Here is a 1,153,433-nt window from a genome sequence, read left to right on the forward strand (position 1 = left end):
ACTCGGAGCCAGGACTTGATACTGGAAACGCAGAGACAGGACTTGATACTGGAAACTCAGAGCCAGGACATGATACAGGAAGCTCAGAGCCAGGACTTCATACTGGAAACTCGGAGCCCGGGCTTGATACTGGAAACTTGGAGCCAGGACTTGATACTGGAAACTGGGAGCCAGGACTTGATAGTGGAAACACAGAGCCAGGACTTGATACTGGAAACTCGGAGAAAGGACTTGATACTGGAAACTCTGGGCCAGGACTTGATACTGGAAACTCAGAGCCAGGACTTGATACTGTAAACTCGGAGCCAGGAGTTGATACTGGAAACGCAGAGACAGGACTTGATACTGGAAGCTGAGTGACAGGACTTGATAGTGGAAACTAGGAGCCAGGACTTCATACTGGAAACTAAGAGCCAGGATTTGATACTGGAAACTCAGAGCCAGGACTTGATACTGGAAACTCGGAGCCAGGACTTGATACAGGAAACTCAGATCCTGGACTTGAAAATGGAAACTCAGAGCCAGGACTTGATACTGGAAACTCAGAGCCAGGACTTGATACTGGAATCTCGGAGCCAGTAGTTGATACTGGAATCACAGAGCCAGGACTTGATGCTGGAAACTCAGAGCCAGGAATTGATACTGGAAACTCAGAGCCAGGAATTGATACTGGAAACTCAGAGCCAGGACTTGATACTGGAAACTAGAAGCCAGGAAGTGATTTTTTTAAACTGGGAGCCAGGACTTGATACTGGAAACTCAGAGCCAGGACATGATACTGGATACTCAGAGCCAGGACTTGATAGTGGAAACTCGGAGGCAGTAGTTGATACTGGAAACTAGGAGCCAGGACTTGATTTTTGGAAACTAGGAGCCAGGACATGATACTGGAAACTCAGAGCCAGGACTTGCTACTGGAAACTAGGAGCCAGGACTTGATACTGGAAACTCAGAGCCAGGACTTGACACTGGAAACTCGGAGCAAGGACTTGATACTGGAAACTCGGAGCCAGGACTGGATACTGGAAACTCGGAGCCAGGACTTGATACTGGAAACTCAGAGCCAGGACTTGATACTGGAAGCTCAGAGCCAGGATTTGATTCTGGAATCACTGAGCAAGTACTTCATACTGGAAACTCGGAGCCAGGACTTGATACTGGAAACGCAGAGCCAGGACTTGATACTGGAAACTCGGAGCCAGGATTTCATACTGGAATCACTGAGCAAGTACTTCATACTGGAAACTCGGAGCCAGGACTTGATACTGGAAACGCAGCGCCAGGAATTGATACTGGAAACTCGGAGCCAGGACTTGATACAGGAAACTCTGTTCCAGGACTTGATAGTGGAAACTCAGAGCCAGAACTTGATACTGGAAACTCAGAGCCAGGACTTGATACTGGAAACGCAGAGACAGGACTTGATAGTGGAAACTCGGAGCCAGGACTTGATAGTGGAAACTCAGAGCCAGGACTTGATACTGGAAACTCAGAGCCAGGACTTGATACTGGAAACTCGGAGCCAGGACGTGATACTGGAAACTCGGAGCCAGGACTTGATACTGGAAACGCAGAGACAGGACTTGATACTGGAAACTCAGAGCCAGGACATGATACAGGAAGCTCAGAGCCAGGACTTCATACTGGAAACTCGGAGCCCGGGCTTGATACTGGAAACTTGGAGCCAGGACTTGATACTGGAAACTGGGAGCCAGGACTTGATAGTGGAAACACAGAGCCAGGACTTGATACTGGAAACTCGGAGAAAGGACTTGATACTGGAAACTCTGGGCCAGGACTTGATACTGGAAACTCAGAGCCAGGACTTGATACTGTAAACTCGGAGCCAGGAGTTGATACTGGAAACGCAGAGACAGGACTTGATACTGGAAGCTGAGTGACAGGACTTGATAGTGGAAACTAGGAGCCAGGACTTCATACTGGAAACTAAGAGCCAGGATTTGATACTGGAATCTCGGAGCCAGGAGTTGATACTGGAATCTCGGAGCAAGGACTTGATACTGGAAACTCGGAGCCAGGACTTGATACTGGAAACTCGGAGCCAGGACTTGATACTGGAAACGCAGAGACAGGACTTGATACTGGAAACTCAGAGCCAGGACATGATACAGGAAGCTCAGAGCCAGGACTTCATACTGGAAACTCGGAGCCCGGGCTTGATACTGGAAACTTGGAGCCAGGACTTGATACTGGAAACTGGGAGCCAGGACTTGATAGTGGAAACACAGAGCCAGGACTTGATACTGGAAACTCGGAGAAAGGACTTGATACTGGAAACTCTGGGCCAGGACTTGATACTGGAAACTCAGAGCCAGGACTTGATACTGTAAACTCGGAGCCAGGAGTTGATACTGGAAACGCAGAGACAGGACTTGATACTGGAAGCTGAGTGACAGGACTTGATAGTGGAAACTAGGAGCCAGGACTTCATACTGGAAACTAAGAGCCAGGATTTGATACTGGAAACTCAGAGCCAGGACTTGATACTGGAAACTCGGAGCCAGGACTTGATACAGGAAACTCAGATCCTGGACTTGAAAATGGAAACTCAGAGCCAGGACTTGATACTGGAAACTCAGAGCCAGGACTTGATACTGGAATCTCGGAGCCAGTAGTTGATACTGGAATCACAGAGCCAGGACTTGATGCTGGAAACTCAGAGCCAGGAATTGATACTGGAAACTCAGAGCCAGGAATTGATACTGGAAACTCAGAGCCAGGACTTGATACTGGAAACTAGAAGCCAGGAAGTGATTTTTTTAAACTGGGAGCCAGGACTTGATACTGGAAACTCAGAGCCAGGACATGATACTGGATACTCAGAGCCAGGACTTGATAGTGGAAACTCGGAGGCAGTAGTTGATACTGGAAACTAGGAGCCAGGACTTGATTTTTGGAAACTAGGAGCCAGGACATGATACTGGAAACTCAGAGCCAGGACTTGCTACTGGAAACTAGGAGCCAGGACTTGATACTGGAAACTCAGAGCCAGGACTTGACACTGGAAACTCGGAGCAAGGACTTGATACTGGAAACTCGGAGCCAGGACTGGATACTGGAAACTCGGAGCCAGGACTTGATACTGGAAACTCAGAGCCAGGACTTGATACTGGAAGCTCAGAGCCAGGATTTGATTCTGGAATCACTGAGCAAGTACTTCATACTGGAAACTCGGAGCCAGGACTTGATACTGGAAACGCAGAGCCAGGACTTGATACTGGAAACTCGGAGCCAGGATTTCATACTGGAATCACTGAGCAAGTACTTCATACTGGAAACTCGGAGCCAGGACTTGATACTGGAAACGCAGCGCCAGGAATTGATACTGGAAACTCGGAGCCAGGACTTGATACAGGAAACTCTGTTCCAGGACTTGATAGTGGAAACTCAGAGCCAGAACTTGATACTGGAAACTCAGAGCCAGGACTTGATACTGGAAACGCAGAGACAGGACTTGATAGTGGAAACTCGGAGCCAGGACTTGATAGTGGAAACTCAGAGCCAGGACTTGATACTGGAAACTCAGAGCCAGGACTTGATACTGGAAACTCGGAGCCAGGACGTGATACTGGAAACTCGGAGCCAGGACTTGATACTGGAAACGCAGAGACAGGACTTGATACTGGAAACTCAGAGCCAGGACATGATACAGGAAGCTCAGAGCCAGGACTTCATACTGGAAACTCGGAGCCCGGGCTTGATACTGGAAACTTGGAGCCAGGACTTGATACTGGAAACTGGGAGCCAGGACTTGATAGTGGAAACACAGAGCCAGGACTTGATACTGGAAACTCGGAGAAAGGACTTGATACTGGAAACTCTGGGCCAGGACTTGATACTGGAAACTCAGAGCCAGGACTTGATACTGTAAACTCGGAGCCAGGAGTTGATACTGGAAACGCAGAGACAGGACTTGATACTGGAAGCTGAGTGACAGGACTTGATAGTGGAAACTAGGAGCCAGGACTTCATACTGGAAACTAAGAGCCAGGATTTGATACTGGAAACTCAGAGCCAGGACTTGATACTGGAAACTCGGAGCCAGGACTTGATACAGGAAACTCAGATCCTGGACTTGAAAATGGAAACTCAGAGCCAGGACTTGATACTGGAAACTCAGAGCCAGGACTTGATACTGGAATCTCGGAGCCAGTAGTTGATACTGGAATCACAGAGCCAGGACTTGATACTGGAAACTCAGAGCCAGGAATTGATACTGGAAACTCAGAGCCAGGACTTGATACTGGAAACTCAGAGCCTGGACTTGATACTGGAAAGTAGGAGCCAGGAAGTGATTTTTGGAAACTGGGAGCCAGGACTTGATACTGGAAACTCAGAGCCAGGAGATGATACTGGATACTCAGGGCCAGGACTTGATACTGGAAACTCGGAGGCAGGACTTGCTACTGGAAACTAGGAGCCAGGACTTGATTTTTGGAAACTTGGAGCCAGAACATGATACTGGAAACTCAGAGCCAGGACTTGATACTGGAAACTCGGAGACAGGACTTGATACTGGAAACTCAGGGCCAGGACTTGACACTGGAAACTCGGAGCAAGGACTTGATACTGGAAACTCGGAGCCAGGACTGGATACTGGAAACTCGGAGCCAGGACTTGATACTGGAAACTCAGAGCCAGGACTTGATACTGGAAGCTCAGAGCCAGGATTTGATTCTGGAATCACTGAGCAAGTACTTCATACTGGAAACTCGGAGCCAGGACTTGATACTGGAAACTCGGAGCCAGGATTTGATACTGGAATCACTGAGCAAGTACTTCATACTGGAAACTCGGAACCAGGACTTGATACTGGAAACGCAGCGCCAGGAATTGATACTGGAAACTCGGAGCCAGGACTTGATACAGGAAACTCTGTTCCAGGACTTGATAGTGGAAACTCAGAGCCAGAACTTGATACTGGAAACTCAGAGCCAGGACTTGATACTGGAAACGCAGAGACAGGACTTGATAGTGGAAACTCGGAGCCAGGACTTGATAGTGGAAACTCAGAGCCAGGACTTGATACTGGAAACTCAGAGCCAGGACTTGATACTGGAAACTCGGAGCCAGGACTTGATACTGGAAACTCGGAGCCAGGACTTGATACTGGAAACGCAGAGACAGGACTTGATACTGGAAACTCAGAGCCAGGACATGATACAGGAAGCTCAGAGCCAGGACTTCATACTGGAAACTCGGAGCCCGGGCTTGATACTGGAAACTTGGAGCCAGGACTTGATACTGGAAACTGGGAGCCAGGACTTGATAGTGGAAACACAGAGCCAGGACTTGATACTGGAAACTCGGAGAAAGGACTTGATACTGGAAACTCTGGGCCAGGACTTGATACTGGAAACTCAGAGCCAGGACTTGATACTGTAAACTCGGAGCCAGGAGTTGATACTGGAAACGCAGAGACAGGACTTGATACTGGAAGCTGAGTGACAGGACTTGATAGTGGAAACTAGGAGCCAGGACTTCATACTGGAAACTAAGAGCCAGGATTTGATACTGGAAACTCAGAGCCAGGACTTGATACTGGAAACTCGGAGCCAGGACTTGATACAGGAAACTCAGATCCTGGACTTGAAAATGGAAACTCAGAGCCAGGACTTGATACTGGAAACTCAGAGCCAGGACTTGATACTGGAATCTCGGAGCCAGTAGTTGATACTGGAATCACAGAGCCAGGACTTGATACTGGAACCTCAGAGCCAGGAATTGATACTGGAAACTCAGAGCCAGGACTTGATACTGGAAACTAGAAGCCAGGAAGTGATTTTTGGAAACTGGGAGCCAGGACTTGATACTGGAAACTCAGAGCCAGGACATGATACTGGATACTCAGAGCCAGGACTTGATAGTGGAAACTCGGAGGCAGTAGTTGATACTGGAAACTAGGAGCCAGGACTTGATACTGGAAACTCGGAGCCAGGACTTGATACTGGAAACTCAGAGCCAGGACTTGATACTGGAAGCTCAGAGCCAGGATTTGATTCTGGAATCACTGAGCAAGTACTTCATACTGGAAACTCGGAGCCAGGACTTGATACTGGAAACTCAGAGCCAGGACTTGATAGTGGAAACTCGGAGGCAGTAGTTGATACTGGAAACTAGGAGCCAGGACTTGATTTTTGGAAACTAGGAGCCAGGACATGATACTGGAAACTCAGAGCCAGGACTTGCTACTGGAAACTAGGAGCCAGGACTTGATACTGGAAACTCAGAGCCAGGACTTGACACTGGAAACTCGGAGCAAGGACTTGATACTGGAAACTCGGAGCCAGGACTGGATACTGGAAACTCGGAGCCAGGACTTGATACTGGAAACTCAGAGCCAGGACTTGATACTGGAAGCTCAGAGCCAGGATTTGATTCTGGAATCACTGAGCAAGTACTTCATACTGGAAACTCGGAGCCAGGACTTGATACTGGAAACGCAGAGCCAGGACTTGATACTGGAAACTCGGAGCCAGGATTTCATACTGGAATCACTGAGCAAGTACTTCATACTGGAAACTCGGAGCCAGGACTTGATACTGGAAACGCAGCGCCAGGAATTGATACTGGAAACTCGGAGCCAGGACTTGATACAGGAAACTCTGTTCCAGGACTTGATAGTGGAAACTCAGAGCCAGAACTTGATACTGGAAACTCAGAGCCAGGACTTGATACTGGAAACGCAGAGACAGGACTTGATAGTGGAAACTCGGAGCCAGGACTTGATAGTGGAAACTCAGAGCCAGGACTTGATACTGGAAACTCAGAGCCAGGACTTGATACTGGAAACTCGGAGCCAGGACGTGATACTGGAAACTCGGAGCCAGGACTTGATACTGGAAACGCAGAGACAGGACTTGATACTGGAAACTCAGAGCCAGGACATGATACAGGAAGCTCAGAGCCAGGACTTCATACTGGAAACTCGGAGCCCGGGCTTGATACTGGAAACTTGGAGCCAGGACTTGATACTGGAAACTGGGAGCCAGGACTTGATAGTGGAAACACAGAGCCAGGACTTGATACTGGAAACTCGGAGAAAGGACTTGATACTGGAAACTCTGGGCCAGGACTTGATACTGGAAACTCAGAGCCAGGACTTGATACTGTAAACTCGGAGCCAGGAGTTGATACTGGAAACGCAGAGACAGGACTTGATACTGGAAGCTGAGTGACAGGACTTGATAGTGGAAACTAGGAGCCAGGACTTCATACTGGAAACTAAGAGCCAGGATTTGATACTGGAAACTCAGAGCCAGGACTTGATACTGGAAACTCGGAGCCAGGACTTGATACAGGAAACTCAGATCCTGGACTTGAAAATGGAAACTCAGAGCCAGGACTTGATACTGGAAACTCAGAGCCAGGACTTGATACTGGAATCTCGGAGCCAGTAGTTGATACTGGAATCACAGAGCCAGGACTTGATACTGGAAACTCAGAGCCAGGAATTGATACTGGAAACTCAGAGCCAGGACTTGATACTGGAAACTCAGAGCCTGGACTTGATACTGGAAAGTAGGAGCCAGGAAGTGATTTTTGGAAACTGGGAGCCAGGACTTGATACTGGAAACTCAGAGCCAGGAGATGATACTGGATACTCAGGGCCAGGACTTGATACTGGAAACTCGGAGGCAGGACTTGCTACTGGAAACTAGGAGCCAGGACTTGATTTTTGGAAACTTGGAGCCAGAACATGATACTGGAAACTCAGAGCCAGGACTTGATACTGGAAACTCGGAGACAGGACTTGATACTGGAAACTCAGGGCCAGGACTTGACACTGGAAACTCGGAGCAAGGACTTGATACTGGAAACTCGGAGCCAGGACTGGATACTGGAAACTCGGAGCCAGGACTTGATACTGGAAACTCAGAGCCAGGACTTGATACTGGAAGCTCAGAGCCAGGATTTGATTCTGGAATCACTGAGCAAGTACTTCATACTGGAAACTCGGAGCCAGGACTTGATACTGGAAACTCGGAGCCAGGATTTGATACTGGAATCACTGAGCAAGTACTTCATACTGGAAACTCGGAACCAGGACTTGATACTGGAAACGCAGCGCCAGGAATTGATACTGGAAACTCGGAGCCAGGACTTGATACAGGAAACTCTGTTCCAGGACTTGATAGTGGAAACTCAGAGCCAGAACTTGATACTGGAAACTCAGAGCCAGGACTTGATACTGGAAACGCAGAGACAGGACTTGATAGTGGAAACTCGGAGCCAGGACTTGATAGTGGAAACTCAGAGCCAGGACTTGATACTGGAAACTCAGAGCCAGGACTTGATACTGGAAACTCGGAGCCAGGACTTGATACTGGAAACTCGGAGCCAGGACTTGATACTGGAAACGCAGAGACAGGACTTGATACTGGAAACTCAGAGCCAGGACATGATACAGGAAGCTCAGAGCCAGGACTTCATACTGGAAACTCGGAGCCCGGGCTTGATACTGGAAACTTGGAGCCAGGACTTGATACTGGAAACTGGGAGCCAGGACTTGATAGTGGAAACACAGAGCCAGGACTTGATACTGGAAACTCGGAGAAAGGACTTGATACTGGAAACTCTGGGCCAGGACTTGATACTGGAAACTCAGAGCCAGGACTTGATACTGTAAACTCGGAGCCAGGAGTTGATACTGGAAACGCAGAGACAGGACTTGATACTGGAAGCTGAGTGACAGGACTTGATAGTGGAAACTAGGAGCCAGGACTTCATACTGGAAACTAAGAGCCAGGATTTGATACTGGAAACTCAGAGCCAGGACTTGATACTGGAAACTCGGAGCCAGGACTTGATACAGGAAACTCAGATCCTGGACTTGAAAATGGAAACTCAGAGCCAGGACTTGATACTGGAAACTCAGAGCCAGGACTTGATACTGGAATCTCGGAGCCAGTAGTTGATACTGGAATCACAGAGCCAGGACTTGATACTGGAACCTCAGAGCCAGGAATTGATACTGGAAACTCAGAGCCAGGACTTGATACTGGAAACTAGAAGCCAGGAAGTGATTTTTGGAAACTGGGAGCCAGGACTTGATACTGGAAACTCAGAGCCAGGACATGATACTGGATACTCAGAGCCAGGACTTGATAGTGGAAACTCGGAGGCAGTAGTTGATACTGGAAACTAGGAGCCAGGACTTGATACTGGAAACTCGGAGCCAGGACTTGATACTGGAAACTCAGAGCCAGGACTTGATACTGGAAGCTCAGAGCCAGGATTTGATTCTGGAATCACTGAGCAAGTACTTCATACTGGAAACTCGGAGCCAGGACTTGATACTGGAAACTCAGAGCCAGGACTTGATAGTGGAAACTCGGAGGCAGTAGTTGATACTGGAAACTAGGAGCCAGGACTTGATTTTTGGAAACTAGGAGCCAGGACATGATACTGGAAACTCAGAGCCAGGACTTGCTACTGGAAACTAGGAGCCAGGACTTGATACTGGAAACTCAGAGCCAGGACTTGACACTGGAAACTCGGAGCAAGGACTTGATACTGGAAACTCGGAGCCAGGACTGGATACTGGAAACTCGGAGCCAGGACTTGATACTGGAAACTCAGAGCCAGGACTTGATACTGGAAGCTCAGAGCCAGGATTTGATTCTGGAATCACTGAGCAAGTACTTCATACTGGAAACTCGGAGCCAGGACTTGATACTGGAAACGCAGAGCCAGGACTTGATACTGGAAACTCGGAGCCAGGATTTCATACTGGAATCACTGAGCAAGTACTTCATACTGGAAACTCGGAGCCAGGACTTGATACTGGAAACGCAGCGCCAGGAATTGATACTGGAAACTCGGAGCCAGGACTTGATACAGGAAACTCTGTTCCAGGACTTGATAGTGGAAACTCAGAGCCAGAACTTGATACTGGAAACTCAGAGCCAGGACTTGATACTGGAAACGCAGAGACAGGACTTGATAGTGGAAACTCGGAGCCAGGACTTGATAGTGGAAACTCAGAGCCAGGACTTGATACTGGAAACTCAGAGCCAGGACTTGATACTGGAAACTCGGAGCCAGGACGTGATACTGGAAACTCGGAGCCAGGACTTGATACTGGAAACGCAGAGACAGGACTTGATACTGGAAACTCAGAGCCAGGACATGATACAGGAAGCTCAGAGCCAGGACTTCATACTGGAAACTCGGAGCCCGGGCTTGATACTGGAAACTTGGAGCCAGGACTTGATACTGGAAACTGGGAGCCAGGACTTGATAGTGGAAACACAGAGCCAGGACTTGATACTGGAAACTCGGAGAAAGGACTTGATACTGGAAACTCTGGGCCAGGACTTGATACTGGAAACTCAGAGCCAGGACTTGATACTGTAAACTCGGAGCCAGGAGTTGATACTGGAAACGCAGAGACAGGACTTGATACTGGAAGCTGAGTGACAGGACTTGATAGTGGAAACTAGGAGCCAGGACTTCATACTGGAAACTAAGAGCCAGGATTTGATACTGGAAACTCAGAGCCAGGACTTGATACTGGAAACTCGGAGCCAGGACTTGATACAGGAAACTCAGATCCTGGACTTGAAAATGGAAACTCAGAGCCAGGACTTGATACTGGAAACTCAGAGCCAGGACTTGATACTGGAATCTCGGAGCCAGTAGTTGATACTGGAATCACAGAGCCAGGACTTGATACTGGAAACTCAGAGCCAGGAATTGATACTGGAAACTCAGAGCCAGGACTTGATACTGGAAACTCAGAGCCTGGACTTGATACTGGAAAGTAGGAGCCAGGAAGTGATTTTTGGAAACTGGGAGCCAGGACTTGATACTGGAAACTCAGAGCCAGGAGATGATACTGGATACTCAGGGCCAGGACTTGATACTGGAAACTCGGAGGCAGGACTTGCTACTGGAAACTAGGAGCCAGGACTTGATTTTTGGAAACTTGGAGCCAGAACATGATACTGGAAACTCAGAGCCAGGACTTGATACTGGAAACTCGGAGCCAGGACTTGATACTGGAAACTCAGGGCCAGGACTTGACACTGGAAACTCGGAGCAAGGACTTGATACTGGAAACTCGGAGCCAGGACTGGATACTGGAAACTCGGAGCCAGGACTAGATACTGGAAACTCAGAGCCAGGACTTGATACTGGAAGCTCAGAGCCAGGATTTGATTCTGGAATCACTGAGCAAGTACTTCATACTGGAAACTCGGAGCCAGGACTTGATACTGGAAACTCGGAGCCAGGATTTGATACTGGAATCACTGAGCAAGTACTTCATACTGGAAACTCGGAGCCAGGACTTGATACTGGAAACGCAGCGCCAGGAATTGATACTGGAAACTCGGAGCCAGGACTTGATACAGGAAACTCTGTTCCAGGACTTGATAGTGGAAACTCAGAGCCAGAACTTGATACTGGAAACTCAGAGCCAGGACTTGATACTGGAAACGCAGAGACAGGACTTGATAGTGGAAACTCGGAGCCAGGACTTGATAGTGGAAACTCAGAGCCAGGACTTGATACTGGAAACTCAGAGCCAGGACTTGATACTGGAAACTCGGAGCCAGGACTTGATACTGGAAACTCGGAGCCAGGACTTGATACTGGAAACGCAGAGACAGGACTTGATACTGGAAACTCAGAGCCAGGACATGATACAGGAAGCTCAGAGCCAGGACTTCATACTGGAAACTCGGAGCCCGGGCTTGATACTGGAAACTTGGAGCCAGGACTTGATACTGGAAACTGGGAGCCAGGACTTGATAGTGGAAACACAGAGCCAGGACTTGATCCTGGAAACTCGGAGAAAGGACTTGATACTGGAAACTCTGGGCCAGGACTTGATACTGGAAACTCAGAGCCAGGACTTGATACTGTAAACTCGGAGCCAGGAGTTGATACTGGAAACGCAGAGACAGGACTTGATACTGGAAGCTGAGTGACAGGACTTGATAGTGGAAACTAGGAGCCAGGACTTCATACTGGAAACTAAGAGCCAGGATTTGATACTGGAAACTCAGAGCCAGGACTTGATACTGGAAACTCGGAGCCAGGACTTGATACAGGAAACTCAGATCCTGGACTTGAAAATGGAAACTCAGAGCCAGGACTTGATACTGGAAACTCAGAGCCAGGACTTGATACTGGAATCTCGGAGCCAGTAGTTGATACTGGAATCACAGAGCCAGGACTTGATACTGGAACCTCAGAGCCAGGAATTGATACTGGAAACTCAGAGCCAGGACTTGATACTGGAAACTAGAAGCCAGGAAGTGATTTTTGGAAACTGGGAGCCAGGACTTGATACTGGAAACTCAGAGCCAGGACATGATACTGGATACTCAGAGCCAGGACTTGATAGTGGAAACTCGGAGGCAGTAGTTGATACTGGAAACTAGGAGCCAGGACTTGATACTGGAAACTCGGAGCCAGGACTTGATACTGGAAACTCAGAGCCAGGACTTGATACTGGAAGCTCAGAGCCAGGATTTGATTCTGGAATCACTGAGCAAGTACTTCATACTGGAAACTCGGAGCCAGGACTTGATACTGGAAACTCAGAGCCAGGACTTGATACTGGAAACTCGGAGCCAGGATTTGATACTGGAATCACTGAGCAAGTACTTCATAATGGAAACTCGGAGCCAGGACTTGATACTGGAAACGCAGCGCCAGGAATTGATACTGGAAACTCGGAGCCAGGACTTGATACAGGAAACTCTGTTCCAGGACTTGATAGTGGAAACTCAGAGCCAGAACTTGATACTGGAAACTCAGAGCCAGGACTTGATACTGGAAACGCAGAGACAGGACTTGATAGTGGAAACTCGGAGCCAGGACTTGATAGTGGAAACTCAGAGCCAGGACTTGATACTGGAAACTCAGAGCCAGGACTTGATACTGGAAACTCGGAGCCAGGACTTGATACTGGAAACTCGGAGCCAGGACTTGATACTGGAAACGCAGAGACAGGACTTGATACTGGAAACTCAGAGCCAGGACATGATACAGGAAGCTCAGAGCCAGGACTTCATACTGGAAACTCTGAGCCCGGGCTTGATACTGGAAACTTGGAGCCAGGACTTGATACTGGAAACTGGGAGCCAGGACTTGATACTGGAATCACTGAGCAAGTACTTCATACTGGAAACTCGGAGCCAGGACTTGATACTGGAAACGCAGAGCCAGGACTTGATACTGGAAACTCGGAGCCAGGATTTGATACTGGAATCACTGAGCAAGTGCTTCATACTGGAAACTCGGAGCCAGGACTTGATACTGGAAACGCAGCGCCAGGAATTGATACTGGAAATTCGGAGCCAGGACTTGATACAGGAAACTCTGTTCCAGGACTTGATAGTGGAAACTCAGAGCCAGAACTTGATACTGGAAACTCAGAGCCAGGACTTGATACTGGAAACGCAGAGACAGGACTTGATAGTGGAAACTCGGAGCCAGGACTTGATAGTGGAAACTCAGAGCCAGGACTTGATACTGGAAACTCAGAGCCAGGACTTGATACTGGAAACTCGGAGCCAGGACTTGATACTGGAAACTCAGAGCCAGGACATGATACAGGAAGCTCAGAGCCAGGACTTCATACTGGAAACTCGGAGCCCGGGCTTGATACTGGAAACTTGGAGCCAGGACTTGATACTGGAAACTGGGAGCCAGGACTTGATAGTGGAAACACAGAGCCAGGACTTGATACTGGAAACTCGGAGAAAGGACTTGATACTGGAAACTCAGAGACAGGACTTGATAGTGGAAACTCGGAGCCAGGACTTGATAGTGGAAACTCAGAGCCAGGACTTGATACTGGAAACTCAGAGCCAGGACTTGATACTGGAAACTCGGAGCCAGGACTTGATACTGGAAACTCGGAGCCAGGACTTGATACTGGAAACGCAGAGACAGGACTTGATACTGGAAACTCAGAGCCAGGACATGATACAGGAAGCTCAGAGCCAGGACTTCATACTGGAAACTCGGAGCCCGGGCTTGATACTGGAAACTTGGAGCCAGGACTTGATACTGGAAACTGGGAGCCAGGACTTGATACTGGAATCACTGAGCAAGTACTTCATACTGGAAACTCGGAGCCAGGACTTGATACTGGAAACGCAGAGCCAGGACTTGATACTGGAAACTCGGAGCCAGGATTTGATACTGGAATCACTGAGCAAGTACTTCATACTGGAAACTCGGAGCCAGGACTTGATACTGGAAACGCAGCGCCAGGAATTGATACTGGAAACTCGGAGCCAGGACTTGATACAGGAAACTCTGTTCCAGGACTTGATAGTGGAAACTCAGAGCCAGAACTTGATACTGGAAACTCAGAGCCAGGACTTGATACTGGAAACGCAGAGACAGGACTTGATAGTGGAAACTCGGAGCCAGGACTTGATAGTGGAAACTCAGAGCCAGGACTTGATACTGGAAACTCAGAGCCAGGACTTGATACTGGAAACTCGGAGCCAGGACTTGATACTGGAAACTCGGAGCCAGGACTTGATACTGGAAACGCAGAGACAGGACTTGATACTGGAAACTCAGAGCCAGGACATGATACAGGAAGCTCAGAGCCAGGACTTCATACTGGAAACTCGGAGCCCGGGCTTGATACTGGAAACTTGGAGCCAGGACTTGATACTGGAAACTGGGAGCCAGGACTTGATAGTGGAAACACAGAGCCAGGACTTGATACTGGAAACTCGGAGAAAGGACTTGATACTGGAAACTCTGGGCCAGGACTTGATACTGGAAACTCAGAGCCAGGACTTGATACTGTAAACTCGGAGCCAGGAGTTGATACTGGAAACTCAGAGCCAGGACTTGATACTGGAAACTCGGAGCCAGGACTTGATACTGGAAACGCAGAGACAGGACTTGATACTGGAAACTCAGAGCCAGGACATGATACAGGAAGCTCAGAGCCAGGACTTCATACTGGAAACTCGGAGCCCGGGCTTGATACTGGAAACTTGGAGCCAGGACTTGATACTGGAAACTGGGAGCCAGGACTTGATACTGGAATCACTGAGCAAATACTTCATACTGGAAACTCGGAGCCAGGACTTGATACTGGAAACTCAGAGCCAGGACATGATACTGGATACTCAGAGCCAGGACTTGATACTGGAAACGCAGCGCCAGGAATTGATACTGGAAACTCGGAGCCAGGACTTGATACAGGAAACTCTGTTCCAGGACTTGATAGTGGAAACTCAGAGCCAGAACTTGATACTGGAAACTCAGAGCCAGGACTTGATACTGGAAACGCAGAGACAGGACTTGATAGTGGAAACTCGGAGCCAGGACTTGATAGTGGAAACTCAGAGCCAGGACTTGATACTGGAAACTCAGAGCCAGGACTTGATACTGGAAACTCGGAGCCAGGACTTGATACTGGAAACTCGGAGCCAGGACTTGATACTGGAAACGCAGAGACAGGACTTGATACTGGAAACTCAGAGCCAGGACATGATACAGGAAGCTCAGAGCCAGGACTTCATACTGGAAACTCGGAGCCCGGGCTTGATACTGGAAACTTGGAGCCAGTACTTGATACTGGAAACTGGGAGCCAGGACTTGATAGTGGAAACACAGAGCCAGGACTTGATACTGGAAACTCGGAGAAAGGACTTGATACTGGAAACTCTGGGCCAGGACTTGATACTGGAAACTCAGAGCCAGGACTTGATACTGTAAACTCGGAGCCAGGAGTTGATACTGGAAACGCAGAGACAGGACTTGATACTGGAAGCTGAGTGACAGGACTTGATAGTGGAAACTAGGAGCCAGGACTTCATACTGGAAACTAAGAGCCAGGATTTGATACTGGAAACTCAGAGCCAGGACTTGATACTGGAAACTCGGAGCCAGGACTTGATACAGGAAACTCAGATCCTGGACTTGAAAATGGAAACTCAGAGCCAGGACTTGATACTGGAAACTCAGAGCCAGGACTTGATACTGGAATCTCGGAGCCAGTAGTTGATACTGGAATCACAGAGCCAGGACTTGATACTGGAACCTCAGAGCCAGGAATTGATACTGGAAACTCAGAGCCAGGACTTGATACTGGAAACTAGAAGCCAGGAAGTGATTTTTGGAAACTGGGAGCCAGGACTTGATACTGGAAACTCAGAGCCAGGACATGATACTGGATACTCAGAGCCAGGACTTGATAGTGGAAACTCGGAGGCAGTAGTTGATACTGGAAACTAGGAGCCAGGACTTGATACTGGAAACTCGGAGCCAGGACTTGATACTGGAAACTCAGAGCCAGGACTTGATACTGGAAGCTCAGAGCCAGGATTTGATTCTGGAATCACTGAGCAAGTACTTCATACTGGAAACTCGGAGCCAGGACTTGATACTGGAAACTCAGAGCCAGGACTTGATACTGGAAACTCGGAGCCAGGATTTGATACTGGAATCACTGAGCAAGTACTTCATAATGGAAACTCGGAGCCAGGACTTGATACTGGAAACGCAGCGCCAGGAATTGATACTGGAAACTCGGAGCCAGGACTTGATACAGGAAACTCTGTTCCAGGACTTGATAGTGGAAACTCAGAGCCAGAACTTGATACTGGAAACTCAGAGCCAGGACTTGATACTGGAAACGCAGAGACAGGACTTGATAGTGGAAACTCGGAGCCAGGACTTGATAGTGGAAACTCAGAGCCAGGACTTGATACTGGAAACTCAGAGCCAGGACTTGATACTGGAAACTCGGAGCCAGGACTTGATACTGGAAACTCGGAGCCAGGACTTGATACTGGAAACGCAGAGACAGGACTTGATACTGGAAACTCAGAGCCAGGACATGATACAGGAAGCTCAGAGCCAGGACTTCATACTGGAAACTCGGAGCCCGGGCTTGATACTGGAAACTTGGAGCCAGGACTTGATACTGGAAACTGGGAGCCAGGACTTGATAGTGGAAACACAGAGCCAGGACTTGATACTGGAAACTCGGAGAAAGGACTTGATACTGGAAACTCTGGGCCAGGACTTGATACTGGAAACTCAGAGCCAGGACTTGATACTGGAAGCTGAGTGACAGGACTTGATAGTGGAAACTAGGAGCCAGGACTTCATACTGGAAACTAAGAGCCAGGATTTGATACTGGAAACTCAGAGCCAGGACTTGATACTGGAAACTCGGAGCCAGGACTTGATACAGGAAACTCAGATCCTGGACTTGAAAATAGAAACTCAGAGCCAGGACTTGATACTGGAAACTCAGAGCCAGGACTTGATACTGGAATCTCGGAGCCAGTAGTTGATACTGGAATCACAGAGCCAGGACTTGATACTGGAACCTCAGAGCCAGGAATTGATACTGGAAACTCAGAGCCAGGACTTGATACTGGAAACTAGAAGCCAGGAAGTGATTTTTGGAAACTGGGAGCCAGGACTTGATACTGGAAACTCAGAGCCAGGACATGATACTGGATACTCAGAGCCAGGACTTGATAGTGGAAACTCGGAGGCAGTAGTTGATACTGGAAACTAGGAGCCAGGACTTGATTTTTGGAAACTAGGAGCCAGGACATGATACTGGAAACTCAGAGCCAGGACTTGATACTGGAAACTCGGAGCCAGGACTTGATACTGGAAACTCGGAGCCAGGACTTGATACTGGAAACGCAGAGACAGGACTTGATACTGGAAACTCAGAGCCAGGACATGATACAGGAAGCTCAGAGCCAGGACTTCATACTGGAAACTCGGAGCCCGGGCTTGATACTGGAAACTTGGAGCCAGGACTTGATACTGGAAACTGGGAGCCAGGACTTGATAGTGGAAACACAGAGCCAGGACTTGATACTGGAAACTCGGAGAAAGGACTTGATACTGGAAACTCTGGGCCAGGACTTGATACTGGAAACTCAGAGCCAGGACTTGATACTGTAAACTCGGAGCCAGGAGTTGATACTGGAAACGCAGAGACAGGACTTGATACTGGAAGCTGAGTGACAGGACTTGATAGTGGAAACTAGGAGCCACGACTTCATACTGGAAACTAAGAGCCAGGATTTGATACTGGAAACTCAGAGCCAGGACATGATACTGGATACTCAGAGCCAGGACTTGATAGTGGAAACTCGGAGGCAGTAGTTGATACTGGAAACTAGGAGCCAGGACTTGATTTTTGGAAACTAGGAGCCAGGACATGATACTGGAAACTCAGAGCCAGGAAATGATACTGGAAACTCAGAGCCAGGACTTGCTACTGGAAACTAGGAGCCAGGACTTGATACTGGAAACTCAGAGCCAGGACTTGACACTGGAAACTCGGAGCAAGGACTTGATACTGGAAACTCGGAGCCAGGACTGGATACTGGAAACGCAGAGCCAGGACTTGATACTGGAAACTCGGAGCCAGGATTTGATACTGGAATCACTGAGCAAGTACTTCATACTGGAAACTCGGAGCCAGGACTTGATACTGGAAACGCAGCGCCAGGAATTGATACTGGAAACTCGGAGCCAGGACTTGATACAGGAAACTCAGAGCCAGGACTTGATACTGGAAGCTCAGAGCCAGGATTTGATTCTGGAATCACTGAGCAAGTACTTCATACTGGAAACTCGGAGCCAGGACTTGATACTGGAAACGCAGAGCCAGGACTTGATACTGGAAACTCGGAGCCAGGATTTGATACTGGAATCACTGAGCAAGTACTTCATACTGGAAACTCGGAGCCAGGACTTGATACTGGAAACGCAGCGCCAGGAATTGATACTGGAAACTCGGAGCCAGGACTTCATACAGGAAACTCTGTTCCAGGACTTGATAGTGGAAACTCAGAGCCAGAACTTGATACTGGAAACTCAGAGCCAGGACTTGATACTGGAAACGCAGAGACAGGACTTGATAGTGGAAACTCGGAGCCAGGACTTGATAGTGGAAACTCAGAGCCAGGACTTGATACTGGAAACTCAGAGCCAGGACTTGATACTGGAAACTCGGAGCCAGGACTTGATACTGGAAACTCGGAGCCAGGACTTGATACTGGAAACGCAGAGACAGGACTTGATACTGGAAACTCAGAGCCAGGACATGATACAGGAAGCTCAGAGCCAGGACTTCATACTGGAAACTCGGAGCCCGGGCTTGATACTGGAAACTTGGAGCCAGGACTTGATACTGGAAACTGGGAGCCAGGACTTGATAGTGGAAACACAGAGCCAGGACTTGATACTGGAAACTCGGAGAAAGGACTTGATACTGGAAACTCTGGGCCAGGACTTGATACTGGAAACTCAGAGCCAGGACTTGATACTGTAAACTCGGAGCCAGGAGTTGATACTGGAAACGCAGAGACAGGACTTGATACTGGAAGCTGAGTGACAGGACTTGATAGTGGAAACTAGGAGCCACGACTTCATACTGGAAACTAAGAGCCAGGATTTGATACTGGAAACTCAGAGCCAGGACTTGATACTGGAAACTCGGAGCCAGGACTTGATACAGGAAACTCAGATCCTGGACTTGAAAATGGAAACTCAGAGCCAGGACTTGATACTGGAAACTCAGAGCCAGGACTTGATACTGGAATCTCGGAGCCAGTAGTTGATACTGGAATCACAGAGCCAGGACTTGATACTGGAAACTCAGAGCCAGGAATTGATACTGGAAACTCAGAGCCAGGACATGATACTGGAAACTCAGAGCCAGGACATGATACAGGAAGCTCAGAGCCAGGACTTCATACTGGAAACTCGGAGCCCGGGCTTGATACTGGAAACTTGGAGTCAGGACTTGATACTGGAAACTGGGAGCCAGGACTTGATAGTGGAAACACAGAGCCAGGACTTGATACTGGAAACTCGGAGAAAGGACTTGATACTGGAAACTCTGGGCCAGGACTTGATACTGGAAACTCAGAGCCAGGACTTGATACTGGAAGCTGAGTGACAGGACTTGATAGTGGAAACTAGGAGCCAGGACTTCATACTGGAAACTAAGAGCCAGGATTTGATACTGGAAACTCAGAGCCAGGACTTGATACTGGAAACTCGGAGCCAGGACTTGATACAGGAAACTCAGATCCTGGAATTGAAAATGGAAGCTCAGAGCCAGGATTTGATTCTGGAATCACTGAGCAAGTACTTCATACTGGAAACTCGGAGCCAGGACTTGATACTGGAAACTCAGAGCCAGGACTTGATACTGGAAACTCGGAGCCAGGATTTGATACTGGAATCACTGAGCAAGTACTTCATAATGGAAACTCGGAGCCAGGACTTGATACTGGAAACGCAGCGCCAGGAATTGATACTGGAAACTCGGAGCCAGGACTTGATACAGGAAACTCTGTTCCAGGACTTGATAGTGGAAACTCAGAGCCAGAACTTGATACTGGAAACTCAGAGCCAGGACTTGATACTGGAAACGCAGAGACAGGACTTGATAGTGGAAACTCGGAGCCAGGACATGATACTGGAAACTCAGAGCCAGGACATGATACAGGAAGCTCAGAGCCAGGACTTCATACTGGAAACTCGGAGCCCGGGCTTGATACTGGAAACTTGGAGTCAGGACTTGATACTGGAAACTGGGAGCCAGGACTTGATAGTGGAAACACAGAGCCAGGACTTGATACTGGAAACTCGGAGAAAGGACTTGATACTGGAAACTCTGGGCCAGGACTTGATACTGGAAACTCAGAGCCAGGACTTGATACTGGAAGCTGAGTGACAGGACTTGATAGTGGAAACTAGGAGCCAGGACTTCATACTGGAAACTAAGAGCCAGGATTTGATACTGGAAACTCAGAGCCAGGACTTGATACTGGAAACTCGGAGCCAGGACTTGATACAGGAAACTCAGATCCTGGAATTGAAAATGGAAGCTCAGAGCCAGGATTTGATTCTGGAATCACTGAGCAAGTACTTCATACTGGAAACTCGGAGCCAGGACTTGATACTGGAAACTCAGAGCCAGGACTTGATACTGGAAACTCGGAGCCAGGATTTGATACTGGAATCACTGAGCAAGTACTTCATAATGGAAACTCGGAGCCAGGACTTGATACTGGAAACGCAGCGCCAGGAATTGATACTGGAAACTCGGAGCCAGGACTTGATACAGGAAACTCTGTTCCAGGACTTGATAGTGGAAACTCAGAGCCAGAACTTGATACTGGAAACTCAGAGCCAGGACTTGATACTGGAAACGCAGAGACAGGACTTGATAGTGGAAACTCGGAGCCAGGACTTGATAGTGGAAACTCAGAGCCAGGACTTGATACTGGAAACTCAGAGCCAGGACTTGATACTGGAAACTCGGAGCCAGGACTTGATACTGGAAACTCGGAGCCAGGACTTGATACTGGAAACGCAGAGACAGGACTTGATACTGGAAACTCAGAGCCAGGACATGATACAGGAAGCTCAGAGCCAGGACTTCATACTGGAAACTCGGAGCCCGGGCTTGATACTGGAAACTTGGAGCCAGGACTTGATACTGGAAACTGGGAGCCAGGACATGATAGTGGAAACACAGAGCCAGGACTTGATACTGGAAACTCGGAGAAAGGACTTGATACTGGAAACTCTGGGCCAGGACTTGATACTGGAAACTCAGAGCCAGGACTTGATACTGGAAGCTGAGTGACAGGACTTGATAGTGGAAACTAGGAGCCAGGACTTCATACTGGAAACTAAGAGCCAGGATTTGATACTGGAAACTCAGAGCCAGGACTTGATACTGGAAACTCGGAGCCAGGACTTGATACTGGAAACTCAGATCCTGGACTTGAAAATGGAAACTCAGAGCCAGGACTTGATACTGGAAACTCAGAGCCAGGACTTGATACTGGAATCTCGGAGCCAGTAGTTGATACTGGAATCACAGAGCCAGGAATTGATACTGGAACCTCAGAGCCAGGAATTGATACTGGAAACTCCGAGCCAGGACTTGATACTGGAAACTAGAAGCCAGGAAGTGATTTTTGGAAACTGGGAGCCAGGACTTGATACTGGAAACTCAGAGCCAGGACATGATACTGGATACTCAGAGCCAGGACTTGATAGTGGAAACTCGGAGACAGTAGTTGATACTGGAAACTAGGAGCCAGGACTTGATTTTTGGAAACTAGGAGCCAGGACATGATACTGGAAACTCAGAGCCAGGACATGATACTGGAAACTCAGAGCCAGGACTTGCTACTGGAAACTAGGAGCCAGGACTTGATACTGGAAACTCAGAGCCAGGACTTGACACTGGAAACTCGGAGCAAGGACTTGATACTGGAAACTCGGAGCCAGGACTGGATACTGGAAACGCAGAGCCAGGACTTGATACTGGAAACTCGGAGCCAGGATTTGATACTGGAATCACTGAGCAAGTACTTCATACTGGAAACTCGGAGCCAGGACTTGATACTGGAAACGCAGCGCCAGGAATTGATACTGGAAACTCGGAGCCAGGACTTGATGCAGGAAACTCAGAGCCAGGACTTGATACTGGAAGCTCAGAGCCAGGATTTGATTCTGGAATCACTGAGCAAGTACTTCATACTGGAAACTCGGAGCCAGGACTTGATACTGGAAACGCAGAGCCAGGACTTGATACTGGAAACTCGGAGCCAGGATTTGATACCGGAATCACTGAGCAAGTACTTCATACTGGAAACTCGGAGCCAGGACTTGATACTGGAAACGCAGCGCCAGGAATTGATACTGGAAACTCGGAGCCAGGACTTGATACAGGAAACTCTGTTCCAGGACTTGATAGTGGAAACTCAGAGCCAGAACTTGATACTGGAAACTCAGAGCCAGGACTTGATACTGGAAACGCAGAGACAGGACTTGATAGTGGAAACTCGGAGCCAGGACGTGATAGTGGAAACTCAGAGCCAGGACTTGATACTGGAAACTCAGAGCCAGGACTTGATACTGGAAACTCGGAGCCAGGACTTGATACTGGAAACTCGGAGCCAGGACTTGATACTGGAAACGCAGAGACAGGACTTGATACTGGAAACTCAGAGCCAGGACATGATACAGGAAGCTCAGAGCCAGGACTTCATACTGGAAACTCGGAGCCCGGGCTTGATACTGGAAACTTGGAGCCAGGACTTGATACTGGAAACTGGGAGCCAGGACTTGATAGTGGAAACACAGAGCCAGGACTTGATACTGGAAACTCGGAGAAAGGACTTGATACTGGAAACTCTGGGCCAGGACTTGATACTGGAAACTCAGAGCCAGGACTTGATACTGTAAACTCGGAGCCAGGAGTTGATACTGGAAACGCAGAGACAGGACTTGATACTGGAAGCTGAGTGACAGGACTTGATAGTGGAAACTAGGAGCCAGGACTTCATACTGGAAACTAAGAGCCAGGATTTGATACTGGAAACTCAGAGCCAGGACTTGATACTGGAAACTCGGAGCCAGGACTTGATACAGGAAACTCAGATCCTGGACTTGAAAATGGAAACTCAGAGCCAGGACTTGATACTGGAAACTCAGAGCCAGGACTTGATACTGGAATCTCGGAGCCAGTAGTTGATACTGGAATCACAGAGCCAGGACTTGATACTGGAAACTCAGAGCCAGGAATTGATACTGGAAACTCAGAGCCAGGACTTGATACTGGAAACTCAGAGCCTGGACTTGATACTGGAAAGTAGGAGCCACGAAGTGATTTTTGGAAACTGGGAGCCAGGACTTGATACTGGAAACTCAGAGCCAGGACATGATACTGGATACTCAGGGCCAGGACTTGATACTGGAAACTCGGAGGCAGGACTTGCTACTGGAAACTAGGAGCCAGGACTTGATTTTTGGAAACTGGGAGCCAGGACTTGATACTGGAAACTCAGAGCCAGGACATGATACTGGAAACTCAGAGCCACGACATGATACTGGAAACTCGGAGCCAGGACTTGATACTGGAAACTCAGAGCCAGGACTTGATAGCGGAAACTTGGAACCAGGACTTGATACTGGAAACTCGGTGCCAGGACTTGATACTGGAAACGCAGTGCCAGGACTTGATACTGGAAACTCAGAGCCAGGACTTCATACTGGAAACTCGGAGCCCGGGCTTGATACTGGAAACGCAGAGACAGGACTTGATACTGGAAACTCAGAGCCAGGACATGATACAGGAAGCTCAGAGCCAGGACTTCATACTGGAAACTCGGAGCCCGGGCTTGATACTGGAAACTTGGAGCCAGGACTTGATACTGGAAACTGGGAGCCAGGACTTGATAGTGGAAACACAGAGCCAGGACTTGATAGTGGAAACTCAGAGCCAGAACTTGATACTGGAAACTCAGAGCCAGGACTTGATACTGGAAACTCGGAGGCAGGACTTGCTACTGGAAACTAGGAGCCAGGACTTGATTTTTGGAAACTGGGAGCCAGGACTTGATACTGGAAACTCAGAGCCAGGACATGATACTGGAAACTCAGGGCCAGGACTTGACACTGGAAACTCGGAGCAAGGACTTGATACTGGAAACTCGGAGCCAGGACTGGATACTGGAAACTCGGAGCCAGGACTTGATACTGGAAACTCAGAGCCAGGAGTTGATCCTGGATACTCGGAGCCAGGACTTGATACTGGAAACTCAGGGCCAGGACTTGACACTGGAAACTCGGAGCAAGGACTTGATACTGGAAACTCGGAGCCAGGACTGGATACTGGAAACTCGGAGCCAGGACTTGATACTGGAAACTCAGAGCCAGGACTTGATACTGGAAGCTCAGAGCCAGGATTTGATTCTGGAATCACTGAGCAAGTACTTCATACTGGAAACTCGGAGCCAGGACTTGATACTGGAAACTCAGAGCCAGGACTTGATACTGGAAACTCGGAGCCAGGATTTGATACTGGAATCACTGAGCAAGTACTTCATACTGGAAACTCGGAGCCAGGACTTGATACTGGAAACGCAGCGCCAGGAATTGATACTGGAAACTCGGAGGCAGGACTTGATACAGGAAACTCTGTTCCAGGACTTGATAGTGGAAACTCAGAGCCAGAACTTGATACTGGAAACTCAGAGCCAGGACTTGATACTGGAAACGCAGAGACAGGACCTGATAGTGGAAACTCGGAGCCAGGACTTGATAGTGGAAACTCAGAGCCAGGACTTGATACTGGAAACTCAGAGCCAGGACTTGATACTGGAAACTCGGAGCCAGGACTTGATACTGGAAACTCGGAGCCAGGACTTGATGCTGGAAACGCAGAGACAGGACTTGATACTGGAAACTCAGAGCCAGGACATGATACAGGAAGCTCAGAGCCAGGACTTCATACTGGAAACTCGGAGCCCGGGCTTGATACTGGAAACTTGGAGCCAGGACTTGATACTGGAAACTGGGAGCCAGGACTTGATAGTGGAAACACAGAGCCAGGACTTGATACTGGAAACTCGGAGAAAGGACTTGATACTGGAAACTCTGGGCCAGGACTTGATACTGGAAACTCAGAGCCAGGACTTGATACTGTAAACTCGGAGCCAGGAGTTGATACTGGAAACGCAGAGACAGGATTTGATACTGGAAGCTGAGTGACAGGACTTGATAGTGGAAACTAGGAGCCAGGACTTCATACTGGAAACTAAGAGCCAGGATTTGATACTGGAAACTCAGAGCCAGGACTTGATACTGGAAACTCGGAGCCAGGACTTGATACAGGAAAGTCAGATCCTGGACTTGAAAATGGAAACTCAGAGCCAGGACTTGATACTGGAAACTCAGAGCCAGGACTTGATACTGGAATCTCGGAGCCAGTAGTTGATACTGGAATCACAGAGCCAGGACTTGGTACTGGAACCTCAGAGCCAGGAATTGATACTGGAAACTCAGAGCCAGGACTTGATACTGGAAACTAGAAGCCAGGAAGTGATTTTTGGAAACTGGGAGCCAGGACTTGATACTGGAAACTCAGAGCCAGGACATGATACTGGATACTCAGAGCCAGGACTTGATAGTGGAAACTCGGAGGCAGTAGTTGATACTGGAAACTAGGAGCCAGGACTTGATACTGGAAACTCGGAGCCAGGACTTGATACTGGAAACTCAGAGCCAGGACTTGATACTGGAAGCTCAGAGCCAGGATTTGATTCTGGAATCAGTCAGCAAGTACTTCATACTGGAAACTCGGAGCCAGGACTTGATACTGGAAACTCAGAGCCAGGACTTGATACTGGAAACTCGGAGCCAGGATTTGATACTGGAATCACTGAGCAAGTACTTCATAATGGAAACTCGGAGCCAGGACTTGATACTGGAAACGCAGCGCCAGGAATTGATACTGAAAACTCGGAGCCAGGACTTGATACAGGAAACTCTGTTCCAGGACTTGATAGTGGAAACTCAGAGCCAGAACTTGATACTGGAAACTCAGAGCCAGGACTTGATACTGGAAACGCAGAGACAGGACTTGATAGTGGAAACTCGGAGCCAGGACTTGATAGTGGAAACTCAGAGCCAGGACTTGATACTGGAAACTCAGAGCCAGGACTTGATACTGGAAACTCGGAGCCAGGACTTGATACTGGAAACTCGGAGCCAGGACTTGATACTGGAAACGCAGAGACAGGACTTGATACTGGAAACTCAGAGCCAGGACATGATACAGGAAGCTCAGAGCCAGGACTTCATACTGGAAACTCGGAGCCCGGGCTTGATACTGGAAACTTGGAGCCAGGACTTGATACTGGAAACTGGGAGCCAGGACTTGATAGTGGAAACACAGAGCCAGGACTTGATACTGGAAACTCGGAGAAAGGACTTGATACTGGAAACTCTGGGCCAGGACTTGATACTGGAAACTCAGAGCCAGGACTTGATACTGTAAACTCGGAGCCAGGAGTTGATACTGGAAAAGCAGAGACAGGACTTGATACTGGAAGCTGAGTGACAGGACTTGATAGTGGAAACTAGGAGCCAGGACTTCATACTGGAAACTAAGAGCCAGGATTTGATACTGGAAACTCAGAGCCAGGACTTGATACTGGAAACTCGGAGCCAGGACTTGATACAGGAAACTCAGATCCTGGACTTGAAAATGGAAACTCAGAGCCAGGACTTGATACTGGAAACTCAGAGCCAGGACTTGATACTGGAATCTCGGAGCCAGTAGTTGATACTGGAATCACAGAGCCAGGACTTGATACTGGAACCTCAGAGCCAGGAATTGATACTGGAAACTCAGAGCCAGGACTTGATACTGGAAACTAGAAGCCAGGAAGTGATTTTTGGAAACTGGGAGCCAGGACTTGATACTGGAAACTCAGAGCCAGGACATGATACTGGATACTCAGAGCCAGGACTTGATAGTGGAAACTCGGAGGCAGTAGTTGATACTGGAAACTAGGAGCCAGGACTTGATTTTTGGAAACTAGGAGCCAGGACATGATACTGGAAACTCAGAGCCAGGACATGATACTGGAAACTCAGAGCCAGGACTTGCTACTGGAAACTAGGAGCCAGGACTTGATACTGGAAACTCAGAGCCAGGACTTGACTCTGGAAACTCGGAGCAAGGACTTGATACTGGAAACTCGGAGCCAGGACTGGATACTGGAAACGCAGAGCCAGGACTTGATACTGGAAACTCGGAGCCAGGATTTGATACTGGAATCACTGAGCAAGTACTTCATACTGGAAACTCGGAGCCAGGACTTGATACTGGAAACGCAGCGCCAGGAATTGATACTGGAAACTCGGAGCCAGGACTTGATACAGGAAACTCAGAGCCAGGACTTGATACTGGAAGCTCAGAGCCAGGATTTGATTCTGGAATCACTGAGCAAGTACTTCATACTGGAAACTCGGAGCCAGGACTTGATACTGGAAACGCAGAGCCAGGACTTGATACTGGAAACTCGGAGCCAGGATTTGATACCGGAATCACTGAGCAAGTACTTCATACTGGAAACTCGGAGCCAGGACTTGATACTGGAAACGCAGCGCCAGGAATTGATACTGGAAACTCGGAGCCAGGACTTGATACAGGAAACTCTGTTCCAGGACTTGATAGTGGAAACTCAGAGCCAGAACTTGATACTGGAAACTCAGAGCCAGGACTTGATACTGGAAACGCAGAGACAGGACTTGATAGTGGAAACTCGGAGCCAGGACTTGATAGTGGAAACTCAGAGCCAGGACTTGATACTGGAAACTCAGAGCCAGGACTTGATACTGGAAACTCGGAGCCAGGACTTGATACTGGAAACTCGGAGCCAGGACTTGATACTGGAAACGCAGAGACAGGACTTGATACTGGAAACTCAGAGCCAGGACATGATACAGGAAGCTCAGAGCCAGGACTTCATACTGGAAACTCGGAGCCCGGGCTTAATACTGGAAACTTGGAGCCAGGACTTGATACTGGAAACTGGGAGCCAGGACTTGATAGTGGAAACACAGAGCCAGGACTTGATACTGGAAACTCGGAGAAAGGACTTGATACTGGAAACTCTGGGCCAGGACTTGATACTGGAAACTCAGAGCCAGGACTTGATACTGTAAACTCGGAGCCAGGAGTTGATACTGGAAACGCAGAGACAGGACTTGATACTAGAAGCTGAGTGACAGGACTTGATAGTGGAAACTAGGAGCCAGGACTTCATACTGGAAACTAAGAGCCAGGATTTGATACTGGAAACTCAGAGCCAGGACTTGTTACTGGAAACTCGGAGCCAGGACTTGATACAGGAAACTCAGATCCTGGACTTGAAAATGGAAACTCAGAGCCAGGACTTGATACTGGAAACTCAGAGCCAGGACTTGATACTGGAATCTCGGAGCCAGTAGTTGATACTGGAATCACAGAGCCAGGACTTGATACTGGAAACTCAGAGCCAGGAATTGATACTGGAAACTCAGAGCCAGGACTTGATACTGGAAACTCAGAGCCTGGACTTGATACTGGAAAGTAGGAGCCACGAAGTGATTTTTGGAAACTGGGAGCCAGGACTTGATACTGGAAACTCAGAGCCAGGACATGATACTGGATACTCAGGGCCAGGACTTGATACTGGAAACTCGGAGGCAGGACTTGCTACTGGAAACTAGGAGCCAGGACTTGATTTTTGGAAACTTGGAGCCAGAACATGATACTGGAAACTCAGAGCCAGGACTTGATACTGGAAACTCGGAGGCAGGACTTGCTACTGGAAACTAGGAGCCAGGACTTGATTTTTGGAAACTGGGAGCCAGGACTTGATACTGGAAACTCAGAGCCAGGACATGATACTGGAAACTCAGAGCCACGACATGATACTGGAAACTCGGAGCCAGGACTTGATACTGGAAACTCAGAGCCAGGACTTGATAGCGGAAACTTGGAACCAGGACTTGATACTGGAAACTCGGTGCCAGGACTTGATACTGGAAACGCAGTGCCAGGACTTGATACTGGAAACTCAGAGCCAGGACTTCATACTGGAAACTCGGAGCCCGGGCTTGATACTGGAAACGCAGAGACAGGACTTGATACTGGAAACTCAGAGCCAGGACATGATACAGGAAGCTCAGAGCCAGGACTTCATACTGGAAACTCGGAGCCCGGGCTTGATACTGGAAACTTGGAGCCAGGACTTGATACTGGAAACTGGGAGCCAGGACTTGATAGTGGAAACACAGAGCCAGGACTTGATAGTGGAAACTCAGAGCCAGAACTTGATACTGGAAACTCAGAGCCAGGACTTGATACTGGAAACTCGGAGGCAGGACTTGCTACTGGAAACTAGGAGCCAGGACTTGATTTTTGGAAACTGGGAGCCAGGACTTGATACTGGAAACTCAGAGCCAGGACATGATACTGGAAACTCAGGGCCAGGACTTGACACTGGAAACTCGGAGCAAGGACTTGATACTGGAAACTCGGAGCCAGGACTGGATACTGGAAACTCGGAGCCAGGACTTGATACTGGAAACTCAGAGCCAGGAGTTGATCCTGGATACTCGGAGCCAGGACTTGATACTGGAAACTCAGGGCCAGGACTTGACACTGGAAACTCGGAGCAAGGACTTGATACTGGAAACTCGGAGCCAGGACTGGATACTGGAAACTCGGAGCCAGGACTTGATACTGGAAACTCAGAGCCAGGACTTGATACTGGAAGCTCAGAGCCAGGATTTGATTCTGGAATCACTGAGCAAGTACTTCATACTGGAAACTCGGAGCCAGGACTTGATACTGGAAACTCAGAGCCAGGACTTGATACTGGAAACTCGGAGCCAGGATTTGATACTGGAATCACTGAGCAAGTACTTCATACTGGAAACTCGGAGCCAGGACTTGATACTGGAAACGCAGCGCCAGGAATTGATACTGGAAACTCGGAGGCAGGACTTGATACAGGAAACTCTGTTCCAGGACTTGATAGTGGAAACTCAGAGCCAGAACTTGATACTGGAAACTCAGAGCCAGGACTTGATACTGGAAACGCAGAGACAGGACCTGATAGTGGAAACTCGGAGCCAGGACTTGATAGTGGAAACTCAGAGCCAGGACTTGATACTGGAAACTCAGAGCCAGGACTTGATACTGGAAACTCGGAGCCAGGACTTGATACTGGAAACTCGGAGCCAGGACTTGATGCTGGAAACGCAGAGACAGGACTTGATACTGGAAACTCAGAGCCAGGACATGATACAGGAAGCTCAGAGCCAGGACTTCATACTGGAAACTCGGAGCCCGGGCTTGATACTGGAAACTTGGAGCCAGGACTTGATACTGGAAACTGGGAGCCAGGACTTGATAGTGGAAACACAGAGCCAGGACTTGATACTGGAAACTCGGAGAAAGGACTTGATACTGGAAACTCTGGGCCAGGACTTGATACTGGAAACTCAGAGCCAGGACTTGATACTGTAAACTCGGAGCCAGGAGTTGATACTGGAAACGCAGAGACAGGATTTGATACTGGAAGCTGAGTGACAGGACTTGATAGTGGAAACTAGGAGCCAGGACTTCATACTGGAAACTAAGAGCCAGGATTTGATACTGGAAACTCAGAGCCAGGACTTGATACTGGAAACTCGGAGCCAGGACTTGATACAGGAAAGTCAGATCCTGGACTTGAAAATGGAAACTCAGAGCCAGGACTTGATACTGGAAACTCAGAGCCAGGACTTGATACTGGAATCTCGGAGCCAGTAGTTGATACTGGAATCACAGAGCCAGGACTTGGTACTGGAACCTCAGAGCCAGGAATTGATACTGGAAACTCAGAGCCAGGACTTGATACTGGAAACTAGAAGCCAGGAAGTGATTTTTGGAAACTGGGAGCCAGGACTTGATACTGGAAACTCAGAGCCAGGACATGATACTGGATACTCAGAGCCAGGACTTGATAGTGGAAACTCGGAGGCAGTAGTTGATACTGGAAACTAGGAGCCAGGACTTGATACTGGAAACTCGGAGCCAGGACTTGATACTGGAAACTCAGAGCCAGGACTTGATACTGGAAGCTCAGAGCCAGGATTTGATTCTGGAATCAGTCAGCAAGTACTTCATACTGGAAACTCGGAGCCAGGACTTGATACTGGAAACTCAGAGCCAGGACTTGATACTGGACACTCGGAGCCAGGATTTGATACTGGAATCACTGAGCAAGTACTTCATAATGGAAACTCGGAGCCAGGACTTGATACTGGAAACGCAGCGCCAGGAATTGATACTGAAAACTCGGAGCCAGGACTTGATACAGGAAACTCTGTTCCAGGACTTGATAGTGGAAACTCAGAGCCAGAACTTGATACTGGAAACTCAGAGCCAGGACTTGATACTGGAAACGCAGAGACAGGACTTGATAGTGGAAACTCGGAGCCAGGACTTGATAGTGGAAACTCAGAGCCAGGACTTGATACTGGAAACTCAGAGCCAGGACTTGATACTGGAAACTCGGAGCCAGGACTTGATACTGGAAACTCGGAGCCAGGACTTGATACTGGAAACGCAGAGACAGGACTTGATACTGGAAACTCAGAGCCAGGACATGATACAGGAAGCTCAGAGCCAGGACTTCATACTGGAAACTCGGAGCCCGGGCTTGATACTGGAAACTTGGAGCCAGGACTTGATACTGGAAACTGGGAGCCAGGACTTGATAGTGGAAACACAGAGCCAGGACTTGATACTGGAAACTCGGAGAAAGGACTTGATACTGGAAACTCTGGGCCAGGACTTGATACTGGAAACTCAGAGCCAGGACTTGATACTGTAAACTCGGAGCCAGGAGTTGATACTGGAAAAGCAGAGACAGGACTTGATACTGGAAGCTGAGTGACAGGACTTGATAGTGGAAACTAGGAGCCAGGACTTCATACTGGAAACTAAGAGCCAGGATTTGATACTGGAAACTCAGAGCCAGGACTTGATACTGGAAACTCGGAGCCAGGACTTGATACAGGAAACTCAGATCCTGGACTTGAAAATGGAAACTCAGAGCCAGGACTTGATACTGGAAACTCAGAGCCAGGACTTGATACTGGAATCTCGGAGCCAGTAGTTGATACTGGAATCACAGAGCCAGGACTTGATACTGGAACCTCAGAGCCAGGAATTGATACTGGAAACTCAGAGCCAGGACTTGATACTGGAAACTAGAAGCCAGGAAGTGATTTTTGGAAACTGGGAGCCAGGACTTGATACTGGAAACTCAGAGCCAGGACATGATACTGGATACTCAGAGCCAGGACTTGATAGTGGAAACTCGGAGGCAGTAGTTGATACTGGAAACTAGGAGCCAGGACTTGATTTTTGGAAACTAGGAGCCAGGACATGATACTGGAAACTCAGAGCCAGGACATGATACTGGAAACTCAGAGCCAGGACTTGCTACTGGAAACTAGGAGCCAGGACTTGATACTGGAAACTCAGAGCCAGGACTTGACACTGGAAACTCGGAGCAAGGACTTGATACTGGAAACTCGGAGCCAGGACTGGATACTGGAAACGCAGAGCCAGGACTTGATACTGGAAACTCGGAGCCAGGATTTGATACTGGAATCACTGAGCAAGTACTTCATACTGGAAACTCGGAGCCAGGACTTGATACTGGAAACGCAGCGCCAGGAATTGATACTGGAAACTCGGAGCCAGGACTTGATACAGGAAACTCAGAGCCAGGACTTGATACTGGAAGCTCAGAGCCAGGATTTGATTCTGGAATCACTGAGCAAGTACTTCATACTGGAAACTCGGAGCCAGGACTTGATACTGGAAACGCAGAGCCAGGACTTGATACTGGAAACTCGGAGCCAGGATTTGATACCGGAATCACTGAGCAAGTACTTCATACTGGAAACTCGGAGCCAGGACTTGATACTGGAAACGCAGCGCCAGGAATTGATACTGGAAACTCGGAGCCAGGACTTGATACAGGAAACTCTGTTCCAGGACTTGATAGTGGAAACTCAGAGCCAGAACTTGATACTGGAAACTCAGAGCCAGGACTTGATACTGGAAACGCAGAGACAGGACTTGATAGTGGAAACTCGGAGCCAGGACTTGATAGTGGAAACTCAGAGCCAGGACTTGATACTGGAAACTCAGAGCCAGGACTTGATACTGGAAACTCGGAGCCAGGACTTGATACTGGAAACTCGGAGCCAGGACTTGATACTGGAAACGCAGAGACAGGACTTGATACTGGAAACTCAGAGCCAGGACATGATACAGGAAGCTCAGAGCCAGGACTTCATACTGGAAACTCGGAGCCCGGGCTTGATACTGGAAACTTGGAGCCAGGACTTGATACTGGAAACTGGGAGCCAGGACTTGATAGTGGAAACACAGAGCCAGGACTTGATACTGGAAACTCGGAGAAAGGACTTGATACTGGAAACTCTGGGCCAGGACTTGATACTGGAAACTCAGAGCCAGGACTTGATACTGTAAACTCGGAGCCAGGAGTTGATACTGGAAACGCAGAGACAGGACTTGATACTAGAAGCTGAGTGACAGGACTTGATAGTGGAAACTAGGAGCCAGGACTTCATACTGGAAACTAAGAGCCAGGATTTGATACTGGAAACTCAGAGCCAGGACTTGTTACTGGAAACTCGGAGCCAGGACTTGATACAGGAAACTCAGATCCTGGACTTGAAAATGGAAACTCAGAGCCAGGACTTGATACTGGAAACTCAGAGCCAGGACTTGATACTGGAATCTCGGAGCCAGTAGTTGATACTGGAATCACAGAGCCAGGACTTGATACTGGAAACTCAGAGCCAGGAATTGATACTGGAAACTCAGAGCCAGGACTTGATACTGGAAACTCAGAGCCTGGACTTGATACTGGAAAGTAGGAGCCAGGAAGTGATTTTTGGAAACTGGGAGCCAGGACTTGATACTGGAAACTCAGAGCCAGGACATGATACTGGATACTGAGGGCCAGGACTTGATACTGGAAACTCGGAGGCAGGACTTGCAACTGGAAACTAGGAGCCAGGACTTGATTTTTGGAAACTTGGAGCCAGAACATGATACTGGAAACTCAGAGCCAGGACTTGATACTGGAAACTCGGAGGCAGGACTTGCTACTGGAAACTAGGAGCCAGGACTTGATTTTTGGAAACTGGGATCCAGGACTTGATACTGGAAACTCAGAGCCAGGACATGATACTGGAAACTCAGAGCCACGACATGATACTGGAAACTCGGAGCCAGGACTTGATACTGGAAACTCAGAGCCAGGAATTGATAGCGGAAACTTGGAACCAGGACTTGATACTGGAAACTCGGTGCCAGGACTTGATACTGGAAACGCAGTGCCAGGACTTGATACTGGAAACTCAGAGCGAGGACTTGATACTGGAATCTCGGAGCCAGGAGTTGATACTGGAAACTCAGAGCCAGGACTTGATACAGGAAACTCTTTTCCAGGACTTGATAGTGGAAACTCAGAGCCAGAACTTGATACTGGAAACTCAGAGCCAGGACTTGATACTGGAAACGCAGAGACAGGACTTGATAGTGGAAACTCGGAGCCAGGACTTGATAGTGGAAACTCAGAGCCAGGACTTGATACTGGAAACTCAGAGCCAGGACTTGATACTGGAAACTCGGAGCCAGGACTTGATACTGGAAACTCGGAGCCAGGACTTGATACTGGAAACGCAGAGACAGGACTTGATACTGGAAACTCAGAGCCAGGACATGATACAGGAAGCTCAGAGCCAGGACTTCATACTGGAAACTCGGAGCCCGGGCTTGATACTGGAAACTTGGAGCCAGGACTTGATACTGGAAACTGGGAGCCAGGACTTGATAGTGGAAACACAGAGCCAGGACTTGATACTGGAAACTCGGAGAAAGGACTTGATACTGGAAACTCTGGGCCAGGACTTGATACTGGAAACTCAGAGCCAGGACTTGATACTGTAAACTCGGAGCCAGGAGTTGATACTGGAAACGCAGAGACAGGACTTGATACTGGAAGCTGAGTGACAGGACTTGATAGTGGAAACTAGGAGCCAGGACTTCATACTGGAAACTAAGAGCCAGGATTTGATACTGGAAACTCAGAGCCAGGACTTGATACTGGAAACTCGGAGCCAGGACTTGATACAGGAAACTCAGATCCTGGACTTGAAAATGGAAACTCAGAGCCAGGACTTGATACTGGAAACTCAGAGCCAGGACTTGATACTGGAATCTCGGAGCCAGTAGTTGATACTGGAATCACAGAGCCAGGACTTGATACTGGAACCTCAGAGCCAGGAATTGATACTGGAAACTCAGAGCCAGGACTTGCTACTGGAAACTAGGAGCCAGGACTTGATACTGGAAACTCAGAGCCAGGACTTGACACTGGAAACTCGGAGCAAGGACTTGATACTGGAAACTCGGAGCCAGGACTGGATACTGGAAACGCAGAGCCAGGACTTGATACTGGAAACTCGGAGCCAGGATTTGATACTGGAATCACTGAGCAAGTACTTCATACTGGAAACTCGGAGCCAGGACTTGATACTGGAAACGCAGCGCCAGGAATTGATACTGGAAACTCGGAGCCAGGACTTGATACAGGAAACTCAGAGCCAGGACTTGATACTGGAAGCTCAGAGCCAGGATTTGATTCTGGAATCACTGAGCAAGTACTTCATACTGGAAACTCGGAGCCAGGACTTGATACTGGAAACGCAGAGCCAGGACTTGATACTGGAAACTCGGAGCCAGGATTTGATAGTGGAATCACTGAGCAAGTACTTCATACTGGAAACTCGGAGCCAGGACTTGATACTGGAAACGCAGCGCCAGGAATTGATACTGGAAACTCGGAGCCAGGACTTGATACAGGAAACTCTGTTCCAGGACTTGATAGTGGAAACTCAGAGCCAGAACTTGATACTGGAAACTCAGAGCCAGGACTTGATAATGGAAACGCAGAGACAGGACTTGATAGTGGAAACTCGGAGCCAGGACTTGATAGTGGAAACTCAGAGCCAGGACTTGATACTGGAAACTCAGAGCCAGGACTTGATACTGGAAACTCGGAGCCAGGACTTGATACTGGAAACTCGGAGCCAGGACTTGATACTGGAAACGCAGAGACAGGACTTGATACTGGAAACTCAGAGCCAGGACATGATACAGGAAGCTCAGAGCCAGGACTTCATACTGGAAACTCGGAGCCCGGGCTTGATACTGGAAACTTGGAGCCAGGACTTGATACTGGAAACTGGGAGCCAGGACTTGATAGTGGAAACACAGAGCCAGGACTTGATACTGGAAACTCGGAGAAAGGACTTGATACTGGAAACTCTGGGCCAGGACTTGATACTGGAAACTCAGAGCCAGGACTTGATACTGTAAACTCGGAGCCAGGAGTTGATACTGGAAACGCAGAGACAGGACTTGATACTAGAAGCTGAGTGACAGGACTTGATAGTGGAAACTAGGAGCCAGGACTTCATACTGGAAACTAAGAGCCAGGATTTGATACTGGAAACTCAGAGCCAGGACTTGATACTGGAAACTCGGAGCCAGGACTTGATACAGGAAACTCAGATCCTGGACTTGAAAATGGAAACTCAGAGCCAGGACTTGATACTGGAAACTCAGAGCCAGGACTTGATACTGGAATCTCGGAGCCAGTAGTTGATACTGGAATCACAGAGCCAGGACTTGATACTGGAAACTCAGAGCCAGGAATTGATACTGGAAACTCAGAGCCAGGACTTGATACTGGAAACTCAGAGCCTGGACTTGATACTGGAAAGTAGGAGCCAGGAAGTGATTTTTGGAAACTGGGAGCCAGGACTTGATACTGGAAACTCAGAGCCAGGACATGATACTGGATACTCAGGGCCAGGACTTGATACTGGAAACTCGGAGGCAGGACTTGCAACTGGAAACTAGGAGCCAGGACTTGATTTTTGGAAACTTGGAGCCAGAACATGATAATGGAAACTCAGAGCCAGGACTTGATACTGGAAACTCGGAGGCAGGACTTGCTACTGGAAACTAGGAGCCAGGACTTGATTTTTGGAAACTGGGAGCCAGGACTTGATACTGGAAACTCAGAGCCAGGACATGATACTGGAAACTCAGAGCCACGACATGATACTGGAAACTCGGAGCCAGGACTTGATACTGGAAACTCAGAGCCAGGACTTGATAGCGGAAACTTGGAACCAGGACTTGATACTGGAAACTCGGTGCCAGGACTTGATACTGGAAACGCAGTGCCAGGACTTGATACTGGAAACTCAGAGCGAGGACTTGATACTGGAATCTCGGAGCCAGGAGTTGATACTGGAAACTCAGAGCCAGGACATGATACTGGAATCTCGGAGCCAGGAGTTGATACTGGAAACTCAGAGCCAGGACTTGATACTGTAATCTCGGAGCCAGGAGTTGATACTGGAAACTCAGAGCCAGGACTTGATACTGGAAACTCGGAGCCAGGACTTGATACTGGAATCTCGGAGCCAGTAGTTGATACTGGAATCACAGAGCCAGGACTTGATACTGGAAACTCAGAGCCAGGAATTGATACTGGAAACTCAGAGCCAGGACTTGATACTGGAAACTCAGAGCCTGGACTTGATACTGGAAAGTAGGAGCCAGGAAGTGATTTTTGGAAACTGGGAGCCAGGACTTGATACTGGAAACTCAGAGCCAGGACATGATACTGGATACTCAGGGCCAGGACTTGATACTGGAAACTCGGAGGCAGGACTTGCAACTGGAAACTAGGAGCCAGGACTTGATTTTTGGAAACTTGGAGCCAGAACATGATAATGGAAACTCAGAGCCAGGACTTGATACTGGAAACTCGGAGAAAGGACTTGATACTGGAAACTCTGGGCCAGGACTTGATACTGGAAACTCAGAGCCAGGACTTGATACTGTAAACTCGGAGCCAGGAGTTGATACTGGAAACGCAGAGACAGGACTTGATACTAGAAGCTGAGTGACAGGACTTGATAGTGGAAACTAGGAGCCAGGACTTCATACTGGAAACTAAGAGCCAGGATTTGATACTGGAAACTCAGAGCCAGGACTTGATACTGGAAACTCGGAGCCAGGACTTGATACAGGAAACTCAGATCCTGGACTTGAAAATGGAAACTCAGAGCCAGGACTTGATACTGGAAACTCAGAGCCAGGACTTGATACTGGAATCTCGGAGCCAGTAGTTGATACTGGAATCACAGAGCCAGGACTTGATACTGGAAACTCAGAGCCAGGAATTGATACTGGAAACTCAGAGCCAGGACTTGATACTGGAAACTCAGAGCCTGGACTTGATACTGGAAAGTAGGAGCCAGGAAGTGATTTTTGGAAACTGGGAGCCAGGACTTGATACTGGAAACTCAGAGCCAGGACATGATACTGGATACTCAGGGCCAGGACTTGATACTGGAAACTCGGAGGCAGGACTTGCAACTGGAAACTAGGAGCCAGGACTTGATTTTTGGAAACTTGGAGCCAGAACATGATAATGGAAACTCAGAGCCAGGACTTGATACTGGAAACTCGGAGGCAGGACTTGGCTACTGGAAACTAGGAGCCAGGACTTGATTTTTGGAAACTGGGAGCCAGGACTTGATACTGGAAACTCAGAGCCAGGACATGATACTGGAAACTCAGAGCCACGACATGATACTGGAAACTCGGAGCCAGGACTTGATACTGGAAACTCAGAGCCAGGACTTGATAGCGGAAACTTGGAACCAGGACTTGATACTGGAAACTCGGTGCCAGGACTTGATACTGGAAACGCAGTGCCAGGACTTGATACTGGAAACTCAGAGCGAGGACTTGATACTGGAATCTCGGAGCCAGGAGTTGATACTGAAACTCAGAGCCAGGACATGATACTGGAATCTCGGAGCCAGGAGTTGATACTGGAAACTCAGAGCCAGGACTTGATACTGTAATCTCGGAGCCAGGAGTTGATACTGGAAACTCAGAGCCAGGACTTGATACTGGAAACTCGGAGCCAGGACTTGATACTGGAATCTCGGAGCCAGTAGTTGGATACTGGAATCACAGAGCCAGGACTTGATACTGGAAACTCAGAGCCAGGAATTGATACTGGAAACTCAGAGCCAGGACTTGATACTGGAAACTCAGAGCCTGGACTTGATACTGGAAAGTAGGAGCCAGGAAGTGATTTTTGGAAACTGGGAGCCAGGACTTGATACTGGAAACTCAGAGCCAGGACATGATACTGGATACTCAGGGCCAGGACTTGATACTGGAAACTCGGAGGCAGGACTTGCAACTGGAAACTAGGAGCCAGGACTTGATTTTTGGAAACTTGGAGCCAGAACATGATAATGGAAACTCAGAGCCAGGACTTGATACTGGAAACTCGGAGGCAGGACTTGCTACTGGAAACTAGGAGCCAGGACTTGATTTTTGGAAACTGGGAGCCAGGACTTGATACTGGAAACTCAGAGCCAGGACATGATACTGGAAACTCAGAGCCACGACATGATACTGGAAACTCGGAGCCAGGACTTGATACTGGAAACTCAGAGCCAGGACTTGATAGCGGAAACTTGGAACCAGGACTTGATACTGGAAACTCGGTGCCAGGACTTGATACTGGAAACGCAGTGCCAGGACTTGATACTGGAAACTCAGAGCGAGGACTTGATACTGGAATCTCGGAGCCAGGAGTTGATACTGGAAACTCAGAGCCAGGACATGATACTGGAATCTCGGAGCCAGGAGTTGATACTGGAAACTCAGAGCCAGGACTTGATACTGTAATCTCGGAGCCAGGAGTTGATACTGGAAACTCAGAGCCAGGACTTGATACTGGAAACTCGGAGCCAGGACTTGATACTGGAATCTTGGAGCCAGGACTTGATAGTGGAAACACAGAGCCAGGACTTGATACTGGAAACTCGGAGAAATGACTTGATACTGGAAACTCTGAGCCAGGACTTGATACTGGAAACTCAGAGCCAGGAATTGATACTGGAAACTCGGAGCCAGGAGTTGATACTGGAAACGCAGAGACAGGACTTGATACTGGAAGCTGAGTGACAGGACTTGATAGTGGAATCTAGGAGCCAGGACTTCATACAGGAAACTCAGAGCCAGGACTTGATACTGGAAACTCAGAGCCAGGACTTGATACGGGAAACTCGGAGCCAGGACTTGATACAGGAAACTCAGATCCAGGACTTGAAAATGGAAACTCAGAGCCAGGACATGACACTGGAAACTCGGAGCAAGGACTTGATACTGGAAACTCGGAGCCAGGACTGGATACTGGAAACTCGGAGCCAGGACTTGATACTGGAAACTCAGAGCCAGGACTTGATACTGGAAGCTCAGAGCCAGGATTTGATTCTGGAATCACTGAGCAAGTACTTCATACTGGAAACTCGGAGCCAGGACATGATACTGGAAACGCAGAGCCAGGACTTGATACTGGAAACTCGGAGCCAGGATTTGATACTGGAATCACTGAGCAAGTACTTCATACTGGAATCTCGGAGCCAGGACTTGATACTGGAAACGCAGCGCCAGGAATTGATACTGGAAACTCGGAGCCAGGACTTGATACAGGAAACTCTGTTCCAGGACTTGATAGTGGAAACTCAGAGCCAGAACTTGATACTGGAAACTCAGAGCCAGGACTTGATACTGGAAACGCAGAGACAGGACTTGATAGTGGAAACTCGGAGCCAGGACTTGATAGTGGAAACTCAGAGCCAGGACTTGATACTGGAAACTCAGAGCCAGGACTTGATACTGGAAACTCGGAGCCAGGACTTGATACTGGAAACTCGGAGCCAGGACTTGATACTGGAAACGCAGAGACAGGACTTGATACTGGAAACTCAGAGCCAGGACATGATACAGGAAGCTCAGAGCCAGGACTTCATACTGGAAACTCGGAGCCAGGGCTTGATACTGGAAACTTGGAGCCAGGACTTGATACTGTAAACTGGGAGCCAGGACTAGATAGTGGAAACACAGAGCCAGGACTTGATACTGGAAACTCGGAGAAAGGACTTGATACTGGAAACTCTGGGCCAGGACTTGATACTGGAAACTCAGAGCCAGGACATGATACTGTAAACTCGGAGCCAGGAGTTGATTCTGGAAACGCAGAGACAGGACTTGATACTGGAAGCTGAGTGACAGGACTTGATAGTGGAAACTAGGAGCCAGGACTTCATACTGGAAACTAAGAGCCAGGATTTGATACTGGAAACTCAGAGCCAGGACTTGATACTGGAAACTCGGAGCCAGGACTTGATACAGGAAACTCAGATCCTGGACTTGAAAATGGAAACTCAGAGCCTGGACTTGATACTGGAAACTCAGAGCCAGGACTTGATACTGGAATCTCGGAGCCAGTAGTTGATACTGGAATCACAGAGCCAGGACTTGATACTGGAAACTCAGAGCCAGGAAATGATACTGGAAACTCAGAGCCAGGACTTGATACTGGAAACTCAGAGCCAGGAGTGGATACTGGAAACTAGGAGCAGGAAGTGATTTTTGGAAACTGGGAGCCAGGACTTGATACTGGAAACTCAGAGCCAGGACATGATACAGGAAGCTCAGAGCCAGGACTTCATACTGGAAACTCGGAGCCCGGGCTTGATACTGGAAACTTGGAGCCAGGACTTGATACTGGAAACTGGGAGCCAGGACTTGATAGTGGAAACACAGAGCCATGACTTGATACTGGAAACTCGGAGAAAGGACTTGATACTGGAAACTCTGGGCCAGGACTTTATACTGGAAACTCTGGGCCAGGAGTTGATACTGGAAACTCAGAGCCAGGACATGATACTGTAAACTCGGAGCCAGGAGTTGATACTGGAAACGCAGAGACAGGACTTGATACTGGAAGCTGAGTGACAGGACTTGATAGTGGAAACTAGGAGCCAGGACTTCATACTGGAAACTAAGAGCCAGGATTTGATACTGGAAACTCAGAGCCAGGACTTGATACTGGAAACTCGGAGCCAGGACTTGATACAGGAAACTCAGATCCTGGACTTGAAAATGGAAACTCAGAGCCAGGACTTGATACTGGAAACTCAGAGCCAGGACTTGATACTGGAATCTCGGAGCCAGTAGTTGATACTGGAATCACAGAGCCAGGACTTGATACTGGAAACTCAGAGCCAGGAATTGATACTGGAAGCTCAGAGCCAGGACATGATACTGTAAACTCAGAGCCAGGACTTGATACTGGAATCTCGGAGCCAGGAGTTGATACTGGAAACTCAGAGCCAGGACTTGATACTGGAATCTCGGAGCCAGGAGTTGATACTGGAAACTCAGAGCCAGGACTTGATACTGGAAACTCGGAGCCAGGACTTGATACTGGAAACTTGGAGCCAGGACTTGATAGTGGAAACACAGAGCCAGGACTTGATACTGGAAACTCGGAGAAAGGACTTGATACTGGAAACTCTGAGCCAGGACTTGATACTGGAAACTCAGAGCCAGGAATTGATACTGGAAACTCGGAGCCAGGAGTTGATACTGGAAACGCAGAGACAGGACTTGATACTGGAAGCTGAGTGACAGGACTTGATAGTGGAAACTAGGAGCCAGGACTTCATACAGGAAACTCAGAGCCAGGACTTGATACTGGAAACTCAGAGCCAGGACTTGATACGGGAAACTCGGAGCCAGGACTTGATACAGGAAACTCAGATCCAGGACTTGAACATGGAAACTCAGAGCCAGGACATGACACTGGAAACTCGGAGCAAGGACTTGATACTGGAAACTCGGAGCCAGGACTGGATACTGGAAACTCGGAGCCAGGACTTGATACTGGAAACTCAGAGCCAGGACTTGATACTGGAAACGCAGAGCCAGGACTTGATACTGGAAACTCGGAGCCAGGATTTGATACTGGAATCACTGAGCAAGTACTTCATACTGGAATCTCGGAGCCAGGACTTGATACTGGAAACGCAGCGCCAGGAATTGATACTGGAAACTCGGAGCCAGGACTTGATACAGGAAACTCTGTTCCAGGACTTGATAGTGGAAACTCAGAGCCAGAACTTGATACTGGAAACTCAGAGCCAGGACTTGATACTGGAAACGCAGAGACAGGACTTGATAGTGGAAACTCGGAGCCAGGACTTGATAGTGGAAACTCAGAGCCAGGACTTGATACTGGAAACTCAGAGCCAGGACTTGATACTGGAAACTCGGAGCCAGGACTTGATACTGGAAACTCGGAGCCAGGACTTGATACTGGAAACGCAGAGACAGGACTTGATACTGGAAACTCAGAGCCAGGACATGATACAGGAAGCTCAGAGCCAGGACTTCATACTGGAAACTCGGAGCCCGGGCTTGATACTGGAAACTTGGAGCCAGGACTTGATACTGGAAACTCGGAGAAAGGACTTGATACTGGAAACTCTGGGCCAGGACTTGATACTGGAAACTCAGAGCCAGGACATGATACTGTAAACTCGGAGCCAGGAGTTGATTCTGGAAACGCAGAGACAGGACTTGATACTGGAAGCTGAGTGACAGGACTTGATAGTGGAAACTAGGAGCCAGGACTTCATACTGGAAACTAAGAGCCAGGATTTGATACTGGAAACTCAGAGCCAGGACTTGATACTGGAAACTCGGAGCCAGGACTTGATACAGGAAACTCAGATCCTGGACTTGAAAATGGAAACTCAGAGCCTGGACTTGATACTGGAAACTCAGAGCCAGGACTTGATACTGGAATCTCGGAGCCAGTAGTTGATACTGGAATCACAGAGCCAGGACTTGATACTGGAAACTCAGAGCCAGGAATTGATACTGGAAACTCAGAGTCAGGACTTGATACTGGAAACTCAGAGCCAGGAGTTGATACTGGAAACTAGGAGCAGGAAGTGATTTTTGGAAACTGGGAGCCAGGACTTGATACTGGAAACTCAGATCCAGGACATGATACAGGAAGCTCAGAGCCAGGACTTCATACTGGAAACTCGGAGCCCGGGCTTGATACTGGAAACTTGGAGCCAGGACTTGATACTGGAAACTGGGAGCCAGGACTTGATAGTGGAAACACAGAGCCAGGACTTGATACTGGAAACTCGGAGAAAGGACTTGATACTGGAAACTCTGGGCCAGGACTTTATACAGGAAACTCTGGGCCAGGAGTTGATACTGGAAACTCAGAGCCAGGACATGATACTGTAAACTCGGAGCCAGGAGTTGATACTGGAAACGCAGAGACAGGACTTGATACTGGAAGCTGAGTGACAGGACTTGATAGTGGAAACTAGGAGCCAGGACTTCATACTGGAAACTAAGAGCCAGGATTTGATACTGGAAACTCAGAGCCAGGACTTGATACTGGAAACTCGGAGCCAGGACTTGATACAGGAAACTCAGATCCTGGACTTGAAAATGGAAACTCAGAGCCAGGACTTGATACTGGAAACTCAGAGCCAGGACTTGATACTGGAATCTCGGAGCCAGTAGTTGATACTGGAATCACAGAGCCAGGACTTGATACTGGAAACTCAGAGCCAGGAATTGATACTGGAAACTCAGAGCCAGGACTTGATACTGGAAACTAGGAGCAGGAAGTGATTTTTGGAAACTGGGAGCCAGGACTTGATACTGGAAACTCAGAGGCAGGACATGATACTGGATACTCAGGGCCAACACTTGATACTGGAAACTCGGAGGCAGGACTTGCTACTGGAAACTAGGAGCCAGGACTTGATTTTTGGAAACTCGGAGCCAGAACATGATACTGGAAACTCAGAGCCAGGACTTGATACTGGAAACTCGGAGGCAGGACTTGCTACTGGAAACTAGGAGCCAGGACTTGATTTTTGGAAACTGGGAGCCAGGACTTGATACTGGAAACTCAGAGCCAGGACATGATACTGGAAACTCAGAGCCACGACATGATACTGGAAACTCGGAGCCAGGACTTGATACTGGAAACGCAGTGCCAGGACTTGATACTGGAAACTCAGAGCGAGGACTTGATACTGGAATCTCGGAGCCAGGAGTTGATACTGGAAACTCAGAGCCAGGACTTGATACTGGAATCTCGGAGCCAGGAGTTGATACTGGAAACTCAGAGCCAGGACTTGATACTGGAATCTCGGAGCCAGGAGTTGATACTGGAAACTCAGAGCCAGGACTTGATACTGGAAACTCGGAGCCATGACTTGATACTGGAAACTTGGAGCCAGGACTTGATAGTGGAAACACAGAGCCAGGACTTGATACTGGAAACTCTGAGCCAGGACTTGATACTGGAAACTCAGAGCCAGTTATTGATACTGGAAACTCGGAGCCAGGAGTTGATACTGGAAACGCAGAGACAGGACTTGATACTGGAAGCTGAGTGACAGGACTTGATAGTGGAAAGTATGAGCCAGGACTTCATACTGGAAACTCAGAGCCAGGACTTGATACTGGAAACTCAGAGCCTGGACTTGATACGGGAAACTCGGAGCCAGAACTTGATACAGGAAACTCAGATCCAGGACTTGAAAATGGAAACTCAGAGCCAGGACTTGATACTGGAAACTCAGAGCCAGGACTTGATACTGGAATCTCGGAGCCAGTAGTTGATACTGGAAACTCAGAGCCAGGACATGATACTGGAATCTCGGAGCCAGGAGTTGATACTGGAAACTCAGAGCCAGGACTTGATACTGGAAACTAGGAGACAGGACGTGATTTTTGGAAACTGGGAGCCAGGACTTCATACTGGATACTCAGAGCCAGAACATGATACTGGATACTCAGAGCCAGGACTTGATACTGGAAACTCGGAGGCAGTACTTGCTACTGGAAAATAGGAGCCAGGACTAGATTTTTGGAAACTTGGAGCCAGGACATGATACTGGAAGCTCAGAGCCAGAACTTGATACTGGAAACTCAGAGCCAGGAGTTGATACTGGAAACTCGGAGCCAAGACTTGATACTGGAAACTCGGAGCCAGGACTTGATACTGGAAACTCAGAGCCAGGACATGATACTGGAAACTCAGAGCCAGGACTTGATCCTGGATACTCGGAGTCAGGACTTGATACTGGAAACTCAGAGCCAGGACTTGACACTGGAAACTCGGAGCAAGGACTTGATACTGGAAACTCGGAGCCAGGACTGGATACTGGAAACTCGGAGCCAGGACTTGATACTGGAAGCTCAGAGCCAGGACTTGATACTGGAAGCTCAGAGCCAGGATTTGATTCAGGAATCACTGAGCAAGTACTTCATACTGGAAACTCGGAGCCAGGACTTGATACTGGAAACGCAGAGCCAGGACTTGATACTGGAAACTCGGAGCCAGGATTTGATACTGGAATCACTGAGCAAGTACTTCATACTGGAAACTCGGAGCCAGGACTTGATACTGGAAACGCAGCGCCAGGAATTGACACTGGAAACTCGGAGCCAGGACTTGATACAGGAAACTCTGTTCCAGGACTTGATAGTGGAAACTCAGAGCCAGAACTTGATACTGGAAACTCGGAGCCAGTACTGGATACTGGAAACTGGGAGCCAGGACTTGATAGTGGAAACACAGAGCCAGGACTTGATACTGGAAACTCGGAGAAAGGACTTGATACTGGAAACTCAGGGCCAGGACTTGATACTGGAAACTCAGAGCCAGGAATTGATACTGTAAACTCGGAGCCAGGAGTTGATACTGGAAACGCAGAGACAGGACTTGATACTGGAAGCTGAGTGACAGGACTTGATAGTGGAAACTAGGAGCCAGGACTTCATACTGGAAACTAAGAGCCAGGATTTGATACTGGAAACTCAGAGCCAGGACTTGATGCTGGAAACTCGGAGCCAAGACTTGATACAGGAAACTCAGATCCTGGACTTGAAAATGGAAACTCAGTGCCAGGACTTGATACTGGAAACTCAGAGCCAGGACTTGATACTGGAATCTCGGAGCCAGTAGTTGATACTGGAATCACAGAGCCAGGACTTGATACTGGAAACTCAGAGCCAGGAATTGATACTGGAAACTCAGAGCCAGGAATTGATACTGGAAACTCAGAGCCAGGACTTGATACTGGAAACTAGGAGCATGAAGTGATTTTTGGAAACTGGGAGCCAGGACTTGATACTGGAAACTCAGAGCCAGGACATGATACTGGATACTCAGGGCCAGGACTTGATACTGGAAACTCGGAGGCAGGACTTGCTACTGGAAACTAGGAGCCAGGACTTGATTTTTGGAAACTTGGAGCCAGAACATGATACTGGAAACTCAGAGCCAGGACTTGATACTGGAAACTCGGAGGCCGGACATGCTACTGGAAACTAGGAGCCAGGACATGATACTGGAAACTCAGAGCCACGACATGATACTGGAAACTCGGAGCCAGGACTTGATACTGGAAACTCAGAGCCAGGACTTGATAGCGGAAACTTGGAACCAGGACTTGATACTGGAAACTCGGTGCCAGGACTTGATACTGGAAACGCAGTGCCAGGACTTGATACTGGAAACTCAGAGCGAGGACTTGATACTGGAATCTCGGAGCCAGGAGTTGATACTGGAAACTCAGAGCCAGGACTTGATACTGGAATCTCGGAGCCAGGAGTTGATGCTGGAAACTCAGAGCCAGGACTTGATACTGGAATCTCGGAGCCAGGAGTTGATACTGGAAACTCGGAGAAAGGACTTGATACTGGAAACTCTGGGCCAGGACTTGATACTGGAAACTCAGAGCCAGGACTTGATACTGTAAACTCGGAGCCAGGAGTTGATACTGGAAACGCAGAGACAGAACTTGATACTGGAAGCTGAGTGACAGGACTTGATAGAGGAAACTAGGAGCCAGGACTTCATACTGGAAAGTAAGAGCCAGGATTTGATACTGGAAACTCAGAGCCAGGACTTGATGCTGGAAACTCGGAGCCAAGACTTGATACAGGAAACTCAGATCCTGGACTTGAAAATGGAAACTCAGAGCCAGGACTTGATACTGGAAACTCAGAGCCAGGACTTGATACTGGAATCTCGGAGCCAGTAGTTGATACTGGAATCACAGAGCCAGGACTTGATACTGGAAACTCAGAGCCAGGAATTGATACTGGAAACTCAGAGCCAGGACTTGATACTGGAAACTCAGAGCCAGGACTTGATACTGGAAACTAGGAGCATGAAGTGATTTTTGGAAACTGGGAGCCAGGACTTGATACTGGAAACTCAGAGCCAGGACATGATACTGGATACTCAGGGCCAGGACTTGATACTGGAAACTCGGAGGCAGGACTTGCTACTGGAAACTAGGAGCCAGGACTTGATTTTTGGAAACTTGGAGCCAGAACATGATACTGGAAACTCAGAGCCAGGACTTGATACTGGAAACTCGGAGGCAGGACTTGCTACTGGAAACTAGGAGCCAGGACATGATACTGGAAACTCAGAGCCAGGACTTGATGCTGGAAACTCGGAGCCAAGACTTGATACAGGAAACTCAGATCCTGGACTTGAAAATGGAAACTCAGTGCCAGGACTTGATACTGGAAACTCAGAGCCAGGACTTGATACTGGAATCTCGGAGCCAGTAGTTGATACTGGAATCACAGAGCCAGGACTTGATACTGGAAACTCAGAGCCAGGAATTGATACTGGAAACTCAGAGCCAGGACTTGATACTGGAAACTCAGAGCCAGGACTTGATACTGGAAACTAGGAGCATGAAGTGATTTTTGGAAACTGGGAGCCAGGACTTGATACTGGAAACTCAGAGCCAGGACATGATACTGGATACTCAGGGCCAGGACTTGATACTGGAAACTCGGAGGCAGGACTTGCTACTGGAAACTAGGAGCCAGGACTTGATTTTTGGAAACTTGGAGCCAGAACATGATACTGGAAACTCAGAGCCAGGACTTGATACTGGAAACTCGGAGGCCGGACATGCTACTGGAAACTAGGAGCCAGGACATGATACTGGAAACTCAGAGCCACGATATGATACTGGAAACTCGGAGCCAGGACTTGATACTGGAAACTCAGAGCCAGGACTTGATAGCGGAAACTTGGAACCAGGACTTGATACTGGAAACTCGGTGCCAGGACTTGATACTGGAAACGCAGTGCCAGGACTTGATACTGGAAACTCAGAGCGAGGACTTGATACTGGAATCTCGGAGCCAGGAGTTGATACTGGAAACTCAGAGCCAGGACTTGATACTGGAATCTCGGAGCCAGGAGTTGATGCTGGAAACTCAGAGCCAGGACTTGATACTGGAATCTCGGAGCCAGGAGTTGATACTGGAAACTCGGAGAAAGGACTTGATACTGGAAACTCTGGGCCAGGACTTGATACTGGAAACTCAGAGCCAGGACTTGATACTGTAAACTCGGAGCCAGGAGTTGATACTGGAAACGCAGAGACAGGACTTGATACTGGAAGCTGAGTGACAGGACTTGATAGAGGAAACTAGGAGCCAGGACTTCATACTGGAAAGTAAGAGCCAGGATTTGATACTGGAAACTCAGAGCCAGGACTTGATGCTGGAAACTCGGAGCCAAGACTTGATACAGGAAACTCAGATCCTGGACTTGAAAATGGAAACTCAGAGCCAGGACTTGATACTGGAAACTCAGAGCCAGGACTTGATACTGGAATCTCGGAGCCAGTAGTTGATACTGGAATCACAGAGCCAGGACTTGATACTGGAAACTCAGAGCCAGGAATTGATACTGGAAACTCAGAGCCAGGACTTGATACTGGAAACTCAGAGCCAGGACTTGATACTGGAAACTAGGAGCATGAAGTGATTTTTGGAAACTGGGAGCCAGGACTTGATACTGGAAACTCAGAGCCAGGACATGATACTGGATACTCAGGGCCAGGACTTGATACTGGAAACTCGGAGGCAGGACTTGCTACTGGAAACTAGGAGCCAGGACTTGATTTTTGGAAACTTGGAGCCAGAACATGATACTGGAAACTCAGAGCCAGGACTTGATACTGGAAACTCGGAGGCAGGACTTGCTACTGGAAACTAGGAGCCAGGACATGATACTGGAAACTCAGAGCCACGACATGATACTGGAAACTCGGAGCCAGGACTTGATACTGGAAACTCAGAGCCAGGACTTGATAGCGGAAACTTGGAACCAGGACTTGATACTGGAAACTCGGTGCCAGGACTTGATACTGGAAACGCAGTGCCAGGACTTGATACTGGAAACTCAGAGCGAGGACTTGATACTGGAATCTCGGAGCCAGGAGTTGATACTGGAAACTCAGAGCCAGGACTTGATACTGGAATCTCGGAGCCAGGAGTTGATGCTGGAAACTCAGAGCCAGGACTTGATACTGGAATCTCGGAGCCAGGAGTTGATACTGGAAACTCAGAGCCAGGACTTGATACTGGAAACTCGGAGCCAGGACTTCATACTGGAAACTTGGCGCCAGGACTTGATAGTGGAAACACAGAGCCAGGACTTGATACTGGAAACTCGGAGAAAGGACTTGATACTGGAAACTCTGAGCCAGGACTTGATACTGGAAACTCAGAGCCAGGAATTGATACTGGAAACTCGGAGCCAGGAGTTGATACTGGAAACGCAGAGACAGGACTTGATACTTGAAGCTGTGTGACAGGACTTGATAGTGGAAACTAGGAGCCAGGACTTCATACTGGAAACTAAGAGCCAGGATTTGATACTGGAAACTCAGAGCCAGGACTTGATACTGGAAACTCAGAGCCAGGACTTGATACTGGAAACTCAGAGCCAGGACTTGATACTGGAAGCTCAGAGCCAGGATTTGATTCTGGAATCACTGAGCAAGTACTTCATACTGGAAACTCGGAGCCAGGACTTGATACTGGAAACGCAGAGCCAGGACTTGATACTGGAAACTCGGAGCCAGGATTTGATACTGGAATCACTGAGCAAGTACTTCATACTGGAAACTCGGAGCCAGGAATGATACTGGAAACTCAGAGCCAGGACTTCATACTGGAAACTCAGAGCCAGGACTTGATACGGGAAACTCGGAGCCAGGACTGGATACTGGAAACTCGGAGCCAGGACTTGATACAGGAAACTCAGATCCAGGACTTGATACTGGAAACTCAGAGCCAGGACTTGATACAGGAAACTCAGATCCAGGACTTGATACTGGAAACTCAGAGCCAGGACATGATACTGGAAACTCGGAGCCAGGACTTGATACTGGAAAATCGGAGCCAGGACTTGATACTGGAAACTCGGAGCCAGGATTTGATACAGGAAACTCAGAGCCAGGATTTGATACTGGAATCAATGAGCAAGTACTTCATACTGGAAACTCGGAGCCAGGACTTGATACTGGAAACGCAGCGCCAGGAATTGATACTGGAAACTCGGAGCCAGGACTTGATAGCGGAAACTTGGAACCAGGACTTGATACTGGAAACTCGGTGCCAGGACTTGATACTGGAAACGCAGTGCCAGGACTTGATACTGGAAACTCAGAGCGAGGACTTGATACTGGAATCTCGGAGCCAGGAGTTGATACTGGAAACTCAGAGCCAGGACTTGATACTGGAATCTCGGAGCCAGGAGTTGATACTGGAAACTCAGAGCCAGGACTTGATACGGGAAACTCGGAGCCAGGACTGGATACTGGAAACTCGGAGCCAGGACTTGATACAGGAAACTCAGATCCAGGACTTGATACTGGAAACTCAGAGCCAGGACTTGATACAGGAAACTCAGATCCAGGACTTGATACTGGAAACTCAGAGCCAGGACATGATACTGGAAACTCGGAGCCAGGAATTGATACTGGAAAATCGGAGCCAGGACTTGATACTGGAAACTCGGAGCCAGGATTTGATACAGGAAACTCAGAGCCAGGATTTGATACTGGAATCAATGAGCAAGTACTTCATACTGGAAACTCGGAGCCAGGACTTGATACTGGAAACGCAGCGCCACGACATGATACTGGAAACTCGGAGCCAGGACTTGATAGCGGAAACTTGGAACCAGGACTTGATACTGGAAACTCGGTGCCAGGACTTGATACTGGAAACGCAGTGCCAGGACTTGATACTGGAAACTCAGAGCGAGGACTTGATACTGGAATCTCGGAGCCAGGAGTTGATACTGGAAACTCAGAGCCAGGACTTGATACTGGAATCTCGGAGCCAGGAGTTGATACTGGAAACTCAGAGCCAGGACTTGATACTGGAATCTCGGAGCCAGGAGTTGATACTGGAAACTCAGAGCCAGGACTTGATACTGGAAACTCGGAGCCATGACTTGATACTGGAAACTTGGAGCCAGGACTTGATAGTGGAAACACAGAGCCAGGACTTGATACTGGAAACTCTGAGCCAGGACTTGATACTGGAAACTCAGAGCCAGTTATTGATACTGGAAACTCGGAGCCAGGAGTTGATACTGGAAACGCAGAGACAGGACTTGATACTGGAAGCTGAGTGACAGGACTTGATAGTGGAAAGTATGAGCCAGGACTTGATACTGGAAACTCAGAGCCAGGACTTGATACGGGAAACTCGGAGCCAGAACTTGATACAGGAAACTCAGATCCAGGACTTGAAAATGGAAACTCAGAGCCAGGACTTGATACTGGAAACTCAGAGCCAGGACTTGATACTGGAATCTCGGAGCCAGTAGTTGATACTGGAAACTCAGAGCCAGGACATGATACTGGAATCTCGGAGCCAGGAGTTGATACTGGAAACTCAGAGCCAGGACTTGATACTGAAAACTAGGAGACAGGACGTGACTTTTGGAAACTGGGAGCCAGGACTTCATACTGGATACTCAGAGCCAGAACATGATACTGGATACTCAGAGCCAGGACTTGATACTGGAAACTCGGAGGCAGTACTTGCTACTGGAAAATAGGAGCCAGGACTAGATTTTTGGAAACTTGGAGCCAGGACATGATACTGGAAGCTCAGAGCCAGAACTTGATACTGGAAACTCTGAGCCAGGAGTTGATACTGGAAACTCGGAGCCAAGACTTGATACTGGAAACTCGGAGCCAGGACTTGATACTGGAAACTCAGAGCCAGGACATGATACTGGAAACTCAGAGCCAGGACTTGATCCTGGATACTCGGAGTCAGGACTTGATACTGGAAACTCAGAGCCAGGACTTGACACTGGAAACTCGGAGCAAGGACTTGATACTGGAAACTCGGAGCAAGGACTGGATACTGGAAACTCGGAGCCAGGACTTGATACTGGAAACTCAGAGCCAGGACTTGATACTGGAAGCTCAGAGCCAGGATTTGATTCAGGAATCACTGAGCAAGTACTTCATACTGGAAACTCGGAGCCAGGACTTGATACTGGAAACGCAGAGCCAGGACTTGATACTGGAAACTCGGAGCCAGGATTTGATACTGGAATCAACTGAGCAAGTACTTCATACTGGAAACTCGGAGCCAGGACTTGATACTGGAAACGCAGCGCCAGGAATTGATACTGGAAACTCGGAGCCAGGACTTGATACAGGAAACTCTGTTCCAGGACTTGATAGTGGAAACTCAGAGCCAGAACTTGATACTGGAAACTCGGAGCCAGTACTGGATACTGGAAACTGGGAGCCAGGACTTGATAGTGGAAACACAGAGCCAGGACTTGATACTGGAAACTCGGAGAAAGGACTTGATACTGGAAACTCTGGGCCAGGACTTGATACTGGAAACTCAGAGCCAGGACTTGATACTGTAAACTCGGAGCCAGGAGTTGATACTGGAAACGCAGAGACAGGACTTGATACTGGAAGCTGAGTGACAGGACTTGATAGTGGAAACTAGGAGCCAGGACTTCATACTGGAAACTAAGAGCCAGGATTTGATACTGGAAACTCAGAGCCAGGACTTGATGCTGGAAACTCGGTGCCAAGACTTGATACAGGAAACTCAGATCCTGGACTTGAAAATGGAAACTCAGTGCCAGGACTTGATACTGGAAACTCAGAGCCAGGACTTGATACTGGAATCTCGGAGCCAGTAGTTGATACTGGAATCACAGAGCCAGGACTTGATACTGGAAACTCAGAGCCAGGAATTGATACTGGAAACTCAGAGCCAGGACTTGATACTGGAAACTCAGAGCCAGGACTTGATACTGGAAACTAGGAGCATGAAGTGATTTTTGGAAACTGGGAGCCAGGACTTGATACTGGAAACTCAGAGCCAGGACATGATACTGGATACTCAGGGCCAGGACTTGATACTGGAAACTCGGAGGCAGGACTTGCTACTGGAAACTAGGAGCCAGGACTTGATTTTTGGAAACTTGGAGCCAGAACATGATACTGGAAACTCAGAGCCAGGACTTGATACTGGAAACTCGGAGGCCGGACATGCTACTGGAAAGTAGGAGCCAGGACATGATACTGGAAACTCAGAGCCACGACATGATACTGGAAACTCGGAGCCAGGACTTGATACTGGAAACTCAGAGCCAGGACTTGATAGCGGAAACTTGGAACCAGGACTTGATACTGGAAACTCGGTGCCAGGACTTGATACTGGAAACGCAGTGCCAGGACTTGATACTGGAAACTCAGAGCGAGGACTTGATACTGGAATCTCGGAGCCAGGAGTTGATACTGGAAACTCAGAGCCAGGACTTGATACTGGAATCTCGGAGCCAGGAGTTGATGCTGGAAACTCAGAGCCAGGACTTGATACTGGAATCTCGGAGCCAGGAGTTGATACTGGAAACTCGGAGAAAGGACTTGATACTGGAAACTCTGGGCCAGGACTTGATACTGGAAACTCAGAGCCAGGACTTGATACTGTAAACTCGGAGCCAGGAGTTGATACTGGAAACGCAGAGACAGGACTTGATACTGGAAGCTGAGTGACAGGACTTGATAGAGGAAACTAGGAGCCAGGACTTCATACTGGAAAGTAAGAGCCAGGATTTGATACTGGAAACTCAGAGCCAGGACTTGATGCTGGAAACTCGGAGCCAAGACTTGATACAGGAAACTCAGATCCTGGACTTGAAAATGGAAACTCAGAGCCAGGACTTGATACTGGAAACTCAGAGCCAGGACTTGATACTGGAATCTCGGAGCCAGTAGTTGATACTGGAATCACAGAGCCAGGACTTGATACTGGAAACTCAGAGCCAGGAATTGATACTGGAAACTCAGAGCCAGGACTTGATACTGGAAACTCAGAGCCAGGACTTGATACTGGAAACTAGGAGCATGAAGTGATTTTTGGAAACTGGGAGCCAGGACTTGATACTGGAAACTCAGAGCCAGGACATGATACTGGATACTCAGGGCCAGGACTTGATACTGGAAACTCGGAGGCAGGACTTGCTACTGGAAACTAGGAGCCAGGACTTGATTTTTGGAAACTTGGAGCCAGAACATGATACTGGAAACTCAGAGCCAGGACTTGATACTGGAAACTCGGAGGCAGGACTTGCTACTGGAAACTAGGAGCCAGGACATGATACTGGAAACTCAGAGCCAGGACTTGATGCTGGAAACTCGGAGCCAAGACTTGATACAGGAAACTCAGATCCTGGACTTGAAAATGGAAACTCAGTGCCAGGACTTGATACTGGAAACTCAGAGCCAGGACTTGATACTGGAATCTCGGAGCCAGTAGTTGATACTGGAATCACAGAGCCAGGACTTGATACTGGAAACTCAGAGCCAGGAATTGATACTGGAAACTCAGAGCCAGGACTTGATACTGGAAACTCAGAGCCAGGACTTGATACTGGAAACTAGGAGCATGAAGTGATTTTTGGAAACTGGGAGCCAGGACTTGATACTGGAAACTCAGAGCCAGGACATGATACTGGATACTCAGGGCCAGGACTTGATACTGGAAACTCGGAGGCAGGACTTGCTACTGGAAACTAGGAGCCAGGACTTGATTTTTGGAAACTTGGAGCCAGAACATGATACTGGAAACTCAGAGCCAGGACTTGATACTGGAAACTCGGAGGCCGGACATGCTACTGGAAACTAGGAGCCAGGACATGATACTGGAAACTCAGAGCCACGACATGATACTGGAAACTCGGAGCCAGGACTTGATACTGGAAACTCAGAGCCAGGACTTGATAGCGGAAACTTGGAACCAGGACTTGATACTGGAAACTCGGTGCCAGGACTTGATACTGGAAACGCAGTGCCAGGACTTGATACTGGAAACTCAGAGCGAGGACTTGATACTGGAATCTCGGAGCCAGGAGTTGATACTGGAAACTCAGAGCCAGGACTTGATACTGGAATCTCGGAGCCAGGAGTTGATGCTGGAAACTCAGAGCCAGGACTTGATACTGGAATCTCGGAGCCAGGAGTTGATACTGGAAACTCGGAGAAAGGACTTGATACTGGAAACTCTGGGCCAGGACTTGATACTGGAAACTCAGAGCCAGGACTTGATACTGTAAACTCGGAGCCAGGAGTTGATACTGGAAACGCAGAGACAGGACTTGATACTGGAAGCTGAGTGACAGGACTTGATAGAGGAAACTAGGAGCCAGGACTTCATACTGGAAAGTAAGAGCCAGGAGTTGATACTGGAAACTCAGAGCCAGGACTTGATGCTGGAAACTCGGAGCCAAGACTTGATACAGGAAACTCAGATCCTGGACTTGAAAATGGAAACTCAGAGCCAGGACTTGATACTGGAAACTCAGAGCCACGACATGATACTGGAAACTCGGAGCCAGGACTTGATACTGGAAACTCAGAGCCAGGACTTGATAGCGGAAACTTGGAAACAGGACTTGATACTGGAAACTCAGAGCGAGGACTTGATACTGGAATCTCGGAGCCAGGAGTTGATACTGGAAACTCAGAGCCAGGACTTGATACTGGAATCTCGGAGCCAGGAGTTGATGCTGGAAACTCAGAGCCAGGACTTGATACTGGAATCTCGGAGCCAGGAGTTGATACTGGAAACTCAGAGCCAGGACTTGATACTGGAAACTCGGAGCCAGGACTTCATACTGGAAACTTGGCGCCAGGACTTGATAGTGGAAACACAGAGCCAGGACTTGATACTGGAAACTCGGAGAAAGGACTTGATACTGGAAACTCTGAGCCAGGACTTGATACTGGAAACTCAGAGCCAGGAATTGATACTGGAAACTCGGAGCCAGGAGTTGATACTGGAAACGCAGAGACAGGACTTGATACTTGAAGCTGTGTGACAGGACTTGATAGTGGAAACTAGGAGCCAGGACTTCATACTGGAAACTAAGAGCCAGGATTTGATACTGGAAACTCAGAGCCAGGACTTGATACTGGAAACTCAGAGCCAGGACTTGATACTGGAAACTCAGAGCCAGGACTTGATACTGGAAGCTCAGAGCCAGGATTTGATTCTGGAATCACAGAGCAAGTACTTCATACTGGAAACTCGGAGCCAGGACTTGATACTGGAAACGCAGAGCCAGGACTTGATACTGGAAACTCGGAGCCCGGATTTGATACTGGAATCACTGAGCAAGTACTTCATACTGGAAACTCGGAGCCAGGAATGATACTGGAAACTCAGAGCCAGGACTTCATACTGGAAACTCAGAGCCAGGACTTGATACGGGAAACTCGGAGCCAGGACTGGATACTGGAAACTCGGAGCCAGGACTTGATACAGGAAACTCAGATCCAGGACTTGATACTGGAAACTCAGAGCCAGGACTTGATACAGGAAACTCAGATCCAGGACTTGATACTGGAAACTCAGAGCCAGGACATGATACTGGAAACTCGGAGCCAGGACTTGATACTGGAAAATCGGAGCCAGGACTTGATACTGGAAACTCGGAGCCAGGATTTGATACAGGAAACTCAGAGCCAGGATTTGATACTGGAATCAATGAGCAAGTACTTCATACTGGAAACTCGGAGCCAGGACTTGATACTGGAAACGCAGCGCCAGGAATTGATACTGGAAACTCGGAGCCAGGATTTGATACTGGAATCAATGAGCAAGTACTTCATACTGGAAACGCAGCGCCAGGAATTGATACTGGAAACTCGGAGCCAGGACTTGATACAGGAAACTCTGTTCCAGGACTTGATAGTGGAAACTCAGAGCCAGAACTTGATACTGGAAACTCAGAGCCAGGACTTGATACTGAAAACGCAGAGACAGGACTTGATAGTGGAAACTCGGAGCCAGGACTTCATAGTGGAAACTCAGAGCCAGGACTTGATACTGGAAACTCAGAGCCAGGACCTGATACTGGAAACTCGGAGCCAGGACTTGATACTGGAAACTCGGAGCCAGGACTTGATACTGGAAACGCAGAGACAGGACTTGATACTGGAAACTCAGAGCCAGGACATGATACAGGAAGCTCAGAGCCAGGACTTCATACTGGAATCTCGGAGCCCGGGCTTGATACTGGAAACTTGGAGCCAGGACTTGATACTGGAAACTGGGAGCCAGGACTTGATAGTGGAAACGCAGAGCCAGGACTTGATACTGGAAACTCGGAGAAAGGACTTGATACTGGAAACTCTGGGCCAGGACTTGATACTGGAAACTCAGAGCCAGGACTTGATACTGTAAACTCGGAGCCAGGAGTTGATACTGGAAACGCAGAGACAGGACTTGATACTGGAAGCTGAGTGACAGGACTTGATAGTGGAAACTAGGAGCCAGGACTTCATACTGGAAACTAAGAGCCAGGATTTGATACTGGAAACTCAGAGCCAGGATTGATACTGGAAACTCGGAGCCAGGACTTGATACAGGAAACTCAGATCCTGGACTTGAAAATGGAAACTGAGAGCCAGGACTTGATACTGGAAACTCAGAGCCAGGACTTGATACTGGAATCTCGGAGCCAGTAGTTGATACTGGAATCACAGAGCCAGGACTTGATACTGGAAACTCAGAGCCAGGAATTGATACTGGAAACTCGGAGCCAGGACTGGATACTGGAAACTCGGAGCCAGGACTGGATACTGGAAACTCGGAGCCAGGACTTGATACTGGAAACTCAGAGCCAGGACTTGATACTGGAAGCTCAGAGCCAGGATTTGATTCTGGAATCACTGAGCAAGTACTTCATATTGGAAACTCGGAGCCAGGACTTGATACTGGAAACGCAGAGCCAGGACTTGATACTGGAAACTCGGAGCCAGGATTTGATACTGGAATCACTGAGCAAGTACTTCATACTGGAAACTCGGAGCCAGGAATGATACTGGAAACTCAGAGCCAGGACTTGATACTGGAATCACTGAGCAAGTACTTCATACTGGAAACTCGGAGCCAGGACTTGATAGTGGAAACTCAGAGCCAGGACATGATACAGGAAACTCATATCCAGGACTTGAAAATGGAATCTCAGAGCCAGGACTTGATACTGAAAATCGGAGCCAGGACTTGATACTGGAAACTCAGAGCCAGGACTTGATACTGGAAGCTCAGAGCCAGGATTTGATTCTGGAATCACTGAGCAAGTACTTCATACTGGAAAATCGGAGCCAGGACTTGATACCGGAAACGCAGAGGCAGGACTTGATACTGGAAACTCGGAGCCAGGATTTGATACTGGAATCAATGAGCAAGTACTTCATACTGGAAAATCGGAGCCAGGACTTGATACCGGAAACGCAGAGCCAGGACTTGATACTGGAAACTTGGAGCCAGGACTTGATACTGGAAACTGGGAGCCAGGACTTGATAGTGGAAACGCAGAGCCAGGACTTGATACTGGAAACTCGGAGAAAGGACTTGATACTGGAAACTCTGGGCCAGGACTTGATACTGGAAACTCAGAGCCAGGACTTGATACTGTAAACTCGGAGCCAGGAGTTGATACTGGAAACGCAGAGACAGGACTTGATACTGGAAGCTGAGTGACAGGACTTGATAGTGGAAACTAGGAGCCAGGACTTCATACTGGAAACTAAGAGCCAGGATTTGATACTGGAAACTCAGAGCCAGGACTTGATACTGGAAACTCGGAGCCAGGACTTGATACAGGAAACTCAGATCCTGGACTTGAAAATGGAAACTGAGAGCCAGGACTTGATGCTGGAAACTCAGAGCCAGGACTTGATACTGGAAACTCAGAGCCAGGAATTGATACTGGAAACTCGGAGCCAGGACTGGATACTGGAAACTCGGAGCCAGGACTGGATACTGGAAACTCGGAGCCAGGACTTGATACTGGAAACTCAGAGCCAGGACTTGATACTGGAAGCTCAGAGCCAGGATTTGATTCTGGAATCACTGAGCAAGTACTTCATATTGGAAACTCGGAGCCAGGACTTGATACTGGAAACGCAGAGCCAGGACTTGATACTGGAAACTCGGAGCCAGGATTTGATACTGGAATCACTGAGCAAGTACTTCATACTGGAAACTCGGAGCCAGGAATGATACTGGAAACTCAGAGCCAGGACTTGATACTGGAATCACTGAGCAAGTACTTCATACTGGAAACTCGGAGCCAGGACTTGATAGTGGAAACTCAGAGCCAGGACATGATACAGGAAACTCATATCCAGGACTTGAAAATGGAATCTCAGAGCCAGGACTTGATACTGAAAATCGGAGCCAGGACTTGATACTGGAAACTCAGAGCCAGGACTTGATACTGGAAGCTCAGAGCCAGGATTTGATTCTAGAATCACTGAGCAAGTACTTCATACTGGAAACTCGGAGCCAGGACTTGATACTGGAAACTCGGAGCCAGGACTGGATACTGGAAACTCGGAGCCAGGACTTGATACTGGAAACTCAGAGCCAGGACTTGATACTGGAAGCTCAGAGCCAGGATTTGATACTGGAAACTCGGAGCCAGGACTGGATACTGGAAACTCGGAGCCAGGACTTGATACTGGAAACTCAGAGCCAGGACTTGATACTGGAAGCTCAGAGCCAGGATTTGATACTGGAATCAATGAGCAAGTACTTCATACTGGAAACTCGGAGCCAGGACTTGATACTGGAAACGCAGCGCCAGGAATTGATACTGGAAACTCGGAGCCAGGACTTGATACTGGAAACGCAGCGCCAGAACTTGATACTGGAAACTCAGAGCGAGGACTTGATACTGGAAACTCAGAGCCAGGACCTGATACTGGAAACTCGGAGCCAGGACTTGATACTGGAAACTCGGAGCCAGGACTTGATACTGGAAACGCAGAGACAGGACTTGATACTGGAAACTCAGAGCCAGGACATGATACAGGAAGCTCAGAGCCAGGACTTCATACTGGAAACTCGGAGCCCGGGCTTGATACTGGAAACTTGGAGCCAGGACTTGATACTGGAAACTGGGAGCCAGGACTTGATAGTGGAAACGCAGAGCCAGGACTTGATACTGGAAACTCGGAGAAAGGACTTGATACTGGAAACTCTGGGCCAGGACTTGATACTGGAAACTCAGAGCCAGGACTTGATACTGTAAACTCGGAGCCAGGAGTTGATACTGGAAACGCAGAGACAGGACTTGATACTGGAAGCTTAGTGACAGGACTTGATAGTGGAAACTAGGAGCCAGGACTTCATACTGGAAACTAAGAGCCAGGATTTGATACTGGAAACTCAGAGCCAAGACTTGATACTGGAAACTCGGAGCCAGGACTTGATACAGGAAACTCAGATCCTGGACTTGAAAATGGAAACTCAGAGCCAGGACTTGATACTGGAAACTCAGAGCCAGGACTTAATACTGGAATCTCGGAGCCAGTAGTTGATACTGGAATCACAGAGCCAGGACTTGATACTGGAAACTCAGAGCCAGGAATTGATACTGGAAACTCAGAGCCAGGACTTGATACTGGAAACTCAGAGCCAGGACTTGATACTGGAAACTAGGAGCAGGAAGTGAGTTTTGGAAACTGGGAGCCAGGACTTGATACTGGAAACTCAGAGCCAGGACATGATACTGGATACTCAGGGCCAGGACTTGATACTGGAAACTCGGAGGCAGGACTTGCTACTGGAAACTAGGATCCAGGACTTGATTTTTGGAAACTTGGAGCCAGAACATGATACTGGAAACTCAGAGCCAGGACTTGATACTGGAAACTCGGAGGCAGGACTTGCTACTGGAAACTAGGAGCCAGGACTTGATTTTTGGAAACTGGGAGCCAGGACTTGATACTGGAAACTCAGAGCCAGGACATGATACTGGAAACTCAGAGCCACGACATGATACTGGAAACTCGGAGCCAGGACTTGATACTGGAAACTCAGAGCCAGGACTTGATAGCGGAAACTTGGAACCAGGACTTGATACTGGAAACTCGGTGCCAGGACTTGATACTGGAAACGCAGTGCCAGGACTTGATACTGGAAACTCAGAGCGAGGACTTGATACTGGAATCTCGGAGCCAGGAGTTGATACTGGAAACTCAGAGCCAGGACTTGATACTGGAATCTCGGAGCCAGGAGTTTATACTGGAAACTCAGAGCCAGGACTTGATACTGGAAACTCGGAGCCAGGACTTCATACTGGAAACTTGGAGCCAGGACTTGATAGTGGAAACACAGAGCCAGGACTTGATACTGGAAACTCGGAGAAAGGACTTGATACTGGAAACTCTGAGCCAGGACTTGATACTGGAAGCTGAGTGACAGGACATGATAGTGGAAACTAGGAGCCAGGACTTCATACTGGAAACTCAGAGCCAGGACTTGATACTGGAAACTCAGAGCCAGGACTTGATACGGGAAACTCGGAGCCAGGACTTGATACAGGAAACTCAGATCCAGGACTTGAAAATGGAAACTCAGAGCCAGGACTTCATACTGGAAACTCAGAGCCAGGACTTGATACTGGAATCTCTGAGCCAGTAGTTGATACTGGAAACTCAGAGCCAGGACATGATACTGGAATCTCGGAGCCAGGAGTTGATACTGGAAACTCAGAGCCAGGACTTGATACTGGAAACTAGGAGCCAGGACGTGATTTTTGGAAACTGGGAGCCAGGACATCATACTGGAAACTCAGAGCCAGAACATGATACTGGATACTCAGAGCCAGGACATGATACTAGAAACTCAGAGCCAGGACTTGATACTGGAAACTCGGAGGCAGGACTTGATACTGGAAACTCGGAGGCAGGACTTGCTACTGGAAACTAGGAGCCAGGACTTGGTTTTTGGAAACTGGGAGCCAGGATTTGATACTGGAAACTCGGAGCCAGGACTGGATACTGGAAACTCGGAGCCAGGACTTGATACTGGAAACTCAGAGCCAGGACTTGATACTGGAAGCTCAGAGCCAGGATTTGATTCTGGAATCACTGAGCAAGTACTTCATACTGGAAAATCGGAGCCAGGACTTGATACCGGAAACGCAGAGCCAGGACTTGATACTGGAAACTCGGAGCCAGGATTTGATACTGGAATCACTGAGCAAGTACTTCATACTGGAAACTCGGAGCCAGGAATGATACTGGAAACTCAGAGCCAGGACTTGATACTGGAAACTCAGAGCCAGGAATTGATACTGGAAACTCGGAGCCAGGACTTGATACTGGAAACTCGGAGCCAGGACTTGATACAGGAAACTCAGTTCCAGGACTTGATAGTGGAAACTCAGAGCCACGACTTGATACTGGAAACTCAGAGCCAGGACTTGATACTGGAAACGCAGAGACAGGACTTGATACTGGAAACGCAGAGACAGGACTTGATAGTGGAAACTCGGAGCCAGGACTGGATACTGGAAACTCAGAGCCAGGACTTGATACTGGAAGCTCAGAGCCAGAATTTGATTCTGGAATCACTGAGCAAGTACTTCATACTGGAAACTCGGAGCCAGGACTTGATACTGGAAACGCAGAGCCAGGACTTGATACTGGAAACTCGGAGCCAGGATTTGATACTGGAATCACTGAGCAAGTACTTCATACTGGAAACTCGGAGCCAGGAATGATACTGGAAACTCAGAGCCAGGACTTGATACTGGAAACTGAGAGCCAGGAATTGATACTGGAAACTCGGAGCCAGGACTTGATACTGGAAACTCGGAGCCAGGACTTGATACAGGAAACTCAGTTCCAGGACTTGATAGTGGAAACTCAGAGCCAGGACTTGATACTGGAAACTCAGAGCCAGGACTTGATACTGGAAACGCAGAGACAGGACTTGATACAGGAAACGCAGAGACAGGACTTGATAGTGGAAACTCGGAGCCAGGACTTGATAGTGGAAACTCAGAGCCAGGACTTGATACTGGAAACTCTGAGCCAGGACTTGATACTGGAAACTCGGAGCCAGGACATGATACTGGAAACTCAGAGCCAGGACATGATACTGGATACTCGGAGCCAGGACTTGATACTGGAAACTCGGAGGCAGGACTTGCTACTGGAAACTAGGAGCCAGGACTTGATACTGGAAACTCAGAGCCAGGACATGATAGAGGAAGCTCAGAGCCAGGACTTCATACTGGAACCTCGGAGCCAGGGCTTGATACTGGAAACGTGGAGCCAGGACTTGATAGTGGAAACACAGAGCCAGGACTTGATACTGGAAACTCGGTGAAAGGACTTGATACAGGAAACTATGAGCCAGGACTTGATACTGGAAACTCGGAGCCAGGTGTTGATACTGGAAACGCAGAGACAGGACTTGATACTGGAAGCTGAGTGACAGGACTTGATAGTGGAAACTAGGAGCCAGGACTTCATACTGGAAACTCAGAGCCAGGACTTGATACTGGAAACTCGGAGACAGGACTTGATACTGGAAACTCAGAGCCAGGATTTGATACTGGAAACTCAGAGCTAGGACTTGATACTGGAAACTAGGAGCCAGGAAGTGATTTTTGGAAACTGGGAGACAGGACTTGATATTGGAAACTCAGAGCCCGGTCATGATACTAGATACTCAGAGCCAGGACTTGATACTGGAAACTCGGAGGCAGGACTTGCTACTGGAAACTAGGAGCCAGGACTTGATTTTTGGAAACTGGGAGCCAGGACTTGATACTGGAAACTCAGAGCCAGGAGTTGTTACTGGAAAATCGAAGGTAGGACTTGCTACTGGAAACTAGGAGCCAGGACTTGATTTTTGGAAACTGGGAGCCAGGACTTGATACTGGAAACTCAGAGCCAGGACATGATACTGGAAACTCGGAGCCAGGACTTGATGCTGGAAACTCAGAGCCAGGACTTGATATTGGAAACTCGGAGCCAGGACTTGATACTGGAAGCTCAGAGCCAGGATTTGATACTGCAATCACTGAGCAAGTACTTCATACTGGAAACTCGGAGCCAGGATTTGATACTGGAATCACTGAGCAAGTACTTCATACTGGAAACTCGGAGCCAGGACTTGATACTGGAAACGCAGCGCCAGGAATTGATACTGGAAACTCGGAGCCAGGACTTGATACAGGAAACTCTGTTCCAGGACTTGATAGTGGAAACTCAGAGCCTGAACTTGATACTGGAAACTCAGAGCCAGGACTTGATACTGGAAACTCGGAGGCAGGTCTTGCTACTGGAAACTAGGAGCCAGGACTTGATGTTTGGAAACTGGGTGCTAGGACTTGATACTGGTAACTCAGAGCCAGGACATGATACTGGAAACTCGGAGCCAGGACTTGATAGAGGAAACTCAGAGACAGGACTTGATACTGGATACTCCAGCCAGGACTTGATACTGGAAACTCAGAGCCAGGACTTGATACTGGAAACTCGGAGCCAGGATTTGATGCTGGAAACTCGGAGCCAGGAATGATACTGGAAACTCAGAGCCAGGAGTTGATAGTGGAAACTCGGAGCCAGGACATCATACTGGAAACTCCTAGCCAGGACTTGATACTGGAAGCTCAGAGCCAGGATTTGATACTGGAATCACTGAGCAAGGACTTCATACTGGAAACTCGGAGCCAGGATTTGATACTCGAATCACTGAGCAAGTACTTCATACTGGAAACTCGGAGCCATGACTTGATACTGGAAACGCAGAGAAAGGACTTGATACTGGAAGCTGAGAGACAGGATTTGATAGCGGAAACTCGGAGCCAGGTCTTCATACTGGAAACTCAGAGCCAGGACTTGATACTGGAAACTCGGAGGCAGGTCTTGCTACTGGAAACTAGGAGCCAGGACTTGATGTTTGGAAACTGGGTGCTAGGACTTGTTACTGGAAACTCAGAGGCAGGACATGATACTGGAAACTCGGTGAAAGGACTTGATACTGGAAACTATGAGCCAGGACTTGATACTGGAAACACAGAGCCAGGACTTGATACTGGAAACTCGGAGCCAGGTGTTGATACTGGAAACGCAGAGACAGGACTTGATACTGGAAGCTGAGTGACAGGACTTGATAGTGGAAACTAGGAGCCAGGACTTCATACTGGAAACTCAGAGCCAGGACTTGATACTGGAAACTCGGAGACAGGACTTGATACTGGAAACTCAGAGCCAGGATTTGATACTGGAAACTCAGAGCCAGGACTTGATACTGGAAACTCGGAGCCAGGAAGTGATTTTTGGAAACTGGGAGACAGGACTTGATATTGGAAACTCAGAGCCCGGTCATGATACTAGATACTCAGAGCCAGGACTTGATACTGGAAACTCGGAGGCAGGACTTGCTACTGGAAACTAGGAGCCAGGACTTGATTTTTGGAAACTGGGAGAAACGACTTGATACTGGAAACTCAGAGCCAGGAGTTGTTACTGGAAAATCGAAGGCAGGACTTGCTACTGGAAACTAGGTGCCAGGACTTGATTTTTGGAAACTGGGAGCCAGGACTTGATACTGGAAACTCAGAGCCAGGACATGATACTGGAAACTCGGAGCCAGGACTTGATGCTGGAAACTCAGAGCCAGGACTTGATATTGGAAACTCGGAGCCAGGACTTGATACTGGAAGCTCAGAGCCAGGATTTGATACTGCAATCACTGAGCAAGTACTTCATACTGGAAACTCGGAGCCAGGATTTGATACTGGAATCACTGAGCAAGTACTTCATACTGGAAACTCGGAGCCAGGACTTGATACTGGAAACGCAGCGCCAGGAATTGATACTGGAAACTCGGAGCCAGGACTTGATACAGGAAACTCTGTTCCAGGACTTGATAGTGGAAACTCAGAGCCAGAACTTGATACTGGAAACTCAGAGCCAGGACTTGATACTGGAAACTCGGAGGCAGGTCTTGCTACTGGAAACTAGGAGCCAGGACTTGATGTTTGGAAACTGGGTGCTAGGACTTGATACTGGAAACTCAGAGCCAGGACATGATACTGGAAACTCGGAGCCAGGAATTGATAGAGGAAACTCAGAGACAGGACTTGATACTGGATACTCGAGCCAGGACTTGATACTGGAAACTCAGAGCCAGGACTTGATACTGGAAACTCGGAGCCAGGACTTGATACTGGAAACTCGGAGCCAGGAATGATACTGGAAACTCAGAGCCAGGACTTGATAGTGGAAACTCGGAGCCAGGACATCATACTGGAAACTCAGAGCCAGGACTTGATACTGGAAGCTCAGAGCCAGGATTTGATACTGGAATCACTGAGCAAGGACTTCATACTGGAAACTCGGAGCCAGGATTTGATACTCGAATCACTGAGCAAGTACTTCATACTGGAAACTCGGAGCCATGACTTGATACTGGAAACGCAGAGAAAGGACTTGATACTGGAAGCTGAGAGACAGGATTTGATAGCGGAAACTCGGAGCCAGGTCTTCATACTGGAAACTCAGAGCCAGGACTTGATACTGGAAACTCGGAGGCAGGTCTTGCTACTGGAAACTAGGAGCCAGGACTTGCTACTGGAAACTCAGAGCCAGGACATGATAGAGGAAGCTCAGAGCCAGGACTTCATACTGGAACCTCGGAGCCAGGGCTTGATACTGGAAACTCGGAGCCAGGACTTGATACTGGAAACGTGGAGCCAGGACTTGATAGTGGAAACACAGAGCCAGGACTTGATACTGGAAACTCGGTGAAAGGACTTGATACTGGAAACTATGAGCCAGGACTTGATACTGGAAACACAGAGCCAGGACTTGATACTGGAAACTCGGAGCCAGGTGTTGATACTGGAAACGCAGAGACAGGACTTGATACTGGAAGCTGAGTGACAGGACTTGATAGTGGAAACTAGGAGCCAGGACTTCATACTGGAAACTCAGAGCCAGGACTTGATACTGGAAACTCGGAGACAGGACTTGATACTGGAAACTCAGAGCCAGGATTTGATACTGGAAACTCAGAGCCAGGACTTGATACTGGAAACTCGGAGCCAGGAAGTGATTTTTGGAAACTGGGAGACAGGACTTGATATTGGAAACTCAGAGCCCGGTCATGATACTAGATACTCAGAGCCAGGACTTGATACTGGAAACTCGGAGGCAGGACTTGCTACTGGAAACTAGGAGCCAGGACTTGATTTTTGGAAACTGGGAGAAACGACTTGATACTGGAAACTCAGAGCCAGGAGTTGTTACTGGAAAATCGAAGGCAGGACTTGCTACTGGAAACTAGGTGCCAGGACTTGATTTTTGGAAACTGGGAGCCAGGACTTGATACTGGAAACTCAGAGCCAGGACTTGATACTGGAAACTCGGAGCCAGGACTTGATACTGGAAACTCGGAGCCAGGAATGATACTGGAAACTCAGAGCCAGGACTTGATAGTGGAAACTCGGAGCCAGGACATCATACTGGAAACTCAGAGCCAGGACTTGATACTGGAAGCTCAGAGCCAGGATTTGATACTGGATTCACTGAGCAAGGACTTCATACTGGAAACTCGGAGCCAGGATTTGATACTCGAATCACTGAGCAAGTACTTCATACTGGAAACTCGGAGGCAGGTCTTGCTACTGGAAGCTAGGAGCCAGGACTTGATGTTTGGAAACTGGGTGCTAGGACTTGATACTGGAAACTCAGAGCCAGGACATGATAATGGAAACTCAGAGCCAGGACATGATACTGGAAACTCGGAGCCAGGACTTGATAGAGGAAACTCAGAGCCAGGACTTGATACAGGATACTCTAGCCAGGACTTGATAATGGAAACTCAGAGCCAGGACTTGATACTGGAAACTCGGAGCCAGGACTTGATACTGGAAACTCGGAGGCAGGAATGATACTGGAAACTCAGAGCCAGGACTTGATACAGGAAACTCGGAGCCAGGACTTGATACAGGAAACTCGGAGCCAGGACTTGATGCAGGAAACTCCGTTCCAGGACTTGATACAGTAAACTCAGTTCCAGGACTTGATAGTGGAAACTCAGAGCCAGGACTTGATACTGGAAACTCGGAGCCAGGACTTGATACTGGAAACTCGGAGCCAGGACTTGATACTGGAAACTCGGAGCCAGGACTTGATACTGGAAACGCAGAGACAGGAATTGATACTGGAAACTCGGAGCCAGGACTTGATACAGGAAACTCAGTTCCAGGACTTGATAGTGGAAACTCAGAGCCAGGACTTGATACTGGAAACTCAGAGCCAGGACATGATACTGGATACTCAGCGCCAGGACTTGATACTGGAAACTCGGAGGCAGGACTTGCTACTGGAAACTAGGAGCCAGGACTTGATTTTTGGAAACTGGGAGCCAGGACTTGATACTGGAAACTCAGAGCCAGGACATGATACTGGAAACTCAGAGCCACGACATGGTACTGGAAACTCGGAGCCAGGACTTGATACTGGAAACTCAGAGCCAGGACTTGATAGCGGAAACTTGGAACCAGGACTTGATACTGGAAACTCGGTGCCAGGACTTGATACTGGAAACGCAGTGCCAGGACTTGATACTGGAAACTCAGAGCCAGGACTTGATACTGGAAACTCAGAGCCAGGACTTGATACGGGAAACTCGGAGCCAGGACTTGATACAGGAAACTCAGATCCAGGACTTGATACTGGAAACTCAGAGCCAGGACTTGATACTGGAAACTCAGAGCCAGGACTTGATCCTGGATACTCGGAGCCAGGACTTGATACTGGAAACTCAGAGCCAGGACTTGACACTGGAAACTCGGAGCAAGGACTTGATACTGGAAACTCGGAGCCAGGACTGGATACTGGAAACTCGGAGCCAGGAATTGATACTGGAAACTCAGAGCCAGGACTTGATACTGGAAGCTCAGAGCCAGGATTTGATTCTGGAATCACTGAGCAAGTACTTCATACTGGAAACTCGGAGCCAGGACTTGATACTGGAAACGCAGAGCCAGGACTTGATACTGGAAACTCGGAGCCAGGATTTGATACTGGAATCACTGAGCAAGTACTTCATACTGGAAACTCGGAGCCAGGACTTGATACGGGAAACGCAGCCCCAGGAATTGATACTGGAAACTCGGAGCCAGGACTTGATACAGGAAACTCTGTTCCAGGACTTGATAGTGGAAACTCAGAGCCAGAACTTGATACTGGAAACTCAGAGCCAGGACATGATACTGGAAACGCAGAGACAGGACTTGATAGTGGAAACTCGGAGCCAGGACTTGATAGTGGAAACTCAGAGCCAGGACTTGATACTGGAAACTCAGAGCCAGGACTTGATACTGGAAACTCGGAGCCAGGACTTGATACTGGAAACTCGGAGCCAGGACTTGATACTGGAAACGCAGAGACAGGACTTGATACTGGAAACTCAGAGCCAGGACATGATACAGGAAGCTCAGAGCCAGGACTTCATACTGGAAACTCGGAGCCCGGGCTTGATACTGGAAACGCAGAGCCAGGACTTGATACTGGAAACTCGGAGCCAGGATTTGATACTGGAATCACTGAGCAAGTACTTCATACTGGAAACTCGGAGCCAGGACTTGATACAGGAAACTCTGTTCCAGGACTTGATAGTGGAAACTCAGAGCCAGAACTTGATACTGGAAACTCAGAGCCAGGACTTGATACTGGAAACGCAGAGACAGGACTTGATAGTGGAAACTCGGAGCCAGGACTTGATAGTGGAAACTCAGAGCCAGGACTTGATACTGGAAACTCAGAGCCAGGACTTGATACTGGAAACTCGGAGCCAGGACTTGATACTGGAAACTCGGAGCCAGGACTTGATACTGGAAACGCAGAGACAGGACATGATACAGGAAGCTCAGAGCCAGGACTTCATACTGGAAACTCGGAGCCCGGGCTTGATACTGGAAACTCTGGGCCAGGACTTGATACTGGAAACTCAGAGCCAGGACTTGATACTGTAAACTCGGAGCCAGGAGTTGATACTGGAAACGCAGAGACAGGACTTGATACTGGAAGCTGAGTGACAGGACTTGATAGTGGAAACTAGGAGCCAGGACTTCATACTAGAAACTAAGAGCCAGGATTTGATACTGGAAACTCAGAGCCAGGACTTGATACTGGAAACTCGGAGCCAGGACTTGATACAGGAAACTCAGATCCTGGACTTGAAAATGGAAACTCAGAGCCAGGACTTGATACTGGAAACTCAGAGCCAGGACTTGATACTGGAATCTCGGAGCCAGTAGTTGATACTGAAATCACAGAGTCAGGACTTGATACTGGAAACTCAGAGCCAGGACTTGATACTGGAAACTCAGAGCCAGGACCTGATACTGGAAACTCAGAGCCAGGACTTGATACTGGAAACTAGGAGCAGGAAGTGATTTTTGGAAACTGGGAGCCAGACTTGATACTGGAAACTCAGAGCCAGGACATGATACTGGATACTCAGGGCCAGGACTTGATACTGGAAACTCGGAGGCAGGACTTGCTACTGGAAACTAGGAGCCAGGACTTGATACTGGAAACTCGGAGCCAGGACTTGACACTGGAAACTCGGAGCAAGGACTTGACACTGGAAACTCGGAGCAAGGACTTGATACTGGAAACTCGGAGCCAGGACTGGATACTGGAAACTCGGAGCCAGGACTTGATACTGGAAACTCAGAGCCAGGACTTGATACTGGAAGCTCAGAGCCAGGATTTGATTCTGGAATCACTGAGCAAGTACTTCATACTGGAAATTCGGAGCCAGGAATGATACTGGAAACTCAGAGCCAGGACTTGATACTGGAAACTCAGAGCCAGGAATTGATACTGGAAACTCGGAGCCAGGACTTGATACTGGAAACTCGGAGCCAGGACGTGATACAGGAAACTCAGTTCCAGGACTTGATAGTGGAAACTCAGAGCCAGGACTTGATACTGGAAACTCAGAGCCAGGACTTGATACTGGAAACGCAGAGACAGGACTTGATACTGGAAACGCAGAGACAGGACTTGATAGTGGAAACTCGGAGCCAGGACTGGATACTGGAAACTCGGAGCCAGGACTTGATACTGGAAACTCAGAGCCAGGACTTGATACTGGAAGCTCAGAGCCAGGATTTGATTCTGGAATCACTGAGCAAGTACTTCATACTGGAAAGTCGGAGCCAGGACTTGATACTGCAAACGCAGAGCCAGGACTTGATACTGGAAACTCGGAGCCAGGATTTGATACTGGAATCACTGAGGAAGTACTTCATACTGGAAACTCGGAGCCAGGAATGATACTGGAAACTCAGAGCCAGGACTTGATACTGGAAACTCAGAGCCAGGACTTGATACTGGAAACTCGGAGCCAGGACTTGATACTGGAAACTCGGAGCCAGGACTTGATACTGGAAACTCGGAGAAAGGACTTGATACTGGAAACTCAGAGCCAGGACTTGATAGCGGAAACTTGGAACCAGGACTTGATACTGGAAACTCGGTGCGAGGACTTGATACTGGAAACGCAGTGCCAGGACTTGATACTGGAAACTCAGAGCCAGGACTTGATAGTGGAAACTCAGAGCCAGGACTTGATACGGGAAACTCGGAGCCAGGACTTGATACAGGAAACTCAGATCCAGGACTTGAAAATGGAAACTCAGAGCCAGGACTTGATACTGGAAACGCAGAGACAGGACTTGATAGTGGAAACTCGGAGCCAGGACTGGATACTGGAAACTCGGAGCCAGGACTTGATACTGGAAACTCAGAGCCAGGACTTGATACTGGAAGCTCAGAGCCAGGATTTGATTCTGGAATCACTGAGCAAGTACTTCATACTGGAAACTCGGAGCCAGGACTTGATACTGCAAACGCAGAGCCAGGACTTGATACTGGAAACTCGGAGCCAGGATTTGATACTGGAATCACTGAGGAAGTACTTCATACTGGAAACTCGGAGCCAGGAATGATACTGGAAACTCAGAGCCAGGACTTGATACTGGAAACTCAGAGCCAGGACTTGATACGGGAAACTCGGAGCCAGGACTTGATAGTGGAAACTCAGAGCCAGGACTTGATACTGGAAACTCAGAGCCAGGACTTGATACTGGAAACTCGGAGCCAGGACTTGATACTGGAAACTCGGAGCCAGGACTTGATACTGGAAACTCGGAGAAAGGACTTGATACTGGAAACTCAGAGCCAGGACTTGATAGCGGAAACTTGGAACCAGGACTTGATACTGGAAACTCGGTGCGAGGACTTGATACTGGAAACGCAGTGCCAGGACTTGATACTGGAAACTCAGAGCCAGGACTTGATAGTGGAAACTCAGAGCCAGGACTTGATACCGGAAACTCGGAGCCAGGACTTGATACAGGAAACTCAGATCCAGGACTTGAAAATGGAAACTCAGAGCCAGGACTTGATACTGGAAACTCAGAGCCAGGACCTGATCCTGGATACTCGGAGCCAGGACTTGATACTGGAAACTCAGAGCCAGGACTTGACACTGGAAACTCGGAGCAAGGACTTGATACTGGAAACTCGGAGCCAGGACTGGATACTGGAAACTCGGAGCCAGGACTTGATACTGGAAACTCAGAGCCAGGACTTGATACTGGAAGCTCAGAGCCAGGATTTGATTCTGGAATCACTGAGCAAGTACTTCATACTGGAAACTCGGAGCCAGGACTTGATACTGGAAACGCAGAGCCAGGACTTGATACTGGAAACTCGGAGCCAGGATTTGATACTGGAATCACTGAGGAAGTACGTCATACTGGAAACTCGGAGCCAGGACTTGATACTGGAAACGCAGCGCCAGGAATTGATACTGGAAACTCAGAGACAGGACTTGATAGTGGAAACTCGGAGCCAGGACTTGATAGTGGAAACTCAGAGCCAGAACTTGATACTGGAAACTCAGAGCCAGGACTTGATACTGGAAACGCAGAGACAGGACTTGATAGTGGAAACTCGGAGCCAGGACTTGATAGTGGAAACTCAGAGCCAGGACTTGATACTGGAAACTCAGAGCCAGGACTTGATACTGGAAACTCGGAGCCAGGACTTGATACTGGAAACTCGGAGCCAGGACTTGATACTGGAAACGCAGAGACAGGACTTGATACTGGAAACTCAGAGCCAGGACTTGATACGGGAAACTCGGAGCCAGGACTTGATAGTGGAAACTCAGAGCCAGGACTTGATACTGGAAACTCAGAGCCAGGACTTGATACTGGAAACTCGGAGCCAGGACTTGATACTGGAAACTCGGAGCCAGGACTTGATACTGGAAACGCAGAGACAGGACTTGATACTGGAAACTCAGAGCCAGGACATGATACAGGAAGCTCAGAGCCAGGACTTCATACTGGAAACTCGGAGTCCGGGCTTGATACTGGAAACTTGGAGCCAGGACTTGATACTGGAAACTGGGAGCCAGGACTTGATAGTGGAAACACAGAGCCAGAACTTGATACTGGAAACTCGGAGAAAGGACTTGATACTGAAACTCTGGGCCAGGACTTGATACTGGAAACTCAGAGCCAGGACTTGATACTGGAATCTCGGAGCCAGGAGTTGATACTGGAAACGCAGAGACAGGACTTGATACTGGAAACGCAGAGACAGGACTTGATAGTGGAAACTCGGAGCCAGGACTGGATACTGGAAACTCGGAGCCAGGACTTGATACTGGAAACTCAGAGCCAGGACTTGATACTGGAAGCTCAGAGCCAGGATTTGATTCTGGAATCACTGAGCAAGTACTTCATACTGGAAAGTCGGAGCCAGGACTTGATACTGCAAACGCAGAGCCAGGACTTGATACTGGAAACTCGGAGCCAGGATTTGATACTGGAATCACTGAGGAAGTACTTCATACTGGAAACTCGGAGCCAGGAATGATACTGGAAACTCAGAGCCAGGACTTGATACTGGAAACTCAGAGCCAGGACTTGATACGGGAAACTCGGAGCCAGGACTTGATAGTAGAAACTCAGAGCCAGGACTTGATACTGGAAACTCAGAGCCAGGACTTGATACTGGAAACTCGGAGCCAGGACTTGATACTGGAAACTCGGAGCCAGGACTTGATACTGGAAACTCGGAGAAAGGACTTGATACTGGAAACTCAGAGCCAGGACTTGATAGCGGAAACTTGGAACCAGGACTTGATACTGGAAACTCGGTGCGAGGACTTGATACTGGAAACGCAGTGCCAGGACTTGATACTGGAAACTCAGAGCCAGGACTTGATAGTGGAAACTCAGAGCCAGGACTTGATACGGGAAACTCGGAGCCAGGACTTGATACAGGAAACTCAGATCCAGGACTTGAAAATGGAAACTCAGAGCCAGGACTTGATACTGGAAACGCAGAGACAGGACTTGATAGTGGAAACTCGGAGCCAGGACTGGATACTGGAAACTCGGAGCCAGGACTTGATACTGGAAACTCAGAGCCAGGACTTGATACTGGAAGCTCAGAGCCAGGATTTGATTCTGGAATCACTGAGCAAGTACTTCATACTGGAAACTCGGAGCCAGGACTTGATACTGCAAACGCAGAGCCAGGACTTGATACTGGAAACTCGGAGCCAGGATTTGATACTGGAATCACTGAGGAAGTACTTCATACTGGAAACTCGGAGCCAGGAATGATACTGGAAACTCAGAGCCAGGACTTGATACTGGAAACTCAGAGCCAGGACTTGATACGGGAAACTCGGAGCCAGGACTTGATAGTGGAAACTCAGAGCCAGGACTTGATACTGGAAACTCAGAGCCAGGACTTGATACTGGAAACTCGGAGCCAGGACTTGATACTGGAAACTCGGAGCCAGGACTTGATACTGGAAACTCGGAGAAAGGACTTGATACTGGAAACTCAGAGCCAGGACTTGATAGCGGAAACTTGGAACCAGGACTTGATACTGGAAACTCGGTGCGAGGACTTGATACTGGAAACGCAGTGCCAGGACTTGATACTGGAAACTCAGAGCCAGGACTTGATAGTGGAAACTCAGAGCCAGGACTTGATACCGGAAACTCGGAGCCAGGACTTGATACAGGAAACTCAGATCCAGGACTTGAAAATGGAAACTCAGAGCCAGGACTTGATACTGGAAACTCAGAGCCAGGACCTGATCCTGGATACTCGGAGCCAGGACTTGATACTGGAAACACAGAGCCAGGACTTGACACTGGAAACTCGGAGCAAGGACTTGATACTGGAAACTCGGAGCCAGGACTGGATACTGGAAACTCGGAGCCAGGACTTGATACTGGAAACTCAGAGCCAGGACTTGATACTGGAAGCTCAGAGCCAGGATTTGATTCTGGAATCACTGAGCAAGTACTTCATACTGGAAACTCGGAGCCAGGACTTGATACTGGAAACGCAGAGCCAGGACTTGATACTGGAAACTCGGAGCCAGGATTTGATACTGGAATCACTGAGGAAGTACGTCATACTGGAAACTCGGAGCCAGGACTTGATACTGGAAACGCAGCGCCAGGAATTGATACTGGAAACTCAGAGACAGGACTTGATAGTGGAAACTAGGAGCCAGGACTTGATAGTGGAAACTCAGAGCCAGAACTTGATACTGGAAACTCAGAGCCAGGACTTGATACTGGAAACGCAGAGACAGGACTTGATAGTGGAAACTCGGAGCCAGGACTTGATAGTGGAAACTCAGAGCCAGGACTTGATACTGGAAACTCAGAGCCAGGACTTGATACTGGAAACTCGGAGCCAGGACTTGATACTGGAAACTCGGAGCCAGGACTTGATACTGGAAACGCAGAGACAGGACTTGATACTGGAAACTCAGAGCCAGGACTTGATACGGGAAACTCGGAGCCAGGACTTGATAGTGGAAACTCAGAGCCAGGACTTGATACTGGAAACTCAGAGCCAGGACTTGATACTGGAAACTCGGAGCCAGGACTTGATACTGGAAACTCGGAGCCAGGACTTGATACTGGAAACGCAGAGACAGGACTTGATACTGGAAACTCAGAGCCAGGACATGATACAGGAAGCTCAGAGCCAGGACTTCATACTGGAAACTCGGAGCCCGGGCTTGATACTGGAAACTTGGAGCCAGGACTTGATACTGGAAACTGGGAGCCAGGACTTGATAGTGGAAACACAGAGCCAGAACTTGATACTGGAAACTCGGAGAAAGGACTTGATACTGAAACTCTGGGCCAGGACTTGATACTGGAAACTCAGAGCCAGGACTTGATACTGTAAACTCGGAGCCAGGACATGATACTGGAAACGCAGAGCCAGGACTTGATACTGGAAACTCAGAGCCAGGACTTGATACTGGAAGCTCAGAGCCAGGATTTGATTCTGGAATCACTGAGCAAGTACTTCATACTGGAAACTCGGAGCCAGGACTTGATACCGGAAACGCAGAGCCAGGACTTGATACTGGAAACTCGGAGCCAGGATTTGATACTGGAATCAATGAGCAAGTACTTCATACTGGAAACTCGGAGCCAGGAATGATACTGGAAACTCAGAGCCAGGACTTGATACTGGAAACTCAGAGCCAGGACTTGATACTGGAAACTCAGAGCCAGGAATTGATACTGGAAACTCGGAGCCAGGACTTGATACTGGAAACTCGGAGCCAGGACTTGATACAGGAAACTCAGTTCCAGGACTTGATAGTGGAAACTCAGAGCCAGGACTTGATACTGGAAACTCAGAGCCAGGACTTGATACTGGAAACGCAGAGACAGGACTTGATACTGGAAACGCAGAGACAGGACTTGATAGTGGAAACTCGGAGCCAGGACTGGATACTGGAAACTCGGAGCCAGGACTTGATACTGGAAACTCAGAGCCAGGACTTGATACTGGAAGCTCAGAGCCAGGATTTGATTCTGGAATCACTGAGCAAGTACTTCATACTGGAAACTCGGAGCCAGGACTTGATACTGGAAACGCAGAGCCAGGACTTGATACTGGAAACTCGGAGCCAGGATTTGACACTGGAATCACTGAGCAAGTACTTCATACTGGAAACTCGGAGCCAGGAATGATACTGGAAACTCAGAGCCAGGACTTGATACTGGAAACTCAGAGCCAGGACTTGATACGGGAAACTCGGAGCCAGGACTTGATAGTGGAAACTCAGAGCCAGGACTTGATACTGGAAACTCAGAGCCAGGACTTGATACTGGAAACTCGGAGCCAGGACTTGATACTGGAAACTCGGAGCCAGGACTTGATACTGGAAACGCAGAGACAGGACTTGATACTGGAAACTCAGAGCCAGGACATGATACAGGAAGCTCAGAGCCAGGACTTCATACTGGAAACTCGGAGCCCGGGCTTGATACTGGAAAGTTGGAGCCAGGACTTGATACTGGAAACTGGGAGCCAGGACTTGATAGTGGAAACACAGAGCCAGAACTTGATACTGGAAACTCGGAGAAAGGACTTGATACTGGAAACTCTGGGCCAGGACTTGATACTGGAAACTCAGAGCCAGGACTTGATACTGTAAACTCGGAGCCAGGAGTTGATACTGGAAACGCAGAGACAGGACTTGATACTGGAAGCTGAGTGACAGTACTTGATAGTGGAAACTAGGTGCCAGGACTTCATACTGGAAACTAAGAGCCAGGATTTGATACTGGAAACTCAGAGCCAGGACTTGATACTGGAAACTCGGAGCCAGGACTTGATACAGGAAACTCAGATCCTGGACTTGAAAATGGAAACTCAGAGCCAGGACTTGATACTGGAAACTCAGAGCCAGGACTTGATACTGGAATCTCGGAGCCAGTAGTTGATACTGGAATCACAGAGCCAGGACTTGATACTGGAAACTCAGAGCCAGGAATTGATACTGGAAACTCAGAGCCAGGACTTGATACTGGAAACTCGGAGGCAGGACTTGCTACTGGAAACTAGGAGCCAGGACTTGATTTTTGGAAACTGGGAGCCAGGACTTGATACTGGAAACTCAGAGCCAGGACATGATACTGGAAACTCAGAGCCACGACTTGATACTGGAAACTCGGAGCCAGGACTTGATACTGGAAACTCAGAGCCAGGACTTGATACTGGAAACGCAGTGCCAGGACTTGATAGTGGAAACTCAGAGCCAGGACTTGATCCTGGATACTCGGAGCCAGGACTTGATACTGGAAACTCAGAGCCAGGACTTGACACTGGAAACTCGGAGCAAGGACTTGATACTGGAAACTCGGAGCCAGGACTGGATACTAGAAACTCGGAGCCAGGACTTGATACTGGAATCTCGGAGCCAGTAGATGATACTGGAAACTCAGAGCCAGGACATGATACTGATATCTCGGAGCCAGGAGTTGATACTGGAAACTCAGAGCCAGGACTTGATACTGGAAACTAGGAGCCAGGACGTGATTTTTGGAAACTGGGAGCCAGGACTTCATACTGGAAACTCAGAGCCAGAACATGATACTGGATACTCAGAGCCAGGACTTGATACTGGAAACTCGGAGGCAGTACTTGCTACTGGAAAATAGGAGCCAGGACTTGATACTGGAAACTCGGAGGCATGACTTGCTACTGGAAACTAGGAGCCAGGACTTGATTTCTGGAAACTGGGAACTAGGACTTGATACTGGAAACTCAGAGCCAGGACATGATACTGGAAACTCAGAGCCAGGACTTGATACTGGAAGCTCAGAGCCAGGATTTGATTCTGGAATCACTGAGCAAGAACTTCATACGGGAAACTCGGAGCCAGGACTTGATACCGGAAACGCAGAGCCAGGACTTGATACTGGAAACTCGGAGCCAGGATTTGATACTGGAATCACTGAGCAAGTACTTCATACTGGAAACTCGGAGCCAGGAATGATACTGGAAACTCAGAGCCAGGACTTGATACTGGAAACTCAGAGCCAGGACTTGATACTGGAAACTCAGAGCCAGGAATTGATACTGGAAACTCGGAGCCACGACTTGATACTGGAAACTCGGAGCCAGGACTTGATACAGGAAACTCAGTTCCAGGACTTGATAGTGGAAACTCAGAGCCAGAACTTGATTCTGGAAACTCAGAGCCAGGACTTGATACTGGAAACGCAGAGACAGGACTTGATAGTGGAAACTCGGAGCCAGGACTTGATAGTGGAAACTCAGAGCCAGGACTTGATACTGGAAACTCAGAGCCAGGACTTGATAATGGAAACTCGGAGCCAGGACTTGATACTGGAAACTCGGAGCCAGGACTTGATACTGGAAACGCAGAGACAGGACTTGATACTGGAAACTCAGAGCCAGGACATGATACAGGAAGCTCAGAGCCAGGACTTCATACTGGAAACTCGGAGCCCGGGCTTGATACTGGAAACTTGGAGCCAGGACTTGATACTGGAAACTGGGAGCCAGGACTTGATAGTGGAAACACAGAGCCAGGACTTGATACTGGAAACTCAGAGCCAGGACTTGATACTGTAAACTCGGAGCCAGGAGTTGATACTGGAAACGCAGAGACAGGACTTGATACTTGAAGCTGAGTGACAGGACTTGATAGTGGAAACTAGGAGCCAGGACTTCATACTGGAAACTAAGAGCCAGGATTTGATACTGGAAACTCAGAGCCAGGACTTGATACTGGAAACTCGGAGCCAGGACTTGATACAGGAAACTCAGATCCTGGACTTGAAAATGGAAACTCAGAGCCAGGACTTGATACTGGAAACTCAGAGCCAGGACTTGATACTGGAATCTCGGAGCCAGTAGTTGATACTGGAATCACAGAGCCAGGACTTGATACTGGAAACTCAGAGCCAGGAATTGATACTGGAAACTCAGAGCCAGGACTTGATACTGGAAACTCAGAGCCAGGACTTGATACTGGAAACTAGGAGCAGGAAGTGAGTTTTGGAAACTGGGAGCCAGGACTTGATACTGGAAACTCAGAGCCAGGACATGATACTGGATACTCAGGGCCAGGACTTGATACGGGAAACTCGGAGGCAGGACTTGCTACTGGAAACTAGGAGCCAGGACTTGATTTTTGGAAACTTGGAGCCAGAACATGATACTGGAAACTCAGAGCCAGGACTTGATACTGGAAACTCGGAGGCAGGACTTGCTACTGGAAACTAGGAGCCAGGACTTGATTTTTGGAAACTGGGAGCCAGGACTTGATACTGGAAACTCAGAGCCAGGACATGATACTGGAAACTCAGAGCCACGACATGATACTGGAAACTCGGAGCCAGGACTTGATACTGGAAACTCAGAGCCAGTACTTGATAGCGGAAACTTGGAACCAGGACTTGATACTGGAAACTCGGTGCCAGGACTTGATACTGGAAAAGCAGTGCCAGGACTTGATACTGGAAACTCAGAGCGAGGACTTGATACTGGAATCTCGGAGCCAGGAGTTGATACTGGAAACTCAGAGCCAGGACTTGATACTGGAATCTCGGAGCCAGGAGCTGATGCTGGAAACTCAGAGCCAGGACTTGATACTGGAATCTCGGAGCCAGGAGTTGATACTGGAAACTCAGAGCCACGACTTGATACTGGAAACTCGGAGCCAGGACTTGATACTGGAAACTCAGAGCCAGGACTTGATACTGGAAACGCAGTGCCAGGACTTGATAGTGGAAACTCAGAGCCAGGACTTGATCCTGGATACTCGGAGCCAGGACTTGATACTGGAAACTCAGAGCCAGGACTTGACACTGGAAACTCGGAGCAAGGACTTGATACTGGAAACTCGGAGCCAGGACTGGATACTAGAAACTCGGAGCCAGGACTTGATACTGGAATCTCGGAGCCAGTAGATGATACTGGAAACTCAGAGCCAGGACATGATACTGATATCTCGGAGCCAGGAGTTGATACTGGAAACTCAGAGCCAGGACTTGATACTGGAAACTAGGAGCCAGGACGTGATTTTTGGAAACTGGGAGCCAGGACTTCATACTGGAAACTCAGAGCCAGAACATGATACTGGATACTCAGAGCCAGGACTTGATACTGGAAACTCGGAGGCAGTACTTGCTACTGGAAAATAGGAGCCAGGACTTGATACTGGAAACTCGGAGGCATGACTTGCTACTGGAAACTAGGAGCCAGGACTTGATTTCTGGAAACTGGGAACTAGGACTTGATACTGGAAACTCAGAGCCAGGACATGATACTGGAAACTCAGAGCCAGGACTTGATACTGGAAGCTCAGAGCCAGGATTTGATTCTGGAATCACTGAGCAAGAACTTCATACGGGAAACTCGGAGCCAGGACTTGATACCGGAAACGCAGAGCCAGGACTTGATACTGGAAACTCGGAGCCAGGATTTGATACTGGAATCACTGAGCAAGTACTTCATACTGGAAACTCGGAGCCAGGAATGATACTGGAAACTCAGAGCCAGGACTTGATACTGGAAACTCAGAGCCAGGACTTGATACTGGAAACTCAGAGCCAGGAATTGATACTGGAAACTCGGAGCCACGACTTGATACTGGAAACTCGGAGCCAGGACTTGATACAGGAAACTCAGTTCCAGGACTTGATAGTGGAAACTCAGAGCCAGGACTTGATACTGGAAACTCAGAGCCAGGACTTGATACTGGAAACGCAGAGACAGGACTTGATACTGGAAACGCAGAGACAGGACTTGATAGTGGAAACTCGGAGCCAGGACTGGATACTGGAAACTCGGAGCCAGGACTTGATACAGGAAACTCTGTTCCAGGACTTGATAGTGGAAACTCAGAGCCAGAACTTGATTCTGGAAACTCAGAGCCAGGACTTGATACTGGAAACGCAGAGACAGGACTTGATAGTGGAAACTCGGAGCCAGGACTTGATAGTGGAAACTCAGAGCCAGGACTTGATACTGGAAACTCAGAGCCAGGACTTGATAATGGAAACTCGGAGCCAGGACTTGATACTGGAAACTCGGAGCCAGGACTTGATACTGGAAACGCAGAGACAGGACTTGATACTGGAAACTCAGAGCCAGGACATGATACAGGAAGCTCAGAGCCAGGACTTCATACTGGAAACTCGGAGCCCGGGCTTGATACTGGAAACTTGGAGCCAGGACTTGATACTGGAAACTGGGAGCCAGGACTTGATAGTGGAAACACAGAGCCAGGACTTGATACTGGAAACTCAGAGCCAGGACTTGATACTGTAAACTCGGAGCCAGGAGTTGATACTGGAAACGCAGAGACAGGACTTGATACTTGAAGCTGAGTGACAGGACTTGATAGTGGAAACTAGGAGCCAGGACTTCATACTGGAAACTAAGAGCCAGGATTTGATACTGGAAACTCAGAGCCAGGACTTGATACTGGAAACTCGGAGCCAGGACTTGATACAGGAAACTCAGATCCTGGACTTGAAAATGGAAACTCAGAGCCAGGACTTGATACTGGAAACTCAGAGCCAGGACTTGATACTGGAATCTCGGAGCCAGTAGTTGATACTGGAATCACAGAGCCAGGACTTGATACTGGAAACTCAGAGCCAGGAATTGATACTGGAAACTCAGAGCCAGGACTTGATACTGGAAACTCAGAGCCAGGACTTGATACTGGAAACTAGGAGCAGGAAGTGAGTTTTGGAAACTGGGAGCCAGGACTTGATACTGGAAACTCAGAGCCAGGACATGATACTGGATACTCAGGGCCAGGACTTGATACGGGAAACTCGGAGGCAGGACTTGCTACTGGAAACTAGGAGCCAGGACTTGATTTTTGGAAACTTGGAGCCAGAACATGATACTGGAAACTCAGAGCCAGGACTTGATACTGGAAACTCGGAGGCAGGACTTGCTACTGGAAACTAGGAGCCAGGACTTGATTTTTGGAAACTGGGAGCCAGGACTTGATACTGGAAACTCAGAGCCAGGACATGATACTGGAAACTCAGAGCCACGACATGATACTGGAAACTCGGAGCCAGGACTTGATACTGGAAACTCAGAGCCAGGACTTGATAGCGGAAACTTGGAACCAGGACTTGATACTGGAAACTCGGTGCCAGGACTTGATACTGGAAAAGCAGTGCCAGGACTTGATACTGGAAACTCAGAGCGAGGACTTGATACTGGAATCTCGGAGCCAGGAGTTGATACTGGAAACTCAGAGCCAGGACTTGATACTGGAATCTCGGAGCCAGGAGCTGATGCTGGAAACTCAGAGCCAGGACTTGATACTGGAATCTCGGAGCCAGGAGTTGATACTGGAAACTCAGAGCCAGGACTTGATACTGGAAACTCGGAGCCAGGACATCATACTGGAAACTTGGAGCCAGGACTTGATAGTGGAAACACAGAGCCAGGACTTGATACTGGAAACTCGGAGAAAGGACTTGATACTGGAAACTCTGAGCCAGGACTTGATACTGGAAACTCAGAGCCAGGAATTGATACTGGAAACTCGGAGCCAGGAGTTGATACTGGAAACGCAGAGACAGGACTTGATACTGGAAGCTGAGTGACAGGACTTGATAGTGGAAACTAGGAGCCAGGACTTCATACTGGAAACTCAGAGCCAGGACTTGATACTGGAAACTCAGAGCCAGGACTTGATACGGGAAACTCGGAGCGAGGACTTGATACAGGAAACTCAGATCCAGGACTTGAAAATGGAAACTCAGAGCCAGGACTTGATACTGGAAACTCAGAGCCAGGACTTGATACTGGAATCTCGGAGCCAGTAGTTGATACTGGAAACTCAGAGCCAGGACATGATACTGGAATCTCGGAGCCAGGAGTTGATACTGGAAACTCAGAGCCAGGACTTGATACTGGAAACTAGGAGCCAGGACGTGATTTTTGGAAACTGGGAGCCAGGACTTCATACTGGAAACTCAGAGCCAGAACATGATACTGGATACTCAGAGCCAGGACTTGATACTGGAAACTCGGAGGCAGTACTTGCTACTGGAAAATAGGAGCCAGGACTTGATTTTTGGAAACTTGGAGCCAGGACATGATACTGGAAACTCAGAGCCAGGACTTGATACTGGAAACTCGGAGGCAGGACTTGCTACTGGAAACTAGGAGCCAGGACTTGATTTTTGGAAACTGGGAACTAGGACTTGATACTGGAAACTCAGAGCCAGGACATGATACTGGAAACTCAGAGCCAGGACTTGATACTGGAAACTCGGAGCCAGGACTTGACACTGGAATCTCGGAGCCAGGACTTGATACTGGAAACTCAGAGCCAGGACTTAATACTGGAAGTTCAGAGCCAGGATTTGATTCTGGAATCACTGAGCAAGTACTTCATACTGGAAAATCGGAGCCAGGACTTGATACCGGAAACGCAGAGCCAGGACTTGATACTGGAAACTCGGAGCCAGGATTTGATACTGGAATCACTGAGCAAGTACTTCAAACTGGAAACTCGGAGCCAGGAATGATACTGGAAACTCAGAGCCAGGACTTGATACTGGAAACTCAGAGCCAGGAATTGATACTTGGAACTCGGAGCCAGGACTTAATACTGGAAACTCAGTTCCAGGACTTGATAGTGGAAACTCAGAGCCAGGACTTGATACTGGAAACTCAGAGCCAGGACTTGATACTGGAAAAGCAGAGACAGGACTTGATACTGGAAACGCAGAGACAGGACTTGATAGTGGAAACTCGGAGCCAGGACTGGATACTGGAATCTCGGAGCCAGGAGTTGATACTGGAAACTCAGAGCCAGGACTTGATACTGGAATCTCGGAGCCAGGAGCTGATGCTGGAAACTGGGAGCCAGGACTTGATACTGGAAACTCAGAGCCAGGACATGATACTGGATACTCAGGGCCAGGACTTGATACGGGAAACTCGGAGGCAGGACTTGCTACTGGAAACTAGGAGCCAGGACTTGATTTTTGGAAACTTGGAGCCAGAACATGATACTGGAAACTCAGAGCCAGGACTTGATACTGGAAACTCGGAGGCAGGACTTGCTACTGGAAACTAGGAGCCAGGACTTGATTTTTGGAAACTGGGAGCCAGGACTTGATACTGGAAACTCAGAGCCAGGACATGATACTGGAAACTCAGAGCCACGACATGATACTGGAAACTCGGAGCCAGGACTTGATACTGGAAACTCAGAGCCAGTACTTGATAGCGGAAACTTGGAACCAGGACTTGATACTGGAAACTCGGTGCCAGGACTTGATACTGGAAAAGCAGTGCCAGGACTTGATACTGGAAACTCAGAGCGAGGACTTGATACTGGAATCTCGGAGCCAGGAGTTGATACTGGAAACTCAGAGCCAGGACTTGATACTGGAATCTCGGAGCCAGGAGCTGATGCTGGAAACTCAGAGCCAGGACTTGATACTGGAATCTCGGAGCCAGGAGTTGATACTGGAAACTCAGAGACACGACTTGATACTGGAAACTCGGAGCCAGGACTTGATACTGGAAACTCAGAGCCAGGACTTGATACTGGAAACGCAGTGCCAGGACTTGATAGTGGAAACTCAGAGCCAGGACTTGATCCTGGATACTCGGAGCCAGGACTTGATACTGGAAACTCAGAGCCAGGACTTGACACTGGAAACTCGGAGCAAGGACTTGATACTGGAAACTCGGAGCCAGGACTGGATACTAGAAACTCGGAGCCAGGACTTGATACTGGAATCTCGGAGCCAGTAGATGATACTGGAAACTCAGAGCCAGGACATGATACTGATATCTCGGAGCCAGGAGTTGATACTGGAAACTCAGAGCCAGGACTTGATACTGGAAACTAGGAGCCAGGACGTGATTTTTGGAAACTGGGAGCCAGGACTTCATACTGGAAACTCAGAGCCAGAACATGATACTGGATACTCAGAGCCAGGACTTGATACTGGAAACTCGGAGGCAGTACTTGCTACTGGAAAATAGGAGCCAGGACTTGATACTGGAAACTCGGAGGCATGACTTGCTACTGGAAACTAGGAGCCAGGACTTGATTTCTGGAAACTGGGAACTAGGACTTGATACTGGAAACTCAGAGCCAGGACATGATACTGGAAACTCAGAGCCAGGACTTGATACTGGAAGCTCAGAGCCAGGATTTGATTCTGGAATCACTGAGCAAGAACTTCATACGGGAAACTCGGAGCCAGGACTTGATACCGGAAACGCAGAGCCAGGACTTGATACTGGAAACTCGGAGCCAGGATTTGATACTGGAATCACTGAGCAAGTACTTCATACTGGAAACTCGGAGCCAGGAATGATACTGGAAACTCAGAGCCAGGACTTGATACTGGAAACTCAGAGCCAGGACTTGATACTGGAAACTCAGAGCCAGGAATTGATACTGGAAACTCGGAGCCACGACTTGATACTGGAAACTCGGAGCCAGGACTTGATACAGGAAACTCAGTTCCAGGACTTGATAGTGGAAACTCAGAGCCAGGACTTGATACTGGAAACTCAGAGCCAGGACTTGATACTGGAAACGCAGAGACAGGACTTGATACTGGAAACGCAGAGACAGGACTTGATAGTGGAAACTCGGAGCCAGGACTGGATACTGGAAACTCGGAGCCAGGACTTGATACAGGAAACTCTGTTCCAGGACTTGATAGTGGAAACTCAGAGCCAGAACTTGATTCTGGAAACTCAGAGCCAGGACTTGATACTGGAAACGCAGAGACAGGACTTGATAGTGGAAACTCGGAGCCAGGACTTGATAGTGGAAACTCAGAGCCAGGACTTGATACTGGAAACTCAGAGCCAGGACTTGATAATGGAAACTCGGAGCCAGGACTTGATACTGGAAACTCGGAGCCAGGACTTGATACTGGAAACGCAGAGACAGGACTTGATACTGGAAACTCAGAGCCAGGACATGATACAGGAAGCTCAGAGCCAGGACTTCATACTGGAAACTCGGAGCCCGGGCTTGATACTGGAAACTTGGAGCCAGGACTTGATACTGGAAACTGGGAGCCAGGACTTGATAGTGGAAACACAGAGCCAGGACTTGATACTGGAAACTCAGAGCCAGGACTTGATACTGTAAACTCGGAGCCAGGAGTTGATACTGGAAACGCAGAGACAGGACTTGATACTTGAAGCTGAGTGACAGGACTTGATAGTGGAAACTAGGAGCCAGGACTTCATACTGGAAACTAAGAGCCAGGATTTGATACTGGAAACTCAGAGCCAGGACTTGATACTGGAAACTCGGAGCCAGGACTTGATACAGGAAACTCAGATCCTGGACTTGAAAATGGAAACTCAGAGCCAGGACTTGATACTGGAAACTCAGAGCCAGGACTTGATACTGGAATCTCGGAGCCAGTAGTTGATACTGGAATCACAGAGCCAGGACTTGATACTGGAAACTCAGAGCCAGGAATTGATACTGGAAACTCAGAGCCAGGACTTGATACTGGAAACTCAGAGCCAGGACTTGATACTGGAAACTAGGAGCAGGAAGTGAGTTTTGGAAACTGGGAGCCAGGACTTGATACTGGAAACTCAGAGCCAGGACATGATACTGGATACTCAGGGCCAGGACTTGATACGGGAAACTCGGAGGCAGGACTTGCTACTGGAAACTAGGAGCCAGGACTTGATTTTTGGAAACTTGGAGCCAGAACATGATACTGGAAACTCAGAGCCAGGACTTGATACTGGAAACTCGGAGGCAGGACTTGCTACTGGAAACTAGGAGCCAGGACTTGATTTTTGGAAACTGGGAGCCAGGACTTGATACTGGAAACTCAGAGCCAGGACATGATACTGGAAACTCAGAGCCACGACATGATACTGGAAACTCGGAGCCAGGACTTGATACTGGAAACTCAGAGCCAGGACTTGATAGCGGAAACTTGGAACCAGGACTTGATACTGGAAACTCGGTGCCAGGACTTGATACTGGAAAAGCAGTGCCAGGACTTGATACTGGAAACTCAGAGCGAGGACTTGATACTGGAATCTCGGAGCCAGGAGTTGATACTGGAAACTCAGAGCCAGGACTTGATACTGGAATCTCGGAGCCAGGAGCTGATGCTGGAAACTCAGAGCCAGGACTTGATACTGGAATCTCGGAGCCAGGAGTTGATACTGGAAACTCAGAGCCAGGACTTGATACTGGAAACTCGGAGCCAGGACATCATACTGGAAACTTGGAGCCAGGACTTGATAGTGGAAACACAGAGCCAGGACTTGATACTGGAAACTCGGAGAAAGGACTTGATACTGGAAACTCTGAGCCAGGACTTGATACTGGAAACTCAGAGCCAGGAATTGATACTGGAAACTCGGAGCCAGGAGTTGATACTGGAAACGCAGAGACAGGACTTGATACTGGAAGCTGAGTGACAGGACTTGATAGTGGAAACTAGGAGCCAGGACTTCATACTGGAAACTCAGAGCCAGGACTTGATACTGGAAACTCAGAGCCAGGACTTGATACGGGAAACTCGGAGCGAGGACTTGATACAGGAAACTCAGATCCAGGACTTGAAAATGGAAACTCAGAGCCAGGACTTGATACTGGAAACTCAGAGCCAGGACTTGATACTGGAATCTCGGAGCCAGTAGTTGATACTGGAAACTCAGAGCCAGGACATGATACTGGAATCTCGGAGCCAGGAGTTGATACTGGAAACTCAGAGCCAGGACTTGATACTGGAAACTAGGAGCCAGGACGTGATTTTTGGAAACTGGGAGCCAGGACTTCATACTGGAAACTCAGAGCCAGAACATGATACTGGATACTCAGAGCCAGGACTTGATACTGGAAACTCGGAGGCAGTACTTGCTACTGGAAAATAGGAGCCAGGACTTGATTTTTGGAAACTTGGAGCCAGGACATGATACTGGAAACTCAGAGCCAGGACTTGATACTGGAAACTCGGAGGCAGGACTTGCTACTGGAAACTAGGAGCCAGGACTTGATTTTTGGAAACTGGGAACTAGGACTTGATACTGGAAACTCAGAGCCAGGACATGATACTGGAAACTCAGAGCCAGGACTTGATACTGGAAACTCGGAGCCAGGACTTGACACTGGAATCTCGGAGCCAGGACTTGATACTGGAAACTCAGAGCCAGGACTTAATACTGGAAGTTCAGAGCCAGGATTTGATTCTGGAATCACTGAGCAAGTACTTCATACTGGAAAATCGGAGCCAGGACTTGATACCGGAAACGCAGAGCCAGGACTTGATACTGGAAACTCGGAGCCAGGATTTGATACTGGAATCACTGAGCAAGTACTTCAAACTGGAAACTCGGAGCCAGGAATGATACTGGAAACTCAGAGCCAGGACTTGATACTGGAAACTCAGAGCCAGGAATTGATACTTGGAACTCGGAGCCAGGACTTAATACTGGAAACTCAGTTCCAGGACTTGATAGTGGAAACTCAGAGCCAGGACTTGATACTGGAAACTCAGAGCCAGGACTTGATACTGGAAAAGCAGAGACAGGACTTGATACTGGAAACGCAGAGACAGGACTTGATAGTGGAAACTCGGAGCCAGGACTGGATACTGGAATCTCGGAGCCAGGAGTTGATACTGGAAACTCAGAGCCAGGACTTGATACTGGAATCTCGGAGCCAGGAGCTGATGCTGGAAACTGGGAGCCAGGACTTGATACTGGAAACTCAGAGCCAGGACATGATACTGGATACTCAGGGCCAGGACTTGATACGGGAAACTCGGAGGCAGGACTTGCTACTGGAAACTAGGAGCCAGGACTTGATTTTTGGAAACTTGGAGCCAGAACATGATACTGGAAACTCAGAGCCAGGACTTGATACTGGAAACTCGGAGGCAGGACTTGCTACTGGAAACTAGGAGCCAGGACTTGATTTTTGGAAACTGGGAGCCAGGACTTGATACTGGAAACTCAGAGCCAGGACATGATACTGGAAACTCAGAGCCACGACATGATACTGGAAACTCGGAGCCAGGACTTGATACTGGAAACTCAGAGCCAGTACTTGATAGCGGAAACTTGGAACCAGGACTTGATACTGGAAACTCGGTGCCAGGACTTGATACTGGAAAAGCAGTGCCAGGACTTGATACTGGAAACTCAGAGCGAGGACTTGATACTGGAATCTCGGAGCCAGGAGTTGATACTGGAAACTCAGAGCCAGGACTTGATACTGGAATCTCGGAGCCAGGAGCTGATGCTGGAAACTCAGAGCCAGGACTTGATACTGGAATCTCGGAGCCAGGAGTTGATACTGGAAACTCAGAGACACGACTTGATACTGGAAACTCGGAGCCAGGACTTGATACTGGAAACTCAGAGCCAGGACTTGATACTGGAAACGCAGTGCCAGGACTTGATAGTGGAAACTCAGAGCCAGGACTTGATCCTGGATACTCGGAGCCAGGACTTGATACTGGAAACTCAGAGCCAGGACTTGACACTGGAAACTCGGAGCAAGGACTTGATACTGGAAACTCGGAGCCAGGACTGGATACTAGAAACTCGGAGCCAGGACTTGATACTGGAATCTCGGAGCCAGTAGATGATACTGGAAACTCAGAGCCAGGACATGATACTGATATCTCGGAGCCAGGAGTTGATACTGGAAACTCAGAGCCAGGACTTGATACTGGAAACTAGGAGCCAGGACGTGATTTTTGGAAACTGGGAGCCAGGACTTCATACTGGAAACTCAGAGCCAGAACATGATACTGGATACTCAGAGCCAGGACTTGATACTGGAAACTCGGAGGCAGTACTTGCTACTGGAAAATAGGAGCCAGGACTTGATACTGGAAACTCGGAGGCATGACTTGCTACTGGAAACTAGGAGCCAGGACTTGATTTCTGGAAACTGGGAACTAGGACTTGATACTGGAAACTCAGAGCCAGGACATGATACTGGAAACTCAGAGCCAGGACTTGATACTGGAAGCTCAGAGCCAGGATTTGATTCTGGAATCACTGAGCAAGAACTTCATACGGGAAACTCGGAGCCAGGACTTGATACCGGAAACGCAGAGCCAGGACTTGATACTGGAAACTCGGAGCCAGGATTTGATACTGGAATCACTGAGCAAGTACTTCATACTGGAAACTCGGAGCCAGGAATGATACTGGAAACTCAGAGCCAGGACTTGATACTGGAAACTCAGAGCCAGGACTTGATACTGGAAACTCAGAGCCAGGAATTGATACTGGAAACTCGGAGCCACGACTTGATACTGGAAACTCGGAGCCAGGACTTGATACAGGAAACTCAGTTCCAGGACTTGATAGTGGAAACTCAGAGCCAGGACTTGATACTGGAAACTCAGAGCCAGGACTTGATACTGGAAACGCAGAGACAGGACTTGATACTGGAAACGCAGAGACAGGACTTGATAGTGGAAACTCGGAGCCAGGACTGGATACTGGAAACTCGGAGCCAGGACTTGATACAGGAAACTCTGTTCCAGGACTTGATAGTGGAAACTCAGAGCCAGAACTTGATTCTGGAAACTCAGAGCCAGGACTTGATACTGGAAACGCAGAGACAGGACTTGATAGTGGAAACTCGGAGCCAGGACTTGATAGTGGAAACTCAGAGCCAGGACTTGATACTGGAAACTCAGAGCCAGGACTTGATAATGGAAACTCGGAGCCAGGACTTGATACTGGAAACTCGGAGCCAGGACTTGATACTGGAAACGCAGAGACAGGACTTGATACTGGAAACTCAGAGCCAGGACATGATACAGGAAGCTCAGAGCCAGGACTTCATACTGGAAACTCGGAGCCCGGGCTTGATACTGGAAACTTGGAGCCAGGACTTGATACTGGAAACTGGGAGCCAGGACTTGATAGTGGAAACACAGAGCCAGGACTTGATACTGGAAACTCAGAGCCAGGACTTGATACTGTAAACTCGGAGCCAGGAGTTGATACTGGAAACGCAGAGACAGGACTTGATACTTGAAGCTGAGTGACAGGACTTGATAGTGGAAACTAGGAGCCAGGACTTCATACTGGAAACTAAGAGCCAGGATTTGATACTGGAAACTCAGAGCCAGGACTTGATACTGGAAACTCGGAGCCAGGACTTGATACAGGAAACTCAGATCCTGGACTTGAAAATGGAAACTCAGAGCCAGGACTTGATACTGGAAACTCAGAGCCAGGACTTGATACTGGAATCTCGGAGCCAGTAGTTGATACTGGAATCACAGAGCCAGGACTTGATACTGGAAACTCAGAGCCAGGAATTGATACTGGAAACTCAGAGCCAGGACTTGATACTGGAAACTCAGAGCCAGGACTTGATACTGGAAACTAGGAGCAGGAAGTGAGTTTTGGAAACTGGGAGCCAGGACTTGATACTGGAAACTCAGAGCCAGGACATGATACTGGATACTCAGGGCCAGGACTTGATACGGGAAACTCGGAGGCAGGACTTGCTACTGGAAACTAGGAGCCAGGACTTGATTTTTGGAAACTTGGAGCCAGAACATGATACTGGAAACTCAGAGCCAGGACTTGATACTGGAAACTCGGAGGCAGGACTTGCTACTGGAAACTAGGAGCCAGGACTTGATTTTTGGAAACTGGGAGCCAGGACTTGATACTGGAAACTCAGAGCCAGGACATGATACTGGAAACTCAGAGCCACGACATGATACTGGAAACTCGGAGCCAGGACTTGATACTGGAAACTCAGAGCCAGGACTTGATAGCGGAAACTTGGAACCAGGACTTGATACTGGAAACTCGGTGCCAGGACTTGATACTGGAAAAGCAGTGCCAGGACTTGATACTGGAAACTCAGAGCGAGGACTTGATACTGGAATCTCGGAGCCAGGAGTTGATACTGGAAACTCAGAGCCAGGACTTGATACTGGAATCTCGGAGCCAGGAGCTGATGCTGGAAACTCAGAGCCAGGACTTGATACTGGAATCTCGGAGCCAGGAGTTGATACTGGAAACTCAGAGCCAGGACTTGATACTGGAAACTCTGAGCCAGGACATCATACTGGAAACTTGGAGCCAGGACTTGATAGTGGAAACACAGAGCCAGGACTTGATACTGGAAACTCGGAGAAAGGACTTGATACTGGAAACTCTGAGCCAGGACTTGATACTGGAAACTCAGAGCCAGGAATTGATACTGGAAACTCGGAGCCAGGAGTTGATACTGGAAACGCAGAGACAGGACTTGATACTGGAAGCTGAGTGACAGGACTTGATAGTGGAAACTAGGAGCCAGGACTTCATACTGGAAACTCAGAGCCAGGACTTGATACTGGAAACTCAGAGCCAGGACTTGATACGGGAAACTCGGAGCGAGGACTTGATACAGGAAACTCAGATCCAGGACTTGAAAATGGAAACTCAGAGCCAGGACTTGATACTGGAAACTCAGAGCCAGGACTTGATACTGGAATCTCGGAGCCAGTAGTTGATACTGGAAACTCAGAGCCAGGACATGATACTGGAATCTCGGAGCCAGGAGTTGATACTGGAAACTCAGAGCCAGGACTTGATACTGGAAACTAGGAGCCAGGACGTGATTTTTGGAAACTGGGAGCCAGGACTTCATACTGGAAACTCAGAGCCAGAACATGATACTGGATACTCAGAGCCAGGACTTGATACTGGAAACTCGGAGGCAGTACTTGCTACTGGAAAATAGGAGCCAGGACTTGATTTTTGGAAACTTGGAGCCAGGACATGATACTGGAAACTCAGAGCCAGGACTTGATACTGGAAACTCGGAGGCAGGACTTGCTACTGGAAACTAGGAGCCAGGACTTGATTTTTGGAAACTGGGAACTAGGACTTGATACTGGAAACTCAGAGCCAGGACATGATACTGGAAACTCAGAGCCAGGACTTGATACTGGAAACTCGGAGCCAGGACTTGACACTGGAATCTCGGAGCCAGGACTTGATACTGGAAACTCAGAGCCAGGACTTGATACTGGAAGTTCAGAGCCAGGATTTGATTCTGGAATCACTGAGCAAGTACTTCATACTGGAAAATCGGAGCCAGGACTTGATACCGGAAACGCAGAGCCAGGACTTGATACTGGAAACTCGGAGCCAGGATTTGATACTGGAATCACTGAGCAAGTACTTCAAACTGGAAACTCGGAGCCAGGAATGATACTGGAAACTCAGAGCCAGGACTTGATACTGGAAACTCAGAGCCAGGAATTGATACTTGGAACTCGGAGCCAGGACTTAATACTGGAAACTCAGTTCCAGGACTTGATAGTGGAAACTCAGAGCCAGGACTTGATACTGGAAACTCAGAGCCAGGACTTGATACTGGAAAAGCAGAGACAGGACTTGATACTGGAAACGCAGAGACAGGACTTGATAGTGGAAACTCGGAGCCAGGACTGGATACTGGAATCTCGGAGCCAGGAGTTGATACTGGAAACTCAGAGCCAGGACTTGATACTGGAATCTCGGAGCCAGGAGCTGATGCTGGAAACTCAGAGCCAGGACTTGATACTGGAATCTCGGAGCCAGGAGTTGATACTGGAAACTCAGAGCCAGGACTTGATACTGGAAACTCGGAGCCAGGACATCATACTGGAAACTTGGAGCCAGGACTTGATAGTGGAAACACAGAGCCAGGACTTGATACTGGAAACTCGGAGAAAGGACTTGATACTGGAAACTCTGAGCCAGGACTTGATACTGGAAACTCAGAGCCAGGAATTGATACTGGAAACTCGGAGCCAGGAGTTGATACTGGAAACGCAGAGACAGGACTTGATACTGGAAGCTGAGTGACAGGACTTGATAGTGGAAACTAGGAGCCAGGACTTCATACTGGAAACTCAGAGCCAGGACTTGATACTGGAAACTCAGAGCCAGGACTTGATACGGGAAACTCGGAGCGAGGACTTGATACAGGAAACTCAGATCCAGGACTTGAAAATGGAAACTCAGAGCCAGGACTTGATACTGGAAACTCAGAGCCAGGACTTGATACTGGAATCTCGGAGCCAGTAGTTGATACTGGAAACTCAGAGCCAGGACATGATACTGGAATCTCGGAGCCAGGAGTTGATACTGGAAACTCAGAGCCTGGACTTGATACTGGAAACTAGGAGCCAGGACGTGATTTTTGGAAACTGGGAGCCAGGACTTCATACTGGAAACTCAGAGCCAGAACATGATACTGGATACTCAGAGCCAGGACTTGATACTGGAAACTCGGAGGCAGTACTTGCTACTGGAAAATAGGAGCCAGGACTTGATTTTTGGAAACTTGGAGCCAGGACATGATACTGGAAACTCAGAGCCAGGACTTGATACTGGAAACTCGGAGGCAGGACTTGCTACTGGAAACTAGGAGCCAGGACTTGATTTTTGGAAACTGGGAACTAGGACTTGATACTGGAAACTCAGAGCCAGGACATGATACTGGAAACTCAGAGCCAGGACTTGATACTGGAAACTCGGAGCCAGGACTTGACACTGGAATCTCGGAGCCAGGACTTGATACTGGAAACTCAGAGCCAGGACTTGATACTGGAAGTTCAGAGCCAGGATTTGATTCTGGAATCACTGAGCAAGTACTTCATAGTGGAAAATCGGAGCCAGGACTTGATACCGGAAACGCAGAGCCAGGACTTGATACTGGAAACTCGGAGCCAGGATTTGATACTGGAATCACTGAGCAAGTACTTCAAACTGGAAACTCGGAGCCAGGAATGATACTGGAAACTCAGAGCCAGGACTTGATACTGGAAACTCAGAGCCAGGAATTGATACTGGAAACTCGGAGCCAGGACTTAATACTGGAAACTCAGTTCCAGGACTTGATAGTGGAAACTCAGAGCCAGGACTTGATACTGGAAACTCAGAGCCAGGACTTGATACTGGAAAAGCAGAGACAGGACTTGATACTGGAAACGCAGAGACAGGACTTGATAGTGGAAACTCGGAGCCAGGACTGGATACTGGAAACTCGGAGCCAGGACTTGATACTGGAAGCTCAGAGCCAGGATTTGATTCTGGAATCACTGAGCAAGTACTTCTTACTGGAAACTCGGAGCCAGGAATGATACTGGAAACTCAGATCCAGGACTTGATACTGGAAGCTCAGAGCCAGGAATTGATACTGGAAACTCGGAGCCAGGACTTGATACTGGAAACTCGGAGCCAGGACTTGATACTGGAAACTCAGAGCCAGGACTTGATACTGGAAGCTCAGAGCCAGGATTTGATTCTGGAATCACTGAGCAAGTACTTCTTACTGGAAACTCGGAGCCAGGACTTGATAGTGGAAACTCAGAGCCAGGACTTGATAGTGGATACACAGAGCCAGGACTTGATACTGGAAACTCGGAGGCAGAACTTGCTACTGGAAACTAGGAGCCAGGACTTGATACTGGAAACTCGGAGCCAGGACATGATAGAGGAAGCTCAGAGCCAGGACTTCATACCGGAACCTCAGAGCCAGGGCTTGATACTGGAAACTCGGAGCCAGGACTTGATACTGGAAACGTGGAGCCAGGACTTGATAGTGGAAACACAGAGCCAGGACTTGATACTGGAAACTCGGTGAAAGGACTTGATACTGGAAACTATGAGCCAGGACTTGATACTGGAAACACAGAGCCAGGACTTGATACTGGAAACTCGGAGCCAGGTGTTGATACTGGAAACGCAGAGACAGGACTTGATAGTGGAAACTAGGAGCCAGGACTTCATACTGGAAACTCAGAGCCAGGACTTGATACTGGAAACTCGGAGACAGGACTTGATACTGGAAACTCAGAGCCAGGAGTTGTTACTGGAAAATCGAAGGCAGGACTTGCTACTGGAAACTAGGAGCCAGGACTTGATACTGGAAACTCAGAGACAGGACATGATACTGGAAACTCGGAGCCAGGACTTGATACTGGAAGCTCAGAGCCAGGATTTGATACTGGAATCACTGAGCAAGTACTTCATACTGGAAACTCGGAGCCAGGATTTGATACTGGAATCACTGAGCAAGTACTTCATACTGGAAACTCGGAGCCAGGACTTGATACTGGAAACGCAGAGACAGGACTTGATACTGGAAGCTGAGAGACAGGATTTGATAGCCGAAACTCGGAGCCAGGACTTCATACTGGAAACTCAGAGCCAGGACTTGATACTGGAAACTCGGAGGCAGGTCTTGCTACTGGAAACTAGGAGCCAGGACTTGATGTTTGGAAACTGGGTGCTAGGACTTGATACTGGAAACTCAGAGCCAGGACATGATACTGGAAACTCGGAGCCAGGACTTGATAGAGGAAACTCAGAGACAGGACTTGATACTGGATACTCGAGCCAGGACTTGATACTGGAAACTCAGAGCCAGGACTTGATACTGGATACTCGGAGCCAGGACTTGATACTGGAAACTCGGAGCCAGGAATGATACTGGAAACTCAGAGCCAGGACTTGATAGTGGAAACTCGGAGCCAGGACATCATACTGGAAACTCAGAGCCAGGACTTGATACTGGAAGCTCAGAGCCAGGATTTGATACTGGAATCACTGAGCAAGGACTTCATACTGGAAACTCGGAGCCAGGATTTGATACTCGAATCACTGAGCAAGTACTTCATACTGGAAACTCGGAGCCATGACTTGATACTGGAAACGCATAGACAGGACTTGATACTGGAAGGTGAGAGACAGGATTTGATAGCGGAAACTCGGAGCCAGGACTTCATACTAGAAACTCAGAGCCAGGACTTGATACTGGAAACTCGGAGGCAGGTCTTGCTACTGGAAGCTAGGAGCCAGGACTTGATGTTTGGAAACTGGGTGCTAGGACTTGATACTGGAAACTCAGAGCCAGGACATGATAATGGTAACTCAGAGCCAGGACATGATACTGGAAACTCGGAGCCAGGACTTGATAGATGAAACTCAGAGCCAGGACTTGATACTGGAAACTCAGAGCCAGGACTTGATACTGGAAACTCGGAGGCAGGAATGATACTGGAAACTCAGAGCCAGGACTTGATACAGGAAAGTCGGAGCCAGGACTTGATACAGGAAACTCGGAGCCAGGACTTGATACAGGAAACTCAGTTCCAGGACTTGATACAGGAAACTCAGTTCAGGACTTGATAGTGGAAACTCAGAGCCAGGACTTGATACTGGAAACTCAGAGCCAGGACTTGATACTGGAAACGCAGAGACAGGACATGATACTGGAAATGCAGAGAAAGGACTTGATAGTGGAAACTCGGAGCCAGGACTTGATAGTGGAAACTCAGAGCCAGGACTTGATACTGGAAACTCAGAGCCAGGATTTGATACTGGAAACTCGGAGCCAGGACTTGATACTGGAAACTCGGAGCCAGGACTTGATACTGGGAACGCAGAGACAGGAATTGATACTGGAAACTCGGAGCCAGGACTTGATACAGGAAACTCTGTTCCAGGACTTGATAGTGGAAACTCAGAGCCAGAACTTGATACTGGAAACTCAGAGCCAGGACTTGATACTGGAAACGCAGAGACAGGACTTGATAGTGGAAACTCGGAGCCAGGACTTGATAGTGGAAACTCAGAGCCAGGACTTGATACTGGAAACGCAGAGACAGGACTTGATACTGGAAACTCAGAGCCAGGACATGATACAGGAAGGACAGAGCCAGGACTTCATACTGGAAACTCGGAGCCAGGATTTGATACTCGAATCACTGAGCAAGTACTTCATACTGGAAACTCGGAGCCATGACTTGATACTGGAAACGCATAGACAGGACTTGATACTGGAAACTCAGAGCCAGGACTTGATAGTGGAAACTCGGAGCCAGGACATCATACTGGAAACTCAGAGCCAGGACTTGATACTGGAAGCTCAGAGCCAGGATTTGATACTGGAATCACTGAGCAAGGACTTCATACTGGAAACTCGGAGCCAGGATTTGATACTCGAATCACTGAGCAAGTACTTCATACTGGAAACTCGGAGCCATGACTTGATACTGGAAACGCATAGACAGGACTTGATACTGGAAGCTGAGAGACAGGATTTGATAGCGGAAACTCGGAGCCAGGACTTCATACTAGAAACTCAGAGCCAGGACTTGATACTGGAAACTCGGAGGCAGGTCTTGCTACTGGAAGCTAGGAGCCAGGACTTGATAGATGAAACTCAGAGCCAGGACTTGATACTGGAAACACAGAGCCAGGACTTGATACTGGAAACTCGGAGGCAGGAATGATACTGGAAACTCAGAGCCAGGACTTGATACTGGAAACGCATAGACAGGACTTGATACTGGAAGGTGAGAGACAGGATTTGATAGCGGAAACTCGGAGCCAGGACTTCATACTAGAAACTCAGAGCCAGGACTTGATACTGGAAACTCGGAGGCAGGTCTTGCTACTGGAAGCTAGGAGCCAGGACTTGATGTTTGGAAACTGGGTGCTAGGACTTGATACTGGAAACTCAGAGCCAGGACATGATAATGGTAACTCAGAGCCAGGACATGATACTGGAAACTCGGAGCCAGGACTTGATAGATGAAACTCAGAGCCAGGACTTGATACTGGAAACTCAGAGCCAGGACTTGATACTGGAAACTCGGAGGCAGGAATGATACTGGAAACTCAGAGCCAGGACTTGATACAGGAAAGTCGGAGCCAGGACTTGATACAGGAAACTCGGAGCCAGGACTTGATACAGGAAACTCAGTTCCAGGACTTGATACAGGAAACTCAGTTCAGGACTTGATAGTGGAAACTCAGAGCCAGGACTTGATACTGGAAACTCAGAGCCAGGACTTGATACTGGAAACGCAGAGACAGGACATGATACTGGAAATGCAGAGAAAGGACTTGATAGTGGAAACTCGGAGCCAGGACTTGATAGTGGAAACTCAGAGCCAGGACTTGATACTGGAAACTCAGAGCCAGGATTTGATACTGGAAACTCGGAGCCAGGACTTGATACTGGAAACTCGGAGCCAGGACTTGATACTGGGAACGCAGAGACAGGAATTGATACTGGAAACTCGGAGCCAGGACTTGATACAGGAAACTCTGTTCCAGGACTTGATAGTGGAAACTCAGAGCCAGAACTTGATACTGGAAACTCAGAGCCAGGACTTGATACTGGAAACGCAGAGACAGGACTTGATAGTGGAAACTCGGAGCCAGGACTTGATAGTGGAAACTCAGAGCCAGGACTTGATACTGGAAACGCAGAGACAGGACTTGATACTGGAAACTCAGAGCCAGGACATGATACAGGAAGGACAGAGCCAGGACTTCATACTGGAAACTCGGAGCCAGGATTTGATACTCGAATCACTGAGCAAGTACTTCATACTGGAAACTCGGAGCCATGACTTGATACTGGAAACGCATAGACAGGACTTGATACTGGAAACTCAGAGCCAGGACTTGATAGTGGAAACTCGGAGCCAGGACATCATACTGGAAACTCAGAGCCAGGACTTGATACTGGAAGCTCAGAGCCAGGATTTGATACTGGAATCACTGAGCAAGGACTTCATACTGGAAACTCGGAGCCAGGATTTGATACTCGAATCACTGAGCAAGTACTTCATACTGGAAACTCGGAGCCATGACTTGATACTGGAAACGCATAGACAGGACTTGATACTGGAAGCTGAGAGACAGGATTTGATAGCGGAAACTCGGAGCCAGGACTTCATACTAGAAACTCAGAGCCAGGACTTGATACTGGAAACTCGGAGGCAGGTCTTGCTACTGGAAGCTAGGAGCCAGGACTTGATAGATGAAACTCAGAGCCAGGACTTGATACTGGAAACACAGAGCCAGGACTTGATACTGGAAACTCGGAGGCAGGAATGATACTGGAAACTCAGAGCCAGGACTTGATACAGGAAAGTCGGAGCCAGGACTTGATACAGGAAACTCGGAGCCAGGACTTGATACAGGAAACTCAGTTCCAGGACTTGATACAGGAAACTCAGTTCAGGACTTGATAGTGGAAACTCAGAGCCAGGACTTGATACTGGAAACTCAGAGCCAGGACTTGATACTGGAAACTCAGAGCCAGGACTTGATACTGGAAACTCGGAGCCAGGACTTGACACTGGAAACTCAGAGCCAGGACTTGATACTGGAAACTCAGAGCCAGGCCTTGATACTGGAAACTCAGAGCCAGGACTTGATACTGGAAACTCGGAGCCAGGATTTGATACTGGAAAATCGGAGCCAGGACTTGATACTGGAAACGCAGAGACAGGACTTGATACTGGAAACTCAGAGCCAGGACATGATACAGGAAGGACAGAGCCAGGACTTCATACTGGAAACTCGGAGCCAGGATTTGATACTCGAATCACTGAGCAAGTACTTCATACTGGAAACTCGGAGCCATGACTTGATACTGGAAACGCATAGACAGGACTTGATACTGGAAACTCAGAGCCAGGACTTGATAGTGGAAACTCGGAGCCAGGACATCATACTGGAAACTCAGAGCCAGGACTTGATACTGGAAGCTCAGAGCCAGGATTTGATACTGGAATCACTGAGCAAGGACTTCATACTGGAAACTCGGAGCCAGGATTTGATACTCGAATCACTGAGCAAGTACTTCATACTGGAAACTCGGAGCCATGACTTGATACTGGAAACGCATAGACAGGACTTGATACTGGAAGCTGAGAGACAGGATTTGATAGCGGAAACTCGGAGCCAGGACTTCATACTAGAAACTCAGAGCCAGGACTTGATACTGGAAACTCGGAGGCAGGTCTTGCTACTGGAAGCTAGGAGCCAGGACTTGATAGATGAAACTCAGAGCCAGGACTTGATACTGGAAACTCAGAGCCAGGACTTGATACTGGAAACTCGGAGGCAGGAATGATACTGGAAACTCAGAGCCAGGACTTGATACAGGAAAGTCGGAGCCAGGACTTGATACAGGAAACTCGGAGCCAGGACTTGATACAGGAAACTCAGTTCCAGGACTTGATACAGGAAACTCAGTTCAGGACTTGATAGTGGAAACTCAGAGCCAGGACTTGATACTGGAAACTCAGAGCCAGGACTTGATACTGGAAACGCAGAGACAGGACATGATACTGGAAATGCAGAGAAAGGACTTGATAGTGGAAACTCGGAGCCAGGACTTGATAGTGGAAACTCGGAGCCAGGACTTGATACTGGGAACGCAGAGACAGGAATTGATACTGGAAACTCGGAGCCAGGACTTGATACAGGAAACTCTGTTCCAGGACTTGATAGTGGAAACTCAGAGCCAGAACTTGATACTGGAAACTCAGAGCCAGGACTTGATACTGGAAACGCAGAGACAGGACTTGATAGTGGAAACTCGGAGCCAGGACTTGATAGTGGAAACTCAGAGCCAGGACTTGATACTGGAAACGCAGAGACAGGACTTGATACTGGAAACTCAGAGCCAGGAGTTCTTACTGGAAAATCGAAGGCAGGACTTGCTACTGGAAACTAGGAGCCAGGACTTGATTTTTGGAAACTGGGAGCCAGGACTTGATACTGGAAACTCAGAGACAGGACATGATACTGGAAACTCGGAGCCAGGACTTGATACTGGAAGCTCAGAGCCAGGATTTGATACTGGAATCACTGAGCAAGTACTTCATACTGGAAACTCGGAGCCAGGATTTGATACTGGAATCACTGAGCAAGTACTTCATACTGGAAACTCGGAGCCAGGACTTGATACTGGAAACGCAGAGACAGGACTTGATACTGGAAGCTGAGAGACAGGATTTGATAGCGGAAACTCGGAGCCAGGACTTCATACTGGAAACTCAGAGCCAGGACTTGATACTGGAAACTTGGAGCCAGGACTTGATACTGGAAACTGGGAGCCAGGACTTGATAGTGGAAACACAGAGCCAGGACTTGATACTGGAAGCTCAGAGCCAGGATTTGATACTGGAATCACTGAGCAAGGACTTCATACTGGAAACTCGGAGCCAGGATTTGATACTCGAATCACTGAGCAAGTACTTCATACTGGAAACTCGGAGCCAGGATTTGATACTGGAAACGCATAGACAGGACTTGATACTGGAAGCTGAGAGACAGGATTTGATAGCGGAAACTCGGAGCCAGGACTTCATACTGGAAACTCAGAGCCAGGACTTGATACTGGAAACTCGGAGGCAGGTCTTGCTACTGGAAACTAGGAGCCAGGACTTGATGTTTGGAAACTGGGTGCTAGGACTTGATACTGGAAACTCAGAGCCAGGACATGATACTGGAAACTCGGAGACAGGACTTGATACTGGATACTCGAGCCAGGACTTGATACTGGAAACTCAGAGCCAGGACTTGATACTGGATACTCGGAGCCAGGACTTGATACTGGAAACTCGGAGCCAGGAATGATACTGGAAACTCAGAGCCAGGACTTGATAGTGGAAACTCGGAGCCAGGACATCATACTGGAAACTCAGAGCCAGGACTTGATACTGGAAGCTCAGAGCCAGGATTTGATACTGGAATCACTGAGCAAGGACTTCATACTGGAAACTCGGAGACAGGATTTGATACTCGAATCACTGATCAAGTACTTCATACTGGAAACTCGGAGCCATGACTTGATACTGGAAACGCATAGACAGGACTTGATACTGGAAGCTGAGAGACAGGATTTGATAGCGGAAACTCGGAGCCAGGACTTCATACTAGAAACTCAGAGCCAGGACTTGATACTGGAAACTCGGAGGCAGGTCTTGCTACTGGAAGCTAGGAGCCAGGACTTGATGTTTGGAAACTGGGTGCTAGGACTTGATACTGGAAACTCAGAGCCAGGACATGATAATGGTAACTCAGAGCCAGGACATGATACTGGAAACTCGGAGCCAGGACTTGATAGATGAAACTCAGAGCCAGGACTTGATACTGGAAACTCAGAGCCAGGACTTGATACTGGAAACTCGGAGGCAGGAATGATACTGGAAACTCAGAGCCAGGACTTGATACAGGAAAGTCGGAGCCAGGACTTGATACAGGAAACTCGGAGCCAGGACTTGATACAGGAAACTCAGTTCCAGGACTTGATACAGGAAACTCAGTTCAGGACTTGATAGTGGAAACTCAGAGCCAGGACTTGATACTGGAAACTCAGAGCCAGGACTTGATACTGGAAACGCAGAGACAGGACATGATACTGGAAATGCAGAGAAAGGACTTGATAGTGGAAACTCGGAGCCAGGACTTGATAGTGGAAACTCAGAGCCAGGACTTGATACTGGAAACTCAGAGCCAGGATTTGATACTGGAAACTCGGAGCCAGGACTTGATACTGGAAACTCGGAGCCAGGACTTGATACTGGGAACGCAGAGACAGGAATTGATACTGGAAACTCGGAGCCAGGACTTGATACAGGAAACTCTGTTCCAGGACTTGATAGTGGAAACTCAGAGCCAGAACTTGATACTGGAAACTCAGAGCCAGGACTTGATACTGGAAACGCAGAGACAGGACTTGATAGTGGAAACTCGGAGCCAGGACTTGATAGTGGAAACTCAGAGCCAGGACTTGATACTGGAAACGCAGAGACAGGACTTGATACTGGAAACTCAGAGCCAGGAGTTCTTACTGGAAAATCGAAGGCAGGACTTGCTACTGGAAACTAGGAGCCAGGACTTGATTTTTGGAAACTGGGAGCCAGGACTTGATACTGGAAACTCAGAGACAGGACATGATACTGGAAACTCGGAGCCAGGACTTGATACTGGAAGCTCAGAGCCAGGATTTGATACTGGAATCACTGAGCAAGTACTTCATACTGGAAACTCGGAGCCAGGATTTGATACTGGAATCACTGAGCAAGTACTTCATACTGGAAACTCGGAGCCAGGACTTGATACTGGAAACGCAGAGACAGGACTTGATACTGGAAGCTGAGAGACAGGATTTGATAGCGGAAACTCGGAGCCAGGACTTCATACTGGAAACTCAGAGCCAGGACTTGATACTGGAAACTTGGAGCCAGGACTTGATACTGGAAACTGGGAGCCAGGACTTGATAGTGGAAACACAGAGCCAGGACTTGATACTGGAAGCTCAGAGCCAGGATTTGATACTGGAATCACTGAGCAAGGACTTCATACTGGAAACTCGGAGCCAGGATTTGATACTCGAATCACTGAGCAAGTACTTCATACTGGAAACTCGGAGCCAGGACTTGATACTGGAAACTCATAGACAGGACTTGATACTGGAAGCTGAGAGACAGGATTTGATAGCGGAAACTCGGAGCCAGGACTTCATACTGGAAACTCAGAGCCAGGACTTGATACTGGAAACTCGGAGGCAGGTCTTGCTACTGGAAGCTAGGAGCCAGGACTTGATGTTTGGAAACTGGGTGCTAGGACTTGATACTGGAAACTCAGAGCCAGGACATGATAATGGTAACTCAGAGCCAGGACATGATACTGGAAACTCGGAGCCAGGACTTGATAGATGAAACTCAGAGCCAGGACTTGATACTGGAAACTCAGAGCCAGGACTTGATACTGGAAACTCGGAGGCAGGAATGATACTGGAAACTCAGAGCCAGGACTTGATACAGGAAAGTCGGAGCCAGGACTTGATACAGGAAACTCGGAGCCAGGACTTGATACAGGAAACTCAGTTCCAGGACTTGATACAGGAAACTCAGTTCAGGACTTGATAGTGGAAACTCAGAGCCAGGACTTGATACTGGAAACTCAGAGCCAGGACTTGATACTGGAAACGCAGAGACAGGACATGATACTGGAAATGCAGAGAAAGGACTTGATAGTGGAAACTCGGAGCCAGGACTTGATAGTGGAAACTCAGAGCCAGGACTTGATACTGGAAACTCAGAGCCAGGATTTGATACTGGAAACTCGGAGCCAGGACTTGATACTGGAAACTCGGAGCCAGGACTTGATACTGGGAACGCAGAGACAGGAATTGATACTGGAAACTCGGAGCCAGGACTTGATACAGGAAACTCTGTTCCAGGACTTGATAGTGGAAACTCAGAGCCAGAACTTGATACTGGAAACTCAGAGCCAGGACTTGATACTGGAAACGCAGAGACAGGACTTGATAGTGGAAACTCGGAGCCAGGACTTGATAGTGGAAACTCAGAGCCAGGACTTGATACTGGAAACTCAGAGCCAGGACTTGATACTGGAAAGTCGGAGCCAGGATTTGATACTGGAAAATCGGAGCCAGGACTTGATACTGGAAACGCAGAGACAGGACTTGATACTGGAAACTCAGAGCCAGGACATGATACAGGAAGGACAGAGCCAGGACTTCATACTGGAAACTCGGAGCCCGGTCTTGATACTGGAAACTTGGAGCCAGGACTTGATACTGGAAACTGGGAGCCAGGACTTGATAGTGGAAACACAGAGCCAGGACTTGATACTGGAAACTCGGAGAAAGGACTTGATACAGGAAACTCTGGGCCAGGACTTGATACTGGAAACTCAGAGCCAGGAGTTGATACTGTAAACTCGGAGCCAGGAGTTGATACTGGAAACGCAGAGACAGGACTTGATACTTGAAGCTGTGTGACAGGACTTGATAGTGGAAACTAGGAGCCAGGACTTCATACTGGAAACTAAGAGCCAGGATTTGATACTGGAAACTCAGAGCCAGGACTTGATACTGGAAACTCGGAGCCAGGACTTGATACAGGAAACTCAGATCCTGGACTTGAAAATGGAAACTCAGAGACAGGACTTGATACTGGAAGCTGAGAGACAGGATTTGATAGCGGAAACTCGGAGCCAGGACTTCATACTGGAAACTCAGAGCCAGGACTTGATACTGGAAACTCGGAGGCAGGTCTTGCTACTGGAAGCTAGGAGCCAGGACTTGATGTTTGGAAACTGGGTGCTAGGACTTGATACTGGAAACTCAGAGCCAGGACATGATAATGGTAACTCAGAGCCAGGACATGATACTGGAAACTCGGAGCCAGGACTTGATAGATGAAACTCAGAGCCAGGACTTGATACTGGAAACTCAGAGCCAGGACTTGATACTGGAAACTCGGAGGCAGGAATGATACTGGAAACTCAGAGCCAGGACTTGATACTGGAAACTCAGAGCCAGGACTTGATACTGGAAACGCAGAGACAGGACTTGATAGTGGAAACTCGGAGCCAGGACTTGATAGTGGAAACTCAGAGCCAGGACTTGATACTGGAAACTCAGAGCCAGGACTTGATACTGGAAACTCGGAGCCAGGATTTGATACTGGAAAATCGGAGCCAGGACTTGATACTGGAAACGCAGAGAGAGGACTTGATACTGGAAACTCAGAGCCAGGAATTGATACTGGAAACTCAGAGCCAGGACTTGATACTGGAAACTCAGAGCCAGGACTTGATACTGGAAACTAGGAGCAGGAAGTGATTTTTGGAAACTGGGAGCCAGGACTTGATACTGGAAACTCAGAGCCAGGACATGATACTGGATTCTCAGGGCCAGGACTTGATACTGGAAACTCGGAGGCAGGACTTGCTACTGGAAACTAGGAGCCAGGACTTGATTTTCGGAAACTTGGAGCCAGAACATGATACTGGAATCTCAGAGCCAGGACTTGATACTGGAAACTCGGAGGCAGGACTTGCTACTGGAAACTAGGAGCCAGGACTTGATTTTTGGAAACTGGGAGCCAGGACTTGATACTGGAAACTCAGAGCCAGGACATGATACTGGAAACTCAGAGCCACGACATGATACTGGAAACTCGGAGCCAGGACTTGATACTGGAAACTCAGAGCCACGACTTGATAGCGGAAACTTGGAACCAGGACTTGATACTGGAAACTCGGTGCCAGGACTTGATACTGGAAAAGCAGTGCCAGGACTTGATACTGGAAACTCAGAGCGAGGACTTGATACTGGAATCTCGGAGCCAGGAGTTGATACTGGAAACTCAGAGCCAGGACTTGATACTGGAATCTCGGAGCCAGGAGTTGATACTGGAAACTCAGAGCCAGGACTTGATACTGGAATCTCGGAGCCAGGATTTGATACTGGAAACTCAGAGCCAGGACTTGATACTGGAAACTTGGAGCCAGGACTTGATAGTGGAAACACAGAGACAGGACTTGATACTTGAAGCTGTGTGACAGGACTTGATAGTGGAAACTAGGAGCCAGGACTTCATACTGGAAACTAAGAGCCAGGATTTGATACTGGAAACTCAGAGCCAGGACTTGATACTGGAAATTCGGAGCCAGGACTTGATACAGGAAACTCAGATCCTGGACTTGAAAATGGAAACTCAGAGACAGGACTTGATACTGGAAACTCAGAGCCAGGAATTGATACTGGAAACTCAGAGCCAGGACTTGATACTGGAAACTCAGAGCCAGGACTTGATACAGGAAACTAGGAGCAGGAAGTGATTTTTGGAAACTGGGAGCCAGGACTTGATACTGGAAACTCAGAGCCAGGACATGATACTGGATACTCAGGGCCAGGACTTGATACTGGAAACTCGGAGGCAGGACTTGCTACTGGAAACTAGGAGCCAGGACTTGATTTTCGGAAACTTGGAGCCAGAACATGATACGGGAAACTCAGAGCCAGGACTTGATACTGGAAACTCGGAGGCAGGACTTGCTACTGGAAACTAGGAGCCAGGACTTGATTTTTGGAAACTGGGAGCCAGGACTTGAAACTGGAAACTCAGAGCCAGGACATGATACTGGAAACTCAGAGCCACGACATGATACTGGAAACTCGGAGCCAGGACTTGATACTGGAAACTCAGAGCCACGACTTGATAGCGGAAACTTGGAACCAGGACTTGATACTGGAAACTCGGTGCCAGGACTTGATACTGGAAACTCAGAGCCAGGAATTGATACTGGAAACTCAGAGCCAGGACTTGATACTGGAAACTCAGAGCCAGGACTTGATACAGGAAACTAGGAGCAGGAAGTGATTTTTGGAAACTGGGAGCCAGGACTTGATACTGGATACTCAGGGCCAGGACTTGATACTGGAAACTCGGAGGCAGGACTTGCTACTGGAAACTAGGAGCCAGGACTTGATTTTCGGAAACTTGGAGCCAGAACATGATACGGGAAACTCAGAGCCAGGACTTGATACTGGAAACTCGGAGGCAGGACTTGCTACTGGAAACTAGGAGCCAGGACTTGATTTTTGGAAACTGGGAGCCAGGACTTGATACTGGAAACTCAGAGCCAGGACATGATACTGGAAACTCAGAGCCACGACATGATACTGGAAACTCGGAGCCAGGACTTGATACTGGAAACTCAGAGCCACGACTTGATAGCGGAAACTTGGAACCAGGACTTGATACTGGAAACTCGGTGCCAGGACTTGATACTGGAAAAGCAGTGCCAGGACTTGATACTGGAAACTCAGAGCGAGGACTTGATACTGGAATCTCGGAGCCAGGAGTTGATACTGGAAACTCAGAGCCAGGACTTGATACTGGAATCTCGGAGCCAGGAGTTGATACTGGAAACTCAGAGCCAGGACTTGATACTGGAATCTCGGAGCCAGGAGTTGATACTGGAAACTCAGAGCCAGGACTTGATACTGGAAACTTGGAGCCAGGACTTGATAGTGGAAACACAGAGCCAGGACTTGATAATGGAAACTCGGAGAAAGGACTTGATACTGGAAACTCTGAGCCAGGACTTGATACTGGAAACTCAGAGCCAGGAATTGATACTGGAAACTCGGAGCCAGGAGTTGATACTGGAAACGCAGAGACAGGACTTGATACTGGAAGCTGAGTGACAGGACTTGATACTGGAAACTCAGAGCCAGGACTTGATACGGGAAACTCGGAGCCAGGACTTGATACAGGAAACTCAGATCCAGGACTTGAAAATGGAAACTCAGAGCCAGGACTTGATACTGGAAACTCAGAGCCAGGACTTGATACTGGAATCTCGGAGCCAGTAGTTGATACTGGAAACTCAGAGCCAGGACATGATACTGGAATCTCGGAGCCAGGAGTTGATACTGGAAACTCAGAGCCAGGACTTGATACTGGAAACTTGGAGCCAGGACATGATACTGGAAACTCAGAGCCAGGACTTGATACTGGAAACTCGGAGGTAGGACTTGCTACTGGAAACTAGGAGCCAGGACTTGATTTTTGGAAACTGGGAACTAGGACTTGATACTGGAAACTCAGAGCCAGGACATGATACTGGAAACTCAGAGCCAGGACTTGATACTGGAAACTCAGAGCCAGGACTTGATACTGGAAACTCGGAGCCAGGACTTGACACTGGAAACTCAGAGCCAGGACTTGATACTGGAAACTCAGAGCCAGGCCTTGATACTGGAAACTCAGAGCCAGGACTTGATACTGGAAACTCGGAGCCAGGACTTGACACTGGAAACTCGGAGCCAGGACTTGATACTGGAAACTCAGAGCCAGGACTTGATACTGGAAACTCAGAGCCAGGCCTTGATACTGGAAACTCAGAGCCAGGACTTGATAGTGGAAACTCAGAGCCAGGCCTTGATACTGGAAACTCGGAGCCAGGACTTGACACTGGAAACTCGGAGCCAGGACTTGATACTGGAAACTCAGAGCCAGGACTTGATACTGGAAACTCAGAGCCAGGACTTGATACTGGAAACTCAGAGCCAGGCCTTGATACTGGAAACTCAGAGCCAGGACATGATACTGGAAACTCAGAGCCAGGACTTGATACTGGAAACTCGGAGCCAGGACTTGACACTGGAAACTCAGAGCCAGTACTTGATACTGGAAACTCAGAGCCAGGACTTGATACTGGAAGCTCAGAGCCAGGATTTGATTCTGGAATCACTGAGCAAGTACTTCATACTGGAAACTCAGAGCCAGGACTTGATACCGGAAACGCAGAGCCAGGACTTGATACTGAAAACTCGGAGCCAGGATTTGATACTGGAATCACTGAGCAAGTACTTGATACTGGAATCTCGGAGCCAGGACTTGATACTGGAAACTCAGAGCCAGGACTTGATACTGGAAACTCAGAGCCAGGACTTGATACTGGAATCTCGGAGCCAGTAGTTGATACTGCAATCACAGAGCCAGGACTTGATACTGGAAACTCAGAGCCAGGAATTGATACTGGAAACTCGGAGCCAGGACTTGATACTGGAAACTCGGAGCCAGGACTTGATACAGGAAACTCAGTTCCAGGACTTGATAGTGGAAACTCAGAGCCAGGACTTGATACTGGAAACTCAGAGCCAGGACTTGATACTGGAAACTCAGAGCCAGGACTTGATACTGGAATCTCGGAGCCAGTAGTTGATACTGGAAACTCAGAGCCAGGACATGATACTGGAATCTCGGAGCCAGGAGTTGATACTGGAAACTCAGAGCCAGGACTTGATACTGGAAACTTTGAGCCAGGACATGATACTGGAAACTCAGAGCCAGGACTTGATACTGGAAACTCGGAGGTAGGACTTGCTACTGGAAACTAGGAGCCAGGACTTGATTTTTGGAAACTGGGAACTAGGACTTGATACTGGAAACTCAGAGCCAGGACATGATACTGGAAACTCAGAGCCAGGCCTTGATACTGGAAACTCAGAGCCAGGACTTGATACTGGAAACTCGGAGCCAGGACTTGACACTGGAAACTCAGAGCCAGGACTTGATACTGGAAACTCAGAGCCAGGCCTTGATACTGGAAACTCAGAGCCAGGACTTGATACTGGAAACTCGGAGCCAGGACTTGACACTGGAAACTCGGAGCCAGGACTTGATACTGGAAACTCAGAGCCAGGACTTGATACTGGAAACTCAGAGCCAGGCCTTGATACTGGAAACTCAGAGCCAGGACTTGATAGTGGAAACTCAGAGCCAGGCCTTGATACTGGAAACTCGGAGCCAGGACTTGACACTGGAAACTCGGAGCCAGGACTTGATACTGGAAACTCAGAGCCAGGACTTGATACTGGAAACTCAGAGCCAGGACTTGATACTGGAAACTCAGAGCCAGGCCTTGATACTGGAAACTCAGAGCCAGGACATGATACTGGAAACTCAGAGCCAGGACTTGATACTGGAAACTCGGAGCCAGGACTTGACACTGGAAACTCAGAGCCAGGACTTGATACTGGAAACTCAGAGCCAGGACTTGATACTGGAAGCTCAGAGCCAGGATTTGATTCTGGAATCACTGAGCAAGTACTTCATACTGGAAACTCAGAGCCAGGACTTGATACCGGAAACGCAGAGCCAGGACTTGATACTGAAAACTCGGAGCCAGGATTTGATACTGGAATCACTGAGCAAGTACTTGATACTGGAATCTCGGAGCCAGGACTTGATACTGGAAACTCAGAGCCAGGACTTGATACTGGAAACTCAGAGCCAGGACTTGATACTGGAATCTCGGAGCCAGTAGTTGATACTGGAATCACAGAGCCAGGACTTGATACTGGAAACTCAGAGCCAGGAATTGATACTGGAAACTCGGAGCCAGGACTTGATACTGGAAACTCAGAGCCAGGACTTGATACCGGAAACGCAGAGCCAGGACTTGATACTGAAAACTGGGAGCCAGGATTTGATACTGGAATCACTGAGCAAGTACTTGATACTGGAATCTCGGAGCCAGGACTTGATACTGGAAACTCAGAGCCAGGACTTGATACTGGAAACTCAGAGCCAGGACTTGATACTGGAATCTCGGAGCCAGTAGTTGATACTGGAATCACAGAGCCAGGACTTGATACTGGAAACTCAGAGCCAGGAATTGATACTGGAAACTCGGAGCCAGGACTTGATACTGGAAACTCGGAGCCAGGACTTGATACAGGAAACTCAGTTCCAGGACTTGATAGTGGAAACTCAGAGCCAGGACTTGATACTGGAAACTCAGAGCCAGGACTTGATACTGGAAACTCAGAGCCAGGACTTGATACTGGAATCTCGGAGCCAGTAGTTGATACTGGAAACTCAGAGCCAGGACATGATACTGGAATCTCGGAGCCAGGAGTTGATACTGGAAACTCAGAGCCAGGACTTGATACTGGAAACTTGGAGCCAGGACATGATACTGGAAACTCAGAGCCAGGACTTGATACTGGAAACTCGGAGGTAGGACTTGCTACTGGAAACTAGGAGCCAGGACTTGATTTTTGGAAACTGGGAACTAGGACTTGATACTGGAAACTCAGAGCCAGGACATGATACTGGAAACTCAGAGCCAGGCCTTGATACTGGAAACTCAGAGCCAGGACTTGATACTGGAAACTCGGAGCCAGGACTTGACACTGGAAACTCAGAGCCAGGACTTGATACTGGAAACTCAGAGCCAGGCCTTGATACTGGAAACTCAGAGCCAGGACTTGATACTGGAAACTCGGAGCCAGGACTTGACACTGGAAACTCGGAGCCAGGACTTGATACTGGAAACTCAGAGCCAGGACTTGATACTGGAAACTCACAGCCAGGCCTTGATACTGGAAACTCAGAGCCAGGACTTGATAGTGGAAACTCAGAGCCAGGCCTTGATACTGGAAACTCGGAGCCAGGACTTGACACTGGAAACTCGGAGCCAGGACTTGATACTGGAAACTCAGAGCCAGGACTTGATACTGGAAACTCAGAGCCAGGACTTGATACTGGAAACTCAGAGCCAGGCCTTGATACTGGAAACTCAGAGCCAGGACATGATACTGGAAACTCAGAGCCAGGACTTGATACTGGAAACTCGGAGCCAGGACTTGACACTGGAAACTCAGAGCCAGGACTTGATACTGGAAACTCAGAGCCAGGACTTGATACTGGAAGCTCAGAGCCAGGATTTGATTCTGGAATCACTGAGCAAGTACTTCATACTGGAAACTCAGAGCCAGGACTTGATACCGGAAACGCAGAGCCAGGACTTGATACTGAAAACTCGGAGCCAGGATTTGATACTGGAATCACTGAGCAAGTACTTGATACTGGAATCTCGGAGCCAGTAGTTGATACTGGAAACTCAGAGCCAGGACATGATACTGGAATCTCGGAGCCAGGAGTTGATACTGGAAACTCAGAGCCAGGACTTGATACTGGAAACTTGGAGCCAGGACATGATACTGGAAACTCAGAGCCAGGACTTGATACTGGAAACTCGGAGGTAGGACTTGCTACTGGAAACTAGGAGCCAGGACTTGATTTTTGGAAACTGGGAACTAGGACTTGATACTGGAAACTCAGAGCCAGGACATGATACTGGAAACTCAGAGCCAGGCCTTGATACTGGAAACTCAGAGCCAGGACTTGATACTGGAAACTCGGAGCCAGGACTTGACACTGGAAACTCAGAGCCAGGACTTGATACTGGAAACTCAGAGCCAGGCCTTGATACTGGAAACTCAGAGCCAGGACTTGATACTGGAAACTCGGAGCCAGGACTTGACACTGGAAACTCGGAGCCAGGACTTGATACTGGAAACTCAGAGCCAGGACTTGATACTGGAAACTCAGAGCCAGGCCTTGATACTGGAAACTCAGAGCCAGGACTTGATAGTGGAAACTCAGAGCCAGGCCTTGATACTGGAAACTCGGAGCCAGGACTTGACACTGGAAACTCGGAGCCAGGACTTGATACTGGAAACTCAGAGCCAGGACTTGATACTGGAAACTCAGAGCCAGGACTTGATACTGGAAACTCAGAGCCAGGCCTTGATACTGGAAACTCAGAGCCAGGACATGATACTGGAAACTCAGAGCCAGGACTTGATACTGGAAACTCGGAGCCAGGACTTGACACTGGAAACTCAGAGCCAGGACTTGATACTGGAAACTCAGAGCCAGGACTTGATACTGGAAGCTCAGAGCCAGGATTTGATTCTGGAATCACTGAGCAAGTACTTCATACTGGAAACTCAGAGCCAGGACTTGATACCGGAAACGCAGAGCCAGGACTTGATACTGAAAACTCGGAGCCAGGATTTGATACTGGAATCACTGAGCAAGTACTTGATACTGGAATCTCGGAGCCAGGACTTGATACTGGAAACTCAGAGCCAGGACTTGATACTGGAAACTCAGAGCCAGGACTTGATACTGGAATCTCGGAGCCAGTAGTTGATACTGGAATCACAGAGCCAGGACTTGATACTGGAAACTCAGAGCCAGGAATTGATACTGGAAACTCGGAGCCAGGACTTGATACTGGAAACTCGGAGCCAGGACTTGATACAGGAAACTCAGTTCCAGGACTTGATAGTGGAAACTCAGAGCCAGGACTTGATACTGGAAACTCAGAGCCAGGACTTGATACTGGAAACTCAGAGCCAGGACTTGATACTGGAATCTCGGAGCCAGTAGTTGATACTGGAAACTCAGAGCCAGGACATGATACTGGAATCTCGGAGCCAGGAGTTGATACTGGAAACTCAGAGCCAGGACTTGATACTGGAAACTTGGAGCCAGGACATGATACTGGAAACTCAGAGCCAGGACTTGATACTGGAAACTCGGAGGTAGGACTTGCTACTGGAAACTAGGAGCCAGGACTTGATTTTTGGAAACTGGGAACTAGGACTTGATACTGGAAACTCAGAGCCAGGACATGATACTGGAAACTCAGAGCCAGGACTTGATACTGGAAACTCAGAGCCAGGACTTGATAGTGGAAACTCAGAGCCAGGCCTTGATACTGGAAACTCAGAGCCAGGACTTGATACTGGAAACTCAGAGCCAGGCCTTGATACTGGAAACTCGGAGCCAGGACTTGACACTGGAAACTCGGAGCCAGGACTTGATACTGGAAACTCAGAGCCAGGACTTGATACTGGAAGCTCAGAGCCAGGCCTTGATACTGGAAACTCAGAGCCAGGACTTGATAGTGGAAACTCAGAGCCAGGCCTTGATACTGGAAACTCGGAGCCAGGACTTGACACTGGAAACTCGGAGCCAGGACTTGATACTGGAAACTCAGAGCCAGGACTTGATACTGGAAACTCAGAGCCAGGACTTGATACTGGAAACTCAGAGCCAGGCCTTGATACTGGAAACTCAGAGCCAGGACATGATACTGGAAACTCAGAGCCAGGACTTGATACTGGAAACTCGGAGCCAGGACTTGACACTGGAAACTCGGAGCCAGGACTTGATACTGGAAACTCAGAGCCAGGACTTGATACTGGAAGCTCAGAGCCAGGATTTGATTCTGGAATCACTGAGCAAGTACTTCATACTGGAAACTCAGAGCCAGGACTTGATACCGGAAACGCAGAGCCAGGACTTGATACTGAAAACTCGGAGCCAGGATTTGATACTGGAATCACTGAGCAAGTACTTGATACTGGAATCTCGGAGCCAGGACTTGATACTGGAAACTCAGAGCCAGGACTTGATACTGGAAACTCAGAGCCAGGACTTGATACTGGAATCTCGGAGCCAGTAGTTGATACTGGAATCACAGAGCCAGGACTTGATACTGGAAACTCAGAGACAGGAATTGATACTGGAAACTCGGAGCCAGGACTTGATACTGGAAACTCGGAGCCAGGACTTGATACAGGAAACTCAGTTCCAGGACTTGATAGTGGAAACTCAGAGCCAGGACTTGATACTGGAAACTCAGAGCCAGGACTTGATACTGGAAACTCAGAGCCAGGACTTGATACTGGAATCTCGGAGCCAGTAGTTGATACTGGAAACTCAGAGCCAGGACATGATACTGGAATCTCGGAGCCAGGAGTTGATACTGGAAACTCAGAGCCAGGACTTGATACTGGAAACTTGGAGCCAGGACATGATACTGGAAACTCAGAGCCAGGACTTGATACTGGAAACTCGGAGGTAGGACTTGCTACTGGAAACTAGGAGCCAGGACTTGATTTTTGGAAACTGGGAACTAGGACTTGATACTGGAAACTCAGAGCCAGGACATGATACTGGAAACTCAGAGCCAGGCCTTGATACTGGAAACTCAGAGCCAGGACTTGATACTGGAAACTCGGAGCCAGGACTTGACACTGGAAACTCAGAGCCAGGACTTGATACTGGAAACTCAGAGCCAGGCCTTGATACTGGAAACTCAGAGCCAGGACTTGACACTGGAAACTCGGAGCCAGGACTTGATACTGGAAACTCAGAGCCAGGACTTGATACTGGAAACGCAGAGCCAGGCCTTGATACTGGAAACTCAGAGCCAGGACTTGATAGTGGAAACTCAGAGCCAGGCCTTGATACTGGAAACTCGGAGCCAGGACTTGACACTGGAAACTCGGAGCCAGGACTTGATACTGGAAACTCAGAGCCAGGACTTGATACTGGAAACTCAGAGCCAGTACTTGATACTGGAAACTCAGAGCCAGGCCTTGATACTGGAAACTCAGAGCCAGGACATGATACTGGAAACTCAGAGCCAGGACTTGATACTGGAAACTCAGAGCCAGGACTTGATACTGGAAACTCAGAGCCAGGACTTGATACTGGAAGCTCAGAGCCAGGATTTGATTCTGGAATCACTGAGCAAGTACTTCATACTGGAAACTCAGAGCCAGGACTTGATACCGGAAACGCAGAGCCAGGACTTGATACTGAAAACTCGGAGCCAGGATTTGATACTGGAATCACTGAGCAAGTACTTGATACTGGAAACTCAGAGCCAGGACTTGATACTGGAAACTCAGAGCCAGGACTTGATACTGGAATCTCGGAGCCAGTAGTTGATACTGGAATCACAGAGCCAGGACTTGATACTGGAAACTCAGAGCCAGGAATTGATACTGGAAACTCGGAGCCAGGACTTGATACTGGAAACTCGGAGCCAGGACTTGATACAGGAAACTCAGTTCCAGGACTTGATAGTGGAAACTCAGAGCCAGGACTTGATACTGGAAACTCAGAGCCAGGACTTGATACTGGAAACTCAGAGCCAGGACTTGATACTGGAATCTCGGAGCCAGTAGTTGATACTGGAAACTCAGAGCCAGGACATGATACTGGAATCTCGGAGCCAGGAGTTGATACTGGAAACTCAGAGCCAGGACTTGATACTGGAAACTTGGAGCCAGGACATGATACTGGAAACTCAGAGCCAGGACTTGATACTGGAAACTCGGAGGTAGGACTTGCTACTGGAAACTAGGAGCCAGGACTTGATTTTTGGAAACTGGGAACTAGGACTTGATACTGGAAACTCAGAGCCAGGACATGATACTGGAAACTCAGAGCCAGGACTTGATACTGTAAACTCAGAGCCAGGACTTGATATTGGAAACTCAGAGCCAGGCCTTGATACTGGAAACTCAGAGCCAGGACTTGATACTGGAAACTCAGAGCCAGGCCTTGATACTGGAAACTCGGAGCCAGGACTTGACACTGGAAACTCGGAGCCAGGACTTGATACTGGAAACTCAGAGCCAGGACTTGATACTGGAAACTCAGAGCCAGGACTTGATACTGGAAACTCAGAGCCAGGCCTTGATACTGGAAACTCAGAGCCAGGACATGATACTGGAAACTCGGAGCCAGGACTTGATACTGGAAAGTCGGAGCCAGGACTTGACACTGGAAACTCGGAGCCAGGACTTGATACTGGAAACCCAGAGACAGGACTTGATACTGGAAGCTCAGAGCCAGGATTTGATTCTGGAATCACTGAGCAAGTACTTCATACTGGAAACTCAGAGCCAGGACTGGATACCGGAAACGCAGAGCCAGGACTTGATACTGAAAACTCGGAGCCAGGATTTGATACTGGAATCACTGAGCAAGTACTTGATACTGGAATCTCGGAGCCAGGACTTGATACTGGAAACTCAGTTCCAGGACTTGATAGTGGAAACTCAGAGCCAGGACTTGATACTGGAAACTCAGAGCCAGGACTTGATACTGGAAACGCAGAGACAGGACTTGATACAGGAAACGCAGAGACAGGACTGGATAGTGGAAACTCGGAGCCAGGACTTGATAGTGGAAACTCAGAGCCAGGACTTGATACTGGAAACTCGGAGCCAGGACTTGATACTGGAAACTCGGAGCCAGGACATGATACTGGAAACTCAGAGCCAGGACATGATACTGGATACTCAGAGCCAGGACGTGATACTGGAAACTCGGAGGCAGGACTTGCTACTGGAAACTAGGAGCCAGGACTTGATACTGGAAACTCAGAGCCAGGACATGATAGAGGAAGCTCAGAGCCAGGACTTCATACTGGAACCTCGGAGCCAGGGCTTGATACTGGAATCTCGGAACCAGGACTTGATACTGGAAACGTGGAGCCAGGACTTGATAGTGGAAACACAGAGCCAGGACTTGATACTGGAAACTCGGTGAAAGGACTTGATACTGGAAACTCGGAGCCAGGTGTTGATACTGGAAACGCAGAGACAGGACTTGATACTGGACTCTGAGTGACAGGACTTGATAGTGGAAACTAGGAGCCAGGTCTTCATACTGGAAACTCAGAGCCCGGACTTGATACTGGAAACTCGGAGACAGGACTTGATACTGGAAACTCAGAGCCAGGATTTGATACTGGAAACTCAGAGCCAGGACTTGATACTGGAAACTAGGAGCCAGGAAGTGATTTTTGGAAACTGGGAGACAGGACTTGATATTGGAAACTCAGAGCCCGGTCATGATACTAGATACTCTGAGCCAGGACTTGATACTGAAACTCGGAGGCAGGACTTGCTACTGGAAACTAGGAGCCAGGACTTGATTTTTGGAAACTGGGAGCCAGGACTTGATACTGGAAACTCAGAGCCAGGACATGATACTGGAAACTCGGAGCCAGGACTTGATGCTGGAAACTCAGAGCCAGGACTTGATATTGGAAACTCGGAGCCAGGACTTGATACTGGAAGCTCAGAGCCAGGATTTGATACTGGAATCACTGAGCAAGTACTTCATACTGGAAACTCGGAGCCAGGATTTGATACTGGAATCACTGAGCAAGTACTTCATACTGGAAACTCGGAGCCAGGACTTGATACTGGAAACGCAGAGACAGGACTTGATACTGGAAGCTGAGTGACAGGATTTGATAGCGGAAACTCGGAGCCAGGACTTCATACTGGAAACTCAGAGCCAGGACTTGATACTGGAAACTCGGAGGCAGGTCTTGCTACTGGAAACTAGGAGCCAGGACTTGATGTTTGGAAACTGGGTGCTAGGACTTGATACTGGAAACTCAGAGCCAGGACATGATACTGGAAACTCGGAGCCAGGACTTGATAGAGGAAACTCAGAGACAGGACTTGATACTGGAAGCTGAGAGACAGGACTTGATACTGGAAACTCAGAGCCAGGGCTTCATACTGTCAACTCGGAGACAGGATTTGATACTGGAAACGCAGAGCCTGGTCTTGATACTTGAAGCTCAGAGCCAGGACATGATACTGGAAGCTCAGAGCCAGGACTTCATACTGGAAGCTCGGTGCCAGGACTTGATACTGGAAACTTGGAGCCAGGACTTGCTACTGGAAACTCGGAGCCAGGATTTGATACTGGAAACTCAGAGCCAGGTTTTGATACTGGAATCTCAGAGCCAGGACTTGATACTGGAAACTCGGAGCCAGGACTTGATAAAGGATACTCAGATCCAGGAATTGAAAATGGAAACTCGGAGCCAGGAGATGATACTGGAACCTCAGAGCCAGGACTTGATACTGGAATCTCAGAGCCAGGACTTGATACTGGAAACTCGGAGCCAGGTCTTAATACTAGAAACTCGGAGCCAGGACTTGATACTGGAAACTCTGAGCCAGGACTTGATTCTGGAAACTGGGAGACAGGACTTGATACTGGAAACTTGGAGCCAGGACTTGATACTGGAAACTTGGAGCCAGGACTTGATACTGGAAACTCGGAGCCAGGAGATGATACTGGAACCTCAGAGCCAGGACTTGATACTGGAATCTCAGAGCCAGGACTTGATACTGGAACCTTGGAGCCAGGACTTGATACTGGAAACTCGGATCCATTACTTGATACTGGAAACTCGGAGGCAGGACGTGATACTGGAAACTCGGAGCCAGGACATAATACTGGAAAGTTGGAGCCAGGAATTGATACTGGAAATTCGGAGCCAGGATTTGATACTGGAAACTCAGAGCCATGATTTGATACTGGAAGCTCAGAGCCAGGACTTGATACTGGAATCTCGGAGCCAGGAGTTGATACTGGAATCTCTGAGCAAGGACTTGATACTGGAAACTCAGAGCCATGACTTGATCCTGGAAACTCAGAGCCAGGACTTGATACTGGAAACTCAGAGCCAGGACTTGATAGTGGAAACTCAGAGCCAGGACTTGATCCTGGATACTCGGCGCCAGGACTTGATACTGGAAACTCGGAGCCAGGACTTGATACTGCAAACTCGGAGCCAGGACTTGACACTGGAAACTCGGAGCCAGGACTTCATACTGGAAACTCAGAGCCAGGACTTGATACTGGAAGCTCAGAGCCAGGATTTGATTCTGGAATCACTGAGCAAGTACTTCATACTGGAAACTCGGAGCCAGGACTTGATACCGGAAACGCAGAGCCAGGACTTGATACTGGAAACTCGGAGCCAGGATTTGATACTGGAATCACTGAGCAAGTACTTCATACTGGAAACTCGGAGCCAGGAATGATACTGGAAACTCAGAGCCAGGACTTGATACTGGAAACTCAGAGCCAGGAATTGATACTGGAAACTCGGAGCCAGGACTTGATACTGGAAACTCGGAGCCAGGACTTGATACAGGAAACTCAGTTCCAGGACCTGATAGTGGAAACTCAGAGCCAGGACTTGATACTGGAAACTCAGAGCCAGGACTTGATACTGGAAACGCAGAGACAGGACTTGATACAGGAAACGCAGAGACAGGACTTGATAGTGGAAACTCGGAGCCAGGACTTGATAGTGGAAACTCAGAGCCAGGACTTGAAAATGGAAACTCAGAGCCAGGACTTGATACTGGAAACTGAGAGCCAGGACTTGATACTGGAATCTCGGAGCCAGTAGTTGATACTGGAAACTCAGAGCCAGGACATGATACTGGAATCTCGGAGCCAGGAGTTGATACTGGAAACTCAGAGCCAGGACTTGATACTGGAAACTAGGAGCCAGGACGTGATTTTTGGAAACTGGGAGCCAGGACTTCATACTGGAAACTCAGAGCCAGAACATGATACTGGATACTCAGAGCCAGGACTTGATACTGGAAACTCGGAGGCAGTACTTGCTACTGGAAAATAGGAGTCAGGACTTGATTTTTGGAAACTTGGAGCCAGGACATGATACTGGAAACTCAGAGCCAGGACTTGATACTGGAAACTCGGAGGTAGGACTTGCTACTGGAAACTAGGAGCCAGGAATTGATTTTTGGAAACTGGGAACTAGGACTTGATACTGGAAACTCAGAGCCAGGACATGATACTGGAAACTCAGAGCCAGGACATGATACTGGAAACTTGGAGCCAGGACTTGATACTGGAAACTCAGAGCCAGGGCTTGATACTGGAAACTCGGAGCCAGGATTTGATAGTGGAATCACTCAGCAAAGACTTGATACTGGAAACTCGGAGCCAGGTCTTAATACTAGAAACTCGGAGCCAGGACTTGATACTGGAAACTCGGAGCCAGGACTTGATTCTGGAAACTTGGAGCCAGGACTTGATACTGGAAACGCAGAACCAGGACTTGATACTGGAAACTCGAAGCCAGGACTTGATACTGGAAACTCGGAGCCAGGACTTGATACTGGAAATGCAGAGACAGGACTTGATAGTGGAAACGCAGAGCCAGGACTTGATCCTGGAAACTCGTTGCCAGGACTCGATCCTGGATACACGGAGACGATACTGGAAGCTGAGAGACAGGACTTGATCGTGGAAACTCGGAGCCAGTACTTCATTCTGGAAACTCGGAGCCAGGACTTGATGCTGGAAACTCGGAGCCAGGATTTGATACTGGAAACTTAGATCCAGGACTGGATACTGGAAACTCGGAGCCAGGATTTGATACTGGAAACTTAGAGCCAGGACTGGATACTGGAAACTCGGAGCCAGGACTTGATACTGGAAACTCAGAGCCCGGACTTGATACTGGAAACACGGAGCCAGGATTTGATACTGGAAACTCAGAGCCAGGACATGATACTGGAAACGGAGCCAGGACTTGATACTGGAAATTCAGAGCCAGGACATGATACTGGAAGCTTGGAGCCAGGACTTGATACTGGAAAATCGTAGCCAGGACTTGATCCTGGAAACGCAGAGCCAGGTCTTGATACTTTCAGCTCAGCGCCAGGACATGATACAGGAAGCTCAGTGCCAGGACTTCCTACTGGAAACTCGGAGCCAGGGCTTGATACTGGAAACTCGGAGCCAGGACATGATACTGGAAATTTGGAGCCAGGACTTGATACTGGAAACTCAGAGCCAGGGCTTCATACTGTCAACTCGGAGACAGGATTTGATACTGGAAACGCAGAGCCAGGTCTTGATACTTGAAGCTCAGAGCCAGGACATGATACTGGAAGCTCAGAGCCAGGACTTCATACTGGAAGCTCGGTGCCAGGACTTGATACTGGAAACTTGGAGCCAGGACTTGCTACTGGAAACTCGGAGCCAGGATTTGATACTGGAAACTCAGAGCCAGGTTTTGATACTGGAATCTCAGAGCCAGGACCTGATACTGGAAACTCGGAGCCAGGACTTGATAAAGGATACTCAGATCCAGGAATTGAAAATGGAAACTCGGAGCCAGGAGATGATACTGGAACGTCAGAGCCAGGACTTGATACTGGAATCTCAGAGCCAGGACTTGATACTGGAAACTCGGAGCCAGGTCTTAATACTAGAAACTCGGAGCCAGGACTTGATACTGGAAACTCTGAGCCAGGACTTGATTCTGGAAACTGGGAGTCAGGACTTGATACTGGAAACTTGGAGCCAGGACTTGATACTGGAAACTTGGAGCCAGGACTTGATACTGGAAACTCGGAGCCAGGAGATGATACTGGAACCTCAGAGCCAGGACTTGATACTGGAATCTCAGAGCCAGGACTTGATACTGGAACCTTGGAGCCAGGACTTGATACTGGAAACTCGGATCCATTACTTGATACTGGAAACTCGGAGGCAGGACTTGATACTGGAAACTCGGAGCCAGGACATAATACTGGAAAGTTGGAGCCAGGAATTGATACTGGAAATTCGGAGCCAGGATTTGATACTGGAAACTCAGAGCCATGATTTGATACTGGAAGCTCAGAGCCAGGACTTGATACTGGAATCTCGGAACCAGGAGTTGATACTGGAATCTCTGAGCAAGGACTTGATACTGGAAACTCATAGCCATGACTTGATCCTGGAAACTCAGAGCCAGGACTTGATACTGGAAACTCAGAGCCAGGACTTGATAGTGGAAACTCAGAGCCAGGACTTGATCCTGGATACTCGGAGCCAGGACTTGATACTGGAAACTCAGAGCCAGGACATGATACTGGAAACTCGGAGCCAGGACTTGATACTGGAAACTCGGAGCCAGGACTTGACACTGGAAACTCGGAGCCAGGACTTCATACTGGAAACTCAGAGCCAGGACTTGATACTGGAAGCTCAGAGCCAGGATTTGATTCTGGAATCACTGAGCAAGTACTTCATACTGGAAACTCGGAGCCAGGACTTGATACCGGAAACGCAGAGCCAGGACTTGATACTGGAAACTCGGAGCCAGGATTTGATACTGGAATCACTGAGCAAGTACTTCATACTGGAAACTCGGAGCCAGGAATGATACTGGAAACTCAGAGCCAGGACTTGATACTGGAAACTCAGAGCCAGGAATTGATACTGGAAACTCGGAGCCAGGACTTGATACTGGAAACTCGGAGCCAGGACTTGATACAGGAAACTCAGTTCCAGGACCTGATAGTGGAAACTCAGAGCCAGGACTTGATACTGGAAACTCAGAGCCAGGACTTGATACTGGAAACGCAGAGACAGGACTTGATACTGGAAACGCAGAGACAGGACTTGATAGTGGAAACTCGGAGCCAGGACTGGATACTGGAAACTCGGAGCCAGGACTTGATACTGGAAACTCGGAGCCAGGACTTGATACAGGAAACTCAGTTCCAGGACCTGATAGTGGAAACTCAGAGCCAGGACTTGATACTGGAAACTCAGAGCCAGGACTTGATACTGGAAACGCAGAGACAGGACTTGATACTGGAAACGCAGAGACAGGACTTGATAGTGGAAACTCGGAGCCAGGACTGGATACTGGAAACTCGGAGCCAGGACTTGATACTGGAAACTCAGAGCCAGGACTTGATACTGGAAGCTCAGAGCCAGCATTTGATTCTGGAATCACTGAGCAAGTACTTCATACTGGAAACTCGGAGCCAGGACTTGATACTGGAAACGCAGAGCCAGGACTTGATACTGGAAACTTGGAGCCAGGATTTGATACTGGAATCACTGAGCAAGGACTTCATACTGGAAACTCGGAGCCAGGAATGATACTGGAAACTCAGAGCCAGGACTTGATACTGGAAACTCAGAGCCAGGAATTGATACTGGAAACTCGGAGCCAGGACTTGATACTGGAAACTCGGAGCCAGGACTTGATACAGGAAACTCAGTTCCAGGACTTGATAGTGGAAACTCAGAGCCAGGACTTGATACTGGAAACTCAGAGCCAGGACTTGATACTGGAAACGCAGAGACAGGACTTGATACAGGAAACGCAGAGACAGGACTTGATAGTGGAAACTCGGAGCCAGGACTTGATAGTGGAAACTCAGAGCCAGGACTTGATACTGGAAACTCGGAGCCAGGACTTGATACTGGAAACTCGGAGCCAGGACATGATACTGGAAACTCAGAGCCAGGTTTTGATACTGGAATCTCAGAGCCAGGACCTGATACTGGAAACTCGGAGCCAGGACTTGATAAAGGATACTCAGATCCAGGAATTGAAAATGGAAACTCGGAGCCAGGAGATGATACTGGAACGTCAGAGCCAGGACTTGATACTGGAATCTCAGAGCCAGGACTTGATACTGGAAACTCGGAGCCAGTTCTTAATACTAGAAACTCGGAGCCAGGACTTGATACTGGAAACTCTGAGCCAGGACTTGATTCTGGAAACTGGGAGTCAGGACTTGATACTGGAAACTTGGAGCCAGGACTTGATACTGGAAACTTGGAGCCAGGACTTGATACTGGAAACTCGGAGCCAGGAGATGATACTGGAACCTCAGAGCCAGGACTTGATACTGGAATCTCAGAGCCAGGACTTGATACTGGAAACTTGGAGCCAGGACTTGATACTGGAAACTCGGATCCATTACTTGATACTGGAAACTCGGAGGCAGGACTTGATACTGGAAACTCGGAGCCAGGACATAATACTGGAAAGTTGGAGCCAGGAATTGATACTGGAAATTCGGAGCCAGGATTTGATACTGGAAACTCAGAGCCATGATTTGATACTGGAAGCTCAGAGCCAGGACTTGATACTGGAATCTCGGAGCCAGGAGTTGATACTGGAATCTCTGAGCAAGGACTTGATACTGGAAACTCATAGCCATGACTTGATCCTGGAAACTCAGAGCCAGGACTTGATACTGGAAACTCAGAGCCAGGACTTGATAGTGGAAACTCAGAGCCAGGACTTGATCCTGGATACTCGGAGCCAGGACTTGATACTGGAAACTCAGAGCCAGGACATGATACTGGAAACTCGGAGCCAGGACTTGATACTGGAAACTCGGAGCCAGGACTTGACACTGGAAACTCGGAGCCAGGACTTCATACTGGAAACTCAGAGCCAGGACTTGATACTGGAAGCTCAGAGCCAGGATTTGAATCTGGAATCACTGAGCAAGTACTTCATACTGGAAACTCGGAGCCAGGACTTGATACCGGAAACGCAGAGCCAGGACTTGATACTGGAAACTCGGAGCCAGGATTTGATACTGGAATCACTGAGCAAGTACTTCATACTGGAAACTCGGAGCCAGGAATGATACTGGAAACTCAGAGCCAGGACTTGATACTGGAAACTCAGAGCCAGGAATTGATACTGGAAACTCGGAGCCAGGACTTGATACTGGAAACTCGGAGCCAGGACTTGATACAGGAAACTCAGTTCCAGGACCTGATAGTGGAAACTCAGAGCCAGGACTTGATACTGGAAACTCAGAGCCAGGACTTGATACTGGAAACGCAGAGACAGGACTTGATACTGGAAACGCAGAGACAGGACTTGATAGTGGAAACTCGGAGCCAGGACTGGATACTGGAAACTCGGAGCCAGGACTTGATACTGGAAACTCAGAGCCAGGACTTGATACTGGAAGCTCAGAGCCAGGATTTGATTCTGGAATCACTGAGCAAGTACTTCATACTGGAAACTCGGAGCCAGGACTTGATACTGGAAACGCAGAGCCAGGACTTGATACTGGAAACTTGGAGCCAGGATTTGATACTGGAATCACTGAGCAAGGACTTCATACTGGAAACTCGGAGCCAGGAATGATACTGGAAACTCAGAGCCAGGACTTGATACTGGAAACTCAGAGCCAGGAATTGATACTGGAAACTCGGAGCCAGGACTTGATACTGGAAACTCGGAGCCAGGACCTGATACAGGAAACTCAGTTCCAGGACTTGATAGTGGAAACTCAGAGCCAGGACTTGATACTGGAAACTCAGAGCCAGGACTTGATACTGGAAACGCAGAGACAGGACTTGATACAGGAAACGCAGAGACAGGACTTGATAGTGGAAACTCGGAGCCAGGACTTGATAGTGGAAACTCAGAGCCAGGACTTGATACTGGAAACTCGGAGCCAGGACTTGATACTGGAAACTCGGAGCCAGGACATGATACTGGAAACTCAGAGCCAGGACATGATACTGGATACTCAGAGCCAGGACTTGATACTGGAAACTCAGAGGCAGGACTTGCTACTGGAAACTAGGAGCCAGGACTTGATACTGGAAACTCAGAGCCAGGACATGATAGAGGAAGCTCAGAGCCAGTACTTCATACTGGAACCTCGGAGCCATGGCTTGATACTGGAAACTCGGAGCCAGGACTTGATACTGGAAACGTGGAGCCAGGACTTGATAGTGGAAACACAGAGCCAGGACTTGATACTGGAAACTCGGTGAAAGGACTTGATACTGGAAACTCGGAGCCAGGTGTTGATACTGGAAACGCAGAGACAGGACTTGATACTGGACTCTGAGTGACAGGACTTGATAGTGGAAACTAGGAGCCAGGACTTCATACTGGAAACTCAGAGCCAGGACTTGATACTGGAAACTCGGAGACAGGACTTGATACTGGAAACTCAGAGCCAGGATTTGATACTGGAAACTCAGAGCCAGGACTTGATACTGGAAACTAGGAGCCAGGAAGTGATTTTTGGAAACTGGGAGACAGGACTTGATATTGGAAACTCAGAGCCCGGTCATGATACTAGATACTCAGAGCCAGGACTTGATACTGGAAACTCGGAGGCAGGACTTGCTACTGGAAACTAGGAGCCAGGACTTGATTTTTGGAAACTGGGAGCCAGGACTTGATACTGGAAACTCAGAGCCAGGACTGATACTGGAAACTCGGAGCCAGGGCTTGATGCTGGAAACTCAGAGCCAGGACTTGATATTGGAAACTCGGAGCCAGGACTTGATACTGGAAGCTCAGAGCCAGGATTTGATACTGGAATCACTGAGCAAGTACTTCATACTGGAAACTCGGAGCCAGGATTTGATACTGGAATCACTGAGCAAGTACTTCATACTGGAAACTCGGAGCCAGGACTTGATACTGGAAACTCGGAGGCAGGTCTTGCTACTGGAAACTAGGAGCCAGGACTTGATGTTTGGAAACTGGGTGCTAGGACTTGATACTGGAAACTCAGAGCCAGGACTTCATACTGGAAGCTGAGTGACAGGACTTGATAGTGGAAACTCGGAGCCAGGACATCATACTGGAAACTCAGAGCCAGGACTTGATACTGGAAACTCGGAGCCAGGACTTGATACTGGAAACTCGGAGCCAGGAATGATACTGGAAACTCAGAGCCAGGACTTGATACAGGAAACTCGGAGCCAGGACTTGATACAGGAAACTCGGAGCCAGGACTTGATACAGGAAACTCAGTTCCAGGACTTGATACAGGAAACTCAGTTCCAGGACTTGATAGTGGAAACTCAGAGCCAGGACTTGATACTGGAAACTCAGAGCCAGGACTTGATACTGGAAACGCAGAGACAGGACATGATACTGGAAATGCAGAGAAAGGACTTGATAGTGGAAACTCGGAGCCAGGACTTGATAGTGGAAACTCAGAGCCAGGACTTGATACTGGAAACTCGGAGCCAGGACTTGATACTGGAAACTCGGAGCCAGGACTTGATACAGGAAACTCGGAGCCAGGACTTGATACTGGAAACGCAGAGACAGGAATTGATACTGGAAACTCGGAGCCAGGACTTGATACAGGAAACTCAGTTCCAGGACTTGAAAGTGGAGACTCAGAGCCAGGACTTGATACTGGAAGCTGAGTGACAGGACTTGATAGTGGAAACTCGGAGCCAGGACATCATACTGGAAACTCAGAGCCAGGACTTGATACTGGAAACTCGGAGCCAGGACTTGATACAGGAAACTCAGTTCCAGGACTTGATAGTGGAAACTCAGAGCCAGGACTTGATACTGGAAGCTGAGTGACAGGACTTGATAGTGGAAACTCGGAGTCAGGACATCATACTGAAAACTCAGAGCCAGGACTTGATAAAGGAAACTCAGAGCCAGGACTTGATTCTGGAAACTCGGAGCCAGGACTTGATACAGGAAACTCAGAGCCAGGACTTGATACTGGAAACTCGGAGCCAGGACTTGATAAAGGATACTCAGATCCAGGAATTGAAAATGGAAACTCTGAGCCAGGACTTGATACTGGAAACTCAGAGCCAGGACTTGACACTGGAATCTCGGAGCCAGGAGATGATACTGGAACCTCAGAGCCAGGACTTGATACTGGAATCTCAGAGCCAGGACTTGATACTGGAACCTTGGAGCCAGGACATAATACTGGAAAGTTGGAGCCAGGAATTGATACTGGAAACTCAGAGCCAGGACTTGATAGTGGAAACTCAGAGCCAGGACTTGATACTGGAAGCTGAGTGACAGGACTTGATAGTCGAAACTCGGAGTCAGGACATCATACTGGAAACTCAGAGCCAGGACTTGATAATGGAAACTCAGAGCCAGGACTTGATACTAGAAACTCGGAGCCAGGACTTGATACAGGAAACTCAGAGCCAGGACTTGATACTGGAAACTCGGAGCCAGGACTTGATAAAGGATACTCAGATCCAGGAATTGAAAATGGAAACTCTGAGCCAGGACTTGATACTGGAAACTCAGAGCCAGGACTTTGACACTGGAATCTCGGAGCCAGGAGATGATACTGGAACCTCAGAGCCAGGACTTGATACTGGAATCTCAGAGCCAGGACTTGATACTGGAACCTTGGAGCCAGGACTTGATACTGGAAACTCGGATCCATTACTTGATACTGGAAACTCGGAGGCAGGACTTGATACTGGAAACTCGGAGCCAGGACATAATACTGGAAAGTTGGAGCCAGGAATTGATACTGGAAATTCGGAGCCAGGATTTGATACTGGAATCTCTGAGCAAGGACTTGATACTGGAAACTCGGAGCCAGGACTTGATAAAGGATACTCAGATCCAGGAATTGAAAATGGAAACTCTGAGCCAGGACTTGATACTGGAAACTCAGAGCCAGGACTTGACACTGGAATCTCGGAGCCAGGAGATGATACTGGAACCTCAGAGCCAGGACTTGATACTGGAAACTCAGAGCCAGGACTTGATACTGGAAACTCAGAGCCAGGAATTGATACTGGAAACTCGGAGCCAGGACTTGATACTGGAAACTCGGAGCCAGGACTTGATACAGGAAACTCAGTTCCAGGACCTGATAGTGGAAACTCAGAGCCAGGACTTGATACTGGAAACTCAGAGCCAGGACTTGATACTGGAAACGCAGAGACAGGACTTGATACTGGAAACGCAGAGACAGGACTTGATAGTGGAAACTCGGAGCCAGGACTGGATACTGGAAACTCGGAGCCAGGACTTGATACTGGAAACTCAGAGCCAGGACTTGATACTGGAAGCTCAGAGCCAGGATTTGATTCTGGAATCACTGAGCAAGTACTTCATACTGGAAACTCGGAGCCAGGACTTGATACTGGAAACGCAGAGCCAGGACTTGATACTGGAAACTTGGAGCCAGGATTTGATACTGGAATCACTGAGCAAGGACTTCATACTGGAAACTCGGAGCCAGGAATGATACTGGAAACTCAGAGCCAGGACTTGATACTGGAAACTCAGAGCCAGGAATTGATACTGGAAACTCGGAGCCAGGACTTGATACTGGAAACTCGGAGCCAGGACCTGATACAGGAAACTCAGTTCCAGGACTTGATAGTGGAAACTCAGAGCCAGGACTTGATACTGGAAACTCAGAGCCAGGACTTGATACTGGAAACGCAGAGACAGGACTTGATACAGGAAACGCAGAGACAGGACTTGATAGTGGAAACTCGGAGCCAGGACTTGATAGTGGAAACTCAGAGCCAGGACTTGATACTGGAAACTCGGAGCCAGGACTTGATACTGGAAACTCGGAGCCAGGACATGATACTGGAAACTCAGAGCCAGGACATGATACTGGATACTCAGAGCCAGGACTTGATACTGGAAACTCAGAGGCAGGACTTGCTACTGGAAACTAGGAGCCAGGACTTGATACTGGAAACTCAGAGCCAGGACATGATAGAGGAAGCTCAGAGCCAGTACTTCATACTGGAACCTCGGAGCCATGGCTTGATACTGGAAACTCGGAGCCAGGACTTGATACTGGAAACGTGGAGCCAGGACTTGATAGTGGAAACACAGAGCCAGGACTTGATACTGGAAACTCGGTGAAAGGACTTGATACTGGAAACTCGGAGCCAGGTGTTGATACTGGAAACGCAGAGACAGGACTTGATACTGGACTCTGAGTGACAGGACTTGATAGTGGAAACTAGGAGCCAGGACTTCATACTGGAAACTCAGAGCCAGGACTTGATACTGGAAACTCGGAGACAGGACTTGATACTGGAAACTCAGAGCCAGGATTTGATACTGGAAACTCAGAGCCAGGACTTGATACTGGAAACTAGGAGCCAGGAAGTGATTTTTGGAAACTGGGAGACAGGACTTGATATTGGAAACTCAGAGCCCGGTCATGATACTAGATACTCAGAGCCAGGACTTGATACTGGAAACTCGGAGGCAGGACTTGCTACTGGAAACTAGGAGCCAGGACTTGATTTTTGGAAACTGGGAGCCAGGACTTGATACTGGAAACTCAGAGCCAGGACATGATACTGGAAACTCGGAGCCAGGGCTTGATGCTGGAAACTCAGAGCCAGGACTTGATATTGGAAACTCGGAGCCAGGACTTGATACTGGAAGCTCAGAGCCAGGATTTGATACTGGAATCACTGAGCAAGTACTTCATACTGGAAACTCGGAGCCAGGATTTGATACTGGAATCACTGAGCAAGTACTTCATACTGGAAACTCGGAGCCAGGACTTGATACTGGAAACTCGGAGGCAGGTCTTGCTACTGGAAACTAGGAGCCAGGACTTGATGTTTGGAAACTGGGTGCTAGGACTTGATACTGGAAACTCAGAGCCAGGACTTCATACTGGAAGCTGAGTGACAGGACTTGATAGTGGAAACTCGGAGCCAGGACATCATACTGGAAACTCAGAGCCAGGACTTGATACTGGAAACTCGGAGCCAGGACTTGATACTGGAAACTCGGAGCCAGGAATGATACTGGAAACTCAGAGCCAGGACTTGATACAGGAAACTCGGAGCCAGGACTTGATACAGGAAACTCGGAGCCAGGACTTGATACAGGAAACTCAGTTCCAGGACTTGATACAGGAAACTCAGTTCCAGGACTTGATAGTGGAAACTCAGAGCCAGGACTTGATACTGGAAACTCAGAGCCAGGACTTGATACTGGAAACGCAGAGACAGGACATGATACTGGAAATGCAGAGAAAGGACTTGATAGTGGAAACTCGGAGCCAGGACTTGATAGTGGAAACTCAGAGCCAGGACTTGATACTGGAAACTCGGAGCCAGGACTTGATACTGGAAACTCGGAGCCAGGACTTGATACAGGAAACTCGGAGCCAGGACTTGATACTGGAAACGCAGAGACAGGAATTGATACTGGAAACTCGGAGCCAGGACTTGATACAGGAAACTCAGTTCCAGGACTTGAAAGTGGAGACTCAGAGCCAGGACTTGATACTGGAAGCTGAGTGACAGGACTTGATAGTGGAAACTCGGAGCCAGGACATCATACTGGAAACTCAGAGCCAGGACTTGATACTGGAAACTCGGAGCCAGGACTTGATACAGGAAACTCAGTTCCAGGACTTGATAGTGGAAACTCAGAGCCAGGACTTGATACTGGAAGCTGAGTGACAGGACTTGATAGTGGAAACTCGGAGTCAGGACATCATACTGAAAACTCAGAGCCAGGACTTGATAAAGGAAACTCAGAGCCAGGACTTGATTCTGGAAACTCGGAGCCAGGACTTGATACAGGAAACTCAGAGCCAGGACTTGATACTGGAAACTCGGAGCCAGGACTTGATAAAGGATACTCAGATCCAGGAATTGAAAATGGAAACTCTGAGCCAGGACTTGATACTGGAAACTCAGAGCCAGGACTTGACACTGGAATCTCGGAGCCAGGAGATGATACTGGAACCTCAGAGCCAGGACTTGATACTGGAATCTCAGAGCCAGGACTTGATACTGGAACCTTGGAGCCAGGACATAATACTGGAAAGTTGGAGCCAGGAATTGATACTGGAAACTCAGAGCCAGGACTTGATAGTGGAAACTCAGAGCCAGGACTTGATACTGGAAGCTGAGTGACAGGACTTGATAGTCGAAACTCGGAGTCAGGACATCATACTGGAAACTCAGAGCCAGGACTTGATAATGGAAACTCAGAGCCAGGACTTGATACTAGAAACTCGGAGCCAGGACTTGATACAGGAAACTCAGAGCCAGGACTTGATACTGGAAACTCGGAGCCAGGACTTGATAAAGGATACTCAGATCCAGGAATTGAAAATGGAAACTCTGAGCCAGGACTTGATACTGGAAACTCAGAGCCAGGACTTTGACACTGGAATCTCGGAGCCAGGAGATGATACTGGAACCTCAGAGCCAGGACTTGATACTGGAATCTCAGAGCCAGGACTTGATACTGGAACCTTGGAGCCAGGACTTGATACTGGAAACTCGGATCCATTACTTGATACTGGAAACTCGGAGGCAGGACTTGATACTGGAAACTCGGAGCCAGGACATAATACTGGAAAGTTGGAGCCAGGAATTGATACTGGAAATTCGGAGCCAGGATTTGATACTGGAATCTCTGAGCAAGGACTTGATACTGGAAACTCGGAGCCAGGACTTGATAAAGGATACTCAGATCCAGGAATTGAAAATGGAAACTCTGAGCCAGGACTTGATACTGGAAACTCAGAGCCAGGACTTGACACTGGAATCTCGGAGCCAGGAGATGATACTGGAACCTCAGAGCCAGGACTTGATACTGGAATCTCAGAGCCAGGACTTGATACTGGAACCTTGGAGCCAGGACATAATACTGGAAAGTTGGAGCCAGGAATTGATACTGGAAACTCAGAGCCAGGACTTGATAGTGGAAACTCAGAGCCAGGACTTGATACTGGAAGCTGAGTGACAGGACTTGATAGTGGAAACTCGGAGTCAGGACATCATACTGGAAACTCAGAGCCAGGACTTGATAATGGAAACTCAGAGCCAGGACTTGATACTAGAAACTCGGAGCCAGGACTTGATACAGGAAACTCAGAGCCAGGACTTGATACTGGAAACTCGGAGCCAGGACTTGATAAAGGATACTCAGATCCAGGAATTGAAAATGGAAACTCTGAGCCAGGACTTGATACTGGAAACTCAGAGCCAGGACTTTGACACTGGAATCTCGGAGCCAGGAGATGATACTGGAACCTCAGAGCCAGGACTTGATACTGGAATCTCAGAGCCAGGACTTGATACTGGAACCTTGGAGCCAGGACTTGATACTGGAAACTCGGATCCATTACTTGATACTGGAAACTCGGAGGCAGGACTTGATACTGGAAACTCGGAGCCAGGACATAATACTGGAAAGTTGGAGCCAGGAATTGATACTGGAAATTCGGAGCCAGGATTTGATACTGGAATCTCTGAGCAAGGACTTGATACTGGAAACTCAGAGCCGGGAGTTGATACTGGAAACCTGGAGCCAGGATTTGATACTGGAAACTCTGAGCCAGGACTGGATAGTGGACACTCGGAGCCAGGATTTGATACTGGAAACTCAGAGCCAGGACCGGATACTGGAAACTCGGAGCCAGGAGTTGATACTGTAAACCTGGAGCCAGGATTTGATACTGGAAACTCGGAGCCAGGACAGGATACTGGAAACTCAGAGCCAGGACTTGATACTGGAAACGCAGAGACAGTACTTGATACTGGAAACTCGGAGCCAGGATTTCATACTGGATGCTCAGAGCCAGGACTTGATACTGGAAACTCGGATCCAGGACTTGACACTGGAAACTCAGAGCCAGGACTCGATACTGGAAACTCAGAGCCAGGACTTGATACTGGAAACTTGGAGCCAGGACTTGATACTGGTAACTCAGAGCCAGGACTTGATAGTGGAATCTCGGAGCCAGGAGTTGATACTGGAATCTCAGAGCCAGGACTTGATACTGGAATCTCGGAGCCAGGAGTTGATACTGGAATCTCGGAGCAAGGACTTGATACTGGAAACTCAGAGCCATGACTTGATACTGGAAACTCAGAGCCAGGACTTGATACTGGAAACTCGGAGCCAGGACTTGATACTGGAAACTCGGAGCCAGGATTTGATACTGGAATCACTCAGCAAAGTCTTGATACTGGAAACTCGGATCCAGGACTTGATTCTGGAAACTAGGAGCCAGGACTTGATACTGGAAACGCAGAGCCAGGACTTGATAGTGGAAACGCAGAGCAAGGACGTGATACAGTCACCTCAGAGCCACGACTTGATACTGGAAACTCAGAGCCGGGAGTTGATACTGGAAACCTGGAGCCAGGATTTGATATTGGAAACTCGAAGCCAGGACTGGATAGTGGACACTCGGAGCCAGGATTTGATACTGGAAACTCAGAGCCAGGACCGGATACTGGAAACTCGGAGCCAGGAGTTGATACTGTAAACCTGGAGCCAGGATTTGATACTGGAAACTCGGAGCCAGGATTTCATACTGGGTGCTCAGAGCCAGAACTTGATACTGGAAACTCGGATCCAGGACTTGACACTGGAAACTCAGAGCCAGGACTCGATACTGGAAACTCAGAGCCAGGATTTCATACTGGATGCTCAGAGCCAGGACTTGATACTGGTAACTCAGAGCCAGGACTTGATACTGGAATCTCAGAGCCAGGACTCGATACTGGAAACTCAGAGCCAGGATTTCATACTGGATGCTCAGAGCCAGGACTTGATACTGGTAACTCAGAGCCAGGACTTGATACTGGAATCTCAGAGCCAGGAGTTGATACTGGAATCTCAGAGCCAGGACTTGATACTGGAATCTCGGAGCCAGGAGTTGATACTGGAATCTCGGAGCAAGGACTTGATACTGGAAACTCAGAGCCATGACTTGATACTGGAAACTCAGAGCCAGGACTTGATACTGGAAACTCGGATCCAGGACTTGACACTGGAAACTCAGAGCCAGGACTCGATACTGGAAACTCAGAGCCAGGACTTGATACTGGAAACTTGGAGCCAGGACTTGATACAGGTAACTCAGAGCCAGGACTTGATACTGGAAACGCAGAGACAGGACTTGATACTGGAAACTCAGAGCCAGGACCGGATACTGGAAACTTGGAGCCAGGACTTGATACTGGTAACTCAGAGCCAGGACTTGATACTGGAAACGCAGAGACAGGACTTGATACTGGAAACTCAGAGCCAGGACCGGATACTGGAAACTCGGAGCCAGGAGTTGATGCTGTAAACCTGGAGCCAGGATTTGATACTGGAAACTCGGAGCCAGGATTTCATACTGGATGCTCAGAGCCAGGACTTGATACTGGAAACTCTGATCCAGGACTTGACACTGGAATCTCAGAGCCAGGACTCGATACTGGAAACTCAGAGCCAGGACTTGATACTGGAAACTTGGAGCCAGGACTTGATACTGGTAACTCAGAGCCAGGACTTGATACTGGAATCTCGGAGCCAGGAGTTGATACTGGAATCTCAGAGCCAGGACTTGATACTGGAATCTCGGAGCCAGGAGTTGATACTGGAATCTCGGAGCAAGGACTTGATACTGGAAACTCAGAGCCATGACTTGATACTGGAAACTCAGAGCCAGGACTTGATACTGGAAACTCGGATCCAGGACTTGACACTGGAAACTCAGAGCCAGGACTCGATACTGTAAACTCAGAGCCAGGACTTGATACTGGAAACTTGGAGCCAGGACTTGATACTGGTAACTCAGAGCCAGGACTTGATACTGGAAACGCAGAGACAGGACTTGATACTGGAAACGCAGAGCCAGGACCGGATACTGGAAACTTGGAGCCAGGACTTGATACTGGTAACTCGGAGCCAGGACTTGATACTGGAAACGCAGAGACAGGACTTGATACTGGAAACTCAGAGCCAGGACCGGATACTGGAAACTCGGAGCCAGGAGTTGATACTGTAAACCTGGAGCCAGGATTTGATACTGGAAACTCGGAGCCAGGATTTCATACTGGATGCTCAGAGCCAGGACTTGATACTGGAAACTCGGATCCAGGACTTGACACTGGAAACTCAGAGCCAGGACTCGATACTGGAAACTCAGAGCCAGGACTTGATACTGGAAACTTGGAGCCAGGACTTGATACTGGTAACTCAGAGCCAGGACTTGATACTGGAATCTCGGAGCCAGGAGTTGATACTGGAATCTCAGAGCCAGGACTTGATACTGGAATCTCGGAGCCAGGAGTTGATACTGGAATCTCGGAGCAAGGACTTGATACTGGTAACTCAGAGCCAGGACTTGATACTGGAATCTCGGAGCCAGGAGTTGATACTGGAATCTCAGACCCAGGACTTGATACTGGAATCTCGGAGCCAGGAGTTGATACTGGAATCTCGGAGCAAGGACTTGATACTGGAAACTCAGAGCCATGACTTGATACTGGAAACTCAGAGCCAGGACTTGATACTGGAAACTCGGATCCAGGACTTGACACTGGAAACTCAGAGCCAGGACTCGATACTGGAAACTCAGAGCCAGGACTTGATACTGGAAACTTGGAGCCAGGACTTGATACTGGTAACTCAGAGCCAGGACTTGATACTGGAAACGCAGAGACAGGACTTGATACTGGAAACTCAGAGCCAGGACCGGATACTGGAAACTTGGAGCCAGGACTTGATACTGGTAACTCAGAGCCAGGACTTGATACTGGAAACGCAGAGACAGGACTTGATACTGGAAACTCAGAGCCAGGACCGGATACTGGAAACTCGGAGCCAGGAGTTGATACTGTAAACCTGGAGCCAGGATTTGATACTGGAAACTCGGAGCCAGGATTTCATACTGGATGCTCAGAGCCAGGACTTGATACTGGAAACTCGGATCCAGGACTTGACACTGGAAACTCAGAGCCAGGACTCGATACTGGAAACTCAGAGCCAGGACTTGATACTGGAAACTCGGAGCCAGGACTTGATACTGGAAACTCGGAGCCAGGACTTGATACAGGAAACTCGGAGCCAGGACTTGATACTGGAAACGCAGAGACAGGAATTGATACTGGAAACTCGGAGCCAGGACTTGATACAGGAAACTCAGTTCCAGGACTTGAAAGTGGAGACTCAGAGCCAGGACTTGATACTGGAAGCTGAGTGACAGGACTTGATAGTGGAAACTCGGAGCCAGGACATCATACTGGAAACTCAGAGCCAGGACTTGATACTGGAAACTCGGAGCCAGGACTTGATACAGGAAACTCAGTTCCAGGACTTGATAGTGGAAACTCAGAGCCAGGACTTGATACTGGAAGCTGAGTGACAGGACTTGATAGTGGAAACTCGGAGTCAGGACATCATACTGGAAACTCAGAGCCAGGACTTGATAAAGGAAACTCAGAGCCAGGACTTGATTCTGGAAACTCGGAGCCAGGACTTGATACAGGAAACTCAGAGCCAGGACTTGATACTGGAAACTCGGAGCCAGGACTTGATAAAGGATACTCAGATCCAGGAATTGAAAATGGAAACTCTGAGCCAGGACTTGATACTGGAAACTCAGAGCCAGGACTTGACACTGGAATCTCGGAGCCAGGAGATGATACTGGAACCTCAGAGCCAGGACTTGATACTGGAATCTCAGAGCCAGGACTTTATACTGGAACCTTGGAGCCAGGACATAATACTGGAAAGTTGGAGCCAGGAATTGATACTGGAAACTCAGAGCCAGGACTTGATAGTGGAAACTCAGAGCCAGGACTTGATACTGGAAGCTGAGTGACAGGACTTGATAGTGGAAACTCGGAGTCAGGACATCATACTGGAAACTCAGAGCCAGGACTTGATAATGGAAACTCAGAGCCAGGACTTGATACTGGAAACTCGGAGCCAGGACTTGATACAGGAAACTCAGAGCCAGGACTTGATACTGGAAACTCGGAGCCAGGACTTGATAAAGGATACTCAGATCCAGGAATTGAAAATGGAAACTCTGAGCCAGGACTTGATACTGGAATCTCGGAGCCAGGAGTTGATACTGGAATCTCGGAGCAAGGACTTGATACTGGTAACTCAGAGCCAGGACTTGATACTGGAATCTCGGAGCCAGGAGTTGATACTGGAATCTCAGAGCCAGGACTTGATACTGGAATCTCGGAGCCAGGAGTTGATACTGGAATCTCGGAGCAAGGACTTGATACTGGAAACTCAGAGCCATGACTTGATACTGGAAACTCAGAGCCAGGACTTGATACTGGAAACTCGGATCCAGGACTTGACACTGGAAACTCAGAGCCAGGACTCGATACTGGAAACTCAGAGCCAGGACTTGATACTGGAAACTTGGAGCCAGGACTTGATACTGGTAACTCAGAGCCAGGACTTGATACTGGAAACGCAGAGACAGGACTTGATACTGGAAACTCAGAGCCAGGACCGGATACTGGAAACTTGGAGCCAGGACTTGATACTGGTAACTCAGAGCCAGGACTTGATACTGGAAACGCAGAGACAGGACTTGATACTGGAAACTCGGAGCCAGGATTTCATACTGGATGCTCAGAGCCAGGACTTGATACTGGAAACTCGGATCCAGGACTTGACACTGGAAACTCAGAGCCAGGACTCGATACTGGAAACTCAGAGCCAGGACTTGATACTGGAAACTTGGAGCCAGGACTTGATACTGGTAACTCAGAGCCAGGACTTGATACTGGAATCTCGGAGCCAGGAGTTGATACTGGAATCTCAGAGCCAGGACTTGAGACTGGAATCTCGGAGCCAGGAGTTGATACTGGAATCTCGGAGCAAGGACTTGATACTGGAAACTCAGAGCCATGACTTGATACTGGAAACTCAGAGCCAGGACTTGATACTGGAAACTCGGATCCAGGACTTGACACTGGAAACTCAGAGCCAGGACTCGATACTGGAAACTCAGAGCCAGGACTTGATACTGGAAACTTGGAGCCAGGACTTGATACTGGTAACTCAGTGCCAGGACTTGATACTGGAAACGCAGAGACAGGACTTGATACTGGAAACTCGGAGCCAGGATTTCATACTGGATGCTCAGAGCCAGGACTTGATACTGGAAACTCGGATCCAGGACTTGACACTGGAAACTCAGAGCCAGGACTCGATACTGGAAACTCAGAGCCAGGATTTCATACTGGATGCTCAGAGCCAGGACTTGATACTGGAAACTCAGAGCCAGGACCGGATACTGGAAACCTGGAGCCAGGATTTGATACTGGAAACTCGGAGCCAGGATTTCATACTGGATGCTCAGAGCCAGAACTTGATACTGGAAACTCGGATCCAGGACTTGACACTGGAAACTCAGAGCCAGGACTCGATACTGGAAACTCAGAGCCAGGACTTGATACTGGAAACTTGGAGCCAGGACTTGATACTGGTAACTCAGAGCCAGGACTTGATACTGGAAACGCAGAGACAGGACTTGATACTGGAAACTCGGAGCCAGGATTTCATACTGGATGCTCAGAGCCAGGACTTGATACTGGAAACTCGGATCCAGGACTTGACACTGGAAACTCAGAGCCAGGACTCGATACTGGAAACTCAGAGCCAGGATTTCATACTGGATGCTCAGAGCCAGGACATGATACTGGAAACTCGGATCCAGGACTTGACACTGGAAACTCAGAGCCAGGACTCGATACTGGAAACTCAGAGCCAGGACTTGATACTGGAAACTTGGAGCCAGGACTTGATACTGGTAACTCAGAGCCTGGACTTGATACTGGAATCTCGGAGCCAGGAGTTGATACTGGAATCTCAGAGCCAGGACTTGATACTGGAATCTCGGAGCAAGGACTTGATACTGGAAACTCAGAGCCATGACTTGATACTGGAAACTCAGAGCCAGGACTTGATATTGGAAACTCGGAGCCAGGACTTGATACTGGAAACTCAGAGCCATGACTTGATACTGGTAACTCAGAGCCAGGACTTGATACTGGAATCTCGGAGCCAGGAGTTGATACTGGAATCTCAGAGCCAGGACTTGATACTGGAATCTCGGAGCCAGGAGTTGATACTGGAATCTCGGAGCAAGGACTTGATACTGGAAACTCAGAGCCATGACTTGATACTGGAAACTCAGAGCCAGGACTTGATACTGGAAACTCGGATCCAGGACTTGACACTGGAAACTCAGAGCCAGGACTCGATACTGGAAACTCAGAGCCAGGACTTGATACTGGAAACTTGGAGCCAGGACTTGATACTGGTAACTCAGAGCCAGGACTTGATACTGGAAACGCAGAGACAGGACTTGATACTGGAAACTCGGAGCCAGGATTTCATACTGGATGCTCAGAGCCAGGACTTGATACTGGAAACTCGGATCCAGGACTTGACACTGGAAACTCAGAGCCAGGACTCGATACTGGAAACTCAGAGCCAGGATTTCATACTGGATGCTCAGAGCCAGGACTTGATACTGGAAACTCAGAGCCAGGACCGGATACTGGAAACCTGGAGCCAGGATTTGATACTGGAAACTCGGAGCCAGGATTTCATACTGGATGCTCAGAGCCAGAACTTGATACTGGAAACTCGGATCCAGGACTTGACACTGGAAACTCAGAGCCAGGACTCGATACTGGAAACTCAGAGCCAGGACTTGATACTGGAAACTTGGAGCCAGGACTTGATACTGGTAACTCAGAGCCAGGACTTGATACTGGAAACGCAGAGACAGGACTTGATACTGGAAACTCGGAGCCAGGATTTCATACTGGATGCTCAGACCCAGGACTTGATACTGGAAACTCGGATCCAGGACTTGACACTGGAAACTCAGAGCCAGGACTCGATACTGGAAACTCAGAGCCAGGATTTCATACTGGATGCTCAGAGCCAGGACTTGATACTGGAAACTCGGATCCAGGACTTGACACTGGAAACTCAGAGCCAGGACTCGATACTGGAAACTCAGAGCCAGGACTTGATACTGGAAACTTGGAGCCAGGACTTGATACTGGTAACTCAGAGCCTGGACTTGATACTGGAATCTCGGAGCCAGGAGTTGATACTGGAATCTCAGAGCCAGGACTTGATACTGGAATCTCGGAGCAAGGACTTGATACTGGAAACTCAGAGCCATGACTTGATACTGGAAACTCAGAGCCAGGACTTGATACTGGAAACTCGGAGCCAGGACTTGATACTGGAAACTCAGAGCCATGACTTGATACTGGAAACTCAGAGCCAGGACTTGATACTGGAATCTCGGAGCCAGGAGTTGATACTGGAATCTCAGAGCCAGGACTTGATACTGGAATCTCGGAGCCAGGAGTTGATACTGGATTCTAGGAGCAAGGACTTGATACTGGAAACTCAGAGCCATGACTTGATACTGGAAACTCAGAGCCAGGACTTGGTACTGGAAACTCGGAGCCAGGACTTGATACTGGAAACTCGGAGCCAGGATTTGATACTGGAATCACTCAGCAAAGACTTGATACTGGAAACTCGGAGCCAGGACTTGATACTGGAAACGCAGAGTCAGGTCTTGATACTTGAATCTCGGAGCCAGGAGTTGATACTGGAATCTCAGAGCCAGGACTTGATACTGGTATCTCGGAGCCAGGAGTTGATACTGGAATCTCGGAGCAAGGACTTGATACTGGAAACTCAGAGCCATGACTTGATACTGGAAACTCAGAGCCAGGACTTGATACTGGAAACTCGGAGCCAGGAATTGATACTGGAAACTCGGAGTCAGGATTTGATACTGGAATCACTCAGCAAAGTCTTGATACTGGAAACTCGGAGCCAGGACTTGATTCTGGAAACTAGGAGCCAGGACTTGATACTGGAAACTCAGAGCCGGGAGTTGATACTGGAAACCTGGAGCCAGGATTTGATACTGGAAACTCGAAGCCAGGACTGGATAGTGGACACTCGGAGCCAGGATTTGATACTGGAAACTCAGAGCCAGGACCGGATACTGGAAACTCGGAGCCAGGAGTTGATACTGTAATCCTGGAGCCAGGATTTGATACTGGAAACGCAGAGACAGGACTTGATACTGGAAACTCGGAGCCAGGATTTCATACTGGATGCTCAGAGCCAGGACTTGATACTGGAAACTCGGATCCAGAACTTGACACTGGAAACTCAGAGCCAGGACTCGATACTGGAAACTCAGAGCCAGGACTTGATACTGGAAACTTGGACCCAGGACTTGATACTGGTAACTCAGAGCCAGGACTTGATACTGGAATCTCGGAGCCAGGAGTTGATACTGGAAACTCAGAGCCAGGACTTGATACTGGAAACTTGGAGCCAGGACTTGATACTGGTAACTCAGAGCCAGGAATTGATACTGGAAACTCGGAGCCAGGAGTTGATACTGTAAACCTGGAGCCATGATTTGATACTGGAAACTCGGAGCCAGGACAGGATACTGGAAACGCACAGCCAGGACTTGATACTGGAAACGCACAGCCAGGACTTGATACTGGAAACTCGGAGCCAGGACTTGATACTGGAAACTCGGAGCCAGGACTTGATACTGGAAAATTGGAGCCAGGACTTGATACTGGAAACTCGGAGCCAGGACTTGATACTGGAAACTTGGAGCCAGGACTTGATACTGGTAACTCAGAGCCAGGACTTGATACTGGAAACGCAGAGACAGGACTTGATACTGGAAACTCAGAGCCAGGACCGGATACTGGAAACTTGGAGCCAGGACTTGATACTGGTAACTCAGAGCCAGGACTTGATACTGGAAACGCAGAGACAGGACTTGATACTGGAAACTCAGAGCCAGGACCGGATACTGGAAACTCGGAGCCAGGAGTTGATACTGTAAACCTGGAGCCAGGATTTGATACTGGAAACTCGGAGCCAGGATTTCATACTGGATGCTCAGAGCCAGGACTTGATACTGGAAACTCGGATCCAGGACTTGACACTGGAAACTCAGAGCCAGGACTCGATACTGGAAACTCAGAGCCAGGACTTGATACTGGAAACTTGGAGCCAGGACTTGATACTGGTAACTCAGAGCCAGGACTTGATACTGGAATCTCGGAGCCAGGAGTTGATACTGGAATCTCAGAGCCAGGACTTGATACTGGAATCTCGGAGCCAGGAGTTGATACTGGAATCTCGGAGCAAGGACTTGATACTGGAAACTCAGAGCCATGACTTGATACTGGAAACTCAGAGCCAGGACTTGATACTGGAAACTCGGATCCAGGACTTGACACTGGAAACTCAGAGCCAGCACTCGATACTGGAAACTCAGAGCCAGGACTTGATACTGGAAACTTGGAGCCAGGACTTGATACTGGTAACTCAGAGCCAGGACTTGATACTGGAAACGCAGAGACAGGACTTGATACTGGAAACTCGGAGCCAGGATTTCATACTGGATGCTCAGAGCCAGGACTTGATACTGGAAACTCGGATCCAGGACTTGACACTGGAAACTCAGAGCCAGGACTCGATACTGGAAACTCAGAGCCAGGATTTCATACTGGATGCTCAGAGCCAGGACTTGATACTGGAAACTCAGAGCCAGGACCGGATACTGGAAACCTGGAGCCAGGATTTGATACTGGAAACTCGGAGCCAGGATTTCATACTGGATGCTCAGAGCCAGAACTTGATACTGGAAATTCGGATCCAGGATTTGACACTGGAAACTCAGAGCCAGGACTCGATACTGGAAACTCAGAGCCAGGACTTGATACTGGAAACTTGGAGCCAGGACTTGATACTGGTAACTCAGAGCCAGGACTTGATACTGGAAACGCAGAGACAGGACTTGATACTGGAAACTCGGAGCCAGGATTTCATACTGGATGCTCAGAGCCAGGACTTGATACTGGAAACTCGGATCCAGGACTTGACACTGGAAACTCAGAGCCAGGACTCGATACTGGAAACTCAGAGCCAGGATTTCATACTGGATGCTCAGAGCCAGGACTTGATACTGGAAACTCGGATCCAGGACTTGACACTGGAAACTCAGAGCCAGGACTCGATACTGGAAACTCAGAGCCAGGACTTGATACTGGAAACTTGGAGCCAGGACTTGATACTGGTAACTCAGAGCCTGGACTTGATACTGGAATCTCGGAGCCAGGAGTTGATACTGGAATCTCAGAGCCAGGACTTGATACTGGAATCTCGGAGCAAGGACTTGATACTGGAAACTCAGAGCCATGACTTGATACTGGAAACTCAGAGCCAGGACTTGATACTGGAAACTCGGAGCCAGGACTTGATACTGGAAACTCAGAGCCATGACTTGATACTGGAAACTCAGAGCCAGGACTTGATACTGGAATCTCGGAGCCAGGAGTTGATACTGGAATCTCAGAGCCAGGACTTGATACTGGAATCTCGGAGCCAGGAGTTGATACTGGATTCTAGGAGCAAGGACTTGATACTGGAAACTCAGAGCCATGACTTGATACTGGAAACTCAGAGCCAGGACTTGGTACTGGAAACTCGGAGCCAGGACTTGATACTGGAAACTCGGAGCCAGGATTTGATACTGGAATCACTCAGCAAAGTCTTGATACTGGAAACTCGGAGCCAGGACTTGATACTGGAAACGCAGAGTCAGGTCTTGATACTTGAATCTCGGAGCCAGGAGTTGATACTGGAATCTCAGAGCCAGGACTTGATACTGGTATCTCGGAGCCAGGAGTTGATACTGGAATCTCGGAGCAAGGACTTGATACTGGAAACTCAGAGCCATGACTTGATACTGGAAACTCAGAGCCAGGACTTGATACTGGAAACTCGGAGCCAGGAATTGATACTGGAAACTCGGAGTCAGGATTTGATACTGGAATCACTCAGCAAAGTCTTGATACTGGAAACTCGGAGCCAGGACTTGATTCTGGAAACTAGGAGCCAGGACTTGATACTGGAAACTCAGAGCCGGGAGTTGATACTGGAAACCTGGAGCCAGGATTTGATACTGGAAACTCGAAGCCAGGACTGGATAGTGGACACTCGGAGCCAGGATTTGATACTGGAAACTCAGAGCCAGGACCGGATACTGGAAACTCGGAGCCAGGAGTTGATACTGTAAACCTGGAGCCAGGATTTGATACTGGAAACGCAGAGACAGGACTTGATACTGGAAACTCGGAGCCAGGATTTCATACTGGATGCTCAGAGCCAGGACTTGATACTGGAAACTCGGATCCAGGACTTGACACTGGAAACTCAGAGCCAGGACTCGATACTGGAAACTCAGAGCCAGGACTTGATACTGGAAACTTGGACCCAGGACTTGATACTGGTAACTCAGAGCCAGGACTTGATACTGGAATCTCGGAGCCAGGAGTTGATACTGGAAACTCAGAGCCAGGACTTGATACTGGAAACTTGGAGCCAGGACTTGATACTGGTAACTCAGAGCCAGGACTTGATACTGGAAACTCGGAGCCAGGAGTTGATACTGTAAACCTGGAGCCAGGATTTGATACTGGAAACTCGGAGCCAGGACAGGATACTGGAAACGCACAGCCAGGACTTGATACTGGAAACGCACAGCCAGGACTTGATACTGGAAACTCGGAGCCTGGACTTGATACTGGAAACTCGGAGCCAGGACTTGATACTGGAAAATTGGAGCCAGGACTTGATACTGGAAACTCGGAGCCAGGATTTGATACTGGAAACTTGGAGCCAGGACTTGATACTGGAAACGCAGAGTCAGGTCTTGATACTTGAAGTTCGGAGCCAGGGCTTGATACTGGAAACTCGGAGCCAGGACTTGATACTGGAAACTTGGAGCCAGGTCTTGATACTGGAAACGCAGAGCCAGGACTTGATAGTGGAAACGCAGAGCAAGGTCGTGATACAGTCACCTCAGAGCCACGACTTGATACTGGAAACTCAGAGCCGGGAGTTGATACTGGAAACCTGGAGCCAGGACTTGATACGGGAAACTCCGAGGCAGGACTTGATACTGGAAACTCAGAGCCAGGACTTGATACTGGAAACTCGGAGACAGGACTTGAAACTGGAAACTTGGAGCCAGGACTTGATTCTGGAAACTTGGAGCCAGGACTTGATACTGGAAACGCAGAGTCAGGTCTTGATACTTGAAGTTCGGAGCCAGGGCTTGATACTGGAAACTCGGAGCCAGGACTTGATACTGGAAACTCAGAGACAGGACATAATACTGGAAACTTGGAGCCAGGAATTGATACTGGAAATTCAGCGCCATGATTTGATACTGGAAGCTCAGAGCCAGGACGTGATACTGGAAAGTCAGAGCCACGACTTGATACTGGTAACTCAGAGACAGGAGTTGATACTGGAAACCTGGAGCCAGGATTTGATTCTGGAACCTCAGAGCCAGGATTTGATACTAGAATCACTGAGCAATACTTCATACTGGAAACTCGGAGACAGTACTTGATACTGGAAACTCGGAGCCAGGACTTGATACTGGAAACTCGGAGCCAGGACTTGATACTGGAAACTCGGAGCCAGGACTTGATACTAGAAATGCAGAGATAGGACTTGATAGTGGAAACGCAGAGCCAGGACTTGAAACTGGAAACCTGGAGTTAGTACTTGATCCTGGAAACTCGGAGCCAGGATTTGATACTGGAAACTCAGAGCCAGGACTTGATAGTGGAAACTCGGAGCCAGGATTTGATACTGGATACTCGGGGCAAGGACTTGATACTCCAATCTCGGAGCCAGGAGTTGATACTGGAAACTCAGAGCCAGGACTTGATACTGGAAACTCAGAGCCAGGACTTGATACTGGAAACTCAGAGCCAGGACTTGATACTGGAAACTCAGAGCCACGACTTGATACTGGAAACTCAGAGCCAGGCCTTGATACTGGAAACACAGAGCCAGGACTTGATACTGGAAACTTGGAGCCAGGAATTGAAACTCGAAACTTGGAGCCAGGAATTGATACTGGAAACTCGGAGCCAGGATTTGATACTGCAAACTCAGAGCCAGGACATGATACTGGAAACTCGGAACCAGGACTTGATACTGGAAACTCGGAGCCAGGACTTGATACTGGAAAATCGGAGCCAGGACTTAATACTGGTAAGTTGGAGCCAGGAATTGATACTGGAAATTCGGAGCCAGGATTTGATACTGGAAGCTCAGAGCCATGATTTGATACTAGAAGCTCAGAGCCAGGACGTGATACTGGAAACTCAGAGCCTCGACTTGATACTGGAAACTCAGAGACAGGACTTGATAATAGAAACTCAGAGCCAGGACTTGCTACTGGAAACTCGGAGTCAGGACTTGATACTGGATACTCGGAGCCAGGACTTGATACTGGATACTCGGAGCCAGGACTTGATACAGGAAACTCGGAGCCAGGACTTGATACTGGAAACGCACAGCCAGGACGTGATACTGGAAACTCGGAGCCAGGACTTGATACTGGAAACGCACAGCCAGGACTTGATACTGGAAACGCACAGCCAGGACTTGATACTGGAAACTCGGAGCCAGGACTTGATACTGGAAAATTGGAGCCAGGACTTGATACTGGAAACTCGGTGCCAGGACCCGATACTGGAAACTCGGAGCCAGGACTTGATACTGGAAACTCGGAGCCAGGATTTGATACTGGAATCACTCAGCAAAGACTTGATACTGGAAACTCGGAGCCAGGACTTGATTCTGGAAACTTGGAGCGAGGACTTGATACTGGAAACGCAGAGTCAGGTCTTGATACTTGAAGTTCGGAGCCAGGGCTTGATACTGGAAACTCGGAGCCAGGACTTGATACTGGAAACTTGGAGCCAGGTCTTGATACTGGAAACGCAGAGCCAGGACTTGATAGTGGAAACGCAGAGCAAGGTCGTGATACAGTCACCTCAGAGCCACGACTTGATACTGGAAACTCAGAGCCGGGAGTTGATACTGGAAACCTGGAACCAGGACTTGATACTGGAAACTCGGAGGCAGGACTTGATACTGGAAACTCAGAGCCAGGACGTGATACTGGAAACTCGGAGCCAGGACTTGAAACTGGAAACTTGGAGCCAGGACTTGATCCTGGAAACTCGGAGCCAGGATTTGATACTGGAAACTCAGAGACAGGACATGATACTGGAAACTCGGAGCCAGGACTTGATACTGGAAACTCAGAGACAGGACATAATACTGGAAACTTGGAGCCAGGAATTGATACTGGAAATTCAGCGCCATGATTTGCTACTGGAAGCTCAGAGCCAGGACGTGATACTGGAAAGTCAGAGCCACGACTTGATACTGGTAACTCAGAGACAGGAGTTGATACTGGAAACCTGGAGCCAGGATTTGATTCTGGAACCGCAGAGCCAGGATTTGATACTGGAATCACTGAGCAATACTTCATACTGGAAACTCGGAGACAGGACTTGATAGTGGAAACTCGGAGCCAGGACTTGATACTGGAAACTCGGAGCCAGGACTTGATACTGGAAACTCGGAGCCAGGACTTGATACTAGAAATGCAGAGATAGGACTTGATAGTGGAAACGCAGAGCCAGGACTTGAAACTGGAAACCTGGAGCCAGTACTTGATCCTGGAAACTCGGAGCCAGGATTTGATACTGGAAACTCAGAGCCAGGACTTGATAGTGGAAACTCGGAGCCAGGATTTGATACTGGATACTCGGGGCAAGGACTTGATACTCCAATCTCGGAGCCAGGAGTTCATACTGGAAACTCAGAGCCAGGACTTGATACTGGAAACTCAGAGCCACGACTTGATACTGGAAACTCGGAGCCAGTATTTGATACTGCAAACTCAGAGCCAGGACATGATACTGGAAACTCGGAACCAGGACTTGATACTGGAAACTCTGAGCCAGGACTTGATACTGGAAAATCGGAGCCAGGACTTAATACTGGTAAGTTGGAGCCAGGAATTGATACTGGAAATTCGGAGCCAGGATTTGATACTGGAAGCTCAGAGCCATGATTTGATACTAGAAGCTCAGAGCCAGGACGTGATACTGGAAACTCAGAGCCTCGACTTGATACTGGAAACTCAGAGACAGGACTTGATAATAGAAACTCAGAGCCAGGACTTGCTACTGGAAACTCGGAGGCAGGACTTGATACTGGATACTCGGAGCCAGGACTTGATACTGTATACTCGGAGCCAGGACTTGATACAGGAAACTCGGAGCCAGGACTTGATACTGGAAACGCACAGCCAGGACGTGATACTGGAAACTCGGAGCCAGGACTTGATACTGGAAACGCACAGCCAGGACTTGATACAGGAAACGCACAGCCAGGACTTGATACTGGAAACTCGGAGCCAGGACTTGATACTGGAAAATTGGAGCCAGGACTTGATACTGGAAACTCGGTGCCAGGACCCGATACTGGAAACTCGGAGCCAGGACTTGATACTGGAAACTTGAAGCCAGGACTTGATACTGGAAACTCGGAGCCAGGACTTGATTCTGGAAACTTGGAGCCAGGACTTGATCCTGGAAACTCGGAGCCAGGATTTGATACTGGAAACTCAGAGACAGGACATGATACTGGAAACTCGGAGCCAGGACTTGATACTGGAAACTCAGAGACAGGACATAATACTGGAAACTTGGAGCCAGGAATTGATACTGGAAATTCAGCGCCATGATTTGCTACTGGAAGCTCAGAGCCAGGACGTGATACTGGAAAGTCAGAGCCACGACTTGATACTGGTAACTCAGAGACAGGAGTTGATACTGGAAACCTGGAGCCAGGATTTGATTCTGGAACCGCAGAGCCAGGATTTGATACTGGAATCACTGAGCAATACTTCATACTGGAAACTCGGAGACAGGACTTGATAGTGGAAACTCGGAGCCAGGACTTGATACTGGAAACTCGGAGCCAGGACTTGATACTGGAAACTCGGAGCCAGGACTTGATACTAGAAATGCAGAGATAGGACTTGATAGTGGAAACGCAGAGCCAGGACTTGAAACTGGAAACCTGGAGCCAGTACTTGATCCTGGAAACTCGGAGCCAGGATTTGATACTGGAAACTCAGAGCCAGGACTTGATAGTGGAAACTCGGAGCCAGGATTTGATACTGGATACTCGGGGCAAGGACTTGATACTCCAATCTCGGAGCCAGGAGTTCATACTGGAAACTCAGAGCCAGGACTTGATACTGGAAACTCAGAGCCACGACTTGATACTGGAAACTCGGAGCCAGTATTTGATACTGCAAACTCAGAGCCAGGACATGATACTGGAAACTCGGAACCAGGACTTGATACTGGAAACTCTGAGCCAGGACTTGATACTGGAAAATCGGAGCCAGGACTTAATACTGGTAAGTTGGAGCCAGGAATTGATACTGGAAATTCGGAGCCAGGATTTGATACTGGAAGCTCAGAGCCATGATTTGATACTAGAAGCTCAGAGCCAGGACGTGATACTGGAAACTCAGAGCCTCGACTTGATACTGGAAACTCAGAGACAGGACTTGATAATAGAAACTCAGAGCCAGGACTTGCTACTGGAAACTCGGAGGCAGGACTTGATACTGGATACTCGGAGCCAGGACTTGATACTGTATACTCGGAGCCAGGACTTGATACAGGAAACTCGGAGCCAGGACTTGATACTGGAAACGCACAGCCAGGACGTGATACTGGAAACTCGGAGCCAGGACTTGATACTGGAAACGCACAGCCAGGACTTGATACAGGAAACGCACAGCCAGGACTTGATACTGGAAACTCGGAGCCAGGACTTGATACTGGAAAATTGGAGCCAGGACTTGATACTGGAAACTCGGTGCCAGGACCCGATACTGGAAACTCGGAGCCAGGACTTGATACTGGAAACTTGAAGCCAGGACTTGATACTGGAAACTCGGAGCCAGGACTTGATTCTGGAAACTTGGAGCCAGGACTTGATACTGGAAACGCAGAGTCAGGTCTTGATACTTGACGTTCGGAGCCAGGGCTTGATACCGGAAACTCGGAGCCAGTACTTGATACTGGAAACTTGGAGCCAGGTCTTGATACTGGAAACGCAGAGCCAGGACTTGATAGTGGAAACGCAGAGCAAGGTCGTGATACAGTCACCTCAGAGCCACGACTTGATACTGGAAACTCAGAGCCGGGAGTTGATACTGGAAACCTGGAGCCAGGACTTGATACTGGAAACTCCGAGGCAGGACTTGATACTGGAAACTCAGGGCCAGGACTTGATACTGGAAACTTGGAGCCAGGAATTGATACTGGAAATTCAGCGCCATGATTTGATACTGGAAGCTCAGAGCCAGGACGTGATACTGGAAAGTCAGAGCCACGACTTGATACTGGTAACTCAGAGACAGGAGTTGATACTGGAAACCTGGAGCCAGGATTTGATTCTGGAACCTCAGAGCCAGGATTTGATACTGGAATCACTGAGCAATACTTCATACTGGAAACTCGGAGACAGTACTTGATACTGGAAACTCGGAGCCAGGACTTGATACTGGAAACTCGGAGCCAGGACTTGATACTGGAAACTCGGAGCCAGGACTTGATACTAGAAATGCAGAGATAGGACTTGATAGTGGAAACGCAGAGCCAGGACTTGAAACTGGAAACCTGGAGTTAGTACTTGATCCTGGAAACTCGGAGCCAGGATTTGATACTGCAAAATCAGAGCCAGGACATGATACTGGAAACTCGGAACCAGGACTTGATACTGGAAACTCGGAGCCAGGACTTGATACTGGAAAATCGGAGCCAGGACTTAATACTGGTAAATTGGAGCCAGGAATTGATACTGGAAATTCGGAGCCAGGATTTGATACTGGAAGCTCAGAGCCATGATTTGATACTAGAAGCTCAGAGCCAGGACGTGATACTGGAAACTCAGAGCCTCGACTTGATACTGGAAACTCAGAGACAGGACTTGATAATAGAAACTCAGAGCCAGGACTTGCTACTGGAAACTCGGAGGCAGGACTTGATACTGGATACTCGGAGCCAGAACTTGATACTGGATACTCGGAGCCAGGACTTGATACAGGAAACTCGGAGCCAGGACTTGATACTGGAAACGCACAGCCAGGACGTGATACTGGAAACTCGGAGCCAGGACTTGCTACTGGAAACTCGGAGGCAGGACTTGATACTGGATACTCGGAGCCAGGACTTGATACTGTATACTCGGAGCCAGGACTTGATACAGGAAACTCGGAGCCAGGACTTGATACTGGAAACGCACAGCCAGGACGTGATACTGGAAACTCGGAGCCAGGACTTGATACTGGAAACGCACAGCCAGGACTTGATACAGGAAACGCACAGCCAGGACTTGATACTGGAAACTCGGAGCCTGGACTCGATACTGGAAACGCAGAGACAGGACATGATACTGGAAGCTGAGAGCCAGGACTCGATACTGGAAACGCAGAGACAGGACATGATACTGGAAGCTGTGAGCCAGGACTCGATACTGGAAACTCAGAGCCAGGACTTGATAATGGAAACTCAGAGCCAGGACTTGATACTGGAAACTCGGAGCCAGGACTCGATACTGGAAACTCAGAGCCAGGCCTTGATACTGGAAACTCAGAGCCAGGACTTGATACTGGTAACTCAGAGACAGGAGTTGATACTGGAAACCTGGAGCCAGGATTTGATTCTGGAAGCTCAGAGCCAGGACTTGATACTGGTATCTCGGAGCCAGTACTTCATACTGGAAACTCGGAGCCAGGACTTGATACTGGTAACTCAGAGACAGGAGTTGATACTGGAAACCTGGAGCCAGGATTTGATTCTGGAAGCTCAGAGCCAGGATTTGATACTGGAATCACTGAGCAAGTACTTCATACTGGAAACTCGGAGCCAGGACTTGATACTGGAAACTTGAAGCCAGGACTTGATACTGGAAACTCAGAGCCAGGACTTGATACTGGAAACTTGGAGCCAGGACTTGATAGTGGAAACTCGGAGCCAGGATTTGATACTGGAAACTCAGAGACAGGACATGATACTGGAAACTCGGAGCCAGGACTTGATACTGGAAACTCAGAGACAGGACATAATACTGGAAACTTTGAGCCAGGACTTGATACTGGAAATTCAGCGCCATGATTTGATACTGGAAGCTCAGAGCCAGGACGTGATACTGTTAACTCAGAGACAGGAGTTGATACTGGAAACCTGGAGCCAGCATTTGATTCTGGAAGCTCAGAGCCAGGATTTGATACTGGAATCACTGAGCAAGTACTTCATACTGGAAACTCGGAGCCAGGACTTGATACTGGAAACTTGAAGCCATGACTTGATACTGGAAACTCAGAGCCAGGACTTGATACTGGAATCTCGGAGCCAGGAGTTGATACTGGAATCTCGGAGCAAGGACTTGATACTGGAAACTCAGAGCCATGACTTGATACTGGAAACTCAGAGCCAGGACTTGATACTGGAAACTCGGAGCCAGGACTTGATCCTGGAAACTCGGAGCCAGGATTTGATACTGGAAACTCAGAGACAGGACATGATACTGGAAACTCGGAGCCAGGACTTGATACTGGAAACTCAGAGACAGGACATAATACTGGAAACTTGGAGCCAGGAATTGATACTGGAAATTCAGCGCCATGATTTGATACTGGAAGCTCAGAGCCAGGACGTGATACTGGAAAGTCAGAGCCACGACTTGATACTGGTAACTCAGAGACAGGAGTTGATACTGGAAACCTGGAGCCAGGATTTGATTCTGGAACCGCAGAGCCAGGATTTGATACTGGAATCACTGAGCAATACTTCATACTGGAAACTCGGAGACAGGACTTGATAGTGGAAACTCGGAGCCAGGACTTGATACTGGAAACTCGGAGCCAGGACTTGATACTGGAAACTCGGAGCCAGGACTTGATACTAGAAATGCAGAGATAGGACTTGATAGTGGAAACGCAGAGCCAGGACATGAAACTGGAAACCTGGAGCCAGTACTTGATCCTGGAAACTCGGAGCCAGGATTTGATACTGGAAACTCAGAGCCAGGACTTGATAGTGGAAACTCGGAGCCAGGATTTGATACTGGATACTCGGGGCAAGGACTTGATACTCCAATCTCGGAGCCAGGAGTTCATACTGGAAACTCAGAGCCAGGACTTGATACTGGAAACTCAGAGCCACGACTTGATACTGGAAACTCAGAGCCAGGCCTTGATACTGGAAACTCGGAGCCAGGATTTGATACTGGAAACTCGGAGCCAGTATTTGATACTGCAAACTCAGAGCCAGTACATGATACTGGAAACTCGGAACCAGGACTTGATACTGGAAACTCTGAGCCAGGACTTGATACTGGAAAATCGGAGCCAGGACTTAATACTGGTAAGTTGGAGCCAGGAATTGATACTGGAAATTCGGAGCCAGGATTTGATACTGGAAGCTCAGAGCCATGATTTGATACTAGAAGCTCAGAGCCAGGACGTGATACTGGAAACTCAGAGCCTCGACTTGATACTGGAAACTCAGAGACAGGACTTGATAATAGAAACTCAGAGCCAGGACTTGCTACTGGAAACTCGGAGGCAGGACTTGATACTGGATACTCGGAGCCAGGACTTGATACTGTATACTCGGAGCCAGGACTTGATACAGGAAACTCGGAGCCAGGACTTGATACTGGAAACGCACAGCCAGGACGTGATACTGGAAACTCGGAGCCAGGACTTGATACTGGAAACGCACAGCCAGGACTTGATACAGGAAACGCACAGCCAGGACTTGATACTGGAAACTCGGAGCCAGGACTTGATACTGGAAAATTGGAGCCAGGACTTGATACTGGAAACTCGGTGCCAGGACCCGATACTGGAAACTCGGAGCCAGGACTTGATACTGGAAACTTGAAGCCAGGACTTGATACTGGAAACTCGGAGCCAGGACTTGATACTGGAAAATTGGAGCCAGGAATTGATACTGGAAATTCGGAGCCAGGATTTGATACTGGAAGCTCAGAGCCATGATTTGATACTAGAAGCTCAGAGCCAGGACGTGATACTGGAAACTCAGAGCCTCGACTTGATACTGGAAACTCAGAGACAGGACTTGATAATAGAAACTCAGAGCCAGGACTTGCTACTGGAAACTCGGAGGCAGGACTTGATACTGGATACTCGGAGCCAGGACTTGATACTGTATACTCGGAGCCAGGACTTGATACAGGAAACTCGGAGCCAGGACTTGATACTGGAAACGCACAGCCAGGACGTGATACTGGAAACTCGGAGCCAGGACTTGATACTGGAAACGCACAGCCAGGACTTGATACAGGAAACGCACAGCCAGGACTTGATACTGGAAACTCGGAGCCAGGACTTGATACTGGAAAATTGGAGCCAGGACTTGATACTGGAAACTCGGTGCCAGGACCCGATACTGGAAACTCGGAGCCAGGACTTGATACTGGAAACTTGAAGCCAGGACTTGATACTGGAAACTCGGAGCCAGGACTTGATTCTGGAAACTTGGAGCCAGGACTTGATACTGGAAACGAAGAGTCAGGTCTTGATACTTGACGTTCGGAGCCAGGGCTTGATACCGGAAACTCGGAGCCAGTACTTGATACTGGAAACTTGGAGCCAGGTCTTGATACTGGAAACTCAGAGCCAGGACTTGATAGTGGAAACGCAGAGCAAGGTCGTGATACAGTCACCTCAGAGCCACGACTTGATACTGGAAACTCAGAGCCGGGAGTTGATACTGGAAACCTGGAGCCAGGACTTGATACTGGAAACTCCGAGGCAGGACTTGATACTGGAAACTCAGGGCCAGGACTTGATACTGGAAACTCGGAGCCAGGACTTGAAACTGGAAACTTGGAGCCAGGACTTGATTCTGGAAACTTGGAGCCAGGACTTGATACTGGAAACGCAGAGTCAGGTCTTGATACTTGAAGTTCGGAGCCAGGGCTTGATACTGGAAACTCGGAGCCAGGACTTGATACTGGAAACTCAGAGACAGGACATAATACTGGAAACTTGGAGCCAGGAATTGATACTGGAAATTCAGCGCCATGATTTGATACTGGAAGCTCAGAGCCAGGACGTGATACTGGAAAGTCAGAGCCACGACTTGATACTGGTAACTCAGAGACAGGAGTTGATACTGGAAACCTGGAGCCAGGATTTGATTCTGGAACCTCAGAGCCAGGATTTGATACTGGAATCACTGAGCAATACTTCATACTGGAAACTCGGAGACAGTACTTGATACTGGAAACTCGGAGCCAGGACTTGATACTGGAAACTCGGAGCCAGGACTTGATACTGGAAACTCGGAGCCAGGACTTGATACTAGAAATGCAGAGATAGGACTTGATAGTGGAAACGCAGAGCCAGGACTTGAAACTGGAAACCTGGAGTTAGTACTTGATCCTGGAAACTCGGAGCCAGGATTTGATACTGCAAAATCAGAGCCAGGACATGATACTGGAAACTCGGAACCAGGACTTGATACTGGAAACTCGGAGCCAGGACTTGATACTGGAAAATCGGAGCCAGGACTTAATACTGGTAAGTTGGAGCCAGGAATTGATACTGGAAATTCGGAGCCAGGATTTGATACTGGAAGCTCAGAGCCATGATTTGATACTAGAAGCTCAGAGCCAGGACGTGATACTGGAAACTCAGAGCCTCGACTTGATACTGGAAACTCAGAGACAGGACTTGATAATAGAAATTCAGAGCCAGGACTTGCTACTGGAAACTCGGAGGCAGGACTTGATACTGGATACTCGGAGCCAGGACTTGATACTGGATACTCGGAGCCAGGACTTGATACAGGAAACTCGGAGCCAGGACTTGATACTGGAAACGCACAGCCAGGACGTGATACTGGAAACTCGGAGCCAGGACTTGCTACTGGAAACTCGGAGGCAGGACTTGATACTGGATACTCGGAGCCAGGACTTGATACTGTATACTCGGAGCCAGGACATGATACAGGAAACTCGGAGCCAGGACTTGATACTGGAAACGCACAGCCAGGACGTGATACTGGAAACTCGGAGCCAGGACTTGATACTGGAAACGCACAGCCAGGACTTGATACAGGAAACGCACAGCCAAGACTTGATACTGGAAACTCGGAGCCTGGACTCGATACTGGAAACGCAGAGACAGGACATGATACTGGAAGCTGAGAGCCAGGACTCGATACTGGAAACGCAGAGACAGGACATGATACTGGAAGCTGTGAGCCAGGACTCGATACTGGAAACTCAGAGCCAGGACTTGATAATGGAAACTCAGAGCCAGGACTTGATACTGGAAACTCGGAGCCAGGACTCGATACTGGAAACTCAGAGCCAGGCCTTGATACTGGAAACTCAGAGCCAGGACTTGATACTGGAAACTCGGAGGCAGGACTTGATACTGGAAACTCGGAGCCAGGACTTGATAGTGGAAACTCAGAGCCAGGACATGATACTGGAAACTCAGAGCCAGTACTTGATACTGGAAACTCGGAGCCAGGACTTGAAACTGGAAACTTGGAGCCAGGACTTGATCCTGGAAACTCGGAGCCAGGATTTGATACTGGAAACTCAGAGCCAGGACTTGATAGTGGAAACTCGGAGCCAGGATTTGATACCGGAAACTCAGAGACAGGACATAATACTGGAAACTTGGAGCCAGGACCTGATACAGGAAATTGAGCGCCATGATTAGATACTGGAAGCTCAGAGCCAGGACGTGATACTGGAAAGTCAGAGCCACGACTTGATACTGGTAACTCAGAGACAGGAGTTGATACTGGAAACCTGGAGCCAGGATTTGATTCTGGAAGCTCAGAGCCAGGATTTGATACTGGAATCACTGAGCAAGTACTTCATACTGGAAACTCGGAGCCAGGACTTGATACTGGAAACTTGAAGCCAGGACTTGATACTGGAAACTCAGAGCCAGGACTTGATACTGGAAACTTGGAGCCAGGACTTGATAGTGGAAACTCGGAGCCAGGATTTGATACTGGAAACTCAGAGACAGGACATGATACTGGAAACTCGGAGCCAGGACTTGATACTGGAAACTCAGAGACAGGACATAATACTGGAAACTTTGAGCCAGGACTTGATACTGGAAATTCAGCGCCATGATTTGATACTGGAAGCTCAGAGCCAGGACGTGATACTGTTAACTCAGAGACAGGAGTTGATACTGGAAACCTGGAGCCAGGATTTGATTCTGGAAGCTCAGAGCCAGGATTTGATACTGGAATCACTGAGCAAGTACTTCATACTGGAAACTCGGAGCCAGGACTTGATACTGGAAACTCGGAGCCAGGACTTGATACTGGAAACTCGGAGCCAGGACTTGATACTGGAAACTTGGAGCCAGGACTTGATACTGGAAATGCAGAGACAGGACTTGATAATGGAAACGCAGAGCCAGGACATGATACTGGAAACTCGGAGCCAAGACATGATACTGGAAACTTGGAGCCAGCACTAGATAGTGGAAACTCAGAGCCAGGACTTGATACTGGATACTCGGGACAAGGACTTGATACTGCAATCTCGGAACCAGGAGTTGATACTGGAAACGCAGAGCCAGGACTTGATACTGGAAACTCGGAGGCAGGACTTGATACTGGAAACTCGGAGCCAGGACTTGATAGTGGAAACTCAGAGCCAGGACATGATACTGGAAACTCAGAGCCAGGACTTGATACTGGAAACTTGGAGCCAGGACTTGATACTGGAAACTCGGAGCCAGGACATGATACTGGAAATTCAGCGCCATGATTTGATACTGGAAGCTCAGAGCCAGGACGTGATACTGGAAAGTCAGAGCCACGACTTGATACTGGTAACTCAGAGACAGGAGTTGATACTGGAAACCTGGAGCCAGGATTTGATTCTGGAAGCTCAGAGCCAGGATTTGATACTGGAATCACTGAGCAAGTACTTCATACTGGAAACTCGGAGCCAGGACTTGATACTGGAAACTTGAAGCCAGGACTTGATACTGGAAACTCAGAGCCAGGACTTGATACTGAAATCTCGGAGCCAGGAGTTGATACTGGAATCTCAGAGCCAGGACTTGATACTGGAATCTCGGAGCCATGAGTTGATACTGGAATCTCGGAGCAAGGACTTGATACTGGAATCTCAGAGCCATGACTTGATACTGGAAACTCAGAGCCAGGACTTGATACTGGAAACTCGGAGCCAGGACTTGATACTGGAAACTCGGAGCCAGGACTTGATACTGGAAACTCGGAGCCAGGACTCGATAGTGGAAACGCAGAGCCAGGACATGATACTGGAAACTCGGAGCCAAGACTTGATACTAGAAACTCAGAGCCAGGACTTGATAGTGGAAACTCAGAGCCAGGACATGATACTGGAAACTTGGAGCCAGCACTAGATAGTGGAAACTCAGAGCCAGGACTTGATACTGGATACTCGGGGCAAGGACTTGATACTGCATCTCGGAGCCAGGATTTGATTCTGGAAGCTCAGAGCCAGGATTTGATACTGGAATCACTGAGCAAGTACTTCATACTGGAAACTCGGAGCCAGGATTTGATACTGGAAACTCAGAGCCAGGACTTGATAGTGGAAACTCGGAGCCAGGATTTGATACCGGAAACTCAGAGACAGGACATAATACTGGAAACTTGGAGCCAGGACCTGATACAGGAAATTGAGCGCCATGATTAGATACTGGAAGCTCAGAGCCAGGACGTGATACTGGAAAGTCAGAGCCACGACTTGATACTGGTAACTCAGAGACAGGAGTTGATACTGGAAACCTGGAGCCAGGATTTGATTCTGGAAGCTCAGAGCCAGGATTTGATACTGGAATCACTGAGCAAGTACTTCATACTGGAAACTCGGAGCCAGGACTTGATACTGGAAACTTGAAGCCAGGACTTGATACTGGAAACTCAGAGCCAGGACTTGATACTGGAAACTTGGAGCCAGGACTTGATAGTGGAAACTCGGAGCCAGGATTTGATACTGGAAACTCAGAGACAGGACATGATACTGGAAACTCGGAGCCAGGACTTGATACTGGAAACTCAGAGACAGGACATAATACTGGAAACTTTGAGCCAGGACTTGATACTGGAAATTCAGCGCCATGATTTGATACTGGAAGCTCAGAGCCAGGACGTGATACTGTTAACTCAGAGACAGGAGTTGATACTGGAAACCTGGAGCCAGGATTTGATTCTGGAAGCTCAGAGCCAGGATTTGATACTGGAATCACTGAGCAAGTACTTCATACTGGAAACTCGGAGCCAGGACTTGATACTGGAAACTCGGAGCCAGGACTTGATACTGGAAACTCGGAGCCAGGACTTGATACTGGAAACTTGGAGCCAGGACTTGATACTGGAAATGCAGAGACAGGACTTGATAATGGAAACGCAGAGCCAGGACATGATACTGGAAACTCGGAGCCAAGACATGATACTGGAAACTTGGAGCCAGCACTAGATAGTGGAAACTCAGAGCCAGGACTTGATACTGGAAATTCAGAGCCAGGACTTGATACTGGAAACTCGGAGCCAGGACTTGATAGTGGAAACTCAGAGCCAGGACATGATACTGGAAACTCAGAGCCAGGACTTGATACTGGAAACTTGGAGCCAGGACTTGATACTGGAAACTCGGAGCCAGGACATGATACTGGAAATTCAGCGCCATGATTTGATACTGGAAGCTCAGAGCCAGGACGTGATACTGGAAAGTCAGAGCCACGACTTGATACTGGTAACTCAGAGACAGGAGTTGATACTGGAAACCTGGAGCCAGGATTTGATTCTGGAAGCTCAGAGCCAGGATTTGATACTGGAATCACTGAGCAAGTACTTCATACTGGAAACTCGGAGCCAGGACTTGATACTGGAAACTTGAAGCCAGGACTTGATACTGGAAACTCAGAGCCAGGACTTGATACTGAAATCTCGGAGCCAGGAGTTGATACTGGAATCTCAGAGCCAGGACTTGATACTGGAATCTCGGAGCCATGAGTTGATACTGGAATCTCGGAGCAAGGACTTGATACTGGAATCTCAGAGCCATGACTTGATACTGGAAACTCAGAGCCAGGACTTGATACTGGAAACTCGGAGCCAGGACTTGATACTGGAAACTCGGAGCCAGGACTTGATACTGGAAACTCGGTGCCAGGACTCGATAGTGGAAACGCAGAGCCAGGACATGATACTGGAAACTCGGAGCCAAGACTTGATACTAGAAACTCAGAGCCAGGACTTGATAGTGGAAACTCAGAGCCAGGATATGATACTGGAAACTTGGAGCCAGCACTAGATAGTGGAAACTCAGAGCCAGGACTTGATACTGGAAACTCGGAGCCAGGACTTGATACTGGAAATTCAGCGCCATGATTAGATACTGGAAGCTCAGAGCCAGGACGTGATACTGGAAAGTCAGAGCCACGACTTGATACTGGTAACTCAGAGACAGGAGTTGATACTGGAAACCTGGAGCCAGGATTTGATTCTGGAAGCTCAGAGCCAGGATTTGATACTGGAATCACTGAGCAAGTACTTCATACTGGAAACTCGGAGCCAGGACTTGATACTGGAAACTTGAAGCCAGGACTTGATACTGGAAACTCAGAGCCAGGACTTGATACTGGAAACTTGGAGCCAGGACTTGATAGTGGAAACTCGGAGCCAGGATTTGATACTGGAAACTCAGAGACAGGACATGATACTGGAAACTCGGAGCCAGGACTTGATACTGGAAACTCAGAGACAGGACATAATACTGGAAACTTTGAGCCAGGACTTGATACTGGAAATTCAGCGCCATGATTTGATACTGGAAGCTCAGTGCCAGGACGTGATACTGTTAACTCAGAGACAGGAGTTGATACTGGAAACCTGGAGCCAGGATTTGATTCTGGAAGCTCAGAGCCAGGATTTGATACTGGAATCCCTGAGCAAGTTCTTCATACTGGAAACTCGGAGCCAGGACTTGATACTGGAAACTCGGAGCCAGGACTTGATACTGGATACTCGGGACAAGGACTTGATACTGCAATCTCGGAACCAGGAGTTGATACTGGAAACGCAGAGCCAGGACTTGATAGTGGAAACTCAGAGCCAGGACTTGATACTGGAAACTCAGAGCCAGGACTTGATAGTGGAAACTCAGAGCCAGGACTTGATACTGGAAACTCAGAGCCAGGACATGATACTGGAAACTCGGAGGCAGGACTTGATACTGGAAACTCGGAGCCAGGACTTGATAGTGGAAACTCAGAGAAAGGACATGATACTGGAAACTCAGAGCCAGGACTTGATACTGGAAACTTGGAGCCAGGACTTGATACTGGAAACTCGGAGCCAGGACTTGATACTGGAAATTCAGCGCCATGATTTGATACTGGAAGCTCAGAGCCAGGACGTGATACTGGAAAGTCAGAGCCACGACTTGATACTGGTAACTCAGAGACAGGAGTTGATACTGGAAACCTGGAGCCAGGATTTGATTCTGGAAGCTCAGAGCCAGGATTTGATACTGGAATCACTGAGCAAGTACTTCATACTGGAAACTCGGAGCCAGGACTTGATACTGGAAACTTGAAGCCAGGACTTGATACTGGAAACTCAGAGCCACGACTTGATACTGAAATCTCGGAGCCAGGAGTTGATACTGGAATCTCAGAGCCAGGACTTGATACTGGAATCTCGGAGCCATGAGTTGATACTGGAATCTCGGAGCAAGGACTTGATACTGGAATCTCAGAGCCATGACTTGATACTGGAAACTCAGAGCCAGGACTTGATACTGGAAACTCGGAGCCAGGACTTGATACTGGAAACTTGAAGCCAGGACTTGATACTGGAAACTCAGAGCCAGGACTTGATACTGAAATCTCGGAGCCAGGAGTTGATACTGGAATCTCAGAGCCAGGACTTGATACTGGAATCTCGGAGCCATGAGTTGATACTGGAATCTCGGAGCAAGGACTTGATACTGGAATCTCAGAGCCATGACTTGATACTGGAAACTCAGAGCCAGGACTTGATACTGGAAACTCGGAGCCAGGACTCGATACTGGAAACTCGGAGCCAGGACTTGATACTGGAAACTCGGAGCCAGGACTCGATAGTGGAAACGCAGAGCCAGGACATGATACTGCAAACTCGGAGCCAAGACTTGATACTAGAAACTCAGAGCCAGGACTTGATAGTGGAAACTCAGAGCCAGGACATGATACTTGAAACTTGGAGCCAGCACTAGATAGTGGAAACTCAGAGCCAGGACTTGATACTGGATACTCGGGGCAAGGACTTGATACTGCATCTCGGAGCCAGGATTTGATTCTGGAAGCTCAGAGCCAGGATTTGATACTGCAAACTCAGAGCCAGGACATGATACTGGAAACTCGGAACCAGGACTTGATACTGGAAACTCGGAGCCAGGACTTGATACTGGAAAATCGGAGCCAGGATTTGATACTGGAATCACTCAGCAAAGACTTGATACTGGAAACTCGGAGCCAGGACTTGATTCTGGAAACTTGGAGCCAGGACTTGATACTGGAAACGCAGAGTCAGGTCTTGATACTTGAAGTTCGGAGCCAGGGCTTGATACTGGAAACTCGGAGCCAGGACTTGATACTGGAAATTCAGCGCCATGATTTGATACTGGAAGCTCAGAGCCAGGACGTGATACTGGAAAGTCAGAGCCACGACTTGATACTGGTAACTCAGAGACAGGAGTTGATACTGGAAACCTGGAGCCAGGATTTGATTCTGGAAGCTCAGAGCCAGGATTTGATACTGGAATCACTGAGCAAGTACTTCATACTGGAAACTCGGAGCCAGGACTTGATACTGGAAACTTGAAGCCAGGACTTGATACTGAAACTCAGAGCCAGGACTTGATACTGAAATCTCGGAGCCAGGAGTTGATACTGGAATCTCAGAGCCAGGACTTGATACTGGAATCTCGGAGCCATGAGTTGATACTGGAATCTCGGAGCAAGGACTTGATACTGGAATCTCAGAGCCATGACTTGATACTGGAAACTCAGAGCCAGGACTTGATACTGGAAACTCGGAGCCAGGACTCGATACTGGAAACTCGGAGCCAGGACTTGATACTGGAAACTCGGAGCCAGGACTCGATAGTGGAAACGCAGAGCCAGGACATGATACTGGAAACTCGGAGCCAAGACTTGATACTAGAAACTCAGAGCCAGGACTTGATAGTGGAAACTCAGAGCCAGGACATGATACTTGAAACTTGGAGCCAGCACTAGATAGTGGAAACTCAGAGCCAGGACTTGATACTGGATACTCGGGGCAAGGACTTGATACTGCATCTCGGAGCCAGGATTTGATTCTGGAAGCTCAGAGCCAGGATTTGATACTGCAAACTCAGAGCCAGGACATGATACTGGAAACTCGGAACCAGGACTTGATACTGGAAACTCGGAGCCAGGACTTGATACTGGAAAATCGGAGCCTGGATTTGATACTGGAATCACTCAGCAAAGACTTGATACTGGAAACTCGGAGCCAGGACTTGATAATGGAAACTCAGAGCCAGGACTTGATACTGGAAACTCGGAGCCAGGACTCGATACTGGAAACTCAGAGCCAGGCCTTGATACTGGAAACTCAGAGCTAGGACTTGATACTGGAAACTCGGAGGCAGGACTTGATACTGGAAACTCGGAGCCAGGACTTGATAGTGGAAACTCAGAGCCAGGACATGATACTGGAAACTCAGAGCCAGTACTTGATACTGGAAACTCGGAGCCAGGACTTGAAACTGGAAACTTGGAGCCAGGACTTGATCCTGGAAACTCGGAGCCAGGATTTGATACTTGAAACTCAGAGCCAGGACTTGATAGTGGAAACTCGGAGCCAGGATTTGATACCGGAAACTCAGAGACAGGACATAATACTGGAAACTTGGAGCCAGGACCTGATACAGGAAATTGAGCGCCATGATTAGATACTGGAAGCTCAGAGCCAGGACGTGATACTGGAAAGTCAGAGCCACGACTTGATACTGGTAACTCAGAGACAGGAGTTGATACTGGAAACCTGGAGCCAGGATTTGATTCTGGAAGCTCAGAGCCAGGATTTGATACTGGAATCACAGAGCAAGTACTTCATACTGGAAACTCGGAGCCAGGACTTGATACTGCAAACTTGAAGCCAGGACTTGATACTGGAAACTCAGAGCCAGGACTTGATACTGGAAACTTGGAGCCAGGACTTGATAGTGGAAACTCGGAGCCAGGATTTGATACTGGAAACTCAGAGACAGGACATGATACTGGAAACTCGGAGCCAGGACTTGATACTGGAAACTCAGAGACAGGACATAATACTGGAAACTTTGAGCCAGGACTTGATACTGGAAATTCAGCGCCATGATTTGATACTGGAAGCTCAGAGCCAGGACGTGATACTGTTAACTCAGAGACAGGAGTTGATACTGGAAACCTGGAGCCAGGATTTGATTCTGGAAGCTCAGAGCCAGGATTTGATACTGGAATCACTGAGCAAGTACTTCATACTGGAAACTCGGAGCCAGGACTTGATACTGGAAACTCGGAGCCAGGACTTGATACTGGAAACTCGGAGCCAGGACTTGATACTGGAAACTTGGAGCCAGGACTTGATACTGGAAATGCAGAGACAGGACTTGATAATGGAAACGCAGAGCCAGGACATGATACTGGAAACTCGGAGCCAAGACATGATACTGGAAACTTGGAGCCAGCACTAGATAGTGGAAACTCAGAGCCAGGACTTGATACTGGATACTCGGGACAAGGACTTGATACTGCAATCTCGGAACCAGGAGTTGATACTGGAAACGCAGAGCCAGGACTTGATACTGGAATCTCAGAGCCATGACTTGATACTGGAAACTCAGAGCCAGGACTTGATACTGGAAACTCGGAGCCAGGACTCGATACTGGAAACTCGGAGCCAGGACTTGATACTGGAAACTCGGAGCCAGGACTCGATAGTGGAAACGCAGAGCCAGGACATGATACTGGAAACTCGGAGCCAAGACTTGATACTAGAAACTCAGAGCCAGGACTTGATAGTGGAAACTCAGAGCCAGGACATGATACTTGAAACTTGGAGCCAGCACTAGATAGTGGAAACTCAGAGCCAGGACTTGATACTGGATACTCGGGGCAAGGACTTGATACTGCATCTCGGAGCCAGGATTTGATTCTGGAAGCTCAGAGCCAGGATTTGATACTGCAAACTCAGAGCCAGGACATGATACTGGAAACTCGGAACCAGGACTTGATACTGGAAACTCGGAGCCAGGACTTGATACTGGAAAATCGGAGCCAGGATTTGATACTGGAATCACTCAGCAAAGACTTGATACTGGAAACTCGGAGCCAGGACTTGATTCTGGAAACTTGGAGCCAGGACTTGATACTGGAAACGCAGAGTCAGGTCTTGATACTTGAAGTTCGGAGCCAGGGCTTGATACTGGAAACTCGGAGCCAGGACTTGATACTGGAAATTCAGCGCCATGATTTGATACTGGAAGCTCAGAGCCAGGACGTGATACTGGAAAGTCAGAGCCACGACTTGATACTGGTAACTCAGAGACAGGAGTTGATACTGGAAACCTGGAGCCAGGATTTGATTCTGGAAGCTCAGAGCCAGGATTTGATACTGGAATCACTGAGCAAGTACTTCCTACTGGAAACTCGGAGCCAGGACTTGATACTGGAAACTTGAAGCCAGGACTTGATACTGGAAACTCAGATCCAGGACTTGATACTGAAATCTCGGAGCCAGGAGTTGATACTGGAATCTCAGAGCCAGGACTTGATACTGGAATCTCGGAGCCATGAGTTGATACTGGAATCTCGGAGCAAGGACTTGATACTGGAATCTCAGAGCCATGACTTGATACTGGAAACTCAGAGCCAGGACTTGATACTGGAAACTCGGAGCCAGGACTCGATACTGGAAACTCGGAGCCAGGACTTGATACTGGAAACTCGGAGCCAGGACTCGATAGTGGAAACGCAGAGCCAGGACATGATACTGGAAACTCGGAGCCAAGACTTGATACTAGAAACTCAGAGCCAGGACTTGATAGTGGAAACTCAGAGCCAGGACATGATACTTGAAACTTGGAGCCAGCACTAGATAGTGGAAACTCAGAGCCAGGACTTGATACTGGATACTCGGGGCAAGGACTTGATACTGCATCTCGGAGCCAGGATTTGATTCTGGAAGCTCAGAGCCAGGATTTGATACTGCAAACTCAGAGCCAGGACATGATTCTGGAAACTCGAACCAGGACTTGATACTGGAAACTCGGAGCCAGGACTTGATACTGGAAAATCGGAGCCAGGATTTGATACTGGAATCACTCAGCAAAGACTTGATACTGGAAACTCGGAGCCAGGACTTGATTCTGGAAACTTGGAGCCAGGACTTGATACTGGAAACGCAGAGTCAGGTCTTGATACTTGAAGTTCGGAGCCAGGGCTTGATACTGGAAACTCGGAGCCAGGACTTGATACTGGAAACTCGGAGCCAGGACTTGATACTGGAAACTCGGAGCCAGGACTTGATACTGGAAACTTGGAGCCAGGACTTGATACTGGAAATGCAGAGACAGGACTTGATAGTGGAAACGCAGAGCCAGGACATGATACTGGAAACTCGGAGCCAGGACTTGATACTGGAAACTTGGAGCCAGGAATTGAAACTCGAAACTTGGAGCCAGGAATTGACCCTGGAAACTCGGAGCCAGGATTTGATACTGGAAACTCGGAGCCAGGATTTGATACTGCAAACTCAGAGCCAGGACATGATACTGGAAACTCGGAACCAGGACTTGATACTGGAAACTCGGAGCCAGGACTTGATACTGGAAAATCGGAGCCAGGATTTGATACTGGAAGCTCAGAGCCATGATTTGATACTAGAAGCTCAGAGCCAGGACGTGATACTGGAAACTCAGAGCCTCGACTTGTTACTGGAAACTCAGAGACAGGACTTGATAATAGAAACTCAGAGCCAGGACTTGCTACTGGAAACTCGGAGGCAGGACTTGATACTGGATACTCGGTGCCAGGACTTGATACTGGATACTCGGAGCCAGGACTTGATACAGGAAACTCGGAGCCAGGACTTGATACTGGAAACGCACAGCCAGGACGTGATACTGGAAACTCAGAGCCAGGACTTGATAATGGAAACTCAGAGCCAGGACTTGATACTGGAAACTCGGAGCCAGGACTCGATACTGGAAACTCAGAGCCAGGCCTTGATACTGGAAACTCAGAGCTAGGACTTGATACTGGAAACTCGGAGGCAGGACTTGATACTGGAAACTCGGAGCCAGGACTTGATAGTGGAAACTCAGAGCCAGGACATGGTACTGGAAACTCAGAGCCAGTACTTGATACTGGAAACTCGGAGCCAGGACTTGAAACTGGAAACTTGGAGCCAGGACTTGATCCTGGAAACTCGGAGCCAGGATTTGATACTGGAAACTCAGAGCCAGGACTTGATAGTGGAAACTCGGAGCCAGGATTTGATACCGGAAACTCAGAGACAGGACATAATACTGGAAACTTGGAGCCAGGACCTGATACAGGAAATTGAGCGCCATGATTAGATACTGGAAGCTCAGAGCCAGGACGTGATACTGGAAAGTCAGAGCCACGACTTGATACTGGTAACTCAGAGACAGGAGTTGATACTGGAAACCTGGAGCCAGGATTTGATTCTGGAAGCTCAGAGCCAGGATTTGATACTGGAATCACTGAGCAAGTACTTCATACTGGAAACTCGGAGCCAGGACTTGATACTGGAAACTTGAAGCCAGGACTTGATACTGGAAACTCAGAGCCAGGACTTGATACTGGAAACTTGGAGCCAGGACTTGATAGTGGAAACTCGGAGCCAGGATTTGATACTGGAAACTCAGAGACAGGACATGATACTGGAAACTCGGAGCCAGGACTTGATACTGGAAACTCAGAGACAGGACATAATACTGGAAACTTTGAGCCAGGACTTGATACTGGAAATTCAGCGCCATGATTTGATACTGGAAGCTCAGAGCCAGGACGTGATACTGTTAACTCAGAGACAGGAGTTGATACTGGAAACCTGGAGCCAGGATTTGATTCTGGAAGCTCAGAGCCAGGATTTGATACTGGAATCACTGAGCAAGTACTTCATACTGGAAACTCGGAGCCAGGACTTGATACTGGAAACTCGGAGCCAGGACTTGATACTGGAAACTCGGAGCCAGGACTTGATACTGGAAACTCGGAGCCAGGACTTGATACTGGAAACTTGGAGCCAGGACTTGATACTGGAAATGCAGAGACAGGACTTGATAATGGAAACGCAGAGCCAGGACATGATACTGGAAACTCGGAGCCAAGACATGATACTGGAAACTTGGAGCCAGCACTAGATAGTGGAAACTCAGAGCCAGGACTTGATACTGGATACTCGGGACAAGGACTTGATACTGCAATCTCGGAACCAGGAGTTGATACTGGAAACGCAGAGCCAGGACTTGATAGTGGAAACTCAGAGCCAGGACTTGATACTGGAAATTCAGAGCCAGGACTTGATACTGGAAACTCAGAGCCACGACTTGATACTGGAAACTCAGAGCCAGGACTTGATACTGGAAACTCAGAGCCAGGACTTGATACTGGAAACTCGGAGGCAGGACTTGATACTGGAAACTCGGAGCCAGGACTTGATAGTGGAAACTCAGAGCCAGGACATGATACTGGAAACTCAGAGCCAGGACTTGATACTGGAAACTTGGAGCCAGGACTTGATACTGGAAACTCGGAGCCAGGACATGATACTGGAAATTCAGCGCCATGATTTGATACTGGAAGCTCAGAGCCAGGACGTGATACTGGAAAGTCAGAGCCACGACTTGATACTGGTAACTCAGAGACAGGAGTTGATACTGGAAACCTGGAGCCAGGATTTGATTCTGGAAGCTCAGAGCCAGGATTTGATACTGGAATCACTGAGCAAGTACTTCATACTGGAAACTCGGAGCCAGGACTTGATACTGGAAACTTGAAGCCAGGACTTGATACTGGAAACTCAGAGCCAGGACTTGATACTGAAATCTCGGAGCCAGGAGTTGATACTGGAATCTCAGAGCCAGGACTTGATACTGGAATCTCGGAGCCATGAGTTGATACTGGAATCTCGGAGCAAGGACTTGATACTGGAATCTCAGAGCCATGACTTGATACTGGAAACTCAGAGCCAGGACTTGATACTGGAAACTCGGAGCCAGGACTTGATACTGGAAACTCGGAGCCAGGACTTGATACTGGAAACTCGGAGCCAGGACTCGATAGTGGAAACGCAGAGCCAGGACATGATACTGGAAACTCGGAGCCAAGACTTGATACTAGAAACTCAGAGCCAGGACTTGATAGTGGAAACTCAGAGCCAGGACATGATACTGGAAACTTGGAGCCAGCACTAGATAGTGGAAACTCAGAGCCAGGACTTGATACTGGATACTCGGGGCAAGGACTTGATACTGCATCTCGGAGCCAGGATTTGATTCTGGAAGCTCAGAGCCAGGATTTGATACTGGAATCACTGAGCAAGTACTTCATACTGGAAACTCGGAGCCAGGACTTGATACTGGAAACTCGGAGCCAGGACTTGATACTGGAAATTCAGCGCCATGATTAGATACTGGAAGCTCAGAGCCAGGACGTGATACTGGAAAGTCAGAGCCACGACTTGATACTGGTAACTCAGAGACAGGAGTTGATACTGGAAACCTGGAGCCAGGATTTGATTCTGGAAGCTCAGAGCCAGGATTTGATACTGGAATCACTGAGCAAGTACTTCATACTGGAAACTCGGAGCCAGGACTTGATACTGGAAACTTGAAGCCAGGACTTGATACTGGAAACTCAGAGCCAGGACTTGATACTGGAAACTTGGAGCCAGGACTTGATAGTGGAAACTCGGAGCCAGGATTTGATACTGGAAACTCAGAGACAGGACATGATACTGGAAACTCGGAGCCAGGACTTGATACTGGAAACTCAGAGACAGGACATAATACTGGAAACTTTGAGCCAGGACTTGATACTGGAAATTCAGCGCCATGATTTGATACTGGAAGCTCAGTGCCAGGACGTGATACTGTTAACTCAGAGACAGGAGTTGATACTGGAAACCTGGAGCCAGGATTTGATTCTGGAAGCTCAGAGCCAGGATTTGATACTGGAATCCCTGAGCAAGTTCTTCATACTGGAAACTCGGAGCCAGGACTTGATACTGGAAACTCGGAGCCAGGACTTGATACTGGATACTCGGGACAAGGACTTGATACTGCAATCTCGGAACCAGGAGTTGATACTGGAAACGCAGAGCCAGGACTTGATAGTGGAAACTCAGAGCCAGGACTTGATACTGGAAACTCAGAGCCAGGACTTGATAGTGGAAACTCAGAGCCAGGACTTGATACTGGAAACTCAGAGCCAGGACTTGATACTGGAAACTCGGAGGCAGGACTTGATACTGGAAACTCGGAGCCAGGACTTGATAGTGGAAACTCAGAGCCAGGACATGATACTGGAAACTCAGAGCCAGGACTTGATACTGGAAACTTGGAGCCAGGACTTGATACTGGAAACTCGGAGCCAGGACTTGATACTGGAAATTCAGCGCCATGATTTGATACTGGAAGCTCAGAGCCAGGACGTGATACTGGAAAGTCAGAGCCACGACTTGATACTGGTAACTCAGAGACAGGAGTTGATACTGGAAACCTGGAGCCAGGATTTGATTCTGGAAGCTCAGAGCCAGGATTTGATACTGGAATCACTGAGCAAGTACTTCATACTGGAAACTCGGTGCCAGGACTTGATACTGGAAACTTGAAGCCAGGACTTGATACTGGAAACTCAGAGCCAGGACTTGATACTGAAATCTCGGAGCCAGGAGTTGATACTGGAATCTCAGAGCCAGGACTTGATACTGGAATCTCGGAGCCATGAGTTGATACTGGAATCTCGGAGCAAGGACTTGATACTGGAATCTCAGAGCCATGACTTGATACTGGAAACTCAGAGCCAGGACTTGATACTGGAAACTCGGAGCCAGGACTCGATACTGGAAACTCGGAGCCAGGACTTGATACTGGAAACTCGGAGCCAGGACTCGATAGTGGAAACGCAGAGCCAGGACATGATACTGGAAACTCGGAGCCAAGACTTGATACTAGAAACTCAGAGCCAGGACTTGATAGTGGATTCTCAGAGCCAGGACATGATACTTGAAACTTGGAGCCAGCACTAGATAGTGGAAACTCAGAGCCAGGACTTGATACTGGATACTCGGGGCAAGGACTTGATACTGCATCTCGGAGCCAGGATTTGATTCTGGAAGCTCAGAGCCAGGATTTGATACTGCAAACTCAGAGCCAGGACATGATACTGGAAACTCGGAACCAGGACTTGATACTGGAAACTCGGAGCCAGGACTTGATACTGGAAAATCGGAGCCAGGATTTGATACTGGAATCACTCAGCAAAGACTTGATACTGGAAACTCGGAGCCAGGACTTGATTCTGGAAACTTGGAGCCAGGACTTGATACTGGAAACGCAGAGTCAGGTCTTGATACTTGAAGTTCGGAGCCAGGGCTTGATACTGGAAACTCGGAGCCAGGACTTGATACTGGAAACTCGGAGCCAGGACTTGATACTGGAAACTCGGAGCCAGGACTTGATACTGGAAACTTGGAGCCAGGACTTGATACTGGAAATGCAGAGACAGGACTTGATAGTGGAAACGCAGAGCCAGGACATGATACTGGAAACTTGGAGCCAGGAATTGAAACTCGAAACTTGGAGCCAGGAATTGACCCTGGAAACTCGGAGCCAGGATTTGATACTGGAAACTCGGAGCCAGGATTTGATACTGCAAACTCAGAGCCAGGACATGATACTGGAAACTCGGAACCAGGACTTGATACTGGAAACTCGGAGCCAGGACTTGATACTGGAAAATCGGAGCCAGGATTTGATACTGGAAGCTCAGAGCCATGATTTGATACTAGAAGCTCAGAGCCAGGACGTGATACTGGAAACTCAGAGCCTCGACTTGTTACTGGAAACTCAGAGACAGGACTTGATAATAGAAACTCAGAGCCAGGACTTGCTACTGGAAACTCGGAGGCAGGACTTGATACTGGATACTCGGTGCCAGGACTTGATACTGGATACTCGGAGCCAGGACTTGATACAGGAAACTCGGAGCCAGGACTTGATACTGGAAACGCACAGCCAGGACGTGATACTGGAAACTCGGAGCCAGGACTTGATACTGGAAACGCACAGCCAGGACTTGATACTGGAAACGCACAGCCAGGACTTGATACTGGAAACTCGGAGCCAGGACTTGATACTGGAAAATTGGAGCCAGGACTTGATACTGGAAACTCGGTGCCAGGACCCGATACTGGAAACTCGGAGCCAGGACTTGATACTGGAAACTCGGAGCCAGGATTTGATACTGGAATCACTCAGCAAAGACTTGATACTGGAAACTCGGAGCCAGGACTTGATTCTGGAAACTTGGAGCCAGGACTTGATACTGGAAACGCAGAGTCAGGTCTTGATACTTGAAGTTCGGAGCCAGGGCTTGATACTGGAAACTCGGAGCCAGGACTTGATACTGGAAACTTGGAGACAGGTCTTGATACTGGAAACGCAGAGCCAGGACTTGATAGTGGAAACGCAGAGCAAGGTCGTGATACAGTCACCTCAGAGCCACGACTTGATACTGGAAACTCAGAGCCGGGAGTTGATACTGGAAACCTGGAGCCAGGATTTGATACTGGAACCTCGGAGCCAGGACTGGATAGTGGACACTCGGAGCCAGGATTTGATACTGGAAACTCAGAGCCAGGACCGGATACTGGAAACTCGGAGCCAGGAGTTGATACTGTAAACCTGGAGCCAGGATTTGATACTGGAAACTCGGAGCCAGGACAGGATACTGGAAACTCGGAGCCAGGATTTCATACTGGATGCTCAGAGCCAGGACTTGATACTGGAAACTCGGATCCTGGACTTGATACTGGAAACTCGGAGGCAGGACTTGATACTGGAAGCTCGGAGTCAGGACTTGATACTGGAAACTCGGATCCAGGACATGATACTGGAATCTCGGAGCCAGGAGTTGATACTGGAAATTCGGAGCCTGGACTTGATACAGGAATCTCGGAGCCAGGACTTGATACTGGATACTCGGAGCCAGGACTTGATACAGGAAACTCGGAGCCAGGACTTGATACTGGAAACGCACAGCCAGGACGTGATACTGGAAACTCGGAGCCAGGACTTGATACTGGAAACGCACAGCCAGGACTTGATACTGGAAACGCACAGCCAGGACTTGATACTGGAAACTCGGAGCCAGGACTTGATACTGGAAAATTGGAGCCAGGACTTGATACTGGAAACTCGGTGCCAGGACCCGATACTGGAAACTCGGAGCCAGGACTTGATACTGGAAACTCGGAGCCAGGATTTGATACTGGAATCACTCAGCAAAGACTTGATACTGGAAACTCGGAGCCAGGACTTGATTCTGGAAACTTGGAGCCAGGACTTGATACTGGAAACGCAGAGTCAGGTCTTGATACTTGAAGTTCGGAGCCAGGGCTTGATACTGGAAACTCGGAGCCAGGACTTGATACTGGAAACTTGGAGACAGGTCTTGATACTGGAAACGCAGAGCCAGGACTTGATAGTGGAAACGCAGAGCAAGGTCGTGATACAGTCACCTCAGAGCCACGACTTGATACTGGAAACTCGGAGCCAGGATTTGATACTGGAAACTCAGAGACAGGACATGATACTGGAAACTCGGAGCCAGGACTTGATACTGGAAACTCAGAGACAGGACATAATACTGGAAACTTTGAGCCAGGACTTGATACTGGAAATTCAGCGCCATGATTTGATACTGGAAGCTCAGTGCCAGGACGTGATACTGTTAACTCAGAGACAGGAGTTGATACTGGAAACCTGGAGCCAGGATTTGATTCTGGAAGCTCAGAGCCAGGATTTGATACTGGAATCCCTGAGCAAGTTCTTCATACTGGAAACTCGGAGCCAGGACTTGATACTGGAAACTCGGAGCCAGGACTTGATACTGGAAACTCGGAGCCAGGACTTGATACTGGATACTCGGGACAAGGACTTGATACTGCAATCTCGGAACCAGGAGTTGATACTGGAAACGCAGAGCCAGGACTTGATAGTGGAAACTCAGAGCCAGGACTTGATACTGGAAACTCAGAGCCAGGACTTGATAGTGGAAACTCAGAGCCAGGACTTGATACTGGAAACTCAGAGCCAGGACTTGATACTGGAAACTCGGAGGCAGGACTTGATACTGGAAACTCGGAGCCAGGACTTGATAGTGGAAACTCAGAGCCAGGACATGATACTGGAAACTCAGAGCCAGGACTTGATACTGGAAACTTGGAGCCAGGACTTGATACTGGAAACTCGGAGCCAGGACTTGATACTGGAAATTCAGCGCCATGATTTGATACTGGAAGCTCAGAGCCAGGACGTGATACTGGAAAGTCAGAGCCACGACTTGATACTGGTAACTCAGAGACAGGAGTTGATACTGGAAACCTGGAGCCAGGATTTGATTCTGGAAGCTCAGAGCCAGGATTTGATACTGGAATCACTGAGCAAGTACTTCATACTGGAATCTCGGAGCAAGGACTTGATACTGGAATCTCAGAGCCATGACTTGATACTGGAAACTCAGAGCCAGGACTTGATACTGGAAACTCGGAGCCAGGACTCGATACTGGAAACTCGGAGCCAGGACTTGATAATGGAAACTCGGAGCCAGGACTCGATAGTGGAAACGCAGAGCCAGGACATGATACTGGAAACTCGGAGCCAAGACTTGATACTAGAAACTCAGAGCCAGGACTTGATAGTGGAAACTCAGAGCCAGGACATGATACTTGAAACTTGGAGCCAGCACTAGATAGTGGAAACTCAGAGCCAGGACTTGATACTGGATACTCGGGGCAAGGACTTGATACTGCATCTCGGAGCCAGGATTTGATTCTGGAAGCTCAGAGCCAGGATTTGATACTGCAAACTCAGAGCCAGGACATGATACTGGAAACTCGGAACCAGGACTTGATACTGGAAACTCGGAGCCAGGACTTGATACTGGAAAATCGGAGCCAGGATTTGATACTGGAATCACTCAGCAAAGACTTGATACTGGAAACTCGGAGCCAGGACTTGATTCTGGAAACTTGGAGCCAGGACTTGATACTGGAAACGCAGAGTCAGGTCTTGATACTTGAAGTTCGGAGCCAGGGCTTGATACTGGAAACTCGGAGCCAGGACTTGATACTGGAAACTCGGAGCCAGGACTTGATACTGGAAACTCGGAGCCAGGACTTGATACTGGAAACTTGGAGCCAGGACTTGATACTGGAAATGCAGAGACAGGACTTGATAGTGGAAACGCAGAGCCAGGACATGATACTGGAAACTCGGAGCCAGGACTTGATACTGGAAACTTGGAGCCAGGAATTGAAACTCGAAACTTGGAGCCAGGAATTGACCCTGGAAACTCGGAGCCAGGATTTGATACTGGAAACTCGGAGCCAGGATTTGATACTGCAAACTCAGAGCCAGGACATGATAGTGGAAACTCGGAACCAGGACTTGATACTGGAAACTCGGAGCCAGGACTTGATACTGGAAAATCGGAGCCAGGATTTGATACTGGAAGCTCAGAGCCATGATTTGATACTAGAAGCTCAGAGCCAGGACGTGATACTGGAAACTCAGAGCCTCGACTTGTTACTGGAAACTCAGAGACAGGACTTGATAATAGAAACTCAGAGCCAGGACTTGCTACTGGAAACTCGGAGGCAGGACTTGATACTGGATACTCGGTGCCAGGACTTGATACTGGATACTCGGAGCCAGGACTTGATACAGGAAACTCGGAGCCAGGACTTGATACTGGAAACGCACAGCCAGGACGTGATACTGGAAACTCGGAGCCAGGACTTGATACTGGAAACGCACAGCCAGGACTTGATACTGGAAACGCACAGCCAGGACTTGATACTGGAAACTCGGAGCCAGGACTTGATACTGGAAACTCGGTGCCAGGACCCGATACTGGAAACTCGGAGCCAGGACTTGATACTGGAAACTCGGAGCCAGGATTTGATACTGGAATCACTCAGCAAAGACTTGATACTGGAAACTCGGAGCCAGGACTTGATTCTGGAAACTTGGAGCCAGGACTTGATACTGGAAACGCAGAGTCAGGTCTTGATACTTGAAGTTCGGAGCCAGGGCTTGATACTGGAAACACGGAGCCAGGACTTGATACTGGAAACTTGGAGACAGGTCTTGATACTGGAAACGCAGAGCCAGGACTTGATAGTGGAAACGCAGAGCAAGGTCGTGATACAGTCACCTCAGAGCCACGACTTGATACTGGAAACTCAGAGCCGGGAGTTGATACTGGAAACCTGGAGCCAGGATTTGATACTGGAACCTCGGAGCCAGGACTGGATAGTGGACACTCGGAGCCAGGATTTGATACTGGAAACTCAGAGCCAGGACCGGATACTGGAAACTCGGAGCCAGGAGTTGATACTGTAAACCTGGAGCCAGGATTTGATACTGGAAACTCGGAGCCAGGACAGGATACTGGAAACTCGGAGCCAGGATTTCATACTGGATGCTCAGAGCCAGGACTTGATACTGGAAACTCGGATCCTGGACTTGATACTCAAAACTCGGAGGCAGGACTTGATACTGGAAGCTCGGAGTCAGGACTTGATACTGGAAACTCGGATCCAGGACATGATACTGGAATCTCGGAGCCAGGAGTTGATACTGGAAATTCGGAGCCTGGACTTGATACAGGAATCTCGGAGCCAGGACTTGATACTGGATACTCGGAGCCAGGACTTGATACAGGAAACTCGGAGCCAGGACTTGATACTGGAAACGCACAGCCAGGACGTGATACTGGAAACTCGGAGCCAGGACTTGATACTGGAAACGCACAGCCAGGACTTGATACTGGAAACGCACAGCCAGGACTTGATACTGGAAACTCGGAGCCAGGACTTGATACTGGAAAATTGGAGCCAGGACTTGATACTGGAAACTCGGTGCCAGGACCCGATACTGGAAACTCGGAGCCAGGACTTGATACTGGAAACTCGGAGCCAGGATTTGATACTGGAATCACTCAGCAAAGACTTGATACTGGAAACTCGGAGCCAGGACTTGATTCTGGAAACTTGGAGCCAGGACTTGATACTGGAAACGCAGAGTCAGGTCTTGATACTTGAAGTTCGGAGCCAGGGCTTGATACTGGAAACTCGGAGCCAGGACTTGATACTGGAAACTTGGAGACAGGTCTTGATACTGGAAACGCAGAGCCAGGACTTGATAGTGGAAACGCAGAGCAAGGTCGTGATACAGTCACCTCAGAGCCACGACTTGATACTGGAAACTCAGAGCCGGGAGTTGATACTGGAAACCTGGAGCCAGGATTTGATACTGGAACCTCGGAGCCAGGACTGGATAGTGGACACTCGGAGCCAGGATTTGATACTGGAAACTCAGAGCCAGGACCGGATACTGGAAACTCGGAGCCAGGAGTTGATACTGTAAACCTGGAGCCAGGATTTGATACTGGAAACTCGGAGCCAGGACAGGATACTGGAAACTCGGAGCCAGGATTTCATACTGGATGCTCAGAGCCAGGACTTGATACTGGAAACTCGGATCCTGGACTTGATACTGGAAACTCGGAGGCAGGACTTGATACTGGAAGCTCGGAGTCAGGACTTGATACTGGAATCTCGGAGCGTGGACTTGATAAAGGAAACTCAGATCCAGGAATTGAAATTGGAAACTCAGAGCCTGGACATGATACTGGAATCTTGGAGCCAGGACTTGATACTGGAAACTCAGAGCCAGGATTTGATACTGGATACTCAGAGCCAGGACATGATACTGGAATCTTGGAGCCGGGACTTGATACTGGAAACTCGGAGGCACGACTTGATATTGGAAACTCGAAGCCAGGACTTGATACTGGATCTCGGAGCCAGGACTTGATACTGGAATCTCGGAGCCAGGACTTGATACTGGAAACTCGGAGCCAGGACTCGATACTGGAAACGCAGAGACAGGACATGATACTGGAAGCTGAGAGCCAGGACTCGATACTGGAAACGCAGAGACAGGACATGATACTGGAAGCTGTGAGCCAGGACTCGATACTGGAAACTCAGAGCCAGGACTTGATAATGGAAACTCAGAGCCAGGACTTGATACTGGAAACTCGGAGCCAGGACTCGATACTGGAAACTCAGAGCCAGGCCTTGATACTGGAAACTCAGAGCCAGGACTTGATACTGGAAACTCGGAGGCAGGACTTGATACTGGAAACCCGGAGCCAGGACTTGATAGTGGAAACTCAGAGCCAGGACATGATACTGGAAACTCAGAGCCAGTACTTGATACTGGAAACTCGGAGCCAGGACTTGAAATGGGAAACTTGGAGCCAGGACTTGATCCTGGAAACTCGGAGCCAGGATTTGATACTGGAAACTCAGAGCCAGGACTTGATAGTGGAAACTCGGAGCCAGGATTTGATACCGGAAACTCAGAGACAGGACATAATACTGGAAACTTGGAGCCAGGACCTGATACAGGAAATTCAGCGCCATGATTAGATACTGGAAGCTCAGAGCCAGGACGTGATACTGGAAAGTCAGAGCCACGACTTGATACTGGTAACTCAGAGACAGGAGTTGATACTGGAAACCTGGAGCCAGGATTTGATTCTGGAAGCTCAGAGCCAGGATTTGATACTGGAATCACTGAGCAAGTACTTCATACTGGAAACTCGGAGCCAGGACTTGATACTGGAAACTTGAAGCCAGGACTTGATACTGGAAACTCAGAGCCAGGACTTGATACTGGAAACTTGGAGCCAGGACTTGATAGTGGAAACTCGGAGCCAGGATTTGATACTGGAAACTCAGAGACAGGACATGATACTGGAAACTCGGAGCCAGGACTTGATACTGGAAACTCAGAGACAGGACATAATACTGGAAAGTTTGAGCCAGGACTTGATACTGGAAATTCAGCGCCATGATTTGATACTGGAAGCTCAGAGCCAGGACGTGATACTGTTAACTCAGAGACAGGAGTTGATACTGGAAACCTGGAGCCAGGATTTGATTCTGGAAGCTCAGAGCCAGGATTTGATACTGGAATCACTGAGCAAGTACTTCATACTGGAAACTCGGAGCCAGGACTTGATACTGGATACTCGGGACAAGGACTTGATACTGCAATCTCGGAACCAGCAGTTGATACTGGAAACGCAGAGCCAGGACTTGATAGTGGAAACTCAGAGCCAGGACTTGATACTGGAAACTCAGAGCCAGGACTTGATACTGGAAACTCAGAGCCACGACTTGATACTGGAAACTCAGAGCCAGGACTTGATACTGGAAACGCACAGCCAGGACTTGATACTGGAAACTCGGAGCCAGGACTTGATACTGGAAAATTGGAGCCAGGACTTGATACTGGAAACTCGGTGCCAGGACCCGATACTGGAAACTCGGAGCCAGGACTTGATACTGGAAACTCGGAGCCAGGATTTGATACTGGAATCACTCAGCAAAGACTTGATACTGGAAACTCGGAGCCAGGACTTGATTCTGGAAACTTGGAGCCAGGACTTGATACTGGAAACGCAGAGTCAGGTCTTGATACTTGAAGTTCGGAGCCAGGGCTTGATACTGGAAACTCGGAGCCAGGACTTGATACTGGAAACTTGGAGACAGGTCTTGATACTGGAAACGCAGAGCCAGGACTTGATAGTGGAAACGCAGAGCAAGGTCGTGATACAGTCACCTCAGAGCCACGACTTGATACTGGAAACTCAGAGCCGGGAGTTGATACTGGAAACCTGGAGCCAGGATTTGATACTGGAACCTCGGAGCCAGGACTGGATAGTGGACACTCGGAGCCAGGATTTGATACTGGAAACTCAGAGCCAGGACCGGATACTGGAAACTCGGAGCCAGGAGTTGATACTGTAAACCTGGAGCCAGGATTTGATACTGGAAACTCGGAGCCAGGACAGGATACTGGAAACTCGGAGCCAGGATTTCATACTGGATGCTCAGAGCCAGGACTTGATACTGGACACTCGGATCCTGGACTTGATACTGGAAACTCGGAGGCAGGACTTGATACTGGAAGCTCGGAGTCAGGACTTGATACTGGAAACTCGGATCCAGGACATGATACTGGAATCTCGGAGCCAGGAGTTGATACTGGAAATTCGGAGCCTGGACTTGATACAGGAATCTCGGAGCCAGGACTTGATACTGGAATCTCGGAGCGTGGACTTGATAAAGGAAACTCAGATCCAGGAATTGAAATTGGAAACTCAGAGCCTGGACATGATACTGGAATCTTGGAGCCAGGACTTGATACTGGAAACTCGGAGGCAGGACTTGATATTGGAAACTCGAAGCCAGGACTTGATACTGGAAACTCGGAGCCAGGACTTGATACTGGAAACTCGGAGCCTGGACTTGATAAAGGAAACTCAGATCCAGGAATTGAAAATGGAAACTCAGAGCCAGAACTTGATACTGGAAACTCAGAGCCAGGACTTGATACTGGAATCTCGGAGCCAGGACTTGATACTGGAAACTCGGAGGCAGGACTTGATATTGGAAACTCGGAGCCAGGACTTGATACTGGAAACTCGGAGCCAGGACTTGATACTGGAAATTCAGCGCCATGATTTGATACTGGAAGCTCAGAGCCAGGACGTGATACTGGTAACTCAGAGACAGGAGTTGATACTGGAAACCTGGAGCCAGGATTTGATTCTGGAAGCTCAGAGCCAGGATTTGATACTGGAATCACTGAGCAAGTACTTCATACTGGAAACTCGGAGCCAGGACTTGATACTGGAAACTCGGAGCCAGGACTTGATACTGGAAACTTGGAGCCAGGACTTGATACTGGAAATGCAGAGACAGGACTTGATAGTGGAAACGCAGAGCCAGGACATGATACTGGAAACTCGGAGCCAAGACTTGATACTGGAAACTTGGAGCCAGCACTAGATAGTGGAAACTCAGAGCCAGGACTTGATACTGGAAACTCGGAGCCAGGACTTGATACTGGAAACTCGGAGGCAGGACTTGATATTGGAAACTCGGAGCCAGGACTTGATACTGGAAACTCGGAGCCAGGACTTGATACTGGAAATTCAGCGCCATGATTTGATACTGGAAGCTCAGAGCCAGGACGTGATACTGGTAACTCAGAGACAGGAGTTGATACTGGAAACCTGGAGCCAGGATTTGATTCTGGAAGCTCAGAGCCAGGATTTGATACTGGAATCACTGAGCAAGTACTTCATACTGGAAACTCGGAGCCAGGACTTGATACTGGAAACTCGGAGCCAGGACTTGATACTGGAAACTTGGAGCCAGGACTTGATACTGGAAATGCAGAGACAGGACTTGATAGTGGAAACGCAGAGCCAGGACATGATACTGGAAACTCGGAGCCAAGACTTGATACTGGAAACTTGGAGCCAGCACTAGATAGTGGAAACTCAGAGCCAGGACTTGATACTGGATACTCGGGGCATTGACTTGATACTGCAATCTCGGAACCAGCAGTTGATACTGGAAACTCAGAGCCAGGACTTGATAGTGGAAACTCAGAGCCAGGACTTGATACTGGAAACTCAGAGCCAGGACTTGAAACTGGAAACTCAGAGCCACGACTTGATACTGGAAACTCAGAGCCAGGACTTGATACTGGAAACTCAGAGCCAGGACTTGATACTGGAAACTCGGAGGCAGGACTTGATACTGGAAACTCGGAGCCAGGACTTGATAGTGGAAACTCAAAGCCAGGACATGATACTGGAAACTCAGAGCCAGGACTTGATACTGGAAACTTGGAGCCAGGACTTGATACTGGAAACTCGGAGCCAGGACTTGATACTGGAAATTCAGCGCAATGATTTGAAACTGGAAGCTCAGAGCCAGGACGTGATACTGGAAAGTCAGAGCCACGACTTGATACTGGTAACTCAGAGACAGGAGTTGATACTGGAAACCTGGAGCCAGGATTTGATTCTGGAAACTCAGAGCCAGGACTTGATACTGGAATCTCGGAGCCAGGACTTGATACTGGAAACTCGGAGCCAGGACTCGATACTGGAAACGCAGAGACAGGACATGATACTGGAAGCTGAGAGCCAGGACTCGATACTGGAAACGCAGAGACAGGACATGATACTGGAAGCTGTGAGCCAGGACTCGATACTGGAAACTCAGAGCCAGGACTTGATAATGGAAACTCAGAGCCAGGACTTGATACTGGAAACTCGGAGCCAGGACTCGATACTGGAAACTCAGAGCCAGGCCTTGATACTGGAAACTCAGAGCCAGGACTTGATACTGGAAACTCGGAGGCAGGACTTGATACTGGAAACCCGGAGCCAGGACTTGTTAGTGGAAACTCAGAGCCAGGACATGATACTGGAAACTCAGAGCCAGTACTTGATACTGGAAACTCGGAGCCAGGACTTGAAACTGGAAACTTGGAGCCAGGACTTGATCCTGGAAACTCGGAGCCATGATTTGATACTGGAAACTCAGAGCCAGGACTTGATAGTGGAAACTCGGAGCCCGGATTTGATACCGGAAACTCAGAGACAGGACATAATACTGGAAACTTGGAGCCAGGACCTGATACAGGAAATTCAGCGCCATGATTAGATACTGGAAGCTCAGAGCCAGGACGTGATACTGGAAAGTCAGAGCCACGACTTGATACTGGTAACTCAGAGACAGGAGTTGATACTGGAAACTCGGAGCCAGGATTTGATTCTGGAAGCTCAGAGCCAGGATTTGATACTGGAATCACTGAGCAAGTACTTCATACTGGAAACTCGGAGCCAGGACTTGATACTGGAAACTTGAAGCCAGGACTTGATACTGGAAACTCAGAGCCAGGACTTGATACTGGAAACTTGGAGCCAGGACTTGATAGTGGAAACTCGGAGCCAGGATTTGATACTGGAAACTCAGAGACAGGACATGATACTGGAAACTCGGAGCCAGGACTTGATACTGGAAACTCAGAGACAGGACATAATACTGGAAAGTTTGAGCCAGGACTTGATACTGGAAATTCAGCGCCATGATTTGATACTGGAAGCTCAGAGCCAGGACGTGATACTGTTAACTCAGAGACAGGAGTTGATACTGGAAACCTGGAGCCAGGATTTGATTCTGGAAGCTCAGAGCCAGGATTTGATACTGGAATCACTGAGCAAGTACTTCATACTGGAAACTCGGAGCCAGGACTTGATACTGGAAACTCGGAGCCAGGACTTGATACTGGAAACTCGGAGCCAGGACTTGATACTGGAAACTTGGAGCCAGGACTTGATACTGGAAATGCAGAGACAGGACTTGATAGTGGAAACGCAGAGCCAGGACATGATACTGGAAACTCGGAGCCAAGACATGATACTGGAAACTTGGAGCCAGCACTAGATAGTGGAAACTCAGAGCCAGGACTTGATACTGGATACTCGGGACAAGGACTTGATACTGCAATCTCGGAACCAGCAGTTGATACTGGAAACGCAGAGCCAGGACTTGATAGTGGAAACTCAGAGCCAGGACTTGATACTGGAAACTCAGAGCCAGGACTTGATACTGGAAACTCAGAGCCACGACTTGATACTGGAAACTCAGAGCCAGGACTTGATCCTGGAAACGCACAGCCAGGACTTGATACTGGAAACTCGGAGCCAGGACTTGATACTGGAAAATTGGAGCCAGGACTTGATACTGGAAACTCGGTGCCAGGACCCGATACTGGAAACTCGGAGCCAGGACTTGATACTGGAAACTCGGAGCCAGGATTTGATACTGGAATCACTCAGCAAAGACTTGATACTGGAAACTCGGAGCCAGGACTTGATTCTGGAAACTTGGAGCCAGGACTTGATACTGGAAACGCAGAGTCAGGTCTTGATACTTGAAGTTCGGAGCCAGGGCTTGATACTGGAAACTCGGAGCCAGGACTTGATACTGGAAACTTGGAGACAGGTCTTGATACTGGAAACGCAGAGCCAGGACTTGATAGTGGAAACGCAGAGCAAGGTCGTGATACAGTCACCTCAGAGCCACGACTTGATACTGGAAACTCAGAGCCGGGAGTTGATACTGGAAACCTGGAGCCAGGATTTGATACTGGAACCTCGGAGCCAGGACTGGATAGTGGACACTCGGAGCCAGGATTTGATACTGGAAACTCAGAGCCAGGACCGGATACTGGAAACTCGGAGCCAGGAGTTGATACTGTAAACCTGGAGCCAGGATTTGATACTGGAAACTCGGAGCCAGGACAGGATACTGGAAACTCGGAGCCAGGATTTCATACTGGATGCTCAGAGCCAGGACTTGATACTGGAAACTAGGATCCTGGACTTGATACTGGAAACTCGGAGGCAGGACTTGATACTGGAAGCTCGGAGTCAGGACTTGATACTGGAAACTCGGATCCAGGACATGATACTGGAATCTCGGAGCGTGGGCTTGATAAAGGAAACTCAGATCCAGGAATTGAAATTGGAAACTCAGAGCCTGGACATGATACTGGAATCTTGGAGCCAGGACTTGATACTGGAAACTCAGAGCCAGGATTTGATACTGGATACTCAGAGCCAGGACATGATACTGGAATCTTGGAGCCAGGACTTGATACTGGAAACTCGGAGGCAGGACTTGATATTGGAAACTCGAAGCCAGGACTTGATACCGGAAACTCAGAGACAGGACATAATACTGGAAACTTGGAGCCAGGACCTGATACAGGAAATTCAGCGCCATGATTAGATACTGGAAGCTCAGAGCCAGGACGTGATACTGGAAAGTCAGAGCCACGACTTGATACTGGTAACTCAGAGACAGGAGTTGATACTGGAAACTCGGAGCCAGGATTTGATTCTGGAAGCTCAGAGCCAGGATTTGATACTGGAATCACTGAGCAAGTACTTCATACTGGAAACTCGGAGCCAGGACTTGATACTGGAAACTTGAAGCCAGGACTTGATACTGGAAACTCAGAGCCAGGACTTGATACTGGAAACTTGGAGCCAGGACTTGATAGTGGAAACTCGGAGCCAGGATTTGATACTGGAAACTCAGAGACAGGACATGATACTGGAAACTCGGAGCCAGGACTTGATACTGGAAACTCAGAGACAGGACATAATACTGGAAAGTTTGAGCCAGGACTTGATACTGGAAATTCAGCGCCATGATTTGATACTGGAAGCTCAGAGCCAGGACGTGATACTGTTAACTCAGAGACAGGAGTTGATACTGGAAACCTGGAGCCAGGATTTGATTCTGGAAGCTCAGAGCCAGGATTTGATACTGGAATCACTGAGCAAGTACTTCATACTGGAAACTCGGAGCCAGGACTTGATACTGGAAACTCGGAGCCAGGACTTGATACTGGAAACTCGGAGCCAGGACTTGATACTGGAAACTTGGAGCCAGGACTTGATACTGGAAATGCAGAGACAGGACTTGATAGTGGAAACGCAGAGCCAGGACATGATACTGGAAACTCGGAGCCAAGACATGATACTGGAAACTTGGAGCCAGCACTAGATAGTGGAAACTCAGAGCCAGGACTTGATACTGGATACTCGGGACAAGGACTTGATACTGCAATCTCGGAACCAGCAGTTGATACTGGAAACGCAGAGCCAGGACTTGATAGTGGAAACTCAGAGCCAGGACTTGATACTGGAAACTCAGAGCCAGGACTTGATACTGGAAACTCAGAGCCACGACTTGATACTGGAAACTCAGAGCCAGGACTTGATCCTGGAAACGCACAGCCAGGACTTGATACTGGAAACTCGGAGCCAGGACTTGATACTGGAAAATTGGAGCCAGGACTTGATACTGGAAACTCGGTGCCAGGACCCGATACTGGAAACTCGGAGCCAGGACTTGATACTGGAAACTCGGAGCCAGGATTTGATACTGGAATCACTCAGCAAAGACTTGATACTGGAAACTCGGAGCCAGGACTTGATTCTGGAAACTTGGAGCCAGGACTTGATACTGGAAACGCAGAGTCAGGTCTTGATACTTGAAGTTCGGAGCCAGGGCTTGATACTGGAAACTCGGAGCCAGGACTTGATACTGGAAACTTGGAGACAGGTCTTGATACTGGAAACGCAGAGCCAGGACTTGATAGTGGAAACGCAGAGCAAGGTCGTGATACAGTCACCTCAGAGCCACGACTTGATACTGGAAACTCAGAGCCGGGAGTTGATACTGGAAACCTGGAGCCAGGATTTGATACTGGAACCTCGGAGCCAGGACTGGATAGTGGACACTCGGAGCCAGGATTTGATACTGGAAACTCAGAGCCAGGACCGGATACTGGAAACTCGGAGCCAGGAGTTGATACTGTAAACCTGGAGCCAGGATTTGATACTGGAAACTCGGAGCCAGGACAGGATACTGGAAACTCGGAGCCAGGATTTCATACTGGATGCTCAGAGCCAGGACTTGATACTGGAAACTCGGATCCTGGACTTGATACTGGAAACTCGGAGGCAGGACTTGATACTGGAAGCTCGGAGTCAGGACTTGATACTGGAAACTCGGATCCAGGACATGATACTGGAATCTCGGAGCGTGGGCTTGATAAAGGAAACTCAGATCCAGGAATTGAAATTGGAAACTCAGAGCCTGGACATGATACTGGAATCTTGGAGCCAGGACTTGATACTGGAAACTCAGAGCCAGGATTTGATACTGGATACTCAGAGCCAGGACATGATACTGGAATCTTGGAGCCAGGACTTGATACTGGAAACTCGGAGGCAGGACTTGATATTGGAAACTCGAAGCCAGGACTTGATACTGGAAACTCGGAGCCAGGACTTGATACTGGAAACTCGGAGCCTGGACTTGATAAAGGAAACTCAGATCCAGGAATTGAAAATGGAAACTCAGAGCCAGAACTTGATACTGGAAACTCAGAGCCAGGACTTGATACTGGAATCTCGGAGCCAGGACTTGATACTGGAAACTCGGAGGCAGGACTTGATATTGGAAACTCGGAGCCAGGACTTGATACTGGAAACTCGGAGCCAGGACTTGATACTGGAAATTCAGCGCCATGATTTGATACTGGAAGCTCAGAGCCAGGACGTGATACTGGTAACTCAGAGACAGGAGTTGATACTGGAAACCTGGAGCCAGGACTTGATACTGGAAACTCGGAGCCAGGACTTGATACTGGAAACTTGGAGCCAGGACTTGATACTGGAAATGCAGAGACAGGACTTGATAGTGGAAACGCAGAGCCAGGACATGATACTGGAAACTCGGAGCCAAGACTTGATACTGGAAACTTGGAGCCAGCACTAGATAGTGGAAACTCAGAGCCAGGACTTGATACTGGAAACTCGGAGCCAGGACTTGATACTGGAAACTCGGAGGCAGGACTTGATATTGGAAACTCGGAGCCAGGACTTGATACTGGAAACTCGGAGCCAGGACTTGATACTGGAAATTCAGCGCCATGATTTGATACTGGAAGCTCAGAGCCAGGACGTGATACTGGTAACTCAGAGACAGGAGTTGATACTGGAAACCTGGAGCCAGGATTTGATTCTGGAAGCTCAGAGCCAGGATTTGATACTGGAATCACTGAGCAAGTACTTCATACTGGAAACTCGGAGCCAGGACTTGATACTGGAAACTCGGAGCCAGGACTTGATACTGGAAACTTGGAGCCAGGACTTGATACTGGAAATGCAGAGACAGGACTTGATAGTGGAAACGCAGAGCCAGGACATGATACTGGAAACTCGGAGCCAAGACTTGATACTGGAAACTTGGAGCCAGCACTAGATAGTGGAAACTCAGAGCCAGGACTTGATACTGGATACTCGGGGCATTGACTTGATACTGCAATCTCGGAACCAGCAGTTGATACTGGAAACTCAGAGCCAGGACTTGATAGTGGAAACTCAGAGCCAGGACTTGATACTGGAAACTCAGAGCCAGGACTTGAAACTGGAAACTCAGAGCCACGACTTGATACTGGAAACTCAGAGCCAGGACTTGATACTGGAAACTCAGAGCCAGGACTTGATACTGGAAACTCGGAGGCAGGACTTGATACTGGAAACTCGGAGCCAGGACTTGATAGTGGAAACTCAAAGCCAGGACATGATACTGGAAACTCAGAGCCAGGACTTGATACTGGAAACTTGGAGCCAGGACTTGATACTGGAAACTCGGAGCCAGGACTTGATACTGGAAATTCAGCGCAATGATTTGAAACTGGAAGCTCAGAGCCAGGACGTGATACTGGAAAGTCAGAGCCACGACTTGATACTGGTAACTCAGAGACAGGAGTTGATACTGGAAACCTGGAGCCAGGATTTGATTCTGGAAACTCAGAGCCAGGACTTGATACTGGAATCTCGGAGCCAGGACTTGATACTGGAAACTCGGAGCCAGGACTCGATACTGGAAACGCAGAGACAGGACATGATACTGGAAGCTGAGAGCCAGGACTCGATACTGGAAACGCAGAGACAGGACATGATACTGGAAGCTGTGAGCCAGGACTCGATACTGGAAACTCAGAGCCAGGACTTGATAATGGAAACTCAGAGCCAGGACTTGATACTGGAAACTCGGAGCCAGGACTCGATACTGGAAACTCAGAGCCAGGCCTTGATACTGGAAACTCAGAGCCAGGACTTGATACTGGAAACTCGGAGGCAGGACTTGATACTGGAAACCCGGAGCCAGGACTTGATAGTGGAAACTCAGAGCCAGGACATGATACTGGAAACTCAGAGCCAGTACTTGATACTGGAAACTCGGAGCCAGGACTTGAAACTGGAAACTTGGAGCCAGGACTTGATCCTGGAAACTCGGAGCCAGGATTTGATACTGGAAACTCAGAGCCAGGACTTGATAGTGGAAACTCGGAGCCAGGATTTGATACCGGAAACTCAGAGACAGGACATAATACTGGAAACTTGGAGCCAGGACCTGATACAGGAAATTCAGCGCCATGATTAGATACTGGAAGCTCAGAGCCAGGACGTGATACTGGAAAGTCAGAGCCACGACTTGATACTGGTAACTCAGAGACAGGAGTTGATACTGGAAACTCGGAGCCAGGATTTGATTCTGGAAGCTCAGAGCCAGGATTTGATACTGGAATCACTGAGCAAGTACTTCATACTGGAAACTCGGAGCCAGGACTTGATACTGGAAACTTGAAGCCAGGACTTGATACTGGAAACTCAGAGCCAGGACTTGATACTGGAAACTTGGAGCCAGGACTTGATAGTGGAAACTCGGAGCCAGGATTTGATACTGGAAACTCAGAGACAGGACATGATACTGGAAACTCGGAGCCAGGACTTGATACTGGAAACTCAGAGACAGGACATAATACTGGAAAGTTTGAGCCAGGACTTGATACTGGAAATTCAGCGCCATGATTTGATACTGGAATCTCAGAGCCAGGACGTGATACTGTTAACTCAGAGACAGGAGTTGATACTGGAAACCTGGAGCCAGGATTTGATTCTGGAAGCTCAGAGCCAGGATTTGATACTGGAATCACTGAGCAAGTACTTCATACTGGAAACTCGGAGCCAGGACTTGATACTGGAAACTCGGAGCCAGGACTTGATACTGGAAACTCGGAGCCAGGACTTGATACTGGAAACTTGGAGCCAGGACTTGATACTGGAAATGCAGAGACAGGACTTGATAGTGGAAACGCAGAGCCAGGACATGATACTGGAAACTCGGAGCCAAGACATGATACTGGAAACTTGGAGCCAGCACTAGATAGTGGAAACTCAGAGCCAGGACTTGATACTGGATACTCGGGACAAGGACTTGATACTGCAATCTCGGAACCAGCAGTTGATACTGGAAACGCAGAGCCAGGACTTGATAGTGGAAACTCAGAGCCAGGACTTGATACTGGAAACTCAGAGCCAGGACTTGATACTGGAAACTCAGAGCCACGACTTGATACTGGAAACTCAGAGCCAGGACTTGATACTGGAAACGCACAGCCAGGACTTGATACTGGAAACTCGGAGCCAGGACTTGATACTGGAAAATTGGAGCCAGGACTTGATACTGGAAACTCGGTGCCAGGACCCGATACTGGAAACTCGGAGCCAGGACTTGATACTGGAAACTCGGAGCCAGGATTTGATACTGGAATCACTCAGCAAAGACTTGATACTGGAAACTCGGAGCCAGGACTTGATTCTGGAAACTTGGAGCCAGGACTTGATACTGGAAACGCAGAGTCAGGTCTTGATACTTGAAGTTCGGAGCCAGGGCTTGATACTGGAAACTCGGAGCCAGGACTTGATACTGGAAACTTGGAGACAGGTCTTGATACTGGAAACGCAGAGCCAGGACTTGATAGTGGAAACGCAGAGCAAGGTCGTGATACAGTCACCTCAGAGCCACGACTTGATACTGGAAACTCAGAGCCGGGAGTTGATACTGGAAACCTGGAGCCAGGATTTGATACTGGAACCTCGGAGCCAGGACTGGATAGTGGACACTCGGAGCCAGGATTTGATACTGGAAACTCAGAGCCAGGACCGGATACTGGAAACTCGGAGCCAGGAGTTGATACTGTAAACCTGGAGCCAGGATTTGATACTGGAAACTCGGAGCCAGGACAGGATACTGGAAACTCGGAGCCAGGATTTCATACTGGATGCTCAGAGCCAGGACTTGATACTGGAAACTCGGATCCTGGACTTGATACTGGAAACTCGGAGGCAGGACTTGATACTGGAAGCTCGGAGTCAGGACTTGATACTGGAAACTCGGATCCAGGACATGATACTGGAATCTCGGAGCCAGGAGTTGATACTGGAAATTCGGAGCCTGGACTTGATACAGGAATCTCGGAGCCAGGACTTGATACTGGAATCTCGGAGCGTGGACTTGATAAAGGAAACTCAGATCCAGGAATTGAAATTGGAAACTCAGAGCCTGGACATGATACTGGAATCTTGGAGCCAGGACTTGATACTGGAAACTCAGAGCCAGGATTTGATACTGGATACTCAGAGCCAGGACATGATACTGGAATCTTGGAGCCAGGACTTGATACTGGAAACTCGGAGGCAGGACTTGATATTGGAAACTCGAAGCCAGGACTTGATACTGGAAATTCGGAGCCAGGACTTGATACTGGAAACTCGGAGCCTGGACTTGATAAAGGAAACTCAGATCCAGGAATTGAAAATGGAAACTCAGAGCCAGAACTTGATACTGGAAACTCAGAGCCAGGACTTGATACTGGAATCTCGGAGCCAGGACTTGATACTGGAAACTCGGAGGCAGGACTTGATATTGGAAACTCGGAGCCAGGACTTGATACTGGAAACTCGGAGCCAGGACTTGATACTGGAAATTCAGCGCCATGATTTGATACTGGAAGCTCAGAGCCAGGACGTGATACTGGTAACTCAGAGACAGGAGTTGATACTGGAAACCTGGAGCCAGGATTTGATTCTGGAAGCTCAGAGCCAGGATTTGATACTGGAATCACTGAGCAAGTACTTCATACTGGAAACTCGGAGCCAGGACTTGATACTGGAAACTCGGAGCCAGGACTTGATACTGCAAACTTGGAGCCAGGACTTGATACTGGAAATGCAGAGACAGGACTTGATAGTGGAAACGCAGAGCCAGGACATGATACTGGAAACTCAGAGCCAGGACTTGATACTGGAAACTCAGAGCCAGGACTTGATACTGGAAACTCGGAGGCAGGACTTGATACTGGAAACTCGGAGCCAGGACTTGATAGTGGAAACTCAAAGCCAGGACATGATACTGGAAACTCAGAGCCAGGACTTGATACTGGAAACTTGGAGCCAGGACTTGATACTGGAAACTCGGAGCCAGGACTTGATACTGGAAATTCAGCGCAATGATTTGATACTGGAAGCTCAGAGCCAGGACGTGATACTGGAAAGTCAGAGCCACGACTTGATACTGGTAACTCAGAGACAGGAGTTGATACTGGAAACCTGGAGCCAGGATTTGATTCTGGAAGCTCAGAGCCAGGATTTGATACTGGAATCACTGAGCAAGTACTTCATACTGGAAACTCGGAGCCAGGACTTGATACTGGAAACTTGAAGCCAGGACTTGATACTGGAAACTCAGAGCCAGGACTTGATACTGGAATCTCGGAGCCAGGAGTTGATACTGGAATCTCAGAGCCAGGACTTGATACTGGAATCTCGGAGCCAGGAGTTGATACTGGAATCTCGGAGCAAGGACTTGATACTGGAAACTCAGAGCCATGACTTGATACTGGAAACTCAGAGCCAGGACTTGATACTGGAAACTCAGAGCCAGGACTTGATACTGGAAACTCGGAGCCAGGACTTGATACTGGAAACTCGGAGCCAGGACTCGATACTGGAAACTCAGAGCCAGGCCTTGATACTGGAAACTCAGAGCCAGGACCTGATACTGGAAACTCGGAGGCAGGACTTGATACTGGAAACTCGGAGCCAGGACTTGATAGTGGAAACTCAGAGCCAGGACATGATACTGGAAACTCAGAGCCAGGACTTGAAACTGGAAACTCGGAGCCAGGACTTGATAGTGGAAACTCAGAGCCAGGACATGATACTGGAAACTCAGAGCCAGGACTTGATAGTGGAAACTCGGAGCCAGGATTTGATACTGGAAACTCAGAGACAGGACATGATACTGGAAACTCGGAGCCAGGACTTGATACTGGAAACTCAGAGACAGGACATAATACTGGAAACTTGGAGCCAGGACTTGATACTGGAAATTCAGCGCCATGATTTGATACTGGAAGCTCAGAGCCAGGACGTGATACTGGAAAGTCAGAGCCACGACTTGATACTGGTAACTCAGAGACAGGAGTTGATACTGGAAACCTGGAGCCAGGATTTGATTCTGGAAGCTCAGAGCCAGGATTTGATACTGGAATCACTGAGCAAGTACTTCAAACTGGAAACTCGGAGCCAGGACTTGATACTGGAAACTCGGAGCCAGGACTTGATACTGGAAACTCGGAGCCAGGACTTGATACTGGAAACTTGGAGCCAGGACTTGATACTGGAAATGCAGAGACAGGACTTGATAGTGGAAACGCAGAGCCAGGACATGATACTGGAAACTCGGAGCCAAGACTTGATACTGGAAACTCAGAGCCAGGACTTGATAGTGGAAACTCAGAGCCAGGACATGATACTGGAAACTTGGAGCCAGCACTAGATAGTGGAAACTCAGAGCCAGGACTTGATACTGGATACTCGGGGCAAGGACTTGATACTGCAATCTCGGAACCAGGAGTTGATACTGGAAACTCAGAGCCAGGACTTGATACTGGAAACTCAGAGCCAGGACTTGATACTGGAAACTCAGAGCCACGACTTGATACTGGAAACTCAGAGCCAGGACTTGATACTGGAAACTCAGAGCCAGGACTTGATACTGGAAACTCGGAGGCAGGACTTGATACTGGAAACTCGGAGCCAGGACTTGATAGTGGAAACTCAGAGCCAGGACATGATACTGGAAACTCAGAGCCAGGACTTGATACTGGAAACTCGGAGCCAGGACATGAAACTGGAAACTTGGAGCCAGGACTTGATACTGGAAACTCGGAGCCAGGACTTGATACTGGAAACTCGGAGCCAGGACTTGATACGGGAAACTTGAAGCCAGGACTTGATACTGGAAACTCAGAGCCAGGACTTGATACTGGAATCTCGGAGCCAGGAGTTGATACTGGAATCTCAGAGCCAGACTTGATACTGGAATCTCGGAGCCAGGAGTTGATACTGGAATCTCGGAGCAAGGACTTGATACTGGAAACTCAGAGCCATGACTTGATACTGGAAACTCAGAGCCAGGACTTGATACTGGAAACTCGGAGCCAGGACTTGATACTGGAAACTCGGAGCCAGGACATGATACTGGAAACTCGGAGCCAGGACTCGATACTGGAAACTCAGAGCCAGGCCTTGATACTGGAAACTCAGAGCCAGGACTTGATACTGGAAACTCGGAGGCAGGACTTGATACTGGAAACTCGGAGCCTGGACTTGATAGTGGAAACTCAGAGCCAGGACATGATACTGGAAACTTGGAGCCAGGACTTGATACTGGAAATTCAGCGCCATGATTTGATACTGGAAGCTCAGAGCCAGGACGTGATACTGGAAAGTCAGAGCCACGACTTGATACTGGTAACTCAGAGACAGGAGTTGATACTGGAAACCTGGAGCCAGGATTTGATTCTGGAAGCTCAGAGCCAGGATTTGATACTGGAATCACTGAGCAAGTACTTCATACTGGAAACTCGGAGCCAGGACTTGATACTGGAAACTCGGAGCCAGGACTTGATACTGGAAACTCGGAGCCAGGACTTGATACTGGATACTCGGGGCAAGGACTTGATACTGCAATCTCTGAACCAGGAGTTGTTACTGGAAACTCAGAGCCAGGACTTGATACTGGAAACTCAGAGCCAGGACTTGATACTGGAAACTCAGAGCCAGGACTTGATACTGGAAACTCAGAGCCACGACTTGATACTGGAAACTCAGAGCCAGGACTTGATACTGGAAACTCAGAGCCAGGACTTGATACTGGAAACTCGGAGCCAGGAATTGAAACTCGAAACTCGGAGCCAGGACTTGATACTGGAAACTTGGAGCCAGGTCTTGATACTGGAAACGCAGAGCCAGGACTTGATAGTGGAAACGCAGAGCAAGGTCGTGATACAGTCACCTCAGAGCCACGACTTGATACTGGAAACTCAGAGCCGGGAGTTGATACTGGAAACCTGGAGCCAGGATTTGATACTGGAACCTCGGAGCCAGGACTGGATAGTGGACACTCGGAGCCAGGATTTGATACTGGAAACTCAGAGCCAGGACCGGATACTGGAAACTCGGAGCTAGGAGTTGATACTGTAAACCTGGAGCCAGGATTTGATACTGGAAACTCGGAGCCAGGACAGGATACTGGAAACTCGGAGCCAGGATTTCATACTGGATGGTCAGAGCCAGGACTTGATACTGGAAACTCGGATCCAGGACTTGATACTGGAAACTCGGAGGCAGGACTTGATACTGGAAGCTCGGAGCCAGGACTTGATACTGGAAACTCGGATCCAGGACTTAATACTGGAATCTCGGAGCCAGGAGTTGATACTGGAAACTCGGAGCCTGGACTTGATATAGGAAACTCAGATCCAGGAATTGAAAATGGAAACTCAAAGCCAGGACTTGATACTGGTAGCTCAGAGGCAGGACTTGATTCTGGAATCTCGGAGCCAGGAGTTGATACTGGAAACTCAGAGCCAGGACTTGATACTAGAAACTCAGAGCCAGGATTTGATACTGGAAACTCAGAGCCAGGACTTGATACTGGAATCTCGGAGCCAGGACTTGATACTGGAATCTCGGAGCGTTGACTTGATAAAGGAAACTCAGATCCAGGAATTGAAATTGGAAACTCAGAGCCTGGGCTTGATACTGGAAACTCAGAGCCAGGACTTGATACTGGAATCTCGGAGCCAGGAGTTGATACAGGAAACTCAGAGCCAGGAATTGATACTAGACACTCAGAGCCAGGACATGATACTGGAATCTTGGAGCCAGGACTTGATACTGGAAACTCGGAGGCAGGACTTGATATTGGAAGCTCGAAGCCAGGACTTGATACTGGAAACTCGGAGCCAGGACTTGATACTGGAAACTCGGAGCCAGGACTTGAGAGTGGTAACTCAGAGCCAGCGCATGATACAGGAAACTTGGAGCCAGGACTTGATACTGGAAACTCAGAGCCAGGACTTGATAATGGAAACTCGGAGGCAGGACTTGATATTGGAAACTCGGAGCCAGGACTTGATATTGGAAACTGGGATCCAGGACTTGATACCGGAAACTCAGCGCCAGGACATGATACTGGAAACTCGGAGCCAGGACTTGATACTGGAAACTCAGAGCCAGCACTTGATACTGGAAACACGGAGCCAGGACTTGATACTGCAAACTCGGAGCCAGGACTCGATACTGGAAACTCGGAGCCAGGACTTGATACTGGAAACTCGGAGCCAGGACTCGATACTGGAAACGCAGAGACAGGACATGATACTGGAAGCTGAGAGCCAGGACTCGATACTGGAAACTCAGAGCCAGGACTTGATAATGGAAACTCAGAGCCAGGACTTGATACTGGAAACTCGGAGCCAGGACTCGATACTGGAAACTCAGAGCCAGGCCTTGATACTGGAAACTCAGAGCCAGGACTTGATACTGGAAACTCGGAGGCAGGACTTGATACTGGAAACTCGGAGCCAGGACTTGATACTGGAAACTCGGAGCCAGGACTTGAAACTGGAAACTTGGAGCCAGGACTTGATCCTGGAAACTCGGAGCCAGGATTTGATACTGGAAACTCAGAGCCAGGACTTGATAGTGGAAACTCGGAGCCAGGATTTGATAACGGAAACTCAGAGACAGGACATGATACTGGAAACTCGGAGCCAGGACTTGATACTGGAAACTCAGAGACAGGACATAATACTGGAAACTTGGAGCCAGGACTTGATACTGGAAATTCAGCGCCATGATTAGATACTGGAAGCTCAGAGCCAGGACGTGATACTGGAAAGTCAGAGCCACGACTTGATACTGGTAACTCAGAGACAGGAGTTGATACTGGAAACCTGGAGCCAGGATTTGATTCTGGAAGCTCAGAGCCAGGATTTGATACTGGAATCACTGAGCAAGTACTTCATACTGGAAACTCGGAGCCAGGACTTGATAATGGAAACTTGAAGCCAGGGCTTGATACTGGAAACTCAGAGCCAGGACTTGATACTGGAATCTCGGAGCCAGGAGTTGATACTGGAATCTCAGAGCCAGGACTTGATACTGGAATCTCGGAGCCAGGAGCTGATACTGGGATCTCGGAGCAAGGACTTGATACTGGAAACTCAGAGACATGACTTGATACTGGAAACTCAGAGCCAGGACTTGATACTGGAAACTCGGAGCCAGGACTTGATACTGGAAACTCGGAGCCAGCATTTGATACTGGAAACTTGGAGACAGGACTTGCTCCTGGAAACTCGGAGCCAGGATATGATACTGGAAACTCAGAGACGAGACATGATACTGGAAACTCGGAGCCTGGACTTGATACTGGAAACTCAGAGACAGGACATAATACTGGAAACTTGGAGCCAGGACTTGATACTGGAAATTCAGCGCCATGATTAGATACTGGAAGCTCAGAGCCAGGACGTGATACTGGAAAGTCAGAGCCACGACGTGATACTGGTAACTCAGAGACAGGAGTTGATACTGGAAACCTGGAGCCAGGATTTGATTCTGGAAGCTCAGAGCCAGGATTTGATACTGGAATCACTGAGCAAGTACTTCATACTGGAAACTCGGAGCCAGGACTTGATAATGGAAACTTGAAGCCAGGACTTGATACTGGAAACTCAGAGCCAGGACTTGATACTGGAATCTCGGAGCCAGGAGTTGATACCGGAATCTCAGAGCCAGGACTTGATACTGGAATCTCGGAGCCAGGAGTTGATACTGGAAACTCGGAGCCAGCATTTGATACTGCAATCACTCAGCAAGACTTGATACTGGAAACTCGGAGCCAGGACTTGATACTGGAAACTCGGAGCCAGGACTCGATACTGGAAACCCAGAGCCAGGCCTTGATACTGGAAACTCGGAGCCAGGACTTGATACTGGAAACTCGGAGGCAGTACCTGATACTGGAAACTCGGAGCCAGGACTTGATAGTGGAAACTCAGAGCCAGGACATGATACTAGAAACTCAGAGCCAGGATTTGATACTGGAAACTCAGAGCCAGGACTTGATACTGGAATCTCGGAGCCAGGACTTGATACTGGAATCTCGGAGCGTTGACTTGATAAAGGAAACTCAGATCCAGGAATTGAAATTGGAAACTCAGAGCCTGGGCTTGATACTGGAAACTCAGATCCAGGACTTGATACTGGAATCTCGGAGCCAGGAGTTGATACTGGAAACTCAGAGCCAGGAATTGATACTAGAAACTCAGAGCCAGGATTTGATACTGGAAACTCAGAGCCAGGACATGATACTGGAATCTTGGAGCCAGGACTTGATACTGGAAACTCGGAGGCAGGACTTGATATTGGAAGCTCGAAGCCAGGACTTGATACTGGAAACTCGGAGCCATGACTTGATACTGGAAACTCGGAGCCAGGACTTGAGAGTGGTAACTCAGAGCCAGCACATGATACTGGAAACTTGGAGCCAGGACATGATACTGGAAACTCAGAGCCAGGACTTGATAATGGAAACTCGGAGGCAGGACTTGATATTGGAAACTCGGAGCCAGGACTTGATATTGGAAACTGGGATCCAGGACTTGATACTGGAAACACGGAACCAGGACTTGATACTGCAAACTCGGAGCCAGGACTCGATGCTGGAAACTCGGAGCCAGGACTTGATACTGGAAACTCGGAGCCAGGACTCGATACTGGAAACTCGGAGCCAGAACTCGATACTGGAAACGCAGAGACAGGACATGATACTGGAAGCTGAGAGCCAGGACTCGATACTGGAAACGCAGAGACAGGACATGATACTGGAAGCTGAGAGCCAGGACTCGATACTGGAAACTCAGAGCCAGGACTTGATAATGGAAACTCAGAGCCAGGACTTGATACTGGAAACTCGGAGCCAGGACTCGATACTGGAAACTCAGAGCCAGGCCTTGATACTGGAAACTCAGAGCCAGGACTTGATACTGGAAACTCGGAGGCAGGACTTGATACTGGAAACTCGGAGCCAGGACTTGATACTGGAAACTCGGAGCCAGGACTTGAAACTGGAAACTTGGAGCCAGGACTTGATCCTGGAAACTCGGAGCCAGGATTTGATACTGGAAACTCAGAGCCAGGACTTGATAGTGGAAACTCGGAGCCAGGATTTGATAACGGAAACTCAGAGACAGGACATGATACTGGAAACTCGGAGCCAGGACATGATACTGGAAACTCAGAGACAGGACATAATACTGGAAACTTGGAGCCAGGACTTGATACTGGAAATTCAGCGCCATGATTAGATACTGGAAGGTCAGAGCCAGGACGTGATACTGGAAAGTCAGAGCCACGACTTGATACTGGTAACTCAGAGACAGGAGTTGATACTGGAAACCTGGAGCCAGGATTTGATTCTGGAAGCTCAGAGCCAGGATTTGATACTGGAATCACTGAGCAAGTACTTCATACTGGAAACTCTGAGCCAGGACATGATAATGGAAACTTGAAGCCAGGAGTTGATACTGGAATCTCAGAGCCAGGACTTGATACTGGAATCTCGGAGCCAGGAGTTGATACTGGAAACTCGGAGCCAGCATTTGATACTGGAATCACTCAGCAAGACTTGATACTGGAAACTCAGAGCCAGGCCTTGATACTGGAAACTCAGAGCCAGGACTTGATACTGGAAACTCGGAGGCAGTACTTGATACTGGAAACTCGGAGCCAGGACTTGATAGTGGAAACTCAGAGCCAGGACATGATACTGGAAACTCCGAGCCAGGACTTGAAACTGGAAACTTGGAGACAGGACTTGCTCCTGGAAACTCGGAGCCAGGATATGATACTGGAAACTCAGAGCCAGGACTTGATAGTGGAAACTCGGAGCCAGGATTTGATACTGGAAACTCAGAGACAGGACATGATACTGGAAACTCGGAGCCAGGACTTGATACTGGAAACTCAGAGACAGGACATAATACTGGAAACTTGGAGCCAGGACTTGATACTGGAAATTCAGCGCCATGATTAGATACTGGAAGCTCAGAGCCAGGACATGATCCTGGAAAGTCAGAGCCACGACTTGATACTGGTAACTCAGAGACTGGAGTTGATACTGGAAACCTGGAGCCAGGATTTGATTCTGGAAGCTCAGAGCCAGGATTTGATACTGGAATCACTGAGCAAGTACTTCATACTGGAAACTCGGAGCCAGGACTTGATAATGGAAACTTGAAGCCAGGAGTTGATACTGGAATCTCGGAGCCAGGAGTTGATACTGGAATCTCAGAGCCAGGACTTGATACTGGAATCTCGGAGCCAGGAGTTGATACTGGAATCTCGGAGCAAGGACTTGATACTGGAAACTCAGAGCCAGGACTTGATACTGGAAACTCGGAGCCAGGACTTGATACTGGAAACTCGCAGCCAGCATTTGATACTGCAATCACTCAGCAAGACTTGATACTGGAAACTCGGAGCCAGGACTTGATACTGGAAACTCGGAGCCAGGACTCGATACTGGAAACTCAGAGCCAGGCCTTGATACTGGAAACTCAGAGCCAGGACTTGATACTGGAAACTCGGAGGCAGTACTTGATACTGGAAACTCGGAGCCAGGACTTGATAGTGGAAACTCAGAGCCAGGACATGATACTGGAAACTCAGAGCCAGGACTTGATACTGGAAACTCGAAGCCAGGACTTGAAACTGGAAACTTGGAGACAGGACTTGCTCCTGGAAACTCGGAGCCAGGATATGATACTGGAAACTCAGAGACAGGACATGATACTGGAAACTCGGAGCCAGGACATGATACTGGAAACTCGGAGCCAGGACATGATACTGGAAACTCAGAGACAGGAGTTGATACTGGAAACCTGGAGCCAGGATTTGATTCTGGAAGCTCAGAGCCAGGATTTGATACTGGAATCACTGAGCAAGTACTTCATACTGGAAACTCGGAGCCAGGACTTGATAATGGAAACTTGAAGCCAGGACTTGATACTGGAAACTCATAGCCAGGACTTGATACTGGAATCTCGGAGCCAGGAGTTGATACTGGAAACTCGGAGCCAGCATTTGATACTGGAATCACTCAGCAAGACTTGATACTGGAAACTCAGAGCCAGGCCTTGATACTGGAAAAACAGAGCCAGGACTTGATACTGGAAACTCGGAGGCAGTACTTGATACTGGAAACTCGGAGCCAGGACTTGATAGTGGAAACTCAGAGCCAGGACTTGAAACTGGAAACTTGGAGACAGGACTTGCTCCTGGAAACTCGGAGCCAGGATATGATACTGGAAACTCAGAGCCAGGACTTGATAGTGGAAACTCGGAGCCAGGATTTGATACTGGAAACTCAGAGACAGGACATGATACTGGAAACTCGGAGCCAGGACTTGATACTGGAAACTCAGAGACAGGACATAATACTGGAAACTTGGAGCCAGGACTTGATACTGGAAATTCAGCGCCATGATTAGATACTGGAAGCTCAGAGCCAGGACGTGATACTGGAAAGTCAGAGCCACGACTTGATACTGGTAACTCAGAGACAGGAGTTGATACTGGAAACCTGGAGCCAGGATTTGATTCTGGAAGCTCAGAGCCAGGATTTGATACTGGAATTACTGAGCAAGTACTTCATACTGGAAACTCGGAGCCAGGACTTGATAATGGAAACTTGAAGCCAGGACTTGATACTGGAAACTCAGAGCCAGGACTTGATACTGGAATCTCGGAGCCAGGAGTTGATACTGGAATCTCAGAGCCAGGACTTGATACTGGAATCTCGGAGCCAGGAGTTGATACTGGAAACTCGGAGCCAGCATTTGATACTGGAATCACTCAGCAAGACTTGATACTGGAAACTCAGAGCCAGGCCTTGATACTGGAAACTCAGAGCCAGGACTTGATACTGGAAACTCGGAGGCAGTACTTGATACTGGAAACTCGGAGCCAGGACTTGATAGTGGAAACTCAGAGCCAGGACATGATACTGGAAACTCCGAGCCAGGACTTGAAACTGGAAACTTGGAGACAGGACTTGCTCCTGGAAACTCGGAGCCAGGATATGATACTGGAAACTCAGAGCCAGGACTTGATAGTGGAAACTCGGAGCCAGGATTTGATACTGGAAACTCAGAGACAGGACATGATACTGGAAACTCGGAGCCAGGACTTGATACTGGAAACTCAGAGACAGGACATAATACTGGAAACTTGGAGCCAGGACTTGATACTGGAAATTCAGCGCCATGATTAGATACTGGAAGCTCAGAGCCAGGACGTGATACTGGAAAGTCAGAGCCACGACTTGATACTGGTAACTCAGAGACAGGAGTTGATACTGGAAACCTGGAGCCAGGATTTGATTCTGGAAGCTCAGAGCCAGGATTTGATACTGGAATCACTGAGCAAGTACTTCATACTGGAAACTCGGAGCCAGGACTTGATAATGGAAACTTGAAGCCAGGACTTGATACTGGAAACTCAGAGCCAGGACTTGATACTGGAATCTCGGAGCCAGGAGTTGATACTGGAATCTCAGAGCCAGGACTTGATACTGGAATCTCGGAGCCAGGAGTTGATACTGGAATCTCGGAGCAAGGACTTGATACTGGAAACTCAGAGCCAGGACTTGATACTGGAAACTCGGAGCCAGGACTTGATACTGGAAACTCGCAGCCAGCATTTGATACTGCAATCACTCAGCAAGACTTGATACTGGAAACTCGGAGCCAGGACTTGATACTGGAAACTCGGAGCCAGGACTCGATACTGGAAACTCAGAGCCAGGCCTTGATACTGGAAACTCAGAGCCAGGACTTGATACTGGAAACTCGGAGGCAGTACTTGATACTGGAAACTCGGAGCCAGGACTTGATAGTGGAAACTCAGAGCCAGGACATGATACTGGAAACTCAGAGCCAGGACTTGATACTGGAAACTCGGAGCCAGGACTTGAAACTGGAAACTTGGAGACAGGACTTGCTCCTGGAAACTCGGAGCCAGGATATGATACTGGAAACTCAGAGCCAGGACTTGATAGTGGAAACTCGGAGCCAGGATTTGATACTGGAAACTCAGAGACAGGACATGATACTGGAAACTCGGAGCCAGGACATGATACTGGAAACTCAGAGACAGGAGTTGATACTGGAAACCTGGAGCCAGGATTTGATTCTGGAAGCTCAGAGCCAGGATTTGATACTGGAATCACTGAGCAAGTACTTCATACTGGAAACTCGGAGCCAGGACTTGATAATGGAAACTTGAAGCCAGGACTTGATACTGGAAACTCAGAGCCAGGACTTGATACTGGAATCTCGGAGCCAGGAGTTGATACTGGAATCTCAGAGCCAGGACTTGATACTGGAATCTCGGAGCCAGGAGTTGATACTGGAAACTCGGAGCCAGCATTTGATACTGGAATCACTCAGCAAGACTTGATACTGGAAACTCAGAGCCAGGCCTTGATACTGGAAACTCAGAGCCAGGACTTGATACTGGAAACTCGGAGGCAGTACTTGATACTGGAAACTCGGAGCCAGGACTTGATAGTGGAAACTCAGAGCCAGGACATGATACTGGAAACTCCGAGCCAGGACTTGAAACTGGAAACTTGGAGACAGGACTTGCTCCTGGAAACTCGGAGCCAGGATATGATACTGGAAACTCAGAGCCAGGACTTGATAGTGGAAACTCGGAGCCAGGATTTGATACTGGAAACTCAGAGACAGGACATGATACTGGAAACTCGGAGCCAGGACTTGATACTGGAAACTCAGAGACAGGACATAATACTGGAAACTTGGAGCCAGGACTTGATACTGGAAATTCAGCGCCATGATTAGATACTGGAAGCTCAGAGCCAGGACGTGATACTGGAAAGTCAAAGCCACGACTTGATACTAGTAACTCAGAGACAGGAGTTGATACTGGAAACCTGGAGCCAGGATTTGATTCTGGAAGCTCAGAGCCAGGATTGGATACTGGAATCACTGAGCAAGTACTTCATACTGGAAACTCGGAGCCAGGACTTGATAATGGAAACTTGAAGCCAGGACTTGATACTGGAAACTCAGAGCCAGGACTTGATACTGGAATCTCGGAGCCAGGAGTTGATACTGGAATCTCAGAGCCAGGACTTGATACTGGAATCTCGGAGCCAGGAGTTGATACTGGAATCTCGGAGCAAGGACTTGATACTGGAAACTCAGAGCCATGAGTTGATACTGGAAACTCGGAGCCAGGACTTGATACTGGAAACTCGCAGCCAGCATTTGATACTGCAATCACTCAGCAAGACTTGATACTGGAAACTCGGAGCCAGGACTTGATACTGGAAACTCGGAGCCAGGACTCGATACTGGAAACTCAGAGCCAGGCCTTGATACTGGAAACTCAGAGCCAGGACTTGATACTGAAACTCGGAGGCAGTACTTGATACTGGAAACTCGTAGCCAGGACTTGATAGTGGAAACTCAGAGCCAGGACATGATACTGGAAACTTGGAGACAGGACTTGATACTGGAAACCTGGAGCCAGGATTTGATTCTGGAAGCTCAGAGCCAGGATTTGATACTGGAATCATTGAGCAAGTACTTCATACTGGAAACTCGGAGCCAGGACTTGATACTGGAAACTCGGAGCCAGGACTTGATACTGGAAACTCGGAGCCAGGACTTGATACTGGAAACTCGGAGCCAGGACTTGATACTGGAAATGCAGAGACAGGACTTGATAGTGGAAATGCAGAGCCAGGACATGATACTGGAAACTCGGAGCCAAGACTTGATACTGGAAACTCAGAGCCAGGACTTGATAGTGGAAACTCAGAGCCAGGACATGATACTGGAAGCTTGGAGCCAGCACTAGATAGTGGAAACTCAGAGCCAGGACTTGATACTGGATACTCGGGGCAAGGACTTGATACTGCAATCTCGGAACCAGGAGTTGATACTGGAAACTCAGAGCCAGGACTTGATACTGGAAACTCAGAGCCACGACTTGATACTGGAAACTCAGAGCCAGGACTTGATACTGGAAACTCAGAGCCAGGACTTGATACTGGAAACTCGGAGGCAGGACTTGATACTGGAAACTCGGAGCCAGGACTTGATAGTGGAAACTCAGAGCCAGGACATGATACTGGAAACTCAGAGCCAGGACTTGATACTGGAAACTCGGAGCCAGGACTTGAAACTGGAAACTTGGAGCCAGGACTTGATCCCGGAAACTCGGAGCCAGGACTTGATACTGGAAATTAAGCGCCATGATTTGATACTGGAAGCTCAGAGCCAGGACGTGATACTGGAAAGTCAGAGCCACGACTTGATACTGGTAACTCAGAGACAGGAGTTGATACTGGAAACCTGGAGCCAGGATTTCATTCTGGAAGCTCAGAGCCAGGATTTGATACTGGAATCACTGAGCAAGTACTTCATACTGGAAACTCGGAGCCAGGACTTGAAACTGGAAACTTGGAGCCAGGACTTGATCCCGGAAACTCGGAGCCAGGACTTGATACTGGAAATTCAGCGCCATGATTTGATACTGGAAGCTCAGAGCCAGGACGTGATACTGGAAAGTCAGAGCCACGACTTGATACTGGTAACTCAGAGACAGGAGTTGATACTGGAAACCTGGAGCCAGGATTTCATTCTGGAAGCTCAGAGCCAGGATTTGATACTGGAATCACTGAGCAAGTACTTCATACTGGAAACTCGGAGCCAGGACTTGATACTGGAAACTTGAAGCCATGACTTGATACTGGAAACTCAGTGCCAGGACTTGATACTGGAATCTCGGAGCCAGGAGTTGATACTGGAATCTCGGAGCAAGGACTTGATACTGGAAACTCAGAGCCATGACTTGATACTGGAAACTCAGAGCCAGGACTTGATACTGGAAACTCGGAGCCAGGACTTGATACTGGAAACTCGCAGCCAGCATTTGATACTGCAATCACTCAGCAAGACTTGATACTGGAAACTCGGAGCCAGGACTTGATACTGGAAACTCGGAGCCAGGACTCGATAATGGAAACTCAGAGCCAGGCCTTGATACTGGAAACTCAGAGCCAGGACTTGATACTGAAACTCGGAGGCAGTACTTGATACTGGAAACTCGTAGCCAGGACTTGATAGTGGAAACTCAGAGCCAGGACATGATACTGGAAACTTGGAGACAGGACTTGATACTGGAAACCTGGAGCCAGGATTTGATTCTGGAAGCTCAGAGCCAGGATTTGATACTGGAATCATTGAGCAAGTACTTCATACTGGAAACTCGGAGCCAGGACTTGATACTGGAAACTCGGAGCCAGGACTTGATACTGGAAACTCGGAGCCAGGACTTGATACTGGAAACTCGGAGCCAGGACTTGATACTGGAAATGCAGAGACAGGACTTGATAGTGGAAATGCAGAGCCAGGACATGATACTGGAAACTCGGAGCCAGGAGTTGATACTGGAATCTCAGAGCCAGGACTTGATACTGGAATCTCGGAGCCAGGAGTTGATACTGGAATCTCGGAGCAAGGACTTGATACTGGAAACTCAGAGCCATGAGTTGATACTGGAAACTCGGAGCCAGGACTTGATACTGGAAATGCAGAGACAGGACTTGATAGTGGAAATGCAGAGCCAGGACATGATACTGGAAACTCGGAGCCAGGAGTTGATACTGGAATCTCAGAGCCAGGACTTGATACTGGAATCTCGGAGCCAGGAGTTGATACTGGAATCTCGGAGCAAGGACTTGATACTGGAAACTCAGAGCCATGAGTTGATACTGGAAACTCGGAGCCAGGACTTGATACTGGAAACTCGCAGCCAGCATTTGATACTGCAATCACTCAGCAAGACTTGATACTGGAAACTCGGAGCCAGGACTTGATACTGGAAACTCGGAGCCAGGACTCGATACTGGAAACTCAGAGCCAGGCCTTGATACTGGAAACTCAGAGCCAGGACTTGATACTGAAACTCGGAGGCAGTACTTGATACTGGAAACTCGTAGCCAGGACTTGATAGTGGAAACTCAGAGCCAGGACATGATACTGGAAACTTGGAGACAGGACTTGATACTGGAAACCTGGAGCCAGGATTTGATTCTGGAAGCTCAGAGCCAGGATTTGATACTGGAATCATTGAGCAAGTACTTCATACTGGAAACTCGGAGCCAGGACTTGATACTGGAAACTCGGAGCCAGGACTTGATACTGGAAACTCGGAGCCAGGACTTGATACTGGAAACTCGGAGCCAGGACTTGATACTGGAAATGCAGAGACAGGACTTGATAGTGGAAATGCAGAGCCAGGACATGATACTGGAAACTCGGAGCCAAGACTTGATACTGGAAACTCAGAGCCAGGACTTGATAGTGGAAACTCAGAGCCAGGACATGATACTGGAAGCTTGGAGCCAGCACTAGATAGTGGAAACTCAGAGCCAGGACTTGATACTGGATACTCGGGGCAAGGACTTGATACTGCAATCTCGGAACCAGGAGTTGATACTGGAAACTCAGAGCCAGGACTTGATACTGGAAACTCAGAGCCACGACTTGATACTGGAAACTCAGAGCCAGGACTTGATACTGGAAACTCAGAGCCAGGACTTGATACTGGAAACTCGGAGGCAGGACTTGATACTGGAAACTCGGAGCCAGGACTTGATAGTGGAAACTCAGAGCCAGGACATGATACTGGAAACTCAGAGCCAGGACTTGATACTGGAAACTCGGAGCCAGGACTTGAAACTGGAAACTTGGAGCCAGGACTTGATCCCGGAAACTCGGAGCCAGGACTTGATACTGGAAATTAAGCGCCATGATTTGATACTGGAAGCTCAGAGCCAGGACGTGATACTGGAAAGTCAGAGCCACGACTTGATACTGGTAACTCAGAGACAGGAGTTGATACTGGAAACCTGGAGCCAGGATTTCATTCTGGAAGCTCAGAGCCAGGATTTGATACTGGAATCACTGAGCAAGTACTTCATACTGGAAACTCGGAGCCAGGACTTGAAACTGGAAACTTGGAGCCAGGACTTGATCCCGGAAACTCGGAGCCAGGACTTGATACTGGAAATTCAGCGCCATGATTTGATACTGGAAGCTCAGAGCCAGGACGTGATACTGGAAAGTCAGAGCCACGACTTGATACTGGTAACTCAGAGACAGGAGTTGATACTGGAAACCTGGAGCCAGGATTTCATTCTGGAAGCTCAGAGCCAGGATTTGATACTGGAATCACTGAGCAAGTACTTCATACTGGAAACTCGGAGCCAGGACTTGATACTGGAAACTTGAAGCCATGACTTGATACTGGAAACTCAGTGCCAGGACTTGATACTGGAATCTCGGAGCCAGGAGTTGATACTGGAATCTCGGAGCAAGGACTTGATACTGGAAACTCAGAGCCATGACTTGATACTGGAAACTCAGAGCCAGGACTTGATACTGGAAACTCGGAGCCAGGACTTGATACTGGAAACTCGCAGCCAGCATTTGATACTGCAATCACTCAGCAAGACTTGATACTGGAAACTCGGAGCCAGGACTTGATACTGGAAACTCGGAGCCAGGACTCGATAATGGAAACTCAGAGCCAGGCCTTGATACTGGAAACTCAGAGCCAGGACTTGATACTGAAACTCGGAGGCAGTACTTGATACTGGAAACTCGTAGCCAGGACTTGATAGTGGAAACTCAGAGCCAGGACATGATACTGGAAACTTGGAGACAGGACTTGATACTGGAAACCTGGAGCCAGGATTTGATTCTGGAAGCTCAGAGCCAGGATTTGATACTGGAATCATTGAGCAAGTACTTCATACTGGAAACTCGGAGCCAGGACTTGATACTGGAAACTCGGAGCCAGGACTTGATACTGGAAACTCGGAGCCAGGACTTGATACTGGAAACTCGGAGCCAGGACTTGATACTGGAAATGCAGAGACAGGACTTGATAGTGGAAATGCAGAGCCAGGACATGATACTGGAAACTCGGAGCCAAGACTTGATACTGGAAACTCAGAGCCAGGACTTGATAGTGGAAACTCAGAGCCAGGACATGATACTGGAAGCTTGGAGCCAGCACTAGATAGTGGAAACTCAGAGCCAGGACTTGATACTGGATACTCGGGGCAAGGACTTGATACTGCAATCTCGGAACCAGGAGTTGATACTGGAAACTCAGAGCCAGGACTTGATACTGGAAACTCGGAGGCAGGACTTGATACTGGAAACTCGGAGCCAGGACTTGATAGTGGAAACTCAGAGCCAGGACATGATACTGGAAACTCAGAGCCAGGACTTGATACTGGAAACTCGGAGCCAGGACTTGAAACTGGAAACTTGGAGCCAGGACTTGATCCCGGAAACTCGGAGCCAGGACTTGATACTGGAAATTAAGCGCCATGATTTGATACTGGAAGCTCAGAGCCAGGACGTGATACTGGAAAGTCAGAGCCACGACTTGATACTGGTAACTCAGAGACAGGAGTTGATACTGGAAACCTGGAGCCAGGATTTCATTCTGGAAGCTCAGAGCCAGGATTTGATACTGGAATCACTGAGCAAGTACTTCATACTGGAAACTCGGAGCCAGGACTTGAAACTGGAAACTTGGAGCCAGGACTTGATCCCGGAAACTCGGAGCCAGGACTTGATACTGGAAATTCAGCGCCATGATTTGATACTGGAAGCTCAGAGCCAGGACGTGATACTGGAAAGTCAGAGCCACGACTTGATACTGGTAACTCAGAGACAGGAGTTGATACTGGAAACCTGGAGCCAGGATTTCATTCTGGAAGCTCAGAGCCAGGATTTGATACTGGAATCACTGAGCAAGTACTTCATACTGGAAACTCGGAGCCAGGACTTGATACTGGAAACTTGAAGCCATGACTTGATACTGGAAACTCAGTGCCAGGACTTGATACTGGAATCTCGGAGCCAGGAGTTGATACTGGAATCTCGGAGCAAGGACTTGATACTGGAAACTCAGAGCCATGACTTGATACTGGAAACTCAGAGCCAGGACTTGATACTGGAAACTCGGAGCCAGGACTTGATACTGGAAACTCGCAGCCAGCATTTGATACTGCAATCACTCAGCAAGACTTGATACTGGAAACTCGGAGCCAGGACTTGATACTGGAAACTCGGAGCCAGGACTCGATACTGGAAACTCAGAGCCAGGCCTTGATACTGGAAACTCAGAGCCAGGACTTGATACTGAAACTCGGAGGCAGTACTTGATACTGGAAACTCGTAGCCAGGACTTGATAGTGGAAACTCAGAGCCAGGACATGATACTGGAAACTTGGAGACAGGACTTGATACTGGAAACCTGGAGCCAGGATTTGATTCTGGAAGCTCAGAGCCAGGATTTGATACTGGAATCATTGAGCAAGTACTTCATACTGGAAACTCGGAGCCAGGACTTGATACTGGAAACTCGGAGCCAGGACTTGATACTGGAAACTCGGAGCCAGGACTTGATACTGGAAACTCGGAGCCAGGACTTGATACTGGAAATGCAGAGACAGGACTTGATAGTGGAAATGCAGAGCCAGGACATGATACTGGAAACTCGGAGCCAAGACTTGATACTGGAAACTCAGAGCCAGGACTTGATAGTGGAAACTCAGAGCCAGGACATGATACTGGAAGCTTGGAGCCAGCACTAGATAGTGGAAACTCAGAGCCAGGACTTGATACTGGATACTCGGGGCAAGGACTTGATACTGCAATCTCGGAACCAGGAGTTGATACTGGAAACTCAGAGCCAGGACTTGATACTGGAAACTCAGAGCCACGACTTGATACTGGAAACTCAGAGCCAGGACTTGATACTGGAAACTCAGAGCCAGGACTTGATACTGGAAACTCGGAGGCAGGACTTGATACTGGAAACTCGGAGCCAGGACTTGATAGTGGAAACTCAGAGCCAGGACATGATACTGGAAACTCAGAGCCAGGACTTGATACTGGAAACTCGGAGCCAGGACTTGAAACTGGAAACTTGGAGCCAGGACTTGATCCCGGAAACTCGGAGCCAGGACTTGATACTGGAAATTCAGCGCCATGATTTGATACTGGAAGCTCAGAGCCAGGACGTGATACTGGAAAGTCAGAGCCACGACTTGATACTGGTAACTCAGAGACAGGAGTTGATACTGGAAACCTGGAGCCAGGATTTCATTCTGGAAGCTCAGAGCCAGGACATGATACTGGAATCACTGAGCAAGTACTTCATACTGGAAACTCGGAGCCAGGACTTGATACTGGAAACTTGAAGCCATGACTTGATACTGGAAACTCAGAGCCAGGACTTGATACTGGAATCTCGGAGCCAGGAGTTGATAGTGGAATCTCAGAGCCAGGACTTGATACTGGAATCTCGGAGCCAGGAGTTGATACTGGAATCTCGGAGCAAGGACTTGATACTGGAAACTCAGAGCCAGGATATGATACTGGAAACTCAGAGCCAGGACTTGATAGTGGAAACTCAGAGCCAGGACTTGATACTGGAAACTCGGAGGCAGTACTTGATACTGGAAACTCGGAGCCAGGACTTGATAGTGGAAACTCAGAGCCAGGACATGATACTGGAAACTCCGAGCCAGGACTTGAAACTGGAAACTTGGAGACAGGACTTGCTCCTGGAAACTCGGAGCCAGGATATGATACTGGAAACTCAGAGCCAGGACTTGATAGTGGAAACTCGGAGCCAGGATTTGATACTGGAAACTCAGAGACAGGACATGATACTGGAAACTCGGAGCCAGGACTTGATACTGGAAACTCAGAGACAGGACATAATACTGGAAACTTGGAGCCAGGACTTGATACTGGAAATTCAGCGCCATGATTAGATACTGGAAGCTCAGAGCCAGGACGTGATACTGGAAAGTCAGAGCCACGACTTGATACTGGTAACTCAGAGACAGGAGTTGATACTGGAAACCTGGAGCCAGGATTTGATTCTGGAAGCTCAGAGCCAGGATTTGATACTGGAATCACTGAGCAAGTACTTCATACTGGAAACTCGGAGCCAGGACTTGATAATGGAAACTTGAAGCCAGGACTTGATACTGGAAACTCAGAGCCAGGATTTGATACTGGAATCTCGGAGCCAGGAGTTGATACTGGAATCTCAGAGCCAGGACTTGATACTGGAATCTCGGAGCCAGGACTCGATACTGGAATCTCGGAGCAAGGACTTGATACTGGAAACTCAGAGCCATGACTTGATACTGGAAACTCAGAGCCAGGACTTGATACTGGAAACTCGGAGCCAGGACTTGATACTGGAAACTCGCAGCCAGCATTTGATACTGCAATCACTCAGCAAGACTTGATACTGGAAACTCGGAGCCAGGACTTGATACTGGAAACTCGGAGCCAGGACTCGATACTGGAAACTCAGAGCCAGGCCTTGATACTGGAAACTCAGAGCCAGGACTTGATACTGAAACTCGGAGGCAGTACTTGATACTGGAAACACGTAGCCAGGACTTGATAGTGGAAACTCAGAGCCAGGACATGATACTGGAAACTTGGAGACAGGACTTGATACTGGAAACCTGGAGCCAGGATTTGATTCTGGAAGCTCAGAGCCAGGATTTGATACTGGAATCATTGAGCAAGTACTTCATACTGGAAACTCGGAGCCAGGACTTGATACTGGAAACTCGGAGCCAGGACTTGATACTGGAAACTCGGAGCCAGGACTTGATACTGGAAACTCGGAGCCAGGACTTGATACTGGAAATGCAGAGACAGGACTTGATAGTGGAAATGCAGAGCCAGGACATGATACTGGAAACTCGGAGCCAAGACTTGATACTGGAAACTCAGAGCCAGGACTTGATAGTGGAAACTCAGAGCCAGGACATGATACTGGAAGCTTGGAGCAAGCACTAGATAGTGGAAACTCAGAGCCAGGACTTGATACTGGATACCCGGGGCAAGGACTTGATACTGCAATCTCGGAACCAGGAGTTGATACTGGAAACTCAGAGCCAGGACTTGATACTGGAAACTCAGAGCCACGACTTGATACTGGAAACTCAGAGCCAGGACTTGATACTGGAAACTCAGAGCCAGGACTTGATACTGGAAACTCGGAGGCAGGACTTGATACTGGAAACTCGGAGCCAGGACTTGATAGTGGAAACTCAGAGCCAGGACATGATACTGGAAACTCAGAGCCAGGACTTGATACTGGAAACTCGGAGCCAGGACTTGAAACTGGAAACTTGGAGCCAGGACTTGATCCCGGAAACTCGGAGCCAGGACTTGATACTGGAAATTCAGCGCCATGATTTGATACTGGAAGCTCAGAGCCAGGACGTGATACTGGAAAGTCAGAGCCACGACTTGATACTGGTAACTCAGAGACAGGAGTTGATACTGGAAACCTGGAGCCAGGATTTCATTCTGGAAGCTCAGAGCCAGGATTTGATACTGGAATCACTGAGCAAGTACTTCATACTGGAAACTCGGAGCCAGGACTTGATACTGGAAACTTGAAGCCATGACTTGATACTGGAAACTCAGAGCCAGGACTTGATACTGGAATCTCGGAGCCAGGAGTTGATACTGGAATCTCGGAGCAAGGACTTGATACTGGAAACTCGGAGCCAGGACTTGATACTGGAAACTCGGAGCCAGGACTTGATACTGGAAATGCAGAGACAGGACTTGATAGTGGAAATGCAGAGCCAGGACATGATACTGGAAACTCGGAGCCATGACTTGATACTGGAAACTCAGAGCCAGGACTTGATACTGGAAACTCGGAGCCAGGACTTGATACTGGAAACTCGCAGCCAGCATTTGATACTGCAATCACTCAGCAAGACTTGATACTGGAAACTCGGAGCCAGGACTTGATACTGGAAACTCGGAGCCAGGACTCGATACTGGAAACTCAGAGCCAGGCCTTGATACTGGAAACTCAGAGCCAGGACTTGATACTGAAACTCGGAGGCAGTACTTGATACTGGAAACTCGTAGCCAGGACTTGATAGTGGAAACTCGGAGCAAGGACTTGATACTGGAAACTCAGAGCCATGACTTGATACTGGAAACTCAGAGCCAGGACTTGATACTGGAAACTCGGAGCCAGGACTTGATACTGGAAACTCGCAGCCAGCATTTGATACTGCAATCACTCAGCAAGACTTGATACTGGAAACTCGGAGCCAGGACTTGATACTGGAAACTCGGAGCCAGGACTCGATACTGGAAACTCAGAGCCAGGCCTTGATACTGGAAACTCAGAGCCAGGACTTGATACTGAAACTCGGAGGCAGTACTTGATACTGGAAATCCGTAGCCAGGACTTGATAGTGGAAACTCAGAGCCAGGACATGATACTGGAAACTTGGAGACAGGACTTGATACTGGAAACCTGGAGCCAGGATTTGATTCTGGAAGCTCAGAGCCAGGATTTGATACTGGAATCATTGAGCAAGTACTTCATACTGGAAACTCGGAGCCAGGACTTGATACTGGAAACTCGGAGCCAGGACTTGATACTGGAAACTCGGAGCCAGGACTTGATACTGGAAACTCGGAGCCAGGACTTGATACTGGAAATGCAGAGACAGGACTTGATAGTGGAAATGCAGAGCCAGGACATGATACTGGAAACTCGGAGCCAAGACTTGATACTGGAAACTCAGAGCCAGGACTTGATAGTGGAAACTCAGAGCCAGGACATGATACTGGAAGCTTGGAGCCAGCACTAGATAGTGGAAACTCAGAGCCAGGACTTGATACTGGATACTCGGGGCAAGGACTTGATACTGCAATCTCGGAACCAGGAGTTGATACTGGAAACTCAGAGCCAGGACTTGATACTGGAAACTCAGAGCCACGACTTGATACTGGAAACTCAGAGCCAGGACTTGATACTGGAAACTCAGAGCCAGGACTTGATACTGGAAACTCGGAGGCAGGACTTGATACTGGAAACTCGGAGCCAGGACTTGATAGTGGAAACTCAGAGCCAGGACATGATACTGGAAACTCAGAGCCAGGACTTGATACTGGAAACTCGGAGCCAGGACTTGAAACTGGAAACTTGGAGCCAGGACTTGATCCCGGAAACTCGGAGCCAGGACTTGATACTGGAAATTCAGCGCCATGATTTGATACTGGAAGTTCAGAGCCAGGACGTGATACTGGAAAGTCAGAGCCACGACTTGATACTGGTAACTCAGAGACAGGAGTTGATACTGGAAACCTGGAGCCAGGATTTCATTCTGGAAGCTCAGAGCCAGGATTTGATACTGGAATCACTGAGCAAGTACTTCATACTGGAAACTCGGAGCCAGGACTTGATACTGGAAACTTGAAGCCATGACTTGATACTGGAAACTCAGAGCCAGGACTTGATACTGGAATCTCGGAGCCAGGAGTTGATACTGGAATCTCGGAGCAAGGACTTGATACTGGAAACTCGGAGCCAGGACTTGATACTGGAAACTCGGAGCCAGGACTTGATACTGGAAATGCAGAGACAGGACTTGATAGTGGAAATGCAGAGCCAGGACATGATACTGGAAACTCGGAGCCATGACTTGATACTGGAAACTCAGAGCCAGGACTTGATACTGTAAACTCGGAGCCAGGACTTGATACTGGAAACTCGCAGCCAGCATTTGATACTGCAATCACTCAGCAAGACTTGATACTGGAAACTCGGAGCCAGGACTTGATACTGGAAACTCGGAGCCAGGACTCGATACTGGAAACTCAGAGCCAGGCCTTGATACTGGAAACTCAGAGCCAGGACTTGATACTGAAACTCGGAGGCAGTACTTGATACTGGAAACTCGTAGCCAGGACTTGATAGTGGAAACTCAGAGCCAGGACATGATACTGGAAACTTGGAGACAGGACTTGATACTGGAAACCTGGAGCCAGGATTTGATTCTGGAAGCTCAGAGCCAGGATTTGATACTGGAATCATTGAGCAAGTACTTCATTCTGGAAACTCGGAGCCAGGACTTGATACTGGAAACTCGGAGCCAGGACTTGATACTGGAAACTCGGAGCCAGGACTTGATACTGGAAACTCGGAGCCAGGACTTGATAGTGGAATCTCAGAGCCAGGACATGATACTGGAAGCTTGGAGCCAGCACTAGATAGTGGAAACTCAGAGCCAGGACTTGATACTGGATACTCGGGGCAAGGACTTGATACTGCAATCTCGGAACCAGGAGTTGATACTGGAAACTCAGAGCCAGGACTTGATACTGGAAACTCAGAGCCACGACTTGATACTGGAAACTCAGAGCCAGGACTTGATACTGGAAACTCAGAGCCAGGACTTGATACTGGAAACTCGGAGGCAGGACTTGATACTGGAAACTCGGAGCCAGGACTTGATAGTGGAAACTCAGAGCCAGGACATGATACTGGAAACTCAGAGCCAGGACTTGATACTGGAAACTCGGAGCCAGGACTTGAAACTGGAAACTTGGAGCCAGGACTTGATCCCGGAAACTCGGAGCCAGGACTTGATACTGGAAATTCAGCGCCATGATTTGATACTGGAAGCTCAGAGCCAGGACGTGATACTGGAAAGTCAGAGCCACGACTTGATACTGGTAACTCAGAGACAGGAGTTGATACTGGAAACCTGGAGCCAGGATTTCATTCTGGAAGCTCAGAGCCAGGATTTGATACTGGAATCACTGAGCAAGTACTTCATACTGGAAACTCGGAGCCAGGACTTGATACTGGAAACTTGAAGCCATGACTTGATACTGGAAACTCAGAGCCAGGACTTGATACTGGAATCTCGGAGCCAGGAGTTGATACTGGAATCTCGGAGCAAGGACTTGATACTGGAAACTCGGAGCCAGGACTTGATACTGGAAACTCGGAGCCAGGACTTGATACTGGAAATGCAGAGACAGGACTTGATAGTGGAAATGCAGAGCCAGGACATGATACTGGAAACTCGGAGCCATGACTTGATACTGGAAACTCAGAGCCAGGACTTGATACTGGAAACTCGGAGCCAGGACTTGATACTGGAAACTCGCAGCCAGCATTTGATACTGCAATCACTCAGCAAGACTTGATACTGGAAACTCGGAGCCAGGACTTGATACTGGAAACTCGGAGCCAGGACTCGATACTGGAAACTCAGAGCCAGGCCTTGATACTGGAAACTCAGAGCCAGGACTTGATACTGAAACTCGGAGGCAGTACTTGATACTTTAAACTCGTAGCCAGGACTTGATAGTGGAAACTCAGAGCCAGGACATGATACTGGAAACTTGGAGACAGGACTTGATACTGGAAACCTGGAGCCAGGATTTGATTCTGGAAGCTCAGAGCCAGGATTTGATACTGGAATCATTGAGCAAGTACTTCATACTGGAAACTCGGAGCCAGGACTTGATACTGGAAACTCGGAGCCAGGACTTGATACTGGAAACTCGGAGCCAGGACTTGATACTGGAAACTCGGAGCCAGGACTTGATACTGGAAATGCAGAGACAGGACTTGATTGTGGAAATGCAGAGCCAGGACATGACACTGGAAACTCGGAGCCAAGACTTGATACTGGAAACTCAGAGCCAGGACTTGATAGTGGAAACTCAGAGCCAGGACATGATACTGGAAGCTTGGAGCCAGCACTAGATAGTGGAAACTCAGAGCCAGGACTTGATACTGGATACTCGGGGCAAGGACTTGATACTGCAATCTCGGAACCAGGAGTTGATACTGGAAACTCAGAGCCAGGACTTGATACTGGAAACTCAGAGCCACGACTTGATACTGGAAACTCAGAGCCAGGACTTGATACTGGAAACTCAGAGCCAGGACTTGATACTGGAAACTCGGAGGCAGGACTTGATACTGGAAACTCGGAGCCAGGACTTGATAGTGTAAACTCAGAGCCAGGACATGATACTGGAAACTCAGAGCCAGGACTTGATACTGGAAACTCGGAGCCAGGACTTGAAACTGGAAACTTGGAGCCAGGACTTGATCCCGGAAACTCGGAGCCAGGACTTGATACTGGAAATTCAGCGCCATGATTTGATACTGGAAGCTCAGAGCCAGGACGTGATACTGGAAAGTCAGAGCCACGACTTGATACTGGTAACTCAGAGACAGGAGTTGATACTGGAAACCTGGAGCCTGGATTTCATTCTGGAAGCTCAGAGCCAGGATTTGATACTGGAATCACTGAGCAAGTACTTCATACTGGAAACTCGGAGCCAGGACTTGATACTGGAAACTTGAAGCCATGACTTGATACTGGAAACTCAGAGCCAGGACTTGATACTGGAATCTCGGAGCCAGGACTTGATACTGGAATCTCGGAGCCAGGAGTTGATACTGGAATCTCGGAGCAAGGACTTGATACTGGAAACTCAGAGCCATGACTTGATACTGGAAACTCAGAGCCAGGACTTGATACTGGAAACTCGGAGCCAGGACTCGATACTGGAAACTCGGAGCCAGGACTTGATACTGGAAACTCGGAGCCAGGACTCGATACTGGAAACTCAGAGCCAGGCCTTGATACTGGAAACTCAGAGCCAGGACTTGATACTGGAAACTCGGAGGCAGGACTTGATACTGGAAATTCGGAGCCAGGACTTGATAGTGGAAACTCAGAGCCAGGACATGATACTGGAAACTCAGAGCCAGGAATTGATACTGGAAACTCGGAGGCAGGACTTGATACTGGAAATTCGGAGCCAGGACTTGATCGTGGAAACTCAGAGCCAGGACATGATACTGGAAACTCAGAGCCAGGAATTGATACTGGAAACTCGGAGCCAGGACTTGAAACTGGAAACTTGGAGCCAGGACTTGATCCTGGAAACTCGGAGCCAGGATATGATACTGAAAACTCAGAGCCAGGACTTGATAGTGGAAACTCGGTGCCAGGATTTGATACTGGAAACTCAGAGACAGGACATGATACTGGAAACTCGGAGCCAGGACTTGATACTGGAAACTCAGAGACAGGACATAATACTGGAAACTTGGAGCCAGGACTTGATACTGGAAAGTCAGCGCCATGATTTGATACTGGAAGCTCAGAGCCAGGACGTGATACTGGAAAGTCAGAGCCAGGACTTGATACTGGCAACTCAGAGACAGGAGTTGATACCGGAAACCTGCAGCCAGGATTTGATTCTGGAAGCTCAGAGCCAGGATTTGATACTGGAATCACTGAGCAAGTACTTCATACTGGAAACTCGGAGCCAGGACTTGATACTGGAAACTTGGAGCCAGCACTAGATAATGGAAACTCAGAGCCAGGACTTGATACTGGATACTCGGGGCAAGGACTTGATACTGCAATCTCGGAACCAGGAGTTGATACTGGAAACTCAGAGCCAGGACTTGATACTGGAAACTCAGAGCCAGGACTTGATACTGGAAACTCAGAGCCAGGACTTGATACTGGAAACTCAGAGCCAGGACTCGATATTGGAAACTCAGAGCCAGGCCTTGATACTGGAAACTCAGAGCCAGGACTTGATACTGGAAACTCGGAGCCAGGACTTGAAACTGGAAACTTGGAGCCAGGACTTGATCCTGGAAACTCGGAGCCAGGATATGATACTGGAAACTCAGAGCCAGGACTTGATCGTGGAAACTCGGAGCCAGGATTTGATACTGGAAACTCAGAGACAGGACATGATACTGGAAACTCGGAGCCAGGACTTGATACTGGAAAGTCAGCGCCATGATTTGATACTGGAAGCTCAGAGCCAGGACGTGATACTGGAAAGTCAGAGCCACGACTTGATACTGGCAACTCAGAGACAGGAGTTGATACTGGAAACCTGCAGCCAGGATTTGATTCTGGAAGCTCAGAGCCAGGATTTGATACTGGAATCACTGAGCAAGTACTTCATACTGGAAACTCGGAGCCAGGACTTGATACTGGAAACTCGGAGCCAGGACTTGATACTGGAAACTCGGAGCCAGGACTTGAAACTGGAAACTTGGAGCCAGGACTTGATACTGGAAACTCAGAGCCAGGACTCGATATTGGAAACTCAGAGCCAGGCCTTGATACTGGAAACTCAGAGCCAGGACTTGATACTGGAAACTCGGAGCCAGGACTTGAAACTGGAAACTCGGAGCCAGGACTTGATACTGGAAACTCGGAGCCAGGACTTGATACTGGAAACTCGGAGCCAGGACTTGATACTGGAAATGCAGAGACAGGACTTGATAGTGGAAACGCAGAGCCAGGACATGATACTGTGAAATCGGAGCCAAGACTTGATACTGGAAACTCAGAGCCAGGACTTGATACTGGAAACTCAGAGCCAGGACTTGATACTGGATACTCGGGGCAAGGACTTGATACTGCAATCTCGGAACCAGGAGTTGATACTGGAAATTCAGAGCCAGGACTTGATACTGGAAACTCAGAGCCAGGACTTGATACTGGATACTCGGGGCAAGGACTTGATACTGCAATCTCGGAACCAGGAGTTGATACTGGAAACTCAGAGCCAGGACTTGATACTGGAAACTCAGAGCCAGGACTTGATACTGGAAACTCGGAGCCAGGATTTGATACTGGAAACTCAGAGCCAGGACATGATACTGGAAACTCGGAACCAGGACTTGATACTGGAAACTCGGAGCCAGGACTTGATACTGGGAAATCGGAGCCAGACTTAATACTGGTAAGTTGGAGCCAGGAATTGATACTGGACATTCGGAGCCAGGATTTGATACCGGAAGCTCAGAGCCATGATTTGATACTGGAAACTCGGAGCCAGGACGTGATACTGGAAACTCAGATCCACGACTTGATACTGGAAACTCAGAGACAGGACTTGATAATGGAAACTCAGAGCCAGGACTTGCTACTGGAAACTCGGAGCCAGGACTCGATACTGGAAACTCAGAGCCAAGACTTGATACTGGAAACTCAGAGCCAGGACTTGATACTGGAAACGCAGTCAGGTCTTGATACTTGAAGTTCGGAGCCAGGGCTTGATACTGGAAACTTGGAGCCAGGTCTTGATACTGGAAACGCAGAGCCAGGACTTGATAGTGGAAACGCAGAGCAAGGTCGTGATACAGTCACCGCAGAGCCACGACTTGATACTGGAAACTCAGAGCCGGGAGTTGATACTGGAAACCAGGAGACAGGATTTGATACTGGAAACGCAGTCAGGTCTTGATACTTGAAGTTCGGAGCCAGGGCTTGATACTGGAAACTTGGAGCCAGGTCTTGATACTGGAAACTCAGAGCCAGGACTTGATAGTGGAAACGCAGAGCAAGGTCGTGATACAGTCACCTCAGAGCCACGACTTGATACTGGAAACTCAGAGCCGGGAGTTGATACTGGAAACCAGGAGCCAGGATTTGATACTGGAAACTCGGAGCCAGGAGTTGATACTGTAAACCTGGAGCCAGGATTTGATACTGGAAACTCGGAGCCAGGACAGGATACTGGAAACTCGGAGCCAGGATTTCATACTGGATGCTCATGCCAGTACTTGATACTGGTAACTCAGAGCCAGGACTTGATACTGGAATCTCGGAGCCAGGACTTGATATAGGAAACTCAGATCCAGGAATTGAAAATGGAAACTCTGAGGCAGGACTTGATACTGGAATCTCGGAGCCAGGAATTGATACTGGAAACTCAGAGCCAGGACTTGATACTAGAACCTCAGAGCCAGGATTTGATACTGGTAACTCAGAGCCAGGACTTGATACTGGAATCTCGGAGCCAGGACTTGATACTGGAAACTCAGAGCCAGGACTTGATACTGGAAACTCGGAGCCAGGACTTGATACTGGAAACTCGGAGGCAGGACTTGATACTGGATACTCGGAGCCAGGACTTGATACTGGATACTCGGAGCCAGGACTTGATACAGGAAACTCGGAGCCAGGACTTGATACTGGAAACGCACAGCCAGGACTTGATACTGGAAACTCGTAGCCAGGACTTGATACTGGAAACTCGGAGCCAGGACTTGATACTGGAAAATTGGAGCCAGGACTTGATACTGGAAACTCGGTGCCAGGACTCGATACTGGAAACTCGGAGCCAGGACTTGATACTGGAAACTTGAAGCCAGGACTTGATACTGGAAACTCAGAGCCAGGACTTGATACTGGAATCTCGGAGCCAGGAGTTGATACTGGAATCTCAGAGCCAGGACTTGATACTGGAATCTCGGAGCCAGGAGTTGATACTGGAATCTCGGAGCAAGGACTTGATACTTGAAACTCAGAGCCATGACTTGATACTGGAAACTCAGAGCCAGGATTTGATACTGGAATCACTCAGCAAATACTTGATACTGGAAATTCGGAGCCAGGACTTGATTCTGGAAACTTGGAGCCAGGACTTGATACTGGAAACGCAGTCAGGTCTTGATACTTGAAGTTCGGAGCCAGGACTTGATACTGGAAACTTGGAGCCAGGTCTTGATACTGGAAACGCAGAGCCAGGACTTGATAGTGGAAACGCAGAGCAAGGTCGTGATACAGTCACGTCAGAGCCACGACTTGATACTGGAAACTCAGAGCCGGGAGTTGATACTGGAAACCTGGAGCCAGGATTTGATACTGGAAACTCGGAGCCAGGAGTTGATACTGTAAACCTGGAGCCAGGATTTGATACTGGAAACTCGGAGCCAGGACAGGATACTGGAAACTCGGAGCCAGGATTTCATACTGGATGCTCAGAGCCAGTACTTGATACTGGTAACTCAGAGCCAGGACTTGATACTGGAATCTCGGAGCCAGGACTTGATATAGGAAACTCAGATCCAGGAATTGAAAATGGAAACTCTGAGGCAGGACTTGATACTGGAATCTCGGAGCCAGGAATTGATACTGGAAACTCAGAGCCAGGAGTTGATACTGGAAACTCAGAGCCAGGACTTGATACTAGAAACTCAGAGCCAGGATTTGATACTGGAAACTCAGAGCCAGGACATGATACTGGAATCTTGGAGCCAGGACTTGATACTGGAAACTCGGAGGCAGGACTTGATATTGGAAACTCGAAGCCAGGACTTGATACTGGAAACTCGGAGCCAGGACTTGAGAGTGGTAACTCTGAGCCAGCACATGATACTGGAAACTTGGAGCCAGGACTTGATACTGGAAACTCAGAGCCAGGACTTGATACTGCAAACTCGGAGGCAGGTCTTGATATTGGAAACTCGGAGACAGGACTTGATATTGGAAACTGGGATCCAGGACTTGATACTGGAAACTCAGCGCCAGGACATGATACTGGAAATTCGGAGCCAGCACTTGATACTGGAAACGCAGAGACAGGACTTGATACTGGATACTCGGGGCAAGGACTTGATACTGCAATCTCGGAACCAGGAGTTGATACTGGAAACTCAGAGCCAGGACTTGATACTGGAAACTCAGAGCCAGGACTTGATACTGGAAACTCAGAGCCAGGACTTGATACTGGAAACTCAGAGCCAGGACTCGATATTGGAAACTCAGAGCCAGGCCTTGATACTGGAAACTCAGAGCCAGGACTTGATACTGGAAACTCGGAGCCAGGACTTGAAACTGGAAACTTGGAGCCAGGACTTGATCCTGGAAACTCGGAGCCAGGATATGATACTGGAAACTCAGAGCCAGGACTTGATCGTGGAAACTCGGAGCCAGGATTTGATACTGGAAACTCAGAGACAGGACATGATACTGGAAACTCGGAGCCAGGACTTGATACTGGAAAGTCAGCGCCATGATTTGATACTGGAAGCTCAGAGCCAGGACGTGATACTGGAAAGTCAGAGCCACGACTTGATACTGGCAACTCAGAGACAGGAGTTGATACTGGAAACCTGCAGCCAGGATTTGATTCTGGAAGCTCAGAGCCAGGATTTGATACTGGAATCACTGAGCAAGTACTTCATACTGGAAACTCGGAGCCAGGACTTGATACTGGAAACTCGGAGCCAGGACTTGATACTGGAAACTCGGAGCCAGGACTTGATACTGGAAACTCGGAGCCAGGACTTGATACTGGAAATGCAGAGACAGGACTTGATAGTGGAAACGCAGAGCCAGGACATGATACTGTGAAATCGGAGCCAAGACTTGATACTGGAAACTCAGAGCCAGGACTTGATACTGGAAACTCAGAGCCAGGACTTGATACTGGATACTCGGGGCAAGGACTTGATACTGCAATCTCGGAACCAGGAGTTGATACTGGAAATTCAGAGCCAGGACTTGATACTGGAAACTCAGAGCCAGGACTTGATACTGGATACTCGGGGCAAGGACTTGATACTGCAATCTCGGAACCAGGAGTTGATACTGGAAACTCAGAGCCAGGACTTGATACTGGAAACTCAGAGCCAGGACTTGATACTGGAAACTCGGTGCCAGGATTTGATACTGGAAACTCAGAGCCAGGACATGATACTGGAAACTCGGAACCAGGACTTGATACTGGAAACTCGGAGCCAGGACTTGATACTGGGAAATCGGAGCCAGACTTAATACTGGTAAGTTGGAGCCAGGAATTGATACTGGACATTCGGAGCCAGGATTTGATACCGGAAGCTCAGAGCCATGATTTGATACTGGAAACTCGGAGCCAGGACGTGATACTGGAAACTCAGATCCACGACTTGATACTGGAAACTCAGAGACAGGACTTGATAATGGAAACTCAGAGCCAGGACTTGCTACTGGAAACTCGGAGCCAGGACTCGATACTGGAAACTCAGAGCCAAGACTTGATACTGGAAACTCAGAGCCAGGACTTGATACTGGAAACGCAGTCAGGTCTTGATACTTGAAGTTCGGAGCCAGGGCTTGATACTGGAAACTTGGAGCCAGGTCTTGATACTGGAAACGCAGAGCCAGGACTTGATAGTGGAAACGCAGAGCAAGGTCGTGATACAGTCACCGCAGAGCCACGACTTGATACTGGAAACTCAGAGCCGGGAGTTGATACTGGAAACCAGGAGACAGGATTTGATACTGGAAACGCAGTCAGGTCTTGATACTTGAAGTTCGGAGCCAGGGCTTGATACTGGAAACTTGGAGCCAGGTCTTGATACTGGAAACTCAGAGCCAGGACTTGATAGTGGAAACGCAGAGCAAGGTCGTGATACAGTCACCTCAGAGCCACGACTTGATACTGGAAACTCAGAGCCGGGAGTTGATACTGGAAACCAGGAGCCAGGATTTGATACTGGAAACTCGGAGCCAGGAGTTGATACTGTAAACCTGGAGCCAGGATTTGATACTGGAAACTCGGAGCCAGGACAGGATACTGGAAACTCGGAGCCAGGATTTCATACTGGATGCTCATGCCAGTACTTGATACTGGTAACTCAGAGCCAGGACTTGATACTGGAATCTCGGAGCCAGGACTTGATATAGGAAACTCAGATCCAGGAATTGAAAATGGAAACTCTGAGGCAGGACTTGATACTGGAATCTCGGAGCCAGGAATTGATACTGGAAACTCAGAGCCAGGACTTGATACTAGAACCTCAGAGCCAGGATTTGATACTGGTAACTCAGAGCCAGGACTTGATACTGGAATCTCGGAGCCAGGACTTGATACTGGAAACTCAGAGCCAGGACTTGATACTGGAAACTCGGAGCCAGGACTTGATACTGGAAACTCGGAGGCAGGACTTGATACTGGATACTCGGAGCCAGGACTTGATACTGGATACTCGGAGCCAGGACTTGATACAGGAAACTCGGAGCCAGGACTTGATACTGGAAACGCACAGCCAGGACTTGATACTGGAAACTCGTAGCCAGGACTTGATACTGGAAACTCGGAGCCAGGACTTGATACTGGAAAATTGGAGCCAGGACTTGATACTGGAAACTCGGTGCCAGGACTTGATACTGGAAACTCAGAGCCAGGACTTGATACTGGAATCTCGGAGCCAGGAGTTGATACTGGAATCTCAGAGCCAGGACTTGATACTGGAATCTCGGAGCCAGGAGTTGATACTGGAATCTCGGAGCAAGGACTTGATACTTGAAACTCAGAGCCATGACTTGATACTGGAAACTCAGAGCCAGGATTTGATACTGGAATCACTCAGCAAATACTTGATACTGGAAATTCGGAGCCAGGACTTGATTCTGGAAACTTGGAGCCAGGACTTGATACTGGAAACGCAGTCAGGTCTTGATACTTGAAGTTCGGAGCCAGGACTTGATACTGGAAACTTGGAGCCAGGTCTTGATACTGGAAACGCAGAGCCAGGACTTGATAGTGGAAACGCAGAGCAAGGTCGTGATACAGTCACGTCAGAGCCACGACTTGATACTGGAAACTCAGAGCCGGGAGTTGATACTGGAAACCTGGAGCCAGGATTTGATACTGGAAACTCGGAGCCAGGAGTTGATACTGTAAACCTGGAGCCAGGATTTGATACTGGAAACTCGGAGCCAGGACAGGATACTGGAAACTCGGAGCCAGGATTTCATACTGGATGCTCAGAGCCAGTACTTGATACTGGTAACTCAGAGCCAGGACTTGATACTGGAATCTCGGAGCCAGGACTTGATATAGGAAACTCAGATCCAGGAATTGAAAATGGAAACTCTGAGGCAGGACTTGATACTGGAATCTCGGAGCCAGGAATTGATACTGGAAACTCAGAGCCAGGAGTTGATACTGGAAACTCAGAGCCAGGACTTGATACTAGAAACTCAGAGCCAGGATTTGATACTGGAAACTCAGAGCCAGGACATGATACTGGAATCTTGGAGCCAGGACTTGATACTGGAAACTCGGAGGCAGGACTTGATATTGGAAACTCGAAGCCAGGACTTGATACTGGAAACTCGGAGCCAGGACTTGAGAGTGGTAACTCTGAGCCAGCACATGATACTGGAAACTTGGAGCCAGGACTTGATACTGGAAACTCAGAGCCAGGACTTGATACTGCAAACTCGGAGGCAGGTCTTGATATTGGAAACTCGGAGACAGGACTTGATATTGGAAACTGGGATCCAGGACTTGATACTGGAAACTCAGCGCCAGGACATGATACTGGAAATTCGGAGCCAGCACTTGATACTGGAAACGCAGAGACAGGACTTGATACTGGAAGTTGAGAGACAGGACTTGATAGAGGAAACTCGGAGCAAGGACTTGATACTGGAATCTCGGAGCCAGGAGTTGATACTGGAAACTCAGACCCAGGATTTGATACTGGAAACTCAGAGCCAGGACTTGATACTGGAAACTCAGAGCCAGGACTTGACAATGGAAACTCGGAGCCAGGACTTGACAATGGAAACTCAGAGACAGGACATAATACTGGAAACTTGGAGCCAGGACTTGATACTGGAAATTCAGCGCCATGATTTGATACTGGAAGCTCAGAGCCAGGTCGTGATACTGGAAAGTCAGAGCCACGACTTGATACTGGTAACTCGGAGACAGGAGTTGATACTGGAAACCTGGAGCCAGGATTTGACTCTGGAAGCTCAGAGCTAGGATTTGATATTGGAATCTGAGCAAGTACTTCATACTGGAAACTCGGAGCCAGGACTTGATACTGGAAACTCGGAGCCAGGACTTGATAGTGGAAACGCAGAGCCAGGACATGATACCGGAAACTCGGAGCCAAGACTTGATACTGTAAACTCAGAGCCAGGACTTGATAGTGGAAACTCAGAGCCAGGACATGATACTGGAAACTTGGAGCCAGCACTAGATAGTGGAAACTCAGAGCCAGGACTTGATACTGGAATCTCAGAGCCAGGACTTGATACTGGAAACTCAGAGACAGGACTTGATACTGGAAACTCAGAGCCACGACTTGATACTGGAAACTCAGAGCCAGGACTTGATACTGGAAGCTCAGAGCCAGGACTTGATACTGGAAACTCGGAGCCAAGAATTGAAACTCGAAACTTGGAGCCTGGACTTGATCCTGGAAACTCGGAGCCAGGATTTGATACTGGAAACTCGGAGCCAGGATTTGATACTGGAAACTCAGAGCCAGGACATGATACTGGAAACTCGGAACCAGGACTTGATACTGGAAAATCGGAGCCAGGACTTAATTCTGGTAAGTTGGAGCCAGGAATTGATACTGGAAATTCGGAGCCAGGATTTGATACTGGAAGCTCAGAGCCATGATTTGATACTGGAAACTCGGAGCCAGGACTCGATACTGGAAACTCAGAGCCAGGTCTTGACACTGGAAACTCAGAGCCAGGACTTGATACTGGAAACTCGGAGGCAGGACTTGATACTGCAAGCTGAGAGCCAGGACTCGATACTGGAAACTCAGAGCCAGGACTTAATAATGGAAACTCAGAGCCAGGACTTGCTACTGGAAACTCGGAGCCAGGACTTGAGAGTGGTAACTCAGAGCCAGCACATGATACTGGAAACTCGGAGCCAGGACTCGATACTGGAAACTCAGAGCCAGGACTTGACACTGGAAACTCAGAGCCAAGACTTGATACTGGAAACTCTGAGGCAGACCTTGATACTGGATACTCGGAGCCAGGACTTGATACAGGAAACTCGGAGCCAGGACTTGATACTGGAAACGCACAGCCAGGACTTGATACTGGAAACTCGGAGAAAGGACTTGATACTGGAAACTCGGAGCCAGGACTTGATACTGGAAACTTGAAGCCAGGACTTGATACTGGAAACTCAGAGCCAGGACTTGATACTGGAATCTCGGAGCCAGGAGTTGATACTGGAAACTCAGAGCCAGGACTTGATACTGGAATCTCGGAGCCAGGACTTGATACTGGAAATTCAGCGCCATGATTTGATACTGGAAGCTCAGAGCCAGGACGTGATACTGGAAAGTCAGAGCCACGACTTGATACTGGTAACTCGGAGACAGGAGTTGATACTGGAAACCTGGAGCCAGGATTTGATTCTGGAAGCTCAGAGCTAGGATTTGATATTTGAATCACTGAGCAAGTACTTCATACTGGAAACTCGGAGCCAGGACTTGATACTGGAAACTCGGAGCCAGGACTTGATACTGGAAACTCGGACCCAGGACTTGATACTGGAAACTCGGAGCCAGGACTTGATAGTGGAAACGCAGAGCCAGGACATGATACCGGAAACTCGGAGCCAAGACTTGATACTGTAAACTCAGAGCCAGGACTTGATAGTGGAAACTCAGAGCCAGGACATGATACTGGAAACTTGGAGCCAGCACTAGATAGTGGAAACTCAGAGCCAGGACTTGATACGGGATACTCGGGGCAAGGACTTGATACTGCAATCTCGGAGCCAGGAGTTGATACTGGAAACTCAGAGCCAGGACTTGATACTGGAATTTCAGAGCCAGGACTTGATACTGGAAACTCAGAGACAGGACTTGATACTGGAAACTCAGAGCCACGACTTGATAATGGAAACTCAGAGCCAGGACTTGATACTGGAAGCTCAGAGCCAGGACTTGATACTGGAAACTCGGAGCCAGGAATTGAAACTCGAAACTTGGAGCCTGGACTTGATCCTGGAAACTCGGAGCCAGGATTTGATACTGGAAACTCGGAGCCAGGATTTGATACTGGAAACTCAGAGCCAGGACATGATACTGGAAACTCGGAACCAGGACTTGATACTGGAAAATCGGAGCCAGGACTTAATTCTGGTAAGTTGGAGCCAGGACTTGATACTGGAAACTCGGAGGCAGGACTTGATACTGGATACTCGGAGCCAGGACTTGATACTGGATACTCGGAGCCAGGACTTGATACAGGAAACTCGGAGCCAGGACTTGATACTGGAAACGCACAGCCAGGACTTGATACTGGAAACTCGGAGCCAGGACTTGATACTGGAAACTCGGAGCCAGGACTTGATACTGGAAAATTGGAGCCAGGACTTGATACTCGAAACTCGGTGCCAGGACTCGATACTGGAAACTCGGAGCCAGGACTTGATACTGGAAACTTGAAGCCAGGACTTGATACTGGAAACTCAGAGCCAGGACTTGATACTGGAATCTCGGAGCCAGGAGTTGATACTGGAATCTCAGAACCAGGACTTGATACTGGAATCTCGGAGCCAGGAGTTGATACTGGAATCTCGGAGCAAGGACTTGATACTGGAAACTCAGAGCCATGACTTGATACTGGAAACTCAGAGCCAGGACTTGATACTGGAAGCTCGGAGCCAGGATTTGATACTGGAATCACTCAGCAAATACTTGATACTGGAAATTCGGAGCCAGGACTTGATACTGGAATCTCGGAGCCAGGACTTGATACTGGAAACTCAGAGCCAGGACTTGATACTGGAAACTCGGAGCCAGGACTTGATACTGGAAACTCGGAGGCAGGACTTGATACTGGATACTCGGAGCCAGGACTTGATACTGGATACTCGGAGCCAGGACTTGATACAGGAAACTCGGAGCCAGGACTTGATACTGGAAACGCACAGCCAGTACTTGATACTGGAAACTCGGAGCCAGGACTTGATACTGGAAACTCGGAGCCAGGACTTGATACTGGAAAATTGGAGCCAGGACTTGATACTGGAAACTCGGTGCCAGGACTCGATACTGGAAACTTGGAGCCAGGACTTGATACTGGAAACTTGAAGCCAGGACTTGATACTGGAAACTCAGAGCCAGGACTTGATACTGGAATCTCGGAGCCAGGAGTTGATACTGGAATCTCAGAGCCAGGACTTGATACTGGAATCTCGGAGCCAGGAGTTGATACTGGAATCTCGGAGCAAGGACTTGATACTGGAAACTCAGAGCCATGACTTGATACTGGAAACTCAGAGCCAGGACTTGATACTGGAAGCTCGGAGCCAGGATTTGATACTGGAATCACTCAGCAAATACTTGATACTGGAAATTCGGAGCCAGGACTTGATTCTGGAAACTTGGAGCCAGGACTTGATACTGGAAACGCAGTCAGGTCTTGATACTTGAAGTTCGGAGCCAGGACTTGATACTGGAAACTTGGAGCCAGGTCTTGATACTGGAAACGCAGAGCCAGGACTTGATAGTGGAAACGCAGAGCAAGGTCGTGATACAGTCACCTCAGAGCCACGACTTGATACTGGAAACTCAGAGCCGGGAGTTGATACTGGAAACCTGGAGCCAGGATTTGATACTGGAAACTCGGAGCCAGGAGTTGATACTGTAAACCTGGAGCCAGGATTTGATACTGGAAACTCGGAGCCAGGACAGGATACTGGAAACTCGGAGCCAGGATTTCATACTGAATGCTCAGAGCCAGTACTTGATACTGGTAACTCAGAGCCAGGACTTGATACTGGAATCTCGGAGCCAGGACTTGATATAGGAAACTCAGATCCAGGAATTGAAAATGGAAACTCTGAGGCAGGACTTGATACTGGAATCTCGGAGCCAGGAATTGATACTGGAAACTCAGAGCCAGGACTTGATACTAGAACCTCAGAGCCAGGATTTGATACTGGTAACTCAGAGCCAGGACTTGATACTGGAATCTCGGAGCCAGGACTTGATACTGGAATCTCGGAGCGTGGACTTGATAAAGGAAACTCAGATCCAGGAACTGAAAATGGAAACTCAGAGCCTGCACTTGATACTGGAAACTCAGAGCCAGGACTTGATACTGGAATCTCGGAGCCAGGAGTTGATACTGGAAACTCAGAGCCAGGACTTGATACTAGAAACTCAGAGCCAGGATTTGATACTGGAAACTCAGAGCCAGGACATGATACTGGAATCTTGGAGCCAGGACTTGATACTGGAAACTCGGAGGCAGGACTTGATATTGGAAACTCGAAGCCAGGACTTGATACTGGAAACTCGGAGCCAGGACTTGAGAGTGGTAACTCTGAGCCAGCACATGATACTGGAAACTTGGAGCCAGGACTTGATACTGGAAACTCAGAGCCAGGACTTGATACTGCAAACTCGGAGGCAGGTCTTGATATTGGAAACTCGGAGACAGGACTTGATATTGGAAACTGGGATCCAGGACTTGATACTGGAAACTCAGCGCCAGGACATGATACTGGAAATTCGGAGCCAGCACTTGATACTGGAAACGCAGAGACAGGACTTGATACTGGAAGTTGAGAGACAGGACTTGATAGTGGAAACTCGGAGCAAGGACTTGATACTGGAATCTCGGAGCCAGGAGTTGATACTGGAAACTCAGACCCAGGATTTGATACTGGAAACTCAGAGCCAGGACTTGATACTGGAAACTCAGAGCCAGGACTTGACAATGGAAACTCGGAGCCAGGACTTGACAATGGAAACTCAGAGACAGGACATAATACTGGAAACTTGGAGCCAGGACTTGATACTGGAAATTCAGCGCCATGATTTGATACTGGAAGCTCAGAGCCAGGACGTGATACTGGAAAGTCAGAGCCACGACTTGATACTGGTAACTCGGAGACAGGAGTTGATACTGGAAACCTGGAGCCAGGATTTGATTCTGGAAGCTCAGAGCTAGGATTTGATATTGGAATCACTGAGCAAGTACTTCATACTGGAAACTCGGAGCCAGGACTTGATACTGGAAACTCGGAGCCAGGACTTGATAGTGGAAACGCAGAGCCAGGACATGATACCGGAAACTCGGAGCCAAGACTTGATACTGTAAACTCAGAGCCAGGACTTGATAGTGGAATCTCGGAGCCAGGAGTTGATACTGGAATCTCGGAGCAAGGACTTGATACTGGAAACTCAGAGCCATGACTTGATACTGGAAACTCAGAGCCAGGACTTGATACTGGAAGCTCGGAGCCAGGATTTGATACTGGAATCACTCAGCAAATACTTGATACTGGAAATTCGGAGCCAGGACTTGATACTGGAATCTCGGAGCCAGGACTTGATACTGGAAACTCAGAGCCAGGACTTGATACTGGAAACTCGGAGCCAGGACTTGATACTGGAAACTCGGAGGCAGGACTTGATACTGGATACTCGGAGCCAGGACTTGATACTGGATACTCGGAGCCAGGACTTGATACAGGAAACTCGGAGCCAGGACTTGATACTGGAAACGCACAGCCAGTACTTGATACTGGAAACTCGGAGCCAGGACTTGATACTGGAAACTCGGAGCCAGGACTTGATACTGGAATCTCGGAGCCAGGAGTTGATACTGGAATCTCAGAACCAGGACTTGATACTGGAATCTCGGAGCCAGGAGTTGATACTGGAATCTCGGAGCAAGGACTTGATACTGGAAACTCAGAGCCATGACTTGATACTGGAAACTCAGAGCCAGGACTTGATACTGGAAGCTCGGAGCCAGGATTTGATACTGGAATCACTCAGCAAATACTTGATACTGGAAATTCGGAGCCAGGACTTGATACTGGAATCTCGGAGCCAGGACTTGATACTGGAAACTCAGAGCCAGGACTTGATACTGGAAACTCGGAGCCAGGACTTGATACTGGAAACTCGGAGGCAGGACTTGATACTGGATACTCGGAGCCAGGACTTGATACTGGATACTCGGAGCCAGGACTTGATACAGGAAACTCGGAGCCAGGACTTGATACTGGAAACGCACAGCCAGTACTTGATACTGGAAACTCGGAGCCAGGACTTGATACTGGAAACTCGGAGCCAGGACTTGATACTGGAAAATTGGAGCCAGGACTTGATACTGGAAACTCGGTGCCAGGACTCGATACTGGAAACTTGGAGCCAGGACTTGATACTGGAAACTTGAAGCCAGGACTTGATACTGGAAACTCAGAGCCAGGACTTGATACTGGAATCTCGGAGCCAGGAGTTGATACTGGAATCTCAGAGCCAGGACTTGATACTGGAATCTCGGAGCCAGGAGTTGATACTGGAATCTCGGAGCAAGGACTTGATACTGGAAACTCAGAGCCATGACTTGATACTGGAAACTCAGAGCCAGGACTTGATACTGGAAGCTCGGAGCCAGGATTTGATACTGGAATCACTCAGCAAATACTTGATACTGGAAATTCGGAGCCAGGACTTGATTCTGGAAACTTGGAGCCAGGACTTGATACTGGAAACGCAGTCAGGTCTTGATACTTGAAGTTCGGAGCCAGGACTTGATACTGGAAACTTGGAGCCAGGTCTTGATACTGGAAACGCAGAGCCAGGACTTGATAGTGGAAACGCAGAGCAAGGTCGTGATACAGTCACCTCAGAGCCACGACTTGATACTGGAAACTCAGAGCCGGGAGTTGATACTGGAAACCTGGAGCCAGGATTTGATACTGGAAACTCGGAGCCAGGAGTTGATACTGTAAACCTGGAGCCAGGATTTGATACTGGAAACTCGGAGCCAGGACAGGATACTGGAAACTCGGAGCCAGGATTTCATACTGAATGCTCAGAGCCAGTACTTGATACTGGTAACTCAGAGCCAGGACTTGATACTGGAATCTCGGAGCCAGGACTTGATATAGGAAACTCAGATCCAGGAATTGAAAATGGAAACTCTGAGGCAGGACTTGATACTGGAATCTCGGAGCCAGGAATTGATACTGGAAACTCAGAGCCAGGACTTGATACTAGAACCTCAGAGCCAGGATTTGATACTGGTAACTCAGAGCCAGGACTTGATACTGGAATCTCGGAGCCAGGACTTGATACTGGAATCTCGGAGCGTGGACTTGATAAAGGAAACTCAGATCCAGGAACTGAAAATGGAAACTCAGAGCCTGCACTTGATACTGGAAACTCAGAGCCAGGACTTGATACTGGAATCTCGGAGCCAGGAGTTGATACTGGAAACTCAGAGCCAGGACTTGATACTAGAAACTCAGAGCCAGGATTTGATACTGGAAACTCAGAGCCAGGACATGATACTGGAATCTTGGAGCCAGGACTTGATACTGGAAACTCGGAGGCAGGACTTGATATTGGAAACTCGAAGCCAGGACTTGATACTGGAAACTCGGAGCCAGGACTTGAGAGTGGTAACTCTGAGCCAGCACATGATACTGGAAACTTGGAGCCAGGACTTGATACTGGAAACTCAGAGCCAGGACTTGATACTGCAAACTCGGAGGCAGGTCTTGATATTGGAAACTCGGAGACAGGACTTGATATTGGAAACTGGGATCCAGGACTTGATACTGGAAACTCAGCGCCAGGACATGATACTGGAAATTCGGAGCCAGCACTTGATACTGGAAACGCAGAGACAGGACTTGATACTGGAAGTTGAGAGACAGGAATTGATAGTGGAAACTCGGAGCAAGGACTTGATACTGGAATCTCGGAGCCAGGAGTTGATACTGGAAACTCAGACCCAGGATTTGATACTGGAAACTCAGAGCCAGGACTTGATACTGGAAACTCAGAGCCAGGACTTGACAATGGAAACTCGGAGCCAGGACTTGACAATGGAAACTCAGAGACAGGACATAATACTGGAAACTTGGAGCCAGGACTTGATACTGGAAATTCAGCGCCATGATTTGATACTGGAAGCTCAGAGCCAGGACGTGATACTGGAAAGTCAGAGCCACGACTTGATACTGGTAACTCGGAGACAGGAGTTGATACTGGAAACCTGGAGCCAGGATTTGATTCTGGAAGCTCAGAGCTAGGATTTGATATTGGAATCACTGAGCAAGTACTTCATACTGGAAACTCGGAGCCAGGACTTGATACTGGAAACTCGGAGCCAGGACTTGATAGTGGAAACGCAGAGCCAGGACATGATACCGGAAACTCGGAGCCAAGACTTGATACTGTAAACTCAGAGCCAGGACTTGATAGTGGAAACTCAGAGCCAGGACATGATACTGGAAACTTGGAGCCAGCACTAGATAGTGGAAACTCAGAGCCAGGACTTGATACGGGATACTCGGGGCAAGGACTTGATACTGCAATCTCGGAGCCAGGAGTTGATACTGGAAACTCAGAGCCAGGACTTGATACTGGAATCTCAGAGCCAGGACTTGATACTGGAAACTCAGAGACAGGACTTGATACTGGAAACTCAGAGCCACGACTTGATACTGGAAACTCAGAGCCAGGACTTGATACTGGAAGCTCAGAGCCAGGACTTGATACTGGAATCTCGGAGCCAGGAATTGATACTGGAATCTCAGAGCCAGGACTTGATACTGGAATCTCGGAGCCAGGACTTGATACTGGAAACTCGGAGGCAGGACTTGATATTGGAAACTCGAAGCCAGGACTCGATACTGGAAACTCGGAGCCAGGACTTGATACTGGAAACTTGAAGCCAGGACTTGATACTGGAAACTCAGAGCCAGGACTTGATACTGGAATCTCGGAGCCAGGAGTTGATACTGGAATCTCAGAGCCAGGACTTGATACTGGAATCTCGGAGCCAGGAGTTGATACTGGAAACTCAGAGCCAGGACTTGATACTGGAATCTCGGAGCAAGGACTTGATACTGGAAACTCAGAGCCATGACTTGATACTGGAAACTCAGAGCCAGGACTTGATACTGGAAGCTCGGAGCCAGGATTTGATACTGGAATCACTCAGCAAATACTTGATACTGGAAATTCGGAGCCAGGACTTGATTCTGGAAACTTGGAGCCAGGACTTGATACTGGAAACGCAGTCAGGTCTTGATACTTGAAGTTCGGAGCCAGGACTTGATACTGGAAACTTGGAGCCAGGTCTTGATACTGGAAACGCAGAGCCAGGACTTGATAGTGGAAACGCAGAGCAAGGTCGTGATACAGTCACCTCAGAGCCACGACTTGATACTGGAAACTCAGAGCCGGGAGTTGATACTGGAAACCTGGAGCCAGGATTTGATACTGGAAACTCGGAGCCAGGAGTTGATACTGTAAACCTGGAGCCAGGATTTGATACTGGAAACTCGGAGCCAGGACAGGATACTGGAAACTCGGAGCCAGGATTTCATACTGAATGCTCAGAGCCAGTACTTGATACTGGTAACTCAGAGCCAGGACTTGATACTGGAATCTCGGAGCCAGGACTTGATATAGGAAACTCAGATCCAGGAATTGAAAATGGAAACTCTGAGGCAGGACTTGATACTGGAATCTCGGAGCCAGGAATTGATACTGGAAACTCAGAGCCAGGACTTGATACTAGAACCTCAGAGCCAGGATTTGATACTGGTAACTCAGAGCCAGGACTTGATACTGGAATCTCGGAGCCAGGACTTGATAAAGGAAACTCAGATCCAGGAACTGAAAATGGAAACTCAGAGCCTGCACTTGATACTGGAAACTCAGAGCCAGGACTTGATACTGGAATCTCGGAGCCAGGAGTTGATACTGGAAACTCAGAGCCAGGACTTGATACTAGAAACTCAGAGCCAGGATTTGATACTGGAAACTCAGAGCCAGGACATGATACTGGAATCTTGGAGCCAGGACTTGATACTGGAAACTCGGAGGCAGGACTTGATATTGGAAACTCGAAGCCAGGACTTGATACTGGAAACTCGGAGCCAGGACTTGAGAGTGGTAACTCTGAGCCAGCACATGATACTGGAAACTTGGAGCCAGGACTTGATACTGGAAACTCAGAGCCAGGACTTGATACTGCAAACTCGGAGGCAGGTCTTGATATTGGAAACTCGGAGACAGGACTTGATATTGGAAACTGGGATCCAGGACTTGATACTGGAAACTCAGCGCCAGGACATGATACTGGAAATTCGGAGCCAGCACTTGATACTGGAAACGCAGAGACAGGACTTGATACTGGAAGTTGAGAGACAGGACTTGATAGTGGAAACTCGGAGCAAGGACTTGATACTGGAATCTCGGAGCCAGGAGTTGATACTGGAAACTCAGACCCAGGATTTGATACTGGAAACTCAGAGCCAGGACTTGATACTGGAAACTCAGAGCCAGGACTTGACAATGGAAACTCGGAGCCAGGACTTGACAATGGAAACTCAGAGACAGGACATAATACTGGAAACTTGGAGCCAGGACTTGATACTGGAAATTCAGCGCCATGATTTGATACTGGAAGCTCAGAGCCAGGACGTGATACTGGAAAGTCAGAGCCACGACTTGATACTGGTAACTCGGAGACAGGAGTTGATACTGGAAACCTGGAGCCAGGATTTGATTCTGGAAGCTCAGAGCTAGGATTTGATATTGGAATCACTGAGCAAGTACTTCATACTGGAAACTCGGAGCCAGGACTTGATACTGGAAACTCGGAGCCAGGACTTGATAGTGGAAACGCAGAGCCAGGACATGATACCGGAAACTCGGAGCCAAGACTTGATACTGTAAACTCAGAGCCAGGACTTGATAGTGGAAACTCAAAGCCAGGACATGATACTGGAAACTTGGAGCCAGCACTAGATAGTGGAAACTCAGAGCCAGGACTTGATACGGGATACTCGGGGCAAGGACTTGATACTGCAATCTCGGAGCCAGGAGTTGATACTGGAAACTCAGAGCCAGGACTTGATACTGGAATCTCAGAGCCAGGACTTGATACTGGAAACTCAGAGACAGGACTTGATACTGGAAACTCAGAGCCACGACTTGATACTGGAAACTCAGAGCCAGGACTTGATACTGGAAGCTCAGAGCCAGGACTTGATACTGGAATCTCGGAGCCAGGAATTGATACTGGAAACTCAGAGCCAGGACTTGATACTAGAACCTCAGAGCCAGGATTTGATACTGGTAACTCAGAGCCAGGACTTGATACTGGAATCTCCGAGCCAGGACTTGATACTGGAATCTCGGAGCGTGGACTTGATAAAGGAAACTCAGATCCAGGAACTGAAAATGGAAACTCAGAGCCTGCACTTGATACTGGAAACTCAGAGCCAGGACTTGATACTGGAATCTCGGAGCCAGGAGTTGATACTGGAAACTCAGAGCCAGGACTTGATACTAGAAACTCAGAGCCAGGATTTGATACTGGAAACTCAGAGCCAGGACATGATACTGGAATCTTGGAGCCAGGACTTGATACTGGAAACTCGGAGGCAGGACTTGATATTGGAAACTCGAAGCCAGGACTCGATACTGGAAACTCGGAGCCAGGACTTGATACTGGAAACTTGAAGCCAGGTCTTGATACTGGAAACTCAGAGCCAGGACTTGATACTGGAATCTCGGAGCCAGGAGTTGATACTGGAATCTCAGAGCCAGGACTTGATACTGGAATCTCGGAGCCAGGAGTTGATACTGGAATCTCGGAGCAAGGACTTGATACTGGAAACTCAGAGCCATGACTTGATACTGGAAACTCAGAGCCAGGACTTGATACTGGAAGCTCGGAGCCAGGATTTGATACTGGAATCACTCAGCAAATACTTGATACTGGAAATTCGGAGCCAGGACTTGATTCTGGAAACTTGGAGCCAGGACTTGATACTGGAAACGCAGTCAGGTCTTGATACTTGAAGTTCGGAGCCAGGACTTGATACTGGAAACTTGGAGCCAGGTCTTGATACTGGAAACGCAGAGCCAGGACTTGATAGTGGAAACGCAGAGCAAGGTCGTGATACAGTCACCTCAGAGCCACGACTTGATACTGGAAACTCAGAGCCGGGAGTTGATACTGGAAACCTGGAGCCAGGATTTGATACTGGAAACTCGGAGCCAGGAGTTGATACTGTAAACCTGGAGCCAGGATTTGATACTGGAAACTCGGAGCCAGGACAGGATACTGGAAACTCGGAGCCAGGATTTCATACTGAATGCTCAGAGCCAGTACTTGATACTGGTAACTCAGAGCCAGGACTTGATACTGGAATCTCGGAGCCAGGACTTGATATAGGAAACTCAGATCCAGGAATTGAAAATGGAAACTCTGAGGCAGGACTTGATACTGGAATCTCGGAGCCAGGAATTGATACTGGAAACTCAGAGCCAGGACTTGATACTAGAACCTCAGAGCCAGGATTTGATACTGGTAACTCAGAGCCAGGACTTGATACTGGAATCTCGGAGCCAGGACTTGATACTGGAATCTCGGAGCGTGGACTTGATAAAGGAAACTCAGATCCAGGAACTGAAAATGGAAACTCAGAGCCTGCACTTGATACTGGAAACTCAGAGCCAGGACTTGATACTGGAATCTCGGAGCCAGGAGTTGATACTGGAAACTCAGAGCCAGGACTTGATACTAGAAACTCAGAGCCAGGATTTGATACTGGAAACTCAGAGCCAGGACATGATACTGGAATCTTGGAGCCAGGACTTGATACTGGAAACTCGGAGGCAGGACTTGATATTGGAAACTCGAAGCCAGGACTTGATACTGGAAACTCGGAGCCAGGACTTGAGAGTGGTAACTCTGAGCCAGCACATGATACTGGAAACTTGGAGCCAGGACTTGATACTGGAAACTCAGAGCCAGGACTTGATACTGCAAACTCGGAGGCAGGTCTTGATATTGGAAACTCGGAGACAGGACTTGATATTGGAAACTGGGATCCAGGACTTGATACTGGAAACTCAGCGCCAGGACATGATACTGGAAATTCGGAGCCAGCACTTGATACTGGAAACGCAGAGACAGGACTTGATACTGGAAGTTGAGAGACAGGACTTGATAGTGGAAACTCGGAGCAAGGACTTGATACTGGAATCTCGGAGCCAGGAGTTGATACTGGAAACTCAGACCCAGGATTTGATACTGGAAACTCAGAGCCAGGACTTGATACTGGAAACTCAGAGCCAGGACTTGACAATGGAAACTCGGAGCCAGGACTTGACAATGGAAACTCAGAGACAGGACATAATACTGGAAACTTGGAGCCAGGACTTGATACTGGAAATTCAGCGCCATGATTTGATACTGGAAGCTCAGAGCCAGGACGTGATACTGGAAAGTCAGAGCCACGACTTGATACTGGTAACTCGGAGACAGGAGTTGATACTGGAAACCTGGAGCCAGGATTTGATTCTGGAAGCTCAGAGCTAGGATTTGATATTGGAATCACTGAGCAAGTACTTCATACTGGAAACTCGGAGCCAGGACTTGATACTGGAAACTCGGAGCCAGGACTTGATAGTGGAAACGCAGAGCCAGGACATGATACCGGAAACTCGGAGCCAAGACTTGATACTGTAAACTCAGAGCCAGGACTTGATAGTGGAAACTCGGGGCAAGGACTTGATACTGCAATCTCGGAGCCAGGAGTTGATACTGGAAACTCAGAGCCAGGACTTGATACTGGAATCTCAGAGCCAGGACTTGATACTGGAAACTCAGAGACAGGACTTGATACTGGAAACTCAGAGCCACGACTTGATACTGGAAACTCAGAGCCAGGACTTGATACTGGAAGCTCAGAGCCAGGACTTGATACTGGAAACTCGGAGCCAGGAATTGAAACTCGAAACTTGGAGCCTGGACTTGATCCTGGAAACTCGGAGCCAGGATTTGATACTGGAAACTCGGAGCCAGGATTTGATACCTGAACCTCAGAGCCAGGACATGATACTGGAAACTCGGAACCAGGACTTGATACTGGAAAATCGGAGCCAGGACTTAATTCTGGTAAGTTGGAGCCAGGAATTGATACTGGAAATTCGGAGCCAGGATTTGATACTGGAAGCTCAGAGCCATGATTTGATACTGGAAACTCGGAGCCAGGACTCGATACTGGAAACTCAGAGCCTTGTCTTGACACTGGAAACTCAGAGCCAGGACTTGATAATGTAAACTCAGAGCCAGGACTTGCTACTGGAAACTCGGAGCCAGGACTTGAGACTGGTAACTCAGAGCCAGCACATGATACTGGAAACTCGGAGTCAGGACTTGATACTGGAAACTCAGAGCCAGGACTTGACACTGGAAACTCAGAGCCAAGACTTGATACTGGAAACTCTGAGGCAGGACTTGATACTGGATACTCGGAGCCAGGACTTGATACAGGAAACTCGGAGCCAGGACTTGATACTGGAAACGCACAGCCAGGACTTGATACTGGAAACTCGGAGAAAGGACTTGATACTGGAAACTCGGAGCCAGGACTTGATACTGGAAACTTGAAGCCAGGACTTGATACTGGTAACTCAGAGCCAGGACTTGATACTGGAATCTCGGAGCCAGGAGTTGATACTGGAATCTCAGATCCAGGACTTGATACTGGAATCTCGGAGCCAGGAGTTGATACTGGAATCTCGGAGCAAGGACTTGATACTGGAAACTCAGAGCCATGACTTGATACTGGAAACTCAGAGCCAGGACTTGATACTGGAAACATCGGAGCCAGGACTTGATACTGGAAACTCGGAGCCAGGATTTGATACTGGAATCACTCAGCAAAGACTTGATACTGGAAACTCGGAGCCAGGACATGATTCTGGAAACTTGGAGCCAGGACTTGATACTGGAAACGCAGAGTCAGGTCTTGATACTTGAAGTTCGGAGCCAGGACTTGATACTGGAAACTTGGAGCCAGGTCCTGATACTGGAAACGCAGTGCCAGGACTTGATAGTGGAAACGCAGAGCAAGGTCGTGATACAGTCACCTCAGAGCCACGACTTGATACTGGAAACTCAGAGCCGGGAGTTGATACTGGAAACTCAGAGCCAGGACTTGATACTGGAAGTTGAGAGACAGGACTTGATAGTGGAAACTCGGAGCAAGGACTTGATACTGGAATCTCGGAGCCAGGAGTTGATACTGGAAACTCGACCCAGGATTTGATACTGGAAACTCAGAGCCAGGACTTGACAATGGAAACTCGGAGCCAGGACTTGACAATGGAAACTCGGAGCCAGGACTTGATACTGGAAACTTGGAGCCAGGACTTGATCCTGGAAACTCGGAGCCAGGATTTGATACTCGAAACTCAGAGCCAGGACATGATACTGGAAACTCGGAGCCAGGAGTTGATACTGGAAACCTGGAGCCAGGATTTGATACTGGAAACTCGGAGGCAGGACTTGATACTGGAAACTCAGAGCCAGGACATGATAATGGAAACTCGGAGCCAGGACTGAATACTGGACAGTCGGAGCCAGGACTTGATACTGGAATCTCGGAGCCAGGACTTGATACTGGAAACTCAGACCCAGGATTTGATACTGGAAACTCAGAGCCAGGACTTGACAATGGAAACCCGGAGCCAGGACTTGATACTGGAAACTTGGAGCCAGGACTTGATACTGGAAACGCAGAGCCAGGACTTGATAGTGGAAACTCAGAGCCAGGAGTTGATACTGGAAACTTGGAGCCAGGAGTTGATACTGGAAACGCAGAGCCAGGACTTGATAGTGGAAACTCAGAGCCAGGAGTTGATACTGGAAACTCGGAGCCAGTACTTGATACTGGAAACTTTTAGCCAGGACTTGATCCTGGAAACTCGGAGCCAGGACTTGATACTAGAATCTCGGAGCCAGGAGTTGATACTAGAAACTCAGAGCCAGGACCTGATACTGGAATCTCGGAGCCAGGAGTTGATACTGGAAACTCAGAGCCAGGACTTGATGCTGGAAACTCGGAGCCAGGATCTGATACTGGAAACTTAGAGCCAGGACTGGATTCTGGAAATTCAGAGCCAGTACATGATACTGGAAACTTGGAGCCAGGACTTGATACTGGAAACTCGGAGCCAGGACTTGATACTGGAAACTCAGAGCCAGGACTTGATACTGGAATTTCGGAGCCAGGACTTGATCCTGGAAACGCAGAGACAGGACTTGATACTGGAAGCTGAGAGACAGGACTTGATAGTGGAAACTCGGAGCAAGGACTTGATACTGGAATCTCGGAGCCAGGAGTTGATACTGGAAACTCAGACCCAGGATTTGATACTGGAAACTCAGAGCCAGGACTTGATACTGGAAACTCAGAGCCAGGACTTGACAATGGAAACTCGGAGCCAGGACTTGACAATGGAAACTCAGAGACAGGACATAATACTGGAAACTTGGAGCCAGGACTTGATACTGGAAATTCAGCGCCATGATTTGATACTGGAAGCTCAGAGCCAGGACGTGATACTGGAAAGTCAGAGCCACGACTTGATACTGGTAACTCGGAGACAGGAGTTGATACTGGAAACCTGGAGCCAGGACTTGATTCTGGAAGCTCAGTGCTAGGATTTGATATTGGAATCACTGAGCAAGTACTTCATACTGGAAACTCGGAGCCAGGACTTGATACTGGAAACTCGGAGCCAGGACTTGATACTGGAAACTTGGAGCCAGGACTTGATACTGGAAACTCGGAGCCTGGACTTGATAGTGGAAACGCAGAGCCAGGACATGATACCGGAAACTCGGAGCCAAGACTTGATACTGTAAACTCAGAGCCAGGACTTGATAGTGGAAACTCAGAGCCAGGACATGATACTGGAAACTTGGAGCCAGCACTAGATATTGGAAACTCAGAGCCAGGAATTGATACGGGATACTCGGGGCAAGGACTTGATACTGCAATCTCGGAGCCAGGAGTTGATACTGGAAACTCAGAGCCAGGACTTGATACTGGAATCTCAGAGCCAGGACTTGATACTGGAAACTCAGAGACAGTACTTGATACTGGAAACTCAGAGCCACGACTTGATACTGGAAACTCAGAGCCAGGACTTGATACTGGATGCTCAGAGCCAGGACTTGATACTGGAAACTCGGAGCCAGGAATTGAAACTCGAAACTTGGAGCCTGGACTTGATCCTGGAAACTCGGAGCCAGGATTTGATACTGGAAACTCGGAGCCAGGATTTGATACTGGAAACTCGGAGCCAGGACTTGACAATGGAAACTCGGAGCCAGGACTTGATACTGGAAACTTGGAGCCAGGACTTGATCCTGGAAACTCGGAGCCAGGATTTGATACTCGAAACTCAGAGCCAGGACATGATACTGGAAACTCAGAGCCAGGACTTGACAATGGAAACTCGGAGCCAGGACTTGATACTGGAAACTCGGAGCCTGGACTTGATAGTGGAAACGCAGAGCCAGGACATGATACCGGAAACTCGGAGCCAAGACTTGATACTGTAAACTCAGAGCCAGGACTTGATAGTGGAAACTCAGAGCCAGGACATGATACTGGAAACTTGGAGCCAGCACTAGATAGTGGAAACTCAGAGCCAGGACTTGATACGGGATACTCGGAGTCAGGACTTGATACTGGAAACTCGGTACCAGGACTTGATACTGGAAAATCGGAGCCAGGACTTAATTCTGGTAAGTTGGAGCCAGGAATTGATACTGGAAATTCGGAGCCAGGATTTGATACTGGAAGCTCAGAGCCATGATTTGATACTGGAAACTAGGAGCCAGGACTCGATACTGGAAACTCAGAGCCAGGTCTTGACACTGGAAACTCAGAGCCAGGACTTGATACTGGAAACTCGGAGGCAGGACTTGATACTGCAAGCTGAGAGCCAGGACTCGATACTGGAAACTCAGAGCCAGGACTTAATAATGTAAACTCAGAGCCAGGACTTGCTACTGGAAACTCGGAGCCAGGACTTGAGAGTGGTAACTCAGAGCCAGCACATGATACTGGAAACTCGGAGTCAGGACTTGATACTGGAAACTCAGAGCCAGGACTTGACACTGGAAACTCAGAGCCAAGACTTGATACTGGAAACTCTGAGGCAGGACTTGATACTGGATACTCGGAGCCAGGACTTGATACAGGAAACTCGGAGCCAGGACTTGATACTGGAAACGCACAGCCAGGACTTGATACTGGAAACTCGGAGAAAGGACTTGATACTGGAAACTCGGAGCCAGGACTTGATACTGGAAACTTGAAGCCAGGACTTGATACTGGAAACTCAGATCCAGGACTTGATACTGGAATCTCGGAGCCAGGAGTTGATACTGGAATCTCAGTGCCAGGACTTGATACTGGAATCTCGGAGCAAGGACTTGATACTGGAAACTCAGAGCCATGACTTGATACTGGAAACTCAGAGCCAGGACTTGATACTGGAAACATCGGAGCCAGGACTTGATACTGGAAACTCGGAGCCAGGATTTGATACTGGAATCACTCAGCAAAGACTTGATACTGGAAACTCGGAGCCAGGACATGATTCTGGAAACTTGGAGCCAGGACTTGATACTGGAATCGCAGAGTCAGGTCTTGATACTTGAAGTTCGGAGCCAGGACTTGATACTGGAAACTTGGAGCCAGGTCCTGATACTGGAAACGCAGTGCCAGGACTTGATAGTGGAAACGCAGAGCAAGGTCGTGATACAGTCACGTCAGAGCCACGACTTGATACTGGAAACTCAGAGCCGGGAGTTGATACTGGAAACTCAGAGCCAGGACTTGATACTGGAAGTTAAGAGACAGGACTTGATAGTGGAAACTCGGAGCAAGGACTTGATACTGGAATCTCGGAGCCAGGAGTTGATACTGGAAACTCGACCCAGGATTTGATACTGGAAACTCAGAGCCAGGACTTGACAATGGAAACTCGGAGCCAGGACTTGACAATGGAAACTCGGAGCCAGGACTTGATACTGGAAACTTGGAGCCAGGACTTGATCCTGGAAACTCGGAGCCAGGATTTGATACTCGAAACTCAGAGCCAGGACATGATACTGGAAACTCGGAGCCAGGAGTTGATACTGGAAACCTGGAGCCAGGATTTGATACTGGAAACTCGGAGGCAGGACTTGATACTGGAAACTCAGAGCCAGGACATGATACTGGAAACTCGGAGCCAGGACTGAATACTGGACAGTCGGAGCCAGGACTTGATACTGGAATCTCGGAGCCAGGACTTGATACTGGAAACTCAGACCCAGGATTTGATACTGGAAACTCAGAGCCAGGACTTGACAATGGAAACCCGGAGCCAGGACTTGATACTGGAAACTTGGAGCCAGGACTTGATACTGGAAACGCAGAGCCAGGACTTGATAGTGGAAACTCAGAGCCAGGAGTTGATACTGGAAACTTGGAGCCAGGACTTGATACTGGAAACGCAGAGCCAGGACTTGATAGTGGAAACTCAGAGCCAGGAGTTGATACTGGAAACTCGGAGCCAGTACTTGATACTGGAAACTTTTAGCCAGGACTTGATCCTGGAAACTCGGAGCCAGGACTTGATACTAGAATCTCGGAGCCAGGAGTTGATACTAGAAACTCAGAGCCAGGACCTGATACTGGAATGACGGAGCCAGGAGTTGATACTGGAAATTCAGAGCCAGGACTTGATACTGGAAACTCGGAGCCAGGATCTGATACTGGAAACTTAGAGCCAGGACTGGATTCTGGAAATTCAGAGCCAGTACATGATACTGGAAACTTGGAGCCAGGACTTGATACTGGAAACTCGGAGCCAGGACTTGATACTGGAAACTCAGAGCCAGGACTTGATACTGGAATTTCGGAGCCAGGACTTGATCCTGGAAACGCAGAGACAGGACTTGATACTGGAAGCTGAGAGACAGGACTTGATCGTGGAAACTCGGAGCCAGTACTTCATTCTGGAAACTCAGAGCCAGGACTTGATACTGGAAACTCAGAGCCAGGACTTGATACTGGAAACTCGGAGCCAGGTCTTAATACTAGAAACTCGGAGCCAGGACTTGATAGTGGAATCACTCAGCAAAGACTTGATACTGGAAACTCGGAGCCAGGGCTTGATACTGTCAACTCGGAGACAGGGCTTGATACTGTCAACTCGGAGACAGGATTTGATACTGGAAACGCAGAGCCAGGACGTGATACTGGAAAGTCAGAGCCACGACTTGATACTGGTAACTCGGAGACAGGAGTTGATACTGGAAACCTGGAGCCAGGATTTGAGTCTGGAAGCTCAGAGCTAGGATTTGATATTGGAAACACTGAGCAAGTACTTCATACTGGAAACTCGGAGCCAGGACTTGATACTGGAAACTCGGAGCCAGGACTTGATACTGGAAACTCGGAGCCAGGACTTGATACTGGAAACTCGGAGCCAGGACTTGATACTGGAAATGCAGAGACAGGACTTGATAGTGGAAACGCAGAGCCAGGACATGATACCGGAAACTCGGAGCCAAGACTTGATACTGGAAACTCAGAGCCAGGACATGATAGTGGAAACTCAGAGCCAGGACATGATACTGGAAACTTGGAGCCAGCACTAGATAGTGGAAACTTAGAGCCAGGACTTGATACGGGATACTCGGGGCAAGGACTTGATACAGCAATCTCGGAGCCAGGAGTTGATACTGGAAACTCAGAGCCAGGACTTGATAGTGGAAACTCACAGCCAGGACTTGCTACTGGAAACTCAGGGACAGGACTTGATACTGGAAACTCAGAGCCACGACTTGATACTGGAAACTCAGAGCCAGGACTTGATACTGGAAGCTCAGAGCCAGGACTTGATACTGGAAACTCGGAGCCAGGAATTGAAACTCGAAACTTGGAGCCTGGACTTGATCCTGGAAACTCGGAGCCAGGATTTGATACAGGAAACTCGGAACCAGGACTTGATACTGGAAAATCGGAGCCAGGACTTAATTCTGGTAAGTTGGAGCCAGGAATTGATACTGGAAATTCGGAGCCAGGATTTGATACTGGAAGCTCAGAGCCATGATTTGATACTGGAAACTCGGAGCCAGGACTCGATACTGGAAACTCAGAGCCAGGTCTTGACACTGGAAACTCAGAGCCAGGACTTGCTACTGGAAACTCGGAGCCAGGACTTGAGAGTGGTAACTCAGTGCCAGCACATGATACTGGAAACTCGGAGCCAGGACTCGATACTGGAAACTCAGAGCCAGGACTTGACACTGGAAACTCAGAGCCAGGACTTGATACTGGAAACTCGGAGGCAGGACTTGATACTGGATACTCGGAGCCAGGACTTGATACAGGAAACTCGGAGCCAGGACTTGATACTGGAAACGCACAGCCAGGACCTGATACTGGAAACTCGGAGAAAGGACTTGATACTGGAAACTCGGAGCCAGGACTTGATACTGGAAACTTGAAGCCAGGACTTGATACTGGAAACTCAGAGCCAGGACTTGATACTGGAATCTCGGAGCCAGGAGTTGATACTGGAATCTCAGAGCCAGGACTTGATACTGGAATCTCGGAGCCAGGAGTTGATACTGGAATCTCGGAGCAAGGACTTGATACTGGAAACTCAGAGCCATGACTTGATACTGGAAACTCAGAGCCAGGACTTGATACCGGAAACTCGGAGCCAGGACTTGATACTGGAACCGCGGAGCCAGGATCTGATAGTGGAATCACTCAGCAAAAACTTGATACTGGAAACTCGGAGCCAGGACATGATTCTGGAAACTTGGAGCCAGGACTTGATACTGGAAACGCAGAGTCAGGTCTTGATACTTGAAGTTCGGAGCCAGGACTTGATACTGGAAACTTGGAGCCAGGTCCTGATACTGGAAACGCAGTGCCAGGACTTGATATTGGAAACGCAGAGCAAGGTCGTGATACAGTCACCTCAGAGCCACGACTTGATACTGGAAACTCAGAGCCGGGAGTTGAAACTGGAAACTCAGAGCCAGGACTTGATACTGGAAGTTGAGAGACAGGACTTGATAGTGGAAACTCGGAGCAAGGACTTGATACTGGAATCTCGGAGCCAGGAGTTGATACTGGAAACTCAGAGGCAGGACTTGACAATGCAAACTCGGAGCCAGGACTTGACAATGGAAACTCGGAGCCAGGAGTTGATACTGGAAACTTGGAGCCAGGACTTGATCCTGGAAACTCGGAGCCAGGATTTGATACTCGAAACTCAGAGCCAGGACATGATACTGGAAACTCGGAGCCAGGAGTTGATACTGGAAACCTGGAGCCAGGATTTGATACTGGAAACTCGGAGGCAGGACTTGATACTGGAAACTCAGAGCCAGGACATGATACTGGAAACTCGGAGCCAGGACTGGATACTGGACAGTCGGAGCCAGGATTTGATACTGGAATCTCGGAGCCAGGACTTGATACTGGAAACTCAGACCCAGGATTTGATACTGGAAACTCAGAGCCAGGACTTAATACTGGAAACTCAGAGCCAGGACTTGACAATGGAAACTCGGAGCCAGGACTTGATACTGGAAACTTGGAGCCAGGACTTGATACTGGAAACGCAGAGCCAGGACTTGATAGTGGAAACTCAGAGCCAGGAGTTGATACTGGAAACTTGGAGCCAGGACTTGATACTGGAAACGCAGAGCCAGGACTTGATAGTGGAAACTCAGAGCCAGGAGTTGATACTGGAAACTCGGAGCCAGTACTTGATACTGGAAACTTTTAGCCAGGACTTGATCCTGGAAACTCGGAGCCAGGACTTGATACTAGAATCTCGGAGCCAGGAGTTGATACTAGAAACTCAGAGCCAGGACTTGATACTGGAAGCTCGGAGCCAGGAGTTGATACTGGAAACTCAGAGCCAGGACTTGATACTGGAAACTCTGAGCCAGGATCTGATACTGGAATCACTCAGCAAAGACTTGATACGGGAAACTCGGAGCCAGGACATGATTCTGGAAACTTGGAGCCAGGACTTGATACTGGAAACGCAGAGTCAGGTCTTGATACTTGAAGTTCGGAGCCAGGACTTGATACTGTAAACTTGGAGCCAGGTCCTGATACTGGAAACGCAGTGCCAGGACTTGATAGTGGAAACTTGGAGCCAGGACTTGATACTGGAAACTCGGAGCCAGGACTTGATACTGGAAACTCAGAGCCAGGACATGATACTGGAAACTCGGAGCCAGGTCTTAATACTAGAAACTCGGAGCCAGGACTTGATAGTGGAATCACTCAGCAAAGACTTGATACTGGAAACTCGGAGCCAGGGCTTGATACTGTCAACTCGGAGACAGGGCTTGATACTGTCAACTCGGAGACAGGATTTGATACTGGAAACGCAGAGCCAGGACGTGATACTGGAAAGTCAGAGCCACGACTTGATACTGGTAACTCGGAGACAGGAGTTGATACTGGAAACCTGGAGCCAGGATTTGATTCTGGAAGCTCAGAGCTAGGATTTGATATTGGAATCACTGAGCAAGTACTTCATACTGGAAACTCGGAGCCAGGACTTGATACTGGAAACGCAGAGCCAGGACTTGATAGTGGAAACTCAGAGCCAGGAGTTGATACTGGAAACTCGGAGCCAGTACTTGATACTGGAAACTTTTAGCCAGGACTTGATCCTGGAAACTCGGAGCCAGGACTTGATACTAGAATCTCGGAGCCAGGAGTTGATACTAGAAACTCAGAGCCAGGACTTGATACTGGAAACTCTGAGCCAGGATCTGATACTGGAATCACTCAGCAAAGACTTGATACGGGAAACTCGGAGCCAGGACATGATTCTGGAAACTTGGAGCCAGGACTTGATACTGGAAACGCAGAGTCAGGTCTTGATACTTGAAGTTCGGAGCCAGGACTTGATACTGTAAACTTGGAGCCAGGTCCTGATACTGGAAACGCAGTGCCAGGACTTGATAGTGGAAACTCAGAGCCAGGACATGATACTGGAATCTCGGAGCCAGGACTTGATACTGGAAACGCAGAGACAGGACTTGATACTGGAAGCTGAGAGACAGGAATTGATCGTGGAAACTCGGAGCCAGTACTTCATTCGGGAAACTCAGAGCCAGGACTTGATACTGGAAACTCAGAGCCAGGAATTGATACTGGAAACTCGGAGCCAGGACTTGATAAAGGATACTCAGATCCAGGAATTGAAAATGGAAACTCAGAGCCAGGACTTGATACTGGAAACTCGGAGCCAGGTCTTAATACTAGAAACTCGGAGCCAGGACTTGATACTGGAAACTCAGAGCCAGGATTTGATAGTGGAATCACTCAGCAAAGACTTGATACTGGAAACTCGGAGCCAGGGCTTGATACTGTCAACACGGAGCCAGGACTTCATACTGGAAACTCGGAGCCAGGACTTGATACTGGAAACTGGGAGCCAGGACTTGATACTGGAAATGCAGAGACAGGGCTTGATAGTGGAAACGCAGAGCCAGGACATGATACTGGAAACTCGGAGCCAAGACTTGATACTGGAAACTCAGTGCCAGGACTTGATAGTGGAAACTCAGAGCCAGGACATGATACTGGAAACTTGGAGCCAGCACTAGATAGTGGAAACTCAGAGCCAGGACTTGATACTGGATACTCGGGGCAAGGACTTGATACTGCAATCTCGGAGCCAGGAGTTGATACTGGAAACTCAGAGCCAGGACATGATACTGGAAACTCAGAGCCAGGACTTGATACTGGAAACTCAGAACCAGGACTTTATAGTGGAAACTCAGAGCCACGACTTGATACTGGAAACTCAGAGCCAGGACTTGATACTGGAAACTCAGAGCCAGGACTTGATACCGGAAACTCGGAGCCAGGAATTGAAACTCGAAACTTGGAGCCAGGACTTGATCCTGGAAACTCGGAGCCAGGATTTGATACTGGAAACTCGGAGCCAGGATTTGATACTGGAAACTCAGAGCCAGGACATGATACTGGAAACTCGGAACCAGGACTTGATACTGGAAAATCGGAGCCAGGACTTAATTCTGGTAAGTTGGAGACAGGAATTGATACTGGAAATTCGGAGCCAGGATTTGATACTGGAAGCTCAGAGCCATGATTTGATACTGGAAGCTCGGAGCCAGGACTCGATACTGGAAACTCAGAGCCAGGACTTGACACTGGAAACTCAGAGCCAGGACTTGATACTGGAAACTCGGAGGCAGGACTTGATACTGGAAGCTGAGACCCAGGACTCGATACTGGAAACTCAGAGCCAGGACTTGATAATGGAAACTCAGAGCCAGGATTTGCTACTGGAAACTCGGAGCCAGGACTTGACACTGGAAACTCAGAGCCAGGACTTGATACTGGAAACTCGGAGGCAGGACTTGATACTGGATACTCGGAGCCAGGACTTGATACTGGATACTCGGAGCCAGGACTTGATACAGGAAACTCGGAGCCAGGACTTGATACTGAAAACGCACAGCCAGGACTTGATACTGGAAACTCGGAGCCAGGGCTTGATACTGGAAACTCGGAGCCCGGACTTGATACAGGAAAATTGGAGCCAGGACTTGATACTGGAAACTCGGTGCAGGACTCGATACTGGAAACTCGGAGCCAGGACTTGATACTGGAAACTTGAAGCCAGGACTTGATACTGGAAACACAGAGCCAGGACTTGATACTGGAATCTCGGAGCCAGGAGTTGATACTGGAATCTCAGAGCCAGGACTTGATACTGGAATCTCGGAGCCAGGAGTTGATACTGGAATCTCGGAGCAAGGACTTGATACTGGAAACTTAGAGCCATGACTTGATACTGGAAACTCAGAGCCAGGACTTGATACTGGAAACTCGGAGCCAAGACTTGATACTGGAAACTCAGAGCCAGGACTTGATAGTGGAAACTCAGAGCCAGGACTTGATACTGGATACTCGGGGCAAGGACTTGATACTGCAATCTCGGAGCCAGGAGTTGATACTGGAAACTCAGAGCCAGGACTTGATACTGGAAACTCAGAGACAGGACTTGATACTGGAAACTCAGAGCCACGACTTGATACTGGAAACTCAGACCGATGACTTGATACTGGAAGCTCAGAGCCAGGACTTGATACTGGAAACTCGGAGCCAGGAATTGAAACTCGAAACTTGGAGCCAGCACTTGATCCTGGAAACTCGGAGCCAGGATTTGATACTGGAAACTCGGAGCCAGGATTTGATACTGGAAACTCATAGCCAGGACATGATACTGGAAACTCGGAACCAGGACTTGATACTGGAAAATCGGAGCCAGGACTTAATTCTGGTAAGTTGGAGCCAGGAATTGATACTGGAAATTCGGAGCCAGGATTTGATACTGGAAGCTCAGAGCCATGATTTGATACTGGAAACTCGGAGCCAGGACTCGATACTGGAAACTCAGAGCCAGGTCTTGACACTGGAAACTCAGAGCCAGGACTTGATAGTGGAAACTCGGAGGCAGGACTTGATACTGGATACTCGGAGCCAGGACTTGATACTGGATGTTGAGAGACAGGACTTGATAGTGGAAACTCGGAGCAAGGACATGATACTGGAATCTCGGAGCCAGGAGTTGATACTGGAAACTCAGACCCAGGATTTGATACTGGAAACTCAGAGCCAGGACTTGTCAATGGAAACTCAGAGCCAGGACTTGATACTGGAAACTCGGAGGCAGGACTTGATACTGGATACTCGGAGCCAGGACTTGATACTGGATACTCGGAGTCAGGACTTGAAACAGGAAACTCGGAGCCAGGACTTGATACTGGAAACGCACAGCCAGGACTTGATACTGGAAACTCGGAGCCAGGACTTGATACTGGAAACTCGGAGCCAGGACTTGATACTGGAAACTCGGAGCCAGGACTTGATACTGGATACTCTGAGCCAGGACTTGAAACAGGAAACTCGGAGCCAGGACTTGATACTGGAAACGCACAGCCCGGACTTGATACTGGAAACTCGGAGCCAGGACTTGATACTGGAAACTCGGAGCCAGGACTTGATACTGGAAACTCGGAGCCAGGACTTGATACTGGAAAATTGGAGCCAGGACTTGATGCTGGAAACTCGGTGCCAGGACTCGATACTGGAAACTCGGAGCCAAGACTTGATACTGGAAACTCAGAGCCAGGACTTGATAGTGGAAACTCAGAGCCAGGACTTGATACTGGATACTCGGGGCAAGGACTTGATACTGCAATCTCGGAGCCAGGAGTTGATACTGGAAACTCAGAGCCAGGACTTGATACTGGAAACTAAGAGACAGGACTTGATACTGGAAACTCAGAGCCACGACTTGATACTGGAAACTCAGACCGATGACTTGATACTGGAAGCTCAGAGCCAGGACTTGATACTGGAAACTCGGAGCCAGGAATTGAAACTCGAAACTTGGAGCCAGGACTTGATCCTGGAAACTCGGAGCCAGGATTTGATACTGGAAACTCGGAGCCAGGATTTGATACTGGAAACTCATAGCCAGGACATGATACTGGAAACTCGGAACCAGGACTTGATACTGGAAAATCGGAGCCAGGACTTAATTCTGGTAAGTTGGAGCCAGGAATTGATACTGGAAATTCGGAGCCAGGATTTGATACTGGAAGCTCAGAGCCATGATTTGATACTGGAAACTCGGAGCCAGGACTCGATACTGGAAACTCAGAGCCAGGTCTTGACACTGGAAACTCAGAGCCAGGACTTGATAGTGGAAACTCGGAGGCAGGACTTGATACTGGAAGCTGAGAGTCAGGACTCGATACTGGAAACTCAGAGCCAGGACTTGATAATGGAAACTCAGAGCCAGGACTTGATACTGGATACTCGGAGCCAGGACTTGATACTGGATGTTGAGAGACAGGACTTGATAGTGGAAACTCGGAGCAAGGACATGATACTGGAATCTCGGAGCCAGGAGTTGATACTGGATACTCGGAGCCAGGACTTGATACTGGATACTCGGAGTCAGGACTTGAAACAGGAAACTCGGAGCCAGGACTTGATACTGGAAACGCACAGCCAGGACTTGATACTGGAAACTCGGAGCCAGGACTTGATACTGGAAACTCGGAGCCAGGACTTGATACTGGAAACTCGGAGCCAGGACTTGATACTGGATACTCTGAGCCAGGACTTGAAACAGGAAACTCGGAGCCAGGACTTGATACTGGAAACGCACAGCCAGGACTTGATACTGGAAACTCGGAGCCAGGACTTGATACTGGAAACTCGGAGCCAGGACTTGATACTGGAAACTCGGAGCCAGGACTTGATACTGGAAAATTGGAGCCAGGACTTGATGCTGGAAACTCGGTGCCAGGACTCGATACTGGAAACTCGGAGCCAAGACTTGATACTGGAAACTCAGAGCCAGTACTTGATAGTGGAAACTCAGAGCCAGGACTTGATACTGGATACTCGGGGCAAGGACTTGATACTGCAATCTCGGAGCCAGGAGTTGATACTGGAAACTCAGAGCCAGGACTTGATACTGGAAACTAAGAGACAGGACTTGATACTGGAAACTCAGAGCCACGACTTGATACTGGAAACTCAGACCGATGACTTGATACTGGAAGCTCAGAGCCAGGACTTGATACTGGAAACTCGGAGCCAGGAATTGAAACTCGAAACTTGGAGCCAGGACTTGATCCTGGAAACTCGGAGCCAGGATTTGATACTGGAAACTCGGAGCCAGGATTTGATACTGGAAACTCATAGCCAGGACATGATACTGGAAACTCGGAACCAGGACTTGATACTGGAAAATCGGAGCCAGGACTTAATTCTGGTAAGTTGGAGCCAGGAATTGATACTGGAAATTCGGAGCCAGGATTTGATACTGGAAGCTCAGAGCCATGATTTGATACTGGAAACTCGGAGCCAGGACTCGATACTGGAAACTCAGAGCCAGGTCTTGACACTGGAAACTCAGAGCCAGGACTTGATAGTGGAAACTCGGAGGCAGGACTTGATACTGGAAGCTGAGAGCCAGGACTCGATACTGGAAACTCAGAGCCAGGACTTGATAATGGAAACTCAGAGCCAGGACTTGATACTGGATACTCGGAGCCAGGACTTGATACTGGATGTTGAGAGACAGGACTTGATAGTGGAAACTCGGAGCAAGGACATGATACTGGAATCTCGGAGCCAGGAGTTGATACTGGAAACTCAGACCCAGGATTTGATACTGGAAACTCAGAGCCAGGACTTGTCAATGGAAACTCAGAGCCAGGACTTGATACTGGAAACTCGGAGGCAGGACTTGATACTGGATACTCGGAGCCAGGACTTGATACTGGATACTCGGAGCCAGGACTTGAAACAGGAAACTCGGAGCCAGGACTTGATACTGGAAACTCGGAGCCAGGACTTGATACTGGAAACTCGGAGCCAGGACTTGATACTGGAAACTCGGAGCCTTTACTTGATACTGGAAAATTGGAGCCAGGACTTGATGCTGGAAACTCGGTGCCAGGACTCGATACTGGAAACTCGGAGCCAGGACTTGATACTGGAAAATTGAAGCCAGGACTTGATACTGGAAACTCAGAGCCATGACTTGATACTGGAATCTCGGAGCCAGGAGTTGATACTGGAATCTCAGAGCCAGGACTTGATACTGGAATCTCGGAGCCAGGAGTTGATACTGGAATCTCGGAGGCAGGACTTGATACTGGAATCTCGGAGCCAGGAGTTGATACTGGAATCTCAGAGCCAGGACTTGATACTGGAATCTCGGAGCCAGGAGTTGATACTGGAATCTCAGAGCCAGGACTTGATACTGGAAACTCAGAGCCAGGACTTTACAATGGAAACTCAGAGCCAGGACTTGATACTGGAAACTCGGAGGCAGGACTTGATGCTGGATACTCGGAGCCAGGACGTGATACTGGATACTCGGAGCCAGGACTTGAAACAGGAAACTCGGAGCCAGGACTTGATACTGGAAACGCACAGCCAGGACTTGATACTGAAAACTCGGAGCCAGGACTTGACACTGGAAACTCGGAGCCAGGACTTGATACTGGAAACTCGGAGCCAGGAATTGATACTGGAAAATTGGAGCCAGGACTTGATACTGGAAACTCGGTGCCAGGACTCGATACTGGAAACTCGGAGCCAGGACTTGGTACTGGAAACTTGAAGCCAGGACTTGATACTGGAAACTCAGAGCCAGGACTTGATACTGGAATCTCGGAGCCAGGAGTTGATACTGGAATCTCAGAGCCAGGACTTGATACTGGAATCTCGGAGCCAGGAGTTGATACTGGAATCTCGGAGCAAGGACTTGATACTGGAAACTCAGAGCCATGACTTGATACTGGAAACTCAGAGCCAGGACTTGATACTGGAAACTCGGAGCCAGGACTTGATACTGGAAACTCGGAGCCAGGATTTGATACTGGAATCACTCAGCAAAGACTTGATACTGGAAACTCGGAGCCAGGAGATGATTCTGGAAACTTGGAGCCAGGACTTGATACTGGAAACGCAGAGTCATGTCTTGATACTTGAAGTTCGGAGCCAGGACTTGATACTGGAAACTTGGAGCCAGGTCCTGATACTGGAAACGCAGTGCCAGGACTTGATAGTGGAAACGCAGAGCAAGGTCGTGATACAGTCACCTCAGAGCCACGACTTGATACTGGAAACGCAGAGACAGGACTTGATACTGGAAGTTGAGAGACAGGACTTGATAGTGGAAACTCGGAGCAAGGACTTGATACTGGAATCTCGGAGCCAGGAGTTGATACTGGAAACTCAGACCCAGGATTTGATACTGGAAACTCAGAGCCAGGACTTGACAATGGAAACTCGGAGCCAGGACTTGACAATGGAAACTCGGAGCCAGGACTTGATACTGGAAACTTGGAGCCAGGACTTGATCCTGGAAACTCGGAGCCAGGATTTGATACTGGAAACTCAGAGCCAGGACATGATACTGGAAACTCGGAGCCAGGAGTTGATACTGGAAACCTGGAGCCAGGATTTGATACTGGAAACTCGGAGGCAGGACTTGATACTGGAAACTCAGAGCCAGGACATGATACTGGAAACTCGGAGCCAGGACTGAATACTGGACAGTCGGAGCCAGGATTTGATACTGGAATCTCGGAGCCAGGACTTGATACTGGAAACTCTGACCCAGGATTTGATACTGGAAACTCAGAGCCAGGACTTAATACTGGAAAGTCAGAGCCAGGACTTGACAATGGAAACTCGGAGCCAGGACTTGATACTGGAAACTTGGAGCCAGGACTTGATACTGGAAACGCAGAGCCAGGACTTGATAGTGGAAACTCAGTGCCAGGAGTTGATACTGGAAACTCAGAGCCAGGACTTGACACTGGAAACTCAGAGCCAGGACTTGATACTGGAAACTCGGAGGCAGGACTTGATACTGGATACTCGGAGCCAGGACTTGATACTGGATGCTCGGAGCCAGGACTTGATACAGGAAACTCGGAGCCAGGACTTGATACTGGAAACGCACAGCCAGGACTTGATACTGGAAACTCGGAGCCAGGACTTGATACTGGAAACGCAGAGCCAGGACTTGATAGTGGAAACTCAGAGCCAGGTGTTGATACTGGAAACTTGGAGCCAGGACTTGATACTGGAAACGGAGAGCCAGGACTTGATAGTGGAAACACAGAGCCAGGAGTTGATACTGGAAACTCAGAGCCAGGAATTGATACTGGAAATTCGGAGCCAGGATTTGATACTGGAAGCTCAGAGCCATGATTTGATACTGGAAACTCGGAGCCAGGACTCGATACTGGAAACTCAGAGCCAGGTCTTGACACTGGAATCACTCAGCAAAGACTTGATACTGGAAACTCGGAGCCAGTACTTGATTCTGGAAACTTGGAGCCAGGACTTGATACTGGAAACGCAGAGTCAGGTCTTGATACTTGAAGTTCGGAGCCAGGACTTGATACTGGAAACGCACAGCCAGGACTTGATACTGGAAACTCGGAGCCAGGACTTGATACTGGAAACGCAGAGCCAGGACTTGATAGTGGAAACTCAGAGCCAGGTGTTGATACTGGAAACTTGGAGCCAGGACTTGATACTGGAAACGCAGAGCCAGGACTTGATAGTGGAAACTCGGAGCCAGGACTTGATACTAGAATCTCGGAGCCAGGAGTTGATACTGGAAACTCAGAGCCAGGAATTGATACTGGAAATTCGGAGCCAGGATTTGATACTGGAAGCTCAGAGCCATGATTTGATACTGGAAACTCGGAGCCAGGACTCGATACTGGAAACTCAGAGCCAGGTCTTGACACTGGAAACTCAGAGCCAGGACTTGATACTGGAAACTCGGAGGCAGGACTTGATACTGGAAGCTGAGAGCCAGGACTCGATACTGGAAACTCAGAGCCAGGACTTGATAATGTAAACTCAGAGCCAGGACTTGCTACTGGAAACTCGGAGCCAGGACTTGAGAGTGGTAACTCAGAGCCAGCACATGATACTGGAAACTCGGAGCCAGGACTCGATACTGGAAACTCAGAGCCAGGACTTGACACTGGAAACTCAGAGCCAGGACTTGATACTGGAAACTCGGAGGCAGGACTTGATACTGGATACTCGGAGCCAGGACTTGATACTGGATACTCGGAGCCAGGACTTGATACAGGAAACTCGGAGCCAGGACTTGATACTGGAAACTCGGAGCCAGGACTTGATACTGGAAAATTGGAGCCAGGACTTGATACTGGAAACTCGGTGCCAGGACTCGATACTGGAAACTCGGAGCCAGGACATGATACTGGAAACTCGGAGCCAGGACTTGATACTGGAATCTCGGAGCCAGGAGTTGATACTGGAATCTCAGAGCCATGACTTGAAACTGGAAACTCAGAGCCAGGACTTGATACTGGAAACTCGGAGCCAGTACTTGATACTGGAAACTCGGAGCCAGGATTTGATACTGGAATCACTCAGCAAAGACTTGATACTGGAAACTCGGAGCCAGGACTTGATTCTGGAAACTTGGAGCCAGGACTTGATACTGGAAACGCAGAGTCAGGTCTTGATACTTGAAGTTCGGAGCCAGGACTTGATACTGGAAACTTGGAGCCAGGTCCTGATACTGGAAACGCAGTGCCAGGACTTGATAGTGGAAACGCAGAGCAAGGTCGTGATACAGTCACCTCAGAGCCACGACTTGATACTGGAAACGCAGAGACAGGACTTGATACTGGAAATTGAGAGACAGGACTTGATAGTGGAAACTCGGAGCAAGGACTTGATACTGGAATCTCGGAGCCAGGAGTTGATACTGGAAACTCAGACCCAGGATTTGATACTGGAAACTCAGAGCCAGGACTTGACAATGGAAACTCGGAGCCAGGACTTGACAATGGAAACTCGGAGCCAGGACTTGATACTGGAAACTTGGAGCCAGGACTTGATCCTGGAAACTCGGAGCCAGGATTTGATACTGGAAACTCAGAGCCAGGACATGATACTGTAAACTCGGAGCCAGGAGTTGATACTGGAAACCTGGAGCCAGGACAGAATACTGGAAACTCGGAGCCAGGACTGAATACTGGACAGTCGGATCCAGGATTTGATACTGTAATCTCGGAGCCAGGACTTGATACTGGAAACTCAGAGCCAGGACTTGATAGTGGAAACTCAGAGCCAGGACATGATACTGGAAACTTGGAGCCAGCACTAGATAGTGGAAACTCAGAGCCAGGACTTTATACTGGAAACTCAGAGCCACGACTTGATACTGGAAACTCAGAGCCAGGACTTGATACTGGAAACTCAGAGCCAGGACTTGATACTGGAAACTCGGAGCCAGGAATTGAAACTCGAAACCTGGAGCCAGGACTTGATCCTGGAAACTCGGAGCCAGGATTTGATACTGGAAACTCGGAGCCCGGATTTGATACTGGAAACTCAGAGCCAGGACACGATACTGGAAACTCGGAACCAGGACTTGATACTGGAAAATCGGAGCCAGGACTTAATTCTGGTAAGTTGGAGCCAGGAATTGATACTGGAAGCTCGGAGCCAGGACTCGATGCTGGAAACTCGGAGCCAGGACTTGATACTGGAACCTTGAAGCCAGGACTTGATACTGGAAACTCAGAGCCAGGACTTGATACTGGAATCTCGGAGCCAGGATTTGATACTGGAAGCTCAGAGCCATGATTTGATACTGGAAGCTCAGAGCCAGGACTTGACACTGGAAAATCAGATCCAGGACTTGATACTGGAAACTCGGAGGCAGGACTTGATACTGGAAGCTGAGAGCCAGGACAAGATACTGGAAACTCAGAGCCAGGACTTGATAATGGAAACTCAGAGCCAGGACTTGCTACTGGAAACTCGGAGCCAGGACTTGAGAGTGGTAACTCAGAGCCAGCACATGATACTGGAAACTCGGAGCCAGGACTCGATACTGGAAACTCAGAGCCAGGACTTGACACTGGAAACTCAGAGCCAGGACTTGATACTGGAAACTCGGAGGCAGGACTTGATACTGGATACGGAGCCAGGACTTGATACTGGATATTCTGAGCCAGGACTTGATACAGGAAACTCGGAGCCAGGACTTGATACTGGAAACGCACAGCCAGGACTTGATACTGGAAACTCGGAGCCAGGGCTTGATACTGGAAACTCGGAGCCAGGACTTGATACTGGAAACGCACAGCCAGGACTTGATACTGGAAACTCGGTGCCAGGACTCGATACTGGAAACTCGGAGCCAGGACTTGATACTGGAAACTTGAAGCCAGGACTTGATACTGGAAACTCAGAGCCAGGACTTGATACTGGAATCTCGGAGCCAGGAGTTGATACTGGAATCTCAGAGCCAGGACTTGATACTGGAATCTCGGAGCCAGGAGTTGATACTGGAATCTCGGAGCAAGGACTTGATACTGGAAACTCAGAGCCATGACTTGATACTGGAAACTCGGAGCCAGGACTTGATACTGGAAACTCGGTGCCAGGACTCGATACTGGAAACTCGGAGCCAGGACATGATACTGGAAACTTGAAGCCAGGACTTGATACTGGAAACTCGGAGCCAGGACTTGATACTGGATATTCTGAGCCAGGACTTGATACAGGAAACTCGGAGCCAGGACTTGATACTGGAAACGCACAGCCAGGACTTGATACTGGAAACTCGGAGCCAGGGCTTGATACTGGAAACTCGGAGCCAGGACTTGATACTGGAAACGCACAGCCAGGACTTGATACTGGAAACTCGGTGCCAGGACTCGATACTGGAAACTCGGAGCCAGGACTTGATACTGGAAACTTGAAGCCAGGACTTGATACTGGAAACTCAGAGCCAGGACTTGATACTGGAATCTCGGAGCCAGGAGTTGATACTGGAATCTCAGAGCCAGGACTTGATACTGGAATCTCGGAGCCAGGAGTTGATACTGGAATCTCGGAGCAAGGACTTGATACTGGAAACTCAGAGCCATGACTTGATACTGGAAACTCAGAGCCAGGACTTGATACTGGAAACTCGGAGCCAGGACTTGATACTGGAAACTCGGAGCCAGGATTTGATACTGGAATCACTCAGCAAAGACTTGATACTGGAAACTCGGAGCCAGGACTTGATTCTGGAAACTTGGAGCCAGGACTTGATCCTGGAAACGCAGAGTCAGGTCTTGATACTTGAAGTTCGGAGCCAGGACTTGATAATGGAAACTCGGAGCCAAGACTTGATACTGGAAACTCAGAGCCAGGACAGAATACTGGAAACTCGGAGCCAGGACTGAATACTGGACAGTCGGAGCCAGGATTTGATACTGGAATCTCGGAGCCAGCACTTGATACTGGAAACTCAGACCCAGGATTTGATACTGGAAACTCAGAGCCAGGACTTAATACTGGAAACTCAGAGCCAGGACTTGACAATGGAAACTCGGAGCCAGGACTTGATACTGGAAACTTGGAGCCAGGACTTGATACTGGAAACGCAGAGCCAGGACTTGATAGTGGAAACTCAGAGCCAGGTGTTGATACTGGAAACTTGGAGCCAGGACTTGATACTGGAAACTCGGAGCCAGGACTTGATACTGGAAAATTGGAGCCAGGACTTGATACTGGAAACTCGGTGCCAGGACTCGATACTGGAAACTCGGAGCCAGGACATGATACTGGAAACTTGAAGCCAGGACTTGATACTGGAAACTCGGAGCCAGGACTTGATACTGGAATCTCGGAGCCAGGAGTTGATACTGGAATCTCAGAGCCATGACTTGAAACTGGAAACTCAGAGCCAGGACTTGATACTGGAAACTCGGAGCCAGTACTTGATACTGGAAACTCGGAGCCAGGATTTGATACTGGAATCACTCAGCAAAGACTTGATACTGGAAACTCGGAGCCAGGACTTGATTCTGGAAACTTGGAGCCAGGACTTGATACTGGAAACGCAGAGTCAGGTCTTGATACTTGAAGTTCGGAGCCAGGACTTGATACTGGAAACTTGGAGCCAGGTCCTGATACTGGAAACGCAGTGCCAGGACTTGATAGTGGAAACGCAGAGCAAGGTCGTGATACAGTCACCTCAGAGCCACGACTTGATACTGGAAACGCAGAGACAGGACTTGATACTGGAAATTGAGAGACAGGACTTGATAGTGGAAACTCGGAGCAAGGACTTGATACTGGAATCTCGGAGCCAGGAGTTGATACTGGAAACTCAGACCCAGGATTTGATACTGGAAACTCAGAGCCAGGACTTGACAATGGAAACTCGGAGCCAGGACTTGACAATGGAAACTCGGAGCCAGGACTTGATACTGGAAACTTGGAGCCAGGACTTGATCCTGGAAACTCGGAGCCAGGATTTGATACTGGAAACTCAGAGCCAGGACATGATACTGTAAACTCGGAGCCAGGAGTTGATACTGGAAACCTGGAGCCAGGACAGAATACTGGAAACTCGGAGCCAGGACTGAATACTGGACAGTCGGATCCAGGATTTGATACTGTAATCTCGGAGCCAGGACTTGATACTGGAAACTCAGAGCCAGGACTTGATAGTGGAAACTCAGAGCCAGGACATGATACTGGAAACTTGGAGCCAGCACTAGATAGTGGAAACTCAGAGCCAGGACTTTATACTGGAAACTCAGAGCCACGACTTGATACTGGAAACTCAGAGCCAGGACTTGATACTGGAAACTCAGAGCCAGGACTTGATACTGGAAACTCGGAGCCAGGAATTGAAACTCGAAACCTGGAGCCAGGACTTGATCCTGGAAACTCGGAGCCAGGATTTGATACTGGAAACTCGGAGCCCGGATTTGATACTGGAAACTCAGAGCCAGGACACGATACTGGAAACTCGGAACCAGGACTTGATACTGGAAAATCGGAGCCAGGACTTAATTCTGGTAAGTTGGAGCCAGGAATTGATACTGGAAGCTCGGAGCCAGGACTCGATGCTGGAAACTCGGAGCCAGGACTTGATACTGGAACCTTGAAGCCAGGACTTGATACTGGAAACTCAGAGCCAGGACTTGATACTGGAATCTCGGAGCCAGGATTTGATACTGGAAGCTCAGAGCCATGATTTGATACTGGAAGCTCAGAGCCAGGACTTGACACTGGAAAATCAGATCCAGGACTTGATACTGGAAACTCGGAGGCAGGACTTGATACTGGAAGCTGAGAGCCAGGACTCGATACTGGAAACTCAGAGCCAGGACTTGATAATGGAAACTCAGAGCCAGGACTTGCTACTGGAAACTCGGAGCCAGGACTTGAGAGTGGTAACTCAGAGCCAGCACATGATACTGGAAACTCGGAGCCAGGACTCGATACTGGAAACTCAGAGCCAGGACTTGACACTGGAAACTCAGAGCCAGGACTTGATACTGGAAACTCGGAGGCAGGACTTGATACTGGATACGGAGCCAGGACTTGATACTGGATATTCTGAGCCAGGACTTGATACAGGAAACTCGGAGCCAGGACTTGATACTGGAAACGCACAGCCAGGACTTGATACTGGAAACTCGGAGCCAGGGCTTGATACTGGAAACTCGGAGCCAGGACTTGATACTGGAAACTTGAAGCCAGGACTTGATACTGGAAACTTGAAGCCAGGACTTGATACTGGAAACTCAGAGCCAGGACTTGATACTGGAATCTCGGAGCCAGGACTTGATACTGGAAACTTGAAGCCAGGACTTGATACTGGAAACTCAGAGCCAGGACTTGATACTGGAATCTCGGAGCCAGGAGTTGATACTGGAATCTCAGAGCCAGGACTTGATACTGGAATCTCGGAGCCAGGAGTTGATACTGGAATCTCGGAGCAAGGACTTGATACTGGAAACTCAGAGCCATGACTTGATACTGGAAACTCAGAGCCAGGACTTGATACTGGAAACTCGGAGCCAGGACTTGATACTGGAAACTCGGAGCCAGGATTTGATACTGGAATCACTCAGCAAAGACTTGATACTGGAAACTCGGAGCCAGGACTTGATTCTGGAAACTTGGAGCCAGGACTTGATCCTGGAAACGCAGAGTCAGGTCTTGATACTTGAAGTTCGGAGCCAGGACTTGATAATGGAAACTCGGAGCCAAGACTTGATACTGGAAACTCAGAGCCAGGACAGAATACTGGAAACTCGGAGCCAGGACTGAATACTGGACAGTCGGAGCCAGGATTTGATACTGGAATCTCGGAGCCAGCACTTGATACTGGAAACTCAGACCCAGGATTTGATACTGGAAACTCAGAGCCAGGACTTAATACTGGAAACTCAGAGCCAGGACTTGACAATGGAAACTCGGAGCCAGGACTTGATACTGGAAACTTGGAGCCAGGACTTGATACTGGAAACGCAGAGCCAGGACTTGATAGTGGAAACTCAGAGCCAGGTGTTGATACTGGAAACTTGGAGCCAGGACTTGATACTGGAAACGCAGAGCCAGGACTTGATAGTGGAAACACAGAGCCAGGAGTTGATACTGGAAACTCGGAGCCAGTACTTGATACTGGAAACTTTTAGCCAGGACTTGATCCTGGAAACTCGGAGCCAGGACTTGATACAAGAATCTCGGAGCCAGGAGTTGATACTAGAAACTCAGAGCCAGGACTTGATACTGGAATCTCGGAGCCAGGAGTTGATACTGGAAACTCAGAACCAGGACTTGATACTGGAAACTCGGAGCCAGGATCTGATACTGGAAACTTAGAGCCAGGACTGGATTCTGGAAATTCCGAGCCAGGACATGATAAAGGATACTCAGATCCAGGAATTGAAAATGGAAACTCAGAGCCAGGACTTGATACTGGAAACTCGGAGCCAGGTCTTAATACTAGAAACTCGGAGCCAGGACTTGATACTGGAAACTCGGAGCCAGGATTTGATAGTGGAATCACTCAGCAAAGACTTGATACTGGAAATGCAGAGACAGGACTTGATAGTGGAAACGCAGAGCCAGGACATGATACTGGAAACTCGGAGCCAAGACTTGATACTGGAAACTCAGAGCCAGGACTTGATAGTGGAAACTCAGAGCCAGGACATGATACTGGAAACTTGGAGCCAGCACTAGATAGTGGAAACTCAGAGCCAGGACTTGATACTGGATACTCGGGGCAAGGACTTGATACTGCAATCTCGGAGCCAGGAGTTGATACTGGAAACTCAGAGCCAGGACATGATACTGGAAACTCAGAGCCAGGACTTGATACTGGAAACTCAGAGCCAGGACTTTATACTGGAAACTCAGAGCCACGACTTGATACTGGAAACTCAGAGCCAGGACATGATACTGGAAACTCAGAGCCAGGACCTGATACTGGAAACTCGGAGCCAGGAATTGAAACTCGAAACATGGAGCCAGGACTTGATCCTGGAAACTCGGAGCCAGGATTTGATACTGGAAACTCGGAGCCCGGATTTGATACTGGAAACTCAGAGCCAGGACATGATACTGGAAACTCGGAACCAGGACTTGATACTGGAAAATCGGAGCCAGGACTTAATTCTGGTAAGTTGGAGCCAGGAATTGATACTGGAAATTCGGAGCCAGGATTTGATACTGGAAGCTCAGAGCCATGATTTGATACTGGAAACTTGAAGCCAGGACTTGATACTGGAAACTCAGAGCCAGGACTTGATACTGGAATCTCGGAGCCAGGATTTGATACTGGAAGCTCAGAGCCATGATTTGATACTGGAAGCTCAGAGCCAGGACTTGACACTGGAAAATCAGATCCAGGACTTGATACTGGAAACTCGGAGGCAGGACTTGATACTGGAAGCTGAGAGCCAGGACTCGATACTGGAAACTCAGAGCCAGGACTTGATAATGGAAACTCAGAGCCAGGACTTGCTACTGGAAACTCGGAGCCAGGACTTGAGAGTGGTAAATCAGAGCCAGCACATGATACTGGAAACTCGGAGCCAGGACTCGATACTGGAAACTCAGAGCCAGGACTTGACACTGGAAACTCAAAGCCAGGACTTGATACTGGAAACTCGGAGCCAGGACTCGATTCTGGAAACTCAGAGCCAGGACTTGACACTGGAAACTCAGAGCCAGGACATGATACTGGATACTCGGAGCCAGGAGTTGATAATAGAAACTCAGAGCCAGGACTTGATACTGGAATCTCGGAGCCAGGAGTTGATACTGGAAACTCAGAGCCAGGACTTGATACTGGAAACTCGGAGGCAGGACTTGATACTGGAAGCTGAGAGCCAGGACTCGATACTGGAAACTCAGAGCCAGGACTTGATAATGTAAACTCAGAGCCAGGACTTGATACTGGAAACTCGGAGGCAGGACTTGATACTGGATACTCGGAGCCAGGACTTGATACTGGATACTCGGAGCCAGGACTTGATACAGGAAACTCGGAGCCAGGACTTGATACCGGAAACGCACAGCCAGGACTTGATACTGGAAAATTGGAGCCAGGACTTGATACTGGAAACTCGGTGCCAGGACTCGATACTGGAAACTCGGAGCCAGGACTTGATACTGGAAACTTGAAGCCAGGACTTGATACTGGAAACTCAGAGCCAGGACTTGATACTGGAATCTCGGAGCCAGGAGTTGATACTGGAATCTCAGAGCCATGACTTGATACTGGAAACTCAGAGCCAGGAGTTGATACTGGAATCTCAGAGCCATGACTTGATACTGGAAACTCAGAGCCAGGACTTGATACTGGAAACTCGGAGGCAGGACTTGATACTGGAAGCTGAGAGCCAGGACTCGATACTGGAAACTCAGAGCCAGGACTTGATAATGGAAACTCAGAGCCAGGACTTGCTACTGGAAACTCGGAGGCAGGACTTGATACTGGATACTCGGAGCCAGGACTTGATACTGGATACTCGGAGCCAGGACTTGATACAGGAAACTCGGAGCCAGGACTTGATACCGGAAACGCACAGCCAGGACTTGATACTGGAAAATTGGAGCCAGGACTTGATACTGGAAACTCGGTGCCAGGACTCGATACTGGAAACTCGGAGCCAGGACTTGATACTGGAAACTTGAAGCCAGGACTTGATACTGGAAACTCAGAGCCAGGACTTGATACTGGAATCTCGGAGCCAGGAGTTGATACTGGAATCTCAGAGCCATGACTTGATACTGGAAACTCAGAGCCAGGAGTTGATACTGGAATCTCAGAGCCATGACTTGATACTGGAAACTCAGAGCCAGGACTTGATACTGGAAACTCGGAGCCAGTACTTGATACTGGAAACTCGGAGCCAGGATTTGATACTGGAATCACTCAGCAAAGACTTGATACTGGAAACTCGGAGCCAGGACTTGATTCTGGAAACTTGGAGCCAGGACTTGATACTGGAAACGCAGAGTCAGGTCTTGATACTTGAAGTTCGGAGCCAGGACTTGATACTGGAAACTTGGAGCCAGGTCCTGATACTGGAAACGCAGTGCCAGGACTTGATAGTGGAAACGCAGAGCAAGGTCGTGATACAGTCAGCTCAGAGCCACGACTTGATACTGGAAACGCAGAGACAGGACTTGATACTGGAAGTTGAGAGACAGGACTTGATAGTGGAAACTCGGAGGCAGGACTTGATACTGGAATCTCGGAGCCAGGAGTTGATACTGGAAACTCAGACCCAGGATTTGATACTGGAAACTCAGAGCCAGGACTTGACAATGGAAACTCGGAGCCAGGACTTGACAATGGAAACTCGGAGCCAGGACTTGATACTGGAAACTTGGAGCCAGGACTTGATCCTGGAAACTCGGAGCCAGGATTTGATACTGGAAACTCAGAGCCAGGACATGATACTGTAAACTCGGAGCCAGGAGTTGATACTGGAAACCTGGAGCCAGGACAGAATACTGGAAACTCGGAGCCAGGACTGAATACTGGACAGTCGGAGCCAGGATTTGATACTGTAATCTCGGAGCCAGGACTTGATACTGGAAACTCAGAGCCAGGACATGATACTGGAAACTTGGAGCCAGCACTAGATAGTGGAAACTCAGAGCCAGGACTTGATACTGGATACTCGTGGCAAGGACTTGATACTGCAATCTCGGAGCCAGGAGTTGATACTGGAAACTCAGAGCCAGGACATGATACTGGAAACTCAGAGCCAGGACTTGATACTGGAAACTCAGAGCCAGGACTTTATACTGGAAACTCAGAGCCACGACTTGATACTGGAAACTCAGAGCCAGGACTTGATACTGGAAACTCAGAGCCAGGACTTGATACTGGAATCTCGGAGCCAAGAATTGAAACTCGAAACCTGGAGCCAGGACTTGATCCTGGAAACTCGGAGCCCGGATTTGATACTGGAAACTCAGAGCCAGGACACGATACTGGAAACTCGGAACCAGAACTTGATACTGCAAAATCGGAGCCAGGACTTAATTCTGGTAAGTTGGAGCCAGGAATTGATACTGGAAATTCGGAGCCAGGATTTGATACTGGAAGCTCAGAGCCATGATTTGATACTGGAAGCTCGGAGCCAGGACTCGATGCTGGAAACTCGGAGCCAGGACTTGATACTGGAAACTTGAAGCCAGGACTTGATACTGGAAACTCAGAGCCAGGACTTGATACTGGAATCTCGGAGCCAGGATTTGATACTGGAAGCTCAGAGCCATGATTTGATACTGGAAGCTCAGAGCCAGGACTTGACACTGGAAAATCAGATCCAGGACTTGATACTGGAAACTCGGAGGCAGGACTTGATACTGGAAACTGAGAGCCAGGACTCGATACTGGAAACTCAGAGCCAGGACTTGATAATGGAAACTCAGAGCCAGGACTTGCTACTGGAAACTCGGAGCCAGGACTTGAGAGTGGTAACTCAGAGCCAGCACATGATACTGGAAACTCGGAGCCAGGACTCGATACTGGAAACTCAGAGCCAGGACTTGACACTGGAAACACAGAGCCAGGACTTGATACTGGAAACTCGGAGGCAGGACTTGATACTGAATACGGAGCCAGGACTTGATACTGGATATTCGGAGCCAGGACTTGATACAGGAAACTCGGAGCCAGGACTTGATACTGGAAACGCACAGCCAGGACTTGATACTGGAAACTCGGAGCCAGGACTTGATACTGGAAACGCACAGCCAGGACTTGATACTGGAAACTCGGTGCCAGGACTCGATACTGGAAACTCGGAGCCAGGACTTGATACTGGAAACGCACAGCCAGGACTTGATACTGGAAACTCGGTGCCAGGACTCGATACTGGAAACTCGGAGCCAGGACTTGATACTGGAAACTTGAAGCCAGGACTTGATACTGGAAACTCGGAGCCAGGACTTGAGAGTGGTAACTCAGAGCCAGCACATGATACTGGAAACTCGGAGCCAGGACTCGATACTGGAAACTCAGAGCCAGGACTTGACACTGGAAACTCAGAGCCAGGACTTGATACTGGAAACTCGGAGCCAGGACTCGATACTGGAAACTCAGAGCCAGGACTTGACACTGGAAACTCAGAGCCAGGACATGATACTGGATACTCGGAGCCAGGAGTTGATACTAGAAACTCAGAGCCAGGACTTGATACTGGAATCTCGGAGCCAGGAGTTGATACTGGAAACTCAGAGCCAGGACTTGATACTGGAAACTCGGAGGCAGGACTTGATACTGGAAGCTGAGAGCCAGGACTCGATACTGGAAACTCAGAGCCAGGACTTGATAATGGAAACTCAGAGCCAGGACTTGCTACTGGAAACTCGGAGCCAGGACTCGATACTGGAAACTCAGAGCCAGGACTTGACACTGGAAACTCAGAGCCAGGACTTGATACTGGAAACTCGGAGGCAGGACTTGATACTGGATACTCGGAGCCAGGACTTGATACTGGATACTCGGAGCCAGGACTTGATACAGGAAACTCGGAGCCAGGACTTGATACCGGAAACGCACAGCCAGGACTTGATACTGGAAAATTGGAGCCAGGACTTGATACTGGAAACTCGGTGCCAGGACTCGATACTGGAAACTCGGAGCCAGGACTTGATACTGGAAACTTGAAGCCAGGACTTGATACTGGAAACTCAGAGCCAGGACTTGATACTGGAATCTCGGAGCCAGGAGTTGATACTGGAATCTCAGAGCCATGACTTGATACTGGAAACTCAGAGCCAGGAGTTGATACTGGAATCTCAGAGCCATGACTTGATACTGGAAACTCAGAGCCAGGACTTGATACTGGAAACTCGGAGCCAGTACTTGATACTGGAAACTCGGAGCCAGGATTTGATACTGGAATCACTCAGCAAAGACTTGATACTGGAAACTCGGAGCCAGGACTTGATTCTGGAAACTTGGAGCCAGGACTTGATACTGGAAACGCAGAGTCAGGTCTTGATACTTGAAGTTCGGAGCCAGGACTTGATACTGGAAACTTGGAGCCAGGTCCTGATACTGGAAACGCAGTGCCAGGACTTGATAGTGGAAACGCAGAGCAAGGTCGTGATACAGTCCCCTCAGAGCCACGACTTGATACTGGAAACGCAGAGACAGGACTTGATACTGGAAGTTGAGAGACAGGACTTGATAGTGGAAACTCGGAGCAAGGACTTGATACTGGAATCTCGGAGCCAGGAGTTGATACTGGAAACTCAGACCCAGGATTTGATACTGGAAACTCAGAGCCAGGACTTGACAAAGGAAACTCGGAGCCAGGACTTGACAATGGAAACTCGGAGCCAGGACTTGATACTGGAAACTTGGAGCCAGGACATGATACTGTAAACTCGGAGCCAGGAGTTGATACTGGAAACCTGGAGCCAGGACAGAATACTGGAAACTCGGAGCCAGGACTGAATACTGGACAGTCGGAGCCAGGATTTGATACTGTAATCTCGGAGCCAGGACTTGATACTGGAAACTCAGAGCCAGGACTTGATAGTGGAAACTCAGAGCCAGGACATGATACTGGAAACTTGGAGCCAGCACTAGATAGTGGAAACTCAGAGCCAGGACTTGATACTGGATACTCGTGGCAAGGACTTGATACTGCAATCTCGGAGCCAGGAGTTGATACTGGAAACTCAGAGCCAGGACATGATACTGGAAACTCAGAGCCAGGACTTGATACTGGAAACTCAGAGCCAGGACTTGATACTGGAATCTCGGAGCCAGGAATTGAAACTCGAAACCTGGAGCCAGGACTTGATCCTGGAAACTCGGAGCCAGGATTTGATACTGGAAACTCGGAGCCCGGATTTGATACTGGAAACTCAGAGCCAGGACACGATACTGGAAACTCGGAACCAGGACTTGATACTGGAAAATCGGAGCCAGGACTTAATTCTGGTAAGTTGGAGCCAGGAATTGATACTGGAAATTCGGAGCCAGGATTTGATACTGGAAGCTCAGAGCCATGATTTGATACTGGAAGCTCGGAGCCAGGACTCGATGCTGGAAACTCGGAGCCAGGACTTGATACTGGAAACTTGAAGCCAGGACTTGATACTGGAAACTCAGAGCCAGGACTTGATACTGGAATCTCGGAGCCAGGATTTGATACTGGAAGCTCAGAGCCATGATTTGATACTGGAAGCTCAGAGCCAGGACTTGACACTGGAAAATCAGATCCAGGACTTGATACTGGAAACTCGGAGGCAGGACTTGATACTGGAAGCTGAGAGCCAGGACTCGATACTGGAAACTCAGAGCCAGGACTTGATAATGGAAACTCAGAGCCAGGACTTGCTACTGGAAACTCGGAGCCAGGACTTGAGAGTGGTAACTCAGAGCCAGCACATGATACTGGAAACTCGGAGCCAGGACTCGATACTGGAAACTCAGAGCCAGGACTTGACACTGGAAACTCAGAGCCAGGACTTGATACTGGAAACTCGGAGGCAGGACTTGATACTGGATACGGAGCCAGGACTTGATACTGGATATTCGGAGCCAGGACTTGATACAGGAAACTCGGAGCCAGGACTTGATACTGGAAACGCACAGCCAGGACTTGATACTGGAAACTCGGAGCCAGGACTTGATACTGGAAACTCGGAGCCAGCACTAGATAGTGGAAACTCAGAGCCAGGACTTGATACTGGATGCTCGTGGCAAGGACTTGATACTGCAATCTCGGAGCCAGGAGTTGATACTGGAAACTCAGAGCCAGGACATGATACTGGAAACTCAGAGCCAGGACTTGATACTGGAAACTCAGAGCCAGGACTTGATACTGGAATCTCGGAGCCAGGAATTGAAACTCGAAACCTGGAGCCAGGACTTGATCCTGGAAACTCGGGGCCAGGATTTGATACTGGAAACTCGGAGCCCGGATTTGATACTGGAAACTCAGAGCCAGGACACGATACTGGAAACTCGGAACCAGGACTTGATACTGGAAAATCGGAGCCAGGACTTAATTCTGGTAAGTTGGAGCCAGGAATTGATACTGGAAATTCGGAGCCAGGAATTGATACTGGAAGCTCAGAGCCATGATTTGATACTGGAAGCTCGGAGCCAGGACTCGATGCTGGAAACTCGGAGCCAGGACTTGATACTGGAAACTTGAAGCCAGTACTTGATACTGGAAACTCAGAGCCAGGACTTGATACTGGAATCTCGGAGCCAGGATTTGATACTGGAAGCTCAGAGCCATGATTTGATACTGGAAGCTCAGAGCCAGGACTTGACACTGGAAAATCAGATCCAGGACTTGATACTGGAAACTCGGAGGCAGGACTTGATACTGGAAGCTGAGAGCCAGGACTCGATACTGGAAACTCAGAGCCAGGACTTGATAATGGAAACTCAGAGCCAGGACTTGCTACTGGAAACTCGGAGCCAGGACTTGAGAGTGGTAACTCAGAGCCAGGACTTGACACTGGAAACTCAGAGCCAGGACTCGATACTGGAAACTCAGAGCCAGGACTTGACACTGGAAACTCAGAGCCAGGACTTGATACTGGAAACTCGGAGGCAGGACTTGATACTGGATACGGAGCCAGGACTTGATACTGGATATTCGGAGCCAGGACTTGATACAGGAAACTCGGAGCCAGGACTTGATACTGGAAACGCACAGCCAGGACTTGATACTGGAAACTCGGAGCCAGGACTTGATACTGGAAACTCGGAGCCAGGACTTGATACTGGAAACGCACAGCCAGGACTTGATACTGGAAACTCGGTGCCAGGACTCGATACTGGAAACTCGGAGCCAGGACTTGATACTGGAAACTTGAAGCCAGGACTTGATACTGGAAACTCAGAGCCAGGACTTGATACTGGAATCTCGGAGCCAGGAGTTGATACTGGAATCTCAGAGCCAGGACTTGATACTGGAATCTCGGAGCCAGGAGTTGATACTGGAATCTCGGAGCAAGGACTTGATACTGGAAACTCAGAGCCATGACTTGATACTGGAAACTCAGAGCCAGGACTTGATACTGGAAACTCGGAGCCAGGACTTGATACTGGAAACTCGGAGCCAGGATTTGATACTGGTATCACTCAGCAAAGACTTGATACTGGAAACTCGGAGCCAGGACTTGATTCTGGAAACTTGGAGCCAGGACTTGATCCTGGAAACGCAGAGTCAGGTCTTGATACTTGAAGTTCGGAGCCAGGACTTGATACTGGAAACTCGGAGCCAAGACTTGATACTGGAAACTCAGAGCCAGGACAGAATACTGGAAACTCGGAGCCAGGACTGAATACTGGACAGTCGGAGCCAGGATTTGATACTGGAATCTCGGAGCCAGGACTTGATACTGGAAACTCAGACCCAGGATTTGATACTGGAAACTCAGAGCCAGGACTTAATACTGGAAACTCAGAGCCAGGACTTGACAATGGAAACTCGGAGCCAGGACTTGATACTGGAAACGCAGAGCCAGGACTTGATAGTGGAAACTCAGAGCCAGGTGTTGATACTGGAAACTTGGAGCCAGGACTTGATACTGGAAACGCAGAGCCAGGACTTGATAGTGGAAACACAGAGCCAGGAGTTGATACTGGAAACTCAGAGCCAGGACTTGATACTGGAAACTCGGAGGCAGGACTTGATACTGGAAGCTGAGAGCCAGGACTCGATACTGGAAACTCAGAGCCAGGACTTGATAATGGAAACTCAGAGCCAGGACTTGCTACTGGAAACTCGGAGCCAGGACTCGATACTGGAAACTCAGAGCCAGGACTTGACACTGGAAACTCAGAGCCAGGACTTGATACTGGAAACTCAGACCCACGATTTGATACTGGAAACTCAGAGCCAGGACTTGCTACTGGAAACTCGGAGCCAGGACTCGATACTGGAAACTCAGAGCCAGGACTTGACACTGGAAACTCAGAGCCAGGACTTGATACTGGAAACTCGGAGGCAGGACTTGATACTGGATACTCGGAGCCAGGACTTGATACTGGATACTCGGAGCCAGGACTTGATACAGGAAACTCGGAGCCAGGACTTGATACTGGAAACGCACAGCCAGGACTTGATACTGGAAACTCGGAGCCAGGACTTGATACTGGAAACTCGGAGCCAGGACTTGATACTGGAAACGCACAGCCAGGACTTGATACTGGAAACTCGGTGCCAGGACTCGATACTGGAAACTCGGAGCCAGGACTTGATACTGGAAACTTGAAGCCAGGACTTGATACTGGAAACTCAGAGCCAGGACTTCATACTGGAATCTCGGAGCCAGGAGTTGATACTGGAATCTCAGAGCCAGGACTTGATACTGGAATCTCGGAGCCAGGAGTTGATACTGGAATCTCGGAGCAAGGACTTGATACTGGAAACTCAGAGCCATGACTTGATACTGGAAACTCAGAGCCAGGACTTGATACTGGAAACTCAGAGCCAGGACTTGACAATGGAAACTCGGAGCCAGGACTTGATACTGGAAACTTGGAGCCAGGACTTGATACTGGAAACGCAGAGCCAGGACTTGATAGTGGAAACTCAGAGCCAGGTGTTGATACTGGAAACTTGGAGCCAGGACTTGATACTGGAAACGCAGAGCCAGGACTTGATAGTGGAAACACAGAGCCAGGAGTTGATACTGGAAACTCGGAGCCAGTAATTGATACTGGAAACTTTTAGCCAGTACTTGATCCTGGAAACTCGGAGCCAGGACTTGATACAAGAATCTCGGAGCCAGGAGTTGATACTAGAAACTCAGAGCCAGGACTTGATACTGGAATCTCGGAGCCAGGATTTGATACTGGAAACTCAGAACCAGGACTTGATACTGGAAACTCGGAGCCAGGATCTGATACTGGAAACTTAGAGCCAGGACTGGATTCTGGAAATTCCGAGCCAGGACATGATAAAGGATACTCAGATCCAGGAATTGAAAATGGAAACTCAGAGCCAGGACTTGATACTGGAAACTCGGAGCCAGGTCTTAATACTAGAAACTCGGAGCCAGGACTTGATACTGGAAACTCGGAGCCAGGATTTGATAGTGGAATCACTCAGCAAAGACTTGATACTGGAAATGCAGAGACAGGACTTGATAGTGGAAACGCAGAGCCAGGACATGATACTGGAAACTTGGAGCCAGCACTAGATAGTGGAAACTCAGAGCCAGGACTTGATACTGGATACTCGGGGCAAGGACTTGATACTGCAATCTCGGAGCCAGGAGTTGATACTGGAAACTCAGAGCCAGGACATGATACTGGAAACTCAGAGCCAGGACTTGATACTGGAAACTCAGAGCCAGGACTTTATACTGGAAACTCAGAGCCACGACTTGATACTGGAAACTCAGAGCCAGGAATTGATACTGGAAACTCAGAGCCAGGACTTGATACTGGAAACTCGGAGCCAGGAATTGAAACTCGAAACTTTGAGCCAGGACTTGATCCTGGAAACTCGGAGCCAGGATTTGATACTGGAAACTCGGAGCCCGGATTTGATACTGGAAACTCAGAGCCAGGACATGATACTGGAAACTCGGAACCAGGACTTGATACTGGAAAATCGGAGCCAGGACTTAATTCTGGTAAGTTGGAGCCAGGAATTGATACTGGAAATTCGGAGCCAGGATTTGATACTGGAAGCTCAGAGCCATGATTTGATGCTGGAAACTCGGAGCCAGGACTCGATGCTGGAAACTCGGAGCCAGGACTTGATACTGGAAACTCAGAGCCAGGACTTGATACTGGAATCTCGGAGCCAGGATTTGATACTGGAAGCTCAGAGCCATGATTTGATACTGGAAGCTCAGAGCCAGGACTTGATACTGGAAGCTGAGAGCCAGGAATCGATACTGGAAACTCAGAGCCAGGACTTGATAATGGAAACTCAGAGCCAGGACTTGCTACTGGAAACTCGGAGCCAGGACTTGAGAGTGGTAACTCAGAGCCAGCACATGATACTGGAAACTCGGAGCCAGGACTCGATACTGGAAACTCAGAGCCAGGACTTGACACTGGAAACTCAGAGCCAGGACTTGATACTGGAAACTCGGAGCCAGGACTCGATACTGGAAACTCAGAGCCAGGACTTGACACTGGAAACTCAGAGCCAGGACATGATACTGGATACTCGGAGCCAGGAGTTGATACTAGAAACTCAGAGCCAGGACTTGATACTGGATTCTCGGAGCCAGGAGTTGATACTGGAAACTCAGAGCCAGGACTTGATACTGGAAACTCGGAGGCAGGACTTGATACTGGAAGCTGTGAGCCAGGACTCGATACTGGAAACTCAGAGCCAGGACTTGATAATGGAAACTCAGAGCCAGGACTTGCTACTGGAAACTCGGAGCCAGGACTCGATACTGGAAACTCAGAGCCAGGACTTGACACTGGAAACTCAGAGCCAGGACATGATACTGGAAACTCGGAGGCAGGACTTGATACTGGATACTCGGAGCCAGGACTTGATACTGGATACTCGGAGCCAGGACTTGATACAGGAAACTCGGAGCCAGGACTTGATACTGGAAACGCACAGCCAGGACTTGATACTGGAAACTCGGAGCCAGGACTTGATACTGGAAACTCGGAGCCAGGACTTGATACTGGAAACTTGAAGCCAGGACTTGATACTGGAAACTCAGAGCCAGGACTTCATACTGGAATCTCGGAGCCAGGAGTTGATACTGGAATCTCAGAGCCAGGACTTGATACTGGAATCTCGGAGCCAGGAGTTGATACTGGAATCTCGGAGCAAGGACTTGATACTGGAAACTCAGAGCCATGACTTGATACTGGAAACTCAGAGCCAGGACTTGATACTGGAAACTCGGTGCCAGGACTTGATACTGGAAACTCGGAGCCAGGATTTGATACTGGAATCACTCAGCAAAGACTAGATACTGGAAACTCGGAGCCAGGACTTGATTCTGGAAACTTGGAGCCAGGACTTGATCCTGGAAACGCAGAGTCAGGTCTTGATACTTGAAGTTCGGAGCCAGGACTTGATACTGGAAACTTGGAGCCAGGTCTTGATACTGGAAACTCAGAGCCACGACTTGATACTGGAAACTCAGAGCCGGGAGTTGATAATGGAAACTCAGAGCCAGGACTTGCTACTGGAAACTCGGAGCCAGGACCTGAGAGTGGTAACTCAGAGCCAGCACATGATACTGGAAACTCGGAGCCAGAACTCGATACTGGAAACTCAGAGCCAGGACTTGACACTGGAAACTCAGAGCCAGGACTTGTCACTGGAAACTCAGAGCCAGGACTTGATACTGGAAACTCGGAGGCAGGACTTGATACTGGATACTCGGAGCCAGGACTTGATACTGGATACTAGGAGCCAGGACTTGATACAGGAAACTCACAGCCAGGACTTGATACTGGAAACTTGGAGCCAGGACTTGATACTGGAAACGCAGAGCCAGGACTTGATAGTGGAAACTCAGAGCCAGGTGTTGATACTGGAAACTTGGAGCCAGGACTTGATACTGGAAACGCAGAGCCAGGACTTGATAGTGGAAACACAGAGCCAGGAGTTGATACTGGAAACTCGGAGCCAGTAATTGATACTGGAAACTTTTAGCCAGGACTTGATCCTGGAAACTCGGAGCCAGGACTTGATACAAGAATCTCGGAGCCAGGAGTTGATACTAGAAACTCAGAGCCAGGACTTGATACTGGAATCTCGGAGCCAGGAGTTGATACTGGAAACTCAGAACCAGGACTTGATACTGGAAACTCGGAGCCAGGATCTGATACTGGAAACTTAGAGCCAGGACTGGATTCTGGAAATTCCGAGCCAGGACATGATAAAGGATACTCAGATCCAGGAATTGAAAATGGAAACTCAGAGCCAGGACTTGATACTGGAAACTCGGAGCCAGGTCTTAATACTAGAAACTCGGAGCCAGGACTTGATACTGGAAACTCGGAGCCAGGATTTGATAGTGGAATCACTCAGCAAAGACTTGATACTGGAAATGCAGATACAGGACTTGATAGTGGAAACGCAGAGCCAGGACATGATACTGGAAACTCGGAGCCAAGACTTGATACTGGAAACTCAGAGCCAGGACTTGATAGTGGAAACTCAGAGCCAGGACATGATACTGGAAACTTGGAGCCAGCACTAGATAGTGGAAACTCAGAGCCAGGACTTGATACTGGATACTCGGGGCAAGGACTTGATACTGCAATCTCGGAGCCAGGAGTTGATACTGGAAACTCAGAGCCAGGACATGATACTGGAAACTCAGAGCCAGGACTTGATACTGGAAACTCAGAGCCACGACTTTATACTGGAAACTCAGAGCCACGACTTGATACTGGAAACTCAGAGCCAGGAATTGTAACTGGAAACTCAGAGCCAGGACTTGATACTGGAAACTCGGAGCCAGGAATTGAAACTCGAAACTTGGAGCCAGGACTTGATCCTGGAAACTCGGAGCCAGGATTTGATACTGGAAACTCGGAGCCCGGATTTGATACTGGAAACTCAGAGCCAGGACATGATACTGGAAACTCGGAACCAGGACTTGATACTGGAAAATCGGAGCCAGGACTTAATTCTGGTAAGTTGGAGCCAGGAATTGATACTGGAAATTCGGAGCCAGGATTTGATACTGGAAGCTCAGAGCCATGATTTGATGCTGGAAACTCGGAGCCAGGACTCGATGCTGGAAACTCGGAGCCAGGACTTGATACTGGAAACTTGAAGCCAGGACTTGATACTGGAAACTCAGAGCCAGGACTTGATACTGGAATCTCGGAGCCAGGATTTGATACTGGAAGCTCAGAGCCATGATTTGATACTGGAAGCTCAGAGCCAGGACTTGACACTGGAAAATCAGATCCAGGACTTGATACTGGAAACTCGGAGGCAGGACTTGATACTGGAAGCTGAAAGCCAGGACTCGATACTGGAAACTCAGAGCCAGGACTTGATAATGGAAACTCAGAGCCAGGACTTGCTACTGGAAACTCGGAGCCAGGACTTGAGAGTGGTAACTCAGAGCCAGCACATGATACTGGAAACTCAGAGCCAGGACTTGACACTGGAAACTCAGAGCCAGGACTTGATACTGGAAACTCGGAGCCAGGACTCGATACTGGAAACTCAGAGCCAGGACTTGACACTGGAAACTCAGAGCCAGGACATGATACTGGATACTCGGAGCCAGGAGTTGATACGAGAAACTCAGAGCCAGGACTTGATACTGGAATCTCGGAGCCAGGAGTTGATACTGGAAACTCAGAGCCAGGACATGATACTGGAAACTCGGAGGCAGGACTTGATACTGGAAGCTGAGAGCCAGGACTCGATACTGGAAACTCAGAGCCAGGACTTGATAATGGAAACTCAGAGCCAGGACTTGCTACTGGAAACTCGGAGCCAGGACTCGATACTGGAAACTCAGAGCCAGGACTTGACACTGGAACAGAGCCAGGACTTGATACTGGAAACTCGGAGGCAGGACTTGATACTGGATACTCGGAGCCAGGACTTGATACTGGATACTCGGAGCCAGGACTTGATACAGGAAACTCGGAGCCAGGACTTGATACTGGAAACGCACAGCCAGGACTTGATACTGGAAACTCGGAGCCAGGACTTGATACTGGAAACTCGGAGCCAGGACTTGATACTGGAAACGCACAGCCAGGACTTGATACTGGAAACTCGGTGCCAGGACTCGATACTGGAAACTCGGAGCCAGGACTTGATACTGGAAACTTGAAGCCAGGACTTGATACTGGAAACTCAGAGCCAGGACTTCATACTGGAATCTCGGAGCCAGGAGTTGATACTGGAATCTCAGAGCCAGGACTTGATACTGGAATCTCGGAGCCAGGAGTTGATACTGGAATCTCGGAGCAAGGACTTGATACTGGAAACTCAGAGCCATGACTTGATACTGGAAACTCAGAGCCAGGACTTGATACTGGAAACTCGGTGCCAGGACTTGATACTGGAAACTCGGAGCCAGGATTTGATACTGGAATCACTCAGCAAAGACTAGATACTGGAAACTCGGAGCCAGGACTTGATTCTGGAAACTTGGAGCCAGGACTTGATCCTGGAAACGCAGAGTCAGGTCTTGATACTTGAAGTTCGGAGCCAGGACTTGATACTGGAAACTTGGAGCCAGGTCTTGATACTGGAAACTCAGAGCCACGACTTGATACTGGAAACTCAGAGCCGGGAGTTGATAATGGAAACTCAGAGCCAGGACTTGCTACTGGAAACTCGGAGCCAGGACCTGAGAGTGGTAACTCAGAGCCAGCACATGATACTGGAAACTCGGAGCCAGAACTCGATACTGGAAACTCAGAGCCAGGACTTGACACTGGAAACACAGAGCCAGGACTTGACACTGGAAACTCAGAGCCAGGACTTGATACTGGAAACTCGGAGGCAGGACTTGATACTGGATACTCGGAGCCAGGACTTGATACTGGATACTAGGAGCCAGGACTTGATACAGGAAACTCACAGCCAGGACTTGATACTGGAAACTTGGAGCCAGGACTTGATACCGGAAACTCGGTGCCAGGACTCGATACTGGAAACTCGGAGCCAGGACTTGATACTGGAAACTTGAAGCCAGGACTTGATACTGGAAACTCAGAGCCAGGACTTGATACTGGAATCTCGGAGCCAGGAGTTGATACTGGAATCTCAGAGCCAGGACTTGATACTGGAATCTCGGAGCCAGGAGTTGATACTGCAATCTCGGAGCAAGGACTTGATACTGGAAACTCAGAGCCATGACTTGATACTGGAAACTCAGAGCCAGGACTTGATACTGGAAACTCGGAGCCAGGACTTGATACTGGAAACTCGGAGCCAGGATTTGATACTGGAATCACTCAGCAAAGACTTGGTACTGGAAACTCGGAGCCAGGACTTGATACTGGAAACGCAGAGTCAGGTCTTGATACTTGAAGTTCGGAGCCAGGACTTGATACTGGAAACTTGGAGCCAGGTCCTGATACTGGAAACGCAGTGCCAGGACTTGATAGTGGAAACGCAGAGCAAGGTCGTGATACAGTCACCTCAGTGCCACGACTTGATACTGGAAACGCAGAGACAGGACTTGATACTGGAAGTTGAGAGACAGGACTTGATAGTGGAAACTCGGAGCCAGGACTTGAGAGTGGTAACTCAGAGCCAGGATTTGATACTGGAATCACTCAGCAAAGACTTGATACTGGAAACTCGGAGCCAGGACTTGATACTGGAAACGCAGAGTCAGGTCTTGATACTTGAAGTTCGGAGCCAGGACTTGATACTGGAAACTTGGAGCCAGGTCCTGATACTGGAAACGCAGTGCCAGGACTTGATACTGGAAACGCAGAGACAGGACTTGATACTGGAAGTTGAGAGACAGGACTTGATAGTGGAAACTCGGAGCCAGGACTTGAGAGTGGTAACTCAGAGCCAGCACATGATACTGGAAACTCGGAGCCAGGACTCGATACTGGAAACTCAGAGCCAGGCCTTGACACTGGAAACTCAGAGCCAGGACTTGATACTGGAATCTCGGAGCCAGGAGTTGATACTGGAATCTCGGAGCAAGGACTTGATACTGGAAACTCAGAGCCATGACTTGATACTGGAAACTCAGAGCCAGGACTTGATACTGGAAACTCGGAGCCAGGACTTGATACTGGAAACTCGGAGCCAGGATTTGATACTGGAATCACTCAGCAAAGACTTGATACTGGAAACTCGGAGCCAGGACTTGATTCTGGAAACTTGGAGCCAGGACTTGATCCTGGAAACGCAGAGTCAGGTCTTGATACTTGAAGTTCGGAGCCAGGACTTGATACTGGAAACTTGGAGCCAGGACTTGATACTGGAAACGCAGAGCCAGGACTTGATAGTGGAAACTCAGAGCCAGGTGTTGATACTGGAAACTTGGAGCCAGGACTTGATACTGGAAACGCAGAGCCAGGACTTGATAGTGGAAACACAGAGCCAGGAGTTGATACTGGAAACTCGGAGCCAGTAATTGATACTGGAAACTTTTAGCCAGGACTTGATCCTGGAAACTCGGAGCCAGGACTTGATACAAGAATCTCGGAGCCAGGAGTTGATACTAGAAACTCAGAGCCAGGACTTGATACTGGAATCTCGGAGCCAGGAGTTGATACTGGAAACTCAGAACCAGGACATGATACTGGAAACTCGGAGCCAGGATCTGATACTGGAAACTTAGAGCCAGGACTGGATTCTGGAAATTCCGAGCCAGGACATGATAAAGGATACTCAGATCCAGGAATTGAAAATGGAAACTCAGAGCCAGGACTTGATACTGGAAACTCGGAGCCAGGTCTTAATACTAGAAACTCGGAGCCAGGACTTGATACTGGAAACTCGGAGCCAGGATTTGATAGTGGAATCACTCAGCAAAGACTTGATACTGGAAATGCAGAGACAGGACTTGATAGTGGAAAAGCAGAGCCAGGACATGATACTGGAAACTCGGAGCCAAGACTTGATACTGGAAACTCAGAGCCAGGACTTGATAGTGGAAACTCATAGCCAGGATATGATACTGGAAACTTGGAGCCAGCACTAGATAGTGGAAACTCAGAGCCAGGACTTGATACTGGATACTCGGGGCAAGGACTTGATACTGCAATCTCGGAGCCAGGAGTTGATACTGGAAACTCAGAGCCAGGACATGATACTGGAAACTCAGAGCCAGGACTTGATACTGGAAACTCAGAGCCAGGACTTTATACTGGAAACTCAGAGCCACGACTTGATACTGGAAACTCAGAGCCAGGAATTGATACTGGAAACTCAGAGCCAGGACTTGATACTGGAAACTCGGAGCCAGGAATTGAAACTCGAAACTTGGAGCCAGGACTTGATCCTGGAAACTCGGAGCCAGGATTTGATACTGGAAACTCGGAGCCCGGATTTGATACTGGAAACTCAGAGCCAGGACATGATACTGGAAACTCGGAACCAGGACTTGATACTGGAAAATCGGAGCCAGGACTTAATTCTGGTAAGTTGGAGCCAGGAATTGATACTGGAAATTCGGAGCCAGGATTTGATACTGGAAGCTCAGAGCCATGATTTGATGCTGGAAACTCGGAGCCAGGACTCGATGCTGGAAACTCGGAGCCAGGACTTGATACTGGAAACTTGAAGCCAGGACTTGATACTGGAAACTCAGAGCCAGGACTTGATACTGGAATCTCGGAGCCAGGATTTGATACTGGAAGCTCAGAGCCATGATTTGATACTGGAAGCTCAGAGCCAGGACTTGACACTGGAAAATCAGATCCAGGACTTGATACTGGAAACTCGGAGGCAGGACTTGATACTGGAAACTCGGAGCCAGGACTTGAGAGTGGTAACTCAGAGCCAGCACATGATACTGGAAACTCGGAGCCAGGACTCGATACTGGAAACTCAGAGCCAGGACTTGACACTGGAAACTCAGAGCCAGGACTTGATACTGGAAACTCGGAGCCAGGACTCGATACTGGAATCACTCAGCAAAGACTTGATACTGGAAACTCGGAGCCAGGACTTGATTCTGGAAACTTGGAGCCAGGACTTGATCCTGGAAACGCAGAGTCAGGTCTTGATACTTGAAGTTCGGAGCCAGGACTTGATACTGGAAACTTGGAGCCAGGACTTGATACTGGAAACGCAGAGCCAGGACTTGATAGTGGAAACTCAGAGCCAGGTGTTGATACTGGAAACTTGGAGCCAGGACTTGATACTGGAAACGCAGAGCCAGGACTTGATAGTGGAAACACAGAGCCAGGAGTTGATACTGGAAACTCGGAGCCAGTAATTGATACTGGAAACTTTTAGCCAGGACTTGATCCTGGAAACTCGGAGCCAGGACTTGATACAAGAATCTCGGAGCCAGGAGTTGATACTAGAAACTCAGAGCCAGGACTTGATACTGGAATCTCGGAGCCAGGAGTTGATACTGGAAACTCAGAACCAGGACATGATACTGGAAACTCGGAGCCAGGATCTGATACTGGAAACTTAGAGCCAGGACTGGATTCTGGAAATTCCGAGCCAGGACATGATAAAGGATACTCAGATCCAGGAATTGAAAATGGAAACTCAGAGCCAGGACTTGATACTGGAAACTCGGAGCCAGGTCTTAATACTAGAAACTCGGAGCCAGGACTTGATACTGGAAACTCGGAGCCAGGATTTGATAGTGGAATCACTCAGCAAAGACTTGATACTGGAAATGCAGAGACAGGACTTGATAGTGGAAAAGCAGAGCCAGGACATGATACTGGAAACTCGGAGCCAAGACTTGATACTGGAAACTCAGAGCCAGGACTTGATAGTGGAAACTCATAGCCAGGATATGATACTGGAAACTTGGAGCCAGCACTAGATAGTGGAAACTCAGAGCCAGGACTTGATACTGGATACTCGGGGCAAGGACTTGATACTGCAATCTCGGAGCCAGGAGTTGATACTGGAAACTCAGAGCCAGGACATGATACTGGAAACTCAGAGCCAGGACTTGATACTGGAAACTCAGAGCCAGGACTTTATACTGGAAACTCAGAGCCACGACTTGATACTGGAAACTCAGAGCCAGGAATTGATACTGGAAACTCAGAGCCAGGACTTGATACTGGAAACTCGGAGCCAGGAATTGAAACTCGAAACTTGGAGCCAGGACTTGATCCTGGAAACTCGGAGCCAGGATTTGATACTGGAAACTCGGAGCCCGGATTTGATACTGGAAACTCAGAGCCAGGACATGATACTGGAAACTCGGAACCAGGACTTGATACTGGAAAATCGGAGCCAGGACTTAATTCTGGTAAGTTGGAGCCAGGAATTGATACTGGAAATTCGGAGCCAGGATTTGATACTGGAAGCTCAGAGCCATGATTTGATGCTGGAAACTCGGAGCCAGGACTCGATGCTGGAAACTCGGAGCCAGGACTTGATACTGGAAACTTGAAGCCAGGACTTGATACTGGAAACTCAGAGCCAGGACTTGATACTGGAATCTCGGAGCCAGGATTTGATACTGGAAGCTCAGAGCCATGATTTGATACTGGAAGCTCAGAGCCAGGACTTGACACTGGAAAATCAGATCCAGGACTTGATACTGGAAACTCGGAGGCAGGACTTGATACTGGAAGCTGAGAGCCAGGACTCGATACTGGAAACTCAGAGCCAGGACTTGATAATGGAAACTCAGAGCCAGGACTTGCTACTGGAAACTCGGAGCCAGGACTTGAGAGTGGTAACTCAGAGCCAGCACATGATACTGGAAACTCGGAGCCAGGACTCGATACTGGAAACTCAGAGCCAGGACTTGACACTGGAAACTCAGAGCCAGGACTTGATACTGGAAACTCGGAGCCAGGACTCGATACTGGAAACTCAGAGCCAGGACTTGACACTGGAAACTCAGAGCCAGGACATGATACTGGATACTCGGAGCCAGGAGTTGATACTAGAAACTCAGAGCCAGGACTTGATACTGGAATCTCGGAGCCAGGAGTTGATACTGGAAACTCAGAGCCAGGACTTGATACAGGAAACTCGGAGGCATGACTTGATACTGGAAGCTGAGAGCCAGGACTCGATATTGGAAACTCAGAGCCAGGACTTGATAATGGAAACTCAGAGCCAGGACTTGCTACTGGAAACTCGGAGCCAGGACTCGATACTGGAAACTCAGAGCCAGGACTTGACACTGGAACAGAGCCAGGACTTGATACTGGAAACTCGGAGGCAGGACTTGATACTGGATACTCGGAGCCAGGACTTGATACTGGATACTCGGAGCCAGGACTTGATACAGGAAACTCGGAGCCAGGACTTGATACTGGAAACGCACAGCCAGGACTTGATACTGGAAACTCGGAGCCAGGACTTGATACTGGAAACTCGGAGCCAGGACTTGATACTGGAAACGCACAGCCAGGACTTGATACTGGAAACTCGGTGCCAGGACTCGATACTGGAAACTCGGAGCCAGGACTTGATACTGGAAACTTGAAGCCAGGACTTGATACTGGAAACTCAGAGCCAGGACTTCATACTGGAATCTCGGAGCCAGGAGTTGATACTGGAATCTCAGAGCCAGGACTTGATACTGGAATCTCGGAGCCAGGAGTTGATACTGGAATCTCGGAGCAAGGACTTGATACTGGAAACTCAGAGCCATGACTTGATACTGGAAACTCAGAGCCAGGACTTGATACTGGAAACTCGGTGCCAGGACTTGATACTGGAAACTCGGAGCCAGGATTTGATACTGGAATCACTCAGCAAAGACTAGATACTGGAAACTCGGAGCCAGGACTTGATTCTGGAAACTTGGAGCCAGGGCTTGATCCTGGAAACGCAGAGTCAGGTCTTGATACTTGAAGTTCGGAGCCAGGACTTGATACTGGAAACTTGGAGCCAGGTCTTGATACTGGAAACTCAGAGCCACGACTTGATACTGGAAACTCAGAGCCGGGAGTTGATAATGGAAACTCAGAGCCAGGACTTGCTACTGGAAACTCGGAGCCAGGACCTGAGAGTGGTAACTCAGAGCCAGCACATGATACTGGAAACTCGGAGCCAGATCTCGATACTGGAAACTCAGAGCCAGGACTTGACACTGGAAACTCAGAGCCAGGACTTGACACTGGAAACTCAGAGCCAGGACTTGATACTGGAAACTCGGAGGCAGGACTTGATACTGGATACTCGGAGCCAGGACTTGATACTGGATACTAGGAGCCAGGACTTGATACAGGAAACTCACAGCCAGGACTTGATACTGGAAACTTGGAGCCAGGACTTGATACCGGAAACTCGGTGCCAGGACTCGATACAGGAAACTCGGAGCCAGGACTTGATACTGGAAACTTGAAGCCAGGACTTGATACTGGAAACTCGGAGCCAGGAGTTGATACTGGAATCTCAGAGCCAGGACTTGATACTGGAATCTCGGAGCCAGGAGTTGATACTGCAATCTCGGAGCAAGGACTTGATACTGGAAACTCAGAGCCATGACTTGATACTGGAAACTCAGAGCCAGGACTTGATACTGGAAACTCGGAGCCAGGACTTGATACTGGAAACTCGGAGCCAGGATTTGATACTGGAATCACTCAGCAAAGACTTGGTACTGGAAACTCGGAGCCAGGACTTGATACTGGAAACGCAGAGTCAGGTCTTGATACTTGAAGTTCGGAGCCAGGACTTGATACTGGAAACTTGGAGCCAGGTCCTGATACTGGAAACGCAGTGCCAGGACTTGATACTGGAAACTCGGAACCAGGACTTAATACTGGAAAATCGGAGCCAGGACTTAATTCTGGTAAGTTGGAGCCAGGAATTGATACTGGAAGCTCAGAGCCATGATTTGATACTGGAAGCTCAGAGCCAGGACTTGACACTGGAAAATCAGATCCAGGACTTGATACTGGAAACTCGGAGGCAGGACTTGATACTGGAAGCTGAGAGCCAGGACTCGATACTGGAAACTCAGAGCCAGGACTTGATAATGGAAACTCAGAGCCAGGACTTGCTACTGGAAACTCGGAGCCAGGACTTGAGAGTGGTAACTCAGAGCCAGCACATGATACTGGAAACTCGGAGCCAGGACTCGATACTGGAAACTCAGAGCCAGGACTTGACACTGGAAACTCAGAGCCAGGACTTGATACTGGAAACTCGGAGGCAGGACTTGATACTGGATACTCGGAGCCAGGACTTGATACTGGATACTCGGAGCCAGGACTTGATACAGGAAACTCGGAGCCAGGACTTGATACTGGAAACGCACAGCCAGGACTTAATACTGGAAACTCGGAGCCAGGACTTGATATTGGAAACTCGGAGCCAGGACTTGATACTGGAAACGCACAGCCAGGACTCGATACTGGAAACTCGGAGCCAGGACTTGATACTGGAAACTTGAAGCCAGGACTTGATACTGGAAACTCAGAGCCAGAACTTGATACTGGAATCTCAGAGCCAGGACTTGATACTGGAATCTCGGAGCCAGGAGTTGATACTGGAATCTCGGAGCAAGGACTTGATACTGGAAACTCAGAGCCATGACTTGTTACTGGAAACTCAGAGCCAGGACTTGATACTGGAAACTCGGAGCCAGGACTTGATACTGGAAACTCGGAGCCAGGATTTGATACTGGAATCACTCAGCAAAGATTTGATACTGGAAACTCGGAGCCAGGACTTGATTCTGGAAACTTGGAGCCAGGACTTGATCCTGGAAACGCAGAGTCAGGTCTTGATACTTGAAGTTCGGAGCCAGGACTTGATACTGGAAACTTGGAGCCAGGTCTTGATACTGGAAACTCAGAGCCACGACTTGATACTGGAAACTCAGAGCCGGGAGTTGATAATGGAAACTCAGAGCCAGGACTTGCTACTGGAAACTCGGAGCCAGGACTTGAGAGCGGTAACTCAGAGCCAGCACATGATACTGGAAACTCGGAGCCAGAACTCGATACTGGAAACTCAGAGCCAGGACTTGACACTGGAAACTCAGAGCCAGGACTTGATACTGGAAACTCGGAGGCAGGACTTGATACTGGATACTCGGAGCCAGGACTTGATACTGGATACTCGGAGCCAGGACTTGATACAGGAAACTCACAGCCAGGACTTGATACTGGAAACTTGGAGCAAGGACTTGATACCGGAAACTCGGTGCCAGGACTCGATACTGGAAACTAGGAGCCAGGACTTGATACTGGAAACTTGAAGCCAGGACTTGATACTGGAAACTCAGAGCCAGGGCTTGATAGTGGAATCTCGGAGCCAGGAGTTGATACTGGAATCTCAGAGCCAGGACTTGATACTGGAATCTCGGAGCCAGGACTTGATACTGGTATCTCGGAGCAAGGACTTGATACTGGAAACTCAGAGCCATGACTTGATACTGGAAACTCAGAGCCAGGACTTGATACTGGAAACTCGGAGCCAGGACTTGATACTGGAAACTCGGAGCCAGGATTTGATACTGGAATCACTCAGCAAAGACTTGGTACTGGAAACTCGGAGCCAGGACTTGATACTGGAAACGCAGAGTCAGGTCTTGATACTTGAAGTTCGGAGCCAGGACTTGATACTGGAAACTTGGAGCCAGGTCCTGATACTGGAAAAGCAGTGCCAGGACTTGATAGTGGAAACGCAGAGCAAGGTCGTGATACAGTCACCTCAGAGCCACGACTTGATACTGGAAACGCAGAGACAGGACTTGATACTGGAAGTTGAGAGACAGGACTTGATAGTGGAAACTCGGAGCCAGGACTTGAGAGTGGTAACTCAGAGCCAGGATTTGATACTGGAATCACTCAGCAAAGACTTGATACTGGAAACTCGGAGCCAGGACTTGATACTGGAAACGCAGAGTCAGGTCTTGATACTTGAAGTTCGGAGCCAGGACTTGATACTGGAAACTTGGAGCCTGGTCCTGATACTGAAAACGCAGTGCCAGGACTTGATACTGGAAACTCGGAGCCAGGACTTGATACTGGAAACGCACAGCCAGGACTTAATACTGGAAACTCGGAGCCAGGACTTGATACTGGAAACTCGGAGCCAGGACTTGATACTGGAAACGCACAGCCAGGACTTGATACAAGAATCTCGGAGCCAGGAGTTGATACTAGAAACTCAGAGCCAGGACTTGATACTGGAATCTCGGAGCCAGGAGTTGATACTGGAAACTCAGAGCCAGGACTTGATACTGGAAACTCGGAGCCAGGATCTGATACTGGAAACTTAGAGCCAGGACTGGATTCTGGAAATTCCGAGCCAGGACATGATAAAGGATACTCAGATCCAGGAATTGAAAATGGAAACTCAGAGCCAGGACTTGACAATGGAAACTCGGAGCCAGGACTTGATACTGGAAACTTGGAGCCAGGACTTGATACTGAAAACTCGGAGCCAGGTCTTAATACTAGAAACTCGGAGCCAGGACTTGATACTGGAAACTTGGAGCCAGGATTTGATAGTGGAATCACTCAGCAAAGACTTGATGCTGGAAATGCAGAGACAGGACTTGATAGTGGAAACGCAGAGCCAGGACATGATACTGGAAACTCGGAGCCAAGACTTGATACTGGAAACTCAGAGCCAGGACTTGATAGTGGAAACTCAGAGCCAGGACATGATACTGGAATCTTGGAGCCAGCACTAGATAGTGGAAACTCAGAGCCAGGACTTGATAATGGATACTCGGGGCAAGGACTTGATACTGCAATCTCGGAGCCAGGTGTTGATACTGGAAACTCAGAGCCAGGACATGATACTGGAAACTCAGAGCCAGGACTTGATACTGGAAACTCGGAGCCAGGAATTGAAACTCGAAACTTGGAGCCTGGACTTGATCCTGGAAACTCGGAGCCAGGATTTGATACTGGAAACTCGGAGCCCGGATTTGATACTGGAAACTCAGAGCCAGGACTTGATACTGGAATCTCGGAGCCAGGAGTTGATACTGGAAACTCAGAGCCAGGACTTGATACTGGAAACTCGGAGCCAGGATCTGATACTGGAAACTTAGAGCCAGGACTGGATTCTGGAAATTCCGAGCCAGGACATGATAAAGGATACTCAGATCCAGGAATTGAAAATGGAAACTCAGAGCCAGGACTTGACAATGGAAACTCGGAGCCAGGACTTGATACTGGAATCACTCAGCAAAGACTTGGTACTGGAAACTCGGAGCCAGGACTTGATACTGGAAACGCAGAGTCAGGTCTTGATACTTGAAGTTCGGAGCCAGGACTTGATACTGGAAACTTGGAGCCAGGTCCTGATACTGGAAACGCAGTGCCAGGACTTGATAGTGGAAACGCAGAGCAAGGTCGTGATACAGTCACCTCAGAGCCACGACTTGATACTGGAAACGCAGAGACAGGACTTGATACTGGAAGTTGAGAGACAGGACTTGCTAGTGGAAACTCGGAGCCAGGACTTGAGAGTGGTAACTCAGAGCCAGGATTTGATACTGGAATCACTCAGCAAAGACTTGATACTGGAAACTCGGAGCCAGGACTTGATACTGGAAACTTGGAGCCAGGTCCTGATACTGGAAACGCAGTGCCAGGACTTGATCCTGGAAGTTGAGTGACAGGACTTGATAGTGGAAACTCGGAGCCAGGACTTGAGAGTGGTAACTCAGAGCCAGCACATGATACTGGAAACTCGGAGCCAGGACTCGATACTGGAAACTCAGAGCCAGGACTTGACACTGGAAACTCAGAGCCAGGACTTGATACTGGAATCTCGGAGCCAGGATTTGATACTGGAATCTCGGAGCAAGGACTTGATACTGGAAACTCAGAGCCATGACTTGATACTGGAAACTCAGAGCCAGGACTTGATACTGGAAACTCGGAGCCAGGACTTGATACTGGAAACTCGGAGCCAGGATTTGATACTGGAATCACTCAGCAAAGACTTGATACTGGAAACTCGGAGCCAGGACTTGATTCTGGAAACTTGGAGCCAGGACTTGATCCTGGAAACGCAGAGTCAGGTCTTGATACTTGAAGTTCGGAGCCAGGACTTGATACTGGAAACTCGGAGCCAAGACTTGATACTGGAAACTCAGAGCCAGGACAGAATACTGGAAACTCGGAGCCAGGACTGAATACTGGACAGTCGGAGCCAGGATTTGATACTGGAATCTCGGAGCCAGGACTTGATACTGGAAACTCAGACCCAGGATTTGATACTGGAAACTCAGAGCCAGGACTTAATACTGGAAACTCAGAGCCAGGACTTGACAATGGAAACTCGGAGCCAGGACTTGATACTGGAAACTTGGAGCCAGGACTTGATACTGGAAACGCAGAGCCAGGACTTGATAGTGGAAACTCAGAGCCAGGTGTTGATACTGGAAACTTGGAGCCAGGACTTGATACTGGAAACGCAGAGCCAGGACTTGATAGTGGAAACACAGAGCCAGGAGTTGATACTGGAAACTCGGAGCCAGTACTTGATACTGGAAACTTTTAGCCAGGACTTGATCCTGGAAACTCGGAGCCAGGACTTGATACAAGAATCTCGGAGCCAGGAGTTGATACTAGAAACTCAGAGCCAGGACTTGATACTGGAATCTCGGAGCCAGGAGTTGATACTGGAAACTCAGAGCCAGGACTTGATACTGGAAACTCGGAGCCAGGATCTGATACTGGAAACTTAGAGCCAGGACTGGATTCTGGAAATTCCGAGCCAGGACATGATAAAGGATACTCAGATCCAGGAATTGAAAATGGAAACTCAGAGCCAGGACTTGACAATGGAAACTCGGAGCCAGGACTTGATACTGGAAACTTGGAGCCAGGACTTGATACTGGAAACTCGGAGCCAGGTCTTAATACTAGAAACTCGGAGCCAGGACTTGATACTGGAAACTCGGAGCCAGGATTTGATAGTGGAATCACTCAGCAAAGACTTGATGCTGGAAATGCAGAGACAGGACTTGATAGTGGAAACGCAGAGCCAGGACATGATACTGGAAACTCGGAGCCAAGACTTGATACTGGAAACTCAGAGCCAGGACTTGATAGTGGAAACTCAGAGCCAGGACATGATACTGGAAACTTGGAGCCAGCACTAGATAGTGGAAACTCAGAGCCAGGACTTGATAATGGATACTCGGGGCAAGGACTTGATACTGCAATCTCGGAGCCAGGAGTTGATACTGGAAACTCAGAGCCAGGACATGATACTGGAAACTCAGAGCCAGGACTTGATACTGGAAACTCAGAGCCAGGACTTTATACTGGAAACTCAGAGCCACGACTTGATACTGGAAACTCAGAGCCAGGACTTGATACTGGAAACTCAGAGCCAGGACTTGATACTGGAAACTCGGAGCCAGGAATTGAAACTCGAAACTTGGAGCCAGGACTTGATCCTGGAAACTCGGAGCCAGGATTTGATACTGGAAACTCGGAGCCCGGATTTGATACTGGAAACTCAGAGCCAGGACATTATACTGGAAACTCGGAACCAGGACTTGATACTGGAAAATCGGAGCCAGGACTTAATTCTGGTAAGTTGGAGCCAGGAATTGATACTGGAAATTCGGAGCCAGGATTTGATACTGGAAGCTCAGAGCCATGATTTGATACTGGAAGCTCGGAGCCAGGACTCGATGCTGGAAACTCGGAGCCAGGACTTGATACTGGAAACTTGAAGCCAGGACTTGATACTGGAAGCTGAGAGCCAGGACTCGATACTGGAAACTCAGAGCCAGGACTTGATAATGGAAACTCAGAGCCAGGACTTGCTACTGGAAACTCGGAGCCAGGACTTGAGAGTGGTAACTCAGAGCCAGCACATGATACTGGAAACTCGGAGCCAGGACTCGATACTGGAAACTCAGAGCCAGGACTTGATACTGGAAACTCAGAGCCAGGACTTGATACTGGAAACTCGGAGGCAGGACTTGATACTGGATACTCGGAGCCAGGACTTGACACTGGAAACTCAGAGCCAGGAATTGATACTGGAAACTCGGAGGCAGGACTTGATACTGGATACTCGGAGCCAGGACTTGATACTGGATACTCGGAGCCAGGACTTGATACAGGAAACTCGGAGCCAGGACTTGATACTGGAAACGCACAGCCAGGACTTGATACTGGAAACTCGGAGCCAGGACTTGATACTGGAAACTCGGAGCCAGGACTTGATACTGGAAACGCACAGCCAGGACTTGATACTGGAAACTCGGTGCCAGGACTCGATACTGGAAACTCGGAACCAGGACTTGATACTGGAAAATCGGAGCCAGGACTTAATTCTGGTAAGTTGGAGCCAGGAATTGATACTGGAAATTCGGAGCCAGGATTTGATACTGGAATCTCGGAGCCAGGACTTGATACTGGAAACTCAGACCCAGGATTTGATACTGGAAACTCAGAGCCAGGACTTAATACTGGAAACTCAGAGCCAGGACTTGACAATGGAAACTCGGAGCCAGGACTTGATACTGGAAACTTGGAGCCAGGACTTGATACTGGAAACGCAGAGCCAGGACTTGATAGTGGAAACTCAGAGCCAGGTGTTGATACTGGAAACTTGGAGCCAGGACTTGATACTGGAAACGCAGAGCCAGGACTTGATAGTGGAAACACAGAGCCAGGAGTTGATACTGGAAACTCGGAGCCAGTACTTGATACTGGAAACTTTTAGCCAGGACTTGATCCTGGAAACTCGGAGCCAGGACTTGATACAAGAATCTCGGAGCCAGGAGTTGATACTAGAAACTCAGAGCCAGGACTTGATACTGGAATCTCGGAGCCAGGAGTTGATACTGGAAACTCAGAGCCAGGACTTGATACTGGAAACTCGGAGCCAGGATCTGATACTGGAAACTTAGAGCCAGGACTGGATTCTGGAAATTCCGAGCCAGGACATGATAAAGGATACTCAGATCCAGGAATTGAAAATGGAAACTCAGAGCCAGGACTTGACAATGGAAACTCGGAGCCAGGACTTGATACTGGAAACCTGGAGCCAGGACTTGATACTGGAAACTCGGAGCCAGGTCTTAATACTAGAAACTCGGAGCCAGGACTTGATACTGGAAACTCGGAGCCAGGATTTGATAGTGGAATCACTCAGCAAAGACTTGATGCTGGAAATGCAGAGACAGGACTTGATAGTGGAAACGCAGAGCCAGGACATGATACTGGAAACTCGGAGCCAAGACTTGATACTGGAAACTCAGAGCCAGGACTTGATAGTGGAAACTCAGAGCCAGGACATGATACTGGAAACTTGGAGCCAGCACTAGATAGTGGAAACTCAGAGCCAGGACTTGATAATGGATACTCGGGGCAAGGACTTGATACTGCAGTCTCGGAGCCAGGAGTTGATACTGGAAACTCAGAGCCAGGACATGATACTGGAAACTCAGAGCCAGGACTTGATACTGGAAACTCAGAGCCAGGACTTTATACTGGAAACTCAGAGCCACGACTTGATACTGGAAACTCAGAGCCAGGACTTGATACTGGAAACTCAGAGCCAGGACTTGATACTGGAAACTCGGAGCCAGGAATTGAAACTCGAAACTTGGAGCCAGGACTTGATCCTGGAAACTCGGAGCCAGGATTTGATACTGGAAACTCGGAGCCCGGATTTGATACTGGAAACTCAGAGCCAGGACATTATACTGGAAACTCGGAACCAGGACTTGATACTGGAAAATCGGAGCCAGGACTTAATTCTGGTAAGTTGGAGCCAGGAATTGATACTGGAAATTCGGAGCCAGGATTTGATACTGGAAGCTCAGAGCCATGATTTGATACTGGAAGCTCGGAGCCAGGACTCGATGCTGGAAACTCGGAGCCAGGACTTGATACTGGAAACTTGAAGCCAGGACTTGATACTGGAAGCTGAGAGCCAGGACTCGATACTGGAAACTCAGAGCCAGGACTTGATAATGGAAACTCAGAGCCAGGACTTGCTACTGGAAACTCGGAGCCAGGACTTGAGAGTGGTAACTCAGAGCCAGCACATGATACTGGAAACTCGGAGCCAGGACTCGATACTGGAAACTCAGAGCCAGGACTTGATACTGGAAACTCAGAGCCAGGACTTGATACTGGAAACTCGGAGGCAGGACTTGATACTGGATACTCGGAGCCAGGACTTGACACTGGAAACTCAGAGCCAGGAATTGATACTGGAAACTCGGAGGCAGGACTTGATACTGGATACTCGGAGCCAGGACTTGATACTGGATACTCGGAGCCAGGACTTGATACAGGAAACTCGGAGCCAGGACTTGATACTGGAAACGCACAGCCAGGACTTGATACTGGAAACTCGGAGCCAGGACTTGATACTGGAAACTCGGAGCCAGGACTTGATACTGGAAACGCACAGCCAGGACTTGATACTGGAAACTCGGTGCCAGGACTCGATACTGGAAACTCGGAGCCAGGACTTGATACTGGAAACGCACAGCCAGGACTTGATACTGGAAACTCGGTGCCAGGACTCGATACTGGAAACTCGGAACCAGGACTTGATACTGGAAAATCGGAGCCAGGACTTAATTCTGGTAAGTTGGAGCCAGGAATTGATACTGGAAATTCGGAGCCAGGATTTGATACTGGAAGCTCAGAGCCATGATTTGATACTGGAAGCTCGGAGCCAGGACTCGATACTGGAAACTCAGAGCCAGTACTTGACACTGGAAACTCAGAGCCAGGACTTGATACTGGAAACTCGGAGGCAGGACTTGATACTGGAAGCTGAGACCCAGGACTCGATACTAGAAACTCAGAGCCAGGACTTGATAATGGAAACTCAGAGCCAGGACTTGCTACTGGAAACTCGGAGCCAGGACTTGACACTGGAAACTCAGAGCCAGGACTTGATACTGGAAACTCGGAGGCAGGACTTGACACTGGATACTCGGAGCCAGGACTTGATACTGGATACTCGGAGCCAGGACTTGATACAGGAAACTCGGAGCCAGGACTTGATACTGGAAACGCACAGCCAGGACTTGATACTGGAAACGCGGAGCCAGGGCTTGATACTGGAAACTCGGAGCCAGGACTTGAAACTCGAAACTTGGAGCCAGGACTTGATCCTGGAAACTCGGAGCCAGGATTTGATACTGGAAACTCGGAGCCCGGATTTGATACTGGAAACTCAGAGCCAGGACATTATACTGGAAACTCGGAACCAGGACTTGATACTGGAAAATCGGAGCCAGGACTTAATTCTGGTAAGTTGGAGCCAGGAATTGATACTGGAAATTCGGAGCCAGGATTTGATACTGGAAGCTCAGAGCCATGATTTGATACTGGAAGCTCGGAGCCAGGACTCGATGCTGGAAACTCGGAGCCAGGACTTGATACTGGAAACTTGAAGCCAGGACTTGATACTGGAAGCTGAGAGCCAGGACTCGATACTGGAAACTCAGAGCCAGGACTTGATAATGGAAACTCAGAGCCAGGACTTGCTACTGGAAACTCGGAGCCAGGACTTGAGAGTGGTAACTCAGAGCCAGCACATGATACTGGAAACTCGGAGCCAGGACTCGATACTGGAAACTCAGAGCCAGGACTTGATACTGGAAACTCAGAGCCAGGACTTGATACTGGAAACTCGGAGGCAGGACTTGATACTGGATACTCGGAGCCAGGACTTGACACTGGAAACTCAGAGCCAGGAATTGATACTGGAAACTCGGAGGCAGGACTTGATACTGGATACTCGGAGCCAGGACTTGATACTGGATACTCGGAGCCAGGACTTGATACAGGAAACTCGGAGCCAGGACTTGATACTGGAAACGCACAGCCAGGACTTGATACTGGAAACTCGGAGCCAGGACTTGATACTGGAAACTCGGAGCCAGGACTTGATACTGGAAACGCACAGCCAGGACTTGATACTGGAAACTCGGTGCCAGGACTCGATACTGGAAACTCGGAACCAGGACTTGATACTGGAAAATCGGAGCCAGGACTTAATTCTGGTAAGTTGGAGCCAGGAATTGATACTGGAAATTCGGAGCCTGGATTTGATACTGGAATCTCGGAGCCAGGACTTGATACTGGAAACTCAGACCCAGGATTTGATACTGGAAACTCAGAGCCAGGACTTAATACTGGAAACTCAGAGCCAGGACTTGACAATGGAAACTCGGAGCCAGGACTTGATACTGGAAACTTGGAGCCAGGACTTGATACTGGAAACGCAGAGCCAGGACTTGATAGTGGAAACTCAGAGCCAGGTGTTGATACTGGAAACTTGGAGCCAGGACTTGATACTGGAAACGCAGAGCCAGGACTTGATAGTGGAAACACAGAGCCAGGAGTTGATACTGGAAACTCGGAGCCAGTACTTGATACTGGAAACTTTTAGCCAGGACTTGATCCTGGAAACTCGGAGCCAGGACTTGATACAAGAATCTCGGAGCCAGGAGTTGATACTAGAAACTCAGAGCCAGGACTTGATACTGGAATCTCGGAGCCAGGAGTTGATACTGGAAACTCAGAGCCAGGACTTGATACTGGAAACTCGGAGCCAGGATCTGATACTGGAAACTTAGAGCCAGGACTGGATTCTGGAAATTCCGAGCCAGGACATGATAAAGGATACTCAGATCCAGGAATTGAAAATGGAAACTCAGAGCCAGGACTTGACAATGGAAACTCGGAGCCAGGACTTGATACTGGAAACCTGGAGCCAGGACTTGATACTGGAAACTCGGAGCCAGGTCTTAATACTAGAAACTCGGAGCCAGGACTTGATACTGGAAACTCGGAGCCAGGATTTGATAGTGGAATCACTCAGCAAAGACTTGATGCTGGAAATGCAGAGACAGGACTTGATAGTGGAAACGCAGAGCCAGGACATGATACTGGAAACTCGGAGCCAAGACTTGATACTGGAAACTCAGAGCCAGGACTTGATAGTGGAAACTCAGAGCCAGGACATGATACTGGAAACTTGGAGCCAGCACTAGATAGTGGAAACTCAGAGCCAGGACTTGATAATGGATACTCGGGGCAAGGACTTGATACTGCAGTCTCGGAGCCAGGAGTTGATACTGGAAACTCAGAGCCAGGACATGATACTGGAAACTCAGAGCCAGGACTTGATACTGGAAACTCAGAGCCAGGACTTTATACTGGAAACTCAGAGCCACGACTTGATACTGGAAACTCAGAGCCAGGACTTGATACTGGAAACTCAGAGCCAGGACTTGATACTGGAAACTCGGAGCCAGGAATTGAAACTCGAAACTTGGAGCCAGGACTTGATCCTGGAAACTCGGAGCCAGGATTTGATACTGGAAACTCGGAGCCCGGATTTGATACTGGAAACTCAGAGCCAGGACATTATACTGGAAACTCGGAACCAGGACTTGATACTGGAAAATCGGAGCCAGGACTTAATTCTGGTAAGTTGGAGCCAGGAATTGATACTGGAAATTCGGAGCCAGGATTTGATACTGGAAGCTCAGAGCCATGATTTGATACTGGAAGCTCGGAGCCAGGACTCGATGCTGGAAACTCGGAGCCAGGACTCGATACTGGAAACTCAGAGCCAGGACTTGATAATGGAAACTCAGAGCCAGGACTTGCTACTGGAAACTCGGAGCCAGGACTTGAGAGTGGTAACTCAGAGCCAGCACATGATACTGGAAACTCGGAGCCAGGACTCGATACTGGAAACTCAGAGCCAGGACTTGATACTGGAAACTCAGAGCCAGGACTTGATACTGGAAACTCGGAGGCAGGACTTGATACTGGATACTCGGAGCCAGGACTTGACACTGGAAACTCAGAGCCAGGAATTGATACTGGAAACTCGGAGGCAGGACTTGATACTGGATACTCGGAGCCAGGACTTGATACTGGATACTCGGAGCCAGGACTTGATACAGGAAACTCGGAGCCAGGACTTGATACTGGAAACGCACAGCCAGGACTTGATACTGGAAACTCGGAGCCAGGACTTGATACTGGAAACTCGGAGCCAGGACTTGATACTGGAAACGCACAGCCAGGACTTGATACTGGAAACTCGGTGCCAGGACTCGATACTGGAAACTCGGAGCCAGGACTTGATACTGGAAACGCACAGCCAGGACTTGATACTGGAAACTCGGTGCCAGGACTCGATACTGGAAACTCGGAACCAGGACTTGATACTGGAAAATCGGAGCCAGGACTTAATTCTGGTAAGTTGGAGCCAGGAATTGATACTGGAAATTCGGAGCCAGGATTTGATACTGGAAGCTCAGAGCCATGATTTGATACTGGAAGCTCGGAGCCAGGACTCGATACTGGAAACTCAGAGCCAGTACTTGACACTGGAAACTCAGAGCCAGGACTTGATACTGGAAACTCGGAGGCAGGACTTGATACTGGAAGCTGAGACCCAGGACTCGATACTAGAAACTCAGAGCCAGGACTTGATAATGGAAACTCAGAGCCAGGACTTGCTACTGGAAACTCGGAGCCAGGACTTGACACTGGAAACTCAGAGCCAGGACTTGATACTGGAAACTCGGAGGCAGGACTTGATACTGGATACTCGGAGCCAGGACTTGATACTGGATACTCGGAGCCAGGACTTGATACAGGAAACTCGGAGCCAGGACTTGATACTGGAAACGCACAGCCAGGACTTGATACTGGAAACGCGGAGCCAGGGCTTGATACTGGAAACTCGGAGCCAGGACTTGATACTGGAAAATTGGAGCCAGGACTTGATACTGGAAACTCGGTGCCAGGACTCGATACTGGAAACTCGGAGCCAGGACTTGATACTGGAAACTTGAAGCCAGGACTTGATACTGGAAACTCAGAGACAGGACTTGATACTGGAATCTCGGAGCCAGGAGTTGATACTGGAATCTCAGAGCCAGGACTTGATACTGGAATCTCGGAGCCAGGAGTTGATACTGGAATCTCGGAGCAAGGACTTGATACTGGAAACTTAGAGCCATGACTTGATACTGGAAACTCAGAGCCAGGACTTGATACTGGAAACTCGGAGCCAAGACTTGATACTGGAAACTCAGAGCCAGGACTTGATAGTGGAAACTCAGAGCCAGGACTTGATACTGGATACTCGGGGCAAGGACTTGATACTGCAATCTCGGAGCCAGGAGTTGATACTGGAAACTCAGAGCCAGGACTTGATACTGGAAACTCAGAGACAGGACTTGATACTGGAAACTCAGAGCCACGACTTGATACTGGAAACTCAGACCCATGACTTGATACTGGAAGCTCAGAGCCAGGACTTGATACTGGACACTCGGAGCCAGGAATTGAAACTCGAAACTTGGAGCCAGGACTTGATCCTGGAAACTCGGAGCCAGGATTTGATACTGGAAACTCGGAGCCATGATTTGATACTGGAAACTCATAGCCAGGACATGATACTGGAAACTCGGAACCAGGACTTGATACTGGAAAATCGGAGCCAGGACTTAATTCTGGTAAGTTGGAGCCAGGAATTGATGCTGGAAATTCGGAGCCAGGATTTGATACTGGAAGCTCAGAGCCATGATTTGATACTGGAAACTCGGAGCCAGGACTCGATACTGGAAACTCAGAGCCAGGTCTTGACACTGGAAACTCAGAGCCAGGACTTGATAGTGGAAACTCGGAGGCAGGACTTGATACTGGAAGCTGAGAGCCAGGACTCGATACTGGAAACTCAGAGTCAGGACTTGATAATGGAAACTCAGAGCCAGGACTTGATACCTGATACTCGGAGCCAGGACTTGATACTGGATGTTGAGAGACAGGACTTGATAGTGGAAACTCGGAGCAAGGACATGATACTGGAATCTCGGAGCCAGGAGTTGATACTGGAAACTCAGACCCAGGATTTGATACTGGAAACTCAGAGCCAGGACTTGACAATGGAAACTCAGAGCCAGGACTTGATACTGGAAACTCGGAGGCAGGACTTGATACTGGATACTCGGAGCCAGGACTTGATACTGGATACTCGGAGCCAGGACTTGAAACAGGAAACTCGGAGCCAGGACTTGATACTGGAAACGCACAGCCAGGACTTGATACTGGAAACTCGGAGCCAGGACTTGATACTGGAAACTCGGAGCCAGGACTTGATACTGGAAACTCGGAGCCAGGACTTGATACTGGAAGCTCAGAGCCATGATTTGATACTGGAAACTCGGAGCCAGGACTCGATACTGGAAACTCAGAGCCAGGTCTTGACACTGGAAACTCAGAGCCAGGACTTGATAGTGGAAACTCGGAGACAGGACTTGATACTGGATGTTGAGAGACAGGACTTGATAGTGGAAACTCGGAGCAAGGACATGATACTGGAATCTCGGAGCCAGGAGTTGATACTGGAAACTCAGACCCAGGATTTGATACTGGAAACTCAGAGCCAGGATTTGACAATGGAAACTCAGAGCCAGGACTTGATACTGGAAACTCGCAGGCAGGACTTGATACTGGATACTCGGAGCCAGGACCTGATACTGGATACTCGGAGCCAGGACTTGAAACAGGAAACTCGGAGCCAGGACTTGATACTGGAAACGCACAGCCAGGACTTGATACTGGAAACTCGAAGCCAGGAATTGATACTGGAAAATTGGAGCCAGGACTTGATACTGGAAACTCGGTGCCAGGACTCGATACTGGAAACTCGGAGCCAGGACTTGGTACTGGAAACTTGAAGCCAGGAGTTGATACTGGAAACTCAGAGCCAGGACTTTATACTGGAATCTCGGAGCCAGGAGTTGATACTGGAATCTCAGAGCCAGGACTTGATACTGGAATCTCGGAGCCAGGAGTTGATACTGGAATCTCGGAGCAAGGACTTGATACTGGAAACTCAGAGCCATGACTTGATACTGGAAACTCAGAGCCAGGACTTGATACTGGAAACTCGGAGCCAGGACTTGATACTGGAAACTCGGAGCCAGGATTTGATACTGGACTCACTCAGCAAAGACTTGATACTGGAAACTCGGAGCCAGGACTTGATTCTGGAAACTTGGAGCCAGGACTTGATACTGGAAACGCAGAGTCAGGTCTTGATACTTGAAGTTCGGAGCCAGGACTTGATACTGGAAACTTGGAGCCAGGTCCTGATACTGGAAACGCAGTGCCAGGACTTGATAGTGGAAACGCAGAGCAAGGTCGTGATACAGTCACCTCAGAGCCACGACTTGATACTGGAAACGCAGAGACAGGACTTGATACTGGAAGTTGCGAGACAGGACTTGATAGTGGAAACTCGGAGCAAGGACTTGATACTGGAATCTCGGAGCCAGGAGTTGATACTGGAAACTCAGACCCAGGATTTGATACTGGAAACTCAGAGCCAGGACTTGACAATGGAAACTCGGAGCCAGGACTTGACAATGGAAACTCGGAGCCAGGACTTGATACTGGAAACTTGGAGCCAGGACTTGATCCTGGAAACTCGGAGCCAGGATTTGATACTGGAAACTCAGAGCCAGGACATGATACTGGAAACTCGGAGCCAGGAGTTGATACTGGAAACCTGGAGCCAGGATTTGATACTGGAAACTCGGAGGCAGGACTTGATACTGGAAACTCAGAGCCAGGACATGATACTGGAAACTCGGAGCCAGGACTGAATACTGGACAGTCGGAGCCTGGATTTGATACTGGAATCTCGGAGCCAGGACTTGATACTGGAAAGTCAGACCCAGGATTTGATACTGGAATCTCAGAGCCAGGACTTAATACTGGAAACTCAGAGCCAGGACTTGACAATGGAAACTCGGAGCCAGGACTTGATACTGGAAACTTGGAGCCAGGACTTGATACTGGAAACGCAGAGCCAGGACTTGATAGTGGAAACTCAGAGCCAGGTGTTGATACTGGAAACTTGGAGCCAGGACTTGATACTGGAAACGCAGAGCCAGGACTTGATAGTGGAAACACAGAGCCAGGAGTTGATACTGGAAACTCGGAGCCAGTACTTGATACTGGAAACTTTTAGCCAGGAATTGATCCTGGAAACTCGGAGCCAGGACTTGATACTAGAATCTCGGAGCCAGGAGTTGATACTAGAAACTCAGAGCCAGGACTTGATACTGGAATCTCGGAGCCAGGAGTTGATACTGGAAACTCAGAGCCAGGAATTGATACTGGAAATTCGGAGCCAGGATTTGATACTGGAAGCTCAGAGCCATGATTGGATACTGGAAACTCGGAGCCAGGACTCGATACTGGAAACTCAGAGCCAGGTCTTGACACTGCAAACTCAGAGCCAGGACTTGATACTGGAAACTCGGAGGCAGGACTTGATACTGGAAGCTGAGAGCCAGGACTCGATACTGGAAACTCAGAGCCAGGACTTGATAATGTAAACTCAGAGCCAGGACTTGCTACTGGAAACTCGGAGCCAGGACTTGAGAGTGGTAACTCAGAGCCAGCACATGATACTGGAAACTCGGAGCCAGGACTCGATACTGGAAACTCAGAGCCAGGACTTGACACTGGAAACTCAGAGCCAGGACTTGATACTGGAAACTCGGAGGCAGGACTTGATACTGGATACTCGGAGCCAGGACTTGATACTGGATACTCGGAGCCAGGACTTGATACAGGAAACTCGGAGCCAGGACTTGATACTGGAAACGCACAGCCAGGACTTGATACTGGAAACTCGGAGCCAGGACTTGATACTGGAAAATTGGAGCCAGGACTTGATACTGGAAACTCGGTGCCAGGACTCGATACTGGAAACTCGGAGCCAGGACTTGATACTGGAAACTTGAAGCCAGGACTTGATACTGGAAACTCAGAGCCAGGACTTGATACTGGAATCTCGGAGCCAGGAGTTGATACTGGAATCTCAGAGCCATGACTTGATACTGGAAACTCAGAGCCAGGACTTGATACTGGAAACTCGGAGCCAGTACTTGATACTGGAAACTCGGAGCCAGGATTTGATACTGGAATCACTCAGCAAAGACTTGATACTGGAAACTCGGAGCCAGGACTTGATTCTGGAAACTTGGAGCCAGGACTTGATACTGGAAACGCAGAGTCAGGTCTTGATACTTGAAGTTCGGAGCCAGGACTTGATACTGGAAACTTGGAGCCAGGTCCTGATACTGGAAACGCAGTGCCAGGACTTGATAGTGGAAACGCAGAGCAAGGTCGTGATACAGTCACCTCAGAGCCACGACTTGATACTGGAAACGCAGAGACAGGACTTGATACTGGAAGTTGAGAGACAGGACTTGATAGTGGAAACTCGGAGCAAGGACTTGATACTGGAATCTCGGAGCCAGGAGTTGATACTGGAAACTCAGACCCAGGATTTGATACTGGAAACTCAGAGCCAGGACTTGACAATGGAAACTCGGAGCCAGGACTTGACAATGGAAACTCGGAGCCAGGACTTGATACTGGAAACTTGGAGCCAGGACTTGATCCTGGAAACTCGGAGCCAGGATTTGATACTGGAAACTCAGAGCCAGGACATGATACTGTAAACTCGGAGCCAGGAGTTGATACTGGAAACCTGCAGCCAGGACAGAATACTGGAAACTCGGAGCCAGGACTGAATACTGGACAGTCGGAGCCAGGATTTGATACTGGAATCTCGGAGCCAGGACTTGATACTGGAAACTCAGACCCAGGATTTGATACTGGAAACTCAGAGCCAGGACTTGACAATGGAAACTCGGAGCCAGGACTTGATACCGGAAACTTGGAGCCAGGACTTGATACTGGAAACGCAGAGCCAGGACTTGATAGTGGAAACTCAGAGCCAGGTGTTGATACTGGAAACTTGGAGCCAGGACTTGATACTGGAAACGCAGAGCCAGGACTTGATAGTGGAAACACAGAGCCAGGAGTTGATACTGGAAACTCGGAGCCAGTACTTGATACTGGAAACTTTTAGCCAGGACTTGATCCTGGAAACTCGGAGCCAGGACTTGATACAAGAATCTCGGAGCCAGGAGTTGATACTAGAAACTCAGAGCCAGGTCTTGATACTGGAAACTCGGAGCCAGGATTTGATAGTGGAATCACTCAGCAAAGACTTGATACTGGAAATGCAGACACAGGACTTGATAGTGGAAACGCAGAGCCAGGACATGATACTGGAAACTCGGAGCCAAGACTTGATACTGGAAACTCAGAGCCAGGACTTGATAGTGGAAACTCAGAGCCAGGACATGATACTGGAAACTTGGAGCCAGCACTAGATAGTGGAAACTCAGAGCCAGGACTTGATACCGGATACTCGGGGCAAGGACCTGATACTGCAATCTCGGAGCCAGGAGTTGATACTGGAAACTCAGAGCCAGGACATGATACTGGAAACTCAGAGCCAGGACTTGATACTGGAAACTCAGAGCCAGGACTTTATACTGGAAACTCAGAGCCACGACTTGATACTGGAAACTCAGAGCCAGGACTTGATACCGGAAACTCAGAGCCAGGACTTGATACTGGAAACTCGGAGCCAGGAATTGAAACTCGAAACTTGGAGCCAGGACTTGATCCTGGAAACTCGGAGCCAGGATTTGATATTGGAAACTCGGAGCCCGGATTTGATACTGGAAACTCAGAGCCAGGACATGATACTGGAAACTCGGAACCAGGACTTGATACTGGAAAATCGGAGCCAGGACTTAATTCTGGTAAGTTGGAGCCAGGAATTGATACTGGAAATTCGGAGCCAGGATTTGATACTGGAAGCTCAGAGCCATGATTTGATACTGGAAGCTCGGAGCCAGGACTCGATGCTGGAAACTCGGAGCCAGGACTTGATACTGGAAACTTGAAGCCAGGACTTGACACTGGAAACTCAGAGCCAGGACTTGATACTGGAATATCGGAGCCAGGATTTGATACTGGAAGCTCAGAGCCATGATTTGATACTGGAAGCTCAGAGCCACGACTTGACACTGGAAAATCAGATCCAGGACTTGATACTGGAAACTCGGAGGCAGGACTTGATACTGGAAGCTGAGAGCCAGGACTCGATACTGGAAACTCAGAGCCAGGACTTGATAATGGAAACTCAGAGCCAGGACTTGCTACTGGAAACTCGGAGCCAGGACTTGAGAGTGGTAACTCAGAGCCAGCACATGATACTGGAAACTCGGAGCCAGGACTCGATACTGGAAACTCAGAGCCAGGACTTGACACTGGAAACTCAGAGCCAGGACTTGATACTGGAAACTCGGAGGCAGGACTTGATACTGGATACTCGGAGCCAGGACTTGATACTGGATACTCGGAGCCAGGACTTGATACAGGAAACTCGGAGACAGGACTTGATACTGGAAACGCACAGCCAGGACTTGATACTGGAAACTCGGAGACAGGACTTGATACTGGAAACGCACAGCCAGGACTTGATACTGGAAACGCACAGCCAGGACTTGATACTGGAATCTCGGAGCCAGGACTTGATACTGGAAACTTGAAGCCAGGACTTGATACTCGAAACTCAGAGCCAGGACTTGATACTGGAATCTCGGAGCCAGGAGTTGATACTGGAATCTCAGAGCCAGGACTTGATACTGGAATCTCGGAGCCAGGAGTTGATACTGGAATCTCGGAGCAAGGACTTGATACTGGAAACTCAGAGCCATGACTTGATACTGGAAACTCAGAGCCAGGACTTGATACTGGAAACTCGGAGCCAGGACTTGATACTGGAAACTCGGAGCCAGGATTTGATACTGGAATCACTCAGCAAAGACTTGATACTGGAAACTCGGAGCCAGGACTTGATTCTGGAAACTTGGAGCCAGGACTTGATCCTGGAAACGCAGAGTCAGGTCTTGATACTTGAAGTTCGGAGCCAGGACTTGATACTGGAAACTCGGAGCCAGGACAGAATACTGGAAACTCGGAGCCAGGACTGAATACTGGACAGTCGGAGCCAGGATTTGATACTGGAATCTCGGAGCCAGGACTTGATACTGGAAACTCAGACCCAGGATTTGATACTGGAAACTCAGAGCCAGGACTTAATACTGGAAACTCAGAGCCAGGACTTGACAATGGAAACTCAGAGCCAGGACTTGACAATGGAAACTCGGAGCCAGGACTTGATACCGGAAACTTGGAGCCAGGACTTGATACTGGAAACGCAGAGCCAGGACTTGATAGTGGAAACTCAGAGCCAGGTGTTGATACTGGAAACTTGGAGCCAGGACTTGATACTGGAAACGCAGAGCCAGGACTTGATAGTGGAAACACAGAGCCAGGAGTTGATACTGGAAACTCGGAGCCAGTACTTGATACTGGAAACTTTTAGCCAGGACTTGATCCTGGAAACTCGGAGCCAGGACTTGATACAAGAATCTCGGAGCCAGGAGTTGATACTAGAAACTCAGAGCCAGGTCTTGATACTGGAAACTCGGAGCCAGGATTTGATAGTGGAATCACTCAGCAAAGACTTGATACTGGAAATGCAGAGACAGGACTTGATAGTGGAAACGCAGAGCCAGGACATGATACTGGAAACTCGGAGCCAAGACTTGATACTGGAAACTCAGAGCCAGGACTTGATAGTGGAAACTCAGAGCCAGGACATGATACTGGAAACTTGGAGCCAGCACTAGATAGTGGAAACTCAGAGCCAGGACTTGATACCGGATACTCGGGGCAAGGACCTGATACTGCAATCTCGGAGCCAGTAGTTGATACTGGAAACTCAGAGCCAGGACATGATACTGGAAACTCAGAGCCAGGACTTGATACTGGAAACTCAGAGCCAGGACTTTATACTGGAAACTCAGAGCCACGACTTGATACTGGAAACTCAGAGCCAGGACTTGATACCGGAAACTCAGAGCCAGGACTTGATACTGGAAACTCGGAGCCAGGAATTGAAACTCGAAACTTGGAGCCAGGACTTGATCCTGGAAACTCGGAGCCAGGATTTGATACTGGAAACTCGGAGCCCGGATTTGATACTGGAAACTCAGAGCCAGGACATGATACTGGAAACTCGGAACCAGGACTTGATACTGGAAAATCGGAGCCAGGACTTAATTCTGGTAAGTTGGAGCCAGGAATTGATACTGGAAATTCGGAGCCAGGATTTGATACTGGAAGCTCAGAGCCATGATTTGATACTGGAAGCTCGGAGCCAGGACTCGATGCTGGAAACTCGGAGCCAGGACTTGATACTGGAAACTTGAAGCCAGGACTTGACACTGGAAACTGAGAGCCAGGACTCGATACTGGAAACTCAGAGCCAGGACTTGATAATGGAAACTCAGAGCCAGGACTTGCTACTGGAAACTCGGAGCCAGGTCTTGAGAGTGGTAACTCAGAGCCAGCACATGATACTGGAAACTCGGAGCCAGGACTCGATACTGGAAACTCAGAGCCAGGACTTGACACTGGAAACTCAGAGCCAGGACTTGATACTGGAAACTCGGAGGCAGGACTTGATACTGGATACTCGGAGCCAGGACTTGATACTGGATACTCGGAGCCAGGACTTGATACAGGAAACTCGGAGACAGGACTTGATACTGGAAACGCACAGCCAGGACTTGATACTGGAAACTCGGAGACAGGACTTGATACTGGAAACGCACAGCCAGGACTTGATACTGGAAACGCACAGCCAGGACTTGATACTGGAATCTCGGAGCCAGGACTTGATACTGGAAACTTGAAGCCAGGACTTGATACTCGAAACTCAGAGCCAGGACTTGATACTGGAATCTCGGAGCCAGGAGTTGATACTGGAATCTCAGAGCCAGGACTTGATACTGGAATCTCGGAGCCAGGAGTTGATACTGGAATCTCGGAGCAAGGACTTGATACTGGAAACTCAGAGCCATGACTTGATACTGGAAACTCAGAGCCAGGACTTGATACTGGAAACTCGGAGCCAGGACTTGATACTGGAAACTCGGAGCCAGGATTTGATACTGGAATCACTCAGCAAAGACTTGATACTGGAAACTCGGAGCCAGGACTTGATTCTGGAAACTTGGAGCCAGGACTTGATCCTGGAAACGCAGAGTCAGGTCTTGATACTTGAAGTTCGGAGCCAGGACTTGATACTGGAAACTCGGAGCCAGGACAGAATACTGGAAACTCGGAGCCAGGACTGAATACTGGACAGTCGGAGCCAGGATTTGATACTGGAATCTCGGAGCCAGGACTTGATACTGGAAACTCAGACCCAGGATTTGATACTGGAAACTCAGAGCCAGGACTTAATACTGGAAACTCAGAGCCAGGACTTGACAATGGAAACTCGGAGCCAGGACTTGATACTGGAAACTTGGAGCCAGGACTTGATACTGGAAACGCAGAGCCAGGACTTGATAGTGGAAACTCAGAGCCAGGTGTTGATACTGGAAACTTGGAGCCAGGGCTTGATACTGGAAACGCAGAGCCAGGACTTGATAGTGGAAACACAGAGCCAGGAGTTGATACTGGAAACTCGGAGCCAGTGCTTGATACTGGAAACTTTTAGCCAGGACTTGATCCTGGAAACTCGGAGTCAGGACTTGATACAAGAATCTCGGAGCCAGGAGTTGATACTAGAAACTCAGAGCCAGGACTTGATACTGGAATCTCGGAGCCAGGAGTTGATACTGGAAACTCAGAGCCAGGACTTGATACTGGAAACTCGGAGCCAGGATCTGATACTGGAAACTTAGAGCCAGGACTGGATTCTGGAAATTCCGAGCCAGGACATGATAAAGGATACTCAGATCCAGGAATTGAAAACGGAAACTCAGAGCCAGGACTTGATACTGGAAACTCGGAGCCAGGTCTTAATACTAGAAACTCGGAGCCAGGACTTGATACTGGAAACTCGGAGCCAGGATTTGATAGTGGAATCACTCAGCAAAGACTTGATACTGGAAATGCAGAGACAGGACTTGATAGTGGAAACGCAGAGCCAGGACATGATACTGGGAACTCGGAGCCAAGACTTGATACTGGAAACTCAGAGCCAGGACTTGATAGTGGAAACTCAGAGCCAGGACATGATACTGGAAACTTGGAGCCAGCACTAGATAGTGGAAACTCAGAGCCAGGACTTGATACTGGATACTCGGGGCAAGGACTTGATACTGCAATCTCGGAGCCAGGAGTTGATACTGGAAACTCAGAGCCAGGACATGATACTGGAAACTCAGAGCCAGGACTTGATACTGGAAACTCAGAGCCAGGACTTTATACTGGATACTCGGAGCCAGGACTTGATACTGGATACTCGGAGCCAGGACTTGATACAGGAAACTCGGAGCCAGGACTTGATACTGGAAAAGCACAGCCAGGACTTGATACTGGAATCTCGGAGCCAGGACTTGATACTGGAAACTCGGAGCCAGGACTTGATACTGGAAACGCACAGCCAGGACTTGATACTGGAAACTCAGAGCCAGGACATGATACTGGAAACTCGGAACCAGGACTTGATACTGGAAAATCGGAGCCAGGACTTAATTCTGGTAAGTTGGAGCCAGGAATTGATACTGGAAATTCGGAGCCAGGATTTGATACTGGAAGCTCAGAGCCATGATTTGATACTGGAAGCTCGGAGCCAGGACTCGATGTTGGAAACTCGGAGCCAGGACTTGATACTGGAAACTTGAAGCCAGGACTTGATACTGGAAACTCAGAGCCAGGACTTGATACTGGAATCTCGGAGCCAGGATTTGATACTGGAAGCTCAGAGCCATGATTTGATACTGGAAGCTCAGAGCCAGGACTGACACTGGAAAATCAGATCCAGGACTTGATACTGGAAACTCGGAGGCAGGACTTGATACTGGAAGCTGAGAGCCAGGACTCGATACTGGAAACTCAGAGCCAGGACTTGATAATGGAAACTCAGAGCCAGGACTTGCTACTGGAAACTCGGAGCCAGGACTTGAGAGTGGTAACTCAGAGCCAGCACATGATACTGGAAACTCGGAGCCAGGACTCGATACTGGAAACTCAGAGCCAGGACTTGACACTGGAAACTCAGAGCCAGGACTTGATACTGGAAACTCGGAGGCAGGACTTGATACTGGATACTCGGAGCCAGGACTTGATACTGGATACTCGGAGCCAGGACTTGATACAGGAAACTCGGAGCCAGGACTTGATACTGGAAACGCACAGCCAGGACTTGATACTGGAAACTCGGAGACAGGACTTGATACTGGAAACTCGGAGCCAGGACTTGATACTGGAAACGCACAGCCAGGACTTGATACTGGAAACTCGGTGCCAGGACTCGATACTGGAAACTCGGAGCCAGGACTTGATACTGGAAACTTGAAGCCAGGACTTGATACTGGAAACTCAGAGCCAGGACTTGATACTGGAATCTCGGAGCCAGGAGTTGATACTGGAATCTCAGAGCCAGGACTTGATACTGGAATCTCGGAGCCAGGAGTTGATACTGGAATCTCGGAGCAAGGACTTGATACTGGAAACTCAGAGCCATGACTTTATACTGGAAACTCAGAGCCAGGACTTGATACTGAAAACTCGGAGCCAGGACTTGATACTGGAAACTCGGAGCCAGGATTTGATACTGGAATCACTCAGCAAAGACTTGATACTGGAAACTCGGAGCCAGGAATTGATTCTGGAAACTCGGAGCCAGGACTTGATTCTGGAAACTTGGAGCCAGGACTTGATCCTGGAAACGCAGAGTCAGGTCTTGATACTTGAAGTTCGGAGCCAGGACTTGATACTGGAAACTTGGAGCCAGGTCTTGATACTGGAAACTCAGAGCCACGACTTGATACTGGAAACTCAGAGCCGGGAGTTGATAATGGAAACTCAGAGCCAGGACTTGCTACTGGAAACTCGGAGCCAGGACTTGAGAGTGGTAACTCAGAGCCAGCACATGATACTGGAAACTCGGAGCCAGAACTCGATACTGGAAACTCAGAGCCAGGACTGGACACTGGAACCTCAGAGCCAGGACTTGATACTGGAAACTCGGAGGCAGGACTTGATACTGGATACTCGGAGCCAGGACTTGATACTGGATACTCGGAGCCAGGACTTGATACAGGAAACTCACAGCCAGGACTTGATACTGGAAACTTGGAGCCAGGACTTGATACCGGAAACTCGGTGCCAGGACTCGATACTGGAAACTCGGAGCCAGGACTTGATACTGGAAACTTGAAGCCAGGACTTGATACTGGAAACTCAGAGCCAGGACTTGATACTGGAATCTCGGAGCCAGGAGTTGATACTGGAATCTCAGAGCCAGGACTTGATACTGGAATCTCGGAGCCAGGAGTTGATACTGGAATCTCGGAGCAAGGACTTGATACTGGAAACTCAGAGCCATGACTTGATACTGGAAACTCAGAGCCAGGACTTGATACTGGAAACTCGGAGCCAGGACTTGATACTGGAAACTCGGAGCCAGGATTTGATACTGGAATCACTCAGCAAAGACTTGGTACTGGAAACTCGGAGCCAGGACTTGATACTGGAAACGCAGAGTCAGGTCTTGATACTTGAAGTTCGGAGCCAGGACTTGATACTGGAAACTTGGAGCCAGGTCCTGATACTGGAAACGCAGTGCCAGGACTTGATAGTGGAAACGCAGAGCAAGGTCGTGATACAGTCACCTCAGAGCCACGACTTGATACTGGAAACGCAGAGACAGGACTTGATACTGGAAGTTGAGAGACAGGACTTGATAGTGGAAACTCGGAGCCAGGACTTGAGAGTGGTAACTCAGAGCCAGGATTTGATACTGGAATCACTCAGCAAAGACTTGATACTGGAAACTCGGAGCCAGCACTTGATACTGGAAACGCAGAGTCAGGTCTTGATACTTGAAGTTCGGAGCCAGGACTTGATACTGGATACTCGGAGCCAGGACTTGATACAGGAAACTCACAGCCAGGACTTGATACTGGAAACTTGGAGCCAGGACTTGATACCGGAAACTCGGTGCCAGGACTCGATACTGGAAACTCGGAGCCAGGACTTGATACTGGAAACTTGAAGCCAGGACTTGATACTGGAAACTCAGAGCCAGGACTTGATACTGGAATCTCGGAGCCAGGAGTTGATACTGGAATCTCAGAGCCAGGACTTGATACTGGAATCTCGGAGCCAGGAGTTGATACTGGAATCTCGGAGCAAGGACTTGATACTGGAAACTCAGAGCCATGACTTGATACTGGAAACTCAGAGCCAGGACTTGATAATGGAAACTCGGAGCCAGGACTTGATACTGGAAACTCGGAGCCAGGATTTGATACTGGAATCACTCAGCAAAGACTTGGTACTGGAAACTCGGAGCCAGGACTTGATACTGGAAACGCAGAGTCAGGTCTTGATACTTGAAGTTCGGAGCCAGGACTTGATGCTGGAAACTTGGAGCCAGGTCCTGATACTGGAAACGCAGTGCCAGGACTTGATAGTGGAAACGCAGAGCAAGGTCGTGATACAGTCACCTCAGAGCCACGACTTGATACTGGAAACGCAGAGACAGGACTTGATACTGGAAGTTGAGAGACAGGACTTGATAGTGGAAACTCGGAGCCAGGACTTGAGAGTGGTAACTCAGAGCCAGGATTTGATACTGGAATCACTCAGCAAAGACTTGATACTGGAAACTCGGAGCCAGGACTTGATACTGGAAACGCAGAGTCAGGTCTTGATACTTGAAGTTCGGAGCCAGGACTTGATACTGGAAACTTGGAGCCAGGTCCTGATACTGGAAACGCAGTGCCAGGACTTGATACTGGAAACGCAGAGACAGGACTTGATACTGGAAGTTGAGAGACAGGACTTGATAGTGGAAACTCGGAGCCAGGACTTGAGAGTGGTAACTCAGAGCCAGCACATGATACTGGAAACTCGGAGACAGGACTCGATACTGGAAACTCAGAGCCAGGCCTTGACACTTGAAACTCAGAGCCAGGTCTTGATACTGGAATCTCGGAGCCAGGAGTTGATACTGGAATCTCGGAGCAAGGACTTGATACTGGAAACTCGGAGCCAGGACTTGATTCTGGAAACTTGGAGCCAGGACTTGATCCTGGAAACGCAGAGTCAGGTCTTGATACTTGAAGTTCGGACCCAGGACTTGATACTGGAAACTCGGAGCCAAGACTTGATACTGGAAACTCAGAGCCAGGACAGAATACTGGAAACTCGGAGCCAGGACTGAAAACTGGACAGTCGGAGCCAGGATTTGATACTGGAATCTCGGAGCCAGGACTTGATACTGGAAACTCAGACCCAGGATTTGATACTGGAAACTCAGAGCCAGGACTTAATTCTGGAAACTCAGAGCCAGGACTTGACAATGGAAACTCGGAGCCAGGACTTGATACTGGAAACTTGGAGCCAGGACTTGATACTGGAAACTTGGAGCCAGGACTTGATACTGGAAACGCAGAGCGAGGACTTGATAGTGGAAACTCAGAGCCAGGTGTTGATACTGGAAACTTGAAGCCAGGACTTGATACTGGAAACGCAGAGCCAGGACTTGATAGTGGAAACACAGAGCCAGGAGTTGATACTGGAAACTCGGAGCCAGTACTTGATACTGGAAACTTTTAGCCAGGATTTGATCCTGGAAACTCGGAGCCAGGACTTGATACTGGAAACTCGGAGCCAGGATTTGATACTGGAATCACTCAGCAAAGACATGATACTGGAAACTCGGAGCCAGGACTTGATTCTGGAAACTTGGAGCCAGGACTTGATCCTGGAAACGCAGAGTCAGGTCTTGATACTTGAAGTTCGGACCCAGGACTTGATACTGGAAACTCGGAGCCAAGACTTGATACTGGAAACTCAGAGCCAGGACAGAATACTGGAAACTCGGAGCCAGGACTGAAAACTGGACAGTCGGAGCCAGGATTTGATACTGGAATCTCGGAGCCAGGACTTGATACTGGAAACTCAGACCCAGGATTTGATACTGGAAACTCAGAGCCAGGACTTAATACTGGAAACTCAGAGCCAGGACTTGACAATGGAAACTCGGAGCCAGGACTTGATACTGGAAACTTGGAGCCAGGACTTGATACTGGAAACTTGGAGCCAGGACTTGATACTGGAAACGCAGAGCGAGGACTTGATAGTGGAAACTCAGAGCCAGGTGTTGATACTGGAAACTTGAAGCCAGGACTTGATACTGGAAACGCAGAGCCAGGACTTGATAGTGGAAACACAGAGCCAGGAGTTGATACTGGAAACTCGGAGCCAGTACTTGATACTGGAAACTTTTAGCCAGGATTTGATCCTGGAAACTCGGAGCCAGGACTTGATACAAGAATCTCGGAGCCAGGAGTTGATACTAGAAACTCAGAGCCAGGACTTGATACTGGAAGTTGAGTGACAGGACTTGATAGTGGAAACTCGGAGTCAGGACTTGAGAGTGGTAACTCAGAGCCAGCACATGATACTGGATACTCGGAGCCAGGACTTGATACAGGAAACTCGGAGCCAGGACTTGATACTGGAAACGCACAGCCAGGACTTGATACTGGAAACTCGGAACCAGGACTTGATACTGGAAAATCGGAGCCAGGACTTAATTCTGGTAAGTTGGAGCCAGGAATTGATACTGGAAATTCGGAGCCAGGATTTGATACAGGAAGCTCAGAGCCATGATTTGATACTGGAAGCTCGGAGCCAGGACTCGATGCTGGAAACTCGGAGCCAGGACTTGATACTGGAAACTTGAAGCCAGGACTTGATACTGGAAACTCAGAGCCAGGACTTGATACTGGAATCTCGGAGCCAGGATTTGATACTGGAAGCTCAGAGCCATGATTTGATACTGGAAGCTCAGAGCCAGGACTTGACACTGGAAAATCAGATCCAGGACTTGATACTGGAAACTCGGAGGCAGGACTTGATACTGGAAGCTGAGAGCCAGGACTCGATACTGGAAACTCAGAGCCAGGACTTGATAATGGAAACTCAGAGCCAGGACTTGCTACTGGAAACTCGGAGCCAGGACTTGAGAGTGGTAACTCAGAGCCAGCACATGATACTGGAAACTCGGAGCCAGGACTCGATACTGGAAACTCAGAGCCAGGACTTGACACTGGAAACTCAGAGCCAGGACTTGATACTGGAAACTCGGAGGCAGGACTTGATACTGGATACTCGGAGCCAGGACTTGATACTGGATACTCGGAGCCAGGACTTGATACAGGAAACTCGGAGCCAGGACTTGATAATGGAAACGCACAGCCAGGACTTGATACTGGAAACTCGGAGACAGGACTTGATACTGGAAACTCGGAGCAGGGACTTGATACTGGAAACGCACAGCCAGGACTTGATACTGGAAACTCGGTGCCAGGACTCGATACTGGAAACTCGGAGCCAGGACTTGATACTGGAAACTTGAAGCCAGGACTTGATACTGGAAACTCAGAGCCAGGACTTGATACTGGAATCTCGGAGCCAGGAGTTGATACTGGAATCTCAGAGCCAGGACTTGATACTGGAATCTCGGAGCCAGGAGTTGATACTGGAATCTCGGAGCAAGGACTTGGTACTGGAAACTCAGAGACATGACTTGATACTGGAAACTCAGAGCCAGGACTTGATACTGGAAACTCGGAGCCAGGACTTGATACTGGAAACTCGGAGCCAGGATTTGATACTGGAATCACTCAGCAAAGACTTGATATTGGAAACTCGGAGCCAGGAATTGATTCTGGAAACTCGGAGCCAGGACTTGATTCTGGAAACTTGGAGCCAGGACTTGATCCTGGAAACGCAGAGTCAGGTCTTGATACTTGAAGTTCGGAGCCAGGACTTGATACTGGAAACTTGGAGCCAGGTCTTGATACTGGAAACTCAGAGCCACGACTTGATACTGGAAACTCAGAGCCGGGAGTTGATAATGGAAACTCAGAGCCAGGACTTGCTACTGGAAACTCGGAGCCAGGACTTGAGAGTGGTAACTCAGAGCCAGCACATGATACTGGAAACTCGGAGCCAGAACTCGATACTGGAAACTCAGAGCCAGGACTGGACACTGGAACCTCAGAGCCAGGACTTGATACTGGAAACTCGGAGGCAGGACTTGATACTGGATAGTCGGAGCCAAGACTTGATACTGGATACTCGGAGCCAGGACTTGATACAGGAAACTCACAGCCAGGACTTGATACTGGAAACTTGGAGCCAGGACTTGATACCGGAAACTCGGTGCCAGGACTCGATACTGGAAACTCGGAGCCAGGACTTGATACTGGAAACTTGAAGCCAGGACTTGATACTGGAAACTCAGAGCCAGGACTTGATACTGGAATCTCGGAGCCAGGAGTTGATACTGGAATCTCAGAGCCAGGACTTGATACTGGAATCTCGGAGCCAGGAGTTGATACTGGAATCTCGGAGCAAGGACTTGATACTGGAAACTCAGAGCCATGACTTGATACTGGAAACTCAGAGCCAGGACTTGATACTGGAAACTCGGAGCCAGGACTTGATACTGGAAACTCGGAGCCAGGATTTGATACTGGAATCACTCAGCAAAGACTTGGTACTGGAAACTCGGAGCCAGGACTTGATACTGGAAACGCAGAGTCAGGTCTTGATACTTGAAGTTCGGAGCCAGGACTTGATACTGGAAACTTGGAGCCAGGTCCTGATACTGGAAACGCAGTGCCAGGACTTGATAGTGGAAACGCAGAGCAAGGTCGTGATACAGTCACCTCAGAGCCACGACTTGATACTGGAAACGCAGAGACAGGACTTGATACTGGAAGTTGAGAGACAGGACTTGATAGTGGAAACTCGGAGCCAGGACTTGAGAGTGGTAACTCAGAGCCAGGATTTGATACTGGAATCACTCAGCAAAGACTTGATACTGGAAACTCGGAGCCAGGACTTGATACTGGAAACGCAGAGTCAGGTCTTGATACTTGAAGTTCGGAGCCAAGACTTGATACTGGAAACTTGGAGCCAGGTCCTGATACTGGAAACGCAGTGCCAGGACTTGATACTGGAAACGCAGAGACAGGACTTGATACTGGAAGTTGAGAGACAGGACTTGATAGTGGAAACTCGGAGCCAGGACTTGAGAGTGGTAACTCAGAGCCAGCACATGATACTGGAAACTCGGAGACAGGACTCGATACTGGAAACTCAGAGCCAGGCCTTGACACTGGAAACTCAGAGCCAGGTCTTGATACTGGAATCTCGGAGCCAGGAGTTGATACTGGAATCTCGGAGCAAGGACTTGATACTGGAAACTCGGAGCCAGCACTTGATTCTGGAAACTTGGAGACAGGACTTGATCCTGGAAACGCAGAGTCAGGTCTTGATACTTGAAGTTCGGACCCAGGACTTGATACTGGAAACTCGGAGCCAAGACTTGATACTGGAAACTCAGAGCCAGGACAGAATACTGGAAACTCGGAGCCAGGACTGAATACTGGACAGTCGGAGCCAGGATTTGATACTGGAATCTCGGAGCCAGGACTTGATACTGGAAACTCAGACCCAGGATTTGATACTGGAAACTCAGAGCCAGGACTTAATACTGGAAACTCAGAGCCAGGACTTGACAATGGAAACTCGGAGCCAGGACTTGATACTGGAAACTTGGAGCCAGGACTTGATACTGGAAACTTGGAGCCAGGACTTGATACTGGAAACCCAGAGCGAGGACTTGATAGTGGAAACTCAGAGCCAGGTGTTGATACTGGAAACTTGAAGCCAGGACTTGATACTGGAAACGCAGAGCCAGGACTTGATAGTGGAAACACAGAGCCAGGAGTTGATACTGGAAACTCGGAGCCAGTACTTGATACTGGAAACTTTTAGCCAGGACTTGATCCTGGAAACTCGGAGCCAGGACTTGATACAAGAATCTCGGAGCCAGGAGTTGATACTAGAAACTCAGAGCCAGGACTTGATACTGGAAGTTGAGTGACAGGACTTGATAGTGGAAACTCGGAGCCAGGACTTGAGAGTGGTAACTCAGAGCCAGCACATGATACTGGAAACTCGGAGCCAGGACTCGATACTGGAAACTCAGAGCCAGGACTTGACACTGGAAACTCAGAGCCATGACGTGATACTGGAATCTCGGAGCCAGGAGTTGATACTGGAATCTCGGAGCAAGGACTTGATACTGGAAACTCAGAGCCATGACTTGATACTGGAAACTCGGAGCCAGGACTTGATACTGGAAACTCGGAGCCAGGATTTGATACTGGAATCACTCAGCAAAGACTTGATACTGGAAACTCGGAGCCAGGACTTGATTCTGGAAACTTGGAGCCAGGACTTGATCCTGGAAACGCAGAGTCAGGTCTTGATACTTGAAGTTCGGAGCCAGGACTTGATACTGGAAACTCAGAGCCAGGACAGAATACTGGAAACTCGGAGCCAGGACTGAATACTGGACAGTCGGAGCCAGGATTTGATACTGGAATCTCGGAGCCAGGACTTGATACTGGAAACTCAGACCCAGGATTTGATACTGGAAACTCAGAGCCAGGACTTAATACTGGAAACTCAGAGCCAGGACTTGACAATGGAAACTCGGAGCCAGGACTTGATACTGGAAACTTGGAGCCAGGACTTGATACTGGAAACGCAGAGCCAGGACTTGATAGTGGAAACTCAGAGCCAGGTGTTGATACTGGAAACTTGGAGCCAGGACTTGATACTGGAAACGCAGAGCCAGGACTTGATACTGGAAAATCGGAGCCAGGACTTAATTCTGGTAAGTTGGAGCCAGGAATTGATACTGGAAATTCGGAGCCAGGATTTGATACTGGAAGCTCAGAGCCATGATTTGATACTGGAAGCTCGGAGCCAGGACTCGATGCTGGAAACTCGGAGCCAGGACTTGATACTGGAAACTTGAAGCCAGGACTTGATACTGGAAACTCAGAGCCAGGACTTGATACTGGAATCTCGGAGCCAGGATTTGATACTGGAAGCTCAGAGCCATGATTTGATACTGGAAGCTCAGAGCCAGGACTTGACACTGGAAAATCAGATCCAGGACTTGATACTGGAAACTCGGAGGCAGGACTTGATACTGGAAGCTGAGAGCCAGGACTCGATACTGGAAACTCAGAGCCAGGACTTGATAATGGAAACTCAGAGCCAGGACTTGCTACTGGAAACTCGGAGCCAGGACTTGAGAGTGGTAACTCAGAGCCAGCACATGATACTGGAAACTCGGAGCCAGGACTCGATACTGGAAACTCAGAGCCAGGACTTGATACTGGAAACTCAGAGCCAGGACTTGATACTGGAAACTCGGAGCCAGGACTTGATACTGGAAACTCGGTGCCAGGACTCGATACTGGAAACTCGGAGCCAGGAATTGAAACTCGAAACTTGGAGCCAGGACTTGATCCTGGAAACTCGGAGCCAGGATTTGATACTGGAAACTCATAGCCAGGACATGATACTGGAAACTCGGAACCAGGACTTGATACTGGAAAATCGGAGCCAGGACTTAATTCTGGTAAGTTGGAGCCAGGAATTGATACTGGAAATTCGGAGCAAGGATTTGATACTGGAAGCTCAGAGCCATGATTTGATACTGGAAACTCGGAGCCAGGACTCGATACTGGAAACTCAGAGCCAGGTCTTGACACTGGAAACTCAGAGCCAGGACTTGATAGTGGAAACTCGGAGGCAGGACTTGATACTGGAAGCTGAGAGCCAGGACTCGATACTGGAAACTCAGAGCCAGGACTTGATAATGGAAACTCAGAGCCAGGACTTGATACTGGATACTCGGAGCCAGGACTTGATACTGGATGTTGAGAGACAGGACTTGATAGTGGAAACTCGGAGCAAGAACATGATACTGGAATCTCGGAGCCAGGAGTTGATACTGGAAACTCAGACCCAGGATTTGATACTGGAAACTCAGAGCCAGGACTTGACAATGGAAACTCAGAGCCAGGACTTGATACTGGAAACTCGGAGGCAGGACTTGATACTGGATACTCGGAGCCAGGACTTGATACTGGATACTCGGAGCCAGGACTTGAAACAGGAAACTCGGAGCCAGGACTTGATACTGGAAACGCACAGCCAGGACTTGATACTGGAAACTCGGAGCCAGGACTTGATACTGGAAACTCGGAGCCAGGACTTGATACTGGAAACTCGGAGCCAGGACTTGATACTGGAAAATTGGAGCCAGGACTTGATACTGGAAACTCGGTGCCAGGACTCGATACTGGAAACTCGGAGCCAGGACTTGATACTGGAAACTTGAAGCCAGGACTTGATACTGGAAACTCAGAGCCATGACTTGATACTGGAATCTCGGAGCCAGGAGTTGATACTGGAATCTCAGAGCCAGGACTTGATACTGGAATCTCGGAGCCAGGAGTTGATACTGGAATCTCGGAGCAAGGACTTGATACTGGAAACTCAGAGCCATGACTTGATACTGGAAACTCAGAGCCAGGACTTGATACTGGAAACTCAGAGCCAGGACTTTACTATGGAAACTCAGAGCCAGGACTTGATACTGGAAACTCGGAGGCAGGACTTGATACTGGATACACGGAGCCAGGACTTGATACTGGAAACGCACAGCCAGGACTTGATACTGGAAACTCGGAGCCAGGACTTGACACTGGAAACTCGGAGCCATGACTTGATACTGGAATCTCGGAGCCAGGAGTTGATACTGGAAACTCAGAGCCAGGACTTGATACTGGAATCTCGGAGCCAGGAGTTGATACTGGAATCTCAGAGCCAGGACTTGATACTGGAATCTCGGAGCCAGGAGTTGATACTGGAATCTCGGAGCAAGGACTTGATACTGGAAACTCAGAGCCATGACTTGATACTGGAAACTCAGAGCCAGGACTTGATACTGGAAACTCAGAGCCAGGACTTTACAATGGAAACTCAGAGCCAGGACTTGATACTGGAAACTCGGAGGCAGGACTTGATACTGGATACTCGGAGCCAGGACTTGATACTGGATACTCGGAGCCAGGACTTGAAACAGGAAACTCGGAGCCAGGACTTGATACTGGAAACGCACAGCCAGGACTTGATACTGGAAACTCGGAGCCAGGACTTGACACTGGAAACTCAGAGCCATGACTTGATACTGGAATCTCGGAGCCAGGAGTTGATACTGGAATCTCAGAGCCAGGACTTAATACTGGAATCTCGGAGCCAGGAGTTGATACTGGAATCTCGGAGCAAGGACTTGATACTGGAAACTCAGAGCCATGACTTGATACTGGAAACGCACAGCCAGGACTTGATACTGGAAACTCGGAGCCAGGACTTGACACTGGAAACTCGGAGCCATGACTTGATACTGGAATCTCGGAGCCAGGAGTTGATACTGGAATCTCAGAGCCAGGACTTGATACTGGAATCTCGGAGCCAGGAGTTGATACTGGAATCTCAGAGCCAGGACTTGATACTGGAATCTCGGAGCCAGGAGTTGATACTGGAATCTCGGAGCAAGGACTTGATACTGGAAACTCAGAGCCATGACTTGATACTGGAAACTCAGAGCCAGGACTTGATACTGGAAACTCAGAGCCAGGACTTTACAATGGAAACTCAGAGCCAGGACTTGATACTGGAAACTCGGAGGCAGGACTTGATACTGGATACTCGGAGCCAGGACTTGATACTGGATACTCGGAGCCAGGACTTGAAACAGGAAACTCGGAGCCAGGACTTGATACTGGAAACGCACAGCCAGGACTTGATACTGGAAACTCGGAGCCAGGACTTGACACTGGAAACTCAGAGCCATGACTTGATACTGGAATCTCGGAGCCAGGAGTTGATACTGGAATCTCAGAGCCAGGACTTGATACTGGAATCTCGGAGCCAGGAGTTGATACTGGAATCTCGGAGCAAGGACTTGATACTGGAAACTCAGAGCCATGACTTGATACTGGAAACTCAGAGCCAGGACTTGATACTGGAAACTCAGAGCCAGGACTTTACAATGGAAACTCGGAGCCAGGAATTGATACTGGATACTCGGAGCCAGGACTTGAAACAGGAAACTCGGAGCCAGGACTTGATACTGGAAACGCACAGCCAGGACTTGATACTGGAAACTCGGAGCCAGGACTTGACACTGGAAACTCGGAGCCAGGACTTGATACTGGAAACTCGGAGCCAGGAATTGATACTGGAAAATTGGAGCCAGGACTTGATACTGGAAACTCGGTGCCAGGACTCGATACTGGAAACTCGGAGCCAGGACTTGGTACTGGAAACTTGAAGCCAGGACTTGATACTGGAAACTCAGAGCCAGGACTTGATACTGGAATCTCGGAGCCAGGAGTTGATACTGGAATCTCAGAGCCAGGACTTGATACTGGAATCTCGGAGCCAGGAGTTGATACTGGAATCTCGGAGCAAGGACTTGATACTGGAAACTCAGAGCCATGACTTGAAACTGGAAACTCAGAGCCAGGACTTGATACTGGAAACTCGGAGCCAGGACTTGATACTGGAAACTTGGAGCCAGGATTTGATAGTGGAATCACTCAGCAAAGACTTGATACTGGAAACTCGGAGCCAGGACTTGATTCTGGAAACTTGGAGCCAGGACTTGATACTGGAAACGCAGAGTCAGGTCTTGATACTTGAAGTTCGGAGCCAGGACTTGATACTGGAAACTTGGAGCCAGGTCCTGATACTGGATACGCAGTGCCAGGACTTGATAGTGGAAACGCAGAGCAAGGTCGTGATACAGTCACCTCAGAGCCACGACTTGATACTGGAAACGCAGAGACAGGACTTGATACTGGAAGTTGCGAGACAGGACTTGATAGTGGAAACTCGGAGCCAGGACTTGATACTGGAAACGCACAGCCAGGACTTGATACTGGAAACTCGGAGCCAGGACTTGATACTGGAAACTCAGAGCCAGGACTTGATACTGGAATCTCGGAGCCAGGAGTTGATACTGGAATCTCAGAGCCAGGACTTGATACTGGAATCTCGGAGCCAGGAGTTGATACTGGAATCTCGGAGCAAGGACTTGATACTGGAAACTCAGAGCCATGACTTGATACTGGAAACTCAGAGCCAGGACTTGATACTGGAAACTCGGAGCCAGGACTTGATACTGGAAACTCGGAGCCAGGATTTGATACTGGAATCACTCAGCAAAGACTTGATACTGGAAACTCGGAGCCAGGACTTGATTCTGGAAACTTGGAGCCAGGACTTGATACTGGAAACGCAGAGTCAGGTCTTGATACTTGAAGTTCGGAGCCAGGACTTGATACTGGAAACTTGGAGCCAGGTCCTGATACTGGATACGCAGTGCCAGGACTTGATAGTGGAAACGCAGAGCAAGGTCGTGATACAGTCACCTCAGAGCCACGACTTGATACTGGAAACGCAGAGACAGGACTTGATACTGGAAGTTGCGAGACAGGACTTGATAGTGGAAACTCGGAGCAAGGACTTGATACTGGAATCTCGGAGCCAGGAGTTGATACTGGAAACTCAGACCCAGGATTTGATACTGGAAACTCAGAGCCAGGACTTGACAATGGAAACTCGGAGCCAGGACTTGACAATGGAAACTCGGAGCCAGGACTTGATACTGGAAACTTGGAGCCAGGACTTGATCCTGGAAACTCGGAGCCAGGATTTGATACTGGAAACTCAGAGCCAGGACATGATACTGGAAACTCGGAGCCAGGAGTTGATACTGGAAACCTGGAGCCAGGATTTGATACTGGAAACTCGGAGGCAGGACTTGATACTGGAAACTCAGAGCCAGGACTTGAACCAGGAAACTCGGAGCCAGGACTTGATACTGGAAACGCACAGCCAGGACTTGATACTGGAAACTCGGAGCCAGGACTTGACACTGGAAACTCGGAGCCAGGACTTGATACTGGAAACTCGGAGCCAGGAATTGATACTGGAAAATTGGAGCCAGGACTTGATACTGGAAACTCGGTGCCAGGACTCGATACTGGAAACTCGGAGCCAGGACTTGGTACTGGAAACTTGAAGCCAGGACTTGATACTGGAAACTCAGAGCCAGGACTTGATACTGGAATCTCGGAGCCAGGAGTTGATACTGGAATCTCAGAGCCAGGACTTGATACTGGAATCTCGGAGCCAGGAGTTGATACTGGAACCTCGGAGCAAGGACTTGATACTGGAAACTCAGAGCCATGACTTGATACTGGAAACTCAGAGCCAGGACTTGATGCTGGAAACTCGGAGCCAGGACTTGATACTGGAAACTCGGAGCCAGGATTTGATACTGGAATCACTCAGCAAAGACTTGATACTGGAAACTCGGAGCCAGGACTTGATTCTGGAAACTTGGAGCCAGGACTTGATACTGGAAACGCAGAGTCAGGTCTTGCTACTTGAAGTTCGGAGCCAGGACTTGATACTGGAAACTTGGAGCCAGGTCCTGATACTGGATACGCAGTGCCAGGACTTGATAGTGGAAACGCAGAGCAAGGTCGTGATACAGTCACCTCAGAGCCACGACTTGATACTGGAAACGCAGAGACAGGACTTGATACTGGAAGTTGCGAGACAGGACTTGATAGTGGAAACTCGGAGCAAGGACTTGATACTGGAATCTCGGAGCCAGGAGTTGATACTGGAAACTCAGACCCAGGATTTGATACTGGAAACTCAGAGCCAGGACTTGACAATGGAAACTCGGAGCCAGGACTTGACAATGGAAACTCGGAGCCAGGACTTGATACTGGAAACTTGGAGCCAGGACTTGATCCTGGAAACTCGGAGCCAGGATTTGATACTGGAAACTCAGAGCCAGGACATGATACTGGAAACTCGGAGCCAGGAGTTGATACTGGAAACCTGGAGCCAGGATTTGATACTGGAAACTCGGAGGCAGGACTTGATACTGGAAACTCAGAGCCAGGACATGATACTGGAAACTCGGAGCCAGGACTGAATACTGGACAGTCGGAGCCAGGATTTGATACTGGAATCTCGGAGCCAGGACTTGATACTGGAAACTCAGACCCAGGATTTGATACTGGAATCTCAGAGCCAGGACTTAATACTGGAAACTCAGAGCCAGGACTTGACAATGGAAACTCGGAGCCAGGACTTGATACTGGAAACTTGGAGCCAGGACTTGATACTGGAAACGCAGAGCCAGGACTTGATAGTGGAAACTCAGAGCCAGGTGTTGATACTGGAAACTTGGAGCCAGGACTTGATACTGGAAACGCAGACCCAGGACTTGATAGTGGAAACACAGAGCCAGGAGTTGATACTGGAAACTCGGAGCCAGTACTTGATACTGGAAACTTTTAGCCAGGAATTGATCCTGGAAACTCGGAGCCAGGACTTGATACTAGAATCTCGGAGCCAGGAGTTGATACTAGAAACTCAGAGCCAGGACTTGATACTGGAATCTCGGAGCCAGGAGTTGATACTGGAAACTCAGAGCCAGGAATTGATACCGGAAATTCGGAGCCAGGATTTGATACTGGAAGCTCAGAGCCATGATTTGATACTGGAAACTCGGAGCCAGGACTCGATACTGGAAACTCAGAGCCAGGTCTTGACACTGCAAACTCAGAGCCAGGACTTGATACTGGAAACTCGGAGGCAGGACTTGATACTGGAAGCTGAGAGCCAGGACTCGATACTGGAAACTCAGAGCCAGGACTTGATAATGTAAACTCAGAGCCAGGACTTGCTACTGGAAACTCGGAGCCAGGACTTGAGAGTGGTAACTCAGAGCCAGCACATGATACTGGAAACTCGGAGCCAGGACTCGATACTGGAAACTCAGAGCCAGGACTTGACACTGGAAACTCAGAGCCAGGACTTGATACTGGAAACTCGGAGGCAGGACTTGATACTGGATACTCGGAGCCAGGACTTGATACTAGAATCTCGGAGCCAGGAGTTGATACTAGAAACTCAGAGCCAGGACTTGATACTGGAATCTCGGAGCCAGGAGTTGATACTGGAAACTCAGAGCCAGGAATTGATACTGGAAATTCGGAGCCAGGATTTGATACTGGAAGCTCAGAGCCATGATTTGATACTGGAAACTCGGAGCCAGGACTCGATACTGGAATCTCAGAGCCAGGTCTTGACACTGCAAACTCAGAGACAGGACTTGATACTGGAAACTCGGAGGCAGGACTTGATACTGGAAGCTGAGAGCCAGGACTCGATACTGGAAACTCAGAGCCAGGACTTGATAATGTAAACTCAGAGCCAGGACTTGCTACTGGAAACTCAGAGCCAGGACTTGATACTGGAAACTCGGAGGCAGGACTTGATACTGGATACTCGGAGCCAGGACTTGATACTGGATACTCGGAGCGAGGACTTGATACAGGAAACTCGGAGCCAGGACTTGATACTGGAAACGCACAGCCAGGACTTGATACTGGAAACTCGGAGCCAGGACTTGATACTGGAAAATTGGAGCCAGGACTTGATACTGGAAACTCGGTGCCAGGACTCGATACTGGAAACTCGGAGCCAGGACTTGATACTGGAAACTTGAAGCCAGGACTTGATACTGGAAACTCAGAGCCAGGACTTGATACTGGAATCTCGGAGCCAGGAGTTGATACTGGAATCTCAGAGCCATGACTTGATACTGGAAACTCAGAGCCAGGACTTGATACTGGAAACTCGGAGCCAGTACTTGATACTGGAAACTCGGAGCCAGGATTTGATACTGGAATCACTCAGCAAAGACTTGATACTGGAAACTCGGAGCCAGGACTTGATTCTGGAAACTTGGAGCCAGGACTTGATACTGGAAACGCAGAGTCAGGTCTTGATACTTGAAGTTCGGAGCCAGGACTTGATACTGGAAACTTGGAGCCAGGTCCTGATACTGGAAACGCAGTGCCAGGACTTGATAGTGGAAACGCAGAGCAAGGTCGTGATACAGTCACCTCAGAGCCACGACTTGATACTGGAAACGCAGAGACAGGACTTGATACTGGAAGTTGAGAGACAGGACTTGATAGTGGAAACTCGGAGCAAGGACTTGATACTGGAATCTCGGAGCCAGGAGTTGATACTGGAAACTCAGACCCAGGATTTGATACTGGAAACTCAGAGCCAGGACTTGACAATGGAAACTCGGAGCCAGGACTTGACAATGGAAACTCGGAGCCAGGACTTGATACTGGAAACTTGGAGCCAGGACTTGATCCTGGAAACTCGGAGCCAGGATTCGATACTGGAAACTCAGAGCCAGGACATGATACTGTAAACTCGGAGCCAGGAGTTGATACTGGAAACCTGCAGCCAGGACAGAATACTGGAAACTCGGAGCCAGGACTGAATACTGGACAGTCGGAGCCAGGATTTGATACTGGAATCTCGGAGCCAGGACTTGATACTGGAAACTCAGACCCAGGATTTGATACTGGAAACTCAGAGCCAGGACTTAATACTGGAAACTCAGAGCCAGGACTTGACAATGGAAACTCGGAGCCAGGACTTGATACCGGAAACTTGGAGCCAGGACTTGATACTGGAAACGCAGAGCCAGGACTTGATAGTGGAAACTCAGAGCCAGGTGTTGATACTGGAAACTTGGAGCCAGGACTTGATACTGGAAACGCAGAGCCAGGTCTTGATAGTGGAAACACAGAGCCAGGAGTTGATACTGGAAACTCGGAGCCAGTACTTGATACTGGAAACTTTTAGCCAGTACTTGATCCTGGAAACTCGGAGCCAGGACTTGATACAAGAATCTCGGAGCCAGGAGTTGATACTAGAAACTCAGAGCCAGGTCTTGATACTGGAAACTCGGAGCCAGGATTTGATAGTGGAATCACTCAGCAAAGACTTGATACTGGAAATGCAGAGACAGGACTTGATAGTGGAAACGCAGAGCCAGGACATGATACTGGAAACTCGGAGCCAAGACTTGATACTGGAAACTCAGAGCCAGGACTTGATAGTGGAAACTCAGAGCCAGGACATGATACTGGAAACTTGGAGCCAGCACTAGATAGTGGAAACTCAGAGCCAGGACTTGATACCGGATACTCGGGGCAAGGACTTGATACTGCAATCTCGGAGCCAGGAGTTGATACTGGAAACTCAGAGCCAGGACATGATACTGGAAACTCAGAGCCAGGCCTTGATACTGGAAACTCAGAGCCAGGACTTTATACTGGAAACTCAGAGCCACGACTTGATACTGGAAACTCAGAGCCAGGACTTGATACTGGAAACTCAGAGCCAGGACTTGATACTGGAAACTCGGAGCCAGGAATTGAAACTCGAAACTTGGAGCCAGGACTTGATCCTGGAAACTCGGAGCCAGGATTTGATACTGGAAACTCGGAGCCCGGATTTGATACCGGAAACTCAGAGCCAGGACATGATACTGGAAACTCAGAGCCAGGACTTGATACTGGAAACTCGGAGCCAGTACTTGATACTGGAAACTCGGAGGCAGGACTTGATACTGGATACTCGGAGCCAGGACTTGATACTAGAATCTCGGAGCCAGGAGTTGATACTAGAAACTCAGAGCCAGGACTTGATACTGGAATCTCGGAGCCAGGAGTTGATACTGGAAACTCAGAGCCAGGAATTGATACTGGAAATTCGGAGCCAGGATTTGATACTGGAAGCTCAGAGCCATGATTTGATACTGGAAACTCGGAGCCAGGACTCGATACTGGAATCTCAGAGCCAGGTCTTGACACTGCAAACTCAGAGACAGGACTTGATACTGGAAACTCGGAGGCAGGACTTGATACTGGAAGCTGAGAGCCAGGACTCGATACTGGAAACTCAGAGCCAGGACTTGATAATGTAAACTCAGAGCCAGGACTTGCTACTGGAAACTCGGAGCCAGGACTTGAGAGTGGTAACTCAGAGCCAGCACATGATACTGGAAACTCGGAGCCAGGACTCGATACTGGAAACTCAGAGCCAGGACTTGACACTGGAAACTCAGAGCCAGGACTTGATACTGGAAACTCGGAGGCAGGACTTGATACTGGATACTCGGAGCCAGGACTTGATACTGGATACTCGGAGCGAGGACTTGATACAGGAAACTCGGAGCCAGGACTTGATACTGGAAACGCACAGCCAGGACTTGATACTGGAAACTCGGAGCCAGGACTTGATACTGGAAAATTGGAGCCAGGACTTGATCCTGGAAACTCGGTGCCAGGACTCGATACTGGAAACTCGGAGCCAGGACTTGATACTGGAAACTTGAAGCCAGGACTTGATACTGGAAACTCAGAGCCAGGACTTGATACTGGAATCTCGGAGCCAGGAGTTGATACTGGAATCTCAGAGCCATGACTTGATACTGGAAACTCAGAGCCAGGACTTGATACTGGAAACTCGGAGCCAGTACTTGATACTGGAAACTCGGAGCCAGGATTTGATACTGGAATCACTCAGCAAAGACTTGATACTGGAAACTCGGAGCCAGGACTTGATTCTGGAAACTTGGAGCCAGGACTTGATACTGGAAACGCAGAGTCAGGTCTTGATACTTGAAGTTCGGAGCCAGGACTTGATACTGGAAACTTGGAGCCAGGTCCTGATACTGGAAACGCAGTGCCAGGACTTGATAGTGGAAACGCAGAGCAAGGTCGTGATACAGTCACCTCAGAGCCACGACTTGATACTGGAAACGCAGAGACAGGACTTGATACTGGAAGTTGAGAGACAGGACTTGATAGTGGAAACTCGGAGCAAGGACTTGATACTGGAATCTCGGAGCCAGGAGTTGATACTGGAAACTCAGACCCAGGATTTGATACTGGAAACTCAGAGCCAGGACTTGACAATGGAAACTCGGAGCCAGGACTTGACAATGGAAACTCGGAGCCAGGACTTGATACTGGAAACTTGGAGCCAGGACTTGATCCTGGAAACTCGGAGCCAGGATTTGATACTGGAAACTCAGAGCCAGGACATGATACTGTAAACTCGGAGCCAGGAGTTGATACTGGAAACCTGCAGCCAGGACAGAATACTGGAAACTCGGAGCCAGGACTGAATACTGGACAGTCGGAGCCAGGATTTGATACTGGAATCTCGGAGCCAGGACTTGATACTGGAAACTCAGACCCAGGATTTGATACTGGAAACTCAGAGCCAGGACTTAATACTGGAAACTCAGAGCCAGGACTTGACAATGGAAACTCGGAGCCAGGACTTGATACCGGAAACTTGGAGCCAGGACTTGATACTGGAAACGCAGAGCCAGGACTTGATAGTGGAAACTCAGAGCCAGGTGTTGATACTGGAAACTTGGAGCCAGGACTTGATACTGGAAACTCGGAGCCAGTACTTGATACTGGAAACTCGGAGCCAGGATTTGATACTGGAATCACTCAGCAAAGACTTGATACTGGAAACTCGGAGCCAGGACTTGATTCTGGAAACTTGGAGCCAGGACTTGATACTGGAAACGCAGAGTCAGGTCTTGATACTTGAAGTTCGGAGCCAGGACTTGATACTGGAAACTTGGAGCCAGGTCCTGATACTGGAAACGCAGTGCCAGGACTTGATAGTGGAAACGCAGAGCAAGGTCGTGATACAGTCACCTCAGAGCCACGACTTGATACTGGAAACGCAGAGACAGGACTTGATACTGGAAGTTGAGAGACAGGACTTGATAGTGGAAACTCGGAGCAAGGACTTGATACTGGAATCTCGGAGCCAGGAGTTGATACTGGAAACTCAGACCCAGGATTTGATACTGGAAACTCAGAGCCAGGACTTGACAATGGAAACTCGGAGCCAGGACTTGACAATGGAAACTCGGAGCCAGGACTTGATACTGGAAACTTGGAGCCAGGACTTGATCCTGGAAACTCGGAGCCAGGATTTGATACTGGAAACTCAGAGCCAGGACATGATACTGTAAACTCGGAGCCAGGAGTTGATACTGGAAACTCAGAGCCAGGACTTGATACTGGAAACTCAGAGCCAGGACTTTACTATGGAAACTCAGAGCCAGGACTTGATACTGGAAACTCGGAGGCAGGACTTGATACTGGATACACGGAGCCAGGACTTGATACTGGAAACGCACAGCCAGGACTTGATACTGGAAACTCGGAGCCAGGACTTGACACTGGAAACTCGGAGCCATGACTTGATACTGGAATCTCGGAGCCAGGAGTTGATACTGGAAACTCAGAGCCAGGACTTGATACTGGAATCTCGGAGCCAGGAGTTGATACTGGAATCTCAGAGCCAGGACTTGATACTGGAATCTCGGAGCCAGGAGTTGATACTGGAATCTCGGAGCAAGGACTTGATACTGGAAACTCAGAGCCATGACTTGATACTGGAAACTCAGAGCCAGGACTTGATACTGGAAACTCAGAGCCAGGACTTTACAATGGAAACTCAGAGCCAGGACTTGATACTGGAAACTCGGAGGCAGGACTTGATACTGGATACTCGGAGCCAGGACTTGATACTGGATACTCGGAGCCAGGACTTGAAACAGGAAACTCGGAGCCAGGACTTGATACTGGAAACGCACAGCCAGGACTTGATACTGGAAACTCGGAGCCAGGACTTGACACTGGAAACTCAGAGCCATGACTTGATACTGGAATCTCGGAGCCAGGAGTTGATACTGGAATCTCAGAGCCAGGACTTAATACTGGAATCTCGGAGCCAGGAGTTGATACTGGAATCTCGGAGCAAGGACTTGATACTGGAAACTCAGAGCCATGACTTGATACTGGAAACGCACAGCCAGGACTTGATACTGGAAACTCGGAGCCAGGACTTGACACTGGAAACTCGGAGCCATGACTTGATACTGGAATCTCGGAGCCAGGAGTTGATACTGGAATCTCAGAGCCAGGACTTGATACTGGAATCTCGGAGCCAGGAGTTGATACTGGAATCTCAGAGCCAGGACTTGATACTGGAATCTCGGAGCCAGGAGTTGATACTGGAATCTCGGAGCAAGGACTTGATACTGGAAACTCAGAGCCATGACTTGATACTGGAAACTCAGAGCCAGGACTTGATACTGGAAACTCAGAGCCAGGACTTTACAATGGAAACTCAGAGCCAGGACTTGATACTGGAAACTCGGAGGCAGGACTTGATACTGGATACTCGGAGCCAGGACTTGATACTGGATACTCGGAGCCAGGACTTGAAACAGGAAACTCGGAGCCAGGACTTGATACTGGAAACGCACAGCCAGGACTTGATACTGGAAACTCGGAGCCAGGACTTGACACTGGAAACTCAGAGCCATGACTTGATACTGGAATCTCGGAGCCAGGAGTTGATACTGGAATCTCAGAGCCAGGACTTGATACTGGAATCTCGGAGCCAGGAGTTGATACTGGAATCTCGGAGCAAGGACTTGATACTGGAAACTCAGAGCCATGACTTGATACTGGAAACTCAGAGCCAGGACTTGATACTGGAAACTCAGAGCCAGGACTTTACAATGGAAACTCGGAGCCAGGAATTGATACTGGATACTCGGAGCCAGGACTTGAAACAGGAAACTCGGAGCCAGGACTTGATACTGGAAACGCACAGCCAGGACTTGATACTGGAAACTCGGAGCCAGGACTTGACACTGGAAACTCGGAGCCAGGACTTGATACTGGAAACTCGGAGCCAGGAATTGATACTGGAAAATTGGAGCCAGGACTTGATACTGGAAACTCGGTGCCAGGACTCGATACTGGAAACTCGGAGCCAGGACTTGGTACTGGAAACTTGAAGCCAGGACTTGATACTGGAAACTCAGAGCCAGGACTTGATACTGGAATCTCGGAGCCAGGAGTTGATACTGGAATCTCAGAGCCAGGACTTGATACTGGAATCTCGGAGCCAGGAGTTGATACTGGAATCTCGGAGCAAGGACTTGATACTGGAAACTCAGAGCCATGACTTGAAACTGGAAACTCAGAGCCAGGACTTGATACTGGAAACTCGGAGCCAGGACTTGATACTGGAAACTTGGAGCCAGGATTTGATAGTGGAATCACTCAGCAAAGACTTGATACTGGAAACTCGGAGCCAGGACTTGATTCTGGAAACTTGGAGCCAGGACTTGATACTGGAAACGCAGAGTCAGGTCTTGATACTTGAAGTTCGGAGCCAGGACTTGATACTGGAAACTTGGAGCCAGGTCCTGATACTGGATACGCAGTGCCAGGACTTGATAGTGGAAACGCAGAGCAAGGTCGTGATACAGTCACCTCAGAGCCACGACTTGATACTGGAAACGCAGAGACAGGACTTGATACTGGAAGTTGCGAGACAGGACTTGATAGTGGAAACTCGGAGCCAGGACTTGATACTGGAAACGCACAGCCAGGACTTGATACTGGAAACTCGGAGCCAGGACTTGATACTGGAAACTCAGAGCCAGGACTTGATACTGGAATCTCGGAGCCAGGAGTTGATACTGGAATCTCAGAGCCAGGACTTGATACTGGAATCTCGGAGCCAGGAGTTGATACTGGAATCTCGGAGCAAGGACTTGATACTGGAAACTCAGAGCCATGACTTGATACTGGAAACTCAGAGCCAGGACTTGATACTGGAAACTCGGAGCCAGGACTTGATACTGGAAACTCGGAGCCAGGATTTGATACTGGAATCACTCAGCAAAGACTTGATACTGGAAACTCGGAGCCAGGACTTGATTCTGGAAACTTGGAGCCAGGACTTGATACTGGAAACGCAGAGTCAGGTCTTGATACTTGAAGTTCGGAGCCAGGACTTGATACTGGAAACTTGGAGCCAGGTCCTGATACTGGATACGCAGTGCCAGGACTTGATAGTGGAAACGCAGAGCAAGGTCGTGATACAGTCACCTCAGAGCCACGACTTGATACTGGAAACGCAGAGACAGGACTTGATACTGGAAGTTGCGAGACAGGACTTGATAGTGGAAACTCGGAGCAAGGACTTGATACTGGAATCTCGGAGCCAGGAGTTGATACTGGAAACTCAGACCCAGGATTTGATACTGGAAACTCAGAGCCAGGACTTGACAATGGAAACTCGGAGCCAGGACTTGACAATGGAAACTCGGAGCCAGGACTTGATACTGGAAACTTGGAGCCAGGACTTGATCCTGGAAACTCGGAGCCAGGATTTGATACTGGAAACTCAGAGCCAGGACATGATACTGGAAACTCGGAGCCAGGAGTTGATACTGGAAACCTGGAGCCAGGATTTGATACTGGAAACTCGGAGGCAGGACTTGATACTGGAAACTCAGAGCCAGGACTTGAACCAGGAAACTCGGAGCCAGGACTTGATACTGGAAACGCACAGCCAGGACTTGATACTGGAAACTCGGAGCCAGGACTTGACACTGGAAACTCGGAGCCAGGACTTGATACTGGAAACTCGGAGCCAGGAATTGATACTGGAAAATTGGAGCCAGGACTTGATACTGGAAACTCGGTGCCAGGACTCGATACTGGAAACTCGGAGCCAGGACTTGGTACTGGAAACTTGAAGCCAGGACTTGATACTGGAAACTCAGAGCCAGGACTTGATACTGGAATCTCGGAGCCAGGAGTTGATACTGGAATCTCAGAGCCAGGACTTGATACTGGAATCTCGGAGCCAGGAGTTGATACTGGAACCTCGGAGCAAGGACTTGATACTGGAAACTCAGAGCCATGACTTGATACTGGAAACTCAGAGCCAGGACTTGATGCTGGAAACTCGGAGCCAGGACTTGATACTGGAAACTCGGAGCCAGGATTTGATACTGGAATCACTCAGCAAAGACTTGATACTGGAAACTCGGAGCCAGGACTTGATTCTGGAAACTTGGAGCCAGGACTTGATACTGGAAACGCAGAGTCAGGTCTTGCTACTTGAAGTTCGGAGCCAGGACTTGATACTGGAAACTTGGAGCCAGGTCCTGATACTGGATACGCAGTGCCAGGACTTGATAGTGGAAACGCAGAGCAAGGTCGTGATACAGTCACCTCAGAGCCACGACTTGATACTGGAAACGCAGAGACAGGACTTGATACTGGAAGTTGCGAGACAGGACTTGATAGTGGAAACTCGGAGCAAGGACTTGATACTGGAATCTCGGAGCCAGGAGTTGATACTGGAAACTCAGACCCAGGATTTGATACTGGAAACTCAGAGCCAGGACTTGACAATGGAAACTCGGAGCCAGGACTTGACAATGGAAACTCGGAGCCAGGACTTGATACTGGAAACTTGGAGCCAGGACTTGATCCTGGAAACTCGGAGCCAGGATTTGATACTGGAAACTCAGAGCCAGGACATGATACTGGAAACTCGGAGCCAGGAGTTGATACTGGAAACCTGGAGCCAGGATTTGATACTGGAAAAACGGAGGCAGGACTTGATACTGGAAACTCAGAGCCAGGACATGATACTGGAAACTCGGAGCCAGGACTGAATACTGGACAGTCGGAGCCAGGATTTGATACTGGAATCTCGGAGCCAGGACTTGATACTGGAAACTCAGACCCAGGATTTGATACTGGAATCTCAGAGCCAGGACTTAATACTGGAAACTCAGAGCCAGGACTTGACAATGGAAACTCGGAGCCAGGACTTGATACTGGAAACTTGGAGCCAGGACTTGATACTGGAAACGCAGAGCCAGGACTTGATAGTGGAAACTCAGAGCCAGGTGTTGATACTGGAAACTTGGAGCCAGGACTTGATACTGGAAACGCAGACCCAGGACTTGATAGTGGAAACACAGAGCCAGGAGTTGATACTGGAAACTCGGAGCCAGTACTTGATACTGGAAACTTTTAGCCAGGAATTGATCCTGGAAACTCGGAGCCAGGACTTGATACTAGAATCTCGGAGCCAGGAGTTGATACTAGAAACTCAGAGCCAGGACTTGATACTGGAATCTCGGAGCCAGGAGTTGATACTGGAAACTCAGAGCCAGGAATTGATACCGGAAATTCGGAGCCAGGATTTGATACTGGAAGCTCAGAGCCATGATTTGATACTGGAAACTCGGAGCCAGGACTCGATACTGGAAACTCAGAGCCAGGTCTTGACACTGCAAACTCAGAGCCAGGACTTGATACTGGAAACTCGGAGGCAGGACTTGATACTGGAAGCTGAGAGCCAGGACTCGATACTGGAAACTCAGAGCCAGGACTTGATAATGTAAACTCAGAGCCAGGACTTGCTACTGGAAACTCGGAGCCAGGACTTGAGAGTGGTAACTCAGAGCCAGCACATGATACTGGAAACTCGGAGCCAGGACTCGATACTGGAAACTCAGAGCCAGGACTTGACACTGGAAACTCAGAGCCAGGACTTGATACTGGAAACTCGGAGGCAGGACTTGATACTGGATACTCGGAGCCAGGACTTGATACTAGAATCTCGGAGCCAGGAGTTGATACTAGAAACTCAGAGCCAGGACTTGATACTGGAATCTCGGAGCCAGGAGTTGATACTGGAAACTCAGAGCCAGGAATTGATACTGGAAATTCGGAGCCAGGATTTGATACTGGAAGCTCAGAGCCATGATTTGATACTGGAAACTCGGAGCCAGGACTCGATACTGGAATCTCAGAGCCAGGTCTTGACACTGCAAACTCAGAGACAGGACTTGATACTGGAAACTCGGAGGCAGGACTTGATACTGGAAGCTGAGAGCCAGGACTCGATACTGGAAACTCAGAGCCAGGACTTGATAATGTAAACTCAGAGCCAGGACTTGCTACTGGAAACTCAGAGCCAGGACTTGATACTGGAAACTCGGAGGCAGGACTTGATACTGGATACTCGGAGCCAGGACTTGATACTGGATACTCGGAGCGAGGACTTGATACAGGAAACTCGGAGCCAGGACTTGATACTGGAAACGCACAGCCAGGACTTGATACTGGAAACTCGGAGCCAGGACTTGATACTGGAAAATTGGAGCCAGGACTTGATACTGGAAACTCGGTGCCAGGACTCGATACTGGAAACTCGGAGCCAGGACTTGATACTGGAAACTTGAAGCCAGGACTTGATACTGGAAACTCAGAGCCAGGACTTGATACTGGAATCTCGGAGCCAGGAGTTGATACTGGAATCTCAGAGCCATGACTTGATACTGGAAACTCAGAGCCAGGACTTGATACTGGAAACTCGGAGCCAGTACTTGATACTGGAAACTCGGAGCCAGGATTTGATACTGGAATCACTCAGCAAAGACTTGATACTGGAAACTCGGAGCCAGGACTTGATTCTGGAAACTTGGAGCCAGGACTTGATACTGGAAACGCAGAGTCAGGTCTTGATACTTGAAGTTCGGAGCCAGGACTTGATACTGGAAACTTGGAGCCAGGTCCTGATACTGGAAACGCAGTGCCAGGACTTGATAGTGGAAACGCAGAGCAAGGTCGTGATACAGTCACCTCAGAGCCACGACTTGATACTGGAAACGCAGAGACAGGACTTGATACTGGAAGTTGAGAGACAGGACTTGATAGTGGAAACTCGGAGCAAGGACTTGATACTGGAATCTCGGAGCCAGGAGTTGATACTGGAAACTCAGACCCAGGATTTGATACTGGAAACTCAGAGCCAGGACTTGACAATGGAAACTCGGAGCCAGGACTTGACAATGGAAACTCGGAGCCAGGACTTGATACTGGAAACTTGGAGCCAGGACTTGATCCTGGAAACTCGGAGCCAGGATTCGATACTGGAAACTCAGAGCCAGGACATGATACTGTAAACTCGGAGCCAGGAGTTGATACTGGAAACCTGCAGCCAGGACAGAATACTGGAAACTCGGAGCCAGGACTGAATACTGGACAGTCGGAGCCAGGATTTGATACTGGAATCTCGGAGCCAGGACTTGATACTGGAAACTCAGACCCAGGATTTGATACTGGAAACTCAGAGCCAGGACTTAATACTGGAAACTCAGAGCCAGGACTTGACAATGGAAACTCGGAGCCAGGACTTGATACCGGAAACTTGGAGCCAGGACTTGATACTGGAAACGCAGAGCCAGGACTTGATAGTGGAAACTCAGAGCCAGGTGTTGATACTGGAAACTTGGAGCCAGGACTTGATACTGGAAACGCAGAGCCAGGTCTTGATAGTGGAAACACAGAGCCAGGAGTTGATACTGGAAACTCGGAGCCAGTACTTGATACTGGAAACTTTTAGCCAGTACTTGATCCTGGAAACTCGGAGCCAGGACTTGATACAAGAATCTCGGAGCCAGGAGTTGATACTAGAAACTCAGAGCCAGGTCTTGATACTGGAAACTCGGAGCCAGGATTTGATAGTGGAATCACTCAGCAAAGACTTGATACTGGAAATGCAGAGACAGGACTTGATAGTGGAAACGCAGAGCCAGGACATGATACTGGAAACTCGGAGCCAAGACTTGATACTGGAAACTCAGAGCCAGGACTTGATAGTGGAAACTCAGAGCCAGGACATGATACTGGAAACTTGGAGCCAGCACTAGATAGTGGAAACTCAGAGCCAGGACTTGATACCGGATACTCGGGGCAAGGACTTGATACTGCAATCTCGGAGCCAGGAGTTGATACTGGAAACTCAGAGCCAGGACATGATACTGGAAACTCAGAGCCAGGCCTTGATACTGGAAACTCAGAGCCAGGACTTTATACTGGAAACTCAGAGCCACGACTTGATACTGGAAACTCAGAGCCAGGACTTGATACTGGAAACTCAGAGCCAGGACTTGATACTGGAAACTCGGAGCCAGGAATTGAAACTCGAAACTTGGAGCCAGGACTTGATCCTGGAAACTCGGAGCCAGGATTTGATACTGGAAACTCGGAGCCCGGATTTGATACCGGAAACTCAGAGCCAGGACATGATACTGGAAACTCAGAGCCAGGACTTGATACTGGAAACTCGGAGCCAGTACTTGATACTGGAAACTCGGAGGCAGGACTTGATACTGGATACTCGGAGCCAGGACTTGATACTAGAATCTCGGAGCCAGGAGTTGATACTAGAAACTCAGAGCCAGGACTTGATACTGGAATCTCGGAGCCAGGAGTTGATACTGGAAACTCAGAGCCAGGAATTGATACTGGAAATTCGGAGCCAGGATTTGATACTGGAAGCTCAGAGCCATGATTTGATACTGGAAACTCGGAGCCAGGACTCGATACTGGAATCTCAGAGCCAGGTCTTGACACTGCAAACTCAGAGACAGGACTTGATACTGGAAACTCGGAGGCAGGACTTGATACTGGAAGCTGAGAGCCAGGACTCGATACTGGAAACTCAGAGCCAGGACTTGATAATGTAAACTCAGAGCCAGGACTTGCTACTGGAAACTCGGAGCCAGGACTTGAGAGTGGTAACTCAGAGCCAGCACATGATACTGGAAACTCGGAGCCAGGACTCGATACTGGAAACTCAGAGCCAGGACTTGACACTGGAAACTCAGAGCCAGGACTTGATACTGGAAACTCGGAGGCAGGACTTGATACTGGATACTCGGAGCCAGGACTTGATACTGGATACTCGGAGCGAGGACTTGATACAGGAAACTCGGAGCCAGGACTTGATACTGGAAACGCACAGCCAGGACTTGATACTGGAAACTCGGAGCCAGGACTTGATACTGGAAAATTGGAGCCAGGACTTGATCCTGGAAACTCGGTGCCAGGACTCGATACTGGAAACTCGGAGCCAGGACTTGATACTGGAAACTTGAAGCCAGGACTTGATACTGGAAACTCAGAGCCAGGACTTGATACTGGAATCTCGGAGCCAGGAGTTGATACTGGAATCTCAGAGCCATGACTTGATACTGGAAACTCAGAGCCAGGACTTGATACTGGAAACTCGGAGCCAGTACTTGATACTGGAAACTCGGAGCCAGGATTTGATACTGGAATCACTCAGCAAAGACTTGATACTGGAAACTCGGAGCCAGGACTTGATTCTGGAAACTTGGAGCCAGGACTTGATACTGGAAACGCAGAGTCAGGTCTTGATACTTGAAGTTCGGAGCCAGGACTTGATACTGGAAACTTGGAGCCAGGTCCTGATACTGGAAACGCAGTGCCAGGACTTGATAGTGGAAACGCAGAGCAAGGTCGTGATACAGTCACCTCAGAGCCACGACTTGATACTGGAAACGCAGAGACAGGACTTGATACTGGAAGTTGAGAGACAGGACTTGATAGTGGAAACTCGGAGCAAGGACTTGATACTGGAATCTCGGAGCCAGGAGTTGATACTGGAAACTCAGACCCAGGATTTGATACTGGAAACTCAGAGCCAGGACTTGACAATGGAAACTCGGAGCCAGGACTTGACAATGGAAACTCGGAGCCAGGACTTGATACTGGAAACTTGGAGCCAGGACTTGATCCTGGAAACTCGGAGCCAGGATTTGATACTGGAAACTCAGAGCCAGGACATGATACTGTAAACTCGGAGCCAGGAGTTGATACTGGAAACCTGCAGCCAGGACAGAATACTGGAAACTCGGAGCCAGGACTGAATACTGGACAGTCGGAGCCAGGATTTGATACTGGAATCTCGGAGCCAGGACTTGATACTGGAAACTCAGACCCAGGATTTGATACTGGAAACTCAGAGCCAGGACTTAATACTGGAAACTCAGAGCCAGGACTTGACAATGGAAACTCGGAGCCAGGACTTGATACCGGAAACTTGGAGCCAGGACTTGATACTGGAAACGCAGAGCCAGGACTTGATAGTGGAAACTCAGAGCCAGGTGTTGATACTGGAAACTTGGAGCCAGGACTTGATACTGGAAACTCGGAGCCAGTACTTGATACTGGAAACTCGGAGCCAGGATTTGATACTGGAATCACTCAGCAAAGACTTGATACTGGAAACTCGGAGCCAGGACTTGATTCTGGAAACTTGGAGCCAGGACTTGATACTGGAAACGCAGAGTCAGGTCTTGATACTTGAAGTTCGGAGCCAGGACTTGATACTGGAAACTTGGAGCCAGGTCCTGATACTGGAAACGCAGTGCCAGGACTTGATAGTGGAAACGCAGAGCAAGGTCGTGATACAGTCACCTCAGAGCCACGACTTGATACTGGAAACGCAGAGACAGGACTTGATACTGGAAGTTGAGAGACAGGACTTGATAGTGGAAACTCGGAGCAAGGACTTGATACTGGAATCTCGGAGCCAGGAGTTGATACTGGAAACTCAGACCCAGGATTTGATACTGGAAACTCAGAGCCAGGACTTGACAATGGAAACTCGGAGCCAGGACTTGACAATGGAAACTCGGAGCCAGGACTTGATACTGGAAACTTGGAGCCAGGACTTGATCCTGGAAACTCGGAGCCAGGATTTGATACTGGAAACTCAGAGCCAGGACATGATACTGTAAACTCGGAGCCAGGAGTTGATACTGGAAACCTGCAGCCAGGACAGAATACTGGAAACTCGGAGCCAGGACTGAATACTTGACAGTCGGAGCCAGGATTTGATACTGGAATCTCGGAGCCAGGACTTGATACTGGAAACTCAGACCCAGGATTTGATACTGGAAACTCAGAGCCAGGACTTAATACTGGAAACTCAGAGCCAGGACTTGACAATGGAAACTCGGAGCCAGGACTTGATACCGGAAACTTGGAGCCAGGACTTGATACTGGAAACGCAGAGCCAGGACTTGATAGTGGAAACTCAGAGCCAGGTGTTGATACTGGAAACTTGGAGCCAGGACTTGATACTGGAAACGCAGAGCCAGGTCTTGATAGTGGAAACACAGAGCCAGGAGTTGATACTGGAAACTCGGAGCCAGTACTTGATACTGGAAACTTTTAGCCAGGACTTGATCCTGGAAACTCGGAGCCAGGACTTGATACAAGAATCTCGGAGCCAGGAGTTGATACTAGAAACTCAGAGCCAGGTCTTGATACTGGAAACTCGGAGCCAGGATTTGATAGTGGAATCACTCAGCAAAGACTTGATACTGGAAATGCAGAGACAGGACTTGATAGTGGAAACGCAGAGCCAGGACATGATACTGGAAACTCGGAGCCAAGACTTGATACTGGAAACTCAGAGCCAGGACTTGATAGTGGAAACTCAGAGCCAGGACATGATACTGGAAACTTGGAGCCAGCACTAGATAGTGGAAACTCAGAGCCAGGACTTGATACCGGATACTCGGGGCAAGGACTTGATACTGCAATCTCGGAGCCAGGAGTTGATACTGGAAACTCAGAGCCAGGACATGATACTGGAAACTCAGAGCCAGGACTTGATACTGGAAACTCAGAGCCAGGACTTTATACTGGAAACTCAGAGCCACGACTTGATACTGGAAACTCAGAGCCAGGACTTGATACTGGAAACTCAGAGCCAGGACTTGATACTGGAAACTCGGAGCCAGGAATTGAAACTCGAAACTTGGAGCCAGGACTTGATCCTGGAAACTCGGAGCCAGGATTTGATACTGGAAACTCGGAGCCCGGATTTGATACCGGAAACTCAGAGCCAGGACATGATACTGGAAACTCGGAACCAGGACTTGATACTGGAAAATCGGAGCCAGGACTTAATTCTGGTAAGTTGGAGCCAGGAATTGATACTGGAAATTCGGAGCCAGGATTTGATACTGGAAGCTCAGAGCCATGATTTGATACTGGAAGCTCGGAGCCAGGACTCGATGCTGGAAACTCGGAGCCAGGACTTGATACTGGAAACTTGAAGCCAGGACTTGACACTGGAAACTCAGAGCCAGGACTTGATACTGGAATCTCGGAGCCAGGATTTGATACTGGAAGCTCAGAGCCATGATTTGATACTGGAAGCTCAGAGACAGGACTTGACACTGGAAAATCAGATCCAGGACTTGATACTGGAAACTCGGAGGCAGGACTTGATACTGGAAGCTGAGAGCCAGGACTCGATACTGGAAACTCAGAGCCAGGACTTGATAACGGAAACTCAGAGCCAGGACTTGCTACTGGAAACTCGGAGCCAGGACTTGAGAGTGGTAACTCAGAGCCAGCACATGATACTGGAAACTCGGAGCCAGGACTCGATACTGGAAACTCAGAGCCAGGACTTGACACTGGAAACTCAGAGCCAGGACTTGATACTGGAAACTCGGAGGCAGGACTTGATACTGGATACTCGGAGCCATGACTTGATACTGGATACTCGGAGCCAGGACTTGATACAGGAAACTCGGAGCCAGGACTTGATACTGGAAACGCACAGCCAGGACTTGATACTGGAAACTCGGAGCCAGGACTTGATACTGGAAACTCGGAGCCAGGACTTGATACTGGAAACGCACAGCCAGGACTTGATACTGGAATCTCGGAGCCAGGACTTGATACTGGAAACTTGAAGCCAGGACTTGATACTGGAAACTCAGAGCCAGGACTTGATACTGGAATCTCGGAGCCAGGAGTTGATACTGGAATCTCAGAGCCAGGACTTGATACTGGAATCTCGGAGCCAGGAGTTGATACTGGAATCTCGGAGCAAGGACTTGATACTGGAAACTCAGAGCCATGACTTGATACTGGAAACTCAGAGCCAGGACTTGATACTGGAAACTCGGAGCCAGGACTTGATACTGGAAACTCGGAGCCAGGATTTGATACTGGAATCACTCAGCAAAGACTTGATACTGGAAACTCGGAGCCAGGACTTGATTCTGGAAACTTGGAGCCAGGACTTGATCCTGGAAACGCAGAGTCAGGTCTTGATACTTGAAGTTCGGAGCCAGGACTTGATACTGGAAACTCGGAGCCAAGACTTGATACTGGAAACTCAGAGCCAGGACAGAATACTGGAAACTCGGAGCCAGGACTGAATACTGGACAGTCGGAGCCAGGATTTGATACTGGAATCTCGGAGCCAGGACTTGATACTGGAAACTCAGACCCAGGATTTGATACTGGAAACTTGGAGCCAGGACTTGATACTGGAAACGCAGAGCCAGGACTTGATAGTGGAAACACAGAGCCAGGAGTTGATACTGGAAACTCGGAGCCAGTACTTGATACTGGAAACTTTTAGCCAGGACTTGATCCTGGAAACTCGGAGCCAGGACTTGATACAAGAATCTCGGAGCCAGGACTTGATACAAGAATCTCGGAGCCAGGAGTTGATACTAGAAACTCAGAGCCAGGACTTGATACTGGAATCTCGGAGCCAGGAGTTGATACTGGAAACTCAGACCCAGGACTTGATACTGGAAACTCGGAGCCAGGATCTGATACTGGAAACTTAGAGCCAGGACTGGATTCTGGAAATTCCGAGCCAGGACATGATAAAGGATACTCAGATCCAGGAATTGAAAATGGAAACTCAGAGCCAGGACTTGATACTGGAAACTCGGAGCCAGGTCTTAATACTAGAAACTCGGAGCCAGGACTTGATACTGGAAACTCGGAGCCAGGATTTGATAGTGGAATCACTCAGCAAAGACTTGATACTGGAAATGCAGAGACAGGACTTGATAGTGGAAACGCAGAGCCAGGACATGATACTGGAAACTCGGAGCCAAGACTTGATACTGGAAACTCAGAGCCAGGACTTGATAGTGGAAACTCAGAGCCAGGACATGATACTGGAAACTTGGAGCCAGCACTAGATAGTGGAAACTCAGAGCCAGGACTTGATACTGGATACTCGGGGCAAGGACTTGATACTGCAATCTCGGAGCCAGGAGTTGATACTGGAAACTCAGAGCCAGGACATGATACTGGAAACTCAGAGCCAGGACTTGATACTGGAAACTCAGAGCCAGGACTTTATACTGGAAACTCAGAGCCACGACTTGATACTGGAAACTCAGAGCCAGGACTTGATACTGGAAACTCAGAGCCAGGACTTGATACTGGAAACTCGGAGCCAGGAATTGAAACTCGAAACTTGGAGCCAGGACTTGATCCTGGAAACTCGGAGCCAGGATTTGATACTGGAAACTCGGAGCCCGGATTTGATACTGGAAACTCAGAGCCAGGACATGATACTGGAAACTCGGAACCAGGACTTGATACTGGAAAATCGGAGCCAGGACTTAATTCTGGTAAGTTGGAGCCAGGAATTGATACTGGAAATTCGGAGCCAGGATTTGATACTGGAAGCTCAGAGCCATGATTTGATACTGGAAGCTCGGAGCCAGGACTCGATGCTGGAAACTCGGAGCCAGGACTTGATACTGGAAACTTGAAGCCAGGACTTGATACTGGAAACTCAGAGCCAGGACTTGATACTGGAATCTCGGAGCCAGGATTTGATACTGGAAGCTCAGAGCCATGATTTGATACTGGAAGCTCAGAGCCAGGACTTGACACTGGAAAATCAGATCCAGGACTTGATACTGGAAACTCGGAGGCAGGACTTGATACTGGAAGCTGAGAGCCAGGAGTCGATACTGGAAACTCAGAGCCAGGACTTGATAATGGAAACTCAGAGCCAGGACTTGCTACTGGAAACTCGGAGCCAGGACTTGAGAGTGGTAACTCAGAGCCAGCACATGATACTGGAAACTCGGAGCCAGGACTCGATACTGGAAACTCAGAGCCAGGACTTGACACTGGAAACTCAGAGCCAGGACTTGATACTGGAAACTCGGAGGCAGGACTTGATACTGGATACTCGGAGCCAGGACTTGATACTGGATACTCGGAGCCAGGACTTGATACAGGAAACTCGGAGCCAGGACTTGATACTGGAAACGCACAGCCAGGACTTGATACTGGAAACTCGGAGCCAGGACTTGATACTGGAAACTCGGAGCCAGGACTTGATACTGGAAACTCAGAGCCAGGACTTGATACTGGAATCACTCAGCAAAGACTTGATACTGGAAATGCAGAGACAGGACTTGATAGTGGAAACGCAGAGCCAGGACATGATACTGGAAACTCGGAGCCAAGACTTGATACTGGAAACGCACAGCCAGGACTTGATACTGGAAACTCGGTGCCAGGACTCGATACTGGAAACTCGGAGCCAGGACTTGATACTGGAAACTTGAAGCCAGGACTTGATACTGGAAACTCAGAGCCAGGACTTGATACTGGAATCTCGGAGCCAGGAGTTGATACTGGAATCTCAGAGCCAGGACTTGATACTGGAATCTCGGAGCCAGGAGTTGATACTGGAATCTCGGAGCAAGGACTTGATACTGGAAACTCAGAGCCATGACTTGATACTGGAAACTCAGAGCCAGGACTTGATACTGGAAACTCGGAGCCAGGACTTGATACTGGAAACTCGGAGCCAGGATTTGATACTGGAATCACTCAGCAAAGACTTGATACTGGAAACTCGGAGCCAGGACTTGATTCTGGAAACTTGGAGCCAGGACTTGATCCTGGAAACGCAGAGTCAGGTCTTGATACTTGAAGTTCGGAGCCAGGAGTTGATACTGGAATCTCGGAGCAAGGACTTGATACTGGAAACTCAGAGCCATGACTTGATACTGGAAACTCAGAGCCAGGACTTGATACTGGAAACTCGGAGCCAGGACTTGATACTGGAAACTCGGAGCCAGGATTTGATACTGGAATCACTCAGCAAAGACTTGATACTGGAAACTCGGAGCCAGGACTTGATTCTGGAAACTTGGAGCCAGGACTTGATCCTGGAAACGCAGAGTCAGGTCTTGATACTTGAAGTTCGGAGCCAGGACTTGATACTGGAAACTCGGAGCCAAGACTTGATACTGGAAACTCAGAGCCAGGACAGAATACTGGAAACTCGGAGCCAGGACTGAATACTGGACAGTCGGAGCCAGGATTTGATACTGGAATCTCGGAGCCAGGACTTGATACTGGAAACTCAGACCCAGGATTTGATACTGGAAACTTGGAGCCAGGACTTGATACTGGAAACGCAGAGCCAGGACTTGATAGTGGAAACACAGTGCCAGGAGTTGATACTGGAAACTCGGAGCCAGTACTTGATACTGGAAACTTTTAGCCAGGACTTGATCCTGGAAACTCGGAGCCAGGACTTGATACAAGAATCTCGGAGCCAGGAGTTGATACTAGAAACTCAGAGCCAGGACTTGATACTGGAATCTCGGAGCCAGGAGTTGATACTGGAAACTCAGACCCAGGACTTGATACTGGAAACTCGGAGCCAGGATCTGATACTGGAAACTTAGAGCCAGGACTGGATTCTGGAAATTCCGAGCCAGGACATGATAAAGGATACTCAGATCCAGGAATTGAAAATGGAAACTCAGAGCCAGGACTTGATACTGGAAACTCGGAGCCAGGTCTTAATACTAGAAACTCGGAGCCAGGACTTGATACTGGAAACTCGGAGCCAGGATTTGATAGTGGAATCACTCAGCAAAGACTTGATACTGGAAATGCAGAGACAGGACTTGATAGTGGAAACGCAGAGCCAGGACATGATACTGGAAACTCGGAGCCAAGACTTGATACTGGAAACTCAGAGCCAGGACTTGATAGTGGAAACTCAGAGCCAGGACATGATACTGGAAACTTGGAGCCAGCACTAGATAGTGGAAACTCAGAGCCAGGACTTGATACTGGATACTCGGGGCAAGGACTTGATACTGCAATCTCGGAGCCAGGAGTTGATACTGGAAACTCAGAGCCAGGACATGATACTGGAAACTCAGAGCCAGGACTTGATACTGGAAACTCAGAGCCAGGACTTTATACTGGAAACTCAGAGCCACGACTTGATACTGGAAACTCAGAGCCAGGACTTGATACTGGAAACTCAGAGCCAGGACTTGATACTGGAAACTCGGAGCCAGGAATTGAAACTCGAAACTTGGAGCCAGGACTTGATCCTGGAAACTCGGAGCCAGGATTTGATACTGGAAACTCGGAGCCCGGATTTGATACTGGATACTCAGAGCCAGGACATGATACTGGAAACTCGGAACCAGGACTTGATACTGGAAAATCGGAGCCAGGACTTAATTCTGGTAAGTTGGAGCCAGGAATTGATACTGGAAATTCGGAGCCAGGATTTGATACTGGAAGCTCAGAGCCATGATTTGATACTGGAAGCTCGGAGCCAGGACTCGATGCGGGAAACTCGGAGCCAGGACTTGATACTGGAAACTTGAAGCCAGGACTTGATACTGGAAACTCAGAGCCAGGACTTGATACTGGAATCTCGGAGCCAGGATTTGATACTGGAAGCTCAGAGCCATGATTTGATACTGGAAGCTCAGAGCCACGACTTGACACTGGAAAATCAGATCCAGGACTTGATACTGGAAACTCGGAGGCAGGACTTGATACTGGAAGCTGAGAGCCAGGAGTCGATACTGGAAACTCCGAGCCAGGACTTGATAATGGAAACGCACAGCCAGGACTTGATACTGGAAACGCACAGCCAGGACTTGATACTGGAAACTCGGAGCCAGGACTTGATACTGGAAACTCGGAGCCAGGACTTGATACTGGAAAATTGGAGCCAGGACTTGATACTGGAAACTCGGAGCCAGGACTTGATACTGGAAACTTGGAGCCAGGACTTGATACTGGTAACTCAGAGCCAGGACTTGATACTGGAAACGCAGAGACAGGACTTGATACTGGAAACTCAGAGCCAGGACCGGATACTGGAAACTTGGAGCCAGGACTTGATACTGGTAACTCAGAGCCAGGACTTGATACTGGAAACGCAGAGACAGGACTTGATACTGGAAACTCAGAGCCAGGACCGGATACTGGAAACTCGGAGCCAGGAGTTGATACTGTAAACCTGGAGCCAGGATTTGATACTGGAAACTCGGAGCCAGGATTTCATACTGGATGCTCAGAGCCAGGACTTGATACTGGAAACTCGGATCCAGGACTTGACACTGGAAACTCAGAGCCAGGACTCGATACTGGAAACTCAGAGCCAGGACTTGATACTGGAAACTTGGAGCCAGGACTTGATACTGGTAACTCAGAGCCAGGACTTGATACTGGAATCTCGGAGCCAGGAGTTGATACTGGAATCTCAGAGCCAGGACTTGATACTGGAATCTCGGAGACAGGAGTTGATACTGGAATCTCGGAGCAAGGAATTGATACTGGAAACTCAGAGCCATGACTTGATACTGGAAACTCAGAGCCAGGACTTGATACTGGAAACTCGGATCAAGGACTTGACACTGGAAACTCAGAGCCAGGACTCGATACTGGAAACTCAGAGCCAGGACTTGATACTGGAAACTTGGAGCCAGGACTTGATACTGGTAACTCAGAGCCAGGACTTGATACTGGAAACGCAGAGACAGGACTTGATACTGGAAACTCGGAGCCAGGATTTCATACTGGATGCTCAGAGCCAGGACTTGATACTGGAAACTCGGATCCAGGACTTGACACTGGAAACTCAGAGCCAGGACTCGATACTGGAAACTCAGAGCCAGGATTTCATACTGGATGCTCAGAGCCAGGACTTGATACTGGAAACTCAGAGCCAGGACCGGATACTGGAAACCTGGAGCCAGGATTTGATACTGGAAACTCGGAGCCAGGATTTCATACTGGATGCTCAGAGCCAGAACTTGATACTGGAAATTCGGATCCAGGATTTGACACTGGAAACTCAGAGCCAGGACTCGATACTGGAAACTCAGAGCCAGGACTTGATACTGGAAACTTGGAGCCAGGACTTGATACTGGTAACTCAGAGCCAGGACTTGATACTGGAAACGCAGAGACAGGACTTGATACTGGAAACTCGGAGCCAGGATTTCATACTGGATGCTCAGAGCCAGGACTTGATACTGGAAACTCGGATCCAGGACTTGACACTGGAAACTCAGAGCCAGGACTCGATACTGGAAACTCAGAGCCAGGATTTCATACTGGATGCTCAGAGCCAGGACTTGATACTGGAAACTCGGATCCAGGACTTGACACTGGAAACTCAGAGCCAGGACTCGATACTGGAAACTCAGAGCCAGGACTTGATACTGGAAACTTGGAGCCAGGACTTGATACTGGTAACTCAGAGCCTGGACTTGATACTGGAATCTCGGAGCCAGGAGTTGATACTGGAATCTCAGAGCCAGGACTTGATACTGGAATCTCGGAGCAAGGACTTGATACTGGAAACTCAGAGCCATGACTTGATACTGGAAACTCAGAGCCAGGACTTGATACTGGAAACTCGGAGCCAGGACTTGATACTGGAAACTCAGAGCCATGACTTGATACTGGAAACTCAGAGCCAGGACTTGATACTGGAATCTCGGAGCCAGGACTTGATACTGGAATCTCGGAGCCAGGAGTTGATACTGGATTCTAGGAGCAAGGACTTGATACTGGAAACTCAGAGCCATGACTTGATACTGGAAACTCAGAGCCAGGACTTGGTACTGGAAACTCGGAGCCAGGACTTGATACTGGAAACTCGGAGCCAGGATTTGATACTGGAATCACTCAGCAAAGTCTTGATACTGGAAACTCGGAGCCAGGACTTGATACTGGAAACGCAGAGTCAGGTCTTGATACTTGAATCTCGGAGCCAGGAGTTGATACTGGAATCTCAGAGCCAGGACTTGATACTGGTATCTCGGAGCCAGGAGTTGATACTGGAATCTCGGAGCAAGGACTTGATACTGGAAACTCAGAGCCATGACTTGATACTGGAAACTCAGAGCCAGGACTTGATACTGGAAACTCGGAGCCAGGAATTGATACTGGAAACTCGGAGTCAGGATTTGATACTGGAATCACTCAGCAAAGTCTTGATACTGGAAACTCGGAGCCAGGACTTGATTCTGGAAACTAGGAGCCAGGACTTGATACTGGAAACTCAGAGCCGGGAGTTGATACTGGAAACCTGGAGCCAGGATTTGATACTGGAAACTCGAAGCCAGGACTGGATAGTGGACACTCGGAGCCAGGATTTGATACTGGAAACTCAGAGCCAGGACCGGATACTGGAAACTCGGAGCCAGGAGTTGATACTGTAAACCTGGAGCCAGGATTTGATACTGGAAACGCAGAGACAGGACTTGATACTGGAAACTCGGAGCCAGGATTTCATACTGGATGCTCAGAGCCAGGACTTGATACTGGAAACTCGGATCCAGGACTTGACACTGGAAACTCAGAGCCAGGACTCGATACTGGAAACTCAGAGCCAGGACTTGATACTGGAAACTTGGACCCAGGACTTGATACTGGTAACTCAGAGCCAGGACTTGATACTGGAATCTCGGAGCCAGGAGTTGATACTGGAAACTCAGAGCCAGGACTTGATACTGGAAACTTGGAGCCAGGACTTGATACTGGTAACTCAGAGCCAGGACTTGATACTGGAAACTCGGAGCCAGGAGTTGATACTGTAAACCTGGAGCCAGGATTTGATACTGGAAACTCGGAGCCAGGACAGGATACTGGAAACGCACAGCCAGGACTTGATACTGGAAACGCACAGCCAGGAATTGATACTGGAAACTCGGAGCCAGGACTTGATACTGGAAACTCGGAGCCAGGACTTGATACTGGAAAATTGGAGCCAGGACTTGATACTGGAAACTCGGAGCCAGGATTTGATACTGGAAACTTGGAGCCAGGACTTGATACTGGAAACGCAGAGTCAGGTCTTGATACTTGAAGTTCGGAGCCAGGGCTTGATACTGGAAACTCGGAGCCAGGACTTGATACTGGAAACTTGGAGCCAGGTCTTGATACTGGAAACGCAGAGCCAGGACTTGATAGTGGAAACGCAGAGCAAGGTCGTGATACAGTCACCTCAGAGCCACGACTTGATACTGGAAACTCAGAGCCGGGAGTTGATACTGGAAACCTGGAGCCAGGACTTGATACGGGAAACTCCGAGGCAGGACTTGATACTGGAAACTCAGAGCCAGGACTTGATACTGGAAACTCGGAGACAGGACTTGAAACTGGAAACTTGGAGCCAGGACTTGATTCTGGAAACTTGGAGCCATGACTTGATACTGGAAACGCAGAGTCAGGTCTTGATACTTGAAGTTCGGAGCCAGGGCTTGATACTGGAAACTCGGAGCCAGGACTTGATACTGGAAACTCAGAGACAGGACATAATACTGGAAACTTGGAGCCAGGAATTGATACTGGAAATTCAGCGCCATGATTTGATACTGGAAGCTCAGAGCGAGGACGTGATACTGGAAAGTCAGAGCCACGACTTGATACTGGTAACTCAGAGACAGGAGTTGATACTGGAAACCTGGAGCCAGGATTTGATTCTGGAACCTCAGAGCCAGGATTTGATACTAGAATCACTGAGCAATACTTCATACTGGAAACTCGGAGACAGTACTTGATACTGGAAACTCGGAGCCAGGACTTGATACTGGAAACTCGGAGCCAGGACTTGATACTGGAAACTCGGAGCCAGGACTTGATACTAGAAATGCAGAGATAGGACTTGATAGTGGAAACGCAGAGCCAGGACTTGAAACTGGAAACCTGGAGTTAGTACTTGATCCTGGAAACTCGGAGCCAGGATTTGATACTGGAAACTCAGAGCCAGGACTTGATAGTGGAAACTCGGAGCCAGGATTTGATACTGGATACTCGGGGCAAGGACTTGATACTCCAATCTCGGAGCCAGGAGTTGATACTGGAAACTCAGAGCCAGGACTTGATACTGGAAACTCAGAGCCAGGACTTGATACTGGAAACTCAGAGCCAGGACTTGATACTGGAAACTCAGAGCCACGACTTGATACTGGAAACTCAGAGCCAGGCCTTGATACTGGAAACACAGAGCCAGGACTTGATACTGGAAACTTGGAGCCAGGAATTGAAACTCGAAACTTGGAGCCAGGAATTGATACTGGAAACTCGGAGCCAGGATTTGATACTGCAAACTCAGAGCCAGGACATGATACTGGAAACTCGGAACCAGGACTTGATACTGGAAACTCGGAGCCAGGACTTGATACTGGAAAATCGGAGCCAGGACTTAATACTGGTAAGTTGGAGCCAGGAATTGATACTGGAAATTCGGAGCCAGGATTTGATACTGGAAGCTCAGAGCCATGATTTGATACTAGAAGCTCAGAGCCAGGACGTGATACTGGAAACTCAGAGCCTCGACTTGATACTGGAAACTCAGAGACAGGACTTGATAATAGAAACTCAGAGCCAGGACTTGCTACTGGAAACTCGGAGTCAGGACTTGATACTGGATACTCGGAGCCAGGACTTGATACTGGATACTCGGAGCCAGGACTTGATACAGGAAACTCGGAGCCAGGACTTGATACTGGAAACGCACAGCCAGGACGTGATACTGGAAACTCGGAGCCAGGACTTGATACTGGAAACGCACAGCCAGGACTTGATACTGGAAACGCACAGCCAGGACTTGATACTGGAAACTCGGAGCCAGGACTTGATACTGGAAAATTGGAGCCAGGACTTGATACTGGAAACTCGGTGCCAGGACCCGATACTGGAAACTCGGAGCCAGGACTTGATACTGGAAACTCGGAGCCAGGATTTGATACTGGAATCACTCAGCAAAGACTTGATACTGGAAACTCGGAGCCAGGACTTGATTCTGGAAACTTGGAGCCAGGACTTGATACTGGAAACGCAGAGTCAGGTCTTGATACTTGAAGTTCGGAGCCAGGGCTTGATACTGGAAACTCGGAGCCAGGACTTGATACTGGAAACTTGGAGCCAGGTCTTGATACTGGAAACGCAGAGCCAGGACTTGATAGTGGAAACGCAGAGCAAGGTCGTGATACAGTCACCTCAGAGCCACGACTTGATACTGGAAACTCAGAGCCGGGAGTTGATACTGGAAACCTGGAACCAGGACTTGATACTGGAAACTCGGAGGCAGGACTTGATACTGGAAACTCAGAGCCAGGACGTGATACTGGAAACTCGGAGCCAGGACTTGAAACTGGAAACTTGGAGCCAGGACTTGATCCTGGAAACTCGGAGCCAGGATTTGATACTGGAAACTCAGAGACAGGACATGATACTGGAAACTCGGAGCCAGGACTTGATACTGGAAACTCAGAGACAGGACATAATACTGGAAACTTGGAGCCAGGAATTGATACTGGAAATTCAGCGCCATGATTTGCTACTGGAAGCTCAGAGCCAGGACGTGATACTGGAAAGTCAGAGCCACGACTTGATACTGGTAACTCAGAGACAGGAGTTGATACTGGAAACCTGGAGCCAGGATTTGATTCTGGAACCGCAGAGCCAGGATTTGATACTGGAATCACTGAGCAATACTTCATACTGGAAACTCGGAGACAGGACTTGATAGTGGAAACTCGGAGCCAGGACTTGATACTGGAAACTCGGAGCCAGGACTTGATACTGGAAACTCGGAGCCAGGACTTGATACTAGAAATGCAGAGATAGGACTTGATAGTGGAAACGCAGAGCCAGGACTTGAAACTGGAAACCTGGAGCCAGTACTTGATCCTGGAAACTCGGAGCCAGGATTTGATACTGGAAACTCAGAGCCAGGACTTGATAGTGGAAACTCGGAGCCAGGATTTGATACTGGATACTCGGGGCAAGGACTTGATACTCCAATCTCGGAGCCAGGAGTTCATACTGGAAACTCAGAGCCAGGACTTGATACTGGAAACTCAGAGCCACGACTTGATACTGGAAACTCGGAGCCAGTATTTGATACTGCAAACTCAGAGCCAGGACATGATACTGGAAACTCGGAACCAGGACTTGATACTGGAAACTCTGAGCCAGGACTTGATACTGGAAAATCGGAGCCAGGACTTAATACTGGTAAGTTGGAGCCAGGAATTGATACTGGAAATTCGGAGCCAGGATTTGATACTGGAAGCTCAGAGCCAGGACGTGATACTGGAAACTCAGAGCCTCGACTTGATACTGGAAACTCAGAGACAGGACTTGATAATAGAAACTCAGAGCCAGGACTTGCTACTGGAAACTCGGAGGCAGGACTTGATACTGGATACTCGGAGCCAGGACTTGATACTGTATACTCGGAGCCAGGACTTGATACAGGAAACTCGGAGCCAGGACTTGATACTGGAAACGCACAGTCAGGACGTGATACTGGAAACTCGGAGCCAGGACTTGATACTGGAAACGCACAGCCAGGACTTGATACAGGAAACGCACAGCCAGGACTTGATACTGGAAACTCGGAGCCAGGACTTGATACTGGAAAATTGGAGCCAGGACTTGATACTGGAAACTCGGTGCCAGGACCCGATACTGGAAACTCGGAGCCAGGACTTGATACTGGAAACTTGAAGCCAGGACTTGATACTGGAAACTCGGAGCCAGGACTTGATTCTGGAAACTTGGAGCCAGGACTTGATACTGGAAACGCAGAGTCAGGTCTTGATACTTGACGTTCGGAGCCAGGGCTTGATACCGGAAACTCGGAGCCAGTACTTGATACTGGAAACTTGGAGCCAGGTCTTGATACTGGAAACGCAGAGCCAGGACTTGATAGTGGAAACGCAGAGCAAGGTCGTGATACAGTCACCTCAGAGCCACGACTTGATACTGGAAACTCAGAGCCGGGAGTTGATACTGGAAACCTGGAGCCAGGACTTGATACTGGAAACTCCGAGGCAGGACTTGATACTGGAAACTCAGGGCCAGGACTTGATACTGGAAACTCGGAGCCAGGACTTGAAACTGGAAACTTGGAGCCAGGACTTGATTCTGGAAACTTGGAGCCAGGACTTGATACTGGAAACGCAGAGTCAGGTCTTGATACTTGAAGTTCGGAGCCAGGGCTTGATACTGGAAACTTGGACCCAGGACTTGATACTGGTAACTCAGAGCCAGGACTTGATACTGGAATCTCGGAGCCAGGAGTTGATACTGGAAACTCAGAGCCAGGACTTGATACTGGAAACTTGGAGCCAGGACTTGATACTGGTAACTCAGAGCCAGGACTTGATACTGGAAACTCGGAGCCAGGAGTTGATACTGTAAACCTGGAGCCAGGATTTGATACTGGAAACTCGGAGCCAGGACAGGATACTGGAAACGCACAGCCAGGACTTGATACTGGAAACGCACAGCCAGGAATTGATACTGGAAACTCGGAGCCAGGACTTGATACTGGAAACTCGGAGCCAGGACTTGATACTGGAAAATTGGAGCCAGGACTTGATACTGGAAACTCGGAGCCAGGATTTGATACTGGAAACTTGGAGCCAGGACTTGATACTGGAAACGCAGAGTCAGGTCTTGATACTTGAAGTTCGGAGCCAGGGCTTGATACTGGAAACTCGGAGCCAGGACTTGATACTGGAAACTTGGAGCCAGGTCTTGATACTGGAAACGCAGAGCCAGGACTTGATAGTGGAAACGCAGAGCAAGGTCGTGATACAGTCACCTCAGAGCCACGACTTGATACTGGAAACTCAGAGCCGGGAGTTGATACTGGAAACCTGGAGCCAGGACTTGATACGGGAAACTCCGAGGCAGGACTTGATACTGGAAACTCAGAGCCAGGACTTGATACTGGAAACTCGGAGACAGGACTTGAAACTGGAAACTTGGAGCCAGGACTTGATTCTGGAAACTTGGAGCCATGACTTGATACTGGAAACGCAGAGTCAGGTCTTGATACTTGAAGTTCGGAGCCAGGGCTTGATACTGGAAACTCGGAGCCAGGACTTGATACTGGAAACTCAGAGACAGGACATAATACTGGAAACTTGGAGCCAGGAATTGATACTGGAAATTCAGCGCCATGATTTGATACTGGAAGCTCAGAGCGAGGACGTGATACTGGAAAGTCAGAGCCACGACTTGATACTGGTAACTCAGAGACAGGAGTTGATACTGGAAACCTGGAGCCAGGATTTGATTCTGGAACCTCAGAGCCAGGATTTGATACTAGAATCACTGAGCAATACTTCATACTGGAAACTCGGAGACAGTACTTGATACTGGAAACTCGGAGCCAGGACTTGATACTGGAAACTCGGAGCCAGGACTTGATACTGGAAACTCGGAGCCAGGACTTGATACTAGAAATGCAGAGATAGGACTTGATAGTGGAAACGCAGAGCCAGGACTTGAAACTGGAAACCTGGAGTTAGTACTTGATCCTGGAAACTCGGAGCCAGGATTTGATACTGGAAACTCAGAGCCAGGACTTGATAGTGGAAACTCGGAGCCAGGATTTGATACTGGATACTCGGGGCAAGGACTTGATACTCCAATCTCGGAGCCAGGAGTTGATACTGGAAACTCAGAGCCAGGACTTGATACTGGAAACTCAGAGCCAGGACTTGATACTGGAAACTCAGAGCCAGGACTTGATACTGGAAACTCAGAGCCACGACTTGATACTGGAAACTCAGAGCCAGGCCTTGATACTGGAAACACAGAGCCAGGACTTGATACTGGAAACTTGGAGCCAGGAATTGAAACTCGAAACTTGGAGCCAGGAATTGATACTGGAAACTCGGAGCCAGGATTTGATACTGCAAACTCAGAGCCAGGACATGATACTGGAAACTCGGAACCAGGACTTGATACTGGAAACTCGGAGCCAGGACTTGATACTGGAAAATCGGAGCCAGGACTTAATACTGGTAAGTTGGAGCCAGGAATTGATACTGGAAATTCGGAGCCAGGATTTGATACTGGAAGCTCAGAGCCATGATTTGATACTAGAAGCTCAGAGCCAGGACGTGATACTGGAAACTCAGAGCCTCGACTTGATACTGGAAACTCAGAGACAGGACTTGATAATAGAAACTCAGAGCCAGGACTTGCTACTGGAAACTCGGAGTCAGGACTTGATACTGGATACTCGGAGCCAGGACTTGATACTGGATACTCGGAGCCAGGACTTGATACAGGAAACTCGGAGCCAGGACTTGATACTGGAAACGCACAGCCAGGACGTGATACTGGAAACTCGGAGCCAGGACTTGATACTGGAAACGCACAGCCAGGACTTGATACTGGAAACGCACAGCCAGGACTTGATACTGGAAACTCGGAGCCAGGACTTGATACTGGAAAATTGGAGCCAGGACTTGATACTGGAAACTCGGTGCCAGGACCCGATACTGGAAACTCGGAGCCAGGACTTGATACTGGAAACTCGGAGCCAGGATTTGATACTGGAATCACTCAGCAAAGACTTGATACTGGAAACTCGGAGCCAGGACTTGATTCTGGAAACTTGGAGCCAGGACTTGATACTGGAAACGCAGAGTCAGGTCTTGATACTTGAAGTTCGGAGCCAGGGCTTGATACTGGAAACTCGGAGCCAGGACTTGATACTGGAAACTTGGAGCCAGGTCTTGATACTGGAAACGCAGAGCCAGGACTTGATAGTGGAAACGCAGAGCAAGGTCGTGATACAGTCACCTCAGAGCCACGACTTGATACTGGAAACTCAGAGCCGGGAGTTGATACTGGAAACCTGGAACCAGGACTTGATACTGGAAACTCGGAGGCAGGACTTGATACTGGAAACTCAGAGCCAGGACGTGATACTGGAAACTCGGAGCCAGGACTTGAAACTGGAAACTTGGAGCCAGGACTTGATCCTGGAAACTCGGAGCCAGGATTTGATACTGGAAACTCAGAGACAGGACATGATACTGGAAACTCGGAGCCAGGACTTGATACTGGAAACTCAGAGACAGGACATAATACTGGAAACTTGGAGCCAGGAATTGATACTGGAAATTCAGCGCCATGATTTGCTACTGGAAGCTCAGAGCCAGGACGTGATACTGGAAAGTCAGAGCCACGACTTGATACTGGTAACTCAGAGACAGGAGTTGATACTGGAAACCTGGAGCCAGGATTTGATTCTGGAACCGCAGAGCCAGGATTTGATACTGGAATCACTGAGCAATACTTCATACTGGAAACTCGGAGACAGGACTTGATAGTGGAAACTCGGAGCCAGGACTTGATACTGGAAACTCGGAGCCAGGACTTGATACTGGAAACTCGGAGCCAGGACTTGATACTAGAAATGCAGAGATAGGACTTGATAGTGGAAACGCAGAGCCAGGACTTGAAACTGGAAACCTGGAGCCAGTACTTGATCCTGGAAACTCGGAGCCAGGATTTGATACTGGAAACTCAGAGCCAGGACTTGATAGTGGAAACTCGGAGCCAGGATTTGATACTGGATACTCGGGGCAAGGACTTGATACTCCAATCTCGGAGCCAGGAGTTCATACTGGAAACTCAGAGCCAGGACTTGATACTGGAAACTCAGAGCCACGACTTGATACTGGAAACTCGGAGCCAGTATTTGATACTGCAAACTCAGAGCCAGGACATGATACTGGAAACTCGGAACCAGGACTTGATACTGGAAACTCTGAGCCAGGACTTGATACTGGAAAATCGGAGCCAGGACTTAATACTGGTAAGTTGGAGCCAGGAATTGATACTGGAAATTCGGAGCCAGGATTTGATACTGGAAGCTCAGAGCCAGGACGTGATACTGGAAACTCAGAGCCTCGACTTGATACTGGAAACTCAGAGACAGGACTTGATAATAGAAACTCAGAGCCAGGACTTGCTACTGGAAACTCGGAGGCAGGACTTGATACTGGATACTCGGAGCCAGGACTTGATACTGTATACTCGGAGCCAGGACTTGATACAGGAAACTCGGAGCCAGGACTTGATACTGGAAACGCACAGTCAGGACGTGATACTGGAAACTCGGAGCCAGGACTTGATACTGGAAACGCACAGCCAGGACTTGATACAGGAAACGCACAGCCAGGACTTGATACTGGAAACTCGGAGCCAGGACTTGATACTGGAAAATTGGAGCCAGGACTTGATACTGGAAACTCGGTGCCAGGACCCGATACTGGAAACTCGGAGCCAGGACTTGATACTGGAAACTTGAAGCCAGGACTTGATACTGGAAACTCGGAGCCAGGACTTGATTCTGGAAACTTGGAGCCAGGACTTGATACTGGAAACGCAGAGTCAGGTCTTGATACTTGACGTTCGGAGCCAGGGCTTGATACCGGAAACTCGGAGCCAGTACTTGATACTGGAAACTTGGAGCCAGGTCTTGATACTGGAAACGCAGAGCCAGGACTTGATAGTGGAAACGCAGAGCAAGGTCGTGATACAGTCACCTCAGAGCCACGACTTGATACTGGAAACTCAGAGCCGGGAGTTGATACTGGAAACCTGGAGCCAGGACTTGATACTGGAAACTCCGAGGCAGGACTTGATACTGGAAACTCAGGGCCAGGACTTGATACTGGAAACTCGGAGCCAGGACTTGAAACTGGAAACTTGGAGCCAGGACTTGATTCTGGAAACTTGGAGCCAGGACTTGATACTGGAAACGCAGAGTCAGGTCTTGATACTTGAAGTTCGGAGCCAGGGCTTGATACTGGAAACTCGGAGCCAGGACTTGATACTGGAAACTCAGAGACAGGACATAATACTGGAAACTTGGAGCCAGGAATTGATACTGGAAATTCAGCGCCATGATTTGATACTGGAAGCTCAGAGCCAGGACGTGATACTGGAAAGTCAGAGCCACGACTTGATACTGGTAACTCAGAGACAGGAGTTGATACTGGAAACCTGGAGCCAGGATTTGATTCTGGAACCTCAGAGCCAGGATTTGATACTGGAATCACTGAGCAATACTTCATACTGGAAACTCGGAGACAGTACTTGATACTGGAAACTCGGAGCCAGGACTTGATACTGGAAACTCGGAGCCAGGACTTGATACTGGAAACTCGGAGCCAGGACTTGATACTAGAAATGCAGAGATAGGACTTGATAGTGGAAACGCAGAGCCAGGACTTGAAACTGGAAACCTGGAGTTAGTACTTGATCCTGGAAACTCGGAGCCAGGATTTGATACTGCAAAATCAGAGCCAGGACATGATACTGGAAACTCGGAACCAGGACTTGATACTGGAAACTCGGAGCCAGGACTTGATACTGGAAAATCGGAGCCAGGACTTAATACTGGTAAATTGGAGCCAGGAATTGATACTGGAAATTCGGAGCCAGGATTTGATACTGGAAGCTCAGAGCCAGGACTTGATACTGGAAAATCGGAGCCAGGACTTAATACTGGTAAATTGGAGCCAGGAATTGATACTGGAAATTCGGAGCCAGGATTTGATACTGGAAGCTCAGAGCCATGATTTGATACTAGAAGCTCAGAGCCAGGACGTGATACTGGAAACTCAGAGCCTCGACTTGATACTGGAAACTCAGAGACAGGACTTGATAATAGAAACTCAGAGCCAGGACTTGCTACTGGAAACTCGGAGGCAGGACTTGATACTGGATACTCGGAGCCAGGACTTGATACTGGATACTCGGAGCCAGGACTTGATACAGGAAACTCGGAGCCAGGACTTGATACTGGAAACGCACAGCCAGGACGTGATACTGGAAACTCGGAGCCAGGACTTGCTACTGGAAACTCGGAGGCAGGACTTGATACTGGATACTCGGAGCCAGGACTTGATACTGTATACTCGGAGCCAGGACTTGATACAGGAAACTCGGAGCCAGGACTTGATACTGGAAACGCACAGCCAGGACGTGATACTGGAAACTCGGAGCCAGGACTTGATACTGGAAACGCACAGCCAGGACTTGATACAGGAAACGCACAGCCAGGACTTGATACTGGAAACTCGGAGCCTGGACTCGATACTGGAAACGCAGAGACAGGACATGATACTGGAAGCTGAGAGCCAGGACTCGATACTGGAAACGCAGAGACAGGACATGATACTGGAAGCTGTGAGCCAGGACTCGATACTGGAAACTCAGAGCCAGGACTTGATAATGGAAACTCAGAGCCAGGACTTGATACTGGAAACTCGGAGCCAGGACTCGATACTGGAAACTCAGAGCCAGGCCTTGATACTGGAAACTCAGAGCCAGGACTTGATACTGGAAACTCGGAGGCAGGACTTGATACTGGAAACTCGGAGCCAGGACTTGATAGTGGAAACTCAGAGCCAGGACATGATACTGGAAACTCAGAGCCAGTACTTGATACTGGAAACTCGGAGCCAGGACTTGAAACTGGAAACTTGGAGCCAGGACTTGATCCTGGAAACTCGGAGCCAGGATTTGATACTGGAAACTCAGAGCCAGGACTTGATAGTGGAAACTCGGAGCCAGGATTTGATACCGGAAACTCAGAGACAGGACATAATACTGGAAACTTGGAGCCAGGACCTGATACAGGAAATTGAGCGCCATGATTAGATACTGGAAGCTCAGAGCCAGGACGTGATACTGGAAAGTCAGAGCCACGACTTGATACTGGTAACTCAGAGACAGGAGTTGATACTGGAAACCTGGAGCCAGGATTTGATTCTGGAAGCTCAGAGCCAGGATTTGATACTGGAATCACTGAGCAAGTACTTCATACTGGAAACTCGGAGCCAGGACTTGATACTGGAAACTTGAAGCCAGGACTTGATACTGGAAACTCAGAGCCAGGACTTGATACTGGAAACTTGGAGCCAGGACTTGATAGTGGAAACTCGGAGCCAGGATTTGATACTGGAAACTCAGAGACAGGACATGATACTGGAAACTCGGAGCCAGGACTTGATACTGGAAACTCAGAGACAGGACATAATACTGGAAACTTTGAGCCAGGACTTGATACTGGAAATTCAGCGCCATGATTTGATACTGGAAGCTCAGAGCCAGGACGTGATACTGTTAACTCAGAGACAGGAGTTGATACTGGAAACCTGGAGCCAGGATTTGATTCTGGAAGCTCAGAGCCAGGATTTGATACTGGAATCACTGAGCAAGTACTTCATACTGGAAACTCGGAGCCAGGACTTGATACTGGAAACTTGAAGCCATGACTTGATACTGGAAACTCAGAGCCAGGACTTGATACTGGAATCTCGGAGCCAGGAGTTGATACTGGAATCTCGGAGCAAGGACTTGATACTGGAAACTCAGAGCCATGACTTGATACTGGAAACTCAGAGCCAGGACTTGATACTGGAAACTCGGAGCCAGGATTTGATACTGGAAACTCAGAGACAGGACATGATACTGGAAACTCGGAGCCAGGACTTGATACTGGAAACTCAGAGACAGGACATAATACTGGAAACTTTGAGCCAGGACTTGATACTGGAAATTCAGCGCCATGATTTGATACTGGAAGCTCAGAGCCAGGACGTGATACTGTTAACTCAGAGACAGGAGTTGATACTGGAAACCTGGAGCCAGGATTTGATTCTGGAAGCTCAGAGCCAGGATTTGATACTGGAATCACTGAGCAAGTACTTCATACTGGAAACTCGGAGCCAGGACTTGATACTGGAAACTTGAAGCCATGACTTGATACTGGAAACTCAGAGCCAGGACTTGATACTGGAATCTCGGAGCCAGGAGTTGATACTGGAATCTCGGAGCAAGGACTTGATACTGGAAACTCAGAGCCATGACTTGATACTGGAAACTCAGAGCCAGGACTTGATACTGGAAACTCGGAGCCAGGACTTGATCCTGGAAACTCGGAGCCAGGAGTTGATACTGGAATCTCGGAGCAAGGACTTGATACTGGAAACTCAGAGCCATGACTTGATACTGGAAACTCAGAGCCAGGACTTGATACTGGAAACTCGGAGCCAGGACTTGATCCTGGAAACTCGGAGCCAGGATTTGATACTGGAAACTCAGAGACAGGACATGATACTGGAAACTCGGAGCCAGGACTTGATACTGGAAACTCAGAGACAGGACATAATACTGGAAACTTGGAGCCAGGAATTGATACTGGAAATTCAGCGCCATGATTTGATACTGGAAGCTCAGAGCCAGGACGTGATACTGGAAAGTCAGAGCCACGACTTGATACTGGTAACTCAGAGACAGGAGTTGATACTGGAAACCTGGAGCCAGGATTTGATTCTGGAACCGCAGAGCCAGGATTTGATACTGGAATCACTGAGCAATACTTCATACTGGAAACTCGGAGACAGGACTTGATAGTGGAAACTCGGAGCCAGGACTTGATACTGGAAACTCGGAGCCAGGACTTGATACTGGAAACTCGGAGCCAGGACTTGATACTAGAAATGCAGAGATAGGACTTGATAGTGGAAACGCAGAGCCAGGACATGAAACTGGAAACCTGGAGCCAGTACTTGATCCTGGAAACTCGGAGCCAGGATTTGATACTGGAAACTCAGAGCCAGGACTTGATAGTGGAAACTCGGAGCCAGGATTTGATACTGGATACTCGGGGCAAGGACTTGATACTCCAATCTCGGAGCCAGGAGTTCATACTGGAAACTCAGAGCCAGGACTTGATACTGGAAACTCAGAGCCACGACTTGATACTGGAAACTCAGAGCCAGGCCTTGATACTGGAAACTCTGAGCCAGGATTTGATACTGGAAACTCGGAGCCAGTATTTGATACTGCAAACTCAGAGCCAGTACATGATACTGGAAACTCGGAACCAGGACTTGATACTGGAAACTCTGAGCCAGGACTTGATACTGGAAAATCGGAGCCAGGACTTAATACTGGTAAGTTGGAGCCAGGAATTGATACTGGAAATTCGGAGCCAGGATTTGATACTGGAAGCTCAGAGCCATGATTTGATACTAGAAGCTCAGAGCCAGGACGTGATACTGGAAACTCAGAGCCTCGACTTGATACTGGAAACTCAGAGACAGGACTTGATAATAGAAACTCAGAGCCAGGACTTGCTACTGGAAACTCGGAGGCAGGACTTGATACTGGATACTCGGAGCCAGGACTTGATACTGTATACTCGGAGCCAGGACTTGATACAGGAAACTCGGAGCCAGGACTTGATACTGGAAACGCACAGCCAGGACGTGATACTGGAAACTCGGAGCCAGGACTTGATACTGGAAACGCACAGCCAGGACTTGATACAGGAAACGCACAGCCAGGACTTGATACTGGAAACGCACAGCCAGGACTTGATACAGGAAACGCACAGCCAGGACTTGATACTGGAAACTTGGAGCCAGGACTTGATACTGGAAACGCAGAGCCAGGTCTTGATACTTGACGTTCGGAGCCAGGGCTTGATACCGGAAACTCGGATCCAGTACTTGATACTGGAAACTTGGAGCCAGGTCTTGATACTGGAAACGCAGAGCCAGGACTTGATAGTGGAAACGCAGAGCAAGGTCGTGATACAGTCACCTCAGAGCCACGACTTGATACTGGAAACTCAGAGCCGGGAGTTGATACTGGAAACCTGGAGCCAGGACTTGATACTGGAAACTCCGAGGCAGGACTTGATACTGGAAACTCAGGGCCAGGACTTGATACTGGAAACTCGGAGCCAGGACTTGAAACTGGAAACTTGGAGCCAGGACTTGATTCTGGAAACTTGGAGCCAGGACTTGATACTGGAAACGCAGAGTCAGGTCTTGATACTTGAAGTTCGGAGCCAGGGCTTGATACTGGAAACTCGGAGCCAGGACTTGATACTGGAAACTCAGAGACAGGACATAATACTGGAAACTTGGAGCCAGGAATTGATACTGGAAATTCAGCGCCATGATTTGATACTGGAAGCTCAGAGCCAGGACGTGATACTGGAAAGTCAGAGCCACGACTTGATACTGGTAACTCAGAGACAGGAGTTGATACTGGAAACCTGGAGCCAGGATTTGATTCTGGAACCTCAGAGCCAGGATTTGATACTGGAATCACTGAGCAATACTTGATACTGGAAACTCGGAGACAGTACTTGATACTGGAAACTCGGAGCCAGGACTTGATACTGGAAACTCGGAGCCAGGACTTGATACTGGAAACTCGGAGCCAGGACTTGATACTAGAAATGCAGAGATAGGACTTGATAGTGGAAACGCAGAGCCAGGACTTGAAACTGGAAACCTGGAGTTAGTACTTGATCCTGGAAACTCGGAGCCAGGATTTGATACTGCAAAATCAGAGCCAGGACATGATACTGGAAACTCGGAACCAGGACTTGATACTGGAAACTCGGAGCCAGGACTTGATACTGGAAAATCGGAGCCAGGACTTAATACTGGTAAGTTGGAGCCAGGAATTGATACTGGAAATTCGGAGCCAGGATTTGATACTGGAAGCTCAGAGCCATGATTTGATACTAGAAGCTCAGAGCCAGGACGTGATACTGGAAACTCAGAGCCTCGACTTGATACTGGAAACTCAGAGACAGGACTTGATAATAGAAACTCAGAGCCAGGACTTGCTACTGGAAACTCGGAGGCAGGACTTGATACTGGATACTCGGAGCCAGGACTTGATACTGGATACTCGGAGCCAGGACTTGATACAGGAAACTCGGAGCCAGGACTTGATACTGGAAACGCACAGCCAGGACGTGATACTGGAAACTCGGAGCCAGGACTTGCTACTGGAAACTCGGAGGCAGGACTTGATACTGGATACTCGGAGCCAGGACTTGATACTGTATACTCGGAGCCAGGACTTGATACAGGAAACTCGGAGCCAGGACTTGATACTGGAAACGCACAGCCAGGACGTGATACTGGAAACTCGGAGCCAGGACTTGATACTGGAAACGCACAGCCAGGACTTGATACAGGAAACGCACAGCCAAGACTTGATACTGGAAACTCGGAGCCTGGACTCGATACTGGAAACGCAGAGACAGGACATGATACTGGAAGCTGAGAGCCAGGACTCGATACTGGAAACGCAGAGACAGGACATGATACTGGAAGCTGTGAGCCAGGACTCGATACTGGAAACTCAGAGCCAGGACTTGATAATGGAAACTCAGAGCCAGGACTTGATACTGGAAACTCGGAGCCAGGACTCGATACTGGAAACTCAGAGCCAGGCCTTGATACTGGAAACTCAGAGCCAGGACTTGATACTGGAAACTCGGAGGCAGGACTTGATACTGGAAACTCGGAGCCAGGACTTGATAGTGGAAACTCAGAGCCAGGACATGATACTGGAAACTCAGAGCCAGTACTTGATACTGGAAACTCGGAGCCAGGACTTGAAACTGGAAACTTGGAGCCAGGACTTGATCCTGGAAAATCGGAGCCAGGATTTGATACTGGAAACTCAGAGCCAGGACTTGATAGTGGAAACTCGGAGCCAGGATTTGATACCGGAAACTCAGAGACAGGACATAATACTGGAAACTTGGAGCCAGGACCTGATACAGGAAATTGAGCGTCATGATTAGATACTGGAAGCTCAGAGCCAGGACGTGATACTGGAAAGTCAGAGCCACGACTTGATACTGGTAACTCAGAGACAGGAGTTGATACTGGAAACCTGGAGCCAGGATTTGATTCTGGAAGCTCAGAGCCAGGATTTGATACTGGAATCACTGAGCAAGTACTTCATACTGGAAACTCGGAGCCAGGACTTGATACTGGAAACTTGAAGCCAGGACTTGATACTGGAAACTCAGAGCCAGGACTTGATACTGGAAACTTGGAGCCAGGACTTGATAGTGGAAACTCGGAGCCAGGATTTGATACTGGAAACTCAGAGACAGGACATGATACTGGAAACTCGGAGCCAGGACTTGATACTGGAAACTCAGAGACAGGACATAATACTGGAAACTTTGAGCCAGGACTTGATACTGGAAATTCAGCGCCATGATTTGATACTGGAAGCTCAGAGCCAGGACGTGATACTGTTAACTCAGAGACAGGAGTTGATACTGGAAACCTGGAGCCAGGATTTGATTCTGGAAGCTCAGAGCCAGGATTTGATACTGGAATCACTGAGCAAGTACTTCATACTGGAAACTCGGAGCCAGGACTTGATACTGGAAACTCGGAGCCAGGACTTGATACTGGAAACTCGGAGCCAGGACTTGATACTGGAAACTTGGAGCCAGGACTTGATACTGGAAATGCAGAGACAGGACTTGATAATGGAAACGCAGAGCCAGGACATGATACTGGAAACTCGGAGCCAAGACATGATACTGGAAACTTGGAGCCAGCACTAGATAGTGGAAACTCAGAGCCAGGACTTGATACTGGATACTCGGGACAAGGACTTGATACTGCAATCTCGGAACCAGGAGTTGATACTGGAAACGCAGAGCCAGGACTTGATAGTGGAAACTCAGAGCCAGGACTTGATACTGGAAATTCAGAGCCAGGACTTGATACTGGAAACTCAGAGCCACGACTTGATACTGGAAACTCAGAGCCAGGACTTGATACTGGAAACTCAGAGCCAGGACTTGATACTGGAAACTCGGAGGCAGGACTTGATACTGGAAACTCGGAGCCAGGACTTGATAGTGGAAACTCAGAGCCAGGACATGATACTGGAAACTCAGAGCCAGGACTTGATACTGGAAACTTGGAGCCAGGACTTGATACTGGAAACTCGGAGCCAGGACATGATACTGGAAATTCAGCGCCATGATTTGATACTGGAAGCTCAGAGCCAGGACGTGATACTGGAAAGTCAGAGCCACGACTTGATACTGGTAACTCAGAGACAGGAGTTGATACTGGAAACCTGAAGCCAGGATTTGATTCTGGAAGCTCAGAGCCAGGATTTGATACTGGAATCACTGAGCAAGTACTTCATACTGGAAACTCGGAGCCAGGACTTGATACTGGAAACTTGAAGCCAGGACTTGATACTGGAAACTCAGAGCCAGGACTTGATACTGAAATCTCGGAGCCAGGAGTTGATACTGGAATCTCAGAGCCAGGACTTGATACTGGAATCTCGGAGCCATGAGTTGATACTGGAATCTCGGAGCAAGGACTTGATACTGGAATCTCAGAGCCATGACTTGATACTGGAAACTCAGAGCCAGGACTTGATACTGGAAACTCGGAGCCAGGACTTGATACTGGAAACTCGGAGCCAGGACTTGATACTGGAAACTCGGAGCCAGGACTCGATAGTGGAAACGCAGAGCCAGGACATGATACTGGAAACTCGGAGCCAAGACTTGATACTAGAAACTCAGAGCCAGGACTTGATAGTGGAAACTCAGAGCCAGGACATGATACTGGAAACTTGGAGCCAGCACTAGATAGTGGAAACTCAGAGCCAGGACTTGATACTGGATACTCGGGGCAAGGACTTGATACTGCATCTCGGAGCCAGGATTTGATTCTGGAAGCTCAGAGCCAGGATTTGATACTGGAATCACTGAGCAAGTACTTCATACTGGAAACTCGGAGCCAGGATTTGATACTGGAAACTCAGAGCCAGGACTTGATAGTGGAATCTCGGAGCCAGGATTTGATACCGGAAACTCAGAGACAGGACATAATACTGGAAACTTGGAGCCAGGACCTGATACAGGAAATTGAGCGCCATGATTAGATACTGGAAGCTCAGAGCCAGGACGTGATACTGGAAAGTCAGAGCCACGACTTGATACTGGTAACTCAGAGACAGGAGTTGATACTGGAAACCTGGAGCCAGGATTTGATTCTGGAAGCTCAGAGCCAGGATTTGATACTGGAATCACTGAGCAAGTACTTCATACTGGAAACTCGGAGCCAGGACTTGATACTGGAAACTTGAAGCCAGGACTTGATACTGGAAACTCAGAGCCAGGACTTGATACTGGAAACTTGGAGCCAGGACTTGATAGTGGAAACTCGGAGCCAGGATTTGATACTGGAAACTCAGAGACAGGACATGATACTGGAAACTCGGAGCCAGGACTTGATACTGGAAACTCAGAGACAGGACATAATACTGGAAACTTTGAGCCAGGACTTGATACTGGAAATTCAGCGCCATGATTTGATACTGGAAGCTCAGAGCCAGGACGTGATACTGTTAACTCAGAGACAGGAGTTGATACTGGAAACCTGGAGCCAGGATTTGATTCTGGAAGCTCAGAGCCAGGATTTGATACTGGAATCACTGAGCAAGTACTTCATACTGGAAACTCGGAGCCAGGACTTGATACTGGAAACTCGGAGCCAGGACTTGATACTGGAAACTCGGAGCCAGGACTTGATACTGGAAACTTGGAGCCAGGACTTGATACTGGAAATGCAGAGACAGGACTTGATAATGGAAACGCAGAGCCAGGACATGATACTGGAAACTCGGAGCCAAGACATGATACTGGAAACTTGGAGCCAGCACTAGATAGTGGAAACTCAGAGCCAGGACTTGATACTGGATACTCGGGACAAGGACTTGATACTGCAATCTCGGAACCAGGAGTTGATACTGGAAACGCAGAGCCAGGACTTGATAGTGGAAACTCAGAGCCAGGACTTGATACTGGAAATTCAGAGCCAGGACTTGATACTGGAAACTCAGAGCCACGACTTGATACTGGAAACTCAGAGCCAGGACTTGATACTGGAAACTCAGAGCCAGGACTTGATACTGGAAACTCGGAGGCAGGACTTGATACTGGAAACTCGGAGCCAGGACTTGATAGTGGAAACTCAGAGCCAGGACATGATACTGGAAACTCAGAGCCAGGACTTGATACTGGAAACTTGGAGCCAGGACTTGATACTGGAAACTCGGAGCCAGGACATGATACTGGAAATTCAGCGCCATGATTTGATACTGGAAGCTCAGAGCCAGGACGTGATACTGGAAAGTCAGAGCCACGACTTGATACTGGTAACTCAGAGACAGGAGTTGATACTGGAAACCTGGAGCCAGGATTTGATTCTGGAAGCTCAGAGCCAGGATTTGATACTGGAATCACTGAGCAAGTACTTCATACTGGAAACTCGGAGCCAGGACTTGATACTGGAAACTTGAAGCCAGGACTTGATACTGGAAACTCAGAGCCAGGACTTGATACTGAAATCTCGGAGCCAGGAGTTGATACTGGAATCTCAGAGCCAGGACTTGATACTGGAATCTCGGAGCCATGAGTTGATACTGGAATCTCGGAGCAAGGACTTGATACTGGAATCTCAGAGCCATGACTTGATACTGGAAACTCAGAGCCAGGACTTGATACTGGAAACTCGGAGCCAGGACTTGATACTGGAAACTCGGAGCCAGGACTTGATACTGGAAACTCGGAGCCAGGACTCGATAGTGGAAACGCAGAGCCAGGACATGATACTGGAAACTCGGAGCCAAGACTTGATACTAGAAACTCAGAGCCAGGACTTGATAGTGGAAACTCAGAGCCAGGATATGATACTGGAAACTTGGAGCCAGCACTAGATAGTGGAAACTCAGAGCCAGGACTTGATACTGGATACTCGGGGCAAGGACTTGATACTGCATCTCGGAGCCAGGATTTGATTCTGGAAGCTCAGAGCCAGGATTTGATACTGGAATCACTGAGCAAGTACTTCATACTGGAAACTCGGAGCCAGGACTTGATACTGGAAACTCGGAGCCAGGACTTGATACTTGAAATTCAGCGCCATGATTAGATACTGGAAGCTCAGAGCCAGGACGTGATACTGGAAAGTCAGAGCCACGACTTGATACTGGTAACTCAGAGACAGGAGTTGATACTGGAAACCTGGAGCCAGGATTTGATTCTGGAAGCTCAGAGCCAGGATTTGATACTGGAATCACTGAGCAAGTACTTCATACTGGAAACTCGGAGCCAGGACTTGATACTGGAAACTTGAAGCCAGGACTTGATACTGGAAACTCAGAGCCAGGACTTGATACTGGAAACTTGGAGCCAGGACTTGATAGTGGAAACTCGGAGCCAGGATTTGATACTGGAAACTCAGAGACAGGACATGATACTGGAAACTCGGAGCCAGGACTTGATACTGGAAACTCAGAGACAGGACATAATACTGGAAACTTTGAGCCAGGACTTGATACTGGAAATTCAGCGCCATGATTTGATACTGGAAGCTCAGTGCCAGGACGTGATACTGTTAACTCAGAGACAGGAGTTGATACTGGAAACCTGGAGCCAGGATTTGATTCTGGAAGCTCAGAGCCAGGATTTGATACTGGAATCCCTGAGCAAGTTCTTCATACTGGAAACTCGGAGCCAGGACTTGATACTGGAAACTCGGAGCCAGGACTTGATACTGGATACTCGGGACAAGGACTTGATACTGCAATCTCGGAACCAGGAGTTGATACTGGAAACGCAGAGCCAGGACTTGATAGTGGAAACTCAGAGCCAGGACTTGATACTGGAAACTCAGAGCCAGGACTTGATAGTGGAAACTCAGAGCCAGGACTTGATACTGGAAACTCAGAGCCAGGACTTGATACTGGAAACTCGGAGCCAGGACTTGATAGTGGAAACTCAGAGCCAGGACATGATACTGGAAACTCAGAGCCAGGACTTGATACTGGAAACTTGGAGCCAGGACTTGATACTGGAAACTCGGAGCCAGGACTTGATACTGGAAATTCAGCGCCATGATTTGATACTGGAAGCTCAGAGCCAGGACGTGATACTGGAAAGTCAGAGCCACGACTTGATACTGGTAACTCAGAGACAGGAGTTGATACTGGAAACCTGGAGCCAGGATTTGATTCTGGAAGCTCAGAGCCAGGATTTGATACTGGAATCACTGAGCAAGTACTTCATACTGGAAACTCGGAGCCAGGACTTGATACTGGAAACTTGAAGCCAGGACTTGATACTGGAAACTCAGAGCCAGGACTTGATACTGAAATCTCGGAGCCAGGAGTTGATACTGGAATCTCAGAGCCAGGACTTGATACTGGAATCTCCGAGCCATGAGTTGATACTGGAATCTCGGAGCAAGGACTTGATACTGGAATCTCAGAGCCATGGCTTGATACTGGAAACTCAGAGCCAGGACTTGATACTGGAAACTCGGAGCCAGGACTTGATACTGGAAACTTGAAGCCAGGACTTGATACTGGAAACTCAGAGCCAGGACTTGATACTGAAATCTCGGAGCCAGGAGTTGATACTGGAATCTCAGAGCCAGGACTTGATACTGGAATCTCGGAGCCATGAGTTGATACTGGAATCTCGGAGCAAGGACTTGATACTGGAATCTCAGAGCCATGACTTGATACTGGAAACTCAGAGCCAGGACTTGATACTGGAAACTCGGAGCCAGGACTCGATACTGGAAACTCGGAGCCAGGACTTGATACTGGAAACTCGGAGCCAGGACTCGATAGTGGAAACGCAGAGCCAGGACATGATACTGCAAACTCGGAGCCAAGACTTGATACTAGAAACTCAGAGCCAGGACTTGATAGTGGAAACTCAGAGCCAGGACATGATACTTGAAACTTGGAGCCAGCACTAGATAGTGGAAACTCAGAGCCAGGACTTGATACTGGATACTCGGGGCAAGGACTTGATACTGCATCTCGGAGCCAGGATTTGATTCTGGAAGCTCAGAGCCAGGATTTGATACTGCAAACTCAGAGCCAGGACATGATACTGGAAACTCGGAACCAGGACTTGATACTGGAAACTCGGAGCCAGGACTTGATACTGGAAAATCGGAGCCAGGATTTGATACTGGAATCACTCAGCAAAGACTTGATACTGGAAACTCGGAGCCAGGACTTGATTCTGGAAACTTGGAGCCAGGACTTGATACTGGAAACGCAGAGTCAGGTCTTGATACTTGAAGTTCGGAGCCAGGGCTTGATACTGGAAACTCGGAGCCAGGACTTGATACTGGAAATTCAGCGCCATGATTTGATACTGGAAGCTCAGAGCCAGGACGTGATACTGGAAAGTCAGAGCCACGACTTGATACTGGTAACTCAGAGACAGGAGTTGATACTGGAAACCTGGAGCCAGGATTTGATTCTGGAAGCTCAGAGCCAGGATTTGATACTGGAATCACTGAGCAAGTACTTCATACTGGAAACTCGGAGCCAGGACTTGATACTGGAAACTTGAAGCCAGGACTTGATACTGGAAACTCAGAGCCAGGACTTGATACTGAAATCTCGGAGCCAGGAGTTGATACTGGAATCTCAGAGCCAGGACTTGATACTGGAATCTCGGAGCCATGAGTTGATACTGGAATCTCGGAGCAAGGACTTGATACTGGAATCTCAGAGCCATGACTTGATACTGGAAACTCAGAGCCAGGACTTGATACTGGAAACTCGGAGCCAGGACTCGATACTGGAAACTCGGAGCCAGGACTTGATACTGGAAACTCGGAGCCAGGACTCGATAGTGGAAACGCAGAGCCAGGACATGATACTGGAAACTCGGAGCCAAGACTTGATACTAGAAACTCAGAGCCAGGACTTGATAGTGGAAACTCAGAGCCAGGACATGATACTTGAAACTTGGAGCCAGCACTAGATAGTGGAAACTCAGAGCCAGGACTTGATACTGGATACTCGGGGCAAGGACTTGATACTGCATCTCGGAGCCAGGATTTGATTCTGGAAGCTCAGAGCCAGGATTTGATACTGCAAACTCAGAGCCAGGACATGATACTGGAAACTCGGAACCAGGACTTGATACTGGAAACTCGGAGCCAGGACTTGATACTGGAAAATCGGAGCCAGGATTTGATACTGGAATCACTCAGCAAAGACTTGATACTGGAAACTCGGAGCCAGGACTTGATTCTGGAAACTTGGAGCCAGGACTTGATACTGGAAACGCAGAGTCAGGTCTTGATACTTGAAGTTCGGAGCCAGGGCTTGATACTGGAAACTCGGAGCCAGGACTTGATACTGGAAATTCAGCGCCATGATTTGATACTGGAAGCTCAGAGCCAGGACGTGATACTGGAAAGTCAGAGCCACGACTTGATACTGGTAACTCAGAGACAGGAGTTGATACTGGAAACCTGGAGCCAGGATTTGATTCTGGAAGCTCAGAGCCAGGATTTGATACTGGAATCACTGAGCAAGTACTTCATACTGGAAACTCGGAGCCAGGACTTGATACTGGAAACTTGAAGCCAGGACTTGATACTGGAAACTCAGAGCCAGGACTTGATACTGAAATCTCGGAGCCAGGAGTTGATACTGGAATCTCAGAGCCAGGACTTGATACTGGAATCTCGGAGCCATGAGTTGATACTGGAATCTCGGAGCAAGGACTTGATACTGGAATCTCAGAGCCATGACTTGATACTGGAAACTCAGAGCCAGGACTTGATACTGGAAACTCGGAGCCAGGACTCGATACTGGAAACTCGGAGCCAGGACTTGATACTGGAAACTCGGAGCCAGGACTCGATAGTGGAAACGCAGAGCCAGGACATGATACTGGAAACTCGGAGCCAAGACTTGATACTAGAAACTCAGAGCCAGGACTTGATAGTGGAAACTCAGAGCCAGGACATGATACTTGAAACTTGGAGCCAGCACTAGATAGTGGAAACTCAGAGCCAGGACTTGATACTGGATACTCGGGGCAAGGACTTGATACTGCATCTCGGAGCCAGGATTTGATTCTGGAAGCTCAGAGCCAGGATTTGATACTGCAAACTCAGAGCCAGGACATGATTCTGGAAACTCGGAACCAGGACTTGATACTGGAAACTCGGAGCCAGGACTTGATACTGGAAAATCGGAGCCAGGATTTGATACTGGAATCACTCAGCAAAGACTTGATACTGGAAACTCGGAGCCAGGACTTGATTCTGGAAACTTGGAGCCAGGACTTGATACTGGAAACGCAGAGTCAGGTCTTGATACTTGAAGTTCGGAGCCAGGGCTTGATACTGGAAACTCGGAGCCAGGACTTGATACTGGAAACTCGGAGCCAGGACTTGATACTGGAAACTCGGAGCCAGGACTTGATACTGGAAACTTGGAGCCAGGACTTGATACTGGAAATGCAGAGACAGGACTTGATAGTGGAAACGCAGAGCCAGGACATGATACTGGAAACTCGGAGCCAGGACTTGATACTGGAAACTTGGAGCCAGGAATTGAAACTCGAAACTTGGAGCCAGGAATTGACCCTGGAAACTCGGAGCCAGGATTTGATACTGGAAACTCGGAGCCAGGATTTGATACTGCAAACTCAGAGCCAGGACATGATACTGGAAACTCGGAACCAGGACTTGATACTGGAAACTCGGAGCCAGGACTTGATACTGGAAAATCGGAGCCAGGATTTGATACTGGAAGCTCAGAGCCATGATTTGATACTAGAAGCTCAGAGCCAGGACGTGATACTGGAAACTCAGAGCCTCGACTTGTTACTGGAAACTCAGAGACAGGACTTGATAATAGAAACTCAGAGCCAGGACTTGCTACTAGAAACTCGGAGGCAGGACTTGATACTGGATACTCGGTGCCAGGACTTGATACTGGATACTCGGAGCCAGGACTTGATACAGGAAACTCGGAGCCAGGACTTGATACTGGAAACGCACAGCCAGGACGTGATACTGGAAACTCAGAGCCAGGACTTGATAATGGAAACTCAGAGCCAGGACTTGATACTGGAAACTCGGAGCCAGGACTCGATACTGGAAACTCAGAGCCAGGCCTTGATACTGGAAACTCAGAGCTAGGACTTGATACTGGAAACTCGGAGGCAGGACTTGATACTGGAAACTCGGAGCCAGGACTTGATACTGGAAACTTGGAGCCAGGACTTGATACTGGAAACTCGGAGCCTGGACTTGATAGTGGAAACTCAGAGCCAGGACATGATACTGGAAACTCAGAGCCAGTACTTGATACTGGAAACTCGGAGCCAGGACTTGAAACTGGAAACTTGGAGCCAGGACTTGATCCTGGAAACTCGGAGCCAGGATTTGATACTGGAAACTCAGAGCCAGGACTTGATAGTGGAAACTCGGAGCCAGGATTTGATACCGGAAACTCAGAGACAGGACATAATACTGGAAACTTGGAGCCAGGACCTGATACAGGAAATTGAGCGCCATGATTAGATACTGGAAGCTCAGAGCCAGGACGTGATACTGGAAAGTCAGAGCCACGACTTGATACTGGTAACTCAGAGACAGGAGTTGATACTGGAAACCTGGAGCCAGGATTTGATTCTGGAAGCTCAGAGCCAGGATTTGATACTGGAATCACAGAGCAAGTACTTCATACTGGAAACTCGGAGCCAGGACTTGATACTGGAAACTTGAAGCCAGGACTTGATACTGGAAACTCAGAGCCAGGACTTGATACTGGAAACTTGGAGCCAGGACTTGATAGTGGAAACTCGGAGCCAGGATTTGATACTGGAAACTCAGAGACAGGACATGATACTGGAAACTCGGAGCCAGGACTTGATACTGGAAACTCAGAGACAGGACATAATACTGGAAACTTTGAGCCAGGACTTGATACTGGAAATTCAGCGCCATGATTTGATACTGGAAGCTCAGAGCCGGGACGTGATACTGTTAACTCAGAGACAGGAGTTGATACTGGAAACCTGGAGCCAGGATTTGATTCTGGAAGCTCAGAGCCAGGATTTGATACTGGAATCACTGAGCAAGTACTTCATACTGGAAACTCGGAGCCAGGACTTGATACTGGAAACTCGGAGCCAGGACTTGATACTGGAAACTTGGAGCCAGGACTTGATACTGGAAATGCAGAGACAGGACTTGATAATGGAAACGCAGAGCCAGGACATGATACTGGAAACTCGGAGCCAAGACATGATACTGGAAACTTGGAGCCAGCACTAGATAGTGGAAACTCAGAGCCAGGACTTGATACTGGATACTCGGGACAAGGACTTGATACTGCAATCTCGGAACCAGGAGTTGATACTGGAAACGCAGAGCCAGGACTTGATAGTGGAAACTCAGAGCCAGGACTTGATACTGGAAATTCAGAGCCAGGACTTGATACTGGAAACTCAGAGCCACGACTTGATACTGGAAACTCAGAGCCAGGACTTGATACTGGAAACTCAGAGCCAGGACTTGATACTGGAAACTCGGAGGCAGGACTTGATACTGGAAACTCGGAGCCAGGACTTGATAGTGGAAACTCAGAGCCAGGACATGATACTGGAAACTCAGAGCCAGGACTTGATACTGGAAACTTGGAGCCAGGACTTGATACTGGAAACTCGGAGCCAGGACATGATACTGGAAATTCAGCGCCATGATTTGATACTGGAAGCTCAGAGCCAGGACGTGATACTGGAAAGTCAGAGCCACGACTTGATACTGGTAACTCAGAGACAGGAGTTGATACTGGAAACCTGGAGCCAGGATTTGATTCTGGAAGCTCAGAGCCAGGATTTGATACTGGAATCACTGAGCAAGTACTTCATACTGGAAACTCGGAGCCAGGACTTGATACTGGAAACTTGAAGCCAGGACTTGATACTGGAAACTCAGAGCCAGGACTTGATACTGAAATCTCGGAGCCAGGAGTTGATACTGGAATCTCAGAGCCAGGACTTGATACTGGAATCTCGGAGCCATGAGTTGATACTGGAATCTCGGAGCAAGGACTTGATACTGGAATCTCAGAGCCATGACTTGATACTGGAAACTCAGAGCCAGGACTTGATACTGGAAACTCGGAGCCAGGACTTGATACTGGAAACTCGGAGCCAGGACTTGATACTGGAAACTCGGAGCCAGGACTCGATAGTGGAAACGCAGAGCCAGGACATGATACTGGAAACTCGGAGCCAAGACTTGATACTAGAAACTCAGAGCCAGGACTTGATAGTGGAAACTCAGAGCCAGGACATGATACTGGAAACTTGGAGCCAGCACTAGATAGTGGAAACTCAGAGCCAGGACTTGATACTGGATACTCGGGGCAAGGACTTGATACTGCATCTCGGAGCCAGGATTTGATTCTGGAAGCTCAGAGCCAGGATTTGATACTGGAATCACTGAGCAAGTACTTCATACTGGAAACTCGGAGCCAGGACTTGATACTGGAAACTCGGAGCCAGGACTTGATACTGGAAATTCAGCGCCATGATTAGATACTGGAAGCTCAGAGCCAGGACGTGATACTGGAAAGTCAGAGCCACGACTTGATACTGGTAACTCAGAGACAGGAGTTGATACTGGAAACCTGGAGCCAGGATTTGATTCTGGAAGCTCAGAGCCAGGATTTGATACTGGAATCACTGAGCAAGTACTTCATACTGGAAACTCGGAGCCAGGACTTGATACTGGAAACTTGAAGCCAGGACTTGATACTGGAAACTCAGAGCCAGGACTTGATACTGGAAACTTGGAGCCAGGACTTGATAGTGGAAACTCGGAGCCAGGATTTGATACTGGAAACTCAGAGACAGGACATGATACTGGAAACTCGGAGCCAGGACTTGATACTGGAAACTCAGAGACAGGACATAATACTGGAAACTTTGAGCCAGGACTTGATACTGGAAATTCAGCGCCATGATTTGATACTGGAAGCTCAGTGCCAGGACGTGATACTGTTAACTCAGAGACAGGAGTTGATACTGGAAACCTGGAGCCAGGATTTGATTCTGGAAGCTCAGAGCCAGGATTTGATACTGGAATCCCTGAGCAAGTTCTTCATACTGGAAACTCGGAGCCAGGACTTGATACTGGAAACTCGGAGCCAGGACTTGATACTGGATACTCGGGACAAGGACTTGATACTGCAATCTCGGAACCAGGAGTTGATACTGGAAACGCAGAGCCAGGACTTGATAGTGGAAACTCAGAGCCAGGACTTGATACTGGAAACTCAGAGCCAGGACTTGATAGTGGAAACTCAGAGCCAGGACTTGATACTGGAAACTCAGAGCCAGGACTTGATACTGGAAACTCGGAGGCAGGACTTGATACTGGAAACTCGGAGCCAGGACTTGATAGTGGAAACTCAGAGCCAGGACATGATACTGGAAACTCAGAGCCAGGACTTGATACTGGAAACTTGGAGCCAGGACTTGATACTGGAAACTCGGAGCCAGGACTTGATACTGGAAATTCAGCGCCATGATTTGATACTGGAAGCTCAGAGCCAGGACGTGATACTGGAAATTCAGAGCCACGACTTGATACTGGTAACTCAGAGACAGGAGTTGATACTGGAAACCTGGAGCCAGGATTTGATTCTGGAAGCTCAGAGCCAGGATTTGATACTGGAATCACTGAGCAAGTACTTCATACTGGAAACTCGGAGCCAGGACTTGATACTGGAAACTTGAAGCCAGGACTTGATACTGGAAACTCAGAGCCAGGACTTGATACTGAAATCTCGGAGCCAGGAGTTGATACTGGAATCTCAGAGCCAGGACTTGATACTGGAATCTCGGAGCCATGAGTTGATACTGGAATCTCGGAGCAAGGACTTGATACTGGAATCTCAGAGCCATGACTTGATACTGGAAACTCAGAGCCAGGACTTGATACTGGAAACTCGGAGCCAGGACTCGATACTGTAAACTCGGAGCCAGGACTTGATACTGGAAACTCGGAGCCAGGACTCGATAGTGGAAACGCAGAGCCAGGACATGATACTGGAAACTCGGAGCCAAGACTTGATACTAGAAACTCAGAGCCAGGACTTGATAGTGGAAACTCAGAGCCAGGACATGATACTTGAAACTTGGAGCCAGCACTAGATAGTGGAAACTCAGAGCCAGGACTTGATACTGGATACTCGGGGCAAGGACTTGATACTGCATCTCGGAGCCAGGATTTGATTCTGGAAGCTCAGAGCCAGGATTTGATACTGCAAACTCAGAGCCAGGACATGATACTGGAAACTCGGAACCAGGACTTGATACTGGAAACTCGGAGCCAGGACTTGATACTGGAAAATCGGAGCCAGGATTTGATACTGGAATCACTCAGCAAAGACTTGATACTGGAAACTCGGAGCCAGGACTTGATTCTGGAAACTTGGAGCCAGGACTTGATACTGGAAACGCAGAGTCAGGTCTTGATACTTGAAGTTCGGAGCCAGGGCTTGATACTGGAAACTCGGAGCCAGGACTTGATACTGGAAACTCGGAGCCAGGACTTGATACTGGAAACTCGGAGCCAGGACTTGATACTGGAAACTTGGAGCCAGGACTTGATACTGGAAATGCAGAGACAGGACTTGATAGTGGAAACGCAGAGCCAGGACATGATACTGGAAACTTGGAGCCAGGAATTGAAACTCGAAACTTGGAGCCAGGAATTGACCCTGGAAACTCGGAGCCAGGATTTGATACTGGAAACTCGGAGCCAGGATTTGATACTGCAAACTCAGAGCCAGGACATGATACTGGAAACTCGGACCCAGGACTTGATACTGGAAACTCGGAGCCAGGACTTGATACTGGAAAATCGGAGCCAGGATTTGATACTGGAAGCTCAGAGCCAGGACGTGATACTGGAAACTCAGAGCCTCGACTTGTTACTGGAAACTCAGAGACAGGACTTGATAATAGAAACTCAGAGCCAGGACTTGCTACTGGAAACTCGGAGGCAGGACTTGATACTGGATACTCGGTGCCAGGACTTGATACTGGATACTCGGAGCCAGGACTTGATACAGGAAACTCGGAGCCAGGACTTGATACTGGAAACGCACAGCCAGGACGTGATACTGGAAACTCGGAGCCAGGACTTGATACTGGAAACGCACAGCCAGGACTTGATACTGGAAACGCACAGCCAGGACTTGATACTGGAAACTCGGAGCCAGGACTTGATACTGGAAAATTGGAGCCAGGACTTGATACTGGAAACTCGGTGCCAGGACCCGATACTGGAAACTCGGAGCCAGGACTTGATACTGGAAACTCGGAGCCAGGATTTGATACTGGAATCACTCAGCAAAGACTTGATACTGGAAACTCGGAGCCAGGACTTGATTCTGGAAACTTGGAGCCAGGACTTGATACTGGAAACGCAGAGTCAGGTCTTGATACTTGAAGTTCGGAGCCAGGGCTTGATACTGGAAACTCGGAGCCAGGACTTGATACTGGAAACTTGGAGACAGGTCTTGATACTGGAAACGCAGAGCCAGGACTTGATAGTGGAAACGCAGAGCAAGGTCGTGATACAGTCACCTCAGAGCCACGACTTGATACTGGAAACTCAGAGCCGGGAGTTGATACTGGAAACCTGGAGCCTGGATTTGATACTGGAACCTCGGAGCCAGGACTGGATAGTGGACACTCGGAGCCAGGATTTGATACTGGAAACTCAGAGCCAGGACCGGATACTGGAAACTCGGAGCCAGGAGTTGATACTGTAAACCTGGAGCCAGGATTTGATACTGGAAACTCGGAGCCAGGACAGGATACTGGAAACTCGGAGCCAGGATTTCATACTGGATGCTCAGAGCCAGGACTTGATACTGGAAACTCGGATCCTGGACTTGATACTGGAAACTCGGAGGCAGGACTTGATACTGGAAGCTCGGAGTCAGGACTTGATACTGGAAACTCGGATCCAGGACATGATACTGGAATCTCGGAGCCAGGAGTTGATACTGGAAATTCGGAGCCTGGACTTGATACAGGAATCTCGGAGCCAGGACTTGATACTGGATACTCGGAGCCAGGACTTGATACAGGAAACTCGGAGCCAGGACTTGATACTGGAAACGCACAGCCAGGACGTGATACTGGAAACTCGGAGCCAGGACTTGATACTGGAAACGCACAGCCAGGACTTGATACTGGAAACGCACAGCCAGGACTTGATACTGGAAACTCGGAGCCAGGACTTGATACTGGAAAATTGGAGCCAGGACTTGATACTGGAAACTCGGTGCCAGGACCCGATACTGGAAACTCGGAGCCAGGACTTGATACTGGAAACTCGGAGCCAGGATTTGATACTGGAATCACTCAGCAAAGACTTGATACTGGAAACTCGGAGCCAGGACTTGATTCTGGAAACTTGGAGCCAGGACTTGATACTGGAAACGCAGAGTCAGGTCTTGATACTTGAAGTTCGGAGCCAGGGCTTGATACTGGAAACTCGGAGCCAGGACTTGATACTGGAAACTTGGAGACAGGTCTTGATACTGGAAACGCAGAGCCAGGACTTGATAGTGGAAACGCAGAGCAAGGTCGTGATACAGTCACCTCAGAGCCACGACTTGATACTGGAAACTCAGAGCCGGGAGTTGATACTGGAAACCTGGAGCCAGGATTTGATACTGGAACCTCGGAGCCAGGACTGGATAGTGGACACTCGGAGCCAGGATTTGATACTGGAAACTCAGAGCCAGGACCGGATACTGGAAACTCGGAGCCAGGAGTTGATACTGTAAACCTGGAGCCAGGATTTGATACTGGAAACTCGGAGCCAGGACAGGATACTGGAAACTCGGAGCCAGGATTTCATACTGGATGCTCAGAGCCAGGACTTGATACTGGAAACTCGGATCCTGGACTTGATACTGGAAACTCGGAGGCAGGACTTGATACTGGAAGCTCGGAGTCAGGACTTGATACTGGAATCTCGGAGCGTGGACTTGATAAAGGAAACTCAGATCCAGGAATTGAAATTGGAAACTCAGAGCCTGGACATGATACTGGAATCTTGGAGCCAGGACTTGATACTGGAAACTCAGAGCCAGGATTTGATACTGGATACTCAGAGCCAGGACATGATACTGGAATCTTGGAGCCGGGACTTGATACTGGAAACTCGGAGGCACGACTTGATATTGGAAACTCGAAGCCAGGACTTGATACTGGATCTCGGAGCCAGGACTTAATACTGGAATCTCGGAGCCAGGACTTGATACTGGAAACTCGGAGCCAGGACTCGATACTGGAAACGCAGAGACAGGACATGATACTGGAAGCTGAGAGCCAGGACTCGATACTGGAAACGCAGAGACAGGACATGATACTGGAAGCTGTGAGCCAGGACTCGATACTGGAAACTCAGAGCCAGGACTTGATAATGGAAACTCAGAGCCAGGACTTGATACTGGAAACTCGGAGCCAGGACTCGATACTGGAAACTCAGAGCCAGGCCTTGATACTGGAAACTCAGAGCCAGGACTTGATACTGGAAACTCGGAGGCAGGACTTGATACTGGAAACCCGGAGCCAGGACTTGATAGTGGAAACTCAGAGCCAGGACATGATACTGGAAACTCAGAGCCAGTACTTGATACTGGAAACTCGGAGCCAGGACTTGAAATGGGAAACTTGGAGCCAGGACTTGATCCTGGAAACTCGGAGCCAGGATTTGATACTGGAAACTCAGAGCCAGGACTTGATAGTGGAAACTCGGAGCCAGGATTTGATACCGGAAACTCAGAGACAGGACATAATACTGGAAACTTGGAGCCAGGACCTGATACAGGAAATTCAGCGCCATGATTAGATACTGGAAGCTCAGAGCCAGGACGTGATACTGGAAAGTCAGAGCCACGACTTGATACTGGTAACTCAGAGACAGGAGTTGATACTGGAAACCTGGAGCCAGGATTTGATTCTGGAAGCTCAGAGCCAGGATTTGATACTGGAATCACTGAGCAAGTACTTCATACTGGAAACTCGGAGCCAGGACTTGATACTGGAAACTTGAAGCCAGGACTTGATACTGGAAACTCAGAGCCAGGACTTGATACTGGAAACTTGGAGCCAGGACTTGATAGTGGAAACTCGGAGCCAGGATTTGATACTGGAAACTCAGAGACAGGACATGATACTGGAAACTCGGAGCCAGGACTTGATACTGGAAACTCAGAGACAGGACATAATACTGGAAAGTTTGAGCCAGGACTTGATACTGGAAATTGAGCGCCATGATTTGATACTGGAAGCTCAGAGCCAGGACGTGATACTGTTAACTCAGAGACAGGAGTTGATACTGGAAACCTGGAGCCAGGATTTGATTCTGGAAGCTCAGAGCCAGGATTTGATACTGGAATCACTGAGCAAGTACTTCATACTGGAAACTCGGAGCCAGGACTTGATACTGGAAACTCGGAGCCAGGACTTGATACTGGAAACTCGGAGCCAGGACTTGATACTGGAAACTTGGAGCCAGGACTTGATACTGGAAATGCAGAGACAGGACTTGATAGTGGAAACGCAGAGCCAGGACATGATACTGGAAAGTCGGAGCCAAGACATGATACTGGAAACTTGGAGCCAGCACTAGATAGTGGAAACTCAGAGCCAGGACTTGATACTGGATACTCGGGACAAGGACTTGATACTGCAATCTCGGAACCAGCAGTTGATACTGGAAACGCAGAGCCAGGACTTGATAGTGGAAACTCAGAGCCAGGACTTGATACTGGAAACTCAGAGCCAGGACTTGATACTGGAAACTCAGAGCCACGACTTGATACTGGAAACTCAGAGCCAGGACTTGATACTGGAAACGCACAGCCAGGACTTGATACTGGAAACTCGGAGCCAGGACTTGATACTGGAAAATTGGAGCCAGGACTTGATACTGGAAACTCGGTGCCAGGACCCGATACTGGAAACTCGGAGCCAGGACTTGATACTGGAAACTCGGAGCCAGGATTTGATACTGGAATCACTCAGCAAAGACTTGATACTGGAAACTCGGAGCCAGGACTTGATTCTGGAAACTTGGAGCCAGGACTTGATACTGGAAACGCAGAGTCAGGTCTTGATACTTGAAGTTCGGAGCCAGGGCTTGATACTGGAAACTCGGAGCCAGGACTTGATACTGGAAACTTGGAGACAGGTCTTGATACTGGAAACGCAGAGCCAGGACTTGATAGTGGAAACGCAGAGCAAGGTCGTGATACAGTCACCTCAGAGCCACGACTTGATACTGGAAACTCAGAGCCGGGAGTTGATACTGGAAACCTGGAGCCTGGATTTGATACTGGAACCTCGGAGCCAGGACTGGATAGTGGACACTCGGAGCCAGGATTTGATACTGGAAACTCAGAGCCAGGACCGGATACTGGAAACTCGGAGCCAGGAGTTGATACTGTAAACCTGGAGCCAGGATTTGATACTGGAAACTCGGAGCCAGGACAGGATACTGGAAACTCGGAGCCAGGATTTCATACTGGATGCTCAGAGCCAGGACTTGATACTGGACACTCGGATCCTGGACTTGATACTGGAAACTCGGAGGCAGGACTTGATACTGGAAGCTCGGAGTCAGGACTTGATACTGGAAACTCGGATCCAGGACTTGATACTGGAAACTTGAAGCCAGGACTTGATACTGGAAACTCAGAGCCAGGACTTGATACTGGAAACTTGGAGCCAGGACTTGATAGTGGAAACTCGGAGCCAGGATTTGATACTGGAAACTCAGAGACAGGACATGATACTGGAAACTCGGAGCCAGGACTTGATACTGGAAACTCAGAGACAGGACATAATACTGGAAAGTTTGAGCCAGGACTTGATACTGGAAATTGAGCGCCATGATTTGATACTGGAAGCTCAGAGCCAGGACGTGATACTGTTAACTCAGAGACAGGAGTTGATACTGGAAACCTGGAGCCAGGATTTGATTCTGGAAGCTCAGAGCCAGGATTTGATACTGGAATCACTGAGCAAGTACTTCATACTGGAAACTCGGAGCCAGGACTTGATACTGGAAACTCGGAGCCAGGACTTGATACTGGAAACTCGGAGCCAGGACTTGATACTGGAAACTTGGAGCCAGGACTTGATACTGGAAATGCAGAGACAGGACTTGATAGTGGAAACGCAGAGCCAGGACATGATACTGGAAACTCGGAGCCAAGACATGATACTGGAAACTTGGAGCCAGCACTAGATAGTGGAAACTCAGAGCCAGGACTTGATACTGGATACTCGGGACAAGGACTTGATACTGCAATCTCGGAACCAGCAGTTGATACTGGAAACGCAGAGCCAGGACTTGATAGTGGAAACTCAGAGCCAGGACTTGATACTGGAAACTCAGAGCCAGGACTTGATACTGGAAACTCAGAGCCACGACTTGATACTGGAAACTCAGAGCCAGGACTTGATACTGGAAACGCACAGCCAGGACTTGATACTGGAAACTCGGAGCCAGGACTTGATACTGGAAAATTGGAGCCAGGACTTGATACTGGAAACTCGGTGCCAGGACCCGATACTGGAAACTCGGAGCCAGGACTTGATACTGGAAACTCGGAGCCAGGATTTGATACTGGAATCACTCAGCAAAGACTTGATACTGGAAACTCGGAGCCAGGACTTGATTCTGGAAACTTGGAGCCAGGACTTGATACTGGAAACGCAGAGTCAGGTCTTGATACTTGAAGTTCGGAGCCAGGGCTTGATACTGGAAACTCGGAGCCAGGACTTGATACTGGAAACTTGGAGACAGGTCTTGATACTGGAAACGCAGAGCCAGGACTTGATAGTGGAAACGCAGAGCAAGGTCGTGATACAGTCACCTCAGAGCCACGACTTGATACTGGAAACTCAGAGCCGGGAGTTGATACTGGAAACCTGGAGCCTGGATTTGATACTGGAACCTCGGAGCCAGGACTGGATAGTGGACACTCGGAGCCAGGATTTGATACTGGAAACTCAGAGCCAGGACCGGATACTGGAAACTCGGAGCCAGGAGTTGATACTGTAAACCTGGAGCCAGGATTTGATACTGGAAACTCGGAGCCAGGACAGGATACTGGAAACTCGGAGCCAGGATTTCATACTGGATGCTCAGAGCCAGGACTTGATACTGGACACTCGGATCCTGGACTTGATACTGGAAACTCGGAGGCAGGACTTGATACTGGAAGCTCGGAGTCAGGACTTGATACTGGAAACTCGGATCCAGGACATGATACTGGAATCTCGGAGCCAGGAGTTGATACTGGAAATTCGGAGCCTGGACTTGATACAGGAATCTCGGAGCCAGGACTTGATACTGGAATCTCGGAGCGTGGACTTGATAAAGGAAACTCAGATCCAGGAATTGAAATTGGAAACTCAGAGCCTGGACATGATACTGGAATCTTGGAGCCAGGACTTGATACTGGAAACTCAGAGCGAGGATTTGATACTGGATACTCAGAGCCAGGACATGATACTGGAATCTTGGAGCCAGGACTTGATACTGGAAACTCGGAGGCAGGACTTGATATTGGAAACTCGAAGCCAGGACTTGATACTGGAAACTCGGAGCCAGGACTTGATACTGGAAACTCGGAGCCTGGACTTGATAAAGGAAACTCAGATCCAGGAATTGAAAATGGAAACTCAGAGCCAGAACTTGATACTGGAAACTCAGAGCCAGGACTTGATACTGGAATCTCGGAGCCAGGACTTGATACTGGAAACTCGGAGGCAGGACTTGATATTGGAAACTCGGAGCCAGGACTTGATACTGGAAACTCGGAGCCAGGACTTGATACTGGAAATTCAGCGCCATGATTTGATACTGGAAGCTCAGAGCCAGGACGTGATACTGGTAACTCAGAGACAGGAGTTGATACTGGAAACCTGGAGCCAGGATTTGATTCTGGAAGCTCAGAGCCAGGATTTGATACTGGAATCACTGAGCAAGTACTTCATACTGGAAACTCGGAGCCAGGACTTGATACTGGAAACTCGGAGCCAGGACTTGATACTGGAAACTTGGAGCCAGGACTTGATACTGGAAATGCAGAGACAGGACTTGATAGTGGAAACGCAGAGCCAGGACATGATACTGGAAACTCGGAGCCAAGACTTGATACTGGAAACTTGGAGCCAGCACTAGATAGTGGAAACTCAGAGCCAGGACTTGATACTGGAAACTCGGAGCCAGGACTTGATACTGGAAACTCGGAGGCAGAACTTGATATTGGAAACTCGGAGCCAGGACTTGATACTGGAAACTCGGAGCCAGGACTTGATACTGGAAATTCAGCGCCATGATTTGATACTGGAAGCTCAGAGCCAGGACGTGATACTGGTAACTCAGAGACAGGAGTTGATACTGGAAACCTGGAGCCAGGATTTGATTCTGGAAGCTCAGAGCCAGGATTTGATACTGGAATCACTGAGCAAGTACTTCATACTGGAAACTCGGAGCCAGGACTTGATACTGGAAACTCGGAGCCAGGACTTGATACTGGAAACTTGGAGCCAGGACTTGATACTGGATACTCGGGGCATTGACTTGATACTGCAATCTCGGAACCAGCAGTTGATACTGGAAACTCAGAGCCAGGACTTGATAGTGGAAACTCAGAGCCAGGACTTGATACTGGAAACTCAGAGCCAGGACTTGAAACTGGAAACTCAGAGCCACGACTTGATACTGGAAACTCAGAGCCAGGACTTGATAGTGGAAACTCAGAGCCAGGACTTGATACTGGAAACTCAGAGCCAGGACTTGAAACTGGAAACTCAGAGCCACGACTTGATACTGGAAACTCAGAGCCAGGACTTGATACTGGAAACTCAGAGCCAGGACTTGATACTGGAAACTCGGAGCCAGGACTTGATAGTGGAAACTCAAAGCCAGGACATGATACTGGAAACTCAGAGCCAGGACTTGATACTGGAAACTTGGAGCCAGGACTTGATACTGGAAACTCGGAGCCAGGAGTTGATACTGGAAATTCAGCGCAATGATTTGAAACTGGAAGCTCAGAGCCAGGACGTGATACTGGAAAGTCAGAGCCACGACTTGATACTGGTAACTCAGAGACAGGAGTTGATACTGGAAACCTGGAGCCAGGATTTGATTCTGGAAACTCAGAGCCAGGACTTGATACTGGAATCTCGGAGCCAGGACTTGATACTGGAAACTCGGAGCCAGGACTCGATACTGGAAACGCAGAGACAGGACATGATACTGGAAGCTGAGAGCCAGGACTCGATACTGGAAACGCAGAGACAGGACATGATACTGGAAGCTGTGAGCCAGGACTCGATACTGGAAACTCAGAGCCAGGACTTGATAATGGAAACTCAGAGCCAGGACTTGATACTGGAAACTCGGAGCCAGGACTCGATACTGGAAACTCAGAGCCAGGCCTTGATACTGGAAACTCAGAGCCAGGACTTGATACTGGAAACTCGGAGGCAGGACTTGATACTGGAAACCCGGAGCCAGGACTTGTTAGTGGAAACTCAGAGCCAGGACATGATACTGGAACTCAGAGCCAGAACTTGATACTGGAAACTCAGAGCCAGGACTTGATACTGGAATCTCGGAGCCAGGACTTGATACTGGAAACTCGGAGGCAGGACTTGATATTGGAAACTCGGAGCCAGGACTTGATACTGGAAACTCGGAGCCAGGACTTGATACTGGAAATTCAGCGCCATGATTTGATACTGGAAGCTCAGAGCCAGGACGTGATACTGGTAACTCAGAGACAGGAGTTGATACTGGAAACCTGGAGCCAGGACTTGATACTGGAAACTCGGAGCCAGGACTTGATACTGGAAACTTGGAGCCAGGACTTGATACTGGAAATGCAGAGACAGGACTTGATAGTGGAAACGCAGAGCCAGGACATGATACTGGAAACTCGGAGCCAAGACTTGATACTGGAAACTTGGAGCCAGCACTAGATAGTGGAAACTCAGAGCCAGGACTTGATACTGGAAACTCGGAGCCAGGACTTGATACTGGAAACTCGGAGGCAGGACTTGATATTGGAAACTCGGAGCCAGGACTTGATACTGGAAACTCGGAGCCAGGACTTGATACTGGAAATTCAGCGCCATGATTTGATACTGGAAGCTCAGAGCCAGGACGTGATACTGGTAACTCAGAGACAGGAGTTGATACTGGAAACCTGGAGCCAGGATTTGATTCTGGAAGCTCAGAGCCAGGATTTGATACTGGAATCACTGAGCAAGTACTTCATACTGGAAACTCGGAGCCAGGACTTGATACTGGAAACTCGGAGCCAGGACTTGATACTGGAAACTTGGAGCCAGGACTTGATACTGGAAATGCAGAGACAGGACTTGATAGTGGAAACGCAGAGCCAGGACATGATACTGGAAACTCGGAGCCAAGACTTGATACTGGAAACTTGGAGCCAGCACTAGATAGTGGAAACTCAGAGCCAGGACTTGATACTGGATACTCGGGGCATTGACTTGATACTGCAATCTCGGAACCAGCAGTTGATACTGGAAACTCAGAGCCAGGACTTGATAGTGGAAACTCAGAGCCAGGACTTGATACTGGAAACTCAGAGCCAGGACTTGAAACTGGAAACTCAGAGCCACGACTTGATACTGGAAACTCAGAGCCAGGACTTGATACTGGAAACTCAGAGCCAGGACTTGATACTGGAAACTCGGAGGCAGGACTTGATACTGGAAACTCGGAGCCAGGACTTGATAGTGGAAACTCAAAGCCAGGACATGATACTGGAAACTCAGAGCCAGGACTTGATACTGGAAACTTGGAGCCAGGACTTGATACTGGAAACTCGGAGCCAGGACTTGATACTGGAAATTCAGCGCAATGATTTGAAACTGGAAGCTCAGAGCCAGGACGTGATACTGGAAAGTCAGAGCCACGACTTGATACTGGTAACTCAGAGACAGGAGTTGATACTGGAAACCTGGAGCCAGGATTTGATTCTGGAAACTCAGAGCCAGGACTTGATACTGGAATCTCGGAGCCAGGACTTGATACTGGAAACTCGGAGCCAGGACTCGATACTGGAAACGCAGAGACAGGACATGATACTGGAAGCTGAGAGCCAGGACTCGATACTGGAAACGCAGAGACAGGACATGATACTGGAAGCTGTGAGCCAGGACTCGATACTGGAAACTCAGAGCCAGGACTTGATAATGGAAACTCAGAGCCAGGACTTGATACTGGAAACTCGGAGCCAGGACTCGATACTGGAAACTCAGAGCCAGGCCTTGATACTGGAAACTCAGAGCCAGGACTTGATACTGGAAACTCGGAGGCAGGACTTGATACTGGAAACCCGGAGCCAGGACTTGATAGTGGAAACTCAGAGCCAGGACATGATACTGGAAACTCAGAGCCAGTACTGGATACTGGAAACTCGGAGCCAGGACTTGAAACTGGAAACTTGGAGCCAGGACTTGATCCTGGAAACTCGGAGCCAGGATTTGATACTGGAAACTCAGAGCCAGGACTTGATAGTGGAAACTCGGAGCGAGGATTTGATACCGGAAACTCAGAGACAGGACATAATACTGGAAACTTGGAGCCAGGACCTGATACAGGAAATTCAGCGCCATGATTAGATACTGGAAGCTCAGAGCCAGGACGTGATACTGGAAAGTCAGAGCCACGACTTGATACTGGTAACTCAGAGACAGGAGTTGATACTGGAAACTCGGAGCCAGGATTTGATTCTGGAAGCTCAGAGCCAGGATTTGATACTGGAATCACTGAGCAAGTACTTCATACTGGAAACTCGGAGCCAGGACTTGATACTGGAAACTTGAAGCCAGGACTTGATACTGGAAACTCAGAGCCAGGACTTGATACTGGAAACTTGGAGCCAGGACTTGATAGTGGAAACTCGGAGCCAGGATTTGATACTGGAAACTCAGAGACAGGACATGATACTGGAAACTCGGAGCCAGGACTTGATACTGGAAACTCAGAGACAGGACATAATACTGGAAAGTTTGAGCCAGGACTTGATACTGGAAATTCAGCGCCATGATTTGATACTGGAATCTCAGAGCCAGGACGTGATACTGTTAACTCAGAGACAGGAGTTGATACTGGAAACCTGGAGCCAGGATTTGATTCTGGAAGCTCAGAGCCAGGATTTGATACTGGAATCACTGAGCAAGTACTTCATACTGGAAACTCGGAGCCAGGACTTGATACTGGAAACTCGGAGCCAGGACTTGATACTGGAAACTCGGAGCCAGGACTTGATACTGGAAACTTGGAGCCAGGACTTGATACTGGAAATGCAGAGACAGGACTTGATAGTGGAAACGCAGAGCCAGGACATGATACTGGAAACTCGGAGCCAAGACATGATACTGGAAACTTGGAGCCAGCACTAGATAGTGGAAACTCAGAGCCAGGACTTGATACTGGATACTCGGGACAAGGACTTGATACTGCAATCTCGGAACCAGCAGTTGATACTGGAAACGCAGAGCCAGGACTTGATAGTGGAAACTCAGAGCCAGGACTTGATACTGGAAACTCAGAGCCAGGACTAGATACTGGAAACTCAGAGCCACGACTTGATACTGGAAACTCAGAGCCAGGACTTGATACTGGAAACGCACAGCCAGGACTTGATACTGGAAACTCGGAGCCAGGACTTGATACTGGAAAATTGGAGCCAGGACTTGATACTGGAAACTCGGTGCCAGGACCCGATACTGGAAACTCGGAGCCAGGACTTGATACTGGAAACTCGGAGCCAGGATTTGATACTGGAATCACTCAGCAAAGACTTGATACTGGAAACTCGGAGCCAGGACTTGATTCTGGAAACTTGGAGCCAGGACTTGATACTGGAAACGCAGAGTCAGGTCTTGATACTTGAAGTTCGGAGCCAGGGCTTGATACTGGAAACTCGGAGCCAGGACTTGATACTGGAAACTTGGAGACAGGTCTTGATACTGGAAACGCAGAGCCAGGACTTGATAGTGGAAACGCAGAGCAAGGTCGTGATACAGTCACCTCAGAGCCACGACTTGATACTGGAAACTCAGAGCCGGGAGTTGATACTGGAAACCTGGAGCCAGGATTTGATACTGGAACCTCGGAGCCAGGACTGGATAGTGGACACTCGGAGCCAGGATTTGATACTGGAAACTCAGAGCCAGGACCGGATACTGGAAACTCGGAGCCAGGAGTTGATACTGTAAACCTGGAGCCAGGATTTGATACTGGAAACTCGGAGCCAGGACAGGATACTGGAAACTCGGAGCCAGGATTTCATACTGGATGCTCAGAGCCAGGACTTGATACTGGAAACTCGGATCCTGGACTTGATACTGGAAACTCGGAGGCAGGACTTGATACTGGAAGCTCGGAGTCAGGACTTGATACTGGAAACTCGGATCCAGGACATGATACTGGAATCTCGGAGCCAGGAGTTGATACTGGAAATTCGGAGCCTGGACTTGATACAGGAATCTCGGAGCCAGGACTTGATACTGGAATCTCGGAGCGTGGACTTGATAAAGGAAACTCAGATCCAGGAATTGAAATTGGAAACTCAGAGCCTGGACATGATACTGGAATCTTGGAGCCAGGACTTGATACTGGAAACTCGGAGGCAGGACTTGATATTGGAAACTCGAAGCCAGGACTTGATACTGGAAATTCGGAGCCAGGACTTGATACTGGAAACTCGGAGCCTGGACTTGATAAAGGAAACTCAGATCCAGGAATTGAAAATGGAAACTCAGAGCCAGAACTTGATACTGGAAACTCAGAGCCAGGACTTGATACTGGAATCTCGGAGCCAGGACTTGATACTGGAAACTCGGAGGCAGGACTTGATATTGGAAACTCGGAGCCAGGACTTGATACTGGAAACTCGGAGCCAGGACTTGATACTGGAAATTCAGCGCCATGATTTGATACTGGAAGCTCAGAGCCAGGATTTGATACTGGAATCACTGAGCAAGTACTTCATACTGGAAACTCGGAGCCAGGACTTGATACTGGAAACTCGGAGGCAGGACTTGATATTGGAAACTCGAAGCCAGGACTTGATACTGGAAATTCGGAGCCAGGACTTGATACTGGAAACTCGGAGCCTGGACTTGATAAAGGAAACTCAGATCCAGGAATTGAAAATGGAAACTCAGAGCCAGAACTTGATACTGGAAACTCAGAGCCAGGACTTGATACTGGAATCTCGGAGCCAGGACTTGATACTGGAAACTCGGAGGCAGGACTTGATATTGGAAACTCGGAGCCAGGACTTGATACTGGAAACTCGGAGCCAGGACTTGATACTGGAAATTCAGCGCCATGATTTGATACTGGAAGCTCAGAGCCAGGACGTGATACTGGTAACTCAGAGACAGGAGTTGATACTGGAAACCTGGAGCCAGGATTTGATTCTGGAAGCTCAGAGCCGGGATTTGATACTGGAATCACTGAGCAAGTACTTCATACTGGAAACTCGGAGCCAGGACTTGATACTGGAAACTCGGAGCCAGGACTTGATACTGGAAACTTGGAGCCAGGACTTGATACTGGAAATGCAGAGACAGGACTTGATAGTGGAAACGCAGAGCCAGGACATGATACTGGAAACTCAGAGCCAGGACTTGATACTGGAAACTCAGAGCCAGGACTTGATACTGGAAACTCGGAGGCAGGACTTGATACTGGAAACTCGGAGCCAGGACTTGATAGTGGAAACTCAAAGCCAGGACATGATACTGGAAACTCAGAGCCAGGACTTGATACTGGAAACTTGGAGCCAGGACTTGATACTGGAAACTCGGAGCCAGGACTTGATACTGGAAATTCAGCGCAATGATTTGATACTGGAAGCTCAGAGCCAGGACGTGATACTGGAAAGTCAGAGCCACGACTTGATACTGGTAACTCAGAGACAGGAGTTGATACTGGAAACCTGGAGCCAGGATTTGATTCTGGAAGCTCAGAGCCAGGATTTGATACTGGAATCACTGAGCAAGTACTTCATACTGGAAACTCGGAGCCAGGACTTGATACTGGAAACTTGAAGCCAGGACTTGATACTGGAAACTCAGAGCCAGGACTTGATACTGGAATCTCGGAGCCAGGAGTTGATACTGGAATCTCAGAGCCAGGACTTGATACTGGAATCTCGGAGCCAGGAGTTGATACTGGAATCTCGGAGCAAGGACTTGATACTGGAAACTCAGAGCCATGACTTGATACTGGAAACTCAGAGCCAGGACTTGATACTGGAAACTCAGAGCCAGGACTTGATACTGGAAACTCGGAGCCAGGACTTGATACTGGAAACTCGGAGCCAGGACTCGATACTGGAAACTCAGAGCCAGGCCTTGATACTGGAAACTCAGAGCCAGGACCTGATACTGGAAACTCGGAGGCAGGACTTGATACTGGAAACTCGGAGCCAGGACTTGATAGTGGAAACTCAGAGCCAGGACATGATACTGGAAACTCAGAGCCAGGACTTGAAACTGGAAACTCGGAGCCAGGACTTGATAGTGGAAACTCAGAGCCAGGACATGATACTGGAAACTCAGAGCCAGGACTTGATACTGGAAACTCGGAGCCAGGACTTGATACTGGAAACTCGGAGCCAGGACTTGATACTGGAAATTCAGCGCCATGATTTGATACTGGAAGCTCAGAGCCAGGACGTGATACTGGTAACTCAGAGACAGGAGTTGATACTGGAAACCTGGAGCCAGCACTAGATAGTGGAAACTCAGAGCCAGGACTTGATACTGGATACTCGGGGCAAGGACTTGATACTGCAATCTCGGAACCAGCAGTTGATACTGGAAACTCAGAGCCAGGACTTGATAGTGGAAACTCAGAGCCAGGACTTGATACTGGAAACTCAGAGCCAGGACTTGAAACTGGAAACTCAGAGCCACGACTTGATACTGGAAACTCAGAGCCAGGACTTGATACTGGAAACTCAGAGCCAGGACTTGATACTGGAAACTCGGAGGCAGGACTTGATACTGGAAACTCGGAGCCAGGACTTGATAGTGGAAACTCAAAGCCAGGACATGATACTGGAAACTCAGAGCCAGGACTTGATACTGGAAACTTGGAGCCAGGACTTGATACTGGAAACTCGGAGCCAGGACTTGATACTGGAAATTCAGCGCAATGATTTGATACTGGAAGCTCAGAGCCAGGACGTGATACTGGAAAGTCAGAGCCACGACTTGATACTGGTAACTCAGAGACAGGAGTTGATACTGGAAACCTGGAGCCAGGATTTGATTCTGGAAGCTCAGAGCCAGGATTTGATACTGGAATCACTGAGCAAGTACTTCATACTGGAAACTCGGAGCCAGGACTTGATACTGGAAACTTGAAGCCAGGACTTGATACTGGAAACTCAGAGCCAGGACTTGATACTGGAATCTCGGAGCCAGGAGTTGATACTGGAATCTCAGAGCCAGGACTTGATACTGGAATCTCGGAGCCAGGAGTTGATACTGGAATCTCGGAGCAAGGACTTGATACTGGAAACTCAGAGCCATGACTTGATACTGGAAACTCAGAGCCAGGACTTGATACTGGAAACTCAGAGCCAGGACTTGATACTGGAAACTCGGAGCCAGGACTTGATACTGGAAACTCGGAGCCAGGACTCGATACTGGAAACTCAGAGCCAGGCCTTGATACTGGAAACTCAGAGCCAGGACCTGATACTGGAAACTCGGAGGCAGGACTTGATACTGGAAACTCGGAGCCAGGACTTGATAGTGGAAACTCAGAGCCAGGACATGATACTGGAAACTCAGAGCCAGGACTTGAAACTGGAAACTCGGAGCCAGGACTTGATAGTGGAAACTCAGAGCCAGGACATGATACTGGAAACTCAGAGCCAGGACTTGATACTGGAAACTCGGAGCCAGGACTTGAAACTGGAAACTCAGAGCCAGGACTTGATAGTGGAAACTCGGAGCCAGGATTTGATACTGGAAACTCAGAGACAGGACATGATACTGGAAACTCGGAGCCAGGACTTGATACTGGAAACTCAGAGACAGGACATAATACTGGAAACTTGGAGCCAGGACTTGATACTGGAAATTCAGCGCCATGATTTGATACTGGAAGCTCAGAGCCAGGACGTGATACTGGAAAGTCAGAGCCACGACTTGATACTGGTAACTCAGAGACAGGAGTTGATACTGGAAACCTGGAGCCAGGAATTGATTCTGGAAGCTCAGAGCCAGGATGTGATACTGGAATCACTGAGCAAGTACTTCATACTAGAAACTCGGAGCCAGGACTTGATACTGGAAACTCGGAGCCAGGACTTGATACTGGAAACTCGGAGCCAGGACTTGATACTGGAAACTTGGAGCCAGGACTTGATACTGGAAATGCAGAGACAGGACTTGATAGTGGAAACGCAGAGCCAGGACATGATACTGGAAACTCGGAGCCAAGACTTGATACTGGAAACTCAGAGCCAGGACTTGATAGTGGAAACTCAGAGCCAGGACATGATACTGGAAACTTGGAGCCAGCACTAGATAGTGGAAACTCAGAGCCAGGACTTGATACTGGATACTCGGGGCAAGGACTTGATACTGCAATCTCGGAACCAGGAGTTGATACTGGAAACTCAGAGCCAGGACTTGATACTGGAAACTCAGAGCCAGGACTTGATACTGGAAACTCAGAGCCAGGACTTGATAGTGGAAACTCAGAGCCAGGACATGATACTGGAAACTCAGAGCCAGGACTTGATACTGGAAACTCGGAGCCAGGACATGAAACTGGAAACTTGGAGCCAGGACTTGATACTGGAAACTCGGAGCCAGGACTTGATACTGGAAACTCGGAGCCAGGACTTGATACGGGAAACTTGAAGCCAGGACTTGATACTGGAAACTCAGAGCCAGGACTTGATACTGGAATCTCGGAGCCAGGAGTTGATACTGGAATCTCAGAGCCAGACTTGATACTGGAATCTCGGAGCCAGGAGTTGATACTGGAATCTCGGAGCAAGGACTTGATACTGGAAACTCAGAGCCATGACTTGATACTGGAAACTCAGAGCCAGGACTTGATACTGGAAACTCGGAGCCAGGACTTGATACTGGAAACTCGGAGCCAGGACATGATACTGGAAACTCGGAGCCAGGACTCGATACTGGAAACTCAGAGCCAGGCCTTGATACTGGAAACTCAGAGCCAGGACTTGATACTGGAAACTCGGAGGCAGGACTTGATACTGGAAACTCGGAGCCAGGACTTGATAGTGGAAACTCAGAGCCAGGACATGATACTGGAAACTTGGAGCCAGGACTTGTTACTGGAAATTCAGCGCCATGATTTGATACTGGAAGCTCAGAGCCAGGACGTGATACTGGAAAGTCAGAGCCACGACTTGATACTGGTAACTCAGAGACAGGAGTTGATACTGGAAACCTGGAGCCAGGATTTGATTCTGGAAGCTCAGAGCCAGGATTTGATACTGGAATCACTGAGCAAGTACTTCATACTGGAAACTCGGAGCCAGGACTTGATACTGGAAACTCGGAGCCAGGACTTGATACTGGAAACTCGGAGCCAGGACTTGATACTGGATACTCGGGGCAAGGACTTGATACTGCAATCTCTGAACCAGGAGTTGTTACTGGAAACTCAGAGCCAGGACTTGATACTGGAAACTCAGAGCCAGGACTTGATACTGGAAACTCAGAGCCAGGACTTGATACTGGAAACTCAGAGCCACGACTTGATACTGGAAACTCAGAGCCAGGACTTGATACTGGAAACTCAGAGCCAGGACTTGATACTGGAAACTCGGAGCCAGGAATTGAAACTCGAAACTCGGAGCCAGGACTTGATACTGGAAACTTGGAGCCAGGTCTTGATACTGGAAACGCAGAGCCAGGACTTGATAGTGGAAACGCAGAGCAAGGTCGTGATACAGTCACCTCAGAGCCACGACTTGATACTGGAAACTCAGAGCCGGGAGTTGATACTGGAAACCTGGAGCCAGGATTTGATACTGGAACCTCGGAGCCAGGACTGGATAGTGGACACTCGGAGCCAGGATTTGATACTGGAAACTCAGAGCCAGGACCGGATACTGGAAACTCGGAGCTAGGAGTTGATACTGTAAACCTGGAGCCAGGATTTGATACTGGAAACTCGGAGCCAGGACAGGATACTGGAAACTCGGAGCCAGGATTTCATACTGGATGGTCAGAGCCAGGACTTGATACTGGAAACTCGGATCCAGGACTTGATACTGGAAACTCGGAGGCAGGACTTGATACTGGAAGCTCGGAGCCAGGACTTGATACTGGAAACTCGGATCCAGGACTTAATACTGGAATCTCGGAGCCAGGAGTTGATACTGGAAACTCGGAGCCTGGACTTGATATAGGAAACTCAGATCCAGGAATTGAAAATGGAAACTCAAAGCCAGGACTTGATACTGGTAGCTCAGAGGCAGGACTTGATTCTGGAATCTCGGAGCCAGGAGTTGATACTGGAAACTCAGAGCCAGGACTTGATACTAGAAACTCAGAGCCAGGATTTGATACTGGAAACTCAGAGCCAGGACTTGATACTGGAATCTCGGAGCCAGGACTTGATACTGGAATCTCGGAGCGTTGACTTGATAAAGGAAAATCAGATCCAGGAATTGAAATTGGAAACTCAGAGCCTGGGCTTGATACTGGAAACTCAGAGCCAGGACTTGATACTGGAATCTCGGAGCCAGGAGTTGATACAGGAAACTCAGAGCCAGGAATTGATACTAGACACTCAGAGCCAGGATTTGATACTGGAAACTCAGAGCCAGGACATGATACTGGAATCTTGGAGCCAGGACTTGATACTGGAAACTCGGAGGCAGGACTTGATATTGGAAGCTCGAAGCCAGGACTTGATACTGGAAACTCGGAGCCAGGACTTGATACTGGAAACTCGGAGCCAGGACTTGAGAGTGGTAACTCAGAGCCAGCGCATGATACAGGAAACTTGGAGCCAGGACTTGATACTGGAAACTCAGAGCCAGGACTTGATAATGGAAACTCGGAGGCAGGACTTGATATTGGAAACTCGGAGCCAGGACTTGATATTGGAAACTGGGATCCAGGACTTGATACCGGAAACTCAGCGCCAGGACATGATACTGGAAACTCGGAGCCAGGACTTGATACTGGAAACTCAGAGCCAGCACTTGATACTGGAAACACGGAGCCAGGACTTGATACTGCAAACTCGGAGCCAGGACTCGATACTGGAAACTCGGAGCCAGGACTTGATACTGGAAACTCGGAGCCAGGACTCGATACTGGAAACGCAGAGACAGGACATGATACTGGAAGCTGAGAGCCAGGACTCGATACTGGAAACTCAGAGCCAGGACTTGATAATGGAAACTCAGAGCCAGGACTTGATACTGGAAACTCGGAGCCAGGACTCGATACTGGAAACTCAGAGCCAGGCCTTGATACTGGAAACTCAGAGCCAGGACTTGATACTGGAAACTCGGAGGCAGGACTTGATACTGGAAACTCGGAGCCAGGACTTGATACTGGAAACTCGGAGCCAGGACTTGAAACTGGAAACTTGGAGCCAGGACTTGATCCTGGAAACTCGGAGCCAGGATTTGATACTGGAAACTCAGAGCCAGGACTTGATAGTGGAAACTCGGAGCCAGGATTTGATAACGGAAACTCAGAGACAGGACATGATACTGGAAACTCGGAGCCAGGACTTGATACTGGAAACTCAGAGACAGGACATAATACTGGAAACTTGGAGCCAGGACTTGATACTGGAAATTCAGCGCCATGATTAGATACTGGAAGCTCAGAGCCAGGACGTGATACTGGAAAGTCAGAGCCACGACTTGATACTGGTAACTCAGAGACAGGAGTTGATACTGGAAACCTGGAGCCAGGATTTGATTCTGGAAGCTCAGAGCCAGGATTTGATACTGGAATCACTGAGCAAGTACTTCATACTGGAAACTCGGAGCCAGGACTTGATAATGGAAACTTGAAGCCAGGGCTTGATACTGGAAACTCAGAGCCAGGACTTGATACTGGAATCTCGGAGCCAGGAGTTGATACTGGAATCTCAGAGCCAGGACTTGATACTGGAATCTCGGAGCCAGGAGCTGATACTGGGATCTCGGAGCAAGGACTTGATACTGGAAACTCAGAGACATGACTTGATACTGGAAACTCAGAGCCAGGACTTGATACTGGAAACTCGGAGCCAGGACTTGATACTGGAAACTCGGAGCCAGCATTTGATACTGGAAACTTGGAGACAGGACTTGCTCCTGGAAACTCGGAGCCAGGATATGATACTGGAAACTCAGAGACGAGACATGATACTGGAAACTCGGAGCCTGGACTTGATACTGGAAACTCAGAGACAGGACATAATACTGGAAACTTGGAGCCAGGACTTGATACTGGAAATTCAGCGCCATGATTAGATACTGGAAGCTCAGAGCCAGGACGTGATACTGGAAAGTCAGAGCCACGACGTGATACTGGTAACTCAGAGACAGGAGTTGATACTGGAAACCTGGAGCCAGGATTTGATTCTGGAAGCTCAGAGCCAGGATTTGATACTGGAATCACTGAGCAAGTACTTCATACTGGAAACTCGGAGCCAGGACTTGATAATGGAAACTTGAAGCCAGGACTTGATACTGGAAACTCAGAGCCAGGACTTGATACAGGAATCTCGGAGCCAGGAGTTGATACCGGAATCTCAGAGCCAGGACTTGATACTGGAATCTCGGAGCCAGGAGTTGATACTGGAAACTCGGAGCCAGCATTTGATACTGCAATCACTCAGCAAGACTTGATACTGGAAACTCGGAGCCAGGACTTGATACTGGAAACTCGGAGCCAGGACTCGATACTGGAAACCCAGAGCCAGGCCTTGATACTGGAAACTCGGAGCCAGGACTTGATACTGGAAACTCGGAGGCAGTACCTGATACTGGAAACTCGGAGCCAGGACTTGATAGTGGAAACTCAGAGCCAGGACATGATACTAGAAACTCAGAGCCAGGATTTGATACTGGAAACTCAGAGCCAGGACTTGATACTGGAATCTCGGAGCCAGGACTTGATACTGGAATCTCGGAGCGTTGACTTGATAAAGGAAACTCAGATCCAGGAATTGAAATTGGAAACTCAGAGCCTGGGCTTGATACTGGAAACTCAGATCCAGGACTTGATACTGGAATCTCGGAGCCAGGAGTTGATACTGGAAACTCAGAGCCAGGAATTGATACTAGAAACTCAGAGCCAGGATTTGATACTGGAAACTCAGAGCCAGGACATGATACTGGAATCTTGGAGCCAGGACTTGATACTGGAAACTCGGAGGCAGGACTTGATATTGGAAGCTCGAAGCCAGGACTTGATACTGGAAACTCGGAGCCATGACTTGATACTGGAAACTCGGAGCCAGGACTTGAGAGTGGTAACTCAGAGCCAGCACATGATACTGGAAACTTGGAGCCAGGACATGATACTGGAAACTCAGAGCCAGGACTTGATAATGGAAACTCGGAGGCAGGACTTGATATTGGAAACTCGGAGCCAGGACTTGATATTGGAAACTGGGATCCAGGACTTGATACTGGAAACACGGAACCAGGACTTGATACTGCAAACTCGGAGCCAGGACTCGATGCTGGAAACTCGGAGCCAGGACTTGATACTGGAAACTCGGAGCCAGGACTCGATACTGGAAACTCGGAGCCAGAACTCGATACTGGAAACGCAGAGACAGGACATGATACTGGAAGCTGAGAGCCAGGACTCGATACTGGAAACGCAGAGACAGGACATGATACTGGAAGCTGAGAGCCAGGACTCGATACTGGAAACTCAGAGCCAGGACTTGATAATGGAAACTCAGAGCCAGGACTTGATACTGGAAACTCGGAGCCAGGACTCGATACTGGAAACTCAGAGCCAGGCCTTGATACTGGAAACTCAGAGCCAGGACTTGATACTGGAAACTCGGAGGCAGGACTTGATACTGGAAACTCGGAGCCAGGACTTGATACTGGAAACTCGGAGCCAGGACTTGAAACTGGAAACTTGGAGCCAGGACTTGATCCTGGAAACTCGGAGCCAGGATTTGATACTGGAAACTCAGAGCCAGGACTTGATAGTGGAAACTCGGAGCCAGGATTTGATAACGGAAACTCAGAGACAGGACATGATACTGGAAACTCGGAGCCAGGACATGATACTGGAAACTCAGAGACAGGACATAATACTGGAAACTTGGAGCCAGGACTTGATACTGGAAATTCAGCGCCATGATTAGATACTGGAAGGTCAGAGCCAGGACGTGATACTGGAAAGTCAGAGCCACGACTTGATACTGGTAACTCAGAGACAGGAGTTGATACTGGAAACCTGGAGCCAGGATTTGATTCTGGAAGCTCAGAGCCAGGATTTGATACTGGAATCACTGAGCAAGTACTTCATACTGGAAACTCTGAGCCAGGACATGATAATGGAAACTTGAAGCCAGGAGTTGATACTGGAATCTCAGAGCCAGGACTTGATACTGGAATCTCGGAGCCAGGAGTTGATACTGGAAACTCGGAGCCAGCATTTGATACTGGAATCACTCAGCAAGACTTGATACTGGAAACTCAGAGCCAGGCCTTGATACTGGAAACTCAGAGCCAGGACTTGATACTGGAAACTCGGAGGCAGTACTTGATACTGGAAACTCGGAGCCAGGACTTGATAGTGGAAACTCAGAGCCAGGACATGATACTGGAAACTCCGAGCCAGGACTTGAAACTGGAAACTTGGAGACAGGACTTGCTCCTGGAAACTCGGAGCCAGGATATGATACTGGAAACTCAGAGCCAGGACTTGATAGTGGAAACTCGGAGCCAGGATTTGATACTGGAAACTCAGAGACAGGACATGATACTGGAAACTCGGAGCCAGGACTTGATACTGGAAACTCAGAGACAGGACATAATACTGGAAACTTGGAGCCAGGACTTGATACTGGAAATTCAGCGCCATGATTAGATACTGGAAGCTCAGAGCCAGGACATGATCCTGGAAAGTCAGAGCCACGACTTGATACTGGTAACTCAGAGACTGGAGTTGATACTGGAAACCTGGAGCCAGGATTTGATTCTGGAAGCTCAGAGCCAGGATTTGATACTGGAATCACTGAGCAAGTACTTCATACTGGAAACTCGGAGCCAGGACTTGATAATGGAAACTTGAAGCCAGGAGTTGATACTGGAATCTCGGAGCCAGGAGTTGATACTGGAATCTCAGAGCCAGGACTTGATACTGGAATCTCGGAGCCAGGAGTTGATACTGGAATCTCGGAGCAAGGACTTGATACTGGAAACTCAGAGCCAGGACTTGATACTGGAAACTCGGAGCCAGGACTTGATACTGGAAACTCGCAGCCAGCATTTGATACTGCAATCACTCAGCAAGACTTGATACTGGAAACTCGGAGCCAGGACTTGATACTGGAAACTCGGAGCCAGGACTCGATACTGGAAACTCAGAGCCAGGCCTTGATACTGGAAACTCAGAGCCAGGACTTGATACTGGAAACTCGGAGCCAGGATTTGATACTGGAAACTCAGAGACAGGACATGATACTGGAAACTCGGAGCCAGGACTTGATACTGGAAACTCAGAGACAGGACATAATACTGGAAACTTTGAGCCAGGACTTGATACTGGAAATTCAGCGCCATGATTTGATACTGGAAGCTCAGTGCCAGGACGTGATACTGTTAACTCAGAGACAGGAGTTGATACTGGAAACCTGGAGCCAGGATTTGATTCTGGAAGCTCAGAGCCAGGATTTGATACTGGAATCCCTGAGCAAGTTCTTCATACTGGAAACTCGGAGCCAGGACTTGATACTGGAAACTCGGAGCCAGGACTTGATACTGGAAACTCGGAGCCAGGACTCGATACTGGAAACCCAGAGCCAGGCCTTGATACTGGAAACTCGGAGCCAGGACTTGATACTGGAAACTCGGAGGCAGTACCTGATACTGGAAACTCGGAGCCAGGACTTGATAGTGGAAACTCAGAGCCAGGACATGATACTAGAAACTCAGAGCCAGGATTTGATACTGGAAACTCAGAGCCAGGACTTGATACTGGAATCTCGGAGCCAGGACTTGATACTGGAATCTCGGAGCGTTGACTTGATAAAGGAAACTCAGATCCAGGAATTGAAATTGGAAACTCAGAGCCTGGGCTTGATACTGGAAACTCAGATCCAGGACTTGATACTGGAATCTCGGAGCCAGGAGTTGATACTGGAAACTCAGAGCCAGGAATTGATACTAGAAACTCAGAGCCAGGATTTGATACTGGAAACTCAGAGCCAGGACATGATACTGGAATCTTGGAGCCAGGACTTGATACTGGAAACTCGGAGGCAGGACTTGATATTGGAAGCTCGAAGCCAGGACTTGATACTGGAAACTCGGAGCCATGACTTGATACTGGAAACTCGGAGCCAGGACTTGAGAGTGGTAACTCAGAGCCAGCACATGATACTGGAAACTTGGAGCCAGGACATGATACTGGAAACTCAGAGCCAGGACTTGATAATGGAAACTCGGAGGCAGGACTTGATATTGGAAACTCGGAGCCAGGACTTGATATTGGAAACTGGGATCCAGGACTTGATACTGGAAACACGGAACCAGGACTTGATACTGCAAACTCGGAGCCAGGACTCGATGCTGGAAACTCGGAGCCAGGACTTGATACTGGAAACTCGGAGCCAGGACTCGATACTGGAAACTCGGAGCCAGAACTCGATACTGGAAACGCAGAGACAGGACATGATACTGGAAGCTGAGAGCCAGGACTCGATACTGGAAACGCAGAGACAGGACATGATACTGGAAGCTGAGAGCCAGGACTCGATACTGGAAACTCAGAGCCAGGACTTGATAATGGAAACTCAGAGCCAGGACTTGATACTGGAAACTCGGAGCCAGGACTCGATACTGGAAACTCAGAGCCAGGCCTTGATACTGGAAACTCAGAGCCAGGACTTGATACTGGAAACTCGGAGGCAGGACTTGATACTGGAAACTCGGAGCCAGGACTTGATACTGGAAACTCGGAGCCAGGACTTGAAACTGGAAACTTGGAGCCAGGACTTGATCCTGGAAACTCGGAGCCAGGATTTGATACTGGAAACTCAGAGCCAGGACTTGATAGTGGAAACTCGGAGCCAGGATTTGATAACGGAAACTCAGAGACAGGACATGATACTGGAAACTCGGAGCCAGGACATGATACTGGAAACTCAGAGACAGGACATAATACTGGAAACTTGGAGCCAGGACTTGATACTGGAAATTCAGCGCCATGATTAGATACTGGAAGGTCAGAGCCAGGACGTGATACTGGAAAGTCAGAGCCACGACTTGATACTGGTAACTCAGAGACAGGAGTTGATACTGGAAACCTGGAGCCAGGATTTGATTCTGGAAGCTCAGAGCCAGGATTTGATACTGGAATCACTGAGCAAGTACTTCATACTGGAAACTCTGAGCCAGGACATGATAATGGAAACTTGAAGCCAGGAGTTGATACTGGAATCTCAGAGCCAGGACTTGATACTGGAATCTCGGAGCCAGGAGTTGATACTGGAAACTCGGAGCCAGCATTTGATACTGGAATCACTCAGCAAGACTTGATACTGGAAACTCAGAGCCAGGCCTTGATACTGGAAACTCAGAGCCAGGACTTGATACTGGAAACTCGGAGGCAGTACTTGATACTGGAAACTCGGAGCCAGGACTTGATAGTGGAAACTCAGAGCCAGGACATGATACTGGAAACTCCGAGCCAGGACTTGAAACTGGAAACTTGGAGACAGGACTTGCTCCTGGAAACTCGGAGCCAGGATATGATACTGGAAACTCAGAGCCAGGACTTGATAGTGGAAACTCGGAGCCAGGATTTGATACTGGAAACTCAGAGACAGGACATGATACTGGAAACTCGGAGCCAGGACTTGATACTGGAAACTCAGAGACAGGACATAATACTGGAAACTTGGAGCCAGGACTTGATACTGGAAATTCAGCGCCATGATTAGATACTGGAAGCTCAGAGCCAGGACATGATCCTGGAAAGTCAGAGCCACGACTTGATACTGGTAACTCAGAGACTGGAGTTGATACTGGAAACCTGGAGCCAGGATTTGATTCTGGAAGCTCAGAGCCAGGATTTGATACTGGAATCACTGAGCAAGTACTTCATACTGGAAACTCGGAGCCAGGACTTGATAATGGAAACTTGAAGCCAGGAGTTGATACTGGAATCTCGGAGCCAGGAGTTGATACTGGAATCTCAGAGCCAGGACTTGATACTGGAATCTCGGAGCCAGGAGTTGATACTGGAATCTCGGAGCAAGGACTTGATACTGGAAACTCAGAGCCAGGACTTGATACTGGAAACTCGGAGCCAGGACTTGATACTGGAAACTCGCAGCCAGCATTTGATACTGCAATCACTCAGCAAGACTTGATACTGGAAACTCGGAGCCAGGACTTGATACTGGAAACTCGGAGCCAGGACTCGATACTGGAAACTCAGAGCCAGGCCTTGATACTGGAAACTCAGAGCCAGGACTTGATACTGGAAACTCGGAGGCAGTACTTGATACTGGAAACTCGGAGCCAGGACTTGATAGTGGAAACTCAGAGCCAGGACATGATACTGGAAACTCAGAGCCAGGACTTGATACTGGAAACTCGAAGCCAGGACTTGAAACTGGAAACTTGGAGACAGGACTTGCTCCTGGAAACTCGGAGCCAGGATATGATACTGGAAACTCAGAGACAGGACATGATACTGGAAACTCGGAGCCAGGACATGATACTGGAAACTCGGAGCCAGGACATGATACTGGAAACTCAGAGACAGGAGTTGATACTGGAAACCTGGAGCCAGGATTTGATTCTGGAAGCTCAGAGCCAGGATTTGATACTGGAATCACTGAGCAAGTACTTCATACTGGAAACTCGGAGCCAGGACTTGATAATGGAAACTTGAAGCCAGGACTTGATACTGGAAACTCAGAGCCAGGACTTGATACTGGAATCTCGGAGCCAGGAGTTGATACTGGAATCTCAGAGCCAGGACTTGATACTGGAATCTCGGAGCCAGGAGTTGATACTGGAAACTCGGAGCCAGCATTTGATACTGGAATCACTCAGCAAGACTTGATACTGGAAACTCAGAGCCAGGCCTTGATACTGGAAAAACAGAGCCAGGACTTGATACTGGAAACTCGGAGGCAGTACTTGATACTGGAAACTCGGAGCCAGGACTTGATAGTGGAAACTCAGAGCCAGGACTTGAAACTGGAAACTTGGAGACAGGACTTGCTCCTGGAAACTCGGAGCCAGGATATGATACTGGAAACTCAGAGCCAGGACTTGATAGTGGAAACTCGGAGCCAGGATTTGATACTGGAAACTCAGAGACAGGACATGATACTGGAAACTCGGAGCCAGGACTTGATACTGGAAACTCAGAGACAGGACATAATACTGGAAACTTGGAGCCAGGACTTGATAATGGAAATTCAGCGCCATGATTAGATACTGGAAGCTCAGAGCCAGGACGTGATACTGGAAAGTCAGAGCCACGACTTGATACTGGTAATTCAGAGACAGGAGTTGATACTGGAAACCTGGAGCCAGGATTTGATTCTGGAAGCTCAGAGCCAGGATTTGATACTGGAATCACTGAGCAAGTACTTCAAACTGGAAACTCGGAGCCAGGACTTGAAACTGGAAACTTGGAGACAGGACTTGCTCCTGGAAACTCGGAGCCAGGATATGATACTGGAAACTCAGAGACAGGACATGATACTGGAAACTCGGAGCCAGGACATGATACTGGAAACTCGGAGCCAGGACATGATACTGGAAACTCAGAGACAGGAGTTGATACTGGAAACCTGGAGCCAGGATTTGATTCTGGAAGCTCAGAGCCAGGATTTGATACTGGAATCACTGAGCTAGTACTTCATACTGGAAACTCGGAGCCAGGACTTGATAATGGAAACTTGAAGCCAGGACTTGATACTGGAAACTCAGAGCCAGGACTTGATACTGGAATCTCGGAGCCAGGAGTTGATACTGGAATCTCAGAGCCAGGACTTGATACTGGAATCTCGGAGCCAGGAGTTGATACTGGAAACTCGGAGCCAGCATTTGATACTGGAATCACTCAGCAAGACTTGATACTGGAAACTCAGAGCCAGGCCTTGATACTGGAAAAACAGAGCCAGGACTTGATACTGGAAACTCGGAGGCAGTACTTGATACTGGAAACTCGGAGCCAGGACTTGATAGTGGAAACTCAGAGCCAGGACTTGAAACTGGAAACTTGGAGACAGGACTTGCTCCTGGAAACTCGGAGCCAGGATATGATACTGGAAACTCAGAGCCAGGACTTGATAGTGGAAACTCGGAGCCAGGATTTGATACTGGAAACTCAGAGACAGGACATGATACTGGAAACTCGGAGCCAGGACTTGATACTGGAAACTCAGAGACAGGACATAATACTGGAAACTTGGAGCCAGGACTTGATACTGGAAATTCAGCGCCATGATTAGATACTGGAAGCTCAGAGCCAGGACGTGATACTGGAAAGTCAGAGCCACGACTTGATACTGGTAACTCAGAGACAGGAGTTGATACTGGAAACCTGGAGCCAGGATTTGATTCCGGAAGCTCAGAGCCAGGATTTGATACTGGAATTACTGAGCAAGTACTTCATACTGGAAACTCGGAGCCAGGACTTGATAATGGAAACTTGAAGCCAGGACTTGATACTGGAAACTCAGAGCCAGGACTTGATACTGGAATCTCGGAGCCAGGAGTTGATACTGGAATCTCAGAGCCAGGACTTGATACTGGAATCTCGGAGCCAGGAGTTGATACTGGAAACTCGGAGCCAGCATTTGATACTGGAATCACTCAGCAAGACTTGATACTGGAAACTCAGAGCCAGGCCTTGATACTGGAAACTCAGAGCCAGGACTTGATACTGGAAACTCGGAGGCAGTACTTGATACTGGAAACTCGGAGCCAGGACTTGATAGTGGAAACTCAGAGCCAGGACATGATACTGGAAACTCCGAGCCAGGACTTGAAACTGGAAACTTGGAGACAGGACTTGCTCCTGGAAACTCGGAGCCAGGATATGATACTGGAAACTCAGAGCCAGGACTTGATAGTGGAAACTCGGAGCCAGGATTTGATACTGGAAACTCAGAGACAGGACATGATACTGGAAACTCGGAGCCAGGACTTGATACTGGAAACTCAGAGACAGGACATAATACTGGAAACTTGGAGCCAGGACTTGATACTGGAAATTCAGCGCCATGATTAGATACTGGAAGCTCAGAGCCAGGACGTGATACTGGAAAGTCAGAGCCACGACTTGATACTGGTAACTCAGAGACAGGAGTTGATACTGGAAACCTGGAGCCAGGATTTGATTCTGGAAGCTCAGAGCCAGGATTTGATACTGGAATCACTGAGCAAGTACTTCATACTGGAAACTCGGAGCCAGGACTTGATAATGGAAACTTGAAGCCAGGACTTGATACTGGAAACTCAGAGCCAGGACTTGATACTGGAATCTCGGAGCCAGGAGTTGATACTGGAATCTCAGAGCCAGGACTTGATACTGGAATCTCGGAGCCAGGAGTTGATACTGGAATCTCGGAGCAAGGACTTGATACTGGAAACTCAGAGCCAGGACTTGATACTGGAAACTCGGAGCCAGGACTTGATACTGGAAACTCGCAGCCAGCATTTGATACTGCAATCACTCAGCAAGACTTGATACTGGAAACTCGGAGCCAGGACTTGATACTGGAAACTCGGAGCCAGGACTCGATACTGGAAACTCAGAGCCAGGCCTTGATACTGGAAACTCAGAGCCAGGACTTGATACTGGAAACTCGGAGGCAGTACTTGATACTGGAAACTCGGAGCCAGGACTTGATAGTGGAAACTCAGAGCCAGGACATGCTACTGGAAACTCAGAGCCAGGACTTGATACTGGAAACTCGGAGCCAGGACTTGAAACTGGAAACTTGGAGACAGGACTTGCTCCTGGAAACTCGGAGCCAGGATATGATACTGGAAACTCAGAGCCAGGACTTGATAGTGGAAACTCGGAGCCAGGATTTGATACTGGAAACTCAGAGACAGGACATGATACTGGAAACTCGGAGCCAGGACATGATACTGGAAACTCAGAGACAGGAGTTGATACTGGAAACCTGGAGCCAGGATTTGATTCTGGAAGCTCAGAGCCAGGATTTGATACTGGAATCACTGAGCAAGTACTTCATACTGGAAACTCGGAGCCAGGACTTGATAATGGAAACTTGAAGCCAGGACTTGATACTGGAAACTCAGAGCCAGGACTTGATACTGGAATCTCGGAGCCAGGAGTTGATACTGGAATCTCAGAGCCAGGACTTGATACTGGAATCTCGGAGCCAGGAGTTGATACTGGAAACTCGGAGCCAGCATTTGATACTGGAATCACTCAGCAAGACTTGATACTGGAAACTCAGAGCCAGGCCTTGATACTGGAAACTCAGAGCCAGGACTTGATACTGGAAACTCGGAGGCAGTACTTGATACTGGAAACTCGGAGCCAGGACTTGATAGTGGAAACTCAGAGCCAGGACATGATACTGGAAACTCCGAGCCAGGACTTGAAACTGGAAACTTGGAGACAGGACTTGCTCCTGGAAACTCGGAGCCAGGATATGATACTGGAAACTCAGAGCCAGGACTTGATAGTGGAAACTCGGAGCCAGGATTTGATACTGGAAACTCAGAGACAGGACATGATACTGGAAACTCGGAGCCAGGACTTGATACTGGAAACTCAGAGCCACGACTTGATACTGGAAACTCAGAGCCAGGACTTGATACTGGAAACTCAGAGCCAGGACTTGATACTGGAAACTCGGAGGCAGGACTTGATACTGGAAACTCGGAGCCAGGACTTGATAGTGGAAACTCAGAGCCAGGACATGATACTGGAAACTCAGAGCCAGGACTTGATACTGGAAACTCGGAGCCAGGACTTGAAACTGGAAACTTGGAGCCAGGACTTGATCCCGGAAACTCGGAGCCAGGACTTGATACTGGAAATTAAGCGCCATGATTTGATACTGGAAGCTCAGAGCCAGGACGTGATACTGGAAAGTCAGAGCCACGACTTGATACTGGTAACTCAGAGACAGGAGTTGATACTGGAAACCTGGAGCCAGGATTTCATTCTGGAAGCGCAGAGCCAGGATTTGATACTGGAATCACTGAGCAAGTACTTCATACTGGAAACTCGGAGCCAGGACTTGAAACTGGAAACTTGGAGCCAGGACTTGATCCCGGAAACTCGGAGCCAGGACTTGATACTGGAAATTCAGCGCCATGATTTGATACTGGAAGCTCAGAGCCAGGACGTGATACTGGAAAGTCAGAGCCACGACTTGATACTGGTAACTCAGAGACAGGAGTTGATACTGGAAACCTGGAGCCAGGATTTCATTCTGGAAGCTCAGAGCCAGGATTTGATACTGGAATCACTGAGCAAGTACTTCATACTGGAAACTCGGAGCCAGGACTTGATACTGGAAACTTGAAGCCATGACTTGATACTGGAAACTCAGAGCCAGGACTTGATACTGGAATCTCGGAGCCAGGAGTTGATACTGGAATCTCGGAGCAAGGACTTGATACTGGAAACTCAGAGCCATGACTTGATACTGGAAACTCAGAGCCAGGACTTGATACTGGAAACTCGGAGCCAGGACTTGATACTGGAAACTCGCAGCCAGCATTTGATACTGCAATCACTCAGCAAGACTTGATACTGGAAACTCGGAGCCAGGACTTGATACTGGAAACTCGGAGCCAGGACTCGATACTGGAAACTCAGAGCCAGGCCTTGATACTGGAAACTCAGAGCCAGGACTTGATACTGAAACTCGGAGGCAGTACTTGATACTGGAAACTCGTAGCCAGGACTTGATAGTGGAAACTCAGAGCCAGGACATGATACTGGAAACTTGGAGACAGGACTTGATACTGGAAACCTGGAGCCAGGATTTGATTCTGGAAGCTCAGAGCCAGGATTTGATACTGGAATCATTGAGCAAGTACTTCATACTGGAAACTCGGAGCCAGGACTTGATACTGGAAACTCGGAGCCAGGACTTGATACTGGAAACTCGGAGCCAGGACTTGATACTGGAAACTCGGAGCCAGGACTTGATACTGGAAATGCAGAGACAGGACTTGATAGTGGAAATGCAGAGCCAGGACATGATACTGGAAACTCGGAGCCAAGACTTGATACTGGAAACTCAGAGCCAGGACTTGATAGTGGAAACTCAGAGCCAGGACATGATACTGGAAGCTTGGAGCCAGCACTAGATAGTGGAAACTCAGAGCCAGGACTTGATACTGGATACTCGGGGCAAGGACTTGATACTGCAATCTCGGAACCAGGAGTTGATACTGGAAACTCAGAGCCAGGACTTGATACTGGAAACTCAGAGCCACGACTTGATACTGGAAACTCAGAGCCAGGACTTGATACTGGAAACTCAGAGCCAGGACTTGATACTGGAAACTCGGAGGCAGGACTTGATACTGGAAACTCGGAGCCAGGACTTGATAGTGGAAACTCAGAGCCAGGACATGATACTGGAAACTCAGAGCCAGGACTTGATACTGGAAACTCGGAGCCAGGACTTGAAACTGGAAACTTGGAGCCAGGACTTGATCCCGGAAACTCGGAGCCAGGACTTGATACTGGAAATTCAGCGCCATGATTTGATACTGGAAGCTCAGAGCCAGGACGTGATACTGGAAAGTCAGAGCCACGACTTGATACTGGTAACTCAGAGACAGGAGTTGATACTGGAAACCTGGAGCCAGGATTTCATTCTGGAAGCTCAGAGCCAGGACATGATACTGGAATCACTGAGCAAGTACTTCATACTGGAAACTCGGAGCCAGGACTTGATACTGGAAACTTGAAGCCATGACTTGATACTGGAAACTCAGAGCCAGGACTTGATACTGGAATCTCGGAGCCAGGAGTTGATAGTGGAATCTCAGAGCCAGGACTTGATACTGGAATCTCGGAGCCAGGAGTTGATACTGGAATCTCGGAGCAAGGACTTGATACTGGAAACTCAGAGCCAGGATATGATACTGGAAACTCAGAGCCAGGACTTGATAGTGGAAACTCAGAGCCAGGACTTGATACTGGAAACTCGGAGGCAGTACTTGATACTGGAAACTCGGAGCCAGGACTTGATAGTGGAAACTCAGAGCCAGGACATGATACTGGAAACTCCGAGCCAGGACTTGAAACTGGAAACTTGGAGACAGGACTTGCTCCTGGAAACTCGGAGCCAGGATATGATACTGGAAACTCAGAGACAGGACATGATACTGGAAACTCGGAGCCAGGACTTGATACTGGAAACTCAGAGACAGGATATAATACTGGAAACTTGGAGCCAGGACTTGATACTGGAAATTCAGCGCCATGATTAGATACTGGAAGCTCAGAGCCAGGACGTGATACTGGAAAGTCAGAGCCACGACTTGATACTGGTAACTCAGAGACAGGAGTTGATACTGGAAACCTGGAGCAAGGATTTGATTCTGGAAGCTCAGAGCCAGGATTTGATACTGGAATCACTGAGCAAGTACTTCATACTGGAAACTCGGAGCCAGGACTTGATAATGGAAACTTGAAGTCAGGACTTGATACTGGAAACTCAGAGCCAGGACTTGATACTGGAATCTCGGAGCCAGGAGTTGATACTGGAATCTCAGAGCCAGGACTTGATACTGGAATCTCGGAGCCAGGAGTTGATACTGGAATCTCGGAGCAAGGACTTGATACTGGAAACTCAGAGCCATGACTTGATACTGGAAACTCAGAGCCAGGACTTGATACTGGAAACTCGGAGCCAGGACTTGATACTGGAAACTCGCAGCCAGCATTTGATACTGCAATCACTCAGCAAGACTTGATACTGGAAACTCGGAGCCAGGACTTGATACTGGAAACTCGGAGCCAGGACTCGATACTGGAAACTCAGAGCCAGGCCTTGATACTGGAAACTCAGAGCCAGGACTTGATACTGAAACTCGGAGGCAGTACTTGATACTGGAAACACGTAGCCAGGACTTGATAGTGGAAACTCAGAGCCAGGACATGATACTGGAAACTTGGAGACAGGACTTGATACTGGAAACCTGGAGCCAGGATTTGATTCTGGAAGCTCAGAGCCAGGATTTGATACTGGAATCATTGAGCAAGTACTTCATACTGGAAACTCGGAGCCAGGACTTGATACTGGAAACTCGGAGCCAGGACTTGATACTGGAAACTCGGAGCCAGGACTTGATACTGGAAACTCGGAGCCAGGACTTGATACTGGAAATGCAGAGACAGGACTTGATAGTGGAAATGCAGAGCCAGGACATGATACTGGAAACTCGGAGCCAAGACTTGATACTGGAAACTCAGAGCCAGGACTTGATAGTGGAAACTCAGAGCCAGGACATGATACTGGAAGCTTGGAGCAAGCACTAGATAGTGGAAACTCAGAGCCAGGACTTGATACTGGATACTCGGGGCAAGGACTTGATACTGCAATCTCGGAACCAGGAGTTGATACTGGAAACTCAGAGCCAGGACTTGATACTGGAAACTCAGAGCCACGACTTGATACTGGAAACTCAGAGCCAGGACTTGATACTGGAAACTCAGAGCCAAGACTTGATACTGGAAACTCGGAGGCAGGACTTGATACTGGAAACTCGGAGCCAGGACTTGATAGTGGAAACTCAGAGCCAGGACATGATACTGGAAACTCAGAGCCAGGACTTGATACTGGAAACTCGGAGCCAGGACTTGAAACTGGAAACTTGGAGCCAGGACTTGATCCCGGAAACTCGGAGCCAGGACTTGATACTGGAAATTCAGCGCCATGATTTGATACTGGAAGCTCAGAGCCAGGACGTGATACTGGAAAGTCAGAGCCACGACTTGATACTGGTAACTCAGAGACAGGAGTTGATACTGGAAACCTGGAGCCAGGATTTCATTCTGGAAGCTCAGAGCCAGGATTTGATACTGGAATCACTGAGCAAGTACTTCATACTGGAAACTCGGAGCCAGGACTTGATACTGGAAACTTGAAGCCATGACTTGATACTGGAAACTCAGAGCCAGGACTTGATACTGGAATCTCGGAGCCAGGAGTTGATACTGGAATCTCGGAGCAAGGACTTGATACTGGAAACTCGGAGCCAGGACTTGATACTGGAAACTCGGAGCCAGGACTTGATACTGGAAATGCAGAGACAGGACTTGATAGTGGAAATGCAGAGCCAGGACATGATACTGGAAACTCGGAGCCATGACTTGATACTGGAAACTCAGAGCCAGGACTTGATACTGGAAACTCGGAGCCAGGACTTGATACTGGAAACTCGCAGCCAGCATTTGATACTGCAATCACTCAGCAAGACTTGATACTGGAAACTCGGAGCCAGGACTTGATACTGGAAACTCGGAGCCAGGACTCGATACTGGAAACTCAGAGCCAGGCCTTGATACTGGAAACTCAGAGCCAGGACTTGATACTGAAACTCGGAGGCAGTACTTGATACTGGAAACTCGTAGCCAGGACTTGATAGTGGAAACTCGGAGCAAGGACTTGATACTGGAAACTCAGAGCCATGACTTGATACTGGAAACTCAGAGCCAGGACTTGATACTGGAAACTCGGAGCCAGGACTTGATACTGGAAACTCGCAGCCAGCATTTGATACTGCAATCACTCAGCAAGACTTGATACTGGAAACTCGGAGCCAGGACTTGATCCCGGAAACTCGGAGCCAGGACTTGATACTGGAAATTCAGCGCCATGATTTGATACTGGAAGCTCAGAGCCAGGACGTGATACTGGAAAGTCAGAGCCACGACTTGATACTGGTAACTCAGAGACAGGAGTTGATACTGGAAACCTGGAGCCAGGATTTCATTCTGGAAGCTCAGAGCCAGGATTTGATACTGGAAACTTGAAGCCATGACTTGATACTGGAAACTCAGAGCCAGGACTTGATACTGGAATCTCGGAGCCAGGAGTTGATACTGGAATCTCGGAGCAAGGACTTGATACTGGAAACTCGGAGCCAGGACTTGATACTGGAAACTCGGAGCCAGGACTTGATACTGGAAATGCAGAGACAGGACTTGATAGTGGAAATGCAGAGCCAGGACATGATACTGGAAACTCGGAGCCATGACTTGATACTGGAAACTCAGAGCCAGGACTTGATACTGGAAACTCGGAGCCAGGACTTGATACTGGAAACTCGCAGCCAGCATTTGATACTGCAATCACTCAGCAAGACTTGATACTGGAAACTCGGAGCCAGGACTTGATACTGGAAACTCGGAGCCAGGACTCGATACTGGAAACTCAGAGCCAGGCCTTGATACTGGAAACTCAGAGCCAGGACATGATACTGGAAACTTGGAGACAGGACTTGATACTGGAAACCTGGAGCCAGGATTTGATTCTGGAAGCTCAGAGCCAGGATTTGATACTGGAATCATTGAGCAAGTACTTCATACTGGAAACTCGGAGCCAGGACTTGATACTGGAAACTCGGAGCCAGGACTTGATACTGGAAACTCGGAGCCAGGACTTGATACTGGAAACTCGGAGCCAGGACTTGATACTGGAAATGCAGAGACAGGACTTGATAGTGGAAATGCAGAGCCAGGACATGATACTGGAAACTCGGAGCCAAGACTTGATACTGGAAACTCAGAGCCAGGACTTGATAGTGGAAACTCAGAGCCAGGACATGATACTGGAAGCTTGGAGCCAGCACTAGATAGTGGAAACTCAGAGCCAGGACTTGATACTGGATACTCGGGGCAAGGACTTGATACTGCAATCTCGGAACCAGGAGTTGATACTGGAAACTCAGAGCCAGGACTTGATACTGGAAACTCAGAGCCACGACTTGATACTGGAAACTCAGAGCCAGGACTTGATACTGGAAACTCAGAGCCAGGACTTGATACTGGAAACTCGGAGGCAGGACTTGATACTGGAAACTCGGAGCCAGGACTTGATAGTGGAAACTCAGAGCCAGGACATGATACTGGAAACTCAGAGCCAGGACTTGATACTGGAAACTCGGAGCCAGGACTTGAAACTGGAAACTTGGAGCCAGGACTTGATCCCGGAAACTCGGAGCCAGGACTTGATACTGGAAATTCAGCGCCATGATTTGATACTGGAAGCTCAGAGCCAGGACGTGATACTGGAAAGTCAGAGCCACGACTTGATACTGGTAACTCAGAGACAGGAGTTGATACTGGAAACCTGGAGCCAGGATTTCATTCTGGAAGCTCAGAGCCAGGATTTGATACTGGAATCACTGAGCAAGTACTTCATACTGGAAACTCGGAGCCAGGACTTGATACTGGAAACTTGAAGCCATGACTTGATACTGGAAACTCAGAGCCAGGACTTGATACTGGAATCTCGGAGCCAGGAGTTGATACTGGAATCTCGGAGCAAGGACTTGATACTGGAAACTCGGAGCCAGGACTTGATACTGGAAACTCGGAGCCAGGACTTGATACTGGAAATGCAGAGACAGGACTTGATAGTGGAAATGCAGAGCCAGGACATGATACTGGAAACTCGGAGCCATGACTTGATACTGGAAACTCAGAGCCAGGACTTGATACTGGAAACTCGGAGCCAGGACTTGATACTGGAAACTCGCAGCCAGCATTTGATACTGCAATCACTCAGCAAGACTTGATACTGGAAACTCGGAGCCAGGACTTGATACTGGAAACTCGGAGCCAGGACTCGATACTGGAAACTCAGAGCCAGGCCTTGATACTGGAAACTCAGAGCCAGGACTTGATACTGAAACTCGGAGGCAGTACTTGATACTGGAAACTCGTAGCCAGGACTTGATAGTGGAAACTCAGAGCCAGGACATGATACTGGAAACTTGGAGACAGGACTTGATACTGGAAACCTGGAGCCAGGATTTGATTCTGGAAGCTCAGAGCCAGGATTTGATACTGGAATCATTGAGCAAGTACTTCATTCTGGAAACTCGGAGCCAGGACTTGATACTGGAAACTCGGAGCCAGGACTTGATACTGGAAACTCGGAGCCAGGACTTGATACTGGAAACTCGGAGCCAGGACTTGATACTGGAAATGCAGAGACAGGACTTGATAGTGGAAATGCAGAGCCAGGACATGATACTGGAAACTCGGAGCCAAGACTTGATACTGGAAACTCAGAGCCAGGACTTGATAGTGGAATCTCAGAGCCAGGACATGATACTGGAAGCTTGGAGCCAGCACTAGATAGTGGAAACTCAGAGCCAGGACTTGATACTGGATACTCGGGGCAAGGACTTGATACTGCAATCTCGGAACCAGGAGTTGATACTGGAAACTCAGAGCCAGGACTTGATACTGGAAACTCAGAGCCACGACTTGATACTGGAAACTCAGAGCCAGGACTTGATACTGGAAACTCAGAGCCAGGACTTGATACTGGAAACTCGGAGGCAGGACTTGATACTGGAAACTCGGAGCCAGGACTTGATAGTGGAAACTCAGAGCCAGGACATGATACTGGAAACTCAGAGCCAGGACTTGATACTGGAAACTCGGAGCCAGGACTTGAAACTGGAAACTTGGAGCCAGGACTTGATCCCGGAAACTCGGAGCCAGGACTTGATACTGGAAATTCAGCGCCATGATTTGATACTGGAAGCTCAGAGCCAGGACGTGATACTGGAAAGTCAGAGCCACGACTTGATACTGGTAACTCAGAGACAGGAGTTGATACTGGAAACCTGGAGCCAGGATTTCATTCTGGAAGCTCAGAGCCAGGATTTGATACTGGAATCACTGAGCAAGTACTTCATACTGGAAACTCGGAGCCAGGACTTGATACTGGAAACTTGAAGCCATGACTTGATACTGGAAACTCAGAGCCAGGACTTGATACTGGAATCTCGGAGCCAGGAGTTGATACTGGAATCTCGGAGCAAGGACTTGATACTGGAAACTCGGAGCCAGGACTTGATACTGGAAACTCGGAGCCAGGACTTGATACTGGAAATGCAGAGACAGGACTTGATAGTGGAAATGCAGAGCCAGGACATGATACTGGAAACTCGGAGCCATGACTTGATACTGGAAACTCAGAGCCAGGACTTGATACTGGAAACTCGGAGCCAGGACTTGATACTGGAAACTCGCAGCCAGCATTTGATACTGCAATCACTCAGCAAGACTTGATACTGGAAACTCGGAGCCAGGACTTGATACTGGAAACTCGGAGCCAGGACTCGATACTGGAAACTCAGAGCCAGGCCTTGATACTGGAAACTCAGAGCCAGGACTTGATACTGAAACTCGGAGGCAGTACTTGATACTGGAAACTCGTAGCCAGGACTTGATAGTGGAAACTCAGAGCCAGGACATGATACTGGAAACTTGGAGACAGGACTTGATACTGGAAACCTGGAGCCAGGATTTGATTCTGGAAGCTCAGAGCCAGGATTTGATACTGGAATCATTGAGCAAGTACTTCATACTGGAAACTCGGAGCCAGGACTTGATACTGGAAACTCGGAGCCAGGACTTGATACTGGAAACTCGGAGCCAGGACTTGATACTGGAAACTCGGAGCCAGGACTTGATACTGGAAATGCAGAGACAGGACTTGATTGTGGAAATGCAGAGCCAGGACATGACACTGGAAACTCGGAGCCAAGACTTGATACTGGAAACTCAGAGCCAGGACTTGATAGTGGAAACTCAGAGCCAGGACATGATACTGGAAGCTTGGAGCCAGCACTAGATAGTGGAAACTCAGAGCCAGGACTTGATACTGGATACTCGGGGCAAGGACTTGATACTGCAATCTCGGAACCAGGAGTTGATACTGGAAACTCAGAGCCAGGACTTGATACTGGAAACTCAGAGCCACGACTTGATACTGGAAACTCGGAGCCAGGACTTGATAGTGGAAACTCAGAGCCAGGACATGATACTGGAAACTCAGAGCCAGGACTTGATACTGGAAACTCGGAGCCAGGACTTGAAACTGGAAACTTGGAGCCAGGACTTGATCCCGGAAACTCGGAGCCAGGACTTGATACTGGAAATTCAGCGCCATGATTTGATACTGGAAGCTCAGAGCCAGGACGTGATACTGGAAAGTCAGAGCCACGACTTGATACTGGTAACTCAGAGACAGGAGTTGATACTGGAAACCTGGAGCCTGGATTTCATTCTGGAAGCTCAGAGCCAGGATTTGATACTGGAATCACTGAGCAAGTACTTCATACTGGAAACTCGGAGCCAGGACTTGATACTGGAAACTTGAAGCCATGACTTGATACTGGAAACTCAGAGCCAGGACTTGATACTGGAATCTCGGAGCCAGGACTTGATACTGGAATCTCGCAGCCAGGAGTTGATACTGGAATCTCGGAGCAAGGACTTGATACTGGAAACTCAGAGCCATGACTTGATACTGGAAACTCAGAGCCAGGACTTGATACTGGAAACTCGGAGCCAGGACTCGATACTGGAAACTCGGAGCCAGGACTTGATACTGGAAACTCGGAGCCAGGACTCGATACTGGAAACTCAGAGCCAGGCCTTGATACTGGAAACTCAGAGCCAGGACTTGATACTGGAAACTCGGAGGCAGGACTTGATACTGGAAATTCGGAGCCAGGACTTGATAGTGGAAACTCAGAGCCAGGACATGATACTGGAAACTCAGAGCCAGGAATTGATACTGGAAACTCGGAGGCAGGACTTGATACTGGAAATTCGGAGCCAGGACTTGATAGTGGAAACTCAGAGCCAGGACATGATACTGGAAACTCAGAGCCAGGAATTGATACTGGAAACTCGGAGCCAGGACTTGAAACTGGAAACTTGGAGCCAGGACTTGATCCTGGAAACTCGGAGCCAGGATATGATACTGAAAACTCAGAGCCAGGACTTGATAGTGGAAACTCGGTGCCAGGATTTGATACTGGAAACTCAGAGACAGGACATGATACTGGAAACTCGGAGCCAGGACTTGATACTGGAAACTCAGAGACAGGACATAATACTGGAAACTTGGAGCCAGGACTTGATACTGGAAAGTCAGCGCCATGATTTGATACTGGAAGCTCAGAGCCAGGACGTGATACTGGAAAGTCAGAGCCAGGACTTGATACTGGCAACTCAGAGACAGGAGTTGATACCGGAAACCTGCAGCCAGGATTTGATTCTGGAAGCTCAGAGCCAGGATTTGATACTGGAATCACTGAGCAAGTACTTCATACTGGAAACTCGGAGCCAGGACTTGATACTGGAAACTCGGAGCCAGGACTTGATACTGGAAACTCGGAGCCAGGACTTGATACTGGAAACTCGGAGCCAGGACTTGATACTGGAAATGCAGAGACAGGACTTGATAGTGGAAACGCAGAGCCAGGACATGATACTGGAAACTCGGAGCCAAGACTTGATACTGGAAACTCAGAGCCAGGACTTGATAGTGGAAACTCAGAGCCAGGACATGATACTGGAAACTTGGAGCCAGCACTAGATAGTGGAAACTCAGAGCCAGGACTTGATACTGGATACTCGGGGCAAGGACTTGATACTGCAATCTCGGAACCAGGAGTTGATACTGGAAACTCAGAGCCAGGACTTGATACTGGAAACTCAGAGCCAGGACATGATACTGGAAACTCAGAGCCAGGACTTGATACTGGAAACTCAGAGCCAGGACTCGATATTGGAAACTCAGAGCCAGGCCTTGATACTGGAAACTCAGAGCCAGGACTTGATACTGGAAACTCGGAGCCAGGACTTGAAACTGGAAACTTGGAGCCAGGACTTGATCCTGGAAACTCGGAGCCAGGATATGATACTGGAAACTCAGAGCCAGGACTTGATCGTGGAAACTCGGAGCCAGGATTTGATACTGGAAACTCAGAGACAGGACATGATACTGGAAACTCGGAGCCAGGACTTGATACTGGAAAGTCAGCGCCATGATTTGATACTGGAAGCTCAGAGCCAGGACGTGATACTGGAAAGTCAGAGCCACGACTTGATACTGGCAACTCAGAGACAGGAGTTGATACTGGAAACCTGCAGCCAGGATTTGATTCTGGAAGCTCAGAGCCAGGATTTGATACTGGAATCACTGAGCAAGTACTTCATACTGGAAACTCGGAGCCAGGACTTGATACTGGAAACTCAGAGCCAGGACTTGACAATGGAAACTCGGAGCCAGGACTTGATACTGGAAACTCGGAGCCTGGACTTGATAGTGGAAACGCAGAGCCAGGACATGATACCGGAAACTCGGAGCCAAGACTTGATACTGTAAACTCAGAGCCAGGACTTGATAGTGGAAACTCAGAGCCAGGACATGATACCGGAAGCTCAGAGCCATGATTTGATACTGGAAACTCGGAGCCAGGACTCGATACTGGAAACTCAGAGCCTTGTCTTGACACTGGAAACTCAGAGCCAGGACTTGATAATGTAAACTCAGAGCCAGGACTTGCTACTGGAAACTCGGAGCCAGGACTTGAGACTGGTAACTCAGAGCCAGCACATGATACTGGAAACTCGGAGTCAGGACTTGATACTGGAAACTCAGAGCCAGGACTTGACACTGGAAACTCAGAGCCAAGACTTGATACTGGAAACTCTGAGGCAGGACTTGATACTGGATACTCGGAGCCAGGACTTGATACAGGAAACTCGGAGCCAGGACTTGATACTGGAAACGCACAGCCAGGACTTGATACTGGAAACTCGGAGAAAGGACTTGATACTGGAAACTCGGAGCCAGGACTTGATACTGGAAACTTGAAGCCAGGACTTGATACTGGTAACTCAGAGCCAGGACTTGATACTGGAATCTCGGAGCCAGGAGTTGATACTGGAAACTCGGAGCCAGGACTTGATACTGGAAACTCGGAGCCAGGACTTGATACTGGAAATGCAGAGACACGACTTGATAGTGGAAACGCAGAGCCAGGACATGATACTGTGAAATCGGAGCCAAGACTTGATACTGGAAACTCAGAGCCAGGACTTGATACTGGAAACTCAGAGCCAGGACTTGATACTGGATACTCGGGGCAAGGACTTGATACTGCAATCTCGGAACCAGGAGTTGATACTGGAAATTCAGAGCCAGGACTTGATACTGGAAACTCAGAGCCAGGACTTGATACTGGATACTCGGGGCAAGGACTTGATACTGCAATCTCGGAACCAGGAGTTGATACTGGAAACTCAGAGCCAGGACTTGATACTGGAAACTCAGAGCCAGGACTTGATACTGGAAACTCGGAGCCAGGATTTGATACTGGAAACTCAGAGCCAGGACATGATACTGGAAACTCGGAACCAGGACTTGATACTGGAAACTCGGAGCCAGGACTTGATACTGGGAAATCGGAGCCAGACTTAATACTGGTAAGTTGGAGCCAGGAATTGATACTGGACATTCGGAGCCAGGATTTGATACCGGAAGCTCAGAGCCATGATTTGATACTGGAAACTCGGAGCCAGGACGTGATACTGGAAACTCAGATCCACGACTTGATACTGGAAACTCAGAGACAGGACTTGATAATGGAAACTCAGAGCCAGGACTTGCTACTGGAAACTCGGAGCCAGGACTCGATACTGGAAACTCAGAGCCAAGACTTGATACTGGAAACTGAGAACCAGGACTTGATACTGGAAACGCAGTCAGGTCTTGATACTTGAAGTTCGGAGCCAGGGCTTGATACTGGAAACTTGGAGCCAGGCCTTGATACTGGAAACGCAGAGCCAGGACTTGATAGTGGAAACGCAGAGCAAGGTCGTGATACAGTCACCGCAGAGCCACGACTTGATACTGGAAACTCAGAGCCGGGAGTTGATACTGGAAACCAGGAGACAGGATTTGATACTGGAAACGCAGTCAGGTCTTGATACTTGAAGTTCGGAGCCAGGGCTTGATACTGGAAACTTGGAGCCAGGTCTTGATACTGGAAACTCAGAGCCAGGACTTGATAGTGGAAACGCAGAGCAAGGTCGTGATACAGTCACCTCAGAGCCACGACTTGATACTGGAAACTCAGAGCCGGGAGTTGATACTGGAAACCAGGAGCCAGGATTTGATACTGGAAACTCGGAGCCAGGAGTTGATACTGTAAACCTGGAGCCAGGATTTGATACTGGAAACTCGGAGCCAGGACAGGATACTGGAAACTCGGAGCCAGGATTTCATACTGGATGCTCATGCCAGTACTTGATACTGGTAACTCAGAGCCAGGACTTGATACTGGAATCTCGGAGCCAGGACTTGATATAGGAAACTAAGATCCAGGAATTGAAAATGGAAACTCTGAGGCAGGACTTGATACTGGAATCTCGGAGCCAGGAATTGATACTGGAAACTCAGAGCCAGGACTTGATACTAGAACCTCAGAGCCAGGATTTGATACTGGTAACTCAGAGCCAGGACTTGATACTGGAATCTCGGAGCCAGGACTTGATACTGGAAACTCAGAGCCAGGACTTGATACTGGAAACTCGGAGCCAGGACTTGATACTGGAAACTCGGAGGTAGGACTTGATACTGGATACTCGGAGCCAGGACTTGATACTGGATACTCGGAGCCAGGACTTGATACAGGAAACTCGGAGCCAGGACTTGATACTGGAAACGCACAGCCAGGACTTGATACTGGAAACTAGTAGCCAGGACTTGATACTGGAAACTCGGAGCCAGGACTTGATACTGGAAAATTGGAGCCAGGACTTGATACTGGAAACTCGGTGCCAGGACTCGATACTGGAAACTCGGAGCCAGGACTTGATACTGGAAACTTGAAGCCAGGACTTGATACTGGAAACTCAGAGCCAGGACTTGATACTGGAATCTCGGAGCCAGGAGTTGATACTGGAATCTCAGAGCCAGGACTTGATACTGGAATCTCGGAGCCAGGAGTTGATACTGGAATCTCGGAGCAAGGACTTGATACTTGAAACTCAGAGCCATGACTTGATACTGGAAACTCAGAGCCAGGATTTGATACTGGAATCACTCAGCAAATACTTGATACTGGAAATTCGGAGCCAGGACTTGATTCTGGAAACTTGGAGCCAGGACTTGATACTGGAAACGCAGTCAGGTCTTGATACTTGAAGTTCGGAGCCAGGACTTGATACTGGAAACTTGGAGCCAGGTCTTGATACTGGAAACGCAGAGCCAGGACTTGATAGTGGAAACGCAGAGCAAGGTCGTGATACAGTCACGTCAGAGCCACGACTTGATACTGGAAACTCAGAGCCGGGAGTTGATACTGGAAACCTGGAGCCAGGATTTGATACTGGAAACTCGGAGCCAGGAGTTGATACTGTAAACCTGGAGCCAGGATTTGATACTGGAAACTCGGAGCCAGGACAGGATACTGGAAACTCGGAGCCAGGATTTCATACTGGATGCTCAGAGCCAGTACTTGATACTGGAATCTCGGAGCCAGGACTTGATATAGGAAACTCAGATCCAGGAATTGAAAATGGAAACTCTGAGGCAGGACTTGATACTGGAATCTCGGAGCCAGGAATTGATACTGGAAACTCAGAGCCAGGAGTTGATACTGGAAACTCAGAGCCAGGACTTGATACTAGAAACTCAGAGCCAGTATTTGATAGTGGAAACTCAGAGCCAGGACATGATACTGGAAACTTGGAGCCAGCACTAGATAGTGGAAACTCAGAGCCAGGACTTGATACTGGATACTCGGGGCAAGGACTTGATACTGCAATCTCGGAACCAGGAGTTGATACTGGAAACTCAGAGCCAGGACTTGATACTGGAAACTCAGAGCCAGGACTTGATACTGGAAACTCAGAGCCAGGACTTGATACTGGAAACTCAGAGCCAGGACTCGATATTGGAAACTCAGAGCCAGGCCTTGATACTGGAAACTCAGAGCCAGGACTTGATACTGGAAACTCGGAGCCAGGACTTGAAACTGGAAACTTGGAGCCAGGACTTGATCCTGGAAACTCGGAGCCAGGATATGATACTGGAAACTCAGAGCCAGGACTTGATCGTGGAAACTCGGAGCCAGGATTTGATACTGGAAACTCAGAGACAGGACATGATACTGGAAACTCGGAGCCAGGACTTGATACTGGAAAGTCAGCGCCATGATTTGATACTGGAAGCTCAGAGCCAGGACGTGATACTGGAAAGTCAGAGCCACGACTTGATACTGGCAACTCAGAGACAGGAGTTGATACTGGAAACCTGCAGCCAGGATTTGATTCTGGAAGCTCAGAGCCAGGATTTGATACTGGAATCACTGAGCAAGTACTTCATACTGGAAACTCGGAGCCAGGACTTGATACTGGAAATGCAGAGACACGACTTGATAGTGGAAACGCAGAGCCAGGACATGATACTGTGAAATCGGAGCCAAGACTTGATACTGGAAACTCAGAGCCAGGACTTGATACTGGAAACTCAGAGCCAGGACTTGATACTGGATACTCGGGGCAAGGACTTGATACTGCAATCTCGGAACCAGGAGTTGATACTGGAAATTCAGAGCCAGGACTTGATACTGGAAACTCAGAGCCAGGACTTGATACTGGATACTCGGGGCAAGGACTTGATACTGCAATCTCGGAACCAGGAGTTGATACTGGAAACTCAGAGCCAGGACTTGATACTGGAAACTCAGAGCCAGGACTTGATACTGGAAACTCGGAGCCAGGATTTGATACTGGAAACTCAGAGCCAGGACATGATACTGGAAACTCGGAACCAGGACTTGATACTGGAAACTCGGAGCCAGGACTTGATACTGGGAAATCGGAGCCAGACTTAATACTGGTAAGTTGGAGCCAGGAATTGATACTGGACATTCGGAGCCAGGATTTGATACCGGAAGCTCAGAGCCATGATTTGATACTGGAAACTCGGAGCCAGGACGTGATACTGGAAACTCAGATCCACGACTTGATACTGGAAACTCAGAGACAGGACTTGATAATGGAAACTCAGAGCCAGGACTTGCTACTGGAAACTCGGAGCCAGGACTCGATACTGGAAACTCAGAGCCAAGACTTGATACTGGAAACTCAGAGCCAGGACTTGATACTGGAAACGCAGTCAGGTCTTGATACTTGAAGTTCGGAGCCAGGGCTTGATACTGGAAACTTGGAGCCAGGCCTTGATACTGGAAACGCAGAGCCAGGACTTGATAGTGGAAACGCAGAGCAAGGTCGTGATACAGTCACCGCAGAGCCACGACTTGATACTGGAAACTCAGAGCCGGGAGTTGATACTGGAAACCAGGAGACAGGATTTGATACTGGAAACGCAGTCAGGTCTTGATACTTGAAGTTCGGAGCCAGGGCTTGATACTGGAAACTTGGAGCCAGGTCTTGATACTGGAAACTCAGAGCCAGGACTTGATAGTGGAAACGCAGAGCAAGGTCGTGATACAGTCACCTCAGAGCCACGACTTGATACTGGAAACTCAGAGCCGGGAGTTGATACTGGAAACCAGGAGCCAGGATTTGATACTGGAAACTCGGAGCCAGGAGTTGATACTGTAAACCTGGAGCCAGGATTTGATACTGGAAACTCGGAGCCAGGACAGGATACTGGAAACTCGGAGCCAGGATTTCATACTGGATGCTCAGAGCCAGTACTTGATACTGGTAACTCAGAGCCAGGACTTGATACTGGAATCTCGGAGCCAGGACTTGATATAGGAAACTCAGATCCAGGAATTGAAAATGGAAACTCTGAGGCAGGACTTGATACTGGAATCTCGGAGCCAGGAGTTGATACTGGAAACTCAGAGCCAGGACTTGATACTAGAACCTCAGAGCCAGGATTTGATACTGGAAACTCAGAGCCAGGACATGATACTGGAATCTTGGAGCCAGGACTTGATACTGGAAACTCGGAGGCAGGACTTGATATTGGAAACTCGAAGCCAGGACTTGATACTGGAAACTCGGAGCCAGGACTTGAGAGTGGTAACTCTGAGCCAGCACATGATACTGGAAACTTGGAGCCAGGACTTGATACTGGAAACTCAGAGCCAGGACTTGATACTGCAAACTCGGAGGCAGGTCTTGATATTGGAAACTCGGAGACAGGACTTGATATTGGAAACTGGGATCCAGGACTTGATACTGGAAACTCAACGCCAGGACATGATACTGGAAATTCGGAGCCAGCACTTGATACTGGAAACGCAGAGACAGGACTTGATACTGGAAGTTGAGAGACAGGACTTGATAGAGGAAACTCGGAGCAAGGACTTGATACTGGAATCTCGGAGCCAGGAGTTGATACTGGAAACTCAGACCCAGGATTTGATACTGGAAACTCAGAGCCAGGACTTGATACTGGAAACTCAGAGCCAGGACTTGACAATGGAAACTCGGAGCCAGGACTTGACAATGGAAACTCAGAGACAGGACATAATACTGGAAACTTGGAGCCAGGACTTGATACTGGAAATTCAGCGCCATGATTTGATACTGGAAGCTCAGAGCCAGGTCGTGATACTGGAAAGTCAGAGCCACGACTTGATACTGGTAACTCGGAGACAGGAGTTGATACTGGAAACCTGGAGCCAGGATTTGACTCTGGAAGCTCAGAGCTAGGATTTGATATTGGAATCTGAGCAAGTACTTCATACTGGAAACTCGGAGCCAGGACTTGATACTGGAAACTCGGAGCCAGGACTTGATAGTGGAAACGCAGAGCCAGGACATGATACCGGAAACTCGGAGCCAAGACTTGATACTGTAAACTCAGAGCCAGGACTTGATAGTGGAAACTTGGAGCCAGCACTAGATAGTGGAAACTCAGAGCCAGGACTTGATACGGGATACTCGGGGGAAGGACTTGATACTGCAATCTCGGAGCCAGGAGTTGATACTGGAAACTCAGAGCCAGGACTTGATACTGGAATCTCAGAGCCAGGACTTGATACTGGAAACTCAGAGACAGGACTTGATACTGGAAACTCAGAGCCACGACTTGATACTGGAAACTCAGAGCCAGGACTTGATACTGGAAGCTCAGAGCCAGGACTTGATACTGGAAACTCGGAGCCAAGAATTGAAACTCGAAACTTGGAGCCTGGACTTGATCCTGGAAACTCGGAGCCAGGATTTGATACTGGAAACTCGGAGCCAGGATTTGATACTGGAAACTCAGAGCCAGGACATGATACTGGAAACTCGGAACCAGGACTTGATACTGGAAAATCGGAGCCAGGACTTAATTCTGGTAAGTTGGAGCCAGGAATTGATACTGGAAATTCGGAGCCAGGATTTGATACTGGAAGCTCAGAGCCATGATTTGATACTGGAAACTCGGAGCCAGGACTCGATACTGGAAACTCAGAGCCAGGTCTTGACACTGGAAACTCAGAGCCAGGACTTGATACTGGAAACTCGGAGGCAGGACTTGATACTGCAAGCTGAGAGCCAGGACTCGATACTGGAAACTCAGAGCCAGGACTTAATAATGGAAACTCAGAGCCAGGACTTGCTACTGGAAACTCGGAGCCAGGACTTGAGAGTGGTAACTCAGAGCCAGCACATGATACTGGAAACTCGGAGCCAGGACTCGATACTGGAAACTCAGAGCCAGGACTTGACACTGGAAACTCAGAGCCAAGACTTGATACTGGAAACTCTGAGGCAGACCTTGATACTGGATACTCGGAGCCAGGACTTGATACAGGAAACTCGGAGCCAGGACTTGATACTGGAAACGCACAGCCAGGACTTGATACTGGAAACTCGGAGAAAGGACTTGATACTGGAAACTCGGAGCCAGGACTTGATACTGGAAACTTGAAGCCAGGACTTGATACTGGAAACTCAGAGCCAGGACTTGATACTGGAATCTCGGAGCCAGGAGTTGATACTGGAAACTCAGAGCCAGGACTTGATACTGGAATCTCGGAGCCAGGACTTGATACTGGAAATTCAGCGCCATGATTTGATACTGGAAGCTCAGAGCCAGGACGTGATACTGGAAAGTCAGAGCCACGACTTGATACTGGTAACTCGGAGACAGGAGTTGATACTGGAAACCTGGAGCCAGGATTTGATTCTGGAAGCTCAGAGCTAGGATTTGATATTTGAATCACTGAGCAAGTACTTCATACTGGAAACTCGGAGCCAGGACTTGATACTGGAAACTCGGAGCCAGGACTTGATACTGGAAACTCGGACCCAGGACTTGATACTGGAAACTCGGAGCCAGGACTTGATAGTGGAAACGCAGAGCCAGGACATGATACCGGAAACTCGGAGCCAAGACTTGATACTGTAAACTCAGAGCCAGGACTTGATAGTGGAAACTCAGAGCCAGGACATGATACTGGAAACTTGGAGCCAGCACTAGATAGTGGAAACTCAGAGCCAGGACTTGATACGGGATACTCGGGGCAAGGACTTGATACTGCAATCTCGGAGCCAGGAGTTGATACTGGAAACTCAGAGCCAGGACTTGATACTGGAATTTCAGAGCCAGGACTTGATACTGGAAACTCAGAGACAGGACTTGATACTGGAAACTCAGAGCCACGACTTGATAATGGAAACTCAGAGCCAGGACTTGATACTGGAAGCTCAGAGCCAGGACTTGATACTGGAAACTCGGAGCCAGGAATTGAAACTCGAAACTTGGAGCCTGGACTTGATCCTGGAAACTCGGAGCCAGGATTTGATACTGGAAACTCGGAGCCAGGATTTGATACTGGAAACTCAGAGCCAGGACATGATACTGGAAACTCGGAACCAGGACTTGATACTGGAAAATCGGAGCCAGGACTTAATTCTGGTAAGTTGGAGCCAGGACTTGATACTGGAAACTCGGAGGCAGGACTTGATACTGGATACTCGGAGCCAGGACTTGATACTGGATACTCGGAGCCAGGACTTGATACAGGAAACTCGGAGCCAGGACTTGATACTGGAAACGCACAGCCAGGACTTGATACTGGAAACTCGGAGCCAGGACTTGATACTGGAAACTCGGAGCCAGGACTTGATACTGGAAAATTGGAGCCAGGACTTGATACTCGAAACTCGGTGCCAGGACTCGATACTGGAAACTCGGAGCCAGGACTTGATACTGGAAACTTGAAGCCAGGACTTGATACTGGAAACTCAGAGCCAGGACTTGATACTGGAATCTCGGAGCCAGGAGTTGATACTGGAATCTCAGAACCAGGACTTGATACTGGAATCTCGGAGCCAGGAGTTGATACTGGAATCTCGGAGCAAGGACTTGATACTGGAAACTCAGAGCCATGACTTGATACTGGAAACTCAGAGCCAGGACTTGATACTGGAAGCTCGGAGCCAGGATTTGATACTGGAATCACTCAGCAAATACTTGATACTGGAAATTCGGAGCCAGGACTTGATACTGGAATCTCGGAGCCAGGACTTGATACTGGAAACTCAGAGCCAGGACTTGATACTGGAAACTCGGAGCCAGGACTTGATACTGGAAACTCGGAGGCAGGACTTGATACTGGATACTCGGAGCCAGGACTTGATACTGGATACTCGGAGCCAGGACTTGATACAGGAAACTCGGAGCCAGGACTTGATACTGGAAACGCACAGCCAGGACTTGATACTGGAAACTCGGAGCCAGGACTTGATACTGGAAACTCGGAGCCAGGACTTGATACTGGAAAATTGGAGCCAGGACTTGATACTGGAAACTCGGTGCCAGGACTCGATACTGGAAACTTGGAGCCAGGACTTGATACTGGAAACTTGAAGCCAGGACTTGATACTGGAAACTCAGAGCCAGGACTTGATACTGGAATCTCGGAGCCAGGAGTTGATACTGGAATCTCAGAGCCAGGACTTGATACTGGAATCTCGGAGCCAGGAGTTGATACTGGAATCTCGGAGCAAGGACTTGATACTGGAAACTCAGAGCCATGACTTGATACTGGAAACTCAGAGCCAGGACTTGATACTGGAAGCTCGGAGCCAGGATTTGATACTGGAATCACTCAGCAAATACTTGATACTGGAAATTCGGAGCCAGGACTTGATTCTGGAAACTTGGAGCCAGGACTTGATACTGGAAACGCAGTCAGGTCTTGATACTTGAAGTTCGGAGCCAGGACTTGATACTGGAAACTTGGAGCCAGGTCTTGATACTGGAAACGCAGAGCCAGGACTTGATAGTGGAAACGCAGAGCAAGGTCGTGATACAGTCACCTCAGAGCCACGACTTGATACTGGAAACTCAGAGCCGGGAGTTGATACTGGAAACCTGGAGCCAGGATTTGATACTGGAAACTCGGAGCCAGGAGTTGATACTGTAAACCTGGAGCCAGGATTTGATACTGGAAACTCGGAGCCAGGACAGGATACTGGAAACTCGGAGCCAGGATTTCATACTGAATGCTCAGAGCCAGTACTTGATACTGGTAACTCAGAGCCAGGACTTGATACTGGAATCTCGGAGCCAGGACTTGATATAGGAAACTCAGATCCAGGAATTGAAAATGGAAACTCTGAGGCAGGACTTGATACTGGAATCTCGGAGCCAGGAATTGATACTGGAAACTCAGAGCCAGGACTTGATACTAGAACCTCAGAGCCAGGATTTGATACTGGTAACTCAGAGCCAGGACTTGATACTGGAATCTCGGAGCCAGGACTTGATACTGGAATCTCGGAGCGTGGACTTGATAAAGGAAACTCAGATCCAGGAACTGAAAATGGAAACTCAGAGCCTGCACTTGATACTGGAAACTCAGAGCCAGGACTTGATACTGGAATCTCGGAGCCAGGAGTTGATACTGGAAACTCAGAGCCAGGACTTGATACTAGAAACTCAGAGCCAGGATTTGATACTGGAAACTCAGATCCAGGACATGATACTGGAATCTTGGAGCCAGGACTTGATACTGGAAACTCGGAGGCAGGACTTGATATTGGAAACTCGAAGCCAGGACTCGATACTGGAAACTCGGAGCCAGGACTTGATACTGGAAACTTGAAGCCAGGACTTGATACTGGAAACTCAGAGCCAGGACTTGATACTGGAATCTCGGAGCCAGGAGTTGATACTGGAATCTCAGAGCCAGGACTTGATACTGGAATCTCGGAGCCAGGAGTTGATACTGGAATCTCGGAGCAAGGACTTGATACTGGAAACTCAGAGCCATGACTTGATACTGGAAACTCAGAGCCAGGACTTGATAGTGGAAGCTCGGAGCCAGGATTTGATACTGGAATCACTCAGCAAATACTTGATACTGGAAATTCGGAGCCAGGACTTGATACTGGAAACGCAGTCAGGTCTTGATACTTGAAGTTCGGAGCCAGGACTTGATACTGGAAACTTGGAGCCAGGTCTTGATACTGGAAACGCAGAGCCAGGACTTGATAGTGGAAACGCAGAGCAAGGTCGTGATACAGTCACCTCATAGCCACGACTTGATACTGGAAACTCAGAGCCGGGAGTTGATACTGGAAACCTGGAGCCAGGATTTGATACTGGAAACTCGGAGCCAGGAGTTGATACTGTAAACCTGGAGCCAGGATTTGATACTGGAAACTCGGAGCCAGGACAGGATACTGGAAACTCGGAGCCAGGATTTCATACTGAATGCTCAGAGCCAGTACTTGATACTGGTAACTCAGAGCCAGGACTTGATACTGGAATCTCGGAGCCAGGACTTGATATAGGAAACTCAGATCCAGGAATTGAAAATGGAAACTCTGAGGCAGGACTTGATACTGGAATCTCGGAGCCAGGAATTGATACTGGAAACTCAGAGCCAGGACTTGATACTAGAACCTCAGAGCCAGGATTTGATACTGGTAACTCAGAGCCAGGACTTGATACTGGAATCTCGGAGCCAGGACTTGATACTGGAATCTCGGAGCGTGGACTTGATAAAGGAAACTCAGATCCAGGAACTGAAAATGGAAACTCAGAGCCTGCACTTGATACTGGAAACTCAGAGCCAGGACTTGATACTGGAATCTCGGAGCCAGGAGTTGATACTGGAAACTCAGAGCCAGGACTTGATACTAGAAACTCAGAGCCAGGATTTGATACTGGAAACTCAGAGCCAGGACATGATACTGGAATCTTGGAGCCAGGACTTGATACTGGAAACTCGGAGGCAGGACTTGATATTGGAAACTCGAAGCCAGGACTTGATACTGGAAACTCGGAGCCAGGACTTGAGAGTGGTAACTCTGAGCCAGCACATGATACTGGAAACTTGGAGCCAGGACTTGATACTGGAAACTCAGAGCCAGGACTTGATACTGCAAACTCGGAGGCAGGTCTTGATATTGGAAACTCGGAGACAGGACTTGATATTGGAAACTGGGATCCAGGACTTGATACTGGAAACTCAGCGCCAGGACATGATACTGGAAATTCGGAGCCAGCACTTGATACTGGAAACGCAGAGACAGGACTTGATACTGGAAGTTGAGAGACAGGACTTGATAGTGGAAACTCGGAGCAAGGACTTGATACTGGAATCTCGGAGCCAGGAGTTGATACTGGAAACTCAGACCCAGGATTTGATACTGGAAACTCAGAGCCAGGACTTGATACTGGAAACTCAGAGCCAGGACTTGACAATGGAAACTCGGAGCCAGGACTTGACAATGGAAACTCAGAGACAGGACATAATACTGGAAACTTGGAGCCAGGACTTGATACTGGAAATTCAGCGCCATGATTTGATACTGGAAGCTCAGAGCCAGGACGTGATACTGGAAAGTCAGAGCCACGACTTGATACTGGTAACTCGGAGACAGGAGTTGATACTGGAAACCTGGAGCCAGGATTTGATTCTGGAAGCTCAGAGCTAGGATTTGATATTGGAATCACTGAGCAAGTACTTCATACTGGAAACTCGGAGCCAGGACTTGATACTGGAAACTCGGAGCCAGGACTTGATAGTGGAAACGCAGAGCCAGGACATGATACCGGAAACTCGGAGCCAAGACTTGATACTGTAAACTCAGAGCCAGGACTTGATAGTGGAAACTCAGAGCCAGGACATGATACTGGAAACTTGGAGCCAGCACTAGATAGTGGAAACTCAGAGCCAGGACTTGATACGGGATACTCGGGGCAAGGACTTGATACTGCAATCTCGGAGCCAGGAGTTGATACTGGAAACTCAGAGCCAGGACTTGATACTGGAATCTCAGAGCCAGGACTTGATACTGGAAACTCAGAGACAGGACTTGATACTGGAAACTCAGAGCCACGACTTGATACTGGAAACTCAGAGCCAGGACTTGATACTGGAAACTTGAAGCCAGGACTTGCTACTGGAAACTCGGAGCCAGGACTCGATACTGGAAACTCAGAGCCAGGACTTGATACTGGAAGCTCAGAGCCATGATTTGATACTGGAAACTCGGAGCCAGGACTCGATACTGGAAACTCAGAGCCTTGTCTTGACACTGGAAACTCAGAGCCAGGACTTGATAATGTAAACTCAGAGCCAGGACTTGCTACTGGAAACTCGGAGCCAGGACTTGAGACTGGTAACTCAGAGCCAGCACATGATACTGGAAACTCGGAGTCAGGACTTGATACTGGAAACTCAGAGCCAGGACTTGACACTGGAAACTCAGAGCCAAGACTTGATACTGGAAACTCTGAGGCAGGACTTGATACTGGATACTCGGAGCCAGGACTTGATACAGGAAACTCGGAGCCAGGACTTGATACTGGAAACGCACAGCCAGGACTTGATACTGGAAACTCGGAGAAAGGACTTGATACTGGAAACTCGGAGCCAGGACCTGATACTGGAAACTTGAAGCCAGGACTTGATACTGGTAACTCAGAGCCAGGACTTGATACTGGAATCTCGGAGCCAGGAGTTGATACTGGAATCTCAGAGCCAGGACTTGATACTGGAATCTCGGAGCCAGGAGTTGATACTGGAATCTCGGAGCAAGGACTTGATACTGGAAACTCAGAGCCATGACTTGATACTGGAAACTCAGAGCCAGGACTTGATACTGGAAACATCGGAGCCAGGACTTGATACTGGAAACTCGGAGCCAGGATTTGATACTGGAATCACTCAGCAAAGACTTGATACTGGAAACTCGGAGCCAGGACATGATTCTGGAAACTTGGAGCCAGGACTTGATACTGGAAACGCAGAGTCAGGTCTTGATACTTGAAGTTCGGAGCCAGGACTTGATACTGGAAACTTGTAGCCAGGTCCTGATACTGGAAACGCAGTGCCAGGACTTGATAGTGGAAACGCAGAGCAAGGTCGTGATACAGTCACCTCAGAGCCACGACTTGATACTGGAAACTCAGAGCCGGGAGTTGATACTGGAAACTCAGAGCCAGGACTTGATACTGGAAGTTGAGAGACAGGACTTGATAGTGGAAACTCGGAGCAAGGACTTGATACTGGAATCTCGGAGCCAGGAGTTGATACTGGAAACTCGACCCAGGATTTGATACTGGAAACTCAGAGCCAGGACTTGACAATGGAAACTCGGAGCCAGGACTTGACAATGGAAACTCGGAGCCAGGACTTGATACTGGAAACTTGGAGCCAGGACTTGATCCTGGAAACTCGGAGCCAGGATTTGATACTCGAAACTCAGAGCCAGGACATGATACTGGAAACTCGGAGCCAGGAGTTGATACTGGAAACCTGGAGCCACGATTTGATACTGGAAACTCGGAGGCAGGACTTGATACTGGAAACTCAGAGCCAGGACATGATAATGGAAACTCGGAGCCAGGACTGAATACTGGACAGTCGGAGCCAGGACTTGATACTGGAATCTCGGAGCCAGGACTTGATACTGGAAACTCAGACCCAGGATTTGATACTGGAAACTCAGAGCCAGGACTTGACAATGGAAACCCGGAGCCAGGACTTGATACTGGAAACTTGGAGCCAGGACTTGATACTGGAAACGCAGAGCCAGGACTTGATAGTGGAAACTCAGAGCCAGGAGTTGATACTGGAAACTTGGAGCCAGGAGTTGATACTGGAAACGCAGAGCCAGGACTTGATAGTGGAAACTCAGAGCCAGGAGTTGATACTGGAAACTCGGAGCCAGTACTTGATACTGGAAACTTTTAGCCAGGACTTGATCCTGGAAACTCGGAGCCAGGACTTGATACTAGAATCTCGGAGCCAGGAGTTGATACTAGAAACTCAGAGCCAGGACCTGATACTGGAATCTCGGAGCCAGGAGTTGATACTGGAAACTCAGAGCCAGGACTTGATGCTGGAAACTCGGAGCCAGGATCTGATACTGGAAACTTAGAGCCAGGACTGGATTCTGGAAATTCAGAGCCAGTACATGATACTGGAAACTTGGAGCCAGGACTTGATACTGGAAACTCGGAGCCAGGACTTGATACTGGAAACTCAGAGCCAGGACTTGATACTGGAATTTCGGAGCCAGGACTTGATCCTGGAAACGCAGAGACAGGACTTGATACTGGAAGCTGAGAGACAGGACTTGATAGTGGAAACTCGGAGCAAGGACTTGATACTGGAATCTCGGAGCCAGGAGTTGATACTGGAAACTCAGACCCAGGATTTGATACTGGAAACTCAGAGACAGGACATAATACTGGAAACTTGGAGCCAGGACTTGATACTGGAAATTCAGCGCCATGATTTGATACTGGAAGCTCAGAGCCAGGACGTGATACTGGAAAGTCAGAGCCACGACTTGATACTGGTAACTCGGAGACAGGAGTTGATACTGGAAACCTGGAGCCAGGACTTGATTCTGGAAGCTCAGTGCTAGGATTTGATATTGGAATCACTGAGCAAGTACTTCATACTGGAAACTCGGAGCCAGGACTTGATACTGGAAACTCGGAGCCAGGACTTGATACTGGAAACTTGGAGCCAGGACTTGATACTGGAAACTCGGAGCCTGGACTTGATAGTGGAAACGCAGAGCCAGGACATGATACCGGAAACTCGGAGCCAAGACTTGATACTGTAAACTCAGAGCCAGGACTTGATAGTGGAAACTCAGAGCCAGGACATGATACTGGAAACTTGGAGCCAGCACTAGATATTGGAAACTCAGAGCCAGGACTTGATACGGGATACTCGGGGCAAGGACTTGATACTGCAATCTCGGAGCCAGGAGTTGATACTGGAAACTCAGAGCCAGGACTTGATACTGGAATCTCAGAGCCAGGACTTGATACTGGAAACTCAGAGACAGGACTTGATACTGGAAACTCAGAGCCACGACTTGATACTGGAAACTCAGAGCCAGGACTTGATACTGGATGCTCAGAGCCAGGACTTGATACTGGAAACTCGGAGCCAGGAATTGAAACTCGAAACTTGGAGCCTGGACTTGATCCTGGAAACTCGGAGCCAGGATTTGATACTGGAAACTCGGAGCCAGGATTTGATACTGGAAACTCGGAGCCAGGACTTGACAATGGAAACTCGGAGCCAGGACTTGATACTGGAAACTTGGAGCCAGGACTTGATCCTGGAAACTCGGAGCCAGGATTTGATACTCGAAACTCAGAGCCAGGACATGATACTGGAAACTCAGAGCCAGGACTTGACAATGGAAACTCGGAGCCAGGACTTGATACTGGAAACTCGGAGCCTGGACTTGATAGTGGAAACGCAGAGCCAGGACATGATACCGGAAACTCGGAGCCAAGACTTGATACTGTAAACTCAGAGCCAGGACTTGATAGTGGAAACTCAGAGCCAGGACATGATACCGGAAGCTCAGAGCCATGATTTGATACTGGAAACTCGGAGCCAGGACTCGATACTGGAAACTCAGAGCCTTGTCTTGACACTGGAAACTCAGAGCCAGGACTTGATAATGTAAACTCAGAGCCAGGACTTGCTACTGGAAACTCGGAGCCAGGACTTGAGACTGGTAACTCAGAGCCAGCACATGATACTGGAAACTCGGAGTCAGGACTTGATACTGGAAACTCAGAGCCAGGACTTGACACTGGAAACTCAGAGCCAAGACTTGATACTGGAAACTCTGAGGCAGGACTTGATACTGGATACTCGGAGCCAGGACTTGATACAGGAAACTCGGAGCCAGGACTTGATACTGGAAACGCACAGCCAGGACTTGATACTGGAAACTCGGAGAAAGGACTTGATACTGGAAACTCGGAGCCAGGACTTGATACTGGAAACTTGAAGCCAGGACTTGATACTGGTAACTCAGAGCCAGGACTTGATACTGGAATCTCGGAGCCAGGAGTTGATACTGGAATCTCAGAGCCAGGACTTGATACTGGAATCTCGGAGCCAGGAGTTGATACTGGAATCTCGGAGCAAGGACTTGATACTGGAAACTCAGAGCCATGACTTGATACTGGAAACTCAGAGCCAGGACTTGATACTGGAAACATCGGAGCCAGGACTTGATACTGGAAACTCGGAGCCAGGATTTGATACTGGAATCACTCAGCAAAGACTTGATACTGGAAACTCGGAGCCAGGACATGATTCTGGAAACTTGGAGCCAGGACTTGATACTGGAAACGCAGAGTCAGGTCTTGATACTTGAAGTTCGGAGCCAGGACTTGATACTGGAAACTTGTAGCCAGGTCCTGATACTGGAAACGCAGTGCCAGGACTTGATAGTGGAAACGCAGAGCAACGTCGTGATACAGTCACCTCAGAGCCACGACTTGATACTGGAAACTCAGAGCCGGGAGTTGATACTGGAAACTCAGAGCCAGGACTTGATACTGGAAGTTGAGAGACAGGACTTGATAGTGGAAACTCGGAGCAAGGACTTGATACTGGAATCTCGGAGCCAGGAGTTGATACTGGAAACTCGACCCAGGATTTGATACTGGAAACTCAGAGCCAGGACTTGACAATGGAAACTCGGAGCCAGGACTTGACAATGGAAACTCGGAGCCAGGACTTGATACTGGAAACTTGGAGCCAGGACTTGATCCTGGAAACTCGGAGCCAGGATTTGATACTCGAAACTCAGAGCCAGGACATGATACTGGAAACTCGGAGCCAGGAGTTGATACTGGAAACCTGGAGCCACGATTTGATACTGGAAACTCGGAGGCAGGACTTGATACTGGAAACTCAGAGCCAGGACATGATAATGGAAACTCGGAGCCAGGACTGAATACTGGACAGTCGGAGCCAGGACTTGATACTGGAATCTCGGAGCCAGGACTTGATACTGGAAACTCAGACCCAGGATTTGATACTGGAAACTCAGAGCCAGGACTTGACAATGGAAACCCGGAGCCAGGACTTGATACTGGAAACTTGGAGCCAGGACTTGATACTGGAAACGCAGAGCCAGGACTTGATAGTGGAAACTCAGAGCCAGGAGTTGATACTGGAAACTTGGAGCCAGGAGTTGATACTGGAAACGCAGAGCCAGGACTTGATAGTGGAAACTCAGAGCCAGGAGTTGATACTGGAAACTCGGAGCCAGTACTTGATACTGGAAACTTTTAGCCAGGACTTGATCCTGGAAACTCGGAGCCAGGACTTGATACTAGAATCTCGGAGCCAGGAGTTGATACTAGAAACTCAGAGCCAGGACCTGATACTGGAATCTCGGAGCCAGGAGTTGATACTGGAAACTCAGAGCCAGGACTTGATGCTGGAAACTCGGAGCCAGGATCTGATACTGGAAACTTAGAGCCAGGACTGGATTCTGGAAATTCAGAGCCAGTACATGATACTGGAAACTTGGAGCCAGGACTTGATACTGGAAACTCGGAGCCAGGACTTGATACTGGAAACTCAGAGCCAGGACTTGATACTGGAATTTCGGAGCCAGGACTTGATCCTGGAAACGCAGAGACAGGACTTGATACTGGAAGCTGAGAGACAGGACTTGATAGTGGAAACTCGGAGCAAGGACTTGATACTGGAATCTCGGAGCCAGGAGTTGATACTGGAAACTCAGACCCAGGATTTGATACTGGAAACTCAGAGCCAGGACTTGATACTGGAAACTCAGAGCCAGGACTTGACAATGGAAACTCGGAGCCAGGACTTGACAATGGAAACTCAGAGACAGGACATAATACTGGAAACTTGGAGCCAGGACTTGATACTGGAAATTCAGCGCCATGATTTGATACTGGAAGCTCAGAGCCAGGACGTGATACTGGAAAGTCAGAGCCACGACTTGATACTGGTAACTCGGAGACAGGAGTTGATACTGGAAACCTGGAGCCAGGACTTGATTCTGGAAGCTCAGTGCTAGGATTTGATATTGGAATCACTGAGCAAGTACTTCATACTGGAAACTCGGAGCCAGGACTTGATACTGGAAACTCGGAGCCAGGACTTGATACTGGAAACTTGGAGCCAGGACTTGATACTGGAAACTCGGAGCCTGGACTTGATAGTGGAAACGCAGAGCCAGGACATGATACCGGAAACTCGGAGCCAAGACTTGATACTGTAAACTCAGAGCCAGGACTTGATAGTGGAAACTCAGAGCCAGGACATGATACCGGAAACTTGGAGCCAGCACTAGATATTGGAAACTCAGAGCCAGGACTTGATACGGGATACTCGGGGCAAGGACTTGATACTGCAATCTCGGAGCCAGGAGTTGATACTGGAAACTCAGAGCCAGGACTTGATACTGGAATCTCAGAGCCAGGACTTGATACTGGAAACTCAGAGACAGGACTTGATACTGGAAACTCAGAGCCACGACTTGATACTGGAAACTCAGAGCCAGGACTTGATACTGGATGCTCAGAGCCAGGACTTGATACTGGAAACTCGGAGCCAGGAATTGAAACTCGAAACTTGGAGCCTGGACTTGATCCTGGAAACTCGGAGCCAGGATTTGATACTGGAAACTCGGAGCCAGGATTTGATACTGGAAACTCGGAGCCAGGACTTGACAATGGAAACTCGGAGCCAGGACTTGATACTGGAAACTTGGAGCCAGGACTTGATCCTGGAAACTCGGAGCCAGGATTTGATACTCGAAACTCAGAGCCAGGACATGATACTGGAAACTCAGAGCCAGGACTTGACAATGGAAACTCGGAGCCAGGACTTGATACTGGAAACTCGGAGCCTGGACTTGATAGTGGAAACGCAGAGCCAGGACATGATACCGGAAACTCGGAGCCAAGACTTGATACTGTAAACTCAGAGCCAGGACTTGATAGTGGAAACTCAGAGCCAGGACATGATACTGGAAACTTGGAGCCAGCACTAGATAGTGGAAACTCAGAGCCAGGACTTGATACGGGATACTCGGAGTCAGGACTTGATACTGGAAACTCGGTACCAGGACTTGATACTGGAAAATCGGAGCCAGGACTTAATTCTGGTAAGTTGGAGCCAGGAATTGATACTGGAAATTCGGAGCCAGGATTTGATACTGGAAGCTCAGAGCCATGATTTGATACTGGAAACTAGGAGCCAGGACTCGATACTGGAAACTCAGAGCCAGGTCTTGACACTGGAAACTCAGAGCCAGGACTTGATACTGGAAACTCGGAGGCAGGACTTGATACTGCAAGCTGAGAGCCAGGACTCGATACTGGAAACTCAGAGCCAGGACTTAATAATGTAAACTCAGAGCCAGGACTTGCTACTGGAAACTCGGAGCCAGGACTTGAGAGTGGTAACTCAGAGCCAGCACATGATACTGGAAACTCGGAGTCAGGACTTGATACTGGAAACTCAGAGCCAGGACTTGACACTGGAAACTCAGAGCCAAGACTTGATACTGGAAACTCTGAGGCAGGACTTGATACTGGATACTCGGAGCCAGGACTTGATACAGGAAACTCGGAGCCAGGACTTGATACTGGAAACGCACAGCCAGGACTTGATACTGGAAACTCGGAGAAAGGACTTGATACTGGAAACTCGGAGCCAGGACTTGATACTGGAAACTTGAAGCCAGGACTTGATACTGGAAACTCAGATCCAGGACTTGATACTGGAATCTCGGAGCCAGGAGTTGATACTGGAATCTCAGTGCCAGGACTTGATACTGGAATCTCGGAGCCAGGATTTGATACTGGAATCTCGGAGCAAGGACTTGATACTGGAAACTCAGAGCCATGACTTGATACTGGAAACTCAGAGCCAGGACTTGATACTGGAAACATCGGAGCCAGGACTTGATACTGGAAACTCGGAGCCAGGATTTGATACTGGAATCACTCAGCAAAGACTTGATACTGGAAACTCGGAGCCAGGACATGATTCTGGAAACTTGGAGCCAGGACTTGATACTGGAATCGCAGAGTCAGGTCTTGATACTTGAAGTTCGGAGCCAGGACTTGATACTGGAAACTTGGAGCCAGGTCCTGATACTGGAAACGCAGTGCCAGGACTTGATAGTGGAAACGCAGAGCAAGGTCGTGATACAGTCACCTCAGAGCCACGACTTGATACTGGAAACTCAGAGCCGGGAGTTGATACTGGAAACTCAGAGCCAGGACTTGATACTGGAAGTTGAGAGACAGGACTTGATAGTGGAAACTCGGAGCAAGGACTTGATACTGGAATCTCGGAGCCAGGAGTTGATACTGGAAACTCGACCCAGGATTTGATACTGGAAACTCAGAGCCAGGACTTGACAATGGAAACTCGGAGCCAGGACTTGACAATGGAAACTCGGAGCCAGGACTTGATACTGGAAACTTGGAGCCAGGACTTGATCCTGGAAACTCGGAGCCAGGATTTGATACTCGAAACTCAGAGCCAGGACATGATACTGGAAACTCGGAGCCAGGAGTTGATACTGGAAACCTGGAGCCAGGATTTGATACTGGAAACTCGGAGGCAGGACTTGATACTGGAAACTCAGAGCCAGGACATGATACTGGAAACTCGGAGCCAGGACTGAATACTGGACAGTCGGAGCCAGGACTTGATACTGGAATCTCGGAGCCAGGACTTGATACTGGAAACTCAGACCCAGGATTTGATACTGGAAACTCAGAGCCAGGACTTGACAATGGAAACCCGGAGCCAGGACTTGATACTGGAAACTTGGAGCCAGGACTTGATACTGGAAACGCAGAGCCAGGACTTGATAGTGGAAACTCAGAGCCAGGAGTTGATACTGGAAACTTGGAGCCAGGACTTGATACTGGAAACGCAGAGCCAGGACTTGATAGTGGAAACTCAGAGCCAGGAGTTGATACTGGAAACTCGGAGCCAGTACTTGATACTGGAAACTTTTAGCCAGGACTTGATCCTGGAAACTCGGAGCCAGGACTTGATACTAGAATCTCGGAGCCAGGAGTTGATACTAGAAACTCAGAGCCAGGACCTGATACTGGAATCACGGAGCCAGGAGTTGATACTGGAAATTCAGAGCCAGGACTTGATACTGGAAACTCGGAGCCAGGATCTGATACTGGAAACTTAGAGCCAGGACTGGATTCTGGAAATTCAGAGCCAGTACATGATACTGGAAACTTGGAGCCAGGACTTGATACTGGAAACTCGGAGCCAGGACTTGATACTGGAAACTCAGAGCCAGGACTTGATACTGGAATTTCGGAGCCAGGACTTGATCCTGGAAACGCAGAGACAGGACTTGATACTGGAAGCTGAGAGACAGGACTTGATCGTGGAAACTCGGAGCCAGTACTTCATTCTGGAAACTCAGAGCCAGGACTTGATACTGGAAACTCAGAGCCAGGACTTGATACTGGAAACTCGGAGCCAGGTCTTAATACTAGAAACTCGGAGCCAGGACTTGATAGTGGAATCACTCAGCAAAGACTTGATACTGGAAACTCGGAGCCAGGGCTTGATACTGTCAACTCGGAGACAGGGCTTGATACTGTCAACTCGGAGACAGGATTTGATACTGGAAACGCAGAGCCAGGACGTGATACTGGAAAGTCAGAGCCACGACTTGATACTGGTAACTCGGAGACAGGAGTTGATACTGGAAACCTGGAGCTAGGATTTGAGTCTGGAAGCTCAGAGCTAGGATTTGATATTGGAAACACTGAGCAAGTACTTCATACTGGAAACTCGGAGCCAGGACTTGATACTGGAAACTCGGAGCCAGGACTTGATACTGGAAACTCGGAGCCAGGACTTGATACTGGAAACTCGGAGCCAGGACTTGATACTGGAAATGCAGAGACAGGACTTGATAGTGGAAACGCAGAGCCAGGACATGATACCGGAAACTCGGAGCCAAGACTTGATACTGGAAACTCAGAGCCAGGACATGATAGTGGAAACTCAGAGCCAGGACATGATACTGGAAACTTGGAGCCAGCACTAGATAGTGGAAACTTAGAGCCAGGACTTGATACGGGATACTCGGGGCAAGGACTTGATACAGCAATCTCGGAGCCAGGAGTTGATACTGGAAACTCAGAGCCAGGACTTGATAGTGGAAACTCACAGCCAGGACTTGCTACTGGAAACTCAGGGACAGGACTTGGTACTGGAAACTCAGAGCCACGACTTGATACTGGAAACTCAGAGCCAGGACTTGATACTGGAAGCTCAGAGCCAGGACTTGATACTGGAAACTCGGAGCCAGGAATTGAAACTCGAAACTTGGAGCCTGGACTTGATCCTGGAAACTCGGAGCCAGGATTTGATACAGGAAACTCGGAACCAGGACTTGATACTGGAAAATCGGAGCCAGGACTTAATTCTGGTAAGTTGGAGCCAGGAATTGATACTGGAAATTCGGAGCCAGGATTTGATACTGGAAGCTCAGAGCCATGATTTGATACTGGAAACTCGGAGCCAGGACTCGATACTGGAAACTCAGAGCCAGGTCTTGACACTGGAAACTCAGAGCCAGGACTTGCTACTGGAAACACGGAGCCAGGACTTGAGAGTGGTAACTCAGAGCCAGCACATGATACTGGAAACTCGGAGCCAGGACTCGATACTGGAAACTCAGAGCCAGGACTTGACACTGGAAACTCAGAGCCAGGACTTGATACTGGAAACTCGGAGGCAGGACTTGATACTGGATACTCGGAGCCAGGACTTGATACAGGAAACTCGGAGCCAGGACTTGATACTGGAAACGCACAGCCAGGACCTGATACTGGAAACTCGGAGAAAGGACTTGATACTGGAAACTCGGAGCCAGGACTTGATACTGGAAACTTGAAGCCAGGACTTGATACTGAAAACTCAGAGCCAGGACTTGATACTGGAATCTCGGAGCCAGGAGTTGATACTGGAATCTCAGAGCCAGGACTTGATACTGGAATCTCGGAGCCAGGAGTTGATACTGGAATCTCGGAGCAAGGACTTGATACTGGAAACTCAGAGCCATGACTTGATACTGGAAACTCAGAGCCAGGACTTGATACCGGAAACTCGGAGCCAGGACTTGATACTGGAACCGCGGAGCCAGGATCTGATAGTGGAATCACTCAGCAAAAACTTGATACTGGAAACTCGGAGCCAGGACATGATTCTGGAAACTTGGAGCCAGGACTTGATACTGGAAACGCAGAGTCAGGTCTTGATACTTGAAGTTCGGAGCCAGGACTTGATACTGGAAACTTGGAGCCAGGTCCTGATACTGGAAACGCAGTGCCAGGACTTGATATTGGAAACGCAGAGCAAGGTCGTGATACAGTCACCTCAGAGCCACGACTTGATACTGGAAACTCAGAGCCGGGAGTTGAAACTGGAAACTCAGAGCCAGGACTTGATACTGGAAACGCAGAGACAGGACTTGATACTGGAAGTTGAGAGACAGGACTTGATAGTGGAAACTCGGAGCAAGGACTTGATACTGGAATCTCGGAGCCAGGAGTTGATACTGGAAACTCAGAGGCAGGACTTGACAATGGAAACTCGGAGCCAGGACTTGACAATGGAAACTCGGAGCCAGGAGTTGATACTGGAAACTTGGAGCCAGGACTTGATCCTGGAAACTCGGAGCCAGGATTTGATACTCGAAACTCAGAGCCAGGACATGATACTGGAAACTCGGAGCCAGGAGTTGATACTGGAAACCTGGAGCCAGGATTTGATACTGGAAACTCGGAGGCAGGACTTGATACTGGAAACTCAGAGCCAGGACATGATACTGGAAACTCGGAGCCAGGACTGGATACTGGACAGTCGGAGCCAGGATTTGATACTGGAATCTCGGAGCCAGGACTTGATACTGGAAACTCAGACCCAGGATTTGATACTGGAAACTCAGAGCCAGGACTTAATACTGGAAACTCAGAGCCAGGACTTGACAATGGAAACTCGGAGCCAGGACTTGATACTGGAAACTTGGAGCCAGGACTTGATACTGGAAACGCAGAGCCAGGACTTGATAGTGGAAACTCAGAGCCAGGAGTTGATACTGGAAACTTGTAGCCAGGACTTGATACTGGAAACGCAGAGCCAGGACTTGATAGTGGAAACTCAGAGCCAGGAGTTGATACTGGAAACTCGGAGCCAGTACTTGATACTGGAAACTTTTAGCCAGGACTTGATCCTGGAAACTCGGAGCCAGGACTTGATACTAGAATCTCGGAGCCAGGAGTTGATACTAGAAACTCAGAGCCAGGACTTGATACTGGAAGCTCGGAGCCAGGAGTTGATACTGGAAACTCAGAGCCAGGACTTGATACTGGAAACTCTGAGCCAGGATCTGATACTGGAATCACTCAGCAAAGACTTGATACGGGAAACTCGGAGCCAGGACATGATTCTGGAAACTTGGAGCCAGGACTTGATACTGGAAACGCAGAGTCAGGTCTTGATACTTGAAGTTCGGAGCCAGGACTTGATACTGTAAACTTGGAGCCAGGTCCTGATACTGGAAACGCAGTGCCAGGACTTGATAGTGGAAACTTGGAGCCAGGACTTGATACTGGAAACTCGGAGCCAGGACTTGATACTGGAAACTCAGAGCCAGGACATGATACTGGAAACTCGGAGCCAGGTCTTAATACTAGAAACTCGGAGCCAGGACTTGATAGTGGAATCACTCAGCAAAGACTTGATACTGGAAACTCGGAGCCAGGGCTTGATACTGTCAACTCGGAGACAGGGCTTGATACTGTCAACTCGGAGACAGGATTTGATACTGGAAACGCAGAGCCAGGACGTGATACTGGAAAGTCAGAGCCACGACTTGATACTGGTAACTCGGAGACAGGAGTTGATACTGGAAACCTGGAGCCAGGATTTGATTCTGGAAGCTCAGAGCTAGGATTTGATATTGGAATCACTGAGCAAGTACTTCATACTGGAAACTCGGAGCCAGGACTTGATACTGGAAACGCAGAGCCAGGACTTGATAGTGGAAACTCAGAGCCAGGAGTTGATACTGGAAACTCGGAGCCAGTACTTGATACTGGAAACTTTTAGCCAGGACTTGATCCTGGAAACTCGGAGCCAGGACTTGATACTAGAATCTCGGAGCCAGGAGTTGATACTAGAAACTCAGAGCCAGGACTTGATACTGGAAACTCTGAGCCAGGATCTGATACTGGAATCACTCAGCAAAGACTTGATACGGGAAACTCGGAGCCAGGACATGATTCTGGAAACTTGGAGCCAGGACTTGATACTGGAAACGCAGAGTCAGGTCTTGATACTTGAAGTTCGGAGCCAGGACTTGATACTGTAAACTTGGAGCCAGGTCCTGATACTGGAAACGCAGTGCCAGGACTTGATAGTGGAAACTTGGAGCCAGGACTTGATACTGGAAACGCAGAGACAGGACTTGATACTGGAAGCTGAGAGACAGGAATTGATCGTGGAAACTCGGAGCCAGTACTTCATTCTGGAAACTCAGAGCCAGGACTTGATACTGGAAACTCAGAGCCAGGAATTGATACTGGAAACTCGGAGCCAGGACTTGATAAAGGATACTCAGATCCAGGAATTGAAAATGGAAACTCAGAGCCAGGACTTGATACTGGAAACTCGGAGCCAGGTCTTAATACTAGAAACTCGGAGCCAGGACTTGATACTGGAAACTCAGAGCCAGGATTTGATAGTGGAATCACTCAGCAAAGACTTGATACTGGAAACTCGGAGCCAGGGCTTGATACTGTCAACTCGGAGCCAGGACTTCATACTGGAAACTCGGAGCCAGGACTTGATACTGGAAACTGGGAGCCAGGACTTGATACTGGAAATGCAGAGACAGGGCTTGATAGTGGAAACGCAGAGCCAGGACATGATACTGGAAACTCGGAGCCAAGACTTGATACTGGAAACTCAGTGCCAGGACTTGATAGTGGAAACTCAGAGCCAGGACATGATACTGGAAACTTGGAGCCAGCACTAGATAGTGGAAACTCAGAGCCAGGACTTGATACTGGATACTCGGGGCAAGGACTTGATACTGCAATCTCGGAGCCAGGAGTTGATACTGGAAACTCAGAGCCAGGACATGATACTGGAAACTCAGAGCCAGGACTTGATACTGGAAACTCAGAACCAGGACTTTATAGTGGAAACTCAGAGCCACGACTTGATACTGGAAACTCAGAGCCAGGACTTGATACCGGAAACTCGGAGCCAGGAATTGAAACTCGAAACTTGGAGCCAGGACTTGATCCTGGAAACTCGGAGCCAGGATTTGATACTGGAAACTCGGAGCCAGGATTTGATACTGGAAACTCAGAGCCAGGACATGATACTGGAAACTCGGAACCAGGACTTGATACTGGAAAATCGGAGCCAGGACTTAATTCTGGTAAGTTGGAGACAGGAATTGATACTGGAAATTCGGAGCCAGGATTTGATACTGGAAGCTCAGAGCCATGATTTGATACTGGAAGCTCGGAGCCAGGACTCGATACTGGAAACTCAGAGCCAGGACTTGACACTGGAAACTCAGAGCCAGGACTTGATACTGGAAACTCGGAGGCAGGACTTGATACTGGAAGCTGAGACCCAGGACTCGATACTGGAAACTCAGAGCCAGGACTTGATAATGGAAACTCAGAGCCAGGATTTGCTACTGGAAACTCGGAGCCAGGACTTGACACTGGAAACTCAGAGCCAGGACTTGATACTGGAAACTCGGAGGCAGGACTTGATACTGGATACTCGGAGCCAGGACTTGATACTGGATACTCGGAGCCAGGACTTGATACAGGAAACTCGGAGCCAGGACTTGATACTGAAAACGCACAGCCAGGACTTGATACTGGAAACTCGGAGCCAGGGCTTGATACTGGAAACTCGGAGCCCGGACTTGATACAGGAAAATTGGAGCCAGGACTTGATACTGGAAACTCGGTGCAGGACTCGATACTGGAAACTCGGAGCCAGGACTTGATACTGGAAACTTGAAGCCAGGACTTGATACTGGAAACACAGAGCCAGGACTTGATACTGGAATCTCGGAGCCAGGAGTTGATACTGGAATCTCAGAGCCAGGACTTGATACTGGAATCTCGGAGCCAGGAGTTGATACTGGAATCTCGGAGCAAGGACTTGATACTGGAAACTTAGAGCCATGACTTGATACTGGAAACTCAGAGCCAGGACTTGATACTGGAAACTCGGAGCCAAGACTTGATACTGGAAACTCAGAGCCAGGACTTGATAGTGGAAACTCAGAGCCAGGACTTGATACTGGATACTCGGGGCAAGGACTTGATACTGCAATCTCGGAGCCAGGAGTTGATACTGGAAACTCAGAGCCAGGACTTGATACTGGAAACTCAGAGACAGGACTTGATACTGGAAACTCAGAGCCACGACTTGATACTGGAAACTCAGACCGATGACTTGATACTGGAAGCTCAGAGCCAGGACTTGATACTGGAAACTCGGAGCCAGGAATTGAAACTCGAAACTTGGAGCCAGCACTTGATCCTGGAAACTCGGAGCCAGGATTTGATACTGGAAACTCGGAGCCAGGATTTGATACTGGAAACTCATAGCCAGGACATGATACTGGAAACTCGGAACCAGGACTTGATACTGGAAAATCGGAGCCAGGACTTAATTCTGGTAAGTTGGAGCCAGGAATTGATACTGGAAATTCGGAGCCAGGATTTGATACTGGAAGCTCAGAGCCATGATTTGATACTGGAAACTCGGAGCCAGGACTCGATACTGGAAACTCAGAGCCAGGTCTTGACACTGGAAACTCAGAGCCAGGACTTGATAGTGGAAACTCGGAGGCAGGACTTGATACTGGAAGCTGAGAGCCAGGACTCGATACTGGAAACTCAGAGCCAGGACTTGATAATGGAAACTCAGAGCCAGGACTTGATACTGGATACTCGGAGCCAGGACTTGATACTGGATGTTGAGAGACAGGACTTGATAGTGGAAACTCGGAGCAAGGACATGATACTGGAATCTCGGAGCCAGGAGTTGATACTGGAAACTCAGACCCAGGATTTGATACTGGAAACTCAGAGCCAGGACTTGTCAATGGAAACTCAGAGCCAGGACTTGATACTGGAAACTCGGAGGCAGGACTTGATACTGGATACTCGGAGCCAGGACTTGATACTGGATACTCGGAGCCAGGACTTGAAACAGGAAACTCGGAGCCAGGACTTGATACCGGAAACTCGGAGCCAGGACTTGATACTGGAAACTCGGAGCCAGGACTTGATACTGGAAACTCGGAGCCTTTACTTGATACTGGAAAATTGGAGCCAGGACTTGATGCTGGAAACTCGGTGCCAGGACTCGATACTGGAAACTCGGAGCCAGGACTTGATACTGGAAAATTGAAGCCAGGACTTGATACTGGAAACTCAGAGCCATGACTTGATACTGGAATCTCGGAGCCAGGAGTTGATACTGGAATCTCAGAGCCAGGACTTGATACTGGAATCTCGGAGCCAGGAGTTGATACTGGAATCTCGGAGGCAGGACTTGATACTGGAATCTCGGAGCCAGGAGTTGATACTGGAATCTCAGAGCCAGGACTTGATACTGGAATCTCGGAGCCAGGAGTTGATACTGGAATCTCAGAGCCAGGACTTGATACTGGAAACTCAGAGCCAGGACTTTACAATGGAAACTCAGAGCCAGGACTTGATACTGGAAACTCGGAGGCAGGACTTGATGCTGGATACTCGGAGCCAGGACGTGATACTGGATACTCGGAGCCAGGACTTGAAACAGGAAACTCGGAGCCAGGACTTGATACTGGAAACGCACAGCCAGGACTTGATACTGAAAACTCGGAGCCAGGACTTGACACTGGAAACTCGGAGCCAGGACTTGATACTGGAAACTCGGAGCCAGGAATTGATACTGGAAAATTGGAGCCAGGACTTGATACTGGAAACTCGGTGCCAGGACTCGATACTGGAAACTCGGAGCCAGGACTTGGTACTGGAAACTTGAAGCCAGGACTTGATACTGGAAACTCAGAGCCAGGACTTGATACTGGAATCTCGGAGCCAGGAGTTGATACTGGAATCTCAGAGCCAGGACTTGATACTGGAATCTCGGAGCCAGGAGTTGATACTGGAATCTCGGAGCAAGGACTTGATACTGGAAACTCAGAGCCATGACTTGATACTGGAAACTCAGAGCCAGGACTTGATACTGGAAACTCGGAGCCAGGACTTGATACTGGAAACTCGGAGCCAGGATTTGATACTGGAATCACTCAGCAAAGACTTGATACTGGAAACTCGGAGCCAGGAGTTGATTCTGGAAGCTTGGAGCCAGGACTTGATACTGGAAACGCAGAGTCATGTCTTGATACTTGAAGTTCGGAGCCAGGACTTGATACTGGAAACTTGGAGCCAGGTCCTGATACTGGAAACGCAGTGCCAGGACTTGATAGTGGAAACGCAGAGCAAGGTCGTGATACAGTCACCTCAGAGCCACGACTTGATACTGGAAACGCAGAGACAGGACTTGATACTGGAAGTTGAGAGACAGGACTTGATAGTGGAAACTCGGAGCAAGGACTTGATACTGGAATCTCGGAGCCAGGAGTTGATACTGGAAACTCAGACCCAGGATTTGATACTGGAAACTCAGAGCCAGGACTTGACAATGGAAACTCGGAGCCAGGACTTGACAATGGAAACTCGGAGCCAGGACTTGATACTGGAAACTTGGAGCCAGGACTTGATCCTGGAAACTCGGAGCCAGGATTTGATACTGGAAACTCAGAGCCAGGACATGATACTGGAAACTCGGAGCCAGGAGTTGATACTGGAAACCTGGAGCCAGGATTTGATACTGGAAACTCGGAGGCAGGACTTGATACTGGAAACTCAGAGCCAGGACATGATACTGGAAACTCGGAGCCAGGACTGAATACTGGACAGTCGGAGCCAGGATTTGATACTGGAATCTCGGAGCCAGGACTTGATACTGGAAACTCTGACCCAGGATTTGATACTGGAAACTCAGAGCCAGGACTTAATACTGGAAAGTCAGAGCCAGGACTTGACAATGGAAACTCGGAGCCAGGACTTGATACTGGAAACTTGGAGCCAGGACTTGATACTGGAAACGCAGAGCCAGGACTTGATAGTGGAAACTCAGTGCCAGGAGTTGATACTGGAAACTCAGAGCCAGGACTTGACACTGGAAACTCAGAGCCAGGACTTGATACTGGAAACTCGGAGGCAGGACTTGATACTGGATACTCGGAGCCAGGACTTGATACTGGATACTCGGAGCCAGGACTTGATACAGGAAACTCGGAGCCAGGACTTGATACTGGAAACGCACAGCCAGGACTTGATACTGGAAACTCGGAGCCAGGACTTGATACTGGAAACGCAGAGCCAGGACTTGATAGTGGAAACTCAGAGCCAGGTGTTGATACTGGAAACTTGGAGCCAGGACTTGATACTGGAAACGCAGAGCCAGGACTTGATAGTGGAAACACAGAGCCAGGAGTTGATACTGGAAACTCAGAGCCAGGAATTGATACTGGAAATTCGGAGCCAGGATTTGATACTGGAAGCTCAGAGCCATGATTTGATACTGGAAACTCGGAGCCAGGACTCGATACTGGAAACTCAGAGCCAGGTCTTGACACTGGAATCACTCAGCAAAGACTTGATACTGGAAACTCGGAGCCAGGACTTGATTCTGGAAACTTGGAGCCAGGACTTGATACTGGAAACGCAGAGTCAGGTCTTGATACTTGAAGTTCGGAGCCAGGACTTGATACTGGAAACGCACAGCCAGGACTTGATACTGGAAACTCGGAGCCAGGACTTGATACTGGAAACGCAGAGCCAGGACTTGATAGTGGAAACTCAGAGCCAGGTGTTGATACTGGAAACTTGGAGCCAGGACTTGATACTGGAAACGCAGAGCCAGGACTTGATAGTGGAATCTCAGAGCCAGGACTTGATACTGGAATCTCGGAGCCAGGAGTTGATACTGGAATCTCGGAGCAAGGACTTGATACTGGAAACTCAGAGCCATGACTTGATACTGGAAACTCAGAGCCAGGACTTGATACTGGAAACTCGGAGCCAGGACTTGATACTGGAAACTCGGAGCCAGGATTTGATACTGGAATCACTCAGCAAAGACTTGATACTGGAAACTCGGAGCCAGGAGTTGATTCTGGAAGCTTGGAGCCAGGACTTGATACTGGAAACGCAGAGTCATGTCTTGATACTTGAAGTTCGGAGCCAGGACTTGATACTGGAAACTTGGAGCCAGGTCCTGATACTGGAAACGCAGTGCCAGGACTTGATAGTGGAAACGCAGAGCAAGGTCGTGATACAGTCACCTCAGAGCCACGACTTGATACTGGAAACGCAGAGACAGGACTTGATACTGGAAGTTGAGAGACAGGACTTGATAGTGGAAACTCGGAGCAAGGACTTGATACTGGAATCTCGGAGCCAGGAGTTGATACTGGAAACTCAGACCCAGGATTTGATACTGGAAACTCAGAGCCAGGACTTGACAATGGAAACTCGGAGCCAGGACTTGACAATGGAAACTCGGAGCCAGGACTTGATACTGGAAACTTGGAGCCAGGACTTGATCCTGGAAACTCGGAGCCAGGATTTGATACTGGAAACTCAGAGCCAGGACATGATACTGGAAACTCGGAGCCAGGAGTTGATACTGGAAACCTGGAGCCAGGATTTGATACTGGAAACTCGGAGGCAGGACTTGATACTGGAAACTCAGAGCCAGGACATGATACTGGAAACTCGGAGCCAGGACTGAATACTGGACAGTCGGAGCCAGGATTTGATACTGGAATCTCGGAGCCAGGACTTGATACTGGAAACTCTGACCCAGGATTTGATACTGGAAACTCAGAGCCAGGACTTAATACTGGAAAGTCAGAGCCAGGACTTGACAATGGAAACTCGGAGCCAGGACTTGATACTGGAAACTTGGAGCCAGGACTTGATACTGGAAACGCAGAGCCAGGACTTGATAGTGGAAACTCAGTGCCAGGAGTTGATACTGGAAACTCAGAGCCAGGACTTGACACTGGAAACTCAGAGCCAGGACTTGATACTGGAAACTCGGAGGCAGGACTTGATACTGGATACTCGGAGCCAGGACTTGATACTGGATACTCGGAGCCAGGACTTGATACAGGAAACTCGGAGCCAGGACTTGATACTGGAAACGCACAGCCAGGACTTGATACTGGAAACTCGGAGCCAGGACTTGATACTGGAAACGCAGAGCCAGGACTTGATAGTGGAAACTCAGAGCCAGGTGTTGATACTGGAAACTTGGAGCCAGGACTTGATACTGGAAACGCAGAGCCAGGACTTGATAGTGGAAACACAGAGCCAGGAGTTGATACTGGAAACTCAGAGCCAGGAATTGATACTGGAAATTCGGAGCCAGGATTTGATACTGGAAGCTCAGAGCCATGATTTGATACTGGAAACTCGGAGCCAGGACTCGATACTGGAAACTCAGAGCCAGGTCTTGACACTGGAATCACTCAGCAAAGACTTGATACTGGAAACTCGGAGCCAGGACTTGATTCTGGAAACTTGGAGCCAGGACTTGATACTGGAAACGCAGAGTCAGGTCTTGATACTTGAAGTTCGGAGCCAGGACTTGATACTGGAAACGCACAGCCAGGACTTGATACTGGAAACTCGGAGCCAGGACTTGATACTGGAAACGCAGAGCCAGGACTTGATAGTGGAAACTCAGAGCCAGGTGTTGATACTGGAAACTTGGAGCCAGGACTTGATACTGGAAACGCAGAGCCAGGACTTGATAGTGGAAACTCGGAGCCAGGACTTGATACTAGAATCTCGGAGCCAGGAGTTGATACTGGAAACTCAGAGCCAGGAATTGATACTGGAAATTCGGAGCCAGGATTTGATACTGGAAGCTCAGAGCCATGATTTGATACTGGAAACTCGGAGCCAGGACTCGATACTGGAAACTCAGAGCCAGGTCTTGACACTGGAAACTCAGAGCCAGGACTTGATACTGGAAACTCGGAGGCAGGACTTGATACTGGAAGCTGAGAGCCAGGACTCGATACTGGAAACTCAGAACCAGGACTTGATAATGTAAACTCAGAGCCAGGACTTGCTACTGGAAACTCGGAGCCAGGACTTGAGAGTGGTAACTCAGAGCCAGCACATGATACTGGAAACTCGGAGCCAGGACTCGATACTGGAAACTCAGAGCCAGGACTTGACACTGGAAACTCAGAGCCAGGACTTGATACTGGAAACTCGGAGGCAGGACTTGATACTGGATACTCGGAGCCAGGACTTGATACTGGATACTCGGAGCCAGGACTTGATACAGGAAACTCGGAGCCAGGACTTGATACTGGAAACTCGGAGCCAGGACTTGATACTGGAAAATTGGAGCCAGGACTTGATACTGGAAACTCGCTGCCAGGACTCGATACTGGAAACTCGGAGCCAGGACATGATACTGGAAACTTGAAGCCAGGACTTGATACTGGAAACTCGGAGCCAGGACTTGATACTGGAATCTCGGAGCCAGGAGTTGATACTGGAATCTCAGAGCCATGACTTGAAACTGGAAACTCAGAGCCAGGACTTGATACTGGAAACTCGGAGCCAGTACTTGATACTGGAAACTCGGAGCCAGTACTTGATACTGGAAACTCGGAGCCAGGATTTGATACTGGAATCACTCAGCAAAGACTTGATACTGGAAACTCGGAGCCAGGACTTGATTCTGGAAACTTGGAGCCAGGACTTGATACTGGAAACGCAGAGTCAGGTCTTGATACTTGAAGTTCGGAGCCAGGACTTGATACTGGAAACTTGGAGCCAGGTCCTGATACTGGAAACGCAGTGCCAGGACTTGATAGTGGAAACGCAGAGCAAGGTCGTGATACAGTCACCTCAGAGCCACGACTTGATACTGGAAACGCAGAGACAGGACTTGATACTGGAAGTTGAGAGACAGGACTTGATAGTGGAAACTCGGAGCAAGGACTTGATACTGGAATCTCGGAGCCAGGAGTTGATACTGGAAACTCAGACCCAGGATTTGATACTGGAAACTCAGAGCCAGGACTTGACAATGGAAACTCGGAGCCAGGACTTGACAATGGAAACTCGGAGCCAGGACTTGATACTGGAAACTTGGAGCCAGGACTTGATCCTGGAAACTCGGAGCCAGGATTTGATACTGGAAACTCAGAGCCAGGACATGATACTGGAAACTCGGAGCCAGGAGTTGATACTGGAAACCTGGAGCCAGGATTTGATACTGGAAACTCGGAGGCAGGACTTGATACTGGAAACTCAGAGCCAGGACATGATACTGGAAACTCGGAGCCAGGACTGAATACTGGACAGTCGGAGCCAGGATTTGATACTGGAATCTCGGAGCCAGGACTTGATACTGGAAACTCTGACCCAGGATTTGATACTGGAAACTCAGAGCCAGGACTTAATACTGGAAAGTCAGAGCCAGGACTTGACAATGGAAACTCGGAGCCAGGACTTGATACTGGAAACTTGGAGCCAGGACTTGATACTGGAAACGCAGAGCCAGGACTTGATAGTGGAAACTCAGTGCCAGGAGTTGATACTGGAAACTCAGAGCCAGGACTTGACACTGGAAACTCAGAGCCAGGACTTGATACTGGAAACTCGGAGGCAGGACTTGATACTGGATACTCGGAGCCAGGACTTGATACTGGATACTCGGAGCCAGGACTTGATACAGGAAACTCGGAGCCAGGACTTGATACTGGAAACGCACAGCCAGGACTTGATACTGGAAACTCGGAGCCAGGACTTGATACTGGAAACGCAGAGCCAGGACTTGATAGTGGAAACTCAGAGCCAGGTGTTGATACTGGAAACTTGGAGCCAGGACTTGATACTGGAAACGCAGAGCCAGGACTTGATAGTGGAAACACAGAGCCAGGAGTTGATACTGGAAACTCAGAGCCAGGAATTGATACTGGAAATTCGGAGCCAGGATTTGATACTGGAAGCTCAGAGCCATGATTTGATACTGGAAACTCGGAGCCAGGACTCGATACTGGAAACTCAGAGCCAGGTCTTGACACTGGAATCACTCAGCAAAGACTTGATACTGGAAACTCGGAGCCAGGACTTGATTCTGGAAACTTGGAGCCAGGACTTGATACTGGAAACGCAGAGTCAGGTCTTGATACTTGAAGTTCGGAGCCAGGACTTGATACTGGAAACGCACAGCCAGGACTTGATACTGGAAACTCGGAGCCAGGACTTGATACTGGAAACGCAGAGCCAGGACTTGATAGTGGAAACTCAGAGCCAGGTGTTGATACTGGAAACTTGGAGCCAGGACTTGATACTGGAAACGCAGAGCCAGGACTTGATAGTGGAAACTCGGAGCCAGGACTTGATACTAGAATCTCGGAGCCAGGAGTTGATACTGGAAACTCAGAGCCAGGAATTGATACTGGAAATTCGGAGCCAGGATTTGATACTGGAAGCTCAGAGCCATGATTTGATACTGGAAACTCGGAGCCAGGACTCGATACTGGAAACTCAGAGCCAGGTCTTGACACTGGAAACTCAGAGCCAGGACTTGATACTGGAAACTCGGAGGCAGGACTTGATACTGGAAGCTGAGAGCCAGGACTCGATACTGGAAACTCAGAGCCAGGACTTGATAATGTAAACTCAGAGCCAGGACTTGCTACTGGAAACTCGGAGCCAGGACTTGAGAGTGGTAACTCAGAGCCAGCACATGATACTGGAAACTCGGAGCCAGGACTCGATACTGGAAACTCAGAGCCAGGACTTGACACTGGAAACTCAGAGCCAGGACTTGATACTGGAAACTCGGAGGCAGGACTTGATACTGGATACTCGGAGCCAGGACTTGATACTGGATACTCGGAGCCAGGACTTGATACAGGAAACTCGGAGCCAGGACTTGATACTGGAAACTCGGAGCCAGGACTTGATACTGGAAAATTGGAGCCAGGACTTGATACTGGAAACTCGGTGCCAGGACTCGATACTGGAAACTCGGAGCCAGGACATGATACTGGAAACTTGAAGCCAGGACTTGATACTGGAAACTCGGAGCCAGGACTTGATACTGGAATCTCGGAGCCAGGAGTTGATACTGGAATCTCAGAGCCATGACTTGAAACTGGAAACTCAGAGCCAGGACTTGATACTGGAAACTCGGAGCCAGTACTTGATACTGGAAACTCGGAGCCAGGATTTGATACTGGAATCACTCAGCAAAGACTTGATACTGGAAACTCGGAGCCAGGACTTGATTCTGGAAACTTGGAGCCAGGACTTGATACTGGAAACGCAGAGTCAGGTCTTGATACTTGAAGTTCGGAGCCAGGACTTGATACTGGAAACTTGGAGCCAGGTCCTGATACTGGAAACGCAGTGCCAGGACTTGATAGTGGAAACGCAGAGCAAGGTCGTGATACAGTCACCTCAGAGCCACGACTTGATACTGGAAACGCAGAGACAGGACTTGATACTGGAAATTGAGAGACAGGACTTGATAGTGGAAACTCGGAGCAAGGACTTGATACTGGAATCTCGGAGCCAGGAGTTGATACTGGAAACTCAGACCCAGGATTTGATACTGGAAACTCAGAGCCAGGACTTGACAATGGAAACTCGGAGCCAGGACTTGACAATGGAAACTCGGAGGCAGGACTTGATGCTGGATACTCGGAGCCAGGACGTGATACTGGATACTCGGAGCCAGGACTTGAAACAGGAAACTCGGAGCCAGGACTTGATACTGGAAACGCACAGCCAGGACTTGATACTGAAAACTCGGAGCCAGGACTTGACACTGGAAACTCGGAGCCAGGACTTGATACTGGAAACTCGGAGCCAGGAATTGATACTGGAAAATTGGAGCCAGGACTTGATACTGGAAACTCGGTGCCAGGACTCGATACTGGAAACTCGGAGCCAGGACTTGGTACTGGAAACTTGAAGCCAGGACTTGATACTGGAAACTCAGAGCCAGGACTTGATACTGGAATCTCGGAGCCAGGAGTTGATACTGGAATCTCAGAGCCAGGACTTGATACTGGAATCTCGGAGCCAGGAGTTGATACTGGAATCTCGGAGCAAGGACTTGATACTGGAAACTCAGAGCCATGACTTGATACTGGAAACTCAGAGCCAGGACTTGATACTGGAAACTCGGAGCCAGGACTTGATACTGGAAACTCGGAGCCAGGATTTGATACTGGAATCACTCAGCAAAGACTTGATACTGGAAACTCGGAGCCAGGAGTTGATTCTGGAAGCTTGGAGCCAGGACTTGATACTGGAAACGCAGAGTCATGTCTTGATACTTGAAGTTCGGAGCCAGGACTTGATACTGGAAACTTGGAGCCAGGTCCTGATACTGGAAACGCAGTGCCAGGACTTGATAGTGGAAACGCAGAGCAAGGTCGTGATACAGTCACCTCAGAGCCACGACTTGATACTGGAAACGCAGAGACAGGACTTGATACTGGAAGTTGAGAGACAGGACTTGATAGTGGAAACTCGGAGCAAGGACTTGATACTGGAATCTCGGAGCCAGGAGTTGATACTGGAAACTCAGACCCAGGATTTGATACTGGAAACTCAGAGCCAGGACTTGACAATGGAAACTCGGAGCCAGGACTTGACAATGGAAACTCGGAGCCAGGACTTGATACTGGAAACTTGGAGCCAGGACTTGATCCTGGAAACTCGGAGCCAGGATTTGATACTGGAAACTCAGAGCCAGGACATGATACTGGAAACTCGGAGCCAGGAGTTGATACTGGAAACCTGGAGCCAGGATTTGATACTGGAAACTCGGAGGCAGGACTTGATACTGGAAACTCAGAGCCAGGACATGATACTGGAAACTCGGAGCCAGGACTGAATACTGGACAGTCGGAGCCAGGATTTGATACTGGAATCTCGGAGCCAGGACTTGATACTGGAAACTCTGACCCAGGATTTGATACTGGAAACTCAGAGCCAGGACTTAATACTGGAAAGTCAGAGCCAGGACTTGACAATGGAAACTCGGAGCCAGGACTTGATACTGGAAACTTGGAGCCAGGACTTGATACTGGAAACGCAGAGCCAGGACTTGATAGTGGAAACTCAGTGCCAGGAGTTGATACTGGAAACTCAGAGCCAGGACTTGACACTGGAAACTCAGAGCCAGGACTTGATACTGGAAACTCGGAGGCAGGACTTGATACTGGATACTCGGAGCCAGGACTTGATACTGGATACTCGGAGCCAGGACTTGATACAGGAAACTCGGAGCCAGGACTTGATACTGGAAACGCACAGCCAGGACTTGATACTGGAAACTCGGAGCCAGGACTTGATACTGGAAACGCAGAGCCAGGACTTGATAGTGGAAACTCAGAGCCAGGTGTTGATACTGGAAACTTGGAGCCAGGACTTGATACTGGAAACGCAGAGCCAGGACTTGATAGTGGAAACACAGAGCCAGGAGTTGATACTGGAAACTCAGAGCCAGGAATTGATACTGGAAATTCGGAGCCAGGATTTGATACTGGAAGCTCAGAGCCATGATTTGATACTGGAAACTCGGAGCCAGGACTCGATACTGGAAACTCAGAGCCAGGTCTTGACACTGGAATCACTCAGCAAAGACTTGATACTGGAAACTCGGAGCCAGGACTTGATTCTGGAAACTTGGAGCCAGGACTTGATACTGGAAACGCAGAGTCAGGTCTTGATACTTGAAGTTCGGAGCCAGGACTTGATACTGGAAACGCACAGCCAGGACTTGATACTGGAAACTCGGAGCCAGGACTTGATACTGGAAACGCAGAGCCAGGACTTGATAGTGGAAACTCAGAGCCAGGTGTTGATACTGGAAACTTGGAGCCAGGACTTGATACTGGAAACGCAGAGCCAGGACTTGATAGTGGAAACTCGGAGCCAGGACTTGATACTAGAATCTCGGAGCCAGGAGTTGATACTGGAAACTCAGAGCCAGGAATTGATACTGGAAATTCGGAGCCAGGATTTGATACTGGAAGCTCAGAGCCATGATTTGATACTGGAAACTCGGAGCCAGGACTCGATACTGGAAACTCAGAGCCAGGTCTTGACACTGGAAACTCAGAGCCAGGACTTGATACTGGAAACTCGGAGGCAGGACTTGATACTGGAAGCTGAGAGCCAGGACTCGATACTGGAAACTCAGAGCCAGGACTTGATAATGTAAACTCAGAGCCAGGACTTGCTACTGGAAACTCGGAGCCAGGACTTGAGAGTGGTAACTCAGAGCCAGCACATGATACTGGAAACTCGGAGCCAGGACTCGATACTGGAAACTCAGAGCCAGGACTTGACACTGGAAACTCAGAGCCAGGACTTGATACTGGAAACTCGGAGGCAGGACTTGATACTGGATACTCGGAGCCAGGACTTGATCCTGGATACTCGGAGCCAGGACTTGATACAGGAAACTCGGAGCCAGGACTTGATACTGGAAACTCGGAGCCAGGACTTGATACTGGAAAATTGGAGCCAGGACTTGATACTGGAAACTCGGTGCCAGGACTCGATACTGGAAACTCGGAGCCAGGACATGATACTGGAAACTTGAAGCCAGGAATTGATACTGGAAACTCGGAGCCAGGACTTGATACTGGAATCTCGGAGCCAGGAGTTGATACTGGAATCTCAGAGCCATGACTTGAAACTGGAAACTCAGAGCCAGGACTTGATACTGGAAACTCGGAGCCAGTACTTGATACTGGAAACTCGGAGCCAGGATTTGATACTGGAATCACTCAGCAAAGACTTGATACTGGAAACTCGGAGCCAGGACTTGATTCTGGAAACTTGGAGCCAGGACTTGATACTGGAAACGCAGAGTCAGGTCTTGATACTTGAAGTTCGGAGCCAGGACTTGATACTGGAAACTTGGAGCCAGGTCCTGATACTGGAAACGCAGTGCCAGGACTTGATAGTGGAAACGCAGAGCAAGGTCGTGATACAGTCACCTCAGAGCCACGACTTGATACTGGAAACGCAGAGACAGGACTTGATACTGGAAATTGAGAGACAGGACTTGATAGTGGAAACTCGGAGCAAGGACTTGATACTGGAATCTCGGAGCCAGGAGTTGATACTGGAAACTCAGACCCAGGATTTGATACTGGAAACTCAGAGCCAGGACTTGACAATGGAAACTCGGAGCCAGGACTTGACAATGGAAACTCGGAGCCAGGACTTGATACTGGAAACTTGGAGCCAGGACTTGATCCTGGAAACTCGGAGCCAGGATTTGATACTGGAAACTCAGAGCCAGGACATGATACTGTAAACTCGGAGCCAGGAGTTGATACTGGAAACCTGGAGCCAGGACAGAATACTGGAAACTCGGAGCCAGGACTGAATACTGGACAGTCGGATCCAGGATTTGATACTGTAATCTCGGAGCCAGGACTTGATACTGGAAACTCAGAGCCAGGACTTGATAGTGGAAACTCAGAGCCAGGACATGATACTGGAAACTTGGAGCCAGCACTAGATAGTGGAAACTCAGAGCCAGGACTTTATACTGGAAACTCAGAGCCACGACTTGATACTGGAAACTCAGAGCCAGGACTTGATACTGGAAACTCAGAGCCAGGACTTGATACTGGAAACTCGGAGCCAGGAATTGAAACTCGAAACCTGGAGCCAGGACTTGATCCTGGAAACTCGGAGCCAGGATTTGATACTGGAAACTCGGAGCCCGGATTTGATACTGGAAACTCAGAGCCAGGACACGATACTGGAAACTCGGAACCAGGACTTGATACTGGAAAATCGGAGCCAGGACTTAATTCTGGTAAGTTGGAGCCAGGAATTGATACTGGAAGCTCGGAGCCAGGACTCGATGCTGGAAACTCGGAGCCAGGACTTGATACTGGAACCTTGAAGCCAGGACTTGATACTGGAAACTCAGAGCCAGGACTTGATACTGGAATCTCGGAGCCAGGATTTGATACTGGAAGCTCAGAGCCATGATTTGATACTGGAAGCTCAGAGCCAGGACTTGACACTGGAAAATCAGATCCAGGACTTGATACTGGAAACTCGGAGGCAGGACTTGATACTGGAAGCTGAGAGCCAGGACTCGATACTGGAAACTCAGAGCCAGGACTTGATAATGGAAACTCAGAGCCAGGACTTGCTACTGGAAACTCGGAGCCAGGACTTGAGAGTGGTAACTCAGAGCCAGCACATGATACTGGAAACTCGGAGCCAGGACTCGATACTGGAAACTCAGAGCCAGGACTTGACACTGGAAACTCAGAGCCAGGACTTGATACTGGAAACTCGGAGGCAGGACTTGATACTGGATACGGAGCCAGGACTTGATACTGGATATTCTGAGCCAGGACTTGATACAGGAAACTCGGAGCCAGGACTTGATACTGGAAACGCACAGCCAGGACTTGATACTGGAAACTCGGAGCCAGGGCTTGATACTGGAAACTCGGAGCCAGGACTTGATACTGGAAACGCACAGCCAGGACTTGATACTGGAAACTCGGTGCCAGGACTCGATACTGGAAACTCGGAGCCAGGACTTGATACTGGAAACTTGAAGCCAGGACTTGATACTGGAAACTCAGAGCCAGGACTTGATACTGGAATCTCGGAGCCAGGAGTTGATACTGGAATCTCAGAGCCAGGACTTGATACTGGAATCTCGGAGCCAGGAGTTGATACTGGAATCTCGGAGCAAGGACTTGATACTGGAAACTCAGAGCCATGACTTGATACTGGAAACTCAGAGCCAGGACTTGATACTGGAAACTCGGAGCCAGGACTTGATACTGGAAACTCGGAGCCAGGATTTGATACTGGAATCACTCAGCAAAGACTTGATACTGGAAACTCGGAGCCAGGACTTGATTCTGGAAACTTGGAGCCAGGACTTGATCCTGGAAACGCAGAGTCAGGTCTTGATACTTGAAGTTCGGAGCCAGGACTTGATAATGGAAACTCGGAGCCAAGACTTGATACTGGAAACTCAGAGCCAGGACAGAATACTGGAAACTCGGAGCCAGGACTGAATACTGGACAGTCGGAGCCAGGATTTGATACTGGAATCTCGGAGCCAGCACTTGATACTGGAAACTCAGACCCAGGATTTGATACTGGAAACTCAGAGCCAGGACTTAATACTGGAAACTCAGAGCCAGGACATGACAATGGAAACTCGGAGCCAGGACTTGATACTGGAAACTTGGAGCCAGGACTTGATACTGGAAACGCAGAGCCAGGACTTGATAGTGGAAACTCAGAGCCAGGTGTTGATACTGGAAACTTGGAGCCAGGACTTGATACTGGAAACGCAGAGCCAGGACTTGATAGTGGAAACACAGAGCCAGGAGTTGATACTGGAAACTCGGAGCCAGTACTTGATACTGGAAACTTTTAGCCAGGACTTGATCCTGGAAACTCGGAGCCAGGACTTGATACAAGAATCTCGGAGCCAGGAGTTGATACTAGAAACTCAGAGCCAGGACTTGATACTGGAATCTCGGAGCCAGGAGTTGATACTGGAAACTCAGAACCAGGACTTGATACTGGAAACTCGGAGCCAGGATCTGATACTGGAAACTTAGAGCCAGGACTGGATTCTGGAAATTCCGAGCCAGGACATGATAAAGGATACTCAGATCCAGGAATTGAAAATGGAAACTCAGAGCCAGGACTTGATACTGGAAACTCGGAGCCAGGTCTTAATACTAGAAACTCGGAGCCAGGACTTGATACTGGAAACTCGGAGCCAGGATTTGATAGTGGAATCACTCAGCAAAGACTTGATACTGGAAATGCAGAGACAGGACTTGATAGTGGAAACGCAGAGCCAGGACATGATACTGGAAACTCGGAGCCAAGACTTGATACTGGAAACTCAGAGCCAGGACTTGATAGTGGAAACTCAGAGCCAGGACATGATACTGGAAACTTGGAGCCAGCACTAGATAGTGGAAACTCAGAGCCAGGACTTGATACTGGATACTCGGGGCAAGGACTTGATACTGCAATCTCGGAGCCAGGAGTTGATACTGGAAACTCAGAGCCAGGACATGATACTGGAAACTCAGAGCCAGGACTTGATACTGGAAACTCAGAGCCAGGACTTTATACTGGAAACTCAGAGCCACGACTTGATACTGGAAACTCAGAGCCAGGACTTGATACTGGAAACTCAGAGCCAGGACCTGATACTGGAAACTCGGAGCCAGGAATTGAAACTCGAAACTTGGAGCCAGGACTTGATCCTGGAAACTCGGAGCCAGGATTTGATACTGGAAACTCGGAGCCCGGATTTGATACTGGAAACTCAGAGCCAGGACATGATACTGGAAACTCGGAACCAGGACTTGATACTGGAAAATCGGAGCCAGGACTTAATTCTGGTAAGTTGGAGCCAGGAATTGATACTGGAAATTCGGAGCCAGGATTTGATACTGGAAGCTCAGAGCCATGATTTGATACTGGAAACTTGAAGCCAGGACTTGATACTGGAAACTCAGAGCCAGGACTTGATACTGGAATCTCGGAGCCAGGATTTGATACTGGAAGCTCAGAGCCATGATTTGATACTGGAAGCTCAGAGCCAGGACTTGACACTGGAAAATCAGATCCAGGACTTGATACTGGAAACTCGGAGGCAGGACTTGATACTGGAAGCTGAGAGCCAGGACTCGATACTGGAAACTCAGAGCCAGGACTTGATAATGGAAACTCAGAGCCAGGACTTGCTACTGGAAACTCGGAGCCAGGACTTGAGAGTGGTAAATCAGAGCCAGCACATGATACTGGAAACTCGGAGCCAGGACTCGATACTGGAAACTCAGAGCCAGGACTTGACACTGGAAACTCAGAGCCAGGACGTGATACTGGATACTCGGAGCCAGGAGTTGATAATAGAAACTCAGAGCCAGGACTTGATACTGGAATCTCGGAGCCAGGAGTTGATACTGGAAACTCAGAGCCAGGACTTGATACTGGAAACTCGGAGGCAGGACTTGATACTGGAAGCTGAGAGCCAGGACTCGATACTGGAAACTCAGAGCCAGGACTTGATAATGTAAACTCAGAGCCAGGACTTGATACTGGAAACTCGGAGGCAGGACTTGATACTGGATACTCGGAGCCAGGACTTGATACTGGATACTCGGAGCCAGGACTTGATACAGGAAACTCGGAGCCAGGACTTGATACCGGAAACGCACAGCCAGGACTTGATACTGGAAAATTGGAGCCAGGACTTGATACTGGAAACTCGGTGCCAGGACTCGATACTGGAAACTCGGAGCCAGGACTTGATACTGGAAACTTGAAGCCAGGACTTGATACTGGAAACTCAGAGCCAGGACTTGATACTGGAATCTCGGAGCCAGGAGTTGATACTGGAATCTCAGAGCCATGACTTGATACTGGAAACTCAGAGCCAGGAGTTGATACTGGAATCTCAGAGCCATGACTTGATACTGGAAACTCAGAGCCAGGACTTGATACTGGAAACTCGGAGGCAGGACTTGATACTGGAAGCTGAGAGCCAGGACTCGATACTGGAAACTCAGAGCCAGGACTTGATAATGGAAACTCAGAGCCAGGACTTGCTACTGGAAACTCGGAGGCAGGACTTGATACTGGATACTCGGAGCCAGGACTTGATACTGGATACTCGGAGCCAGGACTTGATACAGGAAACTCGGAGCCAGGACTTGATACCGGAAACGCACAGCCAGGACTTGATACTGGAAAATTGGAGCCAGGACTTGATACTGGAAACTCGGTGCCAGGACTCGATACTGGAAACTCGGAGCCAGGACTTGATACTGGAAACTTGAAGCCAGGACTTGATACTGGAAACTCAGAGCCAGGACTTGATACTGGAATCTCGGAGCCAGGAGTTGATACTGGAATCTCAGAGCCATGACTTGATACTGGAAACTCAGAGCCAGGAGTTGATACTGGAATCTCAGAGCCATGACTTGATACTGGAAACTCAGAGCCAGGACTTGATACTGGAAACTCGGAGCCAGTACTTGATACTGGAAACTCGGAGCCAGGATTTGATACTGGAATCACTCAGCAAAGACTTGATACTGGAAACTCGGAGCCAGGACTTGATTCTGGAAACTTGGAGCCAGGACTTGATACTGGAAACGCAGAGTCAGGTCTTGATACTTGAAGTTCGGAGCCAGGACTTGATACTGGAAACTTGGAGCCAGGTCCTGATACTGGAAACGCAGTGCCAGGACTTGATAGTGGAAACGCAGAGCAAGGTCGTGATACAGTCAGCTCAGAGCCACGACTTGATACTGGAAACGCAGAGACAGGACTTGATACTGGAAGTTGAGAGACAGGACTTGATAGTGGAAACTCGGAGGCAGGACTTGATACTGGAATCTCGGAGCCAGGAGTTGATACTGGAAACTCAGACCCAGGATTTGATACTGGAAACTCAGAGCCAGGACTTGACAATGGAAACTCGGAGCCAGGACTTGACAATGGAAACTCGGAGCCAGGACTTGATACTGGAAACTTGGAGCCAGGACTTGATCCTGGAAACTCGGAGCCAGGATTTGATACTGGAAACTCAGAGCCAGGACATGATACTGTAAACTCGGAGCCAGGAGTTGATACTGGAAACCTGGAGCCAGGACAGAATACTGGAAACTCGGAGCCAGGACTGAATACTGGACAGTCGGAGCCAGGATTTGATACTGTAATCTCGGAGCCAGGACTTGATACTGGAAACTCAGAGCCAGGACTTGATAGTGGAAACTCAGAGCCAGGACATGATACTGGAAACTTGGAGCCAGCACTAGATAGTGGAAACTCAGAGCCAGGACTTGATACTGGATACTCGTGGCAAGGACTTGATACTGCAATCTCGGAGCCAGGAGTTGATACTGGAAACTCAGAGCCAGGACATGATACTGGAAACTCAGAGCCAGGACTTGATACTGGAAACTCAGAGCCAGGACTTTATACTGGAAACTCAGAGCCACGACTTGATACTGGAAACTCAGAGCCAGGACTTGATACTGGAAACTCAGAGCCAGGACTTGATACTGGAATCTCGGAGCCAAGAATTGAAACTCGAAACCTGGAGCCAGGACTTGATCCTGGAAACTCGGAGCCCGGATTTGATACTGGAAACTCAGAGCCAGGACACGATACTGGAAACTCGGAACCAGAACTTGATACTGCAAAATCGGAGCCAGGACTTAATTCTGGTAAGTTGGAGCCAGGAATTGATACTGGAAATTCGGAGCCAGGATTTGATACTGGAAGCTCAGAGCCATGATTTGATACTGGAAGCTCGGAGCCAGGACTCGATGCTGGAAACTCGGAGCCAGGACTTGATACTGGAAACTTGAAGCCAGGACTTGATACTGGAAACTCAGAGCCAGGACTTGATACTGGAAACTCAGAGCCAGGACTTGATACTGGAAACTCGGAGGCAGGACTTGATACTGGAAGCTGAGAGCCAGGACTCGATACTGGAAACTCAGAGCCAGGACTTGATAATGGAAACTCAGAGCCAGGACTTGCTACTGGAAACTCGGAGGCAGGACTTGATACTGGATACTCGGAGCCAGGACTTGATACTGGATACTCGGAGCCAGGACTTGATACAGGAAACTCGGAGCCAGGACTTGATACCGGAAACGCACAGCCAGGACTTGATACTGGAAAATTGGAGCCAGGACTAGATACTGGAAACTCGGTGCCAGGACTCGATACTGGAAACTCGGAGCCAGGACTTGATACTGGAAACTTGAAGCCAGGACTTGATACTGGAAACTCAGAGCCAGGACTTGATACTGGAATCTCGGAGCCAGGAGTTGATACTGGAATCTCAGAGCCATGACTTGATACTGGAAACTCAGAGCCAGGAGTTGATACTGGAATCTCAGAGCCATGACTTGATACTGGAAACTCAGAGCCAGGACTTGATACTGGAAACTCGGAGCCAGTACTTGATACTGGAAACTCGGAGCCAGGATTTGATACTGGAATCACTCAGCAAAGACTTGATACTGGAAACTCGGAGCCAGGACTTGATTCTGGAAACTTGGAGCCAGGACTTGATACTGGAAACGCAGAGTCAGGTCTTGATACTTGAAGTTCGGAGCCAGGACTTGATACTGGAAACTTGGAGCCAGGTCCTGATACTGGAAACGCAGTGCCAGGACTTGATAGTGGAAACGCAGAGCAAGGTCGTGATACAGTCAGCTCAGAGCCACGACTTGATACTGGAAACGCAGAGACAGGACTTGATACTGGAAGTTGAGAGACAGGACTTGATAGTGGAAACTCGGAGGCAGGACTTGATACTGGAATCTCGGAGCCAGGAGTTGATACTGGAAACTCAGACCCAGGATTTGATACTGGAAACTCAGAACCAGGACTTGACAATGGAAACTCGGAGCCAGGACTTGACAATGGAAACTCGGAGCCAGGACTTGATACTGGAAACTTGGAGCCAGGACTTGATCCTGGAAACTCGGAGCCAGGATTTGATACTGGAAACTCAGAGCCAGGACATGATACTGTAAACTCGGAGCCAGGAGTTGATACTGGAAACCTGGAGCCAGGACAGAATACTGGAAACTCGGAGCCAGGACTGAATACTGGACAGTCGGAGCCAGGATTTGATACTGTAATCTCGGAGCCAGGACTTGATACTGGAAACTCAGAGCCAGGACTTGATAGTGGAAACTCAGAGCCAGGACATGATACTGGAAACTTGGAGCCAGCACTAGATAGTGGAAACTCAGAGCCAGGACTTGATACTGGATACTCGTGGCAAGGACTTGATACTGCAATCTCGGAGCCAGGAGTTGATACTGGAAACTCAGAGCCAGGACATGATACTGGAAACTCAGAGCCAGGACTTGATACTGGAAACTCAGAGCCAGGACTTTATACTGGAAACTCAGAGCCACGACTTGATACTGGAAACTCAGAGCCAGGACTTGATACTGGAAACTCAGAGCCAGGACTTGATACTGGAATCTCGGAGCCAAGAATTGAAACTCGAAACCTGGAGCCAGGACTTGATCCTGGAAACTCGGAGCCCGGATTTGATACTGGAAACTCAGAGCCAGGACACGATACTGGAAACTCGGAACCAGAACTTGATACTGCAAAATCGGAGCCAGGACTTAATTCTGGTAAGTTGGAGCCAGGAATTGATACTGGAAATTCGGAGCCAGGATTTGATACTGGAAGCTCAGAGCCATGATTTGATACTGGAAGCTCGGAGCCAGGACTCGATGCTGGAAACTCGGAGCCAGGACTTGATACTGGAAACTTGAAGCCAGGACTTGATACTGGAAACTCAGAGCCAGGACTTGATACTGGAATCTCGGAGCCAGGATTTGATACTGGAAGCTCAGAGCCATGATTTGATACTGGAAGCTCAGAGCCAGGACTTGACACTGGAAAATCAGATCCAGGACTTGATACTGGAAACTCGGAGGCAGGACTTGATACTGGAAACTGAGAGCCAGGACTCGATACTGGAAACTCAGAGCCAGGACTTGATAATGGAAACTCAGAGCCAGGACTTGCTACTGGAAACTCGGAGCCAGGACTTGAGAGTGGTAACTCAGAGCCAGCACATGATACTGGAAACTCGGAGCCAGGACTCGATACTGGAAACTCAGAGCCAGGACTTGACACTGGAAACACAGAGCCAGGACTTGATACTGGAAACTCGGAGGCAGGACTTGATACTGGATACGGAGCCAGGACTTGATACTGGATATTCGGAGCCAGGACTTGATACAGGAAACTCGGAGCCAGGACTTGATACTGGAAACGCACAGCCAGGACTTGATACTGGAAACTCGGAGCCAGGACTTGATACTGGAAACGCACAGCCAGGACTTGATACTGGAAACTCGGTGCCAGGACTCGATACTGGAAACTCGGAGCCAGGACTTGATACTGGAAACGCACAGCCAGGACTTGATACTGGAAACTCGGTGCCAGGACTCGATACTGGAAACTCGGAGCCAGGACTTGATACTGGAAACTTGAAGCCAGGACTTGATACTGGAAACTCGGAGCCAGGACTTGAGAGTGGTAACTCAGAGCCAGCACATGATACTGGAAACTCGGAGCCAGGACTCGATACTGGAAACTCAGAGCCAGGACTTGACACTGGAAACTCAGAGCCAGGACTTGATACTGGAAACTCGGAGCCAGGACTCGATACTGGAAACTCAGAGCCAGGACTTGACACTGGAAACTCAGAGCCAGGACATGATACTGGATACTCGGAGCCAGGAGTTGATACTAGAAACTCAGAGCCAGGACTTGATACTGGAATCTCGGAGCCAGGAGTTGATACTGGAAACTCAGAGCCAGGACTTGATACTGGAAACTCGGAGGCAGGACTTGATACTGGAAGCTGAGAGCCAGGACTCGATACTGGAAACTCAGAGCCAGGACTTGATAATGGAAACTCAGAGCCAGGACTTGCTACTGGAAACTCGGAGCCAGGACTCGATACTGGAAACTCAGAGCCAGGACTTGACACTGGAAACTCAGAGCCAGGACTTGATACTGGAAACTCGGAGGCAGGACTTGATACTGGATACTCGGAGCCAGGACTTGATACTGGATACTCGGAGCCAGGACTTGATACAGGAAACTCGGAGCCATGACTTGATACCGGAAACGCACAGCCAGGACTTGATACTGGAAAATTGGAGCCAGGACTTGATACTGGAAACTCGGTGCCAGGACTCGATACTGGAAACTCGGAGCCAGGACTTGATACTGGAAACTTGAAGCCAGGACTTGATACTGGAAACTCAGAGCCAGGACTTGATACTGGAATCTCGGAGCCAGGAGTTGATACTGGAATCTCAGAGCCATGACTTGATACTGGAAACTCAGAGCCAGGAGTTGATACTGGAATCTCAGAGCCATGACTTGATACTGGAAACTCAGAGCCAGGACTTGATACTGGAAACTCGGAGCCAGTACTTGATACTGGAAACTCGGAGCCAGGATTTGATACTGGAATCACTCAGCAAAGACTTGATACTTGAAGTTCGGAGCCAGGACTTGATACTGGAAACTTGGAGCCAGGTCCTGATACTGGAAACGCAGTGCCAGGACTTGATAGTGGAAACGCAGAGCAAGGTCGTGATACAGTCCCCTCAGAGCCACGACTTGATACTGGAAACGCAGAGACAGGACTTGATACTGGAAGTTGAGAGACAGGACTTGATAGTGGAAACTCGGAGCAAGGACTTGATACTGGAATCTCGGAGCCAGGAGTTGATACTGGAAACTCAGACCCAGGATTTGATACTGGAAACTCAGAGCCAGGACTTGACAAAGGAAACTCGGAGCCAGGACTTGACAATGGAAACTCGGAGCCAGGACTTGATACTGGAAACTTGGAGCCAGGACATGATACTGTAAACTCGGAGCCAGGAGTTGATACTGGAAACCTGGAGCCAGGACAGAATACTGGAAACTCGGAGCCAGGACTGAATACTGGACAGTCGGAGCCAGGATTTGATACTGTAATTTCGAAGCCAGGACTTGATACTGGAAACTCAGAGCCAGGACTTGATAGTGGAGACTCAGAGCCAGGACATGATACTGGAAACTTGGAGCCAGCACTAGATAGTGGAAACTCAGAGCCAGGACTTGATACTGGATACTCGTGGCAAGGACTTGATACTGCAATCTCGGAGCCAGGAGTTGATACTGGAAACTCAGAGCCAGGACATGATACTGGAAACTCAGAGCCAGGACTTGATACTGGAAACTCAGAGCCAGGACTTGATACTGGAATCTCGGAGCCAGGAATTGAAACTCGAAACCTGGAGCCAGAACTTGATCCTGGAAACTCGGAGCCAGGATTTGATACTGGAAACTCGGAGCCCGGATTTGATACTGGAAACTCAGAGCCAGGACACGATACTGGAAACTCGGAACCAGGACTTGATACTGGAAAATCGGAGCCAGGACTTAATTCTGGTAAGTTGGAGCCAGGAATTGATACTGGAAATTCGGAGCCAGGATTTGATACTGGAAGCTCAGAGCCATGATTTGATACTGGAAGCTCGGAGCCAGGACTCGATGCTGGAAACTCGGAGCCAGGACTTGATACTGGAAACTTGAAGCCAGGACTTGATACTGGAAACTCAGAGCCAGGACTTGATACTGGAATCTCGGAGCCAGGATTTGATACTGGAAGCTCAGAGCCATGATTTGATACTGGAAGCTCAGAGCCAGGACTTGACACTGGAAAATCAGATCCAGGACTTGATACTGGAAACTCGGAGGCAGGACTTGATACTGGAAGCTGAGAGCCAGGACTCGATACTGGAAACTCAGAGCCAGGACTTGATAATGGAAACTCAGAGCCAGGACTTGCTACTGGAAACTCGGAGCCAGGACTTGAGAGTGGTAACTCAGAGCCAGCACATGATACTGGAAACTCGGAGCCAGGACTCGATACTGGAAACTCAGAGCCAGGACTTGACACTGGAAACTCAGAGCCAGGACTTGATACTGGAAACTCGGAGGCAGGACTTGATACTGGATACGGAGCCAGGACTTGATACTGGATATTCGGAGCCAGGACTTGATACAGGAAACTCGGAGCCAGGACTTGATACTGGAAACGCACAGCCAGGACTTGATACTGGAAACTCGGAGCCAGGACTTGATACTGGAAACTCGGAGCCAGCACTAGATAGTGGAAACTCAGAGCCAGGACTTGATACTGGATACTCGTGGCAAGGACTTGATACTGCAATCTCGGAGCCAGGAGTTGATACTGGAAACTCAGAGCCAGGACATGATACTGGAAACTCAGAGCCAGGACTTGATACTGGAAACTCAGAGCCAGGACTTGATACTGGAATCTCGGAGCCAGGAATTGAAACTCGAAACCTGGAGCCAGGACTTGATCCTGGAAACTCGGGGCCAGGATTTGATACTGGAAACTCGGAGCCCGGATTTGATACTGGAAACTCAGAGCCAGGACACGATACTGGAAACTCGGAACCAGGACTTGATACTGGAAAATCGGAGCCAGGACTTAATTCTGGTAAGTTGGAGCCAGGAATTGATACTGGAAATTCGGAGCCAGGAATTGATACTGGAAGCTCAGAGCCATGATTTGATACTGGAAGCTCGGAGCCAGGACTCGATGCTGGAAACTCGGAGCCAGGACTTGATACTGGAAACTTGAAGCCAGTACTTGATACTGGAAACTCAGAGCCAGGACTTGATACTGGAATCTCGGAGCCAGGATTTGATACTGGAAGCTCAGAGCCATGATTTGATACTGGAAGCTCAGAGCCAGGACTTGACACTGGAAAATCAGATCCAGGACTTGATACTGGAAACTCGGAGGCAGGACTTGATACTGGAAGCTGAGAGCCAGGACTCGATACTGGAAACTCAGAGCCAGGACTTGATAATGGAAACTCAGAGCCAGGACTTGCTACTGGAAACTCGGAGCCAGGACTTGAGAGTGGTAACTCAGAGCCAGGACTTGACACTGGAAACTCAGAGCCAGGACTCGATACTGGAAACTCAGAGCCAGGACTTGACACTGGAAACTCAGAGCCAGGACTTGATACTGGAAACTCGGAGGCAGGACTTGATACTGGATACGGAGCCAGGACTTGATACTGGATATTCGGAGCCAGGACTTGATACAGGAAACTCGGAGCCAGGACTTGATACTGGAAACGCACAGCCAGGACTTGATACTGGAAACTCGGAGCCAGGACTTGATACTGGAAACTCGGAGCCAGGACTTGATACTGGAAACGCACAGCCAGGACTTGATACTGGAAACTCGGTGCCAGGACTCGATACTGGAAACTCGGAGCCAGGACTTGATACTGGAAACTTGAAGCCAGGACTTGATACTGGAAACTCAGAGCCAGGACTTGATACTGGAATCTCGGAGCCAGGAGTTGATACTGGAATCTCAGAGCCAGGACTTGATACTGGAATCTCGGAGCCAGGAGTTGATACTGGAATCTCGGAGCAAGGACTTGATACTGGAAACTCAGAGCCATGACTTGATACTGGAAACTCAGAGCCAGGACTTGATACTGGAAACTCGGAGCCAGGACTTGATACTGGAAACTCGGAGCCAGGATTTGATACTGGTATCACTCAGCAAAGACTTGATACTGGAAACTCGGAGCCAGGACTTGATTCTGGAAACTTGGAGCCAGGACTTGATCCTGGAAACGCAGAGTCAGGTCTTGATACTTGAAGTTCGGAGCCAGGACTTGATACTGGAAACTCGGAGCCAAGACTTGATACTGGAAACTCAGAGCCAGTACAGAATACTGGAAACTCGGAGCCAGGACTGAATACTGGACAGTCGGAGCCAGGATTTGATACTGGAATCTCGGAGCCAGGACTTGATACTGGAAACTCAGACCCAGGATTTGATACTGGAAACTCAGAGCCAGGACGTAATACTGGAAACTCAGAGCCAGGACTTGACAATGGAAACTCGGAGCCAGGACTTGATACTGGAAACGCAGAGCCAGGACTTGATAGTGGAAACTCAGAGCCAGGTGTTGATACTGGAAACTTGGAGCCAGGACTTGATACTGGAAACGCAGAGCCAGGACTTGATAGTGGAAACACAGAGCCAGGAGTTGATACTGGAAACTCAGAGCCAGGACTTGATACTGGAAACTCGGAGGCAGGACTTGATACTGGAAGCTGAGAGCCAGGACTCGATACTGGAAACTCAGAGCCAGGACTTGATAATGGAAACTCAGAGCCAGGACTTGCTACTGGAAACTCGGAGCCAGGACTCGATACTGGAAACTCAGAGCCAGGACTTGACACTGGAAACTCAGAGCCAGGACTTGATACTGGAAACTCAGACCCAGGATTTGATACTGGAAACTCAGAGCCAGGAATTGCTACTGGAAACTCGGAGCCAGGACTTGATACTGGAAACGCACAGCCAGGACTTGATACTGGAAACTCGGTGCCAGGACTCGATACTGGAAACTCGGAGCCAGGACTTGATACTGGAAACTTGAAGCCAGGACTTGATACTGGAAACTCAGAGCCAGGACTTCATACTGGAATCTCGGAGCCAGGAGTTGATACTGGAATCTCAGAGCCAGGACTTGATACTGGAATCTCGGAGCCAGGAGTTGATACTGGAATCTCGGAGCAAGGACTTGATACTGGAAACTCAGAGCCATGACTTGATACTGGAAACTCAGAGCCAGGACTTGATACTGGAAACTCAGAGCCAGGACTTGACAATGGAAACTCGGAGCCAGGACTTGATACTGGAAACTTGGAGCCAGGACTTGATACTGGAAACGCAGAGCCAGGACTTGATAGTGGAAACTCAGAGCCAGGTGTTGATACTGGAAACTTGGAGCCAGGACTTGATACTGGAAACGCAGAGCCAGGACTTGATAGTGGAAACACAGAGCCAGGAGTTGATACTGGAAACTCGGAGCCAGTAATTGATACTGGAAACTTTTAGCCAGTACTTGATCCTGGAAACTCGGAGCCAGGACTTGATACAAGAATCTCGGAGCCAGGAGTTGATACTAGAAACTCAGAGCCAGGACTTGATACTGGAATCTCGGAGCCAGGATTTGATACTGGAAACTCAGAACCAGGACTTGATACTGGAAACTCGGAGCCAGGATCTGATACTGGAAACTTAGAGCCAGGACTGGATTCTGGAAATTCCGAGCCAGGACATGATAAAGGATACTCAGATCCAGGAATTGAAAATGGAAACTCAGAGCCAGGACTTGATACTGGAAACTCGGAGCCAGGTCTTAATACTAGAAACTCGGAGCCAGGACTTGATACTGGAAACTCGGAGCCAGGATTTGATAGTGGAATCACTCAGCAAAGACTTGATACTGGAAATGCAGAGACAGGACTTGATAGTGGAAACGCAGAGCCAGGACATGATACTGGAAACTTGGAGCCAGCACTAGATAGTGGAAACTCAGAGCCAGGACTTGATACTGGATACTCGGGGCAAGGACTTGATACTGCAATCTCGGAGCCAGGAGTTGATACTGGAAACTCAGAGCCAGGACATGATACTGGAAACTCAGAGCCAGGACTTGATACTGGAAACTCAGAGCCAGGACTTTATACTGGAAACTCAGAGCCACGACTTGATACTGGAAACTCAGAGCCAGGAATTGATACTGGAAACTCAGAGCCAGGACTTGATACTGGAAACTCGGAGCCAGGAATTGAAACTCGAAACTTTGAGCCAGGACTTGATCCTGGAAACTCGGAGCCAGGATTTGATACTGGAAACTCGGAGCCCGGATTTGATACTGGAAACTCAGAGCCAGGACATGATACTGGAAACTCGGAACCAGGACTTGATACTGGAAAATCGGAGCCAGGACTTAATTCTGGTAAGTTGGAGCCAGGAATTGATACTGGAAATTCGGAGCCAGGATTTGATACTGGAAGCTCAGAGCCATGATTTGATGCTGGAAACTCGGAGCCAGGACTCGATGCTGGAAACTCGGAGCCAGGACTTGATACTGGAAACTCAGAGCCAGGACTTGATACTGGAATCTCGGAGCCAGGATTTGATACTGGAAGCTCAGAGCCATGATTTGATACTGGAAGCTCAGAGCCAGGACTTGATACTGGAAGCTGAGAGCCAGGACTCGATACTGGAAACTCAGAGCCAGGACTTGATAATGGAAACTCAGAGCCAGGACTTGCTACTGGAAACTCGGAGCCAGGACTTGAGAGTGGTAACTCAGAGCCAGCACATGATACTGGAAACTCGGAGCCAGGACTCGATACTGGAAACTCAGAGCCAGGACTTGACACTGGAAACTCAGAGCCAGGACTTGATACTGGAAACTCGGAGCCAGGACTCGATACTGGAAACTCAGAGCCAGGACTTGACACTGGAAACTCAGAGCCAGGACATGATACTGGATACTCGGAGCCAGGAGTTGATACTAGAAACTCAGAGCCAGGACTTGATACTGGATTCTCGGAGCCAGGAGTTGATACTGGAAACTCAGAGCCAGGACTTGATACTGGAAACTCGGAGGCAGGACTTGATACTGGAAGCTGTGAGCCAGGACTCGATACTGGAAACTCAGAGCCAGGACTTGATAATGGAAACTCAGAGCCAGGACTTGCTACTGGAAACTCGGAGCCAGGACTCGATACTGGAAACTCAGAGCCAGGACTTGACACTGGAAACTCAGAGCCAGGACTTGATACTGGAAACTCGGAGGCAGGACCTGATACTGGATACTCGGAGCCAGGACTTGATACTGGATACTCGGAGCCAGGACTTGATACAGGAAACTCGGAGCCAGGACTTGATACTGGAAACGCACAGCCAGGACTTGATACTGGAAACTCGGAGCCAGGACTTGATACTGGAAACTCGGAGCCAGGACTTGATACTGGAAACTTGAAGCCAGGACTTGATACTGGAAACTCAGAGCCAGGACTTCATACTGGAATCTCGGAGCCAGGAGTTGATACTGGAATCTCAGAGCCAGGACTTGATACTGGAATCTCGGAGCCAGGAGTTGATACTGGAATCTCGGAGCAAGGACTTGATACTGGAAACTCAGAGCCAGGACTTGATACTGGAAACTCGGTGCCAGGACTTGATACTGGAAACTCGGAGCCAGGATTTGATACTGGAATCACTCAGCAAAGACTAGATACTGGAAACTCGGAGCCAGGACTTGATTCTGGAAACTTGGAGCCAGGACTTGATCCTGGAAACGCAGAGTCAGGTCTTGATACTTGAAGTTCGGAGCCAGGACTTGATACTGGAAACTTGGAGCCAGGTCTTGATACTGGAAACTCAGAGCCACGACTTGATACTGGAAACTCAGAGCCGGGAGTTGATAATGGAAACTCAGAGCCAGGACTTGCTACTGGAAACTCGGAGCCAGGACCTGAGAGTGGTAACTCAGAGCCAGCACATGATACTGGAAACTCGGAGCCAGAACTCGATACTGGAAACTCAGAGCCAGGACTTGACACTGGAAACTCAGAGCCAGGACTTGTCACTGGAAACTCAGAGCCAGGACTTGATACTGGAAACTCGGAGGCAGGACTTGATACTGGATACTCGGAGCCAGGACTTGATACTGGATACTAGGAGCCAGGACTTGATACAGGAAACTCACAGCCAGGACTTGATACTGGAAACTTGGAGCCAGGACTTGATACTGGAAACGCAGAGCCAGGACTTGATAGTGGAAACTCAGAGCCAGGTGTTGATACTGGAAACTTGGAGCCAGGACTTGATACTGGAAACGCAGAGCCAGGACTTGATAGTGGAAACACAGAGCCAGGAGTTGATACTGGAAACTCGGAGCCAGTAATTGATACTGGAAACTTTTAGCCAGGACTTGATCCTGGAAACTCGGAGCCAGGACTTGATACAAGAATCTCGGAGCCAGGAGTTGATACTAGAAACTCAGAGCCAGGACTTGATACTGGAATCTCGGAGCCAGGAGTTGATACTGGAAACTCAGAACCAGGACTTGATACTGGAAACTCGGAGCCAGGATCTGATACTGGAAACTTAGAGCCAGGACTGGATTCTGGAAATTCCGAGCCAGGACATGATAAAGGATACTCAGATCCAGGAATTGAAAATGGAAACTCAGAGCCAGGACTTGATACTGGAAACTCGGAGCCAGGTCTTAATACTAGAAACTCGGAGCCAGGACTTGATACTGGAAACTCGGAGCCAGGATTTGATAGTGGAATCACTCAGCAAAGACTTGATACTGGAAATGCAGAGACAGGACTTGATAGTGGAAACGCAGAGCCAGGACATGATACTGGAAACTCGGAGCCAAGACTTGATACTGGAAACTCAGAGCCAGGACTTGATAGTGGAAACTCAGAGCCAGGACATGATACTGGAAACTTGGAGCCAGCACTAGATAGTGGAAACTCAGAGCCAGGACTTGATACTGGATACTCGGGGCAAGGACTTGATACTGCAATCTCGGAGCCAGGAGTTGATACTGGAAACTCAGAGCCAGGACATGATACTGGAAACTCAGAGCCAGGACTTGATACTGGAAACTCAGAGCCAGGACTTTATACTGGAAACTCAGAGCCACGACTTGATACTGGAAACTCAGAGCCAGGAATTGTAACTGGAAACTCAGAGCCAGGACTTGATACTGGAAACTCGGAGCCAGGAATTGAAACTCGAAACTTGGAGCCAGGACTTGATCCTGGAAACTCGGAGCCAGGATTTGATACTGGAAACTCGGAGCCCGGATTTGATACTGGAAACTCAGAGCCAGGACATGATACTGGAAACTCGGAACCAGGACTTGATACTGGAAAATCGGAGCCAGGACTTAATTCTGGTAAGTTGGAGCCAGGAATTGATACTGGAAATTCGGAGCCAGGATTTGATACTGGAAGCTCAGAGCCATGATTTGATGCTGGAAACTCGGAGCCAGGACTCGATGCTGGAAACTCGGAGCCAGGACTTGATACTGGAAACTTGAAGCCAGGACTTGATACTGGAAACTCAGAGCCAGGACTTGATACTGGAATCTCGGAGCCAGGATTTGATACTGGAAGCTCAGAGCCATGATTTGATACTGAAAGCTCAGAGCCAGGACTTGACACTGGAAAATCAGATCCAGGACTTGATACTGGAAACTCGGAGGCAGGACTTGATACTGGAAGCTGAAAGCCAGGACTCGATACTGGAAACTCAGAGCCAGGACTTGATAATGGAAACTCAGAGCCAGGACTTGCTACTGGAAACTCGGAGCCAGGACTTGAGAGTGGTAACTCAGAGCCAGCACATGATACTGGAAACTCGGAGCCAGGACTCGATACTGGAAACTCAGAGCCAGGACTTGACACTGGAAACTCAGAGCCAGGACTTGATACTGGAAACTCGGAGCCAGGACTCGATACTGGAAACTCAGAGCCAGGACTTGACACTGGAAACTCAGAGCCAGGACATGATACTGGATACTCGGAGCCAGGAGTTGATACGAGAAACTCAGAGCCAGGACTTGATACTGGAATCTCGGAGCCAGGAGTTGATACTGGAAACTCAGAGCCAGGACTTGATACTGGAAACTCGGAGGCAGGACTTGATACTGGAAGCTGAGAGCCAGGACTCGATACTGGAAACTCAGAGCCAGGACTTGATAATGGAAACTCAGAGCCAGGACTTGCTACTGGAAACTCGGAGCCAGGACTCGATACTGGAAACTCAGAGCCAGGACTTGACACTGGAACAGACCCAGGACTTGATACTGGAAACTCGGAGGCAGGACTTGATACTGGATACTCGGAGCCAGGACTTGATACTGGATACTCGGAGCCAGGACTTGATACAGGAAACTCGGAGCCAGGACTTGATACTGGAAACGCACAGCCAGGACTTGATACTGGAAACTCGGAGCCAGGACTTGATACTGGAAACTCGGAGCCAGGACTTGATACTGGAAACGCACAGCCAGGACTTGATACTGGAAACTCGGTGCCAGGACTCGATACTGGAAACTCGGAGCCAGGACTTGATACTGGAAACTTGAAGCCAGGACTTGATACTGGAAACTCAGAGCCAGGACTTCATACTGGAATCTCGGAGCCAGGAGTTGATACTGGAATCTCAGAGCCAGGACTTGATACTGGAATCTCGGAGCCAGGAGTTGATACTGGAATCTCGGAGCAAGGACTTGATACTGGAAACTCAGAGCCATGACTTGATACTGGAAACTCAGAGCCAGGACTTGATACTGGAAACTCGGTGCCAGGACTTGATACTGGAAACTCGGAGCCAGGATTTGATACTGGAATCACTCAGCAAAGACTAGATACTGGAAACTCGGAGCCAGGACTTGATTCTGGAAACTTGGAGCCAGGACTTGATCCTGGAAACGCAGAGTCAGGTCTTGATACTTGAAGTTCGGAGCCAGGACTTGATACTGGAAACTTGGAGCCAGGTCTTGATACTGGAAACTCAGAGCCACGACTTGATACTGGAAACTCAGAGCCGGGAGTTGATAATGGAAACTCAGAGCCAGGACTTGCTACTGGAAACTCGGAGCCAGGACCTGAGAGTGGTAACTCAGAGCCAGCACATGATACTGGAAACTCGGAGCCAGAACTCGATACTGGAAACTCAGAGCCAGGACTTGACACTGGAAACTCAGAGCCAGGACTTGACACTGGAAACTCAGAGCCAGGACTTGATACTGGAAACTCGGAGGCAGGACTTGATACTGGATACTCGGAGCCAGGACTTGATACTGGATACTAGGAGCCAGGACTTGATACAGGAAACTCACAGCCAGGACTTGATACTGGAAACTTGGAGCCAGGACTTGATACCGGAAACTCGGTGCCAGGACTCGATACTGGAAACTCGGAGCCAGGACTTGATACTGGAAACTTGAAGCCAGGACTTGATACTGGAAACTCAGAGCCAGGACTTGATACTGGAATCTCGGAGCCAGGAGTTGATACTGGAATCTCAGAGCCAGGACTTGATACTGGAATCTCGGAGCCAGGAGTTGATACTGCAATCTCGGAGCAAGGACTTGATACTGGAAACTCAGAGCCATGACTTGATACTGGAAACTCAGAGCCAGGACTTGATACTGGAAACTCGGAGCCAGGACTTGATACTGGAAACTCGGAGCCAGGATTTGATACTGGAATCACTCAGCAAAGACTTGGTACTGGAAACTCGGAGCCAGGACTTGATACTGGAAACGCAGAGTCAGGTCTTGATACTTGAAGTTCGGAGCCAGGACTTGATACTGGAAACTTGGAGCCAGGTCCTGATACTGGAAACGCAGTGCCAGGACTTGATAGTGGAAACGCAGAGCAAGGTCGTGATACAGTCACCTCAGTGCCACGACTTGATACTGGAAACGCAGAGACAGGACTTGATACTGGAAGTTGAGAGACAGGACTTGATAGTCGAAACTCGGAGCCAGGACTTGAGAGTGGTAACTCAGAGCCAGGATTTGATACTGGAATCACTCAGCAAAGACTTGATACTGGAAACTCGGAGCCAGGACTTGATACTGGAAACGCAGAGTCAGGTCTTGATACTTGAAGTTCGGAGCCAGGACTTGATACTGGAAACTTGGAGCCAGGTCCTGATACTGGAAACGCAGTGCCAGGACTTGATCCTGGAAGTTGAGTGACAGGACTTGATAGTGGAAACTCGGAGCCAGGACTTGATACTGGAAACGCAGAGACAGGACTTGATACTGGAAGTTGAGAGACAGGACTTGATAGTGGAAACTCGGAGCCAGGACTTGAGAGTGGTAACTCAGAGCCAGCACATGATACTGGAAACTCGGAGCCAGGACTCGATACTTGAAACTCAGAGCCAGGCCTTGACACTGGAAACTCAGAGCCAGGACTTGATACTGGAATCTCGGAGCCAGGAGTTGATACTGGAATCTCGGAGCAAGGACTTGATACTGGAAACTCAGAGCCATGACTTGATACTGGAAACTCAGAGCCAGGACTTGATACTGGAAACTCGGAGCCAGGACTTGATACTGGAAACTCGGAGCCAGGATTTGATACTGGAATCACTCAGCAAAGACTTGATACTGGAAACTCGGAGCCAGGACTTGATTCTGGAAACTTGGAGCCAGGACTTGATCCTGGAAACGCAGAGTCAGGTCTTGATACTTGAAGTTCGGAGCCAGGACTTGATACTGGAAACTCGGAGCCAAGACTTGATACTGGAAACACAGAGCCAGGAGTTGATACTGGAAACTCGGAGCCAGTAATTGATACTGGAAACTCGGAGGCAGGACTTGATACTGGATACTCGGAGCCAGGACTTGATACTGGATACTAGGAGCCAGGACTTGATACAGGAAACTCACAGCCAGGACTTGATACTGGAAACTTGGAGCCAGGACTTGATACTGGAAACGCAGAGCCAGGACTTGATAGTGGAAACTCAGAGCCAGGTGTTGATACTGGAAACTTGGAGCCAGGACTTGATACTGGAAACGCAGAGCCAGGACTTGATAGTGGAAACACAGAGCCAGGAGTTGATACTGGAAACTCGGAGCCAGTAATTGATACTGGAAACTTTTAGCCAGGACTTGATCCTGGAAACTCGGAGCCAGGACTTGATACAAGAATCTCGGAGCCAGGAGTTGATACTAGAAACTCAGAGCCAGGACTTGATACTGGAATCTCGGAGCCAGGAGTTGATACTGGAAACTCAGAACCAGGACTTGATACTGGAAACTCGGAGCCAGGATCTGATACTGGAAACTTAGAGCCAGGACTGGATTCTGGAAATTCCGAGCCAGGACATGATAAAGGATACTCAGATCCAGGAATTGAAAATGGAAACTCAGAGCCAGGACTTGATACTGGAAACTCGGAGCCAGGATTTGATAGTGGAATCACTCAGCAAAGACTTGATACTGGAAATGCAGAGACAGGACTTGATAGTGGAAACGCAGAGCCAGGACATGATACTGGAAACTCGGAGCCAAGACTTGATACTGGAAACTCAGAGCCAGGACTTGATAGTGGAAACTCAGAGCCAGGACATGATACTGGAAACTTGGAGCCAGCACTAGATAGTGGAAACTCAGAGCCAGGACTTGATACTGGATACTCGGGGCAAGGACTTGATACTGCAATCTCGGAGCCAGGAGTTGATACTGGAAACTCAGAGCCAGGACATGATACTGGAAACTCAGAGCCAGGACTTGATACTGGAAACTCAGAGCCAGGACTTTATACTGGAAACTCAGAGCCACGACTTGATACTGGAAACTCAGAGCCAGGAATTGATACTGGAAACTCAGAGCCAGGACTTGATACTGGAAACTCGGAGCCAGGAATTGAAACTCGAAACTTGGAGCCAGGACTTGATCCTGGAAACTCGGAGCCAGGATTTGATACTGGAAACTCGGAGCCCGGATTTGATACTGGAAACTCAGAGCCAGGACATGATACTGGAAACTCGGAACCAGGACTTGATACTGGAAAATCGGAGCCAGGACTTAATTCTGGTAAGTTGGAGCCAGGAATTGATACTGGAAATTCGGAGCCAGGATTTGATACTGGAAGCTCAGAGCCATGATTTGATGCTGGAAACTCGGAGCCAGGACTCGATGCTGGAAACTCGGAGCCAGGACTTGATACTGGAAACTTGAAGCCAGGACTTGATACTGGAAACTCAGAGCCAGGACTTGATACTGGAATCTCGGAGCCAGGATTTGATACTGGAAGCTCAGAGCCATGATTTGATACTGGAAGCTCAGAGCCAGGACTTGACACTGGAAAATCAGATCCAGGACTTGATACTGGAAACTCGGAGGCAGGACTTGATACTGGAAGCTGAGAGCCAGGACTCGATACTGGAAACTCAGAGCCAGGACTTGATAATGGAAACTCAGAGCCAGGACTTGCTACTGGAAACTCGGAGCCAGGACTTGAGAGTGGTAACTCAGAGCCAGCACATGATACTGGAAACTCGGAGCCAGGACTCGATACTGGAAACTCAGAGCCAGGACTTGACACTGGAAACTCAGAGCCAGGACTTGATACTGGAAACTCGGAGCCAGGACTCGATACTGGAAACTCAGAGCCAGGACTTGACACTGGAAACTCAGAGCCAGGACATGATACTGGATACTCGGAGCCAGGAGTTGATACTAGAAACTCAGAGCCAGGACTTGATACTGGAATCTCGGAGCCAGGAGTTTATACTGGAAACTCAGAGCCAGGACTTGATACAGGAAACTCGGAGGCATGACTTGATACTGGAAGCTGAGAGCCAGGACTCGATATTGGAAACTCAGAGCCAGGACTTGATAATGGAAACTCAGAGCCAGGACTTGCTACTGGAAACTCGGAGCCAGGACTCGATACTGGAAACTCAGAGCCAGGACTTGACACTGGAACAGAGCCAGGACTTGATACTGGAAACTCGGAGGCAGGACTTGATACTGGATACTCGGAGCCAGGACTTGATACTGGATACTCGGAGCCAGGACTTGATACAGGAAACTCGGAGCCAGGACTTGATACTGGAAACGCACAGCCAGGACTTGATACTGGAAACTCGGAGCCAGGACTTGATACTGGAAACTCGGAGCCAGGACTTGATACTGGAAACGCACAGCCAGGACTTGATACTGGAAACTCGGTGCCAGGACTCGATACTGGAAACTCGGAGCCAGGACTTGATACTGGAAACTTGAAGCCAGGACTTGATACTGGAAACTCAGAGCCAGGACTTCATACTGGAATCTCGGAGCCAGGAGTTGATACTGGAATCTCAGAGCCAGGACTTGATACTGGAATCTCGGAGCCAGGAGTTGATACTGGAATCTCGGAGCAAGGACTTGATACTGGAAACTCAGAGCCATGACTTGATACTGGAAACTCAGAGCCAGGACTTGATACTGGAAACTCGGTGCCAGGACTTGATACTGGAAACTCGGAGCCAGGATTTGATACTGGAATCACTCAGCAAAGACTAGATACTGGAAACTCGGAGCCAGGACTTGATTCTGGAAACTTGGAGCCAGGACTTGATCCTGGAAACGCAGAGTCAGGTCTTGATACTTGAAGTTCGGAGCCAGGACTTGATACTGGAAACTTGGAGCCAGGTCTTGATACTGGAAACTCAGAGACACGACTTGATACTGGAAACTCAGAGCCGGGAGTTGATAATGGAAACTCAGAGCCAGGACTTGCTACTGGAAACTCGGAGCCAGGACCTGAGAGTGGTAACTCAGAGCCAGCACATGATACTGGAAACTCGGAGCCAGATCTCGATACTGGAAACTCAGAGCCAGGACTTGACACTGGAAACTCAGAGCCAGGACTTGACACTGGAAACTCAGAGCCAGGACTTGATACTGGAAACTCGGAGGCAGGACTTGATACTGGATACTCGGAGCCAGGACTTGATACTGGATACTAGGAGCCAGGACTTGATACAGGAAACTCACAGCCAGGACTTGATACTGGAAACTTGGAGCCAGGACTTGATACCGGAAACTCGGTGCCAGGACTCGATACAGGAAACTCGGAGCCAGGACTTGATACTGGAAACTTGAAGCCAGGACTTGATACTGGAAACTCAGAGCCAGGACTTGATACTGGAATCTCGGAGCCAGGAGTTGATACTGGAATCTCAGAGCCAGGACTTGATACTGGAATCTCGGAGCCAGGAGTTGATACTGCAATCTCGGAGCAAGGACTTGATACTGGAAACTCAGAGCCATGACTTGATACTGGAAACTCAGAGCCAGGACTTGATACTGGAAACTCGGAGCCAGGACTTGATACTGGAAACTCGGAGCCAGGATTTGATACTGGAATCACTCAGCAAAGACTTGGTACTGGAAACTCGGAGCCAGGACTTGATACTGGAAACGCAGAGTCAGGTCTTGATACTTGAAGTTCGGAGCCAGGACTTGATACTGGAAACTTGGAGCCAGGTCCTGATACTGGAAACGCAGTGCCAGGACTTGATAGTGGAAACGCAGAGCAAGGTCGTGATACAGTCACCTCAGTGCCACGACTTGATACTGGAAACGCAGAGACAGGACTTGATACTGGAAGTTGAGAGACAGGACTTGATAGTGGAAACTCGGAGCCAGGACTTGAGAGTGGTAACTCAGAGCCAGGATTTGATACTGGAATCACTCAGCAAAGACTTGATACTGGAAACTCGGAGCCAGGACTTGATACTGGAAACGCAGAGTCAGGTCTTGATACTTGAAGTTCGGAGCCAGGACTTGATACTGGAAACTTGGAGCCAGGTCCTGATACTGGAAACGCAGTGCCAGGACTTGATACTGGAAACGCAGAGACAGGACTTGATACTGGAAGTTGAGAGACAGGACTTGATAGTGGAAACTCGGAGCCAGGACTTGAGAGTGGTAACTCAGAGCCAGCACATGATACTGGAAACTCGGAGCCAGGACTCGATACTGGAAACTCAGAGCCAGGCCTTGACACTGGAAACTCAGAGCCAGGACTTGATACTGGAATCTCGGAGCCAGGAGTTGATACTGGAATCTCGGAGCAAGGACTTGATACTGGAAACTCAGAGCCATGACTTGATACTGGAAACTCAGAGCCAGGACTTGATACTGGAAACTCGGAGCCAGGACTTGATACTGGAAACTCGGAGCCAGGATTTGATACTGGAATCACTCAGCAAAGACTTGATACTGGAAACTCGGAGCCAGGACTTGATTCTGGAAACTTGGAGCCAGGACTTGATCCTGGAAACGCAGAGTCAGGTCTTGATACTTGAAGTTCGGAGCCAGGACTTGATACTGGAAACTCGGAGCCAAGACTTGATACTGGAAACACAGAGCCAGGACAGAATACTGGAAACTCGGAGCCAGGACTGAATACTGGACAGTCGGAGCCAGGATTTGATACTGGAATCTCGGAGCCAGGACTTGATACTGGAAACTCAGACCCAGGATTTGATACTGGAAACTCAGAGCCAGGACTTAATACTGGAAACTCAGAGCCAGGACTTGACAATGGAGCTCGGAGCCAGGACTTGATACTGGAAACTTGGAGCCAGGACTTGATACTGGAAACGCAGAGCCAGGACTTGATAGTGGAAACTCAGAGCCAGGTGTTGATACTGGAAACTTGGAGCCAGGACTTGATACTGGAAACGCAGAGCCAGGACTTGATAGTGGAAACACAGAGCCAGGAGTTGATACTGGAAACTCGGAGCCAGTACTTGATACTGGAAACTTTTAGCCAGGACTTGATCCTGGAAACTCGGAGCCAGGACTTGATACAAGAATCTCGGAGCCAGGAGTTGACACTAGAAACTCAGAGCCAGGACTTGATACTGGAATCTCGGAGCCAGGAGTTGATACTGGAAACTCAGAGCCAGGACTTGATACTGGAAACTCGGAGCCAGGATCTGATACTGGAAACTTAGAGCCAGGACTGGATTCTGGAAATTCCGAGCCAGGACATGATAAAGGATACTCAGATCCAGGAATTGAAAATGGAAACTCAGAGCCAGGACTTGATACTGGAAACTCGGAGCCAGGTCTTAATACTAGAAACTCGGAGCCAGGACTTGATACTGGAAACTCGGAGCCAGGATTTGATAGTGGAATCACTCAGCAAAGACTTGATACTGGAAATGCAGAGACAGGACTTGATAGTGGAAACGCAGAGCCAGGACATGATACTGGAAACTCGGAGCCAAGACTTGATACTGGAAACTCAGAGCCAGGACTTGATAGTGGAAACTCAGAGCCAGGACATGATACTGGAAACTTGGAGCCAGCACTAGATAGTGGAAACTCAGAGCCAGGACTTGATACTGGATACTCGGGGCAAGGACTTGATACTGCAATCTCGGAGCCAGGAGTTGATACTGGAAACTCAGAGCCAGGACTTTATACTGGAAACTCAGAGCCACGACTTGATACTGGAAACTCAGAGCCAGGACTTGATACTGGAAACTCAGAGCCAGGACTTGATACTGGAAACTCGGAGCCAGGAATTGAAACTCGAAACTTGGAGCCAGGACTTGATGCTGGAAACTCGGAGCCAGGATTTGATACTGGAAACTCGGAGCCCGGATTTGATACTGGAAACTCAGAGCCAGGACATGATACTGGAAACTCGGAACCAGGACTTAATACTGGAAAATCGGAGCCAGGACTTAATTCTGGTAAGTTGGAGCCAGGAATTGATACTGGAAGCTCAGAGCCATGATTTGATACTGGAAGCTCAGAGCCAGGACTTGACACTGGAAAATCAGATCCAGGACTTGATACTGGAAACTCGGAGGCAGGACTTGATACTGGAAGCTGAGAGCCAGGACCCGATACTGGAAACTCAGAGCCAGGACTTGATAATGGAAACTCAGAGCCAGGACTTGCTACTGGAAACTCGGAGCCAGGACTTGAGAGTGGTAACTCAGAGCCAGCACATGATACTGGAAACTCGGAGCCAGGACTCGATACTGGAAACTCAGAGCCAGGACTTGACACTGGAAACTCAGAGCCAGGACTTGATACTGGAAACTCGGAGGCAGGACTTGATACTGGATACTCGGAGCCAGGACTTGATACTGGATACTCGGAGCCAGGACTTGATACAGGAAACTCGGAGCCAGGACTTGATACTGGAAACGCACAGCCAGGACTTAATACTGGAAACTCGGAGCCAGGACTTGATATTGGAAACTCGGAGCCAGGACTTGATACTGGAAACGCACAGCCAGGACTTGATACTGGAAACTCGGTGCCAGGACTCGATACTGGAAACTCGGAGCCAGGACTTGATACTGGAAACTTGAAGCCAGGACTTGATACTGGAAACTCAGAGCCAGAACTTGATACTGGAATCTCAGAGCCAGGACTTGATACTGGAATCTCGGAGCCAGGAGTTGATACTGGAATCTCGGAGCAAGGACTTGATACTGGAAACTCAGAGCCATGACTTGTTACTGGAAACTCAGAGCCAGGACTTGATACTGGAAACTCGGAGCCAGGACTTGATACTGGAAACTCGGAGCCAGGATTTGATACTGGAATCACTCAGCAAAGATTTGATACTGGAAACTCGGAGCCAGGACTTGATTCTGGAAACTTGGAGCCAGGACTTGATCCTGGAAACGCAGAGTCAGGTCTTGATACTTGAAGTTCGGAGCCAGGACTTGATACTGGAAACTTGGAGCCAGGTCTTGATACTGGAAACTCAGAGCCACGACTTGATACTGGAAACTCAGAGCCGGGAGTTGATAATGGAAACTCAGAGCCAGGACTTGCTACTGGAAACTCGGAGCCAGGACTTGAGAGCGGTAACTCAGAGCCAGCACATGATACTGGAAACTCGGAGCCAGAACTCGATACTGGAAACTCAGTGCCAGGACTTGACACTGGAAACTCAGAGCCAGGACTTGATACTGGAAACTCGGAGGCAGGACTTGATACTGGATACTCGGAGCCAGGACTTGATACTGGATACTCGGAGCCAGGACTTGATACAGGAAACTCACAGCCAGGACTTGATACTGGAAACTTGGAGCAAGGACTTGATACCGGAAACTCGGTGCCAGGACTCGATACTGGAAACTAGGAGCCAGGACTTGATACTGGAAACTTGAAGCCAGGACTTGATACTGGAAACTCAGAGCCAGGGCTTGATAGTGGAATCTCGGAGCCAGGAGTTGATACTGGAATCTCAGAGCCAGGACTTGATACTGGAATCTCGGAGCCAGGACTTGATACTGGTATCTCGGAGCAAGGACTTGATACTGGAAACTCAGAGCCATGACTTGATACTGGAAACTCAGAGCCAGGACTTGATACTGGAAACTCGGAGCCAGGACTTGATACTGGAAACTCGGAGCCAGGATTTGATACTGGAATCACTCAGCAAAGACTTGGTACTGGAAACTCGGAGCCAGGACTTGATACTGGAAACGCAGAGTCAGGTCTTGATACTTGAAGTTCGGAGCCAGGACTTGATACTGGAAACTTGGAGCCAGGTCCTGATACTGGAAAAGCAGTGCCAGGACTTGATAGTGGAAACGCAGAGCAAGGTCGTGATACAGTCACCTCAGAGCCACGACTTGATACTGGAAACGCAGAGACAGGACTTGATACTGGAAGTTGAGAGACAGGACTTGATAGTGGAAACTCGGAGCCAGGACTTGAGAGTGGTAACTCAGAGCCAGGATTTGATACTGGAATCACTCAGCAAAGACTTGATACTGGAAACTCGGAGCCAGGACTTGATACTGGAAACGCAGAGTCAGGTCTTGATACTTGAAGTTCGGAGCCAGGACTTGATACTGGAAACTTGGAGCCTGGTCCTGATACTGAAAACGCAGTGCCAGGACTTGATACTGGAAACTCGGAGCCAGGACTTGATACTGGAAACGCACAGCCAGGACTTAATACTGGAAACTCGGAGCCAGGACTTGATACTGGAAACTCGGAGCCAGGACTTGATACTGGAAACGCACAGCCAGGACTTGATACAAGAATCTCGGAGCCAGGAGTTGATACTAGAAACTCAGAGCCAGGACTTGATACTGGAATCTCGGAGCCAGGAGTTGATACTGGAAACTCAGAGCCAGGACTTGATACTGGAAACTCGGAGCCAGGATCTGATACTGGAAACTTAGAGCCAGGACTGGATTCTGGAAATTCCGAGCCAGGACATGATAAAGGATACTCAGATCCAGGAATTGAAAATGGAAACTCAGAGCCAGGACTTGACAATGGAAACTCGGAGCCAGGACTTGATACTGGAAACTTGGAGCCAGGACTTGATACTGAAAACTCGGAGCCAGGTCTTAATACTAGAAACTCGGAGCCAGGACTTGATACTGGAAACTTGGAGCCAGGATTTGATAGTGGAATCACTCAGCAAAGACTTGATGCTGGAAATGCAGAGACAGGACTTGATAGTGGAAACGCAGAGCCAGGACATGATACTGGAAACTCGGAGCCAAGACTTGATACTGGAAACTCAGAGCCAGGACTTGATAGTGGAAACTCAGAGCCAGGACATGATACTGGAATCTTGGAGCCAGCACTAGATAGTGGAAACTCAGAGCCAGGACTTGATAATGGATACTCGGGGCAAGGACTTGATACTGCAATCTCGGAGCCAGGAGTTGATACTGGAAACTCAGAGCCAGGACATGATACTGGAAACTCAGAGCCAGGACTTGATACTGGAAACTCGGAGCCAGGAATTGAAACTCGAAACTTGGAGCCAGGACTTGATCCTGGAAACTCGGAGCCAGGATTTGATACTGGAAACTCGGAGCCCGGATTTGATACTGGAAACTCAGAGCCAGGACTTGATACTGGAATCTCGGAGCCAGGAGTTGATACTGGAAACTCAGAGCCAGGACTTGATACTGGAAACTCGGAGCCAGGATCTGATACTGGAAACTTAGAGCCAGGACTGGATTCTGGAAATTCCGAGCCAGGACATGATAAAGGATACTCAGATCCAGGAATTGAAAATGGAAACTCAGAGCCAGGACTTGACAATGGAAACTCGGAGCCAGGACTTGATACTGGAATCACTCAGCAAAGACTTGGTACTGGAAACTCGGAGCCAGGACTTGATACTGGAAACGCAGAGTCAGGTCTTGATACTTGAAGTTCGGAGCCAGGACTTGATACTGGAAACTTGGAGCCAGGTCCTGATACTGGAAACGCAGTGCCAGGACTTGATAGTGGAAACGCAGAGCAAGGTCGTGATACAGTCACCTCAGAGCCACGACTTGATACTGGAAACGCAGAGACAGGACTTGATACTGGAAGTTGAGAGACAGGACTTGCTAGTGGAAACTCGGAGCCAGGACTTGAGAGTGGTAACTCAGAGCCAGGATTTGATACTGGAATCACTCAGCAAAGACTTGATACTGGAAACTCGGAGCCAGGACTTGATACTGGAAACTTGGAGCCAGGTCCTGATACTGGAAACGCAGTGCCAGGACTTGATCCTGGAAGTTGAGTGACAGGACTTGATAGTGGAAACTCGGAGCCAGGACTTGAGAGTGGTAACTCAGAGCCAGCACATGATACTGGAAACCCGGAGCCAGGACTCGATACTGGAAACTCAGAGCCAGGACTTGACACTGGAAACTCAGAGCCAGGACTTGATACTGGAATCTCGGAGCCAGGATTTGATACTGGAATCTCGGAGCAAGGACTTGATACTGGAAACTCAGAGCCATGACTTGATACTGGAAACTCAGAGCCAGGACTTGATACTGGAAACTCGGAGCCAGGACTTGATACTGGAAACTCGGAGCCAGGATTTGATACTGGAATCACTCAGCAAAGACTTGATACTGGAAACTCGGAGCCAGGACTTGATTCTGGAAACTTGGAGCCAGGACTTGATCCTGGAAACGCAGAGTCAGGTCTTGATACTTGAAGTTCGGAGCCAGGACTTGATACTGGAAACTCGGAGCCAAGACTTGATACTGGAAACTCAGAGCCAGGACAGAATACTGGAAACTCGGAGCCAGGACTGAATACTGGACAGTCGGAGCCAGGATTTGATACTGGAATCTCGGAGCCAGGACTTGATACTGGAAACTCAGACCCAGGATTTGATACTGGAAACTCAGAGCCAGGACTTAATACTGGAAACTCAGAGCCAGGACTTGACAATGGAAACTCGGAGCCAGGACTTGATACTGGAAACTTGGAGCCAGGACTTGATACTGGAAACGCAGAGCCAGGACTTGATAGTGGAAACTCAGAGCCAGGTGTTGATACTGGAAACTTGGAGCCAGGACTTGATACTGGAAACGCAGAGCCAGGACTTGATAGTGGAAACACAGAGCCAGGAGTTGATACTGGAAACTCGGAGCCAGTACTTGATACTGGAAACTTTTAGCCAGGACTTGATCCTGGAAACTCGGAGCCAGGACTTGATACAAGAATCTCGGAGCCAGGAGTTGATACTAGAAACTCAGAGCCAGGACTTGATACTGGAATCTCGGAGCCAGGAGTTGATACTGGAAACTCAGAGCCAGGACTTGATACTGGAAACTCGGAGCCAGGATCTGATACTGGAAACTTAGAGCCAGGACTGGATTCTGGAAATTCCGAGCCAGGACATGATAAAGGATACTCAGATCCAGGAATTGAAAATGGAAACTCAGAGCCAGGACTTGACAATGGAAACTCGGAGCCAGGACTTGATACTGGAAACTTGGAGCCAGGACTTGATACTGGAAACTCGGAGCCAGGTCTTAATACTAGAAACTCGGAGCCAGGACTTGATACTGGAAACTCGGAGCCAGGATTTGATAGTGGAATCACTCAGCAAAGACTTGATGCTGGAAATGCAGAGACAGGACTTGATAGTGGAAACGCAGAGCCAGGACATGATACTGGAAACTCGGAGCCAAGACTTGATACTGGAAACTCAGAGCCAGGACTTGATAGTGGAAACTCAGAGCCAGGACATGATACTGGAAACTTGGAGCCAGCACTAGATAGTGGAAACTCAGAGCCAGGACTTGATAATGGATACTCGGGGCAAGGACTTGATACTGCAATCTCGGAGCCAGGAGTTGATACTGGAAACTCAGAGCCAGGACATGATACTGGAAACTCAGAGCCAGGACTTGATACTGGAAACTCAGAGCCAGGACTTTATACTGGAAACTCAGAGCCACGACTTGATACTGGAAACTCAGAGCCAGGACTTGATACTGGAAACTCAGAGCCAGGACTTGATACTGGAAACTCGGAGCCAGGAATTGAAACTCGAAACTTGGAGCCAGGACTTGATCCTGGAAACTCGGAGCCAGGATTTGATACTGGAAACTCGGAGCCCGGATTTGATACTGGAAACTCAGAGCCAGGACATTATACTGGAAACTCGGAACCAGGACTTGATACTGGAAAATCGGAGCCAGGACTTAATTCTGGTAAGTTGGAGCCAGGAATTGATACTGGAAATTCGGAGCCAGGATTTGATACTGGAAGCTCAGAGCCATGATTTGATACTGGAAGCTCGGAGCCAGGACTCGATGCTGGAAACTCGGAGCCAGGACTTGATACTGGAAACTTGAAGCCAGGACTTGATACTGGAAGCTGAGAGCCAGGACTCGATACTGGAAACTCAGAGCCAGGACTTGATAATGGAAACTCAGAGCCAGGACTTGCTACTGGAAACTCGGAGCCAGGACTTGAGAGTGGTAACTCAGAGCCAGCACATGATACTGGAAACTCGGAGCCAGGACTCGATACTGGAAACTCAGAGCCAGGACTTGATACTGGAAACTCAGAGCCAGGACTTGATACTGGAAACTCGGAGGCAGGACTTGATACTGGATACTCGGAGCCAGGACTTGACACTGGAAACTCAGAGCCAGGAATTGATACTGGAAACTCGGAGGCAGGACTTGATACTGGATACTCGGAGCCAGGACTTGATACTGGATACTCGGAGCCAGGACTTGATACAGGAAACTCGGAGCCAGGACTTGATACTGGAAACGCACAGCCAGGACTTGATACTGGAAACTCGGAGCCAGGACTTGATACTGGAAACTCGGAGCCAGGACTTGATACTGGAAACGCACAGCCAGGACTTGATACTGGAAACTCGGTGCCAGGACTCGATACTGGAAACTCGGAACCAGGACTTGATACTGGAAAATCGGAGCCAGGACTTAATTCTGGTAAGTTGGAGCCAGGAATTGATACTGGAAATTCGGAGCCAGGATTTGATACTGGAATCTCGGAGCCAGGACTTGATACTGGAAACTCAGACCCAGGATTTGATACTGGAAACTCAGAGCCAGGACTTAATACTGGAAACTCAGAGCCAGGACTTGACAATGGAAACTCGGAGCCAGGACTTGATACTGGAAACTTGGAGCCAGGACTTGATACTGGAAACGCAGAGCCAGGACTTGATAGTGGAAACTCAGAGCCAGGTGTTGATACTGGAAACTTGGAGCCAGGACTTGATACTGGAAACGCAGAGCCAGGACTTGATAGTGGAAACACAGAGCCAGGAGTTGATACTGGAAACTCGGAGCCAGTACTTGATACTGGAAACTTTTAGCCAGGACTTGATCCTGGAAACTCGGAGCCAGGACTTGATACAAGAATCTCGGAGCCAGGAGTTGATACTAGAAACTCAGAGCCAGGACTTGATACTGGAATCTCGGAGCCAGGAGTTGATACTGGAAACTCAGAGCCAGGACTTGATACTGGAAACTCGGAGCCAGGATCTGATACTGGAAACTTAGAGCCAGGACTGGATTCTGGAAATTCCGAGCCAGGACATGATAAAGGATACTCAGATCCAGGAATTGAAAATGGAAACTCAGAGCCAGGACTTGACAATGGAAACTCGGAGCCAGGACTTGATACTGGAAACCTGGAGCCAGGACTTGATACTGGAAACTCGGAGCCAGGTCTTAATACTAGAAACTCGGAGCCAGGACTTGATACTGGAAACTCGGAGCCAGGATTTGATAGTGGAATCACTCAGCAAAGACTTGATGCTGGAAATGCAGAGACAGGACTTGATAGTGGAAACGCAGAGCCAGGACATGATACTGGAAACTCGGAGCCAAGACTTGATACTGGAAACTCAGAGCCAGGACTTGATAGTGGAAACTCAGAGCCAGGACATGATACTGGAAACTTGGAGCCAGCACTAGATAGTGGAAACTCAGAGCCAGGACTTGATAATGGATACTCGGGGCAAGGACTTGATACTGCAGTCTCGGAGCCAGGAGTTGATACTGGAAACTCAGAGCCAGGACATGATACTGGAAACTCAGAGCCAGGACTTGATACTGGAAACTCAGAGCCAGGACTTTATACTGGAAACTCAGAGCCACGACTTGATACTGGAAACTCAGAGCCAGGACTTGATACTGGAAACTCAGAGCCAGGACTTGATACTGGAAACTCGGAGCCAGGAATTGAAACTCGAAACTTGGAGCCAGGACTTGATCCTGGAAACTCGGAGCCAGGATTTGATACTGGAAACTCGGAGCCCGGATTTGATACTGGAAACTCAGAGCCAGGACATTATACTGGAAACTCGGAACCAGGACTTGATACTGGAAAATCGGAGCCAGGACTTAATTCTGGTAAGTTGGAGCCAGGAATTGATACTGGAAATTCGGAGCCAGGATTTGATACTGGAAGCTCAGAGCCATGATTTGATACTGGAAGCTCGGAGCCAGGACTCGATGCTGGAAACTCGGAGCCAGGACTTGATACTGGAAACTTGAAGCCAGGACTTGATACTGGAAGCTGAGAGCCAGGACTCGATACTGGAAACTCAGAGCCAGGACTTGATAATGGAAACTCAGAGCCAGGACTTGCTACTGGAAACTCGGAGCCAGGACTTGAGAGTGGTAACTCAGAGCCAGCACATGATACTGGAAACTCGGAGCCAGGACTCGATACTGGAAACTCAGAGCCAGGACTTGATACTGGAAACTCAGAGCCAGGACTTGATACTGGAAACTCGGAGGCAGGACTTGATACTGGATACTCGGAGCCAGGACTTGACACTGGAAACTCAGAGCCAGGAATTGATACTGGAAACTCGGAGGCAGGACTTGATACTGGATACTCGGAGCCAGGACTTGATACTGGATACTCGGAGCCAGGACTTGATACAGGAAACTCGGAGCCAGGACTTGATACTGGAAACGCACAGCCAGGACTTGATACTGGAAACTCGGAGCCAGGACTTGATACTGGAAACTCGGAGCCAGGACTTGATACTGGAAACGCACAGCCAGGACTTGATACTGGAAACTCGGTGCCAGGACTCGATACTGGAAACTCGGAGCCAGGACTTGATACTGGAAACGCACAGCCAGGACTTGATACTGGAAACTCGGTGCCAGGACTCGATACTGGAAACTCGGAACCAGGACTTGATACTGGAAAATCGGAGCCAGGACTTAATTCTGGTAAGTTGGAGCCAGGAATTGATACTGGAAATTCGGAGCCAGGATTTGATACTGGAAGCTCAGAGCCATGATTTGATACTGGAAGCTCGGAGCCAGGACTCGATACTGGAAACTCAGAGCCAGTACTTGACACTGGAAACTCAGAGCCAGGACTTGATACTGGAAACTCGGAGGCAGGACTTGATACTGGAAGCTGAGACCCAGGACTCGATACTAGAAACTCAGAGCCAGGACTTGATAATGGAAACTCAGAGCCAGGACTTGCTACTGGAAACTCGGAGCCAGGACTGGACACTGGAAACTCAGAGCCAGGACTTGATACTGGAAACTCGGAGGCAGGACTTGATACTGGATACTCGGAGCCAGGACTTGATACTGGATACTCGGAGCCAGGACTTGATACAGGAAACTCGGAGCCAGGACTTGATACTGGAAACGCACAGCCAGGACTTGATACTGGAAACGCGGAGCCAGGGCTTGATACTGGAAACTCGGAGCCAGGACTTGATACTGGAAAATTGGAGCCAGGACTTGATACTGGAAACTCGGTGCCAGGACTCGATACTGGAAACTCGGAGCCAGGACTTGATACTGGAAACTTGAAGCCAGGACTTGATACTGGAAACTCAGAGACAGGACTTGATACTGGAATCTCGGAGCCAGGAGTTGATACTGGAATCTCAGAGCCAGGACTTGATACTGGAATCTCGGAGCAAGGAGTTGATACTGGAATCTCGGAGCAAGGACTTGATACTGGAAACTTAGAGCCATGACTTGATACTGGAAACTCAGAGCCAGGACTTGATACTGGAAACTCGGAGCCAAGACTTGATACTGGAAACTCAGAGCCAGGACTTGATAGTGGAAACTCAGAGCCAGGACTTGATACTGGATACTCGGGGCAAGGACTTGATACTGCAATCTCGGAGCCAGGAGTTGATACTGGAAACTCAGAGCCAGGACTTGATACTGGAAACTCAGAGACAGGACTTGATACTGGAAACTCAGAGCCACGACTTGATACTGGAAACTCAGACCCATGACTTGATACTGGAAGCTCAGAGCCAGGACTTGATACTGGACACTCGGAGCCAGGAATTGAAACTCGAAACTTGGAGCCAGGACTTGATCCTGGAAACTCGGAGCCAGGATTTGATACTGGAAACTCGGAGCCATGATTTGATACTGGAAACTCATAGCCAGGACATGATACTGGAAACTCGGAACCAGGACTTGATACTGGAAAATCGGAGCCAGGACTTAATTCTGGTAAGTTGGAGCCAGGAATTGATGCTGGAAATTCGGAGCCAGGATTTGATACTGGAAGCTCAGAGCCATGATTTGATACTGGAAACTCGGAGCCAGGACTCGATACTGGAAACTCAGAGCCAGGTCTTGACACTGGAAACTCAGAGCCAGGACTTGATAGTGGAAACTCGGAGGCAGGACTTGATACTGGAAGCTGAGAGCCAGGACTCGATACTGGAAACTCAGAGTCAGGACTTGATAATGGAAACTCAGAGCCAGGACTTGATACCTGATACTCGGAGCCAGGACTTGATACTGGATGTTGAGAGACAGGACTTGATAGTGGAAACTCGGAGCAAGGACATGATACTGGAATCTCGGAGCCAGGAGTTGATACTGGAAACTCAGACCCAGGATTTGATACTGGAAACTCTGAGCCAGGACTTGACAATGGAAACTCAGAGCCAGGACTTGATACTGGAAACTCGGAGGCAGGACTTGATACTGGATACTCGGAGCCAGGACTTGATACTGGATACACGGAGCCAGGACTTGAAACAGGAAACTCGGAGCCAGGACTTGATACTGGAAACGCACAGCCAGGACTTGATACTGGAAACTCGGAGCCAGGACTTGATACTGGAAACTCGGAGCCAGGACTTGATACTGGAAGCTCAGAGCCATGATTTGATACTGGAAACTCGGAGCCAGGACTCGATACTGGAAACTCAGAGCCAGGTCTTGACACTGGAAACTCAGAGCCAGGACTTGATAGTGGAAACTCGGAGACAGGACTTGATACTGGATGTTGAGAGACAGGACTTGATAGTGGAAACTCGGAGCAAGGACATGATACTGGAATCTCGGAGCCAGGAGTTGATACTGGAAACTCAGACCCAGGATTTGATACTGGAAACTCAGAGCCAGGATTTGACAATGGAAACTCAGAGCCAGGACTTGATACTGGAAACTCGCAGGCAGGACTTGATACTGGATACTCGGAGCCAGGACCTGATACTGGATACTCGGAGCCAGGACTTGAAACAGGAAACTCGGAGCCAGGACTTGATACTGGAAACGCACAGCCAGGACTTGATACTGGAAACTCGAAGCCAGGAATTGATACTGGAAAATTGGAGCCAGGACTTGATACTGGAAACTCGGTGCCAGGACTCGATACTGGAAACTCGGAGCCAGGACTTGGTACTGGAAACTTGAAGCCAGGAGTTGATACTGGAAACTCAGAGCCAGGACTTTATACTGGAATCTCGGAGCCAGGAGTTGATACTGGAATCTCAGAGCCAGGACTTGATACTGGAATCTCGGAGCCAGGAGTTGATACTGGAATCTCGGAGCAAGGACTTGATACTGGAAACTCAGAGCCATGACTTGATACTGGAAACTCAGAGCCAGGACTTGATACTGGAAACTCGGAGCCAGGACTTGATACTGGAAACTCGGAGCCAGGATTTGATACTGGAATCACTCAGCAAAGACTTGATACTGGAAACTCGGAGCCAGGACTTGATTCTGGAAACTTGGAGCCAGGACTTGATACTGGAAACGCAGAGTCAGGTCTTGATACTTGAAGTTCGGAGCCAGGACTTGATACTGGAAACTTGGAGCCAGGTCCTGATACTGGAAACGCAGTGCCAGGACTTGATAGTGGAAACGCAGAGCAAGGTCGTGATACAGTCACCTCAGAGCCACGACTTGATACTGGAAACGCAGAGACAGGACTTGATACTGGAAGTTGCGAGACAGGACTTGATAGTGGAAACTCGGAGCAAGGACTTGATACTGGAATCTCGGAGCCAGGAGTTGATACTGGAAACTCAGACCCAGGATTTGATACTGGAAACTCAGAGCCAGGACTTGACAATGGAAACTCGGAGCCAGGACTTGACAATGGAAACTCGGAGCCAGGACTTGATACTGGAAACTTGGAGCCAGGACTTGATCCTGGAAACTCGGAGCCAGGATTTGATACTGGAAACTCAGAGACAGGACATGATACTGGAAACTCGGAGCCAGGAGTTGATACTGGAAACCTGGAGCCAGGATTTGATACTGGAAACTCGGAGGCAGGACTTGATACTGGAAACTCAGAGCCAGGACATGATACTGGAAACTCGGAGCCAGGACTGAATACTGGACAGTCGGAGCCTGGATTTGATACTGGAATCTCGGAGCCAGGACTTGATACTGGAAAGTCAGACCCAGGATTTGATACTGGAATCTCAGAGCCAGGACTTAATACTGGAAACTCAGAGCCAGGACTTGACAATGGAAACTCGGAGCCAGGACTTGATACTGGAAACTTGGAGCCAGGACTTGATACTGGAAACGCAGAGCCAGGACTTGATAGTGGAAACTCAGAGCCAGGTGTTGATACTGGAAACTTGGAGCCAGGACTTGATACTGGAAACGCAGAGCCAGGACTTGATAGTGGAAACACAGAGCCAGGAGTTGATACTGGAAACTCGGAGCCAGTACTTGATACTGGAAACTTTTAGCCAGGAATTGATCCTGGAAACTCGGAGCCAGGACTTGATACTAGAATCTCGGAGCCAGGAGTTGATACTAGAAACTCAGAGCCAGGACTTGATACTGGAATCTCGGAGCCAGGAGTTGATACTGGAAACTCAGAGCCAGGAATTGATACTGGAAATTCGGAGCCAGGATTTGATACTGGAAGCTCAGAGCCATGATTTGATACTGGAAACTCGGAGCCAGGACTCGATACTGGAAACTCAGAGCCAGGTCTTGACACTGCAAACTCAGAGCCAGGACTTGATACTGGAAACTCGGAGGCAGGACTTGATACTGGAAGCTGAGAGCCAGGACTCGATACTGGAAACTCAGAGCCAGGACTTGATAATGTAAACTCAGAGCCAGGACTTGCTACTGGAAACTCGGAGCCAGGACTTGAGAGTGGTAACTCAGAGCCAGCACATGATACTGGAAACTCGGAGCCAGGACTCGATACTGGAAACTCAGAGCCAGGACTTGACACTGGAAACTCAGAGCCAGGACTTGATACTGGAAACTCGGAGGCAGGACTTGATACTGGATACTCGGAGCCAGGACTTGATACTGGATACTCGGAGCCAGGACTTGATACAGGAAACTCGGAGCCAGGACTTGATACTGGAAACGCACAGCCAGGACTTGATACTGGAAACTCGGAGCCAGGACTTGATACTGGAAAATTGGAGCCAGGACTTGATACTGGAAACTCGGTGCCAGGACTCGATACTGGAAACTCGGAGCCAGGACTTGATACTGGAAACTTGAAGCCAGGACTTGATACTGGAAACTCAGAGCCAGGACTTGATACTGGAATCTCGGAGCCAGGAGTTGATACTGGAATCTCAGAGCCATGACTTGATACTGGAAACTCAGAGCCAGGACTTGATACTGGAAACTCGGAGCCAGTACTTGATACTGGAAACTCGGAGCCAGGATTTGATACTGGAATCACTCAGCAAAGACTTGATACTGGAAACTCGGAGCCAGGACTTGATTCTGGAAACTTGGAGCCAGGACTTGATACTGGAAACGCAGAGTCAGGTCTTGATACTTGAAGTTCGGAGCCAGGACTTGATACTGGAAACTTGGAGCCAGGTCCTGATACTGGAAACGCAGTGCCAGGACTTGATAGTGGAAACGCAGAGCAAGGTCGTGATACAGTCACCTCAGAGCCACGACTTGATACTGGAAACGCAGAGACAGGACTTGATACTGGAAGTTGAGAGACAGGACTTGATAGTGGAAACTCGGAGCAAGGATTTGATACTGGAAACTCAGAGCCAGGACTTGACAATGGAAACTCGGAGCCAGGACTTGACAATGGAAACTCGGAGCCAGGACTTGATACTGGAAACTTGGAGCCAGGACTTGATCCTGGAAACTCGGAGCCAGGATTTGATACTGGAAACTCAGAGCCAGGACATGATACTGTAAACTCGGAGCCAGGAGTTGATACTGGAAACCTGCAGCCAGGACAGAATACTGGAAACTCGGAGCCAGGACTGAATACTGGACAGTCGGAGCCAGGATTTGATACTGGAATCTCGGAGCCAGGACTTGATACTGGAAACTCAGACCCAGGATTTGATACTGGAAACTCAGAGCCAGGACTTGACAATGGAAACTCGGAGCCAGGACTTGATACTGGAAACGCAGAGCCAGGACTTGATAGTGGAAACTCAGAGCCAGGTGTTGATACTGGAAACTTGGAGCCAGGACTTGATACTGGAAACGCAGAGCCAGGACTTGATAGTGGAAACACAGAGCCAGGAGTTGATACTGGAAACTCGGAGCCAGTACTTGATACTGGAAACTTTTAGCCAGGACTTGATCCTGGAAACTCGGAGCCAGGACTTGATACAAGAATCTCGGAGCCAGGAGTTGATACTAGAAACTCAGAGCCAGGTCTTGATACTGGAAACTCGGAGCCAGGATTTGATAGTGGAATCACTCAGCAAAGACTTGATACTGGAAATGCAGACACAGGACTTGATAGTGGAAACGCAGAGCCAGGACATGATACTGGAAACTCGGAGCCAAGACTTGATACTGGAAACTCAGAGCCAGGACTTGATAGTGGAAACTCAGAGCCAGGACATGATACTGGAAACTTGGAGCCAGCACTAGATAGTGGAAACTCAGAGCCAGGACTTGATACCGGATACTCGGGGCAAGGACCTGATACTGCAATCTCGGAGCCAGGAGTTGATACTGGAAACTCAGAGCCAGGACTTGATACCGGAAACTCAGAGCCAGGACTTGATACTGGAAACTCGGAGCCAGGAATTGAAACTCGAAACTTGGAGCCAGGACTTGATCCTGGAAACTCGGAGCCAGGATTTGATACTGGAAACTCGGAGCCCGGATTTGATACTGGAAACTCAGAGCCAGGACATGATACTGGAAACTCGGAACCAGGACTTGATACTGGAAAATCGGAGCCAGGACTTAATTCTGGTAAGTTGGAGCCAGGAATTGATACTGGAAATTCGGAGCCAGGATTTGATACTGGAAGCTCAGAGCCATGATTTGATACTGGAAGCTCGGAGCCAGGACTCGATGCTGGAAACTCGGAGCCAGGACTTGATACTGGAAACTTGAAGCCAGGACTTGACACTGGAAACTCAGAGCCAGGACTTGATACTGGAATATCGGAGCCAGGATTTGATACTGGAAGCTCAGAGCCATGATTTGATACTGGAAGCTCAGAGCCACGACTTGACACTGGAAAATCAGATCCAGGACTTGATACTGGAAACTCGGAGGCAGGACTTGATACTGGAAGCTGAGAGCCAGGACTCGATACTGGAAACTCAGAGCCAGGACTTGATAATGGAAACTCAGAGCCAGGACTTGCTACTGGAAACTCGGAGCCAGGACTTGAGAGTGGTAACTCAGAGCCAGCACATGATACTGGAAACTCGGAGCCAGGACTCGATACTGGAAACTCAGAGCCAGGACTTGACACTGGAAACTCAGAGCCAGGACTTGATACTGGAAACTCGGAGGCAGGACTTGATACTGGATACTCGGAGCCAGGACTTGATACTGGATACTCGGAGCCAGGACTTGATACAGGAAACTCGGAGACAGGACTTGATACTGGAAACGCACAGCCAGGACTTGATACTGGAAACTCGGAGACAGGACTTGATACTGGAAACGCACAGCCAGGACTTGATACTGGAAACGCACAGCCAGGACTTGATACTGGAATCTCGGAGCCAGGACTTGATACTGGAAACTTGAAGCCAGGACTTGATACTCGAAACTCAGAGCCAGGACTTGATACTGGAATCTCGGAGCCAGGAGTTGATACTGGAATCTCAGAGCCAGGACTTGATACTGGAATCTCGGAGCCAGGAGTTGATACTGGAATCTCGGAGCAAGGACTTGATACTGGAAACTCAGAGCCATGACTTGATACTGGAAACTCAGAGCCAGGACTTGATACTGGAAACTCGGAGCCAGGACTTGATACTGGAAACTCGGAGCCAGGATTTGATACTGGAATCACTCAGCAAAGACATGATACTGGAAACTCGGAGCCAGGACTTGATTCTGGAAACTTGGAGCCAGGACTTGATCCTGGAAACGCAGAGTCAGGTCTTGATACTTGAAGTTCGGAGCCAGGACTTGATACTGGAAACTCGGAGCCAGGACAGAATACTGGAAACTCGGAGCCAGGACTGAATACTGGACAGTCGGAGCCAGGATTTGATAATGGAATCTCGGAGCCAGGACTTGATACTGGAAACTCAGACCCAGGATTTGATACTGGAAACTCAGAGCCAGGACTTAATACTGGAAACTCAGAGCCAGGACTTGACAATGGAAACTCAGAGCCAGGACTTGACAATGGAAACTCGGAGCCAGGACTTGATACCGGAAACTTGGAGCCAGGACTTGATACTGGAAACGCAGAGCCAGGACTTGATAGTGGAAACTCAGAGCCAGGTGTTGATACTGGAAACTTGGAGCCAGGACTTGATACTGGAAACGCAGAGCCAGGACTTGATAGTGGAAACACAGAGCCAGGAGTTGATACTGGAAACTCGGAGCCAGTACTTGATACTGGAAACTTTTAGCCAGGACTTGATCCTGGAAACTCGGAGCCAGGACTTGATACAAGAATCTCGGAGCCAGGAGTTGATACTAGAAACTCAGAGCCAGGTCTTGATACTGGAAACTCGGAGCCAGGATTTGATAGTGGAATCACTCAGCAAAGACTTGATACTGGAAATGCAGAGACAGGACTTGATAGTGGAAACGCAGAGCCAGGACATGATACTGGAAACTCGGAGCCAAGACTTGATACTGGAAACTCAGAGCCAGGACTTGATAGTGGAAACTCAGAGCCAGGACATGATACTGGAAACTTGGAGCCAGCACTAGATAGTGGAAACTCAGAGCCAGGACTTGATACCGGATACTCGGGGCAAGGACCTGATACTGCAATCTCGGAGCCAGTAGTTGATACTGGAAACTCAGAGCCAGGACATGATACTGGAAACTCAGAGCCAGGACTTGATACTGGAAACTCAGAGCCAGGACTTTATACTGGAAACTCAGAGCCACGACTTGATACTGGAAACTCAGAGCCAGGACTTGATACCGGAAACTCAGAGCCAGGACTTGATACTGGAAACTCGGAGCCAGGAATTGAAACTCGAAACTTGGAGCCAGGACTTGATCCTGGAAACTCGGAGCCAGGATTTGATACTGGAAACTCGGAGCCCGGATTTGATACTGGAAACTCAGAGCCAGGACATGATACTGGAAACTCGGAACCAGGACTTGATACTGGAAAATCGGAGCCAGGACTTAATTCTGGTAAGTTGGAGCCAGGAATTGATACTGGAAATTCGGAGCCAGGATTTGATACTGGAAGCTCAGAGCCATGATTTGATACTGGAAGCTCGGAGCCAGGACTCGATGCTGGAAACTCGGAGCCAGGACTTGATACTGGAAACTTGAAGCCAGGACTTGACACTGGAAACTGAGAGCCAGGACTCGATACTGGAAACTCAGAGCCAGGACTTGATAATGGAAACTCAGAGCCAGGACTTGCTACTGGAAACTCGGAGCCAGGACTTGAGAGTGGTAACTCAGAGCCAGCACATGATACTGGAAACTCGGAGCCAGGACTCGATACTGGAAACTCAGAGCCAGGACTTGACACTGGAAACTCAGAGCCAGGACTTGATACTGGAAACTCGGAGGCAGGACTTGATACTGGATACTCGGAGCCAGGACTTGATACTGGATACTCGGAGCCAGGACTTGATACAGGAAACTCGGAGACAGGACTTGATACTGGAAACGCACAGCCAGGACTTGATACTGGAAACTCGGAGACAGGACTTGATACTGGAAACGCACAGCCAGGACTTGATACTGGAAACGCACAGCCAGGACTTGATACTGGAATCTCGGAGCCAGGACTTGATACTGGAAACTTGAAGCCAGGACTTGATACTCGAAACTCAGAGCCAGGACTTGATACTGGAATCTCGGAGCCAGGAGTTGATACTGGAATCTCAGAGCCAGGACTTGATACTGGAATCTCGGAGCCAGGAGTTGATACTGGAATCTCGGAGCAAGGACTTGATACTGGAAACTCAGAGCCATGACTTGATACTGGAAACTCAGAGCCAGGACTTGATACTGGAAACTCGGAGCCAGGACTTGATACTGGAAACTCGGAGCCAGGATTTGATACTGGAATCACTCAGCAAAGACTTGATACTGGAAACTCGGAGCCAGGACTTGATTCTGGAAACTTGGAGCCAGGACTTGATCCTGGAAACGCAGAGTCAGGTCTTGATACTTGAAGTTCGGAGCCAGGACTTGATACTGGAAACTCGGAGCCAGGACAGAATACTGGAAACTCGGAGCCAGGACTGAATACTGGACAGTCGGAGCCAGGATTTGATACTGGAATCTCGGAGCCAGGACTTGATACTGGAAACTCAGACCCAGGATTTGATACTGGAAACTCAGAGCCAGGACTTAATACTGGAAACTCAGAGCCAGGACTTGACAATGGAAACTCGGAGCCAGGACTTGATACTGGAAACTTGGAGCCAGGACTTGATACTGGAAACGCAGAGCCAGGACTTGATAGTGGAAACTCAGAGCCAGGTGTTGATACTGGAAACTTGGAGCCAGGGCTTGATACTGGAAACGCAGAGCCAGGACTTGATAGTGGAAACACAGAGCCAGGAGTTGATACTGGAAACTCGGAGCCAGTACTTGATACTGGAAACTTTTAGCCAGGACTTGATCCTGGAAACTCGGAGTCAGGACTTGATACAAGAATCTCGGAGCCAGGAGTTGATACTAGAAACTCAGAGCCAGGACTTGATACTGGAATCTCGGAGCCAGGAGTTGATACTGGAAACTCAGAGCCAGGACTTGATACTGGAAACTCGGAGCCAGGATCTGATACTGGAAACTTAGAGCCAGGACTGGATTCTGGAAATTCCGAGCCAGGACATGATAAAGGATACTCAGATCCAGGAATTGAAAACGGAAACTCAGAGCCAGGACTTGATACTGGAAACTCGGAGCCAGGTCTTAATACTAGAAACTCGGAGCCAGGACTTGATACTGGAAACTCGGAGCCAGGATTTGATAGTGGAATCACTCAGCAAAGACTTGATACTGGAAATGCAGAGACAGGACTTGATAGTGGAAACGCAGAGCCAGGACATGATACTGGGAACTCGGAGCCAAGACTTGATACTGGAAACTCAGAGCCAGGACTTGATAGTGGAAACTCAGAGCCAGGACATGATACTGGAAACTTGGAGCCAGCACTAGATAGTGGAAACTCAGAGCCAGGACTTGATACTGGATACTCGGGGCAAGGACTTGATACTGCAATCTCGGAGCCAGGAGTTGATACTGGAAACTCAGAGCCAGGACATGATACTGGAAACTCAGAGCCAGGACTTGATACTGGAAACTCAGAGCCAGGACTTTATACTGGATACTCGGAGCCAGGACTTGATACTGGATACTCGGAGCCAGGACTTGATACAGGAAACTCGGAGCCAGGACTTGATACTGGAAAAGCACAGCCAGGACTTGATACTGGAATCTCGGAGCCAGGACTTGATACTGGAAACTCGGAGCCAGGACTTGATACTGGAAACGCACAGCCAGGACTTGATACTGGAAACTCAGAGCCAGGACATGATACTGGAAACTCGGAACCAGGACTTGATACTGGAAAATCGGAGCCAGGACTTAATTCTGGTAAGTTGGAGCCAGGAATTGATACTGGAAATTCGGAGCCAGGATTTGATACTGGAAGCTCAGAGCCATGATTTGATACTGGAAGCTCGGAGCCAGGACTCGATGTTGGAAACTCGGAGCCAGGACTTGATACTGGAAACTTGAAGCCAGGACTTGATACTGGAAACTCAGAGCCAGGACTTGATACTGGAATCTCGGAGCCAGGATTTGATACTGGAAGCTCAGAGCCATGATTTGATACTGGAAGCTCAGAGCCAGGACTTGACACTGGAAAATCAGATCCAGGACTTGATACTGGAAACTCGGAGGCAGGACTTGATACTGGAAGCTGAGAGCCAGGACTCGATACTGGAAACTCAGAGCCAGGACTTGATAATGGAAACTCAGAGCCAGGACTTGCTACTGGAAACTCGGAGCCAGGACTTGAGAGTGGTAACTCAGAGCCAGCACATGATACTGGAAACTCGGAGCCAGGACTCGATACTGGAAACTCAGAGCCAGGACTTGACACTGGAAACTCAGAGCCAGGACTTGATACTGGAAACTCGGAGGCAGGACTTGATACTGGATACTCGGAGCCAGGACTTGATACTGGATACTCGGAGCCAGGACTTGATACAGGAAACTCGGAGCCAGGACTTGATACTGGAAACGCACAGCCAGGACTTGATACTGGAAACTCGGAGACAGGACTTGATACTGGAAACTCGGAGCCAGGACTTGATACTGGAAACGCACAGCCAGGACTTGATACTGGAAACTCGGTGCCAGGACTCGATACTGGAAACTCGGAGCCAGGACTTGATACTGGAAACTTGAAGCCAGGACTTGATACTGGAAACTCAGAGCCAGGACTTGATACTGGAATCTCGGAGCCAGGAGTTGATACTGGAATCTCAGAGCCAGGACTTGATACTGGAATCTCGGAGCCAGGAGTTGATACTGGAATCTCGGAGCAAGGACTTGATACTGGAAACTCAGAGCCATGACTTTATACTGGAAACTCAGAGCCAGGACTTGATACTGAAAACTCGGAGCCAGGACGTGATACTGGAAACTCGGAGCCAGGATTTGATACTGGAATCACTCAGCAAAGACTTGATACTGGAAACTCGGAGCCAGGAATTGATTCTGGAAACTCGGAGCCAGGACTTGATTCTGGAAACTTGGAGCCAGGACTTGATCCTGGAAACGCAGAGTCAGGTCTTGATACTTGAAGTTCGGAGCCAGGACTTGATACTGGAAACTTGGAGCCAGGTCTTGATACTGGAAACTCAGAGCCACGACTTGATACTGGAAACTCAGAGCCGGGAGTTGATAATGGAAACTCAGAGCCAGGACTTGCTACTGGAAACTCGGAGCCAGGACTTGAGAGTGGTAACTCAGAGCCAGCACATGATACTGGAAACTCGGAGCCAGAACTCGATACTGGAAACTCAGAGCCAGGACTGGACACTGGAACCTCAGAGCCAGGACTTGATACTGGAAACTCGGAGGCAGGACTTGATACTGGATACTCGGAGCCAGGACTTGATACTGGATACTCGGAGCCAGGACTTGATACAGGAAACTCACAGCCAGGACTTGATACTGGAAACTTGGAGCCAGGACTTGATACCGGAAACTCGGTGCCAGGACTCGATACTGGAAACTCGGAGCCAGGACTTGATACTGGAAACTTGAAGCCAGGACTTGATACTGGAAACTCAGAGCCAGGACTTGATACTGGAATCTCGGAGCCAGGAGTTGATACTGGAATCTCAGAGCCAGGACTTGATACTGGAATCTCGGAGCCAGGAGTTGATACTGGAATCTCGGAGCAAGGACTTGATACTGGAAACTCAGAGCCATGACTTGATACTGGAAACTCAGAGCCAGGACTTGATACTGGAAACTCGGAGCCAGGACTTGATACTGGAAACTCGGAGCCAGGATTTGATACTGGAATCACTCAGCAAAGACTTGGTACTGGAAACTCGGAGCCAGGACTTGATACTGGAAACGCAGAGTCAGGTCCTGATACTGGAAACGCAGTGCCAGGACTTGATAGTGGAAACGCAGAGCAAGGTCGTGATACAGTCACCTCAGAGCCACGACTTGATACTGGAAACGCAGAGACAGGACTTGATACTGGAAGTTGAGAGACAGGACTTGATAGTGGAAACTCGGAGCCAGGACTTGAGAGTGGTAACTCAGAGCCAGGATTTGATACTGGAATCACTCAGCAAAGACTTGATACTGGAAACTCGGAGCCAGCACTTGATACTGGAAACGCAGAGTCAGGTCTTGATACTTGAAGTTCGGAGCCAGGACTTGATACTGGATACTCGGAGCCAGGACTTGATACAGGAAACTCACAGCCAGGACTTGATACTGGAAACTTGGAGCCAGGACTTGATACCGGAAACTCGGTGCCAGGACTCGATACTGGAAACTCGGAGCCAGGACTTGATACTGGAAACTTGAAGCCAGGACTTGATACTGGAAACTCAGAGCCAGGACTTGATACTGGAATCTCGGAGCCAGGAGTTGATACTGGAATCTCAGAGCCAGGACTTGATACTGGAATCTCGGAGCCAGGAGTTGATACTGGAATCTCGGAGCAAGGACTTGATACTGGAAACTCAGAGCCATGACTTGATACTGGAAACTCAGAGCCAGGACTTGATAATGGAAACTCGGAGCCAGGACTTGATACTGGAAACTCGGAGCCAGGATTTGATACTGGAATCACTCAGCAAAGACTTGGTACTGGAAACTCGGAGCCAGGACTTGATACTGGAAACGCAGAGTCAGGTCTTGATACTTGAAGTTCGGAGCCAGGACTTGATACTGGAAACTTGGAGCCAGGTCCTGATACTGGAAACGCAGTGCCAGGACTTGATAGTGGAAACGCAGAGCAAGGTCGTGATACAGTCACCTCAGAGCCACGACTTGATACTGGAAACGCAGAGACAGGACTTGATACTGGAAGTTGAGAGACAGGACTTGATAGTGGAAACTCGGAGCCAGGACTTGAGAGTGGTAACTCAGAGCCAGGATTTGATACTGGAATCACTCAGCAAAGACTTGATACTGGAAACTCGGAGCCAGGACTTGATACTGGAAACGCAGAGTCAGGTCTTGATACTTGAAGTTCGGAGCCAGGACTTGATACTGGAAACTTGGAGCCAGGTCCTGATACTGGAAACGCAGTGCCAGGACTTGATACTGGAAACGCAGAGACAGGACTTGATACTGGAAGTTGAGAGACAGGACTTGATAGTGGAAACTCGGAGCCAGGACTTGAGAGTGGTAACTCAGAGCCAGCACATGATACTGGAAACTCGGAGACAGGACTCGATACTGGAAACTCAGAGCCAGGCCTTGACACTTGAAACTCAGAGCCAGGTCTTGATACTGGAATCTCGGAGCCAGGACTTGATACTGGAAACTCGGAGACAGGACTTGATACTGGAAACGCACAGCCAGGACTTGATACTGGAAACGCACAGCCAGGACTTGATACTGGAATCTCGGAGCCAGGACTTGATACTGGAAACTTGAAGCCAGGACTTGATACTCGAAACTCAGAGCCAGGACTTGATACTGGAATCTCGGAGCCAGGAGTTGATACTGGAATCTCAGAGCCAGGACTTGATACTGGAATCTCGGAGCCAGGAGTTGATACTGGAATCTCGGAGCAAGGACTTGATACTGGAAACTCAGAGCCATGACTTGATACTGGAAACTCAGAGCCAGGACTTGATACTGGAAACTCGGAGCCAGGACTTGATACTGGAAACTCGGAGCCAGGATTTGATACTGGAATCACTCAGCAAAGACATGATACTGGAAACTCGGAGCCAGGACTTGATTCTGGAAACTTGGAGCCAGGACTTGATCCTGGAAACGCAGAGTCAGGTCTTGATACTTGAAGTTCGGAGCCAGGACTTGATACTGGAAACTCGGAGCCAGGACAGAATACTGGAAACTCGGAGCCATGACTGAATACTGGACAGTCGGAGCCAGGATTTGATAATGGAATCTCGGAGCCAGGACTTGATACTGGAAACTCAGACCCAGGATTTGATACTGGAAACTCAGAGCCAGGACTTAATACTGGAAACTCAGAGCCAGGACTTGACAATGGAAACTCAGAGCCAGGACTTGACAATGGAAACTCGGAGCCAGGACTTGATACCGGAAACTTGGAGCCAGGACTTGATACTGGAAACGCAGAGCCAGGACTTGATAGTGGAAACTCAGAGCCAGGTGTTGATACTGGAAACTTGGAGCCAGGACTTGATACTGGAAACGCAGAGCCAGGACTTGATAGTGGAAACACAGAGCCAGGAGTTGATACTGGAAACTCGGAGCCAGTACTTGATACTGGAAACTTTTAGCCAGGACTTGATCCTGGAAACTCGGAGCCAGGACTTGATACAAGAATCTCGGAGCCAGGAGTTGATACTAGAAACTCAGAGCCAGGTCTTGATACTGGAAACTCGGAGCCAGGATTTGATAGTGGAATCACTCAGCAAAGACTTGATACTGGAAATGCAGAGACAGGACTTGATAGTGGAAACGCAGAGCCAGGACATGATACTGGAAACTCGGAGCCAAGACTTGATACTGGAAACTCAGAGCCAGGACTTGATAGTGGAAACTCAGAGCCAGGACATGATACTGGAAACTTGGAGCCAGCACTAGATAGTGGAAACTCAGAGCCAGGACTTGATACCGGATACTCGGGGCAAGGACCTGATACTGCAATCTCGGAGCCAGTAGTTGATACTGGAAACTCAGAGCCAGGACATGATACTGGAAACTCAGAGCCAGGACTTGATACTGGAAACTCAGAGCCAGGACTTTATACTGGAAAATCAGAGCCACGACTTGATACTGGAAACTCAGAGCCAGGACTTGATACTTGAAGTTCGGAGCCAGGACTTGATACTGGAAACTCGGAGCCAGGAATTGAAACTCGAAACTTGGAGCCAGGACTTGATCCTGGAAACTCGGAGCCAGGATTTGATACTGGAAACTCGGAGCCCGGATTTGATACTGGAAACTCAGAGCCAGGACTTGATACTGGAAACTCGGAACCAGGACTTGATACTGGAAAATCGGAGCCAGGACTTAATTCTGGTAAGTTGGAGCCAGGAATTGATACTGGAAATTCGGAGCCAGGATTTGATACTGGAAGCTCAGAGCCATGATTTGATACTGGAAGCTCGGAGCCAGGACTCGATGCTGGAAACTCGGAGCCAGGACTTGATACTGGAAACTTGAAGCCAGGACTTGACACTGGAAACTGAGAGCCAGGACTCGATACTGGAAACTCAGAGCCAGGACTTGATAATGGAAACTCAGAGCCAGGACTTGCTACTGGAAACTCGGAGCCAGGACTTGAGAGTGGTAACTCAGAGCCAGCACATGATACTGGAAACTCGGAGCCAGGACTCGATACTGGAAACTCAGAGCCAGGACTTGACACTGGAAACTCAGAGCCAGGACTTGATACTGGAAACTCGGAGGCAGGACTTGATACTGGATACTCGGAGCCAGGACTTGATACTGGATACTCGGAGCCAGGACTTGATACAGGAAACTCGGAGACAGGACTTGATACTGGAAACGCACAGCCAGGACTTGATACTGGAAACTCGGAGATAGGACTTGATACTGGAAACGCACAGCCAGGACTTGATACTGGAAACGCACAGCCAGGACTTGATACTGGAATCTCGGAGCCAGGACTTGATACTGGAAACTTGAAGCCAGGACTTGATACTCGAAACTCAGAGCCAGGACTTGATACTGGAATCTCGGAGCCAGGAGTTGATACTGGAATCTCAGAGCCAGGACTTGATACTGGAATCTCGGAGCCAGGAGTTGATACTGGAATCTCGGAGCAAGGACTTGATACTGGAAACTCAGAGCCATGACTTGATACTGGAAACTCAGAGCCAGGACTTGATACTGGAAACTCGGAGCCAGGACTTGATACTGGAAACTCGGAGCCAGGATTTGATACTGGAATCACTCAGCAAAGACTTGATACTGGAAACTCGGAGCCAGGACTTGATTCTGGAAACTTGGAGCCAGGACTTGATCCTGGAAACGCAGAGTCAGGTCTTGATACTTGAAGTTCGGAGCCAGGACTTGATACTGGAAACTCGGAGCCAGGACAGAATACTGGAAACTCGGAGCCAGGACTGAATACTGGACAGTCGGAGCCAGGATTTGATACTGGAATCTCGGAGCCAGGACTTGATACTGGAAACTCAGACCCAGGATTTGATACTGGAAACTCAGAGCCAGGACTTAATACTGGAAACTCAGAGCCAGGACTTGACAATGGAAACTCGGAGCCAGGACTTGATACTGGAAACTTGGAGCCAGGACTTGATACTGGAAACGCAGAGCCAGGACTTGATAGTGGAAACTCAGAGCCAGGTGTTGATACTGGAAACTTGGAGCCAGGGCTTGATACTGGAAACGCAGAGCCAGGACTTGATAGTGGAAACACAGAGCCAGGAGTTGATACTGGAAACTCGGAGCCAGTACTTGATACTGGAAACTTTTAGCCAGGACTTGATCCTGGAAACTCGGAGTCAGGACTTGATACAAGAATCTCGGAGCCAGGAGTTGATACTAGAAACTCAGAGCCAGGACTTGATACTGGAATCTCGGAGCCAGGAGTTGATACTGGAAACTCAGAGCCAGGACTTGATACTGGAAACTCGGAGCCAGGATCTGATACTGGAAACTTAGAGCCAGGACTGGATTCTGGAAATTCCGAGCCAGGACATGATAAAGGATACTCAGATCCAGGAATTGAAAACGGAAACTCAGAGCCAGGACTTGATACTGGAAACTCGGAGCCAGGTCTTAATACTAGAAACTCGGAGCCAGGACTTGATACTGGAAACTCGGAGCCAGGATTTGATAGTGGAATCACTCAGCAAAGACTTGATACTGGAAATGCAGAGACAGGACTTGATAGTGGAAACGCAGAGCCAGGACATGATACTGGGAACTCGGAGCCAAGACTTGATACTGGAAACTCAGAGCCAGGACTTGATAGTGGAAACTCAGAGCCAGGACATGATACTGGAAACTTGGAGCCAGCACTAGATAGTGGAAACTCAGAGCCAGGACTTGATACTGGATACTCGGGGCAAGGACTTGATACTGCAATCTCGGAGCCAGGAGTTGATACTGGAAACTCAGAGCCAGGACATGATACTGGAAACTCAGAGCCAGGACTTGATACTGGAAACTCAGAGCCAGGACTTTATACTGGATACTCGGAGCCAGGACTTGATACTGGATACTCGGAGCCAGGACTTGATACAGGAAACTCGGAGCCAGGACTTGATACTGGAAAAGCACAGCCAGGACTTGATACTGGAATCTCGGAGCCAGGACTTGATACTGGAAACTCGGAGCCAGGACTTGATACTGGAAACGCACAGCCAGGACTTGATACTGGAAACTCAGAGCCAGGACATGATACTGGAAACTCGGAACCAGGACTTGATACTGGAAAATCGGAGCCAGGACTTAATTCTGGTAAGTTGGAGCCAGGAATTGATACTGGAAATTCGGAGCCAGGATTTGATACTGGAAGCTCAGAGCCATGATTTGATACTGGAAGCTCGGAGCCAGGACTCGATGTTGGAAACTCGGAGCCAGGACTTGATACTGGAAACTTGAAGCCAGGACTTGATACTGGAAACTCAGAGCCAGGACTTGATACTGGAATCTCGGAGCCAGGATTTGATACTGGAAGCTCAGAGCCATGATTTGATACTGGAAGCTCAGAGCCAGGACTTGACACTGGAAAATCAGATCCAGGACTTGATACTGGAAACTCGGAGGCAGGACTTGATACTGGAAGCTGAGAGCCAGGACTCGATACTGGAAACTCAGAGCCAGGACTTGATAATGGAAACTCAGAGCCAGGACTTGCTACTGGAAACTCGGAGCCAGGACTTGAGAGTGGTAACTCAGAGCCAGCACATGATACTGGAAACTCGGAGCCAGGACTCGATACTGGAAACTCAGAGCCAGGACTTGACACTGGAAACTCAGAGCCAGGACTTGATACTGGAAACTCGGAGGCAGGACTTGATACTGGATACTCGGAGCCAGGACTTGATACTGGATACTCGGAGCCAGGACTTGATACAGGAAACTCGGAGCCAGGACTTGATACTGGAAACGCACAGCCAGGACTTGATACTGGAAACTCGGAGACAGGACTTGATACTGGAAACTCGGAGCCAGGACTTGATACTGGAAACGCACAGCCAGGACTTGATACTGGAAACTCGGTGCCAGGACTCGATACTGGAAACTCGGAGCCAGGACTTGATACTGGAAACTTGAAGCCAGGACTTGATACTGGAAACTCAGAGCCAGGACTTGATACTGGAATCTCGGAGCCAGGAGTTGATACTGGAATCTCAGAGCCAGGACTTGATACTGGAATCTCGGAGCCAGGAGTTGATACTGGAATCTCGGAGCAAGGACTTGATACTGGAAACTCAGAGCCATGACTTTATACTGGAAACTCAGAGCCAGGACTTGATACTGAAAACTCGGAGCCAGGACTTGATACTGGAAACTCGGAGCCAGGATTTGATACTGGAATCACTCAGCAAAGACTTGATACTGGAAACTCGGAGCCAGGAATTGATTCTGGAAACTCGGAGCCAGGACTTGATTCTGGAAACTTGGAGCCAGGACTTGATCCTGGAAACGCAGAGTCAGGTCTTGATACTTGAAGTTCGGAGCCAGGACTTGATACTGGAAACTTGGAGCCAGGTCTTGATACTGGAAACTCAGAGCCACGACTTGATACTGGAAACTCAGAGCCGGGAGTTGATAATGGAAACTCAGAGCCAGGACTTGCTACTGGAAACTCGGAGCCAGGACTTGAGAGTGGTAACTCAGAGCCAGCACATGATACTGGAAACTCGGAGCCAGAACTCGATACTGGAAACTCAGAGCCAGGACTGGACACTGGAACCTCAGAGCCAGGACTTGATACTGGAAACTCGGAGGCAGGACTTGATACTGGATACTCGGAGCCAGGACTTGATACTGGATACTCGGAGCCAGGACTTGATACAGGAAACTCACAGCCAGGACTTGATACTGGAAACTTGGAGCCAGGACTTCATACCGGAAACTCGGTGCCAGGACTCGATACTGGAAACTCGGAGCCAGGACTTGATACTGGAAACTTGAAGCCAGGACTTGATACTGGAAACTCAGAGCCAGGACTTGATACTGGAATCTCGGAGCCAGGAGTTGATACTGGAATCTCAGAGCCAGGACTTGATACTGGAATCTCGGAGCCAGGAGTTGATACTGGAATCTCGGAGCAAGGACTTGATACTGGAAACTCAGAGCCATGACTTGATACTGGAAACTCAGAGCCAGGACTTGATACTGGAAACTCGGAGCCAGGACTTGATACTGGAAACTCGGAGCCAGGATTTGATACTGGAATCACTCAGCAAAGACTTGGTACTGGAAACTCGGAGCCAGGACTTGATACTGGAAACGCAGAGTCAGGTCTTGATACTTGAAGTTCGGAGCCAGGACTTGATACTGGAAACTTGGAGCCAGGTCCTGATACTGGAAACGCAGTGCCAGGACTTGATAGTGGAAACGCAGAGCAAGGTCGTGATACAGTCACCTCAGAGCCACGACTTGATACTGGAAACGCAGAGACAGGACTTGATACTGGAAGTTGAGAGACAGGACTTGATAGTGGAAACTCGGAGCCAGGACTTGAGAGTGGTAACTCAGAGCCAGGATTTGATACTGGAATCACTCAGCAAAGACTTGATACTGGAAACTCGGAGCCAGCACTTGATACTGGAAACGCAGAGTCAGGTCTTGATACTTGAAGTTCGGAGCCAGGACTTGATACTGGATACTCGGAGCCAGGACTTGATACAGGAAACTCACAGCCAGGACTTGATACTGGAAACTTGGAGCCAGGACTTGATACCGGAAACTCGGTGCCAGGACTCGATACTGGAAACTCGGAGCCAGGACTTGATACTGGAAACTTGAAGCCAGGACTTGATACTGGAAACTCAGAGCCAGGACTTGATACTGGAATCTCGGAGCCAGGAGTTGATACTGGAATCTCAGAGCCAGGACTTGATACTGGAATCTCGGAGCCAGGAGTTGATACTGGAATCTCGGAGCAAGGACTTGATACTGGAAACTCAGAGCCATGACTTGATACTGGAAACTCAGAGCCAGGACTTGATAATGGAAACTCGGAGCCAGGACTTGATACTGGAAACTCGGAGCCAGGATTTGATACTGGAATCACTCAGCAAAGACTTGGTACTGGAAACTCGGAGCCAGGACTTGATACTGGAAACGCAGAGTCAGGTCTTGATACTTGAAGTTCGGAGCCAGGACTTGATACTGGAAACTTGGAGCCAGGTCCTGATACTGGAAACGCAGTGCCAGGACTTGATAGTGGAAACGCAGAGCAAGGTCGTGATACAGTCACCTCAGAGCCACGACTTGATACTGGAAACGCAGAGACAGGACTTGATACTGGAAGTTGAGAGACAGGACTTGATAGTGGAAACTCGGAGCCAGGACTTGAGAGTGGTAACTCAGAGCCAGGATTTGATACTGGAATCACTCAGCAAAGACTTGATACTGGAAACTTGGAGCCAGGACTTGATACTGGAAACGCAGAGTCAGGTCTTGATACTTGAAGTTCGGAGCCAGGACTTGATACTGGAAACTTGGAGCCAGGTCCTGATACTGGAAACGCAGTGCCAGGACTTGATACTGGAAACGCAGAGACAGGACTTGATACTGGAAGTTGAGAGACAGGACTTGATAGTGGAAACTCGGAGCCAGGACTTGAGAGTGGTAACTCAGAGCCAGCACATGATACTGGAAACTCGGAGACAGGACTCGATACTGGAAACTCAGAGCCAGGCCTTGACACTTGAAACTCAGAGCCAGGTCTTGATACTGGAATCTCGGAGCCAGGAGTTGATACTGGAATCTCGGAGCAAGGACTTGATACTGGAAACTCGGAGCCAGGACTTGATTCTGGAAACTTGGAGCCAGGACTTGATCCTGGAAACGCAGAATCAGGTCTTGATACTTGAAGTTCGGACCCAGGACTTGATACTGGAAACTCGGAGCCAAGACTTGATACTGGAAACTCAGAGCCAGGACAGAATACTGGAAACTCGGAGCCAGGACTGAAAACTGGACAGTCGGAGCCAGGATTTGATACTGGAATCTCGGAGCCAGGACTTGATACTGGAAACTCAGACCCAGGATTTGATACTGGAAACTCAGAGCCAGGACTTAATACTGGAAACTCAGAGCCAGGACTTGACAATGGAAACTCGGAGCCAGGACTTGATACTGGAAACTTGGAGCCAGGACTTGATACTGGAAACTTGGAGCCAGGACTTGATACTGGAAACGCAGAGCGAGGACTTGATAGTGGAAACTCAGAGCCAGGTGTTGATACTGGAAACTTGAAGCCAGGACTTGATACTGGAAACGCAGAGCCAGGACTTGATAGTGGAAACACAGAGCCAGGAGTTGATACTGGAAACTCGGAGCCAGTACTTGATACTGGAAACTTTTAGCCAGGATTTGATCCTGGAAACTCGGAGCCAGGACTTGATACAAGAATCTCGGAGCCAGGAGTTGATACTAGAAACTCAGAGCCAGGACTTGATACTGGAAGTTGAGTGACAGGACTTGATAGTGGAAACTCGGAGTCAGGACTTGAGAGTGGTAACTCAGAGCCAGCACATGATACTGGATACTCGGAGCCAGGACTTGATACAGGAAACTCGGAGCCAGGACTTGATACTGGAAACGCACAGCCAGGACTTGATACTGGAAACTCGGAGCCAGGACTTGATACTGGAAACTCGGAGCCAGGACTTGATACTGGAAACGCACAGCCAGGACTTGATACTGGAAACTCAGAGCCAGGACATGATACTGGAAACTCGGAACCAGGACTTGATACTGGAAAATCGGAGCCAGGACTTAATTCTGGTAAGTTGGAGCCAGGAATTGATACTGGAAATTCGGAGCCAGGATTTGATACAGGAAGCTCAGAGCCATGATTTGATACTGGAAGCTCGGAGCCAGGACTCGATGCTGGAAACTCGGAGCCAGGACTTGATACTGGAAACTTGAAGCCAGGACTTGATACTGGAAACTCAGAGCCAGGACTTGATACTGGAATCTCGGAGCCAGGATTTGATACTGGAAGCTCAGAGCCATGATTTGATACTGGAAGCTCAGAGCCAGGACTTGACACTGGAAAATCAGATCCAGGACTTGATACTGGAAACTCGGAGGCAGGACTTGATACTGGAAGCTGAGAGCCAGGACTCGATACTGGAAACTCAGAGCCAGGACTTGATAATGGAAACTCAGAGCCAGGACTTGCTACTGGAAACTCGGAGCCAGGACTTGAGAGTGGTAACTCAGAGCCAGCACATGATACTGGAAACTCGGAGCCAGGACTCGATACTGGAAACTCAGAGCCAGGACTTGACACTGGAAACTCAGAGCCAGGACTTGATACTGGAAACTCGGAGGCAGGACTTGATACTGGATACTCGGAGCCAGGACTTGATACTGGATACTCGGAGCCAGGACTTGATACAGGAAACTCGGAGCCAGGACTTGATAATGGAAACGCACAGCCAGGACTTGATACTGGAAACTCGGAGACAGGACTTGATACTGGAAACTCGGAGCAGGGACTTGATACTGGAAACGCACAGCCAGGACTTGATACTGGAAACTCGGTGCCAGGACTCGATACTGGAAACTCGGAGCCAGGACTTGATACTGGAAACTTGAAGCCAGGACTTGATACTGGAAACTCAGAGCCAGGACTTGATACTGGAATCTCGGAGCCAGGAGTTGATACTGGAATCTCAGAGCCAGGACTTGATACTGGAATCTCGGAGCCAGGAGTTGATACTGGAATCTCGGAGCAAGGACTTGATACTGGAAACTCAGAGACATGACTTGATACTGGAAACTCAGAGCCAGGACTTGATACTGGAAACTCGGAGCCAGGACTTGATACTGGAAACTCGGAGCCAGGATTTGATACTGGAATCACTCAGCAAAGACTTGATACTGGAAACTCGGAGCCAGGAATTGATTCTGGAAACTCGGAGCCAGGACTTGATTCTGGAAAATTGGAGCCAGGACTTGATCCTGGAAACGCAGAGTCAGGTCTTGATACTTGAAGTTCGGAGCCAGGACTTGGTACTGGAAACTTGGAGCCAGGTCTTGATACTGGAAACTCAGAGCCACGACTTGATACTGGAAACTCAGAGCCGGGAGTTGATAATGGAAACTCAGAGCCAGGACTTGCTACTGGAAACTCGGAGCCAGGACTTGAGAGTGGTAACTCAGAGCCAGCACATGATACTGGAAACTCGGAGCCAGAACTCGATACTGGAAACTCAGAGCCAGGACTGGACACTGGAACCTCAGAGCCAGGACTTGATACTGGAAACTCGGAGGCAGGACTTGATACTGGATACTCGGAGCCAGGACTTGATACTGGATACTCGGAGCCAGGACTTGATACAGGAAACTCACAGCCAGGACTTGATACTGGAAACTTGGAGCCAGGACTTCATACCGGAAACTCGGTGCCAGGACTCGATACTGGAAACTCGGAGCCAGGACTTGATACTGGAAACTTGAAGCCAGGACTTGATACTGGAAACTCAGAGCCAGGACTTGATACTGGAATCTCGGAGCCAGGAGTTGATACTGGAATCTCAGAGCCAGGACTTGATACTGGAATCTCGGAGCCAGGAGTTGATACTGGAATCTCGGAGCAAGGACTTGATACTGGAAACTCAGAGCCATGACTTGATACTGGAAACTCAGAGCCAGGACTTGATACTGGAAACTCGGAGCCAGGACTTGATACTGGAAACTCGGAGCCAGGATTTGATACTGGAATCACTCAGCAAAGACTTGGTACTGGAAACTCGGAGCCAGGACTTGATACTGGAAACGCAGAGTCAGGTCTTGATACTTGAAGTTCGGAGCCAGGACTTGATACTGGAAACTTGGAGCCAGGTCCTGATACTGGAAACGCAGTGCCAGGACTTGATAGTGGAAACGCAGAGCAAGGTCGTGATACAGTCACCTCAGAGCCACGACTTGATACTGGAAACGCAGAGACAGGACTTGATACTGGAAGTTGAGAGACAGGACTTGATAGTGGAAACTCGGAGCCAGGACTTGAGAGTGGTAACTCAGAGCCAGGATTTGATACTGGAATCACTCAGCAAAGACTTGATACTGGAAACTCGGAGCCAGCACTTGATACTGGAAACGCAGAGTCAGGTCTTGATACTTGAAGTTCGGAGCCAGGACTTGATACTGGATACTCGGAGCCAGGACTTGATACAGGAAACTCACAGCCAGGACTTGATACTGGAAACTTGGAGCCAGGACTTGATACCGGAAACTCGGTGCCAGGACTCGATACTGGAAACTCGGAGCCAGGACTTGATACTGGAAACTTGAAGCCAGGACTTGATACTGGAAACTCAGAGCCAGGACTTGATACTGGAATCTCGGAGCCAGGAGTTGATACTGGAATCTCAGAGCCAGGATTTGATACTGGAATCTCGGAGCCAGGAGTTGATACTGGAATCTCGGAGCAAGGACTTGATACTGGAAACTCAGAGCCATGACTTGATACTGGAAACTCAGAGCCAGGACTTGATAATGGAAACTCGGAGCCAGGACTTGATACTGGAAACTCGGAGCCAGGATTTGATACTGGAATCACTCAGCAAAGACTTGGTACTGGAAACTCGGAGCCAGGACTTGATACTGGAAACGCAGAGTCAGGTCTTGATACTTGAAGTTCGGAGCCAGGACTTGATACTGGAAACTTGGAGCCAGGTCCTGATACTGGAAACGCAGTGCCAGGACTTGATAGTGGAAACGCAGAGCAAGGTCGTGATACAGTCACCTCAGAGCCACGACTTGATACTGGAAACGCAGAGACAGGACTTGATACTGGAAGTTGAGAGACAGGACTTGATAGTGGAAACTCGGAGCCAGGACTTGAGAGTGGTAACTCAGAGCCAGGACTTGATACTGGAATCACTCAGCAAAGACTTGATACTGGAAACTCGGAGCCAGGACTTCATACTGGAAACGCAGAGTCAGGTCTTGATACTTGAAGTTCGGAGCCAGGACTTGATACTGGAAACTTGGAGCCAGGTCCTGATACTGGAAACGCAGTGCCAGGACTTGATACTGGAAACGCAGAGACAGGACTTGATACTGGAAGTTGAGAGACAGGACTTGATAGTGGAAACTCGGAGCCAGGACTTGAGAGTGGTAACTCAGAGCCAGCACATGATACTGGAAACTCGGAGACAGGACTCGATACTGGAAACTCAGAGCCAGGCCTTGACACTTGAAACTCAGAGCCAGGTCTTGATACTGGAATCTCGGAGCCAGGAGTTGATACTGGAATCTCGGAGCAAGGACTTGATACTGGAAACTCGGAGCCAGGACTTGATTCTGGAAACTTGGAGCCAGGACTTGATCCTGGAAACGCAGAGTCAGGTCTTGATACTTGAAGTTCGGACCCAGGACTTGATACTGGAAACTCGGAGCCAAGACTTGATACTGGAAACTCAGAGCCAGGACAGAATACTGGAAACTCGGAGCCAGGACTGAAAACTGGACAGTCGGAGCCAGGATTTGATACTGGAATCTCGGAGCCAGGACTTGATACTGGAAACTCAGACCCAGGATTTGATACTGGAAACTCAGAGCCAGGACTTAATACTGGAAACTCAGAGCCAGGACTTGACAATGGAAACTCGGAGCCAGGACTTGATACTGGAAACTTGGAGCCAGGACTTGATACTGGAAACTTGGAGCCAGGACTTGATACTGGAAACGCAGAGCGAGGACTTGATAGTGGAAACTCAGAGCCCGGTGTTGATACTGGAAACTTGAAGCCAGGACTTGATACTGGAAACGCAGAGCCAGGACTTGATAGTGGAAACACAGAGCCAGGAGTTGATACTGGAAACTCGGAGCCAGTACTTGATACTGGAAACTTTTAGCCAGGATTTGATCCTGGAAACTCGGAGCCAGGACTTGATACAAGAATCTCGGAGCCAGGAGTTGATACTAGAAACTCAGAGCCAGGACTTGATACTGGAAGTTGAGTGACAGGACTTGATAGTGGAAACTCGGAGTCAGGACTTGAGAGTGGTAACTCAGAGCCAGCACATGATACTGGATACTCGGAGCCAGGACTTGATACAGGAAACTCGGAGCCAGGACTTGATACTGGAAACGCACAGCCAGGACTTGATACTGGAAACTCGGAGCCAGGACTTGATACTGGAAACTCGGAGCCAGGACTTGATACTGGAAACGCACAGCCAGGACTTGATACTGGAAACTCAGAGCCAGGACATGATACTGGAAACTCGGAACCAGGACTTGATACTGGAAAATCGGAGCCAGGACTTAATTCTGGTAAGTTGGAGCCAGGAATTGATACTGGAAATTCGGAGCCAGGATTTGATACAGGAAGCTCAGAGCCATGATTTGATACTGGAAGCTCGGAGCCAGGACTCGATGCTGGAAACTCGGAGCCAGGACTTGATACTGGAAACTTGAAGCCAGGACTTGATACTGGAAACTCAGAGCCAGGACTTGATACTGGAATCTCGGAGCCAGGATTTGATACTGGAAGCTCAGAGCCATGATTTGATACTGGAAGCTCAGAGCCAGGACTTGACACTGGAAAATCAGATCCAGGACTTGATACTGGAAACTCGGAGGCAGGAGTTGATACTGGAAGCTGAGAGCCAGGACTCGATACTGGAAACTCAGAGCCAGGACTTGATAATGGAAACTCAGAGCCAGGACTTGCTACTGGAAACTCGGAGCCAGGACTTGAGAGTGGTAACTCAGAGCCAGCACATGATACTGGAAACTCGGAGCCAGGACTCGATACTGGAAACTCAGAGCCAGGACTTGACACTGGAAACTCAGAGCCAGGACTTGATACTGGAAACTCGGAGGCAGGACTTGATACTGGATACTCGGAGCCAGGACTTGATACTGGATACTCGGAGCCAGGACTTGATACAGGAAACTCGGAGCCAGGACTTGATAATGGAAACGCACAGCCAGGACTTGATACTGGAAACTCGGAGACAGGACTTGATACTGGAAACTCGGAGCAGGGACTTGATACTGGAAACGCACAGCCAGGACTTGATACTGGAAACTCGGTGCCAGGACTCGATACTGGAAACTCGGAGCCAGGACTTGATACTGGAAACTTGAAGCCAGGACTTGATACTGGAAACTCAGAGCCAGGACTTGATACTGGAATCTCGGAGCCAGGAGTTGATACTGGAATCTCAGAGCCAGGACTTGATACTGGAATCTCGGAGCCAGGAGTTGATACTGGAATCTCGGAGCAAGGACTTGATACTGGAAACTCAGAGACATGACTTGATACTGGAAACTCAGAGCCAGGACTTGATACTGGAAACTCGGAGCCAGGACTTGATACTGGAAACTCGGAGCCAGGATTTGATACTGGAATCACTCAGCAAAGACTTGATACTGGAAACTCGGAGCCAGGAATTGATTCTGGAAACTCGGAGCCAGGACTTGATTCTGGAAACTTGGAGCCAGGACTTGATCCTGGAAACGCAGAGTCAGGTCTTGATACTTGAAGTTCGGAGCCAGGACTTGATACTGGAAACTTGGAGCCAGGTCTTGATACTGGAAACTCAGAGCCACGACTTGATACTGGAAACTCAGTGCCGGGAGTTGATAATGGAAACTCAGAGCCAGGACTTGCTACTGGAAACTCGGAGCCAGGACTTGAGAGTGGTAACTCAGAGCCAGCACATGATACTGGAAACTCGGAGCCAGAACTCGATACTGGAAACTCAGAGCCAGGACTGGACACTGGAACCTCAGAGCCAGGACTTGATACTGGAAACTCGGAGGCAGGACTTGATACTGGATAGTCGGAGCCAAGACTTGATACTGGATACTCGGAGCCAGGACTTGATACAGGAAACTCACAGCCAGGACTTGATACTGGAAACTTGGAGCCAGGACTTGATACCGGAAACTCGGTGCCAGGACTCGATACTGGAAACTCGGAGCCAGGACTTGATACTGGAAACTTGAAGCCAGGACTTGATACTGGAAACTCAGAGCCAGGACTTGATACAGGAATCTCGGAGCCAGGAGTTGATACTGGAATCTCAGAGCCAGGACTTGATACTGGAATCTCGGAGCCAGGAGTTGATACTGGAATCTCGGAGCAAGGACTTGATACTGGAAACTCAGAGCCATGACTTGATACTGGAAACTCAGAGCCAGGACTTGATACTGGAAACTCGGAGCCAGGACTTGATACTGGAAACTCGGAGCCAGGATTTGATACTGGAATCACTCAGCAAAGACTTGGTACTGGAAACTCGGAGCCAGGACTTGATACTGGAAACGCAGAGTCAGGTCTTGATACTTGAAGTTCGGAGCCAGGACTTGATACTGGAAACTTGGAGCCAGGTCCTGATACTGGAAACGCAGTGCCAGGACTTGATAGTGGAAACGCAGAGCAAGGTCGTGATACAGTCACCTCAGAGCCACGACTTGATACTGGAAACGCAGAGACAGGACTTGATACTGGAAGTTGAGAGACAGGACTTGATAGTGGAAACTCGGAGCCAGGACTTGAGAGTGGTAACTCAGAGCCAGGATTTGATACTGGAATCACTCAGCAAAGACTTGATACTGGCAACTCGGAGCCAGGACTTGATACTGGAAACGCAGAGTCAGGTCTTGATACTTGAAGTTCGGAGCCAAGACTTGATACTGGAAACTTGGAGCCAGGTCCTGATACTGGAAACGCAGTGCCAGGACTTGATACTGGAAACGCAGAGACAGGACTTGATACTGGAAGTTGAGAGACAGGACTTGATAGTGGAAACTCGGAGCCAGGACTTGAGAGTGGTAACTCAGAGCCAGCACATGATACTGGAAACTCGGAGACAGGACTCGATACTGGAAACTCAGAGCCAGGCCTTGACACTGGAAACTCAGAGCCAGGTCTTGATACTGGAATCTCGGAGCCAGGAGTTGATACTGGAATCTCGGAGCAAGGACTTGATACTGGAAACTCGGAGCCAGCACTTGATTCTGGAAACTTGGAGCCAGGACTTGATCCTGGAAACGCAGAGTCAGGTCTTGATACTTGAAGTTCGGACCCAGGACTTGATACTGGAAACTCGGAGCCAAGACTTGATACTGGAAACTCAGAGCCAGGACAGAATACTGGAAACTCGGAGCCAGGACTGAATACTGGACAGTCGGAGCCAGGATTTGATACTGGAATCTCGGAGCCAGGACTTGATACTGGAAACTCAGACCCAGGATTTGATACTGGAAACTCAGAGCCAGGACTTAATACTGGAAACTCAGAGCCAGGACTTGACAATGGAAACTCGGAGCCAGGGCTTGATACTGGAAACTTGGAGCCAGGACTTGATACTGGAAACTTGGAGCCAGGACTTGATACTGGAAACGCAGAGCGAGGACTTGATAGTGGAAACTCAGAGCCAGGTGTTGATACTGGAAACTTGAAGCCAGGACTTGATACTGGAAACGCAGAGCCAGGACTTGATAGTGGAAACACAGAGCCAGGAGTTGATACTGGAAACTCGGAGCCAGTACTTGATACTGGAAACTTTTAGCCAGGACTTGATCCTGGAAACTCGGAGCCAGGACTTGATACAAGAATCTCGGAGCCAGGAGTTGATACTAGAAACTCAGAGCCAGGACTTGATACTGGAAGTTGAGTGACAGGACTTGATAGTGGAAACTCGGAGCCAGGACTTGAGAGTGGTAACTCAGAGCCAGCACATGATACTGGAAACTCGGAGCCAGGACTCGATACTGGAAACTCAGAGCCAGGACTTGACACTGGAAACTCAGAGCCATGACGTGATACTGGAATCTCGGAGCCAGGAGTTGATACTGGAATCTCGGAGCAAGGACTTGATACTGGAAACTCAGAGCCATGACTTGATACTGGAAACTCGGAGCCAGGACTTGATACTGGAAACTCGGAGCCAGGATTTGATACTGGAATCACTCAGCAAAGACTTGATACTGGAAACTCGGAGCCAGGACTTGATTCTGGAAACTTGGAGCCAGGACTTGATCCTGGAAACGCAGAGTCAGGTCTTGATACTTGAAGTTCGGAGCCAGGACTTGATACTGGAAACTCAGAGCCAGGACAGAATACTGGAAACTCGGAGCCAGGACTGAATACTGGACAGTCGGAGCCAGGATTTGATACTGGAATCTCGGAGCCAGGACTTGATACTGGAAACTCAGACCCAGGATTTGATACTGGAAACTCAGAGCCAGGACTTAATACTGGAAACTCAGAGCCAGGACTTGACAATGGAAACTCGGAGCCAGGACTTGATACTGGAAACTTGGAGCCAGGACTTGATACTGGAAACGCAGAGCCAGGACTTGATAGTGGAAACTCAGAGCCAGGTGTTGATACTGGAAACTTGGAGCCAGGACTTGATACTGGAAACGCAGAGCCAGGACTTGATACTGGAAAATCGGAGCCAGGACTTAATTCTGGTAAGTTGGAGCCAGGAATTGATACTGGAAATTCGGAGCCAGGATTTGATACTGGAAGCTCAGAGCCATGATTTGATACTGGAAGCTCGGAGCCAGGACTCGATGCTGGAAACTCGGAGCCAGGACTTGATACTGGAAACTTGAAGCCAGGACTTGATACTGGAAACTCAGAGCCAGGACTTGATACTGGAATCTCGGAGCCAGGATTTGATACTGGAAGCTCAGAGCCATGATTTGATACTGGAAGCTCAGAGCCAGGACTTGACACTGGAAAATCAGATCCAGGACTTGATACTGGAAACTCGGAGGCAGGACTTGATACTGGAAGCTGAGAGCCAGGACTCGATACTGGAAACTCAGAGCCAGGACTTGATAATGGAAACTCAGAGCCAGGACTTGCTACTGGAAACTCGGAGCCAGGACTTGAGAGTGGTAACTCAGAGCCAGCACATGATACTGGAAACTCGGAGCCAGGACTCGATACTGGAAACTCAGAGCCAGGACTTGATACTGGAAACTCAGAGCCAGGACTTGATACTGGAAACTCGGAGGCAGGACTTGATACTGGATACTCGGAGCCAGGACTTGACACTGGAAACTCAGAGCCAGGAATTGATACTGGAAACTCGGAGGCAGGACTTGATACTGGATACTCGGAGCCAGGACTTGATACTGGATACTCGGAGCCAGGACTTGATACAGGAAACTCGGAGCCAGGACTTGATACTGGAAACTCACAGCCAGGACTTGATACTGGAAACTCGGAGCCAGGACTTGATACTGGAAACTCGGAGCCAGGACTTGATACTGGAAACGCACAGCCAGGACTTGATACTGGAAACTCGGTGCCAGGACTCGATACTGGAAACTCGGAACCAGGACTTGATACTGGAAAATCGGAGCCAGGACTTAATTCTGGTAAGTTGGAGCCAGGAATTGATACTGGAAATTCGGAGCCAGGATTTGATACTGGAAGCTCAGAGCCATGATTTGATACTGGAAGCTCGGAGCCAGGACTCGATACTGGAAACTCAGAGCCAGTACTTGACACTGGAAACTCAGAGCCAGGACTTGATACTGGAAACTCGGAGGCAGGACTTGATACTGGAAGCTGAGACCCAGGACTCGATACTGGAAACTCAGAGCCAGGACTTGATAATGGAAACTCAGAGCCAGGACTTGCTACTGGAAACTCGGAGCCAGGACTTGACACTGGAAACTCAGAGCCAGGACTAGATCCTGGAAACTCGGAGGCAGGACTTGATACTGGATACTCGGAGCCAGGACTTGATACTGGATACTCGGAGCCAGGACTTGATACAGGAAACTCGGAGCCAGGACTTGATACTGGAAACGCACAGCCAGGACATGATACTGGAAACTCGGAGCCAGGGCTTGATACTGGAAACTCGGAGCCAGGACTTGATACTGGAAAATTGGAGCCAGGACTTGATACTGGAAACTCGGTGCCAGGACTCGATACTGGAAACTCGGAGCCAGGACTTGATACTGGAAACTTGAAGCCAGGACTTGATACTGGAAACTCAGAGACAGGACTTGATACTGGAATCTCGGAGCCAGGAGTTGATACTGGAATCTCAGAGCCAGGACTTGATACTGGAATCTCGGAGCCAGGAGTTGCTACTGGAATCTCGGAGCAAGGACTTGATACTGGAAACTTAGAGCCATGACTTGATACTGGAAACTCAGAGCCAGGACTTGATACTGGAAACTCGGAGCCAAGACTTGATACTGGAAACTCAGAGCCAGGACTTGATAGTGGAAACTCAGAGCCAGGACTTGATACTGGATACTCGGGGCAAGGACTTGATACTGCAATCTCGGAGCCAGGAGTTGATACTGGAAACTCAGAGCCAGGACTTGATACTGGAAACTCAGAGACAGGACTTGATACTGGAAACTCAGAGCCACGACTTGATACTGGAAACTCAGACCCATGACTTGATACTGGAAGCTCAGAGCCAGGACTTGATACTGGAAACTCGGAGCCAGGAATTGAAACTCGAAACTTGGAGCCAGGACTTGATCCTGGAAACTCGGAGCCAGGATTTGATACTGGAAACTCATAGCCAGGACATGATACTGGAAACTCGGAACCAGGACTTGATACTGGAAAATCGGAGCCAGGACTTAATTCTGGTAAGTTGGAGCCAGGAATTGATACTGGAAATTCGGAGCCAGGATTTGATACTGGAAGCTCAGAGCCATGATTTGATACTGGAAACTCGGAGCCAGGACTCGATACTGGAAACTCAGAGCCAGGTCTTGACACTGGAAACTCAGAGCCAGGACTTGATAGTGGAAACTCGGAGGCAGGACTTGATACTGGAAGCTGAGAGCCAGGACTCGATACTGGAAACTCAGAGCCAGGACTTGATAATGGAAACTCAGAGCCAGGACTTGATACTGGATACTCGGAGCCAGGACTTGATACTGGATGTTGAGAGACAGGACTTGATAGTGGAAACTCGGAGCAAGAACATGATACTGGAATCTCGGAGCCAGGAGTTGATACTGGAAACTCAGACCCAGGATTTGATACTGGAAACTCAGAGCCAGGACTTGACAATGGGAACTCAGAGCCAGGACTTGATACTGGAAACTCGGAGGCAGGACTTGATACTGGATACTCGGAGCCAGGACTTGATACTGGATACTCGGAGCCAGGACTTGAAACAGGAAACTCGGAGCCAGGACTTGATACTGGAAACGCACAGCCAGGACTTGATACTGGAAACTCGGAGCCAGGACTTGATACTGGAAACTCGGAGCCAGGACTTGATACTGGAAACTCGGAGCCAGGACTTGATACTGGAAAATTGGAGCCAGGACTTGATACTGGAAACTCGGTGCCAGGACTCGATACTGGAAACTCGGAGCCAGGACTTGATACTGGAAACTTGAAGCCAGGACTTGATACTGGAAACTCAGAGCCATGACTTGATACTGGAATCTCGGAGCCAGGAGTTGATACTGGAATCTCAGAGCCAGGACTTGATACTGGAATCTCGGAGCCAGGAGTTGATACTGGAATCTCGGAGCAAGGACTTGATACTGGAAACTCAGAGCCATGACTTGATACTGGAAACTCAGAGCCAGGACTTGATACTGGAAACTCAGAGCCAGGACTTTACAATGGAAACTCAGAGCCAGGACTTGATACTGGAAACTCGGAGGCAGGACTTGATACTGGATACTCGGAGCCAGGACTTGATACTGGAAACGCACAGCCAGGACTTGATACTGGAAACTCGGAGCCAGGACTTGACACTGGAAACTCGGAGCCATGACTTGATACTGGAATCTCGGAGCCAGGAGTTGATACTGGAAACTCAGAGCCAGGACTTGATACTGGAATCTCGGAGCCAGGAGTTGATACTGGAATCTCAGAGCCAGGACTTGATACTGGAATCTCGGAGCCAGGAGTTGATACTGGAATCTCGGAGCAAGGACTTGATACTGGAAACTCAGAGCCATGACTTGATACTGGAAACTCAGAGCCAGGACTTGATACTGGAAACTCAGAGCCAGGACTTTACAATGGAAACTCAGAGCCAGGACTTGATACTGGAAACTCGGAGGCAGGACTTGATACTGGATACTCGGAGCCAGGACTTGATACTGGATACTCGGAGCCAGGACTTGAAACAGGAAACTCGGAGCCAGGACTTGATACTGGAAACGCACAGCCAGGACTTGATACTGGAAACTCGGAGCCAGGACTTGACACTGGAAACTCAGAGCCATGACTTGATACTGGAATCTCGGAGCCAGGAGTTGATACTGGAATCTCAGAGCCAGGACTTAATACTGGAATCTCGGAGCCAGGAGTTGATACTGGAATCTCGGAGCAAGGACTTGATACTGGAAACTCAGAGCCATGACTTGATACTGGAAACGCACAGCCAGGACTTGATACTGGAAACTCGGAGCCAGGACTTGACACTGGAAACTCGGAGCCATGACTTGATACTGGAATCTCGGAGCCAGGAGTTGATACTGGAATCTCAGAGCCAGGACTTGATACTGGAATCTCGGAGCCAGGAGTTGATACTGGAATCTCAGAGCCAGGACTTGATACTGGAATCTCGGAGCCAGGAGTTGATACTGGAATCTCGGAGCAAGGACTTGATACTGGAAACTCAGAGCCATGACTTGATACTGGAAACTCAGAGCCAGGACTTGATACTGGAAACTCAGAGCCAGGACTTTACAATGGAAACTCAGAGCCAGGACTTGATACTGGAAACTCGGAGGCAGGACTTGATACTGGATACTCGGAGCCAGGACTTGATACTGGATACTCGGAGCCAGGACTTGAAACAGGAAACTCGGAGCCAGGACTTGATACTGGAAACGCACAGCCAGGACTTGATACTGGAAACTCGGAGCCAGGACTTGACACTGGAAACTCAGAGCCATGACTTGATACTGGAATCTCGGAGCCAGGAGTTGATACTGGAATCTCAGAGCCAGGACTTGATACTGGAATCTCGGAGCCAGGAGTTGATACTGGAATCTCGGAGCAAGGACTTGTTACTGGAAACTCAGAGCCATGACTTGATACTGGAAACTCAGAGCCAGGACTTGATACTGGAAACTCAGAGCCAGGACTTTACAATGGAAACTCGGAGCCAGGAATTGATACTGGATACTCGGAGCCAGGACTTGAAACAGGAAACTCGGAGCCAGGACTTGATACTGGAAACGCACAGCCAGGACTTGATACTGGAAACTCGGAGCCAGGACTTGACACTGGAAACTCGGAGCCAGGACTTGATACTGGAAACTCGGAGCCAGGAATTGATACTGGAAAATTGGAGCCAGGACTTGATACTGGAAACTCGGTGCCAGGACTCGATACTGGAAACTCGGAGCCAGGACTTGGTACTGGAAACTTGAAGCCAGGACTTGATACTGGAAACTCAGAGCCAGGACTTGATACTGGAATCTCGGAGCCAGGAGTTGATACTGGAATCTCAGAGCCAGGACTTGATACTGGAATCTCGGAGCCAGGACTTGATACTGGAATCTCGGAGCAAGGACTTGATACTGGAAACTCAGAGCCATGACTTGATACTGGAAACTCAGAGCCAGGACTTGATACTGGAAACTCGGAGCCAGGACTTGATACTGGAAACTTGGAGCCAGGATTTGATAGTGGAATCACTCAGCAAAGACTTGATACTGGAAACTCGGAGCCAGGACTTGATTCTGGAAACTTGGAGCCAGGACTTGATACTGGAAACGCAGAGTCAGGTCTTGATACTTGAAGTTCGGAGCCAGGACTTGATACTGGAAACTTGGAGCCAGGTCCTGATACTGGATACGCAGTGCCAGGACTTGATAGTGGAAACGCAGAGCAAGGTCGTGATACAGTCACCTCAGAGCCACGACTTGATACTGGAAACGCAGAGACAGGACTTGATACTGGAAGTTGCGAGACAGGACTTGATAGTGGAAACTCGGAGCCAGGACTTGATACTGGAAACGCACAGCCAGGACTTGATACTGGAAACTCGGAGCCAGGACTTGATACTGGAAACTCAGAGCCAGGACTTGATACTGGAATCTCGGAGCCAGGAGTTGATACTGGAATCTCAGAGCCAGGACTTGATACTGGAATCTCGGAGCCAGGAGTTGATACTGGAATCTCGGAGCAAGGACTTGATACTGGAAACTCAGAGCCATGACTTGATACTAGAAACTCAGAGCCAGGACTTGATACTGGAAACTCGGAGCCAGGACTTGATACTGGAAACTCGGAGCCAGGATTTGATACTGGAATCACTCAGCAAAGACTTGATACTGGAAACTCGGAGCCAGGACTTGATTCTGGAAACTTGGAGCCAGGACTTGATACTGGAAACGCAGAGTCAGGTCTTGATACTTGAAGTTCGGAGCCAGGACTTGATACTGGAAACTTGGAGCCAGGTCCTGATACTGGATACGCAGTGCCAGGACTTGATAGTGGAAACGCAGAGCAAGGTCGTGATACAGTCACCTCAGAGCCACGACTTGATACTGGAAACGCAGAGACAGGACTTGATACTGGAAGTTGCGAGACAGGACTTGATAGTGGAAACTCGGAGCAAGGACTTGATACTGGAATCTCGGAGCCAGGAGTTGATACTGGAAACTCAGACCCAGGATTTGATACTGGAAACTCAGAGCCAGGACTTGACAATGGAAACTCGGAGCCAGGACTTGACAATGGAAACTCGGAGCCAGGACTTGATACTGGAAACTTGGAGCCAGGACTTGATCCTGGAAACTCGGAGCCAGGATTTGATACTGGAAACTCAGAGCCAGGACATGATACTGGAAACTCGGAGCCAGGAGTTGATACTGGAAACCTGGAGCCAGGATTTGATACTGGAAACTCGGAGGCAGGACTTGATACTGGAAACTCAGAGCCAGGACTTGAACCAGGAAACTCGGAGCCAGGACTTGATACTGGAAACGCACAGCCAGGACTTGATACTGGAAACTCGGAGCCAGGACTTGACACTGGAAACTCGGAGCCAGGACTTGATACTGGAAACTCGGAGCCAGGAATTGATACTGGAAAATTGGAGCCAGGACTTGATACTGGAAACTCGGTGCCAGGACTCGATACTGGAAACTCGGAGCCAGGACTTGGTACTGGAAACTTGAAGCCAGGACTTGATACTGGAAACTCAGAGCCAGGACTTGATACTGGAATCTCGGAGCCAGGAGTTGATACTGGAATCTCAGAGCCAGGACTTGATACTGGAATCTCGGAGCCAGGAGTTGATACTGGAACCTCGGAGCAAGGACTTGATACTGGAAACTCAGAGCCATGACTTGATACTGGAAACTCAGAGCCAGGACTTGATACTGGAAACTCGGAGCCAGGACTTGATACTGGAAACTCGGAGCCAGGATTTGATACTGGAATCACTCAGCAAAGACTTGATACTGGAAACTCGGAGCCAGGACTTGATTCTGGAAACTTGGAGACAGGACTTGATACTGGAAACGCAGAGTCAGGTCTTGCTACTTGAAGTTCGGAGCCAGGACTTGATACTGGAAACTTGGAGCCAGGTCCTGATACTGGATACGCAGTGCCAGGACTTGATAGTGGAAACGCAGAGCAAGGTCGTGATACAGTCACCTCAGAGCCACGACTTGATACTGGAAACGCAGAGACAGGACTTGATACTGGAAGTTGCGAGACAGGACTTGATAGTGGAAACTCGGAGCAAGGACTTGATACTGGAATCTCGGAGCCAGGAGTTGATACTGGAAACTCAGACCCAGGATTTGATACTGGAAACTCAGAGCCAGGACTTGACAATGGAAACTCGGAGCCAGGACTTGACAATGGAAACTCGGAGCCAGGACTTGATACTGGAAACTTGGAGCCAGGACTTGATCCTGGAAACTCGGAGCCAGGATTTGATACTGGAAACTCAGAGCCAGGACATGATACTGGAAACTCGGAGCCAGGAGTTGATACTGGAAACCTGGAGCCAGGATTTGATACTGGAAACTCGGAGGCAGGACTTGATACTGGAAACTCAGAGCCAGGACATGATACTGGAAACTCGGAGCCAGGACTGAATACTGGACAGTCGGAGCCAGGATTTGATACTGGAATCTCGGAGCCAGGACTTGATACTGGAAACTCAGACCCAGGATTTGATACTGGAAACTCAGAGCCAGGACTTAATACTGGAAACTCAGAGCCAGGACTTGACAATGGAAACTCGGAGCCAGGACTTGATACTGGAAACTTGGAGCCAGGACTTGATACTGGAAACGCAGAGCCAGGACTTGATAGTGGAAACTCAGAGCCAGGTGTTGATACTGGAAACTTGGAGCCAGGACTTGATACTGGAAACGCAGACCCAGGACTTGATAGTGGAAACACAGAGCCAGGAGTTGATACTGGAAACTCGGAGCCAGTACTTGATACTGGAAACTTTTAGCCAGGAATTGATCCTGGAAACTCGGAGCCAGGACTTGATACTGGAATCTCGGAGCCAGGAGGTGATACTAGAAACTCAGAGCCAGGACTTGATACTGGAATCTCGGAGCCAGGAGTTGATACTGGAAACTCAGAGCCAGGAATTGATACCGGAAATTCGGAGCCAGGATTTGATACTGGAAGCTCAGAGCCATGATTTGATACTGGAAACTCGGAGCCAGGACTCGATACTGGAAACTCAGAGCCAGGTCTTGACACTGCAAACTCAGAGCCAGGACTTGATACTGGAAACTCGGAGGCAGGACTTGATACTGGAAGCTGAGAGCCAGGACTCGATACTGGAAACTCAGAGCCAGGACTTGATAATGTAAACTCAGAGCCAGGACTTGCTACTGGAAACTCGGAGCCAGGACTTGAGAGTGGTAACTCAGAGCCAGCACATGATACTGGAAACTCGGAGCCAGGACTCGATACTGGAAACTCAGAGCCAGGACTTGACACTGGAAACTCAGAGCCAGGACTTGATACTGGAAACTCGGAGGCAGGACTTGATACTGGATACTCGGAGCCAGGACTTGATACTAGAATCTCGGAGCCAGGAGTTGATACTAGAAACTCAGAGCCAGGACTTGATACTGGAATCTCGGAGCCAGGAGTTGATACTGGAAACTCAGAGCCAGGAATTGATACTGGAAATTCGGAGCCAGGATTTGATACTGCAAACTCAGAGACAGGACTTGATACTGGAAACTCGGAGGCAGGACTTGATACTGGAAGCTGAGAGCCAGGACTCGATACTGGAAACTCAGAGCCAGGACTTGATAATGTAAACTCAGAGCCAGGACTTGCTACTGGAAACTCAGAGCCAGGACTTGATACTGGAAACTCGGAGGCAGGACTTGATACTGGATACTCGGAGCCAGGACTTGATACTGGATACTCGGAGCGAGGACTTGATACAGGAAACTCGGAGCCAGGACTTGATACTGGAAACGCACAGCCAGGACTTGATACTGGAAACTCGGAGCCAGGACTTGATACTGGAAAATTGGAGCCAGGACTTGATACTGGAAACTCGGTGCCAGGACTCGATACTGGAAACTCGGAGCCAGGACTTGATACTGGAAACTTGAAGCCAGGACTTGATACTGGAAACTCAGAGCCAGGACTTGATACTGGAATCTCGGAGCCAGGAGTTGATACTGGAATCTCAGAGCCATGACTTGATACTGGAAACTCAGAGCCAGGACTTGATACTGGAAACTCGGAGCCAGTACTTGATACTGGAAACTCGGAGCCAGGATTTGATACTGGAATCACTCAGCAAAGACTTGATACTGGAAACTCGGAGCCAGGACTTGATTCTGGAAACTTGGAGCCAGGACTTGATACTGGAAACGCAGAGTCAGGTCTTGATACTTGAAGTTCGGAGCCAGGACTTGATACTGGAAACTTGGAGCCAGGTCCTGATACTGGAAACGCAGTGCCAGGACTTGATAGTGGAAACGCAGAGCAAGGTCGTGATACAGTCACCTCAGAGCCACGACTTGATACTGGAAACGCAGAGACAGGACTTGATACTGGAAGTTGAGAGACAGGACTTGATAGTGGAAACTCGGAGCAAGGACTTGATACTGGAATCTCGGAGCCAGGAGTTGATACTGGAAACTCAGACCCAGGATTTGATACTGGAAACTCAGAGCCAGGACTTGACAATGGAAACTCGGAGCCAGGACTTGACAATGGAAACTCGGAGCCAGGACTTGATACTGGAAACTTGGAGCCAGGACTTGATCCTGGAAACTCGGAGCCAGGATTTGATACTGGAAACTCAGAGCCAGGACATGATACTGTAAACTCGGAGCCAGGAGTTGATACTGGAAACCTGCAGCCAGGACAGAATACTGGAAACTCGGAGCCAGGACTGAATACTGGACAGTCGGAGCCAGGATTTGATACTGGAATCTCGGAGCCAGGACTTGATACTGGAAACTCAGACCCAGGATTTGATACTGGAAACTCAGAGCCAGGACTTAATACTGGAAACTCAGAGCCAGGACTTGACAATGGAAACTCGGAGCCAGGACTTGATACCGGAAACTTGGAGCCAGGACTTGATACTGGAAACGCAGAGCCAGGACTTGATAGTGGAAACTCAGAGCCAGGTGTTGATACTGGAAACTTGGAGCCAGGACTTGATACTGGAAACGCAGAGCCAGGTCTTGACACTGGAAACTCGGAGCCATGACTTGATACTGGAATCTCGGAGCCAGGACTTGATACTGGAATCTCGGAGCCAGGAGTTGATACTGGAATCTCAGAGCCAGGACTTGATACTGGAATCTCGGAGCCAGGAGTTGATACTGGAATCTCGGAGCAAGGACTTGATACTGGAAACTCAGAGCCATGACTTGATACTGGAAACTCAGAGCCAGGACTTGATACTGGAAACTCAGAGCCAGGACTTTACAATGGAAACTCAGAGCCAGGACTTGATACTGGAAACTCGGAGGCAGGACTTGATACTGGATACTCGGAGCCAGGACTTGATACTGGATACTCGGAGCCAGGACTTGAAACAGGAAACTCGGAGCCAGGACTTGATACTGGAAACGCACAGCCAGGACTTGATACTGGAAACTCGGAGCCAGGACTTGACACTGGAAACTCAGAGCCATGACTTGATACTGGAATCTCGGAGCCAGGAGTTGATACTGGAATCTCAGAGCCAGGACTTGATACTGGAATCTCGGAGCCAGGAGTTGATACTGGAATCTCGGAGCAAGGACTTGATACTGGAAACTCAGAGCCATGACTTGATACTGGAAACTCAGAGCCAGGACTTGATACTGGAAACTCAGAGCCAGGACTTTACAATGGAAACTCGGAGCCAGGAATTGATACTGGATACTCGGAGCCAGGACTTGAAACAGGAAACTCGGAGCCAGGACTTGATACTGGAAACGCACAGCCAGGACTTGATACTGGAAACTCGGAGCCAGGACTTGACACTGGAAACTCGGAGCCAGGACTTGATACTGGAAACTCGGAGCCAGGAATTGATACTGGAAAATTGGAGCCAGGACTTGATACTGGAAACTCGGTGCCAGGACTCGATACTGGAAACTCGGAGCCAGGACTTGGTACTGGAAACTTGAAGCCAGGACTTGATACTGGAAACTCAGAGCCAGGACTTGATACTGGAATCTCGGAGCCAGGAGTTGATACTGGAATCTCAGAGCCAGGACTTGATACTGGAATCTCGGAGCCAGGAGTTGATACTGGAATCTCGGAGCAAGGACTTGATACTGGAAACTCAGAGCCATGACTTGATACTGGAAACTCAGAGCCAGGACTTGATACTGGAAACTCGGAGCCAGGACTTGATACTGGAAACTTGGAGCCAGGATTTGATAGTGGAATCACTCAGCAAAGACTTGATACTGGAAACTCGGAGCCAGGACTTGATTCTGGAAACTTGGAGCCAGGACTTGATACTGGAAACGCAGAGTCAGGTCTTGATACTTGAAGTTCGGAGCCAGGACTTGATACTGGAAACTTGGAGCCAGGTCCTGATACTGGATACGCAGTGCCAGGACTTGATAGTGGAAACGCAGAGCAAGGTCGTGATACAGTCACCTCAGAGCCACGACTTGATACTGGAAACGCAGAGACAGGACTTGATACTGGAAGTTGCGAGACAGGACTTGATAGTGGAAACTCGGAGCCAGGACTTGATACTGGAAACGCACAGCCAGGACTTGATACTGGAAACTCGGAGCCAGGACTTGATACTGGAAACTCAGAGCCAGGACTTGATACTGGAATCTCGGAGCCAGGAGTTGATACTGGAATCTCAGAGCCAGGACTTGATACTGGAATCTCGGAGCCAGGAGTTGATACTGGAATCTCGGAGCAAGGACTTGATACTGGAAACTCAGAGCCATGACTTGATACTAGAAACTCAGAGCCAGGACTTGATACTGGAAACTCGGAGCCAGGACTTGATACTGGAAACTCGGAGCCAGGATTTGATACTGGAATCACTCAGCAAAGACTTGATACTGGAAACTCGGAGCCAGGACTTGATTCTGGAAACTTGGAGCCAGGACTTGATACTGGAAACGCAGAGTCAGGTCTTGATACTTGAAGTTCGGAGCCAGGACTTGATACTGGAAACTTGGAGCCAGGTCCTGATACTGGATACGCAGTGCCAGGACTTGATAGTGGAAACGCAGAGCAAGGTCGTGATACAGTCACCTCAGAGCCACGACTTGATACTGGAAACGCAGAGACAGGACTTGATACTGGAAGTTGCGAGACAGGACTTGATAGTGGAAACTCGGAGCAAGGACTTGATACTGGAATCTCGGAGCCAGGAGTTGATACTGGAAACTCAGACCCAGGATTTGATACTGGAAACTCAGAGCCAGGACTTGACAATGGAAACTCGGAGCCAGGACTTGACAATGGAAACTCGGAGCCAGGACTTGATACTGGAAACTTGGAGCCAGGACTTGATCCTGGAAACTCGGAGCCAGGATTTGATACTGGAAACTCAGAGCCAGGACATGATACTGTAAACTCGGAGCCAGGAGTTGATACTGGAAACCTGGAGCCAGGATTTGATACTGGAAACTCGGAGGCAGGACTTGATACTGGAAACTCAGAGCCAGGACTTGAACCAGGAAACTCGGAGCCAGGACTTGATACTGGAAACGCACAGCCAGGACTTGATACTGGAAACTCGGAGCCAGGACTTGACACTGGAAACTCGGAGCCAGGACTTGATACTGGAAACTCGGAGCCAGGAATTGATACTGGAAAATTGGAGCCAGGACTTGATACTGGAAACTCGGTGCCAGGACTCGATACTGGAAACTCGGAGCCAGGACTTGGTACTGGAAACTTGAAGCCAGGACTTGATACTGGAAACTCAGAGCCAGGACTTGATACTGGAATCTCGGAGCCAGGAGTTGATACTGGAATCTCAGAGCCAGGACTTGATACTGGAATCTCGGAGCCAGGAGTTGATACTGGAACCTCGGAGCAAGGACTTGATTCTGGAAACTCAGAGCCATGACTTGATACTGGAAACTCAGAGCCAGGACTTGATACTGGAAACTCGGAGCCAGGACTTGATACTGGAAACTCGGAGCCAGGATTTGATACTGGAATCACTCAGCAAAGACTTGATACTGGAAACTCGGAGCCAGGACTTGATTCTGGAAACTTGGAGCCAGGACTTGATACTGGAAACGCAGAGTCAGGTCTTGCTACTTGAAGTTCGGAGCCAGGACTTGATACTGGAAACTTGGAGCCAGGTCCTGATACTGGATACGCAGTGCCAGGACTTGATAGTGGAAACGCAGAGCAAGGTCGTGATACAGTCACCTCAGAGCCACGACTTGATACTGGAAACGCAGAGACAGGACTTGATACTGGAAGTTGCGAGACAGGACTTGATAGTGGAAACTCGGAGCAAGGACTTGATACTGGAATCTCGGAGCCAGGAGTTGATACTGGAAACTCAGACCCAGGATTTGATACTGGAAACTCAGAGCCAGGACTTGACAATGGAAACTCGGAGCCAGGACTTGACAATGGAAACTCGGAGCCAGGACTTGATACTGGAAACTTGGAGCCAGGACTTGATCCTGGAAACTCGGAGCCAGGATTTGATACTGGAAACTCAGAGCCAGGACATGATACTGGAAACTCGGAGCCAGGAGTTGATACTGGAAACTCAGAGCCAGGACTTGACAATGGAAACTCGGAGCCAGGACTTGATACTGGAAACTTGGAGCCAGGACTTGATACTGGAAACGCAGAGCCAGGACTTGATACTGGAATCTCGGAGCCAGGACTTGATACTGGAAACTCAGACCCAGGATTTGATACTGGAAACTCAGAGCCAGGACTTAATACTGGAAACTCAGAGCCAGGACTTGACAATGGAAACTCGGAGCCAGGACTTGATACTGGAAACTTGGAGCCAGGACTTGATACTGGAAACGCAGAGCCAGGACTTGATAGTGGAAACTCAGAGCCAGGTGTTGATACTGGAAACTTGGAGCCAGGACTTGATACTGGAAACGCAGACCCAGGACTTGATAGTGGAAACACAGAGCCAGGAGTTGATACTGGAAACTCGGAGCCAGTACTTGATACTGGAAACTTTTAGCCAGGAATTGATCCTGGAAACTCGGAGCCAGGACTTGATACTAGAATCTCGGAGCCAGGAGTTGATACTAGAAACTCAGAGCCAGGACTTGATACTGGAATCTCGGAGCCAGGAGTTGATACTGGAAACTCAGAGCCAGGAATTGATACCGGAAATTCGGAGCCAGGATTTGATACTGGAAGCTCAGAGCCATGATTTGATACTGGAAACTCGGAGCCAGGACTCGATACTGGAATCTCAGAGCCAGGTCTTGACACTGCAAACTCAGAGCCAGGACTTGATACTGGAAACTCGGAGGCAGGACTTGATACTGGAAGCTGAGAGCCAGGACTCGATACTGGAAACTCAGAGCCAGGACTTGATAATGTAAACTCAGAGCCAGGACTTGCTACTGGAAACTCGGAGCCAGGACTTGAGAGTGGTAACTCAGAGCCAGCACATGATACTGGAAACTCGGAGCCAGGACTCGATACTGGAAACTCAGAGCCAGGACTTGACACTGGAAACTCAGAGCCAGGACTTGATACTGGAAACTCGGAGGCAGGACTTGATACTGGATACTCGGAGCCAGGACTTGATACTAGAATCTCGGAGCCAGGAGTTGATACTAGAAACTCAGAGCCAGGACTTGATACTGGAATCTCGGAGCCAGGAGTTGATACTGGAAACTCAGAGCCAGGAATTGATACTGGAAATTCGGAGCCAGGATTTGATACTGGAAGCTCAGAGCCATGATTTGATACTGGAAACTCGGAGCCAGGACTCGATACTGGAATCTCAGAGCCAGGTCTTGACACTGCAAACTCAGAGACAGGACTTGATACTGGAAACTCGGAGGCAGGACTTGATACTGGAAGCTGAGAGCCAGGACTCGATACTGGAAACTCAGAGCCAGGACTTGATAATGTAAACTCAGAGCCAGGACTTGCTACTGGAAACTCAGAGCCAGGACTTGATACTGGAAACTCGGAGGCAGGACTTGATACTGGATACTCGGAGCCAGGACTTGATACTGGATACTCGGAGCGAGGACTTGATACAGGAAACTCGGAGCCAGGACTTGATACTGGAAACGCACAGCCAGGACTTGATACTGGAAACTCGGAGCCAGGACTTGATACTGGAAAATTGGAGCCAGGACTTGATACTGGAAACTCGGTGCCAGGACTCGATACTGGAAACTCGGAGCCAGGACTTGATACTGGAAACTTGAAGCCAGGACTTGATACTGGAAACTCAGAGCCAGGACTTGATACTGGAATCTCGGAGCCAGGAGTTGATACTGGAATCTCAGAGCCATGACTTGATACTGGAAACTCAGAGCCAGGACTTGATACTGGAAACTCGGAGCCAGTACTTGATACTGGAAACTCGGAGCCAGGATTTGATACTGGAATCACTCAGCAAAGACTTGATACTGGAAACTCGGAGCCAGGACTTGATTCTGGAAACTTGGAGCCAGGACTTGATACTGGAAACGCAGAGTCAGGTCTTGATACTTGAAGTTCGGAGCCAGGACTTGATACTGGAAACTTGGAGCCAGGTCCTGATACTGGAAACGCAGTGCCAGGACTTGATAGTGGAAACGCAGAGCAAGGTCGTGATACAGTCACCTCAGAGCCACGACTTGATACTGGAAACGCAGAGACAGGACTTGATACTGGAAGTTGAGAGACAGGACTTGATAGTGGAAACTCGGAGCAAGGACTTGATACTGGAATCTCGGAGCCAGGAGTTGATACTGGAAACTCAGACCCAGGATTTGATACTGGAAACTCAGAGCCAGGACTTGACAATGGAAACTCGGAGCCAGGACTTGACAATGGAAACTCGGAGCCAGGACTTGATACTGGAAACTTGGAGCCAGGACTTGATCCTGGAAACTCGGAGCCAGGATTTGATACTGGAAACTCAGAGCCAGGACATGATACTGTAAACTCGGAGCCAGGAGTTGATACTGGAAACCTGCAGCCAGGACAGAATACTGGAAACTCGGAGCCAGGACTGAATACTGGACAGTCGGAGCCAGGATTTGATACTGGAATCTCGGAGCCAGGACTTGATACTGGAAACTCAGACCCAGGATTTGATACTGGAAACTCAGAGCCAGGACTTAATACTGGAAACTCAGAGCCAGGACTTGACAATGGAAACTCGGAGCCAGGACTTGATACCGGAAACTTGGAGCCAGGACTTGATACTGGAAACGCAGAGCCAGGACTTGATAGTGGAAACTCAGAGCCAGGTGTTGATACTGGAAACTTGGAGCCAGGACTTGATACTGGAAACGCAGAGCCAGGTCTTGATAGTGGAAACACAGAGCCAGGAGTTGATACTGGAAACTCGGAGCCAGTACTTGATACTGGAAACTTTTAGCCAGGACTTGATCCTGGAAACTCGGAGCCAGGACTTGATACAAGAATCTCGGAGCCAGGAGTTGATACTAGAAACTCAGAGCCAGGTCTTGATACTGGAAACTCGGAGCCAGGATTTGATAGTGGAATCACTCAGCAAAGACTTGATACTGGAAATGCAGAGACAGGACTTGATAGTGGAAACGCAGAGCCAGGACATGATACTGGAAACTCGGAGCCAAGACTTGATACTGGAAACTCAGAGCCAGGACTTGATAGTGGAAACTCAGAGCCAGGACATGATACTGGAAACTTGGAGCCAGCACTAGATAGTGGAAACTCAGAGCCAGGACTTGATACCGGATACTCGGGGCAAGGACTTGATACTGCAATCTCGGAGCCAGGAGTTGATACTGGAAACTCAGAGCCAGGACATGATACTGGAAACTCAGAGCCAGGACTTGATACTGGAAACTCAGAGCCAGGACTTTATACTGGAAACTCAGAGCCACGACTTGATACTGGAAACTCAGAGCCAGGACTTGATACTGGAAACTCGGAGCCAGGAATTGAAACTCGAAACTTGGAGCCAGGACTTGATCCTGGAAACTCGGAGCCAGGATTTGATACTGGAAACTCGGAGCCCGGATTTGATACCGGAAACTCAGAGCCAGGACATGATACTGGAAACTCAGAGCCAGGACTTGATACTGGAAACTCGGAGCCAGTACTTGATACTGGAAACTCGGAGGCAGGACTTGATACTGGATACTCGGAGCCAGGACTTGATACTAGAATCTCGGAGCCAGGAGTTGATACTAGAAACTCAGAGCCAGGACTTGATACTGGAATCTCGGAGCCAGGAGTTGATACTGGAAACTCAGAGCCAGGAATTGATACTGGAAATTCGGAGCCAGGATTTGATACTGGAAGCTCAGAGCCATGATTTGATACTGGAAACTCGGAGCCAGGACTCGAAACTGGAATCTCAGAGCCAGGTCTTGACACTGCAAACTCAGAGACAGGACTTGATACTGGAAACTCGGAGGCAGGACTTGATACTGGAAGCTGAGAGCCAGGACTCGATACTGGAAACTCAGAGCCAGGACTTGATAATGTAAACTCAGAGCCAGGACTTGCTACTGGAAACTCGGAGCCAGGACTTGAGAGTGGTAACTCAGAGCCAGCACATGATACTGGAAACTCGGAGCCAGGACTCGATACTGGAAACTCAGAGCCAGGACTTGACACTGGAAACTCAGAGCCAGGACTTGATACTGGAAACTCGGAGGCAGGACTTGATACTGGATACTCGGAGCCAGGACTTGATACTGGATACTCGGAGCGAGGACTTGATACAGGAAACTCGGAGCCAGGACTTGATACTGGAAACGCACAGCCAGGACTTGATACTGGAAACTCGGAGCCAGGACTTGATACTGGAAAATTGGAGCCAGGACTTGATACTGGAAACTCGGTGCCAGGACTCGATACTGGAAACTCGGAGCCAGGACTTGATACTGGAAACTTGAAGCCAGGACTTGATACTGGAAACTCAGAGCCAGGACTTGATACTGGAATCTCGGAGCCAGGAGTTGATACTGGAATCTCAGAGCCATGACTTGATACTGGAAACTCAGAGCCAGGACTTGATACTGGAAACTCGGAGCCAGTACTTGATACTGGAAACTCGGAGCCAGGATTTGATGCTGGAATCACTCAGCAAAGACTTGATACTGGAAACTCGGAGCCAGGACTTGATTCTGGAAACTTGGAGCCAGGACTTGATACTGGAAACGCAGAGTCAGGTCTTGATACTTGAAGTTCGGAGCCAGGACTTGATACTGGAAACTTGGAGCCAGGTCCTGATACTGGAAACGCAGTGCCAGGACTTGATAGTGGAAACGCAGAGCAAGGTCGTGATACAGTCACCTCAGAGCCACGACTTGATACTGGAAACGCAGAGACAGGACTTGATACTGGAAGTTGAGAGACAGGACTTGATAGTGGAAACTCGGAGCAAGGACTTGATACTGGAATCTCGGAGCCAGGAGTTGATACTGGAAACTCACACCCAGGATTTGATACTGGAAACTCAGAGCCAGGACTTGACAATGGAAACTCGGAGCCAGGACTTGACAATGGAAACTCGGAGCCAGGACTTGATACTGGAAACTTGGAGCCAGGACTTGATCCTGGAAACTCGGAGCCAGGATTTGATACTGGAAACTCAGAGCCAGGACATGATACTGTAAACTCGGAGCCAGGAGTTGATACTGGAAACCTGCAGCCAGGACAGAATACTGGAAACTCGGAGCCAGGACTGAATACTGGACAGTCGGAGCCAGGATTTGATACTGGAATCTCGGAGCCAGGACTTGATACTGGAAACTCAGACCCAGGATTTGATACTGGAAACTCAGAGCCAGGACTTAATACTGGAAACTCAGAGCCAGGACTTGACAATGGAAACTCGGAGCCAGGACTTGATACCGGAAACTTGGAGCCAGGACTTGATACTGGAAACGCAGAGCCAGGACTTGATAGTGGAAACTCAGAGCCAGGTGTTGATACTGGAAACTTGGAGCCAGGACTTGATACTGGAAACTCGGAGCCAGTACTTGATACTGGAAACTCGGAGCCAGGATTTGATACTGGAATCACTCAGCAAAGACTTGATACTGGAAACTCGGAGCCAGGACTTGATTCTGGAAACTTGGAGCCAGGACTTGATACTGGAAACGCAGAGTCAGGTCTTGATACTTGAAGTTCGGAGCCAGGACTTGATACTGGAAACTTGGAGCCAGGTCCTGATACTGGAAACGCAGTGCCAGGACTTGATAGTGGAAACGCAGAGCAAGGTCGTGATACAGTCACCTCAGAGCCACGACTTGATACTGGAAACGCAGAGACAGGACTTGATACTGGAAGTTGAGAGACAGGACTTGATAGTGGAAACTCGGAGCAAGGACTTGATACTGGAATCTCGGAGCCAGGAGTTGATACTGGAAACTCAGACCCAGGATTTGATACTGGAAACTCAGAGCCAGGACTTGACAATGGAAACTCGGAGCCAGGACTTGACAATGGAAACTCGGAGCCAGGACTTGATACTGGAAACTTGGAGCCAGGACTTGATCCTGGAAACTCGGAGCCAGGATTTGATACTGGAAACTCAGAGCCAGGACATGATACTGTAAACTCGGAGCCAGGAGTTGATACTGGAAACCTGCAGCCAGGACAGAATACTGGAAACTCGGAGCCAGGACTGAATACTGGACAGTCGGAGCCAGGATTTGATACTGGAATCTCGGAGCCAGGACTTGATACTGGAAACTCAGACCCAGGATTTGATACTGGAAACTCAGAGCCAGGACTTAATACTGGAAACTCAGAGCCAGGACTTGACAATGGAAACTCGGAGCCAGGACTTGATACCGGAAACTTGGAGCCAGGACTTGATACTGGAAACGCAGAGCCAGGACTTGATAGTGGAAACTCAGAGCCAGGTGTTGATACTGGAAACTTGGAGCCAGGACTTGATACTGGAAACGCAGAGCCAGGTCTTGATAGTGGAAACACAGAGCCAGGAGTTGATACTGGAAACTCGGAGCCAGTACTTGATACTGGAAACTTTTAGCCAGGACTTGATCCTGGAAACTCGGAGCCAGGACTTGATACAAGAATCTCGGAGCCAGGAGTTGATACTAGAAACTCAGAGCCAGGTCTTGATACTGGAAACTCGGAGCCAGGATTTGATAGTGGAATCACTCAGCAAAGACTTGATACTGGAAATGCAGAGACAGGACTTGATAGTGGAAACGCAGAGCCAGGACATGATACTGGAAACTCGGAGCCAAGACTTGATACTGGAAACTCAGAGCCAGGACTTGATAGTGGAAACTCAGAGCCAGGACATGATACTGGAAACTTGGAGCCAGCACTAGATAGTGGAAACTCAGAGCCAGGACTTGATACCGGATACTCGGGGCAAGGACTTGATACTGCAATCTCGGAGCCAGGAGTTGATACTGGAAACTCAGAGCCAGGACATGATACTGGAAACTCAGAGCCAGGACTTGATACTGGAAACTCAGAGCCAGGACTTTATACTGGAAACTCAGAGCCACGACTTGATACTGGAAACTCAGAGCCAGGACTTGATACTGGAAACTCAGAGCCAGGACTTGATACTGGAAACTCGGAGCCAGGAATTGAAACTCGAAACTTGGAGCCAGGACTTGATCCTGGAAACTCGGAGCCAGGATTTGATACTGGAAACTCGGAGCCCGGATTTGATACCGGAAACTCAGAGCCAGGACATGATACTGGAAACTCGGAACCAGGACTTGATACTGGAAAATCGGAGCCAGGACTTAATTCTGGTAAGTTGGAGCCAGGAATTGATACTGGAAATTCGGAGCCAGGATTTGATACTGGAAGCTCAGAGCCATGATTTGATACTGGAAGCTCGGAGCCAGGACTCGATGCTGGAAACTCGGAGCCAGGACTTGATACTGGAAACTTGAAGCCAGGACTTGACACTGGAAACTCAGAGCCAGGACTTGATACTGGAATCTCGGAGCCAGGATTTGATACTGGAAGCTCAGAGCCATGATTTGATACTGGAAGCTCAGAGCCAGGACTTGACACTGGAAAATCAGATCCAGGACTTGATACTGGAAACTCGGAGGCAGGACTTGATACTGGAAGCTGAGAGCCAGGACTCGATACTGGAAACTCAGAGCCAGGACTTGATAACGGAAACTCAGAGCCAGGACTTGCTACTGGAAACTCGGAGCCAGGACTTGAGAGTGGTAACTCAGAGCCAGCACATGATACTGGAAACTCGGAGCCAGGACTCGATACTGGAAACTCAGAGCCAGGACTTGACACTGGAAACTCAGAGCCAGGACTTGATACTGGAAACTCGGAGGCAGGACTTGATACTGGATACTCGGAGCCATGACTTGATACTGGATACTCGGAGCCAGGACTTGATACAGGAAACTCGGAGCCAGGACTTGATACTGGAAACGCACAGCCAGGACTTGATACTGGAAACTCGGAGCCAGGACTTGATACTGGAAACTCGGAGCCAGGACTTGATACTGGAAACGCACAGCCAGGACTTGATACTGGAATCTCGGAGCCAGGACTTGATACTGGAAACTTGAAGCCAGGACTTGATACTGGAAACTCAGAGCCAGGACTTGATACTGGAATCTCGGAGCCAGGAGTTGATACTGGAATCTCAGAGCCAGGACTTGATACTGGAATCTCGGAGCCAGGAGTTGATACTGGAATCTCGGAGCAAGGACTTGATACTGGAAACTCAGAGCCATGACTTGATACTGGAAACTCAGAGCCAGGACTTGATACTGGAAACTCGGAGCCAGGACTTGATACTGGAAACTCGGAGCCAGGATTTGATACTGGAATCACTCAGCAAAGACTTGATACTGGAAACTCGGAGCCAGGACTTGATTCTGGAAACTTGGAGCCAGGACTTGATCCTGGAAACGCAGAGTCAGGTCTTGATACTTGAAGTTCGGAGCCAGGACTTGATACTGGAAACTCGGAGCCAAGACTTGATACTGGAAACTCAGAGCCAGGACAGAATACTGGAAACTCGGAGCCAGGACTGAATACTGGACAGTCGGAGCCAGGATTTGATACTGGAATCTCGGAGCCAGGACTTGATACTGGAAACTCAGACCCAGGATTTGATACTGGAAACTTGGAGCCAGGACTTGATACTGGAAACGCAGAGCCAGGACTTGATAGTGGAAACACAGAGCCAGGAGTTGATACTGGAAACTCGGAGCCAGTACTTGATACTGGAAACTTTTAGCCAGGACTTGATCCTGGAAACTCGGAGCCAGGACTTGATACAAGAATCTCGGAGCCAGGAGTTGATACTAGAAACTCAGAGCCAGGACTTGATACTGGAATCTCGGAGCCAGGAGTTGATACTGGAAACTCAGACCCAGGACTTGATACTGGAAACTCGGAGCCAGGATCTGATACTGGAAACTTAGAGCCAGGACTGGATTCTGGAAATTCCGAGCCAGGACATGATAAAGGATACTCAGATCCAGGAATTGAAAATGGAAACTCAGAGCCAGGACTTGATACTGGAAACTCGGAGCCAGGTCTTAATACTAGAAACTCGGAGCCAGGACTTGATACTGGAAACTCGGAGCCAGGATTTGATAGTGGAATCACTCAGCAAAGACTTGATACTGGAAATGCAGAGACAGGACTTGATAGTGGAAACGCAGAGCCAGGACATGATACTGGAAACTCGGAGCCAAGACTTGATACTGGAAACTCAGAGCCAGGACTTGATAGTGGAAACTCAGAGCCAGGACATGATACTGGAAACTTGGAGCCAGCACTAGATAGTGGAAACTCAGAGCCAGGACTTGATACTGGATACTCGGGGCAAGGACTTGATACTGCAATCTCGGAGCCAGGAGTTGATACTGGAAACTCAGAGCCAGGACATGATACTGGAAACTCAGAGCCAGGACTTGATACTGGAAACTCAGAGCCAGGACTTTATACTGGAAACTCAGAGCCACGACTTGATACTGGAAACTCAGAGCCAGGACTTGATACTGGAAACTCAGAGCCAGGACTTGATACTGGAAACTCGGAGCCAGGAATTGAAACTCGAAACTTGGAGCCAGGACTTGATCCTGGAAACTCGGAGCCAGGATTTGATACTGGAAACTCGGAGCCCGGATTTGATACTGGAAACTCAGAGCCAGGACATGATACTGGAAACTCGGAACCAGGACTTGATACTGGAAAATCGGAGCCAGGACTTAATTCTGGTAAGTTGGAGCCAGGAATTGATACTGGAAATTCGGAGCCAGGATTTGATACTGGAAGCTCAGAGCCATGATTTGATACTGGAAGCTCGGAGCCTGGACTCGATGCTGGAAACTCGGAGCCAGGACTTGATACTGGAAACTTGAAGCCAGGACTTGATACTGGAAACTCAGAGCCAGGACTTGATACTGGAATCTCGGAGCCAGGATTTGATACTGGAAGCTCAGAGCCATGATTTGATACTGGAAGCTCAGAGCCAGGACTTGATACTGGATACTCGGAGCCAGGACTTGATACTGGATACTCGGAGCCAGGACTTGATACAGGAAACTCGGAGCCAGGACTTGATACTGGAAACGCACAGCCAGGACTTGATACTGGAAACTCGGAGCCAGGACTTGATACTGGAAACTCGGAGCCAGGACTTGATACTGGAAACTCAGAGCCAGGACTTGATACTGGAATCACTCAGCAAAGACTTGATACTGGAAATGCAGAGACAGGACTTGATAGTGGAAACGCAGAGCCAGGACATGATACTGGAAACTCGGAGCCAAGACTTGATACTGGAAACGCACAGCCAGGACTTGATACTGGAAACTCGGTGCCAGGACTCGATACTGGAAACTCGGAGCCAGGACTTGATACTGGAAACTTGAAGCCAGGACTTGATACTGGAAACTCAGAGCCAGGACTTGATACTGGAATCTCGGAGCCAGGAGTTGATACTGGAATCTCAGAGCCAGGACTTGATACTGGAATCTCGGAGCCAGGAGTTGATACTGGAATCTCGGAGCAAGGACTTGATACTGGAAACTCAGAGCCATGACTTGATACTGGAAACTCAGAGCCAGGACTTGATACTGGAAACTCGGAGCCAGGACTTGATACTGGAAACTCGGAGCCAGGATTTGATACTGGAATCACTCAGCAAAGACTTGATACTGGAAACTCGGAGCCAGGACTTGATTCTGGAAACTTGGAGCCAGGACTTGATCCTGGAAACGCAGAGTCAGGTCTTGATACTTGAAGTTCGGAGCCAGGAGTTGATACTGGAATCTCGGAGCAAGGACTTGATACTGGAAACTCAGAGCCATGACTTGATACTGGAAACTCAGAGCCAGGACTTGATACTGGAAACTCGGAGCCAGGACTTGATACTGGAAACTCGGAGCCAGGATTTGATACTGGAATCACTCAGCAAAGACTTGATACTGGAAACTCGGAGCCAGGACTTGATTCTGGAAACTTGGAGCCAGGACTTGATCCTGGAAACGCAGAGTCAGGTCTTGATACTTGAAGTTCGGAGCCAGGACTTGATACTGGAAACTCGGAGCCAAGACTTGATACTGGAAACTCAGAGCCAGGACAGAATACTGGAAACTCGGAGCCAGGACTGAATACTGGACAGTCGGAGCCAGGATTTGATACCGGAATCTCGGAGCCAGGACTTGATACTGGAAACTCAGACCCAGGATTTGATACTGGAAACTTGGAGCCAGGACTTGATACTGGAAACGCAGAGCCAGGACTTGATAGTGGAAACACAGAGCCAGGAGTTGATACTGGAAACTCGGAGCCAGTACTTGATACTGGAAACTTTTAGCCAGGACTTGATCCTGGAAACTCGGAGCCAGGACTTGATACAAGAATCTCGGAGCCAGGAGTTGATACTAGAAACTCAGAGCCAGGACTTGATACTGGAATCTCGGAGCCAGGAGTTGATACTGGAAACTCAGACCCAGGACTTGATACTGGAAACTCGGAGCCAGGATCTGATACTGGAAACTTAGAGCCAGGACTGGATTCTGGAAATTCCGAGCCAGGACATGATAAAGGATACTCAGATCCAGGAATTGAAAATGGAAACTCAGAGCCAGGACTTGATACTGGAAACTCGGAGCCAGGTCTTAATACTAGAAACTCGGAGCCAGGACTTGATACTGGAAACTCGGAGCCAGGATTTGATAGTGGAATCACTCAGCAAAGACTTGATACTGGAAATGCAGAGACAGGACTTGATAGTGGAAACGCAGAGCCAGGACATGATACTGGAAACTCGGAGCCAAGACTTGATACTGGAAACTCAGAGCCAGGACTTGATAGTGGAAACTCAGAGCCAGGACATGATACTGGAAACTTGGAGCCAGCACTAGATAGTGGAAACTCAGAGCCAGGACTTGATACTGGATACTCGGGGCAAGGACTTGATACTGCAATCTCGGAGCCAGGAGTTGATACTGGAAACTCAGAGCCAGGACATGATACTGGAAACTCAGAGCCAGGACTTGATACTGGAAACTCAGAGCCAGGACTTTATACTGGAAACTCAGAGCCACGACTTGATACTGGAAACTCAGAGCCAGGACTTGATACTGGAAACTCAGAGCCAGGACTTGATACTGGAAACTCGGAGCCAGGAATTGAAACTCGAAACTTGGAGCCAGGACTTGATCCTGGAAACTCGGAGCCAGGATTTGATACTGGAAACTCGGAGCCCGGATTTGATACTGGATACTCAGAGCCAGGACATGATACTGGAAACTCGGAACCAGGACTTGATACTGGAAAATCGGAGCCAGGACTTAATTCTGGTAAGTTGGAGCCAGGAATTGATACTGGAAATTCGGAGCCAGGATTTGATACTGGAAGCTCAGAGCCATGATTTGATACTGGAAGCTCGGAGCCAGGACTCGATGCGGGAAACTCGGAGCCAGGACTTGATACTGGAAACTTGAAGCCAGGACTTGATACTGGAAACTCAGAGCCAGGACTTGATACTGGAATCTCGGAGCCAGGATTTGATACTGGAAGCTCAGAGCCATGATTTGATACTGGAAGCTCAGAGCCACGACTTGACACTGGAAAATCAGATCCAGGACTTGATACTGGAAACTCGGAGGCAGGACTTGATACTGGAAGCTGAGAGCCAGGAGTCGATACTGGAAACTCAGAGCCAGGACTTGATAATGGAAACTCAGAGCCAGGACTTGCTACTGGAAACTCGGAGCCAGGACTTGAGAGTGGTAACTCAGAGCCAGCACATGATACTGGAAACTCGGAGCCAGGACTCGATACTGGAAACTCAGAGCCAGGACTTGACACTGGAAACTCAGAGCCAGGACTTGATACTGGAAACTCGGAGGCAGGACTTGATACTGGATACTCGGAGCCAGGACTTGATACTGGATACTCGGAGCCAGGACTTGATACAGGAAACTCGGAGCCAGGACTTGATACTGGAAACGCACAGCCAGGACTTGATACTGGAAACTCGGAGCCAGGACTTGATACTGGAAACTCGGAGCCAGGACTTGATACTGGAAACTCAGAGCCAGGACTTGATACTGGAAACGCAGAGTCAGGTCTTGATACTTGAAGTTCGGAGCCAGGACTTGATACTGGAAACTTGGAGCCAGGTCCTGATACTGGAAACGCAGTGCCAGGACTTGATAGTGGAAACGCAGAGCAAGGTCGTGATACAGTCACCTCAGAGCCACGCCTTGATACTGGAAACGCAGAGACAGGACTTGATACTGGAAGTTGAGCGACAGGACTTGATAGTGGAAACTCGGAGCCAGGACTTGAGAGTGGTAACTCAGAGCCAGGATTTGATACTGGAATCACTCAGCAAAGACTTGATACTGGAAACTCGGAGCCAGGACTTGATACTGGAAACGCAGAGTCAGGTCTTGATACTTGAAGTTCGGAGCCAGGACTTGATACTGGAAACTTGGAGCCAGGTCCTGATACTGGAAACGCAGTGCCAGGACTTGATACTGGAAACGCAGAGACAGGACTTGATACTGGAAGTTGAGAGACAGGACTTGATAGTGGAAACTCGGAGCCAGGACTTGAGAGTGGTAATTCAGAGCCAGCACATAATACTGGAAACTCGGAGCCAGGACTCGATACTGGAAACTCAGAGCCAGGCCTTGACACTGGAAACTCAGAGCCAGGTCTTGATACTGGAATCTCGGAGCCAGGAGTTGATACTGGAATCTCGGAGCAAGGACTTGATACTGGAAACTCAGAGCCATGACTTGATACTGGAAACTCAGAGCCAGGACTTGATACTGGAAACTCGGAGCCAGGACTTGATACTGGAAACTCGGAGCCAGGATTTGATACTGGAATCACTCAGCAAAGACTTGATACTGGAAACTCGGAGCCAGGACTTGATTCTGGAAACTTGGAGCCAGGACTTGATCCTGGAAACGCAGAGTCAGGTCTTGATACTTGAAGTTCGGAGCCAGGACTTGATACTGGAAACTCGGAGCCAAGACTTGATACTGGAAACTCAGAGCCAGGACAGAATACTGGAAACTCGGAGCCAGGACTGAATACTGGACAGTCGGAGCCAGGATTTGATACTGGAATCTCGGAGCCAGGACTTGATACTGGAAACTCAGACCCAGGATTTGATACTGGAAACTCAGAGCCAGGACTTAATACTGGAAACTCAGAGCCAGGACTTAACAATGGAAACTCGGAGCCAGGACTTGATACTGGAAACTTGGAGCCAGGACTTGATACTGGAAACTTGGAGCCAGGACTTGATACTGGAAACGCAGAGCCAGGACTTGATAGTGGAAACTCAGAGCCAGGTGTTGATACTGGAAACTTGGAGCCAGGACTTGATACTGGAAACGCAGAGCCAGGACTTGATAGTGGAAACACAGAGCCAGGAGTTGATACTGGAAACTCGGAGCCAGTACTTGATACTGGAAACTTTTAGCCAGGACTAGATCCTGGAAACTCGGAGCCAGGACTTGATACAAGAATCTCGGAGCCAGGAGTTGATACTAGAAACTCAGAGCCAGGACTTGATACTGGAATCTCGGAGCCAGGAGTTGATACTGGAAACTCAGAGCCAGGAGTTGATACTGGAATCTCGGAGCAAGGACTTGATACTGGAAACTCAGAGCCATGACTTGATACTGGAAACTCAGAGCCAGGACTTGATACTGGAAACTCGGAGCCAGGACTTGATACTGGAAACTCGGAGCCAGGATTTGATACTGGAATCACTCAGCAAAGACTTGGTACTGGAAACTCGGAGCCAGGACTTGATACTGGAAACGCAGAGTCAGGTCTTGATACTTGAAGTTCGGAGCCAGGACTTGATACTGGAAACTTGGAGCCAGGTCCTGATACTGGAAACGCAGTGCCAGGACTTGATAGTGGAAACGCAGAGCAAGGTCGTGATACAGTCACCTCAGAGCCACGACTTGATACTGGAAACGCAGAGACAGGACTTGATACTGGAAGTTGAGAGACAGGACTTGATAGTGGAAACTCGGAGCCAGGACTTGAGAGTGGTAACTCAGAGCCAGGATTTGATACTGGAATCACTCAGCAAAGACTTGATACTGGAAACTCGGAGCCAGGACTTGATACTGGAAACGCAGAGTCAGGTCTTGATACTTGAAGTTCGGAGCCAGGACTTGATACTGGAAACTTGGAGCCAGGTCCTGATACTGGAAACGCAGTGCCAGGACTTGATACTGGAAACGCAGAGACAGGACTTGATACTGGAAGTTGAGAGACAGGACTTGATAGTGGAAACTCGGAGCCAGGACTTGAGAGTGGTAACTCAGAGCCAGCACATAATACTGGAAACTCGGAGCCAGGACTCGATACTGGAAACTCAGAGCCAGGCCTTGACACTGGAAACTCAGAGCCAGGTCTTGATACTGGAATCTCGGAGCCAGGAGTTGATACTGGAATCTCGGAGCAAGGACTTGATACTGGAAACTCAGAGCCATGACTTGATACTGGAAACTCAGAGCCAGGACTTGATACTGGAAACTCGGAGCCAGGACTTGATACTGGAAACTCGGAGCCAGGATTTGATACTGGAATCACTCAGCAAAGACTTGATACTGGAAACTCGGAGCCAGGACTTGATTCTGGAAACTTGGAGCCAGGACTTGATCCTGGAAACGCAGAGTCAGGTCTTGATACTTGAAGTTCGGAGCCAGGACTTGATACTGGAAACTCGGAGCCAAGACTTGATACTGGAAACTCAGAGCCAGGACAGAATACTGGAAACTCGGAGCCAGGACTGAATACTGGACAGTCGGAGCCAGGATTTGATACTGGAATCTCGGAGCCAGGACTTGATACTGGAAACTCAGACCCAGGATTTGATACTGGAAACTCAGAGCCAGGACTTAATACTGGAAACTCAGAGCCAGGACTTAACAATGGAAACTCGGAGCCAGGACTTGATACTGGAAACTTGGAGCCAGGACTTGATACTGGAAACTTGGAGCCAAGACTTGATACTGGAAACGCAGAGCCAGGACTTGATAGTGGAAACTCAGAGTCAGGTCTTGATACTTGAAGTTCGGAGCCAGGACTTGATACTGGAAACTCGGAGCCAAGACTTCATACTGGAAACTCAGAGCCAGGACAGAATCCTGGAAACTCGGAGCCAGGACTGAATACTGGACAGTCGGAGCCAGGATTTGATACTGGAATCTCGGAGCCAGGACTTGATACTGGAAACTCAGACCTAGGATTTGATACTGGAAACTCAGAGCCAGGACTTAATACTGGAAACTCAGAGCCAGGACTTAACAATGGAAACTCGGAGCCAGGACTTGATACTGGAAACTTGGAGCCAGGACTTGATACTGGAAACTTGGAGCCAGGACTTGATACTGGAAACGCAGAGCCAGGACTTGATAGTGGAAACTCAGAGCCAGGTGTTGATACTGGAAACTTGGAGCCAGGACTTGATACTGGAAACGCAGAGCCAGGACTTGATAGTGGAAACACAGAGCCAGGAGTTGATACTGGAAACTCGGAGCCAGTACTTGATACTGGAAACTTTTAGCCAGGACTTGATCCTGGAAACTCGGAGCCAGGACTTGATACAAGAATCTCGGAGCCAGGAGTTGATACTAGAAACTCAGAGCCAGGACTTGATACTGGAATCTCGGAGCCAGGAGTTGATACTGGAAACTCAGAGCCAGGACTTGATACTGGAAACTCGGAGCCAGGATCTGATACTGGAAACTTAGAGCCAGGACTGGATTCTGGAAATTCCGAGCCAGGACATGATAAAGGATACTCAGATCCAGGAATTGAAAATGGAAACTCAGAGCCAGGACTTGATACTGGAAACTCGGAGCCAGGTCTTAATACTAGAAACTCGGAGCCAGGACTTGATACTGGAAACTCGGAGCCAGGATTTGATAGTGGAATCACTCAGCAAAGACTTGATAGTGGAAATGCAGAGACAGGACTTGATAGTGGAAACGCAGAGCCAGGACATGATACTGGAAACTCGGAGCCAAGACTTGATAGTGGAAACTCAGAGCCAGGACATGATACTGGAAACTTGGAGCCAGCACTAGATAGTGGAAACTCAGAGCCAGGACTTGATACTGGATAGTCGGGGCAAGGACTTGATACTGCAATCTCGGAGCCAGGAGTTGATACTGGAAACTCAGAGCCAGGACATGATACTGGAAACTCAGAGCCAGGACTTGATACTGGAAACTCAGAGCCAGGACTTTATACTGGAAACTCAGAGCCACGACTTGATACTGGAAACTCAGAGCCAGGACTTGATACTGGAAACTCAGAGCCAGGACTTGATACTGGAAACTCGGAGCCAGGAATTGAAACTCGAAACTTGGAGCCAGGACTTGATCCTGGAAACTCGGAGCCAGGATTTGATACTGGAAACTCGGAGCCCGGATTTGATACTGGAAACTCAGAGCCAGGACATGATACTGGAAACTCGGAACCAGGACTTGATACTGGAAAATCGGAGCCAGGAATTAATTCTGGTAAGTTGGAGCCAGGAATTGATACTGGAAATTCGGAGCCAGGATTTGATACTGGAAGCTCAGAGCCATGATTTGATACTGGAAGCTCAGAGCCAGGACTTGACACTGGAAAATCAGATCCAGGACTTGATACTGGAAACTCGGAGCCAGGACTTGACACTGGAAACTCAGAGCCAGGACTTGATACTGGAAACTCGGAGGCAGGACTTGATACTGGATACTCGGAGCCAGGACTTGATACTGGATACTCGGAGCCAGGACTTGATACAGGAAACTCGGAGCCAGGACTTGATACTGGAAACGCACAGCCAGGACTTGATACTGGAAACTCGGAGCCAGGACTTGATACTGGAAACTCGGAGCCAGGACTTGATACTGGAAACGCACAGCCAGGACATGATACTGGAAACTCGGTGCCAGGACTCGATACTGGAAACTCGGAGCCAGGACTTGAGAGTGGTAACTCAGAGCCAGCACATAATACTGGAAACTCGGAGCCAGGACTCGATACTGGAAACTCAGAGCCAGGCCTTGACACTGGAAACTCAGAGCCAGGTCTTGATACTGGAATCTCGGAGCCAGGAGTTGATACTGGAATCTCGGAGCAAGGACTTGATACTGGAAACTCAGAGCCATGACTTGATACTGGAAACTCAGAGCCAGGACTTGATACTGGAAACTCGGAGCCAGGACTTGATACTGGAAACTCGGAGCCAGGATTTGATACTGGAATCACTCAGCAAAGACTTGATACTGGAAACTCGGAGCCAGGACTTGATTCTGGAAACTTGGAGCCAGGACTTGATCCTGGAAACGCAGAGTCAGGTCTTGATACTTGAAGTTCGGAGCCAGGACTTGATACTGGAAACTCAGAGCCAGGACAGAATACTGGAAACTCGGAGCCAGGACTGAATACTGGACAGTCGGAGCCAGGATTTGATACTGGAATCTCGGAGCCAGGACTTGATACTGGAAACTCAGACCCAGGATTTGATACTGGAAACTCAGAGCCAGGACTTAATACTGGAAACTCAGAGCCAGGACTTAACAATGGAAACTCGGAGCCAGGACTTGATACTGGAAACTTGGAGCCAGGACTTGATACTGGAAACTTGGAGCCAAGACTTGATACTGGAAACGCAGAGCCAGGACTTGATAGTGGAAACTCAGAGTCAGGTCTTGATACTTGAAGTTCGGAGCCAGGACTTGATACTGGAAACTCGGAGCCAAGACTTCATACTGGAAACTCAGAGCCAGGACAGAATCCTGGAAACTCGGAGCCAGGACTGAATACTGGACAGTCGGAGCCAGGATTTGATACTGGAATCTCGGAGCCAGGACTTGATACTGGAAACTCAGACCTAGGATTTGATACTGGAAACTCAGAGCCAGGACTTAATACTGGAAACTCAGAGCCAGGACTTAACAATGGAAACTCGGAGCCAGGACTTGATACTGGAAACTTGGAGCCAGGACTTGATACTGGAAACTTGGAGCCAGGACTTGATACTGGAAACGCAGAGCCAGGACTTGATAGTGGAAACTCAGAGCCAGGTGTTGATACTGGAAACTTGGAGCCAGGACTTGATACTGGAAACGCAGAGCCAGGACTTGATAGTGGAAACACAGAGCCAGGAGTTGATACTGGAAACTCGGAGCCAGTACTTGATACTGGAAACTTTTAGCCAGGACTTGATCCTGGAAACTCGGAGCCAGGACTTGATACAAGAATCTCGGAGCCAGGAGTTGATACTAGAAACTCAGAGCCAGGACTTGATACTGGAATCTCGGAGCCAGGAGTTGATACTGGAAACTCAGAGCCAGGACTTGATACTGGAAACTCGGAGCCAGGATCTGATACTGGAAACTTAGAGCCAGGACTGGATTCTGGAAATTCCGAGCCAGGACATGATAAAGGATACTCAGATCCAGGAATTGAAAATGGAAACTCAGAGCCAGGACTTGATACTGGAAACTCGGAGCCAGGTCTTAATACTAGAAACTCGGAGCCAGGACTTGATACTGGAAACTCGGAGCCAGGATTTGATAGTGGAATCACTCAGCAAAGACTTGATAGTGGAAATGCAGAGACAGGACTTGATAGTGGAAACGCAGAGCCAGGACATGATACTGGAAACTCGGAGCCAAGACTTGATAGTGGAAACTCAGAGCCAGGACATGATACTGGAAACTTGGAGCCAGCACTAGATAGTGGAAACTCAGAGCCAGGACTTGATACTGGATAGTCGGGGCAAGGACTTGATACTGCAATCTCGGAGCCAGGAGTTGATACTGGAAACTCAGAGCCAGGACATGATACTGGAAACTCAGAGCCAGGACTTGATACTGGAAACTCAGAGCCAGGACTTTATACTGGAAACTCAGAGCCACGACTTGATACTGGAAACTCAGAGCCAGGACTTGATACTGGAAACTCAGAGCCAGGACTTGATACTGGAAACTCGGAGCCAGGAATTGAAACTCGAAACTTGGAGCCAGGACTTGATCCTGGAAACTCGGAGCCAGGATTTGATACTGGAAACTCGGAGCCCGGATTTGATACTGGAAACTCAGAGCCAGGACATGATACTGGAAACTCGGAACCAGGACTTGATACTGGAAAATCGGAGCCAGGAATTAATTCTGGTAAGTTGGAGCCAGGAATTGATACTGGAAATTCGGAGCCAGGATTTGATACTGGAAGCTCAGAGCCATGATTTGATACTGGAAGCTCAGAGCCAGGACTTGACACTGGAAAATCAGATCCAGGACTTGATACTGGAAACTCGGAGCCAGGACTTGACACTGGAAACTCAGAGCCAGGACTTGATACTGGAAACTCGGAGGCAGGACTTGATACTGGATACTCGGAGCCAGGACTTGATACTGGATACTCGGAGCCAGGACTTGATACAGGAAACTCGGAGCCAGGACTTGATACTGGAAACGCACAGCCAGGACTTGATACTGGAAACTCGGAGCCAGGACTTGATACTGGAAACTCGGAGCCAGGACTTGATACTGGAAACGCACAGCCAGGACATGATACTGGAAACTCGGTGCCAGGACTCGATACTGGAAACTCGGAGCCAGGACTTGATACTGGAAACTTGAAGCCAGGACTTGATACTGGAAACTCAGAGCCAGAACTTGATACTGGAATCTCGGAGCCAGGAGTTGATACTGGAATCTCAGAGCCAGGACTTGATACTGGAATCTCGGAGCCAGGATTTGATACAGGAATCTCGGAGCAAGGACTTGATACTGGAAACTCAGAGCCATGACTTGATACTGGAAACTCAGAGCCAGGACTTGATACTGGAAACTCGGAGCCAGGACTTGATACTGGAAACTCGGAGCCAGGATTTGATACTGGAATCACTCAGCAAAGACTTGATACTGGAAACTCGGAGCCAGGACTTGATTCTGGAAACTTGGAGCCAGGACTTGATCCTGGAAACGCAGAGTCAGGTCTTGATACTTGAAGTTCGGAGCCAGGACTTGATACTGGAAACTTGGAGCCAGGTCTTGATACTGGAAACTCAGAGCCACGACTTGATACTGGAAACTCAGAGCCGGGAGTTGATAATGGAAACTCAGAGCCAGGACTTGCTACTGGAAACTCGGAGCCAGGACTTGAGAGTGGTAACTCAGAGCCAGCACATGATACTGGAAACTCGGAGCCAGAACTCGATACTGGAAACTCAGAGCCAGGACTTGACACTGGAAACTCAGAGCCAGGACTTGATACTGGAAACTCGGAGGCAGGACTTGATACTGGATACTCGGAGCCAGGACTTGATACTGGATACTCGGAGCCAGGACTTGATACAGGAAACTCACAGCCAGGACTTGATACTGGAAACTTGGAGCCAGGACTTGATACCGGAAACTCGGTGCCAGGACTCGATACTGGAAACTAGGAGCCAGGACTTGATACTGGAATCTCGGAGCCAGGAGTTGATACTGGAATCTCGGAGCAAGGTGTTGATACTGGAATCTCAGAGCCATGACTTGATACTGGAATCTCGGAGCCAGGAGTTGATACTGGAATCTCGGAGCAAGGACTTGATACTGGAAACTCAGAGCCATGACTTGATACTGGAAACTCAGAGCCAGGACTTGATACTGGAAACTCGGAGCCAGGACTTGATACTGGAAACTCGGAGCCAGGATTTGATACTGGAATCACTCAGCAAAGACTTGGTACTGGAAACTCGGAGCCAGGACTTGATACTGGAAACGCAGAGTCAGGTCTTGATACTTGAAGTTCGGAGCCAGGACTTGATACTGGAAACTTGGAGCCAGGTCCTGATACTGGAAACGCAGTGCCAGGACTTGATAGTGGAAACGCAGAGCAAGGTCGTGATACAGTCACCTCAGAGCCACGACTTGATACTGGAAACGCAGAGACAGGATTTGATACTGGAAACTCAGAGCCAGGACTTAATACTGGAAACTCAGAGCCAGGACTTAACAATGGAAACTCGGAGCCAGGACTTGATACTGGAAACTTGGAGCCAGGACTTGATACTGGAAACTTGGAGCCAAGACTTGATACTGGAAACGCAGAGCCAGGACTTGATAGTGGAAACTCAGAGTCAGGTCTTGATACTTGAAGTTCGGAGCCAGGACTTGATACTGGAAACTCGGAGCCAAGACTTCATACTGGAAACTCAGAGCCAGGACAGAATCCTGGAAACTCGGAGCCAGGACTGAATACTGGACAGTCGGAGCCAGGATTTGATACTGGAATCTCGGAGCCAGGACTTGATACTGGAAACTCAGACCTAGGATTTGATACTGGAAACTCAGAGCCAGGACTTAATACTGGAAACTCAGAGCCAGGACTTAACAATGGAAACTCGGAGCCAGGACTTGATACTGGAAACTTGGAGCCAGGACTTGATACTGGAAACTTGGAGCCAGGACTTGATACTGGAAACGCAGAGCCAGGACTTGATAGTGGAAACTCAGAGCCAGGTGTTGATACTGGAAACTTGGAGCCAGGACTTGATACTGGAAACGCAGAGCCAGGACTTGATAGTGGAAACACAGAGCCAGGAGTTGATACTGGAAACTCGGAGCCAGTACTTGATACTGGAAACTTTTAGCCAGGACTTGATCCTGGAAACTCGGAGCCAGGACTTGATACAAGAATCTCGGAGCCAGGAGTTGATACTAGAAACTCAGAGCCAGGACTTGATACTGGAATCTCGGAGCCAGGAGTTGATACTGGAAACTCAGAGCCAGGACTTGATACTGGAAACTCGGAGCCAGGATCTGATACTGGAAACTTAGAGCCAGGACTGGATTCTGGAAATTCCGAGCCAGGACATGATAAAGGATACTCAGATCCAGGAATTGAAAATGGAAACTCAGAGCCAGGACTTGATACTGGAAACTCGGAGCCAGGTCTTAATACTAGAAACTCGGAGCCAGGACTTGATACTGGAAACTCGGAGCCAGGATTTGATAGTGGAATCACTCAGCAAAGACTTGATAGTGGAAATGCAGAGACAGGACTTGATAGTGGAAACGCAGAGCCAGGACATGATACTGGAAACTCGGAGCCAAGACTTGATAGTGGAAACTCAGAGCCAGGACATGATACTGGAAACTTGGAGCCAGCACTAGATAGTGGAAACTCAGAGCCAGGACTTGATACTGGATAGTCGGGGCAAGGACTTGATACTGCAATCTCGGAGCCAGGAGTTGATACTGGAAACTCAGAGCCAGGACATGATACTGGAAACTCAGAGCCAGGACTTGATACTGGAAACTCAGAGCCAGGACTTTATACTGGAAACTCAGAGCCACGACTTGATACTGGAAACTCAGAGCCAGGACTTGATACTGGAAACTCAGAGCCAGGACTTGATACTGGAAACTCGGAGCCAGGAATTGAAACTCGAAACTTGGAGCCAGGACTTGATCCTGGAAACTCGGAGCCAGGATTTGATACTGGAAACTCGGAGCCCGGATTTGATACTGGAAACTCAGAGCCAGGACATGATACTGGAAACTCGGAACCAGGACTTGATACTGGAAAATCGGAGCCAGGAATTAATTCTGGTAAGTTGGAGCCAGGAATTGATACTGGAAATTCGGAGCCAGGATTTGATACTGGAAGCTCAGAGCCATGATTTGATACTGGAAGCTCAGAGCCAGGACTTGACACTGGAAAATCAGATCCAGGACTTGATACTGGAAACTCGGAGCCAGGACTTGACACTGGAAACTCAGAGCCAGGACTTGATACTGGAAACTCGGAGGCAGGACTTGATACTGGATACTCGGAGCCAGGACTTGATACTGGATACTCGGAGCCAGGACTTGATACAGGAAACTCGGAGCCAGGACTTGATACTGGAAACGCACAGCCAGGACTTGATACTGGAAACTCGGAGCCAGGACTTGATACTGGAAACTCGGAGCCAGGACTTGATACTGGAAACGCACAGCCAGGACATGATACTGGAAACTCGGTGCCAGGACTCGATACTGGAAACTCGGAGCCAGGACTTGATACTGGAAACTTGAAGCCAGGACTTGATACTGGAAACTCAGAGCCAGAACTTGATACTGGAATCTCGGAGCCAGGAGTTGATACTGGAATCTCAGAGCCAGGACTTGATACTGGAATCTCGGAGCCAGGATTTGATACAGGAATCTCGGAGCAAGGACTTGATACTGGAAACTCAGAGCCATGACTTGATACTGGAAACTCAGAGCCAGGACTTGATACTGGAAACTCGGAGCCAGGACTTGATACTGGAAACTCGGAGCCAGGATTTGATACTGGAATCACTCAGCAAAGACTTGATACTGGAAACTCGGAGCCAGGACTTGATTCTGGAAACTTGGAGCCAGGACTTGATCCTGGAAACGCAGAGTCAGGTCTTGATACTTGAAGTTCGGAGCCAGGACTTGATACTGGAAACTTGGAGCCAGGTCTTGATACTGGAAACTCAGAGCCACGACTTGATACTGGAAACTCAGAGCCGGGAGTTGATAATGGAAACTCAGAGCCAGGACTTGCTACTGGAAACTCGGAGCCAGGACTTGAGAGTGGTAACTCAGAGCCAGCACATGATACTGGAAACTCGGAGCCAGAACTCGATACTGGAAACTCAGAGCCAGGACTTGACACTGGAAACTCAGAGCCAGGACTTGATACTGGAAACTCGGAGGCAGGACTTGATACTGGATACTCGGAGCCAGGACTTGATACTGGATACTCGGAGCCAGGACTTGATACAGGAAACTCACAGCCAGGACTTGATACTGGAAACTTGGAGCCAGGACTTGATACCGGAAACTCGGTGCCAGGACTCGATACTGGAAACTAGGAGCCAGGACTTGATACTGGAATCTCGGAGCCAGGAGTTGATACTGGAATCTCGGAGCAAGGTGTTGATACTGGAATCTCAGAGCCATGACTTGATACTGGAATCTCGGAGCCAGGAGTTGATACTGGAATCTCGGAGCAAGGACTTGATACTGGAAACTCAGAGCCATGACTTGATACTGGAAACTCAGAGCCAGGACTTGATACTGGAAACTCGGAGCCAGGACTTGATACTGGAAACTCGGAGCCAGGATTTGATACTGGAATCACTCAGCAAAGACTTGGTACTGGAAACTCGGAGCCAGGACTTGATACTGGAAACGCAGAGTCAGGTCTTGATACTTGAAGTTCGGAGCCAGGACTTGATACTGGAAACTTGGAGCCAGGTCCTGATACTGGATACGCAGTGCCAGGAATTGATAGTGGAAACGCAGAGCAAGGTCGTGATACTGGAAGTTGAGAGACAGGACTTGATAGTGGAAACTCGGAGCCAGGACTTGATACTGGAAACTCAGAGCCAGGACTTGACACTGGAAACTCAGAGCCAGGACTTGATACTGGAATCTCGGAGCCAGGAGTTGATACTGGAATCTCGGAGCAAGGACTTGATACTGGAAACTCAGAGCCATGACTTGATACTGGAAACTCAGAGCCAGGACTTGATACTGGAAACTCGGAGCCAGGACTTGATACTGGAAACTCGGAGCCAGGATTTGATACTGGAATCACTCAGCAAAGACTTGATACTGGAAACTCGGAGCCAGGACTTGATTCTGGAAACTTGGAGCCAGGACTTGATCCTGGAAACGCAGAGTCAGGTCTTGATACTTGAAGTTCGGAGCCAGGACTTGATACTGGAAACTCAGAGCCATGACTTGATACTGGAAACTCAGAGCCAGGACTTGATACTGGAAACTCGGAGCCAGGACTTGATACTGGAAACGCAGTGCCAGGACTTGATAGTGGAAACGCAGAGCAAGGTCGTGATACAGTCACCTCAGAGCCACGACTTGATACTGGAAACGCAGAGACAGGACTTGATACTGGAAGTTGACAGACAGGACTTGATAGTGGAAACTCGGAGCCAGGACTTGAGAGTGGTAACTCAGAGCCAGGATTTGATACTGGAATCACTCAGCAAAGACTTGATACTGGAAACTCGGAGCCAGGACTTGATACTGGAAACGCAGAGCCAGGACTTGAGAGTGGTAACTCAGAGCCAGCACATGATACTGGAAACTCGGAGCCAGGACTCGATACTGGAAACTCAGAGCCAGGACTTGACACTGGAAACTCAGAGCCAGGACTTCATACTGGAAACTCGGAGGCAGGACTTGATACTGGATACTCGGAGCCAGGACTTGATACTGGATACTCGGAGCCAGGACTTGATACAGGAAACTCGGAGCCAGGACTTGATACTGGAAACGCACAGCCAGGACTTGATACTGGAAACTCGGAGCCAGGACTTGATACTGGAAACTCGGAGCCAGGACTTGATACTGGAAACGCACAGCCAGGACTTGATACTGGAATCTCGGAGCCAGGACTTGATACTGGAAACTTGAAGCCAGGACTTGATACTGGAAACTCAGAGCCAGGACTTGATACTGGAATCTCGGAGCCAGGAGTTGAAACTGGAATCTCAGAGCCAGGACTTGATACTGGAATCTCGGAGCCAGGAGTTGATACTGGAATCTCGGAGCAAGGACTTGATACTGGAAACTCAGAGCCATGACTTGATACTGGAAACTCAGAGCCAGGACTTGATACTGGAAACTCGGAGCCAGGACTTGATACTGGAAACTCGGAGCCAGGATTTGATACTGGAATCACTCAGCAAAGACTTGATACTGGAAACTCGGAGCCAGGACTTGATTCTGGAAACTTGGAGCCATGACTTGATCCTGGAAACGCAGAGTCAGGTCTTGATACTTGAAGTTCGGAGCCAGGACTTGATACTGGAAACTCGGAGCCAAGACTTGATACTGGAAACTCAGAGCCAGGACAGAATACTGGAAACTCGGAGCCAGGACTGAATACTGGACAGTCGGAGCCAGGATTTGATACTGGAATCTCGGAGCCAGGACTCGATACTGGAAACTAGGAGCCAGGACTTGATACTGGAAACGTGAAGCCAGGACTTGATACTGGAAACTCAGAGCCAGGACTTGATACTGGAATCTCGGAGCCAGGAGTTGATACTGGAATCTCAGAGCCAGGACTTGATACTGGAATCTCGGAGCCAGGAGTTGATACTGGAATCTCGGAGCAAGGACTTGATACTGGAAACTCAGAGCCATGACTTGATACTGGAAACTCAGAGCCAGGACTTGATACTGGAAACTCGGAGCCAGGACTTGATACTGGAAACTCGGAGCCAGGATTTGATACTGGAATCACTCAGCAAAGACTTGGTACTGGAAACTCGGAGCCAGGACTTGATACTGGAAACGCAGAGTCAGGTCTTGATACTTGAAGTTCGGAGCCAGGACTTGATACTGGAAACTTGGAGCCAGGTCCTGATACTGGAAACGCAGTGCCAGGACTTGATAGTGGAAACGCAGAGCAAGGTCGTGATACAGTCACCTCAGAGCCACGACTTGATACTGGAAACGCAGAGACAGGACTTGATACTGGAAGTTGACAGACAGGACTTGATAGTGGAAACTCGGAGCCAGGACTTGAGAGTGGTAACTCAGAGCCAGTATTTGATACTGGAATCACTCAGCAAAGACTTGATACTGGAAACTCGGAGCCAGGACTTGATACTGGAAACGCAGAGTCAGGTCTTGATACTTGAAGTTCGGAGCCAGGACTTGATACTGGAAACTTGGAGCCAGGTCCTGATACTGGAAACGCAGTGTCAGGACTTGATACTGGAAACGCAGAGACAGGACTTGATACTGGAAGTTGAGTGACAGGACTTGATAGTGGAAACTCGGAGCCAGGACTTGAGAGTGGTAACTCAGAGCCAGCACATGATACTGGAAACTCGGAGCCAGGACTCGATACTGGAAACTCAGAGCCAGGACTTGACACTGGAAACTCAGAGCCAGGACTTGATACTGGAATCTCGGAGCCAGGAGTTGATACTGGAATCTCGGAGCAAGGACTTGATACTGGAAACTCAGAGCCATGACTTGATACTGGAAACTCAGAGCCAGGACTTGATACTGGAAACTCGGAGCCAGGACTTGATACTGGAAACTCGGAGCCAGGATTTGATACTGGAATCACTCAGCAAAGACTTGATACTGGAAACTCGGAGCCAGGACTTGATTCTGGAAACTTGGAGCCAGGACTTGATCCTGGAAACGCAGAGTCAGGTCTTGATACTTGAAGTTCGGAGCCAGGACTTGATACTGGAAACTCGGAGCCAAGACTTGATACTGGAAACTCAGAGCCAGGACAGAATACTGGAAACTCGGAGCCAGGACTGAATACTGGACAGTCGGAGCCAGGATTTGATACTGGAATCTCGGAGCCAGGACTCGATACTGGAAACTAGGAGCCAGGACTTGATACTGGAAACTTGAAGCCAGGACTTGATACTGGAAACTCAGAGCCAGGACTTGATACTGGAATCTCGGAGCCAGGAGTTGATACTGGAATCTCAGAGCCAGGACTTGATACTGGAATCTCGGAGCCAGGAGTTGATACTGGAATCTCGGAGCAAGGACTTGATACTGGAAACTCAGAGCCATGACTTGATACTGGAAACTCAGAGCCAGGACTTGATACTGGAAACTCGGAGCCAGGACTTGATACTGGAAACTCGGAGCCAGGATTTGATACTGGAATCACTCAGCAAAGACTTGGTACTGGAAACTCGGAGCCAGGACTTGATACTGGAAACGCAGAGTCAGGTCTTGATACTTGAAGTTCGGAGCCAGGACTTGATACTGGAAACTTGGAGCCAGGTCCTGATACTGGAAACGCAGTGCCAGGACTTGATAGTGGAAACGCAGAGCAAGGTCGTGATACAGTCACCTCAGAGCCACGACTTGATACTGGAAACGCAGAGACAGGACTTGATACTGGAAGTTGAGAGACAGGACTTGATAGTGGAAACTCGGAGCCAGGACTTGAGAGTGGTAACTCAGAGCCAGGATTTGATACTGGAATCACTCAGCAAAGACTTGATACTGGAAACTCGGAGCCAGGACTTGATACTGGAAACGCAGAGTCAGGTCTTGATACTTGAAGTTCGGAGCCAGGACTTGATACTGGAAACTTGGAGCCAGGTCCTGATACTGGAAACGCAGTGCCAGGACTTAATACTGGAAACGCAGAGACAGGACTTGATACTGGAAGTTGAGTGACAGGACTTGATAGTGGAAACTCGGAGCCAGGACTTGAGAGTGGTAACTCAGAGCCAGCACATGATACTGGAAACTCGGAGCCAGGACTCGATACTGGAAACTCAGAGCCAGGACTTGACACTGGAAACTCAGAGCCAGGACTTGATACTGGAATCTCGGAGCCAGGAGTTGATACTGGAATCTCGGAGCAAGGACTTGATACTGGAAACTCAGAGCCATGACTTGATACTGGAAACTCAGAGCCAGGACTTGATACTGGAAACTCGGAGCCAGGACTTGTTACTGGAAACTCGGAGCCAGGATTTGATACTGGAATCACTCAGCAAAGACTTGATACTTGAAGTTCGGAGCCAGGACTTGATACTGGAAACTCGGAGCCAAGAATTGATACTGGAAACTCAGAGCCAGGACAGAATACTGGAAACTCGGAGCCAGGACTGAATACTGGACAGTCGGAGCCAGGATTTGATACTGGAATCTCGGAGCCAGGACTTGATACTGGAAACTCAGACCCAGGATTTGATACTGGACACTCAGAGCCAGGACTTAATACTGGAAACTCAGAGCCAGGACTTGACAATGGAAACTCGGAGCCAGGACTTGATACTGGAAACTTGGAGCCAGGACTTGATACTGGAAACGCAGAGCCAGGACTTGATAGTGGAAACTCAGAGCCAGGTGTTGATACTGGAAACTTGGAGCCAGGACTTGATACTGGAAACGCAGAGCCAGGACTTGATAGTGGAAACACAGAGCCAGGAGTTGATACTGGAAACTCGGAGCCAGGACTTGATACAAGAATCTCGGAGCCAGGAGTTGATACTAGAAACTCAGAGCCAGGACTTGATACTGGAATCTCGGAGCCAGGAGTTGATACTGGAAACTCAGAGCCAGGACTTGATACTGGAAACTCGGAGCCAGGATCTGATACTGGAAACTTAGAGCCAGGACTGGATTCTGGAAATTCCGAGCCAGGACATGATAAAGGATACTCAGATCCAGGAATTGAAAATGGAAACTCAGAGCCAGGACTTGACAATGGAAACTCGGAGCCAGGACTTGATACTGGAAACGCACAGCCAGGACTTGATACTGGATACTCGGAGCCAGGACTTGATACAGGAAACTCGGAGCCAGGACTTGATACTGGAAACGCACAGCCAGGACTTGATACTGGAAACTCGGAGCCAGGACTTGATACTGGAAACTCGGAGCCAGGACTTGATACTGGAAACGCACAGCCAGGACTTGATACTGGAAACTCGGTGCCAGGACTCGATACTGGAAACTCGGAGCCAGGACTTGATACTGGAAACTTGAAGCCAGGACTTGATACTGGAAACTCAGAGCCAGGACTTGATACTGGAATCTCGGAGCCAGGAGTTGATACTGGAATCTCAGAGCCAGGACTTGATACTGGAATCTCGGAGCCAGGAGTTGATACTGGAATCTCGGAGCAAGGACTTGATACTGGAAACTCAGAGCCATGACTTGATACTGGAAACTCAGAGCCAGGACTTGATACTGGAAACTCGGAGCCAGGACTTGATACTGGAAACTCGGAGCCAGGATTTGATACTGGAATCACTCAGCAAAGACTTGATACTGGAAACTCGGAGCCAGGACTTGATTCTGGAAACTTGGAGCCAGGACTTGATCCTGGAAACGCAGAGTCAGGTCTTGATACTTGAAGTTCGGAGCCAGGACTTGATACTGGAAACTTAGAGCCACGACTTGATACTGGAAACTCAGAGCCGGGAGTTGATAATGGAAACTCAGAGCCAGGACTTCCTACTGGAAACTCGGAGCCAGGACTTGAGAGTGGTAACTCAGAGCCAGCACATGATACTGGAAACTCGGAGCCAGGACTGGATACTGGAAACTCAGAGCCAGGACTTGACACTGGAAACTCAGAGCCAGGACTTGATACTCGAAACTCGGAGGCAGGACTTGCTACTGGAAACTCGGAGCCAGGACTTGAGAGTGGTAACTCAGAGCCAGCACATGATACTGGAAACTCGGAGCCAGAACTCGATACTGGAAACTCAGAGCCAGGACTGGACACTGGAAACTCGGAGGCAGGACTTGATACTGGATACTCGGAGCCAGGACTTGATACTGGATACTCGGAGCCAGGACTTGATACAGGAAACTCACAGCCAGGACTTGATACTGGAAACTTGGAGCCAGGACTTGATACCGGAAACTCGGTGCCAGGACTCGATACTGGAAACTCGGAGCCAGGACTTGATACTGGAAACTTGAAGCCAGGACTTGATACTGGAAACTCAGAGCCAGGACTTGATACTGGAATCTCGGAGCCAGGAGTTGATACTGGAATCTCAGAGCCAGGACTTGATACTGGAATCTCGGAGCCAGGAGTTGATACTGGAATCTCGGAGCAAGGACTTGATACTGGAAACTCAGAGCCATGACTTGATACTGGAAACTCAGAGCCAGGACTTGATACTGGAAACTCGGAGCCAGGACTTGATACTGGAAACTCGGAGCCAGGATTTGATACTGGAATCACTCAGCAAAGACTTGGTACTGGAAACTCGGAGCCAGGACTTGATACTGGAAACGCAGAGTCAGGTCTTGATACTTGAAGTTCGGAGCCAGGACTTGATACTGGAAACTTGGAGCCAGGTCCTGATACTGGAAACGCAGTGCCAGGACTTGATAGTGGAAACGCAGAGCAAGGTCGTGATACAGTCACCTCAGAGCCACGACTTGATACTGGAAACGCAGAGACAGGACTTGATACTGGAAGTTGAGAGACAGGACTTGATAGTGGAAACTCGGAGCCAGGACTTGAGAGTGGTAACTCAGAGCCAGCACATGATACTGGAAACTCGGAGCCAGGACTCGATACTGGAAACTCAGAGCCAGGACTTGACACAGGAAACTCAGAGCCAGGATTTGATACTGGAATCACTCAGCAAAGACTTGGTACTGGAAACTCGGAGCCAGGACTTGATACTGGAAACGCAGAGTCAGGTCTTGATACTTGAAGTTCGGAGCCAGGACTTGATACTGGAAACTTGGAGCCAGGTCCTGATACTGGATACGCAGTGCCAGGAATTGATAGTGGAAACGCAGAGCAAGGTCGTGATACTGGAAGTTGAGAGACAGGACTTGATAGTGGAAACTCGGAGCCAGGACTTGAGAGTGGTAACTCAGAGCCAGGATTTGATACTGGAATAACTCAGCAAAGACTTGATACTGGAAACTCGGAGCCAGGACTTGATACTGGAAACGCAGAGTCAGGTCTTGATACTTGAAGTTCGGAGCCAGGACTTGATACTGGAAACTTGGAGCCAGGTCCTGATACTGGAAACGCAGTGCCAGGACTTAATACTGGAAACGCAGAGACAGGACTTGATACTGGAAGTTGAGTGACAGGACTTGATAGTGGAAACTCGGAGCCAGGACTTGAGAGTGGTAACTCAGAGCCAGCACATGATACTGGAAACTCGGAGCCAGGACTCGATACTGGAAACTCAGAGCCAGGACTTGACACTGGAAACTCAGAGCCAGGACTTGATACTGGAATCTCGGAGCCAGGAGTTGATACTGGAATCTCGGAGCAAGGACTTGATACTGGAAACTCAGAGCCATGACTTGATACTGGAAACTCAGAGCCAGGACTTGATACTGGAAACTCGGAGCCAGGACTTGATACTGGAAACTCGGAGCCAGGATTTGATACTGGAATCACTCAGCAAAGACTTGATACTGGAAACTCGGAGCCAGGACTTGATTCCGGAAACTTGGAGCCAGGACTTGATCCTGGAAACGCAGAGTCAGGTCTTGATACTTGAAGTTCGGAGCCAGGACTTGATACTGGAAACTCAGAGCCAGGACAGAATACTGGAAACTCGGAGCCAGGACTGAATACTGGACAGTCGGAGCCAGGATTTGATACTGGAATCTCGGAGCCAGGACTCGATACTGGAAACTAGGAGCCAGGACTTGATACTGGAAACTTGAAGCCAGGACTTGATACTGGAAACTCAGAGCCAGGACTTGATACTGGAATCTCGGAGCCAGGAGTTGATACTGGAATCTCAGAGCCAGGACTTGATACTGGAATCTCGGAGCCAGGAGTTGATACTGGAATCTCGGAGCAAGGACTTGATACTGGAAACTCAGAGCCATGACTTGATACTGGAAACTCAGAGCCAGGACTTGATACTGGAAACTCGGAGCCAGGACTTGATACTGGAAACGCAGTGCCAGGACTTGATAGTGGAAACGCAGAGCAAGGTCGTGATACAGTCACCTCAGAGCCACGACTTGATACTGGAAACGCAGAGACAGGACTTGATACTGGAAGTTGACAGACAGGACTTGATAGTGGAAACTCGGAGCCAGGACTTGAGAGTGGTAACTCAGAGCCAGGATTTGATACTGGAATCACTCAGCAAAGACTTGATACTGGAAACTCGGAGCCAGGACTTGATACTGGAAACGCAGAGCCAGGACTTGAGAGTGGTAACTCAGAGCCAGCACATGATACTGGAAACTCGGAGCCAGGACTCGATACTGGAAACTCAGAGCCAGGACTTGACACTGGAAACTCAGAGCCAGGACTTCATACTGGAAACTCGGAGGCAGGACTTGATACTGGATACTCGGAGCCAGGACTTGATACTGGATACTCGGAGCCAGGACTTGATACAGGAAACTCGGAGCCAGGACTTGATACTGGAAACGCACAGCCAGGACTTGATACTGGAAACTCGGAGCCAGGACTTGATACTGGAAACTCGGAGCCAGGACTTCATACTGGAAACGCACAGCCAGGACTTGATACTGGAATCTCGGAGCCAGGACTTGATACTTGAAACTTGAAGCCAGGACTTGATACTGGAAACTCAGAGCCAGGACTTGATACTGGAATCTCGGAGCCAGGAGTTGAAACTGGAATCTCAGAGCCAGGACTTGATACTGGAATCTCGGAGCCAGGAGTTGATACTGGAATCTCGGAGCAAGGACTTGATACTGGAAACTCAGAGCCATGACTTGATACTGGAAACTCAGAGCCAGGACTTGATACTGGAAACTCGGAGCCAGGACTTGATACTGGAAACTCGGAGCCAGGATTTGATACTGGAATCACTCAGCAAAGACTTGATACTGGAAACTCGGAGCCAGGACTTGATTCTGGAAACTTGGAGCCATGACTTGATCCTGGAAACGCAGAGTCAGGTCTTGATACTTGAAGTTCGGAGCCAGGACTTGATACTGGAAACTCGGAGCCAAGACTTGATACTGGAAACTCAGAGCCAGGACAGAATACTGGAAACTCGGAGCCAGGACTGAATACTGGACAGTCGGAGCCAGGATTTGATACTGGAATCTCGGAGCCAGGACTCGATACTGGAAACTAGGAGCCAGGACTTGATACTGGAAACTTGAAGCCAGGACTTGATACTGGAAACTCAGAGCCAGGACTTGATACTGGAATCTCGGAGCCAGGAGTTGATACTGGAATCTCAGAGCCAGGACTTGATACTGGAATCTCGGAGCCAGGAGTTGATACTGGAATCTCGGAGCAAGGACTTGATACTGGAAACTCAGAGCCATGACTTGATACTGGAAACTCAGAGCCAGGACATGATACTGGAAACTCGGAGCCAGGACTTGATACTGGAAACTCGGAGCCAGGATTTGATACTGGAATCACTCAGCAAAGACTTGGTACTGGAAACTCGGAGCCAGGACTTGATACTGGAAACGCAGAGTCAGGTCTTGATACTTGAAGTTCGGATCCAGGACTTGATAGTGGAAACTTGGAGCCAGGTCCTGATACTGGAAACGCAGTGCCAGGACTTGATAGTGGAAACGCAGAGCAAGGTCGTGATACAGTCACCTCAGAGCCACGACTTGATACTGGAAACGCAGAGACAGGACTTGATACTGGAAGTTGACAGACAGGACTTGATAGTGGAAACTCGGAGCCAGGACTTGAGAGTGGTAACTCAGAGACAGTATTTGATACTGGAATCACTCAGCAAAGACTTGATACTGGAAACTCGGAGCCAGGACTTGATACTGGAAACGCAGAGTCAGGTCTTGATACTTGAAGTTCGGAGCCAGGACTTGATACTGGAAACTTGGAGCCAGGTCCTGATACTGGAAACGCAGTGCCAGGACTTGATACTGGAAACGCAGAGACAGGACTTGATACTGGAAGTTGAGTGACAGGACTTGATAGTGGAAACTCGGAGCCAGGACTTGAGAGTGGTAACTCAGAGCCAGCACATGATACTGGAAACTCGGAGCCAGGACTCGATACTGGAAACTCAGAGCCAGGACTTGACACTGGAAACTCAGAGCCAGGACTTGATACTGGAATCTCGGAGCCAGGAGTTGATACTGGAATCTCGGAGCAAGGACTTGATACTGGAAACTCAGAGCCATGACTTGATACTGGAAACTCAGAGCCAGGACTTGATACTGGAAACTCGGAGCCAGGACTTGATACTGGAAACTCGGAGCCAGGATTTGATACTGGAATCACTCAGCAAAGACTTGATACTGGAAACTCGGAGCCAGGACTTGATTCTGGAAACTTGGAGCCAGGACTTGATCCTGGAAACGCAGAGTCAGGTCTTGATACTTGAAGTTCGGAGCCAGGACTTGATACTGGAAACTCGGAGCCAAGACTTGATACTGGAAACTCAGAGCCAGGACAGAATACTGGAAACTCGGAGCCAGGACTGAATACTGGACAGTCGGAGCCAGGATTTGATACTGGAATCTCGGAGCCAGGACTCGATACTGGAAACTAGGAGCCAGGACTTGATACTGGAAACTTGAAGCCAGGACTTGATACTGGAAACTCAGAGCCAGGACTTGATACTGGAATCTCGGAGCCAGGAGTTGATACTGGAATCTCAGAGCCAGGACTTGATACTGGAATCTCGGAGCCAGGAGTTGATACTGGAATCTCGGAGCAAGGACTTGATACTGGAAACTCAGAGCCATGACTTGATACTGGAAACTCAGAGCCAGGACTTGATACTGGAAACTCGGAGCCAGGACTTGATACTGGAAACTCGGAGCCAGGATTTGATACTGGAATCACTCAGCAAAGACTTGGTACTGGAAACTCGGAGCCAGGACTTGATACTGGAAACGCAGAGTCAGGTCTTGATACTTGAAGTTCGGAGCCAGGACTTGATACTGGAAACTTGGAGCCAGGTCCTGATACTGGAAACGCAGTGCCAGGACTTGATAGTGGAAACGCAGAGCAAGGTCGTGATACAGTCACCTCAGAGCCACGACTTGATACTGGAAACGCAGAGACAGGACTTGATACTGGAAGTTGAGAGACAGGACTTGATAGTGGAAACTCGGAGCCAGGACTTGAGAGTGGTAACTCAGAGCCAGGATTTGATACTGGAATCACTCAGCAAAGACTTGATACTGGAAACTCGGAGCCAGGACTTGATACTGGAAACGCAGAGTCAGGTCTTGATACTTGAAGTTCGGAGCCAGGACTTGATACTGGAAACTTGGAGCCAGGTCCTGATACTGGAAACGCAGTGCCAGGACTTAATACTGGAAACGCAGAGACAGGACTTGATACTGGAAGTTGAGTGACAGGACTTGATAGTGGAAACTCGGAGCCAGGACTTGAGAGTGGTAACTCAGAGCCAGCACATGATACTGGAAACTCGGAGCCAGGACTCGATACTGGAAACTCAGAGCCAGGACTTGACACTGGAAACTCAGAGCCAGGACTTGATACTGGAATCTCGGAGCCAGGAGTTGATACTGGAATCTCGGAGCAAGGACTTGATACTGGAAACTCAGAGCCATGACTTGATACTGGAAACTCAGAGCCAGGACTTGATACTGGAAACTCGGAGCCAGGACTTGTTACTGGAAACTCGGAGCCAGGATTTGATACTGGAATCACTCAGCAAAGACTTGATACTTGAAGTTCGGAGCCAGGACTTGATACTGGAAACTCGGAGCCAAGACTTGATACTGGAAACTCAGAGCCAGGACAGAATACTGGAAACTCGGAGCCAGGACTGAATACTGGACAGTCGGAGCCAGGATTTGATACTGGAATCTCGGAGCCAGGACTCGATACTGGAAACTAGGAGCCAGGACTTGATACTGGAAACTTGAAGCCAGGACTTGATACTGGAAACTCAGAGCCAGGACTTGATACTGGAATCTCGGAGCCAGGAGTTGATACTGGAATCTCAGAGCCAGGACTTGATACTGGAATCTCGGAGCCAGGAGTTGATACTGGAATCTCGGAGCAAGGACTTGATACTGGAAACTCAGAGCCATGACTTGATACTGGAAACTCAGAGCCAGGACTTGATACTGGAAACTCGGAGCCAGGACTTGATACTGGAAACTCGGAGCCAGGATTTGATACTGGAATCACTCAGCAAAGACTTGGTACTGGAAACTCGGAGCCAGGACTTGATACTGGAAACGCAGAGTCAGGTCTTGATACTTGAAGTTCGGAGCCAGGACTTGATACTGGAAACTTGGAGCCAGGTCCTGATACTGGAAACGCAGTGCCAGGACTTGATAGTGGAAACGCAGAGCAAGGTCGTGATACAGTCACCTCAGAGCCACGACTTGATACTGGAAACTCAGACCCAGGATTTGATACTGGAAACTCAGAGCCAGGACTTAATACTGGAAACTCAGAGCCAGGACTTGACAATGGAAAATCGGAGCCAGGACTTGATACTGGAAACTTGGAGCCAGGACTTGATACTGGAAACGCAGAGCCAGGACTTGATAGTGGAAACTCAGAGCCAGGTGTTGCTACTGGAAACTTGGAGCCAGGACTTGATACTGGAAACGCAGAGCCAGGACTTGATAGTGGAAACACAGAGCCAGGAGTTGATACTGGAAACTCGGAGCCAGGACTTGATACAAGAATCTCGGAGCCAGGAGTTGATACTAGAAACTCAGAGCCAGGACTTGATACTGGAATCTCGGAGCCAGGAGTTGATACTGGAAACTCAGAGCCAGGACTTGATACTGGAAACTCGGAGCCAGGATCTGATACTGGAAACTTAGAGCCAGGACTGGATTCTGGAAATTCCGAGCCAGGACATGATAAAGGATACTCAGATCCAGGAATTGAAAATGGAAACTCAGAGCCAGGACTTGACAATGGAAACTCGGAGCCAGGACTTGATACTGGAAACTTGGAGCCAGGACTTGATACTGGAAACTCGGAGCCAGGTCTTAATACTAGAAACTCGGAGCCAGGACTTGATACTGGAAACTCGGAGCCAGGATTTGATAGTGGAATCACTCAGCAAAGACTTGATACTGGAAATGCAGAGACAGGACTTGATAGTGGAAACGCAGAGCCAGGACATGATACTGGAAACTCGGAGCCAAGACCTGATACTGGAAACTCAGAGCCAGGACTTGATAGTGGAAACTCAGAGCCAGGACATGATACTGGAAACTTGGAGCCAGCACTAGATAGTGGAAACTCAGAGCCAGGACTTGATACTGGATACTCGGGGCAAGGACTTGATACTGCAATCTCGGAGCCAGGAGTTGATACTGGAAACTCAGAGCCAGGACATGATACTGGAAACTCAGAGCCAGGACTTGATACTGGAAACGCAGAGCCAGGACTTTATACTGGAAACTCAGAGCCACGACTTGATACTGGAAACTCAGAGCCAGGACTTGATACTGGAAACTCAGAGCCAGGACTTGATACTGGAAACTCGGAGCCAGGACTCGATGCTGGAAACTCGGAGCCAGGACTTGATACTGGAAACTTGAAGCCAGGACTTCAGATTGGTAACTCAGAGCCAGCACATGATACTGGAAACTCGGAGCCAGGACTCGATACTGGAAACTCAGAGCCAGGACTTGACACTGGAAACTCAGAGCCAGGACTTGATACTGGAAACTCGGAGGCAGGACTTGATACTGGATACTCGGAGCCAGGACTTGATACTGGATACTCGGAGCCAGGACTTGATACAGGAAACTCGGAGCCAGGACTTGATACTGGAAACGCACAGCCAGGACTTGATACTGGAAACTCGGAGCGAGGACTTGATACTGGAAACTCGGAGCCAGGACTTGATACTGGAAACGCACAGCCAGGACTTGATACTGGAAACTCGGTGCCTGGACTCGATACTGGAAACTCGGAGCCAGGACTTGATACTGGAAACTTGAAGCCAGGACTTGATACTGGAAACTCAGAGCCAGGACTTGATACTGGAATCTCGGAGCCAGGAGTTGATACTGGAATCTCAGAGCCAGGACTTGATACTGGAATCTCGGAGCCAGGAGTTGATACTGGAATCTCGGAGCAAGGACTTGATACTGGAAACTCAGAGCCATGACTTGATACTGGAAACTCAGAGCCAGGACTTGATACTGGAAACTCGGAGCCAGGACTTGATACTGGAAACTCGGAGCCAGGATTTGATACTGGAATCACTCAGCAAAGACTTGATACTGGAAACTCGGAGCCAGGACTTGATTCTGGAAACTTGGAGCCAGGACTTGATCCTGGAAACGCAGAGTCAGGTCTTGATACTTGAAGTTCGGAGCCAGGACTTGATACTGGAAACTTAGAGCCACGACTTGATACTGGAAACTCAGAGCCGGGAGTTGATAATGGAAACTCAGAGCCAGGACTTCCTACTGGAAACTCGGAGCCAGGACTTGAGAGTGGTAACTCAGAGCCAGCACATGATACTGGAAACTCGGAGCCAGGACTGGATACTGGAAACTCAGAGCCAGGACTTGACACTGGAAACTCAGAGCCAGGACTTGATACTCAAAACTCGGAGGCAGGACTTGCTACTGGAAACTCGGAGCCAGGACTTGAGAGTGGTAACTCAGAGCCAGCACATGATACTGGAAACTCGGAGCCAGAACTCGATACTGGAAACTCAGAGCCAGGACTGGACACTGGAAACTCAGAGCCAGGACTTGATACTGGAAACTCGGAGGCAGGACTTGATACTGGATACTCGGAGCCAGGACTTGATACTGGATACTCGGAGCCAGGACTTGATACAGGAAACTCACAGCCAGGACTTGATACTGGAAACTTGGAACCAGGACTTGATACCGGAAACTCGGTGCCAGGACTCGATACTGGAAACTCGGAGCCAGGACTTGATACTGGAAACTTGAAGCCAGGACTTGATACTGGAAACTCAGAGCCAGGACTTGATACTGGAATCTCGGAGCCAGGAGTTGATACTGGAATCTCAGAGCCAGGACTTGATACTGGAATCTCGGAGCCAGGAGTTGATACTGGAATCTCGGAGCAAGGACTTGATACTGGAAACTCAGAGCCATGACTTGATACTGGAAACTCAGAGCCAGGACTTGATACTGGAAACTCGGAGCCAGGACTTGATACTGGAAACTCGGAGCCAGGATTTGATACTGGAATCACTCAGCAAAGACTTGGTACTGGAAACTCGGAGCCAGGACTTGATACTGGAAACGCAGAGTCAGGTCTTGATACTTGAAGTTCGGAGCCAGGACTTGATACTGGAAACTTGGAGCCAGGTCCTGATACTGGAAACGCAGTGCCAGGACTTGATAGTGGAAACGCAGAGCAAGGTCGTGATACAGTCACCTCAGAGCCACGACTTGATACTGGAAACGCAGAGACAGGACTTGATACTGGAAGTTGAGAGACAGGACTTGATAGTGGAAACTCGGAGCCAGGACTTGAGAGTGGTAACTCAGAGCCAGCACATGATACTGGAAACTCGGAGCCAGGACTCGATACTGGAAACTCAGAGCCAGGACTTGACACTGGAAACTCAGAGCCAGGACTTGATACTGGAAACTCGGAGGCAGGACTTGATACTGGATACTCGGAGCCAGGACTTGATACTGGATACTCGGAGCCAGGACTTCATACAGGAAACTCGGAGCCAGGACTTGATGCTGGAAACGCACAGCCAGGACTTGATACTGGAAGTTGAGAGACAGGACTTGATAGTGGAAACTCGGAGCCAGGACTTGATACTGGAAACTCGGAGCCAGGACTTGATACTGGAAACTCGGAGCCAGGACTTGATACTGGAAAATTGGAGCCAGGACTTGATACTGGAAACTCGGTGCCAGGACTCGATACTGGAAACTCGGAGCCAGGACTTGATACTGGAATCACGGAGCCAGGAGTTGATACTGGAATCTCGGAGCAAGGACTTGATTCTGGAAACTCAGAGCCATGACTTGATACTGGAAACTCAGAGCCAGGACTTGATACTGGAAACTCGGAGACAGGACTTGATACTGGAAACTCGGAGCCAGGATTTGATACTGGAATCACTCAGCAAAGACTTGATACTGGAAACTCGGAGCCAGGACTTGATTCTGGAAACTTGGAGCCAGGACTTCATCCTGGAAACGCAGAGTCAGGTCTTGATACTTGAAGTTCGGAGCCAGGACTTGATACTGGAAACTTGGAGCCAGGTCTTGATACTGGAAACTCAGAGCCACGACTTGATACTGGAAACTCAGAGCCGGGAGTTGATAATGGAAACTCAGAGCCAGGACTTGCTACTGGAAACTCGGAGCCAGGACTTGAGAGTGGTAACTCAGAGCCAGCACATGATACTGGAAACTCGGAGCCAGGACCCGATACTGGAAACTCAGAGCCAGGACTTGACACTGGAAACTCAGAGCCAGGACTTGATACTGGAAACTCGGAGGCAGGACTTGATACTGGATACTCGGAGCCAGGACTTGATACTGGATACTCGGAGCCAGGACTTGATACAGGAAACTCACAGCCAGGACTTGATACTGGAAAATTGGAGCCAGGACTTGATACCGGAAACTCGGTGCCAGGACTCGATACTGGAAACTCGGAGCCAGGACTTGATACTGGAAACTTGAAGCCAGGACTTGATACTGGAAACTCAGAGCCAGGACTTGATACTGGAATCTCGGAGCCAGGAGTTGATACTGGAATCTCAGAGCCAGGACTTGATACTGGAATCTCGGAGCCAGGAGTTGATACTGGAATCTCGGAGCAAGGACTTGATACAGGAAACTCAGAGCCATGACCTGATACTGGAAACTCGGAGCCAGGACTTGATACTGGAAACTCGGAGCCAGGATTTGATACTGGAATCACTCAGCAAAGACTTGGTACTGGAAACTCGGAGCCAGGACTTGATACTGGAAACGCAGAGTCAGGTCTTGATACTTGAAGTTCGGAGCCAGGACTTGATACTGGAAACTTGGAGCCAGGTCCTGATACTGGAAACGCAGTGCCAGGACTTGATAGTGGAAACGCAGAGCAAGGTCGTGATACAGTCACCTCAGAGCCACGACTTGATACTGGAAACGCAGAGACAGGACTTGATACTGGAAGTTGAGAGACAGGACTTGATAGTGGAAACTCGGAGCCAGGACTTGAGAGTGGTAACTCAGAGCCAGGATTTGATACTGGAATCACTCAGCAAAGACTTGATACTGGAAACTCGGAGCCAGGACTTGATACTGGAAACGCAGAGTCAGGTCTTGATACTTGAAGTTCGGAGCCAGGACTTGATACTGGAAACTTGGAGCCAGGTCCTGTTACTGGAAACGCAGTGCCAGGACTTGATACTGGAAACGCAGAGACAGGACTTGATACTGGAAGTTGAGAGACAGGACTTGATTGTGGAAACTCGGAGCCAGGACTTGAGAGTGGTAACTCAGAGCCAGGATTTGATACTGGAAACTCGGAGGCAGGACTTGATACTGGATACTCGGAGCCAGGACTTGATACTGGAAACTCGGAGCCAGGACTTGATACTGGAAACTCGGAGCCAGGACTTGATACTGGAAACGCACAGCCAGGACTTGATACTGGAAACTCGGTGCCAGGACTCGATACTGGAAACTCGGAGCCAGGACTTGATACTGGAAACTTGAAGCCAGGACTTGATACTGGAAACTCAGAGCCAGGACTTGATACTGGAATCTCGGAGCCAGGAGTTGATACTGGAATCTCAGAGCCAGGACTTGATACTGGAATCTCGGAGCCAGGAGTTGATACTGGAATCTCGGAGCAAGGACTTGATACTGGAAACTCAGAGCCATGACTTGATACTGGAAACTCAGAGCCAGGACTTGATACTGGAAACTCGGAGCCAGGACTTGATACTGGAAACTCGGAGCCAGGATTTGATACTGGAATCACTCAGCAAAGACTTGATACTGGAAACTCGGAGCCAGGACTTGATTCTGGAAACTTGGAGCCAGGACTTGATACTGGAAACGCAGAGTCAGGTCTTGATACTTGAAGTTCGGAGCCAGGACTTGATACTGGAAACTTGGAGCCAGGTCCTGATACTGGAAACGCAGTGCCAGGACTTGATAGTGGAAACGCAGAGCAAGGTCGTGATACAGTCACCTCAGAGCCACGACTTGATACTGGAAACGCAGAGACAGGACTTGATACTGGAAGTTGAGAGACAGGAATTGATAGTGGAAACTCGGAGCAAGGACTTGATACTGGAATCTCGGAGCCAGGAGTTGATACTGGAAACTCAGACCCAGGATTTGATACTGGAAACTCAGAGCCAGGACTTGAAAATGGAAACTCGGAGCCAGGACTTGACAATGGAAACTCGGAGCCAGGACTTGATACTGGAAACTTGGAGCCAGGATTTGATACTGGAAACTCGGAGGCAGGACTTGATACTGGAAACTCAGAGCCAGGACATGATACTGGAAACTCGGAGCCAGGACTGAATACTGGACAGTCGGAGCCAGGATTTGATACTGGAATCTCGGAGCCAGGACTTGATACTGGAAACTCAGACCCAGGATTTGATACCGGAAACTCAGAGCCAGGACTTAATACTGGAAACTCAGAGCCAGGACTTGACAATGGAAACTCGGAGCCAGGACTTGATACTGGAAACTTGGAGCCAGGACTTGATAGTGGAAACACAGAGCCAGGAGTTGATACTGGAATCTCGGAGCCAGGAGTTGATACTAGAAACTCAGACCCAGGACTTGATACTGGAATCTCGGAGCCAGGACTTGATACTGGAAACTCGGAGCCAGGACTTGATAAAGGATACTCAGATCCAGGAATTGAAAATGGAAACTCTGAGCCAGGACTTGATACTGGAAACTCAGAGCCAGGACTTGATACTGGAATCTCGGAGCCAGCACTTGATACAGGAAACGCAGAGACAGGACTTGATACTGGAAGCTGAGAGACAGGACATGATCGTGGAAACTCGGAGCCAGTACTTCATTCTGGAAACTCAGAGCCAGGACTTGATACTGGAAACTCTGAGCCAGGAATTGATCCTGGAAACTCGGAGCCAGGACCTGATAAAGGATACTCAGATCCAGGAATTGAAAATGGAAACTCAGAGCCAGGACTTAATACTGGAAACTCGGAGCCAGGACTTGATACTGGAAACTTGAAGCCAGGACTTGATACTGGAAACTCAGAGCCAGGACTTGATACTGGAATCTCGGAGCCAGGAGTTGATACTGGAATCTCAGAGCCAGGACTTGATACTGGAATCTCGGAGCCAGGAGTTGATACTGGAATCTCGGAGCAAGGACTTGATACTGGAAACTCAGAGGCATGACTTGATACTGGAAACTCAGAGCCAGGACTTGATACTGGAAACTCGGAGCCAGGACTTGATACTGGAAACTCGGAGCCAGGATTTGATACTGGAATCACTCAGCAAAGACTTGATACTGGAAACTCGGAGCCAGGACTTGATTCTGGAAACTTGGAGCCAGGACTTGATACTGGAAACGCAGAGTCAGGTCTTGATACTTGAAGTTCGGAGCCAGGACTTGATACTGGAAACTTGGAGCCAGGTCCTGATACTGGAAACGCAGTGCCAGGACTTGATAGTGGAAACGCAGAGCAAGGTCGTGATACAGTCATCTCAGAGCCACGACTTGATACTGGAAACGCAGAGACAGGACTTGATACTGGAAGTTGAGAGACAGGAATTGATAGTGGAAACTCGGAGCAAGGACTTGATACTGGAATCTCGGAGCCAGGAGTTGATACTGGAAACTCAGACCCAGGATTTGATACTGGAAACTCAGAGCCAGGACTTGAAAATGGAAACTCGGAGCCAGGACTTGACAATGGAAACTCGGAGCCAGGACTTGATACTGGAAACTTGGAGCCAGGATTTGATACTGGAAACTCGGAGGCAGGACTTGATACTGGAAACTCAGAGCCAGGACATGATACTGGAAACTCGGAGCCAGGACTGAATACTGAACAGTCGGAGCCAGGATTTGATACTGGAATCTCGGAGCCAGGACTTGATACTGGAAACTCAGACCCAGGATTTGATACCGGAATCTCAGAGCCAGGACTTAATACTGGAAACTCAGAGCCAGGACTTGACAATGGAAACTCGGAGCCAGGACTTGATACTGGAAACTTGGAGCCAGGACTTGATAGTGGAAACACAGAGCCAGGAGTTGATACTGGAATCTCGGAGCCAGGAGTTGATACTAGAAACTCAGAGCCAGGACTTGATACTGGAATCTCGGAGCCAGGAGTTGATACTGGAAACTCAGAGCCAGGACTTGATACTGGAAACTCGGAGCCAGGACTTGATAAAGGATACTCAGATCCAGGAATTGAAAATGGAAACTCTGAGCCAGGACTTGATACTGGAAACTCAGAGCCAGGACTTGATACTGGAATCTCGGAGCCAGCACTTGATACAGGAAACGCAGAGACAGGACTTGATACTGGAAGCTGAGAGACAGGACATGATCGTGGAAACTCGGAGCCAGTACTTCATTCTGGAAACTCAGAGCCAGGACTTGATACTGGAAACTCTGAGCCAGGAATTGATCCTGGAAACTCGGAGCCAGGACCTGATAAAGGATACTCAGATCCAGGAATTGAAAATGGAAACTCAGAGCCAGGACTTGATACTGGAAACTCGGAGCCAGGACTTGATACTGGAAACGCAGAGACAGGACTTGATACTGGAAGTTGAGAGACACGACTTGATAGTGGAAACTCGGAGCAAGGACTTGACACTGGAATCTCGGAGCCAGGAGTTGATACTGGAAACTCAGACCCAGGATTTTATACTGCAAACTCAGAGCCAGGACTTGACAATGGAAACTCGGAGCCAGGACTTGACAATCGAAACTCGGAGCCAGGACTTGACAATCGAAACTCGGAGCCAGGACTTGATAGTGGAAACGCAGAGCCAGGATTTGATACTGGAAACTTGGAGCCAGGACTTGATCCTGGAAACTCGGAGCCAGGATTTGATACTGGAAACTCAGAGCCAGGACATGATACTGGAAACTCGGAGCCAGGAGTTGATACTGGAAACCTGGAGCCAGGATTTGATACTGGAAACTCGGAGGCAGGACTTGATACTGGAAACTCAGAGCCCGGACATGATACTGGAAACTCGGAGCCAGGACTGAATACTGGACAGTCGGAGCCAGGATTTGATACTGGAATCTCGGAGCCAGGACTTGATACTGGAAACTCAGACCCAGGATTTGATACTGGAAACTCAGAGCCAGGACTTAATACTGGAAACTCAGAGCCAGGACTTGACAATGGAAACTCGGAGCCAGGACTTGATACTGGAAACTTGGAGCCAGGACTTGATACTGGAAACGCAGAGCCAGGACTTGATAGTGGAAACTCAGAGCCAGGTGTTGATACTGGAAACTTGGAGCCAGGACTTGTTACTGGAAACGCAGAGACAGGACTTGATAGTGGAAACACAGAGCCAGGAGTTGATACTGGAAACTCGGAGCCAGTACTTGATACAAGAATCTCGGAGCCAGGAGTTGATACTAGAAACTCAGAGCCAGGACTTGATACTGGAATCTCGGAGCCAGGAGTTGATACTGGAAACTCAGAGCCAGGACTTGATACTGGAAAATCGGAGCCAGGATCTGATACTGGAAACTTAGAGCCAGGACTGGATTCTGGAAATTCCGAGCCAGGACATGATAAAGGATACTCAGATCCAGGAATTGAAAATGGAAACTCAGAGCCAGGACTTGACAATGGAAACTCGGAGCCAGGACTTGATACTGGAAACTTGGAGCCAGGACTTGATACTGGAAACTCGGAGCCAGGTCTTAATACTAGAAACTCGGAGCCAGGACTTGATACTGGAAACTCAGACCCAGGATTTGATACCGGAAACTCAGAGCCAGGACTTAATACTGGAAACTCAGAGCCAGGACTTGACAATGGAAACTCGGAGCCAGGACTTGATACTGGAAACTTGGAGCCAGGACTTGATAGTGGAAACACAGAGCCAGGAGTTGATACTGGAATCTCGGAGCCAGGAGTTGATACTAGAAACTCAGAGCCAGGACTTGATACTGGAATCTCGGAGCCAGGAGTTGATACTGGAAACTCAGAGCCAGGACTTGATACTGGAAACTCGGAGCCAGGACTTGATAAAGGATACTCAGATCCAGGAATTGAAAATGGAAACTCTGAGCCAGGACTTGATACTGGAAACTCAGAGCCAGGACTTGATACTGGAATCTCGGAGCCAGCACTTGATACAGGAAACGCAGAGACAGGACTTGATACTGGAAGCTGAGAGACAGGACATGATCGTGGAAACTCGGAGCCAGTACTTCATTCTGGAAACTCAGAGCCAGGACTTGATACTGGAAACTCTGAGCCAGGAATTGATCCTGGAAACTCGGAGCCAGGACCTGATAAAGGATACTCAGATCCAGGAATTGAAAATGGAAACTCAGAGCCAGGACTTGATACTGGAAACTCGGAGCCAGGACTTGATACTGGAAACGCAGAGACAGGACTTGATACTGGAAGTTGAGAGACACGACTTGATAGTGGAAACTCGGAGCAAGGACTTGACACTGGAATCTCGGAGCCAGGAGTTGATACTGGAAACTCAGACCCAGGATTTTATACTGCAAACTCAGAGCCAGGACTTGACAATGGAAACTCGGAGCCAGGACTTGACAATCGAAACTCGGAGCCAGGACTTGACAATCGAAACTCGGAGCCAGGACTTGATAGTGGAAACGCAGAGCCAGGATTTGATACTGGAAACTTGGAGCCAGGACTTGATCCTGGAAACTCGGAGCCAGGATTTGATACTGGAAACTCAGAGACAGGACATGATACTGGAAACTCGGAGCCAGGAGTTGATACTGGAAACCTGGAGCCAGGATTTGATACTGGAAACTCGGAGGCAGGACTTGATACTGGAAACTCAGAGCCCGGACATGATACTGGAAACTCGGAGCCAGGACTGAATACTGGACAGTCGGAGCCAGGATTTGATACTGGAATCTCGGAGCCAGGACTTGATACTGGAAACTCAGACCCAGGATTTGATACTGGAAACTCAGAGCCAGGACTTAATACTGGAAACTCAGAGCCAGGACTTGACAATGGAAACTCGGAGCAGGACTTGATACTGGAAACTTGGAGCCAGGACTTGATACTGGAAACGCAGAGCCAGGACTTGATAGTGGAAACTCAGAGCCAGGTGTTGATACTGGAAACTTGGAGCCAGGACTTGTTACTGGAAACGCAGAGACAGGACTTGATAGTGGAAACACAGAGCCAGGAGTTGATACTGGAAACTCGGAGCCAGTACTTGATACAAGAATCTCGGAGCCAGGAGTTGATACTAGAAACTCAGAGCCAGGACTTGATACTGGAATCTCGGAGCCAGGAGTTGATACTGGAAACTCAGAGCCAGGACTTGATACTGGAAACTCGGAGCCAGGATCTGATACTGGAAACTTAGAGCCAGGACTGGATTCTGGAAATTCCGAGCCAGGACATGATAAAGGATACTCAGATCCAGGAATTGAAAATGGAAACTCAGAGCCAGGACTTGACAATGGAAACTCGGAGCCAGGACTTGATACTGGAAACTTGGAGCCAGGACTTGATACTGGAAACTCGGAGCCAGGTCTTAATACTAGAAACTCGGAGCCAGGACTTGATACTGGAAACTCGGAGCCAGGATTTGATAGTGGAATCACTCAGCAAAGACTTGATACTGGAAATGCAGAGACAGGACTTGATAGTGGAAACGCAGAGCCAGGACATGATACTGGAAACTCGGAGCCAAGACTTGATACTGGAAACTCAGAGCCAGGACTTGATAGTGGAAACTCAGAGCCAGGACATGATACTGGAAACTTGGAGCCAGCACTAGATAGTGGAAACTCAGAGCCAGGACTTGATACTGGATACTCGGGGCAAGGACTTGATACTGCAATCTCGGAGCCAGGAGTTGATACTGGAAACTCAGAGCCAGGACTTGATACTGGAAACTCAGAGCCAGGACTTTATACTGGAAACTCAGAGCCACGACTTGATACTGGAAACTCAGAGCCAGGACTTGATACTGGAAACTCAGAGCCAGGACTTGATACTGGAAACTCGGAGCCAGGAATTGAAACTCGAAACTTGGAGCCAGGACTTGATCCTGGAAACTCGGAGCTAGGATTTGATACTGGAAACTCGGAGTGCGGATTTGATACTGGAAACTCAGAGCCAGGACATGATACTGGAAACTCGGAACCAGGACTTGATACTGGAAAATCGGAGCCAGGACTTAATTCTGGTAAGTTGGAGCCAGGAATTGATACTGGAAATTCGGAGCCAGGATTTGATACTGGAAGCTCAGAGCCATGATTTGATACTGGAAGCTCGGAGCCAGGACTCGATGCTGGAAACTCGGAGCCAGGACTTGATACTGGAAACTTGAAGCCAGGACTTGATACAGGAAACTCAGAGCCAGGACTTGATACTGGAATCTCGGAGCCAGGATTTGATACTGGAAGCTCAGAGCCATGATTTGATACTGGAAGCTCAGAGCCAGGACTTGATAGTGGAAACTCAGAGCCAGGACTTGATAGTGGAAACGCAGAGCCAGGACATGATACTGGAAACTCGGAGCCAAGACTTGATACTGGAAACTCAGAGCCAGGACTTGATAGTGGAAACTCAGAGCCAGGACATGATACTGGAAACTTGGAGCCAGCACTAGATAGTGGAAACTCAGAGCCAGGACTTGATACTGGATACTCGGGGCAAGGACTTGATACTGCAATCTCGGAGCCAGGAGTTGATACTGGAAACTCAGAGCCAGGACATGATACTGGAAACTCAGAGCCAGGACTTGATACTGGAAACTCAGAGCCAGGACTTTATACTGGAAACTCAGAGCCACGACTTGATACTGGAAACTCAGAGCCAGGAATTGATACTGGAAACTCAGAGCCAGGACTTGATACTGGAAACTCGGAGCCAGGAATTGAAACTCGAAACTTTGAGCCAGGACTTGATCCTGGAAACTCGGAGCCAGGATTTGATACTGGAAACTCGGAGCCCGGATTTGATACTGGAAACTCAGAGCCAGGACATGATACTGGAAACTCGGAACCAGGACTTGATACTGGAAAATCGGAGCCAGGACTTAATTCTGGTAAGTTGGAGCCAGGAATTGATACTGGAAATTCGGAGCCAGGATTTGATACTGGAAGCTCAGAGCCATGATTTGATGCTGGAAACTCGGAGCCAGGACTCGATGCTGGAAACTCGGAGCCAGGACTTGATACTGGAAACTTGAAGCCAGGACTTGATACTGGAATCTCGGAGCCAGGATTTGATACTGGAAGCTCAGAGCCATGATTTGATACTGGAAGCTCAGAGCCAGGACTTGACACTGGAAAATCAGATCCAGGACTTGATACTGGAAACTCGGAGGCAGGACTTGATACTGGAAGCTGAGAGCCAGGACTCGATACTGGAAACTCAGAGCCAGGACTTGATAATGGAAACTCAGAGCCAGGACTTGCTACTGGAAACTCGGAGCCAGGACTTGAGAGTGGTAACTCAGAGCCAGCACATGATACTGGAAACTCGGAGCCAGGACTCGATACTGGAAACTCAGAGCCAGGACTTGACACTGGAAACTCAGAGCCAGGACTTGATACTGGAAACTCGGAGGCAGGACTTGATACTAGATACTCGGAGCCAGGACTTGATACTGGATACTCGGAGCCAGGACTTGATACAGGAAACTCGGAGCCAGGACTTGATACTGGAAACGCACAGCCAGGACTTGATACTGGAAACTCGGAGCCAGGACTTGATACTGGAAACTCGGAGCCAGGACTTGATACTGGAAACGCACAGCCAGGACTTGATACTGGAAACTCGGTGCCAGGACTCGATACTGGAAACTCGGAGCCAGGACTTGATACTGGAAACTTGAAGCCAGGACTTGATACTGGAAACTCAGAGCCAGGACTTGATACTGGAATCTCGGAGCCAGGACTTGAGAGTGGTAACTCAGAGCCAGCACATGATACTGGAAACTCGGAGCCAGGACCCGATACTGGAAACTCAGAGCCAGGACTTGACACTGGAAACTCAGAGCCAGGACTTGATACTGGAAACTCGGAGGCAGGACTTGATACTGGATACTCGGAGCCAGGACTTGATACTGGATACTCGGAGCCAGGACTTGATACAGGAAACTCACAGCCAGGACTTGATACTGGAAAATTGGAGCCAAGACTTGATACCGGAAACTCGGTGCCAGGACTCGATACTGGAAACTCGGAGCCAGGACTTGATACTGGAAACTTGAAGCCAGGACTTGATACTGGAAACTCAGAGCCAGGACTTGATACTGGAATCTCGGAGCCAGGAGTTGATACTGGAATCTCAGAGCCAGGACTTGATACTGGAATCTCGGAGCCAGGAGTTGATACTGGAATCTCGGAGCAAGGACTTGATACAGGAAACTCAGAGCCATGACTTGATACTGGAAACTCGGAGCCAGGACTTGATACTGGAAACTCGGAGCCAGGATTTGATACTGGAATCACTCAGCAAAGACTTGGTACTGGAAACTCGGAGCCAGGACTTGATACTGGAAACGCAGAGTCAGGTCTTGATACTTGAAGTTCGGAGCCAGGACTTGATACTGGAAACTTGGAGCCAGGTCCTGATACTGGAAACGCAGTGCCAGGACTTGATAGTGGAAACGCAGAGCAAGGTCGTGATACAGTCACCTCAGAGCCACGACTTGATACTGGAAACGCAGAGACAGGACTTGATACTGGAAGTTGAGAGACAGGACATGATAGTGGAAACTCGGAGCCAGGACTTGAGAGTGGTAACTCAGAGCCAGGATTTGATACTGGAATCACTCAGCAAAGACTAGATACTGGAAACTCGGAGCCAGGACTTGATACTGGAAACGCAGAGTCAGGTCTTGATACTTGAAGTTCGGAGCCAGGACTTGATACTGGAAACTTGGAGCCAGGACTTGATACTGGAAACGCAGTGCCAGGACTTGATACTGGAAACGCAGAGACAGGACTTGATACTGGAAGTTGAGAGACAGGACTTGATTGTGGAAACTCGGAGCCAGGACTTGAGAGTGGTAACTCAGAGCCAGGATTTGATACTGGAAACTCGGAGGCAGGACTTGATACTGGATACTCGGAGCCAGGACTTGATACTGGATACTCGGAGCCAGGACTTGATACAGGAAACTCGGAGCCAGGACTTGATACTGGAAACGCACAGTCAGGACTTGATACTGGAAACTCGGAGCCAGGACTTGATACTGGAAACTCGGAGCCAGGACTTGATACTGGAAACTCGGAGCCAGGACTTGATACTGGAAACGCACAGCCAGGACTTGATACTGGAAACTCGGTGCCAGGACTCGATACTGGAAACTCGGAGCCAGGACTTGATACTGGAAACTTGAAGCCAGGACTTGATACTGGAAACTCAGAGCCAGGACTTGATACTGGAATCTCGGAGCCAGGAGTTGATACTGGAATCTCAGAGCCAGGACTTGATACTGGAATCTCGGAGCCAGGAGTTGATACTGGAATCTCGGAGCAAGGACTTGATACTGGAAACTCAGAGCCATGACTTGATACTGGAAACTCAGAGCCAGGACTTGATACTGGAAACTCGGAGCCAGGACTTGATACTGGAAACTCGGAGCCAGGATTTGATACTGGAATCACTCAGCAAAGACTTGATACTGGAAACTCGGAGCCAGGACTTGATTCTGGAAACTTGGAGCCAGGACTTGATACTGGAAACGCAGAGTCAGGTCTTGATACTTGAAGTTCGGAGCCAGGACTTGATACTGGAAACTTGGAGCCAGGTCCTGATACTGGAAACGCAGTGCCAGGACTTGATAGTGGAAACGCAGAGCAAGGTCGTGATACAGTCACCTCAGAGCCACGACTTGATACTGGAAACGCAGAGACAGGACTTGATACTGGAAGTTGAGAGACAGGAATTGATAGTGGAAACTCGGAGCAAGGACTTGATACTGGAATCTCGGAGCCAGGAGTTGATACTGGAAACTCAGACCCAGGATTTGATACTGGAAACTCAGAGCCAGGACTTGAAAATGGAAACTCGGAGCCAGGACTTGACAATGGAAACTCGGAGCCAGGACTTGATACTGGAAACTTGGAGCCAGGATTTGATACTGGAAACTCGGAGGCAGGACTTGATACTGGAAACTCAGAGCCAGGACATGATACTGGAAACTCGGAGCCAGGACTGAATACTGGACAGTCGGAGCCAGGATTTGATACTGGAATCTCGGAGCCAGGACTTGATACTGGAAACTCAGACCCAGGATTTGATACCGGAAACTCAGAGCCAGGACTTAATACTGGAAACTCAGAGCCAGGACTTGACAATGGAAACTCGGAGCCAGGACTTGATACTGGAAACTTGGAGCCAGGACTTGATAGTGGAAACACAGAGCCAGGAGTTGATACTGGAATCTCGGAGCCAGGAGTTGATACTAGAAACTCAGAGCCAGGACTTGATACTGGAATCTCGGAGGCAGGAGTTGATACTGGAAACTCAGAGCCAGGACTTGATACTGGAAACTCGGAGCCAGGACTTGATAAAGGATACTCAGATCCAGGAATTGAAAATGGAAACTCTGAGCCAGGACTTGATACTGGAAACTCAGAGCCAGGACTTGATACTGGAATCTCGGAGCCAGCACTTGATACAGGAAACGCAGAGACAGGACTTGATACTGGAAGCTGAGAGACAGGACATGATCGTGGAAACTCGGAGCCAGTACTTCATTCTGGAAACTCAGAGCCAGGACTTGATACTGGAAACTCTGAGCCAGGAATTGATCCTGGAAACTCGGAGCCAGGACCTGATAAAGGATACTCAGATCCAGGAATTGAAAATGGAAACTCAGAGCCAGGACTTGATACTGGAAACTCGGAGCCAGGACTTGATACTGGAAACGCAGAGACAGGACTTGATACTGGAAGTTGAGAGACACGACTTGATAGTGGAAACTCGGAGCAAGGACTTGACACTGGAATCTCGGAGCCAGGAGTTGATACTGGAAACTCAGACCCAGGATTTTATACTGCAAACTCAGAGCCAGGACTTGACAATGGAAACTCGGAGCCAGGACTTGACAATCGAAACTCGGAGCCAGGACTTGACAATCGAAACTCGGAGCCAGGACTTGATAGTGGAAACGCAGAGCCAGGATTTGATACTGGAAACTTGGAGCCAGGACTTGATCCTGGAAACTCGGAGCCAGGATTTGATACTGGAAACTCAGAGCCAGGACATGATACTGGAAACTCGGAGCCAGGAGTTGATACTGGAAACCTGGAGCCAGGATTTGATACTGGAAACTCGGAGGCAGGACTTGATACTGGAAACTCAGAGCCCGGACATGATACTGGAAACTCGGAGCCAGGACTGAATACTGGACAGTCGGAGCCAGGATTTGATACTGGAATCTCGGAGCCAGGACTTGATACTGGAAACTCAGACCCAGGATTTGATACTGGAAACTCAGAGCCAGGACTTAATACTGGAAACTCAGAGCCAGGACTTGACAATGGAAACTCGGAGCCAGGACTTGATACTGGAAACTTGGAGCCAGGACTTGATACTGGAAACGCAGAGCCAGGACTTGATAGTGGAAACTCAGAGCCAGGTGTTGATACTGGAAACTTGGAGCCAGGACTTGTTACTGGAAACGCAGAGCCAGGACTTGATAGTGGAAACACAGAGCCAGGAGTTGATACTGGAAACTCGGAGCCAGTACTTGATACAAGAATCTCGGAGCCAGGAGTTGATACTAGAAACTCAGAGCCAGGACTTGATACTGGAATCTCGGAGCCAGGAGTTGATACTGGAAACTCAGAGCCAGGACTTGATACTGGAAACTCGGAGCCAGGATCTGATACTGGAAACTTAGAGCCAGGACTGGATTCTGGAAATTCCGAGCCAGGACATGATAAAGGATACTCAGATCCAGGAATTGAAAATGGAAACTCAGAGCCAGGACTTGACAATGGAAACTCGGAGCCAGGACTTGATACTGGAAACTTGGAGCCAGGACTTGATACTGGAAACTCGGAGCCAGGTCTTAATACTAGAAACTCGGAGCCAGGACTTGATACTGGAAACTCGGAGCCAGGATTTGATAGTGGAATCACTCAGCAAAGACTTGATACTGGAAATGCAGAGACAGGACTTGATAGTGGAAACTCAGAGCCAGGACTTGATAGTGGAAACTCAGAGCCAGGACATGATACTGGAAACTTGGAGCCAGCACTAGATAGTGGAAACTCAGAGCCAGGACTTGATACTGGATACTCGGGGCAAGGACTTGATACTGCAATCTCGGAGCCAGGAGTTGATACTGGATACTCAGAGCCAGGACTTGATACTGGAAACTCAGAGCCAGGACTTTATACTGGAAACTCAGAGCCACGACTTGATACTGGAAACTCAGAGCCAGGACTTGATACTGGAAACTCAGAGCCAGGACTTGATACTGGAAACTCGGAGCCAGGAATTGAAACTCGAAACTTGGAGCCAGGACTTGATCCTGGAAACTCGGAGCTAGGATTTGATACTGGAAACTCGGAGTGCGGATTTGATACTGGAAACTCAGAGCCAGGACATGATACTGGAAACTCGGAACCAGGACTTGATACTGGAAAATCGGAGCCAGGACTTAATTCTGGTAAGTTGGAGCCAGGAATTGATACTGGAAATTCGGAGCCAGGATTTGATACTGGAAGCTCAGAGCCATGATTTGATACTGGAAGCTCGGAGCCAGGAGTCGATGCTGGAAACTCGGAGCCAGGACTTGATACTGGAAACTTGAAGCCAGGACTTGATACAGGAAACTCAGAGCCAGGACTTGATACTGGAATCTCGGAGCCAGGATTTGATACTGGAAGCTCAGAGCCATGATTTGATACTGGAAGCTCAGAGCCAGGACTTGATAGTGGAAACTCAGAGCCAGGACTTGATAGTGGAAACGCAGAGCCAGGACATGATACTGGAAACTCGGAGCCAAGACTTGATACTGGAAACTCAGAGCCAGGACTTGATAGTGGAAACTCAGAGCCAGGACATCATACTGGAAACTTGGAGCCAGCACTAGATAGTGGAAACTCAGAGCCAGGACTTGATACTGGATACTCGGGGCAAGGACTTGATACTGCAATCTCGGAGCCAGGAGTTGATACTGGAAACTCTGAGCCAGGAATTGATCCTGGAAACTCGGAGCCAGGACCTGATAAAGGATACTCAGATCCAGGAATTGAAAATGGAAACTCAGAGCCAGGACTTGATACTGGAAACTCGGAGCCAGGACTTGATACTGGAAACGCAGAGACAGGACTTGATACTGGAAGTTGAGAGACACGACTTGATAGTGGAAACTCGGAGCCAGGACTTGATAGTGGAAACACAGAGCCAGGAGTTGATACTGGAATCTCGGAGCCAGGAGTTGATACTAGAAAATCAGAGCCAGGACTTGATACTGGAATCTCGGAGCCAGGAGTTGATACTGGAAACTCAGAGCCAGGACTTGATACTGGAAACTCGGAGCCAGGACTTGATAAAGGATACTCAGATCCAGGAATTGAAAATGGAAACTCTGAGCCAGGACTTGATACTGGAAACTCAGAGCCAGGACTTGATACTGGAATCTCGGAGCCAGCACTTGATACAGGAAACGCAGAGACAGGACTTGATACTGGAAGCTGAGAGACAGGACATGATCGTGGAAACTCGGAGCCAGTACTTCATTCTGGAAACTCAGAGCCAGGACTTGATACTGGAAACTCTGAGCCAGGAATTGATCCTGGAAACTCGGAGCCAGGACCTGATAAAGGATACTCAGATCCAGGAATTGAAAATGGAAACTCAGAGCCAGGACTTGATACTGGAAACTCGGAGCCAGGACTTGATACTGGAAACGCAGAGACAGGACTTGATACTGGAAGTTGAGAGACACGACTTGATAGTGGAAACTCGGAGCAAGGACTTGACACTGGAATCTCGGAGCCAGGAGTTGATACTGGAAACTCAGACCCAGGATTTTATACTGCAAACTCAGAGCCAGGACTTGACAATGGAAACTCGGAGCCAGGACTTGACAATCGAAACTCGGAGCCAGGACTTGACAATCGAAACTCGGAGCCAGGACTTGATAGTGGAAACGCAGAGCCAGGATTTGATACTGGAAACTTGGAGCCAGGACTTGATCCTGGAAACTCGGAGCCAGGATTTGATACTGGAAACTCAGAGACAGGACATGATACTGGAAACTCGGAGCCAGGAGTTGATACTGGAAACCTGGAGCCAGGATTTGATACTGGAAACTCGGAGGCAGGACTTGATACTGGAAACTCAGAGCCCGGACATGATACTGGAAACTCGGAGCCAGGACTGAATACTGGACAGTCGGAGCCAGGATTTGATACTGGAATCTCGGAGCCAGGACTTGATACTGGAAACTCAGACCCAGGATTTGATACTGGAAACTCAGAGCCAGGACTTAATACTGGAAACTCAGAGCCAGGACTTGACAATGGAAACTCGGAGCCAGGACTTGATACTGGAAACTTGGAGCCAGGACTTGATACTGGAAACGCAGAGCCAGGACTTGATAGTGGAAACTCAGAGCCAGGTGTTGATACTGGAAACTTGGAGCCAGGACTTGTTACTGGAAACGCAGAGACAGGACTTGATAGTGGAAACACAGAGCCAGGAGTTGATACTGGAAACTCGGAGCCAGTACTTGATACAAGAATCTCGGAGCCAGGAGTTGATACTAGAAACTCAGAGCCAGGACTTGATACTGGAATCTCGGAGCCAGGAGTTGATACTGGAAACTCAGAGCCAGGACTTGATACTGGAAACTCGGAGCCAGGATCTGATACTGGAAACTTAGAGCCAGGACTGGATTCTGGAAATTCCGAGCCAGGACATGATAAAGGATACTCAGATCCAGGAATTGAAAATGGAAACTCAGAGCCAGGACTTGACAATGGAAACTCGGAGCCAGGACTTGATACTGGAAACTTGGAGCCAGGACTTGATACTGGAAACTCGGAGCCAGGTCTTAATACTAGAAACTCGGAGCCAGGACTTGATACTGGAAACTCGGAGCCAGGATTTGATAGTGGAATCACTCAGCAAAGACTTGATACTGGAAATGCAGAGACAGGACTTGATAGTGGAAACGCAGAGCCAGGACATGATACTGGAAACTCGGAGCCAAGACTTGATACTGGAAACTCAGAGCCAGGACTTGATAGTGGAAACTCAGAGCCAGGACATGATACTGGAAACTTGGAGCCAGCACTAGATAGTGGAAACTCAGAGCCAGGACTTGATACTGGATACTCGGGGCAAGGACTTGATACTGCAATCTCGGAGCCAGGAGTTGATACTGGAAACTCAGAGCCAGGACTTGATACTGGAAACTCAGAGCCAGGACTTTATACTGGAAACTCAGAGCCACGACTTGATACTGGAAACTCAGAGCCAGGACTTGATACTGGAAACTCAGAGCCAGGACTTGATACTGGAAACTCGGAGCCAGGAATTGAAACTCGAAACTTGGAGCCAGGACTTGATCCTGGAAACTCGGAGCTAGGATTTGATACTGGAAACTCGGAGTGCGGATTTGATACTGGAAACTCAGAGCCAGGACATGATACTGGAAACTCGGAACCAGGACTTGATACTGGAAAATCGGAGCCAGGACTTAATTCTGGTAAGTTGGAGCCAGGAATTGATACTGGAAATTCGGAGCCAGGATTTGATACTGGAAGCTCAGAGCCATGATTTGATACTGGAAGCTCGGAGCCAGGACTCGATGCTGGAAACTCGGAGCCAGGACTTGATACTGGAAACTTGAAGCCAGGACTTGATACAGGAAACTCAGAGCCAGGACTTGATACTGGAATCTCGGAGCCAGGATTTGATACTGGAAGCTCAGAGCCATGATTTGATACTGGAAGCTCAGAGCCAGGACTTGATAGTGGAAACTCAGAGCCAGGACTTGATAGTGGAAACGCAGAGCCAGGACATGATACTGGAAACTCGGAGCCAAGACTTGATACTGGAAACTCAGAGCCAGGACTTGATAGTGGAAACTCAGAGCCAGGACATGATACTGGAAACTTGGAGCCAGCACTAGATAGTGGAAACTCAGAGCCAGGACTTGATACTGGATACTCGGGGCAAGGACTTGATACTGCAATCTCGGAGCCAGGAGTTGATACTGGAAACTCAGAGCCAGGACATGATACTGGAAACTCAGAGCCAGGACTTGATACTGGAAACTCAGAGCCAGGACTTTATACTGGAAACTCAGAGCCACGACTTGATACTGGAAACTCAGAGCCAGGAATTGATACTGGAAACTCAGAGCCAGGACTTGATACTGGAAACTCGGAGCCAGGAATTGAAACTCGAAACTTTGAGCCAGGACTTGATCCTGGAAACTCGGAGCCAGGATTTGATACTGGAAACTCGGAGCCCGGATTTGATACTGGAAACTCAGAGCCAGGACATGATACTGGAAACTCGGAACCAGGACTTGATACTGGAAAATCGGAGCCAGGACTTAATTCTGGTAAGTTGGAGCCAGGAATTGATACTGGAAATTCGGAGCCAGGATTTGATACTGGAAGCTCAGAGCCATGATTTGATGCTGGAAACTCGGAGCCAGGACTCGATGCTGGAAACTCGGAGCCAGGACTTGATACTGGAAACTTGAAGCCAGGACTTGATACTGGAAACTCAGAGCCAGGACTTGATACTGGAATCTCGGAGCCAGGATTTGATACTGGAAGCTCAGAGCCATGATTTGATACTGGAAGCTCAGAGCCAGGACTTGACACTGGAAAATCAGATCCAGGACTTGATACTGGAAACTCGGAGGCAGGACTTGATACTGGAAGCTGAGAGCCAGGACTCGATACTGGAAACTCAGAGCCAGGACTTGATAATGGAAACTCAGAGCCAGGACTTGCTACTGGAAACTCGGAGCCAGGACTTGAGAGTGGTAACTCAGAGCCAGCACATGATACTGGAAACTCGGAGCCAGGACTCGATACTGGAAACTCAGAGCCAGGACTTGACACTGGAAACTCAGAGCCAGGACTTGATACTGGAAACTCGGAGGCAGGACTTGATACTAGATACTCGGAGCCAGGACTTGATACTGGATACTCGGAGCCAGGACTTGATACAGGAAACTCGGAGCCAGGACTTGATACTGGAAACGCACAGCCAGGACTTGATACTGGAAACTCGGAGCCAGGACTTGATACTGGAAACTCGGAGCCAGGACTTGATACTGGAAACGCACAGCCAGGACTTGATACTGGAAACTCGGTGCCAGGACTCGATACTGGAAACTCGGAGCCAGGACTTGATACTGGAAACTTGAAGCCAGGACTTGATACTGGAAACTCAGAGCCAGGACTTGATACTGGAATCTCGGAGCCAGGACTTGAGAGTGGTAACTCAGAGCCAGCACATGATACTGGAAACTCGGAGCCAGGACCCGATACTGGAAACTCAGAGCCAGGACTTGACACTGGAAACTCAGAGCCAGGACTTGATACTGGAAACTCGGAGGCAGGACTTGATACTGGATACTCGGAGCCAGGACTTGATACTGGATACTCGGAGCCAGGACTTGATACAGGAAACTCACAGCCAGGACTTGATACTGGAAAATTGGAGCCAGGACTTGATACCGGAAACTCGGTGCCAGGACTCGATACTGGAAACTCGGAGCCAGGACTTGATACTGGAAACTTGAAGCCAGGACTTGATACTGGAAACTCAGAGCCAGGACTTGATACTGGAATCTCGGAGCCAGGAGTTGATACTGGAATCTCAGAGCCAGGACTTGATACTGGAATCTCGGAGCCAGGAGTTGATACTGGAATCTCGGAGCAAGGACTTGATACAGGAAACTCAGAGCCATGACTTGATACTGGAAACTCGGAGCCAGGACTTGATACTGGAAACTCGGAGCCAGGATTTGATACTGGAATCACTCAGCAAAGACTTGGTACTGGAAACTCGGAGCCAGGACTTGATACTGGAAACGCAGAGTCAGGTCTTGATACTTGAAGTTCGGAGCCAGGACTTGATACTGGAAACTTGGAGCCAGGTCCTGATACTGGAAACGCAGTGCCAGGACTTGATAGTGGAAACGCAGAGCAAGGTCGTGATACAGTCACCTCAGAGCCACGACTTGATACTGGAAACGCAGAGACAGGACTTGATACTGGAAGTTGAGAGACAGGACATGATAGTGGAAACTCGGAGCCAGGACTTGAGAGTGGTAACTCAGAGCCAGGATTTGATACTGGAATCACTCAGCAAAGACTAGATACTGGAAACTCGGAGCCAGGACTTGATACTGGAAACGCAGAGTCAGGTCTTGATACTTGAAGTTCGGAGCCAGGACTTGATACTGGAAACTTGGAGCCAGGACTTGATACTGGAAACGCAGTGCCAGGACTTGATACTGGAAACGCAGAGACAGGACTTGATACTGGAAGTTGAGAGACAGGACTTGATTGTGGAAACTCGGAGCCAGGACTTGAGAGTGGTAACTCAGAGCCAGGATTTGATACTGGAAACTCGGAGGCAGGACTTGATACTGGATACTCGGAGCCAGGACTTGATACTGGATACTCGGAGCCAGGACTTGATACAGGAAACTCGGAGCCAGGACTTGATACTGGAAACGCACAGTCAGGACTTGATACTGGAAACTCGGAGCCAGGACTTGATACTGGAAACTCGGAGCCAGGACTTGATACTGGAAACTCGGAGCCAGGACTTGATACTGGAAACGCACAGCCAGGACTTGATACTGGAAACTCGGTGCCAGGACTCGATACTGGAAACTCGGAGCCAGGACTTGATACTGGAAACTTGAAGCCAGGACTTGATACTGGAAACTCAGAGCCAGGACTTGATACTGGAATCTCGGAGCCAGGAGTTGATACTGGAATCTCAGAGCCAGGACTTGATACTGGAATCTCGGAGCCAGGAGTTGATACTGGAATCTCGGAGCAAGGACTTGATACTGGAAACTCAGAGCCATGACTTGATACTGGAAACTCAGAGCCAGGACTTGATACTGGAAACTCGGAGCCAGGACTTGATACTGGAAACTCGGAGCCAGGATTTGATACTGGAATCACTCAGCAAAGACTTGATACTGGAAACTCGGAGCCAGGACTTGATTCTGGAAACTTGGAGCCAGGACTTGATACTGGAAACGCAGAGTCAGGTCTTGATACTTGAAGTTCGGAGCCAGGACTTGATACTGGAAACTTGGAGCCAGGTCCTGATACTGGAAACGCAGTGCCAGGACTTGATAGTGGAAACGCAGAGCAAGGTCGTGATACAGTCACCTCAGAGCCACGACTTGATACTGGAAACGCAGACACAGGACTTGATACTGGAAGTTGAGAGACAGGAATTGATAGTGGAAACTCGGAGCAAGGACTTGATACTGGAATCTCGGAGCCAGGAGTTGATACTGGAAACTCAGACCCAGGATTTGATACTGGAAACTCAGAGCCAGGACTTGAAAATGGAAACTCGGAGCCAGGACTTGACAATGGAAACTCGGAGCCAGGACTTGATACTGGAAACTTGGAGCCAGGATTTGATACTGGAAACTCGGAGGCAGGACTTGATACTGGAAACTCAGAGCCAGGACATGATACTGGAAACTCGGAGCCAGGACTGAATACTGGACAGTCGGAGCCAGGATTTGATACTGGAATCTCGGAGCCAGGACTTGATACTGGAAACTCAGACCCAGGATTTGATACCGGAAACTCAGAGCCAGGACTTAATACTGGAAACTCAGAGCCAGGACTTGACAATGGAAACTCGGAGCCAGGACTTGATACTGGAAACTTGGAGCCAGGACTTGATAGTGGAAACACAGAGCCAGGAGTTGATACTGGAATCTCGGAGCCAGGAGTTGATACTAGAAACTCAGAGCCAGGACTTGATACTGGAATCTCGGAGGCAGGAGTTGATACTGGAAACTCAGAGCCAGGACTTGATACTGGAAACTCGGAGCCAGGACTTGATAAAGGATACTCAGATCCAGGAATTGAAAATGGAAACTCTGAGCCAGGACTTGATACTGGAAACTCAGAGCCAGGACTTGATACTGGAATCTCGGAGCCAGCACTTGATACAGGAAACGCAGAGACAGGACTTGATACTGGAAGCTGAGAGACAGGACATGATCGTGGAAACTCGGAGCCAGTACTTCATTCTGGAAACTCAGAGCCAGGACTTGATACTGGAAACTCTGAGCCAGGAATTGATCCTGGAAACTCGGAGCCAGGACCTGATAAAGGATACTCAGATCCAGGAATTGAAAATGGAAACTCAGAGCCAGGACTTGATACTGGAAACTCGGAGCCAGGACTTGATACTGGAAACGCAGAGACAGGACTTGATACTGGAAGTTGAGAGACACGACTTGATAGTGGAAACTCGGAGCAAGGACTTGACACTGGAATCTCGGAGCCAGGAGTTGATACTGGAAACTCAGACCCAGGATTTTATACTGCAAACTCAGAGCCAGGACTTGACAATGGAAACTCGGAGCCAGGACTTGACAATCGAAACTCGGAGCCAGGACTTGACAATCGAAACTCGGAGCCAGGACTTGATAGTGGAAACGCAGAGCCAGGATTTGATACTGGAAACTTGGAGCCAGGACTTGATCCTGGAAACTCGGAGCCAGGATTTGATACTGGAAACTCAGAGCCAGGACATGATACTGGAAACTCGGAGCCAGGAGTTGATACTGGAAACCTGGAGCCAGGACTTGATACTGGAAACTCGGAGCCAGGATTTGATACTGGAATCACTCAGCAAAGACTTGATACTGGAAACTCGGAGCCAGGACTTGATTCTGGAAACTTGGAGCCAGGACTTGATACTGGAAACGCAGAGTCAGGTCTTGATACTTGAAGTTCGGAGCCAGGACTTGATACTGGAAACTTGGAGCCAGGTCCTGATACTGGAAACGCAGTGCCAGGACTTGATAGTGGAAACGCAGAGCAAGGTCGTGATACAGTCACCTCAGAGCCACGACTTGATACTGGAAACGCAGACACAGGACTTGATACTGGAAGTTGAGAGACAGGAATTGATAGTGGAAACTCGGAGCAAGGACTTGATACTGGAATCTCGGAGCCAGGAGTTGATACTGGAAACTCAGACCCAGGATTTGATGCTGGAAACTCAGAGCCAGGACTTGAAAATGGAAACTCGGAGCCAGGACTTGACAATGGAAACTCGGAGCCAGGACTTGATACTGGAAACTTGGAGCCAGGATTTGATACTGGAAACTCGGAGGCAGGACTTGATACTGGAAACTCAGAGCCAGGACATGATACTGGAAACTCGGAGCCAGGACTGAATACTGGACAGTCGGAGCCAGGATTTGATACTGGAATCTCGGAGCCAGGACTTGATACTGGAAACTCAGACCCAGGATTTGATACCGGAAACTCAGAGCCAGGACTTAATACTGGAAACTCAGAGCCAGGACTTGACAATGGAAACTCGGAGCCAGGACTTGATACTGGAAACTTGGAGCCAGGACTTGATAGTGGAAACACAGAGCCAGGAGTTGATACTGGAATCTCGGAGCCAGGAGTTGATACTAGAAACTCAGAGCCAGGACTTGATACTGGAATCTCGGAGGCAGGAGTTGATACTGGAAACTCAGAGCCAGGACTTGATACTGGAAACTCGGAGCCAGGACTTGATAAAGGATACTCAGATCCAGGAATTGAAAATGGAAACTCTGAGCCAGGACTTGATACTGGAAACTCAGAGCCAGGACTTGATACTGGAATCTCGGAGCCAGCACTTGATACAGGAAACGCAGAGACAGGACTTGATACTGGAAGCTGAGAGACAGGACATGATCGTGGAAACTCGGAGCCAGTACTTCATTCTGGAAACTCAGAGCCAGGACTTGATACTGGAAACTCTGAGCCAGGAATTGATCCTGGAAACTCGGAGCCAGGACCTGATAAAGGATACTCAGATCCAGGAATTGAAAATGGAAACTCAGAGCCAGGACTTGATACTGGAAACTCGGAGCCAGGACTTGATACTGGAAACGCAGAGACAGGACTTGATACTGGAAGTTGAGAGACACGACTTGATAGTGGAAACTCGGAGCAAGGACTTGACACGGGAATCTCGGAGCCAGGAGTTGATACTGGAAACTCAGACCCAGGATTTTATACTGCAAACTCAGAGCCAGGACTTGACAATGGAAACTCGGAGCCAGGACTTGACAATCGAAACTCGGAGCCAGGACTTGACAATCGAAACTCGGAGCCAGGACTTGATAGTGGAAACGCAGAGCCAGGATTTGATACTGGAAACTTGGAGCCAGGACTTGATCCTGGAAACTCGGAGCCAGGATTTGATACTGGAAACTCAGAGCCAGGACATGATACTGGAAACTCGGAGCCAGGAGTTGATACTGGAAACCTGGAGCCAGGATTTGATACTGGAAACTCGGAGGCAGGACTTGATACTGGAAACTCAGAGCCCGGACATGATACTGGAAACTCGGAGCCAGGACTGAATACTGGACAGTCGGAGCCAGGATTTGATACTGGAATCTCGGAGCCAGGACTTGATACTGGAAACTCAGACCCAGGATTTGATACTGGAAACTCAGAGCCAGGACTTAATACTGGAAACTCAGAGCCAGGACTTGACAATGGAAACTCGGAGCCAGGACTTGATACTGGAAACTTGGAGCCAGGACTTGATACTGGAAACGCAGAGCCAGGACTTGATAGTGGAAACTCAGAGCCAGGTGTTGATACTGGAAACTTGGAGCCAGGACTTGTTACTGGAAACGCAGAGCCAGGACTTGATAGTGGAAACACAGAGCCAGGAGTTGATACTGGAAACTCGGAGCCAGTACTTGATACAAGAATCTCGGAGCCAGGAGTTGATACTAGAAACTCAGAGCCAGGACTTGATACTGGAATCTCGGAGCCAGGAGTTGATACTGGAAACTCAGAGCCAGGACTTGATACTGGAAACTCGGAGCCAGGATCTGATACTGGAAACTTAGAGCCAGGACTGGATTCTGGAAATTCCGAGCCAGGACATGATAAAGGATACTCAGATCCAGGAATTGAAAATGGAAACTCAGAGCCAGGACTTGACAATGGAAACTCGGAGCCAGGACTTGATACTGGAAACTTGGAGCCAGGACTTGATACTGGAAACTCGGAGCCAGGTCTTAATACTAGAAACTCGGAGCCAGGACTTGATACTGGAAACTCGGAGCCAGGATTTGATAGTGGAATCACTCAGCAAAGACTTGATACTGGAAATGCAGAGACAGGACTTGATAGTGGAAACGCAGAGCCAGGACATGATACTGGAAACTCGGAGCCAAGACTTGATACTGGAAACTCAGAGCCAGGACTTGATAGTGGAAACTCAGAGCCAGGACATGATACTGGAAACTTGGAGCCAGCACTAGATAGTGGAAACTCAGAGCCAGGACTTGATACTGGATACTCGGGGCAAGGACTTGATACTGCAATCTCGGAGCCAGGAGTTGATACTGGAAACTCAGAGCCAGGACTTGATACTGGAAACTCAGAGCCAGGACTTTATACTGGAAACTCAGAGCCACGACTTGATACTGGAAACTCAGAGCCAGGACTTGATACTGGAAACTCAGAGCCAGGACTTGATACTGGAAACTCGGAGCCAGGAATTGAAACTCGAAACTTGGAGCCAGGACTTGATCCTGGAAACTCGGAGCTAGGATTTGATACTGGAAACTCGGAGTGCGGATTTGATACTGGAAACTCAGAGCCAGGACATGATACTGGAAACTCGGAACCAGGACTTGATACTGGAAAATCGGAGCCAGGACTTAATTCTGGTAAGTTGGAGCCAGGAATTGATACTGGAAATTCGGAGCCAGGAGTCGATGCTGGAAACTCGGAGCCAGGACTTGATACTGGAAACTTGAAGCCAGGACTTGATACAGGAAACTCAGAGCCAGGACTTGATACTGGAATCTCGGAGCCAGGATTTGATACTGGAAGCTCAGAGCCATGATTTGATACTGGAAGCTCGGAGCCAGGAGTCGATGCTGGAAACTCGGAGCCAGGACTTGATACTGGAAACTTGAAGCCAGGACTTGATACAGGAAACTCAGAGCCAGGACTTGATACTGGAATCTCGGAGCCAGGATTTGATACTGGAAGCTCAGAGCCATGATTTGATACTGGAAGCTCAGAGCCAGGACTTGATAGTGGAAACTCAGAGCCAGGACTTGATAGTGGAAACGCAGAGCCAGGACATGATACTGGAAACTCGGAGCCAAGACTTGATACTGGAAACTCAGAGCCAGGACTTGATAGTGGAAACTCAGAGCCAGGACATCATACTGGAAACTTGGAGCCAGCACTAGATAGTGGAAACTCAGAGCCAGGACTTGATACTGGATACTCGGGGCAAGGACTTGATACTGCAATCTCGGAGCCAGGAGTTGATACTGGAAACTCAGAGCCAGGACATGATACTGGAAACTCAGAGCCAGGACTTGATACTGGAAACTCAGAGCCAGGACTTTATACTGGAAACTCAGAGCCACGACTTGATACTGGAAACTCAGAGCCAGGAATTGATACTGGAAACTCAGAGCCAGGACTTGATACTGGAAACTCGGAGCCAGGAATTGAAACTCGAAACTTTGAGCCAGGACTTGATCCTGGAAACTCGGAGCCAGGATTTGATACTGGAAACTCGGAGCCCGGATTTGATACTGGAAACTCAGAGCCAGGACATGATACTGGAAACTCGGAACCAGGACTTGATACTGGAAAATCGGAGCCAGGACTTAATTCTGGTAAGTTGGAGCCAGGAATTGATACTGGAAATTCGGAGCCAGGATTTGATACTGGAAGCTCAGAGCCATGATTTGATGCTGGAAACTCGGAGCCAGGACTCGATGCTGGAAACTCGGAGCCAGGACTTGATACTGGAAACTTGAAGCCAGGACTTGATACTGGAAACTCAGAGCCAGGACTTGATACTGGAATCTCGGAGCCAGGATTTGATACTGGAAGCTCAGAGCCATGATTTGATACTGGAAGCTCAGAGCCAGGACTTGACACTGGAAAATCAGATCCAGGACTTGATACTGGAAACTCGGAGGCAGGACTTGATACTGGAAGCTGAGAGCCAGGACTCGATACTGGAAACTCAGAGCCAGGACTTGATAATGGAAACTCAGAGCCAGGACTTGCTACTGGAAACTCGGAGCCAGGACTTGCTACTGGAAACTCGGAGCCAGGACTTGAGAGTGGTAACTCAGAGCCAGCACATGATACTGGAAACTCGGAGCCAGGACTCGATACTGGAAACTCAGAGCCAGGACTTGACACTGGAAACTCAGAGCCAGGACTTGATACTGGAAACTCGGAGGCAGGACTTGATACTAGATACTCGGAGCCAGGACTTGATACTGGATACTCGGAGCCAGGACTTGATACAGGAAACTCGGAGCCAGGACTTGATACTGGAAACGCACAGCCAGGACTTGATACTGGAAACTCGGAGCCAGGACTTGATACTGGAAACTCGGAGCCAGGACTTGATACTGGAAACGCACAGCCAGGACTTGATACTGGAAACTCGGTGCCAGGACTCGATACTGGAAACTCGGAGCCAGGACTTGATACTGGAAACTTGAAGCCAGGACTTGATACTGGAAACTCAGAGCCAGGACTTGATACTGGAATCTCGGAGCCAGGAGTTGATACTGGAATCTCAGAGCCAGGACTTGATACTGGAATCTCGGAGCCAGGAGTTGATACTGGAATCTCGGAGCAAGGACTTGATACTGGAAACTCAGAGCCATGACTTGATACTGGAAACTCAGAGCCAGGACTTGATACTGGAAACTCGGAGCCAGGACTTGATACTGCAAACTCGGAGCCAGGATTTGATACTGGAATCACTCAGCAAAGACTTGATACTGGAAACTCGGAGCCAGGACTTGATTCTGGAAACTTGGAGCCAGGACTTGATCCTGGAAACGCAGAGTCAGGTCTTGATACTTGAAGTTCGGAGCCAGGACTTGATACTGGAAACTTGGAGCCAGGTCTTGATACTGGAAACTCAGAGCCACGACTTGATACTGGAAACGCAGAGTCAGGTCTTGATACTTGAAGTTCGGAGCCAGGACTTGATACTGGAAACTTGGAGCCAGGTCCTGATACTGGAAACGCAGTGCCAGGACATGATAGTGGAAACGCAGAGCAAGGTCGTGATACAGTCACCTCAGAGCCACGACTTGATACTGGAAACGCAGAGACAGGACTTGATACTGGAAGTTGAGAGACAGGACTTGATAGTGGAAACTCGGAGCCAGGACTTGAGAGTGGTAACTCAGAGCCAGGATTTGATACTGGAATCACTCAGCAAAGACTTGATACTGGAAACTCGGAGCCAGCACTTGATACTGGAAACGCAGAGTCAGGTCTTGATACTTGAAGTTCGGAGCCAGGACTTGATACTGGAAACTTGGAGCCAGGTCCTGATACTGGAAACGCAGTGCCAGGACTTGATACTGGAAACGCAGAGACAGGACTTGATACTGGAAGTTGAGAGACAGGACTTGATAGTGGAAACTCGGAGCCAGGACTTGAGAGTGGTAACTCAGAGCCAGCACATGATACTGGAAACTCGGAGCCAGGACTCGATACTGGAAACTCAGAGCCAGGACTTGACACTGGAAACTCAGAGCCAGGTCTTGATACTGGAAACTCGGAGGCAGGACTTGATACTGGATACTCGGAGCCAGGACTTGGTACTGGATACTCGGAGCCAGGACTTCATACAGGAAACTCGGAGCCAGGACTTGATACTGGAAACGCACAGCCAGGACTTTATACTGGAAACTCGGAGCCAGGACTTGATACTGGAAACTCGGAGCCAGGACTTGATACTGGAAACTCGGAGCCAGGACTTGATACTGGAAAATTGGAGCCAGGACTTGATACTGTAAACTCGGTGCCAGGACTCGATACTGGAAACTCGGAGCCAGGACTTGATACTGGAATCTCGGAGCCAGGAGTTGATGCTGGAATCTCGGAGCAAGGACTTGATTCTGGAAACTCAGAGCCATGACTTGATACTGGAAACTCAGAGCCAGGACTTGATACTGGAAACTCGGAGCCAGGACTTGATACTGGAAACTCGGAGCCCGGATTTGATACTGGAATCACTCAGCAAATACTTGATACTGGAAACTCGGAGCCAGGACTTGATTCTGGAAACTTGGAGCCAGGACTTGATCCTGGAAACGCAGAGTCAGGTCTTGATACTTGAAGTTCGGAGCCAGGACTTGATACTGGAAACTTGGAGCCAGGTCTTGATACTGGAAACTCAGAGCCACGACTTGATACTGGAAACTCAGAGCCGGGAGTTGATAATGGAAACTCAGAGCCAGGACTTGCTACTGGAAACTCGGAGCCAGGACTTGAGAGTGGTAACTCAGAGCCAGCACATGATACTGGAAACTCGGAGCCAGGACTCGATACTGGAAACTCAGAGCCAGGACTTGACACTGGAAACTCAGAGCCAGGACTTGATACTGGAAACTCGGAGGCAGGACTTGATACTGGATACTCGGAGCCAGGACTTGATACTGGATACTCGGAGCCAGGACTTGATACAGGAAACTCACAGCCAGGACTTGATACTGGAAAATTGGAGCCAGGACTTGATACCGGAAACTCGGTGCCAGGACTCGATACTGGAAACTCGGAGCCAGGACTTGATACTGGAAACTTGAAGCCAGGACTTGATACTGGAAACTCAGAGCCAGGACTTGATACTGGAATCTCGGAGCCAGGAGTTGATACTGGAATCTCAGAGCCAGGACTTGATACTGGAATCTCGGAGCCAGGAGTTGATACTGGAATCTCGGAGCAAGGACTTGATACAGGAAACTCAGAGCCATGACTTGATACTGGAAACTCGGAGCCAGGACTTGATACTGGAAACTCGGAGCCAGGATTTGATACTGGAATCACTCAGCAAAGACTTGGTACTGGAAACTCGGAGCCAGGACTTGATACTGGAAACGCAGAGTCAGGTCTTGATACTTGAAGTTCGGAGCCAGGACTTGATACTGGAAACTTGGAGCCAGGTCCTGATACTGGAAACGCAGTGCCAGGACTTGATAGTGGAAACGCAGAGCAAGGTCGTGATACAGTCACCTCAGAGCCAGGACTTGATACTGGAAACGCAGAGACAGGACTTGATACTGGAAGTTGAGAGACAGGACTTGATAGTGGAAACTCGGAGCCAGGACTTGAGAGTGGTAACTCAGAGCCAGGATTTGATACTGGAATCACTCAGCAAAGACTTGATACTGGAAACTCGGAGCCAGGACTTGATACTGGAAACGCAGAGTCAGGTCTTGATACTTGAAGTTCGGAGCCAGGACTTGATACTGGAAACTTGGAGCCAGGTCCTGATACTGGAAACGCAGTGCCAGGACTTGATACTGGAAACGCAGAGACAGGACTTGATACTGGAAGTTGAGAGACAGGACTTGATAGTGGAAACTCGGAGCCAGGACTTGAGAGTGGTAACTCAGAGCCAGGATTTGATACTGGAAACTCGGAGGCAGGACTTGATACAGGAAACTCGGAGCCAGGACTTGATACTGGAAACGCACAGTCAGGACTTGATACTGGAAACTCGGAGCCAGGACTTGATACTGGAAACTCGGAGCCAGGACTTGATACTGGAAACTCGGAGCCAGGACTTGATACTGGAAAATTGGAGCCAGGACTTGATACTGGAAACTCGGTGCCAGGACTCGATACTGGAAACTCGGAGCCAGGACTTGATACTGGAAACTTGAAGCCAGGACTTGATACTGGAAACTCAGAGCCAGGACTTGATACTGGAATCTCGGAGCCAGGAGTTGATACTGGAATCTCAGAGCCAGGACTTGATACTGGAATCTCGGAGCCAGGAGTTGATACTGGAATCTCGGAGCAAGGACTTGATACTGGAAACTCAGAGCCATGACTTGATACTGGAAACTCAGAGCCAGGACTTGATACTGGAAACTCGGAGCCAGGACTTGATACTGGAAACTCGGAGCCAGGATTTGATACTGGAATCACTCAGCAAAGACATGATACTGGAAACTCGGAGCCAGGACTTGATTCTGGAAACTTGGAGCCAGGACTTGATACTGGAAACGCAGAGTCAGGTCTTGATACTTGAAGTTCGGAGCCAGGACTTGATACTGGAAACTTGGAGCCAGGTCCTGATACTGGAAACGCAGTGCCAGGACTTGATAGTGGAAACGCAGAGCAAGGTCGTGATACAGTCACCTCAGAGCCACGACTTGATACTGGAAACGCAGAGACAGGACTTGATACTGGAAGTTGAGAGACAGGACTTGATAGTGGAAACTCGGAGCAAGGACTTGATACTGGAATCTCGGAGCCAGGTGTTGATACTAGAAACTCAGACCCAGGATTTGATACTGGAAACTCAGAGCCAGGACTTGACAATGGAAACTCGGAGCCAGGACTTGTCAATGGAAACTCGGAGCCAGGACTTGATACTGGAAACTTGGAGCCAGGATTTGATACTGGAAACTCGGAGGCAGGACTTGATACTGGAAACTCAGAGCCAGGACATGATACTGGAAACTCGGAGCCAGGACTGAATACTGGACAGTCGGAGCCAGGATTTGATACTGGAATCTCGGAGCCAGGACTTGATACTGGAAACTCAGACCCAGGATTTGATACTGGAAACTCAGAGCCAGGACTTAATACTGGAAAGTCAGAGCCAGGACTTGACAATGGAAACTCGGAGCCAGGACTTGATACTGGAAACTTGGAGCCAGGACTTGATAGTGGAAACACAGAGCCAGGAGTTGATACTGGAATCTCGGAGCCAGGAGTTGATACTAGAAACTCAGAGCCAGGACTTGATACTGGAATCTCGGAGCCAGGAGTTGATACTGGAAACTCAGAGCCAGGACTTGATACTGGAAACTCGGAGCCAGGACTTGATAAAGGATACTCAGATCCAGGAATTGAAAATGGAAACTCTGAGCCAGGACTTGATACTGGAATCTCGGAGCCAGCACTTGATACAGGAAACGCAGAGACAGGAGTTGATACTGGAAGCTGAGAGACAGGACATGATCGTGGAAACTCGGAGCCAGTACTTCATTCTGGAAACTCAGAGCCAGGACTTGATACTGGAAACTCAGAGCCAGGAATTGATCCTGGAAACTCGGAGCCAGGACCTGATAAAGGATACTCAGATCCAGGAATTGAAAATGGAAACTCAGAGCCAGGACTTGATACTGGAAACTCGGAGCCAGGTCTTAATACTAGAAACTCGGAGCCAGAACTTGATACTGGAAACTCGGAGCCAGGATTTGATAGTGGAATCACTCAGCAAAGACTTGATACTGGAAATGCAGAGACAGGACTTGATAGTGGAAACTCGGAGCCAGGACTTGATACTGGAAAATTGGAGCCAGGACTTGATACTGGAAACTCGGTGCCAGGACTCGATACTGGAAACTCGGAGCCAGGTCTTGATACTGGAATCTCGGAGCCAGGAGTTGATGCTGGAATCTCGGAGCAAGGACTTGATTCTGGAAACTCAGAGCCATGACTTGATACTGGAAACTCAGAGCCAGGACTTGATACTGGAAACTCGGAGCCAGGACTTGATACTGGAAACTCGGAGCCCGGATTTGATACTGGAATCACTCAGCAAATACTTGATACTGGAAACTCGGAGCCAGGACTTGATTCTGGAAACTTGGAGCCAGGACTTGATCCTGGAAACGCAGAGTCAGGTCTTGATACTTGAAGTTCGGAGCCAGGACTTGATACTGGAAACTTGGAGCCAGGTCTTGATACTGGAAACTCAGAGCCACGACTTGATACTGGAAACTCAGAGCCGGGAGTTGATAATGGAAACTCAGAGCCAGGACTTGCTACTGGAAACTCGGAGCCAGGACTTGAGAGTGGTAACTCAGAGCCAGCACATGATACTGGAAACTCGGAGCCAGGACCCGATACTGGAAACTCAGAGCCAGGACTTGACACTGGAAACTCAGAGCCAGGACTTGATACTGGAAACTCGGAGGCAGGACTTGATACTGGATACTCGGAGCCAGGACTTGATACTGGATACTCGGAGCCAGGACTTGATACAGGAAACTCACAGCCAGGACTTGATACTGGAAAATTGGAGCCAGGACTTGATACTGGAAACTTGAAGCCAGGACTTGATACTGGAAACTCAGAGCCAGGACTTGATACTGGAATCTCGGAGCCAGGAGTTGATACTGGAATCTCAGAGCCAGGACTTGATACTGGAATCTCGGAGCCAGGAGTTGATACTGGAATCTCGGAGCAAGGACTTGATACAGGAAACTCAGAGCCATGACTTGATACTGGAAACTCGGAGCCAGGACTTGATACTGGAAACTCGGAGCCAGGATTTGATACTGGAATCACTCAGCAAAGACTTGGTACTGGAAACTCGGAGCCAGGACTTGATACTGGAAACTTGGAGCCAGGTCTTGATACTGGAAACTCAGAGCCACGACTTGATACTGGAAACTCAGAGCCGGGACTTGATACTGGAAACGCAGTGCCAGGACTTGATACTGGAAACGCAGAGACAGGACTTGATACTGGAAGTTGAGAGACAGGACTTGATAGTGGAAACTCGGAGCCAGGACTTGAGAGTGGTAACTCAGAGCCAGGATTTGATACTGGAAACTCGGAGGCAGGACTTGATACTGGATACTCGGAGCCAGGACTTGATACTGGATACTCGGAGCCAGGACTTGATACAGGAAACTCGGAGCCAGGACTTGATACTGGAAACGCACAGTCAGGACTTGATACTGGAAACTCGGAGCCAGGACTTGATACTGGAAACTCGGAGCCAGGACTTGATACTGGAAACTCGGAGCCAGGACTTGATACTGGAAAATTGGAGCCAGGACTTGATACTGGAAACTCGGTGCCAGGACTCGATACTGGAAACTCGGAGCCAGGACTTGATACTGGAAACTTGAAGCCAGGACTTGATACTGGAAACTCAGAGCCAGGACTTGATACTGGAATCTCGGAGCCAGGAGTTGATACTGGAATCTCAGAGCCAGGACTTGATACTGGAATCTCGGAGCCAGGAGTTGATACTGGAATCTCGGAGCAAGGACTTGATACTGGAAACTCAGAGCCATGACTTGATACTGGAAACTCAGAGCCAGGACTTGATACTGGAAACTCGGAGCCAGGACTTGATACTGGAAACTCGGAGCCAGGATTTGATACTGGAATCACTCAGCAAAGACATGATACTGGAAACTCGGAGCCAGGACTTGATTCTGGAAACTTGGAGCCAGGACTTGATACTGGAAACGCAGAGTCAGGTCTTGATACTTGAAGTTCGGAGCCAGGACTTGATACTGGAAACTTGGAGCCAGGTCCTGATACTGGAAACGCAGTGCCAGGACTTGATAGTGGAAACGCAGAGCAAGGTCGTGATACAGTCACCTCAGAGCCACGACTTGATACTGGAAACGCAGAGACAGGACTTGATACTGGAAGTTGAGAGACAGGACTTGATAGTGGAAACTCGGAGCAAGGACTTGATACTGGAATCTCGGAGCCAGGAGTTGATACTGGAAACTCAGACCCAGGATTTGATACTGGAAACTCAGAGCCAGGACTTGACAATGGAAACTCGGAGCCAGGACTTGACAATGGAAACTCGGAGCCAGGACTTGATACTGGAAACTTGGAGCCAGGATTTGATACTGGAAACTCAGAGCCAGGACTTAATACTGGAAACTCAGAGCCAGGACTGACAATGGAAACTCGGAGCCAGGACTTGATACTGGAAACTTGGAGCCAGGACTTGATAGTGGAAACACAGAGCCAGGACTTGATACTGGAAGCTCAGAGCCAGGACTTGATACTGGAAACTCGGAGCCAGGTCTTAATACTAGAAACTCGGAGCCAGGACTTGATACTGGAAACTCGGAGCCAGGATTTGATAGTGGAATCACTCAGCAAAGACTTGATACTGGAAATGCAGAGACAGGACTTGATAGTGGAAACGCAGAGCCAGGACATGATACTGGAAACTCGGAACCAAGACTTGATACTGGAAACTCAGAGCCAGGACTTGATAGTGGAAACTCAGAGCCAGGACATGATACTGGAAACTTGGAGCCAGCACTAGATAGTGGAAACTCAGAGCCAGGACTTGATACTGGATACTGGGGGCAAGGACTTGATACTGCAATCTCGGAGCCAGGAGTTGATACTGGAAACTCAGAGCCAGGACATTATACTGGAAACTCAGTGCCAGGACTTGATACTGGAAACTCAGTGCCAGGACTTTATACTGGAAACTCAGAGCCACGACTTGATACTGGAAACTCAGAGCCAGGACTTGATACTGGAAACTCGGAGCCAGGAATTGAAACTCGAAACTTGGAGCCAGGACTTGATCCTGGAAACTCGGAGCCAGGATTTGATACTGGAAACTCGGAGCCAGGATTTGATACTGGAAACTCAGAGCCAGGACATGATACTGGAAACTCGGAACCAGGACTTGATACTGTAAAATCGGAGCCAGGACTTAATTCTGGTAAGTTGGAGCCAGGAATTGATACTGGAAATTCGGAGCCAGGATTTGATACTGGAAGCTCAGAGCCATGATTTGATACTGCAAGCTCGGAGCCAGGACTCGATGCTGGAAACTCAGAGCCAGGACTTGACACTGGAAACTCAGAGCCAGGACTTGATATTGGAAGCTGAGAGCCAGGACTTGATAATGGAAACTCAGAGCCAGGACTTGCTACTGGAAACTCGGAGCCAGGACTTGAGAGTGGTAACTCAGAGCCAGCACATGATACTGGAAACTCGGAGCCAGGACTCGATACTGGAAACTCAGAGCCAGGACTTGACACTGGAAACTCAGATCCAGGACTTGATACTGGAAACTCGGAGGCAGGACTTGATACTGGATACTCGGAGCCAGGACTTGATACTGGATACTCGGAGCCAGGACTTGATACAGGAAACTCGGAGCCAGGACTTGATACTGGAAACGCACAGCCAGGACTTGCTACTGGAAACTCGGAGCCAGGACTTGATACTGGAAACTCGGAGCCAGGACTTGATACTGGAAACGCACAGCCAGGACTTGATACTGGAAACTCGGTGCCAGGACTCGATACTGGAAACTCGGAGCCAGGACTTGATACTGGAAACTTGAAGTCAGGACTTGATACTGGAAACTCAGAGCCAGGACTTGATACTGGAATCTCGGAGCCAGGAGTTGATACTGGAATCTCAGAGCCAGGACTTGATACTGGAATCTCGGAGTCAGGAGTTGATACTGGAATCTCGGAGCAAGGACTTGATACTGGAAACTCAGAGCCAGGACTTGATACTGGAAACTCGGAGCCAGGACTTGATACTGGAAACTCGGAGCCAGGATTTGATACTGGAATCACTCAGCAAAGACTTGATACTGGAAACTCGGAGCCAGGACTTGATTCTGGAAACTTGGAGCCAGGACTTGATACTGGAAACGCAGAGTCAGGTCTTGATACTTGAAGTTCGGAGCCAGGACGATACTGGAAACTTGGAGCCAGGTCTTGATACTGGAAACTCAGAGCCACGACTTGATACTGGAAACTCAGTGCCGGGAGTTGATACTGGAAACTCAGAGCCAGGACTTGATACTGGAAACGCAGAGACAGGACTTGATACTGGAAGTTGAGAGACACGACTTGATAGTGGAAACTCGGAGCAAGGACTTGACACTGGAATCTCGGAGCCAGGAGTTGATACTGGAAACTCAGACCCAGGATTTTATACTGCAAACTCAGAGCCAGGACTTGACAATGGAAACTCGGAGCCAGGACTTGACAATCGAAACTCGGAGCCAGGACTTGACAATCGAAACTCGGAGCCAGGACTTGATAGTGGAAACGCAGAGCCAGGATTTGATACTGGAAACTTGGAGCCAGGACTTGATCCTGGAAACTCGGAGCCAGGATTTGATACTGGAAACTCAGTGCCAGGACATGATACTGGAAACTCGGAGCCAGGAGTTGATACTGGAAACCTGGAGCCAGGATTTGATACTGGAAACTCGGAGGCAGGACTTGATACTGGAAACTCAGAGCCCGGACATGATACTGGAAACTCGGAGCCAGGACTGAATACTGGACAGTCGGAGCCAGGATTTGATACTGGAATCTCGGAGCCAGGACTTGATACTGGAAACTCAGACCCAGGATTTGATACTGGAAACTCAGAGCCAGGACTTAATACTGGAAACTCAGAGCCAGGACTTGACAATGGAAACTCGGAGCCAGGACTTGATACTGGAAACTTGGAGCCAGTACTTGATACTGGAAACGCAGAGCCAGGACTTGATAGTGGAAACTCAGAGCCAGGAGTTGATACTGGAAACTTGGAGCCAGGACTTGATACAGGAAACGCAGAGCCAGGACTTGATAGTGGAAACTCAGAGCCAGGAGTTGATACTGGAAACTCGGAGCCAGGACTTGATACTGGAAACCTGGAGCCAGGACTTGATCCTGGAAACTCGGAGCCAGGACTTGATACTAGAATCTCGGAGCCAGGAGTTGATACTAGAAACTCAGAGCCAGGACTTGATACTGGAATCTCGGAGCCAGGAGTTGATACTGGAAACTCAGAGCCTGGACTTGATACTGGAAACTCGGAGCCAGGATCTGATACTGGAAACTTAGAGCCAGGACTGGATTCTGGAAATTCAGAGCCAGTACATGATACTGGAAACTTGGAGCCAGGACTTGATACTGGAAACTCGGAGCCAGGACTTGATACTGGAAACTCAGAGCCAGGACTTGATACTGGAATTTCGGAGCCAAGACTTGATACTGGAAACGCAGAGACAGGACTTGATACTGGAAGCTGAGAGACAGGACTTGATCGTGGAAACTCGGAGCCAGTACTTCATTCTGGAAACTCAGAGCCAGGACTTGATACTGGAAACTCGGAGCCAGGTCTTAATACTAGAAACTCGGAGCCAGGACTTGATAGTGGAATCACTCAGCAAAGACTTGATACTGGAAACTCGGAGCCAGGGCTTGATACTGGAAACTCAGAGCCAGGATTTGATACTGGAAACTCAGAGCCAGGTTTTGATACTGGAATCTCAGAGCCAGGACTTGATACTGGAACCTCGGAGCCAGGACTTGATACAGGAATCTCGGAGCCAGGACTTGATACTGGACACTCAGAGCCAGGACTTCATACTGGAATCTCGGAGCCAGGACTTGATACTGGAAACTCAGAGCCAGGACTTGATCCTGGAAACTTGGAGCCAGGACTTGCTACTGGAGACTCGGAGCCAGGATTTGATACTGGAAACTCAGAGCCAGGATTTGATACTGGAAACTCAGAGCCAGGTTTTGATACTGGAATCTCGGAGCCAGGACTTGATACTGGAACCTCGGAGCCAGGACTTGGTACAGGAATCTCGGAGCCAGGACTTGATACTGGACACTCAGAGCCAGGACTTCATACTGGAATCTCGGAGCCAGGACTTGATACTGGAAACTCAGAGCCAGGACTTGATACTGGAAACTCGGAGCCAGGACTTGATAAAGGATACTCAGATCCAGGAATTGAAAATGGAAACTCTGAGCCAGGACTTGATACTGGAAAATCAGAGCCAGGACTTGATACTGGAATCTCGGAGCCAGGACTTGATCCTGGAAACTCGGAGTCAGGACTTGATACTGGAAACTCAGAGCCAGGAATTTATACTGGAAACTCAGAGCCACGACTTGATACTGGAAACTCAGAGCCAGGACTTGATACTGGAAACTCAGAGCCAGGACTTGATACTGGAAACTCAGAGCCAGGACTTGATACTGGAAACTCGGAGCCAGGAATTGAAACTCGAAACATGGAGCCAGGACTTGATCCTGGAAACTCGGAGCCAGGATTTGATACTGGAAACTCGGAGCCAGGATTTGATACTGGAAACTCAGAGCCAGGACATGATACTGGAAACTCGGAACCAGGACTTGATACTGGAAAATCGAAGCCAGCACTTAATTCTGGTAAGCTGGAGCCAGGAATTGATACTGGAAATTCGGAGCCAGGATTTGATACTGGAAGCTCAGAGCCATGATTTGATACTGGAAGCTCGGAGCCAGGACTCGATACTGGAAACTCAGAGCCAGGACTTGACACTGGAAACTCAGAGCCAGGACTTGATACTGGAAACTCGGAGGCAGGACTTGATACTGGAAGCTGAGAGCCAGGACTCGATACTGGAAACTCAGAGCCAGGACTTGATAATGGAAACAGAGCCAGGACTTGCTACTGGAAACTCGGAGCCAGGACATGAGAGTGGTAACTCAGAGCCAGCACATGATACTGGAAACTCGGAGCCAGGACTCGATACTGGAAACTCAGAGCCAGGACTTGACACTGGAAACTCAGAGCCAGGACTTGATACTGGAATCTCGGAGCCAGGAGTTGATACTGGAATCTCGGAGCAAGGACTTGATACTGGAAACTCAGAGCCATGACTTGATACTGGAAACTCAGAGCCAGGACTTGATACTGGAAACTCGGAGCCAGGACTTGATACTGGAAACTCGGAGCCAGGATTTGATACTGGAATCACTCAGCAAAGACTTGATACTGGAAACTCGGAGCCAGGACTTGATTCTGGAAACTTGGAGCCAGGACTTGATACTGGAAACGCAGAGTCAGGTCTTGATACTTGAAGTTCGGAGCCAGGACTTGATACTGGAAACTCGGAGCCAGGACTTGATACAGGAAACTCGGAGCCAGGATTTCATACTGGAATCACTCAGCAAAGACTTGATACTGGAAACTCGGAGCCAGGACTTGATACTGGAAACTTGGAGCCAGGTCTTGATACTGGAAACTCAGAGCCACGACTTGATACTGGAAACTCAGAGCCGGGAGTTGATACTGGAAACTCAGAGCCAGGACTTGATACTGGAAACGCAGAGACAGGACTTGATACTGGAAGTTGAGAGACACGACTTGATAGTGGAAACTCGGAGCAAGGACTTGATACTGGAATCTCGGAGCCAGGAGTTGATACTGGAAACTCAGACCCAGGATTTGATACTGGAAACTCAGAGCCAGGACTTGACAATGGAAACTCGGAGCCAGGACTTGACAATGGAAACTCGGAGCCAGGACTTGATACTGGAAACTTGGAGCCAGGACTTGATCCTGGAAACTCGGAGCCAGGATTTGATTCTGGAAACTCAGAGCCAGGACATGATACTGGAAACTCGGAGCCAGGAGTTGATACTGGAAACCTGGAGCCAGGATTTGATACTGGAAACTCGGAGGCAGGACTTGATACTGGAAACTCAGAGCCAGGACATGATACTGGAAAATCGGAGCCAGGACTGAATACTGGACAGTCGGAGCCAGGATTTGATACTGGAATCTCGGAGCCAGGACTTGATACTGGAAACTCAGACCCAGGATTTGATACTGGAAACTCAGAGCCAGGACTTAATACTGGAAACTCAGAGCCAGGACTTGACAATGGAAACTCGGAGCCAGGACTTGATACTGGAAACTTGGAGCCAGGACTTGATACTGGAAACTTGGAGCCAGGACTTGATACTGGAAACGCAGAGCCAGGACTTGATAGTGGAAACTCAGAGCCAGGAGTTGATACTGGAAACTTGGAGCCAGGACTTGATACTGGAAACGCAGAGCCAGGACTTGATAGTGGAAACTCAGAGCCAGGAGTTGATACTGGAAACTCGGAGCCAGGACTTGATACTGGAAACTTGGAGCCAGGACTTGATACTGGAAACTCGGAGCCAGGACTTGATACTGGAATTTCGGAGCCAGGACTTGATACTGGAAACTCAGAGCCAGGAATTGATACTGGAAACTCGGAGCCAGGACTTGATAAAGGATACTCAGATCCAGGAATTGAAAATGGAAACTCAGAGCCAGGACTTGATACTGGAAACTCGGAGCCAGGTCTTAATACTAGAAACTCGGAGCCAGGACTTGATAGTGGAATCACTCTGCAAAGACTTGATACTGGAAACTCGGAGCCAGGGCTTGATACTGTCAACTCGGAGCCAGGATTTGATACTGGAAACGCAGAGCCAGGTCTTGATACTTGAAGCTCAGAGCCAGGACATGATACTGGAAGCTCAGAGCCAGGACTTCATACTGGAAGCTCGGTGCCAGGACTTGATACTGGAAACTTGGAGCCAGGACTTGCTACTGGAGACTCGGAGCCAGGATTTGATACTGGAAACTCAGAGCCAGGATTTGATACTGGAAACTCAGAGCCAGGTTTTGATACTGGAATCTCAGAGCCAGGACTTGATACTGGAACCTCGGAGCCAGGACTTGATACAGGAATCTCGGAGCCAGGACCTGATACTGGACACTCAGAGCCAGGACTTCATACTGGAATCTCGGAGCCAGGACTTGATACTGGAAACTCAGTGCCAGGACTTGATACTGGAAACTCGGAGCCAGGACTTGATAAAGCATACTCAGATCCAGGAATTGAAAATGGAAACTCTGAGCCAGGACTTGATACTGGAAACTCAGAGCCAGGACTTGATACTGGAATCTCGGAGCCAGGAATTGATCCTGGAAACTCGGAGCCAGGACATGATACTGGAAACTCAGAGCCAGGACTTTATACTGGAAACTCGGAGCCACGACTTGATACTGGAAACTCGGAGCCAGGACTTGATAAAGCATACTCAGATCCAGGAATTGAAAATGGAAACTCTGAGCCAGGACTTGATACTGGAAACTCAGAGCCAGCACTTGATACTGGAAACTCAGAGCCAGGACTTGATACTGGAAACTCGGAGCCAGGAATTGAAACTCGAAACTTGGAGCCAGGACTTGATCCTGGAAACTCGGAGCCAGGATTTGATACTGGAAACTCGGAGCCAGGACTCGATACTGGAAACTCAGAGCCAGGACTTGACACTGGAAACTCAGAGCCAGGACTTGATACTGGAATCTCGGAGCCAGGAGTTGATACTGGAATCTCGGAGCAAGGACTTGATACTGGAAACTCAGAGCCATGACTTGATACTGGAAACTCAGAGCCAGGACTTGATACTGGAAACTCGGAGCCAGGACTTGATACTGGAAACTCGGAGCCAGGATTTGATACTGGAATCACTCAGCAAAGACTTGATACTGGAAACTCGGAGCCAGGACTTGATTCTGGAAACTTGGAGCCAGGACTTGATACTGGAAACGCAGAGTCAGGTCTTGATACTTGAAGTTCGGAGCCAGGACTTGATACTGGAAACTCGGAGCCAGGACTTGATACTGGAAACTCGGAGCCAGGATTTCATACTGGAATCACTCAGCAAAGACTTGATACTGGAAACTCGGAGCCAGGACTTGATACTGGAAACTTGGAGCCAGGTCTTGATACTGGAAACTCAGAGCCACGACTTGATACTGGAAACTCAGAGCCGGGAGTTGATACTGGAAACTCAGAGCCAGGACTTGATACTGGAAACGCAGAGACAGGACTTGATACTGGAAGTTGAGAGACACGACTTGATAGTGGAAACTCGGAGCAAGGACTTGATACTGGAATCTCGGAGCCAGGAGTTGATACTGGAAACTCAGACCCAGGATTTGATACTGGAAACTCAGAGCCAGGACTTGACAATGGAAACTCGGAGCCAGGACTTGACAATGGAAACTCGGAGCCAGGACTTGATACTGGAAACTTGGAGCCAGGACTTGATCCTGGAAACTCGGAGCCAGGATTTGATTCTGGAAACTCAGAGCCAGGACATGATACTGGAAACTCGGAGCCAGGAGTTGATACTGGAAACCTGGAGCCAGGATTTGATACTGGAAACTCGGAGGCAGGACTTGATACTGGAAACTCAGAGCCAGGACATGATACTGGAAAATCGGAGCCAGGACTGAATACTGGACAGTCGGAGCCAGGATTTGATACTGGAATCTCGGAGCCAGGACTTGATACTGGAAACTCAGACCCAGGATTTGATACTGGAAACTCAGAGCCAGGACTTAATACTGGAAACTCAGAGCCAGGACTTGACAATGGAAACTCGGAGCCAGGACTTGATACTGGAAACTTGGAGCCAGGACTTGATACTGGAAACGCAGAGCCAGGACTTGATAGTGGAAACTCAGAGCCAGGAGTTGATACTGGAAACTTGGAGCCAGGACTTGATACTGGAAACGCAGAGCCAGGACTTGATAGTGGAAACTCAGAGCCAGGAGTTGATACTGGAAACTCGGAGCCAGGACTTGATACTGGAAACTTGGAGCCAGGACTTGATACTGGAAACTCGGAGCCAGGACTTGATACTGGAATTTCGGAGCCAGGACTTGATACTGGAATCGCAGAGACAGGACTTGATACTGGAAGCTGAGAGACAGGACTTGATCGTGGAAACTCGGAGCCAGTACTTCATTCTGGAAACTCAGAGCCAGGACTTGATACTGGAAACTCAGAGCCAGGAATTGATACTGGAAACTCGGAGCCAGGACTTGATAAAGGATACTCAGATCCAGGAATTGAAAATGGAAACTCAGAGCCAGGACTTGATACTGGAAACTCGGAGCCAGGTCTTAATACTAGAAACTCGGAGCCAGGACTTGATAGTGGAATCACTCTGCAAAGACTTGATACTGGAAACTCGGAGCCAGGGCTTGATACTGTCAACTCGGAGCCAGGATTTGATACTGGAAACGCAGAGCCAGGTCTTGATACTTGAAGCTCAGAGCCAGGACATGATACTGGAAGCTCAGAGCCAGGACTTCATACTGGAAGCTCGGTGCCAGGACTTGATACTGGAAACTTGGAGCCAGGACTTGCTACTGGAGACTCGGAGCCAGGATTTGATACTGGAAACTCAGAGCCAGGATTTGATACTGGAAACTCAGAGCCAGGTTTTGATACTGGAATCTCAGAGCCAGGACTTGATACTGGAACCTCGGAGCCAGGACTTGATACAGGAATCTCGGAGCCAGGACCTGATACTGGACACTCAGAGCCAGGACTTCATACTGGAATCTCGGAGCCAGGACTTGATACTGGAAACTCAGTGCCAGGACTTGATACTGGAAACTCGGAGCCAGGACTTGATAAAGCATACTCAGATCCAGGAATTGAAAATGGAAACTCTGAGCCAGGACTTGATACTGGAAACTCAGAGCCAGGACTTGATACTGGAATCTCGGAGCCAGGAATTGATCCTGGAAACTCGGAGCCAGGACATGATACTGGAAACTCAGAGCCAGGACTTTATACTGGAAACTCGGAGCCACGACTTGATACTGGAAACTCGGAGCCAGGACTTGATAAAGCATACTCAGATCCAGGAATTGAAAATGGAAACTCTGAGCCATGACTTGATACTGGAAACTCAGAGCCAGTACTTGATACTGGAAACTCAGAGCCAGGACTTGATACTGGAAACTCGGAGCCAGGAATTGAAACTCGAAACTTGGAGCCAGGACTTGATCCTGGAAACTCGGAGCCAGGATTTGATACTGGAAACTCGGAGCCAGGATTTGATACTGGAAACCTGGAGCCAGGATTTGATACTGGAAACTCGGAGGCAGGACTTGATACTGGAAACTCAGAGCCAGGACATGATACTGGAAAATCGGAGCCAGGACTGAATACTGGACAGTCGGAGCCAGGATTTGATACTGGAATCTCGGAGCCAGGACTTGATACTGGAAACTCAGACCCAGGATTTGATACTGGATACTCAGATCCAGGACTTAATACTGGAAACTCAGAGCCAGGACTTGACAATGGAAACTCGGAGCAAGGACTTGATACTGGAAACTTGGAGCCAGGACTTGATACTGGAAACTCGGAGGCAGGACTTGATACTGGAAACTCAGAGCCAGGACATGATACTGGAAAATCGGAGCCAGGACTGAATACTGGACAGTCGGAGCCAGGATTTGATACTGGAATCTCGGAGCCAGGACTTGATACTGGAAACTCAGACCCAGGATTTGATACTGGAAACTCAGAGCCAGGACTTAATACTGGAAACTCAGAGCCAGGACTTGACAATGGAAGCTCGGAGCCAGGACTTGATACTGGAAACTTGGAGCCAGGACTTGATACTGGAAACGCAGAGCCAGGACTTGATAGTGGAAACTCAGAGCCAGGAGTTGATACTGGAAACTTGGAGCCAGGACTTGATACTGGAAACGCAGAGCCAGGACTTGATAGTGGAAACTCAGAGCCAGGAGTTGATACTGGAAACTCGGAGCCAGGACTTGATACTGGAAACTTGGAGCCGGGACTTGATACTGGAAACTCGGAGCCAGGACTTGATACTGGAATTTCGCAGCCAGGACTTGATACTGGAATCGCAGAGACAGGACTTGATACTGGAAGCTGAGAGACAGGACTTGATCGTGGAAACTCGGAGCCAGTACTTCATTCTGGAAACTCAGAGCCAGGACTTGATACTGGAAACTCAGAGCCAGGAATTGATACTGGAAACTCGGAGCCAGGACTTGATAAAGGATACTCAGATCCAGGAATTGAAAATGGAAACTCAGAGCCAGGACTTGATACTGGAAACTCGGAGCCAGGTCTTAATACTAGAAACTCGGAGCCAGGACTTGATAGTGGAATCACTCTGCAAAGACTTGATACTGGAAACTCGGAGCCAGGGCTTGATACTGTCAACTCGGAGCCAGGATTTGATACTGGAAACGCAGAGCCAGGTCTTGATACTTGAAGCTCAGAGCCAGGACATGATACTGGAAGCTCAGAGCCAGGACTTCATACTGGAAGCTCGGTGCCAGGACTTGATACTGGAAACTTGGAGCCAGGACTTGCTACTGGAGACTCGGAGCCAGGATTTGATATTGGAAACTCAGAGCCAGGATTTGATACTGGAAACTCAGAGCCAGGTTTTGATACTGGAATCTCAGAGCCAGGACTTGATACTGGAACCTCGGAGCCAGGACTTGATACAGGAATCTCGGAGCCAGGACCTGATACTGGACACTCAGAGCCAGGACTTCATACTGGAATCTCGGAGCCAGGACTTGATACTGGAAACTCAGTGCTAGGACTTGATACTGGAAACTCGGAGCCAAGACTTGATAAAGCATACTCAGATCCAGGAATTGAAAATGGAAACTCTGAGCCAGGACTTGATACTGGAAACTCAGAGCCAGGACTTGATACTGGAATCTCGGAGCCAGGACTTGATCCTGGAAACTCGGAGCCAGGACATGATACTGGAAACTCAGAGCCAGGACTTTATACTGGAAACTCAGAGCCACGACTTGATACTGGAAACTCGGAGCCAGGATTTGATACTGGAAACTCAGAGCCAGGACATGATACTGGAAACTCGGAACCAGGACTTGATACTGGAAAATCGGAGCCAGGACTTAATTCTGGTAAGTTGGAGCCAGAAATTGATACTGGAAATTCGGAGCCAGGATTTGATACTGGAAGCTCAGAGCCATGATTTGATACTGGAAGCTCGGAGCCAGGACTCGATACTGGAAACTCAGAGCCAGGACTTGACACTGGAAACTCAGAGCCAGGACTTGATACTGGAAACTCGGAGGCAGGACTTGCTACTGGAAACTCGGAGCCAGGACTCGATACTGGAAACTCAGAGCCAGGACTTGACACTGGAAACTCAGAGCCAGGACTTGATACTGGAAACTCGGAGGCAGGACTTGATACTGGATACTCGGAGCCAGGACTTGATACTGGATACTCGGAGCCAGGACTTGATACAGGAAACTCGGAGCCAGGACTTGATACTGGAAACGCACAGCCAGGACTTGATACTGGAAACTCGGAGCCAGGACTTGATACTGGAAACTCGGAGCCAGGACTTGATACTGGAAACGCACAGCCAGGACTTGATACTGGAAACTCGGTGCCAGGACTCGATACTGGAAACTCGGAGCCAGGACTTGATACTGGAAACTTGAAGCCAGGACTTGATACTGGAAACTCAGAGCCAGGACTTGATAATGGAATCTCGGAGCCTGTAGTTGATACTGGAATCTCAGAGCCAGGACTTGATACTGGAATCTCGGAGCCAGGAGTTGATACTGGAATCTCGGAGCAAGGACTTGATACTGGAAACTCAGAGCCATGACTTGATACTGGAAACTCAGAGCCAGGACTTGATACTGGAAACTCGGAGCCAGGACTTGATACTGGAAACTTGGAGCCAGGACTTGATACTGGAAACTCAGAGCCAGGACTTGATACTGGAAACTCGGAGCCAGGAATTGAAACTCGAAACTTGGAGCCAGGACTTGATCCTGGAAACTCGGAGCCAGGATTTGATACTGGAAACTCGGAGCCAGGATTTGATACTGGAAACTCAGAGCCAGGACATCATACTGGAAACTCGGAACCAGGACTTGATACTGGAAAATCGGAGCCAGGACTTAATTCTGGTAAGTTGGAGCCAGGAATTGATACTGGAAATTCGGAGCCAGGATTTGATACTGGAAGCTCAGAGCCAGGACTTGATACTGGAAACTCGGAGGCAGTACGATACTGGAAGCTGAGAGCCAGGACTTGCTACTGGAAACTCGGAGCCAGGACTTGAGAGTGGTAACTCAGAGCCAGCACATGATACTGGAAACTCGGAGCCAGGACTCGATACAGGAAACACAGAGCCAGGACTTGACACTGGAAACTCAGAGCCAGGACTTGATACTGGAAACTCGGAGGCAGGACTTGATACTGGATACTCGGAGCCAGGACTTGATACTGGATACTCGGAGCCAGGACTTGATACAGGAAACTCGGAGCCAGGACTTGATACTGGAAAGGCACAGCCAGGACTTGATACTGGAAACTCGAAGCCAGGACTTGATACTGGAAACTCGGAGCCAGGACTTGATACAGGAAACGCACAGCCAGGACTTGATACTGGAAACTCGGTGCCAGGACTCGATACTGGAAACTCGGAGCAAGGACTTGATACTGGAAACTCAGAGCCAGGACTTGATACAGGAAACTCGGAGCAAGGACTTGGTACTGGAAACTCAGAGCCAGGACTTGATACTGGAATCTCGGAGCCAGGAGTTGATACTGGAATCTCAGAGCCAGGACTTGATACTGGAACCTCGGTGCCAGGAGTTGATACTGGAATCTCGGAGCAAGGACTTGATACTGGAAACTCAGAGCCATGACTTGATACTGGAAACTCAGAGCCAGGACTTGATACTGGAAACTCGGAGCCAGGACTTGATACTGGAAACTCGGAGCCAGGATTTGATACTGGAATCACTCAGCAAAGACTTGATACTGGAAACTCGGAGCCAGGACTTGATTCTGGAAACTTGGAGCCAGGACTTGATACTGGAAACGCAGAGTCAGGTCTTGATACTTGAAGTTCGGAGCCAGGACTTGATACTGGAAACTTGGAGCCAGGTCTTGATACTGGAAACTCAGAGCCACGACTTGATACTGGAAACTCAGAGCCGGGAGTTGATACTGGAAACTCAGAGCCAGGACTTGATACTGGAAACGCAGAGACAGGACTTGATACTGGAAGTTGAGAGACACGACTTGATAGTGGAAACTCGGAGCAAGGACTTGATACTGGAATCTCGGAGCCAGGAGTTGATACTGGAAACTCAGACCCAGGATTTGATACTGGAAACTCAGAGCCAGGACTTGACAATGGAAACTCGGAGCCAGGACTTGACAATGGAAACTCGGAGCCAGGACTTGATGATGGAATCTTGGAGCCAGGACTTGATCCTGGAAACTCGGAGCCAGGATTTGATACTGGAAACTCAGAGCCAGGACATGATACTGGAAACTCAGAGCCAGGAGTTGATACTGGAAACCTGGAGCCAGGATTTGATACTGGAAACTCGGAGGCAGGACTTGATACTGGAAACTCAGAGCCAGTACTTGATACTGGAAACTCAGAGCCAGGACTTGATACTGGAAACTCGGAGCCAGGAATTGAAACTCGAAACTTGGAGCCAGGACTTAATTCTGGTAAGTTGGAGCCAGGAATTGATACTGGAAATTCGGAGCCAGGATTTGATACTGGAAGCTCAGAGCCATGATTTGATACTGGAAGCTCGGAGCCAGGACTCGATACTGGAAACTCAGAGTCAGGACTTGACACTGGAAACTCAGAGCCAGGACTTGATACTGGAAACTCGGAGGCAGGACTTGCTACTGGAAACTCGGAGCCAGGACTCGATACTGGAAACTCAGAGCCAGGACTTGACACTGGAAACTCAGAGCCAGGACTTGATACTGGAAACTCGGAGGCAGGACTTGATACTGGATACTCGGAGCCAGGACTTGATACTGGATACTCGGAGCCAGGACTTGATACAGGAAACTCGGAGCCAGGACTTGATACTGGAAACGCACAGCCAGGACGTGATACTGGAAACTCGGAGCCAGGACTTGATACTGGAAACGCACAGCCAGGACTTGATACTGGAAACTCGGTGCCAGGACTCGATACTGGAAACTCGGAGCCAGGACTTGATACTGGAAACTTGAAGCCAGGACTTGATACTGGAAACTCAGAGCCAGGACTTGATACTGGAATCTCGGAGCCTGTAGTTGATACTGGAATCTCAGAGCCAGGACTTGATACTGGAATCTCGGAGCCAGGAGTTGATACTGGAATCTCGGAGCAAGGACTTGATACTGGAAACTCAGAGCCATGACTTGATACTGGAAACTCAGAGCCAGGACTTGATACTGGAAACTCGGAGCCAGGACTTGATACTGGAAACTTGGAGCCAGGACTTGATACTGGAAACTCAGAGCCAGGACTTGATACTGGAAACTCGGAGCCAGGAATTGAAACTCGAAACTTGGAGCCAGGACTTGATCCAGGAAACTCGGAGCCAGGATTTGATACTGGAAACTCGGAGCCAGGATTTGATACTGGAAACTCAGAGCCAGGACATCATACTGGAAACTCGGAACCAGGACTTGATACTGGAAAATCGGAGCCAGGACTTAATTCTGGTAAGTTGGAGCCAGGAATTGATACTGGAAATTCGGAGCCAGGATTTGATACTGGAAGCTCAGAGCCAGGACTTGATACTGGAAACTCGGAGGCAGTACGATACTGGAAGCTGAGAGCCAGGACTTGCTACTGGAAACTCGGAGCCAGGACTTGAGAGTGGTAACTCAGAGCCAGCACATGATACTGGAAACTCGGAGCCAGGACTCGATACTGGAAACTCAGAGCCAGGACTTGACACTGGAAACTCAGAGCCAGGACTTGATACTGGAAACTCGGAGGCAGGACTTGATACTGGATACTCGGAGCCAGGACTTGATACTGGATACTCGGAGCCAGGACTTGATACAGGAAACTCGGAGCCAGGACTTGATACTGGAAACGCACAGCCAGCACTTGATACTGGAAACTCGAAGCCAGGACTTGATACTGGAAACTCGGAGCCAGGACTTGATACTGGAAACGCACAGCCAGGACTTGATACTGGAAACTCGGTGCCAGGACTCGATACTGGAAACTCGGAGCAAGGACTTGATACTGGAAACTCAGAGCCAGGACTTGATACAGGAAACTCGGAGCAAGGACTTGATACTGGAAACTCAGAGCCAGGACTTGATACTGGAATCTCGGAGCCAGGAGTTGATACTGGAATCTCAGAGCCAGGACTTGATACTGGAATCTCGGAGCCAGGAGTTGATACTGGAATCTCGGAGCAAGGACTTGATACTGGAAACTCAGAGCCATGACTTGATACTGGAAACTCAGAGCCAGGACTTGATACTGGAAACTCGGAGCCAGGACTTGATACTGGAAACTCGGAGCCAGGATTTGATACTGGAATCACTCAGCAAAGACTTGATACTGGAAACTCGGAGCCAGGACTTGATTCTGGAAACTTGGAGCCAGGACTTGATACTGGAAACGCAGAGTCAGGTCTTGATACTTGAAGTTCGGAGCCAGGACTTGATACTGGAAACTTGGAGCCAGGTCTTGATACTGGAAACTCGGAGGCAGTACGATACTGGAAGCTGAGAGCCAGGACTTGCTACTGGAAACTCGGAGCCAGGACTTGAGAGTGGTAACTCAGAGCCAGCACATGATACTGGAAACTCGGAGCCAGGACTCGATACTGGAAACTCAGAGCCAGGACTTGACACTGGAAACTCAGAGCCAGGACTTGATACTGGAAACTCGGAGGCAGGACTTGATACTGGATACTCGGAGCCAGGACTTGATACTGGATACTCGGAGCCAGGACTTGATACAGGAAACTCGGAGCCAGGACTTGATACTGGAAACGCACAGCCAGCACTTGATACTGGAAACTCGAAGCCAGGACTTGATACTGGAAACTCGGAGCCAGGACTTGATACTGGAAACGCACAGCCAGGACTTGATACTGGAAACTCGGTGCCAGGACTCGATACTGGAAACTCGGAGCAAGGACTTGATACTGGAAACTCAGAGCCAGGACTTGATACAGGAAACTCGGAGCAAGGACTTGATACTGGAAACTCAGAGCCAGGACTTGATACTGGAATCTCGGAGCCAGGAGTTGATACTGGAATCTCAGAGCCAGGACTTGATACTGGAATCTCGGAGCCAGGAGTTGATACTGGTATCTCGGAGCAAGGACTTGATACTGGAAACTCAGAGCCATGACTTGATACTGGAAACTCAGAGCCAGGACTTGATACTGGAAACTCGGAGCCAGGACTTGATACTGGAAACTCGGAGCCAGGATTTGATACTGGAATCACTCAGCAAAGACTTGATACTGGAAACTCGGAGCCAGGACTTGATTCTGGAAACTTGGAGCCAGGACTTGATACTGGAAACGCAGAGTCAGGTCTTGATACTTGAAGTTCGGAGCCAGGACTTGATACTGGAAACTTGGAGCCAGGTCTTGATACTGGAAACTCAGAGCCACGACTTGATACTGGAAACTCAGAGCCGGGAGTTGATACTGGAAACTCAGAGCCAGGACTTGATACTGGAAACGCAGAGACAGGACTTGATACTGGAAGTTGAGAGACACGACTTGATAGTGGAAACTCGGAGCAAGGACTTGATACTGGAATCTCGGAGCCAGGAGTTGATACTGGAAACTCAGACCCAGGATTTGATACTGGAAACTCAGAGCCAGGACTTGACAATGGAAACTCGGAGCCAGGACTTGACAATGGAAACTCGGAGCCAGGACTTGATAATGGAATCTTGGAGCCAGGACTTGATCCTGGAAACTCGGAGCCAGGATTTGATACTGGAAACTCAGAGCCAGGACATGATACTGGAAACTCAGAGCCAGGAGTTGATACTGGAAACCTGGAGCCAGGATTTGATACTGGAAACTCGGAGGCAGGACTTGATACTGGAAACTCAGAGTCAGGACATGATACTGGAAACTCGGAGCCAGGAGTGAATACTGGACAGTCGGAGCCAGGATTTGATACTGGAATCTCGGAGCCAGGACTTGATACTGGAAACTCAGAACCAGGATTTGATACTGGAAACTCAGAGCCAGGACTTAATACTGGAAACTCAGAGCCAGGACTTGACAATGGAAACTCGGAGCCAGGACTTGATACTGGAAACTTGGAGCCAGGACTTAATACTGGAAACGCAGAGCCAGGACATGATAGTGGAAACTCAGAGCCAGGAGTTGATACTGGAAACTTGGAGCCAGGACTTGATACTGGAAACGCAGAGCCAGGACTTGATAGTGGAAACTCAGAGCCAGGAGTTGATACTGGAAACTCGGAGCCAGGACTTGATACTGGAAACTTGGAGCCAGGACTTGATACTGGAAACTCGGAGCCAGGACTTGATACTAGAATCTCGGAGCCAGTAGTTGATACTAGAAACTCAGATCCAGGACTTGATACTGGAATCTCGGAGCCAGGACTTGATCCTGGAAACTCGGAGCCAGGACTTGATACTGGAAACTCAGAGCCAGGACTTTATACTGGAAACTCAGAGCAACGACTTGATACTGGAAACTCAGAGCCAGGACTTGATACTGGAAACTCAGAGCCAGGACTTGATACTGGAAACTCGGAGCCAGGAATTGAAACTCGAAACTTGGAGCCTGGACTTGATCCTGGAAACTCGGAGCCAGGATTTGATACTGGAAACTCGGAGCCAGGATTTGATACTGGAAACTCAGAGCCAGGACATGATACTGGAAACTCGGAACCAGGACTTGATACTGGAAAATCGGAGCCAGGACTTAATTCTGGTAAGTTGGAGCCAGGAATTGATACTGGAAATTCGGAGCCAGGATTTGATACTGGAGGCTCAGAGCCATGATTTGATACTGGAAGCTCGGAGCCAGGACTCGATACTGGAAACTCGGAGGCAGTACTTGATACTGGAAGCTGAGAGCCAGGACTCGATACTGGAAACTCAGAGCCAGGACTTGATAATGGAAACTCAGAGCCAGGACTTGCTACTTGAAACTCAGAGCCAGGACTTGACACTGGAAACTCAGAGCCAGGACTTGATACTGGAAACTCGGAGGCAGGACTTGATACTGGAAACTCGGAGCCAGTACTTGATACTGGATACTCGGAGCCAGGACTTGATACAGGAAACTCGGAGCCAGGACTTGATACTGGAAACGCACAGCCAGGACTTGATCCTGGAAACTCGGAGCCAGGACTTGATACTGGAAACTCGGAGCCAGGACTTGATACTGGAAACGCACAGCCAGGACTTGATACTGGAAACTCGGTGCCAGGACTCGATACTGGAAACTCGGAGCCATGACTTGATACTGGAAACTTGAAGCCAGGACTTCATACTGGAAACTCAGAGCCAGGACTTGATACTGGAATCTCGGAGCCAGGAGTTGATACTGGAATCTCAGAGCCAGGACTTGATACTGGAATCTGGGAGCCAGGAGTTGATACTGGAATCTCGGAGCAAGGACTTGATACTGGAAACTCGGAGCCAGGACTTGATACTGGAAACTCGGAGCCAGGATTTGATACTGGAGTCACTCAGCAAAGACTTGATACTGGAAACTCGGAGCCAGGACTTGATTCTGGAAACTTGGAGCCAGGACTTGATACTGGAAACGCAGAGTCAGGTCTTGATACTTGAAGTTCGGAGCCAGGACTTGATACTGGAAACTTGGAGCCAGGTCTTGATACTGGAAACTCAGAGCCACGACTTGATACTGGAAACTCAGAGCCGGGAGTTGATACTGGAAACTCAGAGCCAGGACTTGATACTGGAAACGCAGAGACAGGACTTGATACTGGAAGTTGAGAGACACGACTTGATAGTGGAAACTCGGAGCAAGGACTTGATACTGGATTCTCGGAGCCAGGAGTTGATACTGGAAACTCAGACCCAGGATTTGATACTGGAAACTCAGAGCCAGGACTTGACAATGGAAACTCGGAGCCAGGACTTGACAATGGAAACTCGGAGCCAGTACTTGATATTGGAAACTTGGAGCCAGGACTTGATCCTGGAAACTCGGAGCCAGGATTTGATACTGGAAACTCAGAGCCAGGACATGATACTGGAAACTCGGAGCCAGGAGTTGATACTGGAAACCTGGAGCCAGGATTTGATACTGGAAACTCGGAGGCAGGACTTGATACTGGAAACTCAGAGCCAGGACATGATACTGGAAACTCGGAGCCAGGACTGAATACTGGACAGTCGGAGCCAGGATTTGATACTGGAATCTCGGAGCCAGGACTTGATGCTGGAAACTCAGACCCAGGATTTGATACTGGAAACTCAGAGCCAGGACTTAATACTGGAAACTCGGAGCCAGGACTTGACAATGGAAACTCGGAGCCAGGACTTGATACTGGAAACTTGGAGCCAGGTCTTGATCCTGGAAACTCGGAGCCAGGATTTGATACTGGAAACTCAGAGCCAGGACATGATACTGGAAACTCGGAGCCAGGAGTTGATACTGGAAACCTGGAGCCAGGATTTGATACTGGAAACTCGGAGGCAGGACTTGATACTGGAAACTCAGAGCCAGGACATGATACTGGAAACTCGGAGCCAGGACTGAATACTGGACAGTCGGAGCCAGGATTTGATACTGGAATCTCGGAGCCAGGACTTGATACTGGAAACTTGGAGCCAGGACTTGATACCGGAAACGCAGAGCCAGGACTTGATAGTGGAAACTCAGAGCCAGGAGTTGATACTGGAAACTCGGAGCCAGGACTTGGTACTGGAAACTTGGAGCCAGGACTTGATCCTGGAAACTCGGAGCCAGGACTTGATACTAGAATCTCGGAGCCAGGAGTTGATACTAGAAACTCAGAGCCAGGACTTGATACTGGAATCTCGGAGCCAGGAGTTGATACTGGAAACTCAGAGCCAGGAGTTGATACTGGAATTTCGGAGCCAGGACTTGATACTGGAATCGCAGAGACAGGACTTGATACTGGAAGCTGAGAGACAGGACTTGATCGTGGAAACTCGGAGCCAGTACTTCATTCTGGAAACTCAGAGCCAGGACTTGATACTGGAACCTCAGAGCCAGGAATTCATACTGGAAACTCGGAGCCAGGACTTGATAAAGGATACTCAGATCCAGGAATTGAAAATGGAAACTCAGAGCCAGGACTTGATACTGGAAACTTGGAGCCAGGTCTTAATACTAGAAACTCGGAGCCAGGATTTGATAGTGGAATCACTCAGCAAATACTTGATACTGGAAACTCGGAGCCAGGGCTTGATACTGTCAAATCGGAGCCAGGATTTGATACTGGAAACGCAGAGCCAGGTCTTGATACTTGAAGCTCAGAGCCAGGACTTGATACTGGAAGCTCAGAGCGAGGACTTCATACTGGAAGCTCGGTGCCAGGACTTGCTACTGGAGACTCGGAGCCAGGATTTGATACTGGTAACTCAGAGCCAGGATTTGATACTGGAATCTCGGAGCCAGGAGTTGATACTGGAAACTCAGAGCCAGGAGTTGATACTGGAATTTCGGAGCCAGGACTTGATACTGGAATCGCAGAGACAGGACTTGATACTGGAAGCTGAGAGACAGGACTTGATCGTGGAAACTCGGAGCCAGTACTTCATTCTGGAAACTCAGAGCCAGGACTTGATACTGGAACCTCAGAGCCAGGAATTCATACTGGAAACTCGGAGCCAGGACTTGATAAAGGATACTCAGATCCAGGAATTGAAAATGGAAACTCAGAGCCAGGACTTGATACTGGAAACTTGGAGCCAGGTCTTAATACTAGAAACTCGGAGCCAGGATTTGATAGTGGAATCACTCAGCAAATACTTGATACTGGAAACTCGGAGCCAGGGCTTGATACTGTCAAATCGGAGCCAGGATTTGATACTGGAAACGCAGAGCCAGGTCTTGATACTTGAAGCTCAGAGCCAGGACTTGATACTGGAAGCTCAGAGCGAGGACTTCATACTGGAAGCTCGGTGCCAGGACTTGCTACTGGAGACTCGGAGCCAGGATTTGATACTGGTAACTCAGAGCCAGGATTTGATACTGGAAACTCAGAGCCAGGTTTTGATACTGGAATCTCAGAGCCAGGACTTGATACTGGAACCTCGGAGCCAGGACTTGATACAGGAATCTCGGAGCCAGGACTTGATTCTGGACACTCGGAGGCAGGACTTGATACTGGATACTCGGAGCCAGGACTTGATACAGGAAACTCGGAGCCAGGACTTGATACTGGAAACGCACAGCCAGGACTTGATACTGGAAACTCGGAGCCAGGACTTGATACTGGAAACGCACAGCCAGGACTTGATACTGGAAACTCGGTGCCAGGACTCGATACTGGAAACTCGGAGCCAGGACTTGATACTGGAAACTTGAAGCCAGGACTTGATACTGGAAACTCAGAGCCAGGACTTGATACTGGAATCTCGGAGCCAGGAGTTGATACTGGAATCTCAGAGCCAGGACTTGATACTGGAATCTCGGAGCCAGGAGTTGATACTGGAATCTCGGAGCAAGGACTTGATACTGGAAACTCAGAGCCATGACTTGATACTGGAAACTCAGAGCCAGGACTTGATACTGGAAACTCGGAGCCAGGACTTGATACTGGAAACTCGGAGCCAGGATTTGATACTGGAGTCACTCAGCAAAGACTTGATACTGGAAACTCGGAGCCAGGACTTGATTCTGGAAACTTGGAGCCAGGACTTGATACTGGAAACGCAGAGTCAGGTCTTGATACTTGAAGTTCGGAGCCAGGACTTGATACTGGAAACTTGGAGCCAGGTCTTGATACTGGAAACTCAGAGCCACTACTTGATACTGGAAACTCAGAGCCGGGAGTTGATACTGGAAACTCAGAGCCAGGACTTGATACTGGAAACGCAGAGACAGGACTTGATACTGGAAGTTGAGAGACACGACTTGATAGTGGAAACTCGGAGCAAGGACTTGATACTGGAATCTCGGAGCCAGGATTTGATACTGGAAACTCAGAGCCAGGATTTGATACTGGAAACTCAGAGCCAGGCTTTGATACTGGAATCTCAGAGCCAGGACTTGATACTGGAACCACGGAGCCAGGACTTGATACAGGAATCTCGGAGCCAGGACTTGATTCTGGACACTCAGAGCCAGGACTTCATACTGGAAACTCAGAGCCAGGACTTGATACTGGAAACTCGGAGCCAGGACTTGATAAAGGATACACAGATCCAGGAATTGAAAATGGAAACTCAGAGCCAGGACTTGACACTGGAATCTCGGAGCCAGGAGTGGATACTGGAAACTCGGAGCCAGGATTTGATACTGGAATCACTAGCAAAGACTTGATACTGGAAACTCGGAGCCAGGTCTTAATACTAGAAACTCGGAGCCAGGACTTGATTCTGGAAACTGGGAGTCAGGACTTGATACTGGAAACTTGGAGCCAGGACTTGATACTGGAAACTCAGAGCCAGGACTTGATACTGGAACCTCAGAGCCAGGACTTGATACAGGAATCTCGGAGCCACGACTTGATACTGGAATCTCAGAGCCAGGACTTCATGCTGGAATCTCGGAGCCAGGACTTGATACAGGAACCTCAGAGCCAGGATTGATACTGGATACTCGGAGCCAGGACTTGTTACTGGAAACGAAGAGCCAGGACTTGATACTGGAAACGCAGAGCCAGGTCTTGATACTTGAAGCTCAGAGCCAGGACTTGATACTGGAAGCTCAGAGCCAGGACTTCATACTGGAAGCTCGGTGCCAGGACTTGATACTGGAAACTTGGAGCCTGGACTTGATACTGGAAACTCAGAGCCAGGACTTGATACTGGAAACTCGGAGCCAGGAATTGAAACTCGAAACTTGGAGCCAGGACTTGATCCTGGAAACTCGGAGCCAGGATTTGATACTGGAAACTCGGAGCCAGGATTTGATACTGGAAACTCAGAGCCAGGACATGATACTGGAAACTCGGAACCAGGACTTGATACTGGAAAATCGGAGCCAGGACTTAATTCTGGTAAGTTGGAGCCAGGAATTGATACTGGAAATTCGGAGCCAGGATTTAATACTGGAAGCTCAGAGCCATGATTTGATACTGGAAGCTCGGAGCCAGGACTCGATACTGGAAACTGAGAGCCAGGACTTGACACTGGAAACTCAGCTACAGGACTTGATACTGGAAACTCGGAGGCAGGACTTGATACTGGAAGCTGAGAGCCAGGACTCGATACTGGAAACTCAGAGCCAGGACTTGATAATGGAAACTCAGAGCCAGGACTTGCTACTGGAAACTCGGAGCCAGGACTTGAGAGTGGTAACTCAGAGCCAGCACATCATACTGGAAACTCGGAGCCAGGACTCCATACTGGAAACTCAGAGCCAGACTTGACACTGGAAACTCAGAGCCAGGACTTGATACTGGAAACTCGGAGGCAGGACTTGATACTGGATACTCGGAGCCAGGACTTGATACTGGATACTCGGAGCCAGGACTTGATACAGGAAACTCGGAGCCAGGAATTGATACTGGAAACGCACAGCCAGGACTTGATACTGGAAACTCGGAGCCAGGACTTGATACTGGAAACTCGGAGCCAGGATTTGATACTGGAAACTCAGAGCCAGGACATGATACTGGAAACTCGGAACCAGGACTTGATACTGGAAAATCGGAGCCAGGACTTAATTCTGGTAAGTTGGAGCCAGGAATTGATACTGGAAATTCGGAGCCAGGATTTAATACTGGAAGCTCAGAACCATGATTTGATACTGGAAGCTCGGAGCCAGGACTCGATACTGGAAACTGAGAGCCAGGACTTGACACTGGAAACTCAGCTACAGGACTTGATACTGGAAACTCGGAGGCAGGACTTGATACTGGAAGCTGAGAGCCAGGACTCGATACTGGAAACTCAGAGCCAGGACTTGATAATGGAAACTCAGAGCCAGGACTTGCTACTGGAAACTCGGAGCCAGGACTTGAGAGTGGTAACTCAGAGCCAGCACATCATACTGGAAACTCGGAGCCAGGACTCCATACTGGAAACTCAGAGCCAGACTTGACACTGGAAACTCAGAGCCAGGACTTGATACTGGAAACTCGGAGGCAGGACTTGATACTGGATACTCGGAGCCAGGACTTGATACTGGATACTCGGAGCCAGGACTTGATACAGGAAACTCGGAGCCAGGAATTGATACTGGAAACGCACAGCCAGGACTTGATACTGGAAACTCGGAGCCAGGACTTGATACTGGAAACTCGGAGCCAGGATTTTATACTGGAAACTCAGAGCCAGGACATGATACTGGAAACTCGGTGCCAGGACTCGATACTGGAAACTCGGAGCCAGGACTTGATACTGGAAACTTGAAGCCAGGACTTGATACTGGAAACTCAGAGCCAGGACTTGATACTGGAATCTCGGAGCCAGGAGTTGATACTGGAATCTCAGAGCCAGGACTTGATACTGGAATGTCGGAGCCAGGAGTTGATACTGGAATCTCGGAGCAAGGACTTGATACTGGAAACTCAGAGCCATGACTTGATACTGGAAACTCAGAGCCAGGACTTGATACTGGAAACTCGGAGCCAGGACTTGATACTGGAAACTCGGAACCAGGATTTGATACTGGAATCACTCAGCAAAGACTTGATACTGGAAACTCGGAGCCAGGACTTGATTCTGGAAACTTGGAGCCAGGACTTGATACTGGAAACGCAGAGTCAGGTCTTGATACTTGAAGTTCGGAGCCAGGACTTGATACTGGAAACTTGGAGCCAGGTCTTGATGCTGGAAACTCAGAGCCACGACTTGATACTGGAAACGCAGAGACAGGACTTGATACTGGAAGTTGAGAGACACGACTTGATAGTGGAAACTCGGAGCAAGGACTTGATACTGGAATCTCGGAGCCAGGAGTTGATACTGGAAACTCAGACCCAGGATTTGATACTGGAAACTCAGAGCCAGGACTTGACAATGGAAACTCGGAGCCAGGACTTGACAATGGAAACTCGGAGCCAGGACTTGATACTGGAAACTCGGAGCCAGGATTTGATACTGGAAACTCAGAGCCAGGACATGATACTGGAAACTCGGAGCCAGGAGTTGATACTGGAAACCTGGAGCCAGGATTTGATACTGGAAACTCGGAGGCAGGACTTGATACTGGAAACTCAGAGCCAGGACTTGATACTGGAAACGCAGAGCCAGGACTTGATAGTGGAAACTCAGAGCCAGGAGTTGATACTGGAAACTTGGAGCCAGGACTTGATACTGGAAACGCAGAGCCAGGACTTGATAGTGGAAACTCAGAGCCAGGAGTTGATACTGGAAACTCGGAGCCAGGACTTGATACTGGAAACTTGGAGCCAGGACTTGATCCTGGAAACTCGGAGCCAGGACTTGATACTAGAATCTCGGAGCCAGGATCTGATACTGGAAACATAGAGCCAGGACTGTATTCTGGAAATTCAGAGCCAGTACATGATACAGGAAACTTGGAGCCAGGACTTGATACTGGAAGCTGAGAGACAGGACTTGATCGTGGAAACTCGGAGCCAGTACTTCATTCTGGAAACTCAGAGCCAGGACTTGATACTGGAAACTCAGAGCCAGGAATTGATACTGGAAACTCGGAGTCAGGACTTGATAAAGGATACTCAGATCAAGGAATTGAAAATGGAAACTCAGAGCCAGGACTTGATACTGGAAACTCGGAGCCAGGTCTTAATACTAGAAACTCGGAGCCAGGACTTGATAGTGGAATCACTCAGCAAAGACTTGATACTGGGAACTCGGAGCCAGGGCTTGATACTGTCAACTCGGAGCCAGGATTTGATACTGGAAACGCAGAGCCAGGTCTTGATACTTGAAGCTCAGAGCCAGGACATGATACTGGAAGCTCAGAGCCAGGATTTCATACTGGAAGCTCGGTGCCAGGACTTGATACTGGAAACTTGGAGCCAGGACTTGCTACTGGAGACTCGGAGCCAGGATTTGATACTGGAAACTCAGAGCCAGGATTTGATACTGGAAACTCAGAGCCAGGTTTTGATACTGGAATCTCAGAGCCAGGACTTGATACTGGAACCTCGGAGCCAGGACTTGATACAGGAATCTCGGAGCCAGGACTTGATTCTGGACACTCAGAGCCAGGACTTGATACTGGAAACTCAGAGCCAGGACTTGATACTGGAAACTCGGAGCCAGGACTTGATAAAGGATACACAGATCCAGGAATTGAAAATGGAAACTCTGAGCCAGGACTTGATACTGGAAACTCAGAGCCAGGACTTGACACTGGAATCTCGGAGCCAGGAGTGGATACTGGAAACTCGGAGCCAGGATTTGATACTGGAATCACTAGCAAAGACTTGATACTGGAAACTCGGAGCCAGGTCTTAATACTAGAAACTCGGAGCCAGGACTTGATACTGGAAACTCTGAGCCAGGACTTGATTCTGGAAACTGGGAGTCAGGACTTGATACTGGAAACTTGGAGCCAGGACTTGATACTGGAAACTCAGAGCCAGGACTTGATACTGGAACCTCGGAGCCAGGACTTGATACAGGAATCTCGGAGCCACGACTTGATACTGGAATCTCAGAGCCAGGACTTCATACTGGAATCTCGGAGCCAGGACTTGATACAGGAACCTCAGAGCCAGGACTTGATACTGGAAACTCGGAGCCAGGATTTGATACTGGAAACTCTGAGCCAGGACTTGATACTGGAAACTCGGAGCCAGGACTTGATAATGGAAACTCAGAGCCAGGACTTGATACTGGAAACTGGGAGCCAGGACTTGATAATGGAAACTCAGCGCCAGGACATGATACTGGAAACTCGGAGCCAGGACTTGATACTGCAAACTCAGAGCCAGGACATGATACTGGAAACTCGGAGCCAGGAGTTGATACTGGAAACCTGGAGCCAGGATTTGATACTGGAATCTCGGAGGCAGGACTTGGTACTGGAAGCTGAGAGACAGGACTTGATAGTGGAAACTCGGAGCAAGGACTTGATACTAGAATCTCGGAGCCAGGAGTTTATACTGGAATCTCAGAGCCAGGATTTGATACTGGAAACTCAGAGCCAGGACATGATACTGGAAACTCGGAGCCAGGAGTTGATACTGGAAACCTGGAGCCAGGATTTGATACTGGAAACTCGGAGGCAGGACTTGATACTGGAAACTCAGAGCCAGGACATGATACTGGAAACTCGGAGCCAGGACTGAATACTGGACACTCGGAGCCAGGATTTGATACTGGAAACTCAGAGCCAGGACATGATACTGGAAACTCGGAGCCAGGTCTTAATACTAGAAACTCGGAGCCAGGACTTTATACTGGAAACTCGGAGCCAGGATTTGATACTGGAATCACTCAGCAAAGACTTGATACTGGAAACTCGGAGCCAGGTCTTAATACTAGAAACTCGGAGCCAGGACTTTATACTGGAAACTCGGAGCCAGGAGTTGATACTGGAAACCTGGAGCCAGGATTTGATACTGGAAACTCAGAGCCAGGACAGTATACTGGAAGCTCAGAGCCAGGACTTGATACTGGAAACTCGGAGCCATGACTTGATACTAGAAACTCGGAGCCAGGACTGGATACTGGACACTCGGAGCCAGGAGTGGATACTGGAAACTCGGAGCCAGGATTTGATACTGGAATCACTAGCAAAGACTTGATACTGGAAACTCGGAGCCAGGTCTTAATACTAGAAACTCGGAGCCAGGACTTGATACTGGAAACTCTGAGCCAGGACTTGATTCTGGAAACTGGGAGTCAGGACTTGATACTGGAAACTTGGAGCCAGGACTTGATACTGGAAACTCAGAGCCAGGACTTGATACTGGAACCTCGGAGCCAGGACTTGATACAGGAATCTCGGAGCCACGACTTGATACTGGAATCTCAGAGCCAGGACTTCATACTGGAATCTCGGAGCCAGGACTTGATACAGGAACCTCAGAGCCAGGACTTGATACTGGAAACTCGGAGCCAGGATTTGATACTGGAAACTCAGAGCCAGGACTTGATACTGGAAACTGGGAGCCAGGACTTGATAATGGAAACTCAGCGCCAGGACATGATACTGGAAACTCGGAGCCAGGACTTGATACTGCAAACTCAGAGCCAGGACATGATACTGGAAACTCGGAGCCAGGAGTTGATACTGGAAACCTGGAGCCAGGATTTGATACTGGAATCTCGGAGGCAGGACTTGGTACTGGAAGCTGAGAGACAGGACTTGATAGTGGAAACTCGGAGCAAGGACTTGATACTAGAATCTCGGAGCCAGGAGTTTATACTGGAATCTCAGAGCCAGGATTTGATACTGGAAACTCAGAGCCAGGACATGATACTGGAAACTCGGAGCCAGGAGTTGATACTGGAAACCTGGAGCCAGGATTTGATACTGGAAACTCGGAGGCAGGACTTGATACTGGAAACTCAGAGCCAGGACATGATACTGGAAACTCGGAGCCAGGACTGAATACTGGACACTCGGAGCCAGGATTTGATACTGGAAACTCAGAGCCAGGACATGATACTGGAAACTCGGAGCCAGGTCTTAATACTAGAAACTCGGAGCCAGGACTTTATACTGGAAACTCGGAGCCAGGATTTGATACTGGAATCACTCAGCAAAGACTTGATACTGGAAACTCGGAGCCAGGTCTTAATACTAGAAACTCGGAGCCAGGACTTTATACTGGAAACTCGGAGCCAGGAGTTGATACTGGAAACCTGGAGCCAGGATTTGATACTGGAAACTCAGAGCCAGGACAGTATACTGGAAGCTCAGAGCCAGGACTTGATACTGGAAACTCGGAGCCATGACTTGATACTAGAAACTCGGAGCCAGGACTGGATACTGGACACTCGGAGCCAGGATTTCATACTGGAAGCTCAGAGCCAGGATTGATACTGGATACTCGGAGCCAGGACTTGTTACTGGAAACGAAGAGCCAGGACTTGATACTGGAAACGCAGAGCCAGGTCTTGATACTTGAAGCTCAGAGCCAGGACTTGATACTGGAAGCTCAGAGCCAGGACTTCATACTGGAAGCTCGGTGCCAGGACTTGATACTGGAAACTTGGAGCCAGGACTTGATACTGGAAACTCAGAGCCAGGACTTGATACTGGAAACTTGGAGCCAGGACTTGCTACTGGAAACTGGGAGCCAGGACTTGATACTGGAAACGCAGAGCCAGGTCTTGATACTGGAAGCTCAGAGCCAGGACTTGATACTGGAAACGCAGTGCCAGGACTTGATAGTGGAAACGCAGAGCCAGGACTTGATACTGGAAACTCGGAGCCAAGATTTGATAATGGAAACTCGGAGCCAGGACTTGATACTGGAAACTCAGTGCCAGGACTTGATACTGGAAACTCGGTGCCAGGACTTCATACTGGAAACTCAGAGCCAGGACTTGATACTGGAAACTCGGAGCCAGGACTTGATACTGGAAACTGGGAGCCTGGACTTGATACTGGAAACGCAGAGCCAGGTCTTGATACTGGAAGCTCAGAGCCAGGACTTGATACTGGAAACTTGGAGCCAGGATTTGATACTGGAATCACTAGCAAAGACTTGATACTGGAAACTCGGAGCCAGGTCTTAATACTAGAAACTCGGAGCCAGGACTTGATACTGGAAACTCTGAGCCAGGACTTGATTCTGGAAACTGGGAGTCAGGACTTGATACTGGAAACTTGGAGCCAGGACTTGATACTGGAAACTCAGAGCCAGGACTTGATACTGGAACCTCGGAGCCAGGACTTGATACAGGAATCTCGGAGCCACGACTTGATACTGGAATCTCAGAGCCAGGACTTCATACTGGAATCTCGGAGCCAGGACTTGATACAGGAACCTCAGAGCCAGGACTTGATACTGGAAACTCGGAGCCAGGATTTGATACTGGAAACTCTGAGCCAGGACTTGATACTGGAAACTCGGAGCCAGGACTTGATAATGGAAACTCAGAGCCAGGACTTGATACTGGAAACTGGGAGCCAGGACTTGATAATGGAAACTCAGCGCCAGGACATGATACTGGAAACTCGGAGCCAGGACTTGATACTGGAAACTGGGAGCCAGGACTTGATACTGGAAACGCAGAGCCAGTTCTTGATACTGGAAGCTCAGAGCCAGGACTTGATACTGGAAACGCAGTGCCAGGACTTGATAGTGGAAACGCAGAGCCAGGACTTGATAGTGGAAACTCGGAGCCAGGACTTGATACTGGAAACTGGGAGTCAGGACTTGATACTGGAAACTCGGAGCCAGGACTTGATACTGGAATCTCGGAGCCAGGACTTGATACTGGAAACTCAGAGCCAGGACTTCATACTGGAATCTCGGAGCCAGGACTTGATACAGGAACCTCAGAGGCAGGACTTGATACTGGAAGCTCGGAGCCAGGATTTGATACTGGAAACTCGGAGCCAGGATTTGATACTGGAAACTCTGAGCCAGGACTTGATACTGGAAACTCGGAGCCAGGACTTGATAATGGAAACTCAGAGCCAGGACTTGATACTGGAAGGTCGGAGTCAGGACTTGATACTGGAACCTCAGAGCCAGGACTTGATACTGGAAACTCGGAGCCAGGACTTGATACTGGAACCTCGGAGCCAGGACTTGGTACTCAAACACAGGACATAGAACACTGAGCCTGGACTCCTCCTTAGACACGGGGATGGAGCCGGGATTTTTCTTATTCACGGGACAGACTCAGACACAGGATATAAAACACTGAACCGGGAATCCTTCTAGTCACAAGATAGAGTCAGGACTCTTCTTGACACAGGGTCAGGTCCCTTCTAGGGTACAGGGCCGGTACCCCTTTTAAATACAGGACATGGATACGGAGCCCACACAACGATAGATGGTACTATAACTGGGGACAAGTTTGTTCCAAGCAGCAGTGAGCTCCTGACTCACACTGGCGGGTTAACCTTGCCAGACCCGCTCTGACAAAGGAAGGTGACTTGCTGCCACTTGTTTCGGGAGGAGACTTGGCTTCCTCCGGCAAGAAACTTAGTTGGCTCCGGCTAGATGACTTCGGCTCGCATTAGCTTCAGTGTCTTCGTTAATGCTCCACGATGCTGTCGCGCTGAACGGCTGAAGCTGGAGACTTATGAACTGTCGGTTTTGTCAAGAGTAAATTGCCTTTAATCACCAAGCCTGAGGGACAAAGGAAAACAGGGAATTAACGGGAAACAAGGAGTCAATGGTTCGGATCATAACACAAACAAGGTAAATTTAAAGGGGACCTATTCCGGACCATGACACTCCTAGATAAGGGGCACAAAACTGCTCATAATACTTCATGCAGTCTGAGCAATGTTTTATAAAGTTTCAACATTAAATCTTTGCTTTTATATTCTAATACACTTGAACTGAATGCTAACATTGCATTTACCTTCCTTATCACTGATTCAACCTGCAAGTTAACCTTTTGAGAATCCTGCACGAGGACTCTCAAGTCTCTGCACCTCTGATTTCTAAATTTGCTCCCCTTTTAGAAAATAATATACACCTCTAGAGTTTGTGAAAGATCAGGAATTCCTTAAGATTCCATCAGAGTGTTTGAAGATCACTTTTCCTCTACTGTTGAACAATGGAAACTCTAGTTTCAACGTCACTGGTGAAGCCAAAATTGTCTTTTTACATAAAATTTGAAATTTTTCATTAATACAAATCAAATAAAAATACAGACACTCCTTCTCCCTTTCTCAGCTCTCATGAAGGGTCATTGACCTTGCTAGTTATTTTTCCGCACATGCTGTCTATCCTGCTGGGTTCTTCCAGCAGTTTCAGTTTATATTGGAAATCTTCCTCTTTCTGTATATTCTTCAGCCAAAACTATTATCAGATCAGGGTGTCATAGATGGAAAAAACACCAACTGTAAATGATGTTGTTTTTTGCTTGATGGTTAAGTGAATGGACAAGGTCTCGCAGATAGATTACAATGTTGGTAAATGCAAGGTCATCCACTTTGGAAGGAAAAATGAAAGAGCAGATTATTATTTAAATGGAAAAATGCAGTATGCTGCCATGCAGAGGGACTTGGGGGGCTTGTGCATGAATCACAAAAGTTTGCTTTATTGGTGCAGCAGGCTATCAAGAAGGCAAATGGGATGTTGGCCTTCATTGCTAGAGGGATTGAATTTAAGAGCAGGGAGGTTAAGAACAGTTGATTCCAGAGATGAGGGAATTAGACTATGAGGAGAGATTGAGTTGCCTGGGACCGTACTTGCTGGAATTCAGAAGAATGAGAAATTTTATAAAAACATCAAAAAAAATGAAAGAGAGAGGCAGGAAAGTTATTTCCACTGGTAGGTGAGAGTAGAACTAGAGAACATAGCTTTAGGATTCTGGGGAGTAGATCTGGGATGGAGATGAAGAGGTACTGCTTTTCCCAGAGAGTGCTAAATCTGTGGAATTCTCTGCCCAATGAAGCAGTGGAGGCTACCTCAATAAATATATTTAAGACGAAGCATGGTAGGGGAATTGAGTTATGAGAGTTATGGGGAAAAGTCAGGTAGGTGGAGATGAGTCCATGCAGCCATGATCTTATTGAATGGTGGAGCAGGCTTGACGGGTTAGGTGGTCTACTCCTTATGTTCTTATGTCCTTATGGTTCAATCCAAATGTACATAAGTACAGTACTTTTCAAATTCTATGTCAAAAATGGGCATTCCAATATTAATATGAAAACAGACAAATTGTAGCAATGCAAAGGTCTCCTCTACTTTTAGAATGAGGGCTTGGTCAATATTTTTTTCTATTCAGTAACTTTCTTCTTTTTACATTGATCTTAAGTTTACTTTTCATATGATCCATTTGTCTCATTCCTATCTTTAAGTAAGATCTTGGCTCTACTATAGATCTCAAGTCTACCAGCAAAAAAAATGATAAAGGGTTAATTGACCTTTTTTGTCAAGCTTCTGATTACCTTTGTTTGCTAGTGTTGATATATATTCATGATGATTGCAAAGTTCAAAATTAATTTATTATCAAAGCTTATATGCCATATACAACCTTGAGATTCATCTTCTTGCAGGCAGCCACAAAACAAAGAAACAATAGAACTCTTTAAAACAAACTACACAATAAAGACAGTCAAACATCCAATGTGCAAACAATAAAAAGTAGACAAATAATACACAGAACCGTAGAATCCTCAAAAATGCATCCACAACCATGGAGCCAGTTCAACACTGAAGTGAGTACAGTCAATCAGGCCTCCTGCACTTCACACTTGAAGATAGTAGCAAGAATAGAGGGAGATAGATCAGACGTAGGCATATGAGATTACTCACTGATATGGAGTAATAAGCTGAACACCGGTTTGTCCTCCACCCTCAGCCTCGCTGCCTTAACATTTTTAATCTGGTTCGGCTCTTAAATCGGCTAAACATCGGTTCACTTTCTGCTTTCGAACCCTGGTCCCGACACATCAATTTGGCCCAACATTTCAATATGGCCTGAAGTCCATTCCAACAATGGCCGATATGGCCATACCTGCATTATTGATAGTCCAGTTCACTGAATCCTTCTAGATACCACAAAAACCCCAGATTATTCAGACCATTCAAAAACCCAACTCCCAAATGGAAATTACAGGCTGCAGATTGCAGTGGTCAAGGTCCAGAAAAAGTATATTTCATAGAATAGTTAGTAGTTTTTTTAGCTGTCTGTCATCATATATCCCCAGCAGCATCTTAAGTCTTTGAAGCTATGAAGTTTGGAAGGGTTGTAAATGAAAGTAGAGTATTTGGGATCAGGAGCAGCACATTACAATCTACAAGAATGTGATAATTATGATCATTCCATTCTGCTAAGTGAGATACTGCTGAGTCTGTTAGCAGCACAGTTTAAGGACCTCTCTGAACACAAAGTGAAAACCTTGACAAGACATTATAATTTAGCACTGTCGAAGAGGTCTGAGAGCCACATGAATTGAACATGTTACCAATGAAATGACCAGTGAATACAAACTCAAGCCAAAGACATTGGCAAAGATATGCAATTTCCAGACTGTTGTGAATAATTTAGCTTGCAATCTATTTGATGAGAAAACTCAGGCAAAACTACTGACGAAAGGAGGTCATAGCAGTTGAGGGAATGTGAATGGGTGGTCCCTATATGGAGCTGAGCTTTAGGAAACAGTTTTGTTTGAGGTGTTATCTTGGAGTTTGTCAAGCAAAAGCAGACAGTAATGGCAGAATTCATTTCTTCACCCACAATATTGTATCCTGTGGGCACTGAAAGCTACTGTAGTGGTAATATTTATGTCACAGGGCTTGTGAAAACTGGAAATATCTGGTGACTGGGGTGCTGTAGTCTATGGAGCATCCCTCTTGGCCATTTCCTTGGGAAGTCCCAAGATTTCAGATTCAGATTCAGAATCAGTTTATTGTCATTTAAAAACCACAAATGCAATGCAGTTAAAAAATGAGACAACGTTCCTCTAGAATGATATCAACAAAGCACAGGACAAAATAGACTACACCAGAAAATCTACATAACGTTTGGCAATCCCCAATCCAGAGTCCAGAGAGGCTGCTGCATATTAATATCATGCTACCATCTTAGCATATTCCCCGGAAAAGAGCTCCAAACACACCAGACAAAACAAGACCAAAAACTAAAGCTACAAGACCTGCACAAAACCACATAGTTACAACAGTGCAAACAATACCATAATTTGATAAAAAAAAAACAGACCACGGGCACGGTAATGGAATTTTCAAAATTATGGAACCAAGCTCACACCAATTTGACAATTACAACATCAAAGATAAAGACAAATCACTGCCCATTCCAGTGGAGGCAGTGGTTTGCACAGGTGGGTGCACGACTCATTACAAGGTCATGTCAAAAATGCAAGCAGCCTTTCATTGGTATATTGCAGTATAATTGTTGGAATATGCTGAGGATGAGTTGCAGGTTCTTAGTCCTCTATGGGACTTGTAGGACCAAAGACATCCCTGAGGAACTGGTCTCAGGTGTGCATAGTTTGTTATGTTCCTTCACTCTACTGAGATACAGCAAAACATAACATCCTTGTACCAATCAAAATCTAACCTGCAGACTGTATAACATAGTAACTGTTACGTATCCCGTAACTGGATAACTTACCAGCAAAGATAAGGAGGTCCGTTGGAGTCTGATTGCACTATTTTCGAACCTTTTTATTCATAAAGGGGGGCACAAAAGTAAGGTTAATACAAACATTCAGAACATATACATCAGCAAAACTCAATCTAAAGTGCGGGTATAGCAATAATCATCATTAAGAAATCATCTCGACTGTTGTCTAGGGGATAATATATTGTCCGTTGGAAATATAAAAGTCACTCAGAGTTCTGCAGCCTTCAGTCTTTTTGGGGAATCACTGGGTTTCACGTTTTTCAGAGAGAGTGAGGAGAAACGGAAAAACTTGCCCTGGTCTTTGACGAAGCAACTCCGTTGAATCAGGGGAGCGTTGTTTTCCTGTTATTAGTTCGAAGTCCTTCTCGGTATTATCAGCCACCCGCTCCCCAGGCAGAGAAGTTACGGAGTGCACGTGGCTTTTGACTGGCTTCCAGCTATCATGGGAGCGTTGAGCGATCGAGTCCTTCTGGTGCGTCTCTCTGGGGTACTGCCTTCTGCAGTCCCCTTTTATCTTGACTTGCAGAGTTGTAGATGTCCATCAAAGTAGGGTGATGCAATCCCCACCCCCATATTGCCCGAGGGTGTCCATATCCGTGGTAGCTGTCACGTAGCAGGGTCATGCCCTCAGCACAGGTGTCTCTAAGAGCCCTGGCCAAAACCATTACATTGTCTCTCATTTTCCTGGGTCCGAGACCCGAATTCATAGTGCTCTTGCGATTCTCCGGAAGGAGGGGGCTGCTCCCGCCCCTTCGGCCCCTCAGAGCTGTGGTACATTCGTAACATAACAAAGCACGCAATGAGGTATTAGGTATTGGACTATGGGTCCACATGTTCTGTGCCTCATCCAGAGACATCACTCTGCTTGTGTACAGCATCACCCCTTCTATCCCAGTCACTAACGTCCAACCCTGGTGCCACCACTGGATATTCTCCAAACACAGTGCTGGTAGAACACAGTTGGTGAATAAGCTTGTGTTGGGTGCAGCCTAACTTGGAACGACAAGTAAAGCAAAAGACAAGGTCATTATTTGGCCCAGCAAGCATTCAGTTCAGGAACTACTTCTGGGCCAGAGTTTGCCAGAAACACCCACATTCCAAAATGGAGCAAATCATTTTCACTGGGTGAAAAATCAATCCTTGTGCATCAGCACTGAAGTGAGTCATAGTACAATACGGCACAGATGCAGGCACTTCTGCCCAACAAATTCATGCTGACCATGGTGCCACACAGCTTGTCCCAATTTCAGCCCATATCCCTCTAAGCTCCACCCTCCATGCAGTAAAATATTAAAATTTCACAATTGTATCTGTCTCAACCACTTCCTTTGGCAGCTGAAATATACTCACCACTTTTTGTGAATCCAAACTGGAAAAGAAAGCTATGTGTTTAATTAATTTCTACGGGTCATTTAAGCATAGAATAATATCGAAGTAATGTAGGTAAGAGGGTTTAGTGCTGATAGACACAGCAGGTACTGTATCATGGATATGGTGAGCTGAAGGGGTACAGGTCTATGACTCTGCACATCAATCCCCGGAAAGTTCTGGCACAACAGCTATGATATTATTGAACTGCTATAAATGGTATATTATTTTGCCTTACAAAAGAAAACTGTCTGTAATGAAGTCATTCTTCAGCACAGATAAAAGGTTCAAGATCGGCCAAGTGAAAAGACAACGAAACTTGGAATAAAATTTTGGTCAAATGGCTTTAAGACAGATCTATATTAAATGTCAGTCATGCTTAATTCTCAATTCACATTAGACATATCATAAATCTCCATTTGCTTAAAATAGAATAGATTTTTAACTGAGTCATATTTTTGTAAATGAATCCAAATTTTCAGAAAAAAATCTTGATTCCAGTTTTGGTAATTGTCTATAAAATGGCATATGTCAAAGTGTTCAAGCAGAGGTAATTTTGATTCCTGTAACATGTTAGTCTGACTACCTTTGATAAATGTAACTTTAAACTCAACAGTGTGCACAGTAATGACAATGATGTTAAGATAGAAGACATTAATAATGATGCAAGGAGGCAGTATTTATGGGTGAATCAATTCCATTCAGATTTAACCAGGATCTACCCTTAAGGCAATAAGCGGTTAAAGTCAAGCTCATACAAGGAATGGAATGGGCTGTAGTGGATTGCTTATCTATTATATAATACGATAGTTGTCCTTGTTACTTACTTCAATTCAGTTTTATTTTCCCAGGTAACTCCTGGGCAATTAGCAAGGAGTGTGCCTGGTATGGAAGCTGAAACATCCCATGTCTACTCAATTGCTTGTCCTCTGAAATGAAGTTATTTGCGATCATGATAGAGGTGCTTCTGTGAAGGAATTTCTGGAATAGAGAAAGGAAAAGGGGCAAATCTATTTTTTTCAATCTCGATCAGAATTCAAAGAATTCTGTGGGAATGTCTCTGTCTGTGAAGGTTCCTAATGATGAAAATCTGGGCCAATTAATTTAAGCAGGGAGAGCTGTCCTCAGTTTAACATCTTATGTGAGCTGTAAGAGGGAGGGTTTGTATTTGGTGCATTGAGCTGGGAGGGAACCTGTAACCTACTGACTCAGAGCCACATATGTCATAAACTGAGATTCCACTGCAGGAGTATCATGGAGATAGACAACAGGCTTTAATGATAAGGAAATCTCTGATGATATGACAAAAATAAAGGGAAATTCTACACAAAATGGCTGGTCCAAAGGTCGTAGAATCATGGAGAAGGACTGAAAGAATCAGTCAGCATGAAGCTCTATACAATGAGTGGATTGTAATTTGATCCAATCCATAAGAACATAAGCAAATAGGAAAGATGAGTAAGAGCAAATGCATCAGCCTCTCTAATCTGCTCTGCTGTTGTGTATGATCATGGCTGACTCATTCTTAGCCTCCCTCACTCTTTCTATTTTAAATATCTGAATATATTCCCAGATGAAAAAGAAATTCAAAGAATCTGTGAGGATTCCTCTTCATCTCCATCATAAATAAGTGACTTTTTATACTGAAACTAAGCCTGATAGTTCTAGATTACTCCTCTAAGGGAAATACATGAGACTGTGGATGTTAGATCAACAAACAATCTGCTGGCGGAACTCAGATCTTCAGCTTACATCCTGAATAGCTGACCATTCCTTTCCTCTCACAAATGCTATTCCACCCACTGAGTTCCTGTGCATGTTGCTTGTTGGAAATATCTTGTCAGCATCCAGCCTTTCAGTCTCCCTTCAGAATGTTCTGTAACAGTATAATCACCTCCCATTCTTCTAAATTCTAATGAGTATTGGCCCAACCTGCTTAACTGTTTCTTTCAGTATCAATTCCTAAATTCGACCACCTCCCCTCCCTCATCAGATCTAGATCTGCTGTATATCATCTGTATAGGCACCTCCAGGTGAATTTCTGTGAACATCCCACAAGCACCAGCCAGGTCTGTGGTTGATGGCTGAGGTTGAGGCTCCAGCCCCAGTGAGTTGTTTTGCTGTTTTTAAATATCTCTGACAATCAATTTCCTCATGGACTAAGAAAATAAATATTCAGGGAATTAAGAAAAATAAGCAAATCTCCTAGCCTTGTTACCTTGTAATTAAGCTTGGCCAATCCATTCCAATGTTATGGTTAGCATTAAATCAAAGACACAGATATCCATCCCTTCAACTCAGTAAGTTATAGGGCAGCCCTGGACTCAGTGATGAGCCCAGAGGTACAACAAGAGGTCTTTTATGCTAGTGTCTCACCTCCATTGTGTCTGTACTTCAGTGCTGTAATGTGTAGGTGCAATACAGAAGGAGGTGATGTGCACATTGCAGATGATTGGACATCTGTACAGAATTGTCAGCATAATCTGCTCTTTGTAAAGAAGAGATGGGATTTCATTGGAATTAATTATCTTTTATTATTCTGTGGTCATCTCCTTACGGATGCTCCGAAAGCCATCTTCATCCACTTATTTCTGAGTTCCGCCCAATATTTATATTTCAACCAGTATACAAAAGAAGAATATCAGGCACATATAACTTGCTGATTATGGGAGCTAACTGTGTGCAATTTGTCTACAGTGTTTCCTGAGAAGGGCTTTCACTTCAAAAGCTCTTCAAATTTGGAAAAGTACATTCTGATGTCAGAGGTACTAAAAGGTGACATAAAAATGTAAGACTTCTTGTTGTTCACCACTTTCAGAGTGCAGGTAGAAGGTCACACTAAATGCGGGAGCCCACTTTGTATTAATATGTAATCCCTAAGGGCTGCCACATGGAATGTTTCAGGTCATTTCATTTGGTCAAATTGACATACAGCCCAATGGGCTTCCAAGTGCTTGATTTCAGGAAAAAAACTGCTCAAAATCTTCCCATATTCTTCCCCACACATGTAACATATGCATCTTGACATTCCCTCCCTACTCTTTGTGGCACGGATTTCTCTTGTCTATAGCTATCTTCCTTTCTGACTTCTTTTTTTCCAGCATTAACCTGTCACTTCTGATTTTTTCCCTTTGTGCTGCACAGTTTTAAATTTTTTCTCAACACCTAGCTGAGTTATGGTCATGATATTCTCCTCACAGCAGCAGTCCTCAAACTAAATGCAGTGCAGAGTTTATTTAAATAGTTCTGATTTCTGCTTTAAAAGTGCATGAACTGAATAAATCTGTCCTCATAACTAAACAATTCCTTCCTATTTTACTCAAAATGCTTCATCACTCTAATTTGTTCATACTTTTAATTATGATGCTCTAATATGTAATAATTCATGCTACTTACTGTGGAATTATTTCCCAACATAATACCATCTCAGAGACAGTGTAGTGTAGAATCTTGGTATAGAATATTTGCCCGTTTAAAAATAAGAAATAGAATAAATTATTAGTAAGATTATGAAGGAACATTATGTTATTTTGCTGTGGACTGCCTTCCCAGAGTACTTTGTTATACTGAATACTTATGGCCACACAGCTGCCACTTGCATTGAGTGATCCCACAAGTGGTGAGCCAAGACTTGCAATTTAGGACCCACAGTTGCTGCCCTCTGTACACAGATAGTTAAACAATAGCAATGACAGCTACTCCTTGGTTATGATTTGGCCTGAGTGGAGTCTCAGCCAGTGAGCAGACATTTCCCCTAGGGCCCAGCAGTCATAGACACAATGTCTGCAACCAGCCACATCCACGGTCTGTGACGATCACATGAGATCAGAAGGAGCAGCCACAGTCTCCAAAAATGCCACAGAGACTTGCATTTGTCACAAGTACAGACATCTAGAGACATAATCAGTGGAGAATGTTTCAACAAAAAACATTCCTATCATTAAGAAAAATGCTGACAATGTAAACAGTACATAGCAGAGTGCTTCCACTTTATTCTTGATGGGAGCACCAGCTCTATGTTATCTTTGATATACACTGTCTTTTGACTTCCTAGTGCTATATTCAGAACTTTGCCAAATTTCGGTAAAATGAATCTGACTTAAAATGAGTCTGTCCTGACAATGGATAGCAGGCAATTCACCTCATCATCACCTCAAAATAAATATAATTCAGAAGTGAAAGGTTGAAACATATTAAGATACATCCCAGGATAATGATTAAAATTATTACTGTAAGGGATGCACAGGGCTGCAGTTAGTAGAGCCACTGCCTCACAGCTCCTTCGACAGGTTTAGTCCTGACTCTGGTTTTGTGTGTGGAATTGGCACACTCTCACTATAACACATGGCTTTCCTCTGTGTGTTCCTGCATTCAAAGATAGGCAGGTTGATCGTTCATTTGGTCTCTGTTTAATTGGCCCTAGTAAGTGGTAGAATTTGGTGTGTGGGGAGTTGATGGGAATCGGAAAGAATAAAATGGGTTAGAGTAGGATCAATGTAAATATGAGTGCTTGTTCGTTGGTGTGGACACTCTGTGGAAACTCCTGTTCCATGCTGCAGTTCCCTGTAACTCTAGTAGTTAGTTGTATTGGTTGCCTGGTATTGTTTCTTGTCAAATCTTTTTAAACTCTAGTTTCTATATTAAAGAATTTGCAGCCTTGTCTGTTGTTTCAATTGATACACTTAAAAGAGCTGTTGAAATTGATGTAAGTTGTGCTTCAGTTAGGAAACAGTTTTGAATGCTTTCTTGTAAGACTCCAGAAACTAAATTGTCTCTCATCTATAAGCTCATCATGGAACTGACAATGCTCAGATAATTACTTCCATTCAACCACATAGGCTGAAATGGACTCCCCTTCATTTTGATTCTACTTATGAAATCAAAAGCATTCTGCAACCATCAGAGGTTTCAGTTCTAAATGTTCCTGCATTATTTTCATGCTATTAGCAAAGTTCATTTCAGCTGGTTTGGTTGGAGCAGACAAACTAACCAAACTGGATGGCTTTAAACCCAATGCACTCAGTAACACTGGCACTCACTTCTTATAATCTCTTTCATTTGCTTCAAAGTACAGCTCAATTCACTTAGTATACAATATCCAATTATCTCTTGTGCAAACAAACATTTCAATCTTTCCAATCAAGCAAGCCATTTCTGTTTTTTTTTTAATTCCTGATTATTGTCATCTGATACTCACTGTTTAAGAACCTATGAATTTAATCAATTTTTTGCCTCTTTTTAAAAACTAGACTCTATCTCTCTACCCCTTCTGCTGCACTGCTTTTTTTTTAGCTCAAACATCTTGCTGTGTTTCAACAGGTAGGTGGTCATCTCAGGTTCATTTTAAACTTCCTCATCGTCACTGTTATGTTTTGTAATTCCAAAATATAAAACTGATGGAATCCAAAAAGATGAATCAGGGATGCTTGTCTTAGTTTCTTTTTTACTTTAAGCAAAGCATACACATATAACATGATGTCATATGCCATTCATCTACCTTTACATATAACCTGTAATGAATTATTTAGACAAACAAGGATGCTTAATAGAACAATATATTTACAATAATACTCAAATATTACTGAAATATTAAATACACAACACCTACAAAAGGGATTTATCAACCTACATGTGCTTTGGATTGACTACAAAAGGGAAAACTTATTAGGTAAAACCAATAATAACATGTTGATAAGCAAATAACAAGTAAGTTGAGCACAGTGAGAGCATTTGTGACAAGTTTATTACCTCTGGGTAATAAGTTGTTCTGGTAAGTTGGGTAGAATGGGGCTGAGCCATACATGAAAACTTAGGTAGTTAATTAACAACCAATATAGATTGGCATCTTCTTAGTGGAAGGAAATTAAATGGGGTGGAGTTTGTTAGTTGTGTTCAGGAAGGTTTCCTGATGCAATATGTAGATAAGCCAATTAGAGCAGAGGCTGTACTTGATCTGGCATTGGGAAATGAACCTGGATGGGTGTCAGATCTCTTGGTTGGAGAGCACGTTGGAGGTAGTGACCACAACTCTATCTCCTTCACCATAGCGCTGGAGAGGGATAGGAGCAGACAATTTTGGGAAAACATTTAATTGGGGTAGGGGGAAAATATGATGCTATTAAGCAGGAAATTGGGAGCATAAATTGGAAGCAGATATTATCAGGGAAATGCACAGCAAAAATGTGGCAAATGTTCAGGGAACATTTGAATATTTGCTAAGTTCTGCATAGGTATTTTCCATTGAGGCAGGGAAAGGATGGTAAAGTTAAAGAACCATGGTGTACAAGGTATGTAGAAAATCTAGTTAAGAAGAAAAGCTTACCAAAGGTTCAAGAACTAGGTACGGTTAGAACTCTAGAAAATTGTAAGGTTGCTAGGAAAGAGCTTAAGAATGGAATTAGGAGAGCCAGAAGGGACCATGAGAAGGCCTTGGTGATCAGGATTAAGGAAGGCATTCTACAGGTATGTGAAGAGCAGAGGATGAGCCATGTGAGAATAGGATCAATCAGGTGTGATGGTGGAAACATGCGCATGGAGTCGGAGGAGATAGCGGAGGTGCTTAATGAATACCTTGCTTCAGTATTCATCAGGGAAAAAGACCTTGGCAATAGTGGGAATGACTTACAGTGGGCAAAATGCTTGAGCATATAGACATTAAGAAGAGAATGTGCTGGAGCTTTTGAAAAGGCATTGTTAGATAAGTCACCGGGATCGAATGAGGTATACCCCAGGCTAATGTGAGAGGTGAGGGAGGAGATTTCTGAGCCCTTTATGGTGATCTTTGTGTCACGAATAGGGATGGGAGAAGTATTGGAGGATTGGAGGATTGCAAATGTTGTTCCCTTGTTCAAGAAAGTGAGTAGAAATAACCCAGGAAATTATAAACCACCGAGTCTGACCTCAGTGGTGGGCAAGTTGTTGGAGAAGATCCTGAGAGGTATGATTTATGAGCATTTGTAGAGACATAATCTGATTAGAGATAGTCAGCATGGCTTTGTCAAGGACAGGTCATGTCTTACGAACCTGATTACATTTTTTGAGGATGTGACTAAACACATTGATGAAGGTAGAGGAGTGGATGTAGTGTATATGGATTTCAGTAAAGCTCCTTTAGAAACTTTTCCTACACATCTGCCCTCACCCCATCCACCCGCCACCCCACTCGGGATAGGGTTCCCCTTGTCCTTACCTACCACCCCACCAGCCTCCAGGTCCAACATATAATTCTCCATAACTTCCGCCACCTCCAATGGGATCCCACTACCAAACACATTTTTCCCTCCCCCCTCTTCTGCTTTTCGCAGGGATCGCTCCCTACGCGACTCCCTTGTCCACTCATACCCCCCATCCCTCCCCACCGATCTCCCTCCTGGCATTTATCCTTGTAAACGGAACAAGTACTACACCTGCCCTTACACTTCCTCCCTCACCACCATTCAGGGCCCCAGATAGTCCTTCCAGGTGAGGCGACACTTCACCTGTGAGTCGGCTTGTGTGGTATACAGCGTCCGGTGCTCCCATTGGCAAGACCCGACGCAGACTGAGAGACCGTGGAACACCTACGCTCTGTCTACCAGAGAAAGCAAGATCTCCCAGTGGCCACACATTTTAATGCCATGTCCCAGTCCCATTCTGATATGTCTATCCATGGCCCCCTCTACTGTCAAAATGAATCCACATTCAGGTTGGAGGAACAACACCTTATATACCGGCTGGGTAGCCTCCAACCTGATGGCATGAACATTGACTTCTCTAACTTCCATTAATACCTCTCCTCCCCTTCTTACCCCATCCCTGACATATTTAGTTGTTTGCCTGTTCTCCATCTCCCTCTGGTGCTCTCCCCCCTCCTTCCTTCCTCCTGAGGCCTCCCGTCCCATGATCCTTTCCCTTCTCCAGCTCAGTATCACTTTCGCCAATCACCTTTCCAGCTCTTAGCTTCATCCCACCCCCTCCGGTCTTCCCCTATCATTTCGCATTTCCCCCTCCCCCCTCTACTTTCAAATCTCTTACTATCTTTCCTTTCGGTTAGTCCTGACGAAGGGTTTTGGCCCGAATCGTCGACTGTGCTTCTCTCTATAGATGCTGCCTGGCCTGCTGTTTTCTACCAGCATTTTGTGAATGCATCATGAGAAGTTTTCGGAAGATTCCCAGAGGATATAGAATCAGTAAAAGTTTGATGAAGATGTGGTATAAGCATTTCATGGAAAGTCTTATAAAATTCCACCTCATAACCATCTGGTCCCAGAGCTTTCCCTAATTGCATAGAGGATATAGCTTTGGCTATTTCCTCTTGTTTAATAGGTGCATCTAATATATCGATATCTTGAGTCGAAATTTTAGGTATATTTAATTTTTGCAAAAATCTATTCATAATAAAAGTATTGTCAGAGAATTCAGATTTATAAAGATTAGAGTAAAATTCTATAAATATCTTATTAATTTCATAAGGATCTAGGGTTTCAGTTCTATCTGGTCTACGTATTTTCAAAATCTGTCTTCTAACCATATTTGTCTTTAACTGACCAGCCAAAAGTTTACCTGACTTATCATCATGTATATAAAACAGACTTTTAGATTTAAAAATTTGCTGTTCGATGGGAAAGGTCAGAGGCAAATCATATTGTGTTTGAAGTTCAACCCTTTCCTTATATAGATCTTCAGTAGGTTTTACTGAATACGCTTTATCTATCTCTCTAATTTTATTAGTAAGCACTAACAGTTCCACTTCAGTTTTCATTCTTAAAGCTGCTGAGTATGAAATCATCTGTCCCCTAAGAAGAGATTTAATCGTATCCCATATAACCAAGTTTGACATTCCTTCAGTTGTATTAAATTCAAAAAATATTGAGTTTGAGAGCAGAGTGTGCGGCCTAAATGTTGAGCATAAACCTATAATCAGTTTGATTACTTCTTTCAGATTAAAGCTTCGAGCAAGATTGATATTGACAAGGATGAGAGCAGAAAGCGAGGAGGTGCTCAGCCTTCGTTTGGTCTTCCTCTCCCTCTCACTTGTTGCAAGGTTTGATCGGTGCAGCTCATGACTGTGGATTCATTTTTGGAAGACTGCTGTTTATGTCACATGTATTTCTGGATTGCAGTTACTCTTTTTTTGTTATTTTGCTCGATTTAATCAGGGTGCTTTGGCATGGACTATCTCCGAAGCCTGCAGTTAATGAACAATGTAGCACTGAACAGAGCCAAACTGAACTAAACTGAACATTTCTAGACTGTTTTGAGGACTCTGCAGTTTGATGTTTAATATTCTGTGTGTTATTTTCTCACTTCTTGCTGTTTGTGCGATTTGTTCCTTTTCTCACTCATTGGGTGTTTGATGTTTTCTTTGAATGAGTTCCATGGTGCTTCTTTGTTTTGTTGCTACCTGCAGCAGGATGAATCTCTGGGTTGTGTACTGTATACATACTTCGATAATAAATGTACTTCAAATCTCTGAATTAAGACTGCTATTGGTGTTATATTTTCTGTTACTAGAACAATTTGTATATTTAGCTGATAAAATCCCTTGGTTTGACAAAACAGACCTAGTAGCCCTTGCTCAGTTAAAGTCTTCTGGGAAAACACAAAAGTGGGTAAGATGTGCTAATTCTTCTGAATCAGGTCCAATCCTTAACAGAACATAGGGGGAAAACCTGAACAATTATACCCAGAGTCCAGAATCACTAAAATGGAAGAGACATTGGAGGGACATATGTTCTTATGTTCTGACATCTTTTTCTGGGAACCTAGAATTAAAGGTATAGATAGAATTCTCAACAGGAGAACTGCGCTTTTTCTTACTTTTATAAATATTGCACTTTTTAATGTATATTATTATATTGTGAAATCATGTAGTTGATAGATATGATTTTCTATAATTAAAATGTGAGATTACTGAACCTTAGGCAAAAGAAGACTGTAACTTGATTACAAGACTCATTTTCAGGAAACCTGAGTAAGCTCATGCACTGCATTGAGAGCAATGCAAACATCCCTGTGAAAGACGTAACCCATCTTCAGCTCATTGAGAGACATTGCCAACTGACCTAATGAACTAGAGATCGTGATTTGAACTTGCATCGAAGAAATTACAAGAACTGTTTGTAGGAAAAAGATCTTAAAGATGGATGGATATGGACTTTGACATGTCATTGCCATGTGTTTATGGAAAATTATAATGGTGACATTCCTTTGAGATTTGGGAAATGTGCACAGCTGAGATCGAGGAATTGAATACTATAAAGAGAAAATCACACAGGGAAACCCTACATTGGCAAGTACCCAATGGGTTCTTTGAGCATTGGATCGATGAGAGGCTTTCTGGCACTGGTAACCTACTGGAACTGTTGGAGGAGTGATAATCTGTTCTGAAAAGGAGTCTTGGGAGGTGTCTCGATCTTGGAGCTAATATCAGTAGGAATAAACTGGGTTAGATATCTTTAATCAGCAAGAGAGAGGTGTAATGGATATTACCTTTCTGGTTTTTTGCTAAACACAGAAGCTGCCACTTGTAAGATCACAAACAGTTGGAAGTAAATCCTCGGTGAGTTTTAAAGGTGCTTTAAGAATGATGTTTGGATTCAAATGTGTATCAGTGAAAAATGAACTGTGTTTGTTAGCTGTGTTTGTTTGTTACTTTGTTAGCTGAAAGCATCTTCTCCTTGGTAGGGAGAGGAGACTCACTCCCACTGCACGAATAGTAGGTATTAGTAGCTAAACTCATTGTGGAGATTAATCAGGGAAGTGCCTTTGACGACTGGGTAGTTACAGTATTACTGTAGCTCCCTTCAGTGAGAGTACTTGTGGCTATTTATATCCAATAGGGCTTAATGTCTTCATTTCAGTTTAGAACTTCATGGTCAGCAAACCCAATACCTTCACACTACAGCTCGATCCCTTTTCCTAGTATTTCTTGCCATGGAGATGCAACACCCATCTTTTTATCCTTGCTTTCTTGACATATAGGGTCAAAAATCTTTGGAGGTGAAGTAGTAATTTGCTGTATATCTTTCAGTTTTGTGTATTATATTAAATGATTATAACATGGGCTTTACATTGGAGAAACCAAAGGCAAATTGAGTAAACTTCTTGTAGAATGTCTCAGTTTGGTCCATTAATGTGATGCTGAATTTCCAGTTATCTATAACTTTAATTCTCATTTAATTTCCATTCTGTTTTCTGGCTCATTCACTGTTATAACAAAGCTCAACACAAGCCAAAGGAACAGTATCTTCCAACTGGGCAAATATAAGTTTTCCATTTAATGATGAACTCAATAATTTCAAACAATTAGCATCCTCTAGACACAAGAGATTCGGCAGATACTGGAAACCTTGAGCAACAAACACAAAATGCTGGAGCAACATCTATAGAGAGGAATAAACAGTTCAAGCCAAGATCTTTCACGAGGACAATAAGGTCTTGTAGCTTTGCTTCTCACATTTCCAACATTAACTGTTTTTGTTTTTCTCTACTGCTAATTTCAGGTTATTTTATTTATCATCTATTTATGCCTCCCCTAGATAATACTTTTCATTTTTCCCAGCCCTTACCACTTTTTCAGCTGGCTCCACTTCTTGTGTCACCCAGTCTCTCTTGGGATCCATCTTCTCACAGACTTTCTAATTTCCTCATTCTGTTCCTTATGCCTTAGCTTATAATTTAGAACTCTTTTTTTTTTATTTTTAAGCTTTCCCAGCTCTGTCAGGCACAGTTGCTGCCCAACATTCTGAGTATTTCGAGCATTTCTTATTGCTGCTACCAAAATTATTGCAAAAAATGTATTTCACACATTTTGATTTAATGTTTGGGCTAAATTAGATCCTGACTTTTGCATGCGCTCTGCTTTGACACTTATCTTTCCTTATGTATTAGTATATAATAGCTCTTCTGCACCCCCTCTAAAAGCAATAATGACTTTCTAAAACTTCCACATCCATCTTATAATGAGATGACCAGAAAAGAATGCAATACTCCAAATCTGGTCTAACCCAAGTTTTATAGAGTGGCAACATTACCTCATGGCTCTTGAATTCAATTTCTTGACTAATGAAGGCCAACACAGCATATTACCTTTTTAACCACCCTATTGACTATTTCTTTGATTTAGTCACTCCCTTCAGTACATGCCAAGGGAAACTAAACTTATGAAGTCTTAGAATTGTCCACTTAGATGATCCTGCTTTTCTTGTGCTTCTTTCCGTTTTATTGGTTTCCACAGTAGTTTCTACCTGGACACTTTAAATTTTACATTTCTCTTCCATTTCCAAGAGCATGTGAACTATTTACATTGTCAGAGATGCTGCCTTTTCAATAAAATGTTAAAGTGAATCCTTGTTTGATCTGTTCAAAGACATGAGAAATCACATGACAATATCTTAAATGTGTTTGGGTGAGATCCCCTCTGCCCTAGTCAAGGTTTATCACACTAGTTGCTGAAACATGTTATTATAGCATTGCTGTTTGTGACAGAATGCAGTGTACATATTAGTTTTCTGTATTATGATAATGAGTAGACTCCAAAAGTATTCCACTGACTCTGGGAAGCATAGATAGAGAGGACAGCCCTTTCTCAAGGTGGCAATGGCTAATACTAGATGATATCTATTTAAGGTGAGTGGAAGAAAGTTTAGGGAAGATGTTAGAAGTAGGTGTTTTACACAAAGAGTGTTTGGAGGTGCCTGGAATACACTGTAGGGAGTGGTGGTAGAGGACATTTAAGAAACTCTTAGATAGTTACATGGATGCAAGAAAAATGGAGATAATAGTTAGAATAGGTTTATATAGGTCAGCACAACACTGCGGACCAAAGGCCCATACTGCTCTGTACTGTTCTATGTTCTATGATTGTAAAGTGTTTTGGCTTTACAGGGCTCAACTGAAATGCAAGCCTTTACTTCTTTCAATGAGTTTTGTTTCACTAAGAAGGGAAGCTAACAGTAACAGACTTAAACGTTGTTTCTGTTTCTTTTCAAGATGAGCTGTCAGACAACCGAGAAGACTCCAATCCAATATGAAGCAGAGTTTCCACTTTACTGATGTACTTTCACCCTTAGGGCTCATTTTGTGTACATGCCACACATTAAGATTTAGGAGCCAGGAGCCTTCAGCAAGTGCAGAGATAAGAATAAAATTTCCACAGATGAATCTTCAATGTTGGTGAGCATGTCACTGCTTAACTCCTTCAGTTAAGGCTAATAGTTGGCCAATTAGCATATGTACTATCAACACCTGGTGATTCTTTTATCAGATAGTGTCACATTACATGGAACACAGATGCTTCATTGGGTGGGGATAGTTTCTGAAAAGAAAATGGATCAACATTATTACAAAATAAAAACTAATTGTGTGCAATGACTAATAATCCCACCAATAATCCATAACCCACTGAGCTCAATAGAATCCCAGATCCATTTATCACTACTCTATATTGAACCTTTTCTGCCAAGGCGTGCAACAAGAACTGACAGGGGCGGACTGCCAAGGTCAAAAGAAACTGGGACTGTGGGGAGGGCACTCCCTATTGATAGCGGGCAAGAACCTGGTCATCAGGTGTGAGGTGCTCTCAGGGCTGATGTACTTGGCGCAGGTGTGGCCAGTCCCCCACTCCTTCAGCTCGGAGATCTGGAGATCCAAGATGGAACGGGTCAGACGGACCACCATGCACAAGTCCCTGGACAACGGGGGCAAAAACATCCCCAATGTCGCCCTCACCCTGATGGCCAGCTTCGTGTGTGGCTGCATCAGGTTGTGTGTGGATCCCAAGTACATGGGCACCAAGTACCACTACATGCCCGGGTTCTACCTGTCACCCTGGCTACAAAAGATGGGTCTGGCCCCTTTACCACGCAACACCCCTGTCAGCTGGTTGTTGCCGCCATACCTGTCCTTCGTAGAGAAGTTCTTTCAGGTCAACGCCTTTGACCACAGGGCCATCAGGCAGTGGTCAGCACATAAGGTCCTGCAGGCACTGCAGGAGAAGGACGAGATGGACACAGTAGGGTGGTTCCCTGAGCAGACCGTCCAGTTCATCTGGCAAAATGCCTCATCGCGAGACCTCATCAACAGGCACCAAGACCTCGCCTGGTTGGCGATGAGAGGGGCCCTCCCAGTCCAATCCCTCCTGTACACCCGGAACGTTGTCTCCACACCCCTCTGCCCACGGGAGGAGGAGTCGGTGACCCACCTCTTTGCACACTGTGGGTTCACAGAGAAGGTGTGGAGGAGGATGGAAGGGACAGTGTCAAGGTTCATCCCCAGCAGCTGCGTAACAGAGGACTCTCTGATCTACAGGCTGTTCCCGGGGACGCACACCGAGACCAACATCTGGTGCTGCTGGAAGATCATCAACTCGGTCAAAGACGCCCTTTGGTCGGCCCGAAACTTGATGGTCTACCAGCACATGGAGATGTCCGTGGGGGAATGCTGCCGACTGGCACATTCTCGGCTGCAGGAGTATGTGCTGAGGGATGCACTGAAACTTGGTGCAGCCACCGCAAGGGTCCAGTGGGGAAGGACCACAGTTTAGGGTTCTTCTCCTGTGGGAGTTGAGGGGTAGGGGGTGGGGTGTATACTCCTAAACAAGTGTATGTAAATATGGAATAACAGAGTGCTACATAGGTGGCGAACAGTGTAAAAATATAAAGACAGCAATGGAAACAGTTGTAAAGGATTGAAAATCATTGTATTATTGTATATAATTTATTTTGAATAAAGTATATTTTGTTTAATAAAAAAAATTGAACCTTTTCTGCACTCATATATTTGTTCCTCCATATTATTGTATCTCCATGCCTCATATGTCTCATTTTCATAGCCAATCATACACTGCACCCTCTGTATCCAAATCATTTCTTCCATACCTAATACAACTGGCAGCTGTGGAGGCCAAGTCATTGGGTATATTTAAGACAAAGGTTGATAGACTCTTGATTAGGGATACAGGGAGTAGGTAGATTTTGGGGCTGAGAGGGAATGGATCAGCCATAATGAAATGGCAGAGCAGACTTGATGGGCCAAATGGCTTAATTCTGCTCTTACTGTAAATCTAAATCTAAACACTATAATCAAAAATCAGTTCTAATAATATGGAGTCCTGGGATTTTTCTCATTTATAGTCACCTGGATTTAAATCCTTTATGCTGTTACAATAGTTAATCATCAGGATATGTCAACAAATACACCATTAGGTTCCCTGAGTGTCTTTGCACCTGGCATTACTTTACAAGCAGTGGTGATGACAATGATCTGGAATGAGAACCCTTGCTGATACTTCCCTCTTAGTGAGTTATGCAAGTTGTAATGCACCCCTCACACTTTAGAAGGTAAAGTGGGTCTATAGTCCGCATCTTACACAGGAGCAGGCTAGGTACGTCGACTGTTTATTCATTTTCTGGCCTGCTGCATTCCTCCAGCATTTTGTGTGTGTTTTGTTGGAGTTAAAATCATTGGCCACCAGAAAATTCCACTTTTGGCAAATGGAGTGGAGGTGCTCAACAAAGGGGTTCCCCAATTTGCAACCGGTCTCACCATCGTAGAGGAGGCCGCATCAAGAGCACCGGATACAATAGACAGACCACCCCAACAGGTTCGCAGGTGAAGTGTTACCTCACCTGGAAAGACTGTTTAGGGCCCTGAATGGAGGTGAGAGAGAAGGTGAATGGGCAGCTGTAGCATTTTTGTCACTTGCAGGGATATGAGCCAGGAGGGATAAATGGACAAGGGAATCTCAGAGGGAGTTATCCCTGTGGAAAGTGGAGAGTGGGATGTAGGTAAAGGTTTGTTTGGTTGTAGGATCCCGTTGAAGATGATGGAAGTTACAGAGAATGATCTGTTGGATGCAGAGGCTCATGGGATGGTAGGTGCAGAAGGTGGCTTCTGAGACAATTGAACAGCACGTTTCAATTTTCTGCTGATGCAATTCTTTAAGTATCCACCAGGAGGTAGGATAGAGTATCAAGTGACCCGAGAGATGAAGTCCTTAGCCATTGTGAAATTTCTAAGACTCTTTTTCACAATTCTTTTCATTTAAAGTGCTTATAAAAGAAGCTACCTAAAAGGTAGAAACAAGAGTTACTTCTGTTTCAGTATCCACTGGTCCTGTTGGAAAGTCTGCATGTTTTTATGTCAGAGTATTTGGCGAAGATAAGATTTTATCATGTTGTTGTAAGAGAGGATGGTGCAAGAGGGGTTAGTGTCAACATCAAACATCAGTATATTTGTTGTGATTGTGTAACTGAAGAAACTTATTCTTTAACTGTTTAAGCTATTCTGTTTAAGCTATTTGCATACACAACAAAATACAGCTTGAGTATGGTTTTAATATTCACAATTTACTTTGTTCATTATAACATGCAAACACTCATTAATCACAACTGTCAACATTTTCTTTAACCCTTTGCCCCAGAGTTCAAGTGATTCTTCTCAAGTACATGGAAAACAGAACAAGAACAAGCATAAAATATGCCTTTATATCCCACTGAAATGATAGCATCTAAAGTATTCTCAATTGTTTGCCAGCTTTTCATCTGATTAGGATAAGTGAGGCTGCTACAATAGACCTCATGCAAGCACTAAAGCTAAGGGTGAATGCCCAAAAGCTGAGGAAAATCCATTTTGTTTTGTAAGAGTGTATCTGATCATTGTTCGTGCAGCACTAGGTGTGTACAGATTGACTCCTACATTATAACAACAGCGGGCCTTCAGAAGTATTTCACTGGCTATGAAGTACTCTGCAACAAACTAAACGACAGGCTTTTTTTCCCATAGGCTTAACGTTCTCTTAACATGATTGCATTTGCCCATTCAAAATCATTTCATCACCACAGTAGTGTAGCAATTAGTAGCAATTGCAGCTCAGGGCACTCAGGAGTTCAGAGTTCAATTCTGGTGCCATCCTGTAAGCAGTCTCTGTATGTCCTCCCCGTGGAATGTGTGGGTTTTCTCTGGGTCCTCCGGTTTCCTCGCACAGTCCAAAGACGTACTGGGTCGGTTAATTGGTCATTGTAAATTGTCCCGTGATTAGGTTCGGGTTAATCAGGTTTGTCGGAGGTTGCTGGGGCAGCCTGGCTCAAAGGGCCAGAAGGGCCAACTCTGTGCTGGGTCACTAAAATACAATAAAATTTCATTAGCAGTTCATTTTAAATGAGGACAAGTAACAGACATGACTGAAAGAGAAATCTCAGCCCACAAGGTACAAGGAATCATGTGCTCAGTTCCCTTTTAAAAGATCAAACATAGCAGGTATCAGTGCTGTGATCCTTTTCCATATGGACTATAGGCTGGGATATTTTCATGGGCTAATATACTGAGATAATTAATTGAGGTTTAAGGTTACTACCCTAGACTCTCCACCCAAGGCAGTAATTAAAAGGAATGAAGAAAGGACTGAATTGTTCAATAAGATAAACCTACTGATAACCAACTTGCAGGCTCAGTGAGAGAGCTAAAGATAAAAAAAAGCATGTGTAGTGTAAGCAGAAAAATATAAGATAAAAACATTATCACCTGGGACTTGGGTAATGTTAGCCTGTAACTGTGTTGTTTTGGGGATGTTTATTCTGCTGCTTGTCCAGTTTTGCAACACATGCAAGAGGGAAAATGCTAAACGCCCTTGTTTGAATGACAAGGACTTATAAAGAACACTGATAATTCAAAGTGCTACTAATTGCTCATGCTTAAAGTGAATTAAAGGCACAATTTGAGGTCTGTGCCCTGAAGACCTGCATGTAACTGATCTTACTGGCGTAAAGGAAGTGAGGACTGAATTCCAAGGGTTGGACAGATATCTGCATTAAGCTTAGATACATTCCCAGCTTGGTTTCATATATTCTTTTATTTCCAGTAGATTTTCTAACTCCTCCCATAATCTTTCAATGGAGATATAGTTGGCAACTGTGTATATATTCCTAGGGTTTTCATTATATGATCCCCACCTTCCAACTATCAATGGCCCTGGACATGACACTGGACACCTGGACACTGGATAAACAGGGGGCTCTAGGGGGAGAGAAGCTAACTACGATTCAAATCACCAAGGAAATGATACTTGATAAATTAATGGGACTGAAGGTGGGTAAATCCCCTGGACCGGATAGCTTGCATCCTAGGGTCTTAAGGGAAGTGGCGGTCAGGATTGTGGATGCATTAGTGATAATTTTTCAAAACTTGCTGGACTCGGCAATGATCCCGGCAGATTGGAAAAATGCTAATGTAACTCCTTTATTTAAAAAGGGCAATAGACAGAAGGCTGGGAATTATAGGCCAGTTAGCCTAACATCTGTGATTGGCAAAATGTTGGAATCGATAATTAAGGAAACAGTAACAGGGCATTTGGATGAACATAGCTTAATAGGACAAAATCAGCATGGCTTTACAAAAGGGAAGTCATGTTTGACAAATTTGTTAGAGTTCTTTGAGGACATAACATATAGGGTAGATAAAGGGGAACCAGTGGATGTGGTGCATTTGGACTCCCAAAAGGCATTTGACAAGGTGCCACACCAAAGATTATTAATTAAAGTAAAAAATCATGGGATTGTGGATGATATTCTGGCATGGGTGGAGGATTGGCTTTCTAACAGAAAACAGAGAGTTGGGATAAATGGTTTATTCTCAGACTGGCAGTTGGTGACTAGTGGTGTTCCGCAGGGGTCGGTGTTGGGACCCCAACTCTTTACAATCTATATTAATGATTTGGAGAAAGGGACTAAGTGCAACGTATCGAAGTTTGCTGATGACACAAAGATGGGAGAGAGTGTAATGAGTGCGGAGGACATTGAAACCCTGCAGGGGGACATAGATAGGCTGAGTGATTGGGCAGATATTTGGCAAATGAAATATAATACTGACAAGTGTGAAGTCTTGCACTTTGGCAGGAAAAATAATAGAGTAAGTTATTATCTAAATGGAGAGAAACTGGAAGGTGCTTCTGTGCGAAGGGATCTGGGGGTCCTGGTGCAGGAAACACAAAAAGTTAGTATGCAATTGCAGCAGGTGGTCAAGAAGGCCAATGGAATGCTGGCTTTTATTGCTAGGGGGATGGAGTATAAGAACAGAGAGGTCTTACTGCAGTTGTACCGGGTATTGGTGAGACCACACCTGGAGTACTGCGTGCAGTTCTGGTGTCCATATTTAAGAAAGGACATACTGGCTCTCGAGGCAGTGCAGAGAATGTTCACTAGGTTAATTCTGGGGTTGGGTGGGTTGATGTATGATGAGAGTTTGAGTAGATTGGGACTCTACTCATTGGAGTTCCGAAGAATAAGAGGCGATCTTATTGAAACATATAAGATTGTGAAGGGGCTTGATCGGGTGGATGCGGGGAGAATGTTCCCAATGATGGGTGAAACTAGGACTAGGGGGCATAATCTTAAAATAAGGGGATGCCGTTCCAGGACTGAGATGAGGAGAAATTTCTTCACTCAGAGGGTAGTGGGGCTGTGGAATTTACTGCCCCAGAGAGCTGTGGAAGCTACTACACTCAATAAATTCAAAACGGAGATAGACATTTTCCTGGATAAAAATGGCATTAGGGGATACGGTGAGCAAGCAGGTAAGTGGACATGAGGCTAGGTTTATATCAGCCATGTGATCTCCTGGACCAGTTTTCGATAGCCTGGATGGGTTGTGGAGGAATTTTCCAGATTTTTTCTCCTCAATTGGCAAATCGTTTTTTTCTTCCCCCGGGTGATCACATGGGTTTGGGCAGGATGAATAATAAAATAAAATGGGCGGCATGGTACCCTGTTGGTTGGTACTGTTGCCTTGTGAAAACTATTGCCGGTGAAAACTAGAGTTAAGATTGGATCAGCCATGATCTTGTTGAATGGCGGAGCAGGCTTGAGGGGCTGATTGGCCTACTCCTGCTCCTATCTCTTATGTTCTTATGTTATGACAATTCATCTGCATTATGCAACACTTCCCAGAACTTATTGGGAAGTGAAGAGTTTCTTCACAACATGAAGGAATACTTCTTGATCACCAATCAAACAGTCTTTTCGTTTCCAATTCCAACATTTTTAATACTTATGTGCATTTTTAAATTTCGGGCCCCTTTATAACATATGCTACAGGCCCTGCACTAGCTTAATCTGGTTCTGCAATCAATAACTGCTTTATCCATATCAGAATCTTTCCTGTAATACCATAGACTCGTAGCTTGTGAAGCAGCCTCTTGTGTGGCATCTTATCAAAGGCTTTTTGAAAATCCAAGTACACAACATCAACAAATTCTCCTTAGTCCACCATGCTTGCTATTTCTTCAAAGAATTCCAACAGATTTGTCAGACAAGATTTTCAATTAAGGAAACCATACTGACTATGGCTTATTTTATCATGTGCCTCCAAGTATCCCAAAACCACGTCCTTAACAATTGACTCTAACATCTTCCCAACCACTGAGGTCAGACTAACTGGCCTATAATTTCCTTTCTTCAGCCTCTCTCTCTTCTTGAAGAGTGGAGTGATTCTTGCAATTTTTCAGTCCTTTGGAAAGATTCTTGAAAGATCATTACTTCTACAGTCTCTCAGCCACCTCTTTCAGAACCCTGGGGTGTACACCATCTGGTCCAGGTGACTTATCTACCTTCAGACCTTTCAATTTCCCAAGCATCTTCTCCTTAGTAATAACAACTACAGTACGCTCACTTCTACCCTGACACTCTCAACTTTCTGGCATACTGCTAGTACCTTTCACAGTGAAGACTAATGCAAAATAGTTTTTGAGCTTGCCTGCCAAAGGTTTTCAAAGCTTGCAGAGGGTTTTGGACCAGCTGGAAAAATGGGCTGAAAAATGGCAGATGGAGTTTAATACAGACAAATGTGAGGTATTGCACTTTGGAAGGTCAAACCAAGGTAGAACATACAAGGTAAATGGTAGGACACTGAGGAGTGCAGTAGAACAGAGGGATCTGGGAATACAGATCCATAATTCCCTAAAAGTGGCATCACAGGTAGATAGGGTCATAAAGAGAGCTTTAGGTACATTGGCCTTTATAAATCAAGGAATTGAGTATAAGAGTTGGAATGTTATCGTGAGGTTGTATAAAACATCGGTGAGGCCGAATTTGGGGTATTGTGTGCAGTTTTGGTCACCGAATTACAGGAAGGATATTAATAAGGTTGAAAGAGTGCAGAGAATGTTTACAAGGATGTTGCTGGGACTTGAGAAACTGAGTTACAGAGAAAGGTTGAATAAGTTAGGACTTTATTCGCTGGAGCGTAGAAGAAAGAGGGGAGATTTGATAAAGGTATGTAAAGTTATGATGGGTATAGATAGTGTGAATGCAAGCAGGCTTCTTCCACTGAGGCTAGGGGAGAAAAAAAAAACCAGAGGACATGGGTTAAGGGTGAAGTGGGAAACGTTTAAAGGTTATATTGGGGGTGGGGGGGCTTCTTCACACAGAGAGTGGTGTGAGTGTGGAATGAGCTGCCAGATGAAGTTGTAAATGCAGGCTTACTTTTAACATTTAAGAAAAACTTGGACAGGTACATGGATGAGAGGGGTATGGAGGGATATGGTCCAGGTGCAGGTCAGTGGGACTAGGCAGAAAAATGGTTCAGCACAGCCAGGAAGAACCAAAGGGCAGAACTGTGCTGTAATGTTCCATCGTTCTATGGGATCTATTGAGTCAGTGCCGGAAAGGACTGTAGTAACCTGCCTCAATGACTACCATCTGGTAGCACTTAGATCAGCCATAATGAAGTGCTTCAAGAAGTTGGTTATATTATGAATCAACTCCTGCCTCAGAGATGACCTGGATCCACTCTAATTTACCTACTGCAACAACAGATCCACAGCATATGTGGTTTCTCTGTACACGGGCCAGAACATACCAGGTAAAGAAAAAATTAGAAAATTTGGAAGAAGTTGCTTAACAACCAGTTCAGCTAGTAGAACCACATGGTGTATTCACAACATTTTTCAGCTCCATAGTAGGGGAGTCTAGGACAAGAGGGCACGACTTCAGGATTGAAGGACATCCTTTTAGAATTGTGGTGCGGAGAAATTACTTTAGTCAGATGGTGGTAAATCTTTGGAATTTGTTGCCATGAGCGGCTATGGAGGCCAAGTCATTGGGTGTATTTTAGGCAGAGATAGATAGATTCTTGATTAGCCAGGACATCAGAGGGTATGGGGAGAAGGCATGGGAATTGGGATGATTGGAAGAATTGGATCAGCCTCTGATTGAATAGTGGGGCAGACTCAATGGGCCAAATGGCCTACTTCTGCTCCTATATCTTATGGTCTTATAGCCTTAAAGTCAGCTAATTGCCTATCTGTATAAAATCAAGGTATGGGACACAACAGAGCAAACTGCAGAATGGTAAGGCTGAATTTGTGTAGAAGGGTTTACTGAGACAGAAGAGTTATATACTGTATATATACTGTAAGTAGGACCACAGAGTCAATGGCGGAAATAGAATATACACGCTGTAGCAAATTGTGCCTCCTATAAGGTGATTGTGATCCTGAATGTTAGATTTAGTTTGTGCATTGACATTATTTCTGCTCCAGCACATCCTTATTACAGGAACTTTCTCCCTTCCTTATCAATCAACCTACATGAAACATTGTGTCTATTATTGCCTATTACATTGTGTCCTTTTATTTATCTAGATTTCCCTTCAGTGTAATTCAGTGTAAATTGCCATATCTCCTACTTACCATGTAATTAATTGTTCTAGATATTGAAGTTCCTCCTAATTTCTTGACTGGAGTAATTTGTTTGTCCAAACCCCCATGAAGAAGCTCGATCCATCTCAAATCTATGTAGGGGAGCTGGCAAAGCTATTAACAAGGCAATTAGGCATAGGCAATTAATGTTGGCTTTGAGAGTGGTGCATACACCCCATAAAATAGGATTTAAAAAAAATACACTAAATTCAATAAGAAATCTCCTCTGCAACTCTCAATGTGCGAGTAGATTGTTGTAGCTACGATAGATATGTATGTCTCTTCACAAGTATTTGCTGAGATTCATAGACTATGTGCAAATCCATGCCTGATCTAGAGAGATGGCAGTGCAATAATTTCAATGAGTCTGCATTTACATTGCATTCTGGATTTTGGCTGATGCTTCTCCTTGGCAATAATGCTGTAAGGACAGGAGAAAGCTGAAGGCAAAGACTTACCCAAACTTTTGCCTTGGCAGAGTTTAGATTCGCAATCCATATAAAATGGTTGAATTTACAGTTTCCACCCAAACAGATAAGAGGGCAGAGCTGGGTCACAATTGGACTGATGCAAGGCTTCAGAGCTGGGGTCATGTCTATGGATTTGACCCATAAGTTAGACTGGAGCTGATTTCACTCAGCCCCAAGTCCAGTTATTGCTCTGTATAACAAGGGCACTTTTCCAGCAGCTCATGTCCACACATGTAAACTGATCTCAAATATAAATAACAATCCATGGCACACGATATGGAAGATTATTGCATCACATAGCATGCAGATATTTCAAAACTGAATTCCCTGTGCTCAATATTGTTTATCATTAATATTTATATAAGCATTTTATGTAATTGGTGCCTGGAGCATCATTTGATGAGATTTATCTGTTTATATTGTTTTCTGATGGTGAATGTTATCCGAAAAAGCTTTAAACAATCATGAAATTCATTAGCACCAATTACAAACCAACATTGGCAGACTTCCTCTTGAAATGCTACACTGTTTTATGAATAGAATTAGAGGTCATAATTCGTGCATTAATGTCACAGCTCTGACTTCAGAACATAGAACATGAGTCAACAATTGTCCCCTCTCCCCATTGTTCCCAGCTGCCTAATGCACCCCCTTTACTTTGTACCTCTTCATTGTTGCTTCTGATCAGATTTCATAATCTGCAGTTCTTTGTAGCTTCTACCTCCCAGTCTCATTGCTTTGTTGCTTTGTTGCTTCCACCTTCCATCACCCTCCTTACTCAACCTGGAAATCAACACCTCCTCACCTGGATCCATCTACTGCTTGCCCCACTATTCATCCTCACAACTTAATACATCTACTCATTCAATTTAGGTGAAGTGTATCAATCTGAAAAGTCAGTTGTCTGTTTCTCTTTACAGATGCTGCCTGACTTGTTGAGTTACTTTAGCATCATGTTATTTTGCTTCACATTCTCTGACAGTGAGTCTTGGGCTGTGGCTCAGAAAGAAAGGGAGAAATGTAATACTGATAGGGGATTCCATAGGATTAGACATGAGCTTCTGTGCCAGGGTCAGGGTCATCGCAGATCGGGTACATGGCATTCAAAAGGGGGAGGGTGAACAGCCAGAAGCCTTGGTACATATTGACGTCAATGACATAGGTAGGAAAATGGAGGAGGTCCTGTTGAATTTAGGGAATTAGTTAGAAGGTTGAAAAGCAGGACCTCCAGGGATGTAATCTGTGGATTGATGCCTCTGCTATACACCAGTGAGGGTAAGAATAGGATGAGTTGGCAGTTGAATGCTTGGCTAAGAAATTGGTGCTGAGGCAGGTTTTCAGATTTCTGAATCATGTGGATCACTTCTGGGGAAGTTACAACCTGTACAAAAGAGATGGGTTACACCTGAAACTGAGGAGGACCAATACTCTTGTGGGCAAGTTTGCTAGAATTCCTGGGGCATTTGGGGGGTGGAGGTTAAACAAATTTGGCAGGTGGACAGAAAACAGTGATAGAGCTCAGGGTGGGGCAGTTACTATACAAGCAGAGGCACTGCGTACTGAGACTGTGAAGAAGGACATGTAGATGATAGGGCAAAAATTCCAGTCAGTGGGATGACTTGAAGTGTAATAGTGGGACAAAATTGAAAAGCCTGATGAATACAGGACTGAGGTGTTATATTTAAGTGCACAATCATGGCTGAAGGATGGTTGCAGTTGGAGCTGAACATCCAAGGTTACAAGTTGTATTGAAAGGATAGGAAGGTAGGCGGAGGGGGTGGCATGGCTCTGCTGGTAAAGAATGACATCAAATCAGTAGAAAGATGTGGCATAGGATCAGAAGATGTATCTTTATGAGTTGAGCTAAGAAACTGGAAGGGTTGTAGCTAAGAAAGTGCTACCTCACCTGGAATGACTATTTAGGGCTTTGAATAGTGGTGAGGAAGGAGGTATGGTCAGGTGTAGCACCTAGTACAGTTACAAAGATAATTGTCTGGAGGGTGATCAGTATAGAAGAGTGAGAGGCCAAGGGAATCACAGAGAGTGTGATCCCTGTGGAAAGCAGAAAGGGGAGGCAGGTTAAGATATACCTGGTGTTGGGATCCTGCTGGAGATGGTGAAAGTTGCAAAAAATTATATGCAGGATGCAGAAGCTCATGGGGCATAGGTGAGAATAAGGGGAACCTTATCTACGTTATACTAGTGAGGGACAGAGAAAATGGATGAGAACAACCATGCAGGAAATGTAGGAAATGTTGTGAATCTGTATTGATAACAATGAAGGGGACACCCTGTTTTCTGAAAAAAAAAGATGAGGACATCTCAGATGTTCTGGAAAGGAACGCTTCATTATGAGAACAGACATGGCAGAGACAAAGGAAATGAAAGAAGGGAAAAACATCCTTGTAAGTGACAGTGTGGGAAGGGGTATAGTCAAGATAAAATGTAGGAGTATGTAGTCAGTGAATAATCAGTCTCTGGATCAAGAAAGAGAAAAGAGGTGACAGAGATGGAACAAATGAATTTGAGAGCAGGGTGGAAGTCAGTGGCAAAGTTGATTAAATTGACAAGCTCCACATGGATGCAGGAAGCAGCAACAATGTAGTTGTCAATGTAGTGGAAAAAGAGTTAGGAAGCAATATTGTTGTAGACTTGGAGCAGAGACTGTTCCACATAGTCAACAAAAAGGCAGGCATGCAAGTGCCTATGACTGCACTTTTGATCTGGAGAAAGTGGAAGAAGCCAAAAGAGGGTGAGTACTAGTTCTGCCAGACAAACAACTGTGGTAGTGGAGGGGAATTGGTTAGTCTTTTATCAAGAAGGAAGCAGAGAACCTTGAGGCCTTCCTGATATTTACTGTAGAGGTGGAGAGCATGTTAACTGTCATGGATGTAGGTGGGAAGGGGCTGTACCAAGGGGTCAAAATGGAATTGAAATATGAGTACAAGACTTCAGGAGGTATGAGCAGACAGAAACAATGGGCCTACCAGGGTAGATTGGTTTGTTGATCTTGGATAAAGCGTGGTTAGGAACAATAGAGCTGGAGGGTGTAAAGGGGAGCATTCCAGAGGCAGTGAGGTTGGCTTTGGTGATGGTGATAGTGACTTGATGCCTCTCAATGGGGTCCTAATCCAGTGGTATACTTACTCTAAATAACTTTTCCTTTGATTCCACCTGCTTTCTCCAAATCAAAGGTGTGCATGAGGGCTCACGTAGGCACTATGCCTGCCTTTTTATCACCTATGTGCAGCAGCCCTTGTTCCAAGCCTATAATGGCAGTGTTCACCAACTGTTCATCCACTACATCGGCAATTAGCTTGTTGGTGCTGCCTCCTGCATTCAAGCTGAACTCATCAACTTCACCACCAACTTCTACCCTACCCTCAAATTCACTTGGTCCATCTCTGCCCCCTTTCTTTTCTTTCTTGATCTCCATCAAAGATTAGAGAAACAATGTCCCATACTCTGTCTTGGTAAGCTTCAACTGAGGCATCAATACTGATTTTTCTAACTTCCAGTAACTACTCCCCTTTGTTACCCTCTCCTTTGTTTTCCCTTATCCCTCTGGTTCCTCCAATCTTTCTCTCTCCCCTCCCCTTTACATGCCACCTGCCCATCACCTACACCTTTCTCCCTCCAATTCCCCACGTCCCTCCCTGTATTCCATGGTTTACTACCCTCTCCTATCAGATTCCATCATCTTCAGCTCTTTCTTACTCCTGTCTATCACCTTTCAGGTTCTTACATCATTCCCATTCTATTTCCCCCTACCCCACCTACCGACCTTCTGCCCTCATCTGGATTCATCAATCACCTGTCAGTTTGTGCTCACCCTGCCCCGTCCTTTTATTCTGGCCTCTGTCCTCTTACTTTCCAATTCTGATGAAGGGTCTCATCCTGAAACATGGTCTGTTCATTTCCTTTCATAGATGCTGCCTGACCTGCCAAGTTCCTACAGAATTTGTGTTTGTTTGTTGCTTCAGATTTCCAGCATCTGCAGTCTCTCTTGTTTCTTAGCTTGTACACTTTGTCCAAATATTGAGACATTCAACTATTTCATAAAACAATTCTTCAACCTGAAACATTAATCTCTGCCATTGCTGCCTAATCAACTGAGTATCCTCAATATGGTCTTGTTTAGTTTAAACCCAGATGAAAGACAATCAGGAATGGAAAATTCATTTGTGTCTATGCACACAAGTACAGATTGAACTATGCCCTTCATATGCATAAGGTTTCTGATACATGTGAAAACAGACTACTAGCACTGTCAGGACCAACATTTAGGAAAACAGTTATAGCAGCAATTATAATGGATGCACAAATAGCTGGGTCTATTATTCTGTCTCTTGGTTTCTTCTTATACCATCACAACCTATTTTATTAGTGTTTACATAATACTATGGAATGCAGTGATTAGGCTTTTCAGTTTATTCCAACCATTCATTGCTGATGTATTAATTCTAAGAACAGTATTTTTATACAGCCAATACATTAATTCTGGTTAATTTAAGATTTGTGCTTACATTTGCTTTATTCCCCAATAAGCATTGATTAGATTAGGTAATTTCAATAAAACCACTTTGCCCTGTTGGTCTTGATGAAGTGCCTAGCTGTGCAAAAGTGAATTATCTTTGTTTCAGCTGGGTAGCTTTGACATCAGCTGAATGGAAAATTAATTAATCAAGAGAAAAATCAGTTGTGTTAACTTTGGTTTTGTTGGAAAATATGAATTACTTGTATATTGTGCTGAATTTTAAAAAAGTTGTCAATGTTTAAGTTGGCTCTTAATGCATATCTGTGGATTTGTTTATCAGTAAGGCTAACATTGCTAACACTAGAGCCATTTTCTTGGTGGAAGTTAAAGCTGGGGTCCAACTTTGGCCATCAGCAGTGGATCAGGCAGTAAGCCCTTTGGGTGGTAATTCATGCCATTATTTTTTGAAAAGATAGAATAACCCAGTACAAACTGTTGAGAAGTCATACCATTTCACCTATGGGGTATGAATAGATAACTCATAAGTACAATGACATATCTTCTCATTGCACCAACAATTTTGCGATTGTGAATTAAATCTCACAATCTTAAAGATTCACTCAATATAACATTGACACCCAAATACAATCTGACCTGACCACAGAAAATCTAAAACCAAAGTGGCTGGATCTAAATACTTACTGAATTCTACCAAGCCTACATTCAATGACTCCATTTCCACAGCTCTCCAGGATAGAGAATTGGAGAGATATGTAGCCCTTTCCGGGAAGAAATTCTTCATCAGAAATTTCAGAAATTCCTGTCTGAAATAAGCAACCCCTTAAATTGAAACTATGGCCCCACATTTTAGAGTGGGAAAAATCCTCTGCTTTTTTTTCATCCCAGCAGTCAAGCTAGTGAATTTTCTGCACACTGCTTTGCACTGTTAAGCTATACTTTAACAAAAAAAAACTCGTAGCAAAGACATTAGCACTTGCACAGCCTGTCAAATTAGCAATATTTCCCTTGCATTAACATACAAGCAGTAGAAAATCTTGTAAGTTCTAACCAGTGGACTCAATGTAAGTGTGAGCCTGGCTATCACGAAAGGCTAACATTGCTAACACTAGAGCCATTTTCTTGGTGGAAGTTAAAGCTGGGGTCCAACTTTGGCCATCAGCAGTGGATCAGGCAGTAAGCCCTTTGGGTGGTAATTCATGCCATTATTTTTTGAAAAGATAGAATAACACTGAAGAAACAACACTGCTTAATAATTACATTACATTAAGTCAATTCACCCATCTTTTTACTTCATTTCTTCCCCTTTCTTTTTCCATTCTATTTATCATTGAAGTGACTGACTTTTCCTGCCGAATAACTGGCATTCATTTTGTTAGGACCCATAAGTACTGGTTCAACCAGGTTAGTTTATAGAGAAGTTACACAAGCCCTCTTTTCACTTATGAGGAATTAATTGACATGGTAGTAGCCTATGGTGATTGTTTATATAAAAGTGGTTTACCTTGGTGATGAAATTGAATAAATCCACGAAACCTCGAAGTCCCTGGAGCTCTGAAACACAGTCTGTAGGAATACATACTGAGGGATGCGTTGAAGCTTGGTGAAGCATGAGGAAGGACCACTGTCACTAGACATGGAGGGAATAAGCAGGGTGAAGAGGCCCCTAAAACATTGAGTGTATCACTGCAGGGGGACATTTAAGTGGTAATGGTGTTATGTTTTAAAGGAGTGTTAACACTCCTGAATGTGTTAACCAAATGGTGTTAAGAATGTCAAAAGTTTTTGCACTTATTTTTCTTTTTGTATATATATTTTCTTATGAATGAAGTTTATTTTTAATATGAAAAACACAGCTACAGGTATTAGATGGTGCTTTTGCTGTAACCACTTCTGGCATAGCTTTTTTTGAAAAATCCTGATTCGGTTTAGTATAAGCAACTGCACCAGTGCGCATTGTTGTCTTATCCGACAGGTTGACCAGAGCCAACCCTGGAACAAACCCAATGTTGAATTGTGGTGATTAAAAGGGGCAATGAGCTAATCACGGCATAGCAATCAGTTCGCAGCAGCAGCTTTTTGAAGTGTAATCACTTGGTATCAGTTCAGCTGCTGTGCTGCAAAAAAACCTTTTCATGTGTTCAGGTCAAAAGTGTCAATGTGACTGCCTTGCATTTGGCTGGATCCTCTCAGGGTTAACCTGGGATTTTGATGTGCTGTGAGCTTTAGGCACAATGTACTTAAACAAAACTGAGAAGAAAGGAATTATTGAATAGCAATCTGTCTTCTGTCTTTATCACTTCATTAAATAGAAAGTTGTGTAAAACTAAAATGATTGTGCTTTGAGGTAAGTCCATTTAATTACTTAAATTGAAATGAATCTTCATAATAAAAAGAGAGAAGGACTGGACATTCACAGGGTATCCTGAGCTTTAGCCTGAGAACAAGAGCCAACAATTTATATTGCTTTAGCCTACAGACAGTTTTCACTTTCTTTAAATTTGCTTGTTCAATGAATAAAGGGAATATTATTCTGTAAAAAAAATCACTGAACCTCAAAATGGAATCCCACGGAAAGAAAAAGATAGACCTTTTTGTGTAACGAGACTTAAGCCAAGTACCGAGTTTTAGGACAAAGGTTGGCTTTGAAGCTGTCAGAAAAAAAAACAAAATTGTTGAGTACATTTATAAGGAGCACTAAGTTTTAAATAAAATGATTCTTTTGATATTCTTCTGCTGCATTTTTAAAATCAATAGCTCGTGCACTCTCTGTTATCACATTGTAGGTTATCTTTAAAACTGGCAATGTTACATCAGCATCAAAATATTGTGCCCGTTTCTTACCCAAATTGGAACACACCAGTTGCAACACTGATGTACAGCATGACCCAGTATTTCACTTAGCTCTAGAAACATACACTTGTTGTGTTCTTTATACATACCGTGGGTTTCTAATAATAAAACATATTCTGGAACAATAGAACTAGAACTTATATTCACATACAACAGCAACAATTACACTTGTCTTACAGCGCCATGCTTCTCGATCATTCTGTCAGCTCTGTGCATGCTCGAAACTCTGTTCAGTCACGTTCTTACATGTGACACATGATATCACCACATCTTTTCCTTAAAAAGAAACCAATTAACAACATAGATCATAGTCTCTCTGGGGGTTTACGAACACGAGTAGACCTTCTTAATACCTTCCACTTCCATTTGTAATGAAATATGAATCTTCTTTTTTTCATCTAATTTATTCATTAACTGTGTAATCTCTTTTTTATGCTGAGACTTCATCATTTCAATAAATCACCTCAATTCCTTCACTTGTGCTTTCACTTCTTCAGTTGGATTCCGATTCTTGTTACTCTTTGGCTTCAGATCAGTACTGTACTGTACCAGCAAGTTTGGTGTTCATGGGAATGTTTTGTCAGATGCTGGTAACAAAGGGATGGGTCTGGGATTTTTCTTTATGACTTACTTTTGCTGCATTGGAATCAAATTCTGTTCTCTCTTGCTCTTTCATCAAGTCATTGTATTCTGACTCTGTGTCACTGTCAAGGACTAATTCTCTTTTCACCAAATTCAGTCTCTCACAGGCAGATAAACCCAATAATGACTGTACATTTTTTGGCATGACCACAAGTGAAAGCGTATGCAGAATATTTTTGTGTGATACTTTCACCACACATGTTCCTTTAACTGGAATGTCTGCACCTGAATATCCAGTCACTTTTATATTTGTCTGATGTAACTTTGGTCTTGGCTTTAATGCATTAAACTAAGATTCTGCAAGAACATTTTCTTGTGCTCCAGTATCCAGTTTAAACAGAATATTGTTTTGGTTCACTTGCAAGGGCATAGTCCAGTCATTCTTACTTTGTTTGTTTTCACAAAGCACATCTATACAAAACTCCTCACGTTCATTTTCAAGCACCGTGTTCACTTGTTTTATTTTCTTTCTACTTCTACAACGGCATGAAAAATTATTAACCTTACCACAGTCATTGCATATTTTCCCATACACTGGACACTTTTTTGGCCGATGTTGCCACCCACAGTGATCACAAATTTTTTTCTTTCAGATGACGTCTTGCTCTCTGTCGGTTTCGTTGCCTTTTTATTATTTTTTCTGATATGCTCACGGTTATTCACAGTGTGAATGCTGCAGTTCTTAATAAAAAGCTCTTTAGCCTATGACTTTGTGGTTTCTGAAGCTTTGCAGAGAATCCAAGCTTCATCCAAATTTACATCTGGTTCTCTTAAGAGTCTTTCTCTCAGAGCATTATCCAGAATGCCGCAAACAATTCTGTCTTTAATGAGAGAGTCCATCAAGTTTGCAAACTTGCATGTTTTACTGTGGTTTCTCAATTCTGTAACAAATTGATTGTAGTGTAGGGAGAGTAGAGCAGTTGTTTAAGCATGCTCTGGTCTCCCAGCGAGGAAGTCAAGGATCCAGTTGCAGAGGGGCTCAGATGCAGCATCTCAGTCAGACTGCACTGAAAGTCAGCCCAGATTTTTGACCTCATGTCTCCAGAGTAATGATTGAGTACTGTAACTTTCTGACTCATATGAAAACAAAAAATTCTGGAAACACTTAGGTTTGGCAGTTTCTGTCAAAGAAGAAATAGAGTTAAGCTTTCAGGGAGAAGATCCTTCACCAGCTTTGACCCAAAATGTTTACTCAACTTCACCTTTGCATACATTGCCTGACCTGCTGAGTGTTTATTCTCATAGTCATAGAATAATGCAGCACAGAAACAGGCCCTTCAGCCCAATTTGTTGATGGTGACCAAAATGGCCATCTTAGCGAGAGCCGTTTGCAAATCTGTCCTAAAACCCTCTAAACTAGGGATTCCCTACCTAGGGTTTGCAGACCCTTTAGTTAATGGTAAGTCTCCATAGCATAAAAAAGCTTTAGAGTCTAAACCTTTCAGTAAAATATAGATAAATCCATATATATTGTTATATATTCTACTGAAATGTTTAGACTATAAACCTTTTTTGTGACAGTTTCAACTACTTCTTCTAAAAACTTCTTCCATATATGCACCACCCTTTCATGCCCATTTTAAATTCTTATTCTCTCACCTTAAACCTATGCCCTCTAGTTTATTTTATTCCCTTCCCCTGGGTGTATTCATACTATATATGCCCTCATGATTTTATATACTCTCTATAGGGTCATCCTCCATCTCCAATGCTCCAAGGAATCTGATATGATTTGTCTTGACTGCCCCAATGGCAAACCAAAGATAGAAGAACGGAGGTTACCATCTCAGTCTGTTGTTCTATTGTTCTTGTTGTGTGAGGACGAATGATAAGAGACCATCATGAGTGCAGCTAGTGAGGTGGGGATCTGACATTTTTATTATTGAAGGTGGAAACATTGCTGTTTTGATATCAAGTTACAAATTATGTGCAGATGTTATTGAAAGTGTTGATAGTAGACACCAGTATCAAAACACACATAGATTAATTTTTCTATAAATATTTAGTATTATGAAGTGAACCCCATCAAATCCTGAATCTAACATCAGCTCCACATCTGAAAATAATTTTTTTGGCATTGACTTAAAAAAAAGCTTCTAATGAAGTCCCAGAAGGGAACAGTGCAGATAACAGAGATGTTTACATCAAGGTTTTATGAACAGAATTCAGATATGTAGGATAACAGACAGATGACAGCAAGTTACTGGACTGTAATCCACTTGGGCATTTCACTCTCATGGTTCATGAACCTTTAAGATTTATCCCTCCCTTCCCCCACTCACAAGACTGGATTTCCCTCATAAAATCATTAAATTGACATTTACTAAGTATTTCTTACATTTCATCCACCCTATAGTTTATTTTGCAGGGTTGACTTTAAAATGATTTAGGGTATATTTTAAGCTGTACTTCATTGCATTCCTCTCAACTGCCTAGGTGATTTTGATTGATGTTTGTCAAGAAGAATATCAGTGAAGTCAAAGAGAGCAAAATTGTGTTTTTTGAGTATTGCACAGAAGCCAAGGTCCTATTCCATTTCCACCCTTTCAATGCAATTTAACCTGGAAAGTGGATCAGGTTGCACCCATTTTATACATCACTGATGTATGCTTCACCATGGAGTCCAATTTCAACTTTACATAGAATAGGCTAGACTGGAGATCATCTCCCTGATAAAGCTGTGCCAAACACAAAGTGGGTCAGGTACTTCCATGGGATATTTATATTAGCACACCAGATGTTTCCCTGACATTAGTCACACATCATACGACGCTATTTCCTGCATTTCGCCCATTGTTGATAATAATTAGAGCAGGATTTGTAAATTATGTGTCGACACAAGTATGATTTCGAGCAGATATAGAATTATTCTCATTCAATCGTAAGTGGTAAATATTTTATTTAATGAAGTGTTATAAAAATTATAGTCTTGACTTAATCTTATTCTTCAGGAATTTGGACTAGAAATTAGGAAGAATTGTCCTTCACTCATTAAAGGAATTATGGAAGGTACCCTTTTGGATTCTGCTGTGTGAGAAATAACAGTTTCAATCAATGACAGAATTAAATTATAAGGACACAGGGTTCCATATTCAGTGTTGAGTGACAAACAATGACATCTATGGAGATGGTGTTGAGACATGTGAGACTTTCTTCCAACTCATCTGCAGTTTACTGTCCCAATGGAGAGGCATAGATTGTTGTGGTTAAAGTAATGCAGATTATTATCCACTTAGATCAGTTGACAATAGCAACATTTTTATCTCAGAAAAATAGTCAAATGCTCTCAGCTTGTAAGTCTGAAAAAGCTGAGAACTCAAGAAGACAGTAACAGGAAAATGCCACTAACTGCTCCGACATACCCTGTTATTCAATGTGGTAAGGCTGGTTTTCCCCAGATTTCATCTGCTCTTCTGTGTTAGTTCCTGTAGTATATTTGATGTTTCAACAGTACTTGAGTGATCTTGTTTGAATGATTGATTGCGGATTACGTGTGGAAATGCGTGAATTGCATACATCATCGTGCTATCACGTGACACGTGCATGCCTCACTTAAAGTAAACACGCATTTTAGTTAGACATGCATTCCCAGACTCCCATGTCTTCCTCTGAATTAGTTTAATGTTTTGCAGTTACAAAACATAACACTGGCAACAAAATATTTTAAAATGACCCTGAGACGGCTACCGACCTGTTAAAGTGCAGCGAGATGTGTGAAATAAAATGAAATGCAGTAGGGGTATCAGGAAGCTAAAAAGGCATCTCAGCACATGGAGAGATGGTTGAGTTTCAAACAAAAGCAGCCAACATATGTTCTTTGAAAGGGAAGCAATGACTGAATTTTTTTAAAGTCAGAAAACAGAAGAATTCAGGCTTCATAAAGAGTGAGTCATAAAAATCAGAAACGGCTGACTACATTGGAAATATTGACAAGTTTGATTACACAAGTTTGGCTCATGTGTACTGAACTATTGGAATAGTATTTTGAAGAAAATGAAATAACTAATGAAAAGCAAGTGCCAATTATGGTTAAAAACATTCAGTTTGCTTCGAAGTTTGACTGCCCCAACCAAACTATTAGAAATAAGCTACTATTGTAAAAGTGATGCAGGAAACAAAACCATTGTTAATTGCAGAATGCTTTAGGTTTCATAAGCAGAATCAGAAAAAAAGAGTCCATTTCAGTGTACGTGGATGAATTAAAGAGATTGTCTGAGCATTGTCAGTTCAGTGATGGGCTTAATGGTGCATTAAGATTAATAGAGATTGTTTAGTTTGTGGAATCTTACAAGAAAGCATTCAAAAATGGCTCATAACTCAAGCACAGCTTATATAACGAGCAATGGAAGTCACTGTTTCATTGGTGACTGCAGACAGATGCAATTCAGTTGCAGTCAGAAATGAAGGTAAGCGTGAATAAAATTGCAACGTCTAAACAGAAACCGACCTCGCTAAACAAATTCTGTTACTGTAGTTGCAGAGGCTCACATACACCAGACCAATGCAGATTTTAAGGTGAAACTTGCAGAAAATGCAAAGAGGACGTATATAAAGAGCATGTCAGGCAGACAAAAATATATGTGCAGAATAGAAGCCACTGAAAAGTCAAGTTGCAGTTTCAAAAAGAGCACTAACCTGTACATTATTGATGAAAAATCTGATAATGATGTGTGTGAATCACAACTGTGTAGCCTTGTGAAAACTAACAGACAAGCAACAAACAAGAGAAAATCTGCAGAAGCTGGAAATCCAAGTGACGAAGACAAAATGTTGGAGGAACTCAGCAGGCCAGGGAACATCTATGGAAAAGAGTACAGTCGACATTTCAGGCCGAGATGCTTCATCAGGATGGAATAGACGAGCAATATGGCTTGCACCAGAAGTGAATGGCAAATCAATTAAAATGGAATTAGACATTGGTTCAGCTGTATCAGTCATTCCACAAAATGAGTTTGAATGGCATTTCAAAGATCCTGAACTGAAGCCTGCAGATATTCAACAAAGAAGTCATACAGGAGTAAAGATAACTCTTGTGGGAATGACATTCATGACAGTGAAAGACAACGACCAACAAGCCACATTGAGCTTGTACACAGTAAAAACAGATGGATCAGCTTTGTGTGGACATGATTGGCTGAAACAACTACAACCTGATTGGAGATACATTCACAATTTGCATACCACATCCCTACAATAAAATTAGCTGAATGCAAATTAAGAAAGGTACTGGATGATGACTCAACTGTCTCCATGCTGAACAGAGGACGAACAGGCGTTTGAGTCAACCTCTGTGCCTCTGGTTGGAAAGCATACTGGACCATGCTGCTCAGAGGAAGCATGAAACTGATGAAAACAGTGGTCCAACTACAACAGTTTTTGTTGGCAACATATCTAAGAAAACTTCCGATATATTAATCAGGTAGTTACTTGTAAAATGTAGCTTGGTTTTAAGCTGAAAGAGAGTTCAACAAGCTTCAAGAAAGTTGCAAGCATTCAGCTTTTGGGTGAGTATAAGGAACCAGAATTTAATCTGTGTGTATTAAGGTTATTGCATGAACTTCAAATAGGAGACAGAAATCTGCTTGTAAAAGTAGATGCAAAGACTAAACCCAGCTGGATGAATGGAAGAGCAAAAAGAAAGGAGTCAGTGAAGATATATAAACAGAGGATTCATCAGATTAATTCATGCTGATACAATTGTATTCCTATGCTATATTGACCATCCGGTTGTATGTACTATTTATTACAAATTACTATAAATTGCACATTGCACAGTTAGATGGAGATGAAACATAAAGATTTTTCCTCCTCATGTATGTGAAGGATGTAAAAATTAAAGTCAATTCAATTCAATTCAATACAGTAATGATGTTCCATACCCCCTGGCGAAAGGGATCAGGGGGTATGGAGAGAAAGCAGGTTCTGAGTTGCATGATCAGCCATGATCATACTGAATGGCGGTGCAGGCTCGAAGGGCCGAATGGCCTATTCCTGCAACTATTTTCTATGTTTTTATGTTGAGAATGAGGAAACCAAAAGGAGAGATCAGATTATAAAGGGGGCAATACAAAAGGATTAATAAGAGAACATTCCAGTGAACTGAATGCATCTTTCAAAGATCAAGATACACAAGCTAGAGGAAGAAAAAGGAAGAAGAAAGATGGCTACCACTATCACAACCACTTCCTGTTGCCTCAGAGTCAACTCCTACAACCATCATGGAGGAGACCCCAGAACCTGAGATTGTTTCATACCCACACATCTCACCTGCCAAGTTAGAAAAGATGTCACCCCACAAGAATAAGAAATCCTCCACAGTGATTAAATCTTTAATCTGAATGAGAGAATTTAAAATCTACTGTGCTGTGGATGTCTGTATATAGTAGTATATAATATACTGTGTATATACTTGAGATGCATTCTATACTGAGTTGTAGTTTATAGCTAAATAGGGAGGAATGTTGTGTACTGTATTTAATATTTCAAAAATATTTGAGTAATCTTGTATATGTATATATTGTTTAATTAAGTATTCTTGTTCAGTTAAATAATTATGGGTTATATGTAAAATACGTTAATTGCATATGTCATCATGATGCCACATGATATGTGCACACCTCGCTTTAAGTAAACGTAGACTACACCCATATTTTCAGACTCCTCAGTGTTCCTTTGAATTAATTTAATGTTTCGAAGTTACAAATCATAACAGTTCCAGAACCACTTTGTTTTTAATTATCTCCAGTATTCTACCATACCTTGAAACACGCAACTGGTCAGGTTGTAACTATGCTAAGAAATGAAGTTAGCATTTCAGTTCAAAAAGACTTCATCAGAAATGAAAAAGAGAGAAAACAAGTGTAAGTTGCAGAAAGGGTGAACAAGGATATGAAGAAGGAATATATATGATAGAGCAAGGCCAGGGTTGCTTAGGAATGTGTTGTAGATGAGGTCATTCAGTTGATGTTTGACATGAGTGTGAATTTAAAACATCAAGTGAATGAGCTTATCTACAACTCAGGAACAAAAACTAAGTTAAAGGATGATGCACCATCAATAACTCTCTGAGACGGGAGGCGAGATATTGGCTTTTATTGACTGGAAGAAAGAACAAGCAGTAATTGACCACCATACTACATCCTGGAGACTGAGGGCAGGGGGGCATGTCCAGACAGGTATATGTAGTTCACCACAAAGGAGCACAAGAGCAAATGCAGGAATCTGGAGCAACAAACATCTTCCTGGAGAAACACAGTACGTCAAGCAGTATCAAGGGGGAGAGATGAATTAACAATGTTTCAGGTTGAAAGTATGCATCAGGGTGAAGAGTGAAGATAGGCAATATAAAGGGGAGAGTGAGAGTGATGAAACAGGGACCAGTGGGTTACTGAGGTTAAAATTTCTTTAAATAACTTCATTGTCAATCAGGTTAAGTCATGGGTAGTTTACAAAACTTGATTCTGATATGATTGTCTAGCCACTTATGTTGTGCCTATTCTGAGTGATTGTAAGATGCATGTCCATGAGTGCAACACTGACACCATGAGGTCATGAGTAGAATTGTCAGGAGATTTCTTCAAAGACAAATGCAAAAAACTATTCACACCTTCTGGGGAGGCTGGCGTAAAATTATACTGCTTTTGCCTTTTCAGACAAACCCCAGATCTAACAGATACTGTAAAGATTAGAAGAGCAGAAAACCATTATGGGGCACATCCACAGAACCCAGAAGGCAGTGGAGCAACATGTACAACAAGCTGGAGGAATTCAGCAGGTCGGGCAGCATCCATGGAAAAGCCCATCTATTCCATGCAGAAATCATTTAAACTGCCTACTCCCATTGACACGCACTGGAGCTATAGCCCTCAATACCCCTACTGTCCATGTATCTATCCAATCTTTTCTTAAATGTTAAAATTGAGCTTGCATGCACCACTTGTGCTGGCAGCTCATTCCATACTCTCATGATACACTGAGCAAAGAAGCTTTCCATGATGTTCCCCTTAAACTTCTCACATTTCACCCTTAACCCATGACCTCTAAGGTCCATCCAACCTCAGTGTAAAAAACTCACTTGCATTTACCCTCTCTATAGCCCTCACAATTTTGCATACTTCTATCAAATCTCCTCTCTATCTTCTACATTCTAAAGAATACACTCCTAACATATTCAATCTTTCCTTATAACTCAGATTCTCCAGATCTGACAACGTCCTTGTAAATTCTCTCTGGACCCTTTCAACCTTGTTTACATCTTTCCTGTACGCAGGTGACCAAACCTGTACACAATACTCCAAATTAGGCCTCACCAATGTCTTATACAACTTCAACACAACATCCCATCTTCTGTATTCAATACAGTGATTTATGAAGGAAAATGTGACAAAAGCTTCTATTACAATCCTATCTACCTGAGATGCCACTTTCAACAAATTATGGACCTGGATTCCCAGATCCCTTTGTTCCACCACAATCATCAGATGCCCTACCACTCACTGTGTAAGACCTACCCTGGTTGGTCCAACCGAAGTGCAAAACCTCACATTTGTCTGCATTAAATTCCATCTGCCATTTTTCAGCCCATTTTTCCAGCTGATGCAGATTGCTCTGAGTGATAGTCTTCCTCACTGTCCACTACACCCCCAATCTTGGTGTCAACTGTAAATTTGATGATCCAGTTAACCACATTATCATCCAGATCATTGATATAGATGACAAACACCAAAGGACACAGCACTGATCCCTTTGGCACTCCACTCGTCACAGGCCTCCAGTCAAAGAGGCAGCCATCTACTACCGCTCTCTGGTAGTACTACCACTTTCCCACAAAACCAATGTCTCATCCAATTTACTATCTCATCCTGAGTACAGAGCGACTGAACCTTCTTGACCAGCCTTCAATGTGGGATCTTGTCAAATGCCTGACTAAAATCAACATAGACAACAACCACTGCCTTGCCTTCATCTACTTCCCTGGTAACTTCCTCAAAAAACTCTTTACGATTGGTTAGACATGATCTACCATACACAAAGCCATTCTAACTACATGTCTATCAGTCCAATTACTCTGCTAGGGCCCCAGCAATTTCTGCACTTGCCTCCCATAGGTTCTGAAGGAAAACCTTGATAGGCCCCGGGGATTTATCCATCCTGATTTGCCTCATGGTAACACACATCTCCTCCTGTGTAATCTGTACAGGGTCCATATATTGGATGCTGTTTTGCCTCACTTCTATAGACTCTGTATCCAAGTAAATACAGATGGAAAGAATGTACTTAAGGTGTCCCCCATCTGTTTTGGATCCGCACATAGATTACCATTCTGATCTTCCAGAGGACCGATTTTGTCCCTTGCAATCCTTTTGCTCTCAGCATACCTGTAGAATCCCTTATGATTCTCCTTCACCTTGTCTGCTAAAACAACCCTGTGCCTTCTTTTAGTCCTCCTGATTTCTTTCTTTAGTGTTGTCTTGTATCTGTTATACTCAATAAGCTCCTCATTTGTTCCTACTTGCCTATACTTGCTATGCACCTAATTTTTTCTCTTAACCAGGGCCTCAATTTCTCTTGAAAACCAAGGTTCCCTACACGTGTTATCTTTACCTTTTATTCTGACAGTCACATGCAGTGACTATCTATGTTGCCTGGTTTGGAGAATAAGTCATATGAAGCAAGGTTAACAGAGCTGGGACTTTTCTCTTTGGAGCATAGAAGAATGAGAGGGGACTTGATAGAGGTCTACAAGATTATGAGAGGCATAGATAGGGTGGATAGTCAGTACCTGTATCCCAGGGCATGAATAACAAACACCAGAGGGCATATGTACAAAATTAAGGGAGGGAAGTTTAGGGGAGACATCAGGGGTAAGTTTTTTACACAGAGGGTTGTGAGTGCCTGGAATAACCTGCCAGGGATGGTGGTGGAGGCTAAAGCATTTGGGTACTTAAGAGCCTCTTGGACAGGCACACGGATGAAAGAAAAATGGAGGGCTATGGGGTAGTGTGGGTTTAGTACTTTTTTTTAAGGATTATGTGGGTCAGCACAACATGGAGGGCTGAAGAGCCTGTACTGTGCTGTAGTGTTCTATGGTACAGGCTTTGTACCCTCAGAATTTCATTTCTGAAGGCCTCCCACTTACCAAGCACACCTTTGCCAGAAAATAGCCTGTCCCAATCCACACACGCCAAATTATTTCTGGTACATTAAAATTGGCTTTTCTCCAATTTAGAATCTCAGTTCAACTAATGGCATTGTGGTCACTGGATGCAAAGTGTTCCCCTACACAAACTTCTGTTGTCTGCCTTGTCTTATTCCCTAATAGTAGTTCCAGTATTGCACACTCTCTCATTGGGATTTCTATGCACTGGAGAAGGAAACTTTCCTGAACACATCTGACAAGCTCTATCCCGTCTAGTCTTTTTACAGTTTGGGATTCCCGGTCAATATGTAGAAAGTTAAAATCACCGACTATAACAACCTTATATTTCTTGCAACAGTCCATGATCGCTTTACAAATTTTTTCCTTAAATTCCTAGGACTTTTGGGTGGTCTGTACTATAGCCCTATTAATGTGGTCATAAATTTCTTATTTCTCAGTTCCACACATAATACTTCACTAGTTGAGTTCTCCAGTCTGTCCTGATGGAGCACTGCTGTGACATTATGTCTGACTAGTAATGCCTCCCACTCTGTCACATCTAAAACAACAGAACCCCATTATATTGAGCTGCCAGTCCTGCCCCTCTTGCAACCAAATCTCACTATGGCAACAATCTCCTGTGTAGTTCCATGTGTTGATCCATGCCCTGAGCTCATCTGCCTTTCCTACGATGAAGTATACGCAGCTCAGGGCACTAGTCACACCAACCTCTACCTCCACAACCTCTCCACTAACTGCTCTGGCACCCTGGTTCCCACCCGCCTGCAACTCTAGTTTAAACCCCACCATGCAACATTGTCAAACTTTCCCATCAGGATATTAGTACCCCTCCAGTTCAGTTGCAAACCATTCTTTCTGTATAGGTCTCACCTTCCCTGGAAGGGAGCCCAATGATCCAAAAATCTTATGTCCTCCTTCCTACACCAACTTTTTAGCCACATGTTAAACTGCATTCTCTTCCTATTTCTGGCCTCACGAGCATGTGACATGGGTAGCAATCCTGAGATCACAATGCTGGAAGTCTTGCCCTTTAACTCCCTGAATTCCCTTTGCAGAAACTTGTCACTCTTCCTACCCATGTCATTGGATGAACCACAAACTCTAGCCATTCACCCTCCCTCTTAAAAATGGTGAGGACTCGATCTGAGATGTTCTGGACCCTGGCATCTAGGAGGCAACATACTATCCAGGAACCTTGTTCTCGCCCAAAGAACCTCCTCTCCGTTGCCGTAACTAATGAAGCCCCTATCACCATAGCTCACCTCTTCTCCCTCCTTCCCTTCTGAGTCACACTCGGTGACAGAGACCCGTCTCCTGTGACTTTTTCCTCTGCTTGGTCATCGCCACCACCCCCCCCCCCCCCACCAACAGTATCCAAAGTGACATTCCTGTTGTTGAGGGGGATGGGCACAAGGGTACTCTGCACTGGTTCCTTAAACCCCTTTCCCCTGGCTGATTGTCACCTAGTTTCCTGCGTTACAAAGGCTGGAGAATTTTAACCGTAAATAAGCTTTGAAGGGTAGAGTCATTTCTTTTCTGTGACCATGGAGTGTGAACAGACAGACAGACAGACAGACATACTTTATTGATCCTGAGGGAAATTGGGTTTTGTTACAGTCGCACCAACCAGAACAGTGTAGAAATATAGCAATATAAAACCATAAACAATAATAGGTAAGTTATGCCAAGTGGAAATAAGTCCAGGATCAGCTTATTGGCTCAGGGTGTCTGACACTCCGAGGGAGGAGTTGTAAAGTTTGATGGCCACAGACAGGAATGACTTCCTATGACACTCAGTGTTGCATCTCGGTGGAATGAGTCTCTGGCTGAATGTACTCCTGTGCCTAACCAGTACATTATGGTGTGGATGGGAGACATTGTCCAAGATGGCATGCAACTTGGACAGCATCCTCTTTTCAGACCCCACAGTCAGAGAGTCCAGTTCCACCCCCACAACATCACTGGCCTTACGAATGAGTTTGTTGATTCTGTTGGTGTCTGCTACCCTCAGCCTGCTGCCCCAGCACACAACAGCAAACATGATAGCACTGGCCACCACAGAAGGAAGACTTAATTGAATTATATCAAGTTATATTGCCTTAATGTAAAGGAAGCCTTATGAGGAGCACTGGTAGCTAGAGATTTAGAATGAATGTAAAGGAATTAGAGGAGAATTAAAGAGATAAGATTCACTCAGAAGATGGTAGATGCCACTTTCTGAAAGAGTGGTTAAGTTACTCTTGCCACAATAATAAAGTACTTGGGTTCTCACTTAAGCTAAAAGAGCAGTGAATGGGATTAGGTCTAAAAGTTTTCATTTGGCTTGTACAGAGACAATGGTAGGAAGGGCATTGACATAAATTTCTAGGATTCTATAACTTTAGGAGAACTGGCTTTGCTTAAGTTCATTGATCTGCGCTGAGCTACTGTAGAATGAATTTGTGTCATGATCCAGTGTTATGGATTCCCACTGAAAAAAAGATACTGTATTCATGGGAGACAGATTGAGTGTAAAGTGCTACAGTAAACAAGAGTGACCTCTGCACCTGACGGGTGTTGTGCAGTTGGGATGAGCTAATGCGGTCAAGTATCATCTCCCATAATTATGGCGATTTGAATACATGACACCATATTGCTCTCTTGCTGTAAGAAATGATATTTGTTGCTCATATGCAAAATCTAAACATGTGGTATGGAGACAGGCATCTGTCACTCTCAAGAGACACAGTGATATGATTAACCTGTGAGATAAATGTATTCTGTAAGTTTGTGTCTGTGCGAGAGAGTATATGCATGAATGATTGAGTTATCATTAGTCCCCTATACTGTGTCTCATGCCTGCATGCCCAGACTCCACAGCCCTCATCAACCAAGCTCTAATTTACACTGAATTCCCAAGCTCTGAGCTGGCAGCCACCTCCCATGATGAGCATCCCAACGGTCGCGCCTGGGAACTGGTGTGTGTCTGAGATTATTGAATTGTGATACTAAGGATCTGTGCAGCAGAAAAATGACAAACCAATTCAATCTTTATTCCAAAGCCTTTTTGTCTGCTCTGACCAAGTAAATGGAATGCAGAATGATATAGTAGGAACCAGATCTGAGAAACACAGTTACTTTACCATTTCTTATTGCAGCATTGAAACCATTTGCATCAATTGTCCTTCACTTCACCTGTTGGCACACTTGCAGATGTCATCCTGTCATCATGTGATGTAATGTTTGCCAATGCTCTTCTAAAGATCACCAAGACTAATGTGAATGAACTGGATTGTTCTTGATCCTGCTCACAAATAAAAGCACTGTCATGTTGCACAAGTTAACCCCGTCATGCAAATTATTCCCTGGGTATGTTTGCCCATGTTCAGAATTTGAACTTCAACTTGGAACTTAAAGAGGCCATGATCAAAGGAATGGCCAGTACATCTGAAAACTGCAGCATAGGAGGATAGTGTACAGATAGGAAGGGAAAAAAAGCCTGAAAATAAAAGAAAAAGGTCATTAAAATAAAATAAAACATTTGGGTTTGAGATGGAGGGGATAAGAATTAGTGTAAGTCAGTAAAGATCAGCAGAAGTTGTGTGTGCAGAAATTGACGAGGGACAGCATAAAACTTCTACAGTCAAAACAAAGTTAAAGTCAAAGCCAAGTTTATTGTCACATACACAAATGCATGTATGCACAGGTGCAATGAAAAATCTACTTACAACAGCATCACAGGAACATAACATCGTATAAGCAGCATTTATAAGAAAAGCATAAATTAACCATACATTATGAACAACAAACCCTTCAGCCAATGATGTGTTAATTCTTTAACCTACTCCTAGATCAATATAATCCTAACCCTCCTACTTAGCTCTCTATTTTTCTTTTATCCATAAGAGTTTCTTAAATGTCTCTGATGTATTGATGTTACGTTGATTCTGCTTATGCAGATCTTTCAGGCACCACATGCTGGACACCACTCGTCCATAGATTCTCTCAATCACACCTTCCAGATGCAAACAGCTGCAATCAGACCTGCTTATCATATCTAGAAACCTTAGCATTGATCTAGGAGGAATAAGTTTGTTAGGACAGGAATAAAAAAATATTTATTGTGGGAGTAGGTCAAGAAAACCCAGATGAAAGCGATGAAATATGAAGGAAAATTGACCAAATCAAATGAGACTCTAGGGGAGGGTGATATTCATGTTTTATTTTTACAAGTGTGTTGAAAAGCAACCTGCTAGCCACAAATTAATGTGTTTTTTCCTTCCATTCCCAAACCAGGATGAAATCATATGGGGCAGAGTTGGTAGGAAGGGTGGGGTTGGGGGGGGGGGGGCAAGGTTTAAGATAGCATTACCGACTGCGTGCAACAGTTCACTGGTAGCTCAAAAGGCAAGAAATTCAGCTGAAGACATTATTAATAACACCTTTTCTGAAATAAATTGTGGTAAATTATCACCACAACCAATGAAATGTCGAGTGAAGACAAAGTGAATTTGAAGGATGAACCATGCTGGAAGGTTGCAGAATTGACACAGATGGAGTGAGCCATTTGGAGAGAAGAAGTTGAGGCAGAGGAGTTCTGATGCCCGTACAATTGGCCCAGATGCGAGGTTGGATCACTCTGGATGCCAAGCTGATTTGGAGAAATTGACAGAGGCAAATTCTGGGCCCGGAGCGAGTCACTGGGTGGCGTGGTCAAAGCCCAGTGCATTTTGCTGGGTCAAGGACCAGATCCTAGTGCAATGTACAATATGCTGTTTGAACAATTTAAATGCCAGCTCAGATTGACTGGAAAGACATCGCTCACTCTCCCACAATGTTTACTCCTCTCTCCATGGCGCTGAGACTATGAAGACTGCCCTCAACAGCTGTGCTCCATACCTTCCTACATCCATGACACTTCACACACTCTGGATCTTTTCAGTGATTTCAAGTTCCCTGGCCCCCATCATCTCATTTTCACTATGGATGTCTGGTCCCTATATACCTCCATCAGGAGGGACTTAAAGCTCTCAGCTTCTTTCTAAACAACAGACCCAATCTGCTCCCCTCCACCATCACTCTCCTCCATCTGGTGGAACTGGTCTTTGCTCTCAATAATTACTCTTTTGGCTTCTCCTACTACTTTCAACTAAAGGTGCAGCCATGGGTACTCACATGGGTCCCAGATATGCCTGCCTTTTGTTGGCTATGTGGAACAGTCCATGTTGGAACAGTACAAGCCTAATCCCCAACTTTTCCTATGGTACATTGACAACTGCATTGGTGCTGCCTCCTGCACCCATGTTGAGCTCGTCGACTTCATCAACTTTGCCTCCAGCTTCCACCCAGCTCTCAAATTTATATGGTCTATTTCCAACATCTCCTTCCTCTTTTTCAATCTCTCTGTCTCTACCTCTGGAGATAGTTAATCTATTGATGTCTATTATAAACCCACTGATTCTTACAGCTACCTGGACTATACCTCTTCCCAACCTGTTACTTGTAAAAATGCCATCCCTTTCTCTCAATTTCTCCATCTCTGGTGCATCTGTTCTCAGGATGAGGCTTTGCATTCCAGAACTAAGGAGATGCCCCTCTTCTTCAAAGGAAGGGGCTTACCTGCCTCCACCATCAATGCTGCCCTCATCCCCATCTCTTCTATTTCACGCACATCTGCCCTCACCCCATCCTCCTGCCACCCCACCAGGGATAGGGTTCCTAGAACACTAAAAGGTATAGGTCATCTTGCCACATCTTCCTTAATTTTTTTATATAAAGGCTGATAATGATGCCCAAATATTTGAAAGACTGTGTGCCATGCCCAGGGGTATTGACTTTCAATTTCACTTGGTGGGCTATAGTAATATGAAAGTAATTGGGTTTTATCTATATTGATCTTGTATCCTGATAATTGACCATATTGTTCAAAGGATTGCATCAATTTAGGTAAAGAGTATGTTGGTTGACCTAGATAAATCTAAATGTCATCCACTTAACAAGCCAATTTATGCTCTGTCCCTTTAATAGTAATTCCCTTGATATCTTCATTTTGTTTGATGTATTGAGCTAATGGTTCCAGATATAACGCAAAGAGTAGTGGTGACCATGCACAACCCTGTCTCATGCCCCTTTCTAGGGTAAGACTATTTGATAAATATCCGTTGATTTTAATCCTAGCAGTAGGATTGTCATATAGTGTCGGTATAGTTTTAATAATTGTGTCTTGGAAACCAAATCTATGTAAAGCTCTGTAAAGAAAAATTCCAATTAACCGAATCAAATGCTTTTTCAGCGTCCATGCTTATCACTATTGCTTCAATTTTATTTTTTTGTATATGATCCATAATGTGAAGTATCCTTCATATATTGTCTTGTGTTTGGCATTGTCGTATAAAACCTGTCTGATCATTACATATCAGTATGGGTAGAAACTCCTCTAATCGTTTGGCCATGATGGAGGTAAATAACCTATAATCTACATTAAGAACAGATATTGGTCTAAATGACCTGCATTCCATTTTATCCTTGCCTTCTTTTGGTATAGCTGAGATTATTGCTTCCTTCCAACTGGATGGCATTTGTGCCTTTTTTAGAGCCCAGTTCAGTGTGGGGAGTAGAACAGGAATTAACTCATTTTAAAATTCTTTGTACCACTCTGCCGTATACCCATCTGATCCTGGTGACTTGCCTACTAATTGCAGCTTTTAATTCAACTTCAGTTATGTCAGCAGTCATCGTTCTATTTTGTTCTTTGCTTAAAGTGGGTAACTCTAGAGAATTCAAGAAGATGTCAATTTGGGTTATGCTTCCCCCTGGAACTTTGGAATATAGAGTCTTGTAAAACACTTCAAAAGCTTCTTGAATTTCGCTTAGCTTATTTTTTATCATTTTCATTCTTGGGTCCCTAATTCAATGAATTGTATTTTCTGCTATCTAGTTTTTCAGTTTCCATGCCAGTATTTTCATAGATTTCAATCCACTTTCATAATGTCTCTGTTTCAGAAACATTAAGTTTTTCCTTATTTCTTGCATAGCCAAATTATTAATTTCATTCCTAATTATTTTAATTTCCCCTAATGTATCCTGTGCCAAATTCAATTTGTGTTTTTTTCTCTAGTTCCTTCAGCCTATTTTGTAATTTGTCTGTTTTATTCCTTATTTTTTCTTACATAAAGATATCGCTATAATTTTCCCTCTTAAGACCGCCTTCAGAGTATCCCATAAAATGGGTGGTGAAACCACTTCATTATCATGAAATTCTAAGTAGAGACCAATTTCTTTTTTAATTTGTTCCTTAAAGTACAGATCATTGAGTAGACTTGAATTTCGTTTCCAAATAGTATTCTTTGGTTGTAGGTCAAAATCAACAGATAAATATATAGGTCCCAATTCCACAGGTGTTTATTTTGTCTTTGTCTTTTCCAAATGTTATGAAATAGTCTATTCTTGTATATACAAAATGGGGAGCAGAATAATGAATGTAATCCATTCTTTCAGGGAAAAGGTCCCTCCATATATCAATTAAACCATCATCCTCAAAAAATGTATTAACTTTCTTATGTAAAGATCTTGTTTCATAGGTTTTTCTATTGGAAGAGTCCAAGTTTGGTTGTAATTGTAAATTTAAATCTCCCCCACATATCAGGAGACCTTCTGTTTCCATTACCATAATATCAGTAATTTTCTGAAAGAAACCAGTATCACGTCCCGGGGGTGCGTATATATTCAATAGAGTAACTGAATTGCCGTCTATATTCCCCCTTATCAGAATATATCTGCCCTCTTTATCTCCCATTTCGAATACCTTTTCAAAATTTAGCTTACTTGAGATAAGAATAGCAACTCCTCTCCTATGTCCTGATTTATATGAGGAGAAAAACAGATTAGTGAAGCCCATTCTCTTTAGTTTTTTATGCTCATCATCACTTAAATGAGTTTCCTGCAAATATACTACATGGGCTTGTTCTTTTTTCATTTTGGATAAAATTCTCTTACGTTTGATTGGATTCAATAGCCCATTGACATTAAAAGAAATGAATTTTACCTTGTCCTTAGCCATCTGTATTTATCTGTCAATGTATCATTGAAATTAGAACAAAACTTAATCTACCTACTTCCTGAACAAATAAGAACCAAGAAACGCAAATAATAACAAAAATGGCAACGAACGTGTGATTCCAAGGCTGAGATCTCTAGTAGATGACCCTGCATTGAGCTAGAGGAAATGTCTAGCTGTGGGGGATAACCCCTCCTACTTGTGAGTTGAGGGCCCCCATCGCAGTATTCATAAAAGTCAGTGAACAAATCCATTACACAGAATAGATTTCCCTGTGTACTCCTCCTATATATATATATATATACACACACACACACATATATATACATACACACCCATTACATACATACACATATATACACACACACACATATATATATATATATATATATATATATATATATATATATATATATATATATTCTCATTTTGGTGGGGTAAAAGGAGTAAGTGAGTGAATAAAGAATAACGACTAAGTAATATAAAATCCACATTATAATAAGTATTTCTCGAGATAGGTATATCACCGTGTACTTTTGCTTCCGTTTAGCTTCTCAACATTTTTAAAGTTAGCCAAACCTTATAGCTCTTCTGAAGGGGGTGAGGACTGTCTTTGGGAAACTCCCGGTCTCTTCCTGATATATTTCTCTTGGCCTCCTCCCATCTCCTGCCTTCTCGTTTCTCGTACTATTTCCCAAGTGGAGTGAGATAATTCCTCAGCCAGGCTTTCCCTCATTTTGGTCATGCTGACGGGCAACCCTCTGGCCGTCATGTCTGTAGTCGCCTCTTCCACCTTCTGGTACAACCGCGTCCCGTTGTCATAAAACACTCGAAGTTTAGCAGGGTATGGAGTTTGATATCTAATCTTATTTTGCTTTAGTACTCGCTTTACTTCAGAGTATTCTTTGCACTTCTGGAGGACTGCGGGGGGGGGAGGGGAGTGATCTTGGTCGAAATATATTAATTTATCCTCTAAAAACACTGTCTTCTTACCCCAGGCCCTTCGTAGAATCTCCGCCTTGGTGCTGTACTGAAGGAATTTAATTATTATTGAGCGTGGCTTTCTATCCCAGGTAGGTTTTGGGATGAGTGCACGGTGGGCTCTTTCATCTTCCATAGCCGGGGGAAGATCCAATGCGTCCTGCAGTAACTTTCTGACAAACTCCATCATCGACGAGCCCTCCGCTCCTTTGTGAACGTCGTAGATTCTGATATTTTTCCGCCATGATCTTCCCTCCAGGTCAAGCAGGATTTAATATTTTTATTGTCTTACTCAGTATTCATTCCACGTTTTGAACGTGATCTTCCACCTTCTCAATTCGAGCCTCTGCCAATGCTAATTTTTGATTGACGCTGGCGAGCTCTGACTTAATATCACGGAGCTGCTACGTTAGATCTTTCTGGACCTCCATTATTTCTTTCAGGATTTCGAAGATATTCGCCGCTTCGACTGAACGAGGCCCAGCGTCCACCTTGCTAGCACGCGGTCGGGTCAGAGATCCGCTCGCTGCACTCCTCTCGGATGCAGGCTCCGCAGTGTCGCTTTTTTTATTTCCATTCCTTTTCCCCATTCTTTCCCCTCTTTTCAGTTCAAATATTTTTTGAAAAATATTATACTTGATGGGTTAACGGGGCTTAATACGCATTTTTCCGGAGGAGCTAGTGACTTAAGCTGCCATTCTCGACGATGACGTCACCAGAAACCATTTTTATCCTTTTCCATAGCTATGCTGAAGCTAAGGGAGTTGTGGTCACTCTCACCAAAATGTTCTCCCACCAAGAGGTCTGCCACCTCTTGGCCAGTCCACATACTGTGTCAGGAATCCTTCTTGAACACACCTGACAAATTCAGCCCCATCTATCCCCCTTGCACTCAGGAGGTGCCAGTCAATATGAGGGAAGTTGAAATCACCCATAACTACTACCCTGTATTTCCTGCACCATTCTAAAATCTGCCTGCTTATCTGCTCCTCGGTATCACGAGGGCTATTTGGGGGCCTATAGACTACTCCCAGCACAGTGATTGATCCCTTCCTATTTCTGACTTCCACCCAGACTGACTCAGTGGACACTCCCTCTGCAGCATCCTCCCTTTCTATAGCCGTGATACTATCCCTGAGCAGTAATGCTATTCCCCCCTCCTTTTCTACCTCCCATCCTATTCCTTTTAACCCTAAACCCCGGTACCTGCATCATCCAATCCTGCCCTTCCATAAGACCATAAGACAAAAGAGCAGAAGTTGGCCATTCAGCCCATCGAGTCTGCTCTGCCATTTCATCATGAGCTGATCCAATCTCCCCTTTAGTCCCATTCCTCCACCTTCTCACCATAACCTTTGATGCCCTGACTACTCAGATACCTATCTATCTCTGCCTTAAGTACACCCAATTACTTGGCCTCCACTGCCGCCCGTGGCAACAAATTCCATAGATTCACCACCCTCTGGCTAAAAAAAAATTTTCGCATCTCTGTTCTGAATGGGCGCCCTGCAATCCTCAAGTCATGTCCTCTCGTACTAGACTCCCCCACCATGGGAAACAACTTTGCCACATCCACTCTGTCCATGCATTTCAACATTCAAAATGTTTCTATGAGGTCCCCACCTCATTCTTCTAAACTCCAAGGAGTACAGTCCAAGAGCGGTCAAACGTTCCTCATATGTTAACCCTCTCATTCCCTGAATCATTCTAGTGAATCTTCTCTGAACTCTGTCCAATGTCAGCACATCCTTTCTTAAATAAGGAGCCCAAAACTGCACACAGTATTCCAAGTGAGGTCTTACCAGTGCCTTATAGAGCCTCAACATCTTTCTCCAGCCAAGTTTCAGTAACGGCCATAACACCGTAATTCCATGTACTGATTCATGAAGTTCATCCCCTTTATTCCTAATACTCCTAGCACTGAAAAAGACACATTTCAACCCCCTCTAACTGGCTACATTTATGTTTTGTACCCTGCCTGTTCTTCCTCACCAACTCAGAACACATTGCATCTTACCCTTGTCCTTCTACCCTAATCTCTGCACTCACATTCTGGTTCCCACCCCCCTGCCAAACTAGTTTAAACCCTCTCCAACAGCTCCAGGATATTGATCCCTTTCCAGTTCAGGTGCAGCCCATCCTTTTTTTATAGGTCAGACCTTCCCCAGAAGAGATCCCAATGATCCAGAAATCTGAACCCCTGCCCCCTGCACCAACTCTTCAGCCACACATTCATCTGCCGTGACTTCCTGTTCCTACCCTCTCTGTCTCGTGGCACAGACAGCAATCCCAAGATTATTACCCTTGAGGTCCTGCTTTTTAACCTCTTTCCTAACTCCATATATTCCTTCTTCAGGGCCTCATCCCTACTCCTATGTCATTGGTCCCCATGTCGACCACAACATCTGGCTGCTCACCCTCACTCCTGAGAATACCGAGAACTTGATCCGAGATACCGCGGACCCTGGCACCAGGGAGGCAACAGACCATCTGGGATTCTCGATCTCTCTCACAGAACCTCTTATCTGTCCCCCTAACTATTGAATCCCCTATCACTACTGCTCTCCTCTTTTTCCTCCTTGCCTTCTGAGCTGAGGGTACAGCCTTGGTGCCAGAGATTAGCCATTGGAAAGTCTATGCAAGGACTTTCCCAAACAGCATTTTCAGAAAGATCAGAGACCAAATGGGTCTATCACAGCCATTCTGGGGAAGTCCAACTTTGGAAAAAATAACTTTCAGGCTGAACGTGCCAAAATGTTTTGGATGTGCGGGACCGGGTAATGATTGGGGGTCGTGACCTCATTAAGGTATCAGTAATCACATGGGTGGCAACCACCATCAGATTGAAGAACTATATGGAAAGGCAAAGCCCAGGGGCTATTTGGCTAGTATACAATGTCAAGTCTTACCGTGTTGGCAAACTTAGCCTTCTCAGTTACCAGCTTTTCTCAGTCCAGACTACCCACGTGGGCATGAACTTGCAGGACGGTTGAGGGAATGTAGTGCTCAATTCCATGTTTTGTGATTGTAGTGGAGAACGTGGGTTTGGTGAAGTTTGGGAATTCACCCAGCAGTCAAGTAAACTCACATGTTGTGGTACATGTGCTTTAGAGAATCGTTGTGGGGAATTTACTGGGGGAGCAGGGTAATGACCTAAAGTCCTTGACGTCCACAACCCAGCAGCTCTTAAGATCAACTAATAGTCTTTGGGCACACAGGAAATCTGCATTGAGCAGAGGTCTAGCCACTTTAGCCAGGAGGAAGTCGTATGTGTAACATCACCCACTGAAGCAGAGCGTCACCCGTCGCGACCCGTAAGTCTGGACCATGCTGCTGTTGGCGGCCTCCAGTGACGTTTTGTCACTTTTTGTCTTTTCATCAACAGGCAATGCTAGCAGAACACTCACTTGAGCACCCGTGTCACACAGAAAATGTTGCCCTGAAAGGGTGTCCATAATGAACAGTAGACGGCCCTGGCAGCTGGAATGATGCATCTCTACCTGGCTGAGGGTAGACTATCAGCCATTTTAGTGAACACTTTCACAGGTGCATTAGCTAGAGCTATGCAAACTGGATCAGACATTTATTGGATGAAGAGTTCTTTAACAATAAAAGAAGGATGGTGATTTCCCAGGAGAGTCAGCATGTGGTCCATTAGCTCTGACAGCTGTGACCAAGCAAGGATAGCAACTGTCTGACACATTCAGACTCCTGTAGTCTAAGTCTGTAAAAGGTGAGTTTTCAGCGATTATTATTTATCATGTTCAGGCAGGTGATCAAGCAGACTCACCACTCTCACAGCCATTGAGTTGCTGGTCAATGCTACCACATAGGAATATTTGGTGTTGTTGGTGGAGATTTCTTATATGGTGAACTGGGCCTCGGCTTGTACAAACAAAGCAATGTCATTTTGTTCCCAAAGCTCTGGCAGTTTCAAAGTGATTCTTTGGCTGACAGGTTCAATAACTGTGGAATCATTCTAGAACATAAGGGTCACCAGTGTAGGTTTGTAGATGTGAGGCATTTTATGGTTAAGAAAAACCTTGGCAACTCATTTATTGTACTCAAAACACTGAACACAAAGCGCGGTAAAAGTCCTTTATGTAAGTACGTCATCACGTCAGACCAGCTTCTTAAAGTGAAACCTCCACTCAATGTTGGTGGTTGTGAATTATGTACATTTCCATCCATTACGTTATCCTTCTTCTTAGTTCCTTGCATCCAGTATCTCTTTTACAAATGCTCACAAGTATTTGATTTTTCATTAGATTTCTGGAAATTAAATGAATCAAAGACTGTGGAGATGGAGCAGGAACATGAAACAAATGCAAAGATCAATTATGATCTTATCAAATAGTGGAATGGACACAAGGAGCCAAGTGGACTATGCCTGGTTCTTTCTTTTATGTGCTAATGTTATATTTAAACCACAAAAGCTCATGGTATGCCTACAGAGAGTCTGCAGCTGATTGTATCTGACAGCAGAGGTCACTGTGCAACAGGAAAATATTTGTGTTCCACAGGAAAATGATCGTCTCCAAACTGTGGAAAAAGGGATTTATTCTTTTCAAAACTGTTTTTCCAAATGCAGCAAGGATGAAAGAAAGGAACGAGCAGAGAAGGAACAAAATAACATTCATTTAGAGAGAACCATTCAACCCTCCTACTCAAATGTCATTACAGCCGATAAACTATATTTTGAAACAGTCACTAAATGGTAAACAGATAGTCAGAGTGAGGTAGCAAGTTCACTTGGACAATAATCCAGAAACAAGACTACTATACATGCTGGAAATTTAAAATAAAACTGGAAAATGGTCTAGGTACTCATGCAATATCTGTGGAGAGAAACAATTACCATTTCAAATTGGTTATCTTTTCCTTTAATCTCTTCTTTCTTTCCCTTGATTCTCTCCTTATTCCTTTTCCTTCCACAAGCCATCTCACAGAGAAACCTCAACGGAGTTCCAGGAGCCCATCCTGGAATGATAGGACCATGCGGTGTACTGTGGGTGAGTAGTGTGCATGTACTGTCAAGATAACGGAGACAAGCAGTACCCCTGTCACCATCCGCATGAATCATTGCCAACTGAGACAAGGTCTGAGACCCACTAGGAGCATAATTAAGAACCACTACTCAAAATGAACAAATAACTTTTCAAAGAACCAATTGCAGCCAAATCTCAGTTTGATATTTTGCTTGCACATGTTACAATCTGTTCAAACGGTCTGACTGAGAAACATATTTCAAAACACTTCAAAGGTTGTTTTTAAACTGTATGTGCTGAAACTTTGAATAAAACCAGAAAGTGGAGGTTAGGCAGCATCTATGGAAGCTGCCCTCATCTCACAGATGTTCAGTCACTTTGTTCATGTTAACTGCCCCAATTAATTCATTAACTAGGTTACCTCATCAATAGCTAATTCTTATGTCAGCCCTAGCTTTGCCCTACCAGAGATATTCCCTATGATTTCCTGCACCCTTTATGCAGCTTTAAACTTGCTTTCTCTCCCATTTCTGAGAAAGGGTCTTCCACTTGAAACATTAATTCAGATGCTGCCTTACCAGTCGAGTGTTTTCACTATTTTCATCTTTTAACTTGAATTAATAATCAGTGTTCAGTTTTATATCCCTGCTCTTGAAATTGTTAATTCATTAGTGGAATCAATTACCCTCCTGGCCCTATCCAGGTGAACTGGAATATTTTTTATGATCCTTTGTGTTTATTGTTAAATGGGTTTTGGAAGGGATAATAAAAGTGATCGCAATCCAACACCAACCTAAAGTTATACTCAAATGTACCACCAGGGGTCACCTGATTACCATGGAAACAGAAACAGGAGCCAAGTTGTCCCTCCAAGCCTACACTGCTCAACTGAGGAATCTACACTGCAGATTGAGGAATCAAACACTTACTTACACTGAGTCCAATTCATCCTCCCTATCCCAGCAATCAATCTGGTGAATATTTTTTGTACTCCCACTATCAAGTGTATGCCTTCCCTTAGGTTGGAATCTTAGACTAAAAACTGGCAACTGTCACATCTACAAGTGCAAATTCTGAGAACTTGTCCCATTTCAGACACTGCTCCATGCACCATAACCCAATCTTTACCCACCAGCAATCTCTGTTCAAGGCTCAAACCAATCTCCAAATTGCCTATAAGGCCATGGACATGGAGCAGGACAAAAGTAAGATTCTGGTGCGGTGGGAAGAGTAAGTCAGCAATACTTGTCCACCCTAAATGCAGCTTGTCAACCAGGATAATGATGATGAGGAATCTGGAATGGAGATCAGACTGAAAATACCACCTTTGATGGGTTTCAACTATGCCACTAGCCACTGCCCTCAGCAATGGACAATCCACAGGTAGTCAATAATTTCTCTTCCCTTTGTGTTAGGCCACACCGACATGGTTGTTTTCACATTTGGTCATCTTGTTTCCTCAGTTGTGTGCCACCTTCTTCTGCAGGGGAAACGGGGATAGATCTGCAAGTGACCTTCAAAATTGCCTCCATGGAGAATAGCCACATCTGCCATCCTTTGTACCTGCACTCCTGGACTAAGAACTGGTAGCTCAGGGCCTTCTTCTCATGATCTTCCTTGCATCCTTCCTCCCATGGTCTGCGAGCTCCACCAGGATGATCTTCTTGTCTTTGGTGGACCACAGTATGATGTCTGGTCAAAGTGTGGCTTGCACCACCTCCAGGAAGTGCAGATTTCTCCCCACATCGACCCTCATCTTCCATGATTTGGTATTTTTCAGCAGATTGGATTTAGGCCTCTTCAATATGACTGGGGTGGCCCTCTCCTTGATGAAAATGACTGCCCTTTTTGCCTCTCTGCCAGCTAGTCTTTTTTTATACCTCTCCTGCTCCAGTGTGTCTTATGCATTTCATCCACTTGCCCTGTGACCCCAACTCCACTGCCTTCATTACCCACCCTCCTTTTGCCCTCACCGTTCCATACCTCTGCCTGGACCATGTCAGAGTCAGAGCCAGAATCAGGTTTATTATCACCGGCATGTGACATGAAACTTGTTAACTTAGCAGCAGCAGTTCAATGCAATGCATACAAAGGTAATATAGAATTTTAAAAATAATAAATAAATTACAGTCTACGTATATTGAATAGGTTAAAATGTAATATTCAATGACCATTTAGGAATCGGATGGCAGAGTGGTAGAAGTTGTTCCTGAATTGCTGAGTGTGTGCCTTCAGGCTTCTGAACCTCCTTCCTGATGGTAACAGTGAGCAAAGGGCAAGTCCTGGGTGCTGGGGGTCCTTAATAATGGACACTGCCTTTCTGAGACACTGCTCCATCCTGGGTACTTTGTAGGCTAGTACCCAAGATGGGGCCATCTATATTTATGACCTTCTGCAGCTTCTTTCAGTCCTGTGCAGTAGGCCCCCTCATACCAGACAGTGATGCAGCCTGTCAGAATGCTCTCCATGGTACAACTTCTTGAGTGTATTTGTTGACATACCAAATCCCTTCAAACTCCTAATGAAGTATAGCCACTGTCTTGCCTTCTTTATAACTACATTGATATGTTGGGACCAGGTTAGATCCTCAGAGAATTTACACCCAGGAACTTGAAGCTGTTCACTCTCTCTATTTCTGATCCCTCTGTGAGGATTGGTATGTGTTCCTTCATCTTACCCTTCCTGAAGTCCACAATCAGCTCTTTCGTTTTACTGATGTTGAGTGCCAGGTTGTTGCTGCGGCACCACTCCACTAGTTGGTATATCTCACTCCTGTATGCCCTCTCGCCATCATCTGAGATTCTACCAACAACGGTTGTATAAGCAGTAAATTTATAGATAGTATTTGAGCTATGCCTAGCCACACTGTCATGTATATACAGAGAATAGAGCAGAGGGCTAAGCACACACCCCTGAGGTGCACCAGTGTTGATCGTCAGTGAGGAGGAGAAATTATCACCAATCCGCACAGATTGTGGTCTTCCGGTTAAGAAGTCGAGGATTCAATTGCACTCCCCCATCACTGGAAGTGTGCAGAGCTAAGGCCTTGCTGTCTTAAGTGTGGGTATACGGTGCTGTCCTTTCACATTTCCTAGGTCAGATTCACTTCCTGCTTGATTGACTGCACTTGCTCTTGTACTGTTTATTGTATCTTTGTGATACACAGTGCAGCTTTAAGCAGAGCAGACTGGATTTAAATTGTGTTCTTTGGTGACAATATTCAGGCTCTGTTTGTTTATTCATCCAATTAACAATACATTTGGCCATAAAATCATCAGATTAGGAGCCAAATTAGGCCATTTTTCCTCTCAGCCCCAATCTCCTGCCACCCCCTCCCCTGTATTTCTTCATGCCCTGACCAATCAAGAATCTAGAATGGAGCTGCTTAATCATGAATTGCATTTTATGCACACATTCTCAAGGGCCTAGCCAATTTAAAATACCTCTGAAATACATCACCACAAGGTATACTCGTAAAATGTCCTTAAAATGTTGACATTTTCAATCATATCCTGGTCACCTCAGTTAGGAAGAGGAATACTGAATTTTGGCAGAGTGATCATTCTTAAAGAGGAAACACTATTTTGTCAGAACAAAATATGATATTCAGTGGGTATACAAAACAAACAACTGAAAATCATTAAGTTAATCTATGAATCATTAGGGTTAGGAAGTTTGTATCAACAGATGGAATGGAATGTCCACCATGCCAAAGGAACAAATGTTTATAATTGTGGAAAGAAAAACGCATTTGGAACTTGTGTGCAGTATTTATATGAAACAATGGTTAATGAAGAAAAACATTGCATAATGACCATTCATCAAACATCATTCAAATGCGAATTGAGAAAGTTTGACACAATAATCTGAATATGCCCATGAATTAAATAAAATAGTATAAAAAGAGGTACTTCTTATGTTGTTGATGCAAATGCTGTAAATGCAATCTTTTTTTTTCTCATGTAAATGAAAATTGAGATGAATCCTGCTGGCTGAAGTCAATGTTCTGACTGGATCTCCCACCATAACCTTTAACCTTTAGTTACTCATGAACTTTCATTCATGCCCAAAACCCACTGACTGATGGATGATGTTGTCCCTGTCACCACCTATTGATGGATCCCACATGAAACCCACAGAGGATTCATTGACATTAGTGGGGATTAGGGAAAGTTAAAAGTTCAAAGGTTCATTTTACTGTCAACATATGCATGTATAATACAACTCTGATATTTGTCTTCTGCAGATGGCCAAGAAATACAGAAAGACTATAGATGTTGATGAAAGAAAAGACATCATACCAACATGAAAAAAAACTAAAACTCACAGACTCCCAAATGCCCCCTTCGCCTGCAGTGAAAGCAGCCACAATAACAATCAATGATCTTCTACACACAACAATCCCTGACCCACTCATTCGCAGTAAAGAACAGTGACAGTAGCAATCCCCTTTCTTACACAAAAAAATTTAACAGATCACCCTGCTGTCAATCGACTACAAGAAAGAAAACACTGAAAAATTGAAGGAAGCCAATATAAAGTACAGTCTAAAAATCACATAAATCTTAGAATATGGGAAACTTCTTTTCGCTGCATAGGAGGAGAGTGGCTGCACGAACTCAGTCCTTCTGTAAAGAATGACCAACCCAGGTCCTAACGCCACTGCAAGCTGTCCACCCAGGGTCAACACACTGGCCCCTGCCAGACGCCACTCTCCTGGGGCCAAACTAGGTCCAATCGCTGACCCAGGGCTGAATGTGCCAATCCATCTCTGACCCCTCATCATCCACCTCAACACTTCAGTCTTCCTCACTGCTTCAAGATGGAGTCATTCATGACTCTGCACATCATCTCTGATCTTTTCCATGAGTCATTTTGTATTCTCAGACCTTTTCGCTTCCACCCTCCATCTCTAATCTCCACGAGGCAGCTCTCCAGACACAGCACAGGGCTGGATCCTTCAATCGAGATTCAAACTGTATGGCACAGGCTCCAACAATTTCTTTAACACAAACAAGATAAAAAGAACAAGCCGAAGGTTTAGAAAAAGTGAAATAATTGGAAAGATTTCCTATCTGGAAGATGTTGCCCATGAAATCGCTTGTAGTATTCTCACACAGGTGTAAAAACTCTGAACAAAACACCAAGTATAAACCAGGCTATGAGGCGCGATCCCAGTAAGATTAACCGTTTACTGTTCACTCTTCCACATTAACGTATGGTGAAAACTGTTGATAAAACAATACAAAATATATACAGTATTTGTTTCCTTCTTGGCATCACATTTACATCATAAATTCTTGCAAAAATAAAACTACAACAAACTATATTACATTAAAGTACAACATACGGTCAGAATCTACCTATGCCATCAACTACTTTAAATACACTTCAACACAAACTATCTGCAACTCTTTAAATAACAAAGAACATAAACTATATCAACCGTCATTACTTTTAACAGAATCAGTGTTAACAATTTTACTTCAACAAATCGATTATCTTATAAACTTACGGCGTTGCTTCTATGATGTTTCTAGTGCATAGAAAGAAAGCTTTTCTCACGCTGATCTTGCACACATAAGCTCCCTCCTTCCCGTTTCTCCAAACCGGTATTTTCCCACAGGATGCAGCGAAACCAGGTGTGACATCATTGATTGCCACGATATATCACAGACAACGAATTTACTTTCAACAACCTTAACTTTAACTAGAAAACAATTACAAACGAATTACTAAAGCGAAAATATAATAAACTAAACAAATGCCTTAAGGGCAACACACTCCCCGCCTGACCTTTGTAAGGTCACTATGAACATAATCCAAAACTTCAGTCTCTAAATCAGTCCTTAGGGAGAAGTAGAATGACTTCTGCAACTGGCCTTTGGTAAGTTTTCACATCACCTTGTGTGGTGAACTATGTGCCTGTCTGGACACGCCCCCTGCTGACTGCTCCTGTGGCTCCTCCCACAGGCCCCTGTATAAAGGCGATCTGAGGCCTGACGCTCGGCCTCAGTCTCCAGGACATAGTATGATGGACACTCACTCCTGGTTCCTTCTTCCAGTCAATAAAAGCCGATATCTCGCCTTACGTCTCAGTGTGAGTTATTGATGTTGCATCACCTTGGTCAGAAGTTTTCAACTCAACCTTCCTGACATGTCCATCCCTACCAGTGAATGTGGCAGTGATTCTGGCCATTGGTCAGCAGTTGCAGGCGATCTGCTTGTCCCTGAACAGGATTAAATCTCCAACTTGAAGATTCCTGCAAAGTTCTGTCCACTTTTGTCTATGTTGCAACAAAAGTAGATATTCATGTCTCCAACGAGACCAGAACTGATTTGCAGGAGCCTGAACCTGTCTCCATTGCTTTGTGTACAAATCCTTATCTGAGAAGTCCCCAGGTGGAGGGGGAGCTCCAGTCTTCTGCGTAAGGAGCATTAATAGTGAGAGTATAAAGGGGTTTTCCGGATCAGAAGACACAGGTAGGAGTGGTCGTGCATTTATAATGGCTGTGACCTCTGCCATTAGTGTGCACAGTACTTTGTGGGTCAGTTGGGTGCGTTGCTGCAGAAACATTGAATCAAGAATTCTTCTGGCGATACCAATCATCTGCTCCCATGAGCCTCTCATGTGAGAGGTGTGTGGTGTGTGGAACTCCCAGTTGCATCCCTGCTGACTGAGGTACCTTTGCACCGTCTTGTCCATCCCTAGCTCCTTGGACACTCCAACAAAGTGCCGCAATCAGACGTTAACTGTTTTGCAGGGCCTCTTAGTGCAAAGAAGCACCTGAGAGCATTAATGCAGCTGGATGTATCCAAAGATTTGATGACTTCAATGTTTACCGCTCTCGAACTCATGCAGCTGAACATGATGGCCCACCATTTGCTCTCTGCTTGTCCTCCTCTGGTATGTCTAGTAGTGATAGTCCATGGACCAAATACATCAAGCCCCACATACGTGAAAGGAGGGCAGGCATTGAGGCGTTCTGGTGGGAGATCCGCCATACATTGAGCTTCCAGCTTCCCTTGCAGTTTCCTACATGGAAGCTGTTTTAGACCTTGAAGTGAATCTCTCCAAGCCTCCCGTCTGTTTAGGTCTTCTTGTAGGGGAGTATCCCAGTCAGAGAGCTCAGAGGTAAGTTCTCTGAGAAAGGCTCTTCCCTGGATCGTAACTGGTGCCAGTAGACCCAAGGGATCGAAAACACTGTTGACAGTGGAGAGAACTCCACGGCGGGTAAGTGGCTTGATCATGGTCGGCACGGAGAACGTGAATGTGTCAGTCGTAATCTCCCAAAGGAGACCCAAGCTCTTTTGTGTGGGTATGGTTCCTCCATCTAAATCTAGGTCTTTGATTGCCAGAGCACAGCCATCGTGTGGAAAGACCTCCATTACTGTCTGCCAGTTTGATGTGAACTTGTGCAAGCAGAGGTTTGACTCTGCGAGTGAGGCTTGTGTACGTCGGAGCAGATCGATTGCTTCATCTTTTTCCTGTTGCGATATCAAGCCGTCGTTGACATAGAAATGCCTTTCTACAAACTTAACGGTGTCATCACCGTGCTCCTGTGCACCCTCTCTGATGGCTTTTCGCAGCCCATAGATGGCCACGGCAGGTGATGGACTATTGCCAAAAACATGGACTTTCATCTGGTACTCAATGACTTCCTTGTTAATGTCATTGTCCTTGTACCATAAGAAACGGAGGAAATTGCAATGGTCCTCCCGTACTAAGAAGCAAAGGAACATCTGCTGGATGTCTGCTAGGATTGCGACCTTCTCCGTCCAGAAGCACAGCAGGACCCCGAGAAGAGTATTGTTGAGGTCGGGGCCTGTGAGGAGCACGTCATTAAGGGAGATACCAGCGCACTGAGCACTGGAGTTGAAGACCGCCCTGATCTGATTGGGCTTTTGTGGGTGGTAAACCCCAAACGTTGGGAGGTACCACCACTCCTCAGTGGCGGTGCTACCTCAGCATGCCCATTTGCGAAGATCTTCTCCATGAATGCTACGTGTTGTTGCTGCATCTCAGGTTTCCTTTTCAGGGTTTTTTGCAAAGACGTGAACCACTTGACTGCCTGCTCTTTGTTGTTTGGCAAGCGCTGGCATGGTTCTCTGAAAGGTAGTGGGGCGACCCAATTATTTGCTTTGTCTCTGAAGATCTTAGTGTCCATTATTTTTAAGAAGATGGTGTCTTGTGCTGATGGAGCGAGTTTATTATCATGCTCAGTTTGAGCGAAGACTGACTGTCCCAGTGTCTTGTCGGTTACTTTAGTATACTTGTTAAAGCCCTGGCGTGCTTCCTTGATACACATGTAGTTTGTGCAGGGTTGAAAAATTGAATGGTGGCCACTCTCTAGCACATTGGTCTTGAGTGTGTTAACTGTCGGTTTGTGTACATTGCCAAGGCACACCTCTCCTACCACCCAGCCCAGATCCAGGCATTGGGAAAAGGGGGCATCGTGTGGTCCATTGACCTACTGCCTGACCTTGTGCACCTGGAGAATGTCTCTTCCTAGTAGCAGGAGTATTTTTGCTTTTGGGTCCAGTGCTTGGCGATGTGGTAGAGATGCGGCTGGTGTCGCACTGCACTTGGCATCGGGATCTCGGTGCGGTTATTCAAAATTTCATTGCACTCTAAGAGTGGAGGGAGACAGATGTCAACTTTACCATCCAGCGACTCAAGCTGGGAGCCTTCTGCCTTCCTCCCATATGCTTCCACGCTGCCTGAGCAAGTTCTAAGGTAGTATGGGAACTGATTACTCTCTACGTTGAACAAGTCAAAGAACTCTGGTCTGACTAGTGAGTGATTGCTCTGGTTGTCCAGAATTACATAGGCTTTGATGGCCTTGTCTTTGGCTCCCTTAGGGTACACCTTAGTGAGGCAGATCTTTGAACAAGAACAGCTTGACTGACCTTGACCGCAAACTTCTATGCAGCTCGAGCTGACAACAGTTGTCCTGGAGAGATCCTCTCCCTCCCCACCGTCCTGTTGTGAGGGTGAAGGAGCTTTGTCAGTTTGCGGTAATGGGCCGGAGTGCATGGCCCCATCTTGATTAGTGCTATTACATTCCGAGCACCTCACAGGTATCATACACTCTCTAGTGAGGTGAGAGGGAGAGGAACAGCATTTATAACATATTTTTCTCTCCATGAGAAGGGCCATCTTCTCGTCAAATGGTTTTTTCCTAAGTGTTCTGCATTTTTTGAGGGGGTGGGGTTTGTTGTGCAATGGACTATTCTTGCTAGGGTCATGGTTAGTTGTAAAGACTTCAGTTTTACGCACTGAGACAGGTTTATTGATGTTAAAATTATTCGAAGTGGATTTGACTGGCTTGGTGTGAATTGTACTGCTACTTTGACTCATGAAGGTAGGGTCATTTTGATTCTTCGCCTCCTTGCACACAAACCTAGTGAAATACTTAAAGGGAGGAAATCGACCATCGTTCTCTTCCTTGTACTCTGAGCCAACAGACACCCACCTTTCCTGCAGCCCAAATGGAAGTTTGTCCACGATTTGTCTAATCCCGTATGAAGTATCTAAATATGACAGGCCAGTTAAATAGCCATCTTCTTTAGCACCTTCACTCTCCATGAGTAGATCTCCGAGCTCTCTTAGCTTAGTGTGGTCTTTGGCTGACACCTTAGGAAAATTTTCCAGGCATTGAAATAATGCCGTTTCAATTATTTCAGGGGCCGCATAGCACCCCCGAAGTCTCTCCCATGCTTTGCTTAAGGCTAGCTTGGGGTTGTTGATGTACACTGAATGTATGCGTCTCACCTGTTTGCATGATTCTTTTCCCAACCATTTCATCATAAGATCCAAATCTTGGGTTGCTCCGAGCTGGACTCCGTGGATAGCATTGGTGAATGAGGAGTACAATGCATGGTAATTTTCAGGCTTATCGTCAAACTGGTATAGTCCTGAAGTGACGAGATCTCGTCGTGCTAAATACTGTGCCATGGGTTCAACTGCAAGTGGCATGCTGGCTGGGGGAATATGTTGGCGGGTATTTGACTGAGGGTGTACCTCTGTTATGGAATTTGCTGTTCTGAATTCAGCCTTTGCCTCTCCTCTCGCCAAATCTGGTAAGTTTGGTGTCCAGATATATTTGTCATCAGCCCTTTCATTCTTGAATTCGTTGGGAAGTTGCAAGGGTAAATTGTCTTCCCTGGATGGATCTGATACAATTAGACTTCTCTTTGACTCCTCATGAAATGGGATGTTAGCATATAAGTATGGAGAGGAAGAACGACTCTTCAAGTCCATTTGAGATCGGACGTAGTCGCTTGTGCATTCCAATCTGGTCCTTTCTGAAGTAGATTTTACGTCATACAGAACATGCATTTCTTCAACATTTTCTAATATCTCTGCTTCCACCCTGGCAGCTTCAGCTTCTCGGTGTAGTGTCAGCACTTCTAACTCTGCTTCTAACCTTACCCTTTCCAACTGGCTTTTGGCTTCTCTGACAGCCGCTTACTTTTGGTTTTCGGCTTCTCTCGCAGCCTTTTCCATTTTCAATTTTGCTTCCTGTTTAGCATATGACGCTCGCACCTTAACGGTTTCTGCTTTAGCTCTTGCGTGGGCAGTCTTATTTGTTGATGCCCTACTGCTCCTGGTGCTGGATGGCAATGACTTGACGCTGGATCGTGATGCCATCGTAGCACTTGAAACACCTGATAATGCTGCCTTTTCACTATAGTGTTCTCGCACAGGTGTAAAAACTCTGAACTAAACACCAAGTATAAACCAGGCTATGAGGCGCGATCCCAGTAAGATTAATCGTTTACTGTTCACTCTTCCACATTAACGTATGATGAAAACTGTTCATAAAACAATACAAAATAAGTACAGTATTTGTTTCCTTCTTGACATCACATTTACATCATAAATTCTTGCAAAAATAAAACTACAACAAACTATATTACATTAAAGTACAACATACGATCAGAATCTACCTATGCCATCAACTACTTTAAATACACTTCAACACAAACTATCCGCAACTCTTTAAATAACAAAGAACATAAACTTTATCAACTGTCATTACTTTTAACAGAATCAGCGTTAACATTTTTACTTCAACATATTGATTATCTTATGAACTTACGGCATTGCTTCTATGATGTTTCTAGTGCGTCGAAAGAAAGCTTTTCTCGCGCTGATCCTGCACACACAAGCCCCCTTCTTCCCGTTTCTCCAAACCGGTATTTTCCCACAGGACGCAGAAAAACTGGGTGTGACGTCATCGCTTGTCGCGATATATCACAGACAACGAATTTACTTTCAACAACCTTAACTTTAACTAGAAAACAATTACAAATGAATTACTAAAATGAAAATATAATAAACTAAACGAATGCCTTAAGGGCAACACATCGCTCGCTGGCGCTATCTTAACTAGCGGATCAATACTTTTTTAAAATTATTTCACTTTAGTTCAATATTTTAGTTATATATTCCTCTTATATGTTTTAATTAAATATGTTATTTTTATATTACATGATTCATTTTTTATAGATATAATGATTCTGGATATTAGGACATTTCAAAACTGTTAAATTGTTTCACAGCTTAGACTAGAAAATAAATCCAACCCTACTTTGAGACTAACCTTGGAACTTTCTTCTTCAAGACTGTTGTCCATTTCCCATGGTGTCATGCATATCTGGATGTAATTTCATTCTGACATAAAAACAACAACTTCATCCACCTAATCTTGAAATTGCCCAGTTCTCATTTCCATTAACAGAAGGCTGATTTATTGTGCCATTTTATGCTCAGCTGACAAGTTGATAAACTACTCAGTGTCTTCAACTCTTCATCGCCACTCGCTTTATTTGAATTTTGGATTTGAATTTGCATGTCATCTTATTTTTCAACATTATGCCATTGAAATTGTTTTTTTTTCTCCCTGGAGTGAACTGTGAATCCATTTCCAGACTGTTTAAGTGTCACTGGAATTTTCAGACCTGGGTCACGCTTAATCCCTAGACCTGAGTCATAAACAGGACAAGGGCACACCTATGCAATTCTCCATTTGGAATCTTGTGGATAAACTTGGATCAAGTTCTCCTAGAACATAAGGCACAGAGCACTCCCAGGAAAACCTGAACGTTCCAGCTCAATACTGGATCAGGACACTGTTCAAGCAAGTCAACAACTGATCTTCCAACCTTTGAGATCTCATTCTAGACAGTACTCCATCCTTACAGCAGCCCTCACATGCCTAATTCACTTCAGACCATCTGACCCTGGGATTGTGGCATCCTACTCAATTTCCCCTCCTTCTTTTTCTTCTTCTTCTTGTAAAGTTTAATGACAATTGGCAGATCAGCATAACTCACCCTCCTTTTCTCCTGCCCACTTTTAAACTGCCTGCTCCAATCTCCACCCCTTAACTAAAATGCTGGACTCCATTGGTCAGCAGATGCCACTGTGCCTGGCTCAATCAGATCTGCCATCACTGGACTTCCTGAGCCCAGCCTCCTTAATGAACACTGGACAAATTGCTTTGTATGAAAGATGTGTAATACTAAGTTAATGGTACCCAGAGTTTTTGGCACTGACACCCGATGCAGTGTCCATCTAATGCATCCTCCAGAGTGCTGTAGAATTCCTAGCTATCTAAACCATAAGGTGATGGAGTAGAAGTAGGCCATTTGGCCCATCAAGTCTGTTCTGCCATTTCATCGTGCTAATCAAATTTTCTTCGCCTATCTCTCCCTTTATCCCTTCATGCCCTGACCAATCAAGAACTCTATATCTACTCAGACTTTACCTAATAAGTCAGCCACTTGTATTAACTCTTTTTTGACTGATAATGGAATTTTTGTTATTTGGAGATTTCGGCATTCTAAGGACAAAGAGTTTTCATTTTTCTCACATGTTTATCATTCCTACTCAAGAATTGATTATTTTTTTATTGACTCTTGTTTTATTCCTTCGGTAATTGGTTGTAATTATGATATTATAGCCATCTCTGACCATGCTCCATTAAAACTTTCTATCAAATTTACGGATACAGCTTCGAGTGCTAAACAATGGCGATTTGATTCTACCTTACTGCAAGATCCGGATTTTATTAAATTTATGAAGGAACAGATTGATTTCTTCTTTTCAACTAATTCCACGGATGATATTTCGTGTGGAACACTTTGGGACACTTTTAAAGCATATATACGTGGACAGATTATCTCCTACTCTGTTGGTCTGAGAAAATGCATTAAGAAGGAAACTCTTTTATTGGTTGATAAAATTAAAGAGATTGACAAGGAATATTCGATTACTCCTAGTAAGGAGCTTTACAAACAAAGGGTTGAACTTCAAACGGAACATAGTTTATTACTTACATCTTCGATTGAAAATCAATTAATGAAAACCAGATCTGATTTTTATATACATAGTGATAAATCGGGTAAATTGTTAGCTAGTCAATTGAAGAATGCTTTGGTTAAACGTCAAATTACTAAGATCCGTCAGCAGAATGGGGATCTGACAGTTAACCATGATGAGATAAACAAATCATTTCAAGATTTTTATACCTCCCTGTATCATTCTGAATTCCCTCATGATCATAATACCATGTGTGATTTTCTTGGGAAATTGAATTTTCCAAAATTATCATCAGATGATCTTTCAATATTAGAAACTCCTATTATGGATGCAGAAATTAAAGGGGTTATTTCCTCTATGAATTCTGGGAAAGCACCAGGTCCTGAAGGGTATACAGTAGAATTTTTAAAATGTTTTTTCCGCTACTCTTTCTCCTTGGTTATGCAGAGTTTTTGAAGAAGCAATTAGACCGGGCAATCTGCCGCAATCTTTTTATAGAGCTTCCATTTCTTTAATGCTGAAGAAAGATAAAGACCCTACTGACTGTGCATCCTATATACCAATATCTTTATTGAATGTAGATTCCAAGATCTAAGTTATTGGCATCCAGGCTGGAGAAGGTATTACCCCAAATTATTTCGGAAGATCAAACTGGTTTTATTGAAAATTGCTATTCTTTTTTCAATGTTAGGAGATTATTGAACATTGTTTATACTTCTTCACAGAGTACTTCAGAATGTGTCATTTCATTAGATGCGGAGAAAGCATTTGATGGAGTTGAATGGCCATACTTATTTAATGTGCTTGAGAAGTTTAATTTTAGTCTGACATTCATTTCCTGGATTAAACTGATATATCATACTCCAGTTGCCTCGGTGCTTACTAACAATCAAAGATCTCCCTTTTTTCATTTATTTTGGGGTAGTAGACAAGGCTGTCCTCTTAGTCCATTATTATTTGATATTGTTTTAGAACCTTTGGCAATTGCTCTCAGAGAATCACAGAACATTTTTGGCATTAATCGTGGGACAGATATACATAAGCTATCATTATATGCAGATGATTTATTATTATTTATTTCTGATCTTGAGAAACCCATTCCTGCAGTTATATCATTGTTGGCTCAATTTAGTGATTTTTCTGGGTATAAATTAAATCTTAATAAGAGTGAATTGTTTCCTTTAAATAGACAAGTTCCAATTTATGGAAACTTATCTTTTAAATTTGTTAATGACTATTTTATTTACTTAGGGATTAAAATCACAAAAAACTATAAGGACTTACTTAAGGTTAATTTTTTACCCTTAATCAATCAGATTAAATGTTTGTTTACTAAGTGGTCACCAGTATCTTTATCTCTGATAGGTCAGATTAATGCTATTAAGATGGTTATTTTACCCAAGTTTTTATATATATTTCAAGCGGTACCAATTTTTATTCTGAAATCCTTTTTTGCTAATGTTGATTCAAAAATTTCCTCATATATATGGCAGAATAAAAATCCTAGATGAGGTAAAATATATTTACAGAAGGCAAGGAAGGAAGGTGGATTGGCATTGCCTAATTTTAGATTTTATTATTGGGCAGTTAATATCCGATATTTGATATGTTGGTTAAAGGATTGGGATATATCTTTTAGCCCTCATTGGGTGAACCTGGAAATTAAATCTGTACAAGGATTTGCATTGGGTTCTATTTTAGGGATTTCTCTTCCCTTTGCTCTTTCTAAATTGCTGAAACGAATTGACAACTCGATAGTTAAACATACTTTACGTATATGGTTTCAATTTCGGAAATTTTTTGGGTTGACTCAGTTTGTTTTAAATATTCCTATTGTATCCAATTGCTTTTTTTTATCCTTCTATTATAGACCAAGCTTATGCAGCTTGGAAGACTGAAGGATTACTACGATTTTCCGATTTATTTTTGGATAATTGTTTTATGTCTTTTGAACAATTATCTAATAAATATAATTTGCCTAGATTTCACTTTTTTTAGATATTTACAGATTAGGAATTGCTTAAATACTGTACTTCCTACTTTTCCAAATTTTGTGTCTTCAGGTATTTTGGAGAATTTGTTTGAACTAAATCCTTCTCAGAAAGGGCTAATATCAAAACTTTACAATATAATTATGAAGATATGTTCAGAGCCCTTCTATAAGATTAAAATGATTGGGAAAGAGAACTTAACCTTACTATCCCTATTGAGAATTGAGATAAAATTCTTCATTTAGTTAATACATCATCTATATGTGCTAAACATTCATTAATACAGTTTAAGGTTGTGCATAGGGCTCATATGTCCACGGATAACTTGGCTCATTTTTATTCCTATATAAATCCTATTTGTGACAGATGTCATTCTGAGATAGCATCTTTAACTCATATGTTCTGGTCGTGTCCGCTTTTGAAAAAATATTGCAAAGACATTTTTGATATTATTTCTATGGTATTGAACATTGATTTACAACCTCATCCTATTACTGCAATTTTTGGTTTACCAATGATGGACTCACTCCATTTATCCTCTTCCGCTTGTCGAATGATTGCATTTCTTACATTAATGGCTAAAAGATCTATTTTGTTGAATTGGAAAGAAATTAATCCTCCTACTGTATTTCATTGGTTTTCTCAAACTATGTTATATTCTAAAGTTAGAAAAAATTAGAAGTGTTGTATTTGATACTTCTATTAAATTTGAAAAGCTATGGAGACCATTTATTCAATATTTTCATATGATGTAATATGACCCTGTTCCAAGCCTATTTGTTTTTCCAGTTTCGATTTTATATATGTTGAGAGGATCGGAGTTGACGACACTGATGATTTTGTATTTTTGTGAGATATTATAAACAGCCCTTTTTTTTCCATTTTTTCTTTTTCTCTTTTTCCTTTTTTGTTTTTTTTCCTTATTAGTTATTAGATTATTAGATTAGTTTTTTTTGCATTTTTTTCTGTTTTTTTAAATATATATATTATGATATACCTAGGTTTGCCTTGTTTATTTGTAAATTGAATCGTCCATGATTTGGGAATACTCATTTATACTGTAACCATTGCTTATGTATTCTTTCATGTTCAGTTGAAATGTGTATGTTTGTAATCCCATTATCTATGTATCCATTTTATTTTGTTGATATTAATAATAATAAAAAGATTGAAAAAGAAAAAAAGAAAAAAAAAGTTATTTCCAAATACTTAACATCAGATTTATTTTGCCACACCATTGCTTAATACTCTTTTCAAAGGTTGGATATATACTTGGAAATTTGCTCAATTTATTCCTGAAGTGCATTCAGAACCTTATCTTCAGAGGTTATCTGTGTTATGAATGTGATGTGACCTGGATAAAACAGCCCAACATATTGACCATCTTATTAACTCTAAAAGCTAGCGTCACACAGAGCCTGGATAAAATTGCACTAAAAAGCTAATAATCAATACAGGATCTTCTCTGCCATTTGACACATGCTTAATTGATAACCTCAATCTTTAAAACTGACTGAAGAAGCTTTGCAAAATTAAAAGGGTAATTTTTCACAATACACTTTGAATCAGCTTGCACAACTTTTCAGCTGTGCAATGTTTTAGCTGGAATTCTTCAGGCATTATTGGAAGACAGGAAATTATGTTTGAGGAAAACTTCAGTAATTTTAATAAAGAAATCACATTTTAATGTAAAAAAACCTGAAATAAAATTTACAGTTTCTGGTTTTATTTCACATTTTAATATATTTACATATATCCCGCACTATTTTTTGACAGTCTTTGTATTTTGCATGCATTCGTCATGTCACCAAAAACTTTGACAAACTTCTGTAGATGTACAGTGGAGAGTTGCATCATGGCCTGGCATGGAACTCCAATGCCCAGGAATGGAAATGGCCATAGGACATAGGAGCAGAACTGGTGCATTGAGTCTGTTCTGGCATTCAGTCATGGACGATTTGTTATCCCTCTCAACCCCATTCTTCTGCCTCTTCCCCAAAATGGCTATAGAAAGAGGTGGATACAGCCTAGCCCATCACAGATGAAGCTCTCCCCACCACTGAGTACACTTACTTGGAGCTCAGTCACAAGAAAACGGTATCCATTATCAAAGACTCCCACCACCCAGACTGTGCTCTCTTCTCACTACTATCATCGGGAAGAAGAGATAGATGCCTTAAGTCTCACATCACCAGGTTCACTTTCAAAAACTCTTTACAACTCATATTTTCAATATTATTTTTATTTGCACAGATTGTCTTTCTTGCTGATGATGTTTGTCAGTCTTTGTTTATACATAGTTTTTCATAAAATTCTATTGTATGTCATTTTAACTTTTAAAAGTGTGAGTGAAAATAAATCTCAAGGCTGTGAATGGTAATATATAATTACTTTGATAATAAATTTACTTTACAATCTGAACTTTTGCAAGATGGATGTCAGTCTTGGTCTTTCGATTGTGTTATTAGCTGATCCAATACAAAAATAAGGATGGAATACCACAGAGAGGTAACTTAGGTCATCAACTTTTGCACATTGGTGCCAAGTAAAGGTCTGATAATGCCCCATAGATTTGAATGAAAAGGCCCCTTTAAGTTTGAATGATGGTTCTTGGTCAGCTGGCACTGAAGAAGCTGTACTTTACACATCTCAATGCAAAGCTGTTGTACTTTCAACAACTAAACTAAGTAAAGCTTGCTCATTCTCAGCCCAGTAGACATCAGTGGATACCCACTCTGTCATGGGTGTCTAGTTTATTGGCAGAACTCTTACCTCTTTTAAACATAGAACATTACAGTACAGTACAGGCCCTTCAGCCTATAATGCTGTGCCAACTTTTTAAACTACTCCAAGATCAATCTAACCCTTCTCTCCTATATCCTCCATTTTTCTATCATCCACATGCCGATCTAGGAGTTTATTAAATGCCCCTGAGCAGTATTCTGCTGCAAATATGATGTAGTTCACTAGGTCAAGGTTAGCTACTGGTGTAATGAACACACACACACACAAACAGTGATCTTTCATCAGTGTGAGGCAAATTCTAGCTTTCATTTCCTAGACCAGAATACAGAGAGACCAAAATAAATTCACTGCATTGACTGAAGTAGTAGTTAAATTACAGGATTAGCCTCCAGAGTTCTGAATGATTGATCCAGAGACATCATTGCTCAGCTCGGGTGACCTCTACACCAAAGCAGTTTCATGGATGACATTTCCTGATAACAAAGTAATCTACATTTGACTGGGTCAAGTCACATCTTCACGTTTAGATGGAGTGCAGACAATCATGCCATCAAAATATATATTTTTAAAAATTGGATGTGGCAGTTCCAAATATTTTTAAAAGGAATCAATAAACAGATTCCAATCCAGCAATTTGCTGATATTGCATCTGTAAAATTTTAAAAGCAGCATTTACTCTTGTGCCTCCCTCGCCCTCCCCACGAGCCCAACCTTTGATGCTGTGTTGCGTCAGCAATGAGTGCAGGGATAAGTGATTCACTGCATGGTCTTTAGCTGCCAGCTGTTTGGCTAATCCATCCAAAGAGGAAGAGAAAAATTATATACAAAAAACAGCATGCCTATGAGAATTTAGAATAAATTAAACCCTGAAGAGTGGGGGAGTGGGATCAAATTATTATTTACAATCTAAAGCTTCACTTGGAAACAGAACTTGGCACGAATGCCATGAGAGAGAATCATGTGTATTTTACTTAGTCTAGATAGTCCTGCTCTTGTACTTAAACAAGGTTGCAAAAAACTGCTGCACCATGAAAACTTGTAATTGTTGTGGAGCAGATGGGGATGCTTCAAAGTGCTGTGCCTTAAAAAGAGAAAGTCTTTCAGTGTACCATTTATAAATGTCAGGAAGCAGCTCGGCATTTTCTTTGCGATTATGTCTCAGCAGTCAACCACAATTGTCCTGCATTAAAGAAGCAGGACAAAGATTGTATGCAGTACTCAGAAGTCCTTCTGGTAGGAATCATTTTGCTGCTTGTGAGTTGTTGCTTGATGCAATCGAGGGGTTAATTTGCCTTTTACACTATTATTTCTTAAACCACAGAAGTTAATTTGGTCACTCATTAGATTCTACTTCAGCAAAGTATTTTTGCCTGGAAAGAATGAATTCAGCTTCTCCTGATACCTTGCGCTGGATGGCATTTCTCCATGAGAATTCAGAAGCCCAAGTTGTCACTTTGCTCCTCTGCCAAAAACGAGATGAAGTTCAAAAGTAGAGCCCAGTCTTTCTGGGACTAGCTGGCTTTTTGCCAGTCTGTGACCACTCAGGTCCTGACAATCCAAGATATCACTGATTTCGGTGGGGAATAAACAAAAAGTTGTTCCACTTTAATTGTTCTGTTTGAGCTTAATATTTTTAAATAGGTAATAATATATTAAATAGTTTTACCAAAAAATAATTTACATCAATTGCAATGAATTTTAAGCACATCTCTGAATGTCAGAAATATATAATAATCATTGAAATCATTTATGACTTACATGACCAGCAAGACACTCTGCTCTATGCTATCCTCACTCCACTAATTTGCTTTGCCAGTGATCAAGCAAGAGCTGAAACATGTTGGAGGTGAGAGTTGAACGTTGACATACTGACAGTCTATTTACCTTCTGGGTTATATCTCTGGACTCCAAAGTGTTGAGGGTCAGCATTTGGTAACTGTGGAATGGGTAAATTGTCAAAAACATTTCCAGGCAAATTGTGCAGTCCACTATGATCCTGCCCATGAGTAATTAATTCAACCACAATGCAACAATATTTTATATTATAAATACATGTATCCATCCAATTACACATTGGATGCATTTTAACGTTACAAAGTTCAAGACAATAAAATAAGCAAAAATAGATGTTTACCGTTGGGAGCCCACAAATAAATCAGTTTTTCAAGTTTTATTGTTTTATTCAGTTGACCTTGAAATTTGGTGAGCTCCCAGATGAGTTATGTTTGCTTTGACTGTCAAAACATGGAGGAAACATCATGAACTCCCACATATTTTTCCCCATAATCTAATCGCCTTTGAGAAGGTGATGTCATCCTTTTGGTAAAAGTAAGCTACAGTTGGACTAAGAGTTTCAGAATTGACATGAATGCAAGACTGATGATGCATTTCCAACTTAAGATGGAGTGCATCTTGGTGAGGGACTTCCAGGTAGGGTTGCTGTCCTGCACCAGCTATCCTTGTCCTTCTTGGCAGGGGGACCACATATTTGGTAGATGGCGTTGGAATTGAAACTGGAATTGGAATTGAAATCAGTTTATTATGGTCACATGTACCAAGGAACAGTGAAAAGCCTCTTTTGCATACTGTTCATATAGATCAGATTATCACAGAGCATTGAAGTTGAGGGAAAACAACAAAGGGATACAGAATAAAGCTACAAAGTACATTGTAGGTAGGCAATAAGCTGCAAGGTCATAACGAGGTAGATTGTGAACTTAAGAATCCATTTTATTATACCAAGGAACTATTCAATCATCTTATGATAGCGGGGTTGATGTTGCCCTTGAGAATGCTTTCAGGCTTTTGTATCATCTGCCTGATTGGAGAGGGAAGAAGGGAGAATGTTTGGGTTGGCTGGGATTATGCTAGCTGCTTTATTGAGGCAATAAGGAATATGGACAAAGTCCATGAAAGAGCAGCTGGTTTCCATGATCTCCTCAGCTGTCTCCACAACCTCTGCAGTCTCTTGCGGTTATCGGCAGAGCAGTTGGATAGGATGTATTCTATGGTGCATCGATTAAAATTGACAAGGGTCAAAGGTGACTTTCCAAATTTCTTTAGACTTCTGAGGAATGGAGGTATTCGTGAGCTTTCTGGCTGTGGTGTCAATGTGGTTAGACCGGGGCCGTTCACTTTTATGAACATGAAGCTCTCAACCTCAGCACTGTTGGAGAAGACATGAGCATGTGCACTGCCTCGTTCATGAAGTCTTGGATCTAGGCGCACCTCTTTGATTGTGAGAGAGTGGCAGAAAGAATGAATGTTTCATGCTGTTAGTGGAGGTGGAGAACCAATTAAGTGTCCTAGATGGTTTCAAGCTTCTTGAGAGTTGTTAGAGTTGCACTCAGCCAGACATTTGAGAGTTTTGCATCACACTTCGGGTTTGTGCCTTGTAAACAATGGAAACCCTTGCAGCGCCAGGAAGTGAATCATTCTCCACAGGATATCTAGTCTTTGACCTGTTCATGTCGCCATAATATTTGAGTTGAATTTCTGTTCAGTGAAGACCCCAGGATATTATTGGCAAGGATACTCAGCAATTAAATGTCAATGGTAAGTGGTTAGACTGCCTTTGTTGGAAATATTCTTTGCTTGATATTTCTGGTTACATCTGGTTTGTTCGTACATATGGTTTTCATTGTTACCATCAGGAAGGAGGTACAGAAGCCTGATGGCACACACTTAGTGATTCAGGAACAGCTTCTTCCCCTCTGTCATCTGATTCCTAAATGGACATTGAACCCTTGAACACTATCTCACTACTTTTTTAAAATTTCTGGTTTGCACTACTTATTTTAATTTAACTATTTAAAATAAATTTGTGTGTGTATATATATTACTGTAATTCAGTTTTTTTCTATATTTATCATGTATTGCATTGTACTGTTGGCACAATGTTAACAAGTTTCATGACATACGCCAGTGATAGTAAACCTCTTCTGATTCTGGTAAAACATCAAACCCTGATAACCCAGCACAGTCAATACTTCAGTGGTGGTGGAATGACAAGATTTCTGTTTTACTGGATGTTATTTACACCAATATGCCAACATATTTTAATTCTTTTTAGATAAACAGGGTTTTGCAGTGAAACCAGTTAAAGGGAATTTGGGAAATAGAGTCCTGGGAAGTTTAAAGAGAACCAAGGCGTAGTGAGTGGAGCCAGGACCTTGGTAATCAGACAAGGTGAGTGGGAAGGGAGTGTAGGAACAGGGGCAATGGTGAACAGGAACAAACTGCAGCAAATATCATCTGATGAGCAGATACTAAACATCAGGGTTTCAGATACATTAAAATTCCAAAAACTTTCTATCAGAATTTTCAGAAATTTACTACAGACATTGTGTCGGATTTTCACACCATGAAAAATGATTGTTCAAAATCCATCATAATCTCTGTGAATCTATAATGCTGATGGCCTGTAGTAGGCAATGACTCCTAGGTTAAAGGTGAAATTCCCCATTGGTTTTGGCGTGACAAGAAGCTTCCGCTATGGATGTTCCCAATTGTTTTTACCACACAAGTGGACAGAAGGGCATTTCAACTTCTTTATAAAGCTGTTACTGATCTTTTAAAGACGTGTTTATGCTGGAGAATTTTCCTAACAATTGGAACAGCTTGGAAACAGTTCAGTTTAGTTAAATTAACAAGGTTGCACTGTGGAGCTGTAAGTATGGTATAACAGAGTTAAGACTGATAAGATCAGGTGAACAAACATTTACAGCAAGTCCTGAAATTTGAAGTAAAGATACAGCCTAGTGCCTAAATATTCTTCAGCAACTGAAAGGGCATCTTAAATGTAAAGTGCTTAAGGGTTTATTTATCTAAATTGTATTACACACAAGAACGAAGGTGTCATGTGCAATAGCACAGACATTGAATATTCAATGTAGTCAATGTCCTTTCATGATCCTTGATGCCTGATCAGCCTCCTATTAAATTCAACCACATGTTGCAAAGACAGGCTCATGGATAGGAAGCATTTACAGTAGTGGGATATGGGGCACACACAGGCAATTGGGACCAGTACAGAAAGGCATGAACAAGCTGATCCAAAGGACATAGTTCTGTGCTGTTGGACTTTTTTGCTGTCTGACACTTCTTCCCTCAGGTTGGGTGAGACTAGAACTAGGGTGAAAGGTGAAATCTATAATGGGAATCTGAGAGGAAACCACTCAGAGGGTGGTGCAAGTTTGGAATGAGCTTCCAGTGGAAGCAATAGATGCAGGTTCAATTGTAACATTCAAGAGAACTTTGGATAGGTACCTGGACGGGAGGGGTTTGGAGGGATATGGTCCAGGTGCAGGTCGATGAGACTAGAGAGAAGATCAGGTTGGCATGGGCTAGTTGACCCTAAGGACCTTTTTCTATGCTGTATGATTTTATTGCACAATGACTCTAACATCTAGTTCTCATTCTGTAAAAAGCATAGTGGCTTGTTGCTGAATCATTCCCAGTAGAAGTGTACACCAAATTGGCATTCTTATCCATTTTGAAATCCAGATCCCAAGTTCTAACTGTTGGGCTGATGAGGGTTTTTCCTAAATCAAAGTTCAGTTCTGCTTACCAACTAAACCTTTAATCTTTTATGTGCAGTAAAAGTTAGAGCATTGTCTTACACTTCCAGTGAAATTCTTACAGTAACCTGTTTTCAAAAATAACTAACAGCCCTTTCCCGTACTCCCATTTTCATCTCTTTCCCTACTACCCTGCATTTCACCCATTGGATTCCCCCCGTTCCTTCTGCTCATTACCGCTGTCACCTTCCTTACTTAACGGATTCCAGCAGTAGTAGTCTTTGTTTTCTGGTTTATCCTGTTTATCACCCTCCAGCAGCTGTCTCTGCCTTCACCCTTCCTTCACCCTTCCTTCCCCCATCTTTCATTTTGCCTTTTTTTCTCCTTTGCCTCTTTCACTATTATCCACCTGCCTCTATCTCCTAGCTCCAGCCTCCCCTCCCCCACCTGGGTCAGCTTTCACCCCTCCTGGGTCTCCCACCACCTGTTGGCTGCCATCTCACACTCTCCCTCAGCACTTCATGTGATCTTTTTAGCTAGTTATTTTTTTTCTAAGCCTGCATGTACAAATTTAAGAATTTAACAAAGTAAGAAAAGCAACAGATGACCTTTCATTCAACTGACAAACATTGAATCGACTCAGTATCTTAATCTTAAGTATCCATATCTTAATACTTTGATTTTAAAGACAAGACTATAATGGATTTAACAGTTTTCAAAATTCTATGAATGGTAAAGTGAGCCATTACATATGCTGTGTATACTCAATTATTCATAGCCCAAACTTTGAATACATTTTCACTCAAAGTGAATCTACTGCTGGAAATGTATTTTTTCCATCTTTGCTGCACTAAACTAAAGCATGTAACGGGGCAAGGACTTTGAACGATGCGTTCCGTGCTGAGTTTGAGGCAGGTAACAGTAACTTCATTCACAGACTGACCCATGAGAAGTGGGTAATTGCTCTATCTTTGGCATTCACTTGGTGGTCAGTTGTCACAAGGCTTGCAGACAGTGACAGCCACTGGGACCATGTATCAAGGCATCTTTGAGCTGCAGTTATCAGTACTGAAGCCTCGATATATTTTCAGAATTGCCAGCAACAACTTTTCACAAACCATAAAGGATGAATTATTATCTCATAAAAATAGTATCCAGGAAAACATCTATTGCTAACAATTTACAGTATAATGAATTCCATCTGGAACTATTGACTTTATAACAAAGGACAAAAATTGAATTAATTTCTGTTGGTGAGTGAATATTAGAATCCTTGAATGTTGGTGAATCCTTCATGTGCACAAAAGATGATAGTCTTAGGCTACAAAATGATATCGATCAGCTAGTAAATTGGGTTGATGGAATTTCCGTCAATGGCAGATGAAAATTAATACCAATAAGGTGATGCATTTGGGGAGATTAATAACATGCCAAGGAATGATAGGGCCCTGGATAGTAGTAAGGAACAGAATGCTCCTTGGGGAACAAGCCTTTCGATCCCTAAAGTTGGCAGCATAGGTAGATAATGTGATAAAGAAGACACATGCGATACTGTCAAGTCACAGAACATAAGAGCATGGAGGCCTTTGTGCAGCTTTATAAATTGGAACATAAAGTGATCAGGGGCATGTAGTGGAGGACTGGGTCCTCATAGATTTATGCAAAATTATGAAGGACATGGAACAGATGAATAGTTAAAAACTTTGACACATAATGGAATCTGTTAAACCAGATGCAATAAAATTAAGATGAAGAGTAAGAGAATTTGAGAAGATCTGAGAAGAAAAAATCCACAGTAAATTAAAAAAACAGTGGAGCTAGGTACTTTCATAACATTTAGAAATATTTAAACAAGTACTCAAATCATCAAGGTGTGGAAGGCTAGGGACCAAGTACTGATTTATGGTATTAATACAGATAGCTATATGAAGGACGTAATTAGTTGAAGGCCTGTGTCTCTGTGGTATGACTCTAAAAGATGTTATAAGGGCATCAGCATAGGGATGAATAATAATATAGTACCTGATCTAAACCTTTGAAGGTTGAAAATAGTCCAAACAAATCAAATCTTGCCCAAAGCCATATCACATGTTTCTATCTTTCTCAGTACAAATCCTTGCATCATTTGTTTCAATACTAACTGTAACATTAAATATAGAGACATAACAGACTGCAGATGCTGGAATCTGAAGCAAAAAGAGACCTCACTCAACACTCCCTCTCTCTCTCTCTTCTATACTGGTTATTGCACCCTTTTCCACTCTCAGTCCTGCTGCAGGGTTTCAGACATATGGACAATTCATTTCCCCCTCAAAGAGATGCTGTTTGACCCACTGAGTTCCTCCTGCAGATCTCTTGTTGCAACTTTAAATATCTTTTGCACCAATATTGATATAAAAATCCAGTAAGAGTCCTACAGATTAAATGTTAGAATGAAGACTTCCTTTTGCTCCATACATCAGCACACTTCTTTCAGTTTGAAGTGATAACAAGGTACAGAATGCTTTTCTTTCAGGGGCATCTTAAGATTGATAAATTCCTACTGCAGACCTTGAACTGTAGCTTGAAAGCAGAAAAAGAAGTACAGCTACTATCAGCTTCAGCTGGTTCACCTACAATGTGTTGGATTCCCAAATCAACCCTTCTACCACTTCATGGGCAAGACCCTGTTTGACTCACACTTGACTCTGTGAAAAGGAAATTTTACCATTGCATGCTTGGTGACAAACTCCTCTACAAGTGTTTTAGCATGGCACTGCCAATATTTTGCAACTCCTTGGCCATTGTTAGTATTCAATAAACCAAGAATCCCATTTTTTCAGCAAAACTTGAAATGACCAGAAATGACCATTGACCCTGACAGATAATGGGTAGTTGAACTGGAGTTATTCTTCTCAAAGTTAAGAGACAAAATCAAGCTCTGTGAGTTCAGCACTCTGGTAAGCCCTGTGGCTTATTCTTACCATCAGAACAATTGGATATGGCCCAAGTGCGGAAAGAGAGATACTGAAGTGGGTCAACATTCACTGACTTTAATGAGAACTGCTGTAGAATATAAAGGAAAAGGAAAACAATAAACACTCGGCCAACAGGGCCGTTCCTTTCCAGCTTCAGTCGAAGTAGAAGTCCTCTTTCCTGGACAAGGACAAGGGTAAGCAAGGAGTGTAGCGTTGCTGTGCATTTGGTAAGTCTTAACACGACTAAAACAAAAAGAAGGGAGTTAAATACAGCCATAATGAAACAGAAATTAGCTGGAATGTGCATGCTCATGAGCACAATTGCCAAACCTGTTGCCCAGAGTCCATGGTTGTGACACACCAAACTGCATATTTACCAGCATGCTCCCAAGTGGGTTCAGGCCAATGTAATCAACAACCATGTCTGAAGCCATCTCCACTCCCTTCCAGAAAATGCACTGCTTTAAAAAGTCCAATATCCTAAAATTTTCTCTTAAGCTCATGATTAATTTTTATCTGACTAAGCACCTGAAAAGCACATTAGAGATATTTTCTAATTAAGGATGTCAGAAAAATGTAACTTATTTAATGTTATTAATTCACAAATTTTTACCTTTAATGTCAGAAACAATGACATTATGATACGTAAACATTGAAGCAATATTCCAGAGAGATAGGTTGCTCTGTTCTACACCTCTGTTGAATTTATCAGAAATCTTTAATTGGTTATCAGTTTAGCAGAAGCAATTCCTATTAGATAACTCCTGAAGATTTAGTGTAAATATCACATTTATTCTGTGCTATGACACAGAATTACAACTTCAGCCGATATAACAGATCAACAGCAAAACATTTTGGCCTCTTTATCTATTATATCAAAAATCGCCAAACACCAGAGGGCTAATGAATTAGAGTAATAGCAATAGGAGGCCTCTATCCTCAAGCATGCCGAAATTATCTGTGGGAGATGAGGTTTTAATTGCAGTGGAATAGGTAATGTCAAGTGCAGAGAGTATTAAATTAATTAATCAAACGGTCACGCTAGCCCATCCTTTGCTTACATACCAGCATGCCTTTCATGCCTGATTAGTTCAATGTGTTGCAGCTTGCAGACTTGATTTGAACCGGATTCTGCTTATTGTTTTGCCTCAATACGTGTGCTGGTTTGGGTCCTATCTTTCTAATCAGATCAAACAGTCCACACCTAGTTTGCCAATGGCCATTTCTCATACTATATGTGGGTCATAGAAACTCAGCATGTTATTTGACATTGGAATTCATGTCAATTGATTCCAAATCTACTCTTGTGTGAACACGACACACAGACACATCTGGTAGGGATCAATACACAATGGTCAAGGTCCCTTAAACTTTGAAAATTTGACTGAAGAGGAAGTGAATTGACCCTACATTTCACTTTTAGTTATGGGTGAATCAAAAAGATTTGTCAAAAATACATCCACCACGCTTCAGAAATTATATAGATGTTATTCATGATCTTCACAGCTGTCATGCAATATTAATTTGAGGCTTGATAGTATAGTTGAGAGTGGAAGCCTCTTCAGTGATCTTCTGAGGGCAAATCAGACTTGGTGTCATATTTGATCTATCAACATGACCATTTACATCTGTGCAAACACGAGGAAATCTGCAGATGCTGGAAGTTCAAACAACAACACACATGAAATGCTGGTAGAACACAGCAGGCCAGGCAGCATCTATAGGGAGAAGCGATGTCGACGTTTCAGGCCGAGACCCTTCGTCAGGACTAGACTTCTCCCTATAGATGCTGCCTGGCCTGCTGTGTTCTACCAGCATTTTGTGTGTGTTGTCATTTACATCTGTGTCTGTAATACTACTGAGCCTGCTCTCTGATGATGAAACCCCCAGCCAACTCCTTGTTAACTCCAAAATCAATTATTCTCTTGCACTCCACACTAACTTGCTCCTTCCACCCTGTATGGACATGGGCACTCTACTGCCTGGGTAAAGACTCAGTCTTAATATTCTCAGTTTTCTTATTGTGATACTCATCTCACTGTCTTGTCTTTTTCTATCCTAGAAATGTTTCCAGCATCATGACACTTAGATTACCAAGTGGCATAGCATTTAGCCATTCAGGCCAAAAGTGCAGAACGATGTATTCTTAAAATATATTTTTCCAGGGGTTAAAAATACTAAATATAGCTATAGAAATGGAAGCAGATACTTATCTACTCAAAATATTGCTGTAGTTAAATTTGCAAAGAGAGAAGTCACTATAACAGATGGCATTCATCAATAGTTGTTAAGTTTGCTAGGATTGGCAATATGGAATTTTTTTCTTAGTTTCTTCCCAGTATAAAGCAACCAATGGAGTTATTCCTTCATAATTATCCTAGCATTAGATACTGAATACGATACCAGAAGAAATTGAAGAAGCAAGTCTTTACCCTTGCAAAACTCATATCCTCACATCGTAATTTTAGATGGTTACCAAAGGCAGCACCTGAATCCATTTACAGACTTCTCCTGCATTACAGAACTATCAATGAGGCTGCTCCCTGATCAGATTACAGCTAATTCTTCCACTTATTTGATTACCAAAGATGTGATTTATATCCATTGGCTAGCCCTCCTCAATATCTTTTTAATCATATCTTTTGTACACATTCTTGCTTACTGGAGATTAATGTACTTTTTGGGAAGACGTGGTGACATGATACAATAAGGGCTGGCCTGATGTTTTAAATGAAAGCAAGACTTTTTACATGATCACAGATAAATCTGATTCTAATTCTATATTTTTTAAATTTTGCTCTTCCTATAAGGATCACATTTATGGTTATTATTGTTATGCAGAGGGGTTTTAAGTCTGGATCTGTGATATATGTAAATTAACAGATTTAGTCTGTTTTCCTATATTATAAACCATGAGATAAAGTGTCTATGAGATCATTCTGCCCAGCTGTAGTCCAAATTCACTTGTCCGTCTCTAACTGGAATTGTGAGCTTGCCAAAGGAGAAGCTACACTGGAGCTCCTTCAATAATGTGATCTTAATTCTTAAAGAACACATCTATTTTCCTATGTTGCCGACAGGAAACTGCATGAAAACATACAGTAAAAATCAGAATGTTCAACTTTTGCAGATGCTTTAATTGATTCTTCTTAGATTGTACTGGGCTTCACCTTCCTGCATTATGCTTAAGCTTGAAGGTTAAAAGAACCAGGCAAGGTAAATATTAACAATCTATTTCCCTGTGCAGAAAGGTCAAGAACTAGGGCATAGATTAAAGGAAATGAAATGATTAGTGGATAGTTGAAAGGGTTGTTCACCTATGAATGATGGAGGTTACAGGGCTAATAGGTTTCTGTCTGAAAAGGAGATAGAGGCAGGAAACTCCAAGCTGAGATCTTGCAGTGGCATAACCTATAAGCTCACATCAGTCGTGGGTAATGCAGTGGCAAAACTAGTGGAGCCATTGCCTCACTCGCAGTTCAAATGACCCAGGTTCGATGCTGAGCTCTGGTGCTGACTCAGATCTTGATGTTTTCACCGAGGGTTTCTTCCAAGAGCTCTAGTTTCTCACACATCCTGAAAGCACACATGTTGAGAAGTTATTTGACCACTGTAAGTCATTTCTAGTGTACAGGTGAGCACTAGAATCTAGGGGTTGTTGATTGGAATGTGGGGAGAAAAAAATGGGTTAGGATAAAATTAGCATACAAACAAGTGTGTGATAATCAGCACAGATCGTGTGAACTGTAGGGGCTGATTCAATGCTACACCTCTCTATGTCCGTATGAATCAATAACAAAGAGCTAGTCAGCAGGATTCGTATCAATATCCCTTTATTAGTCGCCATGGGCATGAAGGATAGAATTATCTCTATGATTCTGAATCATATTAAAATGACGTAATTACTTCCAGGTCCAGTCCCTTTCAAAATGGCTGAAGTTGTTTACCAGAAAAGCATTCTTGAGTGCTGTTGGCATTGATCCAACTAACTCCTCCTACTAGGACTCACTGCCTTCTTCAGAACCTCCACTAGAAGGTTTTGAACAGGACAGTTGTTTTGGATGATCAGACTACAGTTTGTTCAACTGCATATACTCGTTCTGATTGGAATGCTAGCCTGCTGCGGAAATTCAATGCACACTGAGTGCTCAGAAATTTTTTTCTGCTGTGTCATTATTACTTAACTTTAATTGTCAATAAACATTGTAAAAAGTATGCTGATTTTATTTGTTTTTTTTTTACATATTTTAAAAGAAAGCCCATATCATCTGTGAATAGATATTTACTGATTCAATAAGGTCTGTGGTTCCCCAAGTATGACAGTGGGAAAGTGTGCATGGAACCATAGGAAATAGCAGAGGTACTTAATGAATACTTTACTTCAGTATTCACAATGGAAAAGGATCTGAGTGATTGTAATAATGACTTGCAGCAGACTGAAAAACTTGAGCCTGTAGATATTAAGAAAGAGGATGTGCTGGAGCTTTTGGAATGCATCAAGTTGGATAAGACGCCAGGACCCGATGAAATATACCCCAGGCTACTGTGGGAGGTGAGGGAAGAGACTGCTGAGCCTCTGGCGATGATCTTTGCATCATCAATGGGGACGGGAGGTGGTCTGGAGGGTTGCGAATGTTGTTTTTTTATTCAAGAAAGGGAGTAGAGATAGCCCAGGAAATTATAGACCAGTGAGTCTTACCTCAGTGGTTGGTAAGTTGATGGAGAAGATCCTGAGAGGTGGGAGTTATGAACATTTGGAAAGATAAAATGTCATTAGGAATAGTCAGCATGTCTTTGTCAAGGGCAGATCACACCTTACGAACCTGATTGTATTTTTTGAGGATGTGACTAAATACATTGATGAAGGAGGAGCAGTATATGGATTTCAGCAAGGCATTTGATAAGGTATCCAATACAAGGCTTATTGAGAAAGTAAGGAGGCATGGGGTCCAACCCTGCTTTGTGGATCCAGAACTGGCTTGCCCACCGAAGGCAAAGGGTGGTTGTAGACAGGTCATATTCTGCATGATGGTCAGTGACCAGTGGTGTGCCTCAGGGGTCTGTTCTGAGACCCTTACTCTTTGTGATTTTTATAAATGACCTGAATGAGGAAGTGGAGGGATGGGTTAGTAAATTTGCTGATGACACAAAGGTTGGAGATGTTGAGGTTAGTGTGGAGGGCTGTCAGAGGTTACAGTGGGACATTGATAGGATGCAGAACTGACTGAGAAGTGGTAGATGGAGTTCAACCCAGTTACGTGTGAAGTGGTTCATTTTGGCAGGTCAAATACAAGGGCAGAATATAGTATTAATGGTAAGACTCTTGGCAGTGTGGAGGATCAGAGGGATCTTGGGGTCCGAGTCCATAGGACGCTTAAAACAGCTGTGCAGGTTGACTCTCTGGTTAAGAAGGCATATGGTGTATTGGCCTTCATCAATTGTGGAATTGAATTTAGGAGCCAAGATGTAATGTTGCAGCTATACAAGATCCTGGTGAGATCCCACATGGAATATTCTGCTCAGTTCTGGTCACCTCACTACAGGAAGGATATGGAAATCATAGAAAGGGTGCAGAGGAGATTCACAAGGATGTTGCCTGGATTGGGGAGCATGTCTTATGAGAATAGGTTGAGGAACTCGGCCTTTTTTTCTTGGAGTGACGGAGGGTGACAGGTGACCTGATAGAGGTGTATAAGATGATGAGAGGCATTGATCTTGTGGATAGTCAAAGGCTTTTTCCCCAGGGCTGAAATGGCTGCCACAAGAGGACACAGATTTAAGGTGCTGGGGTGTAGGTACAGAGGAGATATCAGGGATAAGTTTAAAAAAAAATGCAGAGTTGTGAGTGTGTGCAATGGGCTGTCGGCAACGGTAGTGGAGGCGGATACGATAGGGTCTTTTAAGAGACTTTTGGATAGGTACATGGAGCTTTAAAAAAATTGAGGGCTCTGGGTAAGCCTAGTAATTTCTAAGGTAGGGACATGTTCGGCACAACTTTGCGGGCCGAAGGGCCTGTATTGTGCTGGACATTTTCTATATTTCTATGATGTTTTAGTCAAGCCCGAACACATGAAGAAAATTAGATTTCTGATGTTCTTAACTTAGACCTACCAATTTTCTGCTGGAAGTAAGCTGAGGGAGGGGCTCATTTTATTATGGATCTTCATTGTTGGAAATACTTAACTACTGACTTGTTGGTTAATCAGTCTTGTTCTGGCTTTATGGTTACAATGGTGAATAAGCAAATGAAGTAATGTTAGCCCATATTTGTTTTATTAACGTTGTGAGTTAATATTCTGATGCCAATGAAAATAATAGCCTGATAAGAGCCTATATAACTTGCAGTATATTTTGACCGAAGTGATTATAATCTGCCTGGTCAGGCTGTTGTAAAGAACAATAGAAGATTGTTCTTGTTCAAAAGAACTGTGATAAAATTATTGTTGGAGATTTCAAAAAATAAATTCTATCAATATACAGTATTTTGTTTGCATCTAGCTAGAAGGCGATGAATTGAACTGTTGCTTCTTTTGTTAATTTTAGCCTGGTGCCACATTATATTTCCTTCACACCCAGAGACACATGATGTGTACTGTGTATCACTGGAGGTAATTAGGTTAGCTTTTCATTCAGGGACTGGGATTTAAAACTTCTGCTGCATTAACTAAAATGTGGGTTATGCGCCCAGTGCCTGATAACTTGGGCGTTAGCCTGTGTGACTTGAACTCTCATTGATTCTTAAATCACAATTTTTAGCAGCTGCTGTGTGAAGTCCATGAAGTCCCATTTGCTCAGCTGACTCAGGAACTCAGTTAACTTGTGAGTGATGACTTCCTCTGAATGGAGCAAAACCACCATCTCATGGGCAAGCAAAACAGAGTATAGTCAAATGACACAGCTGATCCACCAGCACCTGTTGGTGTCTGCTAACACATGCAAAACCTGCCCCAGGAGGAGGTCATTGCAGGGACTGATCTGTACTGTAAGCCATTGTGTAATATCATTACTTAAATTTGTACGTTGGCTTTCTTTGTATATTTGATTTTCTTATTAATTATGGCCTTGCTGTTAGCTGGGACAACCTCCTTTATAAATCCATCTACCCCTTTCTTTACTTTCTATTCAGTGACCCACTCTCAAACCATGTCAGTATAATACCCCCAATTCCACATGCTCTTTGAAATCCTCTAAACAGATGCCCATTATCTATCATTCAATGCTCATGATATGGTCCCCTTCCAGGTGACCCTGAGGTTCACCTGCACCTTTTCCAACCAGGTAAGATATTTGAACATTGATATTAGACCTATAATAGTTAGAGATTTATGAAAATCTGAATCAAGATAAACAAATCTACATGGATTAGCATAAAGTCAACATCCTGATATTTCACTGATACTAGGAAATATTTGACCACATTATCTTAATGTGGTTTTGTTTGGCCCAGCTCATTTATTTTAATAAAGAAATCCCTGCGAATGAAACAGGCAGGCACAAATGGCACTTTTTGACTCCAGTCCAGGTTTGGAAGTGATCTCTTGTGACTGGAGACATGAAACAGTTTGCTGGATAGCTCATACCAGGTAGGTCAGTATAGATTTTTAATCAACTACATCAAATCTTTTGATGCTGATCACTTCAATTGGTTGTAAACTGGAAGCTTAGCAGCATGCTGCTTGGATTAAAGGGGATTAGAGTTTCACCATAGTTTTATAGAGCTGCAACATTACCTTGCAGGATCCTTAGCAATGTGGAGTAAGAGTCCACATCCATTGATCGCTCAAAGTCACAGTGTAAGTTGACAGGGTGGTTATGAAGATGTATTATATTCATTAGTCTGGGGATTGAGTTCAAGATAGTCTATAAACCTCTGGTTAGGCCACACTTGGAATATTGTATTCAGTTTTGGTCATATCATTATAGGAAGAATGTGGAAGCCTTAGAGATGGTACAGAGGAGATTTACCAGCATGCTGTCTGCATTAGAGTGTATGTCTTATGAAGATAGGTTAAGTGAGCTAGAGATTTTCTCATTGGAGAGAAGATGGTAGGTACCTGGAATATACTGTCAGGGGTGGTAGTGGATGCAGACATAACAGTGGTGTTCAACAGGTTTTTAGAATGGCACATATACATGTAGGAAATGTTGGGAAACACGTAGCAACAGACAGAAAACAGCAATTTGGCATTGTGTTCAGAATAAGGGTCTGTGCTACTTCTGTATTGCTCCATATTAAAGTCATAGAAGTACAACACAGAAACAGGCCCTACGGCTCATCTAGTCCATGCGGAGACATTTAAACTGCCTACTGCCATCGACAGGCACCCAAACCAAATCCCTCCATACTCCTGCTATTCATGTACCCATCAAAACTTCTCTTACACATTGAAATTGAGCTTGCATGCACCAATTCTGCTGGCAGCTCATTCCACACTCTCACAGCCCTCTGAGTGAAGAAGTTTCCCCTCATGTTCTTCTTAAATTTTTCACCCTTAGCCCATGATCTCTGGTTGTAGTCCCACCCAACCTCAGTGGAAAAAAGCCTGCTTGCATTTACCCTATCTACACCCCTCAATTTTGTATACCTCTATCAAATCTCCTTTCAATCTTCTACATTCTAAAAAATACACTCCTATCATATTCAGTCTTCCCTTATAACTCAAATCCTCCAGGCAATATCCTTGTAAATTTTCTCTGCAACCTTTCAACATTGTTTACATCCTTCCTGTAGACAGGTGAGCAAAACTGCACACAATACTCTAAATTAGGCCTCACCAATGTCTTATACAACTTCAACATAGCACTCCATCTTCTGTATTCAATACATTGATTTATGAAGACCAATGTGCTGTTACGCCTGCAGCCCCCTCCTTTGTGAGAATCGCAAGATCACCATTGAGTTGGGTCAGGAGACCCAGGAAATGAGAGAGAGAGAGACATTCAGAATATCTCATCCCCCAGCAATATAAAGCTATGGAACATGGCCATTGTCTCTTGAAGACGAACTTGTGGATTGAAATACTATGCTACGTGGAAGCCCTCAGGCAAAGTGGATTGGTTGAGGGAGGGATTGCATCACCCCCAACCTGATTGACATCTGCGACCCTGTAAGTCAGGATAAAAGAGGGTCTGTGGGAACAGCCCCTCAGACGCACCAGAAGAAACGCTAGCAATCCCGTAATAGCGGAAGCCATTGGAAGGAGGCCACGTGCGTTCAGTTCCGTTTGCCTGGAACTGATGGCTTGTACCACAGAAAACGGCTTTTAGCTAACAACGGGAAAACCAACTCCCCACAACTCAAAGGATTGGCATCATAAAAGACCTGGGCAAGTTTAACCCGTCTCCCTTAAACCCAAAACGCTGCAGCTTGAACGAACTAACAGTGACTTTTATATTTCCATTGGACAATACATTATCCCCTAGACAATGCTAGAGCTATTTCTTATTGATTATTATTATACCCGTGCTTTTAGATTTAGTATTGATGACGTATATTATCTGTATGTTTGCATTAATCTTATTTTTGTGCCCCTTTATCAATAAATACTTTTAAAAATAGTACCATCAGACTTCAATGGACCTCTCCATCTTTGCTGGTAAGTGACCCAGTTACGGTGTTACGTAACAAGTGGGGGCTCGTCCGGGATTTGACACCAAATTGGGAGGCCAGTGAATCGGGCTTGTAAGTCCAAAACTTGGATCTGGTTATGCGGGTAGCCAGACGGGAAACCAGCAAAGATGGACGTGGGTGAATTTATAGAAAACCCGACTCTGGAGGCGGCCATCAAATCAGACTTGATAGGTTTGGCGAAGGGGTTAAACCTCGTAGAGGTGAGGTTGTCAATGAAAAAGTGGGAGGTGTGAAGGGCAATAACTCAGTATTATATTGGGAAGAATGTGTTTACAGCTGAGGTATTGGAAAATATCCCTGAAAAGGTACCAGCTAGTGGGACGCCACAGTTAGAGTTGGAGAAATTAAAGTTGGAACATGCAATTAAGTTAAAGCAGCTGGAGGCAGCTGAGAAGGAGAATGAAAGAGCCGAGAGAGAGAGAGGGAGTATGCACTCCAGCTAAAGGAGTTAGAGGTGAAACAGGAGCAGGAAAGAGCTGAGAAACAAAGAGAGCATGAAATGCGGTTAAAACAGCTGGAAGCAGCTGAGAAAGAGAAACAGAGGAAACATGACTTGGAGATGGAGAAGTTACAGCAAGAGCCACGAGTTCCGGGGTCAGACCGAGAGGAGCAGTTCAATGTTAGTCGAGAATTGAGGTTAGTACCTCCATTCGAGGAGATGGATGTTGATAGTTATTTCTTGCTTTTTGAAAAGGTGACAGTGAACCAGAAGTGGCCCCAGAGGTCAGTGGGTGGCGCTGTTACAAAGTGTATTAAAAGGGAAGGCACAGCGGGCATATATGGCGTTGGCCATGGAGGAGGAAGAGGAGGAGAGTTATGACAAAGTAAAGGCGGCCATTCTCCGGAGTTATGAGCTAGTACCTGAGGCGTATAGACAGAAGTTTAGAAATTTAAAGAAAGGGTGGAATCAGACGTATACCAAGATTGCCTATGAGAAGGGGGTGCTCATGGACCATTGGTGCACAGCAGAGATAGTGGGGGAGGATTATTGGCATCTCAAGGAGTTAGTTCTGATTGAGGAATTTAAAGGTTGTGTTTCGGAGGATATCCCTATGTACTTGAATGAGAAGCCGAATAAATCCATCTCAGAATTTGCTAGGTTTGCAGATGAATATGCCCTAACCCACAAGACAGTTTTCCTCGAATAAAAGTTCCCAGAGAGACCGTGGGCACGATCGAGAAAATCTGCTGGCTGAGGCAGAGGTCCTGCCGGGAGCTAGTGGTAAGGTTGAGGGGGAAAGGCCAGACGGCCAGAGATTTCCGGGCTTGACCTGTTTTAATTGTGGAAAGTGGGGGGCATATTGCATCTCGGTGCTTTGCTCTGAGGAAAGAGACAGGAAAAGGGAAAGCAGCAGTCCCTATTGGATGTGCCGTGGTAATCAGTAAATCGACAAGAGAGCCCCGGGTAGACAGAGTACGAGAAGGATCTGAGACTTGTCTGTCACACGGAACCGTGTCTGTGAGGGAGGGAGACACACCAGTTCCTGTACGGATCTGGAGTGACACGGGGGCTGAGCTGTCGTTGATCAGCAGTAAGGTACTAGAGTTTGGTCGCAAGACGAGAATGGTAGCTGCGAAAGGAATAAGTAAGCGGACAGAAATGGTGCCCTTACATAAGGTCATTATGGATTGTGAGCTGTTGTCTGGACCAGTTGAAATAGGGGTGCGATCAGACTTCCCGAGAACTGACCCGGACGTCCTTCTCGGTAATGATTTAGCAGGTGGTAAGGTTTGGGCAGCCATGATGCCGACACGCCGGCTGGTGAGGGTTACGGCCCCACCCCTAGATTCCAAGATCTATCCCGCATGCGCGATCACTCGTAGCACGTCGAGAGAGGCAGCTGAGAACGAGAGCAGTTTAAATCCGGCCAGTTTCGATTTGGCTGAGACGTTTTTACTGACCCTGTACCACGAGGGTTTAGAGGGTGGTAAAACGAAGAGTAGTGAAGTGAAAGAGGGTAAGGGAGAGGAGGTAGACCTGCCCTTAGTGAGGAGAAAGGTTCTAGAGGCAGAAAATAAAGATGAGGAACCAATAGAGCAGTTAAGAGGTCCAGAGTTGGACAGGGATGATCTGTCTGGTTTGGCAGAACTGTTTGAAGAAGTTGAAAATTCTAAAGGTGTTCCCGATAACGAAATGAGGGCAGCTCTAGATGAAAAGGGTGCCCATGCCTTGAAGAGGTCTGCTGGGTTGGCAGATGAGGTTGTTTCAGCCCATGGGGTTGAGTTTACTCTGGAAGGGAGTTACCTAGAGAGTAACTGGGAGGATCAGGGGAACTTAGAATTTGAAAAGGGTACGGGTATTGAAAGCCTGGAAGAGGCAAATGTCCCGTTTGAGTGTGTCCAAGATGTGGATGTACGTGGTACTGAACCTAGTACTGGAGCTCAGAAACAGTCTGAGGTACTTGATTCCGTTGACAGGGAAGGCCGTCCTTGTGGGTCAGATAGATGGGGTTCAGTGAAGAAAGGGTTAACCTTTGTAATAGTGGGAAGTGAGAGTTCCCAGGTGTTTGTGCTCGAAGGTGTGTTCAAAGTTAATGCAGAGCTCAAAAATGGGGAGATAAATATTATCATTGAAGGAAACGGGAAATATGTAGTTCCCAAATCGAAGGAAGAAATTTTAAAACCTGCGGATCGCTTACAGATTAAGTCGGGAGATGATGGGGGCCCCCGTGCTATTGTTATTCCAGAGTGTGGTGTGAAAAGGCAGAATTTGAAATGCTGCTTGAGCAAAGAGTTCGAACTGAAAACACATAGCCTGGTCCTGAAGAGAGGGCTAGCCACCTGTGTAAAATTAAAAAGTTGGGTGGAAATTCAGAAGATGGTCTAAGTTTGGGACACGGTGTTGATAAAATAACTCCTATGGAAGAAGCGGGTGAGAGTTTATTTCACCAGGGTACCCAAGCTCCCCACGTGGGAACTAACCGGAAAAGAGGCGACGGTTAATGGGGACGCCATTTTTTTAAATAGCAAAAGCCAGTTGTACGGGATTTCAACAAAGCATGTGAATAACAAAGACAACCCCATGGAAGCCTGCCTGTTAAGTTTGAAAGCAACAGAAAGATTAGTATTTGCATGAACTTTTGGTGGATACACGTAAGCTAAGATCACAACTCCTTAGTTTTTGTTTGCAGAAGGAAAGGAATAAAAATAGGTGATTATTAAATTGAAGTCTGATGCTACAAGACTTTAGTAAGGTTCAAGATGTTACGATATTAAAGGAAGTGACACTGTGATCATTAACTGTTTAGATGCTGAATTGAATGTATAACTGTATTCCTCTGTAGTGAAAAGGAAAAGCTTTTGTATTGTGTTAGATTCTACGATCCTGTAAGACTCTGTACTACTTCGTTTTAATCGCTGGTGAAAATGCGTTGAAGAAAAGGGGTGTTATGCCTGCAGCCCCCTCCTTTGTGAGAATTGCAAGACCACTATTGAGTTGGGTCAGGAGACCTAGGAAATGAGAGAGAGAGAGAGAGACATTCGGAATGTCTCGTCCCCCAGCAATATAAAGCTACGGGACACGGCCATTGGCTCTTGAAGATGAACTTGTGGATGAACACTATCTTTGCTGGTAAGTGACCCAGTTACAGGGTTACGTAACAGTGCCAAAATCTTTCATTATGGCCTTATCCACCTGTGATGCCACATTCAATGAATTATGGACCTGTATTCCCAGATCCCTTCCTTTTACCACAATCCTCATTGCCCTACTGCTCACTGTGTAAGATGTACCCTTGTTGGTCCTACCAAAGTGCAAAGCCTCACATTTGTCTGCAATAAATTCCACCTGCCATTTTTCAGCCTGTTTTTCCAGCTGATAAAGATCCCTCTACAAGCTATGATAGCCTTCCTCACTCTTCACTACATCTCCCAATCTTGGTGTCATGCACAAATTTGCTGATCCAGTTAACCACATTATCATCCATATCATTGATATAGATGACAAATAACAAAGGACCCATCACCGATCCCTGTGGCACACAACTAGTCACAGTCCTCAAGTCAGAGAGGCAATCATCTATGACCACTTTCCAGTTTCTCCCACAAACCCGATGTCTAATCCAATTTAATACCTCGCCTTGAATACCAAGTGACTGAACCTTCTTGACCAGCCTCCCATGGGGACCTTGTCAAATGCTTCACTAAAGTCCATGTGGACAACATCTACTGCCTTGCCTTCATTCACTTTCCTGGTAAATTCAATGAAAAACTATAAGATTGGTTAGACATCACCTACCATGCATGAAGCCATGCTGACTATCCAAATACTTATATATGGTCCCTTAGAATACCTTCTTTCTCACAACTGATGTCAGACTCACTGGCCTATAAATTCCTGGTTTTTGCTTAGAGCCTTTTTTTAAAGCAGCAGAACATTGACTAACCTCTAATCCTCTGGTCCCTCTCGTGTCACTAAGGGTGTTTTAAATATCTCTGCTAGGGCCCCAGCAATTTCTGTATTTGTCTCCCATAGGTTCTGAAGGAACACCTTGTCAGGCCGCAAGGATTTATCCACCCTGATTTGCCTCATGGTAACACACATCTCCTCCCGTGTAATCTGTACAGGGTCCATAAATTGGATGCCACTTTGCCTCACTTCGATAGACTCTGTATCCCTCTCCCAAATAAATACAAATGCAATAAATGCCTTTAAAATCTCCCCCATCTGTTTTGGCTCCACACATGGATTACCATTCTGGTCTTCCAGAGGACCAATTTTGTCTCTAGCAATCCTTTTGCTCTTAACATATCTGTAGAATCCCTTATGATTCTCCCAACTTCATGCCTTCTTTTAGTCCTCCTGATTTCTTTCTTCAGTGTTCTCTTGGATTTCTTGTATTTCATAAGCACCTCATTTGTTCCTACCTGTTCATATGCACACTTAAAAAAAAAATCTTAACCAGGGCCTCTATCTCTTGAAAACGAAGGATCAAAGGTGCATTTAATGTCAAAGGAATTTACACAATATACAGCCTGAAATTCTTTTTCTTCACAACTATCTACAAAAACAGAGGAGCGCCCCGAAGAATGGATGACAGTTAAATGTTAGAGCCCCAAAGCTCCCCTCCCAGCTCCCCTTCACACACATAGGCAGCAGCAAAGCAATGATTCCCCCCTCCCCCCATGAGCAAAAGAAAAAGCACCGGCACCCCAACTGAGCATTGAAGCATGCAGTAAAGGATCAATAAAGACACAGACTTGTAGCACCTGAAAGACTTCTCATTCACCCAGTATCTGACATACCACAGACTCTCTCTCTCTCCCTAGTAAGTGAAAAAGAGGTGTCCCTGTTTCACCGCGAGAGAGGGGACATAACAAAGCAACTCACTGATTTACAATGTTGAAAGTCTGTTGCATCACTTTTTCCGAGCTCTGTGTCCAAAGAACTCGGATCGCTGTGCACACGGCCAGCAGCCAGGTCACTGCTTTCGATCTTCCGTGTACTCCCGTATCACACCAAGTTCCTGCGGAGGCACCAACCTCGAGTCTGCCAGCCTCCAGAGCCATGAAATCCTGTACCCCGAAGACACACTAATCTTTTAGGCCATGTCCTTGATATATCAAATAGTGCCCAGTTGTGAGACCCTGAGTGTAAGTCCCGTTCTCACAAAGAATGGAAATCAGCATATAACTCCAGGTCAGGGTCATCAAAAGAACCCCGAAAAGGAAAAATAGAGATATTAAAGATAGTAATAGAGCTGTTTCCGAAGATGCAAGCTAAGGAGTTGCCATTAAGTGCCATCGTCTCCTAAGCTCCTCCCCAATTGTTCTCTACAATTCTTATCTTTACCCTTTATTCTGACAAGCAAATAGAAGCTTTGTACTCTCAAAATTTTGTTTTTGGAGGCCTCACATTTATCAACTACACCTTTGACAGAAAGCAGGCTATCCCAATCTACATTTGCCAGATCATTCCTGATATCATCAAAATTGGCCTTACTCCAATTTAGAATCTCAACCCGTGGACCAGACCTATCTTTTTGCATTTTTACTTTGAAATTAATGGCATTGTTGTCACTGGATTCAAAGTGTTCCCCTACAGAAACTTCTGTCACCTGCCCTGTCTCATTCCCTAATCACAGATCCAGTATTGCATACTCTCTCGTGGAGACTTCTACTTACTGACGAAGGAACCATTGCTGAACACATTTGACAATCTCTATCCCATCTAGTCCTTGTACAGTATGAGATTCCCAGTCAATATGTGGAAAGTTAAAATCACTTACTACAACAACCTTGTGTTTCTTGCAACAATCTGTAATTCCTTTACAAATTTGTTTCTCTAAATACTTAAGACTTTTGGGTGGTCTGTAATATAGCCCCATTAATGTGGTCATACCTTCCTTAATTCTCAGTTCCAACCGTAATATCTCACTCATCGAGTTCTTCAGTCTGTCCTGATGGAGCACTGCTGTGACATTTTCCCTGACTAGTAACACCATCCCTCCTCCTCTGTCACATCTGAAACAATGGAACCCTGGAATATTGAGCTGCCAGTCCTGACCCTCCTGCAACCAAGTTTCACTAGTGTCTACAATGTCAAAATTCCATGTGTTGATCCATGCCCTGAGCTCATCCTCCTTTCCTACAATACTTCTTGCATTGAAATATATGCAGCTCAGGACCTTAGTTGCAACAACCTGACTGTCTGAGGTCTTACCAACATCTGCCTCCACAAAGTCTTCACTAACTCTTCTGGCACTCCAGTTCAGGTGCAAACCATCCCTTCTGAACAGGTCCTATCTTCCCTGGAAGGGAGCCCAATGATATAAAAATCTTATGCCCTCACTCCTACACCAACTCCTTAGCCATGTGTTAAACTGTATAATCTTCCTAGTTCTGGTCTCACTAGCACGTGGCATGAGTTTGCATTCCTGAGATCATAAATTTGAACATCCTGCCCTTTAACTTAGCAGCTAACTCCCTGAACTCCCTCTGCAGATTCTTATCAATCATCCTACCCATGTCATTGGTACCTACATGGACCACAACCTCTGGCTATTCACCCTCCCACTTAAGGATGCTGTGGAGTCAATCTGAGATATACTGGACCCTGGCATCTGTGATGCAACATACCATCTGGGAATTTGGTTCCCACCCACAGAACCTCCTGTCATTACCCCAACTAATGAATCCCTTATCACCACAGTGTTCTTCTTCCCTCCTCCCTTATGAGGAACAGAGCCAGACTCAGTGCCAGAGATGCAATCACTGTGACTTTCCTATGTTAGGTCACTCCCCCCCCCACCCCCTCAACAGTATCCAAAGTGATATACCTGTTGCTCAGAGGGAGGGCCACAAGGGTACTCTCCATTGGTTTTTAACTCCTTTCCCTTTCCTGACTATCACCCAGTTTCCTGTGACCTGCACTTTGGATGTAACTACCTCTCTACATGTCCTATCTATCACCCTCCTAACCCCCAGCCCCCAAATGATCTGGAGTTCATTGAGTTTCTGCTCCAACTCTTTACACATATTGTTGAATGCTACAACTGGATGCACTTCTTGCAGTTGTAGTCATCACAGGCACTGGAGGTTCCTTTCCTTCTCACATCTCACAAGAGAAGCATTCAATTATCCTGCCTGGAATCTCTACTGTCCCATCTGAGCAGATATAAAGAGGGGACAGAAAAAAAATGTTTACCTAGAGTATTTCTTTTCTTTGCTGTCTCCAACTGAAGCCTCTCTTTGTTGAAGCCTCAAGATCACCACTCTGTGTCAAGAGACCTTGACAAGAATGCTGGAGTATCCAAGGTAAGGATCAAAACACAGTACAAAACTCATACAAACACTGAGCAAGGCACAAGACAATATCCCTAGTTAAGCTTACAATTGCACACTGTACCTCTATTCAGGTGCTCCTTAAATACTGAAATCCTGGCACTAAAACTAGCAGCCAATTAGTGGGATGGTTCTGAATCCTTAAAGAGGCCACCCATGCTCTAGAGAGTTAGAACATTGAAATTCTGGAAGCTGCTGAGGTTGGGAGCTTGTCGTAACAGGAACCCCTCCCCTATGGCCGACTCCAGATGGCCCTGACTGCTCAGAGTGGCATTGATAGTAGTCCTGGATAAGAGCCAGATCCTCTCATTGGGTCTGAATCCTTCCCAGTCCACGAGGTCTGCCAAACACCCTAAAAAATTTGTGAGTCCAAAATTCTTCTGACTGTGAAGATCTGTCCCTGGTCGATAAACCTGGGTGGCAGCAGGGCTGATGGTGGTGGGGCTAAGGAGCTGGTGCAGATAGGTTTTAATTTAGAGATGTGGAGTATGGGATTGATCATTAGGGTCCTTGGAGAGCTGCAGGGTGGAATTACCATGATGACAGTCTTCCCTTTGGTTGGTGGAAGACCCCTGATGAAGTCCATGGTCTTTTCGGAACAGGTAAAGGGAGGAGGAGCCATTGAGGCTGGGTAGGGGGGCTCCTTGCTCTGAACACACTCCTTGCATGCCTGCACAAATTGCTAAACCTCTTTCACCATTCTGGGTCACCAATACTTACTCGATGATTTCAAGGGTCCTGACAAAACTTGGGATGAACCTGGGGAACTCCTGTTAAGAATCTTCCCTTGTGTTTGGGTCTTGGGAACAAGAGCAGTGATTCCCCAACAAATTGGCGCTACCCCATTGGCTTGGGGAAAAATGGTGATAGGCTGCTTCTCGTGTTCGGATTTGTCAAATCAACAGGACAAGGCTTCTAGGTTCTGGTTTTTTGACTCCGGTCGATAGGTTAGGATGAAATTAAAGCAGTTAAAGAACAAAGACCACCTGGAATTCAGTCACTTGGCCTCCTGAATACAAGCCCAGTTCTTGTGGTCTGTCCAAATGATAAATAGGTTCTTGGCCCCCTCAAGCCAGTGATGCCATTATTCCAAAGCCAGCTTAACTGCAAGTAGCTCCTGATTTCTGATGTCATAGTTTCTCTCTGTTGGGGATAGTTACCTGGAAAAGAATACACATGGGTGCAGTTTATTGTCCGAAGGTGACAGTTGAGACAACACTGCACCCACACTGATGTCCAAGGCTTCTACCTCTACAATGAAGGGAAGGTCTGGGTTAGGAGAAACCAAGATGGAAGCTGATGTGAACTGCTGTTTAAGCTCTGCAAATACAGCCTCTGCTTTGGCTGTCCAGACAATGGGGCCTATTAGTTAGTCAGAGTCTGTTAGTCAGAGCCATCAGCAGTGCTGCCACTGAGCTGAAGTTCCTGATGGAAATTCTGGCGAAAGTTGGCAAATCCCAGGAATCATTGGAACTGTTTCACATTGCATGGTGGTGGCCTATCTCTGACTGTCTGGGTCTTAGTAGAGTCCATCTTGAGATTGCAATTCGAAATTATAAAACCCAAACATGAAACAGTTATCACGTGAAATTCGGACTTCTACAGCCTGACATGAAGTCCATAGTCTAGAAGCCTCTTTAAAATGTCCCTGATCTGAGTGATGGGCTCCTCTGTGGACTTTGAGAAGATTAGGATATCATCCAAAAAGACAAAGGTACATTTAGGGAGTGTATCTCAGAGCACATTGATATAAAAGCCTGGAAAGCAGTTGGTGCATTCACAAGACTAAAGGGCATAACCAGGTACTCATAGTGGCCCATCGGTGCATTGAATGTGCTTTTCCACCCATCGCCTTCCCTTATATGGACCAGATTGTATGCAATCATTAGGTCTAGCTTTGTGAATACTCTTGTCCCTTGGATAATCTCGAAGGCAGTATTCGTGAGTGGAAGGAGGTAATGATTCTTGGCTGTTATGAGGTTTAACCCTATATAATCAATACATTGCTTCAGGCTTCCATCCTTCTTTAGTATGAAGAAGAAGCCTGCACCGGCTAGTGAGGAGGAGGGCTGAATAAATCCCATAGCAGGAGATTCCTTTATATATTCTTCCATAGTGCTTCTCTGCGGGCCTGAGAGCATGTATAATCGACCACACAGAGTAAAAGTACAGGTAGTACCTCTATAGCACAGTCGTAGGGTTGGTGTGGTTGAAGAATCAAGGCCTTTCTTTTGCTGAAGGTCTGTTCCATGTCCTTGTAAACAGAAAGAACTTCAACCAATTTGGGTGTTGCAAGTTCCTCAGAATATTCCTTCGAGGATGACTCCTGAGGCTCCCGAGGTGGTAGGGGTGATTCAACAGACCTCAGAGTCTCCTGCCTTGGTTCACTAAACTCCTTCATTGAAACAGTGGCCAAATCAGAGTCCAAGTCCACAGGCATTGGCAGCGAGGCATAACCAATGGTTGTTGTGCCCCTGGAAATAGGATCCAAGGGTCTGCATTTAGGAGTCTTCCCTTTAGTTGGGACGTGGAAACTGGATCCCTTAGGCTTATCTACAAGAGTTCCAAACTGCTTGGGCACCTCCTTGGTCTTCTCCCGAACTAGAGATCCCCTCTCTCTAATTCCAGTGCAGCCCCCACCCCCGACTAGACAGGGTTGGGACTCGCACAATCTTGCTAGCCGGGACCAAATTTTCTATCTTTGAGGACAGGACCAGGTCTCCCGAAGGTTTCAGGTTACCTCACACCGAAGTCTGTCCACTTGTTGGTCATTGGTCTTGGGATAGTCTAGGGCCGAATCCTCATGGTGCAAACTTACAATGAGTGGACCAAGCAATGATTCTCCCCTCCCTCCAGTTTACAAAAGCGTTATGCTGGAATAGCCAAGGATATCTGAGGATCAAATGTAGGAGTGGTGAGACAATGTAGAAACTAATATCCTCCAGATGATCCTCAATCCGCATCTAGAAACATAGAAAACCTACAGCACAATACAGGCCCTTTGGCCCACAAAACTATGCAAAAATGTCCCTACCTTAAACTACTCAGGCTTACCCACAGCACTTTAATTTTCTAGGCTCCATGTACCTATCCAGGAGTCTCTTAAACAACCTTATCATATCCGCCTCCACCACCGTTGCCAGCAGCCCATTCCACACTCTCATCACTCTCTGCTTAAAATACTTACCCCTGTCATCTCCTCTGTACCTACTTCCAAGCACCTTAAACCTGTGTCCTCTTGTGTTAGCCATTTCAGCCCCGGGAAAAAGCCTCTGACTATCCACATGATCAATGCCTCTCATTATCTTGTACACCTCCATCAGGTCACCTCTTATCCTCCATTGTTCCAAGGAGAAAAGGCCGAGTTCACTCAACCTATTCTCATAAGGCATGCTCCCGAATCCAGGCAACATCCTTGTGAATCTCCTCTGCACCCTTTCTATGGTTTCCACATCCTTCCTGTAGTGAGGCGACCAGAAATGAGCTCAGTACTCCAAATGGGCTCTGACTAGGGTCCTATATAGCTGCAACATTACCTCTCAGCTCCTAAATTCAATTCCATGATTGATGAAAGTCAATGCACCATATGCCTTCTTAAACACAGAGACAAACTGTGTAGCAGCTTTGAGTGTCCTATGAGCTCGGACCCCATAAGCCCTCTGATCTTTCACACTGCCAAGAGTCTTACCATTAATACTATATTCTGCCATCATATTTGACCTACCAAAATGAACCACTTCGCACTTATCTGGGTTGAACTCCATCTGCCACTTCTTAGCCCAGTTTTGCCTCAGACAGCCCTCCACACTATCCACAACACCTCCAACCTTTGTGTCATCAGCATATTTATTAATCCATCCCTCCACTTCTTCATCCAGGTCATTTATAAAAATCATGAAGAGTAGGGGTCCCAGAACAGATCCCTGAGGAACACCGCTGGTCACCGACCTCCATGCAGAATATGGCCCATCTACAACCATTCTTTGCCTTCTATGGATAAGCCAGTTCTGGATCCACAAAGCAATGGCTCTTGGATCCCATACCTCCTTACTTTCTCAATAAGCCTTGCATGGGGTACCTTATCAAATGCCTTGCTGAAATCCATATGCAATACATCTACTGCTCTTCCTTCATCAATATGTTTAGTCACATCCTCAAGAAATTCTATCAGGCTCATAAGGCCTTTGACAAAGCCATGTTGACTATTCCTAATCATATTATGCCTCTCCAAATGTTCCTGAATCCTGCCTCACAGGACCTTCTCCATCAACTTACCAACCACTGAGGTAAGACTCATTGAAGTAAGTCTATAATTTCCTGGGCTATCTCTACTCCCTTTCTTGAATAAGGGAACAACATCCGCATCCCTCCGATCCTCTGGAACCTCTTCCGTCTTCATTGATGATACAGAGATCATCGCCAGCGCTCAGCAATCTCCTCCCTTGCCTCTCACAATAACCTGGGGTACACCTCGTCCGGTCCCAGTGACTTATCCAACTTGATGTTTTCCAAAAGCTCCAGCACATCCTCTTTCTTAATATCTACATGTTCAAACTTTTCAGTCTGCTGCAAGTCATCCCTACAATCATCAAGATCCTTTTCTTAGTGAATACCGAAGCAAGGTATCCATTAAGTACCTCTGTTATCTCTTCCGGTTCCATACACACTTTCCCACTGTCACACTTGATTGGTCCTATTCTCTCATGTCTTATTATCTTGCTCTTCACGTATTTGTAGAATGCCTTGGGGTTTCCCTTAATCCTGTCCACGAAGGCCTTTGCATGGCCCCTTCTGGCTCTCCTAATTTCATCCCTAAGCTCTTTCCTTCTAGACATAATATTTGAGATCTCTGTCATTACCTAGTGTTCTGAACCTTTCTTAAGCTCTTCTTTTCTTCTTGACTAGATTTACAACAGCCTTTGTACACCACAGTTTCTGTACCCTACCATCCTTTCCCTGTCTCATTGGAACGTACTTATGCAGAACCCCACACAAATATCCACTGAATATTTGCCACATCTCTTCCGTATGTTTCCCTGAGAACATCTGTTTCCAATTTATGCTTCCAAGTTCCTGCCTGATAACCTCACATTTCCCCTTACTCCAATTGAACAATTCCCTAACTTGTCTGTTCCTATCTCTCTCCAATGCTATGGTAAAGGAGATGGAATTGTGATCACTATCTCCTAAATGCCTGTCAGGGGATGGCTGTATAAATATGCTGTACTGTATCTGCTCTATGATATGCTGCACTGCTTTGTAAAATAAGAATAAATAATAATAAAAATTTGAATTACAAAATGCTCTCCCACTGAGAGAACTGACACCTGAGCAGGTTGATTTCCCAGTCCCAGTTCAAGTTCAGCCTCTCCTCCTGTAGGTTTATCTACATATTGTGTCAAGAAACCTTCCTGAACACACCTAACAAACTCCACCCCATCTAAACCCCTCGCTGTAGGGAGATACCCATTAATACTTGGGAAATTAAAATCTCCAACCACAACAACCCTGTTATTATTACACTTTTGCAGAATCTGTCTCCCTACCTTCTCCTCGATGTCCCTGTTACTATTGGGTGGTTTATAAAAAACACCCAGTAGAGTTATTGACCCCTTCCTTTTCCTAACTCCCACCCACAGAGACAATCCCTACACAATCTCACCTCTTTTGCCTCCCTCCCTGTCCTTTCTGAAACATCTAAAGCCTGGCACTTGAAGTGGCCATTCCTATCCCTGCACCATCCAAGTCTCTGTAATGGCCATAATATCATAGCTCCAAGTGCTGATCCGTGCTCTAAGCTCATCTGATTTGTTCATAATACTCCTCACATTAAAATAGACACATCCCAAACCATTGGTCTGAGTGCATCCCTTCTCTATCACCTGCCTATCCTCCTTTTCGCACTGTCTCCAGGCTTTCTCTATTTGTGAGCCAACCTCCCTTTCCTCCATCACTTGTTCAGTTCCTGCCCCTCAGCAATTCAAGATTAAACTCTCCCCAATAGCCTTAGCAAACCTCCCTGCTGGGTTATTGGTCCCCCTGGGATCCAAGTGCAACCCATCCTTTTTGTATAGGGCACATCTGCCCCAAAAGAGGTCCCAATGGTCCAGAAATCTGAATCCCTGCCCCCTGCTCTAATCCCTCAGCTATGCATTTATCCTCCAGCTCATTCTATTCCTTTACTCACTGTCACATGGCAAAGGCAGTAATCCCGAGATTACTACTTTTGTGGTCCTGCTTCTCAACTTCCTTCCTAACTCCCTGTAGTCTGTTTTAGGGACCTCCTCCCTTTTCCTACCTAGAGCTGAAGTCAGAAGTTTACATACACTTAGGTTGAAGTCATTAAAACTCATTATTTAACCACTCCACAGATTTCATATTAGCAAACTATAGTTTTGGCAAGACGTTGAGGACATCTACTTTGTGCATGACATGAGTAATTTTCCCAACAATTGTTTACAGACAGATTATTTCACTTTTAATTGACTGTATCACAATTCCAGTGGGTCAGAAATTTACAAACAAAATCAAAAGAAATCAGCCAAGACCTCAGAAAAAAAATTGTGGACCTCCACAAGTCTGGTTCATCCTTGGAAGCAATTTCCAAATGCCTGAAGGTACCACGTTCATCTGTACAAGCAATAGTACGCAAGTATAAACACCATGGGACCATGCAGCCGTCATACCGCTCAGGAAGGAGACACATTCTGTCTCCTAGAGATGAACGTACTTTGGCACGAAAAGTGCAAATCAATCCCAGAACAACAGCAAAGGACCTTGTGAAGATGCTGGAGGAAACAGGTAGACAAGTATCTATATCCACAGTCCTAAATGGTCAGAAACCATCCTTCACAACTTGTGGCTCTATCTCACCCAATTACCCAAAACTGTCTGATAGTTATCCCCTTGCACACATACCACCACACTTTTATATCTCCAATTTCAGCTCTCTACCATGTTTTTTGGTACTTTGTGGTTGTTGACCTGAACATATCTATGTGCAGATGCTATTCCTAAAAACTCTCACCCGTGCAAATTCCTTATAGTTGATGCAGGCCAATTAGCACAACTCCATTAGCACAACTCCATTTGGCTGATGTATATGCATTCTTTTAGTCTGTGGGCCAGCATGTGCTTCAAATTATTGCTTGCAATTTACAATAAGAACTGAAAAATGGTTCTTGTTCAAGTTAATAGCTGGTATATTCACATAACTGCAGAATACTCCCTAACACACATGGTGCTGCATTACTAATTAATGTGGTTAATTCATCATTTTCAGGAATGATTTTCATTAATTTGTTTTCACCTGCTGTGTTAGTTGCTAAATCTGTAGTTGAAAGGAAAAACAGTTATTTTAATTGAATATAATTTTTGCTTTTAACTAAAAGCATTGATTAAACTCAGTTTTTGACTAGAACATATAAAACAACAGGAATTCAGCATAATCTTGCCCATTCAAAACCCAGAATTACCATCATAGCAACAAAGTCTTCTCAGACTACCTTCTCAGATGGTATATCATAGGACTTAATACAAAGTGGTATTTGTAGTGCCATAGACACAAGGGATGCTGCAGATGCTGGAAAACCAGAATAACACAAACAAAATGGTGGGGGAATTCAGCAGGTCAGGCAGCATATAAAGAGCTGACATTTCAAGAACCTTCATCAGAGCCTTTACATTATATCTGTACTCTACTACATCTGTAGTGGCAATTGGTCCTTAGGTTGCTGTAAATCCAAACTGTCTGGCTAGGCAAGACTAATAGCAGAACAGACTTTATCTTGAGCAACTATTCTCAATGAAACAGCAGATTCATATTATGTGGTACATAAAGTACAGTACCCAAATCTTGGTTGGAAAAAAAATCATGATTGAGTTAATAATCAGTCAAGCAATTTGACTGCAATTTTGGGAATTTGTTTTTTACAATCAGCTATTCATAAAGGAAGGATTTATTCCATTTGGTTTAATTAATACACATGTGAAGACCTGAGCAATGAATTGCTGAAGTAAATAATCACAAAATTGAATGAACACAATTCTGTAAATTCTTATGATCAATGAGGTAAGAAATTATTTTAAGATGCTTTTAAGCTTGTGAAAATCTAAGAGGATGGGGGGAATATTCACTCTTGAATTTGCAACATATCAGGAAATGACACACCCACAGCTGTAATTACCCATTCACAAAGATAAATGGTACAAAATTATAGACTGTGGATATGCAATTTCCTGATAACCAGGGCCAATGAAATCTTGCATTGCAGCTGGTCCTATTTGTTGAAAAATAATGTGCACTATTTATTTTTTACACCCTTCAATCACATCCTCAGTGAAATATACAGAGCAGTTCCTCCTACTTAGACTGTAGTTTATGCCTCATTTATTACTTCTGCAGGAACTCCAATATATATTTACCATACTCCTTCTTTATACCTCATAACTCAGATTTATCCTACATGCTTTCATGCTCTGAAGCACTGGATGGTGCTATATAATGAGAGGTTTTCACTGAGAATAGTTAAATATAAGCTATATACCAATTTACACAGCCATTTTGAATTTGTGACTCTGCTTTACAGCTTGCAGCTATAATGGACTGAACACCAAAAAAGATGTGTGTAATTACCTTCGTGCTATACCTTGAAATACTGCATTTTTCCTGTGTCAGTAACTAACATATTTCTTTAACAAGTCATATATTGATCTCCAGTGCCAGAATGGAATCTTTTTTTTTCTAGGTAGAGTTCCTGGTTCTGTGAGTGTGATGTATATTCACATCCAGGACACAAAATATTTATTGCTAACCTCAGTTTTCTAGCACAGTAGCATTAACTTTCCAAAGGGCCAGAGTTGTTTGTGACAAAGTTAAACTTTTAACCAATATGCCTTGTTCAGCTTCTTGTTGTCATGGATTTGTGCGTGGAAGGTCATGTTTGACAAATCTTACTGAATTTTTTGAAGAGGTTACAAGAAAAGTTGATGAGGGTAAAGCTGTAGATGTTGTCTATATGGACTTCAGTAAGGCCTTTGACAACGTTCCACACAGAAGGTTAGTAAGGAAAGTTCAATTGTTAGGTATTAATATTGAAATAGTAAAATGGATTCAACAGTGGCTGGATGGGAGATGCCAGAGAGTAGTGGTGGATAACTGTTTGTCAGGTTGGAGGCCAGTGACTAGCAGTGTGCCTCAGGGATCTGTACTCAATCCAATGTTGTTTGTCATATACATTAATGATCTGGATGATGGGGTGGAAAATTGGATTAGTAAGTATGTAGATTTTTCCCTACTGCGGTCACTTTGTTGAACAGTTAACTGCCGGTTAACTGTCGGCTAACTATTACTTGGATTGCAATATCTGTATGTATAATGTATATTTTCATTTATATTTATCATTATTATCGTTATGAGCAGAGAGACAACATCTGCCGGAAGTAAATTCCTTGTATGTGTACAGGTACTTGGCGATTAAAGTCTGATTCTGATTCTGATACTAAGATAGGTGGCGTTGTGGATAATGAAGTAGCTTTTCAAAGCTTGCAGAGAGATTTAGGCCAGTTAGAAGAGTGGGCTGAGCGATGGCAGATGGAGTTTAATGCTGATAAGTGTGAGGTGCTACATTTTGGTAGGACTAATCAAAATAGGACATACATGGTAAATGGTAGGGCACTGAGGAATGCAGTAGAACAGAGTGATCTAGGAATAATGTTGCATAGTTCCCTGAAGGTGGGATCTCATGTGGATAGGGTGGTGAAGAAAGCTTTTGGTATGATAGCCTTTATAAATCAGAGCATTGAGTATAGGAGTTGGGATGTAATGTTAAACTTGTACAAGGCATTGGTGAGGCCAACTTTGGAGTATTGTGTACAGTTCTGGTCACCAAGTTATAGGAAAGATGTCAACAAAATAGAGAGAGTATAGAGGAGATTTACTAGAATCTTACCTGGGTTTCAGCACCTAAGTTACAGAGAAAGGTTGAACAAGTTAAGTCTTTATTCTTTGGAGCATAGAAGGTTGAGGGGGGACTTGATAGAGTTATTTAAAATTATGAGGGGGATAGATAGAGTTGACATGGATAGGCCTTTTCCATTGAGAGTAGGGGAGATTCAAACAAGAGCAGATGAGTTGAGAGTTATGGGGCAAAAGTTTAGGGGTAACATGAGGGGAAACTTCTTTACTCAGACAGTGGTAGCTGTGTGGAATGAGCTTCCAGTAGAAGTGGTAGAGGCAGGTTTGATTTTGTCATTTAAAGTAAAATTGGATAGGTGTATGGACAGGAAAGGAATGGAGGGTTATGGGCTGAGTGCAGGTCGGTGGGACTAGGTGAGAGTAAGCATTCGGCACGGACTAGAAGGGCCGAGATGGCCTGTTTCCATGCTGTAATTGTTATATGGTTACAACAAGACCCAATCTTTAGTTCTTAATGTAAATTGCAAGCAATAATCAGTCTGAACATAAAAGGAAACTTTACAAATAAAGAGCACCGTTTACAGAATGTAAGCTGATAGCCCAGAGCAGGGCTACTGACTGTTCAAGGGATATGGTTTGCAAAGTGAAGTGACCAGCAGGTGAACACGAGGAAATCTGCAGATGCTGGAAATTCAAGCAACACACACAAAATGCTGGTGGAACGCAGCAGGCCAGGCAGCATCTATAGGGAGAAGCGCTGTTGACGTTTCAGTCTGAGACCCTTCGTCATGACACTTCCTGACGAAGGGTCTCGGCCCGAAATGTCAACAGTGCTTCTGCATCAGCCAAATGTAAGACAATGGAGTTATGTTAATTGACCTTGTATATCAAATCAGACAGCTACAGTTAATTTATTTGCATCAATGTGATCAATGAAGATTCCAGACCAGACTTCTTTCGTCACAACATCAAGTATGTTGCAAGTATGATCAATCAATAGTTTGGATATTTGTGTACTCAGTGAGTCAGCCTTCACTGCTTTAACTTTGAGTGTCTGGGGTCTCTGTCCCCAGAAGCTTTTAGACCATCTGTGTGAATTACTTTATCCCAGCAAAGGTATGTGAAAAATGTCACATGCAAATAATGTTAACTGGTAGCAAAACAGTGTAAATGTTAGAAAGTATTAGCAATTGTTAGGAATAACAAGTGAATGACAGAACGATGGGTTGACAGAAAGAAGAAGTAGAATTCATTCCTCAACCAGTTTCTATGATGGATGACTCGATCATCTGCAACTCGTTGGTATGTTCTTCTACTTCATAAGAATTGCATCTGTGTTTGGAAATACTTTGGAGTTTAAATAAAGTGTGAAGAACACTCACAGAACACTTTTTATAAAATATTTCCTAATTACAAAATTAAAACTGAAATAAACTGTCTTTAAGCTACTTGGACAGTGGGAAGTATCTCCTCCTTGCTAGGGAGGGAGACCCACCATTCAAACAGTGGATATTGGCAGTTGGATCTTGCTGCAGAGACTATCAGGGAAGTAAGCTAGTAGGTTGACACAGTATAACCTCCCTATAGTGATGGTACCCATAGATGCCTATATCAGATATGAATTAAAATTTCCTTTTGAGTTTAGGGTTGGTCGATAGTGAATCCGATACCATTACATGAGAGAATTGAGCTTTTTACATGACATATTCAGAGAATGCTTTCCATCAAATATTTCCTTAGAGCCAAATAAGCCAATTACATTTGAAGAACTGGAATAATTGTTATTTGATTCTGAAGTGTAAAATGTTTGTGAGTGAGAATGAGAATTAAGATCACAGGTTGCAGCGTGCCTTAGACCAGTGTCAAAATAAGTGGTAAAGTCAGGGCCATTTCTAATTATGCCATCTAATACTCTGTTGCAAGATATGAGTAGATTTGAAAATTGTGTTGAGAACACACCAGGTTGCTAATACCCTCCTGCATACTTTAACCATATAACCATATAACAATTACAGCACGGAAACAGGCCACCTCGGCCCTTCTAGTCTGTGCTGAACGCCTACTCTCACCTAGTCCCACTGACCCACACTCAGCCCATAACTCTAGTAATCCTTTGTAACCTTTGTAATCCTAGTAACCCTTGTAAACCCAATTACAACAATTTTTTACCCTGTGCCTAGGTTCTTCTTATTAAATGATGAATCTGGAACTTACCAAGATTCTTAACATTGATTTTCCTCTATATAGCCAGTTTTTACAGAGGAGAGAAGAGGATGCAGTAATAACAATTGCAATAAATGGAAATTTGACAAACATGAATGTTCATTAAAATATTGCACATGATCACAATTAACAAGAAAATACAAGTCTTCTTGTTCTTTTCAATGTTTATAATTCTGCTTTACAGTATGATTCACGAGAGATGATGGTGGCAGATGAGTTGAACAGGTACTTTGGATCTGTCTTCACCAGGGAAGACACAAACAATCTCCAAGATGTAACAGTGGCCAAAGGAACTAGGGTCAAGGATGAACTGAAGGAAATTTATATTAGGCAAGAAACAGTGTTGGATAGACTGTTGAGTCTGAAGGCTGATAAGTCCCCGGGACCTGATGGTCTGCATCCCAGGGTACTTAAAGAGGTGGCTCTAGAAATCGTGGATGCATTGGTAATCATTTTCCAATGTTCTATAGATTCAGGAACAGTTCCTGCTGATTGGAGGATGGCTAATGTTGTCCCACTTTTCAAGAAAGGAGGGAGAGAGAAAACAGGGAATTATAGACCGGTTAGCCTGACGTCAGTGGTGGGAAAGATGCTGGAGTCAATTATAAAAGAGGAAATTATGACACATTTGGATAGCAATAGAAGGATCAGTCCAAGTCAGCATGGATTTATGAAGGGAAAATCATGCTTGACTAATCTTCTGGAGTTTTTTGAGGATGTAACTATGAAAATGGACAAGGGAGAGCCAGTGGATGTAGTGTACCTGGACTTCCAGAAAGCTTTTGATAAAGTCCCACATAGGAGATTAGTGGACAAAATTAGGGCACATGGTATTGGGGGCAGAGTACTGACATGGATTGAAAATTGGCTGGCTGACAGGAAACAAAGAGTAGCGATTAACGGGTCCCTATCGGAATGGCAGGCTGTGACCAGTGGAGTACCGCAAGGTTCGGTGCTGGGACCGCAGCTGTTTACAATATACATTAATGATTTAGATGAAGGGATTAAAAGTAACATTAGCAAATTTGCCGATGACACAAAGCTGGGTGGCAGTGTGAAATGTCAGGAGGATGTTATGAGAATACAGGGTGACTTGGACAGGTTGGGTGAGTGGGCAAATGTATGGCAGATGCAGTTTAATGTGGATAAATGTGAGGTTATCCACTTTGGTGGCAAGAACAGGAAGGCAGATTACTATCTAAATTGAGTCAAGTTAGGAAAAGAGGAAGTACAACAAGATCTAGGTGTTCTTGTACATCAATTAATGAAAGCAAGCATGCAGGTACAGCAGGCAGTGAAGAAAGCTAATGGCATGCTGGCCTTTATAACAAGAGGAATTGAGTATAGGAGTAAAGAGGTCCTTCTGCAGCTATACAGGGCCCTAGTGAGACCACACCTGGAGTATTGTGTGCAGTTTTGGTCTCCAAATTGGAGGAAGGACATTCTTGCTATTGAGGGAGTGCAGTGAAGGTTCACAAGGTTAATTCCCGGAATGGCGAGACTGTCATACATTGAAAGATTGGAGCAACTGGGCTTATATACACTGGAATTTAGAAGGATGAGAGGGGATCTGATTGAAACATATAAGATTATTAAAGGATTGGACACACTGGAGGCAGGAAGCATGTTCCCGCTGATGGATGAGTCCAGAACTAGAGGCCACAGTTTAAGAATAAGGGGTAGGCCATTTAGAACAGAGATGCAGAACAACTTTTTCACCCAGAGAGTGGTGGATATGTGGAATGCTCTGCCCCAGAAGGCAGTGGAGGCCAAGTCTCTGGATACATTCAAGAGAGAGTTAGATAGAGCTCTTATAGAAAGCGGGGTCAAGGGATATGGGGAGAGGGCAGGAACGGGGTACTGATTGTGTATGATCAACCATGATCACAGTGAATGGCAGTACTGGCTAGAAGGGCCGAATGGCCTACTCCTACACCTTCTGTCTATTGTCTATTGTCTAATTCTGTGCAGATGTTGCAACATAGAAACAGCACAGAAAATCCAAAGCTTTAGCCAGGTGGGAAAGGCTAAGCAGAGCACTTTGATGATTTTTCAAAGCAAGGCTCGATGAATAACAGGTAACATAAATCAGTTTTCTTGAAGTACTTTGTGGAAATATCAGTGCCAACCACCAGATCGGTTGAAACTTTGCATTTTTTTTCAACCTTTGAGAATTACAGCTTGTCTCTGAGCAAAAACAAAATGATCCAATCTAGTTCCCCCAATTATTCACTGATTAACTAAATCTGATGAAATGTTGTTACACTATCACGGCTCAGTAAGATCCAGGTCCAATCTAGGCCTATATGAAGCCATTTTATCTCTGGTAGAGTGGCAATCTATGTCAGCAAGTGGAACAAAATTGGATTTTTGGTTCTCTTCGCTACCCAGTGGCATTTTCGTTATAACTGTTCCTGTGTGGGATTTGAGTGGATCTCAAGCTCATAATCACAATAAGGGAGGTTGTTTGGAGTTGTCCTAGCCAAAACATAGTTCTAGGTATCAATGGAATTGAAAACTGTGTGAGACATGCACCAGGATGTCAATACTTTCTTGCCTCTTTTAATCCCAGGTGTGACAGATTTTTACTCAGTGTTATAGTTTCATGCTGTGGACTGAGGAATGATGAAATCAATCTAGATGTGCCCGTAGGATGACTAAGTATCTAAATGGAAAAAAGAAGAGGAAACGTTATCAACAAAGACAAATGTGCCTTTTCTGTAAGTAAGATATCTCCAAATAGAAGGTTCCTTTTCTGACACTTCACAGGAGAGACTGTATGTACATACATGGCTGAGAATGGAGGAGGAAGGAAGTGAGGCTTGTTCTCAGCCTACTGAAAAGTTATTGAAAATAATTAGTATTTTCTTCAGAAGCATTAGCATCCTATAAATTGCTATTCATGATAAATTAAAACCCCAGCTGGGCATCGTTGTAGTAATGATGCTGAACCATTGACTACAGTTTCAGTAAGTTGAAATCTGCCAAGGATAGGAATGTTACTTTATGCAGTACACATTTCAGCACATGGCTTTTATTCTGATTTGGTTTTGAATCCTTCAATTAAATCATCTCAGCCCTTAAAGACAATCTTTGCATTTTGACAAAAATATAGATTAAATTCAAGCTGTTTGCAGGAGCAAAGCTTGTTTATTTTGATAAGAAAACTTGTAACAAGTACGAAATTTTAAGAACAATTCTCAAATATACTCCATTTTACACTGACTACTGCTACAAATTGGGGCTTTGAACCACCCTCCCTAATGCATTACTAAGAAAAGAAATTTCCATTCAGCTATCAGAAGTGCAGGCTGATCTCCTGGGGTTTTATTAACATAATGTATGCATGAATTATAAGGTTGTACTTCAAATAAAGCAGGAAGATTTGGTATAAACATGTGGACTCAATAGATGCCTGGGATTAGTTTTTAGTATGCAGTCGACAGGATCATTGCTTGCTATTTCCTGCTTCTCTGAATCTCATGAAAGATCAACAGTGTTCCGTTCAAAACTCACTCAGGTAACTCCATGGTCCTGTCTATTGCACAATGTTGGTGAGCTGAAGGCATGGTCTACCAATACCTTCACTATATATCCTCCTACTCTGTCTCCTGTAAAAATATCATTCCCTTTTCTCAGTTCCTTTGTCTGTGCCATATCTGTTCCCAGGATTGGGCTTTCCTTTCCAGGATTTCGGAGATGTTGTCCTTCTTCAAAGAACAGGGTTTCCTTTCCTCCACTGTACATGCTGTCCTCACCTGCATATCCTACACTTCCTGGACATCCGTGCTCACCCCATCTTCCCTCTGCTTTGACAGTAATAGAGTTCCTCCTGTCCTCACCTACAACCCCATAAGCCTCCACATCCAATGCATCATTCACCAGCAACTTCTGCCATCTTCAACAGAGTCCTATGACCAAAAACATTTTTACCTCCCTCCCCACTCTCTTCTTTCTGCAGGGATCGCTCCCTTTGTGATCCCCTTGTCCATTAGTTCCTCCCCACTAATCTCCCTTCTGGCACTTATCCTTGTAAGTGGCAGAAATGCTACACCTGCCCTCACTTTCTCCCTCACTATCACTCAGGGCCCCAAACAGTCCTTCCAGGTGAGGTAACACTTCACCTGTGAGTCTGTTGGAGTCAACTACTGTATCCAGTGCTCCTGATGTAGCCTTCTCTACATTGGTGAGACCTAACATAGATTGGGGGACTGCTTTGTTGAGAACCTCTGCTCCATCCACCAAGAGCAAAATTTCCTGGTGGTTAACCATTTTAGTTCCTATCCCAATTCCCATTCAGACATGTCAGTCCACAGCCTCCTTTTCTGTCATAATGAAGTCATTCTCAGAGTGGAGGAGCAACACCTCATATTCTATCTAAGTGGCCTCCAACCTGATGACATGAATATTGATTTCTCCAACTTCCAGTAATTTTTCCCCTCCTCCTTCCCTCTTCTTCAATTTCTTACTCTGGCCCCTTACTTCTTCTCCTCATTCCTTTGGTAACCCTCCTCCTTCCCTTTCTCCCATGGTTCATTCTCTTCTCCTATCAGTTTTCTTTTTCTCCAGACCTTCATCTTTTCCACTCATCACATCTCAGCTTCTTACTTCATACCACTACCCCACCCACTGTCTTCATTTATCACCTTCTAGGCTGCCCTCCTTCCCCTCCCCCCAACTTCTTAATCTGGCAACTTCCCCCTTCCTTTTCAATCCTCATGAATGAGGCAAGGATGGCTGACAAGGGAAGCCAAAGACTGCATAAAAGCAAAAGACAGGGTATATAGTATAGAAAGAATTAGTGAGGTAGGAATCATCTTAAAACCAACAGAGGGCAACTAAAAAAGCCATAACAAAAGAAAAGATAAAATTGAAGGCAAGTTAGCCACTAATTTAAAAGAAGACACCAAAAGTATTTTAAGATATATAAAGCATAAGAGAGAGACAACTGTGGAAATTGGACCAATAGAAAATGACACTAGAGAGATAGTAATGGGGGACAAAAAGAGACAGATGAAATTAATAAATATTTTATTTTTATTTATTTATAGATACAACACAGATTAGTTGTGTTAGTCTTCACTGTAGAAGAGACTAGCTGTATGCCAGAAATTCAGGGGGCAAAAATGAGTGAAGTTGTTATTACTAAGGAGAAGTTGCCTGGGAAGATGAAAGGTCTGAAGGTAGACAAAATCGTCATGACCAGGTGGATTACACTCCAGTGTTCTGAAAGAGGTGGCTGAAGAGATTGTGGAGGCATTTTTAATGATCTTTCAAGAATCACTAGATTCTGGAATGGTTCAGGAAGACTGAAAAATTACAAATATCACTCCACTCTTCAAGAAAGGAGGGAACCAGGAGAAAGGATATTACAGGCCAGATAACCTGACTTCAATGGTTGGGAAGATGTTGGAGCCCATTATTGATGATGGCACTTGGAGGCACATGATAAATTAGTCCAAAGTCAGCATGGTTTCCTTAAGGAGAAATCTTGCTTGATTAATCTGTTGGAATTCTTTGAGGGAATAACAGGCAGGCACAGACAAAGGAGAGTCTATGTATTTTGTATACTTAGATTTTCAGAAGGCCTTTAACAAGCACTGCTTAACAATTTTTTTTTAACTGATCAGGTGAAAGAGGCTAGTCTGCGCAGTCGTGTGACGTAGCGTGCCAAAGGTTTAAAAAGGAGATCACCATATACAGTGGCCATCGTCAGAGTGGGAGGGCTTTGGTTCAACAGGCTTCAGCGTGAACAGGCAGAGGCGAGGGTAGGTTCCGGTAAGTTTTGCTTTGTTTGTTTAGAGTAGAGAGAATGCCAGGCAGGATGTTGGAATGTTCCTCTTGCAGGATGTGGGAAGTCAGGGAGACCTCTGGTGTCCCTGACAATGACACCTGCAAGAAGTGCAACCAGCTGCAGCTCATAACAAACCGCGTTAGGGAACTGGAGCAGGAGCTGGATGACCTCCGGATCATTCAGGAGAATGAGGAGTTTATAGATAGTAGCTACAGGGAGGCAGTTACAACAAAGGAGCAGCACACAGGTAATTGGGGTACCATCAGGCGAGGGAAGGGGAAAGGGCAGGCAGAGCAGGGTTCCCCTGTGGCCATTCCCCTCAACAACAAGTATACCGATTTGGATACTGTTGGGGGGGATGACTTACCTGGGACAAGCTGCAGAAGCCAGATCTCCGGCACTGAGTCTGGTTCTGCAATGCAGAAGGGAGGGGGTAGAGGAGGAGAGCAGTAGTGATGGGGACTCGATAGTTAGAGGTACAGACAGGAAGTTCTGTCGTTGTGACAGAGACTCCCGGATGGCTTGTTGGCTCCCGGGTGCCAGGGTCAGGGATGTCTCTGATCGCGTGCACAGCAATCTGAAATGGGAGAGTGAGCAGCCAGATGTCACGGTACACATCGGTACCAATGACGTAGGAAGAAAGAGTGAGGAGGTCCTGAAGAGTGAATATAGAGAGTTTGGTAGGAAGTTAAAAAACAGGACCTTGAGGGTGGTAATCTCAGGATTGCTACCTGAGCCACGTGCCAGTGAGGGTAAGAATAGGATGCTCTGGAGGATGAACATGTGGCCGAGGAACTGGTGTATGGGGCAGGGTTTCAGATTTCAGGATCATTGGGACCTCTTCAGGGGCAGGTGGGACCTGTACAAGAGAGATGGGTTATACCTGAACTACAGGGGGACCAGTATCCTTGAAGGAGGTTTGTTAGTGCTATTGGGGGGGGGGGGGAGAGTTAAACTAGATTTGTAGGGGGATGGGAACCAGAGTGACAGAGTAGATAGTGGAGTGGGTGTGAAAATAAGTGATGTTAAAGTTTCATGCAAAGTCACAAATAGAAGGGTTGTGTGTGGTGGTAATAATCTTCTGAGGTGTGTCTATTTCAATGCGAGTAGTATTGTGGGGAAGGTAGACGAGCTGAGGGCATGGAATTAGGACATTGTAGACATTAGTGAAACTTGGCTACAGGAGGGGCTGGTCTGGCAGCTCAATGTTTCAGGGTTCCGATGTTTCAGTCATGATAGAGGCAGAGGGATGAAGGGTGGGGGGGGGGTTAGTATTGCTAGTCAGGGAAAATGTTACAGCAGTGCTCAGGCAGGACAGATTAGAGGACTTATCTGCAGAGGCCATATGGGTGGAGCTGAGAAGCAAGAAAGGTATGATCACATTTGAGGGTTTGTATTATAGACCACCCAATAGTCAGCGAGAATTGGAGGAGCAAACCTGCAGAGAGATAGCAGACAACTGCAGGAAACATAAAGTTGTGATAGGAGGGGATTTTAATTTTCCACGTACTGATTGGGACTCCCATACTGTTAAAGGTCTAGATGGGTTAGAGTTTGTAAAATGTGTTCAGGAAAGTTTTCTAAATCAATATATAGAGGTACCGACTAGAGAGGATGCAATATTAGATATTCTATTAGGTAACAAGTTAGGACAGGTGACAGAAGTGTGTGTAGGGGAACACTTTGGTTCCAGTGATCATAACAACATCAGTTTTAACTTGTTCATGGATAAAGATAGATCTGGTCCTCGGGTTGAGGTTCTAAACTGGAAAAAGGCCAAATTTGAAGAAATGAGAAAGGATCTAAAAAGCGTGGATTGGGACAGGCTGTTCTCCAGCAAGGATGTTGTTGGTAAGTGGGAGGCCTTCAAAGGAGAAATCTTGAGAGTGCAGAGTTTGTATGTTCCTGTCAGGATTAAAGGCAAAGTGAATAAGAATAAGGAACCTTGGTTCTCTCGGGATATTGGAACTCTGATAAAGAAGAAGAGAGAGATATATGACATGTATAGGAAACGGAGCAAATAAGGTACTTGAGGAGAATAAAAAGTGCAAAAACATACGTAAGAAATAAATCAGGAGGGCTAAAAGAAGACATGAGGTAGCTTTGGCAGTCAAGGTGAAGGATAATCCAAAGAGCTTCTACAGGTATATTAAGAACAAAAGGATAGTAAGAGATAAAATTGGTCCTCTTGAAGACCGAGTGGTCGGCTATGTATGGAACCAAAAGTAATAGGGGAGATCTTAAATGGGTTTTTTTGCGTCTGTATTTATGAAGGAAACTGGCATGGTGTTAATGGAAATAAGGCAAACAAGTAGTGAAGTCATGGAACTTATACAGATTGAAGAGGAGGAGGTGATTGCTGTCTTGAGGCAAATCAGAGTAGATAAATCCCCAGGAACTGACAGGGTATTCCCTCGAACCTTGAAGGAGACTAATGTTGAAATTGCAGGGGCCCTGGCAGATATATTTAAAATGTTGTTATCTACGGGTGAGGTGCTAGAGGATTGGAAGATAGCTCGAGTTTTTCCATTGTTTAAAAAAGGCTCTAAAAGTAATCTGGGAAATTATAGGCCAGTAAATTTGACGTCAGAAGTAGGTAAATTATTGGAAGGAGTACTAAGAGATAGGATCTACATATATTTGGATAGACAAGGACTTATTATGGAGAGTCAATACGGCTTTGTGCATGGTCGGACATGTTTAACAAATCTATTAGAGTTTTTCGAGGAGTTTACCAGGAAAGTGGATGAAGGGAAGGCAGTGGATGTTGTCGACATGGACTTCAGTAAGGCCTTTGACAAGGTCCCACATGGGAGGTTAGTTAGGAAGATTCAGTCGCTAGGTATACATGGAGAGGTAGTAAATTGGATTAGACATTGGCTCAATGGGAGAAGCCAGAGAGTGGTAGTGGAGGATAGCTTCTCTGAGTGGAGGCCTGTGACTAGTGGTGTGCCACAGGGATCAGTGCTGGGTCCATTTTTATTTGTCACCCATATCAATGATCTGGATGATAATGTGGTAAATTGGCTCAGCAAATTTGCTGATGATACAAAGATTGGAGGTGTAGTGGACAGTGAGGAAGGTTTTCAAAGCTTGCAGAGGGATCTGGACCAGCTGGAAAAATGGGCTGAAAAATGGCAGATGGAGTTTAATGCAGACAAGTGTGAGGTATTGCACTTTGGAAGGAAAAACCAAGGTAGAACATACAAGGTAAATGGTAGGGCACTGAGGAGTGCAGTAGAACAGAGGGATCTAGGAATACAGATACAAAATTCCCTAAAAGTGGCGTCACATGTAGATAGGGTAGTAAATCGAGCTTTTGGTACATTGGCCTTTATACATCGAAGTATTGAGTGTAGGGGTTGGAATGTTATGGTGAGGTTGTATAAGGCACTGACAAGGCCAAATTTAAAGTACTGTGTACAGTTTTGGTCACCAAATTACAGGAAGGATATTAATAAGGTTGAAAGAGTGCAGAGAAGGTTTACAAGGATGTTGCTGGGACTTGAGAAACTGAGTTACAGAGAAAGGTTGAATAGGTTAGGGCTTTATTCCCTGGAGCGTAGGAGAATGAGTGGAGACTTGATAGAGGTATATAAAATTATGATGGGTATAGATAGAGTGAACGTAAGCAAGCTTTTTCCACTGAGGCTAGAGGAGAAAAAAACCCAGAGCACATGGGTTAAGGGTGTAGGGGGAAAAGTTTAAAGGGAACATTAGGGGGGCTTCTTCACACAGAGAGTGGTGGGAGTGTGGAATGAGCTACCAGATGAGGTGGTAAATGCGGGCTCACTTTTAACATTTAAGAAAAACTTGGACAAGTACATGGATGAGAGGTGTATGGAGGGATATGGGCCAGGTGCAGGTCAGTGGGATTAGGCAGAAAAATAGTTCGGCACAGCCAAGAAGGGCCAGAAGATCTGTTTCTGTGCTGTCATGTTTTATGGTTCTATGTTTCTACAGATGAAGGGGCAGGTAGTGCTGGGGACGCAGGGAATCTACAGAAGGACTTAGGCAGATTGGGAGAATGGGAAAAGAAGTGGCAGATGAAATATAGTGTAGGGAAGTGTGTGATCATGCACTTTGGTAGAAGGAATAAAGGCATACACTGTTTTCTAAATTGGAAAAAAATCAATAATCTAAGTGTAAAGGGATTTACGAGCCCTAGAGCAGGATTCTCTGAAGGTCAACTTGCAGATTGAGTCAGTGGTAGGGAAGGTAAATGCAATGTTAACATTCATTTCAAGAAGAAGGATGTGATGCTGAGTGTTTATAAGGCACTGGTCAGAATGCACTTGGAGTATTGTAAACAGTTTTTGTCCCCTTATCTAAGAAAAGTGTTGATGGCATTGGAAGGGGTCTAGAGCAGCTTCATGAGAATGATCCCAGGAATGAAAGAGTTAATGTATGAAGAGCGTTTGATGGCTCTGGTCTTGTACTCACTGGAGATTAGAATGAGAGGGGATCTAATTGAAACCTACTAAATATTGAAAGGCCTAGAAGGAATGGATGTGGTGAGGATGTTTCCAATGGTCTTAGATTTTAGGATCAGATGGCACTGTCTCAAAATAGTGGGACATCCATTTATAACAGAAATGAAGAGGAATTTCTTCAGCCAGGGATTGATGATTCTGTGGAATTCATTGCCACAGACAGCTGTGGAAGCCAGGTCATTGAGTATATTTAATAAGGTCAGAGAGCTAAATGCATGGTTCAAAGATTGGAATGGGAGAAGTGGACTTGAATTCATGGGACATTGGCACCAGTATTGGCGAAGAAAGGTGCTGTTCCCATCAAAGGATTCTACCCAAACCATTGCCGGGACTAGGGTCTTGGCAAATCGCATAACTAAGGCTGTGGAGAGGGCTTTAAACTGAATAGTAGGGGTGGGTTCAACAGCTTGGAAAAGAATGGATAAAGTGAGGGGAGTAGAGTGCAGTAGGTTACTGATGTTTCCATAATAATGAATAAGGCAAAAAGGTTTAAAAGGGAAATTAGCTTAATTTCAAGCAACATAGAGAAAAATTATAAAGATAAGTGTTGAATACAAGACTGAAGGTGATATATTTGAATGCATGCAGTATATGAAATAAGGTAGATGCTGTTACAAATTGGTAGGTATGATGTTGTGGGCATCACTAAGTCATGGTTGGAAGAAGCTCACAGCTGGAAGCTTAACATCCAAGGATGCACATTGTACAGAAAGGACGTGCAGTTGGATAGAAGTGGCTTTGCTGGTCAAAAATGAAAGAAGATCAGAAGAGGATCAGAATATGTAGAATCCTTATGGGTAGAGTTAAGAAACTGTGAAAATTATGAGGGGAATAGATAGAGTTGACGTGGATAAGCTTTTTGCATTGAGAGTAGGGGAGATTCAAACAAGAGGACATGAGTTGAGTGTCAGGGGGCAAAAGTTTAGGGGTAACACGAGGGGGAACTTCTTTACTCAGACAGTGGTAGCTTTGTGGAACGAGCTTCCAGTAGAAGTGGTAGAGGCAGGTTCGGTATTGTCATTTAAAGTAAAATTGGATATATATATGGACAGGAAAGGAATGGAGGGTTATGGGCTGAGTGAGGGTCAGTGGGACTAGATGAGAGTAAGCTTTTGCCATGGACTAGAAGGGCCGAGATGGCCTGTTTCTGTGCTATAATTGTTATATGGTTATATGGTTATATAAACTGCAAGGGTGAAAAGATCCTGATTGAGGTTCTATATAGGCCTCCAAGCTGTAGCCAGGATATGGGTATAAATTAAAATGGGAAATAGAAAATGTATGTAAAAAGAGCAATATTTGAATGGTCAACACGTAGAACCAAGCAGGTTTGAGGAGCTCAGCAGGTCGGGCAGCATCTGTGGAAACGAGCAGTACTTGAAGCTCAGATTTTAGATCATCAGCTTTGAGCCCAAGTTGCTCAAGCAACCAACACTTGTTGCAGATCTGATCACTGGGAACAACAATGGATCTAACAGATCCCACATCATGTAGCTGCAACACATTACCTGATGCTGCATCCCAACTCTATTTGATTAGTAGCAATTTGATTTCTTTTTAATTAACAAAAAAAAACTTACTTGTGCCTCCTTGCCAAAGCCTCTCAAGTCAAAGCCTCAGGCCTCAGACTCCTACACTGGCCTGCTCCTATGATGGCCACTTTAAAATGGCCTCTGCCTTTGTTGCTGAAGCCAAATCCTCCGTTCCCCACTCTAATCCTGTCCCATTTCAATGATTGCTGCTCCCACAATGGCCATTCCACTTAAAATTCACTTCTTTTTTTTGGCCCATATGAAACTCATATGCAGTGAGACTTTTTATTTTTCAATGGTTCCTGCTCTCACTCTCGCTATGCCAACAGGAAACTCATATATATCAGAGATGATAATCCATGGGGGTAAAATGCTGGATAACATATAAGCAATGCAAAATCACAGAAACTGTTTATCAAAGATTCAGTCTGGAGAGACAATGTAATTGCATGTGGTTGATCAGACCAACTAACAAGATATTACTGCGTAATTATTCTAAATATACATGTTTGCTCAAGCAAGATGTAAATACTACTTGTAACCTAACTTATATATCAATACTGTAAAAGAAAGTTAGTTAGAACAATGGGGTGTTAGTATTTTTATCTGACTGAAATCATAATTAGCAAGTTTATTTGGGAAAGCAACATATGCTTGTAATTTATTGTGATGGATGTTGGGGAGTAACACATGCAACAACACATGTTTGTCAATTTGAGGATCAGATATCATGCCCACCAACACACATTGTTGCTCACGCAAATTCAGTGAGCAATACATGTGGTTACTGTTAATGACAGTAGATAAGGTGCCCAAGCTGGCTTTCAACATTATATGAAGGCGTGAATGTTGTTAACCTTGGTGAAATTGTTCAAATTAATTGGTTTCCTGGTTAAATAGCTACACTTTTCAAGTTAGAAATATCTGATAGCTCTGTGATGAAGTGTGTTAGTGTTTTTTCCAAGAATAAAAAGAAACCTATGTTCCCACAATTTCCACTTAAGCAGGTTTTATGAAAACCAGCCAAATCAACCGGCCAGACAAATTTATATTTGTGATTAGATCAAGACAAGACAATTACTATCTGATTATTCTTGTGCATGTCATAAATGCCTGGGTCCAATGTGCCTGTAACTGCTCTGTGCATCCCTGTGGAAAGATGTTCATTTGCAGTTGTGGAGTTTGCAGATGGTGAAGAGAGGTGACCTGAGCAGCCCTCAGATTGGATGACCTTGCTTTGACTCCAGCATTTCCCATTACTAAGAAGTGTTCTAGAAAACTCAGTGCACTGAGGAGGTGACTACCAGAGTCATAGTGATGGGTCACCCACCTTACTTTAGGGCAGATGTGAACAGCCTCAGTGATTTGCTAAAGAGAAGGCTATTTGAGAGTTATCACATCTTCAAAGCTGTGAGTGTGCTTTACTAGACGATGTAAACTCTGCCTCATGGTAGTACATGATGGTTGCTTTTGGATCGTTGATATAAACTTGCTACATTCACCCTGTAAAAGGTATTCAGCCTCTGCATGAGGCTGTGAGCTGGTTTGTAGTTAGACGTTTGCATTTTGCTGGATGTTTCACACAGGTTCTCAGCAGACCAGACAATGCCTCCGTAAACCTCAAGCATCTTCATCTATGGGCTGTCCTAACACAGTCTCCATCTCAACCAACTTGACCTCAGCTGGTGTGCAACCCCAACCTCTGAATAGCTGGACACAGTCTCTCATCACTACCTCTTGAGTCTGCACATGCAGTTCCTGCTGCTGACCGCCTGCTTGCCATAGAACCATAGAACATTACAGCACAGAACCATATAGAAACAGGCCTTTTGGCCCTTCTTGGCTGTGCTGAATCATTTTTCTGCCTAGTCTCAGCTTGCGCCATGTGCCAGCTTCCCAAAGACAAAGTCCGGTTCATTGTCAAATGTTACAAATATATGTGCATGTGCAATGAACCTGCAGCAGTAGCACAGGCTCATAACATTAGAGACACAAAGTTCACAATAAAAACATAAATTTAACATAAACTATAGAAAAGTTATACAATTTATACAGTTTGCATTCTCCTGAGTTGTGGGATACAGAATCCCAATGAGATCTTTTTCTGAAACAGCGTATGGCATTTCTTGGACTTTTGAAGAGGGAACTGCCATGAAGACATGGGCATGGTGAAGGGAGGGGCTGAACCATCAAAATTGTTTTAAACAGAAATGATTTTGAGATGTGAGAAGAACAATTAAAACTGAGCATAACATCATCTCCACCATCAACAAACCATCAGGCTCCCTGTGGTTGCTGACTCTAGAATAGTTAATGCTGTGACCTCAAGGCAAGGTAATGCGTGGGCATTGAAGAGTCTGGTGACAACCTGCTTCTGCTATCTGCATTCAGTCATCACTTTCCCCTGCAAGACAGAGATATGTGTGTCAGTGAGCACATTGCAGGGGGGGGGGGGGGGGGTGTGTGTGTGTGTGTGTGTGTGTGTGTGTGTGTGTGTGCGCGCGCTGTTCCTTTCAGAGCTGCTTTTAGAGCAACTGTATGTGCATGAGGATGTGGTCAGATATGCGAGCATTCAGCAATGGAACTGCATTCCTGATGCAATCACTGATGTTGAGCATATGTGTGGTAGTTACTTGTTCAACACTGGCACTATGCCCTAGGGATACCAGCATGCAGAGATGTCTCTGGTAACCTCCTTTCATTGCCTCTTTATTTCTGATGAGAATTTCCTGGGCCCGTGAGCATGCAGACCTCTCTGCAGACATTCACCAGCTACCATGGCGAAGAGACTTGTCTATCATGCCATTCTTCTGAAGAATATTTCCCAAGCTCTGTATTGACTTCCAGCTGTGGTTGTGGGTATTGATCACTTCCCCTTTATGCTTCACTTCAATCGGCACTAGTTAATTTCATCTGATGCAAAGAGCACTGACATTTTCTCCCAGTTGTTGTCGGCTAATGTGGGCTAATAATTTCATTCACGCAAGCCTGCGATGTGAAAGAAAACGAGCACAAACTAATATTATTTTATTGTGAGGTTTCCTGTACAAGTGATTTTAGCCCAATGCCTGAAAAAATCTATCTTAGGATAAACCATGAGAGCACAGATGTTTTGAATGAATCTTTCTATTAGCCCATTTAGTTCCTTTTCCAAAAAAAAAAATCAATGTGGCTCAATCCCTTTGTGGGCTTAGCTTAATGATATCATACTTATTAAAAGAGGAGTGTAGTTTTCCAACACATGGTGTAATGGAAAGTTTTCCTCAATATGTTGGAATTATGCTTTCCAGCACACATAAAGCAATATCGGTATTAGGTAACATGTACTGTATTTATGAAATGCATAAATATGGAGTTATAAGTAGATGCACTAATGTGTATAGTAATAATTCGTCATACTTTCACACTTAATTTCATGCTAAGTTCTCAATATCGCAGTTCAGCTATTTTTAATTCCAATTGGAGCAAAATTTAATTCATGGATCAGTAATTTCTGCTAAATTAAATACAAACAAGACTGTTTGAATTTGCACTCAAGCACATAAATTTACATTCATTTGATACAAGTGCTGAACTGTATAGATGACCTAAGCCTTATAGGCCCAGTCAGTGCTGACAAACCTCTTCTGTGAGAAAATCCTGTTTCAACTAGGAATACAATTTTTCAGATAAATGAAGGTGTGGTAAACCATGTATATCTGTCTGGACACACCCCTCTGCTGACTGCTCCTGTGGCTCCTCCCACAGACCCTTTTATAAAGGTGATCGGGGCACTGCTCCTCCCACAGTCATCCAGCATGGAGGTGCTCTGTTTTACTGCTAATAAAAGCCTTTCAGTATTTACTCTACTTCCAGTCTTTTGGAGTTATTTGGGGTGCATCAATTTGGGGACAGAGCCTTCATTAAGTTGGAGGTGCAGCAGCTGCTCAGGGAGGGGATCACTGAGTCAAGCACAAGTCCTTAGAGGGCCCAGGTGGTTGTTGTTCAGAACAGGGAGAAAAATAGGATGGTCGTGGACTATAACCAGACCATCAATAGGTTCACGCAGCTTGACGCATACCCACTACCCCACATCGCAGATATGGTTCATCAGATAGCTCAGCACAAGGTGTACTCGACCATAGATCTGAAATCCACTTACCATCAGCTCCCCATCCGCCTGGTGGACCGCCCCTACACCGCCTTTGAGGTGGACAGCAGGTTTTATCACTTCCTGCGCATCCCCTTCGGTGTCACGAATGGTGTATCTGTCTTCCAGAGGGAAATGGACCGATGGTAGACCAGTGCCAACTGAAGGCCATGTTCCCATATCTGGATAACATCACCATCTATGGTCACGCCTGGCAGGATCACAACAACAACCTCCAAAAATTTTTCCAAGTGGCCAAAGCTTTTAACCTCATCTATAACAGGGACAAGTGTGTGTTCAGAACCACCCGACTTGCTATCCTTGTGTGTGTCGTGGAGAACAGAGTCATTGGCCCTGACCCCGACCATATGCGCCCCCTGTTGGAACTCCCTCTTCTCAACACCTTCAGAGCCCTCAAACGGTGCCTGGGCTTCTTTTCCTATTACGCCCAATGGGTCCCTCACTACGTCAACAAGGCCCGCCCCCTGGTCAAGTCTACCACATCTCCCCTCTCAGCTGAGGCCCGCGCGGCCTTCAGCCTCATTAGAGGGGACATTGTCAAAGCAACAATGCATGCGGTGGACGAGACCATTCCCTTCCAAGTAGAGAGTGACGCCTCCGACTTCGCGCAGGCTGCTACCCTCAACCTAGCGAGAAGACCGGTGGCGTTCTTCTCCCGTATCCTTCAAGGCCCTGAAATTCGGCACTCCACGGTGGAGAAAGAAGCCCAGGCCATAGTGGAAGCTATTAGGCACTGGAGGCACTATCTCGCCGGCAAAAGGTTCCCCTTGCTGACCGACCAGCGCTCAGTTGTGTTCATGTTTAGCAACCAACAGCGGGACAAAATCAAAAATGATAAAATTTTGCGGTGGAGAATCAAACTCTCCACCTACAACTATGACATCATGTACAGGCCTGGAAGGCTCAATGAGCCCCCTGATGCCCTATCCCTGGGAACGTGTGCCAGCGCGCAGATCAACCGGCTATAAGCCCTACATGCAGATCTTTGCCACCCGGGGGTCACCCGGCTTTTTCACTTCTTGAAAGCCCAGAACCTGTCTTACCCCCTTGAGGAGCTCCGGCTGATGACCAGGGACTGCCAAGTCTGCGCAGAGTTCAAACCGCACTTCTACCATCCTGAAAAGGCACAACTAATCAAGGCCACCCGCCCCTTTGAGCGACTTTAAGGGCCCCCTTCCCTCCGCTGACCACAATGTGTACTTTCATAACGTAATTGACGAGTACTTGCGGTTCCCCTTTGCCATCCCCTGCTTCAATACCACTGCCACGTCAGTCATAAAGGCCCTGTGCAAGCTATTCACTCTATTCAATTACCCATGCTATATTCACAGTGACAGAGGGTCCTCGTTTATGAGTGATGAGCTGCGCCAATACCTGCTGGCTACGGGCATTGCTACTAGTAGGACCACGAGCTTATAATCCCCGGGGGAATGGACAGGTGGAGAGGGAGAATGCCACATTGTGGAAGGCCACACTCTTAGCCCTTAGTTCAAAGAGACTGCTGGTCTCTCGCTGGCAGGAGGTCCTCCCTGAGGCACTCCACTCCATTTGCTCCCTGTTATGCACGTCCACCAATGCCACCCCTCATGAGAGACTCTTTTCTTTTCCCAGGAAATTGACCACCAGAACCACCCTACTTGCTTGGCTGACGTCCCCGGGGCCAGTGCTGCTCCAGAAACATGCGAGGAGCAATAAATACTCCCTGATGGTCGAGAGGGTTCACCTACTTCATGAGAACCCCCAGTATGCCTACGTGGTCTTTCCTGATTGGCGAGAGGACCCGGTCTCAATCCACGACCTGGCACCCGCAGGAGCACCAGACCCCTACCCCAAATACTCCACAGTGACTATGAACCCCGTACCCACCGATGTACATACCCACGAGACACCACGCACACCAAGCCCGACACAGACTCCTCACGACACTCCCATACCTGGTGCGACGTACAGACATGAGGGGTTACCGATGCCTAACGGGCTGACACCTCAAGTCAGGCTGGAGCCAGCACAACCACCGTCTCCGGTGCAATCACCACCGGTGCTACGTAGATTGCAGCGACGGACTCGACCGCTTGATAGACTTGACCTGTAAGTATACTTGTCTTAAATATTGTCAATCACTTCAGAAGAAAATTGCATTCTTGATTGCCTGATACCAAGGAGAAATACACCATCGTTTCAACAGGCCTCATACGCTGTTACATATGGGCTGCTGTAGTCATCAAAAGGTGGGAGTATTATATCTCATAATGTATACATTATTCTATTGTTTATAAATCACAAAATCTTTAAGGAATTAACTTAAGGAACCATTCTTATCCTTGAACCTAATCAAGCATTTTCTGGTGTTGAAGTGTTCATTTACATATTGGACTTGGCTGGATTTCACTGATTTATTCCCAACTCAGAACAAATTTTTGTGATGTGCTTTTGGCACCTGGCAATAGGTCCTTTCTACATGGCAGTTCATTTCATAACAAAGTAGCTTGGAAATTTGGAAGATGTGACGCTGTGAAAATATGCCCTTGTCAGCAGAAGCATGCACATCAAGTACAGTTTAAGTACCTAAACTTGCACTAAATTAGGCACTGGGATTAGAAGGATTCATTCAAAACTTCTGAAGATTCCCTACAAAATTCTACCCAGCTAATGTTAGCGTTTTCTGGAGGGTGAGTATAGAGAAAATGCTAATTAAAAATAAACAGAAAATTCATTCTGATCAATGTCCATTTTAAGCTAAGTGCAATTGTATAAAAAGTATCCATAAGGTTAAAGATTTCCACTGATACGAGAGTTCAGGTAATCCAGTACTAGTTCCATTTATGATTAGGAATAATGATTACTCTATTGGTTCAGAAATGGTTCAGAGGAGTACTGAAAGCATTAAATAATATCTGAGACATATCATCAGGATATATTAAAAGTTTAATCAGAGAGTTAGACAATGGCATTATTAAATGCTGAATTCATTCACACAATAGCAAAAACATAATAAACAGTCCCATGAGATGCAATATAACATCATGGTTCATGCCTGTGATTGAATGTTGCTGAATGAATAATTTAAAAAAACACTCGATCTAATCTACAAAACTGAAGTATGCAGTTTCACATCCCAGTTTGTGAATTAGTTGATCTGAGTTCTTTGATTATCTAACTCCCAAACAATATATGAATCCCAATGATCATAGCTGTTTCAGTGATGGGGTATACTGAAGAAGCACAAAAGAAATGTGGCAAAAGACTGCCGGCTCTTTTATTAAATTTGATCTTGAACATGATATGAATCTTCTCAGAATACTATTTTCATGGCTTTATTATTTATGCTTCACATTATCAAGCCCATGTCTGGTTCAATGAACACAGAGTTCACATTGTTATTTTTCACAGTTTCCTTGAAAAAGTAAAACATTCAAAATATTATAAGCTCATGGTTTAATTAATTTCTCATAATTACCAGCTGATGTTCTACAGTAATTACTGGGTTAATGAGTTTTCTCTTCCATCATTTCTGTAGTTACATATAATTGCAATAATGAATTGGGTTTGGATCTTGGCTGCCACTGTTAAAACATAATTCTGATTGGCCACGGAGATGGCTGTAACAAATGAAGGTTAATCAAAGATTACAATTAAAAGGGGGCCCCATTAATTCTCAGGCCTCTACAAAAATAATTAGGTTGCAATAAATAATTCTGAAAAGAATAAACACTACAGGGCTGGATCACACGGCTGGATATCTAACAGCTCTATATGGAATAGCCAGTACATATATCAACACAATCCTTACCTATATACTAATGCATTTCAGCATGGAACCTTCTGTATCTGAACTCCCGCTGGATCCCACAACTCATTGAAGTTCCATAGCTGAACCGAAGAGTTGGGTATATTTTGTATCTGCTCTTTAACTTTGACCCAGCAGCATCTGTGTATCAAGTCCATTTATTTCAACTGCATTATTTTAGTTATTTTCTTTACTATTAATGTTTTAAATAATTTAGATAATTTAAATAGAATGTATGTTTATTTTATTTTTTTCATCAGCTAAATGTAGTTCCACTTTTTTTAAAATTTCTGACCAACAGAAGCAATTGAAACATGGGGAAAAGCCCTCTGATTGTATGAACAGTCAGAAGATGATTAGGGTATTTGGGGATTAGGATGAGAGAGTGGGATTGTGAGGGTGGCCTCCCAAGGTTTAATTCCTTGTAATTACATAGCGGGCATCTCAAGACTCTCATAATATCCAGCTATATTGTCTCTATAATGTCCTCCAAGTTTAATTGAAGGATAAGCGAACCAATCTCAGTGTCATATCCCAGTGTAACATCACTAATAATGTGGCCTTGGTTACACTCAGCTGGGCATAACAAGCAGTTTTCATGGTTCCAAAGACATCTTTTCCTGAATTCTTTCATGAGAGGAAATTGCCATGTGACCATGTGGACAGAGGCACATAGCCTCCTTAAAGAAATGCAACTTTCCTGCTGACTTTTGGGACCCATTGGATCCCAACTAATACTGCTATCATCCCAGTAGCTATCAAGTAGACTGCCTTAATGACTGCTGCCAGGTGGCTCTGGCATCCACCATCTCAAGGTACATGGGTAGGCACGTCACGCATTAACTCCAGCCTCCGAGACAACCTTGATCCACTATCTACTGCAGAAACAAATCTACACCAGATCTACCTCCCTGGCCCTACACTAATTTCTGGAACTTCTGGAGAGTAGACACACCTTGTGTTCATTAACTACAGCTCCACCTTTAAAACACATCTCTAAACTCCTAAAACTGGGTCTCAACACTTATCTTAACGACCGGATCCTTGTCTTCTTGATTAACAGACAGCAAACAGTAAGAGCAGGCAGCAACCCCTCCACTGCAACCATTCTTAATACTGGTGGCCCACAAAGATTGCATCCTCAGCTCTCTACTTTCCTCCCTGTGTACTCACAACTGGATGGCCAGATTCTGCTATAAACACATTTACAAGTTTGCAGATGATACCACTGTAGTGGGCCATATTTCAAATAATGATGTTGGAATATAGGAAGGACTTAGAGAGACTAGTTGTATAGTGTAATGACAACAACCATTCTCTCAATGTCAGCAAAATAAAAGTGCTGGTCATTGACTTCAGGAAGTGGGAGCAGTGCACACCCTCCTATCTATATCAATGGGGCTGAGGTTGAGAGGGCTGAGAGCTTCAATTTCCCAGAAGTGAACATCAACAATTGTGTGTCTTTGTCCAACCACATTGACACCATGGCAAAGAAAGCTCATGACCGCTTTTACTTCCTCAAGAGACCAAAGAAATGTGGCATGTACCTGTCAACCCTTGATGCACCATAAAAAGCATCCTATCCAGATGCAAAATGGCTTGGTATGGTAGTTGTTCTGCATGTGACTGCAAGAAACTGCAGAGAGATGTGGACACAGCTCCGAACATCAAGGAAATCAGCCTCCTCTCCATGGATTCTCTCTATACTTCACACTGCCTTGGTAAAGCAGCGAGTGTAATCAAAGACCCCACCTACTCCTGAATGGGCAGAATAATAATAATCATTTGGGCACCCTCCAATGCGCAGAATATACAAAAGCCTGAAAGCACATGCCACCAGTCTCAAAGACAATTTCTACCCTGCTGTTATAAGATTATTGAATGGTTCACTAGTATGATAATATGTACTGAATTGTTTAAATATATCTAAAGTTTCAAATAGTAGAAAATAATTCAGGTTTCTGATACACGAACAATTAAGTTTTTCCAGACTTCTATTACCTGGTTTGCTGAAATACATGCATTGTATGATAGCCAAAACATAGACTAGACAGGGTGGATAATTTTAATTCAATTACTTTTCCTTGTCATTCCTTGTTTCCACAACTCAAATTTTCTAATGTCTAACTATTTAGCTCTCCCTCAGGTTTCTACTAATGTCTAATCAATCAACTCCAAAGCTTCCACTGAATAAAGGACAGGTGATGTGACCACTCCAAAAGTCCTCAGAGACAATCTATCAGATACATTAGATGTCTTGTAGATACATCAGATGTCTTAGAGCAGCTGCAGAAGATTTTCAAGAGAGAGGGTGAGCAGCCAGAGGTCATGTTGCACATTGACACAGTGAACATAGGGAGCTAGAGAAGAGGCTAAAGAGCAGGCCTTCCGAAATAGTAATCATGAAGTACATGATTACTCCTTGTCCCATGTGCCAGTCAGGGCAGGAATAGATGAATGAGTGGTTGAGGAAATAGTGCAGTTTTCAAAATCTTTGGGATCTATTCTGAGGAAGGTATGACCTGTATAAAAAAGACAGGTTGCATTCAACCTGAGATGGATGGACCTTGTGGGCAGGTTTGCTAAAGCTGTTGGGGAAGTTTAAACTAAGTTGGCAGAGGGATGGTAACTGGAGTCATAGGGCTGAGGATGGGGCAGTTGGTATACAAGTAGATGGAGTATGCAGTGAGACTGTGAGGAAGGACAGGCAAATGATAAGGCAATGTTGCAGTCAGTGGGATATGCTTAAGTGTAACAGAGGCCAAAATCAAAAAGAGTGAGGAATATAGGACTGAAGGCGTTATAGTTGAATGCACACAGTTTACAGAAAAAGATAGATGAACTTGTAGCACAGTTAGAGATTGGCAGTTATGAGGTTGTGGGTATCACTGAGTCTTGACTGAGAGTAGAACATAATTGGGTGCTTAACATCCAACGATACACCTTGTATCGAAAGGACAGACAGATAGGCAGAGGGGATGGGATGGCCCTGTTGGTAAAAAATGAAATGAACTCCTTAGAAAGTAGTAACGTAAGATCAGAAGATGTAGAATCCTTGAGGGGAGGAAGACCCTAATGGGAGTTATATACAGGCCTCTGAACAGTAACCAGGGTGTGGGATATAAATTACAACAGGAAATAGAAGACATTTAATAAGGACAATGTCACGATAGTCATGGGGGATTTCAATATGCAGATAAATTTGAAAAATCAGGTTGGTGCTGGATCCCAAGAGAGGGAATTTGAAGAATGCATACAAGATGGGTTTTTGGAGCAGCTTGTGGTTGAACCCACTCGGGGATCAGTTATTCTGGATTAGATATCGTGTGACAAACTGGATTTGATTAGGGAGCTTAAGGCAAAGAAACACTCAGGGACCATTGATCATAATACCATAGAATTCACCTTGCAATTTAAGAGGGAGAAGCTGAAGTCAAATTTATCAATATTACGGTGGAGTAAAGGGAATTACAGAGGACTGAAAGAGGAGCTAGCCAAAGTTGATTGGAAGGGGACACTAGCAGGATTGATGGCAGAGAAGCAATGGCTGGAATTTCTGGTAGCAATTTGGAAGGTGCAGGATAGATACATCCCAAAGGGGAAGAAGTATTCTAAAGGATGATGTAACTGTAGCTGACAAGGAAAGTCAAAACCAACATAAAAGCAAGAGAGAAGGCATATAATTGAGCAAAAATTTGTGAGAAGTTAGAGGATTGGAAAGTTTTTAAAAACCAACAGAAGAGTAGACTGCAGGGCAATGACACTGGGGAAGCGATAATGGGGGACAAAGAAGTGGCATTGGTAGTGATCTTTTAATAATGACTGGATTCTGGAATAGACCCACCCAGAGGACTGGTAAATTGCAAATGTCACTCCACACTTTAAGAAAGGAGGGTGGCAGAAGAAAATAAATTATAGGGTATTTAGCCTGACTTCAGTGGTGGAAAGATTTGGAGTCCATTATTAAGGAAAAGGTTTCAGGTACTTGGAGGCACATGATAAAGTAGACCAAAGTTAGCATGGTTTCCTTTAGAGGAAATCTTGTCTGACATATCTGTTGGAATTCTTTGAGGAAATAACAAGCAGTACAGGCAAAAGAGAGTCAATGAATGCTTCTATTGCCTGAAACATTGACTATAATCTTTTCCATAGATGCTGCTTGGCCTGCTTTGTTCCTCCAGCATTTTGTTCCTGTTGCTTGAACTGCCACACCTGCAGATTTTCACTTACAGGTGTCCCCTGTTTTTCAAACGTTCACTTTACTTCAACTCGCTGTTACGAAAGACCTACACTAGTTACCTGTTTTCACTAACAGAAGGTGTTTTCACTGTTACGAAAAAAGGCAGCATCCACCACGCAGCCAAGCTCCTCCCCCGGAACTGCATTCTAGCTGGCATTGCTTAAACACGTGCCTCTGAGCATCCGTGCTTTATGTTGATTTATTTTGTACTTTTGTTAGCAAGATGATTTCTAAGGTATCGGAAAAGCCTAAAAAAGCGCATAAGGGTGTTACACTTAGCATAACTAAGTGTTTCGATCATGGTGAACAAAGTAAGGATATAAAAACACAAAATACTGGCAGAACTCAGCAGGCCAGACAGCATCTATGGGAGGAGGTAGTGACGACATTTCGGGCCGAAACCCTTCATCAGGAAAAGTACTTACAAGAAAAGTAAGGATATAGTGAGTTTGACTAAGGGTTTGTGGAAGTTAACGAAGATGATGTTGAAGAGGTTTTGGCATCCCATGACCAAGAACTGACAGGTGAAGAGCTATGAAGAGGAAAGGATAATTGAAACCGAGTGCAGTATCGAACGGCCCAAAAGTGAAGACGTCCAGGAACTGTACAGGAAGCAATTGTGTGAGATTTTTGCTGTGATTGACAACACTGCAATGATTGCAGAAAAGTATGACTTTAATTTTGAAAGGGTATGTAGGTTTAGGGTACATTTGCAGGATGGTTTGAGTGCTTACAAAGAACTGTATGATAGAAAAATGCGCGAGGCTAAGCAGTCAAACATATTGTCATTTTTCAAGCCTTCCACATCAGCCACAGCAGACGACGAAACTCGACTTTTGACATTGAGGCAGTCAGACATAGAAGAAGGTGACCAGCCTGCCCTGATGGAAACAGACGACAATGAGATGACACCCCAGTCTCCCACCACCCCAACCTCTGACGACTGAGCCTAACACACCATCATCAGTGTCCTTACTGTCTTCCCGATTCCGGTAAGTGAAACTACACTGGGCATACATTATTTCTACTTTATATAGACTGTGTATTTTTATGTGATATTTGGTAGCTTCATAGCTTAAAGGTTACTGGAAAGAGTGCTTCTGCTGGGAATGCTTGCGCTGTGTGTTTTTGCCGCGAGTGTTGCCAAGAGCTTTTGCGTGAGATTTTCACTGCAGTGGACAGTGCTGCAATAGTTGTAGAAAAGTATTCCTACATTACATAGACTGTGTATTTATCAGATCATTCCTGCTTTTACTATATGTTACTGTTATTTTAGGCTTTATGTGTTGCCTGGCATGATTTGGTAGGTTATTTTTTGGGTCTGCGAACGCTCACAGATTTTTCCCATATAAATAAATGGTAATTGCTTCTTCACTTTACGACATTCTAGTTTATGAACCATTTCATTGGAATGCTCTACCTTCGAATAGCAGGGGAAACCTGTATTTGTCATGGATTTTCAGAAAGCCTTTGTCAAAATATCGCACACAAGGCTGCTTAACAAGAAAAGACCCCATAGTATTACAGGAAAGAAATTAGCATGAATAGAAGATTGGCTGACCAGCAGGAGGCAAGGAGTCAGAATAAAGGGGGCCTATATTAGTTAGCAGCTGATGATTAGTGGTGTTTGTATTAGGACTGCTTCTTTTCAGGTTATATGTAAATAATCTGGATGATGGTATTGATGGCTTTGTGGCCAAGTTTGCAGATGAGACAAAGATATGCAGAAGGGAAGGTAATGTCAAGAAAGTAGGGTGGCTGCAGAAGGACTTGGTCAGTTTGGGAGAATTGGCAAAGAGGTAGCAGATGGAATTTCGTGTAGTAAAGTGTGTCATTATGCTCTTTGGTAGAAGGAGTAAAAATGTGGACTATTTTCTAAACAGGGAGAAAATTAAGAAATCAGAGGTGCAAAGGGGTCCTTGTGCAGGATTCAGTAAAACTTCACTTGCAGGTTGAGTCGGAGGTAAGGAAACCAAATGCAAATTTAGTATTCATCTTGAGAAGACTAGAATATAAGAGCAAAGATATGGCTTTATAAGACTGGTCAGACAGCATTTGGTATATTGTGAGCTGTTTTGGGTCCCTTATCTAAGAATAGACGTGCTGGCATTGGAGAGGGTACAGAGGAGATTCATGAGAATGAAACCGGGAATGAAAGAGTTAATTTATGAGAAGCATTTGATGGCTCTGGGCTTGTGCTCACTGGAGTTTAGAAGAAGAAGGGGATATCTCTGTTGAATATTGAAAGGCCTAGATAAAGTGGATGTGAAAAGGATGTTTCCTATAGTGGGAGAACAGAGACTTAGAATAGAGGGATGTCCATTTAGAACAGAGATAAGAAGGAATTTCTTTAGCCAGAGGGTGGTGAATTTATGGCATTCATTACTATGGATGTCTATGAAGGCCTAGTCATTGAGTATATTTAAAGCAGGGGTTGCTAGGTTCTTGGTTAAACAGGACAGTGAAGATTACAGTGAGAAGGCAGAAGAATGGAGCTGAGAGGAATAATGAAAAAGCCACGATGGAATGATGGAGCAGATTTGTTGGGTGAACTGGCCTAATTCTGCTCTTACACCTTATGGTCTTTTAATACCAGTTCTCATTCCAGCTCCTGGCCTTCACATGTGGCTTAGCTACTAAGCCTGGTGGAACTATTTTTACTGGAGAAGGGGCAAAGGTGAGTTACTGGCACCATAAAACCAGTTGCTTCAGGCAGATGGGGCTGGTCAGCTGTGGTTAGCAGCTCATCTAGAACATAGAACTTAGAAATTTACAGCGCATTACAGGTCCTTTAGCTCACAATGTTGTGCCAATCATGTAACCTACTCTAGAAACTGCCTAGAATTTCCCTGGCGCATGGCCCTCTATTTTTCTAAGCTCCAGGTACCTTTCTAATAGGCTCTTAAAACACACTATTATATATAAGCGAAGGAAAATTCTGATCTCCCACCTCCACTCCCTTGCAGCTATACCCACTCATGGGGAAGGCTTTGGGAGTAAACCTGAGGGGAAAATCCAGAGCAGCAGTTGCTAAGGCAGTCTTACCTTGACTTCAACGCTGACTGGCAACTTCTGTGATGCTGCTGGGGTACCAAAGTGTATGGGTCTCTGCCGCTCCTTTGGGTTCATCAGATGTGTGGAGAGAGAGAGAGCTTGCTACATGGGCAACAGCTTGCTCTCCATGTAGTACTGCCTTGGCTTGCATTTCTAGACAGCTAGGACGCAACATCTATGGTTGACCCTGATTGATGGAGGCCTCACTCACTCACTCATCCTAGCAGAGTCTGCCATTTGAACTAATGTAGCTCAACCTTAGGCCAAAATTAGGCAGCTGAAAATAAGTTTCAATAGTTACATTCAGATCACTTTGGGCTGTCAACTGATAAAATCTTGCTGATATATCTCGTCTTGGTAAGTGTTCGAGGTTAAAATGAAAAAATACTCACATTGATTGTCCACAGTTGGCAGGTTGATTTTATAAGGAACCTTGATATATTCCCAAACAAAAAAAAATGAAAGTTCCTTGAAAAATAACACATGCAAAATAATGGAGGAATTCAGTAGGTTGGCTGCATCTATGAAGGAAATATCCTTCAGCAGAAGTGCCATTGACCTGAAATGTCTACTCTATTTCTTTTTCCACTGATACTATTTGACCAACTGATGGCACTCTTCAGTTTTCAGATTTCCAGAATCTGCAGTCTTTTGATCTTCAAATACTTGATATCTACCTGTCCACATGTCCATTGCAGATGAGTGGAGGCATCTTTCAGTTACTGGAAGCATTAAACAATTATTTTGGCATTGTATGCTTGATAAAATAAAAATGAATTCAAAAAATGCTTACATGGAACAAATAATTTTCAGATGGATGACAATCCAGATTTTAACAGGCTTTCTATTGTTTTTTGCACTGATGGTTTACTTGACTGGATTAAAGAGTGATATTAGAAGCAGGCCAGCAGGCCTTCCATAAATCTGTCAGAACAATTTATTTCATTGATCTGACAGGGCTGTCATTACTGCGGATGATGCACTTTGTTTCTGTGCTTCCTTTCAAAAAAATCAATTTATTATCAGTTTGCCCTGAAATAATGGAGGTCAAGTGCTCACAGAAGGCACCATCCAGTAAAGCATTAAAAGATGTTAATGTGTCAGATCAAGGGTTTCAAGATAATTTTAGGCCACATTAATAAGTCTCTGAATAATGAATTGTTTAATTATAATATTCTTCCCACTTTAAATTCTTTCTGTGTCTTCCTTAACATTCAATCAATTAAAGTGTCAAGTGGCTAAGCTACACAAATCAGAGTGTGTGTGTGTGTGTGTGTGTGTGTGTGTGTGTGTGTGTGTGTGTGTGTGTGTGTGTGTGTCCAGATGAAGGATCATGATTCTCTTTCTTTCCACAGAAGCTGCCAGACCCATCGAGTTATTCCATCAGTTTGGTGTCACTGACACAGTTCTGATTGAATGCTCTGCAGTGGGCATTGGACTGAGTGCCACCTTTTTTGGGATACGTCAAGTTATAGGGGAGTACAGATCATTGGATCTTAAAGTGTGGCCTCTTATTTTACCAAATACCTGAAAATTCTCACAAGCAACAAAAAAGATGAATAACTAGATGATCTGTTGTCTTTGTGCAATACTTGGAGGACAATTGGCAGCAACTTGACCCTTCAGGAGTGTAATATCTTCTATATGTGGTGCTGATACATAGTAGTAGGCTCATCATAGTGGTTGACTAATATGATTGAACAGTCAAGATCAAACTAGCATTGATTCTGCATCAAAAAATGAATGGTCTCAATCTCTAATAATGACTATTTCCCTCCACAAATCCTGCCTGAGCCATTGAATTCCTCCAGCATTTTTATTACTCCAGATTGTAGCATCTGCTACCTCTTGACGTCAATGATACTCCTGCATGTTCCTCATTTAAATGTTTGCCCCATAAATGTACAGTATATTCATAAAGAATGTTGAGAAGGTGATATGGCTCTGAAAATTTGTTCTGGATAATCCATCTGAATGATATGCAAGTTTACAGTGGCCCATAGGCATCTGTAGTGAAGTCAAACTGAGTGCAATGTGTGCTGTAACGTCACTCATGCAAAGTTTTCTCCATATGGAGATTGGAAATGATGGAAGAGGGTTGGAATTGCATCCCTATAAGACAGTCTACATCATGATTTTCTGTAACATAAAATTCAGCTCGTAGGTCAAGAAATGCAAGTCGGAAAAAATTTGTGTTTTTTTTACTTTCTGTTATACTAGTTGTGCATTAGTTCTGTAAGAGCAAAAGTTATTTTCTATCTCAAACTCTTGGGTAACAATTTGTGGATTCTGTAAGGATGGATTTCTGTTACCTGTACAGTTCTAACGTGGAGTTGCTTCTATCTACCTATGACAAATATGATTAATATAAGCAGCAGGTATCTGTTCACAATGATCTGGGAATAATTCCAAATGTTGATTTTCTTCCTTTTTTATCTCCTGAAGGGATTGACCTTCAGTAAGGTTCACTTGCACTGTCACTTAAAACCACTTCCAAACAGCCATACTTCATTCAGAACAATTGGCAGCAAATGCTTGCAGGCTGTTTCACTATACCTACTCTTTACATTTATAAGGGTCATCAAGTCAGGAACTGCCAGCAGGCCAATATTTTATGCCCTGATCACAGTGGTTCCTAACTGATAGTATCCCTTCCATCAATTCCATTAATGACAAGGAGATCAGTAGTGGCAACAAATTAAACTAACAACCTTTCAGGCTTGAGTACTACAGCTTTTTATTGACCTACATAGCTAAGAATAAAGTTAGTGTGATCTATGATAACATCTGATGATTGAGCACTACTCCTCACTCCCATCCTCTTATACCAGTATAAACCACATAACATAATTTGAAAATGCTATTACCAAGTAATTCATTACTAATTGCAATTTCTTAAATTTGGTGAAATTGCACTGCAATTATTAATCCAGCATGTGGCCACCACTGTGCACAGAGTAGCTAGATTGCACTTTTCCACCACCATAGTTGTTATTAATCAAACTGAGCATGACCAAATCCACCTAGTAAATCCTATGATATGACTTTCACCCTGAGGTCATGGTGCAACATGACCCAGGTGCACAGTACAGTGGAGAAGAGTGGAGTGGGTTGTGTGGTGTGGGGCAGGGCAGAGGGAATAATTGAGTGAATTTGTAAAACAAACCCAATCAATTCAACAGATAAGTATATATTTCTTTTGACTAATGTCAATGAAAGTAGAAAACTGAGAGTTGTAGAAAGAGAGGCTCATCTGATTTCACACCTTCCCCTCAATTTTTTTTATTTTGTTCAAAACCAAAATGATACCTAATGCCTTGAATCCCTCCATTTTTGCTGTGTAAAATAACTTTGTGTAGTTTTGTGTGCACAGGCCTTAAGTTAACTTAACTCACTCAAAAGGTGCAAAAATTTCTGGTTCAGAGAAAGACTATTTTTTCCATGACCGTCTGTTGTATGTGATGCTTTTTCTTGTGTTTGGGGCACAATGCAGGGATTTGTTCAACAAATGCATTGTGCTACAAAGTGTAAAAATACAAATTTACTGCATCCAAGTGTAATTGGTGTTATTGTTGTAGATAATCAAGGAACATCGAAGGTCACAGTTGGGCTGAGGCCATTTGGCCACTAGGCTTGTATGAATGATTGTATAAAACTCAAATGATTATTATGCAATTGTAATGAAATAAAGTTAAGTAAGTAGATGTAGATGCAATTGGAAAAGGACTATCAGAGAACTTTGACTTGAGAGAAGGACTTGATTCTATAACACTGTTCCCCAGGGTTTTCAAGAAATATTCAGTCACTCAACACATAATAACGTACAATATATTTGAGCTTCCTGAACCATATCTCAGAAGGAAATCATGAGCATTTCCCATTTTCGATCAGCTGCTCTGTGGAAGAATAAACCATTATGGCCCCAATTTGTAATGTATAAGATCTTACTATGTTATCAGAGTGTCATGAAAAGACTATGTTTTCTGTTCCACTGTGAATGTCTGCAAGAAAATTAACCCCAAGGTAGTGTATGTTGACATAGCAACACACACAATACGCTGGAGGAATTCAACAGGTTAAGCAGCATCTGTGGAAAAGAGTAAACAGATGTTGTTTCAGGCCAAAACCCTTCTTCAGGACTAAGAAGGAAGGGGGAAGGAAGATGCTACAGTAAAAAGGTGGGGGAGAGGAAAGAGGCTAACTGTAAAATAATAGGTGAAGCCAGGTGGGTGGGAAAAGTCAAGGACTGGAGAAGAAATAATCTAATGGGAGAAAAGGAAGAGGGGACCCAGGGGGGAAGTAATCGACAGGTGACAAGAAGTGAAAGGTCTGGGGGGGGGGGAATTTGTTCATTGGAAGAAGAAATTGATATTCATGCCATCAAGTTGGAGAGTTCCCAGAAGAAAACATAAAGTGTTGCTCCTCCACCTGAGGGTGGCCTCATCTTGGCACAAGAAGTGACCATGGATCAACATGTCAGATTGGGAATGGGAATCAGAATTAAAATGTTTGTTCACCGGGAAATCCCACTTATAGCAGATGGTGCGAATGTACTCAACAAAGCAGTCCCCCAAATTATGACAGGTCTTACCAATGGTAGAATATATTGTACACACTTTGATAATAAATCTATTTTAGACTGTCACTCCCCAATTCATCAGGTGTTTTAAAGTGATGCTAATTTCAATTTTGAGGCATCCTGCATGTTTTGTACATTAATGATTATAGTTTCTATTATTGCTACTTGACAATTAAGTTCACATACAGAAAGAACTCTAGAACAAGTGAAATGAGGTATTTTCAACAGTGCTGTTCGTGTCAGTCATAATGATAATCAGAGCTACCTGTCCACCTTACACTCAGCACATCCTTAGGTTGTTAACACAAACAACACATTTCACTGTATGTTTTAATATACATGTAATAAATAAATAAATCTGAATATGATTCACATAGATCACGGCTTACTTGTATGATTTTGGGAATAAGCTGAGAGCGTCTATGCTTGCAGACTCATGGGCTGTGTTTTGCCGAGTAAAATGGTCAGAAGTATAAACACAGCTAACAAATCACTGAATGACAGAGACAGGGGTCAAATATGTTATGACATTTCACTTTAATATTCTTGAAATATCCGGTGTCCAATTCTGATGATCTTAGCGTATTCCATTTTAGCCTCCATATATCCCAAAAAGTAGATTCCCCCTGGCATTAAATTTGCTTGGTCTATGTTTTTTTTTCAGTCTTCTGGTAACCCAGTCAATGAGCTGTCCCACCAGGAAGGGCTCAATACAGTTCAATAGGAAGTGACTAGGGTTGCAAGTCCTGGGTTATGTCTCCTTTTTTAACACCGGCTGAGCTGAAGCCAAACACAACACTTTATTGAAATCAGCCGCTTTAGAGCAAAGGAAGTATCTAAACTTTCATGAACCCAGAGTCCTAAACAACTCTTCACTAATGGTGAATTTTGAAGTTTGGTCATCAATGCAGTGCAGGAAAACTGGTGACAAGTTTTACATACAGTAAGAAGACACCAGCAGATGTGAAATAATAACTTTCCAGTGAAGATGATTGAAAGATAAAATTTTTGGTAGGCAATTATCTAAATATAGCTGTAAAATTTTTTAACATTCATCCAAGAGCACAGACTTTGTATCACTTCAGAAGCACTCAATAGGGCAGTGCTAACTGTGATGGATATTCACTGTCAAGGGCCACAGGGCCTTTTTTTAAAAACCAAGCTCAGCTTTCTAACATTGCAGCTGAACTTTGTAGTGATCAAAGAGTGTTTTTTTGAGTTAGTCAAACTTCCAACCAATATTCCTTGCTCAGCTTCTTTTTGTAAATGAGAACCAGACATCAGTTCTTAATGTAAGTTGTAAGCAATAATCAGTCTGAAGTTAAAAGGACAGCTTTACAAACAAGTAGCATAAACACAAAGAGAAAAGGATGCTAGCCCACAGTACAGGGCTTGTTGCAGTGTAAAGCAATGGGATTCTGTTAATTGGCCTGTTTAAAACCAGACAATGTTGGCTAAGTTATTTAGTCCAAGGAAACTTGCAGATCAGATTGATACTATCACTTAGCTCATCAAATAGCTGATCTGTTAATAGTTGAAAGGTTTGTGTACTTAGAGAGTCAGCTTCATAGCATTAATTGTGGGTATCTGGGAACTCTGTCCCCAGAAGCATTTAGAACGCCTCTGTGAAAAAGTATCCGAAAAATATCATATTGTGAAGTTACCCAAGTGGTTAAAAAACAGTATAGTTGTTAGAGAGCAGTCAGGCTTGTTAGGAATGGTCAAGGAACAGCAAGAAGAATGACAGAAAGAATGGGTTGAACTAGAATCCATTCTTCTGGCTTTGATTTCTGTAATGGATGACTCATTCATTTGCAACTCATAAGTATGTAATTTTAGCTCATAGGAATTATGTCGTTGTTTTAAAAACCTTCCTGACTTATAAATTATTTGCAATTTGAAGATAGGAAACCTCTGAGATTGAAATGTATTTAAAGATTTTTGTCTGTATTTAAATAAATGAAATGTGTTTAAACTACTTTGTTAGCTGAAAGCATCTCCTCCTTGGTAGGGAGAAGGGATGCACCATTTAAATAGTGGATATTTGCATCTAAACTCACTGTGAAGGATAAACAGGGAAGTGAATAGTCTTTGAAGGGTAGGTAGTTACAGTATAACCTCACCTTACTGAGATTACCCATAGCTATCAAAATCGGATAGGGCTTACAACCTTGAGTTGAGTTTAGAAATTCATGTTCAGCAAACCCAATACTATCATATTACTGCTGCTTCATCATAGGCCAAAGGAATTTATTTAATCCTGAACCTATCTGTGTGGTTTGTCCATTTGCCCTGTGACCATGTGGCTTTTGCTGATGTTTCCATTTTGCATGCTATGTTATGTTGACAGGTATAAACAAATCCTTAATGCGGGTATGAATCCAAAAGAATCAGAAGGGACGTAATATGAATATGAGAGGCAAAACACTTCAGGGCTACAGGACAGAGGGAATGAGACTGGTAGGATTTGTTTTGCTGGAAACCAGCATGAAGCTCAAGGAGTTGATAGCCTCCTTTCATAATTGCTGTGAATAAGCAGCACTCCCCTCATTAAGCAGCACTCAAATCTTCGGAGCAAGGCATACAAACTTCAAAGGCATGAATGCTCCCAATTGACTGAAGTAAATTAAGTTAAAGCACTTAAACTGACTCTGATAGATTTGTGTTTTTGTGCAATCCTGCTGATGTGCTTATTTCCCTGCACACTTTGCATCCTGCTGTTTAACTCAGTGATATGCAGCTGTTAACAAAGCTAGCGAAATATGAAAGCTTGCCAGCTCTGCCTGTGGAATGCTTTATCAGACATCTTCATAGAAGTGTTTCCCTGGGTGATGTCCTCAGCTCAGCCATGGATAACAGTTGTGTCAGTGACTTTTCCTTGATGATAAGGTCAAAAGAAGAGTTTGAACAAGTTGTTGTTGTCTCAATTAGCACATTGATCAATTCCATTCACAGCTCTTTAGCTTATGAAGCATTCTTGAATGCAGCAAAACATGACAATATTCAGACATGAGCTGCAGTGTCAAGTATATTTGGTTTGTGGAAGTCCCAGGCAATGACCAGCTCCAGCAAGAGAGAGTGTAACATTTATTGACAATGCCATCACCAAGTCACCTACCATCAACTTCTTCGGCATCAATATTGATCATAAATTCAATTGGTTCAGCCATTCAAATACTGTGGCTACAAGAGCTGGTCAGAGGTTGGGTATCCTCCAGCATGCACTCACCCTCTAACCTTTCTGCCATCATAAGTCAGGAGTGTGATGGTATACTCTCCACTTATCTGGATGAATTCAAGTCCAACATTACTCAAGAACACTATCTGGCACAAAACACTTATTTAATTTGTACCACATCCACCACACTATATTTAAAAGAAAATAAAAACACACAAATAATATAAATACATAAAATAGCTTATATACATAGATTGATTGTATATCTATAAAGTGACACTGGGTACAGTAGTATCTGTACCTAAGATGACTCTGGCAGGAAATGATAAACTAGTGGTGGTTGGGGTGGTGAGGAAGGAGGGGTGGGTTAGTGGGTGGAGGTGTTGATCAGCCTTACTGCTTGGGGAAAGTAACTGTTTTTGAGTCTGGTGGTCCTGGTGTGGTAACCTCCTCCCTGATGGGAGTGGGACAAACAGTCCACGAGCAGGGTGGGTGAAGGAAACCTTCATTTCCTTCACTATCCTTGCATAGTGTTGTATCATCTACAAGATGTTCTTCACTTATACACCTAGCCTATGTTGACATGACCTCCAGTCCCATGATCTCTGCCACCAAGTAGGCCAAGAGCAGTACATACATGGAAGTACTTCCATTTTCAGATTCTCCTCTGAAACATACACCACTTTGACTGAGAGATATATTGCCAGTCCTTCATTGTCATTGGATCAAATTCTAAAATTCCCTCCAGAATCTTCACCAGAAGGTCTGCAGTAAATAAGAAAGGCAAGTCACCAACAACTTTTCCAAACAGCATTTAGGGATGGGTAATAAATGCTGGCTTCCTGAAAAATATAAAAAAAAACATCTTTAGAAATAATTAGATCACTTTTCCCTGCTTTGGGAACATTTTCTGAAATATAAGAGCACTAATATGATGCATTCTCCGAAATTATCATACTCAGCTTGGGACATGAGAATAGAATTAAGCAATTACACATTAACACTACCTGTATCCCACCCCCATCAGTACATGACTCCAAGTATTTCCCATTTGTGGTGGAACCAAAGTATTATGGATTATACAATTAGACGGGAGTCTGTGGATGTTGTTAGTGATGTCAATGTAGGCAATTCTCCAAGTGAGGGAATATCACAATCTGGACCCTCCCAGAGTCAGTGTTTGCCTACAAACTCAAAATGCAATGTTCTGATAGGTTTGGGACAATCTGGTGGTCTAATTGCCTTTCCAGACACTGACTGTTAAGAACATGTGTCTATTAAGTACACAAACTAATTGGAAACAGTAAGATTTACTGCAACAAAGGACATCTACAATTTCTTACAACATAGCTACAGCTTAATTTGAGCATTGTCAGAATCAGAATCCTTTATTATCTCCAAGTATGAGAACACCTACAGGGAATTTGATACCAGTTTCCCTGAGGTCTCTCTGTACAGAATTAAAAGCAAACAAAAACAATAATGCAAATGATCATAAACTATATACAATGAGGTCCATCTCATTGAATGTACAGGTGGACTTGATTTATAATAGACTAAAATTCAAGTGTTCATAAGACTGACGGCATATGGAAAGAAACTGTTCTTGTACCTATTTGTCCTGGCATTCAGTGATCTAAAGTGCCTACCAGAAGGAAGGAGTTGGAACAGGTGATGTCCAGGGTGTGATGGGTCTACAATAATGCTGCTTGCTCGTTTCCTGACTCCAGATGCATATAAGTCCTGGATCGAGGGCAGCTTCACACCAATAATTCTTTCCGTAGCCCTGACAGTTCTTTGGAGTCTATTTTTGTCTTGTTTAGTAGCTGATCCAAACCAGACAGTGATGGACGAACAGAGAACAGACTGGATTATTCCTGAATAGAATTAAATCAACAGTTCCTGATGCAGGTTGTATTTCCTGAGTTGACGTAGGAAATACAACCTCTGCTGAGCCTTTTTGTTGGGTGGGTTGGGTGTCCACTTCAAGTCCTGGGAGATTGTGACACCCAGAAATCTGAAGGTCTCCACAGCAGACACAATACTGTTGAGTATAGTGAGTGGGGGCTCCTCCTGAAGTTCATTGTCATCTCCACAGTCTTGAACGTATTTAGCTCCAGGTTGTTCTGACCACACCAGAGGGCCAGCTGTTCCACCTCCCATCTGTTTGCAGACTCATCACCGTCTCAGATAAGGCCAATGACAGTTGTGTCACATGAAACCCTCTTTGATATAGCAAAGCCACTGGAAAAATTATTGTTTTTATTATCTGAGATCATCTACACAAGATTCATCAGAACATTGAACATTTGCTGATTTTGCTTGTATTAAGTCTTCCTGCATGCCACCATATCTATAGAGCAGTAATTTTTGTTATTAGGGCTTGTAAGCCTTCTTCCACTTTAATAGTGTGAGGGTCAACTTGCATCTCCCTACAGGGAAAAATAATGAAAAAAAACTACAGCTAAAAAGGATACACGAGGAAATCAGTAGATGCTGGAAATTCAAGCATCACACACAAAATGCTGGTGGAACGCAGCAGGGCAGGCAGTATCTATAGGAGTAGTACAGGCAACGTTTCGGGCCGAGATGTCGACAGTGCTTCTCTCTATAGATGCTGCCTGGCCTGCTGTGTTCCACCAGCATTTTGTGTGTGTAGCTAAAAGGGATACTCAATGTCACAAATAAGCTTGAATAAATACTTAAAGAAGGGAGGCAGGAAGTATCTTTTGCACTCACATACCTGCTTAAAAGCATCTTTGCAGATACAGTAGTTGTTTTGTTCATTACATAGATCGAATGCACCTTGTGCCCTTAACTGTTCATGTTTTTGTAAATCACTGAGTGGACTGTAAGCTGATGTATGGCTTGCTTTGTAATCAACCTAAGCAGAAACAAGAATTTTGCTTTATTCTTGCTTGTTTAGAAGGTTAAAGAAATCTGAAATTCTCATTGCTGGTGCATTTCAATGTAAATAATTCAAATTATTTGCTGGTAGCTGATTTCCTCCTGATCCAATAGGTAGTTCTAACAGACTGTCATCATGTGCTAGTGATCACCTCAATAGTCAGATGGCTAGTCATTAAGTTTATGAAGTTATGCAGGATACTGCACGCCGCCAAACACCCCGTGAAAGCTCACTACTGAGAAACATTGCTGGGGTGGAGTTCACACTTCAAATCGATTCAACACAGATGTCACTGAGACAATAGAAAATAAATCTGCACTGGCTAATGGGAAGGAGGAAGAATAAATCAATATAACCAAATGAGCAGTGGTAAGTAGAACCAGTTGCTCTAGTTCAACTTGTTCAACCCTATTGATTAGAAAGGATTTATCTCTAATGTAACTATGTCACTGAACCTCTAACCCCTTATGAAAAATATGAAAACAGGTGAAAACTATCTGAGTTGTACTTTCAGGCTTCCCTTACAGATAAAGACACAATTATAGATAATTATAGATATAAACGATCACATCTACACTTGTAATCTTTGGCACCTATTAATCAAAAGCATTACTATAGGACTGGTTGGCAGGGTGAAGATACGTCTCTATCAAAGGATTTGTAAGGCGCTTCATCCCTCCGCTAGCCTGTAGGTCACCCTTGGGCAAAGTGTAGCACCTGCTTGGTCCTCCCAATCAGGGTTATGGTAAGCCATGGAAGCAGATGGTGGATATGGTTGTATGAGTAGCTGGTGCATAATCACATATTCTGGTTATGCGACCACTGACGCCAGGCAGACTATCTCTGAAGAGTATTAATACTGGCTGGGGTCACCTGTCTTGCAAAGACACTGTCCAGAGGAAGCCATGGCAAACCATTTCCGTAGAAAAATTTGCCAAGACCAATCATGGTCAGGGAAATACCATGGTCGCTCATGTCATATGACACGGCACATAATTAACGAATAAGTGAATTAACTATTGGGCAGCTAATGCTCAGCTTGCTCAAGTTAGTGAGGATAAAATTGGATCATATGAGAAAATGTACATTAGGTTTATAAATCTTATCAACCCCAAGCCTATTGTACTGAAAACATGACTTTAGGGTCTAAAAAAATAGGGCTAAACCCCTATCCCTTCTCATTCTCCTATGCTCCAGGAAATGAAGTCCTAACTTATTCAGCCTTTCTCTATAATGCAGATCCTCAAGTCCCAGCTACATCCTGGTAAATGTTCTCTGTACTCTGTCAATCTTATTGATATCTTTCCTGTGGGGAGGTGACAAGACTGTACACAATACTCCCAATCTCAAAACTCCAAGATCAAAACTTCTTGATGGCAATGGCTGACAGCATCATTTATGGTATTCTAAGGACAGTTCCTCAGTGTTTTGGCACTTAGTGATCCCTCCATCCTGCAGACCATCTCTTGGGAAACAGAAATTCAACTTGTTGGACCCTCAAGGCCCATGGTGTTTGTTTGCTTAACTGCAGTTCCATTTAGAGGAGCCAGCACTAGTTCAGTCTTGATTGACATTTGGAACAAGAAGGCCGTGGGAGAGCACCTAAGGATTTCCAGTGGAAGACATTTTGAGTTCTTGGGGAAGAGAGAGGCCAGACTGTGCAGGCGCCTGACATCCGCCAGTTGAGCGCAAACAGTTTAAAAAGAAGGCAGCCATATCCAGCAGGCAGTGGAGTGAGAGGCAGCAGAGTGAAAGGGCTTTGGCTCCATGGGCTTCGATGGTAATGGGACGAGGTGAGGCAGTTGCTGATTGCAAAAGGAAGTAGTATGTGTGTGAGGCCAGTTTTCTGTGGTCGGTGGCAGATCCTGGAGTCTCCTGGCGTCCCGGACGGCCACATCTGCACGCGGTGCATCGAGATGCAACTCCTAAGGGACCGTGTTAGGGAACTGGAGATGCAACTTGATGACCTTCATCTGGTCAGGGAGAGTGAGGAGGTGATAGAAAGGAGTTATAGACAGGTGGTCAATCTGGGGCCACGGGGGACAGAGAAATGGGTCACAGTCAGCAGAGGGAAGGGGAAGAATCAGGTACCAGAGAGTAACCCTGTGGCTGTACCCCTTGACAATAAGTATTCCTGTTTGAGTACTGTTGAGGGGGGACAGCCTACCTGGGGGAAGCGACAGTGGCCGTGCCTTTGGCACAGAGTCTGGCCCTGTGGCTCAGAAGGGTAGGGGAAGGAAGAGGAAGGCAGTAGTGATAGGGGACTCTATAGTCAGGGGGTCAGACAGGCGATTCTGCGGATGCAGGAAAGAAACACGGATGGTAGTTTGCCTCCCAGGTGCCAGGGTCTGGGATGTTTCTGATCGTGTCCAAGATATCCTGCAGTGGGAGGGAGAACAGCTAGAGGTCATGGTACATATTGGTACCAATGACATAGGTAGGAAAAGGGAAGAGGTCCTGAAAGAAGACTACAGGGAGTTAGGAAGGAAGTTGAAAAGCAGGACCTCAAAGGTAGTAATCTCGGGATTACTGCCTGTGCCACATGACAGTGAGAATAGGAATAGAATGAGGTGGAGGATAAATGCGTGGTTGAGGGATTGGAGCAGGGGGCAGGGATTCAGATTTCTGGATCATTGGGACCTCTTTTGGGGCAGGTGTGACCTGTACAAAAAGGACGGGTTGCACTTGAATCCCAGGGGGACCAATATCCTGGTGGGCAAGATTGATAGAGCTGTTGGGGAGTGTTTAAACTAGTTTGGTAGGGGGGTGGGAATCAGAATGTGAGTGCAGGGATTAAGGTAGAAGGACAAGGGCAAGATGCTAAGAGTTCTGAGTTGATGAGGAAGGACAGGCAGGGGACAGAACATAATTGTAGCCAGTTAAAGGGGTTGAAATGTGTCTATTTCAATGCTAGGAGTATTAGGAACAAGGAGGATGAACTTAGAGCATGGATTAGTACGTGGAATTACAATGTTGTGACTGTTACTGAAACTTGGTTGGAGGAAGGGCAGGATTGGATGATGCAGGTCCCGGGGTTCAGGTGTTTGAAAACAAATAGGATGGGAGGTAGAAGAAGGGGGGAGTGGCATTGCTGGTCAGGGATAGTATTATGGCTATAGAAAGGGAGGACACTGCAGAAGGAGTGTCCATGGAGTCAGTCTAGGTAGAAGTCAGAAATAGGAAGGGATCAATCACTGTGCCGGGAGTAGTCTATAGGCCCCCAGATAGCCCTCGGGACACTGAAGAGAAGATAAGCAGGCAGATTTTAGAACGGTGCAGGAAATACAGGGTAGTAGTTATGGGTGATTTCAACTTCCCTCATATTGACTGGCACCTCCTGAGTACAAGGGGGATAGATGGGGCTGAATTTGTCAGGTGTGTTCAAGAAGGATTCCTGACACAGTATGTGGACCAGCCGACGAGAGGAGAGGCCATACTGGATCTAGTTCTGGGTAATCAACTTGGTCAGGTGACAGACCTCTTGGTGGGGGAGCATTTTGGTGAGAATGACCACAACTCCCTTAGCTTCAGCATAGCTATGGAAAGGGATAAAATCAGTCGAAATGGTAAAGTGCTTAACTGGGAAAGGGCTAACTTTGAAGGGATGAGGCAGGAACTAGCGAGAGTAAATTGGAAACAGATATTCAAAGGGGAAAGCACAGAAGTAATGTGGGAGAAGTTTAGAGACCACTTGAGCTGGGTTCAGGATAGGTTTATCCCACTGAGGCAAGGAAAAAATGGTAGGAAAAGGGAACCGTGACTGACGAAACACGTGAGGCAACTCGTCAAGAGGAAAAATTGTTACATATAAGAAGCAGGAAGTAGGAGGGGCTCATGAGAAATATAGGGTAGCCAGGAAGGAACTAAAGAAAGGCTTTAGGAGAGCTCGAAGGAGGCATGAGAAGGCCTTGGCATGTAGGATTAAGGAGAACCCCAAGGCGTTCTATGCGTATGTGAAGAACAGGAGGATGACAAGAATGAAGGTGGGACCACTAAATGATAAAGAGGGCAACATGTGCCTGGAGGCGGAGGAGGTTGAGGAGGGACTAAATGAATACTTTGCTTCAGTATTCACAAGTGAAAATGATCTTGATCAGGATGAGGTCGAAGTATGCTGGACAATGTGGAGATTAAGGAAGAAGAAGTGTTGAATCTTCTTAAAAACATTATGATTGATAAATCCCCAGGGCGGGATATGATACACCCCAGGTTGTTGTGGGAATTGAGAGAAGAGATCGGAGGAGCATTAGTTATGACCATTGAATCTTCCTTGGCTGCAGGGAAAGTGCCGGAGGACTGGAGAATGGCAAATGTAGTTCCTTTGTTTAAAAAAGGTAATAGGGAGAAACCTGGGAACTATAGACCAATGAGTCTTACGTCGGTGGTCTGCAAACTACTGGAAAGGATTCTTAAGGATAGGATCTATGAGCATTTGGAGAAGTACAGTCTACTCATGGATAGTCAACATGGCTTTGTGAAGGGAAGATCGTGCCTCATGAGCCTGATTGAGTTTTTTGAAGAAGTAACAAAAGAAATTGATGAGGGTAGGGCAGTGGATGTGGTCTATATGGACTTTAGCAAAGCATTTAACAAGATCCCTCACGAGAGACTCATCCAGAAAGTCATGAGGCATGGGATAAGTGGAACCTTGGCTGTTTGGATAAAAAATTGGCTTAAAGGAAGAAAGTAGAGGGTAGTTGTGGAATGAAAGTATTCTGCCTAGAGGTCAGTGTCTAGTGGAATGCCGCAGGATTCTGTCCTGGGACCCCTGCTATTTGTGATTTTTATAAATGACCTGGATGTAGAGGCGGAAGGATGGGTGAGTAAGTTGCAGATGACAAGAAGATTGGAGGAGTTGTGGATGGAGCTGTAGGTTGTCAAAGGTTACAAGAGGATATAGACAGGCTGCAGAGTTAGGCAGAAAAATGGCAGATGGAGTTCAATCCAGACAAGTGTGAGGTGATGCATTTTGGAAGGACAAACCAGAAGACTGAGTACAGGATTAATGGTCAGTTACTTAAGAGTGTGGATGAACAAAGGGACCTTGGGGTTCAAATCCATACATCCCTCAAGGTCACTGCGCAGTTTGATAGGGTAGTTAAGAAGGCCTATGGGATGCTAGGCTTCATTAACAGGGGGATTGAGTTCAAGAGTAGAGAGGTCATGTTGCAACTTTACAAATCTCTGGTGAGACCACACTTAGAGTATTGTGTTCAACTCTGGTCACCTCATTATAGGAAGGATGTGGAAGCTATGGAGAGGGTGCAGAGGAGATTTACCAGGGTGTTGCCTGGTTTGGAGAACAAGTCATATGAAGCAAGGTTAGCAGAGCTGGGACTTTTCTCTTTGGAGCGTAGAAGAATTAGAGGGGACTTGATAGAGGTCTACAAGATTATGAGAGGCATAGATAGGGTGTATAGTCAGTACCTGTTTTCCAGGGCATGAAAAGCAAACACCAGAGGGCACAAAATTAAGAGAGGGAAGTTTAGGGGAGACATCAGGGGTAAGTTTTTTTACACAGAGGGTTGTGAGTGCCTGGAATGACTTCCTAGAGATGGTGGTGGAGGCTAAAACATTAGGGGTATTTAAGAGCCTCTTGGACAGGCACATGGATGAAAGAAAAATAGAGGGTTATGGGGTAGTGTGGGTTTAGTACTTTTTTTAAGGATTATGTGGGTCAGTGCAACATTGAGGGCTGAAGGGCCTGTACTGTGCTGTAGTGTTCTATGGTTCTATGGTTCTAGGGTTGACATTGTGATCTTCCTCCTTTGCATCGTTCCATTATGAAAAGTGTCACATTTGTTAATCTCATTCCCAGTACGACAAGCAGTGCCAATTGCATTGGAAATATGGGATGCTTTTTTGAAAGGAAGCTATAATTGCCAAGACAATGGGTGTTGCACAGTTGAATTTTTGTGCTATGTTCCCTTGCAACGCAATGATAGGGAGAGCTAGAGAGACTGTAGGGATCTGTTTAATAAAAAATACTTTAGCTCTATATAATGCACATTTTACCACTAGGGAAGTCACATAACATAATGGTAATGGAATTGCCAGCTAATTTCTAATCACCCCATTCAATTTCTAGTCATAGTATTCAGTCTCAAAATGACTCATGCTGGCTTAGTTTCCATGGGTATATCTTTAATGAAAACGTTAAAATTGCAAACTCATGGAAAATACATTAGGAAAATCCAAGCTTGGCATTATTTGCCAATGACTGTACTGTGAGTTGTATTAAAACCCAGATTAGCCATAAAACTTTGTACTTTTTCCAGTCTCAGCTTGTATATTATAAGCAGAATCCTGTAGCCTTCTTCCAGAGTCTTCAATTCAAACTATCTAGAAAGTTAGTTAAATGCAACTAGCTTGATAGCGAGTTCAATTAAATCTTAGCTAAGCTTGGACTACAGTTGACAAGAACCAAAGGTTACCATTGACAGAGTAACACACACAAGATGCTGAGGAACTCAGCAGGTCAGGAAGCATCTATGGAGAGGAATAAACAACTGACATTTCAGGCATTTCAGACCTTTCATCAGGACTTAAGATTCATAGTGTACATTTTCATAAATCTCATTTTTTTTAGGACGTAGAACAAGAGCTATCAACCTTTTATTTCCCATGGATCCAATTTGGGAGCCCTTGATTTATAAGGATGCCATTTGGCCCATTAATTCTATACTTTCTCTCAGTGGAGCACATTTCTTGACCATTAACTCCCACCTTGGAACCCTGCTATATTTTGGTAATCCACAGAAGCTGGTCAACTTACCAGCACATTTTTGGAATGTAGGAAGAAACCAGAGCACTGTATATACTAGCAGAAGGTTATTGCTAAGCTCAGTTTTCTACTTCAGCAGCCTTACCTTTCCATAAGTTTAGAATTGCTTATGACAAAATTAAACTGCTAACCAATATTCTTTGCTCAGTTTCTTGTTGTAAGCAAGAACAAGTCTTCAGTTCTTCATGTCAATTGAAAGCAATAATCAGTCTGAAGTTAAAAGCACAGCTACAGGGAACAGGCTGCTAGTCCACACTGACTGCTAAGAGATGTGGATTGCAAAATGAAGAGATCTTGAGAATTATTGTCTGGATTAGCCAAATGAAAGACAATGGGGTTATGTCACTTAGCACATCAAACATGGTTGCAGGTATGATTTATCAATAGTTGAGATGCTTGTGTCCCAGCACTCAGCATTAATTTTGGGTGTCTAGGACCTCTGTCCCCAGAAGCTTTTCGACCATTTGTGTGAACTACATTGGCACAGGAAATGTATCGGAAAAATATCACATGCAAATAATGTCAACTAGTAGCAAAACAGTATAAATGTTGGAAAACATTGTGCACTGTTAGGAATAACAAAGATAATGACAAAAAGATTGGGTGATAGAAAGAAGAACTGGAATTCATTCTTCAACCTTCCGTTTCTACGATGAACAACTCGTTTGACTGCAACTCATTGGTATGTTATTTTAGTTCAGAAGGATTGTATCTGTGTTTGGAAATCCTTTGAAGTTTTTATATATTTTGTAATTTGGAAATCTGTTATAAATCAGAAATCCACCGTAAGTGTTAACTTTTTTTAACCTTTAAATGTGTATCATTAAAAATAAAATAAACTGTTTAAGCTACTTCATTAGCTGGAAAAACCTCCTGTTTGGTAGCGAGAGGGAACCACCACTCAGGTGGTTGATATTAGCAGCTAAAACCTCACCACAGAGGCTAGGCAGAGAAGTCAGCTAGTCCTTCAGATGCAGGACTCCCTTGTAGTGAGATTACCTGTAGATACCTGTATCAGATAAGGCTTAAAATCTCTTTTTGAGTTTAGGGCTTTGTGCACAGGCACACCATCACAACTGCAGAGATTCCACCCTTCCAGATTCCAATCTAACCTATGACCAGACAATTCTGGAGTGTGGAAACTGGTTAGGTTAGGAATTCTTCTGAAATCAACAAAATCTGAGAAACACACTATCTTGTCTGTCAACATAACTATAAATAAATTACAATTACTTTCCATACAGCTTCTGGTCCCAGCTAAAGTTAATATCGACACCAGTCTCCGAGACATGAATATAACTTCACAATAGGATGGAGCCCTTCAGCTTCAATGAAATTCCATTCTTACCCCATGTGAAACCACAATATGGCTATTGATGATAGAGAATAACTCCATTCTAAGACCAAGTAATGCCCCGAATACTTGCTTCATCTGCACAGACTCTTATCTCAGTACTGTCAGAAACATCACTTGTAGACACTCGAAGATTATTCTGGATCAAAAGCACGTTGGTATTAGTAGCAGATAGTTAATATTGAATGAAGTGACTTCACTCCTATTTTGTGTGAGTTGGGATCAGTACATCTCATATCTACTCTTACACAAATCTAAGAGACACAAGTATAAATCCTGAGGAATATCTAATATTCAATGCTACTCACTCAAACTTTATTGTGTAATTAGTAATGTCCCTTAATGGTCTATGAATTGCATGGTGTTCATCTGCTCTGATTACCGGAGTTTACAATGAACAATTTAAAAACAGAAGATGGTAAAATAAATGGAAGTTTTTGTGCACTGCAATATTCATTCACAATTAAAATTACATTCCTTAATCCAAGCAATTTATGTAGCCATAGCGATCTACAGAGCTATGAATCATGGTTCTATTAAAATGCTTTCCTGTCTCTAGCCTGGAGAGGTCACTCAATACTGATCACATGGGTTCTGAAATAAATCAGCAGATTCCTCCTCAGCAGACTTATCCTCAGTCTGGATAATTTTCCGGATTGGCTCTCATCTCCAATATATTGAGAAGCTATTTCTTATGTGCCTAATTTCTAAAACTGTAGATGACTAATAATGGTTTTAATAGAATAATCAGAATAATAGTCATATATCACTCAACTGATGTAACCTTGTCTCTAGTATATTTTATACAGAGAGTTCCTGAAGCATGGCAGATTCTAAATCCTATTTATTATGTTTACATTTCGATGGAAAATTTGGAAGGAAAGAGTAAATCAAAGGGTTAAAGTCATACTTATCTATAGAGTCAGAGAACAGTACAGCACAGAACAAGGCCCTTTGGTCCATCTACTACATGCCAAACATTTAATCTGCTAATCTTATTGACCTGCACCTGGACCATAGCCCTCCAAACCCGTTCCATCCATATACCTCTCTAAATTACTCTTAAATATTGAAATCAAACCTGAATCCACCACTTCAGCTAGTAGCTTGTTGCATACTCTAACCACACTATGAGTGAAGATGCTCCCCCTCTTGTTCCCCTTAAACATTTCATCTTTCACATTTAACCCATGACCTCTAGTTGTGGTCTCACCCAACCTCAATATAAAAAGCCTGCTATATCCTATCTATACCCTTCATAATTTTGTATACCTCTATCAAATTGCCCCTCAATCTTCTACGGTCTAGGGAATAAAGTCCTAACCTATTCAATCTTTCTTTATAACTCAGGTCCTCAAGTCCCAGCAACATCCTTGTAAATTTTCTCTGGACTCTGTCAATCTTATTTACATCTTTCTTGTAGGCAGGTTACTAAAACTGCACAGAATACTTCACTGACATCTCATATAATTTTAACATAGCATACCAACTCCTGTACTCAATACCTTGATTTATGAAGGCCAATGTGCCAAAAGCTTTCTTTATGACCCTGTTTATCTGTGACACCACTTTCAAATGTAACCCTCTTACTGTAGGCTCGTAATGAGTTCACTGTTGCTGTGAATACAAACCAACAGCAACATTATAATGCATGAGAATAAATTTCCAATAAATAAACATGTCTAGGGTAAAAATGATTTGGGTAAACACAAACATAAAAGCTTGAATGTTCCTTGAAGGGAAAATGAGGCAATCACTTGTTTGAATACAGACACACCCATGCAAATCCACCGTTCACCAGGAAGCAATAATATAGCTCACACCAGTATAAACTTAGATTAAAATTGTATTGACAAAATATTTAAAACTACAACAAACAAAGTATGGAAAAGAGCCCATTACATATATTTTAATTAGACTGCAATGTGCACAGAATCATTAGAGCTCATTGCTGCGTAATCAGTCTGGTTTGCTTTACTTTGCTTACTCATGGTATCAAACAATTCTGCCTGAAAACTTAGTCAAGTGAAACATAAGTAAATATGTCCAAGAACAAAGCATCAAACCTTCTCCAATGTCATGTGATGTCCAGCTGATTAAAAGGTATCATGAGACCAAAGTCTGCGTGAGGATTTTCTGACAGCAGAAGCTATCCTTACAAATAAGTTCATGTTCTTCTGCTAGGTTTGTTGTCCATTACTATTTTCCTTCTTTCTTCTTCTTTCCCCCAAAACTCCTGCACTCTCTACAAAATCAGAGCCCCAATTTCTCTAGAATATTCCGGGGTATCATATTGGACAAAATATTAACAAGACAAATCCTAATGACAGACAGACAGACATACTTTATTGATCCCGAGGGAAATTGGGTTTTGTTACAGTCGCACCAACTAAGAATAGTGTAGAAATATAGCAATATAAAACCATAAATAATTAAATAATATTAAGTAAATTATGCCAAGTGGAAATTAGTCCAGAACCAGCCTATTGGCTCAGGGTGTCTGACACTCCGAGGGAGGAGTTGTAAAGTTTGATGGCCACAGGCAGGAATGACTTCCTATGACGCTCAGTGTTGCATCTCGGTGGAATGAGTCTTTGGTTGAATGTACTCCTGTGCCTAACCAGTACATTACGGAGTGGATGGGAGACATTGTCCAATATGGCATGCAACTTGGACAGCATCCTCTTTTCAGACACCACCGTCAGAGAGTCCAGTTCCACCCCCACAACATCACTGGCCTTATGAATGAGTTTGTTGATTCTGTTGGTCTGCTACCCTCAGCCTGCTGCCCCAGCACACAACAGCAAACATGATAGCACTGAAGATGACAAGACTCTGTGCAATAGTTGAAGTCCAAGGTGTAGATGGTGAAGAGAAAGGGAGACAGGACAGTCCCCTGTGGAGCCCCAGTGCTGCTGACCACTCTGTCTGACACACAGTGTTGCAAGTGCACGTACTGTGGTCTGCCAGTCAGGTAATCAATAATCCATGACACCAGGGAAGCATCCACCTGCATCACTGTCAGCTTCTCACCCAGCAGAGCAGGGCGGATGGTGTTGAATGCACTGGAGAAGTCAAAAAGCATGACCCTCACAGTGCTCGTCGGCTTGTCCAGGTGGGTGTAGACACGGTTCAGCAGGCAGACGATGGCATCCTCAACTCCTGGTCGGGGCTGGTAGGCGAACTGGAGGGGGTCTAAGTGTGGCCTAACCATAGGCCGGAGCTACTCTAGAACAAGTCTCTCCAGGGTCTTCATGATGTGGGAGGTCAATGGCACCGGTCTGTAGTCATTGGAGCCACCGGGGCATGGCATCTTCGGTACAGGGACGAGGCAGGTCGTCTTCCACAGCACAGGAACCCTCTGAACACTCAGGCTCAGGTTGAAGACATGGTGAAGTACTCCACATAGATAGGGGGGGGGGGGGGCACAGGCTATGAGCACCCTGGGGCTGACACCATCCGGGCCTGCTCAGCTGTAAAGCCCACCCTGGTGGTTTCAGGTGGGGGAGGGGTATAGTCATGAGAGCAGAGTGGGGGGCTGTGAGGAGGGGTAGGAGGGGAGAGTGGAGCATGTGTTGGTTGGGGGCCGACAACAGATGAATTATGCCTATTACACCAAGCCTAACTTAATCAACAGAATAACATTTACTTTCCTCCAATCCTCCAGCGCCTCAACCATGGCTAAGAATGTTTTAAATATCTCTGCTAAGCCCCCTGCAATTTCTGCATTAGATCTCATAGGGTTCGAGGGAACACATTGCCATCCTAGGGATTGTAAAGCTTAATTTGCTTCAAGACAGCAAACAGCTCTTCCTCTGTAATCTCTATAGGGTCCATGACATCGCTGCTGCATTGCCTTACATCTGAAGACTCTGTCTGTCTCTTGAGTAAGTACAGATTTAAAAAAAAATCGATTTGCAATCTCTTTCAGCTCCACACATGGATGACCACTCTAATCTTCCAGAAGACCAATTTTGTCCCCTGCTATCCTTTTGCTTTTAATATATCTGTAGAATACCTTAGGATTCTCCTTCACCCTGTCTGCTAGAGCAAACTTTTGCCTTTTTTTAGCCCTCCTGATTTTCTTCTTAAGTGTTTTCTTGCATTTCTCACACTCTTCAAGTACTTCCTTTGTTCTTGCCTGCCGATACCTGCTGAGCACCTCCTTCTTTTTCTTAACTAGGGCCTCAATATCTTTCGAAAATCAAGGTTCCCTAAGCCAGTTATCCTTGCCTTATATTCTGACAAGAACATACAAATTCCCGCACGCAGGCTTTTCCCCTTGCTGGTGAAGCAGGCTTGGCGCCCTCTTTGAGACCGGCCTCAATGCTTGTGTGCGCCACTTTGTGAGCCGGTTCGAGTGCGCTGGGAAGTTGGTCACCACATAACCCCTCCCCCCAGAACTGGCGATACACCCCCAATGTCCACAGTCTGGGTTGGACTCTGTTTGGGAGGTCTGCCTCTGTGCCGCGGTGCCTGAATCTCGACCGGCTGCACCAAGTCCACATGGGCTGGTTTCAGTCGGTCCACTGTGAAAACCTCCTCTTTCCCCCCAATGTCCAGCACAAATGTGGACCCGTTGTTTCTGATCACCGTAAACGGCCCCTCGTAGGGCCGCTGTAGCAGTGTCCGGTGTCCGCCCCGTCGTACAAAAACAAACTTACAGTTTTGCAGGTCTTTGGGTACGCAGGTCGGGTTCTGTCCATGCTGTGAAGTGGGTATGGGGGCCAGGTTACTGAACTTCTCACGTAGTCTGCCCAGGACTGCTGCGGGTTCTTCCTCTTGCCCCCTTGGGGCTGGTATGAACTCTCCTGGGATGACCAGGGGTGCGCCGTACACCAACTCAGCCGACGAGGTGTGCAGATCCTCTTTGGGCACCGTGCGGATTCCAAGCAGGACCCAGGGAAGCTCGTCCGCCCAGTTAGGCCCTTTCAGGCGGGCCATGAGAGCCGACTTCAGGTGACGGTGGAAACGCTCCACCAGTCCGTTCAACTGTGGGTGGTAGGCAGTTGTGTGGTGCAGCTGTGTCCCCAAAAGGCTGGCCATAGCTGACCACAGGCAGGAGGTGAACTGGGCGCCTCTGTCGGAGGTAATGTGGGCTGGTACACCAAAGCAAGATACCCAGGTTGCAATCAGTGCTCAGGCACTGGATTCGGAGGTGGTGTCGGTGAGCGGGACTGCCTCTGGCCATCTTGTGAACCGGTCTACGATAGTCAGGAGGTGCCGTGCTCCTCACAACACTGGCAGAGGGGCCCACGATATCCACATGAATGTGGTCGAAATGCCGGTGGGTGGGGTGGAACTGCTGCAGCAGGGCTTTGGTGTGCCACTGCACCTTGGCAGTTTGGCACTGCATGCACGTTTTGGCCCATTCACTGACCTGCTTGCAGAGTCCGTGCCAAACGAACCTGTTGGCTACCATCCGGACGGTTGACCTGATGGAGGGGTGCGCTAGGTTGTGAATGGAGTTGAAAACGCGCCGTTGCCAGGCTGCCAGAATGACGGGGCAGGGTTGGCCAGTGGTGACGTCACAGAGTAGGGTCCTCTCACCTGGGCCTACGGGGAGGTCCTGGAGCTGCAAACCGGAGACTGTGGTTCTGTAACTAGGGATCTCCTCGTCTGCCTGCTGCGCCTCCACTAGCACTTCATAGTCTACCCCCCGGGATAGGGCTTGGATGTTAGGGCGGGAGAGGGCGTCCGCCATGACATTGCCCTTTCCCGAGACTTGCCGGACATCCATCGTGTATTCGGAGATGTAGGACAGATGGCGTTGCTGGCGGGACGACCAGGGGTCAGATGCCTTCATGAATGCAAAGGTAAGCGGTTTGTGGTCTGTGAACGCGGTGAAGGGCCTACCTTCTAAGAAGTTCCTGAAATGCCGGATTTCCAGGTATAGCGCCAACAGTTCCTGATTGAAAGCACTGTATTTGAGCTCGGGTGGTCGTAGGTGTTTGCTGAAAAATGCCAGAGGTTGTCAGCGACCCTCGATGAGTTGTTCCAGCACTCCACCGACTGCCGTGTTAGATGCATCCACTGTGAGGGCGGTAGGGACGTCCATTCTGGGGTGCACTAGCATCGCGGCGTTTGCCAAGGCTTCTTTGGTTTTAACGAAAGCGGCTGCAGCCTCTTCGTCCCAGGTAATGTCCTTGCCCTTACCCGACATCAGGGTGAACAAGAGGCGCATGATTCGGGCAGCTGAAGGGAGGAAGCCGTAGTAGAAATTTACCATACCTACGAATTCCTGAAGGCCTTTGATTGTGTTGGGTCAGGGGAAATGGCGGACCGCATCTACCTTGGCAGGCAGAGGGGTTGCCCTGTCTTTAGTAATCCTGTGGCCCAAGAAGTCAATGGTGTCAAACCCGAACTGGCATTTGGCCAGGTTGATTGTCAGGCCGTATTCACTCAGTCGGGCGTAGAGTTGATGGAGGTGGGACAGATGCTCCTGACGACTGCTGCTGGCTATGAGGATGTCATCCAAATAGATGAAAGCGAAGTCCAGGTCATGTCCCACCGCGTCCATGAGCTGCTGGAACGTCTGTGGGGCATTCTTTAAGCAGAACAGCATGCGGAGGAACTCGAAAAGACCGAAAGGGGTGATGAGTGCCATTTTGGGGACATCGTCAGGATGCATCGGGATTTGATGGTATCCCCGGACGAGGTCTACCTTGGAGAAGATCCGTGCTCCATGTAGGTTTGCTGCAAAGTTCTAAATGTGCAGCACAGGGTAGCGGTCTGGTGTTGTAGCCTCGTTCAGCCTGCGGTAGTCGCCGCATGGTCTCCAGCCCCCTGTTGCTTTGGGCACCATGTGCAGGGGGGAGGCCCATGGGCTGTCGGACCGCAGTATGATCCCCAATTCCTCCATCCTCTTGAACTCCTCCTTCACCAGTCAGAGCTTCTCCGGGGGAAACCTTCGAGCACGGGCATGGAGAGGTGGTCCTTGTGTCAGGATGTGATGCTGTACGCCATGTCTGGGCATGGCTGCTGTGAACTGCGGTGCCAGAACCGATGGGAAATCCGCCAGGACTCTGGTGAAGTCGTTGTCAGGCAGCGTGATGGAGTCTAGGTGAGGGGCTGGCAACTGTCTTCAGCCAGGGAGAACGTTTGAAAAGTCTCGGCATGGACCAATCTCTTCCTGGGTAGGTCGACCAGTAGGCTGTGAGTTCGCAAAAAATCCACTCCTTGGAGCGGTTGGGCTACGGCAGCCAGTGTGAAGTCCCACGTGAACCGGCTGGAGCCGAACTGTAGCTGCACCGTACGGGTGCCGTAGGTCCTTACTGTGCTGCTGTTCACGGCCCTCGGGTGGGACCTGGTTCTCTGTTGCAGGTGTCGTAACTCATCAGAGGTAAGACGCTGATCTCGGCTCCGGTGTCGACCAAAAAAACGGTGTCCCGACTGCGTGTCCCAGACATACAGGAGGCTATCCTGATGGCCAGCTGCCATAGCCATCAGCAGCGGCTGGCCCTGGCGTTTCCCGGGAACTTGCAGGGTGGGCTACAGCAGCGGGCTTCTGCGCCTCACCGCTGGTGGTAGAAGCACCATTGTTCATTGGCCTCCTCACCCCTGCCTCTGGGGTTAGTGGTCTCTGCGGCCGGGCCTGGTCTGGTTTGCTGCTGGGAGTGTGGCCTGGTGATCTGTGCAACGGACGCCCCACTCTCCTTCTTGGCTTTCCACAGCACATCCGCCCGGGCCGCCACCTTCCGGGGGTCGCTGAAGTCCACGTCGGACAGCAGCAGGCGTAAGTCCTCGGCAGCTGCTTCAGGAACGCCTGCTCAAACATGAGGCAGGGCTTGTGACCTCCGGCCAGGGACAGCATCTCGTTCATCAAAGCCGACGTTGGCCTGTCCCCCAAACCATCCAGGTGCAGTAAGCGGGCAGCTCGCTCGCGCCGTGAGAGTCCAAAAGTCCTTATGAGCAAGGCTTTGAATTCTGTGTATTTGCCATCTGCTGGGGGCGACTGTATGAACTCCTCAAGCTGGGCCACTGTCTCCTGGTCGAGGGAGCTCACCACGTAGTAGTAACGTGTGGAATCCGAGGTTATCTGCCGAATGTGGAATTGGGCTTCTGCTTGCTGGAACCATAGGTGAGGTCGCAGCGTCCAGAAGCTTGGCAGTTTTAACAAAACTGCATGAACAGATGCAGCGTCGTTCATCTCCGGTCCAAATATCGTCTGGGCCATCAGGGTCACCAATTGTAGCGGTGTGCTACGCACAGCGCTGAAATAACGACACGGAGTCGTTGAGCTGCAGTTGCAAAAGAGGTTTATTCAAACTTCGCGGCCTCGCTTTAAAGCCTTCCTGATGCTGTAGGGAATGCGTATTCACAGTCCCGTCCCGCGCGCGGGCTTTTCCCCTTGCTAGTGAAGCAGGTTTGGTGCCCTCTTTGGGACCTGCCTCAATGCCAACGCGTGCCACTTTGTGAGCCAGTTCGAGTGCACTGGGAAGTGGGTCGCCACACCAGCTCCTTTTTGATACCATCAAAATTGGCCTTTCTCCAATTTAGAATCTCAATCGGAGGAACAGACCTATTCTTTTCCATATTTACTTTGAAGTGAATGGCATTGTGATCACTAGATACAAAATGTCCCCCTACACAAATTTCTATCACCTGCCTTGTAGTATTCCCTAACAGCAAATCTCTCATTGGCAGATAGTGCTCTCATTGGAATTTCTATGTACTGATTAAGGAAACTTTCCCGAACACATTTGACAAGCTCTATCCCATCTAGTCCTTTTACAGTTTGGGAATCCCAGTCAATATGTGGAAAGTTAAAATCACCTACTATCACAATCTTATGTTTCTTGCACCAGTCTGTGATCTCTCTACAAATTTGTTCCTCTAAATTCCATAGACTATTGGGTGGTCTATAGCATAGCCCCATTAACCTTTCTTATTCCTCAGTTCTACCCATAAAGCCTTGCTAGATGAGTTCACAAATCTGTTCTGTCTGAGCATTGTTATGACATTTTCCCTGACTAGTAATGCCACCTTTCACCTTTAATTCCTCTCACTCTGTCACATATTAAACAACAGAACCCTGGAGAATTGAGCTGCCAGTCCTGCCCCTCCTGCAACCAAGTCTTGCTAATGGATATAATGTGCTGTTCTATGCCCAAAGCTCACCCACTTACATGCAACAGTACTTCTTGCATTGAAATATATGAAGCTCGAAACATCAGCCCCACCATGCTTTACCTTTCAATTTCTAACTTTGTACATAGACTTAAGAACATCTTTCTCCACTATCTGTTCTGGCACTCTGGTTCCCATCCCTCTGCAACTCTACTTTAAGCTCCCTCCAGTTTAGGTGCAAGCCCTCCCTTCTGTACAGGTTCCACCTTCTCTGGAAAAGAGCCCAATGGTCCAAATTCCGAAGCCGTCTCTCCTGCACCAAGTCCTTTGCCATGTGTTACACAGTTTAATCTTCATACTTCTAGCCTCACTATAATGTAGTACAGGTAGCATTCCTGAGATCATAACCCTGGAGGTTCTATCCTTTAGCTTAGCACCTAACTCCCCGAACTAACTTTGCAGGATTTTGTCGCCTCACCTATCCATTTTGTTGGTACCAACATGGACCATGACCTCTGGTTGCTTACTTTCCCATTTAAGAATGCTGTGTACACGATCTGAGATGTCCTGGACTCTGGTACCCGGGAGGCAACAAGCCATCTGGGAATCTCATTTTCATCCACATAACTTCCTTTCAGTTCCCCTAACCAATGAATCCCCTCCAACCCCTGCACCTTGCCTCTTCTTTCCCCTTCACTTCTGCGCCACAGAGGCTTTCCTCTGTTAGGTCATCCCCCTCAAAGTTTATCTGGAATAAGCTTCCCTTACAAAAGAAAAAAAATGCACGTCAGTAGAATAAGGTAAACATTATCCTTGAGCCAAGGGTTATGCCAAACCAACATTAAATAGTATGTGTTGAATACTGGCTCAACAGGTCATACTTTAGCTTACAGAGTGTGAATGCATTTCCAAGCAGGCCCCTAAAATGATCATTTTTATGTTGATTTAGAACAGAAAATTTTCCTTGAATGGGAAATTCTACCAAAAGTTATGGATATGGCCCAGTCCCTTACAGGTAAAGCTCTTTTAACCATTGAGAACATCCACATGAAATGTTGTCACAAGGAAACAGCATCCATCATCAGAGACCCCTACCACCCAGAACATGCTCTCTTCTCACTGCTGCTATCAGGTAGAAGCTGCAAGAGCCTTCAAGAACAGTAACAACCCCTCAACCATCAGGCTCTTGAGCCAAAGGGGATAACTGCATTCACCTTCACTTGCCCCATTATTGAAATGGTCCACAACCAGTGGACACTTTCAAGATTCTTCATCTCACATTGTCAATATTTATTGATTACTTATTTATATCCTTTTGCATTTGCATAGTTTGTTCTCTTCTGCATTATGGTTGAAGGCCCTAGTTGGATGGTCTTTCATTGATTCTGTTATAGTTATTATTCTATAGGTTTGTTCAGTATGCCCACAAGAAAATCAAACTCAGGATTGTATATGGTAACATATATATACTTTGATAATAAACTTTACTTTGAATTTTGAAAAGTTAGTCACAATTGCAAATTCTTCAGAATATAATTTTTGAAAGAAAGGTAGGAAAACATCACTATAGAAACACATACGAGGACATAGAAACCCTACCAACACCATTCAATATCTGAGGGATATGTTGCAAATGGTAAAAGGAAAAAACAAACATTGGTAGGGGTTACCTCCTTCCTTACACAGTTTAAATATGTTTTAGCCAGCATTGGTAACTTAAAATGATATATCAAATATTGGGGGTTTAGAACGAGAAGGTAAGTAACATATCAGCATTCATTGAAGCTGTTTAAAGTTCAGGTAGCAGATAGTAAGAATAAATTGGACAAGCCAGTATAACTGAAGGGATGCTGCAAGGACTAGTGAAGGGCATTCAGCTATTCAGAACTTATACCAGTAATAAACTAAAATTATCTACACTGATAGATTCATAGAGCACCACAGCACAGATAAAAAACCTTTGTCCCAAAGAGTCCATGCTGATTACTCTGACCACCCAACTCATCACAATTTCCTGCATTCTGCCTCATATCCCTTGAAGGACATTCCATGTACTTACGCAAGTGCTTCTTAAATGATATCATTTTACCTGCCTCAAGCACTTCCTCAATATACTCACAACCCTCTATATGAAAAAGTTACCTCTCAGGTTTCTTTTTAAATCCTTCTACTCTTCTCTAAACTTATGCCCTCTAATTTTGGACTCTTCTACCTGGGGTATAGATTCTTGTCAACCACCTTATTTGTGCCTTTGATATTTTTAGACACCTCAATAAGGTTGTCCCTCATTCTCCTACATTTGCTGCTAATATAAAATTGGGATAGAAAGTGAACTTTGACGTGAATAGAAAAAGTCAGTGGAAGGTTTCAAATATGTAAAGAGAGACAGGAAGAAGGTGACAGATGGAGTATAATGAGAAAAGATATGAGGCTATGCATTTTGGTCTGAAGAATAGAAAAATAACAAATATTTTTAATACCAAGAAGGTGGTAAAGGTTAGCGTTGTGTATTCAATGCTTCATTAATATTTAATTCATCTTTTGTGTGTGTGTGTGTGTATATATATATATATATATATACATATATGTTGAATAAACATTCTTGTTCCTGTAAATAACCATTGAGAATCGAGTAGCAATTTTGCTAAGTATATTGGGTTTAAAGGCATACAATTTGCTTCTAGGTTTGACTGCTCTAAGCAAACCAGCAGAAATTAGTTTTGTTGATATTGTAAAAGTGATGCAGGAATATTTACAACCGAAGCCACTGATGATTGCAGAAAGCAACATTTCTGAGAAGGCTTCTGTTATGTTAATCAGACAGTTAGTTGTGAAATATGGTTTGGCATTAAGCAGGAAGAGAGTTCAAGGAGCTTCAGGAAAGTTGCAAGTATTCAGCCTTTGTGAGTATAAAGAACCAGAATTTACTCTGGGTGCAGTAAGGTTATTGCATGAACTTCAGGTGGGAGACAAAAACTTGCGTGTAAAAGTAGATGCAAACACCAAAGCCTGGCTGGATGAATGGAAGGCCAAAAAGAAAGGAGTCAAAGGAGATATGAAAAAAGAAGATTCATTGGATGATGTTGTGGATGAGGAAACCAAGAGGTTAGATAGTAAAGGGAGCAACAGGAGGACTAATAATGAACAGTGAACTTAATGCACCTTCCCAAGATTATGATGCACAAACTAGAAGAATAAAAAAGGAAGGAGAAGAAAGGTGTCCACAGCTATCAGAACCACTTCCTGCAGCCTCAACTCCTACAACCACCACAGAGAAGACCCCAGAACCTGAGATTGTTTCACAGCCACAAGCCTCACCTGCCAAGCAGAGTGATCCCTCTTGTCAGGAAGACATTATCCCACAAGAGTATGAAATCCTCCACAGTGATAAAATCTTTATCAATTTAAAATAATTTACTCTGCTGTGGATGTCTGTATTTAGTACCTGTATTATATAACATACTGTGTAGATAGCTGAGATGCATTCTGTTGAGTTGAAGTTTATAGCCAAGCAGGGAGAAGAGTTGGGTATTTAATATTTGAGTAATCTTGTGTGTATATATATTGGATAATTAAGCATTCTTGTTCCTTTAAATAATACATTATGGGTTATATGTATAAATACGTGAATTGCATACAACATCATGCTATCATGTGGTACACGCGTGCCTCATGTAAGCTCGAAGTTAGACACGCATTTTGGACTCTTGTGTTTTCTTTTGAAATAGCTTAACGTTTTGAAGTTACAAAACATAATTGTTAGTGTCCAGATTGTGGTATGCTGGTTCAAAAAATGTGAAGCGTAAGTGCTCAGGAAACAGTTTGGAAGGAAAATTATGTGACTTTGCTGCTTCATCTGCCTCTTTCAAGCTTCACTTTCTCCCCAATTTTTTTTTTTTATCAGCAGCTTATTTGATCATTTGCACTGTGTATTTTCATCTATTATTAATGTAAATTCAGAATGGCTGAAAATTCTATGCTAGTTGATACAATCATCATCATCATCATTATGTGGTGCGTTGTATAACATGGGTGATCATGGTCTTCCATCTGTCTTTAATCTGAGAAGTTCTAATAAGCTCTTTAAAATTTTTACTTGCCCATCCCCTAATGTACGGTAACTCATGAAAGTCATGTGCTGTCAACTGTGACTTTTTCTCCCATCAGTTTTTCCCATCACTTCAAGATGCTTGAGCTTCTCTTTCCTCAGTACATGTCCAAGAAATTCCAGCTGCTATTTTCTGATCGATGATATCAGCTCTCTTCTTTTTCTGGCTTTTTGCAACACCTCCTCATTTGTTACTCTGTCCCTCCATGATATTTTCATCATTCTTCTCAAAAAACACTTTCCTACAGCTTCCAGTCTTCCCTCGTTCTGCTTTGATATTGTTCGACATTTGCTTCCATGTGTTAGTGGAATGAATGTAGGACTACACTACTCTGTGTTTTGTACCCTTAGAAATTAGGGTATTCTTTCATATCTTGCTCAAATGCATTTAACAATCCCAATCCTTCTTCTAATTTCAATATCAGCTTCACCATCAGATGTTATTGTGCTCCCTAAGAAAGTAATTAAACATCCATGTTTGTTTAGTTGTTTTATTGCCTACCTTCAATTCATATTTCTGTATTTCTTTCTTCTTTGTGACAGCCATACATTTGGCCTTCAGCAGTTGATGGTCAATCCTCTCTTTGCACTTTCTTCAGCAACTTTAGCTAGTATTTCTTGCAGTTTCTCTTTAGAAGTAGCTATCAGTACTCTGTCATTTGCATTCAAATTGTATCCACAAATTATCATGCCTGGAATACTGCTAATTTCTTTTAGAATTTTCTCATTATATGGGTTGAATAAGGTCAGGTGAGAGAACCTGTCTGACTCCCCTCTTAATCTGGACAAAATCACTTGTCTCATTCTCAAATCTCATTCCTGCTCTTTGTTCCCAATACAAATTTCTGATGATTCTAGTATCTTTCCCATCAACGTCCAAGTGCTGAAGGAATTGAATTGTTACAATACCACATCAGTAACACTATCTCAAGTCATTTATTCTTACTGTCTGCTTCCTGGACTTTCACTGGCCCTCAATCACTGCTCATGTAAAGAACAAAGGTAACTAAGTCTTAGAGAAGTATTGGTGAAACACCTTTTGCATTAATAGGTATATTTGGGCTCTGTACCAGGGAAATGATATTCTTGCCTTGGATATGCAGTAGCATAGAATCAAAAGGTTGTCATTAGGAAAGATGGAGATGTTTTGAGAAAAAATTAAGTGAGACTGGTCTATACTCCCTAGACTGCAAAAGAATGAGAAGTAATTTTACTGGGATTTATATTTAGTGAGAGCTTGATGGAATGGATGCCAATCCTTTAGCTTGAGAACCTCAAATGAAAAGACGGAGTCTCAGAAATGTGAGGCAGTCAGATCAAATATATTGCTGTGGGCACTTACATGGGCCCAAGTTATTCATGTCTTCTTGTGGGAAATGTGGAATTGTCTTTGTTCCAATCCCCCTCTCCCCACTCTTTTGTCAGTAATTCAATGATTATGTTATCCTGCTTCCTATACTCATGCAGAACTCAATAGTTTCATTACTTTTTCTGCCAATTTTCACCCTGCCCTCACTTTGACTCTTCTCTACCTTTTCTGGACCTGTCTGTCCCCATCTCAAGAGATACACTAGCTACTAATATCCATTATGAGCCTAATGAATCTCATAGCTATCTCTTTTTCTCACTATGTCCATTATTAGGATTATACTCCATTTTCTCAGTTCATCCATTTGTCTTACTTGTGCACTTAATTGGAGAGAGACTGCAGAACTGTACATTGCTGAAGGATCTGAATGTCCTAGTACATTCTAGTGTGCAAACAAGGACTTGGGGAATCTGAAAGAATGGTACTGCTTATTGCTTATCAATTATTGCTGAGGAAAATTGATCAGGCTAGACTTATCTCCACTGGATTTTAGAAGAATAAGATGGAATTGAAAAGTATAAAATTCTGTGGGGTCTCAATAGGGTGAATGTGGAAAGGACTTTCCCTTTGTGAAAGAATCTACAACTAGGAGGTCATTGTTCAAAAATAAAGGGTTGCCCATTCATGATAGAGATGAGGCACTTGAATCTTCAGAATTTTTTCATCAAAGGGAGGTGGAAGCAGAGTCATTGAATATTTTAAGGGAGAAATAAATCGATTCTTGATAAGCAAGAGGGTGAAAGGTTATTCCAGCTAGACAAGGATGTGGTGTTGTGATTACATCAGATCAGTCACAGTATTGTTAAACTTCAGGGACTGAGTTCCTACACCTGCTCCTAATTTGTAATCTCATTTACACTGACCACATGAATTCCAATATTCTGTAGTCAATCCCTTCTCCTAGCCAACTCCTTTCCCCAAAGCAACAGAATGTGAAGAACATGAGTTTCTATGGAAATTGCAAATTGACTTTAATTCATTGTGAATGATGTCAATACTAGTGTCTTACAATACAATACAGGTTCTTGTATGCACACCGGGTAACTGGATAAATTTGAGAATTGGTATTTCCTTTTTTGCTTCTATCTACTAGCTACATTGTGTGATGTGTATGTGTGTGTATATATATATATATATAAAAATAAAAGGAAAAATTTAATAGAATCAGCAACAACTATGGTTGTATGTGAATCATTTGAATGAGTCCCTGATTTATTTTAAAAAGAGTGTATATGAAATAAAATGGTTTGCAATTAGTGAAGCTAAATGTAACTGTATATTCACAGGTGTAGTTTGTACATTTCATCTCTTTCAAGAAGGGTAATTCTGACATGCACCTTCATTCACATTTTATAGACTTGTTGTTAATAAGAATACAATTTTTGTATTATGATTTCAGAAATTAAGGATTTTATAATATTGCCTTTGTTAACAATGCACCTACAAGGAATCTGTCCAACAACTACTATCTTAGTTAGAATGGCTGAAGTTGTTCGCAAAGCCATGTATAATTTCTAATTTTAAAGAAGGAAATAAGTGAGTGAGTTTGTCTTTATCACAGACAATTAGTAACAACATTGATTGCTAATTGAAGAATGTTTTACCTTATCTCAACTTGCAGAGGTGAAATACCCAAATCTGATGTACACAAGACACAGAAAAGAAGCAGTATTAATGACTTTGTTTCAAGTAAAAAATCCCCCAGAGTAAAGCCAGATTCCCGATGTAGTGTCTGCAAGACATTAGAGCAATTGTTGCAGAGTCAAAGTCAATGGTTTAAGATGGACTGCGGAGAATTCTGTTAATTCGCTATAATTGACAGCACATCAATTTTTACACTCAGCATGGTGGTTTTATATATCACACTGTAACATTGGGTCTTACACTGAGTAATTGTGTAAATGTAGTTGAATATTGAACTCAATTACCCCTTCGTGCATTATATGATTTATTTTTATGACATAAAAGATAATTGAAGAAGGCCAAGAATGACATCATGCAACACCATTACCTTGAATTAAAAGGGCTCTTTCCTTAGTTTGGGAATGATTAGAGCACTTGTTATATGATTTTTATTAGTCTCTCTTACTAATGGGTAAATCTGATAAGAACTAATTGCTAAACTGAAACATTTGCAGTATGCCTATGTAATTAAGGGCTAGCTCTCAAGTTGACATTTATCATTGAGACCACATGAATCTTAGAAGTAATGATGGAGCATATCATATCAAATAATTAGATTATAAATGACACTTTCTTTATCACCTCTTGGTGTTTCTATCTTTATTGATTTTTTTTCTTCCCTCATGGTTAGAAAAGTTATATGAATATGCAATGTCAATTTTCCCAGCAATCAAAGCTCAGATATTAAACTATAATTGTAAATTATACTTAATTTATCCTTCAATTTCCTTTGCCTGTAGAGGTTTTCACTTTTGAAATGTGCCTATGTTTGTTTCCTTCCAGAATGCTGCAGACTTTCTGTATGGATGTTTCAAAAAGCAATGAGACTGGAGCAATGTCAAAATGTGGTTATTCACCATTTTAGGATTACAGGAAGAGGAGGTAAACTGGTGAAATCTGAGAATATTGAGGACAGAGGAAGAGTATTTGGAATGCAAACTTGTGAATCAAGAACAAAGCAATTCCTTCATCAGTAGTGACAGAGGACATAATTAAAGGAGCAGAAAGCAGATTTTTTGGATGTGAAAGAGTCACCTAAATGGTATGTTGCATCCCAGGTGCCATGGTCAGGGACGTCTCAGATCAGGTCCACAGTATTCTAAAGGGGGAGGGTGAACATCCAAAATTCAATGTCAATGGTAGGAAAAGGGAGGAGGTCCTGAAGAGAGAACATAGAAAGCTAGGCAGAAAACTGTAAGGCAGGACTTCCAGGGTAGTAATCTTTGGATGGCTGTTTGTGTAACATGCCAGTGAGGGTAAGAATGGAATGATTTGGCAGATGAATGTATGGCTGAACAATTAGTGCAGCAGGTTGGGTTTCAGATTTATGGATCATTGGGATCTCCTCTGGGGAAAGTATGATCTGTACAATAAGGATGGATTATACCTGAACCCAAGGAGGACCAATATCCTTGCAGGCAGGTTTGCTAGAGCTGTTGGGGAGGGCTTAAACTAATTTGGCAGGGAAATGGCAACCAAAGAGATAGGGCTGAGGATGGAGCAGTTGGCATAAAAGTAGATGCAATGTGCAGTGAGACTTTGAGGAAGGACAGGCAGATGATGAGGCTAAAGAGCAGTTTGCGGAATTAGTTAAAGTGTAACTTGAGAGCAAAGCCAAAAAGGGCGATGAATACTGGTCCAAGGATTTTATATTTGAATACATGCAGTGCACAGAATAAGGTAGATAATTTTGTAGCACAGCTAGAGATTTGAAGGTATGACATTGTGGACATCACTGAGCTGTGGCTGAAAGAAGATCACTGTTGGGAGCTTAACGTCCAGGGATGTAAATTGTATCGAAAGGACAGACAGGTGTGCAGAAGGGTAGGGGTATCTCTTGTGTCTCTTCGTTGGTTAAAAAAATTGAAATCAAATCCTTAGGAACAGGTGACATGGGATCAGAAGATGTAGAATCCTTGCGAGTAGAGTTTAAAAACTGCAAGGGTAAAAAGATCCTGATGGGAGTTATATACAGACCTCTGAACAGTAGCCAGGATGTGAGGTACAAATTACAATGGGGAAAAAACATGTAAAAAGGGCAATGCTGTGATAATCACGGGAGACTTCAATATGCAAGTAGATTGGGGAAATGTGGTTGGTTCTGGATCCCGAGAGAGGGAATTTGTAGAATGCCTACAAAATGGCTTTTTAGAGCCACTTGAGCCCACTTGGAGATGGAAAATTCTGGATTGGGTGCTATGTAATAACCCAGATGTGATTAGGAAGCTTAGGGTAAAGGAACCTTTGGGAGAATAATGATAATAATTTGATCGAATTCACCCTGCATTTTGAGAAGCTAAAACTGGATGTATCAGAATTACAGTGGAGTAAACAGAATTAGAGAGGCATGAGAGAGGAGCAGCCCAAAGTTGATTGGAAGGGGACACCAACAGGGATGATGGCAGAATAGCAATGGCTGGTGTTTCTGGGGGAAATTTGGAAGGACAGGAAATGTACATCTCAAAGATGAAGAAGTATTCTAAAAGGATGAGGCAACTATGGCTGACAAGGGACATTAAAGACAGCATAAAAGCAAAGGAGAGGACATATAATAGAGCTACATTAGTGGGAAGGTAGAGGATTGGGAAGTTTCCAAACACCAACAGAAGACAGCTAAAAATCCATAGAGTGAAAAGATGAAATATGAAGGTAAGCTAACAAATAATATAAAAGAGGATAACTAAAGTTTCTTCAGATATGCAAACAGTAAAAGAGAGATGACAGTGGATAAAGAGCCACAGGAAAATGATGCTGGAGAGGTAGCAATGAGCAAAAGAAATGGCAGAAGAACTTAATAAGTATTTTGTCTTCACTGTAGAAGACACTAGCAGAATGCCAGAAATGCAGGAGTGTCAAGGGCAGAAGTGAGTGTTGTTGCTATCACTAAGGAAAAGGTGTTTGAGAAGCTGAAAAGTCTGAATGTAAATAAGTCACTTGGACCAGCTGGACTACACCCTAGGGTTCTGAAAGAGGCAGCGAAGAGATTATGGAGGCACTAGTAATGATTTTTCAAGAATTGCTAGATTCTGAAATAGTTCCTGAGGGCTGGAAAATTGCAAATGTCACTCCACTCTTCAAAAAGGGAGGGATGCAAAAGAATGGAAATATTAGGCTAGTTAGCCTCACATCAGTAGATGGAAAGATGTTGGAGTCAATTATTAAGGATGTGGTATCAGGGTTCTTCGAGGTGAATAATAAAATAAGCCAAAGTTAGCATGGTTTCCTTAAGGGAGCATCTTGCCTAACAAACCTATTGGAATTCATTGAAGAAATAACAGGAAAGATAGACAAAGGAGAGTCAGTATATGTTGCTTATTTGGATTTTCAGAAAGTCTTTGACAAGGTGCCATCCATGAGCCTGCTTAACAAAATACGAGCCCATACAGAAAAGATACAAGCATGGATAGAAGCTTGGCTGACTGGCAAGAGGCAAAGAGTGAGCTGAACTGTATTGGAACCACTTCTTTAATGCTGTTCAACAATGATTTGGATGAAGGAATTAATTGCTTTGCATTGAAATTTGTGAGTGATATGAAGATAGGTGGAGAGGCAGGTAGTATTGAGGAAGCAGCATGCCTACAGAAGGACCTAGACAGATTAGGGGAATGGGCAAAGACATGACAGATGGAATATAAGGTCAGGAAGTGCATTGTCATGTACTTTTGGAGAAGGAATAAAGGCATGGAGTATTTTATAAATGGGGAGAAAATTCAAATTGCAGGTTGAGTTTGTGGTGAGGAAGGCAAGAAGACTAGAATATAAAAACAAGGATGTGATGCTGATGCTTTTTAAGGCCTCACTTGGAGTATTGTGAGCAGTTTTGGGCCCCTTATTTAAGAAAGGATATGCTGACAATGTAGAGTTCAGAGGAGGTTCATGAGAAAGATTGCATGTTTAAAAGGCTTATGGTATGAAAAGCAATGCTGAACCTGTATTTACTGGAATTTAGAAGAATGAGAGGGGAGCTCATTGAAACCTATTGAATTTGAAAGGCATAGATAGAGTGGATGTGCAGAGGATGTTTTAAATTGTGGGAGAGTCTGGCACAGCCTCAGAATAGAGGAATACCCATTTAGAACAGAGATGAGGAGGAATTATTTCAGCCAGAGAGTTGTAAATCTATGAAACTTGGTTGTGAAGGCCAGGTCATTTAGTGTACTTAAGACAGAGGTTGATACTTGATTACTCAGGGTGCCAAAAGTTACGGGGGAGAAAGCAAAGAATGGGGTTCAGAGGGATAATAAATCAGCCATGATGGAATGGTGGTGCTGACTTGATGGTCCAAATGGCCTAATTCTCTCTTAGACCTTATGGTCTTATTATCAATTGGAGAGAAAATTTGCATGAGTGTTAGGTGTGATCTTTGAACTTTGGGGGTCCGGGGGTCAGGTGATCATTAATTTGCTTCTTCTCACTTCCTGTTTAGGGAAGTGCAACATAATGAAACTAAGCATTTAGCTCCATGTAACTAATAATTAATAACACTGAAAACTGATCAAATACCAGAGCATTAGAAAGAGTGGAATTGAAATGAACATGTGTATCACCTACACCTTGGCAACTCTTTTGTTTCCTGCCCCAGAGGATGCTTACAGAAGCATGGAGCTCCCTTCATATCTGAAGGGATATGAAATCCCTTCATATCTATAAATGTCAATTGTGTAATGGGATAGCATTAAAGATACCTATATTCCAAAAGACACCTAAACTAGTCAAGGAGACACCAACTGTAGATATAAGTTGGTAGATGGGTTTGAAAAGTAAAGATAACATGGAGGGAATACTGTGATAAAATACAACGAGATGGGAATAAACATGTAGGAGCTCGGTATAAAGACTAAAAGAAATCCAGTGACTCAGTGTTAAAGCCCAATGTTAAAAGTCACCAGCCAAGCAAAAGCCTTGCAGAAATTTCCTGACAATGACTTTGAGTGGAAACACCAATGTTTCCACCTACTTAGCCTGTAGCAGCTCACATCATGCACCAATTCAGTGAAGTAAGGTTGAGATGCAATAGGAGGTTCAGGGTTATTGGGGAAACAAAGTTTTGGGGCAAGCAGGGAGTCCAGCCCTGGTCCTCTGTGGATTTCAGAGTGCAGGGTGTTGGTAGCTTGTGCTGTGGGAATCAAAGTATAGAAGTCCATATTCAAGGGAGATTGCAGTCATGGAGTCATAGAACACTACAGCATAGAAACAGGCCCATTGGTCCATCTCGTCCATGCTGAAACCATTCAAGCTGCCTACTCCTATAGCCCTCCATATCCCTACTATCCATGTTCCTATCCAAACATTAGCCACTCTCCAATCTTCAGGATCAGTTCCTGAAGATTGGAGAGTGGCTAATGTTATCCCACTTTTCAAGAAGGGAGGGAAGGAGAAAACAGAGAACTATCACCCTGTTAGCCTAACGTCAGTCGTGGGGAAGATGCTTAAGTCCATTATTAAGGACGAAATAGTGGCACATCTTGATGGCAGTAATAGGATTAGGCTGAGCCAGCATGGATTTACCAAGGGCAAATCATGCTTGACTAATCTGTTGGAGTTTTTTGAGGGTGTAACAGGGATGTTAGACAAGGGTAAGCCAGTGGATGTTGTGTACCTAGATTTTCAGAAGGCATTCGATAAGGTGCCACATAGGAGATTGGTGAGTAAAATCAGAGCTCATGGCATTGGGGGCAGGGTTTCAACATGGATAGAAAACTGGTTGGCAGATAGAAAGCAAAGGGTAGCAGTGAATGGGTGTTTCTCGGACTGGCTGGAGGTGACTAGTGGGGTACCACAGGGCTCTGTATTGGGACCACAGCTCTTTACGATTTATGTCAACAATTTAGATGAGGGCATCGAAAACCATATCAGCAGGTTTGCTGACGATACTAAACTGGGTGGCAGTGTGACATGCGAAGAGGACGTTAGGAGATTACAGGGAGACTTGGATAGGCTGGGTGAGTGGGCAGATACTTGGCAGATGTCATTCAATGTGAATAAATGTGAAGTTATCCACTTTGGAAGCAGGAACAAGAGGGCAGAGTATTGTCTGAACGGTGTCGAGTTAGGTAAGGGAGAAATGCAAAGAGACCTAGGAGTCCTAGTTCACCAGTCAATGAAGGTGAATGAGCAAGTGCAACAGGCAGTGAAGAGGGCAAATGGAATGTTGGCCTTTGTTACAAGGGGAATTGAGTACAAGAGCAAGGAAGTCCTTTTGCATTTGTACAGGGCCCTGGTGAGACCACACCTGGAATATTGTGTACCGTTTTGGTCTCCAGGTTTGAGGAAGGACATTCTGGCAATTGAGGAAGTGCAGCATAGATTCACTAGGTTGATTCCTGGGATGGCAGGGCTGTCTTACGCAGAGAGATTGGAGAGATTGGGCTTGTACACACGGAATTGAAGAGATTGAGAGGGGATCTGATTGAAACGTTTAAGATAATTAAAGGATTTGATAGGATTGAGGCAGGAAATATGTTCCAGATGTTGGGAGAGTCCAGTACCAGAGGGCATGGATTGAGAATAAGAGGTCAGTTATTTAAAACAGAGTTGAGGAAGAACTTCTTCTCCTAGAGATTTGTGGAGGTGTGGAATGCACTGCCTCAGAAGGTAGTGGAGGCCAATTCTCTGGATGCTTTCAAGAAGGAGCTAGATAGATATCTGATGGATAGGGGAATCAAGGGATATGGGGACAAGGCAGGAACCGGGTATTGATAGTGAATGATCAGCCATGATCTCAGAATGGTGGTGCAGACTCGAGGGGCCGAATGGTCTACTTCTGCACCTATTGTCTATTATGTAAAATGAACTTGCATGCACCACTTGTGCAGGCAGATCATTCCACACCCTCATGACTGTCTGTGTATGCCCTTATGTTCCCCTTTAACTTCTCACCTTTCACCTTTAACCCTTACATACAGTTCATATTCTATACCTTCACAGTATGGTCCGGGTCAATTTTGACCAGGCCCAAAAATCCCCTCATAGCAAGTGTCTATACCAAATTTTGGACCACAGATCTATTTAGAATGTATAAATAGCCTATCTGACATTAATAAGTGGGTCATCAATCCTTAATTAATGTTTCAGAGATGTAAAATCCATTTCAATAGGTAATACCTCCCAGCCATTACCACACTCTCCACCTTTGCTTACTCCTTATGATTCCATCTACCCATTAACTGCTCCTCACCTGGGTCCACCTGTCACTTGCTAGCTCCTGCCTCACCTCTCCCTCTCACCTCCTTATGCTAGCAGACTCCCTTTTACACCCTCAGCCCTGATGCATGGTACCACCCTGAAATATCAAATATCCCTCTGTCTCTATAGATGCAGCCTGACCCAATGAATTCCAGAAGTTTGTTTTGTGCTACCTAACTTGTTCTTTATTAAGTTGAAAGCTGAGAACCTCATATTAATTTTCTTCAAATTTAGGATCTTGATCCATTGAAACTGGTGTGGAACCAGAAGGGAATGCAACCAGTCTGAACTGAAAACTGGTATCCACAATTACCTCTTATTTCACTAGAGGAGGCAGCGTGGAATGGGAAGTTGAAGATAGTGTTGGGTCTGTGCTTCATGTATAGATGGCATTTAAGGGATGTATGCATACAAGATTATTTAACATTAGGGAAGCGGTAGTATGGGAATTGTAATTGATGTTGCTGAAGAGCAGGATGATTGAGAAGTGGAAGGAATTTGTGCAAAAGAGGCCATAGTGATACCTAAAGCAATATTGCCTGACATTTTACGGAGACTATTTGGTGCTCTTGTTTACTGGGTGTCTTGTGTGGCAACCCCGTATACATCCTGGCTTAGATTGGTAAGGTCATTTTACTGTAGTACAAATTCAATTTACATAAATAAAAACCTGAGGTTCCTTACAAAAGCTCACAAGCACCTGAAAAGTCTGAAAAATCTGTTTGGATTTTTACATTTTCCATTTTAAGTCATGGGTGTGGCGTTTGAAATGTCATGTTTTATTCTCTATGCTAGATTTATAACAATTTTTAATGAAACAAGCTTTTGATCTTTTTTAATAAGCTATGGCATATAGAATGTCCATTTACTTTTGCTATCAAGATGCAACTCTGTAATTTCAGGTTCCATTAGCACCCAGAATATATAAGTGTAGATGTCAGTGATTATTAGTCAAGAGGCACAGAATGACTAGTTTTTCTCTAATGCACTCGTAATGCACCCGAGATGGTTTGTACACAAATTAAACTTTAATGGCTTTGCTCCAAAAAATGCACATGTAGTAAAATTAGGGACAGGCCAAAAATATGCAGTAAGCATTATCTCTGCTTCAATGAGTGGAATAACTCTACTATTACAGCACAGACCAAGGCCAATCAGTTTATCATCTGCATGCCAGTTCTCAGTAGAGTAATCTTATCCCACTCCATTCTCCTTATTTCCTCTGTTGACCTAGAGTTTATTCTTTGTTACATACCCATCAATTCCCTTTCTTTCATTTTTTCACAAGTGGGTGTAATCTGTAGCGGTCAATTATCCTATCAGCATGTGTTTGAGAGGAAATGAAAGTACCCAGGGGTACCTCACCACACAGTCCTGGTGAGAAGGTGCACAGTCAGGAAGTACCGAGGTCTCAGGGACTGTAAGGCAGCAACATTAGCTATTGCACCATCATGCTTCCCTTTATGAATCTGGATTTTCTAACAAATATTTGTTGAAGAATCAGATGAATCCTTAATTCCCTCCAAAATGGATGGTTCCTACTTCATCTACAGATCTGTTCACAAACTAACACTGTCTGAATGAAAATGGATCTCATTTATTAATCTATAAATAGGTTACTCCCATGCTGCTGAGTAAAAGAATTAATTTTTCATCAGGGAAGATGCCAGACCACAATGTATGCAGCAATTATTTATTGAATACAACTCACAAGGACAAACGGGGCAGCTTGCGATCAGGGAGTAAGTCTTCTTGAATAACAAATGGGGAAAGTATTCTGCTGTACAATTGTTAACATTGATGATTCCAACAAATCCCATGTTTGAAACCCATGCATTTCATCATGTAGATACTGTAAATTCACACAGCAATGCCAAAGTTCAAAGTTCAAAAGTAAGCACAAGAAACATAATAGAATCAATGAAAGACCACACCCAACAGGACGGACAAACCACAAATGTGCAAAAGAAAACAGCACAAATACAAAAAAAAGAAAAATATAATAATAACAAATAAATAAGCAATAAATATTGAGAACATGAGATGAAGAGTCCTTGAAAGTGAATCCATAGGTACTGGGAACAGTACAGTGGTGGGGCAGGTGAAATTGAGTGAAACTATCCCCTCTGATTCAAGTGCCTGATGGCTGAAGGGTAATAACATTTCCTGGACTTGGTGGTGTGGGTCCTGAGGCTTTTGTACCTTCTTTCTGATGGCAGCAGCAAGAAGAAAGTATGTCCTAGGTGGTGGGGATCCCTGATGATGGATGTTGCTTTCCAGTGACAGCTCTCTGTGTAGATGTACTCAATGGTGGGGAGGGCTTTACCTCAATGAACTGGGCCGTATCCACTACTGTTCATCGGATTGTCCATTTAAGGGCATTGGTGTTTCCATACCAGGCTGTGATGCAACCAGTCAATATACTCTCCTCCAACCTGAGTTTGGCCTCATCATGGCAGTAGAGGAGGCCATGTATGGACATATCTAGATGGGAATGAGAGGCAGAGTTGAAGTTCAACTCCATACATGGCCTTCTCTACTGCCATGATGAGGCCAAACTCAGGTTGGAGGAGCAACACCTCATCTAGCGTCTGGGTAGCCTCCAGCCTGGTGGTATGAACATTGAATTCTCCAATTTCTGGTAATTCCCTCCCCCCTCCCCTATCCCGGGTCCCTCTCTGCCTCTCTCCCCTTTCAACTTTCTGCTTCTTTATCTCTACAGTTCCTTCATGCTTATCCCCTCCCCCTCCCCCTTTATGTTTCCTCTGATTGGTTTTCCACCTGGCGCCTCTAGGCCCTACCCCCTCCCCTATCTCTATTATTGGGCTTCGGCCCTCTCTTCCCCCCCCATTCCTGATGAAGGGTCTCACCCCGAAACGTTGGCTACTCTTTTCTCACGATGCTGCCTGACCTGCTGAGTTCTTCCAGCGTTGTGTACATATTCTTTGATCCACAGCATCTGCAGTTGTATTTTTGTGTTTTGATCCCATCAGCCTGCCTTCAAGCCTTAGCAGTATGTATACTAGATTTTGCTTCAACTACCCAATCTGCTCTTGACATTCAATGGTACTTCTATTACCCATGCCCCTACCACCAATATATTGGTAACCATCACTAATTCAGAAAGTTTTTGGATGAGCCATTTAGTTAGCATAGTAACAAGAGTGTGTCTGAAGTTGTGGTGAGAGGTTCATTTTTGAATATTAAGAGATTCTCAATTATCTATAAGGCATAAGACAGGAATTTGATGGAACACTGTCCACTTGTCCTGGATGAATACCGTTACTATAATTCTCAAGTAGTTCAACACCATCTAGGACAAAACAAACTATTTGACTGATAACCCATCTATCCACCACTTAAAGTTTCATTCCACCAGCACAGAGTGACTGCAGTCTGTACCGTGAATTGTATGAATTGTAGTTACCCATCCAGGCTACTCTGAGAGCCTCTTCTAAATATGTGATCACTATGATCAAGAGGACATCCTTTTGATTTGGAAAATATATAGTTGATCATTCATTATTAGTGGGTCTAAATCTTGGAACTCCCTTGAATATGGAACTGCATTAGGTGGTGCTTTGTTGCACAGCATGGGAGTTAAAACAGAGAAAAAAAACATAAGTTTCCAGGTATAAGCTACATGAGTTAATTGAGATGGACATCATGTTGTTGCATGTAAGGGTATGAGCCCATTCTGGGATCAAATAGGATATTGAAAATCCAAGGTAACGTGTATGGTGGGTGAGAAGGTATTGACACAGGCAAGTTCAGCAGGCTCAAAATATCTCTAGAAGCAAATGAAGTAGAGATTGAAGTTTTAATCAGGGAGTTTAGTATTGGGGTAATTGGGAAAAAAGTCTGTGTCAGAGACTTTATGACCCAGCAATAGGATTATCGGGGTTGAAATTGATGTGTCAGTAAAGAGAGGAGATGTTAAGAATGAAGGCTTGTACTGGTGTTTACTTTAGCGAGGTCCTATGTGAGAATAATGGTAATAAAATACAAAAAAATCATTGCTATATGTTCTTTATTCACTCCACTGTGATTTTTTATAGTCCTTTCCTAATATATCATCTGTGGTGACTCTTTAGCCACTGAATCAGAAGAATATGGGTTCTAGAGCCCCTCCAAAGATTTGAGCAAACGTTTTAGCTTGCATCTCCAGTGGAATACTGAGACAAGGAAGACTATCAGAGGTATTGGCCTGGAAATTCAATCACAGGGCACCATTGATTTCAACAACTTTTCATTGAAATTTTTACTGGCTGGAATGAAATGTCATCCTACCTACTTTTGAGTCATTTCTTAGTGCTCCAGAAATTTCAACAAGTCTTGACCCAGAAAGAGCATGTTAAGGATATCAACATTCCTTCGTGCTTTTTTCTTTTGAAACACTGCCAGTGTTGAGGACTGTAAAAGTATGGTCAAGAAAGATAGAGGAGCATCTACAAATCTGCTTTGAATTGATGGACTGGACCACATTGAGGAATTGATCTTTGGATCTGAATGAATATGCCATGGCTGTCACTGACTTCATACATTCATCCACCTGTGTGGATGAATGTATGCCCTCAAGAACTTACTGAGTTTTCCTTAACCAGAAGCACTGGATGAACCAGAAGTTTCACAGTCTGCTGAGGGCTAGATCTGTGGCATTCAAGACCCAGCAATCCAGAGCCCTACAAGAAGACTTGTTATGACCTCCAGAAGGCCAGCGTTAGCATGCAAAGGCAATTCCACGTGAAGTTAGACACAATCGGATGCACAGTAGTTGTGACATGGTTTGCTGGCTATTACTTAACAAAACATAACATCATAAATGGCAGTGATGCTTCACTCCATAACGTGCTCAACAACTTATACACATGTTTTGAAAGAGAGAGTTACATCACACCAGTGTGAATCCTGACAGCATCTAGCAGCCTTGTGATCTCTGTCTCAGAGGCCTATGTCAGAATATCCTTCCAGAGAGTGAACCCTCACAAAGCATCAGGCCCCAGTGGTGTACCTGGCTGGGTACTGAATACTTGTGCCAACTAACTGCTTGGAGTGCTTAAGGACATCTTGAATCTCTCATGACTGTGGTTTCAAGTTTCTACCTGTTTTAAATGGGCATCAATCATGCCGGTGCCTGAGGAAAGCAGGGAGAGCTGCCTCAACAACTATTGCCTAGCAAGCAATATTGCCCACATCTACCACAATGAAATGCTTTGAGTGGCTGATTATGGCTAGGATTAACTGTTGCCTCAGCAAGGACCTGCACCTACTGCAATTTTCCTACTAATATAATGGAGGCAATCTCGCTGGCTCTCCACTCTGCTTTGGAGCACCAAGGCAACTGCAAAACATATGCCAGGCTGTTTCTCAATTACAGCTTGATGTTCAGCACCATCTTCCCCTCACTACTAATCTGCAAGCTTATAAACCTGAGCTCTGTATCTCTCTCTGCAACTGGGTCCTTGGCTTCCTCATCAGGAGACCACCATCAGAGCAGATCGGTGATAGTATCTTCTCCTTGTTGACAATAAAAACAGGCACAACTCAGAGCACTGCTCAACTCTATCTATGAATGACTGTGTGGCTAAGCACAGCTCAAACACAATCTATAAGTTTACAGGTGATATTGTTGGTACAATCTCAGAGGGCGATGAAGAGGCACACAGGAGTAAGACAGACAGGCTGGTCAAGTGCTTTGACAACAAGAACTTTGCACTCAACATCAGTAAGACCAAGCTATTGATTGTAGACTCCAGGAAGGGGAGGTTGGGAGAGCACACACCCATCCTCATTGAGTGGTCAACAGTGGAAGGGGTGGGCAGCTTCAAGTTCTTGGGTGTCAACAGCTGAGAAGATTTATCCTGGGTCCAGCACATTGATGCAATCATGAAGAAAGCATACCAGCAGTTCTATTTTGTTTTGAGTTTGAGATTTGTTATGTCACCAAAGACTCATGTAAATTTCTATAGATGTACAGTGGAAGGCATCCTGAAAGGTTGCATCACTGCCTGGTATAGAGGCTGCAATGCACAGGATCGTAAGATACTGCAGATATTGTACACTCAGCTCTATCATGGCACAACTTTTCCCATCACTGAAGACATCAAGAGGTGGTGCCTCAAGAAGTTGTATCCATCACTATGGACCTTTACCAACTACGACATGCCTCTTCTCATTACCACCATGAGGGAAGAGGTACAGTACCTGAAGACCCACACTCAATGATTTATGAACAGCTTCTTCCCGTCCTGCATCAAATTTCTGACTGGTCCATGAACACATGGACATCATCTCATTATTATTCTTTTCACTATTCATTTATTTTATAATTTTATGCCTTAGCACAATACTGCTGCTGCAAAACAACAAATTTCATGTCATATAAGACATGAAGTAATAATAAGACATAAGACATATAAGACATATAAGTAATAATAAACCTGATTCTGCGCATTCATTAAAAATACAGTATGTATTTCAACATTACAGACCTGTATGAAGAAGTGTGAATGTCATTAATTTGAAGTCCTAATATTTGGTTCTACTGATCTTCAATTAAAAGGAAGATTCCATTGTTAACTTTTTGTTGCATTTTCCACCCATTGCATCTGCATCACAGGACAGTGACATGTTGCCGTGTGTCAGGGAACAAAATAACCAAGTCAGGGAACTCATTGCTTGAAGGGTTTGTCAAGTGACCACTCACATGTAACTGCAGATTTAAGGCTATTTTCCTAAAACTGACAAGATGGTTAAATAATTCCAGCCAGAAAACATCAGTAAATTTTCTTGAATTATCAACAGAAGAAACTAAGAGTAGGCTTCTGTCTCCCTTATGTTCATATACCTTCCTTGAAATATATACAAAATATTTCCAATAAATTTTACCTCAAAGGGGCTCTGAATAAACAATTCTTGACTTGTAAAAGAATAAATTTGACTGAAATAGAAGTGAGATCAAGATTTGTGTCATATGCTGAAAAGTTTTTGCTTTAGGCTCCAAGTGTTAAAGGTTAAGATTAATGTGAAAACAATGTTCCCAGATTGTTGATATTTAATTTGATGTTACTTGTTATGTCTTTTTCCTATATGGAATTAATATGAATGTTGAATTTTTATTTATTTCCATTGATGTTGCCTGACCTGCTGAGATCCTCCAGCATTTTTTGTGTGTTGCTTTGGATTTCCAGAATCTGCAGAATCTCTTGTGCATGTGAACATCTCATTCTTTTTATATAAAACAAAAGAAAGGCCAAATTCAATTAGAAGTCTTCTGATAGACTTTGAGCACAGAAACTCTGCCTGAGCCTAGGTGTGTTGGGTCCTGTATCAGGATCACAGGACATGACCATTGGGAGACTGGGGAATCAGGACTCAGGGATACGTGGGTTGGGACTGGGGTCACCCTAACATTCGGGCCAGGGTAAATGAGATCTGCAGATGATCATAAGTCAAGTCCATAGGATATGGGAGGTTAATAAATTGAAAACAACAGAAAAGTACATGTAAAAAATGGAATTATCTTCATAAGGAGGAGGCTAGTGCCCATGATGGAGATGACTAATTTTGCAATCTTCTGCAGCTTTTTCCAATTTAGTATAATAACTTTCCATACCAGATGGTTAGAATTCTCTCCACGGTACATCTGTAGAAATTTGTGCGAGTCTTTGGTGACATACCAAATCTCCTCAAACTCCTAATGAAATATAGCCACTGTCATGCTTTTTTTGTAATTGCATTAATATGTTGGGCCCAGGATGGATCTTCGGATATGTTGACACGCAGGAACTTGAAACTGCCCACCCATTCCACTGCTGATTCCTTGATGAGGACTGGTCTGTGTTCCCACGACTTCCTCTTCTTGAAGTCCACAATCAATTCCTTGGTCTTACTGGTGTTGAGTGCAAAGTTATTGTGCAACATCACTCAATCAGCTAGTATATCTCACCCCTGAAGTTAGCTGCAGTTCTGCTCAGACAGAAGCTGGATGTCTGGAGAGTCTCCTTAATTAACAAAAAAAGCAACAAATATTAATGTAAAGTGCTCCACATTGGAGAGAGACTGTTCTGAGCCCAAAACACCAACTGTTTATTCCTTTCAATAGGTCCTGGCTGCTTTGATGTGTTCTTCTAGCATTTTGTGTTTGTTTCCTGTCTTGATATTCAAACTGTGTCGACCCCGCTGGAAATGGGCATTGCTTCAGCAGTGATCTCACTATGTGTGATATTTAACATCATTAAAGGAAGATCAGCCCTGTTAAAGCAAACTGCTCCCAGAACTGTCTGGTCAATTTTGCAACTGCCATAATTTCATCGTTTAATAGCCTCTACATAATCTGCTGTGGGGAGAATCAAAGCTGGATCATGTGATTTTAAAACACAGGATCACCCTCTTCAATTGTTATACTATGAAGGGATCATTTTCATCTGCTTTCTTATCTGTTGTGTGCCTGAAGATAGGCAGATGAAAGTCGAGCAGGAGGGAAGAGATGTTCTGACGTAGCATGTTCTGCTCTTGGACACCTAAGTGATGGAACCTTGTTTCTTGTTGAGCAGCCCAAGAGCTTACAGTATTTCAGTATAGGGCTGTTCACAAGCAAATGAGGTCTTAGGCCATTAAGCAACAAGTTTAAATGGCCTTGTTGCTCTTAAACCACAAATACTTAATGTGATCCTTGGTCAGAGAATGGCATTGCTTATTTAGTAAATTCAACCAATCCATCAGTCATATACTTTCTGTCTAGGTTATCATCCTCATAAAACTGGCCAATGAAACCATATGCTTTTCAGCATACCAAACATTCTGCCACCCATTCAACAGCAGGAAACACTGGTTACTGAGCAGGAAACCTTGCTTGTTTTTCTCTCTCTAATGACAATGACTGGGAGCCAATTTGAAATTTCCTAACACTGCCTCTGTACTTAACATATTATGGTATTTGTCACCTTTCAATTATGGATCAATCAAGTACTCTCTAAGTAAATGGATTAATGTTTGGGCTTGGGAAAGAAATTGAATGAATGGCGATTATTTGAAAGAACATATTTGAATGATTTGGTATTGGGACATTTTGGTTGGGTTATTTTAATTAAATCATTCTGCACATGCTGAGTTCCAGCCAAGCCCTGGTCCCTCACACTAGCATTAAGACTGCTGAAAGTTGATTTTTCAACCAGATTCCTATAAACAAAACAATCAATCAAATGTACAAAGGTGCTTAGACTTTTATGCAGAAAACTTATTGACCTATCAGACATTAAATTATCTTTTGTTTCAAATGGTTTTGGAAAGCTTTGGGCTCAGAAACTCAGACTCAGTCCATTCTCAATTTAAATAGTTCTTGGGAACCTTTAACCTGTTTCTTGTTTTCTTTTGCTGAATTTCCTGGATTTGGCCATTTCTTTGTTACAATATATTTTCTCAATTTACTTCTGGTGCTTTCTACTGTATGTAAAGTGACATTATTTGATATAGAAGTTTATTATAAGGATCCAGATTTAATCCATCTCTTTCATTTAATAAAATAAAATATTCAAGGTACTTAAAGATAATTCTATTAATAATTAGGAAAACATAAAAGAACAATAATTTAACACACACAAAATGCTGGTGGAACTCAGCAGGTGCGGCAGCATCTATGGAGGAGAATATACAATCATTGTTTCAGGCTAAAACCCTTTATCAGTTTATACTTTTCAGTTTATCAGATTATATTTGTAACTTCATCGGTTGACAGGTTATCAGGTTATATTACAGGGCCTGTGCTGTGCTGTATCCTTCTATGTTCTGTGTTCTAGCCTGTTCTGTTCCTTTCTCTATGCTGTATCGCCAGAGACACTGTAAATACAATCTTCATATCCCTCCACTCTTGCATATTACCTGGCCTTCTCCATTACTATTATTAACCCATTAACTCCTGGGAACTGCTCAAAGTTGAAGAGAGGCATTTAGCAGTGTTTTGAGAACCTTGAGGCCATGCATCAAAAGCACACAGAAGCCCTGTGTAAACTAAAACAACAGATTCAGCACTCCATTTCATAAACTACCCAGTTGTCTGCCCTATCAGTCATTTATCACCATGGCTGTGGAAGAGTGTGTGGTTCCCTCATTAGTCTCACTAACCACCTGAAAACTCATAAAGCCACAGTATAAGCAAGTCGCCCTCAATCCTAAGGGACAACCTGAGAAGGAGAAGTAGTAGTCATAATATATCACTCATAGTTAATTCAATTTGCAACTTTTAACTCTTTCCACTTAAACAACTAAAAAGCTTCCTTTGATTCTCAGATTTATTTACTGTGCCTAACATATATGTGGCCATTCAGTAGTGCATTAGATTCTTATTCAGATGTGGTTCTGCCACTTCAAACCTCAGTGGCATACAAAATAACTAATTCAGCATCTCACATTATCTTAGTACACTGTGGGGAGCAGAACAGAAAATGTACCATCCAGGATTGAGATCAGACTCCTGGAGGTTGGAACCTGAAAAAATAAGTATGGATTTAGGATAGTTAGTGTCTTGGTGTTCAGGAGAGGGCATGCTGTAGATCTGTCTTCTACTGGGGCAATCAGTACTTTGAAGACATTGGGGATCAGCATCTCAATTATGCACCATAATCGGTGAGCTTGGGGACAGTTAGAGTGAGGGGTTCTGGGCCAGGAGTTGTCTGAGGTGGAGTAAAGGAGCTTTAGAACTGTGCAGAGAATTGGGTAGCAGTGTAGTGCAGAAAGAGTTGGGGAGTATTACCAGGGAAGGCTTGGAACATGGACTCTTCATTTTAATTGGTGCTGTTCATGCACCCATACTGCTCGATAACTTCATCAACTTTGCCTTCAACTTCCACCCTGCCCTTAAGTTTACTTGGTCCATTTCTGACACCATTTTCTCCTCTTTCTAGATCTCTCTGTCTTCATCTCTGGAGACATACTGTCTACTGATATCTTCTATAAATCTACTAACTCCCATGGCTATCCTGTCTATACCACTTTCCACCCTGTCTCCTGTAAACTGCCATTCCTTTTTCTCAGTTCCTTCATCTGTTCCCAGGATGAGGCTTTCCATTCCAGGGCTTCAGAGATATCCTCCTTCTTCAAAGAATGGGGTTTCCCTTCATTCACCATTGATGCTACCCTCTCCTGAATCTCCTCCATTATTCAGATAACTGCCCTCATCCCATCTTTCCACCATCCTAACAGGGATAGAGTCCCTCTTGTTCTCATTTAGCATCCCATGGGCCTCTGCATCCACTATATCATTCTCTGCAACTTCCGCCATCTTCAATGGGATCCTACCATCAAACACATCTGTACCTCCCCTCCCCCACCACTCTGCTTTGCTTGCTCATGATTCCCTTGTCCATGTGTCCCTCGCTACTAATCTCCCTTCTGGCACACAAAGCTGCAACCGGAAGAAGTGTGACACCTGCCCATTACCCTCCTCCCTCAGGGCCCCAAACACTTCTTCCAGGTGAGACAACTTTTCACTTGCGAATCTGTTAGGGTTGTCTTGTCCACTGTATCCAGTGCTCCTGACATGGCCTTCTCTTCATTAGTGAAACTCGTTGTAGACTGGGAGACCAGTTTGTCAAGCACCTTTGTTTCATCTGCAAAAAGCAGGATTTTCCAGTCACCAGTCATCTTAATTCCAATCACCATTCCCATTCTGGCGTGTTGATCTATGGCTTCCTCTATGGCCACAATGAGGCCACTGTCAGGTTGGAGGAACAACATCTTATGTTCCACCAAGGTTACCTCCAACCTGATAGCATGAACATAGATTTCTCCAACTTTTGCTAGCTTTACTCCCCTCCCCTTCCCTCTTCTTCAATTCCTCATTCTGGCCCCCCTCTCTCCTCTTCTGTTCCCTTCCCCTCACCTGCTTATCATCTCCTTCTAGTACTTCTACTCCTTCCCTTTCTCTCATAGTGCACTCTTCTTTCCCATCAGGTTCCTTCTCCAGCCTGTTACTTTTCCCATTTATCACCCCCTAGCTTCATACATCAACTGCCCTTCCTCACCCACCTGGTTTCACCTCTTGTTTGTTTGTATTCTGGCTTCTTGCTCCTTCCTTTCCTGTCCTGATGAATGGTCTTGGCCTGAAACTTCCACTGTTTACTAATTTTCATGGATGCTGCCTGCCTGACCTGCTGAGTTACTCCAGCACTTTGAGTCTGTTGCTTTGGATTTCGAGCATCTGCAAAATCTCTTGTGTGCACAAGACTGGAAGAAGTGCAAGATATTCACTGTCTTATCTAAAGAACAATTTCATGTCTTTAGTTTGGTACAGCTGTTGCTCCTCAAATAATCAAATATGATCTCTCTTTCTGAAATTCATATCTGATACCTCTAATCATGTTTTCTTTATTGAGCTATTAAGTACAGTAATTTCATTTTCACTGACCCAGACAAGAAAAGTCTTACTGCAATAATAAGCCTGAATTTAATTTCTGAGTATTGTTAGTGCATGTAGAATGCATTTTGTGAATGAGATATGAGGTAGTGTTGCCACTTAATATGTAATTGAAACCAAAACAGGAAAACTAGTGTTTGTACCACTGTGGATGGCTGCCAATCTGATCTTGAAACTGCACTTCATCAAATTTGGGTGGGCAAAATAATGAGTCAAAAACTAATTAGTTTTACAAAGTTCCCACTCAACAAAATGTTTCAGCAAAAATTCCTTCTTTTGTTTCAGTCAAAATCTTGTTTTGTTTGAGGCAACATTTCTGGTAAAACAGTTCAGATGTAACAAAGAAAGATTTTCATTTCTTTAATGTCTTTGAGGAATTTTAAAGCAATTTATAACAAATTGGCTCCAAGGCTGCAAGGGAGCTCATAGCCGAAGGGTGGTAGTGGGGATGAGCTCCCACTGCTAATCAAATGCTCTTCATGGCGTGCGTCTCAAACAGCCTCTGACAACCAAGTCCAACTCCTGGCCTTCACCTTTGGCATAGCTCTTATGTCCGGCGGAGCTGTTCTCACTGACAGGAGAAGGGGCAAAGGCGAGCCACTGGCACCTTAAAACCAGTTGCTCTGGGCAGATGGGGCTCGTTAACCACAGATGGTAGCTAATCTAGGAGAAGGAAAACTCTGATTTCAAACCTCTACTGCCTTGCGGCTATACCCGCTCACGGGAAAGGCTTTGGGAGTAAACCCCGAGGAAAAATCCGGAGTCGGAGTCCCGAAGGCGGCTGACTGCTGTACCCAGCACCGGCACGGCAACTCCTGCGATGCTGCTGGCACCAAACTGTAGCAACTTTCGACATTCCTTTGGACCCGTCATCAACATGGGGAGGGGGTCCCACTGCATGGGCAACAGGCGGATCTCCATATCAACTCTGTCCTGGCTTGTGCCCTGGAGAAGCCACTCTCAGTGACTACCAGAGGCACAGTACTCATGGTCAACCACAACGATGGAGGTCAAGCATTTTAACAAATTAAGTATTTTTGAAGTGTCTTCACTATTGCTCTGTTGGTGACTACTGGAAACAAACCAATCTACATACAGCAAGGAGCTGGCAGAACATTGCTGGATGGATATTGCTGTACTGATCTATGTTCTATATAAGTCTCCAAAAGTCCACAGTGTCAGTGATCAGAGATAACGGTTAAAGGATAACTTACCTTTGCCATGTTGAGTAACACGTATGTTATTGATGCCATACTAGCAGAGCCACTCCACCCCCTCTGCCTGCCTTCCTATCCCTCTGATATAACGTGTATCCTTGGACATTCAGCTCCCAACTACGACCATCCTTCAGCCACACTTCAGTGATGGCTAACAACTTCATACCTGACAATCTGTAACAGTGCAGTAAGATCATCCACCTTATTGCTTATACTCCATGCACTGAGATATAACATTTTAGGTACTGTATTTTCTACCCTGTTTGATTCTGTGTCCCTAATGCACTGATACTCACCCTGCTGGCTGCAGTTTTGTTCAGTCATCTGCCTGCCTTTCCTGACAGTCTGACTGCATGCTATCTTTGCTTTTTTACCATCTATCCTAATCCGAGTCCCTTCACTCCAATTCTTACCCCCCCCCACCAAATTAATTTAAACCCACCCCAATAGCTCTAACAAACCTGCCTGCAAGAATATTGGTTCCCCTTGGGTTCAGGTGCAAACCATCACTTTTGAACAAGTCATACCTCCCACAGAAGAGATCCCAATTATCCAAGAATCTGATGCCTTGGCCCCTAAACCAGCTTCTCAGCTACACACTTATCTGCCAGTTCACCCTGTTTCTACCCTCACTGGTGTGTGGCACAGATAGCAATCCAGAAATTACTACCCTTGAGGTCCTGCTTCTCAGCTTTCTGCTGAGCTTTCTAGCTCTCTAACTTCTCTCTTCAGGACCTTCTTATTTCATTTGTACCAATATGTACCAAGACATCTGGCTGCCCTCCAGCCCTCTCCAAAATGCTGTGGACACAATCTGAGATGTCCCTGACCCTGGCAACTGTGAGGCAACATAGCACTTGGATGTCCCCTTCACGTCCACAGAATCTCTTGTCTGTTCCCCTGACTATTGAGTCCCATATTACCTCTGCTGCCTTCTTCTCCTTCTTTCCCTTCTGCACCACAGACCTATGTTCAGTGCCAGTAACCTGGTCTCCATGGCATTCCCCTGCAGTTGAGAAACTGCAAGTGTAAAAGGACCCTGATGACAGTAGCTGGGATGTGGCCACATGTTACAAAGGGAAATAGAAAAAGTGAGTCAAAAGGGCAATATTATGATAGTCATGGGAGATTTTAACATGCAGGTAAATTAGGAAAATCAGGTTTGTAATGGATCTCAAGAGAGGGAGTTTGTTGAATGCAAAAGAAATTGCTTTTTAGACCAGCTTGTCGTTGAGCTATACTGGATCAGCTATACTGGATTGGGTGTTATGTAATGAACCGGAGGTATTTGGGGAGGTTATAAGGTAAAAGAAACCCTTAGGAGGCAGTGATCACAATATGATTGAGTTCAACTTGAAATTTGATAGGGAGAAAGTAAAGCCTGATGTAGCAGTATTTCAGTGGAGTAAGTGAAATTACTGTGGTATGAGAGAGAAGTTGGCCAAAGTAAATTGGAAAGGGATGCTGACAGGAATGACAGCAGAGCAGCAATGGTGTGAATTTCTAGGAAAAATGAGGAAGGTGCAGGATAGATGTATTCCAAAAATGACGAAATACACAAATGGTAAAATAGTTCCACCGTGGCTGACAAGGGAAGTCAAAGCTAATGTAAAAGCAAAAGAGACAGCATACAACAAAGCAAAGTTTAGTGCTAAGACAAAGGATTGGGAAGCTTTTTAAACCCTACAGAAAGCAACTAAAAGAATTATTAGGAAGGAAATGATGAAATGTGAAAGCAAACTAGCAAACAATATCAAGGTGGATAGTAAAAGTTTTTTCAAGTATGTAAAAAATAAAGGAGATATGACAGTGGATATTGGACTGCTAGAAAATGAGGCCAGGGAAATAATAATGTGGGCATATTGAACTAAATGAATATCTTGCATCGTCTTCACTGTGGAAGACACTAGCAGTGTGCTAGATGTTGAATGATGTGTGGGAAGAGAAATGAGTGCTTGTTCCTTCTTCCAGTCAATAAAAGCCGATATCTCACCTTTACGTCTCAGAGAGAGTTATTGGTGGTGCATCACACCTCCATTGTATGATGAACTTGAGTCCGAGGCTTTGGGCCTACTCTGGAAGCTCTGGCAATTCATATCTATGGACTCAATTTGGTTCAGAATGCTGCTGCTTGCTTCTGTTGTTTGCATGATTGTGTTTTTTCTCTTTTGCTGTGCATTGGGTGTTGATCTTTCTTTTTTATAACTGGGTTCTTTTGGGTTTCCTGCTTTGTGGCTGCCTGGAATCAGACAAATCTCAAGGTTGTATAATTTATACATTCTTTGATCATAAATGTTCTTTGAATCCTGAATCTATATTCCATGTATCTATGATTTTTTTGTAGATTCTGAGTAGAACATAAATGCTGTAGTATATTCAACAGAGATGAGGAGGAACTTCTGTAGCTAGAGGGTGGTGTATCTGTGGAATGCATTGCCACAGACGGCTGTGGAGGCCAAGTCTTTGGGGGTATTTAAAGCAGAGGTTGGCAGGTACTTAATTAGTAAGGGCATCAAAAGTAATGTGGAGAAGGCAACAGAATGTGATTGAGAAGGACAACAGATCAACCATGATGAAATGGCAAGGCATACTCGATGGGCCAAATGGTCTAAATTGGTTCCTATGTTTTATGGTCTTTTGGACTTTGGATGCTGCCGGAGTGCTGTTGTTTTCCATTCACAAGAACAGTTAAAGGATATAGGAACACTTCCCTGTGCGACAGCTTCCAGATAGTTCATCCAACTATCTATTTCACTTCTACATTTTAAATGTGTTTCTAGTACTATTAGAGCCTGTGATTAACAGTTTGAACATTGATTGAGTGATCTAGGGCTTTGCTGTCTCCGAGAGAATTCCAGGAGGTGAAGAAGCTTAGAACCATCATCAACTCCATTTCTTGCCGATTAAAGTGTCAAGGGAGATTAAAACATTGTGACGAATACAAAAGATGAGCAAGTGTACAGAGCCAACTACTTACCTCTCGCTTGCTGCTGACACAGAGAGAGTGTCTGTATGTGACTGATCTCTCGCTTGCTGGTTTTGAGGGAAGGCTCTGTGTTTAAGTGGTTTCTCCCTTCCTCAATGCTGTCGAAGGATTTTAACAAAGTTTTGCGATTTATGAATCGGACTGTGAACTGTTGCTCAAATTAGACTCTTTCTGTTTTATATTTTTATATTCTGTGATTTTGCATATTATTTTGTGTTGCATTTGTGTGATTTGTTAGATTTGTATATGCCCCGGATTGGGTTTGATGTTCTCGTTGGCATTTGCACAATTTGTTTTTTTGTGCATGGGGAAGGGTTGATGTTTTTCTTTGAATATCTTCCATGATTCTTTTTGTTTCGTGGCTAACTGGAGAAGATGAATCTCAGTCTGGCCTGCTGAGTTCTGCCAGCATTTTGTGTTTTTATGAATCTTAGAGTTGTTTACTGCATACATACAGTACTTTGATAATAAATGTCTTTGAACCTTTGCCTTTGAACTTCCCGACATCTGGTGCTGTGAAACATATTGGACACAAAATAAAATCCCTACTGCTCCTGACCGTGTGTTTCATTTACATAAATTTATCACTAACCACAAAAGAGTGAAGGGAGAAATTTGGAAATTTTGTTCTATTCCTTTTGCCCAGAAGATTGTTAGAATACTTAAACACATGAATGACAATTATGGAAGTAGAATCCATAAATTGTTTTAAAGTGCATTAAAATTATATTTGAAAAGATAAATTTGAGAAGGATATTTGAAAAGGACTAAAGAATATGTTACGCCCCTGAAAAATGGGGAGAAATAATCACGACAGTGACGTGATGTGTCTTCATTGAGATCTTTTACTCAAATGAAGAAAGTATCTGTGGTGAACTACATATACCTGTCTGGACACCCTCCCCCCCCCCCCCCCGCTGACTGCTCCTGTGGCTCCTCCCACGGACCCCGGTATAAAGGCGATTGGAGACACAGCTCCGGCCTCAGTCTTCAGGATGCGGTGTGGTGGTCAATTGCTGCTTGTTCTATCTTCCAGCCAATAAAAGCCTATATCTCGCCTCACGTCTCCAAGAGTTATTGATGGTGCATCAGTACCGCAATGTCCCCTGGGTATGTGGGTGGAGTCAGAAGCAATCGACCTCAGGCTAGCAGATCAAGGCTACTCTGCAGATCACTGATAATACTATTAGAGCTTTAACTTTACACAATAAAGAATTAAAGAAAACAATTAAATGAATTAAATACCTTTTAGTATTTTAGTCCTTTTTAACATGTGTTTTTACTGTTTTAAAACAATTTTTAAGCTTACAGATCTTTAGTGTCTTATCCTTTAACTTGTCACACACTCCCCTACAAAACTAAATGTTGTCCCAACATTAAACAGTTTTCCCTTTTCCCTTTTTTTTACAGTCTTTCATGAAATTGGCACTGAAGACCTTCTGTGAGTTGGTACTCAAGGGTCAAGGGTCAAGGGTCACAGTTTGATGACTGTCAGTGGTCCATAATCACAGGGCCACAGTCTATGTCTGGTGATGGGCCACTAAGACAGTCTATACGTAGTCTTTCAACAGTCCATTAGTCTCTCATGGCAATGATCTGCCTAAACAGTCTATGCATTGCCCGTGACGTTAGTCAAACATCAAGTCTGTAGGCTCACACTGGCTGGTGTCCGTACATGGGGGTGGGCTGGGGCTGGAAGTAGTATGGCTGTACGGGTGGCAGCCATGGGACCAATCCTGGTGCATGGTAGAGAGGCAACGTCTGAGGTGCTGGCTGGACACTGTAGCAGGAAGGGGCGCCAAGCTGATCGTAGGTCATACGTCTCGGCGGGTGTCTCTGCCTTTGTGGTAACTGGTACGGTGGCTCCTCGGGTTCAGTAGCAGCACTTGGTGAAGAAGAGGGGTGGGAGGAATGCTCATCAGGCAGATTTCCAGCAGGTAAGTCTGTTTCCTCACCAGGCGGGTTTTCAGCAGGTGCACTAAACTCCTCCAGTTGATTTCCTTCAGGAGGCTGCGCTGGTGGTGCAACAGGAGCTTGCGTTTCAACTCTCCCTTCTGCTGGTGGGTGCCCGTGTTCAGGCTCCATCTCTGGTCCACCCAATGTCTCATTTCCTTCTGCTGGCACCGTGGGGGGCTGGAGTGGCTCATAATGAAGCTCATACTCATCCTCACTGTCCTCGTCTGTTTCCCGAGTTTGATGTGCAGGCTGGTGTCTCTTTTTCTGTCTCCCCTGGTCACTTGGAGCTATCTCTGGTTGCTTCTCAAAAGGTAAGTGATCATAGGGCGTTAGCAAGTTTCTGTGCAGGATTCTGGAGCGTCTCTTACCACTTTCTGGTCTCAGTTCATGAACTGGCAGGTCTGACCCCATTTGTCTCACTACTGTGTGGACTGTGTCCTCCCAATAGTTCCGGAGTTTACCTGGTCCTCCTCTGGGTGTCAGGACACGCTCACCGGGTTGTAGCACTGAACTCCTTACTTTGTGTCATAGTACCTTTTACTCCTTTCGGCAGCCCTTTGAGCATTTTGGTTTACAATGGCGTATGCTTCCTCCATACCTTGGTTCCATTTGTCCACATAATTCCGCTGATCACTGGAACCTGGCTCTGTGCGCAGTCCAACAAGCATATCAGCTGGCAGCCTGGGTGATCTCCCGTACAGGAGGTAAAACGGTGAGTAGCCTGTCACTTCGCAGTGTGTGCAGTTATAGGCACACACCAGTTTGTTCAGGGACTCCTTCCGGTTTGATTTCTGTGTCTTCATCAGTGTCCTTAGCATTTGCAACAATGCGTTCCACTCGACCGTTCCCCATCGGGTGAGAGGGCGTTGTTCTGGACCCAGCCACTCCGCCGAGCTTCTTTAACTGATTGAACAACTGATTCTCGAACTCTCCTCCTTGGTTATGGTGGATGCGAGAGGGGAAGCCAAACTTCAGGGCACAGTCATTGAAGATGAGATTTTCAGCAGTTTTCCCCGATTTTGATGTGGTTGCGTATGCCTGAGCAAAACGTGTGAAATGATCAACAATAACAAGGATGTACTGATATCCACCTTTGCATCGGTTGAGATGGAGGAAGTCAATACACACCAATTCAAATAGCTGTGTTATCACAATATTTGTCAACGGGGCCCTGGTATCGTGGCAGGGCTTTTTCTGTTTTAGACAAGTGTAGGCTTTGGTCATATAGTGCTCTCCGTCTGATTGCATATATGGCCAGAAGAAGCGGTCACGCACTACAGATACTGTGCGATCAGTGCCTTGGATCAGCGCCAAATGGCGCCATGTGATTGTGCAGTTCTTCCAACACCTTCCCCTTGTAGCTTTCTGGCAAGACTAATTGCTTGCGGGCAGCAGTGGTTCAGTGTAGAATGCCATCATCGTCTGTTGTCAGTTTGTCCCATTCTCTGAACAAGCATCTTGTCCTCCGACTGAATGCTCTCAGCTCTCTGACTGGTGGCTTGGAACCTGACAGTTTACTCTCTAACACAGGACAGGTGACGGGGTCTGATTTTTGTGCTACTCTTCTTTTGGTATTGGGCTGATTGTCGCAATGGCTGGCTCATTTTCAGCTGAGGCTGACATAGATACAGCTGTGAGTGACCAAGTTGCTGGGGACTCTTTCTGTACTTCAACAACTTGTATGGCGGCAGCGATGGTGTTAGGCGGCAGTTCCTCTGAACATTCTCTCATCATTGACTCTACATCCAGCGGCATTCTCGACAAAGCATCGGCATCACTGTTCTCTTTTCCCGGTCTGTACTTGATGGTAAAGTAAAGTTAGGGAAACCTAACACTGGTGGATGGAGCAGACAGTCCAAGTACCTGTTGGTGCTGGTCTGTCCACAGGATCGGCATGTTTGAGGGTACAACATGGCTCGCTTTCTTTACCCTGGTTTGTGGTTTTCCGTTGTCAGGAGCTTCAGCCGGATCTGTTTTCAGGAGCTCATACAGACAGCTGGCTTTCTGTGAAAAGCCTGTAGTAGGTGAGCAAACCAAGCATTTTTCTGAGTTGGCCCACAGTCTGAGGTCTGATGTCTTTTAGTGTCTAACAGCTTCGAAGTCGGCTGGATCAACTCTACTGCCCTCTGCAGAAACCCTTCTGCCCAAATAGCGGACCTCAGGGTTGAATAGGTCACACTTACTTGGCTTGAGTTTGATGCCGTACTCTCTGAGGTGTTGCAGCACTGTTCGTACATTATCCACATGGTCGTCGAAGGTTTTACTGAAAACCAGTGTATCATCCAGATAAGGAATGCAGATGTCATCCCGAAGCCCTTCCAAACATTCCTCCATACAACATTGGAAGGGCGCAGGGGCATTCATGAGGCCGAAGGGGATGCAAATCCACTCATAAAGCCCCCACGGGGTAACAAAAGCTGTCAGCGGTCTGCTCTCTTCTGGCATGAATCCCTGGTGGTAAGCTTTTCCCTGATCGAGGAGGGAAAACCAGGAGTTACCACCTAGTCTGTCCATGATGTCTTGGACACGAGGGATAGGCTGACAGTCGGGATGGGTCTTCCTGTTCAGGTCTCTGTAATCTATGCACAACCGGAGGGTGCCATCTTTTTTTCTAATGCACGCAACCGGGGAGGAGAAGAGTTTAACTTCCTGACCCAGCCCTGTGCTATCAGATCTTGGAGGTAACCCTTCATTTCCTGGTACAGGGGGCCTGGCACTGATATATATGTGTGTTTGACTGGTTCGGTGTCTTTGAGCGAAATAGTCATATGCAAGTTTTCAATGCAGCTAATATCATTGTCCGACCTTGAGAAGGAATGATACTCTTCTCTAAGCATCTGTTTCACTACTGGTCTCTGATCCTCACTGAGGTGACTCAGATCTACAGGTGGGTCCCACTGTTCACTGGCACGACCTGTGGGTCTCATGCTGCTGTGGCTCACTGTGGCTAGTGTTGCAACTTTCTCAGAAATCGGGGTGGGCAGAACTGTCATAATAGTTTGTACTTTGCCAATTAAAGTGCGCCCCAACAGAACAATGTCATGGCCAGTTGGGTTAGAAACATCAATTGTGATGACTGGGAGTACACCCTTCCTGACTCTGACTGGTGTGTCATAAAACTCAAGACCATCTGGCCACTGCGGATTCAGGTCTGGCTGGAATAACATGGTCACGTCCTCTTTAAAAGGCTGTGCAGCTATACGACAATTAACTTGAATACTGCTGTGTTTTGCGACTGCAACCTCCTCTTTCTTCATTTTCACTGCATACTCATCTTCTTGCTCTCCTCTAAAAGCTCTCATCTTGTTTCCTTTGAAACCTGGGAAAGTTTTCCTCACCGTGCTGTACTGTTTAGCCTTTTCGGTCTTAGTCAGGATGTGCTCAATAACATTGAAGCCAATGATGGGATGAGACAGGTGCCAGTCTTTCATTACAAGCACCGGAATGATCAGTTCTTCTGCTTGGTCAGGTTCAGAGGCTGGCCGGAAAGTTGTTTCAATCCATCCCAAGTATGGCACTTCCGTTCCGTTTGCGGCAGTCAATTTCAAATCATCACATGAGACAAGTATCTCAGAGACAACTCTCAGCCTTGTGGTTGGCAAGTATTCCTCTTTCAATCTTTCATCAATTATTGACACCTGAGAGCCTATGTCCCATAAAGCTTGTGGCCATTCAGGTAACACTGGACAATACACTGCCTGCCAACTAGTGAGGTGACTTTGTGGGGGTGGCCAACCCGAGCTAAGGTGGGGGGGGTGGAGTGTTAACATTTTTCTCTTTACAGGATGACCCTTGTTTCAGTTTGTCAGGTGAGTCTATACTGCCACAATTTTCACATTTCTGGGACTCTTTGCTAGTCATGGTTAACACCCGTCCCATGGTGGTAACCATTCCCTGTTTAAGGGAGCCTCTCTCGACTGTCTGATTCCTCTAATTTTGCAGCTGGCTTGAAAATGTTCTCCACTTCCACATCGGTAGCAGTGCAGACAGCGTCCATTTGCTCCTGTCTGCTGGCAGATATAACATCTCCGTGGAGCATGGACAGAGTGGTTAGTGTACTGATTAGGTCCATACTGAGGCTGTTTTGGAGCAGGTGCTTGTGGCTGACTGTAGCTGTTGTAATACTGCTGCGGTGAAGCAGGTGACTGAGGGTCTCTGACTGCAGGTGGAGCACAGGGCTGTTGCTGAAACCCGTCTGTTGTAGAGTCTCTTTAATCTAAGCTATCTCTGCACTGAGACCTTTTAAAGAAGCTACACCTGTCCTAAGCTCTTGTATCTCCGTTAACAGTCCAGGGGAAACCTGTGTTTTGTCTTCCTTCACCCGGCACGTAGCAGGTGGCCGATCCTCTGACTGCACTACACTTACACTTGTTGCTGACTGTGGGGTGTTAGACTTCTTTTTGTTTCTTCTCTTGGCCTCATTAGCACAGGCGATTTTTAACCTCTCTAACAAAAGTTCATCAGAGGTCTCAGTATTGAGGAGGAGAGGCTGCATGTCTATCCTGATACTGTCATTCTGGAGACCAGTAAGTAATGTGTGTAAACACATTCTCTGGACTAAAGCTGGATCGTACCTAAGCCCTGATTCTGACTCTTGGGAAGCCAACGGCACTTTCTGCCTCAAATCTAGAACCCGCATGAGGACACTCTGAGGGGTTTCTTTGCTGTTCTTTGCTTCGGAAGCTAGCTGCTGGTAAAGCTCTTTTCTTGGAAGTGGGAGCACAGGATGCATCGGAGTGTGGGGAGAATCAGGTTGGGTTTTCCCTCCAAATAGCTGCGTAACTGTGAGCCTGGAGAAAGAGCTCCAACTACCCCATCTACTATTTCTATTTCAGGATAACCTCAGTTCAGTCCATTCTCAATCTGCTGAGTAAAGCTGGAGAATGTCAGTTTATCCTTTTGGCCTGGTTCGCCTATTTGGCCAGAGATTTTGAAATCTTTGTGCCAGCATGGGCTTGGCTGCCGTGGCTGAGCACTGACGGAGGGCTGCCTGCTGACTTGTGGGCCCACAGTAGTTTGAGACTGGTACTGAGACTCATGAACAGTAGCATTAACAGGGGTGAGCTGCTCACTTTCCCATTCTTTATGTTGCTTCACAGTTCTTTGTACCTCTACTTCTCTCCATGACCCTGCCCTTTCCACACATTCCCCAGCTGGGGCTGTTCCATTACCTGTACCCTTGGTCAAGTCTGCAATTTTCTCTTTCAGCCACAACCATTCCGACCTGCCGTCATCGTCTAACTCTGCCACTTCTTCTCTTTCAAGAAATTTCATTACATGAGTCACTAGTGATATGCGGGACTTTCCTTCAACAGCTGTTCTTCACTCGCCTGATATGTCAAGAAAATCACAAACTTCGAGCAAATTGTCTCTAGTCGGGGTATGTAACCCTCCTACTACTGCTTCTTGTAGCTCTTCTAAGGCTGGCATGTTGACAGGACAGGAGAAACTTAATGTGCAGGAGTTGGCTCTGAACTGGATGGTTTTTAATGTCCCTGATGATCTCTGACTGGCCTCAGATGACATGTACCCCACAACCAGCTTCCAGCTCTCCTTGACACAGCAGCACCCTTTTTCATTACTTTAGCCACCAGGTTGTGGACACCGGACATCTGAAGCGCCATCTCAGCGGTGCCTCCATAATATTACGCCCCTGAAAAACGGGGAGAAATAATCACGACAGGGACATGATGTGTCTTCATTGAGAACTTTTACTCAAGTGAAGAAAGTACAGCAATGTCCCCTGGGTATGTGGGTGGAGACAGAAGCAATCGACCTCAGGCTAGCAGATCAAGGCTACTCTGCAGATCACTGATAATACTATTAGAGCTTAACTTTACACAATAAAGAATGAAAGAAACAATGAAATGAATTAAATACCTTTTAGTATTTTAGCCCTTTTTAACATGTGTTTTTACTGTTTTTAAACAATTTTTAAACTTACAGATCTTTAGTGTCTTATCCTTTAACTTGTCACAAATACTGCTCTGGATCTACCTCAGCCTAAATAGATACAGATTCTAAATATCCACAAATTATTGAGGTAGAGCATTCCAAAAGGTCTTCAGCCTCTGCCACTGTCACTGTCCTAAATGAGCAACTCCTTATTCTGAAATTATAAACCTTAGTTCTAAATGTCAGGCACATTTCATTCTCCACCCAACTATCACGAATCACCAGCTATTCATTTCCAACTCATCTTCTGCAGCCTATTTAAACCCAGCTCTCATCCACAGTTCTTGTTCATCCTTTGAAGAAACCAGCCTCAACCAGTTGCTCCTAACCTTCAGTTATCTTGTTGCCCATGATGCTTAGTAACTGTTCTGTCTTGTTTTGTGGCCCCTTATAGTTTGTTATTTTGCAGTCTATTATTAGAATTCATTTCTGAATCATCTCCGCTGTTCTGCTTTTGAGTCAAGCCTCTTCTATAGTTCCTGACACTAAACTTTACAGTTAGAGTTAGAATTAAAGCTTTATATCCCCTTATGCTTTTATCTCTTAAAATCTTTTATGTCTCATTGGCAAGTCCTCTCACTTTAATAGACTCCAATGAGCACTGGAGAACCTTTTTTCATTTTATCCTTAATCAGCCTATTTAATCAACAGAACACCACACTAGCTCCATATCTTTCTCTAAGTAAAGAGATAAAAATTATACTCCAAATCTTGAACAACCCATCAAGACTTACTAATGTTTGAACACCAAATCCCTTGGTTTCTGTTCAATTGTTTCCAGCAGCTGCTTAATAATTTCAAAAAATTGCGCAGGTATGTTCTGCTCACAAGAATCAGGACAGACCCAAACCAACTAAGGATAGCCTCATGTGTTTACTTCCAGTAATCAGCAAATTCATGTAAAGTGTCATCAATAGTGATAATGACTGGCACTTATTCAATAGTCTGCTCACTAATGCCCACTCAGTTTTGTAGCTCATCACATGAACCATGTTCTGAACAAGAACCAAGAGTGAATTCTGAAGGGGAGATGAGATGAAGTGACATCAACACAATATTTGGCCAAAATAAAGTCAATGGACATTAAAAAAAAACAAATACTCTAATGTGAAGTGTTATACTTTTCCTTGGTTGTACTTGTTAGAGATTAATCATCACAGACATTGAGCATCATTTCAGAATTTTTATATGAAAGTATCTCAGGTTCAACCATCTTCAGCTGTCCCATGAATGACTTCCCTTCTATCAAAAGGTCAGAAATAGTTCACTGATGATTGCACATTGTTTAATTTCTCTCACAACTCCTCAGCAAATGAGGACAGCAAATCAGCACATGCAAATGCCTGCATGTGCAAGACTTAGACAACATTCAGGCAAGGCTGAGCTGTGGCTAGTGATATTCATAGTTCAGAAGTGCCAGTGAAAACCATCTCCAGTAAGAGATTGTCAAGCCACATATCATTCAAATTCAGTGACATTATTAAGTTGGTAATATCAACATCCTAGAAGCTACCAGAAGTTCAATTGGACTAGCCATATATACTGTGCAGAGTAACTACAAGACCAAGTCACAGGCTGGTTATCCCAAAATAAGTGACTCATCCCCTTATGCCTTCCCATCATGTACAAGCCAATGGCAAACTCTTCACCTGTCTGAAAAGTGAAACTTCAACAATGTTCAAGAACGTAATATCATATAGGATAATACCACCTGTTTGATTGACACTCAATCACCATTACTACCAGCTTACTAGGTAGTAGTATGCTTGTATTCTCATAGCTAAAACGTCACCATACTCTCACCAAGATGGACAAAATGCAGTCACTATATGAAAGCTCTGTTGCTTATGTGTTCCCATTCAAATTTCAAACTATCCTGACTTGAGAATATAACTCTGGACCTTTGGGCCAAAGGCCTGTAACCTACTCTCTCGTCAATACTTTAAGATAGCATCAGGGAAAAACAATAACAGGTTTCAGTCTAGAAGAGTCTAGAGATGTTTCTTACTCTCCACCCTATTCGTGCCCCTCAAGGAAAACAAACACAGTCTATCCAATCCCTTCTCATAACTGAAGTGCTCCATTCTAGGCAACGCCTCTAATTCAATCACATGCTCTGTGTGCTATGACAACCAGAAGCAGACACTGTCTCCAGCTGGACCCAAAGATTGTTCTATGCAGTTATATTATAATCTCCTTACTTTTATATTCAATGTACCAGCTAATGGAGGTAAGTATCCCATATGGCTCCTTCACCAAAACATCACCACAAAAAATAGTTGTAGTCACAGTTCAGCATGTCATGGAAATCAGCCTCGTCTCCATGGATTCTGTCTATACTTCTCACTGTCTCGTTAATGCATGCAACATAATTAACAACCTTACCTACCCTGAAAATTCTCTCTTCTTCGAACTCTCGTCATGCGGAAAATAGTAACGTGTTAAAGCACATAGCACCAGCTCAAACACAGCTTCTATCCAACTATAATAAGACTATTAAATGTTTTCCTAGTGCAGTAAGATGTACTCTTGACCTCACAATTTTTCTCATTGTCACGTTACACCTTACTGTCTTTCTGTTCTGCACATTCTCAGTAATGCAATACTTTAATATGCACTCTGTCATTGTGATACCTTGTACTACTTCAATATAGTGAATTGAACTGTATGGACAGAACACAAGAAAAGTTTTTCACTGTACCTTAGAACATATGGTATATCAGTACTAAACCAATTCACCAATTTACCAGCTTACCTATTTTACCATCATCAGGGATCCTTGGACTTCTGCATCAATGTCCAATTGTTCTTCAAAGGCTTTATTCTAAGACATTCCTCAGGACTTGTTGTTTATTGTGAATGTCCTACACTTACTATAACTGTCTAAGTGCATTAGGATTAAATTCCATCGGCCATGGCTCTACACGTCTTACCAAATGATCAATGTCATTGTATAACCAATGACTATCCACCACACCATCAAGACCAGTACTGATTTTCATGTCAGCTCCAACCTGGCTAGAAGAAACTAACTGAGAGGCAAAACTTGATCTTCTCACTGAAGGGAAATTCAACATCTGTTCATTTAAACAAGGCATGGATGCTAAGCCAAATTACCCCCTTCTAGAATATAGAAGATTACGGATTTTCCAACCAGATTTCCAAAACATTAAATAGGGAACTAGATAAGGACTATGGACTAGATAAGAATGATGTATTTCTTTTGATTGCAAAATATAAAACTAGAGACACAGCCAAAAATATTAAACCCAGCGCTTTAGAGAAAGAGGGGTGTTGGAAGTTTGAATTTCACCTCAAGTAGCAGTTAATCCTAGGCCAAATTCTCATTTTAAATCTGTGATTGATGGTTTTCTGTTTATCAGCATACCAGAGAAATCATGTGGAGTTAAATCATAAATAAGTCTTCATCCTACTGAATGTTAGAACATATTCAAAAAGCTAAGTGACTTATTCCTACCCACCACATCTGCATTTTCCTCCCACCGCCAAGCTCAGAATACTGTGAACAGCTCAGTCAGTCTGCTGTTTCACCTATAAGTATTGTAATAGCTTCAAGTGTAAATCTTTAATATCATCAACTCATCCTTATCCCTGGTGTATTTATTCTAAATGAATCTGTCCGGAGCAGTTTAGAAACTTTTTGAGGTTTCATGTTCCACCTCCTTTTCTGGTGATTTGTTCAACTAATCAGTGATAAAAATAATTCCTATGTTTCCTGTTCTCTTATGTTCTACGTTATTTGGAAATATGAAACTCCTATGGTTCAATTCATACAGGGCCAGAAAGTTGAACTAAATAATAAACATTACTATCCAATCTGCTCACAAATATTTTTTCACAAGAGAGACGGTCCAGGACAGTCAATCGCTCTTCATATATTACTTCCTTATGGTAATGATTTAACCACTTAGTTCTCTGTTTATCCTTTGAATAATAGAATAAATACTTGGAGTTAGAATAAAACTGTACAAAAAACTCCAGATGTGGTTGCACCAAAGTCAAAACAGTTTAAAATGATCATTTTGAATTTATTTCCTGTAATCTAACATCCTGTTTTCTTATTAATAACCAGTCTGGGAACATTTTCCAAATTGTTTTAATTATTTGCCAACTCATTTTTGAATTCTCTATTGCTCCATTATCTCAAGTACATTTCAATTAGCACATCATCATCAATCGACCTTGTAGGAAGTGACATAACCTTACATTTCAGTGGGTTAAATTGCAAATAATTTTTCCACCAATTAATTGAATTTGTCATCCACTTAACTACCATTTGATCAAAAACCTCTGCAAATTTGAGCAGTCTGGACATAATTCCTTGCTTTAAATCAATTCTAAACTTTACAAGCAACATTGAACTGTGTGGTGCACAGCCGATGCCTGCTTTATGTTATCCTACTTAATATTTGCAAATGCTGATACGACTTAGTCAATGATTGTCAGGTTAGGATGTGCAGCGAACTAATTTGCTGATCTAAGTAAATCCAAGTTTCCCAAGTTAAATTTGAATAAACAAAAACTTGAACCCAGTTTTAGAAATCTCATTCTGCATAGATAGAAAGTAGCAAACTCTTGACAATATATTGGGCTCGAACACAAATCATGCCGCATAGATTTCTTAGATGAGTCTGTGTCAGTTCTGACCTGTACCTCACAATTGATGGTTCTGTTAGCCAGATGGCTGGGCAATTTATTTTTTTGCAGTTCCACAGTCCTCAACACAATTCCAGTATTATCATCACAGTTCTTCCACAAGGCACAGTGGGCCATGAGCAGTGGCTGGACTGCAAGTGGTGGAAACTAAAGTCCTCCCCACAGCTGACCTGATAATCTTCTAAAACCTTGGATGAAAAAGCAGCCCTCACATCCAATTTGTATATGGATGTCCTTCAGCAAAATAATTAGTTGTACCGGTCATCACTAAACCAGATTAGGAAAATAGAACAATTGTAACAAGGTAGCATTTGGCTCATTTAGCATTCTCCAGTTTTATTGGAAAATATGTCCATGATAAATGCCTTGGAAAAAATATATTTTAATTTGTTTTAAAATATGATTTTATTTAAAATCATGTGAACTTCTATTGATTACTTAAAAGCAATAAAATAAAGAAAACTATTACAAAAATGAAGGTAAACAATCCTATTGCGTGGTTATGCTTGTTGTGTTATCATGGTTGGTATAAATCTAAAGGCCCAGTTACCAAGTGTGTGTGGCATGCTGAGCTCTGCAACATACAGAATGTTCTTGGACACAGAGGTCAAAAGCACACACATCTAGTACTTTCCTGACTTCTGTGCTACAGTGTCAGGAAAAGTCAGGAACATGTAAACACAATAGATTCTGCTGATTCTGGAAATCCACAGTAACTCACACAAAATTCTGGAGGAATGCAGAAGGTCAGGCAACATCTATGGAGAGGAATAAACAGTAGATGTTTTGGGCTGAGTCCTAATGAGAGGTCTTGGCCTAAGATGTCAACTGTTTATTCCTCTCCGTACTTACTGTCTGACCTGCTGAGTTCCTCCAGCATTTTGTATATGTTAGTCAGGAACATGTGGCCACATGCGCTACAATTAGATGGTGGGTTCTTACAAATCCACTGATTAGCTGTCAGCATACTCTGGCCCAATCAGTCATGTCCAATCTATCCTTGCTCAAAAATAAGCACCATGTCTATATAGTTCTACATTTTTTAACAATTTCCAGATTACCGGAGAGCAATCAAGAATTTTTTTTTTAAATCTTCCAAGTTATATGAAGAGTTAGCTAAACATCAGTCAAGTCTGTGATAATTGTTTGGCCATTGTTTTAAAAATCTTTACCACATTCAAGTAGCATGCAAATATCCCCCACTTTCACCATTCCCCATCTACTTTTCTCTTTCTCACCTTATCTCCTTACCTGCCCATCACTTCCCTCTGGTGCGGCACCCCCTTTTCTTTCTTCCATGGCCTTCTGTCCTCTCCTATTAGATTCCCCCTTCTCCAACCCTGTATCTATTTCACCAATCAACTTCCCAGCTCTTTACTTCACCCCTCCCCCCCTCCTGGTTTCATCTATCACCTTGTACTTCTCTCTCCCCTCCCCCACTTTTAAAAGCTGCTCCTCATCTTTTTTTCTCTACAGTCCTGCCGAAGGGTTTCGGCCCAAAACGTCAGTTGTGCTCTTTTCCATAGATGCTGCCTGGCCTGCTGAGTTCTTCCAACATTTTGTGTTTGTTGCTTAATAATAGTCAAGAATTATTGGCTACGGGATTCTAATTGATACAAATTCATGTGACTTCAAGTTAAAACTGAATAATTCACTGCCTTCCCAAAGCACAGAAAGGTGTTATAGCCCATGCTGCTAAGCTATTTTTTAAAAAAAAGAAAATCAGTATTAATCATATATATGTAGAAGACTGAATGGTAACTTAGTATCGGTCTCATAATTATCAATGAGTTTTTTATGGTGGTCATGGTGAACTTAGTTGCTTGTGTGATGAATTACAAACTAAAGATGTGCTGTGATTATGAACTCAAGAAAATATTTTAGTGAAGATACGTGAATATGACCAAGGAACTTGCCTAAAGAAAAGGAAAGGAAAACTTTCAGCGGGTGGATGATTAATCATTAGTCTCAGTTTTCATCAGACTGATAAACAATTTTTAATGACATTTTTAAATAATTAGGTTTAGTTAAGCTTTTAATGGTTTTAACAGCTTCAAAGTGTTTTAGCTTTAATAATTTCAAATAATTTCATTATTTTTCACTTATTTTTAAAACTTTAATTAGAATCAGTCTCACCACATGTATTATTGTCATTATTGGATCCTCTGCGCATCTGACACATAACACATGGCAGACCAATGGAGTGCACTTTCCCAGATGCTCAGCACCATCTGCGAGGCACTCATTGAGGAGCCTACATTCAATGCACCCAACCTTGGCATGACTTGCACTGGGAATTCAACTCCTCCTTAACTAATTACTTGTTGGATTCATCATCTAACTGCTGACTTTTTCACAGCTGTGACCTCCACCTCAATTCACATCAGTCAATGCCACCATACTCAAGCTATTGAGCCTCACCCATTAATCACCTGACAAAATTCATTTATTCTGCAAACTCATGATTCAACCCAATCTAGCATCTATTCTTGACCATTGAACCCCCTAGACCTCCCTTCCTGCACTATTTAGTGATCACAGCCACCCCAGTTGATAATTATATCCCCCCCCACACACTGACCAAACAAGATAAGAGCCCATGGAATTACAGGAAAGTTACATATGTGGATAGAGCATTGGTTGATTGGCAGGAAACAGAGAGTGGGAATAAAGGGATCCCATTCTGGTTGGCTGCCAGTTACTAGTGGTGTTCCACAGGGGTCCGTGTTGGGGCTGCTTCTTTTTACGTTGTATATCAACGATTTGGATTATGGAATAGATGGCTTTATGGCTAAGTTTGCTGATGATACAAAGATAGATGGAGGGGCTGGTAGTGCTGAGGAAACAGAGAGTCTGCGGAGAGACTTGGATAGATTGGGGGAGTGGGCAAAGAAGTGGCAAATGAATTACAATGTTGGAAAGTGTACGGTCATGCACTTTGGTAGAAGAAATAAATGGGCAAACTATTATTTAAATGGGGAGAGAATTCAAAGTTCCGAGATGCAACGGGACTTGTGCAGGATACCCTTAAGGTTAACCTCCAGGTTGAGTTGGTGGTGAAGAAGGCGAATGCAATGTTGGCATTCATTTCTAGAAGAATAGAGTATAGGAGCAGGGATGTGATGTTGAGGCTCTATAAGGCACTGGTAAGACCTCACTTGGAATACTGTGTGCAGTTTTGGGCTCCTTATTTAAGAAAGGATGTGCTAACATTGGAGAGAGTTCAGAGAAGATTCACTAGAATGATTCCAGGAATGAGAGGGTTAACATATGAGGAACATTTGACTGCTCTTGGACTGTACTCCTTGGAGTTTAGAAGAATGAGGGGGGACCTCATAGAAACATTTTGAATGTTGAAAGGCATGGACAGAGTGGATGTGGCAAAATTGTTTCCCATGGTGGGGGAGTCTAGTACTAGAGGACATGACTTGAGGATTGCAGGGCACCCATTCAGAACAGAGATGTGAAAAAATTTTTATAGCCAGAGGGTGATGAATCTATGGAATTTGTTGCTACACGTGGCAGTGTAGGCCAAGCCATTGGGTGTTTTTAAGGCAGAGATTGATAGGTATCTGAGTAGTCAGGGCATCAAAGGTTATGGTGAGAAGGCAGGGGAATGGGACTAAAGGGGAGGTTGGATTCAGCTCATGATGAAATGGCAGAGCAGACTCGATAAACTGAATGGCCAACTTCTGCTCCTTTGTCTGTCTTATGGACCACTACCCCCAATCAACACTTATCACTCCCTGACGCAATAACATCCGAACTTGATAATGATTACACTCATTTCTGGCAGCATCACTTTTCCCTCATCACCCAGCACCAAGCCAGCAATTCACTAGCCAGAATGATAACCCTCCCCTAAAGCTTCCACCCCCAGATCCAAAACTCAGCCAACAAATTTGTTTTACTCATACCCTCAATCTCTTGTGTCATTGAACTCTACGAAATAGATCCATGAACAAAGCACTTTTTGGCCCATCACAATGTCTCAGTTCAACAAACTCTTACAGATGCTGGAATCCTAGGCAAATAGAAGTAAAAATCTTTATTCTGTCCCCATATCCCATAAAGATATCAATAGGTGAGATGCAGCAGGTAAGTTGAACTCTAACCAGAGCTGGAAGTCATTATAGAGAACACTTTTCAATAAAGGGGGAGTTTGGTCATGTTGGGAGATGGGAGCTGGGAGGATGCACTATTGCACTAAGCAACCACTACAGTAAAGGCATAAACTTCTCACAGAAACTCTCTTAGCTTGTTTGAGTTGTCAGATTTCTTCATGTTGAGCATACCAGTTAGATAGTCTCAGATCTACACAGCAAGTTAAGTGAAGAGTTATCAATTTTAAATGCCACACCAGGTCCAAGGGGCAGATTGACATCTACTACCTACCTAATTCCATAAAATTCTGAGCAAAGTATGAAGGAGACTACTCCTCATTTCCCAAGTTAACCCCTGCCAATGCCACATGCTCACGTTAAAACTCCAACTACGAGTCCAAAATAGAGGTGCAAAAGGATCTGTAGTTACAAATTCACAAGTCATCAATGAACTCATAAAACGTGCAGACACAGAGCTGACATTCGTTTCCAGAGGAACAGGTTTAAAAGGAGTGAAGTTATACTAAAGGTACAGAGCACCAGTTTAACCATCCTTAGGGAATTTGAAAAATTGTGAATTCCATATTACAATAACCTGGGAATATAGAAGAACAAATGACAGAATATTTATACCTGAATTTAAATGATGTGATCAATAGGACAGACAGAACTTTTGTATCTTTGTCTAGAAAGTGAAAGAGACCGACTGCTGACTTAGAAGCAGTTTTCATAATTATGAGTGCATTCATCTCAGGAGATCACAGACCATTTGGTTGCTTGGATGATGATTTGTAAACTAAGGCCATATTAAGACAATAAAAAAAATTACTCAAGAAGAAGTAGTAAGGATGCATAAATATGATGGAGGAACTCATCTAAAGAAAAGGAAAACTTTGAGAGGGTGGATGATTAAGAATTTGATGATCACTACTGAGGCCCTAACCCAGTCTTAAATAATTTCCCAGCAGTGTGGATGATGTGCTTCCACAGCAGTGAGGAGATTAACTCATTTAATATTGAATATGCAGGCCCAGCCATGGGTTTGTTGGTTGGAGCTTGGTGGGGTGGGTAGGTGTGTTTGGATTGTTATACATTCCCAACAGAGATATTCCAAGGGCTTGGTGCCTTTCCAAATGTTGATCCATTAGTCTAACCCATGAGAGACCCATGACTACATTAATGCATTACACTGACATTAAGTAATTTAGCACAAATGTCCTTCCGTAGAATACTAACCCCAGTCACTTTGTGGGAAGACTGATGCTTAATTGATTGTGCATGTGCTATCAGTGTTCTAACTGGGGGAACCGTGCATCTTTTACAAAATAGAGGAATGGAGTAAAAGCCTACATAGTTATAGCAGAAAGCTTGGATAGAGCAGAAGCTCACTGCATTTTGGGAGTAGTGAACTAAGTAATAGAGGACAGACTGCAACACCATGTAAGGCTGAAAAGCAGCTAACAGAAAAAATCTGGTGTATCTTTTATGTAGCAGCTTACATAAAAAATCTGGTACTTTGAATTAGTCTGATGCAAAGCCAGAGTGTGTAAAATTAATTTCCAAGGCGATAAATTCAATGTAGTGGATAAAAGCCAAATAACCTTTTCCTCTGATAAAATTTGTGATTCTAAGGTTGCTGCACATGGCTGGGAATCTGTGAGAGAACGCAGCTGAAAATCCATCTCTGCACTCCAAAAGTTAGATCTGCTAAAAGACATATAGTGTTGTCTGTGGCTTATTAGCTACATGATTTTGTTTCCTGCTGTGAACATTGTGAAGTCAAAGGAACAGTGTGAAGGAGTGTATCAGCTCAATGAAAGCGACAATGTACACACAAAAGGTCTACAGATGGTGCATGCCTTTCTGTTGGCTACATCTGTTGTGAGGGACTTTTGCATTTTAAGCTAATCCTGCATGAATGTTCAAACTGCAGCAATGGATGAAATCTGTATTTATAATTTTAGCCATTTGTTAAACAGTTCGATCTTATTGCTCCCAGAGAGATCAATGTGCACATTGTCAACAGGTTCAATCCTATTATTATTGGGAATTTAAAAATGGGCTATGCAGTTAACATTATTACAAACCATTATGCATTTGTACTGGAAAAATAGATGTGATGGCAGAAGATGTTCAGGAAATGACTAACACAACAGCTGATGACATGCCTCCCCACAGATGGAAGCTTCTGTGCCTTCAACCCATAAATGGTCATTCAGTCAGGATTATTTCCATTGTAGAATCAAAAGATATCATATATCAGTCCATAGGGTCACATTTAATATACCAAACAGTACAAGATGTTAAGAACATAAGACTATTACCATATTCACAATGCATTCATTTGACTGACTGACTGACTTATCTCAGAGGAAGTGAAGTCCATACTGTACTTCACTGGAACTAAGGCTGGGAAATTCTGTCCCTACACAGTAGAAAAGTGTTCAGTATGGGACCATTCTGATCCCACTGTGTTGCATTGTTAGAAGATGGTAATGTAACCAAATATCAGTGCAGAAGCTATTATAATTATGTTACCATCAAAACAATAAAGCCTGACAGTCCATACACTATTAAAAGAGTTTAATATACTATATGTTATCATATACATTTCCAAAAGTTAATTGCAGAATGAAAGGTTTTGAAACAGACCATAAAACTAGAGAAAAGTAAATATTGGGTGCAGGACATTATGCTTGTGGAAATGCAAACTCTGATAAATTGCAGAACATCCATGACTCACTACCAATTGACAAGCTGTCCTTGCTTTGCAATAATAAAGCACTCCATTGCATTCACTGCAATATTTAGCTCACAACCTATTTAACTCCTTAATAACCCACTAATAACTCCATCCCTAACTCTGCATATTGGGAAATATGTTAACTCCATTTCTAAACTTCATCCAAATCCTTGGCCAAATCCTACATTTAATTGCTAAAAGTAATTTATCGTGATTGATTTCAGCTATTTATCAAAGACCCCTGTATGTGGTATGAATATATTCCACATTTATGTTTTATTTATTTTTATATCTTGTCTATTTCTTAGCTTATTGAAAATTAGAAGTCCAGTAGAGAGGCAATTTGCAACGTCAATTACAATAAGATGTTTCTTATTCCTCTCAAACTACATCAAATTTTCCATTCAAGGAGTACCAATATAGCAGGGATCCATGATTGACAAGGCATGTGCACTGTATCTACCTGAGTAGATCTTGGAAGTCAACACTCCCCACTACTTTGTCCAGAGATGGGAATTTTCTTTGAGATCACGATGAGATAAGCTTATTGCTATAATAGTGTTGTGTGCACCCACAAATTCATGAAAATTGCTGAAGCAAAGGAAATAATGAGGCAAATGCTCATCTTACTATCTTCAGCTGTTTCTATATTGTGTGGAATCTCAGTGTTTGGTTAAGTACCAATACAATTCTGACACATCTTACTGCTACACAATATTATGTTACCTGCAACAGCTTTTGGGCTGTGTATTTTAAGACCAGGTGCCCTTAGACTTATATGTACATTGAGTCTTCACTTCCCAATGTATTAAAGCACCATATATAAGCAGCGGCCTTGCTTTTAGGTACATCTATATATCTGTTTTGTTAATGCAAATACATAATCAGCCAATAATGTGGCAGCAACTCAATGCATAAAAGCATGCAGAAATGGTCAAGAGGTTAAGACCAAGCATCAGAATGGGGAAGAACTTTGACCATAGAATGATTATTTGTGCCAGATGGGGTGGGTTGAGTATCTCAGAAATTTCTGATTTCCTGGGATTTCACAAATGACAGTATCTGCAGTTTACAGAGAATGGCTTAAAATAAAAACAGAAAGCATCCAGTGAGTGGCCAGTTCTGTGGGTGAAAATGCTTTTTTAATGAGAGAGGTCAGAGGAACATGGCCAAATTGGTTCAGGATGACAGGAAGGTGACAGTCGCTCAAATAACCACACACTTCTGTACACCACTTCTGGTGTACAAAAGAACATCTATGAATGCATAACACATCAAACCTTGAAGTGGATGAACTATGGCAGCAGAAGACCACAAGTGTACGCACAGTGGCCACTTTATGAAGTACAGGAGGTACCAAATAAAGTAGCCACTGTGTGTATATTGAAATCATACAAAAAGGTCTTAATTCCCAAAAAGGTCTTAATTATCTGTTTATTGAAGGTTAATAAACAGATAAAAAAAAATACCTCTATAAAGTTCACAAACTTTCTGTAGATAATCTCTTGGACTCAACCTCATTGCTCTTAGCCATAACTGGGACTTACACTCACCATAATCCAGAATATATCTATATTGTTCAATATTGCAAAATGAGGATATCAAATGTTTTCCTTGTTATGTGAATTGGTTTTTCCTCATGTCTTTTGGGAGGATGTGACATAACCAATAATAAGCCAACAAAGTAATATTGTTTTACACAAAGTCAGTAAATGAATGAATAGAAAATTCATGCTTTCCTGGCAATGTCCTGTGTGTAATATTACTTCTTTCTGCCCTGAACTTATAACCACTTCACCCCCTCCATGAAAAAGAATGCATTTATTCATAAAATTTGTAGCACAATCCACTTACCTGCTGGACAGAAAGAGAGAATGCAAGTAAAAAAGAAATATATTTTTAAAAATGTATTCCAATTTTGTAACCCTTTAGCTTGTCCAGGATTAGCTCACCCTAAAATGAACAATGATTCCTTGAATTGTCCAACAGTGGACACCCCCAGAACAATTTGGTTCAAGTTCCAATGCTTTGGAGCATTGCACAGGCAATGGCAGAATCTTGACACAGCTCAGTAAGAAAATCACATCAGGGCATGAGGTGACTGTTGGCAGGAAATGCCCAGCCAAGCTACCCATGCTGTCTTACAATCCAGAAATATCATGATCATTTAGATTCAGAAAAAAAGGTTTTCAAGTGCACCACACTTAAACAAAGTTATCATTTGGCAACTAAATTTATGTATGTATTTCTCATTTACTAATACAAATGAAGCAAAGGTGACAGTACAAAGCATGAATCTAGATTATGTTAGTATAGTGAATTTAAAGAGTTGAAATGTACCTGTTCTGACCCTTCCCAAGTGTTCCCCACTGTTTTATCCCTGCAGCTTCATTAACCTTTTGCAGGTCAAATTGACCTCATTGCCTTGGCCATCTCATTGCCTTGGCCATCTCTTAAAGTACAATGGTCTACCAGAGCCAAGTAGATCTCAAGTGGTAAATCCTCAGGCTCTGACCAGATCACATTCTGTTCATCTTTTAATAGCTTCTGTCTATGAACAGCCTGTGGATTATTTTAAAATGTTCATATCGATCAGACTGAATAAAATATTTTTAGAAATTTAATTGCTTAAAGTTATACAACAGTTAAAATTATAATATATTTTACTAAAACCCATTTATTTGATGTAGATCAATTGTCACCATCAGGGATGATGGCAGAATAGCAATGGCTGGAGTTTCTAGGAGAAATTTGGAAGATGCAGGATAGATACCAGGAAGAAGTATTCTAGAAGGAGAATGAGGCAACCATGACTGACAAGGAAAATCAAAGACTTGTATAAAAGCAAAAGAGAGGGCACAAATAATTAGGAACAGTGAAAAAGAGGCAAGAGTGGAAAATGACACTGGAGAGGTAGTAATGGAGTCAAGGAAATAGTGGACACACTTAATAAGTACTTTGTGTGGATCTTCACTGTGGAAGTCACAAGCAGTATGCCAGAAATGTGAGAGGGCAGAAGTGAATATAATTGCTATTACAAAGGGGATGATGCTTGGGAAATTGAAAGTTCTAGAGGTAGATAAGGCATGAATGGATGTGGGGAGAAGGCAGGATATTGGGGGTCAGAGGAAAATTGGATCAGCCATGAAGAAATGGAGGAGCAGACTCAATGAGCCAAATGGCCTAATTCTACTCCTATATATTATGGTCTTATGTACTTAGATATAACTTAGACAATTAGATATAGGAGCAGAATTAGGCCATTCACCCCATTAAGACTGCTTCACCATTCCATCATGGCTGATTCCATGCTCAACCCATTAAACCTGCCTTCTCGCCATGTCCTTTGATGTTCTGACTGATCAGGAAAGTATCAACTTCCACCTTAAATGTACCCAGGGACTTGGCCTCAACCACAGTCTGTGGCAGAGCTTTCCACTGATTTACTACTCCCTGGCTAAAAAAAATCCCCCTTACCTCATTTCTAAAAGGTTGATTCTCAATTTTGAGGCTGTGCCCTCTAGTTCTGGATACTTCCACCACAGGAAAATCCTCTCCACATCCACCTTATCTGGACCTTTCAGCATTCGGTAGGTTTCAATTAGATCCACTCACATTCTTCTAAATTCCGGTGAGTACAGGCCCAAAGCTGCCAAACACTCCTCATATCTTAATTCCTTCATTCCCAGAATCACCCTTATGAACCTCCTCTGGACTATCCCCAATGACAACACATCATTTCTGAGATACGGGGCCCAAAACTGTTGACAATATTCCAAATGCAGCCTGACTAGTGTCTTATAAAGGCTCAGCATTATCTCCTTGCTTTTATATTCTATTCTCCTTGAAATAACATTGCATTTCCCTTCTTTACTACAAACTCAACCTGTAAATTAACTTTCTGGGAGTCATGCATGAACTCCCAAGTCCCTCTGCACCTCTGATGTTTGAATTTTCTCCTATTTACATAATAGTCTGCACTATTGTTCATTTTACCAAAATGCACAATCATACATTTCCCAACACTGTATTCCATCTGCCATTGTTTTGCGCATTCTTCTAATTTGTCTAAGTCCTCTGCAATTGCATTGCTTCCTCAGCACTACCTATCCCTTCACCTATCTTCATATCATCCATGAACTTTGCCACCAAGCCATCAATTCCATTATCTAAATCACTGATAAACAATATGAAAAGCAATGGTCCTGATACTGACCACCGATGAAAACCACTAGTTTTCAGCCAAACAGAAAAATCTCCCTTTATTCCCATTCACTGCTTCCTGCCTGTCAGCCATTCCTCTATCCATGCCAGTATCTTTCCTGTAACGCCATAGGATTTCATCTTGTTCAGCAATCTCTGTCAACCTGGATCAAATGGATTACACCCCAGGGTTCTGAAAGAGGTAGCTGATGAAATTGTGGAGGCATTAGCAATGATCTTTCGAGAATCACAAGATTCTGGAACACGGACAACACGCTGGAGGAACTCAGCAGGTCGGGATGTTCAGTTCTGACGAAGGGTCTTGGCCTGAAACGTTGACTGTTCATTTCCACGGATGCTGCCCGACCTACTGAGTTCCTTCAGCGAGTTGTGCGTGTTGCTTTTACACCAGCATCTGCAGAATATTTTGTGTTTACAAGATCCTGGAATGTTTCTGGAGGACAGGAAAATTGCAAATGTCATTCCACACTTTAAGGAGGGAGGAGGCAGAAGAACAGAAATTATAGGCCTGTTAGCCTGACTTCAGTGGTTGGGAAGATGTTGTAGTCCATTATTAATGATGATATTTCAGTGTACCTGGAGGCGCAGGATAATGCAGGCCAAAGTCAGCATGGTTTCCTTAAGGAGAAATCTTGCCTGAGAAATCCGTTGGAATTCTTCAAGGAAATAGACAGTGGATGTTGCTTACTTAAATTTTCAGAAGGCCTTTAATAAGGCTGCTTCACAAGAGCCCATGATATTACAGGAAGGATACAATTACAGATAAAAGTTTGGTTGACTGACAAGGAAGCCAAGAGTGGAAATAGAGGAGCCTATTCTGGTTGGCTGCTGATGACAAGTGGTGTTCCATAGGGATTGGTATTGGGAATGCTTCTTTTCACGTTATATGATTAGGATGATGGAGTTGATGGTGTTTTAGCCAAGTTTGCAGACAATACAAAGATAGGTGGAGGGGCAGGTAGTGTTGAAGAAACAGGGAGTCTGCACGAAAGGAGAGAAGAGGCACACTGTGGTGATAGGGATTCATTAGTTAGGAGATCAAACAGGAGGTTCTGTGGGTGAGAACAAGATTACTGGAAGGTTTGTTACCTCCCAGGTGGCAGGGTCCAGAATATCTCGGATCAATTCCTCAGCATTCTTAAGAAAGAGGGTGAACAGCCAGAGGTTGTGGTCCATGTATGTACCAATAACATGGATAGGATGGGTGATGCGGTTCTGCATAGGGAGTTCAGGAAGTTAGGTGTTAAGTTAAAGGACAGGACCTCCAGTGTTGTGATCTCAGGATTGCTACCCATGCCATGTGTTAGTGAGGCCAGAAATAAGAAGATTATACAGTTTAATATGTGGCTAAGGATTTGGTATAGGAGGGAGGGCATGAGATTTCTGGATCACTGGATCTCTTCCAGGGAAGGGGGTACCTGTACAGAAGAGACAGTTTGCACTTGAACTGGAGGGGGACAAATATCTTAGCAGGGTTTGTTAATGCTTCATGCTGGGGTAAACTGCAGTCGTAGGGGGATGGGAAACAGAGTGCCAGAGCAGTTAGTGGAGTGGTTGTAAAGATAGGTGTTGGTAAGACCTCAGACAAAGCTAGGAATCCAAATGTTGAGCACGGTGCAACTAGTGTCCTGAAATATGTATATTTCAATGCAAGAAATATAATAGGAAAGGCAGATGATAGTGCTGAAGATGAGGTAGCTCGTTTGCAAACAGAGGCCATGTGTAGTGAGGAGAGGCTGCTGATAGGGCAAAATTGCAGTCAACAGGATGAGTTGCAACGTAAAATGCAAAAAAGATGAATGCAGGACTGAAGGTGTCATATTTGAATGTGTATGGTTTATGGAATAAGGTAGTTCCCAAGGTATTATATTAAAGAACAAGGGTGCTTTCCATTGATATTTAAATCAATAATTAACTATCAAGCATAGTCAATAAGAACAGAAGATACTAACATTGTATTGCTGTGCGTGTAAGGCTGCTATGTTTAAATTCTCGCACATTTCCAATTTTATAATATCTTTGAAAAGTTCTTAATTCTTACAAGAGTGCTGAAGTTGCCTTAAGACATAATGCCAATTCAAATCTTTCTGTCATTCTGTAACAAGTTGTATGTGAGCACACATCAATCTTGTTATCATTGAATGTATCCCTGAGATTTGCAGCTTGTTATTGCTGTCTGAAATATGCTGACCTATTAGAGAATCAAGCTCAAAAGTCATTAATTAATGCTAATATTTCAGCTGTAAATCTGAAAGAAATTATGAACCTTGTTAGCAGGCAATCTATGTACCTTTATTAATGCCACCCATTTAAAGAAAACTTGTCACTGTTTTATTTCAGGGACTCTTTTCTCATCAATTTGATATACCAAAAATTATACCTTTAGCTTCAGTGAAACCAATGCAATGAAAGCAAAGCTTTATTTCACAAATAATACATTTTAAGGCAGAATTAAATATAAAGATTAATACTTGGAAATTGTGAAGCCACATATATCACAATGAAAATACTTCATAAGTTATTCTGTTCAACCCTTGTGAACACCCTGTTACATAGTAGTTGAAATCAGCTGACCTCCCTGCCATAAGCATCAAAATAATGTTTCCTCGTGATGTACATTGTGCTGATTTTAGCCAATGATTCCTGTTTACTTATTTTGAGCTAACAAATTAAATTATCTGAAGGCTCAAACTCCGAATTAGTTCCAGACAATAATTACAATTTTTACAGATGTGGAAATCACATCATCAAATCTAGATTCATGTTGCTATCACATAATCATCAGAGATGACATATAAATGAATCATTCAGCTTTTCTGGAATTTGGGACCAGTGGTATTCCCTAGCAAAAAATAGAACAATGCCCTGTTTTTAATTAATTAAATTACTGCACAGATTCTATTTAGTGGAGTTCAATGTTCAGAAATAACAGACACAAAGGGGTTTAAAAACCTGCTAAATTAAAGCAAATATTACATAATAAAGATCTCTACCTCGACATGGCATTGGTCTTGAAGACTTTCTGCATATTGTCTTAAGTCAAATGCATTTCCTTTCAATAGTTCAGCTTCATTCTTGATCTGGTCTTCATATGTTTGCCAAGACATATATTTAAGGAGAAAGGGGAAAAGTTTAAAGGAGGTGTGTGGAGCAAGTTTTTTTACACAGTGGTAGGTGCCTGGATTGAACTGCAAATGCAATAGTGGCATTTAGAAATTTTGTAGATGGGCATATCCTCCAAGAGGACCACAACTTTGTTGTAGTTTGGAGGCCTACATGCCTCAACGACCTGGATAGCTATGTTGGCGGGAGTCAGGATTTTATGCTTTGGCTCTTGGTAGGATCACCCATGCCAAACAGGTCAAAAGGTTGGGGATAGATTAAGAGTGGTCCTCCAGTCCTCCATGTTTGGGGGTTCAGCTCAGGGCTAACAACCCTGGCTGGTAAAACAAAATTGTTACGGAAACATGTTGATGAAGGAAGAGCAGTGGATGGAGTGTATATGGATTGTAGCAAGGCATTTGATAAGGTACACCAAACAAGGCTTATTGAGAAAGTAAGGAGGCATGGGATCCAAGGGGACATTGCTTTGTGGATCCAGAACTGGCTTGCCCACAGAAGGCAAAGAGTGGTTATAGACGGGTCATATTCTGCATGGAGGTCGGTCACCAGTGCTGTGCCTCAGGGATCTATTCTGGGACACCTACTCTTCATGATTTTTATAAATGACCCAGATAAGGAACTGGGGGGGATGGGTTAGTAAGTTTGCTAATTACACAAAGGTTGGAGGTGTTGTGGAAAGTGTGGAGGGCTGTCAGAGGTTACAGTGGGACAATGATAGGATGCAAAACTGAGCTGAGAAGTGGCAGATGGAGTTCATCCCAGATAAGTGTGAAGTAGTTCATTTTGGTAGGTCAAATATGATGACAGAATATAGTATTAATGGTAAGACTCTTGGCAGTGTGGAGGATCAGAGGGATCTTGGGGTCTGAGTTCATAGAACGCTCAAAGCAGCTGTGCAGGTTGACTCTGTGGTTAAGAAGGTGTACTGTGTATTGGCCTTCATCAATTGTGGAATTGAATTTAGGAGCAGAGAGGTAATGTTGCAGCTATATAGGACCCTGGTCAGACCCCATGTGGAGTACTGTACTCAGTTGTAGTCACCTCACTACAGGAAGGATGTGGAAGCCATAGAAAAGGTGCAGGGGAGATCTACAAGGATGTTGCCTGGATTGGGGAGCATGCTTTATGAGAGTAGGTTGAGTGAACTCGGCCTTTTCTCCTTGGAGTGACGGGGGATGAGAGGTGACCTGATAGAGATGTATAAGATGATGAGAGGCATTGATCGTGTGGATAGTCAGAGGCTTTTTCCCAGGGCTGAAATGGTTGTCACAAGAGGACACAGGTTTAAGGTGCTGGGGAGTAGGTACAGAGGAGATGTCAGGGGTAAGTCTTTTACTCAGAGTGTGGTGAGTGTGTGGAATGGGCTGCTGGCAACGGTGGTGGAGGCAGATACGATAGGTTCTTTTAAGAGACTTTTGGATAGGTACATGGAGCTTAGAAAAATAGAGGGCTATGGGAAAGCCTAGTAATTTCTCAGGTAGGGACATGTTCGACACAACTTTGTAGGCTGAAGGGCCTGTATTGTGCTGTAGGTTTTCTATGTTTCTATGTAACAACAATAAAGAATCCTTCTACATCTGAGTGCGACAGTATTCCTGAGTCTCCACCCAGGACTTGCATGACCGACAGTAGTGAAAACCGAGAGGAAGCTACTGGTATGATGAAGAAAGCCCTGAATACTACCAAAATGGAGGTCCTTCATTGCTGTCCTAAACGCTAGCAGTATAACAGGCAGTAAGTAAGTAGATAGACACGTGGATATGCATAGAATGGAGGGATATGGATCATGTATAGGCAATAGAAATTTAGCTTAATTCAGCATTATATTTAACACACACACTATGGCTGAAGTGCCTGATTTCATGCTGTTCTATATTTTACGTATTCAATAGCTTTCATATTCCCTCAGTGTAACAAATCACTGATGGAGAACCTCAGCTTCGGTGGCAAAACATGTCATTTTTTTAAGGATATTAGCATGGAACTTCACTGACCTTTGAGGTATGAAGCTCAAAGTACTGTACATGATGGTGGACATAACAAAATATTTATGGCTTCATTGGGCTTCAGAGAGTGAAAGGTTTTAGTGGTTTACTGTCAAACAACACGTGTTCCACACATAGCAATATGGGTAACGTAGAAATGTAGGAGATCTGTATGAAATTAATCTAAAAAAGTGGGTAAGGTCTCTTATTAAATTTGCATTTATCCTGTGGTGGTTTACTTAATAAAAAGCAGCTGAGAATGGAATACATGAATAAGTGTCTCACAAGGAGGAAGTTGGAGTCCACTGAAAACACACTGGTAAGCAGTACTGTAGAAGGATGTCACATCCAGTCAATAATTGTTCACAGAATATCTGACTTGTCCACAATTACAGTGGCTCAATGACCAAATTATACGCACACCTCAAAGGGTACAATCAGCTAATTTTAACCAAATCTCAGTTGGAACTCCTGCAGGTGATCTCAAACAGAATAGACAAAGGTTTCCAATAAGATTTCTTAGCAACCTCTCATACATCCAAACAACAGTGAAAAGTTGTCACACTGTGGTTACTACTGAACTAGTAGCCTTAGACTGTGGGTCCTGTGTTTTTGAATTCTACTTTGGCAACTGGGAGATTTAAATAAATATACATGTGTGGAATCTGAAATAAAGAGATATATGGATACCAATGTACCAAAGGTAGTATTGGTAGGGTAACAAGGTCTGGATATTTATTGCATCTAGCCCACGCATGACTCCTGAAGCACCTCACTGGACGACCCTAAATTGTCCTCTGAAACAGCCTAGAACACAAACAGGGATGAAATATAAATCCCACACTTGACATCTCAGGGAGGAATAGTGAAGTCAGATTTTGGCCTGACTGGAAGGGTGTCACAGTATTAGAACCATAAGCCACCAAGGTGTAAACTCAGGAAAAAGAGTATGATTGATGTCTAGGGACGAATGTGCAAAACAAAGTCCTGATATGAAGAGGGACAGACGTAGTAAGAAATAAGAAAGTAAGACACATTTCCAAATATGACTAAAGTGAAGGCCTAACAATGTCATGTGAGCCATTTTCATCATTTTGTTGTTGCTTTAATCTAAAATCTAGCAGCCAGTATGTATGGGATGATTCATTCTGCCATTTTTGGAATACTTCCTATACTCCGGTATTAATTTTTCCCAGAACAATTGAATGATTAATACTTAAATTCTCAATTGGGGAAAGTCCTAGTAAATTAATGCACAGGGGTTAATGGGTCACCAGAAGTAACTTTTTATTTTTATCTCCAGGGTATTCAATATTTCAATAGTTCCATTTAATGTCAGAGAAATGCATGCAATATACATCCTGAAATTCTTGTTCTTCGCAAACATCCATGAAAACAAGACTACCCCAAAGAATCAGTGACTAGAACCCCAAAGCCTTCCATGAACAAGCAGCAGCAAAGCAATGACACCCCCTCCCCAACCTACCCACTTCGGCATAAAAACATCAGCACCAAACAATAGCAAACCCCCAATAAAGACCATGATCTGCAGTTCAACAAAGACTAAGCATTCACCCGACAATTCAACATACCACAGTCACTCTCTCCCCCTAATAAAGGAGAGTTTTCACAGTGAGAAGGGAGACATAACAAAACAACTTGTTGATTTACACTGTCAGAAGTCTGTCGCATCGCTTTTTTTCTGAGTTCTGTGACCCAAGATTCGGCAACAAATTCTCCCGCACCAACAAGAAAGAGTGAGGGAGAGAGCACAATCCGCTGAGTACAGAGCCTGCAGCAGCTGATCCACTGTTCCTGGCATTCCGCTCTCTCGCGTGGTGCTTCAGTTGGCGGCACTTGCTTAGAATCAGCCCGTCCACAGGGCCACAAAACCTCAGAACCCGAAAGCGCACTCATCTTCTAGGCTGTGTCCTTGGCATATTGAAAAGCAGCTGGCTGTGAGCTCCCAGGAGCGGGTCCCACCACCACAAAGAACCAAAGTCTGAGTGTAACTCTGGGTCAGGGTCTCCAACAGACCCTATCATCTTGAAAAGGAAAGACATCAAAAGTAGAAATTTTCTACTGTTTTCATAGATGAACATGAAGGAGCTGCAATTTGGCGCCATCATGACTTCATCTCCGCCTACATCACATTATTGAACTTCGCACTGTGGAAAGCATAAGCACTGCTTCAGCATCCTTGGCTGCTGTAAATGAAGCTGCAGTTCTCTCCTGAAGGACAACGAACAACAGCTTAATTCAAGATTTACATCTGTATTGATCATATCTCAAGCTGACAAATCATAGAGTCAGACAGTACTGAAACAGGCCTTTTGGCCCACCATAAATATGCAGTTCATCAATGACCTACCCACCATGATCCTTTTAACAACAGTTGAACCTTAGCCTTTAAATGTTTCGCAATTCAATTGTTTGTTAAGAAGGCTTTGTGAGAGCACCTTCATCCATCACAAAATATCTTAACCTGTGTCTGAGACTGTGTGTGAGATGAAGGAAGCTCATCCTGCTCATCCTGATGGAAAGCGTGGCTCCAGGATACAACCCCTGAAGCAGACATCCAGAATTCTGTGCTCTCTGGCAAGACACTTGGTGGAGGTGTATGTATCTACGTTAATAAGAACTGGTGTGTAAATGCGTTGGTAGTGATAACCTACTGTTCACCTCTGGCAGAATACTTAATGGCGAAGTACAGGCCCTTCCATTTACTGAGCGAGTTCACTGCTATTGTGATGTGGCTGTACACATCCTCCCAGTGCTAACGCTGTATGAGCTTTAAGGCACTGTCAGTGACCTCCAAGCCCCATACCCTGATGGTTTCTTTATATTTGCTGGCAACGCAACCATGCTAATTTAAAAAAGTCCTGCCTAAATTTTATCAGCATGTTGTCTTTGCTACCAGAGTTGAGAACACATTAGACCTGGTTTATACCAATATCCCTGTGCATGCAAAGCTACTCCCCATTCTCACCTCATATCCCTTGTTTCTGTTGTGCTAATTCCTGCATATCAACCATTAATTAAATTACTTAAACCAGTTAAAAGGGAGATAAAGACCTGGTCAGAAGGAACAACCTCAATTATGGGACTGTTTTGAAAACATAGTCTGGAACGTGTTCAGGGAATATGTCTCATGGCTACATAGAGAAGTGCATTGAGGACGTCACTGCTCCATGTGAGGGCAAATCAGAAGACATGGCTGACAGCAGAGGTTCTGACATGGCTGAGAGATTGGGATGTTGCCTTCAGATTGGGAGATAAGGCAGCTTTCAGGTCAGCAAGAGCTGCACTTTCCCATCAATGGCAGTGACACTTCTCTTCCTGATAGGCTGAATACCTTTGACGCTTGCTTTGATGTATGGAAAGATGTGCCAGCCAGGAAGGCCCCTCCCTCCTCCAAGCACAGGCACTTTGTCTGGCTGCAGCTGACATAAGGAAGATCCTAGCCAGGGTCAATCCACGTAAAGTTACAGAGCATAATAACATACCTGGCCAGGTGTTGAGGGACTGTGCAGCCCAGTTAACTGAGGTTTTAACAGACATCTTCAACATCTGGAACAGTCCGCTGTGCCCTCAGATTTCAAGGTGACCACCATCAAACCCAGTATTTAAGAGAGTGACAGTAACTTCCTCAACAACTACCATCCAGTGGCACTGAACTCAACAATAATGAGGTGCTTTGACTGGCTGGTTCTGGATCACATTAAATCCTACCTTTCTGTTACATTGGACGCTTTCTATTTTGCATATCACTCAAATCAGTCCAGCGATGATGCCATAGCCTCTACACTCCACTGTGTCCTGCCTCACCTGGAAAGTGGTGCCTCATACACCAGGACGCTGTTTATCAACTTCAGCTCGGCAGTTAATACGATCATTCCTCAGAAGCTGGTGGGTAAACTGTCCTCATTGGGTCTCAACGCCTTTCTCTGCATCTGGAGTGCAGTTAATGGATGATTTCATCCGGTCCCTCAACATCACCCGTTTGGTTAAGAAAGCACAGCAGCACTTCCTGATGAGATTGAGGTGAGTGAGGCTCCCCTCCACCTTCTAACTGAAACTACCCCCACCCCCCAGTTTCCTTGGCTAGGGAATACACAATCCGGTCCCGCCAAACTCATGAGATTGAGATGGCTCTCACACCCCAAACCTCGGTTTGTGTGGACACTGTGTAATTTGATAACCTGTTACAAATTCAGCACCAAGAAATAACAGGCAGCACACTGCATACGATTAAAGGAATTATATTTACAAATCATAACTAAAGGGTTAGTAAAGAAAGAAAAAGAACGGCCCATTATAATGAAACAGTCAGATGTGCACAAGTTGGAGCTCAACTCTTCCAAAAGGCAGATTCACTGATCCTCAGTCAACTGCGGACTTGCTCTATTGAATTATGGTGCTCCACCAAGTCGAATTCTATGGCTGGTTCTCTCCAGCGTATTTTCTCTTTGTTTCCTGCTGAACAAAGGACCCAGCTCACATTCCAAAGCACCTGCTATCTCTAATCATGACCCAAGCACTGCTTCTACAGAAAGACCATTACATTGGCAGTGAAACCTTTCCCAGGGTGTTACATAACCAATTTTTACAGGAGCACCATCGAGAGTGTCCTGATCAACTTACCATTGGCTAAGATCACTCTTACGCATCCAACGATCTCTTTGCCCCCCCCCCCCCCCAACCATCAGGCAGGAAGTACCGTAGCATTAGGATAAGAATGGTTAGAATGGAAAACAGCTTCTTCCCCCCAACCATAAGACTACTGAACTCTCTGCCACCATCCAGGTCTCATAAGGTATGAAGCACAAGTAGCATATTATTTGTTACTTTATTTGTGGTAATATTACTTTATGTGTTATGTGTGTGAGTTGTATACACTGTGTTGGGCACCTTGGTCTGGAGGAATATTGTTTCATTTGGTGGTATACATGAGTATGGCTGAATGACAATAAACTGAACTTGAACTTGAACTATTCCAGCAATTCCAGATTGGCTTTTGATTCCAATCACCATTTGGGTGAACAAAATACTTTTGTTGTTGAGTATGGAGTTCCATTGCATATTGCATTTTGATGTTCAATACAAGGATACCGTAAGTTAAATGTCAGAGCTATTATTTTGAAAGTAACCTAACACTAACCCTAATGCATTTATGTAATGGTTTTAATTAATTCACAAGGGATAATAGCAAAAATACAATTTTTATTTACAATGGGGGCAAAAGGCAAAGCTGCTTTGACTATACTTTTTGATCATTATCAAGATTTCCTTTAAAAATATGTTTCCACTTTACTTGTATAATTGGTGAAAAATGCAGAAGGGCCCCCATTAAATAAAATTCACAATACAAGACTTGCAAACTTTTATAGCTATTAAGTGATGAAAAGAAAAGGCAAACACTGTAATTTTATGAATGGCATTTTACATTCAGGCTGCACAGTGCCTGTCTGTTTTTACTCTAATATCCTGTTGTTTTGTCCATAGTGGAAACCTGTAACCATGGAAACATTATCTTCTCGTTTCAAAAAGATATTTTGGATGTGAAGTCCAGAATTAACTTAAAAAGAGCTGTTTGTTTCTTGAAAGCATGAACATCAATTTGACTACACTTTACGCTTAACACAAGAGATTGAAATAGACATTACTGTAGTTGCCTTTATAAAACCTGATGAACAAGGAAATCAAAACAATTATGTCTGGGAAAAATGCGATATTATAATGTGTCTAAAATGTTAAGTTGCTGGGTAAAAGTGGGTACGGAGGGAAACTGATTTCCAAAAGAGCCTTAGAGTCATAGAGTAATACAGCACAGAAAGAGGCTCTTTGTCCTACCCAACTGCCCACTTAAACTGGTCCTATTTGCCTACATTTGGTCCATATTCCAGTAAACCTTTCCTATCCATATATTTATCCAAATTTCTTTTAAGTGTTGTGTGCTTGCATCAACCACTATGTCTGCCAGCTTATTCCATATACTCACCACCTTCTGTGTTGCCCCTTGACTCCCTTTTAAATCTTTCCCTCTTCAGCATAAACATCTGTCCCTGGTTCCTTTTCCTGGGAAAAAGACTATGCCTATTCACTTTATCTATGTCCCTCATAATTTTATACCCTATCAAATTAAAGGAAAGTTCAGATGTTTAAACTTCTCTAGCAAAGAATTCTATTCAGTTATTCACCCACATAGTCTTCCATCACCACTCCACGCCATGTTTATAAAGACAGGGCTTTGTTTTTGGAGCATCTTTCAAAATAATTTTGAAGTGCTGTCAGCGTTGTAACATAGGGAACAGGACAGTCAATTTGTTTACAGATTACGTTCCAAAACAAAGACAAGTTATTAACCAGATAACCTGCTTTTGTGACCTTAATTAATAATTAAGTATTGGTCTGAACAACTCTGCATCATGGTCTTTGCTATAATGAATGGTGCCTGTGGATTAACTCATCACCAGAGCAAATGCTTCTGAGCTTGTTTATCAAGAAATAATGTAACCAGCAATTCACGCTGTGACATGGCAATTACTTAAAAAATGCAATTGAATGATTTGGCTCATCCCTTTTTGGGATTATACCAGATTAATTCAAGGATATTTCAAGGAAAATTACAACTAAACTCTCTTGGATAGAATTAACCTGTTATTTTAATGCTGACAACCCACATATTATCATTGTGACATTGTTCTGACCTCCTTCTGTCTGTCACCACTTTGCTTCAATACTACATTCAACATTGGTTCAGGAAGATTGGAGTCACACATCACTACAAAAATAATATTTACTTAAGTAAATGCTGGCAGAGGATCATGTAAAGAACCAAAATCAAGATTAGGTTTAATTGTTATATGAGAGGTAGAAAGGTTTGTTATTAAGATTGAATGAAAAAATGCAGGAAGGAAATCCATGTTGAGGATAACCTCAGACATAGACCAGAATCAGAATCAGAATCAGGTTAATTATCACTGGCATGTGTCATGAAATTTGTTAACTTAGCAGCAGCGGTTCAATGCAATACATAATCTAGAAGAAAATAATAATAAATAAATAAGTAGATCAATTACAGTATACTTATATTGAATAGATTAAAAATCATGCAAAAACAGAAATAATATTAAAAAGTGAGGTAGTATTCAAGGTTTCAATGTCCATTTAGGAATAGCAGAGGGGAAGAAGCTGTTCCTGAATTGCTGAGTGTGTGCCTTCAGGCCTCTGTACCTCTACTGATGGTAACAGTGAGAAAAGGGCAGGCCATGTGTGCTGGAGGTCCTCAATAATGGACACTGCCTTTCTGAGACACTGCTCCCTGAAGATGTCCTGGGTACTTCGTAGGCTAGAACCCAAGATGGAGCTGACTAAATTTACAACCTCTGCAGCTTCTTTCAGTCCTGTGCAGTAGCCCCTCCATACCAGACAGTGATGCAGCCTGTCAGAATGCTATCCATGGTACATCTAAAGAAGTTTTTAAGTGTATTTGTTGACATACCAAATCTCTTCAAACTCCTAATGAAGTATAGCCGCTGTCTTGCCTTCTTTATAACTGCATCGATATGTTGGGACCAGGTTAGATCTTCAGAGATCTTGATGCCCAGGAACTTGAAACTGCTCACTCTCTCCACTTCTGATCCCTCTATGAGGATTGGTATGTGTTCATTCATCTCACCCTTCCTGAAGTCCACAGTCAGCTATTTCGTCTTACTGCTGTTGAGTGCTAGGTTGTTACTGCAACACCACTCCACTATTGGCATACTCCTGTATGCCCTCTCGTTACCACCTGAGATTTTATCAACAATGGTTGTATCATCAGCAAATTTATAGATGGTATTTGAGCTATGCCTAGCCTCATAGTCATGGGTATATAGAGAGTAGAGCAGTGGGCTAAGCACACACCCCTGAGGTGCAGCATTGTTGATCATCAGCAAGGAGATGTTTTTGCCAATCCGCACTGACTGTGGTCTTTCGGTTAGGAAGTCAAGGATCCAATTGCAGAGGGAGGTACAGAGGACCAGATTCTGTAACTCCTCAACCAGGATTGTGGGAATGATGGTATTAAATGCTGAGCTATAGTCGATGAACAGCATCCTGACATAGGTATTTATGTTGGCCAGGTGGTCTAAGGCCATGTGAAGAGCCATTGAGATTGCGTCTGCTGTTGGCCTATTGTGGCAAAAGGCAAATTGCAATGGGTCCAGGTCCTTACTGAGGCAGGAGTTCAATCGAGTCATGATCAACCTCTCAAAACATTTCATCACTGTGGATGTGAGAGCTACCGGGCAATAGTCACTAAGGCAGCTCATATTATTCTTTTTGGGCACTGGTGTAATTGTTGCCTTCTTGAAGTAAGTAGAGGTTGAAAATGTCCTGTCAGTTGGTTGGCACAGGTTTTCAGAACCTTATCAGGTACTCCATTGGGATCTTCCAGCTTGTAAGGGTTCACCCACTTTAAAGACTTCCTAAAAGCGGCCTCTGAGGCAGAGATCACAGGGTCATCAGGTGTAGCAGGGATCTTCACAGCTGTAGTTCTGTTCTCCCTTTCAAAGCAAAGTTCATCTGGTAGTAAAACATTGCTGCCATTCATGCTATTGGGTTTCGCTGTGTCGGAAGTAACATCTTGCAAACCCTGCCAGAGTTGTTGTGCATCCGATGTCGCCTCCAACCTCGTTTGAAATTGTCTCTTCGCTCTTGAAGTAGCTGTCCGCAAATCATACCTGGTTTCCTGTTACAGGCCTGGGTCGCCAGACTTGAATGTCACAGATCTAGCCTTCAGCAGACGACGTATCTCCTGGTTCATCCATGGCTTTCGGCTTGGGAATGTACAATAAATTTTCATAGGCACACATTTATCCACACAGGTTTTAATGAAGCCAATAACAACTGCAGCATGTTCATCCAGGTTCAAAGATAAATCCCTGAATACAGTCCAGTCCACCAATTCAAAGCAGTCCTGTAATCACTTCTGTGCTTCTCTTGTCCAAACCTTCTTGGTCCTCACTACTGGTGCTGCAGTCTTCAATCCCTGCCTATACTCAGGGAGCAGAAGTACAGCCAGGTGATCAGATTTCCCGAAGTGAGGGGGTGGAATATCATGGCAGACATTCTTGATAGTGGTTTAGCAATGGTCCAATGTGTTGTTTCCTCTGGTGTTGCAAGTGATCTGTTGATGGTAGTTGCTCAGTGATTTTTTTAGACTGGCCTGGTTAAAATCACCCAAAACAATGGTGAAGGCGTTAGGGTGCGATGTTTCATGCATGTTGATGCCATTGCTCAGATCATCTAAAGCCTGCTTGACATTGGCCTGGAGTGGAATGTAAACTGCTACCAGAATGACCCCAGAAATCTCCTGTGGTAGGTAGTAAGGATGGCACTTAATTGCTAGATATTCCAGGTCTGGTGAGCAGAAATGGGACAGCACTGATATATTTGTGCACCAAGAAGAGTTGATCATGAGGCATTCTCCTCCACCTCTGCTTTTGAGAGAGACTCTATAGATCTATCCTGACTGTGTATAGTAAACCCATTGAACTAAATTGCAACATCCAGTATGGAAGGGGTTAACCAGGACACACAGCCCTAATGTCCCTCTGATTCAGCACCCTAGTTCTGAGATCATCGATTTTACTCACCAGAGACTGCACATTTGCCAGCAAGATATACAGTATTGGGAGTTTAAAACCCCGTTTCCTTAAATGCACTTGTATCCCTGACCTGCAGCCACGGTTCCTGCATGGAGTCCTATGAGGACAAATTCATCCACAATGAGCAGTGTTTCCATCAGTTTTAAGCACTGATAGTTTGTTTAAATGCATGAAGACATATTTGTTGACCAACTGGCTTGGGTTGCCTGTTTCAGTGCTTTAGCATCTCTGTAGATTAACGCTAAATCAACTTTTTTCCTGTATATTTGTACTAGGATATGAGGCCAATATGCCAGGCAACATCCCAATTCTACCTACGATGTCAAGTGCATTTGTAAATTACCTTCTTATAGCTTTAGTGGAAGAATAAAGAATGCCATATAAGTATAAATGCAGATTTTAAATTCAAGGAGTAGAGGTACTGTTTGATTCAACTAATGATTACATTGGAAAAATTGTGACCCTTTTGAAGGCTTCTCTCCTTTGAATTTCAGTGAAAAATTATGAGCATATCATCAAAAGCAAACCTGTCATGAATTAGATCAATTGAGCTGTACTTTTTAAAATAATTTAGATAGAAGAATTGCTTTGATAATTATTTCTTGATGCATTTTGTGTAGTAATTTGATTTAGTTGGATCAGTGTGAATAAAAGTAGATTTATCACAATAAATATGAATTTTAATTTGTGCACTAGCTTTGAGCATCTCAAATTTGAATTACAGAAGCTCAATTGATATAAAAAATTACGAAGGTAATCCTTAGGTTAGTTCCCAAGTAAATGAGAAAGAAAACTTTTCTGGAAACCCTTCCAAAAGCATGCCCATTAATGGCTTTGCCCCCAAATCTTCAGTTTCATTTTTGAATTATCCTTGAAGCCTTCCACAGCTGAGGTTTGGGGTGACTGCTCAGGTTTGGGTTGAGACCTACTGCCTGCAACATGATTTAAACAGTAGCATAAGCTGAATTTGCAATTAAACCCCATGACCTTTTGCTCCACTTGTACCAATACTAGGCAAGTCACACTAAAATAAAGGCACACAATCCAGCAGAAACTCCAGACCTCTGTTTTTGTCTGGGCTATTAACCCACAATTTCCTGTTAACTCAACAGTGAGGGGTGAATGGCGTCCCCTCACAGGCCATAAATTACATTAGATAATGTGTTGCAGACCCAGACCTTTATGTTCACAGATCCTGTGGCAGCGCTGAAGAATGATGCCATTAATCACACAATGTATATCTTAAGGACACAAGTTAGATTGATAGGAATGTAGCTACTGACAAAAGCTTGCTCATACTATCAGCTATAGATTGATATTTAAACTAAAGTCAATTCTTAGTTTAAACTTTACAGAAATGGGTATTTTATGGCAGAATCAGCTTTCTTTCTCTGCATGTGGGTTAACAAATGAGTCAAATTTATACATTTCTGAAGTTGGATGACTAGAATTGTAAGGCTTAAATATAAATATTAACTTGAGAGCTGAGTTTGAGAGTTTTATCAATGCCTACAATTTTTCCTGTTGTGTAGTTAAGGGATATTACATTGAACTCATCTGTGGGAGCAATATCAGTGATTCTACATATGATACTTATATTTTTGGTATTAATATCGCTGCCATGTTAAAAAACAGGTTTTGAAATAGCACACAAGTAAGCATCCAATTTTTAACATACGAATGGCAACAGAGAAATCTCTCACAGCTTGCAAACAAGTGTAAGATACTTATCTTTTGCAATGGTCTACATTATTTACCCTTTTGCACTTCACATGATTAAGGTGCCAGAGAACATAAGTTTTGATATGTTGAGATACCTTTGTAGCAAATTAAACTTAGATCACTTAATTTCAAGCTTATCTATAAAATGGTACCAACAATCTAGTTCTGCAATTGAACTTCAGTTTGATATTTAAATTGATTTATTTATCAAAATTAAACATATATAAATGAGTATAGATTACAATGAGATCTTAAGGTTTCCGGCAGTTTTCTTTGTTATCTCTGGAGATTAATTTCACATCAGATACTCAGATGTACCATAATTAGAATTGTTCTTACCTCCCAGACAAAGCTCTCGGTCTCAGTTAGCACTTTAAAACACTTTGCAAAGTAACAAAAAACAAACTACCTTATACAATTTTGATGCTTTGTCCAGAAATAGGACAAAAAGCAAATCTGGCTCTTAACTAAGACTTTGTTCGAATGCATATGATGCATAGTTGTTTACTTTTACCAGCGGTAAAGTACAGTGTCACACAGTTTAATGGAAAATTCATGCTCCATATAAAAACATTATGTGCATAACCTCCTGCTATTTGATACTCTTCAATTTTATCAAATAATTATACCATAATCAGGTTTATTATTACTGTCTCATATGACATTAAATTCAATATTTTGTGGCAGTAAAGATATAAAATGCAAAAAATTTGTGAACTAAAGGAGTAGTGCAGCAAAGGGACAAACAGGTAATGTACATGTTTTCATGGACTGTTCAAAAATCTGATGGCAGTGGGAAAGAAGCTGTACTGAATCATTAAGTGTGTGTCTTTGGGTTCCTGTATCTCCTCCCTGATGGTAGTAAGGAGAAGAAGGCATGTTCAGAATGGTGAAGGTTGTGAATGATGGATGCCAATTTCTTAAGGCACCACCTCTTTAAGATGTCCTCAATGGTAGGGATTATTGTACTTCTGTGCTGGTTGAGTCTACAACCCTCATACCAGGCTGTGATGCTACCAGTCAGAATGCTCTCCACCATACATCTATATAAGTTTACAAGAGTCTTTGCAGGCATAGTAAATCTCCTCAAAGTCCTAACAAAGCAGAGCCACTGGTGTGTCTTCTTCATGACTGCATCAATGTGTTGGATCCAGGACAGAACCTCTGAGATGTTGAAAAACAGGAACTTGAATCTTCTAATCCTTTCTATCGCTGATCCCTCAATAAGGACTGGTGCATGTTTTCCCAACTCCCCCTTACTGAAGTTTGCTATCAATTCCTTGGTCTTACTGACACTGAATGTGAGTTTGTTTTTGCAACGTTACTCTATCAGCCAATCTATTTCACTCTTGCATGCTTCCTCATTGTTATCTGAGATTTTAACAGTTATTAAGTGTAGAGAGAGTAGAGTGGTGGGCTAAACAAACAACATTGAAGTGTGCTGTGTTGATTGTCAGTGAGGAGAAGACATTATCAGTGATCCATTCTGGCTGTGGTCTTCTGAAGAGGAAGTAAAGAAAGGTACAGAGGAAGGTACAGAGGCCCAGGTTTAGAAGTTTTGGTGATTAGTACTGAGGGGATGATGGTATGGAATAATGAGCTGGACAACAAATGACAGTCTGATGTATGTATGTTCTGCAATTGTTTAGATGTTCCAATGTATGCACATTTTAATGCTTGTAACTTATATTGTGTAACTTTGCCACTGTGAAAACATATTACCATATGTATCTTATTATCACAGAACTATGGTTTGAGGCAAGATCTGTGGTGGAAGTACTCAGTAACTTAGGTAGAATCTGTAGAAAGAAAAATAGAATTAATACTTCTAGTTAGTTTCACTCAAGTGGAAGGCTTTTCACCAAAACTGGAAAAGTGAGAAAAACAAGTACTTTAAGATTATAGACTGGGGAGAGATCAATAGGACAAAGGAAATATTCAGGTAACATTAGCCTTAAATTGCTGTTTATGGGTTACCTGGTTGATAGATAAATGAGGAAAGTTACAGGGAAGGAGAAAGAGACAGAGACAGAGACAAAGAGTGAGACAGACATTGAGACAGAAACAGAAAATTACACTTAAAGGCTCCACAAACATCTGTCATAAAACTACAGGAATTGAAAGAGCTTGTTTTAGATCTAGACTCAGCCAGATCATAAACTGACAAAATTCAGTCACAATATTTTGGTGATTAACAGTAGTGAATTTATACGATGACAGAGCTAGACCTCAGCTTTGGGATTGGTCCTTTGTAATAATTCTAACCTTCATTTCACAACTTGATTTTCAACTAAAAGTAATGATATGAAGTTTTGAATTCAATCACCATTCTACTAGGGTACAGTCTACTCTGCCTGGCTGTGTAATTATGATCTTTCAATTTGGTTAATGACCATAAGAGAGAAAGCAATTTATTTTCTATCAACATAGCCTAACCTTCCCTCAGATCTTAACTCTGTGATAGTAAGGAATACCATTATTTTTCACAGCAGGCAAAGTTGCACAATATAAGGGATTGAGTTATAAACAATAAAATATGCATACATTGTGATGATATTTTGCTTCCTTTCTAACCTTAAGAAGTTCCATATGTATTGTTAATGTTTGGCCTATTGCTACTACAAAACTAGAGAATCATAGAAGTGATAAGGTGATTCAGCCATCAAGTCTACATCAGCTCCTGATGTAGTCCAATCTGTACCATTCTCCCTGCTCTTTCTCATAACTCAACAAATTATTTTCTCTCATGCTTGTAAAAATTTCCTTTTGAAAGTCCTGAATTATTCAGTTCCCTATAGGCTCTGAATTCCATATCATAACTACTCCCAGTGTAAAAATAATTTTTCTTGTATCCTTTGCTCAACATCTTAAATATGTCCTCTCTGGTCATTGAAGTGCTTACAAACAGAGACAGCTGTATCCTATTTAAATTTGTCATGGTTCAAATCAAAACCCATGTCATAAAACTACATGAATTGGAAGAGCTTGTTTTAGATCTAGACTCAGCCAGATCGTAAACTGACAACATTCAGGATTAAATTTACACTTAAATCACAATATTTTGGTGATTAACAGTAGTGAATTTATACTATGACAGAGCTAGACCTCAGGCACAATAATATGACTAGATTGAGGATCATGTTTTAAATGGGTAAGCAACAGGTTAACTCTGCTTGACAGGCTTAAATGTCCTAATAATATGGGACACTAGTCACAAGGAACAAATTAACCCAGGGGCACTGTCTTCTCCAACTCCAACATTGCAACAGTCATCGCTCATAAAAGGTGCTTCACTGAATGCAAAATACCAAAATGGATATGAGGGTGATATAAGTATGTGTTTCATTCTTCTTTATTAGGCAGCCATATTTCCAACAAATCCCTCAATATTCAATTTTACTGTAGCCCTCCAATGCAAAGAAATATAGAACTTTTCTCATTTTTGATTTTTTTCAAATAAACATATGCAGTCGGAGCAAGAAAGCTGCGAGTGAACTGCTGATTCTTCGGAGCGCAGAGAGTTTTTTACTATTCGGGTTAAAGAGAAGTGACACTGAGCAGGTGCATGATGTCAGCCAGTAGAGCGCGAAAGGTTTAAAAAGAAGGCCACCTTATCCAGTGGACAGCGTCAGAGTGGGCAGCGGTGTGAGAGGCAGCAAAGTGATAGGGCTTTGGCTCAACAGGCTTAGGCAGTAACAGGATGAGTCAAGGTAGGAAGTATGTGTGTGAGGCCAGTTTTCTGTGCTCAGTGTCAGATGTGGGGAGCCGTGGAGTCTCCCAGCCTCCCGGACGGTCATACCTGCACTAAGTATGTCGAGCTGCAGCTCCTGAGGGACCGAGTTAGGGAACTGAAGATGCAGCTCGATGACCTTCGCCTAGTCAGGGAGAGCAAGGAGGTGATAGAGGAGTTACAGGCAGGTGGTCACACTGGGGCCACAGGAGACAGACAAGTGGGTCACAGTCAGGAGCGGGAAGGGGACGAGCCAGGTACTAGAGAGTACCCCTGTGGCTGTACCCCTTGACAATAAGTACTCCTGTTTGAGTACTGTTGGTGGGGGGGGGGGGACAGACTACCTGGGAGAAGCGGCACTGGCCGTGCCTCTGGCACAGAGTCTGGCTCTGTGGCTCAGAAGGGTAGGGAAAGGAAGAGGAAGGCAGTAGCGATAGGGGACTCTATAGTCAGGGGGTCAGACAGGCGATTCTGTGGATGCAGGAAAGAAAACTGGTTGGTAATTTGCCTCCCAGGTGCCAGGGTCCGGGATGTTTCTGATTGCATCCAAGATATCCTGCAGTGGGAGGGAGAACAGCCAGAGGTTGTGATACATATTAGTACCAATGACATAGGTAGGAAAAGGGAAGAGGTCCTGAAAGCAGACTACAGGGAGTTAGGAAGGAAGTTGAGAAGCAGGACCGCAAAGGTAGTAATCTCGGGATTACTGCCTGTGCCACATGACAGTGAGAATAGGAATAGAATGAGGTGGAGGACAAATGTGTGGCTGAGGTATTGAAGCAGGCAGCAGGGATTCAGATTTCTGTAACATTGGGACCTCTTTTGGGGCAGGTGTGACCTGTACAAAAAGGACAGGTTGCTCTTGAATCCCAGGGAGACCAATATCCTGGCGGGGAGGTTTGCTAAGGCTGCTGAGGAGAGTTTAAATGAGAATTGTTGGGGGTGGGAACTGAACTGAAGAGATGGAGGAAGAGGTTAGCTTACAAATAGAGAAAGCTTGTAGACGGTGTGTGAGGGAGGATAGGCAGGTGATAGAGAAGGGACGCAGTCAGACCGAGGCTTGAGATGTGTCTATTTTAATGCAAGGAGTGTTGTGAACAAAGCTGGTGAGCTTAGAGCGTGGATCAGTACTTGGAGATATGATGTTGTGGCCATTACAGAGACTTGGATGGCTCAGGGGCAGGAAAGGTTACTTCAAGTGCTGGGTTTTAGAAGTCGCAGAAAGGACAGGGAGGGAGGCAAAAGAAGTGGGGGGGGGCATGGCACTATTGATTAGGGATAATGTCACGGCTGCAGAAAAGGAGTAAGTCATGGAAGGATTGTCTACGGATGTCTCTGTGGATGGAAGTTAGGAACAGGAAGGGGTCAATAACTTTACTGAGTGTTTTTTATAGGCCGCCCAATAGTAACAGGGATATTGAGGAGCAGATAGGGAGACAGATCCTGGAAAGGTGTAAAAATAACAGAGTTGTCATGATGTGAGATTTTAATTTCCCAAATATCGATTGGCATCTCCCTAGAGCAAGGGGTTTAGATGGGGTGGAGTTTGTTAGTATGTTCAGGAGGTTTCTTGACACAATATGTAGATAAGCTTACAAGAAGAGAGGCTGTATTTGATTTGGTATTGGGAAATGAACCTGGTCAGGTGTCAGATCTAGGCAGTGGGAGAGCATTTTGGCGATAGTGATCATAATTCTATCTCCTTTACAATAGCATTGGAGAGAGATAGAAACAGACAAGTTAGAAAAGCGTTTAATTGGAGTAAGGGGAATTATGAGGCTATAAAGCACAAAATTAGAGGCTTAAATTGGAAACAGATGTTCTCAGGGAAAAGTACGGAAGATATGTGGCAAATTTTCAGGGGATATTTTTGTAGAGTTCTGTATAGTTACGTTCTAAAGAGACAGGGAAGTTATGGTAGGCTACAGGAACCATCTTGTACAGAGGCTGTATTAAATCTAGTCGAGAAGAAAAGAAAAGCTTAAAAAGGGTTCAGAGAGCTAGGTGATGTTAGAGATCCAGAAGATTATAAGGCTACTAGGACGGAGTTTAAGAAGGAAATTAAGAGAGACAAAAGGGGCCATGAGAAGAGCTTGGCGGGCAGGATTAAGGAAAACCCAAAGGCATTCTACAAGTATGTGAAGAGCAAGAGGATAAGATGTGAAAGAATAGGACCTATCAAGTGTGACAGTGGGAAAGTATGTATGGAACCAGAGGAAATAGCAGAGGTACTTAATGAATAATTTACTTCAGTATTCATTATGGAAAAGGATCTTAGTGATTGTAGTGATGACTTGCAGCAGACTGAAAAGCTTGAGCATGTAGATATTAAGAAAGAGGATGTGTTGGAGCTTTTGGAAAGCATCAAATTGGATAAGTCTCCAGGACTGGATGAGATGTACCCCAGGCTACTAGGGGAGGTGAGGGAGGAGATTGCTGAGCCTCTGGCGATGATCTTGGCATCATCAATGGGGACGGGAGAGGTTCCAGAGGATTGGAGGGTTGCAGATGTTGTTCCATTATTCAAGAAAGGGAGTACAGATAGCCCAGCAAATTATAGACCAGTGAGTCTTACCCCAGTGGTTGATAAGTTGATGGAGAAGATCCTGAGAGGCAGGATTTATGAATATTTGGAGAGGTATAGTATGATTAGGAGTAGTCAGCATGGCTTTGTAAAGGGTATGATTAACTTATTATTATTTAATTATTTATGGTTTTCCATTGCTATATTTCTACACTATTCTTGGTTGGTGCGGCTGTAATGAAACCCAGTTTCTCTCAGTATCAATAAAGTATGTCTGTCTGTCTGGTAGGTCATGCCTTACGAGCCTGATTGAATTTTTTGAGGATGTGACTAAACACATTGATGAAGAAAAAGCAGTGGATGGAGTGTATATGGATTTCAGCAAGGCATTTGATAAAGTACCACATGCAAGGCTTACTGAGAAAGTAAGGAGGCATGGGATCCAAGGGGACATTGTTTTGTGGATCCAGAACTGACTTACCCACAGAAGGCAAAGAGTAGTTGTTGACGGGTCATATTATGCATGGAGGTTGATCACAAGTGGAGTGCCTCAGGGATTTGTTCTGGGACCCTTACTCTTTGTGACTTTTATAAATGACCTGGAATAGGAAGTGGAGGGACAGGTTAGTAAGTTTGCTGATGACACAAAGGTTGGAGGTGTTGTGGATAGTGTGGAGGACTGTCAGGGGTTACAGCGGGACATTGATAGGATGCAAAACTGGGCTAAGAAGTGGTGGATAGAGTTCAACCCAGATAAGTGTGAAGTAGCTCATTTTGGTAGGTCAAATATGATGACAGAATATAGTATTAATGGTGCAGTGTGGAGGATCAGAGAGATCTTGGGGTCCGAATCCAATGGACGCTCAAAGCAGCTGCAGAGGTTGACTCTGTGGCTAAGAAAGCGTATGGTCTATTGGCCTTCATCAATCGTGGAATTGAATTTAGGAGCCAAGAGGTAACGTTGCAGCTATATAGGACCCTGGTTAGACCCTACTTGGAATACTGTGCTCAGTTCTGGTCGCCTCACTACAGGAAGGATGTAGAAGTCATAGAAAGGGTGCAGAGATTTACAAGGATGTTGTCTAGATTGGGGAGCATGACTTATAGGTTGAGTGAACTCGGTCTTTTCTCCTTGGAGCGAAGAAGAATGAGGTGACCTGATAGAGGTGTACAAGATGATGGGAGGCATTGATTATGTGGAGAGTTAGAGGCTTTTTTACAGGGCTGAAATGGTGGCAACAAGAGGACACAGGTTTATGGTGCTGGGGAGTAGGTACAGAGAAGATGGCAGGGGTAAGTTTTTTACTCACAGAGTGGTGAGTGTGTGGAATGGGCTGCTGGCAACGGTGGTGGAGGCGGATATGATAGGGTCTTTCAAGAGGCTTTTAGATAGGTACATGGAGCTTAGTAAAATGGAGGGCGATTGGTAAGCCTAGTAATTTCTAAGGTAGGGACATGTTCAGCACAACTTTGTGGACTGAAGGGCCTGTATTGTGCTGTAGGTTTTCTATGTTTCCATGTTTCTATGAAGGAAGAAAGCAAAAAAGTGAATAAATTTTCAATGAAAAGATCTTCTGGAGATTTCATGGAGCAAAAGAGGAAAGTATAAATCTTGCTCAAGAACATTAAAAGGCCCAGATTTTGCAGGACATTAATAGCAACACTGTCAATAGGACATTTTAAATTTTGTTTTGTTTCATAAAAGCATTGAATTATCTATAATTATTTAAATCTATGTTTTAATTGCTTAAGTTTCTGAAAGAAGTTAAAGAACTATAGAACCATAGAACACTACAGAGCAGTACAGGCCCTTCAGCCCTCCATGTTGTGCCAACCCATATGGTCCTTAAAAAAAATACTAAATCCACACTACCCCATAACCCTCCATTTTTATTTCATTCATGTGCCTGTCCAAGAGGATCTTAAATACCCCTAATGTTTTAGCCTCCACCACCATCCCTGGCAAGTCATTCCAGGCACTCACAACCCTCTGTATAAACAACTTACCCCTGTCGTCTCCCCTAAACTTCCCTCCTTTAATTTTGTACATATATCCTCTGGTGTTTGCTATTGGTGCCCTGGGAAACAGGTATTGCCTATCCACCCTATCTATGCCTCTCATAATCTTGTAGACCTCTATCAAGTCCTCCCTCATTCTTCTACGCTCCAAAGAGAAAAGTCCCAGCTCTGCTAACCTTGCTTCATATGACTTGTTCTCCAATCCAGGCAACATCCTGGTAAGTCTCCTCTTCACCCTCTCCATAGCTTCCACATCCTTCCTATAATGAGGTGACCAGAATTGAACACAATACTCTTAAGTGTGGTCTCACCAGAGATTTGTAAAGTTGCACCATGACCTCTCTACTCTTGAACTCAATCCCCCTGTTTATGAAGCCTAGCGTCCCATAGGCCTTCTTAAGTACCCTATCAACCTGTGCAGCAACCTTGAGGGATGCATGGATTTGAACCCCAAGGTCCCTTTGTTCACCCACACTCTTAAGTAACTGACCATTAATCCTGTATTCAGTGTTCTGGTTTGTCCTTCCAAAATGCATCATCTCACACTTGTCCGGATTGAACTCCATCTGCTATTTTTCTGCCCAACTCTGCAGCCTGTCTATATCCTCTTGTAACCTTCAACAACCTACAGCTCCATCCACAACTCCTCCAATCTTTGTGTCATCCGCAAATCTACTCACTCATCCTTCCGCCTCTACGTCCAAGTCATTTATAAAAATCACAAATAGCAGGGGTCCCAGGACAGATCCCTGCCGCACTCCACTAGTCACCAACCTCCAGGCAGAAGACTTTCCTTCCACAACTACCCTCTGCTTTCTTCCTTTAAGCCAATTTTTTATCCAAACATCCAAGGTTCCATGCCTCATGACTTTCTGGATGAGTCTCTCATGAGGGACCTTGTCAAATGCTTTGCTAAAGTCCATGTAGACCACATCCACTGCCCTAGCCTCATCAATTTCTTTTGTTACCTCTTCAAAAAACTCAATCAGGCTCGTGAGGCATGATCTTCCCTTCACAAAGAGTTTTATAATTTTCTTGATTGTCCAGGAAACAAGCTGAATGGTTTCAAAGACTGGCAGTTCCAGCAAAGACTGGGCATCTGATTTATCTGTCAAATTACATCTTGTAGGTGGAACTTATTCTACATTTCCTTGTCTAAATGTCTAACAACAAACAAGTCCTTTTTGAAATACAGGATTTTACAACAGAGGATTCAAATAATACTTTTGCTTATTGAAGATCACATGATCTCAATTCAGAATTTTAACGTGTGGTCAGCAATTAATTGATTATTATACCATAAATAATTGATTTTAACCTCAGGTAGAACTTATCAAAGCAAAAATAATTCACGTTACCTAACACTTTATGGCTTTTGTCACATATATAGAAAAATTCCATTGACACAATGCGTAATAGCACTTGTTGTTAAAATGATTAATGAGAAATGTCATTATCCTTTCACAACATATAGAACATAGAACAGTACAGCACAGTACAAGCCCTTTTGCACACAATGTTGTGCCGACCCTTAACCCTGCCTCTCATATAACCTCCCCACCTTAAATTCCTCCGTATACCTGTGACATTTACTATACAACAATGAAATATCTGCATTTTGCATTAATGCATTACAGAAAGTACTTCGGCTGAAAACATTTTAAACAAAACATGACCACCAGAAGATTGTAATGCTATGTTCAGACCTTTAAAATCTCAGCATTAAAATCAAAAAGATGGTTTAACTGATTTCTTACACTAGGAGCCAGTAGAGTATTTAGCAGAGGAATTTCAACCAATACTGGATCTACTGGGGCTAAAGACTTTACTGGTGGTTATATTTATAGCATTTGCTATTTTCTCACAAAAGTCAACCCTACATTCAAAATTCAAAGTATTATCAAAGTACGTATATATCACCATATATAAATATGAGATTCATTTTCTTGCGGGCATACTCAAAAATCCAAGAAACATAATAGAATCAATGAAAGACCACACCCATCAGGACAGGCAAACAAAAGACAACAAACTGTGCTAATACAAAAGAAGGGGAAAAGAAATAAGAAGAAGAAATATTAAGCAATAAATATCAAGAATATAAGATGAAGAGCCATTGAAGTGGGAACATAGGTTGTGGGAACAGTTCAGTAATAGGGCGAGTGAAGTTATCCCCTCTGGTTCAAGAGCCTGATGGTTGAGGAGTAATAACTGCTCCCGAACCTGGATCCTGAGGCACCTATACCTTCTTCCTAATGGCAAAAGCAAGAAGAGAGCATGGCCTGGGTGGTTGGGAACCCTAATGGACACTGTTCTCCTATGACTATACTGCATGTAGATGTACTTAGTGGTGGGAAGGACTTTACCCTTGATGGATTGACCTGTATCCACTACTTTTTGTAGGATTTTCTATTCAAGAGTGTTGGTGTTTCCATACCAGGCTGTGATGCAACCAGTCAATATACTCTCCATCACACATTTGTCAAAGTTTGTCAAAGTTTTAGATGTCATGCCAAATCTTCGCAAACTCCTAAGGAAGCAGAGGCACTGTCAAGAGCTTTCTTTGTAACAACACTTACGTGCTGGACCCAGGACAGGTCCACTGAAATGATAACACTGAGGTACCTAAAGTTGTTGACCCTCTCCATCTCTGATCTCCCAATGAGGACAGGCTCATGGATCTCCAGTTTCCTCTTCCTGAAGTCAATAATCAGCCCTTTGGTCTTGCTAACACTGAGTGAGAAGTTGTTGTGGCACCACTCAGCTAGATTTTCAATCTCCCTCTTACATGTTGATTCGTCACCATCTTTGATTTGGCTAATGACGTTCGCTGGTGTCATCAGCAAACTTAAGCATGACACTAGAGTTCTGCTTAGCCTCACAATCATTTGTATTAAGTGAGTAGAGCAAGGGACTAAGCACACAGCCTTGTAGTGCACCTGTGCTGATAGAGATTTTGTGAAGGTCCCTCCATGTTTTACAATCAAAGTGAGTATAGAAAGCATTGAGTTCATCAGGGCTTGAAGCCTTGCTGTCACCTATGTCGCTTGGTTTCACTTTGTGAGAGGTGACAGCATTCAAACCCTGTCACAACTGTCCAGCATCCTTCAGTAATTCAAGTTCTGTCTGGAATTGCCTTTCACCCTTGAGATGGCCTTCTGAAGATCTTATTTGGACCTCTTGTATCTTACTTGGTCACTGAATGCCACTGATCTGGCCCTCAGCATATTGCAGATCTCATAGCTCATCCAGAGCTTCTGAATGATTGTGTTGTTCACAATCATCTATCACTGCTTTCATAAAGTCTGTGACAACGTGATGTATTCATTCAGATCCTCTGATGAGACCTTGAGCATGGCCCAGTCCACTGAATCAAAGCACTTCCATATCCTATCCTCTGCCTCCTGTGACCACCTCTTTGTTGTCCTTGTCTCTGGAGCCTTGCTCTTTAGCCTCTATCTGTAGGCAGAATCATGGAGGAGAACTGTCTTGTTCTAAGTAGAAAGGTCAACATTTAAATATAGATGTTACAGATCAGGAAATACGAGTACAACAAAACTGTCACATCCGAGTACCACAGAAAGTTTATCATTAAACACATACCTCCAGCTTTTGCCTTCTCTGACTCAGCAGTTCAGTCCATCCTGTGTATCAAGAAGCTTTTAGGTCTTGCCAATGCATTCAGAGTGAACCATATCTGCATGAAACACATTTCCCTCTGATAAAGCAATTGCCCTTAAGTCCTCAACTTTGTTCTCCAGCGACTGTACATTTGTTGACTAGATACTGGGCAAAGTGAGTTTCACTGCTCTGTGGACTGGCTTGGACTCCTCACCTCCTCACTCTCTTCTGGCCATGGTGATATACCTTTGCCTGCTTAAAGGTGTTGTATTGCATGCTTGAGAGTTAAGTCCGAAGACTGTGAGATCACCAGTTCATTAAGGTGGTTCAAATGCACATTGCTTGAAGGGAAATTATAGGCTGTAGATTATAGTGGGAATAGGTATATTTAGAAGTTCAAATCTGTAATCAAAGTAAAGGAATAAAATTATTAGCAAAACAAGGTCTGACTTCACTCATTATCAATTAAAGGATCCTCCCTTGCTATTTCACAGACCTATTCAGCTGGCAACAGTTTAACAGCCCAGTAAAATCTCAACAAAATGTCAATAAGTATTTAAATGGTGTGGTGGATAATAAAGTACAGAGCTGTCTGACAAAAAAATAAAGAATTGAATCATTATATTAGGTAGAGGCTTTTGATTGTCTGCAGTCTGCCTTTTATGTGATTCAAGCAAAAAGAATAACAGGTGCAGCTTTTGTGTGAAAAATTATGATCTGTGAATAACTATTCAGCTTCACAATTTGTGATGTTTCAGTATAGATAATTGTTTGGAAATTATAATTATTCTGAGAAATAGGAGCTTAGGTGAGCTATGTGAGAGAATGGGAAATTGCACTAGTGCGATGGAGAGAAATGACAAAAATAGAGCGAAAGAGAGAGAGAATTTGAGAGAAGGTTACAGGAGGCAAGCTCTAGTTATGACATTCTGGAAGAGAGGAATATTACCAGGGACTAGTTCCAGTTATGGAGTCTTGAGACTAAACTCATTTTAGCAAGGATCTAATGCTTAGGCTTCATAAGACCACACTTGGAATATTGGGAGTAGTTTTGGGCCCCTTATCTAAGAAAATATGTGCTGGCATTAGAGATAGTACATAGGAGGTTAACAAGAATGATTTTGAGAATGAAAGGGTTAACATATGAGGAATGTTTGATAGCTATGGGTCTGTACTCACTGGAGGTTAGAAAAATGAGGTGGGATTTCATTGAAAACTATCGAATATTGAAAAGTCTGGATAGAATGGAAGTGGAGAGGAACTTTCCTATAATGGGGGAGTCTAGGACCAGAGGACCCAGCCTCAGACTTGAGGGACATCAATTTAGAACAGAGATAAGGAAGAATATCTTTAGCCAGAGGGTGGTGAATCTGTGGAATTCATTGCACGGCTATGCAGGCCAGATCATTTAGTGTATTTAAGTCTGATAGGTTCTTGATTAATCAGGGCATCAAAAGTTACGGGGAGGTGGGAGGCAGGAGAATGGAGTTGAGAGGGATGATGGATCAGCCATGATGGAAGCTAGAGCAGACACAATGGATCGAATGGCCTAATTCTGCTCCTCTGACTCATGGTCTTTAAATTTGGGAAAGAAGCCCTCTGGAGTTGCAATTGGTTGGAGGAAACAAGCAGTGTCCTCAATAATGACTTCCATTACTTTGTTCCTGCTATTTTCATTCTTAAACAATTTTATACCTCTAATCTATTGTTTACTATGCTAGGCAAACACATTTAAATTATTTTTGGCTGTCCTTTTAACAATTTTCTGATTACAATATAGAAATTACTATTGTAAAAACTAATTGAATGTTTAAAAATTAAAGATAACTTTCAGTAACATTTTTTCTCATATGGGAGGATCTGAATCCATATGTGTATTATCAAGATCTTAGAATAACATACATTGACTATGCTTTTCATTAAAATTATTCTCTAAATTGCCTTGCTCAGCAGTTAATACTGTCACTCTAGGAAATGATGTCTGTTGGGCGCTGATAAAGCCAGAGTTTGGAATATTAAGTAAGCTTCATATGCTGAATTTGCTGAATAATTTAATGTTCATAGTTGAGTTACATAGAGCATAGGCATTAGTGAAATGACCCAGTTTTACCTGAAAATTTCACCCTGTGTTGTCTATCTGCAACACAGGATGTTTCATTAATAGCAAGTTATTTGTTCCTTGTGATAGTGAACAGCAAAACCAGATGCCTGCCATACCATGCATCCTCACCAGATTAATTACACATTGAACCTTTATCAGAAAGCATAACATGTACTTCAGATAAATTAGCACCTGAAGCTGTGTGTATTTTCAGACCCTTTAGTGAGTGTACATTTCACCTCAACCCACAACTAGAGTATGACAGTTGAGAGCCTGCACCATTCGTTGCTACATTATCCAGCCTCAGTATAGTTTGTCTTAATCTAATCACTACTCTGTAAAATTTTTGCCTACTAGTTCTCTTGACTCCTTAGACATGCAAATAGTTGCTCTGTAAAGATGGTCAGGTGGCAGTTAGAACGTAAAAGCATGGAGATCAAAGTACAAATTAATGAAATGTTGCTTAGGTCACAGCTGGATATTGTTTCCAGTTTTGGTTACCATATGATAGGAAGGATGTGATTGAACTGGAGAGGATGCAGAGACAATTGATCAGGATGGAACATTTCATTTATGAGGAGAGAAAGGATAGGCTGAGTTTGTTTTCTTCAGAGTGGTGGAGGCTGAGGTCAATTATGACATAGTTTTACAAACTATGAGAAACATTGGCAGTGTAGATAGTAAGCCCTTTGACCAGAACCTGTTGAATGAGGGTATGGAATAAGAAGCTTAGAGGGGATCTGTGAAAGAATATTTTAAATCCCAAATAGGATTGGAATCTGGAACATATTGTCTAAGCTCTCTCACAGCTTTTAGTAAGTATATGGATGAGCACTGGACTCAAAAAGACATATAAGGCAACAATCAGCTGGTAAAGCGAATTAGTAAAGATAGGTACATAATGTTATTGAACTTTTTGCTGTCATCAGGAAATTTTACCCATTATCCAGTTAAAATTATGTTGGTTTACTTTGTGCTTCTAATCACTACTAAAATTCAATTGCAGGACCTGGCAAAGGAACCTCCTACAGGAATGAGTGTCATAGAGCTTTGAATGAGAATAGAATAATTTCCTTTGATTTCTTTTTCTTTCAAATGTATTCTCTAATGCAAAGAATTGAAGTAAGTTAGTACAGTTTAATTAATGCAGCTGAAAATGGGGTTATGATTAAGAGGTTTACTGAGGGATGAATAAGCTGATTTAAAATCACTGAAAATGAATCAATTCTGAACCACTTAGCATACATTTGTCACTTCCTTAATAAATCATATATATAGAGTGGATGGATGTGTGAAGATGATGGGTGCCAACAAACAACATAACCAAGGGTGACATCCTTCAGATGGTTAACAAAACTACTTCTTTCTCTTCTTTTACTTCTTCTTTTTCTTTCCGATGTGGAGCCTGTAATCTGCATTTTGTAATCTACATTCTTTCTGTGGAAAGACGAATCTCTTAGTTATATACCGCATACCTACTTTGATAATGAATGTACTTTGAATCTTTGATTCTGGTTAATTAGGACACATCAGGACCAGTACATTTTGGCACAATTAAGTGGTTGCCCTAGTAGCTGACGCTTCACAGAAATAGTTAAAAAAGGTATAAAAAAGACACGGAGCCATTTAACTGAGTAACAAATTATGTATATAAATGAAATAAATACAGAACAAATGAGAACACTATAAACACTAGTACAGTACTATGAAACTGTGTATTAGCTGCTAATAGTTATCAACGGAACAATTCATCCAGTGTATGCTGCCATAATATGTCAAAGCAAAAATGTCAAAATCTATTGCAAAACTCTACAAAGCGCAAAAATTCTTAATTCAGGAATCTTTGTTTACATTATACTGTTCACTTATAGTCCCATACATGACTTACTGTGTAGAGATTTGGGGAAATACATACAAAACAAATACAAACTCAATTTTTCTACTCCAAAAGAAAGTTATATGAATTGTAAATAAGGCAAGTTATTATGAGCCAACCAATCCACTATTTATTCAGCTAAACACTTTAAAATTCAGAGATTTTGTAGATTTTAAAACGTGGCACCTGGTCAAGTGTTACGGTGTCGGTCTAGTGATCTGAAGGTTGCTAGTTCGAGCCTTGGCTGAGGCAGCCTATTGTGTCCTTGAGCAAGGCACTTAACCACGCATTGCTCTGTGACGACACCTGTGCCAAGCTGTATGGATCCTAATGCCTTCCCTTGGACAACATCGGTGGCATGGAGAGGGGAAACTTGCAGCATGGGCAACTGCAGGTCTTCATACAACCTTGCCCAGGCCTCAGTCATCATTGAAAATCGATGGACAGCCATAGAGATTTTAAAATAATACAAATTATGCATAAAGTAAAAAATGGACAGCTACCACAAAGTATCCAAAGATTGTTTAAAATGAGAGAAAGTCAACATGATTTGTGAGGAACATGTATATTTCAAAAACAAAGGATAAGAACAAATGTAAAAAGTCATTGTATTTCAGTCAGAGGGGTGAATCTATGGAACAGTTGCAGTAAGAATTTAAAAACATGCACTACACTTAACAAGTTAAAAATATTATCTAAAAATTATTTAATGAACAAATATAAAATACATGATTTAAAATGAGTGGGAGTAATGTAAATAAATGATACTTGGAATTGGATTTTGTATTGAAAGATTACGAAATTTTTTGTTTTTGATGTGATGATTGATGCCAAATATGTTGATGTATGAGTAAGAGGGATAGGCGTAATAAGCTGTAGCTTCGGCCTACACTCTTTTGGCCTGTTTTAAAGAATATCTATGTTTTTTGTTGTAATTTTGTCCAATGAAATCATTGTTGTAAATGATGCTTTTTGTTATGTTTGTACCGACCAAAATAAATTAATTTCATTCATGAGCTTTTAATTGACTGTGAACGTATCAGAGCAGACACTCTTGTAGATAACGGATTACCTTCATACAATGCCATCGGCAATTGCATCCTCCAAATTTTCATTTTCATTGTAACATTCAAGACAATTGTCGATACCTTTAAATTCTTTGTAGTTGCTAATTTGCTGAAGTAATGAATTCATTTCATTTTCGCTCCCAGCCGTTTCTGGCATCTCCAAGCCTGAATGCTTGAAATCACAGTGAGCAATACAGTTCTGAATTGTCTCATTGCTCAGGTCTCACCAATGATCAGTGACACAAATCACTGCTTTTGAACACAAATACATGCAACTGACATTATTTAAAAACCAATCTCTCTAAGTACAGCGTAATGTCTAACAGCCACACATAAGCAAACGTCTGAAATCTCAATTATTTTCTCGATTAATTTTTCTTCTTTAAGAGTTGTTCCAAATGCAGCTGCCACGATTAGCCAATGGACAAATAATTAGAATCTTTTGCATTTTAATCTAGATAAAACTGTTAAAACATGTCCAAAGCAAGATCCAAGGGAATGAACACAATGTTAAGTAATTTCCTTGACCAATGTAAAAGGCAAAAATTCAATTTTCAGCTGCAGACATGGTCCAATTTTAATCTGATTTTGGTTTAATTTCATTTGAATGGGACCTAATTTATAACAAAGGTAAATAAGCATACAGTAAGCAGTTTTTAATGGAAGTCACCTACACTTAGAGACACAAGAAACTGCAATGCTGGAAACAAAAGCTGCTCTCCTCGGTTCTGGTTGGGGGTGATGTTTTCAAAATTCTGAGATTCATGTGATTATTGGACTGTAGTCTGTATTGCTGCCCTTCAGTTTTCTGTGCTTTCTTTCTTGTTGCCGATTGGCAGGTTGGGGTTCCGGGTGAACGATGTGTTAGTTTTTGTGTGAGGGAGTGTTTGGAGATTTGAGGTCTGAAGTTCTTGTTGTTTTTTTCTGTGTGGGTGATCTGTTGGTTTTTGTGGGTGGGAGAGGGATTGGGGGGTTTGATGCTATTTCTTTTTGCAGGGGAGGGGTTTGGGGCTTGATGTTGTTGTTGCTGTTTTTTGTGAGGGAGGGGATGAGGGGTTAGCTGTTTTTGATGCTCTGACTTCCGTCTTCTGGGTGGACGATCTGTTGATTTTTGTGAGAGGGTGGGGTTGGGGGGTCTGGGGTTTAGGGTTCCCGCTGCCGTTTTCCATGTGGGTGTTCTGTAGTTTTTTTTGTGGGAGGGAGAGGGGTTAGGAATTTGCAAGATTTGTTTCTTTTTCCTTTTCATGAGGGGAGGGGATTGATGTCTTTTCTTTCAACGACCCCCCCCCCCTTGGTTTTCTGCATGTCATGGCTATCTGGAGAAGACGAATATTGTACATGTATACTTTGATAATAAAATGAAACTTTAAAACTTTGAACCTTTAAAAAAATGATACAGGAACTCAGTGTGTCAGGCAACATCTATGGAGGCAAAGATAGACACTGAGACCCTGCAACAGGGCTGAGATTGTAGAAGCAAGTTAAGCAATATAAAGAGGTGAGAGGTAGGGGTGAGGCAGTTTTACCCCCCCCCCCCCGAATGTGTCACTAGAATGTGACACAAAACCAGCAGGAGCAATAGGGTACTTCCTCTGATTTGCATTTATATTTTTTCAGTAACGGCCATCCTGATTTGCAATATGGAGACACAAGAGACTGCAGATGCTGGAAATCAGGATCAACACACTCAATTCCCATTGCTGTCTGTAAGGAGTTTTTACATTCTCCCCGTGACCACATGGGTTTCCTTCAGGTGCTCTGGATTCATCCCACAGTCCAAAGATTGCTAGGTTTATTGGTCATTGTAAATTGTCCTGTGATTAAGCTCAGGTTAAATCAGGGGATGCTGGGCGGCACAGCTCAAAGGACTGGGAGGGCTTATTCTGCACTGTATTTCAATAACAATGAAAACAAAAATAAAATAAAATTTAAAAATGCTGGAGGAAATCAGCAAGTCAGGCAGGCAACATCTATGGAGAGAAATGAACAGTTAACATTTTGGGCCAGGACCCTTTACTAGCATTGAAGTCCTCTGGTATTTTGTGTGCATTGTTGCAATATAAAGATCAGTTTTGGGCAATCAATAAAAAATGCAGTGGTGCAAGTGATGAACCACGCTGGGTATATGGGTATTTAGCTGGCCCTGCGACTGTCAAACAGACTCAGCCACACAAGCGAATTCAAGTACAGAGGCACAATCACAGAAGTGAGTGCTAGTCACAGCAGCAATACTGTGTACATCCTGGGGAGGCGGTCAGACTGCTTGTGGATAAGTTTGATAGCCGAAAGATGATAAGGGGAAGCTCAGGGAGGAAGGTAAGATATCTAATAGAACATTGTAGGTACTAGGAGAATATTGGTCAAACCAGAGAAGAGATCAAGGTGTCATTGACAAGGAGGATAAGGTGAGGATGGTTAGGACATGGTTGGTGATTTTTTTGCAAATGGAAGTACCACCTATGTTAAAAAGATCAACAATCTAGACTTCCAGGCAACTACCCAGCTGGGGACAAGGTACTTAATGCTAGAAATGCATTCACTCTGCAGGCTATAACCAATGCCAGGGTTTGAAAGCCCACACCACACTGCAGATGTAGGGTATGATTTGGCACTAATTGTCAATTGCATATATATCCATTGACCTTCACACACTTGCATTTTGCATCTGCAAAATACTTGACCAAGTTTCCAAAACTGCATAGTGAACGCACAAAGATTCAAGCCACAGAGAAGTTTAACTCACAGATTTTGCTGGGCATGAGAATTTCCAGATCTTAAAGCTTCAACTCTAAAAAAAATCTACTTTCTTCTAAAAATGAAATATATTCTCTTACATGGAACATATTTAATAACAGAGTCCCTGGAGGAGGGTCTAACCCAGATCTCAAGAGAACTTGTTGTTCCCTTGATGTTGTTCCACTAAATAATTGAATCTCAGTTGTCATTATTTCAACTTAAACACAGAATACTGTCTAATATTTATATATGAGGGCCACTCTAAGTTCAAAGAGAAATTCTAGCGAACATAAATATAAAATTAAATTTAGTACAACTGCCTCAACTACATGTGACTTATTGGGATTCCAGATGTGGATAATTGGATTTCTGATTAGTGCATTAAAAAAAATTGAAAACATTTAACCATATAACCATATAACAATTACAGCATGGAGACAGGCCATCTCAGCCCTTCTAATCCATGCCGAATGCTTACTCTCACCTAGTCCCTCTGACCTGCACTCAGCCCATAACCCTCCATTCCTTTCCTGTCCATATACCTATCCATTTTTTTTTTAAATGACAATATCGAACCTGCCTCTACCACTTCTACTGGAAGCTCGTTCCACACAGATACCACTCTCTGAGTAAAGAAGTTCCCCCTCATGTTACCCCTAAACTTTTGCCCCTAACTTTCAACTCTTTTTTGAATCTCCCCTACTCTCAATGGAAAAAGCCTATCCACATCAACTCTATCTATCCCCCTCATAATTTTAAATACCTCTACCAAGTCCCCCCTCAACCTTCTCTGCTCCAAAGAATAAAGACCTAACTTGTACAACCTTTCTCTGTAACTTAGGTGCTGAAACCCAGGTAACGTTCTAGTAAATCTCCTCTGTACTCTCTCTATTTTGTTGACATCTTTCCTATAATTCGGTGACCAGAACTGTACACAGTACTCCAAATTTGGCCTCATCAATGCCTTGTACAATTTTAACATTACATCCCAACTCCTATACTCAATGCTCTGATTTATAAAGGCCAGCATACCAAAGGCTTTCTTCTCCACATGAGATTCCACCTTCAGGGAACTACGCACAACTATTCCTAGATCACTCTGTTCTATTCCTCAATGCCCTACCATTTACCATGTATGTCCTATTTTGATTCGTCCTACCAAAATGTAGCTCCTCACATTTATCAGCATTAAACTCCATCTGCCATCGCTCAGCCCACTCTTGTAACTGGCCTAAATCTCTCTGCAAACTTTGAAAACCTACTTCATTATCCAAAATGCCACCTATCTTAGTATCATCTGCATACTTACTAATCCAATTTACCACCCCATCATCCAGATCATTAATGTATATGACAAACAACATTGGACCCAGTACAGATCCCTGAGGCACCCCACTAGTCACCAGTCTCCAACTTGACAAACAGTTATCCACCACTACTCTCTAGCATCTCCCATCCAGCCACTATCGAATCCATTTTACTACTTCAGTATTAATACCGAACGATTGACCTTCCTAACTAACCTTCCATGTGGAACCTTGTCAAAGGCCTTACTGAAGTCCATATAGACAACATCCACTGCTTTACCCTCATCAACTTTCCTAGTAACCTCTTCAAAAAATTCAATAAGATTTGTCAAACATGACCTTCCATGCACAAATCCATGTTGACTGTTCCTAATCAGACCCTGTCTATCCAGATAATTATATATACCATCTCTAAGAATACTTTCCATTAATTTACCCACCACTGATGTCAAACTGACAGGCCTATAATTGCTAGGCTTACTCTTAGAACCCTTTTTAAACAATGGAACCACATGAGCAATATGCCAATCCTCCAGCACCATCTCCTTTACTAATGACATTTGAAATATTTCTGTCAGAGCCCCTGCTATTCCCACACTAACTTCCTTCAAGGTCCTAGGGGTCAATCCTGTCAGGACCTGGAGACTTATCCACTTTTATATTCTTTAAAAGCACCAGTACTTCCTCTTCTTTAATCATCATAGTTTCAATAACTACTCTACTTGTTTCCCTTACCTTACACAACTCAAAATCCTTCTCCTTAGTGAATACCAAAGAAAAGAAATTATTCAAAATCTCCCCCATCTCTTTTGGTGCCACACATAGCTGTCCACACTGATTCTCTAAGGGACCAGTTTTATCCCTCACTATCCTTTAATACAACTGTAGAAACCCTTTGAATTTATTTTCACCTTACTTGCCAAAGCAACCTCATATCTTCTTTTAGCTTTTTTAATTTCTTTCTTAAGATTCTTTTTACATTCTTTATATTCCTCGAGCACCTCATTTACTCCATGCTGCCTATACTTATTGTAGATCTCTTTCTTTTTCCTAACCAAGTTTCCAATGTCCCTTGAAAACCATGTCTCTCTCAAACTTTTAACCTTTCCTTTCAACCTAACAGGATCATAAGGATTCTGTACCCTCAAAATTTCACATTTAATGACCTCCATTTCTCTATTACATCCTTCCCATAAAACAAATTGTCCCAATCCACTCCTTCTAAATCCTTTCATATCTCCTCAAAGTTAGCTTTTCTCCAATCAAAAATCTCAACCCTGCGTCCAGACCTATCCTTCTCCATAATTGTATTGAAACTAATGTCATTGTGATCACTGGACCAAAGTGCTCCCCAACATTACCTCCATCACCTAACCTATCTCATTCCCTAACAGGAGATCCAACACTGCCCCTTCTCTAGTTGGTACCTCTGTGTAATGCTGCAAAAAACTATCCTGTACACACTTTACAAACTTCAAACCATCTAGCCCTTTTACAGAATGGGCTTCCCAGTCTACATGTGGAAAATTAAAATCTCCCACAATCACAACCCTGTGCTTACAAGTATCTGCTATCTCCTTACAAATTTGCTCCTCCAATTCTCGCTCCCCATTAGGTGGTCTATAACACACCCCTGTAAGTGTTACTACACCTCTCCCATTCCTAACTTCCACCCAAATAGCCTCCCTAGACGAGCCCTCTAGTCTATACGGCCAAAGCACTGCTGTAGTATTTTCTCTGGCAAGCAATGCAACACCTCCCCCCTTGCCCCTCTGATTCTATCACACCTGAAGCAACAAAATCCAGGAATAATTAGTTGCCAATCACACCCCTCCTGCAACCATGCTTCACTAATTTACTATAATATTTATAAAGGTAAGATAAACTTTGGGCATTTGGGCAATGGTAAGATGGAAAGCTGGAAATGCTTAACTTGCTCAGATGCTGAATGGTGGTAAGAAGTTGTTGAGTAATTGAGCTTTGAAAAGGCTTTTGATGTGAATTGTGAAATGGTATGTAAGAGAACTTGTTCAAATGAAAGTATGCAGTGGCATTGAAAAGTTTTGACCCCTGGTCAATATTTCTGTTACTGTGAATAGTTAAGTAAATAGAAGATGAACTGATCTCCAAAAGTCATAAAGTTAAAGATGAAGATTAAAGATTTTCAACATTTTAAGCAAGATTTGTGTATTATTTTTGTTTTGTACAATTTTAGAGTGAAAAAAAGGAATGGAGCACTATGCAAAAGTTTGGGCACCCCAAGAGATATGAGCTCTCAGATAACTTTTACCAAGGTCTCAGACCTTAAATAGCTTGTTAGGTCTATGGCTTGTTCACAGTCATTGTTAGGAAAGGCTAGGTGATATAAATTTCAAAGTTTTATAAATAACCTGACTCCTCAAATCTTGTCCCAACAATCACCAGCCATGGGCTCCTCTAAGCAGCTGCCTAGCAGTCTGAAAATTAAAATAAATGATGCGCACTAAGTAGGAGAAGGCTATAAGAAGATAGCAAAGCATTTTCAGGTAGCCGTTTCCTCAGTTCATAATGTAATTAAGAAATGGCAGTTAACAGGAACAGTGGAGGTCAAGTTGAGTTCTGGAAGACCAAGAAAACTGCTTGCAGGATTGCTAGAAAGGCAAATCAAAACCCCCATTTGACTGCAAAGATATTCAGGTTTAGCAGATTCTGGAGTGGTGGTGCACTGTTCTACTGTGCAGCAACACCTGCACAAATATGACCTTCATGGAAGAGTCATCAGAAGAAAACCTTTCCTGTGTCCTCACCACAAAATTCAGCATCAGAAGTTTGCAAAGGAACATCTAAACAAGTCTGATGCATTTTGGAAACAAATCCTGTGGACTGATGAAGTTAAAATAGAACTTTTTGGCTGCAATGAACAAAGGTATGTTTGGAGAAAAAAGGGTGCAGAATTTCATGAAAAGAACACCTCTCCAACTGTTGAGCACAGGAGTGGATCGATCATGCTTTGGGCTTGTGTTGCAGCCAGTGGCACGGGGAACATTTCACTGGTAGAGGGAAGAATGAATTCAATTAAATACCAGCAAATTCTGGAAGCAAACATCACACCAACTGTAAAAAAGCTGAAGATGAAAAGAGGATGGCTTCTACAACAGGATAATGATCCTAAACACACCTCAAAATCCATAATGGACTACCTCAAGAGGCGCAAGCTGAAGGTTTTGCTATGGCCCTCACAGTCCCCCGACCTAAACATCATCGAAAATCTGTGGATAAACCTCAAAAGAGCAGTGCTTGCAAGGCGGCCCAAGAATCTCACAGAACTAGAAGTCTTTTGCAATGAAGAATGGGTGAAAATCCCTCAAACAAGAATTGAAATACTGTTAGCTGGCTACAGGAAGCGTTTACAAGCTGTGATACTTGCCAAAGGGGGTGTTACTAAGTTCTGACCATACAGGGTGCCCAAACTTTTGCTTCAGGCCCTTTTCCTTTTTTGTTATTTCAAAACTGTAAAAGATGGAAATAAAAATGTAATCTTGCTTAAAATATTAAAGAAATGTGTCGTCTTTAACTTTATGCCTTTTGGAAATCAGGTCATCTTTTACTCGCTTAGCTATTCACAGTAACAGAAATTTTGACCAGGGGCGCCCAAACTTTTGCATGCCACTGTATGTAAGGTAGTACTGCCATATCGCACCTGCAGCCACACTGAAATCTTTTCTGAACCAGAATGAATTATGATAGAATTTGGGAAATATAAGATAGGTTAACACCAACGTATAAGATCTATTTAACAAACACTGTACTTGCAATTAGAAGGTTTGGTAGAACTTGTTTTATTTGGAAGAATGAATTCACTGGAAACCAATGCTTGAATTGCATCTTGTGATCTTTGATTATGATACCTAACATTCAAATGATACATTAGTATTAATTTCAAAAGTTCTAGAATATAAAAGCAAGGATGTAATGTTGAGACTTTATAAAGCACTGGTGAGACCTCACCTAGAGCATTGTGAGCACTTTTGAGCACCTTATCTTAGAAAGGATGTGCTGAAACTGGAGAGGGTTCAAAGGAGGGTCATGAAAATGATTCCAGGTTTGAACGGCCTATCATGTGAAGAGCGTTTCATAGCTCTGGGCCTGTATTCACAGGAATTCAGAAGAATGAGGGGTGACCTCATTATAATCTATCAACCGTTGAAAGGCCTTGATCGAGTGGATGTGGAGAGGATGTTTCTTATGGTGGAAGAGTCTAAAACCAGAGGATACAGCCTCAGAGTAGAGGGGCGCCCTTTTAGAATGAAGATGAGGAGGAATTTCTTTAGCCAGAGAGTCGTGAATCTGTGGAATTCTTTGCCACAGGCAGCTGTAAAGGCCACATCTTTATGTATATTTAAGGCAGAGATTGATAGATCCTTGGTTACTCCAGGCATGAAGGAATACGGAAGGGAAGGCAGAAGATTGGGGCTGAGAGGATGAAATGGTGGAGCAGACTCAATGGGCCAAATGGCCTAATTCTGCTCCAGTATCTTATGGTTTTATGTCTAACCATTTTATATTGGAAAAATATCAACTGAAATCTAATTTCTGAGTGAAACAACATCAAGGAAGCAACAGTTTCCTGAAGAGGAGAGGAAAAGTGCCCTGGTAAAAATAAAAATTTGTCTGTTACACTTCTATAAGTGTACATCTATGCACTTGGAAACTGATCGCACCTGCTGTGGTTTTTCAACAGCTGACCAGTGACTCTGTCATTCACAGCTAAACATTTTAGTAGCCTATTACACCTACCATATCGGACATCATAAAGGAAATCAGAAAAGTTCTATCTGTATGAAAAGTTTGGGGGATGGGGAGGGAGAAGAGGATCATTAGAGGTCTGGGGTGGGGTTACACACAGTTGCTGTTGTCTAAATGAGAATCAGTGTTGGAATAATGCTAAAGAGTTGGTCCAGAGAATGGCTAGTGGAACTTAAGTGAGCAATGGCTGCCGGGGATCATAGAGATCAAGTTGGTTAGGGCTTGGGCTAATAACATGGTTCAAGACAGGGATAGATTGAATACGTGGGGTTGAGTATTGGTATGCAACCAGACTGGTAAACTGGCTGGTGGGTGTGGAGATAGCGTCGGGTAGATGATTGGTAGAAGAAAGTCCACCATTAGTCTGCGCATCACAGTTCTGGATGGGATTGGATTGAAAAGTTTCACAATTTTCTTTTAAGTTTTAGCTCCTTTTCCCCAGAGCAGGACCCACGTGCCTCCCACCTGTAAACTCTAGCTCATCCTGGAAACTGCAACATTCACAACAAAGACCTCAATTTCCACCTGCATCCCCAGTCACTTACCTAATCAGCACCACATATCTTCTAAACTTTACTACCAAGCATAACCTTACTCACAGAACTAGAAGTCTTTTGCAATGAAGAATGGGTGAAAATCCCTCAAACAAGAATTGAAATACTGTTAGCTGGCTACAGGAAGCGTTTACAAGCTGTGATACTTGCCAAAGGGGGTGTTACTAAGTTCTGACCATACAGGGTGCCCAAACTTTTGCTTCAGGCCCTTTTCCTTTTTTGTTATTTCAAAACTGTAAAAGATGGAAATAAAAATGTAATCTTGCTTAAAATATTAAAGAAATGTGTCGTCTTTAACTTTATGCCTTTTGGAAATCAGGTCATCTTTTACTCGCTTAGCTATTCACAGTAACAGAAATTTTGACCAGGGGCGCCCAAACTTTTGCATGCCACTGTATGTAAGGTAGTACTGCCATATCGCACCTGCAGCCACACTGAAATCTTTTCTGAACCAGAATGAATTATGATAGAATTTGGGAAATATAAGATAGGTTAACACCAACGTATAAGATCTATTTAACAAACACTGTACTTGCAATTAGAAGGTTTGGTAGAACTTGTTTTATTTGGAAGAATGAATTCACTGGAAACCAATGCTTGAATTGCATCTTGTGATCTTTGATTATGATACCTAACATTCAAATGATACATTAGTATTAATTTCAAAAGTTCTAGAATATAAAAGCAAGGATGTAATGTTGAGACTTTATAAAGCACTGGTGAGACCTCACCTAGAGCATTGTGAGCACTTTTGAGCACCTTATCTTAGAAAGGATGTGCTGAAACTGGAGAGGGTTCAAAGGAGGGTCATGAAAATGATTCCAGGTTTGAACGGCCTATCATGTGAAGAGCGTTTCATAGCTCTGGGCCTGTATTCACAGGAATTCAGAAGAATGAGGGGTGACCTCATTATAATCTATCAACCGTTGAAAGGCCTTGATCGAGTGGATGTGGAGAGGATGTTTCTTATGGTGGAAGAGTCTAAAACCAGAGGATACAGCCTCAGAGTAGAGGGGCGCCCTTTTAGAATGAAGATGAGGAGGAATTTCTTTAGCCAGAGAGTCGTGAATCTGTGGAATTCTTTGCCACAGGCAGCTGTAAAGGCCACATCTTTATGTATATTTAAGGCAGAGATTGATAGATCCTTGGTTACTCCAGGCATGAAGGAATACGGAAGGGAAGGCAGAAGATTGGGGCTGAGAGGATGAAATGGTGGAGCAGACTCAATGGGCCAAATGGCCTAATTCTGCTCCAGTATCTTATGGTTTTATGTCTAACCATTTTATATTGGAAAAATATCAACTGAAATCTAATTTCTGAGTGAAACAACATCAAGGAAGCAACAGTTTCCTGAAGAGGAGAGGAAAAGTGCCCTGGTAAAAATAAAAATTTGTCTGTTACACTTCTATAAGTGTACATCTATGCACTTGGAAACTGATCGCACCTGCTGTGGTTTTTCAACAGCTGACCAGTGACTCTGTCATTCACAGCTAAACATTTTAGTAGCCTATTACACCTACCATATCGGACATCATAAAGGAAATCAGAAAAGTTCTATCTGTATGAAAAGTTTGGGGGATGGGGAGGGAGAAGAGGATCATTAGAGGTCTGGGGTGGGGTTACACACAGTTGCTGTTGTCTAAATGAGAATCAGTGTTGGAATAATGCTAAAGAGTTGGTCCAGAGAATGGCTAGTGGAACTTAAGTGAGCAATGGCTGCCGGGGATCATAGAGATCAAGTTGGTTAGGGCTTGGGCTAATAACATGGTTCAAGACAGGGATAAGATTGAATACGTGGGGTTGAGTATTGGTATGCAACCAGACTGGTAAACTGGCTGGTGGGTGTGGAGATAGCGTCGGGTAGATGATTGGTAGAAGAAAGTCCACCATTAGTCTGCGCATCACAGTTCTGGATGGGATTGGATTGAAAAGTTTCACAATTTTCTTTTAAGTTTTAGCTCCTTTTCCCCAGAGCAGGACCCACGTGCCTCCCACCTGTAAACTCTAGCTCATCCTGGAAACTGCAACATTCACAACAAAGACCTCAATTTCCACCTGCATCCCCAGTCACTTACCTAATCAGCACCACATATCTTCTAAACTTTACTACCAAGCATAACCTTACTCACCAGCTTAAGCCCAGATCACCATTACACCTACAGTCTCAGCATTCTTTCCCACCCAAACACCTCTAGGTAAAACCTTAGTGTCCCCCAGTCAGTAGCCTTAAAACTTGAGCACTTCTGATGCCTGCAATGAACATCACGCATACCCACAGATTGCATTTCAATTTCTAGTCCAGCATCATCTTATAAAGCTTCTCAAATTATGTGGGTATGTCACTTGACTTTAATCATTTCCTATGATAAGTGGCATGGCTAATTAATTTAAAATATTTGCTGTGAATTAAGCACACTGCATAACAATACAGTCAATTGTTTGGTTGCAGGAAGGTACCAGCTATTCCTATAAGTGAGTTGGAAGATACAAGTGAGACGGAGTTCAGATTGAGAAGACTTGTGCTCCCAGGTCGCCCATTTAAGCAGCTCTGGCTGTGGCCTAAATTCTGGGGAATGATGCAAATAAAATGCAGCCCTTACAAGTGGTACTAAATTTAGGGAAAACATCTTAAATAAGTTTGTTTTTGACTCCGTTTGAAGTTAAGGTTTTATATTGTCCAACAGGGAGCTCAGCTACTTCAGTAAATGAAGTTTGTGTAAATCATTTACCGCAGTGTAATACCCTGGGTAAGATTTCCACTGCTAAACTCAAAGTATTTCATTTTAGCAGTTCCTGCAAAAGCAGTGTGTTCTGCTAGTAGTATGCTTTGGTTTCGACTAAAGATGTTCAGCTTAGGAACGTTGTGTCAGCCTATCAGAATGTCAGGATCTGGAAAAACTGCTGGAGAGCGTGGGGCGGAGAGAGATTTGTGACGGACAGTAGTCTGGTGTGGAGCAGGATGGAAGGGAAGATGTCACAGAATGCCATGGAATGGAGAGTCCCTATTGCAAGAAGTGCTTTGTGCAGATTAATGGCTCCAAGGATGAGGGTCAATACTCACAAGAGAGAGTCAATTTGTTCGAGATGGACTTCAAGGGAAGTTTGGATTGTGGGCCGGTGCTTTCACGCAGACCATGGGCTTGGCGCCATGAGTAGTGTTTATACCCCGCATTGGAAGATATGAGCTCCAATAGTCATATGTATACTTAGACAGGTTTAACTGTAATGGGCCCTTTTATTTTTTTTCCTGTCTTTTCTTTCTCTTAATTGTTTGATAAAGCTGAAACTAGAAACTATACTTTTGTTATAATTTTTTGCAGTGTAAGATCTGTTATTTCTTGCTGACCGATAATTATGTGTGGGTAATATTTATACAGCATTCGCTCCGCTGAGTTTCCATTAATCAGAACATCCCAATATTCTTGTTTGGTAGAACCCCAAATCATAACGATCCTAGAAGTATATTATTTGTGAAAGGTGGCCTCCACGCTGAGTCACGTGGCTGTTAACAGAGGTAGCTGATGAGCCAAGTTTGCATACAAGTCCGGTGAGGGAGTTACATGATATGCATTATGCTGACACCATTAAAACAGTAGAAAGGAATAATCAGAGTCTTTGGCATTGTATTCTCTAACAAAACAAATATACTGGATCAAAAGAAGTGAGACAATAAACACCTCCATTAATGGCTTGCATACTCTATTCTTGAGCACCAACAGCTAGAATTGCCTGATAGACCTCCCCCCTCCACCTGCCCGGTCCTCTGCAGTTCAGCCTGAGTCCGAAAGGAGTTCAGTTTCTGTGTGTCACCAGTGAGCAGGCACTACATGAGGCTTGCTGTTGGACTGGCTGTGTACTAGCAGGGAGAGACTTACACATTCTCCACTCCTTTTTGGAAGACTGTTAGCCAGTGCTGGAAGCTAAAAGTGAGAGTGGCAAACACTATCCACTACACTACCACATCAGATGCATCACAACTATTTTGACAACACATACATTTTGTCAAATCGACGTAAAATAAACCAACAATAAAAGATGGACTAGAAGTTTACTAACTATAAATCTGTGATATTATATAACATTCTGTATGTGCTGCTAACGTTAGCTGCAGGACTATATAAATCCTTATTTTATTCCACAAATTATATTCCCTTCAAGAAAAAGAATCTGGCTCTTTCCACTTTTCACAGTTCGGAAGTTCCAGGATTCTGAACACGTGACCATAAGGTGAGAGCAACATTGTGTCTTGCAGTGAAATCAGCTAGTGATGATGCTTTTGTGTACTTGGTACCTTTAAGTTCTGGATGGAATGAGTTATTTCAGTGTTACTGTGTATTTTTATCCTGTGTACATTTTGTTAGAGTGATTTTTGGGCTTCGGACATGTAGCAAAAAACTTAACCTACTTTGGCCACTAGCCTTCAGATATGAATATGCATTGAAGATTTAATTTGGAGTGTAGCTCTGAACAATGGGTTCCAAAAAGCCTTGAATCACAGACCAGACAATGCTGATTAAAATCCAATTCGATGTCTGTGGCATGGGTGCAAATCGGGAGGTGTGAAGTTTGTGTGTAGTTTCAAAGAAAGCATTGTCCATACATTGTAAATATGGAATTGTCCTTTGATGTTTAGCATATAAATATGGAGCCTTACACTGGGTCAGCAGACCCTCCAACCAAAAGCATCTCAGTGCGATACCTGCTGCACCTTGTTTTGTCGTATAAAGAGGCTGCTTCATATTGACCAGTACTTTTCTGTGATGCTTCATTCACACAATAACACATTTCATGTTTAGCAACACTGCATTGCTCTCTTCCTCTTTTAGATGGCATCCTTCTGAGCATGCTTGATAGTTTAGATATGGCAATAAAGCAAAGAGCCACTGATTACATCAGTGAGTCAGATACATGGGTGAAAGCATAATGCTGATAATAAATAATTTGGATCATTCTGTGGAAGAAAACATGGTATTGCATAAGAGTGTCAAATGTACAGAACGTGAACTGTTCATTTCAGTTTCAACACTGTTTCAAACATAAAATGCATGGATTCAATCAATGCTAGTGTGAGTTCGGTGAGTCATCTCAATGATGTTTGTGACAGAGAACTATTACTATAAGACCATAAGACATAGGAGCAGAATTAGGCCATTTGGCCCATTGAGTCTGCTCCATCATTCAATCATGTCTGATCCCTTTTCTTTTCCTCAACCCCACTGCCCATAACCTTTGATGGTATGCCCAATCAAGAACCTATCAAGCTCTGCCTTAAATACACCCAATAACCTGGCCTCCACAGCTGCCTGTGGTAATAAATTCCACAAATTTACCACCCTCTAGATAAAGAAATTTCTCTACATCTGTTTTGAAAGGGCACCCCTCAATCCTGAAGCTGCACCCTCTTGTCCTAGACTCCTCCACCATCGGAAACATCCTTTCCACATCTACTCTGACTAGGCCTTTCAACATTTGAAAGGTTTCAATGAGATCCCCCCTCATCCTTCTGAAGTCCAACAAGTACAGACTCAGAGCCATCAAACGTTCCTCATATGATTCCTGGAATCATCCTTGCGAACTTCCTCTGAATACTCTCCAATGCCAGCACATATTTTCTAAGGTGAAGGGCCCAAAACTGTTCACAATTCTCAAGGTGAGATCTCACCAGTGCCTTATAAAGCCTCAGCATCATATCCCTGCTCTTGTATTCTAGACCTCCTGAAATGAATACTAACATTTGCCTTCCTCACCACCGACCCAAATTGCAAGTTAACAATAAGATCATAAGACATAGGATGAGAATCAGGCCAATATGCCCATCGGGTCTGCTCTACCATTCCATTGTGGCTGATCCTGTATCCTACTCAACCTTATGCACCTGCCTTCTTGCCATTTCCTTTGATGCCTTGACTGATCAGGAAATGATCAACTTCCACCTTAAATATACCCATAGACTTGGCCTCCACTGCAGTCTGAGGCAGAGCATCCACAGATTCACTACTCACTGGATAAAAAATCCTCCTTACCTCTGTTCTAAAAGGTCGCTCCCCAATTTTGAGGCTGTGACCTCAAGTTCTGGATACCCCCCACCATAAGAAACATCCTCTCCACATCCACCTTACCTAGTCCTTTCAACATTCAGTAGGGTTCAATGAGATACTTCCCACCCTCCACATTCTTCTAAATTCCAGTGAGTACAGGCCCAAAGCTGCGAAATGCTCCTTATACATTAACCCCTTCAATCCTGGAATCATCCTCATGAACCTCCTCTGGACTCTCTCCAATGACAACACATCCTTTCTGAGATATGGGGCCCCAACCTGTTGACAATACTCCAAGTGCGGCCTGATTAGTGACTAATAAAGCTTCAGCATTACCTCCTTTTTTTAAATATTCTATTCCCCTTGAAACAAATGCCAACATTGCACTTGCCCTCTTTATCACAGACTCAACCTGTAAATTAACAGGTTAAAATATAGGACAAAGCCTTCTGGGAGTCTTGCACGAGGACTCCCAAGTCCTTCTGCATCTCTGATGTTTGAACTTTCTCCCCGTTCAGATAATAGTTCACACTATTGTTCTTTTTACCAACATATATTATCATACATTTCCAAATAGAGTATTCCATCTGCCACTTTTTTGCCTATTGCTCCAATTTGTCTAAGTCCTGCTGCAATCGTATTGCTTCCTCAGCACTACCTTCCCCATCCAATCTTCGTATCATCTGCAAACTTTGCCACAAAGCCATCAATTCCATTATCCAAATCATTGACAAACAATGTGAAAAGTAGGGACACCACTAGTCACTGACAGCCAACCAGTGCCCCCCTTTATTTCCACTCACTGCCTCCTGCCTGTCAGCCATTCCCCTATCCACACCAGTATATTTCCTGTAACACTATAGGATTTTATCTTGTTAAACAGCCTCATGTGTGGCACCTTATCAAATGTCTTCAGAAAATCCAAGTAAATGACATCAACTACCCCTCTTTCATCTACCCGTCTTGTTACTTCCTTGAAAAACACCAACAGATTTGTCAGGCAAGATTTCCCTTCACAGACACTGTGCTGACTTTGACTTAGTCTATCTTTAGTCTCCAAGTATCCGGAAATTTCATCCTTAATAATACAGTCCTACACTTTCCTAACCACTGAGGTTAGGCTAACTGGCTTATAATTTCCTTTCTTTTGCCTTCTTCCCTTTTGAAAGAGTGGAGTGATGTTTGCAATCTTCTGTTGTGTCACTTTTTCAGAGCTCTGTGCCCAAAGAACTTGGGTCCCTGGGCACACAGCCCTGCTCTGCTTTCAATCTTCAGTGTACTCCCACGATACATCAGGCAGCAGCACCGGCCACGAATCAGCCTGTCTCCAGAGCCACGAAAATCTGTCACCCTGAAGGTGCACTAGTCTTCAAAGCTGTGTTCTTGGCATATCAAAAAGTGGCCGGTCGTGAGGCCCTGAGAACGGGTCCCATTTCCACAAAGAACCAAAGTCAGTATGTAACTCCAGGTCAGAGTCTTCAAAAGAACCTTGAAAGGGAAAAAAAAACAGATATAAAAGATAGAAATAAAGCTGTTTCCGAAGACGCAAGCAAAGGAGTCGCTGTTAGCCACCATCACCTTCCTAAGCTCCACCCAGTGAACTCTTCCCAGAAACATCAGCCACCTTTGCTCTGCCATCATCTCCTCCAGTACCCTCCTCCAATGCACCTGGAATGTTCCTCTGTCATGCCTCTGTAATTCCCCTTGTTCCATTTTAAAACTGATACATGTGAGTTATATTTCTCCCTCTCAAATTGCAATATGAATTCAATCATATTATGATCACTACCTCCTAAGCGTTCCTTTATACTAAGCTCCCTAATAAGCAATGGGCTACTACACAACACTCAATCTAAAATAGCCTTTCTCCAAGTAGGCTGAAGCAGAAGCTGTTCTAAAAAGCCATTCATAGGCACTCAACAAAAATTCCCTCTCTTGCGATCCGACACCAACCTGATTTTCCCAATCTCTTTGCATATTGAAGCCCCCCAATACAACTGTGTCATTACCTTTATTACATGCCTTTTTCAGCTCCCTTTGCAATCTCAACTCCACATATTGGCTAACAAGAGAAAATCTGCAGATGCTGGAAATCCGAGCAATACACACAAAATGCTGGAGAACTCAACAAGCCAGGCAGCATCTATGGAAAAAAGTACAGTCGATGTTTTGGGCTGAAACCCTTCAGTTCTGGCAAAGTGTTTTGGCCCGAAACATCAACTGTACTTTTTTCCATAGACACTGCCTGGCCTGCTGAGTTCCTCCAGCATTTTGTGTGTTGTCATCCACATCTACTATTTGGAAGCCTATATATGATTACCATAATGGTTTTTTTCACTCTTGCAGTTCCTTAACTCCACCCACAAAGATTCAACATTCTCTGATCCTCTGTCACCTCTTTCTAAAGATGTAATTCCATCTCTTACCAACAGGGCCACACAACAGCCTATGCCTTCCTGCCTGTCCTTTCAATACAAAGTATATTCTTTAATGTTAAACTCCCAACTATGGCCTTCTTTCAGCCATGACTCAGTTATGCCCACAATGTCATACTGATCAATCTCTAATTGTGCCATGAATTCGCCCACCTTATTCCGAATGCTACGGGCATTTAAATACAGCACCTTCAGTCTTGCATTCTTCACCCTTTTGAATTTTGCCACTGTGGTACAATTTAACTCTTTGCTGTGTCTGCATTTGTACCCAATCACTGGCTTGTCCTTCCTTACATTCATATTACATCTATCATCTACTTGTAAACCTGCTGGCTCATCCTCAGCCCTATCATCCTGGTTTCCATCCCCTGCCGTATTAGTTTAAACCACTGCCAACAGCTCTAGTAAACCTGCCCGCAAGAATACTGGTCCCCCTCGGATTCAAGTGCAACTTTTCCCTTTTGTAGAGGCCATACCTGCCCCAAAAGAGGTCCCAATTATCCAGAAATATGAAATCTGTGCCCCCGCTCCAATTCTTCAGCCACACATTTATCAGCCACCTCATTCTATTCCTATCCTCACTGTTGCATGGCACAGGCAACAATCCTGAGATTACTACTCTTGAGGTCCTGCTTCTCAGCTTCCTTCCTAATTCCCAGTATTCTCTTTTCAGGACTTCCACCCCTTTTTCTCTTTATGCTATTGGTACCAATATGTACCATGACTTCTGGCTGCTCACCCTCCCTTTTCAGGATATTGTGGACACATCCAGAAACATTGCGGACCCTGTCAGTTGAGAGGCAAACTGCCATCCATCTTTATTTTTTGCATCCAAATTATCACCTGTCTGTCCCCCTAACTATAGAGTCCCCTATTACTGCTGTCATCCTCTTCAGTTCCTCTTCTGAGCAATGGGGCCAGACTCAGTGCCAGAGGCACGGTCGCTGTTGCTTCCCCCAGTAAGGTCGCCACCCCCCCCCCCCCACAGTACTCAAAATGGAGTCCTTATTGTTGAGGTGTCAGCCACTGGGGTGCTCTCCATTATCTGACATTCTCCCTTCTCTCTTCCAACAGTCACCAAGTTATCTGTCTAAACGTTAGGGTGTTCTGCATAAGGACTACCAAGTCCGTTTTCATCTCAGATTTCTGGATTTTCTCATTTAGAAAATAGTCTGCACATTTAATTCTACTACCAAAGTGTATGACCATGCATTTTCCAACATTGAATTTCATGTGCCACTTTCTTGCCCATTCTCCTAATCTGTCTAAGCCCTTCTGCAGCTTTCCTGGTTCCTCAAAATGACCTGCCCCTCCATCAGACTTCACATCATCTGCAAACTTTGCAACAAAGCCAGCTATTCCATCATCTATTTCAGTGATATACATCATAAAAAGAAACAATCCCAACATTGACCCCTGCTGAACACCTCTAGTCACTGGCAGCCAACCTTTTATTCCCACTCGCTGCCTCCTACCAATTAGACAATGCTCTAACAATACCAGTAACTTTCCTGTAATACCATGGGCTCTTAACTTGGTAACCAGCCTCATGTATGGCACCTTGTCAAAAGCCTTTTGAAATTCTAAATATACAATATCCACTACATCTCCTTTATCAATATGCGTAATCTCCTCAAAGAATTTCAACAGGTTTCTCTGACAAGATTTTTCCTTAAGAAAATTAAGATAATTGACTTTGTCCTATCTTGTCCTGTATGACCAAGTGCTTCAAAACCTCATCCTTAACAATTGACTCTAACATCTTCCCAACCACTGAGGTCAGGCTAACTGGTCTATAATTTCCTTTCTGCTGCCACCCTCCTTTCTCAAATGCATGACATTTGCAATTTTCCAGTCCTCTGGTAAAATGCCAGATGATCCAACAGGAGAAAATCTACAGATGCTGGCAATCCAAGCAACACACACAAAATGCTGGAGGAATTCAGCAGGGCAGAGGGCACCTATGGAAAAGAGTACAGTCGACATTTCAGGCCGAGACCCTTCAGCGGGAGAGGAGATAAAAAGATGAGGAATAGAGTTAAAAGGTGGGGGGGGGTAGGGGAGAGAGAAACACAAGGTGATAGGTGAAACTGGGAGGTGGAGGGGTGAAGTAAAGAGCTGGGAAGTTGATTGGTGAAAGAGATACAGGGTGGAGAATGGGGAGTCTGTTAGGTGAATGGGTGTTTCTCGGAATGGCAGGTGGTGACTAATGGGGTGTCACAGGGCTCAGTATTGGGACCACAGCTCTTTACAATTTACATCAACAACTTAGATGAAGGCATTGAGAATAACATCAACAAATTTGCTGATGATACTAAGCTTGGTGGCAGGGTGACATGTGATGAGGATGTTAGGAGAATTCAGGGTGACTTGGATAGGCTGGGTGAGTGGGCAGATACTTGGCAGATGATGTTTAATGTGAATAAGTGTGAGGTTATCCACTTTGGGAGTAAGAACAGGAAGGCAGATTATTATCTGAACGGTGTAGAGTTAGGTAAGGGAGAAATACAAAGAGATCTAGGAGTCCTTGTTCATCAGTCACTGAAGGTGAATGAGCAAGTGCAGCAGGCAGTGAAGAAGGCTAATGGAATGTTGTCCTTTATTACAAAGGGAATTGAGTACAAGAGCAAGGAAATCCTCTTGCATTTGTACAGGGCCCTGGTGAGACCACACCTGGAGTATTATGTACAGTTTAGGTCTCCAGGGTTAAGGAAGGACATCCTGGCTGTAGAAGAAGTGCAGCGTAGATTCACGAGGTTAATTCCTGGGATGTCTGGACTGTCTTATGCAGAGAGGTTAGAGAGACTGGGTTTGTACACGCTGGAATTAAGGACATTGAAAGGGGATCTGATTGCAACATTTAAGATTATTAAGGGATTGGACAAGATAGAGGCAGGAAATATGTTCCAGATACTGGGAGAGTCCAGTCCCAGAGGGCATGGTTTGAGAATAAGGGGTAGGTCATTAAGGACAGAGTTAAGGAAAAACTTCTTCTCCCAGAGAGTTGTGGGGGTCTGGAATGCACTGCCATGGAAGGTAGTGGAGGCCAATTCTCTGGATGCTTTCAAGAAGGAGCTAGATAGGTATCTTATGGATAGGGGAATCAAGGGATATGGGGACAAGGCAGAACTGGGTATTGATAGTAGTTCATCAGCCATGATCTCAGAATGGCGGTGCAGGCTTGAAGGGCCAAATGGTCTACTTCTGCACCTATTGTCTATTGACAGAAGGCCATGGAAGAAAAAAGGGGGGAGGATCACCAGAGAGAGTCAATGCGCAGGCAAGGAAATAAGGTGAGAGAGGGAAAAGGGGATGGAGAATGATGAAGGTGTGGGGGGGGGGGGGAATTACTAGACACTCAAGAAATCAGTGTTCATGCCATCAGGTTGGAGGCTACCCAGAACCTCAGTGTGGCCACATTGAGACAGAAGAGGAGGCCATGGATTGACATATCGGAATGTGAAGTGGAATTAAAATGTGTGGCCACTGGAAGATCCCACTTGTTCTGGTGGTCAGAACATAGATGCTTGGTGAAATGGTCTCCCAATCTACGTCGGATCTCACCAATACACAAGAAGCCCCATCGGGAGAACCAGGCACAGTATATGACCCCATCAGACTCACAGGAGAAGTATGACATTACCTGGCAGTACTGTTTGGGGCCCTGAATGTTAGTGAGGGAGGAGGTATAGGGGCAGGTGTAGCACTTGTTCCGCTTGCAAGGATAAGTGCCAGGAGGGAGATTAGTGGGGAGAGATGAATGAACAAGGGAGTCGTGTAGGGAGCGATCCCTGCAGAAACCAGAGGTGGAGGGAAAGATGCGTTTGGTGGTGGGATCCAGTTGGAGATGGCAGAAGTTGCAAAGAATTATGTGCTGGATGCAAAGGCTGGTGGGGTTGTAGATGAGGACAAGAGAAACCCTATCCCTGGTAGGGTGGTGGGAGGATGGGGTGAGAGCAGATGTGTGTGAAATGGAATAGATATGGTTGAGGGCAGTATTGATGGTGGAGGAAGGAAAGTCCCTTTCTTTGAAGTATGAAAGACTATTACTAATGCCTCTACAATCTCTACCATTGCCTGTTTCAGAACCCTAGGGTACAGTTCATCAGGTCTAGGTGACTTATGTACCATTAGATCTTTCAGCTTTTTGAGCACCTTCTCCCTTGTAATAGTAACTGCACTCACTTCTCTTCCCTCTCACTTTTCAACACCTGGCAGTGAAGACTGATGCAAAATACTCATTTAGTTCATCTGCCATCTCCTTGGCCCCGTTATTTCTCTGGCCACATTTTCTACTATATCCACTCTCATCTCTCTTTTATTGAAAAAGTATTTTCTATCCACCTTAATATTGTTTGCTAGCTTGCTTTCATATTTCATCTTTTCCCTCCAAATTATTCTTTTAGTTGCTTTCTGTTGGTTTTTAAAAGCTTTCCAGTCCTCTGTCGTCCCATTAATTTTCATTTTGCTGTATGCCCTCCCTTTTGCTTTTACATTAGCCGTGACTTACCTTGTCAGCCACAGTTGTACTCTTTTGCCATTTCTTTGTTTTTGGAATACATCTATCTTGCAGTTTCCTCATGTTTCCCTGAAACTCAAGCCATTTCTGCTCTGCTGTCATCCCTGCCTGTTACACAGTGGATAAACCCAAGTGCAGAACATTGGCATGGAGGCAGAGTTGGGAGGCATCATTGACATAGCGAGCGTGGAGTTGGTATCCAGGAGTGATGCTAGACTTAGAACTAGCAGTCCTAAGAACCATGAAACAAGGTTTCTCAGACTAAAGTCAACCAACAAACTGGCAGCTCCTTGGTGTGGTCACAGGGTTTTTATACTGCTTTTGCTGATGAAAAGCAGGTGTTTGTAGTTAGTCGAACCTGGGAATGATTGGAAACTTAGCGAGGTGATTGAGGCCCAATTCCTGAGGTAATTAGCCAGGTGTGTGATTGCCAGAAGGGACCATGATACTGCCAGCATCACCTTCCAATTTACTTTGGCCAACTCCTCTCTCATACCACTGTAATTTCCTTTACTCCACTGAAATACATCAGACTTTACTTTCTCCCTATGAAATTTCAAGTTGAACACAATCACACTGTGATCATTGCCTAAGGGTTCTTTTACCGTAAGCTCCCTAATCGCCTCCAGTTCATTACATAACACCCAATCCAGTATAGCTGATCCCCTAGTAGGCTCAATGACAAACTACTTTTCAAAGCTATCTCTTCAGCATTCAACAAACTCACTATCTTGAGATCCATTACAAACCTGATTTTCCCAATTTACCTGCATGTTGAAATCTCCCATGACTATCACAATATTGCCCTTTTGACTCACCTTTTCTATTTCTTGTTGTAAGCTGTGGCCACATCCCAGCTACTGTCATCAGGGTCCTTTTACCCTTGCAGTTTCTTAACTGAATCCACAAGGATTCAACATCTTCCAATCCTCTGTCACATCTTTCTAATTATTTGATGCCATTCCTTACCAGCTGAGCCATACCACCCCTTTGCCAACCTTTCTGATTCAATGATAGTCTCAGCATCAAATCTGACAATCTGTAACAGTGCAACAAGATCATCCTCCTTATTTCTTATACTCCAGGCATTGAGCTATAACACTTTGAGTACTGTATTTGCTGCCCTTTTTGATGCTGTGTCCCTAATGCACTGATACTCACCCTGCTGGCTGCAGTTTTGTCCTATCATCTGCACGCCCTTCATGACAGTCTGACTACATGCTATCTTTGTTTTTCACATTGTCCTTTCATTCTGGTTTCTACCCCCCTGGAATATTAGTTTAAACCCTCCTCAACAGCTCTAACAAACCTGCCTGTGAGAATATTGGTCCCCCTTGGGGTCAAGTTCAACCCGTCACTTTTGTACAGATCATACACCTTCCTCAGAAGGGATCCCAATGATCCGAGAATCGGAAGACCTGCCCCCTGCACCAGGTTCTCACCCACGGACTTATCTGCCAAAACATCCTGTTTCTACCCTCACTGGCAAGTGGCACAGGTAGTAATCCAAAATTTACTGCACTAGAGGTCCTGCTTCTCAGCTTTCTGCCTAGCTCTCTAAAGTCTTTCTTCAGGACCTCTTTGCTTTTCCTTCCCATGTCACTGGTACCAATATGTACAAAGCCATCTGGCTGCTCTCCTTCCCCCTCCCCCTCCAAAATGTTCTGAACACACAATGGCTATTTAAACTACACTAAGTACTCTGACACAGTAAGGAAAAAGGGAAACTTAGCAGAAACATATCCAGGCAACTTACCGAGATCAACACCACTTCCAAGCCGAAGTCTTCTTTAAGCCAAAGCCTGACACTTACACTCTCACCACTGGCACACTCGCTACAATGACTCCTCTGCTTGTTCCTTCTGTACTTTTATTTACTCCTCTCTGTGCTGCCACCACAGCTGATTGGGCCACCAGAATGACACTAAATCCCGCAAAATTCTCCATTTAAATGAGCATTGCTGACCTGCGGGAAACCTCACTGTGAGCTGCTCCCATTGCTGACTGGGCCACTGGAATAACTACATATACATCAAACGTATAATTACTGATTGCAACACTTTGAGATTTTGTGAACCTAATAATAATTAATTTATAATTAATAACATAGGAGCAAAAGAAATAGGAATGTGAGAAAGCCACTTGGCCCTTTAAGTTTGCGCCACAATTTATGAAGATCATTGTTGATTTTCTACCTCAGCTCTTTTTCCCTGCACTCTCCCCAAATTCCCTTCATATCTAGAAAACTATCAGTCTTAGTTTTGATCAAATTTAATGATATACTGTCTCCTCAGGTAGAAAATTCCAAAGATGCTTCACCTTCTGTATGTAAAATTTACACAAACTATTACTCTGGGTCTGTGAACTCAGTTCTCGGCTCATCAGACAGGGAAAATATCCTCTCTACAGCCACCTTGTTAAGCCTTTGGAGAACATCATACCTTTCAACAAGATCTCCTCTCATTCTTCTAAACTCTGGAGAATATAAATTTAGTCTAATCGTCTCTCCTCTTATGAAAAACGAATGATTCCCTGAACCAGTCTTGTAGATCAGTCTTGTATTTCCTCTATGGCAAATATCTTCTCCTTTTGGTAAGACCAAAAATGTGCACAATTCTCCTGGTGTGGTCTCACTAAGGTTTCACCTAACTGCAATATGACAGCTTAGCTCTTAAACTCACATCGTCTTTTAATAAAGGCCAACAGTACTTTCAAAGTCAAATTTACTGTCAGATACAAGTACGTACAGGTGCTATCAAATACTTACTTGCAACATCATCAGAGGCACATAGCATCAAATTAGCAGCATTCATAAGAAAAACATAACTTTAGTATGTTATTCACAATTTTTACAAAAAAGAATACAATGAGAATGATGCACCATCAATAACTCTGAGACATGGGTTAAGGTAGGCTTTTATTGGCTGGAAGAAAGCACAAGCAGCAAGTGACCATCACACAACATCCTGGAGACTGAGAGGGTCTGTGGCTCCAGTCGCCTTTATACCGGGGTCTGTGGGAGGAGCCACAGGAGCTGTCAGTGGGGGGGGGGGGCGTGTCCAGACAGGTATATGTAGTTCACCACAGAGAACATAAAAGATAAAATCCACTGTAGTGCAAAGTGACCAGGATTATTGCAGGTTGAAGAGAATTAGCTGTTCTTGATCCTGGTGGTGTGGGTCTTAAGGCTTCTGAACCTAGTGCCCAATTGCTGTGAGAAGATGGCATGGCCCTGATGGTGGGGGATCTTCAATGATAGATGTTGCCTTCTTAATTGCATCTATGGCAGCTTTTGATGACTTGTGTATAAGAAGTATCTTTCTTTTTATATCAACGTCTCTCACAAGTTAGAAAAAAAGTCAGCTTTTCTATATTGTGCACATTTTTTCCACATTATACTTAATTTGGCAGATTTATCTAGTATATAATCTATTGAAGTCTCTACATCTTCAATGCTATTCACCATCCCATCTTGATTTGAATCATCAGCAAACATGGAACCACTGGTCACAGCCTGCCAACTTGCAAAGCATCACTTTATTCTATATTTTGCTTTCTTTCTGTTCATTAATTCTGAATCCACAAGAGAATATTATGCCAAATTTCATGTGCTGTAATCTAGTTATTATTTTTGTCATAATGTAGATGGAACAAGCAGTGAAAGGAAAAGTCATTTATATGATATCTTCTATGTCAAAGGATGATCACAAACAATTAATTTGAAGTGCAGTTATTATGCAATTGAAATGTAACATTGATTTTACACAATGCAAGGATATGATAACAGTAATTATGTTTAAACATGAGATTTTACAGTTGCTGGAAATCCAATGCAACACACACAAAATGCTGGAGGAACTCAACAGGCCAGTCAGCATCTTCATGACTTACAACACTTCTGCGTTTATTTAGAACTTACTAGTTTTCTTTTGCCAAAGGCACTTCTGTTGAGGACATTTTTTTTTCTTGATTTCCTTTGATAAAACTTGATCCCTGACTTTCCATTGTTCTTAATGGCACTTCCATCAAAACGTAATCTTTACAGAACTTAAAAACAATGAAATGACATTAACTCCAGGTATCACAGGTCAGAGCCACTGTATCTCAGATTTTACAAATTGAGTGCTAATATTAAAATTATCCTTGGGAAAGCTTTGACAGAAATAACCTTTAAGTTTCCCCTTTTCAGAGAAAAACAATGTTAGATTGAATGACAGTACAGTACAGTCAATCCTATATTATTCAAAACATTTGAAACTTTGATTTAACAGAATGTCCTACATCTGGCTTAATTGAGCAATTTTGATATTTCCATGGTCCTACAGTTATAGTTGATACTTAGGAATGTTTATGACATGAGCTGAAATGATCTCACAGGAAACTATCAAACTCTTCCTCATTTCATTTGCCTTCCTTCATTTGATGATTTCCATACACCGGGATCCGGGTCCTGGAGTGAGGCACTACCTGGTGCTTGGACAATTTAAATGCTGATCCACATAGACTGGAAAGCCTGAGTGGTGAGGCCGGAGGGGAGAGTAGGGTTGATTTTGCTTGCTTTCCCGCGATGCTCATTCCTCTTCCTGCAGTGCATTGGCTGTAAACTGCTCTGGCGGCTGCCGTCTCTGTGAGTTTCATGGCATTTTTTCCCTGCTAATATGATGAACTGAGATTGAGGATTGGGCCTACTCCAGCTGCTCTGGGGAGCAGACCCAAGGACCCAATCTTGTTCAGAATGCTATCGTTTGTTCTTATCGTTTGTAGGACAAGGGTATTTTATTTTCTCTTTCTCAGCACAGTGGTTATTGCCTTTATTAAAAAAATTGGGTTCTTTGGATTTCTTGCTTTGTGGCTGCCTGTAAGCAAACAAATTTCAAGCTGGAAGATTTGAACATTATTTGATAATAAGTGTAATTTGTATCTTTGAATCTATTCCATCTCAGCAGAAAGTAACTGTGGTGGTATACCTCCATACCTCCCAACCAGTAGGAGATAGTGAGAAGAATGATAATAAAATGCTTTGGAATATGTAGGCAATAACATAATGATGCTCCTGTTCAGTCAACTAAAAGAGTTAGACATTAGAAATCCTTTGCTGGCTTGTTCTTGAGCAGACTAAAGGGTCACAGAAATTCCTTAGATACAATGTGATAGTGACTGCTCTGCAACAAAATTCAGCTGAATATGTTTTGGTCACAAGAAAGATTACATTTGAAAATGTTCTTCCCAGTCTTCCAGACAAAGATCAGCTTCAGGAGACCGGTCATCAGCTCAATGGACAAAATGGACCTTGGGACCTGGTATTTGTTCGTGTGAAATGTGTCATTTTGCATCAAATCAAAACAATCCAAGGATTGAGCTGGGGGCAGACCACATGTCGCCACGCTTCTGGTGCCAATGTAGCATGCCCATAAATCACTAAACTCAATTCTAACTATATGTCTTTTGGAATGTAGAAGGAAATTAGACTCCCCGAAGGAGCCCCACTCATTCAAGGGTTGCACTTGTGACAATGTCATACCATGTTGCTTTCATGATTCTTAAGGTTAAAATAAAATCCAATGTTGCAGTTGATCATAAACATGAGACAGTGTGCAAATATTGAACATTCAAAGCAATACACACAATGCTGGAGGAACTTAGCAGATCAGCCAGCACCTATGGAAACAAATAACCAGTTGATGTTTCAAGACTGAAAAAGGGGAAAGATGCCAGAATAAAAAGGTGGGGGAGGAGAAGATGGATAGCTGGAAGGTGATAGGTGAAGCCAAGTGGGTTGGAAAGATAAAGGGCTGGAGAAGAAGGAATCTGATAGGAGAGGAGAGTGGACCATGGGAGAAAGGGAAGGAGGAGGGGATCCAGGTGGAGATGATAGGCAGATGAGAAGAAGTAAGAGGTCAGAGTGGGGAATAAAGGAAGAGGGGAGAGGGAGGGAAGTTTTTTTTATCAGAAGGAGGAATTGATATTCATGCCATCAGGTTGGAGGCTACCCAGACAGAATATAAGGCGTTGTTCCTCCTGGACCAATGTGTGGGAATGGGAATGGGAATCGGAATTAAGACACTTTTAGCGATACAGTGGAGGTGTGATGCACCATCAATAACTCTCTGAGCCGTAAAGGCAAGATATCGGCTTTTATTGACTGGAAGAAGGAATCAGCAGCGAGTGACCACCACACTACATCCTGGAGACTGAGGCCGAGCATCAGGCTTTGATCGCCTTTATACAGGGGCCTGTGGGAGGAGCCGCAGGAGCAGTCAGCAGGGGGTGTGTCCAGACAGGCACACGTAGTTCACCACATTCACCCCACTCTTTGTTTTAAAAGAGTCCCCATGTGGCGAAGTTTCTTACAGGTTAAGTCTATCAGGTGGTCGAATCTGTCGCTGTGATCTACGTAGCACCGGCTGTGATTGCACAGATGCCGGCGGTGGCGGTGATTGCACAGGAGACGGAGGTTGTGCTGGTTCCAGCCCACTAGGCGCCAGTGATCCCTCACGCATGTGCGAGGCGCCTGGTATATATGCATACAAAACGCCCGGTATATGAGTGTCGTGAGGAGTCTGTGTAGGGCCTGGTGAGCGCGGTATCACCTCGGGTACAGGGTTCATAGTTACCGGAGAGTGTTCAGGGTAGTGGTCTGCCGCACCTGCGGGCGCCAGGTCGCGGACGGAGACTGTGTCCTCCCACCCATCAGGTAAGACCACGTAGGCATACTGGGGGTTCACATGTAGAAGGTGAACCCTCTCGACCAGAGGGGAGTATTTATTACGCCTCACATGTTTCTGGAGCAGCACTGGCCCTGGGGACGTCAGCCAAACTGGTAGGGTGGTCCCAGTGACAGACTTCCTGGGAAAAGAGAATAGGCGTTCGTGAGGGGTGGCATTGGTGGACGTACATAACAGGGAGTGGATAGAGTGGAGTGCCTCAGGGAGGACCTCCTGCCATCGAGAGACCGGCAACCCTTTTGACTTAAGGGCTAAAAGTGTGGCCTTCCACACCGTGGCATTCTCCCTCTCCACCTGTCCATTTCCCCGGGGATTATAACTCATGGTCCGACTAGTAGCAATGCCCCTAGCCAGCAGGTACTGGCGCAGCTCGTCACTCATAAAGGAGGACCCTCTATCACTGTGGATATAGCAGGGATACCTGAACAGAGTGAAGAGCTGGCGCAGGGCTGTTATGACGGACGTGGCAGTGGTGTCGGGGCAGGGAATGGCAAAGGGGAACCGGGAGTACTCGTCGATAACATTGAGAAAATAGACATTGCGGTCGGTGGAGGGAAGGGGGTCCTTAAAGTCAACACTCAGTTGCTCAAAAGGGCGGGTGGCCTTGACAAGTTGCGCCGTGTCGGGACGGTAGAAGTGCGGTTTGCACTCAGCGCAAATTTGGCAGTCCCTGGTCATCTTCCTGATGTCCTCCAGGGAGTACGGCAGGTTCCGGGCTTTCACAAAATGGTAAAAGCGGGTGATCCCCGGATGGCAAAGTTGTGCATGAAGGGCGTACAGCTGGTCGAGCTGTGTGCTAGCCCATGTTCCCAGGGATAGGGCATCAGGGGGCTCATTGAGTCTGCCAGGCCGGTACAGAATATCATAGTTGTAGGTGGAGAGTTCTATTCTCCACCGCAAAATCTTATCATTTTTGATTTTGCCCCGCTGTTGGTTGCTGAACATGAACGCAACTGAGCGCTGGTCGGTCAGCAAGGTGAACCTTTTGCCAGCGAGATAGTGCCTCCAGTGCCTAACAGCCTCCACTATGGCCTGGGCTTCTTTCTCCACCGCGGAGTGCCGAATTTCGGAGCCTTGGAGGGTGTGAGAAAAGAATGCTACTGGTCTGCCTTCCTGATTGAGGGTAGCAGCCAGAGCGAAATCGGAGGCGTCACACTCCACTTGGAAGGGAATGGTCTCGTCCACGGCATGCATCGTAGCTTTGGCAATGCTCCCTTTAATGCAGCTGAAGGCCGCGCAGGCCTCGGCAGAGAGGAGAAACGTGGTAGACTTGACCAGGGGGCGGGCCTTGTCTGTGTAACGGGGGACCCATTGGACGTAATAGGAAAAAAACCCAGGCACCGTCTGAGGGCTTTGAGAGTGGTGGGAAGAGGGAGTTCTAACAGGGGGCGCATACGGTCAGGATCAGGGCCAATAACCCCGTTTTCCACGACATACCCAAGGATAGCAAGGCGGGTGGTTCCGAACACACACTTGTCCCTGTTATAAGTAAGGTTCAGAGCTGCGGCCACTTGGAGAAATCGTTGGAGGTTGGCGTCGTGATCTGGCCAGTCGTGACCAGAGATGGTGATGTTATCCAGATAGGGAAATGTGGCCTTCAGTTAGTACTGGTCCACTATCCGGTCCATTTCCTTCTGGAAAACCGAGACACCATTCGTGACACCGAAAGGGACGCGCAGGAAGTAATAGAGCCTGCCGCCCACCTCGAAGGCGGTGTAGGGGCGGTCCTCTGGGCGGATGGGGAGCTGGTGATAAGCGGATTTCAGATCTATTGTCGAGTACACCTTGTACTGAGCTATCTGGTTGACCATATCCGCGATGCGGGGTAGGGGGTACGCGTCAAGCTGCGTGAACCTATTGATGGTTTGACTATAGTCCACCACCATCCTATTTTTCTGTCCAGTCTGAACAACAACCACCTGGGCCCTCCAAGGGCTTGTGCTTGGCTCAATGATCCCCTCCCTGAGCAGCCGCTGCACCTCTGACTGAATGAAGGTCCTGTCCCCCGCGCTGTATCTCCTGCTTTTAGTTGCCACAGGTTTACAGTCGGGGTTCAAATTGGCGAACAGCGGCGGGGGAGGGACCTTGAGGGTGGCGAGGCTGCAAGTGGTGTCGGTAGTGCAGCTGTCGGCATGGTTCTGGATGGGACGTGTGGGCCCATGTGTGTGCGTGGTCAGCAGTGATGAAGTCCCACAAAACTGAGGGTTCTGGACAGTGAGTGGTGGGAGGAGCCCGTCATATGCCATAGTCACACTTTCGAGGTGGCTCTGGAAGTCCAGCCCCAATAGCACAGGTGCGCACAATTTAGGCATGACCAGTAGCGCAAAGTTCTGATATTCTGTGCCCTGCACCACCAATGTCGCTACACAACCCACCCGGATGTCTGCGGAATGCGACCCAGAAGCCAAATTGACTTACCGTGTTTCGAGTCCACAGCGTTGCACTGTGTCCGGGTGAATAAAACTCTCAGTGCTGCCCGTATCAAACAGGCATCTAGTCCTGTGCCCCTCCACCAGGATGTCCATCATTGACCTTGCAAGCTGGTGTGGGGCGCTTTGGTCGAGGGTTACAGTGGCCAGAGTTGAGCCGTCAGGGTACCCGGTAAGCATCGGAGGGCCGGGGGTGGGGCATGCTGACGTCGACAAAGATGGCCGCTCACATCCGGGGTACCCGGTCAGCATCCGAGGGTCGGGGGTGGGGCGTGCTGACGCCGACAAAGATGGCCGCCCACATCCGGGCATGCAAGATGGCGGCCTCCATGTCTCACCCACAGTGCTGCACTCCGCTCGTAGTTTAGACTTACAGACCTTGGCGAAATGGCCCTACTTTCCGCAGCTGGAGCAGGTCGCTTCTCGCGCTGGGCAGCGTTTTCGAGGATGTTTTCCGACTCCACAGAAATAACACAGCACGGGCTTCTGACGGGCCGCAGCTGTGGTCGGGTTCGGGGAGCTCGTGGAATCACGACTAGCAGCGGCGTTGGTGAATTCGCTCGTGGGAACCGGCGGTGGCGGGGTCTGAGGCATCCACGGAACTGGCAGGGAATTGCGTGGCTGGACAGCGTCAGCGTTGTGCAGAGCAGCTTCCAGAGCGTTGGCCGTCTCGATCGCCGAGCGTAAGGTAAGATTGGCTATTTCCAGCAGTCGCTGGCGCACGTACACTGACCTCAGTCCTGTCACAAAGGCATCTCGTACCAGCAGCTCCGCATGCTGTTCTGCCGTGAGTGTCTTGCAGTCACAAGTTTGGACGAGTGTCTGTAGTGCTCGGAGAAACTCGGCGCTCGATTCGCCAGGCCGCTGTCTTGCATAGACGGTGTTCACCGGCTGCAGGTACTGTGTTTTGAGGGCGTCCAGTGCCCCATCGTAGGTCGGCAGATCCCGGATAATGGAATAAACTTTTGGGGTGACCCTCGAGAGGAGAATTCTGTACATAACGGCAGGGTCAGTCGTACAAATCTCCTCCAAGTATGATTGGAAGCATGCAAGCCAGAGTTCAAAAGCAAGAGCTGCTTCAGGGTCTTGGGGGTCCAAATTCAACCTTTCCAGACTTAAAACGGTTTCCATGGTTTAAAACTTCCAGTCAATAAAATTGATGCACCATCAATAACTCACTCTGAGACGTAAAGGCAAGATATCGGCTTTTATTGACTGGAAGAAGGAATCAGCAGCGAGTGACCACCACACTACATCCTGGAGACTGAGAGGCCGGGCTCAGGCCTTGATCGCCTTTATACAGGGGCCTGTGAGAAGAGCCACAGGAGCAGTCAGCAGGGGGCGTGTCCAGACAGGTACACGTAGTTCACCACAAGGTGCTCAAAGAAGCCGTCCCCCAATTTACAACAGGTCTCACCAATGTAGAGGAGGCTGCTTTGGGAGTACTGGACACAATAGATGAACCCAGTAGACTCACAGGTGAAATGCTGTCTCACCTGGAAGGACTGTTTGGGGTCCTGAATGGAGGTAAGGGAGGAAGTGAATGGACAGGTGCAGCGCTTAGGCCACTTGCAGGTTAAGTGCTGGGGTGGGGGGGTGGGTGCTAGATTAGTGGTGAGCGATGAATGGACAAGGGAGTAATGGAAGGAGTGATCACTGTGGATAGTAGGGGGGTGAGTAAATAAAGATATATTTAGTGGTAGGATCCCTTCAGAGATGGCGGAAGTTGCGGAGGATGATATGTTGGATGCAAAGGCTGGTGGAATGGTAGGTAAGGACAAGAGGGACTCTATCACTGTTAAGGTGGCAGGAAGATGTAGTGAGTGTGGATGTTCGGGAAGTGGAGGAGCTGTGGATGAGGGCAGCATCAATACTAGAGGAAGGGAAACCCCATTCTTTGAAGAAGGAGGACACCTCTGATGTCTGAGAAAGGAAAGCCTCATCCTGGGACAGATGCGCAGAGGCAAAGGACAGAGAAAAGGGAATAGCATTACAGGAAGCAGGGTGAAAAGAGTTTATAGTCAAGGTAACTGTAGGAATTGGTAGATTTATAAAAGATGTCGGTTGACAGTTTGTCTGCAGAGATGGAGAGAGAGATCAAAAAAGGGGAGGATGTGTCAGAAATGGACCAGGTGAATTTAAGGGCAGGGTGGAAGTTGTACACAAAGTTGATGAAGTAGAGGAGCTCAGCATGGGTTCATGAAGCAGCCCCAATGTAGTCATCAATGTAGCGGAGGAAGAGTTAGGGAGCGATACCAGGGAAGGCTTGGAACATGGACTATTCTACATAGCCACTGAAAAGGTAGGCATAGCTGGTGCCCATCCAGGTGCCCATGGCTTCCCCTTGACTTTTCAGAAAGTGAGAGGAGCTGAAGGAGAAATTGTTGAGGGTGAGGACCAATTCTGCCAGACGGAATAGAGTGTTGGTGGAAGGAAACGGGTTGGTTCTTTTATTTAGAAAGAAACGGAGATTTTTAAGGCCTTCTTGATGGAGGATAGAAAGTGAACTGGTGAAAATGAGGTGGTTAGGGCCAGGAAATTGAAAGTTAGTGAGATCGAGAGCATTAGAAGAGTTGCAGATGTATGTAGGAAGGGACTGAACCAACAGGGACAGAATGGAGTTAAAGTATGAAGATATGAGTTCAGTAGGGCAGTTGATTGCATTGATTTTCAAGGTAGCATTGGAAGCAGAAGTCATGACAAACTGATGTGGATTAAAGACACAGCTAAATGGGCAACTGGAAAACCAAGTTGGCTACTTCCCTGGATGTTTCTCTTGTTTGTTAATTCTATTACAATAGTGTACAGTCATTCACTTGCTCTATTATTGAAATGTTCCCACAACCAATTATCTCACTTTAAGGACTCTTTATCTCATTATCTCATGTTCGCATTATTTATTGATAGCTATTTATATTTGCATTTGCTCAGTTTGTTATCTCCTGCACTCTGGTTGCTATTTCATTGATCCTGTTATAGTTACTATTCTATAGATTTGCCGAGTATGCCCACAGGAAAAGGAATCTCTGGGATATATATGATGACATATTTGTACTTTGATAATAAATTGACTTTGAACTTTTGAACTTTAATGCTATCATCTCTCATTTCTTGATGACTTCTTGAATAACAGCAAAATATATTAATATGTGTGAAGTATTAAAATACAATTGTTGTAACTGCCTCAGTGCTACTAGGCTAGAAGGAAGGAAAGTAGAAGAAAGACAAGAAGAAGAAACACATCTTCCTACTCCAAATCATCCATAAACTTAAGTGTTCACTTCAAATTGGCATTTGGCCAAATGATTATGATGCTCTGGAATGAACCCGCATGAGATCCTATAGTTAGCCAAAGAGAGGTTTATTTGGAGTAGCTCATATGTGAACCTCGAATTTCACATCTCAACCTATTAGCGAATTGCTGAGACAAACATCAGCTTTCATATTGACTAGAGCATGCCACATAAGGTCAAAGTAAATGGATTTGAATGCATTTCATTATGAAGCTTGGGGTAAACATGATATGTGAATTTTATCTTTTGCTTTCATTCCCTGTAAATTAATTTTGATTGCACCCCGTCCATAGGAATATGGTATACAGTAAGTATTCCAATATATCAGATCACCATCAGGTCTGTATATTCATTATATCTGCTATCCTACTCATGTTAAATGGGAGGACTTATTTGGAATGGGAGTATGAACTTGATGAGCTGGATGAAATAATCAAGAACTGAACTTAAATTAGTTTAAAATAATTTTGCAGACACTTATTCTCAGGAGGTTCCTGTAAATGAAGTCGTTTTGCTCCCTTTAAAAGCACAGTTCTACTCGTGTTGGCAAATCAAATCAATTCCCAAGCAAATTCTACAAGAATTCATCAGTAAACCCAATCGATAAATTATCCCCAATCCTTGGTGTTTCAATTTATTTTGTAAAGTTGTGTTAGCTCAGCATTACAGTATTAGCATAAAGTCGATTATGGCTCAGCAGTTAACACCATCATCCCCACAAAACTATTCAGTAAACTCCAAGACCTTGGCCTCAATATCCCTTTGTGCAATTGGATTTCCACCCTTGCAGACTCCAGTCAGTTTGGATGGACAAAAACATCTCCCCCACAATCTCCATCAGCACAGGAGTACCACAGGGATGTATGCTTAGTCCCCGCTCGACTCGATTTATACTTATGACTCTGTGGCTAAGAACAGCTCCAATACCATATATAAGTTTGCTGATGACACCACTATTGTGGGCCATATCAAAGGTGGTGATGAATCAGCATACAGGAGGCAGATTGAAAATTTGGCTGAGTGGCATCACAACAAGAACCTCTCACTCAATGTCAGTAAGACCAAGGAACTGATTTTAGACTTCAAGGTTCTTGTTAATTTTCAAAATTCCAAACCATTTAGACTTCATCGCGGAACTAGACAAGGCTGTCCGTTGAGAACTTTGCTCTTTGATCTAGCTTTAGAAACCCTTGCCATTGCTTTTCGAGAATCTAATGATATCTGTGGTATTTTAAGAAGAGGTACTACTCACAAAATTTCGCTTTACGCTGATGATATATTGCTGTTTACTGTTGAGACCTCATTACCTTCCGTACTTTCTTTACTCTCCCGTTTTAGCCAGTTTTCAGAATATAAATTGAATCTACGTAAGAGTGAATTATTTCCTTTAAATAATTTGGTATCAATTAATACTAATCTCCCTTATAAAGTTGTAAGAAATCAATTTACTTATTTGGGTGTAACAGTCACTAAGAATTACAAACACTTGTTTAAAGAAAACTTTCTTACTTTGTTGAATCATATAAAAAGGATATCATTAAATTGGTCACCTCTTTCAATATTGTTGATTGGACAAATTAATTCTGTTAAAATGAATATTCTACCTAAATTTATATATCTTTTTCAGGCTTTACCCCTTTTTATTCCTAATTCCTTTTTTGACTCGATTCTATTTTATCCTCTTATATATGGAAAAATAAACATCCTCATTTAAATAAAGTTCAACTTCAAACATCTAAAAAGTCTGGAGGTTTAGCCTTACCTAATTTTAGATTTTATTACTGGGCAGTTAATATATGATATCTTACATTTTGGCTATATTATATTAATTGTGTAGATTGTCTGGTATGGGTTTCTTTAAAAACTAACTCTGTTAATACATTTTCTATTATTTCTCTTCTTGGATCCCGACTTCCTTTATTTGTAAGTAAACTAACTGATAATTTAATAGTTAAACATACTCTGAGGATCTGGATACAATTTAGGAAACACTTTGGTTTATTGAGGTTTTCCCTTTCAAGTACCATTTATTCGGATTTTTTTTAAACCCTCCATGATTGATTTAGGTTTTAAGGAATGGAACAGGTTGGGTACTAAATGTTTTTGGGATCTGTTTGTTGGAGGAAACCTTTGCTCATTTGAGCTAAATATAGTTTACCTAAAACTCACTTTTTTAGACAAGTTAGAGAATTTCTAAGATCTCAATTATGTACATTCCCTATAAGCTCAGATAAGAACTTACTAGATGTAATTTTTAGTTTGACACCTTATTTATGGTATGTTACTGGAGACAAGGAACATTCCTCTCGACAAAATTAAGAATCTCTGGGAACACTATTTACAGACATTGATGTCTGAGGAAACTTGGAATGAAATTTTTAAACTAGTTAATACTTCATCACTATGTGCTCTTCATTTGCTCATACAATTTAAGGTGGTACATAGAACCCACATGACTAAGGATAAGCTATCTCATTTTTATTCAGATATATCTCCCTACTGTGACAGATGTAATAATGGAGAAGCTTAATTAATTCATATGTTTTGGACTTGTCCAAATCTTGAAAAATATTGGGAGGAAGTTTTTCAACTTTTTCCTTACTTTTTAAAGTCAATTTTAAGCCTAACCCTCCGACGGCCCTTTTTGGTATTCTTTCTTTCTTTCTTTCTTTCTTTCTTTCTTTTTTTTTCTAAGGGGTAGTTAGGGGGGAGGGGTTAAGGGGAGGGGGTATGGGTTATATACATTGTTTTTTTTCATACTTTGTAATCATTTAAAAATGCAATAAAAAATTATTTAAAAAAAAAAAAAAGATAGCATCTGAAGGCATCTGATTTACATATTTTGGCCTTTAGCTCTCTTATAGCTTGGAGGATGCTTTTGTTTAAATGGAAAGATGTTTTCCCTCCTACTCATGTTCAATGGTTATGCGACGTTATGTCATGTTTAAATTTAGAGAAGATTTGTTGTTCAATTTCTGAATCTCGTCAAGACTTTCAAACATTGTGGGGACCTTTTCTGAATTATTTTCAAAACCTTCAATTCATTATTTAAACTCAGATGTTGGCTGTTATTAATTTTTATTAAATAAGAAACTATTTACCTTCTTTTCTCCTTAATGAACAGCTTTGGTCTTGGTAGGGTTTAGATTTGTTTTCTTTTTTAATAAATTAGTATAGTTTAAGATAGCTATTAATTAACTTATATGAATACAGGGTAATGTAATTATTATTACAAACAGATATAATGTAACTGGTGTTTCTTTAAAATCTTTTCCGACTTTTTATATACACTTTCTTGTACTCTGTATTCTTCTATGTAGAAATTAATAAAAATATTGGAAAAAGAAACCCTCTGTGGTAAATTAAAGGTGTTTCCATGTGTCAGCAGTGATTCCATGTCTATGGACCACCAGCCCTTTTCATGGAGGAAAGTTTCTCTGATATAATCCATTAAACTTTATCAGTTAGTACTACTCTTAACAGTCTCTGCTCCAAAGAGAACCTCATATTGCTCAGAAACTCCATGTAATTTATATCTTTCATCCCTGGGAACATTTCTATCGTGTCTGTTGCCTTGATGTCATTTCTAAAATGCGCTACCCAGAAATGAAGAAAACTCTTCAGCTGAGGTTCGATAGTGTTCAACATAATTTCTTTGTTTTGTTCACTATATCTCTAGTAATGAAAGCAAGAGGCCATATTGGGTATATGTTTTTCACTTAGAAACTCCTCATGCTGATTTGTGCTAGTGTAGTGGTCAGGCCGCTAGAAAAGCAGAAAGAGCATTGATGCAGAGACACCGGTTCTAATCCCACTTTGGACAGCTGTGGGATGTAAATTTAAGCAATTAAAGGAATGTGGAATGTAAAACAGAACTGATAAAAGTGACTTTGAAGTTATCCAGATCTTCCTAGAAACCCATATGGTCCGCTAATGTCCTGCAGCTGAGGAAAATTGGCATTTTTACTGGTTGTGGGCACACAGTCACTTAATGGAAGTGGGAATTATGGGTCATCAATGGAATAAAGGAAAGCAACCACTGGACACTATAAGCTTTGAAAACAAATAAATGAAAATAAAAGTCTCATCAATGCACATAGTTCTCCACATTTCTCAACGCCTTCTATGCACACTTTGAAAGGGAGAATATAATTACAACTGTGAAGATCCCTGCTGCACCAGTAACCCTGTGATCTCTGTCTCAGAGGCCAATGTCAGGCTATTTTTAAAGAGGATGAACCCTCGCAAGGCAGAAGGCCCTGATGGTACGTGAGCAGTTTTAAGATCCTGGGTGTCAAGATCACTGAGGACCTAACCTAGTCCAAGCATATTGATGCAGTTATAAAGAAGGCAAGACAGCAGCGATACTTCATTAAGAGTTTGAAGGGATTTGGTATGTCAACAAAACACTCAAAATCTTCTACAGATGTACCGTGAAGAGCATTCTGACAGGCTGCATCACTGTTTGGTATGGAGAGGCTACTGCACAGGACCAAAAGAAGCTGCAGAGGGTCATAAACTTAGTCAGCTCCATCTTGGGTATTAGCCTATGAAGTACCAAGGACATCTTCAAGGAGCAGTGTCTCAGAAAGGCAGCATCCATTTTTAAGGATGCCCAGCACCCAGGGCATGCCCTTTTCTCATTGTTACCATCAGGTAGGAGGTACATAAGCCTGAAGGCACACACTCAGTGATTCAGGAACAGCTTCTTCCCCTCTGCCATCCGATTCCTAAATGGACATTGAAACCTTGAACACTACCTCACTTTTTAAATATATATTATTTCTGTTTTTGCACAATTTTCAATCTATTCAATATACGTATACTGTAATTGATTTATTTATTTAATTTTAATTTTTTTTCTAGATTATGTATTACATTGAACTGCTGCTGCTAAGCTAACAAATTTCACGTCACATGCCGATGGTAATAAACCTGATTCTGATTCTATTTCTGAACTCTACTTACTCCAACCCTTGATGTGAAAGGTCAATCTTGCAAGCCCAAAGCTGTTTGGTCTGGCTGGTGACAGGGCCTCATGTGGTTCAATGAAGAAACCCCAGCACCAAAACAGCCCACCCCTGCCCCTTGGGCTTTGCTAGCTGAGAAAGTTTGGGAAGCATTTTTTTAAGTTTTTCAGTTTCTCTGTTTTCTAGAGGTAATTAAAACACATACGATTGAAATACTTACCTGTGACATATTAATAATCCATGTGTGTGGACACCCAAGTCTCTTTGGGCTTCCTTTACTTGCACTACATAGAAACTACTCTGCTTGTCCTTTTAAAATCTAAAGTGTGGAAGATGACATCTAACAAGGAAGTTCTTCGTTTCTGCTTCAGATTCTCCATCAGGGCAAGTAAAGGAAAGCACCATGGGGCACCTTTCAGCTTGAAAAGTTAAATTTGTTTTTGCAGATAAGATGTAAGTTTTTGTCTGCTTTCAGATTTATGGCATTTCCATTCTTTACCTCAACCTATTATTTTGATATCCTTTAGCTCACTTCTTTACAAAAGAAATGTAAATCAACATGCATTTTATGGTTCATGGATTTAATATGATGCTACTTCTTTTAAATGTGACGCATAACATACAACCTGCAAAGTTGCTTATTCACAAACCTCACTTCAAATTCAGAAGCAGAATCAGGTTTATTATCACTGAATTACATGCTATCATATGTTTTGTTTTGTGACAGCAGTATTTTGTTACTCTTGAAAGAATAATAGCTGTGCCCTTCATATTTTATGCACAATTCTCTAATTATTTCTTAAATTTCATAAGTAAAAAAATTATCAGAGTACAGACATGTCACCACAGAACACCAGGAGTAGAATGACTGTAGTTATCTGCTTGTGTTCACGAGCCTGATGGTTGAGGGGTAGTAACTGTTCTTGAATCTGATGGTGTGAGTCCTGAGGCACCTATACCTTCTACCTGATAGCAGCAGTGAGAAAAGAGCCTGGCCTGGGTTGTGAGGATTTTTGATGATAGATGCTGCTTTTCTACAGTAACTTTTCATATAGATGTCCTCAATGGTTGGGAGGGCTTTAACCATGATGTACTGGACTGAATCCACTACCTGTTGTAGAATTTTCCACTCAAAGCCCCTGGTGTTCCCATATCAGGCCGTAATGCAGCCAATCAGCACACTTTCCACCACATAACTATCGAAGTTTGTCAAGGTTTTCGATGACATGCCAAACCTCCACAGACTCCTGAGGAAGTAAAGGCAATGTTGTGCTTTCTTTGCAATTTCCTTTATATGATGGGTTCAGGACAGGTCCGCTGAGATGGTGACACCCAGAAATTTAAAGTTACTGACTCTCTCCACCTCTGATCCTCCGATGAGGACCTCTGGTTTCCTTTTCCTGAAGTCTTTTTTAAATATGTTTATTAGTTTCTACATAGAAGAATACAGAGTACAAGGTTCTCTGTACTTCGATGGTTCTATAGTGGGACTAGGCAGAAAAATGGTTTGGCACAGCCAAGAAGGGCCAAAAGGCCTTTTTCTGTGCTGTAATGTTCTATGTTCTATGGTTCTAAGAAAGTGTATATAAAAGATCAAAAAGGATAAGGGTTCTGGGTATTGGAGGGACATGACAAAATTGGCAAAAGTCAGGATGGTTTTCTGAAAAGGAAATCTTGCCTGACATATCTGGTGAATTCCTTGAGGAAATATCGGGCAGGATAGACAAAGGAGAGTCTGTGGATGTTGTTTATTTGGATTTTCAGAAGGCCTTTGACAAAATGTTGCACATGAGGCTGCTTAACAAGATAAGAGCCTATGGTATTACAAGAACTATACAATCTGGAATAGAAGATTGGCTGACTGGCATGAGGCAAAGAGTAGGAATGAAAGGAGACTATTCTGGTTGGCTCCTGGTGACTAGTGGTGTTCCACAGGGGACAGTGTTGGAACTATTTTATTCATGCTATACATCAATGATTTGGGTGAAAGAATTGATGGCTTTGTGGACAAGTTTGTGGATGAGTTGGAGAGGCAGGTATTGTTGAGGAAGTAGGGTGGCTGTAGAAGGACTTACATATATTGGGAGAATGGAAAAGAAGTGACAAATTGAATATAGTGTAAAGAAGTGCATTGTCATGCACTTTGGTAGAAGGAATAAAGCTGTGAACTATTTCCTAAATGGGGAAAAAATTCAAAATCAGAAGTGCAAAGGGACTTGAGAGCTCTTGTGTAGGATTCTTTAAAGGTTAACTTTTAGGTTGAGTTAGTGATAAAGAAGGTAAATGCAATGTTAGCATTTGTTTCAAGAGGACTAGAATACAAAAACAAGGATGTAATGCTGAGACTTTATAAGGCCATTACCTCCTGCACCATCACGGACCTTGTCATCCTGTTCTGGTATTCGGCTTGCTCTGGATCTTTTCATTGCCAACTGCCAACAAGATATCAACCATCTCAACTTCACCACTCCTCTTTCCAATTGTTCTCCATTCTCTCTGCACTAATCCTAACCTCACCATCAAACCCACAGATAAAGGGGCTACTGTAGTAGTCTGGCGTACTGACCTTTACCTTGCTGAGTCCCAGCAGTTTACCGGGTTCATTTCCAACACCTCTCTCCCCTTTCTTGATCTCTCTGACTGTATCTCTGGAGACAGCTTATTCACTTAAGTCTAGTACAAAGCCAATGACTCTCACAGCTACCAAGAATATACCTCTTCCCACCCTGTTCCTTGTAAAAACACCATCCCCTTCTCTCAATTCCTCCGTCACAGCCACATCTGCTCTCAGGATGAGGCTTTTCATTCGTCCTCCTTTTTCAGAAGAAGAGGCTTCCCTTCCTCCACCATCAACACTGCCCTCAACCGCATTTGTTCCTTTTCGTGCACATCTTCTCTCACCTCATCCTCCCACCGCCCATCACGTACAGGGTTCCTCGTCCTCACCTACCACCCCACCAGCCTCAATGTCCAGTACGTAATTCTCCATAACTTTCACCATCTTCAACGGGATCCCACCACCAAGCACATTTTCCCTCCCCCCACTTTCCACTTTCCGCAGGGATCGCTCCCTATGTAACTCCCTTGTCCATTCATCCCTCCCACTGATCTCCCTCCTGGCACTTATCCTTGCAAGCAAAACAAGTGCTACACCTGTACCTACACCTCCTCCCTCACTACCATTCAGGGCCCTAAACAGTCCTTCCAGGTGAGGTGACACTTCATCTGTGAGTCTGTTGGCGTCATCTACTGTGTCTGGTGCTCTCGGTGTGGCCTCCTGTATATCGTTGAGACCCGACGATGATTGAGAGATTGTTTTGTTGAGCACCTACACTCTGTCTGCCAGAAAATGTGGGATCTCCCTGAACTCACCCATTTCAATTCTTCTTTCCATTCCCATTCTGGCATGTCAGTTCATGGCCTCCTCTACTGCCATGATGAGGCCACACTTAGATTGGAGGAACAACACCTTATATTCTGTCTGGGTAGCCTCTAAGCTGATGGCATGAACATCGATTTCTCAAACTTCTGGTAATGCCTCTGTGGTGAACTACATATACCTGTCTGGACACGCCTCCCCCACTGACTGCTCCTGTGGCTCCTCTCTCAGTCTCCAGATGTTGTGTGGTGGGCTCTTGCTGCTGACGCTGCTTTCGTCCAACTAATAAAAGCCTATCTCGACTCATGTCTCCGAGAGTTATTGATAGTTCATCGGCCTCCAAACCTCCCTTCACTAAGGGTTTCAGCCTGAAATGTTGACTGTTTACTCTTTTCTATAGATGCTGCCTGACCTGCTGAGTTCCTTCAGCATTTTGTGTGTGTTGCTTTGGATTTCCATCATCTGCAGATTTTCTCTTATTTGTTAGTGCAATTAAGTAAACTTGTGTACAATGATGATTTTCAACAGTCCCCAATAAAAGGAGTTATGTATTTTGATGTCCATTAAATCAGTTGCAACTGATAGCAAAGAAGTGTTTTACATATTAGAGGCAAATAAATATTGTAGGAATATCAAAGAACTGCACAGATGTTGACTGTGTCAATGGAATCACTTATAAATTTCGACCTAATCAGACCAAAACTTTATCTAATCACAATACAAAGAAAAGCATGTTTCACTGTTATTTGTCATACTTTCTTATATTTACTCTGAGGCTGCTGTGAAATGGGTCATAAATTCAGAACTTGCCAATTACTGGACTAATCACAATTGTTATTTATTGAACTGTCATTTTCATGTTGTCTTCAAAACACATGCCTTTATGATGTGAAGTTGTATCAATTGTGTATTTTTTGTACGTATTAAAAATGAGACAAATCACAGCATGGTTCCAAGCTTAGAGCTGGTCTTTCCCAGAGGCTTATCTTTACAATTGGCTGAAATTGAAATTGAAATATTAAGGTAGTTTGTCCAGCAGAGACAAAATTATTTGCCAAAGTGAAACTGTTCCGGAATTTAGTAAATGACATTCTGCATGACTCCAAAGCGTCATGTTGAAATATGCATATAATTTGCTGTTTTAATAATTCTGTGTAATGTACTGATTTGATAAAAATCTATAATTTACCTTTTCCTTTGGGTTAACAAATGAATATATCCACCAACATATTTTGCATAGATACATGAAATAATTCATTTCATATTTTAACAGTTCTGCAAAACCATTGTCTGCTGTATGTGGAAATATGTATCAAACTTTTTTTTTGGAACTATTTGATGGAACAAAATGGAGTGGACAATCCCAGATTGCCAAGCTAATATGGTGTAATAGATATACATGGCTACAAGAAATGTGTTTATACTGAAGGAATACGTGACTGCGTGCATACAATGTACTGAACATTCTGCAAAAATGAAGAAATAGCAGAGACGAGTCAACCACAGATTACAGACTACAACAAATATATTGGACTGAGCTCGCTGGAAATAGTAACCTTGTCTTGCTCTTATGTATAAAAAGAACACTTCATAAATGGTGAGTTGGAGGTTTCCTACCATCCCTAGTGGGAGTGAGATGAACTTGCCTCTTGCAAGTAATAAAGGCACATCATGAAAATCCACTCTGTGTTGGTGTTGTGTTTTTTTGTGAGACTTAGCAGAAAGATGCTTTACAGGTTTTGAAAGTTCCACCGAGATCACTTGTGTAGATGCAGCAGCTTTGTTGGGAATTCCCTATGACTGAACTGCTGGAGAGAAATTTCCCAGGAGTAGCAATTGCTAAAAAATAACTCCTTTCCCCTTGAGTGGTCCTTTAATAGGGATAGGATTCAGCAATTGAAGATTATCTTAGAAAAGAGGGATCCTTTCAAGAAAGGAAGTGAGATGGCCAGCATTTGAGGATTGGGAAAAGAAGTTAGAAAAGCCACATGAAAAGAGTAAACAATGCAATATTATTGCAAGTCAGTTAAAGAAACATGAAAAAGAAAAAGAGAACAAACATAAACAGGTACCAGATCAGGCATTTCCACCCTCTTGCCCGCCACCCAATTACGACCCCCAGTTGGATGATAATGATTTTTACCTACCCCCTTATGCATCCCTACCATCTCTAGTGCAGCTAGAAAGTGCACCTGGAACCTGCTGCAATGCATGGAATGATAACTAGGTCCCAGACAGCTATGGAAATGTCTGCCTCACCCCCCCACCCCACCCCACCACTCAGAATGAATCCTTTAAAGTATTTTCCTGGACCACCAAATGAGGCCAAATAGGGGTACAGTATATAGACCTTGGACAGCAATTAAATTACAAGAAATGGCTGAAGGTTTACCTGGTCCAGATATAAATCTAGAAAAAGCAATAGAAAAATTAAAAACTATTGTGTTCTGCCATGAACAGAGCATAATGGACCTTGAAATCCTTATGCAAACATGGTTGGGATCAAACTTTAAGACCCCTCAGAGATATTTCACAGAGTTCCAAGACCACCTTAACTATCAGAACCCTGGCCCTATTTCTGATATGATTAGGGCATTGAAGAATGCAGTAGAACAGAGTGATCTAGGAATAATGGTGCATAGTTCCCTGAAGGTGGAATCTCATGTGGATAGAGTGGTGAAGAAAGCTTTTGGTATGTTGGCCTTTATAAATCAGAACATTGAGTACAGGAGTTGGGATGTAATGTTAAAATTGTACAAGGCAAGGCCGAATTTGGAGTATTGTGTACAGTTCTGGTCACCGAATTATAGGAAAGATGTCAACAAAATAGAGAGAGTACAGAGAAGATTTACTTGAATGTTACCTGGGTTTCAGCACCTAAGTTACAGGGAAAGGTTGAACAAGTTAGGTCTTTATTCTTTGGAGCGTAGAAGGTTGAGGGGGGACTTGATAGAGGTATTTAAAATTATGAGGGGAATAGATAGAGTTGATGTGGATAGGCTTTTTCCATTGAGAGTAGGGGAGATTCAAACAAGAGGACATGAGTTGAGAGTTAGGGGGCAAAAGTTTAAGGGTAATACGAGGGGAAATTTCTTTACTCAGAAAGTGGTAGCTTTGTGGAACGAGCTTCCAGTAGAAGTGATAGAGACAGGTTCGGTATTGTCATTTAAAGTAAAATTGGATAGGTATATGGACAGGAAAGGAATGGAGGGGTATGGGCTGAGTGCGGTTCAGTGGGACTAGGTGAGAGTAAGTGTTCGGCATGGACTAGAAGGGCCGAAATGGCCTATTTCCGTGCTGTAATTTTTATATGGTTATACCATGTCTCATTTGATGCTTTTCCTATAAAGACTAATTGGTCCATAGTAATGGAATTACAACAAGGGAAAACTGAACCATAGAGGAGTGTGTTTAGGAAGTAGTGCAAAAATGGAACAACAGGCAACTGTTATCAATGGTATGGCCTGAGTTACATTTAGCCTTTAAGTTGGCTTATTAGGACTGGAGAAGTAAAAATTTGCCTGAGGTTATATCAATACTCAAGGACTTAGAGGTGAGAGAGAAGGATTGCAAGATCAAAGGACATGGTCACATCCTAGCACAAGGACTTAATTATGGACAGCGGGGCAGATTAGGAAGTCAAAGATGCTGCCGAGGAAGAGCAATGGGTTGGGGACAAGGAAACAGGAATACTTGTTTCTGCTACAGTCAGATTGGGCACTGGGTCAGGAATTACCCACAGGCCAACCAGCAACAACCCCAGGGACAGGTAAATGGACCTGAAGATAGCCTGAATGTAACTTTCTCTGGGGTAATTCCAATGGACCACCAGGGCTCCAGTTTAGAGGTTTGCAATGACTAGCTGTGCAAGCACCCTTATTTACTACCCCACCCCACTTGGAACCAACTGTGGTTCTTAATGTTAATTGACAAAGAAAACTTTTCTTAATTGATACTAGTGCCATCTATTCTATGAAGACCAAGGATAGTGGAGAGCTAAGTAAAGGTAAGGAATCTATTTGTGTTATGGGAGTAGAGAGATGACCAGTTACTGTCCCAAAATCTGATCCAGTTGAGGTTAGTCTGGGTCAGCATCAAATTCCTCCTGTTGCATTTATTATTTGAGGTAGCCATTTGATTTGCAAAATGCAAGGTATTATTACATGTACGCCAGATGGTTTGAATGTTCATGTGCCAGAAGGATTTCTTCTCACCCAGAAAGCCCCTGAATTATGCTTGGCAGGTCAAAGGCACTTTCTTACCGATAAGCTATCGAGTGATTTACGGACTTCCTTTGAGGCAGAATTGGATGAATCTGGTGAGTTTTCCCAATATTGCTCAGACCTGTGCTTAAGCAATAGACATGATGCCTTGCATTCCACTGCATTCTATGACCCACATGCAGATAACCAGGAAACAAGTGCCAGAATGGGCCCATTGGAAGGTAGGAAAACTACTCTGTATACTTTTGAGACTTACGTGAGAAGTTCCAGTGTAGTTGGAGCAGTAACATTACCCCTTGAACATCAGTGGATGATAAAGGACCAGATCATCGAACTCCTCATCTTACTCTTGTGATGACACAAGGAAAGGCTGCTAAAGGTTTGAGGCCTATGGTAAAGTCATTCTTAGACATGCCAAGGGAATGAATTTTTGGAAATTATGAGTGGGAACTGGGGAGACTTGAGGGAGAAAGAGGCCATAAACTAATTCTCTCAGTTGTAAAAGGAGCAGAAGCTGTCTTTGAAATAAAGACATTACCAGGGGTATTTGTTGGCAAAGGAGGTGGAATTCTTACTTTCCCAGTGATGCACCATCAATAACTCACACTGAGACGTAGGCGAGATATCGGCTTTTATTGACTGGAAGAAGGAACCAGGAGTGAGTGTCTATCATACAAGGTCCTGGAGACTGAGGCCGATCTTCAGGCCGCAGGTCTCCTTTATACAGGGGCCTGTGGGAGGAGCCACAGGAGCAGTCAGCAGGGGCGTGTCCCGACAGGCACATAGTTCACCACACCCAGGTACCCACATGCCTGTGGGCAGATCAGCCCAATGTAACCAGCAAGATGTAACTACAGAGCCACACAGGGTTACAGTGCAACCAAATGCACCCCTCCCTAGGAAAGCTCAGTACCCCTCTCCCGGCAGGCTGAAGAAAGGATTAAAAATCTCTCCTGGAACAAGGAGTTTTCATTGCTACCATCAGCCTTTGTAACATGCCCATTCTCCAAGTAGGCAAGCTAGGGAAGAATGCCTGGAGGTTTATACAGGATGTAAGGGTGGATTAATGATACCATGGTACCTGCATACCCTGTGGTTCCCAACCCAGCTACAATCATCACTGCAATACCAAGTGGCACCGAGTATTATACTGTGGTGGATTTGTGTTCTATCTTTTTCTCCATCTCTGTACATCTTGATTCCCAGTATCTTTTTGCCTTTATCTACAAAGGACGGTAATATACTTGAACTGGGTTGCCGCAGGGCTATACTGAGAGTCCCAGTATCTTTTTCCAATGCTTACACATGGATTTGACAGACTTGGAGTTCCTTTGGAGGCTCTACTTTGATACAATATGCGGCTGATTTTTTACTCGCCTCTCCAAATAAGAAAATCTGGGAGAAGGACTCCCTTTACCTACTGCACAAATTAGCTGTAAAAGGACATAAGCTCACAAAACAAAAGTTGCAATTTGTGTAGTCAATAGTCACTTATCTGTGGCATACTTTGTCTACTGTTAACGCCCAAATAACAAGGACAGATTTTTCTTTTGTTTAATCAACTTTACTTTCAACATCTCCTCCAAATACCTGAGGGCTGCCACCTTTACATCCCACAATTCCTCTCCCTCCACTCTGAAAGGCTGCCTTTAGCCGAGGGATAACTTTTGTGGCAAAGTTTTGTGAGCTTCCCCATATGAAGTCATCTACATGACAGGCAAGTACTCTAATCACATGACATTCTGAATCTTGCCAGTAAAAAACAGCTGGATCCACTTGTGACATCTTTCCAACTGTTTTCAATGTTATTTCCTTTAACTTTTTATACTAGTAGAGTGATGCATCTGCTAGACCATTCTCACACTTTTTGAGTTTCCACAGTGTTCCTTCACTTCTGGCTTCAGGAAGGGGTTTAGTATAAGTGCCATGTGATATCTTCGTTCCCTGTAAGAATATGGATTTTATGTCCCTGGAATGGGGATGCCAATGGTTTTGACATATCACTGAGAGAAGTAGTCAGAAAGATGCTGATGCACATGTTGGCAAGTCGTTTCAGAGTTCTTCTATGTTCAATTCCTCAAAACCTCTAGCCATCAGATGTGCTTTCAGTATAATTCTTATCGGGATTGCTTTTGGGGTGCACACCCATCTTGTAGACAGTGTCTTTTAGCCAATCCCTCTGGCTTCCTTAAACACACTATTATTTCTCCAACTACTGATTTCATGCTGTTTTGCAGATTCAAATGACATCACTTTAGTTACTAGGACATCTTCATCTTGATATTTCTCAGATGGTTCAGCTTGATCTATAAAAGGAACAATAGTGTGGACTGTATTCTGGGAGAAGGCATCTGGGGGACAGTGATCACCGCCCCCTGACTTTTAGCATGATCATGGAAAATGATAGAACCAGAGAGGATAGGAAATTTTTTAGTTGGCGAAGGGCAAATTATGAGGCTATAAGGCTAGAACTTGCGGGCATGAATTGGGATGATGTTTTTCCAGGGAAATGTACTATGGACATGTAGTCGATGTTTAAGGATCTCTTGCAGGGTGTTAGGGATAAATTTGTCCCGGTGAGGAAGATAAATAATGGCACGGTGAAGGAACCATGGGTGACAAGTGAAGTGGAAAATCTAGTCAGGTGGAAGAAGACAGCATACAAGTTTAGGAAGCAAGGATCAGATGGGTCTATTGAGGAATATAGGGTAGCAAGAAAGGAGCTTAAGAAGGGGCTGAGAAGACCAAGAAGGGGGCATGAGAAGACCTTGGCGAGTAGGGTAAAGGAAAACCCCAAGGCATTCTTCAATTACATGAAGAACAAAAGCATGACAGGAGTGAAGGTAGGACCGATTAGAGATATAAGTGGGAAGATGTGCCTGGAGGCTGTGGAAGTGAGTGAGGTCCTCAATGAATACTTCTCTTCGATATTCACCACTGAGAGGGAACTTGATGACAGTGAGGACAATATGAGTGAGGTTGATGTTCTGGAGCATGTTGATATTAAGGAAGAGGAGGTGGTGGAGTTGTTAAAATACATTATGACGGATAATTCCCCTGGGCCTGATGGAATATTCCCCAGGCTGCTCCACGAGGCAAGGAAAGAGATTGCTGAACCTCTGGCTAGGATCTTTATGTCTTCGTTGTCCACAGGAATGGTACCGGAGGATTGGAGGGAGGCAAAAAGGGTAGTAAGGATAGTCCAGTTAATTATAGACCAGTGAGCCTTACGTCTGTGGTGGGAAAGCTGTTGGAAAAGATTCTTAGAGATAGGATCTATGGGCATTTAGAGAATCATGGTCTGAACAGGGACAGTCAGCATGGCTTTGTGAAGGGCAGATCGTGCCTAACAAGTCTGATAGAGTTCTTTGAGGAGGTGACCAGGCATATAGATGAGGGTAGTGCAGTGGATGTGATCTACATGGATTTTAGTAAGGCATTTGACAAGGTTCTGCATGGTAGGCTTATTCAGAAAGTCAGAAGGCATGGGATCCAGGGAAGTTTGGCCAGGTGGATTCAGAATTGGCTTGCCTGCAGAAGGCAGAGGGTCATGGTGGCGGGAGTACATTCAGATTGGAGGGTTGTGACTAGTGGTGTCCCACAGGATCTGTTCTGGGACCTCTACTTTTTGTGATTTTTATTAACGACCTGGATGTGGGGGGTAGAAGGGTGGGTTGGTAAGTTTGCAGATGACACAAAGGTTGGTGGTGTTGTAGATAGTGTAGATGATTGTCAAAGATTGCAGAGAGACATTGATAGGATGCAGAAGTGGGCTGAGAAGTGGCAGATGGAGTTCAACCCGGAGAAGTGTGAGGTGGTACATTTTGGAAGGACAAACTCCAAAGCAGAGTATAAAATAAATGGCGGGATACTTGATAGTGTGGAGGAGCAGAGGGATCTGGGGGTAGATGTCCACAGATCCCTAAAAGTTGCCTCACAAGTAGATAGGGTAGTTAAGAAAGTTTATGGGGTGTTAGCTTTCATAAGTCGAGGGATAGAGATTAAGAGACATGATGTAATGATGCAGCTCTATAAAACTCTAGTTAGGCCACACTTGGAGTACTGTGTTCAGTTCTGGTCGCCTCAGTATAAGAAGGATGTGGAAGCATTGGAAAGGGTACAGTGGAGATTTATCAGGATGCTGCCTGGTTTAGAGAGTATGGGTTATGATCAGAGGTTAAGGGAGCTAGGGCTTTACTGTTTGGAGAGAAGGAGGATGAGAGGAGACATGATAGAGGTGTACAAGATATTAAGAGGAATAGACAGAGTGGACAGCCAGCAGGTGTATGGGATCGAGTGGGATCCCAGATCAGCAATGATGGAATGTTGGAGTAGACTCGATGAGCTGAATGGCCTAATTCTGCACCTATGTCTTATGGTCTTACCGAATTTACAACTGGTAAAAGTACTTCATAATGGGTGCCTTTGGCATTAAATGCCACATACTGGATATGTGGTGACCAAGCTTATCTATGGCTCCCTTGGAGTTGGAAGGGATGTGTGATACTCTTCATGCATCATGCGTATGTTTCAGGACATGAACAGCATCATATTAAAAAGAAGAAGTGGCAAATTACTGAAGACAAAAGGTTCTGGATGATCACATTCCCTCAATATGAGAGGGGAAAAGCTACTTGGAAATTGATTAACATGGCTTCCACCCATGAGAAATTGGCAAACAACATAGTTGACTTACTTGATAAGGCAATTTTGAAACTATCAGCAGTACTGGTGACAGTTTGAACAGTAGATCTGCAAAAGCAAATAGCCCTAGACTTTGTATTTGCTGATAAAGGGGATACGTGTGCTTCAATTGGGCAAGAATATTGCACCTACATACCAGACGAATCTGAAAATATAACTCACCTGACGGATTATATCGGAGAGATTACCAATATAATTAGAAAAGTGAGAGAGCAGTTCCACAATTTTAATCTCTTTGGAAGCTGGTGACCATCCGGGATGCTGGGTGGATGGTGGGCTACTGTTTTATGTTATGGAATAACCACTGATATCTTAATAATGGCAATAATCTTATTAAGATTCTTGTGTTCAGTAGATATTAGAATTAGGGGTAGGTAGTCTTTGGTAAAGGGTGTGGTAAAAAGTAAAATAAAGCCCTAAAAGCTGAATCATTGTACCCTTAAAGACATAATTTGCTTCATAAATCCTGATAATATTGAATATATATTGTTATGGGATGACAAAAAGAAGGGAATGTGAAAATATGTATTGAAGTTTGTATTGTAACCGGTATACGGGAGGATGTGCATAGATTATCGTAGATCGGGATTGAAAAAAATCAGAGGTTCTCTTACTAAGTAAGTCAGAACAGGTACATCTGGTATTATTTAGCGTCAGTTAGTCAAACGTTTGTCTTAGTATATAGTATATAATTTACCTTTCTATGCATATAAAACACTTAAGAATGTATGTTTCATCACTGGGCTCCAGTTTGATCCAGTGGCAGACCGCTCCCGAGCGCGATCTCCACTGTGCTGGGTTGATGTGGAGGATCAAAACCCAAAACCCCAAAACCCAATAATTAAACCACTGCGTTGCTTAGTAATAATTGTAGCTTTCATCAGGGCAGAGCCCTTCTCACTTTATCCTTGAAAATTGTTCCGATCGTTGACCAACATAGCCTAACGCTTTTCCAATGACCGATGGCACTTCACCTCTTTCCGATCGCTTTATTATTTCCACTTTATTTTCAATCGTGATCGTGATTATTTTCATGAACAGAAACAGTGCGGATTCAGAGCTCTGACGCCGGGTCCTAATATCCACTGCACTGAGACAGGTTAAATAAGATCTGGGGTTCCACTGGGTCCTAAGGTTCACTACATTGAGACAGGTTGAATAAGGGACTTGAGTATCCACGAATCTTGCTATCTGCGAGGGGTCCTGGAACCAATCCCTCGTGGATAAGGAGGGCTGACTGTATTCATCTAATATGCTGCAATATACATTATGTATGTGGCTATAAGAAATGTGCTTACTAAAGGAATACGTGACTGCTAGGACCTGATGTACCGAACATTGTGCAAAAATAGCAGAGACGAGTCAAACGCAGATGGCAAACTACCACAAATGTATCAGACAGAGCTCACTAGAAATAGTAACTTTGTCTCATTTTATGTATAAAATGATTGGGGTCTGATTCCATAGGACTCTCAAAGCAGCTGCGCAGGTTGACTCTGTGGTTAAGACGCATACGGTGTATTGGCCTTCATCAATTTTGGAATTGAATTCAGGAGCTGAGAGGTAATCTTGCAGCTATATAGGACCCTGGTCAGACCCCACTTGGAGTACTATACTCAGTTCTGGTCACCTCATTACAGGAAGGATGTGGAAGCCATAGAAAGGGTGCAGAGGAGATTTACAAAGATGTTGCCTGGATTAGGGAGCATGCTTTATGAGAATAGGTTGAGTGAACTCAACCTTTTCTCCTTGGAGTGATGGAGGAATAGAGGTGACCTGATAGAGGTGTATACGATGATGAGAGGCATTGATCATGTGGATAGTCAGAGGCTTTTTCCCAGGGCTGAAATGGTTGCCACAAGAGGACACAGGTTTAAGGTGCTGGGGAGTAGGTACAGAGGAGATGTCAGGGGTAAGTTTTTTACTCGAAGACTGGTGAGTGCATGGAATGGGCTATTGGCAACGATGGTGGAGGCAGATATGATAGGGTCTTTTAAGAGACTTTTGGATAGGTACATGGAGCATAGAAAAATAGAGGGCTATAGGTAAGCATAGTAATTTCTAAGGTAGGGACATGTTCAGCACAACTTTGTGGGCTGAAGGACCTGTATTTTGTTGTAGGTTTTCTGTGCTTCTATGTATAAAAGGAACACTTTGTAAAAGGGGTGTTGGACATCCCTAGTGTGAGTGGAGATGAACTTCCCTCTTGCAAGTAATAAAGGCGCATCAGAAAGGTCCACCCTGTGTTGGTGTTGTGTTTTTTTTTGTGAGACCTAGTGGAGAGATACTTGACATGTCCAAGCTCCCTTAAAATCATTGTATTCTCTCCAATGGTTTCATCATTCTCTACACTTGGAGATATAAAAATAGTAAACTCTTTAAATTTTGCTTAAGACGAATTTTGTATGTTAAAATGCCATTTATTTGTTAAAATAGTATGTTGAGGTTTGACTTAATTATCAGAACATGCTTTAAAAACAGCTGAACAAAGCTAATTACTGGAAGCCATTGAACACAACTTCATTTCCTACTGAACATTGAACCTCTTACATTGTTCAATAATTGTGATTGACATCACTTCTCAGAATGGCAAAGATCAGCTCTGATTCTGATCCCAGCCCAGCCCCCTGCCATTACATTAATCTCTTGCAGTTATATGTCTTTATTTTACAAAAGTAATACAAGCGTAACTGGAGCATGATTTCTGTTGTGATTGCATATTTGGAGCATGATTTCAATGACATCTGTTAGTTTTGTAAAGGGGAATAACATGATAATGTATTTATTATTTATATTATAATTACATTATATTAAAATTATAATGATAATGCAGAAGTTTCTGATAGATTTAGGATTAAAAACAGAGATTGAGACTGGAAGCGAAAACTAATGGAAATTTAGGAATGGGTTTGGATGTTTGGGAACAAGAATGGAGAAAGGGGTAGAAGAATGTATAATTGGTAATTGATTTATTATCAGCACATATACAGAGTTTTGTATCTTTTGCCTGACTGGAGGAAGGAGAAGTGAGAATGTCTGAGGGTGGATGGGTTCCTTGATTATGATGGCTACTTTACTGAGGCAGTGAGAAGTGTAGACAGAGTTTTTGGAGGGGAGGCTGGTTTTGGCAGTGTGTTGAACTGTGCGCACAATTCCCTGCAGCTTCTTGCAATCTCAGGCAGAGCAATTGCCACACCAAGTCATGGATAGGATGCTTTCTATCATGCATCAATAAAAATTCATGAAAGTCAACAGGGACATACTAAATTTCTGAGTAGAAGTGTTTATGTGTGTGTCCAGCTAGTTGGACCAGATTAAGTTCTAGTGTTATTTACTTCTAGGAGCTTGGAGCTCTCAACCATCTCCACCTCAGCACCAGTGATGTAGACAAGAACATTTGTACCACCCCTCTTGAATTCAATGACCTGTTTTTTTTTGCTGTCATTGATGGGAAAGTCACTTCACCGCACCATACCACTATGCTCTCTATCTCCTAGTTTCCTATGGTGTGAGATGTCCTAGATTCTTCCACCATGGGAAACATCTTCTCCACATCCACTCTATCTAGACCTTTCACCATTCGATAGGTTTCAATTAGGTCACCCCTCATTCTTTGGAATTCCAAAGAATACAGGCCCAGAGCCATCAAACACTCTTTATATTACAAGCCATTTAATCCTGAAATGATTTATGAACTTCCTTTGAACTATCCCCATTTTAAGCACATCCTTTTTAAGATAAGGGGCCCACAATACTCACAATACTCCAAGTGAAGCCTTACCAGTCCTTTATAAAATCTCAACATTATATTCTTGCCTTTATATTCTAGTATGCTTGAAATAAATGCTAACATCACATTTGCCTTGCTCACCACAAACCCAACCTGCAAGTTAACCTTTAGGTTGCCAAGGCCCTTTACACCTCAGACATTTGTACCCCAGGCTCTCTTATTCCCACTTTTTGGCTCCTGCCAATCAGGTACTGCTTTATCTATGCTGGAATCCCTCATGGGCTCATAGTTTGTTAAGCAGCCTCATGTGTAGCACCTTGTTAAGGGCCTTCTGCAAATCCAAATACATAAAATCAACTGATTCTCCAAGTAAATGACATCCATTACCTTACCTTTCCTGCTTGTTACTTCTTCAAAGAATTAAAACAGATTTTGTCAGGCAAGATTTTCCCTTGAGGAAACCATGGTGATTATGGCCTATTTTATCATGTGTCTCTAAGTATCCCAAAACCACGTCCTTATCAATCGACCCCAACATCTTCCCAACCACTGAGGTCAAGCTAACTGACCTATAATTTCCTTTCTTCTGCCTCTCTCCTTTCTTGGAGAATGGAGTGACATTTGCAATTTTTCAGTTTTTTGGAACCATTTCAAAATCTATTGTTTCTTGAAAGATCATTACTAATGCCTCCATAATCTCTTCAGCCACCTCTCCCAGAACCCTTGGGTGTACACCGACTGGTCCAGGTGACTAATCTAGTTTCAGACCTTCCAGGTTCGCAAGAATTTTCTCCCTAGTAATGGCAACTTCACACACTTCTGTCCCCTGACACCTGGAGTTTCCACCATACTGCTAGAGTCTTCAACAGTGTAGACTGATGCAAATCACTTAATTAGTTTGTCAGGCATTTCCTTCTCCCCCATTGCTACCTCTCCAGCATCATTTTCCAGCAGTCTGATATCTCCTTCCACCTCTCTTTTACACTCTATGTATCTGAAGAAACTTTTGGTATCCTCTTTAATGTTATTGGCTAACTTATTTTCATATTCCTTCTTTACCTTCTTAATGACCTTTTTGTTGCCTTCTGATGGCATTTTAAAGCTTTCCAATCCTATAACTTCCCACTAACATTTGCTCTATTATATGCCCTCTTTGGCTTTTATGTTGGTGTGGTGATATCATGTGCAATGCTGTGCCAGTACCTGATTGGAGAGTACTGAGCATGCGTGGGGTTTGACAGAACGTTTCAGCATGTGGTGTGTTTAAGATGTGTTTGTTTATTACTGTAAATATAAGTACTTCTTCCAAAATATGATTCTTAACTGTTAACCCATGGTATGTTTAAATAGAAGTAACATAACAGTTGGCTTTGGCTTCCCTTGTTAGCCACGGTTGTGTCATTTTGCCTTTAGAGTGCTTCTTCCTCTTTGGGATGTATATATCCTGTGCTTTCTGAATTGCTTCCAGAAATTCCAGTCATCCCTGTCACTGTTCTTTTCTAATCAATTCTGGCCAGCTTCTCTCTCATGCCTCTGTAATTCCCTTCACTCCAATGTAATACTGATACATCTGACTTTAGCTCTTTCTGATCATTCAGGAAGAATTTGATCATATTATGATCACTTTCCCCGAGGTGTTCTTTTACCTTAAGCTCTCTAATCAATTCCTGTTCATTGTACAACACCGAATCCAAAATAGCTGATCGCCTAGTGGGCTCAACCTCAAGCTGATCTAAAAAACCATCTCGTAAGCATTCCAAAAATTCCCCAGTTTGGAATCTAGCACCAAGCTGATTTTCCCAATGTACCTGCATACTGAAATCCCCCATGACCATTGTAACATTATCCTTCTGGCATGCATTTTCTATCATTGAAATTTGTATACCACATCCACACTACTATTTGGGGGTCTGTATATAATTTCCATCAGGGTCTTTTTACCCTTGCAGTTCCATAGCTCTATCCACAATGAATCAACACCTTCTAACCCTATGTCACCTCTTTCTAATGATTAGATTTCAGAATTTACCAACAGAGCAACACTGACCTCTCTGCCTTCCTGCCTGTCCTGTTGATACAATCTGTATTCTTGGACGTTAAGCTCCCAGCTATAATCTTCTTTCAGCCATGATTCAGTGATGCCTACAACATCATACATGCCAATCTGTAATTGTGCTACGAGTTCATCCACCTTATTCCATATACTGCGCACATTCAAATATAACAACTTTAGTCCTGTATTCGCCCTTTTCAATTTTGTCCACCTGTTGCAACTCATCCTGTTGACTGCAATTTTGCCCTATCATCAGCCTCTCCTTGCTGGGAGTCTCACTATACATTGCTTCTGTCTGTAAACCAACTACCTCAGCTTCAGCACTGTTAATCTGGTTCCCATCCCACTGTCTAATTCGTTTAAACCCACTCAAACAACTCTAGCTAACCAATCTGCAAGGATATTGGACCCTTGTGGTTCAGGTGTAATCTGTCTCTTCCCCAGAAGAGATCCCAATGATCTGTAAATCTGAACCATTGTCCTCTGCACCAGTTCCTCAGCCACACATTCACCTGCCAAGTCATCCTATTCTTACCCTCACTAGCATGTGGCACAGGCAGCAATCCAGAGATTACTGCCCTGGAGGTCCTGCTTCTCATCTTACTACCTAGCTCCCTAAAATATCACTTCAGGACCCCCTCACCTTGTCGACCTATGTCATTGGTGCCAATATGTACTAAGACTTCTGGCTGCTCACCCTCATCCTTGAGAATGTCATGGACCTGACCTGAGACATCCCTGATCCTGGCATCAGGGAGGCAACATACCATCTGGGTGTCTCTATTGCTCCCACAGAACCTCGTCTCTGTTCCTCTGACTATGGAATCTCCTATCAACACTGCAGTTCTCAACATCTCTCTGTTCTTCTGAGCCACAGCACCAGACCCAGTCACTGTGGCTCCCCACCACCCACCAGGTCACCCCTTCAATTGTTTCTAAAGATCTAAAGTTGTATACTTATTATTGAGGGGAACGGTCACAGGTGTACTCTGCACTGACTCTGCATTTCCCTCCTTCTCCTGACAGTCACCCAGTTACCCGTCTGCTGCAGTCTAGGGTTGACTAGACTGCCCTGTGACTCCTGTCTGACATCTCCTCATTCTCCGGTATGAGCTGAAAGCCATCAAGCTGCAGCTTCAGTTCTGTACACGCTCTCTCAGGAGTTGCAACTTGGTGCACCTGGTGCAGGTGCAGTTATTCCGGAGACTGGTGGTCTTCCAGACTTCCCACATCCCATAGTACAAAATGCTACTATGCCCTACTAGATGAGGAATGAGCAAATAAGAACAGAGAGAGAGAGAGTAATTTACCTCACCCAAGCCTGAAGAGCCAAAGCCACTCTAAAAACTGACATACTCCAAACCAGTGGCCCCTTTCTGATAAATTCCTTTTGCTGATTGGTTGCTCCTCAAATCAGAAAAACTGCCACAAAGCTCTGCCTTTAAAATCTCGATCACCGTCCTGATTAAAAAGCAGGTATTTTTATGCACCCCTGATGTGGATTGTTCAACTAAATTCACTAAATAATGAAACAATGTAGACATACATAAGATAATGCACTATAATTGAGCAAATATAAAACACATGTACAAAATAGACCAGTCCTTATTGGCAAAAATGAAGTTAAAAAACATTTGAGTGTGATTATCAATTACGTACTGAAAATATTTGGCGAATGTGAAACTGCCATCAGTGAGATGACATAAAGAAGGGGAAGAATCTCAAGGGCATTTGATTATAAGTCAAAACAGGTTACGTTAAGCTTGGGAAACCCATTGATGTGGCTACATTTATCTTCGGCTTGACATTGATGCATTCAAAGGGCATTGGCAAAGAACAAAAAGTGAGTTAAACTGTAGACTGTGAATTAAAGGTTTAAAAAGGAGAGAAGTTTTTCAATGGTCTTTTAAATTAAAGCAAGAGGCGAAGAGGGAAGAAATAAAGGCATCTCGCAGAGAAGCTGTCTTTTTTTAACTGATCGGGGAAAAGAGGCTAGACTGCACAGGCATGTGACATAGTGCGCCAAAGGTTTAAAAAGAAAGACTGCCATATACAGTGGCCATCATCTTAACGGCCATCGTCAGAGTGGACTGAGGCAGAGCGAGACAGCTTTGGCTCAATCAGGTTTCAGTGTGAACAGGCAGAGGCGAGGTTTGAACGGGGCACGACTGAGCAAGCGCGTGAAAGTCGGCCTCTGAGATCAGCGCAAGAATTTAAAAAGCGAGCAGAGGTTGAGGACGAGCTTCACTCCAAGTGAGGTAAGGCCGGGTAAGCTCCTTTAATAATCTAATTAGCTTAGGAGTAGGTAATGGAGGCCTCAGTTAGGGCAGTTGAGTGCTCTGTTTGCAGAATGTGGGAAGTTTGGGTGAGCACTGTTGTCCCTGATGAACCGCAAAAGGTGCATCTAGCTGCAGCTCCTGACAAACCGAGTTCGGGAACTGGAGCTGGATGAACTTCGGATCATTCGGGAGGCAGAGGCAGAAATAGACAGGAGTTTCAGGGAAATAGTCACCCCTAGGAGTCAGGAGGCAGGTAGCTGTGTGACTGTCAGGAGAGGGAAGGGGAATAGATAGGAAGAGCAGAGCACCCCTGTGGCCATTCCCATCAACAATAAGTATACTGTTTTGGATACTGTTGGTGGAGACAACCTACCAGGGACAAGTTGCAGTGGTTGTGTCTCTGGCACTGAGACTGGACCCTCAGCTCAAAAGGGAAGGAGGGAAAAGAGGAGAGCAGTAGTGATAGGGGATTCGATAGTTAGGGGGACAGATAGGAGGTTCAGTGGAAGAGATCGAGAATCCCAGATGGTCTGTTGCCTCTCTGGTGCCAGGGTCCGTGATATCTCGGATAGAGTTCTCAGTATTCTCGAGGGAAGGTGAGCAGCCGGATGTTGTAGTCCATGTAGGGACCAATGACATGGGTAGGAAGTGTGAGGAGGTACTGAAAGATGAGTTTAGGGAGTTAAGTGCCAAGTTAAAGGACAGGACCTCCAGGATTGCTACCAGTGCCACGTGCAGGTGGGTTTAGAAATAGTAAGATAGTGCAGATCAACACATGGCTGAAGACATGGTACAGGAGGAAGAGCTTCAGATTTATAGATAATTGGGCAGTTTTCCAGGAAAGGTGGGACCTGTTCTGGCGGGATGGTTTACATCTGAACTGGAGGAGGACAAATATTCTTGCAGATAGGTTTGCTAGAGAGGCTCCAGTGGATTTAAACAAGGGGGGGAGGGGAAACCAGAGTGTAAAAACAGATGTATGGGAGAAGGAAGAAAAAGAAGATAGTAAAGTTGTTTGCACTGTTAGAGATAAACAAAGAGGAAGAGGTGGAGAATTTCTTAAATGCATTTATTTTAATGCTAGGAGCATTTGTAAGAAAGTTGGATGAGCTCAGAGCATGGATTGATATCTGGAAATATGATGTTGCAGCTATTAGTGAAACATGTTTGCAGGAAGGGTGTGATTGGCAACTAAATATTCCTGGATTTCGTTGCTTCAGGTGTGATAGAAACGGAGGGACAAGAGAGGGAGGTGTTGCGTTGCTTCTCAGAGAAAATATTACAGCGGTGCTCTGGCAGGATAGATTAGGGGGCTCTTCTAGGGAGACTCTTTGGGAGGAATTGATAGGAATGGGAAAGGTGTAATAGCACTTATAGGGGTGTCTTATAGACCACCTAATGGGGAGCGAGAATTGGAGGAGCAAATTTGTAAGGAGACGGCAGATATTTGTAGTAAGTACAGGGTTGTGATTGTGGGAGATTTTAATTTTCCACACATAGACTGGGAAGCCCATACTGTAAAAGGGCTGGATGGTTTGGAGGTTGTAAAATATGTGCAGGATAGTTTTTTGCAGCAACACATAGAGGTACCAACTAGAGAAGGAGCTGTGTTGCTTGGATCTTCTGTTAGGGAATGAAATAGGTCAGGTGACAGAGGTATGTGTTGGGGAGCACTTTGGGTCCAGTGATCACAATACCATTAGTTTCAATATAATTATGGAGAAGGATAGGATTGGATCCAGGATTGAGATTTTTGATTGGAAACATGTTAACTTTGAAGAGACGTGAAAGGATTTAGAAGGAGTGGATTGGGACAATTTGTTTTATGGGAAGGATGTAATAGTGAAATGGAGGTCATTTAAAGGTGAAATTTTGAGGGTACAGAATCTTTATGTTCCTGTTAGGTTGAAAGGGAAGGTTAAAAGTTTGAGAGAGCCATGGTTTTCAAGGGATATTGGAAACTTGGTTCGGAAAAAGAGAGAGATCTACAATAAATATAGGAAGCATGGAGTAAATGAGGTGCTCAAGGAATATAAAGAATGTAAAAAGAATCTTAAGAAAGAAATTAGAAAAGCAAAAAGATATGAGGTTGCTTTGGCAAGTGAGGTGAAAATAAATCCAAAGGGTTCCTACAGTTATATTAATAGCAAAAGGATAGTGAGGGATAAAATTGGTCCCTTAGAGAATCAAAGTGGACAGCTATGTATGGAGCCAAGAGAGATAGGGGAGATTTTGAACAATTTATTTTCTTAGGTATTCACTAAGGAGAAGGATATTGAATTGTGTAAGGTAAGGGAAACAAGTAGAGAAGTTATGGAAACTATGACGATCAAAGAGGAGGATGTACTGGCACTTTTAAGGAATATAAAAGTGAATAAGTCTCTGGATCCTAACAGGATATTCCCTAGGACCTTGAGGGAAGTTTGTGTAGAAATAGCAGGGGCTCTGACAGAAACATTTCAAATGTCATTAGAAAGAGGAATGGTGCCGGAGGATTGGCGTATTGCTCATGTGGTTCCATTGTTTAACAAGATCCACAAATGCATTGCTAGCTCTGATGTTAGGGAATGGTTCCATAGGTTTTTTGGCACCTTCCAGGATCACATTGTCTCCATCTGCTGCAGTATAAACCAACATATGGCATTGTTTTTTCAGCCGAACTGATTTTATCTTCCTGGGACCTTAACATATTCACTTGCTACAGGCTAATTTTCTCCACCCAACCTCCAATAACGAAGTATAATTACAGTCAGTCTCTTTTCAATGGCTGTGAGCAATTAGTTCAATATAGCACCATTGCTGAATAGCTGGACTGAAACACTAGCCCATAACAAGCAGAATTATGAAGGGTACCCTATAACGTACTGTTCGATAGTTATATGTTTGGCATGGTAGTGTGGCAGTTAGTGTAATGCTTTACTGCGTCAGTGATTGGAAGATTGGGGTTGAATTCCTGCTTTTGTCTGTAAGGATTCTGATCCCTCTGACTGTGTGGGTTTCCTTCAGGTACTCCACTTTCCTCCCACAGTCCTCCCACCTCTGAGGGTAGTAATCTCGGGATCGCTGCCATGTGACAGTGAGGATAAAAATGGAATGAGGTGGCAGATGAATGCATGGCTGAAGAATTGGAGCAGGGCCAAGGATTCAAATTTCTGAATATCCGGGACCTCTTCTGGGGCAGGTACAACCTGTATAATAGGGACACGTTGCACTTGAATCTGAGAGGGACCAATATTCTTTCGGGCAGGTTTGCTAAAGCTGTTGGGGGTGATTTAAACTAATATGGTAGGGGATGGAAGTCAGTATGATAGAGCTGAGGATGAGCCAGCAGGTTTACAAGTAGATGATGGGTGTAACATGAATGTAAGGAAGGACAAGTCACATTTGGGTACAAAGGCAGACAGAGCAAAGAGTTAAATTGTATCACAAGAGACAAAATTCAAAAGGGTGAAGAACGCAGGACTAAAGGTGCTGTATTTGAATGCACACAGCATTTGGAATAAGGTTGATGAACTCGTGGCACATTTGGTCGGTATGATGTTGTGAGCATCACTGAGACGTGGCTGAGAAAAGGCCATGGTTGGGAGCTTAACATCAAAAGATATACTTTGTATTGAAAGGACAGGCAGGAAGGCATAGGCGGTGGTGGGTTCTGTTGGTAAGAGATGGAATTACATCTTTAGAAAGAGGTGATATATGCTCAGAGAATGTTGAATCATGGTGGGTGGAGTTAAGAACAGCAGGGGTAAAAACACAATTACGGGAATCATATATAGACCTCCAAATCGTCACCAAGGTGTGGGGTTAAGATTGCAAAGGGAGCTGGAAAAGGCATGTAATAATGGTAATGTCGCAATTGTAATGGGGGACTTCAAGATGCAAGGGGATTGGGAAAATCAGATTGGTATCAGATCCCAAGGGAGGGAATTTGTTGAATGACTATGAGATGGCTTTTTAGAGCAACTTGTGGTTGAGCCTTCTCAGGGAAAGGCTATCTTAGATTGGGTGTTGTGTAATAACCCAGATTTTATTAGTCACCTTAATGTAAAAGAACCCTTAGGAGACCGTGATCAGAATATGATTGAATTCATACTGCAGTCTGAGAGGGAGAAGCATAACTTACATGTATCAGTATCGCAATGGAATAAAAGGAAGTATAAAAACATGAGAGAGGAGCTTGCCTAGGTGGATTTGAGGAGGATACTGGCAGGGATGATGGCAGAACAGAGGTGCCTGAAGTTTCTGGGAATAGTTCACAAGGTGCAAGATAGATATGTCCCACAAACGAAGTTTTCAAATGGCAGGGCTAGGCAACTGTGGCTGATAAGGGAGGTTAAGGTCTGCATAAAAATCAAGAAAAGGGCACATAAGATAGCAAAAGTAAGTGGGAAGTTGGATGATTGGGAAGCTTTTAAAGTCCAACAAAAGGCAACTAAAAAAGCTATAAGAAGGGAAAATATGAAATATGAGGTCAAACTAGCCAATAATATAAAGTAAGATAAGAAAAGTTTTTTTTAGTTATATAAAGAATAAAAGGAAGGTGAGAGTAGATATTGGACCACTGGAAAATGGTGCTGGTGAGGTAGTAATGGGGGACAAAGAAACTGCAGATGAACTTAATGAATAGTTTGCATCAGCCTTCACTATGGAAGACACTAGCAGTGCGCCAGAGGTCCGTGAGTATCAGGGAGCAGGAGTGAGTACCATTGCTATTACAAAGGAAAAAGTGCTAGGCAAACTGAAAGTTCTTAGGGTGGATAAGTCACCTGGACCAAATGGACTACATCCCGGAATCCTGAGAGAGGTTGCTGAAGAGATAACAGATGCATTGGTCATGATCTTTCAAGAATCACTTGATTCTGGCATGGTCCCAGAGGACTGGAAGATTGCAAATGTCACTCAACTCTTTAAGAAGGGAGGAAGGCAAAAACGGGAATTATAGGCCAGTTAGTCTAACTTTAGTGGTTGGAAAAGTGCTTGGGTTTCGGGGTACTTGGAGACTAATGATAAAATAAGTCAAAGCCAGCACAGTTTCTGTGAAGGGAAATCTTGCCTGACAAATCTGTTAGAGTTCTTCAAGGAAGTAACAAGCAAGGTGGACAAAGGAGAGCCAACGGATGTCATTTACTTGGATTTTCAGAAGGCATTTGATAAGGTGCCATACATGAGGCTGCTTAACAAGATAAAATCCTATGGTGTTACAGGAAAGATACTGGCATGGATAGAGATGTGGCTGACAAGCAGGAGACAGTGAGACCTTTTCTGGTTGACTACCAGTGACTAGTGGTGTCCCTCAGGGCTCAGTATTGGGACCACTACTTTTCACATTGTTTGTCAGTGATGTAGATAATAAAATTGATCTATTTGTGACAAAGTTTGAGATGATATGAAGCTAGGTGGAGGGGAAGGTAGTGCTGAGAAAGCAATATGATTGCAGCAGGACTTAGACAAATTGGAAGTATGGGCACAAAACTGGCAGATGGAATACTGTGTTAGGAAATGTATGATAATGCATTTTGTTAAAATGAACAACAGTGCGGACTATTATCTAAGTGGGGAGAAGGTTCATACATCAGAGGGGCAGAGGGAGTTAGGAGTTCTTGTGCAAGACACACAGAAGGTTAATTTACAGGTTGAGTCTGTGGTAAAGAAGGCAAATGCAATGCTGGCATTTATTTCAAGTAGAATAGGATATAAAAACAAGGAGATCATGCTGAGGCTTTATAAGACACTAGTCAGGCTGCACTTGGAGTATTGTCAACAGTTTTGGGCTCCATATCTCAGAAAGGATGTTTTGCCATTGGAGAGAGTCCAGAGGAGGTTCACAAGGATTATTCCAGGAATGAAGGGGTTAACATGCAAGGATCATTTGGCAGCTTTGGGCTTGTACTCACTGGAATTTAGAAGAATGCATGTGGATCTCATTGAAACCGATCAAATGTTGAAAGGACTAGATAGGGTGGATGTGAAGATGATGTTTCCTATGGTGGGGGTATCCAGAACCGGAGGGTACAGTCTCAAAGTTGAAGGATGACATTTTAGAACAGAGGTAAGGCGAACATTTTTTAGCCAGAGAGCAGTGAGTCTGTGGAATGTTCTGCCACAGACTGTGGTGGAGGCCAAGTCTGTGGATATATTAAAAGCAAAAGTTGATTGTTTCCTGATCAGTCAGGGCATCAAAAGATATTGTGAGAAGGCAGGTGTATAGGGTTGAGTGGGATCCAGGATCAGCCATGAGGGAATGCTAGAGCAGACTCGATGGGCTGAATAGCCTAATTCTGCTCCTATGGTGTTATAGTCTTATTCCAAAGATGTATGGATGAGGATTAGTTAGTTGTGGACATGCTATGTTGGCACTGGACACTTATGAGTTGCCTCCCAGCTCATCCTTGGACTGTGTTGGTTATTGACAAATATTGTGCATTTCACTGGAAGTTTCAATATAAATGTGACAAATAAAGCTAATCTTTAATCCTTATCTTCGTAAAATATCATAAAGCACAATGATTTGGATTATCAGCAGATTAAGCAGGGAATTTGGAGATTCTGTTGTGAAAGAATTGCACATTTACAGTCATTAAGTAGCCCAGCTGTGTTAAGTATGGTATGTTACTAAGTAGCACATACACAAATGTAGAGTACATTTGATACTTGTTTCCGCTGCCTCTACAAGGAAACTACATGCAGCTTCATCCACTCTCATGTACTAACATCAAAGTGGATCTCTGGGCAAATGGAACTTTCTGTTTGCATTTATTCAGAATAAGCCTTCTCATCACAGTTAGACTTCATTATGAAAGCCATATGGACTGTGATTTGAACCAAATTCTAATTAAAAGCAGTACCATTCTGAGTTGACATTTGAGGCAGAGCCTCTGAATTGACTTTGATTTTTACAGTTGCTGTTTGTATTCAAAGCAATTTATAATATTCCAGCATAGTTAGATAAATGTATATAACTATATTTGAACTAAATTGTGTGCAGGCACAGTCATAATACTCACACACCAGAGTATTGTGGTGTTCGAGAAATGCTCATTTAAACTCATTAAATGCAACAGCTGCATCGCAGACTGATTGTCCTAAACATGAATCTCTGTACCAAAGTAAGAATATTTCATTCTCCTACAAGAGGTAAGCTTAATATTAGTTAAAGTATAAATTTTCTGAATAAATTTAGACTCTCCACAAGATTTTATGTGTAAACCTCTCCTCTAAGGTACATCCCAGAGAAATTATGAAGAATTAACATTGGCTATGCAGGAATTCTACAATGGTGGGCTAGAAATTCTTTCATGTAGCAGAATGTTTTTATTTGCTGCACAATGGAATTTAATCATAAAATGATCAGCTTCTTCCAGTGTGGGTTGTGCAGTTTCCATAATTAGTTACAGGCCTTCCATATGTATGACACAGATGCAGAGAGGCCACCAGGTACGTGGCTGTACAAGGGTGGGGAACAGTATGCAATGCACATTCTGAGCGCATCTGTGCAAAATTTCTTCCTGCCTCTGACATGCCTTCACACTGACGCAACCATTGACAAGAAAGCCAATATAAATTAAAGGGATGAGTCTTAATTTGACTTGGCCCAGAATCTGAGACAAATCTTCCCTTAGGTAGGTTCTCCTTTAAGAATTTGAGTGTTCTCTTTCACCAGCCCTGCACTGGCCTCATTACCAATCATCACATCTCTGATGGCACCCAACCCTGTCATTCTAGTTCCCACCCAACCACAATTTTTTGTGAAAGTCTTCTCCATTTCCATCATGCAACCGAGAATTTGCCTCTCAAATTCCCATTCTTTGACGCAATAGTCTTTGATGTTCAGACCTTAGGCCCTCCCAGTGGCCAATCCTACCTCCCACCCTACATATTATCAGAAATAACCTATCTTCCTTTGCTAGCTCCACAATGGCAGAAGAATTGGGCATAATACAAAAGATGCAAAAGCAGTTCATTCCAATGAGAAGGAAGGATTCAAAGAGGGGGAAGAGGCCACAGTGGTTGACAAAGGAAGTCAGAGATTGTATAGCATTAAAGAAAAAGAAGTATGACAGGGCTAAGATGAGTGGGAATACAGATGATTGGGAAAGTTTTAAGGAACAGCAGATCTTAACTAAAAAAGCAATACGGAGAGAAAAAATCAGGTATGAGCTCAGTCTAGCCAGGAATATAAAAGGGGATAGCAAAAGCTTTTTCAGCTATGTGAAGAGAAAGAAGATAGTTAAGAACAATGTTGGCCCCTTGAAGAATGAATTGGGAGAAATTGTTATGGGAAACAGGGAAATGGCAACAGAATTTTATGCGTACTTTAGATCTGTCTTCACCAGGGAGGACACAAGCAATCTCCCAGATGTATGGATGGGCCAGGGTCATAAGATATCAGAGGAATTGAGACAGATTGACATTAGGAAAGAAACTGTGATGAGTAGACTGGTAAGACTGAAGGCTAATAAATCCCCGGGTCCAGATGGTCTGCATCCGAGGGTTCTAAAAGAGGTGGCTCAGGAAATTGCGGATGCATTGGTAATCATTTTCCAATGTTCCTGAAGATTGGAGAGTGGCTAATGTTATCCCACTTTTCAAAAAGGGAGGGAAGGAGAAAACGGAGAACTATCGCCCTGTTAGCCTACCGTCAGTCGTGGGGAAGATGCTTGAGTCCATTATAAAGGACGAAATAGTGGCACATCTTGATGGCAGAAATAGGATTAGGCCAAGCCAGCATGGATTTACCAAGGGCAAATCATGCTTGACTAATCTGTTGGAGTTTTTTGAGGGTGTAACAAGAATGTTAGACGAGGGTAAGCCAGTGGATGTTGTGTACCTAGATTTTCAGAAGGCATTCGATAAGGTGCCGCATAGGAGATTGGTGGGTAAAATCAGAGCTCATGGCATTGGGGGCAGAGTTTCAACATGGATAGAAAACTGGTTGGCAGATAGAAAGCAAAGGGTAGCAGTGAATGGGTGTTTCTCAGACTGGCTGGAGGTGACTAGTGGGGTACCACAGGGCTCTGTATTGGGACCACAGCTCTTTACGATTTATGTCAACGATTTAGATGAGGGCATTGAAAACTATATCAGGAAGTTTGCTGACGATACTAAACTGGGTGGCAGTGTGACATGCGAAGAGGATGTTAGGAGAATACAGGGAGACTTGGATAGGCTGGGTGAGTGGGCAGATACTTGGCAGATGTCATTCAATGTGAATAAATGTGAAGTTATCCACTTTGGAAGCAGGAACAAGAGGGCAGAGTATTGTCTGAATGGTGTAGAGTTAGGTAAGGGAGAAATGCAAAGAGACCTTGAAGTCCTAATTCACCAGTCAATGAAGGTGAATGAGCAAGTGCAACAGGCAGTGAAGAGGGCAAATGGAATGTTGGCCTTTGTTACAAGGGGAATTGAGTACAAGAGCAAGGATGTCCTTTTGCATTTGTACAGGGCCCTGGTGAGACCACACCTGGAATATTGTGTACAGTTTTGGTCTCCAGATTTGAGGAAGAACATTCTGGCAATTGAGGAAGTGCAGCATAGATTCACTAGGTTGTTTCCTGGGATGGCAGGGCTGTCTTACGCAGAGAGATTGGAGAGATTGGGCTTGTACACGCTGGAATTGAGGAGATTGAGAGGGGATCTGATTGAAACGTTTAAGATAATTAAAGGATTTGATAGGATTGAGGCAGGAAATATGTTCCAGATGTTGGGAGAGTCCAGTACCAGAGGGCATGGATTGAGAATAAGAGGTCAGTTATTTAAAACAGAGTTGAGGAAGAGCTTCTTCTCCCAGAGAGTTGTGGAGGTGTGGAATGCACTGCCTCGGAAAACGGTGGAGGCCAATTCTCTGGATGCTTTCAAGAAGGAGCTAGATAGATATCTGATGGATAGGGGAATCAAGGGATATGGGGACAAGGCAGGGACTGGGTATTGATAGTGAATGATCAGCCATGATCTCAGAATGGCGGTACAGACTCGAGGGGCTGAATGGTCTACTTCTGCACCTATTGTCTATTGAAAGGTCTTGGTGTATATTTTACATGGAATTCTACCCTATTATTCACAATAGCATTGGCTTCTTGGGTGATAGAATAGTGCAATGAGCAGGCCATCCATAAAAGCTGACACGGTTTCTCCTTCCAAGCTATGCAGGCCTGTGCTTAACCTGCCTTATCTGGCAGTGCAGCATTTAACTTGCTATATATAAATTTATTTATTTTCAAATATTAATTTATTTATTTATTTGAGATACAATGTGAATAGACCCTTCTGGCCCTTCGAGCTGCACCGTCCAGCAATCCCCCAATTTAATCTTAACTTAAACATGGGACATTTTACAATGACCAATTAACCTACCAACCAGTATGTTTTTGAATTGTGGGAGGAAACCCACACAGTCAATGGGAGGACGTACGCTACAAACTCCTTATAGGCAGTTGTGGTTGGGAATCGGAACAAGTGTGACTCATATGTATCATTATATATATCACTTTTCAGTATCTCATTGTTTGACTTTTAAAGTGTAATTCAGGAAATGCAGCCACAATTTACACCCACACATGATAACCAGAGACAGATAATCTTATTTTTATATTGATAATGATTGGAGGCAAGAGCAAATGACGACCATTCCACTTGTGAGAATGTGTAATCAGCTTTTCTGTAACAAGGGTTAATTTAAAACCAGGTACATATAATTTATTCCTTGTATCTTTAGCTTTGAAATGAAACCCTGATGTTTTCATAAAAATGTTACACAACTTATTCTCTGAAAAATTAAGGTGCTAATCTCAAACTGAATGCTGTTACATTTTCAATCCTAAATAACTCCAACAGGTTAAAATAGAAATGAACGGCATAATGATTTAGAAAGAATCATACTAATAAAAGGTACTTTGAGTCCACATCCAAAACAGATGCTGAACATTTTTTACATTCAAGTAAAGGGTTTAGCGTCTGTTTGAGGGGCCCCTTCAAAACTTAACCTATTTGAAGGGCTCCTTTAAAACTTAATCAGTGTGCATGGTACTTAGCCAGTACCATGCAGAACTGATTACATACTACCTACTCTGTGGTTCTTGAATGTCTCACTTCAGTTCATGTGTTTGCATATCAGATGTAGAAGGTTGGAATGATCCTCTTGCATACCATTCAGCTTCTATCTTTCCTCATGCAAGATTTGGCCCTCCAAATATTTAATGAGACTTGTTTTCTTTCATATTTCCAATGTCCCTAATATTGTGTATTTAATATTTCAGTAATATTTGAGTAAGTTTGACTGCTCCAACCAAACCACCCAAAAAGAATTTTGCTGATATTATGAAAGCAATGCAGGAATATTTAGAAGTGAAACCATTGTTGATTGCAAAACGCTTTAGGTTTCTTAAGTGAAATCAAAAAGAGGGTGGTCCGTTTCAGTGTATGCGTCTGAATGGAAGAAATTAACTGAGCATCGTCAGTTCAGAAATAGGCTTATTGATGCACTGAGAGGTCGTTTAGTTAGTGGAATCTTACAAGAAAGCATTCAAAAATGGCTCCTAACTGAAGCACAACTCTCATTTAAAAGAGCAGTTGAAATCATTATATCAATGCAAAAAGCAGACAGAGATGCAACTGAGTTGCAGTCAGGATTGAAAGTGAGTGTGAACAAAATTGCAACGTCCAAACATAAACCAGCCTAGCCAAACAAATTGTGTTAACACTGTGGCAGGGACCCACATACATCAGACCAAAGTAGGATTGAAGGCAAAACTTACAGAAAATGCAAGAAAGTAGAACAATTACCAAGAGTGTGCTGGGCAGACAAAAATAAATGGACTGCACAGGGAAGATTAAAAAGATAAAAAGTCAATTTGCAATTTCAAAATGAGCACCTATCTGCATGCTGCTGATGGAAAATCTGAAAGTGATGAGAGTGACCCAAGTCTGAGACTTACATTGTGAAATAGACAAGTAACATGGCAAAGTGTATAGCAAAATTAATTCAAATGGAATTAGACACTGGTTTGGCTGTTTCAGTCATTCCACAAAATGAGGTTGAATAGCATTTCAAAACAACTACAGTGAAGTTTTCAGATATCAAACTGTGATGAACTACATAAATCTGTCTGGACACGCCCCCTGCTGACTGCTCCTGTGGCTCCTCCCACAGACCCTGGTATAAAGGCGATTGAGGCCTGAGCCCGGCCTCTCAGTCTCCAGGATGTAGTATGGTGGTCAACCTCTGCTTGTTCCTTCTTCCAGTCAATAAAAGCCGATATCTCGCCTTTCCGTCTCAAAGAGAGTTATTGATGGTGTATCACAAACTAAGAACTTATCCTGGAGAAGAGATAACTCCTGTGGGAAAGACAACCATAAAAGTAAAATACAACAACCAACAAGCCACATTGGGCTTATATGTGGTAAAAACAGGAGGGCGAGCATTGTGGGGCTGTGATTGGCTGAAGCAACTACAACTTGATTGGAGATACACCCACCATTTGCATGCCAAATTCCCTGCAATAGAAGCAACTGAAAGTGAATTAAGAAAGGTACTGGATGATTCAAAGAATGCATTGGAAAACTCAAACATATCAAGGGTAAAATAGTGTTAAATGAAAATGCCATACTGAAGTTTTACAAAGCCCATTCAGCTCTTTATACTATCCATGATAAAGTGGCCAGTGAGTTAGATAGCATGGAAGCTGAAGAAATTCTTTCTAAGATTGAGTGGAGTCCATGGGCAATGCCAGTGGTCCCAATAGCAGAGAAGGATCAATCTATCAGGGCCATGGTGATTATGTCACCATAAACCCAGTACTGAAAGTAAATCAAAGTCCTCTGCCCAGTATAGAAGACATCTTAGCAAACCTTTCTGAAGAAAACACTTCAGCAAAGTGGACTTAGCTGAGACCTACCTACAGATGGAGATGGAAGAAGAGTCCAAAGTGTTTCTCAGCATTAACATTCACAAAGGGGTTTATGGCTTTAATAGGCTTATTTTTGGAGTAGCATCTCCACCTGCACTCTGGCAGAAAGCTATGGACCAGGTGCTGCAATGCTGCCCAGGCGGTCAGTGTTACCTGGATGACATCATTGTTACTGGCAAGAATGACAAGGAACATCTTCAAAATCCCAAGATAGTGTTAAAAAGATTACAAGATTATGTGCTCAGAGCAAAATGCAACAAGTGTGAATTCTTTAAACCAAGTATCACTTATTGTGATTGACGTACAAGTATTACACAAGTGTGCTGAGAAAATTCAAGCAGTGGTGGATGCCCCAAGGCCAAAGAACATGTCACAGTTGCAGTCCTTGTTATGATTCGATAATTCCTATAAGAGTTTCCTGCCAAACCTGGCTAGTGTGCTCCGCCCCTTGAACTCATTATTACAGATTGGGGAAAAATGGCAATGGACAAAGCAGTGTGAGGTGGCTTTCGAAAAGGTAAAGGAAATGGTGATGTCAGAGACTACACTCACACCTAATGATCCACATTGACCAGTAAAGCTTGTCTGTGACACCTTCCCTTATGTTATAGGTGCAGTCATGTCACATGGTATAAGTGATGAAGTGAACACCCAAAACCTTGAGGCTATGCAACACGTTCCCTTCCTACTGCAGGGAAATCTTACACACAGATTGACAGAAAGACCTTGAGTCTGGTTTGGGGTGTAAAACATTTCAACCAGTACCTGTATGAGAGAGAGTTTACCCTCATTACTGTTCATCAACCACTGGTGTCTATTTTCAATCCACAGAAGAGTGTTTCACTAACAGCCGCAGAATGAATGCAGAGATGGGCTCTGTTTCTTGGACAACACAATTACTAGATTGAATTCAAGAGGACAACTAGTCATGGAAATGCTGATGGATTGTCCCATTTACCCTTGGAAAAAGAAATACCTGAAAAAATTTACAGAAGAGGACACCACTCTTGATGTATTCTCCCTAATGTAAATCAAAAGTCTCCCTATTACATCTGAGATGATCCAAAGGGAAACCAGAAAAGAACCCTCACTAAACCAAGTCTACATGACCACCTAAAATGGCTGGAATGTGCAACAGAAATTCCAGTTCCTTTATTTTCACCAGCATCAAGATAAACTTGCCCTTGATTCACATTGACCAGTGAAGCTTGCCTGTGACACCCTCCCTTATGGTATAGGTGCAGTCATGTCACATGATATGAGTGATAGAAGTTAGCGAACTGGAGATGCAGCTCGATGACCTTTGTCTGGCCAGGGAGAGCAAGGAGCTATAGGCAGATAGTCACACCGGGCCTGGGGAGAGAGATAAGTGGGTAACAGTCAGGAGAGGGAAGGGGAAGAGTCAGGTACTAGAGAGTACCCCTGTGGCTGTATCCCTTGACAATAAGTACTCCTGTTTGAGTACTGTTGGGGGGGGGGGAATGGCCTACCTGGGGGAAGTGACAGTGGTCATGCCTCTGGCACAGAGTCTGGCCCTGTGGCTCAGAAGGGTAGGGGAAGAAAGAGGCTAGCAGCAGTGATAGTGGACTCGATAGTTAAGGGGCGATTCTGTGGATGCAGGAAAGAAGCACGGATGGTAGTTTGCCTCCCAGGTGCCAGGGTCCGGGATGTTTTTGATCGCTTCCAAGATATTCTGAAGTAGGAAGAACAGCCAGAGATCGTGGTACATATTGGTACCAACGACATAGGTAGGAAAAGGGAAGAGGTTCTGAAAACAGACCACAGGGAGTTAGGAAGGAAGTAGGGAAGCTGGACCGCAAAGGTAGTCATCTTGGGATTACTGCCTGTGCCACGCGACAGTGAGTTTAGGAATAGAATGAGGTGGAAGATAAATGCATGGCTAAGGGATTGGAGCAGGGGGCAGGGATTCAGATTTCTGGATCATTGGGACCTTTTGGGGGGGCAGAAGTGACCTGTACAAAAAGGACGAGCTGCACTTGAATCCCAGGGGGCCAACAACCTGGTGGGGAGGTTTGCTAAGGCTATTGGGGAGAGTTTAAACTAGGATTGCAGGGGGGTGGGAACCAAACTGAAGAGATGAAGGAAGAGGCAGTTGGCTCAGAAATAGAAAAAGCTTGGAGACAGTACGAGAGGGAGGATAGGAAGGTGATAGAGAAGGGACACGTTCAGACCAATGGTTTGAGATGTGTCTATTTTAACGCAAGAAGCATCATGAACAAAGCGGATGAGCTTAAAGCGTGGATCAGTACTTGGAGCTATGATGTTGTGGCCATTACAAAGACTTGGATGGCTCACGGGCAGGAATGGTTACTTCAAGTGCCAAGCTTTAGATGCTTCAGAAAGGACAGGGAGGGAGGCAAAAGAGGTGGGGTGTGGTACTGTTGATCAGAGATAGTGTCATGGCCATAGAAAAGGAGGAAGTCATGGAGGGAATGTCTACGGAGTCTCTGTGGGTGGAAGTTAGGAATAGGAAAGGGTTGATAACTCTGCTGGGTGTTTTTTATAGACCACCCAATAGTAACAGAGACATTGAGGAGTAGATAGGGAGACAGATTCTGGAAAGGCGTAATGATAACAGGGTTGTCGTGGTGGGAGATTTTAATTTCCCAAATATCAATTGACATGTGTGTAGAGCAAGGGGTTTCGATGGGGTGGAGTTTGTTAGGTGTGTTCAAGAAGGTTTCTTGAGAGAATATGTAAATAAGCCTATTAAAGGAGAGGCTGTACTTGATCTGGTATTGGGAAATGAACCTGGTCAGATGTCAGATCTCTCAGTGGGAGAGCATTTTGGAGATAGTGATCACAATTCTATCTCCTTTAACATTGCTTTGGAGAAGGATAGGAACAGACAAGTTAGGAAAGTGTTTAATTGGAGTAAGGGGAAATATGAGGCTATCAGGCAGGAACTTGGAAGCATAAACTAGAAACAGAGGTTCTCAGGGAAATGTATGACAGAAATGTGGCAAATGTTCAGGTGATCTTTGCATGGAGTTCTGCATAGGTCTATTCTAATGAGACAGGGAAAGGATGATGGTAAAGGAATTGGGGTGTACAAAGGCTGTTGTAAATCTAGTCAAGAGGAAAGAAGAACTTACGAAAGATTCAAAGAGCTAGGTAATGATAGAGAGCTAAAAGGTTACTAGGCTAACAGGGAGGAGCTCAAGAAAGAAATTAGGAAGGACAGAGGGGGCCATGCGAAGGCCTTGGCGGACAGGGTTAAGGAAAACCCTTAGGCATTGCACAAGTATGTGAAGAGCAAGAGGATAAGATGTGAGAGAATAGGACCAATCAAGTGTGATAGTGGAAAAGTGTGTATGGAACCAGAGGCGATAGCAGAGGTACTAAATGAGTACTTTGCTTCAGTACTCACTATGGAAAAGGATCTTGGTGATTGGAGGGTGACTTGCAGTGGAATGAAAAGCTTGAGCATGTAGATATTAAGAAAGAGGATGTGCTGGACCTTTTGGAAAACATCAAGTTGGATAAGTCATCAGGACTGTATGGGATGTACCCCAGGCTACTGTGGGAAGCAAGGGAGGAGATTGCTGAGCCTCCGGCGATGATCTTTGCATCATCAATCAGGGTGGGAGAGATTCTGGAGGATTGGAGGGTTGCGGATGTTGTTCCTTTATTCAAGAAAGGGAGTAGAGATTGCCCAGGAAATTATAGACCAGTGAGTCTTACCTCTGTGGTTGGTAAGCTGGAGAAAGTCCTGAGAGGCTGGATTTATGAACATTTGGAGGGGCATAATATGATTAGGAATAGTCAGCATGGCTTTGTGAAAGGCAGGTTATGCCTTACGAGCCTGACTGAATTTTTTGAGGATGTGACTAAACACATTGATGATGGTAGAACAGTAGATGTATTGTATATGGATTTCAGAAAGGCATTTGACAAGGTACCCCATGCAAGGCTTATTGAGAAAGTAAGGAGGCATGGGATCCAAGGGGACATTGCTTTGTGGATCCAGAACTGGCTTGCCCACAGAAGGCAAAGAGTGGTTGTAGATGGGTCATATTTTGCAATGGAGGTTGGTCACCAGTGGAGTGCCTCAGGGATCTGTTCTGGGACCCTTACTCTTCATGATTTTTATAAATGACCTGGATGAATAAATGAAGGGATGGATTAGTAAATTTGCTGATGACACAAAGGTTGGAGGTGTTGTGGATCATGTGGAGTGCTGTCAGAGTTTACATCGAGACACTGACAGGATACAAAAATGGGCTGAGAAGTGGCAGACGGAGTTAAACCCAGATAAGTGTGAGGTGGTTCATTTTGATAGGTCAAATATGATGGCAGACTCCTGGCAATGTGGAGGATCAGAGGGATCTTGGGGTCAGAGTCTGTAGGACACTCAAAGCTGCTATGCAGGTTGACTCTGTGGTTAAGAAAGCATATGGTGCATTGGCTTTCATCAATCGTGGGACTGAGTTTAAGAGCCAAGAGGTAAGAGGTAAGAGGACCCTGGTCAGACCCCAATTGGAGTACTGTGCTCAGTTCTAGTCACCTCACTACAGGAAGGATGGAAACCATAGAAAGGGTGCAGAGGAGATTTACAAGGATGTTGCCTGGATTAGGGAGCATGCATTATGAGAGTAGGTTGAGTCAACTCGGCCTTTTCTCCTTGGAGTGATGGAGGATGAGAGGTGACCAGATAGAGGTATATAAGATGATGAGAGGCATTGATTGTGTGGATAGTCAGAGGCTTTTTCCCCAGGGTTGAAATGGCTATCACAGGGGGGCACAGTTTTAAGGTGCTTGGAAGTAGGTACAGAGATGTTAGGGGTAAGGTTTTTACACAGAGAGTGGTGAGTGCGTGGAATGGGCTGCCAGCAACAGTGGTGGAGGTGAATACAATAGGGTCTTATAAGAGTTTCTTGGACAGGTATATGGAGCACAGAAAAATAGAGGGCTACAGGTAACCCTAGGTAATTTCTCAGGTAAGGACATGTTTGGCATATCTTTGTGGGCTGAAGGGTCTGTATTGTGCTGTTGGTTTTCTATGTTTCTATGATAGAAGTTGCCTTAAATGGAGATTTAGAGTTGTTGTGCCATTTAAGCTGAGAACTAAGGTGTTGGAGTTCCATGTTGGTCATCTAAGTGTGTTCAATATGAAAGCATTGGCTTGAAGCTTTTGTTTGTTGGCTTAGGATAGATCAGTAGATCAAGCAGCTTGCCATGCACTGTTCAGGATGCCAACACGTCCAGAAAAAAAGTGTCCAGAGCTGTCAGAGCCATTCCCTTCAGTCCCAGAGTCAATTCCTATAACCACCATAGAGGAAGCCCCAGAAGAACCTGAGATTGACAAATAAACTCCTCTCAGGCCTCCAGATATCGATTTTAACTGACATTTGATGATAAACTCAGGCATTTTCATCAGGGATAATGCCAGAATTTGTCATCGAAATGTTAGTTAAAATCAATATCTATACCCGGCTAGAAGAGTTTATTCATCAATATGCTGGGAAAGCACTGGATCCTGAGATTGTTTCACAACCACAAGTCTGCCTGCCAAGCAGAGTGAACCACCCACCCCAACCTTTGCCAGGAAGGACGTTATTCCACAAGAGTTAGAAATCTTCCACAGCAATGAGATCTTTAGGGCTTAATGGGACAATTTAAAATTTACTGTGTTGTGGTTATCTATATAGTGGCTGTATTGTATAGTACTGTATATTGTGTATATAGCTGGCTAGAGAGAAATACGTTACATATTATATTTGAGTTGAAACTCCAACTACTCTGAGTTGGAGTTTATAGCTATGCGGGGGGAGTGTTGTGTGTTTAATATTTCAGTAATACTTATTTCAATCATTACCAATACAATTACCCCAGAAGTTTTTTCAAGAGTTAAACAAATATGTGAGGAAATTTCTCTGGAAAGGTAAGATGTCAAGAATATCGTTGGAAAAATTGACATGGAAATTTGATCTAGGAGGATTACAACTTCCAAATTTTAAGAATTATTATAAAGCAAATCAACTTAGATTTATTGCATCTTTTTTCGAGAAAGATAGACTGGCGTGGATTAGAATAGAACTAGATAAAGTAGGAGAAAACGTACCAGAAGATTTTATATACAAATGGGAATCTAAATGGATACGGGAAAAGAAAGTACCTCCTATATTAAAACATTTGATTGACTTATGGAATAAGATAAATGTTGATGATGAGACAAAAAAATCTTTATTAGCAAAGAGACCTTTAATTCAAAATAGACTTATTCCTTTCACAATGGACAATCAACTTTTATATAATTGGATTCAAAAAGGGATTAGATATATAGGGAATTGTTTTGAAGGAGGTATATTAATGTCGTTTGATCAATTAGAGAATAAATATAAAGTATCAAATAACACTTTATTTTGTTGCTTTCAATTAAGGGCTTATTTAAGAGAAAAATTAGGTCAAACAATGTTATTGCCAAAACCTAATGAAATAGAAATTTTAATTCAAAAAGGAAATATTAAAAAATTTATATCTTGTATGTATAATTTGATTCAAAAACAGGCAATTAAACAAGGAGTCCATAAGTCAAGACAAAAATGGGAAAGTGATTTGAATATTAAAATTGAAGAAACAAATTGGTCAAGACTATGTCTTGATAGTATGACAAATACAATAAATGTTCAGTTAAGATTAGTGCAGTATAATTTTCTACATCAATTATATATTACACCACAAAAAATAAATAAATTAAATCCAAATTTATCGGATCAGTGTTTCTGATGTAACCAGGAAACTGGTACTTTTTTACATTCTACATGGTCTTGCTCTAAAATTCAACCTTTTTGGACAAATTTAAGACTTTTACTGGAACAAATTACAGGAACACAATTTCCTCATAATCCAATATTACTCTTATTAGGTGATATTGAAGGGATAAAACCGAAACTCAAACTAAATAAATATCAGAAAGAATTCATAAAAATTGCACTGGCAGTAGCCAAAAAAGCTATTGCAGTTACTTGGAAATCGGATACATATTTAAGTATAGACTCTTGGAAGAAAGAAATCTATGGCTGTATTCCATTAGAAAAAATTACTTATAATTTAAGAGATAAATATGAAACATTTCTGAAAATTTGGAGCCCTTATTTACAAAAGACAGGACTAAATATATAGATGCTCTGAAGATGAAACAATTGGTTATTCGGGGAAAGAAATAAATATATATATTAAAGTCATTACGAACTCCATGGAGCATGTGGAGATCTTCCAACAACCAGGCACTCTTTCTTTTTTTTTCTATAGGGCAGTTAGGGGGGAGGGGTTAAGGGGAGGGGGGAAGGGTTATATACATTTTTTTTCACACTTTACTTTGTAACTACTTAAAAATGCAATTAAAAAAGTTTTCAAAAAAAATATTTCAGTAATACGAGTAATAGTGTAAATACATTGTTTGATTATCCTTTGTATGTTTACATAATTATTTGTGGGTTATATGCAGGAAGCTTGTGAATATCATATATCATTACACCACCATGTCATATGTGAGTGCCTCACTAAAGTAAAAACTAAAAAGTACACAAGTTATCCCTTATTTCTGGTTTTTATTTTTATGTTTTGGAGTTTCAAAAACATAACACCTCCCTCTTACCAGATTAAGGAACACACAGAGAATGATGCTGAGATTATACAGAAATAATGACTTTGACAGCAACTAATATTACCACAAGATCATAGACCTTAAGTCATACGAGCAGAATTAGGTTATTTTTCCCATTGAGTCTACTCCGCCATTTGATCATGGCCAATTTATTAACCCTCTCAACCCTATTCTTCTGGTTTCTTCCCGTAACTTTAAACACCCTTCCTAATCAAAATCTATCAACCTCTGATTTAAATATACCCCATGATGGCCTCTACAGCCAAATGTGGCAATGGATTCCACAGATTCACTAGCTTCTAGCTAAAGAAATTCCTTCTCATCTGTTTTAAAGGGACATCCTAAAGAATTAAGATTTCCTAATGCAATTTAGTGATACAAGTTAAACTGAAGCTGATTCAAAATTGAAAGAAGTTGAAATAAACCTGATCTGGAATGAATTCTTAAGTGTTGAAGCCAGTTCTAATTACTTGTTGTGTGAGAATGTTTTCTACAACCATCGAATTTGACCATTTTGTCATGAATAAACAGGTATTTTATTTAAAGGAATTAGTTGCATTAAAACACCCCCTTTCACAAGTTTCCAAAGTACTTTACCCCACTGAAATACTTGTGATTTTCTGGTGAGCTAATACTCAGCTAATTACTCTATCTGTTCTGTGTATTGAGATCTGACAGCCATACCCTGGTATTAAACTTTGTTTCTTTCCATTTAACTGTGCTATCTAACACTTTGCAATATACTTTAGATGAAAGTAAGGAAAGATGTGCTTTAACATTCAATAATATCCTAAGGGTGCCGAATTATAACTAATAGGGCACATAACTAGCTGAGCCAACAGTAATGATTTCAATGTTGGACACTTCTTATGACTGTAATCCTGCATTAATTATTTACTGCAGCTGCTCTTTGGCATTAGCGATACTTGGAATTAGATAAAGGAAAGTAAATAACTGATAAAGAGCACAACATGTCAACAAACCAAGTAAAAAGAATCTGCTTTGTGTTCATCTTTACAAAAGGCTTCTCTATTAGAACAGGGCTCTTCATTGAACTATTTCCGTCCAAGAAAGCAGAAGGCAAATTAACCATTAACAATCTGTAAAGACCAAACAAGAGAGCACCTATTCAACATTGCAAGTCTTTATCTGCTTCTGAAATGAGTTTGATTCAATAGGACATCATGGATTCCATTATTTAAGGCTATGAATAGAGTAATAATTTATGACAACCAAATTCTGCCTAAACTTTGACCTTGCCTTTCTTGAAAACCATGTAACATCCTGTTAAGATGTCATGGAGTGAATCAAACACCTAACTCATAACAAGCAACAGTGAGCGGGTTCAACTGATGTCAAAACACAAGGCAAGTTAGATTTGCTCCTTTCGGTTTTCTCAGTAGTCCATGCACTGATCAAGAATAAACATATGACAAGATAACTTCAGAAATTAGACAATAGACAGTAGGTGCAGGAGTAGCCCATTCGGCCCTTCTAGCCAGCACCACTATTCACTGTGATCGTGGCTGATCAGACACAATCAGTACCCTGTTCCTGCCCTCTCCCCATATCCCTTGACCCCGCTATCAATAAGAGCTCTATCTAACTCTCTCTTGAATGCATCCAGAGACTTGGCCTCCACTGCCTTCTGGGGCAGAGCATTCCACATATCCACCACTCTCTGGGTGAAAAAGTTTTTCCGCATCTCTGTTCTAAATGGCCTACCCCTTATTCTTAAACTGTGGCCTTTAGTTCTGGACTCACCCATCAGCGGAAACATGCTTCCTGCCTCCAGCATGTCCAATCCCTTAATAATCTTATATTAGTAAAGCATTGAAGGATTTTGAAGACCTCTGAATAAAAGACCATAGTTTAAATCGATAGTTTTGGCATGGACTCATTTTAATCATGCAGTTGACTTTGTAACAATATAAGAAATAAGAGAAGCTGTAGATTATACTAAACCTGACACTACCATTCCACAAGAGAGTTTGTATGATAATGGCCTCAGTACCATTTTCCTCTCTGATCCCTATAACACTTACCAATACCAAAAATCAGCCTTGAATTCTCTAAGTTCAAGAATTCATGATTCTCAAAAGATTCACCTTTCATGGGAATCTCTAAATGCATGACCCATTGTTCTTAAAATACTTCCCTAGTTCTAGATTTCCCTTATGAGGGAAGATATCAACTGAGAAGGCTTAATCTGCCCAATTGTCCTTCAAAAGAGAGATGATTCCTAAACTGTCTCAATTGTCAGGATGCTGGAGCAGGGATCAAATTGCAGACCCAGTACTATATAACCATATAACAATTACAGCACGGAAATAGGCCACCTTGGTCCTTCTAGTCTGTGCCGAATGCTTACTCTCACCTAGTCCCACTGACTTGCACTCACCCCATAACCCTCCATTCCTTTCCTGTCCATATACCTATCCAATTTTTTTTTAAGTAACAATACCGAACCTGCCTCTACTACTTCTACTGGAATCTCGTTCCACACAGCCAGCACTCTCTGAGTAAAGAAGTTCCCCCTCATGTTACCCCTAAATTTTTGCCCCCTAACTCTCAACTCATGTCCTCTTGTTTGAATCTCCCCTACTCTCAATGGAAAAAGCCTATCAACGTCAACTCTATCTATCCCCCTCGATTTTAAATACCTCTATCAAGTCCCCCCACAACCTTCTACACTCCAAAGAATAAAGACCTAACTTGTTCAGCCTTTCCCTGTAACTTAGGTGCTGAAACACAGATAATATTCTAGTAAATCTCCTCTGTACTCCCTCTATTTTGTTGATATCCTTCCTATAATTTGGTGACCAGAACTGTACACAATACTCGAAATTTGACCACACCAATGTCTTGTACAACTTTAACATTACATCCCAACTCCTATACTCAATGCTCTGATTTATAAAGGCCAACATACCAAAAACTTTCTTCACCACCCTATCCACATGAGATTCCACCTCCAGGGAACTATGCACCATTATTCCTAGATCACTCTGTTCTACTGCATTCTTCAATGCCCTACCATTTACCATGTATGTCCTATTTTGATTATTCCTACCAAAATGTAGCACCCCAGACTTATCAGCATTAAACTCCATCTGCCATCATTCAGCTCACTCTTCTAATCGGCCTAAATCTCTCTGCAAGCTTTGAAAACCTACTTCATTATCCACAACATCACCTACCTTAGTATCATCTGCATACATACTAATCCAATTTACCACCCCATCATCCAGATCATTAATGTATATGAAAAACAACATTGGACCCAGCACAGATCCCTGAGGCACACCACTAGTCATCGGCCTCCAACCTGACAAACAGTTATCCACCACTACTGACAAAGGGTCTCAGCCCGAAACGTCGACAGTGCTTCTTCCTATAGATGCTGCCTGACCTGCTGCGTTCCACCAGCAATCTGTGTGTGTTGCTTGAATTTCCAGCTTCTGCAGATTTCCTCGTGTTTCTCGTATCTACCACTACTCTATGGCATCTCCCATCCAGCCACTGCTGAATCCATATTACTACTTCAATATTAATACCCAATGATTGAACCTTCCTAACTAACCTTCCGTGTGGAACCTTGTCAAAGGCCTTACTGAAGTCCATATAGACAACATCCACTGTTTTACCCTCGTCAACTTTCCTAGTAACCTCTTCAGAAAATTCAATAAAATTTGTCAAACATGACCTTCCACGCGCAAAACCATGTTGACTGTTCCTAATCAGACCCTGTCCATCCAGATAATTATATATACCATCTCTAAGAATACTTTCCATTAATTTACCCACCACTGACATAGAACCCTTTATAAACAATGGAATCACATGAGCAATACGCCAATGCTCCAGCACCATCCCAGTTTCTAATGACATTTGAAATATTTCTGTCAGAGCCCCTGCTATTTCTACACTAAAGGTCCTAGGGAATATCCTGTCCAGACCATGGACTTATCCACTTTTATATTCCTTAAAAGCACCAGTACTTCCTCTTCTTTAATTATCAAAGTTTCCATAGCTTCCCTACTTGTTTCCCTTACCTTACACAATTCAATACCCTTCTCCTTAGTGAATACCGAAGAAAGGAAATTGTTCAAAATCTCCCCCATCTTTTTTTGCTCTGCACATAGCTGTCGACTCTGATTCTCTAAGGGACAAATTTTATCCCTCACTATCCTTTTGCTATTAATACAACTGTAGAAACCCTTTGGATTTATTTTCACCTTACTTGCCAAAGCAGCCTCATATCTTCTTTTAGCTTTTCTAATTTCTTTCTTAAGATTCTTCTTACATTCTTTATATTCCTTGAGCATCTCATTTACTCCATGCTGCCTATGTTTATTGTAGATCTCTCTCTTTTTCCTAACAAAGTTTCCAATATCCTTTGGAAACCATGGCTCTCTCAAACTTTTAACTTTTCCTTTCAACCTAACAGGAACATAAAGATCCTGTACCCTCAAAATTTCAGCGTTAAATGACCTCCATTTCTCTATTACATCCTTCCCATAAAACAAATTGTCCCAATCCACTCCTTCTAAATCCTTTTTCATCTCCTCAAAGTTAGCCTTTCTCCAATCATAAATCTCAAACCTGGGTCTAGTCCTATCCTTCTACATAATTATATTGAATCTAATGGCATTGTGATCACTGGACCCGAAGTGCTCCCCAACACATACCTCTGTCACCTGACCTATCTCATTCCCTAACAGAAGATCCAACACTGCCCTTTCTGTAGTTGGTACCTCTATGTATTGCTGTAAAAAACTATCCTGCACACGTTTTACAAACTCGAAAGCATCCATCCCTTTTACAGTATGGGCTTCCCAGTCTATGTGTGGAAAATTAAAATCTCCCACAATCACAATCTTGTGCTTACTACAAATATCTGCTATCTCCTTACAAATTTGCTCCTCCAATTCTCGCTCCCCATTAGGTGGTCTATAATATACCCCTATAAGTGTTACTACACCTTTCCCATTCCTCAATTCCTCCCAAATAGTCTCCCTAGAAGAGCCCTGCCAAAGCACTGCTGTAATAATTTCTCTGACAAGCAATGCAACACATCCTCCTCTTGCCCCTCCGATGCTATCACGCCTGAAGCAACGAAATCCAGGAATATTTAGTTGCCAATCACACCCCTCCTGCAACCATGTTTCACTAATAGCTACAACATCACATTTCCAGGTACCAATCCATGCTCTGAGTTCATCCACCTTTCTTACAATGCTCCTAGCATTAAAATAAATGCATGTAAGAAGCTCTCCACCTCTTACTCTCTGTTTATCCCTAATGGTGCAAACAACTTTATTATCTTTTTCTTCCTTCTCCCCTACATCTTTGGTCTGAGTGCTCCCCTTCTTTATCACCCGCCTATCCTCCCTCACACACTGTCTACAAGCTTTCTCCATTTGTGAACTAACCTCCTCTCTCCTGGTCTTTTCAATTTGATTCCCACCCCTCAACCATTCTAGTTTAAAGTCTCCCCAATAGCCTTAGCAAATCTCCCCATCAGGATATTAGTCCCTCTAGGATTCAAGTGCAACCCATCCTTTTTGTACCATATAACCATATAAGCATATAACAGTCACAGCACGGAAACAGGCCATCTCGGCCCTCCTAGTCCGTGCCGAACTCTTAATCTCACCTAGTCCCACCTACCTGCACTCAGCCCATAACCCTCCACTCCTTTCCTGTCCATATACCTATCCAATTTTACCTTAAATGACACAACTGAACTGGCCTCTACTACTTCTACAGGAAGCTCATTCCACACAGCTATCACTCTCTGAGTAAAGAAATACCCCCTCTTGTTTCCCTTAAACTTCTGCCCCCTAACTTTCAAATCATGTCCTCTCGTTTGAATCTCCCCTACTCTCAATGGAAGCAGCCTATTCACATCAACTCTATCTATCCCTCTCAAAATTTTAAATACCTCGATCAAATCCGCCCTCAACCTTCTACGCTCCAATGAATAGAGACCTAACTTGTTCAACCTTTCTCTGTAACTTAAGTGCTAAAACCCAGATAACATACTAGTAAGTCGTCTTTGCACTCTCTCTAATTTATTGATATCTTTCCTATAATTTGGTGACCAGAACTGCACACAATATTCCAAATTTGGCCTTACCAATGCCTTGTACAATTTTAACATTACATCCCAACTTCTGTACTCAATGCTTTGATTTATAAAGGCCAGCATTCCAAAAGCCTTCTTCACCACCCTATCTACATGAGACTCCACCTTCAGGGAACTATGCACTGTTATTCCTAGATCTCTCTGTTCCTCTGCATTCCTCAATGCCCTACCATTTACCCTGTATGTTCTATTTCTATATGTTTGCGTCACACCTGCCCCAAAAGAGGTCCCAATGATCCAGAAATCTGAATTCCTGCCCCCTCCTCCATTCCCTCAGCCACACATTTATCCTCCACCTCATCCTATTCCTATTCTCACTGTGCGTGGCACAGGCAGTAATCCCGAGATTACTACCTTTGTGGTCTTTCTCAACTGCCTTCCTAACTCCCTATATTCTCCTTTCAGGACCTAATCCCTTTTCCTACCTATGTCATTGGTACCTATATGTACCATGGCCTCTGTCTCCTCACCCTCCTACTTCAGGATATCTTGGACGCGATCAGAAACATCACAGATCCTGACACCAGGGAGGCAAACTACCATTCGGGTCTCCTGACTGCATCTACAGAATCGCCTATCTGATCCCCTAACTACCAAGTCCCCTATTTCTACTGCCTTCCTCTTCCTTTCCCTACCCTTCTGAGCTACAGGGCTGGACTCTGTGCTGGAATCACAGCCACTGTTGCTTCCCTCAACAGTACTCAAACAGGAGCACCTATTGTCAAGGGGTACAGCCACTGGGGTATTCTCTAGTACCTGACTCTTCTCCTTCCCCCTCCTAACCGTGACCCACCTGTCTGCCTCCTGTGGCCCCGGTGTGACCACCTGCCTGTAACTCCTCTCTACCAACTCCTCACTCTCCCTGACCAGATGAAGGTCATCAAACTGCAGCTCCAGTTCCCTAACTCGGTCCCTCAGGAGCTGCAGCTCGGCGCACCTGGCACAGATGTGGACATCCGGGAGGCTAGGAGACTCCAGGACCTCCCACATCCGACACCGAGAACAACAAGCTGCCCTCACACTCATAATTCCCCCTTTCCTCAAATAACAGGAAAAACTGAAAACAAAACCTACCTTGCCTTGCCCGTTTCCATCTTAGCCCATTGAGCCAAAGCCCTTAAGCTTTCACACTGCTCCTGGCTCACTCCGCTGCCTGCAAATGATGCTGCCCGCTGTAATAAGGCTGTGTTCCTTTTAAGTCTTCTGCGCTTCACTACCCGATGTCACACACCTGCACAGTCCTGCCTCTCTTAACCCTGATGAGAAGCAAAAAAAAATCAAAATTCTCACAGTGATATTAATTGAGTAACAAATCCTGAGGTGCAAACAAAGTCAGTGTCAAAGTTCAGGCAGAGATCAAAACATCCGGAGAAATCTAAAAACCAGAATCAGGAAACAGGCAGAGTCAATATTCAGCTGGCTCGAGTGCAGATACTAAAACTGGAAAGGCTAAGGAAAATACACTTGCACAATCTGGCAACAAATAGGTGAAAACACAGGACTAAAATACACTGAGCAATAAACAGAGAGGCAGATGATAGATGAAGCACAATGAGACACAGGCAACAGCTACACAGGTAATAATGAGAAACAGGTGAGGGATGGAGTACTCAGTAATACAGGGGCTGGAGTAGAGTAGGAATGGGGACAGGAGCACATGGGGCATGAAAACAAACAAGAGCACATGGCAACACAAAACCACAGACTGACGGCTAGGGGGAAAGCACATAAAATGACAGAGTTCAACTGGGGGTACTGATAGTAACCCCCTCCTCCTGCCCCATGGACACCTCCTGGCGTCACGGCAGGTAGAGCTGGGTACTGGCAATGAAAGTCCCTGATGAGAGAGGGGTCCAGGATGTTACCGGTGGGGACCCAGCACCTCTCCTCAGGACCGTAACCCTCCCAGTCCACAAGATACTGGAGGCCACGGCCCTGGTGACGAATGTCCAGCAGTTGACGCACTGCGAAGGTCTCTGACCTATCTATGAGCCGTGGGTGAGGGGGCGTTTGGAGACTGGACACAGTGGGTGGCTCATGAAAGGCTTGATGTGACACATGGAAGGTGGGATGAATGCGACAGAAAGTAGAGGAGAGCTTGAGATGGACGGCAGCAGGGCTGATGATTTTAGCCATGGGAAAGGGGCCATTGAAGCGAGGGGTAGCTTGCAGGAATCCACCTTGAGGGGCAGGTCTCGGGTTGAATGCCACACATGCTGTCCCTGGCCTTGGAGCAATGGCTGTCAGCTTGACATTTGATCCTAGCAGAGGCAAGGAGAGGGCAGAGCAAGTGCACCTCCACATCCGCTGACAATGGCAGATGAATGTCTCGGCAGATGGAACGCCAACCTCCTCTTCCTGGGCTGGAGACAGTGGAGGTTGGTAGCCAAGGCAGCACTCAAAGGGGGACAGACCAGTGGATGAGGATGGATGAGATTTTGTGGTGTACTCAGCCCAGGGTAGCTGCTGACTCCACGGGGAGGAGGGGTTCTGGGAGACCAGACACCGCAATACAGTCTCTAGCTGTTGGTTGGCCCGCTTGGTCTGGCCATTGGTCTGTGGGTGGAATCCTGAAGACAGACTCACAGAGGTACCCAGCAGATTACAGATTGCCCTCCAGAAGTTGGATGTGAATTGAGAGCCCCTGTCTGACACAACATCTACAGGTAAACCATGTAATTTAAAAACATGCAGTACTAGTAATCTGGCTGTTTCTTTGACAGAAGGGAGTTTATAAGTAAAGGAATGAAGTGTACAGTCTTGGAGAAATGATAAACTACTGTGAGACTGGTGGTGTTACCATCTGATGGGGGAAGACTGGTGACAAAATCCAGGGCAATGTGGGACCAGGGTCTCTTGAGGATAGACAGGGGTTGTAACAGACCAGCAGGTGACCAGTTAGAGTTCTTGCCTTGAGCACAGTCTGAGCAGGCTGAGACAAAGTTGCAGATGTCATCTCCCATGGAGGGCCACCAGAACCACTGACTGATGAAGGCCAGAGTATGCTTGGTTCCAGGGTGACAGGAGAACTGGGAAGAATGACCCCACTGCAATACCTGTGAACGGACAGAGCTGGGAACATAAACACGGTTAGTGGGGCATTGACTAGGGGCTGCCCTGCTCTGTTGAGCAGCTTACTTGATCGATTTGATGACCCATTGCGCTGCTCCCATGAGACAGTGAGCAGGGAGGATTTCATCGGGGACCTCAGGGGTCTCAGAGGAGGGAAATCTTTGGGAGAGGGCATCAGGTTTTCCATTCTTGGAACCGGGGCGGAAGGACAGAGTAAAATTGAATCTTGGCTTGCCTACCGGTTGCTGATGGAATAACAGCTTTTTGAAGCTGCTCCTATATTATCGACTTTGCTGTTTCCAACCTGTTTTTAAATCTTGCTTTTAAACATAATATTGTTTTATTATGAGGGCTGCCAAAGGTACTAAGAAAGAAGAGGTCCCTCCTATAACTTTGGAATCTAGTATGGAGACACATAAAAACAATTCTCTGAGGAATTCTAGCAGAAATTCCAGCAACTCAGCTCTGAAATTAAACAAATTGGTAGAAAATGTGATTGTATTCAAAAAACATTAAGTGAACATGATAAACAACTACAGGAGAATGAAGATACTCTGACGATTTTGGACGCAAAAATTGAAGATCTGCAAACGCTTTGTGAAAAGCAAAGTCTAATAAAAAATTAAGAGTGAAGATTATTTATTTGGAAAACTGAAGTAGCAGAAATAATCTACAAATTCTGGGTGTTGAAGAGTTTTTGAAAGGTAATCAGCCTATGGAATTCTTTGCAAACTTCTTGCCAAAACTATTCCCTAAAATTTTTAAAGCTCCATCTAAGATTCACCGAGCGCATAGATCGCTTATGCCCAGACCTGCTGTGAGAGAGAGGCTCCAATCTGTGATAATCTGTTTTCATGATTTTCAAACAAAGGAACTTTTAATTCGTGAATCCCGCCAAAGTAGTATGATTGATTACAACGGTCAGAAGATCAGAGTTGTCGAGGATTATTCACCTGAGGTGATGAATGAGCGCTTCAAGTTAAGAAGGTTATTTCAGAACTGTTTTAAGCTGTCTCTCCATTATCCTGCTCGGCTCAGAATTATCATGAGGGGTGGGTCTCAGAAATGGTTTCATTCGACACAGGATGCCCAAGAATTTTTAGACGCAGAGGTTTCACTGTTTAATATCTTCCTACATTAATAATTGTTTCTTTTACTTTTGATATGCCTTTGTAGCTAACTCTCTTCTTGAACTCTTTAATACTTAGAAAATAAGATTTTAATGAGTTAATACCTTGTATGTTAATATGTTTTGAATTTTGATAGGTTTTTAAAAAATATTTTAGATTATACTAAATTTTTAGGTGTTTTTTTCTCTTTCAATAAGCTTTAGCTGGCTTTTTCTTTTATATAGTCTAGTTGGAATGCAGCTAATCTTGAAAATTTATTTGGAACTAAATCAGTAGGCATTTTTTGGGGAGGGTAATGTCAGTAGCATTAGCTGTTGACTGTCTAATGGTTGACTTTTTGACTTTGGGAGGTGGGTGGGGGGTTGAGTGTTTTCTTTTTGGGAGCTGTTTTGGTCTCTTAGCCACATCTGTTGCCTGGTTACTTTATCTCAAAGTTCATTGTTTGGATTCAATATACATTACAGTGGTTACTATTCTAACCTTTATTTTAAGTAGTATAAAGAATGGATCATACTATTAATTTACTTGGTTTTAACGTTAAAGGATTAAACCACCCCGTGAAGCGGAATAAGATACTTACCTATATTAAAAATATTAAGGTCCCATTTATTTCTTTACAAGAAACTCACATTTGTAAATATGATAATTTATGCCTCTTCAGTCGTTGGTAAGAACTACAATTTCATTCCTCCTTACAGGCTAAATCTAGGGGTGTTTTGATTTTTATGGATAATACATATGGTCTACCGAGGCCATATGGGTGGATCTGAGAAACTGGAAAGGTATGACCACATTAATGGGGTTGTATTATAGACCACCCATTCGTCAGTGAGAATTGGAGGAACAAATATACAGAGAGATAGCAGACAACTGCAGGAAACATAAAGTTGTGATAGTAGGGGATTTTAATTTTCCACATATTGATTGGGACTCCTAGACTGTTAAATGTCTAGCTGGGTTAGAGTTTGTAATATGTGTTCAGGAAAGCTTTCTAAATTAATATATAGAGGTACCGACTAGAGAGGATACAATATTAGATCTCATTAGGAAATGAGTTAGGACAGGTGATGGAAGTATGTGTAGGGGAACACTTTGGTTCCAGTGATCACAACACCATTAGTTTCAAATTGATCATGGATAAAGATAGATCTGGTCCTCGGGTTGAGGTTCTAAACTGGAAAAAAGGCTAAATTTGAAGAAATGAGAAAGGATCTAAAAAGTGTGGATTGGGACAGGTTGTTCTCTGGCAAGGATGTCATTGGTAAGTGGGAGGCCTTCAAAGGAGAAATTTTGAGAGTGCAGAGTTTGTATGTTTCTGTCAGGGTTAAAGGCAAAGTGAATAAGAATAAGGAACCTTAGTTCTCTAGGGATATTGGAACTCTGATAAGAAGAAGAGAGAGATGTATGACATATATAGGAAACAGGGAGCAAATAATGTACTTGAAGAGTATAAAAAGTGCAAAAAAATACTTAAGAAAGAAATCAAGAAAGCTAAAAGACATGAGGTAGCTTTGGCAGTCAAGGTGACAGATAATCCAAAGAGCTTCTACAGGTATATTAAGAGCAAAATGATAGTAAGGGATAAAATTGGTCTCTTGAAGATCAGAGTGGTTGGCTATGTATGGAACCAAAAGAAATGGTGGAGATCTTAAATGTTTTTTTTGCGTCTGTATTTACTAAGGAAACTGGCATGGAGTCAATGGAAATAAGGCAAACAAGTAGTGAGGTCATGAACCTATACAGATTGAAGAGGAGGAGGTGCTTGCTATCTTGAGGAAAATCAGAGTAGATAAATCCCCAGGACCTTGAAGGAGACTAGTTTTGAAATTGCAGGGGCCCTGGCAGATACTTAAAATGTCGATATCCATGGGTGAGGTGCCGGAGGATTGAAGGATAACTCATGTTGTTCCATTGTTTAAAAAAGGCTCTAAAAGTATTCTGGAAATTATAGGCCGGTAAATTTGACATCAGTAGTAGGTAAATTATTGGACGGAGTACTAAGAGATAGGATCTACAAGTATTTAGATAGACAGGGACTTATTAGGGAGAGTCAACACGGCTTTGTGCGTGGTAGGTTATGTTTAATAAATCTATTAGAGTTTTTCGAGGAGGTTACAAGGAAAGTGGATGAAGGGAAGGCAGTGGATGTTGTCTACATGGACTTCAGTAAGGCCTTTGACAAGGTCCCACATGGGAGGTTAGTTAGGAAGGTTCAGTCACTAGGTATACATGGTGAGGCAGTAAATTGGATTAGACATTGGCTCAATGGGAGAAGTCAGGGAGTGGTAGTGGAGGATTGCTACTCTGAGTGGAGGCCTGTGACTAGTGGTGTGCCACAGTGATCAGTGCTGGGTCCATTGTTATTTGTCATCTATATCAATGATCTGGATGATAATGTGGTAAATTGGATCAGCAAATTTGCTGATGATATAAAGATTGGAGGTGTAATGGACAGTGAGGAAGGTTTTCAAAGCTTGCAGAGGGATCTGGACCAGCTGGAAAAATGGGCTGAAAAATGGCAGATGGAGTTTAATACAGACAAGTGTGAGTTATTGCACTTTGGAAGGACAAACCAAGGTAGAACATACAAGGTAAATGGTAGGGCACTGAGGAGTGCAGTAGAACAGAGGGATCTAGGAATACAGATACAAGATTCCCTAAAAGTGGCATCACAGGTAGATACACAGGGTGGTAGAGAGAGATTTTAGTACATTGGTCTTTAAAAATCAAAGTATTGAGTATAAGAGTTGGAATGTTATGGTGAGGTTGTATAAGGGATTGGTGAAGCTGAATTTGGAGTATTGTGTACAGTTTTGGTAATTGAATTACAGGAAGGATATTAATAAGGTTGAAAGAGTGCAGAGAAGGTTTTTCAAGGATGTTATTCATGGCTTCTGTTTCAGGTACAGACAGGGAATACAGGCGGCCCCTTGGGGAGATGTGCCAGGTAAGAGATCAATGGCGCAATCATATCGACAATGAGGTGGCAGGAAGTGGCCCGGGACTTGCTCAACACAGCCTTGAGGTCCATGTATTCAGGAGGGATGGCACTAAGGTTCAGAAATTCCTCAGGGGGATCTGGGTGTTGAGACAAGGTGATCTGGGCATGGCGGGGGCAGTGGGAGTGACGGAATGGGCTCCAGCCTACAATCTTGCGACTGAGCCAGTCAATGTGGGGGTTGTGTTTATCTAACCAGGGATGGCCCAGGACAATGGGAGCTTAAGGAGAGTCAATAACATAAAGGGTTAACTGTTTATGATGGTTGCCGGATAAGCTAAGACTCACCAGGGCCGTGACATGGGTGATGTTAGCCAGTCTCTGACCGTTCAAGGCGTCGGCCACCAATGGTGACTGGAGAGCAGACGTGTGTAATCCCCACTGGGCAGCCAAGCCGGAATCGATAAAACCCCCTCCGCACCAAAATCAACCAAGATGGAGACTGCTCGACATTGAACTCCCCAATCCAGAGAAGCAGGTCTGAGAGTGAGTGGCATTGAGGAGAGCCGGACAGGGGTCACACTCACCAGTACTCCTCACCTACTGGTGAGCACTTGGCTTTTACTGGGCAGGTGGAGATGAAATGGTCTGGTTCGCCACGGTGCTGATTCTCGGTGCTGATTCTCCTTTGTCTTTCCATCTGCAACAGGTGGGTACGGTCAACCTTCATAACCTCGGGCTCCAGAGCAGGAATTGTAGATGGAGGCAAACGACAGGGCAATGTAGATTTTCGAGGAGCTTGGATCTCACCCAGTGCCCCCAGGGACCCTCTGGAATCTCTCCCTCTGCGGCACTGCTGAAGGCAAACATCGATATGGAAGACCAAATCCACCAGGGCTTCAAAGGTGGCAGGAAGGTCCTAGGTGACCAGCTTATCTTTGATGTCTTCAGAGAGGCCATTCAGGAAGGTGTCGTACTGTGCCTCCGAGTTTCAGCTGCTGGAGGTGGCTGGGGTCTGGAACTCTATGGTGTAATCTGACACAGATCGGCACCCCGGTGCATGTGCAGGATTTCACAGGCAGCTTCTCTGCATTGTTTGAAGCGATCAAACACTTTTCTTATCTCCTCAGAAAATAACTGAAAACTGATGCTGAAAGGGGAACCTGCCTCCTAGACGGCTGTTCCCCATTCTCTCGCCCGACCGGACAGTTGAGTCCTTGACTCGATCAGTCAGAAATATTGTTGGTTGCAATTCAAAAATGCGGGTGCACTGGGAAAGAAAAGAGTGGCAGGTACCAGGCTCACCTGAGTATTTTTCTGGAGGAGGCAGAAGGGGCTCTTGGACAGGAGAAGCATGCGAGGACACAGAGGGCAGGGCGGAAGATGCAGTTGCAGAATGTTGATGGGCGCTCTGGGATAGCTGGAGTGACTGATTCTGGGCCACAAGGTTGGCTACATTGGCATAAAGCAACTTCGCTGCCCTGAACACAGAGTCCAGCTGGGTCTGTTGTCTCCCCAGTATCACCCCCTGTTGTTTCAGGGCAGCTCTCAGATAACTGGGGTCTACAGGATCCATTCTGGCCAGGTTGTACTGTCAGGGACGCTGAAGCAGGGACCAAATCACAGACCCAGTACTGCGCACACAGTGATATTAATTGAGAAACAAATCCCAAGGTGCAAACAAAGTCAGTGTCAAAGTTCATGCAGAGATCAAAACATCCAGAGAAATCCAAAAACCAGAATCGGGAAACAGGCAGAGTCAATATTCAGACAGACAGAGTACAGATACGAATGCTGGAAAGGCTGAGGAAAACTCACTGACACAATCTGGCAACAAATAGGTGAAAACACAGGACTGAAATACACTGAGTAATAAACAGAGAGGCAGATGATAGGTGGTCACAATGAGATACAGGTGGCAGCAACACAGGCAATAATGAGAAATAGATGAGAGATGGAGTACTCAGTAATACAGGGGCTGGAGTAGAGCAGGAGTGGGGACAGAAGCACATGGGGCATGAAAACAAACAGGAGCAGATGGCAATACAAAACCACAGAATGACAGCTAGGGGGCAAATATACAAAAAGACAAAGTTCAACTGGAAGTACTGACACTCAATGCCTCCTTCAAATAAGAGCCAAGTCTATGCAGTGCCCCAAGTACAGTTTCAGCAATGTCCTGTACAGCTATTGCCTTGTAGTAAAGGCCAGTGCTTCATTTGACTTCCTAGTTACTTGATGTACAAGTCCACTGACTGCTTGTGTTTTAACTATAGGGATATCTTTGCCTTGAGGGTGGACTTTTATCAACTCATTGCTCACTAAATGTTTAGACCCAAGTCCCGAATGAAGTACCCACAAAATATTTCCTAAATTGATCAATGATCCTTTAAAAGACATCACAATTCAATGTACTTCTCCGCCAATGAGATGACGTAAAACATCTCTGGCCCTATATGCTTTTTTGTTGGAGAGAGCACTGCTGATGATTAATGGTCCCAAGCCACAGCAGTGAGTATCCCACAAACCATTGCAATGCATGGATCACGATGGGCCACTGATCACAGCACCATGTACTGAAGCATGCAACAAAGCTATTATGATCTTAATCAGTAACATCTGTGGAGAAAGGTTGCAGCACATGGAAGTGATTGAAGTGGAAGTTTGTGCCCAAATCATCAATATCCATGAGGGAAAAATTCAAGCATGGATCCTGTCTTGCAGCAGTGTTTACCCCATTGGACCTGGAGTTCAACATTAAGCTCACAGATCATTCGGTTTAAACTACTCCAATGTCTGACAAATGGGCAGAAATGAGAATTTTGCATATCAATTCCATCATTGCATAAGTGAAAAATGCTGGAAAGATAACAGCTATGCTGGATGAATTTGAAGTGCTGTGTCCCACTTTGTGATGGAAGGTATTTCCAACAAAGAGAGACATAAATTAATTAAAATATACACTAAATGAGTGTTATGCATAACATGCATCTTTTATTAAAATACAGTTTACTTCAGCTTCTATGCAGCAATCCCCTTTTTCCAACAACCTTCCATGGTTTCTCTCAATTTAAACACTATTATACTTCCCCCTTCTCCCTCACAAAGTGGACTAACTCACATTTCCCCATATTATATACAAGAGAAAATCTGCAGATGCTAGAAATAGATGCTGCTGGCCTGCTTGTTCCTTCAGCATTTTGTGGGTGTCCCCATATTATAGGCACCTTTGGCTCCTCACTTACCTTATTTGCATCCATCTCCCTCTGCAAAAATCCTTCATGTTCTTCTCCCAAGTGACTTTTTCACTTATCTTTGTATCATCAGAAAATCAGTATGGAACTCAATTGATTCCCGAAACCTTCCCCAGATGGCCTGTAAATAATCAACTTATCCCAACTATCCATTTTCTATCAGTTAGGCAAACCTGCATCCATGCAATGTTAAGTGTTCCTACCTTGTGTACTACCTTTTACATGGAGTATTAATATTTCTCCTGGAAATCCAGATACACTATAGCCCAGTATCCACCCTGCTGGTTGCATCCTTCAAGAACTCAAGTTAAGTTTCCCTTTCACTAATCCATGTTGACCTTGGTTATATTTTGATTTGCTAAATACCCTGTTACTTGCTCCGTAATAATGGATTCCAGCATTTTCCAATGAGAAGTATTAAGCTACAAACTTTGTAAATGGCCTACTGTTTCTTTCCTTTTATCTCCATACTTTCTTGAATATGTGTGTTATATTTGTGGTTTTCCAGACCAATGGAATTTTTTCAGAATCTTAGGAATTCGGAAAAATCCCAAACAATGCACCCACCATCTATAGAGCCACTCTTTCAAGACTTGAGAGGTATAGGAGACTTGTCAGTCTTTGATCTCATTAATTTTCCTAATACATTGTCTCTGGTGATAGCAATTGTTTTAAGTATCTCCCTCTCTTTTTAACACTATGTGATTTTCCACAACTACTTCCTCCTTTTGGAGTGTAAAATGAGAACAATAGAGTGTGATATTTTTACCCAGTTTATGTTGGTAAATCAGAACCTGCAGATTGATACCATCTCCTGCTTGAAATTTGATAGGGATTTCACTCTTGACATGGGTGCCTATGCAAGTTTCTGATGAGTGGAATGTCCACTATTATGATGTGCGCTGGCAATATCAGAACCCAAGTGCGGAGGAAAGACAGACTCCAATGTAAAGACAACAACCATAGTTTATTCATAGGAATTCCAACAGAACACTTGTGGCTTGGTTTGAGCGACTCCACAAAATGTAACTTTCTCAAAACTAGGACTCCGCAATTAGTGCTAATCGGATGTCTGCTTAAATAATACAAGTAACATGGAACCCCAAGCCTATCAAAATAAACTTAACAAGCTTGAACAGAAAGTACCAGGAGACCACATTACAAAGAGTAAGTCACTTGAGAAAAACACAAGGAACTCCAAATGATTAATAACTCTCATTAAACAACAATTAACCAATTCAGGTTCTCTAAAAATTTCAGAGCCCAATGCTCTCCGGCTCCCTGCACAGGCCCAAAGAGTCAACTACAACCCACAAATGCATTGTTTTCCTAAACAGGATCAAATGTCTCTTCCCCAATTTAAATATCTAAACTGCAATTACATCTGGCTTTTGGCCCAAGCTACCTTAAATTTCCAGTATTGACAAGAGTCCTGTTCACAACATTTGGAGAGAACACAGAGTCCAGCTTGGTCTGTTGTCTCCCCAGAGAACTAGATATTTGCCAAATATTTGTTGTTCTTATTCAGTGCCACCATTGCATCTTGTATAACATGGAGTTCCATTGCCATCTTCTGCATGAACTCGATCTAACCTAATTTCAAACCTGCCTGAAGTGTTTTGCCCAATGAACCTCAGATGTAGAATCTATTCAGAAATCTAAGGTTTCAGACCAGCATGGTTATGCCTCAATGAGAACCACTTTTCTTTCTTTGATAAAAGATATTCCACAAATTCAAATTATGTGCCTTTAGGTTAGAGGAAAACCTTTATTAAGAAATGTACTTCTGAGAAGAAAAATAGTGTATCACATTTTGAAGTCGTTACTGTATTGTGGTCCATCCAAACATATTTGTGAAATTCACATAAAGCATGAGATATACAAGTACTAGCATCACAGAATAGCATTATCAAGTTTCCCTGTACAATATTTTCATGAAACTACCATTGTCTGTTCTTGTGGGCCTGCTACAAGATGAATAATTGTCAACATTTGGCACAATAGGTGCAATCTCCTAAATGAGAATCCAACAATGTGAACAATACTCATCCCATAAATGTGATGTATTGCTACAGAGTGGATAGAGGCATTTATTGATTTTGGTGGTCATCAGCGAATTTACCAGAATGCAACTGGAAGAGTCACTTTAAACTATTGATACAAATGCAAAATCAAAGTCATGCTTTTCTGCAGTGAGTGTCCGGCCTCCTGTCACTCCAAAACTTTTCCACTACTCCCAATTCAAGAGTGTGATGAAAAGTATTCCTGAATATGTGCAATTCCAACAACACACAAGAAGGAGAATGTTATCCAAAACAGAGCTGCTTACTTGATTGGAATCTCGTCAAGCATTCATCCTGGTGTGGTACAAAATCCCGCCTGTTCTGATTTCCATTCCCAAACCTGTGTACGGAAGTAAAGCTATACTACATGTTCTCGATGTGGTCACCATAGTAGAGGGGCAAGGTTTACTCATACCTGGAAGCATCTGAAAAACCACAATACAGATCGCTTTCTAGATATGATATCCAGCCCTAAACCATGGACCACCTATACCATTTAATTTAGACTGACCTTCCTTTGAATTTCACTTCACTGTGTATTATAATCACCTGATTTCTTGAACAAAAAGTTGTTCTCAAGGACTTCTGTCTGCCTTAAATATGCAAACACAGTGTTTGTTATTTTGAGTAAATTGCCATACAGAAGTAAGAAAAATATTTAAAAGCTTTGCATTTCACAGTCAGCATTGCTTCTATTTATTTTACAATTTAAGTAAATTTTGCATGAACCAAACCGTCCCACCAATAAGATTTTGTTTGTATTCCTTCATTGATTAAGCTTCTAAGTCTGTCATAATAAACTGTAGATGGTCACATAGTTTCATCTGCTATTTCCTCATTTCTATCTTGTAAACAGTCATCTTCACACATTTTTTCCCATTAATTGCACCCTACCTTTTCAAAAGCTTACACTGGATTTTGAATAGAAGCTTCTCCCTCAACACACTCTCTATTAAAATGGCACACCCTCCGGATGCTGCTGCAAGACTTTGGTTTCAGAAGTAAACGGACAACCTATATTTCTTTGGAAAAAAATGAACAATCTTTTTATTTTGTAAAAAAAAAATCATCACAAACAAAATTGGAGCATTGTGTGCAATCCTGGTCACCTACCTATAGGAAAGATATCAATAAGATTGAAAGAGCACACAGAAACTTATCAAGGATGTTGCAAGGTCTTGAGGACCTGAGTGATAGAGAAAGATTGAATAGGTTAGGACTTCATTCCCTGGAGTATAGGAGAATGAGGGGAGATTTGATAGAGCCCTAAACCTCAAAATTGTGAGGGGTATAGATAGGGCAAATGCAAATGGGCTGTTTTCACTGAGGTTGGGTGAGACTAGAACTAGAGGTCATGGGTTAAGGATGAAATATGAAATGCTTAAAGGGAACATCAGGGGTAACTTTTCACTCAGAGGGTGGTGAAAGTGTGAAACGAGCTGCCAGTGGAAATGGTGGATGTGGGTTTGATTTCAACGTTTAGAGAAGTTTGGATGGGAGGGGTGTGGACAGCTGTGGTCCAGATGCAGGTCAAAGGGACTAGGAAGAATAATAGTTTGGCATGGACAAGATGGGCCGAATGGGTTTCAGTGCCGCAGAGCTTTACGTTGAACCTTTCAGATAAAGAAGATCTTAAACAGCTCCCTCCTTTTTTAAGAGAAAACTTGAGAGTTGGTTCAACAGTTCTGTCATGTATCAATTTGGTTTGTATATTTCAGTGTGGTTTGATGCCATGATTTAAGATAAATTCAGTTCAATATATAAGATTACTTCCAAGGAAGAGTTTTATGAAGAGTGTACCCTTTAATTTATACTCTGTAGAATCATAGATAAGTTTTCTGAAAGATCATCCAGTTACTTGAAATCATGATGGGGCTCATGTTTGGTTCTTTCTGATCCTGGCATTAATGCCAGTTAATGTAGATGTTGCAACAGTCAGTGCTATCATGGTGTCTAACAGAGCAGTGCAGGGATATTGGCCCCCATGTCATGGAGAAGTATGGTTCCCCCCATGCAAATGAACTACATTCTCCAGAAAGTTCTTAAGTTCATTTTAATTGAATGTTAGCGTGTGGCTGTAACTTTCAATTTTTTAAAATGTAAAGAAATGTTTTTAACTAATACTTTTTCATATGTTAACCAGTATTTTAAATGTTCCAAAAGTTACTGAAGGTCTCTGAATATGAAACACAGTCATTAAGTCATAAAGTCATAGTGTAGGGGTTCCCAACCTTTTTTTATGCTGTGGCACAATGTTATTAAGAAAGGGGTCCATGGACTCCAGGGTGGGAACCCCTGTCATAGAGCAATACAGCATGCATCCAGGCTGTTAGATCCAAACAATTCAAGCTGACTACATTGTCCACCCAGCTAATCCCAATTTGATCATATCCCTCCAAGACTCCCCTCCTGCCTGCACCTATCCATTACTATTGTACCTGCCTTAACTATTTCCTCTAGCAGCTCATTCCATATACTCACAACCCCCTGCATGAAAATGTTGCTCCTTTCAAATCTTTCCCCTCTCACCCTTAATCTATGCCCCTGGTTTTGGACTTCCATACCCTGGGGAAAAGGTTGTTATTTTCTATAAACTCTCACAAAGGTTGCCCCTCATTCTTCTATGTTCTAAGAAATAAAGACCTTACCAGGCCAACACTTTCCTCTCACTCAGGACCTCCAGTCTGAAACTCTAGAGTTGAGAGATGTAAAGCAGATTTGTATGGATCTTTCAAACCTGTCGTGAGCTTCCTGCTCTGAGCTCGGCTATTCCAAAGTACTGGGAGCTGGGCTGGAGTATTCAATGTGGCCTATGGGGAGATAATTTTGGGGCCTTCCATTATCTTATGTACAGGGCTGATGGAGCTGCAGCACATGAAACTGGATGGGGAGAGTAGGGTTGTAATTAATAAACTGGCTTAGCCAAGATGTTCGACACAACTTTGTGGGATGAAGAGCCTGTATTGTGCAGTAGGTTTTCTATGTTTCTATGTGATAATGAAAAAATAATATTAATAATAGTAATAGACAATTTTTCATACTGACAATATAGATCAAAGTGCTTTATAGTGGGATAAGGTGCAAAAATGAAAATAAAATTTAAAAATAAAAATAAACATGAAAATAAAAGACAAAAATATGTTAGTTAAAAGCAAGTTAAATAAATAGGTTTTGAGCTGGCATTTAAAAGTGTCACTGAGTCTGCATCCCTTATAGTTTTAGATATTGAATTACACAGTTTAGGAGCGTAGTTCAAAAAAGCTGATCTGCAAATTATCTTTTGAGGGAGATTGTAACTCCAAAATATTGAACTAATTGGAGAGTCTGGAAGAAAAATGTGTGTACTTCATTTCTGCTTTAAGCAAGGTGCACACGCATCACATTGTGGTGTACTTACACGTTCCTGGCAGGTGAGACTTGTGGCTGCGAAACAACCTCAGGTTCTGGAGCCTCCTCTGTGCCTCTGGGACTGCAGGAAATGGCTCTGACAGATCTGAACACCTTTCTTTTAGATGTGTTGGCATGATGAACAGTGAATGGCAAGCTTCACTGGACAATGTGGACCATAATGTATGAGTACAGAGTCTGATATCACCATTTCCTTTACCTGTGGCATGCAGATGGTAGATGGATCTTGAATCAAGTTGTAGTTGTCTCAGGTACTCATGTCCCCACCATGTTGGCCTTCCCACTTTTACCACAAACAATCCCAATGTGACTTGTTGGCTGCTTAATATCACTGTTATAAATGTCATTCCCACAGGAGCTATCTTTTCTCCAGTGTAAGTTCTTTGTTGGATATCTGTAGGTTTCAGTTCAGTATTTTTGATATGCCAATAAACTCATTTTGTGGAATGACTGAAACAGCCCAGCCAGTGTCCAATTCCATTTTAATTAATTTGCCATTCATTTCTGGTGTAAACTATATTGCTGGTCTCGTGTTAGTTTTCACATTATAAATCTCAAGGCCATCCAGTCCAGTGTCACTCTCATGATTATCGGATTTTTCATCAACTGCATGCAGATTAGTGCTCTTTTTGAAACTGCACCTTGACTTTTTATTTTTATCTCTTCCCTGGCCAGGCCATTTATTTTTGTCTGCCCAACATGCTCTTTATATGTGTTCAACTTTGTTGCATTTTCTGCAAGTTTCACCTTTAAGTCTGCATTGGTCTGGTGTATGTTTGCCCCTGCCAAAACAGTGCCTCTCAAAATCCAATCCTACATACCCGTCATGAGAGATGGAAATGTGTAAGGCCAGCCAACAGGGCTCTGGTGAAGCTATATAGGCCAATCCTCTGTATAGTAGATAAAATGGATTACAGAAATATTGATGAACTCCAACAATACCATTGACTTTAGACGATGGAGACTGAGGTCATCAATGGATTATGCTTCACTGAGAGTTAAGGGCACAAGAAGAAGAATTTGCAATGGTAGCACAATTTGTTTTGCCAGGCCAGTTACTGTGTAGACATTACAATTTTGTTCATGCTCACTTTCATTCCTGACTGTAGCTTTGTTGTGTTTCTCACTGCTGTTTCCATTGATACAATTATTTCAGCTGCTTTTATAATGTAAGTTGTGCTTCAGTTAAGAGCCATTTTTGAATGCCTTCTTGTAAGATTCCACAAACTAAACAATCTTCAATGTATCATTAAGGGCATTATAAAACTGACAATGCTCAGATAATTTCTTCAATTCAGCTTTGTATACTGAAATGGATTCCTCTTCCTTTTGATTCCACTTATGAAACCTAAAGCATTCTGCAATTAGCAATGATTTTGGGCAACCATTATAGCTCTTCTGGGAACACTGATGTCGCCTCTGCATCAGCCAATCCCAATTCTCCTGTGATCTTTAAGCTCTTGAGGCTGTAGCACTTTACATAGCTAGCCAGCCATCCCTTACTAGCTTTAAACTCCTTCCTCTCGCTCTCAAGTAGCGAACGAATGAGACGCGAGGCGAACGACGCTCAAACAACGAGTAATACTTCTAATTATCTCTAGATTACAGTACTTACAATACCTAATACAATGGAAATGCTATGTAAATAGTTGTGACACTGTATTGTTTAGGGAATACGAACGTTTTGGAGGAGGCTCAATAATAAGATTCGGAACAATAAGGCAGTGGGAGAGCACCTAAGGATTTCCAGTGGGAAGACATTTTGAGTTCTCAGGGGAAGAGAGAGGCCAGACTGAGCAGGCGCGTGACGTCCGCCTGTTGAGCGTGAACAGTTTAAAAAGGGCAAGGAATCTGCAGAAGTTTTTGATTCGGAACAAGAAGGCAGTAGGAGAGCACCTAAGGATTTACAGCAGAAAGACATTTTGAGTCCTCGGGGGAAGAGAGAGGCCAGACTGTGCAGGCGCCTGACATCCGCCAGTTGAGCGCAAACAGTTTAAAAAGAAGGCAGCCATATCCAGCGGGCAGGGTTGGGAGTGGTCAGTGGATTGAGAGGCAGCAGAGTGAAAGAGCTTTGGCTCCACGGGCTTCGACGGTAATGGGACGAGGTGAGGCAGTTGTTGATTGCAAAAGGAAGTAGTATGTGTGTGAGGCCGGTTTTCTGTGGTCGGTCTCAGATGTGGGAGGTCCTGGAGTCTCCCATTGTCCCGGGCGGTCACATCTGCACCCGGTGCATCGAGATACAACTCCTACAGGACCGTGTTAGGGAACTGGAGCTGCAGCTTGATGACCTTCGGCTGGTCAGGGAAAGTGAGGAGGTGATAGAGAGGAGTTACAGACAGGTGGTCACTCCGGGGCCACAGGGGACAGAGAAATGGATCACTGTCAGGAGAGGGAAGGGGAAGAGTCAGGTACTAGAGAGTATCCCTGTGGCTATACCCCTTGACAATAAGTATTCCTGTTTGAGTACTGTTGGGGTGGGGGGGGGACAGCCTACCTGGGGGAAGCGACAGTGGCCGTGCCTCTGGCACAGAGTTTGGCCCTGTGACTCAGAAGGGTAGGGAAAGGAAGAGGAAGGCAGCAGTGATAGGGGACTCGATAGTCAGGGGGTCAGTCAGGTGATTATGTGGATGCAGGAAAGAAACTCGGATGGTAGTTTGCCTCCCAGGTGCCAGGGTCCAGGATGTTTCTGATTGCGTCCAAGATATCCTGCAGTGGGAGGGAAAACAGCCAGAGGTCGTGGTATGTATTGGTACCAATGGCATAGGTAGGAAAAGGGAAGAGGTCCTGAAAGAAGACTACAGGGAGTTAGGAAGGAAGTTGAAAAGCTGGACCGCAAAGGTAGTAATCTCGGGATTACTGCCTGTGCCACGCGACAGTGAGAATAGGAATAGAATGAGGTGGAGGATAAATTCGTAGCTGAGGGATTGGAGCAGGGGGCAGGGATTCAGATTTCTGGATCATTGGGACCTCTTTTGGGGCAGGTGTGACCTATACTAAAAGGATGGGTTGCACTTGAATCCCGGGGGGATAAATATCCTGGCAGGGAGGTTTGATAGAGCTGTTGGGGAGGGTTTAAACTAGTTTGGCAGTGGGGTGGGAATCAGAATGTGAGTGCAGGGATTAAGGTAGAAGGACAAGGGCATGATGCTAAGAGTTCTAAGTTGATGAGGAAGGACAGGCAGGGGACAGAACATAATTGCAGCCAGGTAAAGGGGTTGAAATGTGTCTATTTCAATGCTAGGAGTATTAGGAACAAGGAGGATGAACTTAGAGCATGGATTAGTACGTGGAATTACGATGTTGTGGCCGTTAACTGAAACTTGGTTGGAGGAAGGGCAGGATTGGATGATGCAGGTCCCGGGGTTCAGGTGTTTTAAAAGGAATAGGATGGGAGGTAGAAAAGGCATTGCTGGTCAGAGATATTATCACGGCTATAGAAAGGGAGGACGCTGCAGAAGGAGTGTCCACGGAGTCAGTGTGGGTGGAAGTCAGAAATAGGAAATCGCTGTGCTGGGAGTAGTCTATAGGCCCCCAAATAGCCCTCGGGACACCGAGGAGCAAAAGAGCAGGCAGATTTTAGAATGGCGCAGGAAATACAGGGTTGTAGTTATGAGTGATTTCAACTTCCCTCATATTGAATAGCACCTCCTGTGTGCAAGGGGGATAGATGGGGCTGAATTTGTCAGGTGTGTTCAAGAAGGATTTCTGACACAGTATGTGGACCGGCCGACGAGAGGAGAGGCCATACTGGATCTAGTTCTGGGTAATGAACCTGGTCAGGTGACAGACCTCTTGGTGGGGGAGCATTTTGGTGAGAGTGACCACAACTCCCTTAGCTTCAGCATAGCTATGGAAAGGGATAAAATCAGTCGAAATGGTAAAGTGCTTAACTGGGAAAGGGCTAACTTTGAAGGGATGAGGCAGGAACTAGCGAGAGTAAATTGGAAACAGATATTCAAAGGGGAAAGCACAGAAGTAATGTGGGAGAAGTTTAGGGACCACTTGAGCTGGGTTCAGGATAGGTTTATCCCACTGAGGCAAGGAAAAAATGGTAGGAAAAGGGAACCGTGACTGACGAAACACGTGAGGCAACTCGTCAAGAGGAAAAAGGAAGCATATGTTAGATATAAGAAGCAGGAAGTAGGAGGGGCTCATGAGAAATATAGGGTAGCCTGGAAGGAACTAAAGAAAAGCTTTAGGAGAGCTCGAAGGGGGCATGAGAAAGCCTTGGCATGTAGGATTAAGGAGAACCCCAAGGCGTTCTATGCGTATGTGAAGAATAGGAGGATGACGAGAATGAAGGTGGGACCGCTAAAGGATAAAGAGGGCAACATGTGCCTGGAAGCGGAGGAGGTTGGGAAGGTCCTAAATGAATACTTTGCTTCAGTATTCACAAGTGAAAATGATCTTGATCAGGATGAGGTCGAAGTAGAGCAGGCCTGTGTGCTGGACAATGTGGAGATTAAGGAAGAAGAAGTGCTGGATCTTCTTAAAAACATTAAGATTGATAAATCCCCAGGGCGGGATATGATACACCCCAGGTTGTTGTGGGAATTGAGAGAAGCATTAGCTATGATCTTTGAATCCACTATGGCTGCAGGGGAAGTGCCGGAGGACTGGAGAATGGCAAATGTAGTTCCCTTGTTTAAAAAAGGTAATAGGGAGAAACCTGGGAACTATAGACCAGTGAGACTTAAGTCGCTGGTATGCAAACTACTGGAAAGGATTCTTAAGGATAGGATCTACGAGCATTTGGAGAAGTACAGTCCACTAATGGATAGTCAACATGGCTTTGTGAAGGGAAGATCATGCCTCACGAGCCTGATTGAGTTTTTTGAAGAAGTAACAAAAGAAATTGATGAGGGTAGGGCAGTGGATATGGTCTACATGGACTTTAGCAAAGCATTTGACAAGGTCCCTCATGAGAGATTCATCCAGAAAGTCATGAGGCATGGGATAAGTGGAACCTTGGCTGTTTGGATAAAAAAATTGGCTTAAAGGAAGAAAGCAGAGGGTAGTTATGGAAGGAAAGTATTCTGCCTGGAGGTCGGTGTCTAGTGGAGTGCCACAGGGATCTGTCCTGGGACCCCTGCTGTTTGTGTTTTTTATAAATGACCTGGATGTAGAGGTGGAAGGATGGGTGAGTAAATTTGCGGATGACACGAAGATTAGAGGAGTTGTGGATGGAGCTGTAGGTTGTCAAAGGTTACAAGAGGATATAGACAGGCTGTAGAGTTGGACAGAAAAATGGCAGATGGAGTTCAATCCGGACAAGTGTGAGGTGATGCGTTTTGGAAGGACAAACTAGAAGACTGAGTACAGGATTAATGGTCAGTTACTTAAGAGTGTGGATGAACAAAGGGACCTTGGGGTTCAAATCCATACATCCCTCAAGGTCGCTGCACAGGTTGATAGTGTAGTTAAGAAGGTCTATGGGATGCTAGGCTTCATTAACAGAGGGATTGAGTTCAAGAGTAGAGAGATCATGTTGCAACTCTACAAATCTCTGGTGAGACTGCACTTAGAGTATTGTGTTCAATTCTGGTCACCTCATTATGGGAAGAATGTGGAAGCTATGGAGAGGGTGCAGAGGAGATTTACCAGGATGTTGCCTGGTTTGGAGAACAAGTCATATGAAGCAAGGTTAGCAGAGCTGGGACTTTTCTCTTTGGAGCGTAGAAGAATGAGAGGGGACTTGATAGAGGTCTACAAGATTATGAGAGGCATAGATAGGGTGGATAGTCAGTACCTGTTTCCCAGGGCACCATTAGCAAACACCAGAGGGCATATGTACAAAATTAAAGGAGGGAAGTTTAGGGGAGACATCAGGGGTAAGTTTTTTATACAGAGGGTTGTGAGTGCCTGGAATGACTTGCCAGGGATGGTGGAGCAGGCTAAAACATTAGGGGTATTTAAGAGCCTCTTGGACAGGCACATGGATGAAAGAAAAATGGAGGGTTATGGGGTAGTGTGGGTTTAGTACTTTTTTTTTAAGGATTATATGGGTCGGCACAACATGGAGGGCTGAAGGGCCTGTACTGTGCTGTAGTGTTCTATGGTTATAATACTAAAGTCAGGATCTGTGGAGGTTGAGGGCTGAGGACCACTTCGGCAATCGACATGCCACTTTTCAAAAGATCTAAGATTTATACTTTCTTAGCAAGAGATAGCTCTTTACGCTACCTCTTAGATTTTGAGAAATTGCTTTGACCACTTAATTGCTTTTTAGGAGCCATTTTTTCACAGAAACAAAGTAGCGACCAAATGAGACATGAGGCGAACAAAGCTCAAACAACGAGTGCAGGAGAAAGAACTTCCAGGTTTTACCGATCCGTGGTTGGTTGAATCTATGCATGTGGAACCCTTGGATAAGGAGGGCTGACTGTACTTCATCCTGTGATGAATATAAATGATCAGAATCAGATTTATTATCATTGAAGTACTGTATATTGTGAAATTGGTTGTTATGTGGCAACAGTGCAGTACAATACATGAAAATACTATAAATTATATATGTATATCTATAAAAGCTGGTCCTAAAACATTGATTATTTGTCTTCAGGCTCCTGAAACTCATTTTTGATGATAGTAATGAGAAGAGGGCATGTCCTGTGTCGTAGGTGGTAAGTGTCCTTAATGGCAGATGGTGTCTTTTTGAGGCATCACCTTTTGAAGACATCCTCAATGGAGGGGAGGTTAGTGCCTATGATGAAGCTGGCTGAGTTTAAAACCCTCTGTGTCTTTTTCTGGTTTTGGATACTGGCCCTTCCAGACTGCAAGACGTGCCAACAAATATTTCAACTTGGTATAGTTTTCTGCAGAGAGGTTTGCAACCCAGAATATGAGACCTTCAGAATATAACAGGAATTCTTTCACTCATCGGAAGAAGTGAATAGGAACTGGTCATTTCAACACAGTACATAGAACATAGGACAGTAGAACACAGGAATAGGCCCTCTGGCCCACAATCCTGTGCTGATCCAATTAAATTAGTAATCAAATGGCTAACTAAACTAATCTGTTCTGCATAAACCATGTTCATATTCCTCCATTTTCTTCACATTCATTTACCTATCTAAACATTTCTTAAATATCCCAAATATTTCTTCCTCTATCACCATCCTATCTTTTTAATCACCCTTTCAACCTGTGTAGCCACTCACAGGGAGATAGGAACTTGTACCCCGAGATCCCTCTGCTCATCAAAATTGTTAAGGATCTCACTTTTATCAGTGTACTGTCTCTTTGCATTTGACCTACAAAGATGCAACACTTCACATCTGGATGGGTTAAAATCATCCGCCATTTCTCCACCCATATCTGAAACATTTCTTTTGGTTCCAGAAAAATGAATCAAATGTTACTCCACTTTTTAAGAAGGGAGCGAGGCAGAAGGAAAAAGAGAATTATAGGCTAACTGGCCTGACTTCAGTGGTTGGAAGATGTTGGAGTCCATTATTAAGGATGAGCTTTTGGAGTATGTGGATACACACGATAAAATAGGCCTAGGTTTTCTTCAGGGGAAATCTTGTCTGACAAATCTATTGGCATTCTTTGAGGAATTAACAGCCAGAATAGACAAAAGAGAATCAGTGGATGTTGTGTATTTTGATTTTCAAAAGCACATGAGGCCACTTAATAAGATAAGAACCCAGGTATTACAGGAAAGAGAATAGCACAGAAAAAGGTTGACTGATTGGCAGGAGGAAAAAAGTGGGAATAAATGGGGCCTCTCAGGTTGGCTGCTGGCGACAACTGGTGTTCCATAGGGTTCAGCATTGGGATCTCTTCTTTTCATGTTACATATCAACAATTTTGATGATGGAATTGATGGTTTTGTGGCCAAATTTACAAATATAGGTGGAGGGACATGTAGTGTTGAGGAAGCAGGGAGTCTGCAGAAGAATTTAGACAGATTGGGAGAATTGGCAAAGAAGTGGCAGGTGGAATATAGTGTAGGGAAGTGTGTGGTCATGCACTTTGGTAGAAGGAATAAAGATGTAGACTATTTTCTAAACAGGGATAAAATTCAAAAATGCAAAGGGCTTTAAGAGTCCTTGTGCAGGATTCCCTAAAGGTAATTTTACAGGTTGAGTTGGTGGTGAGGAAAGCAAATCCAATATGAACATTCATTTTGAGAGGACTAGAATATAAGAGCAAGGATTTTAATGCTGAGGCTTTATAAGGCTTTGGTCAGACTACACTTGGAGTATTGTCAGCAGTTTTGGACCCTTATCTAAAAAAGGATGTTCTGGCATTGGAGAGGATACAGAGGAGATTCACAAGAATGATTCTGGGAATGGAAGTTTAATTTATGAGGAACATTTCAGTGTTCTGGTCCTGTACTCACTAGAGTTTAGAAGACTGAGGGGGATCTCATTGAAAACTATCAAATAGTGAAACACCTAGAATGAGTGGATGTGGAGAGGATGTTTCCTATAGTGGGTGAGTCTACGACCATGGCACAGCCTCAGAATGGAGGGGCATCTATTTACAACAGTGATGAGGAGGAACTTCTTGACGCAGATGGTGGAGAATCTGTGGAATTCATTGCCCAGACCACTGTGAAAGCCAAGTCATTGGAGTTATTTTACATGGAGGGTAATAGGTTCTTGGTTAGTAAGGGCACCAAAGATTATGAGGCAAAGGCAGGAGAATAGGGTTGAGATGAATAATTGTATATTATATTATATTATAATAAATTAGTCATGATGTAATAGCAGACCAAACTCAATGGGCTGAGTGGTGTAATTCTGCTCCTATGTCTTAAGGTTTTATAACATTTCATTAGAACCCTTTTAGGGAGTCCAGCAATATGAGGAGGGCTCCTAATGTATATTTTCTGGTCGAGGGCTATTTCCCTATAGAATTCATAGATTCCGAAGGATAAAGCTTTGAGAAGATAAACACTTTTTTATCTCCACCCTAGCAATCCTCAATCTCACCTTGCATGCCAGCTGCTATGAAAATCCCAGTGAAAAACTCAGCCAGCAGATTATGTGTATTTTCCAGATGCACAGTTGTCAAGTGAATGTTAATGGGTGAGTCTCAACAGGTCTGTGAAAGTAACTTCCTTACGCCACTACCATTTTTTGTAGACATTTCCTTATAAGGTGTGTGGTCATTTAAATAAAATTTCAACACTTTAGAAGGCTGTTTATTGTAACCATCCAATGACAGCCTTTACTTGGACTAGCACTTCCCACTTTACATGAGGATTACTTAACAATAGAACAGCACAATGATTGGCCGCATTACATTGATGCTGAGACTATGGCATGGCCCATTTCCACGAGGAGTATGGTGTGCATGGAGATGGTTCCAATTGTATTCCACTCCATAATGCCATTTCCATTGCGAAGTCCACAAATAAAACAGTGCTGTCGAATTTCTCTGCAAACTCTAAGTCTGTCAACTGAAGCAAAGCCAGAACAGCCCCAAAGGAGGTTGGGTGAGGGGGTGGGGGTTTCAATCCTGCTTTATTCTGCCAGTTCCCAGCATTTTACACGTGGAGATGGAGGGAAGGACAGATCAAGTTCAGCTGTACGTTGGCGTGTAATATGATAACTCACTGCTCGAGCTTATTATAAAAAATGGCCTCCAGTATGTGTGACCAGAGACCACATGGGAGCAGGTCCAACATGAGTCACTTCCTTCAGAGGGAGGGCAAAGGGTATGAAACTCAAAACCAAACTCCTCTGCCATTCAAAACAGCACAAATATGAAGCTACAAATATCTATTATTTGCATTAATTGGGTAGGCCATAGAAGATTTGATTCACATAGTGATTTGATTAAAAGTCTATTGAGGTAAGTGAAGCATGGAAGGGAATTTGATCTTAAACAAGAAAGAATTGTTTAGTGTCACAGAAAGACTTCCTGCCTCATGTTTTAACATTAAAAAAAAATCTTTTCCCTCCATTTAACCCCAACTACAGTTATTTATGTGTCCTTAACTGTAACACAACCAATGACCTTTCACATGAAAACCCTTACACCTTTCATTTGACTTGTTTCATTATTATTTTCCCACATTTATTAGCCTCAGAAACCTGGCTGTTCTTCTGTTCGCATTAAAATTCAGATAAAAACAGAATTTCTTTATAACATAGGTCAGAAATTATATATTCTGTTTCAATAAATATTTAAGTTAAAGGATCAAATTTTGGTTTAGTCATCAGTCACTCCTATATAGACAACCATATATTAATGGCAAATAAATCTAAATAACTGCAGACTTTCCTGCTTCTGAAAGCATAAATTGATCTCAACAGTTTTAATCTTAAGTAGAATTTGTCCTCCAATTGATATCATATATGATATATATAGTTTCAGTGAAAGCATGCTATATTTAGAAAGAAAAAGACCATCTAAATTTATGTATGCTTAATTCGAATTGGTATTGGGTTACTATTGTCATATAATTCGAGATAAAGCTTGTCTTAGACTTCAAATCATTACTCAATGCATTTAGATAGAACAAAGTAAAACAATAACAATGCAGAATAAAGTGTACCGACTACAGAGGAAGTGCAAGGAGCACCATTTTGGGTTACTCCGGGCTCTCAGCTCATGACCCTCAATTTGTCTGGTCAATTGGTTCAAGAGTTCATTTTATTGTACTAGACAGCAATTTAATAGTCTTATAACAGTGAGGTAGAAGCTGTCCTCAAGTCTGGTAATACATGTTTTCAGGCGTTTGTATCTTCTGCCCATAGAATTAGAATAAGGGAGTTAAATGTGCTTTTCTCATGTCAATGTATGCTCACCTTAATGAAACAATTAAATTGCATGTTCTCTCTGTTACTGTGTGGCGTTTCTTCCAGGTTGGCTCCTTTGATGGGTGAACAAAGCACTGTAGGCCAGAGCTGGGTTTAAATAGGCTACACCTGATGAGTTGAAAATGAGGTGATGATTCCTGTTAGCTGGGTGGAAACTGTGATCTGCCTGCCTATGCAGGCCTGACAGGAGCATCCTTGATAAATCCAGCACCCAACAGCTCAAGATGATCCAGACTGGTCTGGTGGAGCTCCTCGATGAGCGATGGATGGCACCCAAGACCTCTCCTCCATGTCATACCCTTTCCAGTCAACCAGGTACTGCTCACCCTGTCCATGACAACACGAATCCATCAACTGATGAACCATGTACACTGGACCACCTTCCACCAGCCCTGGTCCCTGAGATGCAGGCTCAGGCGGTTTGAGTGGTCCATAGACAACAGGCTTAAGGCAGGACACATGGAAGGTAGGTGTGATCCTGAAGGATGGTGGCTTCTAGAGATGATAAATGACTGTATTGATGTGACGAGTAATCTTAAAAGGGTCGATAAACTGGGGCAAGAGTTAGTGGGGTCAGTGTACAGAGACAGATCTTAGCTGGACAGTCAGACATTATCCCCAGGCTTGAGTAGTCTGGCTGGGTGCCAGTGGTGGCTAGCCTGGCAGCAGTTGGTGCCAACAGGATAGCCCTACATGCCCTCTTCCAAGCATTCCGGCATCAGTGAACCCAGGCCCCGTTGGACAGGATATCCACTGTTGGCTCCTCTTTGGGGAACAATGGGGGATGGTAATCATGAAGCACTTTAAAGGGTGACATACCCGTGCCAAAGGAGTTGCATAGTTTGTTTGGAGGATCTCATGAATGATGGCTTCAAAAATGGCTGGACTGTTGGAAAGTCCAAAAGTCATAGCTAAGTATTTGTAGTGGCCAGTAGGTGTTATGAATGCAGCCTTCCACTCATCTCCCCGATGGTTGCAGAATAGGTTGTGTGTGCTTTGTTGATCCAGTCTGGTGATGATCTGGGCCTTGCAGACTGTTTTGAATGCTCTATCTATTATGGGGAGAGGGCAGCAGTTCTTAATGGTGACTGTTGAGTCCATGATAGTTAATGCAGGAAGAAGATCCCCATCCTTCTTTTTGACAAAGAGGAATCCTTAACTGGCTGGGGACTGGGATAGACAAATGAGGCCATGCTGTAGCACTCTTCAATGTAGTTATTCATGGCTTAGGTCTCAGGAGGGGAGGGAACAACAGGGAACCTTGGGGAGCAGTGTTGCCCAGAAGGAGTGCAGAGAGCAGAGCTTAGGAGACAATGGCACTTAACAGTGACTCCTTTGTTTGCATCTTCAGAAACAGCTGTATTTCCATCTTTAATATCTCTTTTTTTCCCTTTCAGGGTTCACTTTTGAAGTCCCAGACCTGGAGTTACACACTGACTTTGGTTCTTTGCGGGAATGGGACCCGCTCTCAGGGCCTCACCACTGGCCGCTTTTGATATGGCAAAGACACGGCCTGAAAGATTAGTTTGCCTTCCGGGTGCTGGGTTTTCATGGCTCTGAAGGTGGATGGATTTGAAGCTGGTGCTGCCGCAGAAAAAAGGTGTGTCGTGGGAGATGGAAGATCAAAAACAGTGAGCTGGCTGCTGGCTGTGTCCCCAGAAACCCGAGATCTTTAGGCACAGAACTCGGAAAAAGCGACTCAACAGACATTTAACACCATAAATTGGTGAGTTGTTTTGTTATGTCTCTCCTCTCGCTGTGAAACACAGATAGCTCTTTCTCCCTTATTAGGGAGAGAGAGCCTGTGGTATGTTGAATTACCCGGTGAATAAGTAGTCTTTGGGGTACTGTAGATCTGAGTCTTTGCTGCACGCTTGAGTGCTCAGTGGAGGGTGCTGCTTATGTGTGGGAGGGGGGAGCTGGGTGGTGCTTTGTGGTTCTAACATTTAACTGTCATTCATTCTTTGGGGCACTCCTTTATTTTTGTGGATGTTTGAAAAAAAGGAATTTGCGGATGTATATTGCATACATTTCTCTGACATTTGGAAGTAGGTACAGAGGAGATGTCAGGGATAAGATTTTTTTTACACAGAGAGTGGTGAGTGTGTGGAATGGGCTGCAGGCGGCGGTGGTGAAGGTGGAAACAATAGGGTCTTTTAAGAGACTCCTGGATGGCGACATGGAACTTAGAAGAATAGAGGGCTGTGGGTAAACCCTAGGTAGTTCTAAGGTAGGGGCATGTTTGGCACAGCTTTGTGGGCTGAAGGGCCTGTATTGTGCTGTATATTTTCTATGTTTCTATTAAATATACCTATTGAAAGAAGGTCAGAATCTAGCCGAGTCTCCTGCGAGTATAGAGCATAGAGTATAGAGTGTAGAGAAGGACAAAGAGAATGAGTCAGATTATAGGGCTAGAATGAGAGGCTAGGGGGATCTTATCAGTTAGAAGGGCTCTCAACTCTACCAGCTGGTGCCAATTTCCCAGATGTGTGGGTAATTGGCAGCTCCACAGTAAGTGCACAAGTTGATTCTCCACCAACCCTCATGCGCTTGGGGGGGTCTTGGGGGGAGTTAAAGGAATGCTCCTGAACTGCATGGGTTCTGGAGGCATTGCTGATGAGGGTCCTACAGTCTTAAACTGTTCTGGAAATAGAACTGGGTTCTGGAGAGTTATTTCATAGGAGGAACTGGGGTTCTTGTGTTCTGGAGGGTCATTACATGAGAGAAACTGAGGTTTTGGAGTTCTGGAGTGTCATTCCCCAAGACATTTGTCAATTTGAAGGGCCAGTGATGAGGCATTCAAAGTTGGTGGGCACCTCCAGAGCAGGTAGCTCATCTTTCAAGATCTCCGATTTGTTGTGATAGTAATGGCCCAGCAGGGCTTCTGCATTCCAGCTACACTCCACCGTAAGAGTCCTGAATGCCATGGTGTAATCCAACACCAAGCGTGAGTCTTGACACAGGCAAAGTACCCACCTTCCACTTCCTAAATGGTTGAAAACCCAGCACATCTCAGCAATGAATTCCTTGTATTTAATGCAAGGAATGTTATGGTTTTATTGTCCAGTTTAGCAGCTCTGGGTCAGACCTCATCCAGTCAAGAGAGAGATGATGAAGTCAATCTTGGCTTGGTCTGTGGAATACAGAGACAGCTGGAGCTCAAAATGTAAGACACACTATGAAAGGAAGTTGTGGCATTGGGTTTTGGGGAAGCTTTTGTGCATTGGAATCCAGGGTTCCAAGGGAGGAGGTTGAATGACATAGGTTGCTGTAATGAGATGGAGAGTCAATTGAGGGTGGTGAGCAGATAGTCAATGGTTTCCTGCTGCTTCAAGCTCATGTGCTCATGTCGATGGGTGAGTTCCTTTAGCTGAACAAACTCAGCATGTCAATCAGTGGTTCACCTTTCCTGTCAGGAAAAAGAAACTTACAAAACCTACAGCACAATACAGACCCTTTGGCCCACAAAGCTGTGCTGAACATGCCCTTGCCTTAGAAATTACCTAGGGTTACCCATAGCCCTCTATTTTTCTGCCCTCCATGTACATGTCCAGGAGTCTCTTAAAAGACCCTATTGTATCCGCCTCCACCACCTTCACTGGCAGCCCATTCCACGCACTCACTCTGTGTAAAAAAACTTATCCCTGACATCTCCTCTGTACCTACTCCCCAGTACCTTAAATCTGTGCCCTCTCGTGTTAGCCATTTCAGCACTGGGAAAAAGCCTCTGATTATCCACATGATCAATGCCTCTCATCATCTTATACACCTCTATCAGGTCACCTCTCATTCTCTGTTGCACCAAGATAAAAAGGCTGAGTTCTCTCAACCTATTCTCATAAGGCATGCTTCCTAATCCAGGCAACATCCTTGTAAATCTCCTCTGCACCCTTTCTATGGTTACCACATCCTTCCTACAGTGTGGGGACCAGAAATGAGCACAGTACTCCAAGTGGGGTCTGACCAGAGTCCTATATAGCTGCAACATTACCTCTCGGCTCCTAAACTCAATCCCATGATTGATGAAGGCCAATGCACCCTACACCTTTTAACCACAGAGCCAACCTGCATAGCAGCCTTTAGTGTCCTATGGACTCTGACCCCAAGATCCCCCTGATCCTCTACACTGCCAAGAGATTTACCATTCATACTATATTCTGCCATCATATTTGACCTACAAAAATGAACCACCTCACACTTATCTGGGTTGAATTCCATCTGCCACTTCTCAGCCCAATTTTACATCCCATCAATGTCCCGTTGTAACTTCTGACAGCCCTCCACACTATCCACAACACCCCCAACCTGTCTATCATCAGCAAATTTACTAACCCGTCTGTCCACTTCATCCAGGTCATTTATAAAAATCACGAAGAGTAGGGGTCCCAGAACAGATCCCTGAGGCACTCCACTGGTGACCGACCTCCATGCAGAATATAACCCATCTACTACCACACTTTGCCTTCTGTGGGCAAGCCAGTTCTGAATCCACAAAGCAATGTCCCTTGGGTCCCATGCCTCCTTACTTTCTCAGTAAGCCTTGCATGGGGTACCTTATCAAGTGCCTTGCTGAAATCTAATTACACTACATCTACAGCTCTACCATCATCAATGTGTTTAGTCACAGCATCAAAAAATTCAATCAGGCTCGTAAGGTACGACCTACCTTTGACAAAGCCATTCTGACTATTCCTTTCCATATTATGCCTTTCCAAATGTTCATAAATCCTGCCTCTCAGGATCTTCTCCATCAATTTACCAACCACTGAAGTAAGTCTTACTGGTCTCTAATCTCCTGGGCTCTATGCCCTTTCTTGAATAAGGGAACAATATCTGCAATTCTCTACTCCTCCAGAACCTCTCCTGTCACCATTGATGATGCAAAGATCATTGCCAGGGGCTCAGCAATCTCTTCCCTCGCCTCCCACAGTAGCTGGGGTACATCTTGTCCAGTCCCAGTGACTTATCCAACTTGATGTTTTCCAAAAGCTCCAGCACATCCTCTTACTTAATATCCACATACTCAAGCTTTTCAGTCTGTTGCAAGTCATCCCTCCAATCACCAAGATCCTTTTCCATAGTGAATATTGAAGCCAAGTACTTATTTAGTACCTCTTCTATCTCTTCCGGTTCCATACACACTTTTGCACTGTCATACTTGATTGATCCCATTCTCCACTCTCACCAGTGGTGTGCCTCAGGGATCTGTTCTGGGACCCTTCTCTTTGTGATTTTTACAAATGACCTGGATGAGGAAGTGGAGGGATGGGTTAGTAAGTTTACTGATGACACAAAGGTTGGAGGTGTTGTGGATAGTGTGGAGGGCTGTCAGAGGTTACAGCGGGACATTGATAGGATGCAAAACTGGGCTGAAAATGGCAGATGGAGTTCAACCCAGATAAGTGTGAAGTTGTTTCATTTTGGTAGGTCAAATATGATGGCAGAATATAGTATTAATGGTAAGGCTCTTGCCAGTTTGTAGGATCAGAGGGATCTTGGGGTCCGAGTCCATAGGAAACTCAAAGCTGTTGTGCAGATTGACTCTGTGGTTAAGAAAGCATACGGTGCATTGGCCTTCATAAATCATGGGATTGAGTTTAGGAGCCAAGAGATAATGTTGCAGCTATATAGGATCCTGGTCAGACCTACTTGGAGTACTGTGCTCAGTTCTGGTTCCCTCACTGCAGGAAGGATGCGGAAGCCATAGAAAGGATGCACTGGAGATCTATAAGGAAGTTGCCTGGATTGGGGAGCATGCCTTATGAGAATAGGTTGAGTGAACTTGGCCTTTTCTCCTTGGAGCAACGGAGGATAAGAGGTGACCTGATAGAGGTGTATAAGATGTTGAGAGGTGTTGATTGTGTGGATAGTCAGAGGCTTTTTCCCAGGGCTGAAATGGTTGCCACAAGAGGACACAGGTTTAAGGTGCTGGGGAGTAGGTACAGAGGAGATGTCAGGGGTAAGTTTTTAACTCAGAGAGTGGTGAGTGCAAGGAATGGGCTGCCAGCAACGGTGGTGGAGGCAGTTACGATAGGGTCATTTAAGAGACTTTTAGATAGGTACATGGAGCTTAGTAAAATAGGGGGCTATGGGTAAGCCTAGTAGCTTCTAAAGTAGGGACATGTTTGACACAACTTTGTGGGCTGAAGGGCCTGTATTGTGCTGGACATCTTCTATGTTTTCTATGTTTCTATGTCTTATCCTGTTGCTCTTCACATACTTGTAGAATACCTTAGTCCTGTCCGCAAAGGATTTCTCATGGCCCCTTTTGGCTCTCTTAATTTCTTTCTCAAGCTCCTTCCCGCTAGCCTTATAATCTTCTAGATCTCTATCATTACATAGTTTTTTTTTAACCTTTCGTAAGCTCTTCTTTTCTTCTTGACTAGATTTACTACAGCCTTTGTTCACCATGGTTCCTGTACTCTACCATCCTTTCCCTGTCTCATTGGAATGCACCCATGCAGAATTTCACTCATATATCCCCTGAACATTTGCCATATTTCTTCCGTACATTTCCTTCAGAACATCTGTTCCTAATTTATCGTTCCAAGTTCCTGCCTGATAGCCTCATATTTCCGCTTAATCCAATTAAACATTTCCCTAACTTGTCTGTTCCTATCCCTCTCAAATGCTATGGTAAAGGAGGTAGAATTGTGATCACTATCTCAAAAATGTTCTCCCACTGAGAGATCTGACAGTTGACCGGGTTGTAGGCTATCTACATATTGTGTCAAGAAGCCTTCTTGAACACACCTAACAAACCCCACCCCATCTAAATCCCTTGCTCTAGGGATATGCCAATCGATATTTGGGAGATTAAAATCTCCCACCACGCCAACCCTGTTATTATTACACCTTTCCAGAATCTGTCTCCCTATCTACTCCTCAATGTCCCTGTTACTATTGGGTGGTCTATAAAAAACACCCAGTAAAGTTATTTACCCCTTCCTTTTCCTAACCTCCACCCACTGAGACTCCTTAGACAATCCCTCCATAGCGTCCACCTTTTCCTGAGCTGTGACACTATCTCTGAGCAACAGTGCCACACCCTCATCCCTTTTGCCTCCTTCCCTGTCTTTTCTGAAATGTCTAAAACCCGGCACTTGAAGTAACCAATCCTGCCCCTGAGCCATCCAAGTCTCTGTGATGGCCACAACATCATAGCTCCAAGTACTGATCCACGCTTTAAGCTCATCCACTTTGTTCATGATGCTTCTTGCATTAAAATAGACACATCTCAAACCATCGGTCTGAGCGTGTCCCTTCTCTATCACCTTCCTATCCTCCCTCTCGTACTGTCTCCAAGCTTTCTCTATTTCTGAGCCAACTGCCTCTTCCTCCATCTCTTCAGTTTGGTTCCCACCCCCCTGCAATCCTAGTTTAAACTCTCCCCAATAGCCTTAGCAAACCTGCCCACCAGAATATTGGTCTCCCTGGGATTCAAGTGCAACCCGTCCTTTTTGTACAGGTCATACCTGCCCCAAAAGAGGTACCAATGATCCATAAATCTGAATCCCTGCCCCCTCCTCCAATCCCTCAGCCACGCATTTATCCTCCACCTCATTCTATTCCTATTCTCACTGTCATGTGGCACAGGCAGTAATCCCGAGATTACTACCTTTGTGGTCCTGCTTCTCAACTTCCTTCCTAACTCTCTGTAGTCTTTTTTCAGGACCTCTTCCCTTTTCCTACCTATGTCATTGGTACCAATATGTATCATGACCTCTGGCTGTTCTCCCTCCCACTGCAGGATATCTTGGACATGATCAGAAACGTCCCAGACCCTGGCACCTGGGAGGCAAACTACCATCTGAGTTTCTTTCCTGCGTCCATAGGATCGCCTGTCTGACCCCCTAATTCTGATGGCCTGGCCTAATTCTGCTCTTATTGTCCTTGGACAATGTTCCCTGGATCTTGACTTTACAGCCAAAGGAAGCATCCTCATTGTGAATAACCAAACTGAAAATGTAAGTGGACATCCTAATTCCAGTTTAGACATATATATCTGTTCCTACTTTAAACTTGGGGTCCTTTTATGATTGGCTGACTACATTTTGAGAAGTATTGAGAAACACCAAATGAAGCTGCTGCAGACACATTTAAAAAATATTACAGGTCTTGGCTTGGCATGCTCTTAGCATTGGGGCTGTTGAATGAAACAATATTCAGTTAATCTGATGAGTAGTGAGTAGGTAAGGTATAATTAGGTTCTGGGATATCAGATAAGGTCTGTGGTGATGTGTGATTTTTCTTGTTTATTACCAGGTTCAGTGAAGACAACATTGGTGAAACCTGTATTAAACTGGGGTACCGCTTCATCGAGCTGTCCATTCACCTTTTCCCTCACCTCCATTCAGAGTATTGATGAGACTCCATGTAAATTGAAGGAACCACTTTGTCAAGTACCTCTGCTTCATCCACAAAAAGCGTGATTTCCTGGTGGCCAACCATTGAAATTCCTATCCCCATTCCCATTCTGACATGTTGGTCCACAGCCTCCTCTTCTGCCATGATGAGGACATTCTTAAGGTAGAGGAACAACCTCTCATATTTCGTCTAGGTAGCCTTCAACTGGATGGCATGAAAATCAACTTAGACCTTAGGACCATTTTGATATAGGTGCAAAATTAGCCCCTCTATTTTGAGGTTGTGCCCTCTGGTCTTAGACTCTTCCACTAAAGGAAACATCCTCACCACACTCCCTTCCACTATTCAATAGGTTTCAATGAGGTCTCCCCTATTCTTCTGACTGCCAGTGCATACAGGCCCCATAGCCATCAAACACTCTCCACATGGTAAGCCATTCAATCCTGGAATCATTTTTGTGAACCTCCTTTGAACCCTCTCCATCCTTTATAAGATAAGGCACACAAAACTGCTCACAATTCTCCAAGTGAGGCCTCAACAGCGCTTTATAAAGTCTCAGTATTACATCCTTGCTTTTATTTTCTAGATTCTTGAAATGAATGCTAACATTGCATTTGCCTTCATCACCACAGACTCAACCTGAAAATTAACCTCTAGGGAATCCTGCACAAGGACTCTCAAGTTCCTTTGTGCCTCGTATGTCTGTATTTTCTCTCCATTTTGAAAACAGTTAACCCTGTTATTCCTTCTTCCAAAGTGCATGACCATACACTTCCTGACACAGTATTCCATCTGTCATTTCTTTGCCCATTATCCTAATCTATCTAACTTCTCTTTCTCCAACTTCTGGTATTTTTCCCTTCCCCTTCCCTCTTCTGCTTATCTGCCTATCAGTTCCCCCTGGTGCCTCTCCCCCTTGCCTTTCTGCCAACTCTCCTCTCTTATCAGATTCCTTCTTCTCTAGCCCTTGGCCTTTTCCATGTATCACTCTCAGCTTCTTACTTCATTCCTCCCACCCCTCTCCCACCCACCTGGCTTCATTGATCATCTTCTAGCTTGTTCTCATTCTTTTTCCCCACCTTCTTATTTTGGCATTTTCCCCTTTCCTTTACAGTCTTGATGAATGATCATCAAGGCCTGTAAAGCCTGAAATGCCAACTGTTTATTTATTTGCATAGATGCTGTCTGACCTGCTAAGTTTCTCTAGCATCTTGTGTGGGTTGATCTGGATTTCCAGCATCTGCAGAAGCTCTTGTGTATCTAGTTTCTTAATTGTTCTCGGAATTCCATGCTTCAAAAGTAAATATTTCTCTGTCAATCACTAATTACTAGACTTGTACTACTTAAAAAATATTATACTTTTACTGTTCTTCATACCAATGATAATATTGCATATGAAAACTTAGTCATAGATAATTCACTACCCACTAGTTTACTCTCCTCTAGTTATGACATCTTGCAGATACTTTGGGGAAGAAATCAGATGCACTGAACTCATAATGTAATGACACATGAATGCTATACTTTGCTTCCAATATTGCCATAGAACCGAATTGGAAACGAAGTTCAGTGCACAGCTACTGCTGTGCATGCACATTCATTGCAAATTAATGAGGATAAACCTCTACCCTTCAGAGCTGCATCTTCCTCGGGACTCAATTTCTCACCCAGTTTTGCACTGTCAGCAAACATGGATAATAAATTAAGTAAAGTACAAAGCTAATGTTCTAAATGGTTGCAGATTTCGTGATTTGGACATTACATTTCAGTCCAACTTCATTTTCCAGATGTGCATTTCCTGATTATGTGTGAGTTTTTCTTTTTATCCAGCTTTGGACAAGTACCATTTATGACTGAGAACATTGATGATTAATTCTTTCCTTTTACACTTCTGCAAGCTCTTACCTAGGAAATATTCCTTGGCTACATTTTTGATAGCATTTCCATCTCAGGGGTGAAAAGAATTATCATGGACAAATTTAAAGGAAAAAAAAAGTGCCGTATGCTTCCAGTGCAGCAATGAAAGATATCCAGTCTCTCAGATGTTGAGATTTGTCACTTGGCCAGTAGCAATTAAGATCTCTCAATTGTGTTTGCTTTACTCAACTTTTCCATTATATAATACCTGCTTTGACACACGATAGATAATTTCATTGTAAAATGGAATCCAACAGGAAGACAATCTTTCTGGAAAATATATATTGTAGCGCAGGATCAGTCAGTTGAGTATGGTGAGCAACCTTCTTTCATATTAAAATGAGGAGATATATGATTCTTAACTTTGCTCTGGAATTACTAAGCAATCTGCTCACTTCTGGAGGAATCTCAAATTGAATGTTGACATAATCCTGTGAATGCATAATATTTTAAATATTCATTTAGCTCTAGGTTCAGAGATAAATATTGCATTTTCTGTTAGTTTAATAAGAACTCAATAAGTTCCTGCTCTCCTTCCAATTCATCCTCCATCCTTTCTGGTAGGACCTGGTTAGATTTCCAACTGAACTCACTTACCCTTTAATTTGATGAAAGGCTGTAAGAACACAAATTGTACACATACTAAAATTGCACCTTTCCAGTGCTCATGTAAGCATGAGGAACATTATCACATCTTCTGTGTGGGTAACTTTTGGGATTCACCATCTTGTTTTATTGGTATCAGTGCAGGTTAGTTATGCATCTCTAACATTTTCAGTTTTTTCTCTATCCTCTGACACATCCCTATCTGCTTGACTTTCCTAAAGCTCTTTCTTGCATTTCTCAGATTTAAGAAGTTCCATTGTTTCCTTTCTCTTTTGAACTTACTTCAGCCAGATGGATTCTGATCAGCATCAGTTTAACATTGTGACAATTCTAACCCACTCTATCAGAGCTATTCCCTCTGTCCTATCCATCCCATCCCTGTTGTCTCTGCAACTTAAAACTAACCTGTTTTCTTCCTTTCCCAATTCTGATGATGGGTCTGCAGCCTGAAATGTTAACTCTTTTACTGTTTACTTTTTGAGTGGTTCCAGTATTTTCTACTTGTATTCAAGTTATTTACAAATGATGTTATTATCTCTGTAATCCTTTCTGCCTATTAAGCAGAAATATCAATGTTTTTTCTAATTTTGGAGTCTTGCTCATCTCCAAATTTAGCATCTTTGTCATTGCAGCTGTTGTATTCACTGCCGTTAAACAAAGCCTTTCTATCTTACTTTCTGTCTATTTCTTCCTGTTAAGACACTTAAAGCTAATTCTTCATTAAGGTGTGAGCCATCTGCCCCATTATCCACCTGCATGGCCCGGCATGGCACCAGGTTTTGCTGTTTCATATTGTTAGAATGCAACATAAGAGATGCACTAAATATTTATATTTAAGCTAAATATTCTTGTCAAAGACATATGACTTTCAAGATAGAAATATTAAAACGGCATGGCTTAATAATGTTTTTTAAGACATTCTGTTTAATATCAAACATTTTCACTGGATCACTCTTTAGATAACATCTGTAAAGCCAAAGGCATAGTGGAAATGTAAATTATCCCTTTGCCTCCACAGATGCTGTCTGATTAACTGAGATCCTCAGGCAGATTGCTTTTCTGATCCAGATTTTCACATCTGCAGTCTCTTGAGTCTCTATTTTCACTTTGTCAAATAGTAAAGACAAATAAGTGATGCACATGTTAGTATTTGCCTTACAAGACTAGCACTCTGCACTGTGTGCTGGATTTTTAGTATTTGTAATTATGATTATTATTGTCTCCATCTAGATTAGATTAGTAAGTATTGTTTATTGGTTGATAATCATACCCCATGAGATTTACTGAATTCAATCTCTCTGGACTTTAAAGAACAATAACATTTTGGTTCTTTTCCATTAGGAGTACTGAATCCTTCAGGAGAGAGACAAAGAGCCAGATTAAAACAAAGAATTTTTGTCAAAGGATCAAAAATAACCTTGGACTATGTTTTATTTTGTAGTTTCTTTTGAGAGCTGGAATACAAGTAGGGCTACATCTTCCAAACTTAATTTAAATTTATGTTATAGCCTATATTTGAACCAAGAAAATGAATTATGGTTAAAAAGACTATAAATAATCCTATTATCTTTCGATGGTATTGAAACAACATTGTATGTCTCTAATGCTGTAAAAGTCACAAAAAGCATAAGATCATTGAGTTCAGAGAACAGTAGTGTCAGGTTTACCTGTCTAAACAGTGAGCTGATGCATGAATTGACATTCTTGTCATGATGTTCTCGCTGTTGTCAGCATTTTGTTCAGCAGGTGCAATCTTTGCAGCCAACTCTTACAAGGACATAGCAGCATTCCAGCTCCTATTTTACTTTCTGAAAGTACAGATGCTGCGATACTGCACTCAAAGTGGGGGGGGGGGACATTACGAGGAATCAGACAAGCTTGGAGAGCCTAGTCTAGACTGCAGGAGGCATATTCTTTGTGCATGGAGACCACAGAGAGCCTCCATATCTACAACCCAATTTCCCTGGCAGTAGTTGCTAAAGGGGTCTCTGAAAGAGCTTAAATGCAGATTCTGAAGGGCTGCATTCTGAGAAAGCCTGCAATGCAAATACATGTCTACTACCCTGCTTCTGAGAACTGAAGGAAATGTGGTTGAGGGCTTCTATCCTGATGTTACAGCTATTGAATGAACCTGTTGTATGATAAGATGGGTATCTTGACCTTCCTTCTTCGGTTGTCCATTGGAATCCGATGATGACATCCACACCTTTAATGGTGTGATCTTTGATGACTATACAGTCCTATCCTGGACCCACAAGTTCTATTGCAGGTGGATCATGTATATGTGGTAGTGGTGCTGGTAGTGATGACAACCATGGCTGCATTTCTCCTGGCTCTCTTCTGCTGTCCTCTGGTTGTTCTTTCCATCTCCAGAATACGAACCCCATCCCTACACAGCTGTCGCCAAGTGATATGGTCAGCAGCAACATCCTCCAGGTCCTCAGGTCTGATCTTGCACTTCCTTAAAGCATTCTTCATCTGATCCTTATAGCGCTCCTTCGGCCCTCCAGCTGAGTGTCGACCATGATGTAGCTGGCTGTATAACACTCTGCGGGGTAGCCAACATGGGGGCATCCTTATCATGTGTCCCAGCATCTGCAGCTGACGCTGGGTGTTCATGGCCTCAATACTTCTGCAGTTGATCTTTACAAGTATTTCAGTTTGAGGCACCCGCTCACACCAGGTAATTCCCAGGATGCGCTGAAGGCAGCTTATGTGGAAGTGCTCCAAGGACTTGATATGACAGCTGTAGGTTACCCAAGCTTCACAGCCATAAAGGAGAGTGGTGACACAGACCACTTGGTATACAGCAACCTTTGTGGAGGGACAAAGGCTCCTGTTCTGAAGGACTCTACGCCGAGTCTCCCAAAGACAGCTGATACCTGTTAAATGCGGCTCTGGATGTCGTTGTCAATGCCGCTATCCTCAGAGAGAATGCTCCCCAGATATTTGAAACTACTGACGGCTTTTCATTACCAACAGTGAAGGCAGGTAGGGTGGGTGGGACACTAGCACTCCACTGGCAAACCACTTCTGTCTTGGTGGTATTGACAGTCAGCCCCATCATTCTGTACACTCTCACCACCACAGCAAGGACAGTCTGAAGATCTCCGGAGTATGGGCCACAAGAGCACAGTTATCTGCATGCTGCAGCTCCAGGACCAGTTCCCTATGGAGTTTGGTGGTTGTGTGGAGCCTCCTGATGTTAAAGAGGTTGCCATCTAATCCAATGTCCACTGCCACACCACTGCTATCCTCATTCTCATTGTGGAGAAGCTTGGTAATGCATTGGAGGAAGACGTTAAAGAGCACTGGCGCTAGCACACACCACCGCCTCACCCCTGTGCGTACAAGAAAGGGCTCGGACTCTTAAACTCCTATGGTCACCCGAGCAGTCATCCCATCGTGGAACTGGTGGAGGATGTTAACAAATTTGTTGGGACAGCCAAACCTGAGGAGGACATCCCATAAGAGCTCTCTTTGCACAGTGTCGAATGCTTTGGAGAGGTCGACTAAGGCCATAAACGGGTCTTGATGTTCCTCCTGGCACTTTTCCTGAAGCTGCCGGGCTGTGAAGATCATGTCGATCGTGCTCATGTTCTTCCTAAATCCACACTGCGATTCAGGCAGCATTGACTCAGTGACGTTGCTGATGAGCCTCTGAAGCATCACTTTAGCCAGGACTTACCAGCAACAGAAAGGAGTGATATGCTCCTACTATTGCCACAGATGGCCCTGTCACCCTTGTTCTTATAAGTTACAACGATGTTTGCATTTCTCCATTGCTGTGGGATCTTCTCGTCAGTCCAGGCCTTGGTGATGTACTGGTAGAGCGTTTGCATACACATGTATCCTCCGTTCTTCAGTAACTCGGCAGGGATATTGTCAGTGCCAGGGGTCTTATTGTTCTTAAGAGAATGGACAGCTGATAGAACCTCCTGGAAGGTTGGTGGTAGACTGAGGTCATGGATAGGAGGAAGTTCAGGCAGTTCGTCCAGGATGGTGGGGTCTGCATCAGAATCCTGATTAAGCAGAGTGTTAAAATGCTCAGCCCACCTCAGCAGAATGGTATTCTGATTCTTCAGAAGTGTTTGACCATCTGCTGTTTTCAGGGGAGTAACGCATAGATTTATTGGGCCATAGATGGTTTTGACAGCATTGTAAAAATTATGAATGTCATTATTATTGGCAAAGGACTGGATTTCATGTGCTGTTGCCATTACCTCTTGGGTGGTTCTGTCCCTTCCTGTCCCTTGCCCCTGTTGGGTAAGCCAGACTGTTGCTGTTACCCTATGGGTAGGTTCTGCCCCTTCCTGCCCCTTGCTTCTGTCAGGGAAGCCAGGCTGTTTGCTGTTGCCTGGTGGAGGGACTCTGTTCCTTTCCTACCCCTCACCTCAGATAGGTTGTGTCCAGCACCTGCTCAGGTGTCTGTGCCTTGCCCAGGCCTCTGTGTCTCTGCCTGGGAGATGGCCCTGCCCAGGAGTTAGGTGCCTGCCCCAGGGGGCTCTTCTGCCCTGCCTGAACTCTGGGATCCTCCTGAATGCCACAAACTCTGGGATTCTCCTGCCTTGCCTGACCTCTGGGTTCCAGCCCCACCTGCATTACCCCCTTGCATGCCATGGCATCCCCATCCTGTCCTTCCCCTAGTACTTCAGTGCCTACATCCTGAATTTGGGTCCATTCCATATCTGGCCTTGACAGCACTGCCAGCACATTGCTTCTCTGTCAGGGTGTGCTCCCTTAGCCTTGTCTCAACAGACTTACCACAATGCAGTGGGGCTATTTACCCATAGCTGGGACAGTGGTTGATGGGCACCAGGGTGTGTCTACACAGTGGTGGGCCTGCATGCCATGTCTCTGGGGCCCACTGCTGCTCTGAGATCCCCTGTAGTTTAGCCTGGGACTGTAAGATACCCAGTTTCCACGTGTGACCATGAGGAGGCACTGCAGGAATCTTGGTGGTGGAGAGGCTCTGTACTGGCAGGAGGAGGCTTACACAGTCGGCTCCTCTTTTCACCCTCTGTTGAAAAGGCGAGCCAGCGGCAATAGCTGTAAGCAGAGAGTAGCAAGCAGGGAGCATTATGCGGCATACAACATGCAACATGCACTACTACACTGCTGCACTAGATGCTTCACACACACCCTGTGAGCAAATACTCCACCCACACACCCACCTCCACCCTTGACCTCAGAATCTACCTCATCATGGCCTTGAACCCTATTGTCTACCTGCACTGCTCTTTCATTGTAACTGTAACACTTTATAATTCTGTTATTAATTTATCTTGTACTACCTCAATGTATAGATGGTGTGAAATGATTTGTATGGATCACATGCAAAACAAAGATTTTCACTGTACCTCAAATACATGTGACAATAATAAACCAATTCTCAATTCTCTTCCTGACCCTGGTATTTGGGTGACATCCCAACTATGAGCTGTGGCAAAGATTAGCAGCTGCTTGGTATGATGCCAGGAAACTGAGAATGACTCATATCCTTGATCTCATGGGCACAGCAGTCCATGTCTGAGGACAAAAATTCCAATTCAAGTGTTGGTCTTGCAAATATCATGGTTTTATGGGAAGCAGGTTTTTGTAAAACCTGGATGATCTAGGAGAAGGATTGTCCTTTCTCAGGCCAGTGAGTTCTCACTTAAGGTGTTTTTTTTTGTGTGTGGTGTATATTGAGCAACTGTTTGACAACTTTTGGAGAGGATTCAATACCCTGAATAAAAGATACCTGGGGAAATAAAGATCCTGCCAGGAAGCCAGGAGTCAGATTTCCTGATAGCTGTTAAAAGATCCAGAAACCAAAGTTGCTATACTTTGCTTTAATGCAATTTTCAACAATGCTGACAATTTTTGGAGTTCTGTGGACACATTTCCAGGATGAGAAGTCTTAACTTGAGGAGTCTAAACTTCCAACTGAAAAGTTTGGTTGATGCAGCTAATATTTTGCCATGGTATGAGGAGAAATTTGTCAGGGAATTGGTAACTGACTGCTTGTTAGTGGAATAAAAAGTACCAGTGTCAGAATGATGATCTTGTCCATGTGGAATCTATGGTCAGTTACCTTTCAACACTTGACAGTGGACCCAATGGACTATACTAATTCATTATGCTCATATTAATGATTGTAATGTAATTGCTGACAGTCACAAACCTTTAAACACAATGTTAACTAATCAATGAATGAACAATTTATCTAAATTGGCTATTTCCTTTTACAATGGTCACTTCAGTACTTCAATCACTGGAAAAGTAACTTTTATATCAATCTTGAATTTCTGATGAGCATTCATTTTGACGCGCTTCAGAACTTGAGAATTTTGTGGCTTCATTGTTTGATAGGTTCAATAGGTACATTTAATGTCAGAGAAATGCATATGATATACATCCCAAAATACTTTTGCTTCACAAACATCCACAAAAATGGAGGAGTGTATGAAAGAATGAATGACAGTTAAACGTTAGATCCCCAAAGCCACCACAAGCTCCCCCCTCCCGCACACAAGCAGCAGCAAGACCACAACCACACCTCCCACCAGCAAAAAAAAGCATTGGTGCCCTCCACCAAGCATTGAAGTGTGCAGCAAAGCATCAATAAAGACACAGACTTGCAGTACCCCAAAATCTACTCATCCACCTGGTAATTTGACATACCACAGGCTCTCTCTCTCCCTAATAAGGGAAAAAGAGGTGTCTCTATTTTACAAAGAGAAGGAGGACATAACAAAAAACTCACTGATTCATGATGTAACAAGTATCTCTGTCCTTAACACATTATTAAGAAGCATTGGTTGAACAAGTCAGGGATTGTCCCTTTGAGTATTATGTTATAGAACCTAGCCAGGAATAGGCTATTTTAGATTTGTTGAGCGCAATGAAGTAGGACCTTCTGAGGAATAGTGATCACAACTTGTTAAAATTCTGCAAACTGCTTGAACATAGAGACTCATGGTCTGCAACTTTTAAAGGACAACTACAATGTATAATGGAAGAATTGTTTGCGGTAAGCTAGGTAAACAGGTTAAGGGATAGGTCAGTTGATAAACTGTGGTAGATATTTAAGCCACAAGTTGCCAAATGCAGCTGTGGAGACCAGGTTGTTGGGTGCATTTAAGGTAGAGATTGATGTGTTCTTGATTGGACAATGGACAAGGCATCAAAGGTTATAGAGAGAAGGCTGGAAACTGGGGTTGAGGAGCAGATAGCAAAAAAGGATCAGCAATGATTGAGTGGTGGAGCAGACTCTATGGGCCAGATGGCCTAATTCTGCTCCTATGTCTTATGGTCTTATGCTTTTTAATGCTCAGCAGAAATTTATCTCAATTAGAAAGAGGGAGTCCATGTGAAAAGTGAACATCTCTCCCCACCAATAAGGCCATAAGATAAAGGAGCAGAATTAGGCCATTTAGCCCATCAAGTCTGCTCTGCCATTTCATCATGGCTGGTTCATTATTCCTCTCAGCCCCTGTCTCCTGCCTTCTCAATCATATCCCTTCATGTCTTGACCAATCAAGAATCTATCAACCTCTGCCTTAAATATTCATAAAGACTTGGTCTCAACAGCTACCATGGCAATGAATTCCACAGATTCACTACTCTAGCTAAAGAAATTCCTCCTCATCTCCATTCTAAAAGATTGTCCCTCTATTCTAATCCTGTGTCCTCTGATCCTGGACCTTCCCACCATAGGAGATATTCTCTCCACATCCACTCTATCAAGACCTTTCACCATTCAATAGGTTTCAATTAGGTCACCTTCTGAATTCCAGTGAATAGTGGCCCAGAGCCATCAAATACTCTTCCTATGACAAGCCATTCAAACCTGGAATCATTTCCGTAAGCCTCCTTTGAATCCTAATCTGTCCAAGTCCTTTTATAGCCCCTCTACTTCATCAAAACTCCCTGCCCTTCTGCCTATCTTCGTATTATCCACAAACTTTGCAACAAAGCCATCAGTTCCACCATCCAAGTCATTGACATACAACATAAAAAGAAGCGGTCCCAACGCAGATCCCTGTGAAAAGCCATTAGTCACCAACTGCTAACCAGCAAAGACTCCCTCTATTCCCCATCTTTGCCTCCTGTCAATCAGCCACTGCTTTATCCATGCTAGTATCTTTACTGGGCTTTTAAATTGTTAAGCAGCCTCATGTGTGGCACCTTGTCAAAGGCCTTCTGAAAATCCAAGTACACAACTTCAACCAATTCTTCTTTGTCTATCTTGCTTGTTATTTCTTCAAAGACTTCCAACAGATTTGTCAGGCAAGATTTTCAGTTAAGGAAACCATGCTGACTATGGCCTATTTTATCATGTGCCTCCAAGTACCACAAAACCACATCCTTAATAATCAACTCCAACCCCTTTCCAACCACTGAGGTCAGACTAACTGGCTTATAGTTTCCTTTATTCTTCTGCCTCTCTCCCTTCTTGAAGAGTGGAGTGACATGCAACTTCACACACTTCATGACCACTGACACCTGGAGTTTCCACCATACTGTAAGATACCATAGTTTCTTCCATAGTGAAGACTGATAAAAAATACTTATTCAGTTTGTCCGCTATTTCCTTGTCCCCCATCACTATCTCTCTAGCATCGTCTTCCAGCGGTCTGACAACTGTCATCTCTCTCTTACACTTTGTTACTGAAGAAACTTTTGGTATCCTCTTTAATATTATTGGTCAGCTTAATTTTTTCTTCCACCTTTACCTTAATGATTTTTTTTTTTTGGTTGCCTTCTGTTGGCTTTTAAAAGCTTCCCAATCCTCTAACTTCACACAAACTTTTGCTCTATTATATACCCTCTCTTTCACTTGTATATTGGCTTTGACTTCTCTTGTTAGCCACAGTTGTGTCATCTTGACTTTAGAATACTTCCACTTTGGGATGAATATATTCTGTGCCTTCCAAATTGCTTCTAGAAATTTCAACCATTTCTGCTCTGCTGTCATCGCTGGCAGTGGACTTTAGCTGTTCCTTCTCAGGAAGCAATGACTAAGGAAGGCAAGATTCATAATTAAGGATACCCACCATCTGGGCCAAGCTCTCTTCATGATGCTGCCATTAGGCAGGAGTACAGCAACCTTTAGGCCCACACCTCAAGGTTCAACAACACCTCCTTCCTCACTGATATCAGGTTCTTGAACTGATCTGAAAAAAAGCCTATCACTACTGTGTATTATATTTCTTTTTCTCTCTCTGAACTTGCACTAATGCTGTTATGATTCTTTTTTTATTTTGTTATGTTAGTTATGTATCATTTAAGTTTCCATTTACTTAGGCTTGTCATGTTAAAATGTACTGTGCAGCTGCAAAAAATATATTTTCATAGTGGTTATACCCTGGATATGTATACCTATGGCAATAAACGTGAACAAAAATTACCATGCTTGTGAAACGGGTGACTAGAAAGACAAATGGCATATTGGCCTTCACTTCAAGAGGGATGGAGTTTAGAAACAGGAAAATTTAGAGAAATTTAGGAACAGGAAATTTAGAAACAATAGTCACAATTATACAGGTGAAGCCACACCTGGGGGAGAGCTTTGCATTGGAGGCAGTTCAAAAGAGATTCATGGCCCAAAAGGATTGACATTTCGCAAGTGGCTGAAGAAATTAGGTAGGTCTTCTTTGATGTTTAGCAGAATGGAGATGGGGTGTGGTGGTAGGGGTTCTTATTGAAACATATGGGACACAACAGCATAGACATTGATATGTTTCCAGCAGTGGGTGAATCTCAAACAAAGGGGTGTAATTACAAGATTAGGATGTTGTGACTTGATACCGAGGTCCATGTAACCTTCTCTCAGAGTGGTGACTCTCTGGGATTCTCTACCTGAGAGTAGTGGAGGCAAAACATTTAAAAATTCTGCAGGTATCTTTTTGAAATGTTGGGACTTGAAGATCACGGGGACCTATCACTAGAAGAGTTGATGACCATGTGGCAGATCTTCTATGATCACATATAATGGCAGGGACCTGGTCCCCTATTCCAGCTCCTACATTATACTCCAATTTTAAGTAATCTATTTCACAGTATAATTTAAAGTCTATAAAGCAATATTACCTTGAGAATATAAAGGTACCAGATGAGTGTTTGTAGGCCATCAATTCAGTGTATATGGAAAGTTATAACATTTAATATACCTATCATGAAAAGATCAGTGTACTGAAAACTACTGACAACATAATCCATTTCACTGATGTCCTTCAGGAAAGGGGAGGGAGCTATTATTATCCATCTGTTCCTGTTCTACACTCCAAATTATTGGATTTCTAGATTAGTTTTGAAAAATCTTTTTAGCTCCCCCTGTCCATACACCCACATCTGAGTACCAATCAAAAATAATTTTCCAACTGTCTCTAATTTTAAGACTAATTAACTGACATCTGCACAAAATATTACCAGGTGAAGGGTTGTCAGTGGTAATGTGGGTTTAGCGCAGCAACAATAGATTTACACTTGTGATCTGAAAGTATCAAATGAAACATCATCAATTCAATTATCTTTGGTCCCTTCAGGGTTTTTAAAAGAGAGTTTGGTGCTGTCATCACATGGGAGCGTCAGGCAGAGCACAACTGAATGGATTCAAAATGCAACAAACTATTCTGAGAACCACAACATGTGTTAATGTTAATATTGTGATGAACTTTATTCTTTCAGTGAAAAAGTATGACAAAGGGAGTGGGGAGCATATGAGAGGCTTTCAGTATTTGAGTAAACACCAACAATGCTAGTTCCTAAGGTTGTCAAAGCCAGAGGTGGTAGTGGGGATAAGCTCCCACTACCTATAAAGTGCTCCAAATGACATGCACTCTGACAACAGCCTCTGACAACCAAGCCCAACTCTCGGCCTTCACATGTAGCTTAGCTACTAGGCCCAACAGAACTGTTTCTACTGGCAAGAGAAGAGGCAAAGCTGGACCACTGGTGCCTCAAAATCAGTTGCTTCCTGCAGGTGGGCTCATTAGGCTTAGACAGCAGAAGTAAAACTGATTTTATACCTCCGCTGCCTTGTAGCCATACCCGCTCATGGGAAAGGCTTTGGGAGTAAACCCCGAGGAAGAAATGTGAAGCCAGGGTCCCTAAGGCAGTTTGATGTTGTTTACAACTTCACTCTGGCAACCTCTGTGATGACACTGGTGCCAAATTTTATCAGCAGTTGCCCTTCCCTTGGACTACATTAGGTATGTGTAGAGGAGGAACCTGCTGCACGAGTAACAATCGGTTCTTCAAATCTTCCCGCCCAAGCTTGCACCCTGGAGACAACATGGTCCACCAGAGGTGCAAGCCCATGATCCCCTGGGATCGATGGCTGCCTACTACTAACAATGCCAATCAGTTAACATAGAAAGACAACACCAAAACCAAGACATCTACCCTATTTACACACTATAGAGGGTTACTGCAGAATGATGTGTCTGCCATTGAGACACACAGAAGTAGAAATTGTTCTGTTCTGTAAGAGGGAGGCTGTGGTGATTGTGTAGTGAGTATTGACTGTTCTGACCCACAGCAGCAAGCCATAGGCATTGCGTATCTCTGGAGTGCATGAAGGCAAATACTCATAGTCATCATCAGACACTACAGAAAAAAGGACCTTTATCCCTCAGCATGAACAAGAATCAAGCATTTATTTACATCAGTTCTTACCTATTCCAGTTTTTATGCTTCCCACATTCCCAACAATTTTCCCCAAATTATCACTCACCTACACAGTTATAGTGGCCGGTTAACTTTGTCCTTAGGAAGTGATGAGTAGTGGAAATTCAGAGGCCAGACACAACGTCAGGGTGGGGTGTTTGTCCAATCACTGATCACTGCCTTGTGTATTGGAGGGTAGTGTAGAGATTAGGCATGGAAGCAGAGTGAGTTGGGAGTTTAGGGATCTAGCTGATTAGCTGGACTGGTAGAGGATCTGAACTTAGAATGATTGGAAGGATCAAAGGTAAGATTTGTGAATGTAGCAATCATTACCATAGAAGGGGTTCCGAAAGTTATGAGGTAAATATTAAGTTAAATAAGGTTTGCCAGTTGAGATCCCAGTTGTGGTGCCAGCAACACTACTAGAAACTCTCCCAGGAGTGACCAATATGGTTGTTCTTTCGAACGATGTGGTCTGTCTTTCCATGGCATTGCTCGGGGAGGAATAATGCCTATGGAAGGATATCAATTGATGTTTGTTTTCTGAGAAACTGCAAGTATGTTTCACATTCAGAAATGCACATTCAATGATGCACTTCACTCTAGAAGTCCATGTTCAATCATATAGTATTGCTTATTTTGAATGTTTTTGTTCAGTGTTACAACTTCATTGTAATAGTCAAATGGTACAGCACAGAAGAACATCATTTTTTCCCATCATGTTCCTGCTAGCGCTCATTCAGAGCCTTCAATTACCTTTAAACTATTTGTGTTAAAGAAAGAAATGGAGATTTTGAATAAATTTATCATTATTGAATATCTACTGTGTTTGCTTTGTTTCACATATACAGTTATGTCCTCTTAATTATCTTGTGACAGAAGTAGGAAGAAATAGATGCAGCCTATCTTTGTGAATTTACTGTGAAAGGTCTTTAATTTCCTAAGAAAACTCTAAAAGTTTAAGTGGGTGGAACTTTGAAATCAAATGCTTCCTGAACTTAAAGTGCACAAAACTTGAACTCTCCAACTTGTTCCGCATGGCTGACATCAAATTGAAGGGAAACATATACCAAATTCACTCAAAGTAATATGATTTTATTTTCAATCATTTTCACCAGTCTCTGGGCTATACAGCTTGGGTAAATTTATTCACATGGTGATTAACTCCTGTTGTATTATTCCACCTTGACTGTTACTCTGGTTCAGCTGTCAAAAACTTTTCTTTGAGGTTCATTGAAAGTGGAAGACAGAAGACCAGCAAAAAGAACATTAGAATATTTGAGCTTCCAAGAAGTAAAAGGAGAAAGATATTAACATCAGAAGGCTAAGGCATGTTACAGAAAGCTTGCATAATTTTGGCAACTTCAAGAAACGTGATTGTAAGGTGTAATTATATCTCTTGCATGGAATTCATGAGAATAGATTAATCCAGCTATGCGTGACTTGGACTGGATCCAGCCATTTCCCAGCCTCTACCTGCTTGTCCTACAGATCACATTGCCAACTAGATGGTGCAACTGGGGGTGTGGAACATCTTAAGTGTGGGAAGGCTAAATTCAGGTAGAGATCCCGTAGGGCAGGGATGGTGCAGACATTTGGACTTGCCTAGTTTCTTAGTTTAAATAAAGTTGGAAATCAAAGTGATCAGATCTGTTCAATGGCAAATTTGGGAAGCATGTAAGACAGTAGGACTAAGCTATGTAACCAGATCTAATTTTATAATTTCTCAGCAAACCTTTCTACTCGTCATGATGACTGTATGTCTTTCCATTATACAGTTTTACTTCCCTCGAGAGTCAGTTAAAGACTGTACTCATGTCAACTGTTATCACTCTACTTGGCAATATCAATCTGCAATGAGAATCACTCCAACTTCTGGTTCAGCTCTGACATTTCACCATTAGTTTATGATGGTCACTAATAAATATTTAAGTGCTCCACACAAGTACTCTATAAAGCACAAATGATGACATGGACTAGTTGGGCCAAATGGCCTGTTTCTGGACTGTAAAATGTATGTAATTTAACCATATAATTTTAGATTTTGTACATCTGGTTTATTCATACTGCAGGAGCTGAAGTTCATTTGCTGCTTGTGTCAGCTGCTGAACTGATCCAGGGGTTACCTTCCTGCCACCTGTTAGTTCACCATTGATATTGATGTAGGAAGACTGAAACCATTAAGTAGCAAATATCTGTATTAAGGGATTTAACTTTACATGGGGTAGAAGGAAAGGATAAAATTACCTTCAAAATATCAGAATCCAGACACTTCTGGTGGCTACTTTTTTGTAAAGATTAAATGGTGAGAATATGAACTTTTAAAGAGAATGTCCTTGAACCACGTTCATGCAAAATTCAAAACAAATAAAGGGATGATTTCTTCAAACTACAATTGTTACTCAAAACACTCAGTCATAGCTATAAAATATCCAATGACTTCCACCAATAAAGCTTCAGAATTTCCTGAGAGCTATTGATGAACAACTACGAATAAGTGCTCCTGAAATTATAAGACCATAAGATATAGGAGCAGAATTAGGCTTTTTGGCCCATCGAGTCTGCTCCTCCATTTCATCATGGCTGATCCATTTTTCCTCTTAGCCTCAATCTCCTGCCCTTCCAGTCGTATCCCTTCATGTAAACTCTCAAATCCCTTTGTGCCTCAGATTTTTGTATTTTCTCTCCATTTAGAAAATAATTAACCCTTTAATTTCTTCTGCCAAAGTGCATGGCCACACACTTCCTGACACAGTATTCCATCTAGCAAATCTTTGACAATTCTCCTAATCATGCATAAAGGTCCTCAGTGTCTGGTCAACACACATTCATGTTCAGTAAATACCTCATATCTGATACATTAAAAGGAATTGGCAATGACAGTAAAATGTTGGGCTGGGGGTTAGGTTGACACAAATATTCTTATAACTGACCAAATGCAGTTTCCTTAAATTGGGAATGAACACTGTTTATGCTGGATCTAGAGAACATCACCAAACAACATGCAGTAATGTTGCTATTCCTTACACAGCAAAAGTTATATAGGAGCTCAGAAATAATTGTGTTAGTTTCTGTAGATAGATCTTGCATTTTCTCTGTTGTTTTGCAGTGTATTTTTTTTTACTTTTATTTTTTAAGGGGTACAGTAACTGCCTCAAAACCAAAACTGCCTCATTTGTCCATTTGTTCCCCTCCCCATCCCTTCCTACCGATCTCCCTCCCGGTGCTTATCCTTTAAAGTGAAACAGGTGCTACACCTGCCCTTACACTTCCTCCCTCACCAACATTCAGGGCCCCAGACAGTCCTTCCAGGTGAGGACTAGAGGAGGGGGAGTACCATGGGACAGAAGGCCTTGGAAGAAAGAAAGGGGGAGGGGAGCACCAGAGGGAGATGGAGAGCAGGAGAGGAGTTATTGTTAGAAGGAAAGTGAGAGAAAAAAAAATATATATATATCAATAAATAAATAAGTAGGGATGAGGTAAGAGGGGGAGCACACCAACATACCAGCACACTTCACCTGTGAGTCGGCTGGTGTGGTATACTGCGTCCGGTGCTCCAAGTGTGGTCTTTTATATGTTGGTGAGACCCGACACAGACCGTTTCACTGAACACCTACACTCTGTCTGCCAGAGGAAGCAGGGTCTCCCAGTGGCCACACATTTTAATTCCACATCGCATTCCCATTCTGATATGTCTATCCATGGCCTCCTCTACTGTCAAGATGAAGCCACACTCAGGTTAGAGGAACAACACCTTATATTTTGTCTGGGTAGCCTCCAACCCGATGACATGAACATTGACTTCTCTAACTTCTGTTAATGCCCCTCCTCCCCTTCTTACCCCATCCCTATTTATTTATTTATCTATCTATCTTTTCTTTCTCTCTCTGCCCCTCTCACAAGCACTCCTTGCCTGTTCTCCATCTTCCTTTGGTGCTCCCCTCCCCCTTTCTTTCTTCCAAGGCCTCCCATCCCTTGATCCTCCCCCTTCTCCAGCATTGTATCCCTTTTGCCAATCAACTTTCCAGCTCTTAGCTTCATCCCTCCCCCTCCTGTCATCTCCTATCATTTCGGGTCTCTCCTTCCCCCTCCCACATTCAGATCTCTTATGATCTCTCTTTTCCATTAGTCCTGACAAAGGGTCTCGACCCAAAACGTCAACTGTACTTCTTCCTATAGGTGCTACCTGGCCTGCTGTGCTCCACCGGCATTTTGTGTGTGCAGCCTCACTTCATATCTCTTTAGAAACAACAAGTGAGCATTTTGGTCTGTTGAAGCTGTTTTGTGGATCATTTGATATGGACATTAAGTGGGATATTTTGAGGAACATTGTACAGGATCTCCTCATTCATTTTGCTTAGACAAGTGGTTACTGAACAAGTGCAATGATTTGGAAGATCCAGCCCCACAAATGGAGAGTAATGAAATTGAAATTGAGAAGGAGCTGCCAGAACAATAGGTAGATGTAGATGCAATTACAACGTTTTTAAAAAAATGGACAAGTACATGATGGGAAAAATTTAGAGAGGTATGGGGCAAACATGGGAATATGGGACTAACTAAGACAGGCAACTGGTCAGCATGGACAAGTTGGGCCAAAGGGCCAGTTTAGGTGTCATATAAAGAATGGGTAAAAAAGTGGCAGATGGAATACAGTGTTGGGAAATGTATGATAATGCATTTTGGTAAAAGGAACAGTAATGCAGACTATTATCTAAATGGGAAGAAGGTTCAAACATCAAAGGCAAAGAGGGAATTAGGAGTCCTTGTGCAAGACAGGTTGAGTCTGTGCTAAAGATGGCAAGTGCAATGTTGGCATTCATTTCAAGGGGAATAGAATATAAAAACAAGGTGATTAAGCTGAGGCTTTATAAGACACTTGGAGTATTGTTAACAATTTTGGGCCCCACATCTCAGAAAGGATGTGCTGTCATTGGAGAGAGTCCAAAGGAGGTTCATGGGGATGATACTGGGAATGAAGGGGTTAATATATGAGGGGTGTTTGGCAGCTTTGGGCCTGTACTCACTGGAATTTAGAAAAATGCAGGGTGAACTCACTGGAAGGACTAGTAGGCTGGATGTGGAGAGGATGTTTCCTCTGGTGGGGGTATCCAGAACTAGAGGGCACAGTCCCAAAATTGATGGGCAACCTTTGAGAACAGAGGTAAGGAAGAATTTATTTAGCCAGAGAGCAGTGAATCTATGAATGCTCTGCCAAGAACATGGGTATATTTAAGGCAGAAGTTGATAGAGTCTTGATCAGTCAGGGCATCAGAGGATATGGTGAGAAGGATATGGTGTATGAGGTTGAATGGGATTCGGGATCAGTCATGATGGACTGGCAGAGTAGACTCGACGGGCAAAATGGCACTACAGCACAGATACAGGCCATTCAGCCAACCTAGTCCATGCTGGATTGAAACATATAAGATTATTAAGGGATTGGACATGATAGAGGCAGGAAATATGTTCCAGATGCTGGGAGAGTCCAGTACCAGAGGGCATGGTTTAAGAATAAGGGGTAGGTCATTTAGGACAGAGTTAAGGAAAAACTTCTTCTCCCAGAGAGTTGTGGGGGTCTGGAATGCACTGCCTCAGAAGGTAGTGGAGGCCAATTCTCTGGATGCTTTCAAGAAGGAGCTAGATAGGTATCTTATGGATAGGGGAATCAAGGGATATGGGGACAAGGCAGAACCGGGTATTGATAGTAGATGATCAGCAATGATCTCAAAATGGCGGTGCAGGCTCAAAGGGCCAAATGGTCTACTTCTGCACTTATTGTCTATTGCCTCACCCATCAACCTGCAACCGGACCACAGCACTCCATACCCCTCCCATCCATGTACCTATACAAATTTCTCTTAAGTGTTGAAATTGAACTTGCATCCACCACTTCAGCTGGCAACTCATCCTCTGAGTGAGAAAGATCCCCCTCATGTTCCCCTTAAACATGTAACCTTTAACCCTTAACCTATGAACTCCAATTCTAGTCTCACCCAACCTCAGTGAAAAAATCCTGTTTGTACTTATCCTCATAATTTTGTATATCTCTATCAAATTTCCCTTCATTCTCCTATGTTGCAGGGAATAAAATCCTAATCTATTCAATCTTTTTCTATAACGCAGGCTCTGAAGTCCAACAACATCCTTGAAAATTCCCTCTGCACTCTTTCAATTTTATTGATAAAATTGTAATGCAGGGAGACAGACCTTTCAGCACAAGGCATCTATGCTGACATATAGAACAGTCCAACATAGGAAAGGTCCTTCAGCCCACAATGTAGTACCGACCCTTCAACCTACAGTGTTCCAAGATCAGTCTAACCCTTCCCTCCCACATATGCCTATCCCTTTTAATCTTACTTGACTACATTAATTTCATATCCCTCTATGAGCTATATCCCTCTGTGTCTCAATGTAAGGCAATCACTAATAATTCCTGTAGGGGGTAGGAAGTTATTGCACAAAGTGGTCAGAATGTAGATCCAGGTTCATAATATCAAGTTAAAAAAACAGAATTTGACATTCATTCTTAACATCACCAGAAAGTGCCAGTAACATGCTCTGTATATTCAATCCATTAATCATTTAAAATAAAGTATTGCAATTAGATTGCCAATATACTTTCCATATGTTGCATGGCAGAACTATTTTAGAAACTAAGAATGTGTCCATATTATTAAAATTTCATTAATTTACCTTTTATTCTCCAGAAAAAAAGATCACCGGAAGTCAATGTCTGCTTTCCAGATATTTTGAAAGTAATTTCTCCCCACCCCTGTTAAGTAAAATCCACTAATATAGTGACTCGTTACTCAGTTGTTTCAGATTATGCTTTCCCAGACTTCACACACCAACATCACCGGGTAACTAACAGGTGGCTGGAAGGTAAACCCTGGATCAATTTAGTGACTAAACAAGTAGTAAATGAACCTCAGTTCCAGGTCACATCAGGAACATGAAAAACCAGATGTTCAGAGTCAAAAATTATTTGATTAAATTATGTAGAATTTTATAATACAGAAACAAGCCATTCAACCCAAGTGGTCCATACCAGCACTTATGTTCTGCCAGTGATTTCTTACAACCCTTTCTGATTTAACTGACAGAATTATCTGGTTTTCGTTTAGCCCTCAGATATTTATTTCGCTTTCCCTTAATTACATCAATGTGCTGTGACATGTTTACCACCTTTCTAACCATTCCTTAGAGAAGAACACTTCTGCGAAGTTCCCTATTGTATTTTATCGTGACTATTATATGGTGATTGTATTATATTGAAGGCTACAAATTTTAGTCTCTCCTGCAATTGAAAGTATAGAATCATGTAGTCAAAGCGGCAGACTCTTCAGCTCACCACATCCATTTCTCATCTACATTAATCTTATTTTCCCACATGGTTCCATATTTTCATATTAAAATGCCCATCTAAATACCTGTAAAATGTAGTAATTGCATTTGATTCCACCACCTCCTCTGACAGTGAGTTCCAAATATCAATCACTTTCTGTGCAGAAAAACTGCCTTTAAAGTTCTCACTGCATCTCTTACCTTTCACTTTAAATTCATGCCCCCTTGGTTTTGATACCCCTACCATGGGAGAAAGATTTTGACTATCAATCCCATCTATGTCTCTCATAACCTTATATATTTTTATTAATCTCAGTCTCCTTCAGAGGCTGGAAAACAAGCCCAGCCTACCCAATCTCTACTATAACTAAGGCAATGCCCTGATAATTTTACTCAGCAGAAGCATACCTATGTTGATTCAATCAAATTCTTTTAGAACGATAAAGATTTCCATTGCATGCTGAGCATGTAAAAGCATTGGTCTTTTACATTTGTCGTTGGTCTTACTAATTAAATATTTGCCGAAGTGAATTAAACTGGATATTCCTCCAGTTTTCCATCTCTCTAGGCAGCTGTAGTTAGCTTAATAATATTGTCGTGCAAGAACCAAGCCCAAAATGAATTAGCATATCAAAAGTAAAATATGCACTCATTTCAATTGGACATGCATAATTCCTGTGGTTTCAGCCCATGAGACTAATCCTGTTCCCCAATAGGATTGTGATAATATTCAGACTATTAAGCTTTATTGTAATTCTGAAAAAATGTATTGTTTAATGTACATACTGTAGTTATTTTGCTGCATTCAAAAATCTGTCCATTTCTTCAACCATACTGTAACATTGGAAATAGCAAATTCTTCAGATTTCTTTCTTAATTGTTATCCATGCTGCCATGGAAGGAATCCTCTCTGGCTGCTGTGGATGTGGTGAGCTGAAGAGTCTGCCTCTTTGACTACATGATTCTATACCTTTGCAGTGATGTCTCAAAGGTATTCTCATTGACTGCTAGAGCCATCACAGGCCAAATGATTACCTCTACCCAGTGGTTAAGAAGAAACAGGAGTTAGATACCCGATAGAATTCTTTCCTTACCCTAGAAATCACAAGGCCATATCCCTCATGATTTAGTCTGCCCTAAAGACAGTTAATCCCTATTCAAACTTCAGCTCTTCCTACCTCCACTGCAGTATCTGTACTTAGCTGACACTAAAGGTTATATACTTCAGTTTTTAGGCAGTCTCTTGGCCCTTGATTAGTGCTGACTTTTTCCTTCATAATGAAAGTAATTTTAAGATTGCAAAGGTTATATTTTTGTCAAAAAACACTGTTAAGTGATGAAAAATAGTTTGTGAAAACTTCCAGTCTGGAAAATAATATGAACGTGTCCGCTGTCCACACTCAACACTTGTCATTTGATCTCCTAAATTTTAATGAGTCTTACAGATGTTGCACTGACACAACATGACTTAATCCCATGAAATCGTGGAATGACTGATCAACAATATCATTAGTCATTTACATGAACCCTCAACAAGCATGTAATTTCATTAGAAATGTAAAATCTGTAGCATTTGCAGTTAATAGGATATGTGTTGATTGACTTGCTTCAGACTACAAAGCCCACACATTAATACATGTCAATAGGTTCTCTGCTACAGAATACTGAATTTTAAGAATATATTTTTCTTCACTCCAGGAGGAAACACTGCAGTTATGTGCTCTGCACATTTAACTCAGTTTTTTAAAAAATTATATTTTATTATTAGACTGCTTATTTACATTAATGTGTTACATGACAGAAAATTTAAGGGAACTGAGATAATTTTGTTGTTATCAAAAGTTGATTTGTGATTAATCAATATCTGTGGTCCATATATTGAAAACCATTGCTTTAGTAAATAAAGTTGCAATGTTAAGAAGTGACATAATGCTGGGAATAGGGATTAACTCACTGAATTGATTGACACAAATGCTCTCAGAAATTAAAACAATTCAAGAACATTATTGAATTATGTATTAACAAAAAATTCATTGGGTTGAGATGGGAGTTGCCCTGAATAGTGTCCTCTAACTCACCCACTGAGAGTTGCAGTCCATGTAACTGCACCTCCTGAAATAACAAGGTAAAAAGCCTGCATTTGCTACTTCCACCTCACAAATGGCTATTTTGGAAGACCAAAACACCAGGGAACTTTTGCTTACTCAACATAAAACTTTAGATTTAATTATAGCATTAATTTATAATATTTTAACTCATAAAAATGTTGGTAGAATAAGAACTAATGATTGTCAGAAGAAAACTGAGTTAATTGGCAGATATACAAATAGTTATATGCTTTGCATTCAGTATAGCAGCGCTCTCTGCTGAAGGCAATAAACACTATAAGAATGCGTATGTTCAGGGATATACTTGTTACACATGCTTACAAACTGACAACTTAACAGTTGGAACTGTTTGTGCAGTAAGGAGAAGTGAGGTGGGAAAATGAAACAGAAACCAGAAGGAAGACTACAAAAGACACTTAGAAAACCCAAAGTATGTCTGCTACCAGAATAATTAGTGGAACTAGTGCTAAGGGAGACAGACCCAATGATGAATGAATTCACATGATTTGCCACAACCACAGCTGAAGTCTCTGAAAAAGAATTGCTAAATCCCTCCTGATGCAAATGGTAGTTTGTGCCCAGAGCTATTTTGTATACAATCAATTGAAATGTTGTCTAACAATATGCTCAGCCAGCACAGATGGGGCAGAGCAGACCTTGTTATCTTAACATTATGATTAACACAACAAAACAAAATACCATAGAGAAATGTAGAGAAGTGGTGTGATGGATTTACTTTCCAGGACTGAGAGGGTTATTGCTAACCTCAGTTTTCTAGCACAGCAGCATGATCTTTCCAAACGATCAGAGTTGTTTGTGATAATTAAACTTTTAACCAATATTCCTTGCTCACCTTCTCTTTGTCAACAAGAACCAGTCTTCAGTTGCTAATGTAAATTGCAAGCAGCAGCCGGATTGAAGTTAAAAGCACAACTTTTCAAACAGCATTGTTTACAGAGCACAGACCTACTGGCCCACAGCATGGGTTGGCTGCTCAAGAGATGTGGTTTACAAAGTGAAGTGACTGTCATAGTTACTTGAAATGACCAGGAGACGCAGACAATTCTTCGAGAAGTTTAAACCTTTATTTGCCAACAAAAGCTGAGGCAATCAATGAACTTGTCACCGAAAGCCCACCGAGCTCCGGTGTACAGCGTTCTTTATAGTAATTTCTTATCTCAGTTACGTTTCGGTTTTATCAGCATACCCAATCAACTTTCAGTTGCATATCATCTATACATTAACTAATCAATTGCTCTTGCCTAGCTCTCAGTGTGCCACCAGTATTTCTTCCAGTTCACATCTTGGGCCTCATTCCTGGTCACGGTTGTTTCTCAGTCAGCCTCCTTAACCTCCCTCACATCACATTTTCTGTTTGTACCATCCTGTCTGCCACCATTATCTCTTAATAAGTCATGCTGCGTATGTTATATGGAGTACATTTCAGCTAATTAGTGCTGCTAGCTAAACAGGTGTTCTTTAAGTATGTAGCTAAGAGAATACAAGGTATCTAGCTAAAACAATACATAGCAAAATGTGTCTAGTAAACTAATACATAGTAATATTCAGTACATTGAAGTGATTACATAGTATAGTAAATAGCCAGTACATAGTGGTTATATTTCAGGTATATATAGTGATTATGTCAGGTATATTTCTCAATATGACCATGAAAATTCTTGCTTGCATTAGCCAAAAGCAAGACAATGGGGTTGTGTCACTTAGCACACCAAACAGTCACGGGCATAGCTAATCTATCAATGGTTGGGATAATTGTGTACTCAGAGAGTCAGACCTCACAGCATTAGTTTTAGGTATCTGGGATCTCTGTCCCCAGAATCTTTTATGTGAATTATTTTGTCCCAGCAAAGGTATCTGAGAAACATCTATATGCAGAACGTGTCAACTAGTAACAAAGCAGTATAAATATTAGAAAGCATTGGGGATTGTTAGGAATTATAAGGAGAATTGATAAAAAGACATGGTGACAAAAAGAAGAATTAGAATTCATTCCTCAGCCTTCTGTTTCTACAATGGACAACTCATTTATCTGCAACTCATTGGTATGTGCTTTCAGTTTATAAGAATTGTATGTGTTTGAAATCCTGTGTAATTTGTAGAGGTTCTCCGGTTGTCAGGGTTGACCATGAATGTTGTGTCCTAGCTATCTATACGCTTGCCAGTATGCAAGCCAGGGCAGTACAATATGGATATACAACTGCTTCCATGCAGTAGGCTCCCCCTCTCTATGCAGCTGATGAATCCAAAAGAACAGTAGAGACTGATTCAGTTTGGCACCAGCAGTGATGCAAGAATTGCCAGTCAGCATTGAACTCCAGCTCTGGATTTTTTCCTCAGGATTTTCTCCTGAAGCCTTCCCCATGAGTGGGTATAGCTTCAAGGCAGTGGAGTTTTCAGATCAGAGTTTTCCTTCTCCTGGATGAGCCGCCAACCACTGCTGAAGAGTTCCATCTGTTCGAAGTTCAATTTGTAAATCTTTTGTAATTTGGAAATATGTTGTAAATCAAAAGTTCTCTGTGAGTGTTAAACATGTGTTAAGAACAATTTGTCTAAATTTAAATGTGTATACAGTAATTAAAAATAAAATCAACATTGCGTTTAAATTATTTTTTTAGCTGGATGTATATCCTCTATAGTTGAGTGGGGTGGAGGGGGGGAACCCACCACTCAAGCAATGGGGATTGAAGTGAATGAGATTCAGCAACAAAAGACCATGGACATACACTCAGTGACCACTCTATTAGGTATGGGAGGTACCTAATAAAGTGGCCACTAAGTGTATATCTGATAGGGCTTAAAATCTTTTAAGTTTAGGGGTTTGCAGGCAGTATGCCATCACAGTAACAACAACTTATCTGTATCAACTACCTGTCCAAAGTGATTCAGTAATTGTATGTCTGCTCCATCTTATTAATACCTTGTAGAAAGCTTTTGTGGACTATATCTCCACAGATAACATCCCTGTTAGTTTACTATAATGGTTGAGATCTTAGAAAGTAAGGGGGTAAGCAGTAATGTTATACCAAGTGCTTAATAAAACAGAACTTACAGGGAGAGAGGAATCATTTCTTTCTCTTAATGCCTATCAAAGACAAACAGACAATTCCTATAGAAGGGAAAATACATTTTCTGCAATCTTCTGTCTACACTGGATAGCACAGTGTAGAAAATAGTAGAGGTGCAGACTCCTAGCTCCAGCAGTCTAGTCCTGCCTTTGCAGTATGCACGTTTTCCCATAACTGCATGAATTACCAACCAAATCCCAAAAATGTGTTGGTAGTTCATCTGGATACTATAAATTTCCCTATTCTACAGTGTAGGTGAGCTGTGGAACCTGGGAGAAGTTACTGGGTAGAATAGAATACAAAACAAAATTAGTGATGAGCGAAATTAGTAAGATTACTGTGTGAGCCTACATGGGCTGAAAAATTCTCCATTTTTATAAGGAAATGTGAAATAAAATATTGTTGTGGTATATTTAGAGACCTATTGTTCACATACCACAATTCTTTAAAAGGTATCCCAGGAGAATGTGCTATCAGACTGAAGAATAGCTTCTATTCCAATGTTATCAGACTCTTGAATAGAATTCTCATACACTAATAGGTGAAACCCTAAACTCTTGATCTCCCAGTGTACCTTGTTGTGGCCCTTGCAATTTCGTCATACTTGCACTACACTTCTTCTGTGACCACAATACTATATTCTGCATTCTATTTTCTTTTTTACTATCTCAATGTAATTATGTGTGATCTGTTTGGATGGCATGCAAATCAAAAGCTTTTCACAGTTATCTCAGTACATGTAACAATAATGTGCCAATATCAATACCAAGCATATTACACTGGCTGTATACTATACATAACAAAGATAATAAATCTGGCCTCTATTTACCATCATCAAGCTCAGGCACAAAGATATGTGTAAACATATTTTAAGGTCATAACCACCGAACTTATTCAATTTAAGTTTTTTTTTCCAATTCATTTCAAACTGATGCACCATTCTCTAGTCAGAAATGGAAAAGGGAATACTTTAGTTCCACTCTGCCACACTGTCTGTGAGTTCAATGAAGAGAAGCATTAAGGAAAAATCATAGCCTAAACCAGTGGTTAGGGACCACTGGCCTAAATGACTGGAGTCCTGTCACACTCACTTCAATAATAAGGAAATGCTTTGAGGGGCTGGTCAAGGATTACATCTGCAGCATACTACCACCTAAACTGGACCCTGTACAATTCGCTTACCAACACAACTGATTGACAGGTAATGCAGTAGCCACGGCTCTACACACCATCCTTACACATCTGGAGAAGAAGAATGCTTATGTGAGGATGTTATTCTTGGACTACAGTTCCATCCAGGTTCAACAAGAAGCTCAGAGACCTCAGCCTTGACCCTGCCTTGTGCAGCTGGATCCTAGACTTCCTGTCAGATTGCTGGCAGGTAGTAAGGGTCGGCTCCCTCACCTCCACCCCTCTGACTCTCAACGTAGGAGCCCCTCAGGGCTGTGTCCTAAGCCCCCTCATTTACTCCCTGTATACCCATGACTGTATCGCCACCACAGTTCTAATCTGCCAATTAAATTTGCCAACAATACTTCATTGATTGGCCTTTTCTCAAATAATAACGAGGTGGCCTACAGGGAAGAAGTTATCTCTCTGACACAGTGGTGTCAAGAAAACAATCTCTCCCTCAATGTCACAAAAACAAAGTAGCTGGTTGTGAACTACAGGAGGAATGGAGACAGGCTAACCCCATTGACATCAATGGATCTGGGGTCGAGAAAGTGAACAGCTTTAAGTTCCTCAGCATCCACATCACCGAGGACCTCACGTGGCCTGTACACACCAGCTGTGTGGTGAAAAAGGCACAACAGCACCTCTTTCACCTCAGATGGTTGAGGAGGTTTGGTATGGGCCCCCAAATCCTAAGAACTTTCTACAGGGGCACAATTGAGAGCATCCTGACTGGCCGCATTACTGTCTAGTATGGGAACTGTGCTTCCTTCAATCACAAGATTCTGCAGAGAGTGGTGCAGACAGCCCAGTACATCTGTAGATGTGAATTTCCCACTATTCAGGACGTTTACAAAGACAGGTGTGACAAAAAGGGCACAAAGGATCATTGGGAGCCCAAATCACCACAACCACAGTCTATTCCAGCTGCTACCATCCGGGAAATCGTACTGCAGTATAAAAGCCAGGACCAACAGGCTCCAGGTCAGTTTCTTCCACCAGGCCATCAGACTGATTAACACACACTGATTTGAGTGCATTTCTATGTTACGTTGACTTGTTTATTTATTATAAATTATTATATATTACTATGATTACACATTGCCCATTTAGATAGAGAAATAAAGACTTTTTCTCTTCATATATGTGAAGGATGCAAGAAATAAAGTCAATTCAATTAGTTGTAAACTAGTGGATGCATTGAAGAATAGCTGTAAGAAAAATAGCTTACTGGCAGTTCAGAAAGCAAGAAATTCAACTAAAAACATTACTAAGTAATACCTTTTCTGAAGTCAATTGTGGTCAACTATCAGCACAAACAATGATGAAGCAAGCAGAGGCGAAACTGATTTGAAGGGTGAGCTGCGCACGTACATCACAAAGCAGAAACACAATGTCAAGATGAAGTCACACACTGAGTTGGCATCACTGTTGGAGTTGGAATGAGTGATTTGGATAGAAGTTGATGTGGAAGAGTTTCAATGTCAGTCCACTTAACCCGGGTGCAAGGTTGGATCACTCCATGCAGTAAGTGAATTTGGTAAGATCAAGAACAGCTTCAGGCTGGGTGGCTCAAGTGTATGCCAGGGTCCAGTTCCTGGAGTGAGACTCTACCCAGAGCTTGGACAATTTAAATGCTGGTCCATATAGACTGGAAGACCTAAGTGTTGAGACCAGCAGCGAGGATTAGGCTGATTTTGCTCACCCTCCCGTGATGTTCATTCATCTCTCAGTAGTGACTGCTTCGGCTGCTGTGCTACAGAGACTGAGGCTTGGGCCTACTCCAACTGCTCCGGGGAGTAGATCTAAGGACTCAATCTGGTTTAGAACGCTGTCACTTGCTTCTATTGTTTGCATGTCTGTGTTTTTTTTCTTTCTCTTTCTCTGTGCAATGGTTTTGGTCTTCCTTTTTTTTAATTCAGTTCTTCGGGTTTCTTATGTTGTGGCTGCCCATAAACAAACCATATAACCATATAACAATTACAGCATGGAAACAGGCCATCTCGGCCCTTCTAGTCCGTGCCGAACACTTACTTTCACTTAGTCCCATTGACCCGCACTCAGCTCATAATCCTCCATTCCTTTCCTGTCCATATACTTATCCAATTTTACTTTAAATGACAATACCGAACCTGCCTCTACCACTTCTACTGGAAGCTAGTTCCACGCAGCTACAACTCTCTGAGTAAAGAAGTTCCCCCTCGTGTTACCTCTGAACATTTGCCCTCTAAGTCTCAACTCATGTCCTCTTGTTTAAATCTCCCATACTCTCAATGGAAAAAGCCTATCCATGTCAACTCTATCTATCCCCCTCATAATTTTAAATACCTCTATCAAGTCCCCCCTCAACCTTCTACGCTCCAAAGAATAAAGACCTAACTTGTTCAATCTTTCCATGGAACTGAGGTGCTGAAACCCAGGTAACATTCTAGTAAATCTCCTCTGTACTCTCTCTATTTTGTTGTCATCTTTCCTAATTCGGTGACCAGAACTGTACACAATACTCCAAATTCGGCCTCACCAATGCCTTGTACAATTTTAACATTACATCCCAACTCCTATACTCAATCCTCTGATTTATAAAGGCCAGCATACCAAAAGCTTTCTTCACCACCCCATCCACATGAGATTCCACCTTCAGGGACCTTGCACCGTTATTCCAAGATCACTCGGTTGTGCTGCATTCTTCAATGCCCTACCATCTACCATGTATGTCCTATTTGGATTACTCCTACCAAAATGTAGCACCTCACACTTATCAGCATTAAACTCCATCTGCCATCGCTCAGCCCGCTCTTCTAACTGGCCTAAATCTCTCTGTAAACTTTGAAAACCTACTTCATTATCCACAACGTCACCTACCTTAGTATCATCTGCATACTTACTAATCCAATTTACCACCCCATCATCCAGATCACTAATGTATATGACAAACAACATTGGACCCAGTACAGATCCCTGAGGCACACCACTAGTCACCGGCCTACAACCTGTCAAACAGTTATCCACCACTACTCTCTGGCATCTCCCATCCAGCCACTGTTGAATCCATTTTACTACTTCAATTTTAATACCTAACAATTGAACCTTCCTAACTAACCTTCCATGCAGAACCTTGTCAAAGGCCTTACTAAAGTCCATATAGACAAAATCCACTGCTTTACCCTTGTCAACTTTCCTCGTAACCTCTTCAAAAAATTCAATGATTTGTCAAACATGACCTTCCACGCACAAATCCATGTTGACTGTTCCTAATCAGACTCTGTCTATCCAGATAATTATATATACCATCTCTAAGAATACTTTCCATTAACTTATCCACCACTGACATCAAACTGATAGGCCTATAATTGCTAGGTTTACTCTCAGAACCCTTTTTAAACAATGGAACCACATGAGCAATATGCCAATCCTCCGGCACCACCCCCTTTTCTAATCACGTTGGAAATATTTCTGTCAGAGCCCCTGCTATTTCTACACTAACCTCCCTCAAGGTCCTAGGGAATATCCTGTCAGGATCTGGAGATTTATCCACTCTTATATTCCTTAAAAGCGCCAGTAATTCCTCCTCCTTAATCGTCATAGTTTCCATAACTTCCTTACTTTGCTCCTTACCTTACACAATTCAATATCCTTCTCCTTGGTGAATAGAGAAGAAAAGATATTGTTCAAAATCTCCCCCATCTCTTTCAGCTCCACACATAGCTGTCCACTTTGATTCTCTAAGGGACCAATTTTATCCCTCACTATCCTTCTGTTATTAATATAACTGTAGAAACCCTTCGGATTTATTTTCACCTTACTTGCCAAAGCAACTTCGTATCTTCTTTTAGCTTTTCTAATTTCTTTCTTAAGATTCTTCTTACATTCTTTATATTCCTTGAGCACTTCATTTACTCCATGCTGCCTATATTTATTGTAGATATCCCTCTTTTTCCTAAACAAGTTTCCAATATCCCTTGAAAATCACGGCTCTCTCAAACTTTTAACCTTTCTTTTCAACCTAACAGGAACATAGAGATTCTGTACCCTCAAAATTTCACCTTTAAATGATGGCCATTTCTCTATTACATCCTTCCCATAAAACAAATTGTCCCAATCCACTCCTTCTAAATCCTTTCGCATCTCCTCAAAGTTAGCCTTTCTCCAATCAAATATCTCAACACTGGGTCCAGTCCTATCCTTCTCCATAATTACATTGAAACTAATGGCATTGTGATCATTGGACCTGAAGTGTTCCCCAACACATACCTCTGTCACCTGATCTATTTGATTCCCTAACAGAAGGTGCAACACTGCCCCTTCTGTAGTCGGTACCTCTATGTTTTGCTGCAAAAAACTATCCTGCACACATTTTACAAACTCCAAACCATCCAGCCCTTTTACAGTATGGGCTTCCCAGGCTATGGGTGGAGAATTAAAATCCCCGACAATCACAACCCTGTGCTTACTACAAATATCTGCCATCTCCTTACAAATTTGCTCCTCCAATTCTCGCTCCCCATTAGGTGGTCTATAATACACCCCTATACATGTTACTACACCTTTCCCATTCCTCAATTCCACCCAAATAGCCTCCCTAGACGAGCCTTCTAATCTATCCTGCCAGAGCACCGCTGTAATATTTTCTCTGACAAGCAATGCAACACCTCCCCCTCTTGTCCCTCCGATTCTAACACACCTGAATCAACAAATTCTAGGAATATTTAGTTGCCAATCACACCCCTCCTGCAACCATGTTTCACTGCTAGCTACAACATCATATTTCCAGGTATCAGTCCATGCTCTAAACTCATCCACCTTTTCTTACAATGCTCCTAGAATTAAAATAGATGCATTTAAGGAATTCTCCACCTCTTCCTCTCTGTTTATCTCTAACAGTACAAATAACTTTACTGTCTTCTTTTTCTTCCTTCTCCCATACACTCTGGTTCCCCTCCCCCCTCGTATCTAGTTTAAATCCACTGGAGCCTCTCTAGCAAACCTATCTGCAAAAATATTTGTCCCCCTCCAGTTCAGATGTAAACCGTCCCACCGGAACAGGCCCCACCTTCCCTGGAAAACTGCCCAATTATCTATAAATTTATCTATAAATCTGAAGCCTTCCCTCCTGCACCACGTCTTCAGCCACGTCTTTAGCACTATCTTACTATTTCTAAACCCACCTGCACGTGGCACTGGTAGCAATCCTGAGATTGCCATCCTGGAGGTCCTGTCCTTTAACTTGGCACCTAGCTCCCTAAACTCATCTTTCAGGACCTCCTCACTCTTCCTACCCACGTCATTGGTCCCTACATGGACCACGACATCCGGCTGCTCACCCTCCCTCTTGAGATATTGAGAACTTGATCCGCGATATCGCGGACCCTGTCACCAGGGAGGAATAAGACCATCCGGGATTCTCGATCTCTTCCACAGAACCTCCTATCTGTCCCCCTAACTATTGAATTACCTATCACTACTGCTTTCCTCTTTTCCCTCCTTCTCTTCTGAGCTGAGGGTCCAGTCTCGGTGCCAGAGATGCAACCACTGCAACTTGTCCCTGGTAGGTCGTCCCCACCAACTGTATCCAAAACGGTATACTTATTGTTGATGGGAATGGCCACAGGGGTGCTCTGCTCTTCCTGTCTATTCCCCTTCCCTCTCCTGACAGTCACCCAACTACCTGTCTCCTGACTCCTAGGGGTGACTATCTCCCTGAATCTCCTGTCTATTTCTGCCTCTGCCTCCCGAATGATCTAAAGTTCATCCAACTCCAGCTCCAGTTCCCGAACACGGTTTTTCTGGAGCTGCAGCTGGATGCACCTTTTGCAGGTATAGTCATCAGGGACAGCTGTGCTCACCCTGACTTCCCACATACTGCAAACAGAGCACTCAACTGCCCTGACTGCTGCCTCCATTACCTACTCCTAAACTAATTAGATTATTAAAGGAGCTTACCTGGCCTTACCTCACCTGGTGTGAAGCTCTTCCTCAGCCTCTGCTCGCTTTTTAAATTCTCCCGCTGCCTCACTTTCACGTGCTTGCGCAGTTGTGCCCCATTCAAACCTCGCCAAAGCCTGCTTGAGCCAAAGCCGACCCACTCTGCCTCAGTCCACTCCAACGATGGCCGCTGTATATGGCGGTCTTCCTTCTTAAGCCTTTGGTGCGCTACGTCATGTGCCTGCGCAGTCTAGCCTCTTTGCCGTGATCAGTTAAAAAAAAACAGCTTCTCTCCGAGCTTCTTTTAACCCTCAATGTTGTATAACAAATCGCAATGTTGTATAATTTATACATTCTTTGATAATAAACTGTACTTTGAAACTCTGAAAAGTGGAGGGAGGAAGGACTAGAGAATGAACCATTTATTACAGGTACTAATACCAACAACACATCTAAAGTAACAGAACAGCTATAATGGTGGATTAGAATATGAGGTGTACCAAAGAATATTTTAACTGAGGTATACTGGTAGCTGGCAGAGCTTATAGAGATAGCCAACATTTACAACTTACAACAAATGGAAATAAGGTCAATGTCCAAGTCAGCTGTTTCATGGATTCATAAGTTATGTGGAGAAGCATTTCAAAATCAACTATTTTCTTTAGACATTCATTCCACTTTATTGCAATGGAATGGAAGATTAGCTCAATAAAATTAATTGAATTGAATTGAATTGAATTGAATTGACTTTATGTCTTACATCCTTCACATACATGAGGAGTAAAAATCTTTACATCTCTATCTAAATGTACAATGTGTAATCATAGTAATTTATAATAATTTATAATAAATAGAACAGGCAATGTAATACAGAGTACACTCAAATCAGCATGAGTTCATCAGTCTGATGGCCATTTGGAAGAAGCTGTCCCGGAGCCTGTTGGTCCTGACTTTTATGCCATGATATTGCTTCCCGGATAGTAGCAGCTGGAATAGATTGTGGTTGGGGTGACTCGGGTCCTCAATGATCCTACGGGTCCTTTTTTACACACCTGTCCTTGTAAATGTCCTGAATCATGGGAAGTTCACAACTACAGATGCGCTGGGCTGTCCGCACCACTCTCTGCAGAATCCTGCGATTAAGGGAGGTACAGTTCCCATACCAGGCAGTGATACAGCCAGTCAGGATGCTCTCAATTGTGCCCCTGTAGAAAATTCTTAGGATTTGGGGGCCCATAACCAACTTCCTCAACCGTCTGAAGTGAAAGAGGCACTATCGTGCCTTTTGCGCCACATAGCTGGTGTGAACAGACCACATGAGGTCCGTCCTCGGTGCTGTGGATGCTGAGGAACTTAAAGCTGTTTACCTCTCAACCCCAGATTCATTGATGTCAATAGGGGTTAGCCCATCTCCATTCCTCCTATAATTCACAACCAGCTCCTTTGTTTATGCAATATTGAGGGAGAGATTGTTTTCTTGACACCACCATGTCAGAGAGATGACTTCTTCCCTGTAGGCTACCTCGTTATTGTTTGAGATAAGGCCAATCAATGTAGTGTTATTGGCAAATTTAATTAGCAGATTGGAGCTGTGGATGGTGATACAATCATGGGTATACAGGGAGTAAAGGAGGATATTATATAGGTTATTATGCCCACAATGTTTATATGGGCATGTCTTTTGATTTTGAGTCAAGTCCTTCCATGTTGCTGGCTTTTCACATCAGTTCACTAACTGCTTCCTTAAATGGAAGGAATAGCACTCAACATGGTCGGTTGCTAATGGTGGCCCAAATGAATAAACTTGAGTCAAATTCTGATATACCTGCATAGATAACCAAGACTCCTTCATCACATTTTTGATATATTGGTCAAGACATTCTCAGATATCAGTCTCCTGATGGATAAAAAACTCTTTCCAGCTCCATCTGGACCAGTGTCAAGAATTGTAACCCTTGTAGAATTGAGAGCACCACTGAACTTATTGGCCTCTGGCTATGAAATTAAGCACAGGCTGCTCAAGACCATGAAACATCAATGCATTCTCTCAACTGCCATGTAATACTCAAGCACAAAGTGAAGATGGCGCTGCATTATTTTAATTGTTGCATACTAGGGATCTAATTTTGTCACCATACAATGTTGTGAAAGGCCAGAATCAGATCCAGTCTTCTTCATAGTCTTGGATTCAAGTCTTGATCTTATAGCCCAGCTGTCTGAAAGACACAATGCTGCATCCATTATTTGATAAAAGAGATCTGCTACCTAGATCAAGGCTATATTCTGTGGTGTTCCAAACTTCAAGCATGTGTTTTGTCCTCCATTTCCAAACATTAACTGCAGCAACTGAGCATTCCTGGTCTCTTGTGTTTATGAATATTTAGACAAAAGCAATCTAGATATTCATGAACACAAGAGATTCTGAAGATGCTGGAACACCATTGCAACACACCTAAAATGACGGAGGAACTCTGCACGTCGGCCAGCATTTATAGAAAAGAATAAACAGTCAGCGTTTGGGGCTGAGACCCTGCATCAGTCCTCTCCATAGATGCTGCCTGACTTGTTGAATTCTTCCAGCATTTTGTCTGCCTCAGTTTAATTCTATCCTGAGGAGAGGAAAATGTTCAGGAATTTTGGAGTAGTTATAAATTTTTGCAGATGTTGTCAAGCACCAAGGCCCTTTGATTTACAGAGTACAAGTGAGAACTAGACTTGTGGACTACCTCTTACCTTCGTGAGTTTCAACATTGGAGCAGATGTTTTCCAAGATCCATTGCTCCAGCCTATGAGACTACTTTGTTAGTTGGCAGCAAGTTCTATGAGAAGGTGAAAAAAATGCCCTAAACTAATTGTTTATTTTCATCATTAGGAGGGGAATGTGATTACAACTCCTAGTTCAAAACACAATGCTCAGGAAGATCATCAGCCCATTTGCCGGCAGGGTAATTAGTCCATGTTTCCCTGAGACCCAAATTTGATGGGGGTGCACCCAGAAAAAAACATGCTTTTATACAACTACTTGGGACTATGACACCTCTCAGGAAAGATCCTAAATTATTAGTGCTCTGCAGCTTTCCCTCATTTTCCCCTCTCGCCCCAAGGTACCAACAGCACACAACTATTGATCCCATTGCCCAGCCTCACAACTGCCCAGACTCTCCCACCTCCTCCAACAGAAAATTATTCTTCAGCCTGCCACCTAGGTACCAGAAAATCATTCTTCAGCCTGCATAACTAGGTACCAGTTCAGGCTCAAACTTCTCACTCTTGAAACTTTATAGACTCCACTGAATTTTCTGATATTTCTATTGCGCACTTGACAGCATGCAACAGATACACTGTTTATTATCCCTCCAGGCACTGTGCTTTTGTACCATCCACTGGAGTGCACATCAACTTCTAGGTCAAGTTTCCTCTGGATTTGGTGTGTGTGATTTGTAGAAGCGAAAGTTTGTAAAAACTAAGAGCATTTAAATGGATCTTTTATCACTATGGAGGGTTATAATTTTCCTTTAATTTTGAGTCAGGATGCCATTGGAAAAATGTTATACCATGGCTGGATCTTTCTTGTTTGTATTCCTCAAACTTTACAAAAAAAACTCTTCCTTTTGATTCCTCCTCGAATAGGAAAATACTGATGCATAATCAGCACATTCCTGGAAGTCAGTGAGGTATCAAGGTAAGAAACAATCTATATTCTTGGCCTCTGTCCCTTAATTTAATGGTAGAGGTAGAAAGAATGGATGAAGAAATCATCCATGAAAGTACAATAAATAAATTATGGTATGTGATGGTTTGAAGTACTATATTCAGGCATTGAATATTCTGTCAGTGTAAATAGAAACCTGCATTAGGCTACATGTTTCATCATCATTAAAATTTAAAATTAGAAGCCACATTAACAGAGCACTGAACTCTCAGCTGAGACCTCCTTTCAATAGTACATTTCCGAAATGTATGTGCCATGATATAAGTCCCAGGTTTGTGATGAGTTGGCTGAATATGGCTAGGCTGGGAGGGGAGCTCTGAGAAAGAAATAATGTAGAAGGGTTAAGTGGAAAGGATGACACAGCCAACTTAATACCCTCCGGTGAAACTCCCCAGGGTTCCGATTCCTTCGATCTCAACATGTTAGAATCAGTATGTGGGCACACACTTTGGAAATGGATAGCATCACTCTCAGCCGGGATAATCAACCAGACACACACTGAATTCCTCATACTTCAGATTTCTCATATTTCCTTATGAAATAAAGGAGGCCATTCAGCCCATTGAATTTATGTTAGATCACAGGGATATCCCATTAATCCCATGCAACAAACAATCTGTGGGAGGAACTCAGGAGGTCAAGCAGAACCTGTGGAGGGAAAGGAACTGTCAATGTTTCAAGTTGAAACCCTTCATCAGGATTGTCCTAATAGATAGCTTTGATCCAGAATGTCGACAGTTCTCTTCCACCACAGATGCTGATTGACCTGCAGAGTCCGTCAAGAAGATTGCCTGTTTCTTCAGTTTCCATCATTTGCAGTCTGTTGTGTCTCCATTAATCCTATTCTCCCATTTATTTTGCTGTGACCTATTCTCTCTCACATGCCCTACGACCTACCTAGATGAATAGCAGTTTACAGTGGCATTTAACCTCCTAGCCAGTCTGTCAGTGGGATATGGGAGGACATCAGTTCACTCAAGGGAAGCCTTTGCAATCACTGGGAGAATGTGCAAACTCCACACAGACAGCAGGTGGGGTTAGGATTGAACCTAGCTCATTGAATCTGGGAGGCATCCACTTTATCAGATATGTCTCTGTCCATTGCTTATTAGGGAAAGAAGCATATTCTCTTCCTTATTCTCTCACTTTGGCCATAATCTCAAATTGCCTAACAGGAAGAATATTTTTATTAGAAATGTTTTTTAAGAATTTCCATAAAATCATGCCCAAGAATAAAAATAGAATAGGGAAAAACATAAGAAATAATCCAAGCTGAGAAATCCCGGAAAAAAAAAATGGGAGATGAGGCAGATGGGTTTAGTTTACTATGGCATCATGGTTATCACTGGCATTGTGGATCAAACAGCTGTTACTGTGCTGGATGTTCTATCTAGTTCACACGATGTAGCTATTGTTGGGTAGAAGCATAGATAGTTAGAATGTTTTCACTGTGTAAAATTATCTCTCAACATCATTGGCATAGTGACAGACATTCTCATAACCAACATTTCAAACTACTCAGTAACTGTCTTGTTATGTCAACACAAGCATTATGCCTCTCACCTGTCAACTCAAGTCTGTGGAGCAGGCAACAGGACATGAATGTAAATACAAGACATTCAGCAGATGCTAGAAATTCAGAGCAACACCCACAAAATGCTGGAAGAATTCATCAGGTCAGGCAGCATCTATGGAGAGGAACAAACAGTATTTGTTTCAGGCCAAGACCCTTCATCAATGTAATCATGGCATGATGCTCCAACTGTGCCACACTGCCCATCGTAAATTGGGGGACTGTTTTGTCAAATACCTCCACTTCCTCCACCAAAAGTGGAATTTCTTGTTGACCAAACATTTTAATTCCTATTCCAACAGTCCATGGCCTCCTCTTGTGCCATGATGAGACCACCCTCAGGGTGGAGAAGCAACACCTCATTTTCCATCTTGTTATCCTCCAACCTGATGACATGAACATTGATTTCCCCTTCATTAAAAAAATCCCACCCCACCTTCCCTCTTCTCTATTCCCCACTTTTGTCTCTTGGTTCTTCCCAGTTGTCCATCCCCTCCCCCTGGGTCCCCTCCTCCTTCCCTTTCTCCTATGGTCTCTTTTATCAGATTCCTTCCTCTTCAGCTCTTTACCTTTTCCACCCACCTGGCTTCACCTATCACCTTCATAGAAATCTACAGCACATTACAGGTCCTTTGGCCAACAATGTTGTGTGGACTATGTAACCTACTCTAGAGGCTGCCTAAAATTACCTTACTGCATAGCCCTCAATTTTTCTAAGCTCTTTAAAGACACCTTCTAGCTATCCTTCCCGTCATCACACCTTTTTATTCTGGCATCTTCCCCCTTTGTTTTCAGACCTGAAGAAGGGTCTCAGCCCGAAATGTCAACTGTTTATACATTTCCATACATGCTGCCTGACCTGTTGAGTTCTTCCTCCAGGATTTTATGTGTTGCTTTGGATTTTCAGCATCTACAGAATTTCTTGTGTTTATACCTTAGTAGATATTTTCTTTGGATGTTAGATACAAGTATTACAAACGTACACGAAATGAATCTACTGAGTACTCACCATATTATCTGATGTTTGGGTGCGAGGCGAGGTTGCCTATTGACTTTTGTTCTGGGACAGACGAGGGTGACTTACCACCAAAGCCTTATCTGAAGTGTGTGTCTGACATGGGAAGAGAGCTGAAAAGGGCTTATGAATTAGCTGGGGTCGCGGCCGCCAAGCAGAATTGAGGAAATAAGGGAAGGTATGATCAAAATGTGAGGTTCTCCTAACTCCTGCCGGGCGTCCTCAGAAGGAACTTGGGGCTACCTAGAAAGCACAAGTTGGCTGACTGCTGGGCAGCCACACCCTGTGTGGTGGAGAGTCAGATGCAAAACCTACCAGTCTGCGGGATGATACCAGAGGAGGGGAATGGGCCTGTCAAGATTCTCCTTTGGAACCATCTGTTGCCCTGGGACAAGAGGTGCAAGTAGACCCAGAGCCCAACTTGGAGCCTACATCTAGTAAGAGGACATTGCAAAAACGCGGGGCGACTGCGGGGCCCACAGCGGGAGAGGCTGGGCCAGGCCCCACACATGAGAGGGATACTGATTCGGAGGATGATGATCTGGATGTGTGGTACATGCTGTCTTTCGCCAACTCCCCATTGATTGAGGCAGAGACCCTTGGCCCTTCTCCCACTGAGTCAGGTGAAGTGGTGGGGGACTATCTGTGGACAGCCTGGGTTACAGCAGGACCCGGAAGGAGAGGAAGCGGGATCAGCACATGGGACAGAGGGCTCTGAGATGCAGGGGGGAATAAGTGATAGGTCGGGGGAGGACTCGCCAAGTAGACCCGAAGTTTCCCCAGTAGCATCTGAGCCTGAAGAGTTAGGTGAGGAGGTACAGAGATCTCAGAGAATTAGGAGACCACCGGATAGGTTGGCCTATGTAGCACCTGGGGAACAGGGTGTGATCTCTACTGTTTTGGGGAGCTACGTCACTGCCTTTTGCACCTGGATTGGACTTTGTGTTTTTCAGGAAGGGTTGGCAAATTATGTCAACATCATGAGGACATGACTAAATTTGGTGAGGGGAGAATGTAACGGCTTCTCTGCAATGTTCACTGCTGAGGTAATGGTTTCCCTGTAGCAGCAATGTTTGGGTTACAGCTGGCTATAACAGGACTGTAGAATGCATGTTTGCCAATAGGAGATTGTTGCTTTGTCTTGTGTATCTGGAAGGATGTTTTGCCGAGGAGAGATGAAGAGGAAAGATGCTTGTGGAAAGAGCTGGTAGACCACCAGACGGAGTGGACTGGAATCTGAGGGTCCGAAGGTCGGTGACGATCGGAGGAGACCGATGGTGGAAGAAGGACTACTGAGTGAGCTCCAACGTGAAATCTGACTTGAATTGGGCCCTATTTAAAATTTGCATTACTAACCCTATATTCAGATTAAGATTCATAAAATTCAGTCATTTAATTGCATATGGTGTACTGTCTGATATTTGGCATTTTGGGTTGGTAACTGGGGGTACATTACACAGCATCCACACAAACATGATAACCCAGTTTGGCGGGGCCAAAGGCTGTTTCCCCTAGACAAATACGAGCTGGGCGAACCTAAGGGTTACACAAGTAAAAGCATTTAAAAGCAAGTAGGGTTCTGCATCTCTCCTGCTGTACATTGTAACAAAAATCCATCAAGCAAGACAAGTGATTGAGCTTCACAGAAGCCTAAGGGCAAAAGTTCTACCTTAGGAATTTCTTTTCCAGTGGACAGAAGATGTGTCCCTGACCTCTGCCAACAGCTGACATCATGGTGATTGCTGATTTATTTGCCCCTTGAAGTCATCTTGGCAGAGATTACAAGGCAGTACTCTCGAAAGCAGAACTTCATGAATTGTTTCTTTGTGAACTGAATAAGTGCTACAACTTAACTGCTTCACTGTCTGATTACAGCCATGGTCTTGATACCTTCTAATTGCATGCTCATTACTTCTCCATGTAGCTTCAGGCTCAGCCTATTGTTGAAGACTTTACTCTTCTTAAATCTAATGATCTCATTAGAGGCCTTGTGCTGGATACTAAAGACTCAGGCTATGTTGGTCAAGCAGGAAGCAAATCGTCAACATGAATCAGACAAGACATACACTGTGCCTAATATCTGAAGTTTAAAACAGAGTATGGTTGACATAGTTTATAGCATCTGAATCACTGACATGCATATTAGCATCAAAGAATGGGAAATTGTTTAGTTATAAGTCATTTCATGGGCTAACAGAATTTTTGCACAAAAATGCCTTATGCCCTATGCATTTTTTGTGCAAAATGCATGTTAGCATTTTGTTCAACTTATGAGAAAGAATCTTCCATCTGCTTAACCCTACAATGTGGCAATGGTAGTTTAACACAGGCAAAGGTAAGGAAATTATCCTTCCAAGTTTCTGTAAATTTTATATTCTGTAAGTAATTTGCACAACAATGACATAATTGCAGAAAAAGTCTGAATATCAGCAGTAGGTATTTACAGATAAGTGCTGACTGTGGGCCAGCAATGCGGGTCCTGATTAGTATCAGTAGAATAGTCAAACTTGTACCCAATACACATTTTGCAAGGATTGCAATAGGCAAGTCAAGGCCAGTGCAGCGCACTATAATACCTGCGATTTGTGGGTGACAATGAATGAAATAGAGCAACATGCTCAAGAAGTATAAGCAACAGCGCTCTTCTGGAACAGTCCAGGTGAACGGTCTTGACCAAAAACATTGACTTTTCATCTGCCCCCACCCCCCCCCCCCCCAACAGTGTTCTGTGTGTTTCAGATTAGAGCACTTGTCTGGGATTGTACCTTAATCTCTCCTAAAATATCATAAAATTTCCAGTCTAATGATCTGCTCCCACCTTCCACATCAGCTTCCTAGCTGAGAGGTGTGCACACCTGTGGATTAATTAGTTAGTAACTCTTATCTCTTCTGGAGAAAGGATATCTTCCCTTACTGTGACTGGGAGTGCCCACACTGATGTCCACACTTCTAAATGGAGAGAAATCTGCAGGTGGTACTTACCCATGAATCTACAGTGTCAATATCACAATCAGATTATACTTGCATATTGCCCATAAAATCCTTTGTTTTTACTGTATGTTACTTGTTTGCTTTATCCCTATAGAAGTACAACACAGTAGAAAGATCAATCAAAACACTTCTGAGCGTATATTCAGATATCTTTATATTCCTTTTAGGTACCGTTTTTGCACAACTTACAAAACCAAACTTGATTTAAACAAACAATTTAATACCCATCTTCGTTACTTTCATGCCCCTTTTGTGGCAGACTTGGAATTCTTTCCAAGAATTAACTAGTGGTCCTATTGTTCTCAAAAGCTTTATTGCCCTCGTCTTATTTTTTTAAAATGGCAGTGATAGTGAGTCATGCATATTATGGTTAACTTAGTGAATTAAAATTTGTGGGATCATCTATTAATAAATGAACAAAGCTGCTTCAGTATTTTGCTCTATACGCTGTTTGAGCTTAATAGTAATCATTGCTAATAATTCACTATCTAGATACATAACACTTTCATTAAAATGAGAAGAAATGAATATGTATCAATGTGATTGTGTTAGTACCAACTTGGTCCTAAATTTAAGAGCTAATATGAAACTTGGCTATTAATGCTCTTCAGTATCTTCATCTTTTGTCATTATTATCCTGTGTTTTGGATCAAAAGTTCCAAGTAGTCAAGTAGTAGTCTGGGTCAATGTAATGAAAAAAAAGACAGTTCATTCAACTGAAGGCACTGAGAGATTTGAATAACGGAACACTACATGATAATGAGCTGAATATGTGTTAGAAAGTATTGTGCATTAGTGAGCTGTTCAAGGTCACACAGGCACTGATCTAACATGATATTAGCAACCTCATGTTGCTGATAAAAATAATACATACTCAATTGTTGTTTTATTTGACTCTTTGACAATGATTTTGGCATTAACTACAAATTGTGGTCATTACACTGAAAGCTGGTTAATCAATAGCTTTTATTAGTAAATATTGAGGCCATAGTTGTTTCAACACAACAGGGGATATCAGTGGAAAGTCTGAGCAACTGCCTTTTCTGATAATTGCACATCTTAAGTGCTGTATGTACAAATTCAGCCTGCCATTCTACTCTTTCCATTCCCAGTGTCACTTATCGTGAGCTCAGCTTATTTAGTTAAGATATTGCAGTTACAGAAGATTTGAGTCATCAGTTAAAATAAATGTCAAAAAGACAGACAGATCATTAGTCACATTATTAGATTAGAAAGATTTAATTTCTCTTGTTTCACTAAATTAGGTTTGATGTCCTACAAATGGGCTGTATTTTATTCCCAATATTAAGATGGAATATGTGCAAAAGAGCAAATTGGAATATGTTCAAAGATTAGTCATGATTTAAGAGGGGTATTCAGTACTACTGCCTACATAGAGCTAGACTAAGATACTAAATCACTTAAAATTAAAGTAAGTGCAACTTTTGTTTATTGCACTTCAACTATTATTTTACAGTCTATGGAGTACTTTTTGAAATGTGGTCATTGCATTGTTGCAATGAAGGCAATACGCAGTTAATTTATACAATGCAAAAATCCCATTATCCAGATGAGATAATGCACAGATAATTTGCACTAGTGATGTAGGTTGAGGGATAAATATTATTTAGGATGAAAATTCTCCCCTGGCTTTCTTTAAATAGTACTAAAGGATCGATTATGTCCATCCGAGTGGATGAAAAAAAAGCAGACTGCCCACTTCCTTTCTACCCTGGTCAGAATGTAACTGGTTTGATGGAGCTGCAACTCCACTTGCTGAACTCTCTTTAATGCAAAATTAAACTGATTAATAAAACAGGAAGTTCCAAATAATCAGTACGTCTTTCTTTACATTCATAGTGTCATCAGATCAAGCCAATATGTAAACAAAGCAACACATTCTGTTTACAAAGAACCAATGCCACTGAGACCGTTACACCTTCCTGCGGTTTTTCTGCATTTGGGTCCTCATTTCACTCTCCAATCAGCTGCTCCATAAACTCAGCAGATCTCTGATCACTGCTAATTTTTCAAAGCTTTATTTTATTGAAATGTAGCTGGACACACTACTCCACACTTTTCGAGCCACACCACCCTCCGCCTCCAATTTAACCCTAGCCTAAGCACAGGACAATTTATAATGATCAATTAACCTACCAACTAGCATCTCTTTGGACTGTGAGAGGAAACTACAGCACCCAGAGGAAACCTGTGCAGTCATGGGGAGAATGCACAAACTCCTTACAGACTGGTGTCCATCTTAACTTGGTTAAAATTGTTCATGAAGACTGGTTCTCATTTTTATGGCTACCTTGATTATGGCTGTTTCTCCCAAGCATGGAAGTCAATGACTGAACCTCTAGAGCCTTTCAGGATAGAGAATTCACCAGCCTCTGAAAAACTGTTCCCTCACTCAGTTCTAAATAGCTATCACCTTTATGAGACCATGTCCTGTTGTCCTAGACTCCTCAGCTAAGGGAAACATCCTCTCTGTCGAGTCATGTACAAATTTATTAAGTTTCAATGAAGTCACCTCTTGTTCTCCTAACCTTAAGAGCATCCAGATCTATTCTACTCTACCTCTCTTCATATGGCAAAGCCATCATCCTAGCAAACAATCTGGTGAATCATTGCTTGAGTATATCATCCTTTCCTGAACAAGAAGAACTGAACTGTCCACATTACACCAGGAACAATTTCAACAAAGCCCATTCTAGTACAACAATGTACCATTATTCCTGCATGTAAATCCTCTTGAAATAAAACTCAGCAAATGATTTTCCTTTCTAATTACATATTAGTCAGTTTCTAAGACAGCCAGTTTCCTTGGAATAGTCCCTTCTCTTCCGCTCATCCTCCCATCACCTCCCTCTGGTCTCTTCCTCTGTTCCCTTATTCCATAGTCTACTGTCTTCTACTTCTTCCACCTACTACCTCCTAGCTTCTTACTTTAACCACCTCACCCACTTTCCCCTTCACCTGGTCTCACCTATCACCTGCCACTCTGTACTCTTCTCCCTCCCCCCACCTTTTTATCCAGTCTTGATGAAGGGTCTTGGGCTGAAACACCAACTGTTAATGCCCCTCCATAGATGCTGCCTGACTTACTGATTTCCTCCAGCATGTTGTGCTTGTTTCTCAAGATTTCCAGTATCTGCATAATCACTTGTATCAATGAACATCATTTGCTAATTTGTTACCACTTCAAAACAATCTCTACCTTTTTTGTATTTTATTGAAATAGAAGCCCTCATGCTTTCCTGTCAAGTAACCCATGTTCTCCATTGATTGACTGAATCCCCTTGAAGCCCATCTCCTTCCTACTCAAACTCACCAGAAAATACAATATTGATGGCATCCCTTGCTGCCTGATTTCAACGATGGAGAGCCACTGAAGCACAAAGGCAAAATGTCATGGCAATTCTATGTAAATAGGATGTTAATGTGATTTTTAAACCTTTATGAAGACGGAACCCCATTTTTGATTCAGCCTACCAACCATTGAAGGACCTAGCAGCCACACTCTGGCTGATGTAGCTTTTGGACTATTGTCCCCTATAAATTTATTGCTTCACACCACTGGCCCTGATTTGTGAAGAGTGCTTCAGCTCACAAGTTATGAGATTTTAAACATTCAGAGAGCCAAGTCTTTTTTCTGCATGCAGGGACTTTACTGAGGAATAAGATAAAATAGAATCAGCTTTGGTTACATGATGAGAATCTAGCGCAATGCCTGTTCAAATCCTTGCCCACAGTCCAAATAAGTGTATGTGGTCAGGAATATGTTGCAATTTTACAACTATGAAGGGAGAACCATATCTTTCAATGTGGCGAGTAACCACTACTAGAGTAAATGTGGAAATTGGGACAATTACTAGCTAAATTTTATGCCTCCTGCTTCTTCCAAGCTACAATGAAGTTCAATTACATGAACCAATCCATGGTTCAGAAAAGCTTTCATAAGTTGACTGTTGTCAGTCAGTTAATACATACCATACTGGACCAGAGATTGGTTGATATTGCTATAAGCCCTAAAGAGGAATCTGCCATTTTTGTACTCCTCCAAATGCAAGATATTGTCTTATTTATGTTCCTCACTATTGTTTCTATGCTTTGACATTCACAAATTAATATGGAGAACAAATATATATTCTTGGGTTTAATAGGCTGACTACATTTCCTTATATCAAGTCAAGTCAAGTCAACTTTTATTGTCATTTTGACCATAACTGCTGGTACAGTGCATAGTAAAAATGAGACAATGTTTTTCAGGACCATGGTTTACATGACACGGTACAAAAAACTAGACTGAACTACGTAATAATAAAAAAAATCACCAAGCTTCTTCTGTGTAACCAGTTACAGGAACCAAGATATGGATAGATTGTAAGGGATGGGATTGAGGACAAGGGATGGATTGGTATGGTATGTGTTTACTTCCAGTTAATGAATGCTGAAGCATGCAAGTCGATTACTTTTGATTTCATAGGTTATACAGTGCATGTGGTCACTTTCAGCATGAATTACCACTTACCATCAATGGTACTCAGTAGGAAAGAGTAAAAGCATTTTAACTTTAGAGATTCTCATCAGATTATAGGTACATACCTCTTTGAACTTACTCGGTTTATTTCATTTCTGTCAACCTTCGTGTTTGTCAAGATGTTATTTTTCCAGCCAGTGTTCTGATTCCCCACCCCCTCTCTGGAGCAGATGGACTTCATTCAGCGTGCAAATTCACCAGTCTCAATTGTTTGGTTTTAATTCAGACCCTCCAATAGAATCACCAAGTAAAACAGCACACTAAAAAATCCCCAATCTCTATACATCTGCTGGGAAACTGGAAAATGTTGTTATAAGACCATAAAATATAGGAGTAGAATTTGGCCCATCAAGTCTGCTCTGCCATTCAATCATGGCTGATTGATTTTTCCCCTCTTCAGTCCCACTCCCCAGCCTTCTCCCTGCAACCTTTGATGCCGTGTCTAATCAAGAACCTTTCATGCTTTGCCTTAAATACACCCAACGACCTGGTCTCCACAGCTGCCTGTGGTAATAAATTCAACAAATTAACCACCCTCTGGCTGAAGAAATTTTTCTGCATCTATTTTAAATGGATGCTCCTCTACCCTGAATTTGTGCCCTCTTGACCTAGACTCCCCCGCCATGGGAAACATCCTTTCCACGTTTACTCTGTCTAGGCCTTTCAACATTTGAAAGGTTTCAATGAGATCTCCACTTCATTTTAAATTGCAGTGAGTACAGACCTCATATGATAACCCTTTCATTCCAATAATCATATTTATGAACCTCCTCTGGACCCTCCCCAATGCCAGCACCTCTTTTCTTAGATGAGGAGCTCTAAACTGTTCACAATATTCAATGTGAGGTTTTCCCTTAAGGAATTTATGCTGACTTTGTCCAATCTTGTTCTGTGTCATCGAGTACTCCACAACCTCATCCTCAACAATTGACTCCAACATCTTCCCAACCGCTGAGGTCAGGCTAACTGGTCTATAATTTCCTTTCTACTCCTTTCTTAAAGAGTGGTCCGACATTTGCAATTTTCCAGTCCTCTGGCCAGAGTTCAATGATTTTTGAAAGATCATGAGTAATGCCTCTACAGTCTCTACTACTATCTCTCTCAGAACCCTAGGGTGCAGTTCATCTTGCCTGTGTGACTTATGTACCCTTAGGTCTTCCAGCTTTTTGAGCACCTTTTCCCTTGTAATAGTAACTGCACTCATTTCTCTTCCTTCACACACTACAACATCAGGCAAACTGCTAGTGTCTTCCACAGGGAAGACTAATGCAAAATACTCATTTAGTTCATCAGCCATCTCCTTAGCCCCCATTATTATTTCTCTGGCTTTGTTTACCAGCAGCCCTATATTCACTCTCATTTCTTGTTTTTTTATATTTATATACTTGAAAAAGCCTTTACTATCTACTTTCATATTACATCTTTTCCCTCCTAATGATTCTTTTAGTTGCTCTGTAGGGGTTTGAAAACTTCCCAATCCTCTGTCTTTCCACTAATTTCTGCTTTATTGTATGCCCTCTCTTTTGCTTTTACATTAGCTATCAGCTACAGTTATACTATTTTGCCATTTGAGTATTTCTTTACTTTTGGAATACATCTATCTGCACCTTCCTCATTTTCCCTAGAAACACATGCCATTGCTGACAGCCCTGCCAGCATTTCCTTCCAATTTACTCTGGCCAACTCCTCTCTCATCCCACTGTAATTTCCTTTACTCCACTGAAATACTGCTACATCAGACATTACTTTCTCCTTACAAAATTTCAAGTTGAACTAAGTCATATTGTCATCACTGCCTCCCAAAGGTTCTTTCATCTTAAGCTCCCTAATCATCTCCAGTTCATTATATAACACCTAATCCAGTATAACTGAACCCCTAGTAGGCTTAATGGCTAATTGCTCTAAAAAGGCACCTCACAGGCATTCAGCAAACTCACTCTCTTGAAATCCATCTCCATGCTGATTTTCCCAATTGACCTGCATGTTGAAATCTCCCATGATGATCACAATTTGACTCACCATTTCTAGTTAAGAAAATCCCCAAGACATTCTTCAAGTATGTGATGAGCAAGAGCATGAACTGAGAATAGGACCAATCAGGAGCAAGAATGGAAACATGTGCATGGACCCAGGGGAGGTAGTGCAGGTAGTTAATGAATACTTTGCTTCAGTATTCACCAGTGAAAAGGACCTTGCCAATTTTGGGGATGACTTATCATGAAGTAAAATGTTTGAATGTATAGACTTCAAGAAAGGGGATGTGCTGGAGGTATTAAGCAGAGGTACTTAATGTGTACTTTACTTCAGTATTCACCATGGAAAGGATCTTGGTGATTGTAGTGATGACTTACAGCAGACTGAAAAACTTGAGCATGTAGATATTAAGAAAGAGGATGTGCTGGAGCTTTTGGAAAGCATCAATTTGGATAAGCCACTGGGACTGGATGAGATGCACCCCAGGCTACTGTGGGAAGTGAGGGGGGATATTGCTGAGCCTCTGGTGAAGTTTTTGCATCATCAATGGGGACAGGAGAGGTTCCGGAGGATTGGAGGTTTGCGGATGTTGTTCCTTTATTCAAGAAAGGGAGCAGAGATAGCCCAGGAAATTATAGACTAATGAGTCTTACTTCAGTGGTTGGTAAGTTGATGGGGAAAATCCTGAGAGGCAGGATTTATGAACATTTGGAGAGGTATAATATGATTAGGAATAGTCAGCATGGCTTTGTCAAGGGCTGGTCATGCCTTACGGGCCTGATTGTATTTTTTGAGGATGTGACTAAACACATTGATGAAGGAAGAGCAGTAGATGTAGTGTATATGGATTTCAGCAAGGCATTTGATAAGGTACCCCATACAAGGCTTATTGAGAAAGTAAGGAGGCATGGGATCCAAGGGACATTGCTTTGTGGATCCAGAACTGTCTTGCCCACAGAAGGCAAAGAGTGGTTGTAGATGGGTCATATTCTGCATGGAGGTCGGTCACCAGTGGAGTGCCTCAGGGATCTGTTCTGGCACCCTTACTCTTCGTGATTTTTATAAATGACCTGGATGAGGAAGTGGAGGGATGGGTTAGTAAGTTTGCTAATGACACAAAGGTTGGAGGTGTTGTGGATAGTGTGGAGGGTTGTCAAAGGTTACAGTGGGACGTTGATAGGATGCAAAACTGGGCTGAGAAGTGGCAGATGGATTTCAACCCAGGTAAGTGTGAAGTAGTTCATTTTGTTAGGTCAAATATGATGGTGGGATATAGTATTAATGGTAAGACTCTTGGCAGTGTGGAGGATCAGAGGGATCTTGGGGTCCGAGTCCATAGGATGCTGAAAGCAGCTGCGCAGGTTGACTCTGTAGTTAAGAAGGCATATAGTGCATTCATCAAGTGTGGAATTGAATTTAGGAGCTGAGAGGTAATGTTGCGGTTATATAGGACTCTGGTCAGGCCCCACTTGGAGTACTGTGCTCAGTTCTGGTCGTCTCACTACAGGAAGGATGTGGAAGCCATAGAAAGGATGCAGAGGAGATTTACAAGAATGTTGCCTGGATTGGGGAGCATGCCCTATGAGCATAGGTTGAGTGAACTCGGCCTTTTCCCCTTGGAGTGACGGAGGATGAGAGGCGACATGACAGAGGTGTATATGATAATGACAGCCATTCATTGTGTGAATAGTCAGAGGCTTTTTTTACCAGGGCTGAAATGGTTGTGACAAGAGGTATCTGGATGTGTAGATGTGATCTACATGGATTTTAGTAAGAAATTTGACAAGGTTCCACACGGTAGGCTTATTCAGAAAGTCAGAAGGCATGGGATCCAGGGAAGTTTGGCCAGGTGGATTCAGAATTGGCTTGCCTGCAGAAGGCAGAGGGTCATGGTGGAGGGAGTACATTCAGATTGGAGGGTTGTGACTAGTGGTGTCCCACAAGGATCTGTTCTGGGACCTCTACTTTTTGTGATCTTTATTAACGACCTGGATGTGGGGGTAGAAGGGTGGGCTGGCAAATTTGCAGACAACACAAATGTTGGTGGTGTTGTAGATAGTGTAGAGGATTGTCGAAGATTGCAGAGAGACATTGATAAGATGCAGAAGTGGGCTGAGAAGTGGCAGATGGAGTTCAACCCAGAGAAGGGGTGCATGGGGTCCTTCATAATGCTGTTTGCTTTGCAGATGCAGCATGTAGTGTAAATGTCCGTGATGGCGGGAAGAGGGACCCCGATGATTGTCTCAGCTGACCTCACTATCTGCTGCAGGGTCTTGCGATCCGAGATGGTGCAATTTCCGAACCAGGCAGTGATGCAGCTGCTCAGGATGCTCTCACTACAACACCTGTAGAATGTGATGGTGGGTGGGAGATGGACTTTCCTCAGCCTTCGCAGAAAGTAGAGACGCTGCTGGGCTTTCTTTGCTATGGAGCTGGTGTTGAGGGACCAGGTGAAATTCTCCGTCAGGTGAACACCAAGAAATTTGGTGCTCTTTACGATCACTACCGAGGAGTCGTCGATGTTCAGTGGGGGAGTGGTCACTTCGTGCCCTCCTGAAGTCAACAGCCATCTCTTTTGTTTTGTTCACATTAAGATACAGGTTGTTGGCTCTGCACCTGTCCGTTAGCCACTGCACCTCCTCTCTGTAAGCTGACTTGTCGTTCTTGCTGATGAGACCCATCCCGGTCGCGTCATTGGTGAACTTGATGATATGGTTCGAGCTGTGTGTTGCAGCACAGTTGTGGGTCAGCAGAGTGAACAGCAGTGGACTGAGCACGCAACCCTGGGGAGCCCCTGTGCTCAGTGTGATGGTGTTGGAGATGCTGCTCCCGATCCGAACTGACTGAGGTCTCCCAGTCAGGAAGTCTAGGATCCAGTTGCAGAAGGAAGTGTTCAGGCCCAATAGACTCAACTTTGTGGGCCGAAGGGCCTGTATGGTGCTGCAGGTTTTCTATGCTTTCTATGGTAAGTCACCATGACTGAATGAGATGTACCCCAGGCTACTGTTGGAAGCCAGGGAGGAGATTGCTGAGAATCTGGCAATATTTGCATCATCAATATGGACAGCAGAAGTCTCAGAGAATTGGAAAATTGCAAATGTTGTCCTTTCAAGAAATGGAGTAGAGATAACCCAGAAAATTATAGACCAGTGAGTCTGACTTCAGTGGTGGGCAAGTTGCTAGAGAAGATTCTGAGAGACAGGATTTATGAGCATTTGGAGAGACAACTTGATTAGGCATAGTCAGCATGGCTTTGTCAAGGACAGGTCATGCCTTACGAGCATGATTGAATTTTTAAGGACGTAACAAAACACATTGATGAAGGTAGAGCAGTGGATGTAGTGTATATGGATTTCAGTAAGGCATTTGATAAGGTTCCCCATGCCAGGCTCATTCAGAAAGTAATGAGACATGGGATCTAGGAGATCTTGCTTTGCATATACAGAATTGGCTTCAACACAGAAGGCAAACAATGGTTTTAGATGGTTCATATTCTGCATGGAGGTTGGTGACCAGTGGTGTTCTGCAGGGATCTGTTGTGGAACCCCTCCTCTTTCTGATTTTTATAAATGACCTGGATGAGGAAGTAGAAGGGTGGGTTTGTAAGTTTGCTGATGACATAAAGGTTGGAGGTGTTGTGGATAGTGTGGAGGGCTGTCAGAGGTTACAATGGGACATTGAAAGGATGCAGAACTAGGCTGAAATGTGGCAGATGGAGTACAATCCAAATAAGTGTGAAGTGGTTCATTTTGGTAGGTCCAATTTGAAAACAGAATATAATATTAATGATAAGACTTTTGGCAGTGTGGAGGATTAGTGAGATCTTGGGGTCGGTGCCCATAAGACATTCGAAGCTGCTGCGCAGGTTGACAGTGTTGTTAAGAAGGTGTATGGTGTGTTGGCCTTCATCAACTGTGGGATTGAGTTCAAGTGCCATAAGGTAATGTTATAGCTATACAAGAACTTAGTTAGACCCCACTTGAAGTATTATGTTCAGTTCTGATCACCTCATTGCAGAAAGAATGTGGATGCTATAGAGAGAATGCAGAGGAGATTTACAAGGATGCTGCCTGGATTGGAGAGCATGCTTTATGAGAATAGGTTGAGTGAACTTGGACTTTTCTCCTTGGAGCGACGGAGAATGAGAGGTGACCTGATAGAGGTGTACAAGATGATGAGAGGCATTGATCTTGTGGATAGTCAGAGGCTTTTTCCCAGGGCTGAAATGGCTAACATGAGGGGGCATAATTTTAAGATTCTTGGAAGTAGGTACAAGGGGGATGTCAGAGGTAAGTTTTTTACTCAGAGAGTGGTGAGTGCATGGAATGCACTGCCAGTGACAGTGGTAGAGGTGGATACAATAGGGTCTTTTAAGAGACTCTTAGATAGGTACATGGAGCTTAGTAAAATAGAGGGCTATGCAGTACAGTAACTCTAGGCAATTTTTAAGACTAGGTTACATGGTCTGCACAGCATTGTAGGCCAAAAGACCTGTAATGTGCTGTAGATTTCTATGATTGTATGGTTTCCTGTTGTAATCTGTGTTCCATGTCCCAGTTACTGTTTGGAAGCCTGTACATAACTGTCAGGGTCCTTTTACCCTTGCATTTTCTGAACTCATCCCACAAGGGTGCAAAATCTTACGGTCCTCCGTCACATCATTTTACTGATTTGGTGACATTCTTTATCAGTAGAGCCAAACCTCCCCCTCTGCCTACCTTCCCATCCCTCCGATATAATGTGTAACCTTGGACATTTAGCTCCCAACTACAACCATCCTTCAGTCACGATTCAATGATGGCCGAAACATCCTACGCAACAATTTGTAACAGTGCAACAAGATCATCCACCTTATTTCTTATACTCTGTGCATTGAGATATAACATTTTGAGTGCTGCATTTGCTATCCTTTTTGATTCTGCATCCCTAATGCACTGATACTCATCCTGTTGGCTGCAGTTTTGTCCTATCATCTGCAACCTGTCACTTTTGTACAGGTCATACCTCCCCCAGAAGAGATCCCCATGATCCAAGAACTTGAAGCCCTGCCCCCTGCACCAGATTCTCAGTCACACATTTATCTGCAAAGTTTCTACTCTCACTACTGGCATGTAGCACAGGCAGTAATCCAGAAATTCCTACACTGGAGGTTCTGTTTCTCAGCTTTCTACCCAGCTTTCTAAATTCTCTCTTCAGGACCTCTTTGCTTTTCTTTCCCATGTCAGTGGTACCAATACGTACCAAGATAACTGGCTGCTCCCCTCCCTCTCCAAAATGTTGTGGACACAATTTGAGATATCCCTGACCCTGGCACCTGGGAGGCAACATACCATCCAGGTGTCCCATTCATGTCCACAGAATCTCCTGTCTGTTCCCCTAAATACTGAGTCCCCTATCACTACTGCTTCCCTCTTTCCCTTCTGCACTACGGACTCATGCTCAGTGCCAGTAACCCACTGTCTGTGACATTCCCCTGGAAGGTCATCCCCCACAGCAGTAAACAAAATGGTTTAATTATTATTGAGGGGAATGGCCACAGGGGTGCCCTGTGCTAACTGCCTATTCACATTTCAATTTATCCTGACAGTCACCCAACTGCTCACCTCCTGCAACTTAGGGGTAACCTCTTCCCTGTAACTCTAATCAATTATCTCCTCACTCTCCCATGCAAGCCGAAGGTCATCCAACTGCTGCTCCAGATCCCTAACACCATCTTCAAGGAGTTGCAGCCAATGCACTTCACCTAGACTTAGTTCCCAGGAAGACTCTGGGTCGTCCAGGACTCCAACATCTGACATGAAGAACACACAACAGCCATTTTCTACACTAGGTACAGTAAGAGAAAAAAAAACCTTAACAGAAACATACCCAGAGCCAATGGCTCTTTTGAGCCAAAGTCTCCCTTGATTTAAAGCCTAATACTCCCACTCACAATACTGGCCTACTTCAAACAATGGCCTCCCCACTTGTTCCTTCTGTACTTTTAAAAAAGCATCGCTGACCTGCAAGAAACCTCGTTGCTGTGGGCTGCTCCTGATTAGGCCGTCGGAATTGTTGCACTGAGAGCACTAACCTGCACTTGTCCTTCAAGCCTAATGGTGCCGGTCAATACGTTTTCCTTGGGAATGTGCATCCTGCAAAATTGAGATAATGCTGCTGATTATTTCAGGATAACTGAATGGATAGAAGTTTGTTCTTATCACTACTTCTTATGGGCCTTACAGTAACAACTGAAGTTGTCACCAAAGTTTTGGAGAACCACATTCTTATATTCACTTTATACTTCCATTAGGAACACATAAAATATCAGGACATATTTTTCTCTGCGTTTCCCCATTCCTTTTCTTGAATTTTTCATGTGACATAGAGTAGATCAGCGCTACATCCCCCAGCTGGAAATACAACCTCAGGCTCCTATTCACAATACTGCCGAAATGTTGCCAATGTTGTACCAGCAGTACAAAAGGATTTGAAGGGAATTCCATCCTAGCACGGAAACAGCTGAAGTATTCTGACTGACTGGTGAATGGTATGTTATTAGTCATGAGAAGAATTGTATCCATTGACCCATTACATTCATTTTAATCTCCTGAAAAGCACGAGTACAATAGAGCTGTCATCTGATTAATGTTTGTAATACATGAAAGTAAATGATTCCCATGTGTGAAAAATCTGGGCTTGCTTTTCATTGTTTTGTATTTGACTGATTAAGGATTAAATTACTGTTTCATTATAAAGACAGATCTCATCTTTCAAACACAAGACCCTTTATTCTGGTCCCTTCTGTCACTGATTTGAGTTTTAACCATTTCCCATCCTAAACTGCTGTGAATCTTAACTTAGTTGCACAGGAACTTGAAAAGCTAGAAGAGGACGAGCAATCACCATATTAAAACCAATCTTATTGTTTCTGCATTAAGAGTGCTGAATAGGAACAGAATTCCTTAATGTAAACACTGACTTGGTATTGTAGCAGCTCCTGCTAGTAAACACTACCGTAAAAAAGCTCATATGATATGTATTTTTGTTAATGTCGGGGTTAAGTGATTGGATCAAATCAAAATCCTTTGTGTGATAAAATCTGCTAGGCTTCATAGTCATAGAACCCAGAACTATGTTCATTGCAGAGGGGTGGCAAAGTGCTGCCCCACTTTCTATATGGAAAAAGGACAACACAGTGGCACAGCTAGTAAAAGTGCTGCCTCACAATGCCAGAGATCCAAGTTCAATCTTGATCTCTGCTGCTGTTTGTGTGGTGTTTGCTCATTCCTCCTGTGACCTCAAGTGTTTCCTCCTTCATCCTAAAGACCAATGAACTCCTTGATTAGTTGGCTATTGTAAATTACCCCTAATATGCAGGCAAGTAGTAGAATCTGGGGAGAATGTGGGAAAAATAAAAAAAAAATCGATGCAGGATTTGTGATTGATTGTTGATGAGCTGAAGGACCACTATCTGGGCTGTATCTTTCTGTCACTTTCGATTGACCCCTGCCATGAAATGAAAGCCTAAATACATTGAATTGCAAGCAGGCTGGTGGGGCCCACCAATAACTGGCACATTTGTTTGCCAGTTAATTTACAAAGTTCAGGTCTTCTCCCTTGCTTCGGATAGCCTAGCCTGAGCCAAGAGAACACAGAGGTGGGCTCATAATGTATGCACTTGTACTGATCCACTTTGTCTTGCATTTCAATAACTTGGTTTGAATTCAAGTTGAAGCTTCTTCCCCATTTCTTAGAGTGATGGGAGTGAGAACCAAGAAGGCTGTGTTAATGCCCATTGCTTCCAACATCAGGAATCATCAAAATCATGATTGTTTTTAAATGGCATAGGGTTATGTGGAAAGAAACAATTCAATAAGCTAATATTTGTTCCATTATTTAAACAGGCTATACAGTTAAGGCATACTTTACTGAAACACTTTGAGAGTTTGTTGCTAACTTAACTTCATGGAAGCTAAATTGTGACATTTCAAAGCTGTCCAAGGAGGGGGATAAAATTAATAATAAATTGAATATACTTCCATATGTCCAAGTGTAGACAGATAGGAAGAAGTAGGAGCTAGTTAGCATTTTCTGTTCTAGCATTTAGCCATTGTGTCTATGGAAGCATTCACCAGTACAGCTTTCAAATAGTTCAGTTTGAGTGGTGATCTATCAGTGATGCATCTGCATCAGAGATGCATGAACCATATAACTCAGCATTAATGAAATATTTTTTATATCTAACACACAATCTATTTGAACATTGTAAATTTAGATGTTGACAAAAGTTGTGACCAAGTATTGTTTTTTCGTATTTGAGCTTTGAGCCATTCCACTTGATGGAATGCTCTCAGCTTTCAAACACATTCCCTTTTACTGGTCCCTTTTGTCACTAATTTGATTCTTAACCATCTCTCACCCGAAACTGTTGTGTATCTTCATTTAATTGATCAGGAGCTTAAAAAGCTAGAGGAGGACTTCTGCCAAAGTCTCCATTCTATGAAAACACATCCAATTTTGACACATGTTAAAGCATCAAACTTGGAAAATAAATTCCTTCCATTTTACTATGAGGGAAATGGCATAGCTGCAAGAAAAGACAACAGATTGTGTTTAATAGTGAAGCCACATAATTTTATTCGGAAGGAAATTTTGTGCTTAAAAATTGGACTGGAGATACACTAATGCTCTTGGGTTCAGTGCCTGAACCGATTAGCCACCTATCACCTTCAAAAAAATAATGCTTTTGGTTGTGAGGTACTTGGCTGTTGCTTCCACCTTAACTTCTGAGAAGCTTGTATTAGAGGTGCAGAAGAGCATTGTGACTGATGTATTTTTGATGTGCAGTGTATAAGGAAAGTGATTACATAATGGACATCCCCATAAATGCCACAGAGCAGCTACATGAAGGATGCACTGAGGTGTGTAAAAATGCAGATGTTAGGAAGTACAGACAATATGTGGCTATTTTAATTCCATTGCTCCAATGGAGTCCCCTGCCATGAGTGGACCCATGCCTCTGTGAGATGTCAGATGACTAGTGAGGGAGGGAATATTACATAATGTTCTGTAGTGGATTGAACTAAAAGGCTACAAACACTAATGGACCAAGGATGAATATTTTACAGATATATCAACCATCGGAATATGAGGCTTATAAAGCAATGAAATCAGAATGGATCTCCTTTATTTCATGAAGAATTTCAGCACCTTGTGTTTCTTGTCTTATTATGATTGCCACTGGACAGCAACACTCTGAATGTGGGAGATCCATTTAGAAGCTAGAAGGCGTCAATCATGAGAAAAGATACAAGAATAAGATGTCAGGAGCTGTGTACTGTTCAGAATCAGGTTTAGTAAGCTGTGAATTTTATTTTTTAGCAAAACAACATTAAAAAACTATTAATTACAGTAAGATATATAATTAAATAAGTAATGCAAAAAGAGCAAAAAAAAATAGTAGTGAGATAGTGTTCATGGTTTTGACATCCATTCAGAAATCTGATGGCAGAGGGGAAAAACTATTCCTGAAACGTTGAGTGTGTGTCTTCAGGCTCCTGTACCTCCTCCTTGAAGGTAGCAATGGGAAGAGATAATGTCCTGGGTGATGGGGATCCTTAATCATGGATGCCACCTTCTTCAGGCATCGCCTTAAAAAAGGTGTCATCGATGCTGGGGAGGCTAGTGTGATGGAGCTGGCAGAGATTAAAACTCTCTGCAGTTTTTTTTTCTGAACCTGGGCAGTGGCCCCTCCATACCAGATGGTAACGCAATCAGTTAGAATGCTCTCCATGGAACACCTGTAGAAAATTTCTGGAGTCTTTGGTAACATACTAAGTCTCTTCAAATTCCTAATGAAATATAGCTGCTGTTGTGCCTTCTTTGCAATTGCATGTTAGGTCTAGGATAGATCTTCAGAGATGCCTACACCCAGGAACTTGAAACTGCTCACTCTTTCCACTGTTGATCCCTTGATGAGGACTGGTGTGTGTTCACCCGACTGCCCCGTTCTGAAGTTCACAACCTTTGGTCTTACGATTTTGAGAGTAAAGTTGTTGTGACAACACTCAGCCAGCTGATCTATCTCACTCCTGTACACCTTCTCATCTCCATCTGAAATTCTGCCAATAGTTGTGTGATCAGCAAATTTATAGATGGCATTTGAATTATTCCTAATCACACAGTAGTTGGTGTAGAGAGAGGAGAGCAGTGGGCCAAGCACACACCCTTCAGGTGCACTAGTGTTAATTATCAGCGAGGAGGAGATGTTATTTCTGATCCACACACTGAGGTCTCCTGGTGAGGAAGCCAAGTATCTAATTGCAGAGTGAGGTAGAGAGGCCAGCCCAGGTTTTGGTGCTTGTGATTATAACTGAGGGTATGATTGTGCTGTACTCTGGAGATGTAATCAATAAACAGCAGCCTGAGGTAGGAATTGCTGTTGTCCAGGCTATCCAAGGCTGAATGGAGAACTAGTAAGATTGCATCTGCTGTAGACCTATTGTGGAAGCAGACAGATTGCAGCAGGTCCAGGTCCTTGCTTAGGCAAGTGTTGATTATATTATATTGTCCATGACCAACTTGTTAAAGCACCTTATCACAGTAGATGTGAGTGCAACTGGGCAATAGTTGTTGAGGTAGCTCACCCTGCTCTTCTTGGGCAGTGGTATGATTGTCACCTTTTTAAAGCAGATGGACAACTCCGATGGCAGTAGTGAGAGACTGAAGAGGTCCTTTAACATTCCCATCAGTTGATTGGCACAGATTTTTCAATGCCCTATGAGGTGCACCATCAGGGCCTGGAGCCTTGCAAGGATTCACCTTCTTGAAAGATGTTCTGATGTCAGCCTCTGAGACAGAGGTCATAGGGTCACCAGATGCTACAGGGATTTACACAAGTATTGTTTAATTCTACCTTTCAAAGCATGCATAAAGGCAGTCAGCTCATCTGGGAGTGAAGCATCACGGCCATTCATGATGTTAGGCTTTGCCTTGAAGAAAGCAATGGTCTGCAAACCCTGCCAGAGCTGATGTGCATCTGATTCGGTCTCCAAATTCAACTAGAATTTTTTTTGCTCTTAAAATAACCTTCCATAGGCATGAATGCCACAGATCTAGCCCTCAGCAGACTGAATCTCCTGGTCATGGCATTTGGTTTGGGTATGTCTAGTTTGTTCTCGAAGGCACACAGTCATCTACATAGGTCTTGATGAAATTGGTGACGACTGTGGTGCATTAATTCAGATTAGAAGATGAGTCCTTGAATATTTTCCAGTCCACCAACTCAAAGTGGTCCTGTAAGCACTCCTCCACCTCCCTTGACCACACCACTAATGCTGTGGTCTTTAGTTTCTGCCTGTAAGTTGGGAGAAATACAGCCAGTTGACTGGATTTTCCAAAGTGTGGGTGTGGGATGGCATAGGAAGCGTTCTTGATAGTGATACAACAGTGGTCAATTGTGTTGGTTCCTCTGGTTTTACAGGTGGCAACTGTTCAGGTGCACAAGCATGTTTGGCAACCAGTAGTCCCAAGTCCAAGTCCTGATGAACTGTCTCGGCTCAAAGAGCAACTGTTTATTCCTCTCCATAAATGGAGCCTGACTTGCTGAGTTCCTCTGGCATTTTATATGTGTTGTGAAAGATAAAGACAGCTTAACTGAGTAGGAAAAGAACCTGAAAAGATAACACAAGAAAATGAAGATACTCATTTTGACAGGAAAACCAAAATGGAAGCAGAATATCAGAATGTCCTGGTGTACGATGGGCACTGCTGTATATAAAAGCAAGGTTTTAATTTCATTTTTGCTGCTGGTCACATTCAGTGTTTGGAAACTATTAATAAAATAAACATTTATTCTTTTCTTCATGTGAGATCAAATTTTAATTTCCCACATTAATTTTTCCCAATTATTTTTGGATCTTTCCATTGTCCATCTAAAATAGTCTCCCACAAGCCTGATTTCACATTGTTACTCAGTCAACAATTTTTCATGGAAGTGCTGAGATCTTGAGAGCGGCCCATGATGTTATGTGTTTTCCCCTCTTTCAGACCATGTCTCACCTTTATCTGACTTCCTCTGCATATGGCAAATGAGACTGCTATGGAGTGATTAACATCTTCAGTTAACTGAAACACCACAATTTATCATGCCGGCCAACAGTGTAGTGGCATTAGCAGCGGACCTCAAGGTGAATAGTCCCAGATGCTGGATTGAGCATCGAGCTAGTAACTTGGCCTTGTAAAACACAGATATATGTTAAGGAAATGGCAAAGAATGCCACCCAATGCACCACAAGGCACAAAAAAAGAACAATTTATCATGTTATGGGAACACTAAAAAAAGGGCCAAAGTTTGTTTTTATCTTTTTTCTGTTAATACTTTTTGTTTATTGTTGCCAGCAGTCATAGACCGAGTATCTGTTTGTGAGTGCTAACAACAAGGGCAGATTGCTCTATCTATCCATTTTGACTTGTTTTATGGCAATAATTCCTGAAGGTTTTATTCAAAATCATCAAGGCACTTTCTTCACCTTTTTGACTATATAATACTTTCTAAGCCTCACTTACTCCAGTAAAATTATACTAGTGCAGAAATTATAATTGTGTACGGTTCTGGTCACTGAATTATAGGAAAGATGTCAACAAAATAGAGAGAATACAGAGATTTACTAGAATGTTACCTGGGTTTCAGCACCTAAGTTACAGAGAAAGGTTGAACAAGTTAGGTCTTTATTCTTTGGAGCGTAGAAGGTTGAGGGGGGACATGATAGAGGTATTTAAAATAATGAGGGGGATAGGTAGAGTTGACATGGATAGGCCTTTTCCATTGAGAGTAGGGGAGATTCAAACAAGAGGACATGAGTTGAGAGTTAGGGGGCAAAAGTTTAGGGGTAACACGAGGGGGAATTTCTTTACTCAGAGAGTGGTAGCTGTGTGGAATGAGCTTCCAGTAGAAGTGGTAGAGGCAGGTTCCATTTTGTCATTTAAAAAAAAATTGGATAGGTGTATGAACAGGAAAGGAATGGAGGGTTATGGGCTGAGTGCAGGTCGGTGGGACTAGGTGAAAGTAATCATTCGGCATGGACTAGAAAGGCTGAGATGCCTGTTTCCGTGTTGTAATTGTTATATGGTTATATGGTAAAAGGATTGGCTACCAGTATCCAAAAAAAGCATCTGCTCTTGTCATTCTGCCATTCCTAGTACTAGGGTTAGGGCTGCAAACTCTATGAACTTGACTACACTGTTTCTGACACATCCATCCAGATAAAAGCAGTTCTCTGAGTGTGTACTCCTCAAAAAAGCACCAAAAGAGAGGATCAAACCTGAATCCTTGGAACAGTGAATCATTCTGCCTTGTCTCATTAGACTGAGGGGCCCAGGTTCAATCCTGAACCTCTGGCACTGTCTGAATGGAATATGCACATTCTCCCTCTGACTTTGGGTTTCCTCCTATACGCTAATGATGTGTCAGTTAGTTATTTGTACAATATAAATTACCCCTTAGTGTTGGTAAAAGGCAAAACAATGAAAAAGGAATAAAAGGGAATTACTATACATAGCTATGAAGTGCTAAGTAACTTCATACTGTGTTATATTAAGTGAGTATAAAAGTCTAATCTATTGGATTTGCCTGGATTTGGCTTCAATTTCTTTATTGCTAGGATTCAAATGCAAGAACGCAACAAGGAAGCCAAAGGCTTATCATCATACTTTATGTGTTGAACCCCTGAGAATGGAATTTTACCTGGAGCAGTTTCAGAAAGACTCCTAGTGCATGAGAGTGTTTAATCAAAGTCAAATGAATAAGAATTTAAACTGAGTTATAAAACACTTTAGTGTCAGCGAGATTGGCAAAATTAAAACACAAAACTCTACACATTATAGCTGTAGTTAGAAGTAATAATTTCCAACATAAAACAAGTGGGTCATGTAGTTTTGATAAGCTTTTCTTTCATGTAACTATACCCTTAAATCAATCCAAGTTGGAACATGAAATATACTTTTTGCAACTACAGTTATTACAGGTCCAAGGAATACACCTTTTGCAAACTGAATATAGGGAATTATCTCTTGCACAATTATTTCTTGTTAAGAAATCTAAACATTTTCTTCTAAAAGGGTGGTAGGGGCAGAAACAAAAGCTGACTTCACATTAAAATACTACTTACTCTGGATTTCCAGCACTTGCAGAGTCCCTTGTCTTTATAAGCAGTATTTGGGTGCACAGTACTTCTTGATCTATAATCTGCAAGGCTACAAACCTACAGGGGTGATAGGATTTTGACTAGCATCAATATAGTGGACTGAATGGCCTCTGTGCTGCAAGTTTTCGATAATTCTATGATTTAGTCCATTTGCTACCACTACAACTTTCTATTTGTTTCCATGTCGTCAACAAAAATATGCAGTTAGTCCTTTGATCATCTGGTCAAATAAATTGGCAGAGACATAATATAGCCTGTAATGAGCTCTTTGAGGTTGTGCAGGAAGCCAGAGAGCTTTAGGTTCCAAGGATTTTAGAGAACCTGAACTGGTTAATTGTTGTTTAATGAGAGTTGTTAATTATTTACAGCTCCTTGTGTTTTTTCTTGCGTGGCTCAGTCCTTGTAATGTGGTCTCCTGGTACTTTGTTTTAGCTTGTTAAGTTCATCTTGATGGACTCTGGGATTCCATGTTACTTTTATTAGTTAAGCAGACATCTGATTAGCACTAGTCCCGAAAACAGACTACAGGGAGCTAAGAAGGAAGTTGAGAAGCAGGACCACAAAGGTAGTAATCTCGGGATTACTGCCTGTGCCACGTGACAGTGAGTAGAGAAATAGAATGAGATGAAGGATAAATGCGTGGTTGAGGGATTGGAGCAGGGATTCAGATTTCTGGATCATTGGGACCTCTTTTGGAGCATGTTTGACCTGTACAGAAAGGGCAGGTTGCACTTAAATCCCTGGGGGACCAATATCCTGGCGGGGAGGTTTCCTAAGGCTACTGGGGAGAGTTTAAACGAGAATTGTTGGGAGGTAGGAACCAAACTGAAGAGACTGGGGAAGAGGCTGTTGGCTCACAAATAGAGAAAGCTTGTAGACTGTGCAAGAGGGAGGATAGGCAGGTGATAGAGAAGGGACACACTCAGACCAAAGGCTTGAGATGTGTCTATTTTAACGCAAGGAATATTTTGAACAAAGCGGATGAGCTTAGGGCGTGGATCAGTACTTGGAGCTATGATGTTGTGGCCATTACAGAGACTTGGATGGCTCAGGGACAGGAATGGTTACTTCAAGTGTTGGGTTTTAAATGTTTCAGAAAGGACAGGGCGGGAGGCAAAAGAGGTGGGGGTGTGGCACTGTTGATCAGAGATAGTGTCATGGCTGCAGAAAAGGTATAATATGATTAAGAATAGTCAGCATGGCTTTGTCAAAGGCAGGTCATGCCTTACAGGCCTGATTGAACTTTTTGAGGATGTGACTAAACGCATTGATGAAGGAAGAGCAGTAGATGTAGTGTAAATGGATTTCAGCAAGGCATTTGATAAAGTACCTCATGCAAAGCTTATTGAGAAAGTAAGGAGGCATGGGATCCAAGGGGACCTTGCTTTGTGGATCCAGAACTGGCTTGCCCTCAGAAGATGAAGAATGGTTGTAGACGGGTCATATTCTGCATGGAGGTCGGTCACCAGTGGAGTGCCTCAGGGATCTGTTCTGTGATCTTAACTCTTCATGATTTTTATAAATGACCTTGATGAGGAAGTGTGGGGATGGGTTAGTAAGTTTGCTGATGACACAAAGGTTGCAGATGTTGTGGAAAGTGTGGAGGGCTGTCAGAGGTTACAACGGGCCATTGATAGCATGCAAAACTGAGCTGAGAAGTGGCAGATGGAGTTCAACTGTCGTAAGTGTGAAGTGTTTCATTTTGGTAGGTCAAATATGATGGCAGAATATAGTATTAATGGTATGACTCTTGGCAGTGTGGAGGATCAGAGGAATCTTGGGGTCCAAGTCCATCGGATGCTCAAAGCAGCTGCGCAGGTTGTCTCTGTGGTTAAGAAGGCATACGGTGTATTGGCTTTCATCAATCATGGAATTGAACTGAGAAGCCGAGAGCTAATGTTGCATCTATGTAGGACCCTGGTCGGACCCCACTTGGAGTACTGTGCTCAGTTGTAGTCACCTCACTACAGGAAGGATGTGGAAGCCATAGAAAGGGTGCAGAGGAGATTTACAAGGATGTTGCCTGGATTGGGGAGCATGCCTTATGAAAACAGGTTGAATGAACTCAGCCTTTTCTCCTTTGAGTGACGGAGGATGAGAGGTGACCTGATAGAGGTGTATAAGATGATGAGAGGCATTGATCATGTGGATAGTCAGAGGCTTTTTCCCAGGGCTGAAATGGTTGCCACAAGAGGGCACAGGTTTAAGGTGTTGGGGAGTAGGTACAGAGGAGATGTCAGGGGTAAGTTTTTTAACTCAGAGAGTGGTAAGTGCATGGAATGGGCTGCTGGCAACAGTGGTGGAGGCGGATACAATAGGGTCTTTTAAGAGACTTTTGGATAGGTACATGGAGCTTAGAAAAATAGAGGGCTATGTGTAAGCCTAGTAATTTCTAAGTTAGGGACGTGTTCGGCACAACTTTGTGGGCCGAAGAGCCTGCATTGTGCTGTATATTTTCTATGTTTTTATGTTAATTGCAGAGTCCTAGTTTTGAGAATGTTGCATTTCGTGGTGCCACTTGAACCAAGCCACAAATGTTCCATTGGAATTCTTATGAGTAGCTCTGGTCACAGTCTCTACCTTGGTGTCTGTCTTTCTTCCACACTTGGGTTCTGACATTGCCAGCACACATTATGACAATAGCCAGTATTGGTGAACAACTGCAGAGAGAAAGTATCCAGGATGCCAATATGTCGATTGTTTTTCAAATGGTTACACTTAATTACTATTACTCAGATCATAACTAAACATTAAGCATGTGAATATTATAAATGACCAATTCATAAGCATGATAAATACCAGCATTTCACAATTAGATATTGTAGTCTGATAAGTCCTGAGATTTTTCCCAAAACAGCTTGTACAGTAAATGAATATTGAATGCATGTAGATGCCAGAAATCTAAAATTAATTCAAAGACACTAACCTGAATTATCACTTATCCAAATTGTCATTCTTGATGGCTGCTGTGCCATATGTCTATTAAGGTTGTCAGTCATCCAGGACATTAAATATCAAGCAGTAATAAACCAAAGCAACTGGACTTGCCGTGTTGAACTTAGGACATAGAATAGGACAGCACATTACAGGCCCTTCGGCCCACAATATTGTGCCAACCCTCAAATCCTGCCTCCCATATAACCCCCCCCCCCCACCTTAAATTCCTCCATATACCTGTCTAGTAGTCTCTCAAACTTCACTAGTGTATCTGCCTCCACCACTGATTCAGGCAGTGCATTCCACGCACCAACCACTCTCTGAGTGAAAAACCTTCCTCTAATATCCCCCTTGAACTTCCCTCCCCTTACCTTAAAGCCATGTCCTCTTGTATTGAGCAGTGGTGCCCTGGGGAAGATGCACTGGTTGTCAACTCTGTCTATTCCTCTTAATATCTTGTACACCTCTATCATGTCTCCTCTCATCCTCCTTCTCTCCAAAGAGTAAAGCCCTAGCTCCCTTAATCTCTGATCATAATCCATACTCTCTAAACCAGGCAGCATCCTGGTAAATCTCCTCTGTACCCTTTCCAATGCTTTCACATCCTTCCTACAGTGAGGCAACCAGAACTGGACACAGTACCCCAAGTGTGGCCTAACCAGAGTTTTATAGAGCTGCATCATTACACTGTGACTCTTAAACTCTATCCCTCAATTTATGAAAGCTAACACCCCATAAGCTTTCTTAACTACCCTATCTACCTGTGAGGCAACTTTCAGGGATCTGTGAACATGTACTCCCAGATCTCTCTGCTTCTCCACACTACCACGTATCCTGCCATTTACTTTGCACTCTGCCTTGGAGTTTGTCCTTCTAAAGTGTACAAACTCACACTTCTCCAGGTTGAACTCCATCTGCCACTTCTCAGCCCACTTCTGCATCCTATCAATGTCTCTCTGCAATCTTCGACAATCCTCTACACTATCTACAACACCACCAACCTTTGTGTCATCTGCAAACTTGCCAGCCTACCCTTCTACCCCCACATCCAGCTCATTAATAAAAATCACAAAATGTAGAGGTCCCAGAACAGATCCTTGATGGACACCACTAGTCACAACCCTCCAATCTGAATGTACTCCCTCCACCACGACCCTCTGCCTTCTGCAGGCAAGCCAATTCTGAATCCACCTGGCCAAACTTCCCTGGATCCCATGCCTTCTGACTTTCTGAATAAGCCTACTGTGTGGAACCTTGTCAAATGCCTTACTAAAATTCATGTAGATCACATCCACTGCACTACCCTCATCTATATGCCTGGTCACCTCCTCAAAGAACTCTATCAGGCTTGTTAGACACTACCTGCCCTTCACAAAGCCATGCTTACTGTCCCTGATCAGTCCATGATTCTCTAAATGCCCATAGATCCTATCTCTAAGAAGCTTTTCCAACAGCTTTCCCACCACAGACGCAAGGCTCACTGGTCTATAATTACCCAGACTATCATTACTACCTTTTTTGAACAAGGGGACAACATTCACCTCACTCCAATCCTCCGGTACCATACCTGTGAACAACGAGGACATAAAGATCCTAGCCAGAGGCTCAGCAATCTCTTCCCTCGCCTCGTGGAGCAGCCTGGGGAATATTCTGTTAGGCTCCGGGAACTAATCCATCCTAATGTATTTTAACAACTCCAACACCTCCTCTCCCTTAATATCAACATGCCCCAGAACATCAACTTCATTCATATTGTCCTCATCATCAAGTTCCCTCTCATTGATGAATACCAAAGTGAAGTATTCATTGAGGACCTCGTTCACTTCTAGGCACATCTTCTAACCTTTATCTCTAATCCGTCCTACCTTTACTCCTGTCATCCTTTTGTTCTTCACATAATTGAAGAATGCCTTGCGGATTTCCTTAACCCTACTCGTCAAGGCCTTCTCATGCCCCCTTCTTGCTTTCCTCAGCCCCTTCTTAAGCTCCTTTCTTGCTACCCTATATTCCTCAATAGACCTGTCTGATCCTTACTTCCTAAACCTCAAGTATGCTGCCTTCTTCCACTTGACTAGATTTTCCATCTCATTTGTCACCCATGGTTCCTTCACCCTACCATTCTTTATCTTTCTCACCGGGACAAATTTATCCCTAACATCCTGCAAGAGATCCTTAAACATCGACTACATGTCCATAGTACATTTTCCTGCAAATACATCTTCACAATTCACATCCGCAAGTTCTATCCTTATAGCCTCATAATTTGCGCTTCTCCAATTAAAACTTTTCCTGCCCTCTGATTCTATCCTTTTCCATGATAATGCTAAAGGTCAGGGAGCGGTGGTCACTGTCCCCCAAATGCTCAACCACTGAGAGATCTGTGACCTGACCTGGTTCATTACCTAATACTAGATCTAGTATGGCATTTCCCCTAGTTGGCCTGTCAACATACTGTGACAGGAATCCATCCTGGACACACTTAACAAACTCTGCTCCATCTAAACCCTTGGAACTAATCAGGTCCCAATCAATATTAAGGAAGTTAAAGTCACCCATGATAACAACCCTGTTATTTTTGCACCTTTCCAAAATCTGCCTCCCAATCTGCTCCTCAGTATCTCTGCTGCTACCAGGGGGCCTATAGAATACCCCCTGTAGAGTAACTGCTCCCTTCCTGTTCCTGACTTCCACCCATAACTGACTCAAAAGAGGATCCTGCTACATTACCCACCCTTTCTATAGCTGTAATAGTATCCCTGACCAGTAATGCCACCCTCCTCCCCTTTTCCCCCCTCTCTATCCTTTTTAAAGCACTGAAATCGAGGAATATTGAGAATCCATTCCTGCCCTGGTGCCAGTCAAGTCTCTGTAATGGCCACTACATCATAATTCCGTGTATGTATCCAAGCTCTCAGTTCATCACCTTTGTTCCTGATGCTTCTTGCATTGAAGTACAGACACTTTAGCCCTTCTATCTTGCTACCTTTACACCCTTTATTCTGCTTCTCTTTCCTCAGAGCCTCTCTATATGTTAGATCTGGCTTTACTCCATGCACTTCTTCCATTGCTCTATCGCTCCAGGTCCCATCCCCCTTGCAAATTAGTTTAAACCTACCTGCAAGGATATTGCTCCCCCTCAAGTTCAGGTGCAACCCATCCAATCTGTACAGGTCCCACCTTCCCCAGAAGAGATCCCAATGATCCAAAAATCTAAAACCCTGTCCCCTGCACCAACTCCTCAGCCACACATTCAACTGCCATCTCCTCCAATTCTTACCATCACTATCACGTAGTACTGGCAGCAACTCTGAGAACGCCACCCTTGAGTTCCTGTTCTTCAGCCTTCAGCCTACTTCCCGAAACTTACACTTCAGTACCTTATCCCTCTTCCTGTTGTCTGGAAGACGTTTTGCCACTCATCCAAGAGGCTTCTTTTTTCTGATCCATGATGGGTAGCTTTCCGGCTTATAAACCCCTGGCATCTCCCCAACAGTTCACAGCCCCCATTCATACAAAAATAAGACTAATAACCCTCTCATTACTTCTATGACTCTCAACAACCCTCATGTGATCGCTACAGAACAATCACATGAGTTTAAGCAACTCACAGAGTTTATAAGCTTTATTGGTTTTGAAGAATCATAACATATTGGAAAGTAATCTGTGTGCTTAAATAAAAGACCTTTTTGCCTGCTTAGATTTTGGTCATGCAAAATAAATCTGGGACAATGCTTCTGACAGTCTGCAGCAAATGTTAAATCTCCACAAGAAGTAAAACTACTGTGATGGGACAGCTAGTATTACATGTTTGTATTCCAGCTGAGTTGAAAGAGAAGGCAGAAGATACTTAACAAAAGCTTTAATGCTCTTTACATGAAAAGACCATTTTCTTTAGGTGTTGAGGAATTACAGGACTAACTTACAATATACTCTTTTCCATCTGTTTGCTGTGCCTCTGTTATATCCTATAGGAAGGTGCAAATTGTATAAAAGCAAACAATTGAATTTCTTGTGATAACAATATGCTACAATATATTAAATATTCAAAAAATGAATAAAGTTGTCAACTATTCACAATATTGCTATACCTTTAACAGTTCATCCTGAAAAGGAAAACCTATTTCACCATCAAATAGTGGTTTGACATTTTTTAGGTGTACAGCTTGTTACATAAAGGTGTTAAGAGATATACTTCCCTTTAGATGTATTTCATATTCTCTCATCACAAATTGCAGCATCTGCTATTTATTAGATTACTTGATCTGATACTGCATATTATCAACAGAACTTTGGAGTTATAACTTTAAAAAACCTAAATAAAAAGTTTGATAACATTAATTGTTTTAGCATGCAATGTTCCCAGGACTGAAACTGGTTCAGAATATGCCTTCACCAACTTCCAGTTTTTATATGTTGGTCTCTTCTCTAAAGGTGAGAAAGAGACAAGTGAACTAATTCCTCTGCAACAATAGACAAAGTGCTGGAAGAATGCAATGGGTCAGGAAGCCTCTGGGGAGGGAAATGGATAGTCAAGACCCTTCATCTGGACTAGTCGAAGAACTGGAAAGCAGCAGGGATCAGAGAGGGAAATAATCTCACAGAACTCCCATCTAGTAGAGAAAGAAAAACTCTTCAAGATAGGCATACCTTGAAGAGACTTTGAAGTGGAGCAGCAAAATGGAGACACAAGAGAATGCAAATGCTGGAATCTGGAAAAAAACACACAAAGCACTGGAGGACTCAGACAGCACCTATGGAAGGAAATGGCAAATTTCAGGTTGAGACCCTACACATGGACTCCCATCAGAAGAACTAAATTTTCTGAAAGGATGTAGAATATATCTAAGAGAGTTATAACTTAACTACTGGTGCTGAAAAAAGATTTAAGCTGTAAAGGAGGGAAAGGAAGGATGGTCAGACCTAAAACAATTTAGAGTAGAAGATCTCCCAATTTATCAAAGCTTCTACTTTCTAGCAACACACACAAAATATTTCTATTAATAATTTCAATAGTTCAATTTATACTCAAAGAATATATACAAAATAAAACCTGAAATTCTTGTTCTTCGCAGACATACATGAAAACAAAGGAGTGCCTCAAAGAATAAGTGACAGTAAAAAAGTCAGAACCCCAAAGTTCCCTTATTCCCCCTCCCATGCACAAGCAGCTGCAAAGTATCAACCCTTCCACCCCATACTTCAGCAAAAAAAACATCAGCACCCTCCATCCACCAAGCAAGCAATAGCAAAGCCCCCAAGAAAGACCATGATCTGCAGTACAACAAAAACTAATTGTTCACTCGACTATTCGACATTCCACAGGCTCTCTTTGTCCCTAATAAAGGGAAAAAGAGGAGTTTCCTAAAACAGTGAGAGGGGAGACATAAACAAAACAACACACTGATTTATGGTGTTTTTTCCAAGTTCTCCGACTTGAGAATCAGCAGCAAGCTGTCCCCCACCAACAAGAAAGAGAGCACACAATTTGCTGAGTGCAGAGCCTCTGACAGCTGATTCACTGTTCTTAATGTCCTATTTTCTCCCCTGACACTTCAGTCTGCAGCACCAATTTAGAATCAGCTTGTCCACAGGGTCACATCCACTACTTTTTGTAGGATTTTCACTTCAAGGGCATTGGTGTCTCCATACCAGGTCATGATGCAACCAGTCAATATATTATCCACCATGCATCTACAGAAGTTTGTCGAAGTTTTAGATATCATGACAAATCTTCACAAACTCCTAAGGAAATAAAGGCACTGCTGTGCTGGACCCAGTTCCTCTGAAATGATAACATTGAGAAATTTAAAGTTGCTCACCTATCATATTCTAGCTTTTACTCCTTCCCCTTCCTCAACCTTATTATTCTGGCTTCTTCCCTTTCCTTTCCAGTCCTGATGAAGGATCTTGGCCTGAAACGTTGACTGTTTATTCTTTTCTATAGATGTTGTCCGGCCTGCTATGTTCCTCCAGTATTTTGCATGTGTTGCTCTAGATTTCTTGCATGTGCAGAATCTCTTGTGTTTCTATCTTCCAGCTCCTTGGTGCCTTTGAGAAGGTGGTGGAGAGCTGGTTTCTTGAACTACTACAGTTATTCTGGTGAAGTTACTCCCGATGGAATTCTCAGCAACTAGATCTAGCTATGATAAAGTAACAACAATTCATTTCCAAACAAGCACAGTATAAGAAGTGTGTCATCGCATTCTCATACAGCCACTGACCTTATCCTTCTTGATAGAAGGATATCCCTTGTTATCCCTTCTTGATATCCCTTGTTTGGGATACTCTGACAAGTAGCTTCAGAGTATTTTACATATTGTACATGCCACTATCACAATATACAGGTACTAGAATGAATGAATGTTTCAATTGATCAGGGCGTTTTGACCTGGATAGCTTTGAAAATCAAGTGTGTTATTGGAGCTGTACTCAAACAAGCATAAGGAGAGTATTGCATCAAGTTCTTTATTTGTGTCCTCACATAATGGAAAGGCTTTGGGATGAAGGAACGTGAGATATTTGCAGTAGGATATCCAGTATTTATGTAGCTGGAGCAGACTGAGTTGCTGGTGAGTTACATAACAATAGTAAAGTGTTTGAATTCTGGCCAGACCTTCTTTTTCAGCATCTCGTCTCCATCTAGCTCTTTTCTGGTAAGAATGTTCCTTGTCACTTGTAAATTCATACTTAAATTTTGTCTAGGTCTTGTTGTGCACAGGCATAGATTGTTTCTTTTGTTCTGAAATAATTCAGTGTCTTCCCCAACCAGAAGCCCTGGATGAACCATAAAATCTGTAATCTGCCGAGGGCCAGTTCAGTGGCATTCGGGTCCAGTGATCAAGTAAAATACAAGAGGTCCAAGTATGACCTCCGAAAAGCCATCTCACGGGTGAAGTGGCAATTCTGGACCAGACTTGACACACTGAAGGATGCTCGACAGCTGTGGCAGGTCTTGAATGTTATCACCTTATGAGTTATAAGGAAAGATTGACTAGATTAGGACTGTATTCCTTAGAATATATGAAGACTGCGGAGTACTTTGATAGAGGTATATAAAATTATGAGAGGTATATTGTAGATAGGTTAAATGCAGGCTTTTGGCACTAAGTTTGGCTGGGACTACAACCAGAGGTAATGCATGAAGGGTGAATTTCATAAGTTTAAAGGGAATATGAGGGAGAATATCTTCACTCAGAGGGTCGTGAGAGTGTGGAACGAGATGTTAGCACAAGTAGTCCATGTGAGCTCAATTTCAACAATTAAGAGAAGTTTGGATAGGTACATGGATGGTAGGGGTATTCAGAATCAGAATCAGGTTTATTATCACCGGCACGTCATGAAATTTGTTAACGTAGAGATATTGAGGGCTATGGTCCCGATGCAGTTTAAATGGCTTTGGCATGGACTAGATGGGCCAAAGGGCCCGTTTCTGTGCTGTACTTCTCCATGACTCTGTCACTCTATGACAACAAGAGACCGACAACATCCAATGGGCGAAAAAGGACAATACTGCAAATAACAAAACAAGTAAACAAGTAACACATATAACATGAGCTGCGGAGTCCTTGAAAGTGAGTCCACAGGCTGTGGGATCAGTTCAGTGCTGAAGTCAGTCCAGGAGCCCACTGGCTTCTGGGCAACAATTGCTCCCGAAATTGGTGGCTCAGACTGAAAACTCCTGCACCACCCACCCGACAAGAGAGAGAGAAAGTCAAATGCAGACAGATACTGCTGAAGACAAGTTTGTTTTCCACTCTTGGGCCTCTGCTTTAATCTCGCTCATTCCTTTAATCAGCATGGACTTAACAGAACTGTGCATGGGTTTGTTTTCCACTCTCGTGCCACAATGCAGCATTTGCCTCCAGCAGTGGCTGCCCTGCTGACAATATCTGCACCCTCGAGTGTCAAGTTCACCGAATCCTTCAGGAGGTTGTAAAATCATGAGTTTGTTTAGATGGTTTAGAAGTACATTTCTTAAAGGGAAATTATTACAGACTGCGGATTGCAGTGATGGCAGTTGAAAAGAAGTATATCTAATAGAGAATCTAGTAGTTATGTGAGCAGCCTAAAAAACACTGCCATATGTCATCAGCACCAACTTAGACTTCCTGTTTGAGCCACTACCTTCTGGAAAGAGAAGATGGGAGAAAAATGAAGAGGACTCAATGAACTACAGGAAGTTACTAGGGACAATGATAAAAGTATAAAGTTAGAGAAGGAAATAGGTAACTCAGACAGATAAGTGATGGAGTTGAATGAAAAAAAATCAAATCTCAAATTTTCTGGAAGAAAATACCCTGAATACAATCATAAGACCATGAGACATAGGAGAAGAATGAGGCAATTTGGTCTATTGAGTCATCTCTGCCATTTAATCAAGGCTGATTTATTTTTCCTCTTAACCCAATTCTCCTTCCTTCTCTCTGTAACTTTTGATGCCATTGTTAATCATGAACCTATCAACCTCCACTTTAAATATACTTAGTGACTTAGCCTCCAAACCCATCTGTGACAATGATTCTGGCTAAAGAAGTTCTTCCTCATCACTATTCTAAAGGGATGTCCTTCTATTCTGAGATTATGCTCTCTGGTCTTAGACTCTCCCACTATTGGAAACATCCTCTCCAAGTTCACTCTATTTGGGCCTTTCAATTTTCGGTTAGTTTTGATTAGATCCGCTTTCATTCTTCTACAAGCCCAGAGCTAATAAATGCTTTTCCTGGACCCTGTCCTCAATCCATCCCCACAGCTGATATGCAACCTAACCTTCAAAGTTCCAGTGCCCCAACCAATGTGTGACCCTGTGAATCCCTCTGTTTCAGTCCTGTGCAATGTAAACAAAGGAATGAATAGAAGAGAAAATTATTATATAAGTAAAATGGTGGTAATGACTGGACATACATGACAATCTAATTGGATTTCCTCGTAGAAAAAGCGTGCAGTGTTGTTCTAAAACACTCTATCTGTCTCCATTTCATCCACTACTCCCATATAATAATCAGAGACTGAATATAAAGAACTTCTTTCTTCGCTGAATGTGTATGAAATGCTTACTTAATGTAGGTATGCTTTCCCATATAGAATATACAGAATACAACACTGCAGAGTTACTTCCAGCACACAGCTACATAAAGTGACCTTTAATCTAGTTTATTGCAGTTTAGTGCATCTCAAATATCCAACTCATGGCACCTAGGAAATAAATTTAAATCCCAGGGATGTTTATGTTTCAGTTACTAATTTTCAATTATGTGTCCCAGGAATTGCTCATTTGATTAGAAGCGTCAGGGATCGATTTGATACAGTCATGGTCCAATTAACAAACAGATGGTGCTTCTTGTAATAGAACCCTAAGGGTCGAGAAAGAAATGTTTTGGGAAAGCCAAAGGCAAAGGTGAGAACTGTTGATCTGATTCATATTCTTTGTAATTATATCCTGAATTTCCATGGCTACCTTCATCCTGCTCACATGTACAATGATGCTCTTTACTAGACTGTCTTGGGCAATGTATATTTGAGATACCAGGTCAGAAATTAAACATGCTACAAGTGTTTCTCCTCCTACACTACTACACTACAGTCCTAACCAATTCTATCTTTCCTTATAACTCACATCCTCCAGACCAGGTAACAACCTTGTAAATTTTCTCTGCACTCTTTCAACCTTGCTTACATCTTTCCTGTAGGTAGATGACCAAAACTTCACACAATGCTCCAAGTTAGGCCTCATCAACGTCTTACACAACTTCAACATAACATCTCATCTTCTGTATTCAATACATTGATTTATGAGGGCCAATGTTCCAAAAGCTTTCATTATGACCTATCTACCTGTGATAAATTATGTACCTGTATTTCCAGATCCCTTTGCCCTACCATTCACTATGTAAGACCTATCCTGGTTAGTCCTACCAAAGTGCAAAAACTTACACTTGTCTGCATTAAATTCCATCTGCCATTTTTCAGCCCATTTTCCAGTTGATACAGATCCCTCTGCAAGCCATGGTAGCATTCTTCATTGTCCACAACACCCCCAATCTTGGTGTCATCCGAAAATCTGCTGATCTAGTTAATCAGTAGATGTGTTGGCACATGGCCAAATGGTAAAGGCATTAGTCTAGTGATCTGAAGGTCATTAGTTTGAGCCTCAGCCAAGGCACTGTGTTGTGTTCTTGAGCAAGGCACTTAACCACATATTGTTCTGTGACGACACTGGTGCCAAGCTGTATCAGCCCTTGCCCTTCCCTTGGACAACATCAGTGGCATGGAGAGGGGAGACTTACAGCTTGGGCAACTGCCGGTCTCCCATACGACCTTGCCCAGGCCTGTGCCCTGGAAATTTTCCAAGGCGCAAATCCATGGTCTCTCGAGACTAACAGATGTTAATCACATAATCATCCAGATCATTGATATAGATGACAAATAACAAAGGACCCAGCACCAATTCCTGAGGCACTCCACTAATCACAGGCCTCCAGTCAGAGTGGCAACCATTTACTACCACTCTCTGGTAATACTTGGTAATAACAAGGTTCCCTACACTTGTTATTGCTACAGGCATTTTGTACTTTCAAATTTCACTTTTGAAGGCCTCCTGCTTTCCAAGTACACATTGGCCAGAAAACAGCCTGTCCCAATCCACACTTGCCAGATCATTTCTGATACCATCGAAACTGGCCTTTCTTCAATTTAGAATCTCAACTCGCAGACCAGACCTATCTTTTTGCATATTTACTTTGAAACTCATGGCATTGTGGTCACTAGATGCAAAGTGTTCCCCTACAGAAACTTCTGTCACCTGCTCTGCCTCATTCCCTAATAGCAGATGCAGTATTACATGCTGTCTCATTGGGACTTCTACATACTGATGAAGGAACATTTGCTGAACACATTTGACGATCTCTATTCCATCCAGTCTTTGTACAGTATGAGATTCCCAGTCAATATGTGGAAAGTTAAAATCACTGACTATAACAACCTTGTGTTTCTTGCAACAGTCTGCGATCAACCTTTTGATTCCTAACCTACCGGGTCTGGAGGGTCTGAGTTATAAGGAAAGATTGAATAGATTAGGATTCTTTAGAATGTAGAATATTGTGAGGAGATTTGATAGAGGCATACAAAATTACATGTTTTTTTCCTCTAAATTTCCAGGACTGTTGGGTGGTCTGTATTATAGCCCCGTTAATGTGATCATACCTTTTGTATTTCTCAGTTCCACCAATAATGCTTCACTAGTCAAGTTCTCCAGTCTATCCTGACAGACTAGTACTGTGACATATTCCCTGACTAGTAACACCACCCGTCCTCCTTTAGTTCCTCTCGCTCTGTCACATCTAAAACAACAAAACCCTGGAATACTGAGCTGCCCATCTAGCCCCTCCTGCAACCAAGTCTCACTAATAGCTACAACATCAGAATGCTGGATGTTGATCCATGCCCTGACCTCATCCACCTTTCCTATGATACTTCTTGCTTTAATATATATGCAGCTCAGGAAACTAGTCACATCACCTTTTGATTCCTAACCTTGTCTGAGATCTTACTGACATCTGTATCCACAACCTCCCCACTAACTTGTTATGACACACACCCATCCACCGCAGCTTCCAAGGTTTTAACATTCTAACTCTCCAGAGTATGGATAGTTGGTACGGCCTCTTTGAAGATTCAGGACAGTCCTGCTAATTGGCAATCATGTTTTGGGCCCCAAGGACTGAGCATTTAAGGAGCACTTGAACTGAGGTTCCATGCTCAATCTTAAACATAATCATGATTTTGTTTAGTATTTGCTTTGTGCTGAGGTTCTCAATCCAGTCTGAAACTGTGTCTCACTCCTAGACTTGGATATTCCAGCATTTGGGAACAAAACCATTCTCCTCAAGGACTCATGTTATATAATTTTTCTGGCACTCTGGTTCCCATCCCCCGTCAACTCTAATTTAAATCCCACCATGCAACATTAACAACCATCCTGCTCGGATATTAGCAACCCCCCCACCCCCCTCCAGTTCAGGTGCAAACTGTCCCTTCTGTACTGGTTTTATCCTCCCTGGAAGAGAGCCCAAGGATCCAGAAATCTTATGTTCTCCCTCCTATACCAACTCCTTTGCCACATATTAAACTGTACAACCTTCCTAGTTCTGGCCTCACCAGCATGTGACACAGGTAGCAATCCTGAAATCGCAACCCTGGAAGTCCTACACTTTAAAATAGCACCTAACTCCCTCAACTCTGTATGCAGAACCTCGTCACTCATCCTACCCCATGTCATTGGTACCTCCATGGACAATGACCTCTGGTTGTTCACCCTCCCACTTAAGAATGCTGAGGGCTCGATCCAAGTGGCACCCAAGTGGCAACATACCATCTGGGGATCTCATTCTCATCCACAAAATGTCCTGTCTGTTCCCTTAGCTAATGAATCCTCTGTCACCACAGCTCACCTATTCTACCCCCTTCCCTTCTGAGTCACAGACACAGACTCAGTGCTAGAGACCTGACCACTGTGTCTTTCCTCTACTAGGTCATTCACCTCCCCCCTAACAGTACCCAAAGTGGTATACCTGTTGATGAGGGACAGGGCCACAAGGGTACTCTGCACTGTCTTCTTAACCCCTTTCTGACTGTCACCCAGTTTCCTTTGTCCTGCACCTTGGGTGTAACTACCTCTCTATTTGGAATGGGATTCCTTGTGTATCTTTTTTGCCTTTTTATGCCTGTCCTGAGATGTTATGCTTATTCAAAAAATTCAAGTATGTCTAGCCTAATACTGGGCAGAAATGTAAAATATACAGTAGCAGCAGCCTGTCATACAACAGGCTTGAAATGGGTATCTATTGGGATCACTGGAATTCAAAGCCATATATAAACCTGACCAGCTAAGGGCAACAAAATCACCTTCTCTGAAGCACATTACTGAACCCGTTCAATTATTAACATAATCCAGTAATTGTTCAGCTGTCCTAGTGGGACTTGTTAAATTTGTTTCCCTTGGTCTCCAGATTATTAATTAGTAACATAAGTTTTAAATTGGTGAATCTCTACTTTTACACACTTATATTAATAAGTGCATTATGAAAAATCACATTTTCATGGATCTTTCGTGGAATATCAAAATCAATTTTAAATATTTGTTGTTTTGCTCAATTCAGTACACAACAGGTAGTGTTTAGAGAATAGTATCAACAGGCAGTCATGTGTATCCTACCGCTGTTAGTAATACACATGATAATAGGATTTGTATTTGATAGGGTTTGACAGTGTGTGGCCAAGCTTGAAGAGAAGTCTATCTTTCGGCCGATCAAAGGCTCTAATGAGCACAAAGCTGAGCGACTTTAATCAATGCATTTTCATTCTGTCCCCCACCACATGAACAGATTTATTGCAGCCATGCATCAATCAATTGCTTGTGATGTTTTCACCTTGAATTACATGATTCATTGACCACATGTGAGTTAATGATTAGCTGTATTCCAAGAAAAGGGCAGTCCCTGAAGACCAGACTCCTAACTTTATAAGTGAAAATCATGTAAAATTTTAAATATTTCTAGGTAGCTTGATTTTCATATCAGGTGCCTGGTATATTACTAAGATATCCAGACCAGACCAGAAAGCTCTCACATTTGAACTTTGCTCTGTGGAACTTAGTTTCTCTCAATTAGAATGACAACTCAGATGTTGGAATTGGATTTATTGGCCTTGGACAAGAAGAGAGAAACAAATCAGCATGGTGCAGACTCCTAATTGCTCACTAAGTACTTTGAATGTTCCTGTAGGACAAAAAGTACCCTGGGACCTCATCCTTAGCAATCGATTCCAACATCTTCCTAACCACTGATGGCAGACAATCTGGCCTATAATTTTCTTTTTTTCACCTTTCTTCCTTCTTGAAGAGTAGAGTGACATCTGCGATTTTCCGATCTTCAGGAACCATTCCAGAGTCTGGTGATTCTTGAAAGATCATTACTAATGCCTTCCACAGTGAAGACTGATGCAAAATACTCATAAATCTCTTTCAAATCTCTTACTATCTTTCCTTTCGGTTAGTCCTGACGAAGGGTCTCGGCCCAAAACATTGACAGTGCTTCTCCCGATTGATACTGCCTGGCCTACTGTGTTCCACCAGCATTTTGTGTGTGTTGTTGCAAAATACTTAATCAGTTCATCCGCCATTTCCTTGTCCCCCATTACTACCTCTCCAACATCATTTTCCAGCAGTCTGATATCTACTCTTGCGTTTCTTTTACATTTTATATATCTGATGAAATTTTTGGTATCCTTTTTAGTATTATTGGCTAGCTTACTTTTGTATTCCATCTTTACCTTCTTAATGACTTTTTAGTTGCCTTCTGATGGGTTTTAAACGATTCTCAATTCTCTAACTTCAGACTAATTTTTACTCTATTATATGCCTTCTCTTTGGCTTTTATATTGGCTTTGAGTTCTCTTGTCAGCCACGGTTGTGTCATGTTGACTTTACACTACTTCTTCCTCTTCAAGATCTATATATCCTGTGCCTTCCAAATTGCTTACAGAAATTTCAACCATTGCTGCTCTGCAGTCATTCCTGCCAGTGTTCTTTTCCAATTGATTCTGGCCAACTCTTCTCTCATGCTTCTGTAATTCCTTTTACTCCACTGTAATACTGATACATCTGACTTTAGCCTCTCCTTCTCAAATTTCAGGGTGAATTCAATCATATTATGATCACTTTCCCCAAAGCGTTCTTTTACCTTAAGGTCTCTAGTCAATTCTGGCTCATTGCACAACATCCAATTCAGAATAATTGATCCCCTAGTGGGCTCAACCACGAGCTGCTCTAAAAAGCCATCTCATAGTCATTGGAGAAACTCCCCTCTTGAAATTGAGCATCAACCTGATTTTCCCAAACTACCTGTGTATTGACTATTGTAATGACTATTGTAACATTTCCCTTTTGGCCTGCATTTTCTATCTCCCGTTGGCCAACAGAACCTCATCTCTGTTCCTCTGAGTAAGGAATTTCCTATCAACACTGTAGTCCTCTTCACTTCTCTGCTCTCCTGAGTCACAGCACCAGATTCAGTGCCAGAGACCTGGTCACTGTGGCTCCCCCTGGTTGGTTGTCACCCTCAACAGTATATAAAGTTGTATACTTATTATTGAGGGGAATAATCACAGGTGTTCTCTGCACTGACTGTGTATTTCCCCTCCTTCTCCTGACAGTCACCCAGTTACCTGTCTCCTGCAACCTTGGATGTAATTGGCTGGGTACAGGAGGTGGGACATCATATTGCAATTGTACAAGTATATGGGGAGGCCACACTTGGAGTACTGCGTACAATTCTCAAAGTTCAAAGTACATCTATTATCAAAGTATTTATACCATATACAACCTTGAGATCCGTCCCCTTACCGGCAGCCGCGAAACAAAGAAACCCAGTAGAACCCATTAAAGAAAGATCATCAAGCACACAATGTGCAAAAAAACTGTGTAAACAATAAAAGTAAGCAAATAACATTCAGAACTGAAGTTCATGAAAGTCCACAGACATGAAGCCAGTCATCACTGCAGCAAATCCAGGAGCCTGTTAGTTACACTCCACAGACTCAGTTCACTATAGAGATGAGTAAACCTTGTAGAGCTGTTAGCTGAGCTGACCCATACCTCACTTTCGGCCCCAACACCCTGACCTTTTCAATTTAGCCCAGCACCTAAATCATTCAAACAGCAGGTCAATCCTCACTCTTGGACCCCTATTATAGGGAGGTTGTGGTTAACTGAAAAGAGTGCACAAAAGATTTATGAGGATGTTACCAGGACTATATGGCCTGAGTATAGGGAACAGTTGACCAGGTTAAGTCTTTATTCTTTGGAATGAGGGGCGATCTTAAAGGAATGGTTAAAATTAAAAGAGGTAGAGATAAGATGGATGTAATAGTCTTTTCCCCAAGGCAGAGGATTCCTAAACTAGGGGACATAGATGCAGGATGCAAAGGAAAATATCTAAAAGGACCTGAAAAGCAACTTTTCATATATGGTGAGGTATGAGTTGCCAGAGGAAGTGATTGAAGCAAGTACAATAGTATTATCTAAGAAGCACTTGGTCCAGTACCTCAGGGGTGGGGTTTCAAAGAACAAGGGTCAAACTCAGGAAAATAGGATGAGCCAGTTGGATACTCTGGTCAAAGCAGACTCATTGGGTAAAAATGCCTGTATCTGTGCTGTGTTGTTCTACAGCTCTATGACAATCTGCAAAGATATACCCACTTGTTCCATTCTGGATTTTTCACACATCCCTGAGCTAGAAATTAAGCATCACTTTCTAACTTTCCCTGCCAAAACCTAGCCACACTCTTTTTCTTGAAATTATGCTTACTCAATATTCCAGTTTAGAATCACAACTTCCCTGTGTTAGTACAGCCACGCATCATCTGTGAGACTCAATGAGCAATCACTGTTATTATTTAATTGTTAACTAATTATGGAATGAATAATTAACCAACATTTATAAACTGACAAGTATACCTCAGTAATACTCTGTGTTATTTGTAGCTAAATGCAATGGTTGCAACACAGTTAATAATCATTTATTAGCACAATAATGAGCAACAATTAAACAAAGAATTAGACATCTGGTACAACACCTGGGGCCAATTTAAAAAAAATATGATGGGAAAAAAGTGCATCCAATTAGTTAACCCACTGTATTGATTTAATATTGAAGTTAAGGGTTCTTCATGGCCTTTTGCCCACTTTTAATATGTAAATAATTTGCTATTAAATCTGCTGTCACTCCTTCAGGTTAGAGTGTAATCTAAATGCAATTGTTCGTCACTATGTTATAATGGCACTGGCCTTTCTTTAACTGCCAATTTAATGGGTTTTGCCTTATAAATGTGTGGAAGCCTTACAGCACAGCTTTACACAAGTCTACCCATACTCTAAGTCCATGACAGATGCAAAATGGACTGGAAGGTTGCAACCCTTTACAAGCTGCTCTTCATTACTCCTATTATAATTAATCTACTCTTTTAAAATTAAATCATATGACTTTAAAAATTACTCACAATGTTCTTTTCTACCTGCATTGCACTTTCTCTGTAGCTGTAATACTATATTCTACATTTGGTTATTGCTTTTCCCATTGTACCACCTCGATGCACTGATGTTTATTGATTTATTTAGAGATACAGCACGGAACATTCTGGCCTACTGAGCCTCACTGCCCAGCAACCCATTGAATTAACCCTAGCCTAATCACAGGACAATGTACTATGAACAATTAACCTACTAACCAGTGTGTCTTTGAACTGTGGGTAGAAACCAGAGCACCCAGAACAAACTCACGCGCACATGAGAAAGACATACCACAGCCCTTTGCCTTTTGAGTTTAAAAGATTGTTCTCATTATCTAATTGTTAAATATGTGGGTTATGACCAAAGGAAAAATGGCTGAAGTCACTTAGCACTTTAATGCAAGTGTAGACTCCTTCACACTAATCAACACTTCTCTAAGTACATGAAATATTAGACCATGTACCCATATCTAAACCAGTACTCCAAGGTTTTATTTAGATATCAGTAAAACACAGTCACACAAAAAAATCCAAGTCTCTGAGTCCATGAATGTTTCAGCAGCCTGCAGTTGAACACAATACAATTTGTCCTCAGCGAGTGAATACTGGATGGCAGCACCAGCAACAGCACGTATTCTGCACTACACCGAGTCCAGCATCCAATGGGGTACACAGACTCTGACACCTCTCTCCTGGGCTGCTGAAAACAGGGCCCAGCCCTTCCAACAAACCATTGAATCAGACTTGCACCATTCCACATTTACAATGTCCAATAGGGTCTTGCGATCACAAGAAAAGCGACTAAAATGATCACTTACTGTTAGACTGCACACTTTCTTCATCCACCTACTCCAATGCCTCTCTGATGCAGACAAAGTCCAACTCGTTCATTTTCCCCACCAATGTGCAACTCGCTGTTGGTGTAGACCTGCAGTATTTTAAGTTATTAATGTCCAGCAGGGTTTTGGATTTGGAAAAAATACATTTAAAAAAGACAATAACACCTTTGGATGGCCATGTAGAAGCCGTTGAATCCGATCATGCTGCCGGTTTTCGCGAATAAAACAAAGTGAGGCATTTTATGCTTAATGGAATCCATAACACGTATGGATTCCATTACTGCTTCAAAGCAATTGCTTCAAAGCCTAAACAACAAAAGAGCAGTAAAAACTTTTTACATAATAATGTCATCACGTCAGACCAGCCTCTTAAAGTGAAACCCCAACTCAATGTTGGTGGTTGTGAATGATGTACATTTCCACAAATTACATTACCTACACAGGCTCACCATGGTCAAATGTGCTGTACTTTTTTGGGGGGGGGGGGTGGGGTGGACAGAACTGCAGGCTGAAGGAAGTGAGCAGCTACCACACACCTCCAACCAACTGTTTGTGCACAGCACCCACAGCACAGTGTGACGCATCAGTAGTAATGGCAACAGGTGCATTGTGGAGCGAGTGTGCCAGTAGGGTCATGTTGGAAAGAGCTCGTTTGGTATCATCAAAAGCCCTGGTCATGTCTACTGACCAGTCAAACACATGATTAGGGGTATTGTCTTTAAGTGCACTTTATATAGGGGAAGCATAAGTTCAACAGCTCGCAGAATGAATCAGTGATAGAAATGCACCGTGCCTAAAAACTCCTGTACTTTTCTAGTAGTTTGGGACAGTGGGAAATCATAATCGTGGCTACTTTTGGTGGGAGGGGCTTTGCACATTCTGCGTAGATGCCATGGCTGAGAATGTCAATGGTTGACAACGCGAGCTGGCATTTAGCAGGATTAATAATCAACCCGTGTTGGAGAAGGGTTGGAGGTGTTGGAGAGGAAAGGTGTTGGAGAAGTCGGAGGATCAGAACGGGAGTGCGGCAGGAGCCATCTTGAATTTTTCTTATTCTCATTGGAGTTAAGAGGGGCGGGACTGTGCAGGCGTGTGACAGCGGGCAGTGAAGCGGGGAAGATTTAAAAAGGACACAGCCTTATACAGTGGGCAGCATCGTTTGTGGGCAGTAGAGTGAGCCAGGAGCAGAGTGAAGGCTGAAGGCCTTGGGTTCAATGGGCTTAGGCGGAAGTGGGCAAGGCAAGGTAGGTTTAGGTTTCAGTTTTTCCTGTTATTTGAGGAAAGGGGGAAGTATGAGTGTGAGGGCAGCTTGTTGTTCTCAGTGTTGGATGTGAGAAGTCCTGGAGTCTCCTAGCCTCCCCGAAGTCCACATCTGCACCAGGTGCACCGAGCTGCAGCTCCTAAACGACCGTGTTAGGGAACTGGAGCTGCAGCTCGATGACCTTCATCTGGTCAGGGAGAGTGAGGAGTTGGTAGAGAGGAGTTACAAGCAGGGGTCACACCAGGGCCACGGGAGGCAGACAAGTGGGTCACAGTTAGGAGGGAGGAGGGGGAGAGTCAGGTACTATAGAGTACCCCAGTGCCTGTACCCCTTGACAAAAGGTACTCCTGTTTGAGTACTGTTGGGGGACACACCCTACCTGGGGGAAGCAACAGTGGCCGTGCCTCTGGCACAGAGTCTGGCCCTGTAGCTCAGGAGGGTAGGGAAAGGAAGAGGAAGCCAGTAGTAATAGGGGGTCAGTTAGGGGATCAAATAGGCAATTCTGTGGACACGATCAGGAGACCCGGATGGTAGTTTACCTCCCTGGTGCCAGGGTTCTGGATGTTTCTGATCACGTCCAAGATATCCTGAAGTGGGAGGGTGAGGAGACAGAGGTCGTGGTACATATAGGTACCAATGATATAAGTAGGAAAAGGGAAGAGGTCCTGAAAGGAGAATATAGGGAGTTAGGAAGGCAGTTGAGAAGAAGGACCACAAAGGTAGTCTCAGGATTACTGCCTGTGCCACGCGACAGTGAGAGTAGGAATGGAATGAGGTGGAGGATAAATGCGTGGCTGAGGGATTGGAGCGGGGGCAGGGATTAAAGTTTCTGGATCTTTGGGACCGCTTTTGGGGCAGGTGTGACCTGTACAAAAAGGACGGGTTACACTTGAATCCTAGGGGGACCAATATCCTGGTGGGGAGATTTGCTAAGGCTACTGGGGAGACTTTAAACTAGAATGGTTGGGGGGGTGGGAATCAAATTGAAGAGATGAGGAGAGAGGAGGTTAGTTCACAAATAGAGAAAGCTTGTGGACAGTGTGTGAGGGAGGATGGGCAGCTGATAGAGAAGGGGAGCGCTCAGACCAAAGATCTAGGGGAGAAGGAAGAAAAAGATAATAAAGTTGATCGCATCGTTAGGGATAAACAGAGAGTAAGAGGTGGAGAGTTTCTTAAATGCATCTATTTTAATGCTAGGAGCATTGTAAGAAAGGTGGATGAGCTTAGAGCATAGATTGATACCTGGAAATATGATGTTGTAGCTATTAGTGAAACATGGTTGCAGGAGGGGTGTGATTGGCAACTGAATATTCCTGGATTTTGTTGCTTCAGGTGCGATAGAATTGGGGGGGGGGAAGGGGGGGAGGTGTTGCATTGATTGTTAGAGAAAATATTACAGCAATGCTTTGGCAGGATAGATTAGTGGGCTCGTCTCGGGAGACTATTTGGGAGGAATTGAGGAATGGGAAAGGTGTAGTAACACTTGTAGGGGTGTATTATAGACCACAAAATAGGGAGCAAGAATGGGAGGAGCAAATTTGTAAGGAGATAGCAGATATTTGTAGTAAGCACAAGGTTGTGATTGTGGGAGATTTTAATTTTCCACACATAGACTGGGAAGCCTATTCTGTAAAAGGGATGGATTGTTTAGAGTTTGTAAAATGTATGCAGGATAGTTCTTTGCAGCAATACGTAGAGGTACCGACTAGAGAAGGAGCAGTGTTGGATCTCCTGTTAGGGAATGAGATAGGTCAGGTGGCGGACATATGTGTTGGGGAGCTGGACCCAGGGTTCAGATTGTTGATTGGAGAAAGACTAACTTTGAGGCGATGCGAAAGGATTTAGAAGGAGTGGATTGGGACAATTTGTTTTATAGGAAAGACGTAATAGAGAAATCAAGGTCATTTAAAGGTGAAATTTTGAGGGTAGTAAAATGAATTTAACAGTGGCTGGATGGGAGATGCCAGAGAGTAGTGGTGGATAACTGTTTTGTCAGGTTGGAGGTCGGTGACAAAATAGAGAGAGTACAGAGAAGATTTACTAGAATGTTACCTGGGTTTCAGCACCTAAGTTACAGGGAAAGGTTGAACAAATTAGGTCTTTATTCTTTGGAGCGTAGAATGTTGAGGGGGGACTTGATAGAGGTATTTAAAATAATGAAGGGGATAGATTGAGTTGACGTAGATAGACTTTTTCCATTGAGAGTAGGGGAGATTCAAACAAGAGGACATGATTTAAAAGTTAGGGGGCAAAAGTTTAAGGGTAACACGAGGGGGAATTTCTTTACTCAGAGAGTGGTAGCTGTGTGGAACGAGCTTCCAGTAGAAGTGGTAGAGGCAGGTTCGATATTGTAATTTAAAGTAAAATTGGATAGGTATATGGACAGGAAAGGAATGGAGGGTTATGGGCTGAGTGCAGGTCGGTGGGACTAGGTGAGTGTAAGCGTCGGCACGGACTAGGAGGACCGAGATGGCCTGTTTCTGTGTTGTAATTGTTATATGGCTATATGGTTATAATAATGCTCAAAATGTGTGTGGAGATGCGATATGTGTTCAGACTTGGCGATAAGTATGTCATCCAGATAAACAAAAAGAAAATCTAAGTCTTTTAATACAGAGACCATCTGCTCTTGGAAAGTCTGTGCTCCATTTTTCAGCCCAAATGGCATGTACAGAAACTCAGAGGCCAAATGGAGTTATCACAGCTGTTTTTGGGAAAGTTCTCCAAGCACACAGGCACCAAATTAGTTTGACTTTGGGAAAAATTAACTTCCCAGCTACATGTGCCAAGAAGTCTTGACTGTATGGGACCAGGTAACAATCGGGGGTGGTGGCCTTGTTAAGGTGTCAGTAATCACCACATGGGTGGCAACCACCATCACACTTAGGGACAAAGCCCAGGGGCTATTCAACCAGTATATAATTCCAAGTCTTTCCATGTTGGCAGTCTCAGCCTTCTCAGTTGCCAGCTCTTCTGGGACCAGTCTAAGCGCACGGGCATGGATTGGTGGGACAGTTGTGGGAATGTGGTGCTCGACCCCATGTTTTGTGACTGTTGTTGAGAATGTGGACTTCGTAAGGTCTGAAAATTTGCCCAGCAGTTGAGTAAACTCACATGCAATGGTGCATGTGCTTGACAGAGTCATTGTGGGGAACTTACTGAGGAAGCAAGGTAATGACACAAAGTCCTTGACATCCACAAGCCAGTAGTTCTTAAGATCAATTATCAGTGCTTAGGCACACAAGAAAGCTGTACTGAGCAGAGGCCCACTGAAGCAAAGCATCATCCATCAAGTCCAGTAAGTCTGGATCCTGCTGCTGTTGGTAACCTCCAGTGAGGTTTCATCGCTGTTTGCCTTCTCATCAATAGGCAATGCTGACAGTGCATTCACTTGAGCACCCGTGTCACACAGGGAGTGTCTCCCTGAAAGGGTGTCTGTAATGAACAGTGTTCACTGATTTCTGATGTCCCAATGCACTGGCACTGTTGCAGCTGCAAGGGGCTCGGCACACCCTAGCATTTATATCAGAGTGAGTATGGTTAAAACACTAGCCCAATGTTGTCTGTTTTGCAGCCATGGTGTCCTAATGTTTGGGGCCTTGCTGACTGGGCTTATAGAGGTAGGGAAAGGAGGAGGAATGATGCACAGCTGCCTGGCTGAGGGTAGACTATCAGCCATTTTAGCAAACACCCTGTAATTCTTCATGGGTGCATTAGCGAGGGCTATGCAAACTTGATCAGACATTTGCTGCATGAAGAATTCTTTAACAATAAAACAAGGATGATGATTTCCCAAAAGAGATGGCATATGGTCCATTAGCTCTGAAGGCTTACTATCCCTGAGAACGGGTCAGGATAGCAACTATTTGGCGCACTCAGACTCTGATAGTCCAAAAGTCTGTAAAAGGTGAGATTTCAGCAATTGGTATTTATTGTGTTCAAGAAGACTCACCACTCTCGTAGCTGTGGAGTTGCTGGGTGATGTTATCACTGAAATATTTGGTGTTGCTGGTGGAGATTTCTCATAGAGTGAATTAGGGCTCAGCCTGTACAAACCAAGCAACGACACTTTGCTCCCAAAACTCTGGCAGTTTCAAAGTGACTGCAGTGACCAACATGTTCAATATCTCTGAAATCGTCCCAGAGCATTGGGGTCACCGATGTAGGTTTCTGCAAATAAACCAAAGTGGGGTGTTTATGTTTAACAAAACCATAACACATTTTATTGAACTCAAAAACCTACATGCTAAAAAACCTTTAACGTAAAACAATATCACATCAGATCAGCTTCTTAAAGCAAAACCTCAACTTAATGTCAGTATTGTGAATGATGTACATTTCACCCAATTACATTACACTGCAGTGCCGCCATCTTACTGGAAGCAGTTCTCCACTTTTTATCTTTGTGATTTAATCTATACAACCCAATCAATATGACTGCATTACCAGAAAAGGGGAAAACTGCAGCCATTACTATGACACACCCAGCTCTTTCATCTTAGAGGATGCTCATAACTATCTGCATACAGCCCTTAGGATGTGCACATGGAAACAGGTCATTCTTTCCATCAGGTTGAATTGAAGCCGAACAGGAAAATAAATACCTTGATAAAGTGCATTCCCAAACTTTTATCAACATTTTTGATAATAGTGAAATATTTCCAAGCACATTTGTGACTTTATTTTTTAAAAGTAGATGCATTGAGGGCACCATTGGGTTGAAATTTATTCTCCATTGTATTGGATAAACACAACAAGATATCATTTCTGAAAGTCCAAAAACCTGCAGATACTGGAAATCTGAAACAAAATCATTAAATGCTGGGAATACTCAGCAGGTCAGGCAGTATTGGAAGAAAGCCAAACTATCAACATGCAGTAGAGTATAGAATTATTTAGCATGAAAGCAGGCCCTTCAGCCTGACTAGCCCATACCTTCCTTACCTAGTTCAATTTTCCTGAATTTGGTCCATAGATCCCTCCTCATGTGGATTCACATATCAGTCTTGCTTCATTTCTTTATACTGGCTATCTTTCCTTTGTCTTTTAATCCAGATGAAGGGCCTCAACTTGAAACTTTGACTGCCCATTTTCCTCCACAGATGCTGCTTGATCCACTGGGATCCTCCAGAATTTTGGGTTTTTTTGCTTCAAATGTTAGCCATCTGCAGCCTCTTTTGTCTCCAACATCCTTGATTTTTTTTTTTCACTTAACCATCTCTAGCTTGGTCACATTCTTCCTTTGGTATGACAACCAAAACTGCACACAATACTCCATGTGTACAGTAGTCTCGCCAACAGCTTGTACAATTGAAGCATAATATTCCAGCTCTTACCTTATTGCCCTGGCTGATAAAGCTAAGAATGCCATATGCATTCTTCGCCACCTCATCTACTTGTGTTACTATTTTCAGGGAACTATGTACATGAACAACTTGGTCTCTCTATTCTACAACACACTCCAGGGCCCTGCTATTCATTGTGTATGTCCTGTCCTGGTTTAACTTCACAAAATACATCACTTTGCACTTGTCTGACTGCCATTCTTTTGCCCACTTTCCAAGTTGACCCAGGTCCTGTTGCAACAATAGGCAATCTTCCTCATCATCTACTATACCACTAATTTTAGTGTCATTCATGAAACTACTAATCATGCCACCTATAGTAGACAATAGACAATAGACAATAGGTGCAGAAGTAGACCATTTGGCCCCTCGAGTCTGCACCGCCATTCTGAGATCATGGCTGATCATTCACTATCAATACCCAGTCCCTGCCTTGTCCCCATATCCCTTGATTCCCCTTTCCATCAGATATCTATCCAGCTCCTTCTTGAAAGCATCCAGAGAATTGGCCTCCACCGTCTTCCGAGGCAGTGCATTCCACACCTCCACAACTCTCTGGGAGAAGAAGCTCTTCCTCAACTCTGTTTTAAATAACTGACCTCTTATTCTCAATCCATGCCCTCTGGTACTGGACTCTCCCAACATCTGGAACATATTTTCTGCCTCAATCCTATCAAATCCTTTAATTATCTTAAACGTTTCAATCAGATCCCCTCTCAATCTCCTCAATTCCAGCGTGTACAAGCCCAATCTCTCCAATCTCTCTGTGTAAGACAGCCCTGCCATCCCAGGAATCAACCTAGTGAATCTACGCTGCACTTCCTCAATTGCCAGAATGTCCTTCCTTAAACCTGGAGACCAAAACTGTACACAATATTCCAGGTGTGGTCTCACCAGGGCCCTGTACAAATGCAAAAGAACATCCTTGCTCTTGTATTCAATTCCCCTTGTAATAAAGGCCAACATTCCATTTGCCCTCTTCACTGCCTGTTGCACTTGCTCATTCACCTTCATTGACTGGTGAACTAGGACTCCTAGGTCTCTTTGCATTTCTCCCTTACCTAACTCGACACCATTCAGACAATACTCTGCCCTCTTGTTCCAGCTTCCAAAGTGGATAACTTCACATTTATTCACATTGAATGACATCTGCCAAGTATCTGCCCACTCACTCAGCCTATCCAAGTCTCCCTGTATTCTCCTAACGTCCTCTTCGCATGTCACACTGCCACCCAGTTTAGTATCGTCAGCAAACTTGCTGATATAGTTTTCAATAGTTGATATAGTTGATATAGTCTTATCTAGTTGTCATCCAAGTTGTTAATATACATGGCAAACACTAGTTAACCCAACATTAATTCCAAGCAGCATCCCACTGGTCACAGGCCTCCACTCTGAAAAACAATCTTTCCCTGACTTTTTTCACCAAACCAATTTTGCAACTAATTAGCTAGCTAACTCTGCATCCCATGTGATTTCACCTTCCAAAATCAGTCTACTATGTGGGACTTTGTCAATAGTCTTGCTAAAGACCATGAAGACAATGGCTACCACCCTGTCTTCTTCAGTCATTTTGGTTATCTCTTTAAAAAACTCCGTTAAATTTACAGTCTGAAACATGACTAGCCATGTGTAGGTCCATGCTGACTACCTCTAATCAGTCTTTGCCTTTCCAAATGCAGATTCATTCTGTCCTTCAGAATCCCCTCCAGTAACATATAAACCACTGATGTTAGACTCACTGGCCTATAGTTCCCTGACTTGTGTTTGCTGCTCTTTTAAACAAAGGCCACCCTCCAAGCTTCTTCTCAATATGATTCCAGATTGACACCTCTTGAATATGTTTCAAGATATCACTGTTTTTCTCCTTGAATTTCCTAGTTTCCTAGATCTTCTCCACATTAAATACAGATGAGGTGTATTTACCTATCTTCTAGCTTGACATACCTGTATAGGTGTCAACGCTGATCCCTAAGAGGACCTGTTTATTCCCTTGTTACATTTTTGCTCCTAATCTGCCAATGATAATGCATGTCCCATTTAGCCCTACAGATTTCATTCTTAAGTGTACTCTATATCTCTTATACTCTTCAAAGAACATTGTTGATCCCATCTGCTATATAATTGGCTTATGTTTCCTTTATTTTCTTAAACAGAGTTTCAATATCCATCGTCTACCATAGTTCAATAATCCTGCCACTTTGTCCTTCAATCTCCAAGTTAGATCCAAACTCTCTCTCTCGCACTTCTAACAGCCTCCCACTTGACACATGTCCCTTCTATTTGCTAACAGTCTCTCCCAATCAAGCTTTGCAAGTTGCAATATTAGCCTTGCTGCAATTTAAGACTTTAAGTCATGGACCTGTCCCACTTCTTTCAGATCTATATGAAAACCAGTAGAATTATGGTCATTGTCCCCCAAAGCACTCCTCCACTGACACTCCAGCCACTTGCTATGCTTGCCATGAAAATGGACAAGGGAGAGCCAGTGGATGTAGTGTACCTGGACTTCCAGAAAGCTTTTGATGAAGTCCCACATAGGAGATTAGTGGGCAAAATTAGGGCACATGGTATTGGGGGCAGAATAGTGACATGGATTGAAAATTGGCTGGCTGACAGGAAACAAAGAGTAGTGATTAACAGGTCCCTTTCGGAATGGCAGGCTGTGACCAGTGGAGTACCACACGGTTCGGTGCTGGGACCGCAGCTGTTTACAATATACATTAATGATTTAGATGAAGGGATTAAAAATAACATTAGCAAATTTGCTGATGACACAAAGCTGGGTGGCAGTGTGAAATGTCAGGAAGATGTTATGAGAATGCAGGGTGACTTGGACAGGTTGGGTGAGTGGGCAAATGTATGGCAGATGCAGTTTAATGTGGATAAATGTGAGGTTATCCACTTTGGTGGCAAGAACAGGAGGGCAGATTACTACCTAAATGGAGTCAAGTTAGGAAAAGGGGAAGTACAACTAGATCTAGGTGTTCTTGTACATCAGTCAATGAAAGTAAGCATGCAGGTACAGCAGGCAGTGAAGAAAGCTAATGGCATGCTGGCTTTTATAACAAGAGGAATTGAGTATAGGAGTAAAGAGGTCCTTCTGCAGCTGTACAGGTCCCTGGTGAGACCCCACCTGGAGTATTGTGTGCAGTTTTGGTCTCCAAATTTGAGGAAGGACATTGTTTCTATTGAGGGAGTGCAGCGTAGGTTCACAAGGTTAATTCCCGAAATGGCGGGACTGTCATATGTTGAAAGATTGGAGTGACTGGGCTTGTATACACTGGAATTTAGAAGGATGAGAGGGGACCTGATTGAAACATATGAGATTATTAAGGGATTGGACACACTGGAGGCAGGAAGCATGTTCCCGCTGATGGGTGAGTCCAGAACTAGAGGCCACAGTTTAAGAATAACGGGTAGACCATTTAGAACAGAGATGTGGAGAAACTTTTTCACCCAGAGAGTGGTGGATATGTGGAATGCTCTGCCCCAGAAGGCAGTGGAGGCCAAGTCTCTGGATGCATTCAAGAGAGAGTTAGTTAGAGCTCTTATAGATAGTGGGGTCAAGGGATATGGGGAGAGGGCAGGAACGGGGTACTGATTGTGTATGATCAGCCATGATCACAGTGAATGGCAGTGCTGGCTAGAAGGGCCGAATGGCCTACTCCTGCACCTACTGTCTATTGTCTATTGCTAAGTTGCATTTTCTAATAAGAAATCAATTGTTGCCCTCTGGCTGATAGGGCCATCAATATATTGCTTGAGACATGTTTCCTGGACACATGGAACAAATTCTGCTGGATTCAAACCCTTGGCACTATAGTAATACCAGTGAGTATTAGGGAAGTTAAAAGCATCCACTATTACAATCCTATCATTCCCATTGCAATCCTTACATATCAGGTCCTCTAGTTCCTGCTGACTATTGGTGGCATGTGCAGTACCATCACATTCAAATGAACATCCTCTTCCTCTATGGTGCTACCCATACAACCTCACTGGTTGATGGCCCAGGAATATGTTCTCTGAGTAATACCATGATCCCCCACCTAATCAAAAACACAACTCCCCCACCCCGCTCACTCTTCACGGCATCACTATCACACCTGTAGAATTTGCACCCCCCAAAAACTGAACTGCCAGTCCTATTCATACCCCAGCCATGTTTCTGTAATAACTATAATATCCCAGTCCCACGGGCCTATCTGTGCCCTGATTTCATCTACCTGACTTGTCAGACCTCCTATATGAAAAGAAATGCAGTTTAGTCTATTAGAAATTTCTCATTCTGTGCCCTGCTCCTGCCTGTCCTGGCCATTTGACTTCAATGTATTAACTTCTATATTTGCCTCAGTTTTCTCATCTTCTGCTGGATAATTATTTATAAATTTTTTTCTAACGCAGAGAAATATCTGAGAGTGATCTTCTGGAATGCTTCATTTCACTTTGCTTACAGGTTGCTGGGCCTTAATGCTTCTCTCATTGATTATTTTTCTGTATGTCTATAACATTTAGAGATGACTTCCCCCCGTTACTGTTTAGCAAGCCTTGGTAAGATTATTATTTTGAGAAGTAATGTTCTACACATTACTTAACTGACCTTATGTACCTTTCATGGTCAAAATGCACCACAAAAGCTTTTCCTTCCACTCTAATTTCTATATTAGCCCTATACATAATTAGTATCCCAGCCATGAAATTATATACAGTACATAAATGCTTGGAGAAGACTTATAGTTCCATTCTCTGGGGAAGATTGATATAATCTTTAATGATCCATGTTGCTGAGAATACATCTAATGTCCCAATGGAGCCACACAAGTTCCATTTTGTAGACAGTTTCTCCTTTCAGAATGAAGAACCTTTCTCTCCAACAATATTATCACTAATAATCACTATGAGCATCATAAATTCTTAAAGCTATATATATCAATGACTATTGCTGAATGTAAAGTAGTGATGCTTAGTGCTACTAAAATTAGAAAAGGAGCTTGGATTAATGGACTACAAAATTTCATAAGCAGAGTCCAGCATGTTCCAAAGTGTTGCTAAAAATGAAGAGTGTAAATAATAAAATGTGCACAATGAACTCTTCTTCTGCCTTTTGGTTTCAATAACTTCAATGGAACCAGCTTTCAAAGATGAAGTTCAATGAGCCATGGTCACAATGTGCAGGTGTAGCCATGTTCACAATCAAAAGTGTTAGCCATGGGCACTTGCATGGGCCTAAGCTATTCCTGTCTTTTTGTGGCACACAAAGATCAGCCTTTGTTTCAGTCCTACTTGGCTCACTCCCTCAACTCATTCTATATTACATTGACAACATTGGTGTTGTTTCTTGCACTAATGCAGAACTCAAAAATATCATCACTATTGTAGTCAATATTCAACCTGCTTTCCTTGTCACAAAGACCATCTCTGACTCTGCCCTTCCTTCTCTGAGTGCCTCAATCTCCATTTCAAGAGATGTGCTAGCTACAAACATACACTACAAGCCCACAGACTCCTACAGACACCCTGAGTTTACTTCCTCCCAGCCTGCCTCCTGTAAGCACTCAGTACTTCTGTCTCAATTACATATGCTTCATTGAGAGACATTCTGCACAGATGCACCTAAGATGCTTCCCTTTTTTCTTAACCTTAGCTTCCTCACTAATATAGCAGAGAGAGAGCTTTTGGTCATATCTCATTTATTTCCTGCATTCCTCTCCTTTCCCCTTTTCATCCTGGATAGAACAAGAACAGACCGTTACCTTCCACCCTACCAGCCTCTGCATTCAATGTATCAAAGTCAAGTCTTTGATAATAGATACTGCTTTCTTGTGGCAGCACTCCTTGTAAATGTGCTCAGTGGTAAGGAGAGCTTTGGCTGTGATGGTCTTGGCATACCTACAATTTTCTGCAGACTTTTCTGTTCCTGAGCATTGGAGTTTCCATACCAGGCAAGCAGTTGGATATTCTCTACTGTGCATCGATAGAAGTTTTAGATGACATGCCAAATCTACAAAAACTTCTAAGAAAGTAGCGGCACTGTCATGCCTTCTTTGTGATGGCATTTATATACATGCTGGTCCCTGTTGTATATGGAACACTTTTTTACTGCTATGCTGTAGGTTTTTCATTTCAGCAGTTCTGAAAGAGCAATTTGTTCTGCTTTCAGAATGTCTGGGTTTGAGCAAAAAATAAGGAATTGTGATGTTCGTGCTCAGGAATGTAGTGTCATCCAATCAGGATGGTGGAATTGGGAGAAGGTTCTAGAGAACACTGGGTGGAGAGGTTTTTGTGATGGACAGTGGTGTGGGTTGAGATCTTTTTTGGAGGGAGCTGAGAGAGGACAGGAGGGAAGATGGCTGAGAATGCCATCTCTGTTGCACAAGGTGCTTTGTGCAGATGAATGGCTTCAAGAAGGAAGGGACAATACTCCCATGGGGGAGCTCATTAGTTTGAGATGGATTTTGAGAGACATGTCAAAGATGGTGGGTGCTTTCATGCAGACTGTGGGTCCAGCACGTGAGTTAATGACAACTTCAAGACAAGCTCCAACTTATGTGCACATTTGGACTAGTTTAACTGTAATGGACCTTTTTTTTCATTTTCTTTTCTATCTGTTCGATAAAGCTAAAATTTGCTTTATTTCTTTATAACTGTACACAGTTATAAAATTTCTTTATAACTGTACACAGTTATAAAATTTCTTTATAACTGTACACAGTCTGTTATTTCTTGCCGATGGGCAGCACTTGCACAGTATTCACTCAGATTGGGGTGCGGGTGGTCGAAACATCACGACTCTCCCAGACTGGTGGAACCCAAATCATATCAACCCTAGACATACGTAGTTGGAGAAAGGTGGTTTTTGCATTGCTGTCCATTGGCTTGTTAGCGAAGGACTAATCAGCCATGTCTCTAGAGAAGCCCAGTAGAAAGGGGTATCATGTATGTCATATTTCAGTAATATTATAAATATATTGTTTGATTAATCATCCTTTGTTTGTTTGTTTACAAAATTCATATGCAAGAAATATATGAATGACATATGTCATTAAGCCACTATGTCTTATCTAAGCACATCACTAAAAGGAGGAAACGAAGCACACTCATCCCACCTCTTGTGTTTTTCTTTCATTTAGTTTGTGGAATTACAGAATATAATAGTGGCTATAAGGAAGTTCTAAAACAAACCTGAGATGACTACCTACCTGTTGAAGCCGAGCATCTTTTTTTTTGGAAGCAAAGAGAGACACCTCAGCAAAAATAAGCACAGTGCATGTTTCTTCAGAAGAGGGAGAGACATACAAGTTTAAAAAATGCAGAAAATAGATGAAATTCACAGGTGCATAAACAGTGAGGTAACAGGAGGACAATAATAAAAAATTAAAAAGCAGAAATGGCTGAATATATTGAAAAGATAGATGTATTTGATTGCACAACAGATAATTGTATGATGTATACTGAATGAATTGAGCAGTATTTTGAAGCAAATGAAATAGCCAATGAAAAGCGAGTGCCAGAGTTACTGAGTGGAATAGGTGGAAAAACAGACAATTTGCCCAAAAGTTTGACTGCTCCAACCAAACCAGTCAAAATTAGTTTTGCTGATATCATGAAAATAGAAGGAACATTTAGAATTGAAACCATTGTTGATTACAGAAAGCTTTAGGTTTCATATAAGCAGAATCAAAAGGAGGGGGAGACCATTTCAGTTTACATGGCTGAACTGAAGAAAATGTCCAAGCAATGTCAGTTCAGTGATGGGCTTAAAGATGCACAGGGATTGTTTACCTTGGGGAATCTTACAAGAAAGCATTCAAAAATGGCTCCTAACTGAAGTACAACTCAAATCTAAAAGTCAAGATGCAGTTTCAAAAAAAGCACTAATCTGCATGCAGTTGATGAAAAATCTGATAATGATGAGAGTGACACAGGACTGTATGGCCTTGGGAGCTGCAATGTGAAAACTAACAGGCGACCAGCAATGTGGCATACACCAAAAATGTATGACAAATTAATTAAAATGGAATTGGGCATTGGCTCAGCTGTTTCAATCATTCCACAAATTGAGTTTGAAAAGAATTTAAATGATACTACACTGGAGCCTGCAGATATCCAACAAAGAACTTACACTGGAGAAAAGATAACTCCTGTGGGAATGATATTGGGGTGGTGTGTGTTAAAAACAGAAGGACCAGCTATGTATTGGCTGAGACAACTTGACTGGAAATCTATCCATCATTTGCATGCCACGTCCTAAAAAGGAGTCAATGGAAAGTGAATTAATAAAATAACACTTAGGAGCAAGTGAGCATAATATGATTGAATTCATCCTGAAATTTGAGAAGGAGAACCTAGATATATCTGTATTACAGTGCAGTAAATGGAATTACAGAGACATGAGAAAGCAGTTGGCTTGAATTGATTAGAAAAGAACAGAGAAAAAAAAAGAAAAGATTGAAAGAAAAGACAGCAGAGCAGCCATGGCTGGAATTTCTGGAAGCAATTCAGAAGGCATAGGAAATATATATTCCAAAGTGGAAGAAGTATTCTAAAGGAAAGATGACACAACCATAGCTAACACAGTCATATTATGATCACTTTCCCCTAAGAGTTATTTTACCTTAAACTCTCTAATCAATTCTGGTTCATTGCACAACACCCAATCCAGATTAGCTGATACTCTAGTGGACTCAACCATGAGCTGCTCTAAAAAACCATCTCATAGGCACACTAGAAATTCCCGCTCCTCTAATCCAGCACTAATTTGATTTTCCCAATCTACCTGCATACTGATATCTCTTATGACTATTGTAATATTGCCCTTTTGGCATGCAATTTCTATCTCCCATTGTAATTCGTAGGCCACATCCTTACCACTGTTTGGGGGTCTGTATACAACTTCCAACAGGATCTTTTTATCCTTGCAGTTCCTTAGTTCCACAATGATTAAACATCTTCTGACCTTATGTTACCTCTTTCTAATGATTTGATTTGATTTGATTTTTTACCAAAAGAGCAATGCTGTCCCCTCTGCTGTCCTGCCAGTCCTTTCAATACAATGTGTATCCTTGGAGGTTAAGCTCACAGCTATAATCTTGCAGCCATGAGTCAGTGATGCCTGCAACATCATACATGCCAATCTGTAACTGTACTGCAAGCTCATCTACCTTATCCCATATATTACGAACATTCAAATCCAACACCTTCAGTCCTGTATTCACCTTTTTCACTTTTGTCCGCCTTTTACATTGCAACTCATCCTGCTGACTGCAATTTTGCCCTATCAACAGCGTCTCCTCATTACACATGGCCTCTGTTTGCAAACCAGCTATCCCATCTTCAGCACTATTATCTGCCTTTCGCCTTTCCTATGACACTTCTTACATTGAAACATACACAGCTCAGGACACTAGCTGCACCATGCTCAACCATTTGATTCCTAACTTGGTCGAGGTTTTACCAACATCTGTCTCCACAACCTGTCCACTAACTGCTCTGGCACTCTGGTTCCCATCCCGCTGCAACTCCAGTTTAAACCACACTGTGCAGCTTTAAGAAGCCTTCCTGCTACAATATTAGTCCTAGCCAGTTCAGGTGCAAATTGTCCCTTCTGTACAGTTCCCACCTTCCCTGGAAGAGAACCCAAGATCCCAAAATCTGATGCCCTTGCTCCTACACCAACTCCTTAGCCATGTATTAAATTGAATAGTCTTCCTAGTTCTAGCTGCACGAGCACTTGGCACAGGTAGCAGTCCTGAGATCCCAACACTGGAGGTCCTGCCTTTTAACTTAGCACCTAACTCCCTGAACTCCGTACACGGAATCTTGTCACTCATTCTACCCATGTCATTGGTATCTATATGGACAACAGCTCCTGGCTATTCACTCTCCCACTTGAGAATGCTGAAGACTTAATCTGAGATGTCCCAGACCCTGGCACCCGGGAGGCAATATACTATCTGGGAATATGGTTCTCACCCACAAAACTTCCTATCCATTCCCCTAATTAATGAATACACTATCACCGTAGCTCACCCCTTCTTGTCCCGCCCTTCCCTTCTGAGTTACAGAGACAGATTCTGTGACAGAGATCTGACCACTGTGACTTTCGTCTGTTAGGTCATCCCCCTTGACAGTATCCAACCTATTGTTGAGGGGGAGGGCCACAGGGGTACTCTGCACTGGCTGTTTAACCCCATTCCCCTTCCAGACTATCAAGCAGTCTCCTGTGTCCTGCACCTTGGGTGTAAATACCTCTCCATATGTCCTATCTATCAACCCTTCAGCCTCCTGAAAGATCCGGAGTTCATCCAGTTCCAGCTCTAACTCCTTAATACAGATTGTTAGAAGCTGCAGCTGGATGCACTTCTCAGAGTTGTAGTACTTAGGGACACTGGGGGTCTCCCTGCCTTCCTACATCCCACAAGAGGAGCATTTCGCTATTCTGCCTGACGCCTCTACTGTCCTAGCTGAGCAGATATAAAGAAGAGAAGGAAATAACTTGAGCTTTTCTTTCCTTTGCTTTCTCTGTCTGAAGCCTCTCTTTTTGGAAGCTTCAAAACCTCAAGATCACAACTCTGAGTATGGCCATTCAGACGATGGCCACTGCAACAAAGGCCACTGTGCTTGCCCCTGCCTTCCTTTAATTTGCTCTTACTAATCAATCCCAGATGCCTATTGCTTACTGGTCACTGGTCAAAGCTCTATTACACTGCTACAACCTGCTGCTGCCTTTTATCCTTGGGCAGTGGACCTGATTGAAGTCCCTCTTCTCCAAACTTCCTGTCTAGATTAGCAGCTGGTCAAAGTTTTATTTTTTGGCTACTACCTCAAAGGGCAGTGGGGTAAAGTTTTCCATATCGAAATTTCAGATTTCCTTCTTAAGTGTTCTCTTGCATTTCAGATCTTTTAACCTTCTGTGGTCTCATAAAAAAGTTTCTTTTTTTCCAATTTTACCCCAACACCAAAGCCCCTTGTTCCAAGCATTGCTGATGTAGCCTGTTCACATCTGTAGCATCTTTCCTTTAGTGAGGCATCCAAAACAGGATGTAGACTGACCAATGACTGCAAGGGTCTGCAGAGATCTGCAAAGCCATTTTGTTTGTGCAACGTGTGGTCCCATGATAAAAAAAAGCTTCCAGGCAATGTTTGGGTTTCTTTTCTCTACATTAAATGTCATCTGGAATTTATCAACTGAATTTACTTGTCTGTCTATGTCTCACTAAAGTCACTTACAATCCTAATCACAGTTAATAGCATTCTCCATTATAATGTTGCATTCAGATTTTGATGGTATGCTACCATCTTTGGAAGCAAACTTGTTCAAGGGAATGCAAGTAGTTCCAACACTAACCACTGCAGAATACCACTGCATATGGCCCTTCTATCCAATAAATCACTTTTATTTACTATTTTTTAACTGAAGCTAGAGATTTTCAAAAGAAGTAATCTCAACCATTGTATGATGTTAAAAAGTAGATCATGAAAATGGATCAGGTAAGTGTCTGTGATATGGGGCCCAGGGCGTACAGATAACAAGTAGGAGAGTGCCCTAGGCAATGCAGAAGATGTGTGGAGCTGGAGGAAGACACTGGTGGTTTCAATTTGTTTGTGCTGTTTATGTTAGGGAACTTATTTAGGAAGAACTACCGATGATTTTCATTTGTTTCTACTTTCTCTGCTCCTTTATTCTACTTATTACCGTATGCTTTATCTTTACAATAAATACAACATCTTGTGAAGGAATTAAAACTCCACAGAATTTCCTTTATTATTACCATCTCTGCAAAGAATTCAGCAGAATCTGCCTTTTATATTTCAACTGCAACAAAAGTCTGTTGTTTGAATTCTTTGAGTTATCAGGCATTTAGCACTAAAGGCAAAACATCTGAAATAAATAAATGTACTTTACAGTGAGGTTTGGTATTTTGTATTGCCCTGAGTTTGGCCAATTGATTTCTTGCAGCCAAGGTTGAGTGAAAGATACTCTCATTCCAACTGCATGTGAGATTTGTCAACTCACACTCATTTGGGAGACTTCTCAGTGCTGAGACTCAAGATTATCGATTTAAGATCTGCTCTAGAAATCTAAATTGGCAGGTCAGTGACAAACTGCAGGAAAACTGCATTATCAGAAGTGAATGCTTTGAGGAAAAATATTAAAATACGATCAGACCCGAACTCTTATTTCGATGTAAATAGTTAAACAGCATTATTTCAGAGAACAAGAGAGTTTTGTAATGTAGAAGCTGATGTTAACATGCTAACACTAGAGAAACAGATAATGTTATCACTTATCTCATTGTTAATTGTGCGGTCTTGTTACACACAAATTTGATGCTGCATTTCCCTCATATTTTGTATACTTGACCTTAAAATGTACAAATTTACTTATAAGTGTTTGAAACTTCTGAGGGTCCTGAGTGTTACTTTATTTATTTATTATTTTAGAGATACAGTGTGGAACAGGCCCTTCTGGCCCTTCGAGCCACCCCACCCTAACAGACAGACAGACAGACATACTTTATTGATCCCGAGGGAAATTGGGTTTCGTTACAGTTGCACCAACCAATAACAGAGTAGAAATATAACAAAATAAAACCAGAAATAATTAAATGATAATAAGTAAATTATGCCAAGTGGAAACAAGTCCAGGACCAGTCTATTGGCTCAGAGTGTCTGACACTCCAAGGGAGGAGTTGTAAAGTTTGATGGCCACAGGCAGGAATGGCTCCCTATGACACTCAGTGTCACATCTCGGTGGAATGAGTCGCTGGCTGAATGTACTCCTGTGCCTAACCAGTACATCATGGAGTGGATGGGAGATATTGTCCAAGATGGCATGCAACTTGGACAGCATCCTCTTTTCAGACACCAACGTCATAGAGTCCAGTTCCACCCCCACAACATCACTGGCCTTATGAATGAGTTTGTTGATTCTGTTGGTGTCTGCTACCCTCAGCCTGCTGCCCCAGCACACAACAGCAAACATGATAGCACTGGCCACCACAGACTTGTAGAACATCCTCAGCATCAACGTGAAATTTAACCCTAGCCTAATCATGCAACAATTTACAATCATCAATTTACCTACCAACTGTAAAATCTTTGGACAGTAGGAGGAAACTGGCGCACCCGGAGAAAACTCATGCATTCCAAGGGGAGGAAATACAAACTCCTTACAGATGACATTGAAATTGAACTCTGATCTCCAATGCCCTGAGCTGTAATAGCATTGTGCTAACTTATGAAAGGCATTCATTCTTCACAGAACACCAAAAAGCATGCACTATACCAGGAGGGAATTAGGTTTTCTTTTACCTACTGATATACTATAGGATTTTCATCCTTTCTCCTTTTGAACCCTATCAGAAAGAAGTGTTGTAATATACATTAAAACCAAAATATCTACTGAGTAAAGATTCAACTGATGATATGAATGTAGTGTATGTACTCTGTTTCTGATTGGTTACTTTTAACCACAGAGTGTTATCATCCACACGATTAATCATGAAAAATCTGATTTAAGATCTCATTCTACAATTCTCATAGAAGGCAAACATTAGAGTTCAACCTTAAAAGCAGAACAATTAGAGGTCCTGGGAAGTAAACTAAAAAAAACAAGAATATAAACACTGTAATTGAAATCTAATTGAAAGCAAGATAATCTAACTGCAATCATGCTATTAAACCAAATTCTAGCAGAAATTCTGGAGGATTTCAAGGACAGTTCTAGGCTTAGGAGAATACCAAGAGTGTCTGCTCCCAAGCAATATACACCTTGATAGTTTGTTGGAGTACAATTCCTTATGAAATTAATTATACGATGGAAAATCTTCAGTTGACAGATTATCATGAAAATGTAATTTGGGGAAGAAAATCTGACTATCTCCATCATGTATGTAAATAAATATCTTGTGTGTAAACCCTGAAATATAAGTAATTATTTCTAAAATATGGGCACAACATATATGGTTGTTTTCAAAAGACAGGTACTTGAACTCATGTGGACTTAACAGCATAAACGTAACTGTACTTGGTCTTTGCCAGTCTGCACTCACCCACAGGAAGTTCAACAAAGGCATTCAGAACTTGGAAATCAAAGGTGAAAGAGTTCTGCGATCCAATGAGTTCCTCCGTCCTCTGTTATTAACTTATTATAGCTTGTACAGAAGAATGTTGATTAGTTATACTCCAATGTGCAGTTCAATGTTTAAAGAAGAGGAACAAAGAACAAGCTATTCAACCCACAACAAAGCCCACGGTCAAGTCCATGGGTATATTTAAAGTGGAAGTTGATAGTTTCCTGATCGGTCAGGGCATCAAAGGAATTGGCAAGAAGGCAGGTGTATGGGGTTGAGCGGGATCTGGGATCAGCCATGATGGAATAGCAGAGAAGACTCAATGGCTGAATGGCCTTATTCTGCTCCTATGTCTTGTGGTCTTATGGTCTTATGAATCAGAATCAGCTTCAGAATCAGAATCAGGTTTAATTATCACCAGCATACAGTGTGTCATGAAATTTATTAACTTAGCGGCAGCAGTACAATGCAATGCATGATCATATAAAAAATGAATTAATAAATAAATCAATTACAGTAAGTATATTAAATAGCATATTAAATAGCAAAAATTAAAAATTGTGCAAAAACAGAAATAATAAAAGTGAGGTAGTATTCAGGGGTTCAATGTCCATTTAGGAATCGGGTGGCAGAGGAGAAGAAGCTGTTCCTGAATCACTGAGTGTGACGCTTCAGGCTTCTGTACCTCCTTCCTGACAGTAACAATGAGAAAAGGGCATGTCCTGGGTGCTGGGGGTCCTTAATGATGGATGCCGCCTTTCTGAGACACCACTCCTTGAAGCTGTCTTGGGTACTAACGGAGGCTTGTACCCAAAATGGAGTTGACCAATTTTACAACTTTCTGTAGTTACTTTAGGTCCTATGCAGTAGCCCCCTGATATCAGACTGTGATGCAGCCTGTCAGAATGCTCTCCATGTTACATCTGTAGACGTTTTTGACTGCTTTAGGTGACAAACCAAATCTCCTCAAACTCCTAATGAAATATAGCCACTGTCTTGCCTTATTTATAGTTGCATCACAATGTTGGAACCAGGTTAGATCCTCAGAGATCTTGACACCCAGAAACTTGAAATTGCTCAGTCTCGCCCACAATGTTGTGCCGAACCAGTTAAAAAGCAAATCAAAAACACCCAAACACTACCTACATAATGTCCTATCCCTCTACCCTCCTTACATCCATGTGCTTATCTAAACAGCTCTTAAAAGCCTCTAATATATTTGCTTCTACCACCATACTAGGCAGCGTATTCCAGACATCCACCACTCTCTGAGTAAAAAACTTAGCCCTCACATCCCCTTTGAACCAACCCCCTCTCATCTTCAATGCATACCCTCTGGTATTAGACATTTCAACCCTGGGGAAACAGATACTCCCTGTCCACTCTATCTATGTCTCTCATAATCTTATAAATGTCTATCAGATCTCACCTCAGCTTCCATCATCCTTGAGAAAACAACCCAAGTTTATCCAGTCTCTCACATGCCCTCTAAACCAGCCAGCATCCTGGTAAACCTCTTCTGTGGCCTCCACTAAACCCTCAGCATCCTTCCTATAGTGGGGTAACCAGAACTGTATGCAATATTCCAGATGTGGCCTAATCAGAGTTTTATAAAGTTGCAACATAACCACCTGACTTTTGAACTCAATGCTTTGTCTAATAAAAGCAAGCATTCCATAAGCCTTCTTAAACACCTTATCGACTTGTGTAGCCACTTTCAAGGGGCTATGAACTTGAATCCCAAGATCTCTCTGCTCAGCAACACTTAAGGATCTTTCCCTTAATGGTGTACTGTCTCTTTGCATTTGCCATACTGAGGAGCAACACCTCACATTTATCTGGGTTAAACTCTATCTGCTATTTCTCAACCAATAACTGCAACTGATCTATATTGTGCTGTATTCTTTGCCAGTCTTCTGCATAATCCACAACTCCACATCCTTGGTTATCATCCGATAATTCACATTTTCATCAGGTCATTTATACACATCACAAACAGCAGAGATCCCAGCATAGATCCCAGCAGAACTCCAATAGTTACAGACCTCCAACTCGAATAAGTCCCTTCAACCACTACCATTCTACGCACAAGTCCAATCTGAATCCAAACAGCCAGTTTCCTGCAGATCCCATGAATCTTAATCTTCCAGATTAGCCTCCCATGAGAGACTTTATCAAACACCTTACTAAGTTCCATGTAGACAGCATCCATTGCCTTACTCTCATCACCTTGTCAAAAAACTCAATCAAGTTGGTAAGGCTCAACATGCCATGCACAAAGCCATGGTGGCTCTCCCTAATTAGGCCATGGGTTTCCACTGCTCACTGGAAAGTGGCCAGTGAGTGAGTGAGCCAGTGAAAGAGTGGAGCTTTGAGGCTTTGACTCGGGAGATTCTGCAGTTTTGACAGCTGAACTGTGCAAACAAATCTATCAATATTTGAATAGCTCAGCAGAAAGCCGTTGATTAGACAATCAAGATTTGAATAGCTCAGATTCAGCAGAAAGCAGCTGATTGTGCAATCGAGGTCAGGTGACCAAGCAA

This window comes from Hypanus sabinus, chromosome X1 (genome assembly GCF_030144855.1).
Source record: "Hypanus sabinus isolate sHypSab1 chromosome X1, sHypSab1.hap1, whole genome shotgun sequence".
Lineage (NCBI taxonomy): Eukaryota > Metazoa > Chordata > Chondrichthyes > Myliobatiformes > Dasyatidae > Hypanus > Hypanus sabinus.